Source organism: Lissotriton helveticus, chromosome 7, assembly GCF_964261635.1.
Source record: "Lissotriton helveticus chromosome 7, aLisHel1.1, whole genome shotgun sequence".
In the NCBI taxonomy this organism is placed as follows: domain Eukaryota; kingdom Metazoa; phylum Chordata; class Amphibia; order Caudata; family Salamandridae; genus Lissotriton; species Lissotriton helveticus.
Genome location: NC_136068.1, coordinates 1,072,777,598 through 1,073,872,181, shown reverse-complemented (window position 1 = coordinate 1,073,872,181; position 1,094,584 = coordinate 1,072,777,598). Strand labels below are relative to the sequence as shown.

The 1,094,584-nt window shown below is 45.9% G+C and overlaps 1 protein-coding gene and 1 long non-coding RNA gene across 5 annotated transcripts; one reads left to right on the top strand and one right to left on the bottom strand.

The window, feature by feature from the left end:
- Positions 1-137,386: 137,386 nt before the first annotated feature.
- On the top strand, positions 137,387-922,620 carry TBC1D16 (TBC1 domain family member 16). 4 transcript variants are annotated; one of them, XM_078654046.1, is made up of 12 exons: positions 137,387-137,511; positions 376,134-376,363; positions 409,340-409,910; positions 678,542-678,724; positions 753,850-753,997; positions 760,837-761,004; positions 774,266-774,414; positions 832,181-832,315; positions 834,206-834,392; positions 835,000-835,179; positions 920,820-920,927; positions 922,419-922,620. In XM_078654046.1, the coding sequence occupies exons 2-12, from the start codon at positions 376,192-376,194 to the stop codon at positions 922,602-922,604; spliced, it is 2,187 nt and encodes a 728-aa protein (XP_078510172.1). In that variant the 5' UTR covers positions 137,387-137,511; positions 376,134-376,191; the 3' UTR covers positions 922,605-922,620. The 4 variants fall into 4 exon arrangements, with proteins under 4 accessions (XP_078510172.1, XP_078510171.1, XP_078510173.1 ...); XM_078654045.1 differs by lacking the exons at positions 920,820-920,927; positions 922,419-922,620 and adding exons at positions 888,849-888,995; positions 889,749-908,015; XM_078654047.1 differs by lacking the exon at positions 922,419-922,620 and having other exon boundaries at positions 920,820-921,115.
- A 35-nt stretch (positions 922,621-922,655) lies between these two features.
- On the bottom strand, positions 922,656-1,037,355 carry LOC144769861 (uncharacterized). The gene is made up of 4 exons (XR_013598758.1): positions 1,037,172-1,037,355; positions 1,031,333-1,031,427; positions 1,030,966-1,031,243; positions 922,656-922,692 (listed from the first exon to the last, which is right to left on the bottom strand). It is a non-coding gene; the product is annotated as an uncharacterized LOC144769861 (long non-coding RNA).
- Between the last annotated feature and the right edge of the window lie 57,229 nt (positions 1,037,356-1,094,584).

Below are 1,094,584 nucleotides of genomic sequence, written 5' to 3'. Positions count from 1 at the left end.
GTAATGATGGTAAAGGATGCCGCTTCGCTATGATCGACCAAGATGGGAGAGAGGGTGCATTCTAGTGTTTTGAAAACCAACACATAAATAAAAGCCATTGCTAATTATAATAGCAATAGCTCAAACTCACGCAAAAGCGAGACCTCACACAAAGCATATTGAAATGGAGGGTCTGGGGAGAGAGGCCTGTGTATTAAAGGCAGATGCTCATGTAGAGTACTGCTCAGCCTGTGCACGTGAGTATAGAATGTTGAATGTTAGAATGTTAGATGAAGGTCAGTTACAGTATGAGTTGGAGTACGGGCTGAGCAGAGATCATACTGCTCCTGGTGGGGTTCTCTATTTAACTACTTAACCTTAAATAAATACCAGCTTTCAACATACGACCTCAGCTTCCTGATTTATCTGTACTTCACATCTGGCGACGATTTTAAGAAACGGACCTACGTGCAAATTTCTAAGACTTTCTAAAGAAAAACGAAACGGAACGAAAAGAAAGAAACTTAAAAGATAAGGATCTTTTCCTAGCAGTACAAGTTAGCACCAAGAACCCCACTAGTGACGACCATCGATCGCCTTCTACTTTCATGTGCCATGTTTGACTTATTTCTGCCTTTGACTGCTGCTGACTGACCTGTGAGTGTGACACGTTCCTTTTACAGTGTGCACATCGGTCAGTTACACTGAAACCAGTTCGGGGATGGAAAGGTGAATGGATGACTTTTGACCGGAGTTTAACTGTGAGCAGTTTTTCGAGTGAACTACGTGACCTGTCATCGTTCGTCACTCTGCACAGCAGATTAGTCAGCTGCATCGTGTGACAGCCGCTTTTCCTGCTCTTCAAAGTACTCGGCCTTTCATTTTTAAATTCCTGGCAGCATAGAAAATTTTTTGCTCGTTACTAGCAGCCTGAAGTCCACAAGCCTTGTGTCGGACTTCGGGTTAAGGCAGAGTTCCCGTTTGAATTACATCGCAGGTGAGCTCATTTTCTTCTTGATGTTTGACTGTGTGTGTGTTTTCACTCCAACGTGGCCATGACATTGCGGTGATATTTCATTTTATTTTAATCAATTTTTATAATGGCCTGCCACTTGACTGTTTAACTGCCTTGCCACATTTAAATTTCCCCCGATCTTCACAGCTTCACAACGAGCGCACGCACTCAGCGCATGCCTCCTTACATCCTGTGTCACCGCCATCATCTTCTTCTGTGACGTGAGTCAGCCTTCTGCCACAGCCTTCTGCCACCGCCGGAGTTCCTTGAGGCACGCTGGCACCGAGAGCCACTCAGCATTTATCACGTTGACGTGCAGCCATTTTAATTTGGCATTTTACATCATTGAATGCACAGTCTTCTCCATGTTTTTCAACGTCCCATTACAGCGATAGGCACGCTTTAATATGAATTTGCCTATTGTAAGACAGCTTTCTCCACAGCGATAGGCACGCTTTGTTTTGTCTTTTCAAAATTACATTTCAGCATTTTCATCAGTGCGTAAGGCACGCTTTGTTTTGTTTTAAAATGAACTTCAGCAATTTCATCAAAGCGATAGGCACGCTTTATATTTCAGCTGTTTATTTCACCGCAGTTCTTCAACAGCGATGGACACGCTTTACCTTATATTTGCCTATCACGGTTCAGTCTTTTCTTTTTACAGTGATGGGCACATGTTTCACTATTCTCTATTGTACCCATATTTCGTTTTTAACTCAAGGACCTTGCTGTCCTTCGCTGTACCTATACTTTGTTTTTACTCAGGGACCTCGCATTGATTTATTGGATCTTTCGCAGGTACTGATTTACTTATTTCCTTTGCGTTTCGAATTTGGATGATTCCTCACTTAAGGCTCATCTTAATCTGTCTCCTTGGAACTTTTGACATTTTTGACAACTGTGCTGCACCATCCAATGGTCATTTTAATCGGTTGCACTTCAACAAGGAATGATAGTGTTTTAAAATGCAGGTTTTCTTACCCATGATTTTAACTAATGTTTAATTTTTCTACATCAGCATATATTTTCTATAATACAGATGCTATCACCTTTACTTAAGCTGCATATTTTGATTATTATATTACATTAATAATAAGTACTTAATGATTTTACTTTTACAATGATTTTAGAGTAAGAGTTTCAAAAGTTAAATATGCAACAATAGTCGTTTTAGAATAAGCGCTTCATGGTATACATACAGGCATATCTAAAGTTAAGAATGTGATGTATTGACAGTCATTTTTATATAAGCGTTTCATGATATGTATAAAGGCATATCAATTGTTTTTAAATTTTAAAAGAGACATTTGAAGGAGGAAGGTTTAACTTAAAATTGGTTGTCTCTAAAATATTTAATAATCATCAAATGATTATATTGTCACACCAAGTTATTAAGCTATGTATGTTCTTATTTTCAAGAGATGTGTTCTCTTCTTACCGACTTGGTTTGAGGGAGTTTGTTTTAAATTTCATATGTGCCGTGTGGGTACCTCCCACGCCTTTCTCTCCAACGTGCTTTGAGGGAGAATGTTTAGAATTTCATAGGTGCAATATGTTTTAAAATTTGGGAGTTTGTTTTAAATTTTAAAAGAGACATTTGAAGGAGGAAGGTTTAACTTAAAATTGGTTGTCTCTAAAATGTTTAATAATCATCAAATGATTATATAGTCTCACCTAGTTATTGAGCTATGTAATTTATATGTGCCGTGTGGGTACCTCCCACGCCTTTCTCTCCATCTTGCTTTGCGGGAGAATGACAAAGTTTCATATGGTATCTCCACATCTTGCACGCATCTCTTGCTTCTTTAATGTGCTATGTCAACATTTTGCGTGCATGTTTTACTTCTTTTATGTGGTAGTTGTCATCTCTATTCTACACTTGTTTTTCTTTTTCAATATTCAACCTACCTTCCCTCTGGTCTGACCAATCAGTGTGCCCTGGTGGTTTTTGCTTTTTCTACTCCTTGTCTCCTCTATTTCTTTACTTATCTTCTACATCTTACTCACTTAGCTCAGCTATTGTTTCTGTAAAAGGGAGAAGAGGGGTTTATGTTGCCTTTTCGTTTTATTGTGTTACTCCAGTGTTTCTCTTTCTTAGCTCATGCTTTACTTTCACGCTTCTACACTCTTCTTTGCGTTTTCAGAAAATAGTTTTATCAATTTCACTCCACCTCTTCATATGTTTTTGCAATACATTTATTATATAAATGTTCTTAATTATATTTATATATTTAGCATAATACTTTGTATTGTAACTTATCATTATGATTTTGTGAAATCTTCTTTTCATTGTTAAGAAGGGAGAAGTTGTAGAGTACTGCTCAGCCTGTGCACGTGAGTATAGAATGTTGAATGTTAGAATGTTAGATGAAGGTCAGTTACAGTATGAGTTGGAGTACGGGCTGAGCAGAGATCATACTGCTCCTGGTGGGGTTCTCTATTTAACTACTTAACCTTAAATAAATACCAGCTTTCAACATACGACCTCAGCTTCCTGATTTATCTGTACTTCACATCTGGCGACGATTTTAAGAAACGGACCTACGTGCAAATTTCAAAGACTTTCTAAAGAAAAACGAAACGGAACGAAAAGAAAGAAACTTAAAAGATAAGGATCTTTTCCTAGCAGTACAAGTTAGCACCAAGAACCCCACTAGTGACGACCATCGATCGCCTTCTACTTTCATGTGCCATGTTTGACTTATTTCTGCCTTTGACTGCTGCTGACTGACCTGTGAGTGTGACACGTTCCTTTTACAGTGTGCACATCGGTCAGTTACACTGAAACCAGTTCGGGGATGGAAAGGTGAATGGATGACTTTTGACCGGAGTTTAACTGTGAGCAGTTTTTCGAGTGAACTACGTGACCTGTCATCGTTCGTCACTCTGCACAGCAGATTAGTCAGCTGCATCGTGTGACAGCCGCTTTTCCTGCTCTTCAAAGTACTCGGCCTTTCATTTTTAAATTTCTGGCAGCATAGAAAAATTTTTGCTCGTTACTAGCAGCCTGAAGTCCACAAGCCTTGTGTCGGACTTCGGGTTAAGGCAGAGTTCCCGTTTGAATTACATCGCAGGTGAGCTCATTTTCTTCTTGATGTTTGACTGTGTGTGTGTTTTCACTCCAACGTGGCCATGACATTGCGGTGACATTTCATTTTATTTTAATCAATTTTTATAATGGCCTGCCACTTGACTGTTTAACTGCCTTGCCACATTTAAATTTCCCCCGATCTTCACAGCTTCACAACGAGCGCACGCACTCAGCGCATGCCTCCTTACATCCTGTGTCACCGCCATCATCTTCTTCTGTGACGTGAGTCAGCCTTCTGCCACAGCCTTCTGCCACCGCCGGAGTTCCTTGAGGCACGCTGGCACCGAGAGCCACTCAGCATTTATCACGTTGACGTGCAGCCATTTTAATTTGGCATTTTACATCATTGAATGCACAGTCTTCTCCATGTTTTTCAACGTCCCATTACAGCGATAGGCACGCGTTAATATGAATTTGCCTATTGTAAGACAGCTTTCTCCACAGCGATAGGCACGCTTTGTTTTGTCTTTTCAAAATTACATTTCAGCATTTTCATCAGTGCGTAAGGCACGCTTTGTTTTGTTTTAAAATGAACTTCAGCAATTTCATCAAAGCGATAGGCACGCTTTATATTTCAGCTGTTTATTTCACCGCAGTTCTTCAACAGCGATGGACACGCTTTACCTTATATTTGCCTATCACGGTTCAGTCTTTTCTTTTTACAGTGATGGGCACATGTTTCACTATTCTCTATTGTACCCATATTTCGTTTTTAACTCAAGGACCTTGCTGTCCTTCGCTGTACCTATACTTTGTTTTTACTCAGGGACCTCGCATTGATTTATTGGATCTTTCGCAGGTACTGATTTACTTATTTCCTTTGCGTTTCGAATTTGGATGATTCCTCACTTAAGGCTCATCTTAATCTGTCTCCTTGGAACTTTTGACATTTTTGACAACTGTGCTGCACCATCCAATGGTCATTTTAATCGGTTGCACTTCAACAAGGAATGATAGTGTTTTAAAATGCAGGTTTTCTTACCCATGATTTTAACGAATGTTTATTTTTTCTACATCAGCATATATTTTCTATTATACAGATGCTATCACCTTTACTTAAGCTGCATATTTTGATTATTATATTACATTAATAATAAGTACTTAATGATTTTACTTTTACAATGATTTTAGAGTAAGAGTTTCAAAAGTTAAATATGCAACAATAGTCGTTTTAGAATAAGCGCTTCATGGTATACATACAGGCATATCTAAAGTTAAGAATGTGATGTATTGACAGTCATTTTTATATAAGCGTTTCATGATATGTATAAAGGCATATCAATTGTTTTTAAATTTTAAAAGAGACATTTGAAGGAGGAAGGTTTAACTTAAAATTGGTTGTCTCTAAAATATTTAATAATCATCAAATGATTATATTGTCACACCAAGTTATTAAGCTATGTATGTTCTTATTTTCAAGAGATGTGTTCTCTTCTTACCGACTTGGTTTGAGGGAGTTTGTTTTAAATTTCATATGTGCCGTGTGGGTACCTCCCACGCCTTTCTCTCCAACGTGCTTTGAGGGAGAATGTTTAGAATTTCATAGGTGCAATATGTTTTAAAATTTGGGAGTTTGTTTTAAATTTTAAAAGAGACATTTGAAGGAGGAAGGTTTAACTTAAAATTGGTTGTCTCTAAAATGTTTAATAATCATCAAATGATTATATAGTCTCACCTAGTTATTGAGCTATGTAATTTATATGTGCCGTGTGGGTACCTCCCACGCCTTTCTCTCCATCTTGCTTTGCGGGAGAATGACAAAGTTTCATATGGTATCTCCACATCTTGCACGCATCTCTTGCTTCTTTAATGTGCTATGTCCACATTTTGCGTGCATGTTTTACTTCTTTTATGTGGTAGTTGTCATCTCTATTCTACACTTGTTTTTCTTTTTCAATATTCAACCTACCTTCCCTCTGGTCTGACCAATCAGTGTGCCCTGGTGGTTTTTGCTTTTTCTACTCCTTGTCTCCTCTATTTCTTTACTTATCTTCTACATCTTACTCACTTAGCTCAGCTATTGTTTCTGTAAAAGGGAGAAGAGGGGTTTATGTTGCCTTTTCGTTTTATTGTGTTACTCCAGTGTTTCTCTTTCTTAGCTCATGCTTTACTTTCACGCTTCTACACTCTTCTTTGCGTTTTCAGAAAATAGTTTTATCAATTTCACTCCACCTCTTCATATGTTTTTGCAATACATTTATTATATAAATGTTCTTAATTATATTTATATATTTAGCATAATACTTTGTATTGTAACTTATCATTATGATTTTGTGAAATCTTCTTTTCATTGTTAAGAAGGGAGAAGTTGTAGAGTACTGCTCAGCCTGTGCACGTGAGTATAGAATGTTGAATGTTAGAATGTTAGATGAAGGTCAGTTACAGTATGAGTTGGAGTACGGGCTGAGCAGAGATCATATTGCTCCTGGTGGGGTTCTCTATTTAACTACTTAACCTTAAATAAATACCAGCTTTCAACATACGACCTCAGCTTCCTGATTTATCTGTACTTCACAGCTCAGCTTGCAGGCGGCACCGACAAAGTGAATATGACAAGCTGCATCTAAAGAAAGGGGCGCAGCTGCCTTAAAGTGAAAGCCCGGCGTGGGTCGCTTGCACCCAAAAAAAACATTTGTTTGTGAACTTCACAAACAAATGTTTTTGTTTTTTTAAAGCGTCCCATGCAGTGCTTTCACTTTAATGGCGGCCGCAACCCTTTCCTCAGGCGTGGCTCGCTGTAAGCTGAATACGGTGAGCAGCGTTTAAAGAAAGGGGTGTGGCCACCAATAAAGTGAAAGCAATCCATGGTGCGCTTTCACAAAAAAAATAGCAAAATTAAATGAATGCTTTCGGAGCGCAGCTGCTATAGTTAAAGCGTACCGTGCTGGCAAAGAAAATATTGAAAGGAGCGCTTATAGTTAAAGCGGACTGCACTGGCAATGAATAGAAAATAATGTCGATGAAAAGGTACAGGTTGGGTGAACTGCGCATTTTGTAAATATGACGCGGGTGCCATTACTAATAAAAATATAAAAGCGGGCAGCATGCTGCGTTGTAGGAAAGCATATTGTGTGTGGACTAGAACAAATCATTCAAAAAAATAGTGCTCACGAACTAAATAAAACATATCGAGTAACAACACAAGTAAAAAGGCCAGTCCTCATGAGAGGATACTAATGTAGACAAGGTGGTACTAAGGAGGAACTACTAAGCCTAATCATGAATCAAAAGCAACCATTTAGAAAGGACAATAATGCCTCCTGAATGTGTGGGAGCCCACGGATCTTTCTTCAAAAGGTAGAATGTGGGTGACACTTGGGCAGATGGTGGCAAAGAGGAATATTGCTAGACTATGGGGAGACCCCAAGCCGCCAACACTACGGGACTGGCAGTCCGATATGGACTGGTGTATGCTGCAAGAGAAGAACGTGTATGTGGCTCGAGGATGCCCTCGAAAATGGAGAGACATATGGTCAAGTTGGAATGAATATAGGGGTAACATCTGCGAGCCTCCATATGCCCCACGGATGGGATCAGAGGATATGACCTAGAATACTTTCTCCCTTGCTATAACTGTAAATAATGTACTGTATACTTATTGCTGGTACCGAAACAGACTCTGAAAATGTAACTTGCTGATTGTGTTTGATCAATTTCTTTAATAAAAAGAATTTATAAAAAAAAAAAAAAATAGAAAGGACAATAAGAGGAGCCAATTGAAAATATGGATGGAAAGTAGGCAAAGCTTCAAGTCCATACCTGAATACAGCATGCGTCGCAGAGCAGCACATGCACTGCTCAGGCTTGACCTAAAAAAGGGGTGTTATATAAATATGCAGTAAAATGAAATATATAATTACCGAGCATGCGGTTGCCCTTATACTAAGGAGGAACTGCCGCCTGTATTTTGTGTTAAAAAAGTTCAAAGTGAGGCACAAGAGAAATCAGCTACTGTTGGTAGGGAGTTGTAGAATTCTCAATCTCCTTTAGAGCAGTAGGAATTGTGCTATGTTAACATACGGATTTTAAGGAAGAGCTTTACGTAGGATGAAAAAGAAGGAGGGTGGTCTATTGTTAAGTAATCCCTGGACCCAAAGGGATTACTTGAGAAGAAGTTTATTAATCCTAGAGCACCCCCTGAAAACACGTCCTCTCACAACTGCTAATGCCCACAACTGCCACAGTGCTCACTCACCATATCAAAATAGAATTCTGAGATTGCACCATGAGCATGAGAACGAATACAAAAGTAAACACTACACATCCTCCTCCTTTAAAATGAAACAAAAACACAACCAAACAATAATACAACAAAAATAGTTATGAATGAAAGTATATGCAATGCCTGGAAGCATGCACATATTAACTCAAGAATAACAAGGCATGCATAGAGAGTTCTCACAATACATAGCATACAATTCATGAAATAATACCCCCCCCCCCCAAAAGAAAAAAGAGAGAACAATGGAGGAAATCTAACATTGCAACTTCAGGTTAAAGCGAAGTGTCACCATCCCCTTAGCAAACAGTCAGACATCCATGCAAGTTTCCTCCAAATCCTTTTCAATTCTGGATTCTCCTCTTCCCTGTTACCCTGTACATTCCCTTCCACAGAGTTACCTTCACTTTCTACAGGATTCCTCATTTCGCTTCCCTGAACTACTTCTCACACTGAGAATCCTCGTCAGTTTTAAAAACATTGTACTTGTTAGATCTTTCTTTGTTAAATACAAGTTTCTCCCCTTTAAGAATGGCTATTCTTTTCAGGTTCCACACTTTTCCATAGCTTAATTTCACTGCATTTTTAAAAACTTTTGTCACTTCAAAAGGTCCAGTAATTTGGCTCACACATTTTCTTACCTTCTAAGGTTTCTTGACCTTAACCCACATTCCTGCAATAATGCTAGAACCACTTACTGACCCTTTTCTACAATCATACTTTGATTGCAACTTCTATGAGTGTCCTCCATTTTCATCTTTATTTCATTCATATCCACACTAGTAGAGGTGGATCCTACCTGCCATAAAGGGTTACTGTTCATTCTAGGTAACCTACCCTTCATAATTTCAAAAGGCGAGCGATCTCTCATGTCATTAGTAGCAGTCCTGTACATTCACACCGTCTTTGAATTTGTAATTCCCACTCTTCATTATCAAATTCTGCAGTTTGTTTCGCACCTTTAAGCATTTTATAGAACCTTTCAATCATGCCATTCCCGCTGGGATTATAAAGAAATGTTGTACAATGTTTACTCCCAATTCTATTGAAGTAATCTTTCGCCTTGCCTGATTAAGAACTGAAACCCATTGTCCATGATAATTTGGACAGTTAACCCTTCATCAGTGACCATATCATCCAGGAACTATAACACAGTATCCATGACAACTCTGTCTACTATTCTAACTGAAGGCCACCTTGAAAAAACATCAATAGCAGCAATGATGTACTTTGATTTAATCCCTATAGGACCCAGAATGTCCACTTCAATGGTCGCCCACAGGTTCTTTAGAACACAAGGTTCACTCATATTAGGCCTTAATGTTTTCAATGATTTATCAGCATTGGCACATGTTACACAATTCCTGGCCAACCTTACAACAACACTTCCAGTCCTGGCCACCAAAACTCTTTCTTAATGGACTGTTTGGTTCTTACAATACCCCTGTGTCCTTCATGACATTGCATGACAATCACCCCTCTAAGTTTGTTTGGTGGAACCACACTATCACCTCTCCATATAATGTCATTAACATAGGCCAATTCATATCTAATCTTCCAAAAACTTCTTAAATCAGATTTCTATGCACCTTTAGCGGGACAACCATTTTTTATGAAATTCAAAACATCTTGCAGTATTTTATTTTGAGCATATTCTCTCAACCATACATCTTTTCCTATAGAGGGAATACCATCATTATGAACTAATGCTATATGATATTCATCCCACTCTCCACACAGTGGCATTGTTGACAAAAAATCTGCAGTAACATTGTCCTTATCCAAAACATAAAATATCTTATATACAATATTCAATATTAATATTAAGCTTTATTCGACCATGGTAATAACAGTCATAAAAGCACAAAACATATACAGTAAATATAAAATTAAAAACAGATTTTTTTTTTTAAATTCATAAAAACAGAGCAATAAAATACCCGATTCACATGATATTAGCATTTTACACCTTATAAAATAGTACATAACGATTCCCACTTCACTGCCTAACAGGGGACCTCTAAAACCTCAAATGATATACGTTTCCTTAGCCAAAGGACCTTTTTCAGAAAGTTAGATAACCTCCAGGCCTCGTGCTCGTTCTCTAGTAGTTGTAAGCGAACAAGCGCAGGGCGACATTGCCTAAGGCCTTGCTGTCTTAGAAGAGGCAGTAGCCAAACTTTCCTTAGTTCTGAGAACAGCTTCCAGAAAAGAATTAAGTGGATAGTAGACTGCTCTGAGTGGGAGTCACACGGGCACAGGAGCAGAGCCTTGACCAGTCGTTCATTTTGGGCATTGTTGCTAGTCTGTGAACAGTGCCCAGCCTGAATCTTGTCAGAAGCATTCTATCATAGCCACTTGGAACAAAATGTAAATAAGGTTCTATACCCAATGAAGTGAGCCTTAACTGATGTTGCATAACTGTAGGTTTGAGGATTTCGTCTGCTACTCTTAAGGAGTTCAACAGTTCGAGGCCCTCTTTCTTCAATGCTTTTCTGGAGGTCCGGACCATGGTGCTTGGATTTGTGAAATAATCTGGGTGTCCTAGATCACTCAAGAATCTGTGAACAAACCTGAGCCAGGGGATTTTTATCGCCCCTTCCAGCCTAATGCAATCGCGCAGGATATCTCTGTTTAGATGGGTCTGTTCACTAACCCATATCTTGTGCCATAGGAGTATTGGCTCCAATTTAATACGGTCCATTATGTAAGGCAAACCCAATTCCTCATGGCAACAAATGAAGATGTGCCCTGGGGAACTGAAAGGATGGACCGCACTAAAGAATTTTCCACCGTTTGTAGGGGGAGGGATTTGACAAAGCCCCACACCCCTGCCCCGTACATTGCCGCAGATAGACACTGCGCCTTGTATATCAGCAAGAGTTCCCCCGGTGGCTTCCTTCCCAGCTTCTTCGCAAAGATGGCAAGGGCACTAGTTGATTTTCTAAAACAAAGTTTTTTCATCTCAATGGCGCTAGTCCAGATGTCATTCTGATTAAAAAGGACACCAAGATACGAAAAGGTTCTTGTTGACGCTAGTTTCCTACCGTCCAGGTATATGTCCCTACCCATTTCCCATCATGTCCCTATTCCACAGCTCATTACGAAGGTCTTTGAGAAATTGATGCTTAAACCCAAATCCAGCATGAAGGCGTTAAAACTATCCAGAGCCCTTTGCAAACCATTTTGCGTGCGCTTCATTAAGACGGCATCGTCAGCGTATAAGAGGGCCGGTATGGGTCACCCACCTACTTGAGGAAAATCTTGTCCGCTCTTTAAGAGAGAGTTGGCCAACCCATTAATATATAAATTAAAAAGCAACGGGGCCAGGACGCAGCCCTGCCTAACCCCTCTCCTTACGGGGAATGCTTCTGTGCACTGGCCCTCCACCCCGTACCTGACACTGGCTGAGGCTCCCCCATAAAAGCGCTGAGAAAAGGCAATAATGTTGTGGTCCACCTCTAGGCCTATAAGAATCTCTCACAACCTGCTATGTATTACAGAATCAAAAGCGGCTGTTAAGTCAACAAGGACTAGATAAAGTTTCCCCTTTTTAGCTCTTGTATATTTCCCTATAATAATGGCCAGGTTTAAGCTCTGTTCTATGGTGCCCAGCCCCTCCCGAAAATCATACTGAAGCCTGACAGAACCTGGGTTTCGGCTGCCCAATGCTGTAAGCGCTGCAAGACAACACGTCCCGCCACCTTCACCATAGAATCAAGTAGGGAAATTGGTCAGTAACAACCAGGATCTTGACGATTTCCCTTCTTGAAATTCGGGACTATGATGGACTCCACCCACGTCTATGGGATTGTGTACAAGCACTAGCATTAATCAGTTGGGTTAGGAGCGGCCCCATAACAGGGTGTTGGATTTAAATAAGTCAACTGGAACCCCGTCGGGGCCAGGTGCCGTACCCCCCTGGCTTCGAGCAAGGCTAAGTCTACTTCGTCCAGCGTTACATGAAGGTTGCCTTGATATCCAGAATATATTCCCGGGGATTGAGGAACATGGGGGCTGAGCCATTATAAACTACAGAGAAATGGCTAACCCAGTCTTATTCTGGGATTGCAATCTCGATCGCAGGGCCTTCTCCCCCTTCAAAGGAGGGGCCCGTACTACCTTCCAGAAGGCCGCAGAGTCCTTCCGTTGTACGGCTGCATGGAGCGAAACCCAGGCTTCCTCCCTCAGGTACCTTTTTCTATCAGCAATTGCCCTCTTATAGCCTGTTCTTGCCCTCCTTACTCCCCCAGACGATCTCGGTTGTCTATTGAGCTCTGTCTTCAGATTAGAGTGTGCTTTAGTGCAGACACTATTAAACCAGCATGGAGTTTTCGGCTTATTTCAGCATTGAACGCTCAGTAAGCTCCTGACCTCTTTAGTTATCTCGAGGAAGGAGTGCACTATGTCGTCCGATGTGGAAAGCTCACTCAGGCATATATCAAAAGCGGATTTACGAGTCAAGATAAGTTGTTTTACCAATGCCTCTAGGCCAACTTGTGACCAACGAAGGGCATAGCTATTCTTTTTTTCTCAGCTCTAAGGTATCCATCACCTGATGCGCTGGTTTCTTTCCCATAAACCTTGGGCGGGTAAAAATAGCTTGAGACAAAGCGGATAATGGTCACTCAATGCGATCCCCCTATCATAAAGGAAAATAGCCTTGGGCAAGGGTATATGAAGCTAACATAAAACCAATGGTAGAAACAAGGCCTCTACCATTGAAAGTCGAAGACATAGCCACAGGGGTAGGGACAAGATCATTAACAAATCCCAGATCGTACCTAGACACTAATTCATTAAGAAGTTCACCAGCCTTTGTGTGTGAGAAATGACAATTAGATTCCTCCTCTTCATTTTAGAGACCACAAATTATGGAGTCAACCGATTTACACATTGTACAATTAAAGTCCCCCAGCAAAATGATCATAGTGTCCTTTGGTCTCAAATTGCAGATAGCGTCTAAGGTCTCACCAATCCTCGTAAGCTCAGACCCAAGCTCCCCTGCTGGAACATTATTATAAAAAGTTACCAAAAGGAGACACTGTGAGTGATTTAAAAATATTTGGATAATGTGATAGTGACAGTCCCCTGCTCAGAATACAATCTTATCTGCCACTAACTTATCAGAAATGTATGTGCAGAGCCCTCCCTTTGGCCTACCTCGCAGCCCCCTCACTGCAGTTCTATTAAAAGTCATGTAGCCGTTAATATGTGTTGGCTCTATCTCAAATGTTTTCTGTACGCACAAGATGTCAATACTTGCAATAAAGTCACACCACAATGGGTTTTGAATCTTGGAGCGCAACCCTCCGATGTTCCAAGAAGTGATGCTGACAGGAGTGGTTACAGTTGTTGGTGTGGTGCTCACTTGTGGTGTAGGAGGAGGGTTACATTAAAGTTAGGCGTGCTGTTAAATCTCAGAACGTCTGGGTGGGAATTACTGCAGGCAGGCTCCCTACAATTGTACAAAGTCAAAAGGGGAAATGGATTGATCACAGTACTAGGGCTAACTGTCCTGTTAAACTGAGCATTAGAGCAGGTCACTGGCTTTTCAAGCCCTCCATATGCTGTTTCAATTTGCTGTAAGGTAGTTGTCAGTCAATCGACCTCTTCCAAATTATAGAGGGGTTCGAATGGGTTACTTACAGGGATTGGGTAGGTATGATAAAGAGGACCTACACTGGGGCCCCCCGGACGATGCTGAAAGGGTCTTAGGGGATGGTAAAAGAAACTCAACGGGACGATACTTAGGGCCCGATATAGGTAATAGGGAAATACCAAATTCTAAATACCGAATTTTACCGATTCGGTATTTAGAAATCGGTATTTCAGATGTAGGTAAGAATGCGGTAAAAAATACTGAATTCTTAATATTCGTTATTTCCAAATCGGTAATTGAGATTCGGTAATAACGAATACCTACCCATTCATTCCTATGGGTTTGGAGGCCCATAGGAATGAATGTGAAGACATTCTGTATTACCGATTCTATATTACCGAATCGGTAATACCGGGAGGTATTTCAAGGGTGTCAGGGTGTCCAAAGTACATCCTGTTGCACCCCTGAAATGTGCATGTGTGCATGTATGTGTGCCACATGGTACATAAAAAAAAGCAAGAAAGTGCTTTTTTTAAAGGAATTCGGTAATTACCACCAACTTGAAGTTGGTGGTAATTACTGATTCCTTAAGGCCCAAAAGCACTCTTTTATGTGCTTTCTACATTGCATTTAAGGAATCGGTATTACCGATTCCTTAAATGCAAGGCCAATTAGGAATCAGTATTAAGGAATCGGTATTTACTGATTCCTTAACACCGAATCCTTCCCTACATCACGAATGCCTAAATACCGGTCGGTAACGGTGAAATTTACCGAATTTCACCCTTACTGACCTGTATTTGGGCCACCTACATCGGGCCCTTAGCCCCTTATTTCTAACTGGCCAGTTGCCCACCCTGGTCAGGATGGTTCGAACAAATGCTGGGGATCCAAAAGAAAGAACCACATAATCGCCCGGGAATGACTTATCAGTGTGTCCCATACACCCTATCCGACGAGCCATTCTGAATTCAGAAAATAGCTCAGTTGTCAAGCCTGTTTTCCCGCTTAGATAGTGCAAAGATTTATTACTTAGTGCGGACCAATGTTCAAACTACCATTGCGGCAGTGGGGGGACATTGACCAAGACTATAGTGAGAGGGGTTGCTTCCGATGGGAGATGTAATACTTAAGGGCCCATAAACCCCCCCAGTAGCCCTCTGAGGTCCTAAATCTGAGACCCCCAGGCCCGCCTTATGTGATGACTGTGAGGGTTAGATGTTAAGTTAGTAGCTTTCGGATTAGCCTGCTGCCAGACAGGATAAGGGCCAAAGATTGTGACGGGCTGCCTCGCTAGAAGCAGGACGTACTAGGCTAGGTCGCAGGCTAGCGCATGGGAGGGCCCCTAAAGATATGGGGGACTTATGGTGAGCACTGTTCAGGGAAAGATTATAACCAGAAGCATCCAAAGTGGTGGGTGGTACCTTAGAAACAGGTTGACTGGGGCCTTGTGATGTTACGGGGGGATGATTCATAAGCCTTTCCAGGTTAGCTAGTCTACCCTCAATATTATCAAGGGTAGCTTCCTCCAGTTTCTGCCAAAACTCCTGAGTGTGCGAGGCTAGGGGGCAGATGGTAGCAGCCTCTACAGGATGAAAATGCTCAAGGGAAGGCGCACACGGGCACGTTGTCGTCACGGGTTCCGACGAGGTGGGCTGTTTGTTATCTTGACTAGTATTACCTGTCACCTTTCTTTTCTTCCCTGGAGGGTTTTACCAAGATGGTGATTTATTACCCCTGGTGATAATTTTAGGCCTTGCACTCTCCTTCTTCACTTCCTGTGGATCATGTGAGTGGTCACACGATGAGGCTATTATAATACCTTTCGGGGTGGGGGATATCGTGGGTAGACATACAGCAGGTAAATTAGCTTCCTGGACAGACAATGATGCATATGGGCCAACTAACGCGGGCTCAATGGATAGTCTACATTCTGTTAGCACCATTTCATGCATTAATGCAGATTCTGCCCGCGTCAAGAATGCATCTAAGGTCCCCGCCCCCCAATACCTGTGCCAATGTGTTCGTCCCTGATCAGCAATCGTAAGTCTCCTGTTGCCATAATGCAAGCACAAGGGTCCATAACTCGCCCCTTCGAGTGAGAACTATATCAACTTCCAGGAGTTTGTCATTTGGAAAGTCAGGCCCCTACAATCAAACAATATCATCCGCCGTCTTGGGAGTGATCCTCGGGAGCTCCGTCTCTGAGGTATCGTTGTCTCTAGGAGCTGGCAACCCTTCTGATCTGGCCACGATCATTTCACTTGTACTTGAAGTGGGGCTGGAGTCTTTTTGGCTATGCTGTGCTACTGCCTGTAGCGCTCTTTTCTGTTTCAAACTGAGCTCCCTAGGAGATGGAGCCCTGGGCCCTAGGTTATTGCTACAAGGGCTCCTTTGAGGGGAGTGCGTTGGAGAATCGCGATGTTCAGGAGGTTGTGATGTGTCCAGCCAATCCCAATCCTCTTGAGGTGTGGCGAAGAATCATGGGCCCGCAGGATGCGCCACTCTGAACCACGCAGGAAAGAACATTGCATATGGTAGTTGTAACTGGTGGAGTTTCTTTTTAACAGCCAAGAAGGATGCCCTGTTGCACTGTACTTCCCTGGTGAAGTCTGGAAAACTCATAACTGTGCTATTGTCAATTTCCAATCCTTGTTTTTGGCTGGCTTACAGTGAAATATAGTGTCTGTCTTTGAAATGCAATAGCCAGGCCACTATCGGATTTAGGAGGGGCCCCGAGTCTAGGCTGTCAAGCTGAAACTCTATGAGCCCTTTCCAGAGCATAAAAGGATGACAACCCTTCACGGGCTATTTCTGCTCAAAGACAGTTTTCCAGATAACAGACCATGTTCGCGCACTCAGCTTGTTCGGGCACTCCAACTACCAGAATATTATTTCTGCGGGATCTTCCCTCACTGTCTTCAGCCCGAACCTCCAGCAATTTGACTTTTGTTTCCAGTTCGGAGAGTGTCTTCTGCATCACTGTCATCTGCGCTGGGAGGCCACCCAGTTCCTTCTGAGTGGTTAGCACCCAGTCTTTGAGCTTCCGGTGGTCATCTTTTAATAGGCTCAGATCTGTGCCTATTGCATCTATTTTCTGCTCCAGAACCTCCCTGGAGGCTGTGATCACTTGCATGATGTCCGTCAGCATTTGCCTTCTGGGAGTAGCATCTTTGCCCGCTTCCAGCACTTCAGTATCATCATCAGTCTGGGTCCCCGGAGCATGGGGACTGAGGATATTAAATCCCCTTTTCTTCTGGGTTCTCCCTATTCTCCTGGGCAAGTTCTGTCTGCGATCTTATATCACCGGCTTCTTCAGTAATACAGAGGGCTGTTCTCTTCTATTGCAGCTGCTTGCCTTTCTCAGCTTATGTCCGGACTGCCTCGGACCAATCCCATTGTTGAGGCCTCAGCGATCTCTTCAGACGCCCACCTGCTCTCCGGTGCCTGTTTCAACCTTCATGGGAAGTACCCAGAGTCAGCCCATATTACATATTCAGGGTAGTTGCCGTGTAGAAGTTTCTTACTTCAGGTGGGGATCAATGGAGAGCTACGACACGTGCCTCGTGTATGCCACTCGATAGGTGTGACAGTTTCTAGGGGTCCTGAGGGCATCCCCCCACTCAGGTTGTACTGCACACCTTGTGCTGCTGTTGCCCACTATTCTAGCAGTCCAACAGGCAACTGCGATCTTCGATGTAGGGCTGACGTACTCTTCTGCAGGGTCCTATGCTTGGGCATGCCCTGTGCATGCAGCCGCCGCCCTCTCTTCCAGAAAGCACTTCTAGCCATGTGCAGTCATATGAATTGCAGTTGTTTGTCCGCAGGTATTTGTCCCGCTCAGTTTATGCACTGGACGCCTCAGTGTTCTTAGTTCTTGCCGCTGGTGAGGCTATTGAGGTATGCGTCAGCTATTGAGGCCTGTGCCGAGTAGTGCAGCCTGCGGCACCTGTGTATACCTCACCGTGGGGTGGGCACCATCATGCTACCAGCTCTGTTGTATAGGCAGAGTCCAATTTCAGAGTTTGGGGACTAGTCCAGAATAAAATTGGGGGTTCGTTCTCCTGAGGCTCCTTTGTTCCTCCACTGTGCCCAGCACTCTCTTACAAAGTGAGGCGATCTTTTCTTGCAGGCCCAGTTCCCTGTCTGGCAGCTTGTTCTGGCTACAGTGGGCCCCCTACAACGTGGGCGCTGCCCTGTCTCCTTGTCCAGCGACCTGCTCCAATGTTAATGTGGAGTTAAGAGGATTCCCCCTGGGCGCTCCAGGCACTCTGCGTGCATCTCTAGGCTCTCGGTTCCCCTCAATCACTCGCTATTCTCTAGGCCGCTCCGTGATGCGAGATGCGCCCGCCGCCAGGCCTCGTCTTCTCAGCTGCAGTGTCTGTCAGCCCCTCGGGTCGCTGTATGGCACGAGCGCCATTTTAGCTCCTTCTTCTGCCATAGTGCGCTCGTCCCAGAGCAGGATCGCCGAATACGCCGCCGAGGTCCTTGGTCCTTTGCACTCACTTGTAGCTTCCCAAGTGCCTTTGCCAGGCGAGATGTGTGCTGTTGCGGGCCCTCATCTCCTAACCAGCGGTCCGTGGCGGTTATTTAATTCAGTTTACGGTGCGGGCGCCATCTTGCTGTCGTCACCGCTGCACTTCTCAACTCCAGTGTCAGTGGTTTTCCGTTGTTTATGGCGATATGGAGCTCGCCTCCGCAAGCCCCCAGTGTCTAGGGCCCCCGGTCTGCGGACCTGTGCCCCCAACTGGGTCCGGGAGTCAGGATAATTAGCTACGGGGGAAGGGGTGGTCGGAGCTCCTCAGCCCGCGTCCGTTCGCATCCGCTGCAAGCCTCCGACAACCTGTCACGCCTGCCAATTCGCTAAACATACATGAAGATGGCCGCGCCGCTGTGCGCATGAGCGAGAGGGTCAGGCAGTAGTCAAAAGCCTGTCTTCCCTGAATTCCGACGCTTCGCGCTCTAGTGTTCGTGCACCTTGCGTCGCGTCACTTCCGCTCACAGCCCTTCTTGCTTCTGTTCCTGTTTATCGTGTATTCCTTGCCGGTACTACTTTCCGCCATTAGGACCCCGGCTCTTCTGAGGACCTGAGCCCTTTGATGTTCCTTTGGATTTCACTGGGACTTCGACTTCGTTCCTGGCGAACTCGTCATTACACCGCTAGAGGCTCCGCTCTGGATATTTAGAGTGGTGCTAGCATTTTCCTACTCATTTCTCCTCGGCACTGACTTGGTTCTCTACTTTGCCTCCTGTACCGGACTCCCGCTTGTTGCTCCCGGTTCCGCCCGCCAGCCAGACTGGGTTCCCGTTGGCCGGCCGGACTTGGGTAGAACGGGCGCGGGGTCTTTTTAGGGGCATTGTGGGACTCGTAGTCTGCCTAAGTTTCCCTGTATTGTATATCCCCCTCAAATCATTACTTATTTTGCGGCATCTACGGACCAGTCTTTGGTGTGTCGGAATTGGCAGGGGTTGCAGCTGAGGAGGCACAGAAGATCTGGTACAGGCGCCTGGCGCTATTTATGAGTTCTTTCAATAGTGTTATTGTTCACCTTTGTTTACAAGGGATCTTTTTGTGATACAGAAACCATCCTCAGCCCAACACCTCTTTTCAGCCCCAACCATCTATATTGCCATCACACCTCACATTAGGGTAAGTCCTGTAGTAGTAGATAATTCTCCTAAGATTAGGTACATACAGCTTTTTCTTATTATTTTGTCTCTTCTCCTTTTAGAGTTACCCATAGCAACGAAAAATGAGAGAGTAGCTGTGGCAGTTACCAAAGGACGTAGAGTGTTCAAGAGAGGAATCTTGTTTACTATCTATAGGTAAAGTGACAGCAGAGGTGAGGAACTGGGAAACAGAAATAGGTGGTGTTTTTCACCTTGCACATTGTTCATTGTCCTATTTTCCTTACAGTGCCAGTATCCGACGTGCAGAAACTCCTGGTCCTAGGTGTCTTTTTCCCTCCTTCCCTTGTTTTGTTCCCTCCTTTCCCTCCTATCACCTCCACGTGCTACGGTCTGGTAGGCGTGTCGGTGTTGAGGGGGAGGGGCTGGGCTTATCATCAGTTCCTGGCACTCCTGTGGAAATAGCTTGTGGATCTTTACACAAACTCTACGCTGATGAGCATATGTAATGCTAAAACAGAGTGACCAGCACAGATGGAGACCTGCAGCACCTGATGGTGAAGGTCCCGTAACTGAAGAGTCATTCTATCAGCCGGAGCACGCATCTGTCAGTGAAGCTCCAGGTTTCACTTGTCCTCGGGACACCTTCTGTACCATGCCTTTGTGTGAGGAAAAAACATGGCGTCACCCCTAAAGAAACATATCCAATCAACTTGTGAATTGATAATAAAGCTACACTGTGATTGGTTATGTTCTATACTTATCCCTCCCCACAGTGTCTCCAAGCGCGAGACCACGGATACAGACTACTTTCACCACAACCAATCCTGAGTTTGCTCTCATGCTGCTTTAAGTAGAAAACGCATAAGAGCAATGTCAGGATTGGTGTGAGCAGGATAGCCCAGCGCCACAACAGAGACTGATGGCCTGTGCTGTGTTTCCAAGACGCTGCAAACTGGAGTGGGTTTGAGAAGTCCAAGGTGCGCATATCGGATTGGACGTAGTCAGAACCCTGTCCAACACCACATCCGCACTGGACCTGGATGACATTGCCTTTGGCAATCATGAGGATTGGCCCCACCCTGGCCCCACCCATGACGAACAAACATCAGCCAGGTGAGCCCAGTCTTCCTTTAAAGACTTCGGACTTGAGGGATTTTTAAATCATATGCTGGTGGCTGGCTGCACTCAGTAGGGGGTCAATGCCCCTACACCGCGAGGAGAAACCGCTGCTGTCTCTTTCAGATTGTTTACACAAATCAAATTTGCTTTTGCTCTTTAACAACTGCCTAAAGTGAAATTTCCTGCACAACTTATTTTTTTACATATTGAGCATAGAATTCTGTGAAACCTAAAACAGGGCTGGATCCAACTTTATGGCATCTACCAACTCCAGTTTTGGTCTCAGACTCTCTTCACTTAATAGTAATACATGAACCAAATATGTCACTGATCTAACTGCAAACTTGCATTTTGAATGTTTCACAGTCAGACATCTTGCATTCAAAATTCCTAGTACATTCTTTAATGTACAATCATGTTCTTCTTTGTCTTTCCCATAACAAGGAATATTATCCTGGAAACACTGGACATCAGGAACCTTTCCAAATAATGCTGCATCATCCGCTGAAAAACAGCTGCAGCAGAAGCAAGCCCAAACAGGCATCCTTTTGTATTGGTAGCTTCCCATTGTTGTTATAAAGGCAGTATAGCTCTTACAATTATCTTGCAGGGTAATCTGGTGGTAAGCTGCAGAAAGGTCAGTATTGGAAAAAAAGTCGCTTTTTTTTTACAAGGGCCAACATCTCAGAAATCATAGGAAAAGGAAATGCATAAATTAATATATTATTATGAAGATAGCATAAATCAATTCATAATCTGATATTTCCATTTGCCCACATGGCCACAACAATAGGAGAAATGCATTCAAAGAACTTTGTTTTCTCAATGACATCATCCTCAACAAGCTTATCAAGTTCTTTCTCGACTTCCTCTCTGAGCATGATAGGAGGATTTCTAGCTTTATGTGTCTTGGGACATGCTTTTGTTTTCAGAATACTTCCATGCTTAAAATAGCATAACTTGCCAATTTCCTACTTAAATACAATGGGAAATTAGAGTAACATGGCACCCCTGTGCCCTCTCCTTCATTCACCATCATTACTGGTTCCGGACTGCTAGGATTAAGCATCATGCCGAGTTTTCCTTGGTCATACCAACCCAAACCTGAGGGTCATTTTATTGCCACATAAAGTTTACCAATACTTTCTCTGTTTTTAAATCTAAACACCAAAGTACAATAACTCAACATTTCAATTTTGTCCCCTGAATACACTTTAGGATTGATGTTAGGTTCTTCCAAAATGCCACCCAGATTTCTGCAAAATTCGATTTCCACACACTTTTGTTGATAATAGAATATGGTGAACCTGAATCTGCATAAATTAAAAACCTTTTCACCACCAATAGTCATATCACACAAAGGTTTTTACTTAACTACTACATTATCAATATTGAGAAGCTTACTTTCGCCTTCCTTTATAGTCAAAACAAATGTGTTCTCCTTTTATATTTCATATGAAGTTTCCTCCTCTCTCTCATCACCTAAAACTACACATGTAAATCTTTGTTTTCTTTTCCTCCTGCAAACCTTAGAAAAATGTCCCATCACCCCACAGAGCAGAACATGTTTTACTATGAGTAAGATGAGACTTGCTGTCACAGCAAAAACACCTTCAATTTTCTGTTGCCTTCATATTGCTTCTCCTTATTCTTATCAAAATGTTTTTATCAGTATTTTGAAACGATGCTTTTTTAGATGTAGATTTATTAGTGATTTTAGTTACACTTTCCTCACATTTTGCATTCAGGTTACTGGTACCACTTTAGCACTCCTACTTGACAATTCAGCTTTCCTGACAGTAGTTAAAATATGTTAGTTGCACGTCCCCATTAACCCACAATCTTTTTTTGGTAGATGAGTCTTTTACATGCATTACTACCTGGTCCTTAATTAAGTATTCCTGTAGAACTCGAAATTTACAATCCAACAACAAAGTTCTAAGAGCCACTACATACCTGTCAATCGATTAATCGGCCTCCTGTTTCCTCTGGTAGAATTTATACCTTACTATACCAATACATACAGTAGGAGAAAAATAACGGTCAAAATCTTCAATGGCACAACCAAACACATTTCTGTCCCTCTCCAACCTCCTTAGGCATTTGTTCAAATGATTTTAGACCTTCTGCACCCAGAGAATGTAAAAAGATCCTTTCTTTCTGTTCTGCAGACAGCTTCCTTTGTTCATTCACAGTTGCTATATAATTAAAAAAATATGATGTCCACTCTGCCCACTTCATGCAAGGTGTACATCCAGCAGGCCAAAAAGATTGTGAAGGAGCTAGGGACAAATTTTGCGCATGCATATTTATAGCAAAATGAAAAACAGCCAAAACAAATAGGGGTTAGTTCACTGTACAACCTTGAGACAGTGTCCTTTCTTCACCCTTCATAAATCCACAAGTATATGGCTGTAAGGGACTAGTTCACTAAATAGACCACACAGTGTCCATTCTTCACCCTTGCCTGAATCGAGGCAAAAAGTAAAAGTAATTATATATTACCTCAAGTAAGCGAATACGACCTGTTGTAATGTTGTTGAAAACAAGTGTAAAGGACAACTGCAAACCTAAAAAAAAACACATTTCCACGATGTATAGGTGCACACCTTGAATCGAGAACCACTTTTCTCAGAGGACATCATAAAAATCAAAATTCAAGGCTCGCTGTAACTCCAGTAAAGTTGACTAGACTACCAGTCAATAATTTTTCAATTTGGACAAATCCAAAATGGCAGCATTCAACATGCTGTGTCACTCCTTACAAAAGAGTAAACCGCACAGCAGAAAAAACTGTCTTTAGTTCCTCCAGTATGGCGTCATGTAACTTTGTCAGGCTGCCCTACATAATGACAAGCACAGCGCATGTTGAATCACTGGCACAATCCTCTTGAACTGCACTGGTCATAGTGCCAATATCGGCAACACTCCCCATCCCCCCATCCCCCCACAGCAATATCCTGGAGAAAGAAACAGACAAGACACCTTTTTTGCGGAGAAAATTGCAGCAGGTTTATTTGCATAACAAGTATGCCAACATGGTGGGTTATCTTACGGGCGATCCCAGGACAGGCATCCCCTCGCCGCCTGCCAGCTGATGAGCCAAATTACACCGTGGCCAATCCAATCGGTGTTTGTCACATTTGGGGGAGAGGCTAACCCCTCCCACCGGTGGACCGCCAGTCCACCCCATTACTCACGCCCCCCAGAAGGGGGGGGGCAGAGCGTTCCAGGCAACCCCTGGTTGCTCAGGTTCACAACCGTCTGTAGGGCTAATGGGGCGCCGTCGCTCCTCCAGGGTCCAACGCGAGGACCTCCCTGGGGATATTTGGCTTTAGCATCCTTACTGTGCTCCTGCAGAGGGTACCTTTCTGTACCATACAGCCTCTGGATCACCCTGTACTCCGTCACAGCTCTGGGTGTGGCCACCCTCACAGCCAGGGCCCCGGTAAAAGAGGGCGCCCAGTGGGCGGGAGAGGTATATGTACCTCGCCCCTCGCCCACTCCTATCTGGAAGTGATGCGGGCATGCGGACCCTTAGGGGGTCGCAAACACTCCCCATCCCCCCACAGCAATCTCCTGGAGAAATAAACAGACAAGGCACCTTTTTGTGGAGAAAACTGCTGCAGGTTTATTTGCAGAACAAATATTCCAACATGGGGGGTTATCTTACGGGCGATTCCAGAGCAGGCAGCCCCTCGCCGCCTGCCACCTGATGAGCCAAATTACACCGTGGCCAATCCAATCGGTGTTTGTCAGATTTGGGGGAGGGGCTAACCACTCCGACCGGTGGACCGCCAGTACACCCCAATACTCATGCCCCCCAGAAGGGGGGCATAGCGTTCCAGGCAGCCCCCATTTGCTCACATCCACAACCACAAAATTACCTGTGGATTTTTGCAAGCAGCAGGCCATGCCTGATCACCCAAACCCCTTTGTTCAGTGACTCTATGGCCTTCATAACACACATGCCCTCAACTGGTTGCTTTCTTACACAGGGAGGTCTCTCTTCTGGCATCTGTGCCCTCCTACCCAGGAAAGTCAAGTCATTGCCTCCCAGGTGTATGGCCAAGTTTGTTGGGAGGCGAGACACCCCCCCTAGTCTGTGTCGCAGCCTCTACAGCAAGCTGTTCCAGCGCATGCCTGGAAAGCCCTCTCACAGGACACCCGGAAGGCCCTCCCCCCAGACCATTGGTCCCGGAAACTTGAAGAAATGCTATGTTGCAAAACACCCATTGTTGAGCACTGCACCCCATTCTATACAACTAATCCAGCCTAATAACACTGCACCCCAACAAACCTCAGGTGCCTCACAGGGGTGCCTACGGTATATTCACCATTTGCCTGTACATCAAAAATGTAACCTGTCATCCGGTCACTCTCCTGGGTGGCTGTTGACAGATGTACCTTTTAACACATTGGGATTTACCTCGTTCCAACTGCATGATGCGCTCTACTGACAAGCCTGCCCAGAACACTGTGCTTGCTGGCCCTGCAAAAAAGTGCTTGCAAACTTGCCTGCCATGACCCGTATAGCTTTACATTTAATCATGCCTTCCATACCTGTTCAACCCCAAAATGGTAAGGGGCGTGCTGTCAGCATGAACCAAAGAGTACCCCTCTCCCGATGGGCCAGGTAAGAGGCGACCAGACCCACTGGGCCATACATCTATCTCCCAGCTGGGTGTAACAGAATACCCTTCAGCCAAGCCTGGTTGAAATGTGTCCTTCTTTCTACCCATAGTAAGGGAGCACCACACCCGCATGTCTTCCTAGGCCAAAATTGGGACATTAGTCCCCTTGTTAGCTGACTGCTCCCAAGTATATTATGCTTAACTGAAGCAACCTGTATCATGCCGCTGTGGATCGGAGGACAAGGAGTAAATCTATGGTCAGTACCCTCTTAACTATCAAAGCAAAATGTGCTCTGATTGTAGTCCGTCTTTGTGATCCTAACCCTCTATTCCAATACTATTAGGGTACCAGCACCCTATTGGGAATGGCCCCACCTGACAGGATAGAGCCTATTCGTACTCAGTCTAAAAGACCAGACCGACACCTAAAACCCTGACAAGATGAGAACTGCTGATCTGCCCCCACTCTGTGGAAACAACAACCTGTGCAATATTCGGGAATGCTGCCACCCAGAAAACCCTCCCCAGCACCCGGGGGTCATGCGGTCACTCCTTGGCCTGAAACTAACCACTTTCACATATGGATGAAGTCAAAGGACCCATCCCTCTGAGGTTCCGTGACGATTTTTAGTGATGTTTTCGACTCGCACGAATATGGTCGAGTCTGGTATCTATGAACCGCAAATGACAAGTTCAGTAAATATGCGCAGTTTCGCTGAGCTAACTCAAACCGTTCGTTTGTTATGTGGGTTTTTATTAGTACCCACGGGTTCCATCTTAGATACGGCATCCATTTTGTCTCTTGCCCTCAAGTAGCCAGCGAACGGACGATGTCCGCTTCACGACCCTGAGACTTCCAAGATATTTGTAGAAGACACATGTTCTTTGTAAATGTCTTTATGATGAGGGGGATGATACTGTAAGGCAGATGGCCCCGCTCGAGGCCCATCTTGCCGTGCCGGTTTATTGTCTCAGCCGTGCATCTCATTAGGCACGTCCCTTTGATGCCTGTATTTCGTGTTTCCCGATACCTCCCCTTTTACACCCTTTTCGATTCCCTCACTGTCTCCATCTTCCTCTGCACCTGTCCTTGTTCCTATTTTCAATCTGTTTTACTGCCGATTGGAATTCACTAATGTTGGGAAGATGGGTTTTTACAGTTGAGAACCGCCAAATGTTTCCGCACTTATGTTCCGGACCTTATGTGCATCAAAGTGACCAAAGCGACCCCTCTGAGGGATAATTATGGGAACCGGGTTGTAAACTTTGTGTATCATGATGTCCTATGGGTAAAATCTGTATAAAAGGAGCGATCCACAGAACCAATTTGAAGCAGTCTCCCCAAGTTGCACGTGTTGTACTTGCCGTGACTTCTGTGTTCCCTGCAGTAATAAACCTTGAATCTTTGACGCCGAAGGAAGTGTCCCGTGTCTCTGTAGTTTGTGCGCCGAAACAGGTATCCCATGAAGGTTATAGGTGTTGTTCCCTGGCACCGCTGGTACTATTAAAAAGTCCAGTCCTTCAGTTGGCGCCCAACGTGGGGCGACTTCAGTGGTACCGGTCCGGTCCAAAGCCTGATGATCGTGAGGAACTTCGTGTGAAATCTCCGAGGGAAGGTGCACCCCGCTTCATCGATCCTGTTGTCGAAATAAGTGGCCCGAAGTTTTTCCCTGCGAAGATTCCCGCCTCCTAACGGCTGCGACGGACCGATGCCCTGACTGTCGACCTGTTTTCGACGCCCGGCGTAGACCTTATGTACAAGCGAGACGATAGACGGGCCTTCCTGGTGACGCCATTGAAGTCCTGAGTTAAGTATTTGTGGGTCGCTCCCAGTCCTTAGTGGTTGTTTTAGCTTTTTGAAAGCTTTGGTGTTAACCTTTAAGGTTTTTGTTGTAATAGCTCACTGAGCTTTGTAATAGCCTCCTTAGGCTTTGTGATTAGCTCTCCGAGCTTTGTAATAGCCTTACGGCTTTGTTGTATTGCATGGTTCCATTGCATTTGTGGTTCTTAGTATTGGTTCTTAGTATTATTTGACAGTTGCAATTGCCAAAAACCGAGGGTTTTGACTTACACGAGGTTTTATTGCTTCGGTAATCCTTGAAGTTTGATACTAGGTTAGTGTGCACGATGCCTAGCCATAGTGGTTTGTTTCGTATTTTCAAATGTTGCGCAATGGATTCCCGGTTGGAGGACTCATGTCCGATACCTCCAGTTGGAACTCCTATTCATGATCTTTATAGTCGACACGGTGTGGGTCCTATAATCTATAATGATTACTGGATCCACTATACAAAGAAAGACGGTGACCTTAGATGGCCACCACACGGAACTTTTGAACTTTCGATTTTAGATAATCTTGAGGCTAAATTATTTTTAAAGAAAGCTAGGCCAGCTATGTTTGATTCCTTTCGGATATGGCGTAAAGAGGCCAAGCAGAAAGAAATCAAACAACTTAAAAAGGATAAAAAGCAAGAATTTGTTCCGATAATGCAAGCTATAAAAGAATGTAGGCAAGACAAAGAAGAAAAAGATATGGAAATCGCTACTAGATTGCATCACATGAAAATAGATAAATGTTACCCAGTCTTACCGAATAATCTAGAAAAGAAAGAAGAAGATGTAAAGGAGGATTCCTTGTTATCATATTTGATGAAATCACCACCTCCTTATGTACAGGGTGCTACTGCTCCTGTAGTTGCTCCTGTAGTACCTCCTGTTGTACCCCTTGTTGCTCCAGCGGCTGCGGGCCAGCCCGCTGTTAACCCTACGTTTGTTCCTCCATCTGTTATCGTTCCTACTGCTCCTGTACCCGCACCTTCTCAGACTGTTGTTTCTGCTACTCCGACTACCTTGTCTGTTCCTACTATGCCTTCTTTTACCTCTAGTGTTGTTGCTCCTGTTTTTCTTTCCCCATCTGTTCGTAAGCGTGTTCCTAATTCTGTTGCTACCCTTTATTCACCTCTTTCTGGTCCGTTATTTCCGTCGGATTCATCTGATACTCCTCAGAGACGGAGTCAGATCCCTAGTGGTAGGGAGAAAGAGTCATTGATAACCATGGCACGTAGGTGGATAAGACATCCTGCCAATTACACTCCACGTATAGTCTTCGAAACGTTTTCTCAGTTTAATGAGCCTACGCAGAGATTCGTATTTGAGGAGATGTGTAACTTTTTGAGAGAAGAATGGTACAATGATGATGTAGATGATGTACCGTCCGACGTGATTGAACTTCAAAGTCACTTTTCAAACGGTATGATTGTAGGAGACGATGTACGACGTGCCGTGGAACGCTTATTAGCATTCAGACCCACAGCACGTTCTCGAGTGTTATTAGGTGATACCACTGAGAACTGGAAAGCGGTTCCTGGTCAGTATCCTATGAGAGAGGTTCCGCCGCTATGGATACCTGGTGACCCCGGTGCAAACCCTCCGGTTCTGCCGCATTTTCGAAGAGTGTGGATACATCTTCCATGGAAACGATCGGAAGTTTTACAAGTAAAGCAATCCTTGCCCGATCCGCGTAAAAATCCGGCTGGTTATTATAAAGAGTTATCACAGCTGGTAGAAGCTTCGATTATGAACCTTGCCGACATCGATATGTTGTTTGGCAATGTTGTACCACAACCAGTTTGGGCCAAAATTCGTCAAGCCAACCATGCGGTTGAATTAGGGGGTGATTGGGCTGCACTGCTAGCAGCTGATGCATTACAAGTTGGTGGGGCTAAGCCTGACCAATTAATCTTGGACTTGCCGCAGAAAATTATTACGCTCATGAAAACTCTCATGCCCGCAATGAAGGTGAATTGGGATAAGTTATCAGCTTGTAAGCAAAAGAGGGATGAAAGTGTCTCAGATTTCTTTACAAGGTTTGAGGAAGCGTTTATCGACCACAGCGGTCAGGACATGGGCGCTGAGGGAGGTCAGCGTTTATTCGTTGATAAATTCGTGTCGAATTTGTTGCCTGAGCTATGCAATAAATTAAAGAATTCAGAGAGTGCGTGGGCGGTCTCAACCCCTGCGCAAATATTAGCAACGGCCCAGTATTACGAAAATAGGGAAAAGGAAGAAAGTGATCGTGTAGAAAAGAAAACTAAGGAGCTCAAAACGAAGGTTTTGTTGCAGCAAGCATATCCTCCACGATCGAATCAAAATGATTCACAACAACAGTATCGACCGCGAGCACAGACTGATAGGATGCAGCAGCGTTCTGACAACTTTGATTATAGATCTACACTAGGATATAATCAGTGTGCGTATTGTAGGAAAGAAGGACACCTAAAATATGAGTGTCTTGCTTTAAAAGACCGTTTAAATGGTGTGTCAGCTCGAGGAAATCGTGGTGTTGGTCCGCAACAGGTTCCACGTGGTAGAGGTCGTGGTACATTTCCCAATCAGAATGACCGTTATCAAAATCAATCAGATGTGAATAATTGCTTTGACCAGCGAAATACGGGATCAGTCCGGTCTGCACAGTATAATGTGGATGATTATTATGTAGAGCATGACACTGTTGCAAATGACCATTACTAGGACAGCCTAAGACAAAGAGAGGGAGTAGTGTCAGTTCCGGTCGATCAGAGTGGGCCTTACGTTGTAGTAGCTACATCGGGTGTAGTTGAGCCTTTTCTGTTAGACACTGGTGCGACGAAAAGTTCCATCATGCATTCAAAACTCCCTGGCGCACCTTTGTCTGGCTTAACGAATGTTTCCGTTGGATTCTCTGGCGCCCCTGTTAGTAACCCAGTCTCTAACCCTTTGCCTCTTATGATTGGACCACGTAAGCTAACGGCTCCACTGATTCTATCTACAGGTTGTGGTGAAAATCTTTTGGGCCTGGATTTGTTGAAACGATTATATGCAACATTGTATTGTTCCCCTGAAGGAGTGGAGCTTACATTGGGAAGGAGAGTGATCTCTCCCATGTATTTATCGGTTGATAAATTCCCACCGGAATTGAATTCCCTCCCTGCGTCCTTATGGGCCACAGGTCCCAATGATGTGGGCCTGTTAGACATTCCACCCTATGTGATTCAATTGAAACCAAATGCGCGATTACCGCGTTTACCTCAATATCGTATTTCTCTTGAGGGCGAACGAGCGCTGTTAGAAATCGTTCATGATCTCATTGGAAAAGGTGTTGTTGAAGAAACTCGTGGAAACGTGTGCAATAGCCCTGTATTGCCAATTCTGAAACGAACTGACCCAACTAAACCTCCTGTGTATCGTTTTGTTATAGATTTGAGAGAGGTAAACAAAATAGTGGTTCCGCAATTTCCTGTGGTCCCCGATATTACAGCTTTACTAACAATGATTCCAGCATCTGCCTCTTGGTTCACAGTGATCGATTTAAAAAATGCTTTCTTTAGCATCCCAATTGCAGAGGAAAGCAGAGACCTATTCGGATTCTCATTAGGAGGTCGCAGTTTTAGACTGAAACGCGCTCCACAGGGCTACTGTGAGAGTCCGTCAATCTACAGCCAAGCACTTAAAGGTCAACTTGATGCCTATGTATTACCTAAAGGTGCAGCTTTGATTCAATATGTGGACGACCTTTTAGTGGCAGCTGATACAGAAGCTATTTGCAAAACGGCCACAGTATCATTGTTACACTATCTACATGAATTACACCACAAGGTATCCCCTTCAAAGCTACAGTATTGTTGTCAAGAAGTTACCTATTTAGGTCACTTATTGTCAAGAGAAGGGAGAAAATTGACCCCAGAGAGAATTGCAGCGATTTCCCGAATGACTGTGCCAAAATCCCAAAGAGATGTTCGCGCCTTTTTAGGTATTACGTCCTATTGCAGACAATGGATACCAAATTTTTCATTGCTGGCGAAACCATTGATAGCCCTTACACGCAAAGACGTTTCATCCCCAGTACCTTGGTCTGAAGAATGTCAGAAAAGTTTTTCTGAATTGCGTGATGCGTTGTGTTCGGCTCCTGTGTTGGGCACTCCTGACTACAGTAAACCGTTTACACTATACGTTCACGAGAGGGATGGTTGCGCGTTGAGTGTTCTAACACAACCTTTTGGTGGTAAGCAACGCCCATGTGCCTACTTTTCTTCAACTTTAGACCCAGTAGCAAGATCCTTGCCAAGTTGCTTAAGGGCAACAGCGGCAGCTGCGGCGTCCATTCGACAGTCCGCAGGTTTAGTCATGAATAATATGCTTACGGTAATGGTTCCGCATGCAGTTGACACTCTATTGAACCGAACGAAAACTCAACATCTGACGAGCGCAAGATTGTCTGGGTATGAGTTGACGTTGCTGGCCAGTCATATACGGATAAAACGATGTAATGTGTTGAATCCAGCAACATTGCTGCCGATCGACACAGAATCAAGCAGTGAAGCAGTACATGACTGCTACCTCAGAACTGAGGAGGAAACCAAGGGTCGTATTGACCTAAAAGATACTCCATTGACAGATCCCGACGGTACTTTGTATGTGGATGGTTCCTGTTTTAAATTACCGAATGGTGATGTAACAACTGCGTATGCTATAGTTACATTGAGAACGATTGTGGAGAGCGCAAGGTTGAGTCAGAATTCAGCTCAGGCTGCTGAGCTCATTGCCTTGACGAGAGCATGTGTGTTGTCTAGAGATAAACGGGTGAATGTGTTTACAGATAGCCAATATGCGTTTGGCGTTGCACATAGTTTTGGACGGTTATGGAGAGAGAGAGGTTTTCTGACATCGCATGGTACGAAGATTCAGCATGGCCAGCTTGTGAATGATCTATTGGATGCACTTACGTTGCCTAAGCAAGTGGCAATTGTTAAATGTAGTGCGCATCGTAAGGTGACGGATGATGTTGGTCGTGGTAATGCATTTGCGGATGAAACTGCTAAAGAGACTGCTCGGAACCTTAGCACTCGAATGTATGTGACGAGTTCGGTTAGGTGGCCTGCAGAATCAAGTATGTGTGAAAACACTATCGAGAGTGTGAAAGCAATTCAGAATGAGGCCACCGAGACTGAAAAGACCAAGTGGAGAGAAAGTACGGGGAAGTTGGATGCGAATGGTTGTTGGATTGACTTGTCGGAACAGCAAAGATGGATGTTGCCTGATGCGTATGTGCTGGCTGTTGTGACTATGGCACACGGGTTAGCACATATTAGCGCGAAAGGCATCTGTAAATTACTGTTTCCTGTGTGGAAGAATGATGGTATTACGAAATGTGCTGAACGTTTGGTTAAGAATTGTATGGTGTGTTTGATGCACAATCCTGGTAAGGGCACTCCCACTCCACCTGGCCATTTTGCCCCTCCTGCGTACCCTTTCGAAGTTATCCAGTTAGACTTTATCCACATGGAGAGATGTAATAATCTGAAGTATGTGCTGGTTGTGGTGTGTGCATTTTCTAGGTGGATTGAGGCCTACCCTCTTAAGGATAATACGGCTTTGTCCACGGCGAAAATTTTACTCAAAGAATATTTTTCCCGTTACGGGATGCCTAGAATTGTGTGGTCAGACAACGGAAGTGAGTTTGTTGGGAGCGTGATGAAGAGCGTGTGTCGCGGATTAGGGATTGTTCAAAAATTTCATAGTGCCAACCATCCTCAGTCAGCCGGTTTGGTTGAAGGGTACAATGGCACCCTTAAACTAAAACTAGCAAAGATTCAGGCTACGACAGGTCTTTCGTGGCCTGACGCTTTACCTTTAGCATTACTGTCAACAAGGGCAACTGTACACTCCCGAGTAGGGCTCAGTCCCTATGAAATAGTGTTCGGTCGTCCTGCCAATGTTTGGGGGGTCCCTAGACCGGGTGCCTTTTGTGAACTTGAGTATCCAATGTTAATCGATTATCTTCATGACTTGACTGCTAAACTGAGGTTAATTCACCAACAGGTTCACGAAGCATTGCCAACACAGACGGAGGGTCCAGGCCACCAACTCCAGCCCGGAGATTGGGTGGTGACGCGCAACTTCTCGCGCAAGAACAATTTGGATCCCAGGTTCACTGGACCCTATCAAGTCCTCCTTGCCACAAGAACTGCAGTTCGTCTTGAGGGGCGGAAAAATTGGGTGCATGCCACCCATACCAAAAAAGTCCCCATTCCATCGCCAGCAGACTCATGGGTGAGGAAAGGCATTGCATCAACTGAAACCGGAGGATTGCCGGCGTTGGTACCTTTCAGCGACGCACAACCTGACGGAGAATCCTCAGTGCAGCAAAAAGGCATTATTGAACACTTGTCAACAGAAAACTCAAGAGCAGAACATTCAGCTGATCAACAGGGCGTTGTCCCTTCTACAGATCTTTTGTTTAACGAACAAACACGTCCTGGGAAAACCCGGTATTTTTTAAGATCCAGCACTAAAGACTAATAAAAAACCCCGTTCTGTCCCTTGACAAGTGCATTATCCCGTTTTCCATGATCAGTTTGAACACTCATACCATTGTAATTATTTTGTATATATTCATTGAGCTTCGTTCCTTACACTTTTTGTTTCCACAGCTGAGAGACATTTGTTTTTATACATATATATATATATATATATTTGTGAAATAAAGGCCGTAGGGCCGCGCGTGTACTTCCTCCTGGTTAGTAGGTCTTGACGCTAGGTTAAAGACCGTCGATTCCTGGGAACTCCTAGGAATTGACTATTACTACACAGAACGAAGTGCGTCAAGAAACGTTGCGGACGGTCATAGGGAATGGCATTCTCGAAGCTGATGGACTTGGAAAGAGCTCAAGCAAGAAGATTCAAGCTGCAGCAACTCAGTCGTACCAAATGTTTCATATTCCAAATATTCGTACTGTTTATGACTATTTCTGCATTTTTGGTAGGTGCAGTGTATTACACAATGTTTCACTTCTTGTCTTCTATCATACCTACTCCTACCCCTGACCTTAAATTCATCTCCACTGTTTCTCCTCATTCTTTTCACATCCTACCCGAACACGAGCAGGCTAGACGTGCAGAATTCCGCAATAATTCCTTTATTCAGCTCCTTCATCAGCATCAGTTAGTGGTTAACACTACTAATTGTTGGGTGTGTGGGTTGATGCCGCATACTACGGATAAGGGAATTCCATATCTGGTGTTACCATATAGCTCTCAAGGGTCTGCTCGAGCATTTCAAACAATGTTTCGAAGCGCACTGGGTTTCCACCCCATTCGAGAACCACGTTCCCCCTACTCTGGTCCTACTTCGTACCAAAAATCTTTGTCGATAGCAATAGAGGATTTAGATAGCGATATCTATGATCCTTCGCTTATCCCTGAAGAAGAAGTACAAGCCTATAGGGTCCTAAGTAGAGGCGAATATAGTGTGTTCACTAATGAAAAGCAGCTTAAAAGTTTACCTCCGATATGGGTTGTACCCCACATTGGTAATTTTTGCCTAATAGGTCGTGGCCGTAGATCGAAAGCCCGACTTGGAGAGAGTGCTTGCACTGAAAATTACATTCTGCCAATGGTTTCCTCCCCTGTGTTCCTGGCTGCCAAGGGTACCTACTTTATTTGTCATGATCGTGCATATGCATGGTTGCCCTCTGACTTTATGGGCTCATGTTTTATTGCCAACTTGTTGCCTCCGACGTTCACTGTAGATGCAGATTATCACAAGACTAGAGTTGTGAGAGGTGTAATTAGCGAAGAGGATACTGCCGGTCAAGAGGCAGGAGACTTTTTCAAGGGTTTCCTCCCGTTTTGGGGACCTATGGTTAATAGTAGGAACCTGAGACAGTTGACTCGAGTGGTAGAATCGACAGCTAATATTACTGCCAGTGCCCTTGGTAATATCACCACAGAACTTCAGGCGGATAGACTTATGACGTTACAAAACCGTATGGTTTTAGATGTGATCTTGGCAGATCGAGGTGGGGTTTGTAAAGTGATCCATTCATCTTGCTGTATTTTCATTCCTGATAACGCTCCGACTGTTTATCAAGCCATCTCAAAGTTGCATAAAATCTCTGAATCCATACACGTAGGTGTAGGGGATTGGACGCTACTTGGATGGTTTTGGGGCCTGATGTCGACTTGGGGTTGGAAAATTCTGATGATCATTGGGGTCGTTGTAGCGTTCCTGTTCACGTGTTGCCTTTGTGTACAGTGTGGTCCTGCCTTATGTGGCCTCTGTGCTACAACGTGTATGAGACAGCCACCTGTTACCAAAGGGACTCGTCTGGATAGAGCTATGCTACAGCAACATCTCGAGGGTCTGATGAATATCGAATATGATTCTGATTAGTGCTTGCCTACATGAGGGCAAAAGGAGCGTCTGAGGTTCCGTGACGATTTTTAGTGATGTTTTCGACTCGCACGAATATGGTCGAGTCTGGTATCTATGAACCGCAAATGACAAGTTCAGTAAATATGCGCAGTTTCGCTGAGCTAACTCAAACCGTTCGTTTGTTATGTGGGTTTTTATTAGTACCCACGGGTTCCATCTTAGATACGGCATCCATTTTGTCTCTTGCCCTCAAGTAGCCAGCGAACGGACGATGTCCGCTTCACGACCCTGAGACTTCCAAGATATTTGTAGAAGACACATGTTCTTTGTAAATGTCTTTATTATGAGGGGGATGATACTGTAAGGCAGATGGCCCCGCTCGAGGCCCATCTTGCCGTGCCGGTTTATTGTCTCAGCCGTGCATCTCATTAGGCACGTCCCTTTGATGCCTGTATTTCGTGTTTCCCGATACCTCCCCTTTTACACCCTTTTCGATTCCCTCACTGTCTCCATCTTCCTCTGCACCTGTCCTTGTTCCTATTTTCAATCTGTTTTACTGCCGATTGGAATTCACTAATGTTGGGAAGATGGGTTTTTACAGTTGAGAACCGCCAAATGTTTCCGCACTTATGTTCCGGACCTTATGTGCATCAAAGTGACCAAAGCGACCCCTCTGAGGGATAATTATGGGAACCGGGTTGTAAACTTTGTGTATCATGATGTCCTATGGGTAAAATCTGTATAAAAGGAGCGATCCACAGAACCAATTTGAAGCAGTCTCCCCAAGTTGCACGTGTTGTACTTGCCGTGACTTCTGTGTTCCCTGCAGTAATAAACCTTGAATCTTTGACGCCGAAGGAAGTGTCCCGTGTCTCTGTAGTTTGTGCGCCGAAACAGGTATCCCATGAAGGTTATAGGTGTTGTTCCCTGGCACCGCTGGTACTATTAAAAAGTCCAGTCCTTCACCTCGGCGCATGCTGCAACCTGTCCCATACATCACCCTAGTCGGAGAGAACGACTGCAGGGAGCATGCAGAGCAAGTCATCCCCATTTGCTGGCCCAGGTCCCCACCTGTTTGCTCTGCCAATCCCACGACCCCTCCTAATCCCTTTTGAGCTAACCATTTCTGCAATGGCCATGTGGCTGACACCCCAGTGGGACCTGGCAGTCCTGTTTAACCTTCTATATCACATCCAATACAGTATGTATGAATAAATGCTGCGCAGGCGGTTGAGTTTAGAGGCTGAGATGTGAAACATTAGAACTTGTAATTCAACAGGAGGGTTGCTGAACTGTTCCTACAGGAAGAGGGGGAAAAAATTAAGTATAGCTGGCGTGACCGAAGGTGTATGTGTAACACCTTTGGGCATCCATTTGGTTGGATGTCATTGCCTCACACACCCAGAAGGGTGTCATGCTTCATCATCGGCGTTTGCTCCTCGTCGGGGAGGCGGTGCAATCCCCGACGGGCTCACCTCAAAGAGGGGCACTTTGACGGAGATCTTTTGTATCCAACTGCCTTATGGTGAAGTGCGGGTGTGTGGGCGGGAAAGCAAGTTGCTTGGTGAAGTGATTAAAATGTAGCAAGGGGTGCCGGAAACAACTTTATTCTGGGGGTCCCCCTACTGCAATTAAAAACGTGATACTAGCTCGCTAGGTATCAACAGGTTAGGTGGAGTGACCCTAGAGGAGACTAGAAAATAGATTGGTCGACATGTTTCTCGCGCCTGGCTTATTCACCCGCAATTCATCAGGACCTTGAAAAAGTGAAAGTGTATAAAATGCACAACATGCTGGTGTCATGTGTGTGGTGTAGGTCTAATTTACCTGTGTGGGTAATCCTATGTGTTGGAAATGGGGGTTGCCCAAATCTCAAAGGGGGGTAGCATGGCATCAAGCGGGCAGGCCAAACTTCGAGGACATGTGAAGCATTCACGCAGTACCCACAGACGACACACCAGGCACACTACAAAAGAGACGCAACTCCACCTTTGGTTGAAAAAGAAGAAGTTTTTAGTGATATCTCCAACCTGTAAGGCAAAAAGGGAAAAATACACTGGTAATCACAACAAGGCGCCAACTGGCACCCAAGCCAAGTACTTCAGTGGGGGATTATTTACATGGGACAAAAAGGGTTGAGTCCAAAGTTCATAGGTGAAATAAGAATGGTTGGTTAAATTAACATTAGACCTGGGGCCAATCTGGCGGGGCCAACTCAGGCTCTCATCCTTAGGGGGTTGGCTGAAAATGTAAGTTACAACATTATGCATAAATACACCTCATGCATTATAACGCCAATCCCCGCCCCTGTAAAGGAAACTTCAGGGCATCACAGTAAATCCCAACATACAGGAACACCTGCAATAAATCAGCATAGGGATATCAAACATCAGGCGGAAGCATTAATATGCATTGGCATCAGTAACCTCATATAACTCCAACACGACCCCTGTAAGGGAAACATCAGGGCATCATGGCACAGAATAGACAGGAACACCTGTAACAATTCAGCATGGGATGCAACCAGGGACCTAGTATTACATGACAGGCCAACCTATAGCCCGCCATTATGCAGAACGCCCTCCATCAGCGTCTCTTGACGAAAGAACATTACCCATCTTACGTGACAACAGGCATAGGCCTAAATCATGGGGCAGGACACCTGCAATAAAAGGGCATAAGACTTCAGGCGAAGCTTGTGATGCTTGAACTCTTCCAGGGCCATTAATAACAATAGCTACCCTCAACACAAACAACAGGCAGTGCATTGGCATAAACTTCTTCCCGGGGTCATCTTAAGGGGACAATAACCCATGGGGCCCAGGAACTAAGCATAGGATACCTTCAAGGCCAACATGGCCAGTCCCGGTGTCCAACAGAAGAAGATATGGGGGGGGCGAGCACCGACTTTGTGCCCCGTTGCCTTCTCCACCACCCTCACAGTCCGTATATGGCCCCACTCACCGGCTGCTCCTCGACTCTCTGTTGATTAGGGACCTCAGCAGGCATGGAGCTTCACCCTGGGAAGCGCAGGCACCAAGAAGGTGCCACGAGGCTCCTCCCTCCTGGCCTTCCAGGCTGGCCCGGTCTCCTCTGTCCTCCACGGGGCCCCTCCACACCCTCTCTGGACTCCGCCTTCCAGGGGTCCTCGGGGACTTCCACTAGACGCAGGATGAGAGACAGGCACCGACCCTGTACCTCGACGCTCCCTCTCCCTCTGCAGCTGCTCCTCCTCGATGGGGGCGGCCGGCGATCTAGCCCATGAGGCCCTCTCCAGCATAGGTGACACACGCGGGGCTCTCCTCAGCACATGAGGGCCCCGTCCTCTGCACCACTTGGCCGGTCCTCTCTTTGTCAGGGCTCCCTCTGCACCCGGGGGCCCTGCAACGGCGTGGAAGCATGCGGGGGCTCTCTCAAAGCATGAGAGCTCCTGGGCGGTGATTCTCTCACGGCGTTGTCAACCGGGTTCCTCCCGGTGTCTCCTCCGGCCTCACCGAGGGCACAGACCGGCGGGGTGGCCTCCCGCTCCGGTCGCTCTTGCTCCGGCGCTTCACCCGGGTCCTCCGCCTTCCACACGGGGACCCGGGGCTCAGACTCGGCTCCCTTCCGCCTTCCGCGTTACCCGGGCCAGCAGCCAATCAATGCGCGGCGTTGGCGGGGGCGGGCCAATGACGCGTCCGGACGCCCCCGTCACCTGACGCGAGGGACGCAGCCTCAGGCCTAGCGCGGACCCTTCTTGACTTCGGCGGCCCTCTCCTGGTACCGGGGGCCGCCGCAACGATACCCACCACAGTGGGGGGGTCCCACACACGCCGGGCTGCGGCGGTGATTCTCAGCGACGATAAGGGGTAGGCTCCCTTGTAATTAATTAATTATATAGCGGACAGCGCGCTGAAACGAGGGTAGGCTCCTCAGCGCTATTCCTCCTCACAGTTTCCTCAGCGCCCGCACAGCGCGATTCTCCTCAGCAGATGGCGCTATTTACAGCGCACTGCTCCTCCCTCTGCACGCAGCCAGAATAGAGACAGTTCAGTCAGGCTACACAGTACTTCGGCGCTTCACCGTGGTCGCAGTTCTCCTCACACAGCTGGCAAAGGGGGCCACAGCTTCCTTGGGGGCACCAACCTCCCCAAAACAGCGCTTCCACAGCGCAGCGTCCGGTAGGCACACCTCACAGGGGCTCAATCCTCCCCAGGCGGCTCCACCCGGCCCAGCACTTCCAAGGGGGGGCCACAGCTCCTCCAGAGGGGGTAGACAGTCCCACTGCAGTTCCTCAGGGGCAAACTCCTCACCTCCTGGGGGGAATCCAATTAGCTCCTTCCCTTCCCAGTGCTCTTTCAGCGCGGCGCTGGCCTGGTTCAAGATCCCAACTGTGGCAGGGACCTAGTCAGGGACCCTCCCTTGTCAGGGGCCCATAGGGACAGCATAGGGGGGGGTTCTAGGGGTGCAGGGCCCAGCTCACAGGCCCATGTGGCGGTACCACCTCACAGCAGGTCCCCTCTCTTCCTTGTCCCTGCGCTGACTGACTCTCTGGTGACACTTCACCCTATTTATACCCTCCTCCCAGGCAGTGCCAGGACCTTCTAGAATGTTGGCACATCTAGCCTAAACTGGTTCTAGGGGAGGGGGTGAGCACCCTGGGTGCCAGGCTTTCCCTCCAAAAGCTAGGGGTAGCTGGGTAATATTAACTAGACCGCCAACCTAACGCAGTCAGGTGGCACTACCCAGGGCCATGGCATCCATTTTAAAATCACAGTACATTTTAGTCAGGTACATTTCCAAAATGGGGGATATTTTCTGTACACCATTTAACAACATTACATTTTCAACAAGGGGTCTCACACCACTCATGGCCTATACAGGTTTAATCCCATGGGGGAGACATTCAAGTTAGGGGGGTCAAAAGCGAAACATTTGGGGGGGAAAAGGCCAAGTCCAACACGACTCCCCCCCAGCCTAAAGTCAGGGTAGCCTGATCAATGCCTTGATGGGCTTCCCTGCTTGGGGCGGAAAAAGGTGGACGCAGGCCTGCAACTACAGGAGCACCTGCAGTCTCTCCTCCACTCTGGAACCCAATGGTTCTCTTTCGCATCCCTCCCTTCACCAACAAAACCACCCCACTGGTGTTCCCTAGTGGGATGTTTCTCCTTCCTAGAGTGGGAGGCTCTAGCCTCAGGCTTGTAATTCTCTTGGACCACTCTTCTCTCTCCAAATTGCCACTGGTCCACCCACCTGGGGTCTACACCCTCAGACTGACCAGCCCTTAGGGGCGAGGCTCTCCTCTCCCTACTTCTCCTCCTAGGGTTCCTCCATCTCCTACGCTGGGGGACACCCTCACACAACTCTCTCCCCAACCTGGAGCCAAAACCCACAGGCTGAACCGGTGACAGGGGCGAGTCCTCCCTCTCCCTGCACCCCCTCCCAGAGTTCCGCACCCTCCTACCCGGAGAAGTACCCCTGGGAGTCACTTCCGGGGGGACTCTGGTTACAGAGGTCCCTCCCACCAGGGCAGGCAAACCCTGTCCCTGGCCACCCAACCCAGGATCTGCGCCCTGTGGCTGAGCTGGTGACAGAGAAGAGACCTTCCTCCCTCTGCACCCCCTCCCAGAGTTCCGCACCCTCCCACTGGGAGTAGTACCCCTGGGAGTCAAATTGGTAGGGACCTGAATTACAGGTACCCCACCCTCCAGGTCAGGCAACCCCTTAACCTGGAACCCCAGTCCAGGATCTAAACCCTGTGACTGGTCAGACCCCCGAACCACTAGAGCTCCAATTATTGATGCTCCGGGTCCTCCTGACATGAGGGGATCCCTTCCTCTGGATGATACATCGGGACAGCCTAGACTCCCAACCTGGGGTTCTCTTAAAGAACACTCCAGGCCCGGTGACCACAGCTGGGGCATCTCGGGACACCTCCCCGTCTCACTCCCTTCAGGATCACTCCCCTCAGCCTTCCCAGACACTCTGGCACTTACCCAGAGGTCTGCCTCCCGTGCAAGTTCCCTGGGGTCTGAGAACCCGCACCGTAACAGATGGTGACGCAGTCTTGGGACACAACTCCTCAGCATGTGCTCCCGGATAACGGCATGGCACAGCCCTTCCCAATCCTCCACTGCTCTCCTCACCACCCAATCCTCCAGTACAGTCCAACACTCCTCCTCGAACTCTCCCCAGGACTGATGGAACAGCTTTCCCCTGCCCCTAAACACTAACCCGTCCTCCTCTTCCGGGGAATCAGGCACAGTCTCTTGGGTTTCGGGAGTGGGACTCCTTGCACTGGACCTACACTCGCTGCCACCACTGGATCCCACCCTCTTCGGTGAATCCAGACTCCTAAAACCACTCTCAGGGGACAACCTACCCACCTGAGCTGATCTCTCTCTGGCAAAGGCCCTCTCCGCCTCCGCCATCCTCTCCAGCGCTAGGACTTTTTCAGTCTCTAGTCGCTGCTCTTCTACCCTCAGCTGCGCTAAGCCCTCGGCATGCCTGAGCTTTGCCAGCGCCAGCTGATGCTCCCTTACTTCTCTCCTATCTACCCATTCTTCTGGGGACAGGGAAAGGGATGGGGCAGTGCCCCCGGGACTGGACCCAGTGCGAGACTCCCTATCTTCGGTGTCCTCCACAGCTACTGGCGTCTCTGCCCTGCTAGACTCTTCCTCCTCCTCATCGGAGCAATTACCTCCCAGGGTTCTGGATGGGGAGCCCTCTCTCTGGTCTCTAACCCACTGACCCTTCAAAACTTCGGGAGGGTAGTCAGACAAGTCCCCATCAATCTCTAAGGGCTCTCCCCTCTTGAGGGCCTCATAGAGAAACAAATTCCTCCTAATGTTCCCTACTGGGGGTATCCCTCTCTCCAGGAGGAAGTCTATCACCTCCTGTTCGGTGTACTCCATCAGTTCCACTTCCTGGTAAATCAACCCCATCGTGGCGAGGTACACCCGGGACACACCCTCCCAGTGGAACAAGGGGACAATTCAGAATACTCTTCAGGAGGAAGCAATCAAAAACAATATTCAGCCAAACAGCAATAATCCCCACAACAAGGCTCGGATTACATCCAAAGCTCTATTTGCAGTGTAACCCACGGCCGCTGTGGTACTGCGTAAACACAAGTCCTATCCCACCGCTCTGCCACCAAATGTTGGAAATGGGGGTTGCCCAAATCTCAAAGGGGGGTAGCATGGCATCAAGCGGGCAGGCCAAACTTCGAGGACATGTGAAGCATTCACGCAGTACCCACAGACGACACACCAGGCACACTACAAAAGAGACGCAACTCCACCTTTGGTTGAAAAAGAAGAAGTTTTTAGTGATATCTCCAACCTGTAAGGCAAAAAGGGAAAAATACACTGGTAATCACAACAAGGCGCCAACTGGCACCCAAGCCAAGTACTTCAGTGAGGGATTATTTACATGGGACAAAAAGGGTTGAGTCCAAAGTCCATAGCTGAAATAAGAATGGTTGGTTAAATTAACATTAGACCTGGGGCCAATCTGGCGGGGCCAACTCAGGCTCTCATCCTTAGGGGGTTGGCTGAAAATGTAAGTTACAACATTATGCATAAATACACCTCATGCATTATAACGCCAATCCCCGCCCCTGTAAAGGAAACTTCAGGGCATCACAGTAAATCCCAACATACAGGAACACCTGCAATAAATCAGCATAGGGATATCAAACATCAGGCGGAAGCATTAATATGCATTGGCATCAGTAACCTCATATAACTCCAACACGACCCCTGTAAGGGAAACATCAGGGCATCATGGCACAGAATAGACAGGAACACCTGTAACAATTCAGCATGGGATGCAACCAGGGACCTAGTATTACATGACAGGCCAACCTATAGCCCGCCATTATGCAGAACGCCCTCCATCAGCGTCTCTTGACGAAAGAACATTACCCATCTTACGTGACAACAGGCATAGGCCTAAATCATGGGGCAGGACACCTGCAATAAAAGGGCATAAGACTTCAGGCGAAGCTTGTGATGCTTGAACTCTTCCAGGGCCATTAATAACAATAGCTACCCTCAACACAAACAACAGGCAGTGCATTGGCATAAACTTCTTCCCGGGGTCATCTTAAGGGGACAATAACCCATGGGGCCCAGGAACTAAGCATAGGATACCTTCAAGGCCAACATGGCCAGTCCCGGTGTCCAACAGAAGAAGATATGGGGGGGGTGAGCACCGACTTTGTGCCCCGTTGCCTTCTCCACCACCCTCACAGTCCGTATATGGCCCCACTCACCGGCTGCTCCTCGACTCTCTGTTGATTAGGGACCTCAGCAGGCACGGAGCTTCACCCTGGGAAGCGCAGGCACCAAGAAGTTGCCACGAGGCTCCTCCCTCCTGGCCTTCCAGGCTGGCCCGGTCTCCTCTGTCCTCCACGGGGCCCCTCCACACCCTCTCTGGACTCCGCCTTCCAGGGGTCCTCGGGGACTTCCACTAGACGCAGGATGAGAGACAGGCACCGACCCTGTACCTCGACGCTCCCTCTCCCTCTGCAGCTGCTCCTCCTCGATGGGGGCGGTGGCGATCTAGCCCATGAGGCCCTCACCAGCATAGGTGACACACGCGGGGCTCTCCTCAGCACATGAGGGCCCCGTCCTCTGCACCACTTGGCCGGTCCTCTCTTTGTCAGGGCTCCCTCTGCACCCGGGGGCCCTGCAACGGCGTGGAAGCATGCGGGGGCTCTCTCAAAGCATGAGAGCTCCTGGGCGGTGATTCTCTCACGGCGTTGTCAACCGGGTTCCTCCCGGTGTCTCCTCCGGCCTCACCGAGGGCACAGACCGGCGGGGTGGCCTCCCGCTCCGGTCGCTCTTGCTCCGGCGCTTCACCCGGGTCCTCCGCCTTCCACACGGGGACCCGGGGCTCAGACTCGGCTCCCTTCCGCCTTCCGCGTTACCCGGGCCAGCAGCCAATCAATGCGCGGCGTTGGCGGGGGCGGGCCAATGACGCGGCCGGACGCCCCCGTCACCTGACGCGAGGGACGCGGCCTCAGGCCTAGCGCGGACCTTTCTTGACTTCGGCGGCCCTCTCCTGGTACCGGGGGCCGCCGCAACGATACCCACCACAGTGGGGGGGTCCCACACACGCCGGGCTGCGGCGGTGATTCTCAGCGACGATAAGGGGTAGGCTCCCTTGTAATTAATTAATTATATAGCGGACAGCGCGCTAAAACGAGGGTAGGCTCCTCAGCGCTATTCCTCCTCACAGTTTCCTCAGCGCCCGCACAGCGCGATTCTCCTCAGCAGATGGCGCTATTTACAGCGCACTGCTCCTCCCTCTGCACGCAGCCAGAATAGAGACAGTTCAGTCAGGCTACACAGTACTTCGGCGCTTCACCGTGGTCGCAGTTCTCCTCACACAGCTGGCAAAGGGGGCCACAGCTTCCTTGGGGGCACCAACCTCCCCAAAACAGCGCTTCCACAGCGCAGCGTCCGGTAGGCACACCTCACAGGGGCTCAATCCTCCCCAGGCGGCTCCACCCGGCCCAGCACTTCCAAGGGGGGGCCACAGCTCCTCCAGAGGGGGTAGACAGTCCCACTGCAGTTCCTCAGGGGCAAACTCCTCACCTCCTGGGGGGAATCCAATTAGCTCCTTCCCTTCCCAGTGCTCTTTCAGCGCGGCGCTGGCCTGGTTCAAGATCCCAACTGTGGCAGGGACCTAGTCAGGGACCCTCCCTTGTCAGGGGCCCATAGGGACAGCATAGGGGGGGGTTCTAGGGGTGCAGGGCCCAGCTCACAGGCCCATGTGGCGGTAGCACCTCACAGCAGGTCCCCTCTCTTCCTTGTCCCTGCGCTGACTGACTCTCTGGTGACACTTCACCCTATTTATACCCTCCTCCCAGGCAGTGCCAGGACCTTCTAGAATGTTGGCACATCTAGCCTAAACTGGTTCTAGGGGAGGGGGTGAGCACCCTGGGTGCCAGGCTTTCCCTCCAAAAGCTAGGGGTAGCTGGGTAATATTAACTAGACCGCCAACCTAACGCAGTCAGGTGGCACTACCCAGGGCCATGGCATCCATTTTAAAATCACAGTACATTTTAGTCAGGTACATTTCCAAAATGGGGGATATTTTCTGTACACCATTTAACAACATTACATTTTCAACAAGGGGTCTCACACCACTCATGGCCTATACAGGTTTAATCCCATGGGGGAGACATTCAAGTTAGGGGGGTCAAAAGCGAAAAATTTTGGGGGGAAAAGGCCAAGTCCAACACGACTCCCCCCCAGCCAAAAGTCAGGGTAGCCTGATCAATGCCTTGATGGGCTTTCCTGCTTGGGGCGGAAAAAGGTGGACGCAGGCCTGCAACTACAGGAGCACCTGCAGTCTCTCCTCCACTCTGGAACCCAATGGTTCTCTTTCGCATCAATCCCTTCACCAACAAAACCACCCCACTGGTGTTCCCTAGTGGGATGTTTCTCCTTCCTAGAGTGGGAGGCTCTAGCGTCAGGCTTGTAATTCTCTTGGACCACTCTTCTCTCTCCAAATTGCCACTGGTCCACCCACCCGGGGTCTACACCCTCAGACTGACCAGCCCTTATGGACGAGGCTCTCCTCCCCCTACTTCTCCTCCTAGGGTTCCTCCATCTCCTACGCTGGGGGACACCCTCACACAACTCTCTCCCCAACCTGGAGCCAAAACCCACAGGCTGAACCGGTGACAGGGGCGAGTCCTCCCTCTCCCTGCACCCCCTCCCAGAGTTCCGCACCCTCCTACCCGGAGAAGTACCCCTGGAAGTCACTTCCGGGGGGACTCTGGTTACAGAGGTCCCTCCCACCAGGGCAGGCAAACCCTGTCCCTGGCCACCCAACCCAGGATCTGCGCCCTGTGGCTGAGCTGGTGACAGAGAAGAGACCTTCCTCCCTCTGCACCCCCTCCCAGAGTTCCGCACCCTCCCACTGGGAGTAGTACCCCTGGGAGTCAAATTGGTAGGGACCTGAATTACAGGTACCCCACCCTCCAGGTCAGGCAACCCCTTAACCTGGAACCCCAGTCCAGGATCTAAACCCTGTGACTGGTCAGACCCCCGAACCACTAGAGCTCCAATTATTGATGCTCCGGGTCCTCCTGACATGAGGGGATCCCTTCCTCTGGATGATACATCGGGACAGCCTAGACTCCCAACCTGGGGTCCTCTTAAAGAACACTCCAGGCCCGGTGACCACAGCTGGGGCATCTCGGGACACCTCCCCGTCTCACTCCCTTCAGGATCACTCCCCTCAGCCTTCCCAGACACTCTGGCACTTACCCAGAGGTCTGCCTCCCGTGCAAGTTCCCTGGGGTCTGAGAACCCGCACCGTAACAGATGGTGACGCAGTCTTGGGACACAACTCCTCAGCATGTGCTCCCGGATAACGGCATGGCACAGCCCTTCCCAATCCTCCACTGCTCTCCTCACCACCCAATCCTCCAGTACAGTCCAACACTCCTCCTCGAACTCTCCCCAGGACTGATGGAACAGCTTTCCCCTGCCCCTAAACACTAACCCGTCCTCCTCTTCCGGGGAATCAGGCACAGTCTCTTGGGTTTCGGGAGTGGGACTCCTTGCACTGGACCTACACTCGCTGCCACCACTGGATCCCACCCTCTTCGGTGAATCCAGACTCCTAAAACCACTCTCAGGGGACAACCTACCCACCTGAACTGATCTCTCTCTGGCAAAGGCCCTCTCCGCCTCCGCCATCCTCTCCAGCGCTAGGACTTTTTCAGTCTCTAGTCGCTGCTCTTCTACCCGCAGCTGCGCTAAGCCCTCGGCATGCCTGAGCTTTGCCAGCGCCAGCTGATGCTCCCTTACTTCTCTCCTATCTACCCATTCTTCTGGGGACAGGGAAAGGGATGGGGCAGTGCCCCCGGGACTGGACCCAGTGCGAGACTCCCTATCTTCGGTGTCCTCCACAGCTACTGGCTTCTCTGCCCTGCTAGACTCTTCCTCCTCCTCATCGGAGCAATTACCTCCCAGGGTTCTGGATGGGGAGCCCTCTCTCTGGTCTCTAACCCACTGACCCTTCAAAACTTCGGGAGGGTAGTCAGACAAGTCCCCATCAATCTCTAAGGGCTCTCCCCTCTTGAGGGCCTCATAGAGAAACAAATTCCTCCTAATGTTCCCTACTGGGGGTATCCCTCTCTCCAGGAGGAAGTCTATCACCTCCTGTTCGGTGTACTCCATCAGTTCCACTTCCTGGTAAATCAACCCCATCGTGGCGAGGTACACCCGGGACACACCCTCCCAGTGGAACAAGGGGACAATTCAGAATACTCTTCAGGAGGAAGCAATCAAAAACAATATTCAGCCAAACAGCAATAATCCCCACAACAAGGCTCGGATTACATCCAAAGCTCTATTTGCAGTGTAACCCGCGGCCGCTGTGGTACTGCGTAAACACAAGTCCTATCCCACCGCTCTGCCACCAAATGTTGGAAATGGGGGTTGCCCAAATCTCAAAGGGGGGTAGCATGGCATCAAGCGGGCAGGCCAAACTTCGAGGACATGTGAAGCATTCACGCAGTACCCACAGACGACACACCAGGCACACTACAAAAGAGACGCAACTCCACCTTTGGTTGAAAAAGAAGAAGTTTTTAGTGATATCTCCAACCTGTAAGGCAAAAAGGGAAAAATACACTGGTAATCACAACAAGGCGCCAACTGGCACCCAAGCCAAGTACTTCAGTGGGGGATTATTTACATGGGACAAAAAGGGTTGAGTCCAAAGTTCATAGCTGAAATAAGAATGGTTGGTTAAATTAACATTAGACCTGGGGCCAATCTGGCGGGGCCAACTCAGGCTCTCATCCTTAGGGGGTTGGCTGAAAATGTAAGTTACAACATTATGCATAAATACACCTCATGCATTATAACGCCAATCCCCGCCCCTGTAAAGGAAACTTCAGGGCATCACAGTAAATCCCAACATACAGGAACACCTGCAATAAATCAGCATAGGGATATCAAACATCAGGCGGAAGCATTAATATGCATTGGCATCAGTAACCTCATATAACTCCAACACGACCCCTGTAAGGGAAACATCAGGGCATCATGGCACAGAATAGACAGGAACACCTGTAACAATTCAGCATGGGATGCAACCAGGGACCTAGTATTACATGACAGGCCAACCTATAGCCCGCCATTATGCAGAACGCCCTCCATCAGCGTCTCTTGACGAAAGAACATTACCCATCTTACGTGACAACAGGCATAGGCCTAAATCATGGGGCAGGACACCTGCAATAAAAGGGCATAAGACTTCAGGCGAAGCTTGTGATGCTTGAACTCTTCCAGGGCCATTAATAACAATAGCTACCCTCAACACAAACAACAGGCAGTGCATTGGCATAAACTTCTTCCCGGGGTCATCTTAAGGGGACAATAACCCATGGGGCCCAGGAACTAAGCATAGGATACCTTCAAGGCCAACATGGCCAGTCCCGGTGTCCAACAGAAGAAGATATGGGGGGGGCGAGCACCGACTTTGTGCCCCGTTGCCTTCTCCACCACCCTCACAGTCCGTATATGGCCCCACTCACCGGCTGCTCCTCGACTCTCTGTTGATTAGGGACCTCAGCAGGCACGGAGCTTCACCCTGGGAAGCGCAGGCACCAAGAAGGTGCCACGAGGCTCCTCCCTCCTGGCCTTCCAGGCTGGCCCGGTCTCCACTGTCCTCCACGGGGCCCCTCCACACCCTCTCTGGACTCCGCCTTCCAGGGGTCCTCGGGGACTTCCACTAGACGCAGGATGAGAGACAGGCACCGACCCTGTACCTCGACGCTCCCTCTCCCTCTGCAGCTGCTCCTCCTCGATGGGGGCGGCCGGCGATCTAGCCCATGAGGCCCTCTCCAGCATAGGTGACACACGCGGGGCTCTCCTCAGCACATGAGGGCCCCGTCCTCTGCACCACTTGGCCGGTCCTCTCTTTGTCAGGGCTCCCTCTGCACCTGGGGGCCCTGCAACGGCGTGGAAGCATGCGGGGGCTCTCTCAAAGCATGAGAGCTCCTGGGCGGTGATTCTCTCACGGCGTTGTCAACCGGGTTCCTCCCGGTGTCTCCTCCGGCCTCACCGAGGGCACAGACCGGCGGGGTGGCCTCCCGCTCCAGTCGCTCTTGCTCCGGCGCTTCACCCGGGTCCTCCGCCTTCCACACGGGGACCCGGGGCTCAGACTCGGCTCCCTTCCGCCTTCCGCGTTACCCGGGCCAGCAGCCAATCAATGCGCGGCGTTGGCGGGGGCGGGCCAATGACGCGGCCGGACGCCCCCGTCACCTGACGCGAGGGACGCGGCCTCAGGCCTAGCGTGGACCCTTCTTGACTTCGGCGGCCCTCTCCTGGTACCGGGGGCCGCCGCAACGATACCCACTACAGTGGGGGGTCCCACACACGCCGGGCTGCGGCGGTGATTCTCAGCGACGATAAGGGGTAGGCTCCCTTGTAATTAATTAATTATATAGCGGACAGCGCGCTGAAACGAGGGTAGGCTCCTCAGCGCTATTCCTCCTCACAGTTTCCTCAGCGCCCGCACAGCGCGATTCTCCTCAGCAGATGGCGCTATTTACAGCGCACTGCTCCTCCCTCTGCACGCAGCCAGAATAGAGACAGTTCAGTCAGGCTACACAGTACTTCGGCGCTTCACCGTGGTCGCAGTTCTCCTCACACAGCTGGCAAAGGGGGCCACAGCTTCCTTGGGGGCACCAACCTCCCCAAAACAGCGCTTCCACAGTGCAGCGTCCGGTAGGCACACCTCACAGGGGCTCAATCCTCCCCAGGCGGCTCCACCCGGCCCAGCACTTCCAAGGGGGGGCCACAGCTCCTCCAGAGGGGGTAGACAGTCCCACTGCAGTTCCTCAGGGGCAAACTCCTCACCTCCTGGGGGGAATCCAATTAGCTCCTTCCCTTCCCAGTGCTCTTTCAGCGCGGCGCTGGCCTGGTTCAAGATCCCAACTGTGGCAGGGACCTAGTCAGGGACCCTCCCTTGTCAGGGGCCCATAGGGACAGCATAGGGGGGGGTTCTAGGGGTGCAGGGCCCAGCTCACAGGCCCATGTGGCGGTAGCACCTCACAGCAGGTCCCCTCTCTTCCTTGTCCCTGCGCTGACTGACTCTCTGGTGACACTTCACCCTATTTATACCCTCCTCCCAGGCAGTGCCAGGACCTTCTAGAATGTTGGCACATCTAGCCTAAACTGGTTCTAGGGGAGGGGGTGAGCACCCTGGGTGCCAGGCTTTCCCTCCAAAAGCTAGGGGTAGCTGGGTAATATTAACTAGACCGCCAACCTAACGCAGTCAGGTGGCACTACCCAGGGCCATGGCATCCATTTTAAAATCACAGTACATTTTAGTCAGGTACATTTCCAAAATGGGGGATATTTTCTGTACACCATTTAACAACATTACATTTTCAACAAGGGGTCTCACACCACTCATGGCCTATACAGGTTTAATCCCATGGGGGAGACATTCAAGTTAGGGGGGTCAAAAGCGAAAAATTTTGGGGGGAAAAGGCCAAGTCCAACACTATGCCTATACAGAGAAAAAAGATAAACATTAGTAGTTTTATTTTTCTTTTAGACAGTATGGGCGGTCATCGCCAGGGCATGAACAGTGGTTGGCATGCTGGTGGTAGTGTGGACCAATGAGCAAAACCTGAGCATGCCTGAGTATTTATAGCGTGCAGTGAAAACCTCACCCACTCACACTGAGTACGTGAAAGAAGTGTTGCTTAAAAACAGTGGTTTAAAAACAGTGGTATAAAAACAGCAGTCTTATGAGGAACACCATTCATATCACAATGTGGTTTGTCAAACAAAGAATATATAAGTGACACCATTTATAACTCAATGTGGCTTGTCAAACTGTGATGTAGATAATTAACAAGTTCCTAACTCACCTAATGGTCAGGGACTAAATGCCACATGAGTGGTCGGCGGGTCAGTGCATCGGGGTTGAACCTTTAGGTGTGGCTACAGGGAAAATATATAGGTATTATCCACGGGGTTGCATCAATTGTTAACTGGCAAGGATTGACCCTTGAAGTAATGATGCTTCCCGTATAGATTTCGGGTAGTCCGTCTTACCTCAATCTGCCCGTGACCGCGTGGAAACACCTACCCATCGCCGCCGAGCTCGAGTAGAAAGGTGAGTTCGGCGGCATTAGTTGTTATAGGAAACGGCATAGTAGAATCATGACCGTTTCCGCCCTACGCGAAGGTCACGTGATGGGGTATGTGATAGTGGCGGCCATGATGTAATGGTCATGCAGTGACTGGACCAGTAGTGGCTATCAGGCAGAGTATGGTAATGGAATGAATAAGCACGTGATCTTATCGTCAATAAACCATGATCGCTGTGTTGCAAAAGTTAACACCGCGGTAGCGTATGTTTGCTACAAGAACGGCGGTGTGGTGGATTGTGCCCGTGACCACCCCTCAGGAGTGTAATCGTGACCGTTTCCGCCCTATGTGAAGGTCACGTGGTGGGGTTATTGATTAAAGCGGCCATGATGTAATGGGCACGCAGTATATTAACTGGACCCGTGGTGGTTGTCTAACAAGGTTTGTAAAAATGCAACTGGCCGTAACACTTATGTTCAAAGGTTAGTCAAAGATGGCTGTGTTGCTTAACCCCTTCAGTGCTAATGACAAGGGTAACTCGTCATGGAGTTTCCATTGATTTCAATGGAAAGTCAATGGACCTACATGCACACCCCTTAGCAGCCAAGTGGTTAAGCAACCAGGTTACCTGCTCGGTGGCGTTTATCAATACACAGAGCCTGTATCGCAGGAATGAGCCAGTGACCACCCCTCTGATGGGTCACATGGTAGATTTAGTAAATGTGTCGACCATGATGTCTTAGGCCCAGAGTCTAGTGGATGTATCTAGACTGTTTACCGAAACAATATTTGTATAATAATAATACTACCAGATGCTTGTAACAGCTGTGACTTATTAGTCAGAGGGTCAGTCCACGCCTAATACGTAGAGGTTGGCGGGGAGGGTTTGGTCGTGATCGTAAGTCAGTGCAAATATCATGTTTAACAACTCAAAAAGTGGCTGGTGGCTCGATTTAAAGTGAGTGCCAGGGGATATCCTCATTAAGGCCATGGCTATCAGAGGATAGACGGTGGACCCATCTTTGTTCCTTCCGAAAGAGGGCATTTTTGGGGCAGTTAGGACTGGATTCCAATACTATCCATTTCAAAGAGTCTGCATTGTGGTTAGATTCCACATAGTGTTTACACATTTTTGTATGAGTCTTTTTACAGCGGAAATTGCTGCGATGTTCGATGATGCTGGTTTTTATTGGGCGAGTTGTCATCCCAATATACAGTAAATCGCATGGGCATACCAACATGTAAATGCAATGTGTTGTGTTGCAATTAGTGTGGTTCCTGAGTTCCCAATTGAAGGTCTCAGAGAGTTGTACGGTTTTAAGAGTCATCGTGTATCTGCACACACCACAGGAGCCACATGGGTAATGGCCCGTAACGGGGGGTAGATGCCATAGGGTTTGTTGAGTCTCTTTCCTAGCTCCTTTGGGTCTGGTGCTGATCAGGATATCTTTCAAGTTCTTTGATCTCTTAAAGGCGAACCTTGGTTGTTCCAGGTCCATATCGCCTGTATTGAGGATGCCCCAGTGGCGGTTGATGGTATTCTTGATTTTGTTAGACAGGGGGGGTGAAGGTGGTGACACAAGTGATCGGTTGGATCTCGATCGGAGTACTCTCCTTTCTCTCTAATAGAGCTTCCCGGTTATTATTCCTGGCCCGTTTTCTGGCTTTAGAGACATCGTTTTTTGGATAGCCTCTGTCAAGAAGGTTCCTGGACAGAATCGTGGACTCCTTTTTGTAGTCAGCCACATCGCTACAATTACGCCGTATTCGGAGAAATTGTCCGAACGGTAAGTTTGAGCGTAGGGCCTTGGGGTGATGACTCTTATAATGGAGTAGACTATTACGGTCTGTAGGTTTTCTGTACATTGTGGTACTGAGGGTCCCCTCTTCAAGTTTTATAGTCAAGTCAAGGAAGGCAATTTCATTTGGGGAGGAGGACATGGTGAAATGTAAGAATGGGTTCAGTGTATTAACCCATTCAAAGAAAGCCTCATGGGATGTCAATGGACCTGTCCAGAGGATTAGGACGTCATCTATGAAGCGTCTCCACATTTTAATGTTGTCTCGAAAGGGATTCGACTGATGGTGTATATGTTTATCTTCGAATTCTGCCATGTAGAGACAGGCCACCAAAGGGGCAAAGGTACTGCCCATCGATGTACCTTGGGTCTGGTGGTAGTATTGTCCTCTGTATTCGAAATAGTTTTCGGTGAGTGCTAGGGTAGCGCACTCCATGATAAATGTTTGCGGCGTATTCGAATTCCAGGTTTCTAGACCCAGTCTTTCCTCTATTACTTCTAGTGTGGCCCTCTGGGGTATGTTCGTATAGAGGGCCTCCACATCTAGAGTAATCAAAAGATCAATCTGTCCTGTATTCTGGATGGAATTCAAAATACGTAAGACATCAGTTGTGTCTTGGATATAGGAGGGTATGCATTTCACAAGTGGTTGCAGAAAATGGTCACAGAACTGTGAGAGTGGCTCCAGTACGGAGTCGATCCCTGAGACGATAGGTCTCCCTGGTACTGGTCTGGTGCCCTTGTGGATCTTAGGCAGCACGGTCATGATTCTACTATGCCGTTTCCTATAACAACTAATGCCGCCGAACTCACCTTTCTACTCGAGCTCGGCGGCGATGGGTAGGTGTTTCCACGCGGTCACGGGCAGATTGAGGTAAGACGGACTACCCGAAATCTATACGGGAAGCATCATTACTTCAAGGGTCAATCCTTGCCAGTTAACAATTGATGCAACCCTGTGGATAATACCTATATATTTTCCCTGTAGCCACACCTAAAGGTTCAACCCCGATGCACTGACCCGCCGACCACTCATGTGGCATTTAGTCCCTGACCATTAGGTGAGTTAGGAACTTGTTAATTATCTACATCACAGTTTGACAAGCCACATTGAGTTATAAATGGTGTCACTTATATATTCTTTGTTTGACAAACCACATTGTGATATGAATGGTGTTCCTCATAAGACTGCTGTTTTTATACCACTGTTTTTAAACCACTGTTTTTAAGCAACACTTCTCTCACGTACTCAGTGTGAGTGGGTGAGGTTTTCACTGCACGCTATAAATACTCAGGCATGCTCAGGTTTTGCTCATTGGTCCACACTACCACCAGCATGCCAACCACTGTTCATGCCCTGGCGATGACCGCCCATACTGTCTAAAAGAAAAATAAAACTACTAATGTTTATCTTTTTTCTCTGTATAGGCATAGGATTACCCACACAGGTAAATTAGACCTACACCACACACATGACACCAGCATGTTGTGCATTTTATACACTTTCACTTTTTCAAGGTCCTGATGAATCGCGGGTGAATAACCCAGGCGCGAGAAACATGTCGACCAATCTATTTTCTAGTCTCCTCTAGGGTCACTCCACCTAACCTGTTGATACCTAGCGAGCTAGTATCACGTTTTTAATTGCAGTAGGGGGACCCCCAGAATAAAGTTGTTTCCGGCACCCCTTGCTACATTTTAATCACTTCACCAAGCAACTTGCTTTCCCGCCCACACACCCGCACTTCACCATAAGGCAGTTGGATACAAAAGATCTCCGTCAAAGTGCCCCTCTTTGAGGTGAGCCCGTCGGGGATTGCACCGCCTCCCCGACGAGGAGCAAACGCCGATGATGAAGCATGACACCCTTCTGGGTGTGTGAGGCAATTACATCCAACCAAATGGATGCCCAAAGGTGTTACACATACACCTTCGGTCACGCCAGCTATACTTAATTTTTTTCCCCTCTTCCTGTAGGAACAGTTCAGCAACCCTCCTGTTGAATTACTTGTACCTGACACGGGCACATGCTGATACTGGACCTTCCACCTTTTTGAGTGGTAATTAGTGTCCGTTGATCGATTGATCATTCTCCCTTTTCTTTGATAATTACTTTTGCACGGTGCAAACCGTGGGAGTGTACATCCGGTGGGTTAGTTTGTTCAGATCCCCCAACCTAGTGATCCCACACCATTCTGGTGGGACCTATACGATTCATAACCGATATTGGGTTTTGAATTTCTCTCCCCCACCTTCGCTTGAAGAACCCCCCTTTTTCACCAGGAGCATTTTCCCAGACTGAGCCGAAATGGAAGGTCAAGGACTAAGTTTCGGTGAAGAGGACGCAGCAGCAATTATGAGAACACCGTCCCTTTTTGGCATTGACGTAGAACCGGCCTCGGGGAGTAATACAACCGAGTGGCAATCTCTGTCAGATCTCAAACGAGAGTGGATAAGAATAACGATACATGGGACCATGATGGCTGAATATTTTAAAGCCAAGATTGCTCCCAACGGTTTGATCGTTAAGAACTTTCCCAGAATTTTCTGGGAAGATGGACAATTTAAAATTGAATGGTCACAGGTCTCATGGAAGTGCACCCATGACCTTCTCATTCTCATCGTAAACACGGCAAAACGACTAGCAGATGCACTTCTAGTCCGCATTCAAGCAGCCGAGGCTGCATTGAAAACCGCGGCTCCCAATCCAGGTTTCAAAACGAAATTGGCTGAGTTAAATAAAGAAATGGCGGAACATAAAGAATACCTCATGAATCAAAAAGTAGTAAAACTACAAAAAGACATTAAAAGATTTTCAAAGGACAAAGCTTACCCTTATTTAAAGGATGACTATGTCCCCCCTGGAAATAATTACAACTCAGATTCAAGCGCGACTTCATCAAGAAGAGGGTCAAATAGTGGGTCTGATAGTAGCGGGGGCGATGACCTTCCACAGATGCCACCAAGGGCTAAAAGGGGAAGAGGCCGTGGACAACACAATTTTCCCTCTTTCCCCTTCCAAGGGCAACATGCGGGCCCCCCCTTCTGGCAATACCCACAATTACCCCATTTCCAACCACCACTGGCTCCACAATATCCTCCATTCTATGCCCCCCAAAATCCCACAAACCCTCCTTTTTTAGGCAGAGGTTGGGCCAGAGGGCGAGGGCGAAAAAGAGGGAACGCGCCAGAGAAGAGAGTACAATGGGAGGACACACGCCCCCAAGGGATGGACACGAGGAGCACGAACCGATCAGGACCAAAATGAGCTTAGTAGTCAACTTGTCAGATCGTCTCCTCACAGAGGGAGAGGAACAAGTCCTCCAAAAAGGCTTGGGCTTTGTGCCCACCCCTAGGATAGACTTATTCCAACAAACTAGAGAAATTCAATCATTTTTTAGGAAAATAAGATTGAAGGCCTTCTTTGAAGGCAAGCCCTGCGAACCAACTGAAGACTCAGGTCTACACAACCCTTCAACCTTCACACCCCACAACGGGATGATCCCTAACGAAGTCTTGACATTTGAACAAGCTGTACTTAAAGAAATCAAACAACTGGACCGACAGACAAAACACTCCAACATCTCGCGGAATGAGATGATGGTTTTGAAATCACTGGCAGAAGACCCCCTGATTACTATTAAACAGGCGGACAAGGGTGGGTCTGATCCTGATCAGCACCAGACCCAAAGGAGCTAGGAAATAGACTCAACAAACCCTATGGTCATTACGGGAAGCATCATTACTTCAAGGGTCAATCCTTGCCAGTTAACAATTGATGCAACCCCGTGGATAATACCTATATATTTTCCCTGTAGCCACACCTAAAGGTTCAACCCCGATGCACTGACCCGCCGACCACTCATGTGGCATTTAGTCCCTGACCATTAGGTGAGTTAGGAACTTGTTAATTATCTACATCACAGTTTGACAAGCCACATTGAGTTATAAATGGTGTCACTTATATATTCTTTGTTTGACAAACCACATTGTGATATGAATGGTGTTCCTCATAAGACTGCTGTTTTTATACCACTGTTTTTAAACCACTGTTTTTAAGCAACACTTCTCTCACGTACTCAGTGTGAGTGGGTGAGGTTTTCACTGCACGCTATAAATACTCAGGCATGCTCAGGTTTTGCTCATTGGTCCACACTTCCACCAGCATGCCAACCACTGTTCATGCCCTGGCGATGACCGCCCATACTGTCTAAAAGAAAAATAAAACTACTAATGTTTATCTTTTTTCTCTGTATAGGCATAGGATTACCCACACAGGTAAATTAGACCTACACCACACACATGACACCAGCATGTTGTGCATTTTATACACTTTCACTTTTTCAAGGTCCTGATGAATCGCGGGTGAATAACCCAGGCGCGAGAAACATGTCGACCAATCTATTTTCTAGTCTCCTCTAGGGTCACTCCACCTAACCTGTTGATACCTAGCGAGCTAGTATCACGTTTTTAATTGCAGTAGGGGGACCCCCAGAATAAAGTTGTTTCCGGCACCCCTTGCTACATTTTAATCACTTCACCAAGCAACTTGCTTTCCCGCCCACACACCCGCACTTCACCATAAGGCAGTTGGATACAAAAGATCTCCGTCAAAGTGCCCCTCTTTGAGGTGAGCCCGTCGGGGATTGCACCGCCTCCCCGACGAGGAGCAAACGCCGATGATGAAGCATGACACCCTTCTGGGTGTGTGAGGCAATTACATCCAACCAAATGGATGCCCAAAGGTGTTACACATACACCTTCGTTCACGCCAGCTATACTTAATTTTTTCCCCCTCTTCCTGTAGGAACAGTTCAGCAACCCTCCTGTTGAATTACTTGTACCTGACACGGGCACATGCTGATACTGGACCTTCAACCTTTTTGAGTGGTAATTAGTGTCCGTTGATCGATTGATCATTCTCCCTTCTCTTTGATAATTAAAAACATTAGAACTTGCCTATCAAAATTAAGTTGGTCGCCTTAGATCCAATTGTGTGACCAGTCCCCCTGTATCAAACAGAACAGTATAAGGACGCTGGGTGACCCTCCTTGAACTACGGCCGGTGCTTAGTGTGGTGGTTGTCCGAATATTGCCTGGCTGTGATGGAAATACCCCTTCCCCCACTGAAAATTGCTGTACAGATCTGCTCCCACTCCCCAGGAGTGTAAATATGACAATGTGAGAGGGGCCACTGGCAATGTCAGACTGAGATTTCTAGTATATGTTCCAACGCTGCCCCCAAAAGAGGGTCTTGCAAAGACCCCTCTACCATACTGCAAGTAACCTGGATACTTCTCACTTAACGCACTTGCATGACCTTCCAGAAATACGCCTGGCGACGACATTCTCTCAACTAGTGTGTTGTTCTGCTCACACTCTTCCCCAGCCAAATACGTACCCAACATAAAATTGCACAGGTTCGCTTTTCCCTCCTCATCCTATGCCCTTTTGAAAACCCCATTTGACCTGCTTGCGCAAGTGGTCATATGGCTGGAAGCCCAGTAGGACCTAGCCATGACTATGAGTTGGTAACTATCCTCACTGTCTGGCCCCACTTCCGGTGAGGGTAGAACACCTTGCCTTCCTGAAGGTGGGTTTCTTTGGTTGATCATATGACCATTATTCCGTAAAGGAAATCCCGATGTGCAGTTAAAACTAAAGTTTTAAGACCGAGAGGTCTGCTAACATAGCTATCTGGTAGGGCAGTGAGTTTGTTCACTGCCAATGCGCCTTAAAACCAAAATATCTTGGTACACCTGACACCCCCACCCAAAGTCCCGCTTCCGTATCTGGTTGCTCTTGGGGTGACTGTGCTAGTGTTATCAAGGTGTGAGGCTCTCCCCAGGTGTTTATGGTGCGCACCGGCGAAGCGCAATGGGTTGCCCCCCCTTCATGGAGGGGAGCGAGCAGTGCTTAATTTGAGTCGGTTGATTCCGGTGCTCGCACCGGAGCTTGTATTGGCCTCCACGAGGTGGCACAGCCCAGCTAAATTATAGATGACCATGACAACATTTAATCATTAATATTATATTAATTAGATTCCTGTTACCTGTCGCCAACGTCATTTTTATAGCTTAGGTAGGCTGAAATATGCCAAATTATCACTTGTGGGACCGTGAGAGTGAGTAGTTGTGTTGTTACTATCAGTATCAGGGGCAATGTGTGGTGCGAGCTTCAGGCCTCCCACCAGTATCCCCGAGAGGAAAGATGGGGCGCGGCAGTGTTGGGCAAAATCACTGTACCAGCCGCTGTTACCGTGCCCAGCTGTGATGTAGCCCTTTGCCCGTGGGGGACCCATTACACCAGAATGGCCCTTACCCTGCCCGCCAGCCATTGCCCATGGCAAAGATTTCCGCAATCTGGGCAACAGTATGCATCGAACGACCAGATTGGCCCTCAAACGCCAATCACACCAAGCAACTCCAAACAAATTGCCCTTCTCTCTGCCACACTGGCACAACCTCCCCTGTAACTTGGCAGGAGTCCCCCAACCCCCCGCAAGTACAAGAGAGAGCGATGACCTTCAGTCGCCCAGGTGAGATGCGATCAACGGACAAACCTGCAAATTACTCTGACATGTCCAGCGGGTGGGCCTACGGCGATGTAACGGGCCACCCCGCCCATCGCAATCGCACAAAACAGCAGTCCGCCGTACCTAACAACAAACTGGGAGGCCCATGAGCACGCACAAAATGCTGGCTACCACACCCTCTACTCTCACTCCAAATAGGCGTAATAAATTCTTAACTGAAAAACGCTGTAAATTTGTTTTCGCTTCTGATCTCAGGTTGCATTTAATCGCAGGCAATGCAATAACGCTTATAATGATAAATTGCTTAAAACATGTATGCTTAAAATTCTGTGCTTAGACACTGTGCTGCTTCTGCCATTGCCTCGAATTATAAACACCTAACATTACACCTACAAGTCAGGACCATTGGCTTTATCAATGGTTGTAAGTTGCATAGGCCACAACTATGGCTTGTATATAATATTGCAAATGCTACAGTTCTGAAACAATGAGACTGGGTGAACTAAAACGAATCTCTTTCAAGTTCCCTCAAATTCAGAGTAAAAAATATTTTTTTTTATGGGTGAGGGCAACATTGGGGAGCCCGATAGGGCCCAATAATCGTCCCCCGGCCCAATTCCCTACTTCTCCTTGCCACTCCCAGATTCAAAAGAACTCGTTCAGGAGGGAAAACTTTCGAAGTTTGCGCCACTCAGTGTTGGAACAAGCTCCCGATTGCCCTCCGTGCCTGCCAGACAGAATCGGTATTTCGAAAGTCTCTTAAGACCCATCTTTCTTGCCTATAACGTTTCTTTTTTTTTTTTTTTCTGCGCCCCCTGCTCCAGATCTATCAGCGCCGGGACGCCCCGTTGGGGCAGCTGTGCGCTTTATAAAATACACAAATAAATAAATAAATAAATTTGCCCTGGTGTAGAGGTTTCAAACGTATACACAGAACCCTACAACCGGTGTAAGACAGAAAAGCTTCCATTTTAAAGAGCAGCGCTTTGACACGGTACAAGGGTGCTCTGAAATATATTGCAGACATATTAAAAAATTAGGTGAAAAGTATGCACACAATCACCTTATGAACAAGTTAATTAAATGTGACAGTGAAAAGGAGGGCTGTGTTTTAAAAAAAACTGCTTCCATCTGTGTTGGGTTCTTTAGATTTCCAGAGGTTGCCATGATGCTGCCAAACAGGTTTCTTTCCCGGCATATGAATCACGAGACATTTCTGATTGCAGCTAAGTAGTTGGAAAACATGCAAACTCCATACCCGGGCACTGAGAGCACAGCCTGCCTCTTGGACAAAGCAACTTCCATTCGCCGCAACCAAAGGCCCGGCCGGTGACCCGACAGGCCGCAAAGCAGCGCCCTAAGGCCACACAAAGAACTCACATAATAGGTCAGCCTGCCTGGCCCTGCGCAGGCAATAACCGAGAAATCACACCTCCTTCTTAGCCAAGAGACATTGACGGACACAACCAAAACGGACCCCTCACCCTGTGTGTGATTGTCCGACTCAGACCCAAGAAGTAGTCTGCTATGGCGGTGGACACCTACCCCCAGGTGGCTGACGTTTTCACATTACCCGTTAATGAAGATTGCCCCCAAGGTGGCCGGCTAGCACACGTGCACCCCGCAAGCATTCAGCCTGGTCGAACTCACTAGCAATGTCCACCCAATCTATTAGACAAGCAACAAAGTCATGACATGTCAATGCATGGGAGGAGTGCAAATTTCAAATAAATTGCTTAATCAACCAACGAAAACACAAGCTGCAATCAGGGACGCTAGCAGGCAGGTCATAAAGGGAGGGGAGCGGATGATCATAATGCATTGGAGAATCAGGGTTATGCAGCTGTATCTAGTGTAGATATATTGCTACTTTTGAGAAGACTTTAAATGGTTTTGCCAGGCTGGCTGAAACCGTTAGTCCCACTGAAACGTATCCGTACTCCGGACTCACGGGACAGTCCTGCACCTGCCACCACCCACGAAAGGGCTCTCTATCATGCAATCCGAAGTAAGATGCCTTTTCAAATAGGCATGCGGCCACCCCGCACCAGTGGGGGCCGTGAGTCACCCACTCGCAAAAGCTGACACCAGATAAGAACCGTGACCTCCTAATAGCCAAGCAAATGCCCTACCGCTGGGCTCGGACGCCTAATATCTATGATTAAAGGCCTGTGTTGCCAAGGAGGGACCCTGATGTACCAAGTGACAGAGAGGCCACAGATCTTTGCTCTTTGTGCTTCCCAAGCACACTCCCCCCTTTTTTCTTGAAGTTTACTATCTTCTTTGGTGACATCAGTGACATTAGAGGTGTCCATCTATTAACCCGCACTTAGCTCTCACATTTGACCAGAACCTCCTACAACCCACTTTGTGAAGCACCCGGGTGTACATGCTTCCCCAAATGGACCCGGGGCAACCCGCAATGCTGTGACTGTCAGGAATCGCCACGCTCTTCGGGATCCGGGTGATGCTCAAAGGGTCCACCTCCAGACCTCCCCAAGCTCGGCTCACCCTTGTACCCAGAGCTTAGAGGTGGTCTGGCAAGGGAAAATTGTATAAGGCCGGGATGGTGCGGCCTGGAAGGTATCAACCTGAAAGACAAAGGAAGAACCCGTTATAACCACTCTAGGGCACCTCTCCGAATAGTATTCTCTTGCGAGGTGATGATCGTACCGTGCTAAGAATACCGGGGCGGGACAACCAATGCGGTCACCTGACGCTCTTCTCTTGTGTGAAACTCCCTGACGGGTACCTATAATGACACAAGCACAAGTTACACCCTTCCTGCCTCCCTGTCTCCAGTCTCCATGCTTTTGGCCTCCCCTCCTCCAGTACGTACCAGAGCCTCACTTCTCGAAGCCTTAAACCAGACGTCAGACCTCGCCCTCCACCGGTTTGAATAGCAAGAGTCTCAAAGGTTCACCAAACACCCCTCCTCCTGTTCCGTCACAGAAGCAAGGGCTGGAATCCACAGTTTTACACCAGAGCCCGAAACAAAAGAAAAAAATAAAGAAAGGAGAAAACACAAGGAGTCACAAAAGGCGAAATAGCCCAAAGGCCTACTGCCAATCACCAATGGAGTGTACAGTAAGTCTGGGCTCCACAGTAGGTAGTATCCAGGCTCCTCTAACCTTACCTCCCAGAGGAAGAAGAAAGAAACGTTATTCAGCGTCCGTGTCTTCGCGTTACAACAGCGAAGCACCACAGCGCCGCAGAGCATGTCAGCCGACACCCCTCCTCCGTGTATGGAACACAAGTCGAGCGTTGGGTGTGTCTCCGCAACGACCAGTTCCTGCGAAGCACCACACCACCACAGTAGGGAGACCACTTCCCCCCAAGCCTCCGCAAAACAGAATAGTCCCTGACCTAGCCAGGTCAAACAAGCAGAAGTCCGTGTCTTCGCGAATCAGTCTGCGAAGCACCACGGAAAAGCCAGAGCCTAACGGGCAGCCGCACCGTCAGTCCAACTCCAAGACGGAATCCGATACAACCCGACTTCCGGGTTCAGCCCGCATATGTAGCTCTCGCCTTCATGTCGCCGGGACTTCTGGGACATGTGGTTCCTCCGGGCTAGGTAGGCGCCATGGTCCGGGACTCAGATCCTGACAGTACGTCCTCCTCCCAAGCGCTTCCTAGAACCGGGTTTCCCTGGAAAACGAGCATGGAACAGACGCACCGCCCTCGGTGCATGCACTCCCGAGCATGGCTCCCATGAGTCCTCCTCCGAGGTGTAGCCCTTCCACGACACGAGGTACCAAAGCCGGCCCAACGATACCGGGAATCCAGGATCCTGCGCACCTCATACTCCAGCTGACCATCCCTCACCACGGGAGGAACCGCCACTCGCCTGCGACTGCTAGCCGGCTTCAGAAGGCTGCAATGAAATACCGGATGAATCCGCAGGAATGCAGGCAACTTCAGTCAATACGCCACCGGATTTACCTGGCGAACAATCACGTATGGACCAATGAAGCGAGGGTGGAACACACTGCGATAGCGGAACCTAATGTTCTTGGTGGATAACCACACCCGGTCCCCTTCTCGATACTGCGGTCCGGTTTGACGATGGAGGTCTGCCTGTTTCTTATAAGTGATCTTGGACCGGATCAGCTCCGCCTGTATCTGCTTGTGGATCTTCACTAGGTCCGTCACTTGAGCATGGACCGAGGGATGGTTCTGTACCTCGCTTGGCACTGTCACTGGCAACGTGTTGGCATGGTACCCGGTGTTCGCCCTAAAAGGGGTTTCCTTGATGGAACTGTGCCAGGAGTTGTTATATGTAAGTTCCGCTAGCCATAACAACGATACCCATGATTCAGAAGCCTCTTTTGCATAACATCTCAGGTATTTCTTGAGAGTTTGATTTAACCTTTCGGTCTGGCCATACGTCTGCGAATGGAAGCTTGTGGACAAGGCCACCTCCACCCGTAACGCCTTACACCATGTCCTCCAGAACCGAGCAACAAATTGTGGTCCCCTGTCCGATACAATAACCTTGGGGAGGCCATGCAGCCAGACCACCTTTTGCAGTACCATTTAGGCTGTCTGAGTGGCCATAGGCAAGTTTCTACATGGAAGGAAATGTCCGGCTTTGGTTAAGCTGTCCACCACCACCAGGATCGCATTACACCCTTGATCCATAGGTAACCCCACCACAAAATCGAGACTAATGGTCTGCCACGGGCCGGAAGGAGTGGGCAACGGCATCAGAAATCCCTTCGCTTTACAGTTCTCTCCCTTGGCCCGAGCACAGGTGTCGCATTGGGATACCCAGGTGTTCACGTCTTTAGCCATGTTTTCCCACCAGAAGGATCGCTGCAAGGAGGACAGTGTTTTCTTGCATCCGGGATGTCCCGCTAGCACCGCATTATGACACCAGTTGAACGCCTTCTGGCGCACTTCATGCTGCGGCAAGTACAGTCGGTTACGATGTAACGGTAGGCCATGATGCAAGGAGCGTTGTCTATCCCTCTTAACCCAGTCTTGCCATTGTGCCAAAGTGTGATGATTCTTTACCAGGTCCAGGAATGCGTCCGCTGTGACCGCACACAAAACCTTCTCAGGTGGCACAATGGCCTCCAGGGCTACCATACTCTCGTGGTATCTTCTTCGCTTTGTCTCGATAAGGAATCTGCTTTTCGGTTGTCGGTGCCAGGACGGTAGGTTATTCCGAAATTGTATTCCACAAAGAACAAAGTCCATCGCATCTGACTCTGTGATAAGTGTCGAGCGGTTTTCATAAACTGCAGGTTGCGATGATCCGTATATACCGTGACAGGGTGTTGAGCCCCCCACAGGTAGTGCCTCCATTCCTGGAAGGCGCGTTTAATCGCTAACAGTTCTTTCTCTGCCACGGTATAGTTGGCCTCGGCCTGGTTCAACTTTTTGGACAGAAACGCCACCGGATGCAACTGTCCTGTCTCGCGTTCCCTTTGCGATAGGACTGCGCCTATTGCCAAGTCCGATGCATCCGCTTCAACGATAAAGGGAACATCGACCTGAGGATGGTGTAGGATTGGTGCGGAACAGAAAGCTTCCTTAAGCTGGACAAAAGCTTTCGTAGACTCTGGAGTCCAAACATAAGGAACACCTTTCCGCAACAGCCAAGTTATAGGGGCAGCCAACTGTGAGAAATGCGAGATGAAATGCCTATAATAGTTGGCGAATCCAAGGAAACGCTGCACCTCTCGCACGTTTTTGGGGATGGGCCACTCTTGCACGGCTGACACTTTCCTTTCCACCATACTGAACCCCTGGGGACTCAAGATCACTCCCAAGAATTCCACCTGCCGTACCCCAAACTCGCACTTTCTTAACTTGCAATAAAGGTGGTTCTCTTGCAATCGTTGTAAGATCATGCACACGTGTTCGGAGTGTTGTGCAGATGGAAGCAGAATAGATGAGTATATCATCAATATAAACGACCGCTATGCGGTCCAGATGTTCCTTCAACACATCGTTCAGGAAGTATTGGAATGCCGCCGGGGCATTACACAGCCCGAACGGCATGACCAAATACTCGTACAGGCCATATCGCGTCTTGAACGCTGTTTTCCACTCATCTCCCTGCCGTATACGGACCAGGTGAAAGGCTCCTCGCAGATCGAGGCGGGTGTAAATGGTAGCCTCTCTCACCTGGTCCAACAACACGGGGATGAGCGGAAGCGGGTACCTGTTCCTCACCGTGTTTTTGTTCAAGACGCGATAGTCTATGCATGGCCGTAGATCCCCGTTGGCTTTAGCTGTAAAGAAGAGTGGAGAGGCAGCCGGAGAGCGTGATGGTTGAATGAACCCTAGGGCACAGTAGTGATCCAAATAATCCCGTAGATGTTTATTCTCTGGGTCAGAAAGGGCATAGACCCTACAAGAGGGCAGTATGGCACCATCCACTAGGTCAATCCGGCAGCCATATTCTTGATGGGGTGGTAACCTTTCGGCCTTAACCTCACTGAAAACGTCCTGGAATTCCACATACTCCGACGGCAGCACTACCTCCTTCTCTGCCGCCGTGGCCACCTGGTGGACCAGAGCGAGTGACAAAGCTAAAGATCGGTGGTCCTTCATACACTGCGACACACACTCCTTAGACTGGAATTGAACAGTTATTTGTCGCCAGTCCATGGTAGGACTGTGTCGCCACAACCACGGCATGCCAAGTATGAGCTCATACTGAGGAGCCTCGATGATATTGAGGACGATACATTCCACATGATCTTGTGGATCCCCCAGAAGAGTCAGTTCTAGTGCTTCCGTGTGTTCCACAATAGGGCCCGACTTCAAAGGGGTGCCGTCCACGGCCAGCACCGGTTCAGGTTTCTTGCTGCGCACTTGCATCAGCCCTAGCCGCTGTACCAACCCATGGTCAATGAAATTCCCCGTGGCACCTGAATCGATCATGGACCGGACGGGATACGTGTTATGATGGACCTTCAACAGCATGTCCAGAACGATGTGCGATTCCGAATTCATTCATTCCGTAATTGCCAGAGAGGGTATCTGCCATCCTGCACCCCGTGATTCCTCCCAATCTCCTACAGTGGACGGAGGACTCCTGTCAGAGTCTCCCACCGCGCTCACAGCCACCTTTTTCCTGGGAAAATAGGTGTTCCGTCTCTTGGGTTTAACCGGACAATCTCAGACATAGTGACCCTTTTTACCGCAGTAGAGACATAGACCCTGGGCTCTGCGACTCTCTCTTTCTGTTCTAGACAAGGGCGGCCAAACCGTCCCTATGTCCATCGGTTCCGGCCCTATCTCCCTAGGATCGGCCTGAGAACGATTATCCAGTTCTCTTACCGGAGATGGCTTCTCCCCCTTTCGTGCTCCCCCGTGCCTTTCAGTCATACGATGGTCTAGCCTGATCGATGCAGGAGGTGGGTTGGGGATCGATTTGTGCCAATACATCCTTCATCTCCCCGCACAAACCCTGGTAGTATAAGGACATCCTTTTTTCCTCTGGCCAAGCGGTCTCCGCGATCAAGCGGTTGAACGCTGTCATATAGGAGACTAGGTCCCTATTACCCTGCTTGAGCTCCAAAAGTTCTTTATCTGCGCTGAAAGTGGTGGCCCGCCGGTCAAACACCCTCTCAAACTCCTTCCTGAAATCATCCCAGTTAGAAAGCAATGGGTCATCATTCCGTACCAACGGAACTGCCCAATCGACCGCATCCCCAGTGAGATACGATATCGCAAAAGCGACCCTAGAGACATTAGTAGGGAAAGATGCAGGCCGACAAGAAAAGTGCAACGCTATTTGCTTAAGAAAAGTCTGAATTTTAAGGGGGTCCCCTGAATACCTCTCCGGTGTGGCTAATGGGACTGGCGGGGGAACCGTGACATGTATCTGAGGGTTGGATGAGGAAGCATCAAAAGGGTTGCGGGCCTGTCTATCCACCCTTTCCCTCAAAGCAGCGGTCTCAGCCTTGGAATCTGCCAGCTCCTGCTGTACCAGCACAAGAGCTTGCAGCACATCATCCAAGGTTGCCATGTTTGCGAATCACCCAGACCAAGAAGAGCAGTAATTTGTGGGTATCGGATTCTGTCAGGAATCGCCACGCTCTTCGGGATCCGGGTGATGCTCAAAGGGTCCACATCCAGACCTCCCCAAGCTCGGCTCACCCTTGTACCCAGAGCTTAGAGGTGGTCTGGCGAGGGAAAATTGTATAAGGCCGGGATGGTGCGGCCTGGAAGGTATCAACCTGAAAGACAAAGGAAGAACCCGTTATAACCACTCTAGGGCACCTCTCCGAATAGTATTCTCTTGCGAGGTGATGATCGTACCTTGCTAAGAATACCGGGGTGGGACAACCAATGCGGTCACCTGACGCTCTTCTCTTGTGTGAAACTCCCTGACGGGTACCTATAATGACACAAGCACAAGTTACACCCTTCCTGCCTCCCTGTCTCCAGTCTCCATGCTTTTGGCCTCCCCTCCTCCAGTACGTACCAGAGCCTCACTTCTCGAAGCCTTACACCAGACGTCAGACTTCGCCCTCCACCGGTTTGAATAGCAAGAGTCTCAAAGGTTCACCAAACACCCCTCCTCCTGTTCCGTCACAGAAGCAAGGGCTGGAATCCACAGTTTTACACCAGAGCCCGAAACAAAAGAAAAAATAAAGAAAGGAGAAAACAAAAGGAGTCACAAAAGGCGAAATAGCCCAAAGGCCTACTGCCAATCACCAATGGAGTCTACAGTAAGTCTGGGCTCCCCAGTAGGCAGTATCCAAGCTCCTCTAACCTTACCTCCCAGAGGAAGAAGAAAGAAACATTATTCAGCATCCGTGTCTTCGCGTTACAACAGCGAAGCACCACAGCGCCGCAGAGCGTGTCAGCCGACACCCCTCCTCCATGTATGGAACACAAGTCGAGCGTTGGGTGTGTCTTCGCAACGACCAGTTCCTGCGAAGCAACACACCACCACAGTAGGGAGACCACTTCCCCCCAAGCCTCCGCTGAAACAGAATAGTCCCTGACCCAGCCGGGTCAAACAAGCAGAAGTCCGTGTATTCGCGAATCAGTCTGCGAAGCACCACGGAAAAGCCAGAGCCTAACGGGCAGCCGCACCGTCAGTCCAACTCCAAGACGGAATCTGATACAACCCGACTTCCGGGTTCAGCCCGCATATGTAGCTCCCGCCTTCATGTCGCCGGGACTTCTGGGACATGTAGTTCCTCCGCGCTAGGTAGGCGCCATGGTCCGGGACTCAGATCCTGACAGTGACGACACATACAGTCGAGAAAACAGCAAGGTAAGTCTCATGTGCAGCAGAAACACAGATCTCCACGTACTTCCCAGCAAAAACGTGTACCCCAAAAAGAGGAGCAAGGAAAGCCCAAAATGGAATTAAAGTCTCTTCCGCCAGGCTAGCTTGAATCCAGTGCTACAGTGAGCAAGGGACCCACGTCTGGACCTACCCAACCCACTTAGGGCAAAAAGTGTTACAGCCACTGGATTCAAGCTAACCGGGCTGAAGAAGGGTGACATACCCTGAAACCGGTCCCAGGATGCTTATTTCCGGTCCAGGGAGGACCTGGTCTGGCAGTTCGGTCTGGACTGTTCCCATGGGGCACAGGGTCAAGACTGATTTGCATATGACTGGGTCCAAACTGGGGTGACGTAGTGGGCAAAAGAACAATGGATTTAACCCTGATCTTTTGACTGGGGGAAAATATTTGCATTGTCAGCATTCCGTCCATCATTTGTTTGCTGTAACACTTATAAGTGTTTAGCCATGCAGCACAAATCAGTGCAGGTCTAAAAAAAAAAAATAGACGAAGATGGCTCCAGCTACAACAAAGGGCCACTTCCAGGCTGTGGAGAGAAACCGGATTTATGTTTGTTTGGGAAAAGCTGATCACATCCCACCGTTTCTACAATGAACAGCAGCTATCAACAGGCTGAGAACAGTGCACAGCCCTACTGCCAGACAGAACCATAATAACCAGTTCATTATTAAATGTGTTCTCCTACCAGGCTCTGAGTATTGCTTAAAGTAACCCTGCCAAGGAGAACAAAGACCTGCCCCGTTCTTTATTAAAGCCATCTCTGGGGTTTGCCCGCCCTGGGAGAGAGGGATTTTTTTTTGCTTAGCTCAGCAAAGCCGTTTGAAGGGAAAAAGGAAGAAAGGCTCAGAACTGATACATGAACAAAATAAGCGCTGGAAGAATGCAAATTGAGTTTGGGGTGGGGGCGCCCCCACCTCTCTACACCTTTCAAATTCCCCCAGCATTACGCAGTTAAAAGCAAGACATTTGGGGGGTCAGTCTTCATGTCTTTTTTTTTTCAAACTTTTTTTATTGAGAAAGGTATAATACAATACAGTACAGTACAGTAACTATTCGGGCATTTACAGACGGTGAAAGGGTTACGCGTTGTATACAATGACATTTGGTTTGCTTGCTGTACTTCATCGCCGGCGGGTTTGTTGGCCCCGGCGGTCTCGCGGCGAGTGTGAAAGAGAGAAGGAAGAAGAAGAAGAAAGAAGAGGGGATGGGTGTTTCAGGTAGGATCTGCAGCGTGGCTTCCGGCCTGTTATGGGTTTACGGGGGTCTGTGTGTCTCAAGGTGGGAGTCTAGGGCGGTCCACATTTCCGCTTTGGCTATATGCGTGGTTGAGTGTTTTGCGGTGATGTTGTCTGCGCCTCTCAGGAAGATTACCCAATTGAACCACCTCTTGAACGTTGCCTTGCCTGTATTTTTCCAGCGTAGCGAATGAGAGCGGTGTCTTGTCTTTCTCTAGCTGGGCCGGTGTGGTGATTCCTCTGCTATACCACTCTTTGTTGGCTAGTGTTCTGCCTCTATATGTTATTCTCGAGTTGAACCATATGGATTCCCACCTTGACCCTTTAATACTGTGTTCTATCTGTTTGTCTAACTACAGCAGTGCTGTCTTCGTGTTTTTGAACACTGCGCTTTTTGCCTCGGGGTGCTTATTGGCCGTGAGGATGGCTACGGGGTTAGCGCCTCCTAGGATCTGTTTCTCTAATCCAAGCCATACTGGCTCATAGTCTGGGGAGGGGGTTAGCCACTGCATTTCCTGTTTCGCTAGGCACGCTGTTTGGAAAGTTTTGAAATTTGGGATGTTTAGACTACCCAGTTCCTTCCGTAATCTTAGTTTCCGCAGGCTTATCCTGGCTTTCTTCCCGCTCCACAGGAAATTGTTGATTGCTTTGTCTAGTTTCTTATGGAAGTCCACAGTTAGGATTAGCAGCAGCATACTTAGCAGATAGTTGAGCATGGGAGCTATCATCATCTTGATTGTTTCGACTCTTCCCCACCAGCTGATGAATTTGGGGCTCCAGGACTCTAGTTTAGCTTTGATTTTTTTAAGCATTACTTCTTCATTATGGTCAAGAGTGGATCTTAGATCTCTACCAAATAGGAGCCCCAGGTATTTTAGGGGTTTCTTTTGCCAAGTTAGTCCTGATGTGCCCAGGACTGTGCTAGTTGTGTGGCGGTTCAAGGGTTTGCATTCAGACTTATCTCTATTTAACTTGTAGCCTGAAGCTGAGGCGTATTCCTCAATGGTCTGCATCAGGGCTGCTATGGAGGGGCTTGGGTTGTTGGTTGTAATTAGGATGTCGTCTGCATATGCTGCTAACTTAACTGTTTTGTCTCCGACTTTAACCCCTGTTATGCTCGGGTTTTGCCTGATCATCGCGAGGAGTGGCTCCACTGCTAGTAGGAAAAGCGCGGGGGAGAGTGGACATCCCTGCCTCGTACCTCTCTCTAAGGTGAAAGTTGCGGATGATCCCCCATTGACTGCTACTTTGGCCCAGGGTTTGCTCTACAGTGCCATTACCATGTTCCTATATTTTGTACCCAGCCCAAATTTCCCCATGCATAGGTCTAGGAAGGGCCATGAGACCCTGTCGAAGGCTTTCTCCGCGCCTAGCGCAATCATGACCGCTTTCTCTTGGCTGTTGGCTGTATGATGTATGAGGTGGCATAGAAGTCTCATGTTGTCCTGGGATAGTCTACTATTGAGGTACCCCACCTGTGAGTTGTGGATGAGAAGGGGGAGGTAGGAGTTTAGTCGTGTTGCCAATATTTTCGCATACATTTTACAGTCGACGTTGATGAGTGATATCGGGCGGTAGTTTTGTGGATGTTGTGGGTCTTTGCCTTCTTTGGGGATGACTATGATGTTTGCCTCGGCCATTGAGTTCATCATGCTGCCCTTCTGTATGCAGTGTGAGAAAAGCTCTACCATGGTATGTTTCAGTTGGTGGAGAAATTGTTTACAGAAAGCGGCTATGTACCCGTCTGGGCCGGGCGCTTTGTTCGGTTTTAAGGAGGTGACCGCCATCTTTATCTCTGCTACAGTTATGTCCCCCTCCAGGGATTCCCTCTGTTGGTCCGTGAGTCTAGGGAGATTGAGTTTCTCTAGTAGACCCGCTCCCCCGTCTGTTGCTAGGCCTTTGTCGGATGTGTAGAGTTCTTTGTAGAAGTCTTTGAACACCTCGAGTATTTGTTTGTTCGATGTGTGTGTCTTGTTTGTCTTGTCTGTGATTGCTGCTATATGGTGTTGTATCTGTTTCGCTTTTAGATAGGTCGCTAGCGCTTTCCCTGCCTTGTTGGCTGAGCACAGGTTAATGGCTTTATATTTGTTAATCCATGTGCCCACTCTTTCACTCAAAATCTTATTGAGCTCATACTTCTTTTTGGTTAGTTCCTTGAGGGTGTTCCTATCTGCTAAGTTTGTGCAGTGCCCTCTTTCTAAGTCTTTGATCAGGTTTTCTAGCTCTGTTATCTTTTTAGTCCTGCTTTTGTTCATCCTGGACTTGATGCTTAGAAGTTTGCCCCTTATTGTCGCTTTCAATGCCTCCCACAGGGTCTCTCTGTCCGTCTCTACTGTGTCATTGAAGGTAAGATATTCTTCTATCGCTTCCCTGATTTCCGTTATGTTGGCTGGTTGTTCTAGGATATCGCTATTTAGCCGCCAGCTGCGGCTGGGGTTTACGTTGTGTTTGCTGCTGATCTTGAGGGTGATGTGTGCGTGGTCCGAGATTGTCTTTGGACCTATCTCCGTTGAGTCAATGAGGTGTGTATGGGTGGAGGACATGAGGATGTAGTCTTGTTCTGCTGTATGAGTTGTGGGGGTGTGAGTAGAAGGTGTACTCCCGTGCTGTAGGGTGTTGGAGTCTCCACGGGTCGCTCACCTCTAGTTTGGCGCAGAGGTTTTTGATGGGGTTCAGTTCTCGTGAGTTGTGACTGGCCCTGTGCGGGTGTCTGTCTATGGCGTTGTCTATGGTCTGGTTCATGTCGCCTGCTAGGATCAGTAGCTCACCCTGGGGTATGTTGCCTAGTCTGTTCCCTACCTCTTCCCAGAAGTTTTTGTCAGCTGAGTTGGGCCCGTAGATATTGGCTACGAGAAACGTTTCTTCCCCCTTTTTAATGCTTGTGATCAGGACTCTCCCTTCTCTGTCTGTTTGGCAGTTTTGTATCGCAAGTTGGGCCTTTTTGCTCACGATTGTGATGACCCCTCCTTTTTTCCTCTCAGCCGGAGAACAAACTATCCCTCGTATCCATTTCGCTTTAAGGCGTTGTGCATCCTCTTCGGAGATTCTGGTCTCTTGGAGTACGTAAACGTCTCCTTTGAGTTTCGTTAGGTGGTCGAGTGTTTTCCTGCGCTTGATTGGGTGGTTGAGGCCCTTCACGTTAAGGGACACCACTTTGATGACTGAGAGTAGTGGGGCGTTTGGTTGTGTAGTCATGGTGGTTTGTACCCCTCACTGAATCTTTTGGCATGTGTGACTACATCACACCCCCTGTAGTGTTGTGATTGGCCTGGTCTGTAGGATTGTTTCCCCCACTGGGAGATAGATAAAAAGTAGAGAAAGATAAAGATAGATAGAATATAGAGACAATCATGTGCATACAGCTGTACCGTGTTGCCGTCTTCCTCCCCTTGCCCACCACCCACCTACCCTCCCTCCCCCCTAGCAAAGTTCTGTAGGCGTGCGACAGCAAGGGTCCTCCCGCCCTCCGTCGCCCCTGAGACCTTTCCCGCCCCCGCCCTTCTGTTAGATATGTTTTGCCTGGCTTAAAGGATATTGATTGTGTAGCTTCTTCTTGAAACACCAGGTCGCTTCTTGGCGTGGAAGTTCTTGTGTTGGACCTGTGTGTGTCTCATTGTTTGCAAAGTGTTTAGGCTTCATTTCGGGTTGCTCTCTGAGGTAGGATTGTTGTGGTTAGGTAGCGTTGTTAGCAGCTAATCACTGTTTCCCTGAGAATGAATGCTGCAGTCAAGTCCAATGCTGAGAGGTAGGTTTGTTGTGTTGGTGCTGGTTTCACTTTGCGTCTGAGAGCATTACCCTGCTAGGGCCCACCTGCTGTGCCCTCCTCGGGGGTGTCTGATGAGGCTCTTCTTTTTGTTGCTCCCGGACTCTGTGCTTCCATTTCTTCTATTTCTTCCGGGCTTGGTCCTTGCAAATATCTCAGCAGTTCTCTGGGTTCGTTATAGACCCTTGTGCCCATTCTGTCCATGACACGCATTCTGGCTGGTCCTGCGAAGCTGAATGTTCTGTTTCCTTTCCGGAGACTGTCCCTCAATGCCAGTAACCCTTTTCTTGTTTCTACTGTTAGCTTCGAGAAGTCTTGTGTTATTATGATCTTTTGATCATTCCATTTAGCGTTTTGGCCTTTCCTGGCGAAGGAGAATATGGCTTCCGTGTGGCTCGCTCGCAGTGGTTTGCATATGATGGGTCTTGTGCCCTTCCCCAGTGGTTGTCTGGTTGCTGGTATTCAGTATGCCTTGTCTACCTCGAATGGTCTGTTGAACTTTATGCCCGTCAGTTTTGGCAGTAGGCTTTCCAGTAGAGCCGCGCATGAGCAGGCTGTGTCCTCTTCACCTTCAGGTACCCCTAGGAGTCGGATGTTCCCTTTTCTGCTTCGGTCATCTTGCTCTGCCATCATCTTTTGTAGGTCGTTCGTTGTTTTTGCCACGTACCCCATGTCTCTGCTGGTCCTAGTCGCGTTGTCTTCTAGGTCGCTTATCCTTTTCTCGGCCATATCAACTCTGCAGTTCATCTTGCTCTGGTCTGCCCTTCTGGCTGCCAATTCCAGTTGCATGTTATCTATAGTTTTCTTAGTTGCCTTTGCCAGGTCATTCCCTTCATTTATTTTCTTGAGAAGTGTGTCCAGTGTTGTTTTGTTAGATTGGTTGTTTTTCAGCTTTGTTGGGGATTCGCTTATCTCCTTCCTTACTTTCTTGCTGTCGTTAACCTTTTTTTTGTCCTTCCCCGCCATCTTGTCGAAGCCCTTTCTCGCCAGATAGGTGCACAGTCTATCGTCTTTTTGTTGACTGGCTGGGTAAGCTCTACTGTTGCTTGTGCTTCTGGCGTCTTTGTCTTCTGGTGTGCTGTCCAGTCTGAATCTACTTGGCCACCTTATGGTCCTCGTCCTGGTTTTGGCGAACGCCAGCTCTTCTCTTTACAGACTTTGTTTTGTTGGGTCTGCTGATGTGTTGTTCCCTGGCCTCCTTTGGGTGGTTCGAGACCGCCTTAGTGCATGCTCACGGTGTCGCTTTCACTACTGCCATGCCCTATTTAGTTCCTTGGTGCCTCCCTGCTTGGCCCAGTGTTCCGTTCCGGTTTGAGTCGCGCGCCACCTTGTTCCCGCTGGGTCCGGGCACCCTTCAGGTAGGGCTCGTTGGCTTACCCAGCAATTTGGTTCTGCAGCGGCTGGTATTCTGTTGTGCCTTGAGCACGTACTGTTTTCGTTTGCTAATCTTTTGCCGGCTTGCTTTCCTTATGTTTGCGTTCGGTTGCCGGAGGGCGGTGTCAGGGCCATGCGTCGGTGGTTATAGTTCCCGCCCGACCCTCGGCTTCCCTGTTGACTCCGGAAGCTTCTGCCCTTCCGCTAGGGTTATTCGCTTGTCTGCCTTCCTTCGTTCCTCTTGCGCATCTTGATTAGTTTCTTTGTTTTGCTCTGCTCCACCCGCTGCGTCTTAAGATGGCTGCCCCCAGGGTTTACTTCCGTTTCAGTTTCGCTTGCTTGCTATTCACTGTGTCGTTCTTGCTTATGGGCTGCGCTAGATGACCGGCTGTGTTCACTCTGCTGGTCGCCCGTGCAGTCAGCTGTTGCCTCTACGCTTATTAGTCGGCCTTACGTCTTCGCCTTCCGCTTGCACTCACCGCTCTGCTTGCAGGGAGATTCCCCTCTCTAGTTCTTCATAGTCGCTCTTTATTGCTCCCCCAAGATGGCCGCTGAGGTTGGTTCCTGCAGTTTCGGTTTCGTTTGCTGCGGGCTCCCTGCTTCCCCTTTCACGCCGATAGTTCGCAGTTTTGCCGGCGTCTGTTGGTAGCGCACAAGCGTGCTTTGTGATCAGACTCCTGCACCGCCCTTCTTGTGCCTCTTACTTGAGCTCCTCTCGCAGTGTGGTTGTTGATCTTGTTCCGACGTTTAGCAGTGTGCCGCCATCTTGGGATCGTCCGGCGCGTTCTCTCTCTCCGCTTTTTGGACTTTTATTCCTCTCTCCTTACTCTGGAAGGTTATGTTTCTCGCCACTTTGTGCCTCGAACCTTCACACGTCCTCAGCTCCGGTTGTGGGTCTTTACGGGCGGTTTCGCTGTCTCTTTTCGCCGTTCTTTGTGTCAGGATGACGGAGGCTCCGGACTTAGGCGTCTGTCCACCTCGCCATCCAAGCCACGCCCCCAGTCTTCATGTATTTAAAAAGTAAAAAGCAAAGTACAAAAAGCAACAGATCTATACGCAGAGAATGCTACTTACAGAGAGGGGGGAAAGTGGAACAATTTCAGCAGACAGGGTGGAAAACGAGGGAGTTGACACACTAGGAGTCAAAAGGACGGTGCGAACCAGGAGGACAAGAGAATGGGTGCACTCTCCGGGAGCGGGGAAAAGTGTGCACTTGGGGAGTGCAAGGGGGTATCTCACAGAGAAGTGTGAAATAAGGGTACCCACCCAGACGTGTTTAAAAGAAGAGTATGCCCAGATAGGGGTGACTAGAAGAGTGAAATGAGAGTACTCTCTCGGAGGGAGCAATAAACTGGAACTTACACAGAGCACGGCAGCACGGCAAACGTGCCAATTAAAAACAGATGGTGACATGACCCTGAACAGATGGCGCCTCTGCTTGTAACCGTAGGCCGAAGGCAGATACATTTCCTGGGAAAGGTGGGACATGCACCCACCTTTGCCCAATTGCGTGCTGTCTTTTCAGAAAGATGCACACAAAACCCAATAGAAAAAATGCTAAAAAAAACAATATATGCACAAGCGAGTGAAAAGTCCAGAGTGATTCCAAGAGGTCATTTTCCTAGAGCAGCGCATGCGCGCTGCGCTCGGCTCGACCTAAAAAGGGTGACAAATCAGACTCAAAAAATGATAGGCCCATTTGGCTTATAGACAGCACTGCGAAACTTATGAGCAGAGTCATATTGAATAGACTAGAGGAATGGGCGACAACCAACAAAGTTATGATCCCATCCCGAAACGGCTTTAAAAAGGGTAAAGGCACCCAGGACCAATGTCTCAATCTGAGTTTGCTCATTGCCAAGTACTCCCATGTTAAACAAGGAAAACTTTACTTGGCTTTCATGGACCTATCTGCAGCCTTTGATTATGTCGCCCATTCTCATTTATGGGGGATTGTGAGGGAGATAGTGTTGGCCAAGCAATAATCTCATTCATTAGACAACTGTATGTGAGGGCTGCGGCTTGTGTCCCATACGGGCAAAAGGGGGAGTGTACTAGATGGTTCACCACCACTAGGGAGCGTTTGTCATGGGTGTGTCTTCGCCCCTTTTTTGTTCTCATTATACACCAATGGAGTAAAGGCCCCCTTGTTAGAATCAACCTTGGATGTTCGTTCAATGAATAAGGTCCGTATTCCAGTATTACACATGACTCCAGCAACACTCCTGATGCACTGTTTTAAATTTTGAACACTAACTGCAAGCTGCCCGAGCATCAGGGAGACAGACCAACTCTGTACTCTCAGGACATGATTCTGCCAAGATGTTGTTAAAAGATCTTGGTCTTCACTGCATCAGTCTTCATGGCCTGACTCCCTTCAGGTTGCATTAGGAACTCCAGTGACCGCTTTCCTACTGGATGACTTTGAGATGGATAGACTCACAGTCGTGTGTTGCTTTGTATGTTTTGTTTTCCACTGGTTGACTTTTTGACTTTCTTTTGATATTTCTAAGGAATGTAGTGTCCTGAAGGACAATCAGTGCAGCCCCTTTTCTCAGAGGGTTGTCCCCACAATAATACACACATCCATCACAAGCATCAGCAGTCAGATGATCCTACTAAATAAAAGGAAGTGGGTGTAAATGGTCTCCCTCCAGTTTCCATCAGCACAACATGTCTGTGTCATCTTTTATGCTAATGTGGGGTTATGGCCCACAGTATAACAATACAGTAAAGCTATACTCTTACCTCCATGCCCACATCTAGACTCATTTCTTCATTCGAAGAGGTAGAAAGACAGGCAATGTTCTGATTGGGATGAAATTCAGAAAGGGCATTGGGGAAACTCTATTGAGCTGAGTAACACAATAACTTTTGGTAGAAGCCCAAGGAATGCATCCTTACATAAACAGGCCTCAACCTAATCTACATGTGGAAGTGATCACCACCAGGAAGAGAACCTTGGCTGACAGAACCTTGAGATAAGCCTTCGCAGGTGGCTCAAAGGGAACACCTTGTATACACCTTAGAAGAAACCCTGCAGCCATGTGATCATTATCCGTCTCTCCTGCTTGAAATCCCTCTCCACTTCTACCATTGTAGCCCTCTCACCCTTTTTACCCGTTGCAACTGTAAGTTCATCCCATTTGTCGTGTTTCCAGTTTCCTCTCCCCAATGCGTTTGTACACATATTGCAAGACCATTTTTGAGTACATCCCACTTTTGCTTTTAGCTGGGTTTATATTGTATAAGCCAGATAGATAATGAGCGATCAGAAGAATGTGAACCAGTGGCTTGTAGAGTTGCAATTTTTTCATGAGATTGGAAACATAGGGTTCGATGACTGATCCATGAAACTCTGAAACGTTTAATGACTGCTATCTGATACTGGATAGTGGAGATAGACAGCCTCATAGGAGCCATTATCTTAAAAAGGTATAGGGAGGAGAGACCTAGACCACCACTAAGAACAGAATGAACATAAGTTATGTCTGTAAGACTTGTCAATGGCTGGCCAGCGTGACCATTGGACATTTATAGATGCCGCTAAAGCCCAAGCCTTTCGCCTTCTACAAAGCCAAAAGCTAATGAGGAAAAGGGGTGCAAGAGGGGCTACTACCAGAAAAGGAGCTCTTCTTGAGTTACTTACATTTTCCAAGGAGAGGGAACCACAATGTATTTTTTCAGAATGGAGCAAGCAGGTTGATAAGGGCCCCTTCCCTTTTGATCTTGTGGAGAACTCTGATTATCAGAAGGAAAAGAGGGAACTCAAATATAATCTGAGTGGATATCACAAGCCATTTCTTCAGGTTGGGCCAGAGGTAAATGCCATTCCCACTAAACTGTGCCAGTATCATGGTGAAAATCTATGGATCTAATTTGAAGGACATGGAACAGTGTTTGCCCTGAATAGCAAAGGTTTGCAATTGTTTATTAGCAGGTTAAATGGGATCATAGAATTGCACGGCCTATATGTCCCCAGGGAAGACCAGAGGAATTGTTTGAAGCATAGCCACTCTAAATGTAAACAAAACCATGTTCAGGAAAAATAAGGCACCTGGTGCCACCTTTGTCTAACTTAAAGCGGGCATTTTCGATAATTCTAAGTATTGCAGTCTCGCTGTTGCAACCTGGCCTGAATCCTAATTGAAACTCAGCAAGGAGGTCATTGTCATCTCTGAAATGTTTAGAATAATAATAATAATAATACAGGGCTTGTAAAGCGCTGCAAATTACCAGAGAGGGTCTCATGGTGCTGACTTGTAGGCGCTGGGAGATTACGTGATTTACCCTGAATCACAGGATGTTGAGCCGATGCCGAGACTCAAACCTGGTTACCCCAGATCCAATGTCAGAAACTCAGTCGTTACAAGTTTTCAAACAGATTTCCAGTATTTTAGCAAGGAAGGGTATGTCTGAGACAGAGTGGATGCTATTTAAATTCTCAGAATCTGCTTCTGTTTTTTTTGTAATGGAGATAGATAGTCTGGGCCATTTTCTTGTCAAAAGATGGCATATGTCAAGTTGTTAAAGTACAGTATCATAGAAGACCTGCTGTCTATGATGAGGGTAGTAGGCGTGGGTTCTGCCAAAAGAGGTGGTGATCTGGTCTTGAACAAGGTGTTGAGCATTTACGTATGATAAACTTCACTGGAACCTCACAGTTTTAAAGGCCCAGATGTACTACCCTTACATTTTGAGACTTGCAAATTGAGTCGCTTTGTGACTCGCAAAATGTAATATACAACAGTGCCACAGACACTGTTAGCTATTCACAATGGGGTCGCAAATTGCATGCCTCATCAATATTCATGAGGCAAGTGCAATTTGCGCCCCCATTGGGAATGGCTAGCACTCACAGAGATGGTGGCCTGCTGGGGCCAGCAGACCACCATGAAGCAGTATTTTTTTTTTTAAAGCAGTCCGTTTTCCTTTAAAATGAGATGCATTTAAAAAAGAAAAATGAAACTTGTCAGTTTCTTTTTTTTAAGGGCAGGCAATTGTCCCTGAGACCACTAACTGCTTTTAAAAAATATTTTCTCACATACTCACAAAGGCGAAGGAGTCCCCTGGGGATCCCTTCCCGTTTGCAAGTGGTTTACCACCTACTTGAAGTAGGTGGTAAACTGTGAGTGTTTTGCGACCCCAAATGCGGTTGCAAAACAACAGAACATGGCACACCCCTTCCTAATAACGAGAATTGCAAATGCTATTGTGCGAGTAGGCGACTCGCAAAATAGCATTTGTACATGCCATTACCCTTTTTTGCTGTCGCAAACAGGAGGATCGTACATCTGCCCCAAAATGTTTAATGTCTATTTTAGTTTGCTTAATCCATGTTCTAACAGAAGTAGATATTGCCTGAAAATATATCCGTGGTGAGGAATTTTGGCACCATATGTGTTCAATGAGTTTGAGTGGTTTTCTCATCATCTTGTTATTTTCAGCACCACTCTTCTAGGGATTTGTTCGCAATGAAAAGCTGTACATCTACGTCCTTCTACCCACAGGTGTAGATTCACAAATATTGGCTATTTACAAAACTTGCCAGTAATACGCCAGGAAAGTTGCAGCTTTTCATTGCAACAGTTTATTTATGTAACTGTTTTTTGTTGAAGCATTTCCCCAATGCAGAATTGTAAGCACAGGACAATTACACATTGTAGTAAAGCTAATTTGTAAGGGATGCCAGATCTTGAGCTACCCACCCCTACCTCTTGCTTGGGATTTACTTCTCAATAATAGTAGGGTTTTGTGGGTTAATATTATACTGGAGTAAATGCATTTACCGAGTCTCTCGTTCCTGTATTCCCTGGGTCTTGTTTAGCCAACGAAGATATTTGTGGGAGAGTGTAATGATTTGGACCTTATTAAGAAGTACACAAACAAGAGATAACGTTGGCACTTGGGAAATGCGTATGTCCTTGATTCATGTCTGCAGTATAATGAATAAGCGTCACAAAGAACATTGAAGCAGCTCAAATTAACTAGAAATAAACCTGAGCTCCAAAAGTAGAGCGCCAGCCTTTCCCTTGGAGCAGTGCACATGATTCTTTCAGCCTCTTCTCCCCTCCACCGGCGCGTCCCCTTCTGCACACAGCAGAAATGCCTAACTGCACACGGGAGATAACAGTCAGCGATAATCCACAGAGGAAAGGGATTTTACAGCAAGGGACTCAATAAGATGTTCAGCTACGATTCCAGCCCTGTCGTGGCTTCCAGGTTCATGCATGATGACCTGCAACTGTCTAGGTTTTCTCTTTACATTCTGGGACTTGTAGTCCTATTTTAGATTTAGGTGAGAGATTCACATTTTTTTATGCCAAAAATGATGACTGCCCTTTGCTCTAATGAAGGTTAATGCGAAAAACAATACTCCCACTTTATCACTTTAAGGGCTAAAATTAACAACACTTTTTACTGGTGCAAAATCACCATAAATGATGCAAACAGCTGCAAAGTGGTGATTTAGGATGTACTTTCCCTAAAAGTAACGCAAAGAAGCACTTTGCACTGCTTTGCGTCAAGGGGGTATCCCATGGGTGGTACATGGGCGTTCCCATGCAGCCACCCTTGTTTTTTTACTCAAAGCCATATCCACTAATACTTGTAAACATGGATGTGCGCCAAAATAAATGCCTCCTTGAGACAGGAACAAAGGAGGAGAAAAGTTTTATTTTACCCAAACTTTTCTAAACTTGCAAGTGTGCTGTTGTGCCCTGATGTAAGGATCCACAGGTAAGTAAACACACTGACACAGATGTCTTACTAGCCTATTCTTTATCACTGAACCTCTCTCTGTCATTGTACCTCAACTCCTGAGGGAGCAGGGTTCCACCCTTGCTGTCCCTGCTTTCCTCTAACTTGGATGGCGTTCTGCTCCCTACACTTCCTGTCTAGTGTCCTGGCTATGGACCATGGGAGGACACTGACTGCAGGGCCGTAATGTCCACACCTCATGTACAGCACTGTACAGCACACATACAAAGTAGGAAAATATTAAATGTAAGTCTAAGCATACTTAGTTAATCTACTGGTTCCCTTTCATGCAATGCAGTAACTTTGGTTACTGTGCTGCGTCAAGTGAAAAAAGAAGAAATTTGGCCCTAAGTCTCCTTGCTCAGCATCATCATAGATTGGCATGTAAATATCAGTCAATCCTTGCTGCTATATTGAAACCCATACTCAAATAAGGATAAGCACTTCCTACAATTCAGCGTGCTGTTGGAATGAACACCAATACTGGATGAAGGTGTCAATGCATGATATACGAGTTATTTGGAAGCTATGCACATGATCTGTAAAAATGAAAACCTAGATTGGGGACTTTTTATCCCAGGGATGTTGAATAAAACAAGAAAACACAGGCAAGGGAACTTTTGTTCCTTGTGCTTTTTTATACAAAAACTACATGGAACCCCACATAGCCATTAATGAAAACAACTTGAAAAAACACAACATACACATTAATCTAGTGTGTTTGAGTATTTATCTAATTTCTTATTTCATGAGCTTATTTTCAATTATGTTTTACAGTTTTTTTGATGATAATCTTATCTTTTTGGTACAGATGACACAGATATATACAACAATTAACACAACTAAGATACATCAAAAAGTAACAAAAAACATTTCAGAAATGTTTTTGAGATACAGAACTTGTTGATATCAGTGAGTTATAAATGTTGAGTCCAAATATACTCTCAACAATCAATGTATTAACACTAATATCACATGGGGTTAAAGGCACATTCCAGTAATCATTTCTCTTCCAAGACAAACTACATTCCTTCCCTTTTTCTTAATTTGAGATTTTCAGGTTTCATAACCGAAATGAGAGGTTCTCCTTTTTCATCCCCAAGAATCTGCTAACGCGTTTTGACCTCAATTCATGGTGGGGTATATGTAAACATTTTTACATATACCCCAGGGTATACAGGGCACTACGTTACTCATGCAGTCCAAACTGAATGCTAATGTTCCTCACATCGCATGTGAGGCCGTCTTACGGCTGCCTCAGCGTCAGGAAACCTGAGGCGGTAGCTATGGTTTTGTTTGCCGCTCCTCCTATTTATTACCGAGTTTTTGTATGATGAAGGCACCCAGTTCAAGATTAAAATTGGGGCTGATTATTCATGTAATCCTGCATTCATTGCTCCAAACCTGTCCTCAAGTCATCACTCACAATACCGTTGTGATTCCATAGAGGGACATCCAGGTAAAAGAGAGTCTTTTTGATGGCAGCTGTAAAGTTGTGGGATGCTGAATAAATAACGGACACAGGCATCAGAAGTATGTAGAACTGGCCCAGGGCATGTGATCCTGGCCATTTTTATAGGTGGGGTTACCTGACTGCTGATGCCTGTGTTGGATGGGTGAGGGGTGGGTGATAGCATGGCCCCTAGGGAGGGGCTCCTGCCGGACATTACATTCTTCTCAAAATCCAAGGAAAAACAAATCCAACCTTTGGAAACAAAACAACAATAAACTGGATCCCACATGGTCCGTCAGTCTCTAGAGTCAATCAGAAGGACAGCCGTGGATTTATGAACTAATAAAACAAGCTGCAACAGGACATCTTTGCGTACATTCATAATTTAACCTGAGTTGTTCAGGACACGAAAGCTGGCTCAGAGACATTAGGGATCTTCCAGCTGCATGCTGGTTGGAGTCATGTCCATTGTGTGAAGTTGGCCCACTCTGCTGATGCTTCAGATAACTTGTGGTGAGTGTCAACAGTTTAAAAACAAGGTGTGTCAAAAGCGTTGTCAGTGTCGGCTTTGGTGATGTTGCTTGGCTTGTTGGACTCATTTGCTGCCTGTTGAGGTCCCCATTGCAAGGCCTTGCTACATCCCGGTATCCAACCATGGGGCAGTGTCAAGTCCATCTCTTGCGCTTGTAGAGGCCCCTAGGTTGGGTTGCCACAGGACTGTGTGTGGTCTGCGCTGGGGCTTCATATGTGCTGCATGTGGTCCACTGCTAGACCACCGAGGAGCAACTTCCTAGTCTCTCCTGCAACTGCAGGTGTAGAAGGGTCTTGGTCAAGACTTGCTTTCACCACCAGGATCAGGGTGCAGGTAGGGTGAGCAGGTAGTCGATGGGTGACTGACTCTTTTGAGTGTCATTGGTGCTTCTTGTAGTGCCTCCTGTAGTTTTTATAGCGCTATTGGATGCCACTCAGGATGTTCAGTGCTCTATGGATGGTAGTGATGACACATTAAGACAGGGTTCCGGTTGCCAGTCATGTGGTGAACCTGTGGAATTTGGGACGGCAACTTGGCTTGATGGGCGCAGGCATGTGGGGTCGTGGACTGCTTGGAGTGATGGTGGCCAGGTGCTTGCATTCTTTCTTTGTGGAGGCATCTGCATCCTTGCTGAGCCATCAGCGGCTGTCTAGACGATTCCACTGGGATGTGTGGGGAAGAGACTCTGTTGGAGCGTGCTTGCAGCTTACTCGCCTTTCTCCCGCTTTGCTGGCATCAGGTCACCCTCGTTGCACATTCGTGGCTTGCTGCATGTGTCTTGTTTTTATGCACTTCGGTGGCAGTTCAAGTTTTCCTGAGTGCGCCTTTCAGGCCTGGCCACTCTTGATCTTCCCTCCTTCTTGGCTTTGTCGGTCATTAGGTTTCCCAGTGTGAACCATCAGGTCACACTTAAGCTTCCTCCTCTTTTCCTCCTTGGGACTTCGGCATGCACCTTCTGTCCAGTGATGAGGGTGAGACTTCTCATTGCCAGAGTCTCTTCTCCTTCAGGGTGCAGTGGCATGCACCTTCTTCAGAGCAGGCCAACAGGGCCCCTCGGTGGTCAACTGTTGCTGTAGTCCAACCATCGTCCTCTGCTGTTGGGCTCTGCTGTTGGGCTCCAGCTTGGTGATGATCAGGACAGTTGCTGGTTTAATTCTCCTTGTCTTCTCTAGGGATATGTGGCATTCGGCCATGTGTTGAGTGCCCCATGTTCTGGGATCTTCATGGAGCATCCACTCCATGTGTAAGTGTCTGTGTGGCTGGCCCTCTTCTTCGGGGGTCTTCCCTCTGCCTGACCCTCTTCTTCTCTGGGTTGGTGTGGCATCATGCCATATGTTGGCATTCCCGCCTCAGGGACCTTCTTGAAGCTCCTACTCCGTGGTATTCCCTCTTCTGGGACCTCTTTCCATGGGCAGTAGGGAGTGGTGGTTCTTTCTCATTTTCTCTGGATGGTGCAAGACTTTCGCCTTGAGGCATCACTGACATCAGGGATGGTTGGTGGGGTGTGTGGCACGGTGTGCCTTGAGGGTGCTGGGTGATGTGGTCCTAGTATTTGGACCACAGTTTCGTCGCTGTGCGCTTCTGTCCACGTTCTGATCCCTCTGCTTGCCTTGGGCTTCTCCTGCTTGGGGCTATGTTCATCTGGCAAGATTAGACAATGTGGTGTCTCCGAGGTACTCAGTCTCTTTAGTAGTGACACTTGGTGGACTGCACCCGGTGATCCAGGGGTCTTCTAGTGATGCCTCCCGTTCTTCATCATGCGGAGGAAGGGTTGGAGCATTCTCCTCTCTTTCAGTGCTCAGTTCCTCTGATTCTCTCTTCATCTCTGGGCAATTGGCTCCGGGCAGGTTTAAGGCAGAGCTTTTGTGGCAGGACCGGTGAGGACTGTCTGGTATTGTGGTGCTACAACGCCAATGGGTTGCAACCAAACAATGTCTATGCACACTCTGGCAGTGCTCTAGCTGTAGGGTTGTGCAGGGCATTTCATTCTGGGGTGTCAAATCGTGGCTGGAGGTCTCTGGGGCCCGTCCTTGCCATCTGTCCTTTGCTGGGTGACATTGCAGGCTCTTGTCACTCTGTTTCGCTGTCTGCCTTGGTTGGGTGTCAGATTCATGTTACTGTCCTCTCCCCTTGACAGTGTCTCTGCTATGGCCTGTTCCTGCAGAGCTGTGCCCATTTATGCTATGAACTTTGTGCCAGTGCAGAGCCTGCCTCAATGAGTGTTGGTGACAAGGTTGTGCTCATGCTTCCCCTCTGGACGTCTTTGAGCAGTGTATCTGCCACCTTGTTACACCATCAGGCCCTGGCTTAGAGGCTGTTGACCGGTCTTATCTTTATGGTCTCCCTGCATGCATGGAATGGGAAATGTGCCGGCTTGGAAGTCCCTCCATCCAGCAGGTAGTCAGATTTCTTTCTGGATGCTGTTTGGAATGTAACTAGCACCGTCAGGGAAAGGTAGCTTAGAGTTGTGGCCCATCATGGCCCAGATTTGCCAAGTCTTTTTTGTCCATCAGCTTTCTCTTGGCCTGGGCACAGCAAGGCAGACCTGGCAGGGGGACTCTCCCCTGAGGACATCCTTTTCCGCATGCAAGGTATTGTCGATGCAAACAGGGGTGCTGTGGAAGGCAAAAGGTCTCCTTTCATCGACAGTGCACACCAGGGAGTGTGCTGTTGTTTCTGCATCCTTCAACCCTTCTCTGTGCTGCACACACGGGGCTCACCTGCTTCTCTGCTGTGCATGTGCTGTCCCCGAACTGCTGCCGCCTCTCCTTTCTGTTTTTTACCATGTACGCATATTCTTGGATCTGGCATGGATTTTGGGAACATTCTAGTGGCCAGCAGCATCTCATGCACTGCCCTATTAGGCCGGCAACAACAAGAGAGGTGGGGAGCTGCTCCTACTGCAGCAGTTTCTTGAGTAGGTTTGGGGTAAATGTGTCTCCCTGGCCCATTGCTTCTACTACCCCAGAGGCGCCTGACCAGTTCTCCTTTTCTTTCTCTGTTGTGCTGTGGACATAGCTTCTCTCTCTCTCTCAGGGCCACCGACCAGCCAGGCTGCAGTGTTTGGAGTGTGCCTGCAGGCTCTCGAACAGAAGCTGTCCCTTGCTATGGTGCAGTAGTGCGGGACACTCTTCCCTCACAGAAGTGCCACTGCGTGTCTGCCATGCTTCGCCCTTTCAGAAGTAACTTCATAGGGCCCTTCACACTGGTATCTCCGCAGGGCTTCAGCCACTCAGTCTCTATATGATGGGCAGCGCCACCCTGCTTGGCAGGCGGCTCCAGGGAGCTCTGCTGACTCTGTGCACGCCATGCGACTCCTGCGGCTGTGCACCTCCTCACCTTAATGGCCTCGTCAGATGAAGCACCCTTCGCACTTACCTCACAGCCACCAAATTGTTCCCTGGTGGGGTTGAGATACCTCACCGCGACCCAACTGTCCACATGATGTGGCCTAGCGGTCTGCTCACTGCTAGGACATCGCGGGATGCACCCTCAGCTAGCAGTGCTGGAGCAGTTCAGAGTCATGGGGATGGTGTGGGCCACTGAGGTGCTCCTGACTAACTCTACACCTTCCCCATGAGGAAACACTGTGTTCTTGGCTTTGCGGCAGGTAGGATCAGATCCCCCGGTCGCCAATGTAAAGTTGTGGGCCCTAGGCCGTCATGCAATATAAATAACAGACACAGACACCTGAAGTAAATGTGTAGAACTGGCCCAGAACACATGCACCCGGAATGATGAACAGAATGCTGAAGAAATCAAACATTCACCCTCAGTCACAGATCTGGGTGTAATTCATAATTATTATTTTATGCTTAATACAGTTTGGACCCAGCCATATGCAAATCAGTCTTGAGCCCATGGGAACAGTCCAGCCTGAACTGCCAGGTTCAGGTCCTCCCTGGACCGGAAACAAGCATCCTGGGACATGTATCTAGGTATCACCCCTCATCAGCCAGGTTAGCTTGAATCCAGTGGCACAGTGTGCACAGGACCCACATCTGGGCATACCCTTCCTACATTTTATTTATTTATTTATTTAGTTAATGCATTTTTATATAGCGCTGACTTTACCCGAAGGTGTCAGAGCGCTATGCAATACAACCAGTTACGTTACATGAGAGAAATGTTACAAAATAGAACATTACAAAAATAAACAGGAGACTAGAAGAGGTAGGGTAAAACCATAGAAGGCAAGAACACAATATCAAACACAGCAAGCAAGGGTGAGGAATGTACAAGAAAATATTACAAATTTACAATGATGAACAAACTTTCTAGAGGGGTCTGAGAATGAAGGTATTAGTTCTGAAAGTGTCTTTGGAAGAGAAGAGATTTGAGGTCAGCTTTAAAGATCCGGATACAGGTGGTGGCACGGAGCAATGGAGGAAGCGAGTTCCAGATTTTCACCACATTACCTGAGAACAATTGAGCCATCGATCTTTCCCTTTTGAAGGAGGGGGGCTCAAGTAGAAACTTTTCAGCATTCCGAGAAGGTCTCGAGTCTCCAGACATTTTAAGTTTATTCGCCAAGTAATGAGGGGAGGAAGTGTGCAAGGCTTTGTGGGTGATGCAGGCAGTTTTGTAACTAGATCTTGCTCGATCGGAAGCCATCGAAGAGAAGACAGGATAGGAGTGATGTGGTCACTTCGTTTGGACCCTGAAATAAAGCGAGCTGCCGAATGCAGGATGGATTTGAGGGGGGAGAGATAAGATTTGGGTAGGCCAGTTAGAAGAGAATTGCAGTAATCCAGTCTAGAGAGAACTAGCGATTGGACCAAGGTTTTTAGGTCTTTCTCTGGGAAGAACCGATGAATCCCCCACAGAAGGCGCAGCTGGTAACGTGCGTTCTTAACAATGGAGTTGATGGGGAGATTAGGTTGAGTCTTTTGTTAAGTATGAGACCTATGGACTTAGCGCTGTCAACAATGATGGGTTTATTGTTGAGTAAATTCAGCTGATCCATCCAGGATTGAACAGGAGGAGGGGAGAGAGAGTTAGATAGAAGGAGGAATTCAGTTTTGGAGGGATTGAGAATGAGTTGGGGAACTAACATCCAGTTGTGTATAGAGTTGAGAGTAGAGTTGAGTAGTGAGAGATTGTGTGCAGAAGACACCTTGAGGTAGATTTGAGTGTCATCCGCATAGAGATAGTAGTGGATCCCAGATTTACTTAGGAGGTTCCCTAATGGTTCCAGATAGAGATTATACAAAGTGGGTGCAAGGATAGAACCTTGAGGGACGCCTTGACCTACTGCCAATGGAGAAGAGAGACTGTTCGCTATCTTGATCATTTGGGATCTGTCCGAGAGGAATGAGGCAAACCAATTAAGCACTGTGCCCCATGCCAATTTTCTGTTGAAGAGTGTTATGGATGGTGTTGTGATTAACAGTGTCAAAGGATGCAGAGAGGTCAAGAAGAATCAGAAGGCACGATTCCTCAGAATCGAGTATATGCAGCGCATCATCACTCACTTGCAGCAGGGCTGTGTCAGTGCTGCAATTTTGAATGAAGCCAGACTGGAACACGTCAAGGAGATTATTGTCCATAATATGTAGGGAAAGTTGTTTTGCAACACATTGTTCTGTAATTTTCGAAAGAAAACGGAGGTTGGTGATGGTGCGGAAGTTGTTGAGGTCGTTCGCATCTGCGGAGGTTTTTTTTAGAAGAGGGGTAACCTCTCCTGTTTTGAGGGCAGCAGAGAGGGAGCCTTGACTGAGGAAGATATTAACTAGCCTGGTCCAGTAAGAGAAAGTGATGGTGTAGAAATCAATGGTGAAGACACTGGGGATGGGGTCAGAAGAATGGTTGGAGGGTTTAGTTTCGAGGATGCAGTTGAGGTCATCTTTTGAGATGGTGGCAAAGTTCTGCCAAGTGACTAAGGATTTTTGCTCCTCATCCAGGGTGGGGTGGGGTGGATGACCTGATCCACCAGTGATTTGACCTTTTCATCAAAGAACATAGCGAATTCTGCTGCTTTCTTTGAAGAATCCTCAGGCTTGATAGTTTGGGGAGAGCAGTTTGGGTTTTTGATGAGGTAAAAAAAATGTTGGGGTCTGTTTTTGGATGAGTCAAGGAGAGATCTGAAATGTGATGCTTTTTCATGGAAGATGTGCTTGTGGAATTTGGATCTTACCAAACATAAGTGAGAGAGATTGGAGGTGGATGGAGATTGTCTCCAATGTTTTTCTCTAAGATTCTAATGTTCTTCCTTTCACAGGCCTGCCAAGTATCACGCAATGGATGTGACTCTAACGCATTTCAGTGTGGTGTTCCGCATCACCGCACTGAAATGCATTGTCACTCATTTTTAAATATTATAAAGAACATAGGTCCTAGTAGTAGGAGAAAAATGGCTTCACACAATGGTCTTATAGACTAGAGTCAGTTCTATAAGTTTAATCCACATACCCAGCCGGACATAGGATATTTATTTAAACAATTAGTAGGGTGATCAGAACCACGGTGTATATATACAGACAAGTGATAGGGCACAATCCTGTACCTATCATCCAAAAAGAAAACAGAGAAGGTGGGGAAGGTAGTGAAAGTTGAGAAAAGAATAACAGGCAAAAGCAAGGGAGCCAATTTTGTAGCTTGCACGTAGTTACAGTATGCTCGCAAGCTCACAATTACAGTTGCTACAATTGGATGTACACAGTGGTTACGCATGTAGGACTGTATTTAAAGTCAACGTTTCGATCCCCTGGCTCCTAATAAACCTGGGATCATCATCAGGACTAATCGTATTAAATTGCCTGGTTTAGTTCCAAACTGTTGGATAAAAGTGGAAGAAGGGAAAAGGAAAAAAGCAAACATGAGGATATTTCCTAAAACAAGGAATTCTAGACTCTAGTCTATAAGACCATTGTGTGAAGCCATTTTTCTCCTACTACTAGGATCTATGTTCTTTATAATACTTGCCTACCCATGGTCCTAGTGTATCCATTGGGTCCCCTTGTTAATAGGAAGAAAACTCATTTTTAAATGGCACTGTCTCTCTGCTGTACCAGCCGCGCTACCCAGACTGCTAGCGCATGCCGGTGTTCCCTCGTTTTCCACTTCCCGCCTGTATGCCCTCCCTCCTCACTTTTGCGCATGTGTGTCATCGTACCCATGCCTACTATGGAATTTGATATATTTTTAAGCTCATCTTGTTTTTCTGTTTTAGTGCGAATACTAAGCAATTTTTCATTAATTTTGTAGCTCTCCGCGGCAGCAGTACTTTTTCGATCTTTTCTTCTGGTAATTATGGCACTCGCAGTACTGTCTGCCTGCTCATCGGACCTTCATCTTGTGAGCCCACAGTGTATTCAATGAATCATGATTACCGAGGTGAGCTCACGTCATGGAGTCGATGACCGGCAGTTGCAAAGGCCTCCCAGGACAGTCTGTCACCGGAGTGCAGCAGACTCTGAAAACAGCCCTGGACTACGGAAGGAGGTGGGCAGTTAACAACCCCTAAGTACCAGCCACCCGAGTTTTGAATCGCACCATGCTGCTGAAGTGCTGAGAAAACTTTAAACCCGTTTCAATTACAGTTGTTCCTGTTTATGACCTGTATGTTTTGACAACACTTGCCTCTGATATTCTTTGTTTGTTTTTGCTCTCACAGTGAGAACCTGCATGTGGAGCGGAAGCGGCACCTACCTCGGCGCAACAAAGTCCGAGCGCGGGGGTCCCGTCTCCCGCGCCCGGTCACTTAACGTCCCGGACACCCAGGACACCTTCTCTTTTTCGTCCCCTGCAGGTACCGACACTGGAGCACGAAGGACCGGAAACCCTCGCCAGGAACACCGGAAGTGACGGTGGGTCGACCCCTAGCGACCCGGAAGCGATCGACCTCGACCCCGGAAGTGGACGGCCAGACCAGAACCCAGAAGGTAGAAAAAGCCCCGAGGACGAAGGAGAGGCGTTCGGAGCAACCGACTCGTGGCAGGAGGCAGCGGACAGCGACGGACCCCAGAGAGAGAGAGGAGCAGCACTGCGAGACCGAAGCGAGGACGAGGAAGAGGACGTCTGGACGGAGGACTGGTGGCGTCCTCAGGAGGAAGCTGGAGAGCGGCCGCAACTCGGACGAGAGTTGCGGCGGGGCACGTGAGTACCCGTTACCCTTTCTCCGTGTCCCCTCCTGTATATAGTCATAATTGTAAATACCCTTGTATATATTCCGTAGACTGCACGAGCACAGGGATATTTAGGGATTTCTCACGCGCACTGTACAAAGACCGAGCACTGTCCTGCACCATCCCGCCTTCATCCCTCCCGCCTCTTTCTTGCCTGTTCCATTCCCCCCCTACCGTCCCCTCCTCACTGGCCTTTCTCAGTACCTTTTCACTCCCCGGTGTAGGTGGTGGGGTGTACTGCTGGAGTACTCTGATTAAAGCCCTACGCTTCTCTCCTTTCTTTCAAGCCTCCAAGGAGCCCCAGTACCGCACCGAGGAGACTACTGGCGGAACAAGGAGAAGCAGATCCTGATCCCCAACATCCTCGCCGAGCCTGGTCCACCGCCGTTTCTATCAGCCCACCACCCCTTGGATTCTACACTGCATCCCTCCCTCATTGTGACTTTGTCCTTCTGCTGCAATAAAACACTTGACATAGCTCACTATATCCGGCCTCCCCGCCTGTTATTCCGGTCCGCCCGCCACCCAGCTCCACAAGTGGTGTCAGAAGTGGGATATCCCGGAGGCATGGAGGCCGCTGTCAAGCAACTGGCACAAAGCCAGGAAGAATTGGGAAAAATGATGGAGAGGTTCCTCAAGACGGCCGAAGATGATCGGGGCCAATTACATGACGTGCTGAAGGGACAGGGAAGCGCACAGGATCAAGCCCTCGAGAAGCTCACTACAGTCATGGGGCTTCGAAGACCAGCCACCTCCGTACCCTCAGTCGTTCTACAGAAGTACGTACCCGGAGAGGACCCCGACTACTTCTTCACGAACTTTGAGCGCCTAGCCCAGGCGGCGGCCTGGCCCGCTGATCGGTGGGGCCACTACCTGGGTCCCCTGTTGACGGGTGAACTGCAAGCTGCCTACCAGCAAGCCAACATCCAGGGACAAACCCCCTATGCCGACATCAAGACCTGCATCCTGGAACGGCTAGGAATAGATGACGAGACCTATAGGGTGAGGCTGCGTCAAGCCAAGGAAGGGCCCCAAGAAACGCCTAGGGCCTTGTCCTTCCGTATACAGGATCTGGCCAACCGGTGGTTGAAACCTGCTACGGCCACCAAGGAGGACATTCTGGCCAAAATATATTTGGAACAGTATTTGGCTTCCCTGCATCCTGCCACCCAAAAGTGGGTGCGCCAGCATGCTCGCCTAACGCTCGACAGCGCTGTAGAAATTGCCAGCGCCTACAGCCGAGCACAGGAAACCCAGCGACCAAAGGAGGAACACCCTTCCCGCATAACTCCAGGAAGCCATCCCCGGGTCCCTCGACCCCCTCAGGTGGTCAGGAAACCTGACCCCGCTCCCCTGATGCCATACCCTATCCTGCCTCGACCCCACCCACCGGGCCCTCAATGTTACCACTGTGGTGGGTTCGGGCATATTGCTCGCGTCTGCCCCCAAAAGGAGGAACCCATGGACATAGGGTTGGCAAGAAACTATGCCTGTCTCACCGCGGACACCACCCCTCCTCCTTTTCGGTGCCCGGTGCGGATAGACGGACACGGAATGATGGCCCTGGCCGACACGGGATGCCGACAAAGCGTTCTAAGACCCCAGGAGTTGCCCCATCCTGTCGGGCCAATGACAGGCAACGTGGCTATCACGTGTGTGCATGGCGACACTAAGAACTATCCAACCACCCAGGTCCATGTGCAACACCCCACCGACGCGGGCAGTCTGCTAACGGTGGGCCTGATCCCCAATCTCCCTGAGCAAGCGATATTGGGCAGCGATTATAGCGGTCTTCCTCGTCTGCTCCAAGACACCACTGATTCCCTGAGGAAATGGTGGGCCGAGGCCCCTTTCTCCCATGGACTTTCTCCTGTGAATCCGGTGACCAGACCTACCAAGACCCGAAGACAGAAGAAAAAAGAAAAGAGAGAGTTCGCGATGGCCTTTCCTGCTCAAATAGACGTCCATCCCTGGGAAACCGACCGGGAATTCCGCGCCACACAACAGGAAGACCCGGTGTTGCAGGAAGCCTGGGCCCATGCTCTGGACGCTGAGGACCCGCTACATGTAGGTCCTTATTTCTTCCGAAAAAACGGGCTCCTCTACAGGAAAGGGGGACCCCAACAACCAACCCAGCTGGTTATCCCCGGGTTATTCCGCGATAAAGTGCTGTTCCTGGCCCATAGCCACTTGCTGGGAGGTCATTTCAGCGATGAGAAAACCGGACGCACGATCCTTGATAAGTTTTATTGGCCCGGGGTTCACGGACAGATCAAACAGTATTGCCGGGAATGTCCAGTATGCCAACGAAACAGCCGCTACCGTCCCCCCAGGGTTCCTTTGCAGCCTCTCCCCCTTATTGATGTCCCTTTCACAAGAATAGGCATGGACATTATCGGACCATTGTTGCCCTCCCGAACCGGTTGTCGGTATGCTCTTGTGTTGGTGGATTATGCCACCCGCTTCCCTGAAGCGATACCCCTACGCCATCCCACAACACAAACCATATCCAAGGCCCTCATATCCATCTTCTCGAGGGTGGGTTTCCCCCGCGAGATACTCACCGATCAGGGGACACCCTTCGTATCCTCCCTTATGCGCCAGGTCTGCTCCCACCTAGGCATCAAGCAGATAAGGACCTCGGCCTACCACCCCCAGACCGATGGGTTGGTAGAGCGCTACAACGCCACCCTCAAAACGACGTTGAAGAAACTCCTAGGCCTCGAAAGCAAAAGGTGGGAGGAGATGCTTCCCCTGGCGCTGTTTGCCATCAGGTGCAAGCCACAAAGCAGTACTGGTTACTCTCCTTATGAATTGTTGTATGGCCGAGCCCCACGGACGCTCTTGGATATGGCTAGGGAAGCATGGGAAGCCGAACCCGACAGAACTCGACCCCTTCCTGAATACGTGGACAATCTAAAGACCCACCTTGAACAGATAAGGGTCATCGTGAGGCAGAACCTGGTGGCCGCCCAAAACACCCAGAAACACCAATATGATAAGGGAACCAAGGCCCGGAAATTCAACCCGGGGGATCTAGTGTTGTTGTTGCTTCCTTCTTCCGACCATAAGCTGCTAGGGCAGTGGCAAGGCCCCTTCCCAGTGCTAAGAGCCGTGACCCCTGTAACATATGAAATAGAAACCGAACCCACCAGAGGAACAACCCAAATCTATCACGTGAACCTCCTAAAGAAGTGGGAGGGACCCCGTCCAGTACTGTCTAGCGCAACACCCCCTCCCTTCGAAATATGCATAGATCCTGACCTTCCCGAACAGAACAAACGGGACCTCAGACGGGCCTTGTTCTCCGTACAACCCGTATTTTCCTCCCTACCCGGACACTCCACGGTAGTGGAACATGCCATCCACACAGAACCAGGAAAGATAGTAAGACAAAGGCCTTACCACATTCCCGAAGCACGTAGAGCCATCATTCAAGAGGAAACGAACCAAATGCTGAAAATGGGCATCATAGAACCCTCCAATAGCAGCTGGAACTCCCCGATTGTTCTAGTCCCCAAGCCAGACGGATCCACAAGATTCTGTATAGACTTTAGGGAAGTGAACAAGATATCGGCCTTCGACACCTACCCCCTACCCCGAGTAGATGAAATGGTGGAACGAATAGGCAAGGCCAAGTATATAAGTACCCTGGATCTTTGCAAGGGGTACTGGCAGATCCCCCTCAAAGCAGCCGACAAACCCAAGACCGCCTTCTCCACGCCTGAGGGCTTATTTCAGTTTAAAGTGATGCCCTTCGGACTTCACGGAGCCCCGGCTACTTTTCAAAGGGCCATGAACCTGGTGCTACAACCACATACCAAGTACGCCGGGGCCTACCTTGACGATATCGTTATTTATAGCGATAATTGGGAACAGCATCTACGCCACCTAAGAGCCGTTGTCACCTCACTAGGGAACAATGGTTTTACCATCAAACCCTCCAAGACCACCTTAGCGGCCCAGAGTGTGAAATACCTGGGCTACCTGTTAGGGGAAGGGCTCATCCGGCCTCAGGACAATAAGATCAAGGCCATTCAGGCCATCCCTTTTCCCCGAACCCGGAAGGAACTTCGAGCCTTTCTTGGATTATTGGGGTACTATAGGAGGTTTATCCCATGTTTCTCCCAAACAGCGGCCCCTCTAACCGACCTGTTAAAGAAAACCACGAACACAGAAGGACTACTCCAACATCCCCCAACCCAGGTGGTCCACGCCTTTGAGCGTCTGAAACAATCCCTGGTAACCGAACCAGTGTTAGTCAGTCCGGACTATACACGAACATTCATACTGCAAACAGACGCCTCTGATCAGGGCTTAGGGGCGGTACTCTCACAGAGGGATAACACAGGGGTCGAACGGCCTATCCTCTACCTCAGCAGGAAACTGTTTCCCCGGGAAGTAAACTACGCTGTGGTAGAGAAAGAGGCCCTAGCCATCAAATGGGCAGTGGAAAGCCTTCGGTACTATTTGGAGGGGCGGGAATTCGAACTCTACACAGATCATGCCCCTCTGGAGTGGATGGCCCGCAATAGGGGCCACAATGACCGGGTACTCCGGTGGTTCCTCTCCCTACAGCCCTTTCGGTTCAAAACATTACACAGGAAAGGACTGCAACAGGGCAACGCGGATTATCTGTCCCGATACCCACCTCCCAGTTCCCCTACAAGAAAGACAGCTAGGGAAAGGGGATGTGGAGCGGAAGCGGCACCTACCTCGGCGCAACAAAGTCCGAGCGCGGGGGTCCCGTCTCCCGCGCCCGGTCACTCAACGTCCCGGACACCCAGGACACCTTCTCTTTTTCGTCCCCTGCAGGTACCGACACTGGAGCACGAAGGACCGGAAACCCTCGCCAGGAACACCGGAAGTGACGGTGGGTCGACCCCTAGCGACCCGGAAGCGATCGACCTCGACCCCGGAAGTGGACGGCCAGACCAGAACCCGGAAGGTAGAAAAAGCCCCGAGGACGACGGAGAGGCGTTCGGAGCAACCGACTCGTGGCAGGAGGCAGCGGACAGCGACGGACCCCAGAGAGAGAGAGGAGCAGCACTGCGAGACCGAAGCGAGGACGAGGAAGAGGACGTCTGGACGGAGGACTGGTGGCGTCCTCAGGAGGAAGCTGGAGAGCGGCCGCAACTCGGACGAGAGTTGCGGCGGGGCACGTGAGTACCCGTTACCCTTTCTCCGTGTCCCCTCCTGTATATAGTCATAATTGTAAATACCCTTGTATATATTCCGTAGACTGCACGAGCACAGGGATATTTAGGGATTTCTCACGCGCACTGTACAAAGACCGAGCACTGTCCTGCACCATCCCGCCTTCATCCCTCCCGCCTCTTTCTTGCCTGTTCCATTCCCCCCCTACCGTCCCCTCCTCACTGGCCTTTCTCAGTACCTTTTCACTCCCCGGTGTAGGTGGTGGGGTGTACTGCTGGAGTACTCTGATTAAAGCCCTACGCTTCTCTCCTTTCTTTCAAGCCTCCAAGGAGCCCCAGTACCGCACCGAGGAGACTACTGGCGGAACAAGGAGAAGCAGATCCTGATCCCCAACATCCTCGCCGAGCCTGGTCCACCGCCGTTTCTATCAGCCCACCACCCCTTGGATTCTACACTGCATCCCTCCCTCATTGTGACTTTGTCCTTCTGCTGCAATAAAACACTTGACATAGCTCACTATATCCGGCCTCCCCGCCTGTTATTCCGGTCCGCCCGCCACCCAGCTCCACACTGCACCAAAGAAGCGCTTTAAAGTAGCACCTGTCCCGTGGCACGGGACACAATCAGTTTTTAGGTCCCGGGCAGATTGGGTGATTTGGCCAGAAATTAATGACGAAATGTTTTGCAGGTCCATCCTCATGGGCGCATTGTACAGACTGGGCCATGATGCCAGGGCCTTAAGATTTGGAAAGCTTAAGGTGCTTTGCTCTGGGCTGATTAGTAGAGTTGTGATGCTGCGCAGCTACAGGTAAGCAAAACGATGAAATATGTAAATAAGATAGTTTGGGAGGAGAAGGGTTTTTACCAATGTGCTTGTTATCGTGTTACAATGTCTACAGTCTATAATTTGCATGCTCTATGAGGCTTCAATCAGCCCGAGTTTCTATTGCATATACCTTGCCACAAATTTGAGGTGAGTAAAATATGCATAGATGATAACAGACCCTAGGCTACTCAGGCCGGAGACTACTGATTTGTGAAGCCAAAATGGCTTCATTGTACTAATTGTTTCCTGCCTACAATGTCTCTGCTTTAATATGGGAGTGCCGGCTGACAGGTATGTGTGTACACATTTAGAGATAATCCTGTGTGTGTATTGTTGTACATGGGATGCCATGTGTGCAGGTGCACATTCACAAGATACGGAGAAGGTGCAGGTTTCGTGGTAATCTCACATGTGCAGCGATGGCAGGAGTTGTAGTGTAGTTCCTATATTCCCAATAGGCTCTGCGCATTGGAATAACATATCTTATAGATTTGACGTAGGACTTATGTCTACTAGGTCTCTATCGAATATATTAGACTTAATTGTGAGTGCCAGTTAGCTCAGAGGTCACTAGAAACTTTCTCGAATTCACAAGAAGGGATTAGTTTCTGACAACCGTATAAACATGACAACTTTGTTTCCCCAGGAATAAAACTGATCTTCAGAGTCGTGGAAACAATAGATAGATATTTTACTCAGTCAATCGTGCATGCTTCGTTTCATCAGAGGTGCAGAGAAATAGAGAGATGGGCATTTTCAATAAAAGGGTTTATTGAACAGTCTTCTTTCTCAGACAAATAAAATGAACTGCTACAATCCTAATACTGGTTGCAAAGTATAATGCGTACAGTAAGAAGTGTATTATAAAATATTCCTGTAAAAGAATTGTATGGTTTCTAAACCATAGATAAATACATACATAAATAACAAAGGCTAAAACGTACTTAACTGGTGCTTCTAAAATACGCCTACCCTGATGTACTTAACCTAAGTCTAGTACGAGGGAAGAAGTAAGTGAGGTGTAGCATAGGTTTAGTTTTTCTTTGCCAAGAATCTAACCAAGATTTCTCTTAGGGTCTAATCAGCTCCGAACCTTGGTTTTAGAATGAAGGAGGTCTGGTATCTCTGTCTCGGGACTCGATTTCCTAACACCCCGTGAGGGGAGCTTGGAAACACTGGAGCTGGATTCTCAGCAAGAGAAAGGCAGCCTCTCTGTCAGTGCGTCAGCTGGAGGGTCGGCTTCCTTCGGCACTTGCTGTAGCGAGCTGTGTCGGGCAAGTAGATAGTTGAGCTGCTCCGAACCACCATGTGTTTGTTAGGGCAAGTGTAGGCATATTTATACCTTGAAGGTGCGTAGTTTGACGTAGAGTCGGACATAATAACGTCATCAAAGAACCCCAAGGGAATGGTAGTTCTTTGAAAACTCCATGATTTCTAGGACAACTCAATATTTAAGTAAGGGGATGTCCCTGACTGCTGAAGCCGAGTTTTCCAAGAAATCGTTGTGGCTTTTTGGAACTAGTGGAAGTAGCCATGCCTGTATTTGGACTGGATGGGTTATGTCGAAATATGGGTATGATTTCTATGCCTATATAAGGGCAATGTGAATTATAGCTACATAATGGCATGAATCGGTAATTTTCGCTCAGATCCTAAAACGCCATACAACACCCACTTCACTCTATTATGTTCGATATTACTAAATTCTAAGCATTTTTAAACATATCTAAAGCATGATGTGTGAAAAATCCCTCCCAAAATACAGAAAATGCATTTGAAATGGTTGTACATGAAAGATGAGTTTTTGTGCTGTACGCATTTTAAAAACGCAATATTTTTCATTCAAAGCATCTACTGTGACATTGAAAAATGCTTTATCAGAATGAGTCATAAAATAACATTTATGAAATGGCTCTTAAATACAGTAGAAAGGTCGAGACCATTCCATGACAGAATATATACTGTTTAGGTTGTAGACAAAGTCAAATATTGTCATTTGGAAGTGTTTCAAAGAATTCTTGTTCTCTAAGAATAGTTCTACTTTAAACAGATTTTGGAAAAAGTCAAACCACAAAAAAAATAATAGAGTTTTTAAAGTTGGAAGTTTTTTGTTTTGAAAAGTGAAGGTCGAATACAGAGTCCCATAGAACACTGTGTGCTAACTTCAAAAGTCATTCTCGTTGGAGAAAACATTAAATCTTCTAAGCTGGCAAAGAAATCGTCTACCACAGTAGGTGAAAGTTGGACCACTTCATTAAGTAAACCGATAGCACAAAAATGTGAAGCATCGCCGTCAGCGTTAGCCGCATTAGCAATGTTCGTCAGAGATGGAGATGAAGGTGGTACCTGTGTGCCTGTCGATCCACGTATTTCATCGTCAGCAGATTGCGTTTATGAGATGTCAATGAATGCCGTCATCAGGATTGTTAGCCGCTGGGGACAACACGATGCAGGGGCCGTTACCGAACCAAGCAGGGTATCAACATCCGTTGGCAGTGCTGATGGAAGTGTTAGACAGACATCCAACACGCATTCTTCTCCACATAGCAGTCATGGTAGAACAGCTAAGATGCAATCTTGTCAGATTTGTCGGAATGATAGGAACCATGTGGTATTCAGGTCTCTTAGACGAGTCAGGCCCAGGATCTGTATTATGCGCACACAACACTTCATTGCCAGGAGAGTGTTCTCGATGGTAATCTGGGTGTCGTTGCTGACCGGACTTGCCATATCGGAGCAGAAGGAGCAAGAATAGTATTCCTGCTACAAGTCCCAAAATGAGAGGCAGGCCGCCGAACACAGAGTGCACAACGCTTGGAAAAATGCTGAGGACTGCTTCAAAAGGTGCTAACAGTCCCGAAAAAACTGTCTTAAACACATGTACAATACCACTGGTATCAGACATGTTTAAGATACGACCTAACATTTCCTACGAAATGTATTGGACAGTTTGTGGATAAAAGGGCATGTATCTCTGCAGAGGACCTTGCAACTTGTAGTTCATACGTCTCTTTGGACGAGGTCAGTGGTACAGTTTTTTGTAAAAGAATGGCTTTCATTCTGCTTAAAGTATCAATTCGAATAGAAGAGATGTTCAGTGAAGGCCATAGCGGTGACTCCCCGTCTGTCTTAGTTTTAAGAAACAATACTTTCATACAACAAGTGACCCTCGCTGACACAGTTACGAGATAGTCTATCCCTGGCATCATTTTTTTTACAAAGGCCTATGAGAGCCTACAGGAGCCGCCACCAGCATCGCTTGCACAGTAATCGGTGAACTTCGGACAATCATCCTTGTCTTCAAGAAGTATCGCAGCGCCGCTTGAACAGTTTTATCAAGTTCACATGCTATTATTTACCACTGGCAGCATCATAATACTATATTGAAGATCACTGCTGCTCCCGGCTGTGCCTCAGGAGATATCTGGCTATCTAAGCGCTTGTGGTTCAGCGCTGTATTTGGATGTTTTAGCGGAAGGGGGCGTGGCCTCGATTGGGCGTGTCCCCGCCGGTCGTGAAGAATACAGCTGGTGGTAACCGGCGATTTCGCCCTACCCAGCGCTCGTTTTTGCCTGAGAAAAGGGTGCCTGCGCACAGTAATCGTGCAGCAGGCAAGGTGAGTGAGTTTTAAAACAATTACAAAATTTCAATTTTAACCATTAAAATACATGGTATTCACTGCTGCTCCCGGCTGTGCCTCAGGAGATATCTGGCTATCTAAACCATAGATAAAATACATACATAAATAACAAAGGCTAAAACGTACTCAACAGGTGCTTCTAAAATACACCTATCCCGATGTACCTAACCTAAGTCTAGTACGAGGGAAGAAGTAAGTGAGGTGTAGCATAGGTTTAGTTTTTCTTTGCCAAGAATCTAACCAAGATTTCTCTTAGGGTCTAATCAGCTCCGAACCTTGGTTTTAGAATGAAGGAGGTCTGGTATCTCTGTCTCGGGACTCGATTTCCTAACACCCCGTGAGGGGAGCTTGGAAACACTGGAGCTGGATTCTCAGCAAGAGAAAGGCAGCCTCTCTGTCAGTGCGTCAGCTGGAGGGTCGGCTTCCTTCGGCACTTGCTGTAGCGAGCTGTGTCGGGCAAGTAGATAGTCGAGCTGCTCCGAACCACCATGTGTTTGTTAGGGCAAGTGTAGGCATATTTATACCTTGAAGGTGCGTAGTTTGACGTAGAGTCGGACATAATAACGTCATCAAAGAACCCCAAGGGAATGGTAGTTCTTTGAAAACTCCATGATTTCTAGGACAACTCAATATTTAAGTAAGGGGATGTCCCTGACTGCTGAAGCCGAGTTTTCCAAGAAATCGTTGTGGCTTTTTGGAACTAGTGGAAGTAGCCATGCCTGTATTTGGACTGGATGGGTTATGTCGAAATATGGGTATGATTTCTATGCCTATATAAGGGCAATGTGAATTATAGCTACATAATGGCATGAATCGGTAATTTTCGCTCAGATCCTAAAACGCCATACAACACCCACTTCACTCTATTATGTTCGATATTACTAAATTCTAAGCATTTTTAAACATATCTAAAGCATGATGTGTGAAAAATCCCTCCCAAAATACAGAAAATGCATTTGAAATGGTTGTACATGAAAGATGAGTTTTTGTGCTGTACGCATTTTAAAAACGCAATATTTTTCATTCAAAGCATCTACTGTGACATTGAAAAATGCTTTATCAGAATGAGTCATAAAATAACATTTATGAAATGGCTCTTAAATACAGTAGAAAGGTCGAGACCATTCCATGACAGAATATATACTGTTTAGGTTGTAGACAAAGTCAAATATTGTCATTTGGAAGTGTTTCAAAGAATTCTTGTTCTCTAAGAATAGTTCTACTTTAAACAGATTTTGGAAAAAGTCAAACCACAAAAAAAAAAATAGAGTTTTTAAAGTTGGAAGTTTTTTGTTTTGAAAAGTGAAGGTCGAATACAGAGTCCCATAGAACACTGTGTGCTAACTTCAAAAGTCATTCTCGTTGGAGAAAACATTAAATCTTCTAAGCTGGCAAAGAAATCGTCTACCACAGTAGGTGAAAGTTGGACCACTTCATTAAGTAAACCGATAGCACAAAAATGTGAAGCATCGCCGTCAGCGTTAGCCGCATTAGCAATGTTCGTCAGAGATGGAGATGAAGGTGGTACCTGTGTGCCTGTCGATCCACGTATTTCATCGTCAGCAGATTGCGTTTATGAGATGTCAATGAATGCCGTCATCAGGATTGTTAGCCGCTGGGGACAACACGATGCAGGGGCCGTTACCGAACCAAGCAGGGTATCAACATCCGTTGGCAGTGCTGATGGAAGTGTTAGACAGACATCCAACACGCATTCTTCTCCACATAGCAGTCATGGTAGAACAGCTAAGATGCAATCTTGTCAGATTTGTCGGAATGATAGGAACCATGTGGTATTCAGGTCTCTTAGACGAGTCAGGCCCAGGATCTGTATTATGCGCACACAACACTTCATTGCCAGGAGAGTGTTCTCGATGGTAATCTGGGTGTCGTTGCTGACCGGACTTGCCATATCGGAGCAGAAGGAGCAAGAATAGTATTCCTGCTACAAGTCCCAAAATGAGAGGCAGGCCGCCGAACACAGAGTGCACAACGCTTGGAAAAATGCTGAGGACTGCTTCAAAAGGTGCTAACAGTCCCGAAAAAACTGTCTTAAACACATGTACAATACCACTGGTATCAGACATGTTTAAGATACGACCTAACATTTCCTACGAAATGTATTGGACAGTTTGTGGATAAAAGGGCATGTATCTCTGCAGAGGACCTTGCAACTTGTAGTTCATACGTCTCTTTGGACGAGGTCAGTGGTACAGTTTTTTGTAAAAGAATGGCTTTCATTCTGCTTAAAGTATCAATTCGAATAGAAGAGATGTTCAGTGAAGGCCATAGCGGTGACTCCCCGTCTGTCTTAGTTTTAAGAAACAATACTTTCATACAACAAGTGACCCTCGCTGACACAGTTACGAGATAGTCTATCCCTGGCATCATTTTTTTTACAAAGGCCTATGAGAGCCTACAGGAGCCGCCACCAGCATCGCTTGCACAGTAATCGGTGAACTTCGGACAATCATCCTTGTCTTCAAGAAGTATCGCAGCGCCGCTTGAACAGTTTTATCAAGTTCACATGCTATTATTTACCACTGGCAGCATCATAATACTATATTGAAGATCATCTTCATTTCTCAACATCCCAGCCATCCATTTACCAGTATAAATCCATTAGTGCTGCTCCCGCATTGAAGTAATTCCACTCATATTGATCAAGCAGCACATTAATCAATTTCAACCCTGATCTCCATAATTGAACTCCCTATCACTCCATGCCCTGCTGATTAAGCACACAGGTCCTTGCAGACCCAGGAACATTGTGGCCTACACTAAAACTTCCTGACGAAGGCGTCCACATACGCCGAAACGCGCGTCGAATGAGATACTAGCTCAGCCACAACTTTTTATTGGATTGATTGTATTTATGTATTTTTTAACTCATGACTATTTTTCATGTATTGTATGATTTGCAGACAACTGTGATCAATAATCGTTTTTTAAATGTAATTTTTTTTATAAAGTGTCTATCTCAAATAAAAATTATTTCCTGTACATGTACTTGTTAGCATGAAATTTTGTACATATCTACACATTCTTGTATTGTTTATCGCATTGTAAACTGTCTAGAAAGATACCCACATACTATCCCTGGCATCATTCCACAACAGCTGTGATCATTCAACATTATATAGCTCCCGTTGGAAAGCTGCCTAAAAATTGGATCTATCATTGCTGCTGGAGAACCTTGCAGGTGGCAGGATAAGTTGTTCGTAGAACCTTCACAGGCTCCATGTAAATTAATACCCTGGCATAACAGTGTACCGCTTAGTGCGCTCTTACATTGTGTACCACTAAGAAATACTTCTTTTCTCCCACTCCAACATTTGTGTGTATATGGTAATTCCCAGGTTGACTTAATGTATTCCTTACCCAACCTTTCATACACTGCAACTGGTATGTGTTTCAAACAGTATTGAAAGTTGAAAATTGTGACAGGCAGAGTTATTATCCCGTGTATTATCCATTCTGTGGCAGGCTTTTCTGAAACAGTTAAAGGTAATCTTTCCAGTTTTTCAATGCTCAGCACCGTATAGTCTGCGCCTCTCTGTGCCAAAGTGATTAGTTTATCTGTAGGGTTAAATACAGAAAAAAATGACGTGGTGTTGATTAGACGCCATCGCACATATCCAGAACGAAGATTTTGTAACGTCCAGCCTAAAAGCATTATAGAACGTAATTGTGACTGTCCATGCAGTAGCATGAGCAAGTCCTGTTCCATTATGTCAATGGCAGAGGATACTATGCTGTCCAAAGAATAAATTCTGGATGACAGGGTCGTTAACCCATTGTCAACTACAGAGAGTGCTTTCTCTAAATTAATACGATCAATTTCTCGTAATCTTTCTGCAGTCTCTGCCTGTGTCGCTTTCCAAGCTTCATTATAAATGGCATGTATACCTGCGTATATGAAACGTTTATACCGTCGTTTCGCAGGACCTAGTAAGAAGTCCCTTAAATCAATGCCATCTTTAAGTAAAGATAAGTGTTGTTTAACCTCTGTGAGTGTAGATTTTTGTAGCCACTCAAGGCACAGTTTTCCTACACTGTATGTTGTTACTATCCCTGGATGTTGTCTCTGGACATATCTTGGATCTGGCCTAGTTACTGTAAACCCTTGTGTCTTGTTCAGTAATCTATCTTGACAGTTATTCGTGTCTGTGGGCCAGATTAACCATTTTTTCCAATCAGGATTAGTTCTGTTTTTTAGAAGAATAAATTGTACGTCGACCCCTCCCTCTGAAGTGTTTTTGCCATCAGGTGTAGGTGTAGGTATGGACGGTTTGTTCAAATCTTTTATCTTGGCTAGGCCAAGGCAGAATGTCTGTTGAACAGTGTCATTCAAAAACATTATTTGTTCAGGGATAATGCAGGCTCAAAATAAAGCTTCTATTCCCTGCACTTGCCAGTCTTTTGAGCCCCAGACAGTTGTTGTTTCTATGTTGTCACTCCAAAAGTCAAAACCTAATGAGGACAGCTGGGCATAAAAGGCTGCTGAATAAATATGCTTTGTATTGGTCAACATACTTTTCATTTCTGTCTTATTAACATTTTAAAAGTAAAACGTTTCCGGATTTGTGGTATTAAAACCTGAGAAGTATAGAAATTTGTCATAGAATGTTTTTGAGCTACCTTTTGGTGGCGTTGGACAATGTTCCCATTGATTTTTTTTTGTAAAACTTTTTATTTGATTGTAAAAGTAAAATGGTACATTAATATATGCATGACATAGATACAGAGCAGAAACAACGCATGTCAAATTATTCACAACTGTAGCTGTGGGGAACCTTTTCCTTTGCAACTAAGAGCCAGGAACTCTTCCAATCCATAGCACGGTAGTCACGTCTCCCGATAAAAAAAAGGCATTTATTTGCTCTCATCTGAATCACTGTCCTCCGGAGGTGGTGGGTCACATATGCCTCCCCTATACGAGTTCCATTTACCCCAAACTCTTTCCCACTTTTTGGGACATCTCCTGTATACAAAAACAGATTTCTCCGCCACCATTGCCAAGACCATATCTACACACCACTGAGTCAGTGTCGGGCATGTCCCAGAGCCCCATTTCTGAACAATATTCCGCTTGGCCACTGTGACCCCTTGGTTACCCACCCTTGCATTGTCACGGTTAGATTTGTTGGTTCCCAGATATTTAACAGGCAATATTTTGGCTCAGGCAACATCGTGACTTCTGTTACTTGGGAGATTGTTCTCAATACTGCCATCCAGTACCTCCCTTTCACTGGGCAGGCCCACACCGTGTGAAAGAAGGTCCCTAGTTCCCCACACCCTCTCAAGCACTGTGGAGCATCTGCGCTTCCAATTTTGTGTAAGAGCACCCTCGTGTAATATGTGCGATGTAATATTTTGAGCTGCACCAGACGCAGTCTGGATGGAATTGCAACCTCTCTTGGGGAGGCGAGTGCATCCCTCCAATCCAAATGTTCCCATTGATTGAAAGTATAAACATTTCTAGGGTTTGCAGATTTGTTAAAGTAATGATGACTGTAGGAGAGTAGGGTCTGCTTCCTATGGTCACCCCCACTTTTTGCTTTGCTTTACTGGTTTTCGACTTAGATGTGGCTGTGGGCCTGCTAATCAGACCCACAGCCCAGATGCACTCTCTCTAAATTCACACCATGTACTCTAGGTACATCCACAATTGGGAATTGGTTCACCTTGTCAGTCCCTGTAGAAGTGTACCTTAGGTACTCAGGGCATAGGTGTTACCAAGGCCTACCAGGGGCTGCAGCATGTATTATGCCACCCCTGGCTGGCCACTCAAACTGACACAACTGGCTGATCACTCAGCTGGGGCAAGGTTGTGTAATCACCCCTTGCTTAGGTATAGTATTCCTATATCTACCCTTATATATAGACACACAGTAACCTATAAGTCACTCCTATGGCAGGCCTTAACAATCCTGGAGGCAGAGTGCTTGGTTATGTGTGAGATGGTGCTCTAGCATCAGCTGAGCCTGTCGGCAGCTTTCAGAACCATGTCCTTATAGCTGTTCTATGATATTGCCATACCATATACTCTTAAGTGCATTATGAACCTCGCGGTTAAATGCTAACTTTGGTTTAGCTTTATCTAAACATGTCGTGTAAGGTGTCATACACTTTGGAATACTACCCCCTCGCCAATTCTGGTGACGGGGGTAGCATTCCACCCTTCTAGAGGGAGAAGACATGTTGTTGCTGACTATCCCGGTTAAAGTTAACCAGAGCCTCAGCGTCACAAAATGGACGCTGCTGCCACAGAGACAAGTCTGACCTCCTGCTGCTGGGAGTCCTTCCAGTCACGGAGGTTTGGACAATAGGTTTCCTGCCTGGAGAGGTGCGAGCACCACTCCAGACAGGACTTTGTGTATTGGGACAGAGAGGGCTGAATAGATTGAGACACTGCCTGGGGCACACTAGGTGCTCCATGTATACCCCGGTTCTAACCGGTTGCTGGGGCACTCCAGCCCCAGCTCTGGCACGAAACAGGACCCCCCCTTCCTGGTCCCACCCATAGGAGGGACCTAGAAAGTAATCCAGCCCCTTTTAGTTGTATAAAGGTAGGAGCTGAGTCCTGAGACTTTAGATTAATCCTGAAATCGAAACTTGACAAGAAACTCTGGACCTTCGACATTCTGCTGAAGCTGAAGACTGAAGAATCTCCCTTGTGGCCAAGGAGTGACCACCCTGGGCAACCAGGCACCATCCAGCAAATAAACGGCTTGCTTTGTCGACGCTCCCGCCGGGACCCGAGCACGGAGCCTGACAAGACCCAGACTTCCAGACCTCTCTGACCCTCTCTTCACGTCTGCAGCATAGCTGAGATCCGTGGAGGCGACGAGACACGTGGGACCGGACATCTTGAAAAGCCTGCAACTTGCTAACTGTGCAGCTCCTGAGGTATCCTCAAAGCTGTGCACTGGGGATTGAGAAGCCCCAAATCCGTGCTCCACCTGCACCGAAGATCAGCCCTCCACACTCCACGAGTTCTGCGTGGGGCCCTTCTGCTTGTGTTCTGCTCGACGGGTTGTCTGGTTACTGGCCCGCTGGCTAGTAGCTTCTGTGACGACAATCCTTTTGAACCAACTCACTGGTCTGGTTGCTCCAGACTGGCCCTTGCCTTTCTGCAAAGGAGAGGCACCTCAGACCTTGCTGGTCTGCACCAGAGGTCTTCTTTGAATCCTGCATGGGTTGCCTTTGCCAAGGCTTGTTGACTCCAATTCGGCAGTCAACCCCTCCATCTGCAAGAACCTTCGTGGGACAGCTCCCCTCCAGCACCTGGTCATCCTTGACGCCTCCTGGTCCGCGTGGCTGAAGAGACAAGCTTCAAGACAGCACATAATTGCTCCTCGACGTCGTCTGGTTCCATTATGGTTCCACCCGGTCACTGGCTAGTGACCCAGACTCTGTCTCCTCTGCTTTCAGGTCCTCTTCATCCTTGATCCACCCTTGGATCCACCAGGACATTTTCCTCCTGGTCGCCTGCAGCATCTTTCTTCACAGGCTCCATAGACTTCAACGGCGAAACCCGACACATCTTCACACCTATGCACCCGCCGTCCGTGGGTGAGGTAACGCGAGTACTTCAGTGTTCCCAAGGGTATTGACTATCCAAGTGTCTAGGTTTTTAGTTGTTTCTTCCTAGCTAAACCGGAAGTGTCCTAAATCCTTCTTTATCTAACTTTACATTGACTCCTGCGTATGTGTAAAGACACTGCACGCGCCGCCTGTGGGCCTCCTACTTCTAAACTAAGGTGTAGCCCCAGCGATTCCCTAGGCCCTAGGCCTTTCCTTTTCTCGTGAAGGGCCTAACTGTAAATTGTGCAACTTAACGTATTCTGACTAAGTAACTTGTTATGTGCTTTTGGCTATGATATCATAAAGAGTTCAGAGGAGTGTGTTAGTAAATAAATACAACATATATTTTATATATATATCCTGTGTGGTTCCTTTCATTTGGTATTCAAGGGGTTACATATGGTAAAACAGCTGGCTTTACACACCCTCAAGAGTCTTTTAGCCTAAGACTGTTCTGTCCACGCTACCACTAGGATGGCTGGTCTATAAGGTTGACTTACAACCATCACCATAAGGGTTGTTTGGGCTGGTGCAAGGTGTTCACTAGAATAGTGAACATCATATACCAGGCCAACTTCTCACAATGACCATAGTGATTATAACAATACATTTGTGCATAATCTGATGAGCCTTCTAAGTATTCATGTTTTGTGAATTTAGCAGACATCTCTAAATCTGACATCATATTATTAACAGTCTCAAAGTCCCAATCATCAGAAAATGTGCTGGGTGAAACAAAGTCACTCAAGGAAACCTTAAATTGATGTAGAATCTTCAACAGCTCTGCCGGACCATAAATGCCATAATCAGTCCTGTCCCATGCTATACCACCAGGTATAGGAACGGCTGTGATGTTCACTGATGTCAAGTCGCTTTGTTCACGATGAGATGATTTGTGTGGCTTCAGCAGCAAGTTGATGTTCTTACTTGCTGTGTCCATTTTACTATATTTTCCATTTATCAGCATTCCCAAAGTTAATACCATGACTAGCCAAAGTAGCAGAAAAACTATGCCAAGCACTATCCAAAGTTCAACCCATGGTGAAACCAGATAACTTTTTTCAAGTTGCTGAAAGAGTTCTGTTACTTGATCTTTAAAAGTTGTATTTGCTGGTGTCGTTTCAGGCTCACTGGGATCCTCAGAAAACGTATCAAAGTTGATGAAATAGCCAGAGGCAGTTCTGTCAATTGATGGAATTGCATCAGGATTTCTCGAAATCAATGTGGCTAACGGATCTTTTGTCATATTAGTATAGTCAGATGCTACATCATTGTAGACAGCAGAGTCTTGACGAACTGTTATTTAGGTCTCAAGAGGCACAAGTTCCATAGCTTTATTGCTTAGTCCTTCTTTTCTTACTGCAGATTCTTCAAAGGTGATGAGTCTTTCAGTTTGAACCTCTTAGATAGTAGCAAGATTTGGTCTTCTGCTACAACTTTGTAGTTCACTGGGCCTACTACTTATTATCGGCCACATGATGTGGTTTGACCAGGTCGATGGATACAAACCTGTTCTCTTTTCTTCTAGCAAGGGGCGGCAGTAACACTGTTCTTGATCCGTGGATTGCTAGCACAGGTACTGGTTTTCTGTAAGAAAGCCCAAATTCCTTCTTATCCGCGATCTTTTCTCTGACTAGATCCCCAATCTTTGGAATCCAGAAAGGCCTTGCTGGGACGGGTGGTTCTCCTTCAATGGTCGTTGGCATCTGTATTGTGTTGCTTTGACTTCTCCTTGTCTCGGTTAAGTCCTGCAAAACAGCCAAACGGTCTTTGATATCAAAGGGTTTTTGTTCCACAACTGAAGTGTGACGATTGAGGTCCAGAACAAGCATTCTAGTACCAAAAAGGATTTTATATGGAGTGATTCCGCCCAGAGAATTTCTTAGCAGATTGTTTAAACTACGTTGGACACTTATTAGATGTTTGACCCACCCGTCACCCGAGCCTAATACCCTAGCTGTTATAGATTGCTTTATGTCCCGGTTTTTTCTTTCCACTACAGAATTTCCCTCAGGATGGAATGGACTTGAATACCGCAATGCAACGCCCAAATTGGCCATGGCCTCCTTGTAAACTCTAGAGCTAAACGCAGGACCCTGGTCAGAATGTAGCGTGCCACTTGCGTATGTGCCGGTAAAGACTCGCAAATCTTTTATAACAGTTTGGGTGTCAGCCGAGCGCTGAAGCCACATCCAAATGAATCTGTCCTAATAGTTGTGGGACCGCATTCGTCCATAGGGACGTCTGCGTGTAGATAGTCTAAGTCTGTCTAACAAAGGTGTTTGTACTGGGCTGGCTATACTGTAGTCAGGTATCTGGCGGCTTTCTCTGCTGCGATCTCTGTTGCAGTCATGGCAATTAATTGCAAATTCATGAATGTGGCCATTCATCCCTGGCCACCAGTATGTCTTCTTTTAATTCTAGAATGGATTTAGCGATCCCTTGATGTATCAGACCCTCTCCAATATGTGCTTCTTGTATCAAAGCTCCTCTACGGCTCCTGTTTGGAATTACTCTAGCCCCCACTCCAGGGATTCGAGCAAAAGGAACGGAGTTGGCATCAATTATGTATGCATAGTCGAGTGGCTAGTTTAGAGGTAACGATGCACCAATGCCTTTGCTTGTGGCATTGACAGCTAGCATTGTTTTGCCGTCTATTTTTGTTTTTGAATGAGTGATTGCAGCTACGGAAGCCGTTTGCACAGCTGCCTTCACGGCTTCATCAGCCAATTAATTCCCTTCACAGCGAACACCATCACGCTGATGACTCAGTGTATGGATCACGTGAGTCTTTTGTAGTTCTTTCTGTAATTGAACTACTTGTTCCTAAAGCAACTTATGCTTGATTGTGCCACCTTTTGCATCTTTGAAACCGTTTTGAACCCAGTTCTGCAAATATTCATTGTAAGATTGAATGCAGTAATACGAATCGCACACTATGAGTATGGGGAATTCGCGATCGGTATTTTCAAGCGCCATATTGAAAGCCTGTAGTTCAGCTCGCTGAGCTGTACAGTCTTCGAGAGATTGTGTTTTTGTGACCATAGGTCGGAATTTACCATTGCGCCAGCGACGTTTTACAATTGCGCACGCAGCACTATAAGCTTGTTTACCCCCAATTGCGGGGTGTGCTGATCCGTCTGTATAAATTATACATTCGTACTGTTCTAGAGGCAGAATCTCAGTGGGCAGAGGACATTCTTGTTCGTATTGTAGAAATTCTTGAGTTTTCATATAGGGGTCAAAAACGTATTCAACGTCTGTTGCAGCAAGAGAATTAACCCATTGTATCCATCTTGGATGTAAAACCTTTGCATTCCGAATGCTTGCTTTTATCACTGCTTCTAAGGCAGGTACAGGAGTAACGACCATTATGCGTTTACCCTGTGCGAGGGCTCTCTCTTTTGCTACTGCAGTCTGAACTGCTGTCAGAATTTTTTCTGTTGAAGTGAATTTCATTTCAGCTTGTGTGTACAAGTGTGATTTGTAAGCAATTGGTACTTTTTCACCTTCATGAACCCCTTTAATGCTGCGCACGTTCAACAGACGTCGCGCGCACTACCTCGGTAGTGCTGCGCACGTCCGCTGAACGTCGCGGCCCCGCCCGTGCAATAGAACGTTCCGCGCAGCAGAGGGGTTAAAAGTTAAGTACGTAAATCCGCATCTTCCTGGGATTATTCTGATTACAACGTTGCGTACGTTTATGCGTGTCTGTAAATGTGATGTTGCTAACATGTCTGTTTGCACTGAACGCAAAATTTCTGTGTGTTTTTGAGTCCTATTAGTAGTTTTGAAATCAGGTTTGATTAATTCGTAGAGAGGTTTAACCCTCTCTGCATAGTTTAGAATGTATGTTCTTCCGAAATTCAGGAAACCTAGAATTGACTGTAAGTTTTTCAGCGTTTTTGGAGGTTGGAGCAGCGCACATTTTTCTAAAAAGTTGGCTCCCAGGTTTTTGCCTTCACTTGATAACTCATATCCCAGAAAAAGGACGTTGAGGTAGGCAATTCTCGATTTCTTAAAATTGAATTTATACCCTTCAGAGGTGAATTCAAGTATAATGGTATTCACTCTGTTCAAATGTCTGTCCAAATCATCGTCTGTTAAATAGATGTCATCGGCATAAGATAATGCCTCATCATCATACATTTGTAGTAACTCTGTTACTCTGGCTGAAAATAAACCTGGACTATTCTTGAATCCCTGGGGGAGACGACAGAAGTGACGATTTGTCCCCATAATTGAGAAAGCGGTCAAATACCTGCTTTCAGGTGCAATATTTCGACAGAAGAAACCGTTAGAAATATCTAATGTGGTGTTATATTTTTTGCGCACAATGTTATTCATCAGTGCTGCACTGTGTGCATTTTGTATTTCAAAGGTTTTGCAACAAGAGTTTAAATGTCTGTAGTCCAAAACCAGACGATATATATTGTCTGGTTTGGAAACAGGAAACAAAGGATTGTTCATTGACGAGGTGCATGTTTCAATCACCCCTTGGAATTCAAGTTGATCTAAGATCTCTTTGACCTGTTTTTTTAGCTTCTTGCTTAACTGTATACTGCCTCTGTGCAGTTGGTTGAGTTTGTAACTGGTTTTTATGGTGAGGGGAATCCTCATCCCATCCTACATGATTTTTATATAATGGTGGAGCCTGGGCTACTGCCCATTTTCTTGCATAGGTGTATTTTAAATTAATTGGAATATGATTCGAGGAGGCTGGCATAATGATGTCTTCACCGTGTGGGCACTCCCTGACAAATTTTGGTGGCGAGTCTTTTTCAGCTAGAAGAATGTCATAACCCTTAGAGAGCTTTTCCCAAAAGAGTTCTCTTATTTTCCTAGTTATGTCCCCCTCCATCTGGAGCGTTATTTCATATTACTTATGGGATACACTAACCGTGGTGTCGGCAGTTTCAACTTGATGTACTCATTCAAGTCTACTGTCTCCAGATGATCCTTCAAGATCTTGCGAGCTATTGTAACTGCTGCTGCGCTGTCCAGCATTGTCTGGGCCCACTCCCTGTTCTTGAGTTGTGTCCTCAAGATCCTCGGCATGTCTGATTTTTAGACCTGCTACCTTATTTTTGGTGAATTGTGTTTTCTTCTTTTTTGGAAACTGTTGATCGTCTTTGGACTTCACACGTTCTTCCTTGTGTTCTGACCGTCCTCTTCTTTCCGATTTCTGTGAGGAAGTCTGAAAGGTACGAGAGGAACGTGTATCAGTATCTTGATATCTATCAGGTTTTCTCAAATTATCCCAGTTCCTGAGGTTATACCTCTTTTCCGAGTGCTCCTTTTGAGGAGACCTTCCTCGGGACTGAGAACGCTTCTCATTAGAAGTTTGTTTAGTATTTTCCCACTTCTTTTTAGGAGTAGTGAGAGTGTTTTTAATAAAGACCTTTTCAGGATTTTCTGTTAGTTGGGGTTTAACCAGTTTCCCACCCAAACTATCTCTTCCTAGTTCTTCATAGGATTTTTCAATTTTTCCAGTTCATATGTTTGCTCAGTTATGTCAATTTCTCTTATTTTTTGGCGGATGCTGCTTCACCTTTAATATTAGCTAATATTATAGCTGAGACCTGTTTGAAATCTTTCAGTAATTTCATACCCAGATTTAAAGCAGGCTCTGCCCCGTATTCATTTTGAATCTGTTTCAGGACATCGGGTATAACTGCCATGGACGGAACATAATGTTTTTTTTGTAGATTGCAGCAAAGACTGTACCCCAAGTGTCGCAGTCCTCCAGGTATGGTGCGATCCCCATTGGTAAACAGATTGTTAAAATTCTGTGTTTCTCATGAGGTGTACTGTCAGGAAATACTGCCTCGATTTGAGTAATGTTTTTAGCTATCCAGAATGGAATTTGTTCCCTTTTTGCGGGTAATTTAACAATGACTGATTGTATAGTCTGTGGTGTAATTTTATTTGTGTTCCCCTGGTGAGGAGTTTGTTGTGGAATCCTTATAGGAGGTTGGACTGTTAGTGTCCGCATGACATATTGAACCAATTGTCTATGTATTTTTATTAGTTGTTTTAGTTGAACTAATAGTTCCTCACTTGACATTTCTTCAATGTCAGGATGTGGTGTATAGCTGGCTAGTACCGGCCATGTTGCTCCTGGTCTACCTAGTGGACTGAGGCTGGTAATGTGATTTTGATGTTGTAGGACGCCTTTAAACCAGAGCTGATGCTCTTGGTAAGTTAGTGGAATTTCAATGTCCTCGAAAGGAACGTATTCCGTTGGATTATCCTCTACTTTGTAGAAGTGAAACACATGCGATACTGCATTTGCTTCAGGGAAGACTATCCATGAATAGAATACCGCTGTCTGCCAATATTGGTGTGCCTCTATAATAAAAATTACCCTACCACCTCTAGGTGATAGGCCATTTGTTATAAGCTTTATAGCGATGGTTTTCCTTAAGTTTTCCGGGATGATTATAGCATCCGCGTCGGTTTCTTCGAAACCTGTACTGTTTGAACCTGGTTGGGCTGCAGCCCCACCATTCTCGCTTTCAGTCATTTTATTGGCTGAAAGTTTGCAGAGCTAGTTTCAAGGAAACAAAGATAAGGTGCACAATATTTTGGAACACTGTATCCTACAACGTTGAATCAAACCAAAAACTAATACTTAGCATTTTCGTCCTACTCACTAATGGCGGATATTTTATCCTTTTACCCACTCCAGACGTCTATTGGAGTATTTTACGGGAAAAAGGGGTCTCTGTGAAAAGCACGATTGAGTTACTCTAGTATCTAACGTTGAATGAGTGCCTTACCAAACGTTGGGCGCCATGTAGTGTAGTTCCCATATTCCCAATAGGCTCTGCGCATTGGAATAACATATCCTATAGATTTGACGTAGGACTTATGTCTACTAGGTCTCTATCGAAAATATTAGACTTAATTGTGAGTGTCAGATAGCTCAAAGGTCACTAGAAACGTTCTTGAATTCACAAGAAGGGATTAGTTTCTGACAACCGCATAAACATGACAACTTTGTTTCCCCAGGAATAAAACTGATCTTCAGAGTTGTGGAAACAATAGATAGATATTTTACTCAGTCAATCGTGCATGCTTCGTTTCATCAGAGGTGCAGAGAAATAGAGAGACTGGTGACTTCAATAAAAGGGTTTATTGAACAGTCTTCTTTCTCAGACAAGTAAAATGAACTGCTACAATCGTAATACTGGTTGCAAAGTATAATGCGTACAGTAGAAGAGTATTATAAAATAACACTATTAAAGCATTGTATGGTTTCTTGTAAACTTGTAAACTTGTAGATTTGTAGAGCGCGAATTGTTGCCCGGAGGCGTCCAAGCGCTAGGATAACCAGAGCCTACTGAGGACAAGGAGGGGAGGCAGACAGTTAGTAAGAGGATGCAAACAAAAAGGTCTCTAATTGCTTGCGGAACACAGTGAGGTTAGGGTTAGCTCTAAGGTGGAGTAACAGGGTGTTCCAGGTCTTGGACGCGTTGTATGTGAACGTCCTTCCGCCAGATCTGGATCTTTTTATTCTTGGTACCACTGCCAAGAAGGTCTGGCTGGAACGAAGACTTCGGTTTGGGGTGTAATGGGTAACCAGGTCGCGTGTGATGCTGGGTCCTATGTCCCAGAAGGCTTAATGAGCTATGCATAATGTCTTGAACAAAACTCTCTGCCGGATCGGAAGCCAGTGAAGGCTAATCAGTCCGGCCCTCACTGAGTGTCTGCGGGGGATTTTGAGCAGTAGGCGCGCTGCGCAATTCTGTACAATCTGCAGCCTGCGTAGAGTGTATTCTGGGGCGCCAAGGTAGAGTGCATTATTAAAATCAAGGCGTGATTGAATAAGACCTTGAATGGCTACCTGTTTTGCTTCCATGGGAAGGAGTGGAAATATTTTATGTAGCACCCTCATGATGCCAAAACAGGTGGCTGAAAGTTTAGTGGCTTGGACATTGAAAGATAGTGAACTGTCCAGCCACACTCCGAGGCTTTTGATATTATTTTTGGGGGTTGGAGGAGGGCCTAGACAGGGGGGCCACAGAGAGGGAGGAAGGGCCAGATCTGATGGGCCTAAGAGCATCAGCTCTGTTTTGTCCCCGTTCAACTTCAGGGATGATGACATCCAGTTCCTCACCTCCTCCAGGCATTCTCTAAGCCCGCCTGGCGCAGTTCGGTTAGCCTCCTGCGCCAGTGAGACCACTAGCTGCGTGTCGTCCGCATAGGAGATGATCTTAACTCCAAATGGGTGGACGACATCGGCCAGCGGTCTCATATACAGATTGAAAAGTGCGGGGCTTAGAGAGGAGCCCTGAGGGACACCGCATTTTAGGGGTCTGCTGGAGGACACGGATTCGCCATCAAAAACCCTAAAGGATCTGTTCTCCAAGAACGATTTAAACCATGCCCAGGCCTTATCCTTGATCCCCGCACAGGACAGACGGTTCAGTAAGGTGTCATGGCTGACCGTGTCAAATGCCGCACTTAGATCAAGGAGGATCACTGCCACTGATCCTCCTTGATCCAGGATTTTTCTAGTTTCCTCGGTGACCATGAGGAGGGCGGTCTCAGTCCCGTGTTTTGGTCTGAAGCCCGTCTGAGTGGGATCTAGTATGTGATGATCTTCCAAGAAGTTCACCAACTGTTGGTTGATATATTTTTCAAGTACCTTGCTCACCCATGGGAGCAGGGAGATGGGGCGATAGTTGGCTAAGTCAGACGGGTCCAAATTGGGCTTCTTAATTAATGACCTGACCATGGCTTGCTTCCAGACAGTTGGCACAGTGCTGGAGGAGATGGATGCGTTTAGTACCTCCCTAATGACGGGCAGGGTGATCCGGGATGCTGCCATTAAGATGTCAGGAGGGGCAGGGTCGTCCGGCGAGCCTGATTTGATACTGAGAGCTAGTGATTCAAGGGTGGGGAGATTCAATGGGGGAAAATTAGTTAGGCTATGTCGAACGGGGGGAGGGGACAGGGTTGGGGAAATGTTGGGTTGGATTGGTGAATTCATTTTTGGGGAAGGAAATGATGAATAAATCTTGTTTACTTTCTGAAAGAAAAACTCGGCAATATTGTTGCACTGTGTGACAGATTCCTCGATGTGCGGCGCAGGGGGGGGGTTTGTTAACTTTTTAATGATCTGAAAGATCTCTCTGGGTTTAGATTTGGCTTGTAGAATTTTATCGGTGAAGTACGTGGACTGGGCTGCTTTTATTTGGATTTTATACTCGCTAATAGTTTCACGATAGCGGGTTTTGTTGTCTGCTGAGTTATCTAGACTCCAGCGTCTTTCCGCCCTTCTACAAAGGCGCTTCTTGTCCCTAAGAGACTGTGTATACCAAGGGGCAGTTTTCAGTACAGTCTGGCTCATAGGGAGAGTGGTATCAAGGGTATGATTGATCCAGTTGACATAGGCCTGGTTTGCCAGGTCAGGATCCTCCTGTTTCTCGGGTTGTGAGCTGGCAAGTTTAATGGACCAGTTGTCAACCTCGAGGCGCGGCCAGGGTCGCCTGAGCCTTGTGGTGGGAGCGGGTGGTGGAGTTTTAGTCGAGGTCCAACTGAAAGGGATCAGAAGGTGGTCTGTCCATGGCAAGGGGAGGCCTGGGTCTACTGAGATGTCAGGACAGTTAGTGAAGATTGGGTCCAGTAAGTGGCCTTTGGCATGAGTGGGGGTAGTGACGCGTTGGATGAGTTGTAAGGCTGCTAGATCCTCTAGTAAAGTGGTGGCTGTGTGGTCAGACGGAGAGTCAAAATGAAGGTTCAGGTCACCTAGCACGGTGAAGTTAGAGGAGGTACTAGCTCTATCAGCCACACTAGATGGCAGTGTTTCATGGAACTGCTTCAGGGGGCCGGGCGGGCGGTAGATAAGGGTGCCCGAGAAACAGCTATTGGGTGAGAGGTCGAAATTAAAACCAATACTCTCACAATCTGAGATAGTCTCGGAGGTGATTCGGCAGTGGTATTGTTCCTTGTGGATCATAGCCAGGCCTCCTCCTCTCCCTTTAGGTCGGTCTTGCCGATTGATTTGATAGCCAACAGGGAGGGCGTCTACTATCGCGGGATCGGACTCAGTAGCGAGCCAAGTTTCCGTCAGGAACAATATGTCTGGGGTGTATTCTTCTAATAGCAGGGCCATTTCAGCGCTATGCTTAGGCAGGGAGCGGCAATTTAGTAGGAGCATGTGAAAAACATGTGTGGGCGCCGAGCAAGTTTTAGGTTTGAGCAATACGGAGCAAGTGGGACAGGTTTGCGGCAGGTCTTCGGCTTGAAGAATATGCCGAGTGCAAATGTTAGCGGAGGGCCTTAGTCTCTGGAGGGTTGCCGGAGTATAGCATCTGCTCAGTGGTGGCTGGGATGCAGGGGGGTGGCCCAGGGCCCGGACTCGGCGCGGACGAGCTTGCCTTATGCACGCCTTCGGCGCGCAATCGTCACGCCCGCTGTGCTCGTCCGCTGCGCTTCCGGCACATGCACATGTTTGTAGCAGGGGGCAGTGACGAGGGCACGGCCTCGATTGGACGTGTCCCCGTCCGGTCGTGAGGAATACAGCTGGTGGTAACCGGCGATTTCGCCCTACCCAGCGCTCGTTTTTGCCTGAGAAAAGGGTGCCTGCGCACAGTAATCGTGCAGCAGGCAAGGTGAGTGAGTTTTAAAACAATTACAAAATTTCAATTTTAACCATTAAAATACACGGTATTTACTGCTGCTCCCGGCTGTGCCTCAGGAGATATCTGGCTATCTAAGCGCTTGTGGTTCAGCGCGGTATTTGTATGTTTTAGCTGAAGGGGGCGTGGCCTCGATTGGGCGTGTCCCCGTCCGGTCGTGAGGAATACAGCTGGTGGTAACCGGCGATTTCGCCCTACCCAGCGCTCGTATTTGCCTCAGAAAAGGGTGCCTGCGCACAGTAATCGTGCAGCAGGCAAGGTGAGTGAGTTTTAAAACAATTACAAAATTTCAATTTTAACCATTAAAATACACAGTATTCACTGCTGCTCCCGGCTGTGCCTCAGGAGATATCTGGCTATCTAAGCGCTTGTGGTTCAGCGCGGTATTTGTATGTTTTAGCTGAAGGGGGCGTGGCCTCCATTGGGCGTGTCCCCGTCCGGTCGTGAGGAATACAGCTGGTGGTAACCGGCTATTTCGCCCTACCCAGCGCTCGTTTTTGCCTGAGAAAATGGTGCCTGCGCACAGTATTCGTGCAGCAGGCAAGGTGAGTGAGTTTTAAAACAATTACAAAATTTCAATTTTAACCATTAAAATACACGGTATTCACTGCTGCTCCCGGCTGTGCCTCAGGAGATATCTGGCTATCTAAGCGCTTGTGGTTCAGCGCTGTATTTGGATGTTTTAGCGGAAGGGGGCGTGGCCTCGATTGGGCGTGTCCCCGCCGGTCGTGAAGAATACAGCTGGTGGTAACCGGCGATTTCGCCCTACCCAGCGCTCGTTTTTGCCTGAGAAAAGGGTGCCTGCGCACAGTAATCGTGCAGCAGGCAAGGTGAGTGAGTTTTAAAACAATTACAAAATTTCAATTTTAACCATTAAAATACATGGTATTCACTGCTGCTTTTGTAGAAGGGCGGAAAGACGCTGCTGTGCCTCAGGAGATATCTGGCTATCTAAACCATAGATAAAATACATACATAAATAACAAAGGCTAAAACGTACTCAACAGGTGCTTCTAAAATACACCTATCCCGATGTACCTAACCTAAGTCTAGTACGAGGGAAGAAGCAAGTGAGGTGTAGCATAGGTTTAGTTTTTCTTTGCCAAGAATCTAACCAAGATTTCTCTAAGGGTCTAATCAGCTCTGTACCTTGGTTTTAGAATGAAGGAGGTCTGGTATCTCTGTCTCGGGACTCGATTTCCCAACACCCCGCGAGGGGAGCTTGGAAACACTGGAGCTGGATTCTCAGCAAAAGAAAGGCAGCCTCTCTGTCAGTGCGTCAGCTGGAGGGTCGGCTTCCTTCGGCACTTGCTGTAGCATGCTGCGTCGGGCAAATAGATAGTCGAGCTGCTCCGAACCACTGTGTGTTTGTTAGGGCAAGTGTAGGCATATTTATACCTTGAAGGTGCCTAATTTTTTTTTCTTTTTTTTTTTGAAAACCTTTATTGTGCACGATAAGAGAACAGATACGGGCCTACAACCATCAGGCCGGCCACGGGACTTTTAAGCACAAGTGCGAGCAATGTGGTACTACAGCGGCATCAGGCGAGATAGCAGCAATCGGTAACAGTTACATTGAATGGAGTTATGCCGCCAAGGAGAAGAGGCATTGAAGGTTTAAATTTCTAAAGTTGCGAGTGAAATATAAATCAAGAAAGAATAGAGTCAAGAAGAACTGAGTCCGGACATTAGTTTCAGAACATGAGCAGGAGGCATCAATAAGAACAACATTGGGAAGAACATCACGTCAATATTGTAGTACCATACAAAACAACAGTAGCTGCAGTCAACTTTTACGCACCACCCTCAGCGCCACCCACTTCCTACTAACCCCTATTGCAGACCCAGAACAGAAACCAAGGCAAAAAAGCGCAGAAATTAGAGAAATAAGGCCCATAGAAACTAAAAGAGGAAAACTATATCTACCCCCCCACCCTACAACAATCCGGAGGCTACGGCCTACCCCCCCCCCCGGCAAAGTGCCTGTCGCCCAGTAAAGAACCCGAAATATAGAATTAGAAGAGAAAAGAAAGAAGAAAAGGTAAGAAAAGAAAGATGTTCACACTTGAAGTATCGGGAGGAAGAAAAGAACAAGCTATTCTACCATTCCCAAAAGAGAAAGGAAAGGAAACGGAAACGGGGGGAGGAGCCCTAACTCTAACAAGACTCCCGGTCTCCCAGCCATGTATGTATAGCCCCTTTTACCGAATGAAACAATAATATCAAGAAGTACACTACCAAAAGAAGAATTGAATCAGACACATCCGGGTTACCAAGTCAGTACCGGAATGATCACCCCGTCCATACGGGCAATAGCAGGATATGCACAGTCCCACCCCATGTGCAAATACACCAGGATAGACATCATTAGCAGAACAAATGTGGGGAGCTGCAACCCTTACATACGCCAGAGAGGTGGCAGAGTTCAAAGTCGTACCAGCCAGTATAACAAAGGTGAACCCCCGGAGATCACCAGCGCTAATCAGGTCGCGAGCGACCACTACACCATGACGCCCAACAGAAGCCCGTCCCAGTCGGAACAAAGGGACAAAATGGCCGCCTTAATGAGGACGCAAACAAAGGAGAACAGGATGGACGCTACCCTAAACAAACAGCCCCCACGTCAGACTAAACTTCCATGATCAGGAGACAGGAACCAAAGAGAACGCGGTGGAGCCGACAACCCGCGACTTATCAGGGTAGCCAGTAGATGGCGCCGACTGTGCCATAGACAAAGGTCACAATATCTCGAAGGACGCCATGATTGTAAAGGAGATCCACCACTAGCAATAATAGCGACAGACGGGGGAAACAATCTACACTATACATACGATACATGCAGCCAGTACGTACAACATTCCAACCCCAATCCCCAGCAAGTATAGATCTATTATTACCGGAGGAGGGCCAGATCCAATGTCCCGGAAATTCCCCAGGCATCAGTGTACTCCTCCACCACATACGTGAATAATCACAATAAGCATGAATCACAAAACAAGATGGGAAGGGATATTACTGTAGCACGTGCAGAGGAAGCGCCAAAGTCCGAGACCCCACCAGACAGTCCAACACAGTTCAGAACATAGAGATTCCTAGCCCTGGCCCGATCGCAAATGCCCGCCCAGCCATGGCTCCCGGCCAGAGCCCACCACAGATAGAACAAAGGAGCAAGATGGCCGTCCTCGGCAGAATGGAGTTATCAAAGGGCAAAATGGATTCCGCCAAGCACATTCAGTCTCATTGTCCCAAGGGAGTATCAAAGTCAGGGCAGACAGGCATGCCAGAGTAAAATACAAAAGTAACGGAGTCTGCGGGTAACAGATCTGCAGGAAAGATAGTCGCTGCACTGACGGCTCTGTAAACCACGGTTGCACTGTCCCGGTTGAAGTCTTGATATCCAGCAAGAAGGGAAACAGTGTAGCGTCGCCAAAAGAAACATCTCCCATGTGTTCGGGCGATGACATCGTAACACAGTCGGAGCCCAATGAAAGCAGATCAGCACTGCGTGGGGAAGAAGTCGGTGGTATCAGCGCCACTGAGAGTATCACACCGTCAAGCATCCTGCCCAGCAAACAGGAGCTCTCACACCACGCAGCCCCCAGGTCGGCAAGCGCTAACATAACAGAGCCGCATGTCGGCTCGGGTGATGGTTCCACTTCATCCACAGCGTAATGCGCGGCTCGCCCTCCGGCACACCGATCAGGAGCCCCCCCGATGGCACATTCATGGGTCATAGCATAGCCTCCCCTCGCCACAACAGCGCCATCCATTTCCGTCCCTCTGCCGGGAAAGCACGGGGTTAAGTCGGCAAGGTCCGCAAAACGAAACAGGGTCTCAGGTCACCGGTGCAGTTCAGGGCAGCCGGTAACGGAGGCACAGCAGGATGAGACACCCTCAACCGACCAAGGGCGAGGAAGAGTCAGAGGCAGGCACCGTCAGCTGGACACAGACCAATGCGGGGAATGTACGGCTTGTCCCACCAGGGCATCCTACACAGCAGATCGGCGGGGCAAAGACCAGGCGGCCAAAGGAAAGCCCTGTGAGAGGGGTCAATGGTTACAGGCATCCGCGTGTTGCAAGGCAGGTCGTCAGCATTGTCCCGACTCGATCGGGTCACGGAGCTCCACCAGGCGCCATCTTAGCGGGTCAGTCCGGGCTTCAGCTCAATGTCCAGGAGCGGCCGCCGAAGCAGCTCGGCGATATCTCAAGGTGGGAGGCTGGCAGGGCCCTCGGAAAAACGGCAACAGCCTCCGCTTACTTTCCTCGTTCCCCCGCAGCCACTCAGTAACAGGATAGATAACAGAAGGTATCTGCGGGAGACAAAGGCTCGCGGAGCCGGGCGACTACACGTCTGTCTCCTCCGCCATCTTGGCTCCTCCTCTGTCGAAGGTGCCTAATTTGACGTAAAGTCAGACATAATAACGTCACCAAAGAACCCCAAGGGAATGGTAGTTCTTTGAAAACTCCATGATTTCTAGGACAACTCAATATTTAAGTAAGGGAATGTCCCTGTCTGCTGAAGCCGAGTTTTCCAAGAAATCGTTGTGGCTTTTTGGAACTAGTGGAAGTAGCCATGCCTGTATTTGGACTGGATGGGTTATGTCTAAATATGGGTATGATTTCTATGCCTATATAAGGGGAATGTGAATTATAGCTATGTAAAGGCATGAATCTGTAATTTTCGCTCGGATCCTAAAACGCCATACAACAGAGTTGAGGTTCCGTGACGATTTTAACCCGTGTTTTCATCATTGTCGTAAACACATGATTTTGGTATCAGTGAACCGCAAATGATCCATTTAGTATATCCTGGTGTTTTCGCTATGCTACGAGCAAGAGCACTCCTGTTAGGCAACACATTTCTGATCTACCCGTGGCATCCATCTTAGAACACGGAAGCCATTTTGTATTCCTTGCCCTCACATAGTCAATGGACACGCAATGACCTCTTTTCATTTAAGGACACGTAGGCTTTAACCGGCGATTCACCTTGCTAGTGACACGTGCACCTTAGGCCAGCAATGCTGTGGCAGCATGACTCGGCAAAAACTGCCTCCCCAGCCTGAGGCCAGTCCTGCTATACTGGTTCTCGTGTCCGTTAGCCTGATCATGATTAGGCGGCCGAAGCTGGTAACCGTGCCCATTTACGACCCACAAACATCTCTTATCCTGTCTTTCTATCTTCTGCACCTGGCTCTGCTCCTTTCCTTCTGGGCCTTTATTAGGGGGAGGTAACGAAATTTACGATGAGGCGGTCCGGGTCTTGAATGAGAAATTGACATGGGATTATGATGGAATAGTGGGAACCCCTCATTCGTAATGTTTTGACATCAGATACTGTTGACGATTCCTGTACGACGCCAAATATTTATTGTTTAAGACACGAATGTTTAGAACTGTGGTAACATGTAAAGAATTTGCCCCGAGCAGAATATTTAGTATTTAAGGAGTAACCCTCTTTGTACAAATTGAACAGGCTCCTAGACACTGCCCGTGTGCAGTTTCTGTGACTTCTGTGTCCCTGCAGTAATAAACCTTTGGTCTTTGACGCCACCATCGAGAAGCCCGTGTTTCTGTTTGTTTGTGCACCGAGACAGGTAGAACTCCGGGGTCTTCGGGTGTTATCCCTGCCACCTCTGGACAGAACCAAAAAGTCCAGAACTCCAATTGGCGCCCAACGTGGGGCGACGTCATTCGGTACCGGTCCAAAAGCCTGAAGAGTTCGAGGAGCTTCGTGTGAAGATTTCAGAGGGAGGCGCCCCACTTCATCGATCCCGGCATATCGCAAAAGTGGCCCGACGTTCTCTTCCACGAGGGTTCCCGTTCAGACGGCTGCAGTGGTCCGTTGCCTTGACCGTCGCCCTGTCTTGGACCCGAGGTGCAGTCCTTAGTACGGCGAGACGTGACGGGTTTCTCCTTGGTGACGTCTTCAGTGCCTCAGTTAAGTATTTTGTGAGGGTTGCTCCTGTTTGGATAATCCTTTTAGTTCTCAGTTCAGTTCAGTTCTGTAAGATTATCACTGGTTATTCTGGTTACGATAATCATTCTGTTCAGTTCAGGTATCGATACATTTGTCAGTTCTGGTAGGCCTAAGTTCTTGGTTCGAGTGCGCATCTTTTCTGTTTGTGTCTTGTTTGTTTTGTGTTCCGGATTATAAAATGGTAAGTCGGAAAAATTGTATGTTGTCTTGTTTTAGTTGCAACAGTGATTCCCAGTTGGAGGACTCGTGTTTGGTTCCTCCGATTGGAACTCCCCTTTATGATCTATATTGCAAGTTTGGTGTGGGCCCTATCTCTTATAACGAGGTATGGATCCACTATACAGAGAAAGATGGTGTCCTTAGTTGGCCACTACATGGTAGTTTTGAACCTGAAGTTCTCGATAATCTAGAAAGAAGGTTGTTTAAGAAGAAAGCCCGGCCGGCAATGTTTGATTCTTTCCGTTATTGGCGAAAAGAATCTAAACAGAGAGAAATTAAAAAGTTGAAGAAAGAACAGAAAGAGCAAGAGTTGACTTTAGAACAGTCTGCTAAGCAGCTGCAACTCAACGAGTCTGAGAAGGCAATGGAGGTGGCCAATAGAGAACGTAATTTAGCGATAGACAAGTGCTATCCTGCTTTGCCATCGAGTACGGCTAAGATAGTAGAGGACCCTGAAAAGGATCCCCTGTTGTCTTACTTGTTACGATCACCCCCACCGTATGCACAGGGTGCTACGGCTCCACCTATACCGAATGTTCAATTACCGGTTGCTGGACACCCTGGTGTCCCTGTTCCCGCTCCCCTGAATCAAGTTCCTGTACCTCCTGTGGTCAATGTTAATGTTCCTTTGACAACCCCTCTTCTAGGGTTGCCGGCTTCTTTACCTATGCCTGTGTCGCTCACACCTGCTAGTTCACAAGCTATTTTGCCTGCTACTCCTACTGTTCCTGATCTATCTGTTCCAACTGCTACTCTATTTACTGCTTCTGCTAATATTATGACTCCACTTTCTGTTCGTCGGAGAATCACTGATTCTGTCTCTAATATTCTATCTCCCTTCTATAAAACTCTGATTAAGACTCCTACCTCTGACTCTGTGCAGAGACGTAGTCAGCTTCCCAGTACTGAAGAAAGAGGAATATTAGATTCCACTGCTCTTAGATGGGTTTCATAAGTTGGAAGATATAATGTACAAGATGTATTAGCTACATTTATGCAATGGAATGAACCGACACAACGATATGTGTTCGATGAAATGTGTTTCCTTCTACGTGAGGAATTGGAAGAGGATGACCCTGAATCAAATCTAGGAGAATTAATTAATGTTCAGAAAGAGTTTGCTGCAGGTATGATAGTTGGTCAAAATATAAAAGAAGCGATGGAACTAATTTTAAGTTATAGGAATGACCCATCCCTTCGTTCACCAAGAGAGTTAGAGAAACGTAGTACGAAACAAAATCGTCAATATCCAATGAGAGAGGTTCCACCAATTTGGCGTGAAGCTGTGCAAGCTAATGCACCGCTTGGTATTGCAGCCGCTCCGGCACAATTCCAGAGAGTATGGATACATATTCCATGGAAGCGAGCTGAAGTATTAGCAGTGAAACAGGCCTTGCCAGATCCACGTAAAAATCCTGCAGGGTACTACAAAGAGTTGGCTCAAACAGTTGACGCTTGTGTATTGAATCTTGCTGACATAGATCTGCTATTTGGTAATGTAGTACCACAACCAATTTGGGCTAAAATTCGTAAAGAGAATCATCCAGTTGCCCTAGGTGGTGATTGGGCAGCTATAATTGCAGCGGATGGTCAACAAATAGGTGGTTCTAAACCTGAACCCTTAATTGCTAATTTACCTGGTAGAATAATCGATTTAATGAAAACCTTGATGCCAGCATTGCGCGTTAACTGGGACAAATTGTCCGCGTGCAAACAGAAGAAAGACGAAAGCGTCTCCGACTTTTTCACAAGATTCGAGGAAACTTTCGTGGATCATAGTGGTCAGGATATGAGCACAGAAGGAGGCCAGAGATTATTTGTTGATAAATTTGTGCACAATCTGTTGCCAGAACTTAGTGGTAAATTAAAGAATTCTGAAAGTGCGTGGGCTGTCTCTACGACTGCGCAAATACTTGCGACTGCCCAGTACTATGAAAATAGGGATAAAGAGGAAAAAGAAAAAACAGATAAAAAGACGAAAGATTTAAAAACTAAAGTACTTTTACAGCAAGCATATCCGCCTCGCACGAATCAGACTAACATGCAGCAAGGGTCATATCAAAGAACGGATTATAATTTTCAAAGGCCACAATACCAATGGAATCAATGTGCTTATTGCAAAATGGAAGGTCATTACAAAAGTGAGTGTCCAGTTCGAACGCAAAATAATACTGCGGCTGCTCAGAGAGGTCGTGGTAGTTCTATGCAAAACTCTAGAGGTCGAGGACGAGGTGCTATGCCTCCGCAGACGAGTGATCGCCCTTCTAATTATTTCGACCAGCGAAATGGACAATCTGCCCAACAGAATAGGTCTCCACAGTATCATGTTGAAGACTATTATGAAGCTAGTGAGGAAGTTCAGCAAAGTGAGTACTAGGACAGCCATGGACAAAGAGAGGGAGTAGTATCAGTTCCAGTAGATCAGAGTGGGCCTTATGTCGCAGTAGCAACATCAGGTATAGTCGAACCGTTTCTGTTGGATACTGGTGCGGCAAAAAGTTCTATCATACATGCGAAACTCCCTGGCGCACCTTTGTCTGGCTCAACAAACGTTTCAGTAGGTTTTTCGGGCGCCCCTGTTCATAACCCTGTTTCTGGTCCTTTGTCTATTTCTGTTGGACCCTGTCAATTGAAAGCACCCCTGATTTTGACGACAGGTTGTAACGAAAATCTGCTTGGTTTAGACTTGTTAAAACGCCTGTACGCGACATTGTACTGTTCTCCAGCAGGAGTACAGCTTACGTTGGGTAAAAGAATAATCTCTCCGATGTACTTGTCGATGGATGCGCTCCCACCAGAGCTGCGTTCACTCCCTGATACTCTTTGGGCGACTGGTCCTAATGATGTAGGTCTATTGGAAATTCCACCCTATGTAGTAACTTTGAAAGCAAATGTCAAACTTCCACGAATTCCACAATACAGAATCTCTAGTGAAGGTGAGCGTGCGCTCCTACTGATAGTACAAGATCTGATCAAGAAGGACGTTATAGAAGAAACTAGAGGTAATGTCTGTAATAGTCCTGTACTGCCTATTTTGAAAAGAACTGACCCAACAAAACCTCCAGTATATAGGTTTGTAATTGATCTTAGAGAGGTTAATAAAATTGTGATTCCACAGTTTCCTGTGGTTCCAGACATTACTGCATTGTTAACGTTGATTCCTGCTACAGCAGCATGGTTTTCGGTTGTCGACTTGAAAAATGCCTTTTTCAGCATTCCGATAGCTGAAGAAAGCAGAGATATCTTCGGTTTCTCTCTAGGAGGACGAAGCTTCAGGTTTAAACGCGCTCCACAAGGCTATTGTGAAAGCCCATCCATTTACAGTCAAACATTAAAAAGCCAGTTAGATTCCTTCGTACTTCCTCCTGGTTCTGCTTTAATACAATATGTCGATGATCTTCTAGTGGCTGCCGATGACAAGGAAACTTGCAAAACAGCTACAATTTCTTTATTGCATCACTTGTCAGATTTGAATCACAAGGTGTCACCTTCAAAAATGCAATACTGCTGCCAAAAAGTGACCTACCTAGGTCATCTCTTGTCAAAGGAGGGAAGGAAGTTGACCCCAGAGAGAATAAAAGCAATTACACAGATGAATGTTCCTAGCACGCAGAGAGAAGTACGTGCCTTTTTAGGTATTACCTCATATTGTAGGCAATGGATCCCAAATTTTTCTCTTTTAGCAAAACCATTGGTAGCCTTGACTGGGAAAGGTGTTCCGAGTCCGGTACCATGGTCTGCAGAATGTCAGCAGAGTTTTTCTGAATTGCGAAATGCACTGTGTTCAGCACCTGTATTGGGTACACCCGACTACAGTAAGCCATTCACGCTCTATGTCCACGAGAGAGAAGGTTGTGCATTGAGTGTTTTGACACAGAAATTTGGTGATAAACAACGCCCTTGTGCGTATTTTTCATCAACGTTAGATCCGGTAGCCAGAGCATTGCCTAGTTGCTTGAGAGCTACAGCCGCAGCTGCAGCTTCCATTCGACAATCTGCTGGTTTAGTAATGAACAACATGCTAGTGGTTATGGTTCCTCATGCTGTGGATACACTCATGAACCGAACCAAGACGCAGCACCTTACCAGTGCTAGATTATCAGGTTATGAACTGACACTGTTAGCTAGTCATATTCAGATCAAAAGATGCAATGTATTGAATCCAGCAACATTGTTGCCGACTAGCCAAGAGTCGAGTGATTCCGAACCACACGACTGTTGTTTCAAAACTGAGGAAGAAACAAAAGGACGAATTGATTTAAAAGACACTCCGTTATCAGATCCAGATGGCACGTTGTATGTTGATGGGTCTTGCTTTAAATTGGAGAATGGTGACGTGACTGCTGCCTATGCAGTAACGACTTTGAGTACGATTGTGGAGACTGCAAGAGTGAGTCAGAATTCTGCCCAGGCTGCAGAATTGATCGCGCTAACAAGAGCGTGCGTTTTAGCTAAGGGAAAGAGAGTGAATGTGTTCACAGATAGTCAGTACGCGTTCGGCGTGGCCCATAGTTTTGGCCGTTTGTGGAAAGAGAGAGGTTTCATTACGTCCCATGGGACTAAGATTCAACATGGTCAGCTAGTTAATGACTTGTTGGAATCTCTAACCTTGCCGACTGAAGTTGCGATTGTGAAATGCAGTGCTCATAAAGCAATCACGGATGATGTTGGTCGTGGGAATGCTTTTGCTGATGAGACTGCAAAACAGACAGCTAGAAATATGATGAGTAGAATGTATGTTTCAACGTCTGCAAGATGGATTTCTGAGTCTGGAATGTGTGAAGACACAGTGGAAAGCGTGAAAGAAATTCAGAAAGAGGCGACTGAGGAGGAAAAACTTGCATGGAAAGAGAGCACGGGTAAAATGGACTCGAGTGGGTGTTGGATTGACTTGTCGGAACAACAGCGTTGGATGTTGCCTGATGCGTATGTGCTTACAGTAGTAACGATGGCACATGGAACAGCGCACATCAGTTCAAAAGGGATTTGTAAGATGTTGGCTCCGGTCTGGAAGAATGATGGGATTAGTAAGTGTGCAGAGAGAGTGGTGAGAAATTGTATGGTATGCTTGATGCATAATCCTGGCAAGGGAATCCCCACACCTGCAGGTCATTTCGCTCCTCCTTCCTGCCCCTTTGAAGTGATCCAGTTAGACTTCATTCACATGGATCGTTGTAATAACCTAAAGTACGTCCTAGTGGTAGTTTGTGCTTTCTCCAGATGGATCGAAGCATACCCGCTAAAGGACAATACTGCCTTATCCACTGCCAAAATTCTTCTTAAAGAATACTTCCCCAGATACGGAATGCCACGGATTGTATGGTCAGATAACGGAAGTGAGTTCGTAGGGAAAGTTATGCAGAGTGTGTGTGCCGGCCTAGGGATTAGACAGAAGTTTCATAGTGCGAATCATCCCCAGTCCGCGGGTTTAGTCGAGGGTTACAATGGCACCCTTAAACTGAAACTTGCTAAGATACAAGCATCCACGGGTTTGTCCTGGCCAGACACATTGCCTTTGGCTTTGCTATCAACAAGAGCAACTGTACATTCTAGAGTAGGGCTTAATCCATATGAAATAGTTTTTGGCCGTCCTGCAAATGTTTGGGGGGTACCTAGACCAAAAGAATTCAAGCAGCTGGAATACCCAATGTTAATTGATTACCTTTTCGACTTGACTGCTAAATTGAGTCTTATTCACCAACAGGTTTTCGATGCATTGCCAAAGCCACCGGAGAGTCCAGGCCATCAGCTGAAACCGGGTGACCAGGTGGTCATTAGAAATTTTGCAAGAACGAAAAATCTTCAGCCCAGATTCATTGGCCCTTTTCAAGTCTTACTAGCAACGAGAACTGCTATTCGTGTGGCCGGAAGGAAGAACTGGATCCATACGACACACGTCAAACGTGTGCCTCTGCCACTTCCTTACGACAACTGGGTAAAGAAAGGAATCGGTACTTCTGAAACAGAACAAGTCCCCAGGTTCATACCTTTCAGTGATCCAGAACTGATCACGGATACATCAAACTCTGACTCTCCTCCTGAAACTGCTCTTTTGAACCCTGAACATTTGCCATCTGCAAATGTGAACATTGCAACGTCGGCTGAAAATACATTGTTTCCAGACCAGACAGCTCCTGCAAAACTGAGATACAATCTGCGGCCTCGCAATATGGACAAATAAAGCAGGAAACTGCCTATTTTCAGATCTGAATTTTCTATACATTGCCTCCAGCCAGGAAGTTGCTAATACTTTGTATTGTTTCTTTTTGTTTTAAAATTGCCTTGCCGTCTGGGTAGCCGTAGGGTCGTGGCTGTGTGCCTAGTTGAATCTGCGGGGGTCAGACACAAGGTCGATCTTTCTGTTAGTTCTGGGAACTCCCAGGGCTGATAGAGGCATTTTCATCTACGTACACATCATCAGTGGTCGCGAACGGTCGTAGAAGATGGAGCTTCCTGAGCTGCAAAGAAAGAATGTAATTTATGTTCGCAGAAATAGACTGTACAGAATACTTCACAGCAAATGCTTTCTAATGCAATGTGCAGTTACATTTTTAATTGTTTTGATAACGTTGGTGGGTGGAATCGTCTTTGGTGTACATTTGATTTTTATGCCAGTAACTACAGTACCTCCCCTTGATCCTACTACTTCCACGGTTTCTTCTATGCATTCTTTTCACTCATTTCCTGAACACGAACAAGCTCGACGCTCAGAATTTATTAACAATACATTTGTACAACTCTTGCATCAACACCAACTGGTAGTTAATACTACAGACTGCTGGGTGTGTGGCTTGATACCTCACACTATGGATAAAGGCATTCCCTATCTAGTCTTGCCTTTTAGCTACAATGGATCATTTCAGGCCTTTCAGACCATTTTTTCATATGCCCTTGAGACCTATCCTCCGCGTCCACCACGGTCCACTAAATACAACTCAGCCAACAAAGCTTTAGTCCAGGGAATTATTGACATGATTAAAGACGTCAATAATACTCCATCTTACCCTAGAGATGAATTACGGGTGTATTTGAGTTGGAACTCTACAGAGTATCGCCTTAGTTTGGGAGAAAGCAAGCGTAAAAGCTCCACTTCAGTTTGGGTCGTGCCTCACCGAGGTCAGGTCTGTTTGCAAGGAAATGGGAGAAATCTGAGAGCTCAGCTAGGGAGGAGTGAGTGCGTTGAGACTTACGTATTTCCGTCTAACTCCTCCCCTGCCTTTCTGACTGCTAGGGGTACCTACTTCATCTGTCAGGACAGAGCATATACATGGCTGCCTGCTGACTTTTCAGGTTCATGTTATATTGCTCGATTGTTACCTCCGACATACACTGCTTCTTCAGATTATCACAAGACCAGAGTAGCAAGAGGTGTCTTCAGCAAGGAAGATACCGCTGGTCAGGAAGCTGGAGACTTCTTCAAAGGTTTCCTTCCGTTTTGGGGGCCTATGGCCAATAGTAGAAATCTACGTCAACTAACACGGGTAGTTGAATCTACTATCACAGAAACGGCAGGTGCCCTTAGTAACTTAACAGCTGAGCTTCAGGCGGATCGTCTCATGACGTTGCAGAACCGAATGGTTCTAGACGTAATACTTGCAGATCGAGGTGGGGTATGCAGAATGATCCAATCGAGCTGCTGTGTTTTTATTCCCAATAATGCACCGACTGTCTATGAAGCGATCTCTAAGCTACACAAGATTTCCGACTCTATACACGTAGACAAGGGAAACTGGTCCTTCATGGAGTGGTTTTGGACTCTGGTATCAGCGTGGGGATGGAAGGTCCTGATGGTCATTGGCGCCATCCTAGTATTTCTGTTCTCGTGCTGCCTTATTATCCAATGTGGTCCCGCTTTGTGTAGTCTCTGTGCTGCAACCTGTTTCAGAAAACCACCTGCATTAGGAGAAAAGGCACGAGACAGGATGATGATGCAACAACATGTTGCTGACCTAATGAGCATAGAGTTAGACTCTGACATAGACTGAGTAATTGCCTATGTAAGGGCAAAAGGAGGGTCTGAGGTTCCGTGACGATTTTAACCCGTGTTTTCATCATTGTCGTAAACACATGATTTTGGTATCAGTGAACCGCAAATGATCCATTTAGTATATCCTGGTGTTTTCGCTATGCTACGAGCAAGAGCACTCCTGTTATGCAACACATTTCTGATCTACCCGTGGCATCCATCTTAGAACACGGAAGCCATTTTGTATTCCTTGCCCTCACATAGTCAATGGACACGCAATGACCTCTTTTCATTTAAGGACACGTAGGCTTTAACCGGCGATTCACCTTGCTAGTGACACGTGCACCTTAGGCCAGCAATGCTGTGGCAGCATGACTCGGCAAGAACTGCCTCCCCAGCCTGAGGCCAGTCCTGCTATACTGGTTCTCGTGTCCGTTAGCCTGATCATGATTAGGCGGCCGAAGCTGGTAACCGTGCCCATTTACGACCCACAAACATCTCTTATCCTGTCTTTCTATCTTCTGCACCTGGCTCTGCTCCTTTCCTTCTGGGCCTTTATTAGGGGGAGGTAACGAAATTTACGATGAGGCGGTCCGGGTCTTGAATGAGAAATTGACATGGGATTATGATGGAATAGTGGGAACCCCTCATTCGTAATGTTTTGACATCAGATACTGTTGACGATTCCTGTACGACGCCAAATATTTATTGTTTAAGACACGAATGTTTAGAACTGTGGTAACATGTAAAGAATTTGCCCCGAGCAGAATATTTAGTATTTAAGGAGTAACCCTCTTTGTACAAATTGAACAGGCTCCTAGACACTGCCCGTGTGCAGTTTCTGTGACTTCTGTGTCCCTGCAGTAATAAACCTTTGGTCTTTGACGCCACCATCGAGAAGCCCGTGTTTCTGTTTGTTTGTGCACCGAGACAGGTAGAACTCCGGGGTCTTCGGGTGTTATCCCTGACACCTCTGGACAGAACCAAAAAGTCCAGAACTCCAGAGTATGAGTACAATTCCTCGATAATCTCAGGTGTGTAGACTTCGATGCACACATTATTGTCTGTGAGTACATATTTATTAGAGAATGTAAATTCGGTGCATTGAAGGTGAATGAGCAAAGATTACAAGTGCAGACAGTGAGTCCGCCGCTGCAAGTACCATGTGAGCAGAGTTGACTGACAGTGGCTCCTCCGCAAGAACACTTTAGTTTTCACCATATAATACTTTGCCCCCCTCGACCAGCCAACAGTGAAATGCCACTCTCTGTGTGCCGCCAGTTTGCTGCCTGTCTTCATGGTGAACATTGGGAGAGCAGACATCTTTTAGTCATCTCTGCTGAGGCAGGATCGCAAAAGATCTGACTGCCTACGGTACCATGCTCAAAGACTGCCAACTTTTCAATGTTTAAAAATAGGCCCTCTTGAATTTCAAAGGAAGAGGGAGGTTGTAATTTCTGATATTTATGTTTCCCTCATCTTCTTTGCTTGATTTTGCTCGCGAGAAAGTGTCACTCATAGTTTTTGAAATGTCACTCATAAATACAGTGACATTATGAAAATGTCAAACATAGAAATCTGAAACCTTGGCAGCTATGCTTTCATCATAGAGAGCTTTATTGAACGAAGGTGCTGAGGAGGTGGGTCTTTTCCTTTTGCTTTGGAGTGGAGTGACATTATCGATTTCGACTACTAGGACTGAGAGGCAATGGAAGGTGAGATCGTTAATATCCACGTTAGGGTCTAGTCTAGGAAGTGAGCGCATAGCAGAATCACACAGTGTGTCAAGATCAATGTTTTTTAGTGTTGCAGAACCAGGTAGAAGCCCTTTTAGGTTGGCCGAGAGTTATAACGTGCGATAGATGAAAACGGAAGGGAATGAGGAAGTGGTATGACCAATCTACATGGATGGGGGAACAATAGTAAGCAGGTCTGCTTTAGATATAACAAGGTCCAGAATTGAGCCCTTAGAGTGTGTAATTTCCGAGCAGTGTTGGAAAAGATCATTGGCTGAGAGAAAGGTGGCAAGCTTGTTGGCTGCCGAGTCCTCCAGAGAGCCCCAGTGGAGCTTGAAGTCACCTAGGATGATCTGTTTGTCACTTTGAAAATATTGGACACTGATGAAGTCGGTGAGAATCTCCAAAAAGGACGAGCAGGTAGATGGCATGGCATGGAACCTGAATGGTGAGCCGTGATGTACTTGAAGTTCTAGGGATAGGCATTCGAATGTACGAAAGAAGATGGTAGGAAAGGCTTTAATTTGAAGGGAGTTTCTGAAGATGATTATTCTTGCTTTTATTCCTACTTAATGTCGATATTGTATTATCCTTTGGGATCTTTTTCGCGCTATAGAAAAGTTTATAAATAAATAAATAATTAAATAAATGATAGCAACACCTCCCCTATTTTTTAGAAGACAGAAGTGGGAGTTTACAAAAATCGGGATAGTGTATTTCCCCCATTGACTTCTATTGAAGGAGAGGCAATTTCAGGCGGGATACAGCCAATTAAACCCATTTGTTGCTTCGAAAATCGGAAAATCTGGTCTATTGGAATCTACCTGCCTGTGTTGGATGGGTGGTGGGTGTTAGCACTGCCCCCGGGGAGGGGCTGCTCCATGACAGCTATGTCTTGCCATTTGTAAAGGGCTGTAAAACGTCATGACCGCCATATTTAAAAATAAAAAATAAAAAAATAACACACGGCGTATGTATTTGACAGAAAGACGTCTTAAAATGCACGGTTGCTAGGGCGGTTGCTTAGGAAGCCCCTTGGGACCGGAAGTGTGTGAAGGAGGCGGGCGACAGGAGCCTCCGGGCGGAGTGGGCGTTTAATGACCCGGAAGCCCTCCATGTGGGCGGAGACAGAGGCGTGGTTCAATTGTAGAAGGCCTGAGGAGGCTGCCGCTCCGGGACCCCGCCCAGGGAGGGAGACTCTCTTAGAAGCCGAGTCTGTGGGTTGTCCCGAGACCGCCCCCTGGGACACAGAAAGAGAGTGGGACAGCAGTGGAGCGAGCGGAGGGTAAGAGAACCGGGAGGTGGGAGGTAAGAGACTTGGTGGTGGAGACAGGTGGAGGGGGTAACTGAGAGATAAAGATGTGAGCAAACAGAGAAGTACAAATAAAAGGGCAGTTGAGCTGCTCCTTTCAGCGCCTAATGTTATTTGTCTCCAGGGGCATTCGCCCCGCCGAGTGGTTCCTTAGTCTTACCTATGCTTTCCTTCATGATGACGAGCCTATATCTAATCCCATCCTTCCTACCGCTATCATATTGCCCATACCATGCTCCTCGGATGGCACTAAACTGCCCACCCCATTGTGTCGTCTACTATTTTGAAGCTGATGTTTCCTTGCTCCTTTCTGCTCACATCTTCCGCTGCTTCCTATCAGTTTCTGTTCACCATCTTCTTGTCTGTCTCAAACCATGCCCTCTGCTTCTTGGCCATGCATATTCTAAGTAAAACCTACAATTCCCATGTGCGCTTGCAAAAGGAATCAGACTCGCACCTTTTTCATCCCGAGTTGTTTCTCCCGTACTCTCCCACTTCCCCATTCCCTTGTTCCTTTTGTATGGTCTCTTCTACATGGTCCCTTCTACACCTATGCATGTGATGTCAGGCTTCTGCGCCCAATTCGTCCATTGCTCATAGTGACTGGTCACTGCTCTCTGATTTTTTTCCGCCCTGTCCGTACCTCGCTGCTTTGATCCTACGCACTCATCGCCCTTGAGGCTTGGCTTGTACTACAGTACCCACGGCTCCCCCATCCATGCTACCGGTACCCTGTATACCAATGCTGTCTAGCTCGTATTGCACTGACTACCCACCGCTTTGTCATTCTGCTTGCCCTACAGCTACACTCTCTGGCCTCAGTGAATGGCTCTCATCCCGAGCCACGCCGCTTTGCCTTCACCTGCCCCACATCGAACTGTCAGATTTTCATCTGCTCCCATTTCATCCCTCTAGCTTGTGCTTCGTTGTCTTGCTCGCTTATGATACTAGAGTCCTTTCACTTGGACTGTCTGGCCTTGGTTGTCGGTTTCATCACAGCCATGTCGTCGGCTCACCTGGGCTCTGTCACCAGTGATTACTTTGTAAAAAATAAGGGCTGGGCCCCAACTTTTGCTCAGAAGCTGGCACCGGCGCTGCAGATGGTCTTGGTACTGAATACCAAGGCTGTGTAGTCTTGATTCCCCATCTTGCCCCCATAACCCACCACCTACCACTCCCTGCCCCTCTGTCTAAGTCGTGCATGTTCTTTTTCGTCCATGCATTCTCCATTTGTAACTGCTTTTCCATCTTTCTCTTTTTTTTCCTTTAAACTTTCCTTTTCCTCTCTTGTTCTGGGTCGAAGTCTAGTGTGGAAAAATAAGTGCTGATACCTACAAGTAAGTGCTGATTGGCCCCACCTGCAACCGCTGGCTCAAATTAAGCACTGTGTTTCATTAGTCCTGTCTGAACTCACCTGCCTGGTTCCTGTTGCTTCTTCTGCCCAAGCCAAGTTAGCATGGCTCCTAAGTGACTCTGTCATGTGTCTTCTCTTCTGCCATCCCTAGATTTTTAACTAACAGCACTTTGAACCACCTGATTAAAGTAGACAATAGACCCATAACATTGAAGCCCTAGATGGGATCAGGCATTCTCACTGTGGAAGAATTCTATGAGGGTACTTGGGCCCTATCTTTTGCAGAACTCAAAGCTAGGATAAAAAAAATGAACTTATGTAGATGGATACCTTGAACAAGTGAAACCACCTTGAAGCGATTAACAAGGAGCACCCCAGGAACCTTGTTTTGGTCAAATTATAACCAGAACCTGGCAGTGGAGTGCCTCGATAAGATTAATCGGTGAATCGGCTCTGAGAGTCCTCCGGCCTCTATTCCCTACTTTCTTCAGTTCCGTCTCCTCTCTCTGGCCTCTGCCTTTTTCTTTTACCTTTGCTTATTAGTTAAATGGCACAGTGCTGAAATTATAGAAAGAAATGTAAATGGAGATAGGTATAGAAATAATAATTCATAAGTGTAATTGTTCCTATAGTGAGGTTACAGTATGCCTTTGTAATTGAATGAGAGGAGACAACATCATTCAAATGTAATGAGAATGTAATCCTATCTGAGCTCTTGTCATTAAACATTCCTTAACCTCATCATTTTTCATTAGCTGCTCTATATGGCTTGTATAGTTTGTTCTATATGTGTAACATATTATTCCACAGGTTTGTAATATCCTTACTACATGTTTCTGTATATAAAAACCACAGTAAAGAATCTTTAAACTTGGAAAAAAAAGACACACCATATTTCAATCATTGCAGTTTACAGCTTCAGTCTAATGGATTATTTGAGGTGAACCACTGTAACATTTAGAAGGTATTATGTTGTTAAATGGAACTCAGAAGTGATACATGGTATCCTTGACGAAAATAAAGTGTTCTAGTAAACTTACCTTTTCGTCGGTCTGGTCCTACTCTGGGACCATATGGCTTCTAGTTCGTGCATCCGGAGTCTGTGTGCCCTATCCCTAGGGCTGACTTCTCACCCAAGGTGCACGAGGAGATAGAAGGCTCAAGATGTTGTTGCCCTTCTGTCTATTGCATAGCTAATGATTTATATATTATTGATGCGCCATTAGTTTTTTCTCTCTGTGGTTGGGTTATCTCTTTGAATCCAGAGCTTGTTCAGGATGTTAAGTAGTAGGTGAGTCAGGCTGGTTGTAGAAGGCAATGTCTCATCTTCTATACAGAACATGGTGCCATGACACACTAAACATTGCTCTTCTCTTGCTTACATTTTATGGACAGATGTGCAGCCTTTGGGAAGGATGGCCTCTGAGCAGAGGTATTTTCGAGCTGCACAATTACCTTTGTATCGTGCATGTGACTGATTATTTTTCAGCAAGATATCTTGAAAGTGCATAGTCACCATGGATACGGCCTCTTGGCACCACTGTAAAGTGTAGAATGACAATCATCGTCCTAAATTAGTAAAGAGACAACCAAAGTCCTTCTGTTTTTTTTCTCGTATTTTTTCCAAAAGAGTGACTGGTTGTCAGTTGCCCAATGGCCGAAGGCCTGAAGTTTGAATGCTTGACTACCAATAAAAGCATGCTTGAAGCACAGGCTCTCTGTACAATGCACAGAGACTTGCATTTCCAGTGAATATCAGCTAGTGCAAAATTAATGTGTTGGTGGAGGTTAAATCCCATATCCCTTCACCAGTGTCGTATTCTGTATTCTCTGAAGAACAGAGGTTGTACTTATGGGTGGCAGCTTATTTCATTGTCAGGCATGAAGAAATTAGTACATCGGTAGCTGTAATCCTTTCTGGAATGCCATTAGGAGGAGTTGGTCAATGTGATCACCTAGAGGGCAGAGGTCTGGTTCATATAAATTAGAAACCTGAGATTCTAGGCCAGTGGGCAAGTCGTCAAATGATATAGCCAAAAGTTAGTAGACCAGAGCTGATACCTATTGAAAGTGAATTTTCTCAGCTGTCATCTGTAGTACTAGGGTCTTTCACCAGCAAGGACCTGTCTCCATGTCTAATCTGTTGGTATGACTGGTGTTGTCAGATTGCCAAACTCGCAGAATTGTTGGGGAATGTGGCCTATTGGGGGTGATGAGATGTACATTTGCTGTGCTGTAGACCCAGAATGCCACGTACATGGGACAGTGGGCTTTCAATTTGGTTCTTAGATCCACTGAAAGATAAGGTTGAGATTTGTGTTGGATTAAGGTGTTCATGTTTCTGTGTGAAAATGTAGTTGTATGGCATTCCTGGTTTGTCCTGTGTGTAAGGAAAGGGGATGGTGTAGCGATGTAATGTTTGTGTATGCATGGGCTGAGTGGCTATGCTGTAGAGTGATGAATGAGGATGCGATGAGAATGTAATGATACATGGCATGTTGGTGCCTGTGTGCTGGATGAAGCCGGACTGCGGCGGACAGTTGGAGGGACAATGATTAGATGTTTCGCATAAATTACTGGACCGCTAAGGTCACTGAGGCACACGTGAACACCATCCTGTCTACCCATCTCTCTCGTAATAACATTCTTGACGAGAGTCAAAATGGGTTCCGCTCTCAACACAGCACTGAAACAGCTCTGCTCTTTATGACCGAGCATTTGCGGTCAGTGCTGGATGCGGGGCAGACTGCGGCGCTCCTATTGTTAGATCTGAGCGCCGCATTCGACACGGTGTCTCATGACATTTTGTTGCGGCGTCTGGAGGAAGTGGGTATTGGTGGGAAAGCTCTTGAGTGGTTCCGCTCCTTCCTTTCGGACCGTTTTTTTAAAGTAGCCATTCCACCAGGCCAGTCCTCGTTCCACTCTCTGGGTCTGGGAGTCCCTCAGGGCTCCGCTTTAAGCCCTACATTGTTCAACCTGTATGTAAAACCGCTGGCTGCTGTTGTCAGGGAATGTGGCCTTACCATGACATCGTACGCCGACGACACGCAGCTGGCGGTGACACTCAGCGGGGACCCTGAGGTGAATGCCCCCAGATTCCGGGCAGGACTTATAGCTGTGGCTAAGTGGATGCGTAGCAACTGCTTACAGCTTAACGCTAAAAAAACCGAGGTCCTGATTTTAGGGAAGCAGACGGAACTTTGGGGAGACCAGTGGTGGCCTCCCGAATTGGGGGCTTCTCCTACTCCAGCGGCCGAAGTTAAAAATCTGGGGGTCTGGCTGGATTCCCATCTTTCTTTTGCCAGTCACACAAAGAAGACAGCAGCTACCTGTTTCGGTATCCTGCGAGGACTGCGACCTGTTCTTAAGTTCTTCGACCCCCCCACGCGGCAACTGGTGGTTCAGGCCTCCATTTTGTCGCGATTGGACTACAGGAGTGCTTTGCTACTTGGAGTGAACCAGGCTGAGGCTTCTAGGCTTCAGATTGTGCAGAACGCTGCTGCACGCGCCATCGTGGGCCTCCCGAGACGATGTTCTGTCTCCTCTGTCCTGACCTCCCTTCACTGGCTTCCGGTTAGACAGAGAATCAAATTTAAGGCTCTCTGTCTGACATTTAAGATTCTGAAGCTTTCCTCCCCTCCTGCTCTTGCGGGCCTCATTTCTCCGTATTTCCCCACACGGTCCCTCAGGTCTGAATCTCACCATCTGGCGATTAAGCCTAGGTTCAGACTGAGTAGGATGGGAGGGCGCTCTTTTCGTGTTCTGGCGGCTGATTTATGGAACTCCCTCCCTGTACACATCCGTGCCCTGGATAGCCTTACTCTTTTCAGACGCGCCATTAAAACTCACCTGTTCGCTTCTGTTAATTGATCTTTCTTCTTTTCAGCTCTGACCTGTTGTGTTGTGGTATCTGATCAGGCGCCAGAACGCCCCTTCCCTGGGGCAGCTGTGCGCCGAATAAAAGTTATTAACATAACATATTAACATAACATAACTGAATAGACCATTACACTTGTGCATTTGGACCATAAGAGATCTGTGGCATGAGGTTCAAGCAATTGAGTCTCAAAGCTGTTGCTGTTTTTGTGCAGTTTTGTAATATAAACTGATTATTTTTTTTCTTGTGGCAGAAATTCTAACAGCGCAAAACCTCCATTCAGAAGAATTTGACGAAATCCTGCCTTATGTATATTATTAAGGCAGGGCTTCCTCTTTGGATTTTTCAGAATGGCTGCAGATTCAGTGATGAGACGTTTAGCGCTCTATATGCTTTCACAGAATGCCAACGTTGCAGCTCCTGGACTAAAACATTAAACAAAATTGGAGTACATAGAGGTCTCCTTGTTCTCGGTCTGCTTCCCCTGATGCCCGCAGCTCATGCTCAAATAGAAGAAGCTCTCCTTTATGGACAGCTTCATATTTTCCAATGGTTAGTGCCCCCTTGGACTTTCAGGATCACATCCGTGGTTTGCAATCCCAATAATGGGCACAGGCCATTGATCAGTATTATTTCATGCTGCAAGGAATAGGCTCCGTTCATGCCCCTTTTTACGTATGAATTGCAAGCAGTCATTTTGAGAGAATGACCGCAGTAGCAGCCCTGACTGGGCCAGAGGTAGATGGAACTCCAATCTGGCCTACGGTGGTCACGGCAGTTGCAGCCCTCAACTGTGCCAGAGATGCATAGGTCATAGCGGTTCTTGCCAAGACCCAGTGTTACATAAACGAGGAACACCTTCTGTCACACAGGTTATTTCCACCTCCCTGCAGTCAGCTCTCTGGATATCCCTCAGTCCCCAAAGACATGCTGAGCGTTTCTCATCCTGGACAGTCTCTCCTCCGGTAGGGCCAGGTGGACTTCTTACCTCCTCCCTCTCTTAACTTGTAGACTTGTAAATGCTTCTGGCAAAAAATAGAGCTCTACAGTGTATATAAAACAAGGACCCCCTGAATTAAAAATTCCTTCAATTCCTAGGTCAGGGACAATTATGTATGAGAAATAACAACCTAGGCAATTGTGTTATCTTGTCTGTACAATGACAGCAAGGGGAGACAACACATTAACAACTAAGGTTCTGTTTTTTTATTGACACAATTGGAGCTCTTCCAGCCGAAAGGGAAGACTGCAAGAGATGTCCCTTTTTCTCTGCGGGACTGGCTGCAGCAGACGCCAGCCCTCGTTGCACAGCATTCCTTTGAGCACTTGCGGAGCACTCCATTCCTTGGTCATAAAAGATTTGGAAACGGAACAAAGTAGGGGAGAGGTGGTCCACTTATAACATCTTCTAGACAGGATGTGGCTTCAGTGTCTCAAACTGCAAAACTGGTTTTGGGTGGTTCTCTGGCAGGTGTCTTTCTCGGGCTGCTTTGAAGACACAGCCTTTGTGTTGAAGTGATTCTTTTCTTAGCAGCCCAACTGAAGGAGTAATTGGGGACAGGCAAAATGGCAGGCCTGACCTACAAACTTCATCATTTCACATAACGGAAATGTATTCCCATCTTTCAAACCTACCTACCACCAAATGGCAGTGCTTGGAAAGTCTAATTAACTGCTCCTTGCTAACAAATGGACTAAAGAAATTTCTAGACTCCTTCCTTCTCTTTTAAATGTCTGGCTCTCCTCCCTCCAGCCACAGAAATTTAGGCAATGCACTTCTGCTGCCTGAGAGAACAGTCCTCCCCTTGCAACTTTTGCTATGCCAGGCCGGGGTTTTCCACAATGGATACCACCGGACGTATTCCCCCTGTTGTAGTCACATACACAGTCTTTCAATACATAGGTATTACACACACTGCACACAGTTTACATACACACCAATTTCCAGCACAAGTTTTTGGGCATAGACATATGGAAAGTTACATAAGAAGGCAGGTAAGCGTCATTTTAAGTGACACAGATAGAAAAAGTCCGGTCACATTATTGATTTTTCTTAAAACGCAGTATGCTGCCACTGCTGCTTTATGCGCTATACCAAAGGCAGGGATAGTCTTCTGCCAACAGTAATGGCATGGTGTGTGCTCATCTCCAAGTTACAGGAGAGGTCCAAGACCTCACATAGTCAGGAACAGGCCTAGGCCGCTGCACACATGCTTAGATTAGCGTGAGCCTAGAGTCAAAATAAGAATGTGGATACCAGATACAAACGCATGTGGGGCAGTGCAGGTAAATTCACGTCCCAACAAGAATTGTTGTAGACTTGAGGTGGTACAGTTATACTATATTGAAATACGTTTTACAATATTACAGACCAGAAAGTATTGTAAGGAGTTACCGCCGGAATAAACAAAGCTGCTGCTAACTCTGCAGACACAAGTGTGAAAAAATGTGTAGTAATGTTGTGATGGCAAGTTTATTTCCACTTATGGCTGAAACCACTACATTTTAAGGCAATAATGCACTTTACAAATGTGGGTATGTAATTGCTGGAACAGTGTAGATTTATTGCAGCACCTTGAATGAGGGGCTAGGTGTCTCACTATTCCAACATTGATAAAAAATAGTTTTGATGGATACTAGCTCTTTAGAACGTTAGGAAAATGTAAGCTTGTACCAACATGTAAGGCGTATAATCTTGGGTGTTTTACCTTACCGTGTGAGATGCCTGTATCCATCAATGTTTTCTCTGTGCCCAAGGTCCTGGAGGTCTGGGGACCTGATTGATAAAAATATTATCATAATTAGGAAAACACTCTTGCCCCAATGCTGCCAGACGACCTACTGCCCACGATTTTTCGTCCTACCAGCCTGTCTGTGTACCGGATCAACGGGCAGTTTCGTTTGGCTACAGCCATTTTGCCTTGCGTGTTTGTGGGATGTGTATTCTTTTTGCTCAAAGTGCTCTCCTCAAGGGCTGATGTATGAAAACATTAAGAGGATCTGTCTGTCCTTGCCTTTCTCCCCGTTGCATTTTGTATTGTTTAGAGATGTGATTCGGTTCTGTAAACCATTGCACTGCATTCTATGTATTTCCGTCGCCTTCTTTGGTATCATACATGCTTATTACGGACTCAGAGCACGTGCATGCCCTGCCACTAGCATTACAATTAATACAATTAATATTTCTTGGTAATTATATCCGCCCCTTGCCACCGATAAATAAGGTCTGCTTCCAGCCGTGGCCGGTCCGCTCGGTGTACCTGCTGCGTCACACTGTAGAGATCCTGTCAGGCTGGCTGTTAGCGTTCCTGCGCACAAGCGATCACACCCTGTTGACCTGCGGTGTTTGTCTTAGATATGCTTATGCAGAACGTGTTTTGTCTGAACAGATGGGTTGCCTCCCAGTAAAGCCACGCAGGATCCTGGAGTAGTATGAGCGCCTGGCACTTCAGCGGAGTGTTTGTGGGGCTTTTGTCGGGACATGAGGTGTTGGCAGGCTGTATGTGTGTCGTTTAGGACAATGATTACCTTTGGCGGCTGGTTATTCTGTCACAGCAGATGGGGCCCGGATATTCTGTCCGTCTTATCACAAGTGTTTTAGGATAATGTACTCCTGTAATAAGGTGAACGGGCTGTCCACACGTTTGTGATCGAGTTTCCTTTCGCCAAACTCTACACTATTCCCTTAGCCTGGCACACTTGTAACTAAATAGCCGGTCGGTGCAGAGAGAGCTAAGTGCTAGATTGAGATGAGGGGGCGTGAGGTCCTTTACAGCAGGGATGTCTTTAGCCCTGGCCTTGAGTAGTATCTCCTACGTCGACTATCCCCAGTGCCAGCTTATCGCACCGTCCAGCATCCCTTTCTCAGCCTGCCTACCAGTGCCAGCTCCTCATGCTGGTTTCTCACACCCTGCACAGAGTACCAGCTTTGCACACTGAATGCAACGTGGTTTACCAAAATGTGTTTGTATCAACAAGGTCAGTGCGGCTTTCTCTCCCATACACGCCAAGTGAGCAGTTGTCCTACCGTTCAGAGAGAGTAAACAGTGCCAGCTTCTCTCACTACTGGCGGCTGTTAAGTTCTCTCACTGCCACGCTTTGCTCTTAAGCCTGTTCACGAGGGTTGCTGGATATTTAAGACTCCGCCTGTCCAGGGTAGTGCTTTGATCTGCGTTTCAACCGGAATCCTTTAGTCTTGGGGGTTTCTTTGGGATACTCACTAATAAGGAAATATGTACGGGGGTATTTCGGGTTAGTCTTTCGTCATCCTCACAGCAGGAAACAGATGTGTGCCTGAAAGCTGTATCGGCACGCCAGGACTACTAACTGTCGGCAGTTTCACGTGGACTCTCTGAGGCCTATGAGAAATGGACATTGATGGGTTCTGCAAAGGAATTGAGAGCCCCTACGTTCTTTGCAGTCACCTTGATGGCACCCTCTGTAGCGCCATCTGAAACCGATGGGAAACGAACTCCGGTAGCCCTGTTCCAATGAACCAGAGCATGGCTTACACGTTATCCCACCTGTTTACCTCCCGCGCGGGGGGTCGACCAGGCGCTTAAATACCTCTTGACTTTTTGCAGCGCTCAAGCATGTAATGCGGCGCACTGTTGACTTATCGCAGGACGCCCCGCGCTTCATGCGCTGATTTGTTCCCAGGGTCGAAGCTTGGTCAGTAATATTGGGGAGGGGTGTGTTTCAGATTATCCACCACTCACGCTAGCATATTTTGTTAAAATATGTTTTATGAGAAGCGCGGCACAAGGGGGAGTAAAGGGCAAAGGGCTGAGAGGAGCTCAGAAGGCCTTCACAACAGAGATGAAAAATAATTTATTTTGTCCGAGTGGGCATGTAAAACTGCCAGGTGAAATCCGACCACACCTCACAATACCCGACTGAAAGATCCTGTCCACAACTATTTACTACAGACTACACTTTTTAGGAGGGTGCAACACCCCCACCCCGAGCATACAGCCCTGCTTGTTGCTGTGGTGTAACCAAGTGCTGTCCACTTTGCACGGGTTGCTTCAGTGCGCCAGAGTGTGAGGAGGTTCTACATCTACACATTCTACAGAACACCTACATTGCGCCAAGATGGTGGACACTGCGCCGAGAGTGCTATCTTCGTCCCGCGTGACCTAGTGATACATTTTGAAACTAGAAGGGCTGTGAACAATGTGCCCAGTATTCTGAATTGTGGCCCGGGGGCCAGGGTTTGCCCGTGCTATGAACACGCGCTGCACACGCGGCCCACGTGTTAACATGATGCCCGTGTGTGAGCGGACGCTGCACACTGCAGCTGGGATTGCGAATGCTGAACACTGTCTAGGGGTGCAGCACATTGCATTGTACTTGGTCGCGCTGGCACTGCTTTCTGTGCTTACAGTAGAAAGGACTGGGATACTCTTCTGTTTGTTGGTCCCGTTATTGATGAGGGAGATTTCTTCCTCCTGAATGCATAGCAATTTCGCTGCCATAATGCCGTTATACCTGAAACTGGCTGTTGAGGAGCGTTCGTTGTGTTCCACAGCTCCTCTTTTCATTAGGCTGGCAGACAGTGCAGAGAACCAAGGAGCATAAACATGCTCGTTCTTTGCTCGGCTTCTAGAAGCCAACCGTTGTTGCCTTTAGCTCTTTCTCCGAAGTGTAGAGTATAGGTGTGAGTCCTTATTTAACAGTAAATCTCACCCCAAAATTACCCCAAGGGCCAATGAACAGCTCTCCGCATTGAAAAAAACAATGAAAGACGCTAGAGGAAAAATTATGACACTTCCCTCACTCGTGGAAGACCCACCGTTTTTGAGACTCTTGTTTTCTGCTCCCGCCACCGGTATCTAGCTACAGGAGTAGCACAGCCTTTCCCGGACAGAGCCCTGCTGAGCGAGTGAACGCGAGGCCGCAGAGGAGGTCGAGGCGCCGGCCCCAGGACTGCGAGGACCAGCATTCACCATCTCCAGCTGGTCCTCTTCCTGCGAGAGCCGCGCCCCCTTCCAGTGCCCCGCCCCCAGCAGACCGCTACAACTTCTCGCGGCACTCGCTGCGCGGGACGCAGCCCGGGGCGAAGCCCGGGCCAAGGGCGGGCCCGTTGTTGCCCGTTAGTGCCCGGAAGAGACCGGACCGGGCCTACTCTCTTTCATCAACGACCCAGCAATAAACAACCATGCCGCCTAAAACCCGAAGTGCCTCCAATTCCAAATCTAAACACGCCGAGGAGGTAGCACGAGTAACTGGCCCTATTGACTTATTCATATCACGGGTAAACGACACAATAAATCAAAGCATAGCTCTAATGGAGAAGAGAGTTTCAATGGATCTCATAAGTGCAAACGCTAAGCGCTCATCATTAGGCGCAATAGCAAATGCCGCCTCTCCAATCAATTTAAACACCCAAAACTGCTCTCTTCCCGTGTCTCTTTCTGTCTCAGACTTAAACACAGTCCCATCGGTAGTTGACCTGTCGGTCACGCACTCCGACTCGGATCCTTCAATAACAACGGATGATCTGGAAGCAACTCCCGACCTAGCTGGTTGCCAAATCGAAGGAGACATCCAATTCATAGATAACTCTTCCCAGCAATGCCAGAGAGGTGGGGAAACCCCAAAAATTCAATCACTAATCAAAGAAGGAACACACAGTTTCCCCTGTCAGGAACCTAAAACAACCCATTCTAACTTGGTAACCTCTAACAGCATATTACACATCTCTGATTCAATTCTTCCCCACAAGGCAATTTCAAACGATAATATGCCGGAGCAATGCAAGACCTGCAGAATCACCTCACAAGTTCTCACTACAACTAAGGACTTATTATATCAGTACTTAAAGCCAATTCAACTAAGCATTAGGAATCTTGAAGCTCAATTAACAATAATCTCGGCAACCCTTCTAGATACGAATACCCGGATCGATGTAAGGGGTCAACGTAACACTTCACACCCACCAATAAAACAAAAACAAAATCAATCACACGTACAGAAAGCAGTTAACCATTCCAACACAACACTTGCAGTACAAAAGATTCTAAAACAACCGTCCACCGTACCTAAATCCACTGTAAACACATCCCTTCCCCAGCAGGAGAAACTACCTCATCCCAAACCACAGCAAGCAGTAACCGCAGGCAAGGCCATGATAGGTACACCAGGTTCAACAGCTAAACCAGATTGCAGTAGAACCACCGTAGAAAAGCCTGTTTCTCAGCCCTCGAACCCATCGCTTTCTCAAAAAACACCTAACAATACATCCAAGAATACACCCACACCTAAAACCACGCCGAAAAAACCTCCCACAGCTAGGCGTCCCGTTCATTTGCCCCCGGAAGCTACTCCCTTCACAATAGTCCTAACAGGAGTACCCGAGTTAACAGATGGCACCTCAGAAACTGCATGGTCACTTAAAAATAAGGCCATGCAGTGGCTCAGCATAAACAGACCCCTTGAATCCCATCTCTCGGGAGGGATTACTGCAGCCCGAAGGGTAGCCTGGATAGGCAAAACAAAGAAAGCATCACGCGGTGATTGTATCATCGTCACATGTAAAGATCCCGCAACTGTAGACCATATTTGTGCATGGCCCCAACTTGAGAAAAAAGGGGGAATAGATGCCTGCCATCTTTCCTTCTTTTATCCCCCAGTGAAACAACACCATAACCTTCCACCATGGGAATGGCACCATTATCCTAATGACCATTTCAAAGACCTACGAAACCAGGATCCTTGGTGTCAAACACCACGGAACCAGAGGGAGTACCCACGTGACTACCTAGACAGGGGAGGACCAAGAGGTAGATATGTCGAACGCCAAATACCTTATTGGCAGGACAGACCCTATCATGCTTATGAAGGATGGCATGGCTTCCAGACCAACAATCGTTTTGAGTGCCTTGACATGGTCGATTGACCTTTCATGGACACACCTAACAAACGCAACGCAAAGTCCGTAAACCATTCCGCTGCCGACAAGCATCCTACACCATCACCAGAGCCGCCCTGCTCACCAAAAGCATCATCGACTGATTTAAACAATCTCTCAATCAGTCCTCACCTAGTTGAAGCAGATACCAGCCAAAGATCAAACATCGACTCTGACACAACTATCGAAATCCACACCAATGCAAGGACAGTATCTGCCATCACGGAACAAAAAGAGGCTATGAGCATAGGCATAGCCTACTGGAATGTTGCAGGACTAACGGAAAAAATATCATGCCCTCTATGGCTGAGCACAGTAAGGAGCCACCAAATCTTGTGCTTACAAGAGACCTGGCGTACATCCCCACTCCATCTTGCAGGCTATAAGTCATTTTTTACGAAAGCAACGCCAAGTACAATGGGAAGACCAAAAGGCGGGCTCCTAATCTATCTCTCTAACACCTTACCACTAACAGTTAAATTAATAAAGGAAACACCCACGTATCAAATCATCCTACTCACCCATCAGACGGCAGCGTCAAGGAACTTACTCGTAATCATAAACTACTATAACAACTCAGGCCCCCAGGAATGTTGTACCTATCTAGATGAAATGGTAGATCATATATCCTCACTACAAAATGGTAACTCAAACTCGACAATAAACTATATCTGGGGAGGCGATTTCAACCAAACAATATGTCCAAACCATGAAAGTGGCATCTGCGGTCTACAGACCGAATCCGGAGATCCCATCCCACACTTTGTACACACTCAGAGTGGAAACAAGCTTAACGAAACTCTCTTCACCTTGGACCTAGACTTTGCCAATGAACTAGTCGACCCGGTCCAGGAATTTCAACCCACGTTTCACGGGCGTGGCTGCATGACAACTATTGACTTTATTCTGGCATCAAACACCTGCAAAGGTTCACTTAAAAATTATAAAGTAGGGTCTAGCCCGATTAGTGACCATTACCCCCTGAGTGTGGATCTTGTTATGGAAAAAACGGGCTCCTCCGAAACAAAAATCAGCCCTCTCGATCAGCAATCACTAGCTTTAAAAAAGAAGAACGGGTACGCCATAAAATGGTCAAAGATAGACCCCGAAGTTACCTCACAAAGGCTTCTTGAAAAAACGCAACCATGGTTAAGGGTCTGTCTGTCTGCAGAGGCCTCCCCAGAACTAATTGTCAGCTCCTTCCATAAAATCCAAGGAGCAATAAGGGATGAGCTATTTAAACATACTGCAAACAAAGCAAATCCTCCAACAAAGAGATGGTTTGATTCTAACTGCAGAAAGGCCCTTACGACACTCAAAGAAGCCCTCCAACAGAAACCCAGAGACGCCCAAAAAATTTCAATCCTGAGGAAAGAGTATAATACCGCCCGGAAAAAGCGAAGGCGCCAGATAAAGCAAGACCTTTGGTCTCAACTTCACGAGAGTGCATTAAAAAAAGACAGCACCACATTCTGGCAGACCATCAGATCGCCCCTCTTAGACAACGCCGCAGATCCTCATCACCTGGATGTGGCAATAACCGAAACTGACTGGGTCCACCATTTCATAAAAATTTTCGGGTCACAAACCGTCCTCTCTCAAACAGAAGACCAACCACAAGTAGAGGATAAATTCCGTCCGATCAATCTACGTTTCACCGTTAACGAGGTCAGAAAGGCCATCACTGCGTCTAAAACTGGCAAGGCTCCTGGCCCTGATGGGGTACCTATGGACATGTTCTTATATAACAGTGACTACTGGTCACTAATAATTACCCGGGTAATGACAGCAGTCACCGAAATTGGACTTTTTCCATCGTGGTCTACTTCCACCCTCCTGCCAATATTCAAGAAAGGGGACCGTAACGACCCCGCGTGCTACCGGCCGATCTCCCTTCTGGATTCCACAGGCAAGATTGCAGGTCGATTACTCCTGGACCGATTGCAATCTTGGGCCCAGGAAAACAGCATCATCACAGACCTGCAATATGGCTTCCAGAAGGGGCTCGGGACGGTGGAACAGGCGCTAAACCTGACCCTCTTGGCCGGAAAATATACCAGCGCGAAAGGAGGCAAAATCTATCTGGTTTACGTAGACCTTACCGCGGCCTTCGACTGCGTCCAGCATGCCAAGCTGTGGGAGATAATGGCAAACCTCGGAGTGGATCCATCCGTATTAGCTTTTCTTAGGGAACTTTACACCAACGCGGAAGGCCGAGTCCGTTATGGCATTGCAGGAGAACTATCACGCCCCTTCAAAATAACCCGGGGAGTAAGGCAAGGGTGCGTACTGGCTCCCTTCCTGTTCAATCTATATACCAACGGGATCGAACAAGCATTGTTGGAAGGGAGTCAGGACCTTCCACAGATAGCACGCCGCCCAATACCCATCCTCCTTTACGCCGACGACTCGGTCATCCTGGCCCGGACAGCTAACCAACTCCAGCGGCAGTTGAACAAATACGTGGCATTTATGGACTCATTGGGACTCAAAGTCAACATCCAAAAAACATTCACAATGATCATTGGTCCAAAACACGGACTCTCAAAATCCATGTATATCAACAAAAATCGACTGGAAAAAACATCGGTATACCCATATTTGGGTATACTTGTGGACGATGCAATGACCTGGCGCAAGGCTATTGAAACTAGAAATCTCAACTTCCGTCGATCAGTTTCAGCACTAAGTGCCTTCTCCAGAAAACTTGGCAAACCAGCTCCATCGGAATTGCTAACAATATACTACGCAAAATGCCATAGTGTGGCCACCTATGGAGCAGGCATCTGGGGCTACGGAAGCATCGACCAGCTCCAGGTAACGGAGAACGCTTTTATTAAATACGTTTTAGCCCTCCCCCAAAGCTCCCCAATCTTTGTGTCCCATCGGGAGTTAGGAATGGACTATGTGACAGACACCATACGATGCCAGCCCCTTATACTCTGGCACCGTATATGGTGCAACTCTGAAAGCCACATTACGCGATCCATCATCACCGAATGCCTTGGCCTAGCCCACTGGAGGAAAATACCCTGGCTCAATTATATCCACAAATTCCTCCAAGACATTGACCGGGAGCAATACTTTCTCGAACCCCCATCAATAGAGGACATCTCGAAGAAACAACTGAAAAAACTATGTATGGACCACCTAAGAGAACTTCGCCACCAGGCCGAGATTGTCAAAACACAAAATGAAAAAATCTGCTCCTTACAGTCAGGGAGGTCACTGCAGCCCTACCTGACATTCTTTCTCTCGAACCACGAAAAGTTTCTACTGACAAGACTACGGTTCGACCTTTTCTTCCGAATGGTCTCATTCCCAGAACCGAACAACTGGTCCAGGAGCCTGTCACGCTGTCCTTGTGACGGGGTTTCCAACCAATCAACGGTCCATGTTGTTCTGTTCTGCAAGTACTACATAGCAGCCAGGAAAAAATGGATCCTTCCCCTTCTCCGTCTAAGTGGACTTAGATGTACATACCCAGCTCTCGCCTATCTCCAGTCACCGAAGAACCCGCATGAAGCTAAAATGACAGCGATCTTTTTAAAACTAGTAACAAAAACCCGACATGAAATCGTTTTTTAAACTAATATATGTGTCTCAATGTATTAATTTCTGAATTTTTATAAAACTGTACTTTTTATGATTATGTAACTTTATAATCGAATAAAAGTTTATGAACTGAACTGACACTTCCCTCAAGTCTGATTACAAGCTGTTAAATGAAGAAAGCCCAATCTAAATATTATGAAGGCAAAATAGCTCGGGCAGCAAACTCCCCCAAAGAGCTATTTAAAGTAGTCAAAACTTTGACCAATCCGCATGAAAACACCAACAACCCCCCCTACATCTGTTAAAAGATGCAATGACATAGCATATTTCTGTCACTTTTTTTGAGAAAAATGCTGCAATCAGTTCCCGAAAAACAGGGAACAAGCTACAGCTAAAATGAGTAAGATACCCTCCTCTTCTTCATTAGCTAATTTTCCCAGACTGGAGAAAGAAATGGTCCGACATTTAATCTGGACTACGAAATCCGGCTCTCCGATGGACTCAGCACCCCCACGTCTCCTAACGTATGCTCTTAAGATCCTCTTACCATTGGTGACTGAACTACTCAATCTCTCCCTAGATTCAGCGTTAGTCCCCAAATCGTAGAAGCACGCAATCATTAAGCCTCTACAAAAGCAATCTAATCTCGACCCTACCATTTATGATAACCTACGTCCCATCTCCCTCTTACCGTACCTGGGTAAACATTTGGAGAAGTATGTTAATCATTCTCTGACCAATTTCTTGGAGACCAATGGCATCCTCCATCCCACCCAGATGGGCTTTCCAGCCGCACACCGGACTGAGTCGGCACTACTGACCGTCACTCAGGAGCTAAAGTCGATACTTGATGAGGGTGGGTCAGCTGCCATCCTCCTGCTGACCTCAGTGCCACCTTAGACCCTGTAGATCATACCAACCAAAAATGGAGATTAGGGGATTTTGGCATTCAGGGAAAAGCCTTGGACTGGCTTGCCTCTTTCCTGGAGAACAGAACCTTCCAGGTGATGCAAGGGGTCTGTGTCTCGGAACACGTTTCTACCACATGTGGTGTCCCGCAGGGTTCGGTCCTTAGCCAGACCATATTTATTATCTATGTACGACGGCTGGCCAAGGTGGTACAGATATTTGGAATATCAGTGGTGTCTTATGCTGACGACACCCAGCTAGTTGTGTCTTTTACAAACGGCTCCAACCCTAACCACTATCAGCTGCCCACCTGTTTGGAGAAAGTGGTCAACTGGATGTCCATTAGCTGTCTGAAGCTGAATAGGGGGAAAACAGAGCTCATGCTGCTGGGAAACCTGGACATCCACCCACTCCTGACACAATGTCCCAACTGTATGGGAGATCCACCTATCCCCAAACCCCCCTAAAAAAACTTTCGAATCTGGCTGGAAGATACCCTCTCACTAGATTGCCAATCCAAGAAACTTTCAGGGACATATTTTGCCCTTTTCAAAATGCTAAGGAAAATCTTTGATATGGTTTCTGAAGAAAACTATGATTCCATCCCTCATCTCACGACTGGACAATGGCAACTCGCTGTATCTGGGTTCACCAAAGTATGTTATAAAGAGACTTCAAGTGGTACAGAACACAGCAGCTGGACTCTTGTTAAAAGCTGGACTCTGAAGCTGGACTCTGCAAAGGAACCACTTCAACAGCTGCACTGGTTGCCTATCGACACCAGAGTTAAGTTCAAAACCCTCTGCATAGCTTGCAGAGCCATTAATAACTGGGCCTGAAAAGCTGAGAAATCTGATATCTAGGTACACCACGACCAGACACTTCAGATCCTCCCAACAACAGCTCATTAAGACAACCAGAATTAAAAGTGCTAGATGGGGCGACAGATATTTCGCCCATCTGCTACCCAAGTTGTGGAATGCCCTCCCACTGCAAATTCGAGCTTCATCTGAGGAAACCTCTTTCAGGAAAAAAAACAGAAAACCTGGCTATTTGCCTGCTAACTATGTGGTGGCTTTGGCATCTCACTGGTGGAACTCTCCTTAGCACTGAGAAGCCCTCGGGCAGCATGCGCTATACAAATCCCTTAAATAAATACCAGGATATGTGGCGTGTTTATTTAGTTTTTAGTTAGAGAAGGTGGGTGTGAGAACTCCTTAAAAGAAAGCCTCTTGGTGGGAATTGTAACTTAAAGTGAGACTCTGGCGGTGATATGCAAGTTTACTTGCTGAAAATCTGTGTTTTTGGATTTTTGTTGTTTTGTTGGGTGCTTTGTTGCTGCTAGTGATATCATGATGCTGCTGATAAAGAACTACAGAGTGGCCAGGGAGCTAAAAAATTAAAAGCAACGTGTTTGTCAGACATATAGTAATCTAGGATTGTACTAAGTTTGTCCTGTATATCATCCCACAGATGACACGTCTGTTCTGACAAGCATTGGAAAAGCCAACAATAGGTCTCGCTGTTGTGACGTTTTGTTTTTGCCAATGGTTAGCCATGCTGTGCAGCATCCCTGATGACACAGAGGCCCGGGGCGCTCAGAGCAAGCTAACCTTCAACCTAACATGAAAACACAACAGAAGCTGCTCCAAGTCCAGTGACCCAATCTTAGGGGATACTAAGTAAAGAGGGTGATGGCATCTCACAAAAAATGAAGGACTGTCCTCCCACACCACCAGGTGTCAAGCTTCATCATCGGCAGTCCTCGCTCTCTAGAAACTTGGTTTGGTAGAGAGTGTGCCTACACCTGGAGAGAGGGAGGCACTTCTAAAACTAAGTGGGGGCCCGTGACGTGGGTGAGTCTTAAAAATCAGTATAATCACCAGAATGCATTTATTCAGATGGAGGATTATATGATATTAAAAAATACAAGGACGGTGAAAAGGGAAGTTACTGCCCCATCACCGTAATGGTTAATTTTGTCGACATGTTTCTGCCTATGTGGCCCAAAGTGTCCACGGCATTCATCAGGACGGATAAGTAAAAGAGGGCTCCTATCGTACCAAAATGTTAGTAGGATGTTACCACTGGGTAGGTTGACCCATGTCACACTCTACCTATGTTGATTTTCTGAAACCTCTATGGGTGATAGAGAAAGGAAAAAGAAAGAAGAGAGATTGCCATCATAAATATTCGTTCACGAGAAAAAGAATGCCCCACATGCATCATTAATACATATAGTGGCTGTGTGTAACACGTGACACTGCAACCGTGTAACACACACATTATCATTTAGCACTGGATGTGAGACCCGCTCACTATCTTACCCTGGTCAAGCTTCTTACACGCCCTCATGGGAGGAGAGTGAGGGAGAGACCCCTGTAGTCCAACTCTGAAAAGGAAAATAAAAAAACAAAATAGAAAGATAAGCCAGGTCAGCTTCTATCATCCAATCTTTCCTGGTGGAAACAGGAAAGGAATTCCACCCGTATTCACTCATACTGTCATTCACGATCTTACTACATCAATGTGCGTCTCTCGCCGTGATCCTAGATGTGTCTGCTCTTCATCCCCGAGGTAGAATGAGCAAAGTGAAATTCAGGCTGTAAATAGTGCACTAAATAAGGAACCACTGTGAATTCAAAGCACATGTGCCCGTAATTGGCAATTAAAAGGTATTCCGTTTCTGAACAGCGCCTTGAGACCCTCCCGGGTGAGTAGTGCGCTATACAAATGGCATGATTGATTGATTGATCTGCTGAGTTCCTGGTCTTCGCTTTAGCCCGCAAGTCGACTGGTTTGCACTGCTGTTGAACACCCGGAGATTCCCTGTGGCTTGGTGAGAGCAGCCTGACTATGCCTGGATTGCGCATCAGACTGGAGTGTGAGCGGTGCCGCGTAGGAGTATGCATGCACGACCACACTCACCGTAATACTCTGAACACGTTGTGAGTAGATGTGCTTGAATAAACAATAAATAGCCATGCATCTCCATCTGTAAACCCAGAGTCAAGTTGGGAGATTCCTGGATTGGACCCTTCGTTTTTTAGCTATCAAGCTAATTTCTCATATCTAGAGAGAGATATATGTGTATAAGCCCTTCAATTCGTTCCCACAGCCATTAGCTGTACAAACCATGTAACACACTAACCCTAGGAAGTCCTGGAGGGGTGGGGACTAGAGGCGCGGGGAACTCTGAGCAAGCTAGCCTCGGACCTAACTTGAAAACACAACAGAAGCTGCTCCAAGTACAGTGACCAAAATTTAGGGGATACTAAGTAAAGAGGGTGATGGCATCTCCCAAAGAAGAACAAGCCCAGACATCCAGAAAATTCTCCACACCAGAGAACATTGATGGGTTTACTGTCTACACACATGTGATTCAGGCTTGAAGAACGAACTACCATGGTTACAGATTGGGCAATAAGATCTAGAACCTTCTCAAGCCCGTTCAGAATCAGCTTTTACCCACCATCTTATTTTGGCACCCATCCAGATGTCCCATATTTAAATATGTGGACTCTGTCATCTCAAATCAATTGTAAAACACACAGACATGAGTTTGGCAATATGCTTACTTGGAATCTAAAATTAGAAACCCCTACACTTGGTTCCCGTTTTTTTCCAATAAATGCCGCCAATTCTATATAATTCTCTCTCCAGAACAGATGCAGCATGTTAACCCCTTTCGTGCGTTGGACGGCCCCTGGCTGTCCGATGTCGCTGTGGTCATGTGCATCAGACAGCTGGGGGCTGTCCGATGCGCGCACGCGTCAAATTCTGCCACACTGCAGTGGAATGTGTGCCGCGGTGAAGCGGTTAAGAACCCGAAAAATCCAACCAACCCCCCCCTTTTTTTTTCTTCAGTTTCTCAACAATTTGTTTTTGATTCCCGGGACCAATTCTGGAATCTCCCCAAGTCAAATCGGTGTTTACAGATGGAGATGCATGGCTATTTATTGTTTATTCCAGCACGTCTACTCGCAACGTGTTCAAAGTATTACAGTGAGTGTGGTCATGCACGCTTACTCCTACGCGGCACCGCCCACACTCCAGTCTGACGTGCGATCCAGGCATAGTCAGGCTGCTCTCACAGAGACACCAGGAATCTCCAGGTGTTCAGCAGCAGCGCAGACCACTCCACTTGCTGGCTGACGCGAAGACCAGACACCTGTGCAGATGTGTTTTAAGGGCCCGGTTCAGACACCGGATACCTTTTGAATGCCAATTACGGGCACACGTGCTTCCAATTCACAGCGGTTCCTTATTTAGTGCACTATTTAAAGCCTGAATTTCACATTACTCATTCTACCTCTGGGATGAAGAGCAGACACATCTAGTATAACGGCGAGAGACGCACCCTGATGTAGTAAGAGCGTGAAGGACAGTATGTGTGAATACGGGTGGAATACCTTTCCACCAGGAAAGATTGGATGATAGAAGCTGACCTGGCTTATGTTTCTATTTTGTTATTTTTATTTTCCTTTTCAGAGTTGGATTACAGGGGTCTCTCCCTCACTCTTCTCCCATGGGGCATGTAGGAAGCTCAACCAGGGTAAGATAGTGAGCTGGTCTCACATCCAGTGCTAAATGATAATGCTTGTGTTCTACGGTTGCAGTGTCACGTGTTACACACACACATAACCACTATATGTATTAACCCCTTCAGTGCTGATGACAAAGCCAGCTCGTCATGGGCGTTACCTGCGCTACGCGGATGACGAGCTGGCTTTGTCATAAACAAGCCATTTTTTTTTTCAGCGCACAGCGGGAAAACACGGTAGCGCGGTAGGGGTTAAAGATGCATATGGGGGATTCTTTTTCTCAAGACTGAATATTTATGATGGCAATCTCTTTTCTTTCTTTCTCTATCACCCATACAGGTTTCAAGAAATCAACATAGGTAGAGTGTGACACAGGTCAACCTACCCAGTGGTAATATCCCACTAAAATTTGGGTAAGATAGGAGCCCTCTTTTACTTATCAGCCCTGATGAATGCCGCGGACACTTTGGGCCACATAGGCAGAAACATGTTGATAAAATTAACCACTACGGTGATGGGGCAGTAACTCCCCTTTACACCGTCCTTGTATTTTTTAATATATAATCTCCCATCTGAATAAACGCATTCTGGTGATTATACTGATTTTTAAGACCCACTCACAGGCCCCCACTTAATTTTATGTGTAGGCCCACTCTGTACCAAACCAAGTTTCTAAAGAGCGAGGACTGCTGATGATGAAGCATGACACCTGGTGGTGTGTGAGGACAGTCCTTCACCTTTTGTGAGATACCATCACCCTCTTTACTTAGTATCCCCTAAGTTTTGGTCACTGTACTTGGAGCAGCTTCTGTTGTGTTTTCATAGATGGTAACACCCTGTTTTTACAGTGGGAGCCAATGCAAAGCCAGCATCATGGTCAACAGTAAGGTTTCGTGCAACAGGAGTAGGGCTGGCACCCAAACCAAGCAGCTGCATGCACTCTATATTCTGGTTATTTCTGACAATGGAAAGTTCTCTTTATGGGTTTAATATTTCATAAGCTGTGAGTCTTCTAATTATCTAAAGCAGTCAGACGATCCATAAAGCGTGAAGAATTGGCAGTTGTACTAAAACGGTTATGGTCCATTTTAATTTGAATTTAATCTGCATAATTAATGGATTTCAAAAACAAAACTTGCGCATCAGCGCTGTGAACACTGAAGAAAAGGGGTGAAGGGGAGATTACCATGTAACCCCACACCTGACTTGCACAGAGTCTAACAAGAAAAGTGGCTGGGAGACCGATTGGGATAGATTGAGAAAAACGAATTGATCAACTTCAGTACCTAAAGTAATCTCCAAAATCTTAGCATGTTGAGGATAGTGTTGTGGTAAACAGTATTGCATGCTGACGTTGCTCCATCAGAAAATACACTGTCTATCTCTACAAGTTTTCGTAGGTTGTCAAGAATTTTGTGGAGTGTTAATTTTCATCTTTTATCTGGCGTAAAAGCAGTTTGGAAAGCATCAAGAATGATGTTTAAATTTTCCCAACGACTTGCTCCTTTTGTAACACAGATGGGAAGTGCAGGCCCAAAATGTAAAGGATCTACAGGCTTCTCCTGTCCTTTGCAAAGGAGGGGTTACAATAACGTTTTGTGTTTGAGAGGTCTGAATAGCACACATGGCATTAGAAACTTGTGGTAGGGCTAAAGTAGATTTGTATTCAGCCATCAACCGCTTTTCGAGATATCTGTATTTTTTACACTGTTTAAAGAGGACTATTGATAGTGTTTGTGTCACGTGGGTCAGTGTGTGTCTGTCCCTGCTAGATTGGTGTTCCATGATGGGCGAGTCAGGTTTGGCATTGATCTTCTTTTAGAACTAATCGATTTTAGTTTTAAATAACATGCTATTCTGGTCACAGTCTGTGGACTACAGGGCCCCTAATCACTAGGCTTTGATGGATTGTGAAATTCATTCAGGATGTGAAAAAGCTCCTTTTCAGTATTTGTTACCCGAACATTTCTTTGATAAGTGATACTTATTGGTGACTGGTATGGTTATGGAGATGAAATCAAAATGCAGCCATCTCACTCAGGTAATATTTGATGCAATATTTGTTCACAACCACTTGCTTAAGCGTTTTGGCTTTGGCTGAGTGGGGAGTAAACCGGAGGTCAGTGATTTTGTAAAAAAATTTTTATGGTGCAGTTTTGTAACTTTTAAAATAATTTTTTAATCAAGGGTGATGGTTTTATGTAATGAGCAAAGAGTTGCATGATTAGATTGCAGTAGAAGTTATATCATCATGGTATGGGACCAGGTAGGTCTAGATTTACGGTGGGCCTTTACATATTTTATGGTTTATGAGCAGTGTGTCCTAACTTTGTCCATTTTTAAAAAGGACTGGTCCGATAATGGTGCCAAACAGTGCAAATCGGTTGTCAACTTTGAGCATCTCATTCGTTGTAAGTATTAAGTTGAGAATAAACCCTCTGCTGTGTCTCGGAAATGTTTTTGTCTGACTTAATACATTAATTTGCAAATGTACAAGAATACTTGAGGTAGGGTCTGGCTAAGAGTCGTGCAGCTGTGTATGTCAAAGTTGTTTGGAAAAGCTGCAAAACAAAACCTAAATGTTCGGTGGCAGGAAAAATGGTAGAATCAGAAGATTATGGACAGTCCTACTGGAAGTTAATGAGTGTACTAAATGAATGATTGGGGAAGGAAGGATTGTTTAATTTTGATATATTTTTTTTATAGACCCCTCTCCTACCCGTTGACCTGCGTGGCAAAGCCCGTAGCTGTTGATTCCTGCTCACCCAGGCTGCACTATTTGATTTTTGTCACATGAAATTTCTCTCCCCTTTTTTTTTTTTTCATTTACATTTTTTTTTCTGTTCGCAGGAGTTACCTAAAGCTATGTTCAGTGCTCCCCATTGACACATTTGGGGGTGCACTAAAATGGTTCTCTCATTATTTGTTCAATACTTTACTGCTTCCAAAATAGGAAGAAAACCAGCCACCTTCTGATTGTCTGGCACCACAGCCTTTGAACATTGTTTTAGATGTGATTGCCTGCAGTCTACTGCCTCAACATCCAAGGACTGAGTTAAAAGCTGGAGCTTTATTCCAGCACACTGAAAATGTTTATAACTACACCTTCATTGGTGTCTGAAGTGGAGTACTGCTCCTTCCTCTAGATTTAGACTGAGGCTGGATCTCTGTCCAAGGTTGTGCTGTTCCGCCTACATGTCGGCCCTCTCGAGATTAACCTGCTTGGAAGCTCCTGAGCATCCTCCGGAAACCAGAGCACTCTAGGTGTGCTACCCTGAAGTCCTTCCAACAACCCTCAACAAAAGCAGTAGATGGTGACAAAAGTACAGGTGAGCCACCCCCATGAGTGGTTACCCTGTCTAGCGAGCATCCAATCAACAGCGGTTCTTAAAATGTTGTTAGGGGACCCATGGGGGTTGGCAACGGCTAGGCTAAAAATTAAGCTGTTACCCTCAGATTGATTTGTGGGATCAGTGCAAGTGCATCAAACAGAATATAGAATAGATGATGGGTGACCTTAATTGAACGTAGAAAAACTCCAACCTTCCCTTTAAAATGTTGAGATTTTTTTATATTGGTTTTTGAATTAAATAAAATACTTCATCATTTGTGTATTTATTTGTATATTGTTTTACAGTTCAAATCATGGAAATTGCTTAGAATTAGGTCCTCCGATTCCAATAATGACTCAGTGGGGTCTCCAGATTCCAATAATGACTCAGCGGGGGTCTCTGGGTTCCAATAATGTTTCAGTGGGAGTTCCCCAGACTCCAGTAATGATTAGGTGGGGTCAAAAGAAGTTAAAAGGTTCATAACCACTGTACTAGACAAGCATTGGCTTGTTGCTTTGTTATTGAAGGGACCCCCTTGCAGCGTCACCTGTACTGCTAGTCTATCATTTGTGTGCTATGGTATGAGCTGATTCAAAGTAATAGATAGGGTCATTTGGACTGGGGAAGGTTAAGCCCAAATATTCATAGGATAAAGTAAGAAGTACCTCCCCAGTTTATTAAGCCGTAATGAAACATCTGTTATCTATCTTAAAGAAAAGTTTCTGTTCTGTTGAGGACAGAATTATGCACATTCTTTCTTCTTTGTTCCACTCCAGCAGCCTGTGTATTAATAATAATAAAATGAATTTTCCACAGGCAGCGGGAGAAAACGTGTGTCAACCAATGTGTTGTGAAATTCATCCCTTGAAGTGAACTAAGAACCTTCTGTTCCTCCTCTTTCTTCTCATGAACGCCATAATCCATTTCACAATCTCTGCTATTCCATATTTTGGTCATTTCCTGGTTTTAAGCCAAAACCTTGTTATAGCTTTCCTTATGATATCTCTATTTTAATAAAAGAATGACTGAACAGGTATTTAGTTCACATAGCATCACCAAATAAACTGTTAAAACATTTTAAGGAAACACCACTGCTTAACCTAAATAAGTCATAAAAATGCCCATATTGGGATCATTTGCAAATTTCTCTGGAAGACTCTAGGGTGGGTTAGAGAATATGCAGAATTATGAGGTGAGATAATCATAGTCTCAATGTCCTTATTTGAATTGAAACTTTACAATAGCTAGGACATTGTTCTATGTCAGGACCCTAAGGCGAGGATTATGCAAGTTCAAAGGTTACTTGCCACACGAATGGTTACGTCCTCCACAGGTTTGAATTAAAACCTCTTCAAGGTGAAATCGGAGGACCAATCCTCAGTGTTTTTTTTTTTTACAATTTCCTTTAGTCACGTTCCTGGAGAGAAGGTGTTGGAAGTTATCATACCCCTCGCGTAGTGAGCGCCAAAGATAGCAGTACCTATACCATCCTTTTAAATGGTGCCTTGAGTTTAATATATAATTCAGTATTGTTTGGCATCATGCAGGTTTGAATTAGCAGGAACTTGTTGCTCTTATTCAATTTGTCTATACACGGGCCCTCAAAATAGGTCTTGTCAAGGGCATCTAAAATCCAGAAGATGACATTGGGACCATAGCCAACTTATCAGAAGGTTCCTTCCTGCTCAGATATTTGTTTTTAGGTCAGGAGAGAAAAGGTACAGGATCTTGTTAACCCCCCCATAATCTTCAGAACCAGGATTCTGGTAGAAGGGAGAGCCTGATACCCCTCAGCAATTTTATGACCAGGAGATGTTCACCTAACTATCATCAATTGGAATGTGGCCTACTGAAATGGCTGAACAAAAAGTGTTTACCCGCCTGTAAGCCATGTCTTGTAAAACCAAGTCTGGTAGAAAGTTCAAGACGTGTAAAATGTCGTACCTCACAGGAACCAGGCATCACTGCAGACACTAACCCAGCCATCTTTTTTAGGTGGATCTGCAACGTTTACATGTATTGTCCAACAAGACCTTAAGGATGAGTTTCTCAACCTGGTTTGATAGTCCTGGGATTTTCCAGCATCCCCTGTAATCCTCCAGGCCAATAATTGCAAGCTACTGTCCAGCACCATCTATTGAGGGGACCAGTTAAAGTTTGTGAGAATGAGATAACGACCGGAGAATCCCAAGAAAGTTCCAGCAGAACCAGATGCCATACTTGATGCTTTCTTATTGGAGTAACCAACATCATGTCCACCCGTTGTCATCTGATCTGGACTGTTAAGGCATATCCTTGTTCCTGTGTCCAGTCCTGCAGGTAGGTATACGTCCTTATCGCTCCTAGGTCCTGCCTCAAACCGAAATATCTGGTGGTTTGGTGATCCGGATGTGATGCAAACAGGTCCATAGAGAACGGGCCACATCTGTCGTTTCCAGAGGGTCCTATCCTGCAATCATCTTGCATTCCAATCCGCCTCCTCATTCTGGTGTCTGGGAAGGTATTCTGCTGTTACTGCAATGTGGTGATCTATGCAGTTTTCCCAAAACTCCTTTGCTATCTCCGTGACCATCTTCAACTTTGTCCCCCCTAGTCATTTGTCTATCTCACGGTGGAGATATTGTCTATTTTGAGAAAATCGCAGCATTATTCCCCCTCTCTGCATTGGATTGAAAATAAGCCTGGTAGGAGTTCCAGACAGTTATTGTGTGAGTGGTTTTTCTGATTTTACCATTTTGCTCCTGTGGATAATGCACCATTTCTGGTACCCCAGCCTGACTTGCTCGCATTAGACTTGATGACTAAAGTAGGCCATAGATTACTTTGCTGACATCATTGGAGACCTCCTTGTCAAATACCCATACCATAACAGATCACTTGGAAAGTCATTAAAATACTCGAGCCCACCAAAGTAGGTCATCCAGCTGCAAACCCATCTAGACAATTACTGCTTACTTTCCGTTCATAATGTCATACGGACCCAAGATCCTTCATGGCTCCCCTTTCCCACCTTTAGGAACAGCTCAACAATCGATTTACATTTTTATTAGCGGTTTGCTGTTAACCAACCTCTGCCATTTTGACGCCGACGACAGGAACAAGAGTGATCACAGACACCTTAGAGTGATTCTCAAAGTCTCCACTAATGCAGCATTCCAACTTAAATTAATTGGAGAATCGACAACAGAGGAAAGCCATAAAGTCCTTCATAGAATAAAGGGGTCCACAAGTTTTGACCCCAAACTAACCACCTCGATAACAACAAAAGAGCAACTAGTCTCAGACCAAGGCCCTGAGGCCCTCCTACAACTATGGGCCGATCTCCTAGTCGACTTACAACTGGCGTTGAAGGGTGCCCCCGCTACCTACACACAGAGTGAACCAAATTTTCGGATCTGAGCTCCATCCAAAGAAGCCAAGGAGATGTTGGCAAGTTAGCGAAAGCTTTGAAAGGCCCTAAAGGAAAGACGGAGAGGCAACAAAACATCCCAGGGCCAAGAGCTCCCAGCCCTCTAAGATGAACACAGGAAAAGAGTCTGGCTGCAGCGAACTAAGCCAATAGAAAAATGTTCACCCTTCCTAAAGAGGAGAAGCGCTGCGAGGCCTCAGGGCAGTTATGCGCTATACAAATGCAATTTTTCATTTCATTTCATTTAATTTCATTTCATGCCCAGTTCTTGAAGTACATTAATCAACTTGGCAACCACAGCCAGCCAAAGGAGAATGAGTAGCAGACAGAGAATGGGTCAATTACGCCAAGCAGCTCTACTCCTCAGAGCCGGGTGAAACAAGGACATCGAGACCCACACTTCTCACCAAACCTTTCGTACACACAGTTTTTCCAAATCTCAGAGGCCTTAGTCACTGAAACCATCAAACAAATGAGAAACAATGGAGTGCCGGGACCCAATGGAATTCCTGCAGCAGTGTTCAAATCCACCCAAACCTTTTGGGCAGGGGTCCTTACACCACTTTTCAAACACACCTTCTTCGCAGCCACAATCCTGCCAACATGGCAAGGATCAATTCTCCATCCAGTATACAGAAAGGAAGATCGCACAAACCCGGCTAACTATCAACTGATAGCCTTACTTGACCTCGAAGCCAAAACCTTCGCTCGCACTTTACTGGATGAACACAATATTCTCCACCGCAGTCAGGATTCAGACCAGATTGCTTAACCATTGATAACATCGCACTGGCCTACCTGTCCAGGTGAGCCACACTGGCTAAGCAACCACCACTATTCTGCTTTTTCGTTGACTATAGTGCAGCATTCAATAGTCGACCGCGGCATCCTATGGCACAACCTAAATTCTTGGGGGGGGGATTTCTCTCCAACCTCTCAAAGCCATAATGTCCCTGTACCAGGACACATGCGTCAGGAGAAAAACTAGTGCTACAACAGCAAGTGCGAAAATTCCATCTAAGAATGTCCTCAAACATGTCTGCATGTTGGCCCGCTTCTTTTTAAGCTTTACACCACTGATCTGCCCAAATCTATGGACGGTGCAAGCCTAATTACACCTAGACTGGGGAGATCTCGCCTGCAGATCCTGTAATACACAGATGATATTATCATGGACCACACTCAAGAGCCCTAAATACCCTCCACATTTATAACTCTGAGAACAAACTCCAGGTGAGTCCGGCGAAGACCAAAGTAATTGTGTTTGGCAAACACCCCCCAAGAAATGTGTGCAATGGCAAATAGGTGAACAGCAAATGTGCACCTACACAAGCTATAATTACATGGGCGTCTGGTTCAGCGAAGGGGCAAACCAAGGGGCCAAACTCAAACACCTTAGGACAAAGGGAGACTGAGTGATTTATTGCTTGAAACAATTCTAACATCCCCATGTTGGCAAAGCTCCAGGAGAAACGTGTGCACGTCCAACTGTGTAACCACATTGAACAATTGCAACTCTTGGAACAATTTCAATCCGGTTCCCACCAGGGTCATAGCATAGAATCTGCACTCACTCACATTGTAGATGATGAGCTAATATTGATAGATCAAAACAAATCTTGCCTACTGATCCTCCTCGACCTTTTATCAGTGTTTAATACTGTTAAGCATGATAACCAAATTGACCTCTTGGAGCACAGGATTGAGCTTTCTGGGCCAGTACTAAACTGGTTTTCCTCACTCCTCCAGAATAGAACCCAAAGCTTCAAGGTGAACCAGTCCTTGTCTCTTCCTTCACCTGTCACTCTGGGTTTTCCACAGATATCCGCGCTTTCACCCACTCTCTTCAACCTGTTCATGGAGCCTTTAACAGAAATTCTGAAATCATCCAGCATTCACTGTCACATGTACGCAGATGATACCCAACTTTCCCTGAGGAGGCAACCAGGTTCCTCATCGCAGTCTTACTTAAAATACAAAGCTGGTTGACCCGTTACCACCTGAAGCTAAATGCTTTTAAAATGGAATTCCTCTTAATCGCACCACCCAAGCAGTTTCCAGTCATCGAACAATGGATGAATCAACTAACAGCGCTTAAATGCATGACACACATCATTGATTCCACAAGCTCTTTGTGAATAATGCTAGACAAGAGTCTGACATGCAGAAACACATTCGCCTACTCGCCAAAGGAGCGAACTTCCAACTCCACATCTTAAGGAAAATAAAACCTTCCCTCCCTTCACATGACTTAAAGGTTGTGGTGCAAGTCTTATTGATCTCAAAGAGGGATTATGGTAGCGCAACCCTTTGTGCCTTCCAAAATTGAAGACTGCTCCTCTCAGGGCCACCCTTAATTCTGCTGCAAGGCTCTTAACAGTCGCTAAAAGAAACAATCATATCTCGCCAGAACTGATCTCCCTAAATTGGCTCCGATATGAAGCTAGGATACAACAAAAAATTGCACGTATGGCACATAAAGCCATTCATTTCAGCACCCCAATGTACCTCGCTCAAAAACTGGAGCTTTCGGGTGGTTACAGATCCTCTAGAAGTGTCGGCACTTCACTGCTCAAACCACAAAAATTCAATTTTTAAAAAAACCTACAAACAAGCCTTCTCGGGTATTGCCCCCAGGATATGGAACTCCTTACCCCCTGAAGTCAGGTTGAATACCTCTATTGCCCTCCTCAAAAAGGAAGTTAAAGTGATGCTGATGAAGACATTTTTGCCATAGAAATAGAGCTTCCAAGGCGCTAGAGTACACCCTAGTGGGTTTGAGATTGTGAAGTCTGTTTTGTGGATCTATTGATCCTCTGTGACCTCCGCTTATTCTGTTTGCAAATGTTATACTGTACTGTGCCATGACACCCTTGTGGTCTTGTTCACTACATAAACTGAATCCCTCTACTGCCTTTTCAAGGAAGCAAACAATATGGATGAAAAAACTTTAGCCTTTGTTTCCTGGCTTCCAAGGCTCTCTAGGGCGCTCAGCTCTTCAAGACTGTTAACAATGTATTTTGTTTGGTGGTTCTGTTTTTACCCCTTGTATCCTTTCTTGATTTATAAACTGTAAAGCGCTCTGATACCCTCGGTGGTCATGTTCGCGCCATAGAAAATGTTTTAAATAAATATATATACTATCAGCTACACAGCCACACAGCTGACCCTATACTAAATGTTTTCCGAGCCAAGCTAGTACCCACCTTGAACTACTGCCACGTAGCTTTCCCAGGAAAACTCAACTCGTGCCTCACAAATTTTCAAACAATTGCAAACCAAAATATCTTCACCTACACACGAGGAGGGCCAGGATGAGGATGAGGCTGAAGCTGGGACTGGCAAGCCCAGCCCGCTCCTGCCCAGGAGAAATAATGAAATATTACATCAGAACCCTGCATGCCCAAGCTCTATCACTAAAAGCTCAACTTCAAATAATATTTGTGTCCTGAAGATTGAAACAACAAACTTGACTACTCCTAGCATTTACCTGCCAATGTGGGAAGCTTGAATGTGCAAGTTATTCAAGCCTCATTTGAAAGAGACATTGAAAGGCTACAACATAGGCCACTCTTCACAGCCCTAGATGCTTTCTACATTGAGGGGAAAGCCCAGCATTATTTCAAGTATTCACTGTCTGCTCCGGTTCTAAACAAAATCACATTCATGGAGCTAGATTCTATCGCTACCTATTGCTGACTGGGCATTCAAAGACAGGCTATCATGCAAGTTATGCAACTACCGCCTCAAGTACTAGCTACACTTGCTATGCTGTTGCCCCCATCTTGCCAGCGACCGACGCCTCCTAATTCCTCACTGCAGAGCCAATGGCCTTAGACGCAGCAAGAATGTATTGGACATGTGCTTTTCTGACTGCTTCACAGTCTCCTGCAAGGTTAGGAAAATTCATTGATATTATCTGAGCCGCGGAAGACTACCAAAACCAGAGAGACACCTGGTGAAGAAATCATAAGCCTTGATTAACTGATCCTGATAAAGGAAAAACTTTATTAAAAAAAATATATATGTTTTTTATACTACACTTTCGTACTTCATACTTCTGTTTTTTTCTTTCTCTTATTGTTTATGGTAAAATTATGTAATGATTTTAATTAATCGAACATAAATAAATGCATTTGACAAAAGCATGGTTTGATTCGAATATGGCTCTGCCATTCCATGTGTTTGAGCCACCATCTCATTTCCTCTTTGACGTCCTCTGGGACAGGGATTTACTTTGAGTAGGTGAGGCCCTGTCTGAGATTAGACACCTTCAATCTTTGGAGAGCATGGTAATGCAAAGGCCCTGGGAAGGTTGCTTGAATTGATGATGACAGGAGGCCCACTAACCTTGCTATCTGGTGTAGGGATGTTCTGGACTTGCTGAGGTTCTTCCTCAATTTGTATCTTGTGCATTTTCTTGGAAGGCAGACTGGGTTAATCTGGATTGAATCTATGACCGATCCTTAGAAGGTGAGAGATTTGGAAGGTGTCATGACTTGCTTCTCTCTGTTGATGATGAATCTCAGATCCCCGTGCAACCATGTCTTGAGGAGAAGGTGGTTTTGGAGTTTTTCTCTTGATTGATCCAAGAGGAAGATGTCATTCAGGGAGGCTGAGGCGCTCACTGTGAGTCCACAGAAATTCAATGGCCGGATTCAGGGTTTTCGTGAAGCCCATCGGTGTGAAAGATGGGCTGAACGGGAGGGATGTGAATTCGTAGACCTGATCCCTCCAGATAAACGGCAGAAACTTGCGGTGAGGCTTGAAAGTTGAAACCGCAAGATAGGCATCCATGTGGTCCAGGCATTTCTGCCAGTCCTCTGGATGTAAGGTATCTTGAAGGAGGTGAAACAATTCCATTCTAATATGGCGACGCATCACTTTTTGAATTCCTGGAGGTTTATTGCTGGTTTAACGCCCTTGTTAAAAAATAGCTGACAAAACTCCTGGGTTGCAGGCAAGTTATTGTAAATGGCTCCCTTGCTTTATAGGTCTGAAATGTCCTAGTCTATTAGGTAAGAGTCCTTTTTGAACAGGTGTGCCGTAAAACTCTATGACAGTCAGATATGAATTGTTTTCAATTTTGGTAAAACTTCGCCTTTCTGACCCTTACTTTTCCGATTGCATAGAATGAAGGACTTACCAGAATTATTTTCTGTGCCGGTCATGGTTCTCATAAGGCCTTTGTTTCGTTTTGATCTCCAGGCACCTTTAGAGTGGAAGAAGCCCTCAATTCATTGACCTCTTCAATACTGCCCTCTATTGGGAGTGTTGTTTTACAGTCCCACAAGAAAGCCAATGACCGTAATTAGGGCAATAAAACATTCAGCAATCACAAGCATCAATACATGTGAAAAATTAGGTGTACTCATTTTGCTGTTGGAGCAGCACGAAACAGGAAGCCCATGGTCCTCTCCAAGGGATACACTTCGCAGCGATTGGCTGATGCATATATTGTTTTTTCCCACTACCTGTGGGAAATATAGTTTATTATTATTAATGCACAGGCTGCTGGTGTAAAATAAAGCAGAAAGAATATGTATAATTCTCGCCTCCAGATCCTGACATGGAATTACGTATCAGAGAACAAAGGAGAGCATTCAGTTGTTCCTATATTTATACGTAGTCATTTTTTGTCTGTGTTCAACATTAGTCATAAACAATGATACACCGGTGTAACAGGCAAGATTTTTAGGAGAATGCAATCTGTAATTGCAGTTTGTCATTCCCATTACTCTATACAATATGAGATCTACTTAATTAAAACCCTCCATATATAATACAATTTTACAATTTATATTAAAACAATAACATTATTAAACCAACAAGACACTTGAGCAAACAACCAGTACTGTTAGCATGTTCAAATAAGCAAAGCATATAAAATGTCTGCCCCATATAATTTGCATCGACTGTGCTCACTTGCACCATATGCCTACATTAGTTTAGAGCATACAATTGACATACATAGCAAAAGTTCAATCTGCAGTGTGAGAATTATTACCATCAATGTGTCATATTTACAACAACATGTTGCATCCTGTGCTTTCCCCTGCGCTGGCATACAATTGGCTGCCAAAAGCCAATGCCGGCACCCTCGCAACATGGTGTGCAAGGGTGTCTGCTTTTTAGGGGAGATTGTTTTTGTGCAGAAAGGTGTCCTTTACTGCACAAAAACAATCACATGAGGTGTTTTCCTCTTTCTAATTGTGCCGCAGATTGCAGAATGCACAGAAAGAGGAAAAAACTAGGAGAAATATAAATATTTCTCCTAGTTGCGCCTCCTTAAGCCTCCCCTGGGGAGGCGTAGGATTCTGACGCATTCCCAAGGTTACGAAATGTTTTAAATCTGGGAATACGGCAGAATCCATGAGTGTTGCAGGGGAACAACCACAGCAACACCCATGGCACGTACCTTTCACGCAAAGTACTGTGTGAAAAGGCGTCGTATTTACAAGGCCACGAAAATCCAGGCAGGGTAGCTTTACAAGGACTTGTAAATATGGAGGACCACACTGCGCTGCTGGTGCGTCAAAAAAAGTGGCACAAGGTGCATCTAAATATGCCCCAATGTGTTTAGAGGAGTTCTGATAACTTATGGGCCCAGTGCTACTGCACCTGCTGCACCATTCAAATCATGAGCCTGTTGTCTGCAAGGTAACTGCACTGGTGGCTCCCAATTTAGTAGTAAAATATAGCACAGCTCTTGTATATTAACCAAATAGATTCAGTTAAAAAATCAAACCGATAATGCTTGCAGAATGCAAAGAAAGGTAATGCGGAATTAATAGGAAATGCCGCAAACGTTCGAAGGCTAAAGCATCTGCTTTACACAACTAAGTAATAAAATGCAAGCATTCCAGCATACTGTTAGAAGCTGTGTGACTTTTCCGTGGGAAGAGATCTTATCTTGACAGTAAATGGGGCTTAAACAGTGTGAACAGCTTTAGTAGAAGTATCCTAAATGCGTGCAGCCAGGGGAAGCTAACAAAAAAAGTTCCACAAAAAAGCGAATGAACACAGTATTTCGCCCATAGAACTGATAAGAGCCCCCTTTTTAGATATATTAAATACAAGAGATTTCACAAGCACAGCGCAAGCACTGTCCAGGCGAAACCTAATAAGTTCTCATGTTTGCAAAATATTACAATTTTGCATTTATTTCTTTTGCTTCCAGAGTGCTCTTTACTACATGAAAATATGAGTAGAAAAGGGAAAGCAAGATTGGGGAGTTTATTTTGAAAGCAAACAATGTACCTAAAAATAATTTGTTGTGAAAAAGTGGCAAAGGTTGTGAGCAGTTTTGCTAAACTATCAAGCTCTTCCTTTGCTTTTAAAATAAAAAGTACCCCAAAGATATTTGCAGCTTGGAAAAAAAAATGGACAAACCTTACTGGCAGTGATGCAAAACTACTGTGCAGTTTTATGGACACCATTAAATTCGTTTTTCTCTACATTATCATTTAATAGCACATGTTTGATGCATGCCAATATTAACCAGCATTGGTAAATCCAAAAGGTCTCTGCATGCGAGAGCTATTGGCTTTGTTAATGTCAACGTATGACTGCTGTTCAACATAGCTGAAAGTCAGGGAAAAAAGCGCTATGACTCTGCTATACAGCAAGGATTAAAGACATTAAGAAAACCATTAGCTCTCGTATTTCTGCGACCTATGGGATTTGCCAATGTTTATTTTGTATTGCTGACAGGAGTGAGGGCAGGAGGCAACGCATAGGGAGGAGGCCGCGTGTGTGAGTGGGGTAAGACAGACAGCGGAAAGTGCCACTTCCATGAGGAGCAGTGTTGTTGCTACTGTACACTTCTGCATTCCTGTTCTGTATAAATCACTTCCCTTCGAGAAATGTCAAAAAAGATCAATGGTGAGAGATGTGCATGTGGGCTGTATGCCCACTATAGGCTGACAATAAATAGTCGCGAAGAGACAGTCTAACCAAGACCTAAAAAGGGCAGAGACTTCCATTCTAACAGCATTGGAGACACCAGGCAGAATGGTTTGGGTATCTGCTGGTAGGTTTTAGGCTTCAAGAGCACTTTTATTAAATAAAACATGGTGTGATCTAGCTTGCATATAAATCCTGATGAAATGCGCTGAGAAGATGGTACTTGTTGGCTCGAGCATGTCTGATTTTGGCAGTCACGCTCTGGAGAAACAGTGCTTCTTGTGCACAGCTCTGTTGAGGCTCATGCGCTACACAACCGAAGCTGTAAGATGTGCTTCTTGCACACTGCCTGCGTTACTGAACAAAACTGGTATTCCATGAAAACGGAAAGATGGGTACGTGAACATTTTACATCTTTAGTTTGTTAAAATAAATGAAGCGCTGGTGTGATAACGCTTACATATAAATCCTGATGAAATGCTCTGGGAAGACATTATGTCTCTAGTATGTCTGATTTTGGAAGTCACACTCTGGAAAATAGTGCTTCTTGTGCACAGCTCTGTTGAGGCTTGCGCATTACACAACAGCTCTAAGATGAGCTTCTTGCATTACCATACAAAACTGGTACGCCATAAAAACTGAAATTATAGGTCTGTGACAATTTTGCTTCCTTAGTTTGTTCAAATAAATTATGCACTAAACTGTGTGACACAATGTCTGCTTTGTTTGGGAGTAACCACGTACACATCACAACCGCATATGCTGCGAAACCCCATCTCCTCAGAGTCCTCAAGTGGGTACAACTTCCACGTTGCCAGCTTCAATATGAACAGGCGACTGTCGCCAAATAAAAGTAATAATTGAAAGCAAGTTGAGTTTGTAAGGAAGTTTAATCCGCATACAGCTCTCCGTGTTCTCCGGCGCAGCCAAGAAATTCTTCATTGAAAAGCACTCTTAAAGAAATAGTAAAAATAGGAGCGCTCATGAAAAGCGCAGTTAAAGAAATACAAAACTAGTCCTTATACAATGCCTTAAAATTGCTGCTGAATATGTTTAGCAGTAATTGAGCGTTGCTCTCGGAGAAGGCTAAACCCTAGATGATGCCTTACTGATGCATGATTGCCATGGATAAATGGGGAGAAGGAATAATGGAGCAACGATGGAGTCAGCAAATTGGAAGCCTATGGGTGGGCTGAAGCACACAGAGTACATACAATAGGGCACTTTGGAAGACAACACATGCGGCTGTCTAGAGCCAAGACCTAAAAAGATCCATTGCAAAACAAGCATTTGCAATGCAATAGGTCTCGCATTAGGAAAGTTTGAGCTATTGGTATTGTAAATGACTATTGTTTTATTTATGTGTTGGTTTTGAAAATAGCGAAATGAATAGCTTTTTCATTTACAATGCCAATAGTTTTAACTTTTGCAAATGTGACACCTATAGCATTTGTAATGCAATATGTGTTGTATTTAAGCGATAGAGGCCTGAGTCATCCAGGCCTTTTCTGAGCCCAGATTTTCAGAAGCAAAATCAAATATGAATTATATTTTCTTAGAAAAAAAGTCTTGTTAGTTTGCTTGTCGAAGACGGCTCTTCTCTGTTACTAAGGAAACACTTCTTATTATGCTTTTGACTTTCCCATGCTTCAAGTGGGGGTGCCAATGTTGAAACTGAAAGTTGATCCAGGTGGCACTGCATTTGGACTAAATTATTAGACATATTTTCCTTGTTAGTAACAGGATTCGCACTCCAGCCTTGCGGTCTGAAACAGTTTTGTTTTTATTGTTATTAAATGAGACAACATAAACGTGCTTGTCCCCTGGGTCCTTGTTAATAATCCCAAAGTTAGCTGGTGTGATCACTGGTGCCGCTGTGGCTGGGCAGGTAGCAGCCACTGTCTTTTTTGTCCCACTTCGGTGTCACTCATAGACGTTGAAATGTCACTTCCTAATTACACTGCAATTATGAAAGTGTCACACACAGCAATCTGAAATATTGGCAGCTATGAAGGAGTTATTGCTGGCAGGGTAGTACTGACATTACGGGGTCACAAACAATGCAGACAATATGTGCCGAGGGGCAATTCTACTTCGGAGTGAGCATTGCTCTGCGGGTTATCCTGCCGCATATTTCCTCTTGATTCCATGAGGTGCCGAACGTTGTGCCTGTGCGCACGGGTGCATTAGGGGTGGGTGCATGGGAGTGGGGGGGGTCAGGGCAAGTGCGCTGTGCGGGGACGCGTGCAGCCAGGGTTCGAGGGATGCAAAAAATCAATTTCTGCGTTCAAGGAGGTGCTGAAAGTTCTGCTTGAGTGGAAGGGGGGAGGCAGATGGGGAACACGGGAGGAGCAGGGCACGTGCAGCCAGGATGGGAGCGGGATGAAGAAATATCCATTTCTGGGTTCAAGGGAATGCTGAAAATTGTGCTGGGTGCAGGGGGCGGAGGTGAATGCACGGGGAGGGCAGGGTACAGGCGCTGTACTGGGACGCGTGCAGCCAGTATTCGAGGCGGGAAGAAGAAAGATCCATTTCTGGGCTCAAAGAGGTGCTGAAAGTTGTACCGGAGTGCACGGGGTGGCGGTGGGTGCACGGGGAGGCGGGTACAGGCGCTGCACGGGGACGCGTGCAGCCAGGATTGGAGGGATGCATAAAGATCCATTTCTGGGCTAAATGAGGTGCTGAAAGTTGTGCCTGAGTGCACGGGGCGAGGTGGGGTGCACGGGGCGAAGGTGGGGTGCACGGGGCGAAGGTGGGGTGCACGGGGCGGAGGTAAGTGCACGGTGGAGGTGGGGTGCACGGGGAGGGCTGGGTACAGGCGGCAGGCGCTGCACGGGGACGCGTGCAGCCAGGATTGGAGGGATGCATAAAGATCCATTTCTGGGTTCAAGGAGGTGCTGAAAGTTGTGCCTGCACTCCCTGGGCACGTGTGCACGTGGAGGGCGGGGACCCGTGCCCCCAGGACTCGAGGGATGCCCAGAGCACTCGGCCCGAGCCGGGGAGGGTGCCCGAGCCCCGGGGGGCACAGCGCCTCACCTGTCTGCCGATGCAGCGCCTCGTCGCCTCACTGGATCCGCCGCTGGCGCTGCCGTCTCGGCTCCAGCCTGTCCACTGCCATTGCCATGGTTACCACATTTCCCGGTAAAGCTGTGACTCACGGGGACCACTCCGCCGAGCGAGCGTACCCCCCTCCTCTCGGCTGACGGCTCCCAACCGCATCCTGACCCCTAGAGAACATTACAAGCGAGCGAATCGCAAAAGTTACGATACAAGCACTGGTGAGCGCCACACACAGGGCTGGGCTCGGGGTGATGGGCTGTCTTAGGAAGGTGTGTTAGCAGTCTCAGCAGAGAGGCCAGTACTGTATTGGTCTAGGTGATATCTAACACCAAAAAAATAAAAAAGATCAGCCTCGGCCGGTGCGGTCGGGTCCGGTCCCGGGTTACCGTGTCCCCCAACAGCAATAACAAAAACGGAAGTCAGGCACTTTTGCCTGAGACGGGGGCGGGGCCTGCAATCCAGCAGGAAGTCCCGCCCGCCGCCACAGCCGCCGCCGCCGCCGCCGAGGAAGAAGTGGAGCGATGAGACACTGAACACGCCGAAAGAGCCCGGTAAGTGGTGGGGATGGGGGTCACGCGCGTGTGTATGTGTCTGGAGTGCGTGTGTGTGACTGTGGGGGAGGGGTGTGTGTGTGTGAGCGAGTGTCTGCCGTGTGCCTGCGTGTAAATGCGCTCGCCTGTGTGTGCGCATGCAGAGGGGTGGGGGGTGGGGGCTGCCTATATGTGAAGCGCTCTGATACCTGATTCGGTTCGGGGCTGGGAAATAAAAAAAAAAAAAAAAAAAAAAATGCTGTTACTCTGCGCATGCGCGGGTGAGACGCGCGCTCCCGCGGTGAAATCCGCGAAGGAAACGCTCGTGTCAGATTGGTGTCCACTCTCCCAATAACGGGCAACATTAGGTCTGAAGCAGACTCTCTCAATGCTCACGCATTGAGAGTACGTCTGCTCGACCTAAAAAAAAAACGAATAAGTCAATAAAACCCAACTTTAAAAACTCTATCTGGCAGATTTAAGAACAATGTTTATCTAAAATTTTAAATTGCCTAAAAGTTCTAGTATGTAATGTCAAATGCGAACCTTGAAATTCGACCTGCTGAATTCACGGTGACTCATCCCAGTTTATCCTGTTTAATACAATCTTTATGCATTTGGAAACCAGTTTACAATCAGTTTGTATTCATGAGGCCAGTATAAACTTTTAGTTTGTCTGATGCTATTTTTCTAAATGGTATAAAACCACTGACTAGCTCCATGTGTGTGGTACTGAAATATTATTTACCCGCATTGGCTCAAGTGCTTACCCCCCAGCTACCTCAAAGATGGAACTACTAAAGTAGCTCATTCTTTGAGAAGGCTACGACAGCAGCATAAAGTTTGGTCAAGGGATTCAGGTTTGTACTGGTAAAGTCGGCAGCTGGCTGTGGATCGGGTAGTAATTCTATTTTCTATTTTATTTCCCTAATATTTAATTTGCCACATCGAGGTCTAATACAGTCCATTATAAGATTAATTGGTAGAGGCTCTGTTAAATTTGGTTGCATTCATCCTTGACTATGTGAATCTTAAATTTCAAAATGCGATTAATGTTTGAAATGTTATGCTGTACTGTTCAAAGGAGGAAGCATGCTGAATAGCTTTAAAGTCGACAGAGGGGGAGAGGATACCCAAGCTTCATGCATTTTTTAAAGATCAAGAAAGCTGTTAAGTATGGATTAGTGCATTGGTTTGTTTTTGACCACTTCCTGGCAAAGGAGGGAGGGAGGGCAATTATCGATAAGAACATATTTGACTCCATCCCTATTACTTTTGGGGAGAAAGATGGAGCAGAATGTCTGGGTTTTTGCTGCTTTTTGTCTCCAACAGTCTGTGGCTGATGCCCATATCTATTGACCTCCCGGCTCTGCTCATACTTTTCTGAGGCCTCTAAACAATACTTTGGCACCTTGGTCACTTAAATTTTCTAATGTTTTTGTGCTGGGTGATCTGAAGCTCCATATGGACAAGCCATTGGAGTCTGAAGTTGTTTCTCTCACTTATTCCCTGTCTGCCCTTGGCTTAGTGCCACATGTGTTTAAGCCTACCCATAATGCAGTCTATATACCAGACCAAGTATATTCTAACATAACAATTAAAGTTGCCGACCCTCTAGCATTAGCCTGGTTGGCCCATTTATGTAGTCCGTTTTAATTGGTCTATGTGTTCAAAAAACAGACTTCCCCCACAGACACTAAAATTATGTCCAATGCTTCCATAGTTCTGCCGGCTGATTTGTGCGCAGCCCTTGAAACATCTTTCCTCTCACTCTCTGGTGATCCTGAGGCTGACAGCACTTAGCTTGATGAGTGGATTACTCACAATATAAATATAATAATAATAATAATAATAGACATTTATAAAGCGCACAGCTACCTAGACTGAGGTGTCCCAGCGCTAAAGTGGATAACCTCATGGCCATGCTATCAGAGATCTACTCTCTACAGCTGAACAGCCAGGTCTTGAAGGTCTTTCTAAACTCCTGTTGAGAGTGCATCATACGTAGTCTGAGGGGCAGGTCATTCCAGCATTTGGAGGTTCCCACCTCTAAAGTTCTATATATGAATGAATATATCTCTTTACATCGAATGCACTACTACGCATTCCATTACAACAAGGTCGTTACAACGACCGCGTTGTTACAACGTGAACCATTACATCACAAGTCGTTTCAACGACTTGCTGTGGGTGGCGCGCAGGACTTGGGAATAGTATAATTTACTATTCCTACTCCAATCCAACACCAGCGCGCCCCCTACAGCAAGTCATTGAAATGACTTGCGATGTAATGGTTCGTGTTGTAGCAACGCGGTTGTTGTAACAACCGCGTTGTAGCACATTCGATGTAAACAATGTTTCCCAAATGAATTACCACCCATCTTGGTACGCCGTCCTTTTAGAGCCAATCAGTTGACTCCTTGTTAAATGAGAACCAAAGGACAAGAAAAAAGTCTGCAAGAGCCTCAAAAGTGTATGGCGCATAAGCTATAATCCAGAGGACAAACTCGCGTATAAAGCAGCTTTGAAGGAATACTACAAAAAAGCTCAGCCTAGAGAAAAAAACCTTCTTTGAGGAAAAAATCGAGGAATCAGATAAAAGAATCTAAAGAAATGTTTAAAATCGTTAAAACATTTTTGAACCCAGAGGCCACCACTAAACACCAACAAGCTACGTCACAATGGACCAATCAACTGGCAACGTTTTTCCATGCAAAAATAGCCACCATTCAAACAACCCTGTAAAATGTGTCTCAGACTGACAACTGTGTCACTACAGTGCCTTCCGTGCGGATTCCTCGTGGCGAAGCTCCTTCACACCAGCACCTACCTCCTATGTGTAGGGTGGAATCCCTATCGGCCATTAAATGTCTGAATTCTGGCTCCTCTGCCGATCCTTGCCTGGCCCAGCTTTTGGCCAAGGTGGCTTCAACTATTAATCCTGTAGCAAATAAAGTTTTAAATGCATCTCTAGCATCTGGAAAAATGGCTCCTTTATAAAAATATGCCAAAATCCTTCCTCTTCTTAAGAAGCCATCGGCCGACCACAAAGTTCTGAACAACTTCAGACCTATCTCTTTGCTCCCTGCTTTTTCTAAAGTGCTGGAAAAACATTTAAACTGATTATCTCAGATTACCTTGAAAGTAACAACCAGCCAATCTGGCTTTTAGAGCAAGCTGCAGCACAGAAACAGCCTTGCTCGAGGTGATGTACTACATAAAAGATAAGCTGGATTGTGGGGGCAAGTTCATCTTGTTTAAGTTAGATGTCTCGACGGCTTTTGACACCGTCCCTCACGACAGATTGTTGGATAGGCTACTGAATATCAGAATTGGTGGTCTGGCCCTTAAGTGGCTGACTTCCTTCCTGGACAACAGAAGCCAAGAAGTTTGGATTCCCCCTTTTGCAGCCCCCTATACAGAACCTGAAGGTGGGCGTCCCACAAGGCTCTGCACTGAGCCCTACGCTATTAAATATTTATCTGACTCCGCTTGCAGATCTGGCCGAAGCATGTGGAGCCAAAGTGATATCATATGCAGATGATACCCATCTTCTCTTTACTTGCGAGAAAGGGTTAGACTTTGAGGGTAAAAGCATGAAAACATGCCTCTCGAAGGTGTTCAGCTGGCTGACTATAAACCACCTCAAATGCAACCCTGACAAATCGGAGATTGTCTTCTTTGTTACTTCACCTTCTGAAGCCCGGAGATCGTGTTGGACCCAAGATGAACGCCCACCCCACCCCACCCCGGCCACTCTCCAGAGCTTGGTAAAGAACTAGGAAATCAAAACTGATAGTGCTATGTCCATGAAACACCAAATGTAGGATCTGGTGGGCACCTGATTTGACCTGCTACATACCATGAAAAACCTTCTGCCACTCCTTCCAATTGATACCAGGAAAACAGTGATCCAGACCCTAATCACTTCCAGACTTGATTATGGAAATGTCTTATAATTGGTCTTGCCGGAATAGCTCTTTAGCCGATTGCAAGTGGTTAAAAATGCGGCAGCCAGACTAATTCTCAATCTTCCTCCTAGAACCCGCCTGTCACCTCATCTAGACACTGGTATATATGCATACATCTCTGCACCGAAATGGGCCACGTACCTTAGGAGGAGGCTGTCTATCTATGCTCCTCCCAGGACAGTACAATCGTCCTCTGGTCACTTAGCCACAATCCAAAAATCCACCAGGTCAGAATCCGTGGAATTGTTCTTGTATCTTGGTCCTAAAGCCTGGAATCAACTTGTGCTGGCACTACAGGCTACCTCTGATCTCTTAATCTTCAGGAAGAAACTAAAAACCAGGCTATTTAGCAAATGAATTATTCAGTCTAGTTTTGGTGTGCAGTCAACCTGATGGCGCCGGGACGCTCCTTGAGTAGCTGTGCGCACTATAAATACCACTTCATTTATTTAACCATAAAAAAAGTTTTAATGAGCCTGTGTTTTTGCATCTTTGGCTGAAACCTACTGTGGATGATGTTTGCAGGGCTGACTGGTTAATCAAGTTTATTTCCAATCAGATTTGGGCCTGTGAAGTGGAAAGAGGGAGGGCAAAAAGCCGCCAGAACCGGTTGCATTGAGTTATGTTCCACCAATTGATAACTGATGCTGGAAACACCTCACGTCAATAAGTTCGTGATGGCATTTACTGTGTCCTAATAACATCCAGCAGAGGCTTGATTGACGGTCCCCTGAAGTTGTTTGAAAGTTTCAGCAATACAAAAATTGGGGAATCTGGGGAGCAGCACAGAACCGTGGCATCAATATAGTGTGAAAAAGGCTGCTTTTTAATTAAACGGGTGCACATCACAATTAAGAACCCTTGGCCTAACAAAACTACAACCTCACTATTACAAAATGTTACATATTTTAAACTAACCCCACCCCTAAAGGACTCCCCCCCCCCCCTCCCCCCACACTTAAACGTGCAATTCTTTACTTCCTCCTGGCCTACTCCTCAGCAATCTATACCTTTAACCTCCCCTACATTTCTACAACAAGTAGTAACCTGTAACTAACATAACTTCCTAATGAACCTTAAAGTTCCTACCTCCTCCAAGTGTGAGCTTGTCTACCCGTTCCCTTTCAGCCTGGATTGATGCAGTCAACTACAATAAACTTGACTAAACCATATCAACTTGTCTGCAAACTGCCACTGCACCTGAAAATCATTCCATTTAAACCCCTGGACATCTGCTCCAACACAAGCCCAGCCATGACGGCTAGTAAATTGAATTTGAATTCCCCCTAGAAAAACTAAATTAAGGAGTTTGATGAGTGAGAAAAATCTCTAAGACCTATACCAGCCACTGTTTATCACGCAAAATGGTGGCTAGTATAACAAAATGGGAGCTTATTATATATGTTGGTTATAAAATAGCCCAACAAGTCCAATGGCCAGGAGCAGTCACCTGGACTGCTCCATTCCCCAAAAGATCCCCTGGGAGCAAACCTCCCTACGGTCATCTACCCCCCCAGGACCCCATTGGGTTATATGGTGAGCAGCACAGACCACTGACAGTGACAAATTCTGCTTTTTAATGAAACAGGTGCACATCACAATTAAGAACCCATGGACCGCAACCCAAAAAAAGACCCTGGCCATTTTGTCTGACACCCGCCCACCCCTCCCCCCAAGACACTAATGGACATTTAGGACGCTTGCAAGTGCATCCTGTACCTGAAGCAAATAAAGCTAAAGCTCTATCCCAAAATACGATAGTTGAACTGCATCACCTACATAAAATTCGACCTCGTCATACTTTAAACCAGTATGTTTTACTCTGCCCACTCCCCTGTCCCAACAAAATTACTTTATTTCTCTATTCATCTTTTTCCTTGCCTTCTATATCGCTGCCGGGTTCAAAGCCCGTACCATTCCCCTGTGGGAATAAACTCCGTCCACATAATGTGGCATCCTGACCACTGACCCAAGATCTCTTGCAAATCTTCTTCCATGTCCTTAGACAAACTGCTTTTTGCACAACTAAATACTTTTCCCCTAAATGCAATAGTAAAATGTCCAGACATCGCCCACTAACTGACAAATTATTCAAAAGGGCGAGCAGTTCCTTCCATCTTTTACCCCCTTTACCATGCCATCTTCAGTTAAAACGGCAGGGACAACACCCAACTGGGCCAAAGTCCACACCGCTTTGCCTGCTTTTCAGCCCATTTTAAGAACAACTGACCAACTATCCAAATCGACAGGCCGGCAGCCTCTGGACCTGGGAAGGAACCTGAAAAACAATGTCCCTCCCTTTCCCACACATAGCGCTGAAAACAGTTAGAAGCCCATCTCCTCAGGCCCATAATGTCCGACGTGATCAAGCCGCCTTGCTGGCCCCTGTGGCCATGCCTGTGTAAAATGAATGTGTCCCAAACTCTTTTGCGTCAACCCCTACCGTGGTCAGACCGTTCCGCAAAACTGCCAAAAGTTGGAAAGCTGTCACCTTATGTTATGTTATGTTATTAAAAATTTATAAAGCGCGCGTACGCCCAGGGGCTTCTTGGCGCTGGTAAGATAAAAAACATAACAAGAGGTGAGTCTGCCGGAAGAGTTATTTCGGGTAAGCTTTTATGAAGAGGTGAGTTTTAAAAGCCTTTCTAAAGGCAAGGAGGTCTTTACTCTGTCTGAGGGCTAGTGGTAAAGAGTTCCATAGGGTGGCTGCCAGGAAGTGGAAGCTGCTGCCGCCTTGTCGTTTTTTCTTAAAACGAGGAACTTCTAAAAGGTCTTTGTGGGCAGATCTTAGATTCCGTGAAGGGACATATCTACCGATCAGCTGTCTGATAAATAGGGGTCCCTTGCCTTGCAGAGCCTTAAAGATAATGCACCCGGCTTTGAATTCGGCTCTTTGAGCCACGGGTAGCCAGTGCAAACTCTCCAGGCCTGGTTTGATAGATTCCCATTTGGGTACTTTGCAGATCAGCCTAGCGGCCTGATTCTGCAGGTACTGTAGTCTTTTGAGTTGTCCTGCGGGTAGGCCTAGGTATAGGCTATTAGAAAAGTCAATGTGGGAGAGGACTAGGGCCATGACTACCTGGATTAAGGCGGAGGGAGTGAGGAAATGGGCGATTTTCCTGATTTTTCTTAGTTGGAAAAATCCAGAGGAGACCACGGTACCAATTTGGGATTTTAGCGAGAGGTCCCCGTTGATGGTTATCCCCAGACTTTTTACAGTGGAAGATTTCTTAGGGGGAAGACCCATGTCCGACGGCCAGAAGTTAGGGCTCCAACTGATTTCGCTCTTGCCGGGCAGAATCAACTCAGTTTTCCCCGGGTTTAACTTGAGGTGATTTGAGGACATCCAGCTCTGGATTAGGGTCATGGTGGCTTGGAAGTCCTCCACCGCGTTAGGGGAATTGAGAACAAAGATAAGCTGTAAGTCATCTGCATAGTTATATGCAGTGACTTTGTGCTTACTCAGGGCAAAGAGGAGGGGCCGCATGTACAGATTAAATAGCAGGGGGGATAGTGAGGAGCCCTGGGGCACCCCACAAAAAGACTTGACCTTGGCGGCAGAAAAAGAGCCTAAGCGAACCGATTGGGTGCGTTCGGTGATGAACGATTTTAACCAGGCTAGGGCAGAGTCTCTAAGACCCGCCTGTTCGACACGGTTGACCAGAATGGAATAGTCAACCGTGTCGAATGCCGCGGACAGGTCGAGAAGTACTAAGGCTTGATGAAGGTTGTTATCAGCGTTGGACCTCAAGGTGTTCTGGACTGCCAATATTACTGCCTCAGTGGAGTGGCCAGGTCGAAAGCCTGCTTGGTTGGGTTGGAGATATTCTGTTTCCTCCACGAAGTTAGAGAGGCAGTTGGTGACGTGCGCCTCCAGCATTTTCGATAGAAAAGGTAGCAAAGATATGGGCCGATAGTTCGTAAGGTCGAGCGGGTCGATGCCAGGCTTCTTGGTGAGGGGAATCAGTAGGGCCTGTTTGAAGCTGCTAGGTACTGTCCCTGACGTAAGAGAGTCGTTGAGTAGGGATATCATGCTGTTGGGCATAGCTCGACCAATTTCTTTCATGATATGGGGGGGGCAGACATCCATAGGGGATCCTGATTTGACTCTAGACAATAATGTCAAGAAAGTTTTCAAATCAATAAGGGGATAGGAATGTAAAGTTGAGGGATTGAAATAGATGTCGTCCACTGGGGCGGATGATGGGAGTGTGGAGATGTTCTGCTTAATCGTTAAGATCTTATCACGGAAAAAGTCGTTCAGGGAGTTGCATAACGCTTGTGAGGGAACTACCGGGGGGGAAGTTCTATCGTCGTTGCAAAGGTCGTTCACAATCCTGAAAATTTCTTTTGACTTGTTGGTGGAGTTGAGGACTTTAGATGAATAGTAGGTTGTTTTATGGTTCTGTAGAGTTTTTTGGTATGTTTTCCTGGCTGAGCAGTATGCGGCCTTAGCCAATGGACAGTACTGGGAGCGCCAGGTTCTTTCCTTTTGCCTCACCTCTAATTTCAGTGTTTTTAGTTCGAGTGTAAACCATTTATGTGCATCCGGGCTCCTTGAGCATAAATGACCATAAATGTGCTGGAAAACCGAAACTCTCAGGGACTCTGTGCTCTTCACAGGGCTTAAAACGCTCCACTGGGTACCTGCTTAGCAAAACCGAACTGCCTAGGCCCCACTGACCTGTGCTACCAAACTTGCAAAACCTATCACGCAAGGATGAACTTACTCCCAAATGACCCCCCCACCCGTCTCCCTACCCCCCATTAATTCAGACACACAGAACACCCCAAAATATCCAGGTAATCAGGGTTGTAAACACATCCTTTTCATAATCACTCGAGCAAATCCAGTAAAATCCTGATCACCTCCATAAATAAATCCAATGTCAGTGGCTTTCTGGAGGGGCCCACTGGCCCTGCCTCCCAGAACCGTCCTTATAGAATCCTGTGCCTAATTTCCTTGCAGTCTGGGTGTATACACCCAAAAAGCTTACCCATAAATTAAATGCCTGCAAATTTACCTGCAATGGTAACTCTGGTCTGTCTTTTCTCAATCAACTGCACCATAAACTGTATCACATCCTCCGTTGTTAACCAGACCTCCTGCCCCCTATGTGCCCCGCTTTCTAAAAACTCCTCTCAAACTTGACCATATTACCTCTGCGTCAATGAAGCCAGTGATCCTACCAACAGCTCAAGCATCCTTTTTCTCCTATAGACCAGAGTTCCTGTGACATACTGGTCCTGACTTTGTCCACCTCTGCGGCCAGCCCATGGAATCTCTCCCACTGTGAACGAGACCAAGCATCTGCAATGTCATTGTCCACACCTGGCGCGTGGCGTGTGCTGAACCTAATGTTACATTTTAAACAGTTGAGAACAAAAACCCTGAGTGTCCTGAGCGGACTGTCGGTTGACCACCTCTACCACAGCCATGTTGTCAATGCGAAATACAACTTCTTGTGCACCAGCTAGGCTCCCCAAAGTGCCACCCCAACTATGAGTGAGAAGAACTCCAAAACATGTTATGCTTCTCCCTCCACACTTCCGTTCGTCAGGCCATTTGTAAGGCCATTCTTTTTTGCACCATTTGCGCTGCCAATAAAGCTCAAAGCCTATACCCCCTGCGTGCGGCGTCTGAGTATAGCTGTGTATCCCAGTCAAAATCCAATAACGCTACCAAGGAAACCCCATTAAATGGCTCTAAAAAGAGACACCACATCCTCCAATCATCCTTGGTCCCAGCAGAAAATCTGATGTGGTGGTGTGGCAACTGAAGGCCTGACAATGAAAGCCCGAACCTTCTACAGAACGTTTTCCCCGCACTCACCATCCTAAATGCAAAATTGAGATGCACCAGCAGCACTTGCACCTCTTTCACTGTAAACTTTTGTTTTACCAGCATGGCCTCCAGCAGCAATTGCATTGTTATCTTTTTCTCCATCACTAAACAGGCCTCCATGGCCACTGAGTCAATGACCGTATCGTACTGGGTCACACTGTCTTCTGTGGTGCCATAGGAACGCCAATGTCACTCATGAGCTCCCTGAACTTATTCAGCATCCCCTGGCAGTCTGCAGTACCGGGCTTCCCCACAAAGAAAAAATCATCCAGGTAATTTACCATCTGTGTTTACCCTATACTCATGAAAAGACCCATAGGAGAAATGTGCTAAACTCTCAAACAGAGCTCATGATATAGAGCAACCCATTGGGAGCGCCTTATCCACGTACCACTTCCCTTCAAATTGAATGCCCAGCAATTGGAAATCATCAGGATGTACTGGGACCAACCGGAAAGCTTACTTGATATCACTCTTCGCCATGAGCGCCCCTCTGCCTATACCTTTTGACTATGGACATCGCCACATCCACAAGGGATATGTTACAGATAATTCCTCTTCTGGGGAAAAAATCATTAACTGATCTTCCCTCAAAGCAGGACAAGTGTTGCATAAGCCGAAACTGACCTGTTTTCTTTCCTGGGAACTACTCCAATGGGAGATTCAATTAGATCTGGCATAGGCCAACCAGTAAAGGGACCTGCCATTCTCCCTTCCTGTATCTCTTTCAAGAGTTTTTTCCTGAGCAACATATTTTGCTGCGCCGACTGACTTAAGATTGTTCGCCCACGTCTTTATTCTCATACTTTGATACCCCAGAAGGAAAAAATGCGTGAACCCTGCCCATAAGAAGTTGGCATCGCCATGAGCGCCCCTCTGCCAACACCTTTGACTATGGACATCGCCACATCCACGATCGATATGTTACAGATACTTCCTCTTCTGGGGAAAAACCATTAACTGATCTGCCCTCAAAGCATTTAACTTCAGAGACTAGAACTAAGACAGGACCCTCACTTTGTGTGAGATTATAGAGGGTGCTCACTAGGACACAGGCTGCGTGTGCTGCCAACAGTGCATCAGCTGGGGCGTTGTGTATATGGGCTTTTGTCGTGACCCAGAGTTGGTAATTTATTTATTTATTTATTTAGTGTATTTTGTTATAGCGCACAGTTACCCCACAGTAATAGAGAAAGGTGTCAAGCATCTTAAAATGCTCGGCGCCTACGAAGGAGCCTTTATCAACAATGGTGCCAGCTTGATAAAGGTCACCTGAGTTTTTGAATCTTTTTTTTTTTTTTTTATCCAACTCCTTTTTTATTCGTTTTACAACATGGTTAGAGTTCACATTTATCATGCAAATCATAAAGTTGTTGGCATATTCTCTCCCAATCAGAATTATACATACTATAATAATCACTAGATCATCACATATCATTGGGTGTGGAGTAGGCCATCCAGGCTCGCCAAATCTTATTGTGTCAATAGTGGCAGCCCCTCAATTTATATACAAATTCCTCAGCCTTGGCGCAGGAGTCCATACCATGGGTACATGCCTCCACAAGAGGTACCTGCGCCACCCTCCAATGAAGAGCAATGTCTCTTTTGACAAGCAGGAGTCCCATAGCAACCAGAAGTCTCATACATCTACTGCACCCCCACTCATCAATCCGTTCAGTAGCATGATTTTGGGCCCGGGTCTCAACTGCATTTCCGCTAACACAGACAAAATGTTCCATATCATATGGCAGTATCTTTGTATCACCCGGAATTCCCAGATTGTATGAAAGACGATCACTAGTTTGCCCCACATCATAGGCAGCACAGGGGAAGGTTACTGTTCATTTTGCTCAATCGTGAAGGTCTGTAGTACACTTGTTGTAGGTATCGGAGTTAAATAAGCCTCAGTTTCATGAAGATCACCATGACTATGGGGGCCCATAGTCAGGCAGCTGCTCGCCAAGTCATTCAGTATGGTCTAGATACGGCCCATCCTGGCCTCCATCCAGCCCTCTTCCTCTAAAGCACCCACATTGTCCTCCCATCGTTCCCTTTGAGAGGACTTGTGGACGGGGGTGTTATTTACTAGTGTTCCATACATTTTAGAAATCTCTTTCTTCACGGGGGGAGGGGAGGGGTATGTCACTGTAAAATGGGCCTCAATAAGGTTATAATCCAGGACGGCCAGCAGGATGTTAGTGTTGCTCGAGGGCGTGCCGCAGCTGAAGGTAATGAAAACATTGGGAGCTGTGCATGTCAAATGTGTCTTTAAGGTATTGAAAAGAGTGTATTGTATTGCCTGCCCAAATGTAATTGGAAATACCTATAATGTCCCAGGCTCAAGTCTTTTAGAGTTGCTGTGTGGTGTATCCATGTTCCTGACCTCCGAGGTGTTTCCGCAGTTGGTACACTTTGCCTCTTAAACAACTTCAGAGTGCGATGCCAGCAGATTATTGATGTCGTAGTCACTGGGGAAAGAGTAACGTGTGTATATTAACCGTATAAGAGACCCAATACATTGTATTGCTCAAGGCTCAGAATATCCACGGCTATCGCAGGGCTGTGCGGTCCTCAAATTGACAGTCAATCAGAATGTTGTAGCTGGCCCACTAGTATGTATGTATGTATTGGTTTTTATTAAGCGCCTATCTCACTCATAGGTCTCATAGCGCTTGCTGAAAGCCAGGTCAAAACAGAGTGCTTAGCAAAGCCATGTTTTTAAGGCTTTACGAAATGCCTTGTGGTTTGTTTCAAGACGGAGCTGCAGAGGCAATGCATTCCATAGCTCCGGCGCTGTTTTGGAGAAGGACCTATTGCCGTTTTTCACCGTGCGGACCTTTGGAACGGTTGAAAGGTGTTTGCTGGCCGAACGGAGTGTTCTTACTGGTTGATATTTAATCAGTTTCTTTTCCAGATAGGTTGGGCCATTATTGTTGACTGTTTTGTGTACTAGACAGCATATGTTGAAATTAATCCTCTTTTTGATAGGGAGCCAGTGAAGAGTTTTTAGGCTGGGAGCCGATGGTGAGCGTGAAGGGAGATTTAATACCAGCCTAGCTGCGGTGTTCTGCAGTACTTGGAGATTAGATAGCAGCTTATCATTTATGGATGCAAACAATGCGTTTCCATAGTCCAGGCGATTTATAATTAATCCCTGAACAATGGGTAAGGGAGAGTGTAGTGGAATCCATGAAAAAAATAAATTTGGAGGGATCGCATTATACCATAGGAGGTACGCGTCACAGTATTTACGTGTTCGGCCATCGAGAGTTTGTTGTCCATTATAACTCCTAGGTTGCGGACAGCTAACTTTGGTGAGGGGCATGACCCTAATGATGGTGGCCCACCAGTTAGTAGACCAAATGTCTTGGGCATCACCAAAGAGCAGAATCTCTGTCTTGCTCGCATTGAGCTGGAGATGATTTTTGGACATCCATTCATTTATGGTTATCATGCACTGTATAAAGCTGTGCTGCATATTGATATGATCGGGGCCCAGAGTGATCAGTATCTGTGTGTCGTCAGCGTACGACGCGGTATCGAAACCATGTGCTCTGATTATTTTAGCCAAACGTGACATATATAGGTTAAAAAGTGTAGGGCTTAAGATTGATCCCTGGGGAATGCCCTTGTCGATGGTCTGACTTTTGGAAGAGAATCCATCAATTTCAACCCTGAAAGATCGGTCTGAGAGATAGCTTTTAATCCTCTGTAAAGCGGGGCCCTCGACACCACATTCCCTAAGGCGTTCCAAAAGGATGGTATGAGATATATATATATGTCGAAGGCCTCCGATAGATCTAACAGGATTAGGATGGCGGACTGTCTAGTGTCTAGAGAGAGCCTGATGTTATCGGCAATCTCAACTAGGGCCGTTGTTGTTTTCTAAATGATTTGATAATTGCTTATTGACCATTGACTCTATTACTTTCCCAAACAGGGGAAGCAATGAGACAGGCCTGTAGTTCGATAGTTGTTTGGGATCAGCAGATGTTTTTTTCATGATTGTCCTAACCACGGCTTCCTTCCAGTGAGAAGGAACTGTGGACTGCACTATTGATAAGTTTAGGATTTTGGTTAGGTTGGGGATGGGACTTTTTTAAATTTTAGATAGAATTTGTAGGAACGCTGGGTCCGCTGGTGAACCGGATTGCATCTTTCTTAGTATTGCTGAGGTGTTTTACTCTGATATTGCCTAAACGTTTTTTAAGTAGTTAGTAGGACTACGGAGGGATGCTACCGATTTTATCCTGTGGTAGAGTGTTGTTTGTTGGAGGGAAAGCTTTATGGATATCATTTATTTTAGTGATAAAGAAATCTGAGTGATTCAACCCATTCCTGGGAGGCGGTTTGGGATGGAAGGCTGGAAGGGGGATTAGTGAATTCCTTCACAATCTTATATAGTTCCTAATGGGAGTTTGGTGCTTGGTTAATGCAGTTTCCTAAGTATGTTCTTTTGGTTTTCGCTATGCTTTCCATGTAGTGGTGGTGTAGGGTTTTATAGTGTTGTCTATCCGTATTGTTTTTTGTATGTCTCCATTTGCTTTCTGCCTTCCTTACGATAAGTTTTTCACTTTTTAGGACAGGGGAGTACCACGGGGATAGTTTCTTCGGGCATTTAGTTGTTTTCTTTGGGGCACCAATGTCCAGGGATGTACTAATTGAGAGGTCAAAGTTTTTGGCTGCCTGGTTGACATTTGTTGTTTCAGAGATAACAGGCGGAGTGTGATTGGCCGCGAAGGACTCTGAGTTTATTTTATTCCAGGATCTGCTTAGTTTATATTCTTTCGTGGGGTGGGATTGTGTTAATAATCCAGTCAGATGAAACTTTATTACATGGTGGTCGGACCATAGAATGGGGGTGGGTTGATCGATGTTGACATTCATGGAATTAGTGAAAATTGGATCAAGGGTGTGGCCTGCGACGTGCGTAGGGCCGGTCACCATCTGTTTAAGACCTAGGATTTCAAGACTGTTGATAAGGTCATGGGTATGAGGATCTGTATTAAACTCTGCGTGAAAATTGAAGTCGCTCAGTAGCAGAAATTATCTGCAGCTAGGACGTGAGGTGCTATAGTCTCAGTAAGGTTGCTAGGGAAGTGGGTTTTGTTTCCGGGTGGCCTATAGAGAAGGGCGCCTTTCCAGGTTCCCTTAATTGCGTTCTCCATTGAGAAAATACAGATTTCACCCCAGGTGGCTTGTACGGCCTTTACCATATGAATATGGGTCGTAGTTCTGGAAGCGATGGCTATGCCGCCACCTTTCTTGTTTTTTGTGTCCAGTCTAGTTATTTGATAGTCAGGTGGAAGAGCAACCGAATGGTTGGGTTGTGAGTGTTCGTGAAGCCATGTCTCAGTGATAAAGAAGAGGTCGGGTTTTTCTGTGTCTAAAAGAGACCAGATCTCAATTGCGTGTCTAGCGAGAGAACGTGCATTACAGTATAGACCAGTTTGTTGTTTGCGTTCTGGTTGTTCTGGGCTTAGTAATGTTGGTTTAATTTTATTTTTTATTTGCTTGTCTTGTCCTTTAATAGGAGGAACTAAAGGTGCCCTGATGATCTCTGCTGGGATGGGGCCCACGGCCAGTGGCTAGGCTTTGTTAAATGAAAGGAGCTCCTTGCTGGTGTATTGAATCGGGGTCATTGTAATGGTGCAGAAGATTTGATGAGAGTTGTGGATATAAAAGGGCAGGGTGTCTGGCGTTTGGCGTCGGTCTGGTGCGGACGGGCGCAGACGGGCTTGCCTTCGGTGCGCCGCTGCGTGCGTCCGCTCGGCGCACCTCCTTTTAACTCGAGGAAGTGGGCGGGACTATACTGGGCTACACTGGGTCATGGACTGCTAACCTAGCGTCCTGGGTGACAAGGGAGCAAAGAAGGCCTTGTTAATCCCCTCCGCACAAACGGCACCAGCCGCGGCGGATCAGGGGGAACACGCATTGTGCAGGTAGGCGTCGCAAAATACAATTCTTACGATGTGCAGATTAAAACAGATTGCTGTGACTGGCGCAGTGGATTTTAAAAGATTCAGCAGCGCATATTTGAAGTGTTGGTCTACCCATTGAAGAGAAATGGTCAGTCTAATGTCTCCCTGTGTGCCTTTCAGGGGTATGTAAAGAGATTTGGACCAGTTCACAGAAAGACCAGATGCTTCAGCATATATTTGAAGCATGTGCATCAGGTTGGGCAGGGAGGTCTCTGAGTTGGTCATATATACTCTGCCATCATCCTCTTATAGCGAGATCCGATCTTCCATGCCCCCAGGCCATCGAAAGCCGCGGAGCTAGGCATCACGTCTGAACCACTCTATCAGCGGTTCCACAATTAACACAAACCAAAGGGGGAGACTGGGCATCCCTGTTGCGTGCCATTAACCTTGACTCTCGCCTATTGTTTAGCCTAGAGTATCCCTGCGTAATGTCGAAAGTGTGGGCTAAATTTCATGTGTTTCAGCACCTAGAACATAAAGTCCCATCCGAATGCTTTCTCAAAATCTATGGACACCAGGGTTCTGCTGTCCTGCACTCCAGCAGACTGGGCCGTTGCGTTGTGAAGGTGTCATAGCAGTGACTGGTGCCACGATGCAGCATGAACCTGTTCTGGTATGGGTAGACCAGCGTCCTGGTGACTCACAGTAGTCTATTCGCCAACATTTCTGTGTGTTTTGTCTCCAGATTAATCAGGGAGATGGGTCGGGAAGACGAGCATAGGGTGGGTGGTTTCCCGCTCTTTAGAATCACTGAGATGGTGTTGCCTCGAAGGTACACGCCAATCCGCCGAGTGTCAGATAGGACATTAATTTTTTAAATCCTTCACTCAGGTTCCCGTTAGGACCAGGGTCTTCCCTGCCAGGTGTGGATAGATTGCTGTTCAGAGCTCATCTTCTGTCAAAGGGTCCTCCAACTCTGCCTGTCCTTATCGAAGAATGCAGGTATGATGAGGTCATTTACAATGGGGTGGTCGCGTTCAGCCTCTGGCAGTAGTTGGTCCACATAAAGGCCAGCATAATAGGCTGTGAACTCTCGGCCAATGTGGGCTGAATCCGTTTGTGAGTCGCCCATTGACAGTTATGCACGGAATGATATGAGTATCCAACTCCTAGTTTGCTAACCAATACATATCTTCCCCGCCTTGTCCCCCATTTCGTATATCCTATATTGTGTTACCGACTGTGTGTAGGACGCTGTGTCCAGCAATTTTTGGCGGCACAATAACGTCAACATATGTTGTGCATGGTCATCCCTCCTCTTGGCTTCCACCCACTCAGCGTCATGGATCACTTGCTCAAGGTCAGTGATTTCCTGTTCGGTCTGTTGTTTTGCCACGGTTTGGTAGAAGATCCCAGATCCCCTCAGAACTGCCTTCTGCGCTTCCCAGAGTGTTGTTTCTCAGTTTACTGAGTCCTTATTAAGTTTAACATATTCAGAGATAAGCTTCCTGAGGAAGTGTGCAAAGGGCACCCCCTGCAGCCATCAGACGTTCAAGTACCATTGGCCAGCTTTCGGAGTTGTTGGAGAATTTAGTGCCAGCAGTAGAGGAGCATGGTCTGCCAGAGCCCCTAGCAGGAACTACATGTGTGATATCGTTGTGGCGACCGCTGCTGGTAGAAAAGAGTAATCTATCCTAGAGAAGGAACTGTGCCAGTGAGAGTAGCATTTATATTCCCTGGTGTGAGGATGGGAGAGACTACAAACATCAGCAAGAGCTATAGCACTTGCCCATGTACTCAGGATAGCTGATTTGCGAGGTTGGGTGTTTTTTGTGTCTAGGTTGGGGTTCATGGTGGTGTTAAAGTCCCCTCCCACCACTGTCCACCCCGGTGGGGACCGCACGAGCACACGTGTGAGTGTCTTTAGTGTTTCCTGCACCAGGGCAGGATGGGGCATACACTGATGCAAAGGTTCAGTGTCCTTTTCCCACCTTCCCTTCTATTATCGTAAATTGTCACAAGCTCTCATGGTGCATGTGCCATTCCTCTATAGGTACTGGTGTAACCTGTGTAGTTTAATCTGATGGATACATCTACCTGTGGATTCCTCACATTTTGAATATCCCAGTGCGTTCCTGGGCCTTCCACAGCCTTACTATATTACGCTTTGCTGCCATCAATCCCAAGGTTACCTACAGGCGCTCTTTGGCGGTAAGGTCTGTTGGCCCCTGGGTGTTCAGGAGAACTAGTTTTATATTGCCATCAATCTTTTGGCCCAATACGATTTCCATAAGTCTTACAATTCCAATATCTTTGAATAACCGTGCATCCCACATCATATGGATGAACGTGCCTACCTGTCCACACCGTCTAGTGTAACTCTCATCAAAGCTATACCCCATTCGGACTAGGACTAATCTGGCAAGGTACGATCTATACAGGATCTTGAGCTGCACTAAACGCAACCTAGAAGAGATGGCCACCTCGATAGGAGAAGCCACCGCCGCTAGCCATTCATCATCATCCAGACCAGCCACATAATGGTCCCACTTAGCACGCAGGTGGTCCAGTGGGCCCGGCAAGTTATTTAAAGCTCCATCATTTACGTTTATGCTGATGGCTCAAGTTAACTAGCCCCCTAATGCACAGAGAAGGGCAACGTCGTTGCCAATAGAGAAGGTTTGGCAAGAATTGCCAGCACCAGTTGAACCTCTGCCGGCATCTACTGGATCCTTACCTGCATTGGACTGCTCCACTCCGGTGCCACTGACCTCTTCTGAACAGGTGTCCAAGTCCCCGGCACCATTGCCGACGTTGGTGTTTCTTTCATCGACACCAGTGGTGAAGCATAGATCCCAGAGAGAAGCGCAAAGGCTTCTTGAGTAGGAGCAGTATTTTTATGGGGATAGTCAGAAGGTGTACTTCTGGTAGCCTGGCCCTGAAGTTGACCAATGCAACCTGTTTGTTAGGACGATGCATCCATGGGTTCATGGAATAAGTAAAGGCAGTGTCACCAAATTACCTGGCAAAGTTATGGGACATTTTTCAGAATTACTGCACGATAGTCTGGCAGCTGCTCGACAAGTCATTCAGTCTGGTCTAGGTACGGTTAATTTGGTCGCTAGGGCAATGGGATCTTCAGTTGCCACCTGAAGACATGTATGGGTAAGGGGCCTGCTTTCTCGTTGGATGTGCACGCTACCTTAATGGATTTGCCTTTTGATGGTTCAAAGCTGTTTGGCGCCAAGGCGGATTCTGCCTTGGAAAGATTCTAAGACAGCAAAGTAACGGCTAGACCTTTGGGCCTTCAGTCACAGCCTAAAGATTATAGTCCGTTTCATAGGTTCCGGGGGTTTGGCCAGAACCTTTCCTTTTAAGGCAGAGGCCAATACCAGCAACAACAACAGCAGCACTCTAGTCTCCTCTGGAGGAGTAATAGGGGGTGGGGCAGAGGCAGACAATGTGGAGCATCAGTCTTCTTCCTCCTCATCCTCTCCAGCCAATGTTACAGACAAGCAACCTTAGTTCCGCCATCTTGGAGCATGCTTGTCCAGTGGGAGGGCGGTTGGCCTATTTTCTACCTCAAGGGAGATCTGTAACAACAGATATTTGGGTTTTGTGGAAAATGAATATACCCTACCCTTTCAGGAATTTTCCAAAACCCTTTCCTCCCCAACAGGGTTTTTGTTGGGAAGAACTTCTGCTTCTCCAGTAGGAGGTTCAAATCCTACTTCAGAATGGTGCAGAAGAGTTGGTTCCAGAGCAGGAACCATATCAGGGATGCTATTCTCGGAATTTCCTGATTCCCAAAAAGGACAGTCGCTTGCGGCTGAACCTCAACCTAAGTATTTTGAACTGGTTCCTCAAACAGGAGTTGTTAAAGGTGCTGACCCTTGTACAAGTGCTTCTTGCACTGGAGAAGGAAGAATGGATGGTTTTGATCAAATTACAGGATGCGTATTTTCACATTCCTATTCTGCAAACGCACAGGTAGTATATCCGTTATACAGTTGGTTCTCAGTATTATCAGTTTGTTGCCCTTCCGTTTGGTCTTACTTCTGCACCGTGAGTCTTCACAAAGGTGATGGCAGTGGTTGCAGTGCATCTCAGAAGGTGGGGAATACCAGTATCCCCTTACCTGGATGATTGGCTGATCAAAACCAAGGCTCCAGAGTTGGTGTAGCATCACTTGCAGTTGACAACGCAATTGTTGTTCAGTCTGTGTTTTACCATCAACGGACCCAAGTCTTATCTAGAGCACTCTCAGTACACACACTGTACATGGGGGCAATACTGGACACTACAGTGAATCAAGCCTACCCTCTTTCTTTGAGGATTCTGAACATTTCGGCTATGATTCCAATGTTTCACAATGGAGCTATGGTTCCAGTTCTGAAGTTCTTTCATCTGTTCGGTCTGATGGCTTCATGCATTCTGTTGGTCACCCTTGCGTACTGGCTTATGAGGGCCCTCCAGTGGTGCCTCTGCAGGCAGTGGATTCAACAAAGGGAATCTCAAAGAGTCTGTCAAGATCTCCTGAAACATTAAAATGGATATTCAGTGGTGGGGTCTGTCTGGCAATCTGTCTCAAGGAAAGCCATTTACACCGGTGGTCACTGTGACAACTGTGCCTCCACTCTAGGGTGGGGAGCTCATCTGGGGGATCTGGAGATCAGTGGTCTTTCCTCTGAAGACTAGTCTGCTGGAATTGCGGCCGATACGTCTGGTTCTCAAGGCCTTCCTCATTCCTATTCGTGGTCGATTAGTTCAAGTATCAATAGACAATAGTACTGCGATGTGGTACATAAACAAGCAGGGAATTATAGGGTTGTATCCTGTCTGCAGAGAGGCTCTAAGATTCTGGTCCTGGGCTCAGGACCACTAGATTTGCCTCTTGGCGAACCACTTGGCTGGAGTTCAGAATGTGTGTGCGGACAGTCTCGGTCTGCATTTTTCAGCTGATCAGGAGTGGTGTCTCCAACCGGAAGTGGTTCAACACATTTTCTGGCTTTGGGGGACCCTCAGATAGACCTATTTGCCACTCAAGAGAATACACACTGCCTGTCGTTCTGCAGCCTTCAGTATCCATTGCAGTGAGCTCTTGGGGGACAGGTTTCAATTGGACTGGTGTGCTCTGCTGTTTTATGCGTTCCCCCACACCCCCATAGGCTTGATTCCTCAGGTTCTGAATAAGATTCGCAAGACTGTGCCCAAGTCATATTAATAGCCTCTGAGCCTGCACCTATATGCCTGGAGATTGAATGGGACAACTAGAGTTCTTTTTCTCTTTCTCCTGATGTGGTGGATGTTATGTTATCGGCTAGAAGACATTCCAAGTCGGTTTATGCTGGCAGATGGGCAAGGTTTGTAAAGTGGTGTGAGGAAAATTCCATTGACACTTTAAAAGCCCATTTGTCTGACGTTTTGCTTAGCACAGCAACAGTTAAGGGATACTTATCTGCCCTTTTGGCATTTCTCTGTTTACCTTACCAACCTTCCCATTGTAAGTCCTCTATAGTGTTAAGATTTATCAAGGGACTTACTAACAAATACATCTTAATGGGGGCTATGTGTGAGCCCTTACATAGTTGGCCTTTAAGGTTACTTTCAAAACAATGTTTCTGGTTGCCATAAAGTCAGCTAAACGTGCTGTTGAGTTGCAGGTAATAAATGTGGAACGCCCTTCACAACTTTCAATGTAAATAAGTTGGTACTGACAACCAGGGTTGCTTTAGTGTCGAAGGTGGTTCCTCCCTTCCACTTGTGCCAGTTTATCATTTTATACAATTTATCCTCCTCCACATCCATCTAAAGAGGAGGGAAGGCTTCATCGTTTGAACCCTAAAAGGGCTGTGAGCTTTTATGTGGACAGAACATGTGATCTTTGGCTGGATGATCGTCTGTTTGTTGGTTATGTGGCCAAGATGAAAGGGAAAGCAGCACATAAGAGGACATTGTCCCAATGTATCATCCTGTGCATCAAGATCTACTACGCAATGAGCTAATTATACTAGAGATGTCCCTGTGATTGATATTTGTCAAGCGGCAACTTGGGCCTCTCTTCACACTTTTGCTAGGCATTATTGCTTAGCCTCTCAAGTGAGGAGGGATGGTCACTGCCCATTCAGTTTTACAGGACTTTTTGGTATAAGCAGACAGGCACCCACCTCTGAGTGCAAGACTGCTTGGGGATTCTATTCAAAAGGTGAGGAATCCACACGTAGATGTATCCATCAGAAGACCAAGTTACTTACCTTCGGTAACGCTTTTTCTGGTGAATGCAGTATCTACTGGTGAATTCCTCACTGACTCACTCACCTCCCCTTTACTTGTCTGCTTAACCCAAAAGCAAAGCTATTTATATATTGTGTGTTTTATTTATATTTACAAATAGCTTTGCTTTTGGGTTAAGCAGATATAATATATACACACACACATAGTATGGTATGTATATGTATGCCTACTGGTGGTCACCAATAGGTAGTTATAGTTACGAACAAAGTTTCAATTGGAAAAGTTTTGTTTTGCCTATAACTTTGGTGCTGCTTGACGAATCTCCACAAAAGTTTCATTAAACGTCCTCTTTTGGGTTCAAAGTTTCGGGGTGATCCATCAAGCAGGGGCCGAGAAAAAATTGGGTACCAAAAAGCGTTTTTCCCATGTTAAGTCTATGGGGATTTTTCCGTTTTTGAACACGACTACAGCTCGAACTGCTGAACGTAATTACACCAAATTTAGCAGAAAGCTAGATGTTGGTCCAAAAAGTGTGCTTTTTTGTGATTTGGTGTAAATCTGTTCAGTATTATTTGAGATAGCTATATTTTTTTAAAGATAGATATGTGGGGACGCGAGTCCTTGCAGTGGACTCTCAAATCCTACTAAAATTTGACTGGCTGCCAACACTTCAGCTAGGAAATGTTGGCAGTCATCTTGGAACTCTGCTTGAAGCAGAGTCCCAGTTGAAAAGTAGCATCAAAAAAAAAAGGAAAGGGGCAGCCTAGTAATACCCTGACCCCTCAGATATGGTGTGTAGGTCCCTGAGGGACCTCGCTGGGGGTAAAAAGCATTTTTTTGTATAAAAACGGTGCAGTAAATCTGCGGCAAGCTTTTAAAAAAAAAAAAAAAAAAGCGTGAGCTCCCGCGTTTGATTTAAAATGACCCCCGAGTGGGCCTGGTCCCGTGGGCATATGGTTAATTTAGGAGGGGGCACACTGGGTTCCTGTCCTTTTGAATTATTAAAAAAATAAACAACCCCTTCTGTTATCTCCAATAAGTCCAACACAGAGGGGCTAAGTGGTCTTCGGAGACCACGCCCCCTTTCTCCAAAACTCTGTAAATGCAGCTCATAGTGCACTACTGGTTGGGGATGACATACGCGGCGACTTAGGCTGCGGTAGTAGGCTGTTGTGATCTTGATGCTGATTTACTAGCACGCTTGGAAAGCATTTTTAAAACTGTAAACTTTTATTTTCTTTCTGATCATTTTGCTGATTTTAAAAGCACGCTGACAATATTTTTAAAACTGTAATTTGCACACTGCATTTGTAATTAGACAAAGTCACTCTCACCTGTACCTACTTCCCTCGTGGCCCCGTTCCGCCCCGGCTTGTGCCGTTTGCGCAGAGGGTCAGTCCGAGGAGCGGTCACTTCGTGTTCGTGACACCACTTCCGCCCTGCACAGAATCCCCGCAGGTTAGCGGTCTAGTGCTCCCTCACCTCTAGTATTTAATGGCGGCTTGGAGGAAGCGCAGCGGACGAGCGCAGCGGGAGCGCCGACTTCGCGCCGAAGTCGCGCACAAGTCAAGCCTGTCGGCGCCCGTCCGCGGCCGAACGGGCCCGGGGCCCTGTCGTAATGCCCAATCCTATTCTTATTCCTCGGCTGACCTCCTGAGACTTAATTCATCAGGGCCCATTCCCGCCCGTGCCGTCAAAGCGGCTCAGACAAGTGACATTCTTGTTCCATCCACCTTCACGGAACAGGTCTGTTCCCATGATCCCTCCCCCCTAGCTCCTCAGATCTCCGCTTCCTTATCGATCTACTATCTCAATACCCGCTCCCTCATTCGCCATCAGATTGAGATCTTCCAATTATTGCATCAGAGCTCAATCGATATCCTTCTTTTATCAGAAACCTGGATCAACGAAGATTCAGCCCCTGACATCCTTGCAGCCATCCCTACGGGATACTACATTATGCACGCCAACCGACCCGCTGGGAAGATCGGTGGCGGGGTGGCGGCTATCATTCGCTCCGATCATACCTTTACCGAGATCACGTCAATCCCCATCCCCAAAACTGAATACTTGGTATTAAAATTCACTTCCCCTAAATCGTCTTTTATTTGTGTTCTCGTATATAGACCCCCCCATCCTATGCCTCGTTTTCCCCAAATTTTTAGCGACGCTATCGCTCAGCTAGTAATCAACCATGCCAATATCATGGTTATCGGTGACTTCAATTATTGGCCATCCGATGTCCACGAAAGCCAATCGTCGGTGGAATTCACCGAACTTCTAAAAGCCATGAACCTCTCCCAACATATTCATACCCCTACCCACCGGAAGGGTCATACCCTCGATCAAGTTTGGACCTTAAACCTTGACATTTCACTTCCCTCAGTTGTCCCTTGCTCCTGGTCTGACCACTACTTCATCTCCTTTCACTTGCCTCTGCACACTTTGTGTCCTCCCCTCCGCACTAAGAACCTTATGGCCCGCAATTGGAAAAGGGTCAACATGCCTGATTTCCACGACTCACTGGTCTCTACTGCACCCACATTGCAGACTCCACTAGAGAACCAGGCTGACAATCTTAACGATTGGCTGCGCCAGGCCAGTGACAAAGTTGCCCCTCTCAAAAAAATAAAAACTAAGCGCCCCCACGTCGCTCAATGTTGGTTTACCGACCAACTTAAAGCGGACAAGCTTGCTCTACGGCAAACGGAGCGCCGTTGGCGACGCCATTACGATCCCCAGCTCAAGTTTGTTTACACTGAGACTTTAAAAACTTACAAACAATCCATCCTGGCAGCAAAAACGGCATTTTTTTCACAAAAAATCTTGAATTCGAATAACAAATCGAAAGATATCTTCGCAATCGTTAATGAGCTCTCCTGTCCAGATAGTCACCCCCCAATCTTTACCTACCCAAATCCTCTGTGATTCGCTCAATTCTTATTTCACAGAAAAAATAACAACAATAAAAAACAACATACCTACCCCGGCTTCTTCTATTCCTCCTCCCCTTCCCCCTACCAACACCAGTACCTTCACTGAGTTTCCACCTATATCTCATCAAGAGTTCGTCTCCCTCCTTCACAAAGTCAGTTCGGGCTCCCCTAGTGATTGCTGTCCCCCGCAGGTCCTGAAAGATGCCTTTCTTGCATGCCCAGGTCCCCCTCTAGCATTGCTTAACAACTCCCTTGCTATTGGGGAGGTTCCATCTTCCTTCAAGCAAGCTGCAGTTTTACCTATCCTAAAGAAAGCCAATGCAGATCCCACTATACTCAGCAACTACAGACCCATCTCCCTCCTCCCATACCTAGGAAAGATCTTGGAGACCTACGTTACCCGCTGTTTGAGCTCTTTTATAGAGAAATCTTCCTTCTTAGATCCTCAACAAGCGGGATTCAGACCCCTCCATTCCACCGAGGCGGTCATAGTAGCAGTCATGGACACTCTCAGGAAAGGTGCTGACAAAAATATCTCACAAGCCCTTGTCCTATTAGATCTTTCGGCGGCATTTGACACGGTCGATCACACCACCTTGATCGACCGTGTCCACAACGCTGGCATTCAGGGAGTGGCCCTTGACTGGCTCAGATCTTTCCTTCACCAGCGCTCACAATCTGTCCACCTTTCCACCTTTTCTGCCTCTTACACTTCCCTTCCCTGCGGGGTCCCACAGGGTTCTGCACTATCCCCTCTCCTTTTTAATTTGTACCTCCAACCACTTTTAGCCTCCCTCCGCAACTCCCCTCTGACAATTTTTAACTATGCAGACGACCTTCAGTTAATCTTTCCCATAAACTCACACCCGTCCTCCCGTATTGATTTCCAGTCCACTATGCTGACCATTGCGGAGTGGATGTACCACAGCCATTTAAAGCTGAATCCTACCAAGACTGAGCTCGTCTTGGTAGGTGGACCCAATCATCCATGGAACGCCACCTTCTGGCCTACATCTCTGGGGACAGCACCCACTCCAGTGAGCTCTGTCAAAAGCCTGGGGGTGATCATTTCCGATGACTTATCAATGAGACCGCACATCAACGCGGTTACTTCTGCCTGTTTTTTCCACCTGAGGCGAATCCGTAAGATTAGCAGGTTTCTTACTAAAGAAGCCCTAATCCAAGTTGTCATCGCGCTTATCACCTCCAGGCTCGACTATGCCAACATTTTGTACGCAGGAATTCCCGCAAGTCACCTTCACCGACTCCAGCTGGTGCAGAATCAGGCTGCCCGACTGATTTTCCGCCAGCCCAAACATGAACATGTCTCCCCCCTCCTCCGCACTCTCCATTGGCTCCCCGTCTCCAAACGCTGCACTTTCAAACTGGCATGCATCACTTTCAAGGCACTTTCGGACGCAGCCCCCTTGTTCATTTCCTCAACCTTGTCCCGTCACATCCCCTCTAGAGCTCTTCGCTCAGCATCACTAAATCTTCTCGAAGTCCCCCGCTACAAAAGAAAAAAGCATGGTGGCCTGAGCTTTTCGGTCCTGGCCCCCCTCACCTGGAACTCCCTACCTCCTTCTCTCCGTCTCTGCCCAAAGTACGACTGTTTCCGCAGATCCTTAAAAACTCTGCTCTTTCAAGCCGCATATGACTAACCCTCCCATTCTGGGTCAATGCTTTATGTCACTGAGCGCCAAGAAACCGATGGTGATAGTGCGCGTTATAAATAATTTTAATAGAATAATAGAATAATGGATGAACTCCACTTTACTCCTGAGGGACCTTTGTGGCCAAGAAGCCCTCCTAGTACCTACCTCCTGTAAATTCTACACAGCAGGATTCCTGAGAGCTGGTCGAGGCCCAGCCCCCTTTCTCAACCACTTTGCAAGCACGACTAATAGTTAAATAAACCATAGAAATTCACTGAAAATAACAAAGGTTACAGGGATGTTATAGTTAGGAAATGAAATTTAAAAAACACCTTAGAAATTCACTGAAAAAACCAAAGGTTAGGGAGACGTTATAGTTAGGCTCCGGTTTTACTCGTACAAAACTAGAGAAATTCAGCAGTTATAGTTGGGTGAGCACTGCTTATGACCTCACATATTACATCTTTCATGACATGGTCAGTGATATCACTGATTACATCATCCACAGAATCTCTGATGCACCCACTCACACCAATATAACCTTTCATACACCCACTCCAACTTCCACACTACCATTCTCCCACCAGTGACACATCCATACCAGTACTTATACACCCGCTCACTGATTCATAGATCTACACACACATCCACTCAGTCACCCATACAGCCACTCACACACCAACTCACTCACTCATTAATACAGCTACTGATATATCCACCGATACAACCAATCACACACTGTCAGTCACCCATAGCGGTGCTCACACACCTACTCACTCACCCATAGACTTAATCACACAGCCTCTTACTCACCTATATAGTTATACGCACGCACACACCCACTCACTTATTCATACAGATATCAACACACACTCACCTATACTGTAATTGACACAAGCACAGACACACCCATACAGCCACTCTCACAATCACTCACTCATATACTCCGAACTCACCTATACTGCCTTTCACATATACAGTTACTCACCCACATTCCACTGACACATCATTTCACTCACTGACAGCCACACACACACAGTCACTCATACAGTCTCTCACCAATGCACTCACTAACACCTACTGCCCTGACTGACCCAGTCACTCATCCATGCAGGCAGTCACACACGTCTCACCCACCCACATAGACACTCCTATACCCGTATAGGTACTCAGACAACTATCCAGTCACCTATACAGCCACTCACGTACCCACTCACGAACCTATGCAGCCACTTCAACACCATCTGACAAACTGATGCAGACATTCACACTACCCAGTCACTCACCCATACATTCACTGAAACACCAAAATACTCCCTTATACAGTCAGTCACGCCCCCACTGAATCAGGCATACATGCACTCATACACCCACTGATTCACCAATACACCTGGTGTATATATATTTAACACTCAAACTCTTTAAAAACACTCTGTCACTGGATGATGTCATCGGGGATCTCATTTGAGATGTCATCAGTGAGGTCACTGACCATGTCATGAGTGATGTAATGTGTGATGTTATAAGCTGTGCATTGCAGGGGCACGAGTTATAGTTAGCTCTCAGCTAACTATGACTGCTGAATTTCTATGGTTTTGTATGAGTGAAACCTCAGCCTAACTATAACGTCTCTGTAACCTTTGGTTTTTTTCAGTGAATTTCAGCTTTTTTTAAAATTGTATTTCCTAACTATAACGTCCCTGTAACCTTTGTTTTTTCAGTGAAAATATATTTATATATTTATTTTTTTCTTACTGAAAACAACCAAATGTTAAAGTGACGTTCTAGTTATGCTCACATTTCTTACATCACGCCTGAAATCACTCACACATTCACTCACAACCCCATACTATCTGCCATGCTCCCACTCAGACACCCACACAACTGGTCCTAACTGTAACTTCCTACTGGCAATTTCACTCGTTCGCCTTGTAGGCATGAAATAAAATGGGTGGAAACTGGCGTCAGCATGCCGACCAAGGCTTCCTATGGCTCCGATGACGTCACACAGAGTTGCTTTCTGAGCTGTGGCATTATGACGTCCTCATTGATGTGGGAGAGCTGTTAAGAAAAGTTTCCATGGAATGCTGGCCCATTGGGATATTCAAAAGTTGAGGAATCCAAAGGTAGATACTCTATCCACCTGAAAAAGCTTTACCGAAGTAACTTGTTCTTCTAGTGTAATCACTTCAACTTTAGAAGGAGCAGTTATTGCCCAGTAAGTGGGTCTCCTGCAATATTACTGTTTGTGGTCAGTATCTTTGAAGAAATTTGAATACAGCGCCCCTCTTGATTTTATTATTCAATCCATTGACGTTCCGTGAAAAAATTCTAAATGAATCGTGTGATATTGTCATGGTGGGTGATAACAGTCTCTGGACAAGCTGGAGTGGTCCACGTGCAGTAGTGTATTATGTGAACATGAACTTATACTAACTAAACTAAACATTTTCCCAACACATCTCCCCTGTGCCCTACACTTCTGGATTAGCCTTGTGAGGAGTTCTGCAAAGCGAAACTCCACAAAGTGCCCAATAAACTCAGCTACACGGGGTTCCGCAAGCGGTGGAGTGTGGTATATTGCACTGCTGATTTTTTTGCGTTGGTAGTTTCTCCCGCGTTGTAAAATCAGCAAGAAAAAGGCACTACGTATCGCCCCAGAGGGCGCGGCTTCTTTCAACCGCTTCCTCACCGCGAGCAGCTGATTTCTCAATATGAGCAGGCACGACTGCCTGTGTTGAGAAATCTCGCCGGGAGGAGGTCTACCACACAATTTTTCTCGCTCATCTTTGGTGAGTCGTGGAAGAGAGCAGAGTTTTTTGGAACTCTCGCAGAGAGAGCAAAACACCGTGGGCTGATTGGAATTCTTCGCTCACATCTATTCTAAACGTGAAGTATCCGTCACCCATACCCAGCTGGTGTGTATATTTAGTGAGGTGTGTGGTCTCCACAAGAAGTGAGCCATATATAGGTGTAAATAAAATATTTGCCACAGCTGATCCAGATGATTTCTTGCATGAGTACAAAGGTGCCTTTATAACTTTACCCTGTCCCATCAGATTTGCCGTTCCCTGCCAACTCCTCCCCCAAACACAATGAAGTTTGTGCATTAGTGAAAGGTATACAGATGTCAGCTGGCCGCATGGTCCAAAGCTTCCGCGGGACCACATCCGGAGCAGTGGTCATCAGTATGAGCGTTCCAGCTGCCATCAGCCCCCTCACCCAAACCGGACTGTTGTGAAGAGCGGTCTTCGCTACCCCCCAACCCCCCCACCCCCTTCTCTGGATGTGTGACCTCATGGAGCGGCTCCTTCTCGGTGGGAATCGATTTTCCCCTTTGATTCTCCCTGGGTTCCCTGTGCTATGCTCCGTTGTCTTGGATTCCATATTTCAAGCCAGTCATACACTACATGCGGCATTTCAAAGAAGTGCGTTTTGATGTCGTGTATGATTTGTAGTTTTTCTGGGAGCATTAGCATATATGGCAACTGCATCTCTGAGTTTTTGCTTGACGGCCGACGGCCGAATAGAATCATCTTTTCTTTTGCACTTGAAGGGTATAGTCCAGCTCCAGAGTGGTCTGTTGTCATGCCATTCGCAGTATGGTATCTCGGTCTGCGTAGTTGAAAAACTGGGCAATCAAGGAACTTAGAGGTGCCCCTTTCGATGACAAAACAGAGGGACATTGAATGTGCTATAAGCCTGGACATCAACCATGGAGAGAGTAAGGCCTCCTGACGCAACCATTTCCACGCCCTCCGGAATGCCAACAAAGCACAGGTTATTTCTTCAGGATCTGCCCTCAGCATTGTCCACCCGGCGCTCTAAGTGGATCTCTCTGTCTTGTAGTCACACTGTCTTCTGCGGTCGAAATCCATTTATTCGCATCCGCACCTCTGTCTGCAATGTTCCGCACATCATGTCTGAGTATGGTCACCTCTGATCCAGCTCCTCCAATTTGTTTTCCCATGCCAGTGAACAGATTGCATACGGCCTGGAAAATGCATTGCGGGGTAATCGGCATCTCTGCTGCATCTCCTGGCGAGGTGGCACCCTCAGGCGCCCTTGCAGTGCTGGATGCATATTTGTCAATTTATGTCTGTTGCATGGTGGAAGTCTGCGGTTTTCCCATCCTTAAAATACCCGGCTTCCTCCCCAGTCTGGGCATGACCGCTATATAGTTATGAGGGAGGTCGAGGCTCCATTATCAAGGGCTCCCCAGAGATTGCCAAAAATCACTAGTATAAGGGAGGGTGGTGCAGAGTGTGCCCCTCCTGTGGGTGCAGTTGTGCTGTTTCCAGCATCGACTTCTCTGACTCTCTAAAGTCCGCCGGCAGGTCCCACTAGGCCTTCGCTTATCTCCCGATGCCCCAGGACATGAGCCAGAAAATGAAGCATCCCTTTGGCTCTCCGTCAGGGCCAGCCAGGTCTGGGGACGGGGCTCTTATTCTTCCCCGCAGCCACTGCACAGAGACCTGCCGGTCCGCAGCTGCCCTACTCTTCTCCAGCACCTTTCTGATGCCCGACAGCGCAAGGCAAGCCCGCACCGGCTCTCCTCACGCTCTCTGCTTGCGTGACCAGGCCTCGCAATTGGAGGACTCCCGTCTGTCGCATAGCTCACTGTTCCTTGCCCGCACCAGGGTCTCAGCGAGCAGTGGTAGTTTCCTGCTGCAGCAGCAGTACCAGATCAGCTGCGCCGATCAGGATACTGTCAGGCTCGGCGAGTGAGACTTAAAGTGCATCATCATTATGCGCGGCTGGCCATGCCCGGAGTTTTTAATCTTTTTACTTCTGCAGTTGAGCCTGCACCTTGGGTTTACTTGTTAGGTAACAGGGTGTGGCCTGATAAAGCGACAGATGGGGAATACCAGTGTAAGGGCCTGTCTGGCACACAGGCCCTGCCATGCCTTCCTGGTGCAGCAGACTGTGTCTGTTTCGGTATAGCGGTTGTGAACAGGCAGCCAGAGTGATAGCGAAAGTAAGGCAGGTTGCACATTGACCGTTTCATTTGCGAGGTGGGGGAAATAGGGTTGGGAGTTATACAAATGATGATGATTATGTCTTCCCTGAATCAAGCATAAGTGGGAAGGGTATGCCCAGACTTGGGTACATGCTCACTACGCCACTGGAGTCAAGCTATCCTGGCTGATGAGAGCCGAAAGCCCGAAACCCCGAAACCAATCCTAGGATGCTTGATTCTGGTCCAGGGAAGACATTTACATGCGAGAGAGATGGTTAGTAGTTGTTTTGGCAGCAGTGGCAAGGGTGATGGGTGGTGCAAGCTACAGTAGCCTCCTGGTCAGAGCCCTGACACTCAATATTTTACAAATTAAGCACCTTGACGCCCATGGGGCTAAGTCGCGCATGATAAATTCCACTTCATTCATTCATTCACTGGAGAATGTCGCTATATTCTTTGTAAAATTCGGGCACGAGCCAGTCTGGGCCCAGGGCCTTACCAGTCGGCAGTTTGCGGAAGACTTCCGCTTTCCACTATCTCATCCACGCTGAAGGTTTGTCGGATATATTTACCTCTAGCTGCAGTTAGCCATGCCAGAGCAGTATGGTGCAGATTATCATCTAGTTGTGGAATGTCTGGAGAAACCTTATCATGGATGTGTGCATAATATTTGCAAAAGCTGTGTATTATGGCCTCTGCCGTTAAGTGTTCCTCCCTTGCTTCTTCTGTGATGTGTATGTCCCCTTCAGCCCAGGGTCTGCGAAAAAGGGTTGTCAGTGTTCTACCTATAGGCAGTGGCATATTTGGTTACATATTTAATTTCTCGTTCTAAGAGAGCATTGTATTCAGACCTTTTCTGTCTAATTGTTGCCAGTACGGCCAAGTCCGACGACCCACGCCAGTCTAATTCTACCTCGTGTATGGCTTCCTCCAGGGAAGGCAGCTGTTGCCTGATTGATTACAACACACCGTGGCTCTTTTGATATGTTATCTTCCAACTACCCCACTGAATGCCTCCTACAGGTTTCTCACCCCAAGACAATTTTGATTACTGATTTATTCATAGTTTACATAGACCCAATTTTTCTTTGAGTTATTTAAGCTGACCCGTTATTTTTTATTTCTAACTCTATTTATTCTTTTTCCAAACTTTACACAACAGAACTCCACAGTTTTACATTTACTTATTGTATTTCTATATCGTGTCTGTACTACATATTCGTTAGGCTGGATATCACAACTCCAGAATTCCCCCTCCACCAACCCATTTAAGCTATCAATAGTCCTGGAAACAGCTGCAGTCTGTATTTTACATTTCATTGAATGTGCGTTGATCCTTGTGTATCTCCTGTACGAGAGGGCTGCTGTGTCGCCCTTCTCAGGCCAAGACATAGCGTGTTCTCCGATGGTTATTCACTCCCCTCCACTCGTACACTGCTCGTTTTGCTTCCATGCATATAGTCATGCTGTGGACCTTAGTTGCCAAGTCGTGGCCAGCTGGACCCCCTTTTCCCCAAATTTTGGTGATGTCTCTTTTGGCCACTACGGAGCCTCTCTCACAGAACAGCAGGATGGCAGGGGCCATGTCTACTTCACACAGTATTCCCAGTATGACTAAATGAGGGGTTAAGGGAATATCGATTTCTAGTACCGTAATAATACTTTCCCAGAATTGGTTAATCATTGTAGAATCTCCGACCGTATACAGGAATATTGCTGGTAGGTGTCTGAGCCCTGAATATCTTGCAGAGTCTGCTTCTATGATTGTATATTCTGTATAGGATTTACAACTGAAGGAGACCCATTCTTGCTCCTTCATTTTCCAATTTGACTTCCTATAGGTCTTTCTAGTATTTATTCCGGACCCTTCTGAATTTTGCATGGTATGCAGCGTTGGATCTTGCTGAAACGTGTTGTGATTCTCTCCTTGATTGGGTTCAATGATTTGGTTTCAGTCATCCTTTGGAATACCCATTAGATTTATAATTGATTAAAGAAGCAGTAACCATACTATATTTGTGAATGAATGGAGAAATATTGTCATATAGACACCTTCAGATATATATAGATACATTTCACATTCATTCACCATATAGACAACTTCGGATATATATATATATATTTCACATTCATTCACAAATACAGTCATGCCCTGGAACAATCACTTCTGGCCTACTCCCAGCACTGTGACACAAAAATCTTCACACAGGTTGACCTTTTTCTGAGTGCAAAACTAACTTGTGCACATGCAAGCCAAACATATATGCATTTTTATGCCGTAACGTAAGACTCCCACAAGACTTGGCATTATTTACTTAGTTGTTAAATAGTAATGTCCATTCATGTATTTATACACTCACTATTAAAGCAAACAAGGGAACGACCACACAGTCCGATGAAGTCATCTGCCGAAAAAATACACAGTTTGGCCAAGTGGAGAAAGTCCAACTGAGGGCAATCTCCTTGATCCTCAGTTTGTAATGTAAGGATTCGACCACAAGCTGTGTGTGAGTTGATTCATAGTAACATTGTGTGAAATTGAATGAATGCTTAAAAGGAAATTTGCTAGGGCAATTCACAAGTTGAATCCTCAGAAGCTAAAGTAAGAAAGACTGGTGGAATTAGATCAATGGTATATCTTGAATTCTGCTATAATCCGAATTCTGACACCGTGGACATGTGGGCATACTAAGACGTTTTTTGTGGTCAGAAAACTAGTATAAACAGAGTCCATTCACAAGCCAAGGCTTGCATATGTGAAGACTGTGCGTATTGAAATATTTTACTTAATGTTTTCATTGTGGGTTCACTGTCGAGAATAATAGAAACAGTTGTATAATTGAAGCTTGATAGAATACAAAGCTTGACCTAATATGAGGCCTGGTAGAATTAGATAGATGACTATCAGAGCTTTGAGGTACTGAGAATGCTCCCATAATAAGTCACCGAATTTTTTAACACCTGAGGGGACAAGTGGATTTTTTTATACAGGACAAGAAACATGGATTCATGAAGCATTTAGTCATTTGCACAAGTATATCTTTTAACACCCCGGAATGACTTCGCTAGCTTATGCATCCTCTGATGCCAGAAGAATGCCAGGGGCGACGAATTGCCCTAATGGCTAGGGGCGTCAACCTCAAATCTGTGAACTGGGTTCGAGTCTCGGCAAGGACGCGCAACATCCTGTGATTCTGGGCAAATCACTTAATCTCCCCGTGCCTAACAAAAATGAATGTGTCCTCATGTAACGCAATTGGTGCTCATGTAAAGTGCTCTGATACCCAATACCTTCGGGTCAAGGTCGCGTTATATAAAACTCCGTAAAAGAAAAAAGAAACAGCATTGGCATAGCCAATAGGTCTCGCATTTGGGACTTTATAACTGTTTAGCCATGCAACAGTTGGTGTTGTTGCACCAAGGATATTCAGCTGCAGAACTAAATACTTATAGGGTGCAAAAAGCAAGACCTGTTGGCTATGCCAATGCTTTTTTGGTTTTTGTTGCTGTTTTGTTTAAGTTGCCAGATCTACAATAGCTGGACATGGTTTTTGTTAACAGTTCTTTGCATCAAATGAACTTGTTTTCTTTGTTCTGAATGTGGTTTCCATTCTGGTTGTAGGAAGCAGTCATTCCCGGCGGTGTGGGGGCTGCCTAGCTGTACGCATGCGCCACTCTTTGCAAATGAGAAAAAGCCTTGTGCAGGCACAATTTACAAGTGTGGAGTGAGTGAGCCCCAGGCAGCATGACTCACTCACACAGGAGTTCATGCACTGCACCTGCATACTCAGCATGGTTTAAGGAAACTCGACCCACTCCCTGCCAGGCATCGAACACATATTTACCAAGAAACTCTGAGAAGAGCCTGCCTGCTGCACTGACTGCTGGTAGTGTGTGTGCCCGGTGAAAGCGTGCACTGACGGCTGGTGGTGTGTGTGCCTGGTGGAAGCGTGCACTGACGGCTGGTGGTGTGTGTGCCTGGTGGAAGCCGTGCACTGACGGCTGGTGGTGTGTGTATCTGGTGGAAGTGTGCACTGACGGCTAGTGGTGTGTGTGCCTGGTGGTAGAGTGCACTGACGGCTAGTGGTGTGTGTGCCTGGTGGAAGCGTGCACTGACTGCTCGTGGTGTGTGTGCCCGGTGAAAGCGTGCACCGACGGCTGGTGGTGTGTACCTGGTGGAAGCATGCACCGACGGCTGGTAGTGTGTGACGGCTGGTAGTGTGTGTGCCTGTTGGAAGTGTGCACTGACGGCTGGTGGTGTGTGTGCCTGGTGGAAGCATGCACTGATGGCTGGTTGTGGTGCGTGTGCCCGTTGAAAGCGTGCACTGATGCCTGGTGGTGCGTGTGCCCGGTGAAAGCGTGCACTGACGGCTGGTGGTGCTTGTGCCCGGTAAAAGTTTGCACTGATGGCTGGTGGTGTGTGCCTGGTGGAAGGGTGCACCGACGGCTGCTAGTGTGTGATGGCTGGTGGTGTGTGTGCCTGGTGGAAGCGTGCACTGACGGCTGGTGGTGGGTGTGCCTGGTTGAAGCGTGCACTGACGACTGATGGTGTGTGTGCCTGGTGGAAGCAGGAGCTTTCACAGTGATAGAAGGCACACATTACACTGACGAAGAGGAGGGGGAGAAGGGAGGGGGGAGTGCGAGCAGAGGAGCATGTTTCACAGCTAGAAGACACAAATGAAGCTGATCAGGAGGGAGGGGGAAAAGGGAGGGGGGTAGTGCAAGCAGAGAAGCCTGATTACAGCAATAAAAACACAGATGACAGCTGTGCAAGTGCACAAGCTTGTGAACGCAAGCTGTAGGCCAGCAAAAGCCTCTGGTGGCACTTTTAAAAGCCACTTACTAAATGTCTTGAAGAGACAGCGCAGATAGAGACCTAAAAATGAAGTACTGACCCAGAAGTCCTTGCTCTGAAATATGCCTGTCTGACCCTTGGATCCCCTAGAGAGCAAAGGAGGTGATGTAGTGCTCCTTGTGCTCTCGCACCACAAACATCCATGTCCGCTGTCTGCTTTGGATGCCTGCAGAGCCGCATACAGCACTGCAATGACTCTGCTATCAATGTGAGCGGAAAAAGCAGGGCAGGGAGGAGAGGGCCCACATGATGGCAGGTACTTCTTTTGTACTGTGGTAGAAGAGAGACAAGATGGTATTGCCAGTGGTGGGTGGAAGGATGCCACCAGGTATTTTTAGGTGTTGCCTAGTGTTGCAGCGCACATGCGCTGCTCGCTCTAAGAGGGTTATTGTGATAGAGGAGATTGCAGAAGGGGACTTGAAGCCCCGCCCATCATTTTCATTGGGTCGCTTCAGCATTAATGCTAAACGCAGGCTTCCCATTGAAAATGATGCTTCTTAGTTACCGCCCTGTCTCCCTTCTGGACGGCCAATCCGGACTGGGTCGTTTGCTTCATGGCTGTCGTGAAGCAATTTCTTATCTCAAGGGGGCGTGTTTCACTCAGCCGCGTGTTTATTTTTGCATTGCGCTTTCGCGATGCAAATATAAACAAGCGGCTGCCTTTACACAATGGCGAGGGCTTGTTAAAGGCGAGTTGGCCGTGTACCTAAAATCCTCAGCCCTGAAGTAAGCAGCAACTTCCCAGACATGACAGGTGCCTTTGGCACGCGACTGGCTCGGAACCATGCTCACCGGTCTCCTAGAGGCTGAAGCCTTCCAGCATGCCGCCGGTGTCTGTCGCCGTGGCAGTGCCACGGGCTGGGCCTTCTGGGCTCCAAAGTAGTCCGGGCCCGGAGCCCGCACTCTTAAAGCAGCACAGCGGGTGGAGTAGCTCCTCGAGTAGTTTTCATTGAGTCCCTTTTGGCCTTTGTGCCTCAGATAGGGGCGAGTGACAGATAATTACACAGTGCCAGAGAGAGGGGACTGCTGTTGATAGGTGAAGCACGATGGGAGGATCGGCCCGGTCCAAATAATGGCGCCTCTCCTGCGAACAATGGGGCCCGAGGGTAGGCAAGGGTGAACAGCGAGTGGCGGAGTGACGGAGCACCTCACCACTCCCTCTGCCTCCCCACCCCCTACCTGCTCTACCCCGGGTGATGCAACGAGACCGCAGCAAACAGGAAAGTGCCCTTGATCAACTTTCTCTCTCCAACCTTTCTGTGGCCCTCCATAATCTCTCCTCCTCCCATGCAATCCGCTCTCATGGGGCCCTACTTCCCTCTCGTGTCCCATCCTCCTTTGTTTCTTCTGTGTTAGCGCCTTGAAGCGACCTGGTGACTGGTATGCTTCATGGTTCACGCTTCCTTCCCTTGATATATCTACTCCTGCTCCCAGAACTTCACATCTTCTTCCCCTTCTAACTCCTCCTTGCTCGGCTCATGTGTGTCATTTTCTCTTATCCTTCGCCCTGCTCCTTGTCTGCTCCATTCTTTTTCTCGCCCAAGCGCCTTGAAGCAACTGTAGGGCACTCTAGTTCATGTACAAACAATGAATATGATATGGCGCCTCCAGATTGTCACTGCTGTGCTGCCGGTCAGTGAGGTGGGGCACAAGGCAGGCCTGGGCATGCCCGAGCCCCTCTAGTGGGCAGCTTCCTGTGGGCCATCTGTGCCTTAATGGTGATCATCCCTAACAAAAGAGAGTCTGTCTGAGCCGAATCCGCTTTGGTGGCCTGAAAAAGAAGAAATCACGTAGTGTTATGAGCGAGCAGGGCCACGTCTTCCATTGGTGCAGCAGGTGCAGTGCACCAGGGCACAAAGGCCTGAGGGCCCCCCTAAACCCTGATTATTTTTGTATTTGGTGATTCAAACAGCCAGGGCTTGTTTCCTTCCTCGACACTGTGGAAGACCGAGATGTACATCAATAGAAAGGGAGAGGCTGAGGGAGTGGGAGAGAGCGAACATGCGAGTAAGTGTGAGAGGGAGTTTAAGGGTGATCACCTCAGATTATTACGGACAGCGCCTCTAGTCTTAACTTTTCACCTACAAAGAACTGAATTCATGTGTTAATGGAAGCAAAAATAAGACTGCAAACCCCAGAATGCATTAGGCTGTTACACAGACACCACTAAGTGGAGACATGGTCCATAATGGCCCTGAGGACGGTGGGCAGCCTCCGAGGGAAGGAAAATGAGATTGGGTAAATAAGCATTTGCAAGGCAATAGGTCTTGCAGTTGCGAGACTTTGAGCTACTGGCATTGTAAATGACAAACCTTTTATCTATGTGTTGGTTTTGAAAACCGATAAATAAAAGGCATTGTCATTTACAATGCCAGTAGCTTAAAACTTCGCAAATGCGAGACCTATTGCATTGCAAATGCTTGTTAATTTTAGATTTGGGGAGAATTGGGGGAAGGGTATTGCCAAAGGTCATTGTGATGGGTGGGTTACTGGGTGCCTGGTGCTTTAAGTATGAGGCTTGATCTGAAGTTGATGGTGGAGGGTGGAAGCTGACGTAGGCAGGGCCATGTTGTGCATGGTTCCCACATGCTTCCTCAAGGCCACACTGCTGATCTGAGAAGCAGGACAGGATTTTGGCATAACGTGAAATTGTAGATGGGTAGTTGTCAATAATGAGACCTTGGGATTCCAAATGATGCCACAAACAATTTGATCTTCGCGCTTGTCTGTCTGATGTCACAAGGTTTGATCCTCTTATTTGCTGCTATTTTTGCTATTTTTCTCATACTGACCCGCTCACTCGCACTGTAAAATTTTAACTGGGGCGTGCTCTGCTCCTTTTCATGCCACACATTTAGCTACTTGTTTTTAAATACCTCCATTTTAATTTAGTTTGCTGTCTGTTGAGCTTTACTCCTGCTCTGTGCCCCGTGTTCCGCTGCCGGTGCACTTCTTGCTATGGGGCGGTAGCTTAGTGGCCTCAGGGGATTACTCTTTAGTGGCGCTAACACTAGGAGGGCGCCATTTTGTAAGTCGGCGCTCTAGCGGTCAGGCATACGCGGGGGCATTTAAATGAACGCAAGCTCGTCTGCGCCCGTCAGCGTCCCGGATGCGGCCAGCGCCAGTCATGCTGTCCTCTCCAATGGGGGCGCTTTGCTCAGGAGGTGCTACACGGGGGATACTCTCCGTGACTTGGCCACTGTGAACTGCCTGCCCAATAGTTGGGATGTTGCGCAGGTGCTGTTTGCGCCCTGTACAGTGTGTGGCTATGCACTGAACCCTCCCAACCCACCTATTGAGGCTAGCCGGCCTGTACGTCAGGCAAAAGATTTTTCCATCCGGACAGCCTTGATTAATGGCCGGTCACTTAAAAAACATCATGCGTACATTTTTGATTTTTTCACAGACCGTGCCTTGGGTTTGCTGTTTCTGACTGAAACCTGGCTTGATGTCTCTTCTGACCCGACTGTTTCCCTAGCCATTCCTGCGGGCTATAAGATTTTTAGAGCAGACCGCCCGGAAAGGAGAGGGGGCGGGGTAGCTGTGGTCTTTAGGAACATCTGGGATCTCCGCGTGGGAGACTCCACGGCTTGGAATAGCTGTGAGGTTCTTGATTTTAACATTCGTTTCTCATCCCACTATACCTTGGGGGTTTCTCTTATCTATAGACCCCCGGGCCCGGCGGGCTCTTTTCTTAAGAGCTGTGGGGATGCCATTGCTACAAGAGCTGTTAGATTCTCCTATTATATGGTTCTGGGTGACCTTAATATCCATTTGGATCAATCTGACACCAAGGAGGCTATTGACTTCCTGGATACTTTAGATCTTGCACAACTTTCGCAGCATGTTAAGGCACCAACACATCAGGCTGGTCACTTACTGGATCCAATTTGCACAAATTTTCCTATTTCCCTACACGACCCGAGCCCTGTGTCGTGGTCTGACCACTTCATCTCTCACTTCTCCTGGATGGTTGTGAATGTAGAAATGGCGGCACTGCCCTCCCAAAGGGCAGCCTTTGGTAAAATTGACCTCCAGGATTAGGCCCATCCTATCTGGAGATCTTGAGGAGAGCCTGTTAGGGTTTTCGAATTGGGTGTCTCGGGGCAGTGGAATCTGTGACCTCGTCTCGGACGTGTAGGTCAAGTAGAGATTCACCTTCCAAGCCCTGGTTTAACGCCACCTTGAAAGGCCTTAAGCATGATTGCAAGGTTCTGGAAAGGACCTGGCGTAGATGCAGCTACTGCCGCATGGCCAAATAAAACTTAAGAGCCATGCAAAAAATATACTACGAAGCAATAGCAGTTGCCAAAGGACATTTCTATGCTGTGCGCATTGAGTCTGCTGGGAGTAATTCCAAAGAGATTTTTTCCATTGTTCAGAGCTTTACCTCTCCATCTGCACAATCAAGAGTGATGGCTCCTTCATCAGCCTGGTGTAATACTCTTGCTGGTGCCTTTAAGAACAAAATTCAGTCAATCCAGGCGTCCTTTTCTCTCGGAACAGACAGCTGCTGTCCCTTTGACCTGGAAGCAGGCGAAAATTCTACCCTTATTGAAAAAACCCTCTGTGCATCATAGTAACCCTGCAAACTACCGCCCCATTTATCTTATCCCAGCCATCGCCAAAGTCTGTGAAAAAATTGTTAAACAATTAACAGACTTTGTGGAGAGTGAGGCATTATTACATCCTGCTCAGTCTGGATTTTGATCTACTCATAGTACTGAAACTGTTCTAGTAGAGGTGTCAGAAGCCATTCGGGAGTGCCTGGACGCTGGCGGCAGAGCGGCTCTTGTCCTGTTAGATCTCTCCGCAGCGTTCAACACTGTGCCGCATGACCTTCTCCTGGCTCGGTTAGCGGGGATTGGCGTCTCCGGCACAGTGTGGGCATGGCTTAAGTCCTTCCTGGAAGGTCGTATTGAGCAGATTTGTCTTCCCCCGTGTTCCTCCACTCCTCAACCAGTCACGACTGGGGTTCCACAGGGTTTCCGTCCTTGGCCCTCTCCTCTTCAATATCTATGTTACACCTTTGATATATTTGGCAGAGGAGCTAGGGGCTAAGGTTATGGCCTACGCTGATGACACCCAGCTGCTTTTTACCCGAGATAAGATCTCGCTTTCTGTCACAGCAGCTCAGCATTGTCTCGCTGCAGTTTTCAGCTGGCTGCCGGATGCCCAGCTGAAATGCAACAAACCAAAAACAGAGATCTTGCTCTTTGGTAATTTTCCATCTAACTTTCGCCAACTTCTGTGGCCCCCAGACTGATTGCTGCCATCCTCCACGGGTCAGCCAGCCAAAAATCTGGGGGTTTGATTTGATGAGTCCCTCTCTTTTTTAACACATATTAATAAACTGACTGGCTGCTGCTTTGGCCTCATTAAAACCCTGAGGATTTTCTTTTAACTTCTTCCGCGAGCAGCGAAAGAGACTGTCATCTGTGCTTTGATATTATCTCGCTTGGACTATGCGAATGCACTCTACATTGGCATCCCGGCCTACCTGTTAAAGCGACTCCAGGTCGAGCTAGACTGCTGTTAGGTATTTCATCTAGGATCAGTGTACAGCACCACCTGCGTTCTCTTCACTGGCTCCCTGTGGCGCACAGAGTCAGGTTTAAGGCTCTGGTTTTGGCCCACCGGGCCCTCCATAAGCTTGGCCCTGTATACCGGGAGAGACGCTTCTCCTTTTATCTACCTGCACGTGTTCTTCGTTCTTAGTCCCTTCGCTTGGCCCGAGTTCCTCGATACAAGCTTCAGCGGCTTGGAGGTATCTCTTTTACTGTGAAGGCCAGCTCGACCTGGAACGCACTTCCCCTTGAACTACTCTCCATTCAGGATACAGCACTGTTTAAACGGAAACTGAAGACCCACTTGTTTGTCTAATTTGGCTTTCTTGTCCTACTTCCTTTTGGTCCCCTCCTTTGTATCTCACCTGTGGCTCCACGCCGGTACACTCATGAGTATCTGTGCGCGTTATAAATAGTAATAACATAACATATAACATAACTAGAGGTCCCTCTGTTTAAAACTACCCAGTTAATGACCGCTGCCTTGCTCCTGCTCTGTTACGCACAGACAGGTTGCGCTCTATCTTAATTTGTGGCGCTGATTCTAGATATTTAAGGGCAGGCGCTGCTCCTCTTCACTTTTATCTTATCCTTCAGTAGCTAGGCAGCTCACTATATTGGTGAATTGCCCTATTGTTGTACTCTTTGCACTTGTCACTTTAGCCAATTTTTAGTCTACCTAGGTTGCTTTTTAGATTTTAACACTGTATTGGTCTCATTTGTTTGTAACTTCTTGCCTACTTCTTACCAATTTTATTGTTGTTGGCCTTGTCTGCAGGAAGCTGTTAGATTCCTGAGCTGCAGCAGACTAGTGTAGATATTTAATTGCAGATGCTGTGCGTCTGCTGGGTGGGTTAGCCAACGGCAACCCTGTCTGTTGGGACACCACCAGCCACGTTCTTCTTTGTAACGTTAGATCGGCGCTGAACACAGAACTGGGATAACGGAATTATGTCAAGTGTTAGTGATGATCTGTCTAACAGAAAATTGACTACACAATACTGTAGACTATATTATAGATTAACTTGTCCCTCCTAATTATTTGGTTAGAAAAGATAGTTCCAGTAAAGGGGGTGGGGCGAGTTCATAATCCTCTGTAAAAAAAAAAAAAAAAAAACCTTTTTATGTTTATAGTGCACTTTTGTGAGAGAATCTTTGTTGTGTAGTCAGAAATGACTCCTTTGTTTGTAATATTATTTTGGTCTTTCGGCCACTTCAAACTAACTTGGAAAACACAGAAAATGTATTTAACAATATTTGCAATTTTAATCTCAACGATAAGCATGTTTTAGTATTGCAATGTTTTCGTAATTTCCAAGGTCTGGCGAGTGACTTACTAGATACCTCATCCTTTTGTAATATGTCTCTGCTTTATCCATAATCCATCCTACACCTTAAATTATCTTTTCGATGTTACATGTCCTCAAACATGACATGATCCATTAAATAATATATACATTTACCCTCGTGAAATCATCTGGCAGTCCCTATTATTAACACCAACTGTGATTCTAAGGCTAAATTTGATAAAAGTAAAATTACCTATATATAATTGAATAAGCTCTTCCTATTTATATGTCATCATTGTTTGCCTCTTCAGCCTCACTGAAGTCATATCTGAATTCAGCCATGGATAGCAATGATCTTTTTAAATATTGAAAAATACAATTTTACGTTTTTTAGATTTTATTTTGCTTGCAAAAACTAGCGTTCCAATAGCGCCAAACAAACATTGATCCCCTGATTCAATTCCATTCTGACTGCATTAAAATTAGATGCTCATTGAGCAGAAAGATGCTGGAGATCCAAATATGAATCAGCTGTTAACTTGTCAAAATTGCAGGCGTTATCCAGATGCAAGCAAAAAAATCTGGGTAACCACATGCAAGTACCACGCTTCATGAATAACAAATGCGTCCAACTTAGCTAAGGAACTATTTGCAGTTATCAAGGACTTAGCTGTGCCACTAACTATGCAATCAATCGATGCTTCTCAGACCTTGCACAACTGACTTGCATCTCACTTTACAGACGACATTGCTAAAATTAGATCTGATATTCAAGCTTTATCTTGATTCTGTTAATGCCCTTGAGTGTATAGATCGTATTCTGCTGCTACTTCTAGAATCCTTTTCTTTCACACCAGCTACTGATAATGAAGTCGGTAACCTGTTTTTACCAAAGCATCTGGATCGCATGCTGATATTTACTCAGCTTTTTTTATTTTATTTTTTTAACTGCTGACCTTGTTGCTTGTTTAAGCGTACTTTCACCAAGAGAAAGATAGCAAATGCTGGGGAACTCACAATTATTAGACCATTGTTGAAAAAACTTTCTTTAGCTGCTTACGATTCTTCTATCGTCCCATTATCCTACTCTATACTAGGCAAAACCTATAGAAAGTCTTCAAACCTAATAAGGTTTTTAATTCATTTCAAGCGGGTTTTAAACGAGGTCTAAGTACAGAGATAATTGTAACATCTGTGTTTATAGCTATATACTGCTCGACTGCCAGTGGTTTAGTCTGTGTGTTGATCTTATTAAATCCATCTACAGCGTTTGATACCATTGAACATTTTCTTTTACTTGATTGAGCCCCAACATTCGACCTTAATGAAGATGCAGTTAATCAAATTAGTTTATTAGATGGCTTGCAATCAATGCTGTTTCACTTTTGCCGCTCCGCAGCATTCCAGGTCTACTGAGAAGTATTATCTGTTTACAATTTAATATGTATATACCTCTACTTGCCCATGCATTGTGAAATCTGGCTGCTACATTTTATATTTACGCAGATGATATTCAAATTCTTTTCAAGATGTTTTCTACCAATGAAAACTTTATGAATCCTAATACCTTCAGCCACAAAATTCTCAATGTCGTCACATCTTTGTTGCCCACAGTTTTTTGTAATTAAATCCCACCAAGACGGAACCTCTTGTCTCCAGAAATTGCACGGATACCTGCGACCCTGAGCTCTGACCTTACTGAGTCCACCACTCTCCTGTGAATAGTGTCAAAAACATTGTTAGAATTCTAGACACAAACCTTTCCCTAGATCTCCACGTGGCTAAGATTACTAGCTCCTGCTTCTGGCAACTCAAGCATTTCATTAATATTTTATATTTCAAGTGGTAAACTTTAATCCAGTTACTTCTGAATTATGCAAACTTCCTTCACTTGAGCTCACCAAAGAAAGTGCTTAAAAGATTTCAACTTAATCGAAGTGCACTTCTATTCTTTATTCTTTGCACTGGCTTCCCGTGGAATATATAATTTACTTTAAGTCCTTATTAACTTGGCACCTGGTTCTACAGCACGGGCTCCTTTTTAGCTGAGCAATTTCTATATATCTATTTTGCTTACCGAGATTTACTTTTACATAACAAGCACCTATTTGCTGTGCCAAAAGTTAAGACTGCCACTTTAGGGCAGAGAGGCTTTTCAGTTGCTTCTGTCAGAAAATGGAACTAGATAGCTTTAATTCTGCGTTCACAATCTTCACGTATCCAATTAAAAAAACAACTCAACACTTGTTTATTTAATTCTGTATTCAGTTCGTCTTAGCTCATTAGTACCTGTCAGCCTAGTCACAATGAAGTGTTATTGTTTAAAGCTCCTTGAAGCGTTGGTGTACGGTGTGCTTTAAAAATAGCACATAACAATACCTAAAAGTCTATATATTAGGCACAAAATCACTATTGGTGAAGGACTTGCAGAAATGTGGAAAACCTTTTATAAGCAACAACTCCATTTAGTTACGCACACAACTTTAGGTGCATGATCACCCATGTTGCAATGTCAGGGGAGTGTGGTTTCAGATCTAGGTGCAAAAGGAAAGCACGTTCCATCCCTACCAGAAAAAAAACAGACCCACACAATGCCAAAAGAAGGCGGAAACAATCGCAGCCCTTCATAAATACATGCCCAAAATAAGCCTAAGTTCTATCAAAAGAAGCCCAAAATAAACAGCCTTTTTCTGAAAAGAAGCCCCAAACACACCGCTTTTCTTGCAGCTCTTATCAGATGGCACCGTTTCAAGAGTTACAAAAAGGCTAGCATTGCCAACTCTTCTTGCTTCTGCAGTGCTTGCGCACCGCAGGAGGAAACCTATGAGCGAGGCATGAAGAGAAAAGAGAGACTCAAGAATGTCCTCATTAATATGTACAGAGAATAACAAAAGGTTCACAGGCACTGAAGCACCACCAAGCAACACAAGCTATGTAAGAATGAAACTTCATATATATTCTGAATAATGCACTATAAGCCTTATTTTGTTCCATAAAGGGATGTATTTTTGTATGTTTCATTTTGCGTTATTGTGTTCTTTTGAACACCAAAAATTATTTACTTGAAAAATAAGACCCGAAAAACATTACAATGCAATTACATACTTATTTAAATCACACATAGAGTAATTGTTAATAATGAATGGCATGACGGTGAGAGAGAAATGCTCCCTTGTGCTGATATATGATGTAAATAACTGTGTTTTAAAGCAGAAGCTGAAGATGGATGGCACAAAACCACCAGTGGCTAATAGAGGTCGATCAAAATCCTATTCTATGTACGTGTTCAAAACATAAATTGTTGGCTATGCCATACCTAAAAAAGACCTTTAACATGTTTAGGCATTCCTAGCTGATGCATAGTTCATGATGCCCCCACGTTAGCGAGATTAACTAGAGGAAGGTTAGCAGAAAGGTTTAGACAGGTCAAGAGATTGAAAATTGAGATTCTGGCCCTTACTTTGTGCCCACAATAGTAAAATGTCTTTTGGCAGTCTTTAAATTATTGAAATTCTGGGCCTTCCCTTGTGTCCCCAATGATATTTTTTTCTGAGAATAAGTAAATTGTTGATGTGTGTGGGGTTAAAGAACAGTACCTACCTGCCCGTCACATTCCCAGCGGCTTTCTTAGGGCAGCCCTACTGCCCATGTCTGCTATGCATATATGCATATGTGCCTCTATTTACATGGGGGAGGGTAATGGTGTAGTATATGGTGCACACTTAACTAAGTGAAGGACCTTGCACTAATCCAGGCAACCCTTATGGTAGTTTTAGTGGTTTTAGAAAACCATAGAAAGCTCTCTAAGTTGTAACTGTGTAGAGCAGCCTTCAGGCTTATCTTAGAGGAGTGTAAAGCAGCTTGTTTTACCAGATCTAATCGTGTAGTGTAGGTTAAATGAAAAACAAAACACACAGTGTGTATATATATATAAAAATAGCTCTGTTTATTACACAACTCTCACAAAAACATTGGTATATCTCCTAGCTGGAGATATCAACACAAATACACAATATTCCTTCAATTGCAATAGGTAAGTAAACGTGTAATACAGTGGTCTTCAGGGGGAGACCAAACCGTATATTAAGAAAGTGGAATAATAACTGCGACCGAAGTCGGTACTTAGGGAGAGGTGTGGCGCCGCGGCCAGGGCGACTGACGCTGGAATCTAGGGACCACGGTTCGATCCCCGGCTCCGGCGGCAGGTTAGCCCAGCTACATGTGACTCTGGGCAATAGCTCGCTTAATCTTCCCTACGGCCCCCAGCGCCTAGAGACCCTTACGGGCGATTGTGCGCTTTACAAATGTGGACTTTACTTTTACTTGGAGCAGGAGACTCGAAGGAGCTGGGGAAACAAGGAACCACCCAAGGTAAGTACCCAGGAACCCCATGGAGGCTGTGTGCAGAGTGGAAACACAGGTGCGTTTCCAATAGAAGTCAACAGCGAAGTTGTGGTAGCAGTATAGAATAAAAAGTCCACTTCCCAGTGGACCTTGAAGACACCCTGTGAAAGACAGAAGGTTAAAGAATCACCCCACCATCGGATACCCCAGGAACCAGGATACCTAATTGACAACGGAAACCCCGTAGACACCAATTGAGGACTTTAGGAAAGATGCCACGGGAGAAGACTGTGCAAGAGTCTGGTGGAATCCAATGGTGCATTCTTGAAGTGAAGAACCTGTATGCAGAGGGGATGCTGTTTATGCTGCTCGGAGGTGACCAGGAGGCATGAAAGAGCAATGCCCACCGATGACGGATGGTTCTAGTAAGTTGATGGTGCCTTGACGCTGCAGCTGTGAGGGCCAGGCGATACTGAGGAAGACCAGGAGCTGTGCAACAGCTGTCCCATGTCAGAAGTTGAGAACCAGGGGGTCGGAGTCCGGTGGGAGCACCAACAAGCCTTGGCAGCTGTGACAGGCTTGGAAAGCGAAGAACGAGCAACGTTGGGACCAGCAAGGTCCAGGGGACTCACCACAAGCAGGAGTGTCCGAGCAGGCCCCAAACAAGCAGGGGAGCCCACTGAAGCAGAAAACCCTTGAGAGGATTCGGTCTCTGATGAGGGATACTGGCCTCACAATTGCAGAGAGGACAGGTCAAGCCTTGAAGGAGTGTCAGAACCACCACCTGTGTTGCTGAGCCTTTTTGAAGTCCATGGGATGTCAGGAGCAACAGACCGGTCAGCTTCGTTCCGGTGCCTGCAGATGCAAGGGAGTGACTCCGTAAATGCAAGCGAGATTACTCCGGGTGTCCTTGATGCCCAAAGGTCTGTTGAAGATCCTGGAAGAAGCACAGACACAGACGACGAAGAAGACTTGCAGAACAACGAGACCAGGAGCAGCAGGAGTCTTCCTTGATGCAGTCTCTGTTCCAGGCAAGTCCAAGTGTCCAGACGGGTGAAGAGTGCTTGGTTCAGCAGCAGGAGAGTAGAATCTTGTCTGTGGTCCACAGCAGCACTAGCTTGCTGTCAGACCCTGAAAGGCTGTAACCGGGTGTACAGGGCGGATAACCAAAGGGAGCCCCCCAGTACATGGGATTATACTTCTAACCCTGGAATCAGTGGGGTGTTTGGGTAAAAGTAAAGTAAAGTCCACATTTGTAAAGCGCACAATCACCCGTAAGGGTCTCTAGGCGCTGGGGGCCGTCGGGAAGATTAAGCGAGCTATTGCCCAGAGTCACATGGTGCTGGGCTGACCTGCCGCCAGAGCCGGGGATCGAACCGTGGTCCCCAGATTCCAGCGTCAGTCGCCCTGGCCGCGGGGCCACACCTCTTGCACCATGTTTAATACCAAACATGACCGGGTTTGGTGCAGCCACTATATAGTTAGACATCTTGTAATGACGGATGTCCACTATTTGCATAAAAATGGCTGACCACACTTAGAAAGCCTGGAAAATCGACTCCAGGGTTTGTAAGGATGTCCTGCTCATGCAGGTACACCCTCACACTTCTAACCAAGCACCCTGCGTTCAGGACTGAAAGACCTGCCATAGGGGTGGCTTATAGGTTTTAAGTGTAATGGCCTCCGATATAAGAAAACGTATATCTTTCATGAGGGGTGCTAGGTCCCACTTACGTAGGCTGCAATGATAGGCCTGGAGTCACAGTTTGAGTAGTCTCTCATGGGTGGCACAATACATGCTACAGCCCATGAGAGACCCCTGGTGTACCTATGCCCAGGGTACCTCACTACCATATACTAGGGACTTACAAGGATTCACCAGAAGCCAATTGCGGAGGTACAACAGTACTTACCATAGTCAACTTTAGGGAGAACGCATGGTGACAGGGTCCTGATTAGCAGGATTCCAGTCAGACGAGTGAAAAACACACTGACACTAGGCAAAAAGTTGAGGTGACCATGCTAGAAGGATCCTACCTTCCTACATTGTGCTTGAATATCTAGTAAGTGTTCTTGAATATGATCTTATTAGAGGTGTTCCTAAAGTGGAATGGCACCGAACTTTCCATAGTTTAGGGCTCATTGAAGCTACCAGCACAAGCTCTACTTGGCTTCAGGATTTTCAGAAGTGATAACGAAGAGGAGCACATCCCTGGCAGCGTTGTAGTGGCACATTTGCCTCTGTGGGCTAATCAGGCCCTATTAATTAAAAGGCTTGATGCATTAGGAAAATGTTTCATGTTGTACTCTGTGGCATAGGGAACTAATGAAGGGTTCAAGGAGTAGAAGAATATTCACCACAAAAAAGATGTGTAGCAGCATCTTACTCCAATATTATCCTAAATCAGTGATACTTCAGAAGTTGTAACAGCCTTTTGGAAGATAAGTCAATAAGACATCATAATTGGATGAAGCAGTTTTAATGACAGCTGTAAGTTCTGGGATAAACAGTAAGGTTCTGATTGAAAAGGATCTTAATATTCTTCGCTGTTAGAGTAGGAGTCAGGTAGAGACTGAGATCGAGTGGCCAGCGTAAAGGAGGCCCTCACAGCCCCCGCAATGCAGGGGAAACCCAATGTTCCTTCTTTTGGAGAGTCCCACCTCCCCAAGCCATGTGATTGCTTCCATGCAGAATGCATGCAACGGGCATGTCTTAAGAAATAGGTAACCGCTCGCTTATGTCAGTCTGCTTTCCCGAGCTGGCCACCTGCTGCATAGAGGGGTCCCAACCCTTCAGTGAGACCCCATTGAGCCCAATACCAATTAATATCTGTGCGATTAGGGAGATAACTGGGCCCCTCATCACATTTTGCGAGGGGAGGGCATCATTTTGTGTTACACCACTGGGTGAATCTGAGCAGAGACAACTCGTCAGTTGAGGAGTCAAAGGCTGGAAACACTTGGCCTCATTTTAGTCTTGCTCTTGAAGCGCAATTTCACCATGTCCATTAACAAGGATTGAGTGATCCACAAAGAGTACTAGGTCCACTAAGGCGGTACTGTTATGCTAATTCAAATCACAATTACCTTATATAATAGCATACTTATCAAACAAAGGGGGAGAAAGAGGAGACCTGGGTCTGAGGGACTCATTCTCCTATCAAATGTGCCAAAATAAAAAATAACCCTACTCTTAGTATGAACTGACTCTCCACGGTGAAGAAAACACTGGGTTTTCTTAGATAACCCTCACCCACCTAGGTTACCCCTTGGTAACATGCTTCATCATATAGTTCATCCTGTTCTGCTGTGAAATAGGGCTTGCGTCGACCTACATGCGTTATGTGGTAGCACTTTTTAGCTTGTAATGATGCGAATCAATGACAAAATATGGGAGTGGGGTGGTTTGTGTTGCGTAGAGAGTGGGATAATAAAAATATCTGCTTAGGAGGCAATTTACTATTTATTCAGGCCTCTAGTTGGTATGATTAAAAACAGGTGCAATAGCAAAGAAAATGTTGTAATGTGCCTACCTTTCTAAAATGTCAACACGTTTCAAGAGGTATCCCAAGGCTTTTCTTCAGTACCAAGGAAACTAACTCCCTGATACCACTCCTGTTTTAAAATAGCTGCACTCACTCTGCATGCCAGCACAGATTCATTAATGCAGCACATACTTGGTGTTACTGCTTATGGTTCTGCAAAAACACAATAGTCTAGTTAGTCCGGCTAACTCTGGCTCTGGCCAAATAACAATGGACTCTGGATAAATTACTAGGTTTTAAAACAGTAATGTGTATGTGCCATAATGACTGTGTCATATTAAGCTTCAATGTGATCACCTCACCGTGAATAAAGTGAAAACATTTTTTGTAATGAGGTGGGCTTTTCTAGTGAAGCCATGTGAGCCTTGTGAATGACAATACACACACAGAGAAAAACACTAAAATTAAAAACACCACATGCATATATAATGCAGTATTCTCGCATCATGGGTCCTCCAGTTGAGAGGTGAACCTGTAGTAACACACTATAAAAATAAAAGCGGGATAAAACCCAGATATGTCGGGTATCAGACTTGTTTTATGCAGTAAACGTCCATGATGCTGGATGGCTGTGCCATACTTACTTTATGAAAGTTGCACCCCTGTGCAAGGACCTAGAATCTTGCAGCCTGGGGCCTGCATCTTACCGTCTTCTCTGACAGTGGGATGTTGTATCAGTAATGCACCAGATAGGAGGCAGGCCGCGGTAGTGCACTTATGTTGAAAAAGACTACACTGCAAACCCAAGATGGCACCCGTCATTAGAATTTCTTCCACGTTCCATGAGCTGCTTGGATATCCTGTCTCTGTTCTGCTCCAGATGAATGCATGATGATACTACGCGATCAGGTTGATTGTGGAATGTTACAACGCAAGTCGTTTCAACGACTTACGCTGGAGGGCGCTGGACTTAGGGATAGTACGATTTACTATTCCAACACCAGTCTACGTACAGTAGGGAAGGTGTTGGAATTGTAAATCGTACTATTCCGTAGCTTACAGCGCCATCCAGCGCAAGTCGTTGAAACAACTTTAGTTGTAAAGCCTGCGTTGTAAACCTACTGCGGTGAAACACCCGCGTAGTAAAGGTCGTCTCCCCTCCAGATCAGGCACTGCATGCAAATGATGCCTCCAACTGTGGGGGCTTAGGAGAAGTTTGGTTTGTTCTAAAATACTTCCAACAATCTGGTTAATAGTACCTGGGGGTAAAAAAAAGTTGGTACCATTATGTGTACATAATGTTTTTTATTGCCCACGGTCTTAAACCTGTGTTTTTTCAACAGTATTATTATTTCAGTCTATTGCTGCTCTGGTTATCATTGTATTGTATTTTATCTGATCTGGTACTCGGACATTTCAGTTTAACATTACAGTTCTGGCTTTATTTGTATTTATATATGATAAGACACTTTGATATGTCAGTCTACTCATGATATTACTGTGCACTACTGGATGGGAGGGATTAGAGTCATGCTGGATTGGGGATGGGAGGTACATTGCATTCACAAAATCTATCCAAAAAGACTGGTTCAGTTGTATGGACTGGTTCGGTCGTACTAACATCCTGGGTCATGGTGTAAAATGCCCCCATGGTGTGTTGTCGTTAAAGCCCGCTGTATGTGTCTTGAGTCTAAACACCCAACGCTGTTCTTTTTCGAAGAGTTTAGATTCACAATTCACTGTGTCACTCATATGCTCCTGGATCACCCATCAGTAGTTCTGTGCAGTGTACCTTTTCTCAATTTTGTGAGTCGATATTTTTGTGTTTGCACTGCCACATCTCAGGTTGCTTGTATGTTCGCATATCCTGGTCTTTTTTTGCATTGTCATCATTCCTGCGTAGTGTAGATTACAGGGGCAAGTTATCAGGTATACTACCCATTATGTGTTGCAGTTTGTGAATTGTCTTAGTTCCCACATTATGTTATCATTGAAGGAAACTGTTTTGTCGGTTTTGTCAAGGGGCAAACTGTAGCGTCTGCATGGGTAGTGGCTCTTGACGGGTGACAGGACACCATGTGTTTGTGTTCTATCCATGGGTGTTTTTCGGTGGCGTATATGTATTACCATGTCGTGTTGGCTCTGCCCCCGTCTGTGGGAAAACTTAGGTTTTGGGGAAGCTAAGGGTGCCTATTCATGATGTGTGTAAACTTTAAAAACTCGTTCTGTAAGTTCAAACAACTCAAGACATTTTTTTGCAGTGGTTGTGTTGCCCTCCCATATGATCAGGACACCGTCAATGTACCTTTGCACAGCTTTTTGTGTTCTAGAAAAGGTTTGTGAGGACATAGGATTTTGAGTACCTCGAGATGATGAACATGTAGACCAAGTATGCTTGGCGCAAAGGTGCTTCCCATTCTGGTCCTATGTTTTTGTAGATACTATTTCCTTTGAATTAAAAAAAGTTGTGGGTATGAGCCCTTTTGCAGCACTCCATCACTATATTCCTGGGAGCATGGTAGTCCAAGTCTATCTCAAATGGGACCTCTTCAATTATATCCAGAGTCTCCGTGTGACTCATGCTGGTGTCTAGACTCTCAGTGTCCAGACCCATGAGTATATGCTTATTGGGGTCAAATTGTATATCCCTCAGAATGCTGAGGACATCTTTTGTGTACTTCAGATACGTATTGGTATTTTGAACTATTTGGCTTAGGAAGGCATCCACAAACCTTGATAAAGGTTCCAAAATTGCACCTATCCTAGAAACTGTGGGTCGTCCTGGAGGGTTTTCAAGATTTTTGTGCTTCTTTGGTATTGTGTAGAAAGGAGTGGTGGGAGTTTTACTGGTTAAAAACTATCCCTCCTACTGTGTCATCCAGTCATGTGCTAGGGCCTGTTCTGTCATGTTTCCAATCTATATTCTGAGGAAATCAGTTGGATCTGTCACTAGTGGTTCATAGTACATGTTCTCACTCAGGAGTTGCGGTAAGCCACTGTCGACTGGGTAACAATGGCTCCGCCCTTGTCTGTTGGTTTAATCACTAGGTTCTTATCATTGGCCAGTTCCCTTATGACTGCGTTTTCTTTCTTGGTGGTATTGTGAAATACTCTGACAGTATTGGGTTCAATATCCCCAATTACATTCAGAACAGCATTTCAAAGGCAAGTATGTCAACTGGTACTGCAGTGGTGGCAGAGGTGAAAGTTGATTTCACTCTTAATCCTGTGCCACCCGGTGTATCATTACTTGGGGGTTTTCCCACTCAAAAAAAGCCTTCAGTTCGAAAGGGGTGGGTGCATCTGGGGGTGGGTGGACCAAAATAATTTGCCATGGGGTACAGCGGCGGGCTGTTGTATGACCCCCATCTCCCTCTTTGTCCATAGCCTCGCCCAGTGCTCCTCCTATATTTATTCCTTCCTCTGTAATCTCCGTTCGCACTTGTGCTGTAGTCTGAGCTGTTGGACCTGGTATCACTTGTGTCACTGTCCGTGTTATAGCCCAGATTTCTTCTTGACATGACAGTCATACCTTATATACAGGTAGACCCGCTCATGTGTCAATTTATTGGTGTCTTTCCTTAGTTTTTGGAATTCGATTTGCTTCAATGTCACCTCAAATTCATTCATAGTCTTATTAAACATGTCTAGTCTTTTTTTAAGGCCAGTCATGGACTGATATGATTTTAAGCATTCTTCAATTGTGTGTATTTCTTTTTTGAGTTCTTGCGATAGGCAGGCCGCTGTTTTTATAATCAATATAAGCCAGTCTTTTGTGCAGGGCCAAGAAATTAATGACTTTTTTAAAAGCTATGTCATGTTGGAATACAAATGGCTCGTTTACCACTATGAGCCTTTGGGGGGCTGCATTCTCCCTCGCATACTTTGCCATTATTAAACCACAAATCATGGTTTTGATCTGAGTTCTTCTTAGTGTATTCAGTTCATCCCAGTATTTGTTGTCTATACCCATGTCCGGGTTACTAGTCCCTTCAAAAGGCAATGATGTCACCAGAATGCTCTCCACTTCCTTAGATGAGAAAGTTAGACCGTTAATCTCTGGCACTTTCTGGAGGAAGTGCTGTGTGCTTAGTGTGGACAAAAACAAGGCTTTTCCATAAAAAGCACTATTTGTGGTATTTTATTGGGTTACTCCCACAGCTACACGCTGCCTAGTTATACAATACACCCCCCACTCTTATATTGCGTCGTCGATTCACATCATTAAAAGCTAAAAAATGTGCTCCCACGTAACACATATGTTGAAGTATGCCACGTTTTGCAGTCGAACGGGATGGACCCGATGATGATGCACGCCACCAGGGTAAGGTGTAACCCTGGTGGGTCAGGCTTATCTAAGAAATCCCAGTGTTTTCTTCACCATGTAGAGTTTGTTCATACTAAGATAAGGGCTCTTTTTGATTTTGATATAGTATCTAGCATAGACTTTGTGACTGATTCTGTGCCTCTCTTGGGTCTGAAACCACTCTGAAAATTGTTGAATATGTTACTAATTATGGGCCTACAACAATTTAACTGTATATGGTATATGGAGCAAATTAAGATAGTATATTCCTAGTGCATTACTGTTTCTTCTTTAAAGTTTAAAAAGGTGCTATCTTAAATCATGCCGGTTTTGAGCTCTCTGCAAATTCTACATGGATACCATTCTGCATATGCTAATCTACTGGGGTTGAAGAATAAGTCACTTAAGCAGATAATGAGGCATGCACCGAAGGCAGATATTGAGCACATAATATTTTTGACTAATGAAAGGAAATCTTCCATAGAAATTAACTTAAAGGAGTCAAAACTCTTGTCTGTTATTTAAATTACCTAGAGGAAAAGCGTCCCAATTTGATATTCAATGTCATTGAGGGTTCAGAAGTTCTTTTAAATTGGACGTCCTTCTAAAGAAACAAGAAGGGAATGCATTGCTGAACTCTCAAGCATGAACTACCGTTGTTTGCATATTAGCTAGAGATCTAAAGTCTGAAAAAATACTAAATACGTTTTTGGCTTCTCTGCGCCCAAAATACTTCCAATGATCTGCTTTCTTTTAATTTGAAATTAAAAGTGTTAAACCATTGGAATGATGGAAGCTCCATTAAAGACATGCAGAAGATTGGTCCTTTTCTGCTAGTCTTTAATAGAGGAACTCCAATATTCCAATGTTTGTCTACCCTCAATGAGTAGTAGATGGTTCTAAATGTATTATCTGTAACCCTTGTGCCTTAGGCTATACTAGTTGTCAAAGGTTCTCTGTCATGATATGCCTATTCCTTGGGCCTATGGCTCTGTTAGAGAGCCTTTAACAACAATTGCAGCACTTGGCAGCGGTCTGTATTGTGTTAGTAGTGGTAAAAGTAATGAAGATGTGCCTTATGGCTCTCTACTGCCATTACACTTTTCACTTTTTCTGATTAGCCTTTACAACTAAAGGATAAACAATGGAGCCCTGCGTATGCTGGGTAAACAAAGGAGCCCTGCATGTCTGAGGCTGTTTGTTACTGACTTTAGGAGAGTGGCTGTCTAAAGTTTTAGTAGTCAAGACTTTAACCCCTTCCAGGCTGATGACGAGCTCAGCTCGTCATGAGCGTAACCTGCCGTGCGCTCATGACGAGCTGAGCTCGTCATATAACGCGGTATTTTTAAAATTACCGCGCACAGCGGGAAAAGCCGCCGCAGCGATGCGGTTAAACGTGGATAGACGTTCAAAGATGTCTACTGCTAGTTGTATAGTCTAGATTATTTGTACAGGTTTTGATAACCATGCCTCTGCAATGGCCGCTTTGCGTGTCCTAAGGCCGATGCTTGATGCTTCCTCCTCAGGGAAGCGGGGGTGGGGGATGGTGGGTGGAGTTACATTCTACCTTATATGACTGTATTCATGTTGACCAAGTCGGTATGGTTAATTCAGTTAGGCAAATACACTGAAGGGCTCCAGACTAGTATGTCCATGTGAAAACTAAAACAAACTTGATGATGTGGAAATGTTATTTGGTATAAGACAGAAGGACATTCCATATATAGTAGAAAAGTAATTCGCACAGGCCAGGGTTGCCCTAAAAAGCCTTTCACTAGGAAAACCTATTGGACCTATGGTAAAATTCCGAAAGAATGTTACATTTATCACTAAGTGCGTTGTATCTGTCCAGTGTACTATTAACTGTCAGTGTTTTTGTTTGCTTATGAGTCTAATGGCCGAATAAACTAAGATGACTTCTAAAATAAAGTCTGTTGATTTTCCAGATGTGCACCAATTCACATAGACCACCATTGGTGCTGTAAACTATTTGCAAGACGAAAAGGTTTGCTATTTCTGAATTCAAGCCATTATATTCACAATAGGAGGGATGGGGGCCTTGGTAGCTCCAGCAAACATGCTTCTAAGCATGAACGTGAAACAAGTGCTATGCAGTTCCTGGGAAGAGTGAGCTGGGAGACCAGTGAGGGGGGGGAGGGTGTAGGGGGAAGGATGGAGACTGATGGGCATGCCGTAAGGCTCCAGGTAAGGGAAGAAAGGCAGGAATGGGATAGCTCCTATAAGGAGCAAGGGCTCTCACACACCCAAGACGTGTCATGCTTCATCATAGGGCAGCTCCTCGTTGGGCCGTTGCTGCAATGCCCAACGGGCCCCGCAGGGGAGCTCTTAGCCGGAGGTCTTCTCTGTTTATTGCTGTGATGCCCTAGAAGATGGGGGGGAGAGGGGGGCGGGAACATATGTGAAACGAGTAGAGTGGGAGTGAGAGTGGGTCTAAAAATAGTTATGTGTCCAAAAATAATTGTATTTGCTGGATACTGATTCTATGGTTAAAAACATTCGACTGAGAGAGTCGTGGCTGCCGAAGGAAATTAAACCTGCTGCAGCTCAAGGTGATTAGTGAATGGTGGAATTGATCAAATGGTCAACATGTTTCATGCCTAAGTACTCCAGTAGGATTAATGGAATTTCATCAGGACCGGGGGGGGGGGGAGAGGAAGGGGTACGGGGGAGGGGGTGGATCCTCATCTACTCTAAAAATGGAACGGTCAAAAAGGTGTACTAGGAGATACCGTCCCTGAGGTAATGAGTATTACAAATGAGTTTTGGTAAGAAGACAGAGGTACAGTATATGTTCTGTAGCTGTAGCAAATAATACAGTCATCTAATTGTCCCCAGACTGGGGGACCAGGAAGCATCATATCCTGTTGGATCTAAAGCCAATGATATAGTGTATGGTGCGTTACAGTTTTTTATGGTTTCTATGTGATGTGGATCATATGCGTATATTGCTACGAACGTTGATAGGGAGAAAAAGAGAAATGGGGAAGGAAGAGGGGGAGTGAAGGTTGCATGAGTGGGATATCTCAGACCTGAGCGTAATTCAATAGTAGGGGTTAGGAGCTTAGCTGTGGCAAAGCTGTGGGCTTGTTATCTCTAGTTCTATGAGTTTATGCAAGGAATGCCAAGTCAAACTCAAGATTAGGGGGTAAATCTGGTGTCTAGATTGAGAGCTATGTGCTCCCCTAAGGAATGAGACCCAAGCCAACCAGGTGTGGTAAGATATATTAAATGATTTCCATTCTGAAAGAATAACTTTCACTGCAGTTGCCAATAGGAGGTCAAGCAGTGCCATGTCGTTGGCATTTAGGTTCAAAGTGGTCCTGAAAGCCCTGGGGCCGAATGATACCATGGTTACATTTAAGGATATGGGTATGTTCAACATAGCCGAGAGATGATTCTGTTTCGGGGCCCAATAAGGATCAAGGAGTGGGCAGTTAAAGAACATATGTTGGTGTGAGCCTGACTCGTGATTGCAATTCCAGTAAGTATCCTTCTCCCACAGGTTTAGTGTATGTAATTCGCTTGGGTCCAATTCCAGTAACTCATTATAAAGAATTTGTATTGAAGAAAAGAGGGAGCGATTTTGTTGCGAAGAGGTTTGCTAATTTTTCCACAGTTTCCTTTGGAAATGTGATCAAACACATCCGGATCGAAATGCTTGGCCTATTTTGAGGATGGCATTGATGATTTTGGTTCGAGCGTATTGGATAGGGGTTTGTATATCTTGATGCAATATGACCTGAATGATGCCAAGTAGCCAACCGGACGGGAATGGTCATTGATTGAAATATTTGAACTTGGACAGTTTTACTTTGATCTTTAGGCAGCTATAGAAGTCTAAGTTAAGGAGGTCATATGTCTTTGCCAGCTGTGAAAAGGGGAGTGGACCGTTGTCTTCATATAGGTCCCTGATTTGTCTGATGCCTTTGGAGGCCCATGAATTGTGAATAATAGCAGCGACTTCTGCATTGGTTTTAGCATTGTGCCACAATGATGCCAGCATAGAGTTATAGAAAGATTCCTGAGTTTGTCTAGGAGATTTAGTGCAGCCTCTGTATTTGTAAGTATGCGATGGTTGCAATGGTTGTTTTTGGAACAAAATGAAATCCATCCAGAGGAGATTAATTTGAGGTTCAGGTTTGAACATAATATTTATAATGGCCAGTTTGCCACCTTATTTCTTTCATGATGGGTCCTTTTTAAAAGCATTCTTGGCAGCCCATGTGTGAAAAAAGTGTGTTAACTTTTCCACTAGTGCCTGGCCTTCTCTTGTACTGTTTGCCACATGCATCTGTATTGGAACTGAGATACCATCTTCCAGTCCTGGTGCACCAGCCGTATCCCTGAGGTTGGGGGTTTCATGCTATTTAAGCCTGCAGGAGCTTATCCGGGCAGAACATCTATCAATCAGTCCGGGAATTTTAAAGCACGCTTCTCACCCGTGAGGGTCTCAAGGCGCCTAATTGCTTTAACTGCAACGTTGTCCCTTTGGTCCCCTAGGATGCGGTTCCCATGTTATGCAATCTGTTTGTGTCCTCACAGTGAGTCCCTACAGGAATGTGGCCTTTATTCGGTGCTTGATTAATTATTACCACTGTTATCCTTTTTTTTTAATTAGGTTTTTCATTTCAAATATGCACAACATTGCTATCACAGTGTCATCATAGCAATTACATTAGTTAAACACCATATATGTCACATTGCATTGCATCCAGTAGTATTTTGAATGAAATCGCTTCAGTGTCTGAAGTTAGAGTCCCCTTGGTAAAACCGGTTAGACTTCAGCTTTTGTCGACAAAAGATATGCTGTAGGCAGTGCTCATATATTCTTTCGTCCTGGTGCCGCCTGCAGCTCTTCTGCGTATAGGTCCAATTGATCTCTACTGTACGCCACATCTAGAAACCACTGATTACATTTGGGAGCTGCTTTGTTTCCCCCAGTGGATTGACACCCACCATCTGGCCAGCAACAAAGTTATCGCCACCAGCTTGTGACTAGATGGCTGCGAGGATTTGACAAGACCGAACAGACAAATGTGTGGAGTATATTCTACCCACCCCATTGCCATTTCCGATATGGCCTGGGTAACCTGTGTCCAAAAACGACAGAGGAGTTCACATGACCAGATCAAATGTATAGTCTGCCTCAACAGTTCCACATCAAACACACTGGACACTTGCACGCAAACCATACTACATAGCTGACGAGGAGTGTAATACATCTGCTGCAGGTATTTAAAGTGTATAATTCTTAAATTGCAATGAGTAGTCTACTGGTGAGTGCACAGTAAAAACCCCAGTCCTCCAGCGAGATCGGAGTATCTTGAACAGCGTATTTGGGATCCAGTCAAACCAATAGTCTTTTCCCTTAGTGAGACATTATACAACCTGCTTGTGAGGCCTTTGAGTGCGCTGCAAGTGAGCATCGCTTGCAACGCCCCCCAGTAATGGTGGCCCATCTGAGAAATGTGTGCACTGTGCTTTCATAGCTTCCCTAAGCTGGTGGTAGATGAACACCAGCAGAGGGGTGCTGCGTTGTATTAGTGATAAGGCATCAAGTGATATGAACTTCCCATCCGTGTAAACACACCCAATCATCACCAGCCCCTCCTCTGTAAGAATGGAAAGTGCCTTGGGTTCCTGAGTGACTGGAATGGCTGGGTGATAAAGTAATGGCAGGTCTGGTGCAAAGCAAGGTGACTTAACTGCCTGATCATTCTGCGCACACCCGGCACTTGTGGTGGTGTGTATAGTGTTGATTTCCATTCATGTGACATACACCCACTCATGTGGTAGAATGCCTTTGAGAGGTATTGGGTGTGCATCGTCACTCTATTGCTAGGATGAGGCAAGTGTGGAGAAGTACTAATTATTGCGCCTGTGCATATAGGTAGTAGAGATACATATCTGTGGTGCCCAGCCCTCCCTGCTTGTAAGGTCTAGTGAGCGTACCCCTGATAATTCGAAGTTGCTGTCCCGTCCAGGCCAATGTTATCATGCAGGTTCTAAGGGTGTTAAAAATGCTTTTGTTTAAACTATAGGATTATTGATGAACATATATAAAAACTTGGGGTAGATAACCATTTTCATGATTGGCTCTGTCAGCCAACGACCGAGGCAGCCGTATCCATCGGGCCACCTGATGCTCCAGTTTTTAAACCACCTGTCCATAGTTTTGTCTAACTATTTCTGGGTCCCCGTGCATCCATACCCCTAGATAGCTGACAGGTTCTGCACACCACTCAAGGGAAAAGTCAAGGGCATGAGGTTTAGTGCACTGTGTTAGGGGAAATATGATTGATGTATCCCAATTTATAGTTGAACCTGAATACCATTCATATCTAATGTACTCACGTGTGAGGGGTGCCAGTTGTGAGTCTGGGTCATGAACAAACAGTACCATGTCGTCCACATATAGGGAGATAGCAATAGGGTGTGGGTGAGATCTCAAAGCTGCTTCTGTGTGCCTCTGTCGTATCACACATGACAGAGGTTCTAGTGCAATGCAAATAATATCGGCAACAATGGACATCCCTGCCTCGTTCCCCTGCAGATCTGTATTAAACTTGACACGTTACTATTGACTTGTACCCTTGCTATTGGATCTGTGTATAACAGATGTAATCATCTCAAAAAAGATTGTGGCATTCCCATGCAATGTTGCACCCTAAACATATATTCCCACTAGAGTTGAATGGCTTTGCGGCATCTAATAGTACGGCCGCTGTTTTGATTGATGGGACCAATTGATGCAGACCTGCAAACCGTGTGCGCAGCTTGTGCGAAGTGGATCGAGTGGGAATATATCCCAATTAGTCTGGCAATACCAGCACTGGAACAAGCAGCAGGAGCCTAGCGGCTATGATTTTGGCCAGAATTTTGGTATCTATGTTAATTAGGGCTAACGGTCTGTATGGCTCATCATTCAGGGCCAACTATGTATTAACCATCAGTGGGGGCAAAATGTCACAAGTTAGTCTCTGGGCAAAGGACCCTTGTGTCCACAGCAGGGACACCCACAAGAGTGTACACTGTCTATACCGGGCCCAGCACAGAATCCCAACTGTGTAAGGTGAGGCATTAAGCCAGAGTCACCCATCGTGATGCCAGGGGCACTCCGGCACAGCCTCTTGACAAGTGTTTCACAAAATACCTCTTACTCACAGTCCGTCATGGACACTACCCATAGCCATTAATCATCTGGGGCTGAGGAGGTGGAACGTGCTGGGCTCCTGTGTGGGTGTTGAACTGATTTAACAAAATCCATGGCCGCTTCGGTGTGGTGAAAATCTTCTGACTCCCGCCATGCTCCCCCTGAAGGTGGGCCGAGTACAGCATAGCGTAAGCTATATTTGCTGCTTGCATTATTTTTTTCACCTGGAGGATCTCTCTACACACCACTTGTACTGCAGCAGTGAAGTTTTGGGAAAAAGGCAACATCATATCCTTGATATGGAGTATTCTTCTTTTCCGTGCACAGGTGAAGTATTGTGTCGCAGTCCCGATAATTCAGCAATGTGGCGATAATTGGCCTGGGGGAGAGGGGGGCAGGTGGGCGCGACCGATGTGCCTGTTCTACTATCAACACCGCTGATAATGGCTATGGCCCAAAGATTTCCTTCAGCAATGTCTCTACATAGTCCTCTAGGCGGCCAGTATTCGTGGACTTAGGGACTCCAATGATTCACAGATCATTACGCTGCGAGTGTGCCTCCAAATCTTCATTTTTAGCTTGACTCGCCTGTAGAACCTTCTCCATGTTCAGCATTTAGTGGCGACAGGCTGGAATTTATCTTCCACGGTCGATAAACGCTGTTCTGCCTCTGTGATTCATGTAGATTGTTGGTCACGTTTTGCAGCCATATGATCCATCCTCAAATTCAGCGTATCAATATTGTCGTTGATGGACTGACGACTTTGCTGCATAGCAAGGAGTGTATTCTCAAGAGATGTGGTGCCCTGTTGGTGTTTCTCTTGCTCAGAGTCTGAAAGTAAGTGTTGCTGCTGAAGTATGTGTTGCTGAAGTCTGGGGTGCACCTCGTCTTGAACTTAAGATAGGACTGTCGCTTTTCCGCCTTCCCCATCCTGTCCAGTACTGTGCCCCTGGCGTGTGGTCGCATAGAGAGGAGTAGACAAAGCTCATATAAGCACCCCTTAGTATTTGCTAGACTGCACTGGCCCAGGAATCATAACTGTCCAAGGGCGCATCTCGGTGTCAGGGAGTCCGTTCACAGGACTCTCCTACCTTAGCTTATCACAAGGCTCAACTCTCACCAGCTTTAACCAATGCGATGCCGCACACTAGGTGCTAACAGGTCATTGCGGATTCCGCTTCAACTGAAGGCACCAAGGGGCTATCGCAGTCTCTCCCAGCACGCCTCTCTCGCCTCGGCCCAGCCCAGCACTCTGTCACAAAGTAGACCCACCCTGGAGCAATTTACCTATGTCACAGTGTAAATTACCGGTGGAGGAGAGCGTCTGTGTGCGGATCACAGTGCCACCATGTTTTGCAGCTCATACACAGGGCTCACAGGCTGTTACTCTTGCTCCCCAGAGCTCAGCTGCCCGTGTGGTCCTCATCTCAGGCACAGTCTTTCACCATCATCCGCAGCACACTTCCTCTTTGCTCAGTTATTCAAGCCCATAGGGCACCCTCGGCAGCAAGATAGCAACCAGAAATATCCTGACCAGGCCGTTTCATCACCAAAGCAAGGTGGCTCCAGGTAGGCGGAAAGTCTTAGTGCAGGCTATTCTTCACGGTGGCAGTCCGCTCCAAGTGTCCCCGCCTTGCAAGTTATTACAATGGTGGCTGCACCAGACTCGGCCCAGGTGCCGCCTCAGATCTGGCCCACAGCAGGCTCCGCTAAGCGCAACTCGCCGGCATACGCTCAGGCTTACAACACAGCAGAGACGGTCTCCACGAGCCACAGTCGCAGGATGAGCCGCATGCCTCGGAGAGGGCCCCTGACAGCCAAGGGCAGTCTGTCGCCTCAGGTCTCCGCAGTGCAGGGCATACCCTTGTGTCCTCAGCAAGGCCGCTCACTCATCGCTGCCAGGACGCTGCTGGGTGCAGAAGCAGTCTTCTCCTCACGACCTGTTCTTTCCCCGGGAGCAGTAAGCCAAGGATCTCAACAGCAACACATGAAGATGAGAGCACACTTGCCCAGCCCAGCAGCCCCATTCTCAGATCCACAGCAAGCCCATCTCTTCCATTTTCTTGGCCGTTCGGCCCTCGCTGCTGTGTCCTTTGTATCATGTTCGCAAGCCATATAATCACCTAGGGTGCCACTTTTTTTTTTTAAACTGTTTTTATTGATTTAAACATCAGGGCATGAAATATACACACATTATAGATTCGTAATTGGCTGCAATCATAACAAGACTTCTTGACAATGCCGTACATTTCTCAATCGATAGTGATGGATTATTACAGACACCTCCCCTCCCAGATACTCCATCTTATGCGTCCAGCTATGGCGATGTTACCTGCCCCTCTGGTGGCGGTGGTTCACAAATATATCCTATGTACCTGTTCCATGCACCCCATACTTTTTCCCACTTGTGAGGACAACCACGATGAATAAAAAACGACTTTTCGGCCACCATCGCATCATCCATGTCTTTGTACCAGTGTCTGAGCGTGGGCGCTGCATCAGATCCCCACAGTCTAGCAATATTACGTTTGGCAATCAGCATTCCTAACATTACCCAATCTTGGCTCTGGTGAGTGAGATCGTTTGTCTCCCACACATTCAAAAGGCAACGCCTCGGTTCTGGCATCAGCGAAACATCCACTGCCTGGGAGATCGTGCGCATTACCTTGACCCAGTATCCTGCAATGTGGGGGCAGTCCCAGATTGTGTGAAAGAAGGTACCCCTCTCCCCGCAATTCCTGAGACAGTATGGGTGTTGTGCTTTCTTAATGGCGTGAAGCGTCGTTCTGGTGTGGTATGTGCGGTTTATTTTTAATTGGATCAGTCTGAGTCTCGACGATATGGCTGTTTCCCTTGGTGATGACAGGGCCTCTTGTCATTCCGATTTTTTGAAGTCTCCCACCTCCCGGGACCATGTGTGTTGCAATCTAGACGTCGGGTGAGGCAAGTTGGTGACTAATTTGCGATATGTGAAGGATGTTGCCCTGGTAGTCATGTGCTCTGTCAGGAGTCTGTCCTCTAGCGGGGTGGCCTCGGGTAACAATGTGCCAGGCACTATAACTGCCTGTAGTGCGTGCCGGATTTGGAGATACCTGAATTTTTCTGTGTGCTTCATTCTGTACTGAGTTTCTAATTGTGTAAATTCGACCATTGCCCCCTTTTTCCAAAAGTCACCTACCACGGAAATCCCAATATTGTCCCAGTCTTGAAACCCTTTACTGTTCCGGAGCCGTCCCAGCTTTTGCGAGTCCCACAGGGGCGTCATTTGTGTGATTTTTCTTGCACATTTTAAGCGGGCCTTTGCTTGGTACCATATGTGAATTGTATGTGCCGTTGGCCCGGAAAACCCTGAAGGTCTACAGGGCCGACATCAGTCTGCCATCCTCTAGTTCCTGCCTGTCCGATCGATACGTCTGCTCGTCCTGTGGGGCATGTAGCCAGAAATCGATTATTCTAAGGTGCGCTGCGCAGTAATACAGTTGCACGTTTGGAACGCTATCCCCCCCATCGTACCAACTACGTGCTAGTTTGTCCCGAGCGATCAGCGCCAGCTTCTTCCCCCACAGTAAACCCGATACTTCAGCCGCAATAGTGTTGAAGTAGGCCTGAGAGACTGGAAACGGTGTATTTTCTAGGATTTATAAAAAACGCGGAAGAGACATCATTTTGTAGAGCGCCGCCTTACCCAACATTGTGACGGGAAGACCGTGCCAAACCGCGACGTCCCGTCTGAACCTTTCCAGTGGGGGCTTCAGGTTTTTGATCTAGAACTCGTTAGGATCTGGTGTTACATATATGCCCAGGTACTTGAAGGCTTCGGTAGTGACTCGAAGCGGGCAGTCTATCGGCAACAGCTGTGGTGGGCCGGTCAATACAAACATTACGGACTTGGACCAATTCTTGGTGTATCCTGACACCCTGCCGAACTTTTCACAAATATTCAGAAGCATCAGGATGGATTTTCTCGGGGAGGTGAAATACAAAAGTACGTCGTCTGCATATAATGATATGCGGTCCTCCCAGTTGTCACTCCAGTAGAGTCCGCAGATTGAGGGCTCCCATCTAATCCACGCCGCTAAGGGTTCCAAGGCTAACGCCAATAATAAGGGGGATAGTGGGCATCCCTGCCTCGTTCCGCGGGATAGAAGGAAGTCTTGCGATATATGTTCATTGGCCACCACATGCGCTATCGGTTTAGAATAGAGTAGGCAGACCCAGGCTGCAGAATTTTAGGCCGAAGCCCAAGTGTTGCAGCACTGAAAAATAAATATGGCCATTCAAGCATATCGAAGGCCATACGTGCGTCGAGCGAGAGAATGACTGTGGGTTCCCGGATCAACTATCTTCGAGCCATCACCGTGTGCTGTCGCCTCAGGCTGAGTGCCGTGCTCCGCTGGGGCATAAACCCAGACTGATCTGGATGCACTAGAGACAGCAAATGAGGGGTCAGTGTCAGCGCTAGAAGCTTTGCCAGTATTTTGGTAGGGTGCCACTTTTAACCTAAGCTGCATGCCAGGAGTCTTACATTTATCATGCCTGTCTATTGAAGGGCAAATGGCAGTCTAGAGCACGGATGGTTGTTGGATATTCGTCCTCAGCCGGCAGAGCTACACTAGGGTGCAGCCATCTTGCCGTGGGCTCTCTAGCACACCCCCCCCACTGTTATTCTTATTTGGGTATGCATTTCCCATATGGCCTATCCAAGGCCTGCTCTGTCGCTGGCTTAAAATGTGAATAGCAATCAGCTTAATTACCTAAACATGCAAACCTGTGTCAATAGGTTTTAGCAACATGAGCCATCATGTCATACACTTGCGATAATCGGCATACCTTAATTGATCGCTTTCACCATTAATTTCTACCAGCCAACCACATTATTACCAGAGGGAGCCTCTGATGGCCTAAATACAAGCCATTAAATTACAGCATCCCTTCTATTGCCATCTGATACCCAAGTGGAGATTACATCTTCTTATTGTGCTGCCTAGATTTGACCGTTGTTAGTCAACTGATCAGATGGAGTTGTTTTTGAGCTTCACACATGGATTAATTAATAGTGCCCAGGCTCTAGCTATTAATATTTTTTTTACTTTTCTTCAATGTTTTACTCTGTACGTCAGCACTGTCCGTACTCTGAGTTTCTTGGAACCTTTGACTAGTAATCTTACCACATTAGACAATGGTAAGCTTTGTTATTTTCTTGAATAAGGAACCTTGTTGAACTTTCCACCTTACCCCCTCACCCTTTCTAACACTTGCTTTGCAATCATGTAGCGGCACTACAGCCGCTTCTCACAAACCGCCTCCACAACCATGTCTCCTCCCTCTACCACTGGGGTTTTCAAGCCTACTGGCCAATCCTGCATCAGGTCACAGGAAGATCGTCCCTTCATTTGGCCCCTGTCCATACCTCTGTCCCCACCCTTCTCTTACTAGCACCCACATCTTCGATGATTCATCATGACAAGGGAACAAATTCCTGGACAAAGATCCAACAGCTAAATAGCCTGTTCTTAAGCTATACATCCATGAACAAGAACTGTCACAACATGTTTGACTTACTATCAGAATCAGCACTGGGCCTCAGTTTCATCACAGAAATGTTGCTCATCAGGAATTCTGCACACATGTACCATGAAGCCTTAACACATGAAAAAAGAGTATCATCAACAAAAATGATACTAGCAAGATTAGAGGTAGCCTAGCAGTCATCCACAAATCTTTTCGAATATCTCCCATGAAAACTTTGCATGAGCGACTGTGAATTCTTGCTGGTAAGGATGTCCCTCTACCCAAAATTTCGCTTGGTCCTTCCTTTTGATTTAAAGAGCTCCTCCCACCGACTCAGAGTTTGAGGATACCTTTCTAAATACAGTGACCAGCTTTCTACTATACCACACCAGTCCATACATCTAATGCTTGGTTTCATTCCCTTATCAACTCTTGAGACCTTCGACCTCCCAAAAATCATATCAGCCCTAACTCACTCTACCAGTCACATGGTGGACATCCTATTCGCCCAACTGAAATGCTACAACAAAGCTTACAAAGCAGGCATTAGAACTACAAAAAGACAACACTACTTCACATATATAACTGAAGCTGACTGCTCATCCAAGAAACTCCTATATTCTTGCAGAATTCTACAGCTGGGAGAGCCAAAACAGAGAGACTCCTATGACTTTGAGTCTAATGCGACAAATGTCTAGGGGACAGGTATCACAAAATGAAACTACCTTGAGGATAAAATAGCTAACACTCCTATGCATGATGGACCTAGTACTATTGAGGACAACACCAATCTCCCTCTCTGAAAAATAATTCTACAATATTATCAGTGCAAACAGGCTATCCAGATCACCTTCACATCCATCCCCTCAAAAATCTTTAGAGATATACGTTGGACCTGGCCCTTTTTGCAAGGTTATCCCCAAACCTTTTACCTTCTTACTCCTATTTTTGCTGCCCTGTTTTTGTTGGCTTAAGCACTCTGGGCACTTTAACACTGTTAACCAGTGCTAAAGTGCATATGCTCTCTGTCTAAATTGTATTGGTGATAGGTTAATCCATGACTCGCAAATTTGATTCACTAGTAAGTCGCTAGTAGAGTGCACCAGGTGTGCCCATGCCCTAAAAATCATATGGTACTAGTGGGCCTGCAGCATTGATTGTGCCACCCACACGAGAAGCCTAGAAAACATATCTCAGGCCTGCCACTGCAGTGTCTGAGTGCAGTTTTAAACTGCCATTTCGACCTGGCAAGTGCACCCACTTGCCAGCCCCAAACCTTTCCCTTTACTACATGTAAGTCTCCCCTAAGGTAATCCCTATCCCATGGACAGGGTGCGGTGTATTCAAAAGGTAGGACACGTACTAGTGTGTTTTACATTTCCAATAGTGAAGTACTGCTAATTTTGTTTTTCACTATTGCGAGGCCTATCTCTCCTATAGGGTAACATGAGGATTGCCTTGAAATATCTTTTAAGTGTAATTTCCCTTTGGAAACAGATAGTGATTTGAGGTATAGGATCTCCGAACCCATGATTTAAAAATATATCTTTTAGTGAAGTTAGTTTTTAAATTGCGTGTTTGAAAATGCCACTTTTAGAAGGTGGGCATTTTCTTGCTTAACCATTCTGTGCCTCGGCCTGTCTGCAGAATACACGTCCGGGTTGACTGACAGTTGGGCTCTTGTGCATTCACTCTAGACAATCACGCAAAGGGAGTTGAGGTGTGCCTTGCATATCCTGATGGTCCAACAGCACAGCAAGAAGATAGACCCAACCACTCAACCCACATTGGGGTGCTCCACCAAACATAATAACATAATCTTGAAACACGGATAGAGTATAATAACTACCTATCCTCTCCAATCAACACTTGAAGTACTCACTGCTAATCTGTTTCTGAAGACCTGCAACTTACCTAAAGATATATGGGACTCTAACCATAGCTTGTGCAGACTTCACAGCGATAGTAAATTATGTCTTCCCTTCATTCTACCTATAACCACAAGACCGAGGACAGTTAATCAAATCTTTAACTTTCCTCCCAGTATCAATTTGTTAGATCCATGTCACCATATCATATCGCATACCAGCTCATTACCTGAGCCCTCATCACAGTCAGTGGAACAGGCATATAATGTAGGAATGGACCTGTGAAATCGTGCAGGTAACTGGATTGCACAGATACAAGCTATAACAGCAGGCTTAAATAACCACTCTGTACTAACTAGAAAGGCCTACCAAGGCCAACCGGATCCACCACAAATTGCCATCAATAAAAGATTCTAACATAGCCAAGGTCCCAAATATTCATATACTTTGAGCATTGACATCCTTCGAAGACAGAAAGGATTACAATAACGTAGTCCGTTTTGGCAATGTCTTCAACGGGCACGTCATTATGGCAGTCTGAATCCCTCCTCCACTCCCCCCCCACACACACCCTTTAGCAAAACCCTTTATATCTTGCAGATCCATAAGATCACATAGTGGACGACGTTCTGACACAGCCAGATTAGGAAATCAGACTGAGAATATGAAAGAGAAAAATGGCCTACGCATTAAAGTACCTGCAGAGTTAATCAGAGCTGCCAGCATAACACATTATAAAAATCTGTTTTTCTCTCACACTTCCTCATCCATGACTTATTTAAGCTCTGCGCCCCTTAACATGCTAACCACACCTCTGTGGTCATCGTACATGGCATGGAAACACTTTCCACAAAAGTTTAAATCAAAGACTATACTGTTTCAATTATACACCCTGTAAATGTCAAAGGTTCTTATATAGCGCCTTTTCACCGCAAGGTCTCAAGGCGCTTGCTTTGGGAACCCGTCCTGGCTTTTCCCTGTGAGATAACCCGTACTGGGCATCCCCAAGGTGAAAGCCAGGCATCCCGCCGCGGGGGGCCGTAGTGGAGATTAAGCAAGCTATTGCCCAGAGTTGCAGAGTGTGAACCCGTGATTCGAGTAGGCACCGAAGCGAGAATTATTGAGTCCGTGGACATTTGGGCTCAAGACCCTGCCGCGTCGGGAATTGAACCCTGGTCCCGGGTCTGACCTCTGCTTCAGGGTCTGCCTCCTCTAACCAGTGAGCCACACTTCTCCACCCTCATAACGTAGCTTGCTACCCAGGTTGACAAGCGCTTCAGCTCCCCCCATAGGGTAGTAAGTGATGTTCAAATACTATATACAATACTAACTTTTCTGCTACTACTATGGACACAACCCCGTGGAAAGGCAATCTGCATTAAATGCTTAACTCCTAATGAAGAGAGTATTGCCCTTCCTGTGGCCTGATTACATGTTGCCCAGTACTGGCGGCATGGCATGCAAGCTCCGCATGTGGATTTTAGATTACTGTGTAGTAACATCACATCAGTATTGCGCAATTACCTGTTAAACATTATTGCAAGAGGAATAACTGGGACCAGATATACCAGTCTTACACCCACATAGAATTGGGATTTCTGTGTGGCTTTAACACATACATGTATCACCTGGTGTATGCTGAGGCTTCTGTGTGGGGTGAGGGTAAAGGGAGGCAGGTGTGGGAAGTAGAAGGGAAAGGGAAGCTAAGTTCTGGTCAAGAGGAGCATTGCATGCTGCCTCTACCGGAGGAAAAAACTAGAAAAAGGGTTGGCTGCAGCCAAAGCCTTATGTTATTATTTTTTTTCAGGCAGAATTAGCACCTACTAAAATCGGGTCTGGTGTTCCAGAGGTTACTATCCCTTCTATGTCACCCTGTGGATGACGTGGCCCTGTATTTGGGGTTTTCAAACCTTGAATGTACATCTTTAATAACATGTACTCTCACTTCTCGGTACATTTTCTCCAGCGCGAGGGGAGTGGGCATTGTAGACCAGGAATGTTCTGAGAAGTCTGTACACTCATAAGCGATTGATGGCGTTCACCAACGTTTCAATAGCTGTCCCCACTCTGGACATGATCTGATATTTACTTCTGTCAAGGGGAGGAATGAATCCGTGTCAAGACTATAAATGAAGGACGAGCACCTCTGGAATTAGTTGGAATTTAGGGGATTGGGTTTCTCTGTGGTGAAAATGTTTTCCTCAAGGAGAAACACAAAGGAAAATACGTTTTAAATACAGTTGCACTACTTATGCATAGAATTACATACGTGTAAATGTTTCACATGGGCGTAATTAGTTATTTGCAAAAGGATTACGAGTGAACTCAATACAAACTGTGACTGTCCCAGCATCCCGGGGGCACTGCTGAGCTCCTTTGCAAATTCAAGAAACTCTGGAAATATACTCCAGACGGAGAAGGAAAACCTACTTGACTCGCGTAAATGTCTGACTTTTTCTGTGACTCGGACCACCAGAGAGCAGCTTTAGCTATGCTCGTTCTCTGCCCTGACGTTTTAAATCCGCGTGTCAAGAAAGCGGAGCTTTTCTTGAGAAATGCAGCCGAGGGCGCTGGACTGGTTAATCTTGCCTTCTACAATGGGTAGGTGTGGTGGCGGCAAACCGGATCCTACCACCTGACAACTTGCGAAAAGTGCAGGTTCTTGAACAAAGGAGTCTGATTCTAGCAGGATGTTGCAGAACAGACTGTTTGCTCCGAAGTAGCATTTCCCCTACATACAGTGCACGAGAAAAAAAGCAAACTGGCTCAACAGGTGGCTGGGCTACTGGCAATTCTTCCGGGGGTGGGGCAACCAGTCACTCGTGACGCACACTTGGCTGTGCCAGTTGTGCTACCCCTATTCAGTCACTGATCGCCATGGTAATTCCCAAATCTTCCTGTGGGCCAGTCTGCTTGACCACTCCTCGTTGCACACCTATTCAATCCTAGAGGGTCGCCTGTCTGCTCATTTTACAACTGAACAGGTCCGGCTCCAGGAATTTTTATTTGGGTAGGCCAAGGATCCATTCGGGTGGGCCACTGTGGGCCCGATTGTTAATTATATGCCAGGCCTGCTTCACAGTCCTCCTTTATCTCTCCTTATTCTTACAAGTGCCCAGTAAAAAACACATTTTCCCCAAATCTCTTTCTAAATGTTATCACTCTCAAAAAGTGTTGTTTTCCATGTAATGTCCCCTTGATGGGAAGAGGAGGTTTCTGAGGTGGAAGTATCAGGCAAGTGACACTTCTCAGGCTCTCCCTCATGACCTCCTCCTCGGATTCCATCACTGCCACCCTCCATCAGAGCCCCTCATCTCTCCGTAGCCCCCTCCCCCCCATTGACCTCCTCTTTGGATTCCTTCACTGCCACCTTCCACCAGCACCCCTCAAATCTCTGTAGCCCCCCCATGATCTCCTCCCCTGATTCCTTCACTGCCACCCTCCACCAGCGCCCTTCATCTCTCCATTGCCACCCTCTCATATGCATTTCATTTGTTGTATAGTGCTACTCATATAAGTGTAGGGTGTCACAGTACTTTACATCATGCACACATTATTCACAGAAAATCAATCAAGCAAGTATGTAAATCAGTTTACAGGGAATGCCACATAAGCCAAAAAGGATTACAAGGTGTAGTAATCACATGTCATCCATACTGGTTGGCAGTATATTTTAAGAGGGTTTGGTCTGGAGAAGCACAAACTCAGGATTTAAAGCGTACCCCAGTAGTTAGGGGTTGGCTTTACTGATAAAAATGTATTTTCTGCCCAAACAAACTCTTTTTAGCAACAGTAGAATAATTAAAGACTGGTGAAGTTCTAACTATATTACAACACTCACACAAAAAAAGCTACGCTCGAACTGTATCATTCAGGTTTGTATGCGGCTCTTTGATGATAGTTCATAGGTTACTGTCCTATGATAGGATAGTAACTGAACTGCAGGCAACACAAGAATATCTGAGACAAAGGCAGTAACCCACTATTCACATAAAATACAGTTTATCTGCATTTTAAAAGTACCAACAGACAAAGGATTGGCAGGATCATTAATCTCCAGTTATCTGGACATTTTTATTGCTGTCTTACTTCCGTGGCAAAGATGGCCTTGATAATGATAACAACTGTTTAAATAAAGCATACAGGAAGTATGTGCCTTGCTGGGCCTTCCCTGATTATTTTAAAAAGAAGAACAAATAGCCAGACATTCTCTCACCTGCTCAGTTCCTCATCACAGCCCATCTGATATGCAGCTGCAGGGGCCCAGAAAGGTGAATCCAGAGAAACAAATTTTTTTTCAGCGTGGAGTATGCAGGAAAGTGGGTTTCTGTTGCAGTAATCCCCCTCCTCCCACACTTTTTGCCAGACTACTGATGCATTTTAACTTGATGTGCCCTGGGTCCCTGCCAATCAGGTTCCCAGGGCCAATAGGGTTAGTTTCCCCAAAACTAACCCAATTGGCATCTCTAACCACAGTTCAGCCCCTGGTAAATGGTACCACAGGTACCCAGAGCACTGTGACCAGAGAAGGCCTCTAAGGGCTGCAGCGATTATTGTGCCACCCTTAGAGGTGCTGTACCCTGACACACAAACACTGCATTTGCAGGCTGCATGTCTTGGTGCAGAACAAAGTGAAGAGTCGACATGGCACACATCCCTGTGTGCCATGCCTACGACCCACTGCCCTGGCATAGATCAGTCATCCCTCTAGCTGGGTGCACCATACCAGTTGTGAGGGTAAAGGTGCATGAACCCTGTACCCCTACAGTGTCTATGTCCATTCTTAGACATTGTAAGTGCAGTGCTGCCATTAAGAGTATATGGTGCTGGGAGTTTGTCATTACAAACTCCACAGCACCATAATGGCTACACTAAAAACTGAGAAGTTTGGTATCAAACTTCTAAGCACATTATTTTATGAGGGCACAGAGGGCATCTTAGAGATGTCCCCTGAAAACTAACCGACCACTAGTGTCCAGGCTGAGTGGCTGCTTTCAGCTGCCACCACCAGAAATGTTTCTGGACCAATGGGTTGAGAGCATGCTACACTCTGGGGCCTGAAACAATGCACATCCTGGGACGAGGTGCCAAGCCTCCTCCCCCAGGATGGGCAGGGTTCACGAAGGAGAAGCTTCAAAGGCTTGCGCCTTTGTGAGCTTCCCCAGGCCACTTGCTGCTCTCAGCAACTGGTTCCCACTGGTTCTGACCCCTGCTTTGGGCGGGAGAACCGGCTGGAAAAACAAGTGAGGAAGAGAGGTGTGCCCACCTCTGCCAACTCCACCCCTCAGATGGGGGAGGTGAGGTGAAGCACAACTCTCCGTCCACGCCATCTTGAAGATGGGGGGACTCTGCCAACCAGAGACAGGCTCATGCCCCCCCTTCCACTGGAGGGTGGCATAATAGGGGGTGTACCCACCCCAGGGAAGGGACCCATTGGTCCCTGCCTTTTACCTACCTGTAACGCCCTGGATTCTCCCGATCGGGTAGAGGAAATCTAGAAAGGAAATCAGCACTACCATTGTCTGTGCCCTTACGGTGCTTTACTGTGAAGGAAAAGGGCTGAAGTGACAAAAACCAACGTAGAACCCTGGGATTAAGTGCGATGTTATGGCTCCTCCACTGGAGGGGTGCATGGTCTGTGTACAGGGTGAAGGGCAGCCCTCAAGGTAATATCTCAGTTTGTCGACAGCCCATTTTATTGCTAGGCATTCTTTCTCGATAGTCGGGTATTTAAGTTCTAGAGGAAAGAGTTTACGGCTGATGTAAAATATAGGCTGGCCTATCCCCTCGGGTGACAACTGGGACAGGACAGCTCCTATGCCATAATCCGAGGCGTCAGTGTGTAGGATAAAGGGTTTGGGAAAAATCAGGGGATGACAAGACAGGACTGGTGGTTACAGCCCGTTTCAGGAAACTAAATGCCTTCCACATCTGTGGCGTGGGGTGTAATAGACACTGGGTTTTTACTTCTTGTCGGAGGGTATCCGTTAGGGGGGCAGCTACCTCTGAGAACTGGGGGATGAAACAACGGTAATAACCTATTGTAACGAGGTGGGGGCGCCTACCTCACGTGATTGGTGGAACCCTCACCCTGCTGACCAACCATCGACTCCTTCTTTTCAGTCAGGACGATGGGACGAAGGACGACGCGATCCGGAAGACGACCACAACAGCGGCTCCTTTAACTGGGCGTTCTCAGTAGATGAGGTGGACACTCCCCCAAAGGACGTCAGAGCGACGGGATTGGAGAAAAGCAGGGAAGTCCTGTTCGTTGGGTGTGCTAGCACCTCGGAGGAGGAGAGACAGGCGGAAGCAATAGGAACGGAGGACGGAGGCGACATCGAAGAGAACGTGGAGAAAGCCAGCCCGGAGGAATATCACGGAGGAGACGGAGAGACGGAAGTCGGAGAGAAGCCAGGAGGCCTACGACCCTGTGGACCGCCGTGCCACGCTCCCGAGGGAGGAGTGTGGCTGTCACAGGTACGGCGGCGTTGGGCGGCTTGGCTGGGGAGGCGAAACAAAAACGTGTAGATAGTGCAAATAGACCCTGTTCGTTCCTACCCTGTGTTGTGTTCCCGTCCCATCCACTCTCCCATTCCCGCCCCTTTTCCTTCCTTTTCTTCCCCACCTCACAAGCACGCCAAGCACTGTAATATAAAGAGGCACGATACACTGGGTTTTCCTCACATACCCCGGACCCCCTGGTGCAACCCCATTGTGGACTGGACCCTAACGGCTCCCTTTCTGTTGGTTTCTTTCATGCACCCGAGACTGAGGCAGCGGAGAGAACACCTGATACCGGAGATACCGGGGAGACCAACCATTCTACACCCGAGTAAAGGAAAGAGAAAACCATCGCCACGGACCCTAGCGTGTTCGCCCGAGAGAGACTGACATTTAGAAACAAAAAGACGTTTATGTCTAAACCTGCCAGAGCCATAAAAATAAAGCCATCCTTAACCCCATTACTTGGTGTCACGGTCGTCCCTTCTCCCACTCCCACACCTATCAAGCGGAGAAACGCTCTCATTTCTCTCTTTGTGCTGGGAAAAGGGGTTTCAGCTATCGCCCTGACTTTCTCGATCGGCGGCTCGATCATCCCATGCCCAAGCACATAGCCTAAATATTTGACTTTCTGGTAGCCTACCCAGGACTTCCTTGAGTTTATGTGTAATCCGGCTTGTTGTAACGTGTGAAGGATGGTTTGCAGGTGTTCCAGATGGACCTCCCATGTGGGGCTGAAGATCACGGTCATCAAGGTATGCGGAGATAAACGACTGATAGTCCCGGAGCACCGTGTTCATGAGTCGCTGGAAGGTTGCGGGTGCTCCATGTAGGCCAAAGGGGAGCACCGTGAGCTCATATAGTCCTTCTGATGTTGCAAATGCTGTTTTCTTCCGGTCTTCTTCTCTCAGGGGCACCTGCCAGTAACCTTTGGTGAGGTCCAAGGTGGTGATAAATCTGGCTTCTCCCAACTTTTCTAATAGCTCATCTATGCGCGGTATATGGTAGGCGTCAAAGGAGGAATTAGCATTAAGAGCTCTGAAGTCCATACAGAATCTCGTGCTGCCATCTGGTTTGGGTACCATAACGATTGGTGAAGACCATTCACTCTTCGATGGTCTTGTGACCCCTAACTTCAGCATGTCTTGGACTTCTTTCTGGACCGCAGCCCTCTTGGCTGCTGGTATCCGGTACGGACGCTGTTTGATGGTTTTTCCGGATATTGTCTCAATGCAGTGTTCTGCTAGGGTCGTCCTTCCGGGTTTCTCCGAAAAGAGGGAGGAAACAGGAGATAGTCGTTCTTAAGTTGGCCTTTTCTTGTTCTCTTAGGTCCTCGTTGACCACTAGTTGATTCAAAGTATTAGTGGAGAGGGCGTGTGTGGGTAATGCGAGGTGTGCAGCTGTTGGTGGAGGACCCAGCCTCTTCTTTAAAAGGTTAATATGGTACGTTTGGCTCTTCCTTGACGTTATCTGCACTCTGTAACTGGTCTTTCCGATAGTACCTATGACCTTGTACAGGCCCATCCATTCGGCCTGAAACTTCTTGGTGGAGGAGGAAAGGAGCACCAACACCCAATCATTGATCTCCAGTTTCCTCCACTTCTTTCCTTTGTCATAACATGTTTTTTGTCTTTGTTTATTTTCAAGGTTCGAATAAGCCAACTCCCTCAGCTTTCCTATCTTGGATTTCAAGGCCTGTGTATACTCGGGCATCCACCTGGTTTCTTCGGCTTCTTCTCTCTCCCATGCTTCTTTGGTCATCTCCAACAGCGATCTGGGTTGTCACTCGTATAACATTTCAAACAACGAACAACCCAGGCTGCTTTGCGTCTGGCCTCGGATGACGTATAGCGCAAGGGGTAACAATTGATCCCATTCTTGGCTGTTCACCGCATGCATTTTCTTCAGTGTGGTCTTCAGGGTTAAGTTGTACCTCTCAACGAGGCCATCTGTTTGGGGGTGGTATACCGATGTTCTGATGTGCCGCAGATCCAGAATCCCGCAAACCTCCTTCATCAACTAAGATACGAACAGCGTACCCTGATCACTTAGGATCTCCTTCGGGAACCTTACCCGGGAGAACAACTCTAGGAACTTCAGATATGAGACGGTGGTTGGGGCTTTTAGGGGGCAGGCTTCTGGATACCGTGTAGCGTAATCGACTATTACCAGAGCATACTGGTTGTCTCTTTGGGTTTTAGGCAGGGGTCCTATTATATCCATCCCTACTCTTTAGAAAGGGGTGCCTATTATGGGAAGGGGTTGAAGAGGTACGGCCGCTGGGCGATGGGTGTTCCTCTTCTGGCATATCTTGCAGGTCTGACAATGGGTTTTTATGTCCAAAAGAAGTGTCTTAAAACGTTTAGGTTTTCTTTTCACTCGCTATGTGTCCTGCAGTTAGATGACAATGCGAAAAAACATTATCTGATCCCTAAAAGAAAGGGGAACCAATAGCTGATGGGGGGGGTCACCCCAGGAACCCTGTCGATATAACAGACCCTCCTTAATGAGGAACCGTGGAAAAGAAGAAGATGTACAGTCCTGAGTTCTGTGTGCCTGTTCCTTGGCATTAAATAAGGTGGCGTTGTTGGCCTGGGAGAATTTGAAGCTTTTGTCTAACATCCAGGGTTCTGGCGTTATTAATGCCGGACCCGGGGTATCTGCTATCTTTCATACCCCCCCCCTTTATAGTTGGTTTCTGTACGGTCTGTAGGAAGAGTTCTAAAAATTCGGGGTTGTCCCTCCCTATGATGAGTTCCTCTGGTAAACTCTCCAACACCCCCACCGGATGATATAGGTCCTGCCGTTAGGTGGTGAAAGGGAGACTGCTGCTATCGGGTAGGGCTTAACGTCCCCATGGACACATCTGATGTGTACGGTGGTATCTGGAATTACCTGATTGGGTTGTACATGAGCACACTGCATCACGGACTGCTTACAACCGGAGTCTAATAGGGCCTTTACTGTTTTCCCATTCACCCGTACACTCATGTGAAAAGTGCTCCCCATCTCAGCTGTGTAGAGAATAGAATTAGGGATGTACCCCACCTCCATGTGTTCTTCTGTTGGCCTTCGTCTGGGACACATTCGTGCGATGTGCCCCCAGTCCCCACACTCAAATCACTGGGGACCCCTAAATGATGGTATCTCGAGTTTGACAGGACGTGGCTTTACAGACGGGTATCGGATTGGTTTTTCGGGTTCCCATCCAGAGAATTTGGGTTGTGCTCTTAAAATGGGTGGTAGCCATATCAATGCTTGTTCGGTGGTTAAATGAGTGTTCTGGCGTAACCATCTCTGTGTGCTATAAGTGAGAGCGTCCAGGTACTGTTCGAGATGTATCTTATCCATTATCTCTTCTTTTGTGCTTGTGGACGGGGTTAGCCATTTATCAGCAGCCATTTTTAACCGGAAAAACAATGTCTTTGGGTTTTCTCCTGTGGTACCACTTTCTTTTCGGAAGCGCATCCGATATGCTTCCGCCCCTAGCCCCAACTGATCCAATATTATAGTCTCGATGTCAGTGTATGAAGTGTTCCCTGTGGCGTTTGCCACCTGATAGGCGGCCTGTGCTTCCCCAGTTAGGAGTGGTGCTAGGGAAAACTGCCACTTCTCTACGGGCCAGCCACAGGCCCGCGCCACAAGTTCAAATTTTTAGTAAGACTGTGTTAGGATCCTCCCCCGACACATACTTCTCGAGCGAGATCCCTGAAGGTCCGGGGGTTACATTCCGGGGTTCTTTAGGGGCAGGTGTGGGTTGCTCTATCATCCGCTTTTGCAACCCCTTGATTTGTGTGGTTATGGTATGTTTGTAGACATTTCAGTCTGCCTGGGCCGACATCATTTGGCGCTCCACGGCCCATTCCGTCTTCTCCTGGCCCTTCAGTAGGTGTTGTATTAATGTGTCCACCATGGAGTTTCCGATGGAGGCATCTATGCCCCCATTCTCCACCACTTGTAGCGGGTTGGAAGAAAGGGGCAGAAGACTAGGTATAAGTAGAGACGGCTTTATTAGGTTCAGAACACATCTCCTTCGAGTAACCAGTCTTTTTGAGGGTAATGGAGGTATAGGCGGCTTGTCTTTGGAATTCCGGTCTCTCGACGAGGTCCACTCTCTCCACATCCACTCCGGAGCGAGCCCGACCAGCCGTAGTGGTCGTGAAAGAAAACAAAACAAAAGGGGATTGTGTATAAGTGCAACAATTCACGAGAATGGGAGGGGTATGCGAAGGAGCACACAGTGAACTTAGCACATCTTTTTTGGTGAGTGAAGTGCTCAGGAAGGGTACACCAAGGAGAGGGGGCCCCCTACGTTTTTGAATGGGGTCTCTCCCTTCTTCCCACCCAGCCCACAAAACGCTTGGGTACCTGCGAGAGCCACGCTCCTCCTGGAGCGTGGCTGGGCGAAGTATGGGGTCGTTGGTGCCCTGGCTTACTGGCGTCTCTCGACCTCTCGGTCCTCACTCCTCCACTCAGTACCGTGCGCTGTGCTCCGTATTCGTCGTCCTTTGGTTCTTTCTCAGCGTCTCCTCCGGTGCTGCCACACACCGGCTTCACTGTTGCTCGAGTTCTTGTGGGCCCGGTTTCCTCGACTTCATCACTGGGGGCAGGGCTTTCCGAATGTCCTTCCAATTAAAGGAGCCGCGTCTAATTTCCCCGTCTCCTTCATAGACGCATATGTCCGGGCAGTTCCATTCGTCCTGCTGCTGGGGAAGAAGAGGGGAAACGGTGGTTGTCACATTCCACGAGTCCATTGTCCGTTTGGTACCCCCCCTGGGTCGGGCTCGCCATGTTACACGCCCCTAAATATAGTATTTAGGGGCACCCCTGAACCTTGCTTCCTCAGACAAGAGCCTGCAACAACAACAACAAGAAGTAGGACCGAACAGCCTTGCAGCAGCTGACAAGAGAAAGATGCCCACTGATTTGGCCACAGCCCTACCGGCCTGTCTCCTCTTCGAACCTGCTCCTGCGAATTCTCGTTGTGTCCTGCAACCAGCAACCTCGAAAACCCTGGAGGACCTGCCTGCCTTCAACTCCATAGACTTTGTCTCCCGTGAACACAAGGATTTGTTCATCTGCAACCTCTGGGCTTGGCTGGAATCAGCGAATCTGCACCACTCTGCACATGCCGTCCATGGCCCGAGCTTGAGTGGGCAAACACCACAAGGAGGTCACCCCGGCGATCCTGACCCGAGATCCGGCGACCCCGGACCTGCCGCAAGCCTCCAGACGACGCCTGCAGTCTAAATCCAGAAGGCCCCCCTAACCAGGAGCTGGTAAGAAGATCCGACCCAAAAAGGCACCCCTTCACCCGACGCCCCATGGCCTTGTGTGCCCAAACCAACAGTGCCTGACCAACCCCTTACTTCCCAACTTACTTCTCGGAGTGGTGGTCGCACCCAGAAGACCTGTGTCTCTCTGCCTGCAGTGCTTTTGCAAATCGCCAACCGGAGGCTCCCTATCCCCCATTGGATAACATTGGGCCTGAGCACACTGCACCCGCTGCCCTAGTGCCGCCGAGGGTGTAACAAGAGTGCATCCTTGACCCTGAGTCTACCCCAGTACCTCAACTCCCATGACCAAATACTTACCTCAAAACCGATAACACTATTTTCCTCCATAGGATAACTTTGTCTGTTTTTCTGTAAAAAGTTTGTAAGTGTGGAGTTTGAGAAACTAAAGAAAGTCCCTAAAATTGCATAATCTAACAAAAACGATTTTACTTACCTGTTTTCAGGAAATGTCCCAGAGTAGTATCTAGGTATACTACTCTGTGTAAGCCTAGTAATCTCAAAAGTTACTTGCCTGCTATTTTACTGAAAAGCCTATTCAAGTCTATGTACTGCCTTTACTAAGTATTGCATTTCTCTGTATCCATACTGTAAATCAAATCAAAGTGCATATACAATTATCATTCAAACTGTATTTCAATTGCATTACTACTGTCAAGTACTGTATTGCTTACCTGTGCCAGGCTTGCTTGGTTCTAGAAAATAAAATAACTAAAAGAATATTTTTATACAAAAACAATTGGTCTGAAGTTCAGTCTTTGAGTGTGTGAATTCATTTGCTGACTGAGTGTGTACATAAAATGCTTAACACTGTCCTCTGATACTGCCTTACTGCTCAACCACATTACCACAAATAGAGAGTGAGGTGCTATCTAACTTTACCTCTGTCTACCTTTGGTGTTCCACTGGACTCTGTGCACACTATACCCCACTTTGGTATAGTTTATACAGAGCCAGCTTTCAACAGAATAGAAATGGAAATATCCACAAAGTAGAATGGTAAAGGTCACCCGATGCCAAAGAGGATTTGTCCCCTTCGCCATGCCCCTATTTTACCTGCACAAGTGAGCAGAGACACGGCCCACCTTTCTAAAAGGAGATGCTTGATTGGGGTTACCTGTGAGAGAGAGCCCAGGCCCAATCATGCAACTCCCAGACCAGGAAGAAAAACAATGTTCAGAGGAACGTTTTAAATGAAAGTGGCTATTTACTACTGGCCTTTGTGCCGTCACGGCCAAGGCTCACCTTTGGGTGGGCTGGCCCACCAGGCCCACCCGCTAGAACCCAGCCTGCTGCTGAAATGTTTAAATGTGTCCTCTGTCATATGGCTCCTATGGGGGCTTGGGCATCAAGTATCGCACCTGATAGCTCTCGGGGAAGGAAGGAATAATGTTTAGAAAGGTGATCTCAGTGATGGAACTGGAAAAAATGGACTCCTGGAACCCATAAATTGGGGTCGAGGTGTGGCAGAGGAAAGAGGGTGGGGTCACGGTGGTAGAGTTTGAAAAGCAAGGACAGTCCACTTGTGTGTATATATATATATATATATATATATTTATTTATTTTTATCTGCTGCAAAGAAATTGGAAACCAGGAGATATTTGACAGTAAATGTTACAGATTACTTAATAGGTTACAAATGGGTTGCTTCTTAAAATATCCTGCGGCAAACATCATTGTGTGCCCAGCACTTTTAAGGGAATTACATAGTGGTAAAAAACTCTACTGGATAACACAGTTCTGGTAGAGTTCAGCATTTTGTGTAGTCACAGTTTTGACTCGTAAGTTGCATAGAGGGTTAATGTGCTTGCTGCAAAGCACATAATCTACCATGTAGATCACAGATTTGTATTTTATTTAGATGGGTAAATGGGCTACAGCTTTTGACACATAATTGTGTTACTTCCAGCTCATAAATTGCATGCCTTCTAACATTGCACAGTGATGTATTTGCTGGCATCAAGGAGCGGCATGCAAACTGTTAGTTATGGGTCTAGATTCAAATTGTGGTTTTTTTCACGCTCTGTTATTATAGCAACAAAGTGTTCCTTTGGGAAGTAATAAAGTTGTGTTAGTAAAGACCACAATCACTCTAATATGTTTTGTATGCTGATACTGTGCTTCTCCTGGCCATTCACTCTTCACATATAATGGCTACAAGTATTGATGATATGTGATTCCTACACCTTATAGCCCCAATTGCGATTTACTGTTTATTTATTTACACGTGTATGATTTATTGTGCCTGTGTGTGTGTGTGTGCGCCATTTAAATCAAACATTTGTGGTGTAATTACTCTTCGAGACGGGTAAATCTTGCATTCTTACAGTGCAAACATATCTCTTATATAAGGAGTTGAATCAAGTTAAAAACCTACTTACAGTAGTTCCTTTTAAGAACTTGTGAAGCAAGCGGTTTGCCCTTTTCCTTCCATTGAATTGTTATTTACGTATTAGGCTGCAGATCATGGGTGCTTGCAAACATTTTTACCAGGGCCGCAAATTGTGGTCTGTGGTGTGTCCGAGGGCCACAATCATGCCAGCATGGTGGGCGTGGGGCTTTGTGAGGAGAGGCGTTAAGGTGGAAGCTATCACTAGCATGGCAGATTCAAGTGTAACAAGCATTGGCACAGCCAATAGGTCTTGCTTTTGGGACCTTATAAGTATTTAGTTATGCAGCACAATATCCTTGGTGCAACATCACCAACTGTTGCATGGCTAAGCACTTATAAGGTCCAAAAGGCGAGACCTATTGACTATGCCAATGCTTGTTACTATTGTTTTTGCCTTCTGTATTTTTTAATATTTAATAAACCTGCATGCGGTCTAAACTTCCTGGATTCAAACTTTCTTAAGGTTTATTTAATTGATTATGCTGATTTAGTTGCTGGTAAACTGTTACCTGTAGGGAGACATTGCTTCGTGTATTTTTTAGGTTAGCACCATCTCCCATCCTAGAAGGCGCTTCATTTTACCGTATCTGATAAAGAGAGCATCAACCCACTTCTACATCAACCTTCTCTGATTCCACCGCAAACTGGCGTAATACACTTAAAGGATTCTTCTGAGAACACAAGACTAAACTCACTAAACAAAAAACATACAAAAAAAACCATTAAGTTGCTCTCGCTCAAAGCAGTCGGTTCCGATTACAGAAAAACTTAATCACGCCGCTCGTCCGTAGAACTTAATTGGGTACGTCCTCTTCCATTTTAGCATGGACTGGTTTCATAATAATAAGGGCGCAAGCAATCAAACAAAAGACAAGAAATCCTGTTTTTTTGGTAATATTAGAGCCGGAGCAACAAAATTAAAAATGAAATTTATTTGGCTTCTAATAATGTTAGTGTTGTAAATAAGATATAATAATTACATAATTTTCTGTGGTGTACTGGATTTAAAAAAAATCTTATAAAATGTTTGGAACCTATGTAAATTTAGCGTAATTTTGAAATTCTTAAAATCCTTTTTTTTTAAAAAAAGGACAAAGCAATACCTTCATTCCCAGTGAGCCACCCAGTTCCTCTGCAAGAACCTGTCCATTGTAGCCCTTCTTTTATGTCTACAGACAGAGCGATCCGGACAGTTTGCCGTCTTATTTCCTTTGTGCACTTAGGGTCACTGTTGAGGAGTACTTAAAACTATTGCTAAATAGATGCGATTGCTAAATAGATGTGATCCCATTAGAAGGGCAAAAGCATCCTTTCAGGGCCAGGGAGCTTCGTGTGACGCAATGACGCCGGGTGAGTGACGTATGGATGCACACATCGTCGAGCCGGATGTTCAAGGTGGCCGGTGAGTGGGGATACTAGTACAAGTATACAAGTACAAATACAATGCAATAGATTTCGCAGTTATTTAGCTATTGCCATTTTGCATTTGAGCATTTTCTTTGTTTTTTACGAAGGAAAAAAAAAATTTCATTTATGATGCCAATAGCTCAAAATAATGTCTTTGCTAGACCTATTGCTTTGTAAATGCTTGTTCTTCATTATGACGTTCAGATGTGTGATGTACAAAACCTTCTCTCCCAGGCCACCCAGGAGGTTCTGTGTGACAACTGGCTGGCCTCTTGGTTCACTGTTGGCATGTTGTCGGGGTGGGCGGGGGTATGAATGTTTCTACATTCATTTTTAAAAACTATCAGTTTTAAAAAATACTTCTGAATACACTGATCTCTGATGTACATGTGAAATATATCTGCATGTTAACGAAATACAACTTTTTAAAAATGTTTAAGTGACTTTATCATAGTTTTCCATTTGTACTTAAAAAAAAATAATGCTTTCCTAAAGTTAAGTGGTGCAGGACACCTTATTTGCCTCTTCTCTTTTACTTAAGTGAGTGTAAATAAACGCTTACCGTTTACTTATCTTTCTGAATTTTACTGCTCAGTCAAGTAAACAGCAGCCCAGTGCAGTCATCCTGCTGGGGGCCCTCTTGTGGAAAGTCAGGAGGGCCGTATGCCGCCCCTGAGCCATACTTTAAGTATCACTGCTGTAGATTGTTTCCAGCCAGGATGATACTTGAACAAATAAAGAGCTGATACCCGTTTAAATCAGGCCTTTGTTTTGGGCCTTGCTTGGAGGTGAACATAAGAAGCCCCCTAGCTGACTTCAGGTTGCTGCACCCAAGGGAATGCAGACAACGTGCGGGGACTGTTGAATTGTGTGTTGGTGACAGAAAATGACACTTGGACAAATTCAGCATGTTTCTCTGGGTCTGCCAGATCACGCCAAGAAAAAGCTGCTGGAACCGGGATCCCCCTACTTTACAGCTCTGGGGCCATATGTAGGTAATCTACATTTACCGATTCTAGAATACCGAATTTCTCGATTCGGTATTTTAGAATCGGTAAATGCTATGTAGGAAAAAATTTGGTAATTTTGACCTAATCCGTAAAATTCGGTAATTTCCAATTCGGTATTTACCGATTCGGTAATTCCCATTCATTCCTATGGGCCTGGAGGCTCATAGGTTGAATGAGAATTACCAATTCGGTAAATACCGAATCGGTAATAGGGGGAAGACTTACAAGAGTGGCAGGGTGGCACATTGACACCTTGTTGCACCCCTGAATAGTGCATGGGTGCACATGTGGCACACATACATTCCCTAAGGGCATGTATGTCTGCCACATGGCACTGTTAACAATTGCAAAAAATTGCTTGTTTAACGGCTTTTGATATTTACCACCAACTTGTAGTTGGTGGTAAATAACGAATCCTGAAATGAGAAAAGCACTCATTTTAAGAATTTGATAATTTACCGATTCCTTAAATTACTGATTCGGTAAATTACCGAATCCCTCAATTTGGCCTCCTACATCTGAAAAGCCTAATACCGGTCGGTAACGGTCGAAATTCCGTAATTTCAGCCGTTACCGACCGGTATTAGGCTACCTACATCTGGCCCCTGGTGAGTCCACTCACCTGGACAAAGAGATATCATTTTTAGATTGAGATGCAGGTATGCAAGGAGCTATTGCTGTTCAGGAGGCTGTATATACTCCCGCCAAAAGAGGTTGAGAGCAGGAGTATGAAGTAGGTATGGTAGCAGCTGCTAACCCTGTCTTTTCCCTCGTTACCCTCCCACCTTTCTCCCTCTGGCCTTAGTGGTACAGATGCAGCAAGAGGCCCCGAGAGTCATCATTACTCCTGGTTTCTACTCCTTGAAGTAGGAGGACGATGAGCGTAAGGAGACAATAACGTTTTGGTGAATGATCGACTGTGCAGTTGGGGAGGCTATTTTTTGGCTCGAGGATTACAACAAAATGCATGTCATTGAGTCTGTTGCTTGTTAGGGGGTGGAGAGGAGGGGGGAGAACCTTGGTGGGTTTGTTCGTCTAAGCAGGTGCTCCTTGGAGCAGATTCGGGCGGGCCTGCCCTGCGAGCGGCAAAGAAAGCAAATCATTGAGGAAATCAAGACTGGGACAAAACAAGTTCTCCGTCTCTTCTCCGGGCTGGCCGCGTCCCAGGGTAGCGGAGATTAACTTGCAGAGCTGCACCGCTCTTGTCAACGAGCGCTCGTGCTATTTGAGAGGTTCCGGGATAAGGTGTCACATGAGGCTGAAGCTGGAGGGGGAGGGAGCAAGCTGCAGAGTAAGTCGGAATGTATTTTTATACAGACGAGTTGCTGCCCTGTGCGGAGAGAACGGCTGAGACCGGGACACTACTTTTTAACCTATTCGGAGCTGCTGAATAGGTCCTGAGGGTCATATAACGAATACACTTTTGGAACGACGAGCTAGAGTGGCCAGACTTTCAGTATCGAAAAGCAGGACAGTGCACTGACATAGACGTAGGACTACCATTTTGCATTGAAGGGTGCACGGAAAGACCTAATCGGCCGTCCTCGCCGCCATAGAAAACACAGATAGCGAACAACTAAAGGACATTGCATGCAGCTTTTAGACACGACATCATCCGATAAGGTCTGTAAACTAATCCTGCACTGTATGTAATGTAACACCTACAACTAGGGTGACCAACTAGCATTGGTGCAAATTCAGGACGGTGAGTGTAAAAATTCAGGACAAAGGGTCAAAATTCAGGACACAAATTCAGGACAGGAGGTCAAAATTCAGGACAAATCTTCAGGACAATAAGTACGTTTTACAGACACATCAGAGGTCGCGCAATAGTATATAAGTAAGCCCAGCCACTTCCAAACATATTCAACCATTTGCAAACCTATCCATCATGTATCCTTCCATCTATCATTTCACTCATCCATCCCTTCATCCATCCCCTCATCCATCCTTTCACTCTCCATTATCCATCCATCCATCCATCCATCCACCCACCCTTTCACCCTATCCATCTGTACACTTATCCATCCACTCTTCATCCCATCCACCCATTCACTCATCCATTCAGCCATTTACCCTTTCACCAATCCAGCCATCCTTTCACTTACTAATCCTTCCACCCATCCACTCTTTTAGTCATCCATCCATCCTCCCTTTCTCTCTCCGTCGACCCTTTCACTTAGCCATCCTTCCATCCATCCATCCATCCACCCACCAATCCATCCATCTACTCATCCACTCATGAATCCATCCATTGACCCTATCACTAATCCATCTATCATTTCACTCCTTCACATATCTATTCATCCTTTTGTCCATCTACCCTCCCTTTCACTCACTCATCCATCCTTACATCCACCCTTTCACTCGTACGTCCATTCATTCACCCTTGCACCTATCAATCCATCAATCCATCCAACATTTCACTCATCCATCCACCCACCCAACCATCCACCCACCCACCATCCACCCACCCACTCATCCATCCTTTCACCCACCCACCATCCAATCCACTGATCCATCCTTTCACCCACCCACCATCCACCCACCCACTCATCCATCCATCCATCCTTTCACCCACCCACCCACTCATCCATCCATCCATCCATCCTTTCACCCACCCACTCATCCATCCATCCATCCATCCATCCATCCTTCCCCTCATCATCCATCCATCCATCCCCTCATCATCCATCCATCCATCCCCTCATCATCCATCCATCCTTTTCCCTCATCATCCATCCATCCTTCTACCCACCCACTCATCATCCATCCATCCTTCCCCTCATCCATCCATCCTTCCCCGCATCCATCCTTCCTTTCATCCATCATCCATCCTTCCCCTCACCCATCCATCACATCCATGTATCCTTCCCCTCATCCATCCTTCCCCTCCATCCATCCATCCATCCTTCCCCTCCATCCATCCCCTCATCCATCCATCCTTCCCCTCATCCATCCATCCATCCTTCCCCTCATCCATCCTTCCTTCCCCTCATCCATCCATCCATCCTTCCTTCCCCTCATCCATCCATCCTTCCTTCCCCTCATCCATCCATCCCCTCATGCATCCATCCTTCCCCTCATCCATCCATCCTTCCCCTCACCCATCCATCCATCCCATCCCCCATCCATCCATCCCATCCATTTATCCTTCCCCCTCATCCATCCATCCTTCCCCTCCATCCATCCATCCATCTATCCATCCATCCTTCCTCTCATCCATCTTTCCCCTCATCCATCATACAGCTACCCTTCCACCCATACATCCAGCTATTTACATTTTCTCTCCATCCTTCCCCTCACTTATCAATCAGTCCATCCTCTCTCATTATCCATTTATTCAATCTTTCATTCATCCATTCACCCTTTCACTAATTCATCCAGCCATTCACCCATCCCTTCACTTACTTACTCGCCCACCTTTCCATATTAATTTTGAGCTGAGCCCTTTTGAGAAGAGGCCCATCAAGAACTTCATCCTCGCTGCAAGGGCCGTTCCAGGACTGGGACAGAAGCCACCCAGGGCGGAGACAGGATCCACCACAGGGGGGGACAAGTGCCATCTCAGGCGGGGGTGGACTGGAGCCACAACATGGGGGGGACAGGAGCCATCACAGGCGGGGGGTGGACTGGAGCCACCACATGGGGGGGGACAGGAGCCATCACTGAGGGGAGGGCAGGAGCCATCACAGGAGAGGGAACAGGATCCACCAGGGTGGGCACAGGGGTGGGCATGCAGTATTCCAGTATCATCTTGGGCTCCTCGCCCCCTCCTGCACAAGACAACGAGAAGACAGGCTCTCTGTCCAAAATGCCATCCCCCACTGTGATGTACAGTACTTACAGGAGATACTCTAAGAGAACTGATTGAACTGATTGTCCTCCATACTTTGTCAATCAGTGTGGGTGCGATTGTGCCATTTCTTTATTGTATTACATTATAGACTGCATGTTTGAAGAACTGAGTTTTGCTTACAATTTAGTGACAGTAATTAAGCACGGTGAAGAGAAGCACGTGCTGCCTCGGTGTAATCAGGGGTGTAATCTGGATGAGTCTAGGATGTTTGGGGCCCTGGGCAGAAATGGAATGTGTAAGTCCCCCTCTAAATAGCAGAGACATTATGCATTTAGGGCTGTTTGCATGTGAATAGATGTCGCTGCTCCTGAACCTGCAGCCCCTCCCTCTCAGTCACCTTCGAAGCACCTCTTAACAGGTCATCAAGGGCTGGAGGTGTCAGGGCTGCCATCCCGCTGCGCCTCTCCAATGCTGCTGAGTGTCTGAGGAGCTTTGCTACTGCATGGGAGTCAAGAAGGGAGGTGGGGGCAAGCTGTGCCGGCTTTAGGTGGGGGCGACCAGGGCCCGACTAAAATGACGGACAAAAGGCGTCCGTTAAAGAATCCTTCACGGACAACGGACAGACGGCCGAAATTACGGACTGTCCGTGAAATTTACGGACGGTTGGTCACCCTACCTACAACTCGACCCCCTCTGCTCGGTCAACCCTCTGTGAACACAGGGACAGTTGCTAAATATACTAGAATTGCCGGGACAGATGGTAACTATAGAACCACCAGACTGTCCCGGCAAATCCGGGACACCTAGTCTCTCTAGCCTAGACAATCGAGGGACGGTGTTAGGCCTGTATTGTGTTTAATGGTCTGCCCTGGTAGGTAGGGCTTACTTACTTTTCACTTTCCTAAGAGAAAAATACCTGCAATTGTTACTCCATTAAGAGTCTGCAACTGTCTGGGCACGATAATAAATAAGAATGTAATCAAACTCATATATTTATTTGTAACTTTACTTTTCTGGTTTGGTTTCCTTTAATTATTAGGGATGATAAACGCAGCTCAAGAACACTTTTGAAAGTGCTTTGTGTTCAAATTTGCTGCTTGAAGTATGTACAGAAAAGAGCTGAAAATAGCAGCTTTAGACTTTGCTCATTTTTGTACCGGTGGGATATGAAAATACCGGTTGTGCCAAGTGGAGGTTGTGACTGCCCTACAGGGAAATCTGATTCCCCTCAAACCGCGGGATGAGTCTCCCAGGTAAAGCCGACCTCTTAAACAGCGCGGAGTGGTCATAGGCCCGATTGGCGGTTAAAAGAGTCGCAGAGTTGGTACAGCCCCTCGTGGTCTGGAAGGCCTGTAAAACAAAGGATATGTCTGTCAGAGGGGCCAGTCTAGTTTCTGATAGGCTGACGGCGCTGGATTAGAGTTGGTCGCATATTGACCTTCTCCCTGAAAAGCCTAAGGGGCTTCAGCGGAATCAGTCAAAATCAAATAAAATATTTCTTTATTTGGTACTTAAAAAGAATACCATAAAAGTACATAAAACCAGTTAAAAGCACATTAAAACAAACAATTCAATTCATAGCATTTCATTTCATTTGTCAAGTCTCTCTGATAAAGGGCATTACAATCAACTCATCTCTCTCGAATTCCTTATCCTCGCCGCCAACCTAATAAAACTTGTGATACAGGACAGAGTATATGCGTCATTGGCCTTTTGCAAGAACAATAAAGCTACCTTGGCGTGTCTAAACTTAGCTCTTTTCAAAATTCCCACAAGGAACTTACGCCTAGGTAATGTATAAAACGAGCATAACAAAACAAAATGAAGGGTATCCTGCGGAGACCTATTGTCGCAGCCGCAGGTACCCTTCTGCTCAACCATTAAGGAAAAACCGGGGGGATCAGACAATAAATGATGCAAAAGGTTAAACCTAAAACGGGTCATATAAAATCTGTCCTGTGCATTATGGGTCAGTGAGAGATAGGGTTCCAATCCTACTTCGATTTTCACAAGTCTGTAAGCGAAAACTGTGGATTTGCGCTCTTCGGTGGCCGCCCTTTTTACAGTTGTCCATTCCTTATGCATTTTCTTGACTCTTGTTTTGTCCTGAGAGGTAATGGCTTCAGGCTCAGTGAAGAGGTTCTTACAACCAATGTCCTCTAGTGTACACTTTACATATTTTAGCCAGGGGATAGAGCTCCCTTTGTCTCTATTCAGACAGTCAGTGATAATTTGTCTACTAAGGCCTGCCTCAGGGTTAGACCAAATCTTCACCCAGGCCAAAATTGGCCTGGCCTTGATTTGATCTTCAATGTAGGGTTATCCCAGTTCTTCTTGTATAATATAGGCAGATGTGCTATGTGGGACTTTCAGTATCCTTCTAAAAAATGTATTTTCTTCTGCCTGGACCTGATGTATATTAACGAAACCCCAAACTTCAGCCCCGTAGACAGCCTTGGCGCAGCATATTGATCTATACAAATTCATCACTTGTTCGGGGGTCCATCTTCCCAGCCTTCGCCCATAACCCATTATTGCCCCGGTTGAGGCCACCAATTTTTAACAATGTTTATCCACCAGGAGTCTAAACTTCAAAGGCCCATCAAATAATACACCCAGATAGGAGAAGGACCGAACCAGTCCTATTTTATGAGTACCTATCTTATAGGAAAATTTCCTATCTGGTCTGGCCCCTGCAAGCATGACATAGGATTTGTCCAGATTTGCTGATAAATCAAGTGTGGTCATAAAACTTAGAAATCCGTCAATTAGCCTTTGTAACCCCCGCGGTGTCCGAGCTAGCAACACCGTCGTCCGCGTAAAGCAGGACGGGAACTGAGCGGGTGCCTACTTGAGGGGAGTCTACTCTAAGTTTACTTAATTCACTATCTAGATTGTTAATATAAAGTGAAAACAAAAAAGGGGCTAGAATGCAGCCTTGCCGCACACCACTGGTACATGGGAATGATGAGGTTCTGCCTCCATCTTGGTTAAAACGGACAGACTCAGTGGTATTCCAATACAAGGCTTTAAGGATGTTAACTAGATCCTGGTCCGCCCCTAGGCCTATCATCAGGGCCCATAGGTTCTCTCTGTTCACATGATCGAAAGCCGCAGAGAGGTCCATGAACCCCAAGTAGACCGCCTCCTTACTGGCTATAGTGTACTTGGCGACCAGCAGGTAGAGGTTCAGGCATTGGTCCGTAGTTGACCTTCCCTCCCTAAACCCATATTGTGTATCCGTTATTAGCTGGTGGGTATCTGCCCATTCGGTCAAACGATTTAAGACAACACGACCCAGCACCTTCGCTGTGACATCAATCAAAGATATCGGGCGATAGCATTGGGGGTCATCCCGATTTCCTTTTTTAAATATCGGGACTATTGTTGCAGAGGACCAAGAGCGCGGCAGACCCATCCCCACTGCTGCGTTCAGGACCCTCGTGAGAATGGGGGCCCACAACTCCACTTTACTAAGATATAGGTCGGGAGGTATGCCATCAGGGCCGGGCGCCTTATTTTTAGTCAATCCCAGAATGGCCCCTTCTACTTGTACCAGGGTGATTTCTGGTCTTGCGATCAATTTTATCCTCTGCCCTTCATCCTTATTGATTTCACCCGTATGATTATACAAGTTTTTAAAATGCGAATACCACTGCTCTGGCAAAATAGTGTTTAAAATCTGTGGGGCATTTGAGTCCTGGAAACACAGTTTGTTTATAATTTTCCTGAACTCGACCAAATCTCTTCTGTCCGCCACCTCCCTTAGGTCCTCCCAGGCTTGTATTTGGAGGCTAATTTTACGGGTTTTTATTGCCTTCTTATACGTCAGCCTGCATTGAGCGATATATATCTTATTCCTAGGAAGCAATTTTAGGCTAGATTTAAGCTCTTTGTGTGCCTTTGAACATTCTTTGTCAAACCATCTAGGGGTGGTAGTTAATATCTTAGTCTTGGTGGTCTTCAAAAGTCCTTCAATGAGGTACGCCATCTCTTCAAATGCGGTTACTACCGCAGCACCCTCAATATTGGAATCAAGGCATATATTGAGTGCATCTGCCCCTGTGGTTATTAAAGTTTTATAAAAACGATCCCCATCTATTTTGGACCTTCTCAGTCTCCTCCCCAGGTCTGACATCTTTTCTACCGAACCCACACCATGTACTACACTTTTAATAGTTGGACAGTTTAGCACTAAAATCAGGGGATTATGGTTGCTAAATATGCTCCATTCTATCTCAGCCTTGTTCACCCTAGCTTTAAGCATAGACGACACCATGATATAATCAATGTAAGATCGACAACCTCTGCCCTTGAAGGTGGGATTAAGCTCCCCGCCGCTACCTAGTGCTATCAGATCCATGGTGTGGACCACATTGTGGCCTTTTAACCCCCTATCTAAATCTGCCCCTTCAGGTGAATGCAAGAAGTGTGACCCTTTCTCCACTGTGCAACGTGACCAGTCCCTATTAAATGGTCTTAAATTTGCGTACAGTTGGTAATTGAAATCTCCTACTAGAACTACGGCGATGCTGCTGCACACTTCTCAGCCGACAACTGGGTATTTAGGAGAGAGTCCAATTCTTTTATTGTATTGCCCTTCCCATTGACTCCCATCGCGTTGTACCAGTTAATCAGGGTGATATTTACACCTTTTGAGCGAAAGCCCAAAACCTGCATACTATGTGATGACTAGTTGAGGTTAGACCAAACCCCTTCTATAAGAAGATCCACGTATATGATCAATCCTCCCATAGCTCTCCCTGAAGCCGACTTTTGGGCGGGGACAGAGAAGCACTTAAACCCCTCCAGGGAGCAATGGTTACAATCAATCATCCAGGTCAGGTCTCCTGAAGACATATAACGTAAAACCCTGTAATAAAGTCCCTCCATTCCTGGTCCTCATATTTGGCAGCGAGTCCTGCTACATTCCAGGATATTATTTTTAATCCCTCCTGCCTACTAGTTCTTCTTGCCCTGGTCATGAGGGAGTGAGTAGTTACATTACCCTCGGTTACCTGTGTTTCATTTGGGTCGGCTAAGATGTATGTTTTTAATAATTGGGTGCCTAAAGCACTACTACCCGGCCCCGATATCACTGCCTCGACTTCAGTGATTACATGTGAGCTTTTCTGCAAGAGTTACCCCCTTATCCTCCTCTCTCTGCAGTAACTCGCGCCGCAGTATTTGAGTCACGGGAACCCTATCCTGATCAGGGCTCTTATCCATCTCTTGGTTATGCCAAGGGTTTATATCTATCCCTAGTCAGTCCAGATCTCCTAAGCTTGACAGGGGGGCAAATCTATTCTGGAGGTCAACCCCTCCCTGGTTCCTCATGGCTAGATATTGAGGTCTACGACTATTCCCCACCAGGTTCCACTCCCTCCATCTCTGACCATCCATGATGCGCCCCTAGTTGGAGGCCCCCCTGGGATAAAAGAAGCTCAGAGGCATAGACCCTATATTAGTCGAGACTGTGGTTGGGCCCCACCTTAATATCTGGTCAACAACCTGCATATTTCTAAAGTTCACCACCACACAATCCCCGATGTTATCCTTGGGCCTGGTTCCCACCCAGTTCACCCTTCGTACCGTTAATATTTCCCCCTGCTCCTTGCCTACTAGGGGCCTACATTTATTTAACCAAAACATGGTTTTATTTTTAAGCTCGCCATAGGACTCCGACTGATCTGGGCTCAGCACTGGAACTCCTGTGAGAATAATTACATAAGGGGCTACGTCAGGTGGTAGATTAAGGGTTACTGACGTGTTAGAATGCACCTTAGTAGCGGAATTCTCTGATTGACGCTGATTCACAGGGCAGGGCGAAGCTTGTCTATGGACCATGGCTCGGTGTATGCCTGTTGGCACTCCCATAGGAACTTCCCTACCAGTAGCGGACGGCCTCGGGGTGGGCCTGTAACAAGTCTGCTGGTTGTGTGTTTGAGGAGATCAAGGGGTGTGTGATAGTGTTAGTGTTACTTTGTTCGTTTAGGGGGGTGCATATGGGTGGTGCATCCAAGCTGATGCTGGCACCTACCCCATGTAAGGTGTAACCCTGGGGGGGGGAATTGGAACAACCAACCGGCCCCTTTGTTTTAACCAGGGTTATTACTTTATCCAACCTACTGAGAATCAGTTTGGTTTGATTTGCAATAAGTTGCTCAAGATGGTTCTGTAGGTAAGTTATTATATGGGCTACCCACATTGGGGGCGCTTGTGTATTTAATTCGGCCCCTTCAGGCGACCTTACATCTATGGTGCAGGTGTCTAACGGGACGTTATTCAACGTAGCCCTCTTTCGCCTGTTTTTTTCCCATTAATTTTCCTGGTCTTGCCCTTTTGTGGTGTTTCCCCCCCTTGGAGATGTTTCCTGTACCAGTAAGGACCCTTCTTGAGCACAAGGGATATCAAATATCTCGAGGTCCGGAGAAGCCAATGTAGAAGATAATTGGGCTTCTAGATCCTGCTGTGGAGTATGTGAAACAGGGTGGGGGGTCAATGAGAGGCATCTCTCAGTGCGCCCAATCTCAGTTGCTACTTCCCCTAATGCTTTGCGCAACATTCTGTCTATAGCAGTAGGTTTATCCCGGATTGATGTCGGGATTCCTTTAAATTTACTATTTTTTTATGGAACCGGGGAGGTACATTTAGGGAGCTTTGAAGACCTGTTTTGAACCGCACTTGCCATGTCGCTGTACTAGACAAATTTACCCAGTGGGGCAACAGAAGGAGGCCCAGGTACCCAACACTGTAGACAGCTAAATATCCAACAGTTAGATCCACCCACTAACACTCCCAAGCATCTCTAGTCCCAGTGGTGAGTCACAGGACCACACGTAAGTTCAGTAGACAAGATTGCTCCTTATACTAACCAGCTATTTGTCCAATGATGATGTTCCCAGTCACTTGCAGTTTGACGAATGTTGTTAAGGACGGGGCCCGTCCCGTCCTCCTCCGTCCCCGGACGGCCACAGACGGCCCCGCCTTTGTCCCGGGCTTCTCCCGGCGCTGCCCGCGCGCGTCCCGCGGTGCGGGAGGCGTTCCGAGTTCTTAAGGCGCGTTGTGGGCGTCAGGGATGTGCACCGCCCCCCGGGCTGCTGGGGCATGTAGTTTGATGTTGGAAAACTACAGACGTTCCCCTTATGGCGTAGCGGGTCCTGCCGTTTTCCCTCACGGCGCTGGAAGGAGAAGTGACGCCGTTGCCCTCACGGCTCGTGGTATGCTAGTTTGTTTGTCCCCCTGGAGCTCTCGGCGCTCCGAGTTCTTAAAGCGCCTCCAGGCGCGTTGTGGGCATCAGGGATGTGCGCCGCCCCTGGGGCTGCTGGGGCATGTAGTTTGATGTTGGAAAACTACAGCCGTTCCCCTCATGGCGTAGCGGGTCCTGCCGTTTCCCTCACGGCGCTGGAAGGAGAAGTGACGCAGTTGCCGTTGCCCTCACGGCTCGTGGTATGCTAGTTTGTTTGTCCCCCTGGAGCTCTCGGCGCTCCGAGTTCTTTAAGCGCCGCCAGGCGCGTTGTGGGCGTCAGGGATGTATGCTAGTTTGTTTGTCCCCCCGGAATCAGTCACTTGTCATTCTGGTCCCGAAAGACCAACAGAACTTGGGGGAGATTGGTACATATCAGGCACAGTTCTACCCATTGCTTGTTAATCCACATTGATTTGGGCTTGTTGAGATGGCCAGACTCCATCTGTCTGTCTCCTGCGCTTGATTCTTCGAGGGCGTGGGATGCTCGCAGTGTTTAATTTGTGCTAGTTGTTTGCGGTGCTTAGCACCAGCACTTATTTAACAGAGCCGGGTGTATTGAATTTTCCCCCTGGGATGTGGGCCCAGTAATTATTCAAAATAATGTACCTGCCTTGATCTCCGTCAGTTCGGATGTCTGCCTGGCATGTCTCCAGAGGATGGCCCATGATGAGTGCACCACGTTAATGATGTCCTCAGTGCACGCCTGGTTTTTACTAAGGGGCATGTCACTCCCGTTGCATAATTTCGGTTAAGGGGCGGGCTGACGGGTGAGCTGGAGCGAGGCAGGCTGGGAAAATTCATGCCTCTGCACTAACTTAATGTGATGTCGGAGTAAATTAAAAACGTATGGCATACTTCTTAAACCGTTGACACTCACTGAACGGAGTCCAGCTGAAGCACTCCATACATAATTGATTCAGCCTTTTCCATTCTCGCAGCCTAGGCCCACCACCAAGTGCAGTCCTGATCAGAAAACACCTGTTGCAGTGGTTTGTGATTCATTTGAAAAAACGTGTGTTTTGAAGCAGAGCGTCTTGATGAGCTCCTTTCGATTCCCTCCCACATGGTCTCCAGCAGCCATGCCTTCTTTGCCCTCACTATGCACCCCCAAAAATGTAGCCCTCACTATGAACCCCCAAAAATGCTTCACCCAGGCGTTCACCCTCATTAGTCTGCTTGTCTTGTCTAGTTTGGCTGTTCCCATAAGTAAGCTAATTGTTTACATTATTTTGAAACTCATTTTTTTTAAGTTCAAAAAGAAATTATTGAATAACAAGAGGTGTCAAGAAAATATACATAGGCAATATAAAGAAAAAAATACCAAAACAATTCAAAGAAGTATTGCATAAAGAACACAAGATAAATTGACTGTAAAAGGAATGAATGAGGTTATGTAACAAAAGAATTAAAAACAAAACAATGATAAAGTCTGTGAAAATGTAAAATGTGTTGGAACAATAAGGTCAAACAAGGAGGTTTGGAAACTTCTTGTTGAATGGGTGATAAATGAGATGATTTCTTAGCACAAGCATCAAAATGTAGTGTTATAGGAAGCCATAAATTAGCGCGTTTAGTTGCCATATGAAGAGGGAAAACAAAGGCAGTATCCAACCTATGGTTATGACAAACATTATACCACCAGGCTTTAAAAGAAATATTTGTAAAATTCTTCCAGTTAACAGTAATTTGTTGGAAAGCAACTGCTATCAATAAATCAATGATTCGCACATCAACATTAACGTGATCCCAACAAGTAGAGAGACTACCTAGAAAAATGTGTGTAAAAGAAAAAGGAATTTGAGTGTGAAAAATAACATTGATTTGTTTCCAAAAGTCGTGAATGATATTGCAAGAAAAGAGCAAATGGAATAGGGATGCATTGGGTGAGGAACAGGACCAACAGAGGTCAGGGACGGAGGAGAAGTTCTTACTGAGAGATTGTGGTGTGAAAAGGAGTCTGTTGTATATGAAAAATAATGTCTGAGTCAAAGTGGCAGATCTAGAAGACTTGCGAATCTTGGTCCATAATTTATCCCACAGAGGGACTGGCCAAGAGGTCACAAAGTCGCGCTCCCATTGTTCCTCAACTTTGGACGAGGGGAAGGTGTGGAGCGGAGGAATGTGTAAATGAGAGAGGCCTTGGAGGTGACAGCTAAGAAAGAATGTAAATGTGATCTACGGTCGGGAGACGAGGAAAGGTTATGAGATTGTTTGATCTGGGAGTAAGCAGACAGGACCGATTCTTTAAGTGCAAGGTATTTACGAGCAAAGGAAGCAGGAAGATTAAAGGACTGGCTGAGTGTTGAAAAAGGTAAGAAAGTGGAGTGGGAAAAGAGTTGAGAAATCCAAATCAAACCTTTCTGCCTCCAAGATTTCCAATAAAAAAGTTTGTTATTGATAAGGAGACTTTTATTGTGCCAAATGGTAGTGGATAAGAAGACAGCAATAGTGTAAGGAGGAGCTGGGGCCGAGGCTAAGAGTAACTTGGTAGTAAATTTGTGAATAGGAGTGGATGACAACTTTGGTTTGCGAGAAAAAGAAAGAAATTCAGTAAAAGTAAAAGGGGAGAGGGAAAGACGTTCTAACGTAACTCATAGAGGGCAGGGCTCATCAGGATCCCGTAACCAAAAGGAGGCCTGACGCAAAAGAAAGGCCTTGTGGTAGGAAGGGAAATCAGGGAAGTTAACACCACCTTCTAATTTAGGGCGTGTTAATCTAAGGAGTGACATACAGGACTTTTTACCAGACCAAAGAAAAGAAGTAAGAATAGCGTTGATCTTCTTATAAAACTTCATGGGGATGGGAACTGGAATGCTAGAAATGGTGTATAAGACAATAGGGGACAGCATCATTTTAATGGTATCAAGGCATCCCCACCACGAGACATAAAGAGGGTGCCATCTGGTTGTGAGAGCAGAACGTTTCTGGGTGCATTTGGTGAGGCAAAGTGAAACCGTGTCAGCAATAGAGGGAGTGACATGTAAACCTAGGTATTTAATGTGGGAGGAACTCCAGGTGAAATTGGAGGCAGCAAAATCAGGTTTGAAGGTGTATTTAGTGAGGGGTAAAATTTCGCATTTATCATTGTTCAGCTTGTAGCCTGAAATCTGCGAGTACTCATGCACTTCAACAAGGAAAGCGGGAACAGAGTTATTAGGATTGGAGATGAAAAGCAAAATGTCGTCTGCGTAAGCAGCAAGTTTGATGTGAGAGTGTGATGTTTGAAAGCCCTGGATGTTAGGATTTTTTCTAAGTTTGGAAAGAAAGGGTTCCAAAGCTAGATTAAAGAGGAACGGGGATAAAGGACAACCTTGCCGTACACCTCTGCTCAGGTCAAAAAAAGGGGAAACCAGACCATTTGCACAGACTGCTGCTCTGGGATTGGAATAGAGAAAGGAAATTGGGGATAGAAACTTAGGGCCAAATCCAAACCATTCAAGGGCAGAAAAAAGATAGGTCCATTCCACCCTTTCAAAAGCTTTCTCCGTGTCCAAGGCAATAGCCGCTAAAGAGTCTTGGAAGCGGGAGGACTTAGATAAACATTAAAAAGAAGTCTAGTATTGTCAGTAATATAGCGTCCCTTAACAAAACCAGATTGTTCGGGGCCAAGTAGGTTAGGTAAAAAGGGGTCCAACCGAATTGCAAGCGATTTAGCATAAATCTTGTAATCAATGTTAACAAGGGAAATTGGTCTATAATTTTTGCAATATTGAGGATCTTTCCCTTCCTTAGGGATAATGCAAATGTGGGCATCAGAAGGTACCTGAAGAACTACCAAGAGCGACAAATGAATCCATAAGGGAATGTAATTTAGGCATTAGTAATTTGGAAAAATGAAGATAAAATTCAACAGTGAATCCATCAGGCCCAGGGGCTTTGTCTTTTTTAAGAGATTGGAGAGCAGAAAGCAATTCTTGTTGGGAAATGTCCGATTCCAAAGAGGCTAAGTCAATAGGGAAATGGTCTGGTTGATGAATAGAAGAGAAGAAATCAGAAAGAGATTGGGGAGAGGGATGGGTCTCAGAGGAATAAAGGGTAGAATAAAAACGGGAGAATTCGTCAAGAATGTCACTATGTTTAAGAGTAGCGTTGTCACCAAAAACAGAATCAATGTTCAACTTATTGTGTTTGATTTTCAAATAATTAGCCAGTATCTTCCCCGCCTTATTTTTCCCTCCATAAAATTTTGCACTAGATTTCAATAAATACAGAGAAGCATCGTCAGTGGATTTTTTGTTGAATGTCAACTTAGCATCAATAAGTGCTGTCAAGCTTTCCTTCGAGTGAGAGGTATAGTAGGAGTGCTCCAAACCCTTAATGTGTTGGAGAAGATCGCTGGTATATTTACGAGCGGTCTTCCGTTTTTTGGCCACATAGTTGATGATAAAATCCCTAGCAGTGGCCTTAAATGCATCCCAAATAGTGTGGGCAGGGAACGAAGGGGTATCATTTAAAGGCAAAATAATCGTTAAAAAAGTCAACGAAAGAGGCGGTAAATTTAGGATCCAAGAGTAAAGAATTATTAAAACGCCACCTCTTGGGTCCAATGGGCTTGGATAGGACATCAATATTAATAGAGACTGGGGCATGATCAGATAATAGGATAGGGCCAATTTCTGAATGGGTAAGAGATTGAGATAAATGATGGGAAATAAAAATGTAATCGATACGTGATTGGGAGTGGTGAGAGGGAGAGTAGAAGGTAAATTCTTTGGTAGTTGGATTACAGAGACGCCAGGCATCAATAAGTTTATGCTGCGAGACTGCCTGGTAAAGAGTTTATGAGATTTATTTGGAATGAAGGGCGCTTTAGAGTGTCGATCCAGAAAAGGATCAAGAGGTTGATTGCAGTCTCCTGCCATAATGAAATTATCATCGATAAGATTGGAAATACGGGTAGCCATATCACGCCAAAACAGTGGGTCACCATTCATGGGAGTATAAACATTAAGAAGAGAGAGTGGAATACCCCTTAAGGAAAGCTTGACATATAACCATCGACCATCAGTATCAAATTCACTAGCTATCAGAGAGTAAGAAAGAGATTTACGAATTAGAATGACAACACCATTACGTTTACCATCTCCAGGAGCAAAAAACACCTCCCCCACCCATCCCCTCTTAAGCTTAACAGATTCTGCTTCGGATAGATGAGTCTCTTGTAAAAAAGCAAAATCCACATTCAATTTGGCAAGATGAGAGAGAATTCTTTGTCTCTTAATGGGAGAATGAAGACCTTTAACGTTCCATGAAACAATACGTACTGACATTAAAAATAGTAATACAGAGGATAATAAATACAGTAAGAAAAAACCTCATGAGAGAAGGAAATAAGAAGAGAAGATGAGGAAAGGAAGAATAGAAATAGGAATTTGGATAGAAAATATGTACTTGCATACAAGATGCAAAAAGATAGAGTATGAAAGTCAAGAAAAAGGAAAAATCTTGAATCGATCAAAAGGAAAATGCCGAAAGAACAAACCATGTCTACAATAAGAAATAAGGCCACAAAGAAAGGAAAGTAATGAGAATAAGAAAAAGGGAAAAGGAAGAACAATATTTGAAGGAAAGATACTAGAAAGCGAAGATGTTTATAGTGAGAAAAGAAGGAGGAAAGAAAAGAGAAAAGAACTAAGTGGAAATATGCAAAAACAAACGAGCGAAAAATACAAAACCAGCGAAAGAGAAGAATATTGTAGCAAAAGAAGTAAACAGATTGAAGCAAGTAGAAAAAAGAAGACACCTTGAAACACAAGAAGAGAAAAGGAAAGGTTAGGAGAAAGGGAATATGAACATGAGCAAACATTGCGAACAAGGAATGAAAAAGCATACTTACAGGGAAGGGAAGAAGGGGAGGGCAGTCAGGGAAAAGTTCGAGCGAGAGAGAGGAGGGGGTAGAGCCAACTGGAGAAGGCGGGACATCCAAGGTCAGCAAACCGTCCAACCAGGAAGACATCACGGGACGCAAGAAAAAATGCTGTGGAGACATGAGGAGAGCATAAAAAAAAACAAGTCGGTAAGGAGCAATGAGAAACTAATACAACCACATACAAGGAGAAGGAATACGATAACGGGAAAAATTACTACGAAAACAAGACAGCATATGAAACCAGGAAGGAATACGAGAACAAGGAATTAAGTAATGCAGTATGAACAATAAATGTAGCAAGTCAAATGGGAAAAAACATATAACAACTCAGAAAATTCATGGAGGAAAGGACGAAGAAGAAGCGCCAGACACATCCATGTTAGCTGCTCGGCAGGAATTTAAGAAACTTTGAAGTTGAACAGGATCCTCATAGGTCGTTGTTTTGTTATTATAGGTAACCCTGAAAAGGCAAGGATGAGAAAGACCATATCTGGCGCCAATTGAGCGGAGCTCCGGTCTCATGTCCAGGAAGGCCTTGCGACAGTTGGCTGTGGCTCTGGCATAGTCTTGCGCAAAAAATAAGGAGGATCCTGACCAAGAGAGACGAGTTAAAGCTCTGGCAGCTGAGAGAACTTTCAAAAGATCAGTGTATTCTAGGAAATACATGATGACGCCTCTTGGTCTCGATGAAGTGGAATTAGGAGAGGTAGCTCGACCTAGTCTGTGGGCCCGCTGTATATTGAGTACAGTACCTTCTGGCAGATGTAGGAGTTTAGGTAGAAAAGACTTGAAGAAAGCAATGGGATCGCTTCCCTCGCAGCCCTCCACCACGCCGTAGATACGCAGGATGTTGCACCTGTTTCTGTTTTCGAGCTCCTCCACCTGTTTCTGAAGGGAGGAAATTTGCAAATGCATATGAGAAACCTTCGCAGACGATTCTTGGAGAGAAGAAACAGTTTGTTCCACCGACGTGACTCTAGCTTCCATTTGCGACCAGTTGTCGGTCAGAACTTGTAGCTTAGCATTGGTTTCCTCCATAAAGGGACGTAAGGCACTTATTTCCTCCAGGAGTAAGTCCATAGTGGTTGTCGGGGCGGAATTAGATGATGAAGGAGGATCTTTCTTTAGCCGTTTAGTGGTTGCTTTCCCAGACGGCTGCACTGATGACTCCATTTCAGACGGGGAGACAATGGCAGCAGATGCTTGAGAGGCCTCTAACTGCGCCAATGCAGAGAAAACTTTGGAGTTTTGATGAAGGTGCGCTTTTGGATCTTGTTAGCGCAGTCCGCTGGAAGTCTACTCATGAGGTACTAGTTGGCAGCAAAAAAGGAGAGAGAAAAATCCACCAAAGGACCTGTGTACACTGCAGAAACGACCAGGAGTTGAAAGACGCGAAAAATATGGCTGAGCAACTGATAAAGTCAACAACGGCTATAAAATGATGTCGTTGAAGAGGCTGTCAGAAGTACAAGTTCCAGTAAAGGGCACAAAAGGCTCTAAAATGACCGGCAAAACGAAGAGAGGTAACAACAGCCTTCACATGCCAGCAGGAAAACAGAGAAGGGTAAAAGAATGAGTTAACAGTCTATCCTGCATGAAAAAACTGGAAGCGTACACTGTGAAGGGCCATGGAAGAAAAGAAAGCGTCACGAAAAAGGCGCACTTCAGGCAACACAAAATTGCCGCCAAAAACGTGAAGGGCTGTATCAATAATAAAAATGTGAGCAAAAAGCCAGGAAAGTCAATATAATGAAGAGGGGAATGACATTAGCCCACCTCATAGGAAGAAATCAGAGCCAAGCATTGCAGGGGCTCGTTGGAGGCAGGAAAGCGTCCTTCGAAGAAATCGCGGTAAACACCCAAGATGGCGGCCGCGGCCGCTGTGAAGCCGCGGCCGGAGAAAGCCTTGCGAGAAAAAAGGAAAAGAAGCTACAAGGAGCCTCACCCAAGGTGTCAAGCCATGTCTGGAGTGCTCCGCGGATTCAGGTCTCCGTCCACGAGTAAGAAGGAGCGCGGGAACCGCCTGGCTCCCTCGGCAGGCACAGAGCGCTCACAGGGACGCCGCCATTCTCGACGGGTGCTAAGCCACGCCCCCCCTATTTTGAAACTCCTAATCCAGAAGTTTTTTAGGTCGAAGCACGACCTGCATTCAATGCGTAAGCATTGATTGCAGTGCTTCGACAACTATTGCTACCCGTTTTTGGGAATGTGGACAGGAGAGGGTGCACGAGCGCAGATTTGCTCAGTTTTGACCTCGTGAGCGCGCACGGCGCCGTGCCCCTCTCCTGCCTCATTCCCTTGGCAAACACACTCCACACTCACGCATGCGCACATACACAGCCATACACAGGCACACACACACTGCATACACACACGCAGACCCACGCGCACACACACAGACAGACACATTCGAACAGACACACGAGCGTACACCCCCCCCCCACTCACCGGGCTCTTTCGGCGTGTTCCGTGGGCACTCACCGGGCTGTTGCTGGGGATCGGGCTCCTCGCTGCGGCAGTCTCATCTCGTCGCGGCACCAGGGGGCGGGACTTCCTGCCGGAATGCAGGCCCCGCCCCCGTCTCGGCCAAAAGTGCCTGACTTCCGGTTTTCACGGAGCAGGGCTGCGGGGCTGATTTCTTTTTCTTGCTTTCTCGTTCTTCTTGCTTCTGCAGGATATCTGGTATAACTCTAATTTTTTTTACTTGGCAGCACGCAGCCAACAGAGCTGAAATCTCACGAGTGGGATCGCCACATCCCCAGGAGCCAGAGACGAACTGCAAATGTGATTTACAGGGATTCCGGAAACAGCCGTCTTTGGACGACCCACCTTGGCGAAGGTATTTGACCGCATTCCGCGGAAGAATTAAACTTTTCTGCCCGTCTCCAAAGCAATTCACCTGGCATCCGTGCAGGCATCGCTGACATGGGACCCCTACAGACTCTGGGGAGCATATTGTTGTTATTCGGTGCACATTGGACGGCAGGCGGAGTGAAGCTGCTGCCTTTCATGTAAGTAGTTGGAGAAATGATAATAAAGTGGCAATAACGAGAAGCAGGCGCGCGGGCAGAAGCGAAAAACCCGTGCCCAAATTGCTTTAGTCTGGTTCCGCGCTACAAAGACAGCAGACCTGGGCTCTGAAGGCTGCCTTTGTGCTCCGTCCAGCTATGGGACAGAAGGGTTTAGTCTTTTTCGAAGTATGGCTGGTGAATTAGTAAATGCGTCTTCCCGGTGCTTGTTGCTAATGAATGAGCACATGGGATTAATATTCTAGCGTAGCGCCCACTACAGACTGCATTCGCCTCTAGGAACTGCCATATGTTTGGGAATCGAGGGTAGGGGATAAACGAGACGTGCCCAGGATCACAGACGGTTGCTCGAGTGGGGAGAGCCGAGATTGGGGCTTAAGTCTCCTCTTTCGAACACGCCAACTTAGTATTTTATTGCAATTGCATTCATATAGTGCTTACTACCCCTGCCGAGGCGTCAAAGCACTTTTTGGGCGAGTAGCACGCTACTCCGGAAGCCATAAAGGATTAGCAGTGAATTAGTATAGTGAAAATATGAAAGTAATTTGAATGGTTGATATGTTAGTCATTTTTTCGGATTGAGAAGAATAGGGGATGGATAGAAGAGGGAAAAAAGTTTGCAATTTATATAGCGCTTGCTTCCTTTGAGATCACATCTCACATGTGTATCCCAAAATAGTTTTAAAGTGCCTTAGTGATGCAAGCTGCCCACTTTCGGTATCAAATGTAGCGCTTTGCAGAATGTGTACCAAAAATCGAAATACATAAGATAGTGAGTATGTCAAGACTGAGTCAGCCCATAATGTCCTGAGCATACATACTGTAAACCTCATATTGATCCAGAGGTATTGTATTTAAAAAGTCTCCTCGGAGATGGTGGAAAATATTTCCTCTCATAAATGTTCTTCTGTAGTTTGCCCTTCCTGGGAGGTGTTGACTTTAGCAGGATTTTGGCAGTGTTGGTAAAGTGGGTCTGTTTTTATTGTTCGTCCAGCCGTCCTCTGTTTTATTCATCCGTGTCCTCAGTCTGGGGCTCTGCTTTCTGTAACCAATTGGCTTAATTGAAATGCACGGGGAAAGGACAAGTACCCAAAGGGACTCTTCTCAATGTTTGAGGTGTGTGTATAGCGCGCCCAGGCGAATCAAGTGCGTCTAGGCGCTACCACCTTTTTGGCAGATAAGAACAAGTGAAGTTTAGAAGTTTCCCAAGATCAAGCAGTTTGGTCAGATGGCGAGTCGGAATTCAAAGGTGGGATTTGTGATATGGGTTTAACAAAAATAACTGGATTAACCACTAAATTTGGGTTCCTCGGTAGCATGATATTCGTCATGAAGCGCTGCAAAGCCCCACCAGGGGTAGTAAGCGCTACATAAATGCAGTTGCAATATAGTACTTTGGAATGGGTTCCTCCACTGCAGCTACTGCCCATGGAAAATACACCCAGGGGCTTCTTGTGTTTGTACCCCTTTGTAGCAATAGCCTAGCAAATCTGTCAGCAACCCAGAAGCCCACTTCCTGGCCCTCTCCTGTGTCACTGATCTTGTGAGTGATATAATAGAAGTTGGCATAGCATTTCGCAGCGTAGCATAACATAGCGCATCGTAACATAACTGTAGAAGATCAGATTATCAGCAGAAGGAAACAATATGCCATTGACTTTGCCATTCACTATATTGTATAATATTACATATGCTAGCATACTATATATAGCACAACGTAACATAACAAAACCCATCAGCACACAGCATAAGCCGCGATATCCTGCATAGTGTATGTTCCACAGAGTTATGAACTGGATGTGTGTGCAGCAGAGTGGGAGGTGGGCAGGCAGTATGCTGGGGCGGAGAGGGCGGGCAATAAATACCGACCATTGACATAAAAGCACTGAAGACAATAGCGAGTCTTTTCCACTAAAATGCTAGGCATGGGGCTGCAGAGACCACCATGTTTGTTGTACTATATTGGCCTGTAGCCCAAGTCTCTAGAGGTGCACGGGTGAGGGCTTTGCAGGGTCAGTGCTGCTGAAAATTAACCCAAATGTTTAATAAAAGCACGAACTAACCAACAATATAGGTGCAGTACACTTGATTGAAATTTAAAGTATGAAGCCCATAGTTGCACAGGCTAAACTACTTTAAAGCGCTTTATTTGTTAAAAGACATAAGAATGGACGGTGATGGGCCCAAACACTTTTGTGAAGGGTGAAAAACAGATTTTTTTAAAAGACCTTCTGTTGCGACACTTAAGAACTACACACCCCTTGCTTTAGCTAGACTAGGCCCACCTAAAGACAAGTACTGTAGATTGTTGGGTAAATAACATCTGTTTTTACACCAGTGCTGTCCCAGGGTGCAGGCTGTTGGGAAATCTGTTTCCTTTTAGAGCTGTCTGCTTGACATGTGACTTTGCTTGATTATCCCCCCCACTCCCTTTTAGGAAGTATCCCATTTGTTTGAGGTAAAGAAAAGTGACAGGACAGAAGAATGTAACACACCGCATTAATTGACTTGAGAGTCTATTTTTCATAATAATGCTATGTGCTTTTTAGGTCGAGCCTGGAAATACGCATCTGAAGGACTCGGGGGAATGAAGGACAAGAAACTGCCCGCGCTTCTCTCCGGCTGGATTTCACTGCGTGCACGCGCACCCACATTCACGCATGCGCACAGCCACACGCATACACAGGCAAACGCACACGCATACACAGGCACACGCATACACACACACACACACACACACACCCCCTCCCCCCCACAGTCACACACACACACACACACACACACACACACACACACACACACAGACTCCAAGACACATACACACACGCACGCTCACACACATACACAGCCCGCCGCGCGCGCGCAGACACATGCCCCCCCCGCCCTCGCAGGCCAGCAACAAAGCGAAGCCCCACTCACCGGCTTCCTTGGTGCAGCGGCTCTCACCGGCAGCAGGACTCTTCCTCCCTTCTTCGGCACCGGGGCGCAGGGTAGGCTCCTGCCTGCTCCGGTGCTCCAAAGAATCGCGGCTCTTCCGTGGGAGGCGGGGTAGGCTCCCGCCCTCCTACTTCCTGTTTCCGGTTGTCCCGCCCGGCCTGCCTGACTTCCTGGTCGCAGGCCGGCGGTGCGAGCTCTGGACGGACTGCAGCACGCACTCTCGCAAAGATTTCCCTGCCCTCGCAGTTGTTGTAAGGTAAGAGAAAACTGCAACGAATGCTTCACTTGGCTCCCTAATGCTTCTAAGCACTGTTTTGTTTTTGTGAAATACATTGTCTGGAAGGACGTTGTCTTTCCTCACAGAATCAATCTGTGCAACCATTCAACAACAACTGGTTCAAATATACGCTATCAATGTTTCAAGCTTTATTGCAAATGTCACAAAAAGATGTTAATATTTCACTTCTGTTCTTGGATTTTCGTCACAATAAAATACACTGAACATAATTTCACAAAAGTTCTTTAGAAAAGTTTAAGCTATTGCCATTATAAATTACAATAACTTTATTTAAGTATTAGTTATTTAAAAAAATTAAACGCCATTGTTATTTGTAATATCAATACATCTAAGTCATGTAAATACAAAACATATTGCATTACAAATGCTATAGGTATCACATTTGCGAAAGTTATAACTATTGGCATTGTAAATGACAAAGCTATTAATTTAGCTATTTAAAAAAAAAAAAACTTTGCCATTTACAATACCAATAGCTCAAACTTTCCTAATGCGAGACCTATTGCATTGCAAATGCTTGTCCTCCTTCCTAGCTATTCCATGGTATAGTCTTTATTAACCTTCGTCCCATAAAACAATCGAGTCACGGCCTCTGTTTTCAGTTTACTTCTAAGTACCATTTCGATGATTGCAGTTTGCGCGTGATATATAAACATAAATACAAGTCATCCCTCCCTTCGTGAATGGCATATTCTGTGTATCTGCAATGTTGTTATTTGGAGAAATTATCTACGTTAGTGTGTAAAAAGGACAAAAACGTTAGCAAGGCTTGTGATTAGGTCACCTCTAATGCTTGAGAGTGCATTCCTCTGCTCTGCCTATGACTGCAGCTGAATCCACAGCCAGGTAGTGCCTTTACCTGCAAACGTCTTTGTTATTTGTGATCTGACATCTTAGTGGATGGAGTCCAGCAAACTTTAACGAGCTGCATATGCAGCCTTTGGGTGCATTTTGTTCACTTGTGAGTGAGAGTACTCAAGCGCCTACTAGTGCAGCTGTGTTTGCTAAGTGAGACTGCAGTCATCTGTGGTGCCTTTGTGCACCTCTTCCACCTGGCAGTGCTGCCATAGTGAGTTACTGAAATATCTCCCGTATTTAATTTCAGACAGTGCAGCTACTCAATCTAGTGCCTGCAATTACTGCCATCTCTACTGTATGGCAATGTTGGCTTCTCACATGCTTCTCCATTTCACCGAAACCAACTGTTACTGAGTTTATATGTGCTAACCCTGTGAGTTCTGGCACATTCTGGGTATATATGAATGCATGTACCGGATTTTGTGTGGCCTAAACCTAGATGGGAAGTTGGTGCCTGTGACTGTAACAGAAAGGTAGCTTACATATGCTTTCCACCAGCGGTCGAAGAACATAAAAAACAGAATGGGAACTGTGATGCTGTGAGCAAATGGGCGGAGTGAGTGAGCGTGGGGGCGAAGTCAAAGGCGTGGCTAAAAAAACAAAAGTCACCTTTTTTCCGTCTTTCACCTTCAAGAAACTGCATGAAAAATCACTTAAACGATAAATAAATGCAAGTCAAGTTAATCAGTGGGAAATGCACTATTGTATGTTATGAAACCTCCATGAGTTAATGCACTGCTGAGGTCTGGGTCCCTAACCGCAAAGCCACCGAATTGAATCCCGGTAGGTGCAGTGAAGAATAGTGACTTGTGTATGTTTAGTGCTTTGAGGTCCCAGTTTGTGACGGAAAGCACTGTGAATATGTAAGTCTTTATTTAAAACTTGCATTACACGCAGTATAATATAGGCTGCTACAAAGGGTGCAAAAAGGTTTAAGATAAAAAAAGTGCTTCCAAAATATAGGTTTTAGCAATAAGCAGACTGTACGTAATGTAGCTTTTTAAAAATAACTGTTTATTAAAAGCACTTACTTCATAGCAGGTAACTCTCTTGCAATACCATTCAAACATAGTAAATCTGTTTAATCAGGAAGCTTAAAGTGATTCCATCAATTAAAGACAATAACGGCTTCCAAGCACCCTTTACATTTGCACTTTGACCAGTTGTGCACATTTACATTTTTTTTTGGCAAGCAGCCCCCCTCGCAAGGATACTTCGTTTAACTGTCTGCCACTCTCTCGAGTTCACAGCACAGGAGTCTCACTGCCTTACACTTCAGTTGAAGCATTTCAGTTGAAGAATTAACCGGCACAGGACACTTTCCTTTTCACAAAAAGTAAAATAAAATACGGGTACCCTCACAATGGCTTGACGCTCAGACGACTGTGATACTGAAACGTCGAGTGCTTGTTTTCCAGCTTTGCATCAAAAGTCCCTTGCCTGGGTTTTCGGTGTTGCAGCAGCCTGGCAGGATGTCCTCTGTGCTTTACTGTGACCCCCTCCCATAGGTCAAACCATATCAAGGTATCATGGCATCGAAAGTGCAAAGCACCAAATGACCACTGTTCCACTTGAAGGTCAAATCACCTCTCTACTGACATATTTTTAGACCAGGGGCTGTATTACACATTATCACTGTTTGCACCCGGTGCACCTTTCAAAAGGGGCGCCGGGCGCAAACTGTGATAATGCGCACCATTATGCTGTATGCGCTGCCCCCAAGGCAGCATCAAACTCGTGCTGCCCTGGGGGCAGCACATTCATGTGAAAACATGGAGCAGCCGCTCCGTGTTTTCACAGTGCACGTGGCACCCGCATGCACTTTCAAAGGGGATTAGAGATCCTCTAGCAGGCGGTTGCAGTCAATGACTGCACCTGCCTGCAAGGGGATGTCTGGGGAGTCCATGGAACCCCTTTAGCCCCATGCAGAGTGCTGCTGTCAGGAGGCGCACTGACAGTGCACCACCTTTTAAATGGCGCTCTGTCAGTTCACCTCCTGAGGGCTTCTTTGACTATGCACCCGCGTCTGTATTATGGCGAGAGGGCAGGGTCAAAGGAATGCCCTTATTTGAATGGGGCACGCCCCTGTGCAAATGAGGGAACACCCTCTGTTGATAGCACTGGTGCACTTAAAGCGCCAGCGCTATCTGTATTGTAGAAGGGGGCGCACAATCATCTGCGTCCCCTTCTATAAGACCAAAGTGCCCCGGGGGCGAGCAAAAAAGGCGCAAATGCCCGTTGCGCCCACAGGGCACCATCAGTAATATGGCCCCAGATCATCTCTGTAATGCTGAGACACCCAAAGATCAAATCACCTTAAGACTGCTGACATTCAGAGGTTAATACACCACCACATTGCTTTGGCGCCCAAAGGACACTACACCTCAAGACTGCTTTAGCACAAAAAGATCAACTCTGATTCCTACTACTCAGATGTAACGAGATGCAGAGTGTGCTGTCAACATAGTTTAATCTCATGCCTTAGTGACTGATCATTGTGTGAGGTATATTTCAAGCAGCCCAACCAATAAGTTTTCTTTTTGTAGCCTTCTCATCCATAGCTTGATATTAGCCTAGGTCCTTTTTGGGTTTCGCCTGCCGAAGGCTGCGCTCTGCGCAGCTCTTCAGCGCAGGTGAAATCCTATGTCGTCAATAAGGACTCCTGGAACGTCCCCCGGCTCTCATTGGTTAGCTCCATAAATGGAGGCTAGCCATTGAGTGCCGGATCTGTCCATCAAGGCTGGACCAGATTCGGGGGCGTTCCGGAGATTTTTTCCCAGGGCGGAGTTACGTTTTTCCCCGTTCCCTCCCCTTTCACTGAAAGTGAATTCAGATGCGCTGTCCATTCCCGCCCCCTCCGTGTGCCTTTCCGCCGCCCTTGCTGTCCTGTGCACGTTTCCCGCCGTCCGTGTCCTCTCCCGCCCCCCTCCCGCCGTCCGTGTCCTCTCCCGCCCCCCTCCCGCCGTTTGTGTCCTCTCCCGCCCCCCTCCCGCCGTTCGTGTCCTCTCCCGCCCCCCTCCCGCCGTTCGTGTCCTCTCCCGCCCCCCTCCTGCCGTTCGTGTCCTCTCCCGCCCCCTCCCGCCGTCCGTGTCCTCTCACGCCACCAGCGAGTGCCCACCTCGCGATTTCTGCCCGCCTGCCTGCCTAGCGAGGGCCGCCGCGCTGCCCGCGGCGACCCGGAAGTACCTGGCCGGCCGGCCAATCCCTTCGCGGCCGGCCGGAAGTCCCGCACCCGCAGCCCGGGGGAGGGAAAGGGAAGCCTTGCTGTTTGCCGCTTCCCCCTGCCTGGGGGAAGCCTTTGTCGGTGTTGCCGGTCTCCCATGCCTGGAGGGAGACCGGAGAGGAGCCTGACGAGGGTGGAGCGGAGGGGGCGCGGGGCACATTGTGGTGCCCGCCCCCACCGCAAATCCGTACCGGTTTGAAAGGGCTGCCGGCGTCGGATGCCAAAGTCTACACCCCATCCATCAGCCGGCCGCTGGCGAAAGGAGCGGTCTCTGGTTTAACGGAGGTAGGCGACATTTGTTTTGCTTTAACGTGAAAGCCGTCCCGCAGCTGCCCCGGCCTAATGACTGCAGCCCGTGTTTGTGTTTTCATTTATAGTTCCCGCTTCGGCCATGTGGAAGGCGTTATCTTTCCAGCACGTTATAAAACCCTGAATTAAAACGCGGCCTGCGCTGATGTCTGCGGCTCTCTTGTTCGACTCCCCGAAAAGTGATGAATGTGTTCTTAATTGAAGCGGATTGTTTCAGCTCAGGCGAGGGGATGGGGGAGGGGGTGAAATAAATGCCAGGGCAACGGGTTACGGTCAGCCAGCCGTTAGAAAACGACGTTTGTGAATTTCCATCACCGTACATAAAACATATTCCTAATAAAAAATTGCAGAAATTAAAAAAACAAAAACATATTCCTGTCTGCAGGTTTTCAAGGTTACAGTATACATTGACTGAGGCGGCCATATGTACAAAAGTAAATTTACTATCCAATACAGCTTATGGAGGCTCTAATAGCCAATGGCATGTTCCCCCTTAAATAGTCTTAGTGTTACTTGCATAAGCCACGGGCATGCTGCTTTTTTCATAGATACCTCTTTAAATGAAGTATTGTGGAGTGGGTGCTTTTGAGGCACGAAGTATATACTTGGATTGCTTGTTCTGGTGTTTGTGTGGCAGACTAGTCTTGCCTACATTTTCCATACGCTGTATATGATTTTGTTCACAAAAAACAATGATATGTAAGAATCCAAAATGACTGCACAGAGTAATTGAACAACTGCACTGCAGAATCAAGCACTTCTTCAAGTGGCTCTCACCTGTAGAGCCAGAGGCCGTGGATGCCCCAGACTTTTGACATGATAGGTGTTTAGCTCGACCACCCTGGTCATCATATAGTCTATATAGAAAGTGTGTTGTTGGCGGCCATTTCAGTTTTGTTTCTGCTCACCTTGAAAAGGGCAGAGCCTTTTTTCATCTGAGATGATCTAGGTGGTTGGGTTGCCGATCTCTTGGTCATGCACTCAATTGACTGCGGAGTCCTGAGTGCCTATCTTCCTTTTCCATTGGACGAGCCCTGATGTCAAAGTGGGAGTGGTCAGTATATATTGCAGGCAAAGAGAGATGTTAAATTGGTTATTACATTTTACGAGGCTTAGTAGTTGCCTGCAAGTCATCTTTGGACTATGTTAACGATGGCACATGGCTATGACAAATGACTTGCTCATAATCCTGCTTTCTGCTGAGGATCCTTAAGGAGTTGGAATGGGCTGAGCATGTCATTGTGGTTGGCAGCTCCATGGAACAGTGTGCATTAAAATGCGTACATGGTACCTAGCATGGCATTAGAACAAAATGTCACCAAATGTTATGGTTCTGATGCTCACATCGCTGTGTTTGGCATGGAAAAGACTTGGGTGTGCAACATGTTGCCCTGAGTTTCACGTCATGACATCATGTGGCGCATTATGGACTTTTAGGGAGCATTTTAACTAGGCAAGGAGGAAATGTGCCAGGTGTGTCACAGGTGTGAGCTACGTATTAAAGGTAATGTCGAGTCCTTCTCTGACGCTGGTACAAAGGTGGGATGACGAACTGAGTCAATCAGTCAAATAACTTTATTCGCATTTAGTAAATGCATAAAAGTACAAGTAGTTATCACAGTACGAATTGATCAAGGAATAATTCAAAACAGTTAAAAATTAATTGTATACATTTTTCCTTTTAAAAGATATCAACATTTATATGCATCCACATTACTGGAGCTAGCAGCTATACATTTATGAGAGGAATATTTGCAGTAATCAATTTATGATGGTAACACCCTCACGTGTGGTTTGTTCAGAATAGCCATGCACTGGAAACATGGCTGTGCTTGCTTCCCTGCCCCCTGGCTGTGCTTTCTTCCCTGCCCCCTGGCTGTGCTTTCTTCCCTGCCCCCTGGCTGTGCTTTCTTCCCTGCCCCCTGGCTGTGCTTTCTTCCCTGCCCCCTGGCTGTGCTTTCTTCCCTGCCCCCTGGCTGTGCTTTCTTCCCTGCCCCCTGGCTGTGCTTTCTTCCCTGCCCCCTGGCTGTGCTTGCTGCCCCGCCCCCTGGCTGTGCTTGCTGCCCCGCCCCCTGGCTGTGCTTGCTTCCCCGCCCCCTGGCTGTGCTTGCTCTCCTGAGTGTGTGTGTGTGACTCTGGGTGGGTGTGTGTGGCTCTCGGTGGGTGTGTGTGGCTCTCGGTGGGTTGCTCCCCCGCCCCCTGGTTCCCCTTACCCTGGTTCCCATTCCTCTGGTTCCCCTTCCCCTGGTTCCCCTTCCCCTGGTTGTGCTTGCTTCCCTGCCACCTGGTTGTGCTTGCTTCCCTGCCACCTGGCTGTGCTTGCTTCCCTGCCACCTGGCTGTGCTTGCTTCCCTGCCCCCTCGCTGTGCTTGCTTCCCTGCCCCCTCGCTGTGCTTGCTTCCCTGCCCCCTCGCTGTGCTTGCTCTCCTGAGTGTGGGTGAGTGTGGCTCTGGGTGGGTGTGTGTGTGTGTGTGTGGCTCTGGGTGGGTGTGTGTGTGGCTCTGGGTGTGTGTGTGTGTGTGTGGCTGGCTCTGGGTGTGTGTGTGTGTGGCTGGCTCTGGGTGTGTGTGTGTGGCTCTGGGTGTGTGTGTGTCTGGCTGTCTCTGGGTGTGTGTGGCTCTGGGTGTGTGTGTGTGGTAGTAATTGCTGTCTGCTGAGCTCGTCCGTAGGGTACAATAGGTCTCACATTTGCGAGAGATTAAGCTAATGGCAATGTAAATGACAATGCCATTTATTTATTTGTTTTCAAAACCAACACATAAATACAAATTTTGTCATTTACAATGCCAAAAGCTCTAACTTTTCCAAAGGCGAAACCATTGCATTGTAAATGCTTGTTCATTCATTGTTTTCATTCAAGTACAAAGTCTTTAAATACTTTACTCCCTTATTTTTTAAGACGGGTAATGCATAGCACGGCAAAGTCATATGGTTGACTAAGCATTCTGGTTTTATCAGCATATCCATGCCCTCTCACTAACAAACATATCAACCATTCAGAACTAAAACCAACAGGTACACTGTATTGCATAAAAGCCATGCTGTTGGCTTATGATGCATCTTAAATGAGTAGCCACGATAGGCATTGGCGCATACACATACACCCCTCCACCCTTTGCCCCATCCCATATTATGATTTGAAATTGACATTTTTATTATGAACCAGCAAACTTGTGTATTGGTTAATTACTCAGTAGGATCGACATTCTCTTGGTGAATAATCCAAATGACAATATGTTCTTTGTTTATATTTTTATTTTTTTTTAGCAAAGCAGGTATGATTTTTGGGTGCAATAGACCCCTAATACGAGTCTCCTGACCAGTGCTCAAAATTATTATGATGTTATAGACGTATTTGAATCCTCCTAAAGTGGTACTTCTTTTTGCATTGGCAGCTTTTGTGTCCATGCTGACACCAAGACACTGCCATTGGATAGTGGCGGTACAAAAGGCAGTGGTGATGGACGGAGCATCTGAACCAATCAAACACTCACACCCAGTCAGCAGATCTGGGTTTAATCCATCACCGTTCTTTAGCCCACTCTGCCACCCCAGTTCAGAAATGGCCATATGCAAATCAGTCTGACCCTGCGCCTCATGGAACAGTCCAGCCCGAACTGCCAAGCCATGCCTTCCCTGGACCGAAAACAAGCTTCCTAGGACCGGTTTCTGGCATTTCAGCTGTCTTCAGCCAGGCTTGCTTGAATCCAGTGGCAAAGTGAGCAAGGGACTCACGTCTGAGCATACCCTGCCAACTTATGGCGAACAAAGCGGTTCCCATGAGGCACAGGGTCAGACTGATTTGCAAAGTTTATGATGCTCACTATGGACCTCTTGGAGCAGTTTGCGGTGCTGCACCTAGACATGCAGTGCTGGTCCCTTGCTCCCTAGGGAGCTCTAGGAGCAGCTTGCGGTACAGCACTTAGACCTACAATGCTGGTTTCTGGCTTACTATGCAATCATTTGCAATGCACTAGGTCTCGCATTACTGAAAGTATGAGCTATTGGCATTGACAGGGCGCCCTTTGTTTGTTGTAGCCCTTTACCTGTTGATCCTGTCCCAGCATGTTCCTTTTCTGCTGCTTCTTAGATCTAACCCTTATACTACAATTCTTTTTAAAGTCAAGTGCACTGTCTGGCATTAAATGATCACCCAGGTGAAGGACCTTTTTCTGCAAGTGATTGAAACTGAACTTCCATCTGCAGGTGAATTGTGACCTGGTCAGAGAATAAAATCTTGTGCAATCACTTCGGCTGGAAGTTTGGACTGTGGCACACCCCTCATAGAAAGATGGGGGCTCACTAATATGTGTATGAAGATCGTCTTAGGCCTGTGTGCCTGAACCCTGCATTGCCATATAATTTCTACAAATGGCAGTTGAGCATACAAGGCCGGTTGGCTACCCCTGCCACATGCACCTGTGCGACTGGACTGGTCCTGAATTCTTTGTTTTGCTCGCTCGAGATACATGCAAATGCTTTCTTTAACCACTATCTTCCTTTTTACGGAGTAATATTCATGAAGAAAACAGGTGACGTAGAGGATATTTCTCTCAAAGGAGAGGAACTAAACACCTCTGAAGTAAATTGTAGAACCTGAGGCAGAAGAAAGCTAGACCAGGTAACAGACAGCCCAGCACTGAAAAACACATCTGGATGCAGAGAATCTGATAGCAAACTGGAGTTAGAGTTAAAAGAATGAGAAATCTATGAAGTGAAAGATGAATTTGCCAGAAAAAATAATTAAGGCTAATATAGAAATCAAGTGGTGATGAACCTTCCGAAAAATACTGCTCAGCTGCTTGGTGACGCAAGGAGACATTGACTCACTCTCCTACATGAGGGAGCAAAATAAAACAGGAACTAGTCCAGATAGAAAGAGGAAGTAGTCCATTAAACCAAGAAGAAGTCCCAAAAGAGAGTTTTAGTTAAAAGTAGTCTCTCATGAAGTTTAGTGTAAGCACTGGAATGGAGGCAGAAGGATGCACCTAAAAAGCCAACAACATTAAGTCATAGATTAATACTCTGAGGTTGAGCCAATAAATGATTGTGTTATAATGTACTAGCTTGTATTGTTAGTGTAAGATGGGGAGATGTGTTATAATGTACTAGCTTGTATTGTTCTTGACTGTCATGGTATCTATGATGTACCTGCATTCTTTATGTGAGGTCATCATACAGTGGACAGTTACTGTTTAACCAGCTGCGTCTGGTAGTGATCGTCCTGTTTCTCCTGACGATTAAATTATCTCAAGAAAGCAAATAAATTCCAATGTTGTTATTTACAACAGATTGGCAAAGTCTCACACCAGTGAGTGGAATAGGCAGGTCAGAGAAAGACAATGGTTGAAAAGGGCCCACTCTGTTATGCTATGTGTATTTGTAAAGTGCTCTCTGACTCAGAAGGCTATCTTGGGGCTGACGCAAGAGCATTCTGGGTATAGCTTGCCCAGTTCGAAGTCGAAGACCCAAGTCTTCAGCTTCTTGCAGAATTCAGGAATTGAAGAGGTGGCTATGTTGTGCGGGGGTAGGTCGTCAAAGGATTTTGGAGCGTTGTAGGAGATGGTGCCAGCTCTGGTTTTCTGAGTGCATGGGGTGTATGTGGGTCGCAGTCCATCTGAGTGGAGGGGTCTGCTAGATTTATGGAATCTGATATGGCTGTTGAGGTAAGCTTATCCCATGCTGTGTAGGGCTTTAAAGGTGTGCATGAGGAGTTTGAACCAAGTTCGCTTGTGAATTGGAAACCAGTGGAGCTCTCTAAGGGGTGGGTTGATGTGCTTGCGGTGTGGTAGGTTGAGTGTGATCCTGGCAACTGAGTTCTGTATGGTTTGGAGTCGCGTACTCATTTGTGTGCTAATCCTGGCGTAGAGAGTTTCAATTGTCCAGTTTGCTGGTGATGAGGGCTTAGATGAGTGTTCTGCAGGTGCTGGAATGGAGCCATTTGAAAATCTTCTTCAGGGTGTGGAAGCAGGAGGGGGAGCCTGCGTTCACTTGGCCTGTCATGATGACTTGACTGTCAATGAGGCTTCCGAAATTCTTGGTGTGGGCAGTGGGTGTGAGTTCTATTGGCTACCAGGTAGTGTTCCTGATTGAGGAGTGTCTGCTGAAGATGATGACTTATGTATTGTCTGTGTTCAGTTTGAGACAGTTGGTGTGAGCAAATGCCTCTTTTTACATGATCACCCACAACATTTTGGACTGATGTTCCTGCTTTTTTTTACTTTGAGTATGCACTGAGGCCTGCTAAACAGCCCTCCAATCAACAAAGTACAAAATGGCTCACAACCTGTCACCGCAACGTGGAAGAGCAGTTTCAAAACTGCTAGTTCAATCTTGCCAACCAATGCCAAGTACACACTTCCCTTTGGTATGTAAATCTTCCCTAAGGAAGCCCTTCCGAGCCCTAAGGCAGGGAGCTGTATAATATTAAGTAGGACATATATTTCTAATATACCCTTACAGCAAAACTCTCATATTGTTGTTTTTGCTATGGGACAGCTCCTGGCCCCACTGGTAACGCAGAGTTATCAACTGACCCCTCAGCCTAGCTAATGTCTGAATGGGACTACTAAAATGGATACTTTGAAGTATCAAATTTATCGTGGCATTAACCCCAACTTGATGCCCAAGTTGAATTTAATGTCTCATTTTAGAAACTCAACTTTCAGAAAGTTGCTATTCTGTTTCCTAGTGGCTTTACACAGCCGTTGGCCACCATGCAGCTGTCGGCCCTCATTGGGAGTAGTGTGAATGACTCTCCGCCTCATAAGCTAATAAAAGCCTACTACAGGGAGAACCCCCTTGCAGGAAGCCACTCTGGGTGTTGGCTCAAAAGGCGAGCTTCAAAGGTGAAGCAACATTTGGTGGCAAATGGTGATCACTATCCTGAAGGGTTGCCCCTTTTTTCAGGTAGACAGGCTGGTGACTGGAACAGAGATGGGAGACCATTGCCCAAATAGGTTTTTTCCATGGGTGTGTAGCCCTCAGGTAGCCACACCTCTAGGGTGGCTATAAAGCCCCTAACGTCTTAGAAATGGTTCAGACATTTTTTGGTAGTGGGCAGAATAGTGTACCCTGGGTTTGCAAGATGCCATTCAAGTTGTCACAGGACAGGGGGAATCCTGGCCGCCTATTGGCTAGTGACTGCATAATCCCCCCCCCCCCCCCCCCCCCTCCCCCCATGTCACCTACTGGGCATAAATATGACACCCTGAACTTCGGATCACTACAAAACTCAAACAGCCTAAAGGACTGCCCTGCTGACCCCTGGACATGGCAAAGATAGACTGCACCATCTGCTGGACTGTGTGAAGATAGGACTGTGCCTGTGACTCCTGGCTTGAGTAAAGTTGCTCCCAAGCCCCCTCCCAAAAAAGTGACTCCGAAGGTTAATTCGGCTGACACCCTGGAACCAGCACCAGGACCATCAGAGCTAAAGTAGCCCAACTTGGCAAGTTAGTACCCACTACTTGAGAATCACTGCTGACTGCCGCTGGCCACAACAAGAGACTGATCCTCAACAGCCTAAAGGTGCCCCCGAGTCTGCCAGACCCAGGAGTCATCTGAGTCCAGATTGGTGGCCAAAGAAGGACACACGCCTCCACCAAAGAATACTGCTGGGCCTGCTGTGGGTGGAGACCGGTAGCCCAACAGCAGCTGGCCTTCTACTAGCTCAAAGAGCACTTTGAGGGACCCCGACCTCTGTGACCAAAGTCGACCCACCTGACCTGTGCCCCGAGGAGTAACTGCAAGGACACCCCTGTCGACTGCACAGCACCCAGATCATCATGGAACACCCTCCATCTCCTGTATTCCCAACATGGGGACCACTACATTAAAGTCTATGGCGGTTGTTCAGAACTGGATTGGAGAACGCTTTAGTGGCCCAGTAACTGTCCAAATACTCATTAGTGCTTCCCCCGATTTTTCTCCCTGTCTGATTTGGTTGCAGAAGTCGGCCGGAGTAGTTGAACACAACTCTTTCAAACGTTTTCAAACTTTATGATTACCAATGCTTGTTTGCGATTGTGAGTTAAAAAATACACCAGAGATTTATGTTCACTTTAAAAATCTATATCTCCGGGAACCCTCCTGCTATACGGTTCCTACAAATATAGTAGATCTGTGCATGCAGAACATCAAAACTTGGTTGTTTGGCTATCTCACAGTATCAAATCCATACCCCTAATCTTTCAAAGTTATAGATGTTATTGATAACTTAGAACATGACCACTCTGATTCCCAAGGAAATCGTGGAAACAGATCCAGCCTTTTCGTTTTGTCACATTGCATGCCCATGGTGTCAGAAAGAAGAGACAGAATATAGCATTTTCAAACGTTTATTGAAAAGTTCTAATCTTTGTAAATACTGCGAATATGAAAAAGGTGAGATACATAATTGTAATGAGTATTATTAGAATGGTGAAAACCACAAACAATTAACCATGTTAATTGTTCATAGTGTTACTATGGTCCCTCCTATCTATCACTAATTTCCCTATGCTAAAGAGAGCATGTCAGTTGTACCCATCTGCCAGGCCTATTAGAATGACCCAACCCCAAACCTTGGTACTGTATATCAGTAAGCTGACCTCTGTGCGTTAACAAATGCACTTGTCTAAGTGTGCAGGCCTTCACACTTCTCTTGCATGGCTTTCTTCCTTCTCAGGATGAAGGTCAAGGACAGCAGAACTGCATCTCAGTCACAGCACACAGCAGCCTTCCAAAATGACTGACAGAAAGTGAACCTCTAACCGACTTCAACATGGATGCTGTTTAAATAATAAAACGGCAAGTTTATCACACGATGCCAGAGGTGCAGAGCAGCGTCTTTGTCTGAGTGGAAATAGTCATCTCCAATAAAATAAAATAAAACAAGGCACCGTTTTCTTAGTTGTGCGACCCTAGAACTAAGGGACCCATTAAGATGGCGGGCGGACTTTGTCTGCCCGCCATCCCGGCGTAAAACGGGACCACCCGCCAAAAGTGCGGCGGTCCCGTGGGGGCCAATAGGATGCGCCCGCCACACTGCTAAAAATGCACATTGTGCACTTCAATGCACAACGTGACAGGCACCGTGCGTTGCCTGTCACGTTGTACAGTGAAGTCGCCATGTGCAACCCCCACCCCCCCGGAGTCCCTGTGGGCCCGCAACAGGCCCCCACAAGACATTCCCGCATGCCTTTCAGTGGCGGCGTTGTCGCCACGGAAAAGCAGGTCCCCGCCTTCACCCTAATGTGGATGGTGGTGTCTAACAGACACCGTTGACCGGGCGGAAAAGCGGCGGACGGTCTTTCCATCCGCCTCGGCCCCCCCGCCATAGTAATATGGCAGGGGGGAAATGGGTGGCAGGCGGGGAAGGATGTCGGGCGGATCGCCACTGCCCGCATGGCGGTGGCACCGTTGACCGGGCGGAAAAGCGGCGGACGGTCTTTCCATCCGCCGCGGCCCACCGCCATAGTAATATGGCAGGGGGGAAATGGGTGGCAGGCGGGGAAGGATGTCGGGCGGATCGCCACCGCCCGCATGGCGGTGGCAATCCGCCCGACATCCTAATGGGGCCCTAAGTGTGCAGACTACAGGGCAACAATGGCTATCAGAAATAAATGTGTGCATGACACATTCTCGTATTAGGGAAAACGTGCAAACCACCATTAGAAAATGATGCGACGTTAAAACTAAAAGCTAATATGGAGACTAAATGTAAGCTACATAACATTCTCCCGTTGGTCTCAAAGAAAAATGAACAATAACAGGGAATATATATATATATATATATATATATATATATATATATATATCTTTTGTTATATATGTAAACGGCCTTGCTTTTCGCATAAACACTTTACCATTATAAGCAGATGCTAGCAGCTATAAAAATTGGCAAACAACACATTAACTGAGGCTGGAAGAACAAGATCCAAAGGACTAAAATAGTCCTCTCTAGTACCTTCAACAGAAGTTAAGGGCAAACAGGCTAGCAGGGGGCCATCTATCCTTGCTCCACCAGGAAGTAGTGTCTCTGTTGGCCAAGGGAGCCATAGAAAAGGTGCCAGTGTCAGAATTCGGTCATGGTAACTATTCCTGCTATTTTCTGGTACCCAAGAAGAATGGGCCTTCGTCCTAACCTAGACTTGCACCCTCTCAGTTTCTTCCTGTGAAAGGAGAATTTCAAAATGCTCATGCTCACACAGGTCGTGTCTGCCCTGCACTTGGGAGACTGGATGGTAGCATTGGATTGCAGTATGCTTATTTCCACATCCCTGTTCTGCTTGTCTTTCGATGTTCCCTGCGGTTCATGGTAGGCCTCGAGCATTTTCAGTTTGCAGTGCTACCCTATGCCTTTACCAGCACCCCTCAGGTGTTCACCAAGGTGATGGGGATGGCTGCAGCGCATCTGTGGAGATCAGGGGTAGCAGTCTTCGCCTATCTTGCAGTCTGGCTGTTGAAGCCGGGCTCATCCCACGAAGTAGTTTCCCACCTCCAAACTACGGTGGACCTTGTGAGCTTGCTGGTGTTCACTATCAATGTGCTGAAGTCACACATAACCCCTTCTTAGACGTTCCCTTTCATCAGAGCTGATCTGGACACAGTGCAGTTTTGGTCTTATATTCCCAAACTGCGAGTCCAGCATATTCATGTTATGATACTGATGTTTAAGACTCTATTCTGGGGTTCGGGGAGACTGACTCTGAGGTTGCTGGGCCTCATGGCCTCCTTGAACCTGCTTGTGACACATGCCCTCCTTTAACCTGCTTGTGACACATGTCCGTTGGCATACGCGGACTCTGCTCTGCAGTGGGACCTGAAGTTCCAGTCGGCGCAGTATAAGGGGAATCTCTGATATGGTGCAGATCTCGGAGGGCACTCCAAAAGATTTGCAGTAGTGGTTTACGAACCGTGATTGGGTTAGCAACAGTCTCCTCTCCCTCCCCTAACCAGATCTAACAGTAGTGACAGATGCATCACTTCTGGGATGGGGTGGCCATTTGGGAGAGGTGGAGATCAGAGGCCTCTGGTCTCTTGCCGCATCCGGACTCCACATCAACCTATTGGACCTCCGAGCGATACGGCTGGCATTCAAAGCCTTCCTACCCTCCATCAAGGGAAGGCTAGTGCAGATGTTCACAGAAAACACCACCACCATGTGGTACTGCAACAAACGGGGCGGGGTGGACTTGTGGAACCTTTGTCAAGAGGCCGTGTGCCTCTAGACATGTCTGGAACATCTATTCTAAGGGAAGGAACCTGTGGCTAGAAGTCTCTATCAGATGAACAAGTTACTTACCTTCAATAACGCCTTATCTGGTAGAGAATCTATCTAGCCGCGGATTCCTTACCGACCCGCCCAGCTTCCCCGTTCTGTGAACAATTTTCTTGGGTCAAGGCTGTTCCCCTTTCAGAGCTCTAGTTTTCCACACCAGTAGTCAGTGCTCTTTGTGGCTCTGCGCTTCTGTCATGGAAAGTCACAAAAAGAAACTGGAGTGGGCCCTATATAGGCAACGTGCACATCATTTCCGGTGCGGACGATATCGGCTATGCCAGGTGGAGCAGAAAAACGCTGCCTACTGGTGTGCAGGAATACTGATCACTAAAACATTTCCAGATCCAGACTGGTGCCTGGGGATGATAATTCTAAGGTAAAGAATTTACGGCTACATAGAGTCTCTACCAGATAGATGTAACTTGTTTTTTAAAACAATCCTTCCAAGATGGAAATCCTTCTCTCTTCCTCCTTCACACACAGAAGTGTAGTAGCCAACGCCAAAACCAATCTAACTTTGGCTTTTTGTGCCTTGGCTTGCCCAACCAAAACTTTGCCCAAAACTTTTGTCAGTCTCTTATTTAAACTTGGGGTAACGGATCTTATCACTGAGTCTTTAAAACAGCTATCTGTTCAAATTCAGGAACCTATTGAAGACCTAGCTGTTTTCCAGCAAACTTTTCTGCAGGTTATCATATGTTATGCACTTAGATATTCTGTAATGAGTTATAATGTGTTATACAGGTAAACCTAAAATAAATTTTAAAAAAACACATTTAAACCATCAGTGCAGCACAATACAACAGAACTCCCAAGAGGCACCAATACCACAGTCTCCTGCAACTGAATCCGCTCCAAGTCCAATAAAGGGGAGTATGTCCCGCTTCGAAATCGCTTAAAATACCCAAAGCTCATTAACAACCACTCCACACCTCTAATACCTATAATGTAATTTTATAACTAGGCTTACACGACCAACATTCTCATTCCTATATTTTCACATTACAATCTGCAAATACAATAAAATCCATTAGCTGCACCAACCCCACTCCCCGGCAACCAGCAAATTTCCAAAGCTAGAATTGAGACGCTCTTGATCAAGCCAACATGGTCTCCTCTAAAGTTTTTTTTATACTTTTGAGATGATAAAAAAGCTTCTCATCAAAAATCTTTAGTAACCTCTTTTGCAATTTCGAGATTGAATTATTGAAATGCATTGTATCTTAATGCTCATCAATACATGATCAATAAGCTGCAAACTTTACAAAACACTGTTGCCCAACTTCTCCTTAACATTCCAAAACACCATTGTGTGGCCAAACATTTGAGGAAACTTCACTGGTTGCTGATCAGGCCCAGAATTATTTTCAAGGCGCTATGTATCGCCTACAAAGCCCTACATAATTAAGGACCCGCATTTCTTTAATTGGTACATCCCCAACAGGCCTTTAATATCTTCTACAGCTAAATCAGTGATTGTGCCTAAATACAAAAGTGCATCATGGGGAGGCTGCAGCTTTGTGCTTGGTTCCTCCACTAACTGGAACAAGCTCTCCATCCACAGTAATTCATCCATGAATTTTCTGTCTTTTAGAAAGACTCTGAAAACATGGCTATTTAACTCTGTATAGTTATTTAATTCATGACTGGCCTCTTTTTATGCCCACAGTAGCCAGTGCCAAGACACCTAAGGGTATCGATGTGCTCCACAAGTTCATTTAACATAATTAAATCACAATTTAGTCTTTCACTTCACTCAACACCACATCCTTAGCCATGGAGGTATTCCACCAACTCCTACTAATTGCTCCAGTACACATATCCACTATCTCATCCACAGCAGCCACAGACCCTTCTGAATTGAGTGATTCTACCCCTAACTTGTCCACCATTTCCCAAGGAAGTGGAAGTCTAGAGAGCCCATCAGCTTGGCAGTTCCTCCAACCTGGAATATACTCAACATTGTACAAATATTCTTGAATCCTAGCAGCGAGTCTGGCTAACCTCGCAGAACCTTTGCCAGCCCCACCAGGTGAAAGGATTTTAACTAATGGCATTAGTGCAGGAGCCATGCCTAGGCATACCTGCCACATTTATGGGGTCCTTTGAAACAACTAAATCTGATGGGTGAAACTTTAGCAAAAATCTCAAACATTGGCAATTGCTCTAGCTGCCTGGTTAAACTTCTCTATAAAAAAAACTTAGAGGGTTTGTATTTGAGGTTCACTATGGAAAACCTGAGTTGGCCAGCCACTCTACAGGCTACTCAGTTGGCGGTAGAGGAGGTTCCGGTCCAGACAGCTCGCTCTCGTTTTGCACCTCCTCCATGTTTCTCTGGTTGAAGAATCACTGTTGCCTGCTTTTGCAAGCTAAGCACTTCTTATAGCCATGCCTGCGTTCGCTTGCTTCTGCACACCAAGCATTTTATTTTTATAGACGTGCCTGCTCAATTATTCTTGCTGTTCGAGTTCCCATGAGACCTACTCTGGGAGATTGCTCTTCGTATTTAGTGCGGCACCGAGAGTATTTCTTGATAGCTGGGCTTGCTTTACACGATTTGAGTTACTTATTGTGAACTAGGAAGGTAGACATGGGCTGGGCTTCAGTTACTCTTAGATAGCTGATAATAGCTTTTTGTAATCCATCCCTGGAGAATTTATAATTAGCTCATCCTTTACGCCATTGTAGAAGTCTTTCATTCCTGGGTTATTTATTTAACTGCAGATATCTCTTGGTTCTGTAAGATTACCAGAGTATTCTATGTGATCACAAACACCACTACCTACGGATTTCCTTTAAGAATCTAGGCCTAGATGTACGTAGCTATGGGTTTGCGATTACCTAATAGCGGATTGTTGAGATTTGGTAATTGCAAACAGCGAGTTACAAATGTGTGTTTTAGACATTTAGCAATTCCCAGTGGGTCCCAAATAGACCTACCTCGTTATTATTCATGATTTGGGTCTTGGTTAATGACCCAATGGGAATCACCAAAATCACACGGATAGTGGCCTGCTGGGTTCAGAAGACCAACATGTCTGTGATTGCTTTTAAATAAAGCAATTTTTTTTAGAAATGCAGCCCGTTTTCCTTTAAGGAAAACGGGGTGCGTTTCAAAATGAAAAATGACAAGTTTCATGGAACCGCTGCCTGCTCTTAAAAAATGTTTTCACCAGCGTTCACTTAGGGGAAGGGGTCCCTCGGGGACCTCTTCCCATTTGCGAATGAGCTACCACCAACTCTGAGTTGATGGTAAAATGCAAATGGTTTGTGACTGAATTTCGGTCACAAAACATTCACACGTACCAGTGCAAGTCGCTATTAGGAAGCGGCGCCCTAAACACGCTCCATCCTAATAACAAATCACAAACCACAAACCCATTTGCGATTTGGTAATAGGTTACCAAAATGCAAATTGGCCATTTGTACCTAAAAAATGCTTTTGGCAGTCTCATACGGCCTGATTCTGTGAATTGGGCTGTTTGCTTCCTCAAAAAAGCTTTGTATATCCGATTCCTAATGCTTTCTTACAGTTCTAATATTTTCTTTTCAGTGGAACTAACTGGACTAGCATAGCTGAAAACAGTGACTTGTACAAGGATTGGAGCGTGTTTTGGAAGGCAAAGTCGTCTGGTGCCAAGAACACATAATTACTTGAGTCAGTGCCTCGTGCACGGGAGACTCTGGGATCCTGCTTCGTGCTTGTGGTTGCTGTGGCTCCCTACCGCCTGCATTATTTGCTTTTGGACTGGCTCTGTGTCCCGCTTCATGCAACAATTGCACCTCAGGGTATGCCTCATTGACAAGGGGCCTCTTCGGGCCTCCTTTGTGCCTGCTTTGCTTACAAGAGTAGTTTGCCTCATGATGAAGAGGAGAGAGTAGGTGGAGAGGTTCGTTCGTAATCATGCTGTGGCACTCGGTCTTACTATCCACATGGACGTACACTGTGAATCTTATCTCTTGCCCGGTGAGGTTCCAAGGGTTCTGTCAGGCCCGGACTTGCCATAGCGGGCACCGGGCAATCCCCAGGTGCGCCACACGGGTGGGGGCCGGTTTTGGGCCCCTGGCGCCGTTTTTGTTACAGGTCCGTTTTTGCAGCATAGCTGCAAGGTCGGCCCTGTACCAAAATCGCCCGTAAACCGGCCCCGGCAGAGCTCGGCGGCACCTCCAAACCCCCCCCCGAGTGTGGAGGGGGGGCCGTCCGAACACTTTGCCAGGGCCAGTTGTGGTTCCCCGTCCAGCCCTGGGCTCTGTTATGTTTCGCACACATGGCAGCCCGCCTGATTCAGACGGGAGACTACAGATTTCAAGGCTGTTCTCCTCCCTCCCGATTCCTGCATTGAAAAATCTGATTCCTCGGCGGGCTGCAGCTGTGACTGGTCTAGTGAGAATCGTAGTGCTCACTACCAGTAACCTGCTCCTGCTGGCCAGTGCACAACATTTTTATCATGCACTCTCTGCCTGCACTTTCTCCATGCTCCTGACAGGTAGGGTGGGGAAAACATGTATTGGCGTTTCTGATAACCGATCCTGCAGCAGCCAGTAAGTCCCATACAATATAAGACCAGATTCAAGCCTCGATAGAAGTCAATGGGAGAAAAACTATCACCAAATTATTTTTCGAAAATCTCCAACTTTCCTCTTCTAAAATGTTGGCATGCATGATTTTGGGTAGATCCAGAAGGCCACTTCCATGCAGGGGAAGTTTCTGTGGGGGGTGCCATCTTGGGTAGTACAAATGCTACCCTAGTTGACATCTCATGCTATTTGCTGCTCCCATGGGCCTGACACCTAACCATTTTCTTCCCCCGGAAACTAACTTGTATGTCACAAGCACTCTATCGTATGCTGTGGGCCGCACTGAGGGCAGTGACTGGTGCATTGTCATTGCTCTGAATGACGGAACTCCCCAGAAAAATGTATTGAAGTGCTCTATAGAATCATTGGTCTGAGGGGAGTCACCTAAAGAATCAAGCCCCTAATGCATGGCAAGGGCTGAATTTGGATATGCTGCACTCCTGCCCTCGTGCATCGGGTGGTGCCAATGGCCAGTCTTGTGCACATGATGGATTAGAGGCGCAAGGGTTCCAATGCCTTGTTTAAAGAGTGGCTCCAGTGGCTAGCCACATACAGTGGGTAACTGTATTTCAGTGCATAGTACACAACATGGCTTCTCCAAGGACCCTGTCTTTTAGGACACAAGTCCTAAAAAAAGAAGTGGGGGGACTAACTAGTTAGGCAGCGTGCGTGACATCACATGTGGAACTGACATCAAAGGAAGTGGCATCACAAGGCATGACTTTGCAGGAAGTGGCAACACATGAAGTAACACCAGATCTTAAAACCTCACATACATATTTAGCAGTTATCTCGTGAGTATACATTTGAGCGCATTATGAGTATACATGCAAACCCTCCTGATTTAAGCAAAAGACGCATGCTTTTGTAAGCTATACATAAAACAATGTTGCCTTTTGTCAGCGTAAAGCTTCCTTTACCCAAGAATTTAACAAACTAACTCCACTTCCCGGAGATGTCGGAACTGCGGGAGACACCACAAACTATGGCCAGTAATCAGAATCTACTCTAGACTCTGCTCACTAATGAGAACTTTGCATATCCTAAACATGTTACACTGCTAACATGACGCACCAGAGACTACCTTCTTGACCAACTTGGTTAAGTAACTTTGACCTGTGTGTTCAAATATTCACTGTAACCTCATCCTGAAGGAATCAGTCTAAGTAAGCACACATGATCTTTAATTTCATACATAGCATAAAACTGATTTGCATCAGTCTCCCAAATGTGAGAGCAACATAACAACAAAGCTACCCTGTGTTATTGTGTTTTAATACAGTACATTGCAAACTTTGCAACATTGCTGCAGTAGGTAGGTATGGAAAGGCAAAGAACAAGACGACCTATACCTCGGCAGGGTAAGTACTTGGTAAAGTTTAACACAGATATATCCAGCGCTTTCAGATTTCCAGAGCTACAAAAAAGGAACTTGTCTTCCTTTCAAGTCCCCCCCCCCCCAGCCCCCCACCCCCAATGTGGAATAGCTGTGCACATGCCCAAAGGTATCTCCGGGGCGTATGGCCGGGTAATTCCACTTCTACGCAGGCCGTGGTTCCAGCATGATCTCAGTGTCCACTCCTCCTGGGTCATCGAGGTTATCCGCAGCCGTTGACTGAGAACAACGAAGGATAAGACATGGCGTGGGATTTATCGGGCAATCCGGGCACCTAAACTCCCTAGCCAAATATTACAATTCAAAGTCTGGGACCGCCCATCCACCTTCTGCCCGCGGTCGCATCATCTCGGCTAACGCCACTCGCCGTCTACCGCTTCCCCATAAAAATCCCCCCGCCAAGGACCGGAGCGTTCTAAACACCGAGCCTGGAATTCAGACAGGGAGCTTCCTAAAGTAGTATAACAGCCCGGGCAGTGCCACCATTTTCAGGAGTGCCACAGGAGTGCGACAGTGGCAACGGGCTCCAGAATGCCACACTCCCCCTAATCCCCCGTATCGCTCTGCCCACATTGCCCTCCAGGAGATCCTCGTGCCTGTGGTATATATTAGTCCCAAGGTAGGATAAGCAGTGAGGCTCCCATCATATTCCTCCCAGGTAACCGGGGTTCTCCATTGCCTATGCACCGGGAACAGGCAAGTCTTCACCCAGTTCACTTGTAGCCCGGATACCTCCCCAAACCTGCGCAGGAGCTTCGTCGCCCCAATTAAGACCTCTCCCGGGGCTGCCAGAAACATGAGCAAATCGTCAGCATATAGCAAGATAAACTGCTTGTCCCCGTGTAAATCCACGCCGTCATAATGCCTCCCCGACCTGGCTTGTGCCGCTAATGGCTCAATCGCTATTGCAAACAGCAGTGGGGACAGGGAGCAACCCTGTCGCGGTTCTCTCCCCACCAAACAACTCTTGGATATCACAGCCACTGTCCGCACACGGGCCGTTGTTGAACTGTATAAAATCTTGGTCCACCCCACGAATTCCTCTCCCAGACTAATCACCTGCATTGCCTGGAATAGAAATTGCCATTCCAGACTATCAAAAGCCTTTTCGATATCGACTGTGAGAACCATTGTGGTAGGTGATAAACCGTGGTCTTCTCCCAAAATTCGGAGTAAGCGCCGCACATTAGTAGACTTGTTCCGTTTGGGGATGAAACCCGCCTGGTCCTTGTACGGGAGGAGCTGAGATGCCAAGATCCTACTCAAAATTTTGTAGTCGGTAGTTAACATTGAGAGCGGGCGATATGCTTTCATGTCAGACGGCTCTCTTCCAGGTTTTCAGAAGGGGAACAATAATTGCCTCACGAGTGGTCACCAGTAGTTGCCCCACTTTCCGTGCCTCCTGGTACACCACTTGTAGGCGCGGGGCTAGAGTATCCACGTACGTGGAATAGAATTCTATGGGTAGTCCATCCACCCCAGGCGTTTTATTGCGTGCCATGTGTTTGATTGCGCTACTAATTTCCCCAAGCGAAATCTCACACCCCAACGAATCTTCCTGCTCTTTCTCCAAGCACGGCAAGGCCAAATTCCGCTAAGAACTCCCCGATATCGTCCGCACCCTGTCCCAGCTTACTGCTGTAGAGCCCAGTATAATAGTCCATAAATAAGCTATTTATTCCCTGTTGTGTGTATACCATGTCTCCTGTCAAAGCTGTCAATCCCAGTATGGGTGTCCCACGAGGGCTCGGGTTAGCCAACCACGCCAGCAGGGCACCTGACTTGTCTCCCTCAGCGTGCACCCTCACTCTGTAAGACCTGTGGTCAAAGGAGCGGAGTCTTTCCACCTGCACCGCCACCGCTTCTCTAGCTTCCAAGACCTCATCCCTGATCTCCAAGGCGGGCTGTCTCTGCTCTTCGCAGTCGGCTCACTGCCGTTTCTAAATCTGCCAACAGCGTTTTCCTCACCCCAGTCAGTTTGCCAATACCGAGGCCCCAGACTATTACTTTAAAAGCGTCCCATTCGATTGCTGCTGACGTCGCCGTCCCTTCGTTCTCATCTAAATAACGGCTAATACCAGCCCTCAGGTCCCTGCAGAAGCCCGGGTCCTCCAGTTCTTCCGGTCGGAGTCGCCAGGTCAGAATCACCGCCCTCTCTCGGGCCCACCTTAATCCCACCAATAACGGGTTATGAAATTATATTGTCCTAGTCAAATACTCGCTGTAAATTACCTTGGCATGGACTTCAGGAATACACAACATTTGCGTCAAGCCGCACGTGCAGATCATGGAGGCCCGAATAGTAGGATTAATCTCGCTCCTCCAAATGATGTGAATGCCACGTATCCACCAGCCCCCAATTATGTTGCCATGCATTTCTTGCCTTGGATAGTTTATGGACTGGGGCGCCTGGAAGCAGAGGATTGGACCTGTCCTTCTCTACATCCAATATGGAATTAAAGTCTCCTCCCATTATTGTCGAGCTAGTCAAGTACGGTGCTAGGCTCCCAGACAGACTGTCAAAGAAGGATATTTGGTCCACATTGGGGGTGTATATGCTACACAGCGTCACCTCTACCCCATCGAGGCGTCCCAACACCACTAAAAATCTTCCCTCTGGGTCCACTAGTTGTTGCGTCATCTGAAAAGGAACACCCGCTCGGACCCATATCAGAGCCCCCCTGGAAAAAGCGTAGTAGGTTGTATAGAATAACTGCCCCCTCCATCTATGCTTCAGTGCTAGCCCCTCGGACCAATTAATGTGTTTCTTGGAGGAAGGCTATATGTACCCCCCGCCGAACCAAGTAGGCATGCACCTTGTATCGCTGCTGCATTGAGTGAAGCCCCCGCACATTCCATGTAACACATTTCAAATCATGTAACGTTCCCATTGTGGGACCATGACCTCCCGAACTGACATTCCCCACACAGGAACACACCGGTGGCTCTATCTACTCCATCCATACCCAAAGAACTACCCCAACTATCCCACCCCAGAACAGGCGCTACAAAACTAGTACCCATCCAAACTTATATTTAAACTGCTCCTTCAGTAAAATCCCCTAAGGAACTATACCCACTCAAGAGTAGGGAAGTGGGCCCGGAGCTTCAGAGGAACGGTCCCCCAGCTTGCAACCCATCTGCGCTCGGCCCCCATGAGAGACAATCTGCCCCATTTGAGGCTACAGTAAAACGGGATCACCAAATTGCGTACTCGGCCGGCCTCGCTAGACCCCTCCATCTACTAATAGTCAATTAATAGTCTACTAAATCTAGGGGAAGCACCCCAGGGCCGAGTCCATCTCTTCTCTCAGCCTTCAGCCCATGCACAGCGAACCGCATTGTTACCCATCCACGATCTCATCCACGGTCCCGGCCGTCACGTGTGGTAGTTGCCCACTGCCTGCATCCGACTGTTCCTCATCCGTTCCCAGAGAACCCTTTTCCGAGCCCATCTCCTCCTGGGACTCCGGTTTGTCTTCTCGGGAGATGGCCGTGACAGCTTGCAATGCAGCAGTGCGTTCCTTCTCCGTTTGTGAGTCCATAGTCCCTTGAGCCACATGGCAGCGTCGCCGGATGTTCAGCGATCTGCGCGGTTGTGGTTTCTCTGTGAAAGCGCTCGTGCCGCGCCCGCTTCTCCAGTACCCGCATTATACAACTCCAGCCAATCCCAATCTTCCTCAAGGCTGTTATGGAAGAACGTCTTTTCATCCACGGTCATCCTGAGGTGCGCCGGGAACAGCAAGGAGTATTGCAGGCCCTCGTTCCTTAGTACCCTTTTGACTGCCACAAATGAGGCCCTGCGGCGTTTACCTTGAGTGTGTAATCTGGGAATAATGTTACCTTACTGTTGCCCACTGTGTACAGGCCCGCAGTACGGGCTTTGTGTAGCAGGAGGTCCCTGTCCTTGTAATGGAGAAGCCTGGCCCCCACTGGTCGAGGCGGCCTGCCAGGATTCAGCGGCCGGGCCGGCACCCTATCGGCTCTTTCCAAGGTGAAGAAAGATGTTAAGCCTTCCGGAGTGACATCCTTCCCCAGCCAGTCTTCCAAGTAGTCCATCATGTTGGCCCCTTCCACTCCCTTCGGCAGCTCCACCACCCGGATATTGTTTTGTCGATTCCTCCCTTCGGTATCTTCTGACCTCCGCTCCAGGGTTTGCAGTAGATGCTGAAATTCCGTCATCTGGGTAACCATCGTCTTTTGGGCAGGTTCCAAGGTTGCCAGGGCGCCCTGCGTCTGCTTAACCCTGTCTTCCAGCTTTGCGTGGTCGGCCCGGAGCAATCCAAGACCCTGCGTCACATGTGCTATGTCCAGTTGTAGGGCCTCCCTGGTGTCCGTAATTGCCTTGAGGATTTGATCCACTTGTTGCTTTAGCATCCCTTCCGATCGGGGTGGGTTTCCCTCCTGCATACCCAAGGAACCTGCATCTTCTTCCTGCTCCAATGGCGCACCTGCCTGTTTCCCTCTGGGCTTCCCCTTGGTCGTTCAGCCCGGAAGACCCAGTTATCATTTAGGCTCTCCTTCAGTGGTCCACCTCACTCGTGGCGGTCCCCAGTGGCTCGTTGACTCCCCGGGTAGGCTAGCTGTCCCTGCTGTCTCCGCTCTTTATCCTCTTCATGCAGCCTCCTGCATGGAGGTCTGAATAGGACTCTACTAAAGAAATGTGAACATGGGGACCAAATGGGTTGGTATGTTTGTATGGTGAATGGAAGGTTCCCAATTTAATGCACACTGATAGGATACCAACAGTATCATTGTGAGGTCCTCACGAAAGCCAACTAGCCCAGTGAGGCATTGTTGTGATTTTTTTTACTGAATTTTATATAGCGCAAACTTGACCTGAAGGTATCGGGTATCATAGCACTTTACATAGCACCAGTTGCGTTACATGAGACACATTCATTTTTGTTAGGCAGAGGGAGATTAAGGGATTTGGCCCAGAATCACAGGATGTTCAGCATTGATGCAGAGACTCAAACCCAGTTCCCCATATTTGAGGTCGACCGCCCTAGCCGTAAGGCCAACTCCTCCCCCTGAGATGGCTGAAACATGTTGACCCAGGGGTACAGATGATTCTAATTTCATTGGTGCATCCCCACCTGTTTTTAACTCCTTCAGGGTGACCTTTGAAAATAAAATTACCCTCAGGACATCCTAGACTATTTTAAATCTAGTATCCCACCCAATAACCAAAATGTTTCCTTGGCTACTAAGTTTTAGCCCGCCTAGATACACTAGGTATCTGGACGAGAGCTCTATGACGAAGCATGCCACTTGGAATTCCAGTGGGTGACAGTGTTTTTATTACCACAGGGTGATCCCCTTGGGCTGTTATTGAGAGATAGGCTAAGCAGGGAAGGGGTTCCCTCCTGTTTTTGCATGGTTAGGTGTTTGGGAAGGTGAGTGAACCCTGCATAACTTCCTACTCCCTCCTTCTTGGAATATAGTGAGAAGAATCTAGGCCACATAAAGGATGCATTTGACATTTGACTTTCATGTGGGTTCTGCCTGCAATCACACTCTAACCTCATGCACCGAGAATTAAAAACATAACATTGGTCTTTGATGTGAAATAAAAGAAGTAAAGAGGTATCCATTTAGTGGCTAACTTGCACAAAGTGACTGTAGAAAATCTGTGTGATGCCTGTTTTTAATCATTACAAAGCCATGTAAAAACTATTCTATGAGGCTATTTCCTCTTTGCTTGTATGCTGCATTCTGCAGCACACATACAAAGTGGAAATAAAGAGGAGAAATAAAGATATTTCTCCTTGTAATGCCAGCCCGAGGTAAACTCCAGTTTGGTGCAAACTAATGTTTACAAGTATTTGTAAGTGCTTATAAATGTGTCAAAATACATGGCTGGTTGCACGGGAACGCCCAAGCACCACTGATGTAATGCCTACCTGACGTAAGATATGCAAGGCAGGGCAACACCGCTGCCTTGCAGGGTTTTATTTTGTGATTTCTTTTTTTATCTTTCCTCATAGCCACACAGCCGGGTTTTGAGTGGCACTATAATTCACAAAATAGATTTTGCGCCAGGGTTGTGACAGGAAAATGACACAACCCAGACACAAAATCTGGGCCTTTACTTATACATTTTTTTTTTTTAATCTTTGCCACAAAGAAATTCACAACGAGAAGTAAACTACCAGTAAATCTGCTCTGCTTAATTGGTTGTATAGCCTACATTTTAAGGCACCGTTTGCACAGATCTGTGTGTTCCCATTAAATGTGGGTGAATAATAATGGTAAGATAACTCTGGAGGTTAATGCATTTGCTGTAAAGATCTGTGTACTCTAGTCCAAGGTTTTGTTTCAAAGTGGTATAGAGGGCTAATGTGTCTCCTGCAAAGAACATGATGTAACATGCAGATGACTGATTTTATTTAATGTAGATAGGTTAGTGGGTTACAGAGATCCTTACGTTGCTTGCAGTTGCAGGGGGGGGGGGAGGTCGGGGCGCGCGGGTGGTAAACTCCGGGTTATGGCCGACCGGAGTTAAGTAAATACATAAATAAGTAAATAAAACTAATTACATTGCTCGCACTGCAACGCAAATGGCGTTGCCGTGCGCACAATGTAATTCGTTTTATTTATTTATTGATGTACTTAACTCCGGTCTGCTATATGCCGAAATTTACTACCCCCCACCCTGCCCCGTCCCACCCTGCCCCACCGCCCGCAGCACTCCCTCGAGGAGCTGCTTCTGACAAAGACTGAATCAAACTGAAGTCAAAGGCAGGCCTCTCTAGTCTTAAGAACATGTGAAGTGTTAACAAGGTGTGTACCTTTGTTTCCCCTCCACTGCATTTGCATCTAGGTGTGAGGCTCCAGACAGCTCTTAACCAGGAGAATCAAACAAAAGGAGACCTGATGACCCCTTTGTTATGCACCCATCTGGAGTCTGAAATAAGAAAGCCCCCACCCCAACTGGACGTTGTTAGATGGAAAGCAGATGACATGCAGGAGCTGCTGAATGTGTTCCTGTGTTTTGGAAATTACACCGGTAACAGTTCAGCATATTTTACAGAAGGGCTTAACTTCTTGGAAGGGTAGACACCATCTACCCTGTGAAAATAGTGTGTGGACGCCGTCCACCCGTGTGTACCCCCGAGTTGTGCCCTGCTGTCTCTGGATTCGGATTTTCTCATAGAAGCTCACCTTAGCTCATTGCTTTTTGGTATACAACCCGATAACAACGGGAGGGATCTCTAGCTCCTATTTCTGATTAGGTTTTAGAGCGTTTTGAATTACAAGGCCTCTGGCAAGATGCCTGTTTGTATCCTGGATGGAGGCATGCCAGGATATGGCTACACCTAAGTGGCACTTTCTGACAAGACTACTTCCTCATGTCACAAATTGCTGCGTGGAGCGCATCAGGGCAAGGCGCGAATAAGTGTAACTAGGTGTAAGCCTGTCGCTGATACTACTGCAGTATTAGAGAAATATTGCACGTGATTGTGCATTCCAAAAGGGTCACAAATAGAAGAATGTATTTTTTAGTTCATTTAATTCCAAGTAGTCCATTTCCACTGTTGCTTAGCACGGGATATTCCGTAAATATTCCAAATGATATCAAATCAGTATGGTTTGCAGGAGTAACACGTCACCCACTCTAGTGTACAGCTGACGAAGCGAGTCATAGCAGTTAACACTGGTGCACGGTTTTATTTTATTGAATGGTTCACTCTTGGCAGGAACACTTTGTTGTAAATTACCCCAACTATATTCGGACGTTTTACACCATCTATTTAGCTTTCTGTGGCCAAATGTACTATTGTCATTGGGACTCGGTCCCTATCTATTAAGAGGCCCCATGTTTTGAGCAACACGTTGTCAGTCTCGCTCTTTTTTAACTTTTTTTTTTTTAAGCCATTGATACTTTTTATGCTACGACAATTAAAAAGAACCCTATACTAGGAATAGGAAAAACTAAACAAATGTAGCAGAATGCAAAGCGCTATTCCAGGAATACCTGAAGGAATTAGACATGACGTGGAGTCACTTGACGGTACTGGCATTCGTGATTACCATAGTTAAAAAAAACATTGACATTTATAAACATGAATCACCATTCAAAATGTGTATTTTCACCATCACCACAGAAAACGAGGCACAGCTGTTTTTAGTCGCAATCTATTGCAGAAAAAAACAGACAGAGATAGGGCAAAAATCTTTAACAAATATATACATAATCATTGACAAGATGCACCTGATATGGTGTTACACAGTCATGAAATAGCCTCGGTTACTATGTGATGCCCCCAGTCAGTCCTGGTTTCTTTTTTTTAGAAGATCACTTTACATTCTAGAAATTGTAGTTTCACATTCAACATTATAAATATGGACTCCAACATCAAAGCATGCAGTTTGCATCTACCTTTAGTTACCTAATATCACGTCTACCTTGCATCTACCTTTAGCTACCTAATATCATGTCTGAAACCTTCAGCCAAGGACTGGCTTCTTACTCTGCTGCACTCTGCATGCCTAGATGGTTGAGCACTCTCAGATAATGTTGAAAGTAGTACTTCTGGGGTGTGGCCCAACACTCACATGGAGTAGATGTTCCTCTCCAGAGTTTATGGAAGCCCCTGTTTTAGATGCTGAATTAATACCCCATGATCAGTTTTCTTAACCCCTCTGGGGTGCTCTTGAAAAAAGGAAAATATTATCAATGGCTGGAGCCTGACCCTATGGAGGTGAGATGGCATGGAAGGAGGGGTGGCAAGGCTAGAAATGTGGGCTCCATATTGGACCACCGGTAGGATTCAGGTGAGGCATTGAATCAGTCCCCATGGCAGTGGATAAAGTGTGTGACTGTAAACAGGCTGGTGTTGTCACTGTGCATTTGTGAGCGCATATATACTCACTGCTCCCTGGAGTGATTTAACTGACGTAGGTTGTGGTGATGAAGAGTGCAGCTCAAGGGTGGGGAAGGAGTTGACAACTGTACCACCTTGCCAAGAGACAGTGGTTCAATCCCCACTGGCAGAGATGGAGACCACAGGTTTTAATCCACCAGAGCAACTATTGCTACTTTGCCTTGCTCAGTGTAGAGGACTGCAGATCATGTAGACAATCGTGGAGTATAGTGCAGCCTGGTGAATTGAGGTGTCTGGCTGCAGAGGGTAACCGTATAGGGCAGGAGTGGTGGTTCTACATGAAAAGGAAACCGGTAGCAACAGTGCTTGCAACAAATGTAAACGTGCCCTCTATTCCAATGTGGGTGTCCTTCTGAGACTTGGACGGCAAGAACAGTGTGGCACACATCAAACACTGAGACCTATGAGGAACTGTCATTGAAAGAAGTTTGGGAGTCGCGGCAAAGAGCTACTGAGAGAACGCAAAGCCACCCTGGTAAAGGCTTGATGATTATCCACCCTAGACACGGAACATGGAAAGGCTACCCTGGGTGGCCTAAAAGTGGCTGTCAGAAATACAGATGAATGTAGGATGATGTTCTCCAGCACTGAGAATGCTCCTCTTCCTGTACAGAGAAGAGTTTGCAAGCTGTTCTCACAGATGTCTTGATGAAATTGCACTTCTGCAATACTTACTGTCGACCAATTTTCAGTGCGAGTGTGGCTAGTAAGAAGTGGTATTGATGAACTATCCTCAAATACTTCAGTGTTCCATTTAAGGTGCAAGGGTAATCTCAAAGAGCAACGTGACAAGAGGCAGAGTTAAAAGAGCACTTTAAATTAAAGATATGTTAATATCCTAGATGCCTGAGAGGCACAAGGAGGATCCCCACCAAGGAGATTTGAACTGACAGGTTAAAGTATGGGCCCACTGTAGCCAGGATTAGTAGAGCCAGGTGAACCTGCTTTCATCCAGGGAGACAATATAATGACAGTAGCAAAAAGATCACACACATAGTGCAGAAAGTTCAGCATATACGTAAAAATACATGGTTCCTCTCCTTAGATGCTGAAAAACATTAGTTTGAGTTGCCGGGAATTATCGGAACGGTACAGTTTTACATGTGAGTTTGGGGAGATGCTTTTGCAACTGGGTCTTGTTTTGCTGTTGAAAGTCCAAAACACAGATCAGATGCTTGACTTTGCCTAACACAGTTGTTGTCTTCTATTGCTGTTTAACTTGAAACGGAGTTTCAAAGTGAAAGTAAAGTTGTATTGCTATAAAACATGCAGTCAATAGAACCCTTCACATGTATAACAAACATTTTTTAAAGAAAATTACGAAAAATAGTGCCATTTTGTATCAAAATATTTCTGTGATTATCTATACTTTAAAAGTGTAAAAGTCCACGTATGCCAAGATCGATTACATTTGAAACTCTAAAGTGACCGTATTCTTCATGACGGGGGTATAATGGGAATGAAGATCGAAAGGGACTACTTTAAATTGACTACACTTACCGGTGACCTAATTGTATCCATCTCGGACCTGGTGCATTCCCTTACTTCATTGATGAGTGTCAGGATTGAACAATTCTTAATCGTGGAGGGTGTGTCTTGGTTGGGATTACAATAGGAAGTCATTCACAAGCCAATACCTCAGCCAGCAAACATCATCACAAGCCCCGGGAGCCAGTGGAGACAGGTAAGATGCCAACAGCGATTGGAGACCTGTGAGGACCCCCCTCCGGATGGGATGTCTGGGCTGGACCTATTCACTGGTACATTAGAACAATGTTTGTCATTTTAAAGAATGCATATGCTTTGGAAGGTCTCTTAAACTGTGGCAAGTGGGAGCCTGCTTTTGATGGGAGAGGAGAATTAAGAGACGAGGGTGAAACATAGGCTGATGTTGCAATGCCAATCTGGAGTGCAGTGCTTGAGCCTACAGGAGGACGCAGAAACCGACATCCCTAAAAATGGGAGCCTGAGGCGCAGGAAGGAGTCAATAGATGGCTGAAAGTCTAAGGAAGGCTGCAGACACAACCTGGGTATCAAAGAGTCAGAAATAAATATGCGAGAAAGGTGGCACAGCCTAGCGAGAGAGCCTGGGGCTCATGAGTTGTGATTGGGAGCCCCAGAATGTCTATAGCTGAACTGTTAGCTGCTGAGGGATACTGACCACAGTGTCAGCAGCCCCAATTAAGGGAGGCAGAAGAACGGAATGCAGGGATGGTTAGTGGAGAGGTTATTTTGGGTTGTGGATCGAAGTTCATAGACAGAAAGACCTAAATGATTTTGTGGAAGGATGCCGCCATCTTTTGTGAGGATCTGGGTCGGGTGTAATGTGCCTAGGGTCCTGGAAGCCCTTTGATCTACTTAATAAGAGAGACAATAAAAATATTCCCAACTATTGAAACATACATTTTCTATTCTACTAAGGACATGGAGGCAAGTATTATGCCTTACTTTCTTCACTTAATTCAACCATCATCCCAGTTGAACCTTGTAAACTAAAGAACTGACTTTTCCAGCAGGACCCAGGAAGAAAAGGGAGAAAAAAGACTGTCAGGTAACCGTCTATTCCTTATAATTGCTTGTCTCCTCCTATGCCCCTGCTTTCTCCATGCAACATATCCAAATCTATGTCTCCAGTTCATTCCTGCAAGGTAGTATTATTTTCTGAAAAGAAATGTGAATCATTTCTAATCATTTCTTGAACACTCCAACACTTTCAAAACCAGGACAAAACAATGTATATGTCAAATATACCAATAGTCATTGCATAGTAATGCTAATTAATAAAGTTACTCACCAGATACGTAGTCTTGAAATCATATTTCCTTCTGTCCTCTCCTCCAACCCATGAGGGTGGGCATTCGATGATCTCCAATCATTGGATGTGATAATCCTTGCCTCTGTTTCCTTAACAGAACTGAAACAGTCTGTTATTATAGTTAGGAAATGTTATATTCTATGTTTGGACCAGAGTTGAGTATTACGGTTGATCAAACCTTGCGAGCCGCCAGTAAAGCCATATCCATGTTTAGTGTAAAGTAGAACCTTTTAAAGGTAGGTTCTGAAGACCAGTCCGCTGTATTCAAAATGTTCTCCAGATGAGCTCCCAGAGAAAAATCTTTATAAGCCATAGCCCCTCTGGCTGCGTATGCACCAAAAATACTTTTCTTAAGAAATATTAAATGTAACTCCATCCAGGGTAGGGTGACCAAAATTCCTGAATTTCACCGGACAGTCCCGGTTTTCAGAGGACTGATCTGCCGAGGATAGGCCAAACTGAAATGTTCTGAATCTGTAATCCTGGTGCTTCCAAATAGCTTGCTTAATCTCCACAACAGCCCCCACAACGCTAAGGATGCCTGGCCTCCACCTTGGGGGTGCCCAGGAGTGGACACCTCACAGGGAAAGCCAGGATGGGTTCCACAGCGGTATTCGTACAAGTGCCTTGAGACCCTTGCGGTGAGTAGTGTGCTATACAAGTATCAATTTACAATTTAAATAAACTGTAGCAATCTGCGATGAGGTACGGGGGTAATATAGGGAACATGAAGTAAGCCTCCTGCAGATTGAGACGGACCATCCAGCCATGAAGCCTCAAAATGCCCCTGTGGTGGCTTATTCACTCCATCTTGAAATGATGATAAACTAGCCATTTGTCAAAGTCTCTGAGATTTATGATGGAATGTTGGCTCTCATCCTTCTTATCCTCCAGAAAAAAAGGTTGCTCACAAACTTCCTTGCATGAATGACTGCTGTAGATATCATGCCTATTGAGAGCAAATCTGAAATTTCTGTGTCTATAAGGAAAGCATCCTGTTCTGGGAACGTACGAGATGGGGATGTTGTTTCTGGTATGGGGACCTGTAAAATTTGATCTGGTATCCCGCACCACATGTTAGACCTGTGGATCAGTTGTAGACAAACGTTGCTATCCTCCCTCCCATCCTTAGTTTTAGGAAGGTATAACACTCACAGTTAAAGGTTCCTTCCATGCTGGACTGGGAGAAAAGAAACCACAAGTTCAGGCCGACCACGATGGAGCACAGGCTGGCTACGGAGACCCAGTTAGGCCCGCTGAACAGAGTACCTTAAATCCTGGTTGTGGAGCGTTGCATGGATCTGCTTTGAAGATGCATCGTGCAGCTGAGACAATGTGTCTGTTGCAAGAGGTGACAAGGCTGTAGTGCGAGGTCCTGTTGCAATGACTGGGCTTGCAATGCGAAGTTCGGTGTCAGGGATGGGATGCGCAGCTGAAGCGATGCATCGATTCTGATGAGCGCAGAAGCTGCTTTGCAGAGTTTTGTAGTCGAGGCTGGCGTCCACGAGAGATGCGAGGAGCTGCTCCAGGGAAAGGGTTGTTCCGTGGAGGTTCTGAAGGCTACTCGTCAGTCACAAGATGTGAGTTGCGCCAGCGATGTAAATCTTTTGCGAAAGGTCGAATCCAGGCATCAGCTGTGATGCGGTGGTTCTGCTCGGGGATTCGGTGTTCAGCGAGGAAATGTGTCTGTTCTGCTTGGGGATGCATCACTCACCAGTTCGTCTGACAAACACCATAGGCCCATTTCCAAGGATCCACAACTGGGGTGGCACCACTTGGCAGGGTAGACTCAGATGGCAGAGTCCAGGTGCAGGGGTTGGAAGCCTGTTATGTCACAGGCTTCAGATCATAAGGCCAGCCAAATAGCCCTTGGAACCACTCTGGGTTCAAGGGATGCAGGTATAGTCCTTTCTACCCAGGCAAGAGGACAACAAGCAGCAGATCAGCATAGCAAAACAAGAGTACAGCAGAGTGTCAGTCCTTCAGCTGCACAGCCGTCTGTCTTCCTGGTAGAGTACCCACAGGCCCAGAAGTGTACTGAAGTGGTGGTGTCTGATGTCCAGTACTTCTACTCAGTGGTGCCTTTGAAGTGGGGGAGACTTCAAAGGCATGCCTTTGAAGTGCATGGATGTCCTCTCTTCCTGCCCTGGCTTCAGACTCACTACAGGTGGGTTTACAGCCCTTCTCTGTGTGGAAAGGACACCGCCTATTCAGGTGTAAGTGAGACTGTGCCCAGATCCTCCCTCCCTCCTTCCTTCCCATCCTACCAGGGGTGGCCCATTGAGACACACCTAAGCTCCCACTGTGTGTTGCTGTCAAGGAGGAATACATAATGCCCAACTGCTGCCAGTCATGTGATCAGAGACAAGCTACAGACATTAAATGGCTAAAGCAAGAACATGCAAACTTTCTAAAAGTGACATTTTCAGAATTGCAATTAAAAATCCGACTTCACCACAGGTTTGCATTTTAAATTGTGATTCCAGAGACATCGGCTTGAAGGGTGTAACTCTTCCCAATTGGGAGTTATTCTCATAAAATGTCATAAGGTAACACCAATGTTATCCTATGGGAGAGCTATGCCTTGCAGTAGTAAAAAACTAATTTGAAAGTTTTTCACTACCAGGACATGTAAAGACTCAAAAGTACATGTCCTGCCTTTTAAATACACTACATCCTGCCTTAGGGCCTACCTTATGGGTGGCTTTTAAAAAGGGAAGGTTTGGGCAAGCAAAAGGTTTATTTTGCCAGGTTGACATGGATCTGCAATGACAGGCCTGAGGCATGATTAAAGGACTATTTAAGTAGGTGGTACAATCAGTGCTGAAGACCCACTAGACTCATATCATTGATAGGCCCTGGGTAAATATATTACCACTTTACTAGTAAATGAAATCAGTTGGGGTTGAACCAATATTACCATGTTTAGGGGAGAGAGCACAAGCACTTTAGCATTGATTAGCAGTGGTAGAGTCCTAAAGCCAGCAGAAAGTAGGTAAAAAAAGTGGAGGAGGAAGGCAAAAAGTTGGGGGGGTGGGGGGGGGGGAAACCACCCTAACACTGTCCAGTCTTAGTTATTTTTTTCGAAAGGTCCCACATAGAAGAGGGTGGGTGGAGAATATCCTGCCCTGTGTATAGAGGTGTCACAGCCTCACAAAGCTCATCATCAGAGGGACGATAAGTAAGAGATCCCTCCTCAACACATGAGGTATCGGAATGTTGCATGGCGAGCACAATATATAGACAATGGAGAGATAGTGGAATATGGAAGCCTGGGCGAAAGGAGACCTTCAATCCACGGTGCAAATGACCTGGGACACCAAACACCCTCAGTGTTTTATGGGGGTCTGAGTCGGTGTCCCAGTTTATGTATTTAATGGTTTTGCCTTATTACAGACCCCATTCAGGGTGGAAGACTCCAGGTAGTACAGAGTGCTCGGGATAACATTGCTCCACTGAGTTTAAGAAATAAGTGACGCTGAATAAGAAGTGTTGAGGGTGGTCCCACAGCAGTGTTAATAAGCGGTGAAAAAAGGCCATAGAAGGAAACTACCATATTCATTCAAACATTAACACTGGGTCTGAATTAAGAGAGCTGGCGGTACAAATCTGGTATGCTATTGGAGCAGTGAAGAAAGAGTGGACTTCGAGGGAGACAAGGAACTGAATAGACTGTTACCTGCTTGGCTGAGTCTTTGTTCTTTCTTTTCCTGGGTGTTGCTGGGAAAGTTAGTTTGCAATGTTCAGCTGAGCTGCTGGTACAATAACGTGAAGAAAGTAAAGCTTAATCATCACTTCTGGTCCTGACATAGAATATAATGGTGTTAATAGCTCCAATTGAGTGAGGCAACAGTTGAAGTCGGCAGGCAACAGGAGACAGCCTCGGGAAAACCAATGTATGTACTGAGGGTTTCCTAAAGGGACAAGTGAAAATGGCGGAACAGCCTAATGTTGGGATAGGAAAAGCATGAAAGTGCAGAAGGATCCTTGGAGGGGAACCACTGACTGCTGGGAGCTGAGAGATATCTGGGCACAAGAGTAGGTGGTCACTGGAAGAGAATCCGCTCCCCTTGAGGAGTTACAACTTTGAAAGTGAGTGGTGAAGATGTGGGAGTACCAAAAAGGAGCTGCAGGCCGGATCTTAGGAACGAGAAGGTGGTCCTGGCTGAAGAGGCATTATGTGAGGATTGGGGGCCATGTCGAAGGTGATGGTCCCTCGTGCGCATCTCCCTTTTACAATCACCACCAGAATCATGCCTGTTGTAGGCCTCTACTTTTTTTAAGGCAAGAAGGGCCTTAATAACAGGAATCTTGGTTGATTGATGCCCTGAGAACTGGCTGGACTGTGTGTAGTCTGAGGCACAAGGACAATCCAAGCCCTAGACCACAGAGCTGGCGGAGTGGTATTGAGGAAATATACTTGGTGGCAGAGGCTGAAGGTACCCTTCTGTTAAAGAAATCTGCCTTCCTCCACTCCTCAGCGACAAAGAGATAATGGGATGAGGGAAGGTCAGAGACTTAAACCCTTCGCTGCATTTGTCGGCCAACGGCTGTCGCGAGCACTACCTCCGTAGTGCTGCAAACATCCGTTGGCCGACGCGGCCCCGCCCACTCCGCTTAATCGCCGCACCGCGGCGGAATTGCCGCCGCAGTTAATCGGTTAAGTGGCCCCTCAGAAGAAGCACAACAATGTCCGTATTCTCCAACAATACACAAAACTACCTTGATGGCTTCCTGACTGACATTAGGCCAGAGGTCTGTTCAATTCGACTCCATTTTAAGCCATGCCCGAAGGACTCAGAATTTCTTCTCCTAGGCAAAATTATGTAATTGGGTAGCAGAACCTGGTCTGAGGAACAAGAGTAGCTGTGGGTTAGAATCAAGGCACAGTAGCAACATAACATTTACCTACAAATCAAGCAGGGAAGACTTTGAAAATTCCTTGCAGTGGAACAAAATAAAATCAGAGGGGGACAACATCAAGGAGTTTGGCACTTGCTATACTCCATGCATAACCTCCAAGATCAATCAATCACTGCATTTCTAAAGCGCGCTACATACCTGTGAGGGTCTCAATATGCTGGGGGGGGGGGCGCTACTGATCGAAGAGCCAGGTCTTGAGAAGTCTTCTGAAGGCCAGCAGGTCCTGAGTCTGTCGTAGGCTGGTAGGGAGAGCGTTCCAGGTCTTGGCGGCGAGGTCGGAGAAGGATCTTCCGCCGGCGGTGGCTTTCCGGATGCGAGGAACTGAGGCGAGGGCGAGGTTGGCTGAGCGGAGGCTTCGGGTGGGGTGTGGAAGCTGAGTCGGTTGTTGAGGTATGTAGGCCTGGTGTTGTGTAATGCTTTGTGTGCGTGGATGAGGAGTTTGAAGGTGATCCTCTTGTTGACGGGGAGCCAGTGCAGGCCTCTCAGGTGGGGTGTGATGTGGCTGCGTCTGGGGACTTCGAGGATCAGTCGTGCCGAGGCGTTCTGGATTCGTTGTAATCGTTTCAGGAGCTTGGTTGTTGTTCCTGAGTAGAGGGTGTTTCCGTAGTCGAGTCTGCTGGTGACGTGGGCCTGGGTGACGGTTTTTCTCGTGTCGGGGGGGAATCAATTTGAAGATCCTCCTATCAAGCTGGATCACACACATAGGGTGAATATGCAAGCGCTTGCAGAGATGCTGTCCTGAATATCCTGAGAGGAGTGCATTTAACGCAAAGCATTGGATCAAATAATGTATTGGTGTTTAGAGGACACAAGCTTGAGGTGGTTCATGACCTTTCAGTAGTAACCCCACAGAAGGAAGGAGATTTCAGCCCTGTTACAGATTTCCTCCAGCAACCGTGAATTCTCCATCAGTGGTGCCCCTGTAGAGTTACAAAGGAATGGGAGGCAAATAGGTGGTGTAAACCCTGAGAGAATTGAAAGTGTCATAGTCCTAGAAAAAGAGGAGGAGTAGAAAGACATCAGTGACTCCTCTTGACAATAGGATGTACGCCCTGTGGGACAGTGAGATGGCACAGAAGAAATCTGAAGTCCTCCGGGGTACCATGGTGGAAGCAAAGGAGAGGTGTTACAGCATCTTTGGATCGGAGCCTCTAGAATGGATTCGTAGGAGAGCGAAGACCTCAATACAACAGATGGACTGAAAGGGGACTTCTGCGTTACTGATGGCATACCAAGGGTAATTTCAGTCTGGACACAAAGTGTTTTGTTGGCTTTGTGGAAGCAGGATGAGGGGGTATATCTAGTGACCTTGATGTTAGTTGGGTGCTTTTGTGCAGGGGGTTTGAGAGGCCATGTTGGTCTCCTATGGTGATCTTGGTTAAGGACTTACTGAGACCATGTGGAAGCTGTGACTGAGAAATAGTGTGATTCAGGTTAAGAAGAATGATCTGTTCAGCACTGAATAGATAGGAGGATGGTCATCTTGTTAGGTCTGATAATGGGTTGTTTCTGATGAGGGACAGTGTAGGCATCGGAGTCGGGGTTCAGGTCATGAAATAGGGCTGGTCAAAAAAGGGAGATGGCGGAAGTGGGTGTGCCGCATTAAAAAACGTTCATTATAAAACCTTAGTCTAAGTGTGAGGGATCGTAAAGCACCAGGAGGTGGGCTTCATCTGTTTAATGGTGAGCGTGGTGGGTATCTGTCGTTTGCGAGTGAACAACCTTGAAAGAATTGGGGCAGGCTCTGCTCCCACTGTGACCATGTTCTGAGTTTTCGTTTAATATACCAGTGCAATCTTCAAGCTGCATTTGCTTTAATTAACCAATGCTTTTGATAGCAGTGCTACATAAAGGGAAAGCTCAGGACTCTATACAGTGCTAGGTGTTGATGGGGAGAGGTCTGGTAAACCTGTGTGTCACATACAATAATATTCGAATTGTAGGTACTGTATTATAGTGGTCAATATGTATGATTATATCAACGGCATTCCAAGAAAGGAATGGGCTTGTAGAGAACACAGCAGTGTTACTGACGTGATTATTTTATAGGATTCAATGACTGAATGTTAGTCAGTAGTAAATCACTCACCAGAAATGATTTCTCTAAAAAGAGATCCATAATTGATTTGGAAGTAGATCAATCAATCAATCAATCATGGCATTTATATAGCGCACTACTCACCCGGAGGGTCTCAAGGCGCTAAGGGAGGGGGGGTCTGCTACTGCTCGAACAGCCAGGTCTTGAGCTGTTTCCTGAAGGGGAGGTGGTCCCGGGTCAGGCGGAGGTGGGTCGGGAGGGAGTTCCAGGTCTTGGCGGCCAGGTAGGAGAAGGACCTTCCTCCTGTTGTGGCTCTTCGGATGCGGGGGACGGCGGCGAGGGCGTGGCTGGTTGAACGGAGCTGGCGTGTGGGAGTGTAGAAGTTGATGCGGCTGTTGAGGTATCTCGGGCCTTGGTCGTGTAGGGCTTTGTGTGCGTGGGTGAGGAGACGGAAGGTGATTCTCTTGTTGACCGGGAGCCAGTGCAGATCTCTCAGGTGTCCGGAGATGTGGCTGTGTCGGGGGATGTCGAGGATGAGTCTGGCTGAGGCGTTCTGGATTCGCTGGAGTCTCTTCTGGAGCTTGGCGGTGGTTCCGGCGTAGAGGGCGTTGCCGTAGTCCAGTCGGCTGGTGACGAGGGCCTGGGTGACCGTCTTCCTGGTCTCGGTGGGGATCCACCGGAAGATCTTACGTAGCATGCGCAGGATATTGAAGCAGGACGAGGAGACGGCGTTGACTTGTCTGGTCATGGAGAGGGAGGAGTCCAGGATGAAGCCCAGGTTGCGTGCGTGGTCTGTCGGTTTGGGTCGGGGCCCAGGGCGGGTGGCCACCAGGAGTCGTCCCAGGCGGAGGGCGAGGAGCCCAGGATGAGAACTTCCGTCTTGTCTGAGTTCAGTTTCAGGCGGCTGGTCATCATCCACTCGGCTATGTCTTTCATCCCTTCGTGAAGGTTGGTTCTGGCGGGGTCGTTGGTGAGGGAGAGGATCAGCTGTGTGTCGTCGGCGTAGGAGATGATGTTGAGGTTGTGTTGGCGTGCGATGGCCGCAAGGGGGCTCATGTAGACATTGAAGAGGGTGGGGCTGAGCGAGGAGCCCTGAGGAACGCCGCAGATGACTCCGGTGGCCTCTGACCTGAACGGGGGAGGCGGACTCTCTGTGTCCTTCCAGCGAGGAAGGAGATGATCCACTCCAGTGCCTTCTCTTGGATTCCGACGTTGCTGAGGCGCTGCACTAGGCTATGGTGGCAGACAGTGTCGAATGCTGCGGAGAGGTCTAGGAGGATGAGGGCCGCTCTTTCTCCGTTGTCGAGCAGGGCTCGGATGTCATCGGTGGCAGCGATGAGGGCGGTCTCGGTGCTGTGGTTGGCCCTGAAGCCCGACTGTGAGAGGTCGAGGGATCCATTCGTCTCGAGGAAGGCGGCCAGTTGCTTGTTGACAGTCTTCTCGATGACTTTGGCTGGGAACGGGAGGAGCGAGATGGGGCGGTAGTTTTTGAGTTTGGAGGGGTCCGCTGTTGGTTTCTTTAGTAGAGCGCTGAGTTCGGCGTGCTTCCAGCTCTCCGGGAAGGTGGCGGTGTCGAAGGAGGTGTTGATGATGTCCCGCAGATGGGGTGCGATGACAGCGTCGGCCTTGTTGAAGACGTGGCGAGGGCAGGGGTCGGTAGAAGATCCAGAGTGGATGGAGTTCATCGTGCGGATGGTGTCTTCGGTGCTGATCTGGGTCCAGGCGCTGAGGGTGGTGGTGGGGGGCATTGGTGTGGTCGTGGGGAGCGTTGGTTGTGTGCTGAAGCTGTTGTGTATGTCCGCGACCTTGTTGTGGAAGTCGGAGGCGAGGGAGTTGCAGAGGTCTTGCGATGGGGTGATGTCGTTGTTTCCGGCGTTGGGGTTGGAGAGCTCTTTCACGATGTTGAAGAGTTCCTTGCTGTTGTGTGCGTTGTTGTCCAGCCGTTCCTTGAATGCTGTTTTCTTGGTGGCGTGGATCAGTTGATGGTGCTTTCGGGTGGCGAGCTTGAGGGTGGTCATGTTGTCCGGTGTTGGGTCTCTTCGCCAGGCTCTCTCGAGGGCTCGGCAGTTCTTCTTGGAGCTCTTAAGTTCGTCGGTGAACCATGGGGCCTTCTTGCCGCCGGGTCTGCTGGGCGGGGTCCTCAGTGGGGCGAGGTCGTCTGCGCAGTTGCTGATCCACTTCGTGAGGTTGTCGGCGGCCTGGCTGGGGTTCGCTGAGCTGGAGGGAGGGTGCTGGCTCAGGGATGCGGCGAGTTGGTCGGCTGTGATCTTGTTCCAGCTTCTTCGTGCAACCTGTTGCTGGTGGTGGTGGATCGTGGTTCTTCTGAAGCTGAAGTGGATGCAGCTGTGGTCCGTCCAGTGGAGTCCGGTGGCGTGGCTGAAGATGATGTCCTTGCTGGATGAGAAGACTGGGTCGAGTGTGTGTCCGGCGTAGTGGGTGGGGGTGTTCACTAGCTGCTTGAGACCGAGGTTGGCGAGGTTGTCCAGCAGGGTGGTGGTGTTGCGGTCGTTGTTGTTCTCCAGGTGGAAGTTGAGGTCCCCGAGGAGGATGTAGTCAGCGGAGGGGAGGGCATGCGGGCTGATGAAGTCGGCGATGTCTTCGCTGAATTGTGTGCGTGGTCCCGGGGGTCTGTAGATGAGGGTGCCTCTGAGGGTGGTCTTGGGGTCGGTGTGGATCTGGAAGTGCAGGTGTTCGGCGGTTGTCAGGGTGTCGTCGGTGTTGGTCGTGATGCGAATGGTGTTCCTGTGGATGATGGCGATGCCTCCTCCCGTCTGGTTGGTGCGGTCTCTCCGGGTGATCTTGTAGCCCTCCGGGATGGCGATGGCGATGTCGGGTGCTGAGGAGGCGTTCATCCATGTTTCCGTGAGGAAGGCAACGTCTGGAGATGTGGTGTCGAGGAGGTTCCAGAGTTCGACGGCGTGTCTGTGGACGGAGCGGGTGTTGAGCACTATTTTTTTCTCCAAATTTGATTAATCAACGTTTTTATTAAATAATAAATGGACATTAAAACTACATCCAAACACTCATCATCCTTTCTATATGTCAGTCCCCTTACTCTGGGCACACATGTGTTTGATTGATCTGCTTTGTGTGGTATTACATCTGTGCCTATATATTCCTCTTTGTATGTCAGCCTCAGTGCATTGGTCTGTGGACATGGGTACCTGTCTCTCTCTGGTTTTTCCCTGGCATCTAATTATTAAGCACTTCTAACTCTCCCTCGAGCCTGTTTGCTCACAAAGCTGAACCCCTGGTTTACACCCACTTCCCTCTCCTGCTCCTTCTTTCCTGCTTGTGTGGTCAATTTTACTACCCTGGTGTGTGTTTGGGTAATAGATACAGCAGGTTGGCTACTGAGTACCTCCAAGCTTTGGGGAAGTTCATTCCATTCAATGGGCAATATAAAAGCATTGGAAACCCATCCAATAACTAGCTACCTAAGTGCTTTACATAGACAAGTTAAACAAATTAAAGTTTACTATTTGTGGTGGTCATATCAAGGAAAAGTACATTTGTATGATATTCGGTCAAGTGGATTAGAGTGTGGTTAAAAAATCCAAGGCTGTGGAACAGTAGGAAAAGTTAGTTGTAGGAAGAATAGCACTGTTCAGCAGCCCCTTATGTGCACAGAAGAGAAGTACACCAATAATTAGAAGCCTGCGGCTGCTGTGAAAATTACCCTACTTCGCTATTAGTGTATCCATGAGGTGTCTTCTATTTCTATGGCACAATCTATATGTAACACACAGAAGGTTTCAGTCATGACTTGTAGAATACACCTTTGTTTCTAATGATAAGGCAGTGAAGAGTTGGGGGCACAGTTATTACAAGATCAAAATCCTGTCCGCAAACAAAAAAAAAATAGATGGGGCCACCATATTTTGGGCTTCTTGGAATTTTGGCAACAGGTAATTTGGGCTTTCTTAAATACTTTATTTTGGTACAGGATTTCCCCTGTATGGAGACTGGGGGTGTATCCCTTCCCTGAGTGTCTAACTTCTTGTAAAATTGATAACCTGACTTATTTTGACCCTGACATCACACTAATCAACTTTATTCACAGTGGCCAAGGCCTGTCCATGACAATGCGAGTTCCATGTGAGTTCCCTGACCTGTCCTGTGACGTGAAGTGGTATACCAAGCATACCTTCATTTAGTGGATTACTATCCCTGTTATGGGTGTATTGCGTAAGGCGAAGACTGACGCAGATCATGGTTTGGGATCTACACTATAACCAGAACTTTTTCTCTGCAAGTGAGACAGTGGTCTACTAACCCTTCCCTTGTAAAGTAATACTGTAAAACCCAGAACCTTGCACCAACATTGTGTGTCTGTCTGTGGGTCAGAGTGCTGACACAAGTGCGATCCATCTTGGGTGCCCCTGGGTTGGCATGGCACAAGATGGAGGATGAAGACTGCTTCCATAGGCAATGGAAGTGTATTGCGTGCATTTTTGTGGCTGCAGGGTGGCAGTCCAGACACTAAAGTGAGAAGGATGGATACAGGGCTGCTACCTTTAGAAATTCCAATAAGACTTAGTTAGCAAAGGGCTGCTGATGAGTTCTTCCTGACCACTTCAACTTGGTCTATAGTAGGGGTGATGGGTGGGACTGCAGTTTCTTCTGTGCAAGTTGAGGAAGTTTATCATTTGAGCCTGCCCTCTTTTCTATCCCTGATTACTGCTTCAAGAAGGCTAATGACAGCCAGCACAAATATTTCATATTTCATTGTGCCCATGTTTTGGAAGTCTGACCCAGTGCTACCTGTTGTGAAAAGTATTGCTTTACACCAAGGCTATGTCAGGAGAACAGCCTGGCAGTAACATTTGAAAAGGCACCAACCCAAATCGGTTTTAAAGAATGAGAAAGTGGATCCACATCCCATAAAAATGTACATAAAAGTAAGAACATAACCACCTCACTTTGTTCCAGCTTTAATTTCATGACCAAAGAAGGGATCACTCAACAGATTAATTAAAGGACTGCTATTTGACCTGTACTGATATCAGCCATTCACTTTTTGCTTGAGTAGGTGAGGGTCCGCCCAGTGCTTAGAAGCATGCCTACCTGCTGATTCTGAAAAGGTCACTGGTCTATGGATATGAGCTTATCTGAGGAAGGAGATGAAACTGATGAGGTTTGTAAGGAAACAGGCATGATGGAGAGTTAGAAGTGTTTTCTTTTTAGATACCAGGGTGAGTCAGAGAGAGACAGGTACCGATGTCCACAGGAAATCTAAGTGTAAGGCTGAGAGTCTATGTAACTTTTTTTTATAGGCATATATCAGTGAGGCTGACATCCAGATGTGGTCCTCTAGACACTCCATTGGCCTGTGTTGTGGGCCTATCAAGAGCTGTCTCACTCCTGCCGTTACGGACTGCTTCCTGGACAAAGGACAGGACAGAGCAGTGGGCACTTGAAGTGGGTACCCCCCACAGCACAAACTTCAAAGACTAAGACGCTAAATAGCGTTTGTGTCTGGAAACGGTTATAAAAAGGGGCACTATAAACTCCCAAATATGTCAAACTGGAGCTGTACACAAGTCTGAATAAGATCAGCACGACTTCTGCCTGTTGATATCAGGACTGGAGAGTGGGGACATCACCCACTGGAATCAAGACCACTCGCCCTGGAACCTGGTGCTCCAGTGCCTACCTGCTGAGACCAGAGGACCCTTTAAGGACTACGTCCATCCCAAATTGTATCCTGACAACCTCAAACTCACACACACACACACACCAAACCCCTGTTCTTCCTCCTGCACTACACCACACCCCCCCCTCAAAGCACCATAACAAGAATAGGAAAGAATCACAACTGGTGAAATGCTTACTCTTCAACACAGAATGCATGAAGAAAAATTGTGTAAACATTTTTTTACCTACTTTCAGAACCACATCAGACCTCCCCTTCATTACAGAAACATTGCTCATTAAAGACTTTTCACCCACGTGCCACAAAACCATACCACCAGATTTTCTCATCAACAAAAATTGCAAATCACATGCTCCAAGAATGGGAGGGTTTCCTCTCTCCAATCTGCCGTACGCAGACACCTCGACTTGATCAGCCAACCCCTATCGGTCAAGCACTGTCTTATTTTTTACAAAGCTTCAAACCTGGATTTGTTACTTATTAAAGCAGACTCCCACACACACTATCGCCTTCTTTATTCCTTTTATGGTAAACACATAATTTTAAAACTGTATAACTTATTGTTTTGGCTTTTCAATAAACCAAGAAGCTTAGTCATCCATCTTCATTTATAATGCACCAGGCACTTACTGTGATTTCAATATGCAAACTTAAAAATATAAATAAATACAAATATGAAAAAAAGCTTAAGGTCAATAATAGAGTTCGTACTTACCTTCTTAATTTCTGCACATTGAATCATCCCTTAGAGGTTGCATTGGTCAAGCTGCTAAGTGAGACTGAATCTTGTTTGACAACTTAAGCTAGTAATGCACCCAGGACTCCAGTCTAATATTCCAGGACCCAAGTAATATGTGTGTACACTGATCGAATTCTCAACTAGTTGCAAATTTGTATTCCTAAATAGTTTAAGACAAAAATGTTATGCCCGATCGCAAAATCGAAGCTTTTGTCTTTTTATTGTTTTATATTAACCAGGAATTAATGACATGATATGATTTTCTATCTTGTAATCACGGATTTTGCTGAACTATGCCTTTTATGTGAAAATTGTTAAGGTTTTTATTAACTAAACAATAAAACTCACTTACTTAATATTGCAGCGGACCTGGCTGCCATCCATAGAACATCACTAAAAATATAAAATATTGAAATACACACCATGGGTGGCTGTGAATCTGTAATGAGAAGATGTCCGTTCCATCTATAGCTTATTCCTTTCTCTTAATATAAAGACCAGCAGATAGCAGTGTAAACTTTAAAGATGTTTTACTAGATACAGTGAACAACACGCTTCTAGGCCAACCAAACCTATATATTCTAGGAGAACCAAACATATGGTTTGATAAGAATCTAACCACAACCACAGCTTTCACAACCAACCTTCAGGTCTGCAACCTGCATAAAATTGTTCTAGCCCAACCCACTCTGCTGGGTTCACTCTAGTTGTTAATTTTGAACCCATGGGACAACCACTGTTACAGACAACTCCTCCCCATAAGCCGGAGTGACCATAACATTGTCACTTTTGAGATCAACCTACTTATCAACAACACTTCAAAGACACCAAAAACTAACAGCAAGAAAGGATTGTGCAGGTATGTAAAAAACTAGGCATCCGAAAACTCATCTCGCATCTTGCAAATTCCCTAATAAACATCCAACTCAAAGATGCACACCTTCTATGGATTGCCACTGTACTGGGCAAACAGATACAAATAAAATCTACAGCCAGGGTTGACCACAATCAGAACACCACATGGATTAATTACAACATTACAAGAATGAAAACACAACTCGACAAACTACAATGCAAGTGAAGAAAATCCGCAGATGAGACCGATAAAAGCACACTACGCCACTATCACAGAGCCTACAGAAGAGCCATCAGTACCACAAAAAGCCACATAAGTCCATACGCATAACTGAAGCCGACTACCCTTCCGAAGAATTCCACAAGATTCTAGCAGAATTCTGCAATTCGGAGTGCAAAAAAAACTGAAAGCGCACAATCTCAAGTCTTCTGTGACAAAATCTACATGGAATTGATCTCAACAATTAAAAAGATATAAAATGACCTAAAAGAGAACATAGACAATGCCACACAAACACATGACCTAACCACCATAGAAAGAAACAAAAGTAATAGTCAATCAATACTTACTTTCAATACCCTTTCAGAAAAAGATTTCCTCAACATTGTCATGATGAGCAGACCATTAGGATCACCCTCAGACTCAGAACATTTGAAAATATTTAAAGATATCCTTTGCATAACCTTTTGCAGAGGTAGTAGTAGATGCCTAGTCTACAAGTCCCTAGAACTAGGTTAATTCCCCCGCGCTGAAAACCTCCTACATTAGACCACTTCTCAAGAATAAAAACCTTGTCTTATCCGACTCCGCAAACTACAAGCTCACATCAAATGGACCATTCCTACGAAAAATAATTGAAAGAGCAGTGTTTACTCAACTTTCTAATTTTACAGAACGTAATGGTAGTCTGGCTTCCGACCAGACAGAGGCGCAGAATCAGCCATCTTATTAATTTGGGATGAACTAAAACTCACTGTGGGTAGGAAAGGAGGGGCCACCCTATGTCTTCTGGATTTATCAGGTACATTTGACACTTTCCACCATCACACACTCCTACAAAGGCTCCATCTGAGTATGTGAAAATGCTCTAAAATTGATTTTTTTTATCTCAGACAAAGTGTAGTTTACCTAATACCTTTCACATCAGCTCCTCAGACCCAGCTTCCATCAGGGTTCCATTGTTTCCCATCTATTATTGAACATCTGCATAACCTCCTTACAAAGCCCGATTAAATTATTCAACCTCACCTGTTACAACTATGCATGTAACACCCAAATCTGTTTAAAAATAGATGGTCCGAAAGACCTCTACAGCTCAAAACTTAGTGACTGCCTTTCTGCCATAAACACACGGAAGATGACTAACCATCCGAAACTCAAGGATCGAGATCGTGACTTAAGGACAATGACAAAAATACCTGCCCTCCACCATATGGTCGAAGGGGATTGAGACCCCTCAGGGCTCGACAAATGTACTAGACCGCTTGCAAATGCGAGTATATTTCTTCAAGGGCGAGCCAGTTTTCTGGCCTATTTGACTGGCCTGGCGAGTGATATCTGCCTTTTCAGTGCCAGGTGCCAATTTGTGGGTCAAGTTCAATTGAGGTTAGGTCGAGTAGAAAAGTGTACTTACTCGACCTGCAGGTCAAGTAAGATTTTTTAGATTTGTCGAGCCCTGCCCCTACAGCAACTTCAAGAGAAGTCAGAAACCTAGGAGTAACCATGAATTCATCCTTGATATAATGGTAACGATGTCGCGAAAAGTGCCTTCTATTCAATGAAAACACTGCGTCTCATCTTAACATACCTTGGATAGCAACAAACTGCAAGCCATCCTCACACTTGTGATCTCCGAGCTTGACTATGCCAACAGCCTATCGTTATACGCAAAAATACAACTCATACAAAATACTCCTTCACTTCTTCTCCACCCAACAGAACACATGACTTCAGTCTTTTAATTACTCCACTGGCTACCTATAGCTAGAATGACCATGTTGAAGGTACTTCACACTGCCAGCAGAGCCTCCCTAGGAGAAGTACCACCAAGCATATAAGTTAAATACAAGCAATACAAACAAAATGGGACACTGCGCTCCAGGTTTGAGCCACTTATTGTAACACTGTATCATAAGAAAATTCATAGGGGGACGCTGCTTTCTCAGTACAAGTCACCAACTTCTGGAGGTCATTACCTGCCAGCATTCAACGCATTCAGGAGCACATACATTTTAGAAGGCAGTTGCAAAACATAGCAAGTTCCAAGATCACTACATCTTCTCACATATTGGAGAGAGAAACTGGTTAGACAATTGCACCTTCAACTCAATATCCAGCTTCCAGCTCACAGGAAACAACCCAAGCAGCAAAGTACTTTCTAAATGCAGATAATCTAAGAAGGACTGACTCGTGATTTGCCAGTGTATTATTTAGTTATTTCAATTCATATGTAAAGTTTCTGGCCTACACTGATACTAATACCATAACACTCAGCAGTCGGCAGACAACTGTAACTTACACCTCTTACTGTCACATTAGACATATTTGCGGGCTTGCCCATCACCAGTACTTTACAGAGGCAATAAACCAGTCATCACCAAATGAACAGCCATGAAATAACTGCAGATATCGGTCACACACTCCTGATCAATTGGAGGACTTTAATCTAGTTCACTACTGCAGGCTCCACATAACTGTACACTATGACCGCTACTTTACATCTCACTAAGACACTCTGATATGAGATGATGGCAACAATATCCACCCCAGCAGATTCCTCCACTTTCTCTCTCTTTCTCCAACCATGCCACTCTGGACCAAAGCTATCAACAAAATTTCAGGTTGGATAACCAATGCAGTGACCAGCTAAATAGACTACGAGTATAAGAAATATGCAGATAAATTACTGAAATCCATAAACTGCACATCTGTCTCTCACACCTCATTATCTTCCACACTGCTACGTGTTGCGTTCCAAAACACGATACCAGCACCTTGATGGTAATAACGCACAACATGGAAACACTTCCTTCAAAGAATCACAAAAAAAAGACCATCCTCTTCCAACCACACACCTTTACATGGCTTAGTTTGCTGCCCATGTAGGTTAGCACTTCTGTGCCCCACATAAGGGTAGTAAGCACTAAATTAATGCAATACAATTTGAGTGTACTAAAAAAACTCACTGACAATATTTCTTAAAGGGTTAGGATTTAGCACCTCTTATCGTAAGATACAATTTGAAATAAATCTCAGACCAGACTTTTGTTACAGGCAGCGAAGGGAATGTGGGGAATCCAGCCGAATCTCAAATACAGCAGTTATTATCGAGCCGTATCAGGGATCATAGTTCAGAGTGCTATATTAGGATTCCAACTTTTTAAACTGCAAGTAACTAAAGGGTCTTTGTGTCAAAATCAGTAACCCACTTAGCTATTTACATAAAATACACATTTTTGATTCTTTGCTGTAGAGTTTCTAAAAAAAAACAAATGCATAAGTCGACTGTCAGACTCCGCTTTACAAAACTCCTCCCCTCGTTACTACACATCGTTTCTGCAGTAATTTCTGTTTTCCATTTCCATCACTGGCTAGCGGTCAGGTCCACTCTTGGGCACAGTGCCGCACAATATTTTGTCATTATGTACATGTAAGAAACGTGCTGTCACTGCTGGCTAACCTGAGTAAAATTGACTTCTTCCCACAGACCATGCCGTTTGGTGATGGTATCCCTCCCGTAAACCACTCTGCAATGGAAAATGTCTGAATTGTACCCTGTTACTCTTGTTCTGAAATTTTTTAATAATGATGTGGACTGCAAAGGGCCCTCTTAATGTAGGAGTATGAGGTCTAATGTCTCATCTATGCTCGTTTAAGTGTAAGGAGATTAGCTCCTGCTGAGTGCAGAAGACCTCAACATACGGTTACGGGTATTTTATAGTAGTTTTATTTGAAATTACCTTGTTTTCGTATATGGGACATTGGTAAGAGTATCATTATGTAGATTTGGAAGTGAGCGTGGAGTGGTCCAATGAGGGCTTTGTGTCTCCATCACATTTATATTTTGGAAAGATAAAGAACTTGTCACTTTATATTCTTAGATTTTTGAATTTAATACTGTAGTAGACGCTTTGGCATATTACATCTTCGACAACTTCTAGATTTTTTTTATAACTTGCATTTGCACTTTTCAAATTCTTTCGATCTTGACAAATTACTATACAATAGGATGTATATAGAGTGAAAAGCACTTAGCACTTTACATTTATATATACCTATTGCGATGAAGATACAGGATCTTAGAGACATTGTTTGTTCAACTATGCAATTGATAAGCTGCAACTTTATCTGAATCTCATCTCTGCTAATGGTAGTGCTATCCTCCTTGGCAATGTGGTTAATTATGAACACTTATGGTTGAAACCAGACCCAGTATAATGACTGTGTACTTTACATATATTGGTCTGTTAATACTGTCCATTACTATATATCCATGGGTCGTGGGTATGCTCCTAATCCATCTGCCATATTTAATTATGTACACTTTGATGCTGTTGCATTATATCTCCAATATTCATGTACTTTACAATGAAAAGTTTTGCTTCATTTCTAACTCGCTGCTAGAAAATGTTGGTTGTTTCCCCTTTAAAACACATCAGTTTTTAATTGTTGGTGAGAAAGGGCAGTGATTTCCCTTTAAATGTACACTCTATGCACTAGACTCAACGACCCAGTAGAAGGCTATGGCCGAAACGTGTAGGTCTGTTTATGGATGCTATGCACCCTGCACTTTGCTTGTTATCTGCTCCATGACGCATCACAACTTTTGAAGCCTAAATAAAGAGCCTTGTTAAAGGATTTCGATGTGCCAATCTTCTGTTTGTCCTTGGAGTAGTTGTCTGGATCACAGGACTTGGTACAGAGGCTTTGAGGGAAGGAATATATCTATATATATATATATATATATATATATATATATATATATATATTATATATATCCAATGAAAAGCTTCACTATTCCAATGAAGTACGGGCCACACCCATCCAGTTACGAAAGTATTGTTTATTTCGGGCAAAACACAAAGATGACGCGTTTCGAGCTATCCAGCTCTTGGTCACATGACCACAGTCCCGGCTCACATTATTAAATGCATTTTTTCCTCAACAAATGAAATAAAGAACAGACTCTGGATGACATCGTCATCCAGAGACCACATAAGTGATAGTAATTCATTCTTATTTTGGTGAAAAATTATACACAAAAAATATAAATGAAGGAATGATCATACTCAGTCTCAAGTAATGTAGGTCTGATTTAAACTAGTAAAAAGACTTCAAACTAAAAAATTAAGGGTGTAATACCCAGCATTTATAGCCTATGCGTCTTCCAGGATACAACAGCCTAAGAAAAAATATATATATCTATTTATAGTATGTGTGTATTTAAAGTGATGAGCCATGAGTCTCTCTAAGTGCTGAGTTATATACAGTGTATCAAAAAATCATGGGTATAGTACCCTGTTACTCATATATCAATCTCTGTGATTATGTAATATGTTACGCCTATCTAGGCAGATTCTCACAGCTGGAAGATTCGAAATTATCGAAATTTTCAAAATTGAAACTATAAAGGAGAACGTGGTTGCGAGAACAAACACCAAACTCCGTGCTCGTATAATTATCTGTAGTCTGTGACACAATCACTCCAACTCGTCCAATCTAAATGAAGGCAAACAGAGATAGTGATTAGTATAAATCCTTACATAAAAATAACTTGCATAATAGCAACACATACTTAGCAAGAGAGCAAATGTACACAACACATTTGAGGATAAGATGGTTTCCTAGTGCAGTATCCAACTAGATCATAAAACTTAAGAGCGAGTAGGTCATAAAAGAAAAAGGAAAAAGAACGTCAGTGCATAAAAAACAATTTTGGAACTAGAGTTCCTTACAGGTTGCAGGAGGTGTACATGCGTTAATACAATCAGAGATGCACATGCATTTCTTTGTCAATATTCATCCCTATGGGTGCGACACTACCAGCTTGGAGAATGAATTTGGATTCAGATCTACGTAGGGCCAAAGTTCTGTTCCCACCTCTCGGATTTTTGGGGATAGTGTCAAGTGCAAAGTATTTAACTTTGGTCCAGTCACTGTCATGGTGTTGGTTAAAGTGCCTTGCAGTGCTGTAGGTGAAATCTTTATTCGTGATAGCCCTCCAGTGCTCCAGTATTCTCTTCTTAGCAGGAAAGGTAGTTGAGCCTATATACCACTTGCCACAGGGACAAGTGAGAACATATACTACACATTCTGTTGCATTGTATGTTTTTACGAATGCATAATTTTCAGTTTGTTCTTTGCAGTGTCACCTCCCTCACATTATCACTGTGGCTACAGGCTTTACATTTTCCACATTTGTGGAATTCTCTTTTAGCTAGCCAGGTAAGTTGCATACTCTCCGTGTAACTTCTTACAATCTGATCTTTTATCAAGCGGCCTTTTCTATAGGTTATAGAAGGATGAGGGCCTAGTTTCTCTTTTCGAATTTTGTCTTGTAAGAGTATATCCCATGTTTTTCTGACTATTTGGCTTAGTTGTGGTGATTGGGAGTTGTAGGTGGTGATTAATCTAATGATAGAATCAGATTTGGCAGGATTGGTTTTGGCTGCTTTGTACAGTGCATCCTCCCTTTTGATCTCATCCACTTTCTGTTCTCCTCTCTTAAGCATTCTGGTTGGATAACCCCTGGCTTGAAATCTTTTATACATTTCATTTTTGTTTTTCTTAAAGGGTTCATTGGTGCTGCAATTTCTCTTAGCACGGAGAAATTCACTAAAGGGGATACTCCATCTGAAGTTTGGTGGGTGGCAACTCTCTGCATGTAACTCTGAGTTGACAGCAGTTTTTTTCTTAAAAACTTCAGTATCTAGTTTTTCGACATTGGCAGTAACCTTAATGTCGAGGAAGTCAACACTTTCCTGACTATGTTGCATGGAGAATTTGAAGTTGACTGTATTTTGATTTAGTCCATTCACGAATATAAGGAGATCTTTTTCCTTACCTTCCCAGACAAAAAAGACGTTGTCTATATACCTGAAATTGCAAACACAACAATGATGGACAGAATGTGGATCAATGTCACACATTCACCCCAGTCCAAAGATCTGGGCCCAAATCCATCGTTTTTCCACTCCACACCACCCTGGGTTAGACAATGGCGATATGCAAATCAGCGCTGACCCTGTGCCCCATGGGAACAGTCCAGTCCGAACTACAAAAGCCATGTCCTTCCCAGAACGGAAACAAGCATCCGAGGACCGGCCCGGTTTCGAGGTAACACCTCTCATCAGCCCGGCTAGCTTGATTCCAGTGGTGTGGAGTGCCTGGGACTCACGTCTGAGCATCCCCAGTACACTTAGAGCGGTAATTGCAAACACAACAATGATGGACAGAATGTGGATCAATGTCACACATTCACCCCAGTCCAAAGATCTGGGCCCAAATCCATCGTTTTTCCACTCCACACCACCCTGGGTTAGACAATGGCGATATGCAAATCAGCGCTGACCCTGTGCCCCATGGGAACAGTCCAGTCCGAACTACAAAAGCCATGTCCTTCCCAGAACGGAAACAAGCATCCGAGGACCGGCCCGGTTTCGAGGTAACACCTCTCATCAGCCCGGCTAGCTTGATTCCAGTGGTGTGGAGTGCCTGGGACTCACGTCTGAGCATCCCCAGTACACTTAGAGCGGTAATTGCAAACACAACAATGATGGACAGAATGTGGATCAATGTCACACACTCACCCCAGTCCAAAGATCTGGGCCCAAATCCATTGTTTTTCCACTCCACACCACCCTGGGTTAGACAATGGCGATATGCAAATCAGCGCTGACCCTGTGCCCCATGGGAACAGTCCAGTCCGAACTACAAAAGCCATGTCCTTCCCAGAACGGAAACAAGCATCCGAGGACCGGCCCGGTTTCGAGGTAACACCTCTCATCAGCCCGGCTAGCTTGATTCCAGTGGTGTGGAGTGCCTGGGACTCACGTCTGAGCATCCCCAGTACACTTAGAGCGGTAATTGCAAACACAACAATGATGGACAGAATGTGGATCAATGTCACACATTCACCCCAGTCCAAAGATCTGGGCCCAAATCCATCGTTTTTCCACTCCACACCACCCTGGGTTAGACAATGGCGATATGCAAATCAGCGCTGACCCTGTGCCCCATGGGAACAGTCCAGTCCAAACTACAAAAGCCATGTCCTTCCCAGAACGGAAACAAGCATCCGAGGACCGGCCCGGTTTCGAGGTAACACCTCTCATCAGCCCGGCTAGCTTGATTCCAGTGGTGTTGAGTGCCTGGGACTCACGTCTGAACATCCCCAGTACACTTAGAGCGGTAATTGCAAACACAACAATGATGGACAGAATGTGGATCAATGTCACACATTCACCCCAGTCCAAAGATCTGGGCCCAAATCCATCGTTTTTCCACTCCACACCACCCTGGGTTAGACAATGGCGATATGCAAATCAGCGCTGACCCTGTGCCCCATGGGAACAGTCCAGTCCGAACTACAAAAGCCATGTCCTTCCCAGAACGGAAACAAGCATCCGAGGACCGGCCCGGTTTCGAGGTAACACCTCATCAGCCCGGCTAGCTTGATTCCAGTGGTGTGGAGTGCCTGGGACTCACGTCTGAGCATCCCCAGTACACTTAGAGCGGTAATTGCCAACACAACAATGATGGACAGAATGTGGATCAATGTCACACATTCACCCCAGTCCAAAGATCTGGGCCCAAATCCATCGTTTTTCCACTCCACACCACCCTGGGTTAGACAATGGCGATATGCAAATCAGCGCTGACCCTGTGCCCCATGGGAACAGTCCAGTCCGAACTACAAAAGCCATGTCCTTCCCAGAACGGAAACAAGCATCCGAGGACCGGCCCGGTTTCGAGGTAACACCTCTCATCAGCCCGGCTAGCTTGATTCCAGTGGTGTGGAGTGCCTGGGACTCGCGTCTGAGCATCCCCAGTACACTTAGAGCGGTAATTGCAAACACAACAATGATGGACAGAATGTGGATCAATGTCACATATTCACCCCAGTCCAAAGATCTGGGCCCAAATCCATCGTTTTTCCACTCCACACCACCCTGGGTTAGACAATGGCGATATGCAAATCAGCGCTGACCCTGTGCCCCATGGGAACAGTCCAGTCCGAACTACAAAAGCCATGTCCTTCCCAGAACGGAAACAAGCATCCGAGGACCGGCCCGGTTTCGAGGTAACACCTCATCAGCCCGGCTAGCTTGATTCCAGTGGTGTGGAGTGCCTGGGACTCACGTCTGAGCATCCCCAGTACACTTAGAGCGGTAACTGCAAACACAACAATGATGGACAGAATGTGGATCAATGTCACACATTCACCCCAGTCCAAAGATCTGGGCCCAAATCCATCGTTTTTCCACTCCATACCTGAGCCAGATATTGACCTTATTGGTCCAGTGCTCCAAGGTTTCACTCCAGAGCACCTGCTCCTCCCACCAGCCTACCAATAAGTTGGAGTAGCTGGAGACAAAGCAGGTGCCCATAGAAGTACCCTGCGCTTGTTTGTATATCACCCCATTGAACATAAAGACATTCTCCACAAGGCATAGTTCTATCATTTGTAACAGAATCTTGGTATGGACTTCGAGATGTATACTTCTGGATTTTAAGTAGTATTCACATGCCCTTAGTCTGTCATTATGCCTGATGCTGGTATATAAACTTTCTACGTCTAAGCATACCAGCCAAAAATGCTTTTCCCAGTGGATGTTTTCAATCTTTTTGGAGAAAATCTTTAGTGTCTCTAATGTGTGATGTTAGGTCTTTTACATAGTCTGCTAGAAAATAGTCCACGTACCGCGAGACATTCTCAAGCAGACTGGTCTTGGAGGACACTATAGGTCTACCTGGTGGCTGCACAGGGTCTTTATGAACCTTGGGTAGAAGGTAAAGAGTTGAGACAGTTGGAGTCTCATTCCTGAGAAATTTGGTTTCATCCCAGTTCAGATTATCATCAGACCATTCTTTGAGGTGATCAAAAACTCTAGTCTGCAATTTGGCTAGATATGATGGGTTTACTCTGGTGTAACCGGTGGTATCTGATAGCTGCCTCATAGCCTCCTTTATATAGTTTTTCTTTTCCCAAATTACAATGTTCCCCCCTTATCAGAAGGCTTAATTATAATCGTGTCATAATTTTGGAAGTTTCTGAGGGCCTCTCTAAGTTCTATAGTCAAATTCCGTCTCCCAACTGGTTTTTTGAGAAGTCGTAAGATGTCATTATTGACTAGATCGTGAAAGACATCAATATTGTCCCTTTGTAGCTGTGGTCTAAATTTAGACTTGGCTCTGAAAGGTGTCGTTACTTTAGTCACAGGGTCATGTCTTAAACTAGGTGCTGTGATATTTGTATTGGGCTCAGACAAGGTGATGGCTTGCGTCATATCAGGGGTTTCTTGATTTCCATATCACTCATTGATGTGGTAACACTTTCATCTTGCGCTAGAGTACCCTGTTGCCTACTCTTATGGATTTTAAACAATTTAAGCTTACGTTCAAACAAATACATGTCTGTTCGCGTTTGTGCGTAGTCAATAGGAGAGTCCGGACAAAAAGTCAGTCCAAGTTTAAGAACTTGCTCTTCACTTTCAGTTAAGTGTCTATTAGAGAGGTTCATTACCGTTAATTCTTGTGGGTGTTCTGCCATTAATTGCCCCTCTGGGTCTGGCCTTTGTTTCCCACACCAGTGTTGTCGTTCTTTGTTGCGCCGCTCTCGCCGTTTTTTGGTTTTGTTCTTCCTCCCCGGCCTTGATACTTTGTTCTTCCTCTTATCGATTGTTTGTTTGCCTCTATCATGAGGCACATTTCCTCGGAAAAAAAAGTTACATCAGCCGGGCAAGTGGTTTTACTATCAACTGAGCCAACCTCTGAACTGAGGCTTGTCCCGGATTCCCATCTACCCTTGTCAGCAGCTCCTAATACTCTGTCCTTCACCAGGGATGCACTGAGTTTATCAAACGTCTTGGCAAATGTAAGGATTCTTCCAGATTGGTAATCCCTCTCATCCCTTTCAAATTTTCTTTGTTTCCTTGCAATAATGTACTTTTCAAAGTTTGTGATACGATCATTGACTGCAGACAATATTTTCTTTACCTCATTTTGATTTGGGTCTTTTGCGAGGTCATCAAGAATGTTGTGTTTCTCTTCCACTAATTCTTTATGTTTATCCCAGGCATTCCTTATCAGTATTTGCAGTATGTTCTTGGAGCAGACGCTTGTGTTCTCTAGCCATGCTTTAAGCACTTCTGGTTTTGGTTTGTTCAGAGTAGGCACAATGAAGATCCGTAGCCCTCTGGGTATGCGGTCAACCTCAAAGTAATTCTGGAGCGATGTCGCCTCCCACCAGCGGCTTAACTCCTTCTGACGCAGCCTTTCCAATAAGTTGCCTTTTTGTTTTATGTTTGACGCTGTCTGTGCTGTATCCGCTTCATTCTCTCCACTTCTGTCGCTCGTAATCTTTTTGAAAATTAATTCCGCAGAGGTCTCCCGCCCTTTGAGGAACTCCATAGCCCAGAATGCAATTCGGTCAGTCGACCGTCTCCATACTGGATCGCGCTGTTTGCACAATGTCCTTGCGCGCCCTAGCAGCTCTCTCACCCCTCGTAGCTTTGCGAGAGCCGTCATCAGTTTCAGTGTTCTTGGGTGAAGCTTCGGTGCTGCCAGCGGGCAGAGAGAAATTGACTCACGAGTCAAATGGCTTTTTGTGGCGCAATTTTCTTCCCTTCCAAAACGGGCTGGGGCTCGATTTCGAGCGGGCGCCGCCTCTCCGAAAAACCAATGATCATTAAAGGATCTCAACGTGCCAATCTTCTGTTTGTCCTTGGAATAGTTGTGTGGATCACAGGACTTGGTACAGAGGCTTTGAGGGAATATATATATACTAATCTGGCGTTTATTGAGAATAACATACATAAGAACTTGGTCACTTGACGCAATCGAGTATTTCAGAGACTATGTTTATATATATTCTCGTATACCCACTGGGGTTATGTCTTAAGTTTGTAACATGCGATGTAATACTAATTGTATGCACGGAGGTGCACTAGTAATTTGGTATAAATTTATTATGCGTGACAATAATTGTTGAAACTGTTCTGGTAATGTCCCTAAATATTTTTAAAGGTGACACCATATATTTGTATAAATTAACAATACTGAAAGTGACGTGCATTTATAAAGTTGTCAGCTTATACAAAGTCACAGTATTTTGAACACTACAAGATGGCTGCCGAGTAAAGCCTCAGTTAGTCCTTTGTTTATTTTCACTTATGCACTTTCGTGATCACATGAGATTTGTGTTCTGAAATAACTTTATTTAAAGTTTCTGCCAAAGTGTATGAAATACCCGTGATCAAGGCGAAGGTATCGCCGAAACGCATAGGGATTTGTTCCATATGCCTGATTTCATGCTGCAAGGAATTTAATAAAGCAACCTTGGACCACATTTCTGATCGATGGTAATATTTTCTTCTCGGAGCGGAGTGCATCGGCGTAATGCTGTTACGTCTTGTGACTTGGGATAGAGAACAGGGAGACCTCTGACCCTGTGGTGCACCGCAGTGAACGTGTCCTGGTGTGTTTGGAGGACGAGAAACATTATATATATACATATATATATATATATATATATATATATATATATATATATATATATTCACTGAAAAAAAACATTGGTTTCAGGGATGTTATAGTTAGTTGGACATTTCTCTTGTATAAAACCATAGAAATTGCCTCGATATAGTTAGTTCAGCTAACGATAACTCGCGCACCCGCAATGCACTTCTGATGATGTCACATTTTACATCATTCATGACATGGTCCGTGACATCACTGATGACATCTCAAATGAGATCACTGATATCCAAGAAGCGGCACAGAGCTGCGTTGCAGAGAGGTGTTCCGAGGCCATGCCCCTTTTTATACCTCACTGCAACGTACCTCATGGGTGCTTACTAGAGGTACCTGGTGGGCTAGTTGGACCCAAGGGAACCTCAGGATTCAAGGGGACTTAATCCCCCAATTTACAAGTTAGGGGACTAAGTCCCTTGAATCCTGAGACCCTCAGGATTCAAGGGGAATCCTGAGACCGTCAGGATTCAAGGGGACTTAATCCCCCAATTTACAAGTTGGGGAATTAAGTCCCTTGAATCCTGAGGGTCCCTGGGGGCCAACTAGCCCACCAGGAAACTCCAGTAAGCGCCACAGGGCTGCGTTGCAGAGAGGTGTTCCGAGGCCATGCCCCTTTTTACACCTCTCTGCAACACAACTCTGTGGCGATTAGTGGAGGTACCTGGTGGGCTAGTTGGCCCCCAGGGACCCTCAGAATTTAAGGAGACTTAATCCCCCAACTTAAAACACGCCACAGGACGTGTTGGCACACATGTCACATTAGGCCCTGCCCCCTCACTTCACCACTGTGCAAATGCGCCCCGTGCCGCGTTTTAAGTTGAGGGATTAAGTCCCCTCGAAGGCTAATTGCCGAAACGCGTCTGTGGGCTTGCTTGTAGTGAATAAACTACTTCGTGGTTAAGGTGCCTCCCGAGTGCTGTCTTCTCATTCCTCGGACTGTTTGGAACTTGATTGAGCGCAATATATATATATATATATATATATATATATATATATATATATATATATAATTGTTTTCCATAGGGAAATCGCAACATTCTATTGGGAATAACTTTGGCGCCGGTTGAGGAATCTTCCTGAAATTTTCCTTAACTTTGCCTCGCGGCGCTCCGCTCCTTCCCTGAAAGTTTGGGGGGGATTCGTCAAGCGGGGGCTGAGATAAAAGGGGGTTTCCAAAACGTGTTTTCCCCATGTTAATTTCCATAGGGCGGTTGGACTCAGTTTTAGCCCGAACGGCTGAATGGTTTTCCACCAAACTTGGCAAAATTGTAGGGACTGGTAGCCCGATGTGCCTTTGCTATGTCTCAAGATATGTGCTCCAGTGGTTTTTACGAAAATTAACTTTGAAAAAATATATATTGGGCTACATTGGGCTATATATATATGTTAGAGCCCAAATGTAGCCCAATGTAGCCCAAAGATGGCCACCAGAGACAAAAAAAAACAAATGTAGCCCAACTATAGCCCAATGGCAGAATGTCCCAGAGTGTTCTAAAGAACAACTAGAGCGCTAACAGTCTTACTTATGACAAAAGTATGGCACACCTGAAGTCATCTTGATTGGAATAAAGTGTTAACACTTAAAACATTTAATTTGCAAAGGATCAAAATGAGGGGGTTCATTTTGCCATAGAAATTATGATTAGTGCTGAAGAAAGAAAAATTAGGGCACATTTTGAGTGACTTCTCAAATCCTCTTATATTTCATTAAAAAAATTCTGATATGCAGTCTCCCAAGATGGCCACCAGAGACAAAAGAGCCCAAATGTAGCCCAAATATCAGCCAGATGTAGCCCAACTATAGCCCAATGACAGAATGTCCCAGAGTGTTCTAAAGAACAACTAGAACGCTAACAGTCTTACTTATGACAAAAGTATGGAACACCTGAAGTCAAGTCATCTTGATTGGAATAAAGTGGTAACACTTAATACATTTAATTTGAAAAGGAACAAAATGAGGGGTTTCATTTTGCCATAGAAATTTTATATATATATATATATATATATTCACTGAAAAAACCATAGGTTACACACCAGTTATAGTTAGCTGGAAATTTTACTCGCATAAAACCATTGAAATTCCCACGTTATAGTTCGTTGGACTCACTATAACTTGCACGTCTGCAATGCACTGCTGATGACGTCACATATTACATCACTCATGCATATATTTAAATATTTAAACATTACTCGCTAATATATTTATTCACTAAGATACACTTAATAAGCCAGTTAACCAATCAATTTTTTTTTTAAAACACTGAAAAAACCATAGGTTTCAGGCTTTATATAGTTAGGAATTAGCATTTAAAAAACCTTTGAAATTCACTGAAAAAATCATAGGTTTCAGGCCTTATATAGTTAGCAATTAGCATTTAAAAACCCTTTGAAATTCACTGAAAAAAACATAGGTTTCAGGCCTTATATAGTTAGGAATCAGCATTTAAAAAATCTTTGAATTTCACTGAAAAAACCATAGGTTTCAGGCCTTATATAGTTAGGAATTAGCATTTAAAAAAACCTTTGAAATTCACTGAAAAAACCATAGGTTTCAGGAGTTATATAGTTAGGAATTAGTTTTTAAAAAACCTTTGAAATTCACTCAAAAAACTATAAGTTTTAGTGGTGTTATAGTTAGCTGGACATTTTACTCATGCAAAACCAATGAAATTGCTCCTATATAGTTAGTTGTACTAACTATATTTCGCGCACCCGCAATCCACTGCTGATGATGTCACATATTAGATCATTCATGACATGGTCAGTGACATCACTGATGACATCTCAAATGACATCACTGATGACATCATCCACGTGACAATCACATACACCTTTTCATACACTATTACAATTTTTCATCACTGTTTGTAAAATACAGAGTATCATATTTATATCCATTGTCACAGCAATACAAGTATCTAAAAATCCACTCAGTGATTCATAGATGTATACACACATCTAATCACTTACCTATGGATTCACTCATACATGCTGTCAATGAACAATAGAACACTATCAAAAATACTTATACATCTATATCGACATTAAGCAACAGCATGCATCCTATTCACATATGAAGTCATCCTACTCACTTATGCAAAAAATGGATCATACTTACATATTTACTTAGCAAAACACTTATACAAACACCACTTCTTCTATTCATTTAGATAGTAAGTCATACTTAGTGAATTATAAAATCTTTATTACAAGTATACAGTTATCCATACAGTCACTCACACAATCATTGTCTCTTATGTATACTTATTTATATACAACAACTGACACATACACTGCCTTTTATTTTTCTAGTTTGTTGGACCTGTACCTTTGAGAAATATATTTGCTCATCACCACACCCATAAAGAGATCCCCTCACCCAAACTGTTAGAACATGTAGTTTTAACTTCATATATCTACTGAATCAACTATTCACACATCTTTGGACAGTCACACACCCCCCACCGAACCACACACACTTTCACACTCCCCTACAAATACTCAGTTAACTAATCAATAACTAATATAGACTTTCGCATAGCTAGTAACCAACTGTAGAATCAGTTTACACAACAACTGACAAAGTGATACAGATATTCACACAGTTTAGTCACTATCCACTATATTTAGTGAGACATTATACATTGGTCAAGTAAACAGTCAATTACACTGCTACTAAATCCTCCATCCAAATATTTATTTATATATATCCACTCATTCTTCAATGTAAATTGCTATATATATAATGCATATTTAAATAACGAAGCAAACCACATTCACTGGATGATGTCATCAGTGATGTCATTTGAGATGTCATCAGTGATGTCACTGACCATGTCATGAATGATCTAATATGTGACATCATCAGCAGTGGATTGCGGGTGCGCAAAATATAGTTAGTACAACTAACTATATAGGAGCAATTTCATTGGTTTTGTATGAGTAAAATGTCCAGCTAACTATAACACCACTAAAACTTATAGTTTTTTGAGTGAATTTCAAAGGTTTTTTAAAAACGAATTCCTAAATATATAACTCCTGAAACCTATGGTTTTTTCAGTGAATATATATATCTATATATATATATATTATAAAGAGAGTGTCCACAGCACCAATCACAACACCCAATACAGCGTTGGAAAGGGCAGTTGCAGCAGAAGGACATAGGCTATGCAGACGGCCACCGTATACATTTACAAGGTAAAAGAACCGTGCTAGCAAAGTAGTCCCTTGTGGGCGTGTCTGCGTTCTGCTGTGGGAGTGTGCTGGGGCGTGACAAATGCTGGGGGCGTGTGGTACGTTCCGCCCTTCATGCCATGTGAGTCGTAATTGCGCCGCATCAAGGGACACGCTGGGGCCCTGACAAATGCTGTGGGCGTGTGTCCGCGCTGTGGGCGTGTGTCCGCCCTTCATGCCATGTGAAGCGCCAATTGTGCCGCATCAAGGGGCACGCTGGGGGCGTGTGCTACTTTCCGCACTTCATGCCATCTGGGTCGTACATTAATCAGATCGTCCGCTGTGACCGTGTGCTGGGGGCGTCACAAAGGCGTTCACCTCGAAGTGTGGTATGTAACCATCCGCAAGACTCCCTTGGGGGACTGCCCGTTGTCTCACACATACTGGGGGTGCCGAATGCAGTGTGTGCCTTGGCCTGGGTGCGTCTGAAAGGGCCGAACGCAGTGTGTGGCTTGGCCTCGGTGCGTCTAAAAAGCACTCCGGGCCGAAGAGCGTCGGTGTGGGTCATAAAAAAAATAAGAACAGCGTGAAACAATCATCCAAGACTCACACAATTCTAATTGTTAGACGGTCGCCGCTAGCCCTCAAGCGGGGGCACACGCGACTGAGCGTGTCTGCGGGGACAATTACTGCAGCCTCTCATGCGCGCTGTTACTGAACTATCACATTAAACCAAATTACACGCACCTGCTAACATCAGCCAGGGCTGTAGCCTGGCTCAGGTGGCGGATCACTACACTAATTACATGCGCCTGCTAACATGAACCAGGGCTGCAGCTGGGCCTCAAGCGGGGGGACACGCGCCTGCTAACATCAACCAGGGATGCAGCTGGGCCTCATCGGGGGAACAAGCGAATGACCGTATCTGAATACACATATTACACACATTCTATTTCATACCCGGATAACGTCGGGACGGGCTGCTAGTTTGTAATAAAGCTTGAAACATTGAGAGAAGATATTTGAACCAGGTGTTGTTGAATGGTTGCACAGATTGATGCTGTGATGGCGAACGAGTGATGCTGTGATGGCGAACGAGTGATGCTGTGATGGTGAACGAGTGATGCTGTGGCGTTCAGTGATGCTGCGGTAGCGCATAGTGATGTTGTGGTGCCACTGAGTGATGCTGTGGTGGTGCAGAGTGATGCTGTATGCTATGCTGTGTTTTGTTTTGCTATCCTATGTTTTGTTTTGTTATGCTATGCTATGTTTTGCTATCCTATGCTTTGAATTGTTGTTCTATGCTATGCTGTGTTATATTATGCTATGCTATGTTTTGTTCTGCTATGCTATGTTGTGCTATGCTATGCTTTATTATGCTATGTTTTGTTATGCTATGCTATATTCTGTTGTGTTTGGTATGCTATGTTTTGCTATGCTATTATATGTTTTATTTTGCTAAGCTATGTTTTGTTGTGTTTTGTTAAGCTGTGCTATGTTTTGTTGTGTTTTGCTGTTTTGTTATGCTCTGTGTTGTTGTGTTTTGTTATGCTATGTTTTATGTTACGCTATTGCTGTGTTTTGCTATGCTATGTTTTGTTTTGCTATCCTATGCTTTGTTTTGTTATGCTATGCTATGTTTAGTTTTGCTATCCTATGCTATGTTTAGTTTTGCTATCCTATGCTATGTTGTGTTTTGTTATGCTATGCTGTTTTGTTATGCTATGCTAAGCTTTTTGTCATGCTATGTTGTTTTTTTATTCTATGCTATGTTTTGTTTTGTTATACTATGCTATACTTTGTTATGCTATGTTTTGTTATGCTATGCTTTGTTTTATGTTATGCTATGTTTTGTTATGCTATGTTTTGTTATGTTATGCTATGTTTTGTTGTTTTGGTATGCTATGTTTTGTTATACTATGCTATGTTTTGTTTTGCTATGCTTTGTTATATTATGCTATGCTTTGTTTTGTTATGCTATGTTTTGCTATGCTATGTTGTGTTTTGTTATGCTATGCTATGCTTTGTTGTGTTTTGCTATGTTATGTTTTGTTTTGTTATGCTATGTTTTGTTTTGCTATCCTATGCTTTGTTTTGTTATGCTATGCTATGCTTTGCTATCCTATGCTTTTTTGTTATGCTATTCTGTGTTTTGCTATGCTATGCTATGTTTTGTTATGCTATGCTGGTGAGGGTGTGTGTGTGAGGGTGTGAGGGTGTGAGAGGGTGTGTGAGGGTGAGGGGGTGTGAGGGTGAGGGGATGTGAGGGTGAGGAGGTGTGTGAGGGTGAGGGTGTGTGGGGGTGAGGGTGTGTGGGGGTGTGAGGAGGTGTGAGGGGGTGAGGGTGAGTGATGGTGAGAGGGTTGTGAGGGTTAGGGTGTAAGTGAGGGTGTGAGGGTGGGTGAGGGTGTGGGTGTGTGGTGGTGAGGGTGGGTGAGGGTGAGTGAGGATTGAGGGGCTTGTGAGGGTGAGGGTCTGTGAGGGTGGGTGAGAGGGTGAGTGAGGATTGAGGGGGTGTGTGAGGGTGAGGGGGTTGTGAGGGGGGTGAGGGTGAGAGGTGAGTTAGGGTGTGTGAGGGTGTGAGGGTGAGAGGGTGTGAGGGTGAGAGGGTGGGAGGTTGAGGGTGTGTGGGTGAGGGGGTGGGGGTGTGATGGGGTGTGAGGTGGAGGGTGTGGGGGTGTGGGGGTGTGAGTGTGTGGGGGTGTGAGGGCGAGGGTGAAGAGGGGTGAGGGGGTGAGGGTGAGAGGGTTGTGAGGGTGTGAGAGTGAGTGAGGGTGTGTGAGGGTGGGTGAGGGGGTGAGTAAGGGTGTGAGGGTGAGGGTGTGTGGGTGAGGGTGTGTGGGTGAGGGGGTGGGGGTGTGAGGGTGTGTGAGGCGGAGGGTGTGGGGGTGTGAGGGTGTGGGGGTGTGAGGGTGACTGGGTGTGAGGGAGGGTGAGGGTGACGGGGTGTGAGGGTGAGGAGGTGTGTGGGGGTGATGGAGTGAGGGGGTGAGGTAGGGTGAGGGGGTGAAGTAGGGTGATGGGATGTGAGGGTGATGAGATGTGAGGGTGAGGAGATGTGAGGGTGTGTGTGAGGGTGAGGGTGTGTGTGAGGGTGAGAGGGTGTGTGAGGGTGTGTGAGGGTGTGTGAGGGGGTGAGGGAGTGTGAGGGGGTGAGGGAGTGTGAGGGTGAGGGGGTGTGAGAGTGAGGAGGTGGGTGAGGGGGTGAAGGGGTGAAGGGGTGAGGGTGAGGGGGTGAGGGTGTGTGGGGGTGTGTGGGGGTGTGTGGGGGTGTGAGGGAGTTGAGGGTGAGAGGGTTGTGAGGGTGTGGGTGAGTGTGGGTGAGTGAGGGTGTGTGAGGGTGAGGAGGTGTGAGGGTCCGAAGTAAATGGTGGCAGGGCAGACATAAGACCGAGAGAAGAGACTGCGTGGTGACTGCGTTGGTCAATTTCAGAATCAGGAGGGGCAGAGTCAGCACAGTCTGCGAGGGATCAACGTGTCTAGAGGCAAAGCATAGCGGATTTAGCATTGCAGCTAGCAAGTTGGGTGTTTTCAAGCTGAGTGTCCCTAGAGAGATGGCAACACAGCAACAGCATTTGAGGAGCAAGGCTACTGTAAGCCACCACGGTAGGCTTTCACTTTCGTCCAGAAAAAAAACCGAGAAAGGTGCAGAGAACGCTGTACAAAACAATGCTTCCCCGCGAAATGGATGCAAAAAAAACCAAGCTCTCGCCATTGCTGTGGCGGGAGAGCGGGAGCGCATTCCTCTGAAGTCTGATGCCGAGGCTCAGACAAATGGTGGTGTGCGAGCGGCGTCCTTTGAAGTCTGAGGCCGATGGGGTTTGATGTGCACGCGCCTGCCTCACATGAACTGTACGCGATCTGCAGTCTAGGTAGACTTTTCGGACTGCTTACTATAATCTCGCCTATTCAATCCCTAACGGGATAGAAAAGTCGAGACCTAAAAAGGACTCTTTCTGAACCAAGGGATACCGTTTTGCCAAATTCGGGCTGTAGCTTTGTCTAAAGTTTCCACTGGAAAATAACATGGGGAAAACGCATTGTGGGACCCAACTTTTTTCTCGGCATCTGCTTGGTGAATCACCCCGAAACTTTCAAGAAAGGAGCTGACCGGAGCTGATCACTAATTTTGAAAATTTCGGGAAGATTCGTCACCGGTACCAAAGTTATTGGGAAAACAAAAACTGCTTTTCCTATGGAAACTAGGTCCTAACTATAACTACCTACTGGCAAGCGCCAGTAGGTAATGTATGTATGTGTGTGTTTACTTACACCTCACCTTCAGGTTTGCAGAGCATCGGGAATTGCGGAGGACGTAGGTTCTGCAGGGGCAGTGACAAAACTTTTTAGGAAAAGACTCTGGTGGTGGAGGGTAATCAGCAGCGTCCACTGAAAGGGATGCTGGGACATGCAGTTTCAATAACTATCAGGTTTCCTCCAATGGGAGTGAGTTAACACGCATTTAAATAGAACTGTGAACGAGAACCAGAGTGTTTGGCTTTTGAGAAAGGTATTAGCCCGAAACGCTTCATGCCATGAGAAATTAAACATACCTGTGCAGATCCGCTGTGTTCATTGTTGTTTCAGGGAGGAAGCAATGTTGGGCGATATATATATATATGTGGAATTTGTATTTGTGAAGTTATACATCAAAGATTAAAGAATAGAAACAACACTGTTTAGGAAGGCTACGGCTGGAAATGCCACACTCCATGCCACCAGTTTGCACCCGAAGCATTTAATTGCCAGTATCCCTTATGGAGAGATATTAAGATTACAACGTATATGCAGTACCAAAAGGGATTTTGAATGTTGCCTCAATGACAGGATTGCAAGACTTAAAGCACGCGGCTACTCTGACAGTTTATTACAACAGGCAATTAAAAAGGTAGAATTAAGATCTAGAGCAGGGGTCTCCAACCGGTCGATCGCGAGCTACCGGTAGCTCGCCGACCCTCTGGGAGTAGCTCGTGACTGCTCTCTAATTTAAAGACTTCCTTGTTAGCATTTATTTTGTATTCCTTCATTGTCTTTTAGGGCTTTCAGCCCTTTCCCGCCCTCACCCAAACCAGCTGCTGAGATTGGCTGAATTGTGCTTAGCTGGGGCGGGGCGGGCCAAAGAACTTGACTTTCTTCCTGAAGTCATGCGCTGCCTGCCTTTTCCTGGCTGGCACCGCACTTCGTAATTGCCGTCTCGTTCTCCGGACAAGCTGCGCAGGACTGGTAAGTGTGACCCTGGCCTGGATTTATATAGTAAGATAGTTGGTAAAAACCCTGGGCTAAGTGCATGTAAGCCTACAAGGTTAGATAGTAGTCACGGGATTTTAAACTTTGATACCAGAAGTAACCAGAATCAAAGCCTTCAGGCGCAAGCTGTATCGGAGTTTTAAGAGCATCCAAAGACTCGCATCAGGCTTATAGCGCTTAGCATTGCTACATATCTAGTTTAAATCTGAACCCTTTCAGTGTGTAGCGCTGTCCTGAACATTTGAAAAAGTGCCACGAGGCATCCAGAGAGGCTAGGGGCCGAGCCGTGACAATGTCTGCCATCAGAGTAAACTTTGGAATAAGGCCCCTGGCGTACATTTAGATGAGCTCAAGCATTCCACACGGTCTGTTGTAGGAGCCTGGAAGGATGTGCTCGAGTAAACAGTGGTGGGTTCTTTGGCCTCTGCTACCATGCCTCTGCTACCATGTCACGGACTGGGGGAGCGCTGCTTAGGTCAGTGGGTACCGTTTTCCTCATATTTCTAGTGGTGAAGCACAGGGCACGATGCGCACCACTTACAAGATGGAAGCCTGAGTCAGCCCTACTGGTCTGTGTGGTAAACAGTCTGGGCCTAACCTGACATTAAAAATGCATTTCAAGCACCCCCTGCATCCATTGTGGCATGTTGTCTCTGCTGTGAGTGTTGGGGGGCCGGAAATATTTCCTCCCACCCTCCCCTCGGCTGGGGGTAAAGTATGTCTGCCCAGTATGTTCCAGGCCAGGGCGAGGAGCGTTCGAGATCATTTCTGCTGCTCATAGATCGGGTCTGCGCAGCTTCTCCGCTACTGAATGTTTTGTCGCACATGGGTGGGGGTGCATGTGCACCGAGGGCTGCACGTTAGAACTGTTGCAGGAAGGCTGGGGCGTGGTCTCTGCTGACAGGTCGGACTCTCATCCCTGTTGCCTTGGAAAGGGCTGGCACTGCGTCTTACATGGTGGGGGGAGCGGGGTGGGGGGGGCTGCATTGGCTGGACAGTTGAATCTGACCTGCTGGTCACCTCGAAGGTACACTAACACCAACTTTCTTCCTGAAACGCCCATGACCCCTCCCCCAACCAAGGGGCTTTCAAGGGCCCGAAAGGAAACGCTGTCCCACCCCCTCATTACTCGGTGGCATCGTTGTTTAGGCTGCCTTAAGGCCTTTGATTTTAACATCAGCTGCCACTGCTCTTTACATCTGCCTTCAGTAACAAAGCGCGGTGGCAGCCGACCTTAAAATTGAAGGGCCTTGCAGGCACTGAGCTGCTACCACCGTGGAGGCCAATGTTAAAATCAAAAGTGCTTGCCTGTCCTGAACTGCTTTCACTGACTACAGCACGCTTTAAATTTTGCCTTTGTGTTGTAGTCAATAAAAGCAGCTCAGTGCATGCAAGGCTCTTTGATTTTAACATCGGCTGCCACTGTGCTTTATTATATCTTCTTTCAATTTTAAAACTCAGTGTCAGCCAAAGTTGAAATCACTGATCCAATCCTCCCAAAATAGGCTCTTCACCTAACTGTCCAGCCATGTCACTCCCAGCCTCTCGTCGCCCACACTCTTCCTTTGTGCCAAGACAGCCCTGACACAGAGCTGTGTTTTGGTGCACCACAGCTACGCAAACCAATTTGATTGGTTGAGTACGTCTATACTAGTGTGCGTTTAATAAAGGCAGCTTCTGTTTACAGTTTTAGTGGCTCAGTCTGAGATGATACAATTTTTTCTTGCGTGGAATTTTCTGAGCAGGCTCATTAGTCCTTACCTGATTTTACCCATACAAGTACTCGAGTGCCCTGATTTAGAAAGGCATGGCCTATGTAGGAGGAAAGCAGGCTGTTGAGTTCAATAGATATCTGGAGTGTGTGTGCATGCCCGAGGTGTGATCAGATTTAACATTTGTTTTAAAAAACAAATTCATGCTCACTTGTTTAGAGCGTTTTCAAAATGTCATGATGTGTAAGTTTGAATAAATTTGATCTCTATATTAGAGTAGTAGTTAATCATGGAACTTTCTGTTTATTGAGGTATGTGCTCAGGGACATTGCCATATGTTTAATGCTATTATATTATTACTGGAAATAGAAGAGTACTGTGCAGCGAGTGCAAAGCTTAGCAGACAGTCTGTTGCTGAACATTGCAGAACTATGCATTTTCTGAAAATTGACTTTGCAGTGTTAAAGCATGTGTTATAGAACTGAGTGAAGTGCTTTATAATGAAAGTAAGGTTGTCACCTTTCCAAATATCTTCCATTTGTTGTTCCAATAGTCTGCAACGGCCCGGACATGTAAGAAAATCATATGTTTTAGTTACTAACATAACTTTTCTCCCTTTGTTTTACTTTTTTTGATAATGAAGAAAGGGGAAGCCTTCTGTTGCAGCATTTTTATAGCACTTACTAATGTGTGGCACTAAAGCACTTACCTACATGGTTAGCAAGCCATGTCAAGTGTAGGGTGGGTGGTTCAAAGTGTTTTCTTTGGTTTGTGATCCTATGGGTGAAGTATTTCCTTGTCTTGCCTGATTAACACCAAGATGCAGTTATCGTTATCATGTTATGGGACACAGTGGGTAGCAGTGTGGTGAATGAGGTGTGAGACAGATATACAATTTGGTATGTTATGATTTTCAGTCTGCTGACCGCTTTGAACAGCTCCATAGGTCTATGTATCTTGTTCAAACCACAGTATTGGCACAAACAAATTAGCCTTAAAACAATGAATGAGGGTGTGGGAGGTGTCTCTGAAAAATGCACGAGATGCTTGGACTTTAGTAGCTCACAACGATTTTCACTGACCAGATGTAGCTCTCACTACAGTAAAGGTTGGAGACCCCTGATCTAGAGAGAGCCTTTTTGAAGGCCTTTTTGAAGTCAGTGAACCTAAGATTGTAGCTGTTGAATCCGATGGGACCACAGGAGGAGAGATTGTCAATAACAATAGTCCAAGATTAATAACAACATATAGCAATGAAGAGAAAAAGATCAGAGCTATTGTCAAAAAGAATTGGCCGATCTTGCTAACTGATGCTGTACTTAATACTAGACTGTCTTGCACCCCCACTATAACTTTTAGAAGAGCAAGGAACATGGGTACGGTGTTAGACAAAAGCAGTCCTGAAACAATCTCCAATAATATGTGGCTGAAACCAGCACATGGTTTTCAGAAATGTACCAGTTGCAGAGCGCGCAAATTTGGGGTAAACACAACTCATTATCGAACTCCGTTCAGCACGCAAAATGTGGCAATTTCTGGGAGCTATGATTGCATAACGGAATATGCCATGTATGTCCTGATATGTACCTGTGGATTGAACTACATTGGTAGTACCAAGCTGCAGGTATATGTCAGGATTTTACAACATCTTCGGGCCATTCTGCACACTGATCCCGCCTATCCAGTGGCACATCATTTTAAGAGAAGTTATAACAATGACGTGGCCTGTTTAAAATACTTTGTGGTAGGGGCAGTCCCCAAACCACGCAGGGGCGGGAACCGTGAACGCCAGTTGCGTCAACTCGAAACCAAGATGATATTGGAGTTTGATAGCAAATGGCCTAACGGGTTAAGAATCACTGAGGAAATGCACATTTTTTTGTAGACCTTGAGGTTCTCCTAAATCCAAGTCTTGACAATGATGATACAGATTTTTGTCCCTGAGAGAATGAGTAATAACGAAGTTAAATTAAGTGTTGGGATATTAAGGCATTTGTATTTCTCTGCTTGACAAATAGGTTCCCTAATATCAATACATATGAAAAAATTTAAGAATGAAAAAATTATGATTCTCTTATGGTAACAGTGTCTAGACAGCTCTGACAGCATATTTGATGTAAATAATATATACATCACCTCCTTTTTGCATTTATTTTGCCGATATGATTATATGTTAAAATGCTATTTATATGTTTTTAACAATTTTATCCAATAATTTGGTTCATTATTGTTAATAATATTGATAGATGTTATTGATCATACGGTTTGCACTTTTTTTTTAGCTTATTTGCACACATTTTGCACACATTTTGCACAGTTTTGCATAGTGAATTTGCTGCTTTTGCTATTCTTTGCACATGAACTCTATATATTAGACAGCCGCTACAAGTTTCATGTGAAAAAGATCATATAAGGGCTATCATTTTTTTCTGTATTTATACAGTAACAAACCCAGCATTATATTGTATATAAAAATTGTTTTTTTTCAAAAAAATGAGGTGGGATGAACTTTAGTGCAACAAATGATTAAATGTATTTATACAGTTATATATAATCATCTAAGTTTTAAAGAAGTATATACTTTTTTTATGTTGTACAAAAAACAACTCATTTCACATCCCCTTCAAAGATGAACAACACTGTATTTAAACAGTGATTTTACATGATAAAATGTTGCTGCTATATTTATATATATACATATGTAGAGAAACGTATATTGTGGAGTTCTGAATATTTCCTCACTTTATATGGTCACATGACCGAATCACGTGGTGTTTGTGGGAGTGCACTCTAAAGCATTTAAATATGTACATTTCAATGTGACCGTTGTGTGATCAAGGGCTTTTGCGCCCGAAACGCGTCACTGCTGGAACCTGGCAAATAAAGAAAAACATCTTGCCTTATGGAAGTGGTCTGTTCTCCTTCTTCGCTGGTTTTTGCAGAACTGGAGGTGGTCTGGAGTGTTATTGACTGAATATATATATATATATATATATATATATATATATATATATATATATAGACGCTCCTCTTGCACCTGCCTGTCGCACTCTTTGGCTGGTGCCTGCTCGTCGGGGGTGCACCCGACCTCAATATCGGCTCAAACAAACCCTCACCGTCAATTTACGGGAATCAGGTAGCAGCACTCGGGGGTAAATACACGATTAAAGTTTATTTTTCCACAACGCGCTTCCGGCACTCGGCCTTCGTCAGTGTTCAAAACAACGGAGTGCCGCGAAGCCACAATGTATTTAAAGTCATCACGTGATACTAATGCATGACACAAAGATAGGACCATTGGAGGTGAACCCGGTCGCCATCTTGGAATGGTCAACAGATATTACATGTCGCAGACCGCTCTGTAAATCAAGCGGGGTACAACTGTGCATGCACAAATAAATTGATGGCAATACATATTCTAGATCTAAATTGATCAATCAAAAAATTGCCATTCTCATAATGCCCACAGATGGGCTATGTGCATTCGATACAAGTTCATATTATACATTATCCCGCCCTGAATGGGCCAAAACAGATTCTAATGCAAATTAGATCAAGTGACAATACAAATTACAAAAGGCAATATATTGAGAAGAGTGAAGAAAAGCTGAGCGAAGCAATTTTAAACAGAATAAGCAATATTTACATTATATACAACTGATCAATAAAGTCCTAGTTGGATTTCATTAAATCAAATGGACTGCCAAGTCCTCATGTACGTTCAATCCTTCTGGCATTTTGCTTTGTAGGTCAATTATATAACGCGACTCTAATCGCCTTAATTTATGTAACCTGTCTCCTCCTCTTACATGGGCAGGTACGGAATCCAGACAAAAACGTTGTAATCATTCTAAATGTCCCTCCAACAGACTTGTTGTTCTCCGTATTCTCTGGTTTTTCTTTTTTAAGTAGTTCACTCCTATCCAGGTCGCAAATTTTACTCATTGCCTGTTTAAGCACCCCCTCTTTGTAACCTCTAGTTCTGAATCTCTGGATGCTACTATTGGCTGCCTTGCGGAAATCCTGTTCCTTCGTGTTGTTCCTCTTGATTCTTAATAGTTCCCCATAGGGTATACTATTCACTAGGCTTGTAGGGTGACTACTGGTCGCAAATAAAGTCGAGTTACCAGCAGTCTCCTTACGAAAAAGCTTCGTGTGGAGCCTGCCATCCTCTACAAAGACTGTCAAGTCTAAATAGTTGACCTCCATTTGGCTAAATGTCCCTGTGAACTGTAGGTTATTATTGTTCATGTTGAGTACCGCAACATATTCTTTTGCTAAATCGACTGACCCCTCTATAATAATAAAAAGGTCGTCAATGTAGCGGTACCAACATTTGACAAGTTCATTCCACTTTTTATTTGCTGGGGACCAGGCCACCTGCTCCTCCCACCACCCCACGAATAAATTCGCGAAGCTGGGGGCGGAGCAGGTACCCATCGCCACGCCCGTAAGCTGTTTGTATAGATCTTGGCCAAACAAAAAGATGTTATTATTCAGGCAGAAACCTAAGAAATCAAGCAACATTTTGTTGTGTTCAAAATATTTTACCGGTCTTGTTTCTAGAAACCAGGAGATAGCAAAAAGTCCTTCCTCGTGCCCAATGCACGTGTACAAACTGGTGATATCTATCACCAGCATAGTGTAACCATCGTTCCAAACCACATCTTCAATTATATTTAAAAAATGCTTAGTATCCTTCAAATAGGATCTCAAACCAGTAACATGTGGAGAAAGAAAAGAGTCAACATACATTGATAAATTTTCTGTGAGGCTGCCCTGTGAGGCCACAATCGGCCTACCAGGAGGATTCAGTAAGTCCTTGTGTATTTTAGGTAAGTGGTAAAATGTGGGGGTAACCGGATTTGGACATCTCAAAAATAAATTCTCATCACAGTTCAACATATCACTGTTATACCACCTCAAGATCATATCGTGATATTCCTTAATGCTGTTGTTATATACAGATGTATTGACTTTAGTGTATGTGCTGGAATCATTTAACTGGCGTAAAGCCTCCTGTTCATATTGTGTCTTGGTGAGCAAAACAATATTCCCCCCCTTGTCTGAGGGTTTGCACACCAAAGACGAGTCCTCACACAACTTTTTGAGTGTCAGATGCTGTTTATTTGTAAAGTTTTGTTGATCATATTTCAATTTCGTATTGCCCCTCATTTTACGTAAATCCTGTAGCACAGCCTCAGAAAACGTGTCTATGGCATCTGATCCCATCACGGGCATGAAGGTGGAAGTCGGTTTAAAAATAGTTGCACCCCCTTTCTGCTGTACTCCCATGTCCGTGATCAGCTGAGTATTTCCCAAATCATCAGTTTCATCATTGTCCAAAGGTTCATTCCTTATTTCTTCCAGAGACCTGATGCTAGCCAGATCTCTGCAGGTAAGAATATTGTCCTCCGTGTTACCGACAGCCGTCGGTTTAATCCTAGGTGGTTTAGTCTTAAAGTATTTGTGGAGTTTTAATTTTCGAGTAAACTTGAATAAATCTATTCGCGTCTGAGTGAACTCCAGATTTTTTTGCGGGCAAAATGTGAGTCCAAGCTTCAGAATGCTTTCTTCCTCCTTTGTTAGAATTTTCGAGGTCAAGTTTACAATCGTCAAATTATCCCCATCTTCTTTTTCTACTTCTTGTAGAAATTCTTTCTGCTCCTTGTCAGGGGTGGCGAGCCCACGATGTTGGCGGCTCCAGATGAAACTGATGATTTGGGAAATACTCAGCTGATCACGGACATGGGAGTACAGCAGAAAGGGGGTGCAACTATTTTTAAACCGACTTCCACCTTCATGCCCGTGATGGGATCAGATGCCATAGACACGTTTTCTGAGGCTGTGCTACAGGATTTACGTAAAATGAGGGGCAATACGAAATTGAAATATGATCAACAAAACTTTACAAATAAACAGCATCTGACACTCAAAATGTTGTGTGAGGACTCGTCTTTGGTGTGCAAACCCTCAGACAAGGGGGGGAATATTGTTTTGCTCACCAAGACACAATATGAACAGGAGGCTTTACGCCAGTTAAATGATTCCAGCACATACACTAAAGTCAATACATCTGTATATAACAACAGCATTAAGGAATATCACGATATGATCTTGAGGTGGTATAACAGTGATATGTTGAACTGTGATGAGAATTTATTTTTGAGATGTCCAAATCCGGTTACCCCCACATTTTACCACTTACCTAAAATACACAAGGACTTACTGAATCCTCCTGGTAGGCCGATTGTGGCCTCACAGGGCAGCCTCACAGAACATTTATCAATGTATGTTGACTCTTTTCTTTCTCCACATGTTACTGGTTTGAGATCCTATTTGAAGGATACTAAGCATTTTTTAAATATAATTGAAGATGTGGTTTGGAACGATGGTTACACTATGCTGGTGATAGATATCACCAGTTTGTACACGTGCATTGGGCACGAGGAAGGACTTTTTGCTATCTCCTGGTTTCTAGAAACAAGACCGGTAAAATATTTTGAACACAACAAAATGTTGCTTGATTTCTTAGGTTTCTGCCTGAATAATAACATCTTTTTGTTTGGCCAAGATCTATACAAACAGCTTACGGGCGTGGCGATGGGTACCTGCTCCGCCCCCAGCTTCGCGAATTTATTCGTGGGGTGGTGGGAGGAGCAGGTGGCCTGGTCCCCAGCAAATAAAAAGTGGAATGAACTTGTCAAATGTTGGTACCGCTACATTGACGACCTTTTTATTATTATAGAGGGGTCAGTCGATTTAGCAAAAGAATATGTTGCGGTACTCAACATGAACAATAATAACCTACAGTTCACAGGGACATTTAGCCAAATGGAGGTCAACTATTTAGACTTGACAGTCTTTGTAGAGGATGGCAGGCTGCACACGAAGCTTTTTCGTAAGGAGACTGCTGGTAACTCGACTTTATTTGCGACCAGTAGTCACCCTACAAGCCTAGTGAATAGTATACCCTATGGGGAACTATTAAGAATCAAGAGGAACAACACGAAGGAACAGGATTTCCGCAAGGCAGCCAATAGTAGCATCCAGAGATTCAGAACTAGAGGTTACAAAGAGGGGGTGCTTAAACAGGCAATGAGTAAAGTTTGCGACCTGGATAGGAGTGAACTACTTAAAAAAGAAAAACCAGAGAATACGGAGAACAACAAGTCTGTTGGAGGGACATTTAGAATGATTACAACGTTTTCCCGCAATGCCTCTGAATTAAAACGCATTTTGCGTAAGCATTGGAACATCCTGCTTACTGACACTGTCATTAAGCAAGATTTACCACCTCACCCTCTAGTCACCTTTAGGAAGGCACGAGCACTTAAAGATTATTTAGTGCATAGCCATCATGACGGGACCACGTCTAGATCCAAGTCCGAACCCCTGAAAGGCTTTTACCCTTGCGGGAAATGCAAGGCTTGCAAAGGCAGTAGGCGCATCACACAGTACAATGTACCTGGGGTTAAACAACCTAAAAAAATAGGAAAGTTCCTCACATGCTCTACACCTTACGTTGTGTACTGTCTAACATGTCCTTGTGGCAGAAGGTATGTTGGCAGCACAACGAATCCTGTTAAATTAAGGATTTTAGAGCATCAAAGGGCAATTCAAAATGCAGACGTGAACTACCCTGTAGCCAGACATTTTGATAAAGAACACAAACGTAACAGGGATCTGTTAACGTACTTTTGTCTGGATTCCGTACCTGCCCATGTAAGAGGAGGAGACAGGTTACATAAATTAAGGCGATTAGAGTCGCGTTATATAATTGACCTACAAAGCAAAATGCCAGAAGGATTGAACGTACATGAGGACTTGGCAGTCCATTTGATTTAATGAAATCCAACTAGGACTTTATTGATCAGTTGTATATAATGTAAATATTGCTTATTCTGTTTAAAATTGCTTCGCTCAGCTTTTCTTCACTCTTCTCAATATATTGCCTTTTGTAATTTGTATTGTCACTTGATCTAATTTGCATTAGAATCTGTTTTGGCCCATTCAGGGCGGGATAATGTATAATATGAACTTGTATCGAATGCACATAGCCCATCTGTGGGCATTATGAGAATGGCAATTTTTTGATTGATCAATTTAGATCTAGAATATGTATTGCCATCAATTTATTTGTGCATGCACAGTTGTACCCCGCTTGATTTACAGAGCGGTCTGCGACATGTAATATCTGTTGACCATTCCAAGATGGCGACCGGGTTCACCTCCAATGGTCCTATCTTTGTCATGCATTAGTATCACGTGATGACTTTAAATACATTGTGGCTTCGCGGCACTCCGTTGTTTTGAACACTGACGAAGGCCGAGTGCCGGAAGCGCGTTGTGGAAAAATAAACTTTAATCGTGTATTTACCCCCGAGTGCTGCTACCTGATTCCCGTAAATTGACGGTGAGGGTTTGTTTGAGCCGATATATATATATATATATATATATATATATATATATATATATATATATATATATATATATATATATATATATATATAAAATACCCTTTCAGGCATAGAGTGACGCATAAATTATGCAAAAAAGAAGCAGAGAAATCTGGGTAGTTCTCAAGTTTAGGTGGAAGGCGGCTCCTCTATAGAGCACCCTCAACACCAGCGATACTCTGAATCTGTTCACCTCAAATTTCTGACTTTCTATCAAAGTCTTTAAGCATAGGATTAGCACACTGCCATCCACGCTGTGATAGAAAGGGACAAAGTCTTTCGCCATTTCTACAGCAAAGTGTTTAAGCATAGGACTAGCGCAGTACTATCCATGCCAAGCTGTAAAATGACAAAAGCCTTTTACTACTCTAGGCACAGTATTGCAACTTTGAATTGGTAAAACACCAACCAAGCCAACCTGAAATTAACAAAAGCAACCCTGACACGTGTTTAGCTCTCATTAGTGTGCTTCAGAGCGGTATTGCTTTGTCCAGACACATGGGAGCACCCAGTATAAGATAAAACCGATACAATTTCAGGCATAGAGTGAATAATTTTGTCATTTTACAGCTCGGCATGGATAGCACTGCTACAATAGAAAGGATAAAAGATACGTTTTAATTTTTTTCCTAAAACAAAGGCAGGGGGAGATGGATGTGAGTTCAAAAACGAGCATATTCCAGGTTTTTTTTATGCTCATTAATTGAAGTATTTACTGTCAGCTGACGTTTTGCCAACAATTTGCTTGAGAGGTACGGAGGTGCTGAGTGGGATTGCATGCATTGAATCTTTTTGTTTTTCTAAATTGTTTTATATAGTAAACCGGGCTCAGAATCAAATAGGCATTTATGAACAAGATAGGATTTGTGTTAGGTTTATTGGATTTTTGTTAACATATACAAGTCAGTACAGTAATGAGCTGACACTGCAGCAGTAACATCAGTCTACGCAGAAAAAAGGTCAGCGCACTAGTACGTGTATACAAGGTAGATCTCAACAATGCCCTAAGATATAGTGGCGCTGTGTAAGTCATCCAGCCAGTAGACTGGTGATTGGTCTTCCATGTGGGCAAGGCGGGGTGGAACGTCACATACCTGTTGCCAAGTTTTGGCTTCAGGAGCTATTATGCATCATTCAGTGCATCTTCTGTAGATGAGTGGGAAGCGTTAAAAAGACATGAGTGTGAAGCCAAAGGAGTTTATAAACAATAGGGTTGGCTGAGGTGTATCGTTAGTGTGTGAACAGTGGCTCTCGCAGTCGAATTTTAAATAGTCTAAAGTCTTGTTGGTCGTTGTTTAGGGATGGCACTGTAGAGCGAGCTACAACAATCAAGTTGGTGATAAGTCACTATAGTTTTTCTGACATCAAGTGCTAATGGAGGGCGAACCGGTCTGAGCTTGTGTAAAAGCATAAAGCAAGTTTGTACAACCAAAGAGATTTGGGTGTTCATTTTAAGTTTAGATTCGAGCTTAACAGCAATATTGTTTGCTCAGGGTTTTCGCTACAGATGAGAGCCTAAGACAGTTCACCAAGGGACAGCCATGATGTATGGTCCTTTCCTATGACAGAAATCTCCGTTTGGTCCATGTATATTTTGAACCATTGTAAGTCATCCAGTGTTTAACTTTGTTCAAACAGTTATGCAATGCTGAAGTTTTGATTCAATTAGACTAAAAATAAGTTGGGTGTCATCAGTGTAAGAATATGTCGAGCACCCAAAATTTCTGGCAATTCTTAAGAGAGATCCAACATAAATACTGAATAAATAGGACGAGTGTCACCTCTTGGGTACTTTCGTTTGTAGTGGCAAGGGGAAGAATACACCATTGTTTAACATCACCTTTTACAAGCACGTATCTAGAAAAGATTTAAGCCATGTTAAATCAGTGCCCATTATCCTGTGTGCAGACAGGAAATCTGAAGACCGCATATAGTTCCAACAACATTAGGGGACTGATAGATGTTTTGATGGCAGGCAACAAATAAACAGATCATCCAGAACAGCTATTAATGGTGATTCTGTACTCCGGGGAGAACAGAAACACACTTGTGAGCCTCCCAGAAGTTAGCTGATATCAAAATAGTTCCAGAGCTGATTAGCCAATATTTGTTTGAAGAGTTTTGCAACAGCAAGTATTAACCTGATAGGATGATAGTTTATTGGATCTTGCAGATCCAAATTAGGTTATTAAAATTACAGTTAGACAATTGCTTGCTTTCTTGACTCTTTAGGTACAATTCCAGACTGCAGTGCCAGAATAATATTCTTGTAGATTGGTGATTTCTGGAACATCCTATTGGAGAATGTTAATGGGTACTGCGTTTTAGAGGGAGCCTGACTTACAAGTTTTGATGTATTAAGGCAACTCGTAGATAATTGAACATGTAAAGTTATCGTATCAAGGAGGTGAATGAATATTATTTAATTCTGAACCGTATGGTTTCCTTTTTTAGTAGATACAATGTTAGATGCTGACTGTTTGAGAGATGAAAGAACAGAGCGAATCCGCTTAATCTTTTGATTTAAAAAGTCAGCCAGCTAAAATTAGTTTCGGCACAGAAAGATTGGGAAACATTAGCTGAGTTGAGAGTATGATTGTTGGACAGTTTATTTATAATTTTGAAAATCTTTCTGTTTATTAATTGCATTATAATGCGATTTGAGTAGTGTTGTTTTCCAACTTTAGTAATGACTTTCTTCTAGTTTTTCCTTATAAATTGTTTTAAGCTTGGAATCGTACCGAATACGCCACATGCGTTCTGCCAGCCTTACTACTAGGGTCATAGTACGAACGTTGTCGTTGAAACATAACGCATGGTTCATGTTCTTTGTTATGGGATTACTCATTGTATTATATGGTAACCATTGAATTGGTAGCATATTTTATTTTAAGCACCTACCAACAAATCATGTCATGGGGCTTGCTGCTGCTCAGTGGGGCCACCTTCACTCGTCTAAGGGGCACCTTTCGCCAGGAACATTTAGCAACTTCTTCCCAGCCCTGCGCACACATTTACAAGATATTGACTAGTCACCATGTTCCTTACTGGAAGCTGCATGGTACTCCTGGCCTTGCATCGTCAGTCATTCTAATTTGTGTGTATGGGCCTGGGACAGCCTCAAATATTTTACATTGTACACTGTACAAGAGGCCGATTGTTCTGGCTCAGCATATGTGCTAATATAGACCTGGTATGTCTTGCAGGTCGGGTCGACCAGGGCATTGTTGTCTCTGGTGCTTTCAGGGTTGCTATTTTCGTGGCAGCAAACCAACTGGTGCTCCCCAACAGTTGGCGCCTACCCATCTTTAATGTAGAGCAAGTCCTGGGATAAAATACTAAAATAGCTCCAGGTCAAAATTGAAGAGCGTCCGTGAACCTGGAGGTTTGGGCCTTAGAAGTACATTAGCAAGGCTGCTCCAGCTCAGCCACATGGCTCTGTCCTGAGCACTACACTATTTGGTGAACCCAACAAGCTAGCATGGACGTTCATCAGCCCAGCTGGTGTACCACTGCTGTACAGGGAGGCGCTACAGTTAAGGCTTGATCATATGTAGAGCTGGAAACCCAGTGTTAAGATGCAAGTGCTGCTACATGTCAGCACCAAGGAACACTATTGGACCTGTGTGTGGGGGGCCAGCTAAATAAAGAGCAATAAGAGTCTACTGCAATCAGATTTGGTAAGCATTGGTAGAACTGCGAGAGGAATCCAGGACTGGAAAAGCATGGGGTTCAGCAGGTGAGCATTACTAGTGCCCTGGCTGTGGCCTTAACTCTGCAATAGATGGGAACGTATCAGGTTAGGAAGGTGTGGGCTGAGGCAACACAACGGGGCTAGGCTCTGGGAAGATTTATCAGGTCTGGATTGCGGGCATTGATAATGGATACTTCCTGCTGGGCCGGCTATGTGGTTTCTCATTGTGTAATCGGGTGGTTAATGTTGAGAAGGTCTGAAGTTTACACAGTAACCACAATTACACATTTTTTTTACTTCAGAGGGACCATAGCATCAGGCAGCTGAGGTCCATGACATGGGAACGTGTGCATTGCCCGATCTGTGTGTCTAATTGACAATTCCCGGTTTCCTTCATAGGACTACTAATATTTGTACTAGGATGGTAATAGACAAGTAATTTATTTCTACTTTAAAGCTTTACTCAACGAGATCTCTTTAATAGCTGGATCTGTTTTAGTAGTAAATGGTAAATGTGTACTTCAGGACAATAATAACTCATTCAGGAGACAATCAATGTATACGCTTTGATGCCTGAAAAAGAAGCAGCCTAGAGGAGGTTCTTGTAAGAGTACAGTTAAATTGTAGGATGTTTCCCCATAAGAAGTATCTAACCCTTTTGGGTCGGCAGTGGAGTCAGCACTCCAGCAAATGGAAGCCTCGTTTTATTATTATTTATTTATTTATTTTAAGCATTTATTAAGCGCACTGTCACCATAGCAGGCATCCTGGCGCTGACTGAATCCGATGAAGCAGGGAGGTCAGGAAACAACAGGGACAAGAGATTATCGGACAGTTATCGTGGGAAAGAGCCAGGTTTTAATCCTTTTCCTAAAAGGCAGAAATTCAGAAATGTGTCTAATTTCAGCTGGGAGCGTGTTCCAAAGCTTGGCAGCTGCAGCATTGACGGATCTGCCTCCGGATCTGATCTTTTTGAATCTGGGAACCACTGCCAGCTTGGCTTCAGAAGAGCGAAGCTGCCTAGCTGGGGTGTACCAAGCAAATTTAGTTTGGAGGGAGGCAGGACCTATTGCATGAAGCGCCCTAAACGCTATACATAGGGCTTTGAATTGTACCCTCTGCCTCACCGGAAGCCAGTGGAGTTTGCTCAGTGAGGATGCTCCATTTGCTCTTCTAGGAAGCCCCAATGCCAGTTTTGCAGCTGCTGATTGGACTCTTTGGAGTCTGTCTAGCAAAAACCCAGGGGATTCCAGCAGAAGGGCGTTGCAATATTCTAGTCGACTAAGGATGGTACATCGTACCACTTGGGCACGTGCATGAATGGGGAGGAGAGGCAGTACCTTCCTTAGGGAGCGGAGGATGGCAAAGCAGTAAGCAGTAGTCTTTTGAATGTGCGTCTCCATACTGAGTCTCTGATTCAGCAAAAACCCCAGGTTGCGAATTGTAGCTACTGGACGAACTGTGGTCCCAGATTCAGGTGGCCAAAAGTTATCTGGGAAAGGCCAAGGAATCTTAGTGCCAGTGCTAAAAAGGACCTCCGTTTTCCCTGCGTTAAACTGGAGGGAGTTGTCTTTTAGCCAGCGAGAGGTGTCACGCAAACAGTTGTGAAAAGTCTCAATTGAGGTGGAGTCTTCTCCCTCCAGGGAGAGGATCAACTGCGTGTCGTCGGCGTAGTTGATAATTTTGATATTATAGCTTTTAATCAGCGTGATCAGCGGTCTAAGGTACAGATTAAGAAGAATTGGACTAATTGCAGAGCCCTGGGGGACCCCATGAGAGACCAAAGTGAACGCCGACTGAAAAGGGGGACTGGACACCGCCTGCTGTCTATCCTGCAGAAACGAGTGGAACCACTGTACTGCCGAACCTCTTACTCCCGCCTCAGACAGCCGCTTCAGCAAAATGTCATGGTTCACAGTGTCAAAGGCGGCAGACATATCAAGCAGGATCAGGAACGCTGCCTGCCTTCTGTCTGCACGCCTCTGAAGCTCGTCCATAGAGGTGATTAAGGCGGTCTCGGTTCCATGGGTGGGCCGGAAACCAAATTGATCCACGTCAAGAAGTTGATGACGTTCCAGATGGTTAGAGAGGGTGTTACTAACCCAGTTTTCGACAATTTTGGCTGGGAAGGGCAACAGAGAGATGGGACGGTAGTTCTTAGAGCAATCCGGGTCAAGAGAGGGCTTCTTTAACAGTGGGATACTAGTGCCCGCTTCCACTGAACAGGAACAGTTCCGGTTGCAAGTGATTGGTTGCAAATTAAGTGAAGGGAAGGAAGAAGTTCCGACTCAAATTCCTTCCATATTTTATGTGGAACAGGGTCTAAAGGAGACCCAGAGGAGATCTTTCTGGCTAGTTTACAGAAGGCCTCATACGTGATAGATGGAAGCTCCAGTAGAAGATCATTTGAAGCCAAGGATGGCACTACTGGCTGGTTAGCTGGGGGTCTCGGACTAAGATCGGGGGAGGGATGGAGTCAGGTGAGGCTTCTAAGTCCTTGATGATAAGTTAAATTTTTTCTTTGAAGAAGATAGCAAGATTCTCACAAAGATCTTGAGACGGGACAATAGTGTTTTTGACACATTCCGGGTTGGTGACACTATTCAATATATTAAAGATGTTTCTAGAGCTGTTGGGGGAGTTGCAGATCATGGAGGAGTAATAGTCTGCTTTTGATTTTTTAATCAGGTTCTTATATTCCCGAACTTTGATTTTCCAGAGTTCTTTAGCAGTTTCAGTGTAATTTCGTCTCCAGATTCTCTCTGCATGTTTACAGCTCTGCTTCAGATCTTTTAAGCTATCATTGAACCAGGGCGCGGAGTTGGTGCCCTTACAGTTGCGAGTTTTTAGAGGGGCATGAACGTCAAGGATAGTAGTAATCCTAGAACAGAGAGAGGAGTAATTGTCATCTACCTGTTTTTCCTCGTCAAAGAATTGGTCTATTTGGAACACTTCCCCTGACGAATGCAGATGAGTAAGCGTTTTCCAATCTCTGCACTTGATTTTGTTGGTCTACCCAGGAGCTTTGGAATAGTCACATTTTAGGTCAATAAAGAACTTAATGAGTGAGTGGTCTGTCCAATCCATGGGTAGAGTTTCTCCCATTGCTACTAACTGGGGACCTGCGAACAATAGGTCTAGAAGGTGTCCGCCCCTGTTGGTTGCTCCAGTGACCAGCTGGGAAAGTCCAAGGCATTCGCAGGAGTTGAGAAGGTTGCGGAGACCGGAGTCAAGGACGCCGTTCTGCCAAAGATTGAAATCACCCAAAATAAACAGTTTGTGATGCGAGAGAGCAATATTGGTTAAGGTGGCCAAGAGCGCTTGTTGGTGCTGAAGGCTGAACGCGCCCGGTGGGCGATAACAGACTATCCCTGTGACAATGTTCCCGGAGTGAGTCTGGATTGATAGTCCTAAGAGTTCCGTTCCTTCGGTCGGGTCTAAAGCAAGAGTCTTAATATTGCAGGCTGCAGTAAAGATCACACCAACCCCCCCTCCTCTACCATTAGCCCTAGCGGTATGAAGGAATTTAAACCCAGGAGGACAAGTAAAACCCGGGTCAACCAGGCAGTCAGGACGAGTCCAGGTTTCCGTCATGAAAAGGACGTCTAGTTCGTGAGTTTCAATAAGTAGTTGGATCTCGATGCTGTGCCTGGGCAGGGACCTTACATTCAAAAGCCCACATTTTAACAGATTGTTGCCCAGGAAATCTGCTCGTGGCAGGGCCGCATGTAGCAATGTAAAGGTTCCTTTATCAGCATATAACTTACCCAGTTGCAAGAACATCTCTCTAGAGTAAGGGGGGGCCAGAGGGTAGCGTGCTGGGGTCTGTTGGAGCGAGACATGCAGCGTGGCTGGCACCAGGCGCTACCTTGGCGTGGACGGGCGCAGACGGGCTTGCCTTAGGCGTGCCTTCGGCGCGCAAACGGCGCTCCCGCTGCGCTCGTCCGCTGCGCGTCCTGAAGCGGCACATGATTTATGGGGTGGGGGCAGGGAAAGAAGGGGGCGTGGCCTCAAAAGGGGGCGTGGCCACGGCAAGCGCCGGAGATGGCGCCAAGAGTGTCCCGGTTCAACTTCCGCGGCAGCGCTGGATCCGCTGCGCGGCGTAGTCTGGGTGAAAATGAGTTTCCAAACAAGTGCTGGAAGGGAGCAGGGGTGAGTGGTAAAATACAAAATTATGTGACACTCAAATTTTAAAATATACAGAGAAATGTGCTCCCGGCTTTCCGCCTCAGGAGAAACAGTCAGTCTGCCCGGCGTTAGTAGTCAGCGCCTTTTAAAGGGCTCAGAGGGGGCGTGGCCTCGAAAATGGGCATGGCCACGGCAAGCGCCGGAGATGGCGCCAAGAGTGTCCCGGTTCAACTTCCGCGGCAGCGCTGGATCCGCTGCGCGGCGTAGTCTGGGTGAAAATAAGTTTCCAAACAAGTGCTGGAAGGGAGCAGGGGTGAGTGGTAAAATACAAAATTATGGGACACTCAAATTTTAAAATATACAGAGAAACGTGCTCCCGGCTTTCCGCCTCAGGAGAAACAGTCAGTCTGTGTTGGTAATGTGATAGCAGCAAAGAAGAGTTCATGCACAACATTATTCACTTGAGCGCATGAGACGGATGTGCCTAATGAACTGAGACCCACAATAATCATATGTCTACAAAGCTTCTTTAAATCTGGTTTATAGTAATCTAGTTAAACAGTGACCATAAGATTACATTAATTAGGATAATGAACTTTATTTAATGGCTTCTTGGGCTGTTTCACCCTACAATATCTACTTACATCAGATGTTGCTGCAATTAAATAATTCTTCAATCAGAGTTTGCATTGCACATTTTTTTTCAAAGGTTTTTGCTAGTGTGCGTTCTCCTGCTGAGCAATCTAACCCTCTACTCCTGCACCTGCTCTTTCTGTGCTAGATCGCCCGCTCCTTCGGCTCCAGTGAAGTCTTCAGATAATGGAAAGTTTCCCCTGGAGATGTCTCTGGGTCGGCTCCTGCGACGTGCCTCTTCCAAAGCGTCTGGCCTCCTGGCCCTGAACACCAGTGGCAGTCCACCTACTATCCTAGATGGCGAGATCATATACTCAAAGAACAATGTGTGTGTGCACCCGCCAGAGCTTCTCCAGGGGCTTGGGGCCCATCACCCAGGTGAGAAACACTTCAAATCCCTTATTGTTCCCTTTCTGACTAAGCTCTTGTGTTCAGTAACTAGGCACGAGTGACCGCCCTTATAGGCGGCATACTGAACAGAATTCTTCTGTATGTGGGCAGTCGACAGGTTGGCATGTTGATCGTCATAATCACCTCATATGTCTTTTGTTTGTATGTATTCACTACACATATTCACACACCTTCACGGGTAGGTGATCTACACTCAGCACTTATGTACAGCATACAAAATATCGGCACATTTAATATTTATAAATAAGTACACATATATTTCGAACTTAGTAATGGCACCAAATGGGAATAGCCAAGTTAGAAAAAACGTAAATTACACCACTAGATGACAGTTAGACATGCTTGTGAAACATCAGAAAAATCGCTGCAAGATTTTCAAAATATGCATTATATAACCCAAATGTAATAGTATGCATGCCTCAAATAACGTTTCCAGCCACACACTATCGACATTTGGCTAGGTGTCCGAGACATCTTAAAATAGAAATTTTAAATGCTCCTACTTTTATAGAACATTGTACTAACACAAGTTAACAAGGTGCATATGCTTAAAACCTTCTAACAACCTAAAAACACATTTCTACTTTTATAGAACATTGTACTAACACAAGATAACAAGGTGCATATTCTTAAAACCTTCTAACAACCTAAAAACACATTTTAAAGAAACGTAACCTGTCGGCACATCCACTAAAATACCATGGGTGAACAATAACACAAACTATATCATCAAAATGCAAAGTATACCTTCAGCAAAAAAGCCGACAGCAAAAATTGCAGAAGAACACTGGCTTTCAAACAGATGCCAGAAATCTGCTGAAAAGAAAAAACAGAAACTGCACAGATCAGAATACAAAGCATAAACGAATTGCAAAACAAATAGCATGCAAGTCCTCACAAACATGAAAAATCGCCCGGATAGTCTGTGGTGGCAAGTGGCTTTAAACGTTACCTGCTTTAAATGCTTTTCTATGCAGACAGATTCCTGCATAGAACATCATCTACCTATAGGAAATACTATTAGTCCCTCCTTCACTCTTCGCCCATCGACTGCAGGGATTAGAGATACGACAACTATTCTAGTGTGCCCACTCCAGCACACATGCTTTTCAGCAGAGCAGCTCACGGTGAAACAATAAGAAGACTTTCACACACCCAGCCCCCTGTGTGCACTCTGTCCCCCAACCTTCTGATTGCACGCTGTCTCAAAACACAGCCGGGTGCATTCTGATTCAGGGGGAGCGCTTCCCTGCTACTGCCGACTATACCAGCCCTGCTCTTTCCCTGGCACTTGTGAAAGTCTTACTTCAACGTCCGTACTTAAGCCAGAAAAGTCAGTCTGTCGATCACTCACCCCCCCCTGCCACAGACAGCACAAGCGTTATTGCCTTGTGCTGTGAAGGAGTTTGGTGGTTAAAGATTACCCTTAATCCTTGCATGGGGTTGTGGGCTGCGCTAATAGGGATCTCAGGTGGCCAGGGGACATTATGCGCTGGTTATGGGTGAAAACTGAGACCGTGCTTGACAGGGGTTGAAGATGAAGCCTGCTCCGTTTCTTGCACGTGTGAAGAAGCAATAGTTAGATATTACACCTATGACTATGACGTAAAAGTATGCTTCGCGTAGCACTTCTAGGACCTGACATTTCTAGGCAACTTGTTACAACTAAACATGCCTGACGTGTGAAGACTGGTTGTTAATCAGGCCAGTCCCAGGGCTCCGGTACTTGTGAAAATCTTTTATATGGTAGTGACAAGACCAGTCAGAGGCCTAAATCGTGAAGGGATCAACACATTGGAAGCATGGAGAAGGATTTAGCACTTGTTTGCTATTGCCTGAGATAGCTGTTGCTTGTGAGACATTTTGTTAGTTTACAGGGGGCTTAAAACCCGCCCATTGCTTCCCATTGGTTGGCTTCATTGTCACTCTCATTTCTTCGCTTCTGATTGGTCAGTATTTGATGGCTTCACTTCTCTTCATGTGTTTATCCCTCACTTGGAGCATGGCCCAAGTACTGCTTCATTCCCCAGTGAGTGCCATTCCGCTGCTCACACTGCCAGCTCGGGCTGCTTTTTTCTTTAACTTGTAACACTCCACAAGACTACAGGTAGGCTCTTTCCCTCACGGCCTTCTACCCCACTACCCCTCTGTGTTGCTGCTTTCCCCCGCCCACCCTCCTGTCACTCTCTGGTTATTGCTTCGCAATCCCACCCTCCTGCCCCTCTCCATGTTAATGCTTGCCAATCCCACCCTCCCCCTTGTTGCAAGCCCTCTTCCACACCCCCTTGATGCATGCTCGTTGTTGCTTTCCCCCCTCACATTGTTTCTTGGCCCCTCCCAGCCTCCTCCATTGTGGTTTGGCATCCGCCACCCTCCCCTTCTGTTTTTTTGGCTGCTCCCACCCTCCCTCTGTTGCATGCCCCTTCCCACCTTCCTGTCCCATCAGAAAAAATAAGTATGGGTAAAGCAATCTGTCTCTCCACAAACCAAGAGTTATTGGCTTTGTCAATGTTTTGTTTAGCCATGATGTACAACACTGTGGCCTGTGCACAGCATGGCTAAAAGTAAAGGAAAAAATGCTATAGCACGGCCAGTGCTGACCACGTCTCAGTACTTTTTTTGGTTTTGCGTTCCACCTTGCTGCACCACATCCGCCCTGCTTCACAACATGGCTTAAAAATACATTTAAAAAGCCAATAGCTCTTAAATATGCTTTGCCAGTGCTTGAGAAGCTCCCCACCCCCAGCCTGTGCTGCAATTTATTTGATTTGTCGAGATAAACCTTCTCATACTTGATGTCAGAAGTTGTCTTTATGATTACCCAGACAATCCACATATGCCAGCAAGACATTTCACGTATACCTTGTATAGAACCTTTCAGAATGTAATTAATTTGACTTACGTCTTGTGAACAGGTTTTTGCATGTCATTGCACACGGGTCTTGTACAAAGATTTTAGCATGTTATTGCACATGAATCTTATACACAACGTTACTGCACGTGGTGCTACTAAACAGATTTTACTTTTAACTGTACTCAGAACAACATCTAGAAGAGGAACGCCACAGTTCATACTGCACCCTACATAAATTAGCGGTTTAATACACTCAGAATAGATACAGAAGCCTGTATTTGCCATTTTTTCAGATGTGCATTGTGCCCATTGGTATGTTGATTAAAAGGAATACAGGACACGAAGGTGAGCAATCTCTTTATTCTTTCCTGGACAGCCACCACATTACTCCTCCTCTAGGCTAATGGCCTAGCTTCCTCCAACTGCTCACATTCTAGGAATTTTTTTATAGCCAGGCAGTCTATGGCTATGACATAACCTAACAAAGGCTGACTCTAATAAACAAAATAGAAAATGGACACAGTAGAACACCACACACCGCCTTCCTTTACCTTACCTTAAAAGAAACTCTTAAAAGAAACTCTACTAAAATACATATTATTGCTGAATAAAAGATTAACAACAAACAAACTATCGGACATAGTCCTCTAAATAAATAGGTTGCCTAATATACGACCTGCTTTACTTTGATTAACCAAGACATTTTTCCCAGTGTATTTTGAACACCGTCCTCATTGTGATTTAAAACATCATCCTTCGGTCCATAAGATCGCTCTCTAGACGGATGTACCCACCCACCTCATTTGCGCTTTTACAGAGGCATTTTTCCGGTATACCACCCTTAACCATTTCCGCCGGGTCGGAATTATCACCGGCATTTCAACACTTTACCTTATGACTTCAATACAGCCCTGAAGAGTCACGGGTTAACCGCCCGCTTGACGAAACACGTGTCGGCTTGTTGTTTCTCTTTGACGTCATCCTTCCAGAAAGGAAGGTTCCAATACATTTCTAAGTTTGAAATCATTCAAGTGTGTCTACCTTGTCTCATTGATCACAAACTTTTCTTTACCTTTTGATTACATTTGTTTATACCTACCTCAACGTGTGCACAGGACTTTTGTTGGATCTACCGGTGGGCCCTTGCCACCACTTGCAGAGGTTTTGGGGTCTCCTCTGACCATGTGGCACCGTTCATTACTGTTGCTTTGGCTTAAATTTCTTACCGCTACCAGCTGGGCGCCAATCTTCCTGTATACGTGAAAACCCTACACAGAACCCTATGTATTGTGACTAGTTGTATGATTTCCCATTCCTCTTGTTATGGCTGTTCTGTTCTGGGTTGCTTCCTGCTGCTTCTGCAGGCTGCTCGGGTCATTTATTGTGGCTGGCAACAGAATGCTTATCTTTGCTATGGATTGCTTCTTTGCTGCACCTCTGATAACTCCAGATAATATATTGATGTTGATCCAAGAATGCACCTCCTAAGGTTAGCGCCCCTTGCCTCTGGGCATTTTCCAGTGCCCATATTCATTGTGGTTTAAACTTTATGATACAGACCATTCCAAAGATGGTAAGGATTCACATGCATGACTCTTTCTATTCCCTCAACTTTCTAGAGCCATAAGAATGGCCATCTGCATGCTTGCTGACACAAGGTTTCAGCAATCAATCAATCAATCAATTCGGGGTTTTATAAAGCACGCTACTCACCCATTAGGGTCTCAAGGCGCTGTGGGGGTTAGGATGGAGTGGCTCCGTATCAATCGAAGAGCCAGGTCTTGGGTTCCTTCCTGAACGTGTGCATGGTCAGGGAGCGTCTGATGTTCACAGGGAGCAGCTCGTTCCAGGTCTTGGCTGCGATGTAGGAGAAAGCTCTTCTTTGCAGCAAACGCACAATCTTTGCAGCAAAAGCACAATACAAAATACTTCCCGATCCAAAAATGCCTCTCCATAACCATCCTGCCTCTTACTCTTTTTCACTTTAATTTGCACCAAGGGGACGTGATGAAAGCAAAAAACTCTGGTCCTCATGCACAACTTAAAGACACTACTCATTTAGGCCTCATAACAGACTCACTCTTTTTCCATCCATGGCACTCCATGGATAATGTGCTCCCTACCTACAGATATGATCAGTATCTTATCAGGGGCATGAGTTACTAATACATGTAACTACAATACAGTACAGCACACCCTCCCCAATACGTACGAACTACACAGTCACATTTGCACAATACGCAGGCAGGCCTCGAACATATGCACTTGCTATAGAGCAGACCCTTGATATTTGCTTAGTACGCATACATCTGATGTTTGCATGAATTATGCCTCAGATTATGCCTGCAGCTAGCTGGTACGATGGGTAAGGGATTTAATGCTCACCATTTAAATCAGCAGGTCACAACTTTGAATCCCAATGCAGCCTCCCGCCCTTCCACAGGTCGTAATTGGAGTACCATCACATTGGGTAGTAGTTACACGTTTAATTTACAGCACTTTAATACATCAGATGTATGATGATGAAACCACTGCATAAAAATATTTTTCATAATTCAATATTTGAGGCTTGCATACTAGGCATGCACTAGAGGGCCACTTAAAGGGCATATCTGAATTGTGTATACTGTGTACATGCCTAAAGCCTGCTTGCTGTGCAACTATCTCAATTACTTTGCCTATATATGAGGCATCCATATTGCCCACATATAGGACACCTACTTAGAGTCTAAATATCGTAGACTTCGACACTGGGCACATATATGAAGAATGCACGCAACGCATGTAACAAAGGCTTGCAAGCTGCACGTACACTACAGCAGTACAAAAGGGGGTGGTGATGGACGGAGCATCTGAACCAATCAAACACTCGCACCCAGTCAACAGATCTGGGTTTAATCCATCACCGTTCTTTAGCCCACTCTGCCATCCCAGTTCAGACGTACACTAGAGACCTGCATAATGTGCACACATCTGAGGCTTGCCTGATGTGACTATATTTAAAGTGTACATGCTTCTCATGTAACATAGGCCTGCGCACTGTGCATATACCTGAAGCTTCTGTACTGTATAACGATGTGTCCTGGGCTTCCAAACTCTGCATATATCCTACAAACAAAAGTAATAAAAATGGTACTCCACGAAATAGAGGGAGGGAGCTTTTCCTCCCAATAGATACTCGCGAACTACATGCCTAGAGTTCTCCTTACGTGATGCATACGAAGTGCTAGCATTTAGAATCCCATCACGCTTACCGTTTAAAGACATGGTGATTCCTCCTAAAATAAAGATGGTCCCATAATAGTGTGTTGTGATTGCACCGGTGGGCTGTTGACTATGCACAGATCATAGTGCCAATATCGGCGCCACTCACCAGCCCGCTCGCAGTAACATACATTTTGCAGAAATAAGCAGACAAGACAACTTTTTTGTTGGAGAAAAGTAGCTGCAGGTTTATTAGCATATACACAATGCCAACAAGGTGGGTTATCTTACAGACGATCCAAAAGGCAAGCCGCCCCTCGCGACCTACCACCTGATAGGCCAATTTGCAACGTGGCCTTAGCCAATCGTTGCTTAGCGGTTATGGGAGGAGATAGCCCCTCCCAATTCCGGTGAACCATTGGTCCACCCTCTTGCTCACGCCCCACCCCTACGAGGGGCGGAGCGTTCAAGCGACCCCCGGTCGTACAGGTTTCCAACCGCCCGTAGGATAGCGGGGCGCCGTCGTACCCCCAGGGTCCACCGCACAGACTTCCTGGGGATATTAGGCCTCAGCATCCTTTGTGCTCCTGAAGAGGGTACTCCCGGGTACCTTTCCGCCTCTGGATCGCCCTGTAACTCCTCCTGCAACACAAACGAAAAAAGATTAGAAACATCCCCCCCCCCCCAATCCTGAAAGCGCCGGGTATGCGGCAGGGAGGGAAACGGCGTCAGGGTGAGGGGACAGCGGACAAAGAGGCCGCTCGGTGGGCGGGGGAGGATTATATACTCTCCCCCGCCCACCACAGGAAGGAAGTGACGCGCGGGACCCCCCTGGGTCCGAAAGAGCTGGGCTGCCCCGTGTGCCTTCCTGTGGCACTACGGTGGCCGCCCTCTTATCTGTGTCCCCTGCGGGGACGTGTCGGTCGGCCTGCATAGTAGCAGTCACTCATACTTACGATATATTGCACGCGTCTCTCTAGTTATAATCAACACACAATCCGTTTCTGATCTCAGTGCTTCGAAAATATTAATTTTTCCTAATTCAGCACGATTTCCAAATGGCGCTATATCTGTACACCCTCCAAGATATCTTTCATCCTAAAACCACATTACCCCCAACGCCGCAGGTCACGTCACATTGTTGTCAAATATACATTACTAATTTAATGCAGTGATTCATGCAGCTCAGAAGGAAGCCTGTTGGCTAACTCCGCTCAAACCAACGGACCCCGTAAATTTCACTGAACAACATTTGGTAGTGGGAAATGCTCCAATAAAAGGCCGAAATATGGACTGCCCCACGCCCGGCCGCGCAACCCCTCTCCTCATTCTGTAGATACCTCCTTGTTCTGCACTGGGGGCAGCTGGGTGGAAACCAACCCAGGTGTCTGGATCGCCTCAAAGACTGACAGCCCGCAATGACGGTGCAGCACTGACACCTTGTGGTAGAAGTGTGAAGTTCTCTGAGCTTCCAAAAGAAGGTCGCAAGCTGCATGCAGTAGCCAAAGATGTCTTCGCAGGCGGGAACTGTGTCGCTGCAGGCCTCTAAGGCTAAGCAAACGGCCCCGCTAGGTGTCACTGTCCACGGTATGTTAATCGCTGAAGGTGCCCTTGCCATTGAGAACGGTCACAGTATCCTTCGTGCATGTTTTTAACACGAGTTAACATCTGATCACAGTGGTGCCATTCCCGCACCGTTAGCGGCAGCACGCGGTGACTGCACGGAGCCCCGGCTGCATCACAGACTAACCCTAGGATGACATCTGTCCGTTAATTACATTGACGCTTCGTAAATCTAGGCTGATGGCCGTACTTGTTTGACATCAGCACGTGTCCGTAATTTCAGCAAGGGTTCACTTTTAAAAGCCAGCGTGCCTAATGCACGCCCATGTCGCTCCCGCTGTGGGTAATGGCAGTGGCAGGCCTCCCCCTGTTCGTTGTCATGTTCTCCTCTAAATACGAAGCAGCATTCTGCAGCAGTAGTAAACTGGCCTGTGAGAACAAACGAGGGCCGGTGAGACACGCTGCATACCCTCCATGTCACTGACGGCTGTGCTGCCACCCCAGCCCTGCCTGCTGCCCTATGCGGGGGCGTGTAGGACAGAACCAACCACCTTCAGATGTATTTCTCATGATGCAATTAGATAAAACCATATATTATGAAAGACCACCATAAAGGTAACGATAGATTAGTTCAGCTTGCAGTTAGAAAAGGTTGAAACCAATGTTGTATACATGAATTAAACTAGTTCCACTTGTTCAAAATGTGGCTGAAAGAATTTAAGTCCAAATGAGATAGTGCCAGTTTATATGGCGTACTAGTGGCATGCTGGTGAACACGACTTTGATAGCACCAATAATCGATGCTGATTCTCTGGTAGGCGGACCATAAGAATTTTTTTTGAAATAAATGTAACCAATCTAGTGCTCAAGATTGTGTTTGTAGGGTTTCGGACCGCTTTGACAGTTTGCCTGCATGTCCTGACCTTCAAGGCGTGAAACAGTTTGTGTAGAAGGATGGCACAGTCACTGTGTGTGTCTATTTTACATATGTTCCTTTCTCCGTGAGTGCATTGAATGCACTTTCCACGATGAGTGCATTGCATGATGAAACTGTGAAGTGGGCAATGCAATAGAAAAGGGGCACAGATGGGTATCACGAAGCTTCTCTGCCCTCCCAGCCTATTTGTGTTGTAACATATGTCATACGGACCTGATCAAAAGAAAAAACAAACTCGTTCTAGCAGTAAAGGATGGTCAGCATTTTATTCTGCATCCTGCTGGTTGATTGTTGCTAATGTACCTGTTTCACAGCTATATAGTTCTAAACGTATAAAATTAAGCAATGGGCTAACGCACCTGCTGCCAAGAACTTTCACAATATATGGCTTCTTACAGGTTGAAACCTTAGTGGGGCCTACTAAGCATTTCGTTTCTAAAATCGATAAAATGGTTGCCATCGATGTGCAGTAATGGTATATCATTTGGTTCTCTCTAGTCTCAATATGTTTATGTAAGAAAAACGTAAACATTAGAGAATTAAAAATGTTTTTTTCTCAGCGATTGTTAACTGGAATAGAAATTTTGAACTTCTAGATATTGGGTGAGCTTAGTGGTAGCAGATTTGTTTCTATGTTTAGTCTCTCATTTTAATTGAGGAGCGGTAACAGGACAAGTATAAGTTATAAAAAGCAGTCACTGTGATTGAGGCTTGCAGTTTGTTCATACACTATGAACTGTGAGTTTCCGTGTTGGCCAGTAACTTGGCAGACTGGCATTAGAGGCATGGACTTTTTAGCACCCACTGTTCCAACGCCACATCTCAAGGTTTTTGTTCACTTTAGGATTCCTGGAACACGCTGGAACGTCCGGGGTGTGCCTAAGGGTGGGGAATGGCTGCAATAGTTTGGTAGCTCTGTGGCAATTCAGCCATTAAAGGGAGAGGCCAACCTATGATCTATATTGTCTGCTTGTCAGTACTGTGAGCTGCTTACTGTTTGAAGCTCAGCTAGGGTACAAGGAAGTTACTTACCCTTCAGACGCTTAACCACAGTGGAAATATTTACCATGTAATGGGTGGCCCAGTATTTTGCAAGACACTGTTGAATGAACACCAAACGAGTGGGCAACCTTTCTCTCTCTCTCTAGTTCTGACAATAGAAATATATATATTCTCACAGCATTTTGATCAGAAATGCTGTACATGGTGGAAGTAGGGACGATAGTCCCTGTATGGCAATACATCCTGTCCCACTCTGCCTTCGTTCTGCTTTTTGCACCTTCCAGTGGTACCACCCGTGCACCTCTCTAGTGAACTCAACAGTACATGTACATGTTGGTTCTCTTCCACGTTGTTTTTGTCCTCTGCATTGATATTTCATACAAAAACAAAACCTTGTTATAGAGAACACATTGTAGTCTTTGAAACATCTGTTAGACAGGTATTATAATTTACTCATATGTATGGCTCTGCTTAATTATCTAGTCATGCCCACCTATAAGTGTTGCTCATTGTAAAAAAAATGATCAACCATCCACCGCTATTCTCACACCCAAAAATTGTGAGAGAAGTCAGAAAGGGCCTCACGTAAGCACCATCCATGGAGTTACTGGTTGGTACTCACCAGTTTGCAGCAAACGAGCATACTGGTGAGTACCAACCAGTAGCTCTATGGACGGTGCCTACATGAGGCACTTTCTGACTTCTCTCACAATGTTTTCTTTGGTGGGTCTGAGAATAGCTGTGGATGGTTGATCATTTTTTAACAATGAGGAACACTTCTAGGTGGGCATGACTAGATAATTAAGCAGAGTCATACATATGAGTAAATTATAAGACCCGTCTAACTGACCTTTCAAAGACTACACTGTGTTCTCAATAACCAGGTTTTGTTTTTGTATGAAATATGTGAGTGGAGGGTTACTTGGTCATATTCCCTCTCTTGCTCCTTATTTGATTGCTGCTCTGCATTGACATGACAGCCTACATGTTGCTGCTCCTCGAGCCTTGACTCAGAGATCTGTAGATGTTTTGTGTCCAGGAGAATAATCTGACTCCTGATGCCCAATGGAGAGCTCTGCCCCTTGGTACTAACTGATCACTCTCTTGCCTCAGTGTTGTGCTGTGTTTTTTTTTTTTTTTTTTTTTTAAAACCTTTATTGAACAATGAAAGCTCACAAATACTGGCCTACAACCCCACGGGCTGGCCAGAACAGAATGGTCAAATAACCAGCATACAAAAAGAAGATCTGCACAGGATAAAACATCAGGAGCACTGGTGAAGCAATAAAATCATCGAGCGTTCAGCAAGAGCAGGATAATAAAGGTTAATTTTCTAACACGGGGAGGGGACCGAAGGAATAACGGGCCGTATATGAGAGTACAAGGGAGGGACCGTGGCAAGCCGCCATTTTATAGACACAACGTAAGAAAATGAAACCATATAATCAAATCTAGCAAAGGACAGAAACAGAATCAGACCATCAAATAGCGACAGTGGCAACAGTCAATCGCGCTCACTTACCTCCGCCCCTACCCGAACAAAGAAGACGTGGTCAAAAAGCCCCATCACAAAGACTATGCAATACGCACCTCAACGGAAAAAAGGGAACCTCCAGAAAGGAGGAAGGGAAAGAGGGAGAAAAAGACAACAAAAGGAACACCCGCCAGACCATGCACCCCCAGGGGGAAAAACAGGACAATAAAACCGGCATGCGATGTAAGAGAAACACGATACCAGAATAGGCAGCGAACCACAATCAGCCACACACCGGAAGAAGGACAGAAAACCCCCGGGGGAGATACGAGGTGACAGAGTCCCGAAAAAGTGAATACACAAGAGCCATAGAACAAAAAAAGGGGGAAAATAAGGGGGGAAAAAGACCCCCCGACACAAACAGACCCCCCCACCCACCCTTAAGCCCACCCTGCACCCCTGCAGAAGGCTACGGCCTACCCCCCCCGCAGCGTGCCTGTCGCCCTAATTAGAACCCGAAATATAGTGGAGCAAGAAAAGTTGGAATGAAAAGACAAAGAAAAAGGGGGGGGGGGGGAAGGAAGGGAAGGAAAGAAGGGAGTAAAGACATACAAACATACACACGGGGGAGGGCCAAAGACAGGAGTAAACGCACCCATCCACCCGCCCGGGTTAAAGGTCCAAGTCCTCGGGAAGCCAAAGAGTATCAGGCCAAAGTCCAGGAGCACTAATCAGTTACACAGAACCATATCAGGACACAGAGATCATCCAAGCCGTTCATGAGCTACCGCATATAAGAGTCAGTATTCATCAGCCCTGACCCTTTTTATCCAAAGCAGTAAGGGTCCGATCCAACGAGGACCCTGCCAGAAAGAACAGAAGGCAGGCAGCAGGAGAATCCAACGGCAGTCCAAAAAAGTCACAGGAAGAAAAGCACGGAAGATCCAGGAAAATCACAGAATGTAGCAAACGATGCAGGCACAGTTCCAAGGATAGATCCATAAAAACCGACCCATCCGGGCCGGCACAGGAGACGTCATCGGGCAGTGGTGATTGAGAGGGACCAGGAGAATCATGAAAGTCCGGCAAAACAAAATCCAGCTCCCGGGCCAAGGGCAGAGGAGGCAGCACAGGAGGAGAAGGCGCCATCAGGGTACGCACCTCCGGGGCGGCAGCCGGGGCCGAGTCCGCCAGGAGAGTACCAGCCACACCCCGCGATATCAATGCCTCATCCGGTCGTGGGGGCCCGGGAGGCCCGCAGTGAGGAACCGTCTCCAGAGCCAGGAGTGGCGCGGCCACCGAGAGCCGCCAGGATAGCAGGATGTTTAAGATCCCCTTAAGTGCAGGAAAACCTTCACAGTATCCGACACCCGGGCCTTGCGGCGGGCCCCCAGTGCTCGTCCGGGCCCGGCCCAGACAAATGGGGTTGGCCGCCATCTTGAGAGCCCGAACAGGCCGCGCGGCCAACAACCTCCGCCGGGGCGGCAGTCAAGCAGATGAAGTCCCGCCGACAGGCAGAAGAACACCCCGGACAGGAAGGGGGGCCACCAGAAGAAGGGGATTCGTCGGCCCCCCAATGTCGCCAGTCCCGATCTCCGAGTCTCCGAGTCCGGGCGGCAAAGAACAAAATGGCCGGACCGGAGAACAAAGGGGGAGGAAGCTGAACACACGAGGAACCCCAATAATGAAGGGCAGCGTCACCATCCAAGGCTGCCGCCACACAGGAGTCTCTCAGCCAGGAACCTCCGGCTCACACGGACAGCGGCCCTCCAGTCACCTCCAGTGCGCCCCTAAGGGCAAGCCCGCAGGCTGCATCCGGCCCAGGAGCCGGGACGAAGAACCAGGCCAGTCCGCTCTCGAGTCCCGGGAATGGTCGGGGGCACTGCACCGGACCCACAGCAGCCAGGACAACCGGAACAAGTGGTAAGTGCCTGCAGTGCGTCGTAGTAGTACCACACAGCAAGGAGGGCTTCCCGGGGCAGGATAAATGCAGGATAAATGTGAAAAACACAGGCGGGCGAACGGAGCCGAGCTAAAGCGCGGCCATCTCGGTCGCGAGCTAGGCTCCTCCCCCGTGTTGTGCTGTGTTGTGCCGGGGCTCTTAAGCCTGGCCTGGGTATCTTGCCAGCCTCCAAATGACCTTGTGGCCCCTATCGCTTCCCTGTCATGGCAAGGAAGAAAGAAACAATGCGCTTCGCTGGTGTTTCCTAGAACGTCAACATTTAAACAAAGCTTGGAGTTTAGTTGGTTGTGGTTTTCCAACAACTAGGAGACCTACTGCCTCCCTACAATGCATTACCTTTAATTTTGTCTAGACTTGATCAGCTTCTTTGTACGAGCAAAGAGGTGTTGGCTAGGAACAGGACTCTCCATCGTGCTGTGTTATCTCAAAGTAGGACCATGCTGAGGATAAGGTTCTGTGGCAGCCTTCTCCGGAGGAAGCTGAGTTGGAGAGTGAATGTGGAGTGTTCCGGTGCTAAAAGAGCAAATCTCTGAACAGGAGGAAAGGTAGAATGGCCCACAGCAATCAATCCGAGATAGAGGTCATCTGATTGAAGTAACCCATCTAGACTGTGCAGCTAATGTAGTCAGAAACAACTCATAGTCTTGAGGTTCTGCTGGATACATTCACGTGTGGCAAGTGGCATTGCCTTGACAGCTGAGCCCATATTGCCCCAGTTTCAGCATGAGAGGGACACAGACACACTGCATCCTTACCACTGATCTTAGGGTAATGTTCCATTTACTGGGACCAGTTACCCTGATTCTGGAATTGTTTGAGCCCTCCTTCTGAACATTGACTCTTCAGACAAACCAGGGCAGTAACTGATCTTCCCCAAACTGTCCTGCAAACCACTGTAATCGTGGAGGAACCCATTTAACCTTGTTAGCCCTCATTTGGAGGGGCACAGGCAGACAGAGGCTACTGGGACTCAACTGTGGGGGTTTATTTGCCTCAGATGTCCATCCTACTACATCTCTGCTAACTGGACCATCTACAACCCATTCTGTATTTGACTGTCATTGGTAGAGGTCAAGTAGTCACAAACATCTCGGGGAGGGAGCCTGGGGGGTTCTCCAATTCAGAGCTCAACCAACAACCCAGTAAGAGAATGTCAAGCCCGGTGCTTAACTTTTCAAGAAATAAATTCCTTTATTGCATACATTAGCACATAATACTACAGTCACACTACTTATAACAGAAAAAAGTTAGTGTCACTGGGCACTGTCTGAGTAAGTGCTTCTCTTCTGTTCTCACTCCCTACTCTTTTCCTCTCTATCTCTCTCTATCTCTCTCAATCTCTCTCAGTTCTGGGTAGTTCTGAGTAGTTCCCCCTCCCTTCTTTATGGGGCCAATAATAGTATTGTGAATATAGCTCAGGTGCGGATAGGTGTCTGAAAAGTCTCAACCATTCCATTCCCTGGTGGGATTAGTCATCTCAGACCTGCTTTGGCTGCCCGTTCCTGCGGAAATGCCTGCACACCATTTAAGTGGCGGTATGCCACTGGAAATTCTTTGCTTTTTCTGCCTCAGGCACAAGGTTCACATATGGTGATGCAGCTGCTCTGGATCCTTTCAGCCATCAAGAAGCAGCAGTCCTGGTTTATTGCAGTCCCAGCCAGACAGTATGTGAGTTTCCTAGGGCTTGGGATCTTTGAAATTGGCTCTCGCCGAGGCTGCCACGTCCTTGATGGGGCTGCAATCTGGTCAGGCAACATTTGGCTAAAGGCAGCCATCCTTGAGCTGGTCATGATTTCAGTAGAAACACCTCTATACAGGCAGAGTAGTAAATCATTAGGTGCCGCCCTGCATTGACTGGTCACACTTAATTCTTGGGCAGGTGCTTTAATGCACTTGATGATCACAAAAAGAAATCGTAGCCCTGACTTGGCATCTGCAAAGGTGGTCGTGGAGTTGTGATATGACAGTGTAGACAGAGAGACCCTTTGGAAACTCCTCTACCACTACGGTGTGCAAGATAAACCCGTAAGAATCATCAAAAACTCTTACGGGGGAATGACCTGCAAGATAGTATAATCAATGGCCATTTATAAAGCGCACAGCTACCTCACCCAAGATCCCTGCACTAGCAAACTGATAACCTTCGAAGTGAGGACTGGAGTCTGCCAGAGGTTTGCTATTGCCTTTTCTCTCCCTGCTGGCTGTAGACTGGATCATGAAAACATCTACTGCAAGGAGAAGAAATGGGATCCAGTGGACACATTGGATGCAGCTTGACAACCTGGACCTTTGCAGATGACCTGGCCCTACTCTCTCCTACCCATATGAAGATGCAAGAGAAGGCCCACAGAGTGGCAGCCATATCAGCACAACCTGGCCTCAACATCCACAGTGGAAAAAACAAGATCCTGAAGGCTAACATGGCCAGCACAACTGCAGTCACTCTTGTAGGCGAATTGCACTGGAAGAGGTTGAAGCTTTCACCTACCTGGGCAGTGGCATAGACAAGCAGGGTGTCACAGACTCTGACGTCAGAGTAAGAATTAGCAAATCATGGGCTACCTTCATTGAGATAAAGAAGATCTGGAGCTCCAAGGACCTAACGCTGCAAACCAAGATCAGGCTTTTTAACACCAATGAAAATCTGGCCTTCTGTATGGAGCAGGAACTTGGAGGACAACCGTGATCACCACCAAAAACAGTCCAGACCTTCATCAACACCTGCCTGAGGAAATCCTCTAAATTCACTGGCCAAACCACATCAGCAACAACGACCTATGGCCGCAGACTTTCCAACTCCCTGCTCATGAAAAAATTATGAAAAGATGGTGGGGCTGTAAAGATCACACCTCCCGCAAGCCCTCATCAGACACCACCAGGCCAGCCCTCACCTGGAACCCTGAATGGAAAATAAAGAGGAAGGTCAAGAAACACTTAGTGTTGACTGCAAAGAGACAGATTACACCTGGAATCAAATTGAAAGAAAAGCCCAGGCCAGAGATGTCTGGAGGGTCCTACTTGATGGCATGCACCACCAGGAGGGGTAGTAGGTGTAAGTAAGTTGTGATTCCCGCCAGTGACTGGAACAGAGAATCTGCAGGCCTGCTGAAGCTTGGGTCCACCAGATCGCACTCAAACAGTCCTTTTTTTGGGCACACCACAGACACCAGGGATCTGCTGTAACTCAATCCTGCAGAGCCGACAGGCTCACTCCCCCTCTAAGCAGGTAGGCAGTCTGCTAGGCAGGTACAGGTATGCCGCTCCTACAGCAAGAGATTCACACCTCAAGTGATGTCTCCTACTGCTGTGAGACTGGCGCACAGCCCTACACCAAACCTTGTGGCACCGCCGTCCACTAAATACTCTGCAAAGCACTACTTTCCTAGGCCAGAGAGTACTTTAAACTGGAACAATAAGTAGGATTGAGGTGTCCCACTGATATACAGACAGGAGTTTGGTATCCACTGCCTGACTCTGTAGAATCAGTTTAGGGTCGTTCTCCTTTCCTTTCAAGTGTCTTTCCCATTGTGTTCTTCAGACCCAGTCTTTGTGTAAAGTGAAGCTTCTTGCAGCTGGGTAGCCTCTACATGGAGCTCCCACAACGGAGGCCCAAAGAGGTATGGGATTTCTGCACCTGGCTGTGATCAGCCCAAATGAAGGTGTAATCATTAAAAGACAAAGGGCCAGGCTTCACCTAAAGATTTCCCCATTTTGCACAAAAGGTTCTGCAGTCCCATCCCTCAACCTTAGCATCCACCAAATGGCAGTGATTAGGAAGACTAATCAACAGCTCCTTGCTAAGCAAAGGCCTAATTGAAAATCGAAGGGAGCCTGTCTCGCTTCAGTGCCTAGGTCTCCTCCCTACAGCCTCAGAAATGTGATAAATACTCTTTCACTATCTGGGAGCAAAACTTTCACCCCAGCCTTGTGCAAAGTCATGCCAGGCGCACCCAAAATAGATTTCATTACTCTGGCCCAGTCTCACACACACCAAGTATGCGCTATGCATGCTGTCCACATCAACATGAATTGCGTGCACTTGAGGTGTTTGCGCTAGACACTGGCTAAGCACATGAGGCAGAACTTTACACAAGTGGGCCAGTATCTCTCCACTCCAGTTATTCTTTTTAAAAAAGCCTGCTCATACTGTAGGTTCCCAAAATATGGTATGCTGCCACCACAGCTGTATGGGCTACACCCACAACAGGAACAATTCTCCAATGTCCGTAAATGAGGGGGAGCTTGGTGTGCCTCTCTAGCTGGCAAGAAAAATCCAGGACCAACTTGCCAGGCACAGGCCTCGACCACTGCGCACACGCTCGATTACTTTGGCACCAGGGCTTAAAATCAAAAGTTAAGGATATTAGGTATGTACAGTTGTACACACAGGGAGGGGGACCATGCCTGTAAACCATGCGGGGTACATTCGCATCCAACACCAACATGAAGAGTTCGGCCAACAAGTCACTTCGCAGCCACAAAACCATCCCTTTTCATTTGGGTGGTATCACCTATTAACGTTTGGGTGGTTCATTTTGGGTGATTTGATATTTACAAAATTTTGGGGATTTTTAGACCAATGGGCTACAGCCCACGGAGTTGTCATTCTTTGCATCTACCACCACTAAAAAATAGGCACAGGGCAGATGTTTTTATCGAAGAGTTTACATATTGTAACATATTGTGGCTGTTTTGCTCCATTGTCTTGAATTGGTAAAGAAAGACGTTAGTAAAAACCTAATGCTGGATGTTGAGCTGAGAGTACTTCATTGCATTGAGGCACTACGCTGATTATACCCTCAGACATCCAGTGTAATGTTGAGACCAGTTTACTAAATGGTTAGCCTCTGTGTTCCTCCAGCCATCTATTCTTCCTGCTGCCCTCGTCTGTGATGTTTGCCCCTACCTAACCTCAGTGCCTCCCTTGTCCGTGTTATTTGCGTGTACTGGTCACGTCATAACACTTTTTTTTATTTTGCTTTCAGCCATGCTGCTGTACAACATAGCTAAAAAAATATTGATAATACAAATGGCTCTGGTCTTGTAGATGAGATCTATTGGCTTTGCAAATGCTTGTTCTTTGAAGGAGTACACTTCCTCAGCTCTTTAGGGGCTAACTACCTGCTTCGTGGCCTTGTTTAGGGATATAGCATTTTTTTGCACTCTGGTCCAGGAAGTAAGTTCTAAAACAATAACAATTAGGAAATAGTACTTCTCAAGGTGCTAGAGCCTAGCCTTGGCCTGTGCAGGTAAGAGGGGTGAGGCCGAGTTGGGGAGGGAGGGGGGATTTTGACAGACGATGACGAGGGAAAATTAATTATTAATTGTTAATTTAATTTCCCCTCGAGGTCGTCTGTCGAAACTCCCCCCATGGGCCGCGGCTGCTAGAACCTGCAGAGTTCTCCCTTTCCCTCTCCGCCACCAACACCTTTCTTGGTTTTTCTCTTGACCCTCCCCTTTCTGTGATTCCAAACATTATCTAAGTTACCATAGCTTATTTTCATCAGCTGTCTTTTAGAAAGATCATTTAATGCACCCCAATAATCATAAGACTGCAACCAATGCTTTGTTTCTGTCGTGCTTAAACTCTGGAAATGCCATTCTGGCACAACTGCACACATTGACCAAAAAATAGGATCACATTTACATATCCTAATCAATCTACACTGGCTTCCGGCTGAAGCTAGAATGAAGTTAAAATGTTGTTGCATAACTGACAAGCACTGCATCTCAAAGCACCACTCTACCTTCCCAACGCTTCACTCTTTCAGGTGGCATAAGACATGGAAAAACCCTCCTACTGGAAAACTTACACAACAGGGTGACTCATGCACATCATCTGTCTTTCTTTGGCGTTTCCTCTTTTTTCTGGGTCTCTCTACAGGCCGCATTGAGAATATAACTTCTTTTCCGTCATTCCATAAAACGCTTGAAAACTTTCCTTATCAATCTGTTTTTGACCCTGAAACAAGGCCCGTTTTCTCTGTGCTATTTTAGACTAACTCGCTAATTCTGTATATGTGCTGCTTTCACCTTATTCTCCATTTCTGATAGAAATTCCAACTGCAGATTTCTCACTTCAGAATTTCCCCAGGAGCCAGACTGGATTCAGAAACTTTCATAGCAATTTCCTTGCTCATCAGCGGAGGTGTTGTACGGCTCTGCGTCGTGTCTGTCCATCCCCGTAGGTGATATCAGAGCCACTATATCTGCACCATGTTTGAATTCTGATGTCACTTTCTTTCTTTCCATGCCTGCCAACGCGGATCCAGAGCGCTTGAATCCTGTCATTTGTGACTGAGGTTTTTTCTCTAAATTTCTTAAAGTGTGCAGACACTGTCACCCCCTTAGACTACAGGGTTTAAACCATGTCATGACTGTAACTAACAGATGTTCGTTATGGTCAACCACAACGTCCGTCTATGGTGCCTCAGAGTTGTCTGTGTTGGAGCCAAGATGAACAAGACCACCTTATGTGACTATGAGGCAAAACTCGCTGTCAAAGTAGTGGCGCTTTCCAGTTGAAGTCGAGAGTGTGGCTGCACTCTCGCTCCTGAGGCCACTCCTGTGACTGATCATCATTGAGGTCACAGGGCTCAAGAAGATAAGAAATTGAAACATGGTCTACATCGTCCCGCCACCTGGAGTTGCGCTATGCTCCAGGCACCGCTAGTCTACAGACTGTTTCCACCGCCGTGGAACTGCAACGGAAATTCCAGTGTCTTCCTGAACGGATTCCAGCTGCTGCAGGTTTACATAGACCACATTTTCAGTTATACACCGGATCCCTGTGAAGCCCCTTTGGATCCAATGGATCTGAGGGGGCCTCCATTCAGCTTACCATTTGTGGATCCATCTTCGACGCCGGTTGTGCTCCTTAACCTTACTTCAAGACTGACCCCTTTTCCAGCTTAAACCTGCCGCCTTTTGGCTCTGCACCATCAACGATCCCACCATTGGAGCCGTGACTGACACTACCGGCTTGAGTGCTGATGCTGATACCAACATTACAGATGCTGGAAACAAAGTCAATCGTTTTATCAGACTCTGGAACCAACACCCCACCAATAGGATCTAGATACTATGCCCACTCTGAACTAGACTGTTTCCCACAATGTGATTTTGGGGATAATGACAATGATGACCAGTATGATGATGGCAATATCTTTGATTACCTCCCGGAAACCAGTGGATTAAAGTCTTCGCCAGACATTGGCCTCTCTTTCACAAATTCCATTATGGCTTCTAAGGAGTCCGCATCATTTGCAACAGTAATTCGGAGAGCAGCTGAGGTACTTGACCTTATGTCACCTATCCAAGAGGTTAAAACTAATGTACTTTTGGAGGTCCTCAACCGAGCACAATCTAACAAGTAACCTCTGCTCCACTTTAATGAGACCATGGCCGATGTTCTCGTGGGCACCTGGTCAAAATCAGGATCCTGCCCCTCAGTCAACAGGCAAGTGGCGAGGCAGCACAGACCTGCTCCTGGAGATCCAGACTTTCTTCTACAGCATCCTACTCCTTGTTGGAGGAATCTACCAGCCGCCTGAACCCAATTCTTTCCTTACTACTCCACCTGACTGGGAATCCAAAAGAATGGAGACATTCACCAAATTAAAGTTTTCCTCCTCCAGCCCTGCTCTTACCAGCTGTTCCAGAGGAGCTTTGCCCAATCTTACAAAGGCATATCGTCAATGGACAGGAAGCTGCAAAATACTCGGTCACATCCAGTTTGGACACTACCAACTGTCTGGGTAGGGCAGTTGGTACCAGTGTGAGGCTTAGGCACCACACCTGGACTCACTCCACAGGCTTCTCATCCAATGTCCAGCAGTCTCTCATGGACATGCCCGTTGACGGCTCTAGGCTGTTCGGAACAAAGGCGGACTCCGCCCTTGAAAGGTTCAGGGAGAGTAAGGCCACTGCCCACTCACTGTGCTTTGCGTCACCATTTATGCTGCACCCCCAACAGAATGCTCCTTTTTGAGACTGCAGCAGGGTTGACCAGCATAGACAATCTACTTCTCAGCAACAATAGGCCTCTCAAATGAGTTTGAGGTTGGGGATCCGGCCAACAGCATCCAGGCACTGACTGGCAATGGGCCACTCAAACCCCAGTCCTTCTCCCTGCAACCACTAGAACACCACTTTAATTTGTTCTTGGCAACACACTTTCGCCCAGTAGCATACTGCATCACCTTTCCCTCCCGGGCTAGAGGAGCATCATGTCCAATCAATGGATGCTTCAGATCATACAAAATTGGACACGCCCTACATTTTCTACACTACCCCAGACATACCACCCACATCCTCCTGGAGGACCATGTGTCCGTACGCCTTGGAGAAGTTCAATCTCTCTTGTCCAAGTGAGCAGTAGAGAGAGTGCTGCTATAAAAGATCAGGGCTTGTTGTTACTCCTGTTATTTTCCGGTGCTGAGGAAAGATGTAGGGCTTCCATCTTAGACATTTGCCCTCTGAACTTCTTCCTTCAGAAGGATAAGTTCAAGATGGCCACACTAGCCAAAGTTCTGTTTGTCATGGATCCACGAAACTTGATGGTAGCGCTAGACTTGCAGTTTCAGATTGGCTAAAAGCAGTTTTAAATCTCCATGCTCCCCTTTGACCTTTTCCAGCACACCTAGGGTGTTCACAAAGGTGATGGTGGTGGTCACAGCCTACCTGTGCAGGTTGGGAATAACCAGCCTTCCCATATCTCTTAGACTGGTAATATGGTCTTGTTTGGATACAACAGAGCTTATGTCGATCGATAGGTGTGTGGCACTTCAGTGCCAATCCTGAATGAGATTTATGAGATTCTTTGGGGATGTCCAGGCATCTTTGATGGAAGTTGCAGTCAATGGCTCTCGCCTTTTTGGCGACAGAGCAGATTTGGCTTTGGAACGATTTAAAGAAAGCAGCATTACAGTATGTTTCTTGGGTGTTTGCCCCACCAGACAATTTTAACACTTTTGCCCCCTTCATGGCTGTGGCAGGGGTTTTAGTTTTGCCAGCGTCTGGGTCCCCCTCCAGCCCAACAGACCATTCAGCCCTTTCGTGGCCAAGGCAGCGTCTCCCAAAGCCAACGCCCAGGACAGCAGGGACAATGTGCAGCTCAGTCCCCCTGCTTCTCCATCATCCACAGTCGCAAAACCGACTGAGTGTGTTCTTGTCGGCACACAGCTACCCTGTCTGCGGCAGAACCCTATATTTCCTCCAAGGGTGGTAAGCAATCAGTACATCGAGTGGGCCCTCCAAATTGTACTTTAGAATTTGCCCTTCATTTCTCTCCTCACTTCCCTACCTTCCATCGCCATCAGGGTGGCTGATAGACGACCACCTGTTTGTCTTGCAGCAGGAACTGCATGCCCTTTTTTGCCAAAGGGGCCATAGAGTGGGTTATGGCCTTGTAAGTGGGGACTCCTCCCACTTCCTTCTGCTGAAGTAGGGAATAGGTCTTCGTGTTTTGTGGTCACAGCACACCTTCGGTTGGCTTTTGAAGGATGGCTCTCCTCAAACCGATGTAACCCACCTCCAGACTACGGCTTACCCGGTTTACCTCGTTGGACTTTCCATCAACATGCCGAAATCACACCTCACTCCTTCACATCCACTCACCTTCATTGGAGTCATCCTGAATATGGTGCTCTTTCGTGCCATCCCTCCCCCTCAACAGGTCCAGAACATTTCGGCTATGATTCCAATGTTTCAGAACTTGACCTGGATCTTCGTGAGAGCAGCTCTGAGGCTTCCAGAACTCTTGGTCTCCTGCATCCTGCTTTTGGATTATGCAGGTGGCACTTGTCTCTAAAGTGGGATCGGAATTCTCAGTAGGCTCTGCACCAAGGCAACCTGTTAAACTACATCTAGTGTTGCAGGAGACTGCGAAAGATCGCAGTGGTGGCTGCTCATTCGCAATGTGACCAGTGGCTGATCCCGCTTCTTTACCCACTCATGGATAACGGCTGTGATGGACACATCATTGCTGGGTTGGGTAGGTCATATGGAAGAGGTGGAAATCAGTGGACTCTGATCTCTGCCGGAAACTCGCCTCCAAATCAACTTGTTGGCATTGCGAATGGTCAACTTGTCACTTTAAAGTATTCCTTTCATCCACCAAGGTAGAAAATTGCAGATTCTCACAGATGGCACGCCCGCAATGTAGTGTTGCTACAAATGGGGAAGAGTGGAGTTGTAGGTCCTGTTACAAGAGGCTCAACATCTCTGGAAGTAGCTGGACGTTCTCAGCATTTCTCTGATTGCAAAGCACATGGCAGGATATTTAAACATCAGAACATTAGTGCATCATGAATGGCAGTTACACTCTGAGGCGGCACAGTGTATCTTCCACACCAACGAGGAGAACCCTGGCTCAATCTATTCACCACCGCAGAGAACGCGCTGTATTGACACTTATGCATGTTAGTGTTCCAAGGGCAGTCATCCCTCTGAGATGCCTTCCACTAGAGTGCTGAAAAAGATCAGGAGAGACCAGGCCAAAGTCATCCTTGTGGCCCAGGACTGGGTGAGAGGAGTGAGGTCCCTGCAACTTCTGGTCATGAGCAAAGGTCCTCCATTACAGCTGCCCCTTCGGAAGGACATGCTGTCACAACAGCAAGGCAGAATCTTCCACCCAAGACTGCATAACCTACACCTCCATCCATGGAGATTAAGAGATGACAGTCAAAATCTTTTGATCTTCACCCGAAGTGGTCGGTGTCATCCTAGAAGCCATTTATCCATCTACTAAATCTGTTTACGCAGGAAATTGGGAGAAGTTGTTTGGTGTTCCTCCCGAGACATCCAACCCCTTGATGCATAGCTATCTCATGTCGTGTTTTGTCCTTATATGCTGACGACATTTTGTTATACCTCGTGTCACCGGCAAAATCACTGAATAGAATCCTTCATATTCTCACAAATTTCCCCAAATATTCGGGCTACACAATCATCTGGTCCAAATCAGTAATTTACACACTCCATGGGCCGCACCCAACCCTGCCATCGAACAGCAGTGCCTCAATAGCGGTTGAGGGCTTGCGATATCTCGGTGTCTTTATAGACCCAGATCTTTTTTACACTAAAATCTTTGAGACTCCCCTACACACACTGGAAAATGACGTGCAGCACTGGAAGGAACTACCTCTCATTTTTGGGATGTGCAGCCCTTTTTAAAATGCTTGCACTGCTGCGCTTCCTCTACATCCTACAAAACAGCCAATATAAGGATCCAGAGTCATATTTCAAAAGCATAGACCGCGAAATCATGACTCTGTTATGGGAGGGCAAAACGCCCCGCATAGCCTCACAAAAACTAGCCAGATGTTGGTATGACGGTGGGATTGCACTCCCCGATATGCGACTCTACTATTGGGCATCCCAGCTGGTGGTTATCAATCACTGGATTTACCACCCCAGACAGACCCCGCATACCAGTTAGATAGATATCAAATGGAGAAGGAAGGATATAATGGAGCCTTATTCTCAAAACCCCAAAAAGGCTGATACATCGGCCCTACCGCCCTAACCATTGATATCTGGCACCAGGCCAGTAAAAAACTGGGCTGGCAGGGCACAGTAACCCAGGCCACGCCATGCCACTGTAGTCAACCTAGCAACTCGGGCCGTGGGTACACAGCTGGGATTTGACAAATGGGACATGATTGGTATCTCTACCGTAGGGGATTTATGGAAAAATGGGAACATTTTAAGGTTCTCTGAATTACAAAAAGAATACGACTTAGACCAGAGGGATATATTTCGATAAATGCAAATTCACCATGCACTGATCACAACCATCTCTGCTCAGGGTGAGATACCGGAGGCCTCCCCATTAGAGGATAGGCTACTATCGGAACCCTTAAATAAAAAAGCCATATCTATGACATATTAAAAACTTTGCAACAGCCTACCTGATCCACTCCAATGACTTCCAGAAAAATTGCAAGTAGAGCTGAGAGCACTTGAGGACGAGAGAGGCAAGCTGCGTTAATGTCCCCTGTGAGGCTGCTATCCTACTCCAATTTCGCCTTATCCAGCTTAAGATACTACACAGATCATACCTAACTGGGGCTACCCTTACTAAGATAGGATGTAGAGATAACCCACATTGCTTCCGGCACTGCAGGATAGAGGCCACATTCTATCACGTGTTATGGAGTTGTACTAATATAGTACCATTCTGGAGAAAAGTCACACGACATTTACAAAACGCAATTGGAAAAGATGTCCAATTAACACCTAAGGTCGGACTTCTCAATGCATGAGACGACCCAGATCTCACTACGATAGAACAAAAATGGGTCACATTGGGGTTCACAGTGGTCAAACGAAATATTGTGATGCGCTGGATGAAAAGTGATGCGCCAATCTCGAAGGGATGGGCAAAATAAATGGATAAATGTATGATTGCTGAAAAGGAAGTGTTTAAAAAAAGAGGGTGTCCCAAAAATGGGATAAAAAGTGGGGTAAGTGGAATCTATATAGAGAAGAGATCTGCATCTCCCCATCAATCGAAATGGCGGGAAAAGACAGTGATGGGGTCGACTAAACCTGACACAATCCACCCCAAAAGCTGCATCAGAACTGTATTTCTTGTACTAAATGTATAAAATACTGTCTATTGCGAAACACTTTGATGACCTGTATTATTTGTTATGAAAGCCAATAAAAAAATCATTGAAATTTTTTTTTTTAACCCCTTCCCCGCGTGGCAATTTCGGCCACAGTGTGTGTGTGTGTGTGTGTGGGGGGGGGGGGGGGGCTGGGCTGGGCTGGGCTTGGCGCAACAGCTTAATGGGGACGGCTCCCGTCCGTCATGAGTGACAATAGATGTGTGCTCATGACAGCTGGGAACTGTCCGAACCCTGCCCACTGATTATTTCTCCCGCACAGGCGGGAAATTAGTTGCGCGTGGGCGGAGCGGCAATGTTCGGATGGCTCCAGGCCGTCATGAGCACACGTCTACTGTGACTCATGATGAAAGGAGTTAACTGTTGTGTTTTGTTTGTCCTTAGCCCAGCAAGGCCTTGGTGTGGCAACAGTTAAAGGTTACATGCTGCCTTTTCAGCCTTGTAACATTGACCTGAACAGCCATCCCTTTTGAAGTCATTTGTTGGGGTCGTTTTTTAAGGAACTGATCTACATGTTCATATGTATGAAAAGAATCAAGCAAAATAGCTTGAATTAACCATGTGCACTACTCACAAGAATTTTTTCAATCTTTGCACAATTTAAACTGAGAATTACACAATCTAACACTGTGTTTATACACTACACACTGTAGTCAAGAGAAGTTTTTCAGAACAAACTCATGTTCAGAAAGTACGTGGTTACAATCCAATTAAATCAATAGTTCTAGTACAGTTTATGCATAATACAAAAAAACATGAATTTGAAATACAGTTTTCATCATATGAATTCCACTTAATAGCACAATGCCCTATGCATTTCGGGACCCTTCGTCCCTTCTTCAGGGGACACTGTAACATAAACAAAGATAAAGAATCATTGTACCGCATTGGAAAAACCGCTATCTCATTCAATGACACCCCCTGTTTAAAGAGTCAAAACATTGCAAAAATGAATACAGACATGCACAGCACCATGCATGCCGACCATGCAAGCCAAAAAACAACAATAGTCACAGGCTGTGAACTCCTGCTAACATTGTGCAACCTGCTGTGGAGCCCCACAGACTCAATACCAATGCCACGGAAATAATGTTCATGCCAATAAATTTTATGATGCCGCAGGGGGACCTTAATTTGGTACTCACTTATCTAATGTCCACTCCCTTCGTACCGATGCACAGGTGTCCTTTTGCCTCCTAACCATCAACATGGCATTCTACATTGCCTTAACAACTGTCAGGCGAGTGAGTGAACTTCAGGCACTGTCTGTGGTAGCACCATACACATTTTTCTTCCTGGACAAACTAATTCTCCAGATAAAAGCAGCATTTATTTCAAAGGTTGTTACGCCCTTTCTCATAGGGCAATCCGTCACTTTGCTGGCTTTTTATGTACCGGCTAATCCCCCCAAATAGGAAGAACGGCTGCAGTGCCTCTTCCCTAAGAGGGTCGTGAGTTTCTCTGTTGATTGGACCAAAGATTATCTACAGGATGACCAACGTTTTGTCAGTTTCTCTTGAACTAAGGAAGGCAAATCTGAACAGAAGCGAACCATCTCCAGATGGACTGTGGATTGCATCAACATCTGCATGCTCATTCCACCAGAGCAGAGGCGAGTACTGTGGCACTGGTATGGTGTGTGCCAGGTTTGGACATATGCCAGGCCCCTATATGGGTGTCCCTCCACACATTCACAAGTCATTACTTTAATCGGGGCTAGTGGGACAGACACTTTGACCCAATGTCCTGCAGGATTTCCTGTTCTGAGCCATTCCACGAATCCACCACATTTGAAGGTACTGTTTTGGTATCTATTCATAAGGAAGGGAATCTGTGGTTAGATATCTCTGTCTGAAGAACAAATGACTTACCGTAGGTAATACCTTTTCTGGTAGAGACTCTATCTAACCACAGATTCCTTAACGACACACCCTCCTCCTTGCTCTCTGCAGTGGACTCATACAGTCCATTAATAATACCCAATAGAGAAGTCTGCACACTTTCACACTCTGATTTCATTGACTCTTTGTCTGTTGGTGTGAACCGAGATCATAAAATAACTGACATCTGCATACAGAAGTGGTGCTTTTTTTTTTTAACCAAATGTTATTCAGGTTTTAGACTTGGTACAACATCGGCCCGAGGGCCTATGCACCAATAGCAATTCAATTTAAATGTCACCTTGTACCAGTTAAGGAAAATGCTAAGAAGGAGAAAAGATAACAAACAGTTAGGCAATACTAAACCGAGCACAGATTCGGCATCCCAAAAGTGGTGCACTTTTAATATGCCTGAGGTCACGTAGGGGGACTCAATGGAGAGCTGCACAATTCCACCTACCAACACGCCAGGGAATTGCTACAAAACTTTCCAGATCTAGCCTGAAGCCTGGGGTAATTCGCAAGGTGAGGAAACTGTGATTAGACAGAATCTCTACCAGAAAAGGCTTTACTGAAGGTAAGTCACTTCTTCATCTATACTTTCTAGATGTACTATGGTTGTTCAGTTCATATTGACTATGTCTTAATTGTATGAGTTGTATGGAAAGTGACCGTTCAGCCCTCCACAGGGCTTGGTCGCCCCACTCACTGCTGCCGCTCCTGCCTGCCTTTGCCGCCTCCTGCCTGCAGATTCCTTCGCTCGCTGCCCGCTGCTCCTGGGAATTTCCCGCTGCTCCTGGGAATTTCCCGCTGCTTCTTGGAATTTCCCGCCGCTGCCTCCCTGCTGCCCCGCCCCCTTGTGATTCCATTCGCCGCCCCGCTCCTGCCACCCAGCTGCTCCTCCCTCCCGGCTCCTTACTTAAGGGGCCGTAGGGGACCACAGAGTGTGACCGCTCAGCCCTCCACAGGGCTTGGTCGCCCCACTCACTGCTGCCGCTCCTGCCTGCCTTTGCCGCCTCCTGCCTGCAGATTCCTTCGCTCGCTGCCCGCTGCTCCTGGGAATTTCCCGCTGCTCCTGGGAATTTCCCACTGCCCGCTGCTTCTTGGAATTTCCCGCTGCTGCCTCCCTGCGGCTCCGCCCCCCTGTGATTCCATTCGCCGCCCCGCTCCCACCACCCAGCTGCTCCTCCCTCCCGGCTCTTACTTATGACGCCCCCAGAGCGACCGCGCAGCGGACGCACGCAGCGGGAGCACCGATTGAGCGCCGAAGGTGCACCAAAGGTAAGCCCGTCTGCGCCCGTCCGCGCCTGGCCCTCCCCGCCGAGGCAAGACGACCCGACTGACCTACAACGCCGCCACTCTCAACGCACTCAATGCCGGCTGGACCCACGCCTGCTGCCGAGTCACCCCGAGACGCACCCACGGACCCTTCACCTGCTGCACCTGCAAGTTCACCTGCCTCCGAACCTGCCCCGCACCCGCCAAGACAAACACCAGCAGCAACCACCTCAAGTGCATCCTGATCAACACCCGCTCCGTCCACAGACACGCCGTGGAACTCTGGAACCTCCTCGACGCTACATCACCGGACGTCGCCTTCCTCACGGAAACCTGGATGAACACCTCCTCTGCACCCGACATCGCCATCGCCATCCCGGACGGGTACAAGATCATCAGGAGAGACCGCATCAACCAGACCAGAGGTGGCATCGCCATCGTCCACAGGAACACCAACCGCATCACGACCGACGCCAACGACTCCTTCGCCGCAGCCGAACATCTCCACTTCCAGATTCACACCGACCCTAAGACGACCCTCAGAGGCACCCTCGTCTACAGACCCCCGGGACCACGCACACAATTCAGCAAAGACATCACAGACTTCATCAGCCCGCACGCCCTCCGCTCCACTGATTACATCCTCCTCGGGGACCTCAACTTCCACCTGGAGAACAACAAGGACCGCAACACCACCGCCCTGCTGGAAAACCTCGCCAACCTCGGACTCAAGCAACTGGTCAACACCCCCACCCACTACGCCGGCCACACGCTTGATCCCGTCTTCTCTTCCAGCAAGTAAATCACCTTCAGCCATGCCACCGGACTCCACTGGACCGACCACAGCTGCGTCCACTTCAGCTTCAAATGATCCACGACCCACCACCACCCGCAACAGGTACCTCACAGGAATTGGAGCAAGATCACCGCAGACCAGCTCACCACCTCCCTCAGCCAGAGCCCACCCGCCAACACAACGGACCCCAACGAAGCAGCCCGCAACTTCACACAGTGGCTGACCGCCTGCGCCGACGACCTCGCGCCACTAAAGAACCCTCCCAGCAGACCCAGAAGCAAGAAGGCATCCTGGTTCACAGACGACCTCAAGGACTCCAAGAAGACCTGCCGCACCCTCGAGAAAGCCTGGCTCCTCGACCGGACCACCGACAACATGACCGCCCTCAAACACGCTACCCGCAAGCACCACCAGCTCATCCGCACCACCAAGAAGAAATCCCTGAAGGAACGACTGGACAACAACGCCCACGACAGCAAAAAGCTCTTCACTATCGTCAAGGAGTTCTCCAACCCCAACCCCAGCACCGGCACCAAAGACATCACTTCGTCACAAGACCTCTGCGACTCCCTCGCCTCGTTCTTCCACCGCAAGATCGCCGACATCCACAACAGCTTCGGCGCCCCACCCACGCACCCAACCGTCGAACCAACGCCCCCCCACCGCCACCCTTCGCACCTGGACCACGGTGACCACCGAAGACAGCCCGCACGATGAACACCATCCACTCCGGATCACCGACCGACCCCTGCCCACACCACGTCTTCAACAAGGCCGACTCGACCATCGCACCCCAACTCCGGAACATCATCAACGCCTCCTTCAACACCGCCACCTTCCCGGAGAGCTGGAAGCACGCCGAGATCAGCGCCCTCCTGAAGAAACCTACAGCGGACCCCACCGATCTCAAAAACTTCCGCCCCATCTCGCTCCTCCCTTTTCCTGCTAAAGTCATCGAGAAGATCATCAACAGACAGCTGACCGCCTTCCTCGAGACGAACGGATCCCTCGACCCCTCGCAGTCCGGCTTCAGAGCCAACCACAGCACCGAGACTGCCCTCATCGCAGCCACCGACGACATCCGGACCCTGCTCGACAAGGGGGAAACAGTGGCCCTCATCCTCCTGGACCTCTCCGCTGCGTTCGACACGGTCTGCCACCGCACCCTAGTCCAGCGCCTCAGCAACATCGGTATCCAAGAGAAGGCACTGGAGTGGATCATCTCGTTCCTCGCCGGAAGAACACAAAGAGTCCGCCTCCCCCGTTTCGCTCCGAGGCCACCGAAGTCATCTGCGGCGTCCCGCAATGATCTTCACTCAGCCCCACCCTCTTCAACATCTACATGAAACCTCTCGCAGCCATCGCACGCCAGCACAACCTCAACATCATCTCTTACGCCGACGACACCCAGCTGATCCTCTCCCTCACCAGAGACCCCGACACCGCCAGAACCTGCCTACACGAAGGGATGAAAGACGTCGCCGAGTGGATGAAGGACAGCCGCCTGAAACTGAACTCGGACAAGACGGAATTCCTCATCCTGGGATCTTCGCCCTCCGCCTGGGACGACTCCTGGTGGCCCCCAGCCCTGGGCACCGCACCCAAGCCAACCGACCACGCACGCAACCTAGGCTTCATCCTGGACCCCTCCCTCTCGATGACCAGACAAGTCAACGCCGTCTCCTCATCGTGCTTCAACACCCTGCGTATGCTTCGCAAGACCTTCCGCTGGATCCCGACCGAGACCAGGAAGACGGTCACCCAGGCACTCGTCACCAGCCGACTGGACTACGGAAACGCCCTCTACGCCGGAACCACTGCCAAGCTACAGAAAAGACTCCAGCGCATCCAGAACGCCTCCGCCCGACTCATCCTGGATGTCCCCCGACGCAGCCACATCTCCAGCCACCTGAGGAACCTGCACTGGCTCCCCGTCGACAAGAGGATCACGTTCCGGCTCCTCACCCACGCACACAAGTCTCTCCACGACCTGGGCCCCAAGTACCTCAACGACCGCCTGACCTTCTACACGCCCACCCGCCAGCTACGGTCCACCAGCCTCGCCCTCGCAGCCGTACCACGCATCCGAAGAGCCACCGCCGGAGGAAGATCCTTCTCTTACCTGGCTGCCAAGACTTGGAACTCCCTCCCCATCCACCTTCGGCTAACCCAGGACCATCTCGCCTTCAGGAAACCACTCAAGACCTGGCTGTTCGAGCAGTAGCTTACCCCTCCCCCCAAGCGCCTTGAGACCCTCCCGGGTGAGTAGTGCGCTATACAAATGGCATGATTGATTGATTGATTGACATACTTATGAAGTGACTGAGCACTATCTAAAACTTGTAAAATAAATATATATTAACTCTAGGTGTAAAGCCAGTGTAGTACCTCATTGTGTGGGCATGTCCTGACGCTCGAATGTGCAGCACAAGGCCTATAATGAATGACAGCAGTACATTTGTGGAGTACACTAATGCTCTCTCTACAAGGGAGCCAGTCTCTGAAAGGGAACTTCTACCAAAACAAGGATTTTTTTGTTACTGGAGAACGGAACATGTACTCCGAGAACAAGAAGTATTTATTACGTTATACGTGCATGTCACTGTGCATGTTTGTTAGGCAATGCCATGTTATTGGCATCTGTATTGTGGTCAATCTGCCAGTAGTATGACCTTCGCTTTGGGGATTCCGGGGTGTCTTGCCACACCTTTTTATCATAGACCCGAGTATAATGATGGTCGTGGTGACTTTTTTAAGTGCTGTATTCCGGTATGTCTCTTAGATTGGCCGCCATGACTTATTCATTAAGTTTAAGGTGTATGATTATGGTGTCAGGGGGATGTTGTCGGGACCCAACACTGATTAATCATTCATCTTGGTTTTTTGCAGGATATGTGGAATGTCTCTGTTAGATTAACGCGATTGATGTTCTGACAATTGCATTTTGAGCTGTTGTGACATTTGTAAGGTTGTGTGTAGTCTAGTTGATTGGTGGGTGGAGTTAGGGGGATACAGGAAGAGGAGGAGCAGATGAGGGAAGTGGCTAGATAGAGCAGGGACAGGGACGTGAGAAGAAGCACAGAATAAATCTCCTGATAAATATAATTAAGTGTCTGTCATTATTGGAAACAGGACACTACAACATTATGATAGATATTGTTCATATTACATGTCAATAACCATCCATTTCTCCCTAGAGTAAGTGCTTGTCTGGGCCAGACGACGATATCTACTGATCATGTCATAATTTCATGTCTGGACTGTGACCAGTAAACATGAAGTGCCGCAAATGTGGCCTTTTGAGTCACAGAATCTTGTACATGTCCCCTATGTTACTCACCTGTGATCTTCATCTTTCAGGTTACCTCTGTGTCTACATGGAGAAGGACGAGTTCCTCGGTACCACTCTCATCCTCGCCTGGGTCCCCAACTCCCGTATCCAGAGGCAAGATGAGGAGGCGCTGCGCTACATCACGCCGGAGAGCTCCCCTGTGCGCAAGGCCCCGCGCAAGCGTGGGGGGCGCCATGCGCAGGGCAATGTCTCAGCAAAGCAGGGCTCGCGGGCAGAGCTGAAAGCTGCCGTGACCCCGAAAGAGGAAGGAGGGGGGCTCGGAGGCTCGTGGTCGGAGAGTGCCGAGAAGCTGCCTGAGAGCACGCCCGCCCCACCTGTGCACAGTGACTCGGGGATCCTGTCCATCGTCAGTTCTCAGGAGGAGCAGACCCGCTCGGATGCGTCCACCGAGGAAGGGCTGGACTGTCGCCTGGAGCAGGGAGAGGACGATGGCTCTCTGGACCTCTCGGCAGATGACGTCAGCCGGGACAGTACTTTAGATTCCGACTCCGATGCCTTCTCGTCGCCGTTCTGCCTGTCGCCCATCAGCGAGGCCCTGGGGGAGAGCAGCAACTCCGTGTTCTTGGAGCAAGAGGGCAGGTAAGGGCTGTGAGCGAAGCTAGAGTTGAATTGTCTCGTGTATTTCATGAGCAGTGAGTGGGCACGTGGCATTCTGAGTTCCTGGGTGATGAGGATACGCCACAAGGGAGTACCTGAAACTGGTAGTGACCCCCTGTCCCTCGTCCTGCATACCACCTTAGGAACCTCTGTGAAGGTGGGTGGTAATAGGTAGGGACATTTATTTATATATATTTTTACACATTTTTTAATTAGTTTACGAAGTCCTGTGCTAGTACCTAGTAAGTACTGTATTTTTTAAGAATGTTTTTTAGTATTTCCACAGTACCCAGCACACTTTTTTCACCAGAATTAAATGTTAAAAATTGTAAGTACACTGTAGTACACTATGTAAGTACACTGTAGTACACTATAGTTGTGAAAGATAGTGTTCTGAAGTGTTTATTCAATTTTTTAAGGTAATAATGTTTTTTAAACAAAAGAAATCAGTATCGCCTTACTTCCTAGGTAGTAACGTGGTACTCCATCACATTTAAAAAAATATATATAAACTTTAAATTATTTTTCCCTACCTATTACTACTTTAGTTGTTAGTGTAGGAATTCTGAAAATGTATCTATGCAGTCTAGTTTATTTTTTCAGGCTTCCTGGTTACATTTCTTTATTTTTTATTTTTTATTTATTGAATTTTCAAGAAATACACAAAGACATGTTAATGTCCAAACAAACAAAAACATACAGGGATATATTGTCCATAATTAGTTGGTAGAGTAGGGCTGAGCAAGTGCCATTTAAAACAAATTGGATCCTTATTATTACAAGCACTATTGAGTTATACACCAGGGGAGGCATTGGCTTTATCACATACATTTTGGGTCGTTCTATGAAACATGTTGATTTAACAGTCAATCCGTCTCCTCAGGATGTAAAAGCAGGTAAGAGCGGAGTGGTTGGCAAATGTTTTTGGGCCTAGAAGTAAATGGCTGAAAGGAGGCGTATACATGACTAGTGGTGTCACAATATATTAGAACCTTCATCCAGGCTTTAACCGCTGGGACCGTGGGACTGCACCAATGTCTAGAGACCTGTTGTTTCGCTAGAAGTAAGCCAATAGCTGAAAAACGGCGCACAACAAGTTGTAGCAGCTTCACATATCCTAGCAGTGCCATTAGGGGGGAAGGGGTCAACTCTGCCTCAATCATCTCAGCAAGGTAGCAGAAGTTTACTTTCCAGTATGCTAACACTGGTGCGCAGTTCCATGCCATATGAGAGAAGTCTGCAGGCTCCGCTGCACATCTAAGTTTCGCTGCACATGAGATTTAGTGAGGTCCATCTTCACCAATAGTTTGGGTTTAATGTACGCTCTATGTATGTGCTTAAAGTGTAACAGCCTATGCAGATGATTGAATGAGATTGATAGGATCTGTTTGCAGCAATAGGTCCATGTTTTATCAGGTAGGGGGTGACACAGATCGTTTTCCCAGGCCGCTCGTGCCCCCATGCCCACTTGTGGTCTAAGTGTAAGAGCCAGATGATAGGCTGGAAATCCAATGGGTACCAGAATCGTAGGTGATAAGTGAAAGTGAGGGTGTAAAAGGGGGACACTACCAACCAGAATATAAGATCCTTAAGTATTGCCCGGCGGTGTCGCCTCTTGAACCCACAAGGTATTTGACTAATGAAGAGGCAGGCGCTGGAGACTGGAAGGCAGGAAACAGGGTTTTATTCTCTCCGGAGGAGAACACAGCAAAACAGACAGCAGGTATCGTTCTGAGGTGCTCTACCCGCATCTCTGAGGCCTGGCCTCTTATACACAAGTTAATCACTTTATTGCATGAAACACATTCTCGTTAATACTTTGATGTACGAAAAGACATCCTCGGAATCTCCCCTTCAGGTCCGTTCCCACACATAGTTACAGTTGAAGTCCCCACCCCGTTCACAACAGGTGGTGATCATCGCGCAGTAGGATATTCCGCCGATTCATGGAAGGTGTGGGGTTCGATCGGATCTCGTACGGTGGGGGTTTTGATCGACTCGGGGGTCCTTTGATGAGGGAAGCTTCCCACTGTACTGGGGGTAATAAACAGTATCCGCAGAGCCAGATGGCGGCCTGGGAACGGGGAAGACAAATGGGCACACAGGAAAAAGGGTTTGCATCAAAAGGACCTGGGGCCATGAAAGGAATGAAGGGAGGTGTCGTGCTGGGAACAGGATGGGATTCCGAGGCAGAGCTGCGCTGAAGAGGGGTTTACGACCCGAGACATGTGAGGGCGAGGGGGTTGCCAGCATGCGGGGGATGCCCGTGAGGCTAGGAGAGGGAGAGAGAGAGAGAGAGACACGCTGGTTATCAGGAAAGGGCCGGGAAGCCATGGTGTTCAAAATGGCGGCTGTTTTACGTGCACGAAAAGGGTTAGAGAAGAGCAAGAGGGCGCCGATAATGTTGACGGTCTCAGCCTAACTTTCAACAGTCCTCCCTTTTCAACATATCTAGCCGACTTGCTTACTCAATGTCAATTTTCATCAAATTCCTGACCTCGGTATCGTATAACGCTCTCATGTGTTCGTTTTCAACGTCCACAGTTTTGGGGAAAATACAACCTGCACATAAAGAACACAAAGGTGGCAGACATTGAATTCCCAAGCATAGACCACATATTACAACTACAGGGATCAGGATAATGGTGAGCAGTCTCCAGCCCCAGTTCTTAACGGAGTCCCAGAACCAACCACCAAGCGACCATCCTTCTTGTTCTTGGTGGACTTCCGAAGAGAGTCTGTGAAGATGTTCAATGGCTTTGTACACTGAGGGTGAGTTGTCCGGTATGAATGTACAACAGCTGGACCCAATAATGCGGCATGCTCCTCCACGGTCCGCCAGAACCACATCTAGAACAAGGCGGTTCTGGAGAGCCACCAGACGGACCGCTTGGAGCTCGGCAGTGTTGTTAGCAAAGATACCAGCTGTGATGTTCATGGTTGTCTCAACTGCCTGAGTCAGATGTCGGATGGCACGGCTGTTTGCCATCGGGCCCCAGAGGGGGACGAGTCCTTTCATAGCATCGAGGAACTGTGCTCCTGTTGAGTCGGCTTGCTCAATGTCTTTGGCTCGTTTTTGTCTATGGTGATTCGCTGGGGCCACATAAGTCGGAGGAAGGATGAAGGAGATGAAACAAGTGCCCCCCCAGCCTTTGGGGAGCCAGGTGTAGGCCTTGGTGCCGCAGACGAAATACATGTTTGGGGATGACACAAAGGAAGGTGGATCCGTGGAATCCAAAGTTCTGGTAAAGCGGCAAGCGCTGCGACCCACCAGCTGTGTCCCGAGTCCTTCTACACACATGTGGCCTGTGACGTTGATGACCGACAAGGCCACAGTCAGAGTGGCAGCCGTTCGTTTCCGCAGATAGGAGAAGGTGGGTCTGGTTGGATTGTTGAACACCTGTATTTCGATCCGATGTCCATTTGGATTGAATCGTTGGACGTCTGAGGGCAGAAGTGTATCTTCGTTTTGTTTCGCCGGACCCCGTGGGAGAAATGCGTCACGGTCCCGCCGGAGGTGGCATTGTCCTTATAGCTTTCTTGCAGGAGGATCAGCCAAGCAAGGCAGGAGCCGTGAACAGAGAAGGGCGAAGGGATGAAGGGTATTGAATGTCCAGTGGCATGGGGTAGCAACCCACAGATCCAGCAGTTGGTGGCATTGGTGGCAAGATTGTGTTGGTGAAGCAGCTGTACGAAAGAGTTATTCCAAAATTCCTTTCGCCTCTCTCTTAGTTGAGGAGAGAGCGAAATTAGATAATGTTCCTTCATGGTGGTAGGCTGAGCAGTGGTTAGGAATGTTTCGCGAGCAGGTGCATGTTCTTCCATAATCCAGAGCGTGGTCATGAGGAGAAAGCAGAAGAGGATTACGATGAAGAGTGCAATTGTCTTTGAGCTATGGAGTCTGTCTGTTCTCGGATTTCTGTAGTGGGTATTTCCTGTTGTCTCCATCGGCTTCTTATTTGGCGCTTCCATCATCTTCCTATCTGGCGCTTCCATCATCTTCGTTTTCAAGGTGCTCGGTAGTGGGCAGAACCACAGACTTAGTTTAGCTTCTCTCCAGGTAACCCTTGGTAGTGTTGGGTCACCGTTCTGAGACCTTTCAACCTAGTCAGTGGCCTACTTAGCCGAAGCTCCCTCCTTTCGACGCAGGAAGTACCCTTCTCGAGATGGCACAGTGGGATCAGAATGTTTTGAAAGTTCAAGTGTCTCTGTGTCGGGATAGCAGTTCAATGATGGTCGGTCTTTATTCAGGAGCTCTTCCTGGGTACTGGCGTTGTCTGTCGTGGCCAGGGCTGAGGAGACCTTTTTGCAGTGATGGGCGTGCAGCCAGTGCTTCTTCCCCTCCACTCGAAGTGCGGTCCGAGTGGTGATCAGCACTTGCCAGGGGCCCGTCCCCCGGGGTTCCAAACTCTTTGACCGCTGAAAATTCCGGATCAGCACGAAGTCCCCCGGTTGGATGGCGTGACCCGGACCCCTGGAAGCATCGGGGATGGCCTGCTGCACCTGCTGATGAATGACAGACAGAGTTTCAGTCAATTTATACAGATAATCAGACATTAGGACGTCCGGGACGTCATGAATGGAGGTCGGTTTCGGGGCTGACCAGACGCTCATGGGTCGACCGAAGACAACTTCATAAGGAGTTAAGTGATGTCGGGTGGGGGTAGAGCGCATCGATAGCAATGCCAGTGGGAGGGCGTCTGGCCATTTCAGACCCGTGGTAGCCACTATTTTGGCCAGTTTAAGTTTTAGTGTGGCATTGTGTCGCTCAACAAGTCCTGCGGATTGGGGGTGGAAGACTGCGTGGAATTTCTGTTTAATACCCAACCCCTTTAAGATGAGCTGGATAACTTCGGCTATGAAGTGGGGGCCATTATCACTCCATAGAATACGACAGAGGCCGTAACGGGGAAAAAATTCCTTTAACAGCACCTTTGCAGTGGCCATAGCGGTGTTGTCACGGGTTGGATATGCTTCCACCCACTTGCTAAATGCGCACACCACAACAAGTACATATTTTAGGCCTTGGCATCTGTCTAGCTGGATGTAGTCCATCTGCAGGACTTCAGATGGGTGGTTTGGGACCCCAAATCCCCCCCGGGGCACTACAGTTCCTTTCCCGGGGTTGTGTTGCAGGCATATTAAGCATTGTTGGACCAGGCGTTTGGCGGAATCTGGGATCTTATCATTGTGCCAAACTCTGGAGACAAGTTCGATCATGGGGGCTGATCCTATGTGGGCAGGGGAGTGTGCCATGGTCAGTATGGGGATCAGGTATGAATCAGGTAGCAACCATTTGTTCGTGTCTTTTGTCCGCCAGCAGCCTTCATCGTCTTTTAATCCCACCCGTGTCCATTCAGTCAACTCGTGTTGTGTGCTAGCCGTTTGAATGTCCCTGATAGTGTCTCTAACGTCAGTCCATTTTTCCGCTTGTGACCTGGTCACGTACATATGTGTTGTCGTCCTATTTTCAGCTGTCGTTCGGGCAGTGATGTCGGCCAGTGCATTTCCCTGTCCAATAATGTTTGTCACCTTCTTGTGTGCCTGGCATTTGATGACGGCAAGCTTGTTGGGGAGAAGGACAGCTTCGATTAAGGCGGAGACTAGATCCCCGTGCAAAATGGGTGTGCCGTGTGAGGTCAAGAATCCCCTTTCCCTCCAGAGGAGCCCAAAATGGTGAACCACCCCGAAGGCATACTGGCTGTCGGTGTAAATGTTCGCTGTGGTTCCGGTGGCCAGGACGCAGGCTCGTGTCAAAGCAATCAGTTCCGCTGCCTGGGCAGATCGCCGGGTGATGCGGGCTGTTTCTACTACGGTTCGAGCCGTGGTGACTGCATAGGCAGCGGAAGTGGTACCGTCGGGGAGTTTGATGCAAGAACCGTCCACCCACAGCTCCCCGTCGGGGTCAGGGAAAGCCGTGTCTCTGAGATCAACCCTACTCCTGGTTTGTTCGTCCGTAAGAGTCACGCAGTCATGTACAGGGTGCACATTGGGATCGTTCTCTGGCAAGGGTAACAGAGTTGCCGGGTTCAGTGTGGTGCATCTTTTCAGGGTGATATGGGGCGCAAGCAAAGTCAGTTCGTATCCAGTCAGTCGTGCACTCGTCAGATGTTGCGTCTTGGTTTGGTTCAGGAGGGTGTCGACTGCATGGGGTACCAGTACCGTGAGGGAATTCGAGAGTACAATCCCCTCACTCTGTCGGATAGAGATTGCAGCAGCAGCTACAGCTCGAAGGCAGGCAGGCAAGGCTCTGGCGACAGGGTCAAGAGTGGCAGAGAAGTAAGCGCACGGTCGTTGCCTAGGGCCAATGGCCTGGGTCAGGACAGATAAAGCGCACCCCTCCCTTTCGTGAGTGTAAAGGGAGAAGGGCTTTTTGTAATCAGGGGTACCTAGGACGGGGGCTGAGCAAAGGGCATCTCGCAGTTCCGTGAAGGAAGTTTGACACTCAGGGGTCCAGGGGAGTGGAAAAGGGACGTCTTTGTTTAGCAGAGAAAACAGTGGTTTTACAACGAGGCTAAAGTTTGGTAACCATTGGCGGCAGAAGGAGGTGAGGCCTAATAGGGAGCAAACCTGCTTCTGGGTCTTAGGGACAGGGGTGTCTAGAATGGTTTGGATTCGATCAGGAGTGAGTTTTCTTCCATCTTTGGACAAAAGGTGACCTAGGTAAGTGACCTGGGGTTGGCAGAATTGCAACTTCTTCTTGGAGACCTTGTGGCCATTTTCCGCAAGGAAGTGCAGGAGTTGAATGGTGGCGGTAACCGCTAGTGGGGTAGTGTCGGCAGCCAAAAGGATGTCATCGACATATTGTACTAACACCACTCCGTCGGGTAACTGGACTTGATCTAGTTGTCTTTTTAGGGCCTGGCTGTAGATGCTAGGGCTTTCCGTGTAGCCCTGGGGCGCTCGGCAAAACCTATATGAGCGGGCTTTTAGGGTAAAGCCGAAGAGATATCGGCTGTCTGGGTGGATGGGGATGGAAAAGAATGCGTTTTTGAGGTCGATGACGGTGAAGGTGGTGGCAGTAGAAGGAATCAAGGTCAGGATGGTGGTGATGTCTGAGACCACAGGGTACTGGGGTACCACCACTTTGTTGATTTCTCGGAGGTCGATGATAAAACGGTATGCTTTCTCATCTCCCTCTCCCTGTTTCTTGATAATGGGCAAGATAGGGCTGTTGCAAATGTTGCTAACCACTTCCTCTACCACTCCTGCGTCTATCAGTGACTGGATAATCATTACCAATGCCTTCTCGCCCTCGGGCGATATCCGATATTGTGGGAGTTTTGGGAGTGTTGCGTCTGGTCGGACAGTAATGTGCACTGGGTCAATTAACATACGCCCTACGTCCGAATCCGCTTTGGCCCACAGATACGGAGGCAGAGTGTCGAGCAGGGATGCGTCAGCGTCGGTGATGGAAAACATGTGTTGGGGAGAGCAATGTCTAAGCAGAACGGGGTTGTCGTAAAGAAACACTCGAACTCCATCTTGAGAACACCTGATCGTCGCCCGGAAGTGTTTCAGTAAGTCAAGTCCCATAATGGCGTCAGGGCTATTGGAGGAGAGCAAAAACGTGGTGTCAGTGGTGTTGTTTTCTACGTCAAAGAGGATCGGGGCAGACAAAGGGTTGGTGGAGGGCGTTCCATCGAAACCTGTCGATGTTATGAGTGAGCCAGACAAGGGTGCCCTTGGAATCAGTCGTTTAGATAACGCACTACGTGTTGCGCCAGTGTCTACCAGAAATGGTGACTTGGTACCCAGGACCTTAGCAGTGACGTAAGGGCCCTGCTGGTCAACATAGAGCTCGACTGGATCCCTCCCTTGCCCTTGGCTGTCCTATGCGAAGTTGTGGGCGTCTTCATAGTCGGATTGTTGATATTGGTTCTGCCTGGGTCGATCAAACGTATTTGGTCTGCCTGATCTGTCGTTAGTCGTGTCATTTGGGGGCCCTCGCTGTTGTCCCTTATTCCTCAGTCCATTTGCTATGTCCCTGGGGTCTTTGTTTTTGATTATTTCCAGAAGAACTGGGCACTGGGATTTCCAATGGCCAGTCCCTTTGCAGAAAGCACACTGGTTCTCTCTAAGGTCTGTGCGTCCACTGTAGGAAGTCAGAGTGCGGTCCTGGGGAAATGTAGTCTTAGGGACGTTCGTCTGGTAGTTTCCCCGATAGTGGTCTCGTCCTATAGTCACCCCTTGCAGTTTGGCAATCATCACCCTCTCTTTCAAGTCCTTCTTCTTTTTCTCTGTTGCCCTATCGTTTTCATTTTTCTGATGTTCATAATATTGGGCCATTTGGAGAATAGCTGTAGGTTTGGAGGCTGCCCAACTACTCTCGCTGGCCTGTAGTTTCTGGGAGATCTCCGATGACAGGCCCTTGACATAATTCTGGACAAACAGATGGTGTCCGGTTGCAGTGGTCATGTCCTGGCCGCTGTAATCGGAGAACACCGTTTCAAACCGGGAGAAGTATTCCGATACATCCTCCTGGGGTTTCTGGCGACAGGCCGTTACTATCGACCAGTCCACTTTCTTTTCTGGGATCAGGGTTTTTAATTTCTCCACGATTTTATCTGGAAGGTCTAGAATGGATTTCAAAGGCTTTTGTCCTGGTCCCCGTTGTTTATCCAGATCATCGAGTTGTGACCAGGTATGTCCGAACAGCTCAAGGTGGTCGACTTTCCGGATTTGCTTCCACACATCAGCTGGTAGACATAACCCGAAGAACAAGTCGATGTCAGCCAGGGTCATAATCGTTGAACCCAGGGCTGTGCCCAATTCAGTATAAAAGGCAGTGGGGTTTTTACGTAGGTCGGGTAGAGATTTCCGGAATGTCAGAATCTCTTGCCGGTCCCATGGCTGGTAGACCCAGTTGTACACTACCCTTCCCTTCGCATCTTGGTTGTTTGCATCATCGTGAGTCCCTGTACCTCGGGGAGGAACCCAGTAAGGGGCAGCCTCTCGTATCGGCATCATGGTGTTAGATTGCTCGGTTGATGGTTCGGTCACTACGGAGGTCGCGGATTTAGTTCCCGACTCTCGTTCAGTGAGGTGGCGGAAAACCTCAAGCGTACGCGTAAGGTGGTCCGACACATCACACTCGCCCTCATCCCCGATATCGACCTTCCGGTACAGAGTCGTTAGGCTCCCGGGACCGTTGTCTCGATATCGGTCCTCGTATGCATTCAAGACATGATAACACAGTCGTACGGTAAAATGTCGTCTGTGACTCCCTGTATACGAGTTGAACATATCCGTGATGTACTCTTCATCTTCCTTTCTTTCTACCAGTGTCCTTGCTATTTTGTCGATCCCTGCTCGCTCATCTTTGCTTAGTCTGCTTGTTCTTGCAGGGCCAGCCCCTCGAGTCTCATGGTCGTCTAACGTCGTTGTTGATGCAGTATTTAATACAAGGGGTTCGGCTGGCACAGAGGCCATTGGGGCCGAGGCTGTGGCGGTACTTTCGTTTGTACCTGGGGGTGGCGCGTGCTGCGCTAAGGGTTGGGAAGGGGCATATGGAGGGGGCATGTAGATGATAGGAGGGCCTAACAGCAGATCATCGTTGGCTCGTTGTTTTGAGGGTAAATCAGGGTAGAGCATGGAGGGAGTTCTAACCGGACACTGGCTCGGTGTTTCCATTTCTAGTTTCTGTTTAGCTTTCTCTCTTTCCTTTATCTCTTTTTCTAGTTTCTGGGCAGCCAGGTGGGCTGCTTTTCGCAGCTCTTTTTCCAACCTACTCTCAGTTTTCTTTTTGCGTTGTTCAGTTTCTTTGCGCCACATGCCGAAACTGTCAAGCATAGTGGGTGTTGTCTTGTTTTTACCAAGGGCTGTTTCTAGCGTTTTTATTTTATCATCATCGAAGGATCCTATCAGTGGCCATTGACTTTCTTGATCCCTTTTCGTATATTTATGCCATAGTTTGCTATAGGCTATAGCGGTCAATCCATGCTTCATGAACATGTCCTTATTAGGGGTGCCTTCCAGTGGGGCTGGATGGTCCATCTCTAATAAGCGGTCCGGGCTAAACAGGCTACTAATCAGTGGGGAGAAGACAGACATGACGGCTCGTAACGAGGGACTAAAAGTCAGCACTGCCTATCTTATCACTGGGTGCAAAGACTGGACAGAATATTTCTATTCTACGTTGTTTGCAGGCAGTGAATACCTCATGGATCAAAATAACAAAAGACCAATAAATATTCAATGGGGAGAATGAGTAGGTCCGCAAAGATCTGCGTTACCTACCCTTTTCACTATCTGCAAAAAGGTGGTCTCTTCCCTGTTTGCAGACAGAGAATCTCCAGAAACAATAGTTTTGCGAACAACAGTTCAGTTTCAAGTAATTATTCAGTGGGGGAGAAAAAAATAGGCACGACTGCTGCCCTACCTATCCTCCACTGTTTGCAAAGAGAGAGCCCGTTGTTTCTCCGTTTGCAGACAGCGAATCTCCAAATAAATAAAAAGAGCAATACTAGTATTTTATAAACAATCAAGCAATCATTTCGCAACTTGTCGTGTTTACACGACCTTACCCGGACCGCATGGACAGTTTCTTGTCTTCCGAATCCAGCGCCCGATCGTCCTCTCTTCTTCGTTATCCTCGCGGCACTCCTGATGGTTCCCAGTCAGGACCGCAGATCACTCGAGAGAGGTCTGTTCGAAACCAGTGAAGTTCGGATGATCGGCTGTCAGACGAGGGTCTATCGGACAGACGCGTTCCCGATCGTTGCAGTCGTTCACTCTGTCGTCAGGACCTCTCCCACTGGATCCACGAGTCGCTGATGGGCCCCACGCTTGGGACGCCAATTGTAAAAGGGGGACACTACCAACCAGAATATAAGATCCTTAAGTATTGCCCGGCGGTGTCGCCTCTTGAACCCACAAGGTATTTGACTAATGAAGAGGCAGGCGCTGGAGACTGGAAGGCAGGAAACAGGGTTTTATTCTCTCCGGAGGAGAACACAGCAAAACAGACAGCAGGTATCGTTCTGAGGTGCTCTACCCGCATCTCTGAGGCCTGGCCTCTTATGCACAAGTTAATCACTTTATTGCATGAAACACATTCTCGTTAATACTTTGATGTACGAAAAGACATCCTCGGAATCTCCCCTTCAGGTCCGTTCCCACACATAGTTACAGTTGAAGTCCCCACCCCGTTCACAACAGGTGGTGATCATCGCGCAGTAGGATATTCCGCCGATTCATGGAAGGTGTGGGGTTCGATCGGATCTCGTAGGGTGGGGGTTTTGATCGACTCGGGGGTCCTTTGATGAGGGAAGCTTCCCACTGTACTGGGGGTAATAAACAGTATCCGCAGAGCCAGATGGCGGCCTGGGAACGGGGAAGACAAATGGGCACACAGGAAAAAGGGTTTGCATCAAAAGGACCTGGGGCCATGAAAGGAATGAAGGGAGGTGTCGTGCTGGGAACAGGATGGGATTCCGAGGCAGAGCTGCGCTGAAGAGGGGTTTACGACCCGAGACATGTGAGGGCGAGGGGGTTGCCAGCATGCGGGGATGCCCGTGAGGCTAGGAGAGGGAGAGAGAGAGAGAGAGAGAGAGAGAGACGCGCTGGTTATCAGGAAAGGGCCGGGAAGCCATGGTGTTCAAAATGGCGGCTGTTTTACGTGCACGAAAAGGGTTCGAGAAGAGCAAGAGGGCGCCGATAATGTTGACGGTCTCAGCCTAACTTTCAACAAGGGGAAGTCCACCGCTCTGTGGTAGATGCCTGCAGTGCAGTTATCAATGACTTGAGTGTTATATGTAGTAGAAACCTGTCCTTATAGGACACCTCGCGCTTCTCTGCTAGGTCCTGGACAGATCGCGCTTTGCCGTTCTGAAAAAGTTGTCCGAGTCTGTGGATACCGCACCAGGTCGGCATCCTCTTAGTCAGGATTTCCATGGTTGGAGAGAGCCATGGGGTATCTTGCAGTGGTATGTGTGGGGAGAATAGCGGATCGAACTGAAGGTATCGGCACAGTTGTGCCAGGACAAGAATGTTGAATGGAGTGTCTGTATTTCAGCGGGTACTCTGAGCATTTCATGAGGCATAAGAGCAGAAAGTGAGTGGGGTCGAGCCTGGGTCCACTCTGGTTTAAAGTATTCCTGTCGGGCGTCAGGGTGGTACCAATAATAGGCATAGTGTGCCTGCGCAACTAGAAAGTACAGATAAAAGTCGGGGACTCCTACTGGCATCACTGTATGCGGATGATGTCATATTGTTCGCTCAAGACCCTGAGACTAACAAATGGCGAACCAGGGGGTCCATTGTGATAATGAACAACAGTGGTGACAATGGACATCCCTGTCTTGTTCCCGCGTCAATTCAAATGTACCCAAGAGTCTGCAGTTTATATGAAGTCGTGCAACAGGATTTGTGTTCAATAGGCGAACAAGGTTCAGAAAGTTTTGGGGAATACCGAGTTTCGGCAGGTTTGCATACAGAAAAGACCATTCTAAGGAGTCAAATGCCTTTTCAGCATCTAATAGTATAGTTGCTGGCAAGGTGAAATAATTTAATCCACTAATAGAGATGCGAGTTGCGAGAACGTTAGATAGGATTTTATAATCTTGATTCAGCAGAGACAGGGGCCTGTATGAATCGCAGCACGATGGAGGCTTTCCTGGTTTCAATAATAACGATGTAACAGCCTCTCACTTTGTAGGGGAACACATATTATTCTCGAGGGACTCCAAATATACTTACAGTAAATGGGGATAAAGTAGATGTTTAAATGTATTATACAATGTGCCAAACAGTCCGTCCGTACCAGGAGCGCAGGCTCCGCTGAGGTAATCGATGGCCTGAGATCTCGTCTGCCGTGATGGGGGAGGCTGATGCCCGCTCTCTAGCCAGACCATGGCTATCTCAGCCACATAGTCAGTGAGTGCACTATCCACAGGAGGGGAGCGAGTAGTACAGACAGGAGTAATAAGAGTAGAAGGCTGTAGTGATTGCATCTCCGTTATTGGTTACGGTGCCATCAGGCATTTGGACCTGTGTTATGTAAGATGATTGATATTGGGGACGTAGCAACCTGGCCAGTGTCTCTCCCCTCCCATATTGCCTAGCCCATGTGTACTTGCCCAAATAATTGGCTTCTAGAGCAGCAATTTCCTGAAATTCCGTTACTAGTTCCGCCCGTTGGTGTAGCGGAGCTGGGGTCCCCCCTGTGAGTTGTGCATGAATATCACTTAAGAGTTTCTCCACCCTCTCCAAGTTGCGGCGAATGGTTCGTAGGACTCCCAAATGTTTCGTGATACAGGTTCCTCAAATGCAAACCTTAAACGTCTCCCAAAGTGTAGTGTGGCTGTATCCCGATCCAGTGTTCAGTTGAAAATATTCCACTATGTCTTCACTAACCTCAGTATGAAATAAGCTATCTTGTAGTGCCTCTGCTGGGAAGCACCAGGGTGCATGAGCCCGTATTAGGTCTGGAACAGAGATTGCTAGTAGAACTGGTGAGTGGTTCGACAGTGTAAAAGGAAGATAATCTAGGGAGAGTGTAGCCAATGTAAGGTTGGGCGACAGATAACAGTGGTCTATGCGGGACCAGGTCCCATGAGAAGATGAGTAAAAGGAGAATTCTTTGCATAGTGGGTTGCGGGCACGCCACACATCTTGCAGTAGAAAGGATCGTAATAAACTATTCTGTGCCTGCAAAGACTGGGGTTTAGTGATCAGGCCAGGTCTTGTTGTATGTACAGCAGGATTGAGTGTGAGGTTGAAATCCTCGCCCATTAGTATAGTATCAGTGCAGAGCTGAGATATATGTGTTGCAATGTTGGGATAAAATCCGGTGAATCTGTATCGGGAGCATATATATTTACTAGTAATATACTTTGGGAACCCAAGGTACCAGCAAACGAGTAAGTAACTGCCCTTGGGATCTGAGATTGTTTTATGTACTGTGAAAGGTACCGTGTTCTGTGAATAAGGATACACACCCCTCTCAAATATGAACTGTAATTCGCAAAAAAACTTAGTGTGCCTAGTTGGAGGTGAAACAATGAGTAGAATTTGGGGCATAGTGCGTCTCTTGTAAGAGTGCCATCTGAATATCATGTTGGGCAAGATAGGCCAATATCTGTCACCCTTTATGAGGGTTAGATAGTCCTCGGACATTCCATTTCATGTATCTCAGCCCCAGAGCTTTGGGGCTCCTTGTGGAGGCATCATGTATATTGCCCTGTTGTGTGTACATTGGGAAGAGTGCTTAAAAAGTTCCTCCGACCAGCCTGAGTGCTCATCAATGCCCTGTAAAAAACTGTCATCCAACATTTAACAACTAACATCCAATATCCCCACCCTCCCACCCACAGCGGATTACAACCCTACTGGTATCTGGTGAATCCCAACATTTCCCCATCAAAACAGTAGGAGATCTCCTTGAGGGGAGACAATTCTCAATGGAGATTGCTAACATCATCCACGAATATGCATCATTTGAATTTGCTCAAAGCCGCAAGCACTATTACGCGAATACCAAAAAGAGAGAAAGTAAGGGAGGGAGGAGCAAGCTGCAAATATCATTTTTAAATTACTCAAGAGGGCATACAGCCAGGTCGGGGATCTAATTTGCACGCAAAGGAAAACTCCCCGGTGAGGCAGTCTCCAAGTATGGGCACAATGGCGTAGCTCTTCCATAATTGCCACAGTTCCACCTGATAGAGTAGGCCCCGATTCAGCCTGTTTCCGGGGTACCTTGTCTGGTGGGGCCAGCCTCCTCCTCACGCCCGGGTGTCTTTACGGCATCAAAGGAGAATTGACGTTGCTTCGGGTCTCCCCTCCCCATAGTGGAGTTTAGAAGGACACTGTGCGTAGGCAAAGCAGTCGGAAATCTATGTGCTGGGAGGAGGTGATGGGTTTATTTCCCAACCCTAGGTAGATACGTTGATGGCTGGAGGAACGGGGTTATAGAAGGGTACAGTAGTGCCTTGAAGCTAGGGGTCCACTCATACACCCATCCCTGCTGGCTTTAAATGTCTCTGATTCCTTGATTGTTTGGCAATATATCCATACAATTGCTCCAGGGGCCCAGAAGTCTGGTCTTCTCAGGAGGTCCGATGCCAAGTTACCCGTAGGGGGGGTCACAGGCCGCACTAGGACAAGGGCCCGCCCTTGGGAACCAACCGATGCATGCATCAGTTGTGAGGGAGGAACCCACGGGGAAACTCATCCCCAAGGCCCGACCCGACGCAGGAAACAGTGGGTAGGTCAGCGTCTGCTTTGATGATCTCCAGGCATCACAGCTCTGGGGAGAGGCTTGAGTTAGGCCGCGCTTCTCGCAGCGCCATAGGCCGCATCAGGTCCAGCACACTGTCAGGGAGACCTCACCGCTGCGGGCCTGGGCGAGGAGCCGACATAGTTGGTTTCCTGCAGCGCAGGAGCAGGGGGCCTTCCAGGTCGAGATGCGCTCACCGCAGGCAGTGCTAGTGCCGGTGACCCTGCCCTCTGCCTCCGAGAGCCACGTCAGGTCACCGGACTCGCAGCTCGTTGCGGCAGAGGGCATACGATCAGTCCTCAAGGGGCACCAGGGGGTCGCATGTCATCTCAACCGACCCCCCCACCCCAACGGGCAGGCTGCAAGGTCCATTCTTGACTCGTAGGGTCGTGGAGGAGGAGCGGGCGCTCCGGAGCTTCAGAGACGTGCGGTCATCTTGGTCGCCATCCAGGCCCAGCCCCCCCTCCTTGTTACATTTATTAGGGTTGTGCTGGATATGAAGCCCAACGTGAAGGAAAGCCAATCACTGTTCTAAAAATTGAGATTATTTATCATGTCCTTCATATAGTAGTTTGTGTAACTCACTGCTAGGTCAGTTGGCAATTTTGTTGCACAGGAGTATATAAGGAAGATGTTTTTTCTCCACCGCACGAGACTACAGTCTACGCCATTCCACTCCAGTACACTGTACTCTACTCCATTCTACGCTTTTACACTGTACACACCTCCACTGTACGTCAATCCACTGGACACTACTCCACTATATGATGTTCCACTCTTTGCCACTCCACTGTATTCCACTGTGTGTCACTCCACTCCATGCTATTTCACTGTATGGCACTCCACTGTATGCTACTCCTCCCTATGCCAATTACGCTATTACGTTGGATGCCATACAACTGTATGCTATTACTCTCTACCCCACTCCTGTGTACGCCTCTCCAGGCTACACCACTTACCTGTACTCCGCTGCACTGTATGCTATTCCACTGTAAGCCACTACACTGTATGCTATTCCACTGTATGCTATTCCACTGTATGCTATTCCACTGTATGCTATTCCACTGTATGCTATTCCACTGTATGCTATTCCACTGTATGCTATTCCACTGTATGCTATTCCACTGTACGCTACTCCACTCTACGCCACTCCACTCAACGCCACTCCAGTGTAGGTCACTCCATTCTACGCAAGTCCATTAGATGCCACTCCACTTTAGCTATTCCATTCCATTCTATGCTACTTTATGCCATGCACTGTACTCCACTCTACGCTATTCTACTATACTCCACTCCACTTTATGATATTAAACAATATAGAACTTCAGTCTTCGCCTCTGCAATGGATGGTATTCCACTCTACTCTACTCCACTGTATGCCACTCCATTCCATGTCATTCCATTGGAAGTCAATCCACTGTATGCCACTCCACTGTTTTCTTCTTCACTCTACCCCCACTCCACATCACTCCACGTCACTGCATTGTAGCTACTCCACTATATGCTATTACAATCTGTCACACCAATCTACACCACCCCACTCCACTGAATGCCACTCCACTATACGCTATTCCATTGTAAGCCTCTACACCGTACGCTACTCCACGCCATTCTAGTGTACTCTCCTCCACTCTATATAACTCAACTCTACAAAACTCTACCACACTCTATGCAACTTTACTAGACCCTACTCCACTCTCTCCCTATACACACAACTATCCAAATCTTTACTCCACTCTGTCCCTGTACACTCTATTGTACAATACATACTCCACTCTACAACAGTTTTCAACACTGTACGACACAGCACTCCACTCTACTGTACTGTATGATACGCCACTGCAGTTTATAACAGTTTCCTCGACTCTATGCTACATCATTTGAGTGTACAGCATTGCACTTGACGCAAATCTACTGTACCCTACGCCGCTCCACTGTAAACCACTCTACACTATTCCACTTTGTGCCACTCCACTCTTCTACCCTCCGCTGTACGGCATTCTACTCTGTATTTTACTCCACCTAGAGTTATCCATTGTAAGCCACTCCACTTTGTCGCTCCACTGTACGAAACATTCCTCCACTTTATATAACTCCTCTCTATAAAAGTCTACTATACTTTGACACTCTACAACACTCTACTCCGCTTTATCCTTGTACATTCCACTGTCCAACAATATACTCCACTCTATCCCCATACACTCCATTGTTCAACACTCCATTCCACTGTACAAAACGTTTCATTACTCTACAACACAGCACTCCACTCTGCTATGCAAGACCCTACTCCAGTTTAGAACAGTTCACTGCCTACGCTACGCCACTATACCCCACTCCATGCCACTCTATTCTATGACACGCCAGTACACTTTATTATACTCATACTTTACTCCACACTACAGTACGCCACTCCACTCGACTTTACTCCATTGTACGAGACGTCACCTCATTCTACGCTATCAAATGGGATTTGTAAAGCATTCCTTATCATTTGTGCGGGTATCTCGGCGCCGGGAGGAGTGCGAGGGTTGGGGGGCGGTTGCTGAGAAGGATTAGTCGAAGAGCCAGGTCTGTAGGTCCTTATTGAACTCTTGTAGGGTGAGGTCTATGCGGAGCTGGAGTGGGTGGGCATTCCAGAATTTGGCCTGCAGGTATGAAAAGGCTCGGCCACCGCTCCTGCGAATGCATTGTGTATGGGCCAAGAATAGGAATGAAAAGCGAAGTATGTGGTTGAGGTATGCCAGTCCCTGGTTATGTAGGGCTTTGTAGACCAGGGATGAGAAGTTTCAACTGGCATCGTTTGCTGATGGGTAGCCAATGAAGAGATTTAAGGTGGGGGTTGATGTGGGTCCGTCTCGGGAGGTCCAGGATGAGCCTGACTGCTGTGTTCTGAATGGTCTCTAGTCTGTTTAGTAGTTGTGAGCTGATTCCCACATAGAGGGAGTTATCGTAGTCCAGGCGGTTGGTGATGAGGGCTTGGGTGATGGTACTGATGGGGAGCCAGTTGAACGTTTTCCTGAGCATGCAAAGGGTGAGGAAGCAGGAGGTTGAGTTGTTGTCTAGAATGATTCTGAGGTTTCTTGTGTGTTCTGAGGGTCTGGGGCCGAGCTCCATAGGCCTCCAAGAGTCGTCCCACAGGGAATTGTTGCTCCCAAAGAGAAGTATTTCTGTTTTGTCTGTGTTGAGTTTGAGGTATCTGTTTTGCATCCAGCTTGCGACGTTGGTCATGCATCTGTGGAAGGTAGACTTGGTGTTAGTCGGGCTGAGGAGAGTGAGAGGATGATTTGAGTATTTTCCGTGTAGGAGATTATGTTCATACTATAGAATCTGACCAGTGTGGCCAAAGGGGCCATGTAGGTGTTGAATAAGGTTGAGCTTAGGGAGGATCCTTGTGGTACCCACAGATTATGTTTTTCAGACCCGAGGTAAAGGGACGCTTTGGGTTCGTCCGGTTAGCAAGGACGCTATCATTCAAAGGCATTCCCATGGATTCCCATTTGGAGACCGTCCAGGAGGGCGAAGTGGGATATGGTTTTGAATGCTGCCGAGAGATCAAGGAGAATCAGGGGGCGTTTTCTCCCCTGTCTAGGAAAGTTCTGATGTCGTCTGTGGCTGCAATCAGGGTGGTTTCAGTGCTGTGATTTGAGCGGAATCCAGATTGTGAGAGGGGCCCAGTAGGGTGTTGTTATCCAGGTGGGCGATAAGTTGGAGTTTTATTGCTTTCTCAAGTACTTTGGCTTGAAATGGCAGTAGGGGGATGGGGTGGTGGTTTTTTAGGTCTGCAGTGGTTTTTTGAGGAGCAGAGGGAGGGAAGGATACCAAGGTAATGGATTAGTTGATGATGGTGGTGGGTTCCTTGCTGATGGTGTTACGCTACTGTACAACAATCCACTCTACGCAGCTCTTCTGTTTAACACCCTAGTGTACTCTATGCAACTTCACTCTACTACACTACATGCCACTCTCCAACACTTTATTCCTGTCTATTCCCCTACACTCCACTGTACAACAATGTATTGTATTGTAAGCACATTTATAAAGCTCGCTGTAACCCTGCAGGCATCCTGGCGCTTTGATACAAGCATGCTACCAAACGGGGCCTACTATAGATCTTAACAAAAGATTATACTCTGGGGAAAAAGCCAGGTCTTAATGCTCTTGCGAAACAACATTAAGTCCGGTATCTGTCTCAGTTCCCTGGGGAGACTATTCCACAAACGGGCAGCTACCTCGCCAAATACTCCCCCGCCCCTCCCACCATAGTAACTCTCTTAGTTTTGGGTATGATTACAAGATTGGCTGTTGAGGAGCGGATGCTACGTATAGAGGCATACCACCTAAACCTGTGCTGTAATGGTTTGGGCCCAAGTCCGTGTAAGGCCTTAAACACGATGCAGAGGGACTTAAACTGTACCCTTTGAGCCACCGGGAGCCAGTGCAACCCTGCCAGGGCCTGAAATGAAGATTACCGACGTGGTCTCAATAGGGCAAGTTTTGCTGCTGCCGCCTGTAGTCTGTGGACCCTCTCGATCAGATATCTCGGAGACTCCAGTAACTAGGCATTACAGTAGTCCATGCGGCTCATAATGACACTCCTGACCACTAGAGCTCTGGCCTGAGTTGGTAGCACTGGCAGCAACTTCCGTAATCCCCTAACAAGAGAATAACAGCTCCCCACCATCTTGTTAACATGAGAATCTAGGTTCAGCTTATCATTAAAGCTGACCTCCAGATTTCGGACCGTCCTCACAGGCACCAAAGGAACATCCGGCCAAAAATCGGTTGGAAGAGCCGTCAACACTCTGCCTACTCCACAATACAATATCGCAATTTTATCATGATTACATTGCAGGGAGTTGTCCCTTAACCAGTTGACCATTTCACGCATACATGCGTGGACATTTTCCAGAGAGTCAGCATGGTCGCCTTCCAGGGACAGAAGAGCTGGGTGTCATCGGCATAAAACTGTATGCCACTCTCCAACACTCTATTCTATGCCCTTCTAACGTACTGTAGTCCACTATACAACCCTGTATGCAGCTGTTTGTATGCCACTCCACCCCACTTTACTCCACTCTACTCTGACACAGCACTCCACTCCACTCTACTGCTCCACTTTAATAAATCCCCTCTGCCACACTGTACAGTACTGTGCTGTACACCACTCCACAAAACTCACCTAAACTATATGCCACTCTATTCTTGTCTACAACACATACTCCAATGTATTGAATTGTATTATAACTCTAATTTATTGTATTGTAATTGCATTTGTATAGTGCTTACTACCCCTGACAAGGCATCAGTAAACTGTTAGTGGTGAATTAGTATAGTGAAATATGAAAGTGATTTGAGTGGTGGATATATTAGTCAGTTATTTGGATAGAGAAGGATAGTGGAGGGATAGAAGAGGGGAAAAAGGTTTGCCTTTATATAGAGCTTGCTACCCCTGATGCGGTGTTGAAGTGCTTTTTTGTCGAGTAGCACGCTACTCCTGAACACATAAACTGTTAGTGGTGAATTAGTATAGTGAAATATGAAATTAATTTAAGTGGTGGACATGTTAGTCTGTTATTCGGATTGAAAAGGATAGTGGATGGATAGAAGAGAGAAGGATTTAAAAATCTCTATATTTTTTTGTTTGTTTTGGAACTCGTAGGAGGAGGCTTGGGATGAGTACCAGGGAGATGGAGAGGAAGTGTCCGAGGAAAGAGTTTAGAAAGGCTTGTTTTAGGTGATCAGAATAGTGAAAGAGGTATGAGATGATGCAAGGAGAGAAGAGTCTAGAAAGGGTTATTTTGGGGATCATCATGGTCGTATGGGGTTGGGATGAATGGGAGAGTAGAGGTAGAGGATATATTGATAGAGGTATAGGGTGAGAAGTAGGGTAGTGCATTGGATATGCTGAATTAGAAGAAAAGTAATAAATATATAGATCCTTAAGTACATGGAAGGTATATAGATGCATAAAGGAAGGTAGTATGTGTAGATTAAAGATGCATTAAATAAACTCCAGCTTTCAAGAGTTGTTGTACTATAAATTAATTGTATTTATTTCAAAGTATATTTTTTGTAAATCAATAGTGAAGTAATTGTAGATAGTTATGATTTACTTATTTATGCAGTCACTTATATACATGCTAAAAACATAGAATAATGTAACGATCAGTAATATGTACATTTGTTAAGCAGAAATAATGAATATCTGTTTTTAAAAAACATAATTATTCTACACTTTTAAACAAAGCAATACACATATACAGCTACATATCAATAGTACAAATACATGTTTATATACAGAGAGATATGCTGTATATTTCTGTTTGTGTGTGGTGGTTATGTGGCGAAGAGCTAATTCTTGAGTAGTTTTCTGAAGATAAGGTGGTTATCCGTGGATCTTATGTTGGGGGGTAAAGAGTTCCCTAGTTTTGCTGCTTGAACAGAGAAGGATGTGTCTCCCATGGTTTTTCGCTTGTATCTTTGGATTTTGAGGCCAGGTGCCACTCTAGAGTGGAGGTTCCTTGTTGAATGTGTTATAATATAATATAACTTTAATTCATAATTTATGCACTACCTTCAAATTACTATAAGTTGTGCACCTCCGAACAGTCTTGTCACCTCACTTGCCACACTCTATTAACTCTAAATCGTGCCTTTTCTATGCACTGGTTATACCCTTGAATACTACATCACTTATAGCATGTGAAACTATAGCATTTATAACAATTCTTATAACTTCTAAAATGACATAATTTGTCACAACACAATGCACAGTAGAGCGGAGAGTTATAGTTCGTGTTCTCTGGTTAGCGAGCTGAAAACAGTGTGTAACGAGGTGCACTACTTATAATAATTTGAAGGTGGTGGATAAATTGTAAATTAAAGCTAAATCTATAGAATTTTGTAAGTTTGTGTAGTTTTTTGGTTTGGGGGAACTGTTCTTAACTATAACTAAGCTTTACTCTTTGGTTTCTTGATTGTATGGGTATATGCACACAGACGCTCTCTCTCTCTCGCTTTCCATCTATATCTATATGTTTTATATATATATATACATATATATATATCAGTCGCTAGTAGGTAGTTATAGTTAGTACCTAGTTTCCAAAGGAAAAGCGTTTTTTGATTTGCAAATGACTTTGGGGCCGTTTGACGAATCTTCACAAGATTCTCAAAACTAATTGTTCACTCAGGTCAGCTCCTGTCTTGAAAGTTTCATGGTGATTTGTCTAGGGGGAGCCGAGAAAAAAGGGGGTTCCCTAAAAGCGTTTTCTCCATGTTAATTTCCATAGGAAACTTTCGACACGGCTACAGCCTGAAGTGCTTAACGGAATTACGCCAAATTTGGCAGAGAGATAGCTCTTGGTCCAGAAAGCACGCTTTTTATTGAATGTTGTAATTCCGTTCAGTAGTTTTTGAGATATTTAAAGATTTACAGATATCGATATTTGTGAGATCTGATTGGCCGAGCCCTCCCTCCCGAGCACAAGCTTGGCTCTGAGTGACTACCAACACTTCAAACCAGGAAGTGTTGGCAGCGATCTTGTGCCTCGGATCAAGTGAAAGGGAAAAAAGGTAATAGAAACCTTAAAAAAGGGGGGGCAGGGTAGGAACACCCTGACCCGTCTGGCCTGCTCAGGTGGTCCCACAGGGACCTCCAGGCCCCCAAAAATATATATTTTAAACATTTTCGTCCGGGTCACGCTGGGTGCGCAAACCACATCAACAATAAAAAAAAAAAAACGTAGTTTTTTTTAAAGCCCCTGGGTGGGCCTGGTCACGGGGGCATTCCTTAATTGTGTAGCGATAATAATATATGCGCGGGGCATGTGGCCCCCTGCAGCCCCAGGGACCGCCACCTCCCGGGGCTTTAGCATTATAGGGTGGTGGGGGGCTCACGCTCCCCCCACCCCCAGCCCCGGGGACCGCCACCTCCCCGGGGCTTAATTAAAATAATTCAAGTGTGGGGGGGGGGCTCCTGCCCCCACCACACTACCCCTAGAACCACCACATCTCTGGGGCTTTGAAAATGTAGGGAGGGGGGCCGCGCAGACCCCTCCTGGAGCACTTGATGGCCCTGAGGACCGCCACCCCCCAGGGCCGGTTCCTGCAATGTTCTGGGGTGCCCACCCCTGGGACATTGCTGTTCCCTATGGCAGGGCGGGAGCAAGCCTCCCGCCCTGTCATAGCAAACTCTGCTTTGGTTTTTGGGAGCGATAGCAGGAAACCTGCTCTTGCTTCCAAAAACCAAAGCAGATTGCTTTTGCACAAAGGGAGCTGCATGTCAGCAGCTCCCCTTGTGCAAAAGCAATGTCGGCTCCTGCAGGAGGTGGGGTGCAGGCGGGACCGTGGGGACATTTGGGCTCCCTCCCTCGGTCTCCAACTGAGAGGCCAGGCCCCGGGGGATGGGGTCCCAGGGGCCAGAAGTGGCCCAGGGGATGGGGGCCATGCGGTCCCCCTCCTTGCAAATTTAAATAAAAACAAATAAAAAAATTAGGCTAGGTCCCGGGGCCAATAGTGGCCCAGGGAAGGGGGGCCACGCGGCCCCCTTCCTGTTTGTTAAAAAAAAATGCTCAGGTCCTGGGTGATGGGGTCCCCAGGTCCCAAAAATAATTAAGGGAAGGGGCGGCCATACAGTCCCCTTTCCAAAAACATAATTTAAAAAAAGCCGGCATCTCGCTGAGGCTCGCTCCCTCTTTACACCACTCTGCAAACACGACTCGTGGAGCACTGCTCGTGGGGCTATGAAGAGGACCTTGCAGTGCACCAGGAACCGTGTTTGCAGAGTGGTGTAAAAGGGGCGTGGCCCCGGACAACCACTCTGCAATCCAGCTCTCTGGCACTTACTGGAGGTACCTGGTGGGCTAGTTGGCCCCCAGGGACCCTCAGTATTCAAGGGGGCTTAATCCCCCAACCCAGAATGCGCCAGGAGTTGCGTCTGCAGATTGGTGGAAAAAGGGTGTGTGGCCTGGTATGAGAAGTTTGCAATCCTGCTAAGTGGGACTTACTGGAGGTAATAGGAGGGGTAGTTGGCCCCTAAGGTTGACGTTGGGGGCTCACTACCCCTCCTGTTACCTCCAGTAAATCCCACACTGTGGGATTGCTAAGAGGTGTTCAGAGGCCATGCTCACCTTTCTCCACCATTCTGCAAACTCGACTGCTACGTTATAGTTTCAAATTAGCATTTATAAAACCTTTGAAATTCACTGAAAAAACATAGTTTTTTTTAAGGACGTTATAGTCAGAAATTAGCATTTGAAAAACTGCCCCTATAAAGGGCTATATTTGCGGAAGCCTGAAATGGGACTTCTTGGTGTTGACTGTAAAGTCTAGTCCCTGGTGAACAAACACTGCTGCCTGAGTGTGTCCAAGGCAGTGCTAATGACCACTACTCTTTTTAGCATCTAGTCATCCAGATATAGAAAGATATAAATGATTTTGCGGTCCAGATGCACTGCAATCACCACTAGACACTTGGTAAAGACCGTATAGTTAGTTGTACATTTCACTCGTATAAAACCAGAGAAATTCGGCTGTTCTAGTTAGTAGAGCTAACTACAGCTCGCGCCCCCGCAATGCACTGCTGATGACGTCACGTATTACATCACTCATGGCCTGCTCAGTGACAGCACTGATGGCATCTTAAATGACATCACTGATGACATCATTCACGTGATCATCATTCACGAAACCATAGACACACCAATAACAGTTAGTACATACCCACTCAGTGATTCATACGTCTACACACACATCCACCCACTAACCCATACAGTCACTCTTCAACAATACAGCCACTGATATATCCACTTATGCACCCTTATAGACACTCACACACTGCCACTCACCCAAAGAGTTACTCAAAAACCAAACAATTAATTACACTGCGATTTATACACACACCACACCACTTATTCATACAGACACGTACTGTCTTCAACAATTACTGACATAATCACACACTTATCTATGCAGCCACAGTCACAATCACTCACTGTTACATATACTCACTTATATACTCCATCACTCACAAATACTGCCTTTCACATATGTAGTAGTTATTACACATATACCACTAACACATCTATCCACACAGCTATAGGTACACTACCTGACACACGCACACGCACACGCACACGCACACGCACACACACACACACACACACACCCCCCCACACACACACACACACACACACACACACACCCCCACACACACACACACACACACACACCCCCACACACCCCCCCCCACCCCCACCCCCCCACACACCCCCCCCTCCCACACACCCCCCCTCCCACACACCCCCCCTCCCACACACCCCCCCCTCCGTCGTCGTCCCCCAGTGAATCACCCACTCACACATCCATGCAGGGAGTCATACACCCCCCACCCACACAGACACTCAAGCACCCATACAGGTTCTCAGGCAACCAATCATTCTTCTATATACCTTGACATATATAGATATAACGTTCTTGAAATTTATAGAAACACTCAGTCACTGGATAATTTCATCGATGATGTCATTAGTGAAGTCATTTGAGATGTCATCAGTGATGTCACTGAGCATGTCATGAGTGGTGTAATATGTGACGTCATCAGCAGTGCATTGCAGGCGCGCGAGTTATAGTTAGCTCTACTAACTATAACCGCCAAATTTCTCTGGTTTTATACGAGTGAAATGCACAAATAATTATAACGTCCCTGAAACCTATGGTTTTTTCAGTGAATTTCTAAGGTTTTTTAAATGCTAATTTGAAAATATAACGTTCCTGAAACCTATGTTTTTTTCAGTGAAAAAAATATATATATATATATATATATATATATATATATATATATATATATATATATATATATATATATATATATATATATATATATATATACACACACACATCCATACATACATACATAAATAGAGAGAGGGTGTGTGTGGGACTTTGTTGTTAAGGCATGAGTGGTAACGGCATACATGTGGCAAAGGCATTACATTGTAATGCCTGCGTGTAAAGGCTGTTTACCATACAAGTACACCTAACACCCATACTTAGAGGCATACCACTCTCAATGCATGCACATAGAATCACCCTGCACTCACAAAGGAAGTCTCACCCAGCTCTTACACAGGCACTGAATTCATACAAGTATAACACCCTAGACTCATAGAGACAACTCTTCCCTTTCATTCACACAGATATATTGCTCACCCTGTACTCACTATTGAATCTGCACTCACACAGGCACACCTTTCACCCCGCAATCATACTGATTCGCCACTAACACTGCACGACTCTCCGACTGTAAGCATGTGCACAAGTACACCCTTTACCTTGCAGCCATACAGGCATAACCCAGTCTACATTTACACAGACACATCTTCCTTTGCACTCAGACTGTGAACCCACGCAAGCACAACTCTCACCCTTATCTCTGAGGCACACCTCTAACCCTGCACTCATACAGACCTGCTGCTCGCTTTGCGCTCTTACAGAAACATTAACCACCCTGCACTCACAAACACACAACTCACTCTATACTCGTGCAACCACGCTGCTTGCCCACCATTCTCCTCAAACATACAACACCTGTCCAAGGAGAATCAGGTTAGTACTTCCCCAGTGGGAGGATATAACCAGAGACAAACGGGTCGTGTCCATATTAAAAAACACAAGAACATTGCTTGGAGTTTCTCATCATACCACCAAACATCCCACCTTACCATCATATAATCAGTCAGGAACAACACCATTTGCTGCAAGAGGAAGTAGGAAGTACAAGCATGTCTAAGCAAAGGTGCCATCAAATCAGTGCCCCCACATCAATGTGAGGAATTGGTGTATTCCTTGTACTTCTTCATCCCAAAGAAGGACAGCACTCAACAGTTTTTCCTCTATGTTGGGCCCCTAAACTGTAATCTGGTTGGAGCATTTCAGGATGACAACCCTGCAGGATGTATTTCCACCGCTCTGCATAGAAGATGGCAACACTTGATCTCAAGGAATGCTACTTTCACATCCCTATTCATCTGGCATAAAATTGTTACCTTAGGTTTGTGATCAGCAGAGAACACTACCAGATCAAAGTTCTACCTTTTGGGATTCAGAAACGCCCCAAGGGTCTTTACCAAGTGTCTATTGGTGATTACAGTGCATCTGGACCGCAAAACCATTTATATCTTTCTATATCTGGATGACTAGATGCTACAGAGCAGTGGTCATCAGCCCTGCCTTGGACACACTCGGGCAGCAGTGTTTGTTCACCAGGGACTAGACTTTACAGTCAACGCCAAGAAGTCCCATTTCTGGCTTCAGCAAATATAGCCCTTTATAGAGGCAGTTCTAAACTCTCTGACAGGCAAAGCCCATCACAATCAAGAGAGAGTGATGCATTTCAAAGACTACTTCCTCTTTTTCACATCTTTTAATAGTGAGAAAAATCATGAACCTGTTTGGGATGATGCCTTGCACATTGCCATACTGCAACACCCTTAGCTGCATATACGGTCACTGTAGGAGTGTCTGTCCAGACAATGGTCACAAGTGATGGCCCCAAGCTAGGTCTCCACACCTGCAGTCCATGGGCAATGCAGTGTGGATGAACTGGTCAGGGATATTTGCTTATGTTTTGCTTTCATTACCTCTGATCCCTTATAGTAAGGAAGCTGAGGCAAATGTCAATGAAGCTCATTCTTGCAACCCGGACATGGGCAAGGCAACCTTACCCACCCACACAAGGTGTTGCCCATCAGAGTGTGCCTTTTAAGTCCGCATCAGGGTAATTAGGACATCCAGATCTCGGGAAAATGAACATTGCTACTTGGCACCTGAGGTCTTAGAATTTGTCTACTTACAGTTACAAAAGGAGTGTATGGATATTCTGCATGAAGGTCACAAGCCGGGTATGCGAGATTGTTATTCATTATCCGTAACTGCATATACAAACAGAGACCCTTAAAGCATTGGTTTAGGACATAATATGTTATTTGTTTCACCTTCATTTGGAAGAAGTGGCTGCTTACATGCAGACCCTGTAACATGCACCCTTATTCAATATGCCAGTAATACAAATTTTCATGAAATGCCTTAATAGTCCTTTCTCCAAGGACAGCACTGGCCATAATATAGGACCTCAATTTTGTTCTCTCAAGACTCATAGGGAACCCCTTCTGATTCAGTACATTACTGTGAAATGCAATATTTTTCTTTGCGGAAAATACTTTCTTGCTTACGGTGAGTTGCTTTAACAGTAGAACATCCTTTCATTTAGGTTCACAAGGATTGAGTTGTCCTGAGGACAAATCATTGCTTTCTTCCAAAGGTGGTCTCCCCCTTTCATGTTAAACAAACTATCGATTTTCCAATATCCTTTCAACATCCTGAGAGAGTGCCCAAAAAAGCATTACACACATTACATGTCAAGAGGGCTGTACTGTATTACACTGTTCAAACTCATTCCATTCACAAAATCAAGCTACTTGATATGTTCACATGACCAAATTCAGGAAATATAGTTTTAAAGTCTGGTCGTGCAAAATAAATAGTCTAGTGCATCCAACCAAGTCAGTTATGCCAAAGCATAATGAAATCTACATTCTGTTCTCAAAAAACATTTGACTAGAAAGGAATGAGCTACAATGGGTTTGGTAGCAGATAGATGTGAGATTGCAACATGATTAACACCTTAGACTTTCACCAGACATTACTGTGTTGCTATTCAAGCCTGGCAAGACTCATATGACAGGCAAACGGTACTTTTAACTTTGTTCCAAACATTTTCCTCATTCTGCTCGCTAGCACTTTAGGGGGAGTGTACAACTTCATAGTCCATGTGATCTACAGCAGCACATGCTACAAATGGAAAATGCTACCTATCCTGCCATATCCTGTTTTTAGCTTCCAGTACTGTAGATGCACCTGCACCCTCCTGCCCCCCAGCTGATGGTCAGGCTTTAGGTGTTTTTTACATTACATACATTGTGCTTTTATTCACAATGCACCTCTATATATTTTACTAACCTGCTTTGCTTTACTTTACTAATCTCACCCACTGGAGGGGGGAAAGCTGGAAACACAAGCTGACAAAGTCTTTGGCTTGGCACATTGTTGATTTTGGTGAAGGGTTACAAGTTAGATTTTTTTTATAAGCAAATTTAATTCGTTTTAAAATAAGCAATAACATCACAATCAACAGTCTAACAATAGATGACGTGTACATCACACCAAGTGGACTGAGAGAATTGAGCCAGTAATACATTTGTGTAAACCTTTGACTACCATTCCCCCACGCTTTCTTGTGTTTCTGAGGACAAGCCTCTGGACATGTAAATAGTTTCTTCAAGTTCGGCAAGGCAGTCCCTCGCTGCTGACCAGCCCGCCAAGGTTGAAGGGGACAAAGACTTTCAGTACTTAGCAGTGTCTACGCGATTCCCGACCCAATACCCAATAGGGTACAATCTCCCCTTGATCACCCAAAATCCTCTACAATACCTAAGAATGCAATTCTTGCTGAGGAGGACAATGGAGACGCCCCCGGAGTCATGGTGGAGGTGGGGTTCAGTGTAGGGACTGGCCCAGTGCTCACAGGACGCTATCTGATGTTTGATTATTTGCAATGTATCTTGAGCAACTATGTATCTCAGTGTGGCCTTCGGCCAACAAACTGTGCCTTAATGAGTCAGTCGATGTGCATATGTGATGTTTTGATGCCAAATGGGGGGATGTGATTGTTTGTTTATTTTTCACAAAATGACAAAAAATAAAGTTTAAAAACAAAACAAAAAAACAATGCAATTCTTGGGAAAGGTTCCACCGGTTTCCCAATCACGCATTTGAGCGAGGACAAGAGTCTCTACCAATACTGCTTAATGGGGGGACATTCTCACTCTACATGTCTCGTCTTGGCATCAATTTTAGGTCGGTGTAGTAAGCTTATTGCAATCTGACAGGCTTGGGATAGGCCATATAAAAGTATTTGAATTGTCCGAGTCTGGATGGAATTACAAGTACTCTGGTGGGGCGTACAGGCATCCCTTCAATCTGACTTATCACGTGGGCCCAGCCACTGTGACTTCAAGGTTGTGAGAGAAGCTGGGAAATTGATGACAAGAGTCTTATATATCTGAGAGACCCCTCTCTTACCTATGAAACCCATGAGCAGCTTTGCCTCAAGTGGGTCAGTAAGGAGTGCACATTGGGATTGGAGGGCATGTCGTAGGTATAACAAATGGTAACACTGAGATTTTTATAAAGAATACTAAGATTGGAGATCTTGAAAGGATTTTAGATGGGCTGTACGTCCTCCAGCGTAACTTTGAGATGATGCCAGCCTCCATTTCATCCAGCAGCACTACTTATCTCACCACCTGCTGCATTACCCCCAGAGGTTATACTGGAGAAGTCAGAAAGCAGCCCAAGACCGCATAGATCATTAAAGTTCATTTATCAAGAACTAGAATACCGGTCGATTGGAGTCACCCTGCTTCTGAAAGTCTTGTTTGGGCATCTGACTCTGACAAGGAAGATCTGCAACGTCTGTCTCCTTTTGATTAATAATAATGATACCAACAAATGCTTCTCCACTAGATGACATCACTTCACTCGCAGATATAAACATGGAAGCTGTGTAGTAGTTAAACATCTCGATTTCTTCTATGCTGGCCCAGAATTCAGTTGTATTTGAGAACCTGGGACCCTCTGCTATACCTAAAAATCATATATGCTGTTGCTGCCAGGATTCTTGGAATCCAACAGAAGGTAATCCTTATGCTAGAACGTGCAATATTTTTTTTTTTTTTTACTTTTTTTATTGTTGCAGCATATGGATCACAAATGAAAAGGTATCTACACGGACTGGCGTCAACATTCGGCCAAAGCCCGTCAGTTATGCAACATTTTTGACTCTAGATTCCAAAGCTTCCCCCTGGATAGGAATAAACGAGGGGTTGCAACACAACTCCTAGTCGGTACATAAGAAATGAAACCCGTAATCCCCGAAACAGCCACTCCCATGCCGACCCCTCCCCCCCCTCAGATCATTCCCACCCTTTTCACGACGTATGTTCACCCACTAGTCCTAATTGGGTTATGTAACATAGTCCATGTCATTGCCGCTCCAGATCACCCCCGTCGGGTCTGTATCGCCCGGCAGTTCCACTGAGGCCCCCATTCAAGTTCTCTGTGACCTCATTCCAATCCGTGGTATTGTCTCCACTTTGACCATACTCTCCGAATTTTTTTGGGGCAGCCCCTGGCGTTGTATGTCACTCTCTCCGCCGCCATGTATAAGTCCAGTCCTCTCCTCCATTCCTCCAGATCTGGCGGTTTGGCCGCACCCCAGTATCGTGCAATGTCCCTCTTTGCCACCACCAGAGCCAGCACTAGAAAGATGATCAGGGGGCGGGCCAGGTCTACTTCGGTCGTCAAACCCAATAAAGCCAGCCTAGGATCGCGTGGTAGAGTAGTGTCCAGTATCTCATCTAATTCCACAAATATGTCTTCCCAATATGCTTGTATGACATTGCAACCCCATAGTGTGTGATAGAAGTCACCCTCCTTCTGAAGGCACCTTAAGCATGCTGTGTCCGTGACCTTCCCCATTCTACAAAGGCGTACCCTGTCAAAATAGGCTCTGTGGAGCACCTTCAGCTGTATGAGGCGAAGCCTAGATTTAATCGCTACCTCGCGCGGGTGCATAAGAACCATCTCCCAATCTAGGTCTTCCATGGCCCCTGCGTCCGCCTCCCATTTAGTTCGTAAGTCCTGTAGGGTACCTAGCATATTGTTGGTCAGTGTTCTATACGTGAGGGATACCGCTCCTCCCCCTATCTGTTCCTGCAATAACCTACCCTCCAGTGGTGCGTATTCTGGGATGTCCGTTTGAGTGATATTTTGCGCTCTCCATGCATACCTTAGTTGCGTGTATCTGTAGTACTGTGTGTTATGTAAACCAAAATCTTGTTGTAGTGTGTGAAATGTTTTTAGCTCTCCCCTTGTAGTCACGTCCCCTATTGTTGAAATGCCAATGTCATCCCAACGTCGGAAGCCTTTCAATTTGTTAAGTTCCTCCAGCCACCGGCAGTGCCATAGTGGAGTCTGCCGGGTGGGCCGTTTGTCCCATCCCATGCGTTTGGTCGCCCTCTGCCATGCGGTCAGCGTAATCTGTGTGGCCGGCAGAAGCTGTGTCATTCCGGTCCCTCCGTACAGGTAGGATAGCACGTTAGTGGTGGACCATTTCGACCTTTCTAGTGCGTAGGTAGGGTGATCTATTGCCGCATGGAGCCATTCATTAATCGGAGTGAGATGCTCCGCCCAATAGTAAGCTTCTAAGTTGGGAAGGGAAATTCCTCCACTGTACTGGTGGCGTTGCAGAGTGGTCAAGGCTACCCTCGGCTGTTTTCCCAGCCATAGGAATGCACGGAGGTCAGAGTGGATTTTATTCAAAGTTTTAATTGGTAACGGATAGTATTCATTTTGTAGGGCATAGAGGAACTTCGGGAGTAGTACCATTTTATATAACGCTGCACGGCCCAATAAAGTGAGCGGAAGCTGTTTCCACCGATCCATTTCCGTCTTTGCGCTTACCATAATTCGGGCCACATTAATATGAAAGGAGAGCTGCCTATCTAGTGTTATGTACACTCCCAAGTTTTGGAAGCCCTCTGTAGCGTGAATGAGGAGTTCTGGCAGGCAGTCCCTCCGCTCCATACCTTGCGGGTCATATAGAACCGATTTATGCCAGTTAATAGTATGGCCTGCCCTTGCACCAAAGTCAGCCAGTTCTTTGAACAGTTTCGGGATTGTGGCGTCTGGGTCTGTAACAAACAAGAGGCATCCAGCGAGATTTTCTCCTGTGTATCCTCCGACTCTCCCCAAGTGAAGCCTCTAATTCCCTGATTATGACGGATCCTGATCGCTAATATTTCTATTGTCAGTGTGAAAAGTAGGGGGGATAGTGGGCACCCCTGGCGCGTTCCCCTGCCAATGTTGAATTCGCGCGACACCCTGCCATTGACCCGCACTCGTGCCCTCGGGGTGGAGTTCAGTAGTTGAATCCATTTTAGAAAGTTAGGGCCAAAGCCGAACCTCCTCAGCGTCTCCAACAGGAAGGGCCAGTGGACCGCATCAAAGGCCTTTTCTGCATCCAAGGAGAGAAACCAGTGGGGCTCTTTCCTCTCTCGGATTTCCTGTAGCCAGTTATGTGTGCGGCGGGGATTCAGTTTAGTCGCCCTGTCCGGAAGAAACCCAGACTGGTCCGCATGCACTAGATCCGAGATTACCCTCCGAAGGCGTCTAGCTAGGACCGTGGCCAGAATCTTTGTCTCCGTATTGAGGAGAGAGATCGGGCGGTAGGAAGCACACGCGTCTCTAGGTTTGCCCTCCTTGTATATTGGGACAATTGTGGCCAAGGCAAGGTCGGGCGGCAGGCTCGCCGTCTGGAATGCCTCTACAAATAAAGTTTTTAAATGACGTTGTAACAGGTCGGCCGTCCGTTTGAAAAATTCCGCCGGGAAGCCGTTGGGCCCCGGTGTCTTCCCTGGTTTCAGGGATGCCACGGCCTCTGCTATTTCCTCTAGCGTAATCTCCGCATCTAGATCTGAGACGTCCTCAGGCGACAGGGTTGGGATCACCATGTCACTCATATAGTTACACGCTTCATCCTCGTCACCCAGAGCCCTCGCCCGGTAAAAATCTTCGTAGTAAGCTGCAAAAGCCTCTGCTATAGCCTCGTCCGTGCATGCCTGCCTATTCTCTGTCAATGTAATCCTATCAACCCAACGAGCTGCCCTTTCCTTTCTGCTCAGCCACGCCAGAAGTTTACCCGATTTATCCCCCACGTCATACAATCGATGTAGCGTTGCCAGCACCTGTGTGCGCGCTTCCCCAGTGACAAGTTCCCTATAGTGTCGTTGGGCATCCAACAGTTTCCTGAGAATGGCCTCTTCCCGTCTTAGTTGGTAATCTGCCTCAAGGGCTAGGATCGAAACCTCCGCACTAGAAATCGTGGCCTGCTGCTTCTTCCTGGCCTCTCCCAACCTGCTCTGTATGCTATCCCTGAGGACCGGCTTCATTGCTTCCCAGAGTGTGACCCCTGACTGGACCGTGCCTTCGTTTTCGGCCATATATACCTTTATGTCCGCCCTGACCCCCTTTATTATTTCCGGAGTTTGGACCTCCCAGACTGGCAGGCGCCATTCTACTGTCCTTTCCCTCCTCACCCGTCCCAAGTGTGCATATAGTGGGGAGTGATCTGAGATTCCCCGTGCCTTGTATTCTGCTAAATCGTTCACAGAGATATCATGACGGGATGTGAATATATAATCCAACCTGGAGAATACTTTGTGCGCCCCCGAATAGAAGGAGTAGGCCTCCCTTGTCGGGTGAAGCAGTCTCCAAACATCCGTGAGCCCTAAAATTTCCATCTGCCGGGCTAGCGGTGTGTCTTGCCTTATTGCGGGTGGTGTCCCCGATCTGTCACTTGCGATGCACATCACGTCATTGAAGTCTCCCCCCACTATTTGAATCGTGTCCGCTGTATCCAGAAGTATCGCAGTGATTGCCTTAAGGGTGCGTGTCTGCAGTTTCGGCGGGGCATAAACTGATATGATCGTGTACCTGCGCCTCCTCCATATTCCCTGTACTCCTGCATAGGTCCCCTGTGGGTCTAACCATGTTCGAGTAGTAGTGAACGGTGTGGATTTGTGCACAAGGATCGCCGCCCCCCTTGAACCCGTCGTGTAACCTGCGTGCGCTAGTACTACGTGCCTGCCTCTCGCTATAAAGGCGCAGTGATTGCCTCTGAGGTGGGTTTCCTGGAGTAGGATGATCTCCGGCGCTAACCTTTTAAGGTAGGCATTTACCAGGCTCCTTTTAATCTTTGACCCTAGGCCATTCACGTTCCATGATAGTATGGTGACTCCTGCATCACCAGTGTGTGCATAGTCTAGTGCGTCTGCCATTGGATGTTCCCTCCTGTCTTTCAAGTGGGTCTCCCGAGCAAGGGTGGCATACGGTGTGGCATGGAGTGGTGCTGTTGTTTCTCAACTGGTATCCCCCTCCCTCCCCAATTTCCCTGTTCCCCCAACTTACACGTGCAGAAAAACCACCCCTTCCCTTCCTCCCCCTCCCCACCTCCCCCCCCCTTCCAGTTGTGTCCCAACCGGGGACCGAACCATCCGCGGGAGAAGGTCTGTCGCCCTCCCACTTAACCTCCCCATCACACACCTAACAACTGTATAAACAAGGAAAACAACATAAGAGGGCGTGTCAACTTGCGTGGTCCCGGAGGCCGGGCTGCTATCTCAGTGTCCCTCGGAGGTCTGTGTTCATGAATGTGAGTCCTGAGTGTCCGTTTCTGGACCCCTCCCCGACGAGTCCCGCTCCAGAAGCTGTATTTCTGTTACTAGAGGGTGGATCGAGTCTCCACTACCGTCTTCTCCTTCCCTTCCGAATTCCTGATCCTCTGACTCGTCCTCATCCCCTTCAGAACGGATGCCATTCCTCAGGCAGCTGAACCTGGATCCCGCCACTGAGGCATTACTCAAGGACGTCGATCTGCCCCCTCTCCTTTCGTTGGTACCCCGTGTCTGATAAGGCGTCGCCGGCTTGTGCCCCCGAGACCTTCCAGTTAGACTACATTGTGGTTTCGGTTGTTCCCAGCGCGATTTTTCCCTTAGTGATCTGTCCATGGATTCTCTCCCGGCAGTTTCCCTACTATGCAGGATGGGTCGTTCTTCAAGCCATTGCCAGGCATCGTCTGGACATGTGAAAAAGACGGTCTTGTCCTTGTAAATTACTTTGAGTTTTGCCGGAAACAGCAACATGTAGGCTATATTCAAGGATCGCAGCTTCATCTTCACCGAGTCAAAGGAACGGCGCTGTTTGGACACTTCCTGGCTATAGTCAGGGAAGATCATGATCGTGGCATTTTCTAAGCGGATTTCCCCCATTTTACTGGCTTCTCGAAGTATGAGGTCCCTATCAGCATAGTTCAGGAATCTCGCTATGACCGGTCTCGGTCGCGCTCCCTCCGGCGGCTTTGCCAGGAGCGCCCTGTGCGCCCTTTCGATGATAAAGCATGTTGAGAACTGTGCCGCTGGGAAGGTAGTCTTTAGCCACGTGTGGAGGAAGGAGGTCATGTCTCTCCCCTCGAGTCCTTCTCTAAAACCTACAAATCGGAGATTAATGCGCCGAGATCTATTTTCGGCATCGTCAACTTTCCATTGTAGGTGGCGATGCGAGGCCTGAAGCTCTGCCATGTCCTTTTTTAATGCAATGATCGATGCCTCATTATCTGTGACTCTAGTTTCGGCCACTGTAACTCTCTCCGTCAAATTTCGGAAGTCCTGGCGCAGCAACGTTATCTCGGAACCTACTTCTCCGATTTTTACTTCCAGTGCCGCCCGCGATTCCTGGATATCACTGCGGGAAGCTTGGATGGCCGCCAGCAGCATTGCCGTTTCAGTAAGTGGTCCAGGTGTTTCCGGACGCTGTTCCGTAGCTGGCCTTGTTGTCGCAAAGTTATCCATCGGACCCTGTTTCGGCGTCTTAGGCACTGTGTCTCTTCCCCATAGTAATTCTCGTGGCGGGGCAGGCAGCGCCACTGAGGTATCCCCCGTTGCGTTTGTGGCTCTTCGGGTATAATGGGCTATATTTCTGGCGTTTCCGCTCTTGCAGTCGTGTCCACTTCAGCTTTGGCGGTCGTGCGGCAGTACCTTCAGGGGCAGGTGGGTCTTGGCACTCTGCGGCTTGTCTAGGTTGTCACCGTCCGCCGGGGTCCGGGTAGGGGGACCCTGTCACTCCACCTCGTTGTCACCAGGTGTCTTTCTATGCTGCGCCTAGTCTCCCGCCACTCCGAGGCCAGTTGCTTGGTACTGTCTCAGTTGCGTGTCTGCGATCAGGGGGGGTAGGGAGTGTTTTTGGCAGAGACCACCACCGCGCGGCCCCCGGGGTCAGGGTCCCAGAGGTGGCAATCTTCCCCACCTCCCCCCTCTCCGAGTAGCGGATCCCGTCCGGCTTCCCCCCTTGGAGTGTCCTTTCACAGCGATCCCACGTGTAGGGGCGGTGATGAGTTCCTCCGCGTGGAGTTCGTTGCAGCCCCCGTGGTGTTTCAGGGCCAAGTCCCTTGTCAATGCCTCCACTAGTGGGGCCTGCCTCCGCTGCTGGCGTCCTATTTGAATAACTGTCCGCCTCCGTGCCCCGGGGGCCCGCTCCGCAGCGCGGTGGTAGTTGCAGGCGGGAGAGGGGGGGGGGGGAGAGGGCGCCTCCGCCAATGTGCGTTTTACCGTTGGGGACTCAGGGCAGTTACCGGCTCCTTAGGTCGCCTTCGCAAGGCCTCTCCCACGGCTGTCCCCTCCTCCGGTGAGGCTTTCCCCGGGCTCACCTCCCTCGCCGGCGTTCTCTGTTGTCTGCGGGAGCGGACAGGTTCCTCCTATTCCGCCGCTCGCCACCTTCGTCGTTGGGGGGGTGGGGTGGAGGGCTCCCCTCGCCCCCGGCCTCCGCTCGCCGCCTCCTCTAAGTGCCGGGACTCTCGGGTGGGGTCCGCTCTGTTCCTCTCTCTCAGGCTCCGTTACAGCGATTCGGATCCGCACTTATTTGGCCGCCATATTGGTAAAGGCAGCCGATGTGCGATCCGGATCTGTCTCCACTGCTCCAATACCGCTCAGCTCACTAGTAGGGGTTCCGGACTGGTACTGGTCACGCCGTGGTTCCGACTCCGCCACGGCAACCGGATAAACTTTCTGGACAGGATCGCTCTACCACTACGAGCGCTCAGTCCCCCGGCGCCATCTTGACCTCCACTGGCGCTCCCGGTCCGGTGTCAATTTGGCTGAATTCGGGGAGTTGCACTTGAGTGTCGGTGTCAAAAAAACGGACCTCCGCCGCCTGGTATGTGTGCCCACATCCTGGTGCCAGTTGCTTTCTCCGGGATTGTGATAAACGACGGATCAGTGTGCAGTCCGGCCGGAGCTCCGGCTAGACACGTCTTAGCCGGCCATGCTGTTGGCCACGCCCCCAGAACGTGCAATATCTTAACCAACATTAGGCTGGAACGGTACCAGTCTACTCTTAATGCTGTTTTATTTGCAGCAAAATTATATTTTTCTACTCTTTCAGTTCTTTCTTACTCTGGCACTGTGTAAGGCTAGCACTTGGATGCAGCTCTTTGGTGAACAAAATTTTACACGAGCAGTAAACTGACTATGTATCTAGTGAGTTTTACAGTGCTACTTTGATGTTAGGATAGGTCTATCTGGGATAGATTTGGGAATCTCATGCACTGAGTTCTTGTAGAGAAAAGACAGACTTTGGATATGCTTGTGAAGGGCTGTGTTGTGTTCAGGAAAGTAACACGCACTGGCAAAAACCAGAGCATTGGTGAATCTTGCATACCTCGGAGTCAGGGGTGTGGCTGTTAGTAAATCTCATACATGTTTACTATTTCTGCTCTAGAAATCAGAGACTCATGAAGAAATATTCACCCTCAATGTCCTTGTAAAAGTCAGTATCTCAATGTAGTAGGGTACCAGACATTTGATGATATTCAGTACCAACAGCAGATGGTATTTCACAGACGAGGATTTCCACTTGAAAAGGCATCGGTCCAGTTTCCCTCTCTGCAACACTTTGAACAGCTGCAACCCAGCCCTCCAAAAAAACTACTGATGCCAGGTAATCCTTCCCAATCTTCAGAATACCAATTGGGAGGGACTGTAGTCCATATCCTCCAGGTTTACAGGAACATCAGAGATTCATGGGTGTTATAAAAAAATATATTTAGCGTGGGAACATTCAGCACCTGGTAGGCATTACATCTCGGAGGTATCCCATCTTGACAGAAATACCAACCACCTCACTAGCTTCTGCTACAAACCAGCAAGGCAGCGCTGGCTTATGCAGCTGTGCAGGAATCTAGGTTCGTGCACTGTGAGGAGGCATTTAGAGTCCTGAAGTTTGACACCCGCAAGCCCATTGTTTTTGCTGTATCTCGATTCTTGATTTCAATGTGGCACCGGTGCTGGACTTTTTAAAATCTGTTATCATAGTCGCAAGCACACACATTGTCCCTATCTGCTAATAGTTTAATCTACATTTTTAATCCTTTTAGTGTCTTAAATTCTAACTTTATTGACGAACTAAGTTTTTACTCTTTCTTTGTATATGTACCTTTTTATCTCTGAGGTGGCTTGTGATACGATATCCCTGGATCCACCATTTTATGACCTCTGCAAAGCACCTGAACCATGTTTAAAACCAAGTGTAATTGTATAGCCACCAATGATTGGTCGTATTTTGTGCTTGCCTCTTCCTAAAATTGCCTTTTGTAATGCACATATAACGCAAATGCACTTCAATGAGGCCATTGGATTTGGACATGTGTCATTGTAGATTGTTTTTATGGAATATTAAGGTGATGCACATGCACTTTTCTAAAGAGGGATTGGTTCCTTTCTATCATTTTATTCTCTAATTAAATGTATTGTACTGTACATATACTTTTATGATCTTATTGACCGAAATAATGTTTTTCTGAACTGAACTGGTATTTCACAGACGAGGATTTCCCCTTGAAAAGGCATCGGTCCAGTTTCCCTCTCTGCAACACTTGAAAAAGTTGCAACCCAGCCCTCCAAAAAAACACTGATGCCAGCTAATCCTTCCCAACTTTCAGAATACTAATTGGGAGGGACAGTAGTCCACATCCTCCAGGTTTGCAGGGACATCACTGATTCATGGGTGTTATAAAAAAAACATATTTAGCGTGGGAACATTCAGCACCTGGTGGGGATTACATCTCAGAGGTATCATCCAATTGAATAAGCACATTGACACTTACAACCTACTCAACCCCCTACAATCCGGCTTCCGTAAAGGCTGCAGCACTGAAACTGCATTGCTAAATATAGTTGATGACATCCACCTTGCCCTAGACAATGGAGAGACCTGCTTACTCATTCTCCTTGACCTCTCTGCGGCATTTGCCACAGTTAACCATTCAACCTACTCAACACACTTAAATCTCGGTTCGACCTTAATGGCACCACCCTCAACTGGTTCAACTCCTATTTCCAACACAGAACCCAATAAGTAAAAATCCAAAACTGCCTATCTAGCCCCACCCGGTCTCCCTTGATGTCCCCCAAGGATCTATCCTCTCTCCTGCTCTCTTCAACCTATTCATGGAACCCCTTACCCTCATTCTCAAACAAGCCTGTATTAACTATCACCTTTATGCAGATGACACCCAACTGTACTATAAAATTAAATCCCACGCTGATGTACTACACCTTAACACCGCCCTGTCCAATAAACAATCCTGGTTCTATTCCAACCATCTCAAACTTAATCCTAATAAAACTGAAATAATAATTTTCTCTCCTAAAAACAACCGTCACCCCATCCTAAAATGGATAACTGACCTCAATGCCCTAAACTGTCAACTCTCCCGTTCCGAATCCGTAAAATCCTACCTGCATCACCTTCGACGGTAAGTTTACGCTCAACTCCCATATTAAAAACTCGGCAAAAGGAGCACTTTTTACGCTCCAACATCTCAAAACAATGAAACCCTTCATTCCAGCGGAAGATTTCAAATCAGTTGTGCAATACCTAGTCCTTTTCGAAAATAGACTATGGTAATGCCCTTCTCTCCGGTTCTCCCAAAGCTCACCTGGCCCCCTCAAATCTGTTCTAAACCTGGCAGCTAAGCTTACTACTGATTGCAAACGTTGTGACCACATCTCGCCGGCTCTAAAGTCCCTTAAATGACTTCCTATTGAAGGCAGATCCTCCTATAAATTAGCCTGCATTACGCACAAAGCCCTCCATCAAAAGACCCCGCTCTACCTTTCAAACAAACTCAAAAAAGCGCACCGTGCACGACCGATGAGAAGCACTAACTCTCTCCTCCTCGTCTCCCCTCTGCTAAAACAGAAAGCCGCACAATCTCGCTCCTTCTCTGGTAAGGCCCCCAGCATCTCGAATGCCCTCCCCAAAGACCTACAACTTAACCCTTCATACATCAGTTTTAAAAAAAAGACCTTAAAATGCACCTGCTCCTCAAATATTGAGGTCCATTATCATTCTATTTCCATACCAGTCGTTCAATCTCGTCCTTTCTGAATCCCCTACCTTCCCCCTCTCTCTCACCTCTCCTGTACTCTACCAACACCTGCTCCACACCTACACCGTACCCTTCCTCAACACTTGTGTCCCCCTCCTTTTTACCTCCATCCTAACATTTTGTCCACCCCTCCTTCTCCACACTCGCCTAACCTTTCCTCTTTGACAACAAGCATTTGCAATGCAATGGGTCTCGCATTAGGAAAGTTTGAGCTATTGGTATTGTAAATGGCAAAGTTTTTATTTATGTTTTTTTTTTTAAATAGCTAAATTAATAGCTTTGTCATTTACAATGCCAATAGTTACAACTTTCGCAAATGTGATACCTATAGCATTTGTAATGCAATATGTTTGCTGATTCTCGTTTGTCCTCATGGAAACAGGGATGCCATCACCTTCTTCCTACAAATACCAGTTTAACTGCCCATATGTTGAAAGGACTAGTTCATTGAATGATTGGTGGGCTAAAACAGAGTATGTGGAAGGAGTGAAGTGACTTAAACAACATTTTAAAATAGAAAAAAAGAATATAGTCAAAAACAGAACTCATTTTGTGGTGTGCAGCGATAAGCCCACGGCCTTTGTCACTTTACTTTTACTGGAGGGAGACAAATTGTTAACCTCTCTCAAATATACACACTCTCTCACCATCCTAGGGTCACATACTCACATTCTATAAGTGGAGTCACTTGACGGAGCAGGAAAGTATACGCTGTATCTCCTGTGCACCACTACTGGGCCTTCCAGAAACTGCTTCATTCCACCTGAACCTCATTGAATTCCATTATCTAATATTTTTTCCCTGGACAGTCAGTCCTTCCCTGGAAAGTATATCAGTTTAAAAAAAAAAAGAATTGGTTTCCAAAACATCAAAAAAAAGCTATTTGTATATACTGGGCATAGCTATAGTGGCACCCTCGGATCCTCGAGTACATCAGCAAACCAGCCAACACCTTATACCTACAAGTCCCATCTCATATAGTCCCACAAATCCCACCTATATAAAACGTCGCATGCACACCCCTGTAACACTGCCCCGGCTACTACAGTCAATTGTCTGGTTACAGCATCATAAAGCAAAGCAAATTGATCTGTAGTTCTTCTGAAAATTAATTGGTTAAGAATGAATATGCAGTTTCGGTATCTGGAATCCTCACGAACTTCATTGTAATTCTTTTTGAAAGCGAATGTGTTAACATTCCATCGACGTGCCACTAACTTATTTTACACATTTGCTAGTAGTTCTGTTGCTAGGAATCAAGGCAACATTAACTGTGAAAGTTACAGCGAAACTAAAATGTGGAAGAGATTGGACGCAGTTCAGGGAGTGAGGTGAGATCAGACAAGTTACCGCGCAACGCCGCCGGCCTGCGACCAGGAAGTCAGGCAGGCCGGGCGGGACAACCCGAAACAGGAAGTAGGAGGGCGGGAGCCTACCCCGCCTCCCACGGAAGAGCCGGAAGAGCCGCGATTGTTTGCAGCACCGGAGCAGGCAGGAGCCTACCCTGCGCCCCGGTGCCGAAGAAGGGAGGAAGAGTCCTGCTGCCGGTGAGTGGGGCTTCGCTTTGTGGCTGGCCTGCGAGGGCGGGGGGTGGGGGCATGTGTGTGTGCGCGCGCGGCGGCGGGCTGTGTATGTGTGTGAGCGTGCGTGTGTGTATGTGTCTTGGAGTCTGTGTGTATGCGTGTGTGACTGTGGGGGAGGAGGATGGGGTTGCCTGTCTGGGTGCCTGCGTGTCTGTGTAAGTGTGAGTGCGTGTGTGCGCGCGTGTGTGTGTCTGTGTGCGTGCATGCGCTGGGAGTATGGGAGGGCGGCGCAGGACGGAACGTGCGCGTTCACGCACACGAATCCAGCAAGAGAAGCTTGTGCACCCTCCTGTCCTCCTTCCCCCCAGACTGATCGCTATACGTCTCCAGCTGGACACATGCATCCTTGCAGGATGCATTGCCAGCGAGACCCAAAAATGAGTAGCTCCTTTTTACTGTTCATTATTTTGGAATTTTCCCATTCTTATTTTGTAATGGAAATAGCTTCATTCTTTCACTTTGTATCTTGAGCAAGATATGTTACTCATTTTATTCTCTTAGTTCACCATATCTTAATGTTTCGTTTCGCTATTATTTATTTTGTAAATCGTGTCCTATCGTCATTCCAATGTAAAGCGCTCTGATACCTCAGGGTGAAGCCAACGCTATATAAAACCTTTAAAATAAAAATAAAATAAATAAATCCTGCCTTTACTGAAATACCAACCACCTCACGAGTTTCTGTTACAAAAACAAGTTACCATCCTGTGTCCCAAGCAGGTAGTGCCTCAAGTCCTGTGCTGTCTTAATAAAAGAGTACTATACTCAAGGCACTTCGTCATTCATAAGAAAGCATCAGTTTAAAGTGTAAGACCTTTCTTGACTTTGAGATTTGCCTACAGACTCATCAAGAACAGAGGGAACTGATTTTTAAATCAATAGCTTCTCCTTTTCTGAAATAGGATTGGCTATGCCCTAAAGATCTACAAGAAATATACTTGCACATCCAAAATCCACCCCCACCTATGACATATTTGAGATTTTGTATTGGGCTGTTCAGTGGCATACAATTTAGTTTAAGGCTGGCATAAAATCCTTATTTAGAGGTATATCAGTGGTAGCAGCTTATGTTAGAAAAGTAGGTGTCAGCTATCCGTATTTTGATGGCTGAGTAATAAGATTAAATTCTTTCGAAGGAGCATGAGCTTATCTCTGTTGCCTACCTGGACGGATCTCTCTGTATTAGAAGGAGGATCCCTAATCCTAACCACTGGATTATCTTTTCTAGAAGCTTTCATGGACACAAAGAACAAGAAATAGCTTTTTTTCTGAAAAGTGTTTTTTCCTCGTTATCATTTAAGACTTTGTTCCTTAAGGATCATTTTCTGGCAACAGGGACAGTAGAGTATATGCTGTTAGCGTGGCTTTCACTGAAATGACTTGATGATGAGTGTTGTCAGGGCTCATGTCATTTACGTGACATTGCCGTGACCTTGCAGAAAGTGCAGCACTGCTTAACTTGTCATGAAACAAAAACATTATTGTGAGAGGGATGCCTTTCCAGAAGCAAGGCCCGAAGTCCTTTTCTGGCGATCACTTCCAATCTGGAGAGCTAATCTTCGTGAGACCGCATCTTCAGTGGTTTTGACATAAATCGCCTTTGCTAATACAGACAGAAAACACGACAGTGATGGATCACATTCCTTTAAATTATTCTTTATCTCTTATATATTACACAATTCTAGTTAGCAGCTCTCCTTACCAATTACATTTTACAATATAGATTTTAAATTAAAAATCAGGCAAGTCAAATAAGATCTTAAGAGCCCCGGGGTGGGCACATTCGGGTAACATTCTCATCTTCTTCACCCATGATGTGCTAAAAGACTGCATGGGCACTAGGGGTGAGGGATGCAGCCGCTGCCGGGAGCATCGTACACCATAACTGGCAGATTTCAGAGCTTTTTTGTCTAAAACGCTCTCCAAAGCCGTATGTCCTGCCTGACCACACTATCCCAATCCTCCAACCCCCGCATAGTGACCCACTGTGGGCCCTGCTCATATTTATCATTTGCTCAGAGCAAGTGGTAAATGTGAGTGGGGCAGGCCTCTGAATTGGGGAGAACATTCTTGGAGCTAAAGCTCGTAAATGCCAGAAACTGGTGTGTAGATACCAGCCGGAAGCATTCATTCTGGCTCTTGGCATATCTCCATGCAGTTTCAGAAAAACCCATAATGTGGACCGATAATAGTAGTTACTGGCTTCATTAGAATTACGAGTTCCACTAGAACACCACAGATGTGTTTACTTTAACACGGGGACATTAGGAATTACGGGGGGCATGAAACGTCCCTTCTGCGGGACACACGGAAGGAGAGCAGTCTCTAGGACACAGGTGGGAGAGTCCACAGTACACACGTAGGTGGAGGCAGAGGTCAAAGTTGGGCACGACATGTCAATACTTTTTTAATTTAACAAAAACTGTTCATCTACTTTTTGTTAAGAGGCAACAGTCTTGGGAAGGTTAAATCCGACAGTTGAGACGCCTCCACTGAAATGGAAGTGGGGGTCTCTTGTGTTGTGAAGCTGTAGGAGGGACAGACCTCTAAACAAGAAACAAGACTTCATGGCAAGGTGGCTACTTTCTGAAACAAAATGTAAGTTTGTGCAACTAGTTAATCTGCAAATGTAAAGGCTTCTTGGAAGCCTATTGGCTTTAATTGATGGTCACTTGAAGCTTTCCGATTAAAAAAAAAAATAATAATAATATTTTTTTGGGGAGGGGTTTTGTAAGGATGTTACCAACTGCGCTGTGGAATGCGTACTTTTAATGGGTACTTAAAAAAAAAAGTTTGCACTAGATATAGTCAAAATCCATATTGCTGAGATCTATATTTTGAAAGCACTTGTATACTATGTGTAATGCAGGCTATTGTATACTATGTGTAATGCAGTTTTTTAATTAAACTTTAAAAGTTTTATTGTAAGGTAAATAGAAGAAGCATGCACCATACCGTCGTTAAATTGTAGGTGTCTACTTTCGTATGAATAAAGAATTACTATAAAATAATAATGCAAAATTACAGAAAGGTACAATATTTCAACAAAACAGCCAAGAATGTTCTCTCGTCTTTATAAGGAGTCCAGTTACTTTGCAGATTGCGGTAGGCTGATGTGTAAAAAATAAAATAAAAATAAATGAGTGTTCTTGCAGAAGGACCTGAGAATTAAGCGTGCTATAATTAAGTAATGGGATGGGGTGGGGATCCAGAGGTGGACTGCGGTAGTGCCACTGGTTGTGAATTCTGCAGAGAATGGTTCGCTCCATTCGTTACATCTCTCTCTGGTGTAGAGGCAGGGAATAATGCGTTCAGGGGGATGGGTCTGTCTTCACGCATCCTGTAGATTTTAATCTGGTGGTGTATGGATTGGGGCTTGATCGGGTCGATAGGGTGGCACGTATAGTTTGTCACTTCGCAGCTATTAATGGATACAGTAATGTGTCCCCTGCTGTGTATTAGCCATTTTTTATTTGGAAGGTACCCCAAGCAGTCCTGAATTTGTCAAGCAGGTCATTCATCCCATCTATTATCTGTTTGCATTCGGCGATGTGGTGCATTATATCGCAGCCACATCTTAACTGAGTGAGACTTGTTCGTCCTCCAGAGAAGTAGTATGCTAATAATGGTGCTGCTAAGGCTGTTTCAAACCATCTATCTCTATTGTGTGCATTCTCTTGGTAATCAGCTGTATTGTGAAGAAGCACTGCAGTAGCGGTGGGTAGGTCAGTTATCCTTACCACTTGTGCTATTCTAACCCATACATCTGTCCAGAAAGAGTGGAGAGTGTGGCACTTCCACAAAATGTGGACAGTGTCACTGTCTTTTAGTGGGCATCTCCAACAACATAGGTCTCTGGTCAGCCCTGTGTTGTCCAGTTTATTTGGGGTTCAGTGCCACCTGTGTTGTATCTTGCAAAAACTGGATTTAAGCTGTCCTTCTCTAAAGTGTTTGTTCATTAGTTATGTCCCAGTCTTCATTCGAGTAGTCATGGTGAAGTCTTTGCGATCTCCAGTTTTTAGGTCTCTTGCTATGGCTGGGAGAACACCTTGTCTGTGATTGTGCTCCATGTGAGCAAGTACTTAAGGATTGATGAGTCTGGCAGAGCTATTGTGTTTGGCCCTAAGAGAGTGCGGGTGCACTTCTAGTAATTCCAGAAATGCATAAGAATATTGAACTCTGCCTGTTCTTTTACATACATTTTGAACCTACCGTCTATGGCTAGCTGATCTATCATAGTGATCCAACGTGCTACAAACTCAGACCTAGTTTGTTCCTCCCTTCCAGTGCGCATTGCTCCATTTCACCAAATGATGGCCTTATTATGGATGTGGCTATTGACCCGTAATGATCTGTGCATTTTGTGCCTGGCGTAAGTTGTAGCATGAAATAACGAATGAATTTGTTACTGAGGTTGTAGTGGTGTGCCGTTATTTCGGAGATTTTCAGATCCCGATATCAATTCCCAGAATAAAAGACATATTTTGGATAACTGAAGGGAAGATCTGCTGGCGACATCTACGATATATGAGCAATTATTTATATTTTTTTGCTTCAAAGAAAGAATATTAAAGGGTACACTGTTGGAAGTATTTTGATTGATGATTTGCTTCAAAACCTCAACACTGATTAAGGAAGGGCATTTTATTTGGATTACTCAATGAGCACGAGGTGCTTAATATCTGAAGTGTTTATCGTGCGAGGTGTTTGCATCAGATTTTAAACTGTGACCTAACAGTCCATTTTGAACTAATAGGAGGAGATAGTGACTGATGTCCCCCTGTTATAATATCCACATGCTGATATGATGATGTTAGGATCCCTGGACACAATTGTATATAAATCCTGAAGAAGGTGGTTTGGACCAGTTACTACCACCGAAACGTGTTGCCTTTGGTCGTTTGTTATTAAATTGTCAAATTAAAAAGTCTTTCATGATATTTTTTAAAAGAAATGTTTACATTCATACAATGTGCTTTTTAACTGGTAATTGAATACCAACATTAATTATTCAATGTGTCAAACTGCGAGATATATATTTTCCTAGTGCATACAACAGAAGACATTCTTTAAATATTTGAGTGTATTCTATTTTATGTTTGTACATGATTTGTTGTCTAATGTATTTTATTGATTTATATTTTTTTATATATGTGAAACATAGTTTTTAATTGTGCATTCACCTGGTGAATAAAGCATTTATATATTATCCTTTGGGAATTGCAATAGTTTGTACATGAATGAGGTCTGACTGAGATTTGAGTGTTTAAGCATGCTATTGAGGAATCCCAAAGGGAATTTTCTTTGAATTCGTGACAAACCCTACTTGGCCAGGATGTATCAGTAGGGTTAGGAATTGTGCTAGTCGAGGGGCAAGTGGTTTAGCATAGATTTGTAACGCTACATTTATTAGGATATTGGATGGTAGCTACCGCATGACATTGAGTTTGTCAGGTTTCAGTATTGAGAAATAGTGGCAGGCCTGAGTTCTGGCAGTAGGGGTGTCTCCATATCCTTAAATAGGCATAGAAATCATAACCATATTTAGACATAGCTCATGCAGTCCAAATACGGCATGGCTACTTCCACTATTTCCGAAAATCCACAATGATTTCTTGGAAAACTCGGCTTCAGCAGCTAGGGACTTCCCCTTGCTTGAATATTGATTTGTCCAAGAACTCATGGAGTTTTCAAAGAACTGAGACTCTTTGACGTTATTATGTCCACCTTTACATCAAACTCTGCACCTTCAAGGTATAAATATGCCCACACTTGCCATAGCAAACACACAGTGGTTTGGAGCAGTTCGACTATCTACTTGCCAGACGCATCCTGCTATAGCAAGTGCCGAAGGAAGCCGACCCTCCAGCAGATGCACTGAGAGAGACGATGTCTTTTCTCCTGCAGAGAAATCCAGCTCCAGTGTTTCCAAGCTACCCTTGCGGGTTGTTGGGAAAAGAGTCCTGAGACTGACCTCCTTCATTCTAAACCAAGGTACGGAGCAGATTAGACCTCCTAAGGGAAATCTTGGATAGATTCTTGGCAACAGAATACAAAACTTATGCTACACCACACTTACTTCTTCCCTCGTACTAGACTTAGGTTAGGTACATCGGGGTAGGTGTATTTTAGAAGCACCAGTTTAGTACTTTTTAGCCTTTGTTATTTATGTATGTATTTATTTATAGTCTAGGAACCATCCAATGCTTTTACAGTATTCTTTTATAATACTCTTCTTACTTTACGCATTTATACTTTGCAACCAGTATCACGATTGTAGCAGTTCATTTCTTCTGCTTGAGAAAGAAGAGTGTTCAATAAATACTTTTATTGACAACGCCGGTCTCTCTATTTCTCCGCACCTCTGGTGAAACGAAGTATGCACGAATGACTGAGTAAAATATCTATCTATTGTTTCCACGACTCTGAAGATCAGTTTTATCTTGGGTAAACAAAGTTGTCATGTTTATGCAGTTGTCAGAAACTAAATCCCTTCTTGTGAATTTGAGAAAGTTTCTAGTGACCTCTGAGCTAGCTGACACTCACAATTAAGTTTAATATATTCGATAAAGACCTAGTAGACATAAGTCCTACGTCACATCTATAGGATATATTATTTCAATGCGCAGAGCCTATTGGGACTATAGGAACTACACTACACTGGTGCAGGTCATCAAGCCAGTGTCAGCGATGTCTTCCTCTGTGCTTACCACTACACTGGGAGTTAGGGCGTTGTCCCCCACCCTCCCTCTGTCTATGGCTGCGGTTTGCAAAAAATCATCATACATAGGCCTGTGGAGCCAACGGGTTCCCACTGGGACACCGTGAGCAGCCTGTGTCCATGCGTTTGCTGGCACAGAAAACCCATCCTATTTGACAGTGCCAAATCCTTTGGAATCATCCTACCTAGATAAAAGGCTAAACCTACAATTGCAGATTGACACTATGGCCAGAAAATGTGTGCTATCAACTGCGTCTTCTATAGGGAATGTGCTGCTATATTCTTGAACACAATCTAAAAATGATTGTGCAATCTGTGGTGCTGTCCTGAATCGGTTACCGTAATTCTCTCTTGACCGGCCTCCACGAGACTCCTCCCCTCCCCCCTTAAGTAATCCATGCACTCACCAGCACGCTTCGTCTGTAGAGCTTAAAGGAATGACCGTATCTCACCAAAACTGCCCACACTGCATTGGCTGCCCATTGAAGCCAGGGCCAAATACAAGACAGACTGCATCACTCACAAAACCCTGCACAACATCCACTCCACATTACCTGGCTGACCAACTCAAACTATCTGGGGCACTCGACCATTATGGAATGCCGAGCACTGCTGTTAGTGCCCCCGACATTTTAAAAGGAACGCCTTCTCAAGAAGATTGACCAGACTATGGAACTCCTTACCTCTGGACTTATGCACAACCACTTTGATGGCTGTCTTTAAAGCAAAACTGAAAGCCCTTCTCTTTCAGACACTTCAGCTAACCCTCCAGCCCATTTTCAATCAATAATTGTACCTCTAATAATTATGGCTCTACCTGTTGCGTTCAGTCGAAGACTGCTGTTACTAATAGTTTATTACTATTACCATGTTTGTTGCCTAATGTAACTCTATGTCCCATTTAATGCTAATCATGCACACTGTGTAATATTACTGTTGTATGTAACGATAATCATGCACCTTATGTAATGTTCCCCTTCTATTGGAAAGCACTCTAACACCTTTGGGTAATGTCTGCCCTTATATAAAAATGCACAAATAAAACTGGGCTTGTAGTGGGTTCAGCTCATCTCCTGCAGATCTCCACACCCACACCTATAAGTGGGCTCAGTATTTGGTGGACATGGCCCAACATTTTGGATCGGCCTTTGTTGATGCGGTCCTGTAGCACAGGTGCCTAGACCTTTTTCCTTCTTCGAGCGGATCTATCTCATCGTCTGTCTATTCTCCCTTCAGGTGTCCAGTTTCGAACCATCAGGGTGCCTGATGTAGGTGTATTAGGCCAATCAATCAATCAGTACATTTGTAGAGCGCACAACTCAACTGTGAGGGTCTCAAGGTGCTGGGGGAGAGGGGTGCTGCTACTGCTCGAACAGCCACGTCTTGAGGAGTCTCCTGAAGGTCAGCAGGTCCTGGGTCTGTCACATGCGGATGGGGAGGGTGTTCCATGTCTTAGCGGCGAGGTGGGAGAATGATCTACCTCCGCCGGTCGCTCGTCGGATGCGGGGAATGGTGGTGAGGGCGACGTCGGTGGAGCGAAACTGGCGGTTCTGGGTGTAGAAGGTGAGTTGTTTGTTGAGGTACGCTGGTCCGGTGTTGTGGAGTGCTTTGTGAGCGTGGGTGAGGAGTTTGAAGGTGATCCTCTTGTTGAAGGGGAGCCTGTGCAGGTCTTTCAGGTGGGTTGTGATGTGGCTGTGGCAGGGATGTCGAAGATGTGGCGTGCGGAGGCGTTCTGTATGCGTTGTAGTCGTTTCTGGAGTTTGGCTACGGGCCATTACAATACCAGCGCGAGTCAGAGATCTCTAGAACTCTGCCATCTTGCTATGGCACCTAGGGCCCGCCCCTTGTAAGACAGTATTAATGTAATACATATTCACTGTACTTTCTGTCAAAGGCTGGTAACTTTTGCACTAAAAATGCATAAGTCAACTATTCCCTACTGTACCAACCAGGATTCAATTCTGTGGCTCTCTGGTTACTCACAGACATCTGCAGTGATCACAGTACTCAACAGAGGTTTCATAACATAAAATAGGGCATTTCCCACACGCTTGTGTAACTTGTCTTTATTTTTCATTTAATGTGTATGCATAGTTTATATGCAGTTACCTGAAGGTGAAAAACCAACAAAATAGTTACCGAATATTTTATTCTTTTAGCCACGCCTTTGCCCACACTCACTGGCCTTGCCTCCATTTCATAAAGGCTCGCTCTTCCCATAATTTTTTAATGCACTTCCACCGCTGGATCAGAATTACTGGACCTATACACCATCCCCAGTAATTTCTTATTTATTTGGTGAACCTGAGTTCCACCTGTAGCTTCCATTAACTCCACCTACGAAAGAAGTGATGCAGATTATTAATTTAACGTCCTCATCCTGTGATGTGGCACGCTGTATCTTCTCGGTAGCGAACATGTACAGGCTGTTGTAAATCACAGTTAAAGCCACGTTGCATTAATTCATCGCTGCTGTACGTCTGTTGGAAATCGCTGCGCTATGATCGAACACACGATGGCGCTATCGCCCATTCTAAAAGTCAGACAGCTATGTTATGATGAATAACCAGAGAATCTGATAATATTTCAAGGTGGATTTATTCTTAAAGGAAAGACCTGAACATCTTCTTGCCAGACACAGCTGGACTAACTGCTGACTGATGCCACTAGCATGACATCAGCATAGAACTTCTTAATGCATCATGAGGATGCAACATTCTAAGCAGTGACATATGACTAAAGATAAAGTGATAAAGAACATAATATAAAATATAACAGTGTTGTACCACGGGCTCCTTTTGGTACCATCTTTAGTCTGCACATTATCGCATTTTTTTCACCACTCTTATTTATCTGAAAGTAGTGAAACCGAAATAAAACATGGATTTCGCATCTGATGTTAACCTTCAGAAACCCCAAGTACAGTTTGACGGGAAGCTCTACAGCGCCGCGAGGACCGATGTCCGCTTTGGGTCTTGGCCCCTATACCTTGAGGGGGGGAGGGGGTCAGTATTTAAGGTGGTTGCGCGGTGGGAGCTGGCCAGGTACTCGGCCGTCAGCGGACAGGGTCACATCGCGCTTCAGTACCGGACCTTGACGTGACGACACCGGCTTAAAGCCTGTGGAGGCCCCTAGGCAGTCAAAATTTCGGGGCCTCCTCGCAAATTATCGCCTAATACCCAAAGCACCGGATTTATTTTTCATATTGACAGGAGCCAGAAGATGAGGTTTTACCAAATGTATGTGAATCTGATGTCTCTGGTTTATGTACTTTAAGTTGTTAATGGGTACTGTACAATAATACAATATTTTCTCTATAGTCTTTAAAGTAAAGTTTGTTTCTTTGAGTTAATTAATTTTTTTCTATCTTTTGGAAACAATATTTAAGAAAGCGTGATTGTAATTTTCTCTCAAGATCAAATCAATATTATTTCCATCTGTTGTTGCGGGGGCCCATAGACCGGTGCCCACTTTGCCTATTTAGTCATTTGCAACTGACGGTGTAGCCAGTAGATGGGAATGTGGCTGTACTGCTTCCGGTGGCAGTGGGGTGCTACACCCAATGCCGGAAGTCACTGTTGGACTGGTTTCTTATGTGTCGTATACACTTATCTCCAGTCCACTAAATGTTTTTCCTTCTTGACCGGCAGTCCTGGAAATGGAAATATGAACCCACCTTGGCATGTGGTGAAAGGTGCAGGGGTAGGTGCCACCGTGCCAGGTATGTAATACACTGCCAAGCTGAAATGCATTTTAAGAGTCCCTGGAGCCGCCTGAGACAAGCACATCTCAATTTGGCGCCCCTGCTTGAAATGTTATCAACGCTATTGCGCAGGTCTGATACACTTGTAATTGGCAGTACCAGTACCCGGAGTTACCGCCGGAGCTCTTACCCTGGGATTACCGGCTACCCTCTTACCCTGGGACTGGAGGCGCAGTCCTTGCCTGGCTCCAGGTTATTACAGGCACTGTTTCTGGTACCGGTAATGTTTACTTACAAACCATTGTCTTTTTAAAAAATATAGTTGTATTAGATTTTGAAACAAACAATACCAGGTGATCAACAGCGCCCCTACAAACGTATTTGCATTGGAGTGGAAAAACATTAGTGGTATGTTCATATATGAGTACAGAACTTAAATTGCGCACAGCAACTACATAATCGATATAAACATGTCATGACTTCCGAATTGTACTATCAGGCAATGGGTCAATGTGAATGGAGCCCCCCCCTTCTCCCAGGTCTATACCACAATCTTCCATCCATAGACCCTGTATGTTTTAGAATTTCCTCGACCATCCTCTAACTTTAGAGTCATTTTTCCTGCTGTCATGTAAAGATCCATTCCTGTTGTCCATTCCCAAATGGTTGGTATCTCTGTGGCACCCCAGTACCTGGCCACATCTCTCTTTGCTGCTATGAGGCCTAGGTTACAGAATAGGAGCTTAAAGAGGGGAAGGTCGACCTCCTTCGGTGCACCCAGTAGGATATATTTGGGGCTCATTGTGTTAGTAGTTGCTAATATCTGATTCAGCTCCCTGAAGTTGGCATTCCAATATGATTGTATTTTGGTGCAGCTCCATAAGGTGTGTAGGAACGAGCCCCAATTTACCCCACATCTGAGGCAGGTTGGAGTCTGCTCTGCCCATTCAATGAAACTGGCCCTATCGTAGTATACTTAATATAAAACCTTACATTGGATCTGTCTGAGTCTGGTTTTAATCACTATCTCCCTCGGGTGCATCAGGGCTGCCTCCCAGTCTCTATCTTCCATTTCACCGATCTCCTGCTCTACCCTGACCCTTAGTTTTATCAAGTTATCAGATGCGTTATTGTTGATGGTTTGTAGGTCCAGGAGATTCGCCTTAGCCCCTATTTCTCCTTGGAGCAATCTCTCGTCTAGTGGGGCATACTGAGGGATTTTTGCCACGTCTAACGTCTGCGCCCCCATCAAGTTGTATGTATTTAAAGTATTGCGGCTTGCTCAGCTGGTATTCCTTCTGCAGGGAAGCAGATGAAATCAAGTTCTCTCCCTCTATAACATCCCCTAACTTGGTTATCCAGGCAGTAAACCCTTCCAGTTTCCCTATCTCTGCAGAAATGGAGTCTCTCGAGCGACCTTTCCGTCCATACTCATGTATTTTCTCGCTTTTGCCCAGGCATCTATGGTCATTTGGGTTGCAGGTAGCTGTTTTCTATGTCCGCCTCCACTGTATAAGAAGTGTAGGTAGGAACTGTGACGCTCACGTGTTTAGGTGGGGTGATCTCCTGGTGCATGGCACCAGTCATTAATTGCTATGAAGTTTGCTGCCCAATTGTATGCCCATATGTCTGGCAGAGAAAACTCCCCTTTGTATTGATTGCGCTGCAGCATTTTTAGTGCCACTTGTGGGTGTCCTCCACTCCATATTAAGTTCCGGAACGTACAAACTATTGTTGTATGGTGTGTTCAATGGATACAAACATGTATTAGATGATCACATTACAGTCCAGCAGTGGCACTGTCAGTAACAACTTTGGTAGAGGTGGTCACTCTAGTACCTGCCCTTCTCTGCAGGAATGATGTGGTTTCAATAAACTACCCGTATTGTGCAGTATTTGTACAGTATTTGGTCATCCATGATATGTAATTCCTCTGCCCTTTGGCTTCTTCCTATAATAAACTATTGGCCTGCATGTAAAGGCGGACACAAACGATTTAAAGATGCCAGGGCTGTGTTTTTTTACCAAGCTTGGGTCCTTTCCCATTTATCTTTTCATGTTCTATTTATTGACTGAGTTAAGTGAAGCTGTCACCCGTTGGCACTTGAAATGATCATACATAAATAACTTTTTTTGATCACATTCAAAGAATGAGCGAGACAAATGTAGATAGCCCATTAAAAAGTGTCTGTGTTATATGGGCTCCTAAACCGGCCTATGGCGTGTGTGGACTCCACACCTCTGTGTCTTTTGGAATCCCCCTGCCTGTGTGTCCTGTTAAATCCCGATGTGTCCCATGGACTCAACCTGCCTCTCGTTCACCTGCCTGTGTCCCTGCGTTCTCCTGTGGACTCTTTCACCTGCCGGCCCTTGCACCGGCCTATGTCCTGTGGACCCTTTCACCTGCCTGTGTTCCCTTTCACCTGCCTGTGTCCCATGACTCAACCTGCATTGTCCTGTCGACTCTTTCACCTGCCTGTGTCCCATGGACTCAACCCAGCCTTATCCTGTAGACTCTTTCACATGCCTATGTCCCCTTACACCTGCATGTGTCCCATGGACTCAACCGGCCATATCCTGTCGACTCTTTCACCTGCTGTCCTATGCGCTCTACCGGCCTTGTCGTGTGGCCTCTTTCACCTGCCTGTATCCTCCCTGTGCCGCTGCAGCAGGGAATGCATTCTGTATTTGTCGCGGCTTTCTTGATACCGTGCACTGTGGCTGTAACACAGGAGGCTGCTTAGATTCAAGTGCACGGTTCTCTCCACAGCTCCTGTGGAGCCTGTAATTCACTTAAAGTACCTGCTCAGCGCACGCCAGAGCCGCCTGCCTGGGGCGTTTCTGCCAAAGTAAATGTCAGTGCGCAAAGAATAATCGCGTTGCGTAGAGATGTTCAAGAGAAGGCTGTTTCTGCCGCTCCCTGCCCCCCGTGCCCTCTGGCGTGGCTTACTTGGCACCATTGTTTCCCTGGAAGCCTCACTCTAATGCATATCCTGTCTGGGCATTCCGTATCCGGCAGCAGGGCTGTGCCGGTGCCGCGCCTGCGCATGCTCTCTGCGGTTCAGTTCACACCCAACCAGGCCAGACAAGGCTACAGACCGCTTGTGGACCACTACAGGCCCCCCGTTATAGTCAGCTGCCCCTTTGTACAACGAGCGACGACCCCCCCCCCCCCGGAGAGCAGCCTGTGCCAGGGCCAGTCCCAGTCCCGTGATGTGGTGGTGTATAAATATTATATTTAAACCGCCAGTGTGATTTACGAGTAGCCTTTCAGCTTCATGGGGAAACAGTTGGAACAAAAGTGGTACAGTTTGCTTTACGGCAGCACAACATGAGCTGATGCTAAAATTACTTAAAAGTATCAGGCTCAAATGATGACTCGGGCAGGAGGCAAATTATCACACAGTTTTCTGCATTAATTGGTCTCAGTTCGATTATGTTCACGGTTTAATCCGATGCAGAATACCGATCTGTAACCGCATGCAGTGCATTCGCTGGTGGAGACACACCCGGAATTACCACTTGATAAAAGCGCATGCGAAGAGAAAGAAACTGCAATTAGGAGTTGTATGGTAACCATTTCCACATGAGGGATTTGCCCCAGTTGTTTTCTCCTTTCCACGGTAGGTACAAATCAAGTCCAAATAGCAAAAACAGTGAAAAGCACATTTACAGCCAACATGCGACATGTGGCATATCATAAGTGCATTGAATAAATGTGTGTGTGTGTGTGTGTGTGTGTGTGTATATATATATATATATATATATATATATCTGCCACAATGTGATACTATTTCACTTCCCAGCGCGCAACAGTGGGTGCTCAGCATTGGGGTCGGATCCTGACCCTGAAATGATTATTTTCCAACAAATGACGCGGCACTCCAGAGCAGGATACTTATGGTTTTATTTTACCACAAACCACTCAACCAACGCGTTTCAGCCTGGAACGGCTATATATATATATATATATATATATATATATATATATATATATACACATATATATATATATATATATATATATATACACATATATATATATATATATATATATATATATATATATACATATATATATACACATATACATATATATATATATATACACATATATGATTTTAAGCAAGCACTGGTGTTAGTAAAGCAGTACTCACACAAGACCTATCGCCTTAAATGGAAACAAGAAACTGCTAGAACTCACTATTCAGAGCACCTGTTTGCTTGTGAGAAGTCGTATTCACAATAGAGAGTGAGAGAAGCAGATCATTTGCAATCTCCCGGGTACAATCTTATCACAAAAAAGCAACTGCAGTTGTCTATATATCCGTAGGGATGTCTAGACTGTCAGAAGAAATGAAGAAAAGCAAGTGAAAGTGGTCCCGCACAGTTTGCTTCCCCTCCAAAAAATCTTCGGTGCAGGGCTATCCAAAGATATTGGAGAAGACGCCTCACTCACTTATCGTGACATGCTTGATCATAGGCGTCTTTCCACACCCAGGTAAGATGATACTACCTGGGCAGACTACCAAAGTTGTCATGGGAGTTCTTCTATAAAACATAAACTGGCCATACAGGGAACCAGATGAGTGATGTTAAAAATACCTCCAGGTATACCCAAACAGTAAGTTTATTCAGTGTGTACCTGTGGTATAGGATAAAAACGTGAACTAAACTGGGTTGTATCTATATTTATTGATTCAGTTATACCCTCTACAGAGTGCCAACATGTTTCGGCCCGCAACTTGAGCCCACATGGGTCTGGGGCCTTCTTCAGGGCTAGATAATCTACTCTTAAGTATCCCTGCTCTAAATCAAGCACGCTTTCCATGAAAAAAAAAAAAGAGGCCTAATGCGCTCACCTGTATTTTCTGTTTCCAAGTAGTATTTCTACTGGGGTATACTAGTTAGCACCATACAGGTCAGGCAGTTGGTGCCGTCTTTTAGTCACACATTCGTCAAAGTACAGTCACCGCTGGGGTACCTGTATATCTCGCCCTGCCCGCCGCCGAGGGATATATAGACAACTGCAGTTGCTTTTTGTGATGTGCTTGTGAGAAGTGTCTGTACTCTCATTAAATGTATTGCAGTAGTGCTGTGAAGTGCTGGTCTTCTCCTTTTCGACTTAAAGAAGTGCTTGCCCATTTAAAGTAATACGGTGACTGAAATAGCCACATCTCTACAAAAGGAGAACAACGCATAGCCACACATTTCTGTAACCATGGAACAAGCGCGTATTTCACAGAACTTAACCCTGAAGGAGGAGGAAGGGGCACAGGACAAAGGGGCAGAGGAAGCCGAAGGTGCAGGAGAGGGCATAGAATGCATGGTTCATACCGAGACCCTGGAAAGATGAGTCCACTATATATTTTAAAGATATACAGACAGGGCATGACCGTCATCAGCCACATTGTGTGTTTCATAGGGCGGCATTGGAATCAAACATTGCTATCAGGACAGCAGTACCCCCACCCCCTCACAGAACTGCTGGATGCCCTTCATTTTCTGTAACGGGTGGAGACCAGAGACCAGTAGGCTTTTCACAGCCACCTTTTGCAAGGTTCTCAGGAAGGTGATGGATGCACTGCTCACCTTAGTACCCCACCAGTCCATTTTCCCTCTTGATCACACATGTTCAGTGCCTCTACAGCACATTTTTTTCTTCTTGGGTGGCGCATTCATAATGTTTTAGGGTCAATTGTCTGTACACACATCAGCCTAATACAGGCAAAGACAACTGAACATATATACCTGTTGTAACTTTGCACTTGGTTCCTCCCACTCCCTCTGGTCCCCCCTCCCGCTTTCCTCCCACTTGGTATGGCCCGTGCTGTCACTTGAAGGCAGCAGTAGAATGTTAAGTCGTTACCGTCCTGTCAAGCTGGGAGCACCTGTGTTATATTGAACTGAATAAATGTTCCTGAATTCTGCCACGTGTGGACTGTCTTTACTACAATTTTGGCGACGAGGGAAACGGAGCTGAGCCAGGGTCAGTGTGGTGTCTCTCCCCTGGAGTGAAATGAGCTTGGACAAGGAAAATATGAGGAAATAATTTGATGACGTATCTTGGGCGCTCTAAGGATTCAGAGACATTAAAGAGAGGTAAGACCCGAGTTGAAGAAAACTGGAGAGCCAGAGCCAGTGTGGTGTTCTCCCCTGGAATGATATGAACTGGGGCGAGGAATAAGAAAATATGAGGTAACGAATTGATGATTTACCTTGGGCGTTCGTGTGGAAAAGAAATATTTAAGAGAAGTAAGACCCAGGTTGGTGAACACAGGAAAAGGCTGAAGTTAATGAAGTGATCAGATTGAGCTTCGTGTAATGAGCTGAGCGGAAAAAAGGAATGAATTTAAAATCTCGGTCACTGGGTTTTGATGTTGAAAAAATGAGCCTTGGATGTGTTGCATTAGAAGCGTGACAGTAAAAGAAAAAAAAGAAAATATTTGGACTTGGGTTTAATGTGAGAAAAGCCCTGGTGATGATATGGAAACCTTGTTTATAAAAGAAGGAATTTGCGCAAAACAAAGGTGAAGAGCCTCGGTATCTGAGTTGTGAAATGAGCAAGACAGTGGTACGAAGAGTTCTCTGGTACCGCATTTGAATTTGAGGTGATTCAGCGCAAACAGCGTTCGTGGTGAAATTCTCTACACAGCAACAGAGTGCAGCCAAAGGAAACGTCGTCATTCATAGGCGTGTGAGGTGATCTTTTTTCTCATTTTTTTAATTTTTTTTATTTTACAGCGCATACCCAATAGCTTATGGGATAATGCACTGCCGCCTGGTGGCAATTGTGAGCACAAAGCCGTATGTAAATCTCCAGGAAGAATAGGACAGCGTAAGACTATTCAACTGGGTTAAGGAAAGGCGAGGCACTTTTGAGGGGCGGATTCCCTTGGTGGGGAAAACGGCCGGAAGGAAAGAAGGGAGACTCACCTCAGCGCTAAGCGGAGGAAGTGTCGACTAACAGTATTAGGAAGACCCGGAGTGTATGCACACTATACTGAGTAAAGCTTATCTGGTGAGTCTAGGTGGCAGGGAGGAGGAAAAGTGTGAGAGGCTGGGAGCGATGTATCTTTGAAACGGCATTTTTTTGATTTTACATGAAGCAAGGCAGAGTGCGAGGGGGAGCAGCTCTATTGAGAAGTAAAAACAACGTAGACTGAGGTGTGCAGGAAATAAATGTGAACAGAAGCTGCCTGGTGTGTGGGACTACACAGGAGGGTAAAGAGACTTTGAGTATTCACTTTTAAAACGTGCAGCGCGAGGTCAATGCGCAAGGAGTACTTAAAATAAAAAAAAGTGAATAACTGTCTTAAAACAGCTGTTTTTCTCTGAGATGTAGTCTAACAAGAGTGCGAGGGAGCACATTTTGGGAAAAATAATAAAGGCTTCGAACTAACAGCACGGCGAGGTGAAGCACCAGAAAGAGACAGTAAAGGGCTGTAACTAAAGGAAGGAAAAGGGGAAGGTAACTCATTAGAGCCGTAATTAAGTTTCCCCAATATTCAGCCAATAGCCAACATCATACCGCGGTTGCGTCTGACGGCCATTTTGAGCGAGGAAGACACCGCGTAGGGTAGCAAATATAACGCGAGTGTCAGTTTTGAAGGGTAGCTCCTTTCAAAAAAAAAAAAAACACCAGTTTAGTGTTTGAAGATTAAAAGGAGATAAATAAATGAGTAAAAGTGAACTGGAGCCACAAGGTGATTAAAGAATAGGAATTTCTGGAAACTGGAAACTATTACACAACTGTCATACTTCAAAATAAAAGTGAATAATACAGGAATTTAAAACGAAGGAAAACTAAAGCAACTCAAATGATATCGCGCAGAGCGAAATTTACTGGAGGGGTACAACAAATCGGGAATGAAAGCAAAATAAACATGGAAAAAAACAAAGTGTACAATTTACCACCACTGGTGCCATTTGTTGAGAAGGATGGTACTACAACAGCTACATGGGAAGAGAGGAAGGAATATTTTCGCAATTGTTCAGCAATGAAAGGAAAAAAGAAACAACCATTACATCCAAATGACAAGGTGGAAATATTGTGGAATGGTTTGAGTGCAGGAGGGAAAGAAGTGTATAATAACATTGATAAGATAATAGGAAATGAGGAACAACCATTACTTCCCAATGACAAGGTGGAGATATTGTTGAATAGTTTAAGTGCAGGAGGGAAAGAAGTCTACATTAACACTGAAAAGAAGGACCAAGAGGGAGCTGTAAGGAATGTCGGTGAAAATGTTATGGAAGACACAGGGGACCATTATATGCAAGTGAGGTCTCGTGAAGTACAAAGGTACGAAGATGTCAGGGAGGACAAGGATGACAAAGTGGAAATGTACATGAGTAAAGCTATCCCTGGGTGTCCTATCAACTTTGGAGGATGTGGAATTTATAATGTCGCTGATTCTGTGTCATATTATTCTACGGTGAGCACGAGTTTGTGGGAAAGTAAGCTAGCGGAAGCGTTTGGATTTGAACTCAAAAAGACCAACATATCCCTTAAAACGTACTTGGGTGATGACAATAACATAACAGGGGGCAAAGAGTTGGAAGTGAGATTCAAGAAAAGAAGTACAAGGAAGTCGACTTACATCACGGTAAAGGAACCCTCCGATCGGAGAAGGGAGGGACAAGAGAAATTATGTGTGATGATATACCTAGAAAGCAAGGAGATCAGGGGTGATCGAGTGAGAACCAACAGGACACCAATGGCCTGGTTTGAGCGGTTAAAAGAAAGGAGACCACCCTATAAGGGTCAAGGGGCATGGAAAGGCACTGCTTGGAGAGCTCAACGGAGGAAAAATGTGGTCTGGGACAAACTCAAAGCAAAACAGGGTACATACAGAGGGCTTGAGAGGAGAAAGAATATTAGCAAGGAACCGGTGAAGGGAAATGGTGAAGAAGTCAGAGAAAAAAGAAATGGCTCTGTTAGTAAAGGAATAAGTAGGGTAACTCCTACCAAAGGTGTAAAGGAGGAAAAGTATAATCCTGTTCGACTAAATTTTTGGAGAGAGAGGCATGAAGTTACATGCAATGAGCCCGTGTCCCGAGGTTCAGGTGCTGAGGATGGAAAGAGATTCGTAGTGGGAGGATGGTCTAGACCAGACAACGAGGTTGAAAAGGTGTATGAGGTCTGTGGGGTTACAAGGCGCAGACGCAGTGCGGTATGGTCCAGAAAACTACCCAAGGAAAAGTTCATAAAGTTATTATCACTCTCCTGGAAGGAGGTGATGATACGATGGAGAGAAGTCTGGAGCACAATAGAACCAAACTTAGGTACTGACTGGTGGATGTCTGGCATAGCGGAAAAACAGGAGGTCTAGGAATCATTTACCCAGCAGCGTCCGCCTGGGTAGTCCGTGTTTCCACTTTGGATTAAGGCCAGGACAATTGGATGGCCATCACAGAACGTACAACTCTCGTTTGCAGTAATACTTCCTGTGTAATTGGGAACTGTGGATTGCTAGAAGATTGACTTCGGGATGGCCACCACAGAACTATTCCCCTTTGTTTACAGATTTACCACCTGAGACATTTTACTGAGTATAACTAGAAGTCTGAAGTGTTGGCTCCTTTTTTGGGTATGACTACTGGGTAGAGATTTCCCACCAGTGTCTACATTATTTACTTAAGCACAGTCACCCGCATTATTAGGAGTTTTTGTTTCACAGTCTCTGGTTAATAATTTAGAGGCCCAGGGTGGACAGGATGTTGGGGTCACCGGCCCATGTTCTACCTTTCTCTTCCAGATGTAACTGGGACACTATGGGGAATCTTAGTCACCTTACGGTTGGTAGGAATGGGGGGGGGAGGAGAGTAGATAGTGTTTCAGGCTACCACCCTCCCATTCCTGCATCCCTCCGCCCTGCCCTTACAAAGTATTTTGATCTAGTTTGTAGTGGTTCCATGCCAGTGTTGGCAGAGGCCTTGGGTTCATCCTTCGTGAGGTCCCCAGGTTCTCTCCGGGGCCCAGGTCTTCTGTGTAGGACCCTCTGCGTTTCCTGTTAGCACTTATGTAGTTACCTCTTCTCCCCATGCTCTACTGTTTTTCTCTCTCTCTCTCTCTCTCTCTCTCTCTCTCTCTCTCTCTCTCTCTCTCTCCCTCCACTCTGCCTCCTCTCTCAGCTGTCCTTTGCCCTTACCCCCTTATGTCTCCCTAGGGAGGATGATGTGTTGTAACTTTGCACTTGGTTCCTCCCACTCCCTCTGGTCCCCCCTCCCGCTTTCCTCCCACTTGGTATGGCCCGTGCTGTCACTTGAAGGCAGCAGTAGAATGTTAAGTCGTTACCGTCCTGTCAAGCTGGGAGCACCTGTGTTATATTGAACTGAATAAATGTTCCTGAATTCTGCCACGTGTGGACTGTCTTTACTACAATACCCAAATAGAAAACAACACACCATACCTTTTTATACATTTCTGCACATGATTACCTGGAGCAACCCGCTAGTCTAGGATCTTTTGGAAAGGTAGATTTCAGTACACTATGGAAACATAGCACCGAAGAAAGACCTGGCTTATGGGTGCAAACATATGTCTGTTAAACCCACTCCCCTTCATTCCCCTTTCAGCACTCCTGTCTGTAACCCTACAGACACCAGTAGTGAAAGTTACTTGGCCTTAATGTTTAAAATAATGTTAAATAATCTCACCACATGAATGTAAGGAGCACAACAGTAATTCATGGTGGTACTTGTTATAACATATCAAAAATCACAACATAAACGTTGATTTATTTGGAAAACAGCACATTGTTCATTAATCAGAAAAGCCAATTTACATTGTGTTATCATATAGCCTAACTATATGTTTCAAACCCTTTAGGTGTGTGTGGATATCCACTCCAACCATGGCTCATGACTCCACTCCATCACACCAGAAACAAGAGCATATAATGAAGCACACAGCCACAATACAATTTAGTGTGCATTTTGACTACTCAATGCACGTTTCCATTGCCTATACCACCTGGGTGGTGCATTAGCTTATGCACCAGAAAAAGGTTGCAGAATTACTGTTTTGTGCTGCATGCTCCATAACATTTGGCTCTACACCCATGGAAGATAGTGGGTTATTCCTACGAAGAACCAGTAGACCATGATGAAGATTCGGAGCCACATGTTTGAGGAGGGCAACAGTATGTCAGTGTAGTAAAAACAGAGACTACCATATAAATAATTATTTTTGATTTGGTATTTAAAACATTTATTTGTTTTTTTGAAGATCTCATCTACTTACTGTTTGTGGTGAAAGATGTATGCTCTTACAAATTTGTATCCAAAAAAAGTCATCCTTTAAAGGTGGTGCTATAAGGGAAACATAAACCTTACAATAACATACTATGGCTCACATTCTGAGAAAAACAAGCGAACTTGTTCGATGTAGTTCAACACCAGCACACAAAAATGTATGAAAAAAACTAAGAACAGCTATGAAATAGCACACATCAGATGAAACAAAATATGTTTATGCACAGTTCAGATTCTAACGTGAACGTTTTGGTAAGTGGAACCGAAATGTCTGATTATTGAGTGGTTCAGGCAAACATCCCACTAGGCTGTGTGAGAGACTTGTTGAGCAGAGGTATTGGAGATGTGTAGTGGGAACAATTGCTGTCGAACTGCAACCTGCATCACTGAAGTGTATAACTACCTAAATCGTGCTTGTTACAGAGATGTGTGTATTCCTTCAGGGATTGCAACATAGACTCATCCTTCAGCAACTACATTTATGTAATAGTGCACAGTATGCACCAAGCGACATATCACTTGTCTATTTACCCTTTGTTCTGCATGATCAAGTTTACTTTGCCGTTGGGCCAATCTTAAGCCACTTCACATTTCAATGCGATGATGTGTTCTGGGACAAGGCTTTTGGACCTCCACCTTCCCGAGATGTTTAATAAAGTCACATTTTGACTGCATTCAATTTTCTACTGCTTCAACGTCCTCTGTGGATTCCCTGATTGTGTATTCAGTGCCTCATGACTCGAGTCCATCATAGCAGCCCTTCTAAAAATTAGTTCTAGTGCCTGGGCTACAGTACAGGTGGTGGTAGTCACAGGTGGAGGAAAGCTATCCGGCATAAGACTGCATAGTTTCCTCTGCAGGTGGGCTCCCCTTCATATGCCATTGGCATGCCCTTACCTTCAACCTCCTCCTCCCCTTCCTGCATGGGCACATCTCTTACGCTTTGAGTAATGGCTGCTGGCAATGGCAAAACTGTTCTAGTATTCGAGACTGTGGCTGTAGTTGATCCTCTGTATGAGTTTGGACAGTGACAGGCTGTCAGTTCTCTTATTTGGTATGGTCATTTTAGATTGAGCGGTGCGAGCCACAGTACTTAAGGTACCATTGGCAATGGTAGTTGGTGTAGTGATGGACACTGTTGTTACTGTGGAATCATCAGTAGCACTGGCTTGTTGAGGAGGTTTTTCCCTTTGGACGTTTTACCAGAGCCGGTAGTGGTGCAAAACTCTTTCTTTGGGATGTTACCCGCACTGAGAAAAGTAACACCTTTCAAATTTTGGCAAAGCCAATCTCAGATACAACTATTTTATTTCAGCCTTGGGTACACCTATTTACATTTTTATTTCTAATGTCATGTCGGCATATACTTTTTCTTAAAACGTGAACTCAGTCATGCCATTTACATTTTGAACATACCCTGTAGGGCTATGGGTCCTATTGTTGCATAGATATATATATAGTGTTGTCGTGAACAGCCCTCGCCTGGTTACTCTACAAATTAAATTGCACCCAGTATTTCTGATTCCTCGGGACACAGAAAATACTCATAATGAAATGATATTCTGCATTCTGTGAGCGGACTAACTATTCCATAACGGTAAATCAGAGTTCTAGTTTACTGCACCCAATTACCTCCTCTCTCGTGATCCGGACCTTAGCATGTCATATGCCACCAATTATGTATGGTATGGATTCCTGCCAAGTTACTGTGAGCAAAGCCAGGTTGCGAACTGAAATTTGTTTCCTATCAGACGATTGGTAAAAGATAAGTCCCACATAATTGTCATAGGAAAATGAAAGGTTCTGCTGCCAAATCAAATTAATAGCTTAAGCTCTGATTGCAGCTTGAGTACTGTTTTCTACCAAAAAAGGATGTATATACCTCCTGATGGTTTTTTGATATTCTTTTTTTCCCTCTGGCAGCCACGAGGGGACAGAGAGAAAGAGCCATGTGCATATGGTGCTAATTCTGCTAAACGTTTCTCTATTCTCTCTCTCTTTTCATCCCCCGTTTTCATTGTCTTCCCCTACCCATCCATTTCTGCACCTCTCCGGTCCCTCAAGGCCATGTCAAGTGGCGTCATCATACGTTCCTGGAACCTTAAAGTTTGTCTCCTTAAAGCAGACGCTTTTAACCAATCACAAACATACCATAGGAATATGTCAGTTTAAGCTCTGAAGAGTATTTTGGCATAAGGCAGATATGAGAGGGCTTTTCTGTACCTTTAATTTCCCGATTGTTGATTATCTGCTTATTGCCTCACTCAATGCAGTGACTCCTTTATGGCGTTTCTGCAAGAGAACACTGTATGATTTGGGTTTTTTCTTTTTGTAAATTTGAACAGAACTGAAATACTTGGAACGGAGAGATTCTCTGCGTTTCATCAGACGTCCTTTATTTCTGTTCCCGGGAATTTGGTGGAATGAGATAAAAAAAAGATTGTAGTCATCAATCAAAGCATGCATGGCCCATGCATGATCAGTGTCTGATCGGGGCATGCCAGATGGAAGTTCAACAGGACACTCTTCTAGGCTGTATTGACCACTTCAGCGGTCTATGTGTATTGTAGTCGATACAAGGAGGCCAATCTTTTGTTGGGCATATTAAGAAAGGTATAGCAGTGGAGCTAGGAGTACCCTAGCAGAGAAACAAGAGGCAAACTACAGAGGAGATATTTCAACCCCCCACCCCTGTAAAACAGTAAAGTGGGACGAGGTGGTTCCAGTGTTCCTGTGTAGGCACCCTGGTAGAACAAAGATGTGTTCAACCATGCCCATTTTGTATCGTCGTTAACACAAATGCTGAACCCAGCAGAAGAATACAAACAGCCTCCATCATATTCTTACGCTACACATACAGTGCCCAGATACGTTTTTAAGAGATGAAACTATCTGTCACTCACCAGAAGGAGACCAGAAAAAGAAAACCTGTCCATTCACGAAAGATTATGCTGCCTTCACCTGTGATCTTAAAAAGCCTGGGTAGGCAGGACCCATCTCTTAAAGAGGGGCTCATTATGGGTATCCCTCAAACTAGAGCTAAGCCCTAGGGTTTCAAATCATTTAAACAGCGAGACCTTCAGTGATCATGCATGATTGTCATGTTCTCTATGGTAAATATAAAAAACACAGCAACACTGTGCAGCGTCTTGATATAAGATTAGCATGGGTCAGGTCAGGAATGCACGTCTTTCCTGAACAGTGTAGGGCACATGTCTGTAGTAAGAGAATTCATGTCATCGGGCATTCTGTTTTTCATTGGTTGTTGGTGTTAGTTTAAACAACATTCACCTGGATGTCGTTTTGAAGACCTTGTAGTTCTTTGAGAGAATGTGGCAGTTGGATGTTGGAAGTGGGAACTGCGCATGTACTTCTTAGGGAAGGTGTACTCTGAAAGCAATTTGGGCTCAGTGCACACTGGATGGAGGTATTGTGCCTGCACATAGTGGAATAAATGTGATTTGGCTGGCTGAAACGAATTAGTGTAATGATTAAACTTTAATGCTGCTTCCATCTTGATGGTATTGTTTTTTTTAAACAAGCCAGATTGCTGTAAGAAACGAGTCAGCTTCTGACAAACTCCATTTGCTTTAGAAATAACGTTTCAACTATGTGAAAGCCATCTTTGATGGTAGGGCCATTTTGCATTTATTACATCATACCATACCAAATCAGATTTTCCTGCCATACGTTTTGGGTATGATTACGTTTTCTTCTGTGGTGATAGGCACACATTGGAGGCAATCAGTGAGCCTATCAACAGTAATAGGCACATCTTGTGAATTTATACATCTAAGTAATTTTAGACATTAAAGTTCAACTTGGGCTGTGTTTTTGCTATATGCAAGATGAGTTTAACAATGTGGGAGTCTACTGCTGCTATTTGTAAATAGTTCCAATGAACCGCCCATGAAATGATAGAAATGGTTTAGACATTTCAGGGAATATGTGTTGGCCATTAATGGAGACTGATTTTATTCTGATAGGAAGTCTTTACTGTTAAACTAAATTTGGTATGGAAAATAGTTAAATATTTACCACCAGTGTTATCCATTTAAGGTGTGGACGCTAGAGATTGATTGTTTTTCGAAGGCGGTTGACAGATTTGAAAAAAGATTTTTGCAAGAACCTCTTATTGTTATGGAAGGGTTTAACTTTTTCACTAGACATCAACTTCCTAATGAGTCTGTTGATTCATATGTGTCAACATTGAGAGGTATTGCAGCTGATTGTGCATTTGAAGCGACAGTTGATTCCTGTATCAAAGAGCAGCTGATTATACGTTGCTCAAACAAAATTCAGGAACAACGTTTAAGGCAACGCAATCCTACTTTGCAAGAGACTACACTGCCAAAAGTGTTCAATGGTCTATCAAATTATTTAAAACAATTAATGTTGATATTTTTACAACTGAAGTTGGAGCAAGGTCGAAATGGTATTTCTGGTCAGGTTGGTGTTCCAAATAGTGCTCTTGCTGACAGTGAACCCTATTTTAACCCAATGTGCGAAATTTCGTTCATAAAAAGCAAGTATACATTATGGCAGACTCTGGTTCTCCATATGCTGTTTAATCAGATGATTATTTTTACAAAAAAGTGGAGTAACAAAAAGCTTGAACCCAGTGATGATAAAGTTTATGGTTCTGGTGGTTAGGAAATCAATATGTTTGAGTATTTCGTAGCAGTCAATACATTCAGAATAGATTTATTCTTTGAAAAGTGAATATAACAAAATATGGTGTCATCAAGGAAAGTTTGATATTACACTTAATCCTAATGCTAAGAATCCTGCTTGTATTTCAGAAACTGTACAAATTGTGCTTTTTTATGATCGCTTAGAAGGTTTATTGGGAAAACATAAATATCTGTTTCGGAAAGATTTGGGTTAAGTGTTGGAATTTTCCTATAACATTCAACTTAAGGAGGATGCATCACCTGTTAAACGTACATTAAGACATGTTCCACAATCTGTGAGGAGTGAATTATTTGCAAAGTTGAAGGATACGCGCAATGGACGTGTAATGGAGCTGGTTAATGTGGCTGAATGGGTGCCTCAGATTGTTTTGGTTAAAAAGAAAACAGGTGATCTTCGGGTATGTGTGGATCTATAATCAGTTAGCAAACAGATTTTAGTAGATTGTCATCCTCTTCCTCACATTCAGGAGTTAATAGCTAAGTTGGATGGTCTGAAATGTTTTTTACTACCATCAATCTCAAGGAGTCACACCAGAATGCACACTTGAACTGCCTTTGGAAACATGCCATGACAGCTTAACATTTTTGAAACCTCCTAAAAATGTGAATGTTGGTGAAACATAAGCACTTTTAAACAGTGGTTCGTGGTGGAGTTGTTTGAAGTTAGCTTGCATTAATAACAATGCTTGTTTTGAGATTGTTGATTTGTCTAGTCCTGATTTTGCCAGAGAGTCAAGTGCGAGTCACACGATGAGTGGAAATAATAATTGTTTTTCATTTTCTGCTGATGGAGATGGGTCTTTGTCAAGTGATTCTAATATGCCTCCTTTTTCAAATTTGAGCACTCCTCATAATTCTGAAATTGTCAGTGCAAAGTCTTCAAAGAATGTGAAGATGCCTAAAAATACAAGTTTGTCATGTATTAGTTTTATTGTTATTTTATGTTTTTCAGTTTTATAAAAAGAAAGGAGGTTTGTAGTAGCAAAATTCAGTCATTGTGCATTCTAGGTTTTTCATTGGTTGTTGATATTGCTGTTTGAATGGCATTCCACATTCAGTGTGAATTAGAGAGTGGTTCCCCCTGTGCGTGTGGGTGCTCCAATAAATACGATCTCAGAAGCCTCCTACCAGTGTGGATTTCATTTGCTACATTTTCTGTCTCCACATTTCAAGTGCCTGACTTTTACTTCTAATTGTACAACTCATCAGATATCATATAAACGTGAAAAACATAAGATTACACAGAGAGCAGAGTTGTGCAGTAGTATCACTTATAGACATAAACAGTGACTACACACAGACACTGCCACACCTCATAGTTATTTTCACTTCTTTTGGACCTGAGGTGGGTTTGGAAGTGAGGGCTCTCTGAATGTCTGTGTAATAAAACTCCATTGTTGCTTCTGCTTCTTCTTTCTGCCAGAGGAACTTAGACTAGGGTGCAGTGGCTTTTCTGAGGGAAGCTTGCCATAGTGCTGCTGTGCCCATCCTATCGTTTTTTGTGTTTGAAGAATCATTGCTGCTGTTTATGGTGTGGAGGGTTATTTGAATAGGAGTGAGGCTTGAACACTACCACTCATGTTAGACTCCTTATGTTGTGTGAGTGAAGCCTTTAGTGCTGGTATGTAGTGCGGTTGTTCTGCATGAGTGAAGCAAGCTTGCACACTAATGCCGGTGATTTACATGTTCTTTGTAAATGTTGCCTTACTGCTGCTTGTTATATTTCTTTTATGTTTGAGTGAGATTGACGTAATGTCAACTCCATCTTTTGTAGGCCCTGTGTCCATCTTGGCTAACGTAGGTCGCCATCTTCTCACTCTTAAACAATGGAATTCGCCATCTTTCTCGATTTTATGCAGAATCATTGTCAGGTCTGCCATTCAATGTAGATGTTGTCTGACCTTATTTTTCTAATAACTGTTATAGCATCAACTCATTTGACTAATGACATTGATGCCACTCCTGATGTGACATTCCTCTGGGTCAAATGCCTACTTTTCACCATGTCAAGGTTAACTAAGAACACATACATACATATAGTCGAAATGTTGTCTGAATAGAGGTCCTTTTACCTTACATGTTCATTAGGAAGCGTCTGGAAACCACACCTTGAAGCACATAATCTATGACAGACATTCCTAAACTTATGTCAGAAATTAAAATTTCTGATGAGATTTACTATCTAAGGAATGTCACTTGACTACTTGTCAGGAAAGGTCCTTCGTCCAGATTATTGCGCAAGATTCTGCCAGCGAGGGTCTCACCTACTGCCAGCACACTTCGCAGGTGCGACTTCTCGCCTGAAGGGTGTAGCTGATAAGCGGAGTCCCGGAGGAAGACTGACTGCTACCACATCGTGTGTTTGCTCTTCGAAGGGAACACTGCCTTTGCACCTCGACTGATGAAGTCAGCCTTTGCTGTCAACAAGGTATGCAGTGGCTCTCGTCTAGATCTAGACTGCAAGTCGCTCCGCCTTCTATGCTCTCTTAGTGTAGCACATCGAAGTAGTTAATAAGGTGTGATGCTATAAATGACATTTTAAAAATATTAAAAATGTTAATTTTATTCTCGTTACTAATAACGTTCCTTTTTGCTGTTTTTATAGTATTCTGTGTAGTTTTATGTGTACTAAGATGCAGCCTGTTCTTGTAGTATTGAATACTTTTACTTAAGTGTTCATTGTTCTTAGTGCCGTGTGTGTGATATTGTAACTAATGAAACAAGTCTGTTACTGTTACCATGGTGCCCGTGATCCCTTTATGGTGTTAGTAACCAAAAAAGAACATATATACTTCAATTGCATATTGAATAGTGTTTTGTGGGGCTACAATAACCTGACTTTCACATTCATCGTTCAGTGCATTGTACCAAGTTTACCTGTGGGTAGGAAAGCACACCTTGTAGACTTATGCAACAGTTGGAGCCCAACGTGGTCCTCCTATTTTATGGTTACGTCTTGAGTAGTTTTTTATTTTTTCACACACACATGAACCATTATTACGACATTACGGAAATGTCTGTAATAATCGTGGTTACCTTCTTCTGGGGATAAGGGCGAATTTATTTCCTTAGGTTTGTCAAGCTTGACTCATTAGGGGTTATTCCCCATTCTGTGGATTTTCTAATTGTTTGATTCCAATCTTCAATTGAATTAATTTATTATGGCGGCACCGATTATGATAGGGGTCAGTTGCAGGGATGCAGTTACTCCGCATCTCAAAACTCAAGGTGGCCCCGATTAAAGGGGGACTGTTACATTTTTAATAGCTGCACATCAAGTGTATGCGTTTGAACATTTTTACTCCTGTGTAGAGTTCGAGCCTATTGATGCTGCATCAGAGCAGTTTCACGAATGTACAGTGGTAGATCCGACGGCACACTACAGTGCTTACCATGATTTGGAAATCCCTTTAACTTACCAAGAACATCAGAATTGGTTTGGTGGTCACTTGTCATGTATGTACAAAAATGTATGTTTAAGACTTCTGAGAAATGAAGGGGCTACGTGGCCAGTTCTGGCTGACTACACTTCCGTTCCTGACACCTTAACAAACACTGAGGTGAAGTTAAATTACACAGTAGCCTCATACAGGAGACTAGTACAGTTTGTACAATGTACTTTGAGCTCCAGACCTTCTGTTGTAGTGGAGCCTGCCGCTCCTGCACAAATGCAAACTATGAGTCCACAGACTATAAACGCTATCATGGGAAAAGGGCCCACGAACCGCGATGAAATGTCTTTCTGGATTGCTCATAAGACCAATCAGTTAAAAGCAGTGCATCTGTACGCTAACTCCCAAGATAAACACAGAATACTCAGTCTCCCTCTTGGAATGGTGCCTCCCGTACAGGAGTGCAACACCTGGGAAAGCATCTTTGCATGCATTTACACCAGTACGCTTGGTAGGCTTTTATTGGCAGTCCTATCTGATGTACGTAGACAGATACAGAATGGACATGGCGCTGAAATTAATGGGGAACTTCTCTACATTGTCTGCTATCATCCTATGCAATATTAAGGGAGAGGCTTCAGTTCTGGTTTTACGTCGGAGACTGGAAGCAGTCCCAGTTCAAGACTGTGAACCGGAACTAACAAATATTATTGCAGAAGTTTATACCTCTGTAAGGTAGAGATACCTTGGGTAGTCGCCCTTTTAAGCCACATTTAAAACCTAAAAATGACACTGAGTTCGATTTAACAGAAATCTGCAACAGAAGGAAAGCAGAAAGATACAGATAAAAGACAGACTAGATCACCCGCTTCGTGGGAGTCCGGCAGAGGTGGATATGACTGGAGAGACCGTGATAAAAGTAAAAAACCTGAACGGTATCAGTATTCTGATCGCCCCTTATCACGTTCTCTTCACGACACTGATGGTAAAAAGAAAAGAGAGGGGGAGCTGATCCTAGTACCAATGAAAAGGTGAGTACAATAAGAAAAGTGAACCAGGACGTGAGACTGACGTCAGTGTAAAGAGAGAAGAGAAAGGATCGGAATCTAAAGCCCCAGTAAAGAAGAAGAAAGTAGCAGGAGTTCCTAAGAAACATGCCAATCCAGCTGCAAGTCCTCCTGCGAAACTGGCCTTGGCCCAGAACGCTCCAGGACAGCACCGCAGAAGTTGAAATAGTACATCTGACACGTCAGAGTTTCTGGATGCGAATCCAACTTATGACTTTATAAAGTTTGAGACTCCAGATCAACATTTAAATCCTCCTGATAGGGTTTACATCCTAAATATACAAATTGAAGAAGACATGCCACATATAATTAAAGCAGTCTTCTGGTCACAATTGTCCGATGATTATGACATCATCTTAGCGGAAGAAGACTGGCCTCCAGCCTTCATTAGGGAAGCACCCTGAGGGATGAGATTTATTTGTCTCTCACATAGTACCTGAAGATATCCGGTACATTTATGCCCGCGAATGGGCTGCGTTACAAGCTCCAGACTTATGTACAAATTGAGTGGTCGGACAAACACACTAGTCCACATGTTATTCACTTACGTAGCAAACCACAAGGACAATACCCTTTAAAACCAGAAGCAAAACATGATATTAAAGCAGCAATATGAGATTAGTTACAGTACCAGGGCATAATAGTGCCTTGCCTCTCGTCAGTAAAAACGCCCCTTTTTCCTTTCTCCAAACCAGACTGCTCCTATGGAGTAGTTTTACACTATTTGAATTTGAATGCACCCACACAAATGTATGCAATCTAAAACGCGCATTTCACAGGTTTAATGACTAACCTGATGCGGAAAAGATACAAGATGACCCTGCATATTTCCAGTGGGTTCTTTAGTCAAAACATAGCACCTGAAAGTAAGTATCTAACAGCTTTCAGTTGTAACGGAGTGCAGTTTTCATTCCGATGTTTACCCCTGGGATATAAGAACAGACCTGGCTTATTTTTGCCGTGAATCATGGAGATCTTGCACCAAGATCCTGAGGTATTGTCATTCATTGATGATATCTATCTATCAGAGTGGTGACCATGTTAACATCACATGGTTACAAAACTAATTGTAAGAAATCGAAGATTGCCTACTTAACTGTAACCTTCTTGGGATCTGAATTATCCAGCGAGGGCAAGGGTCTAGCTCCAGACTTTCTCCAAAAGTGCACTACCTGGCAACCTCCCGACACACTGAAAACGTTGCAGTCCCTGCTGCGATTTCTCAACTTTAGACGTACTTATTTGCCTCACTGCACCAAGAGAGTGGAGCCTATATGTGACCTTATTTCTCCAATGTTTTCATCTAACTAATCACTGAACATGCATACTGGTATGTTGCATCCTCTACTATCAGACATGCTTGAGACTAAATATTTACAAACTAAGGACAATAAAACCAACCTAGTCATCGGAGTTCTACCCAGCCACTATGGGCATACCTGAGTGATCTGCAATAAAGAACTGACCGTCCGTACTGCTTACAAGTCTCACTTGTATTACCTGGCAGAAGGACATTTTGCTTCCATTGAAAAAATCCTGACGGCTGTACAAACGGCTATTCTAACGGAGCGCACTTTGGTGCAGGGAAAACTTATTGTTGTTCCTCCAGTACCAGCACTAGAAGCGGCGACCTGGGCAAGTATTCCTAATGCTCACATCCTACACCCGAGATGGGTGCAATGGGCCTCTTCTTTGAGTGCAGTGGATATAAAGTTTCAGTATGATCCTTCCCTTTGTACACAAGGTTTTCTCCAATACAAACGCGTTACCCATTGAGTTGTACCAGAGCATATTCTATACAGATGGCTCTGTCCAACCTGTGATAGTAACTAAATACAAATACTCTGCAACCTGTGCAGCAGTAAGTACTAGATGTAGTGAAGGATAGTGAATTCATCCCACAGTGCACCCACACTAAACTTTTTGGTGATAGCACTGCACAACATGCAGAATTACATGCACTGCAATTTGCATCACAAAAGTCTGATTTCCGTTTCCACGCCTATTGATTCTGACATCCTTCTGTGTGCAAAAGTACAATGTTCAATCAATCAGAATTTATAAAGCAGTGCTAATCACCCGATAGGACATACAGGCGATTGCATGTCCCAGAAGGCTCATTCGAACAGAAGGGTCTTGAGGGTCCTTCAGAATTCCGGAAGTGAGGTGATGATCCAGAGCTGTGCTGGGAGGCTGTTCCAGGCCTTTGCCAGGATGTAGGAGAAGGAACGTCCTCCACTTCTGCTTTGTTAGATGCAGAGTGTGGGGGCAAGTGGCAGGAAGACGGAGCATACAGTATTTTCGACTTCTGCTGGAAGATCAGGCGGTGGTTAATTTAGGCAAGTCCTTGGTTGTGTAGAGCCTTGTGTGCATGGGTCAGCAGCTTCAATTGGTATCTATTCGGTATGGGGAGCCAGTGGAGTTGCCTGCAGTGGGATGTGACGTAGGTTCGCCGGTGGAGGCTGAGGATGAGTATGGCTGCGATGTTCTGTATGGTTTGAAGTCTCTGTAGGAGATGTGCTGCAGTTCCTAAGTAGAGAGCGATGCCATAGTCCTGTTGGCTGGTGATAAGGACCTGTGCCTTGGTGTGTCTTGTGTGCCGGGGGACCACTTGAAGATCTTATGTAGCATGCGCAGAGTGAGGTAGTAGGCAGAGGAGACAACGTTGATCTGTAATTTCATGGTAAGCTTGTTATAAATGATGATTCCGAGGTTTCTGGTGTGGTCTGTGGGTGTGGGTGTGAGTCCTAGGTCTGATGGCCACTAGGAGCCATTCCATGGGTTTGCTGATGTTGCCTAAGATCAGTACTTCTGTCTTGTCTGTGTTCAGCTTCAGGCAGTTCTTCATCCAGTTGGTGACGCTTGTTGGTCCTGGTGGTGGTAGGGTCATAGGTGAGTGAGAGGGTGAGTTGGGTGTCATCTGCATAGGATATTAGGTTGAGACCATGAGATCTGATGATGTTGGCCAGCAGGGTCATAGATGTGTTTAGAGTGGTGCTGAGGGATGAACCCTGGGGGAGACCGCACACCCTGGGGGAGACCGCACACGATATCCTTGGGTTTGGAGTTGAGAGGCGATAGGCGGACCTTCTGTGTTCTTCCAGTGAAGGAGGTTATCCATCTGAGTGCATCCCCTTGGATGCCGATGTGGTGATCTTTCGATCAGCTTGTGGTGGGATACTGTCTTGAGAGCTGCAGAGAGGTTGATTTGAAGCATTGGTTGACTGAACGGATTCCAGGATTCAAAGGGAAAACCTATAAAGAATAAACAGCTTTGGGGGAAGGTAGTTTTCTTACAAGATAAGCTTAAATTGGCCCATGAGAGCCTCATTCTAGGCCATCAGCTTGATGGCATTCATGCCAAAGGGAACTGTGCCACTGACCTAGCGGCAAACGCTAAATTTCAGTGTTAGAGTAGCACTCTTAATCAGATCGCAAACAAAGATGGACACAGATATTTCAACAGAAATTAATGCAATTGAGCAAGTTGGGGAAACCTCCTGCAGGTTTTCCTCCAAAATACTCCTTCTTCCTTAATTCAGATGTCTGATAGATACGTCTAGCCGCAGATTCCTTAACTTAGAATATCCCCAGGCGTGAGACTGGATCCGGAAAACTTTTCCAAAGTACCGTCTCTGTGCGCCGGGGGGCGAAGCCGCCCGGCTCCGCCCTGACGTCATTCACGGATATGACACCAGTGGAGCCATATATGCCCCTCCCGGCGCGCTGACATCCGTTTTCTTCTTTTCTGCGTCCGAGCGTGGATCCTGGAATCCCAGCTGTTCCTTGGCCTGGTTTTTGGGCCTTTTCGACGCTTCGGTGTCGAGTGGAACAGTGTGCAATGCCTTCTGGCTTTAAGGCCTGTGAAGCCTGTGCGCGTCAGATGTCTGGGAGTGACCCACACCTCATTTATGTATGGTGCCTAGGTGTGCCCCACAACTCTAAAGACCGTGACCCCTGTCAGCGGATGAAGTCAAAGTCCTTGAGGGAGCGTTGCATGAAGTTGCTGACCGCACAGGTGTCTGGTCCGGCTCCCTCCCATCACCGCTCCTCTTCTCGAAATCGGGCTAGTTCCCTTGGTCACTCCCGCGACCGACGTGCGACTACAGGTAAGCATAAGCACAGGCGTCGCTTATGGAGTTCTTCTTCCGTTGCCCGTGCCGTTGCCGCCCATTCCTCTCGCACTGAGCTGGGTAAAGACTCACTGCAGCCTTAACCTGCATATCCACCCTTTCTGGGTGATGGGGCAAGCGCGTGCCCAAGCGGAGGCCTCTTGTAAGGCGCTGCAGGCTTGTTTCAAATCGCTCCCTCTTTCTGGTGTGCCTTCGGACCCCACAGAGGTTGCAGACACTCATGCCGGGTTCTCGTTTGCGGACTTTTCCCCGGCACTGGCTGTGTGTGTCAACTCTGATTCCGGGGCCGACGCAACGCCACCAAGTCAGAGCCCAGCCAACCCAGTCAGTTAGCGCATAACCCTGTGTGGTTTCCTGCACCGACGGAGGCGGCGCCGGGGATACCCAGGTCGACGCCGGGTACTACCCCAGGCTCGACGCCTGCTCCGGCATCTCTGGCTGTGGGATCGGTGTTGGTCGTCGTCAAGGTAGAATCCTCAGTGGAGGCCGTCTACGTCCCGCGACTCCGATACGACGTTGATCGACGTCAGGACCGGCGTTGAGTCCGCCTCCCTTGGTGGTTGCTCCCCCCGACTCCTCGGGCGGCAATAGCTCACTTTGACGTCCGTCTACACCGCTGCTTTCATTTACGCCTCCTCATTTGGAGCCTGATGCTTCCCTGGACTCCCTGATGAAGGGGCCAATGTGTAAGTACCCTGTGTTGCCTGGCGCTCGGGTCAGTCTCCAGCTCCTCCACCCCTCCTGTCCCGTGGTAGGATTTGCCTTCAACCATCCCCTACTGACAATTTATTGTCACCCACACGGATAGCGGATGAATCTAGTGCTGCCTTTGCATGCGATATTCATGGGGCGGCTAATGTGCTTGGCTTTCAGCCTCCTATGGTGCCGTTGCTTTCTGATCCTTTAATGGATCTGCTCCATTTGGAGCCTATTGAAGTTGAACCTTTGCTGCCTTTCGGGGATTCGCTACTTGACGTCCTCCATGGCACTTGGTCAAAGCCAGCTTCTGGTGACCCCATTGAGCGCTTTATTGCTCATAGACACTGCCCTGCTCCAGGTGATCCTCTCTGTTTGTCTCTTCACCCAACTGCTCAGGGCATGGTTGTTCAGGCAGCTTTTAATTTGGAGTCTTAACCATCTTTACCATTGTTACCTCACACCAGGGAATCTCGGCGGCTGGACGATTGTGGCCGCCTGCTCTTCGCCTCTGCTTGCGCAGGCGTCCGGGCTTTAAATACAGCCTGGGTGTTCTTCCACGAATCCTTCGCTCTTTGGGACTCAGTTGCCCACCTTCTCCCTTCTCTTCCAGAAGGACCACGGACGGAGTTGCTCCGCCTTCTTCTGCATGGCAGAAGCATGGCACAATTTTCCATTAGGTCCTCTCTGGATGCCACTGACTCTATGGGACGGGTCCAGGCCCGGCTGTGGCTTTACACTGCCATGCTTGGCTGTGCGACAGTCGCTTCCCAGATCATGTTCGGGATGCCTTCAGGGATCTTTCATTTAATGGGGTAGATCTGTTTGACCGCCACGTGGATTCTGAGGAATCCTGTCTCTTATCAGGGCTGAGATAATCTTGTTGCTTATCTCTGCATTATTTTCCGGTGCCCAACCTAATGCATAGGTTGGTTTTAGTGGCCGGTTATTGTTCATGGCTAGTTAGCCCTTTATCTGTTTGTTCGGCACAGACGTTTGGCTGCTTTTCTTCTTTTCAGTCCTCTGACTGCTTAGCCCAAGAGGACACCCCTACTGGGGATTTTCCTTATCCTATGTAGGGTATTCATGGCATTCGGTTCTGCAATTGCCTTGGTATGCTCCTATGGAGTCTCCGAGCACACGTTCTGCTAGGAGTCACTTGTCGGTTCCTACAGAGTTCCTAGTGTGACTTGTTTAATTGTACGTTGGGGTTCGCTGTCTATATAGTATCGGAACTTGGCATAGGTTCCTTGCCGTGTGGTGTCTATCCTGCACGCCTGGTGAAACACCCGGATGTAGCAATTCTTTCGCTACGTAGCATCCTATTTGCTGCTATGCGGCGTATTTATTGTTGTTCTTGTTCGTGCAACTTGGACATACAACCCTTTCTGGTTGTCCTCCAAGCGAGTGGTTGAGCAGGTGTTCTCTGTTCTCCGTGTTCATAGACTTTTTCTGGCCGCTTGTGCTACAGGGGGTCCATATTCCCTGCTCTTTCAGTATAGGTGTTTCCATGCTTTGATTGGCTTCAGACTGTGTACCCTCTAAGGGCCTGTTTTCCTTCGAAATCACTCCTTGGGGTCTGGGACCTCTCCGTTTGTCCTCACTTTTGTCATGACAATGTTTAGTTCTTCTCCTACTCTGTCTTGCAGGGGGCGGTTGTTCCGCTTAGGCAGGGAGCTTGGTTTTCTTACTGCTCTGGACAGTGTCCTACCCAATTTCCCAATATCTGCGAGTATGTTCTGAATACTCTAGACTCTTGTTGGGTCACGTTTTCATTTTGTCAACGTTTTTCTTCCTGCTATGGATCTGCTCTGTGTGCTACCCAGCAGATTTGTGCGGGCTCCTTCATTCAGACAGCATCCGTGGTCCCTGCCCCGGTCTACTTGTTCCACAGGCTCTCGGAGAGGCCGGCTGGCTGGTGCCCTTTTTGTGATGTTGCCTACTCACTATTTTGTACCTCAGGCTACTACGCGACCCTATAGGAAGTCTGTGCTTCCTTCCTATGGCTCAATTGCTCCAGTGTCCTAGTGGCATGCTTAGGTCCCTTCCGGCTTGGTTGTTGACACACAACTACTTGTCTTCTGCCCTTCACATTTTATGACGACATCGCCTCGTCCTGGTGTGTTTTCTGATTTCCTGCTGCCAGCATCTTGTGGGCATAGACTGGCATTCTGCCACTGCTGTCACTCGTGTCTTTCTATTGCCGGTTTCAAGAGGGCTCCTTTTCGCTGTTGTGCATAATGGACTGTTGTACAGTGTCTTTGTCATACCAGCTGCCATCTCTCAAAATTTGGTTGTGGTCAGCATACGGTGTCTGGCGGTTTTTCTCAGTCTTTCGGTTCGGCTACACTTCTTGCGAAGTCATGCCTCCCTTTACTCCATCATATCTGCTATATGGTTTCTTCTCCATGCTGGTACTTGCTGGATAAGGGTTACCCTTTTGCCTCTGCTGTCCACTTGCCCTTGCAGGTACAGGTCCACAGTGTTTTTAACACTATTTTCTTGGTCGATTGGTAATTGCTTGCTTCTGTAGCCAGTTCGGATCCTGTGGATCTTCACATTCTGGGTTGGTTCATCTTCTTTAAATTAAGAACTCTCACTCCGCCACAGGCATCTGGCTTTGTGCTTCTTTCTCAACCCAGTATACATAGAGGAGTCTTCCGTGCTGTTCTTAACTGCTTCTACTGCCTTTGCCTCCCATTGCTTTCTGCTCTCCTTAGAGCTTCATGGTCTGGAGGTTAACTACGCTACCTTTTGTAGCCTCACTATGATTCGTCTCTAAGGTATCTATTCTAAGTTAAGGAATCTGCGGCTAGACATCTCTATCAGATGAACGAGTTACTTACTTTCAGTAATAATGTATCTGGTAGAGACAAAGTCTAGCCGCAGATTACCTAATGCCCTCCCAACCTCCCCGTTCTGCAAGGACCTTTTCTGGTTGAGGCTTTCTATGTTCGCTTCCTTTAGGGTGGCTTGCCCCTTCCTGGGTGCTCTGCTCTCACTCCAATACAGACTGAATTTTTCTGATTCTCTGTTGCTTCCCGCCATTCTCGGAAATTAGGCGGTATATTCATACATCCTATGTTTCTTCCAGCTCTAAACCTGGATTGTACGGTGGGAAATCTATTCACGCTTTTTCCCGCCATTCCGTTTTCCCCTTCTACATGACCTTGGGGTCGTTGCCGCCTAAGCGGGATTTTCCTTCAGGATATTAGCTATGCCCAATTATGGATCTTTAATGGAGATTGCGATGTCTCCTTCTGGTGACGTCTTGTGTTGCACTCTCCTTACTTTAGTGTTCCGGACTTGTTCTCCTTCACAGTTTTACTTCCCAGATGTAGACTTTCTTCCTCTGCCAGGCTGTTTTTCTACATCCTTGTCTTCCTTTCAAATTGATTGAGCCTACGGTCTTGCGAGGTGGTTCTTCAGAGCGCTGCTCTCTCTCCTGTCAATTTCTTCTATTTTTTCAACATTTTTGCACACTTTTCCCATATTCTCACAGTTTTATGGTGATGGCTCCGCTTTCTGATGCGGAAAAGTTTTTCCGACGAAAACTGACGTCAGCGCGCCGGGAGGGGCATATATGGCTCCACTGACGTCATGTCCGTGGACGACGTCGGGGTGGAGCCGCCCCCGGCGCGTAGAGGTGCTGCTGCGGAAAAGTTTTCCGGATCCAGTGTGACGCCTGGGGATATTCTAAGTTAAGGAATCTGCGACTAGACTATGTCTCTACCAGATACATTGTTACCGAAGGTAAGTAATTCGTTCAACATTCCTGTAGTTGCGATCCTAGAAGTGAGAGCCAGAATAATGCTTAATTGTCTGTCTATATTATGTTTAATAAAAGAAGCCCTTGAGGGGTTGGCATCTGCTTATGCAGGAATTAAAACAACAGTAGCCATGCTGCACCAATGCTAATAGTAGCCTAATTTAAATAAACAGATTTAAGGATTATGATAATGTTTGTCAGCCGATTAAATCCTCCACTGCCAAAAGACCCTCATTAACTCCCACCATGATCTCAAATATACCCATCTGGGTGAATTATTTGGACAACATCGGTCCCCTCCATTCATCTAACCAATATTAGCACATATTGGTAGCGATTAATTCATGTTCTCGGTTTCTATGGGTTCGGCCACAGAGAAATGCAAGCGCTTCAGCAGTAGTAAAAGATTTACAGTGCCAATTTGCAATTGGGGCAGTTCATTCATTCAATTCAGAAAAGCGTCCCTTCGTTCCCCTCTAAGGCTTACAGGGATTCAATGTCTGCTCTGGTAGTTCATCTGAAATTCAGCAACTCTTGAAAGCTGAATCGAACGACGTTATTGAGCGTGCCAGTGGCATGCTTAAACAAGCTTTGACTGCTGGGGTGCTAAGTGCAGGTCTTAGTTGGGACTATAACCTATATGGAGTTGAAAGAGCATAAAATAACTTGCCTAGACGAGTATTGGGAGGATGCTCTCCATACAAGGTTCTCTTTGGAGTTCCTGGCTTAGATCATTCTGGGAAGATGGCGGATAAAGATAAACTTGACTTAGAGAAACGTTTCAATATTTTACGGGGTATCCAAGAAGTCAACGACAAGCTGTTGAACGCTAACCACTTGGATGCCGCCACCTGAGATAGGAAGGTTATCACTATTGCTGATGGGTGGGGCCCCAAAGTTGAGGACCTAGTTCGGGAGAAAATCCATGACAAGAAAGCTTTTGAACCATCCTACAGACTACCCATCACTGTTCTTGGGGTAAAAGGCAATAGAACTGTTACTCTGCCTCCTCTGCCTGGATCAAGAAGAAATAAACTGGTGTCTATTGACCATGTTAAAAAAGCTCTATGTGTTAATATTAATGTTATTGACATTTCTAGAGCGCAAACTGTTACCCAAGGGTGTCCTGGCGCTACACTTGATGTCCTACAGTGGCCTAAACACGGAAGGAGTAATGAATTCTAATTAGGCAGTAAAAAGCCACGTTTTCAGGGCCTTCCTGAAGTCCAGAAGATTTGTCATGCACCTAAGAGGCAAAGAGAGGTCATTCCATGCTTTGGATGCACCGACCACAAAGCTTCTGCCACCCCAGTTGGATTTTTGTACAAAGGGTACTGAGACTAGTTTTGCTTCTGAGGAGCGCAGTGAACTTATAGCTACATACCATGGAAAATCCGTTTTATGTTAAGGAATCCATTTCCTTGTAGGGATTTGTAGGCCACACAAAGAGCTTTTTAAAAAAACAAGTTTTTGGACGGGCAACCAGTGGAGCCTTTTAATCTCAGTCGAGATTGAAGCATATTTTGGTGTGCCGGTAAGTAGTCTGGCAGCTGCATTCTGCAGGAGTTGAAGTTTTTTCATGAGCCCATCCTGGATATTGAGATATAAACTATTGCAGTAATCTAGTCTGGACATGGCTACGTCTGTAATGACTGTTTATTGACTGCCTTTGGGCAGGAATGGCATCATTTTCTTGCAGGATCTTAGAATGTATGATGTAGCTGAGACCACTGCTTTCACTTGATCCTTAAAACTGAGTTTGTTGTCTATGTAGACTCCTACATTTTTTTCCTTCCTAGTAGGAGTCGGAAGGGGCCCAGTGAATCGTGCCACCATCGGGGGCCAGAAATTTGGATCATTACCAAACAGTGCCACCTCCGTTTTACTGGAGTTAAGTTTAAGGCAATTTTGGGCCATCCAGTGACCTGCAGCTGTCATGCAATCATGGAAAGGGGACGCCGTTCTCTGTACTCCATCTGGAAGCAGTGATACTACAATTTGGGTGTCGTCTGCATATGAGGTCAAATTGAAACCGAATGATTCAATCAGGGGAGCCAGTTACGATACATAAACGTTAAAAAGAGTTGGACTCATGGATGACCCCTGAGGGACTCCACAGGGCAATCAGAAAGGTTTGGCAGCGAAAACACAGAGGGACCATCGTGGGTGACTTCAATCTCCACTGGGGCGCACCGCAAGACTCCTCTGCGAACTCACTGGCCACCTTCCTCTCTGCAAATGATCTTATCCAACACTGCACTGAATCAACCCACTCCAAAGGCGCAATCCTGGACCTTGTTATTTCTAAAGCAGGCATGCTTTCTACTACTACCCCAATTCATGTAGACTGGTCTGACCACCACCTCATCCCATTCTCTCTTCAACTTTCACACTCTATAACTCTTGGCCCACCCAAGAGGGCCATCTCCTGGTTCCGTGATGCCAAAAACATTGATGTCGGATCCCTCTGTGAATCAGCTCTGCTATCACTTCCAAGGCTAGACCCGAACATGGCTGTTGACGATCTCACCTCCCAATGCCTCACAGTTCTTGCAGCTGAAATTAATAACGTCGCTCCACTTAAAAGCAAAAGGATAAGGCCCACTCCCTCAGCACCTTGGTTCAACAAATCCCTTTATGAGGAAAGGAAGCAGCTAAGATTCCTGGAGAAGCAATGGAGGCAATTGCCCTCCACCGACAATTTAGCCATGCTTCGCACAGCAAGATCCAAGTACCACAAGCACATCTTCCTTGAGAAAGCGACGCACTTCAAAACCCTCCTTGATTCCGCCAAAAATAGACCCAAAAAACTTTTCGATCTCATAAAGACTCCGAGCTGCTCTCCCCCAAACTCCAAGGTGGAGGATTCTTCAAAGAGAGCAGCGGATTTCGCTATTTTCTTCGATGGAAAAGTGAAATCACTTGTGGATCAGGTTGCTCATCCTACACCTCCAGAGGAGCGCAAATCCTTAGCCATTTGGCAGAGCTTTGACCCCATATCTGAAGATGCCCTTCTCAAGTGCTTACACGAAACAAAGCCCTCCAACCATTCTCTTGACCCTATCCCCAGTGCCATTGCCTTTGACTTCTATACCCATTCCCTTTCCTATTGGACCACTCTGATCAACCTCTCCCTCTGGCAAGGCTCCCTTCCTGTCTCCTTCAAAACTGGGCCGGTCACCCCTCTGCTTAAAAAGCCCACTGCTGATGCGAATGACCTCAACAACTTCCGCCCCATCACTAACCTTCCCTTTCTTGCGAAGATCACAGAAAGATGTGTAGCAAAACAACTCTCTAGTCATATCAAGGACAATGATCTTCTTGACAATTCAGTCCGGCTTCATCCAAAACTGCAGCACTGAAACAGCCCTACTGCAAGTGGTTGATGATGCGCTGAGGATACTCGACTCAGGGGGGTCCTGTCTGCTAATTCTCCTTGACCTTTCCGCAGCCTTCGACACTGTCAATCACAACACCCTCCTCAATATTCTTCAACAGAGAATGGGCATGGAGGGCACTGTGCTTAAATGGTTTGTATCCTTCCTCTCTGACAGATCTCAAATGATCAAAATAGCAAACAGTCTTTCTTCTCCTGTGGCGGTGGGTCAAGGTGTTCCCCAAGGCTCTATACTTGCACCCACATTGTTCAATCTCTACTTAGAACCACTGGGAAACCTCCTAAGCAAATCTGGGATTCACTATCATCTCTATGCAGACGACACTCAACTCTACCTCAAGGTTGCCTCCACTCATGATCTCTCCATCCTAAGATCTACTCTTAACTCCATTCAAAACTGGATGTCAACTCATCAATTGATTCTGAATCCCTCCAAAACTGAATTCCTTCTCTTCTCCTCCTCACTCTCTCCTTCCCCGGTTCAAGCATGGATGGATCAGATGAATCTACTAAACAATAAACCCATCATTGTCGACAGTGCAAAATCCCTTGGTGTCATTCTAGACAAAAAACTCAATCTAACTCCCCACATCAATTCTATTGCAAAATCTGCTCGCTACCAACTGCGCCTTCTCTGGGGAATCCGTCGCTTCTTCCCGGAGCAGGACCTTATAACCCTGGTGCAATCGCTGGTCCTCTCCAGACTAGACTACTGCAATTCTCTTCTTACTGGCCTCCCCAAATCTCACCTGTCCCCACGTAAGTCTGTCTTCCATTCAGCAGCTCGTTTCATTTATGGGGCCAAAAGAAGCGATCACATCACACCGATGTTATCCACCCTCCGCTGGCTTCCCTTCGAGGCTAGAGCTATCTACAAGACCGCTTGTATCACCCACAAAGCCTTGCACTCCTCCTCTCCCCGCAACCTGGCGAATAAACTGAAACTCTCTGGAGGCTCTAGACCTTAACGCAATGCGGAGAATCTATTGCTTGAACCTCCCACTTTCAAGAAGGAAAGAACAATGGCCCAATCCTTTTCAGGCAACGCAGTGAGAATCTGGAACTCCTTTCCGCCCCAGCTCCGGACCACCGCCTCCTCCCAGGCCTTCAAAAGGGACCTCAAAGTTCTCCTCCTCCAGAGACACCTCCAAAAGTAATTCACGTCCTCTTGCTATTTGTGAGGAAGACTTCCCACTACTGATAATTTCTACTTTCCATGACCATGGAAGTGCCTTCCCAGTGTATTCCTGTGGTTGGAGTGTCTGCCTTTTTGCAGTAACATGCACACACCACTCTGCCCTTGTAACACACGGTTGCTACCTCTCACATGTTTTTACCTTTGATACTTGCACAAGTGCCACCGTGCCTACGTAACGCTTGTTCTTGTGCCTGAGTGTCTAGCACTTATTGCAGTACTATACCTCTAATTATACTCTGTTTTCTCTTATAACTGTACACTTGTCACATTTCATCTTGTGCACTTTTGACTACCTCATGTATTTTTGGTTGCTCACAATTTTTACTACCTCAAGTATTTTGTTTGCTCACAATTGTCACTTTTACCTTTACTACCTCATGTATTTTTGGTTGCTCACAATTTTTACTACCTCATGTATTTTGTTTGCTCACAATTGTCACTATTACCTTATGTAAGTAACGTATGTTTTTGCAATCTTTTCTTTTGTAATGTTTCTCATTATGTTTCATTTCTGTTCCTAATGTGAAGCGCTCTGACGCCTTCGGGTAAAGTCCGCGCTATATAAAAATGCATAAATAAAATAAATTAAAATAATGCATAAATAAAGGGACACTGTCTGTACTTTATTGGATAGGAAGGATTTGAGTAATTTCCAGGCGGTGCCCTGTACTCCAATCTCTTGCAGCCGGTCCATCAGTAAAACATGATGGACCGTATCAAAGGCCGTATAGAGGTCCAGCATAATCATGGCAGCTTTTCCTCCCTGGTCCAGTGTAGTCCTGATTTATTCAGTGGATTTAAGAAGTGCGGACTCCGTGTTGTGCCCCACCCACGGAAACCATACTGGGTGGGATCCAGCACCTTCCCTTCTTCCAAGAGCAGACTAAGTTGGGTATTCTCGATTTTTTTTCTGTAATTTTCGCAGGGAGTGGGAGTCTAGAGATGGGTCTAAAGTTGTTGGAGTCTTTAGGATCTAGAGTCGGTTCTTTTTTTAAGCAGGGGTAGTATGGATGCACTTTTCCAAGTTTTGGGGAAGTACACTTCCGCAAACATAGCATTAATGATAGCCGTCAAAGTTAGTGTGACTGGCTCGGGTGCTAGTTTTAATATAGAGAGTGGGCATGGATCAGATGGTGAGCCCGGTTTCGCTGTCATAAGAAGCTTAAAAATATCTGAAACAGTGACTGGGGTAAATGTATAAAACTGTGGCAAGGTGCTCTTTCCTAGCTTAGGATCCGCTGTGTCGGCCAAGGGTGTCTTAGTTGTTGAGCCTATGAAAGTAGAGAAGATAGTCTCGACTTTATCGAAGAAAAAATGTGCTATCTTATCACACAGTTCTTGGCTAGCTGTAATAGGAGGGGGGCTGGATTTGCTAAGGTGGTGACCTTTTTGAATAGTTCTTTGGTTGAGTTCTTTGCAGAATTGATTTTATTAGCGAACAACTCTTGTTTTGTTTTTTGAAGCAACTGCTTATACTGAGCTAAACTTAGTTTGTATTAATTTTTTCTCTATCGTTGTACTCCCTCCTCCAAATTCTTTAAAGGTGCTTGCAGGCCAATTTTTTATCTCTAAGCTCTTGGGTGTACCAAAGCAAAGAGGGTCATTCCCTATTGGCACGGAGGAGTTTTTTAGGAGATGGCTTGTTACTTGCTGCTTCCAGCCAGTTAGTATAGAGGATGTGGCCTCATCTAGATCGGTAGGTAGAGCAAATGAAGTAGAGGTTAACAGTTCCTGTAGTTCATCGGCCTTTACCTTATTCCATGCTCTGCTGACCACTTGTTTTTTCACTGGCTTCTTAGTACATCGGTCAGGCAGAGTCCACTCAAATAACACCACCTTGTGGTTCGACCAGACCACTGGGAGAAGGTCCGTGAATACCAGCTGAACGTTATTAGAGAATATGCCATCCAATGTGTGTCCTGCCTTGTGTGTGGCACCCGTGACAAGTTGCTTTAGCTCAGCACTACTCATTAGGACTAACAAGCTTGATGTGTCTGGATCATTATGAACTTCCAAGTGGAAGTTGAAGTCCCCTAATATTGTGTATGAGCAAGCACTTAACTCATTTTCCAACCAACTACCACCTTGTGTTATAAACCGGTTTCTAGTGCCAGGTGGCCTGTAAATAAGGGTGCCTCTAAAAGTATGATGGTGCGAAAGATAAAAGCAGAAATCCAGCGCTTCGCATTCAACGTTAGATGAGCAGTTAAAAGTCATGTTTAATGACTTTTGATATATCACTGCTAAGCCACCCCCTTTCTTAAGAGGCTTATTTAAAGTATGGCAAAGGTAGCCCGGGGTTGTGGCTTTGACCAAATTTGGACCGGGGGCATCGTCTGTCCATGACTCGGTAATAAAAGCGATGCTGATTTCTTCTTCGTCAATTAAAGAGGCACAGTCAATACTGTGTTTAACTAAGGATCTTGCATTATAAGTACACCCTTACAGTCATTTTTCCCTGCGTGTCCTTTCCTGTCTCTAAGTGTATTTATGTGTATCTTTAGCCTGCTGGAACATAAGAGCCAGTAATTTCGTCCTACACCCAGGGCAGATTTTGTGAACGTGTGGAGATTCAACACCGGGTTGAATACATATACACTTGGAATTAAGCTTGATGCCATTTAAGCTGTGCAGCATGCTGCTGGAGTAGAAGTAGGACCTGGGGTTATCTGTAGCCAAGCAGGCAGGGGAGCTGGCGCTGTGTGTGGGCCGTGTGCGGACGGGCGCAGACTAGCTTTCCTTAGGCACGTCTTTGGAGCACCAGCGGCGCACCCGCTGCTCTCTCGCGTCTGCTTCTGCTTAAGCAGTGAAGTGGGAGAAAGACTAGCCGCCTCCTCCCAAAATGGCGGTCTCTCGCTGCCAATTCGGACCCCGGGAGTGAGGCTCTTTTAGTGCAATGTGCAAATGTCGCAATTATTCTGTTTTTAAAAACAACTTTAGGCAAATTTAATTAAAAAGTACTAAAAGAGCAACAAGTGAAAATACCAGTTTGTTGGTTGCTCCCGGCTCAAGACTCAGGAGGACATCAGTCTGCGCGCCAACTTCTGCTTAAGTAGTGAAGTGGGAGAAAGACTAGCCCGCTACCCTGCCTCCTCCTCCCAAAATGGCGCTGCCAATGCGGACCTGGGAGTGAGGCTTTTGGTGCAATGTGCAAATGTACAAACAATTATTCCGCAAATTCAATTAAAAAGTACTAAAAGAACAACAGGTGAACATACCAGTTCGTTGTCCGCTCTCGGCTCAAGCCTCAGGAGGACATCAGTGGTCACTTCTCTACTGCAGACCACCGCAGACACCAAGAAAGATTCAGATTTAATTCTTCCCAACCTTTCCCTGCTCTGAATACTTTACCCCTTGAACAAAGCAGTAACATTTCAGGCTCGAATTCCCAGTGGTGGTTATTTGAGCCTGACACTATTCGCTGAACATTGAGCTCAACAGACACAGCTGATGTTGCCATATGACATTGGCTATTGTCCAACATAACTCCATGGTTTACTATGAAATTCAGCCTGATGCTACGTCATTTGAACTGGTATCCTCAGCAGAAGCAGGATATGTGAGACGTAGTAACTGTAAGTAGCAGGGGCAGGTCAGTTCCCTAATTTCTTGAGATGAAAGGGCTATGAATGGTTGCCGAGAATTCTATACGTGTCGCCCTGGGCAGAAAGAGTAAGAGAGAGCTTCTCCATTCCCAGAACGAACCAGAGGTGCCGAGCCCACACTAGGTGTTTCGGTGTAGTGGTAGTTCCCCACAGCGCTAGGATGGTTTGATGGGCCACCTCCCGGGCTAGGCTAATGTGACTCCCTCTGTGTGATGTGAGTGGGAAGGGCGTTGGGGAGTACTAGCAGGATATATGATGTGAACCTGGAGAGATGGGTATGGAAGTTGGTGTCTGTAACATCCAGGTCAGAATCCTAGAATGAGGTTACCTTTGGGCAGTCCCAGAGGATGTGAGTGAGAGTGCCCTTAGCCTCACATTGTTGCCCAAAAAACTTGCTGCGAGTTGGGTTACCCCTGTGAAGCCTAACCGGAGTAAAAAAGCAGTAGGTGGCGATCTTCACAGCCGTTTCAGCCCTAGATGCATTATATTCAGTGTGTCTCGCACTATAAAAGATGTTGCCCAACTTTTTAAGGGTAAGCTGCCTTCTCAATTCTGCTGTCCAGCCTAACTGGGTGGGGGATTTGTCCTCTGCCCTCGCTCGCCGAAGAAGGGTGTGCAGTTCGGTGATAAGGCGTTTAGCTGATCTTTTGGCAAGAAGCCATTTTTCGTACGTGGCGTTGGGGGGTCTCTCTGCTTCACCTCTAACTGATAGGTGTAAGAACCAATGTCTGATCTGTAGATAAGGGACCCTTTCATCCTCTGGGATGGAATAGTCCTCCTTGAGAGTGTCAAAGGGAATGGGGCCGCCTCGATCGAAAAGTGCCCGGCAGTCGGCGCCGCGCCAGGCATGAAGGGTGGACCCCACCCTGGGCACAAAGTCTGGATTATTGACCACTGGCGTCAGGGGAGAGGAAAGAGTGTTTAGATTCCCCCTCTTGATGTACCAGTCCCACACTTTCAGCAGGGAGCTCATGACCGGGGATATGTAGAGATTGGGCGCTCGATGCACACGCTGAAGAAACTGGACTTTCCCCGGCGACGTCCCGGCTAAGGCCCTGTCTATGAACAGCCATGGTTTGTCTGACTCTGCTCTAAACCACTCAACCAGGTTCCGAAGCTGGGCTGCCTGATAATAATGAAGTAGGTTTGGCACTCCAAGCCCTCCCTCAGCCGGCGAGTGCCAGCTCAGTTCCTTACGCATCCGAGGGTGCTTGCACGCCCAGATGAAGTTGTGTAACGTGGCCTGTAGGGCGGGATTCGTGCCCATTGGGGGAGTCAGAGGGAGGGTCTGAAAGAGGAAAAGGATCTTGGGGAGGATGTTATGTTACCAAAATGTGTTAAGCGCACATATACCCTGGGGTGTCTGGGCGCTGTCTAATCCTGAGCAGGATGGAGCCTAGTTATTGAAGAGCCAAGTTTTTAGCTCTTTCCTGAAAGATAGAAGAGTGGGCAGAGCTCTCATATAGGGTGGCAGATTGTTCCACAGCTTAGTGGTGGCAAAAGCAAAGCTTCTCCTTCTCCAGTGGACTTTGGAAAATCTGGAAGTGGTCATATGGTTTGCTCCTAATGATCAAAGCTGTCTACCCGGCATATAGGCTATGCACAGAGCCTTAAACTTAATGCAGCTTTTTACATGGAGCCAATGCAACTTCCGAATTTCTTTGGCCACTGACATGAATTTAGGGGTCCCTGTTAGAATCCTGGCTTCCCACCAGCTGAAGCTTATTAAGGTTTTTTTCCAGTGTATTTATGTAAAGGCTGTTACAGTAGTCCAGCTTAGATAAAATCAGTGCTGTAATTACTGTCTTTCTCGCGGCCGCTGGGATGAAAGGAAAGAGTTTTTTGATCTTTCTATGCAGATAAAAACACGAAGAGATCACTGAGTTAACTTGAGGTTTGAAGTTAAGCTTGTCGTCGATTATCGCACCTAATTTTTTGTTTTCCTTTGTAACTGGGATGGGAGGGGATCACAGTTTTACCGGCCACCAGCTAGACGACCAGGCAGGCTGTACATTACCTAACAAAATCACCTTAGTCTTACTTGAGTTGAGCTTAAGGCAATGACTGGACATCCAAGCGCTGATCGCCAGCATGCCCTCATGAAAAGTGACCGAAACCTCTGTACCGTTTAAAAAAATAGAAAGGACAATTTGGGTCTCGTCTGCATATGAAGTTAATGCAGGACCAAAGGATTTACCTAGAAGAGCCAACTCTGTAACATAAATGTTGAACAGGATGGCCATCTTCAAGGTCTAACATAGACAGCAGGTAATGCTGCCAACGATCCCGATCAGCCTGTACTCGCTTCACTAGGTCCAGATAGTTGAGGGTTTTCGTTTCCACCTGAGTCGAGGCCAGCTGCACTCCCAGATAGGGGATGGAGTCCTTTACCCAATGTAACGTCTAGGCCTGTTTCAAAGAGGTTAGTGCGGTGGGCGGGACTGAGATGTTAAGGGCTTGCAACTTGTGGAGGTTCATGCAGTTCCCCAACGCCTCCCCAAACTCCCTCCGCTTCTCTGAGAAATGGGGTAAAGTCTCTTGGGGATCATCTAGCATCACCAAGATGCTTGTCGGAGGTTTAAGGGGAACTATGGGCCATATGTAGGTAGCCCAATACCAGTCGGTAACGGCCGAAATTACCGAATTTCGGCCGTTACCGACCGATATTTAGGGATTGAGATGTAGGAGGCAAGTTTAAGGATTCGGTCATTACCGATTCCTTAAGAAATCGGTAAAATACAGATTCCTTATTTTAAGAAATCTGTATTTACCGAATCCAAAAAGCTATTTAGGAGGCACTCAAGTGAGTGCCTTCTTGCATTCAGGATGTGTTATTTACCACCAACTACAAGTTGGTGGTAAATATCGAAAACCTTTAAAAAAGTAATTTTGTGCTTTTTTAAAAGTGCCATGTGGCAGACATACATGCCCTCAGGGCATGTATGTGTGCCACATGTGCACACATGCACGATTCAGGGGTGCAGCAGGGTGTCAATGTGACACCCTGCTACCCTTTAATATGTGCCCCCTATTACCGATTTGGTATTTACCGAATCAGTAATAGTGAATGGCTTCCCATTCATTCCTATGGGCCTTCAGGCCCATAGGAATGAATGGGAATAACCGAATCTGTAAATACCGATTCTTAAATACCGAATCGTACCGATTCGGTAATATTTACCGAATTGTTCCTACATACCATTTACCTATTCTGAAATACCAAATCAGTAAAATTCTGTATTTTAGAATCGGTAGATGTAGATTACCTACATATGGCCCTATTTTATTTCTCGGTGTTCCTATACCTGGATCGCTTTAGGAACTTTTCTAGGCCCAGACTTCATCTTAGTTAATGGAGGTCGCCATCTTCTCACTCTTAAACAATGGAGGTCGCAATACTTCCCAATTAATGCAAAATCATTATCATGTCTATCATTCGACGCAGATGTCGTCAGACTTGATCTTTCTAAGAACGGTGATAGTGACAAGTCATTAAAATAATGACATAGATGCAATACCTGATGCAAAAAGCATCTAAGTCAAATGTCTACCTTTCATCATGACAAGTTTAACTAAGAACACATACAGACATATAGTGGCAATACTGTAGTCTGAATTGACGTCCTTGTTCTTAAGGAAAGCTCAGGGACGCACATCTTGATGCCCATAGTCTATGTCAGACATTCCTAAACTTACGTCAGAAATTGCAATTTCAGATGAGATTTGGTATATGAGGCCTGACTTTTGACCACTTGTCAGGAAAGGGCCTTTGGCCAGATTATTGCACAAGGTTCAGCCAGAAACAGTCTCGCCTACTACCAGCACACTTCCACACTTGCCAAATCACGCTGTGCCATCTTGTGACACATGCTATCAGCTCCCATTACACAGTCACCAGGTGGGGAGCCAATATCACACGGTGGCAGGGAAATCTAGCTGAAAACTACTGTAAATATGTGTTTTTAGCTTGTTTTACGAGGCTTTGAACTGCTGTCATCCATTAAGTGTGAAAACACCCTATTACATCGGCACCAGCCTCAGCAAGCTTTTTTTGAGGGAGCAGGAGGGGGTGGATTGTGAGGTTCAAAAGTGCCTTTAGGTACTACTCGGCTCAAGCCCCCTGCCCACTCCAAGGCCCCATCCCCCTCTTCACACTGTGAGATTTGTGTTTAAGTTGGCCGGTATGCACTTTGCAGATGCTACATCTTGCCTTAAGCTGATAAAACTGAGTCACGAATGAGGACCGACTGCTACTGCAGCGTATGTTTGCCCTTCGCAGGGAACACTGTCTTTGTGCCTCCGCTGATAAAGACAGCCTTTGTTGTCAACAAGTTATGCATTGCGTCTCCTATCTCTAAGAAACTCTACACTGCAAATTGCTATATCTTGCATGCTCTCTTAGTGTAGCGCAAAGAATTAGATTTTAGAGTGTTAGGCTCTAAATGACAATTTAGCAATGATAGAAATGTTCATTTTATTCTTGTTATTAATAATGTTACTTCTTGTTGTTTTTATGATAATCTGTGTACTGGGAAACAGGATGTTCCTGTAGTTATAAATACTTTTACTTAAAAGTGTTCATTCTACTTAGTGCATGTGTGTGTGTGTGGGGGGGAGGGGTGTTATTGTGAATAACGAAACAGGCATGTTACTGTTACCATGGTTCCCCTGATCCCTTTATGGGATTGTTAGTAAACCAAAAACAACATCTGTATTTCAATTACACATTATATAGTGTTTTGCGGGGCTACAAAAGCCTATCTTTCACAGTCATCGTTGGTGCATTGAACCAGGTTCACCTGTGTCCCCCATGGGTGGAAAAGCACACCTTGTTGAGTTATGCCAGAGTCGTAACTTACGCAACAAGAGAAAGAATGCTCCACTACCAGTGTTACATGTGTGAAGCCTGGCTTGGCAGTTCGGGCTGGACTGTTCCCATGAGGCACAGGGTCAAACTGATTTGCATATAGCCATGTCTGAACTGGGGTGGCAGAGTGGGCTAAAGAACGGTGATGGATCAAACCCAGATCTTTTGACTGGGTGTGAGTGTTTGATTGGTTCAGATGCTCCGTCTATCCCTTTTGTACCGCTTTGGCCGCCATAAGTGTGGCAGGGTATGCTCAGACGTGAGTCCCTTGATCACTTTGCAACTGGATTCAAGCAAGCCGGGCTGAAGACGGCTGGAATGCCAGAAACCGGTCCTCGGAAGCTTGTTTCCGGTCCAGGGAAGGCATGGCTTGGCAGTTCGGGCTGGACTGTTCCCATGAGGCACAGGGTCAAACTGATTTGCATATAGCCATGTCTGAACTGGGGTGGCAGAGTGGGCTAAAGAACGGTAATGGATCAAAACCAAATCTTTTGACTGGGTGTGAGTGTTTGATTGGTTCAGATGCTCCGTCTATCACCACTCCCTTTTGTACGGCTTTGGCCACCATAAGTGTGGCAGGGTATGCTCAGACGTGAGTCCCTTGCTCACTTTGCCACTGGATTCAAGCAAGCCGGGCTGAAGACGGCTGGAATGCCAGAAACCGGTCCTCGGAAGCTTGTTTCCGGTCCAGGGAAGGCATGGCTTGGCAGTTCGGGCTGGACTGTTCCCATGAGGCACAGGGTCAAACTGATTTGCATATAGCCATGTCTGAACTGGGGTGGCAGGGTGGGCTAAAGAACGGTGATGGATCAAACCCAGATCTTTTGCCTTGGTGTGAGTGTTTGATTGGTTCAGATGCTCCGTCCATCACCACCCCCTTTTGTACCGCTTTGGCCGCCATAAGTGTGGCAGGGTATGCTCAGATGTTAGTCCCTTGCTCACTTTGCCACTGGATTCAAGCAAGCCGGTCTGAAGACGGCCTGGAATGCCAGAAACCGGTCCTCGGAAGCTTGTTTCCGGTCCAGGGAAGGCATGGCTTGGCAGTTCGGGCTGGACTGTTCCCATGAGGCACAGGGTCAAACTGATTTGCATATAGCCATGTCTGAACTGGGGTGGCAGGGTGGGCTAAAGAACGGTGATGGATCAAACCCAGATCTTTTGACTGGGTGTGAGTGTTTGATTGGTTCAGATGCTCCGTCCATCACCACCCCCTTTTGTACACCCTATTACATCGGCACCAGCCTCAGCAAGCTTTTTTTGAGGGAGCAGGAGGGGGTGGATTGTGAGGTTCAAAAGTGCCTTTAGGTACTACTCGGCTCAAGGCCCCATCCCCCTCTTCACACTATGAGGTTTTTGTTTAAGTTGGCCGGTATGCACTTTGCAGATGCTACATCTTGCCTTAAGCTGATAAAACTGAGTCACGAATGAGGACCGACTGCTACTGCAGCGTATGTTTGCCCTTCGCAGGGAACACTGTCTTTGTGCCTCCGCTGATAAAGACAGCCTTTGTTGTCAACAAGTTATGCATTGTGTCTCCTATCTCTAAGAAACTCTACACTGCAAATTGCTATATCTTGCATGCTCTCTTAGTGTAGCGCAAAGAATTAGATTTTAGAGTGTTAGGCTCTAAATGACAATTTAGCAATGATAGAAATGTTCATTTTATTCTTGTTATTAATAATGTTACTTCTTGTTGTTTTTATGATAATCTGTGTACTGAGAAACAGGATGTTCCTGTAGTTATAAATACTTTTACTTAAAAGTGTTCATTCTACTTAGTGCATGTGTGTGTGGGGGGGGAGAGGGGTGTTATTGTGAATAATGAAACAGGCCTGTTACTGTTACCATGGTTCCCCTGATCCCTTTATGGGATTGTTAGTAAACCAAAAACAACATCTGTATTTCAATTACACATTATATAGTGTTTTGCGGGGCTACAAAAGCCTATCTTTCACATTCATCGTTGGTGCATTGAACCAGGTTCACCTGTGTCACCCATGGGTGGAAAAGCACACCTTGTTGAGTTATGCCAGAGTCGTAACTTACGCAACAATCCAGAGACAGACACCTTCAGTACACGGAGGAAGACATACAGACGATAAATCAAGGTGGAAGTGAGTTGATCCCCATCTACAATTTGTCCAATTACACCCCTACGAGCGATGAACTGGCTATTTTAGCAAAGGGACTTACGTTTGTACCATCTAAACTACAAAATCCTGTAGACACTAAGACAGAAGTATTAGGTTTTCTCAGAAAGGTTAGACTTAAAGCCTACTTTTTAGAACGAGAAACTATTGAACAAAAAAACATCAGTGGATTAAAGAACAAATCCAAATTCTTACCGGATAGTGTGCTACTTCCACCAGAGATCTTAAGCTTTGAAAACCAGGTTTTACGAGAACTGGACGATTTGCAGAACAAAAAAAGTACTACAATAACAACTGTAGTAAACTAGAGTTGACAGCATTAAAAAATCTCTCTTCCATTTCAGAAGTAACTGTGAGGCCGGCTGACAAAGGTGGGGGAATTGTTTTATGGGAAACGTCTAAATACGATCAAGAAGTTTTAAAGCAGTTATCCAATCAACTACATTATAGACCTTTGGAGACTAATCCATCCCCCAGACTTAGACAACAGATCTTAGAAATCACCCAAGAAGCCATGGAAGGGGGTTGGTTATGCAAAAATGAATTTGAGTTTCTTAACGATGAGTCCAATGATAAAACCCCTCACATCTACGTATTGCCTAAAGTGCATAAATCATTAACTGACCCTCCCGGAAGGCCCATTGTGGCGGCATGTGGGTCAATTCTGGAGCCGTTAGCCAAGTACGTAGATGTATTTTTACTTCCTTTAGTTAGGAATATTCCTGCTTATGTAAGAGATACTATGGATTTGATATCGAAGGTGGAGGGGTTGAGTTTCAACCCCAATGAACAACTTATGGCCACCTTCGATATCGAATCACTTTATACAAATATTCCACAGGATGAAGCCCTGGAGGTGATGAAGGTGGTGTTGGATTTAAGAGAACGTGCGCACCAAGTACCCACAGAATTCATAACTAGTCTGGCCAGATTATGTCTGAAAAACAATTTCTTTAGTTTTAAGGATAATCTATATTTACAAATCTCAGGAGTTGCTATGGGATGTTGTTTCTCTCCAGAGATAGCGAACCTGGTCATGGCCCAATTTGAGGATAAGTGGATATATAGCGACACCAACCCATTTAAACATCATGTGGAGTTTTGGTGTCGCTATATAGACGATATCTTTCTAATTTGGAAAGGGGACCAAATCGAACTATCTGAATTTCACAATTGGTTAAATTCACGAACTCAAGAATTCAACTTTACCGTGTCATGTGACAAAGAAAGAATTAATTTTCTAGATGTATATGTCCAACACGATGAAGGTCAGTTAGCTGTTAGTTTGTATACCAAACCTACAGACAAAAATACCTTATTACACTTTACCAGCAGCCATCCACGATCTTTGAAAGAAAACCTTCCCTATGGTCAGTTCCTCCGGGTGAGGAGGAACTGCAGTTCTAAAGAGGATTATTTCCTCAATGCTGAAAAATTGAAAAATAAACTGATTTGGAGAGGTTATCCCAAAAGATTAGTGAAGGTAGCTTTAAAAAGGGCATGGTACACTCCTCGAGAAACATTGTTGGTACCTAAGACACATGATGAGAAAAAGACACCTCTCACGTGTGTACTAACATATGACCCGAGAGCCAATAAGGTGAAAAAATTGATCCTCAACAACTGGAAATTAATTGAAAACTTGGGTATACCCAAGCCGTTGTTTGCTTTTAAAAAAGGCAAAAATATTCGGAACCAATTGGTGAAATCGGCCCCTCGCACTATAACACCTTTGAGAGATACCCGCAATCTGCTTAAGCTGCCACCAGTTGTTGGACATTATTGTTGTCACAATTGTTTGGCTTGCGACTCAACGAAGGATTCCAAGGTAATAGATATTAATGGGAAAATTCATCACCAAAGATCCTTCTCGAATTGTAACACTAAAGGTACTGTATATTGCATTAAGTGTCCATGTGACAAATTTTACATAGGGCAAACAGTACAAGCAGTTAAGAAAAGAATACTACAACATAAATCAAGAGTAAGATGCAATACCGCCGGGGCTCCGTTGGTATTGCATTATCAGAGAAACAACCACTCTGAAACTGACATGGAATGGTCAGTATTATGTACGGTAATCAGCACGAACAGAAGGGAGACAGAAAAGAAATTGGACCGTCTAGAGGCTCGATTAATTGAAAAATACCAGACAGCAAGAACAGGTCTAAATGACAGAGATGAGGTTTGGTCATTACTACAATAACTAGGAGTGGCGTTAAAGATATCTATAGGCTTGGCTGTAATGCATATAATTTGTACATCGGGATATGCATATAATGGTTGAACGAAAATTGATTCTTGCATATGACTAGCTTGTTGTTTTGTACAAATTAGATTGTGAAAGGCGATGGCATCACACGGGATATAAGGTATTCTATGTAGTGTAAATAGTTGTTTTTAACTTTTAAACTTTATTTCATGCACTTTACAATCCTGGAATTTGTTTTTGAATATCGCATGGATGCGAAAATATTGTCCTTTTTTTTTAGCTCTATCGGTGTAACTATCGTGAGATTGTGATTCTGAACTACTGGGGAGTACGTCATCGCGTAATCTCACGTAACAACGCGAGCCTTGCACTAATTGGGACGCGAGGTTGGGCTTTTCAGGGACAGTCCGTCATCGCTGTTTATATGTAGGAAACGCGAACGGCATCCTGAGCCAAGTGACAGTGCTCTTTGGAATAGTTATTTGGATTTGTTACCGTCGTGGATAATTAAAGGACCCGAGGAAAGACTCAAGAGGTATTGATATAAAGTTCCCATTGCTAGCCCTTTGTGTTCTTGTTTAACTGTAGCGATTTATAAAATTACTCGGAGTAGACTTTTGACGCGGAGATATTTGTATTACAGGCTTGATTTTCCATTGGGTTGAATGCCCATTTTGAAGGATTTCAAATTAGAAGGTAAGCCTGGTGGCTGGCGAGAACGTAGATTCTGACTCATTGTGACTTGGGTATTTAGAATGGGTATACATGGTTTGCTTTTTAGCTTTTTCGATTGAAAGTGCCCGAGTAAGAAGGTTCGGCAACAGTTAATTCGGACCTGGTATGTAATGTATATTCCACCATCATTGGAGGTCACCTTGGTCCAGAACATTTGTTGCATTAGGAAAGGGGGTGTATATAAAAGCACTGCGCTTTCAACACGTTGTTTTGGTGGAGGGTCTATTTTCTTTTTCTCTTCTGTATTCATGATGATTTGGATTCACGGAACAAGGTGTTCACTAAATCTAATTGATGCCATACACCTCAGGATATGACATTCGATGTTGTAAATAGAGTCACATTGTAAATAGAGCCACAGGGGATAGGTGCATGGGAGTGTGACTTGCTATCCCAGTTAACTTATGATGAATATAAATGTAGTTTTTTTTTTAGGGTTCTAGTATATTTGCCCTCGTAATCCTGATGAGGCCTGGATCAAACAGAGGCTGAAACGCGTCGACACACACGATTTTGAAGACTCCAAAACAAGAAATCTGTTTGAGTAGTATTGTTGTTGAAATAATCATTTTAGAGAGTGTTAGTTAAAGAGAGGTCAAAAATGGCTAAACCTCGTATACTCCCTATCTGTTTGGTTTGTTTTGGTGATCTAAAGTGAAGGAATGTCATGTGAAGGAATTATGTTTCAAAGTCGTGCTAACCACTATAAAGGTGAAAGCATCCCTTGATGCACTGCTTTAAAATCCTACTGGGGATTGCCCAGAGTTCCTATATGATTCACTCCACAAAGTTTTATCTGTTCATATTTTTAATTTTCTTTTTCATAAAGTTCATTCTTTAGCTGATAGTGTTCATCATTTTAAACATCTTGTAAATACGTTTATGTTCTTATATCAGTCCAATGCATTGGAGAAACGTATTTACAAGATGTTTAAAATGATGAACACTATCAGCTAAAGAATGAACTTTATGAAAAAGAAAATTAAAAATATGAACAGATAAAACTTTGTGGAGTGAATCATATAGGAACTCTGGGCAATCCCCAGTAGGATTTTAAAGCAGTGCATCAAGGGATACTTTCACCTTTATAGTGGTTAGCACGACTTTGGAGTATTTATGGGACGCCCAAGGCAAGAGGCGCCGCTTTGATTGCACGCTTAATGTACAAGAAGAAATTTCGAACTGAAGAAACTTTAATCATACATAACAGAAGCCGTGCGCTCAGAACCTCTTCCTGTCACATTTCTGTGTTTTCCCTTGCCACGGAGGTGAGCTGCACGCATAACAAACCATATCCCGTTTTGACTAAAAATGCAGTATGAAGAAATTTCAAAGAGCACAGAAGCAAGAGCAGATACTTTCGCTTTTCAGGAGGGTGAAGCCTCCAGAATCTATTCTTTAATTCAAGAAGAGATGACTCAAACGTCCTCAAGTAGGACCAAGGCACAACACTTGAAGCAGTTAATTTATATCTCCAAACGTCATGTGAACCAAAAACTTCACGCGAGCACACTGATCCGTTATCACAAAGCACAGCGGATACCTAGGGGACTACGAATTGCCCTCAAACCCTCCCTCTGTAAAAATTCGAAAGCTTTTCAAGACAAGTGGTATGCCATTTTGAACAGATGCTCGTTGGATCTAATTTTACTGGTTATTGAAGAGCTCTCACTTATCTTGGTAGAACTAACTAAAGAGAAAGATGAACTCACAGAGGAGCTATCAAAAATGATGACTACAGAAGAACTAGACACAGCTTTAAAGGAAGCGACCGAACAAATAGAGCGTCACACACAAGAAGTGAATGAACGAAAAATAAGAAAATTTAAACGAGATACACTCGATTATAAATTAGGGGAAGTGTACACATGGGCAGATGTGTATGCCCAGAGAAGGAGGAATCGCCCTTATACCCCATTCACTGACACCTCATCATCAGGAAGCGACGCCACAAATAGACCACCGGCCAACAAAAACCAAGTACCGAGAAAGGCACCACAACTTCAGCAGATACCATTACAAGAGATGAGCATTTTTTAGAAGTAGGCCCAGACCTACAAGAAGATCCGGGTGGAGAAAAGGAGGCTCCAAACACAAGGAGCGTCACCATAAAGATGAAGGAGAAAGAAAAAAAGAAAACCACACCCAAGAACGCTTAGTGATAAACATATCCAAATACAAACTAACACCACAAGAATTAGCAGTATTGGAGAAAGGCACCTCCTTCGTTCCAACAACACCTACCAACTCACTTGAACTTGAAATCAGTTTCTTCAAATTGATGCGAAAATTGAGGTTACGTTATTTCTTTGATCATGTAGCTGATAAACGTACCATAAAGGAAGAGGATCAACTTAAAGGTTTAAGAACAAGAAGCACGTTTATGGCCCCATCAAGCCATAAAACGTTAGACCTCTTTGAGACGATGGTTAAGCAAGATTTGAGTAGGGTAAAATTTGACAAAAAGCCAAGAAGGAACCTCACTAACAAGGACATGGATACTCTTAAAAAACTTGCCTATAACAAGGATATTGTATGCACAAAAGCAGACAAAGGCGGAGGCCTAGTTATAATGGATGCCACCATGTACCAACAAAAGGTAGTAGAACATTTAGCTGATTCCAATACCTATGCAGAGCTACATTCGAATCCTACCTATAAATATGCCAAAAAATTGAGAGAACTGGTTGGCCGCGCCAAGGAGAACGGCACCATTAATGAAAAAACAAAAAACTTCTTGCTCAAAGAGAACCCTAGCAGCCCCGTGTTTTATATGACACCGAAGGTACACAAAAACCTATGGGATCCTCCACTGCGTCCCATTGTCTCAACGAGAAACAGCATTCATGAAGCTACGGGTAAATTCATTGACATATACATGCAACCGACAGTACAAAACATGACGACATATATCAAGGATTCCACAGATTTTTTAACTAGACTAAACCTTTTGGAAATAGGAGAGAATGAAGAACTACTGTTATGTACAGCTGACGTGAAGTCATTATATACCTCAATACCCCACGGAGCTGGAATTGAAGCGATGGAGGAAGCAATTATGACAACAGACTACAAAGAACCCATGCAAATATTCTTGATGGAACTGATAATATTTACGCTTTATCACAGTTATTTCAAATTCAATAACAAATGGTACCAACAATTGGTCGGAACTTCAATGGGCAATTGCGCCGCCCCAGTATATGCTAATTTGTACATGAAGACTTTTGAGGAACAACACATATTGAAAAACGCAACTTGGATTAACAATCTGAAAATGCTAGTCCGATATATCGATGATATATTCATCATATGGAAGAACAATGAAGAATCACTTAAAGAGGCACTAACAACATTGAATTAAAAAAATGACAGGATAGAACTCACCTGGGAAATTTCTAAATCTTCAATCACATTTCTGGATGTTCGAGTGAATTTACACCAAGGCAAGATAGAAACGGAAATGCATAGAAAGTCCACTGACAGAAATAACACTGTTCATTTTCAAAGTTTCCATCAGGACTCGCTAAAAACTCACCTACCTACATCTCAGATGATGAGAGCTAAAAGAATTACCTCGGATTCTAATAAAATACAAAGTACACTAGAAAACATGGGTGAAAGATTTTACAAGAGAGGTTATCCATCCAGCTTGATAGAACAATCAATTGAGAAGGTGAAAAGTATCCCTAGATCAGAATTAATGAAGACACGAGTTAAAACAAAACAAGAAAGAATGACTGTAGTTTCTAAGTACTCTACGATGAGTCACAAATTCAAGAAGATAATACGAACCCATTGGAATATCTTACGAGCTGAAAGTGACTTCGATAAGAGTTTTGAACATTTTCCTATCTTTGCTTTTACCAGAGGCAAAAATTTGGGCGAATTGTTAAAACAAAAAAAACTGAAAGATGAAACATTTCGAGGCACCAGACCTTGCCTGCAATGTGGGCATTGTAATAACATCATCAGAGGAAGTGCAATCAGGCGCGCAACACCCATTGGGCTCGCCGGGCTTCAGCCCCCCCCCCCGTCGCCTCCTCTGCCCGGGCTAAGATGAGATGCACTGAAATGATTCACGAACGCATCCGATCCGAGAATGTGATTTTTTCTATCCTTTCTGAGAGGCCCGGCAGCCCGACCCAGACAGCCAGCCTCTGAACAGTTTCAGCGAGTGAACCCCCCTGCCCCCACCTCTTGTTTTCCTTTAGAGCGGCACTGAGGTGAAATCCTTGCCTGAAGGCAGGGATTTCACCTAAGCACTTGAGCATGGGGTGTGAAGTGCACAGCAGGGGGAAATGGCTGGCCAGTGCAGGCGACGCTTTTCCTTTGTAAAGGAATTTATGCTGGCATCATAGCCCAGGGTGTGCTGTCTGTGCACTTGAATAGATGTGTATTCCATACAAGTGCACAGACAGCAAACCCTGGGCTATGACGCCAGCAGAAATTAATTTACAATGGAAAAGCGTCACCTGCACTGCCATCCCTTTGCCCCTGCTGTCTGTGCACTTGGATGGAATTCACATCCACTGCACTGCTTACTAGATGAATGGTGAACAGGGCCATGGATCTTTCAATTTTTGCATCCAAGAGCACCCACACATGGAAACGTCAGAGGACAGTCCCCTCCGAATATGCAAATGTAGTGTTCATTTTTTGGGGTGCTAGTGGGTAACTTTAGGGTTCAGGGTGGGTGTGGGTTTTAGTGTGCCAGGGAGACATTTTAGGGTTCAGGGTGGGTTACGAATTGGGGTGTCAGGGGGTAGTTTTAGGGTTCTGAGTGGGTATGGGTTTTGGGGTACCAGGGGGGTAATTTTAGGTATCATGGCCGGTATGGGTTTTTGGGTACCAGGCGTCATTTTAGGGTTCAGAGTGGGTGTGGGTTTTAGGGTGTCATGGGGGCAATTTGAGGGTTCAGGGTGGGTATGGGTTTTGGGGTGCCAGGGGGAAATTATGGTTCGGTATGGGTTTTGGGGTTTTGGGGTAATTTTAAGGTTCAGCGTGGGTATGGGTTTTGGGGTGCCACAGGGTTAATTTTAGTGTTCAGCGTGGGTATGTGTTTGGTGTGCCAGGGGTAATTTTAGGGTTCAGGGCAGGTGTGGGGTTTGGGGTATCAGTGGGCTATTTTAGGGTACAGGGTGGGTATGGGTTATTGGGTGCCAGGGGGGAAATTTATGGTTCAGGGTGGGGATGGGTTATGTGGTGCCAGAGGGGAAATTATTGTTTAGCATGGGTATGGGTTTTGGGGTGCCAGGGGTAATTTTAAGGTTCAGCGTGGGTATGGGTTTTGGGGTGCCACAGGGTTAATTTTAGTGTTCAGCGTGGGTATGTGTTTGGTGTGCCAGGGGTAATTTTAAGGTTCAGGGCAGGTGTGGGGTTTGGGGTGTCAGGGGGCTATTTTAGGGTTCAGGGTGGGTATCGGTTATTGGGTGCCAGGGGGGAATTTATGGTTCAGGGTGGGTATGGGTTATAGGGTGCCAGGGGGGAAATTATGGTTCAGCATGGGTATGGGTTTTGGGGTGCCAGGGGTCATTTTAAGGTTCAGGGTGGGTATGGGTTTTGGGGTGACAGGGGGCTATTTTAGGGTTCAGGGTGGGTATGGGTTATTGGGTGCCAGGGGGGAAATTTATGGTTCAGGGTGGGAATGGGTTATGTGGTGCCAGAGGGGAAATTATTGTTTAGCATGGGTATGGGTTTTGGGGTGCCAGGGGTAATTTTAAGGTTCAGGTGGGTATGGGTTTTGGGGTGCCACAGGGTTAATTTTAGTGTTCAGCATGGGTATGTGTTTGGTGTGCCAGGGGTAATTTTAGAGTTCAGGGCAGGTGTGGGTTTTGGGGTGTCAGGGGTCTATTTTAGGGATCAGGGTGGGTATGGGTTATGGGGTGCCTGGGGTAATTTTAAGGTTCAGGGTGGGTACGGGTTTTGGGGGGCAAGGGTGTAATTTTAGGGATCAGCTCGGGTATGGGTTTTGGGGCTCCAGGGGGGTAATTTTAGGGTTTGGGGTGGGTATGGGTTTTGGGGTGCCAGGGACCTACACATATTGCCAAGTGCACAATGCTATGCGTACATGAAATGCAAAGTTTCCGAATGCCCCCCGACGTTTCAGGTATTAGAAATGTTTTTCAAGACTCCCTCGCCGCACCGATTTACCACGAGCCAGTACGCATACCCAACAGTAAAGGAGTCACGTCTGTTAACAGATGATTAATGGTAGTACTGCTACACACAGTCATGGGCACAATCCCCAAACTACCGACTTAGACTCTTACATGTAAACTTTTTACATCACATGTACTGCACCCCGGTTGGGTTGGACAAAATGGGGCTGGGAGACGACTCTAGATATGGCAGGTGCTCTGCTCTAGCCGCAGGTTTTCTGCACCTCGTCTGGACATTCCCGGGCTTTGCCTCATATTGGGAGGAGATTTTTGTTTGACTGTGTGACATATTGGGACTTCCGCTTGAGTGTTCACCCCTGGCGGCACTGCTGGCCTTTATGAAGGGGATACCCCTGGACATGCGCAAACTGGCTGCGCTCGTGTTGTTGCTAGCTATAAGGGTGGCCATGAAGTGGGGGCTGAGCACCCTGCCCCGGGCGACAGACGGCTTAAGTATGCTGCTATTGCCAGGAGCAGCTTACGAGCTAATGGGAACTTGTGCCAGTGCAGTCGTGACCCTGTGATATTTGGGACCCGCTAGAAGAATATTTGTGTAGCCACACACCAGCATAGACCGTAGACTGTGGATCTGTGTAATTCACTTATACTGAACCATAGAGTGTAGGTATGGCACCACTGCTGGAATGGTTTCCCCCTCACAGAGGCAAGAGGTGCGTGTTAGATTGCTCTTGTCAGATGCGATGTGCACGCACGCTTATACTGATTCAAATGCCAATGCTGATTGTTTGCTATGTATCATATTGTGTTGTTGTTAAACTTCTATACTTAAGGCGTTCCTCCTACCAATGGCATGGAATGACGCAATGGATTTGTAAGCGATGTCCATAGTATGTGATACTGTATGAGCATAGGAGGTAAAGTGTATACCACATAGAAATATCGGCAGCTTGGCCTCAGTATTGTAAGCAGATGTTCCTGCATACTAAGGGTATGGCCCCAGAGCCCAAGATGGCAGCTGTGAGGCTTTCAAAATGCTGGATACAAATGTATGAATACACATGTGTATCAGTTGAGTAGTGTGTAAAGCATGTAAACGGTTACTGTCTGCCTATGCTAATATGTCTGTATGAAGTTAATAAATTAAATATTTTTTCTGTGGAAATTGGTTATATTGTGTTCCTAAAGTGCTTTGTAGTAAAATATATTAAATTGGCCTTTTAATTCAGTACATTCTGTTCCTTTTTCATAAGACAATAGCATATAAATGCATCAAATTAACAAAAATCACCACATTTTTTCTCAACTTGACCTGAGCATTAACCGATCCTGATTATCTGCCATTTTAGCTCCGCCCCATTGATTAACATTAGCCACGCCCCTTCATTTGCCATGTTAGCCCCCCCTGAAATTAAGATCTAGTTGCGCCCCTGAGTGCAATCACACATCCAATGAAAGGGCACAGCATTAAACTCCATGTAAATGCTACTTGTGACACGGCCAATGCAATATATATGTTGAAATGTCCCTGCGGAAAGGTGTATGTAGGAAAAACCACCCGTAAACTAAAAACAAGACTAAATGAACATAAGTCAAATATCAGGCTTGGCAACATCAAGTCATCCGTAGCTGCTCATTTTTTAGAAGAGAAGCACAACGTGTCTCAGTTACAATTCACAGTTCTAGAAGTGATTGATAAAATTGAAGGACGTGACAATAACAGATTTCTCCTTCAGAGGGAGAACAGTTGGATGTACTTACTGAACTCACATAAGCCTTTTGGGCTTAATGATCGTGTGGAATTTACCTGCTACTTGTAGACATTGTCTACTAATGTATATAAGCACATTAGTGCTCTCCCTTACCTACGTTTATGGACGCCTGAGCCATCTATCACACATTGATTTCATTTATTTTATTTAGTTTGTTTAATGACACCGTTTTATTAATTTCATGTTTGAATTTTTAGGAGAGACAGATCCTTATTTGTTAATTAGCGCATTCTATCCTGTGACAAACCGTATGTTTCTGAGAACAGTACTTTTTACATGTTTATTCTTGCGATAACTTTATTGAGTCCTTCCACGAGCGTTCACAATGAACCATAAGGGATAGACTCGCTTCCCATTTGCTCTAGTTTCGATCACGTGATCGGGCATAAAGCCAATGAGAACGAAGCACATGGAAAAATGCTGACTATGTGTAGTTAAAGCATCAACGATTGGACCGGCTTCGTGCTAATACCGGAACCTTTTGCCTCGTGTGTTGAATGAGTGCACAAGAGAGAGAAGACGTTGTTTCATTACGTTATTGAAGTGAGTAACATGGCAATATGAATTTGATGTATTTGACAAAATAGAGACAGAAACGTTATGGACAAGTGTTTTCCCTAGTTTTGATTCCGCTCGTTTTCTGGTTAATTCTCCATATAGTGTTCAATGCGAACAATATTAACAGAAAAAAGTGAGTGCCTGATAGGCGTTTTTTGTTACAATAGGGCACTAGAGCACACCCACACCGGGGTGTTAACACAAATGGTTACAATGTTTGATCTTTATGTCTAACAGCATGACGAATATGCATGGATATTGTTTATATTTGTATATTGTTTACATTATATGATTTCACCATTGATATTTAGCAATGTTATGCCTTGTTTCAGCTTAAACGGTCCCAGAAGAAGGTCATAGCGACCGAAATGCATTGGACTGATATAAGAACATAAACGTATTTACAAGATGTTTAAAATGATGAACACTATCAGCTAAAGAATGAACTTTATGAAAAAGAAAATTAAAAATATGAACAGATAAAACTTTATTGAGTGAATCATACAGGAACTCTGGGCAATCCCCAGTAGGATTTTAAAGCAGTGCATCAAGGGATGCTTTCACCTTTATAGTGGTTAGCACGACTTTGGAGTATTTATGGGACGCCCAAGGCAAGAGGCGCCGCTTTGATTGCACGCTTAATGTACAAGAAGAAATTTTGAACTGAAGAAACTTTAATCATGCATAACAGAAGCAGTGCGCTCAGAACCTCTTCCTGTCACAAGGAATTATGTTTTGACATCCTTGTTCAAAAAAGTGGGGCAACAAGAACCGTGAGTTTGGTTCTCTAAAAAAAAGTGTATATATATGTAAATCAGATGTATATGTGTTTTGTTTGTATATATGAATTGTGTACAGTTTTGTTCAATGTAAGAGACCAATATTTAAGGTTTAATGTGGTTTAATTAAAAGAAAAAGTTGAACCATACATTTGATATTTATTGCTCTTTGCGTATGGCTTTCTACCTGGAGATACTCTCTATCCAAAATTATCTCAATTAAATTGTGTGGAGAAGGATGAATCCAAGATTGGATAATTAATGGTATCCAGTCTTATAATCAGATAGATGTATCACTGTTCCGTAGGCTTTACCTTGTTTTTTCTGTGTTAAGATACCCAAAAGCCTACGGGTTACTTGGGTGACCCCTGCAGTTTATTCACCCATGGGTGGAAAAGCATACCTTGTTGAGTTATGCCAGAGTCGTAACTTACGCAACAAGAGAAAGAATGCTCCACTACCAGTGTTATGTGTGAAGCCTGTGCTCTAGCAGTGGTGTGTGAGAGAATGCTTGCATGGCTATTAGCTGCTTTCAGTGGGTGGAAGAATGCAGTGCTGCTGCCTGTACTGTAGCTGTTCTGTGTGGGCAAATACGTTTGGGCTGTTAGTCTCTATGCAGGTCCTTTCTTTGTGGAAGAGAGCTTGCTCTCTCGTTTGTGCTGTATGAGTTCTGTTGTGTCTGGCGAAGGTGGTATTGCTGCTGCTTGTGCTCTACTTGTGTTGCCCTGTAGCTGTTGTTTGTATCTCTGGCATTGTGTAAGTAATAGTCTCTGCTTCTGCACACGACCCTCTTTTGCGTGCCTGAGGAAAGCTCTTTGCAACAGAGTGACGCTTGCGAAAGCCTTCCCAATCTGAAAGATCAACAATATTGATTTTGTTGGTGCCATTTATACTCTCCCCCCCCCCCCTCCAAGGATTGGAAGTATTCTTTCAGGCTGGTAAAGGCTCAAGTATAAAAAAAAAAAGCGAATAAAAAGGAGTAACTCATTACTGCACCCACCTGGTGTGACAGTAAAAATCCTAGCGCAATAAAAAAGCTAATATATTTTGACTGACTCTGGTCCATTGAAGCGGCCTAAAATCACAAATTGGGAGCAGCCACGCCCCAGCTGAGAACGCAGTACCACCCTTCACTGACTTGTTTTCTGTCTGATGCGGCTTGAAATCACTCCGTAGAGTACCACATTCAGCAATTCACCCCGGACATGGAGCAGCACCAGTTGTCCAACAGCAATGTGATGTTAGGAAATTGAGATGCTAGGCCAAAAGCATGTTTAACTTGGCAACACAGGCTAACAGACATCATGATATTTGCAAGAAAATAGAGGCCTGTGTTGGAAATATATAGTCCAGGTGGTACCATAGGTTCATAGAGCATTGTGAGGGAAGGTGGCATTTAGGCTCGGTTTGACACTGTGTGCCAGCAGAATATTGCAATGTATCGTGGCATGTTACAGATCTCCCTCAGAGGTCTCACGTGGCCCCGGGAGCGGCGCTGCCGAGCAGACGCCCCTCCTACGGAGCATGGTTTGCCAGCCCTGCCCGAGGCTTGCGTCAGTCTGTGTGGCGGCGCCCCGTGCCACCGCCGTGGGCCGGGCTATTAATCAGCCCCCCGAGGAGGCCCTAAATGTTCAATTATGAGCGCTGATGATGCAACGAGAGCCGTGAGGACTAGGCGGGAACTCGGGGGAGGGAGGAATGCGTGCTCAGGGGCTCGAGCCCGGCCGCGCTTGCGTCAGACGCCTGACGCGGCGGCTCCCCCCAACGCGCCGCGTATTATGCAACTCTCTGCAGGTTTCTGTGCGCTGGGCAAGTGAACGGATTGTTTAAGGTCTAAATAGCGTGTCGGCTACGGGATGGTGCACTTAGGGATCAGAGCAGCAGACACTCAATGCGTGCCGTGCGATGATTTCATAGCATACAGTGGTTGGAGTAAAAATGATTGTCCAAGGATGGAATCATTGCGCAATGATTGATAAAATCGGTGTGCTTTTATTGGGATATGTCAGTGAGCACGGTCGTGTAATGATCAGAAAATCGTGCGTGATTCCGAATAATGTGCAAGGGTGAGGGAATTTGTTGTCCAACAATGAATTACACGATTCCCTTGCCCTCCGATTTGGATTCATATTTGTGCTACGATGGTCGACACTGTTATGCGTGGAAGGGAGTAATCATTTTGAAAGAATGAGAGAAATTTCCCTGCAGGGGGTAGGAAACATTGTGTGAGTAAAGATGAAATTATTTTGCGGTAGATACAATCACTATAAAATGGTGGGAGAAATCATCACACGAATGTAAAAGAAGTTTTATGACGTGAACCTAGAGAGCATTTCTGATCCACTGGAGGAGTTTCAGACAACACTTACGCATTGTCATATACGTGCAATAATACCCTGTGAGTGTGAGCAAGCTATCCAATTCATGATCAGATTCGGGCTTGAGGTCTGGCTTGGCTGTAAGAACCACATCATTACCCGAGCTCACAAAAGAATTGTCATGTGAATTCTGCAACACAATATTTTGCAACTCAACGAAATTACATAACATTAAGTTGTGCTGAATATATATCGTGTAACAATATGAAGAGGCTCTAAAAATGAAAATAGTTGATTCTTTAAGCATTTATGTTTCAGTATGCACTAGCATTATTGTGTGTAGACGGGTAGCACAATATGTATGACCTATTACACACAATGTATCTAAAACATGGCATTGCTTTTTTTCTGTGTTTTATTTACGAGTCAATAAAACGAAAACATGTTTTGTTTGAAATGAAGACGTTTGTGTATCAGCAACCAGTGTACTCCCTGAGGTGTGTGATGTGAGTATAGTGTTGGAGGTTGATGATGAGTCTGCTGCAGAGTTCTGGGTGGTTTGTGGTCTTCTAGTGAGTTGCTTGGTGATCCATACAAAGAGGGTGTTTTTGTAGTACAACTTGCTGGTTCCTAGGATGTGACTGCCATTTGAAGATCTGCCTCAGTATCTTTAGGGTGTGGAAGCAGGATGCAGTGAGGCATTGACTTTTACGATCCTGTCCAGTTTGCTTTTGCATGATTATTCCGAAGTTCCTGGTGTGGGTGCTGGGTGTGGGTCTAAGTTCTGCCAGCCACCAGTTAGACATGGTGAGGTGTTCTTGCCAAAGCAGTAGGGCAGTAGAGCCCAGACTCTACACAATCTTTTCAGCTCTGGTTCAAACAGTGGCAGTTTTGATGAGGGAATAATTTTGTCCCCTAACATGATGACGAAACTTGATAAGAAGAGCTTGAACATTTCAGTGACCTTGATACTTCTCCAAATATACTGGCCTTGTTTCACCTCTTGGCCCTGCCGCTTAAGAAAGTACCTCCTTCTCTGTTGCTATTGTTATTGTTGTTAGTACTTCTAAAGCGCACTGTGATCCAATGGGTATCCAGGCGCTGAGATACGTATGCCCTACCATCATAAGTGCAGTGGGAGAGACAATGTTCCAAGGACTATAGGAGGATTAGAAGTTATATCCTGGGATGTTGCTTTGCGAAGGGCAGCAGAAGTACTAAAACTACAACTTACCACTCCGGAGATGAATACCAATGTTTTGGCAGGTTTTACAGCCCAGTCAAACACCTTCAGGACTTCTATTTTCATTTAATGAAACCCTTACGGACACTCCTTCTGGCATTCTAGAGACCATGTTTCGGAACACCAGTTAACTGGCAGGATACTCTGTGCCATCGGCCAGCCCAAGGGAACCCTGCTTTTCTTACACAACATCCTAGGACAGAGTTTGGTGGTGCAGGCATCCACCAATAAGGTAAATGCCACCGCCTTCCGTACCATCTCACCTAATTACAATTCTGAAAGAGTAGAAACATATGGCAAACATATCTTTTCTTCCACAAGCCATGCTCCGCTTTCAATGAAAGACAACTGCTTTCTAGGTTGCTACTCCCACGCCCTATAGAACACAGTGGTTCAAATATTGCCGGCAGTTCTAGATAACCTCAGAATGTCTCTGACTCATTTGTCTTGGATGACGATGACCCAGCAAAGTTTGTAATACGGTCTGGTTCGGACACAACCAACCGCTTAGGTTGGACGATGGGTAAGAGTGTGGCTCTGCAGCGTCGCGCCTAAATGAGGTCTGTGCTTTTTCTAGAGATGTTCAGGCATCGTTGATGGACATGCTGTTCAATGGCTCTCGTCTTTTGACGACCGGGCAGGGCCCTGGAACAGTTTAAAGAAAGTTAGACCACACCACCTTCCTTGGGTCTTCCTGCCCCATCATACAATTCCAACACTTTCTTCCACTTCGTGGCCACAGCAGGGAGTTTTGTTTCACTAGCGCCTGGTTTCTCCACTAGTCCAACAGGCTGTTCAGCCCTTTCATGGCAGAGGCCGCGGCTACGGAAGAAAACACCCAGGACAACAGAGAAAACATACAGCTAAGTCATCCTGCCCCTCCAGCATCCACAATCTCAAAATTGTTTGTGTGTCCTTGCTAGCACACAGCCACCTGGTTGGAGGCTTGATCTGATAATTCCTCCAACGGTGGCAAGGCATGAGCTCAAAAAGTGGATTCTTCAAATTGTTCAGTTTCTCTCCCTCTCTTGCACCTTCCACCACCATTACAGCAGCTGAAGGATGACCGTCTGTCTGATTTGCAGCAGGAAAAACAGCCCCTTTTGGCCAAAGGGGCCATAGAGAGGGTTTTGGCCTCGGAAGTGGGAACTTGTTGTTACTCCGTGTACTTCCTTGTGCCGAAGAAAGGCGGAGGCTTCTGTCTTTTTTTTGTTTGCCTTCTCAAAACCTCCCTACTGAAGGAACAAAAATCCGGATTCTCACACTAGTTCTGGTCCCATCTGTCCTAAACTGCACAGATTGGATGATGGCATTGGACCTACAGAATGCTTATTTCCATATCTCCTTCCTCCACGCCCGTAGCTGCAACCTGCACCTGTAGGGCAGTAGCATTTTTAGTTCACACTGCTCACTTTTGGCCTCACCAGTGCCCTTCTGGTGTTCACAAAAGTTAGGGGGGTGGTCACAGCAAACCTATGGAGGTTAGAGATGCAAGTCTTCCCCAATCTCAATGACTGGCTGTTGAAGAAGGGCTCACCCCAGGCAGTTTGTTGTCAACCACCTTCAGATGATGGTGCACCTCCTTATTTTATTGAGGTTCACTATTAACATGACAAAGTCACACGTAAGTTCTTCGCAGATGCACTCTTACATCACAGCCATTATGAAAATGGCAGGGTTTTGTGCTTTTTCTCCAGAATGGAGAGTCTAGGACATTTTTGCTATGATTTCATTGTTTTAGTCTCTGTCCTACATCTCAGCGTGGATGACTCTGAGACTGATGAGATTATTGGCCTCCTGCATCCTGCTGGTGAAGCATACCATGATATATGTGGACTCTGCAGTGGGATCTGACATTCCAGTGGACACCAGCTAAAAGAACAGGCGATGAACGGAATGCTGAACAATGCTGATAGATTCAACCCTGATCTGTGACTATGGGACTATGACATGTGACTATGTTCAGCATTCTGTCCATCATTTGTTCTTTTTGCTTTTTTCGATCCAAGTGGGAAAGATATGCCCAGGGTGGGCCCCGTGCTTACTGTGCCATTGGATTCAAGCTAGCCTGGCTGATGAGGGGTTATACCCCAAAACCGGTCCCAGGATGCTTGGTTAGGGTCCAGGGAGGACCTGGCCTGGCAGTGCGGCTGGACTGTTCGCATGGGGAGAAGAGTCAAAAGTGATTTGCAGATGAATGGTTCAAACTGGGTTGGCGTTGTGAGCAAAAAAACAAAGGATTAAACCCAGATATGTGACCGGGAGTGAATGTTTGATTTGTTAGCATTCGTCCATCATTTGTTGTTTTTGTTCCAGTGGAGTCCTCTTTAGGGGAATCTGTCGGATTGTATCCAGATTTCGGAGGTGACGGAAAAAAACATCTGCCGTGGTGACAGCTGGACTGCTATTGGGTCAGTGGCAGACTCTCGCCTTAACCCACCCAGAATTGACAGTGGTCGCGCAGGCATTGCTTCGGGCTTGGAGAGGCCATCTAAGAGCGGTGGAGTTCAGACCTCCTAGTCTCTGGCGGAAGCTAGACTCCACATCAATTTTTTGTTGGAGTTGAGAGTGATTCACTTGATGTTAGAGGCTTTCCTACCCACCATCTGAGGAAGGATGGTGAAGCTGCTCATAGACAATACTACTGCCATGTGGTATTGCAACAAGCGTGGAGAGGTGGGGTTTTTAGTCTTGTGCCAGGAGGCACTCTGGAAGTGGATAGACTGCCAGGGAATTTCTTTGATGGTGAGCCACCTAGCGGAATTTCTAAACTCCAGGGCGGGTGAACTTGGATCCTGATGCCTACAAGACCATGAGTGGCAGATACACCCTGAGGTGGCACATGGTGCCTTCCGTCAGTTTTCATCACTACAAAGAGCATGCTATATCAGCACTTTTGTGCATTAGTGATCCCAAGAAGGCTCTCTCAGAGACATATTCCACCCATAGTAGAGCTTTGGATTATTGTATCTCCTGCCCCGAGTTCTGAATAATATCGGGAACCACCAGGCCCAAATTATCCTAGTGCCACCGCATTGGGCCAGGAGAATGTGGTACCCAGAACTCCTTGGCATGCCCATCTGTCAACTGATCAAGCTGGTACTTTGGGAGGATATTCTGTCACAGGAGCAGGGCAAGGTACTGCACTTGTGCCTACATAATTTGCATTTCCATGCTGGAAGATTGGGTGTCGGAAGTTGACCTCCTTCAACCACCCTCCTGAGATTGTCATCTCAATGGCAAGGCAATTTCGGCTAAATCAGTGTATGCCAGTCATTGGGATACATTTGTGCATCACTCAACAAACTGAGCCACTACAAGGAAAGTTGTCAGAAGCATTGTTGTTTGTTCTGTCTCTGGGCTACCAAGGCCTTGATTTAGTCACTGTTAAAGGCTGTTTATTGTCTTTCAACTTATTTACAGTTGCTGGATTAGGCTTCTATACTTCGGTCACCTGTTATGATTAGATTTTTTAAAGGGTTGCAACATTTGTTTCCACCAACACCCTTCATGATGCCACACTGGAACTGGAACTTTGTTCTTATTTTTAGGTCTTGCGCCTAGCGGTGCACTGCGCAGCGCGAGACATTTTGTATGTGAAAAACAGGGAATGTGAGGTGACCTAGGAATCGCACACGCTTGTGCGTTTCCTTTTTAGCTCCCCCATTGGCCTTTGCGTGCGTCTTATTGTAAAAGACTGCACAAAATTGGTCCGAGGCGCGTGCATAGCTCCTCGCGTGGCCTATTGGTGTCTATTATGCGCACCAAGCGTGTATTAGACACCAATAGACCGTGGGAGGAGCAATGACCATGCCCAGACACAGGTGTGACGAGCGCACCACTTGCTTGCTTGTTTCAATAGCGAACACTTTCTCTTTCAGTCCCGCTTTCCAGAGAAAGCCATCTCTAAATGTACCATATCGCTACACTGTAAGAATTATTTTTAATTAAAACCCTTGCGTGCGCAATAGTATTATCACCGTCTGTAAAGCAGTAACGTAACATATAGAGTACTTTCACCGTGGCAGGTCTGTACGAGGTAGGTTCTGTTTGCAGTACACGCCTTCCGAAGAGCGGGCTCTGTGGCTTGTTGTATCTCTTGGACTGTGCAGCGCTGTGACATCACTGGGCGGAAGTAGCGCCACATATGGAATACATAAAGTGCACAACGAGTGTTGGGAGTGAAGTTTCTCAGTGAGGAGGGCAGCTGAGAGCCATTACACGGTAAAAGGCTGGGTACAGTTGCTGACGTGTGCCCCACAAACGAAGGCACACACTCCGCTACCTTTAACTCGCTCAGTGCGAGAAAGAGATTTTAAGAGGCACATTCACAACACAGGGTTGATTAAACATAGCCAGGTATCAAAGCTGTTACTTGCAACTCCTAGCTTGCCCCTTCGGTACCCCTTGCTCTTAAGCCACAGAAGGACGCAAAAGATTCACTGAATGTAAACGGGTCTATTAGCGACCCCTTTAGTTCCAGTAGTTTCCACACTTAATTATCATCCCTCGGACCCCCTCAGCAGCAAACATGCTGTTAACGGGCTAAAAATGGGACAAGCTGTCTGCCCTTAAACGTAGGTCACTGAGATAAAGCGATGTGCGGTATCACTTCGCGTCCAATTCTGTCCAACATAAAAATATAATTTTTGAAGGATGCGGAATCCTCACCGTCCGGGTAAAATACCAGATTTTTTGGTTTACGTTTCAAAGCTGAAACCTAAAACATCTTTTCTTCAATAGAATGTTCCCTAAAGTACATTTGAAGCGCGATACGAATGGCATGTATGCATAGGCTCAAGGCAAGCACAGTGCGAGCCTCCGAGTTGTTGCTGGTCCGCCGTGTAACTGGAAACTGCACCTGGGTGACAGCATCACTGGCGTTACTACAACACCGGCTACCCAGCATGCTTCTAAAACAAGTTCACAGCGTGCGCTATAAAGATTCCCAAAACACGTGTTGTTCATGCTCATGAAACAAAGACATGCTTTAGAAATCTAAAGTTCACTTGAAATCCAATTACGTTTTAAAATCTGTTAAAGTGGCAGCTAAAGGTAAATGCACTGTATGCCATGATTTTAAATAGACAGGCGGGTGTCTGGAGTCGTTTATAATGGTTTTAACTCCTCGCAAGAACAGAAAATATAGAGCTATTACATGTGTCATAGAGATATCCACCCGCAAGTAGTTACCTCAAGTACATTTTTCTCCACTTTGGCGTCAGTCGCTAAAACCAAATATGTAGATCCTGGGATAAATATTTCATGGTTCAGCGCAGCGCCAACATACATTATTTTGATTTCACACCCCTAATTCTACCAAAAAAACCAACACAATATAATGTAATAGCCTGGAACCAGTTGCGGTGAATAGGTGGTAGCAGCGTCGAGGCGGTAATAACATGGCTGGGGCCGGCAGGGTGGCGCTGGGGTTGACAGTGCAGTTCTGACTGTGGTAGTCGAGTGCTGGTTCAATAGAACTTCTGACGTGGGTGGTAATTTAGGAAGGTGGGCACCAGTTGAGTGAATGTGTAAGTGAGGGCATTGTGCGGGCAGAGGCAGCCTGTCTTTTGGAGCTAATAGTGTGGTGCTGGTGCGGAGAATAACGCCTGGAAGAGGTATATATATATTGCTTGGCAGTAGTAGTGAAAATGGCGGTGAGCAACAGCACAGTGGCGATACTGTAGTGACGAAGCCGTCGGGTTAGTGCCCTGCAGCTGTAGTGAGGGCTGAAGAGGGAGTGCCGTGACAGAGTAATCGTGTAATGGTGTGGGTGGGGCTGGGAGCTGGTAGAACGGGTCATGGTAACCTTTGTAATTCAGTAATGGTAGTGGTAATCGGATGATGGAGTTGAATTATGTGCAGTTCCTCTACAAACCAAGTGACCCTTTTCAATAGCAGTGTTTGATTCCTTAACGTCGCCGATGTTTTCTTCTGCTCCTTTGATTTGTCTGATATTTATTGCTGTTTACAGCTGAACGTAAGTGGGTACGTTCTCAACGAATGTTATTTAGTTTAGTATTTTGTGGGATCCTCAAAGCTAGGATTAGTCTGCCTGCTGTAGTTGTTGACTTTGGTTTTCGTGGTTATGTTTCTCTAATGTTTCAAGTCCTGTGGTCGTTTCCTGGTACCAACATTTTTACTACCTTGCTTGCACTAAGCTCACGTCTGGTGAGGACCTCGTTTTTGTGATGTGGTGTAAGATGTATAAATGTGCACCGTGCTTATTCACTCTAGGCAGGCACTTTTTGAAGAGCTTGGGCTGTTTTTACATCGTGTATATTTTTCATCGTACATTTTTTTCGTTTGCAATTTTCATGAGTATTCTCAACAGGTGCCAGATATAGAGGTGCAGAATCAAGTATAACATAGGTATTTGTAAAGTGCATATTCGCCCCATTGGCTTTCAAGGCACTATGTAATAGATGTTTATTGTCATGCCGCTGGATCGTGCTCCGGTTTTCAGGGCTATGATAAAATGAGTAAACTACCTGGAATGGGATCATTAGCCCTCTAAACCATCAAACCTGTTTATTCCTCCAACTTTGATATCTATGTATAAGGCGAAATTATCCAAAAGGCAGCAAAGCATTGTGCCGGGAAAATGGGAGGGAATGCAGTCTGGTTGCCTTGCTTTTTAGGTTGAGCCTTCTAGTCAGTTCCTGCCCTCTGTTTGGACACATTGTGGGCTTATCAAGAACATATGGGGGGCTTGAAGCCTACCCATTGCCTACTATTGTTTGGCTTTCCTGTCACTATCATTGGCTTGCTCCTTATTGAATGGTTTGCCTTATCTATCTTGTGTCAATCCGGCCCCTGGAACATTGCCTCCTTACCTTTGTTCTTTTACTGCTCTTTTTTGAGGGACTTACTATTTTCTTTTCACTGGAGCACTCCACTAGAGAATATATGTTTTCAATCTGTCTCCCTAGTGGGCTTCTAACCCCCCCGCGCTCCATGTTGCTCTCTCTCTCATCTGTGTACTTCTCACCTCCTGCTGCATGTTGCCCTCTCGCCTGTTGTTTCTCCTGACCCCTTCCATTGTTTCCATCCACCCATGACCTCATTCTCTCTGTGGTTGCTTATCCCCCCATTGCCAGCAATCTGTGTTGCTTGCCCACTCCACCGATGCTTCAAATAAAAAAAATGCTTGCATCATTTGGACGTGTGCACATGTGTTGTGTGGTTTCCTACAAAAGGACACGACTGCAGCATTTTATGGTCTTTTTAAAATGTATTTCCTTTAGCCATGATGATCAGCATCAGGATGATACGCAGCATGGCTAAACAAGCATTTGCAATGCAATAGGTCTCGCTTTACTGAAAGTTTGAGCTATTGGCTTTGCAAATAATAATAAAACACCAATAACTCAAACTTTTAGTAATGCGAGACCTATTGCATTGCAAATGCTTGTTTGTTTTTATATGCACCCCCTTTTCAACTGGTGCACAGTTGTACCTTAAAGGTGTTTGACATTCAAAATGGACTCTCTCATTGCAATAACATTGGCTAGGCATGTGTGCGAACTACAGGTTTTTAGTCTCCTTACCTTCAGCACAACACACTTTTCAGATAAGTTGGTGTTGAGGACTCAAGCTTCCTTTCTACTGAAAGTAATTTTTTCTTGTGTCTGCAGTCTATCACCCTTCTGAAATTTCCTGCCCCTCATCATTCCTCTAAGGAGGAAGGGAGACATCACTGTTTGGATCCCTAGTGGGCACTAAACTTTTATATTGATCGCACCATATATTGAAAGCCACCGAATAGACAGTCAGCTTTTAGTGGGTTTCTCTGCATCAAAGCATGACAAGGCAGTGCAAAAGAAGACCATCTCATGATGGATTGTTCTCCGCATAAAGAACTGTTATGCAATGGTGAAAAAGCAACCTCCAGAGTGCTTACTGTCTCATTCCACCACAGCTAAGGCTGCTCCCTTTGCGCTAGCGCTCAGAGTAAACCTCTCCTATATGGACATCAATACATACATTCACAAAACACTACTGACTCGACAGCCAGGTCCATCAAAGGGACATTTTGCCTGCTCAGTCTTGCAGTACTTTTTGGTACTGCTATCCTATCTATTGACAAAGTGAGCAATCTGCATTAGAAGTATCCTTCATTAGAAAAAGCTACTTACCTTCCATAACAAACTTTCTTGTGGCTACTCTGTCAAACCCTACATTCCTCATCAACCGCCCTGCCTGTCCTTTGCTTGAAATTGGCTCTTTTTCCATTTATAAGGTTCCCAATCCGGAGATTTACAGAATGGTCATGCCAGTCTGCAGAGAATCTCTGCATCGGAGGGCACAGACAGACCAAGAAACCAACTGATGTCCGTGTGTGTAAATGCCGCTTACAGTGGATCTGCTTGTCCTTTCTGGATCAGAACGTCCTGGTGCGAAGTTGCACGACAGCACCTAATAGCGCACAGGAGTAGTGCTTTAAAGATTCCAGATCTGGTCTGATGCCCGGGAAATATTCACAGAGTAAGGAACTCAATGTACAGAACAGAGGTCACTTGGAGATGGGGAAGAAATGGAGTTGTCTGCCGCACGTTTTCAAGTATTTTTAAAGGCAGATCTTAGAGTGGATGAGCAGCCATTGGTTCAAGTTAAATTCCAATAATGCTAAAGTTATGGTGGGTGGAGGAAGAAATGGTCTCTGGTTATTTTCCTATTGGTTGGTTGAAATAGGCATTTTTCCATTTCTAGTAAATATGGTTTGGAACTTTTGAATTAAATTTGAGGTTGAGCTCTCTTTGATTCCACAAATATCTGCCTTTGTGTCTTCTTGTTTATTCTTTATGTACGAATTGCATAACATGCTTCCTTACCTTACAGAATAACTTCAGATTGTAGGTGTAACAGCTTTTATCAGATCCCTGCTTGACTATGCCTATTCAGTATATCAAGGTTGCTTAACTACCTATTTCAGAAACTTAAAATACCTTGCAATCAGGCTGTCTGCATGGTCACGGATTCTTCTTGTTTCACCCGCCCAAAGCTTATCTTTTCGCCATAAAGTGGCTTTTATTCTTAACAATTTGCTCTTTGTTATGAAGACAAATAGACAACTCAGCTTTTCAATTGCCCATTTTCTGACTTTCCAGGCAAAAGAGCGGCAATAAGACCGGGTAAAAAACTGAAGATAAGACATATTTTGATATCTCTTCTTGCCTGTTGGATCTTTTCTACTTAGGACATCGATGAAATCAAATGCGGTGTTTTCTTCACTGTGTTGCATTTCTCAGCAATTAAGGAAAAGCTGGAAACCTTACTTTTATTAGCAGTGTCCTGATACTCTACTGCAGACTTTTTGTTGCCCTCTAATGCCCAAGAACTTTTGGATGAACGAATGCTTAACAAATGGAGGGTAGCTTGAAATATTACAGTGAGGAAATTGAGATGCCACTTAACTGCTGCCGAATACCACACTGGCTACTGGAATCAAATTAATTAAAAAAATGAATTAATCTGTACCATAAATATCTTGTCCACTTCTCTACTGGTTATTGGATCTGTCCGCAGACTTTTCTACCATCTTCCCAACCCTTCTGACAGATTGACTACTACAGCTACGTATAAAAGACTCAACCCTGAAACTCTTAAAATCTTTCCTTACCGAGAGATCTCAAATTTTGCCCTTCAACCAATTTAAGTCGGGTTGTTTTGCTCTGCCATGTGGGATGCCTCAGATCTTCCCTGAACCCCACATTGTTTAATCTATCGGTATCCCAGCTGTCTAAATTGATTTGATCTTTGGGATTACAGGCACTCTCATACGCAGATGACACACAAATAATTGTGTCCATCACAGATAATAGACATTCTATATCCATCAATTTTAATAATTGCATGAAGGCAGTTGCCAATTGGGTAAGAACTAATTGTCTAAAACTAAATGCAGACAAAACAGAAGTCCTTGTTTTTGGTGGCCAACCCTACATACAGAATATTAGCTGGTAGCCAGCTATGCTGGAATCTCTGCCTGTACCCACCATTTTTAATAAAAATGTGGGTGTTATTGTGAGCCAACATCTTGCTTTTGATTTGCAGGTTAACCGTATAGTTTTCACATGTTTTAATATCGTCGGGATCCTCTGCAAAGCTTTCCCTTATATCCCAGTATCCGCCTGCAAAGTAGTGGCTCTGGCTCTGATTTTCTTATGACTTAACTATCACAACGCGCTATATTTGAAAATCAATATGTCATCAGTGACTAAGCTGCAAACTGTTCAGAATGCAGCAGCAAGATTGATACTTGCTATCCCCAAATTTCAATGAATCTCGACCAATTTAATTAAGCTTCAATAGCTACCAGTGAAAAAATGCATCATTTTTAAGGCCTTGTGCATTGCACACCAGACCTTACATAACTCAGGGCCTAGAGCAATCAGAGCAATGTTTCACTGATATCTACCAACCAGACATCTGCGATCAGCGACTCAGAATCTGGTGGTGGTTCCCAGATTAAAACAAGCATTTACAATGCAATGGTTTCGCCTTTGGAAAAGTTAGAGCTATTGGCATTGTAAATGACAAAATTTGTATTTATGTGTTGGTTTTGAAAACAGATAAATAAATGGCATTGTCATTTACATTGCCATTAGCCTCTGCAGTCGCTGTGCAGTCCCTAGCAGGAGGGGGGGGGGCACACGGACAGCGGGAGGGAGGGGCGGGGACGGGCACACGGACAGCGGGAGGGGGGGGAACGGGAAGCGGGACATCGCGCAACCCAACCCTGCCCTGTACGACCTGAAAACACTTTTCACATGAGATCGAAAAACAAACGTACCACCTTTTCCTTCCAAACCCCGTACACGGTGTACTACCTATGTAGGCAAGCACATCAGCCCTCGACACAGGGTTAGTAATCACTATATAGATGCTACAATACAATGCAACACAACACATTTCCCCTTCTGTGGTGTAGGGAAACACCTCTGCCAAAGTCTCACCATTCAAGGAATTCACGTGGACATTTTGCCAGTAGAGAAAGTACCCCCCTTTTGAAGTCGCACAAGCAAGCGAAGGGAGGGGGGACGGGCACACGGACAGCCGGAGGGGGGACGGGCACACGGACAGCGAGAGGGGGGGGGGGGGGCGGGAAAGGCACGGACAATGGATTTAACAGGTGGCCATTGGATGATGGTCATACCTTCAAAATACCAATTTGTGCTTAAAAAGGTGGTAAAGTGCGTCCGCCAAAACAGTACCGGATAACTGTTTACATAAGCCCATCATGAGAGAGCGAGCAGGCAGTGCGTGTTCCAGACTCGGTGCCAACAACTGCAGCAACCGGGGGTATGGAGCGAACTGACGAATGTGTCTGACCGAAGACATATCGCATTATAGACTCACAGTCTTTGGATACAACATACTGCGGTTCACACCGTGGGGATCAGGACGGCTGGTAGAAAGGGCACTGCGGGCAGGTAGAGTCGGTGGATGAATGATACACTAATGAGTGGAAGGATAGTGCTCGGCGCACAAGGGTGGACGGAACGGGTTTCACTGCGGACTGGGAGGTGATGGGAATGTTGGTGCCTACAAACTAGTGCTACAACTTAATCTGTCAGCGCACAGTGTGGGGAGCTATGCTAGTTCGCCGGCACTCTCCCTAGACTCAGAATAACATGTTGTCAGCTGCACCTCCCTATGAAAGCTCCACACACCCCTCCCCCCCCCTCACATACCATGGCAACCTCACGCGCAGAACACTGTTGCAGAGCAGTGTCCACATCGGGTACATCCACCTCTGCTTCAGACGCCATTTCTGCTGAGCAACAAATGATGCAGGAAGCGGAAACAGCGGCGACACCAGCTGGAAACCGAGACCGGCAGACCAGTACTAAACAGCGAAGAAGGACTGCTGAGGGACCTGACGACGTTCCCACAGAGATCTAATAAAGAACTAGAGTGCTGACTCGCTCCTTTCTCTCTGTATAAAGAGAAGGAGAACAACCCACAAGTTCAGGTAGAGTTAATATAAAGAATTGAAAGCTTGTTTAAACAGTCAAGTTTTCAGATAGCACCTGAACAATGTGAGCGAACGTCCAAGTGAAGGGAGGGGGGATGGGCACACGGACAGCGGGAGGGGGGCGGGAAAGGCACGGACAGCGGGAGGGGGGGCGGGAACGGCAAACAGCAAGAAAAAGCACTCACCTGGACTTCTTCCGGCGGCGGTCGGCCTGCAATGACCAAAACAAACCTTCCCCTCCCCCCCCCCCAAAAAAATAGGAACCGCCCACCACCGCAATGACGTTGTCAAAGGGGCAGGATGAGTAAAAATGGCCGGAACGCCCACGAATCTGCTCCGGCCATGACGGACAGATCTCTGTTCCAATGGCTAGCCTCCATTCATGGAGGCTAGCCAATGGAACAGAGGGCGGATTCCCAAGCCACATACTGTAAACATTAGATTTCGCCTGCGCCGAAAAGCTGCGCGGTGCGCAGCTTTCGACGAGGCGAAACCTAAAAAGCGAGATGGGGAGGCAAATAATACTTGGTAGCCACTACCAAAATATGGAATTCTCGCCCCATCATGTTACGAGTCTGAGAAGCCACATGCTTCTAAGAAAGCCCTTAAACTTGGCTCTTCACTTTATAAAGTGCAGGCCATTGGAGGTCCTGGGACGAGAGTCTGTTCCTATCATGTGGTCTAGCACTATCTTTAGCGCCTTGATGCATTTGGGTATTCGTGCACTTCTATAAGTTTACTTTATTTCATTGGCTCCTACTGGGCAGAATCTGACTGAGGCGTGCATGATGATAATTATTATTTCTCCATGACAGAGGCACTAGGCAATTGGCACTGCTTCATAGTAGCTAAGCCCGCAGTTATTAGGAGCAGAGTTCCCCATCAGGCTGTGTCATCAGAGGTGCTGTTGTGTCCAAGAAAGACTGACACACAGGTAAGTTCACATGTTTATTCAGTCTTGGACAGCACAGCTCCACTTCTCGGCCATCCTATTTAAATGTCCACTTCTACAACTGTCTAGAACCCCACTGTACATTTCTAAATGAAATGCTATGCTTCTATGCTTTCTAATAATATGGAAATAAATAAGAGACAACACAGGTGCTGCAGCAGCAAAGGGAAATCTTCGATCTGCCGAAAGTGGTGTCTTTCTGCATTTTACTGGTCACATAACGACAACTGCCTTTGCTGTTTCATGACACTCTGTGGTCACCGCACTCGACACTGCTGGGTGTCACTGAATGCAAACTGAGTATGTCAATCTGCGTGTCTGATTATTCTTGAAACGGTGTTCTGAGGTATTCCAACCAAAGTACTAATGGTCTGTGGTTTATCGTCTGTAACCAAAGGTGTGTGACTTCCACTAAAGGGAATGTAAGCCTGCAATTGTTTTAGGTCAACAACGGAGGGACAGAACTGTGCATGTAATCCTCTCTCCTTGATTACTCCCGGGAAGATCCTAGCACAAGCCAGGAGTTGTTCTTCAAATGTCTCACCTGCTGCTTCACAGTGGTATCCCGAGTCACACCCGACCAGCAATAGCTGCTTAATGTGTGCTGCAAGTGTCTGCACTTTCAGCTGCTATGCTCAGGTCGATTGGTAAGATCAAAGGACATGTATGCATTTTTATTTTATTTTATTTCTTTGCATAAACAGTAATTGATTTTCAGAGCGGGTATACACATTACGTGGAGTGGTTAGTAGTGATGACGCTGCTTTATTTTACAGGCATTCCGGACATTTCAGGTGGATGATTTCCAATTTTAGTTCATAAGATGAAGACTTTTGTTTAACACTTTCTCGAGGCACTTTAAAGGATGTTTGTAATGAGAGAAGTCTCATTTATTGAGCCAGGCGTAGTCCCAGTACCAGCTCCAGGATTTAAGCGGTCCAAGAAGAAGAGTGAGTAGGCCATAAAATGTGTAGGGTTGTCCAGTCTCCCACGTGTACGAAAGCTGGGTCTGGGCATGAGGGATTGTCTTGTTCAGGTGTGAGCTGCATTTCATACCTACTACCGGGTTATGTCTACTAAATTTAATACTGCATTTCTACAGGATTAAGCCCATACGCTGATCGCTTCTGCTTTCTCCACCTCACCTTCCTTATCTTCATGTTTTTCATCCTCTTCTCTTTCGCCGTATCCTACTTTCGCTCTCTTCCAAACACGTAAGCCTCTCATTGTACATCAACTTATTCTTACTTCTCTGCACCCTTCTGTTTCTACATCACCCTTCCCTTTTACCTCATCCTTCTATCTCTTCCACGCCCCTCTCTCTCTTCCTCGTGCTTTGCTGTCTTCCTTACCCTTAACTCTGTTCTCAGCACTCCTCTCCCTCCTGCTCGCACTCCTGTCTTTCCAAATTGTCCCCTGTCTTCCCCCGCACCATCCTCCTTTTCCCCTTCCCTATCCCCCTCTTGCTAAGCCTCCTCCCTAACACCCTTCTATTTTTCTGCTTCACCTTTCCCTCTCTCCACATCTCCCTTTTTTCCCTCCACCTCACCCTTCTTTCCCTCCACCTCACCCTTCTTTCTCTCCACCTCATCCTGGACTTTCCAGTCCACCCACTCACTTACCAGCCTCACCTTCACTGCTGCTGAGTCTGGAGTAATAATTTTGTATATGTAAAGGAATGAGGGCATTGCATGGGTGTAGCTGCTTCATATTCTTCTTCACCTTCTCTACTCTGATGCTCATCACTCCCTACTCGTTACTAATCAGCCATTTCTGTAACATTTCTTCTCTTCCCATCACTGTTTTGTCCACCTGCTTCCTTACCATTCTTTTTTACCTTATCCTTCCTTTTTGTATTTTTCTTAAACATCTTTTCTATCCTCACACTATCCTCTAATCAACCTTCAGCTTTCATTTCTGTATCCCATCACCCTTTCCTCCAGAATCTTTGATTGTGTTTGCTACCCATTGGGGCTGTAGTTCTGAAGATAGATGTGGGTGAGTGAAATAACACCGCTGCTTCCACTGCTGTAAGTTCATCTTTAGCTAATATCATTAGTAGTAGAAATTAGTTATGCATTCTACCTTTCAGAATTCCACAAAACATCACATTTATTTGAAGATTTAATAACTGTGGTGTTTATCCAGTTCAGGGATGTCCAGCAGATCCGAATTTTGATATTGATGGTAGGACATGAAAGGTTGTTTTATAGTGCTTGCTCTCTGTAAGAAAGTTGACTTATTTGAAGTGGGCTGCCCACCTCAAAGAATATTAGCATTTCATTTCAGGGTGCATCCTCAAATTCACTAAATTAACCTATCCCTGGTAGTGATAGCATAGCTGTGGAAGCAGCTTAATTTAAGGCAATGTGTAAAGCATTTGTGTGGCGCCAAACCAGCAAAAAAAGTCAATCAAGTTATAAAAACCCTAAACTGAATTAGAAAAGGAGAGTAAAATGTAATAAATAAAATGACAAAAATCCAATAAGGAGAACCAGAGATGGTAGTTTTTAACATTTTAGGTGACAATAGCACCAAAAAACACAAAGCGTCAATGGTAGTCAATAGTTGCGATCAACTGGGACCAGTGATGCCAACCGTGATGGAGCTCAGGTCGGATACACTAAGTGAGCTCATCCTGGTTAAAGTTTGGAAATTGAAATGTTCAAAAACTTTTCGAAGTCCCATTTCAGAAAGGGACTTTGTCACTCTTTTAGAAGAAGAATCCTCTTTACAGGGACGTCGCTGAAACTATAGCCACGTCCATGGAACTATATCCCAGATACCTCAAGCAGTTTGGTTCTGCTGACACCCTGAAGTTTTTGAATTTTTTAGATTTCTTGCTGAATATTTTCTAAGTCCCATCTCAGAATGGGAGTTTGTTGTGTTTTTCGAAAGTGCAGAGATTTCTGCGGGGGATTAAGTGGAAATTCAGTACTAGGCTGTAGAAATGTCGATCAGATACTTTCCTCAGTGGGTCCGCTTGAAGATCTGTAGGGAAAGTATTCAAAGTTTTCAAACTCTTATGGAGCGCAAACAGATACTGGAGTACACTTCTAAGGGCCCCAGGACCTCAGGGAAAGGAACTTAGAGATTATCTCTGTATCAGGCACAGATCAACCGCAGAGTCCAGTACAGATGCCACTGTTAAGCTGGGCACTTGAGGAAAAAGGCAACTTGCAGCTTGGTGTGTCCTTGTAGCCACACAGGAGGTCCGCCTCTCCTTTATGCTGGGTACAAGAAGGAGCAGCTTTAGTCCTTCAGGGATTCTCCCAGGTTACAGTCAGCAGGTCTGGACCTCTTCTGAGCGTCTGCAGGTCTGAACAGTGTTCGTCGAAGGGTACCTTGAGGTTTTACATTCATTGTTGCTACTAGCTAGTGGGTGGGGGCCACTCCTGGTCACTCCCTAACCAATGAGGTAAATGTTTCCAGGTCCTGGCATACCCACTTTTCTCAGTGGTTCCTGTTTGCCTTACTGGAAACAAGCCCAAAATGGTGTCTGGCAATTTCAAGATGGCCAAAGTCTTTGGCCACATTAAACTTGGGCTCTGAGCTGGTGGTGTAAAGGGGGAGTAAGCTGTGGAAATTACATATGTCCGTACACATCTAACACTGAAATCCAGGTGAAAGCGGGCCCTGAACTCATAACAAAAAAAATGAAACAGAATTCCAGTAAGACAAAGCAGGCTCCTTCAGCAACCAGACCGAGAATACACACAAATTGTGATCTGGTCCTGTTTGAATTTTTTCAAGGGTGCACAATGTTTAGATTAGCCTCAGACAAGCCTTTTAGGTAGGATCTGGCGCTGTGCTAACAGAAGGCACAGCAGCCCTAATCCTGAATGTTCAGCTGAACTCCGAGGAGTCATTACTTCCTATTCAAGTCGACCTATCAATCAAAGTGGTTTATTGTGTGACTCCTGGGAGGAATTTTAAACCTCATTAAAGGCTAAATACAGGCTGGACAGCTGCAGGAGAGCTAATGGAAATTAGCACCCAGGAGCTTCATCCAGGGTAAATGTAACTTTCTAAAAGTTACTTTTCCTGAATACATATTAAAAATCTAACTTCACAATTGTATTGTATTTTTAATCACTATTAAACATGGTGGTTTAATTGGCTTGGTGTTCCTAAACCTTAGATGTAAATACGTTAATCTGCACTACAGCTTTCTGTATTGGACAACCGGTCCTGCCATAATGAAAATAGCTTTGTCTGTAGGTGCATGGTGACTTTAATTATCTACGAGCCTACAACGGCTCCTTAAGTGCAACTTTTTAATATTTAAAAGGGGGGGGGTTCTTAGCCTGTCAAAAAAGGGTTATTTTACAAGGTTACAGTACAGATTTTAGACTGCAGCAGTCAGATTACCTTGGTAGGCCTGAAGCCATTAGTTGTCAGGTCCACTCTGTGTTTCGCACCATTGGTGCTTAAGTCCACAAGTGGCATTTAACTTCTAGGCCCTGGGTTCATTTTCTACTCTGTATACTAGAGATTTATAGATAAATTAAATGTGTCAATTAGGAATACCCCAATTTAACCATGTTTAACGGTTGCACAGGCACTTTAATCCTATTTAGCAGGGGTAGAGTATACAAAGATCAATACTAGCAAAAATAGAGTCCAGAAAAAACGAAAAGAAAAAACCTGGTGTGACCATGCAGAGATGCCAGATTTCCTACACTGTATCCCTCTTTTTTCAGAATTGGGAAGCCAAATAGCAAGATTAGAACTTGTGAAATTACGGATTGTAAGCTTTGGAGTAAAGAATTATGCTAGATACAAGGACTGTATGCTTACGTCAACATCACAGGCCTACTTCTATGCAGGGTTGCTTACTGAAAAGCCATGAACATATTACTCAATGCACTTCTTTTTTTTATACAAAAATATATTTGTATCTAATTTTTTGTATGTATTTTAAATGTTTCTTCTTTCTTTTTATATTATTCATATGTTGTTATACTTCATTTAGTGCACAGTTTCAATTTGCAACCTCATATACCCATTACATATATACAAATACACAAATACAATACAAAACAGTACTGTACACAATATATATATATATATATAAAATTTGTAGAGGAAGTTCCTAAATTAACAAATCAATTCTATCGCTGGCAGTCGGATAAAATGCGACGCGCGTTTCAGCGTTTTTGAGCCTTCTTCAGGGGAACCGTCTCAACTTTTCTGTAGTTTCGATGTAGAGTGTTGATATACAGTGTAGGACCAATGGATAGAACATTTTTATCCAGGACTAATTATATTTCCTGAGGGGTCCACTCCCTTCTGAACTGCTGTGTGTTCGTAGTTACACCATTCCAATAATCAGTTCAAAGGGATTCGATATCTTTCCAGCTGGATGCTTAATAATAAGTCTATAGTTGTGTTCATTTCTGGATCACATCAAACACTAATTGATGCAAAACCGTCTATATAGCTAGGTTCTTTATCCGTGTCCCGGATTTTTTTGTATGTCCTACCAGTTGGAGAACATTAAAACTCAAAATAAAATTTTCTTCCTCTTGTGAGATCCTGATCAGTGTCCCAGGAGGATTTTTTCTGATAAGTATGACGGGTTCTGAAAGTGATCCCAGATCTTTAGTCTTTCGCCCCCACGTTGTATTTATTGTATTATCCGTGTGTGTTGTCCGTCTCACACTCCGTTCTGTCTGTGCTTAAGCCCACAAGTGGCATTTAACTTCTGGACCCTGGGTTCGTTTTCTACACTGTATACTAGGGATTTATAGACAAATTAAATGTGTCAATTAGGAATACGCTAATTTAACCTTGTTTAACGGTTGCACAGGCATCCTATTTAGCAGGGGTAGAGTATACAGAGATCAATACTAGCAAAAATCTGGTGTGACCATGTAGAGATGCCAGATTTCCTACACTGTATCCGTCGTTTTTCAGAATTGGAAGCCGAATCGTAAGATTAGAACTTGTGAAATTACAGATTGTATGAACATCTTCACAGCAAATGCATTGGCTCTGCAGCACTTTAGTCGGTGCCATTGAAATTATGCAATAGAGTAGTACCCAATTATGCAGCAGGGTTCGCTAAATTATGCTGCGTAATACAGGGTAGAATGAATGTAATTTTCTTTTTTTACATGCTAACACTGCTAGAAAAAGGTTTCATCTTATTTGCACCCGTATAAAATGCAACTATAGCAATAAGTAGCTGAAGGGCAACTACTAAACCTTTCAAAAGGGACTTCCACTGTACAGGCACATGTCACTGCTTTTAGTAAAACTTGATCAGTTTGGATGACTTTTTGTTAAAATCTACAAATTATTCAGCAGAAAATTATGTGGTGGATGTAGAATCAGATATTTCAGTGGTCCCAACTACAATGCATTTCTGTCTAATCTGTGACAATTAGAGAATTTGTTGGGAGAGAACAAAGAATGAATGAGTAGTCTTATTAAGCGCAACGATTGCCCGGAAGCGTCTTAGCGCTATGCGAAACAAGAAGGACTCTGTTATTATTTTTGTAACTTACTGGCTAAAAGCCATGTTTTTAGGGATTTCCTAAAAAGAGTTATGTCGCTGCTTTCAGATCATATGGAAGGCTGTTCCAATGTAGGGCTTCTGCCACCCCAGGATGAGCATTTGAAGGTTGGCACTACTAAGTGCCTTGCAGCGCTGGAGCACAAGGTCCTACTGGGGGAGTACCATCTAAGGTTCTTCTTGAAGTGGGATGGGCCCTGTCCATGAAGGGTCCTCTAGGCCAAACACACAGCATTGAAAATAGTGTGCTCCGTGACTGGGAGCCAGTGAAGTTGGCTGATGGCTGTTTTCGTTGACTGGAATTTTGGAATTTTCAAGAGGAACTGAGCAGCGGCGTTCTGGAGCCTTTGTAATTTCTATAAGGAACTCTTGGGCAAGCCTAGATAAAGACTGTTACAGTAGGCAAGTCTTGCTAGCACAAGTTCAATGACTACTGTTTTTAGGGGATCGAAGGGTGAGAATTTTTCAATCTTCTTAATCACTCTGAGAGGATGAAAGGAGGATGAGGTGACTTTATATACTTGATCTTTATATTTTAATTCCCTGTCCAGTAACACCCCCAGATTTTTAACTTTCAAGGTAGGTGTAGGAAGTGATCCTAACTGGAATAGCCACCAAGCTGAGGACCACAAAAATGGGCTGTTCCCGAACAGAATGACCTCTGTTTTTGATGATTTTAACTTAAGGCAGTTACAGTCCATCAATTTGCCTATCACACTCATGCAGTTCCTGAATATGTCGCCGGAATGATAATTGTAAAAAATTACTCAAAACACAGTGACATATGCTGCTGCATAGTGAAGACCCTTCGCAATGGTTGTCTGGTCATTTTTCAGTTGCCTATTGCTGCATTTTAGTGTTAAACTTGTATTAATGAGATGTAACCTTTACCGAGACAGTGTTAACGTGTACAAATGTAAACATAATGAGGTAATACTATCACAAAATATGCTGCATTATGCCCTCTGTTTGTAGGATTGGAATATAAAGCAATCTGAATCTCAGATAGGGTTTCTTGATTTTTTTTTGTATCTAGATTAGAATCCAGTAGTGCTGTCTATTGGCCCTGTTGGAATCTTGGACCAAGAACACATACCTATATAAAGAGGATAGTGTTAAGTCGTTAAAACAGGAGATTTCCTTTTTTCGTACAAAGTAGTTGTTTATGACTCAGTTTGTTAAGTTTGAATAATGAATTTAGTGAAGATACGTTTAATTTGCTTATAGTTGAATATTTGTTTTCTCTGTTGAACTTGAGTAATGTAAATTGCTAGTGGTGATTTCTGATAGGATTAAGCCTTCTACCACAAAGTTGCTATCACAAACTAAATTCATGAGCACAATATCAGGTAGAGTATAGGGATGTTTATTCCCAATTCTAATCTATTACTTATCTATTACTTCTTCTTTGTGAAGTTGATTGTTTTAAAGAATTGGTGTACGTTATTTTTGAAAATTTAATCAAGGCTATTGGTAGTCTTTGGCTGAATAATCGGAAAGCCATAGAGGAGAGCTGGGGTCCGTTTTGAATTGGTGGCAGTGAAAGTTTTGCCTAAACCTCTTTCTCCATATGAAATTGAGATTCGCTTTAAAGCGATGGTAATCTCTATATTTTCAGTTTATAAAAATAAATACTCCTTGTTTTGAACAGATTTTACCACTTTGTTAGGAATCTGTTGATGATGTAGATGACAGGAGTGATTCCTATTAGGCACATGGCTGGTAGTGCTTTCCTGGTAATATAGAAATAGCTGGATAATTGACTTTGAGAGCACAGTTTAAAAAGTCATGGATGGTCACTGTCGGCGCCAAAAGCAGGTCTCACCTGAGCTTTGTGTTGGCAGTCTTCACGGGCAGAAGAGTTTTGTATGAAAAGGCCCGTTTATGGTCTTGTGGAGCCCAAACTTCAGGATATTCAGCGTTTCTTCTTGAAGGAACTTCCACTGATTCCAGCCAAGGGTCTAGGAACTGAGGACATCTGCACCTCCTGGGCTTTAGGACTCCTGCAGAGGCCAGCAGCAGGCCTCATGTGAGTCCAGTTGCAGCTGGTCCACTTGACAGCTGCAGAGAGGCATCTGAAGATTGCTGTGTTCCTGTAGCTCATACAGGAGGTCAGCCAACCGACCCTTCAAGTCACTCTGGGTAGCCTGGGATCAAGGCAAGCAGGTCCACATTTTGTTCTTCAGACAGCAAGGCAGACATTCATGCAGCAGGGCAGTCCTTCTGAATTTTCCACAGGTCCAAGAGTTTTCTAAGTGACTCTTGAAGTCCAGTACTTATACCTGGTGCCAGCCTCTTTTTAGGTTTTTCACTAATGTACACCCAACACTGGTTCTGGAAAGTTCTTCCCATTTCTCTGGTCAAGGCTTCAACCTGTTTGATGTGACAAAAATCTGGGCAGACCTGGTGTCAGGTTCCTTTATGTGTGTGCTGTAGGCAAAATACCTTTGCAGTGTTAGGGCATCCCCAGTCACCCTTCCAGGATGGGCCATCTGCAAACACCTAAGCCCTCTCTTGTCACTGGAAGTAATATAAAAACCCCCAACAGCAAAGCCATGCATTCATGTGATCCAGAACACTGGCATAACGCACAGTTGGCTGGCACAAGAAAACTACAACTTTATAAAAGTGGCACTTTCAGAATTAGACTTCATCATTAAAGAGGATTTTAAATTAGAATTAATTTGAGTGTAAACAGCATATCTCTACCTGCTCCCAATATAAAGTTAGCACTTATTAAATGTAATAAGGTAACCAAATGTTATTCAATGGGAGAGGTAGAACTTTAAAAACAGTGAAATACGACTTAAGGAGTTTTTCACTGCTAGAACAGGTCAAACTTAAGTGCACATGCTCCACTATTTAAATACAAGGCATCCTGTCGTGAGCCTTTGGGGTCTACCTTTGCCGCAACTTATTTGTATTAAAAAGGAAGTTTTATGCCTGGCATAATGTTTATTTAGCCTGGGTTGAAATTGCAGTTTAAAATTGCCTACACAGGATGCAGTGGCAGGCCTGAGACAGATTTTATAGTGTTACTTTAGTGGATGACACAGTGAGTGCTGCTGTCCACCGGTAACATTCAATTTGCATGCCCTGGGTACTGGTCGTACCATGTGCTAGGGACGTACAGGTCAATTAAATGTGGCAATTAGGTCTAGTCAAATTATACCATGTTTGAAGGAGAAAGCAGAAGCACTTTAGCAGGGGTAAAGTGTACAGAGTCCTAATGCCAACAAAAACAAGTTCAGCAAAAATCAGGGAGTGAAGGCAAAATGTTTGCGGGACTACTACGCCAAGGATGTCCGGTCTAACATGATTGTCCTGTTGTTTTGCACAGCAAGGCTCACACCTCCTCCAAGCTAGGCTTTGTCCACTCAACCACAGTTATCACTGGAGACTAGAGGAAGCTCTGTAGTCACCTGACTAACCACCACAGTACTCACATCCCCAATTGGCATTTTAAGCGGCTGAATCCTCCCTGGAACTGGAGGCAAATCCCCCGACAGTAAAGGTGATAGAAGCAAGTGGGAGAGATATTGATGTGCGGGCGGCTCATAAGTAACACGGCTGTGCTGCGAGTTTTCGTGCATTACTGCTGCTCTCAATCAGTTTTATAGCACATGTATTCAAATGACCCACAAGTAATCACGGGCTCCTAAAGGGTTTCTCCGCTCCCTGCATTACGTTTTCCTTGTCTTACCTCGGCAATTCACTTGCTTTTATTATGTCCTTTTCAGCTCCTTCTTGCATAGTTGGAGCCGGAAGCAGAGGTTTTTAATGAAGATTTCTTCTTGTATCCACTAATCATAGGATGTTATCTGAGTTATGAATTCAGGTTTTACCAGGCAGTGATTGTCTACATATTGACTCTCTATAAGGACTGAAGTGCAGGGAACACTATTTAAATTGTGCTTGTCAAGGCTATAAGTGGGATGAAAAAAGCGAAGGTTCTCCAAATATAGAGCACTATAGGGACCTGTTTCAAAGTCCGGTTTTATTTACAACCGGGTCTGAGAACCGGCAGGACCGTGCTCACTTAAAGCCCTAGTGCTGGCCAACTGGGGACACAATCATTCACTTATCACGTGGCCTGATCTAACTATGCGCACAGGTTCATACCTCCCCCACTCACAGGCTCAAAATTCCTTGACTCACCGGACTAACACATCCTGCACTCACAGGCTCACACTTGCTGCACTCACTTGACCCACACCTGTGCTCACCAGACTCTAACCCTCTTCACTTAACGAGGCTTACACCTCCTGCATTCACCTCCTCACTCCTATTGCACTCACAAGATACACACTTACTGCAGTCAATAGACCTGCACCGCCTACCCTCAGCGGCCCAGTACCTCCTAGATTCACCAGACTCTCATCCCTGCAGTCAGTCTTACCCCCATGCACCAAGAGTGACCCACCCCCTACATGCCTACTCCTTCACTCACTGGATCCATACATCCTGAACTCTGTCTTACATCGCTGGTACTCGCACATACTTCATTACCAGGCCCACACCTCTTGCCCTCTCCAGCCTCTCACCTCCTGCGTGATCTGGAGTCCTGGACCCACACCTCCTGCACTCACCAGGCCCTCACACCTCCTGCACCCACCAGGCTCTCACACCTCCTGCACTCACCAGGCTCTCACACCTCCTGCACTCACCAGGCTCTCACACCTCCTGCACTCACCAGACTCTCACACCTCCTGCACTCACCAGGCTCTCACGCCTCCTGCACTCACCAGGCTCTCACACCTCCTGCACTCACCAGGCTCTCACACCTCCTGCACTCACTAGGCTCTCACACCTCCTGCACTCACCAGGCTCTCACACCTCCTGCACTCACCAGACTCTCACACCTCCTGCACTCACCAGGCTCTCACACCTCCTGCACTCACCAGGCTCTCACACCTCCTGCACTCACCAGGCTCTCACACCACCTGCACTCACCAGGCTCTCACACCTCCTGCACACACCAGGCTCTCACACCTCCTGCACTCACCAGGCTCTCACACCTCCTGCACTCACCAGGCTCTCACACCTCCTGCACTCACCAGGCTCTCACACCTCCTGCACTCACCAGGCTCTCACACCTCCTGCACTCACCAGGCTCACACCACCAGCACCCGCAAGGCTCTCACACCTCCTGCACTCACCAGGCTCTCACACCTCCTGCACTCACCAGGCTCTCACACCTCCTGCACTCACCAGGCTCTCACACCTCCTGCACTCACTCACCAGGCTCTCACACCTCCTGCACTCGCAAGGCTCTCACACCTCCTGCACTCACCAGGCTCTCACGCCTCCTGCACTCGCAAGGCTCTCACACCTCCTGCACTCGCAAGGCTCTCACACCTCCTGCACTCACCAGACTCTCACACCTCCTGCTATCACCAGACTCTCACACCTCCTGCACTCACCACCAGGCTCTCACACCTCCTGCACTCACCAGGCTCTCACACCTCCTGCACTCACCAGGCTCTCACACCTCCTGCGCTCGCCAGGCTCTAAAACCTCCTGCGCTCGCCAGGCTCTCACACCTCCTGCGCTCGCCAGGCTCTCACACCTCCTGCGCTCGCCAGGCTCTCACACCTCCTGCGCTCGCCAGGCTCTCACAGCTCCTGCGCTCGCCAGGCTCTCACAGCTCCTGCTCTCGCCAGGCTCTCACAGCTCCTGCGCTCGCCAGGCTCTCACAGCTCCTGCGCTCGCCAGGCTCTCACAGCTCCTGCGCTCGCCAGGCTCTCACAGCTCCTGCACTCGCCAGGCTCTCACAGCTCCTGCACTCGCCCGGCTCTCACACCTCCTGCGCTCGCCCGGCTCTCACACCTCCTGCGCTCGCCCGGCTCTCACAGCTCCTGCACTCGCCAGGCTCTCACAGCTCCTGCACTCGCCAGGCTCTCACAGCTCCTGCGCTCGCCAGGCTCTCACAGCTCCTGCGCTCGCCAGGCTCTCACAGCTCCTGCGCTCGCCAGGCTCTCACAGCTCCTGCGCTCCCCAGGCTCTCACAGCTCCTGCGCTCCCCAGGCTCTCACAGCTCCTGCGCTCCCCAGGCTCTCACAGCTCCTGCGCTCGCCAGGCTCTCACAGCTCCTGCGCTCGCCAGGCTCTCACAGCTCCTGCGCTCGCCAGGCTCTCACAGCTCCTGCGCTCGCCAGGCTCTCACAGCTCCTGCGCTCGCCAGGCTCTCACAGCTCCTGCGCTCGCCCGGCTCTCACAGCTCCTGCACTCGCCCGGCTCTCACAGCTCCTGCGCTCGCCCGGCTCTCACACCTCCTGCGCTCGCCCGGCTCTCACAGCTCCTGCGCTCGCCAGGCTCTCACAGCTCCTGCGCTCGCCAGGCTCTCACAGCTCCTGCGCTCGCCAGGCTCTCACAGCTCCTGCGCTCGCCAGGCTCTCACAGCTCCTGCGCTCGCCAGGCTCTCACAGCTCCTGCGCTCGCCAGGCTCTCACAGCTCCTGCGCTCGCCAGGCTCTCACAGCTCCTGCGCTCGCCAGGCTCTCACAGCTCCTGCGCTCGCCCGGCTCTCACAGCTCCTGCGCTCGCCCGGCTCTCACACCTCCTGCGCTCGCCCGGCTCTCACACCTCCTGCGCTCGCCCGGCTCTCACACCTCCTGCGCTCGCCAGGCTCTCACAGCTCCTGCGCTCGCCAGGCTCTCACAGCTCCTGCGCTCGCCAGGCTCTCACAGCTCCTGCGCTCGCCAGGCTCTCACAGCTCCTGCACTCGCCAGGCTCTCACAGCTCCTGCACTCGCCAGGCTCTCACAGCTCCTGCACTCGCCAGGCTCTCACAGCTCCTGCACTCGCCAGGCTCTCACAGCTCCTGCACTCGCCAGGCTCTCACAGCTCCTGCACTCGCCAGGCTCTCACAGCTCCTGCACTCGCCAGGCTCTCACAGCTCCTGCACTCGCCAGGCTCTCACAGCTCCTGCACTCGCCAGGCTCTCACAGCTCCTGCACTCGCCAGGCTCTCACAGCTCCTGCACTCGCCAGGCTCTCACAGCTCCTGCACTCGCCAGGCTCTCACAGCTCCTGCACTCGCCAGGCTCTCACAGCTCCTGCACTCGCCAGGCTCTCACAGCTCCTGCACTCGCCAGGCTCTCACAGCTCCTGCACTCGCCAGGCTCTCACAGCTCCTGCACTCATCACCAGGCTCTATCACCTCCTGCACTCAGCAGGCTGTGTCACCTCTTGCCCGCACATGCATCTCTCACACCTCTGTCCTCACCGGATCCACATCTCCTGAACTCACCGGATCCAGATCACCAGGACCACAGATCCCCTGCACTACAGATCCCCTGCCCTCACCAGGACTTCAGACCGATCCCGTGCACTCAGGCCCGCATGTCTTGCACTCACGGGCGTACACCTCCTGCACTCCCAGGCTCGCCTCTCTTGTACTCGTTTGTCTGACGAGGATGCATAGCAGAGCCGGAGGCTACGGCGAGATTCAATCTTCAGTAGCAATTAGAAGGCTATTAATAGGATTAATCACTTGCATTATCTCGCAGGCTCGCTCTGCACACGAGCGTGTTGGTCCCAGGGCACTCTTTGACGTTGGCTGAATCTGCATGTTGATGGCAGAGCCCTGTCTCCACAGGAGGGACCAGCGATGGAGCAGGTGTGGGTACCAGTGATGGGGGAGGGTACCAGAGATCGGGAGGCGCCTGTGCGAACGACGGAGGAGTTGGGCATGGGTCTAAGAGACCAAGGAGTTGGCTGCGCCAGTCCTGGAGGAGGAGGGATGCTAGGAGGGAGGAGGGGGGATCCCAAGGATCTAGGTATTTGGGTGTCCGGGATGAAGGAGATGTGGAATTTCGAGTGTGGAGGTGGTGTGTAGTGTCATCGATGGAGGTTATGGGGGTACAGGGATTCCGACCTTTTCCCATAAACGTTCATCTTTCTGCCGATTTCAACCGGTTGCCCTCCCCCAGTGACCACGCACAGTGCCACATCGACTGCTGCCTTGTTGAATCCCTGGCTCCATTGTTTATGGCACACATTTTAGTAACAAGACAATCCTTTCAGCCTGCTTGTATGTTGATCTTTCTGCAACGTATTAATGTGATCCTTTTTAGCGAGATCGAGGCATTCATTTATAATAGCTCCCCGCCGAAGCTCCCCGACTTCGTGTGTACGTAGCACCCCCTACACTGACCCCCTTTTTGAATTGACTCGCATTCTCATACAGGGATGCTTTTCTCTGTGTGGGAGCTGGCTGAAATACACGGACATTCTCGCAAGCTAGCGCCTTGGAGTTAATGTGGGAAGGAACTTGCAAAAATGCTCTCCTGTCTGACTACCCAGAGGCTTCCAGATTCAGATAAAAGCTCCTATTTAAGTGGAAGTAGTTTCTATTTCGCCAATCAGTATAGGTGCTGGACATCACCAGTTAGTGTTTTAGTACCAGTGGTGTCTTAAGGATATTGGGGCCCGGGGCAAGATATATTTTGGGGTTCCCGGTTTGTAGTGTCTTTGAATTTTTATTACACTTTTTCTGCTATGTGTAGCCTGCTTGATGCTGACAAAAGTAACAAAAACAGGGTTCACATAAAACAATTGAAATAAGTATTTTCAGAAGCCCCAAGATTCTTTACGATTACACTGAGCAAAGAGAGACTGAGTCAGAGGTAGAGGTAGGCGAATGCAAGGAAAGAGGCTGAGATAAAGAAATAGAAGTGAGCAAGAGGGAAAATGTACTTGTGCTGGGGGGATCTTGGCAATCGCCCACTGTGCCCTTGCCTTAAACTGTCTCGGTTTGGAACATCCTAGTACCTTTCCTTTGCACCTGGGACTCTGAAATACCCCACCATCTAAGAAACAGCCTGGACGCCAAACCCAACTATTGGCCTTAAAGACCAGCTGAGTGAGCACTGTGGAGGCTGAAGTCTGAGGAGCACGATTAGTGACCCAACCTGGGAGGCACACTCTCCGCAACAATAAGCTTCAAACTTTGTGCTGCTGCACGTTTACTCTCCTTTGAATAGGATTTAGCCAAGGCCATTGCCTATAACCAAGGGGTTGGATCAAGAAGGAGTAGTTATATATCCTCTCGGGTCCCTTCCTCTGCACACTGGCCATCTGTGTGTTTGAGCTACAGATGAGCTTTCCTTTACCTCCACATCTTTGTTTACCTCATACCTCAGACACATCATGCCATAACATCTGCTTGGACTCTTCACCTTTGAACAGTTCGAGCTTGTATGTTAGTACAGTAGTACTCAATTGCATTCAATCAAATCAATCAATCAAAAAATTTGTAACGCGCACTACATACCCGCGAGGGTTTCAAGGTGCTGAAGGGAGGGGAGGAAGGGGGTGCTGTTGCTACTGGTCAAACAGCCAGGTCTTGAGTTGTCTCCTGAAGGATAGAAGGTCTTCGGTTTGTCGCAGGATGATGGGGAGGGTGTTCCAGGTCTTGGCGGCGCGGTGGGAGAAGGATTTGCCTCCGGCTGTGGTTTTACGGATGCCTGGGACGGTAGCCAGGGAGAGGTCTGCGGAGCGGAGTTTCCTGTTGGGTACGTAGAAGGAGAGTCGGCTGTTAAGATAGGCTGGGCCGGTCTTGTGGAGTGCCTTGTGTGCGTGGATCAGGAGCTTGAAGGAGATTCTTTTGTCAACAGGGAGCCAGTGCAGGTTCCTCAGGTGGGAGGTGATGTGGTCGCGGCACGGTACGTCGATGATCAGGCGTGCAGAGTCATTCTGGATTCTTTGCAGCCTGTTGATGAGCTTGGTTGGGGCTCCAGCGTAGAGGGCGTTTCCGTAGTCTAGTCTGCTGCTGACTAGGGCCCGGGTGACTGTTTTCCTTGTGTCTGTGGGGATCTATCTGTAGATCTTGCTGAGCATGCGTAGGGTGTTGAAACAAGTGGAGGAGACAGCGTTGACTTGTTTGGTCATGGTGAGTTTCTGGTCGAGGATGACTCCCAGATTGCGTGTGTGGGTGGTGGGTGCAGGGGGTGTCCCCAGTGATGCGGGCCACCAGGAATCGTCCCATGCTGAAGGGTTGGGCCCGAGGATGAGGATCTCTGTCTTGTCTGCGTTCAGTTTGAGGCAGCTATGCTCCATCCATTCAGCAACGGCCTTCATTCCTTGGTGGAGGTTGAGGAGGTCCTTGGTGAGGGAGAGGATCAGTTGCGTGTCGTCAGTGTAGGAGATAATGTTGAGGTCGTGCTGTCGGGCGATACGTTGAACAGTGTTGGGCTGAGGGAGGATTCCTGCGGGACGAGGCAGATAATCTCGGAGGCTTCGGATTGGAACTGATCGGAATTGATTCAGTTATTAAGACTTGCAGCCAGGGTGCAACATTAACTGCTGACTTGAGGATTTGCAAAGACTTCCCATAGGTCAGCGTTGCCTTGTTCATTTTAATGGATGATAGTTGCTACTCATGTGTGAAACCTGTTTGGAATCATAACCTTTGAATTGCAAAAGCACTGGCCTGCTGGTTTTCACACAGTTTATCATTTGACGGTTTTCTACATGTGGGTGTCCCTTTAAAAGCACTACCTTTATCTGGACTTTTAACTACAGTGGTAGATTTGTGTCACTCTATATTTTATACTAACCTCAATCTTCACAAAGCTTCCCTTTATCTAGATCTTGACTGTTGATACCGAAAATTCACGGGTTATTTCCGAAGATTAGCTCAAAGGCAGCACCAGCCCTGTTTGCCTAGTCTTTTTTGAGGCTGCGGATGCGGCTGAAGTTGTCCAAACCAGCAGGGACAACAGTTCTTCAATTCATCCTCACATGCAGTATCAACTTTAAAGCCACTTTAGTTTCCACTGTCAGGCTCATGTGTAGCCGGTAGGAGCAGAATTCGGCATGTCATCCCCATCTGGAGTTCTATCAAGTCAGACAGGTGGGATTTGCAAATTGTTCAAAGAGGCTAAACCTTGCCAATGGTTTCCTCCCCACCCCTGTCTTTCCTCCCACACAGGGTCTTCTTTCGGAGCATCAATCTGCTATCTCAATACTGGAACGCAACCTCTTTTTTTCAAGGGTGTCATTGAGAGGGTACCGTATTTGGAGAAGGGAGACGGATGCTACTCTTATTACTTCCATGGTCCAAAGAAAGACAGAGGCCTCAGGCCTGTGCCAGATCATTGCCCGGTGAAGGCCTTTCTGAGGAAGGACAGGTATAAATTATTCACTCTGGTTCAGATATATTGTCTGAGTCTCAGAGAATTTCATTAGTTAGGTGCATAAGCCTACCCTCAGCCACTGGGAGTCTGGGGCATTCAGGATATGATTACAATGTTTCAGGATATGTCCTTAGTCTCAGTGAGGATGGCGCTGAGGTTTCTTGGTCTCCTGGCCTTGTGTATCCTGCTCATCCCGAATGCCCGGAGGCATGTTTGAGCTCTGCAGTGAACTCTCAAGTGCGCCCAGCATCAGGATTATCTCTCAGCCTCCATTGAGATCTACCTATTGGTGGCTGCCCTATGCAAACCTGATTTGGTGTAGGGTACTATCCCTTCCCCCAGCCAGAGTTCACAGTGATGATGGACGTGTCACTGCTGGGTTTGAGGAGGCAAATGGGTGAGGTGGAGATCAGAGGCCTCTGGGCTCCGGCAGTCAGCTACCTCCATATCACCCTACTGGTGTTTTAGCCAGTCTGTCTATCCCTGAAACCCTTCCTCGTATTCAAGGTATAGGTCCTCACAGACACTACATCCCCATGTGGTACTGCAGCAGGTAGAGCTGAGTGAGGTCTTGTGTCATGTGCCAGAAGGCACTATACCTATGGAGGTGGCTAGACCAATAGAGCATCTTCCTGGGCCCTAGTAATGTAGCAGATTCCCTGAATGCCAGTGTGGCCAAGATGAGCAGGCATTGTCTGGTGGAACTGTAGTGTAGTTCCTATATTCCCAATAGGCTCTGTGCATTGGAATAATATATCCTATAGATGTGACGTAGGACTTATGTCTACTAGGTCGCTATCGAATATATTAAACTTAATTGTGAGTGCCAGCTAGCTCAGAGGTCACTAGAAAGTTTCTCAAATTCACAGGAAGGGATTTAGTTTCGGACAACCGCATAAACATGACAACTTTGTTTCCCCAAGATAAAACTGATCTTCAGAGTCATGGAAACAATAGATAGATATTTTACTAGGTCATTCGTGCATGCTTCGTTTCACCAAAGGTGCAGAGAAGTAGAGAGACGGACGTTTTCAATAAAAGTATTTATTGAACTGTCTTCTTTCTCAAGCAGAAGAAATGAACTGCTACAATCGTGATACTGGTTGCAAAGTATAATGCGTACAGTAAGAAGAGTATTATAAAATAATACTGTAAAAGCATTGTATGGTTCCTAGACCATAGAGAAATACATATATAAATAACAAAGGCTAATAAGTACTCAACTGATGCTTCTAAAATACGCCTACCCCGATGTACCTAACCTAAGTCTAGTACGGGGAAAGAAGTAAGTGAGGTGTAGCATAAATGTAGTATTTTTTGCCAAGAATCTATCCAAGATTTCTCTTAGGGTCTAATCAGCTCCGTACCTTGGGTTAGAATGAAGGAGGTCAGTCTCGGGACTCGATTTCCCAACAACCCGCAAGGGTAGCTTGGAAACACTGGAGCTGGATTTATCAGCAAGAGAAAAGACAGCGTCTCTCTGTGCGTCTGCTGGAGGGTCGGCTTCCTTCGGCACTTGCTGTAGCACGATGCATCGGGCAAGTAGATAGTCGAACTGCTCCAAACCACCGTGTGTTTGCTTGGGCAAGTGTGGGCATATTTATACCTTGAAGGTGCCGAGTTTGACGTAAAGGTGGACATAATAACGTAATCAAAGAGTCTCAGTTCTTTGAAAACTCCATGAGTTCTTGGACAAATCAATATTCAAGCAAGGGGAAGTCCCTAGCTGCTGAAGCAGAGTTTTCCAAGAAATCGTTGTGGATTTTCGGAAGTAGTGGAAGGAGCTATGCCGTATTTGGACTGCATGAGCTATGTCTAAATATGGCTATGATTTCTATGCCTATATAAGGATATGGTGATTTATACCTATATAAGTGCATGAATCGGGAAAATTACACTAGGGTCCTAAAATGCTTTACAACACCCACTCCACTTTATTATGTTCAACATTACTAAATCTCAGCACTAAAACATATCTAAAGCATGTGTTTACAATCCCACCTAAAAATACATAAAAATGCATTTGAAATGGTTGTACACGAATAAATGAGCATTTATACTTAACGCATTTAAAAGCAATGATTTCATTTCAATCATATAGCATGTTGTTAGTAATGCTAACTGAATGAATCATAATAATTACATTCATGAAATGGCTCTAAATACAGAAAAAAGGTCGAGACCATCCCATAGCACAATATATAAACTGTTTTGGGTTCTGGATAAGGTCAATATTGTTCCTAGGAAGTATTAAAAGAATTCTTGTTCTCTAAGAATAGTTCTACTTTAAACAGATAGCTTTGTGTCAAAGTTCATTTTTGGAAATTAGTCAATTCAAAAAGTTAGAATTTTTTTTATTTTGTAAAACGAAGGTCGAATTCAAAGTTGATAGAACGCTGTGTGCTAACTTCAAAAGTTGTTCTCGGTGTCAGGAGAAAACATTAAATCGTCTAGGCTGGCAAAGAAATAGTCTACCACATTAGATGAAAGTTGAACCACTTCATTAAGTAGATCAATCGTACAGTGATGAGAAGCATCGCCCTCAGCGTCAGTCGCATTAGCAATGTTCGTAGTAGATGGTACCTGTGTGCCTGTTGGACCACGTATCTCACCCTCAGCTAGAATTGCCTGTGAGACCTCAATGAATGCCGTCATCAGTATTGGTAGCCGTTGGGGGCAACACAATACAGGAGCCGTTACCGAATCAAGCAAAGCGTCAACATCCGTTGGCAGTGCTGATGGAAGTGTTAGACAGATATCCAACACGCATTCCTCTCCACAAAGCAGGCATCGTAGAACAGGTAAGATGCAATCTTGCTAGATTGGTCTGAATGACAGGAAACACGTGGTATTCAGATCTCTCTAACGTGCCAAGCCAAGAATCTGTGTTATACGTTCACGATACTGCATTGCCAGAAGAGCGTTCTCCATGGTAATCTGGGTATCGCTGGTGACCGGACTTGCCATATCGGAGCAGGAGGAACAAAAATAGTATCCCTGCTACGAGTCCCAAGATGAGATGCAGGCCGCCGAACACAGAGTGCACGAAGTTAGGAAAAATGCCTAGGACTGCTTCAAAGGGTGCTAACAGACCTGAAAAAATCGTCTTAAATACATGTACAATACCACTGGTATCAGACATGTTTAAGATACGACCTAACATTTCTGCGAAATGTATTGGGCAGTTTGTTGATAATAAGGCATGTATCTACGCAGAGGACCTTGTAACTTGCAGATCATACGTCTCTCTGGACGAGGTCAGTGGCACCGTCTTTTGTAAAAGAATGGTTTTCATTATGCTTAAAGTATCAATTCGTATAGAAGAGATGTTCAGTGAAGGCCATATGGCGACTCCCCGTCTGTCTTAGTTTTTGGAAACAATACTTGCATACAGCAAGTGACCCTGGCTGAAACACTAACGAGATAGGCTATTCCTGGCATCATTCCACAACAGCTGTGATCATTCAACATTATGTAGCTCCCATTGGAAACCTGCCTAAAAATTGGATCTATCACTGCTGCCGGGGAACCCTGCAGGTGGCATGATAAGTTGTTTGAAGAACCATCACAGGCTCCATGTAAATTAATGCCTTGTCTTAGAAGTGTACCGCTCAATGTGGTTTTGCAATTTTTACCACTAATAAATACCTCCTTTTCCCCACTCCAACATTTGTGTGTGTATGGTAAATCCCAGGTCGACTTTATGTATTCTTTACCCAACCTTCCATACAGGCCTGCTGGGATGTGTTTTAAGCAATACTAAAACTGGAAAATAGTCACTGGTATCGTGTTGGTGCCATGTTTCTCAGAAACGGTTAATGGTAATCTTTCCAGTTTTTTTATGCTCAGCACCGTACAGTCTGCTCCCCTCCGTGCCAAAGAGATTTGTTTATCTGTAAGGTTAAATCCAGTAAACAATGACGTGGTGTTGATTAGACGCCAAGGCACATAGCCTGAACAAAGGTTTTGTAACGTCCAGCCCAGCAGCATTGTAGAACGCAATTGAGACTGGCCATGTTGTAACATTAGCAAGTCCTGCTCCATTATGGCAGATGATACGATGCTGTCCAAAGAATAAATTCTGGACGACAGAGTTGTTAACCCATTGTCAACTACAGAGAGAGCTTTCTCTAAATTAATACGATCAATTTTTCATATTCATTCTGCAGTTTCCATTTGCGTGACTTTCCATGCTTCATTGTAAGCAGCGTAAATACCGGCGTATATGAAACGTTTATGACGTTGTTTGCGAGGTCCTAGCAAGAATTCTCTCAAATCAATGCCATCTTTAAGTAAAACCAAGTGTTGTTTTATATCTGGGAGTGCAGATTTTTTTAGCCACTCAAGGCACAGTTTTCCTACACTGTAAGTTGTTATTATCCCTGGATGTTGTCTCTGGACATATCTTGGATCTGGCCCAGTTACTTTAAACCCTTGTGTCTTGTTCAGGAATCTATCTTGACAGTTATTCCTGTCTGTGGGCCAGATTGACCATTTTTTCCAATCAGGATTAGTTCTGTTTTGTTGTAAAATATAATTTACGTCTACCTCCTCATCTGTAGTTCTATTACTATCAGGTGTGGGCTTAGGTATGGACGGTTTGTTTAGATCTTTTATCTTAGCCAGGCCAGGCCAAGACAAGATGTCTGTTTTACAGTTTCATTTAAGAACATTATTTGTTCTGGGATGAGGCAGGCTCTGAATAATGCTTCTAAACCTTGCACCTGCCAGTCTTTTGTGCTCCAGACAGTTTTTGTCTCAATGTTGTCTTTCCAAAAGTCAAAACCTAATGTGGACAATCGTGCATAAAAGGCAGCAGAAGAAATTTGCTTAGTATTAGACAACATACTTTTCATGCCTGTCTTATTAACATTTTTAAAGTAAAAGGTTTCTGCATTTGTGACATTAAAACCTGAGAGGTATGAACATTTTTCATTAAATGTTTTTGAGCTACCCTTTGGTGGCATTGGACAATGTTCCCATTGATTATAAGTTAAAACATTTCTAGGGTTTGCAGATGTATGCAAATAATGATGACCAGAATGATTAAAACAATACATTTCTTCATAATTTGATGAACCATCAAAGTATTCATGTTTTGCAACTTTTGCTCCCTTTTCTAAGTCTGCCATCATGTTATTAACAGTTTCAAAGTCCCAATCATCAGAAAATGTAGTCTGTGAAACAAAATCACTTAAGGAAACCTTAAATTGGTGTGGAATCTTCAGCAGCTCGACAGGGCCATAAATGTCATAATCAGTTCTATCCCATTCTATACCACCAGGTAGAGGAACGGCTGTGATGTTTACTGATGACAGGTCCCTTTGTTCACGATAAGATGATTTGTGTGGCTTCAGGAGCAAGTTGATGTTCTTACTTTCTGTTTCCATTTTACTATATTTTCCATCTATCAGCTTTCCCAAACTTAAAACAAGAATGAGCCATAGTAGGAGAAAACGTACACCTAACACAATCCAAAATTCAATCCATGGTGAAACCAGATATGTATTTGCAAGCTGGTGAATAAGTTCTGTTATTAATTCCTTGAAAGTTTTGTTGGTTGGCGTTTTTTCAGGCTCACTGGGAACCTCAGAAAAGGTATCGACGTTGATGAAATAGCCAGAGGCAGTTCTGTCAATTGTTGGTATTGCATCCGGATTATTTGAAATCGCTGGAGCTGCTTGTTCCCTTGACATGTTAGTATAGTCAGAAGCTACATCATTGTAGACTGGAGTTTCTTAACAAACTGTTATTTGGATTTCAAGAGGCACAAGTTCCATGGCTTTGTTGCAAAGTCCTTCTTTTCTCACTGCAGATTCTTCAAAGGTTATGAGTCTTTCAGTTTGAACCTCTTGGATAGTAGCAAGATTTAATTTAAATGTCTGTAGTCCAAAACTAGACTATATGTGTTGTCTGGTTTGGAGACAGGAAACAAAGGATTGTTCATGGACGAGGTGCATGTTTCAATCACCCCTTGGTATTCAATTTGATCTAGGATCTCCCTGACCTGTTTTTTAGATTATTGTTTAACTGGATACTGCTTCTGAGCAGTTGGTTGATTTTTTAAATGGATCTTATGGTGAGGAAAATCCTCATCCCATCCCACATGATTTTTATATAATGCTGGAGCCTGGGCCACAGCCCATTTTCTGGCATAGGTGTATTTTTTATGAATAGGAATATGATTTGAGAAAGCTGCAATAATGATCTCTTCGCCATGTGGGCACTCCCTGACAAATTCAGGTGGCCAGTCTTTTTCAGCCAGAAGAATGTCATAACCCTTAGATAGTTTTCCCCAAATGAGTGCTTTTATTTTTCTAGTTATGTCTCCCTCTATTCAGAGTGTTACTTCATATAACTTATGTGGTACACTAACTCTGGTATCTGCAATTTCAACCTGAATGCATTCATTCAGGTCCACTGTCTCCAGATGATCGTTCAGGATCTTGCGAGCTATGGCAACCTCTGCTGCTATGTCCAGCATTGTCTGGGCCCACTCCCCGTTCTTGAGTTGTGTCCTCAAGATCCTCGGCATGTCTGATTTTAAGACTTGCTACCTTCTTCTTGGTAAATTGAGTTTTCTTATTTTTTGGAACATGTTGATAGTCTTTGGACTTCACGTATTCTTCCTTGTGTTCTGATTGTCCTTTTCTTTCGGATTTCTGCGAGGAAGTCTGAAAGGTACGAGAGCAACGTGTATCAATATCTTGATATCTATCAGGTTTTCTCAAATTATCCCTGTTTCTGAGGTTATACCTCTTTTCAGAGGGCTCCTTTTGAGGAGACCTTCCTCTTGATTGAGAAAGCTTCTCTTTAGGAACTGTCTGTCTAGTATTTTCCCACTTCTTTTTAGGAGTAGCGAGAGTATTTTTAATAAAAACTTTTTCAGGATTTTCTGTTAGTTCGGGCTTTACTGGTTTCCCTCCCAAACTATCGCTTCCTAGTTCTTCATAGGATTTTTCTGTTATTCTGGCCAGTTCATACGGTTGCTCAGTTACATCAAGTTCTTTTAGTTTTTGGCGGATTGCCACGGATGCTGCTTCACCTTTAATATTTGCTAATATCATAGCTGAGACCTGTTTAAAATCTTTCAGTAACTTGATAAAGAGATTTAAAGCAGACTCTGCCCCGTATTCATTTTGAATCTGTTTCAGGACGTCTGGTATTACCGCCATAGACGGTACACCATGAGTTTTTGTGTAGATTGCAGCAAAGACTGTACCCCAAGTGTCTCAGTCCTCCAGGTGTGGTGTGATCCCCATTGGTAAACAGATTGTTAGAATCCTATGTTTCTCATGAGGTGCACTATCGGAAAATACTGCCTCGATCTGAGTAATTTTTTGAGCTAACCAGAATGGAATTTGTTCCCTTTTTGTGGGTAGTTTACCAATGACCGATTGTATGGTCTATGGTGTAATTTTGTTTGTGTTCCCTTGATGAACGGTTTGCTGTGGAATTCTGATAGTCGGTTGGACTGTTAGAGTCCGCATGACATATTGAACCAATTGTCTATGTATTTTGATTAATTGTTTTAACTGAACTAACAGTTCTGGACCTGTCATTTGTTCTATGGCAGGATGTGGTGTATAGCTGGCTAGTACCGGTCATGTTGCTCCTGGTCTACCTAGTGGACCAAGCCTGATAATGTGATTTTGATGTTGTAGGGCTGTTTTAAACCAGAGCTGATGCTCTTGGTAAGTTAGTAAAATCTCGATTTCCTCGAAAGAAACATTTTCCGCTGGAGGTTCCTCTATCTTGTAGAAGTGGAACACATGTGTTGTTGAATTTGCTTCTGGGAAGATAATCCATGAATAGAATACCTCTGTCTGCCGATATTCATGTGCCTCTATGACAAATATAACCCTACCACCTCTCGGTGATAGGCCATTTTCTATGAGCTTTATAGCTATTGTTTTCCTTACATTTTCCGGGATAATTATAGCATCCGGGTCATCTTGTTGGAAACCTGTAACGTCTAAACCCGGTCGGTTTGCAGATGCTGCAGTCCCACTGGCCCCGGGATTATCCTCGTCGGCCATTTTGTTCAAAGTTTTGCAGAGCAAGTTTCAAGGAGACAAAGATAAGGTACACAATATTTTTGGAACACTGTATCCTTCAACGTTGAACAAAACTAAAAACTAATGCATAGGATTTTTCGTCCTACTCCGTTATGGCGGATATTTTATCCTTTAACCCACTCCAGACGTCTATTGGAGTATTTTACGAAAAAGGGGTCTCTGTGAAAAGCATGGCTGAGTTACTCTAGTATCTAGCGTTAAATTAGTGCCTTACCAAATGTTTGGCGCCATGTAGTGTAGTTCCTATATTCCCAATAGGCTCTGCACATTGGGATAATATATCCTATAGATGTGAAGTAGGACTTATGTCTACTAGGTCTCTATCGAATATATTAAACTTCATTGTGAGTGCCTGCTAGCTCAGAGGTCACTAGAAACGTTCTCGAATTCACAAGAAGGGATTAGTTTCTGACAACCGCATAAACATGACAACTTTGTTTCCCCAAGATAAAACTGATCTTCAGAGTCGTGGAAACAATAGATAGATATTTTACTCAGTCATTCGTGCATGCTTCGTTTCACCAGAGGTGCAGAGAAGTAGAGAGACAGGCGTTTTCAATAAAAAGATTTATTGATCAGTCTTCTTTCTCAAGCAGAAGAAATGAACTGCTACAATCGTGATACTGGTTGCAAAGTATAATGCGTACAGTAAGAAGAGTATTATAAAATAATACGGTAAAAGCATTGTATGGTTCCTAGACCATAGAGAAATACATACATAGGCTAAAAAGTATTCAACTGGTGCTTCAAAAATACGCCTACCCCGATGTACCTAACCTAAGTCTAGTACGAGGGAAGAAGTAAGTGAGATGTAGCATAAATTTAGTATTCTTTGCCAAGAATCTATCCAAGATTTCTCTTAGGGTCTAATCCGCTCCGTCCCTTGGTTTAGAATGAAGGAGGTCAGTCTCAGGACTCGATTTCCCAACAACCCACAAGGGTAGCTTGGAAACACTGGAGCTGGATTTCCCGGCAAGAGAAAAGACAGCATCTCTCTGTGCCTCTGCTGGAGGGTGGGCTTCCTTCGGCACTTGCTATAGCAGTATGCATCGGGCAAGTAGATAGTCGAACTGCTCCAAACCACTGTGTGTTTGCTTGGGCAAGTGTGGGCATATTTATACCTTGAAGGTGCCGAGTTTGACGTAAAGGTGGACATAATAACGTCATCAAAGAGTCTCAGTTCTTTGAAAACTCCATGAGTTCTTGGACAAATCAATATTCAAGCAAGGGCTAGTCCCTAGCTGCTGAAGCAGCGTTTTCCAAGAAATCGGTGTGGATTTTCGGAAGTAGTGGAAGTAGCCATGCCGTATTTGGACTGCATGAGCTGTGTCTAAATATGGTTGATTTCTATGCCTATATAAGGATATGGTGATTTATACCTATATAAGGGCATGAATCTGAAAAATTACACTAGGGTCCTAAAATGCTATACAACAGAACTTAATTGGTGTCTCCATTCCTAGGTGGCGTGGGTTGTTTTTGAGCAGTGGATTAATCTCTGGCTAGCTCTATTCACCACCTTAGAACATGCTGTTTCAACAATTCTGTACATTGGAGTTGCCTCCAAGGAGCTTATTAGGTGATCCATTCCAGCTGAAATGGAAAGAAGAAGCTGAAGACATACTGAATCCAAGTCACTTTCATTGCCTGGGACTGGGCCAGGAAAGTGTGGTACACCATGCTCTTCGGTCTGAGCATCTGTCCTCCTATCAGACTTCCGCTTTGGGGGGGACCTCCTATCTTAGCAACAGTGCTGAGTACTACATCCTGGTCTCCACAACTTACACCTCCATGCATAGCGATTGAGAGACAGCAGCTAAATACATGTGACATGCCCACTAATGAGGTTGATGCTTTCACAAGGCATAGTCTATGCTGGGAGCTGGGACAAATGTATTGCTTGGTATGGCCCCTAAATCACTGACCTTTTACAAGCTAACATTTCTGATGGCCTTCTTTGTGTTCTTTTGTTAGCCCTGCAGGTCTTGCTGTGGACAAGGTGTAAGGTTATGAAGAAAGTGACCCGATTAGGGCCACCGGGTCACTCGCGACAACCTCTAAGCCTTCCATACAAATGAAGAGTCGGTCAGACAGAGAATACAAACCAAAGTTCTTTATTAGTCATACACTCGAGCGGAGTCCAGTCTGAACAGCTTCCTTAGATAGCTGCCGAGGGACTGACCCCCGCCAATATTGAAAGACAAGATATACATTTCCAGCACGCCTAAAGACCCGCCCAGACTGGAATTTTCCAGTCTGAGAGCTGATGGACAAAGGTGGTACAGAAGGACAAGCTGCCATCCTGAGACTGGGTACATGCTATCTTAGTTTCAAGGTTACTCTCCCCGTAAAGGCATCCAGTCCAAATTGGACCAATTCCTTAAAACATCTGCTTTTGCACTTCCATCCTCAGGCATCTGTTGTCCCAAATTGTCCAAATCCTCAATGGCCTTTGTAAGTGTTCTGTTATCCGCATAATCGGCCAATATCAAGGCACAGCAGAACGACTTTCCCATCCTGGCGCATCCACCACTATTCATCGCAATTAACTGGTCCAAAACATAGTGTTGTTTCAGAACCATGAGTCTCAAAGTTCGTAGTTCTTCTTTCACGGCGTTGAACCCATCACCGGTGTTGTTAACAAGCTGCATCAGTTCATATCTCATTACTTGGAGCCATCGAGCATTGGCTTTGGTCTGGAACATGGGGATAACTCCCCCAAAGTAAAGTTCAGCATCGTTGAAATCTTCTGGAATCTCCTGAAATGTGTCATCTGAGGAGTACTTTATGATTTCTCCTTTTCGGTGGTGGAGCAGGGTGACATCACCTGCCATTGGGTGTGCATAGATGTGGGAAATGTTTGCTGCTGGGAGCCGGCATACCTACTGGGAAAGGCATGCAGGGACAGAACAATCTATTCATTAGTGCAGCGAAGCTCAATCTTGAATAATAAAGAGAAACAATTGAGGCTGTTTTCTTCTGAGGCAGGCAGTTTGAAGCAGAAGCTTATTTTCGATAATGGTACAAAATGGCGGCTGAATACAAAATGGTCCCCAAATGCTAACTTAACTCGCACAAGGCTAAAAGGAGTCGACTATACGCATTTTTCAGTCCAATAGACCCCCTTTTAATATTTGCTATTAATGTTTTCTAGTGCTAGGAAACCAATTACTGCTCGCAAATTAAGATGACCATAATTACATGTTAATATACACAATATTAATCAAAAATATCCTCACGGACATTAGGTGTGGACAGCCTGCATCATCATGGCCGAAGACTTAGCATCATGTATTGGGGCCTTCGGTGTGGGTGTCAACTTTCCAACACAGTAAGCACAGCAAGCAGGAAGGCAATGTATGCATAGGCAACATGTGAAAATGACACCTGCAATTACGATCAGAAAGATAAGAATCTTCCAACTCTAGGATGCTATTAAACCACAGAACCAACCAGAAAGAGTCCAGATACCATTCGCTTGGTGAATGTTAGATGCAAGCCTATGCAACTTCTGTATGGCAATGTATACATTAGGAGCGTGGTCCGTAATGCACACACAACTGCTGCCAATGACGCGGCAGGCCCCTCCCCGATTAGGAAGGATGATGTCTAACACTATCCTGTTCTGAGGAGCACTGAGCCTCATAGCCTGGAGCTCAGCTGTAATATTTGTCAGAATCCCTTCTGTTGTATTAATGACCCCTTTCACAACTGGTGAGTCGACGAATGTTGAGGCTATTGGACATAGGGCCCCAAAAGGGCAAGATACCCTTCATAGTACCTGTGAACTGCTGCAGAGTAGTCACAGTTACTATGTCATCGGTCTGGCCTATGTCATCGGTGTTAATAACCCTTCTAATTCAGGACAAATGAGCACTCCTACACTGCAATCGATGGTCCTTATGATAATTGGACAGTGCTATGTGCACTGGGGGAAGGAGGAAAGCAAGGGAACATACACCTGACCATCCCCTAGGGAGCCAAACATAAGCTTGAGATCCAGATATTGTGTGGAGGGAGCAGAGGCGGGTTATTACTTGTGCTCAATGTATATGTGTAGTTGCAATTACTCTCACTCACTTTTACCTTCCCGAACCCACGAGCACAAAACCTAGCTGTAGTGTTGACTACTGGTACTGGTATTGCCTCATCTGGAGTGATATTGCTCATCTGGAATGACCGAAAATATTCAGTGACATTAAATTCCCTGGAAATCCAACATTTCATTTTGGAACCATGTTACATTTTTCTGTCTTTCATATATATTCATATAAGCTGTTGGGGATAATGTATCGGGGGTCCCTTGTTCTCCAGGGGTAATACCTTGGCGGACACATATATATTCTAACACTGTGTGATAGTCAGCAGATGTCATATTCATTGTACAAGAATGATAATGATTGTATACCATGGAGAACTATTGAAACCACCCCACGCAGTTGCCTAAATAAGACATAGGTAGCGACAACAAGCTATCACTTTTATGTGTAACAGAAGGGAGCAGTCCGCGTATCCAACAAATTGGAACATTAGCGGTATCGTGGGCTTGGTGCAGTGTTTGCAAAAACACATTATCGACGTACGTTTTTCTGTGTTCACCATTATGGGGGGCCAAAGTAACAACCATCTGTTCAGGGGGAACAGGCGTTGTATCAATCAAAGAGTGCACAGGATATTTCTTGTCAAGGAACCATGCTATTCCAAGCACTGCTATCAGGGATATCAAGACATTTACCATTAAAACTATTTTACCCTTTGTAGACCACCTAGACAAACCAGACTCATTCTGCCCAGTACATGGAGCTGCAAATGGCTGTTCCTCCTCCATAATGGGGCGACCACATGGATACATTTCAACCAGAGGAAAGGACATGCAATGGTGCCAATAACAAGATGACAAGAAAAGGGGGAAATGTTCCCAGTGTCCGTCAGATCCTCACTGGTAGACTCCTATTGTTCATCAATTGTTGGCGCTGTTGAGCACCCGCGGTGGAGCTGTCGGACCAGCTTTTGAGGAATCCCATGCCGCTCAGGATGAGGCACCCCCCTTCCCAGGGGAGCACACTCAATCAATCCTGTCCAATGTCCGAACAATGCACCAATCTCGTCTCTCCCTATTCTACTGTGGCCTGACTTATTATCGAGTCCATCCCTTCTAATCTGACTTTTCCTTTGGTGCACTGTTCCTCCGTCGGGGGCGCAGATTACACCTCGCTACTCCAGGGACAGAGGTCTCTGCAAACAGGGGCTCAGACACAGAGGGGCCAATGGACTCGGGCTCAAGCACAGATGGGCCAGCAGACTGGGGCTTCTGGATGGTCCTGATCTCAGGAGGCATTGCTTCGTTCAACACTGTTGAATATAAAACTAGAGGAATATGGGAAAGAGTTGCAAGAGACCAAACTAAGGAAGTTTAAACGAGATACAATCGACTATAAGTTGAATGAGGCGTATACCTGGGCAGAGGTATATGCCCAAAGATTTTTTACAAGATGTCCGGCAACATCTTCCGAGGAAAGTTTGGCTACAGATAAAGACATTGACTCATCCAGAGCGCCTATAAGAACAACCCATCCAACAACAGTTGAAAAATCTATGGACAAAGCAAGTACTTCCGGCCCACAGGTGTCTTTTTTGTCACAGGAAACTGAAACAAACCATCCTCCGGACCCAGAGATTACAAAAAAACAAGGAGAGGAAAAAGAAAAGGAGAAATAGAAAAGCAAAAAAGGCTTGAGGAGTCAGGGTAAACCCTCGTAATCAACATCTCAAAATATAAATTGACAAACAAAGAGGAAAAGATTTTGAACAAAGGAATTTCTTTCGTTCCTACATACATGGGTTCCAATTTTGAAAATGAGATTGCGTTCTATAAATTCATGAGGAACTTAAGACTGCGAAATTTTTTTGAAAACATCGTTTCACAAGACGAAACAACAATGAAAAAAAGAGAAATCTTAAGACCAAAAAGTACCTTCGAAGCACCTACCTCACACAAAATGCTAGATCTATTTGAAGCATTGGTTATAAAAGATCTAAAAAACTCAACTACAAAAGAAATAGAAACATCTCCAACAATTTGAACAGGGTGGAAAAAAGCATTCTACCTGAACTTGGCAATAAAGTTGAATTAACTTTCCAAAAAGCAGATAAAGGCGGAGCTTTAGTACTTATGGACATAGAATTTTATCAAGCAAAGGTTCAAGAGCATGTAGAAGATGACAATACTTACTTACCATTAGACCGAGACCCCACGATAATGAGAATACTTCAGCAACTGATAGAGAAAGCTTTTGAAGCGGATTGGATCTCTGACAACATGGCTAAATTTCTATTGGTAAAATACCCCAAAAGACCAAAGTTATACTTGCTACCTAAAGTTCATAAGTCATTGGAAAATCCTCCTTTCTGACCTATTGTGTCAGGATGTGATTCCCTTTTTGAACCAGATGGAAAAATTATTGACTATTTTCTTCAACCCTTTTGTACCACTTCATTCAGCAATGGCATTCCTACATACAAGACACCTCTGATTTCATACTCAAATTAGAACAGATTGAATTACTACCGGAAATCAGCTATATCTTATGCACGATAGATGTGGTATCGCTGTATACTTCGATTGCACACTCTGAGGGCCTGAACCCAGAAGAATGGATGCTGTTACAGCACCCAGAGGTTGAGTTAAACCCAGTATTTTTATTGGGATTAACTCGTTTCTGTTTGCATCACAGTTATTTTAAATGGGCCGATAAATTCTACATGCAACTGAATGGCACCTCAATGGGCTTTTCCGGGGCACCGGTCTATGCCAATACCTACATGGCCAAATATGAGGAGGAGCACATTTTTGGTAACGAAGAGTGGTCACACAATCTAAAATTCTTTTGTCATTTTATAGACGACATTTTCCTTATATGGTCAGGAACAGAAACACAACTGTTGGAAAACATAGCGAATCGCAACACAAAAAATCCGAGGATCCAAGTCACTTATACAATGAGTAAATCAAAAATAGCATGCTTGGATGTCAATGTGGAAATACAAGGAAAACATATTGTCACTACATTACATCGGAAAACCACGGACAAAAACAGTTTGTTGCACTACCAAAGCTTTCATCCCCAGAATCTATTGAATAATTTACCTTATTCACAGTTCCTAAGATTACGTCGAATTGTCACAAACAAAGAGAGAAGCATAGAGTACATTTCTGAGTTTAAGGAGAGCTATGAAAAAAGAGGATACCCGAGGAAATTATTGGATGAAGCACAACTTAAAGCGACTGATCAAGAACGACGTGGGTTGTTAACAAAAAAAGCCAAAGTTGAAACCAGACGTAATGTGTTTGTGTCCAAATTTTCAATTAAGTCCCAAAAAATGAAAAACATCATTAATAAAAGATGGGAAATCCTGCAATCGGAAATAGACTTTCAAAATATCTTCTCTGAGACACCCTTGTTTTCGTATACCCGTTCAAAGAACATCAAAGAATTACTCAATCAAAAAAAGGCAACCTTGAAATTGAGAGATGCTAAGGGTATGCGAAGATGCACAAACTGTGTACAATGCAATATTATTATTATTATTATTATTATAGAGTGTTTTGTAGCGCGCTCTATTACTCGCGAGTATCCTGGCGCGTGAAGGTATGTGAGGAGAGCAGAGGCAGAAGGCGGTGGGAGCAGTTAGGTAGTTAAGTTAAACAAATTAGTTTTTAGGCCTTTCTTGAATTGGGCAATATTCTGAGATGCGCGGAGGTGGAAGGGGAGTGCATTCCAGGCTCTGGCTGCAGTAACAGATATAGACTGGCCCCCCAGCCTAGCATACTTGAGTCTAGGAAGGACCATCCTACACTGATTGGCTGATCTGAGACAGCGATTAGGGAAATACATAGAGAAGTGTTTTCTCAGGTACAGTGGCCCTAACTCATGCGTTGCTCTGAAAGAGAGGTCCAGCGATTTAAACAAAATACGTTGTGCCACCGGGAGCCAATGAAGACTACGTAGGTGGGAGCGGACGCTAGACCTCCTAGGAATATTAAAGAGGAGTCTAGCTACCACATTCTGAACCACCTGGAGTCGTTTGATCAGATAGGATGGAAGGCCACTGAACAAAGCATTGGCGTAGTCGAGCCTAGATAGAATGAGGGCACACACCACTGACTCTTTAGCTTTCCTTGGAAGTAGAGGAAAAAATCTGCGCAGAGTTTTCAGGGTGCCAAAACAGATACCTGTAAGTTTTTTAATGTGGTCCTCAAATTTTAAATTATCTTCGAACCAAACACCCAGATTCTTAGACAGGCCTCCCATAGATTTGGGGCAGGGAATATCAGGCAGCCATAGATGATCTCTAAAGTTGCTGGGGAAGGTTCCAAAAAAGAGGACTTCAGACTTTTCCTCATTGCACTTTAACTGTGCAAGTGCGAGCCAGCGAAAAACAGAAGAGAGACAGAGCTGAACAGCTGACGTATCCAAATCGTCACCTGGCCAGGTAAACAGAAGTTGGGTATCGTCAGCGTAGGCAATTATTTTTGCCCCCAGGTGCTTAGCCAGATAGATCAGAGGGGTCAGGTAAACTTTAAAAAGCAAGGCGCTGAGTGTAGACCCCTGCGGAACTCCAGTAGAGAGTATTCTCGGCAAAGGACGCATGCAGTGGCATCCAAACCTGCTGAGTCCTATTGTTCAGGAATGACGTCAGCCAGTCTAGAGCCGAGACAGTAATGCCAATGGCGGACAGTCTGGTGAGGAGAAGCACGTGGGGCACCGTGTCAAAGGCGGCAGAGACATCTAACAAAATCAGAACCGCTCTGCCGCCTCCGTCCAGGCCCTCCCGAATAGCCTCCGACACCTCAACCAAGGCTGTTTCGGTGCTGTATGCTGCCCGAAAACCCGAGTGGGCCGGATGTAAGGCATTAGAGGTCTCAACAAAATTGTCCAATTGGCGAAACGTCATTTTTTCGCAAATTTTAACCAACACCGGCAGCAAAGAAATAGGCCGATAGCTTGACGGGGCGGCTGGATCCATCCCGGATTTTTTTAGAAGCGGCAATAACTTAGCCTGCTTCCAACAGGTTGAGACAGTCGCAGTAGAAAAGGAGAGGTTAACTATCTGAGTGACCTCCCCACATACTGTCTCAGCCACTCCCCCAAGCACTCGGGCCGGGCAACGATCCGTTGGGGACCCCCACTTCATGGACCTTAATACTACCAGGATATCTGCTTCTGCAGTCGGAGAAAAACCCTCAAACTGATCAGCAGGTTTAAGCGCAGGCAAGGAAAGCAGCACCGATAGGGTCTTGTTGTCATGGCAGACAGTAATCAGACCATCCTGAATCTTTGCAGTTTTCTCAATGAAAAAGGAGGATAGCTCTTCACACCATTTTCCAGAAGAGGGAAACCGAGGTTGTGCGGCACAGGGCGATAAACTCTGTACAATGGAGAAAATTTCTTTACTATTATTGTTGGCCTTAGCAATTCTTCCTGCGTAGTAGCTGCCTTTTGCAGTCTTAATTGCAGCATAATAGTCTCTCTGTGCAGCTCGCAGAGCCGTTTTCGCCTCGGGCTGATAGCCCTGCCTCTCTTTACGTTCAAGTTTTTTACAACCTAATTTCAGATCCCGTAGAGCATGTGAGAACCATGGCTTTGAGGGAGAGAAGCGCATTCTGCGAATACAACCCTGTTCCACAGAGGCTGCCGACCCCTGTTCCACCCATGTGTTAAAGCTCCTTACAGCCTCACCCACCTCAGAGCCCAATAGAGGTCGGTCACGGGATAGGATTCAGCCAGAGCGGCAAGATTAATCTTCTGGGGGTGGACATTAGGAAGAGTATCCCCGGCCCCTGTGGATTTATCCAAGGACCAGGAAAACCTAATTAACTTGTGATCCGACCAAGTGACGGACTCAGGGCATGACAATGAAATTTTAAAATTAGAACAGACTAGATCTAGTAAGTGCCCCCCCATGTGTGTTGGGGACTCAACCCATTGTTTAAGTTGGGCAAAATTCAAGGCGTCATCTAAACGACGGGCCTCCGTAGAATCTGAGGCATCCACGTCAATGTTGAAGTCCCCTAAGAGGAGAAACTTCGTGAATCTCAGAGCCCGGGGCACAATAACCTCCTCCAGAGCATCAATAAATTGGCCAGCATATCCTGGAGGCCGGTACACCAACGTACCTCCCAACGTGAAGTGAGGGTTAAGCACGAGGGAAAAATGAAGAATCTCCCCATCACCCAAATCATCAGAGGGCTCGTAGGAGAAGAGCCATTTGTCCCTGTATATCACGGCAACACCGCCTCCTCTTCCTAACAGGCGGTCTGCCCTCGTGATTTTAAAGCCCCTGGGAACAGCTAGCTCAACCACCGGGGCGCAAGTATCATTGAGCCAAGTCTCGGTGATAAAAAAAAGGTCCAATTGGTTATCCACCAAAATCTCAAAGACATCTACGGCGTGCTTAACCAGGGACCGAGCATTGATAAGCCCTGCTGTGATCAGAGTAAAATTAGTACTTTCTGGTGCGGAACTAATGGCAGTGGGATGGAAACTAAAATTACAGGCTAGGCATTTCTTAGAGGAGCAGTCAGTAACCACCCAAGGGCTTCCCACCCCACATCTTGATATATTAAGTGCCAATAAATCATTATGAGCATACCTTTCCCTAGCACCCTTTCGCATCAAGAGTGGATGAGCAGGGGGTCTGACACTAGGCTCCTTTGGCACGCAGACGGCTGCGCGTCCGAGTTGCCATTGCTATTTATGTCCCGAACCCCTCCCCCAGCTAGACCGCTGCCTACGGTCATGCCGGGATCCGGGACTCAAGAAAGATGGCGCCGACCCTGCCCTCCACAACAAACGGCACACAAAAGCTGCGGTGGAACGGGGCAAAGGGAGCAATGCACACACACAGAGGATGTTTAAAAAAGGTACAGATGAATACAGAGCTTTTCAACACAGTAATAAGTAGTTTTTAAAAATTCCAGCTTGGGTGAAGTAAAAAGCAGAGGAGGATTCCCTCGCAATCTGCCCGCCTCACGAGCAATAGACAAGGAGCTGCCACCACCCTGTATTATCGCACCGGCCCCCAAACATTCAATCTATTTATGTCCCAAGCCCCTCCCCCAGCTAGACCGGTGCCTACGGTCACGCCGGGATCCGGGACTCAAGAAAGATGGCGCCCGACCCTACCCTCCACAACAAACGGCACGCAAAAGCCGCTGTGGAACGGGGCGAAGGGAGCAATGCACACACACAGAGAATGTATAAAAAAGGTACAGTTGAATACACAGATTTTCAACACAGTAATAAGCAGCTTTTAAAAATTCCAGCTGGGGTAAAGTAAAAAGCAGAGGAGGATTCCCTCGCAATCTGCCTGCCTCACGAGCAATAGACAAGGAGCTGCCACCACCCTGTATTATTGCGATTAACACGATTGTTAGTAATCTGATTTCTCATCCACATACTGGACAAATAATCAGATTGAAGTTTGACGGTGATTGCAATACCAACCACGTCATATATGCCATTAAATGCCCTTGTGGCTTACTATATATAGGAAAGACTGAACGCAAAATCAAAATACGTATAGCAGAACACAAGAGCAGAATTAGGAATAAGTCCACGACCTCAACATTGGCAATGCATTGGCTAGATAAACAACATACCATTGTACAACTCAGATTCCAAATAATAGAGGTAGTGCTGACACAAGAAGGTACTGACATAAATAAAAAATTACTGCAGAGAGAGACCTTCTGGATCAAAAGGTTAAACACACTGACCCCTGGTGGGCTCAATGACCGGATTGAATTAAGTTGTTTTCTGTAAAATACAAATATTCATAAATGAGTAGGGCAAACAAGTAAATAATATATCATGTTATAAGTATTTTACGTTGAACAATTCTTATGTGTAGTGTATAAATTGTTTACTCACGATATATAGTGTTGATTGTTATTGAACAGTTTGGTTTCGAAACCAATGCCTTTCATTGTTTTAGCTTTCACCGCTTTTCTTCACATATTTTATTTTGTCACATTTTACTGCTTTGCGGCGATAATTAGGTGAGCATCGAACACTTAACATTTGCGCATTTAAATAAAGTTGGAATCGTAGCGAGTGAATGACAAGGGTTAGGGAGTTACCATGGCACCGTTTGAAGAAAATACGTGGTCTACGTCCTGACGATTTCTAGTACACGCGTGCTGATTGGTAGATTCAACAGGGAGGTAGTTGCAACCAATGGTAATGTGAGTGCACTGAACGCTCCAAGGTTGTTAAATCGGACGCTTCTTTCGTCTTTTTTGAGACTTGAACGCTTCGAGTCAAGAGTTGTGGTTATTCTTACGTCGTGTCGAGAGGACTCTGGTAAGGGAGGACTTGGTTCCTCATTATATTTTACGAAGCGAGTTCGGCTTCTTGATACATGCAGCTTGTGACGGGGTTGCGTGGTTGACGGTTACGGTATTGGACATCAGAGGCAGTTGCAGATACTATTGCACCGGTAATACAGAGCAAAAGGAGCATTACTTACATTGAACTCTCAAGCATCGCTTTGATCTCGCATAAGGTATGAAACATATTGTATTCACGTTTAACTTCGTGTCACCAGAGGTTATATTGTCAAGGCAGAACATCATGTGTAAATATATTTTTCAGATAGTTTACTGGAGTTGTAGTGAACGGATTCATTCTTAAGCAAAGGGATTGGCCCTCTTTCATTGGAGTGAGTTGTTTATTCACTTAGCACTTGACACTTGAGGTGTTTTAACTGGTGGAGGTGATCTTCTTTATTACAAACCTTGAACATGATTATATATATTTTTGTTCGCAAAAAGCTAATGACCGTAATTGATGTACCTGTATATTATCTTTTGTTTTGCCCCTGACGAAGGGACTGCCTACATGTCCCGAAATGCATTGGGCTATCTACATTTTCAGTTAAAAGTTTTTGCATATTGAATGATTTTCAATGATGATATGCTGTAAATGTACTTTAAAAAAATGCAATGTAGTTTATTGAATATAAGTTCAATTTACAAGAAAGTATAAGAATAAGTTGCTTATGTGAAACAGCAAAAAAAGTGTTTAAATTTGAAAAAACGTTGTTATAATTCATTAAGTAGTGCGCACCTAAGTCTCAGGTAGAGGTTCTGCTAGCGAGCCACTTTTCCAGATTATCTATATGAGTAAGTTGGGTATACTCAATTAGGTGCAGCACACAGATCGACAGAGAATAGCAAAAAAACAGATCTATTATTAAGTAATCAGGTGTGCTTAGAACACACTCATTTTTTCGTTCAACACTGAGTCATTTTTTTCCTCCATTTTGTGCCCACGTCAGCCGCGCATCAGAGAAAGGAACGAAACGGGTTACCTGCTCAGTTTCAGAGTCACCGACTCCGTCAAGCACCCATTGGTCGTAGGCTAGAGTAAGGGGTACCTTGTGGCAGTGCTGGGAGTGTATCCAATTCTTCCGGCCGGCCACCTTCACGGCGGTGCGGGTGGCAAGGAGCACCTGTGCAGGCCCCTTCCACCGCAGCTCCAAACTGCCCTTCCTCTGGAAGTGTCCGGTCAGTACAAAGTCCCCAGGCCGAATATCATGCCCTGGCCCCTTGGGTGCTCATGGTAAGGTTTTGTGGATCAGTTGGTGAATAGAATGCAAGCTTTTAGTTAACTCATACAGATAATCCACTAACAAAGGGTATTGAATTTCTGAAAACCGTTGAGGTCGTGGGACACCCCAGACATTTGCCGGGCGTCCGAACGCAACCTCATACGGTGACAACCCTGTCCTAGTGTGAGCCATAGCTCTTGTAGACAAAAGAGCCAATGGTAAAGCATCTGAAGTGAAGTGAGTTCCGTTGTCACTCCAAATCAACTGGGGCAAACCGAACCGAGGGAAGAACTCCTTTAAGAGTGCCTACGCCGTCGCCATGGCTGTATTCTCTTTAGAGGGGTAAGCCTCAACCCATTTACTGAATGCGTAAACATCTACTAATACATTTCAGATTGACTCATTCAATTTTGATACAGCCCCTCTTAAGGGCCTCGAAAGGAAAGGAAGGCGGTGCAAAATTACCAGGGGTGCCTTTTCCAGGATTGCACATCATGCACACCATAAAGTACTTGACTAGATGATCAACAACCGTGGGAATGTTGTCATTCTGCCATACAGGATCTAACAGTCTGCAAATACCTTTTGCACTAATGTAGGCTGGCCCGTGCGCCATAGTGACCACATCGAGGACATATGCATCTGGTAACATCCATCTCTGTTTTCCTGACTTATCCGTCCAACACCCATCCTCATTCAAGCATGCTGTGCTCTCCTGCCATACTGCTAACTCCAAAACCATTGCTTCAATCTGGATCTCTTTTACATTGTCTAGTGTATCCTCAAACATGGTGACCTCGGACAGCCACCTAGCGGGACCCGCTGCAAAGATCCTCTTGATCTTTGTACGAGCTGTCTCCTTAGCGGTCTTATCTGCAAATGCATTCCCTCTTCCCACATCATCAGTAATTGCCTTGTGGGCACTGCACTTTACTATAGCCAATTTCTTAGGAAGTGCCAAGGCAGACAAAAGCCCATGTATAAGGGGACCATGCTGGATGCGCGTCCTATGGGATGCGAGAAACCCTCTCTCTGCCCAGAGCCGCAAAAAATTATGGGCGACCCCGAAGGCGTACCAGCTGTCAGCATAAATATTATATGCTGCAGTGGTGGTGCCATCTGCTAAATTGAAACAAGAGCCATTGACATATAGTTCCCCTTGGGGTTCAGATAAGGGAACATCAGTAAGGTCTACACGTCCCTGGCTAGGTTCAGAGTGGCACATCTTTTTATGGTGATATGCTGGGCAAAGAGAGTTAGCTCATAACCAGTCAGACGTGCACTAGTAAGGTGCTGCGTCTTGGTCTTATTTAAAAGGGTGTCCACAGCATGGGGCACCATGATTGTGAGATTAATATCAAGTACGAGCCCAGCCGATTGTCGTATTGAGACACCCACTGCCTCGACCACTCTTAGACAGCCCGGGAGGGCTCTGGCTACTGGATCAAGCAGAGGAGAAAAATAAGCACACAGCCGTTGCTTACCGCCAAAGGCCAGTGTTAAAAGAGAAAGCGCACAAAGCAGCCGTCTTGTGTACGTACAACACGAACAGCTTCATATAGTCAGGCGTACCAAGCACAGGCGCAGAGCAAAGCGCAACTTTTAATTGCTCAAAAGACTGCTGCCATTCAGGCTTCCAAAGCAGAGGCTCATGCACATCTATACTGGTTAGGGCAAGCAAAGGGTTTATTATGTCACTTAAGGTTTACCGAATTAGTGAGCCACCTTCATGCAGTGCCGCGTGAATTTCCAAAAGAGTTCCTAAGTTCCATATCTAGAGGCCATCTACTCACCTAAAACAACTAATTTCTCTCATCCTTCTCGCTGCTATTCACCATTTATTTGAAAACTACACAAATACAGAAAATAAAAAGCACTACCATCAGTACCAGTAAGGGTAATGTACTGGAATTCCGAGTTATCTGGATCGTTATTTATATTTAATCTATTTACCCATAGTGATTCACTTCAAGTCTCATTAATCCATATCATCCAAAGCTCGATTTTTGCCACATTGGCCGAATATCCTCAACCTATTTCAGTAGTCCAAACTGTTAATCCCTATTATAAATATAATACCAACTATTAGAACTAACATCTATTCAAAGATATAAATCTTTCAAATTGACTTCGTTCATCTTGAACTCCACAGCACTAACTTCATTATCGTGATCATGTACTTTAGGACCTTCCACAAGGGGACCCTTACATGTCACAATCTTTAAAATCATGTGACTATATACGAACTCAACATCATGCCTGAGTCCGACATTCACTTTTTATTTTCAAAAACAGACCCCCTTCGGGTCATGATGCTCAAAACATGCCGGCATGCGCTTCCATGGTCACATGCAACTTCTTTAATAGATCTAGGCCCATTACATTTTCTCCACAGTTTGATGTCAATAGGAACAGTGAATCCACAGTAAAAAGGACCAATAGTCAAGGCAAGAGGTTTGGAAATGGGGCTTACAACAGGTACGCCACATAATCCTACAGAAACATTATTTTGGCCAGAGAGCCGTCCGGGGACCACCAAACGAGAAACAGAGATATTCATTGCACCTTTATCCACTAAAAATGTCCAGCCTTGCAAATCTGCACCGACATAAGGATCGCGCTGATCAACAGGTTTCTGGACTGGTCCCTCTCCCTGCCCTTGGCTGTCCTAGCTGTGAGACATCCCTGTTATCTCGTCCAGATCATTATGATAGTGATAATACTGTCTCCCTCGAGGATCATCAAAATAGTTTTGGTCTGTGCAATCCTGCTGTGCCGTATCCTCCCGAACCCTGTCTTGATCACCTCCTTCACAACCCCATTCACAAGAACCCCTTCCTTCAGGGGCCGCAACTTTCTGTATTAACACCGGACACTCACTACGACAGTGCCCCTCTTCCTTACAGTATGCACACAGATTCGGCCCCACAGGCGCAGTGCTCCTGCTAGTACGGGAAAGCTGCCGGGCCAGGCCAGCACCACATCCTCTACCATTTCCCCGAGATGCCTGCTGTAACAACACCTTTGCCTTCAACTCCTTGTGCTTCTTCTCTACCTTCTCCTTCTCCTCGTTCTCCCTGTGTTCATAATACTTTGCCATACTCAATATACCAGAAAGGGAGCATGTCGTCCAAGTGCTCTCCAAGGCCTGCAAGCGAGTTGCTATCTCAGGAAGTTGGTTCGTAACAAATCTATTAATGAACAATCGAACATCCCCTTCCATCTACAAATCCTGTCCACTAAAATCCAAAAAGACACCCTCAAACCAGGTGAAGAAATCTGACACACTTTCATCTTTCTTCTGACGACATGCCGGCAACTTGTCCCAGTCTACCCTTCTCGGTAGAATGAGTGAGTGCATATACATAATTATTCGACCAGGCACAGCTAGTATCTCGGGCTTAGACTTTTCCCCAGATTTCCTCTCCATATCCCATGCTTTATTCTGGTCCCAGGTACCGCCCACTTCCACAGCGTGGTCCTGCGTGTGCACCTGTCTCCAAATGTCAACGGGCACCAGCAGACCAAAGAACATTTCAATATCTGCAAGCTTCATTACCATTGATGATGCAGCCTCAGTCAGTTCCCTATTATATGCAGTGGGATTTTTCCTAGGGTCGGGCAACTAAGTCTTAATGGACAAAACCTCACTCCTCTTCCACGGAGTATACACCCATTGCTCTTGGAAACGGGCCTCTATATTTGGTCTAATAACAGTATTCTGCTGATCTCGTAATTCCGGTAATTGAGGGTGGTATATGGGATGAACTTCCCTCATCGGAAACTGGGATACTGTCTTCGGGCTCTTTTTAAACAGGCTACCTCAATAAGCTATCAACGTTGCAACATTACTGAAAACCTCCTCGGGTGCCATACCAGTAGCGTATACACTGTCTCTGATATTCTAAATATTCTGGGGCGCTACATCGCTGAAGCACTGTTCCCAAAATCCAATCCGTGTAGCTGACATGTGCCTAAGGTCTTGTTGCTGCACAAACAGATCATAATCTCACACAACTTCAGTACTATTAATGGGATGACGGACCCACTGAGTGGCTTGATTTGCTATCGCCCTTTTCTCTTCCTCCCCCACATCAGATCGTATCAATATCCGCCCTAGTCGCTCCCTAGCACCCGTCCCCCAACTCACGTACAGGCATCGCACTACCCAGCACTGTTGGGGATGAGGGAAGGAGTAGTAACAGAAGAAACAGGCACCAATGTCGTTAATGGCTGGGTTATGGGTGTAAGGACTGGAGAGAGAGGAGACCTCAACCTGATATGTTTAGCAGGGAGACTAGCAGTTATCGCAGGCGCTGAAGGTGAAGCCATAGAAATGACAGGAGGCGGGGTGGCTAAAGCAACTGGGTCGATAATAAAAGAAACAGAAATGATAGGGACAGAAGAGACAGAGAATGGGGCTGTGGCACAGCAGGGTATAGTCTCTACGGGTCGTATGGAGGTCGAGGTTGGGTATCTAACAATTCCTCCACAAATATATCATTTTCTTCTTGAACCACATAAGACTTTTCACATTGCAGTTGAAACTTCCTATCGGCACACTCTATCCCCTTCTCAGTCTTCTCTTTACCATAAGCAACAGCTTTCTGAGTCACAGTCTGCATCCTTCCCTTTCGGGCCTCCTTTTCTGCTTTCATTCTTCTCCGTGTAGCATCTTTTTGCCATGCTCTAAGGGCATCAAACATTGACTGCCTACTCCTTTTCGCAAACAATTTATCCTGCAGGAAATTATGCTTTTGCTCATCAAAAGTGCCTGTCAACAGCCACTGCCACGCTGCATTGTCCCTCGTATATTTGTGGCTTAATGTACTAAACATAATAGGGCCAAGGCCATGCTTAACGTACATCTCAAATTTTTGAGTGCCTTCCAGAGGCGCAGGCTGGCTCTCTTCCAATCGAGCATCAGTAGTACAAAAACGACAACTCACACAACAAAGTTTGCTAAAACGGCATTTTGAAACGAAAACGTGTTCACTATTTATGCCGAGCAGATATTTGCAAATATCTTACCGACGTTGGTCCTCAGACCTCACCAAATCCAAATCAAAGTGGTACCATGTTCACAAAGAACTCAAACAAATTCAACCGCTTTACCAAAAATGATTCTCAGACTGTACCAAACGCAAACCAAAATGGCGCCATAGTCACAAAGACAAAACCAAACCGAACTCAACGGGTGCACACAGGCCAAACTAATTTATTCTCCACTGCCGACTCTTCGGACCAAACGGTCAGATCCAAGGGTTTCGCCGTTCAGGAGCCCAGCCGGGATGACCACTGGCCGAGGCACCGGCCGGTCAGACAGATGAGGCAGCTGCGAGTACCGGACTCTCTCGTGCCGGGATCCCCGGTCCTACCTTCTGACCCAACATGGCCCTGTCCCCCTCACCCGTCCGTCAAGAAACGGTCACTCACCCTATGAGGTACTTGTTCGGGTGCCAAACTGAAGGAAGTGACCCGATTAGGGTCACTCGAGTCACTCGCGACCACCTCTCAGCCTTCCATACAAATGAAGCTTAGGTCAGACAGTAGTAAATACAAACCAAAGTTATTTATTAGTCATACACTCGAGCGGAGTCCAGTCTGACCATCCTCCTTAGATAGCTGCTGAGGGACTGACCCCCGTCAATGTGGAAAGACAAAATATAAATTTCCAGCACCTCTAAAGAACCGCCCAGATTGGAGTTTTCCAGTCTGAGAGCTGATGAACAAAGGTGGTACAGAAGGACGAGCTACCATCCTGAGATCGGGTACATGCTATCTTAGTTTCAAGGTTACTCTGCCTGTGCCCGTATCCCCGAGAGTGAGAGCAGGCCTACCTACTGGGAAAGGCATGCGGGGACATAACAATCTATTCATTAGTGCAGCAAAGCTCAACCTTTAATAATAAAGTGAACCAATCAAGGCTGTTTTCTGCTGAGGCAGGCAGTCTGAAGCAGAAGCTTATTTTCGATCATTTTGCGGCTGAATACAAAATGGTGCCCCAAATGCTAACTTAACTCGCACAATGCTAAAAGGAGTCGATTAGACGCATTTTTCTGTCCAACAGTTATTTATCAGCTGTTTCGACCTTATGGTTACAGGAAGTGATGTGTTTTATAAAATATTTGACTCACATGTTTCCACCCAAACCATTTGTTATCCCAAAATGGGACTTGAACTTGGTTTTTACATTTCTTACATGTACACTCTTTGAGCCAATGCACAGCGCTCCTTGAGGCTTTTCATTCTCAAAACAGTCTTCCTCATTGCCATCGCATCAGCACTGTGCGTGAATCAACTGCGGGAGCTTTTGGTGCTATACTCCTACACCAACTTCTTCCCAGACAAACAGGTACTGAGGCCCCAGGTGGTCTTCTAAGATAGTGACTACCTTCCATGTAGACCAATGGACCACTCTCCCAGTGTTCTCTGGCCAGCCTCACCTCTCGAAAGAGGAGAAGAGACTCCATCTCCTAGACCCAAAGAGGGCACAACGTTTTTATTCCAACTACACAAAGGATAATTTTGTCAATCAACTGTGTGGCGTTTCAAATGCAAAGAAGAGCAGGGCAGTGCAATAGAGGAACCTATCAAAGTGGATATTCCTGTGCATCAAAATGGGCTACACACTGTCCCACAAGCAACACCCTGAAGGCTTATGGGGTCATTCCACTAGAAGGCCACTATGAAGGCTTAGTGGGGGCATAGTCGAGGGCAGCAAGATGGTGGACATGTTTTGCTGAGGCTCTGGTGAGAGGTGTTCTAAAGGTGAGGAATCTGGGGTTAGAAGTATCCATTAGAAGAACAATGTACTTACCTTCAGTAACATTCTTTCTGGTGGATACTCTAGCTAACCTCACTTCACTCCTACCTCCTCGTTCTGTTGACCAGCATTTTTTAATCTCTGAAATGGACCCAAGTTGAAGATTCATCACACTGTTTCAAACTATTATGCGAAACTCCGTGTCTAAGGGTGAGGAAGGAGAAGGAAATATTAGGAACTGACATCAGCACGTCAGGGTGGCACTTATATGTGGCTCAGTTTCGTAACTTTCGGGGTCGTAGGAGTCACTGCAGAGCAGTACCTTGCTACATATTGGTGCGCTGGAGTATTGATGGAAGATTTCTCTGGATCCATTCTAAAGCTTGGGAATATTCTCAAGGGGAGGAATATGCGGTTACAGTATTCACCAGAAAGTGTGTTAGTGTAGGTAAGTAATTTGTTCATTAAGACAAAGGTGAGGCAGAAGAGGTGATGCCTAGTAAGGAAAGAGAGAGCGAGAGATAGAAAAATGAGTTTTCTTTTATTTCAACTCCCACCAACAGCATGAGAGTAGGAGGGTTAAGGTTGGAAAGGACTTCATGCCTGGCAGTCAAAATAAAAAGGATCATGGTTTTTATTCACACTGTTCTTACTTTACCAAGCGGTCTCTTGGAATGTGGGGCCCTGAGCAATTTTCCAGTTTACCCATGCTTAGGCTCTGTGTCTACAGGGTTCAGGTTGCCAGAGCCCCCAGAAGACTTCACGTCACTGCTGAGGATTGTTTGGTCTCCTTGTGCGGATTGGTCATCTTCTTGCAAGAAGTTGCAGATAGCAGCAGGGCTGCAGGCATAACTTCAAGCTTGGACCCACCCTTGTGGGAATCGGCAATACACAGCTCTTTTTAGGAAAGTAGTCTTTTTCTGATGTTACCCTGCTGCAACTGCAGAAGTTGACGTTTAGGTCAATTGTAGTCCTCAGAGATTGAGTTGCTAGCTAATCAGGATAAATTAGATCTTGTAGGTTTTCTCCCTTTCTTGGACTGTCCGTTCTGGCTTTGGATGGGTACAATGTGTATTTGGACCCAGGCCAGACTGGAAAAGTGTCCCATTGTGATGACATTACTTACTGTTGTCGGGTGGCATATTTAACAGGCTTTCTCCCAGTTTAGTTGCTAGAGTAGGATATTTTGTGATTTCACACAGACAGGAGAGCTGGAAGGAGTGGGGGATGGATAAGTCATACTTACACATGGGGTTTTACTAGAGCTGGAAGGAGTGGGGGACTGGATACACCTTACTTACACAAGGGGTTTTACTAGAGCAGGAAGGAGTGGGGAGATGAATATGCCATACTTACACAAGGGGTTTTACTAGAGCTGGAAGGAGTGGGGGGATGGATACACCATACTTACACAAGGGGTTTTACTAGAGCAGGAAGGAGTGGGGGGATAGATACACCATGCTTACACAAGGGGTTTTACCAGAGAAGGAACGAGTGGGGGGATGGATACACCATACTTACACAGGGGTTTTAATTGAGTACAGGAGGAGTCACAGTCACCTGGGTAGCAGCAGAATCCCAGAGGGATGGGATACTCCTGAAGAGAGAGGTACCCATCCGCCATATTCACCTTCCCACAGTGCTTTACTCCCAAAAGTCATATATTGACATCAAACACCCAATCGCCTCTGTGTATTGGTGCGTGCGGGATTCCTCCTCAAGAATACATTTAGGGTGACCTTTGAGTTTATATCTTTCCAGAAGTAGCCTAGGGTTTTGGAGGGAAGCCCTGACGTGTGTGTACTGTTGTTCAGTTACACCAGGGGACACTCCAAAATGCAATTAACGAAATATCAGAGGAGGTTTGTGCGAAAAAATGTCAGGACAGCTTTTGAGTTCTACCACCTACACCTGTTACTCCAGGATATTCGTTTTTGCCCTGCTCGGACGACCCAGCTGCCGCTGAGCCGCCCGCTCCCCCCAGACTCTTCCCGCCGCTGCCTCCCTGCGGCCCCGCCCCGCCGCCAGCCCATTCGCCGCCCCGCTCCCGCCACCCAGCTGCTCCTCCCTCCCGGCTCCTTCTTAAGGGACCACGCACCAGGACTAGGGAGCGACCGCTGAGCTTGTCCCCAGGCTAGGTCGCCCCCACGCTCCTCTGCCGCCAGGATCACTTTTGGGACTTCGTTTTTGCACTGCTCGGACGACCCAGCTGCCGCTGAGCCGCCCGCTCCCCCCAGACTCTTCCCGCCGCTGCCTCCCTGCGGCCCGCCTGCCCATTCACCGCCCCGCTCCCGCCACCCAGCTGCTCCTCCCTCCCGGCTCCTTCTTATGATGCCCTCGGAGCGACCGCGCAGCGGACGCGCGCAGTGGGCGCGCCAATTGGGCGCTGAAGGCGTGCCAAAGGCAAACCCGTCTGCGCCCGTCCGCGCCTGGACCGCGCCCAGCGCCAGGACCCCTGGCCCCCGAAGATGCCAGCCCACACGACGGACCTACAACGCCGCCGCCCTCAACGCACTCAAACCCGACCTGAACCCCGCCTGCTACCGAGCCACCCCGAAGCGCACCCACTGACCCTGCACCTGCCAAGCCTGCAAGTTCAACTGCCTCCGGACCTGCACCACACCCGCCAAGCCAAGCACCAGCAACAACCACCTCAAGTGCATCCTGCTCAAAACCCGCTCCGTCCACAGACACGCCGTCAAACTCGGGAACCTGCTCGACACAACATCACCAGACGTCGCCTTCCTCACAGAAACCTGGATGAACTCCTCCTCAGCGCCCGACCTCGCCATAGCCATCCGGGACGGATACAAAATCACCCGGAAGGACCGCGTAAACCAGACTGGAGGAGGCATCGCCATCGTCCACAAGAACACCATCCGCATCACGACCAACTCCGACGACACCTTCACCGCCGCCGAGCACCTCCACTTCCAGATACACACCGACCCCAAGACGACCCTCAGAGGCACCCTCATCTACAGACCCCCGGGACCACGCACACAATTCAGCGAAGACATCGCAGACTTCATCAGCCCACACGCCCTCCCCTCCGCTGACTACATCCTCCTTGGGGACCTCAACTTCCACCTGGAGAACAACAAGGACTGCAACACCACCGCCCTGCTGGACAACCTCGCCAACCTCGGACTCAAGCAACTGGTGAACACCCCCACCCACTACGCCGGCCACACGCTTGGCCCCGTCTTCTCATCCAGCAAGCACATCTCCTTCAGCGACTCCACCGGACTTCATTGGACTGACCACAGCTGCGTCCACTTCAGCTTCAGAAGAACCACGACCCACCACCACCCGCAACAGGTTCCTCGCCGGAGCTGGAGCAAGATCACCGCCGAGCAGCTCACCACCTCCCTCAGCCAGAACCCTCCCGCCTGCACAACGGACCCCAACGAAGCAGTCAGCAACCTCACACAGTGGCTGACCGCCTGCGCCGACGACCTCGCACCACTGAAGAACCCTCCCAGCAGACCCGGCAGCAAGAAAGCCTCCCGGTTCACCGATGAACTCAAGGACTCCAAGAAGGACTGCCGCACCCTCGAGAAAGCCTGGCGCCACGACCAGACCACAGACAACATGACCACCCTCAAGCACACCACCAGCTGATCCGCACCACCAAGAAGACAGCATTCAAAGAACGACTGGACAACAACGCCCACAACAGCAAGGAACTCTTCAGCATCGTCAAAGAGCTCTCCAACCCAGCGCCGGAAACAACGACATCACTCCTTCGCAAGACCTGCGACTCACTCGCCTCGTTCTTCCACCGCAAGATCGCCGACATACACAACAGCTTCGGCGCACCAACCACGCACCCAACTGCTGAACCAACGCCCCCCACCACCACCCTCTGCGCCTGGACCCTGGTCAGCACCGAAGACACCACCCGCACGATGAACACCATCCACTCCGGATCACCAACCGACCCCTGCCCCCACCACGTCTTCAACAAGGCCGACTCCATCATCGCACCCCAACTCCGGGACATCATCAACACCTCCTTCCACACCGCCACCTTCCCGGTGAGCTGCAAGCACGCCGAGCTCAGCGCCCTCCTGAAGAAACCAACAGCGGACCCCACGGACCTCAAGAACTTCCGCCCCATCTCGCTCCTCCCTTTTCGTGCCAAAATCATCGAGAAGACCGTCAACAGACAGCTCGCCGCGTACCTCGAGACGAACGGATCCCTCGACCCCTCGCAGTCCGGTTTCCGAGCCAACCACAGCACCGAGACCGCCCTGATCGCAGCCACCGATGACATCAGATCCCTGCTCGACAACGGTGAAACAGTGGCCCTCATCCTCCTGGACCTCTCTGCAGCGTTCGACACTGTCTGCCACCGCACCCTAGTACAGCGCCTCAGCAACATCGGAATCCAAGAGAAGGCACTGGAGTGGATCATCTCGTTCCTCACCGTAAGAACCCAGAGAGTCCGCCTCCCCCCGTTCAGATCCAAGGCCACCGAAGTCATCTGCGGCGTACAACAAGGATCATCACTCAGCCCAACCCTCTTCAACGTCTACATGAGCCCCCTTGCAGCCATCGCATGCCAACACAACCTCAACATCATCTCCTACGCCGACGACACCCAGCTAATCCTCTTCCCTCACCAACAACCCGGCCACCGCCAAGACTAGCCTTCACGAAGGGATGAAAGACGTCGCCGAGTGGATGAAGAACAGCCGCCTGAAACTGAACTCAGACAAGACGGAAGTCCTCATCCTGGGATCATCGCCCTCTGCCTGGGACGACTCCTGGTGGCCCCATGCCCTGGGCACCACTCCCAAGCCAACGGACCACGCACGCAACCTGGGCTTCATCCTGGACTCCTCCCTCTCGATGACCAGACAAGTCAACGCCGTCTCCTCATCGTGCTTCAACACCCTGCGCATGCTCCGTAAGATCTTCCGATGGATCCCCACCGAAACCAGGAAAACGGTCACCCAGACACTCGTCACCAGCCGAGTGGACTACGGGAACACCCTCTACGCCGGAACCACAGCCAAACTTCAGAAAAGACTCCAACGCATCCAGAACGCCTCCGCACGACTCGTCCTGGACACCCCCCGACCCAGCCACATCTCCGGCCACCTGAGAGACCTACACTGGCTCCCCGTCAGCAAGAGGATCACGTTCAGGCTCCTCACCCACGCACACAAGACTCTCCACGACCTGGGCCCCAAGTACCTCAACAACCGCCTGACCTTCTACACACCCACCTGCCAGCTACGATCAACCAGCCTCGCTGCCGTACCACGCTTCCGCAGAGCCACCGCCGGAGGAAGATCCTTCTCCTACCTGGCAGCCAAGACATGGAACTCCCTCCCCATCCCCATCCATCTCGACTGACCCAGGACCATCTCTCCTTCAGGAAGCAACTCAAGACCTGGCTGTTCGAACAGTAACGGACCCTTCTCCCCCAGCGCCTTGAGACCCTTACGGGTGAGTAGCGCGCTATACAAATGACATGATTGATTGATTGATATTTGTAAACCTCAATCCTTAATAATTTCAGGACATTCAGACTTTCATAGAAACTTGAAAACCTTGTTGTTACTGTGTTGTTGCTAGCAGTGCTATGTTTCTTGTTTAACCTCTTGCAACACACCTAACCCACACAACATATTAAAAACAACATACTAACTGAAAGACCACAACCCAAACAACTGACCCATGCGGCATCACTTGCTAACAGAAAAGTAAAAATAAAGAGAAGGCGCAAACTCATTGAGGCTCAGCATGCTGTCTTATGTAGGCCAGCTCTTCAGCGCTCAACATAGGGTTAGTAAGCGCCACAAAAATTATAATACATGGACTGTGACAAGGTATCCCTGCTTGGCATAAGAAGCAGCACTGATCTTTGTAGCGGACCCTGAATTTATCGTCCCACAGGCGTGTATTGGGTTTAGACTAAAGGTTTGAGCAAAGAGCCATGTTTTTTTCAGAACTTTGCACAGTATTCTTATATGTTAACATCAGCTGCATTTATTTACTAGGCAGTCTGTCAGCTTTGTTATGTTATGCTATCTTATATTAAAACTATTTGGGAGTTTCACAGCTTGTCAACTTTATAGGCTTGCCTCAGAAATCATTGTTATAACTGTTCTAATTATCCATGTGATTCGAAAAGACCTGTTCCTTTTCGAAGTGATGTCTCTGGCTGAACCTCAGTCTTTATTCATTGTGACAGTTTTGTGTTCCACTGTTTCTCCTACTAGTCTTGGCACAATCTACCATGAGCCTGGCCTTTTTGCTTGAACACTACAAAGTCAAAGGTGCCAAGGGGTTCTGCCTGACCACTTCACTGAAACAGAATCCTGAGTGAGTGGGGGCTGAGGCTGTGGCGCACGGGGAACAGGGAGAATCACACAGCACTGTCTGAAGAACTGTCAGACAGGCCTCGCTGTTTGAAGATGCCTGCAGTGCACTGTTGGGTAAGACTGCCGGCACATGCAGCCTGTTTCCCAGCCCGGGTCACCGTAATCAAGGCCTGCGCTATGAAACGGGCCCTTCCAAGATAACCAACTCCCAAGGATCTCCCACCTCGCTACCAGCGCCAACAAGGAAGTGATAGTGGTTCAGGGACTGGCAGGCCCCCTATTCCCTGCAACCCTACCCCTGTTGCATCTTATCTGGAAGAAATAAGTGTATTTTGGATAATTTCACTTCAGCACATTTGACTATATCACTGTAGTGGGTGCCCTTTACTAGAATTTACCAAACACACTCCTTTGCTCTGACTAAAGAGGCAATTCGGTAGTCTTGTGCCTCCTATACAAGGAACAGATATCATCAACGGAGCAAAGTTTTAGTCCATTAAACATTTTTTAAAGAGCGGTGTTTGTTTAGTGTGCATCCTGAACTGAATTATTTCAAGGTTTCTCATATGTGTTGATCTTAGAAAAGGAGGCACACAAGGCTGGATTTGCCGTAGCAGGCACCGGGCATTTCCCCGGTGGGCCGCAAGGGCGGGGCCAGTTTTTGGCCCCTGGTGGGCATTTTTGTTACCAGGGGCCGGCAATATCGGCCCCCTGTAACAAAATCGTCTGAAACCGGCCCTAGCAAAGAGCTCGGCCGCTCCCCGCCCCCCCCCCCCCTCCCTCCTGGCCCTCCATGGGGGCTGGCCGAGCATTTTGCGTGGGTCCGTTTCGGTTCCCAGTCCGGCCCAGGAGGCACTGTGAAGAAAAGTCATAGAGTTTGGTAATGGTAAAGTTTGGATAGTTCCTATACAGTCCGCTCTGAGCGCTGGCCAACGTCAGTGATGGTTGCTAACTTTCTTCTGCAGAGCTGTCACCATGTCTGATAACCGCTGCAGGTTTAGCCGGTTCTTTAGTACCTGCATTACATCTGGGGATAGGAGATGTTTCAAAGAGAATAGGCCTGCACACGGGTCTGGGGAGAGAGAGTTGCTTTCTTCCCTGAAAGTTAATGAGAGCTCCTGCTGCTCGCTGCATGGCCACCAATTGTCCTAAGGCTTTCTCCCAGAATGGAGAGAGCCAACATTATGGAGGGCATGGCGGTGCCGAATGGGGCAATATGTAAGGCCAGCAGTTGATGATCATACCTTGGCCCTGGCCCACCATCTTCCCTTGAGGAAGCCTAGCTTTGCGTGGGAGATCTTGCTGAGGCTGATGGTGGTGGCCAGCATGGCCTTAAGTCAGCGTGGTTGAAAGGTGTGGAGAGTTGTAGCCCCAATTCTTTGTGCCTGCTCTCCTCCCTATGACCACCGCTGGCTGCTCTGAGATCTGCAGATTTGGAGGTAAACTCTTGGGACCAGTAATCTTTTTCTTCGTTGTTCGTGTACTTACCTCCAGTCGGCGGCTCCTATGATGAAAGAGAAGTGATGTGGTGGCAGCTCCTAGACCATTTTCCCCCATTTTGTGCTTGACACGTGGGCACCTGCTTGTGGTGTTTGTTGGGCTCAGGGGTGCAACTAGACCTGTACTTTGGGAGGGGGGGCTAACACTTAGCATAATGTCAAAATTATTTGTGGGTATTCCTTTTTCCGTTGTCATACAGTGCATAACATGAACCTTAGTTCTCAAGACAATATGTAGAGTATATTTAATTTTTAAGTGCACTATAGCAGTAACATGCTCAACATAACAAAACATAGCAACTTTTACAAGCGGTTTAGTACATTTTCACATAAGGAATTATTAATCATGCATTCTGAGATAAGTTGATCCTGTAGACGTAGTGTGAGGTGGACTTTTGGGTTCTTGTCTTTTGGATTTCTTTCTTTAGCCTTGGAGTACAGCAATTTCTCTTCTTATTCTTCTGTTTGTATTTGTTGAGTCCAGGGATCTTAGCTAGATGGTTTGGCTGCATGAATACATACATCATCCTGATTGACTCTGATAAAGAGCCAAATGTGTCAGTTATCTCATCGGATAAGACAACATTTTGCTTATTTGCGGTACAATGCAAGATAATGTGGTATGGATTGGATTAGGAAATAGGAAAGAAAAATTTTCTGAGCAGCTGGCTCTTATCAAGGTGGGTGAGCCTGCTCTTATGTCAGTCTTTAGTGCTAGGTCTAGAGACATTCCTTTGTTTTTAGTGGCGGTGAGATGAATGCTGAGACTATTCTGGAGGTTTACTAAGTTCTCTATTTATTTTATTTTGACGATTTTGTATAGTGCGAACAAGCCCTTGCGGGTATCTGAGCGCTTTACAGGGCAAATATAGGCGATTGCAATATACATATAAATACAATGACTTATGTGAATACAGTACTGGTAACTATTAGAGACTAACACATATCTACAAGAGTGTATAAAAAAGGTCAGGTGAATTTGCACAAGAGAATCTATTTCACTTCAGTAGACGAGTATCAGAACTCCTAGTAGATCTGTTACCACCTGATAGTACTAGTTTCTCCGCTAGGTATCTCTGGGGTTTGTGATGCAATGCCTTATGTGTCATACAGGCGATTTTCAAATGGATTCTGGCCTCAAAAGGTAACCTGTTGAGGGCAAGATGGTCAGGGGAAGTGTGGCAGTTTCTTTTGGAGCCTGTGATGAGTCTAGCGGCTGTATTGATGGAGGCTCTTAGAGGAGCGGTTGTTGATCTGGGAAGGCCACAGAGGTCGATGCTCCCATAGTCCACCCTGGAAATTACTAGAGTTTGAACTGCCTATTTAAAGTCATTTGCATGTATGAAGGGTTTCAGTATTCTCAGAGTGTTCACCTGAAAATTTGCTCCTTTACTTGCAGCGCTGATGTGCTTCTGCATATTTAGTTTATTGTCCAGGGTTATTCCTAGTGATTTAGCAGAATCAATGATGAGAGGTTGACCGTCGAGTGCTGTTAAATGCTTCATCCGCTCTCAGATCATGGTTGTTTGTTTGGGGGAAGCAATTAAGAGGAATTCTGTTTTTAGGGTGTTTCGTTTTAAATGGTTCTTTGCGAACCAGGTCTGTGTTTTTAGGAGCGTTGAATTGAAGGACTTGATGTCTTCAGGAGAATGGACCTTAATGTAGAGTAGTGTGTCATTGGCGTACATGTGATATTGGATATTTGAGGAGTGGAGAAGCTCAGTGAGTAGTTCCATAAACAGATTGAAGAGTGTCGGGAGAGAGAAGATCCCTGGGGTATTCCCAAAGTGACTGGGGTTTGGTTAGATAAAGATTGGTTGATCTTCAATCTTTGTGTTCTGTTTTGGAGGAAGGACGTGAACCTGTTTAACACCGTTCCAGATAGTCCCATTCTATGTTTCAAGAGGTCTAGTAAGTTGTCGTGTTTGACTGTATCGAAGGCTGAGGATAAGTCCAGCAGGATTAGCAAACAGGCTTTGTTTTGATCCAGTATTTTGTAATGTGTCATCTATTATGTGGGTCATGGCGGATTCGGTACTGTGCCCTGATCAAAAGCCTGATTGGAATTGATTGAGCAGATTGAAGTGGTCTATGTGGTTACTAAGCTGTGTGTAGACACATTTTTCTAGTAGTCTGGCCAGGGTCGAGATGTTGGATATTGGACAATAGTTCTTCAGGTCTGACGGGTCTGCTGATGGTTTCTTTAAGATGGGGGATACCTGACGAGCTTTGAGGATGTCTGGGATGGTTCCTTGCAGAAGAGAGGTATTCATAATCTAAGTCCATAGGTGCACTAGCAGTGGAATGAAGGCCTTTAAGTGGGTTGCTGGGAGAGGGTCTGAGAAATAATTGGAGGGATTCAGAGACGTGAGCGTATTTAAGATAGTTTCTTCGCTGTAGAAGTTGAAGGCAGTCCAGGAGGCATTGTTCTTGAGGTCGAGCTTTGCAGAGCAGTTAAGTGGGGTCTCTGGTGTGGTCAGTGAGGAGTTCATGTGTGGGTCGGTATGGGATAATAGATCGTTAAGTAGGTCTGTCTTTAAGTTTTCAGTCTCTGTTGTGAAAAAAGAGGCAAGTTCCTCGCAATTGGGGAGTGTTTCAGGATTAGCATGGGCGGAGTGGGAGACACCCTCAGATTGAGCTTTGAATATTTTGAATAGTCTTTTGGGGCGATTCTTAGCTTGGTCTAATTGTTTACATATGAAGTCCGCTTTTGATCGTCTAATCTTTCTGTAATAGGAATTTCTTGTGCTTCTTAGTAATTTGAGGTGGGCAGAGGATGGAGCGGCTCTCCATTGTCTTTCAATTGCTCTCTTCATTTAGCCTACCATCATATCAGGGGTTTGAGTCTTTTGTGGTGACTCCATTCAATTGTAGGGGAGCTAAGTTGTCAAGTACCCTGTTCATAGAGTGGAAGTAGTGATTGCTTAGATCATGTACATCCTTTATTCCATCCGGTGGGGGCGTGAGGAAGTGACTAGCGGTTGCGAGTGAGGCAGGATTGACATTTTCTAGGTTTCTCTTCCAGATTTTTGTTCTCGTAGGTTGGACAGAGAGTAGTTTAACTGCTTGCTTGATATGGAAAGTGATTATTTGGTGGTCGGACCAGTCCCAAGGGAGGATCGATTCCAGCTGGGAAATTACTAGATCGAGGGTTGAGCCTTTTTCGTGGGTGGGGCTGTCACAGAGTTGGGACAAGTTAAGGTCGGACAGGAAAGCTTTGAGGCTATTGACCTCTGGGTCGTCAGGATCGTTCCGGTTGAAGTCCCCCAGGAAGATCTGAATATTCTGTTGTCCGACATTTGTGGCTAGAATATCCATTACGTGTTCGATGAAGGTAAGGTTGTTACCAGAAGGATGGTAGAATTAATATAGTGAGCAATTGGCTTGTTATTGTTCGTGATGTGTAGGCAAAGGTATTCACAGGAAGAGAGCACCGGGGAGTTGGAGCAGTTCACAGAGAGGTTGTTCCTTTGGATGCAAGCAATAGGGTGGTGAATAATTTGCATTTAGGATTGCTGCAAGCACTGTTGAAATAACCCATAAAAATGCTATTTTGGTCTAATTAGACTGAGGTATTTGTGATCTGATAACTGAATTCTGGTTTGAGCTTTGGTGGGTCATAGATTACCTGTAGGTCGACTGTGAAAGATGGTGAGAAAGCACAAGAACCTTAGAGGCACTCAAGAGTGGAAACAATTGTTGTAGGTGAGTATTTGCAGATGATGGAGTCTGTGTAAATGATGGTGATACCACCATTCTCTTTCATCGATCTCTCAATACATTTTGGCATAACCTTCCGTACTAGGGATTCAGTAATGGACTGGGCATACTTATTAAGCCAAGTTGCATAGTAATTCAGCCCAGATTCCTTAATGTTGTTTCTGTGGTTGATTTTCAGACCATTGATAAATATTACAGTTGCTTGATTGCTATACATGTTGACATGTTTTACTTACGTTCTCCAAATGTTGAATATGTTCCTGTAATGCACACATGCTTACATATGTGAAGTTTATTGAGCACTGCCCAAGCACTCCCAGTTCTTAAGATAATTTTTTTGAAGGAAGCGTTTGAGCACTATTATAACTCGAGTTTGTGATTGTTAGTAATGCATGACTGGATAAAGAGAAAAACATTTCTACACCTGGATGGCTCCTTTAAACAATATTTTAAATTACATTTCTCCACATTTTAAACTTTTCATCCCACATGTACAGAAAAAAGGATAAATGCTGCCTCATCCTCTTAAGAAAAACACTAAATATATTCCAGACTTATTTATAGTGTTTGTGTGAATTGAAAGACCAAATCATGTTCACTGAGTAAACAGAAAAAGTGAAGTGCGGGTTTCCACAAAGCTACAAAATGTTTGGTTACCATCCGAAAACATATTGGCACCCACTTATCTATGTTGAACATCCGGACTGTGGCTAATCAAATGTTAATTTACTCTAAAGAATGTACATTCAGATAAACTAATATAGTTGAAATATTTTCCACACAATATAAAAGCCATTCAGAGTTACATAAACTCAAACTGGCACAATTGAAGAACAATCAATTCCTAACAGGACAGCTCTGTAATAATATAGAAAAAAATCTCTTCAGTCTGTATTAGAAGAACTGGAAGTGTAGGAATAAGCAAGGGACCGAAGAAACCAACATTCAAATCACTTCAAATGAGCCAGTGAAACCCACGTTTCTCTTAGTATAGGGGCAGAAAATCACGGTCAGGTGATGTCCTCCCCAGTGTTTTGGTCACTCCTGCTAACCTGCTTGGTCTCCATTATTGTATGCAAGTGAAGTCAGCAAGTAACACCCTCCTAAATATGTAGCAGAGCAAAATACCATAAGAAAGCAGAAATGTTCACTGGCTTAGTTCTTTCTTGACAATCTGCATCTTCTCCTGCCTTCTCCTGGTCATTCTGCTCAGGTTGTGGAAGAGCAGAAATCTATTGCCTCAAAATGTAAGTTTATCTCACATCGCCACAGCATGGGTCTCCATACCTCTTAGTGAAGCAGAACCTAACTTTATAATAATGTCTCCAGTCCTCTCAACTTCTGCCCTGGTCCTCTTATTAGAAGTCTAATAGCTTTAAGTTCCACCGGCTCAGGACCCATCTATTTTGTAGGACCTCCGATTGTATAAAAGTCTGCAGAGTGGCTGCCATTTCTTCACCTTCGTTCAGGGGTAGAAAGCTCAACACTCTGCTGCTATTACCTCTCAGTCTGTTCTCTAGGCTCTCAGTCTCATACTTCAAGTGTCATGACCACAAGACATTGTCTCTGAAATTGACATTTGGTTGAGGTTCTTAATGGCACATGTCCAAAACACTCTACTGCAGTCACTCTCTTTTCAAGGGTTCCATCTGTGGTTTCAGTGCATGCAATCCTTGAGGCTAGGTACTCGAAGCGATGTTTCATTTCTCTGCCTCTTGCCTACACTGTCAAGCTCAAGCATTTCAAATTGTTCATAGTGAGTGCCTCACTCTGGATCGCATGGACAGCACTTATGCTGCCCTCATCCTCTGCCATGTCACGTGAGGCATTTGGCAATGATTATTTCTGCTGACAGAAATCATATTTGTTCCAAATAGCTCTAGATATTTGCTCCTTGGCGTGCGTAATATGTTTTTTTTTTAATTCTCCTTATTGGGTTTTCATAGCAAAACAAAGAGATTGTTGCCACACATGGCAATGCAAACAAAATAACCACAATCAACTGGCTTATGCATTTCTTTTGTGATTGTAATACACATTAAACATCAGTGTAAAGGTCTTTACATAGTCTATTATATGCATACTCACAATATTATATTGCTACTGCATTACAAATATACATCAGGGTGATGTGACATCCATTTGAGCTTGGTGCGAGAGGTATTGCCGTGGCGGTTCCCAGATGTCTTTGGGCCTAGATGTTACAGGTTGCTCTTCAGAAAACAGTTCCAGATTTTCTTGGCAGTACACTAGGTCCTTGACCCAAACTTCAATTTGTGGAATGAGCTTGCTCTCCCACGTCATTGCTCCCCTGCCTCTTGGCTGGCAAGAGGGCGACTCGAACATATCTACCCAACACACCCTTCAGCAAAGGAACATACCCAAGCAGGCCTGTAAGTGGTGTGCATTGTAATGAGAACCCCGTCATTATATGTAGTCGGTTCAACACCTCTTCCCAATATTTAAAGACAGACCCACACCCCCAAGCAAGGTGATAGAAATCAGCTTAATTCTGCCCGCACCTGCTACATTGATCTGAGTCTCGAAGACACATTTTATACAGTTTGACAGGAGTATGATACATTTGATGAATACATTTGAAATGAATAATACGCAAATTACCATTGGGCATGAGTTTACCAGTCAACTTACATATTTGTCCCATTCCTTCAGAGTGATAGGGGGATCTAGTATAGTGTTCCAGCACTCAAGGCCTTATCTGCCGCTCTCACTGTCTCCTCCTGTACTGCCTTATATAGTTTAGTGATTCGTTTTTTTTTTTTGGAAGGAGCTACAATGAGTAGCTGCAGTGAATGAAGAGAGGGAGGTTCAGTGGGAAAGGACTTGTAGTGGCTCGTGATAGCTTGCTTTAGGCGGTGAAGTATATAGAAAAAGTGGGGTGCGATTGTCAAAGAACTCTAGATCTCCAACAGTGATGTAACTGCCTGAGATCACGCATATGTGTTATTCGCACTTCCTTTATAGATTTCAGAGGACCAGCCTCCCGTGTGACTGACAGAGCCACATGTCCAGCCAAGGGCAAAGCTGGGGCGTATATGGGAAGCTTATCTGCAAGTTTTCCAATTGTCTGCCACGCTGCAATAGTAGTGTCAATGGTGTTAATCTCCGCTCTGGGTGTGCCTCTATGAGCGTGTGTGATCACCCCTTCTCATGGTATAGGATGTGCGTCCCCGTCCTCTACTACTAGATGTGGAGTGAAGGCATGTGGTCTAAACCAGTAGTAGGCTTGTTGGGCCTGAGCACATAAATAATATAGATAAAAATCTGGTGCCCCAAAGCCCCCTCGCGCATACGAAAGTGTTAGTGTGGTCCAGTTAATCCTCGCCTGCTTGCCACCCCACACAAGTCTCAAAAGTTGTGTTTTAATTGTGGTGAAGAAGTGCCTAGTGAGGCTAACAAGGATATTACATAAGAGATATAAAAAGCGGGGGAAGAATGACCATCTTGATAACTGCGATGCGGTCTTCCAAGGACAACGGGAGATGTGACCATCTTTCCACTTGACTCACTAAAGTGCTATACGCTCTGCCATAATTTTCTCTGATTACAGCCTCAGGGTCGCCATGTACCCAGACCCCAAGATATTTGAATGGGTCCGTTGTCCAAATTAGAGGGTATTCCAGCTGGGGGGGGGGAGCAAAGGGGGGAGTTGTGCAGGTTGTCAAAGGAATAATGACCGATTTTCCCCAGTTAATCGTGAGTACGGCGAAAAGTCAGAATCTGATATATTCTCGGAGGACTGAAGAGAGATGAGTCTGTGGGTCACGGATGACAAGGGACCATGTCGTCTGCACACATTGATATTCCGACGGGTCACTGACTAAAATTAAGTGCAGTGTGTCTATGACGCTGTCGTATTATGCATGCCAATGGCTCAATCATAATAGCAAATAGTAAGGGCGATGAGGGGCACCCTTGAAGTGTGCCACGCTCGATAACGAATGGTTCGGAGGTGAGGCCTTCCACTCGTACCCTCGCTGACGTGTCATTGTATAGGACCTGCAGCCTTCGTAGCAAAACATTTAGGAACCCTATTCTTTTCAGAACGTGAAACATATAACTCCATTCAGTGGAGTCAAATGCCTTAGCGGCATCGAGCATGCCCGCTGCTGCTGGAAGGTCAGGATTTAGAATGTGAAACATGGCAAATATTGTGCGAAGATTATGGGACTTGGAACGTTCAGGCACAAAGCCAGTTTGATCAGGTAATACTAAACTGGGCAGTAGAGGTTGTATTTTGGTGGCTAGAATTTTCGCTAATATTTTTGCGTGTAAATTAATCAATGACAAAGGCGGTATGATTCACATAGTGTAGGTGATTTGTCTTTCTTGAGAAGTGTGATGATGAGAGCATGCCTGAGGGATGGGGGTAGGATGCCAGAATCATGAGCCTCTGCGTACATTTCTAATAAATAGGGGACAAGAAGGTCTACATACTGTTGATAGAATTCAGCTGTTAGACGATCAGATCTCGAGGCCTTGTTATTAGGCAGAGATAGGATTGCCTCTTTAATGTCAGCCTCTTCTATAGGTTGGCTTAAATAGTCTTGGTGTCCATCCGACAACCACACACAAGCAATGTCAGCCAAGTAGTCATTCAGGACTTCGTCATCAGCACCCCCACGGGTAGTGTATATTTCTCAGTAAAAACCTCTGAACTGATCCACTATCGCTTGGGGCGTGTAGTGCTCAACTCCCCGGTCATATACTATCTTGGTAATATGTTGATGATCTGACCTGAAGTGTAGCGTAGAAGCAAGTTTCCTATCAGGGCTCCCCACCTCTCCATAAGCCCTGGCCACATGACGACGTGCCATATAGTGTGCCTCTGACTCAGCCAATGTGAGATATTCCGCTAATAACTCCTGCACTCTAGCAAGGGAGGAGGCAGATGGGGTAGCTGAATATTGTTTTTCTAGCTCACCTAATAGTTTCTCAGTCTTGGAAAGTTGACCTCTAATATCTTTTAGAATGCCCGATGTCGTGCTTATGCACACCCCTGTATTGTGACCTTAAAGACCTCCCATAGTGAGGTTGAACTCTCCACCAAGCCCACATTTATTTCAAAGTACTGTGTAATTGCCCGTCTGATAGTGTCCTCATATATAGGATCAAATAGGGCCTCAGCACAAAAGTGCCAGGTAAAGGGGCGGTGTATGTTTGCAGATATGTGAATGCCAAGAAATACAGGGTTGTGATCTGAGAGGGTGCGTGGTAGGTTGTATATGTGCGTTACCCACCCGTTGGCCTCTTCATATGATAACCAATAATCTAAACCTGACCAGCTGTTATAGGCTGGGGTGACATGTGTGCCAACGTTGTCATTAGCATTGCGGAGGCGCCATACATCCACAAGTCCCAACTCCAACATGGCCTCCCGAACACACTGAGCCACCTTGATTGTACGTACACCATGCGGATTAGATTTATCCAAAATTGGATTAAGATGTGTATTAAAATCGCCCCCCTCCCCTAGAGGACTGCTGTTTCTGGCCATGTACGCAGCACGTCTAGCAACTGTATGAAAGCTTGTGGATCATCTACAGCCGGACCGTATACGTTAATGATCGTTACCAATGTAATGCCCAGTTTGCCCTGCACCATGGCCTAGCGACCTTCGCTATCGGTATGCGAGTGAATAGGGAGGAAAGGTATTCCTTTATTAATCAATATGAGTACCCCTCTCGCATGGGTGGAAAAAGACAAAGCCAACTTACATCTTGCCCATTTGTGTGCAATATTAGTTTCCGTCTGTTTGTCCAAGTTTGTTTCCTGCAACAAAGCTATTTGAACCATGTGCCTCTCTAAACCTGCATGTTTGAGAGATTTTCAGCATCACAAATGTCACAAAGCAGGGCCTCGATGTATTCTTCCAATCGCCCTATGTTCGTTGATTCCGGCAGGCCCAAAATGCGCACGTTATTCCGCCTTGAGGGCGCTTCGATGTCTTCATTTTTATCCCGAATCAGCGCCAGAATCTTTTCAATATCAGAGGCTACTTGTTTTAACCCGGATATACACTACTCCGCCTCTCCGTGCCTGTACATTTAGAGACTCCGATGTAAATTTGCAGTGGGCATATGCTACATTACAGTTACAGGAGTTAACTAAACATGTTCAAGTGATCATATAATACAAAAGGCATATTCATACAGAAAGAAATGCAGTATTGCAGTTTATATTCACTCTGCTAAAAACATAGAAAGTACACCTCTTCAAACAGGATAACGCCTCACAGTGTACTACATAACTCAACTCGGCCACTTTCGTTGACATAATTTGTAGCTTCCAGTGAGACTTAATGGTAGAACGGACACAGAAACGGAACAAAAGTTATTAGCGCAACACACAAAACATGTCTTTTTGTCTGTGATGCTTCCTCCACTAATCCCTCCCCCAACCTCAGTAAATTAAATGTGACGCTCCCATGTGCAGCATGGCATTCTTTTATACCCCACTTCTGATGGTACAGAAAGACGGCAATCTATCAGTCAAGTTATATTTCGATAAAATTCCTTATGGTTAAACCGTTAACTAATTTTGAATGATCACAAAAACTCTACAACGCATCATATTTTCATTGTTGAGGCTAAATTAAGACGTGTTTGACACTATAATTTACCAGACACCCTCTCATCTGAGTGGACTCATTTTGCCAATGCCAGAAGGATGAAAGGCTAAGATGCCCCTGCTGGGATTTAAGCTGGGCCCTGCAGTTTGCACATAGGTCACTGCAGAATGTGCAATACTGGTAGGAGTACATATATAGACCACATGCCTATTCTGTGCATTATGTACAATGATGGATATAATGGTTATTAAAGCGCTTGCTGCTGAAACGTACTGTGAACTATAGGTTGCAAGTTTGAATACTAGCAAGGCAGTCTTCCGTCACTCTGACCTGGGTAAATTGAGAACTATTACACAGTACAATAGTAACACATAAAGGTTCCAGTACTTAGTAGTGACAAAAGTGGATTGTAAGCTCTAAATAGAAAAAAGCCATCGAGAAACATTATTTTAATCCGATGCCACAATGCAACATTTTGTTTATTTTACATTTTTGCTGCAAGTTCCAAAAGGCTTCAAAAAAAAAAAAACCTGACCTGTCCTGAAATTCACATTTTAATTTCATGCTTGCTGTTATTTACATTTGTTTTAGAATGCAAACTCCGTGGCAATTATTTTCTTCCATTTCTCGGTCTGGGTCTCTTGCTTACATTACACGAGGTGAGCATTTAGTCTTTTTTAGGTTTCACAGACCTGTGTTGCCGCGCATGCGCGCTGCTCGCTCTGCGAGGCTTTTTGTGATCGATTTACTTTCAGAAGTGGAGTGTAGGCTCCGCCCCTTCTTTCTATTGGCTTGCGTCAACTTCCATGCTAAACGCTTGCTTCACATTGTGAGGCTTTTTAGTCTCTCCTGGTTACGCACTTTTTTTTTTTACTCCTCCCTCACGGACAGGCGTCAGACTCTGCTGAGAAATGTGAGTGCCGGTCGAGGGTGGGGCGTGGCCCCCTCCGCTCTGTCCTATCCCGCGGACAGATGGAGAGTTGGTTTTGCCTTGTTATATTGTGAGTTCCTGCTGTCACGTTTTCCTCATTTTATCAGGCAGCCTCCCACCCATACGCTGTAACATGACTCGCTTGTCACGCCATATTGTCCAAGCCCCCCGCCCGTCTGCTGTCCTCCGCCTTCTCGCCCTCCGTCAGGCGGTGCTGGGCCTCTGCGTGTCACCGCCCAGGTCTGCCGCTTTTCTCTGATTGCAGTCTCTCTAGACTGCCTCGGGAGAGCAAAATAAACAAGGCGGCGTGAGGCCCTGGTGTTAGGGCTGGCACAGGCTACCTACCGCAGGGCTGATTCACCGGCTGCAACCGCCCAGAGACAGCTTATCTGTTCAACCAGTGCCCTGCCATATCCCCTGGTGCCTCATGGCGGCCGTCAGTAGCCCACATCATCGGAGACCTCTGCGGGAGGGTGTGCGAGACCCAGCAGTGTGCCCGTCTGCTACAGATATTTGAAAAATGTCGATGCTCTGAGGGGCTACGCCTGCGGGAACCCCCTCTGCAGGAGGCATGGCTGCGCGGATAGCTTTATGTAAATACACTTGATATTCTATTCTTTAATCCGGTTGGTTCTAATTTGTAAAAGGCGAGCATATGTTCTCTTATTGCTACTAGACGCTAGCGTGGCTGCGGGTGTCGTTTTTTTTTTTTTTACTTTGGTCAGTCACAAGCGGGCGTGGCTCGGCTTCCCTTTTCTCCTCCCTCCCAGGGCCGTTTCCGTTAGATCAACAGCTCTTCCCGCCCCTATCCGGCTGGAGTATGCCCTCTGCTCTCCAACATGAAAGGCGACCCTCCACGAAGGGTATCCCAGACTGCCCTTAGAGGGGCCTATGTAGTTTAAACAACCCCACAACTCCTAAATGATTAGACTGCAGCTTGTACACCTCGAAACGAAAGAAGATGCATGTCCTGCTGAGTGAAAAGTGTGGGCAGAGAAATATGTAGAAAACCTAATTGCACGAGACACACAGACCCCGCACCCCAACATTCAGTAAGCCTTTGTTCCAACTGCCTTCCCTTGTTATAGAAAGTATGTCTCTAGAACAGGTAAAATGAAAGCAGTGTAGAGCGGAGTTTCGTCAATAGTATGTATACTTTTACATTCAGTCAGTGCAGTAAAGTGTAATTTATTATAAACTCTAGACCCTCCCCCAACATGCTTGCACCTCAGTGATGAGTGCTTCAGCCTGTAGACCGTTGCTATTTTAAGGAGCACTCCAAGCTGTGGCCCGGGTCTCAGACCTGGTAGCATTTAAAATAGGACCTTGAAAATGAGCCATTTTCGGCTCCTGTATTTATATCCTCAAATTTACAGACAAAAACACAGATCAATTTTTGAACAATAAATGAAACCAGCATTTGCAATGCAATAGGTCTCGCATTTATGCAAGTTTAAGCTATTGGCATTGTAAATGACAATGCCTTTTATTTTTGTTTTCAAAACAAAAATAAAAGGCATTGTTATTTGCAATGTCCATAGCTCAAACTTGCATAAATGCGAGACCTATTTCATTGCAAATGCTTGTTATTGATTGTGTATCTGTGTCTCTCCTCTAGTTTTTTGGTGTCTGTAGACTGGGATGGGCTGTAAAAATACCTGCATTCATAATACCCAACCCCAGACACTCAACATTCACAAAGGGGGGCGATTTGAAAGGAATAAAGCTGCGGCAATTAAATATAAAGGAAATAGTGCGTGCTCTTTGTGACAGGTATGTCTGTAAACGGCCTACTTGTAGCTAACACCCAGCAAGATGCTTTATTCAGCAATCTGTCCGGCAGCATCAGCCCAGCACGCAGCACGACGGGATGGGGTGGGGGAAAAGGGGTTAAAGCTTTGCGTGCCTGGTTGGGCCAGATTTGAAGCCACGTTGTTGGGCTTTGTTGGTGGCACAGAGGAGCACGTTGCTGGGAAGGTGGTCGGTGGAAGTTGGTTAGTGACAACCCTTGTTGGCACGGAGGAGCACGTTGCTGGGAACATGGTCGGTGGAAGCTGGTTAATAAAAGCCCACTTCCTCTGTTAGTGGTAAAGCCAGAAGACTGCCCATACCGGACATCCGGCGTTTCCCTCGGAGGCTGGAATGATGGGGGGCAGTGGTGGCTGGGAACTTCGGGAGGGGGGGGGGGCACGCACCTGAGCAGTCGCAAATAAACATAAACAAATTCAAATAAACACCTATCAAGAGACACCGCTTCCTTCCTCTTCTTTCTTCTTCTGCAGCCTGGCCACCAGGAACCTACTGGCACTGCTCTCATACTATGAAAGTAGCACCCTGATTGGAGGGAGCAGCCTTAACGCGGCGCTCCACAGCGCTCTGGAGGCCTGCACTTGCTCTAACCCAGTTGTCTTAAGACAGCTGGCTTAGAAATGTTTAAAGTGTGCATGTGTGGCTGGCCATTGCAAGATGGCTGGCCAAAAAGACATGTGTACTTTAAACTGCGCATTTGACAGCCCAATCACCTCCCTGTTGCTGTCACTCAGCAGCAGCCCAACCTCCGTCCTGCCACTTAGTTAAAGACTGGGGATGATAATACAATGGTAATGGATGACCTTTCTTTTTTTCATCTCTGGGGCTTTGGGAGTCATTTTAGCAGGGCGACGATCCTCTGCTCCAGCAGAGGAGCCGTCCCTGGTTGGAGTCCGTTTTTGAGAGAGGCATGGTGCAGCGGGCAGGGCGGCTGACAATTGAGCACGAGACTCACGGTTCGATTCCCGGCGGTAGCTCAGCCCAGCACCATGTGACTCTGGGCAATAGCTCGCATAATCTCCCTGACGGTCCCCAGCGCCTTGAGACCCTCAGGGGTGATTAGTTTGCGTTTTACAAATACCAGGTTTATTTGGTACAGGGATCCTGGGGACACTTTTGTAGCAGTGCAGCAGTTTGTTTTAAAAGCTCTGCATTATTCTTTGTTTATTCAACAGTTTTCAGGCAACAATAAAAGTGCCAAGATAACTCAGGTGATCAATGTACCTGCTGGACAGCGTTCAGAGTTTTGTCTAGTGGCATTGGGTTAATATGCCTGCTGCAAAGAGTGTGTTGTGTGGATCACAGAACAGTATTTTATGTGCACAGCTCAGTGGGTTACTGCTTTTTTCACACAGATCCTTTTATTTTTGTGCAGTTCATAAGTTACAATCGTAATTTAGGTGAGGAAGTCATGTTTTTTCCCAGTCTTTAATTATCAACATTTTTCTAAAAAGGGTTTGTTTGGTTAGAAATTAGTAAAGTCAACCCTAACCACTGTGTTACATTCTCAATCTTTAGTTTGGGCTTCCCCAGACCAAGGACTCTTTAAAAAATGCCTACCAGTATGGAAGACGTGAATCCTACACCTTGTACTCCCCATTGTCTTATGTAACATTTTCCAAACACTGATTTACACTTGTGTATGTGTAAGATGAAACATGCTCCGACACCCTACACTAGTATGAGAGGCATACATGTAAGAGAGGTGCTATGGAGAGATGAGAGGCACTGTTGGAGGGTGATAATTAGGGAATCGTTGAAGTGCCCCAATTGATTGCCGTGTCCTGGTGCACTGTAAGGTAATCATTTATTATGCTTTAAAAACGACGAATACCCTGGAATATATAATGAAAAAATGTGTTTTAGAAAGCACAGTTTTTCCCCACATTGTCTTGGGGTAGAACACCCCAAGTCCTCCTATAGAGGGCTTGTGGGGGACCAGCCACCGTAAGATGCATAGCTGCACTCCCTCGCTATGCACCTTATGGGGGCTGGTCTGACAAAATTTGCCAGGGATGCTTTGGGTTTCCAGTCCAGCCCTGGTTAATGGGCACAGATTATTGGTGCATGATGCGCATCTCTTGATTTTAATAAATTCAGCCTGATTTTTTGGCAAGCATGAGCAGTGCTGGAATTTATTGGGCAGTAATTTACTAGTGCGTGATTCACTCTTTTTTATCTTAGGCCCTTCTCTGCGGGGGTTATTCCCCCGCAGCGCTGGGAGGAGGGGGGCGCGCTCAGCGCACACACGCTCATGACGAGCTGAGCTCGTCATGAGGCACGGCGCTCCTGTGCTCATGACGAGCTCAACTCGTCACAGGTGCATTACCTGCCGTGGAACGCTCGCACAGCAGGGGAATTATCTCCGCATGCGAGAGTTCCACGGCTCATGACGAGCTGAGCTCGTCATGAGCATGGGAGGGGTTAATTAATTCAGGGAATTTTGGCCCATGTGGGTCAGTACTGTAATTTGTTGGGCTGTAATTTACTGTTGTGCAATGTGCTCTTCTTAAATTTTTAAATAAATCCACTCTATTTTGGCCCTGCGGGGGCATTCATTGACTTTATTAGTCTGGAATAAATGGCGCTTGAAGCGCTCTATGTGTTTAGTTAATTTTGAGGCAGTTTGCTGGCAGTAGTGTATGGTACTATGCGCCGTCCTCCTACATCCCCTGTTTCCAGGCCTGGTTGGGGGCTATGGTACCTACATTTCGTCAACAAGTATTTCACACAATCCCGGTTGGCAGAGTTGCCTACCTGCCTCCGATCAGTGCTTGGAGAAAGGAGGAAAGGAGAAAGGTGTGGGGTTGCATGGTAGTGAGATCCAATGCTGACAATAAAGGGCCCTCTGCGCAGAGGGTGTCAGCTGGCCAGGTGGGTCTTTGCCATTCTCAAAGACTGACCAGAGGGGACAGAGTGAGCACTTTATCCTCAGTAGTGCCCCGTATCTCGCTACTGTCCAGGCAATCGAAGAGTACATGGCCGCCTGCCGACATTGTTCCTCCTTGCTGAAAGAACTCCTCTGTCCAGTTTTCAATTCGTGGAAGTGTTAAAGTTGGTTTTTAGTGGCATTTGGGAATGACCCGGCGGAAATTTAGTTCCCGCTCTTTTTGCGGTGGGGTAGTCTCATTGGCTGCTGGTCTGGGTTTTGATGATCAGATAATGCAAAGGATTTGGAAGGGGGAGATCTGTAAAAAAAAAAAGCGGTATGTTTATTGTAATATGAGTTAGCTTTAAGCCTGAAGTGATGTTCATATTTTCACATGTTTTTTCTGTGCAACATGTACTATTTCTACTCGCCAGGTGTTAAGCCACTCTAATATAAGGAGGATTCGCGAGGTGTACCATACCAGTGGCTTCATGGAGCCCACGTGGAGAGCAGGTTTCAGCACAAGGTGGTATGGCTAGGGAGGTAAGCATGTCAAGCATTTGAGGACTGCTGTGAAGAAAATGGTACACACGTTTCTTCTGCCCCTGGTCCTGGTGATATTGCATTTGGCGGGTTTTGATCTAGGTGAACAAGGGCGCAGGATCCTGTTAGATTTGCTGGTTGCCGAAATGTTGTGATTGACTAAATGTTTCCCAGAGTGAGTGATTGCGTAGTCGCACATAGTGCCAAAGCAGGTGCAGAGGGTCAACTGTTCAACAGTCGATGAACTCAGGGCCTCGCCTCGACTGGGCTCCTGTTTTTGCAGATTTTTTAAGTTGGGGAAAATAATCTTTCTACTTTGGTATATAGTGGAAGCAACTTACCAACCCTGAGTGTATTCATGGTTCCCATGAAAACGGAAGTATACAGTTTAGTGCCATACCTGTCTAAGATCGGGAAGCATTGAAGGAGCTGCATGAGGTTCTCGGTGCTGGATGCACCGGCAGAGGTGGTTGAAGTGCACTGGCATAGCTACCTGTGGGTCCAGATTGAAGATGAGTAGAACATGGAGATTTGAGGTGCATTACGAACATAGTTGTATGTGGGCTCTGGTCCTGGAAGTCGATGAGGTTCTTCAGGCATTGTCATAGTTGTGTGTTGATCTGAGCTTTGGAATTTCCCAGGTGCCAAGAGACAGAATTTCCAGGTATTCGGCGTGAATCTCAGTACTGGAATATCTAGAAATGTTGTGAGTCCCAGGACTAAAGTGCACTGGCAAGTGAGCTATCTGTGGTGTCTGAGTATTAAAGGTGGGCAAGCTCACAAATTAACAGAGAAGGCTGAGCCAAGGGTCTTACTTTGCTCGAAGAGCCCTATCATATCCCAAGGCGATAACATATCTGGAATATAATTTCATCATGTGTCATAAGACTGTCCATAATTCAAGAAAGTATATTTCATAAACATGTGGAGGTGTTTCACTTTAGAGCTTTGGATTGTGTCATCGCATTGAGTGGCGTTTAATAGAAGTGATATTTTCTAAACATGAACTTACAAACATTCATGTCACTCCCCCATCGTCCTGTTAAGATACCATATGTGAACTATGTGGTAAGTCAGTTGTAATGTGTACCCTGTGTCGGTTTCGGTTGGTATTTTAGTGAACCACCATTAGTCATATAGGTTTTTTCTGAACAACTATACCATACCATACCAAGGAGTTTATAAAGCGCTCGGCTACCACCAACAGCAGTGCCCCGGCACTACGAGGTCAGAAAGGGAGGAGAAGGAACATGCTAAGGCAATTCAAACAGCCATGTTTGCAACGCCTTCCTAAAAGTAGGTTCTGAATTTGCTTTCCGCAGATGGTAAGGCATAGCATTCCAGAGAGCGGCCGTTCTCACTGGAAAGGCTTGCCCGCCCATCCTGGCTTTAGAGAAGCGAGGGATATGGAGAAGCATCTGAGAGTTGGAACGCAGAGTCCTGGACTGATAGTATTTCTGAAGTATTTATTCAGATATCCTGGACCTCTAGCTCTTGTGACTCTAAAAGCTAGAGACAATGCCTTAAGTTCAATTCTCCTTTTCACAGGGAGCCAGTGAAGGCTCCGCAGATGAGGGGAAATGTGGTGGTGAAGGGACAGATTTCGGATGAACCTCGCTGTGGCGTTCTGGACTGTCTGCAGCCTATGAATAAGATAGGCTGGCAAACCTAAATATAAGCTGTTAGCAAAGTCCAGCTGAGATGTAATAAGGGCATGGACTATAGTGGCTCGACAGTCCATCGGCAACAGATGGAGAAATCTTCGCAATGTTTTAAGTTTCCAGAAACATGCTCTGTAAACTTGAAGAATCTGAGCCTTGGCTGACAATTTTGAGTCAAATTTAAAGCCTAAATTCCTGACTGAAGAGACAGGTGTAGGATGGGGATTCAACTGCGACGGCCACCAGAGATCAGCCAGTGGGGGTGAAGGTTGGTTAAAAAACATCACCTCTGTTTTATCAGTATTTAATTTCAAGCAATTGTCCGTCATCCAAGAGGAGATCTTAGTTAGACAATGCCTGAAGCTGTCAAACGCCGCCTTAGCAGTGTCTTTAAAGGAAAAGACAAGCTGTGTATTATCAGCGTAAGAAATAATTCTCACTCCACAATGTTCCACAATCGATGCCAAAGGAGCCAGATAGACATTAAACAGGGTAGGGCTAAGTGCCGAGCCCTGCCGGACTCCGCATACCATGGAGCAAGAGGAGGAGACATAAGGGCGCAGAAAAACCTGCTGAGACCGCCCCTCCAAAAAAGAGCAGAAACAGTTTAAGATGGTCCCTGAGATATCCAGCTGTGGCAGTTGGTCTATAAGAATCGAATGCGAGACCGTATCGAATGCTGCGGACAAGTTCAGCAGCACGAGCATGGCACAGCATCCCTGGTCTAGGGATTCTCGGATGGTTTCCGCCACCTCTAACAGCGCAGTCTCTGTACTTTAGCCCACCCTAAAACCCGACTGGGAATCATAAAGGAGATTGTTTGATTCCAGATAGTTGGAAAGCTGTCTCTGGAATTCCTTCTCCAATATTTTTGCAGGTGCGGGCAGCAGGGAAATGGGCCTATAGTTCTTGAGTAAGGAAGGATCTGCGTCATCCTATTTCAGAATGGGCAGAACAAAAGCATTTTTCCAAACAGAGGTATAACTCCCTGACATCAAAGAAGCGTTCCAGATAACATTAAGATGTGAATTAAAAAATGGGGCCAGCTGGTTAAAAAAGCTAGCAGGACAAGGATCGAGAGGCGAGCCAGACTTAGTTCTAGCAAGGACAAGGTCAGGTAGAATGGTCGGAAATCAGACCAGTGACACGAGGAATCCACAGCCAGTGAGGAAGTTGTACAATCCTTTGACGCCGGAAAGCAAGAATATATAGAGTGAACCTTCTCCTGGAAGAAGTTAGATAGATCTCTACATAAATCAACAGAGGGCCTGATCGTGCACAGGGTGGCTTGCGGTTTCATAAAATATTGCACGATCTTGAACACTTCCTTAGATGAATTATGCGACTCTTTAATTTGCTTGGCTAGAAAATTCCTAATAGCCAGGCGTGTAAGGGCATGAAATTGTTTTAGTGTGCTTTTATATATACTCTTTGCCTCAGGATTATAAGTCTTTCGCCAATTGCGCTCCAGTGCTTTACAGGCGCTTTTCTTCAAGCGAAGCTCCGGGGAGACCCAGGAGCAGAAGGCTTTTTCCTGGCCAGTTTTACTATTTTCAAGGGGTCAATAACATCTAGGGAGGAAGCAGCCCACTCATTGAAGGAGATTGCATCCATGCTAGGATCACCTGTCAGCCGAAGTGTGGTGTTATGTAGAATGGGACCTAAGGACTCGGAGGAAACTCTCTTCCAATTTCTCTTCTTCACCACCTCTGGTCTCAAGCTTTGTTTCCCACTACTTCTTAGCAGGTTGAACAGGACCAGCCGGTGGTCTGACCATGTTAGAGGCAGAGGAGCCTCGACCTTAACTGAAGAGTCGTTTGAAAAAATAAGGTCCAACATGTGACCCGCCCGATGAGTAGTGGCCGTAACTAGCCAAGTTTAGTTCACCCAACATCTCAGTCACTTGGATTGCTAAGACACAGTCCATTTCATCCATATGGACATTAAAATCGCCCAAAACCGTGAAGTTGGCAAGTCTCAGCGAAAGATCGGCTATAATGTCACCCAATTTTAAAAGGTGGGCGACTACAGAGTTCGGAGGTTGATAGACAATAGTGCCCGCAAAAGTGTACCCTGGTAAAATTTAAATGGAAAAGGACATGGCCTCAATTGACCTCACATTCTCAATTTTTTTACATGAGAATGCCCATCCGCCTCTAAAAATAATTGCTATACCTCCTCCCCGTGAATTATCCACACGGTTGACCATAGAGATCTTAAAGCCTGCGGGGAGCGCAAGCAAGATGTCCGGGTAAGAAGACTGTCAACCAAGTTTCTGTTAGAAACATAAGGTCCCAGTGATTGGACTTAAGGGAAAGCCAAATGTCCTCCGAATGTTTTGGGAGTGATATGCAATTTACCAGAATAGGTGTATTAGCATCAAATACCTCCATCCCCTGGAATCTTTCCCGACCTCCAAACACATGTGAGCAGGATTTACATTGGTAGAACTAAGCTTCATTAGCCAAACGGAAATCAGGACAAGTAGGATTGGTACAGCATAGCACATTAAGATCCCTTAACTTCTTGCTATTCCAGTGATCATTACATTGGGGTCGTTAGGGGGAGCGTGGATGGCCGTGGCCGCATTCCTGACGCAGACAAGCGCAGACGGGCTTGCCTTAGGCGCGCTCGCTGCACGCGTTCACGAAGCGTTGTCCATAAATAGGGGGAAATACCCAAGTCAATTGTGCAACTAGAGCGCTAACAAAAATGGTGCCCGAGAGAAGGCACTGTCTCAAGAGGAAAAATGGCTGCCAATAAGGCCGAGATGGATGGGAGCAGAGGGGTTCAGCATCCTGCTGAGCAACGATACTGCAGCCACAGGCACAGAGGAAAATACAATTCATCTTTGTCACCAAGAGGTAGGTTTAAAAACAAGATTTCACCTAAAGGATTTCAGTAAATTTAAGATGTCTTAATCATTAAAATAAAAGCACGTCCGTGCTGCTAATACCAGCTTCAAAGAGAAAATCACAAGACTGTCAGCGTTAGTGTTAGCGATTGTTCTCCCGCCCTACTGACCACCGCTGCCGGTCCGTGAGCATTGTCCATAAATAGGGGAGAGACCCAAGTACTGAACTGATGAAGATCAAAGTGCTCTCAAATGTGATATATTGGAATCCCCCTTGTCTGCATAGTCACATTGTGATTTTTTCCATTATACTGGGCCCTGTATGTTTGCTTGCTTTAGAACTTTGTGCATGTTACCCCTGCTGACCAGTAGTTCCTACTTTTAAGATGGTCAAATTGGCATACTCCTGGCTGGTATATTTAACTTGCCTATAAGTCTTTAGGATATGGTACAAAATGTACAGAGGGCTTTGAAATTAAGTGCCACTAGTGGACTGCAGCACCTATTGTTCCATGCAAACATGGCTTCAGGCTTACCACTGTAGACTGACTTTAACAGTGCAAAACATGCACAGCAAACTGTCAAAAAAACTCTTTTGATTGGTAAAAATCTACCTTTAAAAATAATATGAAGTCATCCGTAGGTAGCCCTTGTGGCCAACAAAAGAGGGTGCTCTGCATTTCAAAGTAGGACATGTACAAATGTAATGTTATGTCTCTACAATGACCAGCACCCACAAGCTACTTTCACTGTGGCAGGGCTACCTGTTCTATGGAGAAAACTAGAGTTCAAATCAAAATACTGATACTGTATCTCTGGAATGGGACAAGCTTGAAAAATAATTAAACCTCTATTTCTAACCGTTATTAAAAATCCAATTCAATTGTGAAGTTGGATTTTTGTCAAATAAATATTATGGAAAAGTAACTTTGAAAAAAGTTAACTTTTCCTTGCCTGAAGTTCCTTGTGCCTACTTTGTCTTGGTTTTTCAGTTTCTCCGAGCCAGTAATTATCCTTGAATAGACGTGAATAGGTGTGAAACCCCTCACAGCGGTGTAAAGAATAGTCTGAACTGAATGACCAGAGGTGATTCCTCAGATTTCCCCCCAAAAAGTAGAGAGTGGGGGCTATGGGCATCCTTTTTGATCCTACAGTGTCAAATCCAGCTCGACAGATCTGCTGGGTTCACATATAACACTTGGTGCACACTTGAAAGGAGAGAAAATAGGATGCCAAGACATTTCTTGTGGATACACTCTCTGGTTGCTGAAGGATCCTGCTTTTGTCCTGAAAGATTTCTGTCAGGGTTTATTGTGGGTACTGTGGCAGCCTCAAACTGAATGTTATTGTTCGATGCAGGAGGACACAAGGATTACCATAGTTCACTCCCCCCCACACACACACACCTACTCCTCATAGGTTTACTGCGGCCGAAGGCTTTTGACATTTTGAAAGTGCCCAGAGTGGATAAAGTTGGCTCCTGGAACGTTTACCTCATTGGTTAGGGCATACCAGGAAGTCTTACCCACCCACTAACTAGTGCTAGGCACAAATGTGGCACCTTCAGGCACCCACTTCAGAACTCTGTCTGGACCAAGGCTGCTGGCCTCTGTAAGTCTCTAAGTACCTCTCCTGAGGTCCTGGAGAGCTTTAGAAGTGTACTTTTGAGGTGAATTGGGACTTAAACGACCAAGTCAAAAGGTAAAATCTTAGACAAGGACAAACCTTGTTGGTGTATCTGACCCATGCTCCATAGCGGTCAGCTCAAATTACACCTAGGTCCCAGTGTTCTGCGACCATTGACTGTCATTGTGCTTTGTGCTTTTTGGCACTATTTTTACTTAAAATTTAAAAATTCATATCTCCGGTTCCCATTATCAGGTTTTTGTCACTTTGGTGTAATTTTGTTTCTTAAATTAGATTCTATTTTATAATGATGTTTGGGATGTTTATTTGTTTGGCATTTTGATTGTATTGCTGTTATGATACTGCATACATAATTGACCCATTGTCCTAAATTAAGCCTGTCTGTTCTTTTTTTTAAATAATATTTTTATTGGTATTTACATGTTACAGAGTACAAAGTGACATACAACATATAGCCGGTTTGTCGGGCATTTACATAGGGCCCTCCGGGTTTCAATGGTGGTTGTGCTTACATCTAGCTCGGAGATTGGTTGTGCAGTCTTCTCGAGTCTGCCCCTCGTTCTTGCGCCCATATAACATTGAACATATCGGTTGGTGCGGGTGGTTGCAGTTTAGTTGGAACATACAAAAAACGTGACAAAGAACATAAAATTGACGTGCGGTTGTTTAGTGTCAGGTCGATAGGTCACCTTGGAATCGTGTTCGGCTGGTTTGCTACCAGAGTGTTGAACTCAAGTTAATTTAGTGACTTTGAGGGTTCACCCTGAAGAGGGTTGTGATTATTTCTTAAGGTGGAAAGTCATCTACCCCAAACAATTATCCAATTTCTTACATGATAGTAAAGGAAAAGGCGGCACAGTAAAATGAGGTAAACTGCATGGAATCACACATTTTGATCATGTAGGGAAGTTGGGATTGATTGATCGCAGGTTTCATGCTTGTGTAATTCAGCAACTAGATGGTTATTTCTTTCTGCCATTTTACATCCAGTGGCAATATTTTGTCTTTAATATTCTGAGAAACTACATTAGTACACATCATATTTAAGTAATTTTGAAAGTAGACGACTTTATAGAAAATAATGAATGCGATAAGAGAATGGGCGTTAGAAACCACAGATCGCCTTAACTCTGCTCGTTTTTAGTCTCAAGGATCCAAGTGGACCTTGAACTGAGCCTAAGCCAAACATCTGGCTCGAGTTTTCACTTGCTTGCCCACCTCTACTGCGTATTGAAAGAGCCCGGTGCCTCGTGACAGAATTGGGGCACTTTCATGCAATCCTGTATGTATTTTTGGAAGTGCACAGTTACTACAGAACATGGTGGGGAGGTGGGGGTGCTTGACAGCATTACCTTCAATGTCATTACTAAAATGGGGAGCACTGGCAGAGCTGTGTGACGTAAGAATATCTAACCACCAAGGGCATGTGCATAAAGTGCATGCTGCAAACTGAAAGGTCAATCGGCGCTTGAATAATCCTTGCTATTACTCACTTCAACAATTTGGGGGTATATCAGTCTCAGTCTGGGTCTAACCAACGGCCCATGAACTTGCAATTTAAAAGTTGTGTACGTGAGTAAATGTCACAGTAATAATAAGGATATTAGATTGAGCTCCACCTTGAAGCCCACAGATCGCTGCTGAAAGCCCATTTACTTGCTGAGCTAAATGTGTGTTGAACATCCCCGCTTTAAATATGAACATGGATGCCTCCTCGGGCTATGTGCCATGCATTGAAGGCCTTTATCTTTAGCCGTTTTGTAAAAACACCTTAAGCCTTCTTGAGGTCTGCAACTCCCCATTAAATCATCGATTAAAACTCTAATGCGCCCCTCATTCACTAATCTCTCCGAATTAATGTGATCGCAGCTTGTCAAACCTGCCATCAATTGACCCCTCCACACAAAAGGGGATTAAGAGGCTTGGAGTAGGAAGATCTGCCTCAGAATCCGCAGGAGCGGGAGACAGGCCACTATTTGTAATGGCAATGGCACCCGAGGAGGTGTGTCCAAGCGCCTTAATGCTTCAGAGAGTCATGTACAGGGACTGGTTAATAAGTGTCGAGCCGTTTCTGAGAACTCCTGTCCTTGGCAGAAAACGGGACTGATAGAGAGGTTTATGTATGATCACACTCGGGTAAGACTGGAGTTAGCACTTTAGTCTCCATGTAGAATTTCAGATAGCATTGTGTTGTATGCAACATTTATGTAACGCTCACTACCGCTATGCGGGGTGCTTCAGCGCTTGGCCCCAGGTGTAGCATGCTACACAGTATGGGATGTATGGTTGGAAGTGTGCTGTCTTTGTTTTGTTCTTATGTGGGAAGTGTTTCCATGTTGTGCTTGATGCTCCGAGTGGTGAGATTATTGTGTCTTGAGATACAGTGCTTAGTAGCTTGATGGATAAAGAAGTGTGAGCGAGGCGCACCGTTTTGTTTTTCAGTAAGCTGGCAGCTCTGCATGTCCCTTTGTGGTATTTTTAATGAGCGTAGTTCACTTAACGGGGAAACTGTACAGGGTTGTTCATTCTGAGCTATTTTGTTTAAAGTTAATGGTCCAGAGCAGGCTTGGGTTGGAGGGAGAAATGGTGAGCTGTCTGCCTGGATAAACTTTGCTAATATCACCCCATGTCTGATTGTCATTGTGATGTGTTAAAACGTGGTCATACTGTTAGCTTGTTGGAACCTGCAGGGGTGGTCTAAATTAAAGTCCTCCATTGGCCAACGGCAGGGAGCAGATCTCTTAACTTCTTCCATGCCTGTACAGCTGATGATGTGTGTTTTTTAATTGTTGTGTTCTGGTTCGGTACTGGTCAATAGACATGACATGTAGCAGTTTTATCTTACCTGAGTGTAAGAGTGTCCAGCAGTATAAAGGAATTATTATGCCATCTGTATTAACTACAGTAGACTGCCTGACCAGTATTCTGATATTACTGTGGGCAAGGAGGTTTACATATTTGACAGTAATTGCATGTGTATAGCACAAACTACCCCTGACCGAGTCATTGATGTGCTTTACATTGAGCAGCATGCTGCTCCATGCCCCAAGTTTAGTGGTTTTCCAAGTGGTTATTGTTAGATTAGTCTTGAGATGAAAACCACTCCACTCTCTATGAGGTGGATTAAATTAATAGGAGTTAAGTGTGATCTTTAGATGGAGGGGAATATGTGAATTCATGCTTATGCTTCAAGGTATTAGTCGATGAGTTACAAGAGAGTTTATATTGTTGGACTGCAGATGTATGACTTTTAAAGGAGAGGTTGTAATCATCGAACTGCACATATCTCCTCTAGGCATCTCTTTTAATAAACCACTTTACCTTTGCCAGACCTTCTTTCTTTGCTGACATTACACCACATATCGGCCATCACACTATATTTCTACCAGTGGAACAAGTACATCAATAGACCACAGAAGCAACAACACGAGTTTACATCTCCACTCCACCACTGGCTAGCCAGCAGGTTTGCTTTAAGACCGCATTTCCACTTCTAGGCCACATCTCTAACACTAGAGAGTGGTTTTACCGCTGGTTGTATTTTCGCCCTATTTGTGCTAATAGACTCCTCTTTAGTAGACAAGATCGCCACTCTTAGATCACAACTCTAAAGCTAGATCGTACCTCACTTGTTATCACTGGAGTGTGCTTTCCGAAGACTGATTTACATTGTATTTCATAATTATTAGGCAAGATTGGAAAATATATCTATTTCTAATGATAGTGCTCTTACTGTTACACTGTCGGTTCCACAGCCACATAATTAACACCCATTACTGTCATGCAGCTCAGGGCTCAGTTGATTCAGCCATGTCTCAAACATTTGACTTGCAAGTTGCAGCCAGATCTCTGCTGCACAGTCATAGTATAGCGGCTTTTAGAGTGCTTTATAATTGATCCAATCTGCTTACAAAGGCAGCACCTGTTTGGCAGAGAATTGCCATCAATTGCAGATCTCTGGATTAACTGGGCACTTGAACACCACGTCATGGGATTAGAATTAAATTGGCTTTGGCAGATGTCTGGGACAACACACTATCCACTCTGAGGTGTTGTCTATCTGTCTCTCTCCCTGCTTAACCTAGACAATCCTAGTTTAGTTCAGTCTTGTCTAAAACATATGGAAATTCAATAGTTATGGTGTCAGTGCAACATGAATCCCCTTTCCATCGGTAATACCATTTTCCCTTTGGCGTTTCATGCTTATGTGATTTATTAGGACACAGTGAGATACTCTGATTTTTAGTTATGCTATGGTGTGTGCTGTTGAGCACGAATTTAGGCAAAAACGTTTCTTTGCGGTTAGTTGTGTTTTGTTATTTGTTAGGTGTGAGTGTTTGCTATATGATTTTTAGAATTCTTGTGTTTGTAGTTATTTTTGTGATGGTTGTACATTATTTTGTTATTTTTCTGTTTCTTTTCTTCCTACTCCTTTCAATGTCTGTTTTTTTTCCTTTTGTCCTTTTATATAACACAAACTCGACCCGAAGTTATTGGAGCGCCTTATATGAGCACTAGTTACATGGTCACATTCATGGCTACGTTCATGTTCATGTTTAGGCACGGGTAGATTAAGTGTTTTGCCAAGAATCACAGGATGTGAATCCGACTCCGAGACTTGAACCTGGTTCCCAGTTCCTAAGTAGGTAGATCTGGCCGTAACAGCAGATCATCTTATTGTTGAGATGTTTTGAAGTACTTTAACGTAGATTAAAGGCATACCATGTATGTATTTGTTGGTGAATTCCCATTTTGCTCAATATGAATAATTGAGTGTGGGTAAAATTTACAATGACACTTTATTTTTAGAATCGCCCCTATATTTAAGTGTTATTTTAATTTTTTTATTTAATGTTGGCTGCATCCCTATTTTGTTTCATAAGACGTGTATCAGTATATTTATTTGGGTTGTCTTTTTAGCTGGAATGACACAGACTGTGGCATTATGTAGTTCAAAGTAGAGACTTATACTCTCTGTCAGACTCTGTTAGGGAAGCCATAAGACAATCGGACAATACTGGGCTATAGCTTTGGGGACTAGGGTGAGCGTCCTACCATGGCTTTGTAAACTGGGCCAAGTACAACAGTTTCAGCATTTGACTTACAGTGATACCAATTGTGAGCAGTCACAGGCTTCTCGGGGAGGTTAGCTTGGGGGCAGAACAGGTGCAGAGCTCAGCAAACACCCAGCAGTGCAATAATATGAAGGTCCAGCCAGCTGCTCTGTAGTAAAATAAAGTACTTTATTACACTATATAACTCGGTATTACACAAAGACAAAAAGTACCAGACCCCCAATAAGCGAGTGTGCGGCTAATACAGCAAGCAATGACGACACCCATCACTCTACCCCCTCCCCGCTCTCGTAGTCTAGGGACTAGTGAGCGTAATAATCAGTGCAGGTGCAGCTCTTCCCCCCCGCTTTGCTATCAGTCTCTTTTGGCTGTATTCATGCTCAGTCTCTCACTCATTCTCTTGGTTGCGGTCGGCTGTAGTTTGGACCTCCACTTACAGTTCCTACTTAAAGGAGTGTGTAGGCCATGGCTAAGTCATGCTATTACCCCACTCCTTTCAGGCAGATGCAAGCCACACAGAGGTTTCCAGGAGCCCGCTCAGCTAGTGTCTATCTTCGGATGATGGCCCTCTTTTGGTGCTTCCTGATCCTTGCTAGGTGTGGCTATGGTAGTCTGGTGAAGATGCTCAGACATTTTTGTGCATCTGTTGCGGGTGATACAGCCTTTGAGGAGCATCACTCAAGACAAAGACTTAGTCTGGAAGACCACCTGAAAAGAATACATTAAAGGGAAACCAACCACACCAAAAAAATGATTCTGAAAGGGAAGCCAAAGAATAGAGGCCAGTTAGCTTTACTGGCTGCAGCAAACTTACTTATTCCAACTCAGTGAGTCTTTGTGAGGGTCCCAGGGCCTCCCAGCAGTGATGTGATGGTGCATTCCTCCTTTGAGGTGCAAGTCCAGAGGCAGCTACTTGGTGGCTTCAAGGTGCTTTGGTCAGTGATGGCTGAGTCCAATCAGGTGTGCTCGGAGTCAGTTCCCTAGGCAGGCAATCAGGGCTTTGGAATACGTGGACAAGGTGTGTCAATGCAGCAGCTGCTTCTGAATGGATTTGACCCAACGACACACCGTTAATAAGCACCAGGGCTCGCTTACTAGACAGGGTTCTGTGAATTGGGTCTAGCTCTCTGTGGTGGGCACCACTGGTTCACAGAGACTTCTGTTCAGGGACCACACTGGCACATCTCAATTAGTACTACGACCCGTAACAGTCACTTGGATAACAAAGCCAGATACTACTGGGCAATGTTAATCCCTTCTTTAGTGGTGCAAGCTGATCAGGCACACTTGGGCAAGTGCCACGGCAGGTATGACAATGGGATCCGTTTGGGTTGGGATGATAGTGGTATCCGTTTAAGCTTGTATTGGGAGTGCTGGGGATCCTCCGCTAAGCTTAAGTGATAGGCTCTGATCCGGGAGCAACCAGTCATAGTCCTAGTTTTCTCGAGTTTCTTGTGATCAGGCCACATGGCTGTGCTCAACTGCTACCGTCCACACCTCCAGTCAACTTCTTCTGTGGGATCAGCTCTACTCTTTCCCTTCTTGGTCAGGCAGGACACTCAAGGCATTCCTGCTCAACAAAGGCAGTTCTTGTGCATCGGACTCCATGTGATGCTCCTTCACCTCTGGGATGTTAGCTGTCAGGTAAGCACCAGCTCTAGTTCCACAGTGGTCCTCAAGATACTCTATGATGCACCCTCTCCTTTCTCAGAGAGAACTAGAAACTAGAACTACAAGTGATTCAACAGCTTCCACTCTTATACAGGTTCAGCAGACAAGGGATATGTTATATATGTCTGCCCTTTCAGATTCAGTTTGGGTTAGTTCCCCTTTAATGTATCCTTCTCCAGCGATCTTCCTGACTAAGAGTTTGTCTTGAGTGATGCTCCTCACAGTCAGGCTGTAGCACCCCCAACATATGCACACAGATGTATTGAGCTTCTTCCCCTGACTACCATAGTCACACCAGGAAGAGAGGCAAAAGACTGGCCTTTTTCAAAAGATTCTTCAAAAAATTGCAACATGAACTGCAGCCCTGCATTAACTATCACTGTCCACCAAATGGTCATCCCCAGGAACACTACTCAATACCCCTTTTAGACAAAAGGTTATGATCGAATTTCTATTGGGGAGTCTTGTCTCCTCTTTCCCCTCACCAGTGTCTAGCCCCCCTCCCTCCAGTCTCAGGAATGTCAGAAATACACTGCAGCTTTCTGGAAAAGTAACCTTGCCTCCTTCTCGTGCACAAGAACATGCCTGGACTTACAAAATAAAACCTGCAGTTGTGTGCCGTCTGGTTCATTGATGCACTCATAGAGTGTGTATCACACTTACCACACACTGCATGCATACATCCATGCACTCTGCATCTCAGTGCTAGGTTCCAGGTCCATCATTAGCAGCTGAAACTTAAACGAGTGGGCCAGTAGGCTTCAAATTTTGTGATGCATGTAAAAAGGGTATACCACTGTACACCATCCAGGGTAATCGACTGTACACTGTGCAAGGGAAATTCGAGTCCAGACACATTCTAAATGTTTGATCTGTTCATATTTGTTTAGGGCTAAGCATTCCCAGGTATCTAAACGTTGTACGGATGTGCACTGAGTTCAATGTGTAAGGTTCAATAAGGAGGCACAAGTGCATGCTAGCAAGTATCAAATGAATTGTATTTGGTCTATGTGACACTGCAGATTCTATGTGTACACTATGGATGTGTATCTGTGTGAGAATGTAAACAAGAGTTTGCCCAGATAATAATTCTGTAAGTTATTAAATCTTATTGTTGCTTCCAGTACGGACAGACGTCTTCATATGTACATATATGTTCAATCTTCTCCTGTGCTCAGTGAGGGTTGTGGAGAGGAACAGTTTAGTTACGTTTAGTTATCTTTTCTGTAGTAACTGTAGACCCTGAAGAGGTGCGAGGTAAAAAAAAAAATCAGTCTCCCACCCCAGGATCCAGCATCTTCAACCTCTTTTTTCCCCTAACAAGCTCTTCCAGCCTCTATCCTTTTCCCCGTTTATTGTTTCTCCAGTAGGAGAGAGGTGGAAAATCAGTTAATCTTTCCAGGATCCAGCATCTTCCCATTGCCGGCATAACAGCCCTATTAAGGGAAATCTTGGGAAAGTGTATCCCAGAGTTTTCAGTTTTCCTTTCCGTTTGGCTCCTACTATTGTACCTCCCTTTCTCCATACCTTCTGTCCAGTCCTCCTGTGGGTTGTGCTTTCTTAGCTTCTCCCCTTTAAAATACTTCCTCGAGTCCGTACCCACCTTTCTCTAAGTAGTTGGTGTTCTTAAGAACTATTCTCCTTTACAGTCATCTGCCTGCACAGCAATGATGGATACCAGATCCCTTACTCCCAACATTCTTTACTGTCCTGCCTGCGGTAGGCAGCATTTAACACCAAAGATGTCCTGCGCCAGACAGTGCATTTGAACCTAGCGTTGCCACGCTCATGGATGTGTAGGCCCATTGCTCAATCTCGGTGCTGCAATACCTGTGGGAATTGGCTCGCAGTGTTCACTCCATGTAAAGCCACAAACTCAAGGCAATGTGATTTCATATTTTCTCTTGGTTTCCTGATGATACCTATTTTTCCTCCTTTATGTAAACTGAAATTTGCTCTCCTTCCTTTCACACTGCCACGGTCTGTTTTGTAGGTGTACCAGTCTGTCTTGGTAGTTGACTACTTGACTCGCACGTAGATGCATGTACGGTTCGGCACTGGTGGATTAAATGTTTATGGTGTGCATGTGCTACTGTTCAGCTATTTATTGTAAAGGTGCACATATGAATCTATTTGGATTTTGTGTGCATGGCATACGTAGGGCTGTTGGGTAGGTGTACATCAGAGTATAAATTATGATAATATGGAAAAAGACAACCTCTAAGGAATGAAATGACGAGAGCATAAATTCTGCCAAGAAAAAGGACTTAACGACATTTTAAGTTACACTTGAAAAAGTCATCAAAGACTATCAAAATAACATTAATGTGGAAAGCACAGAGTAATTGAAATATTTCAATTTACGATATTCTTCTTTGCTGAAATTATCAGAAGAAAAGGCAGCGGTGGCCGCAGATCAACCCTTAAAGAGAAAAAGTGAGACCTGGTTTGTTAACAAAATGATATAAATAAAGCAGTGAAAGTGCTAAAAAAAAATGGGAAACATCGGGGACAAACTTGTTACTGCCAGAGTGTTTCATGTAACTGAAGGAATGGGGATACCAGATCTCACTGAAGTGTCTAACGTTTAGACTTGACGCCTATGATCAGCACCTCGAGACCAGACACATGGTAGAGTATGCTATATAGGTGTAGTAAGTGTTATTATTATTATTATTATTGTTATTACAATTGAACTCCACTTTACTGGCTCCTGGTAAGCAGTGTAATCCTGCCAGTTAATAGCAAAAGGCGAACAAAAGTGTTTAGTGTTTTACTGCTCAATAAGGTCAATTGATATTGAGCAGAACATTTAAACTAAGATAGAGCTAAGATATTTTATTTACATCATTGAATGGGAGAAGAAAAACGAATAAACAGCTCTTAATAAGGATTTCAAAATGGCTTGTCCAGGGTTGAGCAGGTCCTCTCTGTTCAACTCCTCTTGGAGAAATGTGGCATATTATAAAAAATATATGCATCCGTGGATCTTTGGACTACACCAAAGGACTTGAACAGACCAAGGCTCCAAAAAAACGAAATCAGCTGTCCAAGGTTTATGTGCGAAAGGTACCAATAATTAAACAATTTGAAAATCCACCACCATCGGTATGGTACAGAAAGCAGGGCCATAGGAGTAAAAAAAAGCCAGAAGTCGATCACGGCTGCTTTCTACAAGCGATAATCTAGCTTCAAATAAATGCACGGCTGCTTTCTACAAGCGATAATCTAGCTTCAAATAAATGTTATGATCAATTAAGAAACGTTAAATACCCTCAAAATATAATTTCAGGTTATGATAAAAAAAACATACAGAGCAACTGGAGTCAATTTCTATAATTCCCATCTTGGGGTGCTAATAACATTTATTTATTTATTTATTTATAGAGTTTTATATAGCGCGAACGTGACCCACGAGGGTATCAGAGCGCTTTACAATAGAAGAATATTAAAGGATGACGTAGACTACAGTCAGCAAAAACAAATTTCACAGTTTGTAAAGAAATAGAGAGAGGAGAAAAGAAAAAAAAATACATAGCAAACATAGAGGTCCAAAATAGGATTCTGCAGAGCGTTGTACATTAGAAAGTTGGTGAACGTTAGGAAATTGTGCTACCAGACATACATTAAGATTTTGAGCGAATAATAGAAAATATATATATAAAAAGAAAAAAAATGTCATATATATATATATATATATATATATATATATATATATATATATATATATATACACATATATACATATATATATATATATATATATATATATATACATATATACATATACATATACATATATACATATATACATATATATATACACATATCCATGAACGTTTTGGTCTTGTGCCTTATGAAATCAGAAAACCTTAATATATGTGTTTGTGTGTGCTAACGTAGCGAGGAAATGGTGATAAATAAAATGCCTGCAAAAGCTTTAAGCGTGTCATCCTTGATTCGTTAAGACCAAAATAGTAAATGTATTGAGGGGCTTTTCGATGGAAACACGAACAGTGGTCGTGAGCATAGAGTTAAAGAATCCTACGAGCCTCTGCTGTTTAATGACCTGACATTGTAGGTTTTAGTGGAACGTCACGTGGTCTGTCGCGCTAGCCTGCCGTGAGCAGCTCCTCACTCCATTTAAGCCTCGGACATCACGGTGAACCCGTCAGTCGCCTCATAGGGCTGACTGAGGTTTGAGGGTCCCGCGCGCAGCGCTTCCATTTCAAGGCGCGTGGGGGCGGTGGGCCCTCAGTCACTGGGCTTCTAATTTAGTCCGCGGCGAGGCCCGCTGCTGCCGCAGCCGAGATTGGCAGCCGTTGTCATGTTGGAAGTCGTGTCTTTGAGATGGGGGATGGGCTGTGACGGGCCGGAGGACGGGTTTAATATCCCAGGGGACCGCGAGGCATAAAAGGCAAAGGATGAGCAATTAAACGAGGGCCCGAAGCCCCGTAGGAGCGCACTGGCTAATAAAGCGTGGCGCCAGAATGTGGCTCGTGCCGTCTCCTTTCATCAGCAAATGGAGGAAAACGCCGTGTGATGGGCAGAGGGAAGCAGCTCAGACCCGTCTCTCAACTACGACCATAAATTTATGCACTCAGAATCCCCAGCGCAGCCACCGACAACGTCGCTTCCCAAACTGCCAATATTATGTTGTGCCACTTAAGTCTTGTGTTCTTTATAGCGTCCACAATTTTTAAATCGTATCCCATTTCTTGAAAGTGTTCTGAACTGTACATTTTCTTCTGGATAAGTGACACCCACCAGTACCCGTATATTTTATTTTCTGAGATACGTTTGTGATAAGTTTGTGATAGGCGAGAGCGACCCTCTCGAGGTGCTTCTAATCCTTTTACTCTGTCTGGTGAGCAGCATTTTGATGAGCGTTTACCAAGAAGTAGTTCCCGTATCGTTGCCTACACAGCTGTGAAACCTGTAGGTGTGTCCCCCCGCGCTATATATGCCCTGCTAACGTACATTGAATTACACGAGGCCCGTGAGAAAGGGTCTCTATATATTGTACAATGTTTAGAATATTGAGGAACAGTGTCCGCGGCAGTGGACCTTCGTTGTGAATGTCCTTTGTTTTGCGTCAGGCAAATAAACACGTCACTCTAGTGGAATCTGTAGTAAGGATCCTCATACAAAGTAAGCAGCATATGCAAATGAAAGGAGGATCCAATGAAGTGAAGATTGAAATGATCATTAAGTTTTATTCATAGATATGGACCCACGACTGTCCAGGTCAAGGTCTAAGGCTAATCTCACTCGGAACACAACCAATTCTAGACCAGTGCATGTCATTGGGAACATCATGTATAAAATATTCGTTAAAGAAACACTACTACAAATTGAGGAATAAATAACTAACATACTACACATCCCCCTTTTATTAGTGAAAAGAGGAAAACCCTAAACAAAACATAAAAATAATAAATGAAAGAAAATCAAAATCATGAAACAAAGATTAAAACCACTATAACATATTACATTAATGCAATACATAGTCTTGAAAATGAGATGGTGCATGTCTAACTCGTCCATATCTATTTAACCTACACCCATTCCCCTTTCCATCGTGAGCAGGTAGCAAAGGAGAATGAGGCACAATTTTAGATGAATCCCCTTCAGCAAAAGCTGGAGTGAATTCTGCTGAAGTACATGGTTGCACATCTGAACCCTGAGTACTGGGTACAGTAATATTGTCACAAACACCAAACCAATCAGAACTTGAATCAATTTGAACATACAAATCGCGCTTATAATTTCGAATTATATCAGCTTGTTTGGTTGTAATTTTGATGAGAGCATTTTTACTCCACCAACCTTTGTCCTTAAGGAGGGCAGTAGTACGAGAAACCCTTAGAACTTGCACAGGAGCTGAAAATTTCGATTGACCTTTAGGAATTATACCAGGTTTTTTGATAATAACCCAATCACCAGTAAATAATGGTTTGTCACAAACATGCATACGCTTATCATAATTCTGTTTGTAACAATCTTGTTTTTTCTTAACTTGATCACGAACCTTATTCAAATCGACCACAACTTGAGAAGAATTTTCTAATAACCATGCAGGACTAAGTTTAGAAGTTGGTGTTCGACCTCTAAGTAAAATAAAAGGTGAAACACCAGTGGTGCTGTGAGGTGTACAATTATAATTCCAAACTTTGGGACATAAAAATGCTTGAATGTTTAAACCACTGGCACAAGCCGTTTGTACAGCTTCTTTAAGTAAATGATTAGCACGTTCAACTAGTCTATTCGAAGATGGACTATACAAAGGAACCAGAGTGTGTTTAACATCAGATTTGTTAAAAAATATAGCAACATCTTTAGCAGTAAAATGAGACCCATTGTCGGTTATAATCTCTTGTGGAGAACCTTCTTAATAGAATAATCTTTGCAAAAACAAAATGACAGACATAGAATCAGGACTCCTGACAAAAGAAAAATAGATCCACTTCGAAAAGTAGTCAATGGCCACAAGTAAATATTTCTTTTCAGAATTGAAAACAGAAAAAGGACCAGACAAATCCAATCCGATCTTCTTCCAAGCACAGCTAGGCCACTCTACAGGAATACGCGGCAAGTTGGAAGACTTCCAATGTTTGTCTGAACAAAGACATTGGGTACATTGATTAATAAAAGATTTAACCTGACTATCAATCCCAAGCCACTAATAGGTTTGTTTTATCTTATTAACAGTAGCAGTGGTGCCAGGATGTCCTTCATGTGCCAAAGAGATGATGGAATCCCTAATACCCCTGGGAGGAACAAACTTATCTTGTCGTAATAAAATATTATCAGAAAATAATAATTCTGAAGCCACTTGTGCAAAATTTCTTTCTTCTGTGGACAGATTTCTGTCCATGGGCCAACCAGAAACCAAGTATTTTTGTACATTTTGTGAACAATCCTCTCGATCCCATCCTCGTCGCCAAATAATGTAGTAAGGATCCTCATACAAAGTAAGCAGCATATGCAAATGAAAGGAAGATCCAATTAAGTGAAGATTGAAATTGTCATTAAGTTTTATTCATAGATATGGACCAACGACTGTCCAGGGCAAGGTCTAAGGCTAATCTCACTCAGAACATAACCAATTCTAGAACAGTGCATGTCATTAGGAACATCATGTATAAAACATTCTTTAAAGAAACACTACTACAAATTGAGGAATAAATAACTAACATACTACAGAATCCATTTGGTATAAACCTAACATCCCGGCCGACTCTATTGTAAGTCATCTCCGTGGACTCCGTCTCCTACCGATGGGCCGGTTCCTGGTTTGACCAAGACGGCCGATCCTTGCACATCCTTTCCATGTGAGCTATTAAACGAACAATTTGGGTCTAGCTCAATTTCCTTTTAAAATATGCTGGCTTCTTGTGTAGTTTGAGGGACGTCATGTGGTAGAACAGTCAACAAAAGACGAGCATGGATCCTGTATTATTCTTGAAGTGGGACTGGCGGCTCCAGCCACTGGCAGGAGTGTTTAGTGAGTTAATCCCTTATCACTGAAATCTGTGTGCCCTACAGTCACAAGTTGAAATCTTGTTCTGGCCTGCACTGGCCTTTCATTCTCCCGTGGTCAATACCTTGAGCAGAATTAAATATGGGTAACAGTAACACCTTTAATTATCGGTGTTTAGCAATGTCAAAAACTGCAGTATTACGTGATGTATACTTTATAAATAACAAATTGTTGCTATTATTTACGACCCAGATTGCTTATATAGATAAACAGTGGCGAGGCGCAGCATCACTAAACCACAGATAATCTCCAAGTTCTGCACCTCAAAAATATGCCCTGATTAAAGTTTCTAAGACGCAGGTTTACTGCCTGTGGTTCCTGCCAAATCCTTGATGTAGCTGCGAGACGCAAGGTGCGGAGCTTCTAAAGGCAAAGAAGGTAGACATACCTGGTGTGTAATTTGGTTTACAGGAGGTTTATCCTTTCTGATGCCCCTGGTGCTGCTGTACCCTAAAAAAGGAAGTGTAGCCACTTACCAAGCTCCAGATATTCCCACCCACTGCACAATATTTGGCTGTAGCCAATGATTATTCTCGTTTGTCAGCGCAAGACCAGCGGAGGTATCTTGGAGAAGGCCATTGTTGCTTCTGTGTCAGCCTGCGAGCCACATAGGTACTCCTTGGCAAGCATCGTGAAGCAAGACATTATTGAAGAGTCGGCAGTCCAGCTTCCGGAAAACTTCTTTGTGTTTCATGCAGGGTGTAAATGTCGGCTTGACATGTACCTTTGAGTGCACCATGCAGAGAGACTATCTTGAGAGAGTCCCAATCTAGATCAGATCCTCTATGGGGAATTCACCGTCTTCCAAAGACATATACAGCACGTGTTTATTTCTGCTTTTGAGTCTAAAATGTTTACAGCATGGTTCCACAGCAGTAACTGGAGAGGTCTGGGGACAGTAGTTCACTTCATTCTCTGTCAAATCAATGTTGTCATTTGTCTGGCATCTAGAGACAATTGTGGTTCACCACTTAAAATATACATAGACATATATAAACATATATATATTTTAGGTATTGCCAGTGTCATGTTATAAAAAAAGAATCAGAAATAAAAAAAAGACATAAATTAAGGCGCTTTCGATAAGGCTTCATTATGCACTGCTCTGTTCAGCTGTCATTCACATTTTATGACATAGACCCATAGGTAGTGATCAGCCCACTTCAGACCTTTCCTCATTTACACTGTGAGGAGCAGCATTTTGCTTGATCGCATGTGCAGAACGACTTAAAAAAGGGCCAGGGATGATATAACAATACTCTGATAATGCTTGCTTTTTTTCTTTCCATACTTGATCTTTTAAAAACAAAACAAAAAAGTGTTAGTCATTTTTAGTACATTTTCTTTGTGCCTGTAGGAATCCTATATTCCTGTGATCAGCATTAAAACGAAACATTGTTTCTATATCTGTTCTGAGTACACCTGCCGGGTACTAAGCATCTTTATTCTATTAACAGTATATGAAGTGTTTCATTTTTTTAATATTTTTTTTTAAATACAACATATAGCCGCAACATTTAGGCAACAACAGGATAGAAATAACATTAACAAAATAACCATTGTAACAGCTTGCGAAGGCCAAACATATGGGTTTCTCAATGCTATGCTGAATTGTTCTTACTTCATCCCTAACATTCATGCTGGGCCGGCCAGTAGTTGTGCGAGCTAGGCCCATGCCCTGGGCAGTCTTCTTTTGATAGGTTTCCAAAGAAAAGGGCATGTAAACACTCCTTCTGGAGGTTGCTGGTGCCTGCGACTGCTCTTGCCTGCTTGTCTTCTCCTGGCTCTCTTTTCTCTTGACCCCTCACCTGCCCTCTAAGCCCCCAATTTCTTTCAACACATAGGTTGTTAAGGAGCATGAATGGGAGGGGGCTCCAAATTTGGTTTCACCCAGGGCACACTCTGACCAAATGCCAGCTCTGCATTCATGTGTACCAGCTTGGACTCATGAAACCAGGACCCCCCACACAAAGAATTGCTTCTTAATGAATCTGATTCCCTTTTTAGGTATCGCCTGTCGATGCGCATGCGCATCGAGCTTGCGAGACTATTGGGGCTTAAACAGTCTTTAACCAACTTGCAAGGAATCGTGGCGATTCCTTGCAGTGCCCGTGAAATTCAAGCTCAATGCGCATGCGCATTGAGCTTAAAAGCTCGTGCACATCAGTTCCCTCAGCCGGCTGCTTTAACACCCTCTCCCCGCTCCGCCCCCTCCCTTGCCCGCCGTGTCGCATTTCTCCTCCCCCCTCCCTTTTCCCTCAGCCGGCTGCTTTAACACCCTCTCCCCGCTCCGCCCCCTCCCCTGCCCGCCGTGTCGCATTTCTCCTCCCCCCTCCCTTTTCCCTCAGCCGGCTGCTTTAACACCCTCTCCCCGCTCCGCCCCCTCCCCTGCCCGCCGTGTCGCATTTCTCCTCCCCCCTCCCCTTCCCATGTGCTCCCACATATACACAAATTATACACACGATTATTGCTGTAATTATATGTAATTGTTATGCAATTCCCTGCTAAATACAAGAATATTGCTGTAACTGTATGTAATTGTTGTATAATCATGCCGGATTTTTATTTGTATGGTTTAGCTACATGTCAATACTTTATGCAGGAGCCACGGGCTAACCTGCACATCTGCACTCTTTTTAGCCTGTTCTTGTGCCTAATGTTTCTATATGCACTTGGATTGCTGCCTCCTCTCCTGGTACACGCCCAGCACACACAGCTAGCTCAGGTTCCCCTGTTCCCGCCCCCCCACACGTCACGGCCTTTTCCCGCCCACCCCAGTCCCAGCCACTCCCCTCCAAGTACTTTTAACCTCCCACTGTTGCCTGCGTTTCCATGGCAACTTGGATTCACTCCACGACAGACCCCGCTTAAGGTACGTGTTCCGTCTCTGCTCCCGATCACGAGATCGCTCCATGACACGATTATGTGTTCGCTAACTAGCCCCTTTTCCGCCTCCTGAATTACTCTCGATCCCCGGCCGATCACTCACGGATCGACGCCTTTACCACACCAGACAGGATTCCCTTGCAATTACGAACCTGTCCAACGGAACCGGAGCCTCAGCCTCCGCCAATACTGGTTTTCCCTTGCCTCCTCCCAGGTGAGCCTTTCCTTCCCCTTGCCCCGTCATGCCTCCTGCTCCGGTCGCAGAGCATATCTGTAACCCGTGCCGTTTTCCTCCCTCCCAGATTCATTTCTAGCCTGCCGATCCACGCTGGATAACTGCGCAGACTCACATCCAATGGATCTCCCCTGGATCGGACCACTCTGTCCACTAGATTCGTTCCTTTCTCCCCCCCCCGACTTAGAACGACCAGGTGAGCCTTAACTTCCCCTTGCCCCGTCATGCCTCCTGCTCCGGTCGGGGAGCACATCTGTAACCCATGCCGTTTTCCTCCCTCCCAGATTCATTTCCACCCTGCCGATCCACACTGGATAACTGCGCAGACTCACATCCAACGGATCCCCCTTGGATTGGACCACTCTTTCCACTAGATTATTCCCTTTCTCCCTCCCGACTTCGAACGACCAGGTGAGCCTAACTCGACCGGGTACCCACACCTGTTGACCAGCCCGATCCTCGCTGGCCACCTAGCACGCTCCCCACGCAGCCCAACTCATGACATGCGCTCCATTCCCCCTCCCACGTCAGTCCTCCCTCGCGCAGCCCCCTGCTGCTCTCCCGACATACCCAACACCTCATTGATCATTGCGCTGCTCCCTAGCTATTACCCCTACGCAACCTTCCTTGATTTCGCACCCCCAGCGCGATCATTCCGCTTCAGCTCTTCACCCGCGACTTCCAGGTCCTACCCCCTCCCATGGGTCATATCTACCAATCCCGGTTTGTGGGTGATCCATTCATATACCCCCCATCCTCCGTGCCCCCGCTACCCTGTCCCCTTCGAATGTAGTTCGCCTGCGATGCCTTTAAAATCCCTCTATCCCTCTAACCCCCCTCCCTTACCCCCTTGTACAGCACTGTTTCCACCAACCCAGTCCTGATGATGATCTAAAGGTAAGAGGATCGAAACGCCGTCGACCAAGCAGCGCAAACAAAGGCTCGATGATACAATATGGTTCATCTAGAACAAATTAGACCACATCTAAATTGAAACCATATTGTTGCATTTATTCAATGTATATATTCTCGCCACTCACACACGCAACGCCACTCACACACGCAACGCCACACACACGCAACGCCACACACACGCAACGCCACTCAACCACTCAACGCCACTCAACCACGCAACGCCACTCAACCACGCAACGCCACTCAACCACGCAACGCCACTCACACACGCAACGCCACTCACACACGCAACGCCACTCACACACGCAACGCCACTCACACACGCAACGCCACTCAACCACGCAACGCCACTCACCCACGCAACGCCACTCACCCACGCAACGCCACTCACCCACGCAACGCCACTCACCCACGCAACGCCACTCACACAGGCAACGCCACTCACACAGGCAACGCCACTCACACAGGCAACGCCACTCACACAGGCAACGCCACTCACACAGGCAACGCCACTCATCCACGCAACACCACTCAACCACGCAACGCCACTCACACATGCAACGCCACTCACACACGCAACGCCACTCACACACGCAACGCCACTCAAACAACAGCGCCACTCACACACGCAACGCCACTCACACACGCAACGCCACTCACACACGCAACGCCACTCACACACGCAACGCCACTCACACACGCAACGCCACTCACACAAACAACGCCACTCACACAAACAACACCACTCATCCACGCAACGCCACTCATCCACGCAACGCCACTCATCCATTTGCAAAACGAAAAATGTTAAACTCTTCTATTGCGATACCTATTGCATTTTCAATGCTTGTTTTGTTTATATTTTTTTATATTCTTGTTTCAGTGACCAAAGCAACATATAATATATGGTCATACCATCATGTTTTACATTCTTGGCACATAGCTCTTTCATAAGAAAGAGAGAAAATGTTTGCAAACATGAAGAATAAAAATAGAAACTTTAGTGCAACATTAAACGCATCAAAAAAGTTTTTGGGTACTTGTTGGAAAATTATATTAGAATTGGTTTAATACAAGTTAGTTTTATTATTATTATTATTTTTTTTAAAAAAGGCACCGTAGCTCAGAATGTGTGGAAACATGCAGAAAGAGTCTAACTTTTCTATAAGTACCGTAATAGTGCCAAAAATAAACATTGCCATAAATTCACCCAGTGTGCTTGTCATGGTACTACTATAAAAACAGCAGAAAAATGGAAAGCAATGTTTTGTTTTTCTTAAAACAGCGGTTTTAAATATGCTCCTTCAACTGACCTGCCTTTCTCTTCGTCTCCTGGCAACTGGCATTGTGACCTCAGAACTCAATCATAGTACGTTATTACAGTTGACTTCTGCCGTGATTTCTATATAATACATGGGATACATGGGATTCTGTAATAAAGGTCAGTCTCTGATTTTTTTTTATAATCGGCATCTTGTGCCGCACCCAGATGCAGATTATAAAGAAAGACGTCAGAACTAGACTATTATAAATTATTACAGTCGATTTCCAACATCACAATGGCTGTTGCCAGAGCCAGCTTCCAAGGTGAAAGGCAGATCAGGTCACAGAGTATAATTAAAGCAGTTGTTTAAAGCAAAGAAAAAATAACATTGCTTTTCTTTCTTCTGGTATATTTTACTAGTTTACAATGACAAGCAGAGAAACATGTTTATTGTTTGCACTCCTTTGATGGTTAGAGAAAAGTTAGAATCTTTCTGCAGGTTTCTACACATTCCGAGCTACTGCAACTTTCATTCATTTATTTATTTTTAAACTGACTTGTATTGAACGGTTTCTAATATCTTTTTGCAACAAATATCCAACAGGTTTTTGATTTGTTTGATTTTGCACTAGAGGTTTTATTTTTATTCTTAATATTTGCAAATATGCTCACCCTTTAATATGAAAGAGCTATGCACCAAGATTTTTAGTGGTTTGTGGGAAAGGTGATGGTGTGACCATGTATTATATAGGCTGAAGTACTACCTGGTGTACATAAAGATAATGCAAATCATCTTGAAGTTCCATAACTTTGTAAAGGAACTTGGCCTTAGGCCTCATTACTGTATATGGTTATGGAATTCCTCAGTGACTTGCAATATCCTTATAATGTGCAGCTCAAGGTACTTTACCCCTTATATAATCGGCGACTGGGTACGTAACAAGTGACCTATTCTATAGTAGCCCCAGCCGTACATTATAAGAATATGCAAGTCACAGGGGAGAAGAGGGGTTCCATGTCCATAGAGCGGAACGAGGCTGAAGGCTGAGTTCCTTTATAAGGTTATGGAACTCCGAGGTGACTTGCAGTATCCTTATTTTCGGCAGTGGGTACTTTATTCATTATAATACAAGTTTGTGAGAGCAAAACTGTACCCCAAAATTTAGACATCCGAAAATGTACCTGAATCAAACCTCCCACATTTACTGGATCAGAGACGGTGTTGAACCCTAATTTGATGAGGCAATGTAACCCATTAAGTAATGGGGTAAGCAAATTGAATGGACCCCTCTCAATAACAGAGTTCTAAATCAATGAAAAGTTAAAGGATTTTATTACACAGTTCCTCCATAGGTGAGATAGAAGCCTGCCTGTATGTTGTATGTCTCCATAAGAACTGTGAATGTGTATGATGTGTCATATTCAATATAGATTGCCTAGGACTGTGACCCCAACAATGGAACCATTCGTACATGTTGTGCCGCGTCCCGGTATGCTGTGTAAATACAGTCCACGCTAATATTTCTTCCAACACAGAATCAAAGAAGTCCATAAAACTGATGATCCCTTTATTTTAGGCATCTGTGGGGGCTAGGAAATTATGTAATATCTCACTGGGGCTTTTCCCGGGCCAAATCCAGTAGCTCTTCCAATATGCCTCACTCACCAACCACTTTACTAACCATTGAAATGGAGCTCCATGCGGTAATAATAATAGTTGGGAACTCCCAGACCCCCCTTTATCTTGTGGTAATTTCATTATTTTTAGTGACATTCTACGTCTGCCATCACACCAAATTGGCAAAATCATTAGTGTGTCTGACTCTCTATCATGGAGCAGGGGTAGTGTATATGGTATATTAGCGTAATGATAAAACATCCAGGGAAATACCACCGTCTTAGTTAGTGCCACCCTCCCCATTATGCGTAACAGAAGCGATTTCCAGAACTCGACAGAGGATCCTAAGTTTCAGATTACCACCTCCACACCCCCACAATGTTATCAATGGCATCTTGCTTAGTATGTAAAATTCTAAAGATGAAATATTTAAAGAAGGTGTAGTATGTCTTTTATTATAAATGCTGGGCACCATAAAAACTGAATAAAAAGAAAAACATCACCATCCGAAAAGGTATTGCCACTAGACGCGGACTGCTTCAGGAGTTTGTTTCACTCTAAGCCATAGTGACGATGCAACAGAACCACATCTCCCCAACATTGCTTTTTTAATGATATGTTGAGTCAAATAACCTTATTTGACCATACCACCAATGGAATCAGTGCTGACTTCGTGATTGCAGAGAATATTATTGCTATCACATTTCTTACTTGAAAATTACATTTTTCTCTGTTTTAGGTGAATCTCTCTAAAAGAAGGGCACTGTAAATTTCTAAAGGCAAAAAAACAACGCATATCAGTTAACCTAAAAACAAAGGGAATAGCTATCAATTTTAGACTTTAAGTGAAACTTGCGCCGAAACATCAACGATTTTGTGAAATCCTAGTAAAAACATAACACACTCCAGAAGGTTCTAGGTTTAGGGTAAATCACTAATTGAAACGTTCGGTTGTTGCTTGCAGTGGGTGGAGCAATGCAGAAGTCGGTTTGAAAGCATTCAAAGAAAGCAGTAAGGCCAGTTTATGTTGAAAGAATTGTTAGCAAATTCCTAACATTGCTTGCCAAGAGTCGGTGACTGATGTTTGTTTAATGTTTGTTTAATTAGGGTGTGTGCAATGCTTTTAAAGGGCACGAGTAGCTGTAGCTTTTATTAAAGGCATGATATATCATAAATCTGAAATCTCCGTTCTGTACATCGTGCATCTGGAATGCTGTACACCATTGTTAAAGTCAATAGGCCTTTCAAAGGTTAGACCTATTGGCTTTGCAGTGCTTGTTGTTGAAATACCCCTGGTCAAAAAAAAATAGAGAAACTAAATGTGGAAGATCCACAGCATTGTTGCCGCTTACGGTTCTGTACTTAAAGCCAGTCCACTAGACTCAGCAATGTTCGTAAATACCCCTTCCACCATCCCCTCTGTGTTGTGCTATCCACACTCTGAACCAACTGACATCCTGTGATTCTGGGCAGATCACTTCTCTCCATGCCGAAAAATAAATGTGTCCATCTGTAATGCAATTGTTGCTCATGTAAAGCGCCTCCAATATCTTGGGGCCGAGTTCACACTATATAAAACTGCATAAATAAATACATAGGTTGTGAGAGTGCAGGGAGAGAGCAGTGTGGCTGTGGGAGGGCATGTGAGTGTATGGTGAGCTGTGCTCCTGAGTGAGGACAGAGGGGAGCTTGTAGGTCTTTGTGAGTGCAGGGTGAGTCTTGGATCTTTGTGTGCAGTGTAGTGCAGGAGGGTACCATTTGCACCTTCCCCCCAAAAAATATAGTATGTTAAAACTTATTCATTAAAATACGCAATTTGCACCCAGTTGAGGGAACTCCCCTCGTTCAGCTCCGGGTTTCTCGCTGCATTAGGTGGCATGCTTCACTCAGTCGAACCATTTTACGCCATCACTTTTAAAATCCACAATCTGCCACGTGCACCACTGTGTGTATTTATACAGAAAGAGCATAATTATTGAATGCCCAGTAATCGAGATGGCAACATGCACAGAACCAGTGTATTGCCAAATAAGTGAAATGATGCCAAATGGGGAAAATAACAGCAGCTGTGAACAAGAGGCATGGAGCTTTTTAAAGGCAAGATGCTGCCTACTTCTGTACATAAACGCCCCACCAATGAGGTAACAATTGGAAGATCAATCTCAGTTGGCAACTACAGTAGTAGAATATACACAATATTTTAATGGCTCAGATCTCACCCGGTTCCTCTTGTTGAGAAAGGCCAGATTTTCTGTATGAGTTGTTATCCAAAGTCCCTACTGTGTCCTTGAAGGCTCCTAAATGTGGACAAGTCCGAGTCCGATAATGACTCAAACCCATACCAGACAGGAGAGTAAGGCATGCAGGACTTGAGGCTTCTTCCCTGATGACCGAAGACTGGTTCAGTAGACCATATTATCCTGTCATTGTCTTTCTATGAGAGCTGAGTCCTTTCAATGACTTTGCGGTTTCTCGATTAAATGGGTGGCATCTTTCTGCCCAGTGGCATAGCTAGACCTTTAGCCGCCCATTTCATTTCTAAAATATTCTCCCAGCCATTTTCACGTACATTTTTTTGTAGGGAAAAGCAAGGTAGGTTATTTCGATATGAGACACTACATTTATCACATTGGGTATTTCCCCAGGGTGCTGGATCTTTGAAGGCAGGTTTTTAAAGATCCCGGGCCACTGCTGGAGCCTCAGCCCAACAACTCCAAAAGACCTGTAATCCAGACAATGGCAGGTAAGTATTTCTGAAGCTTGTCATTTCCTGTTTGGCCAACTCCTGGATCAGCCTCTTTAAGGATAAGTGTGTTTTTGCCATCCAACTTTTAACCAAAGCAATATGTCACATAACGACAGTGAGAAGGATACTGGCAGCAGGACGATGAAACAGAGAATTTCAGAAAAGGAACTTAAAATCTTCACAGAGGAATGTATTGGTCACCATGACCAACTGTTCGGCAAGTCATCCCGGACTGTACCTGAGACCCAGAAAAAAGAAATATGGAAGGGGATGCAGGAAAAGATTTGTGCGGTTGGAGTCACCCAGAGACCAATTGAGAAGATAAGGAAGAGATTGTATGATCTCAGGTCTTAGCCCCAGGAGAAGCTGGCAAGCTGTTGTGTGAGTCACAAGAAACAGGAGAAGCCACCCCCCAACCCATCCCCACCGTCCCACCACCAACTGCCATAGAGTCTGAATGTGTTAAAAGCACCCCGAAGCCAGAAACCAGCAGTGGTTTTGGTGTACTTGACAACTCGGACCTTCCTGGAACCTCATAGTTGAGTCAAATATAGACTTGTAATAATAAACAATGTGTGCGAGGGGTGTCAGTAAGACAAATAAATATAATGCAGACCCATAGTATTGTAGTCAAATCAAAAAACAAAAGCCCAAATCTTACATCTACTACAGTAGTAATCCATTTACTTTCAAAGTTCAATATGGGAGATGTAGTGAAAAAAGTATCAACAACTAGAAGGGCAATTTTTTTTATAGTAAATGTTACAAATTTTGTGAAAATACAAATCACTAAAATCTTCCCAATCCATTATTACACAGAAAATCCACTACCTCCAGAAAGTGACCACTCAGTGGAGGAATATCCCGAAGACATACACATGCATATAGCTGACACCAATGATGGTGGCAGGCAGGTCAGTTGCAACACATGCTGCAAATCTAAGTCCTGCAGCAACGTGGCATAGAGAGACAGCGGAAGAAGAGAGTGAGAACATCACACCAACTTGTTGCACAGGAACCTGTAGTGAGGGCACTCCAGTAGTGGGGAAGTCTTGTCGTCCTCCTCCACACACTCAAGCACAGTCTCCTGTTTCAAATGTGTTAAGTCCAGAAAACCCGAAAATTCTTTGGAGGTTTACAAACCTCTATGCTCAAGGCTCAGCGCCTGCAACAGAAGCAGATCAAAATGGTTAACCAAAAACTGGTAACCCTAGATAAATCCATGACCGCTGGGTTTGAAAGTGTCAAAAGCACCCTGGATGCCAATCAGATGACAATAAATAATTTCTCAAATCTCAAAGTTGTCCTCGAAAACTTTTGCGAGGAACTGCACTATGAAAGCATCCATCAAAGGCATAGGACGTGCCATACACTATCATGTATTGATGGGCTAATTAGTGCCATCAGTTGCCTGTCGCAAGCCATAACCACCTTATGTCAACGTGTGGGAATGTACCTTTTTAAGGGCACACTGGTGTAGGGTCACCCTCAGGTCCACAGGTCCGCAGACAAACAAAATAGAGATTGGCACTGGAGTTAAAGCAAAACAAATCCAGTTTATTAGTTACTCATGAGTGGGACCGCATCCAAACAACACCCTTGAGTGCTGCAGGAGGAAGTACACATAATGTAGAAACCATCGTCTTTATATAGTGTTTGTGCAATGCAATCCCATGGGAAGGAAAACTAGAGGGAACATATTTAAGCATGGAAATAACTATAGGCAAACAAGAACAAAGGCTAACCAGATGGTCAGGAGATGGAGAGGGGGAGTAAGGAATGTTCATGGTGGCAATAAGCTATCAATAGACAGCATCTGAGACCAGGTGCAGAGGCAGTATGCTAACTCCAGCACTACAACAAATTGACCATGTCAGTGAGGTCAGCTAAAGTTGAGGACACAGGCTGGTTAAAAGGACGAACAGCAGTGAGTAAAGGAACACAAGAGAAACAAAATGGACGCAACAGACAAAATGGCTGCAGCTTATGCTAACGTAAAATTTACACTTTTCCACAGACAACCCTTTTAACATAAGCTAAGACAGTTTTTGTCCCTTTTAGGGGCATAGCATATATCTTCAACATCTATATACATTAATTCATATATTTCTCGTTTCCCTGCTAAACGGACATTTACATTTTGAGCATTCACTTTAGACGGTATGCAGGCAATACAGGCAGAAGTACAAAGGGAACAGAGCATTAGCCCACAATAAATACATAGGCAGCAAGAGAAGATGATAGCTATTAAGATGAACAGGACTGAGAATACTTTTAAACCCCAAGCTGTAAGTAAGTTCCAAAACCACCCAGTCCAAGCCCATGTTCCTGGATCTTGATGTATTTTAGTGTCTAATTTAAGTGGCTTGGATGTGGCGGCCATATAGACAGAAGGTGAATTGTCCGGTATGAAGACCAAGCAGCTGGATCCGTTGATATGGCATGCTCCACCTCGATTAGCTAGAATAACATCTAAAACAAGTCTATTCGGCAAAGCAACCTTGCGGATCGATGCTTGTTCTTCTGTCAAGTTTCCTAGGGCTGCAGTTGTCTGATGGATCACTGCTTGCATTGTACGGGTGAGGCGACTGATCAGCTTACTGTTCTGTACTGGGCCAACAAAGAAGAATCCTTTATTAAAGTGTATGTTTTTCCCATGTGGTCTCTGTCTCTTCGAATACAGAGACATCGATTGCACGTTCCCTACTACCAGCTGGTGATCAAACAGTTGATGGTATGTTGGGGGAGCTAGAAACACAGGTGGTAGGAGAAAGGCTATAAAACAGGTACCAGACCAACCTAGAGGTAGGAAGTAGTATGCTTTAGTTCCACAAACAAAATAAGTGTGACGTGATGCAAGGAAGCTGCTTTGGCCTCTCGTAGACATCTGCAACACTGTAGTACAGTTACTGTGGCCCACTTTCACATCACCTGTACACTGTACACAAAGGGGCCAGTAGTCATGGCAACAGAGATAACAGGGGTCCATTTCCTTTAGCCGACCTAGAATTTGGATACGCATAGTTTGTTGCTGCACTTCCTTTACTGTATTCTTCCATTTCTAAATCAGTCCCTTTTGCTTGTGGGTCCCCATCTTCATTGGTGTAACAGACTATGTTCAGTTTGGAGTTGAGGTCACCCACATACCATGTTTCTGAGAGATTAAATACTTTCGAGGCATATAGAAGTTTGAACCAAGCTGGGTATTAGCCATTGTGAGAGAATGGCTCTGGTGACAACGGGATTCCTTTTATGTTCTGATGAGGAGGAATTTTACCACAAACCAAACAATTAGTAGCATTGCTTAGCTTGTGTGCCTGATGCAACATTTGAAGAAATTAATTGTTTCTCAGATTTTGCCGGTATCCCTGTTCGTGTTGTGGCAAATCAAAATGATGGTGCTCTTTTGCGGCAAGTGATGTAACAGTAATATTAGGTAAGGAGGCTCCAGGCAATTCTTCCTCTGCTATCCACATTACAGTAGCGATGATGACAGCAGTCAAAGCCAGACCAAGGATACAGATTGTACAGCCGTTGCACGTTGTGGCAGCGATCTCCTTCTTAGGCGAGCTCATTTTCATCGGCAAATAACAACAAAAAAAGGTAACACCCTAAGAGTTCTGAGCGGACGTTGGTTTCTTCACTGACATAGAGACGAATACCACTAATATATGACCCCCCCTTTAAAGTCAGACTTAACCACTCAGAACAATTGCTTCACCTGTCTTGCTTTCCACTGGAGCTCCTTTCTTCCTGGATCGGAGTAGGTACCTGGATGTACCGGGGATCGTGTGGTCGGGGAAGACTTCCTCAGTTGTTTCAGGTGATGGAGCTCTTTCTGTTTCTGTAACCAAGATGTTGCAGTGATCTTTCAGTGCAGTAGGATCCACCAAGGCGAACTGAACTTTCTTGCAGTGACTGGCGTGTGTCCAATTTTTCTGTTGGTCACTCGCACTGCAGTTCGGGTGGCGAGGAGGACCTGTTCGGGGCCCTTCCAGCGAGGTTCCTGGCAATACATCCGCTGGAAGGCCTTGATCATCACAAAGTCCCCTGGACGCAGGTCATGTCCATCACCTTGCGACCTGTCCGTGAGAGCTTCTCGAACCTGCTGATGAAAAGAAAGTAAACTGTCAGTCAACTGAGACAGGTAACCACTCATCAGCATATTTGGTACATCGTTTATAGGGCGAGGCTTAGGAACCACCCAAATATTCATGGGCCTGCCAAACACGATCTCAAATGGGGTAAGCCCAGAGTGTGTATGAGGTATTGATCTGATGGAAAGCAGTGCCAATGGCAATGCATTAGGCCATTTCAGAGATGTGGAAACCTGTATTTTTGCCAACTTCAATATCAGTTTGGAGTTGTAGCGTTCCACCATGCTTGCTGACTGCGGGTGAAAAGCAGCATGGAACTTCTGCTTGACCCCTAGCCCTTTCATGAGATAATCTACAACCTGTCCAATGAAATGGGGCCCGTTATTACTCCATAACATTTTACAAACACAAAATCTGGGGAAAAACTCCTTTGGGGTTATTTTCCCAGTTGTAAGGGCTGTATTGTCTTTCGTAGCATATGCCTCCACCCATTTGCTGAAGGGGCAAACCACTACTAAGACATATTTTAAATTATTACAGCGCTCAAACTGAATGTAATCCATCTGTAGGACCTCAAAAGGTGCAGATGGTGTCGCAAACCCTTCTGTTGGAGTCTGCGTTCCCTTTACATGATTATACTGGAGACAGACCAGACAAGACTGGACCATCTATTTAGCGGTACCGGCAATATCAGGATGGTCCCAGACTTGCATAAGCTGTTTTGCTACTGAAGATGCACCAACATGTGCTAGACCATGGGCCATATGGATCAACGGATATAAGTATGCAGTGGGCAACTTCCATTTAGTCATATCTTTGCTCCTCCAACAACCCTCATCATCCAATGCTCCCTCCTTAGACCGTTGGTCTAATTAATCAAAGGAGGCAGATTACTGCATATCCAGTATTTCCTGTCTAGCATCATGCCACTTTCAGCTTGCGACTTAACCACATACATAGACGCAGTGCTTCGCTGCCGTCTCACGAGCTGTGCAATCTGCAAAGGCATTACCTGCTCCTATTATATCCGTCACCTTTTTGTGTGCACTGCACTTAACAATAGCTACTTTCTTGGGATAAGTTAAGGCAGTACGAAGATTGTGCACTCGTTTTCCATGCACTGTGTTACATGTTAAGTGAGAAAACCACGTTCCTTCCACAAGCGGCCACAATTGTGCGCTAGCCCAAACGCGTACTGACTGTCAGTGTAGACATTGACAATCAGATATGTACTAAGCACACATGCTCTTGTTAGAGCAATCAGTTCAGCTGCTTGAGCTGATTTTTGTGGGACGCGAGCTATCTCAACTACTGTCTGGAGTGTCGTGATAGCATAGGCAGCAGATGTGGTGCCATCGGGTAATTTCAGACATGACCCATCAACCCATAACTCCCCATCTGGAATGGAGAAGGGAGTATCTTGCAGGTCAACACAGCCCCTTGTCTGTTCTTCAGTGAGAAATATACGATCATGTGACTCTTTTGACTGTGGCTGAGTAGATGGAAAAGGTAACAGTGTGGTAGGATTCAGTGTCAAACACCTTTTCAGCGTAATATGGGGGCCAAAAGTGTCTATTCATATCCTGTCAGATGGGCACTAGTCAAATGCTGCGTCTTTGTTTGGTTTAGCAAATCATCAACTGAATGCGGTACTAACTCGAGCAATTTGTGTGACAAATCTATTCCTTCACTCTGGCGTATAGATACAGCCGTTGCTGCGACCGCTTGGAAACATCCAGGCAGCGCGCGAGTGACTGGGTCAAGGACAGCTGAAAAATATGCCCATGGACATTGTTTATCGCTGTGTGTCTGTGTTAAGATCGAGAGGGCACAACCTTCCCTTTCGTGTACATAGAGTGTGAAAGTTTTAGTGTAGTCTGGAGTACCTAATACTGGTGCAGAGCAAAGAGCTTGACGCAGCTGCTGAAAGGCACACTGGCATTCAGCAGTCCATGGGAGGGGTATCGGGGTAAACAAAAAGATTCTATCAATGTGTAGAGGTGCAGAAAATTTTTGTAATTTTTTTTTGTTTATATGAAGTAGTGGGCTCTCTCTTAGAGATGGAAAGATGAGAGCACATGTGCTTGTTAAAATACCCCTCACACACTAAAAAAATCCAATAGTGTCATGCTTCATCATAGGGGTCTTCCCGTCCCTATAACGGGGCGGGGCGTGCTACGACCAGACGGACTACGCGGGAGCACTATAGATGTGACAGGGCTATGTGTGGGTGTGATGGTGTCAGTGAAGTGTAGGGACCTAACTAGTGAATGCACCAAAAAATACAAAAAATTAAAAATTCCCTGGCTAGTAGAAAAATAAATTTTATTGGATTCTCTAGCTGGAAACGTTAAAAAGGGGAATGTGAGGTAGAGCAATTGCTAGCTACCAAGTCGACATGTTTCATAGGCAGTCCCCAACTGCCTACTCATCAGGACCATATAGTGATCCCTACTGCTAATAGCTCGGTTCTACAGTAATAAGCCTACTGTCCTACAAATATAACAGCAAAAATAGGCTGAATATTTGGGCTTCAGGGCATGAGCTGGCCCGTGTGAAGCAAGGCACTAATAATAAGTACCAGAAAAGGAGGACCAATGGTCTCTGTAAATGAAAAAAAAAGGAAAAAAGGGAAGAAAGCACAAACAAATTCATGTTTTTACTTCTGATTATTGGACCTATATAATCCAAAACATTGCTAGATAGGCGAAATTCCCGCCGTGTCAAAAGCTATAGTCTTTGCCATGCATGCTGCAAGGCAATCGATATATACCTCTCATAGCTGGTTGTATATACCAGACGTTTCATCACGAACCAACAAATATGACGCGATTCGCAATTATCTCATCACCCATACAATTGTGACTCAACACACTCATACATCCGCTCACACAGATAGCGAAACAGACCCTTATATTGTAATTATCGAGATCGATATTCTAAGGAGATATTGATGTTGATGGTGGTCAACAATCCTATATTATACATACTTTTTCGTTAAGTCTCAGTGCCTCATGAGCTTGCAGGCGAAGGTGGTTTTGCTCGGTCGACTGAAAAAAATAGTAAATAGATATTGCCACCCTCGTTGTTAGATGTAACTCATTCCAAATCTAACGACAGAAAGTCCCTATGACCCATTTATTAGAGACTCGAGGTCTGAGTCTATTACTTACATCACCGGCGTAAGGGTTTGCCTCTTGTTCCTACCTCCGTGCAGCTCCGAGGACTGGCGGTCTCTCGTCTGCGGGGTAGATATAACTAACCATTCTCTTGCGTGATGCTTCCCACTTCAGGTAAACGCCCTCACCAAAAAGGCTGGAGCGCTGCATTCAAAAAATGGCCGCCGTTCTTTGGCACCAGGTGAGGACTGTGATCAGCAGTCTTTTCACGCTTTCTCTTATTCATGTAAAAAGATGGAAAGGGCTTGAACATTCTCCGGTGTGATAGTTATATTCAAAACAATTCTTGCTCATGAAACCGTATGATTGTACTATGATCAGAAGTCTTTTCACGCTGTCTCTTTCATTAATGTAAAAAGACGGATCGTGCTTGAGTGCGCATATTGTATGGTGTGAAAGTTGTGTTTGAAACCATTGTTGCACAAGAAACCTTGCGATGTTGCTGTTAGTCAAGAGCTATAGATCATAGTTAACGGAGAGTGCGTAGATCCACAAGTTCTTTCAGGTGTACAGACCAATCATAACTACATGATTCTATTGTTGTTTGCCCCGCTATTATGGGCATGGTCCGGGGGCTCACTCGCCAGAGTACAGTATCTATTTCTGACGGATGAATATATGCGACCCTAGTATTATAAAGACAGATCACAATTTGTATATAGGACCAGGTGGTGTCGCTGTGCATCACCCGGTTGTCTCTTGATGTTTGTCCATTGTTATTTAAAGGGGTTACCGGGATGGCAGTCGCAGCTGTCCTCATTGTACATTGGGCCATATAGTTTCTTGGTGCATCATCCAGTCATCTCATGGTGTTTGTCTGCTGGAAGTTCAAAGCAGGGGGGAATTGTTACCGCTGGGGAGCGGGGTTGTTGATTACAGCTGTCCCCATGGTATGTCGTCGTTCAAGCCCCTTTTATGGGATTGAATGCGAAACACCCATCTCTGTTCTTTCTCCAGAAGGAACCTTTCATTACCCACTTGCTCTATCACAGTCCATGATATTTCTTCGGGCTTGTGGTTCATTTCCAGGAAGTGATTGGTGAGTTTGGTACTTGTTTTTTTGCACTTTATGGTACTTTTGTGCTCACCTATCCGGATTTTTACTGCCCTGCTAGTCATTCCTACATATTCCAGTCTGCAGGGACATGTGATTAAGTAAACAACATTGGTGCTGTTGCAATTACTAAAATTCCTTTGTTCCCAGGTGGTCCCATTGTTGAAGGTCAAATTGTTACTTTTACTTGTCAAACAGCAGACTTTGCAGCTTCCACAAGGATGGTGGCCATGTACAAAGTTAGGATTCTTTTGCCCAGTGTGGCTGTTGGTCTTGGGTCTTGTGTGGACTAAGACATCCCTTATACTTTGTGCCTTCTTATGAGAGAACATTGGTTTCGGTATTTCTAAACCACCACTGTTCAGAATCTTCCAGTTCCTGTTAATGATCTTTGTCACTTGATTAGAACAGGTGTTGTAAGTTGTGACGCAAATCGGTCTCTTGTCATCCTCTTTCGGTATCTTCTCTTCCAAAAGACTCTCTCGGCAATTGTTCTTGGCTCGCTTGTAGGCCTGATCAATGATCTTGTCAGGGTACATTCTGGCTTCCAGCTTCTTTTTCAGATCCTTGGACTGGAGTTTGAAGTTGTTGATCTCAGTGCAGTTTCTGCGAAGGCGCAAAAACTGTCCGTACGGGAGATTATCCCGCAAATGTCTCGGGTGGAAGCTATTGTACATCAGCAGGCAGTTCTTTGAAGTACTTTTAAAATGGGTGGTGGTCATTAATCTACCCTCCTTCGGAAAGATATTCAGATCCAAAAAGACCAAATTGCTGTTGGAGGTGGTGCTTGTGAATTTCAAATAGTCGTCTTGTAAATTCAACCAACTTAGGAATTGCTCGGAAGTCCTCTCATCTCCATCCCAGATGATCAGGATATCATCGATGTATCGTTTCCATATCTTGATGTTATCTCTAAAGGGGTTGTTTGAATGCAGTATTTTGGTCATTCAAACAACCCCTTTAGAGATAACATCAAGATAGGGAAACGATACATCGATGATATCCTGATCATCTGGGATGGAGATGAGAGGACTTCCGAGCAATTCCTAAGTTGGTTGAATTTACAAGACGACTATTTGAAATTCACAAGCACCACCTCCAACAGCAATTTGGTCTTTTTGGATCTGAATATCTTTCCGAAGGAGGGTAGATTAATGACCACCACCCATTTTAAAAGTACTTCAAAGAACTGCCTGCTGATGTACAATAGCTTCCACCCGAGACATTTGCGGGATAATCTCCCGTACGGACAGTTTTTGCGCCTTCGCAGAAACTGCACTGAGATCAACAACTTCAAACTCCAGTCCAAGGATCTGAAAAAGAAGCTGGAAGCCAGAATGTACCCTGACAAGATCATTGATCAGGCCTACAAGCGAGCCAAGAACAATTGCCGAGAGAGTCTTTTGGAAGAGAAGATACCGAAAGAGGATGACAAGAGACCGATTTGCGTCACAACTTACAACACCTGTTCTAATCAAGTGACAAAGATCATTAACAGGAACTGGAAGATTCTGAACAGTGGTGGTTTAGAAATACCGAAACCAATGTTCTCTCATAAGAAGGCACAAAGTATAAGGGATGTCTTAGTCCACACAAGACCCAAGACCAACAGCCACACTGGGCAAAAGAATCCTAACTTTGTACATGGCCACCATCCTTGTGGAAGCTGCAAAGTCTGCTGTTTGACAAGTAAAAGTAACAATTTGACCTTCAACAATGGGACCACCTGGGAACAAAGGAATTTTAGTAATTGCAACAGCACCAATGTTGTTTACTTAATCACATGTCCCTGCAGACTGGAATATGTAGGAATGACTAGCAGGGCAGTAAAAATCCGGATAGGTGAGCACAAAAGTACCATAAAGTGCAAAAAAACAAGTACCAAACTCACCAATCACTTCCTGGAAATGAACCACAAGCCCGAAGAAATACCATGGACTGTGATAGAGCAAGTGGGTAATGAAAGGTTCCTTCTGGAGAAAGAACAGAGATGGGTGTTTCGCATTCAATCCCATAAAAGGGGCTTGAACGACGACATACCATGGGGACAGCTGTAATCAACAACCCCGCTCCCCAGCGGTAACAATTCCCCCCTGCTTTGAACTTCCAGCAGACAAACACCATGAGATGACTGGATGATGCACCAAGAAACTATATGGCCCAATGTACAATGAGGACAGCTGCGACTGCCATCCCGGTAACCCCTTTAAATAACAATGGACAAACATCAAGAGACAACCGGGTGATGCACAGCGACACCACCTGGTCCTATATACAAATTGTGATCTGTCTTTATAATACTAGGGTCGCATATATTCATCCGTCAGAAATAGATACTGTACTCTGGCGAGTGAGCCCCCGGACCATGCCCATAATAGCGGGGCAAACAACAATAGAATCATGTAGTTATGATTGGTCTGTACACCTGAAAGAACTTGTGGATCTACGCACTCTCCGTTAACTATGATCTATAGCTCTTGACTAACAGCAACATCGCAAGGTTTCTTGTGCAACAATGGTTTCAAACACAACTTTCACACCATACAATATGCGCACTCAAGCACGATCCGTCTTTTTACATTAATGAAAGAGACAGCGTGAAAAGACTTCTGATCATAGTACAATCATACGGTTTCATGAGCAAGAATTGTTTTGAATATAACTATCACACCGGAGAATGTTCAAGCCCTTTCCATCTTTTTACATGAATAAGAGAAAGCGTGAAAAGACTGCTGATCACAGTCCTCACCTGGTGCCAAAGAACGGCGGCCATTTTTTGAATGCAGCGCTCCAGCCTTTTTGGTGAGGGCGTTTACCTGAAGTGGGAAGCATCACGCAAGAGAATGGTTAGTTATATCTACCCCGCAGACGAGAGACCGCCAGTCCTCGGAGCTGCACGGAGGTAGGAACAAGAGGCAAACCCTTACGCCGGTGATGTAAGTAATAGACTCAGACCTCGAGTCTCTAATAAATGGGTCATAGGGACTTTCTGTCGTTAGATTTGGAATGAGTTACATCTAACAACGAGGGTGGCAATATCTATTTACTATTTTTTTCAGTCGACCGAGCAAAACCACCTTCGCCTGCAAGCTCATGAGGCACTGAGACTTAACGAAAAAGTATGTATAATATAGGATTGTTGACCACCATCAACATCAATATCTCCTTAGAATATCGATCTCGATAATTACAATATAAGGGTCTGTTTCGCTATCTGTGTGAGCGGATGTATGAGTGTGTTGAGTCACAATTGTATGGGTGATGAGATAATTGCGAATCGCGTCATATTTGTTGGTTCGTGATGAAACGTCTGGTATATACAACCAGCTATGAGAGGTATATATCGATTGCCTTGCAGCATGCATGGCAAAGACTATAGCTTTTGACACGGCGGGAATTTCGCCTATCTAGCAATGTTTTGGATTATATAGGTCCAATAATCAGAAGTAAAAACATGAATTTGTTTGTGCTTTCTTCCCTTTTTTCCTTTTTTTTTCATTTACAGAGACCATTGGTCCTCCTTTTCTGGTACTTATTATTAGTGCCTTGCTTCACACGGGCCAGCTCATGCCCTGAAGCCCAAATATTCAGCCTATTTTTGCTGTTATATTTGTAGGACAGTAGGCTTATTACTGTAGAACCGAGCTATTAGCAGTAGGGATCACTATATGGTCCTGATGAGTAGGCAGTTGGGGACTGCCTATGAAACATGTCGACTTGGTAGCTAGCAATTGCTCTACCTCACATTCCCCTTTTTAACGTTTCCAGCTAGAGAATCCAATAACATTTATTTTTCTACTAGCCAGGGAATTTTTAATTTTTTGTATTTTTTGGTGCATTCACTAGTTAGGTCCCTACACTTCACTGACACCATCACACCCACACATAGCCCTGTCACATCTATAGTGCTCCCGCGTAGTCCGTCTGGTCGTAGCACGCCCCGCCCCGTTATAGGGACGGGAAGACCCCTATGATGAAGCATGACACTATTGGATTTTTTTAGTGTGTGAGGGGTATTTTAACAAGCACATGTGCTCTCATCTTTCCATCTCTAAGAGAGAGCCCACTACTTCATATAAACAAAATTAAAAAAAAAAAAAAATTCTGCACCTCTACACATTGATAGAATCTTTTTGTTTACATGAATCGTTCAGGAGGGTGATTCTATCTCAACCTCTACGCTTCCCTTCTTGTTTTTTTTAGGGGTATCGGGGTGTCTTTGGTCCGAAGTGCTAACAAAGGTTTAACGATGTGTGAAAAACAGGGGATCCACTGCCTACAATAAGAGGTAAGGCCAATCAATGCACGGACATCCTTTTGAGTGCGAGGCACAGGAGTATCTAGAATGGTCTGAATGTGATCGGGTGTGAGGGCACGTCCCTCCTTAGACAGGAGATGACATAAATAGGTAACCTGCTGTCTACAATATTGCAATTTCTTTCTACTTACTGTGATTATGTGATGCAAGAAACGATAACAGTAACAGTGTACCTTCTTCACATTGCTCAGGAATGTCAGCAGCTAACAAAATATCACCGACATGCTGAATGAGGGCCACCCCTTTTGGTACAGGAAAGGAATCAAGTTGTCTCTTCAAAGCCTGACTGTAAACACTGGGACTTTCTGTATAGCCCTGTGGAGCGCTACAGAACCGGAATTATCTATTTTGTAGTGTAAATCCAAAAAGATAACTGCTGTCTGGGTGAATAGGTATTGAAAAGAACGCATTCTTCAAATCAATAACCGAAAAGGTAGTGGCAGTGGGAGGAACCATATTGAGTAGAGTCGTTATGTCAAAAACGACTGGATATTGGGGCACCACAATTTTATTAATATCACGCAAATCAATAATGAACCTGTTCATCTTAGTATCAGTGTCCTTTTTCAAAATAGGAAGGATAGGGCTATTGCAAGTATTGTAGGGAACCTCTTCCACTACACCTACTTCAATCAAATCCTGAACAATACCTACTAGTGCCTCCTCGCACTCTCGAGATACCTTATATTGAAGCAAACGAGGCAATAAGGCACCTTCTTTCACTTGAATGTGTGCAGGAGGAATAACCATTTGACCTACATCAGTATCTGATCTTGCCCACAAGGTGCAGGGCAAAGACGCCAGAGCGGTGTCCTCATTGATAAGGTAAGCTCGATCAATAATTGGATAGTGTTCATTAAAGATAACACGTACACCTTCTGGAGAACACCGTATTGTAGCACGAAAGTATTTAAGCATATCAATACCTACAATGTTATCTGGAGTGTTAGAGGAAATCAAGAATGGGCATACAGTAGTAATTCAAGTGGTTGTGATAGTGGGCTAGGTGTAGGCGTTCCGTAGAACACTTGCAATGTTATCAATATGCCAGACAGGGGAGCCCTAGGAACCAGTCTTTAAGACAGGGCACTATGGGTAGCCCCTGTATCAACCAGAAATTGATCAGTAGATCCCAAGACATTTGCGTCAATATAGGGACCCATTTAAGCTACTGGCACCTCAACTGGTCCCACACCCTATCCCAGGCACCCCTATGCATCATCAGAATCTGTGGGTGTATCCGCATAATGGTCCGTCATTTGGTACTGATGTCTTTTGTCAAAAGTATTAGGGTAGTTAGATCCCTGCTTGACTGCCTCAAAGCGGGGGCAGGCACTTGCACCACCCCTGCTCTCTACATTCCCTGGATGCCCTCTCATACTTCCCCTTCCCCGCTGGTATTGCTGACTTTGCAAACAGGGACACTCAGAACGCCAGTGCCCAGTCTCTTTACAATAGGGGCACTGATCAGGAGACAGTGGCCCTTTGGAAAGGGAGTGCTCCAGGTGCATGCATTACACATCCGCCTCTTCCACCTCCCCTAAATGGTGGACCATACACTTGAGCCATCATAACCTTTGTTTTCAAGTCCTTAACCTTTTTATCCTCCCTTCCGTGTGCTTCTAGTTCCTGCCGTTCATAATATTGGGCCATTGTCAAAAGTGAAACTGGGGAAGACCTGGTCCAAGAACTTTCACTTGCTTTAAGGCGACTAGATATTTTTGGTAACATATTAGCAACAAATTTGTCGACAAATGTTTGCCCGTCTCATCGGCCAGGGACTGGCCACTAAAGTCATGAAACGTCTCATCAAATCTTGAAAAGAAATCAGAGATTGACTCATCCTTTTTCTGTTTGCAGGATGCCAACATAGTCCAATCTATCTTCTTAGGAGGTATGAGAGTCTTCAATTTAAACACAATAGCTTTAGGAAGATCTAATATTCCCTGTTGGGGCTTCTGAGCAGGCTCCCTATCTATTTCTTCCAATTTTTCCCAAGTGTCACCAAATGCTGCAGCATCATCAATCTTACGTATTGTCCTCCACATATCAGGAGGAAAAATAAGCCCAAAGAACATATCTATGTCTGCTAATGTCATAGTACAAGAGCTGATGGCTGCCTCCACCTCCTCATAGAAGGTGGAAGGGTTTTTTCAGGGGACAGGCAAGGCAGTCTTAAGGGCCATAACATCTGCTCTACTCCAAGGTGTGTAAACCCAGTTATATATAAAATATCCCTTTGCATTATCAGAAGTCTGATCATCATTTGTTCCCTCACCCTTCGGGGGAACATACAGGGGGCGCTGCTTCACGCATTGGTCTCGTAGCAGACTCACTACTGCTAGGATCATTCGCATCCACCGGAATATCCGTCTTCTCTGTCTAAGGTTCTATTGTCAACACCTGCTTGCTGCTTTTTAGCAATTTTTTTTTCCTTTTGCATTTGTAATGTATCATCCCGTAATTTAACTACTTGTCTAGTTGTGTGTCAGAAATGTTTTTGAAAGGGTTTGTCCCATCGGTTAACTGCCTATAATCTGCCTTCAAATCATTTGGGCCTGATTCGTCAGAAGTATGTTGCCAATAATATAATATCTCCCAACAGAACTTTTCTAAAAAATATAACTGTTTTGCGTCTTCCCAAGCCTGAACTGTAGTTGTGAGGATCGTCGCTGTAGTTTCCCGGCGGGATTCCACTCTATCACTGCCCTTCAACTTATCTTTATCTTCGCTAGACAGAGTAGAGCGAGTCTGTTGCATGGAACGCTGACCTTTGTCCTTATCATCTGATGAGGAGACTTCCTCATCAGAAGCACCTCCCTCAGGAGCACTCTGACCAGGAGATTTATACGGGGGTGGGGGTCGCTGTAGTAAAATAGAGTCCTCATGAGGCTTATTAAGTATTGGATAGACAGGATGTCTAATAGGGTACTGGCCATTTACCTGCAATAGACTTTCTCTCTCTACCTTTTCTATCCCTTCCTGCATCTCCTTATCTCTTAATTCAACACATTTTTGATACATAGTTTTCTGCTGTTCTTTCTGTGCTATAGCTTCCGCTTTCTTTGCTCTCTTGCACTTCCTTATCCCACATACGCAAACTATCAGACACTTCTTGTGTACTCTTCCTTTTGAACAAACATTGTTCCACATACTTTACCTTATTGAAATCAAATGACCCATTCACTGGCCACTGTAAATTGGGTTCTTTCTTTGTGTATTTGTTCCACAATGAGCCATAATTTATGGGAGAAATACTATATTTTATATACATTTCTGTATTCGGGGTCCCTTCTGGGGGAGCCGGCTGACTTTGTTCAACAACAGTCCTAGGATTACAACAGCAGCACCACTTCAAAGTGTGCTCAAAGCAGGCATGTTTTACAAATATGTGTAAAATATTACTTATCCAAACAAGTCTCAAGGAGAAAAATCCCCACAATACCTGCCTTCAGTCTTTGCAAAGAATGAATACCAAAACCAAACCAAACAAACAAGAGAGCAGCATCAGCGACCTTATGAAACAGAAGTCTTCAAGTCCCACCTGCCGATCTCTGGTCGACCTAATGGTCACTACAAAATTCGCCAAAGAAGCCCCAGTCGAGTCAAGTCCGGAAAACCGGGAAGTTCACGTTGGCGCAAAGTCAAGGGTCTTCTCATGCAGTGCGTTTCCTCAGTGATAATTTCGATCGTCGGAGGAGACCATTCCTTCAGACAGCCAAGTCCGCGATGGGTCTCATGTTGGGCGCCAATTGTGCAAATGTACCTTTTTAAGGGCACACTTGTGCAGGGTCACCCTCTCGTCCACGGGCCCCTAGACCAACAAAATAGAGATCGGCACTGGAGTTGAAGCAAAACAATCAAGTTTATTAGTTACTCATGAGTGGGACCACATCCAAACCCCTTGAGTGCTGCAAGAGGAAGTACACATAATGTAGAAACCATTGTCTTTATATACTGTTTGTGCAATGCAATCCCATGAAGAGGAAAACCAGAGGGTACAGCTTTTAAGCATGGAAATAGCTGTAGGCAAACAAGAATAAAGGCTAACCAGACGGTCAGGAGATGAGGAGGGGAGTAAGGAATGTTTATGGCGACCATAAACTATCAATAGATAGCATCTGAGACCAGGTGCACCGGCAGTTGCAAACCGCCAGCACGTACAACAAATTGACCATGTCAGCGAGGTCAGCTAAAGTTGAGGACACAGGCTGGGTAAAGTGACGAACAACAGAGAGTAAAGCAACACAACAGAAACAAAATGGACGCAACAGTCAAAATGGCTGCAGCTTATGCTAACATAAAATTTACACTTATCCTCAAACGCACAGTTAGTTTACAGGTGGGAATCGGGCACTACAGTGCGGATGTGGCAGTTGGCCTAATACAAGTGACCAATGCAGTGGAGACAATGCAAACAACTAGAATTGCAAGTGGCACACAGGTTGGTGTGAGAGAAAGTGAGAAACTATTAAGTGTCAGCAGCATCTCAGCTACAGACAGTTTAAATTTGTGGCGAAGCAGGAGTTGCAGTGTGGTGCTGAAATTGCTGAGGCAAAAGCAACAGCAACAGCTTGCAACAAATGAAAGCCTTAGAAAGGACGTACCGTTACAGCCTAAAATTGTATCTGCATTTCATATTGTTTTGCTTCTCAAAACCGTCTATAAAGAGAAACTTCTTCAGCTATAAATTATGTTACCTGAAAATAACATTATATTTAATTATACAACCTGCAATGGCTCTATCTCGTTCTTCATGTAATATTGAATGCATTTGCATACTTACTGTGAATAATATTAATTGGTTATATTGGCATGTCTGAAACGACCTTCTGCAGCAAGGGTTTCTTCATGTGTGGGAGGTGGTGGCATTCTCTTCTTCCTCATCTAAGTCACATTCTGACACTGTTATAGTTAGTCCTTAATTTGTTGCAGTATTGTGCAGTGTAGAACATCTTACTGCAATTTTGCAGCTGATCTCTAGAGAGTATTACAGGGCACCTCTGCTCTTATGCAGACATCAAAAGCAACTTTTTATTAGCCCAAAAATATGTTCTATGATGCTTCTGGTTCTACGGTGTGCCTCGTAACGGTGTTCATTAGGCGTAGTGGTAGACAGATATGTTTATTATCCATGACCATAAGACATACGCACTATCACCTACAAATAGACAAAACATATTTATCTATGGAATTAAATTGACCTTTAAGCTCGCTTATATGCTTCTGTGTGTATTTACCTTATAAATATCCATCATCAAAATATCCTCTTTGTAGACTTTGGTAAATTCCACTACATTGGAATATGGAGAGTTGTGGGTGCTCCCTGGAAACGGGGCAACAATTTCTCATGGCATTTTATGCATCACACACCACTTGAATGTTCAGGGAATTAGTGTTTTATGAATAAATAATAAATAATAATAAATACTCAATGCCAGATGGTGGGAATATAGGCACATGTTGTACCATCTTTGCATCCAATGGCGTGGAAAGTTAACAATCCTATAGAATTCTATGTTGGTATTTTCATCCAAGATGTAGTTCTCATCAGAGAGGGAAGTCCATCCCCAAACCCCACTACGTGCATTTATCACACCAGGACGAGCCATCAGCTGAGTATGCACATCTGTCACCTAAGAGAGAGGTGTCAGTGGAGCGGGTCAGTCCCTCATTATACCCTACTACGCACACTGGTCATTCAAGAAAGAGGTCTCACCTATGAGGCCAGTCCCTCTCCACACTCAACAATGAATACCCGTCACCCTAGGGAGAGTTCTCAGCAGAGAGACCACTTTTTCTCCATATTCTTCTACACACATTTGTCGCATAGGGTTGAGGCCTCTGGAGAGGTCAGTCCCCTCCCAAAGTCTACTAATACTAATGGCATACATTACTGAAAGAAGTGATCACCCTCCTTTTCTCATTTGCAATCACCTCTATGATGTAGAAACTTCTACACATCCCTTGCAGGACTTTCACTTAAATTATTATTAAACTTGGTGAGAAGATGTCTTCATGTGACCGTGACAAACAAGAAAGAACATAAACAACCTCCACTGAAATATTCTCTTATTACACCCTATTACACTCCAACATCAGTCAATAAAGAGATTTCAGCAAACGGTGCCCTTTCTTCCCATGCAGTACAATACAAAGCAATTGCCCTTGGAAGTGATGTGTGCAGACAGGATACCTTTTTAGTCATCCTACCATATGTACATTGGTAATGAAATATTACTTTACGTTGAAAAAAACAAAGGTTAAAGTAATGTAATAGTTGCGATAAAAAGATAGGTTTATTTTATTTTAAACCTTAGAAATTCACTGAAAAAAACCAAAGGTTAAAGTGACATTATAGTTAGCTGAACATGTCAGTGGAAACAGTAACACTTTTAACTCAAAAAAACGCAGAAATTCACCACTTATAGTTAGCAGAGCTAACTATAACTTGCGCCCCGCCATGCACTGCCTAAGACCTCACATATTACATCACTAATTACATATTCTGTTACATCATTTATGACACTATATCAATGTTTCGCATACTGTGGGTTGCGACCAACTTGTGGGTCGCCAGCCAAAGATGCCTTTATGTTTTGTATTTATTTTGTCGCATTTGCTGTGCTTCAAAGACGGAGGTTAAATATTAGGCTATGTCTTCCGAGAAAGTGCTGCTTATTTATTTATTTTTTTTAAACACATATTATTCATCAAAAGAACACATATGATGGAGACCTCTGAATTCCAGAGACAGCTGCCGCATGTGCGACACAAAACACATTGACTTTGACCATTTTACTCAATTGAAGCAGGAGAATATGAAAGGCGATACATATAGAATCAATCCCTGCAAACACCCAACAACCCCCCTCCCTCCCCACCCCCAGTGCGCCGTCTCCTGATTCCTGAATAGCATGTCTCTAAACCAAACTGCCATTGCTTTACATAAAATCCCAGTGTCCAAGATATCTGATCGTGCCGTGGAAGTAAGGGCAACCCATAAGAGAATGTAGAAAACAGGGGAGGCCCACAGGTCACCCCGGGTCCCGGGTCCCGGCTCCTGCCCTCCCGCAGCGGCTCCAATTCCAAGCATCGATAATCTGCCCAATGCCTCCAGGTCTTATAATGCTTACGGGGGCACACTCTAACTTCAAAAACGGGAATCTCCAGGCCCATACAGAAGTCCACACCTTTTTCCAGGTCGAGACCGAGGGTGCAACCACCACCTTCCAGGCTCTAGCTATATCTCTCTTCGCTAAGGTAAAGCCTAGGAGCATAAGGTGGCGCTTATAGATGTTGTCCCCCGATCCCTTCCATCACATGGAGGAGGACAAGTTCGAGGAGTTTGGGAGCTCCCACCCCAAGACTTCGGATAGGCAGGCCACCAAGTCCGCCCTCCAGAGCCTAACCCTGGTAAAATAGATCCTATGAAGGTATTTAAATTGAATGAGCCGCAGGCTCACCGCAATAGCCGCCCCACGTGTGGAGGCAAAAGCTTCCGTCCAGTCCTCTTCCTCCATCTGACCTACATCTCCCTCCCAGGCCTCTCGCAGATGCTGCAAGGAGGGAAAACAGTGTGTAACCAGAGATCGATAAAAGTTAGAGATCTCATGGTCTAGGAGGTCTCCAATAAATACCTTAGCCTCTACGGGGCTAAACTCCGGTAATGAGTCCAGGCCCTCCAAGCTGGGGGAAATAGCATGCCTAAATTGTAAATATTTGAAGAATTGGGTCTTTGGCATCTGGAATTTCTTCTGGATATCTTGAAAAGATTTTAAAACTGTGCCCCGCATGACGTCCCCCAGATTGGAAATCCCAATGTTATCCCAGTCACGAAACCCGGAGAGATTTAGCAACTGTGGGAAGCGCCCATTGTGCTAAAGTGGGGTCTCCTGAGTCAGTCTATTCCACCAACCCGTCCTCCGCAAAGCCTGCCTCCAAACCTGAAACACAATCTGTGTGGCAGACGACAGGGGACACCTCAATGGAGCAGAATAAAGAAGAGTGTGTAGGGACTCGTCGCCCATGCAACGCCCCTCCACGGCATAGGCAGGATCCGTTCTGTCCCCATACCACCACTCATTTAAGACCAGTAAATGCGATGCAGCATAATAAGACCAGATGTTGAAAGTTGCCAGCCCCCCACAATAGCTTATTTTTTAGCATGGGGATTGGTGCCTACTTTTCTTCAACTGACTACAAAGTGAGAGGAATTTTTAAAGTAAACTATGTGACAATTTTGCTGGGGTACATGGAGTGTTAAAAAATGGGTGTAGAATGTAATTTATTTCAAAACACAACTGTCTTTACATATTTGTAAATTAACTGTGAACATATTAGAGAATATTTTAGCAGTTAGGAAAGCAAAAATGGAGCATATTATTTTTGTAAATTTGAAGTGTGTTGGAAACAAAGATTTTAATTGGATGAAAACTAATCAAGACACTTTTATCTGCTGATGCGCAAATCATTATTATTCACTGAAACCTGATTTACACACATTATTATTTGTGTTCTATATAGTTTCATCAGTAAAACTGTATGTCTGTACAAATTTAGTGGCCATTTAAATTGACAATGTGCTGTCTGCAAATGACAGTGCAGTGGACTACTGTATGATGCTTTAATAATACATTTGCAAAAGTGTGCTCCAAAATGCACCACCAGCAACATACTGCTCTCTCCTGCTGAATACATTAGCTACACTTTGTGTGAAGCTAGGGTTTTTCACAATCCCTTCTACTTTATTGATGTTAGCACCCTCCACTCAACATTTGTTACAGCTCTAATGATGCAAAGTCACTGAACTATGTCCCTAAGTCCAGTTGTTAAACAAACCCCTGCAGGCATTCCCAATCAAGTCTCTTGGCAAATCTTCCAGTATTTGTGCTGCTTTTTTTTAAAAAAACAATTCACAAAGCCATTTCAACAATGTGCTCACTATACATAATAACCCCAACACAAAAGAGAAAGACCCTTCTTGCACAAAGGCTACTGGGTTAAAACAAGTAACAATAAATTGTTCCCTGTGACGTTCTATCTAATTAAACTGTCCTTTGCATACATGTCTAATCATATAGATTGCAGCATGCAAATTAAGTGCCTTGTTTTAGTAAACAGTGTATCCTCCTTTATTGAAAAAAATCTGTTTTTACACCATAAAAACAAAAATCTATGTATACTAATTTAATTAAAAATACATAAAAAGGAAAAAGCTGAATTCAATTCCACTGTCTCATTCACATATACAGGACATTACATTATCACGAGTGAGTGCTGTGCCAATGCTTTACACATTGCCTCTGTGGTAAGCCTGACTGCTCAGTGCCAAGCTACCCAAGGGTGAGCACAGGTTATACAGAGTGTGTAATCACCCATCCCTGACAGGAGTGGTAGGTTCTGCGTGGCTGGGGTACTGCCTCAGCCAATCAGAAAGTGCCAGTTCCAACAGGAAGGTAATACATCGAGATTTAAGTTGAATTTAATAAACTCAGACTGCAAGTGTTGCTGTATTGTAAGCTAACTTATTTATGTATTTTTTATTACATATTTTTTCAATATTTCAATAGTGAAGCAATTGTACAATAATTGTTATGATATTTACTTATTGTGATAGATAAATAAATGGACACCATAAGCATCTAATCAAATAACTTATATGAAAACTTACCAGTGACCTATATACATGTTAAGCATAGAATAATATATATATATATATATATATATATATATATATATATATATATATATATATATATATATATATATATATATATATATATATGTGCACAGACACAGATTCCCCGATTCTGGAGCCCCCGACCCTTCAAGGCGGCCTCACGGAGAAATGGGCTCAGGGAAACCCATCAGAGAAAACACCATCAAGTGTAACGAAGGTGAGGCCCAATACTGGAAAACAAGGCTTTTATTCATGCAGATAGCAGCGCAGCATACTTCCATGAGCTAACGTTTCGGCCACTGCCTTGTTCACAGCTGGAAGTCATACCATCTGATTAGCAAAGTGCGTTTGTGCGCGCATTTAAAATAACAGTCACCTGACATTGCATGTAAAATACAAGTCCCATAACGCATTGCGAATTCATGTAAATAATTTCGAAAGTTCTCATTATTTCTTTCATCCTTGTTGTAAATTCAATGTTCTTACTTGGCAATGACGTTATTTGGAGTGGTTTTTTTTTCATCAAAGCTGTCAGGTGCATAGGCAATCTCTTTTAGTTATTTTCGATGTCATTGTGCTTGAAATGAAACCCCATTATTCCCCATTATATATATATATATATATTTATTTTTTTATCATCGCTCCTCCTGCACCAGGCTCACGCACTCTCGAGTGGGTGCTGATACGCCGGAAGGTGCATCTGCCAATATTGTTGCTCCTTGTCCCCTCTTACTCCCAGAAAAGACGCAGCACTCGCAGGGGAGCGTTCCTTGATTTATTAAGGCTCTTCAACGCACCAGACGCATTTTGGCAGTCGCCTTCCTCTATGGTACGAGGGCGCGCCAGAAACTGCCATTTTTGTCTACATTATTTACAAACCATACTTCCTGTTTCCATACATCAACATAGAAGAGGGACCAACGTTACATCGCAATGTAAGCTCCATCTTAAACTTTCATCATGTTATGCAGCTAAAGGCACTTAAAAAAATATAAATAGCCGCCGTCAGCACATTACTTGCTCCTCATTCATGAAATAACGTTAAATAATAAACTAATAAACTGTCACGAGCAATTCCTCAAAATCTTGCCCTGGATGGGCCAATTAATTTTCATATCTTGCTGAGGGAGGGATCACGAAAAGCATGAGGATAGTTGAATGAAATTATTATGTTTAGTACAATGTATGAGCCTGCCCATTCAGAGCTTTATTATGACAGTTGGCACAGAGGATGTTTAATATATGGAAATGTCATTGCCAATACTGACTTCATATAGATGTTGAAATGCATTGGTGAGATGATAGATCCTTGAGGGACCTCTGCTTTTGTGAAGTACGGTTTGGATGACATTTGTTCTGTTTTGAAGGTATGATGTGATCCAGTCGAGAGCAGTACCCTTTATGCCAGCTTTGTAGAGTCTTTGTATTAGAGTGTCATGGTCAGCTATCTCAAAGGCAGCTTAGAGGTCCAAGAGAAATAGTGCAGCAACCCTGTTCCGGTCTGCTGTGTTTTTACGGCCACCTTAGATGGCAAAGAGGGCAGATTTTATGCCTCTTCCTGGACGGAATCCTGTTGGAAGTCATAAAGAATGGAGTTATCTTCAATGAATTGTGACATCTAGAAAAATGCTGCTCTTTCTATCCGTTTGCCCAGGAAAGGTCCATTTGTAATTGGTCCGTAGTTGTCTGGATCAAGCGGGTCCAGGGTAAATGTCTTTAATAATGGGCGTATGTATACCTTTTTAGGTCGTCTGGAAAGATTCCCACAGTTCAAGAATTATTGATGATGATTCTTGCTTGTGTGGCAGCGGATGCAGTAAAAATAATGTTCTTGAAGGTTGGTGGTGGACAAGTGTCAGAAGGGCTGCCGGATGGGCTGTTTGCTTTGACCAGATCCATAAATTCACTTTGGGATATTTGCTTGCAGTAGTGCAGAGGCTCTGTTAGCCTACTCTTGTAGGGGATTTTTGGGAATACGTTTGTGTTGTTTGCCTTTTTTTAATAGGAGTCCAACGTGTTTGCTTTAGTTGTGTAATGGTTTGCTAGTTTGTCCGTGAATTCTTGAGTAATGGGAAGAGTTCATTCTGTGCATTTGGGTTTACGAAATTTGGTGAGCACTTTATAAAATTCTTTATTTGCACATTAAGTATTTAGTATTCTGTCTGAATAGTACCTTTCTTTTTGCGTTTTTGATTGTTGACTTGTATAACCTGTTAGGTTTCTGTAGGTGAAGTTTGTCTTGATTGCTGTTTATTTTTGGCCAGGTGCGTTGTAACTTTGTAATATGCTGTATTATATCTTTTAGTTCTGTATTTCTCCAATGTGCCTGTTTTCTTTTGTCCCGTTTTGTTGTTCTGTGTAGTATTATGATATCAAAAGTTTCCTGTAGCCACTCATATAGTTTTTTAACAAAATGTATTGTACGTAGATCTGTGTTGGATGTTAGTTGTGTTTCTAAGTATTCAAAATTGTGTGTATTCCTCGGTCGATATGTGGATGCATGTAAGGTGGGTTTAGCTGTGCTGATTTGTAGTGTTTTATGTTTGAAAGCTAACAAATGGTGGTCTGACCATGTGACTGGAGTATTTCTTAGAAATGGAACTAGTTCTGGGTTTGCAAAAATGACATCTAGGATGAGTTCAGTGATGTGTGTGGATGATCTGACGTAGGCTCAGTGTGTCTAGACCAGTGAGGATAATTTTTTGATGGGGCATATTGGGTTTGTCAAACCAAATGTTTAGCTCACCAAGAATGGATAGGTTAGAGTGTAGTGTGATCAGGTTTGAAATTGTGTCTAGAAATGTGTCTGGGAATGTTGCATTGCTAGGTGGAGGTCTCTAAAGGAAAAGAAGTTACAGGAGAAAGTTAGTTTAGGGTTGCATCTGGTGAAGAGGGCCTCACAACCTTGTATGGAAACGTTGTCCGCTTTAGTGAGATTTATTGTTTGTCTGAATATAACAGCTAGTTCACCTCCTTTTTTGTCTATATGATTGTATTTGATAGTTTGATAGCCTAGAGGAACAGCTTCATTCAACACTGGAGTCATGTCCTCTCCCAACTATGATTCGCTTATTAAGGGTAAGTTAGGTTGTGTGTCAGTAATTAAGTCGTAGATGTGGTGCTTTTTTTAGAGCGTGATTGAGCACTTCTCTGTAGCCAGTTTAGAGACTGTGTTTTGGAGGTGGTGTGAGTTTGTTTTGTAGAAGAGTGAGCAGTCTTTTCCGAACTTGTAGCAGGTGTGTCATTAGTGCTGGTATTACTTGTATGAGGATAGCAAGTGTTATTTTTCTATATCATATTCCTCGTCCAACAGACTTAGAAGACTTTTTGATGGATCTGTGTGTGAAGGTAGTGGTTGAGAGTGTGTTAATGAGCTAGCTTTTTTTAGAGTAGTCTTGTTATGTAATAGACATGGAGATGCAAAGTTGTGAAGAGTGGCATGTTTATTTTGTGTGCGTCTGTTTAGGGTGGAAGGTGTGAGCTACGGATGGTGGTGGAGCATGTGAGTTATGTTGTAAGGCTGTGAAGAATTGTGTAACGGATGAGAGGCGGTTGAATGAGAGTTGTTGTATTTGTGTTAGGTGTGGGAGAAGAGAGAAAACTTGGGAGTAAAGATGGTTTAGGATTTGTATTTGTGTAGTCAGGTGGGAATGGGTGTTTCTAGTTTGCGATGGAATGTATTATGAAAGTGTGTGTATAAGATTTTGTTATTGTGGTGGTGTATGTGTTCTGTTTTGATTTTGTGGAGTAGTGAGAGGAGATGACGATGTAGTGGTTTTGTGAGAAGGATTTGTATGTAAAGCATTGTTGGTAAGTGGAAGTTGAATGGTAAAGGGGTGGTGATGTGCTTTGGAAAAGAGTGGTGTGTGAGAGGGACTAAACTAGTTAAGAGTGTTTGTTTTAGATTTGATAGCTGGAACATGTAATGTATTTGATGGAGTGTAGTGTAAGGATTGTTTGGTTGTGTGCTTTTGGTAAAAAAAGGAGGAGGATGTTGGTGTATGAAATGATGGAGGGACGAGTGTAGGTTTGCTTGTGACATAAAGGAGTCTGTTTAGGAGCAAGTAGATGGTAGAGCTGATGTTTGAATGAACAGGGAGTGTGTGTCTGCATGAACTAAAGTTAGGTATAACGTGGCTTTGTGTTGTGTTGGTGATGTGTGGATTTGTTAGTGGTATAGGGCAGAGTGTGGTTTGTGTTACTGATGGCGCCATTCTGTGGTATTTGGGTTAGAAGGGTGTTTAGATGTCGTTTGTGGTGTTTTGTAGTGGTCGTTAAAACATTGATATGTTGTTGTGTCTAAAACAAATTGACAAAACCAATATATTTCGCAGAGCTTGTTACAGTATCTAGTAATGAGGAGATTAGTTTATTGAAAGGTAAGAGCAAAGGTGAAATAAGATAAACTAATCGGGCCAGGATCACACTATTTATTGAACTGAGAAAGCCAAGAGTAGAGCACCTGTGTTTTTGCTGCTATTCCGCACCCACCTCTTCCATGGAATTAAACTTAGGCTTTTTCACAGGACTTGTGTGCAAAAAGCCTTCCTTCATTATATTAACAGTTGCTTAGAAAACGTGGTCGCGTTCCTACGCTGCTGTATGCAGAGCGTGTGTGACCTGCGTCCCTCGTCGAAGCATGCCGGACAAATGAGCTGCCTTGTGACCGGATGCTTGCAGTGCCCTGTGAAGCAGCTACCCAAACACAAAGCTGCCCGCTAGGCTTGCAAGTACCGCACCAGTCAGTCATTCTAGGCCAGTGCGCTCCCTTCGCTGTATTTCGACCGCTGTCCATCCTGTGGATGAAGTTGAGGGGAAGGCAGTGAATGGAATACGCTTACAACATCATTCCTGAAGCAGCAGGTGCTGGTTGGGTCGTGGGCCTACTGCTGAATTCAGTACGAGGAGCAGGTGCTGGGGGAACTTTTCAGTGCCTATTGATTTAATAAATACACGTAGGACCGACGCTCAAAACACCGGTCTTTTTTTCCGATTCGCGTTGGCTCCCAAAAACTTAAAACAAGCTCCATCATGAATTGTTTTGGGTGATTTTGATATTTTCACTATTCGAACTGCGCAATGTTAATGCATACTTACAAAATGCCTTTCTGAATTCCACCGTTGCCAGTATTTAATGGGCAGTGACATGGCAGGAAGTCCTTGCTACAATGAACGTTAGAATACAATATGCACCTTATATTTATACTGAGACGGTGATTGACATAAAGATTGACTTGAGTAAAGCGTGTTCAGTGTATTTATTCATTGTTATAAATAATGGAATCAGAGTTGATTTCTACGGTTTCAATATTGTGGGGGTCAACTAAGCTTTAATCCAGTGCTTATCATAGGTTTGGAGCCAGCCTGCTTACAGAGCTTTCCGGTTGTCAGATGTCTGCTTTGGGTGAGGAGTCCTTGAAGGGGTGTACAGTTAGTAGGTGCAGGATCAAATTGGTGCTCATTTTGTCTGTTTACATATTGAGCGCTGCAGAGGTTCTATGCAATAGAAAAGGCATTTGAAGCGGTCAATCAAGGTTGCCCAAAGAAATTACATGGTCCATGAACAATCTGAGTGTCTATAGGTCATGTGCACGGTATATATGCCCAAATCGTGTTATTTGTGGAACAACATTATGGTCTAGTGAACCATATGTCAATGAGACACATCTCATTGGACACATCCTAACCTGAATTCTTAAATGCGGCCACAGACTTCATGGTCGATGAAAATGAGGTGCAAAGGAAAAAAGTGATTTGCGTAGGATCACACAATTTTATCAAGTTTGACAAGTTTTACTTGTTAGACTTGAGTTATTAAACCATAGTAGATGGAAGTATCCTACTTTGTCGCGTTACCACCAAAATGCAATGTTTTGTGTTCAATAATCTCTTGGTCTAAAATGCTACATTTGGTTCAATAAATGCAAGTATCATTTTAATTCATTCTGACACTATGTATAAAATGTCACATTACCTTTCTTGAACAGAATTAAGAGTAAAATACAGCTAGAGATTATTTTAATGTTAATATCACTGCCTTTCCCTGAGTTAACAATTATTAAAGAGGGAGAGGATTAGTGCCTCAATGATTGTCATTTGTAAAACAAAGATACTTCTGTCTTCCTGCAGGTATTCACTGAGATAGATGAAAACTGTTCCACAGCTCCAGTGCAAACCTACAAAGCAGGAACGCATTTTTTTTTAGATTTTATGCGCTCAGCTACGCTGCTCTAGTGCATTTAATCTTTTAAAACTGTGTTAGGGAGGAGAAAATGTAGTGCCTGAGATGTTTAGTTAGCTCAGCTCAATTTTGACTTGGCAGTCCCCCAAGGGCCAAACCAGAGCTTGTCATTCAGACTGAGCCAGGGTCAGACCTTTCTTTGTTTGCTCACCTTTAAAGGAAAGCAAGTTTAGTAGTCTGTAATCTCTGATGTAAATCTGATGATATCATCTCCGTGTTTAAGAACGGTATAATATCACCTAGAGGCTGACTGGAAGCGAAGTATGTTTGTTAAAGCCAGTCTGCAAGGAAAATGTGTGCCTTATGAGATCGCTGTTGTTGATTCAGTCTTGTCTTTCTTCACGGTCTCCTCACCTTAATAATGATATTTCTGCTTTACCCATTCTTAAATTGAAGTGTGGAGGTGACGGAATACAAGAATAATAAACAGAACACCGCGAACTGTCGATACCTGGCACAGGCACGCTTGAGATCCCATCACTCACTTATCTGGAGAGCAATTTGCCCACGTTGGTGGCTGCTGTAGCAATTAAGTCCATATCCTATGCAGAAACTGTTTTAGAGATGCCCTCAGATATCAGGATAGATTCATTCTTTCATACCTAGCAGTGATTGATACCTAAGACAACGAGTATCTCCTTTGCATGGTACTGAATTCACATACAAAAATAGGCAGACATGTCAGTGTCCAGGTCACTATTACTGAGATGCTTACCAGCGACAGTATGCAAAATACAACTACAGTGTCACAGTCTCTTTCATGGTGTGCTGGAAGGCTGATCCATAACGATGTCCTCCCCATCACAGTGTGCAAGATGATTAATTTCTACAGTGATCCGTCCTACTTATAGTGTCTAAGATAGCAGACTCCTGTAATGTTCAGTCCTGTCACAGTGCGCTGTGCAGGGAACAGCTGTATTAGTATAGATCATTTTAAAATGTACATGTCACTATAGGCACACCTCCCCAGACAAACTCTGCTTGTCCCTGAATGTGGACCGCTCTAGTGTGGGTCAGTATAGATATTTAAGTCATTAAAACTGTCTGCAGGTCATCTTGATTTACAGGTCTTATCACACACATATCCAGTCACTATGAGAATTCAGCTCATAACTCTTGTACAAAGGTCATGGAGCTCCGGAATGGTGCAACACTGTGGAAATGGTTAAATTGTGTGCTTTATTGCAGCATTGGTGAATATAAGAAATATGTACCCTACATCAACATTGTAGAAACTTAACAAGTATGTGTATTTCTGAGGCATTATGTGGACGGATCACCATATTGTTGTGTAGGGGGTATTGTGTATGGGCATTGGGGATTTGTAGGTATGCGTTTCAGATGTTGGCCATATTAAACTATGTTACTGTGTAGGAACTAATATACTGACACTTGGATCCATTATCTTGTACAACTACCTTATTATAAACCGTTGGTACCATCAGCAGTACTATATGTTTAAAAGCAATTTGCAGACTTGAGTCTATTATGTGCTTTTATGGGATACAGTATATCAATGAGGAGTACAGACACATTACGATCGACCCAGATCCGACTACGCTGTTATCCCCTAAATTGCTCTCTTTATCACATTTCCTTAAGATTGCTTAGGTGGAGAACTCCAAAACACTCTGGAAAAGTATCTTGATATTTTTTCAGTTTTGATCAAAGAGACTGACTATATTTAATTTGAAGCGCAACATTTGCTACACATTTTCTTTATGTTTCTTTTAGTGAGGGCCTCCAAGTTAATTTGTTAAATTATTTGTAAATCCTTTCAAGTATAGCCAATGTTACTGGTCCAATCTACGTCAAAATGCACTATTTGGTGCAAATGTACGTGAAGATATCTTTGCGTATTTTCGAGTGCACAGTTTACCAAAACGTTTTCCAAAAATTCCACAGGAAAAAACCTGCCAACTCCATATAGCTTGGTAAATCATTTGTATTATTTAAGGTTTTGGCCCAGTATGCTTTGTTACACCATTTCTTGGTAGCTATACCAAAAGTTACTCTAGGGGGAACCCTCCTTCCCAAAACTCTCTGAAGTGGTCTTTAAGCTTAAAATTGTAAACACCATTATTAGCCCATTGTTCTTAGGATATTTACTGTAAAAAAAATCTCTAATGGAAGAGCCTGGTCTGATCATGTTTTCAGTAATGTTGCCTTCGCCACGAAAAGTGTCTTGGTGGTTATTCCCTTAATTGTCCTGCAAAGACTTGTAAAAATTCCTTTCTAATTTTAACCAGTGTCACGCCAGTGACAGCGCTGGCACTTATCTCTCTTCCAATGGAACTACTGCAGGTACAATTACTGTGAGAGAAGGTTGAGGAGTGGCAGAAGTTGCTGGAATTGTGCCACTGACAAATATAGGAGTACCCTTTGCTAGTTTGCACCAGGGCCCACTTCAAACTTGTTACCCCAATGACAGGAGACAGTATGAAACCCTGGGGGACTCTGCAGGTGATGGATATCTTTTGAGACCTAGCAGTGCCCATTTTGTGTTGGTTGGAAAGGTAGGAGGAGAACCAGTGAAGGACATTGTGAATGAATCCCGTTCAAGACTCCAGGGTGCGTATGAAGATGGGGTCTCCTTGCTGCTGCTTGATCAGAAGCGAGACTGGTAGTTGTGCAGGAGATGGTTAGCACTAATGTGATCTTGGAGTTGAGCATATACTGCTTTTTTAGTTATCTTGCTTTGCTGGCAAATAGTAGGTGAGTAATGGACCATTCGTTGGTGAAGTCATCAGAGGTCATCACAGTCAATATTAGGTTTCTTTAGGCGTGGGAAGACCCACACTGTCTTGAAAGCTTCTGGTAAGATGCCTTGAGTGAGGGGTGGTATTTACAAAGACGAGTAGGGGTGAGCGATGAGTCTAAGAGGGTATCTTCATAGGAAGAGGCTTTGAGAAAGTTCAGTATGTTGATGAGATCTACTAGAGATAGGGCTTTGAAGGTTGACTGTTGCAGGAGTCCGTGGGAAGGGTGAGCTTAAGAGATGTTGATGGCATTACCACTTTCCGTGGAGTGATGCACAGGTGGTTCTGGTAAGGGGATGATAAAGAGCTTGATTGTCTGGAAAAACATTCTGCTTGCTTTGAATTCATTGATGGTGTTAGTATAGTACTTAGCTTTGGCTGATGTGATGAGCTGCCTGTGTGTTGCATGGAGGGACTTCAGTATCATGAGGTCATCAAGAATTTTGGTTTTCTTGCATTGTCTTTCCTGTCTGTTGATGGATTGTTGATTGTCCTCCTGGTACCAGAGCGCTAAAGGCTTTGGCTTGCACATGTGTGCTTTATTTGGGGCATAGATGTTCACATAGTTTTCCAAAAAGTATTAAAGGATGTTGGTGTCAGATGTGAGGGTGAGAGATGAGTTAATGTAATAGGTTGTCTATGGATACGTTTTTGAAGAATCTGCAGAAGGTTTGGTCTTCTATTTTGTGTTAACCCAGGGACATAAGTATGGCAAAATTATTGTTCCAGGGCTTTGGGAGGTTTGCATTGGGTTGTTGGGGATGTTGAGTCAAGGATGTGTCCTTTGAAGTGTGCTGATGTGTTGAACCACTTAGAATGTATTGGCGAGGTTGTAGAAGGTTAGATTGTTTGAGCTTGTGTTGTCTGGGAGGTCACCAAAGTGGGTGGTGTGAGTGTGTTGTATGAATGTGGTGGTGAAGAGATCTGAGAATTCATCTATGAAGTTCTTTTTCTGCATTGGAAGCCTGTAGATGAGATGGAGAGTGGTGGTCTGAGGTGCAAAGGGTGGAAAATGGCATGTCGGAAACTCCATGGAGGTGAGTGTTACTTGCTTGCCTAAGGTGCGGGACCAGGAGGACTTGCATATGCTAGAGAGGCCTCCTCCTTTCTTTTGTGCGCTGTCAGTACAATGGTGCTGTAGCATATGAGGAGAAGAATGTTTAGTATTAGGAGATTGTGGGGGAAAATGTGTTTTGATGATAAAGAGGGCTTCAAGCTTTGTGATGGGCGATGAGGTCAGTGATGTCTAGTGCAAGGAGTACTACAGAACAAGCTCGGATGAGCGTGGAGTGGATTAATTCTCTCTGCTTTGAGGGTGTGTGGTAGTTAATGCGATGCCTACAATCATGGATCTGTGTATATGAATGCTATGTGAGTGTCTGGGTTCTCTAGATCTGGGTTTGATTGTGGGGATTGGCAGTATGGGGTGGTGATTGAAACTCATGATTTTATCTTACCGTATATGTTTCAGTGGAACTGGGGTTATGGCCCAAGGCCCTGCCAAGCTCGAACAGGAAAAAGCCTTGTCTTGTGTCCACCTTTTGCTGGGGACACCCCTGTGAAATGGACACACCGAAAAGTAGATTGGAGAGAAGGGAGGAAGTTATGTCATTTGATGGATAGATGGTTGCTGGGAAATCCAGTGATGTCATTTCATTTGTAGATGGATCTTGGGGAACACAGTGATGTTCCTTAGATTGCAGATGAATGATAGGAAATTAAGTGCTATTGTTTGACTTCTTCTTTCAAAGATGGTTTGGTGCAAAACCAGTGATGGCACATTCTGTGTAAATGAGTGATTGGAAACGCAGTGATGTCACTCCCCGTCTAAGTGTCTTGCCCATGGGGCTTTTCATCGTACCGGCCCAGAGGCGATTAGGTCGCTCGTTCACTCCTACTCCCCCAGTCGAGCTCTTCGCTCCTCTAACAAAAATCTCCTTGTGGTTCCCAGATTTGTAAGAGTGACATGGGGAGGTAGAGCTTTCTCCTCGGTTGCACCCAGGCTATGGAACTCGCTCCCCGCCGAACTTGCAGGGCAATCTTCCTTTGCTCTGTTTCGCAAAGCATTAAAAACTCTGCTCTTCTCTGAGGCATACCTGTAATAGCACACTTTAGCGGACTACAGATTGGATGACCTGTTTGACGCCTTGATGCCCTTGGGCTAAGTTGCGCGGTAAAATACTCCATTCATTCAAGTGGATGATGAGCAATCCAGTGCCATCACTTTCTGTGTAGATGGCTAACAGGGAACCCAGTGATGCCACTTCTGTGCAGATGGATCCTTGGAAGTACAGTCCAAAAAGCCAGTTTGCCAGGAAGTACTGTTATAAACATACTTTGTTGTAATAGGATGTCGGTGTGGAGGGTATGTGACTATATGGGGGCTACAGGGCGCACTATGTTAGTCTTACGGTAACCTGCAATGCTCTGAGTAAATGACACCATATTTGTGATGCCCATCATCTTGTCCCTTACATCCTAAGGCTCAAGAACTTTGGCACCAGTGCACAGAAGTTACTCTTGTCGACCGAGTCACAAACAATGTTCTACACATAGATTTCTCCACGGAAGCCGGGTGCATAGGTCTCTTTTGGTGTCTGGTTTCGTCGTCTATTTCAATGGAGATCTGCTACGAAGTGCTGCAGGCGACCAGAGGAAAAGTGTCCGGGTGGATCTAAGGGTGGATCAAAGATCTGAAGAACCTGAAAGCAGAGGAGACAGAGTCTGGTCCACTTGCCAGTGACCAGGGCGGTGATAGAAAGATGCCACCAGATGTCGGCTGATTTCAGGTGAAAAGGTGAAGTTTGTCTCTTCAGCCACGAGGACCAGGAGGCGTCGACAACGACGAGGAGCTGGATTCGAGCTGTCCCAAGAAGGATCTAGTTGACTTCGGTGTCGGTATCCGGATTGGACCCCACAAGCCTTGGCAAACGCAACCCACACAGGATGTCGAGATGGGCTTCAGTGCAGACCAGCAAGGTCTGTGGAACTTCCCCTTTGCAGGAAAGTTGGAGCAAGCCTGGAGCAACCAGGGAAGCAAGTTGAAATAAAGGATTGTCTACTTGGGGGCTCTCTAGCCAACGGACTAGGAAGCGCGAAGACGTGTTGAGGGAAATGCGCAAAGCGAGCCCATGGGCCACTCGTGGAGTGTGGAGCTCTGAGCTTCGGTGCAAAAGGTGCTCGGGTCTGGGGCTTCAAGCACCCCAATGCACAACTTCGGGATACCTCGGGAAGTCGATGCAGGTAGCAAAATGCAGGATGTCCAGGAGTTCCGGTCCTACGTCTCTCGTGTCCGCCACAGGTCTCCGCTTTGCTGTGAGAGAATGTCAGGGTCAGAGATGTCTGGAGGTCCGTGTCCTGTGTCGCAGATTCTTCGGGATCCGGCGGAAGCCTCGCAAATGCTGTCCGACAAAGATGCTTTTGGTGCCTGTTTGAACAGGGTGGTCACTCCTTAACCACAAGGGTGATGTCTTCTGACTTCCAGTCGATATGGAATGTCCAGGATATATGTTTCAGAGTTTTGTCCAGGGTAATCTAAAGTCCTAGGGACTGGGATCCTATACTTATACTAAGTTTAGGGGTTGGACTAACTTTAAGGTCCCTCCATTGGGTGGAACTGAGGTGGGGGTGGTTACACCCTTTCCCCTTTGTCCAGTTTCGTGCCAGAGCTGGGGCTGAGTGCCCCAGCACCGGTTTGAACTGGGAAATGCATGGAGCACCTAGTGTGCCCCAGGCAGTGTCTGAAAAGCATTCACTGAATGGAACCCTCCCTGCTCTAATACACTAAAGCCTGTCTATGGGAGGTGCCAGCACCTCTCTGGACAGGAAACCTATTGTCCAGGCCTCCCCTGCCGGAGTTTCGTCCAGCAGCAGGAGGGCAGACTCGTGTCTATTGCAGCAGCATCCATTTTTTGATGCTGGGGCTCTGTTTAACTTTGACCGGGTAAACCAGTAACCACTGTTCCCTCGAAGCTGCGCGGCTGTGCACGCGCGCACCTCAGTGCCCCCGAGCGCGCAGTGCTGTGTGTGTGGCGCGCACACACATACCAAGAGGATTCACGCCACCGCTGCAGCGTGAAAAACAGGCATTTCGAACTTGCCGAGGGAGAGGCATTTAGCAAGGAGCACTTGCAAAATTTATTTTGTTTTCTAGAGTGAGGCTCTGGGGCTCATTGTGTGCTTTTGTTTAAAGCATTTGTGTTAATTGCAGAGCGTGATGAGCTGCGATTAACATGAATGCTTTTTTTAAAAAAAGCACACAATCTGCCCTGCAACCACACTGTAGAAAACACAAGAAATGCAGCACCAAACACAGCGTGTGCTTTTAGAATCACCTAAAAGCACATGCTGTGTTTGTAGACCTGCTGCATTTCTTCTCTTATTAGTGCTGGGCTGCAGGGTGATTGTGTGCCTTTTTGTAAAGTTTTCATGTTAATTGCAGGTCATGAAGGGCGCTGCCATTAACATGAAAACGTTAAGAAAGGCGCACAATCACCCTGCAGCTGTGCTTTAGTAAGGGAAGAAATACAGCAAGCTTACAAACGCGGTATTTGCTTCTAGGGACCAGGTGACATATTTGCGGACCAACGGCGCGGACAATGAACAGAAATAAAGTGATTATTGTGAAACGTGTTAGGAGGAGGGTGACGTTGCAACTCATGTTTCCCAGACCAACTCTTTCGCCTCTTTAATGGAGGTGTAACCAAGATCCACAATGATATTTTATTAGTATAGGGATGTTTGCGCTTTTGTCATTGAGAATGTTTTCAGCCTGTTCCTCTGTTTGAAAAAATTTACATAACCTTTAAAAAATAGTTTAGCTTGAATGAGGACGGAGGCCTGGGATTGGGAAGGGAGGAAGTGCCACTCTCTTCGCAGCAAGAAAAGTTGAAAATGACAGAGGCCCTGGATATTGTTTGACTCCTGCCCAACACTGTTTCCAAGGCATCAATACAGGGGTAGGTATTCACCCATGTAGACATTTATACTGAGGAAGAACTGTGCCCATCGGCAAGGAGCATATCGGGAGAGAAATGTGCACACCATCAAGAACTCAATTCAAGAGAAAATGTGCACCACTCTAAAATGCTAACACTGGGGAGAAAGGCATACCTCTAAATATTACATACTGAGATAGACAATTATGAATACGAAAGCAATACTGCACGAGAAATGGGCAGCTCTCTAAGAGAGTACTAATGGCGAGAAATGCATATCTGTAGAACAGTCCTAATGAGAGAAAATGTGCACCGCTGTCAAATTAATGCTGAGAAACAGCGACATCTGTAAAACTAGACATACTGGGAGAGAAAAGTGCTCACTGGAAAGACAGATACTGTAGGACATATGCAGATCTGTAAAACATTGGTATTATGGGCGAAATGTGCATAGATGTGTAAAGCTAATGATTGCACACATTTGTGCACAACTATTGTACACAAACAAGTGAGTGAAGTGATATGCCCTGGATAGTTAAGGCCTTGCTTTTACTTCCTCCCCTTATCTCCAAAGGCTCAGGATCCTGCAGTGTCAGAAGGGAAGGGAGGCACCCAGAGGGCAGAAGATGTACATTCTCTACCCTTAACTTGCACTTCTGAGGGGTAGCCATCAGCGTGGACTCCCAAACTCCTGCAGCCCGACTGTTCCTCTGAGTGCCTACAGAACACCCCTTCCCAACACACCACAGGAAGAGCACTTGACTGGAGTGGAGCTGCAACCTTGGGGCCTCTGTGTGCGTGCAGGGTGAATACAGAGTACTGTGACTGTATGAATGCAGGGTGAGTGAAATGCCCGTGTGACTGCAAAGTAAGAAATGAGACTGTACGAGTGCAGGGTGAGGGGTGTGCCTTTGTACCTGCAGAGTGAATTATGCAAGTCCTCTGTGTGAGCGCAACCCGAAGGATGTGCCTGTGTGAGTGAGTGTGTGGAGGTTCATTAGTTTGCCTCCGTGAGAACTGGGGTGAGTGCTGGGGGTGCATGGTGAGCAATGTGTCTGTGTGAGCGTACAGTGAGTTGTGTGACTATGAGTATACTGGATGAGGTTTGTGAATGCACTCAGTGAGTGGTGTGCACTAGTGAGAGCAGGGTGAAAGGTATGCTTATGTGAGTGTAGGCTGAGCAAAGCGGTGTGCATCTGTGAACACAGGATAGGAGGAGCAAGGTGTTTGCATGAGTATAGGGTGAGTGGTGAGTCTTTGTGAGGTCATTTGCATATTTTCAATGAATTGTTGCAAGGTTTCTTGAAATGTATGATGCAAATGCACCGTTTGCACCCATTTTTTTTCTTGTGAAATAGTGCCAAACTAATAATTAGTCTCTTAGTAACCCCGTCACCATGGTGGATTCAAGCTCAATCGCTATGCTCTCTCGCGCTTCCTCGCACTTTAAATTCAACTCAAAGTTTTCTGCCTCACCACTTTTTAAAAGCACCAGCCACCACTGCCTAAGCTTAAAAGTGGAAGCACAAATCATTTGTCTCCGAGCCATGGATTTTCTGTCATCAGCACTTGTCCTCCGTTTTCCAACAAGAGCAGTTCAAGTATGAATGGCAAAATATGCTAGTTTGCAAATGTTTTCTATATAATTCTGGTTCTGCAATATTTACAGCATAATGCATCATCTGCTGCATAATTTGACAATTGTAACAAAAAATGTTTGTAGCTCAAACGGTTGAAATGTTACAAAAAAATGTGACTAGTGTTTCTGCGAAGTCGATGGCCCTTTGCAAAGGTTGACTGATCACGTTGTCACTGCTGTATTAGTATGTCACCGGTGTAGCTACCACCCACCGGTGTGTCCAATTTTCGCAGCATGTGTGTGCTTCTGGTCACCAAAAGGGTGGTGTGTTTGTGGGAAAACAGCAGGCAAGATCCACTCCATGGATCACCCATGTGATGGCTGGTACCCCCAGAGTTGACTCACAGGAAGGCTGATTGGTGCACGGCTAATTGATCTGTTAAATTCTGGCCTGCCTGCTCATCGCTGTTCATGAATATTCTATCACTGACGCATAGCGTTTTAAATTTGATGGCGCAGTTGCATGCTCATATATGTTAGACAATTTTAGCGTGCTGGTGCTGCCTCATTGGCAATGTGCCTCAATTGCAGTATTGTCAGAGGGGAGCTAGAATACGTGACTAATGCATTTTAATGCTGTGATGCGGACACTAGCATTAAAATGCGTTAGTCGAAAGCCTGATGCGGCCCTATCCTAACCCTGCCCTGAACCTGCCAAAAGTAAAATTATAATAACAGCGTTATTATAACTTTATTTTTCCTGTTCAAAGAGAGCATTTGTTAAAGTTTTTGTTAATCGCAGCACCCATCATGAGCTGAAATGAACATGAAAACTTGAACAAATGCACACAATCACCCCGTGGCCCAGTCTATTAAGAAAAGAAATGCAGCAACATAGCTTCTAAGGTTTCAAATTGATATGCGGGATGGTTTCAAACCTGCCTTAACACCATTCACGTGCATCTATCTGTATGTGAGGAAATGCACTGTCATTTCACTTTTTTAAGCAAAGGTTTGGAGTGATATTTGGCGCTGCACCCACACGCGCATCTGGTTACTGGCGCACATAGCCTTGGTTGCAGTGCACATAGACCTTACACTGTCGCACACAGACAAAAGAACTACAAGTCTTCTCCCTCTAGAAGGGTGGAATGCTAGCCCCACCGCCAGAACTGGCGGGGGTAGTATTCCAAAGTATTTGACACCTTACACGACATGTTTTGATAAAGCCAAACCAAAGTTAGCATTAACCGCGAGGATCATAATGCACTTAAGAGTTTATGATATGGCTGTATCATAGAACAGCTATAAGGAGATGGTTCCGAAAGCTGCAGAGGGGCTCAGCTCATGCTAGGGCACACTCTCACATAAAACCAAGCACTCTGCCTCCAGGATTGTCAAGGGCTGCCATAGGAGTGACTTATAGGTGTATATGTGTCTATATGTATATATAGATATAGGTATACTATATCTAAATAAGGGGTGATTACACCACCTTACCCAGGCTGTGTGAACAGACCTGTGGTCAGTTTGGAAGGCAAACCAGGGGTGGCACAATACATGCTGCAACCCCTGGTGCACCTATGCCCTGGGTACCTAGGGTACACTATACAGGGGCTCACAAGGGTGACCCAGTAACCAATCTGGTATGTACCTAAAGTACATGGTATCAATTTAGAGAGAACAGCTGGGCTGTGGGCCTGATTAGCAGGTCTACAGCCACACTAAAGTTGAAAAACCAGAGAATCACGATAAAAAGTGGGGGTAACCATAGGAAGCAGACCCTACTCTCCTACAACATTGTTCTGCATTCTGTCCATCAATTGTTGTTTTTGCATTTGTCACCCTGAGTGGGACAGGTATGCCCAGACGTGGGTCCCGTGCTCTCCGTGCCACTGGAGTCAAGCTATCCTGGCTAATGAGGGCTGAAACCCCGAAACCGGTCCTAGGATGCTTGTTTCCAGTCCAGGGAGGTCCTGGCCTGGCAGTTCGGGCTGGACTGTTCCCATTGGGCACAGGGTCAAGACTCATTTGCATATGGCTGGATTTAAACTGGAATGGCATGATGAGCAATGGACTTAGGCCCAGATCTCTGTACTGGGGTGAATGTATGGCATTGTTCTGCATTCTGTCCATCAACTATTGTTTTTGCAGTCATCATAACAGCAGCATTGTGATTGGTGTGAGCGCTGTGGTACGGCGTGCAGTCAGGCTGTGGGAGCCTGTGCATGTTCTCTACCCAGGCTGTACATTACAGTCTGGTGGAGAGCATGCTAAGTGCGCATGACAGTTTGGCCGGCCCAAGACAGCCGGCCAAACAGTCATACATACTTAGAAAGTGCTCACCACTCCTTCCCCTTTTCTGTGGGCAGCCCCGCCCGCCTCTGCCTTCTGAAAAATAAAATAATAACGTGGAGTTCTTTTTTAAATTTTTCCTGTGGGCCGACGCTCCTCCACCTTAGCGGAGGAGCCACTGCTGCTGCCTCGGCAGACTTAGCTTACTAGGATTACATTATGACAAAGTAAGTTTGCCCAGCAGATGACTGAGAGCATACTTGCGTTAAGGATCATAAAGGAGAAGTATGGAAAGCGAAAAGAAGACAATTCAGGACACGAGCACTGTAGCACCAGTAAGTAGGAAACTGCCACAACGATAGAGATCACAAGCCTTAGGAAGAGGGACAAACATAACGGGTGGTCAAAGGGCATAAAGTATCTTCCTTATCAATTGTATTAGTAACTGCAATCTGCCTACAAATATGTGAGTATCTAAATATGCTGATCACTAAAGTACCTGCAAAACCAGAAGTAAACTAGAAGATCGCCAATACTATACGATATAAGAACTTTATGGTGATCAAGTGAAGGCTAATAATGCAGTGTTATATTATGTTTACAGAGTTTTTACCTTTTATAGTTAGTGATTTTGTCGGAGTACATTTTAATTGATTAATATTCCCGAGAAAGGTAGAATTTGTTGCCGTGCTGCATATTTTCTGCCTTTTGTGTTCGTTGCTGCGGAAGACCTTCCACACAAACAAGTGCAGTTATTATTCCGTAAGCAAAATTATTTTTGAGATGTTATCTTTCATGCAGAGCTGTTTGTGAGGTGGGGCTAAGCATGTTGCCAATTTGCCTGATTGCCATTGGCAGACGCCCTCGACACTAGTGCTAAGTTGAAATTGATTTTAAAAGGATGCCATTGGAAAAGGAGAATATGGCAGGATAAACCAGAACATTTTACAGCAACTTTGCATAATTAAAAGAATCATACATATTTATTGAACTCACAGAATGTCATTACTCATCTCTGTGCATTCCTGTTTTTTCAGAGTTGGTGTCTGTCTCGATCATGAGTGTTTCACAGAGATACTAGCCTTGTGGTTGCCGCTTATTTCTGGGCTCATGCCGAAGGGGTAATATATAATCCTGTCTGGGTATCTCCAGCTGTCTCATGCCGGGTGTGAGTAGTTAATTCTCCCTAGATAGCTCAATCTTCCGAAGTTGGCTGTAGGTTACCTGCCCAGTCCAGGGATTTCAAGTTGTCCCATGCTGGTTATAAGTAGCTAATATGGTCCAAAGACCTCAAGTGGCCCCATGTAGAGCGTGGGGTTGTCATCTGAACCAGAGATCGCAATTTTCCATGTGTCAGTAGTTCATACAGTCCTATTGTTATCTTGCCATTCCTAGCTCTTTGACTAGTATAAATGCAGAGTGGAAAAGTACCTTCATGAAAAGAAAAATCAGGACTAGGTGAAGTCATGGATGATTTGGGAAACCTTACGTGAATTCATGGCTAAGAAGGCAACAAGCAGACATCTGTTGGGCTTTAATGCTGTTGTTGGTTTAATTCATATAAACGCCTTGTCAGTTACCTTTAGTAACCTTGAAATCATGCAATGTAATTTATTTGTTGACGTAGTATGCCTTAAATGGGCAATTTGTTTCTCCTGCTTTCTCCCCCCAACTTTTATGGTTTCCACCATGTCTTATAGGGAGAGCATAGAAAATGAGATGCCGTGCAGTGTTTCAAGTCTGGAGACTGGCAGCCTGGAGACCAATGGGCCAACTCTGCCACCAAAGTGGGAGGAGCAGCAGAAGGTTCTGGCTATGGAGCAGTTGTGTGGAGTGTTCCGGGTTGACCTGGGTCAGATGAGGTCTCTGCGGCTCTTCTTCAGGTGAGCAGGCTGTTTGCATTTCTTCATTAGGTTACATGTTAAAGTAGCTCAGCAGGTTAATGATCCTACTGCAGAATTCTGTGTAGAATTGCATTTAATAGATTTAAATCCAAACTGGCCTGACTCTTACGTCTTTATGTCAAAAGGGGGCGACCGGCATGACTCGCGGGTGGCGGGGCGGGCACAGAAATAGGGGGTGCAGGCGCGATGTAATGCAATTAAAAAAAAAACTTGATTATTAAAAACATTACAACACTTACTTTGCCGCCGGTCCCGCTGCCACATCTCTGCTCCTTGCTCCTGCTCTCATCGTGGGACAGGAAGCAAGGCTCCCCTAACCAATCACACGCTGCCTAGCAGCGTGTGATTGGTTTTAAGCATCCTGATGGGATGCTCAACCAGGGAATGGGAGCATGGGCTTGTTCTCCATGTAGGCTGTAATGCAGCCTGCATGGAGAACGGGGAAATTGTGCATGACTGGTTTGGGTGGCCCAGAGGGCTGACCAAACAGTCATTGTGCACTTAGGAGTGGGCAAACAACTCCTCCCCTGCCCTGAAAGTGGAGCAGACCCGCCTACCCGCCCGCTGGCAAAGGAAGGAAACCTAAAATGATAATAACTAAAAGTTATAATTATTTGTTTCCTTACCTTTATACTGTTCAAAGCAGTGGGTGATGCTCCTCCTCCATAGCGGAGGAGCCGCCACTGGATGTCAGGCTAAATAATGCCCATTGATCTGGGTTACAGTGGCATCTGTTATCTGCATATGACATACCTCACCCCGATACGCCTATATCACAGTGGCAGGATCCCCCAACCTGGTTGCTTTCACTGCTCTGCATCTCCAGCCAATTTTTACCACATGGTAACTGCCAACTAATAGGATGCGTTCTCTGTGAGGTCTTGGAACAGGGCTTTGAACTGACCCCCAGGGTGACCTTCTTAGGCATGATCAACGAGAGTGGCGCCACCTCGGCTGATCATACGCTTGTGGGTATTGCCAAGACATCGCTTGAAGATAGAACTCCCCAAACGCCTCTTCCCTAGCGGAATGAAGGGCAGGAGTGGACTGATGTGCCTACTTGGAAAAGTCCACCTAAACTGCATGAGGCTGGCTGCAAAAAACACAAGTTAATGGAAAGGGGGGGGGTACCTATTGTGGTTTGGGAATGTGATTTATCAAGTGGTCGATTGTAATGTAAAGGTGCTGTGCAGATGGAATTGTTTTCTATGTGGTGGATGTCAAAATCTAATAACATTTTCTTATAAAAACAATACTGGCATCTGATACTAACTCCACTACAAAGCCACAGGGTTATAGGAGGAGACTATGGCTCCTAAAAAAATGCAAGCATTTCCAAATGCAATAGATATGACCCTTTATAGTCTTTAGTTTGAGTGTAAAGGGTTTTGTAATAGTATTTTGCCAGTGATGTTAAATGGCGCTGTAAGTATTAGGTGCTAGTTTCACCAGCTTAGTAGTGCTCATTTTGTTTTTAAACTGTAATGCAAAGTTAAAAAGCTTAGCTTGCCTATGAGTATCTGTTGACCACGTGTGAAATGTGGTCAGATGCTTTGGCTGATTAGGGCATCCCTGCTGAGTTATTTGTGTATCTAGCTCCTCCCAGCCTCAAGTGTTGCATGGTGTAGATTGCACAAAGTGGAATGTTGCACGGAGAGGACTGATACATGGCTGTGAACTTTACTTCTCTTTTGCATCTGTCTTTATTGTCGAAAGGAAAGAAGGGAAACATCTGCCCACGTTCAAATGGGGTGTGGCTGGTGGAGTGGGAGGAATACACTTGTTTCTCACCAAAGAGAGGCTCTCAGATCCAGACTGTCAGTGGAACAGTACAAAGTGAGTGAGTGAATTCATGAATAATTTCAAGCAGCATATTGACAGAAGTAGGTGTCGATACTGTGTGCAACATTAGAGGTACTCTGACCCTTGATTTTATTAATTTCAAAATATTTCCCAGTTATTGTTTTGTTATGTTATGTTATGGTAAAAGTGATTTATAAAGCGCACGTTCACCAGACGATTTCTTGGCGCTAGGTGGGGTCGGTTGCAGGTACAATGGAGTTAATTGTAAGCCTGGACAAATAACCATGTTTTTACGCCATAAACCTCCTGTGATTCTGGGCAAATCACTTAATCTCCCCGTGCCTAAAATGAATGTGTGTCTGTCCTCATGTAACGTAACTGGTGCTATGTAAAGCGCTCTGATACCTGATTCGGTTCGGGTCTAGTTCGCGCTATATAAAACTCTTAAAAAAAAAAAAAAAAGGATTTCCTGAATTGAGTGTAGGAGGTGGTCAGCCGCAATTCGGGGGAGAGAGTTCCAGAATTGGGGTGCCAAGGTCGAGAATCTTAGACCACCATGTTTTTTGTGTTTGAATGGGCAAGGGGGTCAGCAGGTTCATGTTTGAAGAACGTAAGTCGCGCGGGGGGACATAACGCTGTATTTTGGAAGCGATAAAGGCCAGACCACGATTCGAGAGGGCTTTGTAGATCGTACAGCCTAATTTAAAGAGGAGGCGTTGGGTCACGGCTTTTTAACAGAGGTTTCACGTGGTGAGACTTAGGTTGACCATAAACCAGCCTGGCGGCTTGGTTCTACACCAGTTGTAGCCGGCGTAGTTGGTAGACTGGGATACTGGTGTACAGGAAGTTAGCGTAATCAATACGCAACATAACCAGGGTGAGAATGACTTGGATCTGGGCCTCATCAAATATCTGCTTATTTTTCAAATTCTCCGATCGTGACAAAAACAATCAGAGACCACAGACCTTATCTGGGCCTTCATAGTGAGATCGTTGCTTATCACGATTCCCAGGCTTTTGACCGAGATGACTGGAGGAGGGGGCACCCCAATGAATGTGGCCAAAACTTGGAGTTCCAGGGATTTGCTGAGCCATCAGTGAGAATCAGCTCGGTTTTATCGGGATTTAGTTTAAGATGATTAATGTTCATCCAGTTGCTGATGAATTTCAAAGTAGACTGAAAGCTCTCCATTGATGAAGGGGATGAATCGATATTAAACACTGGCTGGAGATCATCAGCATAGTTAAAGGTTACAACCTCTCTATTTCGGAGGGCCAAAATCAAGGGAAAGATATACAAGTTAAAGAGTAGGGGGGAAAGGGATGATCCCTGTGGTACCCCACAAGTCAGTCTTCTTTTTTCAGCAGAAACACTGGTGAGGCGGACTGCTTGAAAGAGATCACTGAGGAAAGAGGAGATCCACTTCAGTGAGAGACCCCAAATCCCGGCGCTTCCGACCGGTCAACCAGCAGATGGTGGTAGACCGTGTCGAAAGCGGCTGAGAGATCTAGGAGCACCAGGGCTTGTGTGGTGTTCTGGTCAGCCCCCCTTCTTAATTTGTCGAGAGCTGCTAAGATAACGGACTCAGTAGAGAGTACGGGTCCAAAACCGGCTGATGAATAATGTATAATGCACACAGCTACTCCACAAACTGGTTCGGGGGAGCAAGCAGGAGAGGAGGTAGTCGGGGCTTCAGTAGCCGCTAACAGAGTATTTGGATAGGTGATGTGGATAGAATTCCAGCTTGGACCATTAAAATCTTATCCTCAACAAATGCTGATAACTTCTTACATAATTTTGCCGATGTTGGAATTTTAGGGCTGCACACTCTGGGGTCTTGATACAATTTGGCGATTTTAAATATTTTGTGAGGGGATTTCTCAGTTTTTGCAATTTGATTAGTATAGAAGGTTCTCTGAGAAGGTTTAATGGTACAACTTGAGAATCATTTTATAGGACTGTTTATTAACCTTATTGTAGTGCCGGCTCCATTTACACTTCAGTTTTTTACAGCCTTTCTATAAGACCAAATGTTCTAGCTAGAACCATGGTGCGGACAGACCTAATAATGACAGAAACAAATCTGTGTGCATCAGTAGTGGCAGGTGAATAGCAAGGGCTAGGTCAGCTGTAAGGTTGATCCTAGCCCCATACACCATGTAAAACATTTGATGCCAGAAAGCAAGGCAGGCTATTCCATGACAGCAACATGCTAGCAAGGAATTGTTTCAACCCTAAGAAGTAGGCCTGTCTCATAAAAAGAGCAGGCAAGCACTATGTACCAGGCAACATGGGAGGACAAGGTGTCAAAGTAGGCCATTTTGCCTAGAAAACTGCACTTTCTTCCATGTCAGACTGGGGGAGAAGGCACATCCTGAACTCACATATTTAAAGGTGCACTTGTATGTATAAAGAAGAAAAATTAGGCTAGGTGAAAACAGTGGCGTAGCAAGGTCAGGTGATACCTGGTGCGGAAAGTTTCTTTTCACCAGCAGCTTAACACAATGGGAAAAATATGTGTTTAAAACACATATTTTTGCCATTTTGTCAACCCCCTCAGTGATGACACCCTGGGTGGCGCGTACCCACCGCACCCCCCTTCCTACGCACTGGGTGAAAACAAATATCTGCCTAGAATCACACAATCAGGGGGGTCGGGTTTGGTTCCAGGTTTTCTTGTGTATTTGTGCAATTTAAACAGCTAGAAGTGTTTCTCTTCCCCTCTCGTTCTTTATCGAATGTCAATGCTTTGCTTCATCTCTTGGCACATAAAGTTAGAGATTAGGAGGTAAGCAGAAGCTTCATGAAAGCTCTGTTCGTTTTGGGCTCGAAGGTCCGACAAGGCCATGAGCTGAGATCGAACCAGGCATCTGGCTCGAGCTTCATGTTCGCCTGCCTCTAGTATTTAAACTCTTACTGGTATGGCATTGCAACTGTAAAGAGGGCAAGTCCATCAAAATGAACAGGGAGCTTCCAACCCCCTAGACAGTTATTTTTCAAAAGTATGGGCGCCCTTTCTCAACGGCAACGAGGCAAGAGGGAGTGTGACGAAAGCATTAAAGTATGCGTTCTCTTAAGAGAACAGGGCAAGCACATGCACATGCTGACCTTCAAGTGTGAAATGTTGGCTAGAAACCTGGACAAGCACATCTAGAACAGACAATAGGACAGCAGGGAGAGTATCCAAAGCTGTAAATGATGCCATTCTGGCATCTGACTCAACAAATCAGGCACATCTTCTGCAAGCTCATCATAGCTCTGTACAGAAAACCATCTTGCTATGGTACGCCAGATGCTTTATCCAAAGCACAGCGGTACAAAAGGGGGTGGTGATGGACGGAGCATCTGAACCAATCAAACACTCACATCCAGTCGACAGATCTGGGTTTAATCCATCACCATTCTTTAGCCCACTCTGCCACCCCAGTTTAGACATGGCCATATGCAAATCAGTCTGACCCTGTGCCTCATGGGAACAGTCCAGCCCGAACTGCCAAGCCATGCCTTCCCTGGACCGGATTCAAGCTTCCTAGGAACGGTTTCTGGCATTTCAGCCGTCTTCAGCCAGGCTTGCTTGAATCCAGTGGCAAAGTGAGGAAGGGACTCACGTCTGAGCATACCCTGCCAACTTATGGCGAACAAAGCGATACAAAAGGGGGGGTGATGGACAGAGCATCTGAACCAATCAAACACTCACACCCAGTCAACAGACCTGGGTTTAATCCATCACCATTCTTTAGCCCACTCTGCCACCCCAGTTCAAAAGCACAGGGGTCCGAGGTCAAGGTGGAGTTTGACCCATAACTCTGTGATAGCATAGAGAAAGCTGTATTCTTAAATGCATGTGTGTGCTGGTAATGTAACGCTTAATTTGAAACCTGGGATGATATCTACTGTGACGAAGCTGGTGGGTGATCTGTACAAAATATAGATAGCGGACCTGTGGGGGAAGCAATTGAGCATGCAAGGCGCTGTACTGATACTTCATTGGGACTGCATGACTATACAGATTTGAAGGTAACAAAGTGAGGACGGCCATAAAAAATGCTAATGGGAAGGCTAAACACAAGGCAATTTAATTGATCCCCTCCTTTCTGGGATACCCAAGGTAGATGCAGCTTGAGTAGAGGGTCGTGGCTGTAGAGGGCTGCTGCCCATGTATTACTTTCTTCTGATGGAATCTGGAAGGATGATCTTTTTGAAGAGATTACCACACTCCTTGGAGTTTTTTTTCCAAAGATGTATTGTCGGCTTGACCAGAGTGTGGTCCTTCCCATCCAGCAAGCTGCCAACTGACTCAAATGGAATGCCCACACCAAATACAAACAACACAAGAATGATTCCACTTCTTAAAGACGTAACACATCCCCCTCCCTCCAATAAATAAAAATGTAAATCACATAGAAAATAAAAACACCTAAAGTTACATCAGCAATTAAAACATTAATGTCTATTTTATCTCACATAATCACACAAGTATGCAAGAGGGCTTCTGACTCAAAGATCCCTCATTATAAGGTTATAATCTGAAGCTACAACATCCCTTTTACCATGGGTACTCACAAACATTTGCCCAGTGGCCCCAAAGTACGGTCTGCGGTGTGACCTAGGGCTGCACTGATGCCAGCATGGTGGCAGAAGGGGTCTGGGTGGGTCAGGGATTGTGTAAAGATGTCTAAAAACATGTTAAACAAACAGGCTAGCATTTATTTACAGGTTAATAAATGCTTGCTCATTTATTTAAAAACAAATTCTGAATATTAGTGCCCAGCAACTAAACAGCAGCTTGTGCTGCTGTTCACCCGAGAGCCGAATGTAAAAGTCAAGAGGGCTGCAAGCGGCCCCTGTGCAGTACTTGAGTATCGCTGCCTTATATCAAACATACCATCAGTTGCCCTCCTTTCTCTGGACTGACAAATCTCTTGATCATTCATCAAAATGAAACTTCTGCAACACTCATCATCCTGAGTCACACACCTGCCTCCTTCGAGTCCTCCTCTTGCATTTGTCCACACAATGTGAAAATTGTGCACTTCCTTTACCAAGAAAGGACCTTTAAATGTAGAGAGCCCCCCATGTACACATCCCAGTTTAACTGTAATTGTTACCTTCCTTCAGCACTCCTCTCTTAACTTTTTTCCTCTCTCCACCTGTATCCTGGCCAGAACTCTCCAATCGATCTCCTGTAATCATTCCCTTCAACCAAGTAGGCACCAACTTGGTATTTTTTTGTTTTCCATCCCCTCATATCAACAAAGGGAACTCTTCCAGTCAGACTATGACTTGTAGTACAATAGACCCAAATCATATAATTCAATAACTTCTCGTAATTCATCTAATTGACCTATGCCAATTTAACAGCACCTTTGACCATCCTGTTCGCTCTCTCAATAATCCCTTAGCTTGTGGGTTATATAGTGTAGCCCTCGTATGACTAAGGCCATGGGAACACAAGTATTCCTTCATCTTCCAAGACGTTAACTGCCTACTGTTTTCAGTTATAAGTACAGGGGGTTAACCCTCCTCCCTAAACACTTCATCTAAAATACAAATGGTGGTAAAGGTTGTTAGCTCTCTCAAAAACCTAACAACTAAGCATTTAGAATGCACATCAACCAGTACCAAAGCATTCTTAGGTTCTCTTTTGAAACCCGATAGAGGACCAATGAAGTCTAAACACACATTCAGCTCCATGACTCTTCCCATTAGAGACTCTGTCCCCACTCTCAGTCTTGTGTCACTCTCCTTACACTCCACGCACGGCTGTATCCAGTATAATATACAACCATCTGTCGCTGGCCACCAAACTTTGCTTTAAGCCTTCTTTTAGTCAAAGTCTGGCCAGGATGCCCCTCATGAGCCAAGTCAATAATCTTTCTGTGTAATTCACTTTGAGGCACAAACATATTCCCCCTTCATCAACAAATTGTTATAAGGGAAAGGCATCTTATACAAAACCTTTAAAAAGGGTCTCACCGGCAAAGCTACAGAATCCCAGGGGTGAGAATCCGCCAGAGTCCTCTCCGCTAGAGGACAGAATACTCGATGGCCACCTTCCGGAGAAAGCAATCTCGATGATATATAAAAAACGAATAAACAATTCCCCCGATACCCTTCTCCAACTCGGTGCACACTGGTATCACGACATAGCGGGCTGGATGATGGGGAATGGCTAGAAGCGCTTGCATTCCCCAAAGAAACAGTCTCATCCAGACTGAGGCGTGTTCAACTCAAAATATTACATAGGATATATTATTCGGGGCCAACATTGATTAACATGGGCTTTAGGGACCATGCAACTTGTATCATGGGCTGTGGGCAGGTTGGTACATTCATACATACACCCTGGGAGTGTCCATTAATCCAGAGATACTGGGAAAGGGTCACAAACTGTATGTCAGAAGTCATGGGGGTAACCACTGATTGCAATTTTAAGCCATGTCTTTTAAATATCTGGGGCCCTACAAACCTAAACGTCAAGGATAAGGTATGGGTGTCATTGGGAATGGTGGTCGCCAAATGCGATATTGCAAAACTGTGGGGAGCGAGAGAAAACCGTGAGGCTTTGGGAAAATGACATGTATGTTCACAGAAAAAATTGAATATATTCCACGAGTCTGCCCTAACAAATTGTCGCAAGTATGGCAGAAATGGAACACTTACAGGGGGACATCTGTGAGCCGCCGAGAGACCTACCAATTATGGGCTCTGAGTAATGCTTACCCAGCTGATGTTTTGTGATATTTACTACCACGGCGGGGATACGCCTTTAATGTGTAGGGTTGCCGATTGCAGCATGGTACATGATATTGTCTGTAATGTGCTATTTTATGTATTAATTTGTCTTTAATAAATAGAACAATAAAAAAAAAGAAAAGTCGATGTGGCAAGGCATTCGACCTTTGTGGGACACACGTGGTCTTAAATGTATGCAGTATCTCATACTCATTTTGCCGAGACTGTCAGTTACATTCACTGTTTAAAGCAGAACATTGAGGTGAATTAAAACAAATATTTACTAGGCGTGTGTGTGTATATGTGACACAGAGCATTATTTCACAAACTAATAGACCAAATCATTATGTGTGTTGCTATATTGTTTACTGAAATTGTTCTCGTTCTTAGTTTCCCTTGCCAGACTTTCATTTTTTGCTAATATTATACCCACATCATCTGCCCCAGGAATAATGTGCTGAGGGAGAATATTTTGTTAAGAGTGAATTGGTAATTAAATGTGTTTATCATAATAAAAAAATAAAAATAAAGCTACAGAACTCTCTCCTACTACCTTTTTTTAACCAAGAACATTATTTCAGGCAGAACATCCTCACTGTCCATAGCTTTCTCCCACTACTCGATCGTGACAGTACAACTGCTCCAAACCACCACATAATTCACACAAGCAATGGCTCCTTCTACCTCTCTCTTCAGCTTTCACAGCATCACCATCTCTTCCCAATCCACAGAAAGCTGTGATAAACAATCCGCCTGGGCATTCTTCCACCCAGGAATATGTTCCATTTTGTAGCGATACTCAAGCAAACATGCAGGCAACCTTGCTAAACCATTTTCCATGCTCCTCCAAGTGACAAAAGTTTGAATAGCGGTTTGTGATCAATGCAAAGCAAAATAGAAATTCCCCAGGTATACCCCAAGCTGCCTTTAAAGATTCACGCTCATTTACAGAAAAATTCCTGTTTTCTTTGGTCAGTTATCTTGAAGCAATAGCAACTGTGTTCTCACGTTTACCATTCAGTAGTGTTAGTACGACACCAATACCTGTGGCACAAACTTCCACAGTCAAAACTGTGTTATGCTTAATGTCACATGGTACTAAAATTCCAGCAGTACAAATCTTGCGTTTTATGTTATACAAAACATTGTCGTTGACATTGACCCCGCGCAAACTTGCTACCCTTCTTGAGTAACATTCTCAATCATTCAGTCTCATCAGCAAAGTTTTCTTGAAACCTAGCATAATATTCGGAGTCCAAGAAATGATAGTAGGTGGTCCTTCTTGCCTGGATAAGGCATAAGTCTTATAGCTTTCAACAAATCCGCTTTGGGTTTGACACCCTTTTCAGACAAGGTGTACTCCACAAACTCCACATCATTTTCTAAAAATTAACACTTTTCCTTGTGAAGGGTGTGTCCAGCTTCGCAAATCTCTTCAGAGTTTATTTAAGAACTATAGTTCTGCCAAACATCAATATATCCTTTTTAATATTTCTTATCACTTTAAATACACTACACATTTTTCTCTGAAGCACACCCGCGGCTGATGATAACTCAAAGGACATACAAGTGAATTGGAAAGTACCCTCCATAGTTATGAATGTTGTAAGATGTTTGGAGTCATTGTGAAGGCGAATATGTTGGTAAGCATTAATAAGATCCAGTTTTGAAAAATCTTTCCACCATTGAGCAGTGAGACCAGTTTAACCACACTCGTCCTCTGCATCCCTCGACTCGAACACATCACACAACACCTGTGGAACCTCCACTGGCTCCCCGTCTAGAAGAGTTACTTTCAAGATACGCTCGCCTGACTACAAATGCCTCCACAACACTGGACCCCAATACCTCAACAACAGAATTTCCTTCAACGTACCCAACAGAAACCTCTGATCCGCCGACCTCACCAAAACTCGGGTGGAAGAGCCTTCTCCTACTTCACGGCCAAGACCTGGAAGGAGCGCTCCCGATTGACAGCAGACGCACCCCCCTCCCTGAAAATCTTCAGGAAGACACTCAAGACCTGGTTCTTCGACTGAACAGAGCAGGTTACCCCCCTGCCCCCCGCCCACCCGCAAACGCCTTGAGACCCTCACGGGTGAGAAGCGTGCTTACAATTCCCCTGATTGATTGATTGATTTGATGGTTGGCAACAGAAAGTTCTCAAAAACAATGTTCTGATTCAAAGTTCGCAAGTCCACACACCGCCTTAATTTCCCATCAGCCTATTCAGATATAACCACAGGTGATATCTGGCTTTAAGTGTCTATGGGTTCTATAACACCCTCTCTGATAATTTCATCCAATTTCCATTTTACTTTATGATGCACCACCAATGGTATTCTCGTCAGTTTATGCTCAGTGTATTGCATTAGGCTTGACCACAATTTTGTGAACAATTCCCTTTAATTTTTCAAGCCCCTCACAAAATACACCCTTAGCCCAATTGATAATATCATCCACATTTGTGTCTTCCACCACCATCCCCTGATGTATAATGCTTTGAAGGTCATATTGTTGAACCCACCCAAGAATTGGTGGACCTCCCTCTGCTGGACCTTTCCTGAAAAATAATTTCAGCGCCCATATTGCCCACAATATCTACTTTTTTCTCTTGGTATCCACTTGGATTTATGTCTGTTACCAAAATTTTAAACTAGCCCACTCATTCTGATACATGCTCTAGGGTACAATAGACCCAGAGTCAACCATGAGGTAACCTTCCTTCTATTGATACAACATTCTGCTTAAGGTCGAGATTTCCTGCCCTTCTGATACACCACTGCTAATGTTCTATCATCACTCCCTATATCTTGCAAAAATGTATTAATCACACTAGCCCTATTGCACTGGCGTAACGAAAAGTGAGGGGGCCTCCCTGCACGGTACTTAGGGGGGCCTCCTCCGGGTTCAATCAGGAACTCTCCGGCCAGATGGCAGTGGCCAGGGGGTCCCTTGGAGCTAGGGGCCCCCCGCACCGTGTGGGCTGCGGGGGCCTGTGTTACGCCCCTGCCCTATTGGAATTGTAGCAAGTTTGAGCGGTGTCCTTCCTTTTATACTTCCAACATTCTCTTAATACCATAACAGCTCTTGGATTCAGAAGTATGATAACGTCCCCACCTACTACTCTACTTTCCTTCTTTGCATGCACCCAGCCCCTTTTCCAACTTGTTTCTTCATTTATTGCCTACCCCAGTAGCTCCCACTTCTGCTTCAAACACATGTTTCTCAACAACCACTGATAACTCCACGCAAATCTTCCCTACTGACCATTTCCTTCATACAGTATTCATAGTCGGGGTCGTCTTTGACTATGCAATTTGCATCTTGCATAACCTCTTCTGCATCATTTTACTTATGCACTGTGCTATCATTAGATCTCTAATCTTATTTTTTTATTTATTTTTATTTTTATTTTTGGAGTTTTCTATAGCGCTAGCCAGACCCGGAGGTATCGGAGCGCTTTACAACATTGTTATAAACAGATTACATTGTTATAAACAGATTTACACCAAGAGTGCCCAGGTAAATAGTGAGTCCAAGGTCTAAGGAGGTTCATTAATCTGTAATCGTCTGGTAGTAATCGAAGTAGAGTAGAGTTTGATGTTCAGGTAAGGGGGAGTAATGTTCCAAATATAGGGGAAGTGATGACAGGAGAGGCTTTGACGTAGTTTCTGGGTCTTTTGTCTTGTGGTCGGGAGTTAAAGAGGATCCGTTTTTACTTTGTGAGGATTTGATTGAGGAAGAGCGTTTTGAGCTGGCTCTTGATGGCTCTGTAGGGAGAGTTCGTCCTAATATGTATGGGAATGGCATTCCAGATTTCGAGTGCATTTCCGGTGAAGGACCTAGATAGAGTCTTTTGTTTGCAGGTTTTCGGAGGGATGAGAAGCAGAGAGTTGGTGCTTCTGAGGTTTCTTGTCTGTCCCGCTTTCTTGAGTTTGGCAGCTAGATAGGTGGGTTTGCCAGAGTGTAGAGATTTGTGTGTGAGGCAGGCGGTTCTGAAATTAGCTCACATTTCTACTGGGAGCCACTTGAGTTCAGTTAGCGCGGGAGTGATGTGTTCATATTTCTTCACTCCCAACACCATTCTGGCTGCTGCATTTAGTGGTGTTCTAAGTGGAGCCAGGTGTAGTTTAGCCGTGCCTGTGAGGGTGGCGATCCCGTAGTCCAATCTGGATAGGACAAGGGACTGCGTGCCTTGTTTGAGGTCCGTTGGTGGGATGAAGGGTTTGATTTTACTTAATAGCTTTAGGTGGAAGAAGGCACCTTTTGCGGTGCTCTTGATGTGTTTAATCATATCCAAGTTAGGGTCCAGAGTGATACCCAATGACTTCACTGAGTCTGCTGGGATGAGAGTGCAGTCTAGAGCATCAATAGCCTTTAACCATTCCGTGATTTGTGGGGTCTTTTCCTTGCTGGCTAGGAGAAGAATTTCCGTTTTGTTTTGATTTAGTTTCAGATGGTTACGGGACAGCCACTTTTGTACTTCTCTTAGGGTGATGTTTAGTCTTTACATGTCTGCTAGGGAGGAGGTTTCTAGGTATATCTGGGTGTCGTCGGCATAGAGATGGAAGGGAATGTTGGCTTGTTTGAGGATGATGGTGAGTGGGTCCATGTAGATGTTGAATAGTGCGGGTGATAGCACTGACCCTTGGGGGACACCTCTAGTTATAGGGTGTAGGTCGGACGTGAAGTTTCCTATTTTTATTCTTTGAGATCGGTTTTGTAGGAAGGAGGTGAACCACTGTGCAACCACCCCATTGGCACCTACCCTATCTATGAGAGTGTTGAAGAGTAGTTTGTGGTCGACCGTGTCAAAGGCCGCTGAAAGGTCCAGGAGTATGAGTAGACCGCAGCGGTTCTTGTCCAGTGATTTGTGCATATCATCTGACATTTAGGATGGCAGTCTCTGTGCTACATCCTTTCATGAAGCCTGATTGGTGTGGGTAGAGGAGGTTGTTGATGTCCATGTGGTGGGTGAGTTGACGGAGACCACATTTTTCTAGTAATTTTGCTAGGAAAGGAAGATTGGATACAGGTCTGTAGTTGCTAAGATCGTTGGGGTCAGCACCAGCCTTTTTTATTAGTGGTGTTACCTGGCCTATTTTGAGGCAGTCAGGTATGATTCCTGTTTCCAGGGAGCTGTTAATGATCCCAGTCCAGGTGGGGGCTAAGGAGTATTTGAGTTGTTTTGCCAGTTGCGCTGGGATGGGGTCTTCAAGGTGCGATGAGGGTTTGGATCCGGTGGTTAGTTCAATAATTTCAGTTACAGTGGTGGGAGTGAAGGTTAGCCAGTTGTAGGTATGTTGGCTGGGTGGGTTTGCATCATCTTTGCTGAGTAGCGGGCCGGTCTTTGATGGAGGTGGATGGGCCGTCCGTGAGAGCTCAAACTTTAGAATTTTATCGCTAAAGAAATTAGCAAATTTGTTGCATAGCTCTTTGGAGGCCGGAATAGCAGCCGTAGTTGGTTTAGATGTTTGTTGTCTGATAATGTTGAAGAGTTCTTTGGGGCGGTTTTTTGCATTGTTCAGTGCGTTGCAAAAGAAGGAGGATTTTTCGTGCGCGATGTGCTTGTTATACATCCTACGTTTTGTTTTGAGTAGTTCGAGGTGAGTTGACGAGGGGTTATTGTGCCAGAGTCTTTCAGTTGCTCTCTTCTTTCCACGTTTAGTTCAGAGTTGAACCACGATCTCGATGGGAGGGTCTTGCTCTTTTTTTGTTTCATGGGTGCTAATTTGTCCAACATGTCGGTTAGGGCCTCGTTATATTGGGTGGTAAGTTCTACAGTGGACCTTTTGTCTTCATTGGGGGGGAGAGTGAGTTCAGACTTTCTTCTAGTTCTTCCAAGGGGATCTGTCTCAGGTTTCTTGTCCAGTGGAAGTGATCATTCCTGTTAGGAATTTGATGTGTTTTTTGATTGATGTGGAAGAGGATGAGATGATGGTCTGACCAGTCGACTGGGAGGGTGCGAATGATGGTGATTGCATCCTCATGGGCTATGATGGCATCTAGGATTGAGCCTTTGTCGTGGGTTTGTTCAGTGTAGTGTTGAATCAAGTTGTTGTAGTGAAGGAGATCGTTTAAGGTTTGCATTAGAGGGTTGTTTGTCTCATTCCAGGGAAGGTTTAGGTCTCCTAGTATCAGGTTGTTCTCATTTGAGAGTGAGCAGTGCGAGATCAGGTCGGCCAGCTGTTCACCAAATATAGTATTGTTTCCTGGTGGTCTGTAGATTAGGTGACAGTGAAGTCTTTTGTTGTCAGACATTTTGATGTTGACTGACCGGTATTCTAGATTATGATATTTGAGGGAGTCGATTTCTGTTATAGAGATGTTCTTTTTAAATATGATTGCCGCCCCTCCACCTCTTTGGTTGTTACTATCCTTGTTGAGGATAGAGAATCCTGGGGGTACAAGCATGTCGAAGATAGGTGGGGAGGTTTCATTCAGCCAGGTTTCAGTGATGAACAGGATGTCTAAGCCATGTGTTAAGATGGTTTCTGCCAGTTCAGTTGCGTGTTTATTCGCAGATCTGCAGTTGATGAGCATGCAGTTGGCCATTTTCTTGTTGCTTAGCTCTAAGATTGGGGGGGCCCTAGGAATGTTTGTGAGGTGCGCTAGAGGTCTCATTAATTTTGAGGTCGTGGTTTCTCTCCCAAGACCGATAATTACTGGGATCCTAGCACTTGTGGTGGAGGTTGGCTTTGCTTTATAGGATTCAGCAAGGTCCCTCGCCTCTTGCATGGACATGGACATTACATCGCTCGGTCTCTTGGGTCTGTGTGGATGGTTACTGTGGGGGGTTGTCTTCCAACTCAGTCGTGAATTTTTGTGGTGGAGTCTAAGTTTGTTGAGGGGGCCAGGGAGTGAAAGGGGTAGGCCTTGAGTAGAGGGGATGTTAAGTTTAGATAAGATTCTGTTAATATTTTGGGTAGCTATTCCTAGTTGGAGTTCTAGTCGAGCCAATCTTTGGGTTATGCTCAAGGAAGGAGGGGTGGGGGGGTTGGGGCTTTGTGTGTCCCGCGTCGGAACCTTGGTTGTTGGAGGGAGATTTGTTATGATAGGTGGAGAAAGTGAATCTGTGTGAGAGTTCCTCACTCTGTCTGTGATCTTATTGTGGTTTATGGGGGTAATCACTGGGTTCGGTGGGGTTACTGGGTTTAGAGTGGGCAGGGCATTCAGGACAGTTAGCAGTGGGTCGGTATCTTTGGTTACTGGGTGGGGGTAAGGGGAGGCCCTTGTACTGGAGAGGGGTTGGGGTGTATTGTCTGGTGAGAGTCTAGAGATGGGTGAGCATAAGCGGGATGAAAATTGCGGGCTCGGGAAGGCGATGAGGTGAATGATGGAGCTAGGGGGCGGTAGGTTGGCGGTACCCACGGGGGGGGGGGGGTTGAGTGGGTGAAAGGGTTGGGAGGTTTTCGTCTTGTGTGTGGTTTGAGGCTAGGGAGTCTTTTGCGTTGGTCTGTGATGGATGGGTGAGGGCAAGGCGTAATGTGGGGAAGAGTGAGTCAAAGGACTCTAGGTTGTCGTTTGTCGCTTGGATCAGGATCGTGCCATTGTTGTATATGGTCACAAAGGAGTTTTCACAGCGAGTGCGGTGGTTGGGGATTAGCAACGTTAGTTTGCAGCTTACAGGGGTGGTGGTCATTTTATATATGTGGAGGTGGGATCTGAGGATGGAGTTTCACCCCCTAGGATTCTGTGTGTGGAAGATGAGATCCATTTTCCGTAATCCTTTTGTGGCGCAGTGGTATAGGTCTGCAATTAGGCATTCTTGATGTTGTCTTAGCAGCCTTTGCTTAAAATGTCTTTTCGCTTTGTGCGACAGGTTGGGGGGGTACATGATGGAGAAGGAGTTTCTGCCATGGGATTTTAAGCCATGTGCTGAGTTAGTTTGGGGGAGAGTCAGTCTGACCTGCGTTCCCTTAATTCTGTTCTGTGGGTGCATTATGGACCGCAGGGGGGCTGGAGGATAGGGAGTGTTGGAGTCAACTGTGTCGCAGGATAGGATAAGGGCATTCAGCATGGTCTTGTTATCTGAATTAATCGTTCATGGGTTGAGGAGCTAAGTCATTGGGTGCTTTTTCCTTGCCAAGTGCTGGTTTAGCCCAGCAGTCAATGTTTTGTGAGTTTCGGCCAGTGCTTGATTGGCATGGATTGTTACGACCTGTTTTGTTGCAGGCGAGAGCTCCAGGGTGATTTGTCCCAACCGGGCACCAATTTGGAATCAGGCTTTAAGATTGTACAACTTGTGCTGAAGTGTGGAGGTTGCCCTTCAGGTTTTAGTTGTTGTTTGGCTTTCTTAGCTTCACTGGTCAGGTGACTGCTTGGGTTCACTCGAGTTGTTTAGGCACATGGACAGATATGTTGTCTGTGTGGTTTTCCCCGTGTGACCGCCATTTTGGGATCAGGCTGCTTCGATGAGCTAATGGTAGGGTGATCAGGCTTCCCCGTTTTGCCAGGATGGTCCCTGTTTTTCACCAGCTGTCCCAGCAAATTTCAAGAAATTTAGCTCATGACCCGGTTTTTGGAGAGGGCCGACTGAAAACAGTGGAAGGTGTTTTTTATGTTTTATGATAGTTAGCAGTTTTTTCAAGAAAGCAATTTAATTACCAACTCTTCTGTCATACTCTCAAATTGACACTTAACAATTCAAGCGACCTCTCAATAAATTCATCCACTGACTCTTCTGGTCTTTTAGGTTGTATGTAGAATTTGTATTTAGACATAACAATGTTTGTTTCCTTGGCAAACATAGTTTCATAATGTTTTCGTGCTTCTCTGTACACATCAGTCATCGATTGACCATTTGCATTGAAGACTAATGAGTAAATATTTAAATACACGTTGTCCTTCTTTTTCCTCATGGTTCGAACAATTTTGACCATCCAAAGCCTCAGGGAGTTATCAAATATATCTATCCGATCCTTCCATTCCATTAATGGATGACCAGGTTGTGCCATGAAGATGGTCAGAGATACAACAGAACAAGAAGACATCTTGTTGCCAAAAAAGTGTCAAGCACACATAGGTATGTCTTGCAAAAATTGGCTAAAAACGTTTATTTTCCTATTTGCCTTTAAAAAGGCATCCACATTGTTATGTATAGTCTCCAGGAATTAGCCCGCTTTCCAAGGTTCACTTTTTTAATGCAGAATCGGGATGTCCAAGAAAATATAGATTACAATGCTGAGGCAGAGCACACCAGGGAGTACAGCATAAGAGTACACTGAATTGTGGTATGTGTCACCTCTGATGAAGTAAAGCAATGCTCAAGACCAATGTAGAATCTTCATAGGATTTCAAGGTGACACTCAAAGCTAAACTTCGTCTAAGGCTAAAGTAGAATCTAAGCCTGCCGAGGAGTTTGTGGTGCGCAACAATTCGTGGGGTTGGGTGTAAGAAAAATCCCAAGTTATTAGAATCCCTCTGTCGCAATATGCAAATCTCCAGATAGTGGTGGCCAGTCCATGTCTTTCATTGGGCTGTATAATATAGATTTATGATAATTAATCTTATACCCCGAAAACCGGCCATATTCCTCCAGGATGTGGAATACTGTGGGAATCATTGTGGCTATGGTTATGGTAAATAAAAGGCTATCATCTGCATATAATGAGATCTAATCCTCCCCTTGGTCGTCCGTTGTAGTCCGAAAGCCGTGTTGTCTGATTATGCATGCTAGGGGTTCTAACACTTATGCGAACAGCAGTGGAGAAAGGGTACATCCCTGTCTGGTTCGACGGAAGATCGGAAATACAGGGGAGCTCCTTCCGTTGACTCGTACTGCTGCTCTCCGTTCTGAATATAGGAGGGCAACCCACTACCTGATTCTCGGGCCAAAGCCAAATTTAACTAGGATGGCATCTAGGAAAGGCCAGTGTACCGCATCAAAGGCCTTCTCTGCATTAAATGCCAGAAAGGTGTGCAGAGTGGTGCGGTTCCTAATGGCTATCACCCAGTCATGGGATCTGCGGAGGTTCCATCTAGTTGCCCGACCTCGCATCAAACCAGATTGGTCATAGTGGATAAGGGTCGGGATAACCTTAAGGAGGCGCGTGGCCAGGATAGTCGCAAGAATTTTTACCTCCGTGTTCAGCAGGGAAATTGGGCAGTATGAATCACACTTATCCCTAGGCTTGCCCTTCTTGTGAATGACAACTATTGTGACAGTTCGAAGATCTGTTGGGAGAATTCCTCCTGTGTAGGTGTCTCAGTAGAGACCCAAGAGGTGGGGCCCAAGGAGATCGTTATATTTTTTAAAGAATTCAGCAGGGAGTCCGTTGGGCCAGGAGTTCTGCCTGGTCTTAACCTGTTCTCTGCATCCCCCACTTCTACCAACGTCAGATCTTCCTCTAGTGTCTTCATGTCATCCTCATCTTTTCTAGGGATATAGATACCTGTGTGATATTTCGTCAGTGGTGCTAAACGTCTTCCTGTCATAGAAGTCTGCGTAGTGTTGGGTAAATTCTAATAGTGTCTGTGTGTCCTTGATGTGAGTCTTGCTGAGCAAGGCCAGTAGTTTCCCCACCTTGTCCACCACTTCATATAAGCGGTGCAGTGTCGCTAGTCTCTGCTTCTTTGCCTCCTCCTGAGCCAATTTACAATATTCTGTCCTTAAGGCTTCTAGTTGTCGGGAGGTTGGGTCTGGCCTATTTAGAGCGTTCCCCTCTAGGGTACGTAGTTGACATTCCATCTGCTCTGTTTGTTCCCGCTCTTTCTTCTTTTTGCATGATATCCGGTTCTGAGCCCTTTCCAGCAATGCGGTTTTGTATGCCTCCCAAAGTGTGGCTCCAGAGTCCTCAGTATCCAGATTGTCCTGGAAGAAAATTTCAGTGTCAGTTCAGAGACCTTTTAGAGTTATATCTTTGTGTAGATCCAAAGCATTGAGTTTCCAGGTGGGACGGGAATCTCTGGTCCTAGGCCCTAGTGAAACCAGTAGTGGTGAGTGGTGTGATAGGCCCCTAGCAAGGTAGTCCATTCGGCCAGTTACCCCCTGCTCTCTCTTGGGGACAAAAACATAGTCCAGCCGGAGTATACCCCATGGGCCCCAGAGAAGTAGGAATATTGTCGGCTGTTCGGATGCTGAGACCTCCATAAATTGGTAAGTCCAAGAGTGTCTGCAAAGTGTGCCAGGGGTGTGGTGTCAGTGGTTCTGTCTAATCTTCCTGACTGGTCTGTCTCAGTGTTGATGACATCATTAAAGTCTCCCACTATTACGTGGAAGGACATGGGGGTCTCCAGGAGAATATCAGCTACCTCAAGGAGCACAGGGGATTGCAGTCGAGAGGGTGAGTATGCGCATACAATGGTGGTATTACTTCTGCCCCATTTTCCTGTTACCCCCCACGAACCTACCATCCGGATCTACCCATTTGCAGGTTATTTAGAAGGGGGATTATTTCTTGGTCAGGATAGCAACGGCTCTCGAGCCAAATGTAAAGCCGGCATGTGCCAGAACAGTGTATATTGCCGTCCCCAGGAAGTGGCATTGGGTGTCCAATAGGTGTGTTTCGTGGAGTAGTACTACATCTGGGCGCAGACGTTTTATGTATTGTCCCCATGTTTAATCCTGTCCCTTAGGCTGTTAACACTCCAGGGTAGCACCGAGAGGGTCCGATATTCTATATGGGATGACATGGATAGCGCATTGTCAAAGGGGCAGTTTTGTCTCGGTATGCCCCTGTCTGTATACAGGTCCCCCAAATTGAGTGTGCAGTGTTTGTCGGTCTAGTGCATTTAACATAAACTTGAGTAATAATCATCCCCTCCCCCCTCCCAGCCCCCCACCCCACCCCCTTAACATTTTCCTCTACACTCAAACCCTTAATGATCAAACCACTGTGTGTAGGAAAAGACAGAGAGGTCTGTCGCTGACCCCCAAAAGACTATAACAGCAACACCCTACAGTCTCCCACTACATACAACTTTTATAGAGAATTTTGAGAAACAAGTCTGCAGCAGGTCTTGCTTCAGTTATGTTATTAGTAGTGCTGCCGAAAGGGGGAGGCAGGCAGCATGTTACAGTGCTTAACTTTAGAATTTACCAGTCTCCTGCCGGTTACAAGATGCCAGGTTTTAGCGTTCAGGAGTGAAGTCTGAACAGTTACTTGTCTCCTGTTGGAAGAGATTGGCTACCCTCCATGCCTCCTCCACGGCTGTTATCTCTGTGACCAAGGGGTGAGTACTCTTGTCCCCGTAGGAGTCTCTCAGGTCCTCCAAGTTCACCTGTGTGTCTTGCTGACTGGACCGTTCTGTCCCCACGTTGTTCATGGTCTCGATGCGGGCCAATTCTTTAGAGGGTTTTTCAGATTTTTTGCTAGACCCCCTGAGTACATAAGGCTTTGCCTGGCCCATTCTCCTTGAGCCAGCTTTGCTTCTTCTGATCCTGTGCTGCCTGTCTGTTAGTCCGGTCTCGTTGTCCCGAGGCTGGCTGCTGTCTCCCGTCTGCTTCCCCGAGTCGCAGAGGATTGGCCTCTCCTCGATCCACACCCACGCATCTTCTAAGTGTGCTTTGCCTTTATATAGAACCTTCAGTTTTGCCCGGAATAGTAACATATATTGTAGTTGCATTGTCCTAAGTTTGGCTTCGACCAAGTCGAAAAAAGTCCTTCTTTGCTTCTGTACATCCCTGCTGTAGTCTGTGAAAATCATGATTTTAGAGTTCTCATGTCTGATCTCCCCCAGCCAAGTGCCTCGCGTAGAATCATGTCCCGATCTAAAAAGTTGAGAAATTTTACTATGATAGGCCTTGGGGGAGGGAAACCGCGCGGAGGCCTTGCGTTCGTGGCTCTGTGTGCCCGTTCGAGCATGAAGCAGGTAGAGAAGTGTTCAGGTGGAATAATGTTTTCAGCCAAATAGTCAGGAATGAGGCAGGTCAGGCTCCTTCGACCCCCTCCGGATAATCCACGAAGTAAAGGTTATTCCTACCCGCCCTGTTTTCTGCATCCTTCATACAACATTGCAAGTCACGGTTTGAGCTACGGAGTTCCAATACTTTTTTTTGCAAATCTTTGACAGAGTCCTCTACTTCTGAGACTCTGTTCTCTGTCTCCGTGACTCGCTTTACGATGTTCCAGAGGTCCTTCCTCAGCAATGTAACTTCGGAGTGTACCTCTCGGATCCGGTTTTCCAGCGCTTCTCTGTATGACTGTATGGCTTGAAGTATGGTATCCGCATCTGGTAGGGGCTGCGCATTGTCCTGTGGAGTAACTACTTCAGTGTATTTGTCCATTTTCCCCTGCCTGGGGGGGTTTCGGATCCTTGTCTTTGGTCATCTTGAGCAGAGGAGGGGAACCCCACCAACCACACACGGTTTTCGGCTGGATCCGTCAATCCCCAGGGTACAGTCTGTCTCCAGCTCCCTCGTCCGAGTGAGGGAGGGGGAGACAATACGATGCGACACCTAGCGTGGCCTCGGCAAGCTGTAGACCCAAGATGCGTGGGGTCCGCACTTTCGCTACAGGGACGCACAGCAGCCGCGCCTGCCCCGCTCGGGCAGTCCACACAGGGGGCCTCTGTCCTCTGCGGCAACAGTAGGGCTTACTCAGCGGGGAGACTCCGGGCACAGTCAATCAGCGTCGGGTCCCTACTCTACCCTAGTCCAAGCCCATCGGTGGTGTGATCAGGGAGGGTGAGGTGGGCGAGGGGGGGAGCAGGGACATCGTACAGGGCAATGCCTCCACCCATTCCGACTCTGCAATCAACACCAAGCGCGACCCCCGGAGGCTGCAATCCCAAAAAGCCCGGGTTCCACACACTCACCGTGGCGATGTGTCACAGTTGCGTCCGCCCCACTCAGGCAGTCCACACAGGGGGGCATCTGCTCACTGCGTCGTTGGAGGGTGCACTCGGCAGGTAAGCCACTCCTCCAGTGTGCCATGGAGCAGGGCACACACACAGGGAATCTCGGCCCGCAGCTCCGGGCCCAGTCAGGCCTCGTCCAGTCTCCTCACAACCCCAGCCCAGGAATGGCATACAGGGTGGCAATTTCGCCTTTGAGGCACAATGACGAATCCCCGTCTCCCAGAGGTTTTCCATGCCGATGGGAGGGTCCGCTCTGCCGCAGAAGAATGGCGATGCTTCGCCTCGTTAGGGTCCAATCTCCAGGCCTCCAGCACCTTGTGTTTCCATTCATGGGAGGGAGGGGAAGATTCGGGCAGCACACCTCCGCTTCAGCCACATGTGGATCTTAGAACGATGCCCGACTCTTCAGAGTCCGCCCGACCTCGCCTAGCACCAGGGCCGCACGTCCGCCATTTTGGTATCCTCATCTCGCCATGGCTATCGCCTCTAGGGAGACTCTTGGAGAGATAAGAAGAGAGTGTCGAGCAGTAAACAGCAAGCAATAGGAAATAGGAGCAGTTAAAAAAAAAGGTTGGAATATGCGAGATGAACAATAGACAGAGGGGTTGACCGTTTCAGATGTCGCAGAGATTCTGCTCCTACACAGAACTGTGCACAGAGACCCAGGACCTCAGTGAATTGTGGTGTACCAAAAAAACTCACCTCAGTGCCTAGAAACCCTAACCAGCTAGCATCAGTCTCACATTAGGTCTTCGTCCTATAGCAAAGCAACCAATGATTAGACAACCCAGAACATGCGACTTCGGTTATACTCAGAACTGGTGGGAAGCAAGAACACTCTTTTGTTATACTCTAATACCAGTCCACAACAGGAGTAAACAAGAGACACGGAAAGGTTAAACTATTTATTTTAACGACATGCTCTCAGATCCTGTATCTTGGCTAACATAAGCAGACATATGATTAGAAATAGTATGATCAGCATTGTTACAATTCCATAAAACACAGAAGGAGAAATCATATTACATGATGGTGAAAATAGGTCCTATAGCGCCTAGTAAGTCACCCTCCCTAGGTAGGAACTATATTTTATAAAATATAGAAAGTGTCTTAGGCTAGTTTGGGGGACCCCGTACCTCTAAGATCAGCAGTAGTGTATCACATCAGAATCTGCAAACGTTCTCTGTCTGTCTGGAAACATGGGCTTCTTCCAAGTGTCTGAAATCATGCCTACTGTGTGATAATAAAGGCACCAGAATCACGTTGGCTGCAGCTGCATTTGTGTTATGTCTAGAAACATGAGCCGATAAGCTTCGAACAACAGCTACCTTGTTATGATGGCCTTGGTGCTGTAGAACTCAGTGTGCAGACTAGAGTCTCGAATGCAAGTCTAGGGATGTTGAAAACAAGCCATTCTCATGTGAAGCATTTCAGGCAGCCTATCTTACAACAACAGTTATATGCAGTGTTGTGTGCATAAGCGGCAAAAAGGTAAAGTGGCGTTTAAACTTCTAATAAGCCTATGCTAACTTAACAATATGCACAACAAGGTCCAGCCCACACTACACCCTCCCTTGATCGGAGAACGGACAATAGCGGGGCACATTTTTAGAACGCAGAGTTCCAGTTCGAATGAGACCGAACCAAGTTCAACATTTTGCCAAAGTGGATAATTGGGAGTACATTTCCAAATTAGCAACCAAAACGAAATTTGTAAAATCCTACAGGGAAGTGTAGTGAGAAAACACACGTTTTCCAACAGCATATAGGCACAGTACGTTGCAACCTCTTCCAACAGGAAGTCGTTCTCGTCAGTGAATTTTTCAGCCATCCAATTCAGCAGTGGAAAAGAACACACATGTTCCTCAACAGCCGGAGCCTCTAGCATCATCAGAGGACAACTCGGGCTTTCTTCGAGATAACTGCGTGCCAGAAAGTCATAGGCTGCAGTCCATATGTTCTAATGGCCCAGGACCCCGTGAGCCGCTGCGCAGGCCATAATCCCGATTCCAGAACAATCTAGTTCATGAACAACTAAGGGACTCATTAGTAGATCAAAATCTGGGTCAGGAGACACAGTGTTGCAGAGACACAAATCCAGAGCCCATTCAAATCTGCAATCCAGGCAGTGGAAAACTGGCTGCACGCATGTAAAGTAAGAGAACCGGAAAGATAAACCATACGCCACACTCTGAGTCGCCAGAGGTAGCGATCCATAGTATTCAAGCATCCAGTTACGAAGTTGGTGCAGCAGGGGCGGACCGTCGTGGGGCACAGAATGTGCTACCATTTTGGAGTAAGCAGATTAACAGCAATATGCCTGCACCCAAAGCGAGAATTAACGAGAAACTTCCAAAGACGCTGGAAAAAATAGAATGAAAAAATGTCGGTATCACACCAAATACAGCTTGGAATGAAGTCACAAGGCCAGAACGTGATACTTTTAAAAAGTGTGCCAAGCCAGTGGTCGAGGAGGCATTAAAGATAGTGTGAATTAACGCCCCAAAATGCAGGGGAAGATCTGTGTTTAATAAGGCATGTACCTCAGTACGAGTATTAGCCACATGAAGGACGAATGTTTCACGCGCAGATGTGAGCGCGACTTCCTTTTGACACAAAAGGGCCCTTATTCGACTCATCTTGTTGAACTCTGCTTTCAAGGTCGGAATGGAAGGCCAGATGGATACATCGAGCTTCCCATGCGGAGGAGGAAACAGTACATTTTTACGGCATACTACACTTTGGTAAACAGTCACTACGTAAGGAATTCCCGCCAGCATACCACAGCAATCTTCATTATTTAATAATAAATAACAACAGTTTGCTAGCAACGTGAAAGTCGGTGTAATAGCCGGAGCTGGTGTACCTTTTAAAACGCACGCCAAATTTTGTGCTTCTTGGTTGCAAGAACTGTGCGATTGTAAATTTCTACAGACCAATGAGTGGTCGGGTGGAAGTGCAATCTTCACCTTTTAAATAAACTTCTTTTCCCTCCCTTAGACATCTATAGGTGAACGGAAGAGACCAAACTTCATGGAGATATGCGCTACCCAATGGCTCATACCTGCCAATAGTATAATATTTCATGCATGCTTCAAATTTAAACTGCGGGAAAGGTAGCGTTATTAACCCATGAATAAGCCAAACTGCCAAATTGTTTTCGGCCACAGAAAATGGTAAGGGTTCTAACTTTTCAATGTGCAAAAGTGAAAATGTAGCGTCTTTCATTGACATAAATTGTTGTTTAACAGTCGGATTAAATGTCAGAAATAGTGAGGAAGTGTTCTTGTAGTCACAAGGCACCTTCCCAGCCTTTAACGTTTGTAAAGTCCATGCAAACTGCATAATAGAAACCAATTGATTTTGACCATGGTACAAAACTGAGACTTCATCCTGCACAATATCAACAACAGAAGAAACAATATTATCTAATGTATAAATTCAGGAAGAAAGTGTGTTAATGCTATTATCTACAACTGCAAGCACTTTTTCTAACTTAGTTTGACAAATAGCTCTCAAACTAGAAGCAGCTTCAATTTGGGACAGCTTCCAAACTTCATTGTAAACTGCATAGATCCATCTTTTGGACCTGCCTTTTGCAGGACCTTTCACAAAGTCGTTCAAATCAACATCATCAGATAATTTGGACAAGTGTAGCTTAACTGACTCTAACTTGTAATTTTGCAGCCAGTTCTGACATAGCTTGCCTACTGAATAGGTAGTGACAGAATGATCACTCTGAAATCGGGGATCAGCTCTAACTTGTGTATAGCCAGGGGCCAAACCTAGAAAAAGGTGCAGGCATGTAATTGCACTTTTGTGCCACAACAGCCAAACTCGAGGATCCAAACTGGAAATGTTAAGGTACAAATTTAGTAACAGTGCATTTAGGTCACTAAGGGGCCTACTGGTGTGATTATTCCAATTGGGGTATTCTCCCAAATCAGGAAAAGAGGGGGCATTTAATTTTTTAGGACGTAGCCAATAAAAAGCAAGAGGTTTGTGAAATAGTCGAGTTCAGAAACAACATATGGTTCGGGATGAGACATGCACGGTGCAAAGCCTCAGTGTTCTGCACCTGCCAATGCTTAGAACCCCAAAAGATTTAAGATCAATTGTATCTTTCCACAGTTTATAGCCTCCACTAGCCAATTGGTCGATAAAGGACTTTGAATTTAATAATTTAGTGTGGGTAGGCCTAACCTTGGAAGAGGACTTTTCAGTCAGCTTAAAATAAAATGCATTAGGGTTTGACTGATCAAAATCAGTAAAATAAGAAAACTTTTTCAAAAGGGTTTTGGTGCTGCCCTCACATGGAGCCGGACAATGTTCCCACTCTGTATAATTAACCACATTCCTAAAAGTGTTTGCTTTGTGCAGGAAGTGATTTCCATAGTGTTGATAATAGAATAAGTCACCATAATTAGCAGAATTTAAATACAAGTCTTCAGCATTAAAGGCACCATAATAATTCAAATCAGAAAACAAAACGCTTCTACGGCTTGGACGTCCCAATCATTAGAGCGTATATTTTGTTTAACCACATCCCCCATAGAGACACGAAGTACATTAGGGACATTAATAACCTCTGTGGGCCCATGGATTTGATATTTGACAGCATCCCATACTATCCCATCTAGGACAGGCCAAGCAGTGATATTCACAAATCTTTGGTCCCTCTTCATCCTGTGTGAAGATGAGTGGGGAGCCAAAGTTCCATCAATTGTCTAATTGTAGTTCTTTCTTGAACGTAGTGTCCATTCACAAAACGAAAAAAATACACCACAAATCCAATGGACATGAATAAAAAAATTGAAAAAAGCACCAGCCAAATGTAAGTCCAGGGTGGAATTAAAAAATGTATTTTAAACCAAACCGCAAAAATCGAAACTTTTAAAGGGAACTTTGATGTGGTAGAGTACGTGTCAAATGAAAAACGTGATTAATTAGCCACACAGGTCTCTAAATCAGGCATAGATAAATCTGCGGGGTAAGCGTTCTCAGTGTCATCAACAAGATCAGCTGCTGGAGGATTCAATAAAGGATTCGTAATTGTAGGCATCTCGATGGCAACATCAGGACGGGCAGCAGGTGTCGGAACTAAAACAGAGTTTTGCATCATTGCTGGACAGAAGACCGCAGGTGTCATACTAAGAAGAATCGGCCACTCTGTGTAGTTTGACATTGTCAGTGGAGATGTACCTGTTTTCCTTTCTGCCAGGAAGTGGAGGTAAAATGACTGTTCTTGTACCCTGCACGCCAAGCACAGGAACTGGAGCACGATATGAGGGGCCAAACTCCTTCTTGTTTGTGACCAGTTCTCCAACTCGGGATAGCCAGCTAACTACCAGAATCTGCAACGCAGCATCAGATGTGGAGGGCAAATGTTCCTTTGCAAGGCTGTCTCTGGTCTTTTGTAGGTTCTGTAAAACATTAGAATGTTCATCTACGTCAAAGGATGCAACCGACGCCGCCATGTCTAGACCCTCTAGGTGCGGAACAAACATTCTGATGCCAAAGAGCATTTCGTATGGGGTCTGCCCGCCCAGAGACCTTCTAGGGAGATTATTAAGTGCACGCTGAACGCTATTGAGGTGGGCTAGCCAGTTCCGGCCTGCACCTATAACTGTAGCCGTCAAGGATTGCTTTAAGTCACGGTTCCTCCGCTCCACATTGCTATTGCCCTCAGGCTGATATGGAGATGAAAATTTTACTTGGACCCCCGATGAACGCATGGCATCCTTGTATGCCTTAGAGGCAAACGCTGGACCCTGGTCCGAATGGAAGGTGCCACATGCAAAAATTCCCACAAAGACATGCAAATCCCTTATGACAGTTCAAGAATCAGCACTCTTATCTGGCCACAACCACACAAAGCGTGTGCACGAATCAACTGCAACTAAGCAATACTTATACGCAGTGTCAGAGGAAAAAGGACCGTAGTAATCCAAATAAACACATGCAAGCGGTTTATTGGATATGTACAACTGCGTCTGGGGCGGGTGTGCAGCAGTAGAAGGTTTAATCTGCTGGCAAATGTCACAGTGAAGGACATAATCACGCGTCTGTTTGTACAATCCCCGCCACCAGTAACGCTGCTGTAGGAGTGATACAGTAGCTGACACGCCAGTATGCGCTGAGGTCATCCCCTTGTGTGACGCTCTAATCAAAGTCTGCCTGTGGTCCGCGTTGGGTATTAACCTGTCACCAACGTCGTTAATTTTCACATAAGGAACTTTATCAGGACTTAAATGATAAGAGTATTTAGAAGGGAAACCTTGCGTGTAATTACCTCCCTTCTCTGTTGCGGCAATAGCTGCCAAGATGTCATCATCCATCTTACTTTTGGAATGTGTAACTGCTGCTACTGAATATGTTGCAACTGCTGTCTTCGCCGCCTCATCGGCCAGACAATTGCCAACAGCGTGAACTCCTACAATCTGGTGACCAAGAGTATGAATCACAAACATGAGTGGAAGTCGTTCTTTTAGCTCAGCCACTCGAACCCAGATCATTTTATGTTTTATTGTGCGACCTTTGGAGTCATGAAAGTCATTTTGAGTCCAAAAGTATAAATTGTATGATTGAACACAGTAGTAAGAGTCACTTAAGACAAGAGTAGTCACACTAGGATCTGCATACTCCAATGCAAGCATCAGGGCACGAAGCTCTGCCAATTGAGCGGTACAGTCCCCTAATGTCTGTGTATGCATGACATCGGACTTGAATTCACCATCCACCATCGTACCAACCACGATCGTGCAGGCAGAAACATAGGCGTGTCTAGAATTGGTAGCCGGTTGCGCAGAACCGTCCGTGTAAATGATACAATGGAAATCCTCCAATGGCCGCATAGTCAGAGGAGCAGGATGAACAAACTCATACTGCAATGACTCCTGAGTCTGCAGAGAGGAATCAAAAATGAACATGACATCCGGGGATGTCGAGGACTTGGCCCATTGTATCCACCGTGGGCGCAAAGCCTTTGAATTTGGTACACTGGCTTTAGTCACTGCCTCCAAGGCAGGATACGGAGTAACAACCAAAATGCGCTTTCCCTGCAACAGTGCACATTCCTTAAGATTCGCCATTTGCACTGCTGTCAAAACTTTTCTCCACAGTGAAAAACCACAACTCAGCCGAAGTGTACAAGTGTGACTTGTAAGCGATAAGGACTGTGTCACCCTCATTAAAAGTCAGGTACGTGAAACCCACCGCCCCAGGTACGATTCTTATTACCTAGGTTGGTGTGGTTATCACGAGTCCGCAATAACCTAGATTCTAGAAGATCAGCCTGCAAAGATTGCAAGATGGCTGAATGTGTTGGAAGCCAGCAAGATTTGGAGAAAGTAGGTTGTACCAAAACGTAAAGAGGCTTGATACGCTGGGTATAATCTGGAATGTAAGTATGTCCGAAATGTAAAAAGCCCAGTAAAGATTGTAGTTTTTTCAGTGTTGAGGGAGTTTCTCCAGGAAGTGAGGAGCCAAACCTCGACCTTCATTGTTGAGCTCGTAGCCCAGGAACAACACTGTGTACTCTGCAATGTGTGACTTTGCAAAGTTAAATTTATAGCCAAAATCCGCAAAATTGCAAATTATGCAGTCAACGCGACACAGATGCGGCCATAATTCGTCGTCTGGGAGATAGATATCTTCCACATACGAACATGCATCTGCATCGAGTCCCTCTAAAAGAGAGACAATGTGGGCGGCAAAGACGCCTGGACTATTTTTGTAGCTAATAGCCAAACGATGAAATTGGCGTTGTTTGACACCACTGGTAAAAGCTGTCCATTAACTACTAAGCTAGGACAGATTATGGGCAAAAAATCCATTGGATGTGTCAAGTGTGCTTTTAAACCTTGTGCGCGCGATACTATCCTCAAGTGCAGAACTGTGAGTATTATGCACCGCACACGTACGACAATGGGAGTTTAAGTGGCGGTAATCAAATACCAAACGGTACGAGCCATCCGGCTTTGTCACAGTAAAAAGAGGGTTATTCATCGGAGACGCACACATTTCAATTACACCTTGATATTCCAATTGTTCAAGGATTTCTGCCACGGGAACTTTCACTTCACGCCGCATGGGGTATTGGGGTTGAGGCTGTGGCATAGACCGTAAGGGAATCTCATGTCTGGAGGAAAATTTGTTCCAACCACAGTGAATACATTACAAATCCGGCACAAGCGCCTTAGTCCAATCGTCTGCAAAATGCAGTGCCTGCTCCTTCGGCACTGTGTACGTGAAACTAGGGAGGATTACCTCCTCCCCTAGCAGAGCTGCCAAAACAAAAAATGGGGGCCAGTCAACCTCCGCCAACAAAATGTCATAGGTAGTAATACGATTTTCCCAAAATACCCCTTTTATGATACATTGTATGTCACCTTCAATTAAAAGGACAATTTCAAAAACAGCGTCAGCACCCATGTCAGATTCAGAAGCTGCGGTCTCACTATCTGTGGCATATCTCGCTATTACAGCAGCAACTTTCTTCTTCTGAAACTGGGATCTCTGTCGTGGAGTGTTGCCCTTCTTGCCTTTACCGTCAGTCGTGCGGGGTGGGTGTTGCTTCGCACCCCTCCCCTTGTTGCCGTCTCCACCACCGGTGGGTGAGATCGATGAATCCTGCAAAGAGCGAGGAGAACGTTAATCAGGAACCTGAAAATGATCAGGTGGCTTAATTGTAGCGCGGTCGCGCAATTCATAAGTGCGCTCAGTAGACACGGGTATTGGCAAGGTGGACCTGGGACCCCTGTTTCTGTTGCTTTTTCCCCTGGTTTTTATTTTTAGTCCAAGTCTGTTTCTGACTTGAGGAGCGATCATCGTTGTCAGACTTCGCCGCTTGTGTTTGCTTTTGCGCTGTCTTGGCAAAAGGTTTAACACCTAAACTATTCGGCCAATGGTCTTATAAGCCACGGTGATAATTCTCGGTAACTGACGGGGTTTCTCTGCATTGGGGGCATCGCGCAAAGCATTAGACACCGGGAAGCTTACCGCATCTCCCTTAACGTTAGCAAGGACACGATCGAAAACTACGTCAAACACTCCAACGAGTCTCATTCCCAATTCACAGCCGCCTGCGGTCCGTACTCATCTTGAACACGCTTAATGACGGAGGGTAGGACAGACATTGACGGGGTGCGAAGCATCTCGTATAGACTGCCGCAAAAATCATACCCATGTGGTACAGTCAGCCACTTCAGGCACTAAATCTTTCTGCAAACTAATTGTAAGAATCCTGCGTTTCTCCACAGGAGTCGTATTAGGAAATACTGTCTCCAGTTGGTCAAACTTCTCGGCAAGCCAAAAAGGCATTTCATCCTTATCTTGGGGACGCTTGCCCATAACCGCATTAACCATAACGGGACTAAGCTTCAACCCCTTGATGCGCCGCAGCACCATGGCCCCCACCTGGAATGTTGCTGGAAATGTAATGAACCAAAGCCCTTATAACTGCTACTGCAGAGGTATAAAGGGACCTCAATTCAAGTAAGGGACATTCCCCTGCACGTGGGTGTGGGGTAAATCCAGCCAAAACAGGCCAAGAAGCACCTGGAATGGACAAAGGACCCAATCTAATTGCAGTGAGCGGGTGGGAAAGGGCGCCATCAAACCAAACTTGGTGCTGCCAAGCAGAAATCTGAACCTCCTGTATCCTATAAGGAGTGTACTCCGCAGGCAAAGCAGTGGGAGTGTACGTATGAAACACATTACTATCTGCATTAACTGCCGGAAACATAACCCATCAATAGAAGAGCTCAAAAGGGTGTGCTGCATCAGCACTCACCACAAAAACAACTGCCATGCCTTCCAAGGAGACGTTGAACCCCTGCAAATGATTGCGCACAGCCATTTGACTGTGCTGCGGTATATCAACGGCTGCCATAAGGACACAGAAAGAGTACAGACAATACAATGCAATGTAATGTAGCACAACTGGGTAGTAATTCAATAGAAACGTTTTTAAAATATCAAGCTTGAAAAGACCTATTTAATTATAGGTAGGTTTATCCGTCACCACTGTCAACCGGAAACAATAGTGAAGGGGTCGTGGACTGATAGAAGCACTACTCGAGAGTCTCTCAATAAGACCACGGCGTTCGGTGCACCATGTCGCAGGGATTCTGCTCCTACACAGAACTGTGCACAGAGACCCAGGACCTCAGTGAAATGTGGTGTACCAAAAACTCACCTCAGTGCCTAGAAACCCTAACCAGCTAGCATCAGTACCACATTAGTTCTTCGTCCTATAGCAAAGCAACCAATGATTAGACAACCCAGAACATGCGACTTCGGTTATACTCATGAATGGTGGCAAGCAAGAACACTCTTTTGTTATACTCTCATACCAGTCCACAACAGGAGTAAACAAGAGACACAGAAAGGTTAAAATATTTATTTTAACAACGTGCTCTCAGATGCACTATCTTGGCTAACATAAGCAGACATATGATTAGAAATAATATGATCAGCATTGTTACAATTCCATAAAACACAAAATGAGAAATCATATTACAATTATGGTGAAAATAGGTCCTATAGCGCCTAGTAATTCACCCTCCCTAGGTAGGAAATATGTTTTATAAAATATAGAAGGTCTCTTAGGCTAGTTTGGGGAACCCCATACCTCTAAGATCAGCAGTAGTGTATCACATCAGGATCTGCAAACGCTCTGTCTGTCTGGAAAAATGGGCTTCTTCCAAGTGTCTGAAATCATGCCTACTGTGTGATAATAAAGGCGCCAGAATCACGTTTGCTGAAGCTGCATTTGTTTTAGGTCTAGAAATGTGAGCCGATCAGGTTCGAACAACTGCTACCTTGTTATGATGGCCTTGGTGCTGTAGAACTCAGTGTGCAGACTAGAGTCTCGAATGCAAGTCTAGGGATGCTGAAAACAATCCATTCTCATGTGAAGCATTTCACACAGCCTAACTTACAACAACAGTTATATGCAGTGCCGTGTGCAAAAGCAGCAATAAGGTAAAATGGTGTTTAAACTTCTAATAAGCCTATGCTAGCTTAACAATATGAGCAACAAGGCCCAGCTCACACTACACAGATATAAGGCAGAAAGGCTCTTCAGAGGAAGGGTAATGGCATGTGATGATGGCAGGGAGAGGCTACCTGATAGGTACCTGTCTGAGCTGTCGGACCTCCCAGCAGGGAGGATTACTCTACATGTAATGTCGTGTGGTTCCTATAGTGCCCATGCAGGACCTGCACATTTGGATAACATAAACTGTGGGATTGGTGGCAGACGTGGTTCCATACACCCACACCAAGAAATGTTAGCCTATTTACATTTAGCTAGCTCACAGTGCCACCAGTGTCTCCTCTTATCAGGGAGGGAATAGATTCTGGCAACCTTTAGAACATGACAACCCTAATCCCTCAAGATCATGGAAACCATGTACTACTTTTCTCTCAAGTCACTCGTGCTCTTTTGAGTTTATCTCCGATATACACAGAATAAACAGTCTGGGCGTTTCAGTAAGGGTTTATTGAACAGTTGTTATTCTCGTGTAAAATATATGAGCTGCAATAACCACTAGACCGTAGCAGACATGTATGATTAGCAGTACAGTGAATATAAAAGGATAGTACAGTTCTACCATCTTGCAATAAGCATGAATAAAGACATGAATATAAAATGCATGATAAAAGTGTGCATTCTCCTACAATGCCTATCTAGATGTAACTAAGTGTACCAAGCATGTGAGTAGGTGTTAAGTCAAGAATCTCTCTAGGATGTGTCAGACCACTGTCAGCTGGAGCGTCTGCATGCAGGAGCCTCAGCGTTTCTGGTCAGTGTGTCAGCCTAGAAGTCTCGGTTCTAACTAACACTAGCAAGAGGTGCTATATTTATATTTATACAGAAAGTATCTAGGGCTCCTTTGTCCCTTGTTGCTTGTATTAGCCATTGTTGCATTTGAGGATGACGTATGGGATGAACCGTGTACGTAGATCTGGGGAGGAAGGTGGTGTAAGCCCCAGCCTGGTTTCTAGGAACTCTTATAAATATTCATTCATACTGTGTGAGTCTTTTGATGGAGTTATAGGACTCTATTGTTTAGGAGAAACCCTCCTTCTGCACCCAGGACTAGAACTAGGTATAAGGTTAAATCCTAAAAAGGCTTGTTACAGTGTAGTGTAGGAGAGATAATGTAGGTGAAGGGGTATGATGTTGTTACCCGGGCCTATATTAGGGTACCTATATGAAACACAACACCCACTCCTCTTCCGAACAGTCTACAATGATAAAAATGTTAGTGAACCATTCTCTTTACTAGATAGTAATGCATAAAACATTTATCAATGAGCTTCATAAAATAATGTTTTGAAATCATTGTGAAAACAGCTTAAAAAGCAAAGGAGAGTGAAAAAAATACTTTTTCTACGAAATTAGTTTGTTTGAATTGTCCCTTAAGCCACAGTCCTAATTGAGTAAGTTTATATAAGTTGAATTTCTACAAGCGTCAAAAGGTCATGCTTTTCAGCAAGAAAGTGTCAGTTTTTAGGAAATGTTCCAAATTTAGTTAAGTTTTGAGAAAAGTAAAATCTGAATTCTTTTCCAGGACACAATGAGCCAATTCTAGATTAAATGTCCTGGCAGGGAGACGCAACATCATCGCTGCTTGTTGCTTCAGGGGACGGTCCTTGTAACACCTTGCAGAGTACGTCAATGGAGCATAGATGATATTCAGTGCTGCCAATAGCTGGAATAGAGGCAGCCGGTGCTGTAATCGATACCTGGGTGCTAGTGATGCTACTGGTGGAGCTGAAGCTCACCCCAGTTATAAACGGCTTTTGCGGGTTCTCGAGGAATGCAGTCATCAGTATAGGAGTGCACTAGGGACATTGCTGAGCAAGAGACCTCAAGGGTTCCAGCCTTCTATTCAAGTCCACTGGCGTGTCCATCGCAAGTGTCAGACAGAGGTCCAACACACATTTGTCACCGCATAACAGGCATCGAAGAATAGGTAAGATGCACTCCATCCAGACTGGTCTAAATAATAGGACCAAGAGGCGCTTAGTTCCGGTAGGCGAGGTGTGCCCAGATGCTGTACCATGCGTTCACGGTATCTCCGCTTCAGGAGCACTTTTGCCATCTCGTTGGGCATTGGGCCGTCCATTGCGTATCAGATAAATGACAATCAGGAGTCCCGCTATTGATAGCAGGATCAGAGGTAGACCTCCAAAGATGCTTCCAAATGCAGAGTTTATAAAGTTTGGATAACTCTGAGGATTGTCTGAAAGGTGCCAAGAAATCCTGACCCTATGGTCTTAAATAGGTGTACAATACCACTCGTATCGGACATATTAAGGATACGCCTCACCATTTCTGCGAAATGAATGGGGCATTTTGTACGTATAAGTGCTTGTATCTCAGTCGAGGTCCTTACGATTTAAAGATCAACGGTCTGTCGAGCGGAGGTTAAGGGTACTGTTTGCTGTATAAACAGGGCTTTCAGTCTGCTCAAAGTATCGAAATGTAAAAAAGAAACATTCAATGAAGGCCTTAACGGCGCCTCCCTGACTGTACTTGTTGGGGGAAACAATATTTGTATACAGCAAGTAACTCTGGAGTTCACAGTGACCGGATATGCAATGCACGGAAGCATACTACAGCAACCTTGATCGTTCAGCATCAAGTAACTCCCATTCGAGAGCAGCTTGAACACCCGTTTAATCACATCAGCTGGAGCCCCTTTCCTGTGGCAGGACAAGTTTGCCACCGACCCATTGCAAGCCCCGTGCAATCAAATGTCCTGGCACATGAGAGAAGCGCTCAAAGCGTTCTTGCAGTTTATACCACTTAGAAACACTTCTCGATCCCCACTCCGGCATCGAAATCTATTGGTAAGTCCCAGGATTCCTTAATGTAATCCATATCCATTTTTTCATATTTGCCCGCCTGCCTTTGCTCAAGGCAATATTGAAACTGAAAAGTAGTGACCGGTAGAGTTATGTGGCCATGGATAAGCCTTTCAGTAGACGGAGCTTCCTCTACTGTAGATGGTAGTCTGTGCAGTTTTTCAATACACAGCATTGTATATTTAGCTCCCCTTTGTGTCATTTAAACCTGTTTATCTTTTAGATTATGGTCAGAAAACAAAGATGTACTGTTTATAAAACGCCAAGGCACAAAGCCTGCAATCAATGATTGCAGCATCCAGCTCAATAACCTGATGAAACATAATTGAGATTGCCAGTGTTGTAATATGGCCGAATCCTGTTCTAGGATGTCTATCGCAGAAGATACAATGTTGCCTAAGGGATATATCCTGGAGTACAAAGTTGTTTACCCATTGTCTACCACAGCTAATGGTTTTTCTAAGTTGATACAGTCTATTTCCCGTATTCTCTCTGCGGCCTCTTGTTGGGATATTTTCCAGATTTCATTGTAGGCAGTGTAAACGCCAGCATATATGAAACATTTGACATGTCTTTCTGGTACCTAGTAAAAAATCCCTAAGATCCATATCTTGTGTGAGTAAGGTTAAGTAGCGTTTCACTTCTGTGAGTGTTGAGGTTTCTAGCCAATCAAGGCACAACTTCCCAACTCTATAGGATGTCACTACCCCTGGGTGTTCTCTTTGTACATAACATGGGTCCGGCCTGTGGATACTGTACCCTTCGATAATACCCAAGAATCTCTTATATTATATGTTCGTGTCTAAGGGCCAAACCACCCATTCTTTCCAAGTTGGGTCTTTTCTATTCTACAAAAATGTCATCAATTGTTGCCCTTTCCTTTGTAGTTGTATTTTGCCACCCCTGCGGTGGTATTGGAAACCGAGGTGTGTTAAGGTCCTTTATCTTGGCTAATCCAAGACCAGATGTCTGTTGCACAGTTGTGTTTAGAAATATCATCTGCTGTGGAATGAGGCATGCTCTAAATAGCGCTTCTGTTCCCTGGACTTGCCAGTCTCTAGAAGTCCAGACTCATTTTAAGGCTATTGTGTCCTTCCATAGGTCAAACCCTGTTCAGACAATTGGACAATAAAGGAAGCAGAGTAAATCTGTTTGGTGTTAGTCAGCATAATTTTCAGTGCCGATGTCGATCTAACCGTATAATAATATGAGGTCGAGTCAGTAGTGTTAAACCCTGAAAAGTATGAAAATTTCTGTGCAAAGGTATGGGAACTACTCTTTGGTGGTGTAGGGCAATGCTCCCATTGATGGTACTCAAAAACATTTCTAGATGAAAAAGATTTGTGCAGAAAGTGATGACCATAATCTTGGTAACAGTACAAAGTGTCATAGTCTGATTTACCTTCTAACATTTCAGTATTCGGGAAATGCAGCAGTTCTTTTTAAATCAGACAACAGTTTCAGTGTCCCAATCATCAGAAAAAGTACTAGAGGTAATGATATCACAATGAAATTTTAAATAAATGTTGAATTTTTAAAAGTTTGGTCGGGCCGAATATATCGAAATCAACCTTGTCCCAAACTATACCGTCCGGTATAGGAACTGCTGTAATGTTCACTGATGACAAGTCTTTGTTCACGGTGTGATGATTCATGTGGCTTTAAAATCAAGTTGATCTTTTGGGCTGTAGAGCTTTTCTGAAGGTATCTTCCATTAATAAGAATGCTAAATGTTATAACTAAGCCTAGCCAGAAAAGAAAAAGAAGTATCCCAGTAATGTTATGTTATGTTAATTTTTTTCTTTTATAGCGCACGGCTACTCCATGGAGTGTCCCGGCGCTTTTAATACAACCATCACAGAGGAACATAACACATTGAAGCAGGGAGAGACAGGGAACAGAGGCAAACTACTGGGCAAAAAGCCAGGTTTTAAGGCCCTTCCTGAAAATCAGCAGATTAGCAGTGCTGCGAAGTGACAAAGGCAGCATGTTCCACATCTGTGATGCCACCAGCCCGAAAGAGCGGCCCCCAATGCGGGCCTTTTTTACTCGAGGGACCACCGCCAGAAACAGGGATTCAGACCTCAAAGATCGGGTCGGATGGTAAAAGACCAGCCTCTTCTGGAGATATTTTGCCCCCGAGGCATGGAGGGCCTTATGGGCCAAGGTCAAAGCCTTAAACATTATCCGTTTCCGGACAGGCAACCAGTGGAGCGACTGCAGGAGTCCCGAAACTCTAGTGCGCCTGTGAAGGCCAAAAATGGCCCGTGCAGCCGCGTTCTGGACCACCTGGAGCCGCTGCAAAAGATAGTCCGGCAGGCCAAGATACAGGACATTGGAGTAGTCCAATCTTGAGCCGATTAAGGCCTGCACCGTCAGCTTCCTGTGATCTACTGATAGTAAAGGGAAGAACTTATGCAGCATCCTAAGCAGGCCGAAGCAAGTTCCCGAAAGACCAAGAATCTGAGACCTTAACGTCAGGCCGTTATCCATCTTACTTCCCAGATTCTTAGCCACCTGGGACGAATGTGCCGGAGGAAACATGTTAACCGGCCACCATTCCTGCCAGTCTGGATCGTGAGGACAGCCGAAGAAGAGTACCTCAGATTTATCTGAGTTGCATTTGAGGCTGTTCAGCTGAAACCATTCGAAAACAGCCCCAAGGCACTCACGGATACTCTCTCCATCAAACTCTTCTCCTTTCCTACATGTAAAAAGGAGCTGAGTATCGTCAGCATAGGATACGATCTGGGCCCCATAAGACTCCACCAGTGCCGCAAGAGGGGTCATAAAGATGTTAAAAAGCGTCGGGCTCAACACAGAACCCTGTGGAACCCAGAGTTCTACCCAAGGCTATACCAGGTATGTCTTTTGAAGAAAGAGAAAAAAGTTCTTGATTTGTTTCTTGAGTGATTGTTTGGCTGGCGTCGTTTCTGGTTCACTTGAATCCAAAGAAAACGTATTAAAGTTCATGAAGTAGCCAGAAGCAGTTCGATCAGTTGTTGGAATTGCATCAGGATTTGTTGAAATTTTATTTTGCTCTTGTCGAGGCATGTTGATGTAGATGTCTGTATTTGGTCTAATTGCAACTTGGGTGTTGCTTTGAGTTTGATTTTGAAGTTGAACTTCGGGATCAAGTGGAAACGAGTTCCATAGCATTGTTGCACAGTCCTTCATTCCGTACAGGTGGCTCTTCAAACGTGATGAATCTTTCTGTTTGAACTTCTTGGATTGTAGCGAGAGGAGGGCGTCTGCTACTGTGGAGTCCACGAGGCCTACTGTTTAGTGTAGGCCACATAGTGTGGTTTGGTTAAGTCAGTTGAGACAAATCTTTTCTCCTTTTTTCACAGCAAGAGGCGGCAGAAGTACAGTTCTTGTCCTTGTACTGCTAGGACTGGCACAGGTTTTCTATAGGATTTCCCGAATTCTTTCTTGTGTGCTATTTATCTCTGACCAGATCCCCGACTTTTGGGATCCAGACAGGTCTTGCCGGGACTGCCTTGACTTCCCCAGTGGCAGTCTGTTTTGTGAGGACGTTACTTTGTCTTTTCCTGGATTCATTTAGATCCTGTAAAACAGTTAAACGATCATGGATATTAAATGGTTTCCCATCCAACACTGTGCCTTCACAATCAAAATCAGGTACCTACATGTCCCTAATAGGACCTCATCTGGAGTGACACCTCCTAGGGAACTTCTTGGATGGTTATTAAGGGCTCTCTGTACCCCATATAAGTGATTGACCCAACTACTGCCCTTGCCTAATACCCTAGCTGTTAAGGTTTTCTTTAAGTCCCGGTTTTTCCTCGCCACAGCTGAATTTCCCTCAGGATGGTATGGAGAGGAGTACCGCAATGCTACGCCCATACTTTCTATGGTTGGTTTGTAAACCAGAGAGCTAAACGCCGGGCCACGGTCAGAATGTAACGTGCCAACTGCATATGTCCCTACAAAGACTCACAAATCTTTTATAACAGTTTGAGTGCCAGCTGAGCGCTGAAGCCAGACCCATAGGAATCTTGAGCATCAATCCACTGCAACCATGATATATTTTTTAGCTTCTTCAGATTGTAAGGGGCCGCAGTGATCCAAATATTCACAAGCGAGTGGATTGTCTGATTTTAACAATGGTGTCTGTGCTGGCGTGTTATGGTGTACCCCTTCATCTGCTGGCAGATGTCACATTTCAAGACATAGTCTTTAGTTTGTTTTGGTTAGTCCTGGCCACCAATAGCGCTGTTTCAATTAAGAAATAGTCGCTGTAACACCTGTATGCGCATAGCCCAAACCCTCGTTTGATGCTAGTATTAAACCCTGCCTACGATCCATATTTGAGATTACTCTATCCCCCACTCCAGGAATCTGAGCATATGGAATGTTGTTCGCATCTTACTTGTAGGAGTACTTGAGTGGAAACTTTTTAGGTACTGCTGAGCTGCCTTTGCGAGAAGCAATGACAGCCATCATAATATCACCGTCTGTTCTCGTTTTAGAGCGAGTGATTGCAGCTACGTAAGCCGTGCGTACAGCCCGCTTTGCGGCTTCTTCAGCCAATGACTTCCCTTCAACGTGAACGCTATCACGCTGATGACTCGATGTGTGTATCACGTGAGCCCGTGGTAGTTAGTTTTTCAACTGTACTACCTGTTCCCATAGCATTTTATGCTTAATTGTGCCACCTTTTGCATCTTTAAACCTCTTTAGTTCCCAATGATGTAAGTACTCATTGTAAGACTGTACACAGTAAAAGGAATCCCACACAATTAGTGGGAAATTCACGATCTGTATTTACAAGTTCCAGTGAAGTGCTTTTAGTTCTGCCAATTGAGCTGTGCAGTCTCCTAGAGATTGCGTTTTAGTGCAACTTGGAGAGAACTTTCCATCCTGCAAGCGACCTTTAATGATAGCACATGCCGCACTGTATTGTTGCTTACTCCCTATTGCCGGTTGAGCACATGCGTCAGTGTAAATAATATTTTCATACTGATCTAGAGGCAAGAGTTCATTTGATAGAGGATATTCTTGTTCGTATTGCAGGAATGCTTATGTTTTTAGACTTGGATCAAATCTGTATTCAACGTCCGTTGCAGTAAGAGAATTAGCCCATTGTATCCATCTTGGATGTAAGGCGTTCACATTTGGAATGCTAGCCTTTGTAACTGCTACTAAAGCTGGTACCTGGGTTACGACCATTATGAGTTTCCCCCGAGCTAGTGCTCTTTCTTTTGCTACAGCGGTCTGAACTGGTGTCAGGATTTTCTCTTTAGAAGTGGAACGCATTTCTGGGTTTGTGTCCAGGTCTGATTTGTATGCGATTGGTACTGTTTCGCGTTCATTGAAGGTTAAGTAAGTGTATCCGTATTGACCCACCATTACATGGCTCACTAAGTTCTGTACATTTACGCGTGTCAGTAAGTGTTTGGAAGCAATCATGTCTTCTTGTAATGAATGTAGGATATTGGAATGTTCCTGTGTCCAATGTCTAACTGCAAAATCAGGTTTTATTAAATCGTACGAATAATCAACAGAGACCACCTGAAATTAAATCAGTAGATATTCCGATGTTGTTGGAATACACTCAGTGTGTTAAAATACCCCTCACACACCAAAAGGGCCCTTGGTGTCATGCTTCATCATCAGGGTCTTCCCGCCCCCGCTGCGGGACGGGGCAGTGTTGCGACAAGCGACTACGCCGGAGCACCTTTTATTGTGAGTACTATGTGAGTGAAATGAAGTGAGTGTCAGTGGGGTCAGGAGTGATATTACGAGTGAGGTTTAAAAAATACCTGGCCTAGTGGTAGAAAAAACTATTTAATAGGCACTGGCTGGTATTGTTAAAAAGGGGTGAGGCGGAGGGCAAGAGCGGGTTACTAGCCTTGCTCTCCTGTGTGGGTCAACATGTTTCGGGGCGACATGCCCCTTCGTCAGGACCGGGTAAAGATCCCCCTGTCACTCACTAATGTTCTCCCACAATTTGAGAGTGTAGTGTATTATCAATGTGTATGAATATATATTATAGATACACGTATTCTAGCTATCTCAGAATTTCTGATGATATAAGCTTTAGAAATGAGGAGACAATGCCCCATGAGCCAAGCTGGGCGAAGGGTAAATGGGGTCCAATCAACCCCAACACCTCAGTGCTTCCTCCTTCGTCAGTGGCTTCCGTGGTAATTCTAAAGCTTATATCATCAGAAATTCTGAGATAGCTAGAATACGTGTATCTATAATATATATTCATACACATTGATAATACACTACACTCTCAAATTGTGGGAGAACATTAGTGAGTGACAGGGGGATCTTTACCCGGTCCTGACGAAGGGGCATGTCGCCCCGAAACACGTTGACCCACACAGGAGAGCAAGGCTAGTAACCCGCTCTTGCCCTCCGCCTCACCCCTTTTTAACAATACCAGCCAGTGCCTATTAAATAGTTTTTTCTACCACTATGCCAGGTATTTTTTAAACCTCACTCGTAATATCACTCCTGACCCCACTGACACTCACACCATTTCACTCACATAGTACTCACAATAAAAGGTGCTCCGGCGTAGTCGCTTTTCGCAGCACTGCCCCGTCCCGCAGCGGGGGCGGGAAGACCCCGATGATGAAGCATGACACCAAGGGCCCTTTTGGTGTGTGAGGGGTATTTTAACACACTGAGTGTATTCCAACAACATCGGAATATCTACTGATTTAATTTCAGGTGGTCTCTGTTGATTATTCGTACTTTCGCAAGAGGAGGATTAGCCCACCGCGGTGCTGAGTAGCACCACCTCTTCACTCCCTTTTTTGATATCCCGTAGTTTATTAAATCGTAGAAAGGTTTTACTCTTTCTGCCTAATCCAAAATGTATGTTCTGCCACAATTTAGGAATCCCAGTATCTTTTGTAAGTTTTTAAATGTTTTTGGAGGTTGGAGCCGCGCACACTTTTCTAAAAAGTTAGCTGCAAGGCTTTTCCCCTTACTTGAAAGCTCGTATCCTGGAAACAGGACCCTGAGGTGGGCAGTTTTTTATTTTTTAAAGTTACATTTGTAGCCCTCAGAGGCGAATCCCATAATAATGGTGCTCACCCTGGTCAAGTGCCTTTTTAAGTCATCGTCCATCAGATAAATATTATCCACATAGGACAATGCTTCCTCATCAACGTTTTGGAGTAGCTCAATTACTCTTGCTGAGAATACCACCAGGCTGTCCTTATACCCCTGGGCAGATGACAAAGTTGTTGCTGGGACCCTAACATTAAGAATGCGGTCAAATGCCTTCTTCCAGGCGCTATATTTTGGCAGAAAAATCCATTTGAGATATCAAGTGTTGTTTTGTATTTTTTCCACACAATGTTCTTCATTAATGCGGCACTGTGCGTTTTGGACAGCTAATATCTTTGTGCAAGTGTTTAAATGTCTGTAATCTAAACCTAGACGATATGAATTATCTAGTTTTGATACTGGAAACAAAGGATCGTTCATTGGTGAGGTGCAATTTTCGTTCACCCATTGGTATTCAAGTTGATCTAAGATCTCCCCGACCTGTTTTTTAGCTTCTTGCTTTATAGGCTATGGTCTCTGAGCATTTGGTGAAACTTTTAACGGGATTACATGGTGGGTTGACTCCTCATCCCACCCTGCATGATTTTTATACAATGCTGGAGCTAGGGCTACTGCCCACTCCCGTGCATATGCATGTTTAAGATGTATGGGAACGAGGTCGGAAAATGCTGGAAAAATTAAGTTTTCACCCCTAGGGCACTCCATAACGATTGCTAGTGGCCAATTCTGTTCTGCTAATAGGATGTCATACCCAGATGACAGATTTTCCCAAAAGAGACCATTAACTTTCCTGGGCTTGTCCCCCTCCATTTAGAGTGTTATCTCATGTGGGACGCTCACCCTTGTGTCTAGTGTTTCCACCGTGATGTTATCATTCAAGTCCTCTATCACCAGAAATTCCATCAGGTTCTGGCGAGCTATTGTTACTTCTGCCACACTGTCTAGCATCGTCAGAGCCCATTCCCCGTTCAGAATCTGCGTCCTCAGTATTCTGGGGATGTCTGATCATCATACCTGCAACTTTCTTTTACTTAAATTGAGTATTTGATTTTGGCTTGTCTTCTTTTTTTGGAAGTATAGTCTTGAGCGTGCTGCTTGCCTCTGGACGTGTATGCTCTTCCTTGTGTTCTGACTGTCCTTTTCTCTCGCAGGTTTTTGTCGAGCCCTGAAAGGAACAAGAGGAACGTATACCAGTATCCTGATACCCATCAGGTTTCTTAATATTATCCCTATTCTTGAGATTATACATCTTTTCAGAGGGCTCCTGTAGAGGAGATCAACCACAGGATTGAAATCTCTTTTTTGTATAGTTTAATATTTTTTTTATTATCCCACTCCTTTTTAGAAGAAAAAGCAGGTGTCTGCTTAAAAATGTCCTTTTCAATGCTGCCCATCAGTTGTGAATTTAAAGCTTTTCCACCCAAACTGTTTCTGCCTAATTCTGCATACGCAATTTCAATTATTTTGGGTAGTTCGTGTGGTTGGTCTAACGGACTGAACTCCCTTCGGTGTTAGCGAATTGCCGCTGATGCTGCTTCACCTTTAACCCCTTGGCGCGGCCGCGATTCTGCGCCTGTGCGGGACATTCCAATCGCGGGTGCGGTCATGACGGCCGGGAGCGTCATCAGCACACGAGCACTGTGTGCCATGACGGCTCCCGGACGTCAATAGCATGGAAGGGGTTAATATTAGCTAGTATTATGGCTGATACCTGGCCGTAGTTATTTAATAACTTCATCCCCAAGTTTAGAGCAGGCTCTGCCCCTTACTCATTCTGTATTTGTCTCAATACATCGGGTATCACCGCTAATGAAGGAATACCATGTGTTCTGGTATATATGGCAGTAAAGACTGGACCCCAAGTGGTACAATCCTCTAACTGTGGTGTTATCCCAATGGGCAAGTAGATTAACATTCTGTGTTTTTCAAACGTGGTAGTATTTGGGAATACAGCCTCGAGCCGAGTTATTTTCTGAGCAACTCAGAATGGTATTTGTTCACGTTTCGTTTGCATTTTGCCCATTACCGCGTGTAATGTTTGTGAAGTTATTTTAGTTACTGTACCCTGAGATTGAGTAACATTTGTTGCAACTGTTGTTGGTTGGACTGTGAATGTCCTCATGACGAATTGAGTCAGATTTCTGTAGATTCTAATTAAATCTTTGTGTTGTATGAGTAATTCTGGTTGTGGCATTGTATCAATGTCAGGATGTGGTGTGTAGGCCGATAATATTGGCCATGTTGCCCCGTCTCCTCAGAGCGGGCCTAATCTTACTCTGTTTCTTAAGTGGGGTTGTGCGCCTTTAAACCAGTAAAAATGTTCCTGGTACGTGAATCGAACTTCTATGTCCTCGCAAGGACCATATTCCGCTGGTGCACCTCCCTCTGTGTAAGAGTGAAATGTATGTGTTCTAGCATTTGCTTCTGGGAATGTAACCCACAAATAGAATATCTCTGTTTTGTTTGATTTATGTGCCTCAAATACAAAGCAACTAAGCCACCCCTTGTTGATAAATCATGTTCTAGTAGTTTCCGGGTTATAGTGCGTCTGAATTTAGGTGGAATGAGCGGAGCGGATCCACTACGAGGTTATTTTCGCTCTCTGTCATTTTGAAATGAAGAAGATTGTTTAAGCGAACTAAGATAAGGTGTTATGCACAATTTAAGAACACTATGTTCTTTAAGCTTGATTAACCAGTAGCCAATAAATAGGATATTTTGCTTACTCAGCTGTGGTGGATTTTGTGCCCACCCACTCCAGATGTCTCTGGTGTATGTGAGTAGGGTTCTTTGAGAATTAGCACAACTGAACTACTCAGATTTTACTTTTAAATAAGTACAAAACCAACATTGGTGGCACCATATCATGTAGTTCCTATAGTACCCATGTAGGACCTGCGCGTTTGCATAACATAAACTGTGGGATTGGTGGCAGACTTGGTTCCGTACACCCCCCCCGAGAAATGTTAGCCTATTTGCCTTTAGCTAGCTCACAGTGCCACTAGTGTCTCCTCTTATCCGGGAGAGAATAGTTTCTGGCAACCTTAAGAACATGACAACCCTGAAACCTCAAGATCGTGGAAACAATGTACTACTTTTCGCGCAGTCACTCGTGCTCTTTGGAGTTTATCTCAGGAATACACTGAATAAACAGTCTGGGCGTTTTTTTAAGGGTTTATTGAACAGTTGTTATTCTTGTGTAAAATATATGAGCTGCAACAACCATTAGACAGTAGCAGAGATATATGATTAGCAATACAGTGAATATAAAAGTATAGTAAAGTTCTACCATCCTGCAATAAGCATGAATGAATACATGAATATAAAATGCATGATAAAAATGTGCATACTCCTACGATGCCTATCTAGATGTACCTAAGTGTACCTAGCATGTGAGTAGGTATGAAGCCAAGAATCCCTCTAGGATTTAATCAAACCCCATTACCTGAAGTGTGAGAATGTAGAAGTCCTTCTTGGTCTCGAGTTGGACACCCCGAAAGGGATGTGTCAGATCACTGTCAGCAAGAGCGTCTGCATGCAGGAGCCTCAGCGCCTCTGGTCAGTGTGTCGGCCTGGAAGTCTCGGTAACTAGCAATAGTTGATATATTTATACAGAAAGTATCTAGGGCTCCTTTGTTCCTTGTTGCTTGTATTAGCCATTATTGAATTTGAGGATGATGTGTGGGATGAACCGTGTACATAGATATGGGGAGGAAGGTGGTGTAGCCCCAGCCTGGTTTTAATGAACTCTTAGGAATAGTCATTCATACTGTGTGAGTCTATTGATGGATTTATAGGACTCTATTGTTTAGGAGAAATCCTCCTTCTGCACCCAGGACTAGAACTAGGTAAAAGGGTCAATCCTAAAAAGGCTTGTTACAGTGTAGTGTAGGGAAGGTAATGTAGGTAAAGGGGTATGGTGCTACCCGGGCCTATTTTAGGGTTCCTATGGATTCTTGCTCCAGGCAGATATGCTGACACCTATCTCAGTGTGCACAATCCCCCCCAGGCTCAGTAGTGCTTCTCCGGAGGCCACCACATTCACTTACACTCTTGGCCCCATCTCCTTCTGATGGATTGGATTGCTCCCAAGATCTTGCGCTGGTTGTATTTTGCCAATGTTACTACATTGCTTTTCGCTGCTTCACCTAAAATTACACTCTCTTAAGGTGGGAAGACCCACATGACGCACTCCTTTTTTAGTGTTAGCTGGACCCATTTTTAGGTCTTGCCTACAGACAACTGTTAACTGTCTGTCTGTTGTTGAAAGAGCTAGTAGGGCAATATCAATACTTAAGGTGGGCTTTGGGCGAGACATTTGCATATCATTGTTTGACTTTCGGGACACACTCTTTTGCTTACTTCTTATTTAATGACTCTTCATCGTTATCCGCCCCTGGACCATTGCTTTCTAACCATCATTTTGATTGGATGACATGTACTTACAATGCTAACATTCATTGAACTACTCTTTAGGTCTTTGTTTTGACAGTGCTGCTGTATAGCAGGGCTATTGCTAACAATATGCATAGGGTGAGCTTTGGGTCTGCCCCTTTTTCCCACTGGCCTCTTTGACCAGCGTCTTTGCCGTTTCAGTTTATCCTTCTGCTTCCATCACTCAAGTGCTTTCAGTGAACAGCATGAGGGACTACTTTGCAAGTATAGATCTCTGTCCACTTCTGCTGGCTCCAAGCAGTGTGTGGGTTGCTCTAATGGGATAACTCTACCTGTATTAGCTAATTTAACTCAGACCTATTGTCTTTTTTAATGCGTATTTCTTTTGCTTTTAACACTGTTGGAGTGCATATGTTTTCTTGCTCGCTCCTCCTTTCCCCTGTGCGCTGATTTCCCTTCGCTGGCCTGCATCCCACTCCCTGTGTTCTCTGATTTACTCCCCACCACGCCACTGTCTTTCACCCTACCCTGTCTCATATGTCCCGGTCTAATATTATTATTTTGGTTTTTTACCTCTACCCCCTACATTCCTTCTCTGCCATCCCTGCCCCTCTGCCCCTCCTTGCCCCTCTGCCCCTCCTTGCTCCTCTGCCCCTCCTTGCTACTCTGCCCCTCCCAGCTCATAGTCATTGCACCTCCCAACCGTGCTACTCAGTTGCGTCCCCTTTCCTCTCCTTCATGCTCTGCTTTTTATTTAATATTTGCCCCCAGTTCACCCACAGCTTCTCTGCTGCACCTCACCCCTCCTGGTTGGTGTCTCATTTATTTTCATTGCCGACACGACAGTATAGAAAACAACATTGTTTTCTATACTTTCAAAATGGCCACCAGATTGTATCATGCATCGTGATTAACACAATAAGGTGCCCATCAGGTAAGTATAGAAAACACCCCATACTTTGTATACTCTTGAGATTCCCGCCGTGTTGTGTCACGCTAAGTGGTGATGCAAATTGAGGGCGGCACCAGCTTTTGAGTGCAGATCTCAGCCAGAAGAGCGCAGGGAACTATACACGGAGTGGAACTTTGGCCCTCCTCACACATCCAGGAAAGGCACAGTGCGCCAGGCAGTATCAGGGTGTAACCAGTACGAGACTGCAGGTTGGGAAAAGGTGCCGATGGAGTAATAGGGCGGCAGAGCCTTGGGAGCATAAAAGAACACAGCCGGTCATAAGCATATCTTTGCTCAGTTTTGTCAATTACACATATTAATAACCTACACCACCCACATGCACTTTCTGTATACATCCTCTCATCTGCCTGCATTCAGCCTTCTTGAGTGCAAGCTTAATAAAAACCTACTCCAAGTTCAACAATAACAACTGATCATAGGTTTCCCTTGTCTACGCCTCTATTAGCGTTCGATGTGCCCTAGCGATATATATGTTTTTATATATATATATATATATATATATATATATATATATATATATATATATAAAAATATAAATACATATATGTGGTGAAGGATGGGCTGCTCCATGCCCATTGCGTGAGGCCGCTCTGAAGGGTCTTGGACTGCAGAACTGGGAACTGTTTGAGATATATATATATATATATATATATCTCCTACTGGCAGTCGCCAGTAGGTAGTTCTAGTTAGGATTGTTTTCCATAGGGAAACCGCAACATTCTATTGGGAATAACTTTGGCACCGGTTGAGGAATCTGCCTGAAATTTTCCTCAAATTTGCCTCGCGGTGCTCCGGTCCTTCCCTGAAAGTTTGGGGGGGATTCGTCAAGTGGGGGCCGAGATAAAAGGGGGGTCCCAAAGCGTGTTTTCCCCATGTTAATTTCCATAGGGCGGTTGGACTCACTTTTAGCCCGAACGGCTGAATGGATTTCCACCAAACTTGGCAAAATTGTTGGGACTGGTAGCCCGATGTGCCTTTGCTATTTCTCAAGATATGTGCTCCAGAGGATTTTGAGTAATTTAGGTTCAAAAAAATATATATATCTGTAAGCGCGCCCGGTACGCGCACCGGGGCGCGTACCAGCGCGTAGCGCGAGTTCGCGCGCGGAAAGCTGATTGGCTCTCGGGTGTCTGTCAACATTCGAAACAGTCCGGAGCGGCCGCCATCTTGTGTCTCGGTAGGATCGAGACACAAGAGGTGGCAAAAACAAAGGGGGAAATGACCATAAGGGGGCAGGGTAGACCCCCTTTGATGTGGGGGCCATAAAAGGGCCCCGCGGGGCAAAAAATAAATAAAAATGTTTCGATTTTCTCGGGGGGAGCGCCCGGTACGCGTACCGGGGAGCGTACTTTGGTGAAAAATAGTGAAAAAAGTTAGTGTAAAATAATCATTTTGAGTGATCAGAGGTAGGGTAGCTCTGAAAAGAGTTTTTGGGTTCTGTGGCTGATTTAGGTACTTACAAGTACATCCCACACACACCCACACGCACACACCCCACACACACACACCCACACACACCCACACACACCTCACACACCCACACCTCCACCCACACCCAAACACCCCACACACCCACACCCACACACACACCTTACACATCCACACCCACACCCACAAACCCCACACACCCACCCACACACCTCCCCCCCACACACACACCTCACACACACCCCACACATCCCATACACACATCTCACCCCCCCACACACACACTTCTGACACACACCTCACACACACACCACACACACCTCTCTCTCACACACACACACACACACACCACACATCCACACACACACCCCACATCCACACACACACCCCCACACACACACACCAACACACACACCCCACACACAGACCCACACAACCCCCTCACAGCCACACATCACACTCACACACACACACACCCCACATACACACCATACACACACCCCCACACCGCCAGCCACACTCCCACACACACCCCATACACCCACACACCCCATACACACACCCCACACACACACCCCACACACACCCACATATCCTACACACACACAAACACACCCCACAGACCCCCCCCCACACACACACACACATCCCACACACCCACACACACTCCTCACACACACACACACACCCACACATCCCACACACACACACACACACACATCCCACACACATACCCCCCACACACACCCCACACACACACCCCACACCCCACACACACCCCACACACACCCACACCTCCACCCACACCCAAACACCCCACACACCCACACACACCTTACACACCCACACCCCCACCCACACACCCCACACACCCACACCCACACACACACCTCACCCCCCCCCACACACACACACCTCACAGACACACCCCACACATCTCCCACACACACCTCACCCCCCCACACATACGTACCGGGGAGCGTACCATGGTGAAAACCCAGTGAAATAGTAAAATAATAATTTAAAGTGCTTAGAGGTAGGGTAGCTCTGAATAGAGTTGTGTTGTTGGGTGTTTTAAGTACCAACATGTAGGTACCAATGCAGAGTTTTAAATTCAATGTAGACCGTCTCCTTTGTAGATAATTTGCATGTTGTTACAGAAGTTATTGTGGTATATGGAATCCATAGCATAGTCTGTCAGGAACGTAGAAACAGATCCTTTAAGCACACCCTGAGAAGGTCTAGGGGATCATAGGTAGTCTATCCTGCTCCCTTATGATGTTTTTCAGTATTACATTTAATCTCTTCTAAATCTACAGAAAATTGGCGGTGATATCCTGCATTAGAGACAGACAGTGAGAGAAAGGAGGCAGGAGATGAAAAACAGATGTCAAATACACTTTGGAGATAATATAGTGGGAGAAAGGAAGTAACTATGAGCAAACTTACTATGTAACTCCAAAATATTGCACAGTATAGTATGTCTCACTTTGTAATATAATCTTTTTGGTACGACTTCAAGAATTACATAAGAATTACATATAAAAATGAATAATGTCTGAAACAATTTTTAATTATTAAATAATAATTTATTGTTGAGATTTTTCATACTCTATTAAAACTTCTAACATCAGATTATCTGGAATCTCCTCCACAATTTCTTTGCATGATTCCATTGCTTCAAGACAGTTTATTAGTTCTTGATCCCCAGACTCATCCATGAAATCAAAGTCTTCGTTAAGAATGTCCTCATTTATAATTTCAAAATAATTTTTTTTTTACTTACATTCACTGCTCTTTTCTCACCCTCCCTCTCCGTTATTCATTTATTCCGGTTCCGTCACTACCCCTCATTCGCCATTCTTTAATGTCCTTCCTTTTACTTTCAACACCCACTCACATTCTACCAGTACCTCTACTTTAGTCTTCTTTTTCTCTCTTCCCTTCTTTCGCTCCCTTATTCATTTTCCTTTTCTCACTTACACCCTATTACACCTTCTCTGTTTTTTACTATGTAATAAACAATCCCTCTGTGTTGCTCCCTCTAGCTCTTTTTCTATTAACATTACTCTCTCTGTGTTCTTCCCTCATGCTCACTCTTTCTTTATTTCTTTATTTCTTTATTTTTTCTTGGGTGCGCGCCCCGGTGCGCGCCCCAGTGCACGTACCGGTACGCGTACCCTGCAGAAAAAAGATTGACAGAGATTCTTTAAAAATATAGGTTTATTTTTTATAAATTAAAGGTAGTTCTAAAAAGAACTGTTTTTTTTATTCTTTTTGTTGTTTTATAATTTTTTTGAATTTTTTGTACTTTTTTTGGCTTTTCTGAACAGTTTTATATTTTTTTTGTATTTTTTATGGGGAGAAACAAAAAACAGGGAATTGTAAATGGCTCAACTGGAGCAAAAAAAATCAGTAAAAATTAGGGTTTTTTGGGTCACTTATGGTTATCCCCAGCACAGATGATGTTTTATACTTTGCTCACCATAGCAAAGTGTCTTTCCACAATATTTGCACACGATTTTAAAATCGTTAAATTTTGGTTGTATGATAGGCATCGTCTCTATTGCCTCTGAACCCGATGGAGTTGGTTCTTTGGACGTTGAGGGTCTGGATGTTGATGGGGGTAGCTTACTGCAGAGGTCCCTTACCTCTGCAGCAGAATAGTTGATTGGGTGCCAACGCATCATGTGCCGAATCATGGTATGATTCCCGAAGGAATATTTTTTGTTAGGGTTCCCCCTGGACAGCTCAGCACCACAAATCAAACAAGTCACCTTCGCAGCGTTTACTTTTTTGAAACCCCTTGGGATTTTGTAGAACTCCCATACGAAGTGCTCTTTTGGTTTGTAGGGCTGATTATCTTCAGGCAGGAAATGCCTTGTCTGTTCCTCCTCTTCATCATCCTCCTCCTCTTCTTCTTGACCACCAATGTGATCTTCTGGTGGTCTTTTTGATGGTGGTGGTGGTGGTGGTGGGGCAGATGCTCCAGCTGCTGATATGACTGTAGCCATCTCTGTAAGGAAAAAGCAGGTCTTCCTCACTCAAATAACAAAGTGAAAATGAGAAAAAAAGGTGGGGGCTTTCATCATTTGGAAAACAAAAGGGTTCTTAACCAATGAAAAGTGTTATTTTCAAGTCACATGACCAGGGCTTTCATCATTTGGAAACCAAAAGTGTTGTGAACCAATGAAAAGTGTTATTTTCAAGTCACATGACCAGGGCTTTCATCATTTGGAAACCAAAAGTGTTGTGAACCAATGAAAAGTGTTATTTTCAGGTCACATGACCCGACGCGCTGACGCTACGCGCCCCAGGGCGCGGCCTAGTCGCGCTCCGGGGCGCGCCCTGAGGCGCGTTGAGTAAGCTAAGCACGTCAGGACGTTGCGCGATCGTATGCGCTCGCGTGCTTCCGGGTGCGCTTACGCTGTGCGTCATATGACGCATCACGCGGCTACGCGATATGTCATGATGTTGTTTTCGTTCGCGGGAATAGCGCTAACGGGACGCTCACCGGTACGCGCCCCGGGGCGCGCCGTAGCACTACGCTTACCGGTGAGCGCATCGGTACGCGCCCGGGAGCGCTCCGGGGCAAAAAAAAAATATATATATATTACATAATTATACAATATAAAATTCGTTATAAAAAATATTGCATTTCATACCTATAGAGATTTGCTCTTAAAAAACCTATGAAATTCACTGAAAAAACCATAGGTTTCACACCAGTTATAGTTAGGAATTAGCATTTAAAAAACCTATTAAATTCACTGAAAAAACCATAGGTTTCACACCAGTTATAGTTAGCTGGAAATTTTACTCGCATAAAACCATTGAAATTCCCACGTTATAGTTAGTTGGACTCACTTTAACTTGCGCGTGCAATGCACTGCTGATGACGTCACATATTACATCACTCATGACATGGTCAGTGACATCACTCATGACATCACTGATGACACCATCCTTGTGATACAGTGACAGACCTCCTTTCACTGTAATGTAACCCTTAAAACACATATTCAAAAATAGAAACTAAAATTTTCAAATAAATGGAGATACCCATACCAGTTACAACAACCAATTCAATAATTCCACCATCTATATACACATCCACTCATTCACCAACAGTTCTATATAATCACTCATACGTATACTCACTCATCATATGTAGTGATACACCTATGCATCCTGTTACACACCGACAGTCATCCAAAAGATACTCTCACACATACTCACACATGCAAATAAACTATTGAACATCCATTTATTTGCATATACAGCTATACACACACTACCACCTTACTTCTAAGGAACCTCACACATACTTACTCTCTTAAACAATCACTTATAGAAAAACATACTTATTTAAACAGGAACTCTTACAATCCCTTACTCTCACATATACTCACTTATATACATCAATATTCACATATACTACATTAAAACATATGTAGTTACTGATAAAGACACTAGTGAGACAGTCATTCAGTCAGTAACACACACATATACACAGTCATCCACCAATACAGTCCTGCACATATACTGTCTTCAAAACACATACAAACAGAGTCAGTCACTCATGCATCTATGTTCTAAGTAATACCCCCACCAAACATATAGACACTCATATTGATATTAAAAAAACATCTAATAACCCATATACATACACATGTAGCTACTCACCAACCCATGCAGCCACTTATACACAAAGTGAAACACTAATCCTTATATTTAAATATTTAAACATTACTCACTAATATATGTATACACTAAGATACACTTAATAAGCCAGTGAACCAATCAATTTTTTAAAAAAAAAACATCCATGTAAACCCTTATTTAAACATTTATTCTTCCATCAACTTTTACATATACATATATAACACATATTTATTTTTTTAAAATACACACATTCACTGGATGGTGTCATTTATTTATTTATTTATTTATTTTATGCGATTTTGAAAGCGCGCAAATACCCTTACGGGTGTCTCGGCGCTAGCGTAACAGAACTCTCTCTTGTGAAGAAAAAATTGTAATTTATGCTGAAAACAACCAAGTCTTAAGTTTCTTTCTGAAATTAAGAAGCGTGGGAGCGGTTTTAATATGGAGTGGTAACGTATTCCAGAGTTTAACTGTCGATATGGTAAAACATCTGTCTCCCCAATTGGTCTTTCTTGTGCGTGGAACCTTCAACAGATGGGCTGTTGATGAGCGTAAGGTTCTTGAATGCTCAAGCGGGCAGAAAGCTTTTTTTAGAAATAGTGGGCCTGGATTATTGATGGCTTTGTAGGCTATGCATAAAGCCTTGAATTTAATCCGACTCCTAACTGGGAGCCAATGCAGCTGTCTGATGTAGGGGGAAGTGGATGTGAATTTGGGGATGGTTAGTAGAATCCTGGCCGCGGCGTTTTGCACCGTCTGTAATCTATTGAGGACCTTTTCTTGGGCGTTCAGTAGGAGGGCGTTGCAATAGTCTGTTCTCGAGAACACCAGGGTGCTAATTAGAGTTTTGCCCGCAGACGGCGGAAGTTATGGAAGTCATTTTTTAATCCTTTTTAAAATATAAAAGGATGAAGATACCACCGAGTTGGCATGTTGGAGGAAGGTCATCTTGTTGTCAAATATGACTCCCAGGTTACGTACCTTGACTACCGGTTGGGGAGGCGCTCCCATCTGAGGTGGCCACCACTGGGGGGACCAGATAGGTTGCAAGTTCCCGAATGTCATCACCTCTGTCTTATCAGAGTTTAATTTCAGACAGTTAGATGACATCCAGGAACTTATTGCCTTCATTCCCTCTTGAAAGTTGGCCGCAACTGAAGTACCGCCGTGTCATCAGTGATGTCATGAGTGATGTCACTGACCATGTCATGAGTGATGTAACATGTGACGTCATCAGCAGTACATTGCACGCGCAAGTTATAGTGAGTCCAACTAACTATAACGTGGGAATGTCAATGGTTTTATGCGAGTAAAATTTCCAGCTAACTATAACTGGTGTGAAACCTATGGTTTTTTCAGTGTGTATATATATATATATATATATATATATATATATATATATATATATATATATATATATATATATATATATATTCCAAACACAGTAATGTGTGTGTATATATATATTACCTACTGGCGGTCGCCAGTAGGTAGTTATAGTTAGGACTTAGTTTCCATAGGAAATCTGCAACATTCTATTGGGAAATTGGGAATAACTTTGGCGTTGATGGATGGAATTGGCTGAATTTCTTCAAGAAAATGGCCAGCTCCGCTCCGCTCCTTCCCTGAAAGTTTGGGAGGGATTCGTCAAGCGGGGGCCGAGATAAAAGGGGGGTCCCAAAACGAGTTTTCCCCATGTTAATTTCCATAGGGCGGTTGGACTCACTTTTAGCCCGAACGGCTGAATGGATGTCCACCAAACTTGGCAAAATTGTAGGGACTGGTAGCCCGATGTGCCTTTGCTATGTCTCAAGATATGTGCTCCAGTTGATTTTGAGTAATTTAGGTTCAAAAAAATCTATAAGCGCGCCTCGGTACGCGTACCGGGGTGCGCACCAGCGCGCTACCCGAGTTCGCGAGCGGAAAGGTTATTGGCTCTCGGGTGTCTGTGAACATTCCAAACAGTTTGGAGCGGCCGCCATCTTGTGTCTCGGTAGGATTGAGACACAAGAGGTGGCAAAAACAAAGGGGGAAATGACCAAAAGGGGACAGGGTAGACCCCCCTGGCCCCCTAGGTTTGATGTGGGGGCCATAAATGGGCCCCGCGGGGCAAAAAAAAAGAATATTTTTTTTCCGATTTTCGCGGCGGTAGCGCCCGGTACGCGCACCGGGGAGCGTACCGGGGAGCGTAACATGGGGAAAAAACAATGACAGAGTTTTAAAAAAATGTAGCATTTTTTTATAAATTGGAGGTAGTTCTAAAAAGAACTGTTTTTTTAATTCTTTTTGTTTTATATTTTTTTTAATTGTTTTTTTGAACATGTTTTACTTTTTTTGGCTTTTATGAACAATTTAATATATTTTTTGTAGTTTTTATGGGGACAAACAAAAAACAGGGAATTGTAAACGGCTCAACTGGAGCAAAAAAAATCAGGAAAAAATTAAGGCTTCTTTCGGCAGTTGTGGTTGTCTCCAGCACGGTTGATGAGTTTGATGCTTTGCTCACCATAGGAAATTGTAGTCCCGCAAAATATACAAATTATTTTGTAATCTCCGAACTGGCGTTGTATATTTGGGACCATCTCCCTTGTCTCTGGACCCGATGGAGTGGGTTGATTTGTTTTGGAGGTGCTAGGAGAAGATTGGGGAGGGTTTCTGGTCAGTTCTCTGACCTCTGCCGCAGCATAGTTGTTAGGGTGCCTGCGTTGCATGTGGCGAAGCATTGTATGGTTCCCAAATGAATATTTTTGGGAAGGGTTCCCCCTGGAAAGTACAGTGCCACAGATGAGACATGTATACAAGACAGTATCCCAAACGGTATAATTGAATAAAGCAATAAACAATATCTAATAAGGATATCTATACAGTATTATCCTAAAAAGAGGATCAAGGAGTCAATTATTTTGTACATGATTGTGCTGAAAAGCATCAGTTTATAATTTACAAAAATTATGAAAGGAAGGGACAATTAAATACAGATAGTTGCAGCACTGTATAGACAAATAAACAAATGACATATATCAGCCCAAAGGGTATGTACAAGGTGCACGAGTGCAGTGGGTTGTGACACTACGGCAGCGCAAGTGACAAAAAGTACAGCGTGAACGGCGCAAAGTGCAAGGTGCAAATATATACAGTGAAAATACACAATGGTTTCCAATTTAATAGTATCCTGGTTCAATGTTCATAAGGAGAACCACTGTGGGGGGCGCCTAGAGTCTGGCTGTTTAGTCGATGGCGTTTCGATCCGTATCACTGTGGATCATCTTCAGGACAGGTAGGGCTGGGTACAGTGCTGTAAGGGAGGGAGACAATAGTGAGGGGCAAGGCCTCGGGAAGAACGGAAGGGGGGGGGAGGAAAAGGGGCTACTTTTTGGCTTACCGTGGTTCAGTGAATATCTGACCGGTATGAGTAGACTTAATAGGAGTCAAGCCAGTGAAGGTCTTGATCAGGGTCGTTGAGCACTGGAAATAAATTATATAAATATATGAACCAAAAGTAACGCGATGGGAAAGTGGGTCTCATAGCATGGGCAAGATCACTACTCACCAGCAGAATCCTGGAAGGTCCAGGAAGAACATGGGCCGTAAGGTGGCGTAGAAACGTCCACTGCGGTATCAAGGAAATCAATTATCTGGTGGGAAAAAGTAATGCGGGGGTTGGAGCAACAATGTCGGGGTTTTTTGGCCAAAATAAATGAACCGCGCTGAAGGAGCTTCAGCGTCTTACCTTCAAGTCGAGGTGTGCATCACACGAAGAAGGAGCAAATCTGAGGAAATAAAGAACGGAGGTCAGCTACCTAAACAGCGACGGGGCAAGATCACAAAGCCCGGAGGGCCGGCGTGGCGTCTTACCGTCTTCTGTATAAGCGATGAATCGAATGGCAGCAGTCAATTGCTATGGCGATCAGCCATACGCTTTTGATACCTATATGCGGATTGGATCAGGCAGTATGGAACGCCTACTGATGGTAGTGGGACTAGGATAGGGTACTGGCGGATGATGACGCGCAGCGTCCATGACAACCGGGATGAGAACGGGGTACTGGCCGATGATGACGCACTGCGTCAAATGCAACCGGAGCGGGAATGTAAACAAACCAACACCGCATGGGTTTTTTTGGAAATTGTTATCAGGAGCGGGAATGTAAACAAACCAACACCGCATGGGTTTTTTCGGAAATTGTTAACAGGGTTTCCCGGTACGCCCGGATGTCCAATGATAAAAGTGGCATAGCCGATTGTAAAGCATTATAACTATAGTTAATGGAGGGTTATTAGACAAGGGAACCATGAATCCGTGGTTGGAATATATAATGCCGAAGTGATCCAGTCACATGTGTGGCGTTATCAACGTGAACATCATGGGACAGTATGTATGCTTCGATCTTGCAGAATTGAATAAACAACCATATGATAAGTCATGTGTACAGTGGTCAACATACATATTTGCATAACATGATGGAAAGGCTATGTAGAGCAGTTACAGAATTCTACAGAGGTTAAACAATTATATACGTGGTACTGGTTGGTGGTAATTGTAATTACCTATTAGGTGGATTACTTAGGCAAAAAAAATTACTGTTCAGTGTCATAGGAGAGAAAACATACTACAGGGGAATGGTCATATCAGAATGGTGCTATTCCATTCGTCAATAGTGTTCAACCCTTGATTCACTGAGTCACAAAGGGTAATCCATTTACTTTCACTTTTATTGAGTAATGCATGAATGTTACCCCCTCTAGTTGGTAAAGAGATCTGTTCAATAACCTGCCATTTCAAGTCTGTATCTTTATGGTTCAATAGCAAAAAATGCGGGACCATAGGCGATGTAGTCACTTCACAGTTGATACGACTTTTGTGTTGTATGATTCTGTTTTTGATCATTTGTGTGGTCTGGCCGATGTACAAAAGGCCGCACGGGCATTCAATTGCGTAAATTACGTTGGAAGATTTGCAATTGGTATGACTCTTGAGGTTCTGTACATTTCCCTTGTATTGGAATGTCTTGGTATTTACGGTCAAATCGCATACAGAGCAGTTTTGGCATTTATAATGTCCCAGGATCGGGGGCAGTCCCCATGCCGCAGTGATGCTGTTTTTTTCGGGTTTTTTCTCCGGCCAGGTAATGGCTTGTACCAGATGTGTGGAAAGATTGTTGCCTCTTTGATAGGAGAACAGGGGCTCATCCTTAAAAGGGGCAAATGGACGTAAAATGGACCAATTTTTTCGGATTATTTTAGCTACCACGTTGCTGTTAGGGGAGAATTTTGAGACGAAGGGGATTCTCTTCAGAGGTTGTTTCGTCTGGGGCTCGAGAAGATGTTCTCTGTGGCAATACCATGCTCTCTTGCGTGCCCGAGTGATGAGTTTTTTGGGGTATCCTCGTGTGAGGAGCTTCTGGGTCAGGACATCCGCTTCTCTAAAGTAGTCCTGGCGCCATTTGCAATTACACCTGAGCCGTAAAAACTGCCCGTAGGGCAAACCATCCCTGAGTCCTCTGGGATGGTAGCTGGTGTACTGTAGCAAGGTATTTCTTTCAGTGCTTTTCCGGAAAAGGCGGGTTCCCAGTTTGCCTTCTTCCGCACGGATGGTCACGTCTAAAAAGGGCAGGTCATTGGTTTTGCACTCACTAGTGAAACGTAGATGATCTTGGGATTGATTTAGCCAGTCCATGAAGGCTCCCAGTTGTTCTCGTGTGCCAGTCCACAGCAACAGAACATCGTCGATGTAGCGACGCCACAGACGAATATTACTGTAGAAGGGATTGGTGGGCTGGAGGAAAATCATTTTTTCAAGATGGTACACGTAAAGTATGGCAAAATTAGGGGCAAAACATGCGCCCATTGAAACACCTTTGATCTGTAAATAAAAAATGTCTTTGTATAAAAAGTAATTATTTTGTAAAGCGATACGAAGAAGATTCATGATAAACTGTGTTGGAATTCTGGTGGGTAAAGGTCTGGTATGAAGCAGAGTTTCAATGACATCTAGGCCTTCTTGGTGAGGGATATTGGTATACAACGATTCGATATCCAATCCTACCATCAAATCACATTCTTCATTGTAGTCTAGATCTCCGATAGTATTAATCAGATGTGTGGTGTCTCTGATGAATGTATCTGTGAGTGGCACGAATTCCTTCAGGATCGCATCTAGATATTTTCCGAGTGGTTCTAGGATAGAACCACAACCGGATACGATCGGTCTGCCCGGGGGGTTGTTCTGGTCCTTATGAATTTTGGGAAGGACATATATAACCGGGGTTCTTGGGTATTGATTGTTGAGAAAAAGAAATTCTTTGTGGGTCAAGATATCCATCATTTTAGCTTCCTCAGTGAGTACTCTAATTTTCTCTTTGATTTCAGGTAAAGGGTCTTTTTTAAGGGGGCGATAATGTTCCGCATTACACAGTTGGTGTTTAACCTCCAAATCGTATTTGTCAGCTTCTAAAATCACAATCCCGCCCCCCCTTATCAGCAGGCTTTATGATAAGGTTTTTATTGTCTTTGAGATCCAAAAGGGCTCGTTTCTCTGCCAATGAGATGTTATATGGGACAAATTGTGGTTGTGTTTGAAGTACAGCAATGTCCCTTAGAACTAATCGTTCGAAAGCCAGGATTTCCGGTGGCATACTAGTCGATGGAGGGTTGAAGGAAGAAGGTGGATGGAAGCGTTGAATGAGTGGTTCATCAGTCTCTGAGTCCTGGAAAAATTGCTTGAGACGAATGCGTCTGAAGAATTTGAGGAGACTGGATTGTAATTCCCAAAAATGAGTTCTTTCCGTGGGGACAAAGCTAAGTCCTCGAGAGAGGATGTGTGTTTCCTCTGGGGTCATGATATGATTTGATAGATTGAAGATTGGAACAAGATCATGTACAGTTGAGGTCGTTGCCGTATTAGCCCCTGTGGTGGCAGTGGGTAGAGATGTTATTGATGCGGGCCTCATTGGTAGTACCTGTTGCGAGTTTGTCTGTCTCCTGGTGCTTGGAATTGGTATTGGCGAGTTCCTCTTTGTCGTGCAGGCGGTTGGCCGCGTCCTCGTCCCCGGTCTAAAAAATCCTGGGGGAGTAATGGCTGTGGCCTATTGGGCAGTCGTGAATTGCTAGAACCCTCGTCTGGGTCAGATTCTTCGGCTGATGTATTGGATGAATTCGAAAAAGTGACCCGTTGGTTGTTTCTGAACCTTCCCCAATTTTTGGTCCTCGGGGGATTGTAAGGGGTGTTATAGAATTCCTCGTTGAGGTAAGGATACGTTTTTTCTACTTTGTAGAATTTAATATCCTTTTGGATCTTATTGGCTTTTTTATTAAGTTCAACGGTGCTGAATGTGGAGATGGTCGCTTGGACTTTGTCAAGTAAACTCTTGGCATCCGGTATGGTCGAGTCCGCAAGTATTTGTTGTTCTAAGTCTGCTATTTCCTGAAGTTCTTTTCGACTATGTTCGATGGCAGGATCTATGCCAAGCACCATCCAATGGCGGGAGCAGGTCGTGGACAGGTAACTAAAGCTGGTACGAAATTTTGGGTCTTCTATGAAGATAGCTGGAGTGTTACGAATTTGAAGTCCAACAGGGATCACGCCGGAACGTAGATAGTCAGTAAGCATCCGCGCATGAAGATCCGTTCCGATTTGCTTCTTTTTAAGCTTTTCAAGTTTGTCCAAAAGAATCCGAGAATTGTTCGGGGTCGAGGAAATGGGTGGGTCCGAGAGCAGTGAGGGACCACCCATAAGATTTTGGATATACTCTTCTGAATATGTGAGTGACTCCTTTGACATTCTGTGTGATCAGTTTGTATCAGACAAAGTAATGGATTGTAGTAATCAATCCTGTGCTTGTAAGGCCCAGGGAGGCCAACTCTCGCAGCTCAGCAGCTGCTCAAAGTATGTACAAAAAACAGGAGTATGAACCCATCAACCTATTGGGATTGGGGTAAAAGGAAATGTATACAAGACAGTATCCCAAACGGTATAATTGAATAAAGCAATAAACAATATCTAATAAGGATATCTATACAGTATTATCCTAAAAAGAGGATCAAGGAGTCCATTATTTTGTACATGATTGTGCTGAAAAGCATCAGTTTATAATTTACAAAAATTATGAAAGGAAGGGACAATTAAATACAGATAGTTGCAGCACTGTATAGACAAATAAACAAATGACATATATCAGCCCAAAGGGTATGTACAAGGTGCACGAGTGCAGTGGGTTGTGACACTACGGCAGCAGTGACAAAAAGTACAGCGTGAACGGCGCAAAGTGCAAGGTGCAAATATATACAGTGAAAATACACAATGGTTTCCAATTTAATAGTATCCTGGTTCAATGTTCATAAGGAGAACCACTGTGGGGGGCGCCTAGAGTCTGGCTGTTTAGTCAACGGCGTTTCGATCCGTATCACTGTGGATCATCTTCAGGACAGGTAGGGCTGGGTACAGTGCTGTAAGGGAGGGAGACAATAGTGAGGGGCAAGGCCTCGGGAAGAACGGAAGGGGGGGGGGGGGGGGAAAGGGGCTACTTTTTGGCTTACAGTGGTTCAGTGAATATCTGACCGGTATGAGTAGACTTAATAGGAGTCAAGCCAGTGAAGGTCTTGATCAGGGTCGTTGAGCACTGGAAATAAATTATATAAATATATGAACCAAAAGTAACGCGATGGGAAAGTGGGTCTCATAGCATGGGCAAGATCACTACTCACCAGCAGAATCCTGGAAGGTCCAGGAAGAACATGGGCCGTAAGGTGGCGTAGAAACGTCCACTGCGGTATCAAGGAAATCAATTATCTGGTGGGAAAAAGTAATGCGGGGGTTGGAGCAACAATGTCGGGGTTTTTTGGCCAAAATAAATGAACCGCGCTGAAGGAGCTTCAGCGTCTTACCTTCAAGTCGAGGTGTGCATCACACGAAGAAGGAGCAAATCTGAGGAAATAAAGAACGGAGGTCAGCTACCTAAACAGAGACGGGGCAAGATCACAAAGCCCGGAGGGCCGGCGTGGCATCTTACCGTCTTCTGTGCACCTTTGGCGCATTGACTTTCTTTTGGTCCTTTGGGATTTTAAAAAACTCCCACACAAAGTGCTCCTTAGGTTTATAGGTGGTATTATCTTCAGGCAGGAAGTGCCTTCTCTCCTCCTCCTCCTCCTCCTCCTCTTCTTCTTCACCACCAATGTGGTGTTGTGGTGGTCCTTGTGGTGGTGGTGGTGGTGGTGGTGGTGCAGATGCTCCTGCTGCTGCTGCTACTGTAGCCATTTCTCAATGAATAGAAACAGGTCTTCCTCACTCAAAAAACAAAGTGAGAATGAGGAAAAAAGATGGGGGCTTTCATCATTTGGAAAACAAAACTGTTCTGAACCAATGAAAAGTGTTATTTTCAGGTCACATGACCCGGGCTTTCATCATTTGGAAACCAAAACTGTTCTGAACCAATGAAAAGTGTTATTTTCAGGTCACATGACCCGACGCGCTTACGATACGCGCCCGGGGGCGCGTAGCGTAAGCGCGTCGGGGCGCGCCCGGGGGTGCTTACGCCGTGCGTCATAAGACGCATCACGCGGCTACGCGATACGTCACGATGTTGTTTTCGTTCGCGGAAATAGCGCTAACGGGACGCTCACCGGTACACGCACCGGGGCGCGCCGCAAGATTGCGCTTACCGGTGCGTTCACCGGTACGCGCACCAGGTGCGCTCCAGGGCAAAAAAGAAAAAAATAAATAAACATGAACAATATACATAAAAAAATAGTATTACATAAATATACAATATAGGATTGGATGTATGACGTTACAACGCATGCTTTTACATCGCATGCCTTTACAACGCGTTTTTTACATCGCATACCATTACAACGCATATCGCTTTTGGGTGTTGGATAGTGAATAGTTTAATTTACTATTCCAACTCCAGTCCCCGTGGACACTAAGGAAGGTTATTGGATAGTAAATTAACCTATTCCCTATCCTAGAGCGCCCCCCAGCGCAATGCGTTGTAATAGTTTGCGTTGTAATGACCGCGTTGTAATGGTAGTGCGTTGTAAATGTTTCGTTGTAAGTGATGTTTCCCTATAGGATTGATTATATAAACTATTATATTTCATAGCTATAGAAATTTGCTATTAAAAAACCTATGAAATTCACTGAAAAAACCATAGGTTTCACACCAGTTATAGTTAGGAATTAGCATTTAAAAAACCTATTAAATTCACTGAAAAAACCATAGGTTTGACACCAGTTATAGTTAGCTGGAAATTTTACTGACATAAAACCATTGAAATTCCCACGTTATAGTTAGTTGGACTCACTATAACTCGCGCGCCCGCAATGCACTGCTGATGATGTCACATATTACATCATTCATGACATGGTTAGTGACATCACTGATGACATCACTGATGACATCTCAAATGACATCACTGATGACATGTCAAATGACATCACTGATGACATCACTGATGACATCATCCATGTGATAATACAATACACCTCCTCACACTCTAATCTAACACATGATACACCTAGTGTTAAATACAAACTACCATTCCTGAAACCATTGACACAGTAAAACCACTTACCACATACGCACTCACTGATTTCTAGGTCTACACACACATCCACTCATTCACCCATTCAATCTTTCATACATACAGTCACTCATCAATACAAGACCAACATATGCACTCATACACCTATACAGAGACTCACACACTGCCACTCATCCATGGAGCTACTCATACACCTAGTCAGTCATGTAAAGAATCAATCGCACTCCCATTTCCACAACTATACAGTTATACACACAAAACCTTGCTTATTTAAACATAGACTAACACATACTTACTGTCTTTTACAATCACTGATACAAGTACATATTGATAGATACAGTCACTTATGCAATCACAGGCTGTTATATATAGTCATTTATATATGACAACTCTCACATGCAGCAGCTTACACAACAACAAACATAATGATGTACACATTCAGACCGTTTAGTCACTAACCCATGCATTCACTAAGACACATTTAATCACTCACTCATACAGTCAGTCACGCACCTACTAAATCCTTCACCCAGTCACTCATACATACACTCACTCTTCAATATGTAAAACATATTTTAACTTTACAGAAACACACAGACACTGGATGATGTCATCAGTGATGTCAATTGATGTCATCAGTGATGTCATCAGTGATGTCATTTGAGATGTCATCAGTGATGTCACAAACCATGTCATGAATGATGAAATATGTGACATCATCAGCAGTGCATTGCGGGCGCGCGAGTTATAGTGAGTCCAACTAACTATAACGTGGGAATTTCAATGGTTTTATGTCAGTAAAATTTCCAGCTAACTATAACTGGTGTGAAACCTATGGTTTTTTCAGTGAATTTAATAGGTTTTTTAAATGCTAATTCCTAACTATAACTGGTGTGAAACCTATGGTTTTTTCAGTGAATATATATATATATATATATATATATATATATATATATATATATATATATATATATATTAGCTAGTGAACAAGCCTGCAGTACTGCCGAAACGCTTCTAGCATTACCAGCTGACATTAAAATACTTTGCGCATAGCTACGGCGTCGACTTTCCTGTTTTGGAAGTGTGGTTAATTCATTTGGACTGTGTTTGGGAGGTCCGCAACGTCGACGCTCCCTTTGATTTGGAGGCAGTGGGTTATCCTGAACAAATGTGGAGCATATATACATATATATATATATATATATATATATATATATATATATATTCCAACACGTAATAACTGAATGGCACTAGAGCGATATTCAAGTCAAACGCTAAAATTTATCATGTTTGAAAAAATGGTCTGGAAACAGGACGTCCGTGTACTATTATTACAGGCCCCATATCTAATCACGTTCATCAGTAGTTAGAGCAACGTCTGGAAATCTTGCATGTCCAGAATGCCTCGCACGAATGCTACTCTTTAGACTTGTGGTAAAATAGTTTCAAATGTGCTGTTGCCCCTTCCTCCTATTAAACAAGCATTTGCAATGCAACAGGTCTCGCATTAATTATGTTTGAGCTATTGGCATTGCTAAATATTGCAACACCAATTGCAACAAAAGTCTATAAATTGTAGGCCCAAAAAATGTGTATTTATTTTTTTTAGTAATGTTGGCATGCTGTGCTTTAGATGAATATGTTTAAAAGTAAAGTGCGCCATACTGCAATTGCTACAATAGTTAATTGTGGATGTTTTACCAATTGATGTGTGCACTGATGGCTGGTGGTGTGTGTGCCTGTAGAAATTGTGCACTGATGGCTGGTGGTGTGTGTGCCTAGTGGAAGTGTGCACTGCCGGCTGGTGGTGTGTGTGCCTGGTGGAAGCGTGCACTGGCGGCTGGTGGTGTGTGTGCCTGGTGAAAGCGTGCACTGACGGCTGGTGGTGTGTGCCTGGTGAAAGCGTGCCCGGACGGCTGGTGGTGTGTGTGTGTGCCTGGTGAAAGCGTGCACGGACGGCTGGCGGTGTGTGTGTGCCTGGTGGAAGCGTGCACTGACGTCTGGTGGTGTGTGCCTGGTGGAAGCGTGCACTGACGGCTGGTGGTGCTTATGCCCGGTGGAAGCGTGCACTGACGGCTGGTGGTGTTTGTGCCCTTCAAAGCGTGCACTGACGACTGATGGTGTCTGTACCTGGTGAAAGTGTGCACTGACGGTGTGGTTGTATATGTGGTTGTGTGTGTGTGTGGTTGTGTGTGGTTGTGGTAGTGTGTGTGTGGTTGTGGTAGTGTGTGTGTGTTTGTGGTAGTGTGTGTGGTTGTGTGTGTGGTTGTGTGTGTTGTGTTCTTGGTTGTGTGTGTGGTTGTGTGTGTTGTGTTCTTGGTTGTGTGTATGTGTGTGCTTGTGTGTGTGCTTGTGGTTGTTTGTGTGGTTGGGTGTGGTTGAGAGTGTGTGTGTTGTGGGTGCTTGTGGTTGTAGTGTGTGTGTGGTCGGGTGTGGTTGGGTGGTTGTGTGGGTGTTGTGGTTGTGTGTGTGGTTGTGTGTGTGGTTTTGTGTGGTTGTGTGTTTGTGGTTGTGTGTGTGTGTGTGGTTGTGTGGTTGGGTGTGGTTGTGTGGTTGTGTGTGTGGTTGTATGTGTTTGTGTGTGGTTGTGTGTGTGGCTTTGTGTGGTTTTGTGTGTGTGTGTGTGGTTGGGTGGTTGTGTGTGTGATTGTGTGTTTGTGTTTGTGGTTGGGTGTGTGTGTGTGGGGTTGGGTGTGGGTCAATCAATCAATCAGGTCATTTGTAGAGCGCACTACTCACCCGTAGGGTCTCAAGGCGCTGGGAGGGGGGGGGTGCCGCTACTGCTCGAACAGCCAGGTCTTGAGCTTCTTCCTGAAGGAGAGGTGGTCTTGGGTCAGGCGCAGATTTGTCGGAAGTGAGTTCCAGGTCTTGGCGGCCAGGTAGGAGAAGGATCTTCCTCCTGTTGTCGCTCTTCGGATGCGGGGGACGGCGGCGAGGGCGTGGTTGGTTGATCTGAGGAGGCGCTTGGGAGTGTAGAAGTTGATCCGGTTGTTGAGGTAGCTCGGGCCTTGGTCGTGTAGGGCTTTGTGCGCGTGGGTGAGGAGCCGGAAGGTGATTCTCTTGTTGACCGGGAGCCAGTGCAGATCTCTCAGGTGTCCGGAGATGTGGCTGCGTCGGGGGATGTCGAGGATGAGTCTCGCCGAGGCGTTCTGGATCCGCTGGAGTCTCTTCTGGAGTTTGGCAGTGGTTCCGGCGTAGAGGGCGTTGCCGTAGTCCAGTCGGCTGGTGACGAGGGCTTGGGTGACCGTCTTCCTCGTCTCGGTGGGGATCCACCGGAAGATCTTACGTAGCATGCGCAGGATGTTGAAGCATGACGAGGAGACGGCGTTGACTTGTCTGGTCATGGAGAGGGAGGAGTCCAGGATGAAGCCCAGGTTGCGTGCGTGGTCCGTCGGTTTGGGTGCGGTGCCCAGGGCGGGGGGCCACCAGGAGTCGTCCCAGGCGGAGGGCGTGGAGCCCAGGATGAGGACCTCCGTCTTGTCTGAGTTCAGTTTCAGGCGGCTGGTCGTCATCCATTCGGCTACGTCTCTCATCCCTTCGTGCAGGTTGGCTCTGGCGGTGGCGGGGTCGTTGGTCAGGGAGAGGATCAGCTGGGTGTCGTCGGCGTAGGAGATGATGTTCAGGTTGTGTTGGCGTGCGATGGCCGCGAGGGGGCTCATGTAGACGTTGAAGAGGGTTGGGCTCAGCGAGGATCCTTGGGGTACGCCGCAGATGACTTTGGTGGCCTCTGACTTGTACGGTGGTAGGCGGACTCTTTGTGTTCTTCCGTCGAGGAAGGAGGTGATCCAGTCCAGTGCCTTCTCCTGGATTCCGATGTTGCTGAGGCGCTGTACTAGGGTGCGGTGGCAGACAGTGTCGAAAGCCGCGGAGAGGTCCAGGAGGATGAGGGCCGCTGTTTCTCCGTTGTCCATCAGAGTTCGAAGGTCGTCGGTGGCGGCGATGAGGGCGGTCTCGGTGCTGTGGTTCGCTCGGAAGCCGGACTGTGATGGGTGTGGTTGTGCGGTTGGTTGTTTGGTTGGTTGTGTGTGTGGTTGTGTGTGTGGTTGTGGTTTTGTGTGGTTGTGGTTGTGGTTGTGTGTGGGGGGGTTGTGTGTGTGTGTGTGTGTGTGTGTGTGTGTGTGTGTGAGGCAGCCAGCCACACTGCACCAGCTGCTGAGGGCAGCTAGTCACTCTGCTTCACTGCACTGGCACGATGAGATGCCATTTGCTGAAGGCAGCCAGTCACCCTGCCTGGTTGCACTGGCACGATGAGATGCCAGCTGGTGAAGGTGGCCGGTCACCTTGCTTCTCTGCACTGGAATGATGTAGGTTCACAAATGTTATCACTTTATTCCTCCCTGGTGTCCCCTCAAGTCTTTCTTCCATCCCCATCATGAGAGACTAAAAAACTGGGATGAAATGAGTGACTGGTTGAGAAAAGGACATCCTCTGCTGAAAGGAGGGACAGAATGACGAGGGAAGAGATAGCCCGTGTGGTACAGGATGGCAGTACCACTAGAATACAGTGGCAGGAGGAGTCAACTAAGAAGCAGAGAGCTTCTGGTGAAAGGAGGAACGGAGTGATTCAGAGAGGGAGAGACATCCCATGGGGAGGGTAATTAGGAGAGACTGACGGGGTGAAGTAAATGGAGGAGAAGCAGAGACTCTAGTGAAGGAAGGGGCAGGGTAACTAGGAGAGCGCTGAGACAGCCTAGAGTGGTGGTGGGGAGTGCCACAAGGATAGACTGAAAAGCTGAGATGAAATAAGTGACCGGGTTAGAAACAGAGAGCTTCTGGTGAAAGGAGGGGCAGGGTTACAAGGAGACGGGAGAGACAGCTGCGAATAACCAGTGGGCAGCATCCCCAAAGGCCACGCCCCAGCTTCCGAGCCACAGATCATAGATCTAGTGCATTGACATTGTGAACCCCCCACTTTAGCAGCTAGAGCGGGGTGGGGCTCTATATGTACCTCTTCTGTCTGCAACTTGGCAGATAAACGGGCAACATTAACGCAATAAAGAAGAAAAATGTGGAAATACTTTGTGTTTAGTGTGACAACTACAGATGCGAAGTGCAGGACAGTGAGGGCCTACAAGCCTGGCTCTACATAAGAAACACAATCAGGAAATCAAAACTTGGGCATTGTTACGTGCTGGAACAATGCTTAATAATATCAATGGAGAGTACACTTAATGAGCAACTGTGTAATATGGTCCAGTATTTTCATTTAAGAGTTCTGCTGTCACCATAACCCAGAGAAGGCAATACAGGGCCATATTACACGAACTAGAATGTCAGTGGTACGGACGGGTCATTACATTATTTCTTTATTGAAGGACGCACTGCTTATCACGCACCAGAAAAGGGGTGATATATAAAGAGACAGGAACCACAGGAGCACCGCATTCAGCAGCACTTTGCCTCGAAGAAAAACGTTCAGCTCCCGCCCTTGTTTTTTGCAAATTAAGTATTGTAACAAGGGCCTTTCTGTTACTCTGATTTGGCAAAAACACGCCTGTCACCAGACACAGCCCATGGGTGCAAAATATTGCACAGGGACTCACAGAAAATAAAGAATGAATGGATGTTTGAATATCTAGGAAGACTCTTGGGTGGGGTTCTAGTGGAAGCTGAGCCAGTGTGCAGCATGTCACAGAAAAGGCACACTGAAGTACCTGAGAGCAAGCCTGCACATGCGCAGAGCACTTCCGATTGAGGCAATCGTAGAGCCCGGCCAGTGACCATGTGGCAAGGCACAGAATGGGCACACATAAGTACCTGGGAGAAAGCCTGCGCATGCGCAGAGAACCTCAGAGTGGGGCACTCCTGGAGGCCGGGCCAGTGGCCATGTGGCAAGGCACAGAACGGCCACACAGGAGTACCTGGGTGCGAGCCCTCCTTCCTGAACTTATTTACTGTTAACTGTTCTTCGGCACCACAGCCCACCACGATGAAGATTCTCAGTGCATCAGCGAGAGTTTTTTAAAAATAAAAATGGCTATATCTCCAAACGTAATCCATCAAAGCAGCCAGGAGCGGTGGGCCAAAGGTGGCCCTGGGGTACGTAAGAACCACCATAAATACTGTGAGCACTGAAAGGCAAACATCACGCAGCACAACGTCACAACGAATGGCGGGAAGAATGCACCACATGGCTTGCAAGACACTGCATCTTGTGCGGTCGTACATCAGTGGGGGAGGTGACCGGGAGGTTTATCAATGATTGCTCCGCGCACTTTTCTAGGAAGTAGCCCACAGAGCAGTTCAACCCAAACAAGCTGCCCCCGTGAAGTCAGCCTTAATCTATCATGGAAAGCAGCGATGGGCCCCCTCACGCAAGTGACATATGCGGCCTGCTCCATACAACCTCTCCGACTTGCGGCCCAGCACCAGGTGGGATGCCACGGGAGCAGAGTGTCATGGCTGCTCAGCAGCAGACGACCATTGGCGCTGGAGCGAGCCCCAACAGAGTGGGAAGAGGCAGATGGGCCCGATTCAAGTTGCAGTGGGACTGCTCTGCAGCTCGGATGCTATAGAATGTTACCTGGCAGCCTGGAAGCTTGCGGGCATCCTGTGGAACCTCTACTTTGGCAGGCCACGCTCCAACCTTATTTATTGATCTTAAGAGTGAGTTGCATGACGTGAAATAAAAACAAGCGACACATGTATTATGGTTATACTGCATACAGGGAGGTACAGCTGGAGATGTCAAATCTTTCGAAAAACATTGGATGGTTAGGCAACCAAATATACATTCATACGCTGAGTTTGTAGGATTGTGCTTAAAGAGAAGACAGAGCAGTGTTTTAGCTAGTAAATTATGCAACTGCAGTTGGATGATTTTAACATTGATGTCGCTGACTGAATAGGAGGAAAGATGGAACATCAACCTCTCTCCAGGCAGTTGTTGCCGAGGCTTTCTATCAATGAAAAATGCAGCCACTATAGAGCGTCATACGACACCTGGAGTTGCAGGTCAAATAAAATAGAAAGTCTTGTCTTTGGGTGGGAACCATGCAAGACTGATGTGTCTGTAAGTCCGAGCTTCTAGTTGGCCCAGCACCACCTCCCTCTTATGGTCAACCTTGCCTTACGCTACCATGTAAAAGTACTCAGGCTAAAAAATGTTCAAGACAATCAATGGTGTTTCTTTAATTTCACAAAGGGTGTAGACAGTGCCAGTTGGAATAAAGAAGAGGAAGGGTTACGGGGAAAATGCTTATTGCGGAGAAACCCCCGTTGCTGGGAACAAAACATTTGCTAAGGTGTTTTCAACTGAAAAACCTTTGCACCATTATTGCAGTCGATAATGGTATGAAAGGCAATGAAACTGGGAAATGTGTGCCAAAAATGTACGTTGAAATAACACGAGCATAAAGAGGACAGGTTAAATAAAAGAGGACTTTGAGAGAGAAAAAAATCTCACACAACATGAAAACACTGGAAATCGTGGTGAGCTCTGCACCTGCCGCCTGTGCACTGGTCCTGCCGCCTGTGCACTGGTCCTGCCACCTGACACATTCCTTCTGAGCTCCCATTTCCGGTGCACTGGCGACACATTTCCCTCACAGTCAAGCTCGCAAGTAATCAGAGAAGAGGGGCTGTACCAAAGGAAAGAAAGGGCTCCTGCAAACATCTTGATTTGAAAAGGCGAGCCTTTTGAGCTCTTAATCAATTAAAGAAAGTCTCAAGACTCTTGTCGGCCAAGACAGATGGGACATAGGGGGGGGTGCGAGGGGTGGCGAGGAGGGGTTAGTGGAAAGGGGGGCATGTTTACACACGACTGTTAAAAGAAAGTGAGGAAGGCACACAGCCCGCGACCCCTGGTTTTAAGACCAGTGTTATGGGGGGCTGCAGCGGCGGATACTCTCAGATGTTGGCAGCAAGCCTGCCACCGGCCCACACAGTGATCTAATCTGAGCCTCCAAAGCCAGGGTGATATACTTAACATACATGTGTGGCGATTCGAACTCGTGGCCTGCATATCACAACAGATGTCAACGTCAACAGTTGTCTGATGCCGCCATGTTCTTAACTGCTTTAGCGTACCGAGCATCATGTTCACTGACTTAAAGGGGCGCCTATTGAGCAGGACATTCCTTAGAAGTGACAGATACTGTCCAGTTCTATATGGTTCAGATTCGGAATTAAAGGGTCAAATACACAAAAGGGGTTTCAGTGTGCAGAACCTGTTCTGAAAATAGTGTCATGCTCTGTAAAGAGAAAAATCCAAATGACAATATACTAAAGTGCATTGCGAGTCCCAATCATCATTGCATCCCGCAAAGGGAGGGCGTCTTTCAGTTCATTGAAATTCTGCCAAGAACATATTGGAATTCATTAAAAAAAATCCCAAACAGAAGAAGTTGGAAATGGGTGCTCTCCTATCTTGTTATTTGGAAGACAATGTATGAATAGTTTGTGACTGCTTCTGCATAGCACGGAATAGTTACCGAATGTACTGGGCAGTCTCTAAACACAGTCGGCACAATGTGCATTTTACGTGTACAGTATAAACTGTCTGCGAGTGAAGCCTTTCACTGCCCAAGTGACACCCGTGGCCGTCAGGGTACGCACCCAGTGGCCTCGGAATGCTGTATGGGTCCACCGAGGTCACTACTTCAGTGCGCACCGTCTCCCTTAAAGACATAAGGCACGGGTGGCAATACTGGTACATTACAAAAGTGAATGCAGTGAACCTGCAGCCCTGCGTTCACAGCCAAACTGCAGAAGGAATTGGACAAGCAGGAAGTGGGATAAAGGAGGGGGTGGCAAATGGTGAGCACTTTCGCGGCTGCTTTGACGTTCTCAGTGGCCACGCGGCTTACTGAGAACATCAAAGCGGCCACAAAAGTCCTCCCAAAGGCTGCAGGCGGACAAATGGTGCGCCCGCTGGCGCACCTGCACTGTACCCAATCCGCCTGCTGACTTTGGGAGCATTTTTGAAAGTCCCTACTTAAGTCTCGCAGAACAACGCATGCGCATTGGCTCAGCGAGGCCTAAAAAATGGTCGGGTGATTTAATGTCTGCAGGCAGTATTCTTTCAATTCTGGCAATGAACGGGGATGATACAGGACAGAATATTTAAGAAGACACAAGTGTGATTCAGAGAAGTACAGATTGGCTGCGATGTGGTCCTTATACCTCAGTGCATTTTGTTTATTGAGAGCCAGTGGTCATCTCATCTCATAACAGCCTAGTTGGCGGTGACTACCTCATCTGCATCTCAGACACTCACGGAAATGACAGCTAGCAGGAGACCGAAGTTGTCATCCTGGCTTCTGTACTCTGCTTCCTCATCAACAGTTCATTATCTGCTAAAGTTGAACTTAGAGGCGAACCCGGTTTTAAGATCTATTCATATTTGTTCTACTTTAAGAAGACTGTGTGGAAGTGCAGAGAATTATGAATTTAGGGGGAGCGGCATGTTCCAACTTCTGAATTCTCCCCCAATTGTATTTGTAAAGATACTCTCAATGTTCGATTAGTGATTACCTCTTTTGTTGGAATTTGTCTTCGTTTGAAGATGGCAGATGTTAAAACTCCTGACTTTTTGTGTGATTACCACTAGCGAGTCATCTCTCTCTTGTGATAGAGTGTATGTGGTCTTGGGGGTGGGAGGAGGATTCAGTGAGGTAGTGATGCTTTCTACTGTGCTTACCTCTTCTTGTTAATCTTTAATACATTGTGTCTGTATTGGTGGAGGTTGTGTGCTCATTGTTATGGCATAGTGAGGTACTGACACATTCTTCTGTGATTATTATGTCTCATAGCCTTGGAGCTTGTGTGGTCTTGAAGGGGGCTTGGTGAGATGCTAACAGTCTCCCTTTTGCTTGCCTCTAGTGACGAAGCTTGCACAAGTGGCCAGTTAGTTGTCGCCAGCCGAGAAAGTCAATACAAGGTCTTCCACTTTCATCATGGTGGCCTTGACAAGTTGTCTGAAGTGTTCCAGCAATGGAAGTATTGCAGAGAGACACAGCTGAAAGACCATGTAAGTAAGCGAAGGCCTGTCATAGCGAAACATGCACTTATCTGAGCTGCTATTTAAGTGGGAAAGAAGTGGAGTGGTGAGGTATGGTCAGCACCAATTATCCTTTATAGACCAGAGAGATTGGATTCCTTAGCGTCTCCCCATTCATTATGCTATTAGCAGCCACTTCGCAGTTTCTTGAAGTCAAAAGTGCCTTGAGAGACAAAGCAGTCAAGTACTAAATAATTTTTCTTGCAAAGCTATGTGTGGAGTCCGAGGGACGAAATTGGTTCTTCTCAACTCCTGAGGAGGCTTGGGAATGGCTCGACAGATGGGGGACAATCTGGGCAGCTGCTCCAAGGATCAACGGAGATGGTGAAGACCGTGCCCCGAGAGGTCAGCTGGGCAGACAGTGAGGGAGCCAGACCAGGATGGAAAAGAATCACCTCAACAACAACTCCATGACAAATTATGATTTTGTTTTCAATGGTGAACCCTAATACTGAAAACTATGGACTCTGTTGGGGCCCCTAGGGCTGGGTTTGTTACACAACCATGTCTACATCGTCCACGGTGCAAGTGGGTACTTGCGGTCAGAAAGACACCACTGTGAAAAGAGGCTAGTCTGGGTCACTATCCCCTAGGTTACTCCTTTCTTATCTCATGGGTGGCTGGTAACACTGTGTTCCTTAGGTGGGAAGCAGTGGGTGACATCTTGGGTTGACCATGCTTTCCGTAATGTGTTATGTTTGGTTGGGGCGACAGGTACTCTGCAAAGTTGGGAGGATGGGTAGTTCTAGGACCTTTGTGTAGGGAAGCGGGGGGTCAGATTCAATTTTCTGGAGGTGAGATAAGGGCGGTCGGTTTAAATGTTAATTTTTTATATTTATTTGACTGCGTGGCACCGATTTTTCTTTTTCACCACACTGATCTCGTGCTACGATATGTCTGTGATCTGCTCCTTTTCAAGCCACCTGGTGGGGCTATCGAAGAGGGTCTTTATAGACAGGATTGGGTAATGGGAGAGGATGGCACCTGCACTGATCACTTCTGGGATTCGGCTCTAGCCCTGAAACATGAATGTTCTTGGGGATAGAATCAAATGTGGGGTAGTGCTTCAATATATTAACTGGTATTCCCCAGACGTGGTCCTTCTACAGGAGACGCAACTCATGGTTAATGCTTGCAAGGCTTTGGACTGGTGGGGATACAAGATGGTGGTCCACGCTGGGTTTACTTCCGGTTCTAGGGGCACAGGAAAACGCCTTAGGAAGCAATTTTCCCTTACTGTTAATCGACCTTGGTCGGATCAGCTGGGTAGATAGGAGGGTGAAACAATCAATATTCTGTCAGTATATGTCCCACCTGGACTGCATAATGCCATCTTCCCATACTTGGGTAAATGTCTGCTGGAACTACCTCTGGGAGAACTCCTTGTGAGGGGAGACTTCATTATGACACTTTGTGATAATAGAGATCGTCACCCCCTGCGGTGGATGATGCCTTTCTGCTCCCACCAAGTTGACTTCCATTGGCAGACAGCGTTCCTCACTTTCAAGATGTAGGTCACTTGGTGAGGGGGATCTCCAATCACTCCCCAGTATGGGTGATGTATGGTCTGGATAAGCCCCTACCATGAAGGTCCATCATATTTAATCCCTGGTACCTTAAAATTCCGAGATTAATTAAACTCACAGAGCAGTATTTTCCAGAGAATGCGACGTCAGTGGACTCTCCCCAAATACTCTGGGATGGCTATAAAACCGTTCCTAAGGGACAGGCCTGCTCTCTGCTACTAGGACACAAAGGTTGAATGACGATCCATCGGAAACACTCGCATTGCATGCCCTTACATCGCACTTATTACACCGCATGTGCCCTTACATTGTGAGTAATCACATCGCATACCATTAAATCGCATTGGTATTTGCATGCATGTGAACGACGGTAACATCGCCTACAGACACCCCGCATGGTATTACATCGCAATTTACACTCCGACCTCAACCCTAAAGCCTAAAACAGCCCCTATACTAAAAGTAGCCCTAATGCACGCGACGTACCTGATCCTAAACCCTAAAACTTAAACCTTGTACCCAACAGTAATACAAGCCTACACTCCGACCTCAACCCTAAAGCCTAAAACAGCCCCTATACTGAAAGTAGCCCTAAGCCCTAATGCAACCCCAAAAACAGCCCCTATACCGAAAGTAGCCCTAATGCAACCCCAAAAACAGCCCCTATACTGAAAGTAGCCCTAAGCCCTAATGCAACCTCAAAAACAGCACCCATTTCCTAAGTAGCCCTAGTAGCCCTAACACCACCCCAAAACAGCACCCATTTCCTAAGTAGCCATTGTAGCCCTAACGCCACCCCAAAACAGCACCCATTTCCTAAGTAGCCCTAACGCAACCCCAAAACAGCACCTCCTTACCTGTTTCGCCGTTGTTCCCGTGTTGTCTCACTCTCTTCTGTGTTCCCCGGAGGCCGCCATTACATCCCATCCCGTTGTGAATGCATGTGTTCTAAATGCGCATGCAACGTAATGGCGTGCACAGACAACGCACGCGACTTGTAGGTGCACGCGATGTAAACGCTTGCGCTGTAATGCATGCGCTGAGCTGGTTGTTTCACGGACACAAAAGGTAGAAAAGCAGTGGAGAAGATAGAGCGTGATATATTAGACCTTAAAGCAGGTCTGGTAGCGGATGAGGCCGGAGATGCTAGACACTCTCTGGGCTTCAGGCAACAAGAATACAGAGATCTAGTGGCTGAGGCAGCTAGGATCCGATATCGTGCGACTCTGCATCATGTAAACGAGATAGGAAAGAAAGCCTGGAAAGGACTTGCATTGGTGCATAGACATGAGAAGGCAAACCGCTGTGTAACTGATATTTGCTCTGCAGAGGGGCTAGTACCTGAGGGATCCACAAGATATCGCCAACGCTTTTGCGACCTATTTTACCCATCTTTATTCTCCTGTGGGTACAACTACTGCGGCACACTCTCTCAAACTCGTGGATGATCTGCCCCTTCCGATTCTCTCCATGGAGAACAGAGCCCTCATAGAGAGCGATCCAATGGAGCAGGAAGTCGAATTGGCAATTAGAAATATCCAATCTGGCAAGGCGATGGGACCCAACGGCCTCCCAATAGAACTTTATAAACTTAGTGCATCCAATATAGCACCTTACTTGTTAGGGGTGTATATTGAGATCCAAATAAAAGATGCTCTTCCTGAGAATCAAAGGCTGGCCTCAATAGTAGTAATGCATAAACAGGGTAAATCAACGGACCAATGTACCACCACCAAACCCATCTGGCTCCTAAACGCAGAAGCAAAGATCCTAGCCAAGCTTCTAACATCCCGGCTTATTCAAATAACTAAATGAGTACATCCTGATCAATCAAGCTTTATCCCCGGCAGAAATACGGCCCTTAATTTATGGAGTCTCCATAGAGTATTGGGTCGCATTGACCGAATTAGAGAAGATAACGTGGTCCTGCCGCTTGATGCCCATAAGGCCTTTGACATGATTGAATGGCCGTACCTATTTGCTGTGTTGGAGCGAATGGGCTTCGGTCCCAAATTTGTGTCCTGGCTACGACTCCTCCATGCTAAACCGTTACCTCAAGTGGTTATAAATGGTCAGACTTCCCGGATGTTCCCCCTCCAATGTGGGACTAGGCAAGGGTTCCCTCTCTCAGCACTTATTTTTGCTTTGATCCACTGGCTGCCTGGGTGCGAATGGAACTGCTGATATGCGGCTTGCATTGGACAGCAGGCTGGGAAGATAGGATATCTCTCTACGCAGACAACATCCTGTTACACTTCACTGCTCCACAATCCTCCATCTACAGAATATTAGATATTTTTACAAATGTTGGTAAGTATTCTGGATACACCATTAATTGTTCCAAGTCAACAGGAATGCTCTCATGGTAAATCGCCAACCTTACTGCCCGAATGTGGACCAAATATATAGACAGATGGATTCCGTTATCTGGGAATCTAGACCACACAATGGACCGTGTGTTATTCAACGCTAGGAATCTCCAAAGCCCGCGCTGCATCTTAAAAGTGATGTTCACTATTGGAGATAACTCCCATTTTCACTGCTCGGCAGAGTGGTGTTCTTTCAAATTATGCCATAGCCACGTTTATTGTGTACTGCAAAAGACACCTTTCCCCGATGCTGCGCTCTATTTTCTAATTATAGAGGGTGAAGTTGGAACCTTGCTGTGGGATGGGGGACCCCGCATCGCCCTAACTAAATTGATGGGAGATTGGTATGACTGGGGAATAGCCATACCCGATATTAAAAAATAAGATTGGGCATTGCAACTGATAGTAATTTATCAATGGGTTCATCAGCCCATAAACGACCCAGAGTACTGTATGGACCATCATATTTTGCACCCGGGAGGGTATTTACATGCACTTTATACATACCCGAAACGGTTGACCCTTACATGACCAATTGCACTTGCAGTCCAAATTTGGAACACGGCATTCAAAGAATTGGGTTGGTAAGGCAAGATTACCCAGTCCACACCACTTTGGCACTCAGAGAGATTTGGCACTCTGAGATACGGACCAGTATTCGATAAGTGGAACCTAATTGGTATTTCTAAAGTGGGGGATCTCTAGTCCAATGTTAGAGGGGTACCACTCTCTGACCTGCAGAATGAAAATTAACTTGTGACCGCAGAGACCTCCATGCCCTCGTGGCGGCTATCACCTGGGGTGAGGTCCTCCAGGAATCATTGCCATTAGAAGATAGATTGTTAGATGACCACATGAGCAGAGGGACAATTTCCCTTCCCTATAAAAAGTTAATTAACAACTCCCCAGACACCCTCCTCCCCTTACGCCACCACTGGGATGCAGATCTAGGTGACCTGGCATATGAAGATTGGCCGGAGGCCCTGGCCTACCCCAAAGAAGTGGCAGTCAAAGCACTGTTTCGACTTGTGCCCCTCAAAATACTCCACAGGTCATAGTCATCTTGTACCATTATCGTAAAGATGGACAGAGCGCCTGATTCAACTTGTCATAGGCAATGTGGGCAGGAGGGGCCTTTGTTCCCATATCATCAGGGATTGCCCAGTCATTCAGGACTACTGGGGATCTGTAGTAACTTGTATGAATAATATATGTGGGAGTGATTTCACACCTTCTGCCACGTGGTGTCTTCTTTAACGTCTGGGATGCCACAGACTTGAATTGTATAGAGCAAATCTGGGTGGCCTAGGTATGGTGATCACTAAACGAAACATAGCCTGTTAATGTGGAGCAAAATTGCACCGCGCCTTAGAGGCTGGAAAAGAGGCATGGAATGGTTCATGGTTGCGGTGGGGGTTTTATATGAAATCAGGGGTTGCCCTATAAAGACCTGGGGCAAATGGAATGTTTACAGAGGTAGTCTGTGTGCCAAACCGTGGGGCTGTCCTCCAGGGCTGGAGATATCGCCTATCCTACATCTGATCTCCACCGGCCTTGGATTATTTTGTAACATACTCATGGGACCGGTCTGAGTTTGGAGGGCATTGTCTACATTTGCTGTACCTATGCGTGATTATTGTGGTGTACATGCCTGTTTTGATTTACCATGTGCCTAATAAAAATATGTTATTAAAAAAATGCTACTGGTGTCTCAGTTACAGCCCATAATGATATGCTTGGAAATGTGAAGCCTTTAGATTAGGACATCCACAATAACTTACATCACTGCTTTCGCTATTCTCATCCCCATCTTCTTTATTCCTTGGACTTGGATTGCTGGTCATCCTGGTGCTTCCAAACTATTGTAAAAGTAACAAAAAAGTGATCATGGATGATATGACTGTGCCTAGCCATTCCGTAGCATTTTGTTTGCTATTCTCCAACTTGTCTCTTCCTCCAGTATCCTGGCACGTTCTCCTATCTCCTCCTGACCTTGCTGCGCTCAGAGTTTGGGCTTTCCCATCTCTTGCATATCCCTCTTTTAAGCTCACTTTTTGAAGTCATCCACAACCAGAGGCTGTGGCAAGATTGTAGGTGTAGTGCTGTAGCTGCTAGAGACGGCGAGATTTTGTCCTGCTCACTTTTCCTTTCCACATGAGCACAGAAACATTTTAAATGCATGCATAAAGTGGGCAATTGCACAGGGCCCCCACCTTCCTGTGGTCCCACTGGGAGAGGGAACATTCTCTCTATGTGGTCTGTCTATTCTGTTTCTCTTGCTAAACTGTTAACCATCTCTGCCCACCACTAACTATGTTTTGACTCTGTCTCTACACCCTTTGTCAACTTAAGGATTGTTGGGATCTTGACCTAGACATATTTAAACTGTTTTGTGTGATCCAGTTAAAATGTATCATATAATATAGTATTTTTTCGCGTTGTGCGCGCTGAAATTAGCAGGAAATGGGTAATGACAATAAAATGAATTCTACGGGGTGGGGGCGGGAAGACATGTTTTGGGGTCCCCTACAGAACGCATTTTAATTTCATTACCCATTTCCTGCTAATTTCAGCCCCTAAAATCATTAAGATTTCACTGCATGAGCGTGCACCACGAACCATTACAGCACAATCTGTTGTGAGAACGGTTTCCGATAATGTCCTGCAATATAGAAGGCGGCCTTCTTGGTTCGAGTGAAGGGTGAAAGGTGGTGGTTTATTTCTTCCCGTATATTAGTAGGTGTGCTGAGGGTGAGGAGTGATACCAGGTTGGGGTAATGAGTATAATGAAAATATATGCATGACGTGTACAGTGCCCTTTAACATGGTGGACAAATTCTTGTGAGGAGCAGGACATTGTGCCTGCAGCCTCCGTGCCTTGGTTTTATCACCCCTTTCTCTTTGCCCCCAACAGCAGGTGACGGATGAGAAGACGTGCATGCAGTTTTCTATCCGGCGCCCCAACCTGCCTTCCTCAGAGGCCCACCCGGAGGAGAACATGTACAAGAGATTGGACGTGTCCATCTGGCTGCGGCACCTGAATGAGTCCGGGCAGGTGGAAGAGGAATACAAGCTGCGCAAGGTGAGCGTGCGGCACGTGCCACTCGTGGCGTGCGCTTCTGTCATGGCGCATGTAGTGACTTCATGGTGCGCTGGCGTCTGCCCTGGGCGCCGCCGGTACAGAAAGCCAGGTAGGTAGGCAGGCCGCGTGGGGGCAAGGATCTTCTAAGGAGAGAGAAGCCAGAGAGAGCGCAGTGTGGGGGAATAGCTGGAGCTCATTTTTGGGTTGAGCATTTCGAGACCTCTTGTATATACTTTATTATATATACTTTAGTATACTTATATGTGTATGCACTTTGTGGGCTCTGGAGATCAGCCGTAGGACTTGTCTGCTACCGCTTAAGGACTTTTTTTTCTGTTCAACTGCCTCTATTTAACTGTCTTGATAGAAAACTACCAACACACTATAAAAGCTCCCTCATGAACTCTATTTCTTTTTTCCGATTCACACTGAATTCAACATGAGCTGTACATACAATTAAATCATTACATAATCCAAGTTCATAATTGTAGTTTTTAACTTTTATTTATTCATTTTTTTCTTTCTTTTATCAAAACTACTTTTCTATAAGTTTTTTTTGATTAGGTAAACCTTTACAATAAATATTCTGAACATGTATGAATATAATAACATTTTCACATCTTCGACGTCATGTAACCCCCAGGTAGAGAAACGACAACAAAAGCATTAACACAGTCTCTCATACATTCATACCTCTTCAAATACATCATGACTCTATTCACAAACACATAACTCTGGAAAGTCGGAGAAATGGTATCAATCTCTTTTGACCAATAAGGCATCTGCAAGTAGCAGGATCTAAATAGCAATGGCCAAAGCGTTTCGGTGGTTTAAGAAAATGATGAACGCCACCTTCATCAGGAACCCCCAGATAACAAATCAAAGTTTCTACACCCAGAAAACTACCAGCAGAGGTCAGTAAAATACCAGAATTGCTTTCTGCTGAGGGACTTTCTTTTTTTAATTTTTCTGGCAACTGCCTCTATTTGACTTTCTTGATGGAAAACGACCAGCAGAGATCAGTAAAATACCAGAATCACTTTTGCATTCTCTAGATTCCAGTCCATAGAAATTGTCTTCCATGAGCACCCGTAGACAATAATATTTTTTTCAAATCGTGGATTTTCAGTGATGTGACCAGCGAAGGCCCTGCTTTAATATTAAAAACAGAGCTTTGGACTATACCGTTTCCCGCTGACAGGCAATATTTCTCTCCATGTGTTCCCATACCTGGCGTGGCAGTGGTGCTTACTTTCCCTCCATGTTAAAGAACAGTAGATTATTCTACACCCAGGCTAATGTGCTGCATAGCTAAATACATATAAGGTCCCAAAGGTGAGACCGATTGCATTGCAAATGCTTGTTTTCTATTTACTTTTCCAGTATGGCAGTGTGGACCTTTCTTATGCCTTGTGCCTCATCCTTCAACTAGAGCACCAATTTCCCATGTTCCTAGTAAACAAGCAACGTATGCAGAATATTGTGTACACATACATGTTGTCTTTAATCCAAATATCCAACTGATTTTTATATTTTTAACTATTAGTCAGGTCTCATATCATCGGCCTGATTCTGCTCAGCCCATCTGCCACCGTTGTCTGCACTTGCCTATCCTCATTATCACGATGACCATGCAGGGTGGCTTTCAAGGAATGGTAAAGATTGCCAAGGCATAAGTTACCCTCGAAAGATAAAAGTTCAGAAAAGATTGATCCAGTAGCGTAGCGTGAGCAGGGCCACAGGGGCGGTTGCCCTGGGTGCAAAATTGTTAGGGACGCAAAATTTAAGTTCCATAAGTGTGGATCGCTGGTGGAATCAACAACTTATTCCCTCGGAGCAATAGCAGTACAAATGAAGGAGGGGGTAGGCGTGCCAGTCACATTCACCATACACTTGGTGGTCTAATTTGTCACTGAGCGGGCAATAAGGAAGAGGGGGGGACAGTAGAAAGACACAACTGTGATGTAAGGGCTCACCGAGTGGCTATGGACGAAGCCTCAAAAACAGATATAGGTGGAGTTTAAATTCAGTCAGCCTAAGGCCGGTTTACTCAGCAGGGTCTCACTGAGAAATCAGGAGAAAGTCACTCTATGTAGAATGAGGACGACCGCCCACTGAAGGAAGGACAGGGTCTCCCAACATGTAACTCTTGTATTCTGACCACACATTGCTTGTGCTGATAACGGGTACTGTGCGGAAGCGGCATGTGTTGTGATGCTGGCGGAAGGCAAAGCAGCTTATCTCAGTGTCATACCGGCCTGTGAGTCCTGCTAGCTACTAACCTGCTGGTAGGGGAGATCCGGGGAGCATGAAGCACCAGCGACCACCACTCCAGCTGAACATAATCAACAGGGTATCCCAGGTGAGACAATGGATGGGCGGCATAGAGAAAGGTAGGCATGGCTTTAGGAATTTCTTGTGTTTATTAAATGTTTAGGCATATCATATGTACAGTTCTCCATAGTCAGGAGGACACTGTCAGTGGTCAACATACAACAGAATGCATGAACAGCCTAAACGCTCAACTGGCCCCCCTCCCCCACCCCTTCCCCCGCCAACAACCCCAAAATCCCCCACTACCCACCCCTTATCCCACCCTAGCCCGGTGCAGCTTTAGGAATTTCTTGGTAATGAAGATGTCTTCTTAATAGCAGATATCGGCTCTCATAAATTGGCAAATTTGGAGGCATGTTGAGTGAGAGGGGAGAGCAGGGGTCAGAGTGCTGGTGAAGCACATTAGTCGATAGTTGCTCTACATTGCTGGCATGTCGCGACTAGCAGCAACCTTATTGAAAATCGCGATCTTTGGTAGGCTGCTAGATGCTGCTGAATTGCCACATATTCTTTTCAGTTTTATTGTTCCCAATGTAGTGCAGCCCTCCTTTTTATTATAGTAGATGTTTCCTTTTCTTTAACATTTGCTAGCTTTGTTGACTATGACAATGTCTTAATATATTGTTTAGGCCATGTTAGTTGATCCATAAATAACACAGTTTCCTTTAGTGTTGTTATAGCGGCACACAATAGAGGGTCCTACCTCTAAATTTGCATGGGGAGTGGCTTCAGCGAAAAGGCATGCATGACTTGACAAATATAAGGCATCAACGTTATATGCAGCACCAAGAAAGCCAATGGAGTCCAGTGGCTCCTTCAGTGCTGAATATAACATTGATGCATAGTTGCTTGGGCCCCCTCACTGATGCAGACACAGGACCAAATCAATTTGCCAACTTTTAGTTGCATCTTATCAGACCTGATCCGACCCACCATGGCTGAAGTAGGGTTACAGGCTCTCTTGATTCTCAAATTTAACAAAAGCCCCCTCGTTCTGCTTCATTAGCCCCCTATGTTTTACTCCTGGAGTGTCTCAGAGTTAATTAAAGGCAGATTGCTGAACATACGGAATTAAATCTGCAGGACGTGTAATTTCATATACCTGTTCTGGAGTCACCCAGATGTTATCTGAGTTGTTTTAAAAAAAAAACCTCTTTATTCATAGCTGTGCAAAACAGGAGAAAAAATCTTTACATTTGAACACATTGTTATGGCAGCTCCTTTTTCAGTTTTTCTCCCTTAAACATAACTTACTCCAGTATTGGAACTTCCATAGATTCACATGCCTGAATCATTCCCCGTCGTCGAGACGGGAGTCTCCGGTATATAAAAAAGCAGTGCTTAGTAGTATAGCAAACTGAAAAGAGGCCTAGGCCCATTTCCCTTTTGCAACCCATAGCCTTTGTTATGTAAAAAAGGCCCAAACTTTTCTCTGAACCAATCAGAGCTCCTCACCCTCTAGAACACTCCTGAGAGGACCTTCTGCCCCTCAGATTTTTCTACCGCACGTTGTGCTAGGGAGTCTCCTTTGAGCTCTGCTCAAACTATTTACTTCTACAGTATTTTGACTTGGATTTGAGGTTTTTACATCAACCATGTCTGAGAAAGAGAAAAAAGGATTATTTAGAGCTTGTTCAACCTGCTCCAAGAAGAGGCTTTATACAGATGACCCTCACAAGGACTGCATCTACTGTCTCTACCCAGACCATAAGGCAGCAGATTGTAAGGTATGTTGTACCTTTTCAAATAAGACCTTGAGAGATCGTGAGGGAAGGCTTCTGATCTGGCTTCAGAAAGTCAAAGCCAGGAAGGAAATCCTCTCGAGTGAGAGTGAGGAGGAATCTGTGGCATCTAAGAGATCTCAGAAGAGAAGTAGATCTCCTCAGACACATTCCTCAGGGGAAAGACCTGAGAAGGCCCCAAAAAAGACCACTCCAGGGTCTTGAGGGCGCAGTCCCTCAAAATCCCCTTCAGTCTCATCTAAGGGGAAGAAGGGATCTGCTGGTGAGGTGAAAGGAACAAAATCCACCTCATATCCACCACAGTCACCTCAGAAGATCAAGATTACCATCAAACGATCTTCTTCTGCGCCTTCTGAGGAGAAATCAACTCCGTCGACGGGACCGTCGACTAAAAAGGGGCCATCGACGACGACGAAAACACCTCCGTTGTCGACGAAGGAGAAGGCTGGTGAGAAGACAGCGTCGACGATTTCACCGTCGACGAGTTCATCGTCGACAGTTTCACCGTCGACTAAGGCGTCGACTACCGTGTCTACGGCAGCGTCGCCGACGGCAGCGTCGACGAGGACTGTGTCGACGACAGCAGTGTCGACGGCAGCGCCGACGAGGACGACGACGTCGACGAGGACAGCGTCGACGGTCACTACAACGTCGACGGTAGCGTCGACGACAATGACTTGGTCGACGACTGCGATGGGAATCTCGTCGACGGGCTCGTCGACGAGGGAAAAAACACCAGAAAAAAGGTTGGTGCCTTGGAAAAAACCTATAACACCTGAGGTTACATCTCCAAGCAAGGTCTCCCCATTGCTACCATCTCACTTACTGGAGGAGGAAGATTTGGATAAGGATGAAGAGTATGGTATTGCCAGTAGCCCTTCACAATTACAGGTCAAGTGCCAAGAATACGATTCTGAGGAAGAATATGGGGGTTATCAAGAACAACCCCAGGAACAACATCGATATCGACAACAGCAACAAGAGGAGATGACCAGTGTTCCATCCTCTTTGTTGAAGGATCTCCAAGGAATGTTGGAGGATTATAGGAAGAGATACCCAGCGACTCCAGTCGCTCAACAGGCCATAGAGGCTACTCCACGTCCACGATCGGTTCCAGGAACTCCGAGTCGGAGGAGAGAGATTGTGCCGGAACCTACTGTTAGGTCCCCACCACCGACAACACACCACGATACCTCGGATGAGGATCAGGAGAATGGTGTGATTGCGGACACAAGTGCAGAATGGCATGATTATATCGCCCCATCACCTGCAACTCCTCCGCAGAGGCCAGGGGACTCGCCACCGGAGGACATTGGTGGATTTCATAATCTGATGGAGAGACCCACTAAGAGGTTTGCACTGACCATGACAGAGGAGAAAACGGAATGTTTTCTATATGACTTTAAGGACTCGTATCGGAGATCTGTACGATCTCTACCTATAGCGTCTCATATCTGGAAAGAAGGATTGAAGGTCATGGAGACACCAGCGACGGTAACACCCGTTCTGGCCAGACTGGAAAAAAAGTATAAAGCACCAGTCGATGCTCCGTCGTGCCTTTTGGGTCATCCCAAACCGGATTCTGTTATCACGCAGGCAGCACAACAGAAATCCAGGAACCCATCTGCTCCGATTGCAACACCTCCAGACAAAGAGGGCAGAAGGTTGGATAACGCAGGCAAGTGTTTTTCATTAATGTCTGCTCTACTGGTAAGAGCCGCGAATGCCCTTGCGATATTGGGGAGGTATGACAGCTAGATGTGGTGTGACCTGTCTCCATACGTTAACCTGGTGCCAGATCCAGGGAAGCAGGAGGCGAAGAAAATTCTTATGGAAGGTGAGAGGACTTCGGCCGAAGTCATAGACTGCGCTATGGATATAGCGACCACGGCATTTAGATCCCTTGGAGGAGCTGCGGTCCTCCGCAGGCAAGGTTGGCTGCGAGCAACAGCATTTTGGCCGGAGGTTCAAAACAAAATCATGGACCTCCCCTTCAATGGAGAAGAATTATTTGGAAAACATATAGATGATACGCTGGAAAGTATCAAGAAGGATACTGATACTGCAATGGCTCTGGGAACACTGCAGTACAGGAAAACCCCTTTTCGTGGCTCCAGGGGTAGAGGACAATCCTCGTATAGGGGAGGATACCAACAAGGGAGATATTCATCTTCTTATCAGTCCTCATCGAAGCGGTACCGTCAACAATATAACCAGCGTCAGTCAGGAGGATACACAAAATCGACTCCAAGAGGACGTGGTGGCCGAGGAAAGGACAACACCCGTCGCCAATGACGACCTTCATCTTCCGGCTCTGTCAGATGCTCCCCTGGGTGGAAAGATTGCTCACTATCTTCACAATTGGCGGACAATTACAACGGACCAATGGGTCCTCAATATAGTTCAATTCGGTCACACACTAGAATTTCTTCAGACGCCCCCTTGTACGCCACCGATGCACCAAAGAGCCAACCATCTGCATCAACTCCGGCAGGAGATTCGGGCAATGCTCCGAAAGGGAGCAATAGAACCGGTACCGAAATCCCAGGAAAACAAGGGGTTTTACTCCCGGTTTTTTCTTATCAAGAAAAACAAGCTCCAGTGGTGCCCCATTCTGGATCTCAGATCCTTAAACACCTATCTCAAGAAACAATCTTTCAGGATGGTATCCCTCAGGACATCCTTCCGTTATTAAACCCAGGAGATCATATGACCACATTGGACCTACAGGACTCGTATTTCCACGTGCCAATACATCCTGCACACAGGCAGTACCTTCGGTTCTGGGTTGCCGGAAGCCATTACCAATTCAGGGTGCTGCCATTCGGCTTGAAGTCAGCGCCAAGAGTGTTCACGAAATGCCTGGCTCCAGTGGCGGCTGTGTTGAGAAAGCAAAGACATCAAATATTTCCGTACCTCGACGACTGGTTAGTCAAGGCACCATCAAAGACACAGGCCAGAACGTCGACGCAAGCTTGCATGGACTTATTCGCCAATTTAGGATTGACTCTCAACGAGGGAAAGTCAAACCTCCACCCAGCAAGAGTGATCACAATTCCGGGGGCAATATTGGACACGGAATGCAACAAAGCGTTTCCCTCCGAGGAAAGACAGCTGAGGATTGTGTCCCTCTTCCAAGACCTGGGAAAAAGAAAGTCTCTTTCAGTCCGCAGGTACAAATCCTTGCTGGGCACAATGTCCTCTTGTATGCCACTGGTACCTTGCTGCAGGCGAAGGATGAGACCATGGCAAGAACAGATCGATCTCCAATGGCGTCAGTCGGAGGGATCCTTCGACGATACAATAAATGTGATACCAGTCATGCTGCAGGCAGCAAAGTGGTGGACGCAAAAGGCAAATGTATCTCAAGGACTGACGTTTCTAGCCAGAGCAGCTTCGCTAGTGGTAACGACGGATGCGTCGTTAGAAGGATGGGGAGCTTTCCTTCAGGACCTTCAGGTCAGCGGCTGTTGGAAGGCAGAGGAGCAACAATTACATATAAATCTGCTGGAACTCAGGGCGATCCGCTTGGCATTACTGACTTTTCTGCCAAGGATAAAAGGTGCGCCGGTGTTGATAAGAACAGACAACACTACGGCAATGCATTATGTAAACAAGCAAGGGGGAACAAGATCTCTCTCCCTGTCTCAGGAAGCCCAGGAGATATGGGAATGGGCTATTCAGCAGGGAATATCATTGATTGCAGAACACCTCCCGGGGGATCAAAACATCAAGGCGGATACTCTCAGCAGGCTAAAATCGTCCTGCCACGAATGGGAGCTGGACCAGGAGATCCTGACAGCGTCTTTCGGAGATGGGGTACACCGATGGTGGACCTCTTCGCTACAAAGGAAAACAGAAAATGCCGGTACTTCGCAAGCTGGCTTCCCCAGAGGGGATCTTGGGGGAATGTGTTTTCCATGGCATGGTCCGGCATCTTTGCCTACGGTTTTCCTCCAATTCCTCTTCTCCCCCGCGTACTGGTGAAGATCAAGAAAGAGCTGTGCAGGCTGATCCTAGTAGCCCCGTGGTGGCCCAGACAACACTGGTTCACGGAACTGCTGCTACTGTCGGAGGACCGTCCAATTCGGTTGCGCCTGATTCCATCGCTTCTGACAATGTCCATGGGGCAGGTGCGCCATCCGGACCCGAAATCCTTGCGATTAGCAGCCTTTCTCCTGAACACTGTGAGTTTAGCCATCTGAACATCTCACATGAATGTAGGGAGATCCTGTCCAAGGCCAGAGCGGAGAGTACCAACAAAACCTACAGAATGAAATGGAAGAGGTTTTGTCTGTGGTGTAAGAGGCATGATGTTCACCCTCTTACTGCTGCACCTCATCAAATTATACCTTACATTCTGCTGTTGGCAAAGTCAGGATTAGCACACGCCTCCATCAAGGTGCATTGGGCTGCGTTATCCCGCTACAGGAGATCATCGTCAGGCCCATCTTTATGGTCCTCAAGTATTATCAAACAATTCATGAAAGGAATATTCAGAGTCTTTCCACCAGTAAAGCCTCCACCACCTTTATGGAATCTGAATATTGTGCTCTCTCAATTGATGAAGCAACCATTTGAACCGATACACAGGGCATACCTGAAGTTCTTGTCCTGGAAAGTGGCTCTTCTCATCGCATTGACTTCGGCGAGAAGAGTAGGTGAACTACAAGCGCTCACGATTTTGGAGCCTTTCTTGCAATTTCAAGAGGATAAGATGATTCTCAGGACAAACCCGAAGTTCATTCCGAAGGTGCCAACTGATTTTCATTTGAACGAACCATTGGTGCTGAAGCGTTTCTTTCCTCATCCATCGACAGCGGCAGAAAGAGTATTACACTCGCTGGACGTTCAGAGATGTATAAAATTTTACTTGAAAGAAACTAAGGCGTTTCGTAAGTCTTCCCAGTTATTCGTTGCCTTCAGCGCTCCCAGGAAAGGTTTCCCGCTGTCAAAGAGGGGAATTGCCAGATGGATTTCCAGTGCAATTGTCTACTGTCATCAAGCTGCTGGAAAGCCTTTGAATGCACGAGTCCGTGCCCATTCCACGAGGGCAGTGGCCACATCCACTGCATTGTTTGGAGGAGTGCCAACCTGGGCATCTACGCACACCTTCACCAGGCACTACTGCTTGGAGGCAGCCGCAGTACCGGATGCGGCGGTGGGAGAGGCGGTACTGCGGAATATCATCCAGTAACAGTGAGCCTTTCTTGCATCCCTCCATCCATAAGTTCTCTTGTTTACAAAGTCACATTTTATATAAGTATGTATATATGTATATGAGATTATGCTTCATTTTCTAATGGTATTGCATGATTGTGTAATGTATCAGGAAAATGTGCTTTGTTTTTTCACTGCTCGCTATTCTGATTCAGGCATGTGAATCTATGAAAGTTCCAATACTGGAGTAAGAAAACAAGTTACTTACCTGTAACTTTAGTTCTCCAGTATTGGAATCTTTCATAGATTCACATGCACCCACCCACCCTCCTCCCCTGAGAGGCTCACCCCGGATTTAGCACAAGAAGTGTGTTATACGCACAAGTGCGCGAAAAATCTGAGGGGCAGAAGGTTCTCTCAGGAGTGTTCTAGAGGGTGAGGAACTCTGATTGGTTCAGAGAAAAGTTTGGGCCTTTTTTACATAACAAAGGCTATGGGTTGCAAAAGGGAAATGGGCCTAGGCCTCTTTTCAGTTTGCTATACTACTAAGCACTGCTTTTTTATATACCGGAGACTCCCGTCTCGACGACGGGGAATGATTCAGGCATGTGAATCTATGAAAGATTCCAATACTGGAGAACTAAAGTTACAGGTAAGTAACTTGTTTTCTTCCCACCCCCTCATGGTAATCTTCGGGACATACATCTTGTGGTGTGCAATCTGTCATCGTTAAATGCTTTCAACATGTTACATCTTCTTATCTCGTATTACAAATCGGCTGCATGTATGCTACTTTATTCAACAATTCCGTGGGAATAAACAAATAACACACTCAACTTCCCACCTCCCTCCCTCCACCCCCCACCCGTGTTCTGACCCCTCCCCCGTCTCCTGGTGGACACTGAATCCCTTTCGGACTGATCCCTGTCATCTCTGTCTCATGTGTACCTTATTATATGCTGCGTCTTATGATGTTGTGTGGGTATTCGGGAACTTCCAGATCCCATCAGATCGGCCTCCATCCTGTCCATCACCCCTGTGATCCGATGTTATCAGAGGTTCAAGGTAGGCCAGGAGTATTTTCAGCTCGTCTTCCCCCTCTTCGGCCTCATCAATGCCTCTCGGTTACTCATGAAACTGATGGCGATAATCGCTGCCCATCTTCAGAGGTCGGGAATCAAGTTTTCATGTACCTCGACAACTGGCTGTTGAGTACAGGTTTGTCATATTTAGTCATGGACCACCTCGGGATAACAGCGGACCTCTTGGCATCCTTGGGGTCACTATCAACAAGCTGAAGTCCCACCAGACTCCTTCACAGAGACTTCCATTCATGGAGGCACTCTTGGACACAGTGGAGTGCAAGACTTCCTCACTGCTGCAAAGTGTTCAGGACATTTGGTCTATGATTATGCCATTTTAAGCTTTGGTCTTGGATCAGCTCTGAAGCTTCTTGGTCTCTTAGCCTCCTGCATCCTTCTTGTCAGCTATGCCAGGTGGCACATGCGTGCTCTGTAAAGTTCAACTGTGCACAGGACCAAGGCAATTTGGCTGATGCATTCCAGGTCCCAGAGATGATGGCTCAATATCTGCAGTGGTAGCTGTTCAAATGCAGTTGGTCCAGGGGCACTCCCATCCCAATCTACAGCGGACAGTGGTGACAGACGAATCTCTGCTGGGCTGAGGAGGTCATCTGGGGGAAGTAAAGATCAGGGGACTCTTGTCTCTGGAACAAGGCTGCCTCCACATCAGTCTGCTGAAGTTGCAGGCTATTTGTCTAGCTCTGAAGGCCTTCCTGCCATCCAGCAAGGGGAGGCGGTCAGGTTGTCATTGGTCAATAACCAATGAAGTGTACCATTCTGAATTTGGATCCAGGCTACTATATTCGGTATCTCAACCGTATTTGGTCTGTGAAAGTGTTAACTTCTTGAAGTACCAGCCCTCATCCACCAGAAGGTTGCATTCTTCATCATTGGGTTGTGCTCCTCAGTGGGCCAGTGCTGCATTGCCCAGCAGGCCCCTCAAGGGAGCTTTTTGCTGGAGATCTTTTGTGACTAATGACTTCATTGTTTGCAATATAGTGACCCCGTTACCTCAGAAATGTAAGCTGGAGGAAATTAGATGCCAAGTAGAAATATGAAGGTAAATTGGTGAGAGGTGTGATGTATCAAACTTATTGTAGGGCCTCTATTTTCTTCATTTATTATTGGGGCCTATTTTAAGGATTTAAAACAAGAGGCAATATACAGGAGAATAATGGGCCATATGTATCAAGCATTTTTCCCATTTGCAAGCAGGCCGATTCTCAGATTCGGCCCGTTTGCGAATTGGAAAAAGCCATTTTGGATGTATCATACCAAAAGGCCATCGCAAAATAGAGAATTGAAAAATGTGCGATTCTCTATTTTGCAAATTCAATTATGGAATTGCAAATTGTGATTCCTTAAATGCAATTCTGGAAGCACCAGAAATTTGCTATTTGGCCTTTAGGAATTGCAAATTACCAACAACTTCAAGTTGATGGTAATGTGCGGTTTTCTTTAAAAAAAGCACTTTTTTTATTTTTTAAAAGTGCCACATGTCTCTCATACACAAAATGGGCACAGATGTATTTTTCAGGGGTGCAACAGGGTGTCCTTTTGGCACCCTTGCAACCTAGAAATTGCATTCTCAATTTGCGATTCTCTAATTGGTAATCGCAAAAGGCCTCCTAGCCCATAGGAATGAATGGGAAGGTATTCCTTATTTGCGAATCTCAATTTGCGATTCGCAAATAAGGAATATGTAGGATTCGCAGCATTTTTAACAAATCCTACTTACATTGCATTTTGCGATTCTCTAATTGCAGTTCGCTAAAAATCGCAATTGAGAAGCGCAAAACTCTTTTTTGATTCATATGGCCCGATGTTCCTTATCTTATCACAACGTGGTCAATGTGTTTTTTGCCCATACAGTCCCTAACGATCTATGGCAACTAGTCAGGAACTTTTAAAGCTACCTGACCTCCTTATGTGCGGGTGTCGTATTCTATTAGGGAAATACTATATGCTGCCTCAAACATGTGATTTTCATTCAGTGATGACTAAACAACAATAATTGTTGCCACTTACGTCCTTGACATAGGAGTGCAGTGTCAAATGTGGACCACAGAGGAGAGCGTAAGGGCTAAGCAATATAAACATAAAACAGAGTGAAGGGGAGGTGAGTAAAAGTGGCACACGGGAGAGAGCACCAAGGGGTCAGCGGAGAAGCACATAAGAGAGAGAGCATCTTGGGGAGATAGAGAGAGGAACACACATGATTCAGCAACACATGACAGACAGAGCAGCATGGAACATGCAGCGGATATTTGGCAGGGGAGAAGCACATGAGGACGAGAGCTACAAAAAACATGCACTCATGGACTAATTAACTAAAAAGATAAAAGAATTCTCTAAAATGGCAGCGAAAGGATACAAGCAGACAATTAAAGGGATGGTAAAGAGGCAATGTATGCACCAGTGAAGGGACAGTCACCAGAAGAGAAACGCAAGCTATTGCATAAGAAGGAAATAAATGACTGTGACAGTAAAGCCAACCAGTGGTAAGCAATGTGCGGGCTGTAGGCCCACTGTAAGTTGTTAGTAAGCCCACAATAGGTGTTTGCAACCAGACAGCTTGTACGGACTAGTATACAAGACCTACAAATGTGAATGAAGCTTCAAGTAATCCCTGACACATGAAGACATAAAACTCCCATCACTATATAATTCTTCAGAACTCTGCAGTTGTGCAAGCATATTCTTTTAGTATTCAGTGGCATATGCTTGTCCATGGTGGTAGGTAAACATCTCCATTCTCACTCACTACATGGCTGCAATTTTATGCTGTATGATTTTGATTTGTTTTGACTGTAGGGTGGCAACCTAACACACTTATATTTACATATTGTGTGTGGGGATAGATAACAGACAATCAGGGACCATGGAATATCCTTATCCGTCTCCCATGTCCTTTTTGTAATACGACTTCTTTCTCACCCCCAGGCTATCTTCTTTGGCGGGATCGATGTCTCTATCCGTGGGGAGGTTTGGCCATTTCTCTTGCATTATTATAAATGTGAATCCACCTCTCAGGAGAGGGAAGCACTGCGGGTACAGCGGCGGAGTGAATACTTTGAGATACAGCAGAAGCGGTGAGTTTTCAAGGGGCTAGAACAGCAGCCATTGAATTGTGATAAAAGTGAAGTGCAGAAGCAATACAACACATAACCATATAACAGCTCCACTGACTTATAAATATTTTACTGAAAAAAGCTCAGTTAGAATCTGATTCATGGTTTTGGTGGATTACTGGCCTTTAGAATATATCCAGGTGCCAGACTGGATCTTGGGAATTTTTACTGCAAAGCTCCTGCATGAAGGTAAGTGGTGTCGTGTGGCTCCGTGTTGATTCCTTACTGTCCCAGAAGTGATGCAGTGGAGCCTCATGTTAGTGCCACTCCTTCGTTCCTTTCTTTCTGCACTCCTCGAAACAGATCCGGAGCTTTGCTCCCAGCTTTGTCCGTCTTCTGACTGCTTCAAAATTTACCCGAGACAGTGTTTCAAGGACAATGTCTCCTTAAAAATGACATGATGCAAGCCGGGCCAAAGCTGCAGCAAGCAGATATCAGCCATAAAGCGGCATGGCATGTCTTTGGTACTTGGGCTCTCGTCAATGCTTAAAATTGTTCAATAAATGTGCCTTAATGCACCAGAAGGAGATCCGAGACAATGAGGTGAAACTTCGTCACCGAAAATATAAAGCTTTGGTCAACACAAATCCTGCTTCTACTCCAAGTCATGGGGCCACTCGCGATCCTGCTCAAGGAGCCATTCCAAGTGAAGTCTTGTTCCGAATCAGTCTTCTGGTAAGTCAAAGATGTGCCATCAGAAAAGGAAAACTAAGCTGGACTGGACCCCATCCTGCCACTCTTAATCAGGCGATACGTTTTGAGGGTGTCAATCAAAAGATCATACTCCACATCCTGTTCTTACTTGGACCTGATCCCACAGCTGGTCCCAGAGCTCCATGAATCTTCTTTAACCCTGCAGCGAATCTCAGCCTTCAAAGTAGCCATACTTCAACTCTTTTAGACACTTCCATCTCCCTTTGGTGCAACTTAAAGCCCCGGGGACCAAAAAAGGAGCTCCAGTTGGACTTCTGCCAACAGGCTCTCTCTCAGTGCTAGCTAACCCAGTGGGACCCATTCCTGGGTAGTTCTGATGCAAGTTCATGCTTTCTGTCTGGCCTATCTCTTCTGTGTCAATGCTGAATGCACAGGCTTTGTACCAGACTCCAGTCTGCAACCCCGAGACATGATACCCTGCTCCAGGCCTGTGTTGCGCTATGTGATTACTAAAGTGTAACCATTCAGTTTGTAGCCACTATGTTTCCTCAGCCTCCGTTCTGGTTGCCAGTACTATCATACGCTAGAAGCATTATTCGGATTTGACTCTGGTGCGAGTCAGGGTATGCAAAATGTTTTCCACCACCGATGATGATTTTTTTTTTTAAAATATTTTTATTATTTTCAAACACACACAACCCCCCCCCCCCCCACCCCGATACACGACTCATTTCTACATGGGGCACATTCCTTATTACATTGCATTTATATTAGCCGTCCGTCTTCAAATTAACATTCGTATCTTAAGCAGATCTGCATGAAGCTATTAATCCTGTTCAGCACCCGTTCGTATCGTCTTCAGTGTAGTCATGCCAAATCATCCCACAGCACATTGATCTCGAAACTTGGTGCCCCCCACACATACTAACCTCTCCCTCCCCCTCACACTAACTCCCCCACCGGTGTGCTCCATGCACTATAAACAAGGATAATCAATCATCAACATTGTGCTAGGGTGTGCGGGTTTCCCATTACATTGGATCTATTCTCCCTCACCTGCTGTCTCCACTCCTACTCCTTTGCTCCCTCATTCCACCTCTCCTTATCCATGCTCTGCATACCCCATCACATTCCTAAGGCTCCTCCAATTAGTCAGTGTCTGAGTCCGACTCCGGGTGTCTCATTAGTGCTACCAATGCTTCCCACGCCCTTGCAGTTTCCATCGCTTTTTCGTTATTCGCTCTCCTGACCTGTTGGAACCTGGACATGCTCTCCCTAGCCGCCCATTTCTCGAATTCCACCCTCCATCTCGCCACGTTGGGCCCCCGTTGAGACTTCCACTGTCTTGTTAGTTCTCGTTTGGCCAATAACAGCCCCAAATCGATAAATTTGCTTGTGATCTTAGTGCGCTCTGTGTGCGGAAACCAGTGCAGTATGCATGCCCCCATGTCCGGTTCTATCTGCCTATCCATTACCCCACATAGCACCTCGAGCACCTCCTCCCAATATGTTCATAGCTATGGGCAACTCCACATCATATGTTGGAAGTCCGCTGCCCTCGTGTTACATCTTGGGCAACATGCCGTGTCCACATGGAAATATTTAGTTATACGATCTGGGGTTAAATGGGCCCTGTGGAGAATGTAAAAATGAATGAGTTGGAATTCGGCATTCCGTGTTCCTTTCCAAGCCCTTTCCACAATCCTATTCCAGGTCGTTTCAGGTATCTCCTTACCCAAGTCCGTCTCCCACCTTTCACGCAACCAAGTCAATGGCTGCCATCCCTCCATTACCATCCGCCTACACAGGCACGTGACTGCCTTCACAGTCCCCGCTGCCAATACAACATATTGGCACATCAAGGACGTCTGCGGTTCCGATAGCCCTTCTCTCCAGTGTTTCTAGATTGCCGATGCAAGGGCTGCATGTAGCAAATAATCACCCCTAGGCAAACCGTATCTGTCCTGCAGTACCTGAAAAGACAAGACGGCTCCCCCCTTGTACATATCCCCGATCATTTGCAAACCCAGGTCTTCCCACTCTGCTAGTGCCGACCAGTCCCCTCCATATGGGAAGGTCGTACACATGCCCAGAGGTATTTCCGGAGCGTACGGACCACCAACCCCCCCTCTATGCTTGTATCTATTCCAGCATGCTCTAAGTACTTTCTCCTCATTCGTCTGTATGGCACCTTGCAGTCTCTGACCAAGTATTATAAACAACATAACATGCCGTGGTAACCATCGGTTCTCTAGGCCATCCGGTCCTCTAAACTCACGGGCCACTGCCTGCGTCAGCCATTGTAATTGGGCTGCTAAATAATACATTTCAAAGTCTGGTACCACCCATCCACCTTCTGCTCTGGGCCTTATCATTGTGGTCAGTGCAACCCGCCGGTTGCCGCTTCCCCACAGAAACCCCCCTACCATACACCTGAGCGTTTGAAACACCGATCCCGGGATCCAACCTGGCAATGTCCTAAATTAATATAAAAGACGAGGCAGTGCCACCATCTTCAGCATGCCACTCTGCCTGCTACCGAAAGTGGCAAGGTGCTCCAGAATGCCATATTCCCCTTAATCCCTCGCACTGCTCTGTTCACATTGGCCTCCAGTATATCTGCCTGCTCACGATAGATGTTCGTTCCTAAATATTGAAGGCAACTGTGCTACCATTGTATGCCCTCTAGATCAGCAGGCGTGCCCATGGTCTGGCACACCGGGAAAAGGCAAGTCTTCTCCCAGTTCACACATAACCCCGATACTTCCCCAAACATCCGGAACAGCTCCTTTGCTCCCGCAACTACTTCTCCAGGAGCAGCCAGGAACAGCAGCAGATCATCCGGGTGAAGCGATATATAGTGTGTTTCTCTTCGCAGCTCCATCCCAACGTAATGCCTTCCTGACCATGCTCGCACTGCCAGTGGCTCAATCGCTAACGCAAACAGGAGTGGGGACAGCGAGCAACCTTGGCGTGTTCCTCGTTCGACTGAGCAGGGCAACAACACCGTCCCTCCCGTTCTAACCCGGGCCGTCGCAGAATTATATAATATTTGGGTCCACTTCACAAACGCCTCCCCCAGCCCCATCTTGAGCAGCACTTGAAAAAGGTACGGCCATTCCAAACTATTGAATGCCTTCTCTATGTCCACTGAAAGAATCAAGGCTGTCCTGATGCTCCTCTAGAATTCGTAACAATCGTCTCACATTGATCGATGCGTTATGCTTCGGTATAAAACCCGATTGATCCCGATGTACTAAGTGCGCCATATATGGGAGCAGGCGGGATGCCAGGATCCTGCTCAAGATTTTGTAGTTGGTCGTCAGCATAGATAGAGGTCGATGTGCTTTCATATCAGTAGCCTCCCTCCCAGGCTTCAGGAGAGGGACAATAATAGCCTCCCTGGTTGTTGCAGGCAGCCTCCCCACTGCACGCGCCTCCTTATACACCACCTGCAGACGTGCAGCCAAACAGTCCACGTATTTGGAGTAGAATTCTATGGGAATGCCATCGACCCCAGGTGTCTTTTTACGGGCCATGTGTTTAATCGCACTCCCAATCTCTCCTACTGTGATCTCACTACCCAACAAGTCTGCCTGCTCCTTGCTCAAACTCTACAAGGCCACCTCCTCAAGATACTCTCGAATGCCTTCAGCGTCTTTAGTCAGTTGGCTACTATAGAGCTCAGTGTAATACTCAAGAAACAGGCCATTAATCTCTGTTTGTGTGTGCGCCATCTCTCCAGTGGGGGCCTTCAGGTCCAGTATCGGTGGTCCCTGAGGCACCGGATTAGCCAACCACGGCAACAGGGTGCCCGACTTATCCCCCTCCGCATGCATCCGCATTCTGTAATTCTTATAATCAAAGGAGCGCAGTCTCTCCACCTGCACCACCACTTCCTCTCTAGCTTCCGTTACTTCCCTCTGTATCTCAGGCCGCCCAGGTCGGTTCCTCTCCACCTCTCTTAGTTTGCCTTCCGCTGTCTCCAAGTCTAGCAATAACGTTTTCCGCACTCCCACCGCCTTGCTAATGCAGATACCCCTGGTCACTACCTTAAACGCATCCCATTCGATTGCTACTGAGGTCGCCGTCCCCTCATTCTTCTCAAAGTATTGATCTATGCCTCTCCCCAGCTCCTCACTAAAAAACGGATCTTCCAGCGTCTCCGGACGGAGTTGCCAGGTTGGTACGATGGACCTCTCCCAGCTCCATTTTATGCGCACTAGTAGCGGGTTATAATCTGATATTGTCCTTGCTAAGTATCCGCTACCCATCACCTTGGAATGGACATCGGGGGTACATAATATGGCGTCTAGGCGCACATGCAAGTCGTGAAGTCCAGAGTAATAGGAATAATCCCTCACCTCCGGGTGTTGAGCGCGCCACATGTCGACCAGCCCCCAATTATGTTGCCATGCCCTCCGTACCTTTGAGGTCCTGTGCACTGGGGCATTGGGGAGGGGGGATGGGATCTATCCCTGTTCATGTCTGCTCTGGAATTGAAATCCCCCCCCCAGTATCGTTGCGCCTGTTAAGTATAGGGAAGTAAAAGGAAGGCTGATCAACATTAGGGGCATACACACTGCACAGAGCCACATCTACTCCATTTAATCTCCCTGATACCACCACAAACCGTCCCTCTGGATCAATCAATTACTGCGTTGGCAGAAAAAGGAACCCCTGCTCTTACCCACACCAGGGCACCCCTGGCAAAGGCCGAGTAAGTCGTATAAAAAAGTTGCCCTCTCCACCTCTTCTTCATTGCTGCTCCCTCTGCCTTATTAATATGCGTTTCCTAAAGGAGTGCCACCTGCACCCCCGACGCACCAGATAAGCGTGCACCTTGTGCCGTCTTTGCATAGTATGGATCCCCCTTACATTCCAGGTGATGCATTTGAAATCATGTAGCGTCCCCATTTGCCAAGCCTCCTCCCCCCTGCGCACATCCCCCATCTAAGAGCACACCGGTGTCCCTAACTCCCCCCAACCCACGCCCCTCCCAACTCCTCCCCCCCAGAACAGGCACTACAAGGTTAGAACCCATCCAAACTACTACACAATTACCCCCCCCCCACACCCCTTGGGGGCTATACCCACACAAACTTACGGGAGGTAAGCCCTGAGCCTCAGAGTCGGACACCCAACTGCCTGCCAATCTCCGCTCAATCCCTGTTATATTAAATCTGCCCCCTCCGGGGCTCCGTCTCAGCAAGACTTCTTACACTCACGTTCCACAGCCCCTACAGAAGTCCCCTGGGCACAGTCAACGAGTCACGGCCCTAATCTATCCTCCCCCTAATCTCCCTCCTCCTTGCTTAGTGCATTCCCCACATCCAGCCTGAGTCTACATCACCCATCCACAATCTCGTCCGCTGTCCCAGCTGACACTTGAGGCAGGTTTGAACTTCCATCTTACGCAGGGCTTTAAGTGGGAAAAAAAACCTGGAGGTGCTCTAAAAGGGGCGTGATAAATCTCTTAAAGGGGTGTGGCCTATCCAAAAGGGGGCGTGGTCTAAATCAAGATAACTAGCATTGTGTGCTTAAGAAAAACATGAAGTCGCATCCAGCAAAGGATAATAAAATAGGCAAAAAGGTATATTTATTAAGTATAAGCCATAAACATACCAAACATGCTATCCAACAAGCATGTCGGTTCGACAGTCAGACCAACTAACTATGCCAATGGCAGACTGGAACACAAAAACGTCCTAATTACCATCTGGGTTGCCAGGAATGGCCGCGCGGGAAGGTGCTCCATTAAATGTAAGCATTAAGGAATATTTGGGAAATATAGAGGGGATCTCTGGCTCAACATAAGCCTTGATCTAAGTTCTGAGTTTTGCTGAAGTTTGTACAATGCTAAAACCCCCTTTTACTGCAGGAAAATTCGTGAAATCCCAAAAGTCACGTGTTCCAATGTAGACACACCACAGGCATTAGTAACTGCATTTGTACAAGTACAAGCACGATCTTGGAAAGATAATGTGCACTACAGCTCGCCACTTGACATGGCTCAGGGAGGATATCAAATTCGAAAAACTTCAGGGCAATCCGACTGCCAGTGTAAACACAAATTTTCATTTACTTTCACCTTGTCAATACTTTGACATCTGTGTACCTCCTTCAAGCACAGTTGCAACTGTAATATGTGATCACTGTTCTATGCACTATCAGAGAGGCCAAGGATTGGATGACCATGTATTCTGAACATCTTTCTGACACACTGACAGGCACTGTCAGAAACTGAGACAAACAGGCCTTCAGCATCCACTTTAGGGCTCTCAATCAGTGCTCGTTATAAACTCTTGGAAGTGACTGTTCAAAATGTGTTCTATACAAGAATTATAAGCTACCCAAAGAAAAAACAGAAAAACAACGTCCTGAAAATAGCTGACACTCTTAGGGAGTGCAAGATTACGCACACCGTGTAAAATTTGAACAGGAAGTAAATCGGTGACAGGGATTACTTTAACATTTTTTTCACACAAATTGTTCAAAACTCCATCAGTGTTATTTGCCAGAACAGTTAAGGAAATTAATCTAGGGCCCGATAGGGACCTGTTTCATGTCTGACTCAGAGGGACCCGACCCATTTAAAGTCCTGGCCACACACCTCCTATGAGGACACTTTCTTATACAATTAACACAAGTGTTCTCACTCGCCGGCGTGAGTATGTTTGCTAGCATCTGGAATGTTCAAAATGATAGGCCTTTAAGGGGCTTGTGGAACAAGAGCGTTTTAAGGCTGACCAGTTACTGAAAGCAATGATGTGGATGGCATAAAAGTGGAACCACTTGTCGGAGCATAGTAAAAACCATAAAAGATGTGAGGCTGTAGCCCCAGAATCTTTCAAGTTGAAGGCGCGTTTGCAGAGGGTTGACATGTAGGTCATTTTCGTAGCATGGGCAGCAAAGGAACACCTTGAAGTGTGCCTCAATATTGATTGTTTTTTTCTTATTTGCCTATTTGATTTATGTCGTCAAGAAAAGTTCAACAGAAAAAGAACATTACTAAAATGGTAGACAAACGGATAAGGGGAGTACCCCACAAAGCAGGGCCATAATCTGTGCCCTCTAAGCAAGATAACAATGATGGACGATCGTAATCAAACTGTGGGGATAACCCAATGCACTTACCGATCAAGGATGGGGCTCCACAGGTGAAAAATGCTAAAACTAATTTCCCCGACCTCTTCAATTCAAAACACGGCGTCCAATTCATTAAGTGAAGGTCGTGTAGGTCGTGCTGGTCGTACTGGGGCTGGCTGCCTGGGGTCCTCTGCCTCTTCATTTTTTCATCATCCCTTGCTGGCTCCACGACCACGTTGCTCCTGCGCTGGAAAGAGAGGAGGGAAATCCGGAGAGAAAATGGCTCTCTTAAAGGATTTCCCTTCCTCCAACAAAGCTCACCTGGCATGACGTCATGCCGTTGTGCCGTGGACGTCATGCCGTGACCTCCACTACTCAGCCAGGGCTTTAAGTGGGCCAGCTCTGAGCACCAGCAGTTTTATTTTGGGACGCTCGAAACTGGACTAAAAAACAAACAAACAAAAAAAATAAAGAAAGGACCACCTTTGCCAGCCGCGAAAATAGAGCCCGATAGAGACCCGTTTCGAGGGCCCCCCCAAAAAACTGCCGGTGCTCAGACCCGGACAGACCCGGCCCACTTAAAGCCCTGATCTTATGATTGTTCATCGTCGTCTTCACCAGTCCCCACTTCCGACTCCGTCCTCTCCGGCGATGCAACTCTTCCTGCTTGAGAGATAGCTGTGACGGCCTGCAGCGCTGCCATTCGCCCCATTTCTGTCTGTGTCTCTGTCGGTTTCTGAGCCGCCGGTGGACGCTGCCGATTATGCCTCCGTCTACTCGGCCTTGGTCCCTCTGCTCCTGCTCTCGCGCTGCTCCCTGCTTCTCCAATGCCCCCTTTATACATCTCCAGCCAGTCCCATGCCTCTTCTAGACTATCATGAAAGAACATCTTGCCATCCACAATGATCCTCCAATGCGCCGGAAACATCAGAGAGTATTGAATACCCTCATCCCGAAGTGCCCTCTTAACCGTTACAAACGACACCCTGCGGTGCAGGACCTCGAGCGAATATTCCGGGAACAATGTCACCCTACTGTTGTCCACCGAATACGGGCCCGCCGTCCTGGCTTTGTTCAACAGGAGATCCCTATCCTTATAATGGAGCAGCCTGGCGATCACTGGCCTTGGTGGCCTTACAGGGGCGAGCGGCCTGGCCGGAACTTTGTGCGCGCCCTCTCCAGTGTAAAGGAAAATGACAGTGCTTCCGGCGCGACGGTTTCTTTTAGCCAGTCCTCCAAATATTCTACCATTTTGGCCCCTTCTACCCCTTCAGGCATACCCACCACCCGGATGTTGTTCCGGCGATTCCTTCCTTCGGCATCCTCTGTCCTCCGCTCCAGCGCCTGCAGCCTGTTCTGAAAGTCAGCCATTTGCGCCGTCATCGACTTCTGTGCAGGTTCCAGGACTCCTATGGTCGTCTCTGCTTGCTTGACCCTGTCAGTCAATTTGGCATGGTCCGCACGGAGCAGCCCCAAACCCTGAGTCACATGTGCAATATCCAGCTGCAAGGCCTCCCTAGTGTCCGTTATAGCCTTTAGTATTTGGGCAACCTGCTGCTGGAGCATCCCCTCTGAACGTTGCTGCAGGCCCTCTGGCTCCTCCCCGGTAGTCGTATCCTCTCCCTGCTCCATGGCCGTTCCGGCCTGCTTCCCTCTAGGTTTCCCCATGATCAAACTAGGCCCAAGAGTCACGCAACCTCCTGGCGGTTGTCTGTGTGTTGCAGCTGCACTACAAGTTCTCACCGAACTGCCAGGCTATAGGTGGTCAAGTCGCCCTCTCTTCTTCTCTCCGCTCCCCCTTTCAGGGATCCCCCTCCGGTACGGTCGTTCACACTCGTTAAGCAAGCCCCCCCACTCCATTGCCTCAGCCTTCCTGTCTGGCTGTTCTCCAGTCAGGCAGAACAGGATCGCTTCCCACCTTGGAGCCGACTCTAGGCCAGCCAATGCCAGCCCCCGCGTCCCTTTAGGCCGAACAGCAACACCGGCCCCCATGCCTCCGGGTCAAAGACAGAGGGCCCCAGCTCCGTACCAGTGCTCGCTCTCACTGCGTCTGCAACGTAGCCATTAACAGAACCCGTTGTCTCAGCATTCCAAGTGCTGCTCTCACCATTCCATAAGTACTCCTGCGATCCCGTCCTGGTGAGCTCCTACTCAAGTCCCCAACTGTTGTCTCACACACACCCACTCCCAGCTGCTGGTGACCTCTTCCCCATATCAGACCGAGCCCTTTGACCACATGAGCTCCCTTGTACCGGCTTCCGTGGCCCGCAGCACCTGCCGATGGATCCCCTAACAGGAGGTGGGGACCCCCATCACTTGCCTCCGGCCCCTCTCAATCACCAGCTTCCTTCAGCCACCGTTGGTCCCGCTACTCACTGACTGTCCTCTGGCGGTTCTTCTCGCCTCAATCTGCCGCCAGCACAGGTAGTCTGTTCATCAGACCACTCCTGCAGCCATTACGGTACTCCTCAGGCCGCCTCCTGCTACTGGCACCGCACAGCCCCTGCTCTCTCCACCCATGATCCTTCACTGCTTACAGGCAGGCTGTACCAGGCTTCTTCACACGTGCCCTCTCACCGGGCTCAGCCACCTAGTTTTGCAGCCTCCCTCTGAGACCAACCACTCCTGCCTGCTCTGTCAGCCAGCAATGAATTCAGTTCCCCAGCCAGCACCTGCCGACCACTCAGCCACCAGCCTCCTCGCACCTGATCAAAGGGCCCTTCCAGTGCTCACTGCTCTCTCCTCCGCAATCCAAGCTGGGGGACAGGGCGTCCACTGCGCTTTCAACACTGTGCGCCTGCCGCCCTGCAGATCCGGGCTTCTTGTCGCCGCACTTGCGCCTTCCCTCGCACCTCCTCCTTGCTGCCAGTGTCCCCTTCAATCACATAGGAGGGTGAACAGGGGGGGATCACTCCCACACCAGGTCGCTCTGTACCGCTTCTCGGCCCCCCAGATCGCTGTCCCAGTCCGTACAGCATCAATTATGCCCCTCGGCTCCTCCTGCAGCTCGAGTCCACTGCCGCCGGCTAGCCTCTACGGAGCGCCCCTGCCGCCATCTTACGCCACCTTCGGTGCCGGAGCCGGCCGTACCTCAGGATCTGTGCACCGCGTCCGTTCTTGTGTTCCCGTTCAGTCCGCACCCCTAATAATCGAATGGGGAGGGTCCGCTACACCAGGGCTCCTCGTTGAAGTATCCAGGATGACCTACTCACTCGGCCCGCTTAGGCATGGAGCCCTGACCGCCATCTTGGCCTCTCCTCGCCGGGTAAGTTTCTCTCGGCGGAACCCCATGTCACACCGCCTCCAAACTCGCTGTGCTGGCGGTCGATGCCTCCGGGCCGCCTTTTCCACCAATCTTGGGGCTTGGGGGCTCTTTGTAGTGTCCCTTATTCAGGATAAGAGACTGAGTCGGCGCGGAGCTCTCTGCTCACACGTTATGTTATTTTATTTTTATATAGCGCAAATCACCACTGGTCTCTAAGCGCTTCAGAGAAGGAGCAGGGCACTGCATGGCTGCAGGGCGGAGGATTAGACGGATATCAATGTCTCTCTAAACAGGTGGGTTTTCAACAGCTTTCTAAAGGGGAGCAGGGCTGATTCTTTACGCAGGTTCTCTGGTAAATCATTCCAGATCCGTGGCAGGAGAACAGAGACCTACAGGTCTCCGCAGAGCGCAGAACCCGTCCAGGCACGCACTTTTGCCCTCTGTTTTTTATATATACACGTCCGCTCCCATCCGCCTCGTAGCCACGCCCCCACCTCCCATGATGATGATGATGGAGAGGAGATGGACAACCTACTTCCTCCTCATTATATCATTCATAGACTATACCTGGATTTACTAAATGCCAGTGGGTTAGATATGTCTATATAGACTGAACTGGACACTACACATTCGCCACCCGTGGACAAAATTGCCTTTTCCTTTGCGAAGGGCAGCAGAAGTACTAAATTTACAGTTGCCTACTGTTGAAATAAAAGCAACACTTGTTAAGTGAGGTCCTTCAGCTAGACCTTGCCTCTTTTGGTTAAGCTACTGTTGCCACTCAACAAGGCCCTCAGGAATACTGTCATGGCACACTGTCACCTGCAATTTCTTTGACATGCTCCGCATCGACCAGTGTGAAAGGAGAAGGATTAAGAAACGGATGTCAGTACACAGGAGTGGTACCTATAAGCGGCTCTGCTGCATCACTTCCGGAGCAGTAGAGAATAATGCAGAGTCACAGTGAGCCACCTATTGCCGTCTAGAAACATTTCTCTAAAATTTTCCATATCCATTCTGGCATCTGGGGATATTCAAAAGGTGAGGAATCTGCAATTAGTTGGAGAAACCACCAGAAAGAGCATTGCCAAAGGTTGGTAACTTACTGTTCTGGCTCAAACACATTTGCCTCTTACATTTGTGCAGTCTATCACAACAGACTTCACGTTATTGATGATATTACAAGAGACATCGTTATGGGCATCACTTATGATGCCACTGATGACATCACTACTTTCATTCTTTTTTTACAATAATTGATGTTTTTTCACAATATTTTTTTGAAGGTTTGTTTTGTGATTTGTTTCTTTGTGTTTTTTGCTGCTGTGTTTGTGGTTTTGTCATTCATGTAATGCTGTATTTCTAGTTTCATTGTCACTCTTCCAAAGTGTTTATTATTATTATTATTATTATTATTATTATTTTATAATTCTACTCTAATTTTTTTATTTATATTTCTCCTTGTATATACTTCTTCATTCTGTTGTATATTCGTTGTTTTCTGCTTTTAATGGACAATTTAAATCACATTGATTTTGTGGTCCTCATATTGGTTTTGAAGTTGTGGGTGTTTCATGATGCCAGTTTCATCAATTGTATCTATTTTTGTACTACTTTCTTGTTTTTCCATATGTTTCTGTGGCTTCATTTCGATCTAAAGCGGCGTTGTTGTTTTTGGTTGTATGTTGTTTGTGCCCTTTGTGTTTTTTGTTCTGTGCAAGTTCATCATGGTGTTTACTTTGTTCTTGCTTTTTCACCTATTCTCTTTTTTATGAGATTGTTTCTTGTATTTTCTCTTGGTATGTTGCATTTGTCTATGTGTTTTCCTTTCTGCCTCTCATTTTAGCTCTTTCGCTCTCAGTTTTCTACTTTACATATGTGTTTTCCCATCTTTTTATCTTCCTCTACTTTCTTATTTTTTGCTTCCATCATTGTCCCGCTCTGTCTTTGTTTGTCTCTCTCATTTTTCTCTGTTTATTTCTTACTCTCTATATTTATGCATCTTTATTGTCATCTCCTTCATTCTCTTACTATTTTGGATTATTTGTCTTTTTCTCTCTTTCCTTTTACTATCTCTCTCTTTGCATTACTGTTGCGCTCTGTCATGCTGCTAGTATCTTTCGCTCTCTCTCCGTTTCTGTCCCTCTCTTTCAATGTTATTTTTCTTTTTTCTCAATATCTTTCTGTTTCGCTCATCTCCGATAAATATGCCATGAAAACTCTATTACTTGAATTATTGTGGTTTCTTGAAGGCGTGCATATTGACCATTTTAATGCCGTGAAAAAGCAGCAGACATTGCTAAAGAATTCTTGGCATATATTAGGATAATTCAATCTAATTGCATATGATCTCAATTTGAAATATTGGAATGGAATAATTTCAAGCATGTTGAAGAATTGGGTATTGATATACTGAATACTAAAAGGAGAAAATCTGATTTATTGAACTTCTGATTCAAGAATATTTAATTGAAAAATAGATGAGGGGTACAAACAGAATTTGGTCTTGACTTAAATAATTTGATTGCAAAATATATCACGGAGTACTTACTAGCAAGCAGATGTGCTACTAAATGTTATTTTTGTAAGTGATGTGAATGTACTCTCATCGGAAAGGTGGTGTTGCCATCAGAGGTGCGCCAGTGCAAATTATGATTACCCATTCCTTGTTTGTGGAGTACAGTATAGCAGTCTTCTCTTGCCATTACCAAAGATTTTGCCAGTTTTCCATGGTTGGTTCTGTGGGATAAGTGAAGGATCCATGGTAGCAGAGTTAACTGAAAGTTGAAGCCCGTGACCTGTTCATTGATTTTGAAAGAACGCTGAGCAAAACCTCTACGTTTCTTGCATTTAAAGCTGTAAGTAGTTGAATTCCCGGATTACCTATTTATTACACTTATAAGGCGCGGCAGCTACCAAAAAAGGGTATCCCCGCGCCGGAACAGATCAAAGAAATGTATAGCAGCTTAAAGGATTACTGGTTAAATAGCCAAGTCTTCAGTGATTTGCGAAATTGGGCAAACACCGTTTCGTTCCGAATAGCTGTGGGAAGTGAATTCCAGAGTGAGGGACCAAGGTATGCAAATAATCTACCACCCATCCGAGATAGCCTGACTCTTGGCACAGAGAATTTCCCTCGAGTGGATGAGCGAAGACAATCAAAAGGGATGGGCATTTAGTTCACTATGCCAAACTTAATCTTTTATCAGTCATTTTGTGCCAGTGGGCAGGAAAATTCAGATAAGTTCCTTCAACTGAACACCACCATGACCTTAGTGATCATGACATCCTAGCAGCTCAAACCGTGCATGTCCCAGTTTCTGTTATTCTGACTCTTCAAATTACCAATGCATCATCAAAGGAGGCAGTGACATAGCGATATCTTGGAAAACCAATAGCAGCATAAATCTTAAGGATAAACAATTACTGGTAAATAATGTATACAACCTAATGAATTGTAGATTGTGTGCACCAGTTTTAACGTGTATCAAATCCATATAGGTACACACTAATAATGCTTTGAAAATAGCTTATTGAAAATAGTTCTTGCACAATAACTGCACATGAAAATAATGCATTTAGTAGCCCATGTTGAGCATTCCAATGATACTCGCCACAATACTGCCTCAAAGCTGGTAAGGCCAATTCTAGGCACTTTATCTGACAGGGCTGACCTCAAGCCTTGTTTGGATGCCATGGGATCAGTGTTGCCTTTTTTTCTGTAAGCTGAAAGGGCTTTTGTCCATTCCTATCTCGATGGGGAAGGGATCCATCTCAAGTGCTTCTTCTGCACTAATGTGACTGGTCTTTAGCCTTTCTTGCAAGAGAAAGGGCTGCTCTTGGTTGCTCTCCTTCAGTCAGTGTTGAACTATACTGAACAGTGTAGTGGCACCGAGTTGTTGAATTATTTGACAGGTTTGGCATAAGAGATAATTTTTTTATTGCATGAGCACATGCACCACCAGGGCTGGCACAGGGTATTATTTGCACCACTATGGAGTGTAGCCTGATCATGGGTTCATGAGAGTGTTGACGCTATTTGTGATAATCTGATAAATATTAGATAAAGGGCCTTGGCGGGATTGCGGAGATGTTATCCTCAATAATAGATGAGGTATTGTGCCCCTAAATACGTCCATAATAACATTGAATAAGCAACCAATCAGTTTAATAGGCCTTCGTGAGACAAGTAAGGAATCAGAAACCCTGATGGCTTATTCAAAATGAATTACAGAAGGCATAACTATAGTTAATCAATATAGGGAATTAGCATAAAGCTCAATCCAGTGCAGCATAACCCTGAAAAATTAATCTAAGTACTAAGCGTGAGACAATCTGGCATGGGTCTGCTCTCTGAGTCAGAACCCATAATTACTTGCTCACCTCTATATTGGGATCTTTTTACAATAAAATTCACAGTGAAAATCGCATTGACAGTATGAAGTTGTCAAATTGTTACACAAGTTAAACAAATCTCAGCACAAAATGAATACATCATCATTCAGCACTATCCCAACTCCCCCCCTAAATATATATTCAAATAATACACTGTTCACCTAGTGTCATCAGTTGTGACAGTACAAATAGAGTTACACACAAAATAATAACAGACTTGCAAGAGGAACAGGACTTCTGAAAACGCAGGCAGTAAGGACCTTATGCAGTTACATTTTGAAAGTCTTCTTCCTACGAGACTCACCAAGAACAGTGTGTGATGATCACAAAGCACTAGTGCGCATTTTGCTGCGTGTGGAGTTGGTGAGAAACAAAAACATGGCCGTTTTTGAAACTCAGAATGGAGTCTGGGCCTAGTTTGGGCCTTATTCCGCTAATACAAGGAAACTATAATGCTTTAATGTGCACTGTTATCGTTTTTAATGCTAAACATTCTTGATTCCAAGCAGACATTACTCATCAAGATCTCTTCTACAAGAGAAACAAGGTGATAAAATTAAACCTCTTTGGGGAGAGGGGTTGGCCTCGACCTCGGACCTGGGGATCTGGGTTCGAGTCTCGGTAACGACGCCAAAAACCTAATCACTTAATCTCCCCGTGCCTAAAAAATGAATGCATGTCCTCATGTAACGTAACTGGTGCTATGTAAAGCGCTCTGATACCGGATTCAGTTCGCGTCTAGTTCGCGCTATATAAAACTCTGCAAAAAAAAAAAAAAAACATTTTACAGGATGTCCCTGTGCTCTAAGATGGTAGACGGGCTCTTATCATTTGTCTTGGTAGCCATATATGTTACTTCTCAATACTTGAGAGGCAGCAGACGTGCATGTATTTTGGTGATATGGCAGTATAAATGAAACAAGTAGGCTCTGTTTTAGGCAGAAAGAAAATAAAGAATGCTGCACAAAAAATAATTTTGAATACTCATTAGAAATTTTGAAAAAAACGTATAGGAGAAATGTGAGGAATTAGCTAGTAGTTGAAACAAATATTTAATGACGTAGATCGAATGTGCTGGTAGTTGAAAGTAAAGAAGCATGTACAAAAGTAGAAAAACGTTACTTTGTCACAAAGACCTTGCCTGGGAAAAGCTGCAATGACAAAGGGCCTCTCCAAGATATTAGAACATACTGGCTTTTCTAGTAGAGTCAAGGATGTTAAAAAACAAAGGGAAACATTGCCCTGAATAGAGTAAAATGAATGTGAATCTTTGGAAGAATACATAAACAGAGAATTGTGGTGACTACTCATGCAGATTCACCAGACGATGTGATGTGTGCAGCACATGTACTTCGTCACTCTCTCTCATCGCTCACAAATTCAATAAAGCAATTACTGCTTTTCCGATCAACGTACAGACTGAGTTATTAACTTGGTTTCTGCGTATGTCCTGAGAAGCTAATTAACACATTTTCAATTAATAAAGTCCCATTTGGTGGGTTTAAATTATATTTTCGTGTTAATCGAACCCACTGCGCGGTCTGTCCCCTCTTATGCACTCTTATTCACTTTATATCTTTTAGTTTCTTCTCTCCTTTATTCTACCATATTCCTCCAAAAAATACTTCTCCCCTGCCAGCTGATTTCTCCAGCACAGCTCCTGCAGTCTTCGATCCTTTAGGTATTGTTCTGCTTTGTCATGCCCAACTTTCCAGTATTGTTCTCACTCTGCTTTGTCACAGTACTTTAGTTCATGCTTTGACCTAGCAAATCCCCTACTATTTTTTTTATATTTCTTTTTATTAATACAAGGCATTCAATAGAGTGTATAGAAGAGAGGTCAAACATTCCCACACATCATTACAACATATCAATAATACTTGGGGGTTATGAAAAGAAAAGAGGGGGGGGGACAAAATACTTTTACATACAAGGGTCACGGAGATGCAAGTATATCCAAAATAGAATCCACCGGTGGTACACTAATCTCCCCCCTGTATCGATTCCACAACGCCCAAACAGTCACCCATTTACGAGGTCGGCCTCTAGCCAGATAGACGGTCTTCTCCCGAAACATACACCAGTCCATGCTCTCTTTCCATTCCTCAAGTGTGGCCGGTCTCTTGGATCCCCACTGCTGTGCTATATTTCGTTTTGCTATCATTGCCCCTAGAGTGGCCCACCTGGTCTGTGCTGTGTTTAGATCTGCAGGTTCCCAGATATTAAGGAGACATCTCCTTGCCTCTGGTAACACTGTCACCCCCAATACCTCTCGCATAACATCATGCATCGAACTCCAGTAATCCACCATATAGCGACATTCACAGAGTATATGGAGGAACCTGCCCACACCCTCGCCTGCACAAACCTTCTTCAGATAGCCCCATCCGGACCAAGCGTGGACCTGTGACATACACCCTATGTAGTATTTTCAACTGGACTAGCCTCAATCGCGCTGGAATTGCAATCTCCTTCGGGGAGGACACGGCCGATTGCCAGTCTTCATCATCTAGTTCAATACCGTCCCTCATCCATTTATCCCTCAACTCTACAAGGTGGTCTGCTCTGTACTTGATCAACTTCCTATAAATGAGGGAAATAGTCCTATCCGGCAGATGCCCATCCAATAGTCTATCCTCCAATGGCGAGGCCTCGGGTATCTCCTCCTCCACCGGCATCGCCGATTTTAGCGCATGCCGAACTTGCGCATAGCGGAAATACTCCGCTCCATTCAACTCAAATTCGGTTTGTAATTCAGCAAACGTCTTAATCTTGCCCTTGACCCAAATATCGCCAATCTTAGCAATCCCTATCAAGTGCCACTTATCGATACCCTTTGTGTTCCAAAGCTTTCCCAGTCTGTCCGAGTCAAATAGTGGAGTGGCCAGCGTAAGGCGGCCTCTCCACCCCAAAGAGCTAGTGGCATCGTGCCATATCCGAACCGCTACCTTCGTCTGTCCCGTCAAACTTTTCCCTGCGACTTGGCATATAAAGCTCTACTATAATTTCTACCCGGGAGTAGCCATCTATCCATTGCATATCCAGGGTCCGAACCAGGCTCATAAGTACCCTGGTTTATGGCTGCCAATTGAGAAGCCGAATAGTATCTTCTGATGTCAGGGAGGGTGATACCACCATCATACCACGGTAACGTCAATTTAGCCAAAGCAATACGAGGTCTACCCTCCCATAATAGACTACGCTGCACCCCCTCCACCTCACTGGCCAGAACTATATCTAGTGTATTCTGGAGGACGTAAAGAAAACGAGGTAGGGACATCATCTTAAAGAGGGCCGCCCTTCCCAACAGGGAAAGAGGCAGCTTCCTCCAACTGTTTGCGTCGCTTTTTAATCTAACTAAAGGGGGAAGGAGGTTTTTCTCGTATCGAACTGTGGGATCCATTGAAATAAAGATCCCCAGATACTTAAACCCATCAGTAGCGATTTGAATCGGGCAATTTCGTGGGGGAATCGGGGTGTCCCCACTCAGAACATACAAATAGGATTTCCCCCAATTTATAGTGAGCCCCGAATTCCTACCGTGGGAGGCCAAAACATCACAGATGACAATTAAGGACTTTCTGGGTGAGGTTAAATAGAGCAGAATGTCATCAGCGTATAAAGAGATCCGGTCCTCCACCTGAGGGGACCATCGAATACCACGAATTGAAGGCTCCCAGCGGATCCAGGCCGCCAAAGGCTCAAGTGCCAGTGAGAATAAAAGGGGAGAGCGCGGCCACCCCTGTCGGGTGCCTCGCCCTAGACAAAATGTTGCCAAAACTCAGTTATTCACTACCACCTGCGCAAGAGGTTCAGTATATAACAGACACACCCAACTAATAAACTCCGGTCCAAATCCAAACTTGGCCAAGACTGCCCACAGATACGGCCATTCTACCGTGTCGAAGGCCATTGTTGCGTCCAGTGACGCTATTATAGCCTGTTCCTTCAGGGTATGAGCTCTGGCCAACACCCCGTGTAACCTGCGAAGATTTAAAGCAGGCTAATCCCCTACTTGCAGTGTTCTTCCTAAGCTTCATCAGAGAACTTGTAATTGCCGCTCTGCAGTGTGACATGTGCTGTCCTCCTATACTGGCATGTCAGATCCTGTATTCTTCTGCCATCTTGCCTCTGCTACCCTCTTCCCATTGTGTCTCATCTCAGTTCTTTCAGTTCATGCTCTTTGTTGTTCTCCCCGTATTTTGTTTGCACTCATCGTCCCAGCATTGTACCTGCTCTGTTAGTTTCTACCCATATTCCCTACACTTTTCTTCCTATGATTTTTCTACCTGTTTCCCCATGTATATTTTCTGCGGTCACCTGTTTTGTGCGGCTCGGATACACTACTCTAGTTGTTCCTAGTCTCAAATTTTTTAGTTATTACTCTGCCCTACACTGCCAGTCTCCCTTACATCATACCTGGTCCTCACTGCCCCTGATTCATTTGTTTCCCCTCTTGTTGGCTTCTAACATCTTTTTTCAGTCCTTCGAATTGGAAGTCCATTCATAGGAAGGCACTGAAGCACAAGCTAATCTGTAAAACGAACCTCGAGAGGGGGAGACACCACACACTCCCAGTCTCTGCTCAAATATCATTTTCCTAGCTCTTGCTCCCAGTTTTCCTCTTCTTAAATACAGCTATTTTAGTGGGTTATGTCAAATACTTTTTTGATTTGTTCACTTGCTCCTTTACTTCCCTTCCTATAGGCCTTTAAAGTCCGGTTTTAAACATTGTGGGGCGTATGCTAGGAGCTTATCAGTCCAAGTCCCCTTGTCCTTGTATTTCACTTGGACAGTTAGGAGCTGCTCATAGGCAAGACACATGTCCTTTTGTGCCTTTTTGGGCATTGGAAGTCTTTGAGTGTCCTTTTTGTGCTGGATGCATTTTTTAAGCCCCCAAAGTAAATTCTTTCAGCAAGTGAAGGCAAAGAAGTTACGTTTGGTTAATAGATCCAGAAGTTTCTATATTTTTTCTTACTGGATGGATAAAAGGGGGGTTGTGACTTCACAGACAAAATGGGTTTTCACAGAGATATGAACAAGAATACTCAGGTTCCCTGTTCACACAGTACCTTATCCGTGCTTCAAGCCGGCCAGGCTGCTGCCTTGATCTGCACTGGAATATGGAAAGAACTGGAACCAAGAGCCAGTACTCCCACACATCCCTCTTCCATTTCTCTTTCCACAGATCGAAATTCCAGAATATCCTGGCCAGAGCTATTGGACATATAAACACATGCGAGATTGGCTGCCACTCCTACCTACCATTAGTGGATGTGGAAAATGGTTAGCTACTCAGGCTCGTATTTCGTAACATGAACCACAAAACTCTTCCCTCTAGGCCTACTGTTACTAGGGACACTACTACTTCACCAGTGTTTTCAGAGGGAAGTAAAGGCGTGCATTCTTATTATGCTGTTTATTTGACACAAAGCGTAACAGACACTGTACTGGCATGTATTTTCGACTGATCAGTAGCTCTCTGACTGTTAGTTGAAGATGATATGCCTCTATCAGGACGTACTCTCTTCTCTTCAGCAACAGATCCATTATTGCTTATGAACTCTTCACCTCATTTTAAAGGAAAGTCAATCTTTCTCCCTTTCTCCTCACACAAAAAACAAAAGCTAATTATAGACACAGTCTCAGTTCATGAACTGGCGCCTCTGCGTCCTTAAAAGGCTCTTTAGTTTTATCATGGTAATTGCCTTTAAGGATTTTAATCTGCTCTTTTCTATAAATCCCACATCTTCTGAAGCATGGTTTGTAGGTTAGATTTATGAGTGCCTCCATCTGCTCCAATAAAGCTCCTACTTTGCGCGTAATCCTTGATGGTCTAGACCTTGCTCTTAACGTTTTGTTTCAGAGTCTTTGGATGTTAAATCCCAACCAAATATTTTGAGGTCATTGGCAAATTACCAACTGAGTCTGCTACTCAATCATACTACAACCTTTTGTGAAAGCAAAGTGTCTAGTGTCCCCTTCATCTTTGATATTGGAGAGAAGAAAACCTCCGGCATCACTGACATCGAGAGGAGAAAAGGACAATGGAGGCAGATATAGCTCTGCTAGTAAAAAATCGAGGACCTTTGAGCAATCCACGGAATACCATGAGATTCCTATTACCATAAGAATTGAAAGAGTTAGGTGGGAGGCTGAAACACATAACACTGCAAGAGCACCACAGGAGGTAGCCACAAACCCAGAGTTGGCGTTGGAAGAGCTCATGTGAACACATTATTAGGCAGAGGAGGCTGAATTTGAGGTATATGATGAGGAACAAACACTCTGGGAGGACAGTGAGGCAGACTTCCCTCAGGAGCAGGTTGACATTTATCAGTCAGGATCCTCTCCCCCAGTTTACACATCTATGTATCATGGGGTAGTTAAAAGAGTTGCAGACACCTGTGGGGTACAGCTGGAGGTGAGAAATGAAAATGCATGCTTCTTATTAGAAACACTGAGCATAGTATACAAGAAAAAAACAATTGCCATCTAAGCGGCCTACCATTTTACAATACGGGTTGGAGGTTTTTCAGAGACCTGCATCAGCCAAAACTGGTGGCCCTTGGATAGAGATAAAGTATAGGGCATCTGCCCAGGATTCTAAATACATACAGTACTATGTGGAACCTGACTTTCTATTTAAAAGAGCCATATCAACACCATTTTTGGTCAACCCCTAGATAAAGATAGCAAGAAATTAAAAGCAGTTGGCAGAAAAATTAAGCAACTGCTACACAATAGCGTATTGGCCATCAACTTTGAGAAAACATGGAAAACCTTATGTTACATCTTCCTGAAGAATACCAGAAATGAACTAAGGCAGTCACGGAGGAGAGGAAGAAAATCTGACAACTCCTGCCTTAAGTGTGCTTTAGATGCTGCTGACACTGCAAGTAAGAAGCTGGCTACGAGCAGTCTATTAAGAAGCCATAGTGGTTATGTATTTCAGGCTTGAAACTAGATGTACAGGCCAACATAGCTGGCATGCCCCTTAAAGGTAGTTACATCTTCCACCAGAAGTAGTCAAAACTCTGGAACCATGAAGAAAGCAAATGAAACAGCTAAAGCTATGGGGGATTTTCAGTAATTGAAGCCCAGTCTTAAAATGGCAGGCGTTCCAAATAGAAGAGGTCAGGGAAGGTTGAAATTCATTACCATATCTTGAGAGACAACCGACAGGAAGTCAGTTCAGTCAAACAAAAGAGTGACAATAGCAAAAACAGGCTAAAAGGTTTTGAAGCACATCAAGAAGTGACAACACCAGAAGCGCATCCCGCAGTTTATCAAGCAAATTGTAGCAAGCCCCCTGGACCCCCCCCCCCCCCCCCCCCCCCACATACACAATACCTTTAGCTGGGGAGTATAAAGTGCCTCCTAAGCACATAAGAGTCTATCACTACAGCCAGATGGTTATTAAGCTTGATAAGACATGAGCATTTTATAGAGTTAAAAAAAACACCTCATACAATACATCCAAAATACAAATTATACAAGACAGACCAAGAGAAAGTACTGCAAAGGAAGGTTCATGAACTATTGGAAAAGGAAACAATAGGTAGGTACAAAACACTGGAGTATATTCAATGTACTTCCTATTTCCAAAGCAAAATTGCTGGACCGTAGATTTAGTCAACAAGTTTGTCAAAATCCGAATACCCCAGATGATGAGATTACTGGAGGAAATACCCCTCTGGTAGCTATAAACCTAAAAGATATCCAATTCTACATCCTGATTAACATATCACACAGACGTTACTTCAGATTTGTGTTAAGAGGAGTTTATTACTAGTTCAAAGTATACATATTGGCATGAAATCAGTACCAGGAGTGTTTACTAAGAACTGGCAGTGACTATAGTCTACCTCATGAGACTGTCTGTTCACATGCATCCCTGTCTAGACCACTGTCTGGTAAAGGCTAGCACATTCAATGTAAGGAAAACTTACTAGAAGTATGTATATGGTGTTTCTATAGCGCAAAGCTAGCCAAAAGGCAGTGGAGAGCTGCAAAAGGCCAGTGACAAACGTACAGTCAATGCATGTTGGGAGAGGTAGCTGGTTTGCGGACGGTTAATCCCTTATGATGTAGTGGATTTAGGGAGGTGGGTCTTCAACACCTTCCTAAATTGAAGCAACGCTGGGGTGGTCCTAATGGATGCAGAGATGTTTAAGATCCTGGGTACATAGATGGAAAAGATCTGCTGCAATATTTTTTCTTTTTTACATTTGTTAGTCTGCAGTCTGATGGTGTCCTGGCTGTGGTTGTGGCAAGAACTACTAGAAATGGTTAGTGTGTCTGCAAGATAAGCAGGAGTTCTGGTTGTGATGGCTTTGTAAATAATGCAGCTGGTTTTGAAGATGGTGCAGACCAGCACGGGGAGCCAATAGAGTTCCATCATGATGGGGGTGATATGTTCATATTTCTTCATACCCTGAATGAGATGTGCGGCAGCATGGTGCCAGCGTTGAGTCTGGGAGGCCACGAAGCAGGATGCTACCACCATCTAAATGCAAGAGTATACAAGCTTGAAAAACACTTTTGCAATCACTTCCTGGAAGGAACAGTTTCACTTTCTTCAGAAGAGAGAGTTGGTACCAGACCCCCGGTATGTTTTTTGCAGTGTGTTCCCTAAGGGTGAGATTGTTGTCCAGGGTGAATCCAATTGATTTGACATGCATTGAGGTTTGGCTTCGAAGCCATCAATTCAGGTCATTGAGCCTGGTTTGTACTTGTTCATTGTTTTTGGCAAACACCAGGAATTCTGACCTGGTTGGGTTGGGCTTCAGGTAGACCTCCAGGTCTGGGTGATATGCAGGCAGTGTTTGCAGCATTGGATTTGTGAAGTAGAGGAGACTTTCAATTAAAGTTGACTATCAGCAGCATATTGGTGAATCTCAATGCACTTATCTGTGAGTATGGCATAAAGCCGCTCCAACGTAGATGTTGAAGATGACCGACAACAGTATGGAATCTTGGGGGACTACACAGGTGATGGGCACCTCCGGATCCCAAAAGATCCCCTGGTGAACAAACTGGAAAGGTAAGGGGTGAATCACGAAAGTACATTGACGGTGAATCCAGCTCGAGACTCCAGGATGTGTAGGAGGGTGGGATGGTCAAGGAAACAGAGGTCCAGCAATATCAGGATGCAGACGTCCTCTTTATCCGTGGTTAGGAGCGCATCAGCTATGATGTAAAAGATAGTGGTTTCTGTGCTGCAGCATGATCTGAAGCCAGACTGGTAGTTATGAAGGAGGTGGTTATTATTTACACGATCTTGGAGTTGAAAACATAGACTACTTTTTCAGTTCCTCTTGCTGATTTATGGTAGGTCAGTGATGGACTAGTAGTCCTTCATCAACTTGAGTTCTCTATAAACTGTAAGTTTTCCCCGTTAAGAATTATTTTCTGACATCAGAGCTTGATACCCTGAGAACAAAAGCATCCCCATCTCTAAAAGAACTACAAGCATTGCAAGACTAGATTCGCCTTTAGCACAGATCTGTTGCTGGTGATGAGGACAGAGAGGAAACTGTTGGGTATGATGGCATCTAGTATCCAATCTGAAAGAAACACGTTAGTTATAGATTCCTTACCTTAGAATTATCCCCAGGCGTCAGACTGGATCCGGAAAGTTTTTTCGTCAGCAGTTCATCTGCGTGTCTGTCGGCTCCGCGTCGGTCGGCTCCGCGTACGTCATCTGCATCGCCGAGATGATGTCGCGGCAGCTACTTAGACGCTGCCCTTGCCTGCTGATTTCAGTTCTTTTTTTTTTTCGGGCCAGCCAGCGCAGATCCAGGAAGAGCGGTACCTCAGTCATTTTTTTACTACGTTTTTCTCAACTTTTGTCAACGTCTTGTTTCGAGTCTTCTACTACGATCAGGGGCACTAAGGAGGCCCGGGTTTAAGGCCTGCAGTTCCTGTAACAGGCTGATGTCGGTCATGGATCTGCGCTGCGTGTGCCTCTTTTGCCTGGAGCACGATCACGACCCCAAGTTGTGCTCCGACTGTCTGTTGTTGATGCCAAAGGCTCTGCGGGAGTGGTCCCGAAAGCTGCTTGAATGCCGGTTGACCTCACTACACCTCCACCGGCGCTGCTTCCTTTGGTACCACTACCGCATTTTCGTTGCCAGTCGGCTCCCCGGTCGGCATCGACCCCGGCCTTCATCCCAACGTGGACACTGAGCTGGACCGGCGTTGATGGGTACTTTTGTCTCTTTGTTCCACCCTGGCCATTTTCAGCCTGTTTGGCAGCCAGAGGAGGACTAGGAGGGGTTAGGTGATTCTTTAAGTGACCAGCTTGATATTGAGCAAGACTGGAGAGAGGACCTGGGGATGCCAGTGATCTTAACACTTCACCCGGCCTTGCCATGCTGTCTCCTCCTACCGTGGCTATGGAAGAGGGAGCGTCATACGCTGTGGTGTTGCATAGGGCGGCCGAGGCTCTCAACCTCGAGCTTCCTACGGTGGCGGTCAGCACTAACCTCCTGACTTAGGTGCTTCAACCGGCAGTGACCTCTTGGGTTCCCTGTTGCCGTTTAATGAGGGCCTCACCGACGTCCTTTTGGGCACGTGGTCCAAGCCCAACTCGGGGGCTCCTAAAGACAGGATGTTTGCCTGACGCCACTGCCCGGCTCTGGGTGACCCCACTTTCCTCTCCCAACACCCCACCCCGGAGAGCTTGGTGGTCCAAGCCTCCACCTCCAAAAGCGCCTTCCCTACCACTCCACCGGAAAGGGAATCCAAGAAGCTGGACCATCTTGGCAAGAACATTTTCTCTTCTGCCAGCTTAGGACTGCGGACGTAAACACTGCATGTCTCTTGTGCTGTTATTCGCACTGTGTGTGGGACACGGTGGCGAAAGTGCTGCCTCAGTGTCTGGAGGAGGCCCGGATAGTGCTCTCCCAGGCTGTCGCCGCTGGGAGAGATGCGGTACAAAAGGGGATTGATGCAGCAAAGTTTACAATACGTTGTGGGTTGGACACCTCTGACTCTCTGGACAGGACCATTTCAACCTCGGTAGCGCTTCGCCGCTACACCTGGATGAGGTCCACTGGCTTTTCGGGGGATGTCCAGAACACCAGGATGGACATGCCTTTTGATAGCCGTCACCTTTTTGGCGACAAGGCAGAAAGCGCCCTTGAGCACTTCAAGGACTCGCAGGCAACGGCCAAGTCCTTGGGCCTCTCCGCCCATCCGGCGCAGACTGCTTTTCTTCCCTTTCGTGGCTACGTAAGTGGTGCCCGCCACATCCCACCCCCCAAGGCTACAGGCTGCAGCAAGTTACCCAGCCGGGGACATGGAAATAACCGGCGAGAGTCCACCAACCCCCCTCTGTTTCAGCCTCCAATCGCCAGTGGGCAGCAGGATTCACCATCACCTCCCCCAAAGTTGCACCATCTCCTCAGGCAGGTGAGTTTTACAAACAGTCCAAAGGGGCTACTCCCTCCCCTTCGAAACTGCCTCTCCAGCCATGCCACTGCGATACCACTGCATGTCGGAGGATCATCTGGTCCTTCTCCAGCAGGAAGGTGAGGCTCTCTTGGCCAAGGGAGCCATTGAGCGCGTTCCAGTCCCGGAAGTAGGTTGTGGTTGTTATTACCAATACTTTCTGGTTCCCAAGAAGGACAAGGGCCTACGTCCTATCTTGGATCTCAGGGATGTCAATCGCTTCTTCCTGAAGGAGAAGTTTAAAATGTAGATGCTTGCTCAGGTCTTATCTGCTCTTGACCCGCAAGACTTGATGGTTGTACTTGCAGGACAGTTATTTTCACATCCCTGTTCTGCCGGGCCACCGGCTTTTACCTTTGGGTCACGGTAGGCCACGACAATTTTCAGTTTACTGTGCTCCCTTTTGGCCTTACCAGGGCCCCTGGGTATTCACGAAGGTGATGGTGGTGGTTGCAGCTCATCTGCGCAGATCAGGGCTATCAGTCTTCCCCTATCTCGACAACTGGCTGTTGAAGACGGGCTCACCCCAGGCAGTCGTCTCCCACCTCCAGACTACGGCTGACCTCCTGCATATGCTGGGGTTCTCCATCAACATGCGAAGTCGCACCTGATTCCCTATCAGAAGCTCCTCTTCATCGGAGCGGTTCTGGGCATGGCGCGGTTTCAGGTCTATCCTCCCGAACAGCGAGTCCTGGCTATTCGGGCTATGATTATGATCTTTCAGCCTCTGTCCCGGGTTTCGGTCACAATGACTCTGAGGCTGCTGGGCATTATGGCGTCCTGCATCCTGCTGATAAATCATGCCAGATACCATATGCGGGCTCTACAGTGGGACCTGAAGTTCCAGTGGGCGCAGCATCGGTGGAATCTGTCCGCCCTGCATCCAGATCTCGGAGGGCACTGCTCGACAACTGCAGTGGTGACTTACGAACCGAGATTGGGTCAATGGCAGATCTCTCTCCCTTCCCCAATCACACCACACTGTGGTGACGGATGCCTCCCTCTGAGATGGGGCGGCTACATGGGAGAGGCGGAGATCAGAGGCCTCTGATCTCCGGGTGAATCCGGGCTTCACATCAACCTTCTGGAGCTCCGGGCGATTCATCTTGCACTGAAGGCATTTCTTCCTTCTGTCCGGGGAAGGGTAGTGCAGGTGTTCACGGACAACACTACCGCCATGTGGTATTGCAACAAACAGGGTGGGGTGGGGTCGTGGACCCTATGTCAGGAGGCCCTCCGCCTCTGAACATGGCTGGAACATCAAAGCATTTCCTTGGTGGTTCAACAGCTGGCAGGTTCTCTGAATGCCAGAGCGGACGAACTCAGCCGCAGGTGCATGATGGATCACGAATGGCGTCCTCAATCGGAGGTGGTGCAAGGTCTCTTTCAACAGTGGGGAGAGCCTTGGTTAGATCTATTCGCCACCGAAGAGAACGCGAAATGTCAGCAATTCTGCGTGTTGGAATTTTCGAAGGCGTCACTCGCTCAGCGACGCTTTTCATTGCAAGTGGAGTTGCGGTCTTTTGTACGCCTTTGCACCTATACCACTTCTGCCCAGAGTGCTGAAATTACAGAATTGGTACACCCAAGGCTGCGAGAAGAAACACTTTAATTTATTAGAGAAGCACATGGGCCTTCACAAGAAAGTCCTATGCCTTAACCCCTTCAGCGCTGATGACAAAGCCAGCTCGTCATGGGCGTTACCTGCGCTACGCGGATGACGAGCTGGCTTTGTCACGTTACGCGCGATTTTCAAATTTCAGCGCACAGTGGGAAAACCCGCTAGCGCGGTAGAGGTTAAAGTGTAAAGGTTCCTCATATAGTACGAGAAAAACAAGTTTCTCACATGGCTTTCATATGAAAGTGATGGTGAGATATCTTACATACTTAGGGGATTTCAAATTAACTTATAGATCATTATGAGCTCAACTGTCAGCTACTGCAGCACACAGTAGAAGCACACACTGGAGAAGTGTGGCTCACCGGTTAGAGGCGGCAGACCCAGAAGCAGAGGTCGGCCCGGGACCAGGGTTCAATTCCCGACGCGGCAGGGTATGGAAACAATGTCAGCGGGCTCTATAAATCTCGCCTTGGTGCCTTTCTAACCATGGGGTCCTACGCTGCAACTCTGGGCAATAGTTGCTTAATCTCCACTACACCGGCCCACCCGCTGCGGGATGCCTGGCTTTCACCCTGGGGATACCCAGTAGGGGTTATCTCACAGGGAACAGCCAGGACGGGTTCCCAAGGCAAGCGCCTTGATGCCTTCGGGTGATACGTGCGCTATATAAGTCGCAATGCAATGCGCAATGCACACTAAACTAAGTTTTGGTGTTCCAGTAGTCAAGGTTCATGAAAGGAGCAAAGAGCCTTTTTCATCTCATGCACTTTCACCTCCACAGTGGAACCTAAATGTATTTCTTTCAGGTCTAAGGAAGCTACACTTTGAGCCCATGAACAAGCCTTTCCTGAGGTTTCTCACTCTAAAATCAGCCTACCTTGTGGAACCTTGTAATGATGCCCTTGGTTTTTGTCTCTTGTATACCTGCCGGGAATGGGGAAAAAGTAATTTTGAGGTGCTCTCCTGGACAGATTGGAAGTGTGTTGATGCCTTTCCTCTGACATCCCTCGCCTTTGAGCTGATGTGGATCTTGTTATTATTATTATTATTATGCGTTCTTATATAGCGCTCGATTACCCGTAGGCATCTCGGCGCTTGCCTTGGGAACCCGTCCTGGCTTCCCCCAAGGTGAAAGCCAGGCATCCCGCCGCGGGGGGGGCGTAGTGGAGATTAAGCAGGCTAATGCCCAGAGCTGCAGAGTGTGAACCCATGATTCGAGTAGGCACCAAAACGAGAATTATCGAGTCCGTGGATATTTGGGCTCAAGACCCTGCCGCGTCGGGAATTGAACCCTGGTCCCGGGTCTGACCTCTGCTTCAGGGTCTGCCTCCTCTAACCAGTGAGCCACACTTCTCCACTTGTAGAAGGTTCATCAACACCAAGTTAAATCTAGCAGCCTCTTTTGGCTTCCTTAAATACAGTAAACTAAATTTCTGCTCCTCTCCCAGAAAAACGTTTTATTGTTTCCTCAAGTTCCAGTTCTTGAGGTCCGAGCATAGCTAATATTCCAGGCCTTCCTACCACTGTTGATTCTTAGGGCCTTTTTCCTTACAACTTTTTTTATAAACATTTGGGCACACAGGCTAGAAAGATTTAATTAAGGAATAAATAGGAAGGTAATATAACAGGTGTATTTCTAGAGCTTTCCACCCCACCTGTCTTGGGTCTTTCGGTGCTGAAATAATATTTTTGTTGTCACCCAACTCAATGGTACTCATTTTATTTTTCTCAAAAAGATGAAATGCTGACTGGAACCTCTGGGAATCGAACTTGTGGCCATGATCTCAAAAAGAGATCCCTGAAGTGGATGCTTTATCCACTAAGCCACCAGCCTATCTAGTTCAGTAAATATGAAGGGTTTCTAACTGGACTTTGAAAGATGTTCCCTATCTGTCTGGCACAGAGCTAAAAAATGATTCCTGTTAATATTAATTGTCACCTTACTTTCTTTAAGAAATGAGAATATGAAGCATAGTTATGAGGACATTCTTCGTCTGCCCCCTAAGGACCCTGCTCCGGAGAGGGATTTAAATCTGGCGGCTGGCCTTGTCCTCACGTATACACAAGCTGTTTGACGAAATGTGTGACGTATGTTGTATTTCACAAAAAATAAAGCAGTTATAGCCTCTGTTATCAAGACAGTAGTCTCTGGTATTCCGCATACTAATGACATTAGATGATTTTATAATCCCTCTTCATGCTGGTGCTCCCAGCGCAAAGGCAGCATGGCCGCAGTCCAAAGGCACATTCCCTGTGGCACACGATTGTAGCGCACCAACACGTCTCTCTCTCTCTCTCTCTCTCTCTCTCTCTCTCTCACACTCTCACACTCTCACACTCTCACTCTCTCACTCTCTCTCTTTCTCTCTTTCTCTTTCTCTCTCTCACTCTCTCACTCTCTCTCTCTCTCTCTCTCACACACTCTCTCTCTCACACACTCTCTCTCTCTCTCGCTCTCTCTCTCTCTCTCTCTCTCTCTTTCTCTCTCTCTCTCTCTCTTTCTCTCTCTCTCTCTCTCTTTCTCTCTCTCTCTCTTTCCAAACCTAACTCGCTGAATGAGTCTTCTCGAAAATATGCAGTTCAGCTTATGTTGTTCGATGAAGCTTGATTGGCTCTCAGGTTTCTAACCAGTTCGGAAGAAGCGAGAGCAGAGCACCAGAGAAAGACAGATTACCTTCACAGTGATTCCAGTACTTCTAGGTTTTCCTCTAAGCCCTTTTAGGACACCTGCCTACCCAGCGGCTCCCTTAGCATATATCTTGCATGACGAAAAAATCCTTCAAGCTGAGAGGGTGGCGTTTGATGACAAATAGCTAGGAGGCAGGTATACACACGCGGAGCAATCCTAGCATAAGGAAGGTGCCAAACCTTTTTTGTTTTTATTAACTTTGTTTTGATGGTACATAGATGAAACATTTCACAATATATTAGTATAATATGTACAGTTTGCAGCACAACATTTCGCATCTAAACCCTACAGAAAGACAAGATATACATTCCATTGGTAATTTCCTTTCCTGACAGTTACAATTACTGGAAGATATGCAAAAAAGCTTCTACATTGAGCCGGTTTTTCATCCTGACGGGAGTTCTCCCTGAACACGATACATATTTATATACTTCACTATACTAATTGGAACACAAGTAACACTGAGGTATACGCTTATACACCTTATTGTACCGCCTGGGATACAAGCTATACTAAGACCCATGCTAAATGGGATTATTTACTCTGGCGGACCTGTTCCGAAACTATCGATTGCCCTGAGGAAGTCGATGGGCAATATACTCTAGACGAAACACGTGTTAGCTACATCTTGGCTACACCAGCCTATTTGTTGACATGAACATCTGTAAAAGATCTATGGCCTTTGAACAGGATGAGAAAATAAAGAATACTAAAATACAAGAATTTGATTGATACTTTCTTGGACTGATCATTTGACGTGATAACCTTGTTTCTTGCTCGGGAACAGGATCTAATTTTGCAATTTGTCCTTTGTGAACTTCGGTCCACAGAGGACATTTGGATACGAGGGTGGCCGTTTTCCAGCTGTTCCTTTGAGCACCCCTTAGACGTTATTGGTATTTTGGGTATGGCAATTGCTTTGCACGAATTCTGCCCTAGCCACATTTCGAAGTCATAAAGCTTCTACATCAGCCCAAGTACACAAAATCAGCCCTGACCTGAAGAGGATTTTCACACACCCACACCCTCACACACCCTCACACACCCTCTCACCCCCTCACCCTCACATCTCCCCACCCTCACACCCCCTCACCCTCACACACCCCTCACCCTCACACACCCCTCACACACCCTCTCACCTTCACACACCCTCACCCTCACACACCCTCACCCTCACACACCCTCACCCTCACACACCCTCACCCTCCCTCACCCTCCCTCACCCTCACCCCCGTCACCCTCACCCCTGTCACCCTCCCCTCACCACCCCTCACCCTCACACCCCCTCACCCTCACAACCCCTCACCCTCACAACCCCACACCCTCACCTCACAACCCCACACCCTCCCCCTCACACACCCACACACCCTCACACCCAACCCTCGCACCCCTCACCCTCACACATCCCCTCACCCTCACCCTCACCCCCACCCCCTCACACACCCTCATGCCCCCTCACCCTCACACACTCTCACCCTCACACACCCTCACCCAACCTCACACACCCCCTCACACATCCTTACACACCCTCACACACCCTCACTCACCCTCACTCACCCTCTCACACCCTCACTCACTCACCCTCACACACCCCCTCACACCCCCTCACCCCCCTCACCCCATCACACACCCTCACTCACCCTCACTCACCCTCACACCCCCACACCTCCTCATCCCTCACCCCGACACCCCCTCACCCTGACACCCCCTCACCCTGACACCCACTCACACCCCCTCACTCACACACCCTCACACCCCCTCACCCTCACACCCTCTCACCCTCGCACCCTCTCACCCTCTCACCCTCGCACCCTCACACCCTCACACCCTCTCACCTTCACACACCCTCACCCTCACACACCCTCACCCTCACACACCCTCCCTCACCCTCACTCACCCTCACCCCCGTCACCCTCACCCCGTCACCCTCCCCCTCACCACCCCTCACACCCTCACACCCCCTCACCCTCACAACCCCACACCCTCACCTCACAACCCCACACCCTCCCCCTCACACCCCCTCACACCCCCTCACCCTCACACCCAACCCTCACACCCCCTCACCCTCACACCCAACCCTCACACCCTCGCACCCCTCACCCTCACACATCCCCTCACCCTCACACATCCCCTCACCCTCACACACCCTCACCCACCCTCACCCTCACCCCCTCACACACCCTCATGCCCCCTCACCCTCACACCCCCTCACCCTCACACACCCTCACCCTCACACACCCTCACCCTCACACACCCTCACCCTCACAACCTCACACACCCCCTCACACCCCCCTCACACATCCTCACACATCCTCACACATCCTCACACATCCTCACACATCCTCACACATCCTCACACATCCTCACACACCCTCACACACCCTCACTCACCCTCTCACACCCTCTCACACCCTCATTCACCCTCACTCACCCTCACACACCCCCTCACACCCCCTCACCCCATCACACCCCCTCACCCCATCACACACCCTCACTCACCCTCACACCCCCACACCTCCTCACCCTGACACCCCCTCACCCTGACACCCCCTCACCCTGACACCCCCTCACCCTGACACCCCCTCACCCTGACACCCCCTCACCCTGACACCCCCTCACCCTGACACCCCCTCACCCTGACACCCCCTCACCCTGACACCCCCTCACCCTGACACCCCCTCACCCTGACACCCCCTCACCCTGACACCCCCTCACCCTGACACCTCCTCCCCCTGACACCCCCTCACCCTGACACCCACTCACTCACACCCCCTCACTCCCCCTCACACCCTCTCACCCTCTCACCCTCTCACCCTCTCACCCTCACACCCTCTCACCCACACACACCCTCTCACCCTCGCACACCCTCACCCTCACACCCTCACTCACCCTCACACACCCTCACCAGTAAAGCATAACAAAACATAGCATAGCATAACAAAAAAAGCTTAGGATAGCTAAACATAGGATAGCATAACAAAACAAAGCATAGGATAGCAAAACACAACAAAGCATAGCATAGCATAATAAAGCATAACAAAACAAAGCATAGCAAAACAAAACGTAGCATAGTATAACAAAACATAACATAGCATAACAAAACACAATAAAACATAGCAGAACAAAACATAGCCAGTCAGTCAGTCAAAAATCTTTATTTCGATTAATTAAAATAATAAAAGAAGCAACAATACATTCATCCAAATAAAATATGTACAAATAAATAATTGTGCGGACATTTGCAGACATTCATAATTGTACAAAATAGATGATTAGCAAATGTCTACGTCAAACTAATAGCACCACTATAAGGTCTACAATATATAAAATCTAAAGTGCATCTTTTATATTACCATAGTTTAAAAACAAAGGTACCCCCTTCTCCTCCTATTGTGTTTGAAGCAGACAGATATTACTTTTTTTACTCGCCCTAGCTGCTGCCACCAAGAAGCTTGCTACACTAAAAATAGTGCGCACGCTACTCAGCAGTTGCAGGTGTAAGAGTGCTGGTCTTACTTGCAGGAAACCCGCCTCTCGTAATATGGGGTCTAAGAATTTTTTACGTGCCGTAGAAAACTTTTCACAAAAATTATGATCAGGTGGAGAGTATCTTGTGTGGAGAAATTGTCACAGGAGCATGGTGCAGATTCTTCAGGTTTACCCCATTGCGGAAAATTTCCTAAAGTGCGATGTATTAAATTGAACCTAAATCTAAGTCTTCAGATAAGGTTCAATTGACGGGGAAGTCTGTAAGAGATAAATACTTCTTGCACCTAGTTTTTTAAGCTCCGCCTCCTCCCTATCTGTCTCCAACATGATCCTAAAATTATGTTTGATCCACTCCACATCCTCTTTCTTAATTCCCTCTGGAGTGTATATAATTCAGGACGACCCAGTCTAACACACGCCGCTCTAACGTATGCCAGCCATGGGATTCCTTCTGCCTTCTCGAGGGCTAAACAGTCTTTTAGAATAAGATGGTTAAGAGTGATGTCCTCATTAAGCCACGTCTTTACCCAACAAATCAATGGGGCTGCTTTTAAATGGTCCGTAATATAACCTAGACCTAATTCAGAGTGTATGGACAGGGTCGGTGATGACTGAGGTACCGCCAACAAGGATCTAAGAAATCTGTTTTCTGCGAGTTGTATTTTACCCACAGAGGCGTAACCCCATATAGAGGCCCCATAAGATGCAATTGCACAGCATTTAGACTTGTATATTTTGAGCATGGCCTCCATGGGCCTAGCTCCTAACCTTTTGGCAAAGCTGAGAAGGGCTGATGTAGATCTTATGACAGCATTGTTTCTGCTGGGGGCCCACATTGCCCTTCTCGTCAAATAACACTTCCAGGTAGGTAAACACCGGAACCCTAGAGAGTTGGTTGCCCAGGCATCTAAATGTATTGACCTTGCTTATCTTCCTACGAGCCCCAGCAATCATTACGTGAGATTTGCTGCTGTTTATTTTTAGGTCTAATGACTCCATAAAGTCGCCAAAGTTATCCAGCAGCCTCTGTAGGCCCAGGCCTGTGCAAGAAATGAGTACAGCACCATCCGCGTAAAGGAGGACCGGGATTCCCGATCCCCCTGCACGCGGAATGTCTGCACTGACCCCGGTCAGGGATTTTTCCAGGCCGTTAATGTAGATTGTAAAAAGAAGAGGGGCCAGAATACAGCCTTGTCTGACCCCCCGCCTGGAATTAAATTGTCTCGTGCACCTGCCATCCTGCGTAACCCTAACGGCTGCCGCTAGGTTCTGGTGAAGGTCGCTAAGGAAGTAAACCAAGGATGCCTCTACGCCCATTTCCAGGAGGATATGCCATAATTTGGAACGGTTCACCAGGTCGAATGCTGAAGATAAATCCATGAACCCGAGGTATAAAAAATCCTCTTTAGCTATAGTATATTTATTGATCAAAAGATGTAAATGTAAGCATTGGTCCATGGTGCTTCTATGTTGCCTGAAACCGTACTGGAGGTTCGAGAGCACCCCCCTGTCAGACATCCAATCTCCCAGTTTCTGTAGAATGACTCTGCCCATGATCTTAACAGCAGAGTCCAACAGGGAGATTGGCCTGTAACAGGCGGGGTCCCCTCTACTCCCTTTTTTGAAAATGGGTACAATTATTGAGGAGGCCCAAGAGGGGGGGAAACCCGCTAAGGATGCTGCATTGAACACATTGGTTAAAATCTTTGCCCAGAAATTGGGGTACAAGATGTAAAGGTCGGCGGGGACCCCATCAGGTCCTGGGGCCTTGTGTTTCGATGTATCTCGAATAGCTTTTTCTACTTCCGCTAATTCAAATTTGACAAGGTGTGTGGGGCGACCCCGAGTGGGACTTCCTGAACTTGACTCCTGATGCTCCTTGTCACTATAGATACTCCTAAAGTGTTTGAGCCACACATCATCTGGAATAACACATTCCGTATCTAAATTATGACTTTCCGAAAAAAGTGACTGATTTATTGTAGCCCAGAACTTTCTACTGTCCTTTAGCACATCAATTGACTGCAAGTTATCCCATGCCTCCTCTTTAATTTTGCGTTTCCGCATAGATATTACTTGTTTATACTCCTTGCGTAGAGAGGAGACTAGGACCCTGTCCCTTGGTATGCTCTTAAGGGCCTTTAACAGAGCCCCATGAGCCTTAGAACACGAGGAATCGAACCATCTAAATGCCTTCTTAGTATGTGGCCTACTCTCCTTGTGTAGGTTTTCAGCGATTTGATTACAGATTGCTGTAAAAGATATTATAGTTTCCGTACCCACGGCAGGCTCATCCAGACAGATATCCAAATTGGTTTCTGCCTTGAGGGCCAGATCCTCAAAAAATGCCTCCGGGACTACGGCGTCCCACTTTATCCGTCTTCCTTGATCTTTTGTGGATAAGTTCCGTGGTGCCGCCCTACCTGGGTCAGTGATGGCCACCTTACACCTCAATTCAACTTCCAATGCGAGCGGATTGTGATCACTGAAGGTAGACATCTCTACTCTATACTCCAGGATATTATTCAGGACACGTGGTGATACAAAAATGTAGTCAATCACTGATTCAGCTCCTCGTCCTATAAAGGTGGGGACAACCTCTCTACCTCCTTCCCTGCCCGGTTCGAATAAATTTAGATTAGATAACAATTCCTCCAAGGCGTCACCCTGTTTGTTGTGTTCAAAGTGGGGTACTCTCCCGTTCGTGGATCCCGCCACATCTTCCCCATAATAATCCCACGGGCAAGGGTGTATATTAAAATCTCCCATTAAAAATATCTCATACATAGAAGAGATGTTAAGCTTATAGACTGACAAACAATGATCTAACACATTAAAATCTTCCTTCTAAAGGGAGTTTCCCATGGCATTATATAGATTTATTAAAAGATAGTGTTGGTCCGAGATAAGCCATTATACATTAAGGAAATTATCTGACTCCCCATTGAGTTTTCTGAAAGTGCCTGAAAGGTTTAAGGAAATAAGAAAGAGCAAACCCCCGCTTGGTCTCCCCGCAGACCCACGAACCGCAGGGATCGTAAAACTATGATAACCATCAAGGTTGAAGCTAGATTCTGCGTCCCAAGTTTCCTGGAGAGCCAGAATATCAAACTGCCTTATAAATTGAAGCCAAATGGTGTCAGAGCTTTTTGATCTAATGCCCGCCACATTCCAACGTAACATTTTACATGTGGACCCCCGAGTTTGTACTATGTGAGTGACACCACCTGTCCCAGTTCCCTGATCCATGATTTCATGTCCCAGTCAATCATTAGATTCCATCTGTGAGAGCGGTGAGTATCGGTTACAAAGCTCTATCTCTTCCCTCTGGGAGTGGGGTACTGGGGAATCTGATTGTGTAGATGTTAGCGTGGATGTAGGTGGAGGGGCAAGTTCCCCCCCCCCCCCCCCCCGGTAGCAGCCCCTGAGCAGATCTCCTCTGTGAACTCATCATGGCCTGGTAGGATGTTATGCATTTATTATTGTGGTGTGGATTATGGCGTATATAGTGCTGTTTAGGTTGCTGATGGTGATTTTGAGCCCTAACTGGGGGATAGAAAAACCCCAGAGGGAGAGGTCTGATACCCTTATTTTCAATGTTCGAACCATCCCAAAATACCCTTTCAGCACTATGCCTGTTATTAAAATTCACCACCACACAGTCCCCCGGGATTTTTTTAGGACAACGCCCCCCCCAATGGACCCTCCTTGCCATGGTGAGAGCACAGGCAACCTCATCACCACCCGTGCTAAACTGATGGCACCACTGTCTAGCTTGGGTCATCAGGTCAGCAGTCGTTTCAGTAGTGTCTTCCCTGATTGGAGGAACCCCAGTAAAAACAGCCACCAGAGGAGCTGCCTCTGGGGGCAGCTCCAGGGTATGGCCCAGATGTTGAGTGCACCTACTCTTATCGGATACCTCGCTACGCCTAGTATTAGCTCCAGGCAAGCGATCCCCTACCACTGCCCCAACAATTGAATACCCTTCTATAACTGCGTTCCCTACCAATCTATTGGGCCCACATGGAATAGTGTTAGTGGTCGTGGTATCAACTATGGACTGATTATCAACTGAGACAACTGTCTGGTTTGGACCTCCCATTGTCCCCCTATATTGTTTCAGTGTCTCATCAATTTTCTCGCATTTGGTCAAAAGCCCAGCTACGCAGGTATTTAAAGTGTCAACAATGTCTTTTGCGATGGACACAAGAGCTGGTTCCAGGCGTGAGATAAATAGGTCCTCCACAATTTTCCCAATTTGTTCCTTGAGACAATGATCTATTCGGTGTGTCTTAGCCATGGCTGTTTTCCTTTTGCCCGCCATGTTTAGGAGCTTTCGCTTCTGATGCAACTTATGTGAAGGAGCAGCAGGTATTGTGGGCAGTGGCTGGGAAGAAGCTACCTGTGGAGTGGGTGGAACTGTGTGAGTTGAGATCACTCCCTGGTTGGTTATCACAACATTTGGCTCCAAAGGAATCACCCGCCTATTCTCTTCCGGAGGGGCTTGAATCAATTCCCCTGCGTTCAGGCCCAGCTCTTTCTCTACATTAGCGATCTCTTTAGTCAGAACCCCCACTGCAGAGGTTAGATATGAAATAATCGATTCTGACTTTCTGGGATGTTTAGCTTTTGTCCCCTCATCATCTTTGGCACATACCTTTTTCCTTTTACCCATTTCGTATGTTGGGGTGTAGATGATAGGGGGATACCCCGGCCCGGCCTCCTCCGGCCCGGACGGCCACAGACGGCCCGCCTTTTGCCCGGGCTTCGCCCAGCGTCATCCGCGCGCGTCCGCGACGCGGAGGAAGCTGTGTTGATTTAAGCGCCTCCAGGCGCGCTGCAGAGGAAGTGGGCGGTGCAGCTCTCCCAAGGCAGGCTGGGAGCTGTAGATTACCCCACTCCGCGGCCGAGCGATGTCACCAGCTCGGCGGCGGGGGCAACCACAGCGTCAGGACCCCAGAGGTGTTGTGCTGCCTGGTAAGGGTCGCGGTGAGCCGGTAAGCGTTGCTGTCCCCCTTCAGGCACTTCACGAGTGCGTGTCAGCCCCTGCTCCTCCGTGGAAGCTGTGTTGATTTAAGCGCCTCCAGGCGCGCTGCAGAGGAAGTGGGCGGTGCAGCTCTCCCAAGGCAGGCTGGGAGCTGTAGTTTACCCCACCCCGCGGCCGAGCGATGTCACCAGCTCGGCGGCGGGGGCAACCACAGCGTCAGGACCCCACAGGTGTTGTGCTGCCTGGTAAGGGTCGCGGTGAGCCGGTAAGCGTTGCTGTCCCCCTTCAGGCACTTCACGAGTGCGTGTCAGCCCCCGCTCCTCCGTGGAAGCTGTGTTGATTTAAGCGCCTCCAGGCGCGCTGCAGAGGAAGTGGGCGGTGCAGCTCTCCCAAGGCAGGCTGGGAGCTGTAGTTTACCCCACTCCGCGGCCGAGCGATGTCACCAGCTCGGCGGTGGGGGCAACCACAGCGTCAGGACCCCAGAGGTGTTGTGCTGCCTGGTAAGGGTCACGGTGAGCCGGTAAGCGTTGCTGTCCCCCTTCAGGCACTTCACGAGTGCGTGTCAGCCCCCCAAAACATAGCATAGCATAACATAACATAAAACAAAGCATAACATAACAAAACATAGCAAAACACAACAAAACATAGCATACATAACAAAACATAGCATTGCAAAGCATAGCATAACAAAACACAACAAAGCATAGCATAACAAAACAAAACACAACACAGCATAGCATAACAAAACACAACACAACATAGCATAGCATAACAAAACAAAGCTTAGCATAGCATAACAAAACATAGCACAACAAAACATAGCAAAACACAACAAAACATAGCGTAGCTTAACAAAACACAACAAAACATAGCATAACAAAACAAAACACATAATAGCATAGCAAAACATAGCATACCAAACACAAGAAAGCATAGCATAGCATAACAAAACATAGCATAGCAAAACAATGCATAGCATAATAAAACACAACAAAACATAGCATAACAAAGCATAGCATAACAAAACATAGCATAGCATAACAAAACACAGCATAGCATAGCATAACAATTCAAAGCATAGGATAGCAACACATAGCATGGCATAACAAAACAAAACATAGGATAGAAAAAAAAAACATAGCATACATCATCACTCCGCACCACCACGGCATCACTCAGGGGCACCACAACATCACTATGCGCTACCACAGCATCACTGAACACCACAGCATCACTCGTTTGCCATCACAACATCACTCAGCGCCACCACAGCATCAATCTGTGCAACCATTCAACAACACCTGGTTCAAATATGTTCTCTCAATGTTTCAAGCTTTACAAATGTAACAAAAAGATGTTAATATTTCACTTCTGTTCTTGGATTTTTGTCACAATAAAATACACTGAACATAATCTACACAAAAGTTATTTACGAAACTTTAAGCTATTGCCATTATAAATTACAATAACTTTTATTTAAGTATTAATTATTGAAAAAAAATTAAAAGCCATTGTTATTTGTAATATCAATACATGTAAGTCAGGTAAATACAACACATATTGCATTACAAATGCTATAGGTGTCACATTTGCGAAAGTTATAACTATTGGCATTGTAAATGACAAAGCTATTAATTTCGCTATTTTTAAAAACAAAACATAAATAAAAAATGTGTCTTTTACAATACCAATAGCTCAAACTTTCCTAATGCGAGACCTATTGCATTGCAAATGCTTGTTCTTTTTGGCGGTATCTGCCATGCCAGAGGGGAGATTAATGGGTCAACCTGCCCCATCCCCCACCCTTTAAGCGTAGCTTCGCCCTGCAGGTCATGAACACTAGTCTAGTGACTTCAGGGATGTTCCGCCAGCTTCGTTCGCCATATAGAAGCCCCATAAACTTGTGCAAGCATGAGAGACAGAGTTCTGCGCAGTATGCCAGATCATTCAAGCCACCACAGTGCCAATCGTTAAAGACCAGCACTTGGACAGCACAGAAGTATAGTTGTATATCTGTCATTGCCATCTCTCTGTCGCATGTCAACAGTCGCTGTTTGCTCATGGTGATGAAGGGCTGTTTGTTAACTCAGAGAAAGAAGCAGACCTCTACTCTAAAGCTATACCCTGTGAACCAGGAGTTTGGGATCATCAGTGGAAGGGTTTGATGGGTATACTGGAAACCAGGGAGGACCATCATTTTGAAGAGGGAGGGTCATCCAAGGATGTTAAGCGGTGGAGTTAACCACTCCCAGAGACCTTTTTTAGGGCGAGTTAGAGTTGCGCATGCGTAGCATGCGGTCTAGCTCGCCAACTATTGTGTTCAGTTTCCTGGGAATCTGAGACAGGATTCGGACACGTGCCGATTGCACCTCGTGGGCGCGCACGGCCGGCACATATCCTAGCTCAGATTCCCAGGAAGTCAGCCATGCCGCCATGCAGTCGCGCACGCACACAGCCACACTCACTCACACACACACACACACACACACACACACACACACACACACACATGCAGGCAGGCGCGCACGCAAGCACACACACACACACACACACACACACACACACACGCACCCCCTCCCCCACCACCAGCACCACCACCACCACTCACGGGCTCACAGATGCACACAAACACACATATCCCCCCCCCTTCACTCACCGTGCTCTTTTGTGGCGTCGCCTCGCTGCGCTCCTTTTCTCCGGCGCATCTCCACACGCGGGGCACTTCTCTTGATTTTCACGCTACCGCAGGGCTCTCCCTCCATGATGGGAGCCCCGCATCAACGAGCAACACCGGCCTCTTCCGGCCGCGTCACAGGCCCCGCCCATGTCACGGGCAAGGATGCCTGACTTCCTGGTTTCGCCCCCGCCGGCAACACTGCTTCTTCAGCAGTGGCGTAACATGGACGGGCTGCTTGTTTTAATTGTTTGGTCCATCTATTCACACGAGGGAGGGCAGTTGCAGAAGGAAGGTGGTTAGAGGGTAGGGGAGCCTGGCGTCGGAGGCCCGTCGAGGTGCTGCTGGGGGTGTGCTTTGACCTGCAGGCCGGCCGAGGGCGGCTTGGCCGAGCGCATCTTGGTGTTGGGCAGCTTGTGGTCCTTCTTCCATTTCATGCGCCGGTTCTGGAACCAGATCTTGACCTGGCGCTCGGACAGGCAGCGGGTGTGCGCGATCTCGATGCGCCGGGTCAGGTACCGGTTGAAGTGGAACTCTTTCTCCAGCTCCAGGACTTGCTGGCGGGTGTAGGCGGTCCGGGACCTTTTGGGCTCTCCTCCGGAGTAATTGGGGTTGACTGAACACACAAGGGGGAAAAAAAGGAATTGTTAATATTATTAAATGGAAAAGTGACACCTTAGTTGAAATAAGACAGACAAAAAATACAGGCTCACAAAAGGAGTTTCGCAGGCCACCGAGTCAAGCGTTGGCTATAAAATATGCTGATGGGCATTTGCTTTCGAAAAGCTTCAAAGGAACATGGCCTCAGAGTCACTGGCACGGCGATTAAATTTATGGCCGTAGTAATTACGGCCTTTAACAGTTTGGGGGTCATAAATCTGCCAATAAGGAGGGCAACCTAAACAGAACAAAAAATAATCGCTTTTCTCACAGGGTAAAGGGGCTCGGTTTGGGAACATCACATTTCTGATGTCTGAGGGTTGCAGCTTGCAGGGAATCCTCATTTGAACGACGTTGGGGCTATCCTTTTGGGCGATCTATGAGCTGCCCCAAAAAAAGGTGACTTGGAAGATGAAAACGCACCTCAGGTAAACTCGGGGTCACTGGCCCTTCCATCTGTGAAGATGCCTTTTCAGGGCTGTGAGAAGGGGAGCAGCTCAGCTTTTCACAGAGGATGAGTTTGGGTGTAAAAGACAGATAAATAGCAGTTTAGGCGGGTCCTCGGAAGATGCTAATTCTTAAGCTGTATTCGTGTCTGTATTGTGTCTTTCTATGTGTGCGCCAGTGTGTGTCTGAGTACTTAATTTTGAATGTATTTCTGTGTGTGATTCAGGGTGTATCTGTGTGACTGTTCGTGTGTGCGTGTGCTTTTAAGTTTGACGGTATGTGTGTGCGTGTCTGCGTGTGCGCTTGTTTTTCTTTGCTTTCACAAGTTCAACTCGGGTCAGCACTGCCTCCTGCTCTCCTTAGGGGCTCTGTGCAGAATCTCTGTCTCTGCAATGTGACAGTGACCCTCGAGGGCTATATCTGTAGTTGCTACACATCTGAGACGCAAAGCTAAACAGCTACACTTTATTCACACCGAAGGTGTCACCTTTCTGTGAAAAAACAGCTGCCATTTGCAGCAGTAGAAGTGCCAACTGTTGGAATGTAAAAAGAAATTCTATAAAACTCAAAATATTCTTTCGTACCAAAGCAATCAACTTTCTATTTGTTTTAATAATTATCTCGATATTATTTAGACAACTTTAGCAAACACTTTTAATTGATTTCTTCATACTGTTTTGGGTATAGATTTCATAAGGTATAAAATACTGGCTTAAACTGTTAGGGAAATAAAAATATGAGCCAGTCAGGTGAAGGGCCATAAATGGCCAGGGTGCATTCCCACTGCTGTTCTTAAGCTTCCAAATTCTTCCTTATAGTGCGTCAGGGCGTGTCATTTTAAAGTAGTGTACATAGTACTTAATCATCCTTGCTAATTTATCCTTAGTTTACAAGTGTCACTCTTCTTTTAATTGTTTTCACTGGCCTGACGAACAAAAAAGGCTCCATTGAGTTTAATCTGGTCGCTTGTTTATATTTATGTTCGGTTTTAATGGCCATCTGTCTATCTATCTATCGCCCTGACTCTATCTATCTATCTATCGCCATTTATCTATCTATCTATAGCCCTCACTCTATCTATCGCCCTCACTCTATCTATCGCATCACCACAGCATCACTCAGCACCACCACAGCATCACTCAGGGGCACCACAACATCACTATGCGCTACCACAGCATCACTGAACGCCACAGCATCACTCGTCGCCACCACTGCATCAATCTGTGCAACTATTCAACAACAACTACTTCAAATATGTTCTCTCAATGTTTCAAGCTTTATTACAAATGTCACAAAAAGATGTTAATATTTCACTTCTGTTCTTGGATTTTCGTCACAATAAAATACACTGAACATAATCTTCCCAAAAGTTATTTACAAACGTTTAAGCTATTGCCATTAAAAATTACAATAACTTTTATATAAGTATTAATTAATAAAAAAAATTAAAAGCCATTGTTATTTGTAATATCAATACATCTAAGTCGCGTAAATACAACACATATTGCATTACAAATGCTATAGGTGTCACATTTGCTAAAGTTACAACTATTGGCATTGTAAATGACAAAGCTATTAATTTAGCTATTTTCAAAACCAACACATAAATAAATAATTTGTCATTTACAATACCAATAGCTCAAACTTTCCTAATGCGAGACCTATTGCATTGCAAATGCTTGTTTGTTGTTGTAAGGAGCCGGGATTAGGTTCAGGTTCTCTGCATTTGCTTTATTTTAAGAATCTGTCAAAGTAGTGGCAGCTCTAGGTCAAATGTTCAGAGGGACTCGGAAATTTCCCCCAATTGTGTTTCCCAAGCAGTCATATAAAGTACGTCTAGGGGGTTACATACATATTACCCAAAAGCCCTTTTAAGTTAGATATAACTTGCTTTGAGCTTGATCACTTTATCAGGTTTTAAAAGAGAGTAAAATGCTGGTCTTTACCTACTTTCGCGTGCCCCTAACCTGCAGTTTAGTTTAATAACGTTAAAAATATTATAGGCACTACGTTCCATGGCAAAACTCCAACCATCCCTATCTCAAAGAGAAAATGATCCAGCCAGGCAGTTCCAAAACTGCTTGCAAACCTTTAAAACAAGCATTGGCAAAGTCATTAGAGATCGCCTTTTTGACCTGTTGGCTTTGCTAATGCTTTTTGCCAATGTTGTGTAGTATTGTCCCTCCCACCACAAAAAAACTGTGGGTGCATACATGTCATGATGCTCATTCTGAAGGTGCATGCATGTAGATGATATATGTGTGCAAGCGTCCCCATGAATGCTCATGGCCTTACGGAATGGAATGGGCCCCATTATATATTTTTTTTATTTACTAAGTGATGAGGGTGGACGCCACTTGGATCCTAAATAAAATACATGTCATTTGTACTTGCACCAAGTGCTTATTGGAAGGCGGTGCGGCCCTGCAGTAAGTGTCAGGTGCCAAGCATTCCCAAACTTTGTTTTTTTACTTAGCCGGTTAGTTTTAGGGGAAGCAGTGGGGAGTGGGTATGCAGTCCAATGGCGGACAAGCTTTAGGCCGGGCAGGAAGAATAAGTATAAAAAAATAATAAAAATGATCAGCCAGGGAGGGAAAGGCAATGGACTAGAATGATGGAAGGGAGCAACTGGAGCTTGTGCTGTGCCGGGCTGGTAGTGAGGATGGAGCGGAACAAGCAGCACATGAGGAAGAGAGCAATTGGGTGGAAGAGGGAGTGAGATGGAGCGTGCAGGAGCTGACATTTGAAGGGGGTGTCAGAACACAAGAGAGAGCAAGAAAACACGTGCATTCTCATTGAGAGCTTGAAGTAAAAGAAACAATGGTTCCATAAATGTGAGGAGCGGAAATATACAGTTCAGCCAACACAAAAGATGGTAAAAAAATTGGGGTCCATAGGAGTTACAAACACAAGAAGAGCCATCATATAAGAAGGAAGCAAATTGGAGATTCAAGGATTTCCGTCAGTGTTGAGCACGGACTGGTTCTAATCCCACTGTAAGTTTTTGGTATGGTCCACAAGAAGTCTTTCGCAAACAGACTGCTAAAAGCTGGCCATAGGTGAGACAAAAAACATTATAGTTAGATAAACGTTTCCTGTCTTGCCTTCCAGTACTTTAAATTCCCAGTCAGTTTTGAAGAAGGTAGCATGAGGGTTCGAGGTAGCAGAATGTGAAGGTCATGGTCATTTTCATTTTCCTGCTGCACCATTGTCTTAGCTGTGGGGAATGGTCACTTTAAAACACATCCTCCATACCCAATTACAAAATGTGGAGCAAGATGCTAAGCATTTTCTCGACAATAACACTGCGATATTCCACCTGGTGTTACTTCTGTCGGTCATCCCCTCGTTGATCTCTACTCGTCAAATTTTTGGGACCAATTAGGAAGGGAAAAATACACCAAGATCCGGAAGTCGCAATCAAGGCCCAAGCTCATGTTAGATCATTAGCTATGTTGCATATTCTGTAACACTGGAGGTCAAAAGTATGTATGCCTGTTGGTTACCACAGACATTTCACATGTTTTACCTTTTGGCAAATTTCCTAATCCAGCACGGTCTTTCCTGCTATGCCCCAGTGAATGTCACGCCATCTACACAGAGCCAAGCACTTGCTCAGACTAATCCGGCCTCAGTCTACAGAGGTCCTTAGCCAGCAGCCGCCAGCATCTGAGGCGGTTACACCTAACGAAAAACCTTGAAAGGTCTCTGACCTTGAGGATGCTTTTTCACAACACAATTGATAAATGTCTGGTACAGTCAATCACGAAATAATATTCTGGGCTTTTTTCCACGGTTTTACCTGAAAGGAAGAGATGTAAATTTAGCCTACATGAAAGACCACAGTGCCTCAAGGGGTACCGAAAAATGACTACTGTTGTTTAAAAATGTTAATCAAATCTTTCTGTCAAATAAGCCTGTCTCTTACTAAGCCAGCTAATACAGCCATTGACGGCCAACAGAATTTGGCAGTTGCAGTTTCCACAGCAGCAAAACTGCCTAGCAAGTTAGGAAACATTTTGGATGTTGCGGGGAAAGCACTTAGTTTTTTTGTTCTCTGTTCTTCATAAGGCAAACTCCCAGGTAATTATCTTAGCCAATGTGTGTTCAAGAATCACTGAAGCAATTGCAAAATTGTTACCCATTTTAGCGAAAATATGAAAAGTCGTTGATCACTTTGATTAGACTTAACAGATCTTGAGCACCGGGTTTGACCAGACCAGTGTGGTTATGAGTACAGGTGTGCTAAGAGGCTAAGAACCTCAGCTGCACTCTTTATTTTTGACTGACGATGCTCAGGGTCAAGTCCTAGAATTTCCCTTAGGTGGAAAAGAACATTTTGACTAGAATTGGTGTAATAGGGTCGCAGTGACTGCAAAATCTCAAGATGCTCTTAATAATAAAAACAAAATCGAAATTAAAAGCATTAGAATCGGAAAAGATGTAGGAATCGTTGATAGCAAAATCAAAGAAACTCAACAAGTTTCAGATCGAAGGTTTTTTTTGTTGCCGCTTCTTTCAAGTGTGTACTTTAGTTTGTTTCAAGAAACAAATTTCAGGGGCGTGGCCAGGCATCGAGGCCAGATGGCCGCGTAGAGCGTAGCTCCGCAACCGGCCCCGTTCTTTCGTCTATGTTGGACTAAAATCCGACCCGTCCGACAGCTGTCTGGTGTATCGGACCAATTGCGATGCGAACCTGCCAACTTCGGTCCGACCCCGGAGACCGACACTACTACCGCCGTAACTGCGAGGCCTTCCCTCAGCGCTCACGCCGGGTCCCACAGTGCAGTGTGGGGCCGGAGACGAGCTCCAAACCCTCCGGCGTGTTCCCGCGGTGGTGCCGTGCCTGGGGGCGCCGCCACCTAGAGTGGAAATGTGTATGAGTAAAGGTGGATCGAGGCTCGCCCGGCTGTGAGTAACGACAGCACAATAAGGCCCCGGACGGAGCGATGACATCGGCGACTGCCGTTTGATTGGCAGCTGAAGGTGTTCAACGTATGCCATTGTGACCTCCAGCCCGGTTGTTCCCTGCTCTCCCGCCCCCCCCTCGCTACATGCAGTCGTCAGCGCCTATAATCGCTTAGTGTAGCCTCCTTGGGCCTTCCGTCTGCTCCGGCATAGTGCCCTGCTGTGCCCCAAGATTTTTGAGGGGGTGGGGGCGCGGCAGCAGAAACCTTGAGGTGCCATCAGTGGAGTGGAAGGGCCCACTGCGACGGGGGTGAGAAGGCCCACACCCGACACTGAACTATTGCTGATATAAGGGACTTGTGGCGGTCGGGGCATCCCCTGGTGCCCCCACCGCTTTTGCAATTAGTGCGGAGACTGCACTTTCACCAGCTGTAAACAGACTTGGAGGGGGCCCACTGAACATTCGTGGGGGCACGTTGGCAGTCTCACCATCCAGCCAGCTCTCAGCCCACCATCGTTGACGTGGGGATCGCCCGGCTTCGGTGTCCGCGGACAGGCTAGTAGTGGACACGCCAGTGACATGATGGAGTGCAGTAAGGTCGCAGGGAACCGTGGGCTGAAGGCTACGCAATCCAATAAACTGGACCGGCACACTCTCCCTAAAGATGCTCAACAGCCCCGGTTGTCCAGAGACACAAACTCAAGGGAACAGGAAATCTTATTGAGGGATGTAATGGACGCTATTACTGGTGTTAAGACCTCCCTGGACACAGTGGCGATCAACGTTAATCTTATCAGGGCTGACATGGCGAAACTGAATGAGAAGTTCAAGCAAGTAGAACTTACCACTGCTGGTCTGGTAGGTGATGTTGCCCAGCTTCAGGGGGAGGTCCGAGACCTTTAGGACTTCCGCAAGCTCACTGACCTCAAGCTGGACAAATACGAGGGACGCCTGTGACGCAACAATCTCTGCATCCTCGGGGTTCCGGAAAAATCGGAGGGTCAATCCCCTGATCTTTTTTGTAGAAGACCTTATTTTGAAGCATTTACAGCCCAAAGGCCTCAGTAAGTTTTTTGTTATTGAACGCGCCCACAGGGTCCCGGGCAGCCAGGCGCTCCACCGCGGCCCATGCTGGCTAGGGTTCTGAACTATCGTGACTGAGATGTTTTCCTTCAAAATTTCAGGGCGGGTGTACCCCTCCGGTATGAAAATGCAGACATTTCCTTTTTTCCGGATTTCACTCCGAGGGTACAACTACAGAGAAGGTCATTCCTGTCGGTCAAACGTGACCTCAGAGAGCGGGCCTTGAAATATTCCATGTTGTTCCCGGCGCGCCTTCGGATTGAGGCGGAGGGGAGAGAGTGGTTTTTCGAACATCCAGAGACTGCGGCAGAATGGCTTGAACGCCATGGACGGAGGAGTCCAGTCGATCATGACGGCGGTGGCAGTGTGGACGGTCGACCAGCCTGGCACAGGGACCAGCTTGACAGCGGACTGAGTAACTGGGGCCTGTGAGGGGGTGGGCCTGGGAGGGGGTTTCTAGTTTCGTGTTGCTGGTGTTCGTGGACTCAACTGGACCTGTGGTATTTGCTTTCCTTTGGGTGTATTATGGACCTTTTCGGGGTCGGGAAACGGAGCGCTTTGATCCCCCCCCTTGTTCTATTCTTTTTTACCTCTTGAACCTTTTCTGGGGCGACAGGCACTCTGCAAGTTTTCGATGGGCAGTTCTAGGCCCAGAGTTCAGGGCAGCGGGGTGGGGGGTTTGTGGGAGGGGGAGTTTTGTTGTATTTCACGTGGCATTTACTACATCAGCAACTTCTAATGCAACGTTAGAGAGGGAAGTAGACACAGGTACTGAAAGTTCCGCACCTGGTATAGAGAATTTCATAACTTATTATGGCAACATGTTGGGACGGAGGGATTAAATGGTTACGTTGGAATTTCAATGGGTTGGGGGACAAGATAAAACGTAGTGTTGTCCTTCAATACATAAAGCGCCAGGCCCCCGACGTTATCCTTCTTCAGGAAACTCATCTGATTAGTAATACTTGTAAGGCACTCCACAGGGGGGTTATGTGCTGTTGACCTACGCAGGATTCACTACATTCTCCCGAGGGGTAGGCATACTGATGAAGAAGTCCTGCCCCCTTGTAGTGCAGGAAACCTGGACAGACAACAGGGAGCATTATGCTGGGGTCTCGGGCATCTGGGTGGGACATCCAATTACACTTCTATCAGTTTACGTGCCTCCGGGCCTCCAAGCCATCACATTCAGGGACCTGGGAACATTACTACTGAACATACCGGAGGGTCTGTTGCTGTTGGGCGAGACATAAACTCAGTGGTTTCAGGCACATTAGATCGTCACCCTCCGCTTGAAATTGCTGGCTCATCTAGTTGGCTACCCGATTTCCTCGAGGCTATGGGACTGGCAGACGGTTGCCGGGCCTTTCACTCTGACACTCTATAGTACACCTTCCATTACGGGGCACACAGTTGTCTTTCACGGATCGACTATTTTTTGATTCCCGCATCTCAAATTGCCCAGGTTCGGGAAATCAAACATCTTGCCAGGGGCATTTCTGACCATTCACCGGTCTGACTACACGTGGCTTTTAATTACAAACAGGTGGGACGGTAGCCCCCATAACCCGTGGTATCTTCGGGATCCTCACATCCGTAGGGAACTCCTTGTAGCTATGGACAACTACTTCATTGAGATTGAGAACACTGTTGCATCTCCGCAGAAGCTATGGGAGGTATTCAAGATGGTAACTCGGGGCCAAGCCCTCTTTGATTTCTGGGAAAAAGGAAGAGCGCCGGAGGGAGTAGTAAGCCATGGAGGTGGAAGTCAGGCAGTTAGAACTAGACCTAGAATCAGATGTCACATCCGAGTAACTCCACCTTCTTAAACTCAGGCTCCAGGACTATCGAGCACTGGCAACTGACCATGCTAAGGCCCTGACAAGAGCGATGCAGAGGCGGCTGTATGAGGTGGGTGATAAAGCAGGGAAACTATTAGCATGAGTGGATAAAAAGGATTGGGCAAGCAGACTAGTGCCGGAACTCCACGAGCAAGGCGGTAGATCCATTACAGACCCGCAAGACATAGTTGATTTGTTTGCCACTCATTTTGACAGTCTACTCTTCGGTTGCTCCTTATTCTAAAGAAGATTCCCGTCAAATGCTGGCGGACATAGTACTGCCCAGATTATCAGTGGACGACCAGGAGTTCATGGAGTGTAACTTGTCTAGAATTAAATAGCAGCAGCAATCAGGTCCCTTACATCGGGCAAGGCCTCTGGCCCTAATGGGTTGCCGATCGAACTTTACAAACTTAAACCAGACACATTGGCCCCGCACCTAAAGGTTATGTATGAGCATTCTAGAGACACGGGGCTCCTACCTCTACACCAAAGGACGGCCATTATTGTGACTATCCATAAGGAGGGGAAACCCAAAACCGATTGCAAATCATATCGACCGATTTCCCTATTAAACGCGGAACCCAAAATTCTGGCCAAACTGTTGGCCAACCGGCTTCTAACAGTGGTTTCAGACCCTAGTTCATCCGGATCCGTCCGGTTGTTTTCCGCATTGCAATACTGCACTTTATGCGCCCAGCTCAATACACGGTGTAGGGTGCACCGTGTATTGGGCAGAGCGGCCTCTCTCCTTGAGCCGGCAGTCATAGTCTCCATAGATGCAGCCATGGCCTTTGACACCGTTGAATGGCCATATTTGTTGGCGGTGTTGGGAAAAAATGGGATTTGGCCCAAAATATATACAATGGGTGCAGCTATTATATTCTAAACCCCTGGCCCAGGTCGTGGTCAACAATAAAAAATCTGCCACCTTTGAGCTGGGAAGAGAGACCCAGCAGGGATGCCCCCTATCCCCTCTTTTGTTTGCCTTGGCACTGTAGCCCTTGGCGGCCTGGATACGCAAAGACCCGATGAATCGGGGCATGCGCTGGTCATCGAATGGGAGGACCGTATCTACCTTTACGCTGACGATATCCTCCTTTATTTCACCTACCCGAGGCAATCTCTGTTTCTGGTCTTAGTTATCCTCACAATCTTTGGTAGATATCCGGCTACTCAGTAAACTGGAGCAAGTCCCTCTTGTTTGTAGTGGCAGGGGAGCCGCTGATCTCACCGCAGGACTGTCCTATACAAATATCCAAAGATGGATTTACATATCTGGAAATCTAGCTCTCCCTGGACTCCTCCCTCCGCTATGCCAATAACCTGCACCCCCCTTTGCTCAGGCTACGTGAAGATATCGACAGGTGGAAATCGCTCCCCCTTTCCCTGTTAGGGAAGGCGGCCCTTTTCAAAATGATGTCTCTTCCCAGGTTTTTGTATGCCCTGCAAAATTCTTTAGACCCGATACCTGCATCCTATTTTAGAGAAGTGGAGGGCCTCCTGCGAGACCTACTATGGAATGGCAAGCCCGACTTGCTCTCAGTAAGCTTTCCCTGAACTGGTATGACGGAGGCACTAGCCTTCCTAATATCAAACTGTACTACTGGGCGGCCCACCTCTCCTCCGTCAACCATTGCACTTACGGCCCACCAGGAAACCCAGGGTTCAGTATGGATAGATGGCTCCTCTCTGGGGATAACTTCAACAGAGCCCTCTACTTTAAGCCCAGGCGCTCTACACTTACAGGCCCCACCAAACATACTGTACACGTCTGGCACACCGCCACTAGGTGCCTTGGTTGGGGGCGGAGGCTTACACTTGCGACACCATTATAGGCCTTCAAACAGTTGGGTAATTTGTGGAGGAGTAAGGGATTCGACAAATGGGATCTCATAGGCATTTCTCGTATTGGGGACCTGTGGGGAAAATCGGACATTACGAATTTCGCCGAATTGCAGCAACAATTCAAGTTGGCTGATTCGAAGCTCTTCCGTTATACACAAGTCAGACACGCACTCCGCACACACCTACAACCAGGGGCCACTCCACCTGAATCCTCACCGTTAGAGGATAGAGTATTGGACGGCCATATCCCAGACAGCACCATTTCACTGATAAACAAGAAACTGGTGTACAATCTGCCAGATCCCTTCCGGGCCCTTCATGAGAAATGGTCTAGGGACGGCATTGAGATGGACGATGAGGAATGGCAGAAGGCTATCTCCTCGCCAGAGGTAGTGGCAATACCAGCTCGTCTCCGACTTATCCAACTAAAACTCCTACACAGGGTATACGTGACGGGGCCTCAATTGGTGCGGGTGGGGAGGGCTGACGGGGGCGATAGTAGATGAGAATGTGGCCCATTGGGTACCTTTATTCATATAGTTTGGGAATGCTCACTGATCCAATCATACTGGCGTAACATTCACAATATCATTAACACGGTTCTGTCTACACACCTCCGTGTGGAGGCCCGCAGGTGTTTATTGAATATCTGGGAGCCAACAGATTTGAACGTTTGTTTGACACAATGGGTCACTTTAGGACTAATGTCGAAAAACGGGTGTGGTCATGACGGAACGGTTCCGTCATCAGCACAGCCCAACCGACGCTGATGACGGAACCGTTCCGTCATAAGCATCGAAGGGGTTAATGTGCTGCCTCTTTCTCAGATATTAGAATCTTTACAGCACAGTGAATGGGTGTCTTCGATATATCTTTGAGAGGCTTACATTCTCATCTTAATTCTGCCTTCATGTCAGTTTTTGAGTAGTGCACCAGCTAACCCTGAACCTACAAGCAGACTGTCCTCAGGTAGACAAAGCGCTGTATTAGGTGTTCCAGTTGCACTTAGGTTTAGGGTGCAGTTTCCACTTTTTAAAACCTGCTTTTCATACAAGGAAAATATCTTCTCCCCCTCTTTCCTCGTAGCTGACAAAATGGCTCAGTGCGTTAAACATTTGCTGCTTACATAAACAGTCTGAAGATACAAAAGTTTGAATCCCATCAAGGTTGACTCAGCCGCCACCCTTCTAATATTTGTAGATTGGAGGGCAGGACACGCATTTTTTTCGATCAGGCATTTCTCCTGTGGACTGGAGCCCTTGGAGTGTGGTTTTGAGAGCCCTGGTTGCTCTCTCACTTTCCCCAGCTTCCCAGGCTAATTGCAGCAGGCAGGGGAGACTTCGAGAGAGGGAGAAAGGGAGGGGGAAGGTTGAGAGAAAACTATCAGAGAATGAGAAGAGAGAGAAGGACCGGAGAGAGCAAGAGACAGATTGGATGGAGGCAGGGCTTTAAGTGGTCCAGGTCCAAGGCCGGACTTGGCCAGCCGGGCAAGCGGGCAATTCCCCGGGAGGCTGGAGCCCCAGGAGGCCGGAATTGACACTTGGAGGCCGGTTTCAGCCTCTAGCAATGATCGTGCTCATTACCGATCGCGGCCACAAGTTGAAAGGTTCTAGCGCACATTAGCACATCTGCCCATGCGGGCTGAAATGTTAATTTTTGCCAGGGCCGTTTTAAGTTTCCAGTCCGGCCCTGTCCAGGTCTCACCTGTGCTGAGGACCAGCAGTTTTCTTAAGGGGACCTCGATACGGGTCTCTATTGGGTCTGTTTTGTGCCCTGGCACAGGCGGTCCATTTTTTTCCGTACTGCAGTGACAGCATGCATATCGATGTGCGCATGCTCACACTGCTCACTTCTCACTAGTGGAGAAGTTACAGCATGACGTCATGCCAGGTGAGCATTGTAGGGCAAAGGAAATCCTTTAAAGAGAGTACTTTCTCTCTGGATTTCCCTTCTCTTTTTGAAACTCAGGAGCAGCAACATTGTGGTGGTGTTACCAGGGCTTTAAGTGGAAGCTTTCACAATACTATATGCAAGCCATAGATGCTGCATATTTATCTTATGCAACTAACAACCATTGACAAAGCCAATAGCCCTGACTTGTTGTAGGTATGATGTTACTTGTATCATATGTCTAGATGCAATAACAGAAACAGCAAAATACAGGTCGGGCGGCACACTATGCTAAGCACAGAATTTTAGCTTACGTGTTTTGTAAGCCACGCCCTTAATTACATTGGCCACTCTCCTTTGAGAGACCCTCCAGTTTTTTCAGCCCACTTAAACACCTGGATGGAGGGAAAGAGAGAGTTTGCTCAAGGAGAGGAATGGTGCGAGGACAGTTTGAGCATTCTTTGCCAGGGCTTCTTTTGGTTCCCCAGTCCATCCCTATAAATTGAATACCATTACATTTGTTGATAATCGCACCTGTTATTTGTTATTATACAGTGCTTAGAAAGAAAAGAAGTGCTGTTGAAGCTCTGTGCATGAATAAATGATTCTTATAGATTGTGTTTGCTTTGAAGTTCTACTTCCTTAGTACATTTATGTGTGTTTGCATAGTATTGAAAAATTCATAAACAATATTTCAGAATACAAAAAAGCTATGAGTACGTTGCTGTTGGAAACATTTTCTATTACCCATGTGCACCCCCACCACCATATCCAACAAAAAACCTATACACCCACTTCCTTCCCTTTTCCTTCCTCTGACCCTTACTCAGTAGCTTAGCTCTGCCAAACAGGGGAAGCAATCCGGTAATGTGGCTGGTTTGGTTCCATTGGGCATAGCTGCCCCTCTCTGTTTAGGTGCTCAATAGACTAAAAGGCTCTTTTAGTATTTAGCTGGATGAATTTATGACTGCTAGAGAGAGGGAACTATCTCCTCCACCCCACTGGTTCTGTCACAAATGTGAAGATATTTTTACAAAATTGTCTCTCTCCACCATGGCATGAGCCCCTTCAGTAGTGAAAAGTCTTGCAGAAGTTCTGCTAGTGCCATTTGCAGATGGTGCACCTCTGAGCACTGAGACTGTGCCTTCAGAATGGGGGTACATTGTCCGTACCTACATGTCTAGTCTTCCTAAACTGCTTGCAGTGTCCTCCCAGTAAGGTAAAGCCACTTTACGTACCTTTTGATCATAGTTTGTCACCATTTCCAAGGATGTCCTTAACAAATGTAGGTCCTTATTTATAGTTTGGTGAATGGGATACTCAGCAGTGCTTAATTGGAGCTGGTGGTTTCCGGTGTTCAGCCCCGGCAAGTAATTGTCAACACCGGCACTTGTGACAGTCTGCCACATGTGGCAATGTCTGGCTAATTTAGAGAGGACCACAACAAAAGTTAATTATTGATTCAATGTACATTACAAAACACTATTACCTGCTGCCCAAGCCATTCTCATAGCTTTGGGGGCCTGAAATAGTCCGAATTGTCACACTTGTAGGATTATAATGGTTATTAGTTGTGTTGTTGTTATCATTGGCAGCATAGCATGGGAAATGTGTGCTGCAAGCTGCAGTGGCCTCCTGGCACATATTTTCTTTTTACAAATTAAGCACTAAATTCGTGTCGAATCTGGATGGATATCCTGTTTAACGGATTATAAGTGTCATATGCTATAATGCATTTGTGTCCTACATTTGTAGAGTATCCTGCTCGCCAAACTCGTAAGAAGGCCCTTAGTTCCCTCAGTCCCCTCAGTCATGTTAATGTCACTCTCGATTGGACTGCTGAGACAGCACCGTTCCTGGCAGAGTGACTAATGCACCTTAAAGCAGGACTTGATGGTGAAATTGGCCCATGCCTCCACGGGCAAAACGTCTGGCAATCCTCAATAAGTCAGTTGGCAAAGATGCGGTTGAGTTTTGCAAATCCAACTGTCCTTAGACTTGGGCACTAATTCTAAAAGTAGAAATCGTCATTCATTCGTACGTGTCTCCTCATCACGCGCACCCCTTACGGTTGGTTTCTGCCCCTCTACGTGCCCTGACTTTACCATTTTAACTGATTTAAAAAAGTATTCTGCCTAGTCTTCCAGTTAAGGCCACGAAAAGCCGTACAGTTTGTGAAGGTTGGAGACTGTATATTTGACACTCACGTCTTACTGTGTGTTAAAATATCCCTCCCATCGGTTTATCCTCGGAGGCCTAATGACAAGGACCTTCCGTGGAACAGGTCCCTGCCGCCCACTCCCTGTGCTCGGAGTGAGACGGCTATAAATCGAATTGTCTACTTTTCCTTTAGTTGTGTTAAACTGACAAATGTCAGTAGGATTGCAGTTGGCACAACTGTATATTATAGCTTTTTGTCATGAATGCAATGAATTCCGAAGATTTTAAATATGAATGTATTTGGAGTCAAGTATAAGTAAATGATCTTTTCATTTGTAGGCATCGAACCTCATGACCTCTAAGTTCAGGTTCTCCTACACTCTTTTTACCCTTGTCCCTGCTTTGCCAGTGTCTCTCTCACCTGTTGCTGCTGCTCAGCCTTCTCATGCTTTAGGTTCCTTGGCTTACCCATCCCTCCTGCGCAGTTCTCACTCCCTGTCCATCCTTACCTGTTTTCATTTGTTTCAGTTGTCTTCACTCACCCATTCACTCTCATGTTTTCTTCTCAGGCTCACAATGTCCCCTGATCAGCAGAAAGAGTTCTGGCGAAATGTGCAGTTCACTGTGGACAAAGATGTGGTGCGGACAGATCGCAGCAACCCCTTCTTTCGTGGAGAGGATAACCCCAACGTGGAGTCCATGAGGTGATTACCCACACTGACCTTTCATCACCTACCTACACTCCTATAGAGGCCCGTCCTGTCTAAGCTCAACCCTCTTTAGCCCTGTATGAACTCTATAATCTTTTTACCCTCTGCCATTTTGCACTTTACCAAACCACCTACCAGCGCCATCTGCAGCCTTCTACATTCACCACCTACATTCCTCCGACCACATTTGCCCTGGGCCTTCACCAACTACCACCATGCCAATTAGCTTATGCAAGTATTCAGGTCTACCTCTACTACCATAGGGCATGTCCAGGAAGGTATAGACGGATTAGAGATCAACAGTAGAATACAGTGGAGATTAAGCAGCATCATAAACCTTCACACTGGAGAGGAATTGTAGTGGTAACTCATTCTATGAATTCAATCTGTCCATATGCTATACAAGTCAGTGTTATGTCCTGGGATGTGTAGGGCGAGGTTTCACTAATAGAAAAAAATTATGCATTACCAGCATACACATCACTAACAAAGCATAACCTTGAGTTTATGAACTTGTGAATAATTGAGCCCACACTCTGGAGGCTAGAGCAGGAACTATTCAGCCAGATGCATCAACCTTAAAACCGGTCGCAAACGGGCAGATTCTCATAATCTGCCCCTATGCGACCGGTATTTTTGCTTTTGGGATGCATCATCCCAAATGCAAAAATCGCAATTAAGGAATCTCTAAATTGAGATTCCTTAAATTGCGATTGCATTTAAGGAATCCCAAATTGAGATTCCTTAAATGCAATTGATCAAACAAAAAGAAATAGCGATTTCGCAAATAAGAGTAGCAAATTACCATGAAGTTGAACTTCATGGTAATTTGCAAAAACATTGAAAAATGCACTAAAGTGCATTTTTCAAAGTTCCATTTTACACACACACATGCCCTCAGGGCATGTGTGTGTGCAAGATTTACCCATATGCAGATTTCAGGGGTGCAACAGGGTGTCCTTTGGCCACCCCTGCACCCTTGAAATTGCATTCTCAATTTGCGATTCGGTAATTGCTAATCGCAAATTGAGAATGTCTTCCCATTCATTCCTATGGGCCTCTAGGCCCATAGGAATGAATGGGGAGGTATTCCTTAATTGAGATTCGCAATTTGCGAGTCGCAATTAAGGAAAGTGTTGGAATCACTATTTTGATAGCGATTCCTACATGCATAGGCTTTTGCGATTCCTAAATAGCGATTCCTTAAAAATCGCTATTTAGGAATCGCCATTCCATCTGTTGATGCATCTGGCTGATTGTGCCTTGCTCTGGAGGCTATTTCCTGTGTATGGTGTCGAGTTTGAGGATGTCACATTCCATGCTTTTCCCAAGCACAGGGTCCTAATCTGGTATGTAAAACATGAGGAATAGGCGAGATAGGATATGAACCAGAGGTATACCTAGAGTATTGGAGACCTGGGAGAGAGACTGTGAGATAACTACAGTGTATACATTGTATAAATCTGTAGTGCAGGTAAGCATATTACTGTTGAGATGTGGTTTTACTAAAGTGGTGATAAGCTAAGACTTAATGGAGTGGAAGCGAAAGTGACCTAAAAATAGCGTAGCAGGAAATGGCTCAAAATTAGAATTGGACATTCTTTGTGATTGTATTAATGGGGAAAAATTGACTAACATAATTTAAATTGAAGTAAAGAGACGTGTTGAAGTAGTGATAATTTAAGAAAAAATATAGAGCTCTAAGGCTACGTTGGGGCTATTCTAAGGGCGTGCAGCATTCCTGAAAATACAGAAGCGATGGGCGTCCCAATCCCTATCTGCTGCCACTGTCTATGTATTTAATTTGTTTAGACTGAGCTTGCTTGCAGGATGAGATGTGAAACAATCCCCCTGAACTCTCCTCATATACTTCCTCTTCTTAAGGAGGATCTTGCTGAACTATGCCATCTACAACCCAAGCATTGGGTACTCTCAGGGCATGTCAGACCTGGTGGCTCCAATCTTGACAGAAGTGTTGGACGAGTCAGATACTTTCTGGTGTTTTGTGGGCTTGATGCAGAATACCATCTTCATCAGCTCCCCGAGGGACGAGGACATGGAAAAACAACTGGTAAGCCTGTGCAATGTGGGTATGCAGCAATGCCTTTCTCTGGGGTTGGTTGATGTTCTGAGAATAATAGCAGTACACCCCTAAGGGCCGAGAAGGGGTAGAGGCCTGTTGTAGTACCCACCCCCTTCTGGTGTAAGCTGTGAAGCACTATAGCAGTAACCCTCTTAGAGTGGGTTTCCAAGGTACACAACTGCAGCAGTACATCTCGGGGGAGGAAGGCAGGGTGCAGGAAAGTAGCAGTATAGCTCTGGGAGTGAATGTGTGACTTCAGCAACAACCATTTGAGGTGAGTGGGTAATATGGGACAGCAGCAGGCCCTCCTTTTAAAAGGCATTGCAGCAGCCCAGCAGTAAAACATTGGGAGTGGTCAAAGATGTGAGACAGGGATGATGGGTTCAGATATTGGATTGTGGTTGTGATGCGTCAGCAGATTAGGCACAGCAGATGGTATAAACTTGGGTGCAGGATTTAGGGAGAGAAGAGATTGACACGCAAGGCTGACTGCTTGTTGAATGACATGGGGAACTGGTTTAGATGTTATCATTTATGGAGAGGGGCTTTGAGAATGACAGTAGCAAACTTGAAAGCTGATGTCCTGGTTTTTCAGATGTACCTTCGAGAATTGCTGCGACTGATGCACCCCCAGTTCTACCAGCATCTGGTCTCTCTGGGCGAGGATGGTCTGCAGATGCTCTTCTGCCATCGCTGGATCCTCCTCTGCTTTAAACGCGAGTTCCCATGTGCTGAGGCACTGCGCATCTGGGAGGCTTGCTGGGCGCACTACCAGGTTAGCATGCAATGATTTGTGCATTATCAAGATGTATACTCATCTTGCCAATGTATGTCTGATTTTAAATGCATTTTACTTCTGTTTGGTGGATTGACAACATAACATGCAAATTCGACTAATTTATTGAAAAGCAAAATACTCTATAAAAGGGTTTCTGATATTTATGTACCACTTTTTTGTGATACCAAGTGCAAACAAAATAAGAGAGGTGGCATGGAAACCTGAACCGTGTTCTGTTCAGGCTTTCACAGTTATTGCCTGTTTCAAAACTCGTTTAGTCTCTGAGCAACACATTGATTAGTTATGCATTTCACTAAATAGAAAATGAAAGAGAATATCTGAACTCAATTACATGATCTACAGTACTCGCTTGATGTTCTGGTTACTGTAATTTAATAGCTTTTCTAGCATAGCTTTCGTCCCATTACTGTGACTCAGGAATATTTGCTCGTCTATGCCTTACCTTTCACTTCATTAATACAAAGGGGTTATTTTCGGGTCATTCACAAACACAAATGACACTTTTTAAGGTCAACTAATGAACTCCTCTGTCTTTAAAAGTTAATCGAGCATTTCAAAATAAGGACATTTGTTGACGCAGCTCTAAGTTACAAGAGGGAAAACTAGAATGTTAAAATGGATTAGATGTTTTATGTATAGTTAAAAAGGAAATTATAATTCACAGGAAAACAAATAAAGTGTAAAGGACAAGGATGCTACAGTTGTTTGATGAGGTGGCAGCACCATGCACTGATGTGCAATAAAGTGCAAAAAAACAACTATCCAATTAACATATTAAGACATAACACAAAGGTTTTGGCTATAGTAACTTGTAATCAGAGAACAAGCTGCTCTCCAAATACCTGTCTGTATAAGGATTCCTTACATTAAAGCATTCCAAAACTGAAAATGTTGTTGTTTTGACCCCACAAAATAATTTGAAGGGTTCTTCATCAGGACAAAGGTCTCGGGCTTTTCAGAGGAGCAATTGTTTCGAAACCTCGGCTCGGATCTGCTGTATCAGACTATTTCATATGTCCAATATACAGTAGAGGAGTCGGTGTAAAGAATTGTTAATAGGTGCTGAGAAAACATCTGCTAAAATTGTTGTAGTGTAGCAGAGTGCAAGCAGATAACCATGACCTCATATGTGAATTTTAAGTTGAGTGTTGGATGTGAAAGATGTCAAGGAGACAAACATGTTCCTGTGTAGTAGGATAAGTTGATTCAGAAGATGTCACTGATTATATAGTTTCAAGAGGGACGAATAGGAGACCAGAATTTCTTAGGAATGCGTTCAGGTGGTACATCCCCAATAGATCTTTACGATCCGCAAATTCTAAAACTTTAGCAATTTCCAAAATTAAAAAAAGGCAAGCTGGGGAGGCAGGAGTATCATATTCTGCACATCAGATTTATGGACAGCACGTATCAGAGCCATTTCTTCCCCGTTGGAATTTAGAAAGGAGATTAAGACCTGGCCTTTTAACAATTAAATTCGTTGGTCTAGCATCCTCAGCTTTTAGTCAGCGCTAAGACACCCAAGGGTAATCATTCTTTACAGATTTCCTTAACATAACTGTAGGACTTGGCCTTTATTGCTAAAGTTCCCTAAACTTTTTGCTCTCCCCCTACACCGTTTTCCTGATATAGAGTTGCCAATTTAGATGCTTTGGGTACTTTGCCACTGCTGATCAGTGTCAAAGAACAAGTGTTCCCTATGTAAAGTGTAATGGTAATTGGTTGGCCATGATTGGTATGTTTGCCTTACCAGTAAAGTCCCTAGTGATGTGCACTGTGTGTGCCAGGGCTAGTAATGCAAAGGCGCACGGAGAAGGGAACTCATGCCTGTAGTGTAGGGCCTGCGCGCAGTTTGCTAAGTTAGCATGTTGTCCTGACAAGTGCAACCACTTGTCAGGCTTTACTTTCCCTTTTGCATAACACATTGGGCACCCCTGTTGTAGGTCCCGGGTAACATCCTGGGCAGGGTGCAGTGTAGGTAAAAGGCAGGGCATATACTAAGGTGTGTGTTATGTCCTGACAGTGAAAAACACTCCATTTCGTTTTTCACTGCTGAAAGGCCATCCTGCCCATAGGACAGAATGGGGAGGCTGGGTGTTGTTTGTTAGCCTAGTTTCCTATAAGTTTAAAGTGGACAGGTGAAGTGAAGTATCCATGAACTCAGTGCCATAACACATCTTTCTGTGAAAGTGGTTTTGCCACTGTGTGTTCATAAACCACTCTTTTAGAAAGTGAATGAGTTTTGTGCTTTAAGCATTTCTGTGTGTCTCTGTTGAATGTGGATTGACTGTCTGGATCTGAGAGGTGAGTGGAGCTGGGAGAGGTCTTGACACAGGGTGGGGTTGAGATGGCAGCAGGCTGCCCTGCATCTGGAGAGTAGGGGGAGGAGAAGTCCGGGAGGTGGAAAGCAATGGGCTGGTGCTATAAACCAACTGACCCATCTCCTGCTGAGTGATTAAGGATCCAGACCCCCAGTATCAAAGGGAGAAAGGTAACACTGGGAGGGAGACACCCAGAACTGATTTAGGGAGGGGATCAGGGACCCCTGAGCACAATAAACTTCAAAGACATTAAGGGGTATAACTATGAGAGCTGAAACCCCTGAATGTTGGAATGAAACCGAAATGGATTGAGATTGAAAAGGCTTGGACCAATTTTGTGGTCAAGAGTAACTTCTTCTAAGGAAGGAGCAACTGAAGAGACTGCTGGGAAAAGACCAACTCTTTCTTCGTGATCTGGGGCTGGTCTGCAGTTTGCGGTTCTAACCAAGGGAGAGGCTGTTGGGACTGTGCTTGGAGGCGCTGGGTCCCCCTGTTTGATGAAGACGGTGCTTGTGCTGTGTCTTGAACCCCAAGGGCCCAAGGCGAGCTGGCTCCCTGTTTGAAAACACAGGAACATAAAAGTTTCCGGAGAAGTCCCAAGCAACGCGGTGGCGCATGCTTTTGCATCATGAGAACCTCAGAAGTTGTGCCTTGTGATAGTGGGCACGCAGGAGTAAGCAGAGTCTCGGACGCGCAGTGTGCGTGTTGTGGTGCAGCCAAGGCGTTGGTGAGGAGCGCCTGGTCGTTGTGTGCACCGGGAGACACGGTAAGACTCGGACACGCAGGGTGCGTGTCGTGGTGCAAGTCGGGGTGTTGGTGAGGAGTGCCTGGTTGTGTGCACCGGAAGAAGAGAGGAGACTCGGACACGCAGGGTGCTTGTCGTGGTGTTGGTGAGGAGCGCCTGGTTGTTATGTGCACCAGAAGAATAGAGGAGACACGGACACCCAGGGTGCGTGTCGTGGTGCCAATCAAGGCGTTGATGAGGAGCGCCTGGTCGTTGTGTGCACTGACCGAAGAAGTGAGTCTCGTACGCGCAGGGTGCGTGTCGTGGTGCAGCCAAGGAATTGGTGAAGAGCGTCTGGTCTTGGTGTGCACTGAGCGAAGAAGTGAGTCTCGGACGTGCAGGGTGCGTGTCGTGGTGCAAGCCAGGGCGTTGGTGAAGAACGTCGGGTCATCCTGTGCACTGGGAGAAGAGGTGAGACTCTGACGCGCAGAGTGCATGTCGAGGTGCAGCCAAGGCGTTGGTGAAGAGCGCCTGGTCTTTGTGTGCACCGGAAGAAGAGGTGAGACTCGGCCACGCAGGGTGTGTGTCGCGGTGCAAGCCAAGGCGTTGGTGAAGAGCGCCCGGTCATCGTGTGCACCAGAGAAGGGGCAAGTCTCGGACATGCAGAGTGCGTGTCGAGGTGCAACCAGAGGTGCTGGTGAGAAGTGCCTGGGTAGTGTGTGCACCGAATTCGAAGTAAGTTTCCACAGTACTGAGTGCGGGCCTCGGTGTCCACTGAGACCACCGGAAGGAGGGCCAGGTCATTGGGCCCTCTGAGTGAAACAGCAGCGGCCCGGACCGGCAGCCCTGGTGGAGCTGAGCCTGCTGGCCCGAGCTCGCCGTGCCCATAGACGGAGTTCTGGATCAAGGACCAGGTCACTGAAGGAGGAGAGGAGAGTGGGGTTGCGCCCCCCCCAGGTGTGATGCGGGCCTAGGGTGGGATGCGGGCCAGGAGGGACACACTCTCGGCCACTCGCTTTTGTCAAATGTGCGAGCCTCTTGCTTCGGCTTGGATTGAAGCCCGTGCTGGCCCATGGAGGGGCAGTACTGGGGCCGGAGTAAGAAGCGGTACTTTTGCGTCATCATTGATCCATATTGGGGGCAACTGTTACCAGAGCACCTAAACTGTTGTATTACACTTTGCATTATTGCTGCTAACGAACTATCGAACAGTCGTATGACACCTGACCTTATTTGTGCCTGACGAACTACATGCTTGGTGTGCTACGCACTGCATTATTTGCCCCTTGCACGGTACATGATTATAACGTGGCGCATTGCATTATTTCTTCATTGCACAGTACATGATTGTAGCATGACACATTGCTTTGTTTCTTCCTTGCACAGGGCATGCTGGTAGTGATACACATTGCATTATTCCTTCTATTGCAAAGTACATGACTGTGGCGCTACGTATGGCATTGTTTCTCTAATGCACAGTACAGGAGTATATTGTTACGTATTGCAGTATTTCTTTTCTTTTGCAACATGTGATTCTAGCAATACGACTTGCCTAACCTTTTGGAAACGGTGACAAGTACAGCCAGTTTGTGATGTTTCCCCGCGATGGTAAAGTGATGACAACTGTATGTATAAAAACGTTTTAATAAAATACTTTGAAATTAGAAAGAAGTAAGCTTAACTGTTGGTTAGAAGCAGTTGTTGGGATTAGAACCTACCAATCCACCGAAAGGAATACTACCCATTATTATATGTTGGTTTTGTATTGTGTGGTCATATCGTATATCGTCTTATATAAAGATTATACTCGTTTTATAGAAAACTTGTGTGGAGTCTATTTGTGGTAACATCATTGGGTTGCTGGGAGTGTGGTTGCACATACTGTACACTCGTGCCTTGGAGATAAGCCTGTCTGCTCGTGCCAAGCTACTGGCAGGTCTAGGAGAGGTGTGGCGCCGCGGCCAGGGCGACTGACGCTGGAATCTGGGGATCAGGGATCGATCCCCGGCTCCGGCGGCAGGTTAGCCCAGCACCATGCGACTCTGGGCAATAGCTTGCCTAATCTTCCCGACGGCCCCCAGCGCCTAGAGACCCTAACGGGTGATTGTGCGCTATACAAATGTGTATTATTATTATTATCTCAGATGGTGTCCTTACTTAGCCTAACGTTGAAATGAGGGGTCCGGATCTCGCACTTAGCGACAGCGGTGTAGACAGTGACTCCCGCCTCCAGCATTTGGTGGCGGCGGTGAGTGATAAGGACCCCCCACTTCCAACAATAGCATAACCTCACAACTGAGCCTTTAGGAGTGCATTTTGACACAGGTGTTGGAATGAAGTACAGATTGAGAGGAAGTGGCCAACATAAGCGCTGTCCCAGATATGACCACTGGGTTGAGCCTGGATAACAGGATGGCATTATCAGCCTTATTTGAATGCTGTATGATGCTTACACGATCAATATTTTTGGTGTCTGTTTTTATTTTAGTTCAATGTTTTATTTTCATTGTGAAGGAACATTGTAGATGCTGCCCTGCTAATCTTTAAAAAACCTGATTTTAGTCTCCTCCGGTTTGAGGTAAATATCCTCTTGCAGAGGGAGAGTGAGTGCAGCACTTTCTGTAGGTCAACTCTATTCTCCAAACACATTACAAGTCTGATCTAAATTTTGAGAGTGGTTCTCTGTACACTCATTGTCATGTATGTGTTAGACCCTTAGAAGTTACCCTCAGAAAGAGGCAAGATGGGAGCACTATCTTATGATGTTATTATTTCAGTAGCCACTGTTGCTTGAGTGGAAATATGGTATGACATTTGATTGGCCTTAAAAGAATAGTAGAAGTGGTTAAATAGCAAACTTACGGTTAGTTAATTATGGTACTCCAGAAACCCAACAATCAAGGCTGGAAATGTAATGTCCGCACGTAATGCTGAGCGGCATATTTTTATTACACTATTTTTTACTCGGAAAGCAGCCACAAATGGCTTTGTGACTCAGATATGTGGTTTTCTGTTTGTCTGGAATGTAGAAACCGTTGCATCTGAAAGAAACAGGTTAGTGTTAGATTCCTTACCTTCGAATATCCCCAGGCGTCAGACTGGATCCGGAAAGTTTTGCGTAGCAGTATCCCTGCGCGTCGGTAGGCATCGTTTGCGGCTCCGTGTCTGGCGTCGTGGTTGCCGGGATGATATCGTCGGAGTACTTAAGACGCCGCCCTCGCGCACTGACATCAGTTCTTCTTTTTCCGCGCCAGCAAGCGCAGATCCAGGAAGAGCAGTACTCCTAGTCAATTTTTGACTAACTTTTTCGATCTTTTTTCGATCTTCTCAAGTCGATTCTCGACTCCGATGCTGATAGGGATGCCTGGGTTCAAACCATGCGATGACTGTAACCGCATGATGTCGGTTACTGACCGCCCACCGTCGGTGCCTTTACTGCCTTGGGGCCGACCACGATGACAAGTCGTGCCCCGACTGCCGGGCCTTGACGCGAAGGCTAGGCGGGAGCGGTCCCATAAGCGCCTCGAGATCCGGCAGTCGGCCCGCGCCGCTCGAGGTCCCGGCCCAGGAGGAGGTCGAGGGACCGGTCGCGGGGCCACAGTCATCACAGCTGGGCTCCAAGTCTTCAGGTAAGTCGAGGCACAAGAAGTCGAAGAAGCAACATCGCTCTTTTGACTCCCCCTACGCTCGTGCGACGTGGCCGGAGGTTCGGGCGACACCGCCCATGCGGCTCCACCAGAGCCGCAAGCGCCGCGTCCAGCTCCATACCCGCCGGTCCCTGGGCTGCACGCAACGCCGGTGGAGATCAGCGCCTTCCTCACGGCCATGAGGTCGCGCTTCCCTCCGGCTGGTCCCGCCGAGGAGCCTTCGGGCCCCGTCTGGGAGCCCAAGCGGGCCGGCCGCTCTGGCCCCAGCGCCGTCGACGACTCCGGTCCCGATGCCGCAGGGTTCCTCAGGATCCAGGCCTGGATCCGTGACGACTCCGGTCGACCTAACGACCCCTCCGCCGGCGCCGTCACCAAGGGTGTCGCCCTCGACGCCTTCCCCGGACGGCGTCGTCCCCGATCCCCAGTCCGGATCCGGAGTTGGACCGGCACCGCCCGGCGCCGTCTTTGACGCCGATTGGTGAGCCCTTCACCGACGACCCGGCTCAATCATTTATTCCTGACTTTCAGGAGATGGAGGACGAGGGGGATTGGGAGGGGTCTGAGGACCCTCTGGCACTGCAGTGCCAGTTGAGCCAGGACTGAGCAGACGAACTGGGGGAGGCCAGTGGTCTGGACACTTCACCAGACACTGGATTTGTCTCCCCTCCTACCGTGGCTACGGAGGAGGGGGCTGCTTACAGTGTGGTGTTGACTAGGGCAGCCAAGGCCTTGGCTCTTGAGCTCCCGGTCGCAGCCGTGAGGACTAACCTCCTCACTGAGGTGCTCAAACCACAGGCAAGCTCCTCGGAGCCTCTCCTGCCGTTCAACGAAGCCCTCACTGACGCTCTGTTGGAAACCTGGTCCAAGCCCTCTACAGGCCTCCCTGTATTTTGGAACGTGGCCCAACGCCACTGCCTGGCTCTGGGCGACCCCAGTTTCCTGTCTGTTCACCCCACCCCTGAGAGCCTGGTGATCCAGGCCTCAACCTCCCAGAACGCATTCCCAACCGCCCCACCGGATTGGGAATCCAAAAGGTACGATCAGTTTGGCAAGAAACTGTTCTCTTCACTGAGTTTGGGGTTGCTGTCTGTCAACACTGCCTGCCTTTTGGGCCGTTACTCCCACTCTCTGTGGGATACGGTTGCGGAAGTGCTGCCGCAGTGCCCGACGGAGGTCCAGACAAAGCTTACCCAAGCCCTTGCAGAGGGAAGGGGCGCAGCACACTATTCCATTCAGTGTGGACTGGATACCACGGACTCGCTAGGTTCACCGCCACACCTGGCTGAGGTCCGCCAACTTTTCGGGCGATGTCCAAGCCTCCCATATGGACATGCCCTTTGATGGCCGTCGCCTCTTTGGTGACAAGGCGGACAGTGCGCTGGAGCGTTTCAAGGACTCCAGGGCTACGGCCAAGTCCTTGGGCCTCGGCCAATGCCAGCAAACTTCCGCCTTTCGTCCCTTTCATGGCCAAGGAAGGGGCGCCTCCTCACGTCCAGCTAGCCACAGGCCGCAGAACCAACCTCAACGGGGTCGCAGACGTGGTAACCGCCGTGGCGATGCCGGGGGACACCAGCAAGGTCAGTCCACACCCGCGGCATCTGCCTCAAAATCCTTCTAGTCCAAATTTTCAGGCCCATTCGACGCCAGTGGGGGGCAGGGTTCGCCATCACCTCCTTCACTGGCGCTCCATCACAACGGACAGGTGGGTGCTGCAAATCGTCCGAAGGGGCTACTCCCTCCCCTTCGAGGCGAACCCTTCAGCCATGCCACCGCAGTACCACCGCATGTTGGGAGATCACTTGCGGCTTCTCCAGGAGGAAGTTACGGCCCTCTTGTCCAAGGGGGCCGTCAATCGCGTTCCTGGGCCAGAAGTAGGACGTGGTTGCTATTCCCATTACTTTCTGGTACCCAAGAAGGGCAAAGGAGGCCTACGCCCTATCTTGGTCCTACGGAGCGTCAACGGCTTCCTCCGGAAGGAGAAGTTCAAGATGCTGACTTTGGCTCCGGTCCTAGCTGCCCTGGACCCAGAAGACTGGATGGTAGCGTTGGACTTGCAGGACGCATATTTCCACATCCCCGTCCTGCCCGCCCACCGGCGGTACCTGCGGTTCACAGTAGGCCACGAGCACTTTGTTTACTGTCCTCCCCTTTGGCCTTACCAGCGCCCCACGGGTGTTCCCGAAAGTAATTGCGGTGGTCGCAGCTTATCTGCGCAGATAGGGGGAAGACTGAAACCCCTTATCTCGACGACTGGTTGTTGAAGGCGGGCTCGCCCCAGACAGTCGTCTCCCAACTCCAGACTACGGCCGAACTCCTGCACTCGCTGGGGTTCTCCATCAACGTGCTGAAGGCACACCTGTGCCCCTCTCAAAAGCTCCTTTTCATCGGAGCAGTTCTGGACTCAGCGCAGTTTCGGGTTTATCCCCCCGAACAGCGGGTTCGGGATATTCAGGCTCTGATTCCGATCTTTCAGCCTTTATCCAGAGTCTCGGTCAGATTGACGCTGCGGCTCCTGGGGCTGATGGCCTCCTGCATCCTTCTGGCGCATCACGCCAGGTGGCGAATTCGGGCTCTGCAGTGCGACCTGAAGTTTCAATGGGCACAGCATCAGGGCAATCTGTCTAACCACGTTCGAATCTCGGAGGGCACTGCCAGGCAGTTGCAGTGGTGGCTTACGAACCGCGATTGGGTCAGTGGCAGATTTCTCTCCCTACCCCAACCGGAGCACATAGTGGTGACAGATGCATCCCTCCTGGGTTGGGGGCCACATGGGGGAGAGGGAGATCAGAGGCCTCTGGTCTCCGGCGGAGTCCCGGCTCCACATCCACCTTCTGAAGCTGCGGGCAATCCGGCTTGCACTGAAGGCATTCCTTCCCTCTGTCCGGAGAAGTGTAGTGCATGTGTTCACGGACAGCACCACCGCCATGTGGAACTGCAACAAACAAGGCAGGTGGGGTCGTGGACCCTTTGTCAGGAGACTCAGCGCCTCTGGACATGGCTGGAACGCCAGGGCATCACCCTGGTGGTTCAACACCTGGCAGGTTCCCTGAACGCCAGGGTGGACGAACTCAGCCACTTGTGCATGATGGATCACGAATGGTGTCTGAACTCGGACGTGGTGCAAGGCCTCTTTCAGCAGAGAGGAGAGCCTTGGTTAGATCTATTCGCCACTTAAGAGAACGTGCAATGTCATCAGTTCTGCGTGTTGGAATTTCCAAGGCGGCACTCGCTCGGAGACGCTTTTCGTCGCGAGTGGAGCTGCGGTCTGTTGTACGCCTTTCCGCCTATACCAAAGATCAGGCGCGACCGGGCCCAAGTCATCCTTGTGGCTCCGGACTGGGCACAAAGGTTTTGGTATCCCGAGCTACTCCGCATGTCAGTCGATCCCACGATTCATATTCCTCTTCAGGAGGACCTTCTGTCGCAGCAGCAGGGGACGGTCCTCCACCCAAACCTGTCCAGCCTCCACCTCCATGCGTGGAGATTGAGTGGCGGCAATAGAGGCCATTTGACTTGCCTCCTGAAGTCTGTGATGGGATTCTGGCAGCCAGGCGTCACTCCACAAAATGGGTATACGCCTGCAGGTGGAACAAATTTGTGGCATAGTGCACAGCAAAGCTGTGGATCTTCTCTGCCCCCTTTCAGAGGTCCTCCTCTTCCTTCTTTCTCTTGCACAGCAGGGCTCTGCTCTGGGCACCCTTAAGGGCTACCTCTCTGCCATTTCTGCCTTCTTGAGGCTTTCTGATCAGCCTTCTCTTTTCAAGTCCCCTGTTGTAAATAGATTCTTGAAGGGCATCACGCACGTTTCCTCCTGTTCCTTTCTCGAGGCCTCAGTGGGACTTGAACCTTGTTCTAACCTATCTGATGTGCGCTCCTTTCGAGCCACTTCACAATTGCCCTCTCCGTCTTCTAACTCTTAAGACTGCATTCCTGGTTGCCATCACCTCTGCCAGGAGAGTGAGTGAGCTCCAGGGTCTATCTTCTAAGCCTCCTTTTCTTTCTGTCCATCGGACAAAGTTGTTTTAAGAACCTGTCCTTCTTTCCTGCCCAAGGTGGTTACGGCCTTTCACATCAGGCAGTCCATCACCTTGCCCACCTTCTTTCTGCCTTCATCCCTCGAAAGAGGAAGAGAGGCTCCACCGTCTGGACCCAAAACGTGCGCTCTCTACCTTGATCGCACACCCCAGTTCCGGGTGGACAACCAGCTCTTTGTTGGTTACGTGGGCGTGAAGAAGGGACGGGCGGTGCACAAATGGACCATCTCTCCATGGGTCGTGTTGTGCATCAAGGGCTGTTACTCCTTGGCTAAAAAGGAGCCCCCTGTTGGGCTAAGGGCCCATTCCACTCTGGCCACGGCGGCTACTACTGCCCTGGGTCGGGGAGTCCCCTTGCAGGACATCTGTCAGGCAGCTACGTGGACCTCACTGCACACGTTTGCTAGGCACTGCTGCCTGGACAGCCAAGTCCGGAGAGATGGCTTTTTCGGCCATTCTGTTCTCCAGGACTTTCTGGTGTGATCTTGGTTCGCAGACCCACCACCGGGGTTGGTATTGCTGGGGTATCTATTCTAAGGTAAGGAATCGAACACTAACCTGTTTCTTTCAGATGCACAAGTTACTTACCTTCGGTAACGATATATCTGTAAGAAACAGTAGTTAGTGTTAGATTCCTTACCGCCCCACCCATCATCCCCGTTCTGCGAATCGATATCTAGGGTTAAAGTATTTCCCTTTGAGGGCCCTAGTTTCATGGCACCAGTGTCGTCCTCTGTCATGGCTCTGCGTTCGTGGCGCGGAAAGCTATGTATAAGAACTGACGTCAGCGCGCGAGGGCGTCATCTAAGTACTCCGATGACGTCATCCCTGCGACCACGACGACTGACACGGAGTCGCAGACGACGCCTACCGACGCGCAGGGGTACTGCTAGGCAAAACTTTCCGGATTCAGTCTGACGCCTGGGGATATTCTAAGGTAAGGAATCTAACACTAACTACTGTTTCTTACATATATATCGTTACCGAAGGTAAGTAACTTTTGCATTGGTCACTCCGATTGTAAGCATAGAAGGTGCTTTTATTTTCAAATATTTTATTCAGATATTGTACACAATGAAAGTGAAAAATATACTAGCTACACACGTCTCAAACCCCTATCCCTCCAAATCATTTCCCACAGTGGCATTGAATATTTGTCCCATCCTTTGAAGACATTTTACTAACTTTTAGTCCTGCTATCTTCTTTAAATTTGCAAATAATACGATCTGTGCATATCTGCAGGATCCTATAATATTTTTCCAAATGTGAGACTTCTCTTTCCAGGAAGGCATTTTTGTATTTATAGAAAAAACATATAGAGGAAACCAAGCACCAGGAGGCGCTTAAAGGGATTCCAGGGAGCTCGTAGAGGATTCTGCCACTATCTCTGCCCTTACCTGTGCCGCCACTGTTTCTCTTGCTACACGGGGGCCGCTCCTCCTGCTACACGGGGGCCGCCGCCGCTGGTCCTGCATCTCGGACCCCCGGACACTCTATCTCCAAGCAACACCTGCGGCGTGCATGCCGCCGACGAGGAAACCAAGCGCCACGAGGCACTTAAAGGGATTCCAGGGCTCCCTCTTCACGGGACACGCGCGGGCGGCGACTGGCAAAGCCCAGGCCAAGGGCGGGCCCATCCGCGACTGTATGAGACTGGACTGGGCTAATTCTCTAAGATCTATTCGGACACATACATAGGGGTAAGCGCTCGAATAGTTGAGTTCGAAGTGGTATTAAGGGGTAAAGACTAAGTCTTGCTTGCTATATTTTATTAGTAATTGTAATAGTTACCATCCTATCATTGCTATTGTGGGTGTGCTCGAGTACATTCATTCATTCTAGCAAGAATTAAACCCAATTATGAGTAGCGGAAGGGTGCTGTAGCCACCCTTGATGCTTTCATAATAAGAGCAGAATCACTTTTAACTCACAAAATCGAATTACCGTAGCTGAAAGAAGGTTGTCACTTGATCCATCTAGGTTACCAACATATAGACAATCTAGCTTACAAACGCCACCTAATATAACACAACCAAACTTGAGTAGTCGTATTGTAACCCCCCTTCCTGATCCCAATAGCCCTGTCACAGATTTCATATCACGTGTCCCAGGGTCCCCCATCTTGGATGGAATCAGGACACCCGGAATATCAACAAGGCTTCGAAGCCCAAAACAGGTGGGAGTGGTAAAAGAAAAACCCAGGAATGTACAGAGGGGAAAAGAATTGGTGGAAAAAAAAGGAAAACATGGGGTAACGGGGAGAATACATAAAGGAAACGCAAAAGAGTTTGAACGTGAGGAGATCCTATGTAGGACTGTTGGAACACAAACTGAGATAGACTACCCTTCCTGTCCAAGTCAAGTAAACAAAGGTGTTGGGGCAATAGAGCAAAACGTGGTGGATATCCTTAAAACTGCTCTAAGTTTTATGCAGACCCAAATGAATGATTGCATGGGCATTAAACTGAGGGCTGTAGACTGCAAAATAGACCAGTTAAATCTGGCTATAGACCATCTAGGCTCCATAATTGGGGATGGAAATAGAACTATTGAAGAAGGGACAAAACTACGAGCGGAATCTAGGATCATACATACTGAAAGGAAGATAGTCAGTTGTGAGGAACAGATCCCAGATCGAGTGAGAATTGAAACGGCAAATAATGGTGGAATTGCGGGAGGCAGAATAGAGATTACAGGGGCCAGGGAGGAATGCAGAAACACTGACATCCGGATTGAAGATAGAACAGATCACTCCAAGAAGGGCAGCTCCAGGGCAACAGTGTATAGGCCAAGAGGGACTGATCTAATTCCTAATCCTGACGTTCTAAAACTACCCCATGCCACGTGTCCTTATGTTCTAATATTAGCTGGTGTGCCATCCCTCAAAAGGGAACAAAATGAATCCTGGCATAATCTTAGAAATAAAACTGTGGATTAGCTTTCGAAATTCAAAAAATTCAACCCCCAAAAAACGAACCAAATCCTAATTGTTCATAGGGTAGGGTGGGTGGGGGAATCTCCAAAGGACATACAAGGAGATTGTATTGTTATAAATTGTAGGCATCCCCACATGGTCCGTAATCTGTTGAGAGCACATGAGGAAAATTTGATCCAGAGCACTTGCATCCATGACCTACCCTTGGGTTATTTTTACAGACCTAGTAGCGCGAAAACAAATTACAATCATGATAACATCTTATTCCCCTTTACTCCCAACAGTTACCAAGAATTATCATCCTTGGAGGCTGTTGATTAACTACTAATCACAGATATCCCAGGGGAGGAAACATCCGCAAAACTCATAGAGAGGGAGTCAGAGGAGAAAATCAATGCCCCAATTACTGTCCTCCACGATGAATCAAAAGAAGAAAAAGAGTGGGATGTTGGTGGGAATGTATCTGGGATCCAAACCGTCATATTGAGGGCGGTGGAAGAGATCCCAATGGTAAAGGGGACTTCCAATACAAGCTACAAGCCGACTGATGAACTTAAGACAGCCACAAGGGTTAATAACATATTGGAATTAAATGTGATTTCATGGAACATAGCAGGACTTGGAAGGAACACTAGTGATCCAGAGTTGAATGAATAAATTGAAAAAAGTGATATTTGCCTCCTACAGGAGACTTGGGCTCTAAAGGCCCCCACACAGAGTAGGGTATAAAACATTTTATGTATATGCAGTCCCATCAGTAAGAGGGAGGTCGTCGGGGGGCCTAGTAATATGGGTGAAAGTAACCCTTGACATCAGAGTTACCCAATTATGCACAAACTCACACAACATACTCGGAATAAAAATAATAATAAAGGATAGAAGGGTGTTGCATCTATTCAATGTTTACAACAGACCTGGCCCAGCTTCAAAAGAGTCTTTGATAATAGAACGAATAGACTCTATTCCAAATTCTCTAGATGCAAAAATAAGCATAATAATAGGTGGTTATCTAGACTGTAATTATGAACCTATTATAGGGCTTGGTAATATCTTTGAAGATGAAGACAGCGGCAATACCATCCCTACACTGGATAATACTAATCCGGTACCGTGCACTGTGTTAGCGGTCCAGATCATGAGGTTAGAGGCTGGGCACAGTCTGAGAGCATGTAACGGATGCTTACCATCAGACATACCAAAGTTCCACACATTCTGCAGGGGTAATTCCCGGAGCAAAATTGATTATATAATGGAGTCACTTGATATTTGGTCATATGTAGTAGACTTAAAAATGTTGTCAAGAATAGATAGTGATCATCAGTTGTCGTTCCATAATCGACTTCTCCCCTGTGCAATTAAGAGAAATGATACAGGTCATGCAAGCCCTGATAACGTTATAGTCAGCAATAATCGCCGCTCCCTAAAATGGGCACATATATTGGAGCATGGCGAAGTATTGGCGAATATTTACAATATATTTGCCAATACTTTCGATAGACATACGACCATACCATTGGGGGAAAATGCATTTTTAGAACTACACAAGCAATTCCTTACAGCATTAGTTCCGTAGGTAACTAAAATGCCCAAAAAGATTGGTGGAGATACAAAAACCCTGAGGATGGAAGGGAAACCCTGGTATAATAAGGATTGTCGCAAAGTCCAGGCTGAATTACTGCAAGCCATAAAAAATAACAGCATGCTTCGCATTAAAGAAGCCAGACTCAAGTATAGGAAAATCCTAGAGAAGGCTAAAACATCATGGGATGATGAAAACTGGTCAGACTTGCTTACAGCGGCTAAGAACAAGGATCAAATGGGCTTCTGGAGGCTTGTAGCCAAAGGAAATAAAACAGGAAAAGAAGCAAAAGATGTTTATCTTGATGCAGCTACTTGGGTTGACCACTTTCCAAAGCTATATGCAGCACCAGAGAATGGTAGGGTCCCATCAAATGATGGGTTACTAATTAGTTCAAGTGAAGACAAGTTGGATTTCGATTTAGACGAAACAATATGGGCTATTAATTTAGTTAAAAATGGGAAAGCGACCGGACAAAATTTCGGGAGATTTATTTAAGCATGAAACCAGTGTCTGGGGTCCCTATATTAACTATTTATGTAATGCCGTAGCAGCGGGTGCAGGAATTCCAGAAACATGAAGGGGGTGGAAATCTTTAAAATTTTTAAAAAGGGCAATAGGTACGACCCAGTAAACTATCACTCAATCTGTTTAATTGCCATTTTACAAAAGATTTATGCAAGGCACATTTTAAATCGTATGAATATATGGATTGAGGAAAGCACAGTCCTCTCAAAGTTCCAGGCAGGGTTGAGAATCAAAACAAGTACCATAGACCAGGTCTTCAGATTTTGTTGCCTATGTTGGAAGTATGTAAATATAAGAAAGGGGCACTTATACGTAGCCTTTGTAGATCTTAAGGCTGCATTCGATCTTATTCCTCGAGATCTGTTATGGGAGTCATTGAGATGCCAAGGGTTGCCAGTCAACCTTTTGGAACAGATTATGAGGTTACATGAAAATAACTATGCCAAGGTCAGATGGGGCCCGAGGGGCGAACTAACAGGACCAATCCCCATCAAGAGGGGGATTCGCCAAGGTTGCATATTGGCACCCACGTTAATTTCATTATTCGTCAACGATATTCCATCTTTTTTGAAGGGTTGCAAAAATTATGCACCAAAACGAAGATACCAGCTCTCCTCTTCGCTGACGACACCATATTAATATCTCAAACGCCCAAGGGACTACAAGGTCTATTAAACTCATTCCAAACATATTGCAACAACAAAGGCCTTCAGAACAATATTAACAAGACCAAATACATGGCCATAACCTCACAAAACCTTTTGGGAAAACCTGGTCCTAAGTGGTCAAAGGTTGGGATACGTACAGAATTTCAGTTATTTGGGCATTTCATTGGACACTAAATTATCATGGAAGACCCAAATAGAGAAAAGTAAAATTACTGTAACACAAAACACGCTGCCAATCATGAAAAGGCATGGGAATAGTCTTACTAAGACTGTTCCCCCAGCATTAGAGGTATTCAAGTATAAAGCTCAATCTGCTGCATTATACGGGACTGAACTATGGGGACCCTCATGCAAAAAGAATTTTGAGGTTAGTGAAAACAAATTTTATAGAGCCTTGTTAAGGCTGCCTCTACGTACACCATTAATACCAATCATTCTCGACTTGAACATGAAACGCACTGATCACTATGCAATTTTAAGACCGTTGATATTTTGGATAAGACTTTGGTCAACACCGGGGTTGCTAGATTATAAGGCCGGCATAAAAGAAATAATGGAATTGGATCAGAATAATAGCTTTACATGGCTAAGACATGTTTGCCTATGACTGAAAAGGATTGGTCTGTCGCAGTTTTGGGACGACCCGTCCACACTAACCCAAGACTCGAAAAAATCATTGAAAACGTATTTTTTGGGCATATATCGAATACAGTGTGTTAAATGATCTAGCGGGTGGAACTCTAACGAGTAAGTTCCTTCTGTTCAAAGATAGAGCTTACTTTGAGCAGTTTTTGGATGAGGTACATCCCCCACTTGCCAAAACACTATACATGAAATATAGATATGGTGTATTGAACATAAACACAATTGTAGTAAGGAGGTCCAATAATCATACTGAAAAGACAGACGTTTTATGTACTTTATGCTCAGGTAAAACCAAAGAAGATGAGTCGCATATCCTTTTTTTTGTGCTGCTTACGCTGTAGCTAGGAAAAGATGGATCAAACGGCTTTGCTTAAATCTAGGCGTGAGATCACACAAAGAGGCAGAAAGGATTCTAAAAACTGACACTACACAGGTCATTGTCTTTGGGATTAGCAGATTTTTGCTAGCAATTAACTTTTTACGAGCAAAAGTGGGCCTGAAACTCTAGTGAAACTTTCGTATTGCATTAGAATTGATCAAAATAATATAGTTGTCCCAATGAGATGATATTGGTTTTTGCATTGCTCCCTGAACTATTAAGTGTATATATATCAATTGTTATACATCTTAATAATATTGAAACTTTTACGACTGGTTATGGATCCCAAATCCGAACATCAAATTTCTTTCCCTTTTTATTCTTGATGCCTTTTTAATGTATTTATATTAATGTTTATGTTTTAAAGTATGTAAGGATCGGATACCCCCACTCTGCGCTCTCTTGTATAAATTGCTCACTTGCACTTCTATTTGGACTTTGTAATTACATCAATTGAATGTTTTTATGTATCTTTTATGGTTCTTATGTACCGAAATAAAGATTTTGAATGAATGAATCAATGAACAACAGAATTGATAAATTCAATCTGGCATAATAGGCAACTTGGCTGTTTAAACTCTTTTTAAATTCACTCATTTAGAAATTAAAGAAATTGGAGCAGATTGTCAGAAGCCTTCTCGAAAAATAATTAAACACTGACTTTATGGAATCCATAATGCAGAGCCAAAAGGTTCATTTTAATATGTAAGTTAGAAAAGGATCTTACTCCCTATTTCTCCCCTCCTCCACTTTACCAGTCAGGGGGTGAGGTGTTTATGGATATTCTTTTTTTAAACATGAGATTATAAGTTAGTAACTTTTCGTACCAAGAGAACTAGGGTACTGGGCACATCATGAAAGGAAGAAAATGAAACAGTTAATAATGTGTCAAATAAATAGATTACACTAAAGAAGCTAACCTATTAATTGTTTGCTTTGGAATCAAAGTGCAGACAGTAGCCTTTTGCAGCTGTGTAGACTGATGTCTTTGAGACTGTTCGTAAGCAGAAGCAACTTAAATGAGACACTAAACTGTACACCAATGGGGTCTTTTGACATTTGGAATACAAGCGGTGATACGTGAATCAATCATATGTCTATGGGTTGTTAAAGAATCAAAACAAATAGCACTAGAGTTATCAAACATTTGCTTGGTTAAGTGCTAGTGAAGTTGCATTGTATCCTCGATCGCCCCACTACACTAGGCACAAGTTGTTTGAGTGTTTGTTTCTTTGTCAAATGACTGATTGTCCATTGTTATAGCGAGGAAGATCCTTCTTGCTTCAGACAAATGTACCCTTCATCGGAAACAGTGTGAAGGATTTTTAACACACAGAGAAATCCTGTGTCGTTAGTATCAACAACTACAAATTGTAGCTGCTGAGTATCACATTTTCAGTCAGTGGCTCCACATGTCAGCACAGAGATGTTGGCTCCCTGGGCCCACATCTGAATGAGTTAGAATATGACTCGTTATTTCGCATGCAATTAGTTTGCATGCCATTACTATGCGTTTTTTTCTTAGCAATAACCGTTACTAGGCAAGGTTTTAGTTTGCATACCATTACATTGAAAGTGTTAATATAAGGGAACTAAAAACTTGCCTAGTGAAAAAAAACAACAACACTAAATACAAATACACTACACTACACATCCAAAAGTTAAAAACACTACCATAACCCTCCAAAAAGTACACTACCCTACACTACTAAAACACCACTACACTAAACCCTAAATCACTACCCCCTGCATGACACTACCCCTATCCCCAGTCCTGTCCCTACTCCCAAACACTACCCAGCACGAACCCCCAACACTACCCTAAACCACTACCCTACAATACACTAACACCACAACACTACCCTAAACCCTAAAACACTTCCCCCAGCACGACCCTGCCCCTAGCCCAGCCCTGTCCCTACTCCCAAACACTACCCTACACAACCCCAGACACTACCCTGAACCCTAAAACACTACCCTACACTAAACAAACTCCACAACACTACCCTAAAACACTACCCCAGCACGATCCTGCCCATATCCTCATGCCTCTCCCTACTCCCAAACACTACCCTGCACGCCACCCTGACACTACCCTAAAACACTACCCTACACTAACACTAGAATACTACCCTAAACCCTAAAACACTACCCCCAGCACGACACTGCCCCTAGCCCCAGTCCAGTCCCTACTCACAAACACTACCCTGCACGACACCCCGACACTACCCCAAACTCTAAAACAGTACCCTCACTACACTAACGTCAGAACACTACCCTAAGCCCTAAAACACTACCCCAGAATGACCATGCCCTTACCCCAGTCCTGTCCCTACTCCCAAACACGACCCTGCATGTCCCCAACACTACTCTACACTACACAAACACAAGTACACGACCCCGACACTACTCTACACTACACAAACACAAGACCCTAAACAGCCCCTAAACGACCCTACGCAGCCCCTCTTACCTCTCTCTCCTCGTGGTTCCTCTCTTCACCTCGATGCTTGGTTCCAATCTTCTCTCACTTCCTGCTTCCTCCGGCTTCCTCCGTCGTGGGCAGGCAGAATAAGGAGTCCCGAGGGCAGGCGCAGAGATGGGCATGACTAATAGCCAGCCGGAAAAGCAGCAGCAGACCCTCTTCCTGAAAGTGAACGCCCCCTCACCGACTTGCGCACGCAGCAGACCACCCTCTTCCTGAAAGTTGACGCACCCTCACAGACTACGCATGCATTGTAACAACTTGCGTACTAAACACTACGCATTGTTACATCGCATGCGTTGCAACGCTTGCACAGTAATGGTACGCAGACTAATGTCCGCGTACTAATGGGTGCTAACGATGGAGACTGCTGTGATACTTTCTCTCGCCGCCCCATCTTCAGCCTGCACATCCATTGTGCCATCTGAGAAGGGCTGCTCCCCTGCTGCCAGGCCCGGACTGGCCGTTGTGGGCACCGGGCAATCCCCCGGTCGGCCGCAAGGGTGGGGGCCGGTTTTGGGCCCTGGGGGCCGTTTTTGTTGCAGAGCCGGTTTTGCAGCATAGCTGCAAAATCGGCCCTGTAACAAAATCGGCTGAAAATCGGCCCTGGGAAAGCGCTCGCCCCCCTCCCGCCCGGGGGGTGGGGGGAGGGGGGCGGCCAAGCACTTTGCCAGGGCCGGTTTTGGTTCCCAGTCCGGCCCTGCCTGCTGCAGACTCTATGGTGCTGTACACTGCCTAGTCCCACCCAAGCAGCAGTGTTGTGAGTGTCCTGTTCTGCTGCCGAGCATTAGAGCTCCCAGAGCGGTGCAGAACTCTGTGCTGCCGCCATCCAGCAGCCACCGCACCGTATGCGAAGGCCGAATGCCCTATCCCACCTAGACGCTGCCTTCCAGAGTCTGTACCTGTGTGAATGAGGGAAACATGCTGCATAAGCTGCACTTGTCTGGAAGACACTTGCACTGCTGCTGTATCCCCTATACCTGCTCTATATGCGTGAGGGAACCTTGAACTGACAATATTTTTGTAAAACCTGTTACATGCAAGGTTACCTTGCACCTTGGTGACCATCCAGCAAAGGAAGCTGGTACCATAGATGTGCATATGGCCCTGTCCTGTGTGTACGTGAAGGAAACCGGGACTGCTAATGGCCATGCAGTGCCGTCTCTGAGTGGTTTCCATTGGTCACGGCATGCCCATGCAGTTCCTGTTCATTGGGCATGGACATGAGGAAAGCCATCATAACTTAAGTCTTCGTAGTGCTTATCCTCTGTGCATTACTGAAGCTTACTATAGAAACACCAACATGACTGACATTGCCAGTTGTTGCTGTTTTATTAGTCTTGTTCCTGATGTAAGGTGCCTCTCTGCTGAAAAAGACATACTGGAAAAAAGGTTGGATGGAATTATCATGGTAAATTGAATGAGGTTCAGAACAGCACAAAGTTTGTATCTTGCTAGCGCTAGCCCTTCTAGCCTATGTGATTGCAATTAAGAAGCATGCTTTCCATTAACGTTGCAGAAGTTCAGATTTGCCCATCAGTTTTGAAAGGATTCAGTTTAGCTCCCAAGGAAAGAGTATGTTCTTGTGGAAGGGTAGACTTTCTTCAGTGCTTACTTAATTCGTGAAAGAAGGAGTGCCGGTGTCCGACGCTCTGCTCAGAAGATCGCGGCCAGTGCAATTAAACGTCGGCACACCGTATACCAAGGCTGACAGTCTTTAATCCACTACCAGACACCCCATGTCACTTTTTTCTCGCTCTTACAGGTTCCTGCTTTCTTCCTTTGGGACGGTTCTGTTGTCTTCATCTTCCCATGTCTTGCCGATCTGTGTGTTTTACCCTTTCTTGCACTCTGTAAATTTCTGATGCGGGAAATAAGTGCTGGTGGTCCCTATTGGCTCAAATTAAGCACTGAATTTCTTAAATGATTCTTGGAGGGTAGTATTAACTCCATGGTGACAGATTACTTTCTCCAAATGGGATTTGGTGATGCAACAGCACGGAAGCCCTGCAAGGAGCACAGTAGTATGCTGGATGGTCTGCAGTTGTGTACATTGATGCTTAGGATATTGAGTATATAAATCGGGATGAAATGGCTGTCTGTATTACTAATATTTTTTCCCTTGTAGTGTCGAAAGGAGGGTTCTTCCTCCGTATTTTAAGGAGATGAAAGCAGGCAGAAGCCACCTTTTGATTTGGATAAAAGATCAGTGTGTCCTCAAAGAAAATGCATGTATTCCTGGCTTCAACAACAGGCACGAGGAAGAGGGATCCTTGAATAGAAGGCCGACAGGTGTTGGATCACTCATTTGTAAGAGCACCAAGAACTAGAAGCGCAGTCTGGTCTTCAGTGAGTGTAAAGTTTTTGAGTGATATCCAAGAGGCTACAGTCATCGTGCAGTTCTGAAATTTGGAGTTCATGTGGTCGTGACTTGATCTTCTCTGAGGAAATTTTAGTAATTCTGCTTTCACATCTTCTGTACGTGTCAGGTTTATTACTATCGTCTCTAAGGCTTGAGCCAGTGGCAGATTTTTTTAGCGTCTTTTGAGATGGTCCCGATCCTTGTTTTTGCCTTCGGACTTGTATTAGATTGTACATGATAGTATTTGAAACCTGACTACCTCTTAATATGGAACGGAGGAAGGATTTAAAGACTGTGTTGATCACCCTCCTTTCTAGCATGTTGTCATGATAGGATTTCACCTAAGTTCATTTAGTCGACAAACAATCAAAGTGAGCCCCTCCTCACATCAGGCAAGCACATTTTAATAGTCGCCGATGTGGAAGATGCTGCTGGAAAGTCTTTACTTTTCTCTGCCATTATCAGGGAAAGAACACAGCCTGTCATCCCTGCTTCTTTACTTCCAGCACTATTACTACGCAATGTGCTCTTGAGTGCAGGACATCATTGACCCCAGAGAATGCAAGTTGTGACTGGCTGCATTTGAAAGTCTTTTTGAAGAAGGCTTTTCAGATTCACAGAAGAACAACTCTCCATTGAATAATAATCTCTTGCAACCCTTGTGCCCAACATAGCTCATTGTCGCTCGATTCTCTGCACTGTATGGTGGTGTTGAGTTGCTGTGGGTTTATCGGTGTTTCATATATCAGTGGACTTTAGATCTTTTGTGAAATTCGTAGAGAATTTCCTGATAAGGGGTTGTTTTTCTATGCTAACCATCTGAATACGCTTAGGCAGAAACGTTCATTTCACATAGACGAGCCGCCCTCCATTTAGGAAAAAGGCGGCGGACTTCGGCCGAAATGGAACAGAAACTTTTTTGTAGTATTCTGCATGTAATAGGCATTTCAAGAACTTCCTCTGCTTCTTTCTGATGAGTATGTGGAAATATAAATCTTGCTAGTCCAGGAGCACATCTAGCCACTAAATGTAGATGTCGAAATCTGGCATAAAGCCTGCAATCCCAGTTGTTTTCTCCGCTCCTCTCCTTTTTTTTTTCTTTCTCAGGAACTCTCTTCAGATATAGAATGGGTCCAAATTTTTCGTTCAAGCTCTCCTTCCCTAGAAAATAAAAATATTAAATTACTGCGTCCTTAGTAACTTTGGCCTACTTTGTATTACTTTTTGGCTTCGCGATAACCTAATATCATGAATCAGATGAATTGTATTTCTCATCATTGTGGGTGCAATATTGGACAAGGTTCTTTGAGTTTTTAGTGTGAATACTTTGTACAGTCTTCAGCAAGCAATTGTCTTTGGTGATGTTTTAAGACACTTGTGTGTGATTTATGGCGTTCCCCATCTGTGTGTTAGACAGTGGAGCAGGAGAGAGGGAAAACAAGTTACTTACCTGTAAACTGTGGTTACCAGTATTGATATCTTTCATAGATTCACATGTTTGTATCTTCCCCATCGTCATGGTGGAAGACTTGCAGTAATTAGAAAAGAAGTACCATAGAAGTACATAGAGATCCCCAAAAGGCAGAGACAAACTTCTACATCTGTCCTCATTATTATGTAGGTACAAACTCCGACCAATCAGAGACCAACCCTAGACCTCCTCTCCCCAGTCAGAGCCATCCGACCTCAGATTTCACGCACAAGTGTGCTAAGGTAAGAAATAACGTGAGATCATAAGTTGCAAGCCTAGACGCGGAGGAGGGAGGGCTGCAGGTGAATCTATGAAAGATATCAATACTGGAGAACCCCAGTGAACAGGTTAGTAACTTGTTTTTTCTCCAGTATTGAATCTTTTATAGATTCACATGCTTGTATCAGAGTAGATAGCAGTATAATTTTTAGTTTGCGTCTAGGCGAAGGCATTCTTATGCCATAAACTAGACATATTGAAAATATACTAATACATCTGCATCATGATTCCAATAAAATCATAAATTAGTAAATAAACTGTAACTACCCAATATAACAAACAGAGTTAATAGACATGAAAAATTGTACCTTATGTAAGCAGATGTCTCAGGACATCTTGGCCCACTGCAGCATCCACCTTCCATGTAGAGTCCAAGCCGTAATGCTTAGTGAATGTATGCACATTGGACCATGTTGCCGCTCTTCAAATGTCCAGAAGCAACACATCAGCAAACAAAGCTGTAGGCGCTGCCATCTTCCTTGTGGAGTGTGCAGACACTTTTGTAGACAAAGGCTTTCCAGCCTTGTTGGGCAGAAAATGATCGCAGAGGAAATCCAACGTGTAATACTGCTTCTTGAAAGGGCTTGACCCTTCCGTGGTGAAGTAAGGGACACAAATAATTGATCCAATTTCCTAACAGTCTTTGTTCTATGCATGTAGAACTTGATACAGAGCTTCACCTCCAAAGAGTGCAATGCATCGTTCTGCAGCGGTTGAAGGGTTCCCAAAGTACGTGGAAAGCACAACTGGTTCATTCAAGTGAAATGAAGTTGGAACTTTGGAATGAATTGAGGATTTGTTCTTAACAACGGTTTATCCTGTGTGAATTGAAGGAAAGGCGCAGCAATCGTGAAAACCTGAATTTCAATTATTCTTCTAGCCAACGTGAAGGCTAAAAGGAGAGCTGTCTTCCAAGAAATATATTTTAAATCAGCCTTATGAATGGGCTCCAAAGGCGATTTCATCAACTGAGCCAGCACTGTATTTAATTCCCACAGAACTGCAGGTCGCTTTAAGGGTGGGAAAACCCTGAAGAGACCCTTCAAAAACTCCTTGATAATTCTTGTTTGCCACAAAGAAAGGTCTCCTGGCTTTCTGCGAAACCTGGAAATTGCTGCCAAGTGTACCTTGATTGACTAGTGAGCCAATTTTGATTGAGCTAAGTGAAGTAAGTAAGGCAAATCCTGTTCAGGAGTTGAAAGTACAGGGTGCAGTTTCTACTCCTCGCAGCAATGGCAGAATCTCGTCCATTTAGCAGAATATGACTTGTTAGTGGAAGGAGCTCTGGCTCTTTGTAGAATAGACCTGCAATCCGGAGTGATGTTTAAATCCATAAATTCATAGTCGTGAGGTTCCAAGCTGACAAACTTAGAGACTTTATTTGAGGATGATCAATTTGGCCGTTGTTCATTCAGAGAAGATTTGGCAGTGGAGAGAAGTAAATGTGCGGAGAAATCGAGCACAGGAGAAGCTCCGTGTACCAAAACTGCCTCAGCCATGCCGAAGGTATCAGAATGAGATGACATGGTTTTTCTCCATCTTGTTCAACACTCTTGGGATAAGAGGAAATGGCGCGAACGCATAGGCAAACGTCCCCGTCCATCACATCTGCAGCGCATTTCCCCAAGAGTTCCTCTGAGGGAACCTGCTGGGAAACTTCTCGCACTTCTTGTTGTCTTCTGTTGCAAAAAGATCTAGTTTTGGAGTGCCCCACCGTTTGAAGACTCTTTGCAGCTGAATCAGGTCTAACTCCCATTAACTCCCATACCACCAGCTAAGCCTCAGCCCACGCACACCGCCAGCTACGCCCCAGTCAATGCACACCACCGGCCAAGCGCCATTCCACGCACATCGCCAGGCAGGCCCCAGTCCAAGCACACTGCCAGCCAAGCGCAAGTCCACTCACACTGCCAGCCAAGCGCCAGTCCAGGCACAATGCCAGCCAAGCGCCAGTCCAGGCACACTGCCAGCCAAGCCGCCAGCCAAGTACCAGCCCATGCACACTGCCAGCTAAACGCCAGTCCACGCACACAGCCATCACATTTTTTATTAACAAAAACACAAACCAATTGAAAGTAGATACAAAACTAGAACTACAAACACAACAGCTGTAACTAAATACATCACACTAATGCCATATGTGAAACTGAACAAAAAATATAAAACCATACAACCCAGGCAGCTCACTTTTACACTCACGGTTGCTCCCCAAAACTCTTTTGCACGTGATACAATCTGAAACATGTGTGCGCACACATCCCAGGATGAGAATGGCAATCAGCGCAGTGCATACCATGCTCCTTCTGCATACCACTTTGCAAACAGACTTTACATCTCTTACAGGGATAGGTTTTTTGGGCGTGGGAGGAATGTAATCAAGAAATTGGCAATCTTTCATTTTAGCCACATCCTCCACCACTCCAACTCTAGGAACACTTGCCTGTTCCAATACAACAAGGCTGCCTATCACAGACTCCTGAAACTGAATAAAAGTCATTCTTGACTCTGGAGAACAATCCTTGAACACAACAAAAGCATTAAAAGTTCCTAAGTTGAAGAGATGGATGGTCAACTTCTTATACCAAATGTAAGCCTTACAGCCACAGGTGAAGTGCTTTCATCATGGATGGTAGTCAGCATGTAGACATCTGTCCTTACACAAATTTCACAGCTATCAGTTCATCACTACGCAAGGCACTGCACTGCCCCACTCAAGTTTTTTCAAAACAAGCTCTTTTGTGTGTCTTTTATGGTTAGAGTGGATTGTGCCACAAGCAACAGTGTCCACTTTGAACAACTCCCTAAACAATTGCACAGCATTGTAGAAGTTATCTAGGTGCAAACTGTGACCTTTGTTAAAAAGTTCTCTACCAAGTTCCCACACAATTTTCTCACTTACTCCAAAAGTGGACAGACAACCGTGGGGGGGGGGTCAATAGTGGAATTCCGACCAGTATATACCCAGAAATATAGACATATCCTGTCCTACTCTCAGACAACATATACATCTTAATTCCAAAACGTGCCCTCTTGAGCTCATCAACACCTATTTCTTTCCCTGGAGCATAGATCTCTGAAAATCGGTCTATAAAGTGATCAAGGACAGGCTGAATCTTAAAAAGACGGTCACAATCAGGGTGATCTCGTTGGCAACCCTGAAACATTATCAACAAAATAAATTCAGCATCTGAAGCAAAAGTAAATTCAGATCACGTCTCATAATTGCAGGGAATAAGGACTTTGCCATCAAGGGACTGGTAGTCCAGTATGAAGACAGGAATGGCTTCCTTATCAAGCCCATCAAAAAGTTAAACCCCAAAACTTCATCACATCCATATTTGTTTGTGGGAGTCCACTAGGTAGCTCTAGAGAAGGGCTTAAGTCTGGCACAGTTGTCCTTCAAATACTGTTCAACATACAAATTAGTCTGCTCAACAATCTCATCCAAAAATACATCGTCCATAAACAACTAAAAAAATGTATAGGCAAAAACTTTTCACAATTCACTCTATACCCTACAACACCCCTAGGGGCAGGCAACACTGGCTGGACCATGTTTGGATCAACCCATCACTTCCAATGGGAAGCCTTGCAGCCCCTGGTTGCAATCCAGATGCCTCTTGCTGCACCATCGACACATCAGTGTCCTCCTCTAAAACAGGCACTTGATTCGCACTGAGTAGCTTCATAGTCAGATGATTCCTTGTGGACAGAAAATTCACTATCAGAATCTTACACATCCTCCTCTGCCTGGGTTGCACTCTCAGTCTCATAATCGGGGCAGAGGAAGATTCAAAAAGCATACCAACAATGTGCTGAGCCGTAAACCTGCGACTAGCCATAATCCTTACTCATAAATGTTTCTTGACAAACAAGTCAACAACAACAAACACTTTGTAAAATAAGTAATAAACAAATGTGTGGCTTTATTACAAAGACCTATGTACTCAAAACGGTACCACTCACTTGCCAGAAACATCTAGACTCACTATCACCTACTCAGTGCAGACTCAGCAAGGACCAAAGATATCCCATTAAACAAGAAAAACTAAATAAAATTACACATAAGTCCACACAATACAAAAATCTAAAGCTAATTTCACACTCAAAACATAAGCTAAATATGCTGCTATTATGATACCACTTACAAAAAATTAATGCATTACAATAATATTCATTTGGAGTAAACATGACAAAATCGTTTTTCTTACCAAACACATGCAACTACGCAAACTGCAGATCAAACGCTACCGAAACCGCAAACAGGAATCACATCAACGAAATCAAAAGCTTTGCACTAGAATAAAAAGGAGAAATGACATATAACAATCACATATGCAAATAATGCACCAGTCCACACACAATCCACCAGCCAAGCTGGGGGATAGATGGCCGTAAGAATATGGCCAAAACATTAACCCCCAAAAATGTAGCGACTCTTGCCCAAGGGGCCGCTCCCCTAGAACAACAACTTAGTCAAACCAACAACCCTGGTATCTAGTGGCTTCTGCCCTCCTTGGGGGCAGGTGGGCCTTAAAGCATAAGGCCGATCTGCCCCCAAGAGGGGCAGAAACAGCCAAAATAATCACCCCCTAAAGGGGAGTGACCCATGCCCAAAGGGCTGCTCCCCACTAGAAAAAATATTTTCCCAAAATAAAATCCCTGTTGTCCAGTGGCTTCTGCCCCCTTAGGAGCAGATGGGCCTAAAAGCATACGGCAAATCTGCCCACAAGGGGAACAGAAACGGCCAAATGAATCACACTCTAAATGGGAGAAACCCTTGCCCAAGGGGCCACTTCCCAACAGCAATGTATTGAAAGCAACATTCCCTGGTGTCTTGTGGCTTCTGCCCCCATTGGGGGCAAGTTGGCCTAAAAGTAAAGGCTGATCTGCCCTGAAAGGGGACAGAAGCTGCCAAAATAACCATCCCCTAAAGTGCATCGAACCTTGCCCAAGGGGATGCTCCCCAACAACAACATGTTCAACCGAACATCCATGGAGTCTAGTGGCTTCTTCTTAGGTGGGCCTAAAAGTATAAGGCTGGAAATGGCCAAAATATGTGCCATCTAAAGGGGAGCAACGCTTGCCTAAGAGGCCACTGCCCACAACAAAAATATTGCCCACCAAAAGAAATCCCTGGTGTCTAGTGGCTTCTGCCCCCCCTTGGGAGCAGATGGGCTGAAAAAGCATAAGGCCGATCTGCCCTCCAGGGTGGGGGCAGAAATGGCCAAAATAGCGAGCGACCCTGGCCCAAGGGGGCGCTCCCCAACAACAATGCCATATTCAATGAACATCCCTGGTGTCTAGTGGTTTTTGCCCCCTTTGGGGGCAGGTGGCCTAAAAGCAGAAGGTCGATCTGCCTAAAGGGGAGTGACCCTTACCCAAGGGGCCGCTCCTCAACAGTGAAAAAATATAATAATCGCTGGTGGCCCCTGTGGAGTAGACAAACCTAAAATAAATGCAAGCTAATCTGCCCTCAAGCAGAGTAGAAAAGGTCAAAATAATTGCTCCTCTAAGGGGCAGCTCCCCGATATTGACAAAAAAATAGTCCCTGGTGTCTAGTGGGCATTTCTGCTGCTCTTAGTTCCAAACAAAAACCCCCTACCCGAGGAGAAACTCGCCTTTCTCCTAGATGCGCTGGAAGCAAGTGGCCTCCAGTGTGTCCGACAACCAGTAACGTCAGCGTGTGGTGGGTGCTGAGGTTATTCAATGCCACGGTTGGGGGGGCAGCAGAAGCGCTTCTGCTACCATCGCTGGTAGGGACGTCACTAAGGGTGGCTCACGGGAGGAGCACCAGCGGGTTCTCGGGGGTGGGTGCCAGGACAGCTTGCCGAAGCACGCAAGGGGTTAACATATGGTAAATAAATATTTCTTTACATAGAAATTCAATGAAAAAAACAAAGGTTACAGGGATGTAATAGTTATGTTCATGTTTTACACACACAAAACAAAAGAAATTCAGCATTTATAGTTAGTTATCTGAAGAAACTATAACTCGCACCCTCGCCATGCACTGCTAATTATCCCACATATTATATCACTCATTACATTTCCTTTGACATCATTGATAATATTACTGCAATATTTGTAATAAAATGATTGATGAGAAAACTGTACAAGGCGAGTGAGCGAGTTATAGTTACAGTTTATTCAGATAACTAACTATAACTGCTGAATTTCTATGTTTTTGTGTGTGTAAAATGGAAGGTTTCAGGGAGATCTGTCAAGCGGGGCCTAGAAAGGGGTGGGGGGGGGTAAAAAGTGTGTTTCCCATGCTAGGTTCCATAGAGATTTTAGACAAGACCACAGTCCAGTCTGCTGGACGGAATTATACCACATTTAGCAGAAAGGTACCTCTTGGTCCAGAAAGAGCCCTTTTTAATATTTGGTGTAAATCCGTTCAGTAGTTTCTGAGATATTAAAGGAAAACCACATTTATATATCTAAAGGTGTAAACCCTCTGCAAATCTTACTGATCTCGTGCAGAGATCGGATTGGCTGCCAACACTTCAAAGAGGAAGTGTTGGCAGCCATCTTGGGACTCAGACTCAGTCAAGTCCCAAGCTAAAAAAAAAAGAGAGAAGGAGGCACGGTAAGAATACTCTGACCCTCTAGGCCTTCTGGTGGAGTCCCACATATTTGGGCGTGTGAACTTCCACCTCCCCAGGGCCTGGGTTAAATTAAAGTTGGAGGGGGGCTGCGTGGCCCCCTCCCAGGCTGTATTCGGTCCCGGGGATCCTCCTCTGCCTGGCTGGCCCTGTGCAATGTAAAGGAGTGGGGCAGCATGGCCCTCCTCCTTGAGCCATTAATGGCCCTGGGGACACCCCCTGCCCCCTCAGTGCCGGCTCCCATTCTCCTGAAGAGCCCACCATTGGGAGTTGGCAGATTGCTTTTTCATGGTAAGAGCTTTGACATCTACCGCCAAAGAAGAGCAAACTGTAAGTCCGCTCCCAGTGAGCGGGAGCAGGAGCAGGAAAACTTCCGACGCCAGCTGGGAGCTGACTTTTCATCTGTTTGATTTCCTTAATGTAACCTGTAACATTTGAGACTGGGTGTTACAGGGACATTAGAGTTGGGAAAAACATTAAAAATTGGTAGACATTCACCGAAAAAAACAAAGGTTACAGATACATTTATAGTTAGGCTCAGTATAGGTGTGTGAGTGGCTCTATGGAGGAGTGAGTGGGTGTGTGAGTACTTGTATGGGTCTGTGAATTGGTATGTGAGTGGTTGTGTGGGTTTGTGAGTGAGCCTACGAGGTTGTATGGGGTTGTAAGTGGGTATGTGAGTGGTTCTGTGAATGATGTCATCAGTGATGTTACTGACCATGTCATGAGTGATGTAACATGTGAGGTCATAAGCAGTGCATATCGGGGACGTAAGTTATAGTTAGCTCAAGTAACTATAACTGCTGAATTGCAATGGTTTTGTACGAGTGAAATCTGAGCTCAACTAGAACGTCCTGTGACCTTTGATTTTTTCTGTGAATTTCGTGGATTTTAATAATTCAATTTATTAACTATAACGTCCCTGTAACCTTTGTTTTTTACAATATAAATATATGTATGCCGCTGTAAACAACTGTGGCCAAATAATAGGTAAATACGCATGTTTTCACCCCTTTTATTACTACAATAAAAAGGTCAGATTCCTTGTAATGTGTTTATTCAAGAGTTTTATATATATTTTTTTGTCCTCATCAAGCAAAAAAGATTTAGAGTATGGAGGAATCAGAGGCCCTGTTTCCTAGTTTCGGCCCTTTCCTCTGCACCGCTATTTTTTCTCTCGAGGGGTGCGGTTTACCTTGTCCTCAGGGGCCCCTTTTTGTCCATATCTAGGCACATGATTATCGGAGGGGGAGGAGCTAGTCATTTTGAAATCGATGTTACCTTTGCCTTAATCATTGGACCCCCAATCAGTTACCAAATTGTATTTTTCCCAAATATTCCAGAACCTGTTTTTCTTACTCTGCCTCCCCTGTTTATCCAGTTTGTATACCCTTAAAATTGAGTTTAACCATTCGGAGTAACTTGGTGATGTTTGTTTTATCCAATTTATACAGATTTCCCTCCTGGCTAAGATGATTAATAAAAAGAGGATACTTTCTTGGCCCTTGGACAGTGTGATATTTTGCGAGTTATTTCTAGTCCCAAAGATAATTAAATCAATGCTTACCTCGATGTGTTGTTCTAATACCTCAGAAAGAGTCTTACCGATCTGGTCCCAGTTTTCCTCCAGCATCACGCACTCTCGGAACATGTGTAGGTCGTCCGCTCTCTCTGTTCCACATATGGGACATTTCTTTACTGTACTGTTTTTAAATGTTGACAGCTTTTTTGGGGTCCAATACGCTCTGTGTATTGTAAACAAGTGATTTTTTTTCAATGGAGCAGATTTTACCACCCTGCCGGCAATGTTATTCGAGGTTTGCCAAAGATTTGCAATATCGAGGTCTGGCAATGATTTTCACCAGATATCTTAGGGACTTTGTATTCTTCCTCACCTGATCTTATCAAAGTCCAATACAAATATGATATCTCTTTTGTGAATGGCTCTGTGTTCCAAGAGCTTTTGTTCGATGATTTCATCCCCTTGTAGATCTTCTTTTACTCCTTTAAGCCAGCTGTTTAATTGATAGTATTTAAATCTGGATAGCGTCCCCTGGGTTTTTCTATCTAGGATCTCCCATTCTGTGATCTTGTTGTCTTTTATCAACTGACCCCAGTAGTTTATATTGGCTTCCTTTAGGTTTATTAAGCTATCTTTTAGACATTCCGGTGTGCCTGGGGATTCCCAGATTCGGGTAGATTTACTATAATAAGATATTGCCAGGGTAGTTCTTATATCATACCAGGTTCTTGCTGCTGATCTTATTATCTTTAGTTTGATTTTTTTGAAAATTTTGGGGAGGCCAAATTTGTATAAATAGTGATCCTTTCCAGGTCCGATTAATACCTTCCAGTGCATAGGCCACTTTTCACTTATGCCTAGCAAAATCCTTATATTTTTGAACTGGAAAGCTTTATAATACTCCAGTATGTCTGGGCTGGCTATGCCACCTTGTATCTTATTTCTTCTCAATTTTTTCTAGCTAATCCTTACTCCTTTTGAAGCCCATATAAAGCCAGATATCTCCCCTTGCAGCTTTTTGATCTCTACCTTGTTAAACTCTAGTGGGAGCTAGTTAAGCAGATAAGTGCATTTCGGTAATACTGTCATTTTTATTAGGTTGGACTTACCTAAGAAAGAGAGATGTAGGCCAGACCAAGCCTTTAGGAGTATGCTTATTTCCTTGTGTACTCTCTTGAAGATTAGAATAGCTATTCCTTCAATACTTTTGGTGTACTCCTTTCCCAGATACTTTATTTTGTTCTTCACTAAAGGGTTCCCAGACACGTCATTCCACTCCATTATTTCTGATTTTAATTGATTTACCTGATAGCCTGAGACTGCCCCAAATTTACTTATGATATTTTCTTATTTTTGGAAGTGAAGTGGTTAAGTTTCCTGTAAATATCATTAAGTCATCCGCAAACAATGCGACTTTCTTCACCCGTCCTTGATAGGTGAAAGGTATAATCTCTTCATCCCTTCTTAAAAGACATGCTAAGGGTTCTATATAAAAATTAAATAGTAAGGGGACAGGGGACAACCCTGTCTTGTCCCTCTTTTTATTTGCACACTTTCTGTAAGTGCCTCATTTACCAGTATTCTAGCTGCTGGGTTTTTGTATATGTTCTTTACCGCGTTCTCTAAATTATTCCCCAGATCAAACTTAGCCAGAGTGGCGCTCAGGAATGACCAACAGACCCTGTCGAAAGCTTTGGCAGCATCAAATGTTATGACTGCCAACGGTGTGTGATATTGGGTCGCGATGTCTATAGTGGCGATGAATTCGTGAGATAGTTCGGAGATCTGTCTGCCCTTGATAAATCCCTCTTGGTTTGAATGGATTAGGGACCCCGCCACTGCCCCTAATCTTTTTGCCAAAATCTGTGTGTAGATCTTATAGTCACAGTTTAGGAGTGAAATGGGTCTATATGACTCATTTAGTTGAGTCATTTCCTGGTTTTAGTAGGATGCTAACTATAGCTTCATTCCATGATTTGGGGAGATCTCCATTGTTCAAAAATATTTTGTTAAAGAGTTTGGTAAGTGGAGTCAAAACATTTTCTTGAAGAGCCTGGTATATTTCATTTGGTAGGGAATCTGGGCCTGCCGCCTTCCCCCTTTTCAGGGACTTTATTGCATCCAAGACCTCCTTCTCAGTTATTTCTTGGTTCATATCTGTCTTTTGTTCCTGGGAGGCTTTAGGAATCTCTATTTTGTAAAGCAGGCTCTGTATCTGGTCACCGGAACAGGTGGATTCTTCCGTATATAGCTTTGAAAAGAATTCTGCGAATTCTTTCCTTATTTCATGGTTTTCTGAGAATTGTCCTTGTTGGCCCTCTTTTTGTATTTTGTTGACCCGGCTTCTGGTTCTATTCAAGAGTTTTATATAGCATCTGACACAGAGGTCTGAGAGCGTTGTACACAGAACAGCAAGCATCTAAAAGTCTTACTTGAAACATAACCATAGGGATGAAAGAATAGAATGTCAACCAAAAACAGAACACAAACCAGAGCTGATAAAGGATTATGAAATAGTTGTAGTAACCCGAGTAAGTTGCAGGGAGGAAAGAGAATTTGGAAGAAAGTAAGAGGGGAGGAGAGATTGGGGTAGATGCAGAGAGAGTTGATGGTGAGGGAGAGACCTAAAAATAGGGGAGTAGGTAAATGGGAGAGAGAGTGGCGAATGAAGACATATTGGGGCAAGTGGAAAGGAATGAGACTCGATTATGTGAAAGAAGAAATGGGATCAGAAAGGGGCGAAAGCAGTCAGGTCAGCGGTCTTGGTGGAAGAAGAAATCTGATGGATGAAAGGAAGGGATAGATGAAGAAAAAAAGCACCAAAAAGGACTAAATGAGGAAAAATGGGATAGATAATGGAAGAACGACACCTAGAACAGAAGGAGGGGGTGGCAGAATGAAGAAGGTGATGAGGGGGGGAACATCCTTTACGATGCGGATGTTACCCCGCAGTACCTTTACAATGTGTATTTTAGAACGCAAGTCGTAACTACGACTTGCGCTGGAGGGCGCTAAAGGACAAGGAATAGTAGATTTACTATTCCAACACCTTCCCTACTGTACGTAGGCTGGTGTTGGAATAGTAAATTAAACTATTACTAAGTCCGCACCCCTACAGCGCAAGTCGTGGTAACGACTTGCGTTGTAAAATACGCGTTGTAACGGTACGCGTGGTAATACCACGCATCGTAACAACGTACATCCGTTGAGGGAGAGTTAGAGAAGGGGATGGGGTGAAGAAACAGAAGTGGGAACTGAATGCAGAGGAGGATGAGATTAAGTAGACTAGAGAGAGAATCAGAGAGCGTTTGTGAGAAAATAGACGGGGAAAGCACGAAACCAGTGCCAGGAGTAGAGAGGCAGTGGATGTTGAGTGGAGATACAAGAAGGGGGTCAGGTGGAAGAAAGAGGTAATGGAGGATGGAAAAGAAGATGGAGGATAAGAGGGAGGATCAGCATGTAAAAGACACCAGGTACCAAAAAATTCAGAAGTGGTACTGGAGGCGGGACTCAAACACAGGAAATAAAGTCTGAAGAGATGAATTTTTAGGTGCTTTCGGAAGGTCATCAGGGTGAGTTTTGTTAAGTTGGCCAGGAGATATGGATATGGAAAGCAATACCTGAGAAAGATTGATGTTGAGTATGAGCATTTTTGAATGCTTGTGGATGGAGGAGGTTATTTTTGCTTCTTAAAGCTCTGGAATCACCCAATTGTTGGAAGAGGCTGGAGAGGAATGGTGAGGGGAATAGGCTTTATAAGCCAGAAAACTTGACTTGAATTTTATCCTGGCCTAGGTAGGGACCCATTGCACCTTGGAGAGGTTAGAGGATATGTGGTAGAATTTCTTGATTGAGGGCTCTAGTTTGGCTGCCGCCTGCAGGACAGTGTTTGAGGGCATGAGATCAGTTTGTGGGATACCTGCCAGTACAGTGTTGCCAAAGTCTAGTCTTGAGAGAATGAGAGCTAGTGTTGCTGATTTTAGAAGAGGTGATAATAGAAGTCGTCTGATCTTTTTTAGGGTGCGCAAGTAGAAGACCGATATGAAGAGCTTATTGAGATAAGGGGAATCATATGTAATACTGAATCCAGGATGAATCCAAGGAAAACACTGTGAGCGAGAGAGATGGGGAAAAGTCCGAGATATTGAGATAAATGGTTAAAGCTGAATTAAAGAATTTCTTGTACCAGAGAGACAACAGGATAAATTACGTTTTTGGGGGTATTAATGTGAGAAATGTCTAAGACATCCAGGCTTATAAATTGAGAAGGAAGGAACACAGAGTGCATAGGTCTAGAATAGAGAATGTTTTGAAATACAATTGGGTGTCATCCACATATTGATGAAGGTGCAGCCCAGTATCTCGGCAGATTTTTGAGAGAGGCTCCTTGTAAATGTTAAAAAGACTGGGAGCCAAGATGGAGTCTTGAAGGGCACCACATATGAGGGGAATGTACTTGGAGTGTTTCTGTCAATCTTCACTACTTGAGAGGGATTAGAGAGAAAGGATTCAAAACATTTTAAGAAAGATCCTTTCATTCAGAAATATTGATGGAGGAAGTGCAGTCTAGTTTGGTCAATAGTGTTGAAGGTTGCTATGTAGTTGAGTGGGTCTAGGAGGCTGGTGTCAACTCCATCAAGAATGCGGTGAATGTCGGCAAGAATTTTTTGCAAAACAATTTTGATGCCAGGACCAGCTCTAAAACCAGACGGATCTACCGTGATCAGGGTAGCTCTATTGATGTGATTGAGGAATTGAAGAGAGGCAGTTTTTTCTAAAGCTTTTCTAACCAAGGAAGGAGGTATTACCGTTCTTAAGGGAGAGAAGGCGTGGCATCATGACCTCATTGCAGCTTCGCCTCTCATGAGTCATGTCCCCAGACCCACACTGAACACTGGTAATAATTTGCTTATTTCACTCTGCATGTGTGTGGGTGCGCTGTTAAGTGTATGAAAGACTGCTGCAGTGATCTTTCATATCTGCTCAGTAGTACTGTATTGCCTGTTTGCTTTATCGGTGGCAGTAGTGGGGGTTGACTATCACGCAGTCTGTTGTCAGTTATACCTTATGAAGAGAGTATTTTGTTCTGAAACTCTATAAGGTTCCTTTTGCTTTGACTTGACCAATTTGACTGAAGGGATTGTTGAAAATGGGCCCATTGCTGTCTTCCACTGTTCAGGCCCCAAGACAGGGCGCGAGCATTATAGATGCACAAGGCAGATTGATTTAAAAATGACTGATATGAAGCATGGTCATTGGAATGTTGAGCTTGGCAGCAAGGCATTAAGGTCCTCTGTGGGTAAAGTATTTTGATGGATTGATCTTGGAGATGTAGATGAATGTTTTCCAGTGATATTCCAAACTTGTACTGTGGGGTGTTCTTGAAGGATCCTGCTTTTTCTGAAGCCTAGGTGCCTGAGGGTTTTTTTCGGTCCAGTTGGAATAGCAGAGTTCTGCTTCTGTTTGTGAAGGAGAGCCTTCCCGTAGCTTTTGGTCTAAAATATTTTTATTACTGGTGAGTTAAGATTGGATGATCTTTCTCTTGATGAGGGCTAATGGCAAAAAATAGGAACAGGCTGCACTGGCTTTTGAGGTTGTTCCCAGTATGCTATTGTCAGATACTCCTTTGAAACCCATTACAGGCTAACTTCTCGACAACTGGGAGGAATGGGTGGTTAATATGATATATTTTCCCTTGGAAGACTCCTTGTGTAGCCTGTATGGACATCTACAATATTTGCCACAGGTACCTAAATCAAATCATTTCTCCCCTCCACCCGTCCTCTTAACCTGGACTAGTTTTCTCACCCAGAGAGGATTTGACCTATTGGAAGGTAGGTCCGTAATGATTCATCTGAATGTCCAGTTTATCTTGTAAGTGCCTATCCTCATTGTCCCTTAATACAGAGCCCTAAGTGGGACAGTGTTGTGACTTAACTATTACCATTCCTTTTCCTTAGCTACACCTTCCTTACTACTCAGCCAGGAGTGCAGGAGTGCTTGGTGATGCGTGGAATGCTGGATGCTTGGTAATGTCATAGAATGCATGCGTGACTATTGATGTGCTGAGTGTCAGTTGGAGTGTGCTGGCTGAACAGCAGGGAGGCTGCTCATGGTGGGGCTATCTGCTATCTACATTTTATCTGTTAGCATCTACCTACTTACCTTGTAACTAAGCTTGAATAAACCATCTATAGAATATACACCTCGGCTAATGGACTTGTATAACGACATTTTGGCGATGATTTTTGAAAGAACGTACATGTTGAGAAAGATAGGCTTTATTTGAAACTAATAAAGAATTTGTAACCATGAAACTGGAACTAAGCAACCTGAAGTGAAGTTAAGGGAAAGGAATGCCCTGGTTAGCCCCAATAGTGTCCCTCATCACCAGGACAGCCTGCTTCCCGGGCATTTGACCTTCTTGACATTAAAAAAGCAAGCCCCTGTTTGAGGAGCTGAGTTGAACCTCAATGGTTGGATTTATTAATATGCTGTCTGATGTAAGTGGAATCAGGAATGACGCAGGAGACTCTAGACGGTAGGTAGAAGATTTATTGGCAGAGCACAGGAAAGCGTCAACATGCACTGAAAAATGCTAGCCGCAGAGGTTAGCCCAAAAGGAAGTCTCGTAAACTGGAACGTGCCCTCCGTGGTTATGAATGCGGTCATATGTTTGGAATCATCATGGAGACGTATCTGATGATACGTGCTCTTCAAATCTAATTTCCTGAAGAACTTCGCAACTTGCAAGGTGGACACCAATTCTCCAATGTTGGGGAAAGGAAAATATCTGCTACAACGTTTTTATTAAGGGATCTCAAATCCACGCAAAATATTATTTTGCCACTAGCCTTTTGTGTAATGACAACCGGAGACACCCAGGTGGATGCCTCCACCAGCTCAATGACACCCCCTTGTAATATTTCATTGATTAATGATTTAACATCATCCCTGACCGCAAGGGGAACCCTCCTCAATTTGTTTTGAACGGGGATGACATAATTCTTCAGCTGGATCTTATGTGCATAACCCTTCAACTCTCCCAACTCATTTCTAAAAACTCTGCTTGCATCATGTAGAATATCGTTGAGTGTATAGTCATCTACAACCATGACTTGGGAGGGTGCTCTAGGGTTGACAATGATATGCAGGTTGTATTGGTGAATCCATCCAAGAATTGTTGGCCCATCAATGGCGACATACACTTTACCCTTGGTGGACCATCAGCAAAAGAGATGTCTGATTTAAAGTAGCCTAACAAATCTATATTGTCACCCTGGTACCCGGTAGGGGAAATATCACTAGGTTTGAGTATTTTAACACCCCATTCCTTCTTAAACATGGACTCAGGAATTATGGTACATCTTGAACCAGTATCCACCATGAGAGTTACTTCATGGCCATCAATATTGAAGTCCACTTTGGGTCTTAAGGTATTCATGTTGGCATCTTCAACAACCAAGATCTTGTCCCTCTCCCTTCTAAACTCTGTGCCATTATCTTTAGTAACGGCCACCTTGGGCTGACCTTTGTTCCTACACATTCTAGAAAAATTACCCAATTTGCCGCATTTAAGACACTCTGTTCTTTGCGAGGCAGAATTTTGTGTCAGATGTATGTGCATTACTACCACATCTCGAGCAAAATCTAATGGAAGTCTTAACAAAAGTATATATTTTTTCCAAATGTTTGTCTTTCGCCTTGACTAGGGCAACTGATTCATCATCCCCTGGTTCACTCTCAGTCATGACCTTCTCAGACACTTCAGAAATTTGTTGCTGTGGATTAGACTTTTGCAACGCCTTCATACATATTTCTGATTGTTCGACCACCTTGACTAAATCTATTGCTATCTTTAAAGATGGGTTCTTTGCCTCCCCCAACCTCTCTTGTATCTTCCTAATATTACATTGCATGATCAGCTGATCACAGATCAACTCATCTGTCATTGAACCGAATTTACATTTCACTGATAGTTCTCGTAATTGTGCCACAAAATCATCAATGGATTCCTTGTTACGTTGCTTGTGTGTATACAACTTATATCTGTTTATTACCAAATTCTCCTCTTTGGCAAACCTCACTTCAAGTCTAGAGACCGCTTCTTTGTACTCCTCGGGCATAGACTGCCCACTGGGTTGCAACGCTTGAGGAAGATACTTGAAGATACGTTGACCTTCCTTGCCCTGAGCACTCAATAGCAGCGCTTTTTTACGCTTGGCAGAAAAGGCTTGGCCATCAAGGGCGTCAAGATAATTGTCAAACATGACTAGCCAATCCTCCCATGGAATTGACGGTGTACCTGGTTCGCTAAGAAACTGTAGGGGTAGTGCTACTGCAACTTGTTGAGCCGTAACTATACAAATATTTCAACCCAACACCAGTGAAAGAATTAACAATACGTTTCTACAGTGTCTTGCCAAATAAAGAGAAAAGTGAGGGTAGAAGTGGGTATAAACTGTCACCTTATAACATGAAAATGCTGTCCAAATACATGAGACACCTAAACGGACAAGTGGCAAGGTGTTGATTTTATCAATTGTAGCGAAGGTACTGGGCACGAATAACAACAGAAATGGTGAGCGTATCACCGTGTAAAGATTATGCTCGTAACTTGCGAAAACAGAAATGGTGAGCGTATCACCGTGTAAAGATTACGCTCGTAACTTGCGGTAACCTTGACAACTCAGCTGAGCACAACAAAACAGCCGCTTTACGTTGCGTGACAGCGTCAGCATGTCACGTTGTAGCTCCAGAAAAGAGCTGTGAAAGGAAATCCAATATGGCGCCAAATTGATCTAAGTAGAATCAGGAATGACGCAGGAGCCTCTAGACGGTAGGTAGAAGATTTATTGGCAGAGCACAGGAAATCTTACACCTCGCCAGCTGACCAGACCACCAACTGACAAGTCTGGAATGTAGCTTGGCTAAGAATAATACACATAGAACATCACAGGTATTCTGGAAGGATGGAGAGGGGAGGACACAAAGGAAGGGCTATTGGTGGGGAACCATGTTGAAAGAAATACACATTTACAACACTGTCAATTGGACATTGCCAGTAACCGGATGTATTTGGGTCCTTTCATCGGTTGTGTGCAAAATTACCAGCAAGTGTTTGCCTGATAGAAAGAGACACATTTAGCGGTCTACATTCCGGGCGTAGGAAAGTCGAGCCCCACACTGAATTGTATTAATAATCGAGCCATGTTACCGGCGGCCAGAGGGGGTCATAAAAAAAGGGAAAGAGGCACAGTGGTGAGTTTTGCCTTCCCTTCCAGCGTAACCCCAGTGCTGAGCAAAGTTTTAAGGAATTGTATAGATTTTTTAAAAAGAAGTTGGTTACACTGGTGCCAGGAATGCGCAAGGCTCATCTCTTTCAAAATACATGTGTGAGGGAGTCACGGTGCGTTTCTAAGGCACGAGGAGGTTTCCATTAGCAACCAGTGACAACACCAATTTCCAAGTTGGCCAAGCGTACTGCGCACTATTGTTTGGGGCATGCACATGCCTGGAGCCATCCGGCACGCCTAATGTCTATGTGCCACCATCTTTGGAGTCTATGGGGAAGCCTTTACTGCTCTTCAGGCCACGCATTGTCCAGCAAGATGCTTAGCTTGCTAGGTCGGGCCGGAATCCCTATTACCACATCACAGTTGACTATGATGAAACTTATGTTTGGAGCAACCTATGAGAGGATCCGCACCAGTTTTTCTCGGGACGGTGTTCTTGAAGTGACTTGTGAATGGGTGAAGGAGCAACTAGTTCTAGGTTGTCGGTGCAAGAACAGTAAGCAAGAAATTGAAATGATTTAGAATCTGGAACGCTTTCAGATTATGCGGCTGCCCTCAGCAATGTGTGATGAGTCGAGGACTTTGGCAGCAAATTGGTTGCTGTAATTTAACTAGATACATTTTTGCAGCACCGTGAAGCAAGCTAATGGTGTCATTGATTGTCTTTTGTTTGTTGTTGTCGGTTTCTCTTGCATGAGATATCGCTCATCTGGTGAACTGGGAGTTTTCTGGTATTTTCCTTAGTTATTTTAGGCATCTGATGTTTCTACACTATGTTTGGGTTATTCTTATTGTCATTATGCTTTTTTGTTAAATTCATGCCATTAGCAGTTTCTGGTGTACCATTTTTCTTGGTGGTGTGTGGGGGGTGTACTCTATTTTGCTTGGTTCTCAATGATTATAGATTCTTGTACCTTTATGTGCAGTTCTTGCTTGTTTAACCCCTTCCATGCTGATGACGGCCGGGAGCCGTCATGGCACACAGTGCTCGTGTGCTGATGACGGCTCCCGGCCGTCATGACCGCACCCGCGATCGGAATGTGCCGCACAGGCGCAGAATCGCGGCTGCGCCCAAAGGGTTAATAACGGTGTGCTTGTGGTTATTTCTTGTGTTCTGGTTGGTAGTTTTAGGTTTGCAGGTACCATAATGCAGGGATGTAGGGTGGTGAGTACCCCAGTGCAGTTATAGGGTGGTGAGTACCCTAGTACAGAGTTGTAGGATGGTGAGTAACCTAGTACAGAGTTGTAGGATGGTGAGTACCCTAGTACAAAGTTGAAGGGTGGTGAGTGCCATAGTGCAGGGTTGTTAGTACCCTAGTTCTGAGTTGTGAGGTTGGATGTACCTCAGTGCTGAGTGGGTTTATTTGTGTGCTGTGTTCCAGGTGTGTGTATTTTATCACTGCGTGAAATATGTTTGCCTGAGATACTTGTTGGGTCAGAAGTACAGGGTGTATTGTGTTAAGTCGCGTCCCCATTGGTCTCGGTATGCTTGTATATTCATGTTACTTAAAGAAGGGGATGGGGGTAGATCTTTAATTGATTCAGGAAGTGTTGGTTGCTTTAGGAGTTAGTGTTTGCTTTAGTAATATTCTGTAAATTCTTTTTGTGATTTGTATGCATGTATATAGTAGGAATGTTCCTTCAATTATTTGTGAATTTAATGTATTTAATGATTTAGCAATGTAACTTTATCCTCTATTTTCTTCCTTTTGGATTATATGCACATTTCCGTCTTTTGCATTATTTCTGCCTATAGTTTGCCTAAGGAACAAGGATGTTTTGTGACTTAACTGTTGCCATTCCTTTTCCTTAGCTACACCTTCCCTACTGCTCAGCCAGGATGAGTACTGAAGCGCTTGGTGATGTGTGGAATGCTGAATGCTTGGTGTTTTCATAAAATGCATGGGTGCCTGGTGATGTGCTGAGTGTCAGTTGGATTGTGCAGGCTGAGCAACATGGAGGCTGCTCCTGGTAGGGCTATCCGCTATCTACATGCTATCTGTTATCATCTACCTACTTACCTGGAATTTACCTTGTAACAAAGCTTGAATAAACCCTCTATAGAATATACACCGCGGCTAATGGACTTTGTACTACAACAGACAGGGTCTGCCAGGATCATGTCCTGGCAAAGCGAGCATGAACTAGGGCCCTCTCTTTTGGTCATTCACCGGCTGAAGGGAAAAAAACTGTACCTGCCACCCTGTCATATGCTCGTGCTTCAGTGCAGTGTTATTGGAAGTCCCTTTTGTAACACAGGGACTGAGTAACATTGTTTTTCTTTGGTGTTCCAGAGCCTTAAGCACTGTTTCATTCCAATTGAATAGCAACTTTTTTTCGTTAACTTTTAAATGTACTTACCTTTTTTAATGCTTATGGCCAAAGATAAATGTGATATATCAACTGGTAATTAAAACATCCTGCAGTATTTTATTGTGATTTGTCCAGTAAGCCTTCATTTATTAATTTGTCAAGGACGTAATTCAATTTCACATGTATTACTCTGCGCCGTCAGTTACAAAGGCTGTATGTACCTTCTTTAAAGATTTCTTAGAAACGCTTCTCTTTCTCCCCACACCTGTTTAAGGCGCGCTGCTTAAAGCACTACCTTGATCTACTATATGGCGTGGCTTGCCAAACTAGGCACTTCTTTCATTGCGTTTGTCAGAAAGCCAAAGCACACCAAGAACACATTCATTGTTGCCCGATTTTTTTTCTTCACAATAATGGAGGGACATGTATCAAAATATCGGCTGTGCTGGCGGATAAGCAGCTGAGAAAAACGATGGAAGTCGAAAGGTCACGAAAAAGAAACCCTCGCAACACAAAAAGGTTTAAACTTGAGCAGAAACAAACCTGTTTCAAATCTCGTTTTTGAGGCAAACGTCATAAAAGTGTAACGCCCACTGCTCCGGGATCCTCGCAGCGCCTCTGCATTGCTGTATGTGCCTCTGGAGCAGCCTGCCAGCATTAGGTAACAAACACTTTTTCACGCTTACCTGATTCTACATTTTCATATTTCCTTTCCGAAAGGGGAAATTATTGTGAGATGAAGCAGCTGAGTTGCTTTTTCAGGTAATGTGCACTTTTAATTGGTTTTCTATATAAAAAAAAAATTCTAATTGAATTTAAAAACGCGTAAGAAAGAGATGTTAAATTTGTGCGCAGATCTTGTACACTAGCAGGGAATTTCAAGTGGGTAGGAATAGAGACGTGAGATATGTGGAAAAGTGCTGTTGTTTTGACCCTGTCTTTCATTAATCAATAAATGGTTGTTATGTTATATTATTATATGTATGAGGTTTCTCTTTAATGTTCTTGGAGCGTGGCCAGAGCTTGGCATGGAATGCTTTAGTGTTCCTATTCGGATTCTACCCAGGAGATCAGTTAGATACCGGTGTCCTGAATAAAAGCCGTGCTTCCTGGCTCTCGCCTGTTTACTGCTTTATTTAATCAATTAATACCTTGAATCAACTACATTGTTTTGTCGTAACAATTGGCGACAACTAGGTGGTGAACCCACGCAGATCAAGCAGTATTCTTTTGTTTTTTTTAATCTAAATTCTTGGAAACTTCATCTATTTGTGAAGAGAAACGCAAAGGAAAGAAGACTGCTTAGCTGTTAGGGAACCCAGGAATTCCAGCTAGTGTTGGGGACATCCGCAAAACAGAACTCCGGTAAGAAGCTTTACCTTACCTTGGGTGACCGTTAAGGAACCACCATCGGCCGTGTTTTTCGAGCGGCGGCGTTCGAACCTTTACGTGGGCGGCATTGCTCCTCGCGGAGTCGAACTGTTTGACGAAGGACGAGGAAGAACAGCTAAGTAATCTGGTTACGTCGTGCATTATACGTCAGCACGTAGGGTCATGCAGCGTGACCTTACACGGCGGCCATATTGGATTTCGAACAGAAGCTGTGTCAAAGGAGGATGTAAATTGATACTTGTATAGCGCACTACTCACCCACAAGGGTCTCAAGGTGCTTGTACGAATACCGCTGTGTAACCCATCCTGGCTTTCCCTGTGAGGTGTCCACTCCTGGGCACCCCCAAGGTGGAGGCCAGGCATCCTTAGCGTTGTGGGTGCCGTTGTGGAGATTAAGCAAGCTATTGCCCAGAGTTTCAGAGTGGGACTCCATGATTGGAATAGGCACCGAGGCGAGAATTATCAGGTCCGTGGAATTTTTGAGCCCAAGACCCGCCAAGGCGGGGAATTGAACCCTGGTCCCGGGCTAGACCTCTGCATCAGGGTCAGCCGCTCTAACCATTGAGCCACACTTCTCCACCGTCAAACCGTCTTCTGAAAGGAGAGAGATTCACGCAAATTGGACATCTAGTTTACTTTAAAACCTTGTCATTTACACAGGAAACAGGTGAGAAAGTCAGGAGATGGCTATTTATATTTATGTTGTTGCCTATTATAGCATTTCTTTTTTCATTTGGAACGGTTTCAAGCAGTTGGGACTGGCTTTTATTTTTTCTTCAGTAGTGGAACATATATTACATCGTAATTATCAGTGGAATATCTGCATATGGAATGAGGTGATCAGGAACCTCAGGTAGTGAGACAAGCCATGTCACAGCAAACTTTTACAGTCAGTCCTCCACATTCCTTATGGACAACATTTCACTACCAAGTTTAAAATGGTTGGAGTGAAAGGAATATTTTGTGAACTATATTGAAGCAGTGGACGAAGCTGGTAAGATGAAACCAGAACAGAAGAAACAGCTTTTACTTCATTCGTTAGGCCCAGTGGGCTTAAACTTATTCTCGTATGCCTAAAATGGTATGTGGTGAAGACAGCAATGTGTTTGATTCAGATTTAAAGGATCTTGACAAGTATTTTGCCCCTAAGGTGTGCATTGGTGTAGTACGCCATCAGTTTTTCCAAAGGAAACAGAACAAAGAGGAGCTTGTAGATGACTGGGTGGACGAGCTTAAGAAATTGGCGATTCATTGTTAATTTGGTGACCTACATGACGATTTTGTTCGTGATCAGCTAGTTATGTATAATAACAATTTTACCATTCAAGAGAGTTTATGGGTCAATGGGGATGCTCCTTTAGAAAAAAAATGTTTAGCAATTTTAAGAAAAGCTGAAATGTCGGGGAGATGTGCTACAGTGATTAAGGAATCTGAAAAATCAGAAAAATACTCTAGGGATGTTTTCAAACTACAGCACATAGAGGCCAGTCTCATAACACCATGGGGCGTGATCAGAGTCAGGCGCAAAGGGGTGTTTGGAGGGACAGGCAACCTGAAGAGAGAAGATGTTACAGATGTGATAGCAAAGAACATATGGGATATACTGGACCAAAACACCATCGCCAAAACACTGTCGGACATCAAACCCAACAACCACTATAACGATCCACTCCCATCAAAGTGCGTCAAAGAAATAAATCATATTGTGATTCCCATATGGACGAAAATAATAAACGCCTCCCTATCCCAAGGAACCCTGCCAGATTGCCTAAAAACGGGTCAAGTCGTTCCCATCATCAAAAAACCCACAGCGGACCCAGCAGATCCAAATAACTTTCGCCCTGTGACCAACATCCCTATTCTTGCTAAACTAATTGAAAAATGTGTTCAAAACCAATTAAGCCAACACATCACGAACTTCTCACTACTAGACGATTGTCAGTCAGGATTCAGAACAGGACATAGCACAGAGACAGCGATCCTACATATTGTCGAGGATGCACTACAGGCGTTAGACCTTAATCAGACATGTCTTCTTATCCTCCTAGACCTATCATCAGCATTTGATACGGTAAATCATGAAAAATTATTGAACAGGCTTCATAACAGGATGGGATTGGCAGGAAATGTGCTAAAATGGTTTGAATCTTTCCTTCAGAATAGAACACAAAGATTCCTGGTCAATCAGTCACTCTCAACATCAAGCCCTAATTCAATTGGAGTCCCGCAAGGCTCTACGCTATCTCCATCACTATTTAACCTATACATTGAACCTCTCACAGAAATCCTTCGAAATTCAAAGATATCCTATCACATGTATGCGGATGATACGCAGATTTACATCAAGATAACATCCATGGAGGACGTCAAGAGAATGAATGAAGCCTTAAAAATATCGTTACAATGGCTAGCAGATAATCATTTGAAGCTAAATGCACAAAAAACAGAATTTCTATTAATCACACCACCAAATAAACACACAGAAGGGAAAGAATGGTGCAATATGATCACAGCGTTAAACTGCACCCCTACACTAGTTAAATCTGCAAAATCATTAGGAATCACACTTGATGAGAACCTAAACATGAAAGACCACATCAAAGCTATGGCAAAAAGCGCACCCTATCACCTGAACTACATCAGAAAAATGAAACCATTCATATCCACGACGGATCTTAAAATGGCAGTACAATCACTAGTCATTTCAAGGATTGAATATGGATGTACAACGCTAGCAGGGCTCCCAAAAATTTCAATAGCACCACTAAAGGCATGTCTCAATGCAGCTGCAAGACTGATAACCGGATCGAGAAAATTTGACCACATATCACCACACCTGAAAGCATTAAACTGGCTACCTTACGAAGCCAGAATCCAGCTGAAAATGGCATGCATAACACACAAAGCGCTACACCACAACACACCTAAGTACCTGGCTCAGAAAATTAAAATCTCCGGAGGAAGCAGACCGGCCAGGAGTGCAAAGGAGATGCTACTGAGACCAGCCATCTTCAAGAAGAAGAAATCGTACGACAGAGCATTCTCAGGAGCAGCACCAAGGATCTGGAATTCACTTCCGCCAAGCATAAGAAAAATTACAGACACTACATCCTTCAAGAGGGAAACGAAAAGCTTCCTAATAAATAAGTTCCTTCCATAGGTCGGACCGAGGTCAAAAGAACATTTGATAAAGGAGTGAAAACAAAGCTACACAAACTATAAGCATTTGGGAATCAATGATTCTAGACCATTCATTTTTAGCCATATTCAAACATATATAATATCTATTATATATTACTTGTATAAGTATTAATGTAAACATCGGAATATGACATACCATGTATATACTTCCTGTATAATGTCTAATGTATAATGTCTATCTATTGCTTTTAAATGTACCTACCTCTTTACATTGAACGAATTTACAAACTCTTGTCTTTAACTACCTCATGTAATGTAAAGCGCTCTGATACCTAAGGGTCTTGTTCGGGCTATAGAAAACTTTAAATAAATAAATATAGCAGATATTGTCCTGCGCGTAGGAAAAAATGTAGTATTTGCAGTTTGATGGGCCATTTTAGTAAAATGTGCCGAAGAAGAAATAGCAATGTTAAGTATGTGTGGGAAAATAAGAATGATGTGGAGGTGGATGTTGAAAATGACAATAGTAGTTGTGTAAAAAGCATACAAGGAAACTATGTACTTGATGTCACAGATGACTCACTAAAAGGGAAGCCTATATGTGAGATTTCCATTGGGGAGTGTCTATCAACATGTTTGCTGATTTGGGCTGTCTGTATACTATTGTACATTAATCTGTGTGGAAGGAGAAATTTGAAAAAAAAAGTTGGTCATCAACTTTACCCCACAGATGTGAACCCTGTAAGTTTCACTGGTGAAAAGATCAATATGTTAGGTTACAGATGGTTCACATTCTTATTTAAAGGGAGATCAGCAAGAGGGAAATTGTATGTGGCTAAATTTGGTCCATCTGTTCTTGGATGGATGGACCAAAAATAATTACACATCATCCTTGACCCTAATGGTGAAGAGAAAGTTTTAGTAGTTGAAGAAACTAGTAAGTTAGAAGATGTTTTGGTAAAAAAAAATGTGCTTGTGTTTTTGGGAAAAAATTAGGAACCCTGAAAGGATTCGAACACAACATTGTTCTTAAAAAAGATAATTATCCTAAGATCCACAAGGTGAGACCCATTCCCTTGTTGATAAGAGAAGAAGTCAACAGGGAATTAGAAGGTTTGTTAACTAAAGGTGTTATTGAGGAAGTGGAGAGTTATGAGTGGATTTCTCCAGTGGTGGTAGCGCGCAAAAGCAATGGAAAAATCCGTCTTTGCATTGACATGCCCCACTTAAATAACATTGTCATTGAGAAATTTCCTTTGCCAAAGATAAATGAAATAGTGTCTTCACTCAAAGGTGCAACCTGGTTTTCAACCATTGATTTATCGGCAGCATATCACTAGGTCACAGTCACGCCAGAGTATAGGAGACTTACAGCTTTCGTTATGCCTTTTGGGTGTTACCAGTTTAGGAGAATGCCATTTGTTCTTGCTTCGGCCGCAGCAGTCTTTCAGCGGTTGATGCATAGACTTTTTGGTAAAATGACTGAGGTGAGTTTTTTTCAAGATGACATACTGGTGGCTGCTAAAAGTAAAGTAGAACATGATCGTATTTTGAATGAAGTGTTAGAGGTTTTACAAAAGGTTGGTCTAACTGTGGAACTTAGCAAATGTGTAAATTTGCTCAGAGGAGTGTGTCCTATTTAGGACACATTATAAGTGAAGATGGTGTAAGACCCAAAACATCACTTGTTAATGCTATTGTATGCTCACCTGCTCCAACTACGAAGGATGAAGTAAGATAGTTGTTAGGTATGGCTGAGTACTGCGCCAAGTTTATTCCTAATGTTGCAAGCTAGCTGTATAACATAAGATCTCTTCTAAAGAAGAATGTAAAGTTTGAATGGTCTGACGACTGTGAGAGAGAGTTTTCTTTAGTCAAAGAAGATTTACAAAAAGTAGCTGCTTTAAGCAGTTTTGATCCAAATTTACAGTGTTTCCTAACTACGGATGCGAGTGACAAAGGATTGGGTGCAGTTTTGTCACAAAAATGGGGCGATGGCAGTGAAAAGATAATATTGTTCGCATCTAGAGCCTTATCCCCTGCGGACCGCAAGTATCCTGTTATTGAGAGAGAAGCACTTGCTTTGCTTGGGCGTTGAAACATTTTTGTGCCTTTGTTTGGGGTAAGCCAGTCACCATCCACACCGACCATCGTCGGTTGGTGAGAATTTTAACCACAGAAGGTAGTGTTGAGGCCTCTGCTAGGTTGGCTAGGATTTCCATGAGGATGAAAAAGTCTGTATATAAAATTATCTATGTTCCAGGCAGGGACAATGTTGTGGCTGACTGTTTATCAAGGCTACCGGTACTTTTGGAAGATTGTGTGGATGATCCGTGGGGGAATTATAGTATTGCATTTCTACATGATTCCGGCACGCTAGCTATTAGCAAGGAAGAATGGTTGGAGGAGCAATGTAAGGACCTGGATTTACAAGCCATATCTGATTATATCTATAAAGGTTGGCCTAAGATGGAACACATAACCACTAGTTGAACCCCTTCCGTGCTCATGACGAGCTCAGCTCGTCATGATGCATGGTCGCACTGTGCTCATGACGAGCTGAGCTAGTCATGACACGCGTGGCGCTCACACGCGGGGCTAATTCCCCCGCTCTGCTGAGGGTTCTATAGAAACGGGCGTGGTCATGACGAGCTGAGCTCGTCATGAACACAGCGCCATCGTGCTGCGTGACGAGCTGAGCTCGTCACAAGCACCGTGGCGCTGTGCGCGCCCACCCTCCCCCCAGCACAGCGGTGGAATTAGCCCTGCAGGGAAGGGGTTAAGACCTTTTTGGGAGATGAGAATGGAGTTATCTGCTGACAAGGAATTGATTTTGAGAGGTGAAAGGATAAATCCGCCTGTCACCTTTCGCACAAGAGTGTTGCAATTGTGTCATGAAGTTCATTTTGGTGTGGTCAGGACCAAACTGGTGGTAAAAAGCATTTTTTGGTGGCCTGGTATTGACAAGGAGGTAGAGCGGTGTGTAAGAGTGTGATGTGTTTGCTGCTCTGCTGACAACTCTTTAAAGACTTTAAGACCTCCAATGGGGAAGTGCTACTGGACTTTCTCCTTTTGTGATGATGAGGGGCAGGAGGCTGATATGCAAATTTAGTCCTAATTGGCTTATGGAGGCAAAGGTAGAGCACTGGTCTCCGGTGGAAGTTAAAAACAGTTTGGAGTTGGTGCATAAAAAAAGTAAAGAGTACTACGATGAGCGACATGGTACAAAGACAGTTCCTGTTGCAGTTGGGGATTTGGTCCGTATTAAAAGACCTATGAAAGTTCCTAAGGGCGAAAGCCAATTTGAATCACCGCAAGAGGTTGTTGAAGTGCTTCATTATGCAGTCAGGCTGAAAGACGATAGAGTGTGGAATCTCAAAAGGGTGGCTTTTGACCTGGAGCACAGATCTGGTGTGCCGTTAAAGGTCACTCCATTTCAAGGAGGATCAGGTGATTCAAAATGGGTGGAAGATTATTTTGATCAAAGCACTGTCCAGCCCGTTTGGCTTGTGATGGTGTTCATGTAGAGGAATCTAGAGAGATTAACCAAAATGTGAATGAGAGTAGACAACATGTCCAGGAGGATGGTGTTTCCACAGAGGAGACTTATTTTTGTAGGAGAGAGGAGGGGCATTTGGGAACTACTAATACAGATGAGTTTGGTAAGAGAAAAAGAGTTCTTCATGGGTGGTTGAAAGAGTATGTAATGTGATTTTTTTTTTTATTTCATGTAACTTTTTGTGGGAAGTCATTTATAGTTTTGTACTGTTAGTTTTTTCTACTGTTTTTTTATAGCATTGTAAGGAGGGGGTATGTCTTATGTTGTTATATTATTATATGTATGATGTTTCTCTTTAATGTTCTTGGATCGTGGCCGGAGCGTGGCATGGAATGCTTTTGTGTTCCTTTTCGGATTCCACACAGGAGATCAGTTAGATACCGGTGTCCTGGATGGAAGCTGTGCTACCTGGCTCTCGCCTGTTTCCTGTTTTATTTAATCAATAAATATCTTGAATCAACTAAATTGTTCTGTCGTAACAATGGTCACCTGTTAATTAACCGTCCTTTACTTTAAAACTACAGCGTGTTGAAAACATGCTCTTAAGTCTCATGATAGTACCTACAAACTAACAAGTGGGTTTAAAGTTTTGGTCGATGCGAGCCAGCTGTCAGAATGCGGTGGGTGTCTTAACCACCCCATTTATAAGGTATTGATGTCTATCCACTCTAAGTAGGGTGAAAGGGTTACAGTGAAAGAGTATCCTCGCCCCTTTTTAGAGAACACCCACATTATTATTATTTAAAAAAATATATTTATTTCAAAGCTCATATTCTTATTTGTGCGGGCCAGACTCGTACAGACTCCTTAATCTTAATCGGGAACATTCAAGCTCCTGCTGAACAGCTGGTATAGCCTCACTTGCAGGGATGGTGTTACTCAACACAATTCATGGGGGATATCGTCTACAACCCTGTCTGTACCCAGCCCGCCACCTCCTGCATATCCTTCATTTGCATCACTTCTCCGCCATCAGAGAGCTGTAATGCTTTTCCAGTTTGTCTTAAATTCTGATTATGTGCTTCCGCTCCTCTCTTCAACCTGGGTCTGTTCCACAGGTCCACTTCCTCCATCAGTGACTGTTCCAAAGCCTCCTGCTGCTCTGATGATGGCATTCTCATAAATATTCCACCTCCGCGTGGGCTATTCAATGTTTATAACACCTCTAATTAATTCACTATCTATTCTGGCGGCTGTTATTTGGATTCACATCAACTCTTTCTATGAAATTTTTGTTTCTCTGCATGCCTTTTTTAGCCTCGAATCAAAAACTCTTGAGCTAACCCACCTTTTCCTACAGAATAGCCTCATTACTGGTATATCATTTGTGTCCTTCACGTATTTCATTGTCTTGATGCGTTGGCACTGCCCTCGGAGGGTGCGTGTGAAGGCTCTTCATTTAGCCTACCAGTATCACATTGCAGGTTCTGCATTCTTTGTTGTCCTTCTTCAAAATATTGTCTTTTTTGTTGATATGGCCTTCAAAAGCGGACAGTGCTATAGTTCGTTCTTGCCAGTCAGTTTAGCAAATGCATCTTTAAAGCACTGTATGTCTTACTAATAAAAGTGCCTTTTTCCATGTTGAAGCAGAGTCTGGGGTGGGTCGTACTTGGAAAACTGGCTTAAAACTGTTACAGAAACTGGTCTGGTGGACGGAAAGATAAGGACAGGTCGAGGAAGGGAACAGAGAGCCAGAAAATGCTTAGGTCTAAAACGTGGATCTGGAGCTCACCACCATATCTCTCTTCCCCTCCAGACAGACTACTTCCACCTCTTCATATGTGTCGCCATTGTCTGGATCTATGGTGATGATGTCATTGAACAGCAGCTTGCCACTGACCAAATGTTGCTGCACTTTGGAAACCTGTCCATGCACATGAACGGAGAGCTGGTCCTTAGGAAGGTAACTATCACCAGACTGGCGCAAGCTACATCCTATCCTAGTACATAACCAGAACGTTGGATTTAGGACGATAAGTACCTTTGCCCCCAGGCACATGGCTAGAGAGCTGGCCACTGGGAAGTTTAATGAGTAAATCTGCCCGTGGCACTTGATTCTATTGCTGCTCCTTAGGAAGTTATTGCTCTATCTCTGGCACAGTGTAATCAGTTAACTTATTGTCTGATCGAGCTCCATCTAACTAAACTACTCATTAAGGATCTAGTTTACATGTTGGTGGTACCAGCAAATCCTCTAAGATCTGGAATGTGTTCTAAATCTGGAGAGCAGTCCACTAGTGGAATTTCCTTTGCCATGTAATGCCTATTGCATAGGAAATTCCACTTGTGGTTTCACCTTCGAATTTTAGTATTTCCTCCACAAATCTGAGGATTTTCTATTACCATCCTACTTAAAATTAGGCCTTAAACTTTGTCTCATTACCTTTTAACTACGGCAAAGAGGAGAGGGTAAACTCTATAGAGGTGAAACTCCTTTTGTGGTTCTCAGGCTAAGTGGGAATCAAGCCTATTCAAAATGTGTTGAAAACTAGAAATCATCTCTATTATTGAGAACATTGTTTTTTTTATATTTCCCTGTTGCTTATTCTCTTCCTTCACTTCAAACGCTTTTTGATTTGCTTTTTTTTATTTTCTTTGTTACCATTATTTCGGTTATCCCTTCTTCTCATGCAACTTTCTCTATTGTTTATTCCAGGCGAGGAGTTTGCTCTACCAGTTTCGCCTCTTGCCCAGAATTCCATGCAGCCTGCATGACCTCTGCAAGTTGTGTGGAACAGGCATGTGGGACAGTGGCAGTATCCCGGCTGTTGAGTGCAGTGGGCACCACCCTGACTCAGAGGACTGCCCTTATGGGGGTACTTTGAAGGAACTGTCACCCAAACCAGCCAACGAGGTAAAAAAGGGACAGAAGAGCCGGGACGTGTTCCACTTTATGAAGTAGCCTGGCCTGAAGGCTGAGCTGAGGCTTGGGGATCAGACTCTGGCCGAGGATCGTGGAGAAGAAACATCATCTTCTACTGATGTAAGAATTTTTGCCGCTTACACCTCCTCCACTGTCCTGGAATTGGAGAATGAAGGAAGAAGATTTTTATCAAAGAAATGTGAACAGGAGGAAGTTCTTGAGTTTTGACTTGAATCTGTTGAGCTCCTAAAATACTTTTCAGAAAATACATTGCACAAGTATTGTAGCGGAGACGGCAGAATACCCCATGCAGTGGGTGTACAGGAAGACTTAGACACATCCCACCCTCTGTGCCTGCAGCACCACAAGGGGAGGAATTCGCAAGGAGATTTTATGTATCTGCATTAATTGCTTTAACCAAAATGTACTATGGTGTAAGGTTAGGGGGCAGGGGAGGGTTGTGAAGGTCACACTCTTGGGAAATCTAGAAATGGGGTTTATGGGAGAGTGGGCTACATTGAGAAACTGCTTGAAGGAGTCTAATGTGATATCCAGGAGCATGCTCAGGGTATAGAAGAATCCCAAGATCTTGAGCAATGGTTTTTTTACATATAGAAGGCCTGTCGTGGCCGACATGTCGTCCCAGTGGACCTAGTCCAGGATATGGTCACTGTATGCTGGAGCAATCACAAGGTGTTCAAGGGTGAGCTCAGGGTGGCAGGAGTTTGCCAGAGATCTGAAGCCCTGGTGCTGTAGTGGGGGCTTTGTGCACTGTGTGATCCTTGTACTGTCAAAGAATCTCGAGACCTGCATCCTACCATCAGAAAAGGCTATAATATACATCATAATAATGGAGCGCCTGATGTCGGACAGATACTATCCCTATCCTGCAGGTTCCCATGGCTGGGTTCTGCCCTCCTGCAGATTGGGTTGGCTGGGTGCCTCCTTATTATTGCTTACCTTTGCAGGCTGCCTGCGTTGGGAGCTGGTCTCATGCACGCGTTCTGTGCTGAATGGATTTTGCTGTTTTCTGCAATACTCATTTTAACCACGGGACACAGAGTGCATTCTTACTTGGATTAAGGTAACTCAAAACTCATTAGTGTGCTGCTCTGTTGGCACCCGTAAGGGACACATTTTCCGACAGTGCCTATTGGTCTCTTGGATGTTGAAACTCAGCATGGCAGCTCTTGAGATGTGTGGGGTTGTCGGGTTCCATGAAGGCAGTCCTCACTGCATTCTTTGGAGGCGACGCTTGAAAATGACTTTGAAAACGTGGCCCTTGTGGCTGGAGAGCGCCGCTGCTTATACTGCTAGTGTTTCTTTAGCCCTGTGACTCTGTTGCATTCTCCTCCCATGGTGCTTTGGGACGTGTTGCCGGCCCCTAGTGTTGCCCCATAAGACTAAAGGCCTAGCTGTGGCTCCGCACGAGTTGCATCTCCCCCCGCTGACCCCACTGCGCGACTCCGCATCACAGTGGGGTCATGTGTGATTCTATAATCAGCCCCGGTCTCCAGTGCTCTGTGAGCAGTGGCGCTGCCTGCCCTGCTGAGCTGCATGTGCGGACTCGGCAGCATGGCTGCTGCTCAGGTTCCTAGCGTGTCTTCTGAGCAGCGACACCTCCTTGATGTGCACTGGGGCCGAAGACGCTGCTGCAGCCAGCGGTGCTGCCTTGCTCTCTTGAAGATGTTGGCCCTTTGTATTCTGTGCATTGGACCGTAGCCCTTCTCCCTAATACTGGGTTACTGCCTGAAGGGTAGCTGAGCTTCGAAGGAGGGTTTACTTGCCTGTGCACGCTCAAGTGCTGCCTGGCTGAGAAGAGATAATGAAGGTGAAACAAACACAACACACGATACTCTGATCGCTTTTTAACTGTGGTAAGTCCTGTGTTGAGAGCTGCAGCCTTTACCCGTTTGGTATTTTATAAGATGTCCTTTGTTCAGCTCCTGCTCGCCATGCCTCCCTGATTTCTCTCTACACAAAAATGTGCTTATTTCTAGCTCTTTGTGAAAAGACACTCACAGTGATTACGGAACCTATCTCCCTGGGATTCTGAGATGCAAACATTATACTGTAGGTGCTATGCCGCAGACTGAAGCGCCGCAGGCTTCACGTACAGATCCTTACATCTGATCTTCCCATTCCCAATGCATGGTGCGAAGTGGTGGCGAATACCAGGACCTGCCCTCTACATCAGTTTACAATTGTAGCCATGCACCATCACATACACTCTTGTATTGGTCAGTGAGGACGTAAACTTGCCATACTACGTGGTTTTTTTCAAGGACACAATCTACCGATGGTTCCTTTGATTTTTTTTGTTTGTAACGTTGGATTGCTTACATTCTGTATTTTTCTGGCCAGTCATCTGTGCGGCTTAAAGGGCATACGGTCTCTGAGTGGCTGCTCAGTGGGACTCTCTTACTTTATCTCCATCTCCTCCAAGGGAACTTGCATCCAGCGAAAGTTGCCCTTGCTTCATAACAACACTTGTATGCCCTCGGTGCAATCAAGTACAGTAGCTGACGGAAAAATGTCCATCTCAGTTCAGGCAGTGGACTTCATTCTAAAGTAGCAGAGACCAACCAGTAAAGCGGCCATCAAACCTTAGAGGCATCGGTGGTTAGGCACCACCTCCAGTTCTCCCTCCTCCTCCTACGTCCCCCTTCCCCCCCACACGCCTTATGGCTGCTCACTTGGTGTTAACCCAGCCTGCGAGCAGGAAATTATTACGGCCAAGACTGTTGGGATGATTTATTCAGACTCCGTTCTGAAGTTCCAGTAGAAATGGTTCCCGCACAGTGGACATGCTCCAAGACTTAGACACCTCGCTGGGCCAATACAGTGATCGCCAGTCTTCTACATTCTGGCCAGCACAGATGGATCAGTGCCTATGGCCCGTGGCCTCTGTTTCTAATTTGGGTAGCCAGTTTGACTCCTTGCTCTTTTTCTACTTTCACCGAGGGCACCTCTTTCTGATTCTTCTGTTTTCGAGTCCTGTGTAAGGGTGCCTCCAGCATTAATCTACGAAGGAAGTCTCTTCTCTGTCACTGCTCTCATCAGCGCACAGCTAGACTGTGCCAGCGCCCTTCATTTTGGGGCCTTCATATCGAATATTTCATCAACTAACTGAAATTAATTCAAAATCCTTCTGGAAAGTGGTACCCTATTTAAGAAAATATAATCGGATCTCATCCCCTTTAACCAGTCTTCACTGGCTCTGTATTTATCAGCATATTACTGTACAGGGCAATCTGCATCAGCTTTCTGGCCTTCAAGGATAATACGCCTCTGTATTATTCTCTATGCCATGCCCTCTTCAATTACAGGCCTGCGTGTCATCCCCAGGTGGAACGTCCAGGGCTCGATGGGAGAGCCACCTCAGAACTGGTTCTATTGGTATGGACCAACCTGCTTCCAGTTCTCTATCTGCAGTCCTGCCATCTTGCTTTTAGAAAGACTTAGACTTTTCTCACTGCGCATTAGGACAACTCGCATTTAGTTCACACGTCAGCGGTGTGAGATATTCGGGTGTTTGCACACCTTACAAAACTCCGTTACAATACAATATCATCATCAGCACAACTCAGGAGATTCTATTTATCAAGATAAATTGATGCAACTCTGTGCACTTAACAGCAGAGCACAAGTGGCCCACTTACAGTCGTTGTGGACGGTCTTCAGATGGTCCTTAAAGGACAGTGCCTTATATTGCATGTTGCAACCTCTGACGATATGCGAGTGATTCCTGGGACACATGTCTATTTTTTTTACCACCAAGGTTCTCCTTTGATGGTGTTTGCATGCATTCACACATTTTAATGTATTATTAATCCACATGGTCTACCTGCCCCAGTGTTCAACTGCTTTTCAGGTAGCAGCGCTGAAGAACACATTTCTAGGACAGTAATCACAGTTCCTTAAACATACCACCATTACCACAATCCTAAAAACCCCAGAGCTGGTGGAGATGCTCCCTCAGGCTATAGGCCCATCTCAGTCCTACCATGTGTTGCTAAGGCACAATGGTTACCAGCCAGTTGCCTTCACGCATGGAAACTAACAACGTACTATGCTGCTTTGCAGGTTTTAGAGAATCCCGAGGTACTGAGAACCATACTTCTCAACATTAGAGAAGAACTTATTGAGGCATGTGACCAAGTCTCAGTTGCATGCGGATCCTCTTGGACTTCTTAGCTGCCTTTGATTCTATAGGCCATTATAACTATGTGAAGGGTACCTACACTTTTCAGCATTATTACAATACGAGAGAGCACCAGCATATTTCGGGAGTAAGCAGATGCTCTTGATACCGAGTACCAGCCCCTCCATATTGCCATTTAAAACACGGCGCATAGGTGAGGGTAGAGTCTGCTCTCTCCCCTCCACACTTCAACATTTACATGGCACTCCTCGACACTATCTTGAACTCCTTGCAGTTGTCACAACTCAGCGAACCTGGCAAGCTCCTTAATTTTTCTCAGTGCCTTGCCTGTGTCCACAGAGGAATAGATGACAATACCTAACCCTCGAGAAAGCAGAAGTCCTCCTGTAATGTAAGGTGCATTTGTAGAACGCTGCTTGTCACCTGGGAGGGTATCCAGGCTGCTGTGGCAAGGCAGCTCCTCCCCTTCTCGCTTCCCTGGCCTGCCAAATTGGTTACCTCCAAATCCTGTGGTTAAAGTTTGCAATTTAGGGGAGCTCTTTTACAGTAACCTTCCATTCAACCCCCAAACAAATGACGTCTCCAAAACCGCTTTCCACTATCTTTGACTACCTAAATGAGTTCTGCCTTTACTACATTGTGCTTAAAAAATGTGCTGAACATCACAGCGAACATTTCTAAGCTTCTCAGCGTCCAAAAGTACCTTGCCTGCCTTCTATTTGGTCTGAATAGACTAGTACAAATCACACCTACTCAAACATTCCTTCACTAGGACCCAGTAAAAGAGAGATCAACCTTTAAGACCCTCTGCACAGTGCACTACACACTACAGGATGTTCAAACAACTACCTCACAAAACTGTTCACTTTCTCCTCTCTGACCACGGACCGCTCAGATCTTTTACCAAAGCACTCTTCAATTAGCAGAGCCAGGTACGAGAAAGTTGGTGGTCGTTGCCTACAGGGCCAGAGATTCGCCATGTGTAAGTCCCTATCCTTAAAGCTGTGACTGGAAGATGTCTATGTCAGACTAAAGAAACATTGACAACTCAAATAATTTCCATGGCATTTGGTTACTGCCCCCTCTTCCTAAAGCTCATAGCCATGTTAGTCCGATGCTTATGATTGACACTGCTTACCGGGCTATACTTCACATTCTTACCCTGGAAGGGTACCTGCCATTATGCTGCACTTTTCATAAAGTAGCACTGTGTGGTCTGGGACAATGAAAAAGAGTGAGGCAGCTCATAAGGTATTTTCCCATCACACTTCAGAACACTAATGGCTCGATTTAGAGTTCGGCGGATGGGTTACTCCGTCACAAACGTGACCGATATCCTGTCCACTGTAGTACATGTGCATTAAATCCAATGGCACTTGTAATATGCCAGACAGGATATCTGTCACATTTGTGACAGAGTAACCAGTCTGCTGAACTCTGCATCAGGCTCAGGGTCTGTTCACAAGCTGCCTTCTTTTGGATTGACATAGGTGTTCTGTTCTTGTACTCGATCTTATTGTCTAATGATACTCTACTTGTACTTATTTAGATTACCGAAGGCTTCTTGACTGATGCTCCAGTCTTATACTATAAAGATCTTTGTTCATGTGATGTCTGGAAATAATTCCGGACTTCTCTTACAAGATATTGCTACTCAAATTCTTTACTACCTGTGCACCTATTTATGGCCTTTACTTCCTATTGTTCTCATGGATGTTTCATCACCAAAGCTTTTCGAAGGAAGCTTTAAACGGACACCACTTAGTGGTATCTGTACATGCATTTTGAGTTTGAAGGTGCATGTAAAGCGTGCTAGTATCTGTCCTCGGCTGCTAAGCAAACCTCCTCAAACACCCTTCTAACCACCACTGCTTAGTTCTTTGATAGCTTTTTTGAACAGGGGGATGGAGGACTCAGTACCTGTTCTTGGGGTTGATACTGCTTCAAGGACGACAATGGCTTTTCTGTCCCTACTCATGTCCTTGCCCCATTTGTCTGTCTGTCTGGCCGTTATTTCATCATAAAACTCCTACAGACATTGGTAGGCCAGGTCAACTTGAAATGGATTATGTTATTTGTATGCCAAACAGATTCATCACTGTCATATTGGTGCCCATTTAACCCATATGACCACAGAGCAAAATACTCATAATACAAGTTGATGTACATAGCTTGATCGTTCCAGGAACATATTCTTAATCTCTCTTCTGTGGACTATAAAAAAGGTGAACTGACCTATATGGAGATTTGGAGATCTTATCTTTAGTCTGGAGACTTAGACAAACTATGAGCCAACCTTTGCTGGTCTTTTCGGAGGGCCCAATCTGTCTGGAGCTCTCCCAGATTTTCTTGTTATGCAGTCCACTTTTGGGTTAACTCCATTCTTCCTACTATTTTTTTGGAAAGATTCAAGATGGTATCAGTAAAATTGTAATCACTACCAAAAATGAACAGTGTCCAAAACGCAGTGTTGTACCTGTAGGGATGCAGGTTTGTGCTGAAAGGTCCCCTGAACATTGATGGACATTAGGAGTTCTCTCACAAGCTTTTGGCAGTAGGGTAGCAAACTTCAGCAGAATCTGCCTGCTTTAGTTCTGTTTGTAAAAGGTGATGTGTCCTGGGATTCAAAGACTTTTACCTCTTCCTCCTCATAAAGTTGTTGACCAAGATACACAGGTGGCTCAAATCAGAGGAGCACTATCCACAGCTGGAGGTACTGAGTAGCAAGCCCTACTTACGCCGTCTGACACCATTTATAAATGGATACTGTTCACCCTGTTTTCAAAACACTCTGCAGCACACAACACGTATTAGCTATTCGAATGAAAAGGGTCTTCCTCCTCCTTAAGATTCACAGAAAGGCGCAGCTTAATAAGGACTTAATTTTATCTGGGATTATTGTTTCTTTCCTATTGTTGCTTCCATGCTAACCCATGTATGTTATGGACAGCCTGTTGGTATGTGACTTTCGTGGATATTGATTTATGTATTGCCTACAGTGGGACTGGAAATCTGTGATGACATCGTCTTGGGAAGGTTGAGTTGATTGATGCCTGAACCTTTAGAAGATTTTAGCAGAGCTTCTACTGTGGTGTGGGTTTAGAGGTGCATTGGTTTGGTTCAGATTCATGAACATGTTTGATTGATAGAAAATAAGACCGAAAGTACACAACACTCCTGCACCTGGTTTTGTTTCTTGGGTGGAACTATGTTCCCAAACTGCACTCCTGGTTGTATAGTATTCATTGTGATGTCTTACTGTTTATCTTTGTGCTGACCAGGAATGTGCATAGACTCCGGTATTGCACCTAATGATAATGAAACGTATGTGCTGGTAGTGGATCCCCACTTGCCTGCCCTAGTCACTTTTAACATCGGAATCAGATAGTTCTTCAAAATCTTCAAACCCCCAATGTAAATACTGATCTTTTGGCACTGCTGTAAGGTTTTTAGTGTTGCTTATTCACACCCATCCTTATATCCTGTTCATTAAACCATAATATTATGGTACTTTCGGTGTTATTCCTGAATACTCATCCAAGTGTCACATGTATATCAATCTGTATGACTATACCCAGTGCATTTTGGGTCAGGTGACCCTTCTTCAGCGGTCTCTAAACAATTAGACAGAATCGTAAATAGATAACCGGACCTAGCATCAAAAATCTGAATTCTCCTGTGTAACTTAAAAACGTAGGTAGTGCCAGGAGCGGGGGGAACAGAATAACAAATATTTTTTTTAAACACTTACCTTATTACGGGCTGCAGCTTCTCCTTTGTGTTCTTCTCTTCCTAGTTCCCGACAGCACACAGGCTCCCCCAAGCCAATAATGATGCTGCTGTCACCAGCATGACAGCAGCGTCATGATTGGTCTGAGCGACCTGTTTGGCTGCTCAGACAGTGCATGGGAACCTTGGAACTGTTCTCCACCCAGCTGTGAAACACAGCCAGCTGGAGAAATGCTAAATGCGCATGACCGTTTTGCCTGCCCAAGACACTCATGCGCACTTATGGTGCAAACCCACGCCTCCTCCCTGTGACACCCCAGCCCTGCCCTAACATAGCCCCGTAGCAGGTATGAAAAATAAAATGATGATAACCATGTTATTATCATTTTATTTTTTCACTGCTCGGAGAACAGTGGGGCGACGCTAGTCCGACTTAGCGGAGTAGCCGCTGCTGCGAGGTGCCTGTAATCTAATGGATAATGTGATCTCAATGTTGAGCCCCCCCAATGAGCCTGTGCTTGTTGAACGTTCCATAACAACCACACCAAACCCTGCATTTCAAGTCACGTTGAATATTATAAGCCAAAAGTGCTCCCCGAGTGCAGAACCTAGAGTAATACCAGAACTTAAACCTTGAATATGCCGAGGTGAACGCTGCGATTAATGAAGTTAACAAAAGATTATAGTGCCACGTTTCACCCTGCATCATGTGAAACAGCTACAGCGGGTGCTTCAAAATGTGTGAAAATGGCAATAGTACATGTCGGTTCCGCTTACCAGTTTACTAAAAGAAAACTGCTGAAGTCAACTATGGAGCACTTTGCGTTCTCCATTGCATCTTCAGAATCGCAATGCCGACAACTCCACTGACATCAACCGTCGTGTGATGATGATGCTGAACTTAATACGGTAGTTCTGCACGTACCAGAATTAAATGGACGCGAGTACTCAGTTAAACAATATAATGAACAGAGCGTTCATTAAAACAAATAAATAAACCAACATGGCGTGAGGTAAGAATTGTTCTGCCTATACAAACTTCAAGACAACCTAAAAAAAAGCATCGCTCCTGCTCCCATAACCAAAATGGCGCTAACCACAGTCTCTCTGTGCATTCCTTCCCATGCATGAGAACACAAGTAATCTGTGAATTCAAATTAAAAAAATATAACATTCGTGATTTTTGAATAATACTGTGCCTCAACCCCTCTCAAAAGTGGTTTCTAAACTAGTGAAAATGGTGCAACAAAATAGTGCAGCAAATTAGCTAAAATTCTAAATTATACAATCCCAAATATGTACAGTCACTGCCCACGACATACTGCATACTTGTGGTACAGTTATAAGAAACCTGCATATTCCAATTTATCATTCATCCTGGATGGCTGCATGGTGTCCAGTTTCTTCATCCAATAAAATTCAGTTGGAGAGAGTCTTTTCTGTGGCTCTATGTCCGGTTTATTAATAATGATCTCTAAAATCCTGAAGATTAATTGCGCCACATTACGACCTGCTTCGAGCCATTGCATTGCCACGCTGGAATTTTGGTTTGTGTTCCGTATATTACTTTTGTGCTCTGTGATTTAGATTTAGATTTTTCTTTCTGTCTTTCTTATGTATAACTTTTTACATGGACATTTCAGTGCGTATATGACATTCTTCGTGTCACAAGTGCCAGAATGTTTCATTCGGATAGCTTTACCTTTGGTAGGATGTGCTAAGGAGGTACCTTTAACCCCTTCCATGCTCATGACGGAACGGTTCCGTCATGAGCGTCGGTTGAGCTGTGCTCATGACGGAACCGTTCCATCATGAGCCCATAGGCTCATTAGAACCTTCAGCACAGCGCGAAAATTCGTGCCGCGGTGAAGGGGTTAATAACATTGTTAAAATGCATACAATTTAAACACTGTCACATAACTCTAAATTGTTCCTCTTTTGGTTTTTTTTGGTAGATATTTCCTTAATGTTTTTGATCTACTATATGTGAACAATGTTTTCGTGTTGAATAAGGCTTGACAATAAGGTTCATTTTGAATGATTTTCCATTGCTTATTAATTACTGATTTGATCATGTGCGCCTTGGTAGAATATAAAGGAACACATACCATTGCTTTGACTTCCTTTTTGGATGTTTTAGTTAACAAATCCTTTCTGTCCTGTTGTTCAAGTCGGTTCATTGATTCTTGTATTACAAGAGGCGGATAGCCCCGCTGTTTGAATTTATTTTACATTTCTCATTAATGATTCTTAAATATTGAGTGTCCGAGATGATCCTTTTTAATCTAATTAATTAATTTGATGAATTGTGAAAAAGTTAGATGATGTTTTAAAGCTGGTTTGTGAAAACTGTGGTTAATGCAAACTGTTCTTCGTGTCTGCAGGTTTGGTGAAAACATTGGTTGTGATGCCCTTTGGTGTTATCCAAATTGATACATCCAAAAAGGAGATTTCCTATTTGTCAATCAGGTGCAGGAGTTTTTATGTGTACATCACGCAGGTTGAGCGTTGCTATGTTTTTCGTAATCTGGCTCAATCGGCTTTCCATGTCAAAAAATCTCACCTTTAAATTGTTTGTACAGTGTTAGATGTTGCTGCGTTGCTCATCCTGGAGCACGAAATCTTTTTCAAATTTTGCCATGAAAATATTGGCATATGATGGAACTCTGAGAAAGCCAGAAGGAAAAATCTGTCTTGCGACTAGTAATAACTGCGAAATAATGAAAAGTGTAATAACTCAGTCAAAAAGACATTGTTAGCGTTAATTGCATCTAGTCTCAAAAGGGCCTGTTCTACCGCTTCCAGTCCTTCATTAGGAGGAATAGATGTATATAATGAACTGATGTTGATAGTGCAGAGCCACCCGTCTGCCATATCCTCTGTGGGTAGTTTGATGATGCTATTTAGAAAGTCAGTAGTGTCCTTGATAAATGATTGCCTTTGTTGAACAATGGGTTGAAAAAATAAATCAACGTACCTGCTGATGGGATTGCGAATCTACCCACAGGCGGATACAGTAGGTCGAAATGGAGGGTTTGTTTGGTGTTTGTGGATCTTAGGTAACATATAGAATTGAGGTCTCCATGGATATTGAGTGAATAGGGATTGTATTATCAAAATTTGCTGTAGAATGATTTTTTGAAAAATTTGAGTAGGATCATTCACCATGTGTACATAAGTGCTTGTATCATTCACATGTGCAGTTACTTCATGCTCATAATATTCATTGTCCATGACCATAAGGGCCCCAATTTTGTCTGCTGGCTGAAATGTAAGATTTTTCTCATTTGCCAATGCAACAATGTGTTCTAGTCTTTGTTAGTAAGATTCCTTGAATGTGTGCTGTCAAATTGTAGCATTTTGGGATCGTTTTTAACTAGTCTTGCAAAATAATCTAGAGACTTATGAGAAACTGGAGTCAGAAATGTGCTTTTAGCTTTGAATTTTTTATATTCGAGTTCTGGTGTGGCCATGGTAGAAGGTTCCATAATGCTCAAGAAATATTTTAAGTGTATGGTTCTCATGAACCTGAAAAATGCGATTTCACTTTCTGCGACATTGCTTTACTATGAAGGAACAAAAGAGGTCCCTTTCTTTAAAATAGCAATTTGAGCATCAGTAATTTAGCTTTGGAGATTTTTATTATTGGGTCTTTGTCTTGCTGCAGAGGCTCCTCTTTCACTCCCTCTTGTTTTTCTGTTCCCCCTTTCGGGTTGATTGTTGACCGCTGGACTTATGCCTAAAAAAGCCAGTTAAGTAAAGTTTTGTCCTCCTGCGCGCATTGTTGGTTGTGTTGATGCTGTTATTTAACTCAAGATCAGTGGTCAGTTGGTGGCTGTATCTGTGTCTGAAATCAAACTCTGTTTCGAGGATACTGTGGGGGATTTCTTTGCCATCTTCTTTGGGAATACACATCAGCCCATGTGTAGACTTCATCTAATTTGTAATCTATGGTGTCCCTACAAAATGTTTTGATCTTGCGGTCATGTATTTCTTTTGCATAAATCAAGTTTTTTATTAACATCCCAAAACTTTTATACACTCGTCATCTGGAATTTTGGGGACAATTCCATCTTTACGTTATGAATTTCCTCCTACTCAAAGATTCTCAAAATGTTGAAAAGTACTTCAACTATCAGTAAGATAAGAACTAAAGAACATTTGTTCAATACTGAATACCATTGTTCCATGAATGAATGATTTGTTTGATTTGCATAACATGGATTTTAAGGCGATACACCTAGAATTCTTTTAACTTTGTGATATTTTATTAGGGTCGTCGCATGTAGCCTCTGGCTGATTTCTGACTGGGATAAATATTCCAGTTGTTTTAACAACTGAGCTGTTTGCTTTGGTTCTGAATTTCCTGACTTTGTGGATTAATCCATCTATTTCATTGGCTGCTTCTGCCGTAAACATTAATGTCTCTGCTTTTTTAGAAGTTAGTTGAGTGATATCTTCAAATGACATCTTTGCTGGGTGCGTAAGACCGTAAGGGACTGAAAAATTACTGAACTACACTCCCAAACTGCACTCCTCGTTGTATAATATTCACTGTTTATGTCTTATTCCTGGCCCGGAATGCATTGTATACAGTCGTACAGATTGATATACATGTGGCACTTGGATGAGAATCTAGGAATTTCATTGGAAGTAACATGATATTATGGTTTGATAAGAGGATAAAAGAATTGGTGTGAATAAACAACACTAAAAACCTTACAGCAGTGCCAAAAGAGAATTATTTACGTTGTGCATTTGAAGATTTAGAGGAAGAACCATGGGGTTTGGATGTTAAGTGCCCCTAGGGCAGGCAAGTGGGGATCCACTACCAGCACATAGGTTTGTTTCTTGGATCTAATTTCTTTTATTTTGGTCTACCATGCTCACTTTTTTTTCGGTGTCCAATTCCTTGTGCATTGAGGAGTTCATTTTATTGATAGACATGCTACAATGCCAGGTCACCTGAAAATTTGAACTGAAGTCACACCAGCTTGTTACGTAAGATTAGTTACCATGCTTATGCTGTGTCTGTTCACGAAGTTCAAAGATGGCTACTAAAATGTGAACTCAGATTGTGCAGAAAAATCCCTCGAGTTTTGTTCTTGGATTTGCCGTTACTCAAAAGTCGGGACTTTGACACTCCAGTTAGACTGTTTACATTGTGTTCAACATTGATTGAATAATAACATTTGTACATTTTGCAGGCCAGAGACTTACCTACGTGTTAGATGTCATTGATGTGTACAGTATACATTTGCCTGAGCAGAGTGTCTGAATGTTGGCACCACAGATTCTTACTTTGTATAGAAAAGTGACCACCACCTTTCCCCCACCAAGCTGTTAGGTCAGGTGGTGTGCAGTTTGTAAGCCATTTTATAGAAATGCCTTCATATGATGCGCTGGCTGGGCAGTTGTTGTGGAACTCAAGATAGCTAGTGCCATCATGCGCTATGCAGAAATGACCACACACTAGACAATGGCAGAATCATAAGTGTAGGTACGTCTCATGCCAAGACATTCAAAAGCAACACTTAAGTAAACAGCTAGGTAATTACCAGGAATTAAACCAACAATGGACAAGGGAGGAGAATTACTGATGAGGAAGAAACTGTGATACAATAGCGGCAGAAGCAAGAAGCAGGGATAAGGAAGAGCAATGGAAGAACAAACTCTGTAAAGGAAGGAAGGAAGGAACACACATCAGTGGACCAGACTAACCAGCCAAGAGAACCTTGTAAACCAACAGTAGCTAACTAATAATTGGTACACTCACTGTGCTGGGGTCAGAAGTACACTACCTCGGGAATGAGCCAAAAAACAGGCAGGGCATAAAAAAGTGCGGTGGATGTTATTGTGGATTGACTGAACTGAGGCAGCATAGCCCTGCAAATGGGCAGAGGAAGAGAGCAAGAAACCATAAATAAGAGTATGGGATAGAGCCAACAATCAGGCATTGGAAAGGTGAATAGGCAACAAGGCAGTGCCCGGGACTAAATTAAACCAGAAATAAGTTGTAAAAAGAACAGACCTAAGTAGAAGAACAAGAAAAAGAGCAACGGATTGACGGGGAATTGCAGATGAACCATGAATGGGTGCAAAAAAAGGAGGGGTAAACTCAGGAAACCGATGTAGACAGACGCAATAAGAATAAAAGTTGGAGAAATACAGCCTGAAAACGTGTGAACTAGGGGGAACAGCAACACAGAGTGAGAGATAAAGAAATGAAATAGATGCAAGAACGAGAAAAAAGATCAGCAGAAGAATAGAACCTGGACATGGGTACAAAAACCAAGAGTAGGTGACAGAAAGGGTTGGAGCCAAGACATCACGGAACGAAGAATGAACAGTTCCATGTGAAACATAAACTAAAAAAACAAAATTATCTCGGATCAAAGGTGACTACCTGAATTTATGCAATAAATCTTCGTGGAAATTTGTGTACCGTTTGTTCTGGCAAAGAGACCGGTTGCAGCGATTGCAGTCCAAAAAAGTGCCTGGTTCGCTCTGGAGTTTAAAGCTTGAGGGGGCAAAAGTTAAGCACCTAGAACAGCAGTGGCATTGTTCTTATTCAGACCTTGATTATTTGATTTACAGAAAGTGCACAACCATTATAAACTCTGTCTTCTCTGAGCAAAATCAGTATCAAAACCATTGCAGGCTTGAGCAACTCACCAAGAGCAATTTTCAAGGTTGTATTCAAACAAACCTGCCCTGTCATCTCCGTATGTTTCTTCTTTCCATGCAATATGTTACCATCTAGAATCCTTTTAAGACGATATCCAGCTGAAAACCGCTTACAAATACTGTATTATTACCCCTGAGGCTGGTGTGGATGCAAATGGTAATGCTCATACCTCTGTATCTAATTGTTTGTCGATCCTTAACATCACAGAAGAAGTACTGTCCTTACTCCAGGTGATACAACTTGAACCTTCAGGTGATAGGTGTCCTTTTCTCCATGTTAGCAATCCTAGACTTGGTCAATGTACCTGCTTTGATAATTGTCCGGAATGGTACGTCCTCATCAAGTGCATTGGAAGGAAAGGGTAATAAAGTCTCTTTTGAGGACACCTTATCTTGATGCTCGCACAGAACCCAGCTTGTTGACCCAATTCTCCTCTGACCATAGTTGCTAAAATCAGCAAGAGATTCATTGTCAATAGTTTCGTTTTCTATGCACTTGCTAGATACCAGCCAGATGGTGTTTCACTTGTAAATGGGCACCGAAAAAGCTCCTCAATTACCTTAGACAGGGACTAGATGAGGGCATTTCCATCTGCCTTCTCTTTACCTGCCTGCCGCCTTCAAGACCCTGGATCCAGCGTTCATAGGCAGTAGGAATGCAGGGATCACAAGAGTTAGGTTTCTTTCTTTAATTTCTAATAGATTCCTATCCTTAGCCATGCCCGCTTTTCATTCTGGGTCCCAAGCAGTCACTTGTGGTGTTCCAAAGGGATCATCTCTGTCCCCTACTTTTTTCACATTTATCTGAGACCACTTGCCAATGTAGTCAGGGCACATAAGACTCAGATGAGTTCCTATGCTGATCACACCCAGTTGATTCTAAGGATGGGTAAATCTGGCAAATTTAAAAAAGCCTCATTGATTGTCTCTCTGACACTTTAACATGGATGATTGTGAGTTTCCTGAAGTGTAAAGCTTCCAAAATGGATGTTCTCTCTTGAACAAGAGTTTGGTTGGCATACAGTCTCCTTACCAACAAGTATGGGGTTGGCACCAACCTCTTCAAAATCAGTAGGGACTGTAGGGCTCTATATTGACAAGAAATCTAACCTTATTATTCAACTGAGTTGTTTCTTGTTATTTTCAGATGAGACTGTTAAGGAAAATCCTTGCTTTCATCCTCACCAATTTCAGAGCCCTGGTGATTAGTTTCAACATCAATTCTAGACTGGATTATGCAAATGTCTGTTACTTGAGTCTCCCTGCCACGTCTCTGCATAGGTTCAAGGAGTTCAAAATATGGCAGCACACTTGTTATCCAATTTTAGAAAAACTGACAGTGGGAAAGATTCTTCTTTAGCTTCCATATAGGCTGATGTACCAGTTACCAATATGCTCTGTAGTAAACTTTGCAGTTATGTTCCCAACTGCCCTCTTCACTCTGCCTCTTGCCTTCTCAATATGAGCTTAGTTGTAGCATGTTCAAAGAAAATACTTCATACTGTATGAGGTGCAGTTAAAAAACATTTGGGAGTATTATGTAAAGTTGAGCTTTTGGTAGTCTATTTTGGAGCCTGTTTTCACCTGTTTCTACAATTCACTACATAAGAAAGGATAGGACCAAGACACTGATGAAATACCTAGGGAACAGAGCTGCATATGGAGGAGTGGAATCAGAAAATAAATAGAAGAACAATAAATAAGAGATCATAGGCAGTGACAGAATTCAAGAACTGGAAAACTGTTTTTTAAACCAACAGAGGTTTTTAAACCAACAAAAGTGACCTTTTGATAAGGAGTGAATCTAACTAGAAATCCCACAACGGATAGGAGAACGAGGAATATGGTAATGAGCCAGAAAACATGAGAACTCAGAATACAGGAAACTGAGATGAGGGACAGCTAAAAGCAAATGAGAACAAGGGGAAACCCAGGGAGAGAGAGAAAAGGAGACATGCATAAGAACATTCACACCAGTGCACAGATTGATCGAGGGAGTACTGGAAAAACAGGAATAAGTAGTAGATAGAATAAATGTAGAGTAAAGAGACAAAACGGTCAATCAGAAACGAGAGCAACAGTGAGGATTCGACAGCTTGAAAGAAAAGCAATAGAGGGAGGCAAAGTCTTGAACTGCCTGGGTCATCACTCAAGGGTTGTCTAGCACAGATCGATACTGGATAGAGCCTGCAATGAACAGTAGTACTTTTTCATAGTTTTAGTTGGAACTTTCCCAGGTTGGCATGACTTGAATATGTCACTGTTCGAAAATGGAAGCACATGGCAAGTACTCTATGGTTGGTACTTCTCATAGGTGGCAATACTCTGTGACATAAGCACTTATGTTAAGTTTTGGAACACGTTGAACACTGCTGTGATGGTGGCTTGTCGTGGTCACACACCATGTAGAAGCTAGGACACGTGGCTATAAGTATGCTTAACAGTTGTGCTGACAATCAGATGCGACTACCTAACTGACTAGCGCATCCAAGTGACAGACTCCCGTCGTACTTTGATTGACAGATATTACTGCCAGGCGCATATTGCAGAAATTAACTGCCAGTCTTCAACTTCCAGGTTCCCACATCTGGGGGGGACTAGCTGCCACGTTTGGGCAGACTTTGTGTGTCCCACTGAAAAGTGTTCCAGTTAATCTCTTAAATTATTTTGTTCATGGCTTTAGTAAAATCAGCAGTTACTGCCTGTTATTTTCCACCTGTTGATAAGTTTGAAGTGTTTCTCTCCAGCATTATGAATGTAGGTAACTGATCACCCTATCATTTTAATTATCAACCCAATGCTTACTGTCACCACAGCTTTTTACTGCCTCTAGCTCACCGCTACACATTTACGACTGTCGGCCTTGAAGTAAATGGTCACATTGCTGCTTACCACGACTACTGCCTCAATTCCTCCATTATTTACCCCAGCATTTAGGGTCACCTGTCCTTGTTTAACACAACCTAACCACCACTACCTGGGCTCTGCTACTCTTCTGAAAGCTACCTCCAAGTTCTCCCGTTGTTGATTTCCACCCTCTTACACTCCTCACCTCTCCCTCGGATCACCACTCCCATTTTAATATCCCAGCTGCTACAACTCACCTCACCACTGCTCTGCACAGCAGTCCACCCCCTGCCAGCCTTCACCCTTCTGCTCATCACTGCGAGCTGGCTTGCTCCACTGTAACTCGCTGTTCACCTCTCACAGCCTTAACTACTGTCGTTTCTGGAGGTGTTCCCCGATCTGCTGGCGTGCTCTGGATAATCAGTAAGAGGTACATTGTGTCATTGAATAACTTGCTGTTCTGTTAAAGCAGGGAGGTTGTGCGTGGGCGGGGGGTGGCATTGGGAGAGGTTTTTGAGTTGTCTAGAAGCATGCCACATTACATTATCTACCTTTTGTTGCACTACTAGAAACAGGATCGCTCTTGAGAAGCACAATCACCCCCTTAAATAAAGACTCCTTTTACAAACAAAGTGTGAGTTGCTTGTGTCTAAAATCGTTCTAAAAAATAGTAAAGGCCTTCTGTGCAAACAGTACATAGAATGTCACTGTCACACTCTTGGGCGGGGGCGCCAATGTTCAAAACTCTATAGCCAAACACTAAACTTCCTGCTGTAATGTATCAACAAAGATACCCTCGTTACCACTGCACACAGAATATATACTGACAAAATTGGCTTAAATATGTAAATAAACAGGTATATATCTTTGTTAGTGAAACTGCTGGAAAGTATCCAGGTTAAAAGGCAACTCTAAACTACAAACAGGAATAGGCCTGTGCTTTCGAAGGTCCATGCTGTGACAAAATGAGCAACACATTAACAAGTTGCTGCTAATGAACAAACTATGCTTGCTTGTAAATTAACTATGCTTGTAAACAGCCATCTGAGTTCTTGTTTTCGTCGTCATCCTGTTGCCTTTCTGTCATGAGCTTTAATTGACCTGTTCATGAGGTGGTTTTTATTACATAGAGGGAGGTGGCCTTTAATAGGTCTGGGCACAAACACTGGAGAGAACAGTAGGTAAGGTCTCATTTAATATGGGTTCCTATCGTGTCCCTGGCATGTAATTCTTAGTGTTTCTTTGCAACTCAAACCTATTCTACTCTCTTTTTGCCGCAACCTGATGGAATAGGCCCCCCTCTTCGAACTTGGCACCCAAGTGTTTTAATGGTTGTCTTTCTAATGGACCTTCTGAAAGCAAATAAGAAATGTGGTTTTCAAAAGACTGTCTTTTACTTAACCAGCCTCAGCTGAGAGGTACCCTGGGCATCTTGCAAGCGTCACTTCCGGCGGTATGTTTTCCCTAGTGGGCAGTGGTAAGTACAGTGCTGGTATTTTGCCAGCTGTGGTGCCTACGAGGGGCTACAGCCAGGCACCATGGCGCACCACTGTACTCGTGCTCTGCTACAGATCCAGTGCCTTCTGCACGGGTTCCAGAGGCGGCTGTTCTCATTCTGCAGCAGGGCGCATCGACGCAGGACTGCCGCCAAGCCTCCCTTGCGGCCTTTGAAGCTGCTGTGCTCTGCGGCAGAACGTGCTGCAGCTATAGCAAGCCATTCAAGAAGCTGCTGGACACACACTTGACAGGACTATGTTGAACACATCATACTCGATGAAGGACTGACCTCCTGGTGCTAAGAATCTGAGGTAATGCTATAGAAAAATCAATCATTAAAGCCCAAAAAAAGATGCGCTTTCAGGGACCATCTGAAAGTAAAGAGTAAAGAGGTCATCAAAACTGGTGCATTTCCATGTATGGTGAGCCTCTCTTTGACACCCTTGCACCAGAGCATGTTTTCTAAATGACGGGCATGGTTAGGGAATGATTAGTGCACCTAAAGCTTTCTTTTGCCAAATAGAGACCCCCGGCAAGAAATAGTATGATGTGCCATGCAGGTTGATTTGTATTTCATCCGTGCAGAGATCCGATAGCGTGAATGTGGCCTCAGCCCCCAAGCAGATATAAAGTGTATCTTGTTCTGGGGGCTGGAGCACTTCATATGTATAGTACTCCGGTATTGATTTTAATCATTCATTATAGGTCCAATGGAAAGATCTTTTATAAGATGTAACAATTCTTGTTATTTGGTGTGATAGAAAATGACATCCAGTTAGTTTTATGGAAAATTACAGGCAGTAGAATTAAAGCTGATGTTTCGCTCTGCAGATTTCGCCTTGTGCTTCTTCAGAGCAATAGTTACATTGGTTGTGTGCTCAATGTTGAAGGAAACAGTGAATTCGTTTTATGTTCAATGTCCTGTTATATTTTGCCACAAGAAAGAACATTTGGGGGAACGGAAGGAATGCTGCAGTTCAGGCCCTATGCTAGCAAAGAAATGGGCAGCCTCACCTGAAGCCCTCCTTCACATAATGCTAGACATGTACAGGAAGCCACAATGAATTCCCAGTTGCACCCATCCTACCAAGAAGACCTGGCTCCTCGTATAAGCACCTTGGTGACCGCACACCTACCCAAGCGCTTGGATATCCTCTCGGGTGATTAGCGCTCTATACAACTCAACATAACATAACATAACATGCACACACAGGCTCCATACTCATCCTCCACCATACAGAGTGTCATACATCTTTAATACATATGGAGGTGAACCCCAGTTAAGGGACCTTTCTTAACCCTTTAAACAGAGGAGGTCACTATGCAACACCCCCCTTAAAGAGACTGCATCCAGAGCGGAGTCCAGTCACTTCACTAGCATCAATGCTGCCACCACTGCCAGTCCACAAATTGTGGGTGGAGGGGAAGTAGCCATTCTGACATAGAGGGGTACACTCTCCATGCCCACTTGACTCAGAGCCGCGCTCTGGGGTCTGAAGTCATGTAATCCCTCACTTAACATGCACCGTTGTTCTATTCACTGGAGTAAAAATTAAAAACTTACAGTGACATTGCAGAGACTTGCCAGGAGATGAACACAGGCCAATTCATTCTCAACACTTATGTTGACCATGTGTAAAACCTTTGGTGCCATAGAGATGGCTCAGTCAATTAGCATAACTGCGCTCTTCATTTTGTGTTTGGGGCTTGGCAAACCCTTATAGATGGTGGTCACATATGTCACCAAGAGGCATTTGTGATCGTCCCAATCTGTATCATCTCATTTTCAGATGGACTCAACAGAAGCCAGTTCAGGCTTGATCAAAAACCAATGGAAAACGTTGCAACAAGAGTAGCTAGGTAGTTGTACACCACAAGTTGATCAACTAGGCCCAGTTGGCTGTGACTTTTTTGTAGGAGTGATTTGACCCAACGCAGAAATTTGTTCCAGATTCCGACCCTCAAAGGTGCGTTTCTGTGGGAGCAGCGGTTCTAAAACTTGCCAGAGAGCACCCCTACAGACAGTGAGGTATGTCCGCGTCCTCACCAAAAGAAGGGCTGAAGCTGCTGTGTTCACGCTGCCCCGCAAGGCCCCGGTCGCGTCTGCAGTGATGTGTGTCCGCTTTTCACCTCAGGAACTGTTGAAGGTGGTGTTTTCCCGCGCTGCTGCAGCAGGGGCGTCCATGCAGTGGTTCAGTCGGCTCTTCCAGTGCAGTAACTGTTGCAGCTGCTGCTCGCACATTCTGCTTCATGACAATTTATTCATCCCACCAAGGTTGGCGGCAGCGCAGCTGTACTAAGACTATGCTGCAAGGGGCGCCCCAGTAACGGTGAATGTCAGCGGCTTCACCCTCATAACAGTGAAGGCTGCAGTGCTCATGGCCAGCTGCAGGGGTGGTGAGTAGTGGCATGCATCCGCTCCTACACCTCAGGAATAGTGCCAACCGCCGTTCCTACCCGCTGACTCTTCCCGGGTGGGCGGTGAGGCGTCGTGCGGCGGTATGTCACCTTCTCCACCCGAGGAATTGTTAAAGCTGGTTTGTTAATGATCTGCTGATAAGGTTCCCCTAACAGGTGTACGTTGGATCAGAGTGGAAGCAGCTGCTGCGGTCGTGTCCTTACCGTGGGCAGGCCAGGCCCCCGCGCTTTGTGATGTATGTCTTCGCCCCCGCGTCTGTGGAGCCTGCTATGCTCACGCTCTTCTGCAGATGGCCTCACGCTCTTCTGGGACTTCGGCCTAGGGTCTGTGGTACTTGCAGTGTTGACAGTCTGCTGCAGCAGGTGCCTTCGCTGTGGTTCTTGCCTCGCTTCTGCCCTACCTCAGAGTGCAGGTTTCTTAAACAGCTGTATGGAAGCCTGTGTCTGCCTCTGTGTTGTCGTTGAAGCGCTTACACTCTCAAGTAGCACGCTGCACCGTGTGGATCTGCGGAAGAGTGCGCTGTTTGTATTGCCTAGATTTGTGGCACCGATTAGGCCTTAGACGTGAAACTTCCCATTGGGTCAGTTTCTAGGTGGTATTACTTAAGGATTTTGTCATTTGTATTCTTCCTCACATTGTCTTGATATAGGTTTCACCTCATTAGTACCAGTTTACCACCGAAATACAGCAATAAGCAACAGACAGGTGACCCAGTCAACCTTTGCTAGGGCCCTTCCATTGTGCGGCAACTGCTTTTTTTGTAACTGTTGATCCGCTTGACTAACAATGTTTTGTTTGTTTGTTAAAATCTGTGGATGATGGATGACTTGGCAAATCCCAAATTATGCGGGAAACGTAGCAGCCCCAAACTCATGTCATCATTCCAGTGGCCCTGGTTATGGAGGCGCAGGCCGTGCAGCACTATTGAAGGGGAGGAGGGAGTCTGGAGAAACGTCTGACTGACTCGAATTACTGTCATTTATGTGTGATTAGGGTGGGGACAGGGAGGTTCCTGGTGACGGGTATGGTTACGTGTCCCGTCTGTCACTGAGGGATGAGGCTTTCTGAAGTGAGTGAGCTCCGTGGACGCGCCCAGAGCCCAGCCATCCCAGAGTCCTGCTGCGCCCACGCGTCCTCAAGGCGCCCGGGCAGCGTTTATTCACGCGTTTACTTGGTCGAAAAGCGGAATGAGGGAGCGATTGTGTGACTGACGATAATTATGGGTTATGTTTATTGCCTCGTTGCTGTAACAGGCGTAATCAGCGTCCAGCCTCGCCTGCCCCGGGGTTGGCGCTAACCCGATTACAGGCAGGTGTTTCTTCCGTAAATGCCAGTAACCGATAACTGGGTGGGGGAAGGGCCTAACTCGATTACAGGGGAGCGCTGCAGCCAGGCCCAGACAGGGTAAGATGGATCGAGGTACTGTAAGGTTTATGAGGTGGTCACCAGGGCAGTCTGTGAAATGGAGCACGCCGAGCACAGCCTGCGAGGAGTAGTCCAGCCTGTGCGACGAGGAGAGACCCGCAGCACGGAATGAGGCACAGCGATGGAGGCGCGGGCCAGCCTGTGCCACGAGGAGAGAGAGCCGCAGCACGGAATGAGGCACAGCGATGGAAGCGCGGGCCACCCTGTGCCACGAGGAGAGAGAGCCGCAGCACGGAATGAGGCACAGCGATGGAAGCGCGGGCCACCCTGTGCCACGAGGAGAGAGAGCCGCAGCACGGAATGAGGCACAGCGATGGAAGCGCGGGCCACCCTGTGCCACGAGGAGAGAGACCCGCAGCACGGAATGAGGCACAGCGATGGAAGCGCGGGCCAGCCTGTGCCACGAGGAGAGAGAGCCGCAGCACGGAATGAGGCACAGCGACCGAGAGCAGTCTGAGAGATGGAGGCGCAGGCCAGCCTGTGCGACGATGAGAGAGACCCGCAGCACGGAATGAGGCACAGCGATGGAGGCGCAGGCCAGCCTGTGCGACGATGAGAGACACCCGCAGCACGGAATGAGGCACAGCGATGGAGGCGCAGGCCAGCCTGTGCGACGAGGAGAGACCCGCAGCACGGAATGAGGCACAGCGATGGAGGCGCGGGCCAGCCTGTGCCACGAGGAGAGAGAGCCGCAGCACGGAATGAGGCACAGCGATGGAAGCGCGGGCCACCCTGTGCCACGAGGAGAGAGACCCGCAGCACGGAATGAGGCACAGCGATGGAAGCGCGGGCCACCCTGTGCCACGAGGAGAGAGAGCCGCAGCACGGAATGAGGCACAGCGATGGAAGCGCGGGCCACCCTGTGCCACGAGGAGAGACCCGCAGCACGGAATGAGGCACAGCGATGGAAGCGCGGGCCAGCCTGTGCCACGAGGAGAGAGAGCCGCAGCACGGAATGAGGCACAGCGATGGAAGCGCGGGCCACCCTGTGCCACGAGGAGAGAGACCCGCAGCACGGAATGAGGCACAGCGATGGAAGCGCGGGCCACCCTGTGCCACGAGGAGAGAGAGCCGCAGCACGGAATGAGGCACAGCGATGGAAGCGCGGGCCACCCTGTGCCACGAGGAGAGACCCGCAGCACGGAATGAGGCACAGCGATGGAGGCGCGGGCCAGCCTGTGCCACACGGAGAGAGAGCCGCAGCACGGAATGAGGCACAGCGACCGAGAGCAGTCTGAGAGATGGAGGCGCAGGCCAGCCTGTGCGACGATGAGAGAGACCCGCAGCACGGAATGAGGCACAGCGATGGAGGCGCAGGCCAGCCTGTGCGACGATGAGAGAGACCCGCAGCACGGAATGAGGCACAGCGACCGAGAGCAGTCTGAGAGATGGCAAAGGCCCACCTGGCCTGTGAGTTGGTGGATGGACAGCCCGTAGCACCGTGTGACGTTTGAAGTCGCGTAAGCGAGGGTGCTAGTCTAAAGTGAAGACTCTCTCACCCAGTCCCTCTGCACCAGGCCGTGTTCTCTTAGCTGTGGCTTCACTGTGCTTCCTGTGGCATGTAGGGGCGCGCCTTCTCCGTGTGGCCTCAAGGGATGCTTCACCCGGATGCCTTTCTGTCGCTGGTCTATGCAGATTGCACCAGGCTGGGTCTAGCCCCCATCCTCACTTTTCTCTGGCTCTTTACCACGGACTCGTGTAGGCTCCTTTGCTGTCTCTTGCGGGCCTTTAAGCTGTACGCCTTACTCACCGCAGGACCTTTCAGACATGTAGCTTTCTGCTCCTACTTCAGGAAGTCACTCATCAGAGCTCTGCTGAGTGGCAGCTTGCGCCTCCAAGAATGCACCTCACCGTCTGTCAAGAGTGCCACAACCTTGTCCAAGTCCACCCCCTCTCAGCTCATCAGCTGCCAGACACCCCAATGGCTCAATGGTACTAGTCCTAGTACTAGCCTCCCTCTACCAGGGCTTTCTCCACTAAGGCACTGCCACCTCCCGAATCTCATAAGGCATTTACTTTGGTCCAAATCGCATTCCCTGGTGCTAGTCTGGGCCTTGTGACCAATGGGCCAGCCTGAGTTCATCTCAAAAGTACACATGGAACCTTCTCTCTTCCTGCCCTGCACCTTGTTCCTAGTTTGGGCCGTGTCTACCTGCTACCCCAGAGTGGCCTAGCGGTTGTTAACTTAAAGATACAGCACACAGGATCGCCCACCTCATTGCCTAGATGTTTATATTTGAGTACCCTGACCCCCGTCCTGTGACCGGCTTCCTTTGTTGCCCATCATTGATTACCACCATCCTCCTGAGAATAACCTTTGAGGAACCAGCTGCACTTCTGTGCCGTCTTTTAAAATGTTCTGGCCCTCTGCGACGACTGCTCTAGATCCATGGACCAACACTGCACCATGGCCTTTATATGAAGCAATCCTCTAATAAAAACTAACCACCTTCTTCCAGAGCCATTTTGTTTTTTTAGATACTAGCTATCAAATGTTTAAATGAAAAATCCTTTCATTTCTGGTGCTATTCTGGAATTTTGGCATATCCCTACAAGCATCCACCTTCAGATATTATACGCATTACTTTCCTAAGTATTTAGTTCTAAAAGGCAGAACCCTAGTGTTCATCTGTATGAACATCCATACAGGAGGCAGGCACAATCCTGCTAATCCAATCCGGACTGTTGTTACCTTCTTCTAGTCTACGGTGTGTTTTTTTGAGGGTGTAAATATCTCAGTGGCTGCTGATGAGGGCAGTTGCGTGTGGCTCCAGATCCACATTATTATTATTATTTATTTTTATAGAGCGCGTAGTCACCCTGAGGTATCCCAGCGCTAACAAATCCTATCTCTTCAGTTCAATGGGACAAGGGAGAGAAGAAGAGGGAAGGGGGACAGAAGATCAGGGTTACGGACGAGCATGATTCATTGGGGAAAAAGGTGAGTCTTGAGCCGCTTCCTGAAGTGAAGGTATTGTGGTTCGAGTCGCAGGTCGCGGGGGAGTGAGTTCCAGAGACGTGCAGTATGGACTGAAAAACGTCCTCCTCCTGTGCGGGCTTTCTTGAATCTAGGGGTAGTGATGAAGTTTTCCGTGTCCGAGCGGAGGGGTCTTGTGGATTTATAGGGTATGATGAATTTCCTGAGAACAGGGGGGCCTTGATTTTGTAGCAGTTTGTGGGCTAGGCATAGGGCCTTGAATTTGACCCGCTCCCTTATGGGAAGCCAGTGGAGAAGTTTTAGGGCAGGTTTAGCCGAAGCTCTGGCAGGGGTATTTGTGAGAATCCGGGCAGCAGTGTTCTGGATTCTCTGAAGCTTGTTAAGCGTCGCTTCGGGGGCGCCTAGGTAGATCACATTGCTATAATCAAGCCTCGAGAGTATTAGGCCTTGGATTAGCAATTTTTGGGAGTTGGAGGGCAGGAGGGGCAGACCTTTCCTCAATGATTTCAGGAGGCCGAAGCAGGTCCCGGCTACTTTCTTTGCCTGCACAGTGAACGAGAGGTCAGTATCGAGCCACATACCAAGGCTTTTTACTTCTTTTTTTGGGTCAGGGGGAGGGCCCAAACAGGCTGGCCAGATGTTCGGGGAGAGTGTGAGTCCTTTCGGGCCGAGGAGCAGAACCTCAGTTTTCGTCCCGTTTAGTTTTAAGGCTGAGTTTGTTCATCCAGCAGTGAACCTGCGTAAGGTAGTTAAATAAATCTGCTGATTGTTGTCTGGGGTGAGATAGTGACACCACTAGTTGTGTGTCGTCAGCATAGCTGACGACGCTCACTCCGAACGGGGTGATGACCTCCTCCAATGTGGACATATAGATATTAAATAATGTGGGGCTCAGGGAGGAGCCCTGAGGCACACCACATTGGAGGGGAGTTTCGGAGGAGCAGGCGTTCTTCTCCCAGATCTGATAGGTTCGTTGAGCCAGAAAGGATGAGAGCCAGGATAGGGCCGGGCCTTCCACACCGACTCTCTTGAGTCTTTTGATGAGAAGTTGGTGGTTGACGGTATCAAAGGCCGCACTTAGGTCGAGGAGGATCACTGCCACTGATCCTCCTCCGTCCAATAGTGCTCTGGCCTCCTCTACCGCTGCCAGGAGGGCGATGTCAGTGCCCTGCCCTGGGCGAAAGCCCGTCTGGGAACTTTTTAGCTTGTTGTTGACCTCCAGGAACTGGGAGAGTTTTTTATTAACCAGTTTTTCAGCAATCTTGCTGATTCCTGGGAGTAGGGAAATGGGCCTGTAATTGGCCAGATTTTCAGGGTCGAGGGAGGGTTTCTTTAATAGGGCTTTCACGACCGCCGTCTTCCAGCTCGGGGGTACAACTTCCTGTTGGAATGAGGCGTTGATCAGATGAGTCAGGGGGGGAATAATCGTGGAAGCTACCTCCTTGAGGATCCGAAGTGGGACGGGGTCCCTGGGAGATCCGCTTTTTATGGATTTTAACGTGTTTCCTACTTCTTCAGTCGTAACTTGACCCCAAGAGGAGAGACCACTAGGTGTTAGGGAGTGCGGGAGATCATTTTCCTCGCACGGATTCGCGGGGGGAATTGAATCAAGAATTTTTTGAATTTTTTCATGAAGGAAGTTAGCCAATTGTTGGCATTTTTCCTGGTCGGCTTTGGGGTCTGTGGGGTGTCTCGGTCCAGGTTCTGGGGTTTTCAGAAGTTCTTTTAGGATGGCGTAGGATTCCTTACTGGAGCATACCGCTTTCTCTATTCTTTCCTGAAAGAAAGCGCTTTTAGTTTTCCGAATAGTAGTTTTATAAATTAAGAGAGAGGTAGAATAAACATCTTTGTTTGTTTCAGATTAGTTTTTTCTCCAGGAGCGTTCCGTTCTCTTGCACTCTTGGCGCAGGGCTTTAAGCTCTGGAGTGTACCATAAAGCAGAGGATACTCTTTTGGGATGTTTAAAGGTTGCAGTTTTGGGAAGGAGTGTATCTAGAGAAGAGGTAATCCACTCATTAAACTGCTTATCGGCCGTGGCAGGATCGGCGGAGAGCTCAGGGATGGAATCTGCAAGGGCGGCGGCCCATTCCCCAGATATGAGTTTATGCCACCGTCTATCGGTGACCTGAATTTTAGTAGTTTGGGGGTTCATGGTGGATATTTCCCAGGAGATAGGGACAAGAAAATGATCCGTCCATGGAAGGGTCAAGGGTGGCATGGTGGTGATGGTTGCCACATTAGTGAGGGTGGGATCCAGTAGGTGTCCCTTCTCATGGGTAGGCTCATTGTTGACCAGTCGGATATTGAGTGACAATAGGTCTTGAAGGAGGTCGGAGGTTATCCGGTCCATAGGGTCCGTGAAGTGGAGGTTCAGGTCGCCTAAAATAAGAAAGTTGGAGGCAGAAGATGCTAATTGTGAAACTGATTCGGTGACGGCATTAAGGAAATTCCCAGGGGCACCTGGGGGGCGGTAGATCAATAGCCCTGACAGGGAGTGAGCTGGGGAGGTTTGGATGGAGAATTGACAGCTTTCGCAATCCTCGATATGGGCGTTGGAAGTTCTACAAGTAAGTTGTTCCCTGAAGATTATGGCTACCCCCCTCCCCTCCCTTTGGGTCTGTGTAAGGCTTGACAGAGGTACCCTGGGGGAAGGGCCGTGACGATGTCCGAGTCGGAGCTATCTGATAGCCATGTTTCCGTTAAAAACAGCAGATCGAAATCATGATCTTGGATTAACAGGTTTGTTTCGAGCGCATGTTTGGGAAGGGAGCGGCAGTTAAGAAGTCCTATCTTCAGTCCGGGTTTTGCTGAGCTTAGGGGAGTCGGATTACAGCGCATACAATTAAAGAAGGGTTTTCCTTCAGTATGCGTGTGGTAGCAGGCCAGGATTTTCTTTGGTTGGAGTGCGCGGAGCATATCTCCAGTATACACCACGCGGTCATGAGGGGCATCCGACAGAGTCTCTGGGCCTGGGTCCGTCTGGGCCCGGACGGGCCCAGACGGGCTTGCCTTTGGCGCGCCTTCGGCGCGCAAACGGCGCTCCCGCTGCGCTCGTCCGCTGCGCTCGTCCGCTGCGCTCCCTATGCATACACATATCTAGAGGAGGTGGGCGTGGCCTCAGGGGGCGTGGTCGGCAAGCACGCCTGCGATGATGGCGGCCGCTGGAGAAGATGAAGAGCGTCACAGCGCTCAAATCGGCTGTGCGCAAAGAGGAATACTTCGTAGCAAGGAGTTTTAAAACACAAGAGTAAGTGACACAACACAAGTTAAAATTGTTACCAAAATGCTATTTTGCTCGTACCTCCAGTGCCCGGCTTTCCGCCTCAGGCCTGGGATTAGGATTTCTGCAGGACGCTTGAAGTCAGCGGTTTTTTATAGGTTGGGCGGAGGGGGCGTGGCCTCACGGGGCGTGGTCGGCAAGCACGCCTGCGATGATGGCGGCCGCTGGAGAAGATGAAGAGCGTCACAGCGCTCAAATCGGCTGTGCGCAAAGAGGAATACTTCGTAGCAAGGAATTTTAAAACACAAGAGTAAGTGACACAACACAAGTTAAAATTGTTAACTGCCTTCTACCTCTGAGCATTCTACAACTATTGACCAGGCCGTCTCCTTTTCTCGAGGGCTATCTTGTACTTCAGTGTGAGACTTTTTAATGGTCAGCTTCTATCAATGAAGGGAAAACAGTGAGTCGGCATGTTCCTGCGCAGACTGCACAGTCCACAGGAAGGGTGTCCGGGCAGGATGAGCTAGACAAGACTCTCCATCGTCGGATATGGAATCGGAAATATCTGCTCCTGAAGTGGGATCGCTTTGTGGCACTTCATTATTCCCAGTCTACTGTAATCTCCGCAGTTGCTCTACTCGTCTCCTTTGCTGTCCCTTCTCTCTCTTGTGTCTTCTCTTCCTGTCTTCTTTCTTTTCGTTTTTACAGTCTAATTCACTACAAGCTGCTGTTCTGTAAGGAAGCTTCAGAAATGTTTCAGCTAACAGGATTTTACCTCCATCATACACAAAAGCTTTCTACAGGATTCAAAATACAGATTTATCCTGTGCTAAATGTCAGTGCTGGTCACCAATGTGTGATGTTCTCATTGAATAAGTAGGCCAGTTGCTCTAGGCTTACCCCGCACTACGTTTGCTAAGTTAAAACTCAGCCTTCACAATTGGCTAATTTTGGCTGCTCTACAAGCAACCCCTTCTCTCCCTTTGGCACAGGCCATGGACAAAACATCTGTTCCTGAATTGTGAAAAAAACAAGGCAGTAGTAATGTAGGAATTGCACCTCTTATTGATAGGCATAGTTGTGGGTAAGTACAATGAGAACAAATCCTTGATTTGGTGCTTTCCAGGTATCATGCACCCTACTATCAGAGCTACAAACAACAGTAGGCCGAAGGGGTCCACTGTATAAATTAGTCATGAATGAAGATACCATAGCACTCAGGGGAGATCCAGGACAGCATCTTGCTCACTTGGTCGGGCTTTATATGACCAGTTTTAGACTTGTATCTTACTACTTCAATACTTTGATTTGAGGATTTTACATACATTACTTTGTGTCCTTGGTATTCATAAAATTTCCATTAGCCTTGAAAAGGTCACATATCATGACAAAACACATGTCCATATGTTGTCATCACGAGCAAAGCACATTATCTCCCAGTGCTTACGTTCCATTATTCACACATTTGGATATTTTTACTTTTGACATTTACAGAGAGCATATTTTCCTATTAGCATGGCATGGCATGGCATTACTTTAGCAGTCCAGTGGTGATTTTCCAAACGACTCCAAGGTTCCTACATAGACCAAAGTATGTATGTGCTAAGAAAGTGGCTTTCATTATTCTGTGACAGTTTTTGGGCTTGAGATACCTAATGAGTCCTCCGGAAAAAGAAAGGATAAATATTAGTTACTACAGTCGTTTGGTATAATAATCTGAAGCATAAACCATGTATTGGCATCAAGAGAATACTTGCTAAGTGTCAGGGGTAGCTTGGAACCCAGATTACCTCTTAAATGAAACTTAATCCTGAAAACCACCATAAAGTATCATATTCACGGAAGCCTTCAGAATGTCACAGGGAAGGAGTGTTAATCTCAGCAGTATGCACTCAGTAGGATAACCAACCTAACCACATCTGTTTTCCCCAAAGGACAGGACAGTTTCAAGAGTGCTTTCAAGAAAGGGAGCAGCAGGCAGATGGAGAAGATGGAGCCATATTGCCAGACGATGGGACCTATCCACCAAGTTAAATTTACACGTGAATACATTTGCTTGTATAAATTTACTCCTACACTTTGTAATAATTGAACTACTTTTGGCTATTCACCATTTCTGAGTGTAAATCTACTACAAAGTGTAGCCTTGCATGTCCTCATCTCCTAAAACCAGGGCGTGGAGCCAAATTTACAAGTGCATAGTTACAACCAGAAATTTATCACATTTAGACAGAGGTATTGTAGAACAAGATTTTTAAAATGCTGAAACAATATCATCTTAATTTAGAATTCAAATATATAAAAAAAAATATATTTTTTAAACCTGTATTAAAAAAATTATTCAACCTAAAGTAAAAGTTTTCAATTTATTTAGGTAATATTAAAACTTACTAAACTGTACCTACACTATTCATTTCAGATAATTTAATTATTTTTTTAAAGATTTCTTTTTTAATTAAAGATTAATAAAATGTTTTATATTCTATTTATTATCTGTCATTTTTGTAACATTCGGTTGCATTATATGTATTTTTAAAAATTCTAAAGGAATTATTTCATTTTAATATTACTTCCTCTGAGGTTCTAGTTTGTCTCTGCATCCATTATTTTGTATGGGCGGGTGTTGCAGTGACAGGATCTGGCCATGTGTGAGTCTGGGCGCTCTATCGGTCTGGGCTGGAGTTCATTTTCTACTGCTTTGGATTATTTTTTACTCTTAGTACCTGCAGAAATGCATTTTTTGAACAAGAGTGGGCTTACTCTTCTGGGTGGGTGCATGCCCCTCCCTAAAACAGTCCTTAATCTCCCTGAGCCCCTCCTATTTTGTTGTACGTTTCCTCATTTTCCAGCCTCTGTCCCTCGTCCCTTCCACATTTACTACTAAAACATAGGTGTGCATGTGTGGGGAACCTTGCAGTCAGAGCAGATATCTCCACACATAAGATATGAGAGGGGTAAGACTGAGAACTCCGCACATAGATTAGTGAAGCATTTTGTAGTATGTGTGTAGTACTATGCAGTTTGTGAATAGGCTACAATGTTTATTTTGCAGGAGTGTGTGCCTACTGAACCCCATATCCTGGAAGAAACCTGAAAATTGATGCACATTCGAGCCTTGGCTCTTCTCGAAAACTTCAATACTGATTTGTAGTAAAGCTTCTTCCAAATCATGGTTTAAGTGGCAAACACTACTGCATACGAAACAACACTATTGCATAGAAAACTATGCCTTAAATACAAAATTGGATTTTTGAAACCGTTCAAAGGGCATATGTAGGACAATGCTTTTTTTTAACAAAATTAAGAGTTCTTGCGCAAAGATGCAAGAACAATTTGCAAGACACTTTGCTGGCTGCTCCGAGTATCATAGGTTGCCAAGCATCAGGGTTGATGGGACGGGAGCCTTTCATGCAGAGCTAAAGGAATCTTAAAAAAATGACAAAAGGGTCATAAATGGTGAGTTTAAGCAAATAGAGAAGAGAAGCACATAACATGTCCTTATTGGCATTTTTTCTCTCCTGGCATCCTCCTAGGTTAGGTCACCCAAGAAGCGAGGCTGCTTAGCATCAGCAAGGGTATGGAAGCAGTCTTCTCCAGATACTACACAAAGCTCTGAGATCCTGCAGCAAAAGGTGGTTCATCCAGTCTCTCTTTCTGGGCGTAGAGCCTTAGGACCATTGTGCTTGGAGGTCAAGAAACGCCAATCTCCATGCTCATGAGTCAGCGGACCATGTCTCACTTTCCTCTGGTGACTTAGAAATTAATTTGTTCCTATCAACGGGCCGGCATGGAAAAAAGACAATCAAGCTGCAAATTTCGAAAGAGAGAAAAGACAGATAGATAGAAGGTACGGTTAGTAACTAATAATTCCATGTGTACAGAATAATATCTTGTAATCAAATAAGTATATTAGGCGCTATATAGTTCCAAAATTTACAATTAAAATTAGATATTACAATAGAATGCATGTACAGGGAGTTAACACAATATACTCCCATTGTCAAGTAGAATCCGTAATATGTGAAAAAAGTGAAAAAGGTATCACTATACTTGAAATATTCTTGTTCTTGTTTAGAACTTCTGTGTTAATAATGACCAGAGTTTACAACAGTTACTTTGGTCAAAGATAAACAATATGTTCTAATAATACTGAATCATGATAGTTAATATAATTGATCAAAAGCAGAACATCAACAAAGGTAAACTCCCAGAAAAAATTGCATCTCAGAATCACAATTTAACCCCCGTTCCACCGTATGTAGCCTCATGATCCAACTAGCTTCCCTCCTCCTGAGGTGAAGTTTTCTATTACCACCCCTGAGACTAAGGGGGATATGTTCAATTCCAAAAAAGCAAAATTCTTTGTGTGGGCTTTGAGCTGTGCAAGTTGACGCATGTATTGCCACTGGATATCTAGCATCCTGCTGTGCAAGTGCCCTAACATGTTCCCCTATTCTCTCTTTCAGGGTCCTGATCGTACTCCCAACATATTGTTTTCCACATTTACACTCAATTATATAGATTGCAAATCTGGTCAAACAATTAATGTTGGTTTAATGTCATATACTTTTCCATCACATCCTGTAAACCTTTTGGTTCTGTGTTTGGCCATTCTACACATTCCACAGAAACCACATTTATAAAAGCCATTATTGGGTGAGGTTAGCCAGTTGTCTGTCCTTATAACCCTAGGCCCTGTCGGGCTAAGTCTATTGCGGAGGGTACGACCCCTCCTAAAAGTGATTTGTGGCTGTTTTGTGATGTGGCTCACTAAAGTATTGTCCGCCAATAGGATGTTCCAATGTCTTTTCAGACTTCTGCGTAAAATGTGCCTTATGAAAATTGTGATCATTGAATCAATTAGTATAAATGTGTGCACAGGTTCCTTGCTTATAACTGCGATTACTGCAAGCCAGAGCTATCAAACCGCTCCGCCTTGCAGAAAGCTGAGTTTTCATCTGTTTCCCTGCACGCAAATATGATGAAACTATTTCTTCGTCAAGCAGGGAACTGCTATTTTAAGCTGGGACCGTGGAGCCCTTGAGGCCCCCCCTCCGGTCTCAGGAAAGAGGGAAAAGAGGCAAGACTAAGGTCAGCAACGAGCAGAAAGAGGCGGAATAAGGGTCCGAAATGAGCATAAAGAGGCAGTATAAAGATCAGCAGCGAGCAGAAAGAAGCAGAATAAAGATCTGCAACGGGCAAAAAGAGGCAAAATAAAGATGAGAAACAAACAGAAAAAGGCAGAATAAGGGTCAGAAATGAGCAGAATAACAGAATAAAGGTCCGCAACGAGCAGAAAGAGGAAAAATAAAAGTGAGAAACCAGCAGAAAGAGGCAAAATAAAGGTTAAACTAACAAAGAGGAGGAAAAAAAACTGAGCAACGAACAGATACAGGCAAAATAAAGATGTCAAATGAGCAGAACTTCAGAATAAAAGTCAGACATTAGCAGAAAGAGGCAAAATTAAAGAGCGACATGAGGAGCAGACAGAGGCGAAATAAAGGTAAGAAACAAGCAGAAAGAGGAAGAATAGAGGTCAGAAAGAGGCACAATAGAGGTCAGAAACGAGCAGAAAGAGGTCATAAATAAGCAACAAGAAGCAGATTAAAGGTCAGAAAGAGGTCAAATAGAGATCAGAAACGAGCAGAAAGATGCCAAATAAAGGTCAGAAACAAGTAGAAAGAGGTCAAATAAAGGATGGAGACTAACAGGAAGAGGCAAAAAAGTGTTCAGACACAAGCAGGAAGAGGCAACATAGAGAGCAGAAATGTGCAGAAAGAGGCCAATTAAAGGCCAGAAACAAGCAGGAGGCAAAATAAAGGTGAGAAACAAGCAAAAAGAGAAGAAATAGAGATCAGAAACTAGCGGAAAGAGGAACAATAAAGGTTAGAAACTAGCAGAGAGAGTCAAAATATAGATCGGAAACTATAAGGAAGAGGCGAAATAAAGGTGAGAAACTAGCAGAAAGAGGCAATATAAAGGTCAGAAAGATGCAGGAAGAGGAAAAATAGAGATCAGAAACAAAAAGAAAGCGGCAAAATAAGGGTCACAAACAAGCATAAAGAGGCAAAATAAAGGTCAGAAATGAGCAGACAGAGAGGCAAGATAAAGTTCAGAAACAGAATAAATGTCAGAAAGGAGCAGAAAAAGGCAAATACAGGTCAGAAACAAGCAGAAAGGAAAAATAAAGGGAAGCATTGAGCAGAAAGAGGCAAAATAAAGGTGAGAAATGAGCAGAAAGAGGCAAAATAAAGGTCAAACAAACAGAAAGAGGACAAATAAAGGTCAGTAACGAGTGGCTAGAGGTAAAATAAAGATGTAAAACGAGCAGAAAGAGGCAGACACTCTCAGAGGCACTCACAGACCCATTCACTCATGCACCCACTTACAGCCTCAGTCATACTCTCACCCACTTCCAAACCTACTCATACACCCATTGACACAGTCATGCACTCACACACTCTGTGTCAAAGGTTAGTGGTTGCAGTTAAGAAATAAAATTAAAAACCTTATCAATTCACTTAAAAACAAAAGGTTACAGTGACGTTATAGTTGGGAACTAGAATTAAAAAAATAGAGGAATTCACTTAAAAAACTACAAGTTACAGGGATGTTAAAATTAGGAAATAGAATTAAAAAAACCTTAGAAATTCACTGAAAAAAACAAAAGTTACAGGGACGTTATATTTAGGCTCAGATTTCACTTGTACAAAACTAGTGAAATTCATCAGTTAGACTTACCTGAGCTAACTATAACTTATGCCCCAGCAATGCACTGCCTATGACCTCACATATTGCATCACTCATGACATGGGCAGTGACATCACTGATGACATCATCCACAGAACCACTCGCATCCCTGTACAACCTTCCACCCAACCGCTCACATACCCATTCACAAACCCATAAAAATACTTACACAACTACTCACTTATCCATAGAGCCACTAACAGAGCCTGTCCATAGAACCAGTCACTCACCCATACAGCCACTCACCCAGCCACAAACTCCCCCATATAGCTACTGGTTGGCTCAGCCAGTTATTCACCTATACAGCCACTCACACACCCACCCACTCACCCATATAACCACTCAAGCACGCACTCACACAACCACTTACATACCCATTCACAGATCCATACAACTGCTCACACAGCTGCTTACTCACCCATACAGCCAATCCCACAGACTCTCATTCAGCCACTCACACACAACTCAATTAACCAAACTCTCACTCAAACAGCCACTCACTCACCCATACTGCCACTTACACACTCAGTCACTCACTCATACAGCCATTCAGACACCCACTCACTCACCCGTAAGTCACTGACACACTAACCAAACACTCACCCACGATTAGTCACTCGCATAGCTGCTCACTCACTGACCCATAGAGCCAGTGGCACACCCACCCACCCACTCACTCACTAATACAGTCACTTGAACAGCCACTAAGTCACCCACACAGCTACTCACATACCCACTTATACACCAAGACAGCCACTCAGACACCCACTCACACACAGATACACATTCACACAGCGACTCACAAAAAACTATGTTAAAAATGGAATCACTCAGTAGTAGTACACAAAGTATACTAATATAACTTAGTGGTTTTTTATTGAACACGTAAAAACATTTAGGAAACACCCACAATCACTGGATGATGTCATCAGTGATGTCACTGACAATGTCATGAGTGATGTAATATGTGAGGTCATAAGCAGTGCATTGCAGGGGCATAAGGTATAGTTTGGTTAGGTAACTATAACCGTTGAATTTCACTGGTTTTGCACGAGCGAAATCTGAGTAACTATAATCTCCCTGTAACATTTAGTTTTTTCAGTGAATCATATATATATATTCATTCTAATCGCAAGAACCCGACACTTGGAGGCCCACTCACAGCGTGTTCACATCTTTATTCTACAAGGCAGCAAAGGTCAACAGCACGGTAGGTACAGCATAATCTTTAGCCATCAATGTCCCATCGCATTTCGGGCTTCCTCTAGCCCTTGTTCTCAGGATGGCAATAAGCAGAGGCAGCTAACCAGTTCTCATTAGTAACAAAAAGTCCCCCCCAGTGGGCATGTGCATTCATTGCACTCTGGTAGTTGCAGTCTTTTATTAATATAAACCTGTAGCAGGAGCCGCCCCCAGTCTCCAAATAATGTTTCTTGGCCACAGGGGGTTGCTGCATCAGCTCGATACCGCTGCCATGCCGATTTCTCTACCAACTGAACAACACAATGTTCTCTTCAGCTCTGCGCTCATGGCGGTGCAAGACCCGCTCATCTGCCGGCAGAGGCTCTCTGCGACCTCAGTAGGCCGCTACATTCTCCAATCGCAAGAATCCGACACTTGGAGGCCCACTCACAGCGTGTTTACATCTTTATTCTGCAAGGCAGCAAAAGTCAACAGCACGGTAGGTACAGCATAAGCTTTAGCCATCAATGTCCCAACGCGTTTCGGGCTTCGTTTAGCCCTTGTTCACGGGATGGCAATAAGGAGAGGCAGCTAACCAGTTCTCATTAGTAACAAAAAGTCCCGCCTCATGGGCGTGTGCTTTCATTGCACGATGGTAGTTGCAGTCTTTTATGTGTGTATATATATATATATATATATATATATATATATATATATATATATATATATATTACCTACTGGCGGTTGCCAGTAGGTAGTTATAGTTAGAACCTAGTTTCCAGAGTAAAAGCTTTTTTTGATTTGCTAATAACTTTGGCGTCGTTTGACTAATCTTCGCGAAATTCTCCCAAAAAAAGTCTATCCAGGTTGGCTCCTATCCTGAAAGTTTGGGGGTGATTCGTCCAGCGGGGGCTGAGAAAAAAGGGGGGGTCCAAAACAGGTTTTCCCCATGTTAATTTCTATAGGAAATTTTGAGACAGGCTACAGGCCGAACAGCTGAACAGAATTACCCCAAATTTGGCAAAGAGGTAGTGCTTTGTTCAGAAAGCAACCCTTTTTTTTTAATGATGTAAATCCATTCAGTATTTGCTGAGAAATTCAAAAAATAAGAGTAAAAAAATCAATTTCCCATAGAAAACTTTAGGTAAGGTTACAGCCGAAACTGCTGAACGGAATTACCCCAAATTTTGAAAAAGGTAGTGCTTGATTCAGAATGTGACCTTTTTTTTAAGTGGTGTAAATCCGTTCAGTAGTAGCTGAAAAATTCAAAAATAAAAGTTTTGATATCTATGGGCGTGATGGAGTCACAACCCCTCCTGACCACAAGCTTTATTCTAATTGGCTGCCAACACTCCAAACCAGGAAGTGAGGTGTTGGCAGCCATCTTGTGACTTGGTAGAACCGAGTTACAAGAAAATAGTAAAACAAAGGTGAAGAAAAAAGAAAAGGGGGCAGGGTAGAAACACCCTGACCCCCTAGGCCTGCTCAGGGGGTCCCACAAGGACCCCCAGAGCCAAAAAAAGCATTGTAAATTGGAGGATTAAGTCCCCTTCAATCCTGAGGGTCCCTAAGGTGAACTAGCCCACCAGGTACCTGCAGTATGCGCCAGGGAGCTGTGTTGCGGAGAGGTGTTCAGAGGCCACGCCCCTTTTTTCACCTGTCTGCAACGCAGCTCGGTGGCACTTACTGGAGGTAGCTGGTGGGTTAGTTTGCCCCCAGGGACCCTCAGGACTCAAGGAGATTTAATCCCCATATTTACAACGCTCCAGGGAGTGCTTTTGCACAGTCATGTAGGGAGGGGGCGTGGCCTGATGTGACAAGTGTGCAAACGCACCCTGTGGCGCGTTTTAAGTTGGGGAATTAAGTCCCCTTGAATCCTGAGGGTCCCTGGGGGCCAACTATCCCACCCGGTACGTCCAATAAGCGCCTCAGAGTTGCGTTGCAGAGAGGTATAAAAAGGGGCGTTGGCTCGGATCACCTCTCTGCAAAGCAGCTCTGTGGCGCTTACAGGAGATACCTGGTGGGCTTGTTGGCCCCCCAGGGACCCTCAGGATTCAAGGGGAATTAATCCCCCAAATTAAAAGCCGCCAGGGTGCGTGTTTGCACAGTGGTGAAGGGAGGGGGCGGGCCTATGTGACATGTATGTACTTATGCAATCACTCCGCCAAAACCCAAGCACTTATAAATTAACCATGCACTCTCCTTGCAGCACTCTGATCATCCAGTCACTACCCATGCACTCATGCAATGACCCAGGCTCTAACACATGCACTGCTACTATCCTCTGAGCACTACCCATGCAGTCCAGCTATCACCCTGTCAGTACCCATGCACTTTTCCAATCATCCAGCTAGCACCATGTACTTATCCAAGCACTCCACCAAAACCCAAGCACTTATAAATTCGCCATGCACTCTCCTTGCAGTACTCTAATCTTCCAGTCACTAACCATGTACTCATGGAATGACCCAGGCACTACCTATACAGACCTCTAACCACCTACACAGTACTGATTCACTCCTCCAATTACCCAGGTTGTACCCATGCACTCCTAAAATCCCTCTGTCACTACCCATGCACTCCTCAAATCACCCATCCAGCATCATCTACTTATCCAATCACTTCGCTAAAACCCAATCAGTTATACAGTCACCATGCACTGTCCTTGCAGGACTCTAATCATCCAATCACTACCCATGCACTTATGCAATGACTCAGGCACTAACTCGTGGCAATTACAGAGGAGGTCATGCTAATCACAGGGGTACCCCAACGCATAGTGTTCCTTAGTGTATGTAGGTGTTTTCACTGTATTCCAAGTGTCGTTTAGCATGGCACTGGCTCCAGTCCCGGTTAGTCAGAGTCAGTTACCATCAGTACCCGTCCGTAAAAAGTTGGGGGCACAGGAGGACTTTCTGCTCCTCTGTTGGTTCTTTCTGCACATCTCTTGCTTCTTCCTGCACTTCATCGCCTTTCTGGACTTCTGTTGCCTCTTTCTGCATTTGTCTTGCTTCTTTCTGTGCTTTTATTCCTCTTTCTTCACATGTCTTAACTTTGTAGGCATTGTTAGTGTGAGAAGGTGGCCTGGTATATGATGTTCACTATTCTAGGTCTGGTTGCTCCAAACTGGCCTATCAGACGGAGCTTGCTCGTCTGATCCGTAAGCCATCTTCGATTCCTGCGTGGGTTGCCTTTGCCAAGGCTTGTTGACTCCAATCCGGAAGCCGACACCGCCGACAGCGAGAGCCTTCGTGGGACAGTCCGTATCCAGCTCCTGGTCATCGTCGACACCTCCTGGTCCACGTGGCTGCAGAGACAAGCTTCACGACATCACCTGATTGCTTCGCGACATCGCCTGGTTCCTTCCTGGTCACTGGCTAGTGACCCAGACTCTGTCCCCTCTGCTTTCAGGTACTCTTCATCCTCGATCCGCCCTTGGATCCAACCGGACACTTCTCTCCTGCACCATCTTTCTCCAAGGCTCCATAGGAATCAGCGACGAAACCCGACACACTTTGACACCTATGCACCCGCTTCCTGTGGGTGAGGTAACGCGAGTATTTTGGTACTCCTGTGGGTATTGACTACCCTAGTGTCCTAGTTTCAAATAGCTTTTCCCTAGTCCATCTGGAAGTGTCCTAAAAGAACTAGTTTCCAATTCTTTCGTTCCCATTCTAACTCTAATGTAACTTGTGTGCGTGTAAAGACACTGCACGCGCATCCCGTGGGCTTCCTGCTCCCTATCCTTTGGTAGTACAGCGGAGCCCCAGCGATTCTCCAGGCCCTAGGCCTTTCCTTTGTTCGTGACGTGGTTCTTATACCACTATTTTAGTATATGGTTCGAAGTGCCCGTAGGGCATTACTGTATTTTGTGCAACTTATTGTATTATAATTGAGTATCTTGTTATGTGCTTGTGCCTCTGACCTCATAAAGAGTTCAGAGGATTGTGTTAGAAATAAATACATATATATTTTGATATACAACCTGTGTGGTGTCCGTTCACTTGGTATTAAAAGGGTTACATACGGTAAAACAGCTGGCTTTACATGCCCTCTTGAGTTTAGCCTAAGACTGCTTTGTCCATGCTACCACTAGGGTAGCTGGTCTATAAGGTTGACTTTACAACCATCACCATAAGGGTTGTTTGGACTGGTGCAAGGTGCTCACTAGAATAGTAAACATCATATACCAAGCCAACTTCTCACATTGGTGTGCAGCGGTTGGGATTTGAGCTTGCTGTTGTTTTACCAATGGTAATCTTTGAGATATCATTTGAAAGATCACATTAGGTACCATAGGTACACATAACAAGACTTAAAATACTTAAGTTCTACTGAACTTAGTTGTTGTAGACCAAAGGGCCTAGCACACCCTGACTACAACTCCTAGAGAGGTTTAGTAGGAAACACTTAGTGTAGGTAGGTGCACACACCACACCTCACTAGATCATGTCTGCCACAGGTGAGCCAAGTGTGCCTCTGCCTGTGGAGAGTGACCCTCCAAGGGCACCATCCAGATATGAAATACTCAACTTCCAAGAGCTGAGACACTTGTGTACCACAAGGAGGTTGAAACAAGGTTCTAACCCTACCCTTCAGCACCTGATAGAAGGTTATGATGCTCAGAAGGCCTCTAGCTCAGGTTTTACAGGCAATGCAGATGAGGTCCTGCCCTCAGTAGAGGATCCCACTGATCCCACTATCATAGATAATGAGGATGATGTGGAAGCAGAAGACTCTGAAGATGGGGAGGGCAGCCAAGGCCAGGTCAAAGTTAGGAGACTTAGCCAGGCTAACCTAAGCCTACATGGGGCTGTAGGGGGGCTAGCCCCATACAGACCTGTCAGTAGGCTTAACCAGAGGTATAGGAGGGAAAGATCTCACTCAGGTGACTCTCTCCACTCCAATGCCTCAAGAGGTTCTCAGAGGGGGACGACTTCCCCCTCAGAGGAGAGAACACCAGGCTAGGATGAGGGAAGTCCAAATCAGAATAGAGAGGGAAGAACTTGCCCAAGCAAAACTTGCTTTGGCAAGGGAGCAAAAGTTAAGTGGATTAGATTCCACTGGTGGCAGCAATATCCCTAAGGATAAAGATAGGTCCTATGATCATAGAAACCGAAGTAAGATTGTGCCCCCCCTACAAAGATGGGGATGATATCCACAAAAGGATAACTGCTTTGGAGAGGGCTTGCAAAGTACAGCAGGTACCCCAAAGTCAGTGGGCAGCAATCTTGTGGCTCTCCTTTTCAGAAAAAGGTAGAGATAAGCTCCTTACAGTTAGTGATGAGGATGCTAAAAACTACTCAGCGCTGAAGAGTACTCCGATTGATGGGTTTGGCTTAACCACTGAGCAATATAGGTTGTTGTTCAGGGATACCCAGAAGTCACAGACGCAGGACTGGACTGATTTTGCAGATTGTGCTACTAAGGCTCTGGAGGGCTGGGTATTGGGCAGCAAAGTACAGGACTTTACAGGATTGTATAATTTGATTATGAGGAAGCAGATCCTTAGTAATTGTCAAAACCAGCTTCTACACCAGTACCTGTTGGACTCAGATCTGACCTCTCCACAAGAATTGGGTAAGAGGGCAGACAAATGGGTCAGAACCAGGATTAGGCCTAAAAATCTGGGTGGTGACCAGAAGAAAGATTCTACCAAGCCTCAAGAGAAAGGTGGGGCTAAATCAAAAGACAAGTCCTCCACAGGCCCCAAAACTCCAATGGTGGGGGTGGGTCCCAAACCACTTCCTCTAACCAAAAGAAACCTTATTGCCAAGTCTGTAAACAGCCTGGCCACTGGAAGACTGACAGCAGTTGCCCAAGGGCCAACAAAAAGGAAAACATTCCCCCAAGTACTACTCCCATACCTCCTGTTACTATTAGTAGTACTCCCCCAGGTGGTGGGAGTGCCCCCAAGTATTTTACTGGGTTTACTTTGGGAACTCATGTGGACTCTGGCCTAACCACGTCCCCTACCATAGCTACTCTTGTCTGTGAAGATGACATGGGGTTTGCCAACTTTTCCGCTTGTCCCAACACTTTGGGCAAGTACAGACAGGAGCCCCACATCAATGGCCAGAAAGTTGAAGCCTACGGAGACACAGGGGCTAGCATCACTATGGTGACTGACAGTCTAGTCCCCTCAGGACAACTTTTACCTGGGTTCACCTATCAGGTTACCAACATTGGTGGAGTGCAGAAAGATCATCCCATGGCAGTAGTAAATCTCAGCTGGGGAGGTGTCACTGGCCCAAAGAGAGTGGCAGTGTCTACAAACTACAAACTTGCCTGTAGATTGTCTACTGGGAAATGATCTAGAGATCTCAGCCTGGGCTGGGGTAGAACAAGAAACCCATTCCAAAATGGTAGGCCTTCCAGAAAAGGTTAGTGGGGCTGTGATGGCCACAGCCCCAGCTCAAGCAGAATTCCTTCCTAAAGAGGTTGGAAGGGCTGTGATGGTCACAGCCCAAGCTCAGGCAGACTTCCCTGAAAAGGTTGGCAGGGCTGTGATGGTCACAGCCTACACCCAAACAGAGTTCCCTCCTGAAAAGGTGGGTAGGGCTGTGACGGTCACAGCCCAAACTCAAACAGATTTTAGTGTTGTGAAGCCTGAAACTATGGATCACTCCACTCAGACAGAGAGTATTGGGGAGGAAGAAAAGTCTCCCTCCCACCAGACATTAGGTAAGAGTCAGCCTCCTCAAGGAACTGACCCTACCACTTGTGAAGAAACTGCCCCAGAGGTAGCCAGGCCCGGCCTGACGGAGCCTCTGATGCATATTACAAACGTCTGTTTGAGCAGTACAAACCGATCAATGAGTATGTCATTCAAAGAGGAGGGAATGCAGCTGGGAACAGCATGACCATGGAGATGGACACATGGAGCATAGTCAAATGGCTGACACAGATGCTTCTTCCTTTTGAGGTTTTCACCTGGGGAGTAATCAAGAAGCACAGAACGATGAACCAAGATTCTGCTACAGGACCAGTTAAAAAAGGTGTTGCAAAGGTTTACAGGTGTGGATGGCAATGCAGACAATCATGACTTAGTTAACAGCTTAATCCTCCTCTTGGCTATTAATCCAAGGCTGCAAAGAGACATCGTATAGCACCAAGAGTTTATCTGTGCCACAATAATTGATCTACAGTGCAAAAAAATACTAGCCACTTTCATTCCTTTTTCTGGAATGGATGTTTCACTATACAAGACTTGGAGTGTTGTTCAAATGAGAAACCTTGAAAAAGAACAGTAGGAAATTACAGTCCCAAGCAGATAATCTGGGATGCAGCCTTCAGCTTCCAGAGAGGACAGTGATGTTGTCTCAGAGCAGCCAACTCCATCAACAAGAACCGCAGCAACACCAACTACAGGAACAGAAGAATTAGGCTCAACCTCTGCATTGGCTTGGTTTCAAGTGGCAAGACTTAAGTCAAGTGCAGAGGTTAAGGCAAGTGCGGTCGAGCAAGTGGCAGCACCAATGACCATTCAGAGGATGTTCCAGGACTATCTGGATGACCCAAAATACAATTTTGTGCAACCTGTCACTGTGTAAACCCTTTTTTTGAGTTTTCAAAATCATTTTCTAGGACGATTGATAGGAGAGGGATATGCCTTTTTGTTTTTTTAAAGTTTTATTTTACTTTTCCCTGATATCAATTTAATATGCTTGAGGATTATTGTAGTATATGTATATGTCTACTGTTATATGGATTTTCTTTTTACATTTTCCCCTGTACCTTTTTGCCTTCCAATGGGTCTCTCATAGTCTCTTCCAATGGGTCTCTCATAGTCCACTAGTACACCTGTGGTAAATAAATAATTAATTACCGGTACTATTTTTGAATACATTAATAAAACAGATAGCTCAATAAATAAGAGGCAAGATCCGATGTATCTGAGTCTAACAGGCTTTAATCAGACAAAAGGGAAGGGACAGGATCGGAACAGCCTGAAATAGAATGGTACGAGTGGCAGCTGCCACGTCTCATTAACAGTACAAGGTATATATAGTAAAACGTTACAATTACATTACATACAGTAGGCGTAACAAGTGACAAAACGTAAGATAAGAACACATGGGCGTGAAAAGAAGGCGTGTACAAAGACATGTGATGAGAACGTCACAGAAGTGTCATAAATGGGTGGATACATGGAGGGGGCTACCTGGGCAGCTGGAACCTTTAACCTAGTGGTGCGCGCAAACGGGCTATGACGTGTGACTGGAAGAACTGGGGGCTCTGACTTCTACACTAGAAGAGGAGACGAAAGTCTGCGATGTCAGGACGACATGTACCTATAGCATATCTGGTATCTGGTGTTTGGAGTACATGTTGATAGAATCTAAAAGTTATCAGGGCAAAGGCTACTTGACACTAAGACTGGTGCAGGCATATATTCTACATGTATTGCGTGTGCTATGAATCTTCTATGGATATTAATTCAGTAATTCTCTTGCCTGGAGACAGAAAGACTAGACTATAACTGGAGATGTTTGTGGTTCGTTAGCTTAGGAATGTGAAGACGGAGAGCTGAACTGATAACTAGAGGCATAACATATTCTTGGCAGACAGGCAGGCAGAGCCAGGCCGGGCACCGCGCCGCGCGGCAGGAAGTAAGTGAAGGGTCAGGGATGCAGGAGGGGCTGCATCGCTCCTCGGAGTGGTTTCAGGAGACTGGAGCTTGAATCTGGTGCTCAGGCCCTTTGAGGCCTAGAAACGGGGACAATACGATGAATTAACGTGCATAATGTAAAACGTGGGCAACATAGGCCTAATACTCGTTGCTCTCACGAGAACTGGAAACTGGCATACTAAAGTTGGACACAACTAGAATTGCGTCTTTAATCGATCATAGGGGGATATATGCATATTAGTCATGCACATATTACATAGGATGTGGAACACGTAGGCACATATGACAAGGCAAAATTCAATTTTCCTCATTCCCTCCTTGTGCCCTACGTTTCCATCAGGAAACATCAATATTCATGATACCATCTATCTGTTCATATAGCATCATTTGCTCGTCTCGAATGGTCTTGGAACGGGACTTTGGACTAGGAATACAAGAGGTAGCACACAAGCCGCAAATCGCAGGGCCACGTTGTAAACAGAGACAGCAACTGAATATAATCATTACTGCTATACCCAGGAATGACAATACTTTCCATCCCCATGCAGATATTATACTCCAGAGCCAACCGGACCATGTCCAGGTGCCTGGACTCTGGTGTAACTGATGGGCAATTTTATGAAGTCTGGTTATAGCTGAATAAACAGACGGTGCGTTATTAGGAATGAAAATGCAGCAACTAGATCCGATGACTCTACAAGCCCCGCCCCTATCGGCCAGTATGACGTCAAGGACGAGACGATTTTGGAGCACAACAAATCTCATAGCAGATTGCTCTTCAGTCAAGTTACCTAGAGCGGAAGTAGTCTCATTCACTACTGCTTCAAGGGTTCTGGTTAGCCTACGTATCAGCTTACTATTCTGGACAGGACCTATGAAGAAAAAGAAACCTTTATTGAAGTCTTGATACTGTTCTAAGGCAGTTTCAGTTTGATCGACAATTGGGGACTCGATCTCCCTTCTATGTCTAACGTGTACTAGATGTGTATTTCTGTGATAATCGGATGGGGCTAGAAAAACTGGTCGCAGTAGGAAGGCAATGTAACATGTTCCATCCCAATCTAGGGGCAGACGAACATATGCGGTCTGACCACATACAAAATAAGAATGACGTGAGGCTTTGAAAGTAGATTTCCCACTGTCACTATACTCGACCATAGTAGTACAATCACTGTGTCCTACATGTACTGAACCATTCTTTCTGACACATAATTCGCCTTTCACTGGTAGAACTGAAATAGCAGGCAAATCTGGAGTAGTCTCGGACTGAACATTCAAAACCATGAAATTCGAGGAATAATTACCTAGATCATATACTTCATTTTCTAGATCTAACCCTGTTCTATGGGAAAGACCTTCCTTATCTGGGAAACATGTTCTATTCAGAAGGGATATATCATTTGAGGATGACGTTAACGTGGACCATGCTCCACATGAACCATTGTGTGAAAACGGATAAGGAAAGAGTGGCAGAACTCCCTTCGGTGTCTGGAAAGGGGGGAGTCGACCACACACCCAACAACTAGTGGCATTGCTGGTCTGGTGTGAATAGTGTAACATTCGGATAAAAGTATTATTGCGCATGGCAAGACGATAGGATAACTCGTGAGGAGGCAGTTCACTAAATGTATGCTCTACTGTAACATTAGAAGACAAATGTACATGTGAATTAATAGGAAAACATAGATGTAAGGCATAACTTATGCAGGTAACCATAAGACTCAGAAATAACAAAAATAATAGAGTCACAATGCAGCGACTTCGAAGATTCTTACAATAACGTATTCTCTTAGAGTTTTGGCTAACTCTCTCACTGTGTGGGTCTATCTCATACATGTCAGGAACCTGTCTAACCGTTTCACCCGAGAGGGACTTAGACAATTAAACTGGCTGACTTACTAGACCTTAACTTTTCTTTATACTCCTGCTGTGGAGTTTTCTCTAACAGAGGAAGTTTAGACTCAGTATCTGGGCAGTCCTTGAGAACGGGGCAGTCCTTGAAAACAGTTTTTGTACGGAGTCCATGAAATCGTTTCACGTGACTGGAGTGCAACCACCCCTTGCGACCTTCGATCTTGATTGCCGTCCTTGTTGTTAGCAGGACGAGTCTTGGTTCTTTCCAACGGGGCTCCAGCGGACTTGAACGATCAAAATTACGAACCAGAACGAGGTCGCCTGGTATGACCTCGTGCGGTTTCACTTGAGTGTTGTCTGGAAAAGCAGCGGCAACCTGTGAACGACAAGAGAGTAGTGCAGACATCAAGGAAGCCAGGTAATCTGTCAGCATATTACTGTCAACATCAGTTATTTTACGTGGTCTAGGTGTACCCCACATGTTTGGGGGACGACCGAAAACTACCTCGAAAGGTGACAGACCTGAACGGGAGTGAGCGACCATTCTCATGTAAAAAAGGGCGACTGGCAGTGCTACTATCCAATCTACGCCTTTCTCTGCGCATACCTTGGCAATGCGGATTTTCAGAGTCTGATTATGTCTCTCTACAAGACCAGCTGCTTCGGGATGTCGTACACAGTGGAACTTCCACTGGTACCCTAACAGAAGGGATACTTGTTTCATGAGTTCGGATGAGAATGGCTGGCCGTTATCTGAATACACGACCCTAGGTAATCCATAACGGGGGAAATACTCACGAACCAACTGCCTGGCAGTGGTCGCGGCAGTGTAATCTGGAACTGGATATGCTTCTGTCCATCTGGACAAAGCGCATACAACTACGAGGACATACTTGAAACCTCGACATCGATCCATCTGAATATAATCCATCTGGAGGACTTCAAAAGGGTGGTCAGGAGGATGGAATCCACCTTGTTCCACCGGGACACCTTTACCTGGATTGAACTGACAACAGATCATGCAGGTACGCACTTTCTGCTTGGCTGCTGCTCGTAAATGCTTGTTAAACCAAAGGTTCTGAATACTGTCTATCATGGCTTTTTCTCCCAAGTGTGCTGGACTATGTGCGGTGTTAATAATGACTTGAACCATAGAGTCGGGGAGAAACCATGTGGCTTTTCCCTTCGTCAACCATCCTTGATCTGTCTGGACCCCTCCTTGTTCAGACCATTTCTTGATTTCATCTGGAGTAGCATGTGACTGTATATCTAGTACGTCTTGTGTAGGGTCCTTAACTGTCATACAAGTAGTCTGATCTGGAATGTCTGTCTGTGTCAGGTTAACTGGAATGTCTGGAGTCTGAGCTGTAAGCTTGGCTGTTCGATCTGCCAGGTCGTTACCCTGGGAAATAATGTCAGTGACTTTCGTATGTGCCTTGCACTTCATGATAGCGATAGCTGTCTGTAAATGTATTGCATCTAACAGAGCTTGAATGAGGGGGCCATGCTGAATCTTGGTTCCATGAGAAGTCATAAAACCTCTTTCTTGCCAGAGCACTCCAAAATCGTGTACGACTCCGAATGCATAACGTGAATCTGTGTATATATTTACTTTCAGGTTCTTTGCTCGTATGCAGGCGTGGGTCAGAGCGACGAGCTCTGCTGCTTGAGCAGACAGGGTGTCAATACGATGTGTTTCTATAACTTCAGTTTCAGTAGTCACTGCATACGCGGCTACTAGTTCTCCTGTACTTGTTCTCATACATGAACCATCCACATAAAGTGTCAGGTCGGGATCAGGTAATGCAATGTCTGTCAAGTCTTGTCTTGGCTTTGTCATGGTGTTAACAACTTCCACACAGTCATGTGTGGCAGGATTTGAAGTAACTGAGGGTAACAGTGTAGCGGGATTTAAAACGTTGCAGCGTCTGATTTCTATGTGTGGCTGAAACAATGTCAGATCATAACCTGTTAAACGTGCAATTGTCAAGTGCTGAGTCTGTGTTCGGTTTAAAAGAACTTCCACGGAGTGTGGAACTTGTACTGTCAAGGAGTGTCCTAACACTATGGAATCACTTTGTCTGATAGCTAGAGCTGTGGCTGCAACTGACTTGAGGCACGCAGGCAGAGCCTGGGCCACCGGATCTAATGTGCTAGAAAAATAAGCACAGGGCTTGTATTGTCCTGCTTGATCTTGTGTGAGAGCAGATAATGCAGTACCATCACGTTCAGTGACAAAAAGTGTAAAAGGCTTACTGTAGTTCGGTGTTGCTAGAACAGGTGCTTGGCATAAAGCTTTCTTTAACTCATTGAAAACAAGTGTATGTTCTTGGGTCCAAGGGAGGACAGTCGATACGGCTGCCTCCTGTGTCGTTAACTGTATCAGTGGCTTGGCTAGATATGCGTACTGAGGAATCCATTGTCTGCAGTATGAAGTGAGGCCGATAAAAGCTCGTACCTCCTTTTGTGTCTTGGGCTGTGGAAGATGTGCTATTAACTGGATACGGTCAGGTGTCAACTGCCTACCCCTCTTGGACAGTAAGTGTCCTAGGTAGACCACTTGCTGGACACAGAATTGCAATTTAGAAGGGGACACCTTGTGCCCCATTTCGGCCAGGAAATACAAGACTGTAAGTGACGCACGTTCGCAGTCACGTTCAGAACGGGCTGTGATCAATAGATCATCGACATACTGGAGCAGGGCAGTGTCAGTTGGCATGTGAATATTGTCTAGTTGTCTTTTAAGTGCTTGACTGTAAATACTAGGACTTTCGGTGAAACCTTGAGGAGCTCGTGTGAATTTATAGCTTCTTCCATTTAAACAGAATCCGAAAAGGAACTGGCTGTCTGGATGAATGGGGACACTAAAGAATGCGTTCTTGAGATCAATAACAGTAAAGAACTTAGCTTCGGAATCAATGGCAGTCAATAGGGAAGAAATGTCTGGAACCACTGGGTACTGGGGTATGATACATTTATTAAGTTCTCGAAGGTCAATCACTAATCGATAAACTGGAGGTGCATTGGGATCTGTACGTTTTAGAATCGGAATGATAGGAGAATTACATACATTGGAGTCAGTTTCTACAACTACTCCTTGAGCAATGAGCTCGTCAATAATTTTGGATAAGGCTGCTACAGCCTCAGGTGGCAATTTGTACTGTCGGATTCGTGGTAATACAACACCTTTCTTCAGAGTGACACGATGGGGTGTGATGTGCATACAACCTACATCAGTTGGACCTTGCGCCCATAAATGCTGAGGTACATTCAATAATCTTGGATCAAAATCACGTAATACATAATGACCTTTAAAATCTCTCAAAAACAGTCGCACCCCTTCTGGGGAGCAGCATATAACTGCTCCTAATTCTTTCAGGGTCTTAATGCCTAGTAAATTTTCTGGACATGATTTCGTAAGTAACAAGTCTGTAGTTCGGGACAATGGACCAACTTCTAGAGTAACTGGTTTCGATATTTCATTAACAATAGGCTTTCCTGAAAATCCAAGGGAAACATTTCTAGAGCCTGAGAGTGGAGCCCCTGGAACCTCGTCATGACTGATGGTAGTCCTACTTGCCCCTGTATCAATCAGAAACTTTCTGTCTTTCCCTAATACTTGACTGTGTACATAGGGACCCTCTTGATCTACAGGAATCTCGATGAGAGGCAAGCCAACCTCCCTCTCTAGGCTGTTTCATGAATACTGCTGATAGTCTGGATATTCTGACTGTGCATACTGGTACATCTGTTGTGTAACGTGTTGTGTGGCAGCTATAGGCTGCGGTACTGTAACTGTCTGTTGTGCATTCTGGGGTGGCTGAGCATTCTGCGGAACCTGTTCTTGTCTAGGCGGACGTGGTCTCTCTTTCGTTTTACCAGTAGCTATGTTGTGTTTCAGAACTGCACATTCGTTTATATAATGACCTGGCTGTTTACAGTAATTACATGTCCCTTTAACGGGAGCTGCAGGATGACTAGCTTGATTCGGACCCCTCTTCTGACTGTCTTGTGGAACAGACTGTGCAACTAGTACTTTCATTTTCGTGTCTTTCATACGTCTCCTTTCATGTTCCTGCTCTTCCCTGATTCTGTTCTGGTGGTACTGGAGCATCTGGAGCATTTGTGACGGAGTATTAGCTTGCCAGGTACTTTCGACTTTCAGTACTCGATTTTTAACTTGTGGTAAAGAATTCTCGACTAGTTTGGTAACAAAAAGATGTGGATACGATTCACTACTCATTTTCAGACCACTATTAATAATGAAACATTTCTCAAATCTAGAATAGAAATCACTAGTGTCTTCATCTTGTTTCTGTTTACAGGCTGAGATGGCATCCCAATCTTCCTTTTTCGTGGCTAGTAATCTTGGCAAAACTTGTATTAACAACTCGGGCAATGCTTTAGCTTTATCCCCAAGACCAGTACCTGGGACTCGTGTGTTATCTTCAGTCTCTAATGCGGTCCAATCTATCTTTTTCTCTCCCACCTCCCATTCTTTTTCTTTTAGTTTTTCATATGTGCCCGCAGGCAACAGGACCTTTAACATTTTAATGATATCAGGATACGTGTATTCTCCCATACGGAGCATGTCCTTTAATTCACGGTGGAACCCTGCTGGATCTTTATCATGACAGGGTATTAACTTTTTCATTTCTAGAAGTTCTATTTTCGTGATAGGGGTGTAGACAAATACTCGTTCGAGATCACCCCCCTCTCCCTTAACTGGATGTACTTCTCGCAACGGATTCTGTCTGTCTATGTAGAATGATTTTCTTACTGGGGGTGGAACAGGAACAAAATGTGGATTCAGGAACGTTCTGTATTTGTGGCGCTGTTCTAATATGACACTAATTAAATCGGTACCTAGACCTTTCCATCTGTTTAGGAGTAACTCGTTCAGTACATCATGTAAAGGACCTGGATCAGAATGCTGATCCTCATACAATGTAATGAGGTGCTGGATCATATACGTACCCACCAGACGCTGCTCGGCTGGGGGCAGTTTCAGAAACGTTTGGGCCACTATTTCGTCTGGAAACGTGGTAGAATCACTAGTCCATCGGACTGCTGATCGGGCTAGTTCTTGTTCATGCATTGTACTAAGCTCACTATAACCTATTCGTAGTTTCAGAATTTTATCGGTGGCCTGGAATACTTGTTCTAGAGAACACTGTTCTGGTACGGGAGGAGGAAAAACTTTCTTGTAATCTAGGCGTGAATGTCTGTCGGAAAATCTAGTTCTACCTACATACGCTATTCTGGAGGGATTCTCGCTATCTACCTCTTCACTGGAAGAGTCATTCTCTTTCTCGGTTGCTCTTTTTGCTTCCTCCTTCTGGTGTATACTTATAATTTCCTTACGTATTTTCTTGTACATACTTTCTATACTACCTAGTGTCTTGTGTTTTCCCTCGGCTATATTGTCACTCCACCTAGTCAGGCCTTTCATCTCGTCTTGGTCTTTATCTGGATGATCTTGTTCTCTTATTAAACAGTTAATCAAGAACTGTAAAATCATATTTTGAATCTCGGCTTTCCTGTGTGCCATAGCTTCGTGAATACTTCCTGGATTCTCCCCTGTACGGACAAAATGATATATTCTGTCTAGATGTTCTTTCATGTCTGGCAGGGTGGCCAAAAAGTTGGCAACCCGTCTTAAACGTACTGAATATAATATCATGTGATCTTCGCCTGGAACTGGATCATATATGCAGTCAGTAAGAAGTCGCTTGAGGTCTGCGTATGTAGCCACTTTTGGCGTGCGCTGTAACGCTGCTTCTCGCGGCGTCAGTCGTCTTACTTGAGGCGGGGTGATAGGAACACCTCCCCCCGCACCTCCTGAACTGGAATCGTCAGTTAATACTGTACGTGCTGGTAGAGTGACTGGCAAAACGGGCACACTTAATGTAGGCTGGTCCGGGGGTACTGGCACATTAACGTGGTCCCCGGGACCAGTGGCTGGAGGAACAGGAATTACATTATTAACAGGGTGCTGCGGGTGAGCAGGCGGAATAGGATTTGCATATTCTGGGACTGTATCGTCCAAGTAGGACGAAAGAAAAATTTCAGCTGCAGTCGGTTTATGACGTAGCTTAATCGGGACCAATGGTGGCGGTAAATTACAGGGTACTTCCGGGGTTGCCTTCGGCAAGCCCTCGGCTAGAAGAGGATACATACCTTTAATAAGGGCATTTCTCTGTCTATCTGACTGTTCTGCTCTAACTCGTTCACCTTCTTCGATTAATTCCCTTTCTTGGGCTTTTTCTGAGGATTCCCTACTTAACTCTGCTTTTCTGAATTCTTTTTCGGTTCTTTTATGAGATTCTTTGCGCCATAACTCGATGGCATCTTTCTGAGACTGTCTAGCTTTCTTTTTCCATAATGCTTCTTCTACTCGCATGATGCACTCGGCATCCCATGTACCTGTTACAGGCCATCTATATTTCTCTTCAAGATCCTTTGTGTAATCCACCCATAAGTCTAGATATAATATGGCATTTAAGCCATGCTTGTGATACATAAAATGTCCAGGACTGTCCCTAGGAGGGACAGGAACTGATTCTTCGAGTAACCCTTTTCTGGTTTTTATCTGACGTAACTTTGAAAACAGAGGCATGTCTAAACACAATACACAATAATCACAGTAATGAAATGGCAAACAAATCACTCATACCACGCCATAAAAATACATTAATAACAGTTGAACAGAATACTACCTGATACACTGAAAAACATAACACTTGAATTTCTCGAGAACGGACTTACTAGAATTACTTGATGCACTGCTAAAACAGTACAGAACATACCGGTCTCATAAAGAGACACGTCATACCGTATCCACCTAGGTGAATACTTCGGACTGGATCTGTGTACCCAAACCCATCGGACCAGGAACAAACTAATGAACCTGTCTAGATACTTCCCCCGCAACGGTACTCACCGGGAAGCAGAAACTGAAGGCCTCGGACTGGACTGGACTGCTACGACGTCTGGTTGCTACGCATGCCCTTCGAACTTCGGTGCTTCGGTTACAGGTGGGCCTCCGGATACCTCGGACCTTGCTCTCTCGGCTTGGGCTCTGGTCGGGACGAACCGCATTCCTCACCGCCTCGTCTGGATGCCGGACCGCAGTCTCCGTCTCCTCCGTAGGCCTGAGGGAGACTTGATGAAGCAGAAATATCTGCACGTGCACGGGAGAGTTCCGTCACGGCTGTAGAAGGGTCAGGGGGCCTGCGTTACATCGCCGGCGCGTGGGGAAGGGGCTCGTTCCTGTTCGGGCGCCATTTATGTGGTAAATAAATAATTAATTACCGGTACTATTTTTGAATACATTAATAAAACAGATAGCTCAATAAATAAGAGGCAAGATCCGATGTATCTGAGTCTAACAGGCTTTAATCAGACAAAAGGGAAGGGACAGGATCGGAACAGCCTGAAATAGAATGGTACGAGTGGCAGCTGCCACGTCTCATTAACAGTACAGGGTATATATAGTAAAACGTTACAATTACATTACATACAGTAGGCGTAACAAGTGACAAAACGTAAGATAAGAACACATGGGCGTGAAAAGAAGGCGTGTACAAAGACATGTGATGAGAACGTCACAGAAGTGTCATAAATGGGTGGATACATGGAGGGGGCTACCTGGGCAGCTGGAACCTTTAACCTAGTGGTGCGCGCAAACGGGCTATGACGTGTGACTGGAAGAACTGGGGGCTCTGACTTCTGCACTAGAAGAGAAGACGAAAGTCTGCGATGTCAGGACGACATGTACCTATAGCATATCTGGTATCTGGTGTTTGGAGTACATGTTGATAGAATCTAAAAGTTATCAGGGCAAAGGCTACTTGACACTAAGACTGGTGCAGGCATATATTCTACATGTATTGCGTGTGCTATGAATCTTCTATGGATATTAATTCAGTAATTCTCTTGCCTGGAGACAGAAAGACTAGACTATAACTGGAGATGTTTATGTGGTTCGTTAGCTTAGGAATGTGAAGACGGAGAGCTGAACTGATAACTAGAGGCATAACATATTCTTGGCAGACAGGCAGGCAGAGCCAGGCCGGGCACCGCGCTGCGCGGCAGGAAGTAAGTGAAGGGTCAGGGATGCAGGAGGGGCTGCATCGCTCCTCGGAGTGGTTTCAGGAGACTGGAGCTTGAATCTGGTGCTCAGGCCCTTTGAGGCCTAGAAACGGGGACAATACGATGAATTAACGTGCATAATGTAAAACGTGGGCAACATAGGCCTAATACTCGTTGCTCTCACGAGAACTGGAAACTGGCATACTAAAGTTGGACACAACTAGAATTGCGTCTTTAATCGATCATAGGGGGATATATGCATATTAGTCATGCACATATTACATAGGATGTGGAACACGTAGGCACATATGACAAGGCAAAATTCAATTTTCCTCAATGTGGTATGTTGATCTGAACCCTTTGGTATGTTGGTTATGGAAGATGCGCCAATGGCCAGAGCTCAGTAGGTTGGCAATAAAGCATTTGACTTGTCCAGTAGCCAGTGTGTCTGCTGGTCATGTGTTCAGTGCTGCTGGCACAGTTGTCACAGTTAGAAGGACCTATCTCTTAAGTCAAAATGTTGAGATATTGACCATGATCAAAATGAACCAACACTTCATACAACACAAATACACTGTTCCTGAATTGCCACAGGAGGAGGAGTATGAGGGTAATTGGACTGAAGTGTGTTAGCTGAACAGCTTCTGGGTGAACCACCTGAGTTTGAGGACAAACTCTACTTCCCTGAATGAGTAGGCCACCATAGAACATTTTAATTACTTCTAATCAAACTGCTTAGTGCTTTGCCAAAAAAATGGATATAGCTAGAGGAACATTATATATTTTGCTTGTGCTTATGCAGCCCCGCCATTTTTAGGCACATGTATGGTCGAATTGGAGTTGGACGAATGTGCAGTGAAGAAGCCTCTGAATTGACTCGAGAGAGGTGCAAAGATTTGGGGAATTCGGCTGAGTGTGTATGTCTGCTGGCTTAAATATGAAACTCCTCTATTATGTGGTTGGGCGGTTGTTGTACATCATCAAATGTGATGTGTGATGTCACATCATCACATGATGCACACACTTTGCTTAATGTTATGATGACTGTTTTGAGACGGATCAGCCTGGTACATGCAGCTACTTGTCCATGAGTGCTTGTAAAATTTCTCTTGATTCTCAGTTAATCGCGCATGAGTTATAATGAATGATTGCATTGCAGAAGCCTGTGTTCTTGCTATGCCTCTGGGTCTTGGCACACTCTTCATTAAGCTTGCCTTCTGTCCTTCTTATTGACTCCAATATATCGTTTCTGTTTTACAATCCGTAGGCCTTCTCTTCTCCTGCATGAAATCCGAAAGCTCCAAAACACTCCTGCTTACCTTATGGACCGGTCCAGCCAGGCACCCAAGATAGAAATTCCGATAAGAATGCAGATGCATTCCCAATTTGTTAAAACACTATCATTTTTCATTTAACAATAATCATTTTTAGAAATGTGTGGGTTTACTCGTCCATAATTTATATTTTTCAAACCTAGAAGACAGAACATTTAGATATATAATAACTTGGGTCTCTAGGGTTGAAGGACTGTTTGCAATGCATTTAATTGAACTATCAATCCTTCATTTCCTTCCACAACAGATTTCATGACGATGATGTGCTGCTTATCGCCATGATGAATATTGTTGTTGTGTAGTGTTTGTAATTTTCATGCCTTTCCCTAATTCCCTTTTCCCATCCATTCTATAAAAATAGCCAAAAGGGGATCCGGATGTCCTGGGCAACTATAGATTCATTTCTCTTCAAACTGTGCCTTCTAAGATAGTGAAAACAAATATGTGAACCGTCAGCTCTCCATCTTCAACTACTTCGAGACCAACAGGTTACTTAATCCTAGCCAATCAGGCTTCAGGCCAAGGTACAGTATTGAGACTGCCTTGTTGGAGGTCTCTCAAATGATTAAAAGCACTATTGACGTGGGCAGTAGGGCTGTCCATGTGTTGTTGGACCTGTTCTCTGCATTTCAAAATTTTCCACATGCAAGGCTGCTATCAAGTAGTTTGGTATTAGGAATACTGCCTTGAAATGGTTGAAGATTTTTCTTGAGGGCAGAAGTCAAGAAGTCTGGCTTTCTCCTTCCTCCTCTGTTATCCGAAGGGACTCAGTTGGAGTTCCTCCGGGTTCAGCACCTAGCCCCACAATGTTTAATACCTATATGTTGCCCCTGGCTAAGATGTTGGAATCATTTGGGGCTAAAATTGTTTCTTACACGGATGATACCCAGATCTTCTTTTTCTTCGGTAAAGGGGTGCGCATTAAACAGGACGCCATTCAACCCGCTCTCTCTCAGCAAGCTTTCTGTGGATGGCCTATAACCATCTTATGTGGACAACAAAAAGACTAAGGGCTCAATTTCAGATACAATTTCGTTCTTAATATGGTTGTCCACTGGCCGTAGGGTTGTCGCCACCAAATACCAAAGTTGATTTAGTAAAGAACTTGGAGATCAAGTTTAACAGTAAAATGTCTTTTTAAAGCACATTATCTTGGTGTTAGGCTTGTGCTTTGGCCTTCCCAGACAAGAGCGCATTCCTATGCATCTGCACAATTTGCATTTGCTTCCTGTAGCAAAACCGATTCTTTTCAAGTCCTCTCTGTTAACGCAGAGCACTCCATTATTCAGGACCAGACTACCTATCTGCCAGGATTGCCTACTATAACCCTGTAAGAGTACTACGGTCCTCCATTAACCATCTGATCTGGATTCCAACAGTTCGTCTGGCCAAATCTGGCGGATGCTCGCTTTCTTTCTTGGGCTCAGTGGGTTGGATTAATCTCCTCTTGGATTTGCGACAGATTAATGATGAAGCATCATTTAAAAAAAGGCTCAATACATGGCTCTTTATGCAGTAGCTGTCTTTACCTTTCTCTTTCTAGCATGGATCTTTATGCAGTAGTGGTTCTCTACCTTTCTTCTCTCTAATTAGACTGTGTAGCACCAGGACACTCTGTTGAGCAGCTGTGCACTCTCGAAATCTTTGTACATTAACATTTCTTACACATCCAATGACACATCCACAGATGATCCGATAGTCACTCAAATATATAAATACTGGCACGCCTAGTCACCCATACAGACAAGTAGCTCTTTAAACATGTCTCAGGTGTGATACTGCAGAACCTCTGTGTGCAGTTTCACTGCCATGTTGACTTTGCATGTAAACCCCAAGTCAAGCCTTAAATTCCCCTCCCTGTAACCTTTGGTTTAATCCTCAAAAATTAATTCTGGTGTGCGCCTATGGCAGGAAGGGGTTTAGGGGGAAACAGAATAATCCTTAAAAAATTGATGCTGGCGTGTGCCTATGGCAGGCAAGGGGGTTCACAGAGTCCTATCAATCATCCTGGAAAATTACTTTGAAATCTGGAAAAAACTGGATTTACACAATGGCAGGTTGCACATAATGGTCGCTGACCACATGGCCATCCAAGAACAACAAGTAAGGAGGAATGGCCACAACAAAGAACATATGCGGGCCTATGGCAAAATTCCACTGGATGGCTGCACACAATGGCCACTGACCACATGGTCAAACAATAACAGGAAGCAAGGAGGCATGGCCCCAGCAAAGAACACATGCAATCCTATGTCAAAAGCACACTGGCTGGCTACATAAAATTGCCATAAAGCCTAATAACAACAGCAAGCAAGGAGGCATGGCCACAACAAAGAACACATACAGGCCTATGGCAAAAGCACAGGCTGGCTACACACAATGGCCCCAGGCCACATGGTCAAACAACAACAGGAAGCAAGGAGACATGGCCACAATAAAGAACACATGCAGGTCTATAGCAAAAGCGAATTGACTGGTTACACATAATGATCACTGGCCACATGGTCAAACAATTAGCAAGGAGGCATGGTTAGCAAAGAACACATGCAGGCCTTTGGATACTGACTGCAAAAAATGGTTCCTGGCCATATAGCATTGAGAGCAAAGACAAATTGTGACCTCTGGCAAACACATACACACACACGCTGGCCAGACAAAGGAGGCATGGTAACACTGAAGAAAACACTACCATTAATTCAGCAATGCCAAAAATGAAAATTAGTTGAGCTATAAAAACTTTACAACAACACACATCCTTCCAAGGCATCATATATTACCCCATGTATGCACTTTTTGCAGGAAAAAGCATGAAATACAAAAAACACATTTATTTTAATCCAATGCCATCGCTGCCCTAAATAATATTTTAAAACAACATATACAACAGACACAATAGTTTCATGTACTAATGATTAGTACAGGACATACTGACTAGATGGTCCATGGTCAGACTAGGCCACATAGTAAAATAAATTAATATTGCAAATTTAAAAAACTTGGAAAAAATTTACTGAACTGTGCAACCGGTTTTCCTTACGAAAGATAAAAAATGTAATGCAAAAAAAAATAACTTAGCCCCTACTGAAACTGCAGGCCACACACCACAATTAAATTTAAAAATCAAATAAAATTACAAATAAATACTGGTGTGTGCCCTCTATCAACACCCTTATACAAAAGTTTTTGAACTTGTGATATCACAAAAACAAGTCCGTAAACTCAGTGGTATATATGCAGCAGACAAAGAGAGGGATTCTTCCACCTGGAAATCCAAATGAAATAGTGACCGGGGAGATGGACAAAGCACTTGGAGGAGCATGCTGGACAGGACTTGTTGAAAAAGAAAATAAAAAAAATGCTTCTCAAACTAAAAAACAACCGGAACGGTCGGTCTGTTGGAGTAGAATATTAACTCAAAAACATCTTTTTGAGTAGAGTAAGCTGCGTCTCAAGTAGAGAATCTGCTTGAGAGGCAGCCGTGGCCGCTCACGTACGTCACGGAAATGGTGCCCGAAAGAAGTGCAAGTGGGCCGCAAATCTCGTTAGCCAGCAGCTGGCAAATCTCTTGATGCTTGCCGGCGAGTGCCAAAAAAGGCTTGCATGCTCAGAAAAATAATTTGGCTAAATGCCGGTTGGCAGAATTTTTCCGGAACTTTGGACTACATGCATAGTGCAAAGTTCTTGAATCCCACCAATTCTACGAGTGGAATTATATTTCCGCCCAGGCCTCTGAAAAACGTGGCTCTTCATGGAACCTTAGAATCCCTTTTCCTCTCGGTCGGTCTCTGATAGTTGGTCTATGGCTTCCAGTACCTAGGAGCCCATTTCCTGAGTATTAGAGCGCTCCATGCATTTGTATTACATTAGATCACATTACATTGCATTACATTAAATTAATATCGCTGGAGGTTTGAAATGTAGCCTCAGTAGTCCGCATCAAAGTCTGTCTCTATGGGACAGGCTTGACTGGCAGTCTCAACTGGCAGTAAATGATTATGAATTGTGCCACCAGTCAAATATATTGTGTGTGTACTGAATGCAGATGCACTGGTGCTCTCCTTTGGTGTACAACCCTGTATCTGTTGCTGCATGGTGTGGGGTATTCATTTGATGTGGTGTGCATCCCTATTTGGTACTGATTGTTGTCTTAATCCTCTCAGCTGAACCCTCAGTGATTCAGATGGAGGATGCATGTGGTATTCATGAGCTGTTGTCAATATTTGTGTTGTCATGATTCCCTGTCAACTTAATTTTTTTCGGTGGCTTTCTTAACATTATTCATGGGTTTAGATTTAGTAGGTGCTCATTTGGTACATTGTGGATACCCATTTTTTGAGAATCAAACAGGTATGCTGCCTAAGATTTTTTCAATATGTTTTTCTAAGCTCCACAACACAAACCTAGAGTTCACAGTTGATTTCATTAGAATTCACTCCGCTTTAGATTCAGAGCTAAAAGCATTTTTATACTAATATTTCAAATATACTAAGTGTGCATGGTTTCAGATGTGCAGGTGCACGACTGAACATCGAGAAAAGGAATATCATGATACTAAAATATCATGGACAAAATATTGAAGACCAAAATATTGAAAGGTAGTATATTTCTTAACTTCACATCTATATACCTTGAAATTTGTTTTTATAAATTAGGTTGTTTGTTGACTGGGGTATGAGCCCTGGTCAAGCAGCAACCACAATCCTAAACCTGTGCTCTTTGAGCTTGGCACACAGCAGTCCGGCTTAACTTGCAGCAAGGCCCGACTATTTGTGCACATTTCAAAAAGTAAAACAGTGAAAACACCGCATAAAATGGTTATGCGCCAGGTTAGAATAATAACAATGATTTTAATAAATAAATAAAGACCACAACAAAAATCCAATTCGTAGAACTAGAGATATTGAATTTCAAATGTTTTAGGTAAAATAGAGCCTAGAAGCAAAAAGCGCTTTTTGGGATATCTGGTTGCACTGGACCAAGACAAAAGTCATAAGTTCAGGGCAACTGCAATGTAACATGGGCTGGCTACAGGGACTCAGCAATGCTTGCTAAACAAAGTACCCTTAAATCCGGGTTATGGAGCATTACATGGATCCGCATAAAAAATGTGTCGAGCAGCAGAGGCAATGGGTCACTTCCAAGATGTGACAAGGCTGTGGTGCAAGGTCCTGATGCATTGATGTCGATGATTCAGTCAATTGGGCTTGCGATGCAAACTCTAGTGTTGAGGATGCGAGGTGCAGCAGGGGTGATGGGTCAGTTCCAATGAGTGTTGGAGCTGCCATCCAGAGTTTCAGCATTGCCACCAAGATTCCTGTCAACGAGGGATGCAAAGAATTTGCACCGGGTAAAGCGGTGCACACTGGCAGTCCTGAAGGCAATGCGTTGGTCCCAAGATGCGGGAGGCGGTGGCAATGGGAGTCTTTGCGATGGGTCCAATACATGCAGCAGAGGTGATGCACTTGTTTTGCCAGGACATGCACCACTCAACCGAGGAGATGTGTCGGTTCTGCTCAGCAATGCTTTACTCAGGTTCCCCTGGCAAGCACATTAGGCCCTCTTCACACATCCAGGAATGGGTTGGCAGTGGCAGGGTAGACTCAGATAGCATAGTCCAGGTGTAGGTGTTGGAAGCCTGTTATGTTCCTGAGGCTGCAGATCATCAGGAGGCCAGCCAGCTAGCCCCTGGAGTCACTCTGAGTTCTAGGGACAAGTGATTCAAGGCCAGTCCTTTTCACCAAGGCAAGGGGGCAACAGACAGCAAATCAAAGCAGAAGTCCATCACAGTACAGTTCTGCATAGTGGCAGTCTTTAGGCAGCATAGCAGTCCTTTATTATTATTATTATAATCAGCACTTGTATAGCGCAACTAACACCCTGCGGGTACCCTGGCGCTGTGATACGAATGTCTAGCTAAATGTGGATACTGGTGAAATGCCCCTTGCCAGAAAGAAGATTAGCAGGATGTCGGAGCGCATACCGAGGATAAAGCCATGTTTTTATCCTTTTTCTGAACCGCAGGAGGTCATCTATTTGTCTGATATCATGTGGTAGTTTATTCCATAGGTCTGAGGCTGCCGTACAAAAAGCCCTGCCTCCTGATTTAATTTTCCTGACTCTGGACACCTTCACCAGATTGGCCGAAGAGGAGCGAAGTAAAGTATCCGCAGGTCCAGAAGTGTACTAAAGTGGTGGTTTCTGAGGTTCATTACTTATACGAAGTAGCACCTTTCAAGTGGGGGAGACTTCAAAGACAGGCTTTTGAAGTGCACACATGCCCTGCTCTTCCTGGCCTTGCTCCATACTAACTACTAGCAGGTATGCAGCTCTTTGTGTGGGTCTAGGACACAGGCTATTCAGGTGTAAGTGAAGCTGGGTGCAACGCCTCCCTCCCAACCTGTCAGAATGGCCCATAAAGTCACACCTAAACTCCCATTGTGTGTGGCTGTCTAGGGGGAATACACAAAGCCCAGCTGTGACCCACCCCAGATGTGTGATCAGAGAAAGGTAGCAGACAACGAATGGCTAAAGTAAGAAAATACCAACTTTGTAAAAGTAGCTTTTTCAGAAGTCAGACTTCACCAGAAGTTTGGATTTTAAATTGTTTGTGATTTCAGAGACACCAAACTTGTTTCAGTTATATCTTCCAATTTGGAAATTACTCCTATAAAAGGTAATATGGTAATCCCAATTTTATCCTATGGGAGACATAGGCCATGCTGTAGTGAAAATCAAATTTAAGTGTTTTTCGCTACCAGAACATGTAAAACCTAAAAGTACATGCCTACCTTTTAAGTATCTGCCTTTTAAATACATGGCAGCCTGCCCTTGGCAGGCTGCCACGGGCAGCGATCATCAGTGAGGTCATTTGAGATGTCATCAGTGACGTTACTGACCATGTCATGAATGATGTAATATGGGACGTCATCAGCAGTGCATTACGGAGGGCGAGTTATAGTTAGCTGAACTAACTATAACGGCCGAATTTCTCTGGTTTTGTATGAGTGAAATGTCCAACTAACTATAACGTCCCTGAACCCTGCGGTTTTTCCAGTGAATTTCAAAGGTTTTTTAAATGCTAATTTCTAACTATAACATCCCTGAAACCTATGTTTTTTTCAGTGAATTTTAAAGGTTTTTTAAATGCTAATTTCTAACTAGAACGTCCCTGAAACCAGTGTTTTTTCCAAGGAATATATATGGGAGGAATTGGAAAACCATCCTGATAATAGTCAACACCAGGAATTGATGGTAGAAATTAAAAATAGACTGGCCAAATATGAAATCAATATTCGACAAAGAAAAGAGAAATTCGATAGAGACGAAAGGGACTATTCAATGGGCAGAGTTTTGACCTTCGCCAAAAAGTTCGACGGCCCACGAAAAGAATTAATCCGGAAGAAACAGAATCCTGGCCATCCAACTGAAACAATAGAAACCTCGGAATCGGAGATTACACAATCTGAGGGAGAAGAAGTAGGAGGTCCCTCGAAATCAATGAAGAAAACTCCTTTTCACGAGGAATTCGATCTAATACGATAAGCATGGCTCAGAGGATTCCACCTATGTCCTGATTGTTATGGACATCACCAGTTTATACACATGCATTGAGCATTCTCAGGGTCTCAAAGCGGTTGAATATTTCATGGCCAAAAGACCTTTGAAATTTGCAGGACATAGTACTATGATCATGGAACTAACTGAATTCTGTTTACTGAATAACATCTTTCTCTTTCAGGGGGACTTATATAGACCGATCTCCTGGACCGCGATGGGTACCTGCTTCGCCCCCAGCTACGCGAATGTATTCGTGGGCTGGTGGGAGGAGCAGGTGGCCTGGTCCGAGGGCAATTGTATGTGGACTGAAAATGTGGTAAAATGGCATAGATACATGGACGACCTCTTTCTGGTGTGGAAGGGGTCGACGCAAAGTGCCAAAGATTATATCTCTCACCTGAACAATAATAATGTCAACTTGCAATTTACCGGCGAGGTGAGCTCAGTGGCAGTGAGCTACCTCGACCTTCAGATAGCCATTGTAAACAACCAGATGATTACGTCTTTGTATCGAAAGCCAACTGCTGGAAACAGCATTTTACATGCTGACAGCGGGCACCCCACAAACCTCAAACAAAGTATTCCCTATGGGGAACTATTGCGCCTTAAGCGCAACTGCTCCCGAGAGGAAGACTTCCAAAATGCAGCTAAGGATAGCATTGAAAGATTCAAAGTAAGAGGCTACAGTCCAACTCACCTGAGTGAGACATTGAGTAGAGTAACCAGGATGCCTAGGGATGAGTTGTTAAAACAGAATAGAGAAAAGAAAGGCGAGGATGGAAAATTCCGTCTAATAACAACTTTCTCAAATGATGCCAATTTTTTTAAGGCAACATTACGCAAAAACTGGCACATTCTGAAAACCGACCCAATCATCGGGATGGATATCCCGAATGGCCCCCTTGTGACCTTTAAAAGAACGAAATCCCTAAAGGATCTCTTAGTACACAGCCATTTAGATGCTCCAAAAATGAGAGCTAACACCGTGGCAGATATGAAAGGCTTTTTCCCTTGCGGGAAATGCAAAGCCTGTGCATATAGCAAGAGGGTTCTAGGCTATGAAATACCAGGCCTGAAAAATCGGAAATCCATTAATTAATTTATTACCTGCCAAACGTCATACGTGGTGTATTGCTTTTTTTTTTTTTTTTTTGAAAACCTTTATTGTACAGAGAGAGCTCACAAATACGGGCCTACAACCCACCGGGCTGGCCACCACAGAGCAGAATGTCAGGATCAATGCACAGAGTATCACAGTATACAAAGGCGAAGAAACAGGAGAAATGACAAGCATCCTAGAGCGGTCACAGGAGACAAGAATTAGAAAGGTAGCTTTCTTATTTTTTAAAGGACGGGTTAGGGAGTACAGGAGTATGGCGGGCCGAGAAACAAACCAGAGGGGTGGGGCCGCGGCGGGCAGCAACACAACGATCGTAAAAAACACAGGAGAAACAAATACGAAATAGGCATACCAATAAGCACCGGTCAAAACAACGGACATGAGGAAAGGCCATTGCACACATCATCCAATGCCCGCCCACCGCAGCTACCACCCGTCCCACCGAACAGCACAGAAAAGTACCCAATTACGAAAACAATACGAAATGTACCCCCAATAAAAGAAGAGAACCCCACAAAAGGGGGGGGGGGGAAGGGAAGGGGAAAGAAGGAAAAGGAAGGGACTCCTACCCAAACACCCGCCCCCGGGTGACGAAACAGGAAAACAATAACCCGGTACAAAATAGACATTAAAAATAAAGAAAACACACCCAGCAAATCAGAATCATCGTGATACCGGAAAAATATCCCAGAAAGACACCAGGGGGACAGACGACGAGACAGAGCCCCGAAAGAAGGGATACACAAGGGCCATAGAACCAAAAAGGGAGAAGAAAGGAGGAAAAAGACCCCCCAAAAACAGCAACAGACCCCCCCACCCACCCCACAAGCCCACCCTACACCCCTGCAGAAGGCTACGGCCAACCCCCCAGCAGCGTGCCTGTCGCCCTAAATAGAACCCGAAATATAGAAGAAAGAAACAAGGTAGAAACAAGGCAAAAGAGAAGGGCCAGGGAAAGGAGGGAACAATACACACGGGAGAGGGCGAAAAAACAGGATTATCTGCAACCATCCCACCACCTGTGAAAAGGGGAGAGGCAGGGCCCACGGGAAGTTAATATCAGGATGAGTCTCAGGAGTCTCACGAAGTTACTCAACATCACAACAGCACAAGTCGGTCATAGTTCAAAAACAAGACTACCGCCTATAATAAGTCATTTCAGCCCTGTCCGCTTTTGTCCAAGGTTGTAATCATCCGAACAAACAAAGTCCAAACGACGAGGGACACAGGGTTCAGGAGTAATGCCAGCGGCAGTCCTGAGAAGAAACGTGAAAGAAAATACGGAGGATACAAAAAAGTTACGGTACAACCTTCGCACCGCAGGCACAGTTCTAAGGACAGGTCCAACGAGGCAAGCCCAGCTGGGTCGGGACAGGCGCCCCGGCCGGGGAGCCGACGCGATGAGAAACAGAAAGGATCATCGAAGCCTGGACAGGATGTAAACGGACCGCAGACCAGCGGCCGAGGCAACAAAGCAGGTCGACGAAGGGCGTCGGAGAGTTTCCAATCCAAGGATGCGGTCTCCGCCGGAGGCACAGAGACCAGGAGCACACCAGCCGTACCCTGCAACGAGGAAGCCAAATCCGACGATGGGGGCCCGTATAATTCAAAAAGTGGGTCGGCCTCCACAGGGGAAACAGGCGCAGCCACGGAAGACCGCCAGGAGTATAGTGCATCCAGGACAACTTGAAGTGCAGGAAACCCTTCACAAGATCCGACATCCGGGCCGTGCGGCGGGCCCCCAGTGCTCGCCCAGGCCCGGCGGAGACTCTCAGGGTCGGCCGCCATCTTAGGAGCCCAGCAAGCCCTCGGTCGGAGCAACACCAAAGCAAAAGGAGGTCAGCCGATCTGCGGCGGGGCGCCCCAAGGCAGGAAGGAGACCCACCAGAAGAAGGATGTTCGTCGGCCCCCTCGTGCCACCGGCCCCGTTCTCCGAGCCCGGGCGGAAAATCCAAAATGGCCGGGCCGGGGAACAAAGGGGGAGACCAAGCCGGATAAACGAGGAGGCTCTCCCGCAGGAGGCAGCGCCCGCACCCCAAGGCCCAGGCCAGTCGGGTCCGCCAACGGGCACAGCCGGCCTATTCGCACATCAGCCTCTGCAACCAGATCCACAGCGCCAGCAAGGGCCGACCATCGCGCTCCGTCACGTCCCGTCGCTGGAAGGAGGTCCAGGCCAGTCCGCCCCGAAGGCTCCGAGCGGGACCACCGCACAGGATCGACAGCACTCAGGATCACCGGAGCAACGGGTAAGTGTCCGCAAAGTGCCCGCAATACAGAAACACAGCAAGGAGGGCTTCCCGGGGCAGGAGAAATACAGGATAATCGAAGAAAACAGGCGGTTGAACGGAGCCGAGCTAAAACGCGGCCATCTCGGTCGTGAGCTAGGCTCCTCCCCCCGTGGTGTATTGCTTGACGTGCCCCTGCAAGTTAAGGTACATAGGGAGCACCATTAAAAGCGTAAAACTAAGAATCCTTGAGCACATGCGTGCTATAGCCAACAAAGATATGACATTACCAGTAGCCAAGCATTTTGCGATTAAACATCGTAGTAATAGGGATGCTTTGCAATACTTCGGGGTTGACCAGGTACCAGAACATATAAGGGGCGGCAACAGATTAACTAAACTCAGACGCCTAGAATCCCGTTATATTATTGACCTGCAAACCAAAATTCCAACGGGCCTTAACAGTGGGGAAGAACTGGCTATCCACCTAGGGAAATAAGCTTACAGACACACTACCAGGGTCACCACAACAATCCATAGGGAATTGCACTGCCAATCTTGGCATCTCATAGAAGTTTTTTCTGCGGTTTCTAGCGATAGGAACCGTCACAGCCGATCCACGGCAAGATTTACTAATAGGAATGTGTTCGATATTGGGCAATTACATATTATTACTTAATGTATTACTCCGAGGGGAATTACATGTGTTAAATATGTATGATGATATCGTCTAAGGTTTGGAAATTGAATTGTCAAAGATTATGAAAGCTAACTGAATCTATTTTCAACACGTGTAATCGCCAATTGATGGCTTGATTAGGAGTAACGTACCATGGCTCTAAAAATGATGAACCGGGTCGGCCGATTCACGGCGTAATATATAATATTGGCATGTTTGACATTATGGTTTGACAACATTTCGATTATTGGTTATGAACTGTTTGTACATGTTTTTGCCTGATTTGCACATTCCAATATGGCGCTCGTGGAATATCGATGAGCAGTCCTACCTCTCTTTCCTTATGAGTTTGCACGCTGCACTTTAAAAATAGCTACTGTGCGAACACTCGTGTTGACACATTGATAAAAGGCTTGACCCGAAACGCGTCTGTGAGGAGCGCTTTAATAAATTTGGAAACTGACTAAACACCCCACGAGTGCTGCCTTTTTCTTTCCGGGCTGGGGAGGAAATTCGGAGCGGCATTGAATACACGGCGTACCACCGTGTCAGAGGCACCCACCGCCAGTGCCCCGTCGCTTTTGGTACAGATTTGAGCTTGAATATATATATATATATATATATATATATATATATATATATATATATATACACACACACATATATACACAATTCTTCTCCAAATCACAGTCATCCCAGCGTGCAGCCTTGACATGAGCCTCTGTGTATAAGTATCCACAATGTTTATTCCATCTTCGGAATAAAGGCGTACTGACCAAGCTGTGTTGCCAAGTGTGGTATTTATTGTTCAGACGGTAACCCTAGGCCTTGATCTCACACACACATATATAGTTTTAAAAAGTAAAAAATATATTTGAGAAGTAACGGCTTGTTGTAAAGGTAGTTATTATTTTAAATGTAACTGCCTAGTCAAGACATGAGTAGTAAGATCCGCGGAGTAAAAGATGCTGAGTAAAAGTGTTCGAACTAACATCTGATATTCCCAGTGGATTCATAGCGGTCAACATCCAACCTTGAGGCTGGAGTTAGACCGCTGCACCTCATTGGTCCTAGCCATACATTCTCTTGAATATAGGCTAGGACCAATGAGGTGCAGCGGTCTAACTCAAGATTGGATGTTGACGGCTGTGATGCCACTGGGAATATCAGACATTAGTCCACAGACTTTCACTCTGCATCCTTTACTCTGCAGGTCCTACTCCAAAGATAATGCTTAACTTGTGTAAGGAGAGAGCTAAGCAGAGAGTGCTGATGCCTTGAATCTCATTGATATTGGTACCAGGGCATGAAGTCTGCTTTGTCTTTGAACTGCTAGCATAGCCTTTCTTTTGACGGGAAGAACTTGGCCGACCTATTATCTGAGAAGACCCTGCAGCCAAATAAAGTGTAATTTAGCCAAAATGCTGAGTGCCATTCAAGCAGTATTGCTGAAACTATAACCTTCCTTTCACCCAGTAAAAGCCTTTCAGCTTTTCAAAGCTAAGGAATCGTTCTATTCCAGATACCCAGAAGGATGTCATCTTACTAAAGTTTCAACTGAAGACAAAGCCATCATTCTTCAGGAGAAAAATAAGCCTACTCGTACAGCTTTGGCAGAGGCAAAGAAGTCCTGTTGACTTACTTGAGTATCTGTCACCATTTTTGCACCATCTCAGCAGACCTTTTCCACTCCATACCAGGACGTCTTTGTGGCACAGCTTTTTCAGACATTTTGTCTGTATTTGTTCATTAATCTGTCCCTACGTGTTACGGTTATGTCTTCTACTTCGTAATGTATTCTAGTTAGGTTAACTCATGATGAACAGCCATATCCAACCAGAGAAATTAGAAATAGCAGCCCAATCAATAATAATATTATAATTATTAGCAAAACCATACTAGAAATGTTACAGCATTTCCTCTATGCCATTTTCTACTGAGAACAAAAATTAAAGATCAAAATTGGAAAACAGGAACCAAAAATTAGACTTTGGATAAAAGACAGTTGCCTCAAAGTCAACTCGGACAAGACCAAAGTCCTCATCCTTAGACCCACACCTCAGCTTGGAACGACTCATGGTGGCTCACCGCATTGGGAACCCCCACGGACCACTCACAAAATCTCGGCATCATACTGAACTCCTCGCTCACAATTAACTGATATATCAACGGCGTATCCTCATCTTGCTTCCACACATTTTGCCTACTTGGTAAGACATTCAGAAGCATCACCACTGAATCCAAAAACTTGACTACGTCAAAGCACTTTATGCCGGCGTCACCCACAAACTCCCTAGAATACTACAGAACATTCAAAATGCTGGAGCCAGACTGGGCTTTAACCTCCCCCACTGCAGTCACATCACCGAACACCTTTGAGAACTCCACTGGCTCCCTGTTAACAAAAGCACTACTTTCAAGCTCCTCACACATGCCTACAAAGCCCTGCACGACTCAGTACCAGCATATCTGAACCACCGCGTACATACCAGATACCTCTACTCTGCCCAGCTGGCCCTGGCCACTGTCCCACGGATCCATAAGAACATAACCAGAGTAAGATCCTTCTCCTACCTCGCCACCAAGACCTGGAAACCCAGCCTTTCCACCTCAGGCAATCCTGGCCCCTGCCCAATTCAGGAAGGATCTCAAGACCTGGCTCTTTGACTGAACCCCAGCGCCCAGACGGATCAGCAGCCCCCCTCAGCACCTTTAAACCCTCACGGGTGAGTAGCCATGCTTTACAAACCCCTGATTGGTTGATTGATTGATTGATTCTTTACAACAGTTTTTTCAGTTCATTAATCTAGCTTTAGTTTCAAAACTCTATTTTTCTTCAACTGGATACTTGAACTCCAAAAACAAAAATCCGCTGTTTCTTGCAAATTTCAGACTCTTATTTTCAGAATCATCAGGATTTAACAAAAATCCAAGGTGGCTCTTCTTCTTTTGGCTCGTCTTCAAAGATGAATTTGCAACAGATTGTTAGATTGTAGATTTACCACATCTGATTTTTCTTCTTTTGACACAGATGCTAGACAGGTTCACTCGGGAGACGCACAATTTCTATTCAAGATACTTCTTGTTGGTCTCTTGGCAACAGGCGATTCACCGTCGCTATTCTCTGAATTGATTTTAATTGTCTCTGGTTCTTCTCTGATCAACTCTTATCCTTGCTTCGTCCTGTGGCGCCTTCTACAGATTATTTTCACTGCTTCAGGCCACGTATCTCCTTGGTGTACTCTCTCAGCTTTTGCATCTTTATTTTTGACTATTGCTAATCATTTTTACTCACCGCTGAACTTGTGCTTTGATCAGCATCAACAACTTGACTCACCATGAATCTCTTTCCCTTACGAATTATTGAGACTCAAAATGTGTGCTTGACTTTTTCACTAAACAAATTAGAGACTTAGCAATGATTCTTCACTCTGATTTAAAAAAAAAAAAACTACTAGTACCTTCACTAGGATCTTTATCTTCACTAGTTTCAGGTTTCCCTCCCCACCTCACCCTTGTCCATCCCGGATACATGCAGCAAACTTGACGCTGTGAATCAGTGGTTGTTGTCACCACTTCTTCATCAGCCATCTTCAATCTTCTCGTGTGAGCTGCATGGATCCACTGTGGAATCAATGAGACTTTACAGCAGTGTTAGTCACACAACACAACTTGACGTGGCCCTTTCCACACAGCTTTTGGAGACCTGCTTATTGATCAGGATCCCTGGTTGCAGTGCATGGCACTGAGTTTCTGCTGTCAATTCCGTTGCCAAATTCACCTGATGAAAGGCAGATTGCACCACAACAGTCAGGTCTTTGCATTAATTCAATACAATATCATCAATTATCAATACAAGAGTTGCTGAAGGATATATGCAACTCTCATTGCTCTGCCCATCAGGAACTCATACGGCTAATTTGAAGAATTTTGAATGCTCATGTGAACAAGAAGGGCATCAGGCTTGTGGAGGCACACACCTGAGCATGTTTAGATTTGATGGTGCCATTCAACAACTCCTGATGCCTGTTGTTGATAACTACAGTGGAACTTTTGTTCGATATGAAGAACAGTACACAACAATTATAGGCCTTTGTTATTAACCTATGCGATGCGTCGGACGGCCCCTGGCCATCCCACGTCACGGTGGGCGTGTGTGTAGGACGGCCGGGGGCCGTCCGATCGGTGCACGCATCGGATTCGTCCCCACCCCGGCGGAATGTCCGCCACGGCAAAAAGGTTAAAATGAGTTCCATGATCTGTCTCAGTAGAAGTAGGCAGGTCAACCCATGGTATTGACTCCCTCAACAGGAGTTTGGCCACAGTCATGCTGTCACTTCTTCTAACTGGATAGGGTTCGACCCATTTTGAAAACAAAAGGACAAACACAAGAACATATCTGAGCCTACTATTCACAGGCATTCCTATGAAGTCTGCTTGAAGTCTAGTAAATTGGCGTTCTGATTTGCTTCTGCAACTAATGATAACAAGTGCATGACTACCCTAATTATTTCTTTGCAAAGTAATGCACCTATGACTAAGCATGGGCGTAAAATCCGCTCCGCTCGCGGATTTTTCGGATTTTCGGCAAATTCGCAATCCGCAAACTCTCGCGAATTTGTCGAAAATCCGTGAATCCGCTCGCGGCGGATTTTTTGCTTGGTTGCGGCGCGCGGCGTGGTGCACGGCGTTCACTTTCCGTCATTTTAGCGTTTGCCGAGTTGTTTTTCTTTGCGAGTGACGCGCCATTTTAGATCTTGCTGCGTGTTCCCGCGGGAGTTTGTCGCCCGCGAATACGTACTCGCGGCTTGCCACCTTGCACAGCACACCTCGCGAGAGTTCGCAATTGCGAACACGTAGTTGCGGCGGAAAGGAACAATCTCGCACTTGCGAAATAGAGATTTTGCAATTTCGCACAAGAAAATCACCAGCAAACAGGATAAACCTTCAGAAAATTATGATTTTTATCAGAATCACTCCTCAGGTTGACATTTGCATGGCCTTTTTTTTTGCAAGGAGTCCATTTTGGGGGGGGGGGGAGGAAGGAAGTGCCCCACAGTCTCCAACTTCCTGTTCCTGTCCAGCAGGCTCCTCCCAGTGCTTTGTCCATCTCCTGGTCACTTTCATTTGGATCTGGAGCTGGAAGGATTACTTTTTGTGGGTGCTGCTGGATATTTGGATTTGAGGCCTTTTTGACTGTCTTTGGATCACTTTTGGATTAGAAATCAACTTTCACAAGTAAGTTTGTTTGGGGCATTACAGTTGCTGCAAGTACAATTTTTGAACTTTTTCAGAAAATTAAATAAATTATATTGTGGGTAGCCACAGTATCCAGTAGGACCAGGGTTGGTTATGGGTGCATGATACAACTGTTTTGTTGAATTTAAACACCATTGAGGCCATGGATGGGCTGGGATTGTGCAGATTTTATTGTTTTTTGTAGTTTTTTTGGGCCTGCTGGTGTGGCCCTTTGCCCAGGGGTGGTGAGTGAGTGTTGCATGGGCCTAGTCTTTCTGTGGGGTGTCTTCTTGAATTTAAACATAATTGAGGCCATGGATGGGCTGGGATTGTGCTTATTTTATTGTTTTTTGTCGTTTTTGGGGGGCTGCTGGTGTGGCCTTTTGCTTGCCCAAGGGTGGTGGTGGTGCATGGACTGAGTGTGCCTGTGGTGTGGTCTCACTCTCTTTGATGTAAACATCATGGATGGCATTGGATTGTGGTGATTTCTGGCTGTTTTTCTGTTTTTTGGGGGTGTACTGTTGATGTGGACTGGCCATGTGGGTGGTGGTGGTGGCCATCTTGAGTGCTGGCTGGTACAGGCAACATGTGCTTGGGGTGTAAGGGGGCCATTTTGAGGAGAGGCAGTGTCTGAGGCCTGCACTTATTTTGCCTACTTTTCATCCCTTATGCCCAGGGGTAGTGAGTGTTGCATGGGCCTAGTGTTTCTGAGGGGTGTCTTCTTGAATTTAAACACCATTGAGGCCATGGATGGGCTGGGATTGTGCAGATTTTATTGTTTTTTGTCGTTTATTTGGGCCTGCTGGTGTGGCCCTTTGCCCAGGGGTGGTGAGTGTTGCATGGGCCTAGTCTTTCTGTGGGGTGTCTTCTTGAATTTAAACATAATTGAGGCCATGGATGGGTTGGGATTGTGCTTATTTTATTGTTTTTTGTCGTTTTTGGGGGGCTGCTGGTGTGGCCTTTTGCTTGCCCAGGGGTGGTGGTGGTGCATGGACTGAGTGTGCCTGTGGTGTGGTCTCACTCTCTTTGATGTAAACATCATGGATGGCATTGGATTGTGGTGATTTCTGGCTGTTTTTCTGTTTTTTGGGGGTGTACTGTTGATGTGGACTGGCCATGTGGGTGGTGGTGGTGGCCATCTTGAGTGCTGGCTGGTACAGGCAACATGTGCTTGGGGTGTAAGGGGGCCATTTTGAGGAGAGGCAGTGTCTGAGGCCTGCACTTATTTTGCCTACTTTTCATCCCTTATGCCCAGGGGTAGTGAGTGTTGCATGGGCCTAGTGTTTCTGAGGGGTGTCTTCTTGAATTTAAACACCATTGAGGCCATGGATGGGCTGGGATTGTGCAGATTTTATTGTTTTTTGTCGTTTTTTTGGGCCTGCTGGTGTGGCCCTTTGCCCAGGGGTGGTGAGTGTTGCATGGGCCTAGTCTTTCTGTGGGGTGTCTTCTTGAATTTAAACACCATTGAGGCCATGGATGGGCTGGGATTGTGCAGATTTTATTGTTTTTTGTCGTTTTTTTGGGCCTGCTGGTGTGGCCCTTTGCCCAGGGGTGGTGAGTGTTGCATGGGCCTAGTCTTTCTGTGGGGTGTCTTCTTGAATTTAAACATAATTGAGGCCATGGATGGGCTGGGATTGTGCTTATTTTATTGTTTTTTGTCATTTTTGGGGGGCTGCTGGTGTGGCCTTTTGCTTGCCCAGGGGTGGTGGTGGTGCATGGACTGAGTGTGCCTGTGGTGTGGTCTCACTCTCTTTGATGTAAACATCATGGATGGCATTGGATTGTGGTGATTTCTGGCTGTTTTTCTGTTTTTTGGGGGTGTACTGTTGATGTGGACTGGCCATGTGGGTGGTGGTGGTGGCCATCTTGAGTGCTGGCTGGTACAGGCAACATGTGCTTGGGGTGTAAGGGGGCCATTTTGAGGAGAGGCAGTGTCTGAGGCCTGCACTTATTTTGCCTACTTTTCATCCCTTATGCCCAGGGGTAGTGAGTGTTGCATACTTGCATGTCCCTAGTCTTTCTGTGGGGTGTCTTCAATGTAAACATCATGGATGGCATGGGATTGTGCTCATTTTTCTGTGTTTTGTCGATTTTTTGGGGTGTATAACTGAACTGATGTTCCTCTGTCTTCCATTGCTTTTAGGTGCACAAGAAGACTCAATAGAACCACCAGTGCCAGGAAGAAGTCCTGCAGCGGTGTGTGCAGCATAACGTCACGCGACGTCACGTCTGGACACAGAACCCTCTGCAACTCGTGCAACTGCTGCCTGCTGACCTGCTCTGAAGAAGATGGCCCCAAAAAAAGTAACCCGTAGCTCCTCTAGCAAGAAAGGTGCCAGTAAGGAGCAGAAGAAGCAATTTACCAAGGACACTGGTGTGCCGCCCGCCCCTTTTTTTGGGAGTAAAAAAAAAAAGTATGCCTGCAGCAGCTGCAGCGGGATCTGCTGGGGACCAAGCTGGCAGCAGCACCCCCGCTCCATTGGGCTCAGTGCCCCCACCACCACCACGCCAACTTAAGTCCAAGCCCTTGAGTGCTGCAGAGGCAGCCAGTATACTTCTTCAATCACCATCGACCAGTGATGTTGGCTCATCGCAAGAAAGCAGCAGCAATGTCCCTCAATCAACACAGGTTGTTGTAGCTCATCTGACGAGTGTTAAACAACCACAGCCGCAACAACAATCACATGTGCAAGTACAAGCCCAAGTACATGTGGAAGGAGAGGCAGCGCAAGGAGATGCGCAAGCAGAGGTGCATGGAGGGTCACAACAAGTGCCCACAATAGTTGTTCCTCCCGAAGTAGGGGCACATCAGGAAATCGACAATCAAGGCGAGGTATCATTTGAGGAAGCCACTCCTCCTGATGATCCTTCATTGTCTTCCACACCCCTAGCAAGGAAGAGATCAAGGGTGGTGTCTACATCCTCTTCAAGCACACCTCCTTCTGATGATACGGATCAAACTTGGGAACAAACAAAGGTAGTTAAGCGTAAAAGGAAGCTCGTCCAAAGTCTCAGAGTTATGGAGTGTGATGAGTCTCAACAAGAAGTGGCGGATACTGCTGCTGATGAAGACTCTGCCAACGACGACCCAGTCATCATAAAGGTCACTGCAGCCCCAGCGGGCATGCAGCAAACAGACATTTTGACCCTAGCCCGAAGAGCTGCTGAGCGTGATGATGATGTTGTCGATGAGGAGGCAGTGGAAACACCACAATCATTGGAGTTAAGTAGTACACCAACTCGTCCCGCTTCCATATTTCTTTCTGGCAAGAAGAGACCTCCGTCAACCTCGACCTTAATTAGTGGCGGTGAAAGTGCAAAACGTACAAAAGTTGGGCAATCCACATCCTCCACTTCATCTGGCATTAGCTTCATGACCACCACCACCAGTATCGCCGCCTCCTCCATGTCCCACAGACACTTCAAGTCCCCAGTTTGGGACTTCTTTACTGTTTGTCCAAAAAATCCAAAGTTTGCCATTTGTACCCTTTGTAAGCTTGCAGTTAGTCGTGGTAAGTCAGGTACCAACTATGGTACCGGCGGCCAGAGAGGTCATCTTGAGAGAAAGCACACTGTCAAATGGTTTGCGCACCTAGATGCGATCAAGAAAGGCCAAATTCAAGGAAACGTTGATGTTTCATCTGATGATGATGAGCAGGAAGAAGACGTGTCAAACACTTCCCTTACACCCAGTACCCCTGTCAGCAGCACACCCAATGTGAGGCACACTAAGAGTGTTGGAGCGAGTGAGACACCAACGCACAAAAGTTCACCAGCGAGCAAAATTGGGTCAACGAAGTCATTATCAGCCCGTAAATGCTTGGTCCAGGGCAACATTAGAACAATGCTTACTTCAGACGTGCCATATGAACGCAACCACCCACTGACGCGTCTGTATAACACTAAGCTGGCTAAAATGCTAGCTGTGGACCTTCTACCTTTTTCTTTTGTAGAAGCGGTAGGTTTTCTTGAATTAGTGGCAACGCTCTGCCCTAAATGGAAGGTTCCGAGCCGGTTCTATTTTGCCAGAGTTGCGGTTCCAGCACTACATGAAGATGTGCTGCAGGCGATTGGGGCAGCTTTGCAGAAGAGTGCTGTTCACACAATACATCTGACAACAGACATGTGGACCAGTGGCGCAGGCGCTGATTACATGTGCATCACTGGACACTGGGTCTCTTTTTCAGGTGTTTTAGCAAAGCTAAACGCAGGTGTTGACCCGGACAAAGTTTTCAAAGCTGCTCGGAAGCATGCAACACTAGCCATGTTTGGCTTGGAGAAAAGTCACACAGCAGAAAACCTTTTGGAAGAGTTTAACAAAAAGGTCTTGAAAATGCTATCCCCCCTAAAACTCAAGATTGGTTATGTTTCCACGGATAATGGCGCCAATGTAGTAAAGGCCATGCAGAAGGGTGACCATGTTAGAGTGCCGTGTTTGGCGCACTGTATCAACCTGGTAGTTCAAAAATTCTTGAGTGATAAAGACAGTACAGCGTTCGAGGTAATGGCCACCTGCCGCAAAATGTGCAACCATTTCAGCCATTCTTTTAAGGCCCGGAAGCATCTGCGGAGACTGCTATTTCAACGTGGAATGCCAGTGAAAGCACTCATCCAGGAGGTGGCAACACGTTGGAACTCAACCTTCTACATGCTTGAGCGTCTGTATGAGCAGTATACGGTACTCGATCACTATTTCTTCACAGAGGGTACATCTCAGAAGGAGGACCTGCGGATGAGTGCGGCGCAATGGGACATAGTTAAAAGCCTGACAGACATGCTTCGTCCTTTTGAGTTCTTCACGCGTGCAGTCAGCCAGGAGGACTGTAATTTGGGAAAAGCTATCCCATTGTTGTGCATGCTGGAGCACCAACTGATGGCGGTGTCTTCTGAGTTTGAAAAAGATGTACAAAAAAAAGACCATTTTATTTTGTCTGAGAAATTATTAGAGCGCCTACGTGGTGATGAACGTCTTCAAAAGATCAAGTCAGATCAGCATTACATTTGTGCTACTATTCTGGATCCACGCTACAAAAAGGCGCTGGCAGGCGAAGCATTCTTTCCTTTTGCTGATGCAGATGTTCAAAAGTACAAACATTGGTTAGCCTGGTCAGCCAAGAGGTTTGAAAAAGAACGGCAGGTTATTGAAGGAGAAGCCAGTACATCAGCATCAGCATCAGCAGGCCATCCCCAGTCACAAGAATCCACTTCTGCACCTGTGGCTGGGGCACAAGTGACCTCTCAGCCGTTAAAGACACCGGCAACTGGATCATCTGCACCACACACAACAAAAACCGGTGCTGTTGTAGAGGATTGGCTAAGTTTGCTTGGGTATGGTTCTCGAAAAAATGTCACAGCCACAGCAAAAAGTAAGCAAAGTGGAGGAACCGTTGCTGACCTTGAGTCGATGGTGCAGGACTATCTGAATGACTCAACAGTGGTCTTTCTTAATGATGAGCCATTGCAGTATTGGCATGGCAAAAAACAATTGTGGCCACAGCTCTTCAACCTGGCTATAAACTATTTGTCTTGCCCACTCGCAAGTGTGTCTTCTGAACGTGTTTTCAGTGCTGCTGGTGGCATTGTAACTCCCAAACGGAGCCGCCTCTCGCCCAAAAATGTGGAGCGGCTGACAATGATCAAGATGAATCAGCACCTCATACCACCAGATTACAAAGTACGAGAAAGCACGCCGCATGAAGACGAGGAGGACGGCAACGTAGATGAGGGGATTTGTTCTCTGTTCGGTGTCACTGACCTCATCCAGCCTGAATTCGCAGAGTATGATGACGAAATCTTGTTCTTATTCCCTGACACCGAGCCCTGAAAATGAGACAATCAATCAAGAACTTTCTTTTTCGTCCTTATTCACTTTTATTCCTGTGTGCTTTGTGTCTCTCTTTCTTTGTTTTGCACAGTTAATTTAATTCAAACTTTAATCACCTAATCCCAAAAACAAGACCATCATCAGAACTGTCTTCACTTGTTTGCTTATTGATTTGAAGGTGCCGCAGTCTACATTCCTCAGGTTCACAAGTTCTGAAGAACATGCTCCTCTATCCTCCTCCTCCAGACTGCGATTTCCCTCCAAGCAGAGTGCTGGATTACGCCCAATGAAGAAAGACTCAGCACTTGTGGGGGTGTTGTACTTCTTTGCGGGTGAGTTGACGGATTTGGGCCCATTGCTGTGAAGCTCTAATAATGGACAAAAGTGTTTTGGACCAAATATGAGGTGGAAATTTCTTGCCGTTTTTGCTGACTTGCTTGCCTTTGAGGTGCTCTTTGGCGGGGTTCCGGGTGTTTGTGGGTAATTTTTGGTGTCTGTCGAAGCACTGATGCGACATTCTAATCTTGATTGCATTTGCTTTTCAGGAAATCCGTGGTGGAAAACAGGAGTTATGATGATTGATGATGATGACCTAGCTGAACAGCGCCGCATTTGGACCGAAGGCCGAGAGATATTGTAAGTATGAGATTTTGCTTTTTCGCTGTTTGGGGGTGTTGTCGGGTGCTTTTTTGCGGGTGGGTTGGCGGGTCTTGCCTGGGGCATTCCTGGGAAGGTCTAATACCGGATAGAAGTGTTTTGGACAAAATCCATAAGGAACAGCCTTTTTTTTGCTATTTCTTCTGACATCTTGCTCAATGTAGCGTTTTGGGGGGCTTCCTGCTGTTCGTGGGTGGGTTGCGGCCGGGGTCTCTGTCGAAGCACTGCTGCGACAGTCTAATCTTGATTGCATTTGCTTTTCAGGAAATCCGTGGTGGAAAACAGGAGTTATGATGATTGATGATGATGATGACCTAGCTGCACAGCGCCGCGTTTGGACCGAAGGCCGAGAGACATTGTAAGTATGAGATTTAGCTTTTTCGCTGTTTGGGGGTGTTGTGTCAGGTGTTTTTTTGTGGGTGGGTTGGCGGGTCTTGCCTGGGGCATTCCTGGGAAGGTCTAATACCGTCTAGAAGTTTGTTGGACAAAATCCATAAGGAAACACCAGTTTTGGCACTTTTTGTAAGTTAGGGTTCGTTAGGGTTAGCCCTAGCAGCAGGATTGCATGTGTTTCGGGGGGTTCTATTGCAACGCGGTTCTGTTGTTGTAGAGCACTGTTGGAGCGATGCTGGCTATGGATACTTTTGCTTGCTTGCAAGTGGTTTGAATACAATCCACGGTCTGTATTTGGGCCTACTGTTACTTTCAAAGTACGTTTTGTAAACATTTTTCTGCTAGGCATCGTTTTTGGAGATATGATTGGGGTTCTTCTACATTTTTGCGACTGGCTTTAGTAAGGGTCTTGGTGGGAGCATTGCTGGGAAGGTCAAATTTTGTTCTAAAACACAGTAGTACACCTACCTTGAGGGGAAAGATCCGCTATAATATTTTGGCCATACTTATTGATCCTTAAAAAGGTGACTCAGACAGAGCACGCAATTTCAAAAATATTGTACTGTCTATTAGGGAAATCAAAGTGTGACTTTTTGCACCACACAGCGTACATACCTTTTATTTATTTATCAGTGGTATTGTAATAGCACTTCCTGTTTTCCGTTCAATAATTACAGGCCGGGTTTCAGTCAACATCCGCCAGGCAGGCAGTGGACAGGGTGTCTTCTGTCAGTGGTCACCACATTGATGGACGAAGCGTCAGCTGGAATGGAGGAGTGCCGCCAATAAGAGGAATTGTTTGCTGCATGCAACTTACTTACCAAATTCAACAGGACAACTCCAACAACATACGCAATACAGATACAGTATCCATTGTTGTCTTTTATTCTATGAGTGTGACTGCATGTGCTTACCTTTAGTTTGTAACCAAAGATTGTCTGTATCTTCAATTATTGTTTGTCCATGCTCTGCTTTTTTTTTCTTCTCTCAACAAAACCTACCCAAAAAGAAACCCCCATTCCCATCCATTTTACAAACCCTAACCCTCTTCCCCCGGGCTGTGTTGTTTTGCTTGATGTCTGACTAAAATGACATCAATAATTCCACACACTTGCTGGGGAGGATAAGGTCATAGCAGCAACAGGCTGGTGAAGGAATACGAGGATATCTTCTAGACTTACTCAGCTTCAGTACTATATCTTCTAGTAGTAGTAGCCAATGTCAAATAAATTCAACGCAAGTACTAGTTATTATTGCAAGCAAATACTTTACCATTTGTTAGGCTACATTATGGCACTGTTCTAGTGTACTGTCACCTGCTATTTTCTCGATCGTACCGTAACCGTTGTAATGCTACAGTAAGGAGGACAAACAAGGTTTCGTTTTCTTTTTTTCCATAGGCATGCAACTGCCACTGTGTCACACCACTAGTACCACCGCAATGAGGAAATGTCACCCGCCCAGGATTGACAACGTTAATCCCCATTTCACCTGGAGCCAGCCCTGGGCCTAGCCCTAATTTCTAACACAAATTACAGGTAAGATAAGCGTTTGGTGGGAGGTAGTATAATGGAGTATTATTTCGGAGTAGACAAGAGATTGACGGTTGTACTACTAAAGTCCTACGACTGTTCAGGAAAACAAAGTTACTGTTACACCCCCGCCCCCCACCCACCAGACTGAAAAGCAGTAAAAAACAGGTATGGTCAGGTAAAGTTTAAAAATATATTTATTTAGCCCTAACAAAATAATCTCCCTCACCCACCCTAACCCCAACGATTGTCTTTGAAACGTCCCAAAACGATCCCAACTCCCAAATCCCACCCCCCAAAAGTCTATAAAAAAAGGGCAAGGGACACTCCACTACTGGAGGGTGCTGGTGCTGGTGCATGATGCGGCATGGGCATCATACTCCTTGCGGAGGGTGGCAAGCTCGGAGCGGAAGCCCTTAACCAAGTTCTTATACTTTAGGACCTCCTGCTCCAGGTTGGACATGCGGACTCGTAGGCGGCGTTGGCGGTCCTTGCAGCTCCTGTGGGGGGCAGCTGGTATTTCGGTTGCTTGGCGGTGGCGGTCGTCTTTCTTAGCCCGGCTCGGTCCCGCTGGCTTAGTCACGGAGGAGGATGCAGTGGTCACAGTCGAGGATGTCGTTGTTGCCCCGCTCAACTGCGTGTCCTCCTCCTCCTCCAGGGCCACCAGCCGCCGATATTCGGCGACTGTGGCCTCCAGCCTCCGTTGCCGGGCCAATCTAGCCTGCTCCCTCCTTGTTGTTGATTTGGAAGGAGCAACTATATGAAGAAAGAAAGACATAGTCTGTAACCAATGCTCCTTATTAATAACACAAAGTGATTGAGCCGAAAGTTGGGTCACAGAGTACAAGTAGCAAATTGAAAGCACAGTACATAACTATTGAGGACAGTATCTATGTAACCTCCCACTTCTGCATCCTTGCTCTAACATTAGTGGTAGTTTAATGAACAAATTCTACGACCACTATGGACTTCCATTACAGTCGACTATGACAGTACACCAGTCTTATTCTTCTTCTTCTCTCTTGTTTAGGGAAATTGGTACGTTATCTTATGCAAGCCGGCAGAATGACATGGACAGCACAGTGAACTTGCACCCGAGAAAAAAAGTTGCACACCATGATGAGTGAGACAGACTTGCGTTACTGTACCGGTCCAGTACATGCAGGTGGTGAAGCTATTACTTTTCTATTACGGGTGGCACTGAGAATACTCTGTTACAAGGGCTACTGCTTAATTAATTTACCTTTCACCCTACAGTGCAAATGAGTACTAGAAAAGGAAAATGAAGAAGCTAACTAATTTGATTATCTATCACTTCACATGGGACGTATTTAATGACAGATGAGATGACTTTAGGTGCTTTGCTTAATATTGAGTGAACAGTGATACACCCACACATGAATGACGTACTACAAGTAAACTAAAGGTATTAAGAGAGGTACGAAGTGTCCACCGTAATAACCAGATATATGCTGTGAATGCAAACGCAATACAAAGTACTGCTACTATTCATGGTAGTATTGGACACATTTACAATTTCTTTTCCTTGCCTTCCCTGCACTGGAACGGACGTGCGGGTGCGGTGGTACATGCTCTTCAAGGTAACACTTACTTCACCTGGCGACCATCTACTCTCTCTAGATACACATGTGCTATCTAAGAGTCAGAGAATACCATGCTCCAGGCATCCATTCAGTCAAAGTATACGCACACATACAGTTTCTGTTTCACCCACCCAGGCTGCTGTCCTTCCACCCATCCTTGCTTCATCATTGACCCAGCCATGCACCATAACATATTCTTTCCTTCCCAGCCACCTCGGGGGCCAAGCAAACACATATCGTTCTTCTTTGCCAGCCATCATACAAGTTCGCGTCCCACTTACTTACACCCTTCTTTCGCTTTTCGTTCATCCCATCCATCACGTTCGTCTAAGAACTTATTGGGATTCTTCTCACCAAAAACTTCACAGCTAAGTCGAAGTACATTTCGAGGAGGCTACTACCTGGTTGATTTGTAATTGTAATACACCCGTGCAGAAAGCACACTATGCAGTCTTCAATCTCAATAAGTAAGGAATATATAGCTTACCTGTTTCCGCCACCACCGTTTGATCCCCCACAGGAACGTCCGCCGGCTCTTGCACCGCCTCCTCCCCAGAGGCCTCCGAGTCCTGGTCCAACACAGCCACCTCCGCGCTGGCCCCGTCACCAGATGTTACACCTACAAAGTACATTTAAGAATGTTAGAATACACCACTCACTACTATATAATATTTGGTCTAGGAGAAATGTTAAAAAAACAGAATACAATGTAATAATTTGTGACTGTCTACTCCATAGTAAAAATGTCCCATTTTCCAGGGAAGGCTGTTGTCTTGCTGCACTTTTATGCACAACTGATGAATGCTTGCTTTTGATTTTTAACACGCACCACTTTTTCTCCTAACAGACAGAAGCTTGACTCCTAAGAACACGACCAGGATCAAGTTCAAACCAGGTGAGAGCTCGGCTCGACCACAAGAAATGTGTCCAATTAATCGTCAGCACTAACCACTTTTCCGTTTTCAGTTAAATAGTTTTATGACAAAGTAGATTTTAATAAATGTGTTTACTTTTAATAAAGCTTTTAAACTTAAATAGACTCTGTGGTTTTTGTTCCTCTAGACTAGAGTGGATGAGCTAAAGGTTTTGGAATTTTTGCAAGCATGAGTGCCTCTGACACTTCTTGACTGTGCTGTGACTCCGTACTACTCTCTTGTCCTGCGTACGATAATCTAGAGATCATTGGGGATCTATAATCGGTGACTTCGGGAGCTGAATGACTCTGCCACACTATCTAGTCAGTAAGGAGACAGTGCATAGAGGTATTGCTGAATATAATGGGAGTCCAATGGAATTGCCAAATGTCCAATCTTAGTTAGCTACACAGACAGACTAATAAGAATAGTCTAGTAATACCACAGGGAGTCATATTCGAGGCAGGATAAGAATTTATATCCAGTCTACAAGAAGATCAAAGACGATTTAGAAAAAATCGAATGAGGAACGCTAGGACAAAATAGGTACTGTTTATTAAAATGTAAACTTACTGGGGCCAGCAAAGGAGCCCTCGCCTGCCCGATCCTGGCCTGCATCCTCAGCACCCTCCTCCTGTGTCCTCTTGCCCTTGGGGGGAGCTGATGTACAACATGAAAGAAAGAAAAACCAGAAAACATGGATGAGATTTTTCAACCAAATCAAACATTTCAAAAGAACAATAACAAAATATTTTGGAAAATTAGCAAATAGATAGACAACTATTCCACGGGATCTATCTCATGTGGTATACTACGTTATTCGTATTGCCTGATTTGCGGAACGTTGACTTAGAAAGTTCCTATGTAACTCAATAAACAGACTACTAAAGAGGTTTGCCTAGGCCTGGCACTGCAGGCAGCAGTGCGCAACACGCGAAGTGACAGACAAAGTCCATCCTGCTTGCAGATCAGTGAATACTCAAACTATCAATCCACCCGCCACCACCGCCACTATTTCTTCTTATAGCCATGTGTCTAAAGGAAGGACTGGACTTCAGTCTGTTGGGGCTGATTTAGAAGTCCCTTGCGGAAGTTGCGGCTCATTTTCCTCCATTGTTGCGTGCCTTTTGTGACGCAGCGGCAGAACAAAAGACTCGCCATGGTGTTGGTGCGGCGTATATATTAAAAAAAAACACATATGGGCATATGGGCGATGCATCACGTTGTAAAGCCCTGCGCCATCAGGGGGCGTTCCGGCGCAAGGGAGGGCGTACCTGCGCAGGAACGAATCCTAAAAGTGGCTGAGGGAAATCTACAAGATGTCAATCAGTCACTTTTAGGACAATGATGCATGACTCAAACCCTGCGCGCTTGAAGCCGACGTACGGCTTGATGCAGCATTGGGGAGATAGGGTACCCCAGAGCATTGCTGGAGCTGCGCCATCGTTGGCACGCAACTCCAGCAATGCGCTGCCTTTACGGCACAGATGCGTAAGGCTTCTGTGACGTTTTGGGCCAATGGGTGGTGGTGGCATGGCACACAATTACTGCCGCATCCCTGCTACTTTGCAGGGATGCGCCGGTAATTGAAAATATGACCCTTACTGTCTAGCATTACGCAGTTCTTTTCTTTACACTACACTCATACATAATTTCTCAGGCCAATGAAATGCTTCTGAACACAACATACAAAACAAAGAAGCATAGTAGCAAGCAAGGCTACTGAGAAGGAGAGCAGTGCACCTGAAATGCATAGAAGATTTTGAAATATAATTTACCTCAATGTAATCGGCAGCATTATTGCTCTTGGTAAAGAACAAAGATTTGCAAATAACAGAGCAGGATAAAACAGAGTAGTAAATGTACTACTACTACTACTCACCAAGCCCGGGGACCTCTACGCCGAGCGCGTCCAGCAAGTCCCGCTCCCGGTCCATGACATCGGTCCAGCGGTGGGTGGCCTGGTTATATGTGCGCCGGACCCCAGAGATCTTGTACATGGCCCGGCACACCTTCTCCCACCGCTTGCGACGCTCCCGGATGCCATAGCCAGTCGCGATCTTGCCGCCTCCCAGGATCGTCTTGGGGAGGCGGCGCTGGACATGGAAGATCAGTGCCGCCACTTCCTCCACGCTGAAGATCTCCCTCGGGACCACTTGCTCCCCCCTTAAACGCCCGCACGGGAGCCGGGCACGGGGTGCGGGACCCTTCCCCTTCTCAGGGTGCTTCCCGGCTCCCTTTACCATGGTCTGGGCAGAAATAGAGTTAAATGATAAACAAGAAATAGAATAGTGAAGAAGAAAAGAAAAGAGTTTAAAAAAAGTAGTTTAAAAGTAACTAAAAGCTGCAGAAAACACAAAAATATACAGCTAGAAAAATAGAGGGATAGATAATAAGTAAAATTAGATCAAAAAAACTTCAAACAAGCAAAGGATGGCAGAGATTGAGAGAGGATAGAGAAAGCATGCCCAGAACCATAGCAATGAATGAGAAACAAGATGGCCGCGCCCATTCACGACCGCGTGGGTAAGTTCGCGCGAGATTTTCCTTGCGAGTACGCGCGAAATTGTACTAGCGAGCAGCACACTTTGCGAGATTACACATAGCGGGCGGAAACGGAATTACGTCACGCCAACAAGATGGCCGCGCCCGTGTACGACCGATAGGGTAACTTGGCAAACGTATAGCTAGAAGCGCCTCGCGAACACGCGCAAGATCACGCGAACATACACGTCGCAAAAAAAACAATTTTGTATTCGCACGTATTCGCGGCTTCCGAAATCGATCTCGCACGGATTCGCGCCCCAAAAAACACGCGAAATTGCAGAAAAAAAAGATTTTAGCTAAACTGAAAGCAATGAGCAGGTGCAAAAGTTCAAACTTAACATTAGTAACATTCAAGGTAGTGCTTCCTGATGGGCCCCTCCAAAGTTTGCAACTATTCTATGACCCTGCTATGACCCAAACAGCAGGCTCATAGAATAGCTACAAGTAGACCATAAAGGTCCTGTGAAAAAAAAAATTCACTGCAACAAAAAGCAAATTACAGATAAGGAAGGAAGCAGGTGCCAGCCAGCCTGGAACTTTCAAAATTACTGACACATTAATGAAACACAAATTAATTGATGGCAGTTGAAGAAGGGCAGGTGTGCTTGCTTTTTTCAACCACCATAATCTACAGTGATAAATAAACCTAATGGGTGGCAGTGAGGATGTACCAGAGGGTGGCATGGGTGTCCCAGAGGGTGGCAGTGGTGAAACAGAGGGTGCTGTGAACCTGTGATGATAAACCAGACGTTGAAACAACATAGTCGCGGCCGTTGCGAGCCGAAAAGTAAGTTCGCAATTGCGAACTTGTCCCAAAATCGGCGCGAACGCGCGCCAACACAAAAAACGGGAAAATCCGCAAATCCGCTAGAGTTCGCGGATCTTCGCGGATTGCGAATCCGTAAATCCGCAAGTTCGCGTACGCGAGATCCGCTAGATCCGCCCATGCTTACCTATGACACAAATCTTCTGCTACACTTCTGAATTTTGTATTGTGCCAGTTTTTCTTAAAGGTTCTAACCATACCATCTTTCCCTATATGACCAAGTCCGTGCAGATACCCAGCCATTGAGTGTAGCATAGAATCTGACAAAACATTGATGATCTGAGGTTAACCGTGAATCATTGTGATCTCTCTTACAACCAGTTAATTCCCATTTTATTTCAAATTCTGGTACTTCCTCTTGCAATTCTCTGAGTTTACTTAATGTTGTCTGTATTTGATCCAACAACTAACAATTGACATAATTACGTCATCACCAAAAAGGGGTTAAACCATATCACCCCGCAAATCCTGGGCTACAACATGCAACAAAAAAAAGAACAGTATGTTATGGGGATCAATTATAACCTATGATGATTTTTCGCAAGGAAACAATTATCATTGAAATTCAGATTTGATCAAATATAGTTTACTAATTAGCATAGTTTAGTGATGAGGTAGTCACAGTATCAAGGAGTCATTTGGAGAAATCTCCACCAGTTTTCTAACTCCTTGCCAAGCAGCTGAATTAACACAAAGTCCATTTAGAGAAACTCCTCTATTTTGTAAGAGTAAATGAGTTTTGTCCATGTAAGAATCTGGCCTCCGTAGGACAAGAGAAAAAGAAGAAAGCGCATACTGCGTGACTAATACTCTTGTTTCCCAATTATGAAGAAGAAAAGTGCACAATTGTATTTGGTCTTCACAGGGTTTCGACTGACACCGATTGGTGTGAGGCTATTGTGAACCCAGTGTTTTCCCCCCATCATGATTACGCCAAGACTGTAGTGATATGCATGCCACCACCTTTTGATGGCAGTATAAATCCTTTCTTTTTCAAGACTGGGCTAAATCAGCTGCTTGTAAAGAAGTAAAAAGAAATGAGTGGCGATTTCTCCAAATGATTCCTTGGTACTGTAACTACCTCTTAGGCGGATTATGAAGTGATATTTCCACCCAAACATCTATAGTCTTGAATGCTCTTGGGAGACAGGAAACCGATTAACACCTTGAATACTTTGTAGTAATTACTGTCAGTGTAATCCTTATTTTCTTGCTACAAATTGTGTGTCCATGAGATATATATTTTAATGCTGTGAGACTCTGATGAACTGTAGGTATGTTTGTTGGTTGTCGGCGCAACTCAACTATGCTAATTAGTAAACTATATTTGATCCAATCAGACTCCCAATGATAATTAATTGTTTCATTGCGATTAATTACCATAGGCTATAGTTTATCAGCGCAACATACTGTTCATTATTTACTCCATCATCAGTCTTTACATGAAGTTCACATTGTTTAGATTCTTGTATTCATTTCTGATCATTTGATCTTATAGTTGCTGTTTCAAGGGTGCAGTACTTAGCTACCTGGTCTATGTAATTGTTGCCCATTGAAACTGTCATCACCAGACTTATGGGCTATACATTTCACCACCGATGTTTCTCTATTTTGTGTATTGCTTTCAACGGGTATAACATGGATGAGCTATTTCTAACAGGAGTAACAGAGGATGCTATGAAGCCTTTTATGACCATAAATGCCCAAAATCATGTACCACTCCAAGTTCGTATGGGCTGGGTGTATAACTTGTCACACTCAGTTCATTTTCTAGGCAGCAAGGTTTTGTCAGGGCAGTCAACTATGCCACTTGTGCTGAATTTACGTCTGTCAAGTATGATGCTTCAATGATTTCATAGATGGAACAAACTGCATAAGCAGTCTTCACCATTCCTGGATGGTCTCTTATAGAAGAACCATCTAAAACAAAGTCAGATCAGCCATTTTAAGGGAAATATTTTTTGATATCTTGTTTTGGCTTGGTATATGTTTCTAATACATTAACTCACTTGTGGTTGGAGTCATTGTCATCATCTTCATCATTGTTTGTAATTTGCAGAAGCATTGCAAGATTTAAGGATTTGCATATTTTAATCAAATTGTTTCCAGCTGCCAGTATTGTTTGCTCATACTTTGTGAGGTGGCTGTTTGTTGAGTGCTAAGGTAGAGTATGAATCAGCTGAATGATGGACACACACAATAAGTATTCCTTCAATCTGCTCTATTCCAAGGCGCAGAGCTGCAATCGCTTTCAGACAACCAGGATGAGATGTGGCTGCTGGATCTAAAGCAACCGAGAATCAAGCAACTGGCCGCAATACCTCACTGTGCTTCTGAACTACGATGGACAAAGCACACCCGCCGTTTAAGGCCGTCCTTTAATGCAGTCCTTAAATGCCATCCTTTAATGGCAGAAGTGGAAAAACTCCTTCTCGTAGGCAGACATTTCGACAGTAGATGTGACACAAAAATGTTCACAGGAGGCCTTCATGCATTCGCCAACAAATGGTAGTTGATACTTGATGTCACAGTGAGTGAACCTCACTAAAGCCATTACAATTGGGGAAAAGTTTGGAATCCACTGATAACAGTATCCAACTATTCCCAAAAACATTCTTAATTCCCACTGGGTAGTTGGAGGATTCATCTTCAGGATTACAGAAATACCTTCCTTGCGCTTTCTCCATGTGGTGACCAAGGTAAATCACTTCTACATTTTTGTAGGTGAGACCATTGTCAGCAAGATGGTTCAGCGGTCCAATTGTAACTAATTTACAACAGTCTTTTGTCTTTTATGTCACTAATAGGTCATCAATATACTGTGCTAGCACTGAATTACAGGGTAGCTTCAAACATTTCAAACCTTTCTTTAGAATCTAACTAAAGAGTATCGCAGGGATTCTGCTGGTAAAGCAGAACTGTGTTTTAGGATGACAGGACGTCAGACGTCTACAACACCAATACTTTTCGGCCTAAATCCTGGCTAGCTCACAGTGCTTCACCTGAACTCCTAACCTTCCCAGAGTAGAAGGAAATTTTGGCAACCTAGAACATGACCCTCTAGTCCCCAAAGGGAACCATAGAAACAGATCATCAACTGTCATCACTCACTCATGCATGCCCTTAGTAAACAAAAGACAGGCACAAAGCAGGTTTACAATACATTTATTGAAACTATCATAGTCTATTATGAAGCAAATGTGCTCTGATCACTAGGCGGATGAAATCCAACAAAGTAATTAGCCCTACTTTGAGGCTGTATAAAATAAACATCCCCACTATGGTAAATTATCGATCTGTCTAGGCCTAGACTTACTGTGAGGATACAGGGAACTATAATTGATCTCTGGGTTTGGCAACAGACCCTATACCTGGTGTTTGTAGGTAGATGGTCGCATCATTAGTGTAAACTCAGTTTATGCAAGGCTGCATGTCAGACTCTGATTTCGTTCATTCCAGAACTGGTCTCTCTGCTGGTAATCTCCTTTCTGCCCCCAAGGGGATGAACCAGAGGTTATATGATAAAAATACTGTTTTGTAAAGCTGCCACGGTTCTACTGTGTTCTATCTAAGACATTAGGAGCTGTTGCTGGCTCGAACAAAGAAAATAGTACACCATGTTGTTATGTATTCCAGGCAACCTTGTACAAAATGCTTAAGCTGACTCCTGAGAAGAATCACTGAATAACAAACAACATGTACAGCATATTCCTAAAATAATGTCACAAAAACAAATTTGTTATGTGTGTAATCTTGGAGGGGGAAGCTTTTCTGCTTAGAGAGCTATGTGCTGGTCTAAAGTGTTTGATTAACATACAGAATGGTATAGCGCATCTGCCCAGGTGAAAACTTTGCCTATGTGTAAGTATCAGAAAAGACATACATGTCCATAAACAGCAGCGTCACTGTGGTTAAATTGTCACATGGTTGTAAGGCGCCGCATGCTAGGTCATAAAGTGCATGGAAGGCATACATAGCAATACAGTGCGATGCGCCCTGTGTCTAAAATGCACAAGGTAAAACTCAGTGCATCAGGCCGTGACTGTCATTAGCCGTCTCACTAAGTTGCTGAAGAGTTTTCAAATTTCCAGCCCCTCAGTTGGCGAGCAGTAGGCAGGAAGCTTCCAGCTCCAGCAAAGAAATTGCCAATCCGTGCGAGTTCCATTGGGGCGGTAGTTGCATAGATGTATGTCAACGCCTCTTCGCAAGTTCTCAGCTAATTTTGCAGAAAGATTGTTCTTAGGTACACTGACAACAAGTGTAGCAATGCAGGACAGCAGCAAACGATGTGCGCAGCTGATTCAGAATGATATTGGAACAGACTACACTCCTCATGACCAACAGCAATGTTTTTCCAGTGGAGCCTATATTCCCTTTTGGGCAGACTTAAAAGCCTGGTCTGCAAAATGTTCTGTAGGTCTTGTCTTCCCAGGGCAACTTTAAGACATGGTTGGCACGGGGTGTCTACATGCGATTTGGCAAGGACCGCTGATACCGGGGTGTTTCTAATTTGTTCTATATCCAGCTCAGTTGAAGCGCACTAGCGTTGCATATTTACCAAATTCCTTAATCTGTCTATTATTAGAGATGGGTCTGTTGTGCACTCTATGGACAAGTTTAATGATTCTCTGGCTCTGCTCAGGAGCTCTGTCCAGCTCCTCTTTGTATCTCGGAATATCACCTTCAGTGCACCTCTCATTGAATCCAGATCTCCATGGTAGTAATACTTGTTCAAATCTTTTTTGCATTCAATGTTCATGTTCACAAGATTACATTCAAGCCGGATCAATGTGCTCCGGGTTATTTGTTTGGCTGTTAAATGTTTTCCTTTAGGCTGCTGTGTGACATTACTCTAATGCCTCGGTGAGCATGCCAGGGAAAGCAAGATGTCCATAATTTATTGTTGGTAGAAATTGTGCCCGCAGAACACGTCAGATCCCCTGTGCGGAGTGGCCTTGCAACTTGTGACGAAATTTGCATAATGCATATGTGGTCTCAGCTGCTTTGTCTGCCAGTGCCCTGTCCTGCAATGTGGGTTTACCTGTGTCTGACAACAATACACCTAGATAGTTCTATTTACTGCTTTTGCTTATCCTTTAAGTGCCCAATTGCCATCCAACTGATGTTTCTTAGTTCTGTGGCCAAATACCAGGTCGTTAGTTTTAGTGGCATTTGCATGCAGGAATGTTCTTTGCATTATACAGATGAAGTATGTCCAGGGCCCTCTTCATGCTGCTTATGGTTTAGTCTGATAACACCAAATGATATGCATACTGCATGATGGGGAGTCTAATAGGGCCTAGCTTAGGCAGGAAGATGTTTCCTTTCAGTGATTCCACACCTAGGTACGCAATGTATAGATGGGAGCAATGACGCAGCCCTGCTTTATCCCTTTTTCTGTATAGATCTTTGCAGTTGCATGGGTGATCTTGACCAGGCCCATGTGCCTGTGTACAGCGCTGTGATGGCCGGGAGGAGCTTCCTCAGCATTCCCCACTTTGCAAGTTTTTTTAAACAAATCTTTCATTAAGTATATAACTTATGCAGTATAGAGTACAATAAGCACGAAAATGGATGATAGGACATCACAATGTACAGTTTTCATGACACAATAGTTGGTACATTAATCCGCAGATCTTACATTTCAAACCACACTTATGTAGGAGCCTGAACACCCCTGGTGTCGGGCCTATTACCCACACCCTCCCTCCCACATCTTATAAACCTCTACAGACTGCCCAAGAGTTACACACTTTCTCCCATGACTTGGGGCAACCCCTGCTCTCATACACAACTTTTTCTGCAACACAACACCAATCTCAGTCTTGATTGTTCCACCTTCAATGGAAGGGCAGCCTCCATGCCCTGGCTATTTTTCTCTTGGTCACCATTGCAGTCACCATTAGCCAGAGTTTCTGGTATTTCGGCCATGTCTGTTCTCCTGTGACACATAGTATGGGTCATCTGGCATACGGGGAGATTTCTTGTCCTAGGAACTCCGACATCACCCATATTACTTTCCCCCAATAATGCTGTATAATTGGGCATTCCCATATGATATGGAAGAAGGTTCCTTTTATATTACAGCCCCTTATGCAAGTTTAATTTTGGATGTGTCCGAGTTTGTGCATGAGCATACTCGAAGAGTAGGACCTATGGAGGATTCGTAGCTGAACTAGTCTGAAATTCGCTCTGACCATGACCTCTCTTGGCTTTGTATGGCCTCTACCCAATCGTCCTCCAACATCTCACTGTCTGTCTCCCAGGCCTCCCTTAGCACTCGCAAGGGATCGAGTGAGTTAATTACGATCTTTTTATAGGTAAGGGACAACGCCTTTTCAGGGATTGCGTCTAATAGGAGCCGGTCTTCCAGGGGGCCATATTCCGGGATATGCTTCCCCTCTCGGATATGTGCACGGAGTACGTGCCCCAGCTGTATGTACCTATACCTTTCCGCTACCGCTAGTTGGAACTCAGTCTGCACAGTTTCAAAAGATACGATCGTCAGACCCCGCCATACATCCCCAGATGAATTATATCTAACAACTTCCATTTACCAAAGCCCTGCATTTCCCGACCTCTTCCAGCATATCACTGTCCCATAGCGGAGTGCGTTCCCTCAATTTATTGCCCCACCCAAGGAATTTATTAGCCCCTTTCCCCGCATTTAACATCACCTTGGTATGTGGGGTCATAGATTTCCCAACTCGTTTACGATATAATGCGTCTGGATAACCCTTAGAACCCATCACAAGGTGGTCAACACGATATGCCGGGTCATTTCTATCCCCGAAGATCCAGTCATTTATAGTCCTCAGCTGCGATGCCCAATAATACTTTCTCAAGTCTGGTACCGCCAGGCCCCCCTCATACACTTCCTGCTGGGGTTTGACCAATGCTATTCTCGCACCTCCACCGTCCCATAACAACTTCCGCAATTCGCTATTGATCTCTTTGAAGAATATGTCAGATATCTTGTACGGGGTATTCTGGAGGACATATAACATCCGCTGCAGCTATATCATTTTAAACAGGACGGCACTCTCAATCAAAGATATCAGCAACGTCCTCCAATGCGCTAAATCTCTTCTCAGACATTGCAGTAAGGGCAAGAGATTAGGGGTCATGAATTCTGCTTCTGTTTTGTTTTGGTGATGATGATGCCCAGATATTTCAAATGATCGTGTAGTTGAAGTTGTATCCCCTCTGGAAGGAGGGGCGCCGGGCCACCGGAAAGCATGAATAGGATGGTCTTATCCCAGTTAATTTGATAACCGGAGTACCCCCCAAATAAATAGAAAATTTGTAGTAGCCTACTGATTATAAAACGGGGTCTGGTTGCATATAAAAGGATATCATCAGCATATAGGGAGATTTTCTCTTCCCACTGCCCACCGCCTATGATACCGTAGGCCGCTGGGTCAGCATGCACCCACGTCGTGAGTGGTTCCAAAGCCAGCGCAAACAACACAGGGGACAGTGGACACCCCTGATTCGTCTCTGTACAGGGTGAAGGAGCGGGAGACAAAGCCATTCACCAGGACCCTAACCAAAGGGTTAGTATAGAGCAGCTTAATCCAGGATTGGAACCGGGGGCCAAACCTGCATCTGTCTAAGACAGCAAACAGATAATGCCATTTGATGCTATTGAACGCCATGCACGCGTCCAATGACAGAATTGCAGCCTCCTCATCCGAACGGGACTGGGTGATATGCAGACTGATCAGGGTGTATCAGGGACGTAATCATGCCTGTAAGGCAGTTCACCAGGACTTTAGCAAGAATTTTGACTTCCATATTCAATAAGGATATTGGCCTATATGAACTGCAGTGGTCCGGTGGCTTGCCTGCCTTGGGTATAACCACAATGGTGGCTGTCTGTTGGTCCACTGGTAAACAGCCCATACCCCCAGCCTCCTCAAACATAGACAAAATGTAAGTAGCCAGGATGCTCGCCAAGGTCTTAAATAGCTCCGCTGGTAGGCCTTTCGGCCCAGGGGCCTTCCCTGCCTGTAGGTCTTGGATTGCCCATCGATCTCCTCTATCATGCCCCCCTGTCTTCATCAGCCAGCATAGGTAGGCGGACATCGACGAATAGCTCCCGACATTCTGCTTCTGTTCGAGTGGGAATCGAGGCATAAATCTCCTCAAAGTATTCTGCCAATTATTCTGCTATCTCCTCCCCAGTTCTATGCTGCATCCCCCGTGAGTCTTGCACTTCAGCCACCCAATTGCGTTCTCTATCCCTCTTCTCCAGCCAAGCAATCATTTTGTTGGCCTTATCACCGAAGTCGTATATACCCGCTGTTGCATTGCCAAGGCCGCGGCTCTTGCAACGCTGTCAGCGAGGTTTTTCATCTCCTGTTTTTTAAGTTCAAGCTAGTGTGTAAGTGGCAGATCCGTCATTTCCCCGGCCATGATTCTGACCTCTTATGCGGCTACCTCGGTTTCCAATCTGTCCTACTGGATACTTTTTTACAGCCCCCTATGTGGGCTGGACATGCCCTCGTATTACCGGTTTGAACACCTCCCAAAGAGTCCACGCCGAGTCCACTGATCCCTCGTTTTCTTGGAAATACAATTTTGCCCTGACTCTAGTTTTGTCAGCCAAATCCTTGTTTGTAAAGATCCAATTGTTTATTCCAGGTGGCAGGACATTAGTTCTAGTCAGGCCCTTGAAGGTTACCTCCACTGGTGAATGGTCTGAAATTCCTCATGGCTTAATATGAGCATTTCGGAACCACCCCGAAGGGTCAGGATGTGGTCAAGATGAGAGTAACTGCCATGGACGGCTGAATAAAATGTTTACTACTGTTCTCGGGGTTTGTGAAGGCGCCATATATCCGTTAGGCCCATGGTGTCCACAAAGGTACAAAGCGACTCCACGCCCCCCCCCTAGTAGCCTTGGCTACCCTAGCCCTCTCTGGGTCTATATGGAGTTTGTTGCCTCCTAGTATTAAAATTCCCCTTGGGAGGTCCACAAGCAAGGGCCACATTGCTGACAATGCCTCCCCATGTAAGGCGGGTAGTATGTAACCTGAAACTATATTCAGCATCTGTCCCTCCCATATTGCAGTAAGTGCCACATATCTTCCTAAGGGATTGTGCTGAATCTTCCTCACTACCAGTGGGAGGCCAGTCCTAACCAGTATCCCCACCCCTCAAGAACCTGTTGTATAACCGGAGTGTGCTACAAGCTTATAGCGATACCTATCCAGTGCCTTGTACCTGTTACTTTTTAGGTGTGTTTCTCGAATCAGGACCAGATCTGGGGTTTGTCCATGGAGATATTGCAAGACTATTGTGCACTTGATGCGGTTACCCAGACAATTAATGTTCCAAGTCAGAACTCTGAGATTATTGGTATGTCTATTGTCCCCCTGGCGCAACACATTCACACTTTGGTCTTACATTAAGATTGAAGTGACACCATCAACGTACATTTAGATATCCCCCACATTTCCCCAATCATTGAGTACTACTGCATGTGTACTGCATAGTAACGTTCTAGTAACAAGAAATGAACCTTACGGAGAAAACTGAAACAACCCATCATCCCCTGATCCCCCTTCCGCCCTCCCTGCTACCCTGCTGGTAGGTGACACAGCCACCCACCTCCCCAACTCGCAGAGTGCCTGTCGCCCTAAATTGAATAATTACTCAAGGGGTTGGCAGGTGCTGAGCAGAGTAGAGCCCCATCCCTGACTTCCCACACATCCCTAAGTCCCATCACAAATGGTCTAGCCCTGCCGACCATATATCGCACCATCAGCCAATTAAATGTCCAGTGGCTCAACCCAGAAACACGTGTCTAGAGATATACAGCAATGTCTGCACCAACTTTGGTGAAAAACTCCAGCTATTTTTAAAGTAAGTTTGAACTGTGTACTGCATTTACCAGGATGCAATGGAGCGAACAGTGCTGGGACTGTGAGGCAGTGTGCTCCCAACCCCCATTCTGTTTAAAAGGCTCCCTTGAGCCAGCAAGCAGAAGAGCTTTGGAGATGCACCTGAGTGCCTGTGAATGGTGCTGTGACCCGTGAAGAACTTGGCAGCATTTCCAGCAACCCCAGATGATTTTTCTTTGCTCTCTAAAACTGCTGCTCTCTACTGATGAAGGGTTCAACCCAGAAACACGTGTCTAGAGATATACAGCAATGTCTGCACCGACTTTGGTGAAAAACTCTAGTTATTTTTGAAGTAAGTTTGAACTGTGTACTGCATTTACCAGGATGCAAAGGGGCGAACTGTGCTGGGACTGTGAGGCAGTGTGCTCCCAACCCCCATTCTGGTCTAGCCCTGCCGACCATATATCGTGCCATCAGCCAATTATATGTCCCAGTGTGTATAGTCCTGCACTCATATTCTCGCCATCCATCTATTGTAGGGAATCCCCCCTCCCCCGCAGGCCTATTGTGTCAGGCCCTAACTCTCACTTCCCACACATATCTCCAACTGGGGCCATCGTGGGGGATTCCCCTCCCAGCCACCACCAGCAGGATCAGTTGGGCTCCACGAGGTGTGAGAGAGGGCCCGATGACTCACCACAGGCAGCGCCACACCGCTCAGCACACAAGGCCGCACGGCCGGCGTATCACCGTCTCCGGCAGATTCCACTGTCGGTGGTTCAGAGGTTGTCTGCCCGCCACTTGAGCCCTTCCCCCCTCCCGGCTACCCTGCTGGTAGGTGAAATAGCCACCCACCTCCCCAACTTGCAGAGTGCCTGTCGGTGTTAACTTAATAATTACTCAAGGGGTTGGCAGGTACCGAGCAGAGTGGAGCCCGAGCCTGATCCCCGACTTCCCACACATCCCTAAGTCCCATCACAACTGGTCTATCTCTGCCGACCATATATCGTGCAATCAGCCAATTATGTGTCCCAGTGGGTATAGTCCTGCACTCATATTCTCGCCTTCCATCTATTGTAGGGAATCCCCCTCCCCTACAGCTCCAGGCACCTGTGCTGCAATAACACACTACCTGCTGTAGCCGGATCCACCCTCACGGACATACCTCAGTCCGAAGCTTGAGTCTCGCGCTCTGCTGGGGCTCCTTGCTTGCCTCCCGCCAGGCCTCTTCGATTCCCATGTTGAGCCTGCTGTATGCCAACCTTACAGCCATTCCCACATTTCCTCTGCAGTGCTAAAAGTACTACATTTTCCTTCTGCAACCACTCTCAGCTTCTCTGGGAACATAATGGAATATTGAACACCTTTACTACGCAGTTGTCTTTTCACTCCCTCCAACGTTCTTCTCTGTCGCTGAACTTGCAGAGTGTAATCAGGAGAGAAGCGTATAACTGCATTTTCATGGCGCATATCGCCGTGCGTCCGTGCCGTCTGCAGGATCGCGTCCCTGTCCCGATAGTTGAGGAGTTGTGCTATAATCGTTCTGAGTGGAGTTCCATGTTTCGCCTTAGGAATAGGCGCCCTATGCTCTTGTTCAGTGGTAAAATACGTACAGAGTCTCAGAGGCTTCAGATGATTGAGGATTAGATCTTCCAAAAACAGATCAACATTTGGTCCCTCCATCCCCTCCAGGACCCCCACCACTATGATGTTGTTCCTCCGCACTCACACTTCATGGTTGTCCAGTTTAGCCACCAGTACCACCTGCTGCTTCGTAAGGGACCGAACTTGGTCCTCAAGACTTTACGTGCTTGTCTGCAGGTGCGCCAACTCTGTCTCTGTAGCTGCCACTTTATCAGCCATTTTGTGGAAGTCGGCACACAGGAGATTTACATCTATGGTCACGGCATCCAGTTTAGGTTCTATCATGCCCTTAAGGTCCGCAATTGCTGCCATTATTGCGCTCAAGGAAGGTTCCATTGCGTCCTCCGGTCGCTGTTCCGAGGCGGTAGCCACTGACTTCGGGACAGTGTACTTGTCCATTTTGTTCGCCTGGGTCCCGGGTTGTCCATTGGGTTTCATCCGGGGGCGCAGCTTCACCGCTGATGTTCCATGGCGCTCCCCTCAAGGCAGAATCCTCAAAGTGGCACCTTCCACTACTTCCGATTGATGCACTCCCCCCAGGGACCCAGCTAATCCAGTGCGCATGGGCCCACGCCAGAAACACACAACGTGTCAGACTCCTCTGTACGAATCCTCAGTGCTGTGTTGATGCTCTAAAGGGGCCCACCTCTGGACAACCCCAAGTCTGGCTCTAGGAAACAACGCAGACTTTGGGAGTAATCGAGCGGAGGAAGGAAAGGGTAGGGACTGCTGGGAGGGAGATCTGAGGAAGAGAGAAGAAAACAGAGTATGCACAATGTCTACAGATGACAGTTGACAGATCACACAGCAATAAGTAAAGTGGCGTTGACCGTTTCCTACCCCTCACCTGAAAAGCAAAATACATTGAGTCTAGATCATAGACGAGGGTAGAGGGCAGTGGCAAGATCACCTCAATACACTATGATTGTAAGAAAAAAGAATAAGGACATCATGTAAATAAACTATAACATTTATACCACATCATAGAGTACGTTTCCTATAGTTCCTTTTGCACCTACCAGTATGTTTGAAGTGAGGATTAGTCGCCTAGCCTGCAGTGGCAAAATACCCTCTCTGACCTCTCTCCTAGAGCAAAATAAAACAACAAAAGGCAAAAGCTAATGAGTAGTAGTGTCCTGAGCTACGAACAATAACTTCTTGTCCTTAGTTCATAATCAGTGGTAGAATTACGAAAAAATTCACAATGTCACCACTTTCATTATGCCAATACAACATCCAATAGTTTGTATCCTTTGAAGGACCATTTGATGTAAGAAACGAAAATGAATTGCCAGGAATATCTGTGTTCACCGTAGCAAGCTAAAGGATCCTCTACATGAGGTTTTGTGCAACAGACCCCTTCCAACAGAGGAGTTTGTCAGAAACAACAGGAGACAACAAACAAGAGCTCCTCTGCATGAGACCTCAAGACGCAGGTCTCTTCCAACAGAGGAGAACGAGAACAAGGGGGAGCAAACACAATCACTCCTCTCAACGAGACCTAGAACACAGGTCTCTTCCAATAGAGGAGTACGTGGGCAATGAATGCGAAGTAGACCTCCATGGAGACCGGAGAAAACGAGTCTCCGAACACCACAGAACCGAAGCGAGGAACAACTTACAAGTCGCTCGTGAAGGACAAGGCGATCCGACGGAACAGTGCATGTACACTCTTGCCGCCTTTCTGGATTGTAGTATCCCCAAAGAAGCCTGCTGTAGGCACTAGATCCGGAATTATCGGTGCTGCTGCTGCATCACCACAGTCTCCTCTAAATCCTGCTTCCGGGTTTGCGTGAACGTCACGTGATGCATGACATGCAAACCCTGCTGGGAAATGTAGTTTTTCCTATACCGATCGTCCCGAACACCGCCACACCGCAACAAAGGCAGGCAGTGATTACCAGCAGCCGGGAGACCGTGACAGGACATCCCTCCTCCGAGGGTCACTGACTGCCAGATGGCTTGTCAGGATGCAGATGATGGAATTTGGCAACCAGTCTGGGGGCGTGCACAGCAGCGACAGGTTCCCAGGAGTCCTCTTCTGGACCGTAACCTTTCCAAGAGACCAAGTACTATAACCTGCCCCGTACCACCTTAGTGTCCAAAATACCCTTCAACTCATACTCCTGATCCGTTGGACCCATATGGGCTTGGGAGGCTTCCTCACGGGTCAGATAGAGGGTTTCAGGAGGGACACATGGAAAACAAGATGTATCCGGAAATGAGCAGGTAGCCTCAGTTTAACCGCCACAGAGTGTATGTGTTTAATCACCCTATAGGGGCCTATGTACTTGGGATTAAACACACTGTGCTTCCGGAACCTGATATGCCTGGTGGACAACCATACCCAGTCTCCCTGCCTGAATATTGGACCAGCGGTGTATGTCTGCTTGCGCTTTATACCTCTCTTTGGCGTTTACCAGGTTTTTCCGAGCCTCTAACAGAGTCTTGCGCATAAGCATTAATCTTGTGCGCAACTCGGGTAGCTTGGCATTAGTGGAAGGCAAGATTAAGGGAGTAAACTGAGGATGGAACCCATAGGTGCACAAAAAAGGGGTGTGTTTAGTTGAAGAATGTAAGGCATTATTGTAGGCTATCTCAGCTGCCCATAACCACTCAACCCAAGCATCAGTAGTGGTATTGACAAAACACTTCAGGTATTACTTAAGAGTTTGGGTCAACCTCTCTGTCTGGCTATCTGTTTGGGGATGGAAACTTGTGGAGAGAGAGGAGGTGATGTGCAACATAGCACACCAAGTTTTCCAGAACCGTGCTGTAAACTGTGCCCCCCTATCAGACACTATGATTTGAGAAAGACCATGGAGACAGACTATGTGAGAAAGCAGTAGTTGAGCCAGTTAGCTTGCTGTGGGGGCTTGCTTACATGCAATAAAAATGACCCATTTTGGACAGGTAGTCTATTACCACTATGATAGCAGTCATTCCCTGGTCTTTAGGCAGTCCTACCACAAAGTCAACTGAGAATCGTTCCCATGACATCTCAGGTGTGGGCATGAGTTGAAGTAATCCCTGTGCTTGGTGGTGATCCGTTTTCATTTGTACACAGGTAGTACAGTCCCGTAACCATGAAAGAACATCTGGGCAAATAGCAGGCCACCAAAATTTTTCCAGCATTGTTTCCAGAATTTTAGCGCCTCCCATATGACCCGCACAAGGAAGGTCATGACACCAAGTAAATGCCAGTCTTCGCAGGGTTGCGTTTGGAAGGAGTACTTGTCTACCTTTCATGGGGAGGCCTTGACATATCCGCCACTCAGGATGACATTTGAGCCATTTTCGCCACTCAAAGGACTGTATTCCTCTTCTGATTCGTTGCAGGAAATCGCCGGTCTGAATTACACATAGTACTCTACTAGGCTCTATGATGGCTCTTTCAGGGGTCCCTTCTGGTTGGAGGGTATGTTCTTGTCGCGTGAGAGCATCGGCCTTTTTATTATTGATGCCTGGGCGGAAGGTAACTTTGAACTGAAACTCGGCAAAAAACAACATCCACTGAAGTTGTCGTGGAGTGGGGTGTGGAGCCGCACGCATGAATTGAAGGTTGCGGTGGTCTGTAAATGCCGTTACTTGATGAGAAGCTCACATCAGCCAATGTCGCCATTCCAGGAAGGCATCCCTGATAGCCAAAAGCTTATTTTCGGCTATCGTATAATTCAGCTCAGCAGAGTTCAGCTTCCGGGACATAAATGCGATGGGATGGAGGTATCTTCTCATCTCGTGTCTTTGGGACAGTACTGCTCCAATTGCTACTTCGGAAGCGTCTGCCTCTACGATGAATGGCAACTCGGGGTTTGCATTAGTGAGTACGGGAGCCGTGGTAAAGGCCTCTTTCAAGAGATCAAACGCCCTTTGTACTTCCGTTGTCCATACAAACGGTGGTTTCTTCCTGGTCAATCTGGTCAGAGGGGCCACTAGGTTTGAAAAATGTCCAATGAATCTTCTATAAAAGTTTGCGAAGCCCAACAGGCCTTGGATGTCCTTGACGCTCTGTGGACGTGGCCAATCCACTATGGCCTTGACCTTCCTTTCCGCCATGACCTGACCCGAGGGGGTGAGCATCACTCCTAGGAACTCCACGGTGGTCACATGGAATTCATATTTCGTGAGTTTACAAAATAGTCGATTTATCTGTAATGCCTGCAGGACTTGGCACACATGAAAGATATGCTCTTCTCCTATAGCCGAGTAGCCGCAGGGGCGTTACATAGCCCAAAGGGCACTACAAGATACTCAAATAGCCCGTACCGCGTCTTAAAGGCAGTCTTCCATTTGTCACCTTTGCGCATCCACGCAAGGTGATATGCCCCTCTTAGGTCCAGTTTTGTATAGATGCCTGCCGCTCTTACTTGTTCCAACAATAGTGGGATCAATGGAAGCAGGTATTGGTTTTTCACCGTAATGGCGTTTAACGCCCTGAAGTCTATGCAACACCTCAATTCCCCGTTGGCTTTTGGTATGAAGAAGAGGGGAGAGGCTGCCGGAGACCGCGAAGGACGAATACATCCAAGTTCCTGGAGTTTGTCCAAATAAATTCTCAGATGGTGGTTCTCGGGTTGGGTAAGAGCGTAAATCCGACCGCATGGTACCACCGCTCCCGGGACCAAGTCGATGCGGCAATCGTAATCCTGATGTGGCTGGAGTTCTTCCGCTTTGACGTCGCTGAATACCTCGACATAGGCTCGATAGCAGTCCGGTAGAACTACCTCCTTTTCTGCCGCCGCTGCAATATGATGTAACGTGGCTAAAACCGTCGAAGGTCGGGTTGGCAACTCGTTGCAATGCTCCTGGCAATAGCTTGACTGTAACTGTAGGGTCTTGTTAGTCCAGTTGATAATAGGCTCATGTTTCCGCAGCCATGAAAGTCCTAGGATCACCGCATAGTGGGGAGCTTGAATGATATTAAAAGAGATCAATGATATCCCTCATAGGTGAGTTCCTATTCATGGGTGTTATGGCTTATGGGTCCGGATTCCAACTCTTGGCCATCAACCGCATATACCAGTTCCGGTGTGTTCTTGTGGATGAGTAACACCCCTAATCTGATGGCTTCTTCTCTGTCCATAAAACAGCCGGTAGCCCCCGAATCCACCATTGCTCTTATAGGTTTGATCTCTTGGTTTATGCTTAACTCCATAAAGATAAAAAAATGTTCTGAGTCACAAAATTCATCAAGGTTAATTGAAGGGATGGTACTTTTGCTTGAGAGGTTCCCTTCTAATGGACTCAAGCGCTGCAGTTTTCCACCCCTTTTCCCCCTGTTAAGGTAGCCAATTGACCAGGGCGAAACCGGCTTGATTTGGGCTTAACAGGACATTCCCTAAGGAAATGTCCTTTCTTTCCGAAGTATAAACATAAGCCCTTCTTGCGTCGATGGTCCCTCTCACTGAGCGTTAGAGATATCCTCATAGTTCCAACTTCCATTGGTTTGGATTTAACCTCTTGTCTTTTCCGTGAGAAATCCTCGATCACTTATGGGGGCATGCTTCTCCTTCCTTTTGTGATCCCTTTTTCGCTCTCTTAGTCGATGGTCCAAACGGAGTGTTAGATCAATGAGAGACGCAAAAGTACGGGATTGTGGTTCGATCTGCGCAAGGACATCCTTCAACTCATCTGTGAGGCCTTGATAAAAGATGACTGATTGCTTGGTTTCTGGCCAGTCGGTCTCTGCTACTAGTTGTCGGAAATGATTTAAGTAGCTAACCAAATCCAAAGAACCCTGTTTGAGCTCAAGCAAATCTTTGTCAGCTGAAAAAGTCTCTGCCCTACGATCAAAGGTCTTCTCAAATTCGATTCGGAAACTATCGCAATCATAGAGCATTAGATCGTCTCCTCTGACTATGGGAACAGCCCACTGTGCTGCTTCCCCACCCAGATAGGAGGTTAGGAAGGCCACCCTAGCCTGGTTAGTGAGAAACAATTTGGTTTACACGTGAAGTGTAGCAATACCTGGGTCATAAACACTTGGACCTTTTTCCTATCCCCGTGGAACCTCTCCGGTGGGGCCAAAGGTACATGGGACGGCATTTCCACCACAACTGATGCTGGTTGTTAGGCCCCCACATTGATCGGGTTTCTCTGTAGCAAATCAACCCTGGTTTGTAATGCTGCAGTTTCTTGTCGTGAGGCAGCCAATTCTGACTGCACTAATACTAAATCTGCCATCACATCATCCAACCGGGAGGAATTAGAATTCGTGGGCCGATAATTCTGTCAGACTCCTCCGTATGAATCCTCAGGGCTTTAAACTCAGATCTTTTGACTGGGTGTGAGTGTTTGATTGGTTCAGATGCTTCGTCCATCACCACCCCCTTTTGTACCGCTTTATTCGCCATAAGTTGGCAGGGTGTGCTCAGACGTGAGTCCCTTGCTCACTTTGCCACTGGATTCAAACAAGCCTGGCTGAAGATGGCTGAAATGCCAGAAACCGGTCCTAGGAAGCTTGTTTCCGGTCCAGGGAGGGCATGGCTTGGCAGTTCGGGCTGGACTGTTCCCATGAGGCACAGGGTCAGACTGATTTGCATTTGGCCATGTCTGAACTGGGGTGGCAGAGTGGGCTAAAGTACGGTGATGGATTAAACCCAGATCTTTTGACTGGGTGTGAGTGTTTGATTGGTTCAGATGCTCCGTCCATCACCACCCCCTTTTGTACCACTTTGTTCGCCATAAGTTGGCAGGGTATGCTCAGTCGTGAGTCCCTTGCTCACTTTGCTGCTGGATTCAAGCAAGCCTGGCTGAAGACGGCTGAAATGTCAGAAACCGGTCCTAGGAAGCTTGTTTCCGGTCCAGGGAAGGCATGGCTTGGCAGTTCGGGCTGGACTGCTCCCATGAGGCACAGGGTCAGACGTGAGTTGCATATGGCCATGTCTGAACTGGGGTGGCAAAGTGGGCTAAAGAACGGTGATGGATTAAACCCAGATCAATTGACTGGGTGTGAGTGTTTGATTGGTTCAGATGCTCCGTCCATCACCACCCCCTTTTGTACCACTTTGTTCGCCATAAGTTGGCAGGGTATGCTCAGTCGTGAGTCCCTTGCTCACTTTGCTGCTGGATTCAAGCAAGCCTGGCTGAAGACGGCTGAAATGTCAGAAACCGGTCCTAGGAAGCTTGTTTCCGGTCCAGGGAAGGCATGGCTTGGCAGTTCGGGCTGGACTGCTCCCATGAGGCACAGGGTCAGACGTGAGTTGCATATGGCCATGTCTGAACTGGGGTGGCAAAGTGGGCTAAAGAACGGTGATGGATTAAACCCAGATCAATTGACTGGGTGTGAGTGTTTGATTGGTTCAGATGCTTCGTCCATCACCACCCCCTTTTGTACCGCTTTATTCGCCATAAGTTGGCAGGGTGTGCTCAGACGTGAGTCCCTTGCTCACTTTGCCACTGGATTCAAACAAGCCTGGCTGAAGATGGCTGAAATGCCAGAAACCGGTCCTAGGAAGCTTGTTTCCGGTCCAGGGAGGGCATGGCTTGGCAGTTCGGGCTGGACTGTTCCCATGAGGCACAGGGTCAGACTGATTTGCATTTGGCCATGTCTGAACTGGGGTGGCAGAGTGGGCTAAAGTACGGTGATGGATTAAACCCAGATCTTTTGACTGGGTGTGAGTGTTTGATTGGTTCAGATGCTCCGTCCATCACCACCCCCTTTTGTACCACTTTGTTCGCCATAAGTTGGCAGGGTATGCTCAGTCGTGAGTCCCTTGCTCACTTTGCTGCTGGATTCAAGCAAGCCTGGCTGAAGACGGCTGAAATGTCAGAAACCGGTCCTAGGAAGCTTGTTTCCGGTCCAGGGAAGGCATGGCTTGGCAGTTCGGGCTGGACTGCTCCCATGAGGCACAGGGTCAGACGTGAGTTGCATATGGCCATGTCTGAACTGGGGTGGCAAAGTGGGCTAAAGAACGGTGATGGATTAAACCCAGATCAATTGACTGGGTGTGAGTGTTTGATTGGTTCAGATGCTCCGTCCATCACCACCCCCTTTTGTACCGCGATGCTCTAAAGGGGCCCACCTCTGGACAACCCCACGTCTGGCTCTAGGAAATAACGCAGACTTTTGGAGTAATCGAGCGGGGGAAGGAGAGGGAAGGGACTGCTGGGAGGGAGATCTGAGGAAGAGAGAAGAACCCAGAGTAAGCATGATGTCTACAGATGACAGTCGACAGATCACACAGCAATAAGTAAAGCGGCGTAGATCGTTTCCTACCCCTCACCTGAAAAGCAAAATACGTTGAGCCTAGAAGATCATAGTGAGGGTAAAGGGCAGTGGCAAGATCACCTCTATACACTATGATTGTAAGAAAAAAGAATAAGGACATCATGTAAACGAGCTATAACATTTATACCACATCATAGAGTACGTTTCCTATAGTTCCTTTTGCACCTACCAGTATGTTTGAAGTGAGGATTAGGCGCCTAGCCTGCAGTGGCAAAATACCCTCTCTGACCTCTCTCCTAGAGCAAAATAAAACAACAAAAGGCAAAAGCTAATGAGGAGTAGTGTCCTGAGCTAAGAACAATAACTTCTTGTCCTTAGTTCATAATCAGTGGTAGAATTACGAAAGAATTCACAATGTCACCATTTTCATTATGCCAATACAACATCCAATAGTTTGTATCCTTTGACGGACCCTTTGATGTAAGAAATGAAAATGAAATGCCAGCAATATCTTTGTTCACTGTAGCAAGCGAAAGGGTCCTCTACATGAGGCTTTGTGCAACAGACCCCTTCCAACAGAGGAGTTTGTCAGTAACAACAAGAGACAACAAACACGAGCTCCTCTGCATGAGACCTCAAGACGCAGGTCTCTTCCAACAGAGGAGTTTTTCAGAAACAACAGGAGACAACAAACAAGAGCTCCTCTGCATGAGACCTCAAGACGCAGGTCTCTTCCAACAGAGGAGAGCGAGAACAAGGGAGAACAAACACAATGACTTCTCTGCATGAGACCTAGAACACAGGTCTCTTCCAACAGAGGAGTACGTGGGCAATGAATGCGAAGTAGACCTCCGTGGAGACCAGAGAAAACGAGTCTCCGAACACCACAGAACCGAAGCGAGGAACAACTTACAAGTCGTTCGTGAAGGACAAGGTGATCTGAAGGAACAGTGCATGTGCACTCTTACCGCCTTTCTGGATTGTAGTATCCCCAAAGAAGTCTGCTGTAGGCACTAGATCCGGAATTATCGGCGCCGCTGCATCCCCACAGTCTCCTCTAAATCCTGCTTCCGGGTTTGCGTGATCATCATGTGATGCGTGACATACAAACCCTGATAGAAAATGTAGTTTTTCCCATACCGATCGTCCCGAACACCGCCACACCGCAACGAAGGCAGACCGTGATTACCAGCAGCCGGGAGACCGTGACACAACGCACTTATTGTCCAGGACATTTCAGGCCAATCTCCCCGCCACCACCTTGCCTCCTCTCTGTGTGTGCGTCACCAATACCTCACACCTTCAGTGGGGCCCCCAGGTTACACATTTCACATCCACCCACTCTCATCCGCAGACCTCGTGCACCCAAGCTGCACGCCTCCTGGTTGTACGTGGCTGGTCCTCAAACCTGGGCTAGTTTCCAGCAGGATTTCCCCAGCCACAGTCGCCCCTAGCTCATTTCTCTTCAAGTGATGGGTCCAATGAAGGCAACTTTCCAAATAGATAACCGCTTCAGGGCCGCCAGCGCCCACTGCCGCAATTAGGCTCTCTCCGCAGGTCTATCGTGTCAGGCCCTGTCTCTCACTCCCCACACATATCTCCAGATGGGGGCATCGTGGGGGATTCCCCTCCCAGCTACCACCAGCAAGATCAGTTGGGCTCCACGAGGTGTGAGAGAGGGCCTGATGAATCGCCACAGGCAGCGCCACACCGCTCAGCACACAAGGCCGCCCGGCCGGCGTAGCAGCATCTCCGGCGGATTCCACTGTCGGTGGTTCAGAGGTTTTCAGCCCGCCACTTGAGCCCTTCCCCCCCCTCCCTGCTACCCTGCTGGTAGGTGAAAAAGCCACCCACCTCCCCAACGTTCAGAGTGCCTGTCGCTGTAAACTGATTAATTACTCAAGGGGCTGGCAGGTGCCGAGCAGAGTGGAGCCCGATCCCCGACTTCCCACACATCCCTAAGTAACATCACAACTGGTCTAACCCTGCCGACCATATATCGTGCCATCAGCCAATTATATGTCCCAGTGGGTATAGTCTTGCACTCATATTCTCGCCTTCCATCTATTGTAGGGAATCCCCCCTCCCCCACAGCTCCAGGCCCCTGTGGTGCAATAACACACTACCTTCTGTAGCCGGATCCACCCTCACGGGCATACCTCAGTCCAAAGCTTGAGTCTCGCGCTCTGCTGGGCTCCCTTGCTTGCCTGCCGCCAGGCCTCTTCGATTTCCATGTTGAGCCTGCTGTACGCCAACCTTCCAGCTATTCCCACATTTCCTCTGCAGTGCTGAAGTAGCACATTTTCCTTCTGCAACCACTCTCGGCTTCACAGGGAAAATAATGGAATATTGAACACCTTTATTACGCACTTCTCTTTTCACTCCCTCGAACGTTCTTCATTGTCGCTGAACTTGCAGAGTGTAATGAGGAAAGAAGCGTATCACCGCATTTTCATGGCACAGTTCGCTGTGCGTCCGTGCCGTCTGCAGGATCGCGTCCCTGTCCCGATAGTTGAGGAGTCGTGCTATAATCGTTCTGAGTGGAGTTCCAGGTTTCGGCTTAGGGATGGGCGCCCTATGCGCTTGTTCAGTGGTACAATACGTAGAGAGTCTCGGAGGCTTCAGATGATTGAGGATTAGATCTTCCAAAAACAGATCAACATTCGGCCCCTCCGGGACCCCCACCACTCTGATGTTCCTCCGCACTCGCACTTCCTGGTTGTCCAGTTTAGCCGCCAGTACCTCCTGCTGCTTTGTAAGGGACCAAATTTGCTCCTCAAGACTTTTCGTGGTTGTCTGCAGGTGTGCCACCTCTGTCTCTGTAGCTGCCACTTTATCAGCCATTTTGTGGCAGTCGGCGCACAGGAGATTTACATCTACGATCACGGCATCCAGTTTAGGTTCTATCATGCCCTTAAAGTCTGCAATGGCTGCCATTATTGCGCTCAAGGAAGGTTCCGGGTGCTGTTCTGAGGCGGTAGCCACTGACTTTGGGACAGTGTACTTGTCCGTTTTGTTCGTCTGGGTCCCGGGTTGTCCATTGGGTTTCTCCGGGCGCCCAGCTCCGTGGCCATTCTGATGTCCTTGGGAGCTTAGTTGCTTCTACAGCGCATTGTAAATGAGAATGCCTTGTATTTATGTTTTAAAACCCAAAACATAAATAGAAGGCATTGTCATTTACAATGCCAATAGCTCAAAATCGTGTTAATGCGAGAACTATTGCATTGCAAATGCTTGTTGTATATGGGATGCAAGGCGGATCCTTTCCATGAATCCAGAATGGCTAATGTTGAAATACATATGTTGAACAGGTTATGCATTTAGGGGTCCAGAATTCCCTATCTTCATTGATGTTGCTGACCCGTAGGCTGTTCGGTCCAGGAGCTCCATCCTCCCCAATTCCATTCAGGATGCTTAATGTCTCCCTTTTGGTTACTATAATTCGGGGATTTTCCAAGTCTTCTAGTTTATATTTCATGTGCCTTCCTGATAAGCGCCCTTGTTTTATCCGGGTTAACATAGAGGCTGTTGACATACCCCCAAAATTGCCTGGACTTACTGGGCGCTAACAGGTAGTCTATGTGTTTCCATTCATCCTCAATATGTTTTTGTTTTAGCATCCAGAATTTTATTTGTGTAGTTTTCTTGCCTCTTTCAGGGTGCTTTCTGTTAGTGCACTCTTCTCTCTTCTATGTAGGATCTCAGGCCAACTGCACTTCCTTTTGCTCTCTTTAAATTCTTATTGTCAAAGTACAAAATAGGCCTTCTATTTTTTTTGCATTCTTTGCAAGATTTATTGCTTATGTGCGGACAAGGTTTCATATAGCCTTTCCATTATTACTGCCCAATGTTTCTCAATTCCTGTGATTTGTAGAGCACAGACTAACTTCCACCGTGAATATCTAGCCTAGCATGCAGCACCCCATTTAATTTTCTAGATGGACCAGCATTTGTGGGGAGTATTTGGCGGGCAGGATTGTGTTCCCTGTGCATCAACACACTCACATTGACCAAGATAGATATTGGACGATGGTCACTTTCGGTTCTGTGTTGGACTTCATAACTTACAAACCTACTTAGGAGCTTCTTGCATAGGAAGATGTAGTCCATTATTAAAACCTTTTTGAAGGTGGGCTTTGTCTTACCCTCTGCAAGGCCTGTATGATCAGAGGAACCCAACTCAAATTCGTTAATGCAAGCTTCCAAGATGTTTCTTCTTCGGTCCCCTAGACGTGTCTCAGAATGACATGTCTTGAGGGTTTAAGTCTTTGGCCACTAGGCACTCATGCCCCGGCTGCTCGTAAAGCAACTCTTTTTATCAGGTCAGTGATCTTCATGGCAGTCATTACTTTCACATCGCTGTGTGGATTAACATAGAGGTTTACCACTATGATTAAGGTGGATATTCCTTCAATAACTATGCCATCTACACTGAGAATCTGTCTGCATGTCACGTGTGCAGTTTCTCCATTCCTTAATTTGTACTTGCAGATCTAATTTCCCATACATGGAAAACCACCCATTGGTCTTCCAAACAGATTTTTCTTGTGAGCTGGTGTGTGAATTGTTTGGAAAACCAGGAATTGAGCTGGACGTTGTCAACCTTGTTTCCTACAGGCACAAGATTGTGCCCGTTTGTGGAATTCCATAGATCCATTATTACCTATTACAGAGTTGAGGCCTGCTTCATTCCAACTTATTATCCTGATCATGGTTCTTGAAGCATTTTATCTTATCCTCACAGTGCTAGGAGTACAGTGACTCCTTTGAATGAAGTGCTACTGATAACCAGGCCCTATTGGGCTGTTCCCCGTGTGTGTGAGCTGTTGGTTCTGCCATGCAGTCCCTCTCTCCAGCGCCCCTGACCAGCTGGGCTGTGAACTTTTTTCCGAGGCCTAGATAGTGATTAGTGTGGTGCCCCTCAGTACACTTTTTGGGGATTTTTGTTGCCCTAAGTGCTGTAGTCTCTGTGATAGGATATGGGGATAATTTTCCATTACAGAGTTGTTTATGGGTATGCCCCAGTCCTTGCATTGCTTTGTTTCTGCAACAATATTTTGGACATCAACTATATCTGCCCATTCAGTCAGTGTAGACTCCCTTTGACTAATCCAGGAAATTAATTTTAGATTGCACTGATGTTAAGTGCGCTGAGGTGAACTATGGCATGCTCCTACAGAAAAGTGAGATGTTCAATCGGTTTAATATATCGCATGGCCCTCTCATTTCAAATTCAGGAGAGAATGGCAATAGAGCAGGTGGAGATGCCATCAATTTTTCCTCCCTTTCTCCAATTTTATTATTGCGTGAGTGACCTCTGTGTGTGGGTCCATATCTGATGTTTTCCAGAATTTAGTCTAGTCGGTAGTGTCTCAGCCGGCCTAATACTGATCTGTTGCATGTCTCTTCGGTCAAACAGAGCTGCCTCCCTCACTCTAGCTGGATGTTGGATGTCTGCAACATAACTCTCGCAATGTTCCTGGATGAATGCTGTTTGTTCCTTTCTTGCCCCTCAATGCAGCTCTCCCATCCTGTTCTGGCTGCCCGGCTGCATGCCAGTTTGAGTTGCCACGTGCCTGGTTTTCTCTGCCTGTACTGCAGTTACCCTAGCAGTCTCGTGTGGCACAATATTCTGTTCGATTAGATGCACTCTTACTTGCCTGAAGGAAGTGTCTTTGATGCTAGAGATCACGACCTGCGAGTAAGTTATTTCCAATGTGTTGTGTGCTATGTGAGGCAGTGTCTGCGTGGAACTTTCCTTTGTTGGGTTTGCAACTTGCTGCACACTCAACCCAATAGGTTTGCTTTCATTCAAGTGTGTTGGATTTTTAGCATGAGAAATTGGGTAGTTCCCTAGACCCTTTGAGCTGCTATCATTTCCAGACTCAGCCCTGTTGGCCTGGGTGTTTTGTATTGGCGATGTAATCTGTTGTTTTTTTTGCATAGTATAAATCCACGTATTTTTAGGTCTCACCTATTCTATCCCGTAAGGGATTGATAGGCGAGATTATAGTAAGCGGTCCGAAAAGTCTACCTAGCTGCGGATCTCGTACAGTTCATGTGAGGCACAATCACGCGCATTCTCAACAGCTGCCACAACCAAGCGCATTCTCAACATCTTCCATTTGCTACCAGACACTTCTCTGCGCGCGCCCCATGCTCTGCATCAGACTTCAAAGGAAGCCACTCCCCCACCCCGCCACCTAATGCTGCTCCCCCACCCCCGCCACCCAATGCCGCTCCCCCACCCCGGCCACCCAATGCCACTCTCCCGCCCCCACCACGCAATGCCAGAGCTTGTACAGGTCTGATGCTTACTTTCATTCCGAGCGCGGTGCCCGCTTCAGGGACACCGCTCAATAATATGTTCAAGATAGCACATGTACTGTGCACATGCTCAATGCAAACAGTCATCTCTGAAGGTGTCTCACGTATTCCATTCATCTACGCCCCAGGATTCTGTCAGTTTACTCCCGGTCTTATTCCAGCATTGCCTAACGCAGGAAGTCAGATGTCTCGTGTGTCCGAATTGCGTATGAGAACGAGTCATAATGTTTTCCACTACCAGGTCACACTGATGCCAGATTCCGCACCAGGTTTCTGGTCTGTTTACCACTCGCTAGTCAAGGCCTGTGGTAAGAGTGCTGGCCAAGTAATACACTTGAAAAACTTCACAGATAGTTATGCCGACCATGCTACCTACTGGATCTGTGCCTGTTCAACGGGCAATGCTGCAATGTATACGCAAGTTTCATCGACATCATAGACTTACATCGTGGCACTAACTATTGTATTCGCATATAAAGTGCCTAAGCCCCCTGAAGAGGCGCCGAAGATCGTACACATATCAGGCAGGCTTTTTTCATCCGCCCCACATAACCAGCATGTCCTTCTCATTTCCTTCATTATCCTACATGTTATGGCGTCTCTTCCAGTAGTGTAGGTCACCCCCTTGCATCCGACAGAATAGGGGTCTCCAGCCCCTTCTGTAATAAGAGCTACAGGTGTTTAATCTAAATCATCCCAAGCGACTGGCAATGGTACAGCGTCAGACAAGTTTACTAGTAGGGATCATCTCAGAGCATCAGGTAACGCGGCCAGTTGTAAAGTGAAAATGCCTCTTTCTCAATGCCTCTACATAGCTGGCACTCTGGCACCAAGTTAATATCAGTAATAATATTAGACATTTTGCTTTGTTGTGGTTTATCATTTCATGTGTTAGTGATGTGGCATGATTTATGACTCAAACATCAACTTTTATATATTTGGGAAACCAAAGTCTGCAGGCGGATCGGACACAGTTCATGTGCTCGGGCGCGCGCACCATCTGTCCGCCTGCAAGGTTTGGGAGCATTTTCACGGCCACTTTGATGTTCTCAGTGAGCCGCGTGGCTACTCAGAACATCAAAGCGGCCGTGAAATTGCTCACCATTTGCCACCCACTTCCTTATGGGCTCCAACAACAAAGGCTATCAGTTCGGCTGGCCAGCCTGCAGCCGAGCACAGTTGGCCTTGGTTGCATTTCCCACTGACTTGTTTTTTCTTTCTTTTACGTTGAAGCTTTTAGTCATCTTTCTGTGCGACCTTTTATGTCGTTTAAGGGTGGTGTAGTAGCAGACCATTCCCTACTTTGATGCATGTGGAAGAAGCCACTTTATTTAAAATCGCCGTAAAGTGTGCCCTGTAAAATGATTATATAGTAAACGATGAAAGGCTGAGTTTTCCCACCAGGATTTGAACCTGTGATCATGAGGTCAGAGGCCCATACAGTGGATGCATTAGTCCACCAGACCCGGCCTCAATACACTGTAGAGAATTACAGTCCAGAATATCAACACAGAGATGCAGGCCTACTAAGGACTTGGTGAAAAAGTGTTCTGCCAGCGGTAGGGGAGCTGGACGCCATTATTTATTTAAGACAGTTTGGGTGAAATGCCACCCTAGTCTGACAAATTACTGTCTTCTCAGGAAACAACATACACAGGAAAATCGAACCAAGCCTTGGAGTTCACAGTATTTCAAAGTGATCCTTCGTTTATGACAATCCTGAAAATATTTCCTAAAAATAAAATTCTTACTTACGTTTTGCAAAATTGAAAACATGAACAAAAGTATGGAATTTCCAGAAGACTTTTCTTTGAATAGCTTGCTTTTTGTGTCTGTTAGTGATATTTACAACCATATCCATTTTAGAGTTTTTGGAGGTTGGCATAATAATATACTTATCAACCTAGTAAAGAGCATTTAAGAAACGTAGACAGAGAAGGGTAAAGATGTGGCACACACACAACCACACACACAACCACACACACAACCACACACACCCACACACACATACAACCACACACAACCACACACACACAACCACACACATCTATCTATCTATCTATCTATCTATCTATCTATCTATTGCCCTCACTCTATCTATCTATTGCCCTCACTCTATCTATCTATTGCCCTCACTCTATCTATCTATTGCCCTCATTCTATCTATCTATTTCCCTCACTCTCTATCTATAAATCTATCTATCTATCTATCTATCTATCTATCGCCCTCACTCTGTCTATCGCCCTCACTCTATCTATCTATTGCCCTCACTCTATCTATCTATTTCCCTCACTCTCTATCTATCTATTGCCCTCACTCTATCTATCTATTTCCCTCGCTCTCTATCTATAAATCTATCTATCTATCTATCTATCTATCTATCGCCCTCACTCTATCTATCGCCCTCACTCTATCTATCGCCCTCACTCTATCTATCTATCTATCGCCCTCACTCTATCTATCTATCGCCCTCACTCTATCTATCTATCGCCCTCACTCTATCTATCTATCGCCCTCACTCTATCTATCTATCTATCTATCGCCCTCACTCTATCTATCTATCGCCCTCACTCTATCTATCGCCCTCACTCTATCTATCTATCGCCCTCACTCTATCTATCGCCCTCACTCTATCTATCTATCGCCCTCACTCTGTCTATCTATCGCCCTCACTCTATCTATCTATCTATCTATCTATCTATCTATCTATCTATCACCATCTATCTATCTATCACCATCTATCTATCGCCCTCACTCTATCTATCGCCCTCACTCTATCTATCGCCCTCACTCTATCTATCGCCCTCACTCTATCTATCGCCCTCACTCTATCTATCGCCCTCACTCTATCTATCGCCCTCACTCTATCTATCGCCCTCACTCTATCTATCGCCCTCACTCTATCTATCGCCCTCACTCTATCTATCGCCCTCACTCTATCTATCGCCCTCACTCTATCTATCTATCGCCCCCTCACTCTATCGCCCTCACTCTATCTAGCTGTCTATCGCACTTACTCTATCGCCATCACTCTATCTATCTATCGATCGCCCTCACTCTATTTATCTATCTATCTATCGCCCTCACTCTATCTATCGCCCTCCCTCTATCTATCTATCGCCCTCACTCTGTCTATCTATTGCACCAACACAGCATCACTCAGGGGCACCACAGCATCACTCAGGGGCACCACAACATGACTATGCGCTACCACAGCATCAATGAACACCACAGCATCACTCGTCGCCACCACAACATCACTCAGCGCCACCACAACATCACTCAGCGCCACCACAGCATCAATCTGTGCAACCATTCAACAACTGGTTCAAATATGTTCTCTCAATGTTTCAAGCTTTATTACAAATGTCACAAAAAGATGTTAATATTTCACTTCTGTTCTTGGATTTTCGTCACAATAAAATACACTGAACATAATCTTCACAAAAGTTATTTACAAAAGTTTAAGCTATTGCCATTATAAATTACAATAACTTTTATTTAAAATGTAATTATTTAAAAAAATTAAAAGGGATTGTTATTTGTAATATCAATACATCTAAGTCACGTAAATACAAAACGTTGCATTACAAATGCTATAGGTGTCACGTTTGCAAAAGTTAAAAGTATAGGCATTGTAAATGACAAAGCTATTAATTTCGCTATTTTCAAAACCAACACATAAATAAAAAATGTGTCATTTACAAGACCAATAGCTCAAACTTTCCTAATGCGAGACCTATTGCATTGCAAATGCTTATTCTAATTGGTATTTTTCAGTGATTTTCACAGTTGTTTCTTTTGTTGTCTGGAGAGCTAACCCTGGGCGCTCACTGTCATATCTTTTAACTCTCTTTCCTGTCTGGGAGACACATCTTCAGTACTTATGAAAGGAGTGATGTTACTGACCATGCTTTGCCTCCCAGGGCCCATAGGCCTCTGCGTTCTGGTACTTGTTTGCTCTGCGGGGCATGTTGTTACTCCAGTTTCCTGTGTTGCAATAACACCCCTTATATCAGGTTCATCCAGATTGGGCACTATTCTACTTTGTGTGCTGCTCGACGGAGTTTCTTTACACTGATTTATTGAGGTCGATAGTAGTTCAGGCAACATGGTAAACTTTTCAGTGATGGCGTCACTTGAGTTAATTGTTGATGCATCCACACCCCAATGGTCTACCTTGGCATGAAGTGTTTCCAGCTACTTGTCAATCGTTAGCACACTCTGTGCCAGCATATGCACTAGTTCAATTTGGATTTCTAATTTGTGAGATTGCCATGTAACCACCTTAACCACAGCCACCAGAGAAGAATGTATGGTGTTTAAAATAGAATCGGGGTCATCCCCATAGATGGAATGAAACTCTGGGAATAGTCCCTTAAATACATGGCCCTTGGTTCCCCCTCCGTCCGTGAGTAATTATGCTCTATGTTCGGTGAAAGGGGTGCACTAGGTTGTTGCCTTAATGCCTTCTTAGTTTTATCCATGGGGTGGAACAATTCTGTTCAGGCCTTGCATCAGCTGCGTTTATGGGATCGTAGAGTGTATACAATTCCTGTTTATTTGGCAGATGTAAAAGTGCCTCTGTTGCAATCTCCTGCTTGTTTTGTATTGTAACCGATTTAGCTGGGTTTAAACCAGTAGGCTCGTTTGAGCCATGCCCCGGTGTCGTCTATGTGCCATGTGCCATATTTTTGCCACTTGTATCGCCTGCATTCATTAACCCCTTGGGCGCGGCCGCCATTCTGCGCCTGTGCGACACTTTTATTGAGTGGGCGGGTTCATGACGGCCTCCAACCGTCATCAGCACACGCCCACCCTGGTGCATGACGGCCGGGGGCCGTCATCAGCATGGAAGGGGCTAACAAAGAAGTCTCTATGACCTGTATCGGTTGCACAGGCATATTTGAGTTGTAGGAATTGTGGGAATTTTTTCAGGGGCTACTATGTTTCACCGCTGTTTCTGCAAACTTCACCATCTCTGCAATTATTGATTCTACGAGACTGGGGTCAAGTAATGCAGTCTGAGGTATAAGCAGGTGCCTCCATCTGCTTCGCCCCATCTGGGCCAACTGGTCTTGATTCCATTGTGAGTTGCCCCAATACTCCTATGTCACCTGTAAGCTCCCCCTATGCCCACCTTCATTCTTGTAAAGTACTTATGCATGGGGTTATTTGTTTTTGCCAGGCCACGGACCTGGGACACTAAGCCCCTGGAGAGGCCCTGGCCTGCTGCCCCACCCAGAGCCTGGGTCAGACTTCTTTCAGGGATACTATAGGACTCAAGCTCAGATTTACGTTGACCAGGCGTACCTCTTTGTCCCCTCTGTTTTTTTGCCCCTTCTGCTTTGATGCCTGGGTCCACAGGATCTACTTTTCTCTGAGCCCTTCCTAAATTAGCAATTATCCTGCATGCCTCAAAAACTCTGTGAGAGTTTCCAGTTAGCGCAAAGAAAGAGACCGCTTGTCGAGTCTTATGTGTCCGAGCTGTGGACTTTCTTTGTACTGTTGGGAGCACCAAAGGGCATGCATTCGGTGTACTCGTTTGAATTGGCATGGGCACCTCGCTCATTTATTTCTATCTTGCACTGTATTGCTGTGCTTAAAGCTTTGCCTTGCCTTATGATATGGATTTAAGGCTAAGGTTCTGAAGTGCTCTAGGCTGTTTCCCAGTTGATTATGGTTTGAAAGTTTGAATTGAGACCGGTATTGAAGCTGTTGAGGCTTTAGCTGAAGTCCCTTTATGAGCTTCTCTTTAGGCAGGACTGAATCTGGAAGCCATGGGGATCTAGAAGCAGTGAGCATGCCCCAATGACAAAGCACAAGCCGCACCGGCCGATTGCCAGCTGCCTCCAGACCACAGCCAGGGGATCACAGCCTTACACAGAATTCCTACTCCGCGTGCAGCCCCACTCCCTTCTCACCTTTCCTCCTTGCCTCACCTGCCTTCGTCCTTGCGGCTTACTCTACTCTGCATCGCCAAGGGGAGGGGCAGTGGCAGTGCGGTCCAAAGGACACCGCCGCAGAGGGCATGACGGGGTATGTGGGCCAAGACATATGTGGTGAGCTACTGGAGTGTACCTCCTTCACTCCCCAGTCACGGCAGTCGCTGCAGCAATACCTCTCGCGGCAATACTCACACGGCTCGGCACACACATTCGGCACTCCACACTCCACACTCCTCGTTCACACACATACACGACCACACCAAGTCGCCTCTGCTTCCACAATAGACTCAGATTGAACAGGTTAGTAACTTAGCGACTAACAAAATAATATGTTTCACAAGTCAAGCAAATTCAATGGGATGCTAATAAGCATTCAAATGTAACTGAACATTTTGAAAAGGGGGCCAAAATAGGTTGACGTTGGGTTCCCCAAGATTTCTTCATCAAGATCAATGTTTAGTGAATCCAGACTAGATCCAGTCTCCGCAAACAATGATTCTTCAATAGCCCCATTCAAAAGCTCTAAAGAACAGACACAATCATCGTTATTGTTAGACCTGACCTCCTCGGCGTGGCTCTACACACACATGAGCGACACTCCTCACCTGCATAACTCTGTCCCTCTTCCCCCAGTAATTGTAGCCACCCCAGCGCAGCCCCCCACCCATCTCCCCGAGAGCGGCAAACCTAAGGCCCAGGACCATCGACAAGAATTAGGCCAGCCAGTGCCCTGCCCCCAGAGTCCGACCACAGTGAAACTAGAGCCCCCTCACCCCCTGGACTGCTGTGGGGAACGAGCCTCTGACCAGCAGGATGGGGTGGAGGAGTTTCGATAACACCTCCCGCCAGACCGGCCTGATCCCTGCCGGGCTGCAAAGAACCCCTCCCACCTCCGGACTTGAAAGGAAGAATTGCCAAATGGCGAGAGAGGCCACTCAGCCTCCCCGGGACCCCAAGAAGACATCTGAAGGGGGCGGGACCTAGGACAGAAAGACGAACAAAGAACAGATTTAACGGCAGCCGAGGGAGGGGGAAGGCAGTTGGATCCTGAACAAGAGGAGCTACGGTGTGCCCGGCTCATGCTGTGAGGAGGAAGACGTTGCCCTCCAGAGTAGAGCCCCCCCTTCGAGCCCAGCAGACGACGTTATGGCTCTCCTGATCTACGGGACGCGGATTTGTCCCCTTCGAGCCCAGCAGACATCGTCGCGGCTCTCCTGATCTACGGGACGCGGATTTGTCCCCTTCGAGCCCAGCAGACATCGTCGCGGCTCCTCTCCCCGTGAGGACGCAGCGTGGCCCCCCAACCAGGACTCAAACCCTGTTAACTAAGGCGCGGCTCAAGCAATTGGACGGTGCATACCTGGAGGCAATAAAAGGATCGCAGCGCTCCAGGGTACGCCACACACCAAACCCTGCCCGTCCCGGGCTTGGAGGTACCGGAGGACCCGCTGCCTGCCCGAGTGCACACGGCCACGGAATCTGGGCGCCGTGTACCTGGAGGCGCTAGAGGAACCGCCGCGCTCCAGGGTATGACGCGCACCTAGCCCTGTCATCCCTTGAGGTGCGTGGGGTCAGAGGTACGAGAGCCTCGCAACTCTAAGGACCCTACCGAGCCCGCAGTGTGACCCGACGTGAGGGCAGGCTGAAGGGCAGCAGACATCGAGTGCGACTCGCCCGGAAGTGTGCGGGGCATCGAGGACCAACGAGGGCGAGGAAGATCGCCAGGGTCCCCCAGCCTAAGTGACCCGAAAAAGAACAGAGCCGAACCCGGAGTGCCTCCGATAGTGTGATCCCGTCCGCCTCGAAGGACCTGCTACGCAAAGGACATGCATCGGGCCCCCGGAGCCCCCCCTGCAACGCCACAAGAGTAACCCGGATTGTGAGACCTCATTTCCCGCGAGAGACACACGCACGCGCAGCTCGAGGATTGAGAGCCCTACGCGTAGAGTCTCCCGCCTTGGCCCACCCCCTACAAGTCCCCCGTGCCACAAGGATTGAAAGAAGGACTAGAGACTGCGCCGGCGAGCCTGTGAGTATTTCAAGAGAACCCCCTGGACTCCTAATTATCCCTCCCCAGGAAAACCGACCCTCCCACCAAAGAAGCTAATCTCTGATCCTCGTGTGTGACATACCAGTCCTAAAGTAAAAGTCTTATAAATAAAGAATTCACCTGTCTATACCCTTCTAGCGTGGTGTCCCTGTGTATTGTGCTGGTGTTGCTGTGTATTTGACCACAAATGTGTAATCCTCCTCTCACGAAGGCCTGACTCTAGTACTCGGTAACGTTCACCTTCTAACAGTTATCAGCCGATTCTAAGGAAGTGGTCTGTTATCCTGTATCCGTGTTATTGAAGCCAGAGTTCGGAAATCCTGGTGCTGAAGCACCCATCTCCCCAATAAGGAGCAGCTCATACCATGCATCTTGAACAAGCTGCAAGTTCATGGGGCAACTCTAAAAATAGGTTGTTTTTAGTCTCATCAACAGGTTCATGCCCATAGAAACAAGCAATTCCAGCACAAGGCAAGCATCAAGTGCCCACTCGAAGAGACACCATAGGCAATGAAATACCGGTTGTACGCAGGTAAACCAGGTGGGTCGGAATGAGAATGACCATTCAGTGTTCAGTTCTTGGAGCAGAGGGATTCCAAAGAATCGAATGTGCTCACGGCACAGCTGGACTGGGCGTCGTTCCATTACAGTGGGCTTTGAAACTTAACATCCATTGCGGGGTTACAAAAATAGAACCAAAATGCCGCAAATGAGGAATTTTACCAAGGGTATGCCCCTGAAAATACTTGAAAACAGTAAAATGTATAAAGGCCTGTATCTCTCCAAAAGATTTCCTGAAAGGAACTGCCCATGTGTAACCCAATTGTTTTAAAAAAGTGCACTATACCGGCAATATTGGAAGCATTAAAAATGCAATGGACACTAAGTCGCAGGGAGATGCATGCGACAAGGAGGTTCCGTCGACAGCTGGGGCGACTGGAGGATCTCCACAGGAAGTTACCTTGTAAGATATTATGACCACCCTCAATAAGGTGGACGCGCGAATTGGGACCCTCGCAATTGACCTGGCATTGATTCGAGCGGACTTTAATAAAATGTCCACCAAAGTGTCAGAAGTTGAAACAACGACTCCCGCCCTATCATCGGACACTTCCACCCTCAAGAAGCAGGTACGACAGCTGGAGGCAGACAATAAGTTCATGATGGCCCGCCTCGAGGATCAGGAGGGACGCTTTAGACGGAATAACATCCACCTTATTGGCGTCCCGGAAACAGCAGGAGGTCAGGCCCTTGATCTGTTTGTGGAGGACATAGTAACCACTCACCTCCAACCGCAAGGATTGTGGAATTTCTTTTCGGTTGAACGCGCTCACCGAGTCCCGGGTGGTAGGCCGAAGCCGGGCGCCCCCCACGACCGATCCTGGTGCGTATATTCAATTTCAGGGATCGTGACGTGATCCTGCAAGCCGCTCGGCAGGCCACTCCGATCCGTATCGACAGCGCCGCAATCACAGTCTTTCCGGACTACACTGCGGCAGTTACGAAACAGCACAGAGGATTCCTTGAAGTGAAGAAGGCTCATCGGGAGCCTGAACTGAAATACTCCATGCTGTTTCCGGCCAAATTGAGAGTGGAAGCAGAGGGAAAAACATGATTCTTCTCCACGCCTGAGGAGGCACAGGACTGGCTGAATGGATGGCGTAAGACAGCGAGGTCAGGTCATAATGGGCGTCGAGATGCAAGGCGCAATGAGCAACAGGACGGCATGGAGCAAGAAGGTGCATTTATCTTTGGAAACGAACGATGGGGTAGTCTCTGCCTGCACCGGTGGCCATGGCCGGAGACCTGGCCCTAACCTCCTTAGGAATGTATCCTCTTTGTTATGCTGTTCTGAATGATAGATGTATATGAAGATGCTGCAGGGGCTATTTGTTACTGCTTATAGGTATTTTTTTATGTATACCGGGAGGCTGAACTACAGCGATGCTAGTTGGACACAATTTGTGCTGCTGCCCTCACTTAATCCTATCTGCAGACTCTTTGGAAGGGCTGTGGGATACTGAAGTTTTTGGTGCATTGGCCCGAAGAGGGGCTTGGGCTGCTCTCACCCCTCCTCCGTTAAAAAACTGGGAAAGGGTATTACGCTCTCTGCTTTGTTGGGGTAGTGGGTAGTTTTGATTCCGTCGAGCAGGGAGGCAGGGTGGGGGGTGGGTAGGGCAAGGTGAGTTATTCGAATTGTTTTTTGTTATGTTGTTCCTGTTTGGTTAATGCAGTTTCTAAGGGCACACATGCTTAAACGAATGGCTGCGGGTGCACTGAAGTTGTATGACTGGATCGTATTTTACCAAGCTGTCAATTGTTTTTATCACCTATGACTACACAAACCCAACAGGGCGCTAATCAGCAATTGACTCAACTGACCCCAGGGACCCATTGACTGTGCTGACCTAGAATGTGCGGGGGTTGGGGGACAAGGTGAAAAGAAGTCTGGTGTTACAATATTTAAAACGATGCACACCTGCGGTGGCCCTCTTGCAGCAGACGCACCTAATGGGATCAACTTGCAAGGCCATGGATAGATGGAGTTATAAAATGGTGGCCCACGTCGATTTCTCCTCTGGATCTAGAGGTGTGGGAGTACTTGTTAAAAAGAACTTCCCGCTCATAGTACATCAGACACGGGTAGATGACCAGGGCCGCTTTGCGGCAGTCACTTGCCAATGGGGAGGGCAGCTGTTTAATTTGGTCTCAGTGTACATCCCACCATCCCTATATACAATGGCACACTCTGCCCTTACTGCATTCTTACTTGCGTTACTGGATGCGATGATGGTGATTGGGGGCGACTTTAATGATATAGTGGCCGGCAGGCACGGCCCGTGCAGGGCGGTATACCGGGGCGGTGACGTCAGGCGGGGGAGGGTCAGGGTGGGGGGTGGTAAAATGTGGGATATGGACCATTACAGGTAAGTACCGAAAAAACCAAATAAAACAAATTTTGTTTCCCGCGCTGCATCACATTTGGCGATGCTGCGCAGGTAACGAAATTCGTTTTTTTTTCCGGTACTTACTGGTAATGGGCCATATCCCGCATTTTACAACCCCCCACCCTGACCCTCCCCCGTCTGACATCACCGCCCCGGTATAACGCCCTGCACGGGCCGTGCCTGGTGGACGGTATGATAGATTGGCACCCCACAAAACTGACAACACCACGTAGTCGCCGTATGACTGGACTTATAGAGGCCCTGGGGCTCACAGACGCCTGGAGGTATAGGCACCCCAATACTAGGCAATACACCTTCCACTTCCTGGTCTCGGCGGAAGGTCTGGGCGGAATAGACGAAGTAGATATTCGCCCTAGGGGTATATCCGATCACTCACCGATACTGTTATAATACACGCACCATCAGGCGCCGTATGTTCCCCATCCATCCTAGCTATTTGCACATACCTGAGGTGCTAAAGGGTCTTATAGACAATACTAAAAAAAATTACCAAGAGAATACGGGGTCGGTGGATTCACCCAGAATTTTATGGGAGGCCTATAAAGTGGTTATACGTGGGCAAGCTATAGCATCGGTCACGGGGCATAAGCGGGAAAAACGGGCAGAACTAGATAGACTCGAAGCCGATTTAGATAACGCGACGGTACAGTATGCAGCTCACCCGACGCCTCACACTGCACAAAAAGTACGGCTTAAGCAAAACGAGTTTGTGGCGTACCAGAGAGAAATGGTCTCGTCAGACTCCAAGCCACGCACCACAGGGTGTACCAACTGGGGGATAAGGCGGGAAAAATGCTAGCCTGGCTAGAGAAAAAGGAGAAAGCAGGTAGGATAATTGCACAATTGAATACGCCCGTGGGTTTCATGGTGACTGCCCCCAAGATATAGTGGACACCTTAGCTGACCATTTTGAAAAGGTATATGCCCCCCGCACCACGTTCACAGTCAAGGAAGCGCATAAATATATAAAAGATATTGCCATGCCGCAGCTCACACCGGAGGCGGCACTACTTCTAGAGGCCGACCTCTCGGTTGAGGAAATACAGACGGCCATTGGCTCCCTTGCGTCCGGTAGAGCAGTGGACCCAAACGGATTCCCAATCGAACGATATAAGCGAACTGCGCAGGTAACAGCCCCCTTCCTTTTGAACATGTTCCAGGACAGTCTTCAGGCTGGTGAGCTGCCACACGATCAGAGGCTGGCCACGATTATAGCAATTCATAAACCGGCCAAATCCCTGACGGATTGTAGCTCCTATCGCCCAATTTCTTTAAGATACTGGTCAAGTTACTGACAATGCGGCTGACCCCCCACCTTTCATCTCTAATAAACCCTGGTCAGTCCGGGTTTATGCCTCAGCGTAGCACAGCACTCAACTTGCGACGGCTGCACGCGGTGCTGGCTCGGAGATCCTACATCCAGGAACCCTCTCACTCGACGCCAGTATGGCGTTCGATACGGTGGAATGGCCGTATTTGTTTGCAGCGTTGCAGCACCTGGGCTTCAGCCCTAAATGTTGTGCCTGGATCCGTTTACTTTATAATAATCCACTGGCGTATGTGGCGGCACATGGGCACATTTCAAGGGACTTCCCGCTTGCTCGGGGAACACGGCAGGGGTGCCCATTATCCCCCCTGTTGTTCGCGCTGATATTAGAGCCGCTCGCAGCATGGCTTAGATGGGAGTCCTCTATCCGAGGACTTCGGTGGACTGATGCCTGGGAAGATCGCATATCACTGAATGCTGACAATGTGTTGCTGTACCTCACCTCCCCTAGAAAATCCATCCTGGAACTGCTTAATGTATGTGAGAAATTCGGTAGGGTATCCGGGTACATGATAAATTGGTCCAAGTCCGTCATTTATGTGCTGACTGGTCCGCCACCACTACTACCTGCGGACTATCCGTTGCGGATCACTGACGAAGCCTTTAAATACCTGGGCATTTATGCATAGTCTGACTTCAATGAGTTTTATACGAAGAATTTAAAGCCCCAATTAGACCGCTTTAAACGTGGTGTGGCGCAGTCTCCCCCTCACACTGTTGGGGAAGGCGGCACTATATAAAATGATGGCACTCCAGCGTTTTTTGTATGTTCTCGAAAACACGCCGTTTCTAGTCCCACAGGCCTACTTTAAAGTCATAGCGGCGGATGTTTCCAGCCTCCTATGGGGAAACAAGCCGGTGCGGATTGCCCAGGATAAACTGGTGCGCAGCTGGTACGACGGAGGGATAGCGCTTCCGAACGTGGAGCTATACTATTGGGCGGCGCATCTTAAACTAATCAACTATTGGTTACATGCCCCGCAGGACGAGCCGGCGTATCATGCAGACAGGCAGGGCCTAGAAGGGAAAGGACTGATGGCGAATCTATATAGACGCCGCAGGCCCCCAGGATTACTCTGCCCTACGGCACACAAAATTCATATTTGGTATCAAGCGCAGTGTGGAAGGGGAGCGCCTCTCACCTCAACCGGGCGGAGCCCGAACAGGGATTCCTCGGCCTCTGATCCCGTCCCTCCCGCGTCCCTGACGACCAGGACTCCTCCTCTCTTTCTTTCCCTACAGGAAACAGAGCGACCAGCGGGGTCGTGCAACGAACCGGAAGCGATCCCCTGTGACCCCGGAAGTCCGCCCCCATCACCGGCCCGACACATAGAAAAGCCGACAACGAAGAGAGGAGAGCGTTCAAGGCGGCGGACTCGTGGCAGGAGACAGCGTGCAGAGAACCGGAGGAGGAGAGCGGAAGGAGTGCGAGGAGCGGAGACGAAGAAGAGGAGGATGTCTGGACCGAAGATTGGTGGAGTCCTCAGGAGGTTGCTGGAGAGTGGCCGCAACTCGCTGGAGAGTTGCGGCGGGGCACGTGAGTACTCTGTTATCTTTTCTCAGTGCATCCCTGTAGATAGTTGTAAATCTAGCTGTACATAAGTATCCACCACTGACAAACCACCCCAGCACTATATATAATAGTTAGTCGTGTCACTTCACCTAGTCCGTTGTACCATAGCCCCTACACTCCTCCCTCAAATCGGCACGCTCTTCCCCTTTCCCCCCTCTTTTCCCCCCTTCTCTGAATCCCTTCCTTACCGTCCTCGTCCTCACGTTCTCTTTGGCCCCACCACAACCCGGGTGTTGGCGATAGTACTCCGACGGTCCAAAACCAAAAGGACTAACTGCCCTGTTCTCTCTCTCATTCCCCTCCGAGGCGAAACCGGATCCCATCCGTGGACCAGAAGCCAACCAGAAGACCTCTTCACCCAGACGGCCAGCCCAGTTGAGAGCAACCCTGTTCAGCTGACGCTCCGGGAAAAGACTTCAAGGCATCCAGGCTCACACCCTTTTCAACCCCTTTTGACTACCCTGGTACTGAACAATAATAAAACAGCTAAAATAGCGCAATACATCCGGCCTCCACGCCTGTTATTCCGGTCCGCCCCTACCCCTAGTCCACACTTGGTGTCAGAAGTGGGATATACCGGAAGCATGGAGGCCGCGGTTAAACAGCTGGCAGAAAGCCAGGAGCTACTAGGGAAGATGATGGAACGCTTCCTCAAAACGGCTGAAGACGATCGAGGCCAGCTTCATGACGTCCTAAAGGATCAGGGCACCGTTCAGGATCAGGCCCTCGGGAGATTAGCCGACGTCATGGGACAGCAGCGACCAGCGGCCTCTCTACCCTCTGTGGTCCTACAAAAGTACGTCCCGGGAGAAGACCCGGATTTCTTCTTTACAAACTTTGAGCGCCTGGCACAAGCCGCTGCCTGGCCGGCCGATCGCTGGGGCCACTACTTGGGACCTCTGCTGCCGGGGGAACTGCAGGCGGCCTACCAACAGGCCAACGTACAGGGACAAACGCCTTACCAGGACATAAAGACCTGTATCCTGGAACGTCTAGGGATCGACGAGGAGACATATAGGGTTCGACTGCGGCAAGCCCGCAAAGGACCCCAGGAGACACCCCGGGCTTTATCTTTCCGCATCCAGGATCTGGCCAACCGCTGGTTGAAGCCTGCCACGGCCTCAAAGGAGGATATTCTGTCCAAAATCTATTTGGAGCAATTCCTGGCCTCTCTCCATCCCGCCACCCAGAAATGGGTGCGACAACACGCCCGCTTAACACTGGACAGCGCCGTGGAGATTGCTAGCGCCTACAGCCGAGCACAAGAATTCCAGAAGAAGGACGAACACCCTCCCCGGATGCCCCATGGAAGTCACCCACGAGCCAAAAGGCCTGTCGTGCCCCGAAAACCGGAACCTGTTCCTTTGTTTCCCTTCCCGGTCTTGCCTAGACCCAATCCTCCCGGACCTCAATGCTACCACTGTGGAGGGCATGGACATATTGCCCGCTTTTGCCCGCAGAAGGAAGAGCCCATGGAGGTAGGGCTGGCCAGAAACTATGTTTGCCTCGCCACGGATGCCAGCCCTCCTCCTTTCCGTTGTCCAGTGAAGATCGACGGCCACCCGATGATGGCCCTTGCCGATTCAGGCTGCAGGCAAAGCGTCCTGAGACCCCAGGAGAGACCAACCCCTATTGGGCCTGTGACCGGTACAGTGGACATCCAATGTGTACAAGGTGACACCAAGAGGTATTCCACCACTAGGATCCGAGTACAACACACCACGGATGAAGGAAGCCCGCTTACAGTGGGGCTAGTGCCAAACCTACCGGAACAAGTCATCCTGGGTAGCGACTACAGCGGTCTCCCCCATCTGCTCCACGATGCTACGGACTCCTTAGAGAAGTGGTGGACCGAAGCTCCCAGTAGAGCCAACAACCAAAACCCCGAAGTCCAGGGGCCAAAAGAAGAAAGAGAAGAGGACACACACCACAGCCTATCCTGTCCAGTTGGACAACCATCCTTGGGAAACCGACCGGGAGTATCGTGCCGCCCAACAAGAAGACCCGGTGTTACAGGACGCATGGGGGCGTGCCTTGGAGAACGAAGACCCACTGCAAGTATGTCCTTATTTTTTCAAGAAGAACGGTCTGCTGTACAGGAAAGGCGGCCCCCAACAACCCCCTCAGCTACTCGTTCCCGGTCCCTTTTGTGACAAAGTACTGTTCCTGGCTCATAGCCATTTATTAGGGGGTCATTTCGGGGATGATAAAACAGGACAGACCATTTTGGAAACATTTTACTGGCCTGGTGTGTATAAACAAGTTAGTCAATACTGTCGTGAATGCCCTATATGCCAGATGAACAGCCGGTACCGGCCCCCTAAAGTACCCCTCCAACCCCTCCCTCTCATCGATGTCCCCTTCAGCAGGGTAGGGATGGACCTTATAGGCCCCATGTTACCCTCAAAAAGCGGGTGTAGGTATTCTCTTGTCCTGGTACACTACGCCACCCGTTTTCCCGAGGCCGTCCCCTTACGCCAACCAACCACCCAGAACATTGCTAAAGCTCTCATATCCATCTTCACCCGGGTAGGTTTTCCCCGTGAGATATTGACTGACCAAGGTACTCCTTTTGTCTCCTCCCTTATGCGCCAGGGATGCTCCCACCTGGGCATCAAACAGATAAGGACCTCTGCTTACCACCCCCAGACCGACAAGCTGGTGGAACGGTATAACGCCACCCTAAAAACCACCCTCAAGAAACTACTAGGCCTGGAGAGCCGCCGGTGGGAAGAAATGTTGCCCTTAGCCCTATTTGCTATAAGATGCAAAGTCCAAAGAAGTACTGGTTACTCCCCTTACGAACTCTCGTATGGGCGGGCACCCAGAACCCTGTTGGATATGGCTCGGGAGGCCTGGGAGGCCGAGCCAGACCGAACCCGACCTCTACCTGAATACGTAGCGAACAATAAAACACAGTTAGGACAAATCAGAGAGATAGTAAGGCAAAACATGGTGACCGCTCAGGCAACCCAAAAACGCCAGTATGACCGAGGAACCAAGGCGCGGTCCTTTGTCCCCGGGGACCTAGTATTGTTACTCATTCCATCCTCCGACCACAAGTTGCTAGGCCAGTGGCAGGGGCCATTTCCCGTCCTAAGACGAGTGACTCCGGTCACGTACGAAGTCGAGCTGGACAACAACCGCAATCACACCCAGATATACCACATAAACCTCCTGAAGAAATGGGAGGGACCCCGGCCTGTCCTGGCCGGCACACGGGACCAGAAACCCCTGCCGTTTGAGTGTTGTCTGGACCCTGATTTGCCCGAAAGCAATAAACAAGACCTAAGAATCGCCTTATCCCCCTTACAGGCGGTCTTCTCCTCCGTACTAGGGCACACAACTGTTATTGAGCATGCCAACCCCACGGAACCCGGAAAAACCGTGAGACAACGGCCTTACCGGGTCCCTGAAGCACGCCGGACCGTTATCAGAGAAGAAACCAACCAGATGTTACGAATGGGCATCATAGAACCCTCCATCAGTAGCTGGAACTCGCCCATTGTCCTAGTACCCAACCCCGATGGCTCCACGAGATTCTGCATAGACTTTCGGGAGGTTAACAAAGTCTCCAGTTTCGATACTTATCCTTTACCGAGGGTAGACGAGATGGTAGAACGTATAGGCAGAGCCACGTATATCAGCACCCTGGATCCCTGCAAGGGTTACTGGCAGATCCCCCTGAAAAAGGAAGACAAGAAAAAAACGGCATTCTCCACGCCGGATGGCCTGTTTCAATTCAGGGTAATGCCCTTCTGGCTTCATGGGGCCCCCGCGACGTTTCAGAGGGCCATGAACATAGTTCTACAACCCCATGCCCGATACGCCGGAGCCTACCTGGATGACATCGTCATCTATAACGACGATTGGCAAGAGCATTTGTCCCACTTGAAACAAGTAGTAATGTCCCTTGGGAAAAACGGGTTTACCATCAACCCAACCAAAACCACTCTCGCTGCCCAAACCGTTAAATACCTGGGTTATCTGCTTGGGGAGGGCGTTATCAGACCTCAGGATAACAAAATAAAGGCCATCCAGGCCATTCCGATCCCACAAACAAGGAAAGACCTCCATGCCTTCCTCGGTCTGTTAGGCTACTATAGGAGGTTCATCCCCAACTTTTCCCAAACCGCCGTCCCCTTGACAGACCTACTAAAGAAAAGCACAAAAACAGAAGCAGTGCTACAACAACCCACTCCCCTGTTGTTGCAAGCCTTTCACAGACTCAAGCAGTCCCTTGTGTCCGAACCAGTACTGATCAGCCCCGATTACACACTACCATTCATCCTACAAACTGATGCCTCAGACCAGGGTTTGGGAGCCGTCCTATCCCAGAAGGACCAAACAGGGGTGGAAAGGCCTATCCTCTACCTCAGTAGAAAGCTCTTCCCTCGGGAAATGAATTATGCCGTAGTTGAAAAGGAGGCCCTGGCTATTAAATGGGCAGTAGAAAGCCTCCGGTATTACCTGGAGGGTCGTGAATTTATCCTGTACACGGATCATGCTCCATTGGAATGTATGGCCCGAAACAGGGGCCACAACGACCGAGTGCTTCAGTGGTTCCTATCCCTGTAACCCTACAGATTCAAAACTTTGCACCGAAAAGGGGCAGAACAGGGCAATGCGGACTATCTCTCCCGTTATCCCCCACCTACCACCCCCACAAGAAAGACAGCTAGGGAAAGGGGATGTGGAAGGGGAGCGCCTCTCACCTCAACCGGGCGGAGCCCGAACAGGGATTCCTCGGCCTCTGATCCCGTCCCTCCCGCGTCCCTGACGACCAGGACTCCTCCTCTCTTTCTTTCCCTACAGGAAACGGAGCGACCAGCGGGGTCGCGCAACGAACCGGAAGCGATCCCCTTTGACCCCGCCCCCATCACAGGCCCGACACACAGAAAAGCCGACGACGAAGAGAGGAGAGCGTTCAAGGCGGCGGACTCGTGGCAGGAGACAGCGTGCAGAGAACCGGAGGAGGAGAGCGGAAGGAGTGCGAGGAGCGGAGACGAAGAAGAGGAGGACGTCTGGACCGAAGATTGGTGGAGTCCTCAGGAGGTTGCTGGAGAGCGGCCGCAACTCGCTGGAGAGTTGCGGCGGGGCACGTGAGTACTCTGTTATCTTTTCTCCGTGCCTCCCTGTAGATAATTGTAAATCTAGCTGTACATAAGTATCCACCACTGACAGACCACCCCAGCACTGTATATAATAGTTAGTCGTGTCACTTCACCTTGTCCGTTGTACCATAGCCCCTACACTCCTCCCTTACATCGGCACGCTCTTCCCCTTTCCCCCCTCTTTTCCCCCCTTCTCTGAGCCCTCCCTTACCATCCTCGTCCTCACGTTCTCTTTGGCCCCACCACAACCTGGGTGTTGGCGATAGTACTCAGACGGTCCAAAACCAAAAGGACTAACCGCCCTGTTCTCTCTCTCATTCCCCTCCGAGGCGAAACCGGATCCCGTCCGTGGACCAGAAGCCAACCAGAAGACCTCTTCACCCAGACGGCCAGCCCAGTTGAGAGCAACCCTGTTCAGCTGACGCTCCGGGAAAAGACTTCAAGGCATCCAGGCTCACACCCTTTTCAACCCCTTTTGACTACCCTGGTACTGAACAATAATAAAACAGCTAAAATAGCGCAATACATCCGGCCTCCACGCCTGTTATTCCGGTCCGCCCCTACCCCTAGTCCACACGCAGACCCGCTTAAAATGTGCAGGAACTATCACACAAATGACACCACTGCAGGACTCGCAACGGCTGGGCTGCCTACGTAGAAGTAAAGGGTTTCTTTGGTGATCTTTGGAAAAAGGGGGCGGTGATCGAGGTGCCGCATTTACAAGCACAGTACGGCATGGTACAGATGGAGAAATTTAGATATTTCCAAATCCGACATGCGATCCAGACAATAATACCACCGGACACTTCCCTGCAGGAGGCCACCCCATTGGAGGATAGACTTTTGACAGAACACATGACGAGAAGGGCGACTTCCTTGACATACCGTAAAATAGTCAACAACTTGCCAGACCCAACGTTCAAGCTGAGACAGACCTGGTCCCGGGAGGTGGGCGACTTTGATGAGTCCGAATGGAAGGAAGCCCTGTCCTCACCCCGTGAGATGGCGATACCCTCTAGGCTCCGATTGGTCCAACTCAAGGTGCTGTACCGCACGTACTACACTAGAACAACGCTCTCTGTGATAGGAGCGGCCCCGCACAAATACTGTCTACGCAAATGTGGGGAGGAGGGTACGTTTTATCACACTATCTAGGACTGTACACACATTGCGGCATATTGGGCCAAAGTAATGCGCACGATTTCCCAAGCAATAGAAATCTCGATCCTACCGGAGCCAAGGCGCTGCCTGCTGAATGTGTGGGAGCCGAATGACCTAAACCACCAACAAGATTGGGCTATGCTTGGTATGATGATGGCGAAGCGTAATATTGCTATGTTGTGGGGGTCGGACACGCTGCCTATGCTCCAAAAATGATGTCGAGATATGGATGAAGCGATGGTGGTGGAGAAGGCGGTTTTTATTCATCGTGGATGTCCTCGAAAGTGGGAAAAAGTGTGGGGGCTTGGAACAAGTTTAGAGGATACATCTGTGATCTGCCAGAAATTGGTGCAGAGGTTGTCTCCACGTAGTAGGGATGTAATGACATGGGTGGTGGGGAAACTGGGTTATGTGTATGGATTTGTCTTAGTGATATATGTAGTGACAATGTGTAGTGTTGCTCTGTAGCTTTGATGTGGTTGCAGCTAATAACGAATCTTTATGTATGTATTTTCGCCCTGATTTATACCTTTTTAAAAATAATTTAAAAATTAAAAAAAAACAATGCAATGGACAAGCTTGCCGAAATTCAGTAGGAGATTGGTGTTTAAAAGTTATTATATTAGGGGGGAGGAGCCTAGCGAGCGACCTAGATGGCCGCGTAGGAGACCGGCTCGCCGACCTCCCTTCCTCGCCACATTATTCTGTAATTTATCCTGGGACTGTGCCCCGCTCCCGGCTTCGCGAGAGGAAGCGACACCTGCTGCAATTATTCTGAGCCATCTCCGTGGCTCAGGGATGAACCTACGTCGTCCGACAGATCGGGGCCTGGAGGTCCGGGGAAGCCGGGACCTCGATTTGAGTGGTGGCCGCCCGAGTGCTTAAACAACGGGGGTGGAGAACGGAAGTCACCGGTCCAGCCCGATCTTCACCCCGAGCGCTCCCGGATTTATTTGGCGCCCCCCGCGGGGGTGAAGAGAGGGGTATAGCTGTCTCGCCTACCCTGGCCCCGAGGGTCTCACGGTGGTGTTGCCCCGGGGACTCTGGGGTGTTGAGCCCAATGGGAATAAGCCTCCAGAGACATTAGAGATCAGTGCATAGGCTGAGTGGGTTGTGGACGTACCCCTTGTCCACCTGGTGCCGCAGGTCGCCGGGAGCGTCAAAGCTGGGTGTGGCGAAGTGCGCAGGGGGCCCACCAAATACACTGGGCTGGAGGCGGCGAGTAGTGAACTCTATAGACTTGCATGGTGACACCGTGAGGAACACTGGATGGCGACTCATTCTACAAGTGGAGCTTTTTAAAGCCAGATTTGTCATCTACACAGATTCTAGGGCCTGTGTGGTCATCCCAGCGGCGGTTAAGGCAGAGGAGCCGAGCCGCGGCGTGGACTGCCCTCATCTGGGTTGGCTGAGCCTAGCGACTGCGGGCGTGCCTCTGGAGGTGATGCGGAACACAGTAAATACTCACCTATTTCCCGGGTGAGTGAGAATTTTTGGAGTGGCAGAATTCATCCGGCCCGTCATTCACTGGACGATCAGGAAAGGGCTGGCGGAGGCCCTGGAGGAGCGTGCTTGAAGTGACTGATGTCGGTGTGTGTTAGGAGGGTGCAGACGCAATGTGACCCGAGCGCTTGGTGTGGGCTCCGGTACGTATCCGGCACCGATACCCAAGGGAGTAAGATGACAACTAAGACCGACACGGATAGATCTCAGCCCAGATCCTCCAAGGGATCCAGAAACATCCAATCCAACAAGTTGGTCTGACATACCCTGCCCAAGGGGTCCCCGGTGGAGGTGAAAAGGACCCAGGTGGGGGGGGGGGGGGAAGAGGCCACGCTTAATCCCATTGAGCCAACTTTGACAGATCTCATGGCGGCCATAAATGGGGTTGAGACATCCCTGGGCCAGAAGATGGAGGCCCTAGATAACAAACTCGATATAGTAACGATTGAGGTGGGGCTGATACGGGCGAATCTCACAAAGGCGAGTGAAAAAGTAGACACTAGAGGTCAAGACGGCCAGCCTGTTCGACGACGTGTCCTTGCTGCAACAGGAGGTACGGGACCTAAAAGCCTCGAGAGCCCTTACAGATCGTAAACTGGATGACTATGAAGGGAGGGCCAGGCGTAATAACGTCTGCATTCTTGGGGTGCCCGAGAAATCAGAAGGTCAAACACCGGATCTGTTCGTCGAGGGCATTGTTCTCAACCACCTTAAGCCTAAAGGACTAAGCAATTTCTTCACGGTCGAGCGTGCACACAGGGTGCCCGGGGGAAGGCCACGAGTCGGGGAACCACCCCGCCCCATGATTGCGAGGGTCCTAAATTTCCGCGACAGGGATGCGATCCTACAGGTGGCGCTTGCGAGGTCCCCCTGAAGTATGAAACCGTGACCCTTTCCTTCTTCTCGGACTTCACTCAAAGGGTGCAGAGACAACGGCTGAGCTTCTTGTCGGTGAAGAAGAAGATGAGAGACAAGGGGCTGAAATATGCCATGATGTTTCCGGCCTGCCTCCGGGTGGAACTTAACGGAAAGACCTGGTTTTTTGATAACCCTGAGGTGGCGTCGGACTGGTTGGAGAGTGTGCACTCGACCGAGGCGGTGAGTTGGGATCGAGGGAAGCAGATGAACAATAGGAGAACCCACAATGAAGATTGCAGGACTTAATTTGTTGTATGGTATGAGCGGGGGTGGGGCGGGTCCATAATGACTCTCCGGATTTGTTATCTCAGATTAGGAATTACTGTGGGCCAGCCCGGGTTGAAGAAGTAGTGGCGAGATTGGGGGTGGAGGCGGGCGGGTTTTTTGGGCCCTCCTTCCATTTACTACTTCTAGTTAGTCGTAGATTAGTGTTGGGGCGACAGGCACACTGCTAGTTGGGGATGAGCGTAAGCTACATGCAGGGGTGCAGGGTGGAGGGTGGGGGGGTCAAGTGTTGGGGGGGGGTTTGTGACCAAAAATGTATTGTGTGCAGTAATATTGGCGATATGTTTTTATTTTTTGCATCAGGTGACAGTATTGCAATTAGATGCTAGTGGTGTGGGGTAAATGTCACGTACTAGTCAGGGATCGGGGATAAGGGTGTTGAGCTTGAATGTCAATGGTCTGGGTGACAAGATAAAGAGAGGGATAGTAAATCAGCTAATCAGAAGACATTCCCCAGAAGTCGCATTGTTGCAGGAGACACATCTTGTCGTGAATTGGTGCATGGCCCTCCATAAAGGGGGATATAAACTTGTGGCACATGCTGGGTTTACATCGGGGTCTAGGGGAGTCGGTATCCTAACAAAGAATTCCTTTCCGTTGGAAATACAGGCTACGTGGTCGGACCAGAGGGGCAGATATGTAGGTCTCTTGGGGCAGCTGGGAGGTAGGACAGTTACCTTCTTGTCAATATATGTACCACCAGGCCTTCAGTCAGATACTTTCAAAGATTTGAGTGCAGTTTTTCTGACCCTGCCCCTGGGTCTCCTGGTGCTGGGGGGATATTTTAATGCAGTATTCGATGGGGGAATAGATAGATACCCGGCACAAATTCATACACCATTGCAGAGGTGGCTCCCCGATTTCCTTGAAACGCTGGGATTGGTTGGTAGTTGGAGGGTACGTAATCTGACTCAGAGGCACTTTACTCATGTGTCCGCTGCACACAATAGTATGTCCATATTGGACTACATATTGATACCGGCGGTTATGGCAGGCACAGTTAGAGAAGCACGATACCTTGGCAGGGGCATTTCAGATAATTCCCCTATGTAGTCACAGGTCGAGTTCAGGCAACCAGCGGTTGGCAGGGTAGCACCGATTAATGCATGGCATCTGAAGGACCTGGCCACCAAAAAGGAGGTACTCCGAGTTTCGGAACGCTATTTTCATGAGAATGTGGGCAATGTCAACTCAGCGCAGTCACTGTGGGAGGCATGTAAAGTGGTGCTGAGGGGTGAGGTCCTCTCCTTGGTTGCAGGCAAGAAGAAGAAACACCAGGCGGAGGTGACTAGGGTGGAGGCGGAAGTGGTAAGGTTAGAGGAACGGGTTGCTGAGACTGCTGCTCAGGGAGACCTTCACCTACTGAAGTTAAAAAAAAGATAAATACAAGGGCCTCTCCACGGAAAGAGCAATTTTCCATAACCATGACATACAAAGTCGAATATATGAACATGGAGACAAGGCTGGTAAGCTGATCGCTTGGCTGGAACGTGGGGAGTGGGCCTCTAGGTTGGTGCCGGAGCTAGAGGGGTCAAGATCTGACAGAATCACAGATCCGCAGGCAGTGGCGGGTGTATTTTCTGAGTATTTCAAAGAAGTATACGCCTCGGTTGGTGGTTTTACAGAGGCCGAGAATGGCAAAATGATCAAAGATATCTGCATGCCGAGCCTATCTGAGGACAATAGGAAATATCTAGACTCCTCTTTCAAGGATGATGAAGGCGATTAGAGGCATAAAATCTGGGAAGGCAACGGGTCCAAATGGGATACCAATAGAATTATATCAATTGAATGCCCATAAAATCGCTCCGAATATTCTGGCCATGTTTCTAGAAATTAGGGAGTTGGGGCAACTTCCATACGACCAGCGGGTGGCAAATATTGTGGTCATTCACAAGACAGGCAAGACTAAGACATCTCCTTTCTCATATAGGCCCATCTCGCTTCTCAATGCTGAGCCGAAGATTTTGGCGAAATTGCTCGCCACCAGATTGGTCAAGGTCATTACAACCCTGATACACCCCGATCAATCAGGCTTCATGCCGCGTTGCAACACGGCCCTGAGCCTGCGGAGGCTACACGGGATCCTGGGTGGCTCCCAAAAAAAACTGGAGCTGGCAGTTTTGGTGTCCTTGGATGCCACTATGGCATTTGATAGGGTCGAATGGGCTTATTTATTTGCGGTTTTGACTAAGTTGGGCTTTGGCCCGGAGTTTATCGGGTGGGTTCGATTGATGATTGCTGTATGCCACTCCCTTGGCCAAAGTGGTTGTAAATAATTGTAAATCAGCTGATTTTTCCCTCGGGAGGGACACGAGACAGGAATGCCCGCTGTCCCCACTTCTCTTCGCACTGGCGTTGGAGCCTCTGGCGGCATGGGTCAGGTGGGACCGGTCGATACGTGGCTTGCGGTGGACGCCAGAGTGGGAGGATAAAATTTCGCTCTTCGCGGATGATATTCTGCTATACCTCACTAATGCCAGGGCGTCCTTGCGTAATCTTCTGGATGTCCTGGCCATATTTGCAGATACTCCGGGTTTGCTATAAACTGGTCAAAGTCGGTATTGTTTGTTTTATCGGGAGCGCCGCCTATGGTTCCACAGTCATGCCCTATAAAGATTGAACTGGTGGGATTTAAGTATCTAGGAATATATATAACCTTGGACACGAAGACGAGATATGCTAATAATCTAGTGCCCCCTTGAATCGGTTTAAAAAGGACGTGGAATGCTGGAAAGCTCTCCCCCTATCATTGCTTGGGAGGGCGGTGTTATTCAAGATGATGGCCTTACCTCAGTTCCTATACATACTCCAGAACACAATGGATCCGGTGCCGATATCTTATTTCAAGGAGATTGAGGCACTTCAACAGCAGTTCCTCTGGGACGGCAGACCCCGCATAGCTTTTATCAAGCTAACCCTCCCGTGGTACGATGGGGGCATTGGTCTCCCAGATTTGAGGAAATATTATTGGGCCTCACACCTTGTGGCGGTGAATCACATGGTTTATGGCCCCCCCCCCGGACCCAGGCTATGCTATGGATCGTGGGCAGGCACAAGGTGGAGATATTATCAAAGCCTTATATGCCAGACCCGGGAGGTTCACACTGGCGGGCCCGACAGCACACACTGTACATGTTTGGCATGCTGCTACAGAAGTTTGGGGTGGGAGGGAAGATTGACTTTGGCCACCTCCCTGTTCTGCTCGGAGAAGCTTGTGGAAGTCTAAAGGGTTTGATACGTGGGACCTCATTGGAATCAGCCAGATTAAAGCTGTGTTAGAGAGGGGCAGTGTGCAGACATTTGAATCTTTAAAACAACAATACAGTTTGAATGATAATGAACACTTTGTTGCCCACGTACCTGGAGACGCAGAGCTTCCAGAGGCTTCTCCTCTCGAGGACCGAGTACTAGATAGTCAAATCCCAGAAAAGACTATCTCCTTAATATATAGGAAACTTGTAAATAATATGGATGACCCGTTGGGAAGTACAAGAACAGCATGGGGGGCAGATGGATTGGAATTAGACGATGAGGACTGGGTAGAGGCAGTCTCCTCCCCTAAAGTGGTTGCAGTTCAGATGAGGCTCAGATTGGTGCAGCTTAAGATCTTACATAGATCAAATATCACAGGGCCTAGACTAGTGCACATGGAGTGTGCAGTGAGCGGAAAATGTAGGAGAGGTTGTGGAGAACTTGGCACTTTCATGCATATCCTATGGCACTGTGAGGAGATACAAAACTTCTGGGTAAAGATACATGATGAGATTAAAGAAGTACTGGGGGAGGAGATACGACCGGAAGCCCGGAGATGTATACTAAATGTATGGGAACCCAAGGATTTGAACGGGTATCTGAAACAGTGGGTGATGTTGGCGTGTATGGTAGCACAGCGAAATATTGCTCAGTTGTGGGGATCCAGCCAACCACCACGGATTACTAAAGGGGCCGAGGATCTAGATTGGTGTGTGTTTAGGGAAAGGGCAGTGTATGTGGCCAGGGGTTGCCAGAGAAGTGGGGGAAGATCTGGGGGCTTGGAATTGTTATCACGGCGAATTATGTACACCCCCGATGCGGCAAAGGGAAGCAGAAGAACAGGAATCCCTGTGATCCCAAATTTTATGCATATTGTAATTTATGATTCTGTACGAATGACAAATCAAACCTAACAATGATGTCAATTGTTATTCACCTGATGCTAATGTTTCTTTTGTTTCTTTCAATAAAAAGAATAATAAAAAAAAAGTTATTGTATTTCACTGGATGTCCTCGCAACTTACAGTTCAAAGGTTTCTCGGGCGGATGTTAGTGCCACATCTTTTTGAAACAATAAGTCTTTAAGTTGGCTTAGCTTGTTCAAATCTGCCTTGAAAGTTGGAATGGAAGGCCATAACAGTCAAGTTCTGACTATGTATGCGTACAAGCTCTTTGGGATCAGAACAATGTTCTTTTTGGGTCCATTCAATACCCTCAATTCCACATACCACAAAGGCACAGAAGCTTGGAGTGATTGAGTGAGGGAAAGGGTAGTGCGGAAAGGAACAGCAAAGAAGGAGACCTGTAAAGAAAAGATAAAGACAATTAAAGTCTCCACTTTCACTACTATTAGAAGATAACTTGTATATATATTTTTGTTATGAAAAATACCTATCACATCAGGTGCTGCCTTATGGAACCAATGACTTTCCTTATGCACCACATTTAGCCTCATATATCCTTCCTTGCTGGTAAGTACAAAAATGCTGCAAATCAAACGAATCACAAGTAAATTAAAAAATCCTCATTCAAAACCTTTGTGGTACTGGTATAAGGCGGGCTATGTGTTATATAGAAATTCATACATACCATGCACACACAGTAAATTCCATATATGTTTGTCAATGATGAATATTCTCAGCAACGAACCAAATATGGTCACCAAACATTAGATTCATAAAATCCTTTCTTTTCTGTGATGGGAAATATGCAGCCAATGGACCAAAATCAGCAAAAAGCAAACATCCATTAGGTAAATGCTAGTTACTCACAAAAAAAATGTTCATCCCAAAGTGTTCATTTATCTCCCAAGTTTAAATGTCACAAGGGAAAAACTCCCCTTACAAAAATAGAAGAACCAGTCTTGTATTTTGGGAGTTTAGGAAAAAATCAGGAAGTAATAAATAACACTCTGTGATTCAGCAGCACAGCAATCTTAAAGTAAAAAAATAAATATTCACTTATCTGTATAATGGCAGAAGCCCCAGGATACGAATTACAGCTAATCAACAGTTCCTAGAAACAGGCTCGTAGAGTGCAAAAAGTCATGAAACTTCCATGAAGAAGAAATTAATTCAAATAAATCAGGTGCTCCTTGTGCTTCAGAAAATGAAAATACACCCGCTGGTGTGTATCAAAGAACAATCAGAGGGGAGGAGCCTAGCCCGTCACCATGATGGCCGCCTGAGTCCTCGGCTCCGCCGACCCTCTCGCTTTCCGCCCGTGTCGCCGCTCATCCTGCAAGCTATCCTGCTCCTTACCCGAATTTTCGGATCCGGGAGGTGACTCTGCTCTCAACGCTGTGCTTCCCGGTGTGTTCCCAGCGGGGGAAGCGAAGCAGCACCCTTGCTCCCTCCTTGGCGTTCAGTGGCGGCGACCGGGTCTCTCTTCCTCGGAGACGGCCGACCCTGATTGCATCACCAGCGGCCATTGCATCTGAGTCGGAGCCGCCCGGTGGGTAGTGGCTGTTGCCCTGTGCTTTTCGCCGCAGATATCCCGTCTGCTCCGCAACGCTTCACGCTCCGAGGTCAAGGCGGTAATGAGTGATACACAGTATCCTTTCCCCAGCTCGTAAGAGAATTTTCCAGCCTTCTCGATGCCCAGCGCTTTGGTGGGTGCCATTTTGTATCTATCTCCCGACACTGGCAATTGACGACCCCGGGCTGCTCTCGAGTGTACGAGCGTGCCCCGTCACTAACTGGACTTGTGTGGGTGTCGGAATGGAGTGTGCTGCCCCTGTGCCCCCGGCCCGGCTCTACTGTGCGGAGTGGCGGCGAGATGATCGGCTGTCCGCAGGGGAGGTCGGCGGCCGGTCTCGAGGTCTCCTCCATGTCTGTGTGCCTGGCGTGCAGGGAGCTGCTGAATCCACTTTTTCTGGGGAACCATTGCGGATTGGCGATATTTTTGGGGCGCTGGGTGAATTGCGAGCTGTCTTACGAGATAATGCACGAGAGCTGGGGGACCGATTGGACGCCCTTTTGTCCACTATGCCCTCGACTGGCCACGTTTGCTCTCGAGTGCGGAGCACTGTGCCACATCCTGTAACTGACTGCCGTGAATTGCCTATCCAGATGTACACGGAGGCACTGAAGCTACAAGATCCTGATTCTGTCGCGGAATTGACTGTTGTTGTTGCGGAGAGCCCTGATGTTCGTGGACTTCTGCGTTGGTTGGGGGATCGTCGCCGGACGCTGTGTCCGGCAGCTTCTCTGTGGTCTGTTGGCGTGTCTCACTACCTTCTCCTGAGACTGCTATCACTGCTTTGTCCGACCTCTCTCTGTGGATTGTTGCTATGTGTTGTCTCCTTTTGTGATAACGTGGCACACTTGGTTTCGAGTTGTACAGACTTTGGTGGACGGTCTCCTAATCTGCTGTGGTCATCCCGTCTGCTCGCCCTATTCATGGTGGACCTTGTCGACACATCGGACCGTAGGGGGCAGGGTTGAAGAAGTTTTCTCCTTTTGATTCCTGACGCTCGTAACGCTGGGACTATGCTGTACACACGGGGTAGCTACATGTTGATTCTATGTCGGTCTGGGGGTCCGGGGATGGCGGCCGTGATTGCATATGTTGATTATTCTAAGTATATCCGTTTGGCCCTCCTCCGGTTCGATATTATTCCTCTTTTTCTTCTTTCTTTATTTCTCCTTCTATATTTCGGGTGCTCTTTTTGGGGCGACAGACACACTGTTAGGGGGGGGTAGGCCATAGCCTCTGCATGTGTGTAGGGTGGGGGGTGGGGGGAGGGTTTTTATTTTGTCCGTTTTTTGTTTCTATGGGCCTTATTTCTCTTTATGTTCTTATCCTTTTCTTTCTTGCTTTTTTCTGGGTCAGTGGGATCGGTTGGGATTAGATGGGTAGCGTTTGGCGTGCTACGTGTTTTTTGTGCCTGTTTATCCTTTTGTTCTGTTCTTATGCCGCCATTTTGATTATTTCTCCCTGCTTGATCGGAATGCTTCTGCTGCACGTTGCCCATCCATGTCTTCGGTGAACTATATGTGCTCTGATCCTTCTCGTTTCGTATGCTTTCTTATAAATTGAATTATATAATTCTTAAAAATGAACCTTAAATTCTCCTGTTTTCTCGGTAGCACCTGTTTATTCGATGTAAATTAGAGTGTTTGTTCTTTTGTACTCTGTGCTACTGAGTCGCGATATAACTTGCTACAATGCCCATAAATATGTCTAGGCCGGCCGGATGGTTGTAGGCCCGTATTTGTTTTATGATACTGCGCAATAAAGGTTTTAAAAAAAAAAAAAAAAAAAAAAATAAAGAACAATCAGAGAACTCCTTCCCTGGTACTTTAACAGGAAACTTGAAAATGACAGAAAAGGCAGACCTTCTTTAGCCACCAAAATCCACAGTTCCTTTTACTGGAAAACATAGAAATGCTGCCAAAACCATCAGTCATAAATCCTCACTTTTTCAGCTCACTCAAGAACAAAACTTACTTCACAGGTGAATGGAACTGCATACGTCAGCCTACATGCCAGTACAATATTTATTGTCACTCCCCCCATTGACTGATTGAGCTGTTCGCAATTGACCATGGGAGTTGTAGTGAAATATGCCCATAGAGAGAATAATATTGTATTACCTTTGTCTTTGATTTTGGGTGTCTTGAGGTGGGAATATGAAACTTGAAGGCACCTATGCCTGTCTTTCACTGACAATAACAAGCTATCAAAAACCACATGAGTTGGATGGAAAAGCTCGTTATTGCAGCAGGTAACTATGTGGGTAACAGAAAGGACATACCGGATTCTGGCCTTCATGCCACAGTAATCCTGATGGCTTAACATTAAATAACTGCCATTGGAAAGGACAGTAATGAGGAGGAGAATTGAAGGGGCTGGTATCCTTTTAGAAAATTGGCCAAATTCGCCACCGAAGTATTACATGTCCTGTGAATGGTAACATGTTTAGAAACAACTGAGTGGTGACAGATGAATCACATTAATTTCCAGTGTAGGGAAAACCTCTCCGTCTGCCTGTTCACATCGGAAATTAAAAGGAAGTGACCACAACTTGTGAATACAAGTCCCTCCCAGGTCTACATATCTACTTACCGGGAGATGTTTCACACAAGATGTGAACTAAAATGTTGAAAATGGCAGAGATATTAAGCCACGTATCAACCACACTGCGGAAGGTGTCTCAGCTATCATGATTGGGAGTTGTTCTAACTTCTCAATATGTAACACTGTGAAAGTGGCATCTTTTTTGGCCATGAGTCACTGGTTAAATGTCAGGTTGAAAGACAGGAATAGTTGCGTAGAATTTAGGCTATGCCATGACACACAGCCACTTTTTAGCACCTGAAGTGTCCAACTAAACTGCATAATACATCTAAGCTGACTTTGCCCATGGTATAAAAAAGCAAGGTCATTTTGCATAATAGCGATAACAGACAACACAATGTTATTCAATTGTAAATGCTAGAAGACAGCTTTATAATGCTAATATTAACAACATCAAGTACTTTATCCAAATGATCTTGATCAATTTGTCTCAAACGTGCAGCTGCTTCCATTTGTGGCACTTCCAAATGTCATTGTAAGTTGCATAAATAAATCATTTAGAGCATGGGGACTTAAGACCCAACAAAAAATCAGATTGGCCCATGTCTTCAGACGGAAGGGAAGATGTTGTTTTACTGCAGTGAGTGTGGAATGTTCCAACCATTGTTTGTCACAATTTCCCAACCAAATAGGTGGGGATTATCCCTGAGTGTTGAGGCTAGGAATAACAGAAGTCGGGTCTGTTTGCCTTAAACCCCGGTGTGGAATTCGAAAAATGAGCATTACAACTATTTGTGTCCACTGGCCACAATAAATACCCATTTGGACCTGAAAGTGTGGAGTTAAATGTACCATTCTGTATCATACTATTGAGCTGTTCTTCAGTATAATTTGTTAAATGTTGCCAATTATCAAATTGGGCAATGGAAGGAATATTGGGTGAAATAAGACTGAGAGAGTCCTAGACCAGTAGTATATTGAACTGTGTCATTTAGAAAAACCATTTGTGCTAGAATTAAGCTGGCTCTAAATGATGTGTCCATTCCCTGAACCTGCCAATAATTGGAACCCCAAATTGATTACATTTCAATGGTATCTTTCCAATATTCATAGCCTTTCAAGGCTAACTGTTTGACAACCATATCTGGTTATATTAGCTTGGTTTGTGACCGCATTATTTCTTTGCTGGTATAGGTACAATTTTAAAATAAAATGTTTTCAGGTATAATGAATCTGGCCTGAAAAATATGTGAGTTTTATCCCTATGTTTTTGAAATTTCTTGTGGGGGGGTTGGACAATGTTCCCATTGTGTCTAATTAAGAAGTGTGCATTCAACACTAGCTAAATGTAAATAATGATATCCATAATGATGATAACAGGACATGTAACCATAATTAGCAGAATTTAGATGCAGGTCTTCGTTTTCAACAACAGTATAATGTTTCAGCTCCGAGTGCATGGAGTTAACAGCGTACACACTCCACTCATCAGAATGTAACATCACACATAAACATCAAGGAATCTGCAGTATTTCTGTAGAGCTGAAATTATTTTAGGGGATATTAACCCAAACAATTCCATCAGTTACTGGGACAGCTGAAATATTCACAAAGGACACATTTCTTTTTCATGTAGGTGAAGATGAGTGAGATGTTAACACCTAGTCAACTGGTTCTGTAGCAGAGCATTCTGGAAGGGAATGGCCATTTATCAGCTAGAAGAAAACAGTCACAAATCCGATCCAAAGAAATAGAAAAACTAAGGAAAGTGTTATCTAAACATATATCCAAGGAAGGACCGCATTAGTGTGTTTCAGCCATGAAACGAAAACACATGCCGATGTTGCCGGAGTGTCTAGAGCTGTAGTAAAAGAACTGGAGGATTCCACAAGGGGCGGATCCGTATAAATGACATCATCTACAGGAGAAGCATTAAGAAGTATGGCTAGCATTTGTGGCAGTTAAAGGAATTAAGTGAAGTTCCTTCACTGCTGGTCCCCATCCCCAGCTGGGGCGAAACAGCTTTGATGTTGCTCACAAGCTGTAGAGAAATTTCCGTTATGGTAGTGAGAGTAGTCCGAGAACTACCAAGGACACCTGGTGGTGTATTGTTCAGAATCGGCCCCATGATGTAACTTGATGTGATCAATAGAGACAAAACAATTGTCTTTAGAATCAGCAAGTGGCGGCAATAAAACATTTCTTGTACCTTACATGCCAAGGACTGGCACCGGTGTGTGGTATGATGGGCCAAATTCCCTTTTCACTGCACCCTTTTTTCGAACGAGATCCCCAAGTTGTGAAATCCAGCCGGCAGGTGCTGGCTGCTCCTTGATTCTGGTAGAGGTCGACGTGTTCAACTGTTTGTTGGATTGGCCATCACAGAAGTTTTGTAAATCCTGTAAGACAGAACAACAATCATTTACACCAAATGGTGTAGCTGCTGCTATGATGTCTGTACTGTCAGCGTCTGGAACATACATTTTGATGTCAAAGAGTATCTTGTATGGTGTCTGGCCACCCAAAGATCTTTTAGGGAGATTATGAAGTGCTCCTTGTACCCCAAACCGGTCCCCGGTAGCTTGTCTCCTTTTTGGTGAAGAATTGGCTTGGTAGTTTGGTCTGCCCTGTTCCCATGATGCACTGGGCCATGGACAGACTAATTTGCATATAGCCAGGTTCTGAGCTGGGATGGGGCAGTGAGATAAATAACGGTGATGGATCAAGCCCTGATCTTTGGACTGGGTAAGAGTGGTCTGCTTAATTCAGACACTCTGTTCATCACCACCCCCTTTTCTGAATCATCCTTGTACCCCAAAGGCAGGAAAAAGGGGATTATTCATTTGGGAGACACAGGGTTTAATTGCTTCCTGGTTCTTTAATTGAGACAGTATTTCTCTAACAGGTGCTTTAACATCCCATTTTATAGGGTATTGTGGCTACAGTTGTGGGCTGGACCGTATGAGTATTATATGATGAGAAGAGTTCTTATCCCAGCCGACATGATTGGGATATAAAGCTGGGGCTAGCACAAGAGCCCACTCTAAGGCATATACCTGTTTGATGTCATCAGGGACAAGTGCAGAAAATGATGGTATTATAACTTCTTCAGTTTGTGGTGATATTCGTACAATCTCTGGGAGCCAATCAGAGAATGTCGTATGATAATGTTTAATTTACCTGACTATTAACCAAATGGTGAGCTGTATGACACCCTTAATTTGTATATTGAAATTATATAATCTGTTTGTGTAACATATTGATCAGTTACATTCGCTGCCAGAAACTCCTGGACATTCTAGTACATTATCGTGACTTCTGCTGTGCTGTCAAGGACAGTTACCACCCACATCTTCAGGAGAAAAGACATATTTAGCAGCAACTTTCTTTTTCTGGAATTGGGGCTTAAATTGTGGCGGCTTTCTTTATTTTTACGTCAGGCGAGTGTTGCGAGTCCTTTTTCAGTTTCATGTACTCTTCCAGTACGCCCTCCTCCTCGTATTCTTTTCCCGATGAATCCTGAAAGGAATAAGAAGGTTGAGCATCAGAAATCTGATACCTATCAGGTGCTTTCAACTGTTTGTGATCACACAAATTATATGTGTATTACAGGACTTATTGTAGGTACTGCAGGCAACTGTGGGTGCCCTGCCAAAGCTGTTCTTACTGGGACAGCCATCAAGGTGCCTGAAACATATTGAGTTAAGCATCTCTATAGTCTAACCATACCATTGTATAATTGTACTAGCTCATTTAAATTGAGATTATGTTAATTAGGGGATGGTGTATGACTCTCTAACGATAGCTCCCTCACTACTAAGGGTACCAGTATGTACATGACTAAGTACTTGTATTAGGGCGCCTCTGAATCAATTTTGATATTCCCAATGTGAAAGTGGAATTTCTAAGAGCTGATTTGCTCTGTATAGTGGTGGTGCAACGTCAGTGTATTCATGAATTGTTCCTGTATTAGCATGCGCAGCTGAAAAATTGACCCAAGAATAAAAGACTTCCAAAGGATCGGCATCATGGGCCTCAACCACAAAGATCATGTCACCTTCTGCTTTGCCATAGCCATGTAAATTTAAATGTGCATGGACAGCAGGTTTGCAATTGTCATCTATAGTTAAAGGTTGTTGCACCGTCATTATTAAAAACAGCAATGGAAACAAATAGCAAACACTAATATGGGTAATCTTTTAAAGGTTCAAGCTTGAACATCCAACAGAAACATTTAGGTGCTTCCTGATATACTGTGGAGGATCAATCCCACACACCACTGTGATGTTTCTGGAGGAGGTGTAAGGGTACTCTGGCACACACAAGTACTTCTCAGGAGACCTGTTATATAAGGACCTGACCAATCATTGGTAGAGCCATGTCGTAGGGATTCTGCTTGTAGAGCAGAACTGTGCCTTGGAATAAGAGGACATCAAAATGTAGGGACTGATGGCCCAAACCCTGGCTAGCTCACAGTGCCTCAGCTGAACTCCTAACCTTCCCAGAGTAGCAGTTGATTTTGGCAGTCTAGAACGTGACCCTCTAGGCCCCAAGGGAACTGTGGAAACAGATCATCAACTTTCTTCACTCACTCAAGCATGTCCTTAGTAAACAAAAGAAAGAGACAAAGAAAGTTTACAATGCAGTTATTGAAGCTATCATAGTTTATTATGAAGCAAATGAGCTGGATTCACTAGGTGGATGAAACTAAACTAAGTAATTTGCATTACTATCAGGCTGTCTAAAATAAACTGTTCAGGTCTACCCTTACTGTGAGGATACAGGGATATATAAGTGAACTCTGGTCTTGGCAACAGACCCCATGACTGATGTACGTAGTACAGTGGTCCGCATCATTAGTGTAAACTCAGTTTTTGCCAGGCTGCATGTCAGGCACTGCATGCGCTCATTCCAGAACATGTTTCTCTGCCAAAATATTCCTTTCTGCCCCCAAGGGGGCGAGACACAGTTTATATGATACAACTACTGTGTTGGAAAGCTGCAGCTGTGCTACAGTGTTTTGTCTAAAACGCTACGAGCTGTTGCTGACTCGAACAAAGAAAACAGTACACCATGTTGTTATGTATTCCATGAAACCTTTTATAAAATGTGCAAACTGACTCCAGAGAAGAATCACTGAATAACAAACATGCACAGAGTTTCCTAAAATAATGTCACATAAATTAATGTGTTATGTATGGCTGTGCAAAGCAGAGCCAGCATAAAAACAACTAATATGCTAAACAAAGGGAGAACCAAAGTTGGCCCAAAAGGGAACTCACTACAAGAATGAGGGACTGTCTGTATACCATTGTTGGATTCAACCCCAAGTGAGAACTTTATTTTGAACCAAAATGCAAAACGATATTGGCTGTTATCATGGAAGGAACGGGAAAAGAACGCTTGGCACAAGTCAATGACTGTACCATTCTTCATCCGCAGGAATCTGCAACAATATTACAGCAGGATTTGGTACTATTAGATAGCATGGGACAACAATTTGATTAATTTTCCTAAGGCCCTCCACTTACCATTTGCTTTTTTAATGCCCTTCACTGGAGAGATTGGAATTTCTGATGTAAGTTGAGAAATGTCTGACATAGATTATGTGCGTCAAGGTGTGCATCTTACAAGTTTCTTTCAGGACATAAAAGGTGAGAGGACATCAATACACACCTTCAGTATTGTGGCTAAGGATGTTATATAGTATCTAATCCAGACTGATGTCGCACTGAGGGTTTTACTGATGTCCATATCTGAATGACTTGACACTTTCACAGTTATAGGAAAGTTAGACACGGATATCTGTATTAGAGGCAGATCTGTTGATGGCTCTGCATAATTTGAGGAAAAATTGCAGCCTCCCTTGTCAAAGATGGCAACCTCTATTAACTAAGATGGATTCAGGGCCAAATGTAATCATACAGGACAGACTTACTTACTTACTTACTTACTTACTTACTAAAATGGAGACTATAGGAAAAATGGAACCTGTTTCGTATGTGTTTAACCCCTTCCCTGCGGGGCATATTCCCCTGCTGTCCTGGGGGGAGGGGGGCGCGTGCAGCGCCTCGGTGCTCATGACGAGCTCAGCTCATCATGAGCCATGGTGGTCGTGTGCTCATGACGAGCTGAGCTCACTTAAATCTCTCCGTTTAAAAAAAATAATCTGTTTAAAAGAATTTTAAAAAACAGGGTGAGTTACATTTGTGCATAGGGATGCAATCCAGTCACCTTTGTTTCTTTCCATTAATGATGTGGATGTGACAACTTTACTGAATTTAAAGGTTGAACATTGTTTAGTCTTTGGTGATGGTTTGTGAAGAACAGGAAGTGCTGGATTAGGTAACACAGCTCTCAATTTGAATGGAGCTGAGAAAGAACATAATTTCCCGATGTTTCTGGAGCAGACGAAGCACGAATTGCTGTCAATGGAATCCATTGAAGAAGAAATATCTTGTGGCCTTCCTCTGGCAAGAACAGGTTTTGGTACTGCTTTTGTATTAGTATTTGGTGATTTTGATGACCCATCAACTTCTGTATGCTTCAGGTTAGGCAACTGCAGTGCTGTGCAACAAGTTAGTGCAACCTATTTGTTCCTTTGCTTGTAATTTGACAAATGTCAAGTGCTCACATATAGTTGCTGAAACTAGAATGCCACTTTTATGGCACTGCTTCTCTGTAGATCACTGTATTCCACATTGCTTGTTTGAAAATAGATGACATTGTGCAACAGGGCACCTAAGTCAGTAGGAATTATTGTCTTTAAAAGTCTTTCACTCTCAGATGAAAATAAGCTCTTTGCAGGAAATAAATATATTTTCTTGCAGCGCGTGGTTAAAATACCTGTTTTGGAGCTTCGGTTGTATCAAGCTCTTTTCATTTTCCAATGTCCATGAGCTATCAAATCTTTTTTTTTTGTGCCAAAGCACAATTTCAAAACAATATTTTTCACAAGGAAAAAGAAAATAATATCACAATGTTTTGGTTTGTTTCTGCACAGTTAGCTTGTAGGCATAATAAGACATGAATCATTGCCTAGAAACAGATGTATGTATCTTGAAGCCATTCAGCTCTACATTGAAATCACATACAGTCAAATGGAAAACACCATTCTGAATACAATCAAATTGAAAATACAATTCTGAATCGTTTTAGTTAAATTGCTATCTGTAATGTTTTCTTTCCAATGCTCATAGCAGTGGTGACCTGTACTTTTACCAGAGAAGGGAGCCACACACCCACACGCAAAAATTTACTCATGCATTCACACATGCACACGCACATCCATTCACAACACTCACTTCCAAATATTCATGCACCCATGCATGCACGTACCAAACATTAAAAATAAAATCATAATTACATACACAACTCTGCCTCGGAGATCCCCGGAGGGTTGAGATTGCTGCCTCCTCTCATTGGCTTACCTACGGTTATCCAATGAGGAAAGGCAACAGTCCCAAGTCTAGGAGGTCCCAGGAGGGTTGGGACTGCTGCCTTCCCTCACTGGATGACCTTGTACCTCACTCATCACAGAGTGGGAAGAGGTCAGTGAGACTACTGACCTCACCTCCAGTGATTGACACTTGGCCCTGGGAACTTCAGGGCTTAGAACTGAAGCACCCATGTCCGAGGCAATCAGTGACGCTCTCCCTCGTCACAAGGGGGAGGCCCATGAGGAGCTTTGGCAGGCTGAAGATGTCACACCAAGAGGAGCTGTAACTTCTTCAGCCCGGCAAAGGTCAGCTTAGACAGCAAGGAGCCTGCGCATTAAGCGCATGTGTAGCTTCTGGCTGCCTGTCCTGAAAATAAAGGGGAAATTTACAAACATTTTGCGCTGGGTTAGCGCCACAAAAGTGACGCTAACCAGCGCTAATTTTTTTTTGTTATTTACTTTCTAGTGCAAAACTTGTTTTGCGCTGGAGAGCACCCTCAAAGTAGCGCAACTGCTTTGCGTTACTTCGCGCCGAGGTGGAGTTACATGGGCGGCATATGGGCGTACCCATGCAACCACCCATGCCTTTTGACGCAAAACTATATTTACAAAGAGTTTAGTGAGGGTTTTTCTCCTGCAAAGGAGGCTCTAACAATAGAAATGCTTTCATTTCTCTGTGCTTTTCCAACTTTGCATGTGTGCTGCACTGTGCAGCGCGCATTCAAAGTGGGAAAAGCTTTGCATCATGTCTAGGCATAGTATTTTGTACAGGAAGGGTACCCATTCTGTACAAAACCTATGCTAGACTCATGCACACACCCGAACGCTATGGTGCTAAGGTGTGTGACACACGGAAGCTGAAATCAGCACTGGTGCAAGGGAAAGGGGAGCAGAGAGTCATATCTCCCCCAAAGATTGTCTGTGTGAGCTTTGCTCAGCCTGACGGACATTCTTTATAATGGCCAAAAGGTGAGGGGGCGTGACCCTTCAGCATATTAGTGTATCCGCGGCTGGCTCATAGCCTTGGTCAGTAAGAGTTTCAACAAAATGTTCAGTGTAACAGAGACTATAAGTGTTAATTGTGTTTAATCAGATTTCTCAGTAGTTTCGCTGTTTTCTGCTTGTAGCAAAAAGCTGATGTGCTTGACGCGTCAGCAATGTTGAATAAGAAAACTTCTAAAAGTTTTATGTTTATTTATGTGGAAGGCCTTGCAGTGTTCCTGTTGTGTACACTGGCCAGCGCCAGAACCCCTGGCCCTCTGGCGTGCCAACACTACAGCTTCTCGGCTCTCCACGATCTCAATGCGGGCAAGAACCTCATACTGTCCTCACCTCTTGACATCCACGGACCTTTCACTTGCCACCACTGCCACCATTACTTCACCTTTGCCGAGACCCATGACCCCCTACCTCCCTCCCCCGGCCCTCCGGCCCACCAACGCTAGAGCTCCTCGGCTCTCCATGATCCAACGCTGGCAAGAACCTCAACTGCAAACTCTCCTCACCTCTCGACGCCTACGAACCTTTCACCTGCCGTCACTCCCACCGTTCCTTCTCCTTCACCAAGACCCATGACCCCACACATCCCTCCAGCAACAACGTCACCGCACCCCAAACCCTGAGATGCATCTTCCTCAACGTCCGCTCCCTCCACAAACACGCCACAGAAATCTGGGAACTCCTTGACAGCACCGTCCTGGACATCGCCTTCCTCACAGAAACCTGTACAAAAGCTGCCTCCTGCCCAGACACCGCGATTCCCATCCCTGAAGGATACAAGTTCACCCGGAAGGATCACCCCAACTGCCCCGGAGGAGGCATCGCCATCGCTCAGAAGACTAAGCTCCGGCTGAGCACCTACTCCGACGGGCCCACAGACCTGATGGAACACCTACATTTCAAGATCCAGACCAACCCCTCCTCCACCCTCCGAAGCACCCTCATCTACAGACCACCCAGACCACGCGCTCCCTTCGCCGACTCCATCACCGACATCATCACACCGCATACCATCACCTCCACTGATTTACCGCTACTAGGAGACCTCAACTTCCACCTCGACATCTGCTTAGTCCCCAACTCCGCCGCCCTCCTAGAGAACCTCAGCACCATTGGAATCAAGCAGATCGTACCGGAACCAACACACACAGCTGATCAAATCCTCGATCCCGTTTTCACAGCAGGGAACTCCATCACCTTCAGCCACACATCCGAACTCCCATGGACGGACCACCGCTGTGTTCACCTCACCTTCAAATCCAACATCCCCCGCAGACGCCCGCATCAGCTCCAACGCTGGAATTGGAACAATATCCCAACGTCCAGCTCACCACCGCCCTCAGCAGCTCCGCTTCCACCGCCACTGACGATGACCTCACCACCACCACCCGCACCCTACACAACTGGATCAACGACTGCACCAACACCATCGCCCCCCTCAAGAAAGCTTCTAAGCTCCTCACCAAGAAAGCCAGCTGGTTCTCCATTGAACTCCAGGACTCCAGACGTACCTGCTAATGACTTGAAAAATTGTGGAGGAACTCCAAAACCCCGACTGACCTTGACAACTTCAAAACCGCTACCACGGCCCACCACAAGCTCATCAGACTATCCAAGAAGGAAGCACTTCTGGACAGAATCTCCATCAACGCCCACAACAGCAAGGAACTATTCAGCATCATCAAAGAGTTCTCCCAACCCAACAGCGAGTCCACAGACATCACCCCCTCCCAGGACCTATGTGAAAGACCCAGCACTTTCTTCCACCACAAAATCAAGACCATCTACAACAACTTCGATGTCAACAACCCCCACGAGGAATACCCTTCCACCGCTCTCAACAGAACGCAACAACCTTCAACAGCTAGACCTCCCTCAGCATCGTAGACACTCTGAGGATAATGAAAATTACTCACTCCAGTGCCCCCACGGACCCCTGCCCCCACCACATCTACCAGAAAGCCGCAGACATCATCGCCCCCGAACTTCAACGGATCATCAACCGCTCCTTTGAGACCGCCTCCTTCCCCGATTACTGGAAACACGCCGAGATCAACCCACTCCTGAAAAAACCTTCAGTGGACCCCACCGACCTCAAGAATTTCAGAGCGATCTCCCTACTCCCTTATCCGGCCAGAGTCATGGAAAAAGCTGTCAACCGCCAACTCGCCGCCTTCATCGAAGAAAAACACATCCTCGACCCCTCCCAATCAGGCTTCAGGAAGAACCACAGCACAGAAACCACACTTCTCGTAGCAACAGATGACATCCACGTCCTCCTCGACAAAGGAGAGACTGTGGCCCTCATCCTCCTTGACCTCTGCGCGGACTTCGACACCGTCTCTCACCGCACCCTAGCCCGCAGACTCGACAACGTGGGTATCCGGAACAAGGCCCTCAACGGGATCCTCTCTTTCCTCTCCGGCAGAACGCAACGAGTTAGACTCCCGCCATTCCGCTCAGAACCAACACCTACCACCTGTGCAGTCCCACAAGGATCCTCCATCAGCCTGACCCTGATCAACATCTACATGGCCGCTCACAGCCATCGCCAGATCCTACGGACTCGGCACCACATCATACGCAGACGACACCCAGCTCATCCTCTCCCTATCCAATGAACCCAACATCACCAAACGCAACTTTCAAGACGGAATGGAAGCCGTTGTCAGATGGATGAAGAGCAGCTGCCTACAACTCAACACAGACAAAACAGAGATACTCATCATGGGGCCACACCCCGACACCTGGAATAACTCCTGGTGGCCCCCGCCCTCGGGAACCCTCCCACCCCCACGGACCACGCACGCAGCCTAGGGATCATCCTGGACTCCGAAATCAAAATGGACCGCCAGGTAAACTCCATCACCTCCTCCTGCTACCACACCCTCTACCTATTCCTCAAGACCTTTAAGTGGGACCCCCCGAACACAGGAACACGGTCACACACGCCCTCATCAGCAGCAGACTAGACTATGGCAATGCACTCTATGCCGGGATCAACTAGAACCTCACCCGCAAACTCCAGACGCCACCGCCAGACCTACCTCAACCTACCACGCTACTGCCACATCAGCCAACACCTACGGACCTTGCACTGGCTTCCTGTGGAGAGGAGGGTCACCTTTAAGCTTCTCACCCATGCACACAAAGCCCTCCACAACGCAGGGCCTGCCTACCTGAACCACCACCTTGAGTCCCATGTTCCCTAGCGCTCTCTCCTCTCAGCACAACTCTCCCTCGCAACTGTACCTCGAATCAAGAAAAGCAGAGCAGGAGGGCGCTCCTTCTCCCTCCTCGTGGCCAAGGCATGGAACTCCCTCCCTCTCCACCTCCAACAAACCGCATTGCTCCCCAAATTCTTAAAGGACCTCTAGAACTGACTCTTCGATGGGACTCAGTGACCCTGCAGGTTAGGCGGAATCACCCGTAACCTCCCTCCCTCAGCGCTTTGAGACCCGTTCTGTAGTAGGGGATCTCTGTGTATAGTCATAATCTAGTGAATAGTCCCGCCCATGTGCGTGGACCCCGGAGCAATCAAAAATAATCTCTTATAGTGTCAAAAAATGCAGAAAGGCATAGACACTTAAGAGAGAATTTAAAGACAGATAATGCAGCCTAAAAAGGCTACACTGTCCAGTACTTCAACTAGAAATTCCACCATAAAATCCACAAAACAGCAAAAGCTTTCCCTTGCTTTACCAGCAAAATCCCTCAGGAATGATAGAGAGAAGAACCTGGACAGACAAGCCCCATAGGCTGCCATTATGTGGCTCAAAACAGGATACTGTGCCTTTAAGAGAATCTTCCAGAACCTTCTCCCAGTATCCCAGAATGCATAGCAGGTCCAACTTAGTTTCAGTTCTTTTTTCCGGCTCCTGCAAGCAGGACCCTGGAGCATTGAGCTCTCCCTTTTCAAGGGTTTTGTTGGTGTTTTTTCACTAAATTCGATTGTGTGTACTTTTAAAGTACTTTGGTGACTTTCTTCTTGGTTCTCTGCACTCTTTTGTTGTCAATAATGCCTGCATTATTTGACAAATGCCCGGAGTGCTCCAGGAAGAAGGCCAAGTCAGACCCCCATGAGGTGTGTATCCTCTGCCTTCCCTCTTCCCACATCCCAGAGGAGTGTGTGATCTGTAGAGGCTTCTCTGGCAGGACCCTGAAGGACAGGAGGAAGATCAGACTTCAGGGGCTTGAAGAAAGAAGACTGAAGGCTCAAGGTGGGTCTGGAGGGGCTTCTACTGCCCGTGCTGAGGCCTCTGGGGGGCTCCCCAGGGGCAGGAAGTCCAGCAAACGTCCAAGGTCTCCGTCTGGGTCGGTTGCTATGACCACAACGTCGAGAGGAAGGTCCACGGCCAGTTCCCGGTCTCCCCAGGGCTCTGGGTTGAGAAAACGTCGCCCGTCGACGTCGAGGGACTTATACAGGCCGCCGTCGAACCCGGTGTCGATTTCCTCGTCGTCGGCGTCGAGTGGACGGCATCGGAGGGCCCGGCGTCGGCGCTCGCCGTCGAGGCGACACCGCCGTTCGCCGTCGAGGGCGAGGACATCATCGTCGTCGAGGGGATCCTCGTCGTCGAGGCCGCCGTTGAGGCGTAAGAAGTCTCCGGCGCTGAAGAAGTCGACATCGAGGCGATCGAAGAGGTCGACGTCGAGGCGATCGAAGAGGTCGACGTCGAGGCGATCGAAGAGGTCGTCGTCGAGGCGGTCGAGGTCGCCGTCGAGGCACCAGCGCCCGTCGTCAAGGTTTAGAGGTTCGTCCATCTGGTCGGGGTCGACGTCGAGGCTTAGAAGCCGGTCGACGCCGAGGAGTGCGAAACGGTCGACGCCGAAGGGCCGCTCGACGTCGAAGGAACCACGGTCGACGTCTGAACACCGGTCTTCAGCGTCAGGGGGTCGTAAGGACAGGCCGAGGACTGTGGGGGGCTCCCCTCAGACAGAACAGGATGGTGGCTCGCCGGGAACGGCGTATTCAGAGGTGTATACACCAAGGAAGACTGTTATACAGCCTCCTCCTCCTCCTCCTTTGCCTAGAGGGCCTCCTCCGAGGGCTTCGACCCCTCCTCCATTGCCTCCTCTACCTGCTCTTCCGTCAGGGCCGCAGGCCCCGGTGCCGGGTGCTCCTCCTCCGGTTCCACCGAGATCGGTGTCGATGCCCAGACTTCCGACACCTCCGAAGAAGACTCCTAAGTCGAAAGTTCCTCCTAAGCCCAAGACGTCCGACCCGGGGAAGCCGGCGGAGCGTCCCAGACCCAGAAGATCGAGGTCACGCTCAGGGAGAAGGGACAGATCTAGGAGTGGACACGGATCCTCCTCGAGATCCAGACATCGCCATAGGAGGCATCGGTCCAGGTCCCGTTCGGCCTCTGGGACCCGTTCATATTCGCCTACATTGTCGGATTCACCGGAGACGAGAGTGTCTCCGATAGATGACATTGGCACGTTCCAGGAGGTTCTCCTGAGAGGGGCGGCGAAGTTGGGGATCAAGGTGACGGCCCCTACGCCCACAACTTCTGTGATCTTTGAGACTTTGCACACGAAGCACCTGTCTCGCCCCCTACTGCCTTTGGTGCCAGGACTGGTCGAGCCGGCTGAACAGCTCTTCCTTACGCCGGCGGTGGTGAAAGCTGCTCCCTCCAGGCTTGTCAAGAAGTACAGGGCTCCAGAGTCGGACCCGGCCTTCTTGCGGAAGGACCCAGTGCCTGATTCGGTGATTGTGACGGCGGCTCGGAAACTACATGCTACCTCCCCGTCCTCCACTGTGCCTCCGGATAAGGAGAGCCGCTGGATTGACTCAGCTGGACGGAAGGCGTGTGTCACGTCTTCCACGACGATGAAGGCCTCCAGTGACTCGGCGTTGTTGGGACGGTACGACCGTGCACTGTGGGATTCCATGGAACAGTTTGCGGACCTTGTCCCGCGGGAAAGGAAAGAGGACTTCATGGAGATCGTCCAAGAAGGGATGCTGGTTTCGAACCAGGCCATCAGTGCCGCAGCGGATATCTCCCTGCTGGCCGCGCATGGATACTGCCACGGTATCAATCAGAGACGCCATGCCTGGCTCCGGCTGACGTCGCTCAAGCCTGAAGCGCAACAACGAGTGGCTAATCTGCCGTTTTCCGGCGACACCCTCTTCGGGAAACACGCAGATGACGAAATGGCCAGGATGAAGGCCGAGGCGGAAACCCTGACGGCTGTGGGCTTGGAGAAGCCGAAAGATAAGAAACCCTACCGCCAGTTCCAACGGCGGTTCGGGTCGCAGGGTAGAGGAAGGGGACAGTCTTCTGGGCAACAACAGCAGCAGCAGCAGCAGCAGCAGCCGCAGCAGCAATACAGAAGACCCTTCCAGAAACGTCAGAGGGGTAGAGGTGGACAGCAGTCCTCTACCGCGAACAAGGGCCCGGCTGGGTCTCGCCCCTGAGCGGTTACTTCCCCTTCATCCGTTACCCGCTCCGGTGGGGGGAAGCGTTCAATTTTTTCTGGCAGAGTGGAGAAAAATTACTCAGGACAAGTGGGTGCTGAATATTGTTTGCAATGGATACAGTCTTCGGTTCATCAGCCCTCCTCCATCGATTCCTCCGGTCAGCTCGCAGTATCAACTGCGCGAGCTCCAGGCGGAGGCCGACATCCTTCTAAGGAAAAGGGCGATAGAAGATGTACCTCTGTCTCAAAGAGGAAGAGGTCTGTACTCCCGGTTCTTTCTGGTCCGAAAAAAGGACAAGAACGAGTTCAGGCCCATTCTGGTTTTGCGACAGGCAAACAAATGGATTCGCAGAGAAAAGTTTTGCATGCTGTCGTTGCATCAGATTTATCCTCAGCTGCAACGGGGAGACTGGCTTTGCGCCATAGACCTGCAGGATGCGTACTTCCATGTGCCCATTGCACACAAACACCGGAAGTTCCTGCGATTTCAAGTCGGCACCAATCACTATCAGTACACGGTACTTCCATTCGGGCTGAAGTCTGCGCCCCGGACGTTCTCGAAGTGCATGGCAGTGGTAGCAGCACACCTGCGGAAGAACAAGGTGTTTGTCTACCCATACCTGGATGATTGGTTGATCAAGGCCTCCTCCTTCTCGGAAGCTCAAGCACACTTCCAGAAGACGTGCGTTCTCTTGAACAAGCTGGGGTTGCACATCAACATGTCCAAGTCTGTCCCGACTCCGGTCCAGTGCATCCAGTACTTGGGATCCTCCATCGATACGCTGTCGGCAAGCGTGTCTCCTTCGGAAGAGCGACGTTTATCACTCCTTCGGAAGGCTCAGGCTCTCCTGTCCGCGCCATCCACGACAGTGAGGACGGTGTCTTCTCTGCTGGGATCGATGGCTTCTTGCATCTTCCTGACGCCACATGCACGGCTGCATATGAGACCGCTGCAGGAGTGCTTGGAAGATCAGTGGGACCAGAGGAGAGGCTCTTGGGACGACAAGATACGACTGTCTCTGCATGCTCTTCAGTCTCTGAAGTGGTGGTGTTCAGCGGAGAATCTCCTCAGAGGGGTTCCCTTCCACAAGGACATTCCCACTCAGACTATTGTGACGGATGCTTCTCTCCTGGGATGGGGAGCGCACTCCGGAGATCTGCAGATTCAAGGGACGTGGTCCCCGTCGGAGTCCACGTACCACATCAATTTCCTGGAACTCAGGGCTGTTCACTTGGCGCTGAAGGCCTTTCAACCGTCCTTCCGGACCAACTCTCTGCTTGTACAGACGGACAATACGACCACGATGTATTACCTCAACAAGCAGGGGGGCTCGAGATCACGCACTCTGTCTCAGGAGGCGCAGGCGATCTGGCATTGGCTTCTGGCTCGAGGACTCTCGATAACGGCCACTCATCTGCCAGGAGTGCAGAATGTTCAGGCAGACGAGCTGAGCAGACTGATTCAGGAAAATCACGAGTGGGTCATAAACGACGAAGTACTAGGAGAAGTCTTCGCAAGGTGGGGCACTCCAGACGTAGATCTGTTCGCCACCGCCGGAAACAGCAAATGCCGAGACTTCGCCTCCAGGTACTACCAGCCGGGGACGCTGGGGAACGCGTTATGGATCAACTGGTCGAACAGCTTTCTGTACGCTTTTCCACCCATTCCCCTGATTCCAGCGGTTCTCATCAAGCTCTCCCAATCCAGGGCGAAGATGATTCTGATTGCCCCGGAATGGCCCAGACAGTGGTGGTTCACGGACCTGCTTCACCGGTCTCTCCTTCCTCACATGAAGCTGCCGTGCAGGCCGGATCTTCTCACGAAGTTCGGGGGGCGGATGGTGCACCCCAACCTCTCGTCTTTGAGTTTGGCGGCATGGCTCCTGAAATAGTGCAATATGGCCATTTGAATCTCCCAGCGGATTGTATGGACATACTGAAGGAGGCTAAGCGACCTTCCACTCGGACTTCTTATGCTTACAAGTGGAAGAGATTTTGCATCTGGTGCAAGTCTAAGAACTATGACCCTACGACATGCAAGGAAGATGTCATCCTTCCATATCTGCTACATCTGGCCGCAGTCTGGCCTTAATGTCCATTCCATTAAGGTTCATCTGGCTGCTTTGACTGCCTACAGGAAATGCCCTTCACAGACTTCCTTCTTTCAGATCCCTGTGATCAAAGATTTTTTGGAAGGCTTGAAGAAAGTGTTCCCTCCTGTCAGGCTTCCTTCGCCTTCATGGGACTTGAATGTGGTGCTGTCCAGATTGATGAAGGAGCCTTTTGAACCTATTCATAAGGCTTCGTTGCAGCACCTGTCCTGGAAGGCGGCGTTCCTCGTGGCCATTACATCGGCCCGCAGGGTGAGTGAAATTCAGGCGTTGTGTTGCCAAGAACCTTATACTGTATTTCATGCTGCTAAGGTTGTTATGCGTACTCACCCTAAGTTTCTTCCCAAGGTTGTTTCTGATTTTCATATCAATCAGACTATATCTTTACCTACATTCTTTCAGAATCCTTCATCTCCAGCGGAAAAGTCTTTGCATTCCCTGGATGTTAGGAGGGTGCTGAAATTTTATCTGGATAAAACCAGGGATATTCGTAGGTCAGACCAATTGTTCATCAATTATGGATCTGTCAGGACGGGTTTGCGACCTCTAAGCAGTCTATCTCTAGGTGGATTGTGTCCTGCATACAGCTGTGTTACCAAAAAGCTAATAAGACCTTAGGAGGTAAGCCTAAGGCTCATTCCACCAGGGGCAAGGCTGCCACGACAGCGTTGCTCCGTAATGTTCCGATTGCAGAAATCTGCAAGGCGGCCACTTGGAAGTCGGTTCATACCTTTGCTAAGCATTACTGCCTGGACACTGATGCCAGGGCATATGCTCAGGTTGGGCAGGCTTCGCTGCGAAATCTGTTCGCACAGTAGTGGCGTTAATTCTCTTTTCTCCACCGCCGCTTTGCTGTGGGGATGGGCTTGCCATTCTATTCACTAGATTATGACTATACACAGAGATCCCCCTACTACAGAAGGAGTAGTTTCTGTCCTGTAACTCCAGTTCTGTAGTAGGGGTATCTCTGTTATAGTCATAATCTAGTGAATAGTCCCGCCCATGTGCGTGGACCCCGGAGCAATCAAAAATAATCTCTTATAGTGTCAAAAAATTCAGAAAGGCATTGACACTTAAGAGAGAATTTAAAGACAGCCCTACTTCTTCCCCCTCCTACACTACTCCGCTTCACAAAGTGCACTTGAGGCAGTCTGACGTCCAATAGCACCGGTGATTTTCCTCACTCCCTGGGCTCCCTGACAGACGATATTTCAGACGGAGATCTGATTATACCCCTCTGTTTTTTTTTTGTTTCCATTGCCGGCAACATCAAGAGCTCCTGACCTTGTTATAGAATCTTAACAGAAAGGAACCCTAAGAAGCAGGACCACCCCCTGTAACCAGCGCCACCACGGATCCTGCTGCTTCCACTAGGGAAAGACTGTCGACCAAGAAAAAGAAGTCCTTTATCAAAATAAAGCCTTACCTACCTAGATCCAGTCTCCGGTCCATTTCTCCTACCCCAATCCCGCCACAACTGGGTTGCCAGGCAAGCTGATGCCGAGCTGTATCTGCCGATATTGCAGATGAACTTGGCATCGGTGTTCTGGATTACCTGGGTCTGGTGAAAAGATAATCCGCCATATGCACATACAGTAGCCCCGTGAAGGAACATCTAAGAGACAGAACACTTTTTTAGAAAAGGACGTGCCGAGAAATTGTGTGAGGTTCAAGCCCCAACCACAACCATGAGAAATGCGAACCCGGAAGAAATTTTACAAAACGTAAAGGAAAGTACCATCATCAACTTGTCTTCTAAACAACTATCTAAGTATGAAGAGTCCGTTCTCGAACTAGGAATAACATTTGTGCCGACCACAACTACTTATTTCACTAATTTGAAAATAGAAGGTTTGGAATTTTGCCGCAAAATTAGACTCAAGGCATTTTTCCACAATAAGGCAAACGACAAAAACCCTGAACCATCTGGGTTAAAGAAAAGGTCGAGTTTCATTCCACCGACACAGCATCCCAAAGGAAATAGTAGCCTTTGAACACGCAGTCCTGTCATCAATAACACAACTTGAAAAAAAGAAATCCTTTTTTAAAACGAACATCTCCAAGCAACAACAGGCAGCTATTTTTTTTTTTATTGTCCTCATCTTCGCCCTTGGTGACCAACTAGTAGTAAGTGGAAATGACCTTACTGCCTCAGAAAAACTGGAAGGGGCTCCGAGAAACGCCGCTCTAATTGCCCCACAGTAAGCAGTGTCATAATCCAACAAAGCTACTTTAGAACACCCGTCTGGGACACATACTGCGTTCATATACTCAATCGTGTATTGCCTTCAATATACTGAGTATAGTCAAGTAGAAAAAAGGGATTCCAAGCAGCATAATCATTGGACCGTGGGGAAAAAAAACAACAACAAAAAACCCCAAGATCAAACCAAGTCCGTTTCCAATTTAGTAGTCTCCAAAAGTTTCTCTTACTTTGATTTCCAGATCTTAAAAAGGTCCATCTTTGATGTTTGTAATACTGACCTTTGCCAGTCAAGCAAGGTTGGAGGTAAGGGATCTTTCCACTTTTTACATATCTCCCTCCTTGCCAACAGGATACAAAAGAAGAGTAGATTTCTTGCTGGACCATGAATCTCTGGAGAGATACCAAAAATAACTAAAACAGGACATAAAGTTAGTTGGGATCCCAGGGAAGTGGATACTAAAATAGAGACAGAGTTCCAAAATGGTTTTAGAAGTGGGCAGTCCAAGAACATATGTAAATCCGAGGCCTCTGCCAAGCCGCATTTAGGGCATAGAACCGGTTCATTGTCTGTAAACTTTGACAGACGTTGAGGCGAATAGTAGGCCCTATGTAACGTAAACAGGTGGTTTCGACGTAACCAAGAAGGTTTTACAATGTTCCACATAATTTTAAAAGATTCGTACCACATATTCTCCAAGTTAATATCGGTCATATGTGTAGACCACAGCTGACCTGGCAATAGGAACTGACCCTCTGGTTCATCTAGTAACAAGTTATACCAGAATGAGACTTCTTTCTTGAATGGGGGTCTATCTGTTAATAATGACACCAATGTGCTATCCCCTCCTAGCTGAAATCTTCCTTTAACGGAGGGCCATGCATTCGCCCAACTCTGCATTTGAAGGTATTTAAACCTGGAGAACCTAGACCCCACTTTTAGTTTCAATACCTCCCATGGCAGCAGACTGCCCTCAACAAAGATGTCCCCCCAGAATAACATGCCTGACTCACGTAGCGGTGTTGCAAGACTATCCAGAAGCCAACTCGGGGAGCCAGGAGAGTTTCATAGTGGAGCCTTACCAGAGTAGTAGTCAATTCTAATGGTACTCCTAATTTTAGCCCATGTTCTACATGAATCTCTAAGCACCTTTAATTTTATTTTCTTAAAAACTTAGGATCCCCAAATGTAAACAAAAATTCATGATCAGCCACTTTTTCTCCTCTAAGTAATGCAGCGAACATGTGTCCACAAGCCAAGTTTATCGGGGATTTGAGCAACATCCTAACATGGGACATTTGAAAGGCCCACCCATAGAGTTGTAAGTCCGGAGCTGCCAAACCTCCCTTCTCTCTACGTCTCCTGATCTTCTTCCAAGCGATACTTGGGTTACGGTTATTCCAAATAAAAGAGCGTATATCGCTTTGGAGCTTAGCTATCATTGTGGGGTTAAAAAAAAGAGGGATGGTATTAAATAAAAATGTGATCTTAGGTAAGATCATCATTTTGACTAGATTAGATCTACCCAATAGAGATAGCGGAAGTGTAGGCCATGATTTAATTTGTCTGCGACACTCTTTAGCAATAAGCGAGAAATTTGCTGGAACTATCTCGTCTATGTTTTTGTATATATTTAAGCCTAAATATCGAAGGACTAAACTTATCTGTGCTCCTGCCACGGGCTCAGAATCATTCCAAACCATAATGTCTGTCTTGGCTTCGTTAACTTCATAGACTGATACCTCTCCAAGGGCCAGATGTAGGTAGGCTTTTACCGGTCGGTAACGGCCGAATTCGGCCGTTACCGACCGGTAAAAGGCATTTGAGATGTAGGGGGCAGAATCGGTAAATTTACCGTTCTGTAAATTTACCGATAGGTAATTTTACAGAATCTGTAAATATACCGGTCGGTAAATTTACTGACCGGTATATTTACAGAATCTGTAAAATCGATATGTAGGTGGGACTCTTATGAGTCCCACAAGGCCTTAGAAATCGGTATTTTACCATCAAATTCAATTTGATGGTGAAATACCGATTCAGGTGTGCATGCAAATGTGCGCATGCACACCTGTGCCATATGACAGGCAGACCTGCCCTTAGGGCAGGTATGCCTGCCATATGGCCCCCGAACCTTTTTTGGGGGTGCTAGAGGGTGTCAAAGTGACACCCCCTGCACCCTTGCCAAAAATCTGTATTTACCGATCGGTAAATACCGACCTGTAATGCCCCATTCATTCCTATGGGCTTCATAGCCCATAGGAATGAATGGAGCATTACAGGTCGGTATTTACCGAATCGGTAAATACCGACTTTTACCGATTCGGTAAATAAACATCTGGATTTCCCTACATCTCCCCCCTTCATATTTACCGACTTTTAAATACCGAATCGGTAAAATTCGGTATTTAAGGGTCGGTAAATATGCTTTACCTACATCTAGCCCCAAATTCTTTAGCCAATGAAATTACTGCTGGAAACGCCGATTGTAACTCTGATGTATAAATAAGAAGATCGTCCGCATATAAGGCGACCTTCCTCTCCCAACCCTCAAACACAAAAGACTTGATGTTACTATTATCTCGGGTCTTTTGAGCAAAAGGCTCTATATAAAAATCAAATAAGAGGGGGGAGAGGGGGCATCCTTGGCGGGTACCCCTAGTGATATTAAATGGGTCCGATAATTCGCCATTGACAAGTATAGATGCTGATGGGTTCTTATACAGAAGTTTAATTGTATTTCTAAGTTTGTTGCCAAAGTTTAATTTTTCCAGGACCTCCGATAGGTAAACCCAATTAACTCTATCGAAGGCCTTAGTGGCATCCAAGGTCATTACGGATAGAGGAAGTGATGTCACCGTCGCCATATCTATGGCACCTACTAGGTCATAGGTCAATTCATACAACTGACGCCCCCTTACAAATCCCTTTTGGTCAGTATGCAAGATGTTTGTTGCAACTGCCCCCAACCTATTTGCTAATACAGAAGTGAAAATTTTATAGTCTGTGTTTAGAATGGAAATTGGTCTGTAAGACCCACAGTTTAATGCTGATTTTCCAGGTTTTAAGATCAACGTAATTGATGCATTATCCCATGATTTTGGAGGGGGCATCCCTTCAAGGAAGATCTTATTAAAGAGCTCAGTCAAAAAGGGGATGATAATTGGAGTCAAAGCTTTATATATTTCAGACGGCAATCCATCCGGGCCTGATGCCCTGCCTTTTTTACTATTGGCTAAAGCTATCTTGACTTCCTCTTGGGAAATCGGCTCATCCAGTTTATTACTTTGTTCTGATGTCAAAGCTGGAAGACGGACTCCCGCCAGCCAATCTTTAACCTGCGTTGGCTCTATATTATTGTCCTCACAGTAAATAGTGCTAAAGAAATCATGGAACGTTCTCCTAATATCTACATCTGTAAAGAGTGTAGTACCGCCAGTCATAATAGAGTTGATATTATTACGCACTAAATCCGGTTTTGCTTTCCATGCCAGCAATTTGCTGGCACCTTCACCATACTCAAAGTGTGCCAGTTTACTGGCTTCCCATCTCTCTTGTACCCTTGCATTTAAAATCGAGCTTAACTCTCCTTTCAAAATGGTCGCTTTGTTTTGCTTCTCCTGAGCCATTGGAGCACTGGCATCAGAGTACCTAGATATATCTGCTTGAAGATTTGCTAACTCTGATTCCAATGAGGTCACTGCCTCTCTATAAATTTTATTCTTGTATGATACTTTGTTCTTTATCTGGCCCCTTAAAAAATCCTTAAGTGTGTCCCATATGACACCTGGAGGGGCAGATCCTATAGTATCATCCAAAAAAAGCTGGACCTCTTCCTTAAGGGCATCAATAATATTAATTGATGACAATAATGATCGGTCAAAAGACCAGTTACTTGATTGTTTTTTTGGAAATCCTTCCAAGTCTAAGAGAATAGCCTTGTGATCTGAAAGATGAAATGGTAAATGGGATACCGATTTAACCAGATGAACTAAAGAGTGACTAATCAGGATGAAATCAATACGAGATTGGTGATGAAACCTATAGTTTCGAAACGTAACTCCTCTTTGTTGTCCATGCATTGTTCTCCAAATATCATTGTATCCTAGTTGCTTCATATTATCTTGCAGGTAAGTCCTAGTTTTAGACAAAACTTTGGGTCTATTAGATGGTGATTTATCCACTAAAGGGTCTAGAACTATATTAAAATCCCCCGCTAGGATAACTGGATCAGGAAACATATATAGATGTGAAAATAGGACCTTCAATGCTGATGGATCATCCTGATTAGGACCATAGTATCCTGCTATCGTTATTGGGGCGCCATATATTATGGCTGACACTATTGCCCATCGTCCACCTGGGTCTACAATATTCGAAAGAAGCCTCGCTTTTATAGTTTTTCTAAATAGAACTGCCACACCTCTAGTGTGGGTTGCTTGTGACGTCGTTATACAAGCGTCAATCCATCTATTTCTCTTAACCAATATCTGAATTTCAGGATCGGTCAAATGCGTCTCCTGGAGTACTATTATTTGCGCACTTGAATCTCGAAGGTATTGCATGATATTATTTTTCCTAGGGCTAGTGCGCAACCCATTAGTATTCCAGGAGAGGATAGACAGTTTACTCATTGATATAATGTTTCCAATTTTTCATATTTTCCGCCCCCACAGACCAGGAAAAAAAAAAGAGCTCTGTAATCCATATGCCCATACAGGAAAAGTTCTAACTGAGACATGTCTTAACCAAGTCACACACAAAAAAAAGCTAACCTAACGCGAAAAAGAGGACTCTTTTTTTGTTTTTCCCCCTGCAACCCGCCCCCCCCACCCCAGTGCCCATGTCTGACCCACCTCCCCCCCTGGAAAACCCTTGTTTTATCTATCTGGGAAACCCAGAAGATAGCACTCTATTGTGGACTCCCTTCCTGTTTATGGTCGGAGAATAAAGGCAAGGAGAATGACGATAACGTGAAATGTGAGTGGGAAGAATTAAAACTAACCTTTATGTAAGTCACACTTTTATATGTTTTATTAATTATTTATATTCTTTTTTTTGTACGTTTTATGTGCTTTCTCTTTACTTTCTTATCAGCTTTAGTTCCATTTTCTTCTCTTCTCCTCCCTTTCTCTTTAGATGCTAAACAATTAGCTTGGTTATCCCTAAAAAGCCACTCTATTTGCCTGCTCCTTTTTCTCTACCTATATTGAGCAATAGTTCGTCTACTGCCTGGACTGATCTTATATTGTGCATGGTGTTATTATACATAACTCTCAGTGCAGCGGGAAAAACCAATTGAGCGACTGCACCATAGCTTCTAAAGGCCTCAAGCCTCTTACCAAACTCCCATTGTCTGTCTAGTGTGGCCCTGGACAGGTCTGATCTCACTTGAAAGTTGAACCCCTTTGCACTCACAGTTTTTTGTTTTAATGCCAGGTTAAGAATGGGGTTTCTTTGAGGGAGTACGTGAGGAAGTTGACCAAAACCTTTCTGGGCTTGGTTCTTTGAGGATTCTTCTTAAAAGGCTCTCTGTGTATGCGTTGAATGTCTAGCGCTAGTTCTTCTTCCGATTGATCTAGTCTTAGCGCCTCCTTCAATAGTGATATAACATACTGCTTGATGTCTGAGCCTTCCTTATCTTCAGGAATATTCATTAAACAAAGATTATTCCTTCGGGCATTATTCTCAAGCGTCTCCATCCGCTCTGATAGAATTTGATCTTCCTTCCTAAGAGTGACGATATTTGACTTAGCCTCATCCAGGTTTAAACGACAAACCTGTCATCCTATCCTCTAGGGCTTCTGTTCTCGTTGACAGGTCGCTTAATTTTTTGTCTAGGCTTTCCCAAAAACATCTAATATCTGCTTGGTTAGCCGCTGAGGTTTCAAATCCTTTTTTAATATCTATCGATAGAGAGGAAAACATCTCCTGAAAAGACGCCTGCAAAGTGGTGATCAAATCTACATTTGTATTAGTAGACTGGGTAACACCAGACAATGAGGGTAAGCTATCTGATGTAATAGCTGCGGCCCCCTGTATAGATCCCTGTTGACCGCCCAATTGTGCTAACGCAAAAGGTGGAGCCAGAGGGGGTGCCAAAACCAAAGTCAGTGGTGGGAGGTGTCCTGATGCACCAGCAATTGGATCACCCATCTCTCTCTCTATGTTAGCAAACTGACCGTTACCTCCTTCCATGCTAACTCCCAGGTTCGTGGGTATGTCTGCGCCCCCAGTTGCCATCTCTAGCGGAGAATCTGCCCTACCTAGTAAATCTTTAGAGCTCATCCATCTCTCAAGTCCAGTATTTTCTGCAGGTATCTTTTCAAATCTATCCGATAATAACACTACTTGCGGTACTGCCTTGAAATATGACCTCAATGATGGAGTTATTTTAGATATTGAGGCAACGCTTTGAGTCTTAGACCCTTTGGACCCTTTGGGTGGTTTACGCGTATAAACACGCTTTGCTTTAACCTGCCCCGTCAGGAAAGAGGAGGGCTTCTTTTTACAACAGGCAGCTATAAAAGAGTTACAAAATGACGACACAATGGTGGTAAAACCCGCAGACAAAGGGGGAGATCTTGTCTTGTAAGTACTGTGCTGAAGCGAACAGCCAGATACTCAATACAGAGTGGTACAGACAATTGTCTGAAAACCCTACAATGCAAATACAAGGTGAAATCAGCATTAAACTCAAATATGGTCTAGAACAAGGGATTCTAGGCCCCAAGGAATTTGAGTTCCTAAACAAGAAACATCCGAGAATTCCAGTAATATATTTTCTCCTGAAAATTCATAAAAATCTGAAACAACCTCCTGGGAGACCAATTGTCTCCGGATCTGATTCAGTACTTGAACCGATAGCGAAATATGTAGATGTCTTCTTCAAATCATTCTTAGACCAAGTACCATCATATCTCAGAGACACCACGGACTTCCTCACTAAAATTGAGGGCCACCCATTTAACTGCAACCAACAATGGATGGTCTCTTTTGATGTCAACTCCTTATACACTCAGATTCCTCAAGAGGAAGGCCTTGAATGCATAGAGTTCTTCTTAGAAACATGACCAAAACCTCAGAGCGTTCCAACTGACTTCATATTGGACCTAGCAAGAATAGCCCTCAAAAGGAACTATTTCAGATTTGACAAAACATTCTACATGCAAGTCAAAGGTACCACCATGGGGTGTCTTTATGCCCCAGAAATGGCAGTGCTTTACATGGCTTTATTTAAAGGCAAGTGCATTTTCAACCATAACCCATACAGTGGAAATATTCTATCACTTGCAACTGTTACATTGACGACATCTGGTGCCTATGGGATGGCACAGAAGATCAATTAGCAACCTTCTTTGAATGGCTTAACACTTAACAATAGACACGCTGACATCAAATTCAGTATGGAAAAAAGCAAGACCCGTCTAACGTTCTTGGACGTAGAAGTGCTTATATAAGATCAAAAGCTAACAACCACCTTACATCGTAAACCTACAGACAGAAATACAATCCTACATTATCGAAGTTTTCATCCTCGAAGTCTTAAAGATAATTTACCATACAGCCAACTATTGCGGATGAGGCAGAATTGCGCCCACAAAGAGGACTTCCTGGTGCACACAGAAATTTTGTGTGAAGAATTGAAGGAAAGAGGTTACCCAAAGAAAATGCTAAAACACGCGACAAAGAGAGCATGGTATACACCGCGGGAGGAATTACTTGTCAATAAAATCAAAAAGCCATTAGAGAAGTTAGTATGTGTATCCACATCTATTGAACACATCCTCCCGGTAGACTGGCCAGACCATTACCTAATCCTATTCCACCTAACTCAACAGGTCAAGTCTCACCCCCCCATCGCAGCCCCCCCACGTGGTCCAGGAATCTAGCACAAGTCAACGCAAAGGATCTAGAAGAAAGAATAGCCTCCTCACTGCCAAGCTCCACAGAAGGCCTCTCAACCACTGAACTTATCTCACACTACAACACCACCACGTCCGCCATACTGGACCAACTGGCGCCCCTAAAACAAAAAAAAACAAGGAAAATCCCATCGAGAACCTGGTTTAACAAGGACATCAACGAGGAAAGAAGACTCCTCAGAGCCACAGAACGACCTTGGAGAAAAAACCCCTCCTTCAGCCGCCGCTAGGAACTCAGAGTAATGAGAAGAAGGTACAAGAACCAAATCAACAATGACAAAACAAACTTCTTCTGCAATGCGCTAGACAAGGCAAAAAACAGGCCAAGAGAACTCTTCGACATCATCAAAAAACAAACCCCCAAACCATCCACTGTCCACGCCCAACCCTCCAAAACCCTATGTGACAACTTTGTCTCCTTCTTCAATGAAAAAATAGCCAAGATCGAACTATCCCTAGACATCAACCCTACCACGACCGACAACAGCATCCTAACCTCAACATTCACCACTTCGGGAGATCCAACCTCTATCATATGGTCCTCGTTCGACCTCGTCCATGAAACCGAGATCCTCAATATAATCTCATCCTCCAAACCCTCCTCTCACAACCTTGATCCCATCCCAGCCCAAATGGCCAAAGACCTCAAACTCACCCTTGCACCACTATGGTGTAAAATCATCAACAGCTCTCTAAAAACTGGCATCATCCCGCACTGCCTTAAAGTTGGCCAGGTTACTCCCCTCCTGAAGAAACCAGGTCTAGACTCAAATGACCTAAACAATTTCAGACCAGTCTCAAGTCTTCCCTTCCTAGCCAAAATCCTAGAAAAATGCGTATTACGCCAACTCAACATCCAGCTCGACAGCATTAATCTTCTTGACCATAACCAATCAGGCTTCAGAAAAGGCTACAGCACCGAAACCGCAATCCTGAACATAGTAGACGACATCCGCAACTCCCTTGACTCAGACCAATGCTGCCTACTCATCCTCCTAGACCTGTCAGCGGCCTTTGACACGGTTGACCACACGCTCCTCATCAAAGCCCTCAAAGAAAGAGTAGGTGCGGACGACGTGGTCCTGAAATGGTTCGACTCCTTCTTCCAGAACCGCTTCCAAAGAGTCAAAATAAAATCCTTTGCATCCGACCCTCTACCCGTGACCAGAGGGGTCCCCCAAGGATCCGTTCTTTCCCCTCAACTGTTCAACATTTACATGTTACCCCTCACCATCATACTGAAGAAAGCCAACATCCCCTTCCATCTATACGCGGATGACACACAGATCTACATAGAAACCACCTCCCCCAACGACTTTCTAAGACTCAATAACACCCTAAAAGAAATCCAAAACTGGCTAGGGGTGAATCACCTCAAACTAAACCAAGGAAAAACAGAGATCCTCCTCATCTCCAACAAATACGACAACCCGCAAATCACTGAATGGGTGAAAACCATTGACGCTCTCAAAGGAAATCTCACCCTGACCAACTCAGTAAAATCACTTGGAATCACACTTGATCGCAAACTTACAATGACAAACCACATTAAGAACTCCGCAAAAAGCGCCTTCCTCAATCTGAAGCTCCTCAACAAAATCAAACCACACATCCCGCAGAGGGATCTCCAACAAGCCACCCAAGCACTGGTCCTATCCAGACTGGACTATGGAATCGCAACCCTAACCGGCACAGCTCTCTCACACCTGGCACCACTAAAAACAACCCTCAATGCAGCAGCCAGAATGGTCTCAGGAGCAAGGAAATTCGACCACATAACCCCCGCACTCGAAGATCTAAAATGGCTCCCAGTGGAAATGAGAGCAAACTTCAAAACTGCCTGTCTCACACACAAAGCCCTGCACACAGGGAAACCGGAATATCTAGCCTCCAAACTCAAGAAGGCGGGCCAATCCAGAAATCTCAGAAGCTCAAACTCCCTATTACTCATCCCCCTAAAAACCCGGAAACAAAAAACCGCCAGCCGCTCTTTCGCCGGCAACGCACCAAAAATCTGGAACTGCATCCCAGTGGACATCAGAACTACCCCTTCCTTTCCCGAATTCAAGAGTCGTCTAAAAACCCTCTACCTCAACCGTGCATTCCCAAACTCTACCTCGATAGCCCACCATGGAACTATGACTACCTCAAAAACACGACCTCAAAACCGCCCCTTAGGCGGCAAACAACTTTGTTAAGAATCGAACTTGGATGTATCTTGTTTTTTGTGTGATGTACTGCTCCGCACTTATTTCACCCAGACCGACTGTAAAGCGCTCCGATACCCTTGGGTCTGGCCAGCGCTATAGAATACTCCAAAAATAAAAATAAATAAAATAAATAAAATTTGGCCCACATACCAACAAATTCCGCAATGCGATTTTGAGCAATTGGTATCTTCTCACCAACCTTGAATGCCCTATGGAAAAACCGCTGTTTGTAATGAAGAAAAACAAAAGCATAGGACAGCAAATTATACATGCTGATTTAAGAAATCACAAGGCCAAGAGAGATTTAAGAACTTTAAGTAACCTGAAACCAGTGGAGGGACACCATAATTGTGGCACCTGTTCTGCATGTCCCAATACCATAGAAGACAAATAATTCATACATGACTCCACCAAATGGGTACACAAAGAATTCACTAATTGCAAAACTAAGAACGTTGTGTACTCCATTTTGTGCCCATGCCCAAAGCTATATATAGGTAAAACAACTCAGCAGAGAAATCAAAGGATTGTCCAACATCATTCCAGGATTAAGCAAAAAGTGCTCACTGTGCCAATGGTACCTCACTTTATTGAGAAAGAACACTCGGAAAAGGACTTTGCATGGACAGTACTGTAAGCTATGAAGCCACCGCCCAGAGGAGGTGATGTGAATACATTACTGCAAAAGAGAGAAGCATACCCCATCTTAAAATATAACTGTAAACGAGGGCTTAAACGAAATGTCTCAGCTGCACCAAATTATGCACTGAGCCCTCTGTAAATACACAAATCTCTTGTTGACTGGCACGCGCATTCGGAAATTCTAGCGGAAGCACAGACCAGTGCAGACATGCTCCTCAAATAGAAATAGACATAGAAACAAGTTGATACTAAACATACAATACCACGACCTACCCAGTTGGAAACTGTATAACATAAGAACTTGCACTCATTTTTTATCAAGGGTGAGTGTTAAGCTCTTTTGAAAATATTCAAATACTTTGTTGACTGGCACTCGGATTCGGAAAACCTAGCGGATGCGTGAACCAGTGTAACCACGCTCCTCAGTTACTAATAGACCCAGAAATAAGTTGACACTTAAAATATAAAATTATGATCAACCAGTGGTCGAAGTGGGGAAAAAAAAGTAGGGGAACTGTGGGTGGAGAATCAGGGGGCGGGAATAACCGAAGATTGAATCAGTGGGCGGAGTCAGGGGCGGGGCTAGAAATAGCAAAACATACCAATTTTTAGTACGTTTAGCATTTCACTGACCAGTTACAACTTATAACGTTATTTAATTAAAACAATGGATAAACATGTTTGAGGTTTAATTCAGGAAAAAGCAAACACTAACCAGGAACAAGATGTTACCTTAATGCTTTTACTCAATGTTCAAAAATCCATGATTATTTTTTGTCTCAAACATTGAGGTCATGAATACATGGCTCCTCCTGTACACGTGTTATGCAGGGCTCAGAAGAGAAAGGAACTCTTCAGGAGAATCTATACTCACGGAAACCCACAAAGGCTCCTTCATATTCATGTCGCCAGCTAGCTGCTCAATCATAATATAGCAAAAAGAACAACTGAATGCAGAACAATATCATACATTCACCCCAGTACAGAGATCTGGGCCTAAATCCATTGTTTCTTTGCTCACCATGCCATTCCAGTTTGGACCCAGCCATATGCAAATCAGTCTAGATTCTGCACCCAATAGGAACAGTCCTGCCCCCTCCCTTCTCCTGCCCCCTCCCTTCTCCTGTCCCCGTCACCGCTCCTGCCCCTGTCACCGCTCCTGTCCCCGTCACTTCTCCTGCCCCCGTCACTTCTCCTTCCCCCGTCACTTCTCCTGCCCCCGTCACTTCTCCAGCCCCGTCACTTCTCCTGCCCCCGTCACTTCTCCTGTCCCCGTCACTTCTCCTGTCCAGGGCCGGACTGGCTACCGGGCAGTTAGGAATGCTGCCGAGCTGCTGCCTGATTTTACTGCAGTGGAGGCGGATTTCGTCCATGGAGACCTGCGTGTGCTGCGAAATCCTGAAAGCAAAACGAATTTCGTTTAGCTCACGCAGGTCCCCATTATCGAAATCACCCCCCAGCTCAGCAGCATTCCTAACTGCCCAGTAGCCAGTCCGGCCCTGCTTCTGTCCCGTCACTTCTCCTGTCCCCGTCACTTCTCCTGTCCCCTTCACTTCTCCTTCTCCTGTCCCTTCACTTCTCCTGTCCCTTCACTTCTCCTGTCCCGTCACTTCTCCTGCCCCGTCACTTCTCCTGCCCCGTCACTTCTCCTGCCCCGTCACTTCTCCTTCTCCTGTCCTGTCACTTCTCCTGTCCCGTCACTTCTCCTGTCCCATCACTTCTCCTTCTCCTGTCCCGTCACTTCTCCTGTCCCGTCACTTCTCCTTCTACTGTCCCGTCACTTCTCCTTCTCCTGGTCCCTTCACTTCTCCTTCTCCTGTCCCTTCACTTCTCCTGTCCCTTCACTTCTCCTGTCCCTTCACTTCTCCTGTCCCTTCACTTCTCCTGCCCCGTCACTTCTCCTGCCCCGTCACTTCTCCTTCTCCTGTCCCGTCACTTCTCCTGTCCCGTCACTTCTCCTGTCCCGTCACTTCTCCTGTCCCATCACTTCTCCTTCTCCTGTCCTGTCATTTCTCCTTCTCCTGTCCCGTCACTTCTCCTTCTCCTGTCCCGTCACTTCTCCCGTCCCGTCACTTCTCCTGTCCCATCACTTCTCCTTCTCCTGTCCTATCATTTCTCCTTCTCCAGCCCCGTCAACTCCCCTGCCCCGTCACCTCCCCTGCCCCGTCACCTCTCCTGCCCCGTCACCGCTCCTGCCTCGTTCACTGCTCCTGCCTCGTTCACTGCTCCTGCCTCGTTCACTGCTCCTGCCCAGTTCACTGCTCCTGCCCAGTTCACTGCTCCTGCCCCTTTCACTGCTCCTGCCCCGTTCACTGCTCCTGCCCCGTTCACTGCTCCTGCCCCGTTCACTGCTCCTGCCCCGTTCACTGCTCCTGCCCCGTTCACTGCTCCTGCCCCGTTCACTGCTCCTGCCCCGTTCACTGCTCCTGTCCTGTTCACCGCTCCTGCCCCATTCACTGCCCCATTCACTGCCCCTTTCCTTTCACCGCTCCTGTTCTTTCACCGCTCACGCCCGGTTACTGCTCTAGCTCATGCCACGTCACCTCCCCTGCCCCGTCACCTCCCCTGCCCCGTCACCTCCCCTGCCCCGTCACCTCCCCTGCCCCGTCACCTCCCCTGCCCCGTCACCTCTCCTGCCCCGTCACCTCTCCTGCCCCGTCACCTCTCCTGCCCCGTCACCGCTCCTGCCTCGTTCACCGCTCCTGCCTCGTTCACCGCTCCTGCCCCGTTCACTGCTCCTGCCCCGTTCACTGCTCCTGCCCCGTTCACTGCTCCTGCCCCGTTCACTGCTCCTGCCCCGTTCACTGCTCCTGCCCCGTTCACTGCTCCTGCCCCGTTCACTGCTCCTGCCCCGTCACCTCTCCTGCCCCGTCGCCTCTCCTGTCCCGTCGCTTCTCCTGCCCAGTCGCTTCTCCTGCCCAGTCGCTTCTCTTGCCCAGTCACTGCTCCTGCCCAGTCACTGCTCCTGCCCAGTCACTGCTCCTGCCCAGTCACTGCTCCTGCCCAGTCACTGCTCCTGCCCCGTTCCCTGCTCCTGCCCCGTTCCCTGCTCCTGCCCCGTTCCCTGCTCCTGCCCCGTTCCCTGCTCCTGCCCCGTTCCCTGCTCCTGCCCCGTTCCCAGCTCCTGCCCCGTTCCCAGCTCCTGCCCCGTTCCCAGCTCCTGTCCCGTTCCCTGCTCCTGTCCCGTTTCCTGCTCCTGTCCCCTTCTCCTGTCCTGTCCCCTGCTCCTGTCCTGTTCCCTGCTCCTGTCCTGTTCCCTGCTCCTGTCCTGTTCTCTGCTCCTGTCCTGTTCTCTGCTCCTGTCCTGTTCACTGCTCCTGCCCCGTTCACCGCTCCTGGTCCTTTCACCGCTCCTGGTCCTTTCACCGCTCCTGGTCCTTTCACCGCTCCTGGTCCTTTCACCGCTCCTGGTCCTTTCACCGCTCCTGTCCTTTCACCGCTCCTGTCCTTTCACCGCTCACGCCCGCTTACTGCTCTAGCTCATGCCCCGTCACCTCCCCTGCCCCGTCACCTCCCCTGCCCCATCACCTCCCCTGCCCTGTCACCTCCCCTGCCTCGTCTCCTCCCCTGCCCCGTCACCTCCCGTGCCCCGTCACCTCTCCTGCCCCGTCACCTCCCCTGCCCCGTCACCTCTCCTGCCCCGTCACCTCTCCTGCCCCGTCACCTCCCCTGCCCGGTCACCTCTCCTGCCCCGTCACCTCTCCTGCCCCGTCACCTCTCCTGCCCCGTCACCTCTCCTGCCCCGTCACCTCCCCTGCCCCGTCACCTCTCCTGCCCCGTCACCTCTCCTGCCCCGTCACCTCTCCTGCCCCGTCACCTCCCCTGCCCCGTCACCTCCCCTGCCCCGTCACCTCTCCTGCCCTGTCAATTCTCCTGCCCCGACACCTCTCCTGCCCCGTCGCCTCTTCTGTCCGGTCACTGTGGTCACTGCTCCTGCCCAGTTCACTTCACTCCGTGTACAACATTCACAAAGGTGTCAAGTTCCCCACAGTACTCTGCTTAGGGAAAGCTCCTCTCTAATCACCAACTCTGATCTCAGGGGCACTTTATATGTTAAAGGCAGAGGGGGGCGCATTGTCATTCTAAAGGGGCTAATCTGCCTCAATCGGAATGACAATGGCCTGCCCTCGGTCTGTGCGAGCTCAGGGGGGGGGGGGGGGGGGGGGGCGGTGGCTGCTGCAGCCTCTGGAGTACAACAGAGAAGTGCGAGCAGCCCCTGGAAGCGGAAAGAAAAAGTTATCAATTTAAAGTTGGACTATTCTTGCCCTCCCAGGACGCTTTTTTGAAAGCAAGAAGTAGGGGAACGGACTGAACAATTTTTTAGAAGTAGGGGCACGCCGTGCCCTTCCGTCCCCGCCCACTTCTATCACTGTGATCAACACAGTAGGAAACTGTTTAGCATAAGAACTCACACTCACTTTCAGAAAAAACGAGCCTCGTGGTTTGGTTGTCCAAATAACTTTATTGACTTCGATCGCCTTCAATACATTGGTATACTATAGCGTATAGTGTCAGAGATCACGCTTTCCAAAAAATGTATTTGCATTTAGGAAATTCATACACTGCCAGTAATCGGGTAATGAATTATGCCAATGAAACATTAAATGGCGGATCGTTTGAATATCTGTCACTTATTTATACAAAGTGCGTAGTGGCATTTCCAAAACAAGACACTACATATCCTAGAATGCTTCAGCCAAATAATGTCCGCTGCACTTCCTGTGCAACCGGATACACGAAAGTCAGCAGCCAGTAATCGAGTTAGCTTGTCCGGGGCAGTTAGAAAATACACGCACTACTCGGCAGAAAGAAACTTTCTCAGTAAGTTTAAATGAATGTTCAAAGTTTTTAATTTGGTATTCATTAAGGTTAAGACAAGAGACTCCATTTGTTTTCCGAACTCTTTTCACAGAGAAACGTTCCATCTCCCCGAATAATGGGTCATTTACATATAAAGAATGCACGTGCTAAAAAGTAAGTGCCCGAAAGATTTTTATGTCTTGTCATAAAAATGTGTAGTAAAGACTAGCGAGAAACCAACAACCTGCCAATCTATCTTTTGTTTCCAGTTAGTTCGGAGACCGAACCAAGAATATTAAAAACTGCTCTCTAAGAATAGAGTGCCAACATCTTCGACACAAACAATTCTCAGCTTCATTCTGCCGCGCCCGCGCGAAAGTAAGTGCTTTATTGTTCCTTTACAATAGTATAAGTCAACAAACAACATGTGCTTACAAATTAAAACACGGTTAAGGCTTGTTTTTTAATAGCAAGCGTCATCTCTGTTCCGTGACGGTGAATTTGGGGCCCATTGGCGAAAGGGGGGGGGGAAGAAAGCACCGACCCGAGGCTCAATGTAAGTGTGATAAAGGCCGCTTTATTGGAAGCAGGTGCATTCTACACAATAACATCCTTGGCCTGCGCCGCACAATCTACACCTCATGAATATGTAATTTCCTGCCTCACCCCCCACCCCCTCCCCTAACTGCTTACCACAATCCACAACAGTAACAATTGGCATAACGTCAATTTGCCTCTCTACCTGGCTAAATACTTTATTGTGCTTGACCTACCCCCCGATAATCCAAACAGTTCTCCTGCTCTTCCCCCATATATTAGAAAGAACCGCCACTCGAGGGACATGCTAACGGTCCTCGACCCCCCCCCTAGGACCCCCCTCTTAAACCGGTACGTGCCGTATGACCCCGTGGGCAGAACCACCCCCTAACGAACTGGAGTGCCGCGGACCCCCCTCAAGCCTCGTGCCGTCCGGTCCCTGCCTCCGACCCGCCGGCAGGTCCTCCCTCTCCCCACAGGGCCACGCCCTCCGTCCAACGGCATAGGGTCATGTTCTCCGTCACCACGTGTAGGGCCATGCCCTCCGTCCCCAATGTAGAGGGCCATGCCCTCCGACACCAATGTATAGGGCCATGTCCTTCGTCACCAATGGATAGGGCCATGCCCTCCGTCACCAACGTATAGGGCCATGCCCTCCGTCACCAATGTATAGGGCCATGCCCTCCGACGCCAATGTATAGGGCCATGCCCTCTGTCACCCATGTATAGGGCCATGCCCCCCGTCACCAATGTATCGGGCCATGCCCTCCGTCACCAACGTATAGGGCCATGCCCTCCGTCACCAACGTATAGGGCCATGCCCCCGTCACCAATGTATAGGGCCATGCCCTCCGTCACCAATGTATAGGGCCATGCCCTTCGTCACCAATGAATTTACTTACAGTGAACCCAGCCAGGCACACTGTCATAGACACCCTGGTAGTTGCAGTCTATCAGTCTGTAACGGCCAATACCGTCGCCGCGCGAAATGACCAGAGAGTTCTCTGGGCGCGTTGTCCACTAGCTCGATCGCTACCTTCCGGAAGGTAAATTCATTTTGCTTCTACACGCATGGGTTATGACTAGCCTACTATAAGACGTCCCTCACTCCCAGTCCTGATGAGACCCTCATTCTAAGGGTCGAAACGCCGTCGACGTACTTGGAGGCGAATAAGACTCACACAGTACCTATGATTGTATAGCAGCTGTTCCACGATTGATTTCAATAATTGTCTTTGAGTCATGTCTCCTTTTTGTAAATAGCTACCACTGTAACCTGTATAGTTCACCTCACTGTACACGTGTTGATCTTTGGTTACTTCACAAATCACTGGGGACACATTGCACTTTGTATACTGTATGATATGCTGTAGTCAAACTATTTCAATAATTACAAGCACAACCAGCAAATCCTACACACATACTTGCCATGCAGAGCACTCCATGAAACCTAACCTAGTACAAAATCTTAAATACAAAATCTTAAAGCTGTGAGGGAACCCGTATCCTTCGCATATCTCCTTCTCGACTCTCTATCTGACATCTTTCAGACTGGATACAACTTTCTAAGTACGCACCTTTCCCTGCATTCAGTGTCAAATGACCTTCACCGTCCACACTTGGTTACAACTCATCCAAACCCATGGAAATATATCGACCCTTTGCATTCATCGAGCCTGCACCGCTAACTTTTTTCAAACACAACATTCTATCCGAGTTCTAAACCTTTGCTCATGGAGCTCATACCACATTATGGAATGCTTCCACCCCATTTTGAGTTTCCAACCAATGTATTGTCCCCTTTCCAGTTTTATGCATTTTTATTTTAAAATTCTCACCCACTGTCCATCTCTTATCACTGCATTTCTGGGCTTCTTTAGTTAGCTAGTTCCTCCTTTAAACATAATTTCTCTTCTTTTCCTGTTATTTTTCCACTATTTCTTTTTCTGTTTATCACCTTCAATCCCTTCCCTTCTTGCTTCTTAAACAATCGCCAATGAGTCAATGTCACTGCTTATTGGTTACATATTTAGAACTCAAACTGGAATTTCCCTGTAACAGCATTGGAAGAGTTCTGTACAATAACATAATATAGCTTAATTAGATTCTCTATGTCGTATTCCTGATTTACTGGCCATTTGGCCAGATTACTTCACAGGCTTATTAAACCTCTCAAATTCGCCATTCACCTCTGAATGATACAGTGCAATGTTTGTATGCTTGATACCACTCCTACTTAAAACGTCATGAACCTTCTAAAACCAGAATTGCACTCTCTTGTTCGATTACAATTCCTCCTGCAACCCCTCTTCACAGAAAATATCCTCTTTCAATTCTATTACTCCATTTGGAGTTTTTCGAACTTCATGCCATTCGAATAAAAATAAATAAATACAACTGCATATGTCTGCTTGTGAGGAATTACCAAAAGATGTGCTGATTAAAACCCATCGCCAGCTTCCTCTATTGACCCTGTGGTAAGTCAGTCTAGCACAGGAGACCCTTATAAGGCTTAGACGATTTATCAACCTTGTTGTGAAAGGACAGTCATTCATCCTCCTATCAATCATTACAATAACTCTCAACCACAAAAAAATACTCTCACTTTCCTCTATGTACCCACCATCCCATCATGCCCTTCATGACATAACCTCACTATATCCTTGTGCATCTTAAAAGGTGGCTGCTCTAGTTATCATGCAAATATTGACCATCAATTCTTCATCTTTATCACAGCCTGAATGTTTCCTTTTAATTACCTTTTGTCTGGCCCGACTTTCTCAGTGGACCTTTTGAGAGCAGTTAAAAATGTGTTCCTAGCTATTTCAACATTAGGTCCCTCTTCAGGTAAACAACGGGCTAAATTTCTTTTCATACACCAGAGTACATCCTTATATATGATAGCTTCTCCATCTGAGATACCCTGCCTAAAATTAACGCCAATTGGATTAAACAAGATGATTTATTTCGTTTCTTATCTAGAACATTTTCTATGAAATTCTAATAGACCTGTAACCTACCCCCCAGTCGAGCTAACCAGAGAGTAAGCATTCTTCCAACTATTGGTGAGAACACATTAACTAAAGATTTGTGATCTGATGAGATCATAAAACTTGTATGCAAATGTTCCGCTGTCCAAGTACACACAAGCAACTCTCACCCTGCCTCACAATAATTCTTCTCCACTGCTCTCGGTGCTCTAAAGCCTTAAGAAACAACCCACTAGTCATTCTTGTCTCTGCATCAATATGCACCAATTCCATAACCACTTTAAAGGACTTAAAACAGTGTGCCTTCAGAATTTCTTGTTTTTGTTTGCAAAACATTCTTTTCTCCCTCTGATAGTTTATACATTTTAACAACTTTCCTTGTCATTCCTTCTTACTGGTATACTTTTCCACAAACCTACCATTAAATTCAGTTAGTACCAGGAATGATAAAGCGGTGCTCCCCTGATGTTGCCGCCAGAGGAGTTGGTGTTGACTTGAAGTCCCAGGAGACCTCAGCTCATAGGAGGAGCGGCTGTTTCTGCATTTCCCGCATAACCAGTGCTTCAAAGTGCCTTGTCATCTGCTGTAGCGTGGGACACGAGCAAGCTGCGCCCAGGAAAAGCCCGGGCGGGCCCGTCCTGCACCTGTCGGAGCCCAAAGGAGACTGGGTTGGGCCATGTAGCGTGTTGGGCCCTAGGCCCACATGCTGTGCAAAGGACTACACAGACACCAAGTATGTGGTACTGGAACTTGCCCAGGGCACGTGTGCCGGCCCCTTTTATTAGCTGGGTAACCTGATCGGTGACGCCTGTGATGAGTGGGTGTACAGTGTGGGCGTAACACTAAGTGGAACAATAGAACATGTCCAGCAGGACACTACAGGTGGGAGGAGACTGGTTTGGGCCCACTCTCGTGGCTTGTGCATCGGATCCCATTAATCAGTACTAATTTGAATGGGGGAAAGAAAGCATACATCGATCGATTCTGGCCAAGACTCAGTCACCCGGTGTGCCTCATATTTCAATTTTGAATTATATAACTAGTGCTATGGGAATGATTGATAAAGAGATCACCAGTGTCGAAGAGAGAATTAATGATCGTTGCTCATAATGCCCTCCCGCATGCCACTCCCTCTAGTTGGATACCTTAACCCTGCTCCCGAGCAGTCATCAAATGGCTGTGTGCAAATCTCTACACACCACATCATCGCTGTTTCTCCTCCTGACTCACTACTCCATCTTCCCCCTGAAGCGTATGAAGACACCAAAGACTCGCCTAGAAACAACAGACACTACTTGGTGAGAGACAATCATGGCTGCGACTCGCTCTAAATCTACTGGTCCAAAGAGTCGACTAAAAAGTCAATAATTGCTTGACACCTCTAATGAATTTAGAGGGGGTAGATTGACTCACTTTCGACCAAGATCATGATCCAGCCCCCTCGAAGGAAGGTTCCCCAAATAGATTAAAAGTTAGGCCTCCCATAACATCACCTACTACCACTCAGGTAAATTGAACTAGTCCAGATTCATGTGAGGTAGTTTCCCCTGGCAACTTGAGGTGTAGAGTCTTTTCCTCGACCATGGCATGCCTACATAGCAAGGCATCCAATCTAGAATGGACCAATTTTGGAACCAGCGTTGATACTTTGTATTTTCATGAGACCTGGATCGCTGAGCCATATCAATGGCTATAGAACGTTTCATCTACCTGCCGTGCCATCTAACGCTGACCGAGCAAAAGGTGGTTTGTGTATTTACATTTCTAACTATTTTCAGTTCCCCAACATAGCAACTTGGTCTTTGATTAGTTATTATCATATTATTATGATTCATATATCGCATAAACTCAATCTGGTGTTGTTTAATTTCTATAAGAATGCAACTTCTAGTGAGATATTGACCATTCTTGGCCATTTGGGTAATGATCTTGCGTCTGTATGTAATAGCAACACGAAAGAGTCTAGTATACTCTGGGGAAGTGATTTAATACCTTCTAATGCCCCTTGCCCCCAAGAAAGGTTGTGGCATGACAGATATATTCATGTTGCTGACCAAATGCATTTTCTACATAACGGCCATGTCAACAAATTGAATGGGCTGCTATTTAAGTACGATCTCGTATTTTCTAACAAAATATTTATTCCACCGGTTCCTTTTAATTGCACATTTAATGGCAGGGGCAAAAACATCATTATTGATTATATTTAATCATCATTTAGACTACATTCCTTTTCTACCAATTTTACCACTACTCCATCTCCCTTAGCGATCACTACCCGCACAGTCTTAAGAGAATATTTACAAAGTTTTAGTGCTGTGTTTGCATCACAAAGTGCCACAAATCGGCACTAAATCTTTTTTTTCTGATTTACTTTCGACCACTAAACTTGTTTAGCGCTGGCAAATCAATTGAAAGTATTTAAAGGGAGCGAATAGCGCTGCATTACAGTAATTAGTGCCCAGGGGGTGTACCATGAGTGGAGCATGGGCATTCTCATGCAACCACCTAGGGTTTCTGACGCTAAACCCTATTTATTTAAAAATGTAGACCTGGATTAGCACCAGAAAATAGCACCCACTTCAACCAGGTGCTATCACAGAAAAATGCTGTCATTTCTCCATTCTTGTCTAACTTTGCATGTGTGCTGCACTGTACAGCACACATACAACGTGGGAAAATGTTTAAAGGTTGTCTAAGCACAGTATTTTATACTGAAAGAGTATCCTTCCAGTGTAAAACCTATGCTAGACTCACGGAGATGCCCTTGCACTCTGGTGCAAAGGTGTGTCCGTGGGGCATGGCATCACATTTCTGCACCGGCGCTAGTGAGAGGGCCATATTTCTGTAAATATGGAAATGTTCCTGCTCTGCCACGCAGCCCATCGCAGAATTTACTTCTGCTGAACTGCGGTGGGTGACAATCTAGTAAATCTGGGCCTGAGTCTTAACCTTAGCTCCCTGTTGCATCAAGCAACTACGGATATTGCATGTTGTTGATGAGAATATTGAAACAGCATCAAGAAATGGTATTTCCTTAAGCTGGACTAAGATAAATCCAATTCTTGGGAAAAGCTGGTAATTAAACATAGGGAGGACTTTGCAATTTCTTTGGATGAAGCAGTCAACTCCATGGATATTTTAAACTCCTTCCTCAATATTACCAAGGGGGTCAAAGAAGGCCTGCCTAGTGGTAAACTTCAGGCAAGTCAACTTAAGCATGGATGGTTTGATTCCTGTTGTTCCAAGACACACAAGAAAGTTAAGCTCCCTCTCCACAAATCCACAAGGTGTAGCAGAGAGGTATAGATGTGCAGACAAGATTATTGATTGGCCCTAAAGAATAACAAAAATGAGATAAAGGCCATAATCTGGGAGGCGTTAGGAGCTAGCCTGGTTAAAGACAGCTCAGCTTTTTTGCGAGTTATAAACAGCCCTTTTCTAAGAAATGATAGGAACCCAAGACTGGAGGTTGCCATCACTGAATCAGAGTGGGTGGGCCACTTTGCAAAAATATATTCTAATCCACTGCCGATGGGGCAGGAGGATGCTAAGGTAACTGCAGTCATGGATCCATCTTGCAGTATACCCAACCTTCAGTTTACTTTAGAAGAGGTAAACTGGGACCTTTTGGCCAGTAAGGGCAGAAAGGATTCAGGCCCTGACGGAATTCCGGTCAATCTTTTTAAAGCTCATATATTATTCTGGGGTCCTAGTTTATCTCTGATATTAAGGGCTTGTTGTAGTTTAGAGCTCCTCAGTACTTGATCAGATTATTTAATGGTCCCCATCTATAAGAATTGTGATCGCTCAAATCCAGCATGCTAACGTCCTATTTCTTTACTTGATTCTCTGGTAAAAGTTGTAGGTAGAATCATGCTGAATAGGCTGGCAGGGTGGGCAGAAAATACAAGATATTGTCGGATATGCAGTAAGCTTTTCGCATAAGTATTGGGACGATTGAGCAAGGTACAAATCTCAACTTGCTAATTGGGAAGTACTCACTGGGTACAAAGGACCATATGTTTTTAAAATTTTAGTCATATCCAGTGCATTTAATTGCATTATTCATGATCAATTGTGATCCATTTTTAGAAGAAGTAGACCTGCCCATAAAAGTGTTTCTAAGGGAGTAGAGCGCAGGGGGGTGGGGGGGGGGGGTGGGGGGGTGTACGGACAGGCAAGGTTGCAGCCTTGCACCGTTTTTACTTACCTTGTATTATAGTTTGGGGAATGTGATGCAAAGTTGCAAGGACCACCCTCAGATTGGCCAGCACACAATTCCCGTTCTTCTCTATATGAACAATGCCGTACTCATGGCTTGTACCCCCATGGAACTACACAGTTTACTCACTTGTTTCTCTAATTTAATGCAGCTCCTTCTCCTACGTTGATACCAAGAGCTGGAACTCCCTGCCTCTCCACCACCATACAGCACCCTCCCTTATGGACTTCAGAAAGAAGCTGAAGACCTGGCTCTTCGACGGAGACACAGCACCATTAGCGCCCAGATACCTTTAGGGGTGACAGTGTTGCGCTGTACAAATGCTGACTGATTGAATGATGCATGACTTAGGCTTAATGCTTAGCTTGAGTAAGACATTCATAATGAAATGTGGTAACTGTACTGTGAGATGTTGTGACCTATTTGTCGACGACATCAAATTAAAATGTACCACCTAGTTTTCCTCTTTGGGAGTTCTTGTCTTGGAGAGTGGGTCATGGAAAGATGTCATCCGTGCTAGGGAGTTAAGCCTCATTAAGCCACTTCTGCACTGTTAAACCTTGCACACATATTTGGTTCCAACCTGTGAGCAAAATGTTAACAGTATATAAGGAAAAGTGCGTATCAACAGCACTGTATGGGGATATAGTCACATAACTCAGTTCAATTAGCAGGGAATGCTTTCTTTATATTTTTACTCTCTCTACCCAAGAGCTGTTCATCCCAGGTTTGTCATTCAGAACTAGGGATGGCACTTATCACTGATACAGATCAAAGCCAACCTATCCTGTGGCACAAAGTTTGGTCTTGCGGTTTAAGATAGTGTCATCGCAAGATGATGGACAATATTATGAAGCTGTCAACGCCCTTCTAAATACCATGGCTAAACTATGTCAAAAATATCTGTTTGGATTTGGGGCATCCTGCATTTTTTTGAACACCCTAACACTTTCCAGTCTATCTCTAGGAAGGACCTAAAAAAGATGTGCTTTTCGATGTTTGAGGAAATGAGGATGGCTACAGAACTAACAAAATCCAGTATCATTACGAACCAAATTATTCTGGGTATCCTTGACTTGCAACCCTATATTGAATCTTTCAATAGAAATTATCATACGTTTGTTTTGACTCCCTTCAGACATGATATCTTCCATAGTTTGGTAACATTTGCCATTGCAAATTATTGGTCTGAAAACTTACCCAAATACACATGTGACAATTTATCGGCACAAAGCACTTTACACGCCCCGTTCTTTTTTTTTCTTCTTCAAAGATTTGAGAAAACGTTTTATATAACCTATTTTACGTGATTTAAATGTTAAGCAATGACACCTGCTTACTTGTTTTTTCACTCTTTACCGACCTATTATGTGGACAGTTACTTGTGTACAGTTTTAGAGTGCAGGAAAAACGTGATTGCCTAGATTGGTCTTAAGACGGTGACATATATCGGCACTCTTTTTTACACTTTGCACTTATCGTGTCTGGTTGGTCGTGTACATTTTATACTCCTGTAAATGAAGACTGATAATGTGCAATAAAGTTTATATTCTGTATGTTTTTAGGATTTTTTTACATGAAATCGAACAACTCATTTTGCACTTTGTGTACTCTGCACCTTGCATGTCTGGTCCGTCGTTCACACTTTATATTCTTGTTAATGTAGACTAATATTGTTCAATAAGGTTTTGAATTCTGTATACTTTTATGATTTTTAACATGAAATCAAATGTAGCTGATTTTGAATTGATAAACGTTACTCCTTCGTCTAAAGATCTGGAGCATCAACTACAACCTTAACATGGTTCTCTTGGGCTTAACTCCTTCAATGATCTAAATATTCAACTTTATTCTGACTAAATGCTTAATCTGGACATTTTTCAGCACCTACAACACCACCTAAGATTACAGTTCTGTTTTTCCATGTTTTACCCAAAAACAAAATGCCATACTGAAAGGTTGTTGCTCATTTCATGGCTTCCAGGTTGTTATCCATGTTTCTTTGGAAGTCTGCTGCAGCAATTGCTTACTCAAATGGCATCCTTTTTTAATAGCAAAACACACAAGATGATGGACGGAATGTTGAACAATGGCAAAACATTCACCCCCAGTCACAGATCTGGGTTTAATCCATCGTTATTTTGCTCACAAAGCCACCCCAGTTCAGACATGGCCATAGACAAATCAGTCTTAACCCTGTGCCTCATGGGAACAGTCCAGACTGAACTGCCAAGCCATGTCTTCCCTGGACTGGAATCAAGCATCCTAGGACCGGTTTCTGGCTAGCAGCCTTCATCAGCCAGGATAGCTCGACTCCAGTGGCTTAGTGAGCATGGGACCCACGACTGGGCATACCCTTCCCACATAGGGTGAACAGCAAAAAACCTAAGATGATGGACGAAATGTTGCACAATGGCAAAACATTCACCCCCAGTCACAGAACTGGGTTTAATCCATCGTTATTTTGCTCACCAAGCCACCCCAGTTCAGACATGGCCATATGCAAATCAGTCTTAACCCTGTGCCTCATGGGAACAGTCCAGACTGAACTGCCAAGCCATGTCTTTCCTGGACTGGAATCAAGCATCCTAGGACCGGTTTCTGGCTATCAGCCTTCATCGGCCAGGTGAGCTTGACTCCAATGGCTTAGTGACCTCGGGCTTGGTGAGCAAAATAACGATGGATTAAACCCAGATCTGTGACTGGGCGTGAATGTTTTGCCATTGTGCAACATTCTGTCCATCATCTTGTGTGTTATCCTTTTATATAGGATACATCATTTAGGTGTAATGAATGCCATAGGGGCCTGTTCACACAGGTACATTTACATGTGTAGATTTACTCCAGTTGAAACTCACTACTGTACCAAGTAGTAACTTTACACTCTTTTTTGCTATTTATCATTTTCAAGTGTAAATAATATTCTACTAGGTACAAAGGTCCATGTCTCCACCCCATAGAAAATGGGGATGGAGCGTGTTAGCATAAGATTTACGAGTGTTAAGTTACTACTAGTAAAGATCTCCCAATGGTAAAGTATGGGGGAAAATGTTATTTAATTATTATTTACTAAATGTATTCATTTATTTAACTTAATTATTTATTGATGTTAATTAATATTAACGATTCATTCAAAGTTTTCTTTCAATGTATTTGGATATTTGAGCACAAAATTAAATACCAATTTATTTAATTTAAAAGAAGTATTTTTAAAATGAATATGAGTTTTAATGCATACAAAAGATTACAATGTATGTGTCTGTTTATATATATATATTGAAGATGTCCTGTCCAAATTATCGAAGGTGGAAAACACAGGCACGGACCTCCCAACTCCAAAGAAGAAATCACGGACTCCTACACATCATTAGTGGTTGAAGCAGTGCAATTTATTTAGCAAAAGATAAAATCGGAACAGTGTCCTCCATGACGCGTTTCGCTCCTCCTGGGAGCTTGACCTCTGCTGTTTCCCTCGTGCCAGCTGTAGGTGTGATTGATCTCTGCAATTCGATCATCATAGCCCCCAACCTGTAACAAGTGGGAACTTGCCAAGTCCCAGTAAGTCCTCCATTTGGAGTGCCATGCCCTCTGCCCTGGCCCAATTGAGCAGAGAATGCTGCCAAGACAGCACCGGGGTCGCTGCAGGATTTTCCCATCTTTTGGTGATCAGGCGCTTTGCGGTAAGTAAACCCAAATCTAAGAACCGTGTACCAGCCTTGTGTTTCTTTCTCCTTTTGAAGATATGCAATACGTACACCTCCCAGGAGAAGGGAACTTCATGCTTGGTACATTGAAGCAAGGTGGCTGCCACTTCCGTCCAGTAATCACCCAGTGTAGGGCAGCGCCAAAGCATGTGGTGGAGGTCTGCGTTGGTCAGGTGACATCTGGGGCTTACAGCGTCTTCCCAGTGAAAGAGTTTATTTATCTGAGCAGGGAAAAGGTATGCGCGATGAAGAATAAAATATTGGATCTGCCGGAAGCGCTGGTTGCGTGGGATACTCGTTGGACCTTCTAATATGGCCACCCATTCCTTCTCTAATCGGGGTCGACCTAGGTCTTCCTCCCAGTATTGTTTCAAGGGTATCAGTGATATTGCCGTGTGTTGACGAAGTGAGGAAGCGAACCAACGTATCTGGTGCTCCCCCTGTGCCCATTACATGTATTTATTGTAATAGGTGATGTGTGGGAGGTTCAGTTGCTAAGTTGCCCCACCTAGCTAAAAGTGAGGCTATGACGGTGCCGTGTATCAGGAATTGAACCAGGGGCAGACTGTTATCTGAGAAGGTCTGCATAGGGGATTAGTGCGCCATCCCTAAAGAGGTCTTCTACGTCATGTATGTCCGCAGCCTCCCAGACACGTAGTTCAGCTGCTGTGATGTACGATCTCCCTTTTGGCGACCCCAGTAATGGGATGGCAGGGGCATAGGGTGTGGTGGCATGAGTGATGAATAAGCTTCTGTGGTAGCTTTGGAACGCTATGGAGAGCAACATTTAATGCTCAAAAACTTTCTATATCTAGGGATGCAGAGCCTCCTAGGATCCGACAGATCTCCTGCTGAGATATGATTAGCGGCCACAAACACTGCAACCAGGAATTGGTGGCAGCCATCTTAGGACTTGAGACTTACTCCAAGTCCTAAAAAAGGTAAAAAAAAAAATAAGACATAAGGACGCAAGTTAGGGATACCCTGACCCCCTGGGACTAATGGTGGGGTACCCCGCCTGGGACAATTGTTTTAAAAAACAATTTGCTGCAAATTCGCAGAGGATCCGCAGCAAAATAAAAAGAACAAAAAAGCACGGGCTCCCGCTCTTGCTTATTAACCACCCCCCAGGATGGGCCAGGGCCCGGGGGCAACGCATGTTTTCATTTGGAAAAGTCCACGAGCCTTTGAGTGGCCCTGGGATCCCATCCTCCGCTGCTGAGGCAAAACAGTAAGGGAAGGACATGTGCCTCCCTCCCGGAGCCTAATTTGGCCCCTAGAACACCAACCCAAGCGTCCAAAATATAAATTAAAGGGGGCCGCAAACCACTCCTCCCCGAGCCTAAAAGAGGACCCCATTCCTGGGGCCATAAAACTTTTCAAAAGGGAGGGGGACCACACAGCCTCTCTCCCTGAGCCATTAACAGCCCCGGGACCCAATCCTTTGGGGCCGGCTCCTAAACTATGCCCCTTGGAGCCCACTCCCGGGATACAGACGCTTCCTTGCCCGCACAACTCCGACACCTGTGTTTGCTCCCGCTTGGTGGGAGCATTTTTTAATATCCCACCAAACATGAGCAAGAGCAAAGTCTGCTCCCAGTAGTCCCCTGGGAGCAGATGTGTGATCTGTTTCCCTGTCCACACTGATCCGGCAGGGAAACAGAACAATAGATCGCTCCCTCCCGGAGGGAGCAGCATAAATAGCTTCTCCTTGAGGTGGGAGCCATGTGTCGAAGGCTGCCGTGAGGTCGAGCAGGATGAGGGCTGAGGTGAGGCCTTTGTCCAGGAGGGTGCGGATGTCCTCTGTGGCGGCAAGTAGGATGGTCTCTGTGCTGTGGTAGCTTTGGAATCCGGATTGGGACGGGTCAAGGATGGAATTGTCTTCGATGAATCATGTCAGTTCCCTGTTGACTGTTTTCTCTGCAACTTTGGCCGCGAAGGGGAGGAACGAGATGGGCTGGTAGTTCTTGAGATTGGTGGGGTCAGCTGTGGGTTTCTTGAGCAGGGACCTGACTTCTGCACGTTTCCAGTTGTCTGGGAAGGTGCTTGTTTCAAAGGTGGTGTTGATGATCTATTGTAATTCAGGTGCAATGGCAGTGGGAGCTCTGTGGTAGAGGTATGGGCGCAGGGGTCGGAGGGGCCCCTGAGTTGATGCTTTTCATGGTTGAGGTGGTGTCTTCAGCTGTGATCGGCGTCCAGGTGGAGATGGTGGGCTGGCTGGTGTGTCTGGGGGGCGGTCAATGAAGTTGTCGTAGAGGTTTTTTATCTTGAGGTGGAAGTAAGTTCCAAGCTTGTCACAGAGGTCTAGGGACGGGGTGATGTCTGTGGCTTCACTGCGAGGGTGGGTGAATTCCTGGTTGATCGTGAAGAGTTCCTTGGAGTTGGTGGAGTTGGCAATGATTTTGTTGTGGATGAAGATCCTCTTGGTGGTTCTGATTAGGTTGTGGTAGTCCATCATGGCATCCTTGTAGGTGGTGTGGTTTTCTGGTGTCTTGGTGTTTCTCCAGTTCTTCGCCAGGCGTCTGCAAGTGCGTCTGGCTTCTTGGAGATTGGTGGTGAACCAGGTGGTTTTCCTGGGGCGCTGTTTGTCGGACTTGCATAGCGGGGTGAGCTCATCCAAGCAGTTGGAGATCCAGGTGTGGAGTTCTCTGACTGCGATGTTGGCGACGTGTGGTTGTTTAGGGTGAGGGCAGAGTTGATTTGGTCATCGTGACTTTGCTCCAGTTCCTTCGTGGTGGGCGTGGGGCTGGTTTGGGCGCCCTGGGTTTGTCGACGGTGAAGTGTATGCAGTAGTGGTCGGTCTATGGGGGTTGCGTTGTGTGGCTGAAGTGAACGCTGTTCCCGGCTGCGAAGATGGGGTCGAGGGTGTGTCTTGCCCTGTGGGTCAGTGTAGCGATTAGTTGTTTGAGTCTGATGTTGGTGAGGTTGTCACGAAGGGCAGTGAAGTTGAGCTCGCTGGCGTTGTCGAGGTGGTAGTTTAGGTCTCCGATGAGTATGTAGTTCAATGTGGCAATGGCGTGGGGTACGATGTGAAGTTGGTGATGGTGGAGGCCAAGGGGACTCGGGGGCCGGGAGGCATCTAAACAAGGGTTCCTTGGAGCGTGGAGTTGGGGCAGGTCTGGATCTGGAAGTGCAGCTGTTCGGCAGTGGGGAAGGTTTTACGGGAGGTGGTGAGGCGGAGGGTGTTTTTGTGGGCGATGGCGAGGCCCCTCACCCTGCTGGTTGGGTCGGTCCTTCCTCTGGATCTTGTATCCATTCGGGATGGCGGTGTTGATGTCGGGGCGGAGGAGGCGTTGGTCCAGGTCTCTGTGAAGAAGGCAATGTCGGGCGAGAGAGAGTCGAGTAGATTCCATATCTCCACGGCGTGTTTGTGCACAGAGAGCATGTTGAGGAGGATGCATCTCAGGGTGTCGCCGGTGTTGGAGCTGTGGCGGCAAGAGAATTGGCAGTGTTTGCCGTGGCCTGTTGGCAGGTGTTGTTTCTTCTGGGGTTAAGTGCATTGAGAGAGGTGGCATTTAGGCAGTGGAGGGTCGTGGATGGAGGGTTCCTGGCGCTGGCCGTGGTCCGGCCGCAGAAGGGCGCAGATGGGATTGCCATTGGCGCACCCTTGGCGCGCCAGCGCCGTGACTGCACAGCGGCTGTCACTGAAGGGTCAGAGGTCTTTCTCACGCTCCCCCTCAGCGGCCGCCATTAAGTAGGGGAGTGGGGAGGGACGTCAGCTGGGAGGCGGGAAGGGGAGTGTACAGCAGGGAGGGGCCGCAGGGGCAGCAGCGGCGGGACGAGGGTAGCAGGAAGAAGCGGGTTTAGAAGCCCAATTAGCAGATGCAAAAGGTAGAAAGCAAATTTAAAGGCACAATACAATACAGCAACCATAGTAATTACCAGTACTGCAGTAGACAGGCAGAGACAGCGAGAGGCACAACGGGGCAGAGAGCTGTCTCAAACTCCTCCCGAATGGAGGCTGGGGCTCGGCGGCTGTGTAGGTGGCGCGGAGCTGCTGGGGAGAGAGCAGGCCAGTGACCGAAGGGTCGAGGTATTTCTCCTGGGTCAGGATACAATGTTTTGTCTTCTCCAAGCAACAGACGAAGTCCAGGCGAAGAAGGGAAAGGGCGTGATTACAAGTCAGGAACAGTAAGCCTAGTGAGGGCTTGTTCCGATGAACCTACTTTTAAACAAGAAAAGGAGTGTGGATAAATGCACAGCCTGTCTATACCTGTGCAATGTAAGGGGTCCTCTCAAAAGAGAGAGTATACCTAAACAAGACATGCATCAAAAAAGGCCTATATCCTGTTCCAGTGGACAGAACATGAGGCCTGAGACCTGACAGGCAGAGAGCCCGCACCTTTCATGAATTACTCGGCCTGGGGAATCGTGGTCCCCATGCACTAATGAGGCTCTAGGGAGAGGAGCCATGTGGCCAACCTCATGCCATGCACAGCAGAAGGCCCTGTGCAGCATGGAATTGGCTGCCTGTGGGGAGTGTTGGCTGAATCACGCATGCTTTTACAATGAAGGCATTACCATGGATACGTCTTAACGACGCAAGCCTTTATCACGCAGTATTTTGCAATGAATATGCATTTACCATGTATGCATTTACAACGAAAATTCTGTTGTTAAGGCATGAAGGGTAAAGGCATATGCCATTAAGTTATTATTACTGTAATTAGCAATAAGTTATTATTACTGTTTTTATTATTAGTAGTTATTATTATTACAGTTGAATCCCTCACACATGTGCTGATTACCACTCCGACAACGTCGCATTTGCCTTTCTGTTTAATGCTCCCAAGTTCAGGCAGCCGTTTCCTCCAGCTCCGATCAGTGTCGGCTTTACTGACTCGGAGTCTTGGACAAATCCTTCCCTCACGCCTCTTCTCCAAAATTCCAGTCAGGATTCCACAGCATGCTCACACCTAAGAGGAGGGGATACTGTTCCTCGTCTCAAATTAACCCATTACCATCACTGGGCAAAACCATACGTGCAGTCAATCAACAGAAGCTGGGGAAGAATACAGAAAATGTCCAAATAGTAGAGGTAGGCATCGCAAAGCCTTCCTAATAATTAACAAAGATAAGCTCTCGCAACTACATGTGTGTTCATCAAAACAAGGTAAATTGACCAAAAGTTAAAAAGAAGCGCAGAAGCAGGTTCTTTGGTGTAAGTCTTCTTGTCACAGCAAGATGTTTAATTTTCTCCAGACTTGAGAATAATATCAATCGCCGACACGTGTTTCGTCGTGTGCGGTTGAGTCACACGACTCTTCAGGGCTTCCACTCCAATTCCAATGTGTGGTTGGAGTAAGTCTGGGTCTTTAAAAGCTCAGTTTCAAGCAATGGGTATTCTGTATGTATATGAAACAGTCGATGCTGTTTGACAAAGTAATCAGTTGCAGTATATGGATAGAATTATCGTATCCCACTGGTAATTTCCATTTGAAAGTATAGCGCTGTGTCTCGCTATGCTGTAAGGCGGGGAGCCGGGAGGGGATTCTTTATAGCGCCAAATTGAGGAAACGAGTACGTGACCTCTGCGGTGGTGTGCCGCTGCAGGCAATCCCTCCTCTGTTAGTTCCCGGCGGTCGTCTCTCGTGTACGCGCCCCTCTAGTCCTAATTTTCTAAAAAACCCTTTGCACAGCCTTCCTAATAATTAGCCGGATGTGTGGGGGTTACATCGGGGTTGTGTGTGTCTTCCTTTGTGTGTATTGTAGAAGTATGTGTGTGAACATCTATCACTGATATCATCGTTGCAGTCTGTGGACAAACCATGTTCTGGCCCTCGTCAGTCCACCTACCTGCCTTCTATGACCACACTTTTGATACTGACCTAAATCCCTACTAAAACAGATTGAATTACACTAACCATTAAACTTTTACCAAGCATAAGTCTTTCCCAAGCATGCCTTTACAACGTAAAATTAGTTGTAAAGACATGCAGTGGTAAAGGTTTTCATTCTAAAGGCAAGCGAGCTAAAGATGCATGCATTATAATGATGGTGTTAAAAAAGCATGCGTTGCTTTGAAAAGCATTATTCTGTCATACAACCGTGTCGACTACAGGGCCTGGCTAAAAGCCAGGCCCTGTGACCAAAAGTCTACCACACACGGCCAAATGCGGTGGTTGGCCGAATGCAGGGTGTTGGCCGACACCAAAGGCCCTATGTAGCATGGGGTTGGCTACCTTTGGGAAGTTGGTCACACGGCCAGGACTTGTGACCATCCCCCGCCATGCATATCCAAAGACTGGGCACAGTGTGGGGTTAGGTGCATGTGGGCGATTGGTCGTAGGCCATACCCTGCAGCAACCTCTCACTGTGCACGGCCGAAGACAATGCATGGCAGGAGTTGGAAGTTATGCATGGAGGGGGCGTGGCTTGGATGGCGAAGAGGATGTTTGCCTAAGTCAGCCGCTCCAGCGCACGAGGGAGTAAAAGCGACGATATTGTACACCACACCGAACCAAAGGACACGGGAATGACACCTCCGTGCATCGGAAGGACTGGGGCAGAAAAGCCAAGCAAAAAAGAGGACCCAGCGAAGAGGATAAAGACTGATTTCCAGACTTTTGCTAAGCGCAGACACAAGAACCAAGAGGGCGCTGAGAAACCAAAACTGACCCTAAAGCGAGGCAACCAAAGCGAGCAATGACACAAAAGCCCGCGGAGCCCATCGAAGCTGCCTAACCCCGGGAAGCACCCAACACTCAGGTCAGAAGGGGACAAAACTGCCACCCTGATCCACAGCGATCCAGCGCGACCGACCGCAATCACTGGGGGGGACGCAACAAAAGCACAGCTCTTACCGCAAAAGCGCAAACCGGCACCAAAGGAGGGGGAGCAGAGGTGGAGGAGCAAACGAGGCAAGATGGGGAAAAGGCTCCGAAAAGAGCACTCGCCCGCGCAATCAGATGACGGGGCTCATGCGGGGAAAACAAAAACGAAACTTAATCCGGATCTGACACGGAGGCCGCTATCTTGAAAGAGGCAGAGTTACGGCAGCAAAAACTACACCTGGACCCCAGCGCACAAAGCAAAGAGAACGGTTTGCCGAACACAAGACAGGGCAAACGGGAATAGACCAGAAACAGTCTACAGACCGACTACAGAGCAAAGGAAGCGGAGCGGTAGAGAGTGAGACTGGCCCCGGCAACGCCCCGATACAGAGCAGCCATTTTGAGGGGAAGCGGGTGACCCGCCTGCAGAACGAAGGAGAACTAAGTGCAGGGGCTAAGCAGCATACAGGTGAGGAGACGGGCTGGAGGCGAGTCTGTCTGAGGCGAACACCCCCCGACATTGACCCGCCATTTGGAGAAAGGGGTGTCGCCAGAGCGAGTATACTGGGTGACAATGCACACTGGGACAAAAACTAAACTGAACCCAAGCCTGACACGGAGGCTGCCATTTTGATGATGCGGACCCACGACAGAACAGAGTCACGGACCCTGGCATACAAAACAAAGGGACCGGGCAGCATTCCCACAAAAGGACCATAGGCCAAGCGTGTGACCATCCCGGGCCGCCTGAACGCGGGAGCAAGCCTTCCAAAAATCGAGATGGGAAGCCCTCGACTGCACTGATCCGCCGGTTGGGGGGAAACAAGACGCCAAATAACCAGCGGCCACACACCGCTGCCCTGGCAACACGGCTAACAGCACTCACAAGCTACTGGAGAGAACCACCATTCCAATAGAGTCCTACACAGAAGAGGGGGAAGAACAAAAGGGCCGCAGCAGACACAAAGGGAGTTCTGACCAAACCTGGCTGAGCACTGAAAAGAAAACATGCCGCAAAACAACTAGAAGACAGCCCGTACACACGGCGAAAGGATAAAGACACAAACCAGGACAGCCAAGACGCACCGGCCCAAAAAAAAACACGATCTCTCCTAAAGGAGTCTACCTAAGCGGAGCAGTCGTGGAGCCGAAACAACATAGATACACATTACGGAAGTCACCTAAAACCCTCGGCGCACTGTTCTTGATCCCAAGCAACAGCAAGAGATTTGTCCTACCACAAGAGAAAAGAGGCCCAGGAGACATGGCTGACAACGAGGCACGAGTGCGGCAGCAACTAAAAAAGAACAAAGTTGACTCCAACCTCTGACTCGCATATTAAACAAACAACGGACATCACAAACACGCTAGAAAGTATACTAAAGAAACTAGCAGATGTCCACGATCTGGCCATTCCACAAAGCAAACCACGGATGCGATTCAACTAGAGTTAGCAGCGGTAAGGGCCGAGATACTTGCTGCCAACAACAGGCTATCTGCTGCAGAACAGAGAATAAGCGACATAGAGGACGCGGACCTGTTGGTAAACAAGGAGCTGAAATCACTAAGCATAGCAACGACAGCTCTACAGAGACAAACGGCCAAGCTGGAAGACCGAAACCGGCGTGGTAATATAAGAATCCTAGGAGTCCCGGAGGGGGCAGAGGAGGACGCGGGATCATGCCTGGCCTTTCTCGAGATCATGATACCAAGAATAACTAACCTCAAACTCGACAGCCCCTTTGAGCTGGACAGGGCCCACAGAGTCCCTACATTTCGAGCGGCAACAAAGACCGGAGCCCGCCCGATAATATGTAAACCGCTGAGATCACAACATACGGAAGGCATTTTTAGCTATGCATGGAAAAACCATAAATCATGTGGAATGGACATAAGATAATAATAACGCAAGACTACTCCAAGCCAACAGTAGATATCAGAAAGGGTTTCTTAGCCCTACGAGACAGCCTGAAGAAGAAGAACATACTGTTTTCATTCATCGACCCATCCAGATTCAGGATAACAGACAGGGGGGATACACGCATCTTTGAACACCCAAAAGAGCTAAAGAACTACCTCGAAGGTCCAACCCCGCAGGAGATGAGACCTCCCAACCAGGCAACAGCAAGAGAAAGGCCTTGCCTGAGCTCGGCGCAGAGTGACCCATCTTTAACTCAACAACCTTATCAAAAGACAATACCCATGGAACAATATCTACCTCATAAATGATGTCATGATCTACCTCAATATCAACCCAACATGCATTGAACACATACCTACCTCAAGAGTACAGTGAAACGAGAATAAAACAACGTGCAACCGAGAAGTCAACAGCCCTAGGGAGCGAAGGAAGGGACGCAAAACTAAAGAACAAGAACCCAGCAACGAGCCCCCATCGAGAGTCCCAATAGGCTGGCTAATGGACCAGTTGATGAGCAATGCCTGGAAGCTCGTAAAACACCTGCGTTAAAGTTCCAAAAAGGGTCGACCCTCCAACCAGAGACTCAGCCTACGGAGCCTGCAACGGCGCGACTGGACACCAGCACCATATCCTTATGTTCATGTGTCTATGCACTTTGGGGCCAACAAATGTCAATGACTTTGGGTAGAGGCAAGGAGGAAGGAGGGGAAAGAACAGCAACTGAAAGAAAGGAAACACAGACAATAAGCGTGCAGGAGGAAAGAGATACCCCGCCTTTCCTCCCCACCCCACTAACAGCTAAGACGAAGACAGAAAGGTCAAGAGCAAAGGAAGAGGGAGAGATACTAAAACTTTACCTGGCCCAAATATAGCAGGAAAAAGGTTGAAAGGGGCAAAGTCATAGCACTGGGGTGTACCACAACAAACCGCCATTCTCAGGGAGACGGACCGGCAACCTTGTCGTCGCACGTTCGACATACATTGTTTTGTTTATAGAGGGGGGAGTGGACAGAGGGGGGGAGGGGGAAGGGCGCTATTATCATTGTCTTTACTCTTTTTCTTCTCACTAACTCCTACTATCCGCTCACTTTCCTATCATTTCTTTCACTTGCAAGAAGTCATGTTATAACCCACACAGCACAAAAAAAGCAGGGAGCCTTCAAGGGCCGGTCACTGGGCCAACATCAGAAAACTGAGCCTAGCTGGGGGGGGGGGGAATACACGAGACACTGGGGCTGTAGAGCAGTTCAACCAGAACACAACAATCCCAGATAATGGCTCCAACCAATAAACTTCTCCTGGCGGTGGACATAAAAATAGTATAGTGTCAAGGGGCTAAACCACCCAGTCAAGCACAAGAAAATACTCGACTATCTTGCCAAGACCAGAAGGGATGTGGTCCTTCTACAGGAAACCAAGCTGTCCCTAGAGGACCTCAGACTATTTAAAGCCAGAATGGATATCACAAACAGCATGCTCCCCAGAAGAAGGGAAAAAACAGGGGGTGATAACTCTGCTATCTAGGAGCTCTCACCTGACAATAGAATCACAATACCATGACAAAGCAGGAAGACTTTTATCAACACACTTGAAAAGAGGGGAGGACCACATACATGTCGCCAACATCTACGGCCCTAACAATGACGACCTGGCCTTCTGGGAGGAAGTAGCACAGAAATTAGATTCCTTGCCAAAGAACGATCTCATGGTAGTCGCAGGGGACTTTAATGTCCCCCTAGACCACATGCTTGACAGACAGTCAAAATGCCATTTGCAACCCACCAAAGCGCAAACCACGCTAAAAAACATCTGTGCCAAATTCAACCTTGCACCCGGACACTAGAGATTACACTTTCTACTCCACCTCGCACAACCCATACAGCAGGATAGATTACATCCTGATCACAAGTCCACACACACACCTAGTAGAACACACAGAGATAGCCGTGAGACTGGTATCAGACCATTCATGCATTACCCTTAAGCTGAGTGGGTGCCACAACGAGGATATTCCCCGCAGGTGGCGATTCAATAGTGACCACCTGACAGACCCAGAAAACAAACAAAAAAATAGATGAGGCCATAAAAGAATACCTCAGTCACAACGACACACCGGACACCAAGCTAAACACATTGTGGGACGCACCTAAGGCGACAATCAGAGGCACAATAATCAAGCTTAGGGCCAAAATTAACAAAACTGCGAACCTACACCTATCACAGCTGGAACAAAGCATTAAGAAACTAGAAGCAGACCACAACTCGGCCACGCATGACGCTACTATACTACGCGAACTAACTAAAAAGAAATATGAGTTTAATAAAATTCTGAGTGAAAGAGCTGGCCTGTGGATCAGCAAGTACAAGGCCATAAAACTCTGCGAGGCCAACAGGGCGGCGAAAAAACTAGCCTCCTATCTAAAATACAAGCGCAACCACTTCACAATATCATCCATTACAGACCCACAGAAAAAAACCCACACAAAACACAGGGACCTCCTTAAAACCTTCCAGGAATTCTACCAGGACCTTTACAAAAATGACCAATCCTTCGACCCAGAGGCATGCACACAATACCTTGCCAGAATAGACCTCCCAAAACTATCAACCGCAGAAACACAAAAGCTAGGGCAAGAAATTAGCGCAACTGAAATTGAAAGGGCAACAAAATCAATGAAAGACAACAACCTACCAGGTCCGGACGGATACACAAAAGCCTTCTACAAGGCCTTCCTAGAACAACTGGTACTCACCATCAAAAGGCTTTTCAACCACTGTGCTGAGGAGGGGTTGGTATCACAATCCATGTCTGAGGCCAATATAGTGGTGATCCCAAAAGAAGGCAAGGACGCTCTTCTACCCAAGAACTACAGGCCCATCTCCTTAATCAACATAGACTCCAAGATCTACGCAAAAATACTGGCAACAAGACTAAATTTGGTCATACCTAACCTAAAAAGTAGATCACAAGTAGGGTTCCCAAGGACCCGCTTGTCTAGCAATAACACCAGACTCCTCTGCCACATCTTAGAAGACACTTTCAAAAAGACTGACCCAGCTGTGGCCATCGCCCTCGATTTTTTGTTGTTTTTTGTTTTGTTTTTGGAAGACCTTTATTTTGCACATATTGTCATCATACAATGTACATTTTGCGGCGCACCGGGGCCAGCCGAGCAGTGAATAAACAGGTATATCTTTGTCTAGATGACACAGCCATTTAGCCAGTAACCCGGGGGTCCGGCGGCGAAATTTATGAAAATGCGTTTACAATTATCTGGTTTTCAGCTGAACAAGTGACCGGTCTAAGATTTTATCTTTTGTCGTCAATAGGAACATTGCAGCTTTTAATTTGGCATTAGTGTCTTTGTGGTCATCGCTCAAGCGGCCATCGCCCTCGATGCCGAGAAGGCCTTCTATAGAGTATCGTGGGCCTTCTTCGACCAATGCATGCATACATTTAACTTGGGGGAGGGATACATCAGGATTGTAATGGAACTGTATGGGGACCCAAGGGAGCGTATAGTAATAAATGGATCGCTTTCGGAACCCCTCAATCTACAGCGCGGCACCAGACAGGGTTGCCCGCTATCCCCCTCGCTCTTCCTGCTGGCCCTAGAACCCCTTATCAGAGACATTAAAGCGAATGCTGAAATTAAGGGGGCAGCATAAGAGACGTGGAAATTAAACTAGCCGCATACGCGGACGTCCTCATTGTGACAGAACAACCTGAGACCTCTATCGCTGCCCTGATGGAGACCATAGAGCTATATTCATCACAATCGGGATACGAGCTCAAAAGAGACAAATCAGAGTGCAAGCCCCTTAACATCCACACCACAAGAGAGTTGCTAGGAGGGTCGGGTCTCACCTGGCAGAAAGGTTTTATTAAATACCTGGGGATTCACTTTGGTAGCGACCTTATGACCACACTTAACGAAAACGAAAAAAGACTACTAGGGAAAATAAAGACACTCCTAGAGTCCTGGTCCCCAAAATTTATAACATGGTGGGGCATAATAGAGACAATCAAGATGATGATCACCCCAATGACCAACTACCTGGTGAGCATGCTCCCCCTGATACTCACTGATGACTTCCTCTGCTGAGTAGATAATCTAATCAGTAACTTCCATTGGCGAGGGAAAAAGGCACGCATTAGCATTAAGAAACTCAAACTAGACAAGAAACTGGGAGGGGTAAACCTAGCAGACTTTCGGTCCTACCAAACGGAATTTTTAGCAAAGCAAGGTACTGCATGGCTAGCACCGCCACAATCCTATATCCCAGCATGGCTACAAGTAGAGAGAGCAATTCTAAACAACCTCAACCCACTGGCGCTCCTGACAGCGAATAAGCTCACACAGACATCCAGCCCTATCTTCAAGAATACAAAAACCGCCCTGCTAAAGATAGACAACAAAATGGAGAATAGGGTAAGGAACTCGAAATGGGAATCTCTATGGGCCAACAGCAAGTTCAAATATAACGGTCAATGCCTTCACCTAGAAGCATGGATTGAGAGAGGCATCTCGCACCCAACGCAGCTCGAGGAGGAAGGCCAACCCTATCCTTTTGAAACACTTAGGAGGAAGCACAACCTACTGACATTAGAATTCTACAACTTTCTTAAAATCAAGACAGCCCTTTCAAAAACCAAACTCTCGCCAGTCAGCCCCTCATTCATACAATACACCGGTAATCTCAATAAAATAGGCTATCAGGT

Bases quoted from the DNA above. Each gene is read 5' to 3' on its own strand.
- TBC1D16 (XM_078654045.1), top strand. From the start codon at position 376,192: ATGTCTCTGGGTCGGCTCCTGCGACGTGCCTCTTCCAAAGCGTCTGGC. The intron at 761,005-774,265 runs GTGAGCGTGCGG...TCTCACCCCCAG, and splicing joins AGGAATACAAGCTGCGCAAG to GCTATCTTCTTTGGCGGGAT. The intron at 888,996-889,748 runs GTAACTATCACC...TGTTTATTCCAG, and splicing joins GAGAGCTGGTCCTTAGGAAG to GCGAGGAGTTTGCTCTACCA.